Below are 1,140,015 nucleotides of genomic sequence, written 5' to 3' on the forward strand. Positions count from 1 at the left end.
GCAGGGGGTGCAGGTTCGACCCCTGGTCAGGGAGCTAAGTCCCACATGCCTCGAGGCCAGAAAACCAAAACATAAAACAGAAGCAATATTGTAACAAATTCAATAAAGACTTTAAAAATGGTCCACATCAAAAAAAAAAAATCTTTAAATAAACTACTTCCAGTTTTTCCCAGGTTCACAAATAGGCTGCAAGGAAAGTTCTAGTTCATATCTACTTACACACATACAGAAGGAGTTTCTCTGTGGTATTTGCCTACAGGTAGATTTCTGGGTATTGATATCTTCAACTTTGAGAAAGAAACCATCAACAAAATGTAAAGGCAACCTACCAAATGGGAGAAGATATTTGCACATGATATGACCAATAAGGGGTTAATAACCAAAATATATAAACAGCTCATACAACTCAGTATCAGAAAAACAAACAACCCAATTAAAAAATGGGCAGAAGAACTGAATAGATATTTTTCCAAAGAAGATATACAGATGGCCAACAGGCACATGAAAGGATGCTTATCATTGCTAATCATTATAGAAATGCAAATCAAAACCACGAGATATTGCTTCACATCTGTCAGAATGACTACCATCAAAAAAAAAACACAAATAACAAACACTGACAAGGGTGTAGAGAAAAGGGAATCCTAGTACACTGTTGGTGGGAATGTAAACTGGTACAGCCACTGTGGAAAACAGTACAGCGGTTTCTCGAAAAACTAAAACTACCGTATGATCCAGCAATTCCACTCCTGGATGTATATGCGAGGAAAACAAAAACACTAATTCAAAAAGGTAAATGCACCCTAACATTCACAGTAGCATGATTTACAATCGCCAAGATATGGAAGCAACCCAAGTGTCCATCAATGGATGAATGGATAAAGAAGTATTTTACATACATATATATATATAAATGGAATACTATTCAGCCACAAAAAGGAATGGAATTTTGCCATTTGCAACAACATGGATAGACCTGGAGGGTATTATGTTTAGTGAAATAACTCACACGAAGAAAGACAAATACTGTATGTTATCATTTATTTGTGGAATCTAAAACATAAAACAAATAAATGAATATAACAAGAAGAAAAAGACTCATAGATACAGAGGACAAACAAGTGGTTACCAATGGGGAGAGGGCAGCAGGGAGTGGCAAGATAGGGACAGGAGTAGGGGATTAAGAGATACAAACTACTCTGTATAAAATAAGCTACAAGGATATATTGTGCAGCACAGGGAATACAGCCAATATTTTCATAATAACTTTAAATGGAGTATAATCTATAAAAAGTTTTGAATCACTATGTTTTATACCTGAAGCTAATATAATGTTGTAAATCAACTATACATCAATAAAAATTAATTAATTAATTAATTTCTGTGCTCACTATTTTTTTTTTTTTCCAAAGTAGATAATAGTTTAATTATATCATAAACAAGTTGGGTTTCCAAAAATTCTAGGTTAGATACAATCTGCAAATGAATTAATATGATTTGTCACATTAACAAAGTAAAGGAGAAACATATGATCATTTCAATAGATGCAGAAAAATTTAACCTCCATTTATAATTAAAAAAATGCTTTTAGAAAACTAGGAATGGTTTACTGATAAAGGGTTTCTAAAAACCCCTATAGATATCATCAAACTTGATGATGGTGAAATGTTGAAAGCCTTCCCTTGAAATAAAAAACAAGACAAGGGTATCTGCTACCACTGTATCTATCTAGTATTGAACTGGAGAGTATACTAAGATATTCTTACGTGCATGTAACAGAATGCCCTAATGCCCTATAAAATATGGATTAAATAATGAGAAAATTTTTAAATCTAACATAACAGGAACTCTGATAAAAAGCTCCTGGACTTGCCAAGTGGCTCAGTGATGCTGTCAAGGACCCAGGCTCTTTCTCCTTTGTTCCCCTCAGGTTGGCTCTTTGGCTTATCCTTTCATAGTTCACAAGATGGCTGCCACAGCTTCAGGCATCAGAGACAGAACAATATTTGGCCAAAGAAGAACTGCATTGCATTGCCTCCTATTCTCCATTTAACAGGGAGGGAAACCTGTCCTAGGATATCTCTGGCAGGCTTTCTTTACATCCCATCGGATAGGATTGGATCACAGGCCAGTACCTAACTTCAAGGGAAGCCACAAGAAGCATTGGTATTTTTGGCCTCTATAGGGGTGTGAAGGCTCTGTCAGCCAGAAAAAGGCAGAGGAGAATAGGTAGAGAATGTCTTTTGTATAATGAACAATAATGTCTGCCATAGACAGCTGAAGTAACTCACCCAAGGTCACATTTCTAGTAAGTGGTAGAGCTGGGATTTGAACTGAGGCAGCCCAACTCCAGAGAGACAACACTCTGAAAGCTTATACATTCTTAGCCTAGTATATGACTTTTAAAGCAATGTATTTTTTTTTTCCACACACACTGTATTTTATTTTTACAAGAGATAAATAGACTGACACCAAGCATTGTACATGGATGACCACAACAAAAGCAACAATGATTGCAATTACCAAACATGAAACACACTCATACTATGTCATAATATTGACATTCAGTCCAGTAATCCTCCACTGTAACAGCTCCTTTACTTTGCAGTGAAAATTGATTTGTATATTTTTTGCCTCTGAGTCCTTGTGGGATCCCTTGTGGGATTTTTTCTTTTTTTAAATTCAACCAGAAAGTCACAAAAATTATACTCATCCTCATCAGTTCACTCATTTTTTCTTGCATCTAATTTCTGCTCCCTGGGTTTACTGTTCTTCTTATTGAAATACATCTTTTACTAGGTCTCTCACTGTAGGTCTATGGTTAGTACATTCTTTTCCTTTTGTATATCTATTTTCCGTATTTCATATCTAAAAATGTATTTTCATCCAACACTTCATGCTGCCTTTCCTATACAAAGTAAGCAAATAGAAGTGGAGAAGTCTCTCATTATGGAAGTATTTCACCAACTAAACAAAGAAAGAATGATTAATTTGAATATCACCATTTTGCAACTCCTAATGAATTAGTAGATCAGTGGCTCTCAATATTACACAGAGAGAGACAGTCAGCTATTACGTGTCTCCTCCATGCCACCTACAATGAAGTCTGTCACAAAATTGTACCTAAATCTGATCAAGTTCATAATCCCATTCCCAATTTGTAGAAAATACAGGAGACAGAGGAACGGGGAATTCAATTAACAAAATCCAATTGTGGGAAACTGTACAAGCAAATCAAACAACCCAGTTTCTTCCAGAACTAAGTTGTAAAGAAAAAGGTGGGGCAAAGGAAGAATAGAATGTACTTGGAGAACTGGAAGAGACTTAAAAGGTGTACATTTTTTAAACTATAGGGTTTAGAGATGTATCTTGGTTGACAGACTATAAAGAAAGCAAGGAAATGACCATACAAGTCAAGATATGGTTACTTTCGGGCAAAAGGGAAAGGTTTGGGATTGATACAGGGTAAATGAAGGACCTCTGGGGTGGCTGGCGCATGGACCCAATCAGGGTACAGCAGAAAACAAGACAAAGTCCTGGGTCTCAGGGAGATTGCATTCTACAGGCAGACATATACCAATACATGCATAATATTACAATGACAGTGCTAAGTGCTATAAAGAAATATAAAGGATGATTGATCCCAAACCTCTAAACAAGAAACAACTGAGTTTCACTCCTAACATAAAATATATAGAAAATATAATTATTTGATGAAGTCAATAAGTAACACAATTTTTCTCAATATCTTATGGCAAAACCAAAGACTGATACATAGAGAGATACCCACAAAGGCATAAAGAAACACCCACATCCATGGGGCCAGTATTTTATGGAGTTAAATCTTTTACTACTGCTACAAATTCACCACTCTACGCAAATACATTTTCTTTTTTTTAAATTAATTAATTAATTAATTTATTTATTTATTTTTGGCTATGTTGGGTCTTCCTTGCTGCGCGTAGGCTTTCTCTAGTTGCGGCGAGCGGGGGGCTACTCTTCGTTGAGGTGCGCAGGCTTCTCATTGCGGTGGCTTCTCTTGTTGGGAGCACGGGCTCTAGGCACGTGGGCTCAGTAGCTGTGGATCGTGGGCTCTAGAGCGCAGGCTCAGTAGTTGTGGCGCACGGGCTTTGTTGCTCCGTGGCATATGGGATCTTCCCGGACCAGGGCTTGAACCCATGTCCCCTGCATTGGCAGGAGGATTCTTAATCACTGCGCCACCAGGGAAGCCCTACAACCTTATTTTTTTACTTAATATATCATAGATATTCTTGGTATGTGGTAGAATGAAAAATAAGTTACTGAGTAATACATATGTTCATAGTATGAATGTATTTCATTTTAAAATTCTATGTTTATATCTAGATACAAATATAAATCTAGATATAGAGATATATGACTTTATTTGTACAGAAAATGATCTGGCAGGGTACAAATCAAACTTTTAACAGCAGGGAATGGGATGGAAGGGGGATAAGTAGAGGAAACAAATTTTTTACTTTATATATATATATGCATCTATTCTAAAAAGGCATGTACTGTTTCAGAAATTAATAAAAGTATACATAATGAACAGCTTTTCATGTCCATTAAAATATTTGTCACCCTTTTTAATTGTTCTTTCTAAATTTGTCACCCTTTTAAATTATGTCATCTTTTAAATTGTTTAATAATATTCCATTGTACAGCTATACTCTAGCATTTAATCCATTGTCTACTTATGGGGTTTAGGCTTTTTCCTATCTTTTGGTATTAAAACAGTGTTGATAGAATATCCTCCTGTATGTTTTCTGCACTTTCTCATCAGTCCTGGGTATTATCAATTTTAATTTTTTTTTTTCACCCACCAGTCAAAAATGGTATCTCATTGTTTTAACCAGCAGTTTTTGATTTAAAGTGAGAATGAACATGTTTCCCATGGTGGTTGTGTATTTTTCTTATTTTGTGAATTATCCTATTCACTTTGTCCACTTTTCTTGTAATTTTCCTATTTTTCTTAGATAACTGCTTATACATAGTTATTAACCCTGTCTGTGATATACACATGAAATATTTTTCCAGATTTGCTTTTGCCTTTTAGATGTCTGTTTTTACCATTCCTCTCCATTTAAAAAAAAAAAATTATTTATTTATTTGGCTGCACCATGTCTTAGTTGTGGCACGTGGGATCATCATTGAGGCATGCGGGCTCTTTAGTTGTGGTATGTGGGATCTAGTTCCCTGACCAGGGATTGAACCTGGGCCCCCTGCATTGGGAGCGAGGAGTCTTAACCACTGGACCACCAGGGAAGTCCTCCCTTCCACTTTGTTTCACATGTTACTTTTACGTATATATTGTTGTCTGTCTATATGTTGTTTTATTTCTCTGATTTGTCCATTCTTGCACCAGGATACATGGCTTTAATTACTGTAGCTATATACCTGATAAGACAGTCTCCCCACATATTTTTCTTTTTTTGAATGTTACTAGTTATTTTTGCATGCTTATCCTTACTGGTGAAATTTAGAATCATTTTGTCAAATCCAAAACGTTGGGATTGTGTTAAACTTATGGATACATTTGGGAAGAGCTGACACATTTATAATATTGAATATGTCCCAAGTCTTTTATGTTCCTCAGTCAAGTTATGTAGTTTTCTTTAAATATGTCCATCAGGGACTTCCCTTGTGGTCCAGTGGGTAAGACTCCATGCTCCCAATGCAGGGGGCCCAGGTTCGATCCCTGGTCAGGGAACTAGATCCCGCATGCATGCCGCAAACTAAGAGTCCGTATGCCACAACTAAGAAGTCCGCATGCCGCAACTAAGATCCCACGTGCTGCAACTAAGACCCAGAGCAGCCTAAATAAATAAATAAATAAATATTTTAAAATGTCCAACAATATCTTATCAAATTTGTACTTATCTATTTTATGCTTTGTGTTATTAATGCCAATAGGAATTTTTATTTCTGCTTAATAGTATGACTGGCATTTTATAGGCATTCAACAAGCATTTATTGAATGAGTAAGTACATAATAGAGAAAACTACTTTTAAAAGTCATGAAAACTGGGCTTCCCTGGTGGTGCAGTGGTTAAGAATCCACTTGCCAATGCAAAGGATGTGGGTTAGAGCCCTGGTCCGGGAAGTTTCCTTATGCAACAGAGCAATTAAGCCTGTGTGCCACAACTACTGAGCCCATGTGCCACAACTACTGAGCCGGTGCACCTAGAGACCGTGCTCCACAACAGGATAAGCCACCGCAATGAGAAGCCCGTGCACTGCAATGAAGAGTAGCTCACTGCAACTAGAGAAAGCCCGCATGCCGCAACGAAGACCCAACGCAGCCAAAAATAAATAAAATAAATTTATTAAAAAAAAATTAAAAGTTGTGAAAACTTTAATTACAGATGAAAGGAGAAATGTGCTTTAATACCTAAAAGATTTTGGTTTAATTGTACTAGCATAAAAAAATGTAGCCAGCTTGGTTTACTAGGACTCATATCAAAAGGTGAACTGATCATTCAGGACTCAAAGTCAGGGCTAGCCTTATTCATTTATGGTGGACCTTGGAAAATTACATACATTTAGGGGAGAAAGGCTCCATTATTGCTTCACTAATGTCTAGAGCTCTACCTTTAATTTCACTGCTTCACATTAAGGAATTCCTTTCTCTGACAATGCAAACACCTCTGAGAAAGATAGTAGAATACAATGAATTTAGCCATTACAGTCTTTTACACAGTAGTATGAATTAACAATCAATTTATTCTCAACTTGAAGCTAAGAAGAGCTTTTGACAACAGGAGAGAATAAAGAGAGCAAAGAACAAGAAGTACTAGGATACTGGACATATGGGGAAGGTATAGAGGTTAAAAAAAAAAGGTCAGGAGAGGGAAGCTAAAATTTATAAATTTCTTTGGGCAGGAAGTGCATCTTGTTCACCTTCAAGAACAATGCTTAGCACATCACAGCCACTATATAGATATGCGTAAAACAGATGAGTCAGTGAATAAATAGCTCTGCTCACCTCACAATTTTGGCTTTGGGTTGTCCTGACCAAAGCTGTAGTCTCAGGCTATTTTGGGGTGACTCTGCTATTCTGGCTTCCTTTCCTCAGAATTACTCAAGTGGGATAGGATGCCAGAATCTCATTGTTAACAGATGTTAGTTCACTGGTATAACAAACAATTTCTAATTGCCAACACATTTTGCATTAAGGTAAAACAATAATATGTCTGTTTATACAGTTGGAAATGTCTCCCTAAAGAATAAAAAGAGATTATTAACATAAGGTACTTGGTAAGGCCAATGATTAGCTCTCCCTCCCACTCCTCACGGGTCTGATCATTTCACAACTGACCCCACTAGGGAAGTACTGGGAGACTGGAAGATGGGGGATAAACAATGGATCTTTCCCCCTTGTTTAGTTTTTTCCACTATTAGCACTTATGAATTTATTATGTAATGTGGCATAATGATGATTCATCCATGAAGTCACTACTCCCCCAACTCCTATTGGATCTGGGGAAAGGGGGAGAGAAAAGCTGATGGAGTTGGAAAGGATTTGCTGTAGAGTAGAGGGGGGTTGGTAAAGAATGAACAAATGATACCACATAATGGTCAAGTGGAGAAGTTTCTTGACCTTGATAATAGTTTTCTCTTTAGTGAAGAAAAACATAAGTATTGGGTTAAGATATTAAAGTTTCTTTTGAATTCTCACGGATAGATATCAAATATTATGAGATACATAAAGCTTGGACCTCATCTATCTTGGTTTCTGGTGTATATTCAGTGCCTAGCAGATAGTAGGTGCTCAGTAAATAAATGTTGAATGAATGAATATTAAGTACTGATGATTCAGTAGCCTTCTGAAAATGAGTCTAAAACCTTTAGCAAATTAAATCTAAATAGTTAGGTCTAATATTAATGGAAAGTGACTTCAAGGGTGGCGGGGTATATTCTGGAATATTTTCTATACTTGACAAAAACAGCACCGACCATTCTAAGTCATCCTGAAAAATCTACCCATGTCCAATTTTTCTCTGTTAAAAGGCCATAGCATGGGGCTGGCTACACCAAGTTATTGTTCATATAATTTTTAGTAGTAAAATCCAAAGATTTTTGCTTAACTCTCCACTTTCCTCTGTCAGTGGGGATGTAATCTAAGGCAAATGAAAAGAAATCATACTCTATAAACTGATGCAGGTCTTCAGGCTAAGTTGATTCTTTTCTTTATTCTCCTCTGAATTAATACAAATTGGAAAAAGTAATTTGAGGTAACTATAAAAAATTATTTTAAATAGATTACTCTGAAATTGAGCCAATGTTTTTGTTTTAGCTTATCAAGATAACTGCCTATCCTCCACTTAATTTTGCACTCAAGTCTTTTGTGGCTTATTTAAGATATCTGTATCTAACCAAATCATGGCATTAACATTAAAGTTGTGAACTTGATATCAAGCAATCTAAGTATAAAGGTCCTCCTACATGTTAAAGACATATGCTGTAAGTAACCACACTCCCCAAAAATCCAGAAGTGGAAACTCCTCCTTTAATCCATTTCATATGTCACTATGTTATAAACATACCAAATATTCAGGTGATGTAGACTTGGTGTACTGTGCTAAACATAAATTTAGTGACAATTGTACAAAATTATAAGTTACAGCTGTAATGATTAATGTTTCCAAGTTCAAACTGTTTGCCTAAGAATGATCATCAAAAGTCTCAACACTGTGACTTTCAGTAAATTGTGTAAAGCTGATTAAGATGATACACACAACAGGTGATATTTTTTGGAGGCAGTGTACATACATCATAATTTTTTATACTAATACATTCTCACTTTCAGCAGAGAGTTTTTCTTTCGGTGGTCGATAGGTAAGGAGTTCTTAGAAACACAAGTGACAAGAAAATCCAACCTGTACTCCCAAATCTTATTCCAAACCCCTCAATACTAACTAGTTATAAATCTACATCAGCATTGATTTTAGAGAGACCATCCTGGATAATAAGCAAAAGGCTACATGATCAAGTCATCCTCTCCTAAGTGCATGGCAGAGCTCTTAATAAAGCAGAAGTTATTTACGTATTTTAAGGAAGAGGCATGTTCTTGAGTCAATGAGTGTGGTCACGGCATGATTGGTGTCCAAAAGCTGGAGGATCTTGGGCCAAAACCCATCGAAAAATGGTTGAAAGACAGAGCCCAAGGAGAGAGAGGAAGCATTTGGAGACTGTTAAGTGATAAAGAGCTGCATACAAGAGCTTGCTGCGTGTCAGAGGACAGCTTGACCTGACCGGGCACGCGTTGTTAGGTCAGTTCCTTGTTCTCATCTGTGCAGGCCTGGCGAGTCCATTTCCTTTGGCCACTGATTAGTCAAAGGGTCCTAAACGCAATAGGAAATTAGCAACTTGGTTTCACTATTGTGTACCTGGAGAAAGCCTACTTGTTAAATCCTCAAGCACCTGGTGCCTCCACTCTATTAAAATATGCTCTTAGATCCTTCATGGACACAAATCGCTAACACGAAATAGGTGCTCAGTAAAAATTTTTGTTTTCCTTCCTCTTTCCCGTAATTGCTGATGAAAATATGCTCTTATTTCTTCTAGAGTATTTTTATTTTCACAGATAGCAAATACTGGAATCAAAGGGATGAAACAAGAGAGGAATTTTAGGTATCGACTATTATGACACTTCATGTATGTATGAATCTTTCAGATTAGCGAAAACTTCATCAGCACTCGTGAGGGTAGGCACTCTGAGTGCTTTAGATGAAGTATGCCATTTGTCTCAACAACCCTATGAGGTATTATATTAGTCCATTTGGACTTATATAGACTGGGTGACAAACAACAAACATTTATTTCTCACAGTTCTGGAGGCTGGGAAATCCAAGATCAAGGAGCTGCCAGATCTGGTATCTGGTGAGAGCTGGCTTCCTGGTTCATGGACTGCCATGTTCTCTCTGTGTCCTTGCATGATGGAAGGAGCAAGAGAGCTCTCTGGAGCATCTTTTACAAGGGTACTAGTCCCATTCATGAGGACTCCACCCTCATGACCTAATTACCTTCCAAAGACCCCATCTCCAAATACCACCACATTCGGGTTTAGGTTTCAACATAAGGATTTGGGGAGGACACAAACATTCAGGCTACAGCAGGTAGATACTAACATTACCTTCATTTTATAGACTAAGGAAAGTGGGGCTTTTGGAGTTTGAGAACTTTCCTAAGATTTTGCAGCTAGTAACCCAGGGCGTCTGCTTCAGGACCTGTGCCTTAATTAAACCTTTGCCATGTCCTGGGTGGGCCCTCAGTGTGAATAAAAGGGCTACACCAGCTCATTGATCTTAACATATTCATTCTTTCTAGGGACCTTGAGGCTGGTTTTGGACCCTCCATGTATGGCTGGTGTGGTAGGCAGAATAATGACCCCCCCGAAAATGTCCATGCCCTAATATCCAGAACTTGTGACTATGTCCCCTTACATGGCAAAAGGGACTTTGCAGATGTTATTAAGGTTATGGACCTTAAAATAGGAAGATTATCCTAGATTATCTGGGTGGACCCAACATAATCACATGAGACCCTAAAAATGGAAGTGGAAGGAAGATGGGTCAGAGAGATGAGATGGAAGAAAAAGGAAGAGAAATTTGAAGTATGAGAGGGATTCAACTGACTGGTGCTGGCTTTGAAGATGAGGAAGGAAATGGCAACCTCAGTCCTACAACCACAAGAGCCTGAATTTTGCCAAAAACCCAAAATGAGCCAAAATACAGATCTTCCCCTGAGCCTCCAGAAAGGAATGTAGCCTTGCTGACGACATGTTGGTTTTAGCCCAGTGAGACGTGTTCCAGACTTCTGACATAAAGAACTGTAAGACAACAAGGCTGTGTTGTTTTTAAGCCACCAAATTTGTGGTAATTTGTCACAGCAGCCACAAGAAACTGATACAACTGCTCGCTTCCTTTATTCAAGTTAAGTACATTTTCCTGATGCCTAGTCACAAAGGGAAGTGCACAAAATTGTCTGACTCTTTCTCCTCCTTCTCCTACATGGAAAGAAAAGCAAAAAATGCACACCACCCTATAGGTTATGAGGCGAATCTGGATTGTTCTCTGTGGTTGGAACCAGACCCCAGGGTCAGTGGACAATCTCAGTATGGAATCCAAATGCCATGGTTTGTCCAGAACTGGACGAAATGGTCTTGAACATAGAGGAACAACCTACCAGTGACTTATTTTCTATTTGTCTCCTGTGCAGGCACTATGAGAGAAATGGACGGCCATTTTATACCTGGTGAAAATCTCTAGATTTATGTGCAACAGCAATGGCATATGATATTTAATTTCAGAATAAAAATCTTTTGCTAAACAATAGGTTATTCCCAGGTTGATCTATTCTCAATTGTGAGCAGTTATTTTCTAAAATTCAACTTCTTGTTTGATACATGGAAACACAATAAAAGGCTTTGTCCATATTTTCAGTAGAAAATGTTTAAGAATAAGACAAATGAGGCAAACAAAATGTAATTCAAATGTATTCAATGAAGCATGGTAATTTTCACATTTTATTTCTTTTAATACTCTTTCTTCAGTTATATTAATAGCCTCTGCATTTTCCTCCTGTCGTCTGTGCCTCAGGTTTTGTTTACTTCGTCTTTTCCTCTTTTTATTTCGACGACATGTTGCCACTAGCCTCCTCCAGCAGAGGGAGGGGGTGTGTGTCCAACAGGGCTGTGTCCACAGGGTCAGAGGGTCTCCTGACTGAGAAGGCTGGCTACCTCATGGGTGCCAGGCTCCAATAAAAGCCAGGGTCCCCCCTCCATATGTGGGGTGGGGGGAGGGTAACAAAGAGATTATCTGGCAAACTATGCACTACAACTTCTTCCTAATATACGTGAGAGTTAGAACAAAAATATGTTAATGACTTCAAGTGGTTAAGAAATTATCTTAACCTGAAGAAACAGGCTGTGGAGAACAAAAGTGACCTGATCATAGGTCTCGGGCAGAAATTTCTTCTCTAGCTCAGGAAAGGGTAGAGTAATAGCATTTGCATCATCCCAAGTTGGTTTGACTTCCTTCTTAGGAGCTGCCAAAGTCAGCCTGCTTCAGGCCAGCCTGCTCCATGGCCTTCCAGGCAGAGACCTGGTCTGTCTGCTTCCCAGGTCTAACGGCGTCTGGCACCTAGGATATACTCCATAAATATGAGTAGGTGAATGGTTTGAGACCCAAGTCTGAGCTCTTCTCTTCTGCATCTTTTTTCTTAGCTCTGAAAGAGTCTAAGCTTTGTAGTGATGCCTGAATGGGCTAAGGGTCCCACACTCCCCAACTTTACTGTCATTTCCTAAAAGCAAGAACTATGTATTCCTCTATCTCAATTTTAGCATCTAGCTGTGTTTTTTCTTCTTCTTTCTTAAATTGTTTAAGAGGGACTTCCCTGGCAGTCCAGTGGTTAAGACGCCATGCTTCCACCGCAGGGGGTATGGTTTCGATCCCTGGTCGGGGAACTAAAGATCCCACAAGCCAAAAAAAAAGAAAAAAAGAAAATATATATATATATATATATACTTAACTAACACTTATTTTGCAACAGGCACTCTTCCCAAAACTTTACAAATAGCAACTCATTCAATCATCATGATAACCCTATGAAATAGGTTCTATTGTCACCCCTATTTTGCAGATGAGGGAACAGAGGAACAGAGAGCTTATGTAACTTGCCCAAAGTCACACAGCTAAATGGTGGAGCTGGGATTTCATCTGTACAGGCTGGATCCAGAGGCTGTGCTCCACACACACACTACGCCTTACTTTGCTGCCTCATCTTGCCAGTGTTAGAATGACGGAGGAAAGAAAAAAAATTGGAATCTAACTTCACAGAAAACTGGGAAGGGAGCAATATTTATACAAAAGAATTCCAAATGAATAGTATGTTTCCAAATACTTCATGCATAGTGTGTTGACACTATATGAAATGTAGTCATAAAAATCTAGGCTGATTTGAATACCTAACTTGAAAGATGTTGCTCCTTGGCTTAAAAAAGATAAGACTATCAAACTGTGAATCATTTGAAGTTCTCAAAAACATGACACTGACTTCCAGGCAAATGAATAATTACTGTATTCACTTAGTAGGAAATTATACAAACACACAACTGGTTAAAAAGTTCAAAATTCAGTTATCCTCGTAGCCAGTTGTACTAGCTACGGCTGCCGTAACAAAGTACCACAAACTGCCTTAAATAAAAGAAATGTATTGTCTCACAGTTCTGGAAGCCAGATGTCCAAGATCAAGGTGTCAGCAGGGTTGGTTTTATTTGAGGGCTGTGAGGGAAGGCCTCTCTCCTTGGCTTGTAGATGGCTGGCTTCTCCCTATGTGTCGTCAGATCATCTTCCCTCTATGTGTGTCTGTCTCTGCATCCAAATTTCCCCATTTTATAAGGACCCAGTCATATTGGATTAGAGTCTACCCTAATAACCTCATTTTAACTTGATTACCTCTATAAAGACCCTACCTCCAAATAAGGTAGGGGTTTTAACTCCAACTTATCCATTTTGCAGGGGACACAATTTAACCCGTATCAGCAGTATATTGAGGGGTAAGAGTCCTGTCTGAATTCTAGCTCTGACATTTATCAATTTTGAGACCCTGGCATACCTCATTTCCCCCCCTTAAATGAGGATAAAATAGATAGTATCTACGCCATGCTGTTGTGAGGATTAAGTGAATTAGTACATGTAACACATAGAATACTGAGTAGTACAATGCATGTTAGATATTCGTTAATTCATCAAATAGTTACTGAACACCTATTAAGTACCAGGCACTGTTCTAGGTGTTTGAGACACAGACATAAAAAAAATATGCAAAAATACCCACCTTTGTGGATCTCATAATTTAGTGGGGAAAGAAAAAAAAATACAAATAGTAGAACACATAGAATATCAGAGAGTAATAAGTGTTATAGAGCAAAATAAAGCAAGACAGTGGCTAGAGAGCGTTGGGGGTTGCGATTCTGGATCAGAGAGGGCCTCACAAATTTGTCATTTGATCAAGGACCTGACGAATGGGAGGAGACAGTTAAGTGCTTATCTGGAGCTTTTAGATAGAGAAGGGTTTCCCCACTTCAGCACTACTGACAGTTGGGGCTGGATTATTCTTCTTGGCGGGTGGGGGGTGGGGACTGACCTATGCATTGCAGGATGTTTAGCAGCATCCCTACTAGATGCTAGTAGTGGTGAGTAACATCTGCTACCCCAGTTGTCACCACTCGTCTGACAACCAAAGATGTCTCCAGACATTGCCACATGTCCTGTGGGGGACAACATCACTGCTGTTTGAGAGCCACTGAGACAGAAGAAAAGTAAAAGCCCAGGGGCAGGAGTGGGCTCAGCTTGTTTGAGGCACAGCAAGGAAGCAGGCAATAGGAGATGAAATTAGAAGGGAGAAGGATGAACCACACATATCATCTATGACCTTGAGGCCACTCTTTCAGCAGATGGGAAGCTACTGGAGGGTTAAGAGCAAAAAGACAACACAACTTGACTCACATTTTAAAAATATTCCAATTGGCTGCCACACTGAGAATTGCCTGTAGGTACAAAGACAGAAATGGACACCTCAGCGGGGAGGCTATCACAGTAATCCTATTATTGGTTTATTTACTTTTTTTTTTTTTTGATTTAATTTGGTCACTGATTTGCCTGGATGGTCATGGGACTACTGAGGGAATTGAGCTAAGATCTGGGGAAGAAAAGAGGAAGGAGAATTAGCACAAAAGGAAAAGCCTAAGAGTGGGCAAGGTAGCTTTTCACCGAAGTGTAAGGCAGTACTGTAAAGTCAATTTGAAAGAGCAGAGGGGTTGCGTAGGACAAAGAGAGAATGTTGGGGGCAAGTCTGTGCGCAGGGCCAGTGAATGCTATACTAAGGAATGGGAGCTCTGGTCTGTAGGGAACGGAGAGCCTTTCAAGCTTAAGCAACGAGGAAAACTCTGCAGCAGGGTGCAGATCACAGGAGTAAGAAAGAATACTTTCAAAGGGAGTTTCCTGAAATAATACGGGCGAGCGATAACAAGAGCCTAAGTTTAGGTGTAGGAAGAGCCTGAGCACGACATTCTGAAGGAAGCAAAGTGAAGTCCTGCCCAAAGATTTGGAATTACCTTCTGCAGGGTAATTTTGCTTGTAGGCAAGCGCACATTACTGTCTTCGCGGCTGGGGTCTGGAAAAGTTTCCAGGGTATCAGAGATCAAGCAAATGCCAAGCCCACCATGAAATGGTTTAAGCAGTGTAGGGCAGGACTTTTCTGGAAATGGTGTCCCCAGAGGAGGGTGTGTTAAGTTTCTTCAAGGGTCTTTTCAAAAAGACTACTATCTGTAAGTGAGAAGAACTATGCCGAGTACTGACAACGAAGGGAAAAGTAGGTCTGCAACCAAAGAGTTCTTTCAGGATGGTCGAGCATTTCAATTTCTAGACTTAAAACGTCTCAGCAGGTTTAGCAGAGCAGGGTAGGTACATCAAACGAGTCCCGCTACTTTTTAGGTGGGAGCAACAAGGCCGCCTGCCCCCTCCTTTCCACTTCCTTTCGAGTACGATTTCCGAAGGGACCTCACAAGACTCACCACCCTCTTTTTACCCAGTTAACAGAGGCGGGGGGCGGCCGCCCGGCAGGGAGCAGCGGCTGCTCGGGCCGCCGCCCCTGGTGTGGCGCTCGCCGCAGGCCGCGGGCCGCGGACAGCGGGAGGGAGAGGGGGCGGCGCGGCTGGGCGGGGCGAGGAGGGGGGCTGCGGGGCGCGAGCGGAGGGACTCGGGAATCGCCCGCCTCCCGCCCCGCCCGCCGCCACCGCCCCAGTCACCTCGCTCTGCGGCCACCCGGCACCAGGAGCAGCCCCAGGCGGCGGCGCGACGGTCCCCGCCATGTCTGCAGCCATGAGGCAGAGGTTCGACCGGTTCCTTCACCAGAAGAACTGCATGACTGACCTTTTGGCCAAGCTCGAGGCCAAGACCGGCGTGAACCGGAGCTACATGGCCCTCGGTGAGTGTGGGGCTGCGGCCCGCGGGATCCCGCCGCTTGCCCGGCCCGGGAGCAGCTGTCGCATCGCAGCTGGGACCACGGGCTCGGTGACAGACGGGGGTCAGTGGCGTCATCGGGGACAGAACTGGCCGCCTGCACAAGCCAGGGACCAGAGACCTCGCCCGGGGCGGCCCGGTGACGGGGCGCCCGGGAAGTGGGGCCGGGGACCGGCCGGCGCTGACGTGTCTGCCCTGCGGCCCAGTGCCGCATGCCAGTGGCCGAGAGCAGAGCTGGCGCCGACTGGCGGGGCCCCTGCGGGAGGGACCGCGGTCCCCGTGGCGGAGTACCGGGTCGTAGCCAGACCCTCCGCGGAGTTGGGCGCGGGACGGACGGGAGGGGCCATGGGCAGGCGCCGGAATCCCGGCCTCCCCAGACCCTCCGGGAAGGGAGCGGGACTCCTGCAGCTGGTGCGCAGCGTGGCGTAGGGCCCCTTGCGGGAGGGACTGGGGAAGGAAGGGCACAAAGGTGCGGCCTGCCGGGTATCCCCAGACCAAAGGCAAAGCCCCGAGAAGGCGCCGGCCCAGCCTCGGTGCGGTTTCTTTTTCTCCAACGCCTAGAACGGGCCAAGCTTTGCGGTGTTGGCGGGGGCTGCCCGGCTGGAGCGCCTGTGTGCCACCCGACCCACTTCTCTCCTCGTGTCTGCAGGTGTCATCGGGCTGGTGGCTTTGTACCTGGTGTTCGGTTATGGAGCCTCTCTCCTCTGCAACCTGATAGGATTTGGTTACCCAGCCTACGTCTCGTAAGTGGCTCCCCCTGCAACCGTCCCTTCCTCCCCTTCACTCCCCTTCCCCCATCCAGAGCTGTGCTATTTACTGTACCATCCCCATTTCCCTGGGAGAGTGGTCAGAGGACCAAAGAGTAGTAACTGACTGCTTAAGGTTACACATTTTAGAGCCTTACCTTGACACCTGATCTCCTGATGACTAGCCGAAATGTATATTTCATCAGCTTAAACTGGCGGAGTGTGTGCCTTCTAACAGCTGCACAAATGAAAGGCAGAGCAAGTCGACCTTTACAGGTGGGACGATCTCAACGGGTACAGAGAGCCGATTCTTTCTCCCTAATAATTATTTCAGTGTGTATTTCACCTTATATTTATGTACACAGTAAAACCCCATCAATTAGAGCTTCTTTAATTCAGAGTTAATGTTAATTCAGACACTGGGGAGAATTTTGTCTTCTTTATATTAAAAAGGTTGGCCACTTATTACAGGCAAACGGGAAACACTTATCCTAGTATAAAAACAAAAACAAACCTTATAAAATGCATCCCTAATATATCTCCTTGGTTATATAAATGACCCATTTATATAATTAATCTAAATTACAAGTGAATCTTACCAGATTACGATCTGACTTTTCTGCTAGCTGAGGCTGTTTTTACTCTACAGTGTGTTTAATTTGAAAATATTCTACAATTTCATTTTTCCATTCATTCAATAGGAATTATGCTTCCCCACAAATAAATTTTGTTTTATTCTACAGTTCTTCCCAAGAAAGCTGGTGGGTTTTACTTCTATTGAATTGGTCTGTACAACTTTCCTCAACCACAGGGATAAAATAAAAAGGAAGAAAAAATTTCAGCTGGAAGGCTAAGACACCAATAACACATTATTACAACTGTGTCTATCATAGGCCAGGCTAGAATTTAATATATGACTAGAAAGGGGAAATGTGTTTTAGAAAAAGTTCTGACTTGAAAAATTAAATCGAAATTACATAAGTAGTCATTACTGAATTAGTCTGGTACAGACACTTAGTGGCTCCAGAAAATCTAGCTACATATAGGACACTACTTGCTTTTGAATTTGGAGATCCTCTCCAGCATTATCTGCTAAAGTACCATCCACACTGTTTGTGTATACCAAACGATTCTGAAGACACACTAGAACTAGTTTGACTTTCAGATCAATGAAAAAGTTATAAGAATAGCAGTTCTCCATAGAATAATAGATGGTGTAGATAGAAAGTTTGTAGGCAACACTGGTTCAAAATGGCTTGCACATCACTGTGTCTGTGATAATGGACAAAATAACCAGGTAGAACATTCCTTTACTTTTCTTCTGTTTGTGTATTCTACTTGTAAGAGTTCTTTTAGTAAGAAAGATTTTGAAGCATTTTTCAAGTTTGTGCTTTAGATGTTATTGATCACATTTAGTAACTGCCTAGCTGCTTGAATTGTTTTGAACTAGGGAAGACGGTGGATCTTTAAAAATACTGACGAGCATAAAAAACATTTTTTCCACATCAGTGCTATTTGGTGAGTAATCTTGTGAGAAACATAACCTTGTCTGTTGGTGTGATTAGATGATTGATATGGGCTTTAGAAAAGTAAAAATCTGTTTCTGCGTGGGATGTGTAGATCCGTGTATGTGGAAGTGGATGTGACTGAAGGCAGACAGGGCTTGGACATACTTTTCTTTGACCTAGTGCATTAATTCTAGCAGGAGCCACTTTGTTTGTTTGTCTGTTTTTTAATTAATTTTTATTGGAGTATAGTTGCTTTACAATGTTGTGTTAGTTTCTGCTGTGCAGCAAAGTGAATCAGTTATGCGTATACAAATACCCACTCTTCTTAGATTTCCTTCCCATTTAGGTCACCATAGAGCATTGAGTAGAGCTCCCTGTGCTATTCAGTAGGTTCTCATTAGTTATCTGTTTTACACATAGTAGTGTCTGTATGTCAAGCCAGTCTCCCAGTCCATCCCACCCCGCCCTCCCCCCTTGGTAACCATAAGTTTGTTCTCTACATGTGACTCTCTTTCTAGCAGGAGCCATTTTTAAAGTCATATTTTAAAGTAATTTCAAGCAAGTCAATTTCAGTTTTGTGTCATTTGTTTGAACTCATTCTTTCATTCATTTTCTGCATAGTGAATTGAATATTATTGGCTCTCTTTATTTACAAGAAGCTAAGTGTTCGTGTCTATTGCTAGGAATTCTATGAAATGGTAGAGATGGTCATGTACCTGAGTAGTTCAGGTAAGTGGGTTTTATATATTTTAGAGTTTTTTTATTCACCAAGTAGACACACTTTTCTATCTGAGTATTCTGAGGCAAAGTGACATTTGTAGTACACTTTAATAGGAGTTGGAAGAGTATTAAAAATCTAAAAAAGGGGATTTAATGATTTAAATAAACATTCAGGAAATAATTTATGAGTATCTCTAGATTAATATTTATTCATAGGATGCTTCCTTTTGGTACACCCAGCTCTTTTACCTTTAAAATGAATACAAGATCCTATTATCATAAGGGAATTAAGTGAAGGTTGGTCTCTGTGGGTGCTTGGATTTTTCACTAAAACAGTGCTTCTCAGCCTTGGCTGCCCGTTGGAATTATCTGAGGAGCCTTAAAAAGTACTGATGCCTGGGCCCTATCCCCAAAGATTCTGATGTAATTGATCTGGGGCGCAGCCTGGGTTTTGGAATTTTTAAAGGAGTCTCATGTGCAGCCCAAGCTGAGAAGCCCTGCTGTAGAGTAGCAGCATAACCTATGCTTGTTACACTTGAAGAGGGGGTGAAAGGGGCAGAAGAATAGCCTGCTAACCCTGGGAATAGTCCAGAGGCCCACCTGGCTTCTGCTTTGTGAAGGAGGTTCAAGGACACATGGGATTGTGTGCACAGTAAAAGCACACAGACCCCCAGTTAGTAAACATTCAGGCAATCACTGTTATATTAGTCAAATCAAGTCTGTTCATTGCTTAACCGATGTAATTGTATAATTGTCAAAAAGAAAGTCCTTGTATGTGGTACTATTAGTAGCATCACAATCAGTGTTACTTAAGATGTGATCTGTGACCACTTTAATTGTTCTCCTTGTCTCTTGGAATTCTCCCCAGCCAGAGTTATTTTTAAGAATACAGGTTCATCTATTTAGCAAACATCAAATGCCAACCGTGCGCCAGACACTGTGGCAGCACCTCAGATACACCAGGGACTAAGTTGGACATACTCCCCATCTTTGCATGACTAGTCTACGGGGTAAACTGCAATAAATAGAAAAGTAGTGACAGTGTGGTGAGCCCTCCACAGAGCACCCGCAGGGAGCTGTGGTAGAGATTAACAGGAGGGGCCCCCTGTAGGTATTTATCTGAGCTACTATTTGAGTTAAGACTTGAGGGATGAGAAGCTGCCCGCTGAGAGCAGAGTCAGGCAGAGGGAGCAGCGTGTGCCAGGCCCTGGGCAGCCAGGCGCTTGGGCTGTTGGAGGACCTGGTGCGTTGGAAGCTCTGAGAGGGAAGAGGGACGAAGGAGGACCAGAGAGGTGCAGGTGCCATCAGGCACAGCTGGTGGCTGGCACACCAAGTGTGCATTTTATTACAGGTAGCTGTGGGGAGTTGGCATGTTTTCTGATTGCCTTGGATGGGTTCTAAGTAGGAGGTGACATGTTACAATGTACATTTTAAAGTCATTCTGTCTGCTGTGATTCCTGGAAGGAATTGGTGATCCTGCCAAACTATTGCTAATCCCTTCCTTTCTCACCTTTCAGCTTTTGCTCCTGCTGCTTCCTTTCCTTGGGCCACCATAGAGTGGCCCACAGATTGTGCTTAATGGTCAGTGATAGGCTTAGAGGCTGCAGGGTGCAGAAGTAAAATAAGGAAAAGCCCATTTGGCTTCGTAGCTTTTCTCGTGACTCACTACCCGGGGAAATCTGTGGGTGGGGCCCAGGTGCACCTGGCTTCACACCACGCCTTGTCATGTTGGAGCACTAGACAGCTGGAGGCCTGGCTAGCCTTCCGGGTGGGGCAACCAGTGCCTTATCAGGTAGCCCCTTCCTACTGGTTACTCTTATTTTCAGCATATGTAATTTCCCTTTGAGAGCAGGGCCATTAATCCTCTACCTCTAAGTTTCCAGACTTTTTGGCCACCCTTTATAGGCAATTTGAAATATAATTCCAGACTTCTCATTATCAAGAGCTGTTGACAGAATGACTTTAATCTCCCTACTTCCTTCTATTTCTGATAAGAGAAGGCAGACTACTGGATAATAATAGGAACCATTATTATTACAGCAGACTGCCCCTCCCCCCCATTTTTTGCTGAGATATAATTTCCATGCAACCCTTTTAAAGTGTACAATTCAGCGGTTAGTATAAAGTTTTGCAACCATCACTGCTTTCTTTCTTTTTTTTAAATAAATAAATAAATTTTTTTTAAAAAAAGATGATGCAGGAAATATAACAGAAGCAGAAGTAAGATCTCACCCAACAATTTTTATGTAATGTTAAATGTAGCATTACCATTACCATTAAAAAATCTCCAAGGATTTTTAATCTTTTTTGTATAAATAACTTTCACTGCTCTTAAGTTTATGATCCCCTCTCCCGACTATTATTCTCAGGTCAAAAAAACAATGAAAATCATCTAATAAATAAACCCTTAACAGCCACCAAGTGTGTCACTTTTATAAGAAAATTACTGAAATTTTGAGAAAAATAAGGTAAAATAAACTGGAATATAGAAAATTCATGACACAAAAACTAAACTATAATCCCTTGTGTTTAAAAATCTTAAAAAATTTTTTTACCTCTGGTGGAGTTCCAGATCCACCCCATTTTTCTCTCACACATTATTATGAAGAGAAAGTACTCCAAAATAAAAATAATAATGTACTGCATACTAAATACAGTCTTTAAAATATGTTCCACGTAAGAGCTCTTCCAAAGAAAAGCCACAAATTTCCTTTAATATGGAAAGTAAGAGTTCCAGGCAAGTATCTCTTTTGTAACAGTAAGTCTCTTAACAGTTTTAATATCCAGGTTTTATAAAACTATTGGCTACCATTCAATCCGAAATGTCTAATCCACAAAAAACAAAGTATGAATAGGTATCTTGCTAAGTATCAGCATCTAAGGAACTTATTAAAAATACACATGGGGCTTCCCTGGTGGCGCAGTGGTTAAGAATCTGCCTGCCAGTTCAGGGGACACGGGTTCGAGCTCTGGTCCGGGAAGATCCCACATGCCGTGGAGCAACTAAGCCCGTGCGCCACAGCTACTGAAGCCCGCGCGCCTAGAGCCCGTGCTCCGCAACAAGAGAAGCCACCGCAATGAGAAGTCTGCACACTGCAATGAAGAGTAGCCCCCGCTCACCACAACTAGAGGAAGCCTGCGCGCAGCAACAAAGACCAAAAGCAGCCAAAAATAAATTAATTTAAAAAAAATAATAAAATAAAATAAAAATACACATTATTTCAGGCCCTACATATTTATATGTCTCCCTTGTTTGACTTAAACAGGATGAACATTCAAGTCTAAGAAATATCGTTCCTAACATGGACACCAAAAAGAAGATTCCTATAATAAAATGTTCCCTACTTTTACAGGTTTCACACATTCTCCACAATAAATGAACATTCATTCATATTGCCAATGCAATTTTTGTTCTCTATCCATTATCATAAATTATAAAACACATATCCCATCAGTTTGCAAAAAGTATGATGGAATAGTAGAATTAAAGATTCCACAAGTTTTTCTTTTTATATTAAAGCCAACTACCCATCTATTCAGTTTAACTCTTTAACCTCCTTCAAAACCTGTCTAAACTCCTAAACCTAGAACTCTAGTGAGCAAAAGGCTAGAAGCACTTCAGGTGCCAATTAGAAAATACCTGGTCATTTGCTCTTATCATTTATAATATATCAAGAATATGATTTACTAACAATGTACTACATTAAAATGATAAAATTCTATAATAAAGGCATTGTAACTATCAAAAATATCAAAAGAATAGAATTTTTCTTGTATCCCAATATTTAGTACATTTGGCCTGTGTAGGAGATCTGGCTGCATCTTTACATAAGACAGCCATGAGAGTATAATCATCACAGAATGACCAGTGGTTTCTAAATACCCTGACCTCTCCTTGCTCTACCCTCTGAATTTCCCCCCAAAAGAGGGCTCCCTCAGCCTAATGACTGCAACTATCTACCATTCCCGTAGTCAAGTCTCATGGGTCAGATAGAGAGAAAGTGGCAGGGCATGTAATATTGAAGGAATGACCCAAGATGCCTCTTACCCAGTCTCTCCACAATAATTTTATACTCTTATTTTCCATCTTGTACCTTTATACCCAGCCCTCTGGCGACCCTGCCCCAGTCAGTCAACCCACAGGTACAGAAATGAAAGAAAGTTTGAGCTCCCAAGAGAAAAAGTTATTTTGATTTCTGTTGCCACATGATGGAAATCTAGAGGCATTTAACATGAAAATATTGTTATACCTAGCAGACGGGTTCCATATGAATATACTTCAAGTACATCAGTGTTTAAATAAGCTGCTGTTGACTAGTGTGGAAATCTAAGAATTTATAACATTAAAACCTCAAATACATTTCCTTATAGAGAAACAATCAGACTAGTGTACATTTATAATACAGTCAATTTGTAGCTGGGAAATGCCTTTACTAAGATATGTAAATCTTATTCGAGTGCATTTATAATACTCAAAAGTACACTATATTAAAAAAAAATCACAGGACAGTCTTACTAACATCCCCCCCATTGCCTCAAAAATTTTATAATTCAATTTAAAAATATTCAAGAAAAAAACCAATCAGGTCAATTAAAAAAAAAAAAAAAAAGACAAACCTTTACATATAAAAATTAGTACCTGATCCATCTGTTCCTGAACCAGGTCTGATAGACCCATCTGTGAAGGAAATGGATTCAGAATCAGAGTCATTAGCCTCACTTCGGGTGTCGTAATCCTTTCCCTCTTCCTTCCGGTCTCTCTCATTCTGTTCATATTCTTCTTCCTCCTCCTCCTCCTCTCCATCGTCATCCACCTCTTCATCTTCCTCTGCATCTTCTTCTACTGCTTCATCTTCTTCCACATCTTCCACCCCTTCCTCCTCATTCTCAGTGTTGTTGCCTTGCTCGTCAGAAGAACCACTGCTGCCAGTCTCATGGTCAGAGCCATATTCTTCAGAGTTCACTTCCTCCTTAGAAGACTGGCTGCATCTGCTTGCACGTCTGTCCACTTCAAGCCCAATTCTCTCAGAACCATCTGGCGTAAGGGATTTGACCCTCCTTTCAGGATCCCTTTTCCGCAGACATGTTTTTTCAGGTTGACTCTTATAAGGTTCTCTGGAGGCACTGCTTGACAAACGAATTTTCCGATCAGCTTCAAGACGTTTGTTTGTTTCAGATCTTTGATATTCCTCATTTTTATACTCTGTGACTGACTTTCCTTTTGTACTAACCATTCTTTTGTTATTGTTAACTGATGAGCTCAGTGGCTTAGAAATCAATTGTCTTGAATGAACAGAAGGCTTTTGTCGCTTTGTGTCAGTAGATTCCATTTGGTCACTTTTTCTTTTTGAACCCTTTTTCTCATTTTTATCTTGTTCACTCTCTGGATTATAGAGTTCATTATCCTGTTCTGGTACTTCAGTCAAAATATCATCTAGAACATTAAGTTCTCCATCTGCTAGTATTGGAAGTGCTCCTGCAGAGGTGGGGGGCAGCTGTGGCTCACCACGGGGACAAGGACACTGGCAGCAGAAATTCTGGGAGGTACTCCTTGGTGTGGGCCCTCCTGGAGTCTCCATCACCGCTTTCTAATTCCAAAACATGTTCGTCACCCCAAAGGAAACCCTGTACCCATTAGCAGTCATTCTCCATTTCTTCTACGCCCCGGTCCTCAGAAACCACCAGTCTACTTTCTGTCTCTATGGATTTGCCTGTTCTGGACATTTCATACAAATGGAATCATATAATAACGTGGTTCTTCGTTTCTGGGGCGGCCCTGCTTTGAATGGCACAAAAGCGAGTCTTTTTGAGAGACCTCTCGGGGAGTGTGCTTTGCTGCACCATCACATACACAAAGTCGGAGCCCGAGACCGAAGGTAACTGCCTCCCAGTGGTGCCGGAATGTGGAGGCTGCTCCTGCCCCTGCTTCTTTATTCAAGTGGAGTTATGACGGAAGTCTAATGACTTTGTTTTCTATTTTTATCTTTGCCCTGCAGAGAAGGGAAAGGATGAGGGTTGGATTTTGTCCAACTCAGCCATCTTTTTGTTTAAAATTCTATTAAAATGTCTTTTACTTTTCCTCTCATTTATTTCGTACGTTTCTTAAGGATCAGGTGGCCACCTTCCTGGGACTATCGGAGCTGGGCCTTAGAGATCAAACATGTAGTCTGATCGCTTTTCAAAAGATCGAGGGACAGAGAGAGTTAGAAGGTTTTCCAAGGTCACACAGAGGCTAGACTTGTAACTGAGGGCTCCAGACCTACACAGAAATGTGAAAGCACACTTAAGCATATTTTAGTACCAAGCTTGAAAAGATTAAATATGCTTAGAGTCCAGAATTTTAATGTCTGTATTTAATGTTTGGCAACACTTTTCAAATCTGATACCCAATTTAGTGATGTGTCATTTTATCTTCTGTGTGTCCTCACCAGCCCATTTTAACCTTTTGCTATCAGTACAAAGAGTGTTACTGCTTTTAGGTCTTTGCACGGCTGCTGAACACCTGTGCAGCCCTTAATTTAATAAACACTTAAATACCTCTGTTTAAGTGCTTTATAAATATAGCTTATTTAATCTTCATAACAACCCTATGATATAGGTATTATGATTATTCCCATTTTACAGGTGAGGAAACAGAGAAAGAAGTAACTTGATTAAGGTCTCATAACAGTAGACGGTGACACTGATATTTAAACCTAGGGAGCTTGGCCCCAAAGCCCATGTTTTTAACTTTTCGTTATATTGCTTCCCATATGGCTCTTCGAGTGTCCCACAGATACGTGCCATAACCTTATATAGAGATGAAAATTAACTATTGATGTAACTTTTTCTTTTATCAGTTTGACACTGTCAATACAAATACATGATCTTCATGCAGTGTAGTTCTCAAATAAGGTACTACCATCCCAAATCATATATCTGCACACATAGTCATTTGCAGCGTTTTGTGAACATGAGTTAGAATATATTACTAACAAGTTCTTTCTCTTGTTGGCTGTGGTACAGCATTGATTTACAACAGCAGTAATATAGCTCATCATGTGCAGAGACCTGCTCTTTTTTTAAGCAGTGCGTGCCCATCTGAAGATGACACACTGCATTGGATCTCCTGAGGAAATGCAGCCTTGTCTTTAGTTCTTTGTCAGGAGGCAACGGATCTCAAGGGGGAGATGTTTGGGGATGGTCCCCCTATGAGGTCAGATCAGAAAAGGGGATCGTGAGGGAGAATATTTGAAGGAGACAGTCAAAATAACTACAAGAGTTGTAATACAGTCAACCACAAGTAAAAGCTACAGCATCTTAGCAAATGATGCACAGCAGATAACATGAGGGAATATAGGTTAAAAAGGGTTGAAATCTACTTATTTACAGTTTGCAATGGCAGATTGCTGAACAGGTTTACTACCCAGAGGAGAATTTGGGAAAGTCGCCATGGTTCTGACTGATGGTTCTGAACCACTTTCTGTTTCTCAAGAGCAAGTCATCTGAAGCAGAGCTAGGCTTCCGTAATGTTGCTGGAGGATGTGTATTTGTGGTTGTCTTCATGGACTCATTAGTAAGGGGTGTGTTTGTTTTCTTGTGTTTTTTAAAGAACTTGTACTTATTTTTTTTCTTTTTTTACTCGTGAGCACTTGGGAGCAGATATATTTTCTACTAAGCTGCTTATGTTCCTATTACACCAGCTTTTCTCTCTGCAACTGTGTGTTCTTTGTTACTAGCGCTTCAGGGCAGAGCAGCTCACGCCCACACTTTCCTTCTCTGGGTAGCGTGAAGCACATGCACATATTCTGGCCTACTGGGCACTTGGACCAAAAATATAACTGGCATTCTGTAAATGCCTTAAGCAACAGTGTAGTCGTAAACATTTAAACGTTTACCTTTGTCAGCTTTTTACTGGTTGTGTTTTTACTTAGTATTATGGCTAGCATTACTGAACTATTTTAAAAGGAAGGAGTTGTGGAGAAAACTTAAATGTTGATAATTAAAGCCAGCATTTTGGTTACGTTTTTGTTTTTTTCCCTTTGCCTGTGTCATAGAGAAAAGAAAGTTTTGAGGAGCAAATGAGATTTAAACGATTTATTCATGATCTAGTTTCTGGGCTCTAAAGCAGTTGTGGAGGGCGATCTTATTCCTAAGACTCTGTTCTGAAGTGTTCCCTGTGAACTTTAATGAACTTTTTTTGTTCTCTTTATGGAGGCCCTGGAGATAGGGTCTATTTGTCCTTCTGAGCTGCCTCCCTCTTCCCCCGTCCTAGAGCTCTCTTTTTTAGGACTTTGAATGAGAACTCCGTTTTTCAACTTAATATCCTCAGATAGTATTTAAAACAAGTATAAATATTTATGGGCCATTTTAAGATATTTAGTGCCTATCAATAATATTACCAAGTAATTAATTTTTTGAATAAATGATTATAGCAGAAGTTTAAAAACAATTTCAAAAATTGCTAATGAAATTACTTTTGTAGCAGTTGAAATATAAGCAGGGGCTGCAGAAACCTATCCTGATTTCATTCTAGCACTCCGATTCCTGGGAGTGGAAGAATCAGGGAATGGAGCTATCATGCGTCCCTCTCACATGGCTACTATATATATCCTGCAGCTTCTGGTAGTTTGGCCAGGTGATCTAGTAAAGGGATCACTTACACGTCAGAGGTAACTCTGGACTGCTGTCTACATCTTGATGTGGCCCTCTTTTGTCTGGGAAAGGTCAGTTTAGGTTGTTCTTGTGCAGGTTGTGAGGGTGCTTTAGCATAAGTTAAATTTTCTGATGCCAGACCTGACATAGATATTATATATACAGAGCCATCAATTTTATTGACAGAGGGTTGTCCCAGTAGGATTTGCATCTGCTGTTTTTTTGTTTGTTTGTTTACTGAAAAAAGGTTAAAAAGGGTTTACAAAGTTGTGTTAGTGATTGCAATGTGGTGTACAGCAAAGTGATTCAGTTTTACATGTATATTCTTTTTCATATTCTTTTCTATTATGGTTTATTACAAGATATTGAATATAGTTCCCTGTGCTATGCAGTAGGACCTTGTTGTTTGCATCTGCTGTTTTATTGCTTCAGGCGTTCATCTTTTTTAACTGTCTATTGAATAGTCTAAATGCATTCTGTTTTGAGTTATAAAATGTTAGCTAGGAGAGGTCTTAGAGATCAGGCTGCTGGGGCTATAGCCATCTTTAACAGATTTGGAAACCGAGGAGACAAAATGAAGTTTTATGACTCAGGTCACAAGTCTGTTGAGGCAAAGTCAGGCGTAGGTGTAGGGGTGCCTGACTCCCCTGGCCTGCCCACTGCCAACATTCCTCATGCTTTATATTCGACTGTGACTGAAGCTTCCATTTTGCATTAAAAAACAAAATGGTGAGCAGTTGACAAATAAGATCAGTATAATTAAACACCAAAATATTTGACCACTAAATGACTGCTTTTGGTTTTTTTGTAATTTAATCTCCGTTAGAGATGTTTTACAGACTCATCTTAAAATGCATTTGCTTGTGAATTTACCTTATATTATGCATTTCATTAAGTCAGTCATTTTATACTATAGGAGAACACTATATTAAAAATGAAAGGAGCATGGTATATTTTTTCATTGTTCTTGTATAGTCATCTTATAGTTTCTACATATTTAAGAAGCATATTTGCTGCTAGTGATTGTATCTCTTTTGTGGTGGGGAGGAGGATTGGGCATGATATAAACAGTAAATAAGCAAATTGGTTTTATTGTATGTTTAGTTTTTTCCCTTTGTTTGTTTGATCTCTTGCTCTGTTGGTTCTCTCTCTTGCTTTGAAAGCACACCTACTCTGCAGTGAAAAACAAGTGTACTTTTCTGAGTGCCCATAGTTTCTGACCTTCTTTTTTCCATGAAGAAGAAAAATCTTTTCCTTACTGGCATGGAAGTAAAATACTGTTCATGTCTTAAAATGTGTGATTTTTTTTCCTTCTAATTTGACACACTGTATGTGTCAAATAATATTTGCAATGGCAGACTGCTAAACAGAGGTAATAGGAAATAGGAAAATTATTTTGAGCTGTTAGGAATTCCTGCTTCCCATCCTCTAATAAACACAGCCAAAAGCAGTCCTACACATAGTGGGCACTGTGGATGGTCACACTGTGTGTCTGCTGTATCAGAAAGGATTATAAACATTATGGTCCGTATTCTTCATATTCATGCTTCAAAGACTCTACCTTGAACTCTGGAATATTTATTATTAAACATAACTTACCACGTTAGAAATAAAACAAAGCAAATGGACCCAAAGTAGATTCCTTTCTGTTCTTTACCAACAGCACATCTCAAAGCTTTTTATTGTTACAGGTTTTTTTCATGAACTGCTTTTTTGATGTCCTGTCTGGTAATATAATCAACTCATTAAAATTAAAATCCTATTGATGAGTACAACTGGTTTCAGTAGTAAAGCCATGGTCTGAAGACATATAATATTACTTAATTTTATGTCATTTGGCTAGTGTGAACTGTAGTTGCTAAGTTACATATGAACCATGTACAGTACAGGTAGTGTGTACCTAAGTTTCTTTGGTGTGAGTGATCAGAAACATATGTACATGGACCTGATAATTACTAGTTGAATTAACCCTTGGGGAAATAGATTAACTTTTATAGTACTCAATTTTCTCATATGTAAAAGGAAGGGATAAGTTAAACACTAGCACGGGATCAAGATTTTAGTAAGTGCTTAATTAAGTGTGGCTACTTTTGATTAACATACAAAGAGGAAAACTGACAATCATAGTCATGGTTGTCTAACTCCATGTCATTGAACTTTAAATGATTAAGGAAAAACCTCCCAAGTAGTATTTTCTTTCACTTATTTTTTTCACTTACTCTTTTTCTGTTCCTTATCTTACTTTTTCCTGTACTTAGATCAGCAGCTTAAGACTTTGTTATTCTAAGGCGCAATAAAGTACCATAAAGTTTTCTTCTTCCAAGTTATAAATATGTGATATGGCCAGTGGTTTTCTTCTCTTTTGGTACAGTGGTATACATGTTCCTAAGCCCTGGGCATGGTTTAACGAACAATTTTTAAACATTAAACCTATTTTTTACTTGTTTTGTTTCCATTGAGATTTCCAGTTTCCCATAACTCCTTCATTGGACCCCTCCCTAAGCACACCTGTGCTGCTTACTTAAGAATGGAATGATCTTTTGACTGTTTTTGACTTTATGTCCTTGAGCATCACTGTTTTGGCCCCAGAGCTCCAGTACAGTGTCAGTGCATGGTCAATGCTCGGCATATGCTTGCATCCAAATGAGCCTGTCACTGACAGTTGCGGTGGATTACCTAGACAGGGCCTCTCTGGCCATTTCACTTCACCCCCCACCACTAGGAATTGAGTGGAGAAAAGTAGAGCCAGTTAGGTTTTTGGTTTGTACTGATGGTAAACAATCTTACTTATTTTTTCATTTCCTTTTTATCTTAAGAAAAATTTTAACAAAGAAGATTAAGCCAGACAGTCTTATTCCCTGTTAGAAGCTACCTTTAAAGTAGACCATTTGGAATATAGGACATAGGAATAAATAATTGCAAAACTTCTCAATGAGCTTTTAGTATTTGTCATCTATCTTATGCTTCTCCTTCATTGTAGACATACATGTATATAATACTAAATATAATATACACACAGTTTATCCTTCATACTAGTGTAGGAAATAGACATTTTTCAACTTAATGACATGAATGAAGGTTTTGAAATACCCATTAACCAGGAATAACCTTTGAGTCTGAAAAAGTTAATATAGTGTTAAAAATGCTTAATTTATAACTACATCAAAGTAAGAGAATGCAACATCCATCCCAATGATAAACATAACTAAAGTTGTCATTGATGGAAGAAGAAAATCTCAGTAACAAATATCTATGACATATCTCAAAGGCTTAGAAAACATGGCTTTCCTCCACATATCTGCTTTTCCTATTTGCTAGTTTTAATTTCTTAATGATATAACAATAGAATATTTATAATAGTAAATATTCGGTAAAAGTTGGGTAGCATATTATTTGACATATTATTGTTTATATTTGTTAATTGTTTATACCTCTGAAAGCTATTTACATGTTACACATAATAAACATGGACTTTGTCCTAAAAAGACAAGAATTAGAGACAGAAATATAAATAGGTTGTACAATTCATATATAGAAAAGCATTTTTATCTATTTTGCTTACTAATAACATGAATCTGAATTAAGAGGATGTGTGTAAAGGTGAATGTTTCCCTGATGGAGGTGTTGTGTCTGAAATAATTCTAAAAATAGTATGGAGGGTTATCTCTTTCCTGCCCTCCTACGTGAGCATTAACTGTAAACAATGATATATTTATTTAATCAATAGATAAAATAAAACCTCAGTAAGGGAAGCAGAGCTGTTTCTGACAGTTACCTAGGTATCTAACGTAAGTTTGGTTTAGAAAGCTTTTGGTGAGGCCACTCACCTTTTATATCAGGGTTCAGTCAGCTGCTTCCATTAACAGTGGGCTGAGCCACTGAATTATCTAGCATAATAAGAAGTCTGGAGGTTGATATTCCAGGGCTGGGGCAGCAGAGGTTCAGGCTTTTTTTCTGGTGACCTTGGAGTGCTGGGTTTCCTGCCCATGCCCATAGCTCCAAGGTATCACAAGACTGTTGCCTCCGTTAATGATTTTTGAACTAGTTCATCTCTAAAATACCTTCCTTTTGCCTCACAAAATTATTTAAACCCCTGGACTGTCCTTAGTTTACATGATTTCGTTCTAATAAAGTACTCAGGGGATTTGCAGTTTAGTGGTGCCTGTGGGTCAAAGCATATTTAGGTTCTCTGAATGATGACTCTTAATTTGGGAGGGAGAGGATGCTGGTAGCCCAGGACTGTATCTGCTCAAACTTTGGTTTCTTCACACATGTTTAACGCTATCCTTTGGCCATTTTTAGTTCGTGATCTTGCGTTTAGAAAAAGCAGCAAAGAAAGAAATAGATGAGCCAACAAGGTAGAGGCAGCCAGTACCAGTCACTGGCGCTGGGTGGTCTGGACAAGGGCTGGCCAGTGGTTACCTCCCTATCAGTACCAATCCAATACCAGCGTCAAGACTTTTGGCCAGTCCTCCCCTGTAGCATGGGCCTGAAAAATGTTTTCAGCAGCGTCCAAATTTGTTGCCCTTGACCTGCAAATAGGATTTTTGGATTTCAGCTAACCCTTTACTCTCTGTAGCATTTGGGATTTGGAGAGTGAGGTACAATTAAAATTCACGAGTAATTCCCTAATCACCCTTTAGCCTTATTAACAATGCTATTAATCCTTTACCCGTTCTACTTAGCCAGAAGGACTGGAGTGTTCTTATTGCTCTTTTCTTTTTAATCTCTTGCCTCCCTATGATAATAATAAACTATCACCACCATATTATAGTTACTACCTAATAAGGTAATATTTCTGAGTGCTTACCCTGTTTAAGTGCTTAACATGTATCAACTAAGTTAATCTTCACAGCAACACAATGAGGTTTATCATCTCTACCTGACAGATGAGCACACTGAGGCCCACGGTCATGTGTTGGGTTGGCCAAAGGTTCATTCGGTTGATGAATACGTTGTTCAATAAAGTTCTTGGTGAAAATGAAAAATGTGTCTACTTAAAACCAAACGAACTTTTCGGCCAACCAATACCTAGTAAGTGGTAGAACCAGGATACAAAGCTGCAAGCCAAGAATGGTGAAATGATGTAAAGCCAGATGAGCATTGGGAAGAAATGAAGGGAAAAGCCTGGCTCTTTCATAGTTCAGTGTAATTAATAATTTTTTGATAGTTTGCTTTGTTTAAGGAGGAAATCAGAATGAGTCAATCGCGTAAGATGGGCTGTGTGACTTTCTTTTCTCCCTCTGTGTCTTTCTGTGTGTATTGAAGCCCTTTTAATGCCCTAAAACACAATAGATTGTGTCTGATCATTGTTAGAGAGGTTTGTTTGTTAGAAAAAAATCATGAGCTGTTTCTTCAAGAGAGAAATTAAATGAATGTGTCTGATGTTCACTTTAGTGTTTGTTTTTAACAAAGCCCTAAAGAGAGACCTAGTCTCATAGGAGAAAGTAGTTGTATAAAGTCTGGTGCCCTGTGGTTTTTTTTCCTTCCAAACAGAAATATTTTTCCTCACTTTCATTATTAAAAGTAGTACATGCTATATATGTATAACTGATTCACTTTGCTGTACACCTGAAACTAACACAACATTGTAAATCAACTATTCTCCAACAACAAAAAAAATTGTACATGCTAGCAGACTCACGGAGAATAAACTAGTGGCTACCAGTGGGGACAGGGAGGGGGTGTGGGGCAATATAGGGGTAGGGGATTAAGAGGTACAAACTGTTAGGTATAAAATAAGCTACAAGAATATATTGTACAACACAAGGAATATAGCCAATATTTTATAATAACTATAAATGGCATATAACCTTTAAAAATTGTGAATCTCTGTACTGTACACTTGTAACTTATATAATATTGTACACCGGCTGTACCTCAATTAAAAAAAATAGCACATACTCATTGTAAAGATCTTAAAAAAGTAAAATTCTGCAATCCCAATACTCAGGATTAACTGTATACAACTTGAAATATATATTTCTGAATACCATTCTTGGTCTGTAAACACATGCAAATATATATCTTTCTTTTTTCTTTTAAACACAAAATTAGTAATCTCTTTTGACACAGCACTATATCTTGGACATCTTTTCCTGTTAATATCCTTTTCAAAGGCTTCAGAATATTTCATTGTATGGATATACCCAAATTTATTTAAACAGTCCATTCTGCCCTTAAAAAAATGTGTAAACACATGCTTCTATAATCTTTTTTTTTCTATAATCTTTTAGTTTGAGTTGAGATTCATTTTAATGTCACTCTTTCCTCTTTGAACTTCATTTTTTGTGTCTATAAAATGTAGAATTTGAACTAGTTCTTTAAGATATCTTCCAGCTCAACATTCTACAATTTCTAATTCACTCAGCGAATTTTTAGAACTGCTAGCTGCTCCCATAATATTGCCAACCATCTTCCTCACCCTAGACCCATCTCCTGCTCACCCAGGCCTTGCTTCCTTTTGCCACCTGCTTGAGGGAGGTGAAGCTCTGCCTCTAGAACATGGCAGGTGGCTCAGGAGAGAATAAGGAGCCACAGCTCTGGGCTTAGGTGGCCAGGCTTTGGGCCAGTGGTGAGAATGTGGCAGTAACAGTGGGCAGAGAGCAATGTAAGACCGTGGTGCCCGTCTGTTGTGAATGTGTCCTTCCCAAGCCCCTGGGAGTAGTTCTGAGCCCAAGGTCACTGCTGACACCTGCCATTTGAAGACGAGGTGGCACTAGAGAGATAGTGGCCCAGGACTGTGGAGAGAGTGGTGGAATTGCTGTCAGCTGCTGTTGGGACAGTTCCAGAACTCCTCTAGGATTGAGCTTTTCTTCTCTCTTGGCTTCTCATTCATTGCTGGAAAGGGGTAGCCTCCCCTCTGGCTATAGCTGACGGGACCCAAATCAGTCATTTTGATTTTCTGTCCTAGAAATGACATGACGAAGTGGTACTGAAACTGGAACTTGGAGCTGGTGATTCTGAAACTTGGCTGTGTGTTAGGATCGCCTGCACATGTTCCTAAAAGCACATACCTGTGCTGTACGTGGTAGAGAGTTTGAGTCACTAGATCTGAAGAAGGACCTGGGCATGTATAGTTTTTAAAAGTTCCCAAGGTGGATGTGGATCATCATCTAAGTTTGAGAACCAGTGGACCAGCAGCGGTGCCCAGCCTTTTTGGCACCAGGGACTGGTTTCGTGGAAGACAGTTTTTCCACGGACGGGGCGGGGGATGGTTCAGGCGGTAACGCGAACGACAGGGAGTGATGGGGAGCGGCAGATGAAGCTTCAGTCGCGCGCCTGCTGCTCCCCTCCTACTGTGCGGTCCGGTTCCTAACAGGCCACGGACTGGCACCCAGTCCACGGCCTGGGAGGCGGGGCACCAACTCAGAATACCATCCTGTTCACTTTTTTTAAAAAAATTAATTAATTTGTTTATTTATTTTTGGCTACATTGGGTCTTCATTGCTGTGCGTGGGCTTCCTCTAGTTGGAGCGAGCAGGGGCTACTCTTCCTTGCGGTGCATGGGCTTCTCATTGCGGTGGCTTCTATTGTTGCAGAGCACGGGCTCTAGGCACACGGGCTTTAGTAGTTGTGGCTCGTGGGCGCTAGAGTGCAGCCTCAGTAGTTGTGGCGCACGGGCTTAGTTGCTCCGCGGCATGTGGGATCTTCCCGGAGCAGGGCTCGAACCCGTGTCCCCTGCATTGGCAGGAGGATTCTTAACCACTGAGCCACCAGGGAAGTCCCATCCTGTTCACTTCTTATGATCCCCCCACCTCAAGGAAGCAGGATAGAGGGTGGAATGGTCCTTTAGGAATCTGGATGTTGAGACTATGACCTTTTCTCCTGTTTGCTCTGTGCCCAAGTTAACCTTTCTAAGCCTTGATTTTCTCCAATAGAGGACTCTGGTCCCTTCCAAAAGTAAGATTATGAACTCCTTTTGTATTTATATTTATGCAATAAATATTTAATTTATTAGCTGCCCACTTAGCACCAGACACTTTGCTAAGTGCTGTGCAGTCGGGTAGTGAGTGGTTCTCCCAATTAGGAAAACAGCTTGGGATAGAGAAACAGACACAGCCTTTGTTGGAGTTAGTCTTGGGTGTAAACCCAGTCTCTGCTATTGCAGCTGGGTGCCCTGTCCATGTTATTTTTCTTCCCTAAGCCTCAGTTTCTTCCTCTCAAAAATGAGAATAACGTTACCTATTCCATAGGGCTAGTCTCAAGGTTACAATAAATAATTTTTAGGTTCCTACCCTTCCCATTCTTTAGCTTTGCCACTTTGGCTAAAGACCAAAAACTACAAATGAGCTAAGGATAGAGATTGCATCTTAGGATTTCTTGAATCCCCTGTGTTGCCTGAAAAGTTGATACATCCTCATTCTGATACGTGAGTTGAAATACCATTTAGCATAGATACATGACAGTAGAACACATTGTCAAAGAATCACCCACGTGCAGAGGGCCAAATTCGAAGGCTTCTCCACACCAACAAGCAATTCTCAGATGGCAGCAGAGAGTCCACGAGTTCAACTCAGTTCTGACACTTTCTACCCGGAGATAGAATCAAATTCCACAGGTAAAGGGCTCAGTCCAACAAGACTGCCTTCCACTTCAGACACCAGTAACAAGCCCGGGTTGTTAACCTGTGCTTCTGACCAACTGGCTATAAATCAGAGGTCCCGACGTCCCCCTCTTCAGGTTCAATTAGAATGGCTCACAGAACTCAGGAAAACCATTTACTCACTAGATTACCAATTTATTATAAAAGGAAACAAATCAATAGCCAGATGAAGAGATACATAGGCGAGGTCCCAAACAAAGGAACTTTTGTCCTCATGGAGTTTGGGGTCCAGCACAGTGGCACAAGGAAGCATTGTGGTTCCCCAACATGGAAGCTCTCTGAAAAGGGACAAAAAGCTGTCCTTTGGGGTTTTATGGAGGCTTCATTACATAGTCATGACTGACTAAATCATTGGCCATTGGTGATCGATTTAACCTCTAGCCCCCTCCCCTCCCCAGAGGTCAGCGATGGGACTGAAAGTTCCAGCCCTCTAATCACATAGTTGGCTCCAGGGACATCCAGCTCCCCTCCTTATGTGCTTTATAAAAGTCACCTCATTAACATAACAAAAGACACCTTTATCCCTCTCAACACTTCAGAAATTGCGAGGGTTTGGGGAGCTGTGCAGGAACATGGATGAAGACCAGATATATAGGAAAACTATATTTTGGTCTTTCGAATGACCAAATATATATTTTGCTTATAAATCACAATTTTGCATCCACTCATTTGGACAAGAAAGTATATACGTAAATAGCATTCAGGAAATCCCAGTATTAAGCTCTTTTCTTCTCTTACCTCTTTGAGTCTTAGGTTCCTCAACTGTACACTGAGTGGGTTAGATTATCTTTTACGTTCTTTCTTGTTCTGACTAGCTTATGATGTTATGACATGTAGACACATTTTAAAAAATGAACATTGTGCTATTTTAAATTAAAACTAATTAAATGCTTCAATAATAGAAGTTCTATTTAAAAAATCTCTTTACCTTAATGAGACTCTGTGATCTTTTCCTGTCCTTTTTCCTGGGCCTTGCTTTTCTACAAAGTTGTGTTCAATATGTGTGTTCAATTTTGAGTTCTTCCTACTTTTCAGTGTTACTATAGAGTGTTCCAAGTGTATCAGCGTGGAAACTTTTGAATTCATATTGTTGATAAGTTAGGGAGCTTATTCCTTGAAGGACTGAACTTGAACTGTTAGAGTAGTTTTTCTGTTTTTGAATCTGTGGATCTTGACTAACATCTTAAAAATAATGACATAACAGTCTTCCAAGGCAATAGAAATAAAAGCAAAAATAAACAAATGGGACCTAATCAAACTTATAAGCTTTTGCACAGCAGAGGAAACCATCAACAAAATGAAAAGATAGACTACAGAATGGGAGAAAATATTTGCAAATAATACGACCGACAAGGGATTAATTTCCCAAATATACAAACAGCTCATACAACTCAATAACAAAAAAACAAACAACCCAATTAAAAATGGGCAGAACCTTACATAGACATTTCTCCAAAGAAGACATACAGATGGCCACTAGGCACATGAAAAGATACTCAACATCACTAATTATTAGAGAAACACAAATCAAAATTACAATGAGGTACCATCTCATACCAGTCAGGATGGCCATCATTAAAAAGTCCACACTGGGCTTCCCTGGTGGCGCAGTGGTTGAGAATCTGCCTGCCAATGCAGGGGACACGGGTTCGAGCCCTGGTCTGGGAAGATCCCACATGCCGCGGAGCAACTAGGCTCGTGAGCCACAATTACTGAGCCTGTGCGTCTGGAGCCTGTGCTCCGCAACAAGACAGGCCACGATAGTGAGAGGCCCACGCACCGCGATGAAGAGTGGCCCCCACTTGCCGCAACTAGAGAAAAGCCCTCGCACAGAAACGAAGACCCAACACAGCCATAAATCAAAATAAAAAAAAATAAAAAAAAGTCCACAAATAACAAATGCTGGAGAGGGTGTGGAGAAAAGGGAACCCTCCTACACTGTTGGTGGGAGTGTAAATTGGTGCAGTCACTATGGAAAACAGTGTGGAGATTCCTCAAAAAGCTAAAAATAGAGTTGCCATATGATCCAGCCATCCCACTCTTGGGCATATATCCAGATAAAGCTATAATTGGAAAAGATATGCATATCCCAGTGTTCATAGCAGCACTATTCACAATAGCCAAAACATGGAAGCAACCTAAATGTCCATCAACAGATGAATGGATGAAGAAGATGTGGTGTGTGTGTGTGTGTGTGTGTGTATACACACACACACACACACACAATGGAATATTACTCAGCCATAAAAAAGAATGAAATAATGCCATTTGCAGCAACATGGATGGACCTAGAGATTATCATACTAAGTGAAGTCAGACAGAGAAAGACAAATACCATATGATATCACTTATATGTGGAATCTAAAATATGACACAAATGAACTTATCTACGAAACAGAAACAGACACACAGAGAACAGACTTGTGGTTGCCAAGGGGGAGTGGGGGTGGGGAGGGATAAATTAGGAATTTGGGATTAGCAGATACAAACTATTATATATAAAATAGATAAACAACAAGGTCCTACTGTATAGCACAGGGAACTACATTCAGTGTCTTGTAATAAATTATAATGGAAATGAATATTAAAAAGTATGTATACATACACATATATATAACTGAATCACTTTGCTATACACCAGAAACTAACACAACATTGGAACTCAACTATACTTCAATAAAAAAATAATAATGACATAGAATGGAATTGAAAATATCAGTGGTTTCGTAAATGTTTGTTTCAGTTTATATTTGTGTGTGGATGTGTGTTTGCTGGTTAGTCATGGACTGCTTTGGTTCCCAAAACTAAGACCTTAAGTGAAATATAACTATGTATCCCCTCTGCCCAGGATGGATGTGTAAGAAACAAGTTTTTATCGTAGTGATAACTTTAAAAATCCACTTAAATATAAATAGATAAACCATATTCTATACCAAATAAAGCACAGAGGGGAAAAAAACCTTTCGTGTGAAGGGTATACATTTGTTAGTTCTTTGGTTCACATGCTTGCCTACGCTTTTCCTTTGGCCTTCTGTTACATCAGCTAGCTTCTACCTGAGGAAAGCTACAACACAAACACAGACCACATGTGAGAAGCCATTATTTTATAATTAGCTGCCTTCAATTCATTTTATGATTCTGTGTTTATTCTTGATGTTCAAAGCAGCATTCATTTCATCACTCCCTCCTCTCCTTTTCCTCATTAGCAGTCATCTCATTCAGCTATAACTTTTACCCCCTCGTCGTCATCTTAAAACACTCATGCAGGCACACACACCTACACCCACGGCTACTTCCAATTAATTCAGAGGCTTTCTTAGGGGATGACTCAGCATGATTCATCAGCCTGTCTCTTTGGTGAACCCGTGTTACCAAGTAGCCAATGTATTTTTAATAGTTAACCCATCGCATAGGCCAAACAAGATTCAGGTTTCTTCTAGTGTACTGTTGTAGTCCAGCTCAGTTACGATAAGTATCCAGGCATGTATCAGGATAGGATAAAAAATTATGGAATTGAGGTTTAGAATGAAGGGATTCCCAGGACTGGAAGAAATTCCTGGATTCAGAAGTAAAAGAAGGTTATTTTAAATTTAGTTCTATTCATTTACAGAATGAATTTTGTTTAAGCAGTAGTTGATACTGAGAAAGTCATATTATTAACCGATAAGAGGAGGAAAGGCCACAGCCTGAGGATCACATAATGTCAGTCGAAACCAAATGGACACCATGATGTTTGTTTTCACCTCTTTGTAATGAAGTGTGTAGTGAACTTTGGACAGTGCCTAAACTACGTTCCAGAAGGTCTTTTATGGAATGCCTACTCACCATGATGTACTTCAGTTATTAAAAGTGTGTAAGAACTGAGTTACATGAGTGAATTATTGATATATCCCTAGTGGCAGGACCCCACTTGAGAGTGGGGATTACTCTAGTTCCCAGTCATTGGTGGTGTTTCCTGGAGCCTTGGTGGAGACTCAAGCAGAGTGGAGATCCAGGGGATAACTGGTGCTGGTTTCTCTGGTAACCAGAGAACTGGTAACAGGTAGTTATAATGGCTTGTCCTGACATCTCTACATTGCTGCCTGTTTTCATGTTGTACTTTTGCATCTAGTGACATGATGCATACATTTGCCTGAGTTTCTCAGTTGGTGTTGGAGGGCAGCTGTGAAAGTATAATGTTTGAAAATGTCTCATTGAGATCTTACTACATGATACACTTGCTTTTGTATTGCCTTTCAGAATTAAAGCGATAGAGAGTCCAAACAAAGAAGATGATACCCAGTGGCTGACCTACTGGGTAGTGTATGGTGTGTTCAGCATTGCCGAATTCTTCTCTGACCTCTTCCTGTCATGGTTCCCCTTCTACTACATGCTGAAGGTACGTTGGCTTTCCTGAACTGCCGTTTTCTTCCATCTGTGTTTTTGCTTTGCTCCCTACCCCTGAAATAAACTCCATCTCAGGTCCTATATACAAGGAATAGGAACAGATGCTTGAAGGTTGGACATCTGTGGCTCTGCCTCAGATTAATAAACAGGAAGACAGGATTCAACATGTCTAACTTATTCTGTATATTATCTTGGAAACAGCCAAAGCAATTGTGTCTTTACAATGTGTTTGATAATAATAAAAGATGGAAATACTGTGAACTAGCACAAGCATTGCTCTTTGCCAAGATCCTATCTTAATGCTCTGTTGTCTGTGTTTGATGCATCAACATTGTAAATTTTACCAAGTCATCAATTATTCACAGTGGTGTGCTGGAGTCATTATTTCTGGAAAAAAATACTTATTTCTTAATAGGTTTGGAAAAAGCAGACGTGAAACGGGCTCTCTGAGGAAGTCATTTTAATAACTCTGGCAGGTGCAGTTTAATAACTCTGGCAGTGCTGGGATCAGCCCTGCCACGCCTTGTGTTTGCCAGAGAACTCTCCTCGGCTACTACTGTGTGAGGAAAGGGAGTAGGACGTTGAACTCGTCCCTAATGGCACCTGTATCAACTCCAGCCTTGGCCTCCAAGGCAAATGACGATGAAAAGTTTGCATCTTTTGATAGATAGAGTGGTTGGTTCTTTTTCTCTAAATGGGACAGACTGTCTTCAGTTGATTCCTCAGGTGTCTTCCATGGAAGAGGCTTGCTTCCGGTTAGTTGCATAGGATGTAAATAGTTCCTCAGATTCACCGACCCAGACTTCCCAAGCTGCCGAGGGTGGTGAGTCCAGCTCTTATGAATTCTGGGTCCTCTTCTTTTCCCTCATACTCTTACGTATTTGCTTTAGTTAAGAGTTACACATGACATAGTTTAAAGACTCAAATAGCTCTGGAAGAGTTTTGAAGATCTGCACTCCTGCCCCTTATATTGCCCTTCCTTAAAAGCAACCGCTGTCCCTTCATTTATGACAGATTATTTTGTCATTTACCTCTGTTTCTAAGTAATATCCTTGTTTAGTTACCTTTTAATTTTTATGTTTTACACGTTAGCTCTTTTATTTATTTATTTATTTATTTGGCTGCGCCGGGTCTTAGTTGCGGCACATCTGCGGGATCTAGTTCCCTGACAAGGGATAGAACCTGGGCCCCCTGCATTGGGAGCACGGAGTTTTAACCACTGGACCACCAGGGAAGTCCCTACACATTAGCCCTTGATTCCCACCAGAAGATAAGGATTTGGCTTTCTTTCCTCCTTCCTCCCTGCCACACATGCAGGCTTGATAGTAATAAAAGATGTCCCCATCTTCCTCAGGGATAATTTTGGTTAGATAAGGCTTCACTGCTTTTATTATTATGACTTGTTAAGCACTGTTTAGTTGGGCCATATAGTATATATATAATGTACATGCAGTGTTACAGCAGGTTTTTAGTTTCCCCGGAATTAATAATTGTTTCCTTATTTCTATATTTAGGCCTATTTTGAGTGTCCTTGTTATTTTAATTTGTCCTAATGTCTACATTTCTATTTACTTGCTTTTTAAGTTTTCTATCTAAAGAAACGTAGTTACAGGAAATTAGATAGCGGAAGCTCTGTCATCCTTTGGTCTCCTTCCCCGCAGCCACCACCACGTTGATATTACCTTGATTTTTAATTCTTGGTAATTATGGATATATTTTTTCTTTTCCTCTGGCCTTACCTATTTTTCAAACATATTTATTTGTATTTTCCTTCTTTCTGGGAGATTTTCTCAATCCAATCTTCCAATTTTCAGTTTTGTTCCATTCTGCTGTTTATGCCATACATTGTGTTCTTATTTCAGCTGTTGTATTTTTCATACCTAGTAGTTTTGCTTGGCTCTTCCCTATGTTTTCTTGTTCTTCTTTCATGTCGCTGTATTTCTTTTAGTATAGCTGTTTTTAAATTCTTGGTCGTTCACTTCTAAAATTTCTGCTGCTGATAGAATCTGTAGTTGATTGTGTTGTCTCTGTTTTGAACTGGTTGTACTTTTCAAATACCTTGTTATTTTGGCCTGTAAGTTCCTTCTCCTCCAGGAGTATCAGCTATTCCATCGGGTGTTAGAATGGAGGAGGCCACACCCTGATCCATGCTAGTCCATAGCTCAGGGTAGGGGTGTGTGAGTCCTAGGGTGGGGACCCCCAGGCAGCAGAAGAGCCACAGGTGATTACCCTTCCCCCACTAAACAGCTCCTCAGGTGCAGGTGTCACCCTTTGCTCCCCCAGCAGCGCTAGAAGCAGCTGCTCCTAAGTTGGAATTCACAGCTCTAGGGGTTGGAGCAGGAGGGCTTGAGGAGGAACTGCCCTGGCTACTTAGTCCCTAGCTGTTCTCCTCAGTGCCTCACAGGGCAGGACTTCTATGCCAAAACCTCTGTTTTAGAAAAAGTATAGGAGAATGTTTTTTAACTTGGAGGTATAGAAACTAGACAGAAATTTCTATATGACAATGGGCAGTATAAGCAAAGATAAAATCATGACAGACTAGGAGGATGTATTTACAACACTTACACCAGATAAGGAATTAATATCCAGAATATATAAAAACATTTACAAGTAAGAAGAAAAGAAGAAAAATGAACAAAGGTTATAAATAGACGTTTCACAGAAGAGAAAAAAATATGCGTAGTCAGTGATCTGGGAAATGTGAGTTAAAATAGTGAAATACCATATTTTGCTCATTACATTGGCAGGTATTTAAAAGATTGAGAATATCTGGTATTGGTGAATATATTGGGAAATGGATGTGTGGTGGTAATGCTATAAATTGGAATAGCCTTTTTAAAGGAGGTGCTGACAGTTTCTTATCAAAATGAAAAATGATACTCTAGCAATTCTAAGTATCCATCCTAAGGAAATATTTACCACGCATAAGAGAGCTGCATAAGGACATTTATTGCCGCATTTTTGGTTCTAAATAAAAATTATAAAAAAAAAAAACGCTGCAGGGTCCGTCAACTGGTAAATGGTTAAATGAATTAATAGTACATCCATACCAGTTAAATGAAATGAAATGGTCCATTTGTAGAGATATAGAAATTTTGCATAATTCATTAATTATAAAAAATTATAGAATATTACAGTATGAAACCACTTATGGTTAAAAAAAAGAAAAGCTAAATAGTTTAAAAGTTTAAATGAAAACATGGATATTCTCTTAATTTTGAATGCTGTTACCACAGAACGCCTTTAACACAGCTGAAAATTTTTCCTTCAAAACAAATGGGAAAAAAATTGGTCTGTGGGAAGATTTAAGATTCCAGAGATTGCTGGATTTTTCGTGTGTTTTTGTTATCCAAAGATATTTAGCACTTATAAAAATACTTTTATAATCTTTAATTTGAATGTCCATAATTTAAACTTAAAATATTTTTGAACCCCTTAATAAGATCCATCTAACGGCAGTGACATCACATTGCGGTCTCTAACAGAAGGAAACTGGGCTTTTGCCTTGGGCCCCACTGCTCGCCCTGAACAATATCCCGTCCGCAGAACCACTCACACCAGTATCTGACCTCAGACTTCCGAAACACAAGCCCGACTTCAGCCTGCTCCTGATCGCCTCTGCTAATGGAGGCCCCTTGAAGTAGAAAGTATCCAAAATAAAAGATAATCACCAAGTCATTTATATTTGATTTTGAAGTACATTACAAAAATTGCTTTGCAACAAATTTTCCTCCCTAACAGTAAAACAAATGCACATCCATTAGTAGTGAGTGTCCAGCTGTTTGATGTCACGGCGTCCAGAATGAGAGAGTGAATTTACCGCATATGTTCCAAATAGATAATATACTTGAGATGATTAAAAATTGATTATGCTGTCAATAAAAATGCTTTCTTCCTGCATTAGTGGCGTATTCTGAGTGGCTTCAGTGAACTGACTGAGAAAAGGTCTCTGAATTGCAGAGTGTGTAGGAGAATATCCCATTTTAAGGACTAGCATTAGATCTTACCTATGCCATTGCTACAATCACAAGGTGATTGTGTGGGAGGATGAAAAGGAGACCTGCAACTAAGGCCTTGTTTACTGTTTTATCTTTTGCATAATTAGTATTGTTGGCCTTTTCCCCCCATTTTTCTAAAGCAGCCTATAAGATTGCAGGAATATAAGAGGAACCATGATTAGGCATCAAGGGTTAGTCGAGAAGATACTGTTCAATGTATTGAGCTAGAAAAAGTGGATCCTGCCTGTTCAGAGCTTTGCTCTGAGGTCCACCTTTGAACAGGAAGGTTTAAAAATAAATGTATTTATTTAAAAATAAATTTTTTCTCTGATTGTGAAAGTAGTGTATTTCTTTATTCAGCAGATATTTATTTAGAACCTCTATGTGCCAGAATCTGTTCTAGGTCAGGGGGATTTTGGTAAATAAAACAAAATCCCTGCTGTCATACTATTTGCATTTGTGTTGTGTGTGTGTGCATGTGTGTTGGGGCATGTTTTAGATAGGGAAGAAAATAGTATTTGGAAGACTACCACTGTTATCATCTTAGGGTAGTCTTCCTTTTTTTTTTTAATGTGCAGATAAATTGCTTGATGTAAGACAATTGTTATTGTCTTAACCATCTATGTATGGTTGAAACCATATATATCAGGGGTCCCCAACCCCCAGGCCACGGACCAGTACCAGTCCGTGGCCTGTTGGGAACCGGGCCACAGAGCAGGAGGTGAGCGGCGGGCAAGCAGGCGAAGCTTCATCTGCTGCTCCCCATCGCTTGCGTTATCACCTGAACCATACGCCCCACCCCCCCGCGGAAAAATCGTTGTCTTCCACGAAACCGGTCCCTGGTGCCAAAAAGGTTGGGGACCGCTGATATATATGATATATGATTCTATAACTCACTTTTTTTCAATTAACACAATATTATGAGTATTTTCTCGTTCAATATTCTTTGACATAAATGTCTAATCCATTATAGATAATAATTTATTCATTCCCCAGTTAATAGACATTTAGGACATTTATCTTGCTATTTTAACTAATGCTACAATGAATATCTTTGCACCTCATCTTTACTCTCATTTGAATCATCTTCTAGATTTATTTTTAAAACAAGGTTGAATAAACTTTGGCAAGTTGAAGTCCTGATCCAGACCGTCACCTGTATTGTTTCATCCATTGACGGCATAACATTTCTCTTCTTATCTTTGTAGGAGGCAAAAAAGAAAAATCTTCCCCTTCCCATGTTGGTTTTTACCTTGCATTTGTGCATGCCGAGCAGTCTGTTTTAACTTTAGCCCATGACTATTCTCGTGGCTGTGTTGCAGAGGCTTCCCAAGGCTTCTGTTTCTGATCAAGTGATTGCAGCATACCAGGAAGTCAGTGTTGAAATACATTTTTTCTGACATTAACTCTCAGTTTGCACCAGGCTAGTCCCAAACCGTGCATATTAAGTATATCCCTACCTTGGAAATACCTCTTCTAGGGGAAAATTGAGTAGTGACAGCATTAGAGTCATAGACAGAATTATCTGGCCTGTTGTAATTTGTAATTTAAGGATTTAGTGTGTCAGTGCTAATAATGCCGAGAGTTGAGTTGAAATGGCGTGCCCGGACTCTTTGTCTGAACTCTTTGTCTGAGTGGGCTTGTGTTTGCTGTTGGAAGTATCGTCAGCTGGCACTTTGAGGGCAGCTTGATTAAAAGGATGGCCAGATCTGTGTAGCTCAGGGTATTCCTCGGCTGTAGAGTAGTTACATAGATTAAGAAAAGGGAGTTGTAAAAGCTGGTGGCTGAATATCACCTTGAGAGTTGAATAGTAATTAACTTTATTTTTAATACAAGAAAGTTACTTCATATGAGAACTGGAAAATGCTCACGATGTAGGTAAAGAGCAGTAATTATTTTATTGTCTCAAGACGATAGCTAGAGGGTACCAGAAAGAACTAACTGAACAGCCTGGAGAATAGCCTATAAAGTTAATCACATTGCAGAGGTACAGAAATGTAGACTCTTGGCTCTGGTCCTGTCTGGTAGCCATGCTTAATTCATCCAGAAAATCTGAATGAATCAGCTTTTCTGGGTTGCTGAAGGGCTGTTATCTGCATAGGCAGGTAATATTTCAGAGATTTTTCAACAACAGTAAGAACTGTAGGACTTGGTAATACTACTACTATCTTGTATGTTTTTTAATTTGTGACTTTCCTAAAAATCCTGCAGAAGAGAAAATCGACTCTTAGAGAGGTTGTTTGATTTACCTAAAGTCATAGAACAGATACCAACTCTCCTGGTTCTTAACCCAGTGAGTTATTTCTACTTCACCTTGAGGCCTGTGGGCATGTGTGTCTACATCAATAATCCATTCCTGACAATTAGATATTCTACGTAGGAATACGAGCCAGGAGACTATTTCTTACAATTTTAAATAGTAAAAATTAAAATGTATTACATGTCAATTTAAAACTCCATGCCAATTTCCTAAATATTAATATAGCAAGATGCCCCTGTATAAATAACAAATATATTGGATGTTAGATGCTAAAAACTAAATCCAAATAGTTCCTGCTCTCCAAGTAGTTAATATAGTTGGTGGGAAACTATTGCTTTGTTTGCAGTAAGTAGTACATGGCGTATCCCCTTGGACACTGCATTCTCTTCAAAATGTCCACACAGAATTCCGATGTTCTGTCAAGAATGTAACTTTTCCTTTTCCTGTATATCATTTTGTCTAAATTGTTTTATTAAGTTTTAGGTGTGTGTGTATGTATTAGTGTTACCTATATAAGCAACCGATGGAGGGACTTCCCTGGTAGTCGAGCGGTTAAGACTCCGCGCTTCCACTGCAGGGGGTGCGGGTTCCATCCCTGGTTGGGGAACTAAGATCCCACATGCTTTGTGTGTGGCCGGAAAAAAAAAACCAAAAAAACAAATGATGGAAAACATGAATGTTTGGATACTAAAAACCACAGGGAAATGTTAACTAGAGAGATGGTCTCTAGGGTCTGCCTGTTAATAACCTGGCTGTAAGCAGAGGACATTAAAGCTAAAGCCAGTGAAAACTGCAGTCACACTTAGTTCTATGCTTCGGGTTAATGCAAATGTGTAGTTCAGAAAACCAGGTTTCTCTGGCATATCTTCACAAGGATGGCTGGCCAAGCCCAGTGTGTGCTGGAGCAGAGTCACTTGGAAAACTAAAAGTAAATGTGGAGCTACACACACACACTAAAGACTGAGGATATTTCAAGGAATTGGCTTCATTTAAGAGCTTGGACCTGTAACAGAAGGTCTTATTTGCCACTGTGTGTCTGTGCGGGCTCACTGGAGTTTTGGGTGGTTGCACATACAGCTGTAGTGAGACTACGAGATGGCCAGTCTGAATCTTTGCCCTTCCCCTTCCTACTGCCATGCTTTCCCATCCTTTGCTTTCCTAACTCTGAACATCCCATTTTCAGTAAATGAGTTTTGGAGTCTGTCGCCCGTAAGGGGTGGGAGAGGTAAAGAGAGGGCTGGCTTAAAATCATAACTTGGAGATTATGGCAATGAATTGCATTTGGCTGAATTCTCTGATATGGAAAGCAGGCAACTTTTTGGGAATACATGGAGAAAATTTTGTCTGTAGCTGTTAATAGTCACTGATTCTACTTATTATTTTATGTTGTTTTCTAGTATAGTTTGGCTTGAATATTTACATTTTAAAATACATTGTTTTTTTTTTTATAAATTTATTTATTTATTTATTATTTATTTTTGGCTGCGTTGGGTCTTCCTTGTTGCACGCGGGCTTTCTCTAGTTGCGGCGAGCGGGGGCTGCTCTTCCTTGCAGTGCATGGGTTTCTCATCGTGGTGGCTTCTCTTGTTGCGGAGCATGGGCTCCAGGTGCGCGGGCTTCAGTGGTTGTGGCGCACGGGCTTAGTTGGTCCGCGGCATGTGGGATCTTCCCCAACCAGGGCTCAAACCCGTGTCCCCTGCAGGTGGATTCTTAACCACTGTGCCACCAGGGAAGCCCACATTGTTTTTTGTATAAATTGCTTTCACTTTGTTTTTTCTTTATATTCCAGGTAGAAGACTTTTTTTTTTTTGGTAATTGTGTATGTAAGTATGTCATGACTTTGAATTTCATTTCAGGTAGTAAAAGGAGAGGTAAGAACAAAATAATTGTTTAAAAAGGGTGTATGTTGGTCCTGGGATTTGATTTTACCTGGCTTAAAGCTCTAATGAGGTAGCTTGTTACTGTTTCATGGATGTTGGTAGAAGACACAGTATTCTTGGGATAGGGACAGAGCCTTACTATGCTAGATGCTCCAAGTGTTTCTTATTTTCTTACAAAATCTGTATGAGGTAGATTTTTTAAAATTTCTACTAATATATTTTTTTTATAGAGTCAAAACAGACTTAAGCAATTAAGTAACTTGCACAAGGTTTTCCCAGCTAGTAAGAAGATTGGAACCAGTTTTTCTGAGCCCAGTTCTCTTACCTCTATATACTGTAGTATACAATTCTCTTAGTCCCCAGTTTGTCGGGTGGAGAGATCTGTGTATACCTTTAGATCAAGATTTTAAATTTTGTGTATTTTGCTTTGTATTCTTACTGATTTCTAGTTTTTTGATATATTAATTTCTGATGGAAATGTTAAAAATCGATTGTGGATTTTGTCCATTTATCTATATAATTCTGACTTTCAAGTTTATACATTTCAGAGCTATATTTGGAAGTGATATATAATTATAAACTACATAATTATAAAAATTAAAATTATATAATTGTAAATATAAAAAACACAAAGCTATATATATTTACATATTTCAAAGATATATAGGTTCAGGCAAATTGTTCTCCTTGACAAACTGTTTTCCTTCTTTATCACTGTTTACTTATTTTGCCTTATGTTTATGTACTATTAATATTACTATAATATATGAGCTAATTTGAGAGTTGGTATTTGTCAGATACATCTTTTTTCATCTCATTTTCAGTGTTCCCAATTGGTTTTATCTCTGGTGTGTTTCTTATCAGAAGCATATAGCCATAGTTTGTTTTTTTAAAATCCAGTCTGGTATCCCCTGTCTTTTGAAAGCTCGCCCCCCGACCCTAATCTGTTTAGAACCTGCATTTTGTTTTGTATTTTGAGTGTCATAGAAGTTCAAAGTGTAATGGAAATTTCTCAGAGCCAACGTGGTACTGCTGGGGTGAGCTTTGGGAACAGATGTGTGCATTTTAACTCAAGCTCTCTGTCATTAGTAGTAGCCCCTTAGCAGGTTTGCATTTCTAGAGCAAACTTAAAAGACCATCTTAGAAAGGAACGTAGGTTCTTGATTATTTGAATACATTCTTTGGTTTGGAATAAAAGGACTATAGAATTAAATATATATGGCATAAGTAGTCGAAAGGGTTTTTACTTTAAGGAGGAGAAGTAAAAACTACAGATTTGGAATCTCAAGGAATGACTTCTGTTTTTTATAGAGTCACCTATGCTGTGTGGAATACAATATAGTTAGAAGCTTTTAAGCTGAAAGAACACAGTATGCTGTTTATCAAACATTCTAGGGAAATGAGCATATCATTCTGAATGTTCCCTTTTTTGCTGATTCATTATATTATAGAGGAATAAATTGCTTGGACAACTTAAAGTGCTGAGTTATTTATCATTTGAATAAACAGTAAAAGTTTTTTCAAAGTAAACATAGTGTGACAGTTCTTGTGTAAGTTCTTAGGGTAGAACTCTTGTCAATTTTTCATCTCAATAGCAAAGTAGAGCCATAAAGAAAGAGTTAAAAATAATATCTACATTCAAGGTGAAAGATGATGAACAGCTGACTGTAAAGATTCCTTGAAGGCTAAGATCTACCCAAAACTGAGATCCCACTAAGGGAAGAATTCGAGAATGGCCAGGGTATTTTTTTCTATAACAGGATGAATAAAGGTGACAAACTTACTGAGGTAAGCCTGTTGAGAACAAGCCTCATAGATACCTGCGTGGACAGGGTTTACACACGCAGATAAGTACTATTTTTTTAATTGATTAAGAGTTATAATTAATAAAAGTCTCTTGTAACTCTCAACTAAAAAGTGGTCCAAGTTAGGAAGGAAGTTAAGCTGCTGGACTTGGTGTGTTTTGCCTTTCTTTGTCAGTCTCAGCTTTTCCTTACTAGGTCATTATTTGTCATGTTTCTTCCATCTAAGAAAAGCGCACCTGTATCCTGCAGGAAACACTGGAAATGCTGTTGGGGCAAATAGCAGAGGCAGTGCCATCCCCAGAGTAGTGGTGGCAGCGTGTGTCGTCAGATGCCGCTGCCCTCTGTCACCATGCTGCCTCTCCTCTGTGCAGTGCGGCTTCCTGTTGTGGTGCATGGCTCCCAGCCCGGCCAACGGAGCGGACCTGCTCTACGCGCGCATCATCCGTCCTTTCTTCCTGAAGCACGAGTCGCAGGTGGACAACGTGGTGAATGACTTGAAGGACAAAGCCAAAGAGACTGCAGATGCCATCTCTAAAGAAGGTATGGCTCGGGGACAGCTGATTCAGCGTGTGAGAGGATATGGGATATACTGAGCCCACATAACAAGCTTCCTCACTTCGTGTCCTATAACCTTTCCTCAGCCGTGTGCCAGGGCTAGTCTGGGATTTCTTTCCCAAGACTTTGCCTGTTGCCTTTACTTTTCCCAACATTCTTCTACCATGTCACATAAAACACATCATTCGGTCAGCACATTAGGAAAAATGACTTTCCTTTGGTGGGTAGAGATTTCAGAGTCATCTGTTTTTATACACAAGTGCAGTCTCTTTACTTCATTTCAGGTTGAACTGCTTAATATGCTGTTTACACTGCTTTTGTTAGAGGGCCAAGAGAATGCCCTCTCTCTCAGCTCTCCTGATCCTTTCATTCAAATACTTATTTGTTGAGGTGCTTAATATGTGCCAAGCATGTTCATAGCACTGGGCATGAACCAGGGAACCAGACAGACCAATGGACCATAGTGAACTCATGAAGGTTACAATCTTGTTGAGAGAGAGAGAGAAACAATACCATTGAAAAGCAAGTTATATGGCATACTTAGCAGATGATACAGAGAAAAATTAAGCAGATAGAAAGATAGTGCCAGGGGCTGAAGGGAAGGTTACAATTTTAAATAGAGTGATGTAGCAAATCTTCACAAAGAAGGCTCTACTGAGTCAAAGTTGAAAGTGTTAAGGGTAGGAACCATGGGGAAGAAAGCTCCAGATAGAAGAAACAGCATGTGCAAAAGCCGGGAGTGGGCAGAGTAGGATTGGTAGGGGGTGATCTAGAGGGAGAGTTGAAGGAGACAAGGTCAGAGAGGTTGGGGAGTGGAGCTGGAAGAAGCCAGATCATATAATGCCCTCCAGGCTGTTGTAAGGGCTTTGGCTTTTATTCTGCGTGAGATGGGCGTGAGATGGGCGTGAGATGGGCGTGAGATGGGGTGCCACTGGAGAACTGTGAGCAAAGGAGCAACATGATTCATCCTCTGTTGGAACAGGCTTATGTTGGCCACTGTATTAAGAATAGACTGAAGGGGGACAAGAAGGAAATCAGGAGACCAGTTAAAAGGCTATTGCGGTGATCTGGCTGAAGATGGTGGTGGTGGCTTGACTTGTTTGTAGTGGTAGCAGTAGGAGGTGAGAAGTCAGATCCTTGATATGTTTTGGAGTTAGAACCAGTAGGATTTGCTTATGGATCAGGCATGGAGTACAAGAGAGGAGTCAAGGATGAGGCCAAGCTTTTTTAGCCTGAACACATGGAAGGATAGAATTGCCACTGAGCTGGGGAAGACTGGGTGTTAACAGGTGTAGAGGGGAAAATAAGGAATTTAGTTCTGGACACACCTTTGTGTCTCCTGGGTACATGGAGAAGTCGGCACAGCCAGGTGGATATGGACGTTGAGAGTTCAGGAGACAGGGCAGGGCTAGGGATAGAAATTTGGGGGGAGGTTACCCACATATGGACAGTATAATAAGCATGAGACTGGATGAGATCACAAGGGAGTGAGTGTAGTTAGAAAAGAGGAAGTCTGAGGCCTGGGCCCTGTGGCCACCAATATTTAGAGATTGAAGAAATGAGAAGCAACCAAAAAAGCAGACTGATAAGGACTGGCCAGTTGAGCAAGCAAGAAAACTCGAGACTGTGGTATCCTTGGGGCCAAGTGAAGACAGCGTTTCAAAGAGGAGGGAGGGGTCCGTGGCCACACGGTGCAGACGGGTCAAGGAGGATAAGGGCTGAAAACTGAGTCTTGGATTTAGCAGTGAGGAAGGCACTAGTGGTCTTGACAAAACAGAGTTTGTGGGGTGGCGAGAGCAAAATCCTGATCAGAATAGATTTTATGGGAGGAAGGGCATGAGAGAACGTAGATTAGTCTTTTGAGAAGTTTTCCGCAGAGAGTAGAAGAATGGGGCTGTAACTGGAGGAAGGTACTAGGGTCCTGAGGATGTTTATTTCTTTTTCTTAAGGTAGAAGAAACAAAGTAGGTTTGAAAATTAATAGGAATGATCCAGTAGAGAGCAAAAAAATGATAGGAGTGAGAAGGTGAATTGCTGGAGCTCTGTCCTGGAATAGACCAGAGGAGACAGGGTCTAGAGTACAAATAGAGGGATCGGTCGTAGGAGCGGGAACAGTTTAGAATTATAGGAGGGGAATCAGTGTTGATGGGTGAAGATGCTGGTAGCTGAGCGTATGTGATGGTGAGAGCTTACAGAAGTGATTTTCTCATCACTTCAAATTCCTCAGTAAACTAAGAAGAAAGAAGGTCAACTGAGAGAGGGTGGGGAAGGAGGTGATAGAAAGGGGAGATGATATGAAATAGTTACTTAGGACGAGGGTCAGCAAGCTTTTTCCGTAACGGGTCAGATGATAAATACTTCAGCTTTTGCCGGCCGTCAGGTCTCTGTGGCATCTACTCAACCCTGCCATTGTAGCTTCACGCAACACGCAGCCAGAGGTGACACGGTGACCAGTGAGTGTGACTGTAGTGTGCTGGCCGCTCTAAGACAGGGGAGAGTGGATGGACTGGGTCAGGGTCGTGTGATCGCCAGGGGGCATTAGAGGCTCACTGGAGGTTTGTGTTCCTGAACTCATAGTGAGGCCACGTAGTCTGCTTGTGTCTTCTTTTCCAGCCACATTTCCAGCTGCGTGGGTGCAGCCGTGGGATAGATGGAGAGCTGCGTCCGGGTTGACTTGGTTAAGTAGGAGCTCTGAAGGGGGATCTAATGAGTGGTTCATGTTTGATGGCGGAGGAGGGAAGTGAGGAACAGTGAAAGGGGCGATAGAATCGATGGATTATACAACCAGGTGGTGGGGGAAGAAGAACTCGGAGTCAGGAAAATAGAGGGAGCGGGCTGCAAAGATAGGAGGTGATGGTGGAGTGGGACCCTCGGCACTGAGACCAGAGAGGGGCAGCCATTACTGGTTGTGACAGTGAGGACGTGAGGTAGGCTGGAGCAGGTAGGGTGGAATGTCAAGGTTATTGGAGGGGAGGAACCAAGAGGCCAGGATACTGGAAGAATATCGTAATCACTGATAATTAAAGTAAGAGTAGTGCTAGAGAGTGATATTAAGTTTGGAGGTAAAATCTTAAAGAAATGAGGCAGCACAGCCCAAGGGTCAGCGGACTGGAAAAAGAAGGGCAAGTGGGAAAGATAATCTGATGACATGAGATTCTGAACATGGCCCTGAAGAACAAAGGACGCTTTCTGGACCTCCAGACCCAGTAGTACCAGGGTCATGGAAGGAAAAAACAGCCGACACTTGAGAAAGCAGTGTCCTTAGGGGACAGCCAGGTTTCTGTAAAAGCAACAAGGTAAAGGACACATTCAGAGAAATGGATGAGGATAGAGGAGATCTCGCTAATGATGGGACTTAAATTCCAGAGGGCACAGTAAGGGTTTTAAAAAGTGGAGAATGGGCATAGAATTAGAGAATTAAAAAAAAAAAAAAGTTCTACAATAATGAGAAACTGGGAGACAAGAGGTGACCTGGCCCCTGGGGAAGGAAGATCCTCCAGACGGTCCCCCAGCAGCTGTGTGTCCCGGCAGTGGTGTGCTTTCCCCTCCCCCCCATCACAGGCTGTTCTCTCCCGACGCTTGCTCCTGGGCACATGGCTCCAGTCTCCTTCAGAATGTTTTTTTACAGTTTCTTCACATCCTCCCACTTTGGGATCGCCAGTTCCTTTTTAAGAGATTTCTTAACTGTTCCTCCTTGCTCTTAGCCTAACCAGCAACCTCTGGTGATGTCATTTCTGTCTAGTTTGCCCACATTTCTTAGTCTTTGATTCTCTCAGATCTCAGTACTCTGAAATCCGATTTTACTTTGATCCGATTTTACTTTGATACATTCCTAAACAGAGGTGTGAGAATGAAAATAAGTTAAGAGGAATTTAGGTGCTGACACATTTTAGACTTTTCTCCGAGTTTCTGGATTCTCCAAAAAGGACATTTTTGCAAAAGGCTAGTTAAGAGAGAAGCTGCAGTTTCTGTGTAAACTTTGTTCAGCAATTTTAATTGAGTGAAGGGAGAGCAGCTGTCAGGCAGCTGGTGAACAAGGAGGGTCTCCTTGGCTGGCATTCCCCTTGGGGCTCCATCAAGAACAGCTGCAGTTTGTGGAATCTCAGGAGGCCTGGAGGCTTCCAGAACACTCCCCCCTGCCCCATCACACATATCACACTCGTTCTTACAGCACATTCCAAGCCACTTGGTAATTAGGCAGGGTAGGTGGGGCTTAATCTCCCACAGATGTAAGAATATTTTCCTGATGAATGTAGCTTCGTGCCACGAACTTGAAGACTTACAGCAAACTCTTCCCATCATACAAGGAAATGGTGGCACAACGATAGAACATAAACATGCATATAAGTATTCCGTCATTTCTTGATTCGGGGAATGATGATTTTCTCTGATTTTTGTCACTAAGGCATAGACAGCCGACCCTGTTGTCATCAGATTGAGACAGTGAAATTGTACAGGTGAGCGCCCAGACACAAAGGAGAATTTCTTGAATGTACAGGGGACACTATACGCTCAAGAAATCTCTACTTCTTGTGATACTTAAAGGAGGACAGAGGGCAATGGCTTAGGTGACAGTCACTGCAAGGGGGCTAGGCCAGACGACCTTCAGAAACTCTGCTCAAGTACTCAGGATTTGCCCTTGAAGAGGTCTCTTGTCCATTTCCGGGAAACTCTCCTAGCCCTGCCCACAAACCTCAGTATGTTCTCATCTGAGCATGAGTCATCCAAGTTGTTAATCTAGTAGCTACATTAGGCACAGAACCGCATTGCAAGTAGCTCTGATGCAATTTTCTTTCCTCCTAACAGCCAAGAAAGCTGCTGTGAATTTACTGGGTGAGGAAAAGAAGAGCACCTAAATCACTGACTGGATGAAACCTTTCTGCCCTCTCTGTACCTTCCTTTTAGAGCTTGATGTTATATTAGGAACTGTGGTATAATCATTTTAATAATGTTGCCTTGGAAACATTTTTGATATATTAAAAAAAGGAATGTGTAAGTTTTTTTTGCTTACTTTTACTGTCTGTATACACAGGGAGCATTTAAATTTAATGCAATGGGCAGTGTCCAAGTTTTTGGAAAGTACATTTTGCCTCTGGGTAGGAAAAGACAATAACGTCACCATCCTGCAGGAAATATAAACTTAAAATTATATATCCTACAGGCTTTGTACTTCAGTGGGCTCTCTCTGCATGCATTTTCTCTGTACTTTTAGGATACTCTATAATGGTCTACTTCATGTAAAGTACAATTTTGTATTAAATGTTTTTGATGTATTTGTGCATACACACGCATAGGGAAATGTTACTGTCTGTGCATAATGCTCATGGGGAGCTCCTGCCAAAGGCTGAAGGTTCCACTGTGCTGGTGTGATCTGAATAATACTTCAGAAAATTAATACACATGAGTAATGTTTCATATGAACAGTTAAGTGATAAATGAGGCTGAACTGGAGGTTGGCCTGGTGGTTTTCCTAACATTGTAGCAGCTGAATACAAAAACAGCTTTGTAAAGCAGTCAGTTGAGTGATAAATGGGGAAATGTACACACACACATCACAGCTCCCAGATCTGTAGAACTACTAATATTGTCTTGTAGCTCTTTAAAAATTGGCTGATAAGCTATCAATCTGTGTGTTTTTAAGATGCTATAGTGGAAACCATCCCTGGTTTCAACTTCATAGCCAAATAATATGTTGGTTTAGTCTTGTTTCTTTTCCAGTCTTTTTAAAAGCAGTTAAGGAACCTCCGGAGGCTTGCCCACTTCTGATTACATGTACATTCTTGTTTTTATCATTAGCAACTACATGCTAATGATGACACCAGGCTCTAAGAGCAATTCTCGGAGAAGAAAGGAAGTGTGATATAACCCATAATCCAGTTGGCAGTGGTTAAGACAAACGGCCTTCACCTTCTTTCCCTGGCCTTTAAGGTCAAACACCAGACGCTTCCCTAGTTTACAAATCAGAATCATTTGTAGTCCATTTACACGCCTTCACCTTTATGCGTTATTTTGATAAACTGCATATACAACCTCATAGTTTAAGTACAGAACACAAAGTTAAAATTAATGTCACTAGCTTGATTAGCCACATAGCTTATAGGGACCTTGACAACTTGTCTGTACTACAGAATCTGAGCTTTGCACCAACCATACTGCTAGGATGCTTCTGAATTAGACTAAACTGACCAAAACAAGAGCCTAACAAAACTAAAATTAAATATCCAGGCCTGTAAAATATTTCTTAAAGCAAATAAAGGTGATTACATCCCTTTTAGATAACAATTAGGTAAAATCATAATGATGTCTCATGAAATCATTTCTCATGAAATATCAAAGATATCAAAAATAGGGCATAATATCACCCTAATATTATAATAATATGGATAATATCACACCCAATATTATAATAATATTTTTTGGGGGGGGGAAATGTGATGATTAGGCATCTTATTAACCATACCTTAAAAAATAAAAAACTTTTAGAAAGCAAACAGAATTAGTTGTTATTGGAAGAAAATCAAGCCTTAGGTTAAAGATTAAAAAAAGTACTTCTAGGAGTATTTAAATCCCTTTCCCCGTAAATAAACTATGCTTTTCTTGGTGGCAGAAGAATGAAAATTAGCAACTTCTAGCTAATCAGAATATATAATCAGATTGTTAGTATACAAAATATGTAACTTTTAGTATACAAAGTATCAGGCAGGGTGGAGCATACAAGTTACTATTGCTCATAACTACTTACAGGCTAATACCAGTTTTAAAACTACTAAGAAAATTCTGAATGCAATTTTTTTTTTTTAATCCCTATAGCTTTATCCTACAGTACATTCTGTAAGAAATTTTAGTTACTCTTTTTGGCAGTCAACGTGTACATATTAATGACAGGAGAACTTATGAGTTGAGCAATTCTGTCTCAGTTTAGTTTTCCCAAATAAGATACGGCCATGGCTAGAGTATTTGAAAAACTAATCGAGCCTGTGTCTAGCTATAAGACAAGCATTTGTCTATACATGAACGCTATTTCGGGGATATGTAAAGGCAAAGAATTCCTACGACAATTCTTCTCCTACTTAAGAGCTTCTGATTGACAATTACTGCTACTCTGGGGAGTCTTCTACCTACAGCCTGAAGAACATGAGCATAGCCTTTAAATAAGTTACCACCTATCCTGAAGATGTGATATAGTAAATGAAAATGGATGTAAATAAAATTCCGTTATCTCATTGAGCTGTTTTAGTTCATTTTATTTGATGGGGCTTAAAAGAAATCTAGAATAATTTAAGCAAAATCTTAAGTAAATACAGATAAGTGAACCTTAAACACTGCTGTTTATTGACCCCATTCCTCACCTGGCCTGTAATTTTCCCCTGGTGGTCACTACCTGTCAGAGGAAAGACTTTCCCTAAAAACATACCAACCAAAAAAAGAGTTTCTACCAGTAATTAGCATTAGATGTAGAGGAAACCTAAACTACTCTTGACCTTTGAAATAACACAGGTTTGAACTGCACGGGTCCATTTACATACGGATTTTTTTCAATAAATACATACTACAGTACTACACGATCTGCGGTTGATTGAATATCCAGTTGCAAAACTGCAGCTCTGGAGAGCCGTTTGTTTGCAAAGTTATCACTGGATAGTTGACTGTGATAGCTGTCAGCTGTACTGCTTTCTACTGGCGTAATGTATTACACACAGTCACATACAACTACTAGTTGGTGTTATTGCATGTAAGTATATTTTGATGTAGTAAACACATAGGTGCCTCCAAATTACTCTGTACTTTAAGAGACCAAGAAAAGAACTTGGAATTTTATTAAAAATACCTACTTCTGGAGGGTGTACTTTGGTCAGCTTCATCTCCTACATTTGCTTATTACATGTCTGTATGTCTAGAATCATGGTGTTTAGAGTAATAGATACAATTCACATCCTTAGCCATCAAATATTACAGTTCTATATAATACAGCAGGAGAAATATATTTGAGAATGACCTTATTTAGAAGTTTTTATGGCTGCTTACTACAATATTAGCTTATAAAGTATCTTTGTAAACACACACCTCAGAGAATTAAGATCAATAAAGAGGTTATTTGGTCAATCAGTGGTTCTCAAACTTGTGTGCATCAGGATTTCTTGGTGGGGGTTGCGGGAGCGGGAATTGGTAAAACAGATTGCTGGCCTCATCCCCAAAGTTTCTGATTCAGGAAGTCTGTGGTGGGGCTGAAAAATCTGCATTTCCAACAAGATCCGAGGTGATGCTAATGATCCAGGAATCACAATTTGACACAAAACCACTGGGTTAGATTAATGCTCTCTTTACACTTAGTATACAGAGGTTTTCAGGCCTGGGCTGTGCATTACAATCATCTGAGCAGCTTTCAAAAAATACTGGTATCTGCCTCCACTACCAGAAATTCTAACATTAATCTACTATACACCCAGGTGCCAGTATTTTAAAACTCTTCAGGTGATTCAAATACGCAGCCAGGGTTGAGAATGTGAAATAAAATTCGTATTTATGGCAAGACAAGAAAAATTTAAACATAAAAATTCTTCTCTGTCCTTTGGTCTCCCCTCTCCCCCCAGTGTGCATTGTGTACCCACATTATGCATTGACCAAAGCTCCCCCATCAGCAGGAATACCTGCTCAACCATAAATAGCAACATTCTCCTAGCATCAACAAGACAACTCCCTGAAAGATAACAGGCCTTCTTGAGCTTGTAAAGGTTCACATGACCCACCACGATGGCGCTTAGATCTGGATTATGAAAACTGTCAAGTACAAACACATCATTTAACATACAGCCCTCTGTCTCAAAAAAAACCATATATAAACTGTGTCTTGACTTCTAATGGGCAGGACAATTCTCAGAGCTTTCTGAGATGCTCTTCCCGGGTTTGAGGATGCTCAATCCTCAAATTTGGCTTGAATAAAATTTTCCCGTTCTTTCTTAGATTGACTGATTAATTTTTTGCTAACAAGAACTACTGGTAGAGACTACTAGTAAGGTCAAGAATCCCAAGGTCTGGAGAGTTTGTCTTAGCTCATTAGTTCACCTGGTGTGTTAGTTTCCTATTGTTGCTGTAACATATTACCGCAAATTCAGTGGCTTAAAACAACACAGATGTATTAGCTTACAGTTCTGAAGGTCAGACATCCAAGAGGTTGGCAGGGCTGCATTACCTCTGGAGACTGTAGGGGAGAATCCATTTCCTTGCTGCTTTCAGCTTCTACATGCTGCCTGCATTCCTCGGTTTGTGGCTACCTGGTAGTCTGACCTCTGCTTCCCTTTTATAAGCACCTTTGTGATTACATTGGGCCCACCTGGATAATCCAGGATACTCTCTCCAGCTCAAGATCCTTAATCTCATATGCAAAGCCTTTTGCCATGTAAAGTAACATACTCACAGGTGGTTTTGTTTTTTTTGTTTTTGTTTTTTTTTTTTTGCCGGGGTGGCCAGTGGTAGGGAGAGCGGCCCATTCTGCCTACCCCACCTAGTCTCTCTTTGGGTACAGAAATTTCATTATAGTTACCCTCAATATCAAAATGACTGCAAAGAGCATCTTAATGTTGGGAGGAAACTAAAAAAAAAAAAGAGGGTTTAGGGAAGAACTATTCATATCCAAGTAAAGACTGGAGGTTTATTCTCTGGAGATAGTAAGAGGATCTTTGGAGTAGGGGACACAGGCAGAGTTAAGGGAGGGAAGTTGCATTAAAAACAGGATTGAGGGCTTCCCTGGTGGCGCAGTGGTTAAGAATCCGCCTGCCAATGCAGGGGACACGGGTTCGAGCCCTGGTCTGGGAAAATCCCACATGCCGCGGAGCAACTGGGCCCGTGAGCCACAATTACTGAGCCAGCGCGTCTGGAGCCTGTGCTCCGCAACAGGAGAGGCCACAATAGTGAGAGGCCCGTGCACCACGATGAAGAGTGGCCCCCGCTTGCCACAACTAGAGAAAGCCCTCGCACAGAAACGAAGACACAACACAGCCATAAATAAATAAATAATAATAAAAAAAAAAACAGGATTGAGCGACTAAATGCTGAGACCCATTAGCCCCACCCTGTCTTCTCCCACTAGGCTGCCAGATCTTTATCCTCCTGGAAGCTTCTTAGACTTCTCTCTGGGGAAGCACATCAGCCTAAGAGAAAACACCTCTGATCTTGGAAGTTTCCCCCAAAATGTCTCAGCCAGATATCCCTTTAGCAAAACTCACAGTCTGCAAGCCCTTCTTACGTGCTCAGAACTTCCAATCAACTTTTTTGGTCTTTCACTCTTAAAAAAAAATTAAGGAAAGCCACTTAAACATGACAGGGATCTAAATAAAAACAATTTTTAAAAAAAGTGACGTGGAAGTAAAAGGATATAAACCATACCCTCTAAGAAAGAAGAAATTACATCCATGAAATAAGAATAGAATGCTAGAAAAAGGAAACATTTAGATGACAAAAGAGCTTACAGAAGTTGAAAATAACAGGAAAAATGAAAAGTTCAATAGAAGGGTTGGAAGATAAAGCTGAGAAATTCTAGGAAATAGAACATAAAGACAAAGAAATGGAAATAAGAAGAAAAAAAGATAAGAAAATTTTAGGACTTGCCCAGCAGGTCCAATATTCAAATAAGGAATTCCAAGATCAGCTCTCCGGCTATAGGATGCCTGGATGCTCAAAGAGCCTGAGGCCGATGCCACAGGACCCCAGGGAGAAGAGGGGCTCTGTTCTCATCTTTCAATAAAGCTGTTGGTCTAATTTTTTTAAAAAAGCAATTCCAAGATCAGAAAGGGGAGAAAAATCATCAATGAAATTTTCAAGAAAATCTCCCAGAACTGAAGAACACAAGTCTCCATACTGAAAGGGCCCATTAGGTACCCAGTACAATAGACAAAAGGAGACCCACACAAAGCACACTATTGTGATATTTAAGAATACTGAGATCTGAGTTTCAGTAAGAAAAATGTGAGTCACGATAGATCATGAACTAGAATGGCTACAACAGAAGACCATGAAGCAATGCCCTTAGACTTCTGAAATAAAATGATTTCCAATTCTAGTTCTATACCCAGCCAAACAGTGTGAGGGTAGAATGATGACACTTTCAGATATGCAGGGTCTAAGAACATTTACCTCCCTTACATTTTTCCCAGGAAGATCCTGAAGATGGGCTACACAAAACAAAGAAGTAACTCAAGAAAGAATACATAACATGCAGAAATACAGGATATCCAAAAACAGCAAAGTAGTGAAGCGAGTCACACTCTGAATGATGGTGAAGAGAGAGCCCTGAGTGAAGCTGTGCACTGGGTGGAAAGGGTAACTAGTAGAGATTAGAGCCAGGTGAAAGGCTCCAGAAGAGACTTCTTTAAAAAGATGAAATTGATGAACTACTTGGGCTTCCCTGGTGGTGCAGTGGTTAAGAATCCGCCTGCCAATGCAGGGGACACGGGTTCGAGCCCTGGTCTGGGAAGATCCCACATGCCACGGAGCAGCTAAGCCCATGCACCACAACTACTGAGCCTGCGCTCTAGAGCCCATGAGCCACAACTACTGAGCCTGCGTGCCACAACTACTGAGCCGGCACACCTAGAGCCCGTGCTCCGCAACAAGAGAAGCCACTGCAATGAGAAGCCTGCTCACCGCAACAAAGAGTAGCCCTTCCTCGCAGCAACTAGAGAAAGCCCGCACACAGCAATGAAGACCCAACGCAGCCAAAAATAAAAATAAAATAAATTAAAAAAAAACAAAAAAAATAAACTATCTGATGTGAACAAACTATTTGTAAGGACGTTTTGACAACTGATAGTTTATGGCTGAGTTAGTGACAAATATTCAGAAAACTGAGCAAATAAAAGAAAAAAAATTAGCCCCAAAGAGATAAAAAATAACCATAGCATACTCAAGAGTGTTTCTGGAGATCAGCTGGGGATCTTCCTAAATGCATTCCAATTCTGGGCTTGGGCCAGAGATTCTGCATTTTTCACAAGCTCCCAGGGGAGCCCAGTGCTGCTGGATCCCTGACCGTAATTTTGAACAGCAAAGGTACTACATGGTTCAGCTATGAATGGAATACAGGATAATAATGTAAACTTTGAATAGTGATTAAAATTATAAAATACAGTGGTAGGAGGGAAGATGGGAAAGATGCATGCATGTGTTGGGGGTAAAGGAAGGAAAACGAAATCATCCTCTTCTACAGATGGAAGTTAATGCCTAAAATTGAAACTATTAAAACTGGCTGGCTCTTTAAATTATGTACAAGTATAATATTGATAACAATAAAGTCCTTAAAAAAAAGGGCAAAGGATGTGAACATAATTCACTGAAATAAATACAAATGATATTTCAACATATGAATAAATGCTCAATTTTGCTCATTAGAAAAGAGTCTATTTTTCACTTGATTGGGAAAGAAGCAAAGTTAATTATTCACTGATTGCAGCAAGATGAAGAAACAGCAATATGTTACAGCAATAGTTGTGAAACCTTTTCTGACAATCCTATTGCACCATAACTAAAAGAATTTGATTCCTAGTCATCTTTCTGTAAGAAATCTTTTAAGTTGACTGCCCCAGTATCCACTCTCAACTACTCACTTCCTTGGCTGCCTCTACTATCAGGACTGAAAGGCTGTATTTCACTTTGTGCCAGAGTTCTCGACAATGAAACTTAAGTGAAAGTTGGCCAGGAGGGATTTTGAGAAATCTTTGGCTTTCCTTTTAAGGGGGGGCACATGTGGAACTCTGATACAATATCGGGTCTGGTATCAGCCCTTTTACAAGCTTGCAACAACTGTAAGGATGTTAGAAACATGCCATGGATAGTGGAGTAGAAAGGTATGAGGGCATCACTGAGCAACCGAACCAACACCTATAATAACCTTTGGGTTTCATGTTATTTGAAAAAATTTAATTCCTGCTTAAGTCCCTCATTGTTTTCTGTTACACAGCCAAACACATTCCTAAGTGATACACTTCCCCAAAGAGGGCTTCTCTGAATCATGTTTTGCACCCCTGTATTTATTTGTTAAGTCTGATATATAAACTGCTGTACTATTATGTTCACTATAAAACGTATTAACAACAGAAGTCATTAGAGAGAAAAAAACCTAAGTAGCAATTCTAATACTTCTTCCTGCATACCAATGGATCATCTCATACAGCCTGGATGTGTAACCCCTTTTAAAGCTCTGAAAGTCTGGCTTCGTTTATTCTGTAATCACTTGGAATTGTTTGATCTCAAGCAATGAAAACTTAAAGAAATGGGGATTTAAAGAAGGACATAAGGGAGCTCATAAGATTCACAGAAGAGCTATACCAGGCCTCAGGAAGACAGGAATCAGGATAGCTCAAATTTGTAAACAATTCCCATCACCATCTGTACTTGTGTTTCTACTCCAGATTTAAAATTCATGAGAAATAATCCACTGGCCTGGCTTGGATCATATCCTGTGGTCAGGATGCAGTCCTGTAATTAACTGCCCTTCCAGAAGCATATAGAGTCAGGGAAGGCAGTTCCCCAAGAGATGATCAGTAGACAAAAACATATGGCTGGATAAGGAGTCTCTTAAATTTTACACAAAATCACCACTTTTAGAACAGTGCTTTGGAATAAAGTCAGAATCACCAATCCAATTTAGTTTCTTGAAAAACTGTTTACGTCAAGGTGCTAAAGCATAGGTAATTTTAGAACTCCAATTAAAATAATATTCTTAAGTCTACACAATAAGCAAATCTAAAGCTTAAACTCCAGGACTTTCCACATGCCAACAAACTAGTAATTGATTAAACAATTCAATTACAATAATTGAGTAGAAGAATATATCTACAGAGTGAAGTCAGAAAAACAAATATCATATATTAATGCGTATATGTGGAATCTAGAAAAATGGTATAGATGATCTTATATGCAAAGCAGAAAGAGAGACACAGACATAGAGATCAAACGTAGGGATACCACGAGGGAAGGGGGGGGTGGGATGAACTGGGAGATTGGTATTGACATATATACACTACTATGTGTAAAACAGATAACTAATGAGAACCTACTGTATAGCACAGGGAACTCTACTTGGTGCTCTGTGGAGACCTAAATGGGAAGGAAATCCAAAAATGAGGGGATGTATGTATATGTATAGCTGATTCACTTTGCTGTGCAACAGAAACTGACACAGTAGTGTAAAGCAACTATACTCCAAGTAAAAAAAAAAAAAAAGAATATGATCTACAGACTGCCTGTTCATAGACCTCCAAAAGGATTTAACCACTTTTTTCTGGTTTTAGGCTCACACTACGCTTCCACTCCTCGTTTTATCCTCTTTATCTCCTCTACTGGCATTAATTAGTTCGTATGCAAAAGTTACAAAAGTCAGTTTGAAATTTTATTTCATTAACTTAAAAGATGAACAAAATGTGTACTTCAAATCTCATTAAACTCATTTATCTGAAACACGTTTACACAGAGGACAAACAGATATAGGATTTCAAGTAACTTATGGTAGAGTCCACTGTCCATTTAAAAATATGATTCTTTCTTTCACAAAAATTCTGCATTAAAAGGCAAAAAGAAAAAAATTCTTTTATACTGCCTAAGAGCTGGATGCATACTTCTGATGTAAATTTATTTCATTGTCAACTCTGATGCTGAAGCTGGGGGGCACAAATGTTCATAGTTCAGTTAAATGATGCAAACAGAAAGCTTCTGTTTCTCTCAGATACAAATGAGAAACCTCCATTCATGTCTCTTACAGTAGTACCACATCCTTGATTCTCATACCAGGTCACTTCTTCTTCTTTCCTTTCCCTTTTTTACTTCCCTCTCCTTGCTGAAGACTTTGGTCACCACCTCCTGTTTTTTGTGTCCTTGTTTTCAGTTTAGGTATCATTTCTGCAGCATACAACATTACTGACTTACCTAGGAACAAGAAGTTAGGCTTAGTGTATAATCTGAGAAATAAGACATAAAAGGTTGCTAACTTGAAAATCATAAAGTTTAAGAAATCATCACCACATCAAGAAAATAAGAATTTAAAAAGAAAAAATCAAATGACCATGAAGACAATGATTTGCTCAAGTGGGGACCTTTCCTGGAGAAAACGTATTAAGAACAATGCTGAAATATTTAAATGAACAAAATAAAAATTTAGAACACTTTATTTGAAATAAAAATTTTGATCTTGGTCCTAGGAATTGACTTGAAGATCAAAGGAAAATATATCTAAACATAACAAGCTGGAAACAGAGTCAGGATATCATTGTAACTTAAGCTAGGAAGCACAAGCCCTCTCAGTCTTACAACAAAAACCCATGTCATTAAGCTACAAAATATGTTACTCACATGCCCAAATGATCTATGCATACATGCACCCCTGCTCTGGGCACCAACCACCTCCTCCAGCTCCAGTAGCTGCTTTCAACACACCCCGCTGCTCAGCTTTGTTCTTTTTACTTTCTTACTATTTTCTTACTGGAAACAGGAAGCAACATCTTTTCAACTGTAATTTTTACTTCTATGTTATTAACTAGTCAAAGCAAAAGGTTGATGGTTTTTGTTTTTGTTTTTTTGTCTTTTGACTTGTAAGAAGTAGTGTAGGAAGATGCCAAAGAAAAAATACACTGAATATACTACCTGTCATTCCCGAGTCAGACCCTTAAGTTTCTAGAAATATCTACCAATCCTGACAGGTTTTGGTAGATATTAATAACCAAATAATTATGTTAGAATAATAACCAGTTATTTTAATTCAATTAAAAACAATTCAGTTGTCACTTTGGGGTTATTGTGTCAAGAAAAAAATTAACAGCTCCATTTAAAAAACCTAGAACATATTTTTTACAAATAAAAAATTCAGAAAAGTAAAGAATTACATGTAAATAAATACTCATCTTCCCAATACACCGAGTTAATATATTGGAATACTGAAGTATGTTTTGTTTGGTTCTCGTTGTTTTTTAAGAAATAAAACACTAGAGCTAATGCTACAATCTACTCTGACCATCACACCCCTGACCACACTCCTCACCCCCTACTCGCCATTAGGTTAACTAGTACCTTGAGACTTGGTGTTTTCTTCCAGTCCATTTCAAAAGTGTTTATATATATGTCAATAAACAATACTGCATACACATCAATCAATAACAGTAATATTTTGTATTTAAATGTATACCTAAGTGGCACCACACTATGCATACCTCTTGCGTTTTTCACTCAACATGGCTTTTTATTTTTAATTTTTAAAATTATTTATTTATTTATTTTGGCCACCCCGCGCAGCTTGTGCGATCTTAGTTCCCTGACTGGGGATTGAACCCCGGGCCCCTGGCAGTGAGAGCACAGAGTCCTAACCACTGGACCGCCAGGGAATTCCCTCAATATGGCTTTTTATTTTTTTATTTAATAAATTTATTTATTTTATTTTTTGGCAGCGTTGGGTCTTAGTTGTTGCGCGCGGGCTTTCTCTAGTTGCAGTTAGCGGGGGCTACTCTTTGTTGTGGTGTGCAGGCTTCTCATTGCGGTGGCTTCTCTTGTTGTGGAGCACGGGCTCTAGGCACGCAGGCTTCAGTAGTTGTGGCATGTGGGCTCAGTAGTTGTAGCTCACGGGCTCTGGAGCGCAGGCTCAGTAGTTGTGGCGCACGGGCTTAGCTGCTCCACGGCATGTGGGATCTTCCCGGACCAGGGCTCGAACCCATGTCCCCTGCATTGGCAGGCAGGTTCTTAACCACTGCGCCACCAGGGAAGCCCTCAATATGGCTTTTTAAATTTATTGATAGAAATGAATAACAGACCTCAAGGGTCTCTAGGATCTGAAATAGCAGTAATGTATGACCATTTAATAATTTCACATTCTTAACCTGGGAACAATGATGGGACTTCCAGAGGTTTATAAAATGTTCACGCAACAATTTTTTTTTTTGGAGAAATGATTAGTAGGTTTCATCACATTCTCAAAGGTCCTTAACTTAAAAGAAGTTAAAAGCATTGTTTACCTCTCTGCATCAGCAGTAGCCCTTTTTCTAAATTAATCTATAGAATGCAAATTATGTTTTTGACCTGTCAAAAGGTCAGTTTTAGAACATTTTTGGCAGTGTAGAGGAGTAACCTATCCCAAACTTAATTCATTCATTAAAAAAAGCTTACGTGATGGGAACTGTACAAGACAGAGGCTGCCATCTTCCTGTTTGAGCTGGACCCGGACTCTGCCCCTGTACTGAAGATCACGATTCCATTCTCTAGAGTACATTTTATTTTTCTAACATAAAGAAATAAATAAAAACAGGCTTTAAGAAAGTTATTATGTCAATGAGATGAGTATGGAAAATAGTGAACAAAGAACGATATCATACCTCAAGAAATACATTAAGTCCAACTGCTGAGCATACATCTTGAATCTCTGTAGCTGTAGGATTTTCAACAGCCTGAAAAGTTAGAAACAAAAACACTAAATAGCTCAGCTTTAAGTGGATATTGCTACATTGTTGTATAAATCATTTCAAATACTATGATCAAAACACATACCAAAATCCTAGTGTTTTTTTTTGTTTTTTTTTTTACTAGGTACAGTTGTTTCAATTGTAATTTTTAAATTCCTGGGACTCACACTGATTCATACTTGTGTATCCACCTCCCTTCCAAGAGAACATAAACTTCACAGGGTTAATACTGGTTAAACAACTATTACAGATGAAACCATTTCCTCCCTCCCTCCTTTCTTTCTTTCTGTCTGTATTTACTCTTTAGTTTCCATACTCAGCAAATATAAGGTATAACAACAGTATTCAGAATAGACAAAGCTTAGTATGGCTAATGGAGATTCCACTGCTTAATGAGGAGCAGTGTTTGTTCTTATCACCAAGTACCCTTTCTGGCTCCTCCAGAAGCCCTCAGAATTCTGTAGTCATTAATGGTACACTTTGATGGACACATCTGTCTATTAAATAAATATATGCTAGGAACTGTCTTTGCCACAAGGGTCTTTTTTTCAAGAAGTCTACGTAATACAGATGCAACCACTTTAGAAAACTGTTTGGCAGCATCTACGAAAGTTAAATATATGCATTTCTTATGGCCATGCAATTCCACTGCTATAGGTATGTATTGAGGAAAAATACAAAATAGACAATCTCAAGAATGTTCACAGTAGCACTATTTTTAATAGCCCCAAACTAGAAACAACCCAACTACCCATCAATAGTAGGCTGGATTGTGGTATATACACACAATGCAGTACTACAGAGCAGTGGCTTTCAGCAAGGTAATTTTGCCCCCTGACATTCAGCAATGCTAGGAGACATTTTTGATCATCACAACTAGGGTGGGGTAGGGCACTGGCTTCTGGTGGGTAGAAGCCAAGGATGCCGCTAAACCCCCCACAGCACAGCACAGCACAGCCTCTGCAACCATGAATCATCTCGCTCAAAACGCCGGTGGTGCTGCTGTCGGGAAACCCTACAATAGAGCAATGAGATTCAACAAACTACACTCACAAGTGCAGGGTATAAGCACTCGTAAGCTGGAACATCGTAAGCTTCATGTTCATTGAAATCAGACAGACATAAAAGTACATAGTGTGTAATGCCACTGAAACAAAATAAGAAACAAGCAACAGTAATCTATGGTATCGGAAGTCAGGGCAGGGGTCATCCTTTGTAGTGAGTGTATGTGGAGGGAACAGAGACTGGGAAGGGACATAAAGGAATCTTCCTGAGTGCTGGTAACGTGTTCTTTTTAAAATCTGGGTGCTTGGTTACCCATGCGTACTCATTTTATGAAATTTAATCAAAATAAACACAAGATTTACGTATGTTTACGTATGTATGCTATAAATCAACAAAGCTAAAAACAATTCAATCATTCTCCAAATTATCCTGAGAGCTTGCTTCCAGAGGCCTCTGTCAATGTGGCTTGATGTTAGGCATTATTCTGAATCAGTGCTTTGGCGTCTTCTCTTTTACCCTGTAGCAGCAAAGTAGACTTTCCTCTACACATTTAAGCAGTAAAATGAGAGATATTAAATAACACAAAAATAATGTATTGCTTCAGGCCAAGTTCCTTAAATCCATCATCAGATTACAAAATGTAAATTAATCTTAAAAAAAATAGACTATAACATTAATTTTGAAAATGAAAAGCTACAAAGACCCCCTTCACTTGGCACTAGGCACTTTCTAAACTTAAGCCACCAGGCCAACTAAGAACTCTGGTTTTTCTACTGAAACAGCACAAGGGAGAAATCATCTCTTTTAAAACTATAAACACCTACTTTTAAAAAGTATTAATTTTAAAGTAACTTTACCCCTCTCAAAAAGAAGACGATGACGATGATAACGGACATAAAACTGTAAAACTCAACATATCTGAATTTTCTGCAAGTCTTGTTTAAAAACTCAGCTGCATTCTGTATATCATATTGTACAATGCCATAATTTTGGTTTCCTTTATTAAGGGAAAGAGTGTCATAACCTTAAGTTTAAAAAAACAAAAACGTGCAAACCCTACAACGCTCCACCCCCAACTTCTTTCAAACACAGGCTCATGAAGAACCACTTAAAAAATTCTTTCAGTTATGAATCAGTGCCCTCCTGCATCACCATTATTAACGAAAGCACCCCAATTGTTGGCTGCCGTTCTCCTCATGCCCCAAACAATGCAGTAAAGTAAAAGAAGCCGTTGTGGCCCTGACAATACAACCTCCCCAGGCCCTCAAAGACAGAAGTACCAGCCCGCTTACCTTACTTATGGGGATTCGCCGCCCCTCCGCTATGGTCTTCTTGTTATTTAAATAAGCAGGATAGATACAAATGAACCTGCCACAGGAAAAGCCCAGCTGGTATCACTAGAGAAATATTTCCAAAAATTCATTCATTCTTTCTTTCATCATCATCATCATCAGGATTGCCGGTACACCTATACTATTATGTGCTTAACTTTTTTTCTTTAAATTGCCTCCCCTCTACTTAAAAAGCGAACTTTAACTTACTATCTTAGATGGAAAAAAACATCACTTGCTAGAGGGAGGGAGTGAGGGAGGGAGGGAGTGAGGGAGGGAGGAAGGAAGCAGCGCCGTAACTGTTCAGTTAGATACAGGTGCCTGTCAAAAGCTTCTGAGGGCGGGGCCTGCTCTCTCATATACAAACTACGGAGTCAGAGGTATTAAAGGCTTGAAAGAACTCAAACGAGCCTTTCCGAACATACCAACAACTGAAAACAGATTTTTCACACTGTGATTACTTAACGTCATGTCCACGTAGCACCCAAAGTCCTCTGTCTCACGTACAGGTAAACACTGAGCTAGGTAAAGTTGGGATCTAGGGACCTGCGAACAACCCTGGCACAGCCGGCCTCAGGGAGGAACGGACGCCGGAGGACAGGCCCGGAGCCCGGGGCTGGGGCTGAGCTCCCCCGGCGAGCCTTCCTCAGGGCTGGGGAAGGCTGCGCAACACCCGCGGGCTCGCCGCAAGCCCCGTCCTCTCTCCGGACTCACCTGTCCTGGTCGGCCGGGGACCGCGCAGCGGCATAAGCCATCTTCACCCAGCCCCCAAGCCAAACCTGCAGGAAAAAACCCGGCCTGAATTCGGCTCGGAGATTTCCCAGACCACCCCATTTCCGGCGGAAGTCCTGCCCACCGAAGCGCCTATGCGTCCGCCGCTTTTCACCGTCGGTTTGTTCCAGCACCTGTCGCTCGGCGTCAGAATCTCTAGTTTCTGACGTGGCGTCGAAACCTCTCGCGAGAGGGTCCACGAACGCTACTAATTCCTTCGCTTCTCAAGATCTCGCCAAAACCAGCCCTTGGGGTGCTTGCTTTGTCGCTAAAATTGGCTTAAGCGTTTACGCGCTTTCTTGGCCAATTTCACATTGCGTTTGGATGGTGCTAACTTCTCTCGGCCTTAGAGTAGGGCTCCACACCGCGGGTGATCTGTGAGTTCCGAGCAAGTTGTTAGAGTAGGCAAGAAAATACCCTTTATGTTTAATCTTTAACCGCTCCTGGGCCCTGCAGCTTGCTTTCAACTTGGCAAAAATGGAACTAGCAAAATTACTTGGCACTGTATTTCAGTGTGCTGTATAATGTTAGAAATTTGACTATACACTTTTCAAAACCTTTACCCTAAAATTCACTGTATTTTTACATACCTTAGGTTAATTGCAAAGCACTGTTTGAGCATCCCATTCTTTAAACACAACTTTATTCCTATTTTCGTAGCGGCCGTTTATTCAGAAAACCGGACAAGGTAAAATACGTATTTTCTTCTAAAAATGAAAAAACAAAATAAACAAAACAAAAATCTGCCCAAAGGCTTGAGTCTCCGAGAGGCTGGGTAATTTTCGCCATTCAACGCTAATGATGGCTGAGCATAAATACCCAGCTGGTCTGACTGGAAGCCCCTGATTTTTCTCCATCCCCTCAGTTCCTGTCTCTCAATCTTCCTTGTACTAGTGTCTTAGTTTGGTGGATTAGTTTGGTGCTGATGTATATAAATGTCTTACTTCTTTCTAAAGTGCACAAGATTCCTGTAAAAAGCTTCATGCAATGACCAAACCAAACCAGTTTCTACAGAAGTCTGAGAATTTGCCCTAGGATAACTGTCACGGGGGAATTCCAGAGCACAACGTGGTGTTTATGAGTAAGATTTGTCTACATTCCATCTCCAGCCTCTGTTGGATTCATATCTATTGATAAATCTTGGTGTAGGAGGGTAGACTGTAAGTAAAATTACTTTTAGTGAACCTGTTTCATTACAAATCCTTTAAGGCATTTGAACACAAGCAGTACTGCTTTGGTACTCTTACGGGGAAGTGTTATACCAAATACCAAAGTGGAGGACAGGTGTTCTTCCACTTCTAGAGGAATAGAGTGCAACTTCTGGACACCAAGAACTCCTGACAGTATGGTCCCCACTTAGGCACCACCAAGATTCTGGCTGGTGTCTGATGGAGAGCACTTTTGGTAGATCTGGTTGGTTTGAAAAGACATAACATGAGAACATTTACTGAGCTGAAGACTCAAGATTGAAAAGACTCAGTACTAAAAGATAGAGCTGTGAAAACAAACACACACATGGACTTACACTAGTAAAACTGCTTTATTTCAAGGATAAAAACAAAACTCTAAAAACACCAAGGTAGGAAATAAAAGTTATCTATAGGAGAAAAGAACTCAGACTGACTGTTGAACTTCTTAGACACAGTAAACATTAGAAGTTAAGAGTTTTGCAGAAAATGAACTGTGACTGAAGTTGTGACCCAAATTATCCTTTGTGTGAGGGCAAAAGAAAAACAATTTTAAACAAGCAAGGATTTAGAAAGTATATTCCCAACTTAGCTTTTCTGGGAAAAAACAAACAAACAAAACAAAACTATTTAAGGACATACTCCAGCCAAGCCAAATTATATTAACATAAAGATTTGAAGAAAGTGTTTCCTCTATGCTATATAGGAGAAACAGTGGTGAACACTTATATCTAAGTGAATTCAAATAATTATTAATAATGTGATGGTGAAGATAACTGCAATTGTTAAAACAAGATTCTGAAAATTAAAAACAAGTGAATCCGTTACTACTGGAACAGAGATTTTGCAAAGAACTTAGATTTCAACTGAAATAGTGTATGTCTCTGTTTCTAAAATCATTACCTGCTACATCACCAGGGTTTTCATAGGACCTTGACTTCTTACCATTTTTTCTGCCTTCTCTTTCCTTTTGTCTTCCTGTCTCTGTTCCTCAACCCCCCCATTCCTGGGTACCCCAAGAACCCCAAGTTCTTGCCTCTCTTAAGCACACCTATGAGATTTTCTCTAATCCTCCTCCCACTCAAACTCCAGGCTTGGCTTTACAGATCCCAAACCCACCAAGGTCCTCAGCTAAAGAAAAGGACCTTTTGAGAATTTTACCTTAGCAAGAGCCACCCTTTCTGGAAGGAAGTTGTGGTTTTAAATAATAACTCTCCTTTTGTTTTGTATAGATGAAGTCATCTGTCAAAGACAGTGTCACTGGTTCCATGGTTTTTGTCAGTATCCCTTTGTGTTTGTAATTTTGTTTCATACACTTGATGCTCTATTATTTGATGTTTAAAGAAAGTCATAACTGATGTTCACCTTCTTTTCATTATGTTTGATGTCTTTTATCCAGAATTATAGTTTGACATAAATTTACCTTTACTGTTTTCTTTGCATTTGCCTGTGCAAAAGTGGTTGTGCTTTTAGTTTTATACATTCTGGATCATTTTTAAAATTAATTAATTTTTAATTTTTTTGGCTGTGTTGGGTTTTTGCTGCTGCGCGCGGGCTTTCTCTAGGTGTGGCGAGTGTTGGCTACTCTTCGTTGCGGTGCACGGGCTTCTCATTGCGGTGGCTTCTCTTGTTGTGGAGCACGGGCTCTAGGTGTGCAGGCTTCAGTAGTTGCAGCACAGGGCCTCAGTAGTTGTGGCACTCGGGCCCTAGAGTGCGTGGGCTTCAGTAGTTGTGGCACGTGGGCTCAGTAGTCGTGGCTCGTGGGCTCTAGAGCGCAGCCTCAGTAGTTGTGGCGCACAGGCTTAGTTGCTCCACAGCATGTGGGATCTTCCCAGACCAGGGATCGAACCCGTGTCCCCTGCATTGGCAGCTGGATTCTCAACCACTGTGCCACCAGGGAAGTCCCCATTCTGGATCATTTTAAATGTGTCTTTTACTAATGGCGTATAATTGGAGGATATTTTTTTTTACTTGACTCCAACCTGAGAGTGGTTATTTTACCATATGTGCTCAATCCACTCATTATTTGGTATTACTGTGTCATTTTATGCTTCTTTGTGGCTAATTCTCCCTCTCCCATTTTCTCCATTCTTTGATATTTTGTTCAAGTATTCTTAGTTATCTTTGACTAATGCTTTGGATGGAAATTTTTCTTTCTTTTTAACATTGGGTTACCACTAAATTAAAAAATTGAATTTGTATTTTTCCAAGTTAAAAGTAAAATAGTATCTTTTGACACTGCCTACTTAAGATTAGAAATTTAGCATGCTTTTACGTCTTCTCTCCCTCATTTCCCAGTTTGGGTTGGAATAATCTGGAATTTAAGATTATTAAAATTATTAAGCATTTCATCTTTTCAGTTTTGAGTTACATGGACATTCACAATGAGATTCATTATTGGATTGACCACAATTATTTACACGTTCATTCAAGTTTAAAGGTTTTATTGCTCAAACCATTTCCTTAATAGTTTCTCATTTATTTTAATTGCTTGGGCAGCAAGAATACTATGGTAGAGGTATGTCATGGATTCTGGTTTCCCAGTGCTTTAGAAATGCCCCTCATAGATTTCGAGAATTCATGTCTTATGCATCCTGCTTCCTCAATGGAGAAACCAAACAACCGAGCGTTCCCAGACTCTACAGGCATGTGACAGAGCTTCTGCCAATCATGTCCACCCAAGCAAGACTTCAATCCAGAATTAAGCAGTGTGAGGAAGCAAGTGCTGCACAGAATCTTAATTTATGGGGAGGGTGGTGTCAGAGGGTTCCAGAGGTTAGGGGCAACAACTTGTTCTTTTTGAAGCAGTCTCACAGTATGGTTTGGGTATTATTTCCACTGTGGTTTCCAAGTCTGATTTTCTGGCCCTCATACAGCTCCTGTGAGCTACCTAAGATTCCTTAAATGAATGTCTTGTCTTTCAGAGAAGGTCTAATTGTTAATAACTATAATAAAATCCCAAATGATACAAGTATTCCAGATAAATTAAATGCTAGTTTGGCTGGTTTCAGAATTCTTAGGTAATATTTCCATTTGCTTCCAAATGCTGTATATATTGTTCCATTGCTTTATTTTCCTTTTTTGGCATTTGGTATTGCAGAGAAGAAATCTGATGCCAACCTATTTTTTTTTTTTTTTTTTGGTAGGCAGCCTATTCCTCTCTCCCCACAGATGATCTTAGAAAGCTTTCTCTATATTAAAGAAACAAAAAACCTCACGAAGATGTGTCTAAAGAGTCTTCTGTTAGTTTCAAGTTACTTCAGGAACAAAGTGGGTTTAGAAGTTCATAAATGCCCCAAACACAAGGAAAAGTAGAACTAGGCCCCAGAATCGGCAGGGACTGAGGTAACGCCAGGAGCTAGTGACTCTTGTCTGTCTCTCACTTGCTTTCTATGCCTCCCTCCCGTATCTGTTCCTTCTCTCTCTAGTGACCGACTTTCTCTTAGTTTTAGCTTCATGATGCCAATCATAGTGACCTCAGCCTTAACTCTACACGATCTTTCAGTTCCAGCACTCAATCACCAACCAGAAATTTCCTTTGACTCTTATTTAAAATTGGCCCGGTCTTTTTTGACAAGCCTCACAAGTCTTTGGTCACTGGTCAGTTAATGATGAGTCTCCCCTGGGTCGGGCATCTGCCTCTGGTGCAAACAGCCATGGTTGGGGGGAAAGACTGGGTACAGGGTTCAGTGACCAACAGTGAGACTAAGTGTCTGGATTCCAAAAGGTGGTGTAGCTGGGGCAGGTAATGTGTGCAACATTCTCAATAGTTCATTTTTCACTACTGTTGCTTTATATTCAGTGGTCACCTCCACTAGCGTAAAGTTGAGTATTTTTAATTAAAAAAAGGAACAGTCTCATAACTTCAAGAAAATAAGCAAATAGTCACAGATGTAGAGAGTTATCCTGAATATCAGAAGTGTATTTAGCACCAAGAACAACATTATACACACAAAAAAACATACAGGTTGAAAGAAGCATCAATGGTCTAACAAAAACCAGAATATAGTTTTATAGACCAAAGAACAGAGGAGAATGGCAGGAAAATGACCTGGTGTTTATAGGAGTCAAAGTCCATAGGTTTCAACACTACAAAGTAATATTTAAAAGTCGGCATAATATGAAGGAATTAGAAATTAAAAAAAAATAATTTATACACTCTATTTCAACCATCAAGACTTTTGAAAAATTATTTTTGTTTGGTAAGTGTGAACGATCTGATTACTGAAATACTCTTCAGCTCTTGGCAATTTTCTTTTTGCATTTGTGGCACTCTGTTCTTTTGCTATCTTAGATACAAGGAACCCCCTGTGATAACATGAATTCAGATATAGTGCAACTGGCTCCCTTCTCCAGCAAGACTCATCCCTTCAGTTAATTAACCTTGTGGTAACTAGTTTATGGAAAAAAAGTTTTTTGACTGTACTTAGAGTGCAATTTGATTCTTTGGGCTTATCTTTTATTTCATTATTTCCCTCTCATTAACTTTCCTGTTAGTGCAAGGTAACTTGTAAAGCTTATTCTCAAATACCAATTTGCCATAGTTAATTGGTTGTTTGTATACTAACAAAATGGGTGCATTTTTCTTTCATCTGAAGTCAATCTGCCTTCACTTCAAAGTTCTCTTTCCCCTTTTCTTGGTGCGTGTTTGTCTCTTTTCATCTTATTGCAAATCCAAATTAGATATTTGCTGAAATTTTTGCCTTTTTGATAACCGTTCCAAAGGGAACATTAGTCAATCCCTCAGACACAGTCATTGTCTTTAGAATTACCTGCTCATTCATGTCTGGCAAATTTGTCTACTATTGGGAGCTGTGATGGGCTGTATCAGATTGTATGGCTCAATATTCAAATCTTTCCTGCCTAAAGGAGAGGGAAGTTTGGTATACTTTCTTATATGTCGAGTCCAGTGGTTGAGAAGAGCAGCTGGAACTGAAGGCAATCACTCAAGGAGCTTCGCTGTGGTGACACAGGGCAGTGGTTCTCAGAGCGTGGTTCCCAGACCAGCAGCATCAGCATCACCTGAGAACTTGTCAGAACTGCACATTCTTGGGCCTCACTCAGAATCACAAAGTGTAGGCGTGTGTCTTAACATTTTTGGTGATTCAAATGCACTCTAGTTTTTTCTTTTTTTTAACCACAAAGGACATATATTGAGCATGTTTTCATATTACAACATTACAGAATAAATGTATGGATAAATTTAAAAAATACACACATACAGTAAACAAATGTGGCTTGGATTTGCACTAAGATCAAATGCACTCTAGTTTGAAAACCACTCACTGCCTTAGGAGTGCTGTTTGCTGCAGTCCAAAGATAACAGGGCACTGCCCTACTTCTCTTAACAGGTGTTTCAACTCCACGCTGGGCTCAGTATGCCGTTTGTAACAAGCATAAACTGAGAATATTTGGCCTGCTATCACTTACGGCAGCACTCTGTGAAGTTCTAAAAGTAGAATTGAGATTTGCTCCTTTACTAATTCAGAGCCATTATCTCTAACTAGAGGGTCTCATACAGCAACTTTTTCCTCAATGGGCAATGCAGACTGATTGCACCTTCTCCCAGTAGGCGTTGTCTACCGGAATTCCTGAATTTTCTGGCATATGGAAGGCACCCTTTTTTCATTTTCAGCATTGATGTTTTTCTCCTTCCTTGAGAAAGGCGATTTTATTCTAATTGACTTATATCCCATCTCTTTCCATAAAAGTATTTGAAGTGGTTTATAAAAATTGGCACGAGTAACTCAAAAAAATAGAAAATCAGGACTAAAGGAAAAGGAAATATGACCTATATCCATGTGTCCCTGTTGGATAAGGCAGCCTTTGAGAAAAACAGAATAATTTAGTATTATTACTTAAAAACTATTTCATTCAGATAAAATTTGACAAAAATTTAAATGTAGATATACTCCAAAGGTCAGTAAATTGAGGTGTTTGCAAAGTGGTGCAGTAGAAAGAGTATGGGCTTTGGAGTCAAATGCCTTATTTCAAATCACAGCACTTATTTACTGGCATGTTAGTAAATGACTTTTAAAAAAAGTCATTACCTGTAAATGATAAACACAGGTAAGGGTAGATAATTAACTACATGATGTGATTTCAAAGACACCAGGTAGATGTGCTTACTCCTCACCCCCTTTCCCAGCATCCTGCTATATCCAAATACCTTTTCCCTTCCCCCCAACGCAGAGTGCATGAATTTTATTATTAAAAATAAATTTTCATTTATTCAACAAATATGTGAGCATTTATCATCATCTTTACCCTCTGATCATTTAGAACAAATTCTGGGAAGATATATTAAGTTAGCTTTTTAAATACTTCTATCAGTTTATCTTCCTTCCTGAAGGATTCTCTCCCTGCTGTGTGAGGAAGGGGGAGCCTGAACACATACTCCACAAACCTATCAAAAACAAAGTTTCCCTTAACAGACAGGGGTTTCTAAATAGTCTTTTGAATATCTTAATAGTGTTAAATCTACCTTTGAAGTTCAACATGATTTGCATTTTCTGAGCATGGCAAAGTGCTGATTTATACTTGGTGCTAATCACACAGTAACTTTTTTTTTCAGGAAAGGTTAAGTGCCAATGCATGGAATGGTTAAATGCCAACAGTCAGCTTCAATTGTTTTTATTACAGTAAGAGGAATTTTACTCTTAATGCATAGAATTTGAAGAAAAAAATTATATAAGCTTTTAAAAGAGGCCCTTTTGACAATTATTAATACAAATGTGAAATAAGACCCTTCAAACAAATACCGATTTCAGTAACAGTTTATACATACAGCAATAATTTATTCTGAAATGTTCATTTAGTTTCTGTTGAGACACGATTCATGTCTCATTAATAAAAGAGCAGCCATCTCACCTCAAATACCAGAATATACAACAAGTTACAGCATAGCAAAAATTCTACCTACTTTCAGATAAAATCTAGTTCAGGTAAAATAGTTTCATTCAATGTTTTACAGTTACACAGATTTTGTTTTGTTTGTTTTGAGCACAAAATAGTGTAAGTTGTTACACTATAGCTATCTATATGAACATCATGTGACCACAGAATTGTTAATCATTACTTCTGAAATTGGACCATCAGTTTCATTCATGCAGTAAAGCAAAGCAGGCTGGGTAAACTTGTTCGTCAGGAACCATATTACTGTGAATTTCACAGCCACATGATTATGATGTCAGATGGACTCACAAGGACAAAAACAGAATGGTTTTTGCATAAATACCAATTTCTCCCTGATGTAAGTTTAGTCAGTTTATAATCTAGAAATGATTGATAACAGCAATATATCATATCTTCTATCTGTAGTGTTATTTTAAGACGAGCAATAATTAAAGGATGATGGGATGGGATGCTACTTAAATACATGAAAAACATACTGTACAAATATACTTGGCTTTACCATTTTCTTCCTAACTATCAAGAGTGCCTCCCAAAATATGACCAGTGAAGATGAAGTATACTGTCAAATATGGCTTCCAGAACAAAAACCCTCTAACAAGAATCAAACCTATTTACAAAATTTTTCAGTCTTTTAGTTTCATTTGAAACAAAATTTTTTTTGAATTTTATTTTTTATACAGCAGGTTCTTATTAGTTATCTATTTTATACATATTGGTTGAAACAAAATTTCTACATAGCAGTTGTAATTAACACATAACACATTCTTAGTTTCATCATTCCAGCTCTTTTTAAACAGATGTCACAAGGTAAGACCCAGAATGGCGTTTAGGACTTTGAGTTCCACTGGATTCTGTATTGTCAGTTTTTGAATCTCTTTTCTTTGTGTTGTTATTCACTGGTGTTGGGATCTGAGATGGTCGGGCTGAAGTGCTATCTGCGCTGCTTTTCCTTGGGCTTGGGTTGTAATTAAAAGGACTCACTCTGGCAGCAACAGTCCCACTCGGTGAACTGTGCTTGCTTGAGCTGCTAGAACTAAATGGGGTACGTTCAGCTATAGAACTTTCATTAGTCTCTGATGCCGGGACAGGATTACTTTGTCCCGGTTTTGCCTCAGTTCCTTTTTGGTCTGGGGCATCTACCTGAATAAAGGAGTTCATGCGGTTTTCCAAACCCATGGTGCGTACAGGAGCACTACCGTTGCTCACATTTTGTTTTCCCTGATTATCTTTTGAATCTTTAGTGTTTGGGTTTCCCTTTTCTGAAACAGTGTCAATCACTGGGGGAGTATTTCCTGTTGGAGATCTTCCAGATCTAGGGTTGTTAATGGGACAGTCCTCAATTCTCACCCAAACATCCTCTGTTTTAGAAACAGCAGGTGCCATTTGATAAATCAGAGTCTTTGATTCAGCACCATTTGCAGCACCTGAGGAAGTGGTCTGAGAAGTACTACTGGTGGGAGAAATTTCACTTTCTTTTATTTTTCTCCATGTTCCTTTCGTGGATACTTGGTTTTCTTTAGTTTGTTTGGTTCCTGAAATAGAGTTCACATGTTTTTCATCTTCACTTTTTGCTTTTTCACTAGATTCTGATGAAGCGGAAAGAATTGAGGATGAACTTCCGGTTCTCCTCCAAGTGCTTACTCGGGGAAGGGATGATGAGTGTTTGCTGTGCTCACGTTTCCAGGTTCCTGACCTATTGATGGGAAGTCTGGAAGGACTTTCGGAATGAGAGCGTGCTATATCATGGCGCTTTACTGGTCTTCCATCATTATACTCTATGGTGGGACTGAGATTAGGTGGGAGTTTTCGCCAGCCACCAGCCTGAACAGACGAATGTGTAGACAGAGACATATCAGGAAGGGAAGGACTTAAAATTGGAGTCTGTGCCTGGGACCTAGTGGGAGAATCTGGTCTAGAAGATGGAGAAAGAGATTCAAATGAAGCAGATTCCTCCAATTTTCTCCTTAGGGTTGGGCTTGGAGCTTCTTTGATGAAAGTTGACTGGCGTACTAATACAGGTCTCTCTGACCTATCAGATTCACTTCCACTTGATTTAGTTGAAGACATTCTAGAAAGTTCTACCTTTTTATTGGCTCCATTGCTAGTACTCATTTGATTTAGTCCTTTGGAGGCAGATTCACTTCTTGGGATACTACTGACATTCTTGGATAAACCCGTTTGTTTGGTGAGGTTCTGTTGGCTCATCTGTCTGCCAGGAGATGTGTAAGACATTTTCCCAGAACCCGAAGACTTAGTTGAAGCAGTACTAGGGGATGACGTCCTTGGCAGTTGAGATAATTTGTTAGGAGGACTTATTCCATTTCTACCAGGAGAAATTGAGTTTCGCCCTGGAGACTGCATAGGTCTACTTAATGGCTGCTGGGCAGGTCTTGAAGGAGTGGAATCTCTAGATCCTGATCTAGAAGGCCCTTTATTTGACCCAGGTGTCTGGGATGCCTGCCTCGTAACGGGGCTTAATTCTGACTTCACTGATGGCTTGGCTCCTCTGGGGGAAGTGGTAGCTGCCTGACCTTCACTAGGGCTTTTGGAGGCTGGAGTCTTAAGGGGTGGGCCTTTTTTAGAAACCGGACTTGTACTTGAAGAGCTATTCCGAACTCCTGGAATGTGAATCATTGTCCTACCTCGAGAGATTGAAGGCATGTTTGTTTGAAGGGGTTGTTTCATTTGGCTTGAAACTTCCGAATTAGATCGAACTTTTCCAGTAATCAAACTTTTATAAACTTTTTTCCCTCCTTTTATTCCTTTATTTTCAGACTCTAACTTCTTAGTTTCCAATGTACTTTTCTCCCCAGGTTTTAGAATTCGTGGGCCTTTATTACTTGCAAAGGGTTTTTCCTCTTGATCAGGTGTAAGATGAAATGGTGATCCCAAAGAGATTCCTGATTTCAGGGAAAGGATGGAATCTGAATCAGACGAAGCTTGTCTAGATAAACATGCGGCGGCAGCAGCTTGATGTAAACTACTTACTATGGAATTTGCACCTTCCTGAATAGCTTTCCAATCGAAATTTTCTGAATCAGGGGATAAACCATGTTCTGAATCTGGTCTCTGTATATCTTTCAAATCGAGTGTCAAATCTTCTGCTAACATGCCACCCATATTTCTGGGACTATGCTTTTCATTATCAGCCTTGAGTCTTGAAGGCTTTTTCTTTTTTGGCATTGCAGAACTTATACATTCCTGCAACAGGTCATCTTCAGAATCAATACTGAGAGAACTGAGAGAACTGTTTCTTGAGAAACAAACAGGGGTATCTTCAACGTGAAATGATTTAGGAGCATAACCTGACGCCTGAGGTTTACTTGGTTCTCCCTGTGAGTCAGGGGGCGCTGTCTCTTTGATAGGTTCATTTTCCTTGTTGTTGTTGTTTTCTTGATCAATGTCACTAAGAGAACTTAGAGAGGAATTTCGGGAAAAGCAAACCGGAGTATTTTCAATAGCAAAATTCTGTAATTTCTCATCTGTTGCTGCCCCTCTGTCTGGTATATCTTTGGAGGACTGGGGAAAAGTGGATTGCTTCTGCAGCACGGGTTTAGGCTGACCTCGATTTACTGGATGTTTTGGAACAGCTTGTGTCTTATTAGCTGATTGTTGGTTTGAGGTTAGTTCTGTGTGGTTGGTAACTTTAGCTTCTGATTCCTTATTTTCCTTCCCCTTTCTTAATTCAGCCTTTTCCCTGGAAAGGTCGACATCATCATCATCAAAATCTAGAGAACTCAAAGAATCATTTCGTGAAAAACAGTATGGAGTGCCTTCAATAGGTGTGTAATGATGAGGTGAATCAAAAGTAAAGCTTCCTCTGACTCGATCTTCATTATTTGGGACCTTATCATTGAAGTCCTTGGAACTATTTTTCAAGTTCTGTTTCTTTGAATCTTTGTTGTCTGAGAAATTTCTTTCAGCATTTAAATTATTTTTTGAGTCTGTATTTTTTCTTACACGTGTCCTGTATTCAGTATTTTGTGGTATAGGTTTTACTGGTGAAGTAGGTTTCTTTTTCTTACCGTCTAATTGATTTTTGTTAGTTCCAGATGAAGACATAGATGCTTGTTGGACCTGGTCCATTATCTTTTTCACACGGAAAGGCTTGTGACTTTTTCCTTTGGGCATAGCAGAATTAATGCATTCTGCAAGAATATCGCCTTCTTCTGTTTTATTGTCATCCAGTTCAGGTATAGTTACAGATGAGGCTTTCCCTGTTTGAGCCTCATCTGTACTTCTGCCTTCTGTAGGAATGGTGTCTCGTTTTTCAAATTCACATGACTGTGTTCCTGCTCTAACACCTTCTCCAGCAGCTAACTCATTTGGAGGGGATTCTATTGTTAGATCACTTAGAGATGTAGCTGTGGAAAAGTTTATAGGTGTCCCTTCTACACAATACACCCGAGGCATATCATCTCCTGGTGTAAAACTAACATGCTTTTGTGCTTGTAATCTGTTTTGTGATGGCAGAAGTTTGTACACAGGCAGTTGACTTGGTTTCCTTGCCACAGGTGGAGGTAATTTGGAAGAAGTCTGGGCTGGCTTTTTGGCTTTGCGTGAAGATTTTGTTGGCATGGCAGAAATAATACACTCTTCTAGTATTTCAATATCATCATCATCTGAATCATCTAATAGATCTTTTTCAGAATCAGTGGGTTTTTCTGCCTCTTTTTCCTGGTTTTCATTTGATTCTTCAGGCTGCTCATTTTCTGTTTCATTCCCATTGTCATTTTCCTGAACTGGAGGCATTATTCTTAATTCCACATCTTTCTGAATAAATGGCTCATCGAGGCTCAGAGCACTCAGGCTAGATGAACACGAAAATCCATCAGGAGTACTTTCTGTGGCAAAATGTAACAAAGTATCAGCATCTGGAAGAACCTGGACCCTCTGTACTGCAGCATTTACAGCAGCTTGCTTAGGGCCACTTTCTCTCTTCTCAGCACTAGGTGCTTTATTTTTAGGTACTTCTTGCTTAGTCTGAGCTGTTTGAGGAGGAGGGGGAGGAGGGGTTTTACTTCTGCTTGGTGGCATGGTTTGTCCAGGGCTATCTGGAAGGTCACTGGGGCTTATAATGCCACTCACCATTCCACTGCAGGGTTCACTCTGAACGGAGCTGGCAATTGAACGACTCTCAAAACTATCAAGTGAACTGACAGAAGTACATCTGCTAAACATGAGTGGAGTCTCCTGAACGTAGTGCTCTGGTGGACTTTTAGGTGTCTGAGCACCACTCTTTGATGGAGATTTGGCCCCTGAAGAAAATTCAACAGCTTTGTGCCTGGTTGATTCTGAAGATAAACCAGAAGCCTGGAGTCTGCTGGATTTGGTTCTAATGTGCTGTGACACTGTTGGAACTTCACTCACAGAATCTTCAGTTGATCTAGTTCCACTGTTTTCTTTTATTTCTGCTATTTGTAGGGTATTAGCAGAATCTGCTTCTTGTGTTGTCTGATCACACCCTATTTCATCTTCAGCTGATGACAAAGATGATAATGAACTACATCTTGAAAAACATATTGGGGTATCTTCTACACAGTAAGTCTGTATTGTTTCTTGGTTGATAGAGGGAACTTTGCAAGAGGAAGAGGTGGCTTTTTGGGTCTGACCACTTCTGCTCTGTGCTGAACTTGGATGGAGCTGATTCTGCCTCTTGGCATTAGATGAAGGTGTGGATGTATTCTCACTGCTTGAAGATATGTGTTCAGTTTTAGTGCTTTGTCCAGATGAATTCTTTGAGAATGAAAATGCTGGTTTCTGTGAAGAAGGAATGTCTGTGGTATATTTTAAACTATAATCAATAGGCTGATCCACATGATGTTTTTCTTCATTATATTTTATGCTATAATTGGTTGGTCTCTCTTCTTCCTCATGTTGCTCTTCCTCAGAGTAACGTTCACTATAGTTGGTTGGCTTATCATCTTCATAGTCATCTTCCTGACACAAAGACTGATTTACATTTTGATTAATTCCATGATTAGAACCTACTCGATTTGTTTCTGAACCATTGGCTGCTCTTGACCTATATGGGGAAACACATTCTTGCTGTCCAAAATGTGGTTGGAACTTGAGGTGTTTATCATCAGTGCTCTCAGGATATACAGGGTAAGTTGTGCTTTGACTCCTTGATTGTCTTTGCTCATTTTGTTTTATTTCATCTTCTATTATATGTTTGGGTCTTGCCCATCTTTCATTCTGTGAAGGACTTTGCCTTCCGGAGTTCAACTGTTCATCAGAATATTTAAGACTATAATTTATTGGTGTATCTAGTTCTCCATCATTATCATCCATATGATTTGCACTATGTATTTTATGGGCTAGGTCAGCTGGATACTGACCATAGCTGCAAAATTTACTTTCATCATCTTCAGAATAGGATTCAACTGAAGGTTTCATTTGACCTCTTTTACCATAACCATCACTACTGCTGACACTATTTAAACTATCATTTGAAGATCTCTTGTATTCTACTTTGGCATATGGCACTGGACATGTCCTGTTTGAGTTTTCTGACTTGGTGAAGTTGTAAGAGTTTGCATGTGTGTGGGCGGTAGAGCTTCTTCTTAGTGCATTCCTCTCATCTGTCCCACAGTGTAGTTCCGGGGTAGACCCAGAACTTCTGTCTTCCTGGGAGGTATGAATGGCTGATACTTCTTCCATGACTTTGGCAATCTGGGCTGCAGTGGTAGAAATCTGCAAACCTCGCTTCGAAGAGGTTCCTGGATTTTCTGTTGCTGGGTGGTAGTTGACTAGGCTAATACCTCGTTCTCTCTCCAAACTTCTATCTTTCTCAGAACGAGAACTATCTAAACTTCCCCTTGATGAAGAGGAGCTGGGCAACACTGTAGTATTTAAATATGGTGACAGGACAGTCATGTTTCCAGTATTAAAATTGTCTGACCTATTATCATCATGTCGATTGGTGTCAAAAACATAGTCACCATAGAGATTTTGCTTGTGTCTCTGCTTACTACGATGAGATGCCTTGGGACTTAAATTGTCAATATTGTCAAAAGTTTCTGATAAATGCTGAGCATCTAATTCTGCTTCTAGGGCTTTTTGTTTCCTGACATGAAGAGAAGGCAAGCTTGAACCAGGAGACATGATATTGGCATCCTTATACTTTGCAGGTCTATTTGCCATGAGATTCCTTAAAGCTGCAGCACTTCCCATAGCAATCATCTTGTGCTTTGAATGAATGAGGTTCTTGAGCATGCTGACTGCTCCCATGTCCCATAATGCTTCCTGATCTTTAGGATTTCTTGCTGAGAGATTCCACAAGGTTCCGCATGCATTACTGACTATTGTCAAACTGTGAGATTTCAAGTGTTGTAATAAGGTTTGTAAGCAATTATTCTCTCTTAGGATTTGCCTGAAATAAAAATATCACAAAAGTAAGGTAAAAATCTGTTCATAGTAACAACAAATAAAAGGACAGAAAACAAATTTAAATCTAAGGATAACTATTAAAGCTTATTAACAACAGGCTTAATAAAATTACACCAAATTATACTATAAATTTCAAGCATTACCCATCTCCTTTTGTTCTATCTTAGTTCATTTAATGTTTATTGTTTTAAAGTACTCATCTGTCAGACTAAAAGAAGTAAAAGCATTAAGTTTAATCAATTCTGCATTTCCTATTCTGACCCAATAGCTTTAAACATTTTTTCTTGAGCAGATGTATTTACTTTATTTACATAGTGACGGAGTTTCTCAGTTTGAGGAGTACAGATGTATTATGAAATCTTAAGCTGAACAGGGGCTGTGGTAATTTAATCTCTGGATGGGCACCACAATGTCGACAAACTGAGACATCTCAGAAGAGGTAGACAGAAGAAACTGATTGACAATAGATCTTTACAAAGTCAGGGAGCACACTGTAAGCTCCTAGGTCAGCAGAATGACTTTTAGATAATCTTTCTGCCTCTGGTTTGATTATGTAATACTGCCATTCCCCCTTACATGTGTTCTCGGGCAAATTGTGTGTAGTCGTTATTTCTAAAAATAAAGTGAAAGAAAAGTTTTCAAAACATTAACTATAAAAACAAGAGTTAAGAGTCAGCATAATGAATGTTAGGATCTGAAAGAGCTATGGCTTGTTTAAGGCATGGTAAAATGAAGTTTAATGACAGCACAGTTGGCACTGGTGGGCTTTAAAACTGATCGGCAAGGGTGCAGTAAGCTTTACCATGGCGGCTCTCTAGCAGTCCAGTAGACACCTGAGTGCTTACTGAGTCTAAGAGGTCTTCTATGAACAGAAGAAAGGGCTATAAGGCTTGTAGCTGGTGCATCGAAAACTTAAAGAAAAGATGTTTACATTCTTTTCAAAGCCATTTTACTAAAAGTACCTCACAGTCTTTTTGAAAATGAGAGAGGAACAATACAGGATAAAATAAATAAATATGCTGTGAAAGATACCCATATTTTTTGTTGAGATAATACAGAGCTCAAGTTCTGAAAATATTTGCCTTGTATCTGAGGTGCTCTCTTAGGTTTCACAGCTCTAACAGATTGGATGAATGGCGGTTGGCTGAAAAATATTATGATTATTGATGTTATGGCACCACTAGAAAAATGTGAACCATTGTACTCTCCGGATCATAACCACAAGGTTTTTTTTTTTATAAACCTCATATTCGTTTAAGCCATGCTAACATATAGGAAAGGATTTTCTTCTCTGTAATATTTATGACTTTCATTTTTTCTTCTACACATGGGTTATACCTCTCAAGTATCATTTATTTCTAGACATCTTTATGATACTATGAACTTTTATTAGAATAAATATGTTAATGAATAAGTCAGGAATTAATAGTTATATTTTCATCGTCATAAATGTAATTTGGCTTAGAACTTGCATAATTACACAAAACACTGCTTACAGCTGAGTCTTTCTGAGAGTATGAATCTTACAATTTCATTTAAAAGTAATATAAAACCCTGTATTTACCTGTGGTCTTCATTCGTAGCTATCAAGCTGGACACATTCCGTAATATCCCACCTCCACTTTCAATAATAGCTAAAGTATTTGTCTGGCTCCGGTAAGTGAGAGTGCCAACCAAAAATGCAAGCGCACCATCTACGGCACATATATCAGCTTTATTCTCAGTGCAGTGTGCTGACAAATTCCATAAGGCACTCAATACGCTTTTGAGGGTTGATTCCTGTCAAGAAACAGAATATGTGTCATCTAATTAGAGTTGGAATTTCCTTCTTATAACGTCTATGTTTACTTCTACTGAGGAAGCTTTTTTTTTTTTTCCTCTTTAAATCTTCCCTGCTGCCCATCCTTCACTGGTAAAGTATTAGGAACTCCTCATTTAGAAAAACTTTCATAAAATACCAAATCGAACTTAAGGCAGTGATATCCCCATGAAACAAGCAGAACGCAATATTAAAATAATGACCTTTATGAACTTTAGTCTAAGTGTTTAGATGGTGCACACATATCTCACAAGAGCTTATATTAGAATATGAAACAGAACTGATGTGCATTCTGAAAAGATAGCATTTTCAGGACAACAGAAGCTAGAAAAAGCCCTCTACATCCCGATATGGAAAGATATCTAGATGTATCATTAAATGAAAAGAGCAAGCTGCAGAGAAGTATCTGCAATCTTGTTTGTATAAAAACACACACATATATATTTATGTGTGGTTGATTCAAAAGTAACAATGTAACTTATTAAAAAGAAAGCATACTAGGAAAACTCCAATTTCTTAAAATCCCCAAAGAAACAAAGTAATTGAAAAACCAGAACTCCCTGGTATACAGTATCACAGTAAACTAACAAATTATAAATGTCACAGAAAATACTCTGAGTATACAGTTAAGGATATTTGGTCAAAACTTGCCATGATCCTGATGTCAGTCTTTCTTCTTACTACAAACCAATCAGGGAACAAACAAACATTCATTAGAGATCTACTCTGTGCCTATCACAATTAGAGGCACTCCAGAAAACACAGCAACTGATACTTGCTTTGAAGGTGCTAACTGTTTACTCTGGGGAAAAAAGAATGCAAAACCATACTTGAAACCAAGGGCTCTAATGGAAAGATTATTGCCATCTGAATTTAATTAAATAAGTAAAATATTTCATGGAGGAGAGCAGCTCTGCAGAAGAAAAGACCCGTACATTCAGAGAGAAGGCAGGGGAAGTAGAAGGAGGAAAGGCATGGAAGTGGAAATAAGCAAGGGAGGACTAAAGAACAGAAAGAAGACACAGAGGAAGTCAAATTCCATGCTGGGGCATGGTGGGAAGTAAGGTCAGAGAGGTAAAACAAGGCCCTGAATGTCATGGAAAACATTTTGGGCCTAACCCAATAAGGAACTAGCCATTGTATTCTCTTCATCAAGGTATTAAATGAATAAAACGATGTAGGAGCAGGTTTAGATACTACTTATCAGGAAGCAGGGAAGAAGTGCTTTCACCACTGAAGATGTGAAAAGGCTAAGAGCTCAATTTTAATTATATTGTGAATGAGGTAAAGGTGGGACATTCAAAGTATCCTGAGAACAGAAAAAAATGGCAAGAGTTTAGAGGAGTGAGCTAAACTTAAAACTGACCTAGAGGTGAGAGTTGAAGGTAGGAAAATAGAATTTGCTCTCTTCAAGACTACATGTAGAGGGCCAAAGGTCTTGTTTCAAAGAAGCTTTATAGTTAAAGGAGACAAGGAGAAATGATTAGATGTTGGAAGTACACGTGGTAAAAACAAAGGGAAGAGATTCAGTAAGGAATGTGATCAAAAAGTATCAAATATAGGTGTAGGTAGAAAAGAAATACCCTAGTTAATCTATAAGTCTAGATTTTGTTAGAAGCAATATTAGAAAGGACTGAAGAAGGTATGGCCAGTTAAGAAATGAAGCCAGTGACTATGTGTTCAGGGTTTTGGTTCTTATCGGAAAAAGAGAAACACTGCAGAAGTTAGAAGAAGCAACAGAGGATTTTTGTTTTCATTTTCAAAATATTGGGCTTCTTACAGATAGCTGAAACATAAAAAAGCCTACTTCTCTACACCCAGTAGAGAAGATATAGAAGACAAGAGTAAGGGACTAACAGCTTTGAGTAAATAGCCACGCTTAGGGCACAGAGTGCAGGTGAAGGAAAGATTCTGCTGTGTAGAAGAGTAAGAGCCAGCGAATGATGGTAAAATGATGCAGTACGTGGGGAACATGGAAGGTAGTTTTGGTTCTTGTGGTCATTAGTAGTAAATGAAGTTGACAAGGAAGAGATGACAAATTACAAAAGAGAAAAGAACGTTCATAATGACGGTTGCACTGAACGTAGAAAAAGAGGGAAAAAATAAATTCTAATACTGCTAACCAGAGCAAGCCCAAACCAGAATTGGATATTATAAATTACTGATGGGCTACTTTTTCCAAGATTGGGCTTGCATTAAAAATTTATAGATGAATTTAGGGAGAAATGATCTTTAAACTACTACTCTTCCTTTACAAGAACAGGCTATGTCTTTCCATTTACTATGGTCTTCTCTTACGCTTCTCAGTAGGATGTGTCTTTTAATCTAACTTTCTTGGTTTGTAGCAATTAGTTTGTATGTAGATCTTTGAGGTCCTTAAGCGACAATAAAATAGTGAGCTATTCAGCAGCAATACAAGTTCCCATAATACCTACAAATACATTAAATCTTTCTGAAAACACACAAGCTTGATAAGAAAGGAGTCTTAAAGTGTACATGGCGCTAATTTTTTTTGTATAATTTTATTAAGGTATAATTAGAGAATAAACTGCACATATTTCAAGTGTGCAATTTGATCATTTCTGATGTGTGTGTATACCAAGATAACATTTATATCACCCCCTCCATTTTCCTCATGCCGCCCGTAATCCAACCCCAACCCCAGGCAACCGCTATTCTGATTCCTGTCATTGCAGATTACTGAATGTATCAATAGGTCATTCTTTTTTTTTTTTTTTAATAGCCAAACTGTATTCCACAATTTGTTTACCCATTTACCTATTGATGGACATTTGTGTTATTTTTAGTTTTTGGCTATCACAAATAATCTCTCTGTGAATATTTGTAAGTCTTTGTGTGAATTTAAGTTTTTGTTTCTCCTGGGTGGCCAGGTTGTATGGTAGGTAAATGTTTAATTTTAAAACACTGCCAAATGTTCTCTGAAGTTGGATAGGCATACCTCAGAGATATTGCGGATTTGGTTCCAGACCATTGCAATAAAGCCAATATCGCAATAAAGCCAAGTCACATCATTTTTTTTTTTGGTGTGCATATAAAAGTTATGTTTACACTATACTGTAGTGCATATAAAAGTTATGCTTACACTATACTGTAGTCTATTAAGTGTCCAATATCATTACGTATAAAAAAATGTACATACCTTAACTGAAAAATAATGCTGTTGGAAAAATGGCACCGATAGACTTGCTTAATGCAGGGTTGCCACAAACCTTCAATTTATAAAAAATGTAATATCTGCAAAGTGCAATAAAGCGAGGTATGCCTGTACGCCATGTAACATTCCCGCCAGCAGTGCGTGAGAATTCCAGCTGCTTAACATCCTTGACAACAGTTGGCCAATCTTTTAAATTTTAACCAATACAATATCTGTAATGGTATCTCGTTGTAATTTGTATTTTCCAGATGACTAACAATGTTGAGTATCTTTTCAAGTGCTTATTGGCTATTCACGTATCTTCTTTTCTGCAGTGTGAGTACAAGTGTTCTGCTGATTTGGTAGTGTTTTAAAGGTATCTTTATGCAGACCCTAAGTATATTTGAGTATTACCTTTTTTTCCTAGTTTTGAGATATAGTTGACATGTAACACTGTTTAAAGTATAAAGCATAATGATTTGACTTATAAACATCATGAAATAATTACCACAATAAGTTTAGTGAACATCTATCATCTCATACATACACAAAATTAAAGAAATAGAAAAAAAATTTTTTTCATTGTGATGAGAACTCAGGATTTACTCTCAACAATTTTCATATATAATGATCCAGCAGTGTTAATAAGATTTATCACACTGTATATTACATCCCTAGTACTTATTTATCTTATAACTGGAAGTTTGTGCCTTTTGACCACCTTTGAATATTATCTTTATATCCAGTTATTCAGTTGAATACTTATTTCTAACAATTTTTCAGTTGATTTTCTTGGGTTTTTCAGGTATAAAATAATATAATTTAGAAAAAATGCATAAGTAAACAAACAAAATCCGCAGACTCTTCCTTCTCTGAAAAGGAAATTTTGAAGAGAAAAACATGTAGGCTCTGGATCAAGGAGGACTGGTTGGGTGCAAGGAAATTCAGATTAGCTAAAAAGACTTGCTTAGTTCCTCTCAAATTTCAATTTTAAAAAAAATTAGCTTAGTTTCTGAAGTAGATATACTATCTGGAGATTATTTCCTTTTGTAAACAAATTATTATTTGAGGGATTTCTCACCTTTGGGTCTGATTACCTCTTGACAGGGTGACTATCAGAATTTGAGGACTCAGGTAGATTGAGATTTGGGCAGCGAAGAGTTAACACTTAACACCAGTGATTGGCAACTGAGGGTGATTCTGTCCCTTTTCTTTTACAGAGGACATCTGGTAATATGTGGAGATATTTATGATTGTTATGACTGAGGGGAAAGTGTATTGGCATCTACTGTGCAAAGGCCAGGGATGCTGCTAAACATCCTACAAGGCACAGATCAGTCCTCCAAAACAAAGACTTATCTGGTCCAAGATGTCAACAGTGCTGAGTCTGAAAAATCCTGACTTATACTAGGCTACTTTGTACAATCTTTTCCAGCTTAATACTTTAGGAGTTTGGAGCAGTCTAAGTCTAGGGATAGGTAAGATAAGAGGGTCAGAAATTAGTGAGTCTCAGGGGTGGGAGATGGCAGCAAAAAGGTAACCAAAGACGAAAGCCATACTGCAATACTAAATGTTTTCAAAGGTACCTTTTTCACTTCCAAAGCACATTCCATCAATGCTTTCACACTTCCAACTTCACGCAAAGTCTTTTTACTATTTACATCTGCTCTCCAAGACAGATTTCTCAAAACACTTGCAATAACCTGCAAATGAATCAATTTTAGAATAATTTGTTTATAAAATTATTCATACTGTTGCTTTCTTGTTCGCAATGTTAAGAGTAGAAATATATTAATAAATAAATTTCTTCTAAATGCTAATATAGTGCCAAAAGGAATTCCTACAATATAATTATTTTCCTCTATTTTGGTGTTAATGTAGCCACAATTTAAACATGAGATGCTAAACACTGAGCCACAGCTTAAATTAATCTAAATCAGGGTATTAACCCACTAACAGCCAAGAGAAACGTTTGAAATTCTAAGCAGTACCTGCTGTAAGTCCTCACTTTCAGATTTTAGTTGGGCCACAAGTGCTCTCATGCAGCCTTTCATAGAGCATAGTGTAGCCTGTAAAATCAAATATTACAGAGGGTCAATAATAAGGCAACCTGGAGTCATGCTTTATTTTTGACTAGTAAACTTCAAATCCAGTTTCAATCGTCTCATTCAATCCTAACTAATGTTTTACCCATAAAAGGACTAGAATCAGATTACATAAATGAAAGACAAATACCCTCCTAATCCTTTGGTATTTGTTCTTTTCTTGGCAAACTGGAAAAATAAAGTGAATAAATGATAAGAAACAATAAGCAAAGGGTTTTAAAGTCTTTTATTCGGATGGAACCAACACGTGTATAACACTTGCACCAATCATCAAGATTTCCAGATTTTTGCTATCATTCCCAGGAATAGTATTTTAAATGTGATTACATAAATCCACTACTGTGTTCCATCTTTTGCCTTTGTTTAGGCATAAGACAACCAAATGAGTAAGGATACGCAGTGAGATATGAAGTACAGGTTTTTGTTGGTCAGTGTTTAATGAGAGTGACAAAAAGAAAGTCAGTGAAAAGTAGTTTGTATGAAAGTAAAATAACTCATACCAGAGATATCATAAGAAATGGATCTTATAAAACATACCTTGTTAGCTACATCTCCGAAAGTCAAGTTTGTCAAAGCCATTCCTGCATATCGTCTTAAGGTAATACTGTAGTGGTCAGTAGTAAGTCCATACATTTCACAGTCCACTTGCAATAATTCTGCAATGGCCTGTAGTCCCCCTAATTTAAAAAGGGCAAGAGGAAAAAGATAATAATCTAAAACAAAACAAATGGGTACGAAGTTTATAAATTATTAGGAAAAAATCTCAAAGAATGAGAATATATAAATTTTGTCTTTAGAATTACAAGCCACAGAAAATATTATAAAGGACTCTTGTGTAATATACTTATAAAGTACAAGTGACAACTATTCCATTTTCTGCCAGTTTCTCCACCCTCCAGCCCCTTGCCTTACCGAGTGAAATGAACATTATACTCTATTTACTGCACATACACTGTATCTTGTCATGGATGAAGAAGGCTATTTTCTAATACTAGGTCTTCCTGAATGTAAGCAGAAAAAGGTAACTTATTTTTATTATTAGGACTTTACAAACACTCTTCATTGTCACACACTGCGGCCTAATTACTTTAATATATTTTTATCTCCCCAATAATTTTTAGTATCCTTAGGAATACTAAAACTTCTAAATGAAACTGTGCATGAAGCAAAGCTTATTTTTTTTATGAAAAAGAATTACCTATTCAACTTATTACTAAGCTCTATAAAACCATTTTTAATTTTTACTTTTTTAATTCTTACTTTTCTTTGATACTCATGAAGTGTCAAATACGAATACTAGGATTTAGTATTTTCTTTCCCCTTGATTCCCACCAACGGGTATACTTAACAACGCCCACAGTGGTCAGCAGTAGGAAGGCAAGGAGGAAAATGAAGGGAAAGGAAAGGAAAAGACATAAAGGAAGGGGTGGTAAAAAGACAAAACAAAACAAAAAGACAAAAGGTGAAGCAGAATGGTGAGGGAGTGAATAAAAAGAAAAATAAAAATGCATATGGAGGTTATTCAAAATATTATTCATCATCAATATTAATCATCATGGGACTGGAGATATTCTTTTGTCAGAGAAGTGGCTTAGACAGAAAAAGAGAAGATGAATATAAACAGGCAATTCCTGGATACTGTAAGTCTGAACAATCAGGTCATTAATCTGAAAGAGGATCAGTACATTTTTGTAAATGATCTAGAAGTGTCAATATGTAGATGAATCAGCAAATCTGCAAAATAGACCAATCTTGGGTCAAGAATGCCAGGCCAGGGGATTTAACTCTTGGAACATTGGTGTAAATCTTTATAACTAGTACCAATGACAGATGAGTTGAATGTAGGTAAGTAAAAATTAATTTGGTTAAGGAAAATCCAAATCATATTTAGGAAGATTTTCCTCCATCCACCCATGATGATGGGAAGATAAACAGCCAACAAAAAAAACAGCCAATGTCTTTATGGAGCTTACAGATTAGAGCAAAGACAGCCACTGAACAACTAATTTAAGCGTACTGGATTGTGTAGAAGCACAGGGCAAGATAATAGGTGAACTTAACCTAGACTGGGAGGATCAAGAAAATGGCTGAGGAAATAATGTTTAACTTGAGACTTAAAGGATGAATGAATATCTAAAAAGGGTGGGGCAGAAACAATAAGGAAGCATTTCAGGCAGATGAACCAGCATGTGCAAGGACTGCTGGGCCTGAAATATACAGCAACAAGGAGAGGGTCACACGGTGAGGCTACAAAAACGGGTAAAGGCCAGATTATGCAAGACTCTGTGTGCCTCACCAAGGATTTAAGGCAGTGGAAGGAATAATCAGATGTATGTTCTAAACAGATTCCTATGACTGTAGGCTGCAGAATGGATTATGATTGGAAGTGGGGGGACAAGTAAGACAAACTATGGGAGAACAGGAGAGATGACAGAGGCTTGCTTGGGGTGGGGATAAAAAGAGCAGTGATTTGAGATATATTTAAGAACCAGAATTAAAGCATTTACGAGATATAGGGGATAAGAATAGACTCATGGATGTCTTCTAAGATTATGGCTTCAGCAAGTGGGTTGACTGGAAGACCATTTTCTGAGAAAAGGAACCCTGGAAGAGACAGAGATTTAGGGATGGAGGAGACAACAAACTCAGTTTCTGTCAGCTGAGTCAGAAATGTCTGAAAAATCATCTAGGTGAAGATGTCAAATGAGCAGTTTGAAAAATGTGTGTAAATCTCAGGAGAGAGAACTTGGATTAAGCTGTAAATTTGAAAAACACTGTAACTGAAGCCATGGAGTAGAGGATGCTGCCTAGGGAGAGTGGAAGAAAGCCTAGTACAGAGCTTCAAAAAATTCCACTATTTATTACTTTGGTAAAGAAGAAGGAACCACCGGTAAAAGAACTGAGAGTTTTGACCCAGGAAACAGATCTGGGAGTCATTGTTGACCGGAAGACAGTGGCCTTGTGTACTGAGGAGATCACCAAAATGTTGAGGATTATAAAGCAGACGATCAAAGCCAAAACAAAACATACTATGTTTCGTGCCTACATAAAATCCTGCCTGGCACAGCAGTATCTGTGATACTGTTTTAAGAAAGGTGAAATGATCTAAAGAAAATCCCAAGAAGGCACTTGACTACTTTTGTATGGAAAAACCAAAAATCTTAGGACTTGATTGTGAAAACAAAGATTAAAGAAGGATTTGGTCAATGCCAATAAAACCATGAAGAACGTGGCTAATGAAAAAAAGGACATTCAATAAAATTTAGTGTGTCAGATAAAAGAGAGAGCCCTTTATGATTTCAGGCAGGTAAAAAGAAAACTTTCAGTGAATTTTAAGGCAAAGAATCTATACATTAAAACTATAAATGGATTCACAAAAATATGATGTGAATTCATGATCAATACAATAAAAAATAGGTTGCCCTAAGAAATATTAGGATGTTTCAAGGTAATGCAAAGGTCATGAACACATCCTTCCACATTTTCTTGGTGTCTATGTTAGAGAACAGTGGTCCAGATGAACCAAATACTATCTCATATGGTATCTCATAACCTTACAGATAGTAGAGGATCAATGGCTTCAGGTGACATTTAACAAAATCCTTAATTTAAACTTATCAAAAAGAGATAATAGAAAGATGATACTTAATTTTTAAAAAGTATATTACTTTTCTTTTACTTGGTTTAGATAGTCACCATTAGCATGAAATGCCTCATTCTAAAATAAATATTAGGGGCTCAGCATCAATATTCTATATATTGGTGTTTCACAAAATTTCCCGATCATAAGAATCACCTGGGCCACTTATTAGATTTGATTCCTAGGTTCCCTCCTCCGGAGATTCTATTTTACTAAGCTTGCTTACCATGCACGGGCCAGAGAAATACATGGTTTGACAACTGCTTCTGGTGATCATTATGATCTAGTTTGGGAAACACTAATGCAAATTAACTATGAATTCCTCGAAAGTCAGGACCACGTCTTAATCATTTTTATACCTAGTGCCTAGCACAGTTTCTGGGACAGAGCTGGGAATTAATAAATGTATACATTACTGATACTATGGCCTGAAACTTGCAATACTAATAGGTGCAAACTTAAACGGCCCTAATAGTTGTAGAATTTTCTTCTATGTACAAATGACAGTCCTAGCTGACCGGGCTTAGAAATTTCCCTTCATCCACCTGGGACTTCTTTCCTCCTTATTCCTCACTGTCAGATCCCTTGTGCTGTCTTAATCCATCTCCCCACGGTCCACACACCTTGATCCTTCTTTTGCTCCAGTGCAAATTCAGAGGCTAGGAGTGAGAAGAAGGTAATCCCCTGTGGCTATATCCCCAGCAGTCACACCCCCAGAGGCCCCATCCTGCTCCTCACCTGAAAGCCCCTGCCCTAGCTCCTGTGATGAAATGCCCCGGGTAGCCTTCCTACCTGAAGAAGGAAGAGGAACAAATACTGAGTCTAGATTTTACTTGGAAATTCAGATGATTAATGTGTCAGTCCTAGTCTATAGTTCATTGGAACACAGGAACATTTATAAAAAACGTTTGTGGGAGCTTAAAATTGGATTAGTTTTCCCGTTTATTCATTATTTTCCCCATTATTACTAGCGTTAAAAAAAACACCCAAACTTAAAATTTCACCAATGCTGAGACAGTACCGAGGAGGGGAGAACTCATAAGCTCATACTCAGTTTCACAGGAGGCTGGGGGCATGAGGGAAGGAAAGAGAATCAAGTGGGCCGACTGCTAGGGCCTGTGGGAAGAAGAGCATGGCTGGGGGGCAGGTGGAAATCACAAAGTACACAGCCTCCCGAAGTGATGACTCTGAAGGAGACAACACTCATTTTTGGCCGTTCAGGTTCTCTGTGTTTAAGAGTGTCATGACTTTGTCACTTTTAAGATAAGTGATGAATGATAATGATGAGGGGTGGCAGGAATACAAAGTGGGGGCTTGAATGAAATGTAACATAAACGGCACAAAAAGCAAGGGCACAGCTACACTAAGATGGAAACTCAGTGTATGGTTCTTGCTTGTGGCACGACTAGAGCGATCCAGTTCACATGAGATGGCTCAGCATGATGCAACTTATAAATACCACATGTGCAAAATGAACCTAGAAATCAAAGAAAAACCATTACATGAAAAATGGGGGGCACAAATGCAGGTTATATAAGGTTTAGAGTATGTGAGAACACATACCTAAGAGTAATCCTTCCACAATTAATGGAATGTTTCTAACATAAATCAGAGCATAATGCTTTTCCGTATTAATCAGTTTCAGAGATACCACGCTGCTTATCATGAAAATCTAGTAAAGACTGATAACCATGAAGATAAATGAGAATCTTAATAATAATTCCTTCTGATGTCTTCCAGAAGTGACTGAGTTCGAGAATAATTATGTAGCCCCGCGTCTCAAAACAATTCAAATTACCCTCCCCATCAACTGTCACCCAGGGTCTACCTTGACAATAGGGGCAAGAATGGACCATTTAGTATTTTTTCCAACCTTTGGCTAAGATTTTAAAAATCCAAGTTAGGTTACAAGGGTAGCAGTTTCTGCCACTTAGGACATTGTCTCCTCTGGAAACCAGAGTATAGTCATTTGCTACAAGGAGGAAGCAGATGGTAATAAAAGTTAGTGGCCTTATATCCTAATTCAACAATGATGAAAAATCTTTAGTATTCTTCTATGGCATTAAGAAACATTTTGTCTTACCAAGTTCATTCATTGCGTGTCTATGCTCCTCATCAAACGAAAGTTTCATTAGAACACACACAGCAGGACAGATTTGATGTTCAACAGGAGCTGGCACTGAAAGATAAAATTGACATAAACCATAATGCTTTGTTTTCTCAAAAGTAGTGACGATTATTATACTTAAAAAATACTCAGGGCTCACTAATACATCCCTAATGCATAGCAGTTTAGTGAATCAACAAGTATTTGCTGAAGAGATGAATAAATACTACAAACATGGAAAGGAAAACGTAAGGGTTTTTCTTGGTTCCATAAAAATGTCTACCTCTCATCAGCCTTTGACCAAGTCTGCTGGACTAAGTCCCATGCAGGTTTATGCTATAATTCAAATAATAACTTAAAAATTATATTGGCTATATGAAATAATAAAAACATTTTGGTATAAAACTTTTTATTTACAATCTCTATTTAAACTTAAAGGCACATGGCTGAATACAAATGTAGTAGAGAAACCTAGTATAAACCTAGTATAGAAAGCTTACTATACAGATACCAGATAGTAAACAAGAATTTAAAGACAAGGTGTCCAAGAAAATGCACCTGCACATTTAATACTATGCACAAAGTTTCAAAACTGTTACTTGAAATAAAAATCTAAAAAGCAAGTCTATTTTTCGGAAGTAATATTTATTCAATTTAACTTTTCTGAGGATAGGTATTAAGAGCACAAAATGCGAGTCATTATATAATTGTGGACAAAGAAAACAATCCAGAAAGACAATGTTCTTCCAGTAAAGCATCTTATAGTTCTCCTCATCCCTAGGACAAATAGATATAAAGGACATTTCTGCTGTATTCTAGTCTTGAAAACTTTTAAATTTTAAATAAATTCACGTTTATACCAACCTAAAAAAAATTTAAATCTTTATAGATCATGTTCTCATCATCACTCTTTCTTCTACTCCCGCAATCAAGATACTGATACAATAGTCCTTTGTCATGTGTGTGTGCGCATGTGTGTGTTCTTATTAGGTGAAAGGAAGGTCTTACCTTATATACTTACTGCTTTTGGTTCTTGCTACAGGAATGAAGTAAGTTATGTCCCCAAAGGTCCCAGCTCCCATGTTCCCTGCTCCTGAGGGAGAGGGGCTGGTGGCCAAGGGTTTCTCCCTGAGCAAAGAGCTGGGAGGCTGATCACCCCAGCAACTGGGGCCCCATGGCCTGAAGCAGGATGGTGCAGTAGGAAGAGCACTGGGCTGAGAGTCAGGAGATCTGACCTCTGATCCTGGCTCCACCACCCACTAGCTGTGAGGCCATAGGCAAGTCTTTTAGCCTCTCTGAGCCTCAGTTTCTTCATCTGTAAAATGGAGATAATATCTTCCCTTCCTACTTCACAAGGTTGTTGTAAGGATCAAATAACATATATAACACAGCTCTGTATCCACTGAGTAGAGTGATATGCAAATGTAAGAGATTATGGGTTGGTCACTAACAGCTGAAGGAACTTGTGTAAAGTCACTTTCTTGAGCTTAATCTCAAGAGATGGAGGACATAATTGCTCAAGTTCTTTCTAGATCTGCTATGCTATGACTCTGTCTTGATTTTCTGTTCTTTTGTGGTTGCACTGTAGTACACATAACATTTTCCTTTGTTAATTTTTTCTAGAGAAATAGAGAAATTAAGCTTTAAACTATGTTAGCAGCGTAGATGGCTAATACGAATTTCCCACGCCTGTTCATAAAGACACCATCCTAATTTAAAGTTTTCATTTCAAAAACTTTTACATTTGCTTCGTAACATGCACCATACGGAACATACTTGGATTTTTGTCCTGGTCCATGCCTTGTTCATGGGCTTCCTGCCACTCCCAACAGGTTTCACAGTAAGCTCGTATCTGTTCCAAAAGATGAAGGACTCGGATTTCACGCCTGCCTCTCTTGTCATCAGGCTGTGAGTGAATGATGTTGTGGAGTGCTGCACTGGCCCTGGCCCGAGCCTCTTTACTGCCCCGGGAATTTCCCAACAACACAGAGTCTTTGTCATTGCCATGTAAAAGCTGGATGAGGAGAGGAAGACATCCAGACTGTCGCATGGATATACAGCTGTCTTGGGAGCTAGACATAGCTAGCAAAGTTCGCGACATATCATCCTTATCATGAGTACCAAGCATTGACAACAATGAATACACCATTTCCACCTGTGGGCCAAATGAGTTTAGAAACAAAATTATGACTTTAATATCCAAAAGCCAACACCAATGAAGTGATGAATGGGATATTTATTGTAACTCATTAAAAACAAAAACAAAAACCCCTTTCCAGGATGAAGTAATGAGCGTTATTTCAAAATCCATATAATATAATCATCACCAACTTGTTTATGAGTAAATATTAGTAGTGGTAGTATATAGTGTTGAAAAAGAGAAAGTAGGTTGTTGCATAAACCTAAATTGCTGTTTGTCTGGATCAGCTGGTGATAATCCACTGATTATAATGAATGACAATCAACTGATTTCTCTCTCTCTCTCTCTCTCATATCCCCCCCTGCACCACACACACCCACCCCCGCCAACACACACGCAGAGTCAGAAATGTGGTTTATCTAAATTCTTTACACAATTTAAAATTTTAATTTTTAAAATCTACAACCATAATCAATAAAGAGAAAATATTTTTCAGCAATTATTATTTACTAAGTACTAGCTCTCAGCAATTGGTAACCCTCACCAGATTATAATTACAGTAAGTCCCCTACATATGGACGAGTTCCATTCTGAGAGCACGTTCACAAGTCCAATTTGTTCATAAGTCCAACAAAGTTAGCCCAGGGACCCAACTAACACAATCGGCATTTAGTACTATACTGTAATAGGTTTACAATACGTTCGCATCTTTGAAAGTTCGCAACTTGAAGGTTCATATGTAGGGGACTTACCGTATAATATTGTTAAAGTTATGATTTCTCCCTTATACATGTAAAAATATCTTGTTATAAAAAGGAGAATGCTCTGATCATACAGGGATACAAAGCCAGGATTCTTATTCAATTTTTTTTTAAAAGCAGCTGGTAAGCATCAATTACTCCCTGACCATAAATTCTAAGAATTTACTTAGAAGCAGATTAGAAACAGGAAACAGTACCCAGTTATCCTGCACTGTGACCAACCTCATTTTAAAGTGAGAGCTACTGCATAAAAGTAGAGGCTATTACATAACTGTATCATATCTGTAAATTAGTGGTTCTTAACCAGGGGCAATTTTAGCCACCCTGAGACACTTTTGGCAACGTCTTGGAGACATTTTTGGCGGTCACAACTTCGGGAGGAAAAGCTTCGGGCATCTAGTAGGTAAAGACCAGGGATGCTGCTAAACATCCTACAATGTAATGAGGAATTATCCAGCCAATAATGCTGAGGTTGAGAAACTCTACTCTAAATGGGTAAACACACACTACTCTTAGATATGAAAGTTTTATTAGGAAGGCAGTACAGAACTGTGTCTTTCAAATTCTGACTCCACCATTTACAAGTGAGTGGTGTGACACGACCAAGTTATTTGAATTCTCTGAGGCCCAGTTGTCTCAGTTGCAAAATGGAGAAATTTACCTAATAGGGTTTTCTTTGTGAAGATTAAATAAAATAACACATGTACAGCACAGTAACTGGCATTCAAAAATGTAGTAAGGTCTTAATATTATCATACATAAATCACTTCAAAAGGAAATGGTATTCTAGCTGCCAGTTTTCATGCAATAGTACTGTTGAATATTAAACATTTTCTTTATAGTGAAAACTACTTGTTGATGTTGGACAGATCTGGGGTTGAATTCCAATTTAATTACACGACAGCTGTCTGAATCTTTTTTTGGCTTCAGTATTCTCATTTTAAAAAGAGGGGCAAGAATACCTCAAAGGGTTTTCGAGAAGATCAGAGATAATAAACATACAACTCCCAGCAGTTACTGGCATCCTAGCGGTCCCAAGTAGTAACTATTGTGAGTTATTAAAAGGATTAAGTTTCATATTAACAATACCATTGATACTCTAAAATTCATTTAAGTCGACATTAGTTATTTCAGTAACGCTTTTCCTAAGAGCCACTATATTATTAAAGTAAAAAAGACTATGTAGAGTATGCTGTGAAAACAACTAGTGGAATTATTTAGATTTAACTGAAAATATACTGCTTAGTAATATTAGAATTTCATCTTTGTTCATATAATAGTAAAGCCTCTGGCTTTAAAACAATAATAAAATAATTATTTTCTTTTCAAACATACTATTCTCAAGTCCCCCAAAATATTTACTAACATCTAAGAGACCCTAAGAAAACTCACTTATCAGCAGTGGATAGGATAACATTCAATTTCAATAATTTTTCCATCCACTAAGTATTTATTAAACACTCATTATGTGCAGATTCTGTGCTAGATGCTGCAAAGGATAAAAAACCGTCCCTGTGCTCCAACTGCAGTGATTCAAAGGAGGTAGACAGATTGCATGGGGAGGTGAGAGGACCCTGGAAATCAGAAAATGTTTTGTAAAGAAGGAAAGCCCAAGAAGGTTTCTGAAGGCTGGCTAGGACTCTGACAGTCATTTTTCGGTGGGGTGGGAAGTGGAGGTGTGTGCCGCTGCAGGCAAGGCACAGAGGCAGAAGTCACAGGGAGTGCTCAGTGCTTATAATCTATTACCTTGGTTCCCAGATGACTTGTCAGCCTTCGAGGAGCAGAATGTGTGCTGCTAGAACTCAAAACACTGGCTGTTTCGTGATCTATTCGTGCAGTTGAACCCTAGAAATTAAGCAAATTATAGACAGTATAAGTTAGATTATAGATAAACACAGCTAACTTCATGTTAAGGTACTCCAAATGAACTATCTTTAGGGTAAACAGCTAAATATACCATTAAAATTGTGAACATTATAACTGCTCAAAATGAATATTTTTACCTATAAACTTAAGTAGAGTTTAGAGAAACACTGAAGGAAAAAAGATTGTTGCAAAAGACAGTTAAAGTACAATGTGGAAGTAACCGAACACTGCAGAAATTCTAAGAGTAATATTCTTTCACAAATCAAAAGGCATGAAACCACATTGTTAAATATAAGTTGATTGGTAGAAAGCTCCACTGAGTGACAAAATGCTCTAAATTACCACAAAACTAACTGTGAATTTCATACAGACCAAGTTCTCCAGGAGCTCAGAGTAGAAAAAAGACTACTTGAAACCTCTATTGGAGAAAGGCATGAAAAAATAAATAATTGCACTGAGATATCATGAGCACTTAGTAAGGAGAATGCATAAAATACTGAGGGAAAACAGAAACAACTACTTGCTTAAGAACTATTAAAGACTGAATAAGATAAGTTATACTTAAAGGTAGGCCTTGGATTTTGGGAGAATGATGGAAGAGTCTGTGTAGAGGGATAAATATGGAAAGCATGCTAGAAAAGAATATAGGCAGAACACTCTCTGACATAAATTGTAGTAATATTTTTTTGGATCTGTCTCCTAAGGCAAAGGAAATAAAAGCAAAAATAAACAAACGGAACCCAACTAAACTTAAAAGCTTTTGCATGGCAATTGGAAACCACAGACAAAACAAAAGACAACCTACAGAATGGGAGAAAACATTTGCAAATGATGTGACCGACAAGGGATTAATATCCAAAGTATATAAACAGCTCATATGACTCAGTATCAAAAAAACAAACAACCCAATCAAAAAATGACCTGAAGACCTGAATAGACATTTCTCCAAGGAAGACATACAGGCACATGAAAAGATGCCCAACATCACCAGTTATTACAGAAATACAAATCAAAACCAGATATCACTTCACACCTGTCAGAATGGCTATTACTAAAAAAAAAAAGTTTTAAGAGAAAATTACATTTGTAAATGTAACTGCAGAAAAAAACTGTAAATGTGAAATCCATTTAACTGTATATTTAAAATGAGTATGTTAGTCTTTCCTCAATAAAGCTGATTTTAAGAAGCTGCAACTTGAGAGGTCTTTTTTATGTCTCCGCATATAAAAGCATGAAGACCCACTTATTCACACCCACATAGGGAAACCTAGGGTTAGATTAAGAATACTAGAACAGAGTCTCAGAGTGGCTACCCTTTCTAGTCTCTACTCCTTCTGTGGGTCTGGACGCTTTATGTTGGTTAGTCCTCTAGGGATACTTCTCAATCTGGAGCAGCAGGTTAGTACCCCTCGGGTAGGGAGAACAGGCAGCAGAGAAAGACATCCTGCAACTCCTTCCACTGCCACTAGCTACTGGGTGCTTCTATAATGCTATTTCAATTCACATGCAACCAAACAACAAACATTTACTGAGCTCTTGCTACTTTCTCGGTACAGTGCTAGTCACTAGGGATATAAGTGAATAAGATATTCCCATCCTCACCGCACACAGACTCTAGACAGGTTGCTCAACATGTAAATATACAGTAGTAAGCGCTTTGACAGAGGCCACATGCACACACAGGAATGGCATATACTCAGTCTTGGGAGTACAGAGTAAAGTGCTATCGATTTTGAACTACGAGGAAGAGTTTAGCTAATAAAAAGGAGAGTTAGCCACAGGGCAGCCCAGACGAGGCAGAAGCATAAGCAAAGGTCAGAAAGAACGTGTGTGTGTTTGTGTGTGTGTGTGTGTGTGTGTGTGAGTGTGAGTGTGAGTGTGAGAGAGAGAGAGAGAGAGAGAGAGAGAGAGAGAGGGAGAGGGAGAGGGAGAGGGAGAGGGAGAGAGGGAGAGAGGGAGAGAGGGAGAGAGGGAGAGAGGGAGAGAGGGAGAGAGGGAGAGAGGGAGAGAGGGAGAGAGGGAGAGAGGGAGAGAGGGAGAGAGGGAGAGAAAGAAAGAGAGGGGAGAGACAGACAGAAGCTGATTCACTGATTGATTTGGAGATAAAGAGCTTATTCTGATTGCAATAAAGAAGATGGATGAGGGACGAAGACTCAAGGTAAAGAGAATAGTCAGCAGGCTTTTTAAGGAGACTCAGGCAAGGGGCCTCTCTTGCTCTACAGTAGAAGGGGAATGACTCCTTATCCTGAAGCAAACATACTGTCTTTTTTTAAAAAAATTAATTAATTTATTTTTGGCCATGTTGGGTCTTCGTTGCTGTGTGCAAGCTTTCTCTAGTGGTGGCGAGCGGGGGCTACTCTTCGTTGTGGTGCATAGGCTTCTCATTGCAGTGGCGTGTCTTTGTTGTGGCTCGCAGGCTTAGTTCTCCGCGGCATGTGGGATCTTCGCGGACCAGGGCTCAAACCTGTGTCCCCTGCATTGGCAGGTGGATTCATAACCACTGCACCACCAGGGAAGTTCCAAACATACTGTCTTTGAGGATATCTAAATATTTTTACTGTTTCTGGTAGTGAGGATCTAACACAACCCCTAACGGTCCTTGTTTCCTGGTATTCACACGTAATCGCCCTGCCTTTGACTGTGGGCTAGATTTAGTGAATGGCTTCTAGTGAACAGACTGCTGCAGACGTGATGAGAAGTCACTTCCAAGATAAGGTTACGAAGACTGTGGCTTCCATCCTGGGCACCCTCTCTTGTGCTCTCTGAGGGAGGCCAGATACTACGTTGTGAAATGCCCTTTGTAGAGACCCTGGCGGCAAGGACATGGTATCACTGGCCAACAGCCTGAGGACATGAGGCCTGCCAACAGCCATATGAGTGAGCTTAGAAGCACATCTTCCCCGAGTCAAGTCTTGAAATGACTGCGGCCCCAGCTAACACCGTGACTACAGCCTGTGAGAGACCCTCAGCTAAGCTGCACCAGGATTCCTGACCTACAGAAACAACAATAAATGTTTGTTGATTTTGCTAAAATTGTCAAGCAGCAATAGATAATTAACACATTGTTTGAAACAAAAGAGAAATACGAGGTTAAACTATGAAACACGGGAAAACCCATGTCCACACTAAAACATGTTCCGGACATTCATTTCAGTGTAGATACCAAATCATCTTTAAGCTTCAGTCTCCGTACCTTCCTATACAGCTCCTTGATTTTGGGACACTCACTGCTCTGTTCTCCCAAACTCTCTAGCTAGAAATCCAGATGCATTTCTTATAAGGAGATTCCAAGAGAACATTCCCATACCCATACTACCTATAGGCCTAGAATTCGAGCCCTGAGAATCTTTCCTGGGCCTTTTTATTATGGCTAGGCCTGCACCGACATCTTTCAGAGGAACCAGAGAAATGGTAACCTGCAAGAAATGGTACCTTCCTAAGAAGCATTTCCCACCCGACTCATCACTAAATTCTGAAGAAATGAGCGTCATTAACTCTCTCTCAAACTCAAGACCTATTAAATCAGCCATATTTTACATCCACTAAATCAGCCTTGCTCACTGTCCAAAACCTCCAAAACCTAAGTCCAAAAACTGTCAGCCTTAAAACGTGTGTGAGACACTATTTCCTACTATTTTCTTTCCTATCCAAACTTCCTTGTGAAATTTAGGTTCCATGCTCCATAAATACCCATACCTCCTCAACTTTTCACATAATGCTCCTTTCATTCCTGGCCTTACCTGAAACCTAGCTCTTATTGGACACCACCTCCCCCTGCAGCCCTCTCTCCTATATCCCATGTACTTTGGCGTCAGGAGGTAGCATAAGCCTATGTTTTCCTCACTCTTCAACACCACTTTGAAACTATTATTTCTCCACCTTCCGGTAACAGCCCTAAATCTCCTTGTGTTATAATCACTTTTCCCTTTCCCCAGTGCTATCACCTACTAACCACTCAATCACTGTCTTCAATCATTAAACAACTTTGACACAAGGGTCACTGACCTCCTTCTACTTCAATTACTGCCACCATTCTGGGTAACTTATGCCCCATTCAAAACCGTGGTCTCTCAGTTCTCTGGTATCTTCAGTGACATTTTTCTCCTCTACTCCATTTTAGTCACTGACATCTATGGCTGTATCCTAGACCATTTCCATCACCCTAAAATGTACCATCTCTGAATAATGCATTTAGTTACCCTGTGGTAACTCTGAAAACCTATTCTTCTGGCAATCTCCTTTAACCTTCCCCAAGAAAGTGTCTTTAAAATGATTGGAATGTCCAGCGCATCAATGTCTCTACATACTCCACCTTGAATTTTTTCGTGGTCCATCACTTCCGTAATTCTCTTGTCAGTTTTCAATATCTTTGCCCCATGGCTATTCCATCCCACCTGCCTGGAAACATTGCAATTGTAGATGAATCCAACTGTCTGTTTCCTCTACACCCTAATATGGACTGCTGAGCAGTATTTGAGAAATATGAGCATGTGAGAATATCACACAATTCTCCAGGGTGCTGCCCATGGAACATTTATGGTCACCAATACACCTGGGCCCTTAGTCCTCCATCTGTAATCCTTGTGTTTCCCTAGTCAGCTCTCCCTTCTTTGCTCACAGTGGCTATTTTGGATATGTCTCCTTTACCACAAATAATTTTACCTTCTAATTTGCAGAGAAACAGAAGCCATCAGACAAAACTCCCTCAAACTTGCTGCTACCAAACTGACAAAATTACCTGCCTCCACACCCATCTCCATCTTCTCCTGCTATTGCTTCAGAGGCACCCCTTCTGCTACTGAAGGCCCATCCCTTCATGTGTGCTCTAGATCCTTTCCCTCCCCATTTCTCTTTGCTCTTTTGGACCTTCAATCTTTTTCTCTACTGGCTCCTTCCCATTACCATTCAAATATGCTTATCTCTTCTATTTTATAAAAAGAAAAATAATCTCTCAATTTTCTCTCAAATCTCTACTCTGTGTCAGTTAATGGCCCTTTCTCTCTTGGGCAGTTCACACTCAGGCTTTCTGAGTTAGCTAAAATTGCTCTCTTCTACTTTTTAACCTTCCAATTTAAACCTCAACTCACTCCAATATCACATGGTAGAGAAGAAAGCCAATGAAACGGCTCTTGCCAAGATCAGCACTGAAGTTCTTTTTTTGGTGAAACCTAAAGGAAAATTTTCAAGTCCTTACAGTCAATGGTGGATATTGTTAACTATTTCCTCTTTTGGAACAACAATGTTATTCCCTTGCTTTGGAATTTTTTAGCCCAGGTCTTCATCTTCTCTTTCTATAATCACAGGGGATATAAAAATCTCCCATACCTTTAATTATCACATTTTTCACCCTTCCCTTTGATTCCAAACCCACTATCTAATAGCCTACCTGACATTTCTGCTTCATTGTCTCAGACTTAACATCTTGAAACTTAACATTTTTGAAACTAGATTATTTTCCCTCACAAACTTGTTCCTCATCTAGTGTTAGCACTGAAATGTATCACCATCCTTGTAGCTGCCTATGACAAAAACCTGGAAGTCATTCCTGACTTCTCCTTCCTCCTCAGCCCTCGCATCCAACACTAACCCTTATGGATTATAGTTTCTAAATCCTCTCAGATACTCAGATATCTGCTGACTAAATGACTCTCTCACATCTATCAATTCTTCCCTAACCCCCAAGGCCACCATCATCTTTCACCTAGATTACTGTACCTAATTTACCCAATCATTCTTAAGGTGTCAGAATAAATTAATTTGTAACTTCCTCTAGGATGAAAATCACCCCAACACTAGGTTAAGTGCTGTAGCACTACGTACTTGCCCTTTCATACTACTTAACACACTTTGTGGAAAATGCTCATCTGTCTTACTTCTAGATGATAAGTTTCTTGAGGACAAGGTAGCATCTACCTAGCCCACCACCACACCCAAGGGTTGAGAACAGTCTTGGCATAATGCAGATCCTCAGTAAACAGATCCTGAACAGTGATGAGTTTTGTATTCTCTTTCAGGTAAAAGGGGTGGGGGAGAAAGTTAACAGCAGAGTGAAAAATGGGCTAAGGCGCAGAGAGGTGGGGATAAGATGAACTGTCTGGAGGGGGCCCCTCCAAGTAAATACAATTCCTTTTCACTACATATTAGAATCAAGCATCTATCTTCTGATTCCCCTTTATTCACCCTTAAATATCCATTGCCATTACAGGCACTCAAATGTTTGCTGAGGGACCCTAGAAGGACTATGCCTGGCAGTTAAATTAGCACAGCTGGGATACAGTCAATTTCAATTACACTTGTTGGGTTGGAACCCCTCTTCTATCCTCTGCTTGCTCACTTTAAAAAGTGACTCAAAAGGGTTCACCATAAAGGTAGCAACAGTCTCTAACTCCCTATGAAACTTGACATGAGGGGGAAGAAGCAACCACTCCCCTCACCTTGCCTTTTTTTCATACAAACTGTATCTGGAAGTAGTCAAACAGTAGATAAGGAGAAGTTTCTCTTTATAGAAATACTACAGCTAATTTTGTAACCCCTAATGAATTAATGGAGCTAGGCATTAAGTATCAATGGCTGTTAATACCACAAAAAGAGAGAAAACCAGACATTTTGTGCTTCCTGATGGAAGACCACAATGCCATCTATGAAAAAGTCTTGTCCAAAAAAAGGGGGGGGGGGCTTGAAACCAAATCTGATCACATCTCTAGATCTAAATACCAATTTATAGGAAATACAGAAGATAGAGGATCATGTCAAACTTCACCATGGAGATGTTATCAGCAAAATCCAGACTATGGAAAACACTAGAAAACAAATAACTTTGGTTAGTCAACAAACATATAGCAAAAAACTGAGAGACAAAAAGGAAACCTACAGATTAAAAGAGGCTTCAAAGACATATTAACCAATCTCTGTGCACGAACCTTATCTGACCAGAGTCAAATAAACTGAAAAATTATGACATTTATGAAACAATTGCAAATTTGAATACTGACTAGACATCTGATGCTACTAAGGAATTACTGTTAGTTTCTTTGGCAGTGTAATAATGGCACTGTAGTTATGCACTTTAAAAAACTGTTCTTTGTCCTTTTTTCCCAGGATTGCTTTAGCAATTTTGGGTCTTTTGTGGTTCCATATAAATTTTAGTATTATTTGTTCTAGTTCTGTGAAAAATGTCACGGGCATTTTGATAGGAATTGCATTAAATCTTGTAGATTGCTTTGGGACTTTGGACAATACCACAAAGCTACAGTAATCAAAACAGTATGGTGTTTGCACAAAAACAGACATATAGACCAACGGAACAAAATAAAGAGCCCAGAAATAAACCCACACACCTATGGTCGATTAATCTTTGACAAAGGAGGCAAGAATACACAATGGAGAAAAGACAGTCTCTTCAGCAAGTGGTGTTCAGAAAGCTGGACAGCTACATGTAAATCAATGAAGTTAGAACACTCCATCACACCATAAACTCAAATTGGTTTAAAGATCTAAATATAAGACATGACACCATAAAACTCCTAGAAGAAGACATAGGCAAACATTCTCAGACATAAATTATAGCAATATTTTCTTAGATCAGTCTCCCAAGGCAAAAGAAATAAAAGCAAAAATAATCAAATGGGACCTAATCAAACTTAAAAGCTTTCACACAGCAAAGGAAAAACAAAAAACAAAAAACCCATCAACAAAACAAAGACAACCTACAGACTGGGAGAAAATATATGCACAAATGATGCAACTGACAAAGGGTTAATATCCAAAATGTACAAACAGCTCATACAACTTAATATCAAAAAAACAGACAATCCAATCAAAAGATGGACAGAAGACCTAAACAGACATTCCTCCAAAGAAGACATACAGACGACCAACAAGCACATGAAAAGATGCTCAACATCGCTAATTATTAGAGAAATGCAAATCAAAACCACAATGAGGTATCACCTCACACCGGTCAGAATGGCCATCATTAAAAAGTCTGGAAAGAATGTGGAGAAAAGGGAGCCCTCCTACACTGTTAGTGGAAATGTTAATTGGTACGGCCACTGTGAAAAACAGTATGGAGGTTCCTTAAAAAGCTAAAAATAGAACTACCATATGATCCAGCAATCTCACTCCTGGGCATAAATCCAGAAAAGAGGAAAACTCTAATTCAAAAAGATACATGCACCCCAATGTTCACAGCAGCACTATTTACAACAGCCAAGACATGGAAACAACCCAAGTGCCCATCAACAGATGATCAGTTTAAGAAGATACAATGGAATTTTATTCAGCCACAAAAAAGAATGAAATACTGCCACCTGCAGCAACATGGATGGACTTAGAGAATATCATACTAAGTGAGGCAAGTCAGACAGAGAAAGAAAAATATTATATGATACCACTTATATGGGGGAATCTAAAAAATAATACAAATGAATCTATATACAAAACAGAAACAGACTCATAGACGCAGAAAACAAACTTATGGTTATCACAGGGGAAGGAGAAAAGGACAGATTAATGGTATGGGATTAACAGATACAAATAATCTGAGTAAAAAATTACTGAATCACTTTGCTGTACAGTTGAAACTAACATAATAATGTAAATCAGCTATACTTCAATTTTAAAAAAAGTAATCTTAGACACAGAAAACAAACTTATGGTTACCAAAGGGGAAAGGGAAGGAGGGATAAAACAGGAGTATGGGATTAACAGATACACACCTCCATATATATAAATTAGATAAACAACAAGAATTTACTGTATAGCACAGGGAACTATATTCAATATCTTGTAATAACCTATAAGGGAAAAGAATTGGAAAAAAATATATGTATAACTGAATCACTTTGCTGTACACCTGGAACTAACAATATTGTAAATCAACCATACTTCAATTAAAAAAAAGTATTCTTTTTTTTAAAAAATGTATTTGGTTGTGCCGGGTCTTCATTGCAGCACACGGGCTCCTTAGTTGTGGCATGCATGTGGGATCTGGTTCCCTGACCAGGGATTGAACCCAAGCCCCTCGCACTGGGAGCACAGAGTCCTAACCACTGCACCACCAGGGAAGTCCCCCCAAAATGTGTTCGTATCTTTTGGAAATACACAGTGAAGTATTTATGCAAGAAATGATGGCTGGGATCTTTTCCAAAAATAAAATGGGAGGGCAAGTAGATAGGGTACACGTAGATTACTATATTATTCTGTCTGCCTCTGTATATATTTGAAATTTTCCATAATAAAAGGTTTAAAAACACATTACTAGCAGCAGAAAAGGTCCTCCTACCATTTTCTCTCTTTCCCACTCTTTGTTGAAGTTCATTACTACTTACTGGTTATATCACTAGAGATCTGGTTCTAAACATTAAACAGAAAAGCTGAGGATCAATTCATAAATGAATTACACACATAGTTATATACTAAGCAAGCAGGGATCTGATCTGTATAATTAACTTTTAGCTTTCTCTTTTCATTTAACTTCCAGGGGAGATTAATCGCAGGTCAAGAAACCTTATTTCTAGAAGGGATGTTAGTCATTCTTTCCAACCTACAAATATTTATTGTTGTTATCTACTATTTATCAGGGATTGTGGGGATATAAAAATGGATACAACTGGAAAGGATCTTTGCCCTTCTGGAGCTTACAATCTACTGGGGAAAACAGAAATAATCACAGAAATCAACATAAAACTGCAAATGTGGTCTGCAAAGGAGAAGAACAAGCTAGGACAGCCTTTAATAATGGGATGTGAACAGTTCAAGCCTCTTGAGAAAGTCATGCTGAAGCTCAGACACACACAAACGGATGTTAACTGAGTGGAGTGGGATGAGAAGAGCACTAGATGGAACAGGAGCAGACGGTGCGCGGGCTGCAGAGGAGAAAGCCCAGGAAAGGTCAGCGCGGCAGAAGTGCTGAGAGCAAAGTGTGACATAAAGCTAACACGCTGGGAAGGAGCCAGATTATATAGGTCATAATAAAGGGTTATCTTATTCTAAGAACCAAGGGATGCCAACAAAGGATTTTACAAAGAGGGTGATTTACTCATGTAAAGATCATTCCGGCAGAGTGGATGTGGGCAGGAAACCAGGTGAGGTAGAATGAATTTCCACAAAGTGGTAGAGATAAGGGCACCAGGATAGCAGCTTTGGTAGATCATGCTACTGTGATCCTGAGAGAGTCAAAAAGATTATTTTCATTTTTAATTAGTGTCAATGGTTTTTGTCTCTGGAGCAAATAATAAAACAAAGCAAATGAACAAACCCCAAGCGGTTGTCACATGGGTAGATCCTATTAAGACAGGTTAAAGGAATCTTGGCATAACTGAATCACAGTCCCACAGATATATATCACTCATCTACATTAGGATCTGGGAGTAGCTGTAGCATCATTAATGTGATCTTGTAACTTTGCTATGATTTTATGGCATACTGAAGTTTTACATTTTTATATGAAACCTACTGTTCCTTTCTCTTACGGTTTCCTACCCACTTCATGATTATAAAAATTCTACCCTCATTTTCTTCTTATCTTTTAGTATTTTTAATAGTTTTCATTTTTGACATCAAATCTAATCTACTTAGAATTAATTTTGATGTAAGAAGTGTAATAGGGATCCGATTTTTTTTTAATGAATATCCAGCTTATTGGATAGGTGAGGCGTTAAAGTATATAATAATTGGAATACAACCCAAAGCACTAATAGTGGGTCTAATCCTAAGCAAACAATTTTTTTTTTCTATCAAAAAGACAGAACTTTTTTTCTTTCTACATATGTGTAGGAACACATAATGTTCCCAAAGAATTCCCTAAACAATACACAAAGAAATAACCCAAATGTGCTATTTAGATATAATTTCCCTAATTTACCATCTATAGAGTTTTCTCCACTACAGTGCTCACCAGTAATATTAAAATGAATTATCTTTTTGTTTTAACTCAGTAAAATAAATTTAAGTACTCAAGTATGAGACATTTTAAGCTTTAAATTTTAATGAACTAATAGAAGCAGGCTCTTTTAAAATAAATAGTATCATTAAAAGTAACCTACAGACACTAAGGGAATATTTTATATCAACAGTAAGAAAATTTCCTTAAAATTAACTTAGTGAAATTGTATTTAAAAAAATGATTCATTTACAACATAAAATATTCATTGAAAAAATGTGGAGAATACAGAACACTCCAAAGAAAAATACTGTCATAGTAGGATGCATTCCAATAAAACTCTAATAGAAGACTGATGGCAACATAACAAGATAACAGTTCTACATTAAAAAAAACAAAATTGACTTCCGTAATTTTGCTAAAGATGACAATAGTAAACATCATTAGGCTATGTTTCTACTTGGTATGAGCATTAGAATCATCTTTTTCAGTGATAGGATTTAAATTTCTAGATTTATGTAACCTTGAAGTACAACATAAAACAAGAACTATAAGTTCTTACGACCATTTTTTAAAAACATAAAAATGTCTTTGCAAAGAATGCCACAGAGAAAGAGCAAACCTATTCAAATGCAAGCAATAATAACTAGGTCAAATCACATATGACCAAAATGCAGCTTAGTATTTATTTTTCAAAAAAATTCTTCTCACGCTAATCATTTTAGGCTAAAACAGAGACACACAATTTAGAGCTATAAGATATACTTAGAAATTTTGAAAGCATTATTGTTAGATATAATAAAGAAAAATGACATAGCATTTTGGTACTGAATTCTTCTGGAGATATCCATTCAAGACTAAGAAAGTAGATAAGATTTACAGATCTTTCTGAGAATCATCTCACTCTGTATTCCTTTTTAAATATTTAAATAGTTAATTGGAAAAAAAATTAATAAAATAATTTATTTACCTGACCACTACCCGAAGTTGCCATGTTGATTTCTGCCACTCCTTGACTTTCATTCTGTCGCTCAGCTTCATGTGAGCCGGCTTCATGCTTGCTCTGAGATGACCTCTGTTAATATGGAGTTAACATCATTACATACAAAAATGGTGTATGCTTTCTTAGCCCAGAGCTTTCCTTCGTTCTTGCTTTAAAGCTTTGAATGCCTCAATTATACAGGTTTACAAAAGCATGGAACTGCACTTTATACTTCATCAGCTCCAGCAGGGTTGACTGTTGACTATTTCGGTAAAAGGAAAGTGAAGTGTGTCCCTCGAGCATTAGAGCCACACAAGACAAAGGATTTTCTGAGACTCACAGAAACACCATCCTCCACCAGCTGTGCTCACATCACTATCAGGGATATAACCCAACTAGAACAAATAACTGTCTTTTCCGCAAGGTCACATGGCTCTGGCGTTTACTAGAGCTGCAAATGTAACAGTTAAACTATTAACCTAAGCTTAAAAACACCTTCTGTATAACTGTGTTTATACACAGAATATATATATACATCTTCTGCTAATAAAAGTCATATGAAACCAACAGATAAGTTCTTAAGATTCTGTTCTGAAAAAAACCAAAAACCTTTTCTAATGTAGCCACCATCTGCTATGTAAAATGAAAGTGACAGATTATATCCAGTAAAAGCAGTCATTTCAAGAGAGATTATATCCAGTACAAAGCAGTCAGTTTGAAAAAATATCACTGCAGAATCAAAGAAATAAAATAACTTTTCCATTATCTTTTATAGAAACAATCACAAATGTGCCTACCCTAGGAAAATGATAACGCAAAAATAAAAATTACACTTTAAAAAATTTGACATAATAGTGGAAAACTGTATTACAAAATGGCTTCCACTAGAATTTCTTTAAACATAAAGCTTTCCTAGACCATTTAAGATGTAACTTAATAATTTACCAATATTTCCATCAATAAACTAGTATAAGTTATATATAGGCAAAAGAGATGTGGTCCCAATAATTCAGAAACAGAAGAAAAAATATCACCATGGGAAAGTTACACTACGAAATTCAACAAAATCAACAAAAGTGGAGAATACAAAATCAATCTAGAGACAAAATGAATCAAAAACCACTAAATCCACCAAGATTTGACACTAACATAATTGAAGACGTCAATATAAGAGTACTGAGTATCTGCCATGTTGGTTACTTTCACTAGGTGCTGGGGAATACAGCGTTGGCAAAACCAGACACTGCTCAACGCACTCTTCAAGCTTCAGTCTAGTCAGGGATACTATCAAATAATGAGGGAAATGACAATAGAGTTAAAACTTTGACAAGTACTCTGAAGAAGGGTACAGGGCGCTGTAAGGATATACACCAGAGGGACGCCATACGTTGTGGGGACTTGGGGGGAAGAGCTCCCTTAGGAAGCGTTGTCTGAACTGAGATCTAAATACAAACAGGAGTCCTAGGAAATGGGATGGGGATAGAAGGTGAAGGTTTTAGGTAAACAGAAGACCATGTGCAAAGAACCTGGGCTGGGAGGAAACATGGCTTGCTCTAGAACATCAAAGAACTACAGTGTGAAGAGTAGAACAGAAAGATGGTAAAAACAAAAACAAAAACAAAAAACTTACTGATTTTACTGAATTTAGTGTGATTCTCAGATGGCACTCTTGCCCTCACATAACTAATACCAGTAATACTAATGGGAAAAGGTGCATGTATTTTGATTTTTTTAAGTCAAATTTAAAATGGTCTAAGTAGGTAGGAAAGAGAAGCGACCAGTTTGGAGACTATGTATTAAAGTAAGTATTAGATAATGGTACTTTACACCTAGGGAAGCAGTGATGGAGATAAAAGCAGTGGAGACAGAGGTAAATCTGAAGGACTGCGTGATAGATTGGATATGGCGAGTGGAGGAAGAGGTCTGGTGTCAAGAATTACTCCTGTGTTCCTTACCTCACACGACTGAATAATGATGGTACCATTCACAGAGATAGGTAATACTAAAGGAGAATGAGGGTATTTTGGAGGATGTGGGGCTCATAAGGAGGAGTTAGGAGGAGAAGGTCATTAATTATGCTTTGGATATGTTGGATTTAAAGTGCCTTTAAGACAACTAAGTAGAGATGCAGAGTAGGTACACAGATTTAGGAGTCTGGAGCTCAGGGCTAGAAAAATGAATTTGAGGGCCAAAAGCATACAGGTGGTGAGTGAAGCCCTAAGCATAAATAAGATGGTCTCAGGGAGGGAGAGAAAATAAAGAGAAAAGTGAAATATGTCTTAAGGAATGTGTATGAACCAAAAAAGATGCCAAGAGTATAATATTTCAAGCAACAGTGTTCAGTAATGTGGAAAATATGAAGATGAAGACTGAAAATGTCAATTAGCAATATGGAAGTCATCAATGATCCATTTCAGTGAAACTATGAGAGTAGAGACTAGACTGGTGTGTGTGAATGGTGGGGAGGAAATACAGACTTGGAGTCTAGAAACACCTTTGGAGTGAAGATTAGGAAAAGACAATGAGGACGGGAAGGGGACAGATGAAGAACAGTTGCAGGGAGAGGTGGAATTGAGGAAAGTTCATTTTCTGTTTTTAAAGATAAGACTTGAGCATGTTTAAATTCCAATGAAAAGATGCTACAGAAGAGAAAGAAGATAAATATGTGAGAGAAACGAGGTAAGAGTACAAAGTTCCTGAGAAGGCAGGAGCTGAAAATCCAAAGCACAGGAAGGAAGGCAGAATGCTTCCTGGTAGGAAGGAGAGAGAGCTCTGACGATAGCTACTGTTTTCTCTGTGAAGGAGGAGATGAAATTATTAGAAGGACAAAGATTAGTAGACATCAGAAATAGTCGTTTCCAGTAGAGAGAGAATGGGGGATCCAGAGAAACACAGTAGGCCTGCAGGACTGCCAGGCCCAACTGATGATGGATAATGATGAAAATAATGAAGTTAAAAAAAAAATCTAATGTTTGTTATGCACTAATCACTTGGCATCTATTGATTTATTTAATCCTTACATCAACTCTACGAAGCACGTACTATTATTACCCCCATTTTACAGATGAAGAAACTGAGGAGGCACAGATGATAAGTATCTGGCTTTAGGTCACATACCTGGTAAATGGCAGAGCCAGAGCTGGGATCACAACCCAAGCAGTCTGACTCTAGAGCACAAAGTAATATTTAACACTTACTATCTTTATTTTCTTTACTTATTTACTTCCCTTTATTTTTTCATTGATCCTAGGCGACAGGCCTGTCTGTGTTCTTTGATCACTATCTAAAACTACGGCTAACACTGAGAACAGAGAGATTGTTTCTGATTCCTTTGAAAGAATAATCCTATCTAGTTTCCTTATTCCCATAGTTGCTGGACACCTTCCCCAGTTTTCTATCCTAGGACTAAAAAAATTAAAAAAACAAACAAAACAATTTTGTTGAGGTATTTACATATCTCAAAATTGGCCCACTTTAAGTGTACAGCTCAATGATTTTTAATAAACTTACCAAGCATCACAATACTCCAGTTTTAGAACATTTTCATCACTCTAAAAAGATCCCTTGTGCTCTAAAAGAACCCTTTATAGTTAATCCCAATTCCCACCCACAGCCTCAGGTAACTATGAATCTACTTTGTCTTTATGAATTTGTCTTTTCTGTACATTTATTATAAGCAGAATATGTGGACTTATGTGTCTAGCTACTTTTATTTAGTATAATGTTTTTGAGGTTCATCTCTGTTAGAGTATGTGTCATCAATTTGTTCCTTTTTATTGCCAAACAGTATTCCATTGTAAGGGTATACCACATTTTGTTTATTAATTCACCAATTGATACACATTTGCATTTTTCTACTTTTGGGCTATTGTGAATAATACTGCCATGAACATTCAAGTGAAAGTCTCTGTGTGGACATGTTTCCATTTCTCTTAGATAGATACCTAGAAGTGGAATTGCTGTGTCATATAATAATTGTACGTTTAATACTTTAGGTGACTGCCACACTTTTCAAGTGGCCAAACCATTTTAGATTCCCATCAGCAGTGTATGACGGCTTCTATTTATCCATAACTCTGCCAATGCTTACTGTTTTCTTTATGATTACAGCCACCCTAATGAGTGTGAAGTGGTATCTCATTGTGGTTTTAACTTGCATTTCCCTAGTGACTAATGATGTTGAGCATATTTTCATGTGTTTATTAGCCATTCCTATATATTTTTCTGGTGAAATGTGTATTCAAATCTTTTGCTCATTTGTAAGTGGGGTTGTCTCCTTATTAATGGGTTGTAAGAGTACTCTGCATGGGATTTTTTTTTTTTTTAAACATCTTTATTGGAGTATAATTGCTTTACAATGGTGTGTTAGTTTCTGCTTTATAACAAAGTGCATCAGTTATACATACACATATGTTCCCATATCTCTTCCCTCTTGCATCTCCCTCCCTGCCACCCTCCCTATCCCACCCCTCTAGGTGGTCACAAAGCACCGAGCTGATCTCCCTGTGCTATCTGCATGGGATTTTAATAAATATTTCTCACTGGCTATTTTCTAGAGATTTTTAAACCGTGCCATAATTTTCCTCACAGTTCGCACCCGTCTGAGCCCCCTCCGCCCCCAAATGTACCTGTTTGCCAGTAAACAACCTGTCTGAAATGATACATAAGAAAGTGGCAGCACTGGGTGCCTCACAAATCCTTTTGGAACTTTTGAGATTTGAATCATGTGTAATAATTACATCATCTGAATTATGTTCCACATCTAGACCCTAAACCAGAGTTGTCGGCAGGTAGGGCAAAGACAATGTTATAAGATGCTTCATGGTAGAGAAATTATTTAGCAGACATCTTTTCTTTTCTTGTCTACACTGTATGTGACCTAATTTATGAGTATCTGATTCCCAGTTTTCTCTATTTTCAAGCTTCTCTCTCTGATCTATATTAGAAGAATGATAGTAATGGAATAAAGAAACATCAAACAGCAAAATTAGAATTTTCTTTCTTGAATAAGACATAACACCTTCTTTTAGTTTTCATTCACTGAATAAATGTAAACATTTTAGACTATGAATGATATGACCATTATTATAACAAAAAGAAACAAAAATTAGATTAGGTCACAGTGGTAGACAGTCAGCCCCAAATCCAATGATCTAAATAAAATTTCGAACAAATACAAAAAACACAAACAAGCCTCCAACCTGCAATAACCTTATAATTGTGCTGGAAAATGAGAATTGCTATTAACAAATGACAATTTTTTAAGGAATTGTCAGAGGCCAGAAAGTTGGTAAAATTTGGAAATATACAGACAGGGAATATGTTACACTAAGCAAATGATGACACAAAGAAGGCCAGTGCAGTAATACTAATAGCAAACAAAATAAAATTCAAGGTGAAGAGCATTAAATGGAATAAGGAGGGCTATTTCATACACATAAAGGAGTCAATCAAATAGAAAAAATGTGAATACTGATTTAGAAATAGAAAAAAACTCTGCTGATGCAGCCAAATAGCAATAATCAGAATATAAGAAAGATGGGGGGAATAAAAACTAACTATAACCAAATAAGATAGAAAGCAGCAAAAACTCAAAGCATAAAATATCAAAAAAGAAAATACAGGGCTTCTCTGGTGGCACAGTGGTTAAGAATCCGCCTGTCAACACAGGGGACAGGGGTTCGAGTCCTGGTCCGGGAAGATCCCACATGCCGCGGAACTAAGCCAACGTGCCACAAGTACTGAGCCTGCGCTCTAGAGCTTGTGAGCCACAACTACTGAAGCCCGTGCACCTAGACCCTGTGCTCCACAACAAGAGAAGCCACTGCAATGAGAAGCTGATGCACCACAAGGAAGAGTAGCCCCTGCTCGCCGCAACTAGAGAAAGCCCGCGTGCAGCAACAAAGACCCAATGCAGCCAAAAATGAATAAATAAATAAATTTTAAAAAAAACAACACAGTGCTGCTCAATAAAAACAAAAGCTGCCTCTTTAAAAACAATTTAAAAAATAGAGTGTAGTTAAGTTCGATCAAGGAAAAAAAACACAGCTGCACAAGCCTCTTAGATAGCCTCATCCACCAGAGGGCAGACGGCAGAAGCAAGAAGAACTACAATTCTGCAGCCTGTGGAACAAAAACCACATCCACAGAAAGATAGACAAGATGAAAAGGCAGAGGGCTATGTATCAGATGAAGGAACAAGATAAAACACCAGAAAAACAACTAAATGAAGTGGAGATAGTCAATCTTCCAGAAAAAGAATTCAGAATGATGATACTGAAGATGATCCAGGACCTCGGATAAAGAATGGAGGCAAAAATCAAGAAGATGCCAGAAATGCTTAACAAAGACCTAGAAGAATTAAAGAACAAACAAACAGAGATGAACAATACAATAACTGAAATGAAAAATACACTAGAAGGAATCAATAGCAGAATAACTGAGGAAGAAAAACAGATAAGTGACCTGGAAGACAGAATGGTGGAATTCACTGCTGCAGAACAGAATAAAGAAAAAAGAATGAAAAGAAATGAAGACAGCCTAAGAGACCTCTGGGACAACATTAAATGCAACAACATTCGCATTATAGGGGTCCCAGAAGAAGAGAGAGAAAAGGACCTGAAAAAATATTTGAAGAGATTATAGTCGAAAACTTCCCTAACATGGGAAAGGAAATAGCCACCCAAGTTCAGGAAGCGCAGAGAGTCCCATAGAGGATAAACCCAAGGAGAAACACGCCGAGACACATAGTAATCAAATTGGCAAAAATTAAAGACAAAGAAAAATTATTGAAAGCAGCAAGAGAAAAACGACAAATAACATACAAGGGAACTCCCATAAGGTTAACAGCTGATTTCTCAGCAGAAACTCTACAAGCCAGAAGGGAGTGGCATGATATACTTAAAGTGATGAAAGGGAAGAACCTAAAACCAAGATTACTCTATCCAGCAAGGATCTCATTCAGATTCGATGGAGAAATCAAAAGCCTTACAGGCAAGCAAAAGCTAAGAGAATTCAGCACCACCAAACCAGCTCTACAACAAATGCTAAAGGAACTTCTCTAAGTGGGAAACACAAGGGAAGAAAAGGACCTACAAAAACAAGCCCAAAACAATTAAGAAAATGGTCATAGGAACATACATATCAATAATTACCTTAAATGTGAATGAATTAAATGCTCTAACCAAAAGACAGGCTCGCTGAATGGATACAAAAACAAGACCCATATATATGCTGTCTACAAGACACCCACTTCAGACCTAGGACACATACAGATTGAAAGTGAGGGGATGGAAAAAGATACTCCACGCAAATGGAAATCAAAAGAAAGCTGGAGTAGCAATACTCGTATCAGATAAAATAGACTTTAAAATAAAGAATGTTACAAGAGACAAGGAAGGACACTACATAATGATCAAGGGATCAATCCAAGGAGAAGATAAAACAATTATAAATATATACGCACCCAACATAGGAGCACCTCAATACATAAGGCAACTGCTAAAAGCTATAAAAGAGGAAATCGACAGTAACACAATAATAGTGGGGGACTTTTAACACCTCACCTACACCAACGGACAGATCATCCAAACAGAAAATTAATAAGGAAACACGAGCTTTAACTGACACAATAGACCAGACAGATTTAATTGATATTTATAGGACATTCCATCCAAAAACAGCAGATTACACTTTCTTCTCAAGTGCGCACGGAACATTCTCCAGGATAGATCACATCTTGGGTCAAAAATCAAGCCTCAGTAAATTTAAGAAAATTAAAATCATATCAAGCATCTTTTCTGACCAAAACGCTATGAGATTAGAAATCAATTACAGGGAAAAAAACGTTAAAAACACAAACACATGGAGGCTAAACAATACATTACTAAATAACCAAGAGATCACTGAAGAAATCAAAGAGGAAATCAAAAAATACCTAGAGACAAATGACAATAAAAACACGATGATCCAAAACCTATGGGATGCAGCAACAGCAGTTCTAAGAGGGAAGTTTATAGCTATACAAGCCTACCTCAAGAAACAAGAAACATCTCAAATAAACAATCTAACCTTACACCTAAAGGAACTAGAGAAAGAAGAACAAACAAAGCCCAAAGTTAGCAGAAGGAAAGAAATCATAAAGATCAGAGCAGAAATAAATGAAACAGAAACAAAGAAAACAATAGCAAAGATCAATAAAACTAAAAGCTGGTTCTTTGAGAAGATAAACAAAATTGATAAACCATTAGCCAGACTCATCAAGAAAAAGAGGGAGAGGACTCAAATCAATAAAATTAGAAATGAAAAAGGAGAAGTTACAACAGACACCGCAGAAAAAGAAAGCATCCTAAGAGACTACTACAGGCAACTCTATGCCAATAAAATGGACAACCTGGAAGAAATGGACAAATTCTTAGAAAGGTATAACCTTCCAAGAGTGAACCAGGAAGAAGTAGAAAATATGAACAGACCAATCACAAGTAATGAAATTGAAACTGTGACTAAAAATCTTCCAACAAACAAAAGTCCAAGACCAGATGGCTTCACAGGTGAATTCTATCAAACATCTAGAGAAGAGCTAACACCCATCCTTCTCAAACTCTTCCAAAAGATTGCAGAGGAAGGAACACTCCCAAACTCATTCTATGAGGCCACCATCACCCTGATACCCAAACCAGACAAAGATACTACAAAAAAAGAAAATTACAGACCAATATCACTGATGAATATGGATGCAAAAACCCTCAACAAAATACTAGCAAACAGAATCCAACAACACATTAAAAGGATCATACACCATGATCAAGTGGGATTTATCCCAGGGATGCAAGGACTCTTCAATATACGCAAATCAATCAATGTGATACACCATGTTAACAAATTGAAGAATAAAAACCATATGATCATCTCAATAGATGCAGAAAAAGCTTTTGACAAAATTCAACACCCATTTATGATAAAAACTCTCCAGAAAGTGGGCATAGAGGGAACCTACCTCAACATAATAAAGGCCGTATAAGACAAACCCACAGCCAACATCGTTCTCAATGGTGAAAAACTGAAAGCATTTCCTCTAAGAAATGGAACGAGACAAGGATGTCCACTCTCACCACTATTATTCAACATAGTTTTGGAAGTCCTAGCCACGGCAATCAGAGAAGAAAAATAAAAGGAATACAAATTGGAAAAGAAAAATTAAAGCTGTCACTGTTTGCAGATGACATGATACTATACATAGAGAATCTTAAAGATGCTTCCAGAGAACTACTAGAGCTAATCAATGAATTTGGTAAAGCTGCAGGATACAAAATTAATGCACAGAAATCTCTTGAATTCCTATACACTAATGATGAAAAATCTGAAAGAGAAATGAAGGAAACACTCCCATTTACCACTGCAACAAAAAGAATAAAATACCTAGGAATAAACCTACCTAGGGAGACAAAAGACCTGTATGCAGAAAACTATGACACTGATGAAAGAAATTAAAGATGATACCAACAGATGGAGAGATATACCATGTTTTTGGATTAGAAGAATCAATATTGTGAGAATCACTATACTACCCAAAGCAATCTACAGATTCAATGCAATCCCTATCCCTAAATTACCGATGGCATTTTTTACAAAACTAGAACAAAAAAAATCTTAAAATTTTTATGAAGACACAAAAGACCCCGAATAGCCAAAGCAGTCTTGAGGGAAAAAAATGGAGCTGGAGGAATCAGACTCCCTGACTTCAGACTATACTACAAAGCTACAGTAACCAAGACAATATGGTAGTGGCACAAAAATAGAAATACAGATCAATGGAACAAGACAGAAAGCCCAGAGATAAACCCATGCACCTATGGTCAATTAATCTATGACAAAGGAGGCAAGTATATACAATGGAGAAAAGACAGTCTCTTCAATAAGTGGTGCTGGGAAAACTGGACAGCTACATGTAAAAGAATGAAATTAGAACACTTCCTAACACCATACACAAAAATAAACTCAAAATGGATTAGAGACCTAAATGTAAGACCAGACACTCTAAAACTCTTAGAGGAAAACATAGGAAGAACACTCTTTGACATAAATCAGAGCAAGATCTTTTTTGATCCACCTCCCAGAGTAATGGAAATAAAAACAAAAATAAACAAATGGGACCTAATGAAACTTAAAACCTTTTGCACAGCAAAGGAAACCATAAACAAGACGAAAAGACAACCGTCAGAATGGGAGAAAATATTTGCAAACGAATCAATGGACAAAGGATTAATCTCCAAAATATATAAACAGCTCATGCAGCTCAATGTTAAAAAAAACAAACAACCCAATCCAAAAATGGGCAGAAGGCCTAAATAGACATTTCTCCAAAGAAGACATACAGATGGCCAAGAAGTACATGAAAAGCTGCTCAACATCACTAATTATTAGAGAAATTCAAATCAAAACTACAATGAGGTATCACCTCACACCAGTTAGAATGGGCATCATCGGAAAATCTACAAACAACAAATGCTGGAGAGAGTGTGGAGAAAAGGGAACCCTCTTGCACTGTTGGTGGGAATGTAAATTGATACAGCCACTGTGGAGAACAATATGGAGGTTCCTTAAAAAATTAAAAAGAGAATTACCATATGACCCAGCAATCCCACTACTGGGCATATACCCAGAGAAAACCATAATTCAAAAAGACACATGCACCCCAATGTTCACTGCAGCACTATTTACAATAGCCACGTCATGGAAGCAACCTAAATGCCCATCGACAGATGAATGGATAAAGAAGATGTGGTACATATATACAATGGAATATTACTCAGCCATAAAAAGGAACGAAATTGAGTCATTTGTTGAGACGTGGATGGATCTAGAGACTGTCATACAGAGTGAAGTAAGTCAGAAAGAGAAAAACAAATATCGTATATTAACGCATATTGTGGAACCTAGAAAAATGGTACAGATGAACCGGTTTGCAGGGCAGAAGTTGAGACACAGATGTAGAGAACAAATGTATGGACACCAAGGGGGGAAAACTGTGGGGGTGGTGGTGTGATGAATTGGGCGATTGGGATTGACATGTATACACTGATGTGTATAAATTGATGACTAATAAGAACCTGCTGTATAAAAAAAAAACAAACAAAAAACACCAAAACACAGATAAACTACACTGGAAAGCCAAAAGGGGTCATAATAACCAGAATGCCACATACAGCAATGCCAATGACACTGAAAAAGAAGCAGAGATACTGTTTTTTTTGGGTTTTTTTTAAAGTCCTTAAGAGTCAACATTGCAAAAAGGACACTTATTCTTTATATTACAAATATTTGGTTTATATTGACTTAGGACAGCCAGGTTAAACTACTTTGAGCAATATGACTATCACACTGTACTTAAACTGACTATTTAACAAATACATGTTTCTACATATTTCAAATTTAGATGTACTGAATCCAAAGATATTTAAAACGACAAGCATGGATGAAAATAGTCTTAGAAAGGACTCTACACTTTCAAAAACTGTACTTTTAACATTAGAAACAGTTGTCTTCCCTGTGTATAAACGAGCCTGCACTGTTTTGGGCTCGAAACAGAACTGTTCATTATTTGATCAAATTTTCCACGGGTGGAAAATATGTGCTGGCCATGACAGAACATGACAAATTTGTTTTGTATACAAAAGTTTTCTCTCATTATAAAAACTGTACATAGTTAGTATAAAAAAATTACAAAACAACTGGCTAAGCCAGAAAAACAAGGCGGTATTAACAATGGTTATCTGCCTTTTCATATTATTTCTGATACACTATGTTTGTGTATATCTTTTAAAAAATGGGATCAAAGTGTACATACTATTTTGTATATCATAAACATTTAAAAATCTCAATAAATGCTTCATTGTGTTTTTAGGAATTATATTTAGAAAACAGCACTAAGCTGATGTTTCACTCTTTGCAGTCTCTTTTTTCATGATCTGGAATGTGAGTCTGAATCTGGCTGCACATTAGAAACTTTCCACTGATGTGTCTCAAATCTGTCCCCAAATACTGAGCCAATTTTTCCTAGCAACAATTCTGTTGTTTATTGTTCAATGTGGATTTTTATTCAGCTTTTCTTTTGCTCCTGTTGCACAGAGACAGGTCTTTCTGCAGTTGACTAAAGAAGCAAATAACTTCCTGAAAATTTATTTTCTCTGAGGCTCTGACATGCTTCTCCGAAACTTATTCAGCAATAGTTCACTTAAGTCCCATGTAGGTTTTCTTATTATTTACCTATAAACAAGGTGAGAAGTGCCCAAATTCGCTGGCTATAAACAGATAGGTAAGGGGATGCTCTTTTACACCCCCATCCTTCTATATGGTGATCAAAACCAAACTTCAGCTGCAGAGCTGACAAATACGCACAAGTCTCAGTAACATTCAGTTTCTAGCATGTATAAATATACAGTATTTGTGTTCCACTGAGATAGTACCTTCCTCTTACTTCCACTGCTTGGTCTTCTTGTTACTCACTGATAGTATATTAAACATGACTTTTCCTAGGATATACTGCTACCAACGTTTTTGCTTTCTCTAAGCTCCTCTTAAGTTCTTTACTAACCATCATTATCAAGGTATAATTATTAAGCCAATCCAGATTATAGAGGAAGATAAGTATAAATATCTTCTAAATGATAGCCTTGGCTCTTTTAAATGCTTTATTTTTATCATAGTTACACATAGTTGAAATAATCATTAGTTCTAAAGCCTTGTGACAATGAACAGTGGTCTTTCACACTTGCTTGCTCTGTCCCATTTCCTGTTATCTTAAGGCAAACATTTTCATCTCCTTCAGAGGATTTTAATTTTTTTTTTGGAACTCACCTCTCTATCTCTAAATAACCTGCTTGTGTTGCTAGGTTCTGCTTTTCTTAGTTTAATGCCTCATTTATTGATTTCCTATTATGTAAGATGAGGACTGATTTCTCTTTTATCAATATTCCACCCTTAACACACCATACTCATCCTGTTCCTCTATTTGTCCAATTTACATTTTATAGTTAGATAAACTGTTCACTATTTGCATTATTTTGACTATTAAATTATAGTCATGAGTACAGGTGGTATACTATGATTCTTTCCTTTACAACTTCCTGTTGTCCATGGAGTAAGATTATCTTTTTTTTGTTTTGTTTATTTGGTGTTCTGTGTACTTGTGACACCCTCAGTTTCTCTCCTACTGTGTAAATTTCTTTTCCTTTCAATAAATTCAAAAACATTAAGTAGTCTACTGATTTCATCTTCTTAGACTCATCTCTCCCAGAATCTTCTCAACTGTGCCAATAGGGACTCATTACTTTCTCTATCATTAGTCTCAGAATCTCCCTTCATCTTCATTCTGGGGAGTCTTTCATGTCTTTCTCTTGTATTGTATTCTTTATGTCTTGGATCCCAAATCTTCATTTATCTTGCTTTACCTTCTCATTTTAACTATATCCTCTAATAGCTTCCAGAAAACAGTATAGAGAAATACATATTTTTGATACTTTGACTATCTGAAAATGCATTCTACTCTCAAATTTAATAGGCAGTTGACTAGAGATAAATTTACAGGCTCGTGTGGTATAATAAAAAATATATATATCTGGTCTTTGTCCCTTTGTTCTTTGCACAGAGTTTCAAAAACCCTTGGAATTTCCTGAGTTTGCCATGCAGATGAGGTGACCCATGGGGGATCCCTAGATAGCTTCAGGATGGGTGCTGGTCACCTGAAAGGCCAACCACATGACTAGAGGGTTGAACTAGTCAAGACTGACCTCCAGGGATGGGAAGGGTGCTGGAAACTGAGTTCAATCATGTAGCCACTTGTTTAATCAAGCATGCCTACATAATGAAACCCCAATAAAAACTCTGGACACTGAAGCTCAATGCAGCTTCCTGCTTGGTGAACACAAAGATGCCCTGGGAGAGTGATGTGTCCAGATTCCATGAGAGATCATGGAAGCTCTGCATCCTCCACCCTCACCTTCTCTAGGTCCGCTGTTCCTGATCTGCATCCTTTATAATAAAACTGTAATCATAAGTGTAGTACTTTTACTGAGTTCTGAGTCACTGAAGTGAATTATCAAACCTAAGGTTGTTGTAGGATACCCCAAATTTGCAGAAGTATGGGAGGCTTGGCATCTGAAGTGGAAGTAGTCTTGTGAAGGGCTCTGCCCTTAACCTGTAAGGTCTAGGCTCCCTCCAAGTAGTTAGTGTCAGAATTGAACTGTAGTGTAATACAGCCACTTGGGTAGGATTTATAACAAGCTGGGCAGAGTGCAGGTGGTTTGGGACACCTGAAACTTGCCTGGTACCTGAAGTGAGGGCAGTCTTGTGAATGACTTCACCCTTAAATGTAGGGTCTACGCTAAGTCTGGGTAGTGTCAGAACTGATTTGAACTGTAGGACAACTAGGGGTGTCAGAGAACTGGTTTGGGAACATAGCTGAAAATAATCTTTCAGAAGTTTTAAGAAATTGCTACTCTACTTCCCAGCTTCTAGTGTGCTGTTTATATACCTAAAGACATTTGTATTCCTGTTTCTTTGTGTGAAATTTGTTTTCTTCTCCTTCTCTACAAGGTTTTAAGATTTTCTCTTTATTCCCAGTGAGATGAAATTTCATCATGATGTGCCTAGTGTGGGATTTTCATCTGTGGCACTGGATACTGGAGAGACCATTTTACTTGGAAAACTATGCCCTTCAGTTCTCGGGAATTTTAATTTATTTTTATGATTTCCTTCCTCTAGTTTCTCCATTCTCTTTCTGGAACCCCCTTTTTATTCGGATATTGAACCCTCCTAGAATGATTCTCTGACTTTCTTATCTTTTCTATTTTCCATTGCATTATTCTTTTGTTCTACTTTCTGAGAAATTTATCTTTTAACCTTTCTGTTGAGTTTTTCATTTCTACTATTACAATTTTAACTCCCAAGAACTCTTTTTTAAATTCTCTGAATGTTCCTTTTGTATACCATCATTTTCTCACTTTATGGATGCATTATCTTTTATCTTGAGAATATTAATGTTAGTTCTATTTTTCTTAAGTTTTCTTCTTCTTGCATAGTCTTTATTTCCATTAAATCTTTTTTATTAGAAACTTTCTTAAAATGTCTGGTGGTCTTTAGCTGTCTTTAGCCATGTTTAGGAATGGACTGCCTATGAAGCTCTATGCCTAAAGGATGGAGTCTGTCAGCTGTAGCCACCCAGTAGGGTGGTCTAGCTGGGATGTTTTATTGAGGAATCCGCCAGTGTCAGTACCTTTAGGTCTCTCTTCCTGGGTTAGTCACACTTCTTAGAGAAGTTGCTTCTAGAAACTTGCCTGTATTATAAACCTGGATGCCAATGAGGGTTTCAGCATTCAGTAAGGAAATTTTCACTGATTTCAGTTTTTAGTATGATACCTCCCTCCCAACGTCAACTATACTAGGATTACCCTTATCCAAAGACCCTTTGTTTTACCTTTTTCAGAATAAATCTCTCAACTTTTGCTGAGACTGGAAAGTAGCAGTCACTTAGCCATGCAGAGTTGAAGAGAGGTTCTGGAGGCTCCACCGGCTTCTTAAACTTTCAGTCATCCTCTTGCTTTTAACCTCTTTCTTAATCCCCACATCCAGAGGTAGCACATCCAGGTGTAACCAATTCTGGAACCTTGTAGGACTCCACAGTGTAAAATGGGTTGCTACTGCTGACTCAGGGGTCAACTCTCTACCATATGCCAGAAGAGTAATTTGTTTATCTGCTTTCCAGCTCCCCAAATTTTATTGATGTCACCTCCCCTGGTATTTGTGATTTTTCATTTTATCCTTTTACTGTCATTTTAATGGAGTTTGTAGAGTAAGCATAGATATATGTGTATGATCAATTTTTACTATGGATTACATACAAAGAGATAGCTTATTTACAAATCGTTAGTAGCCAAATTAAGTTACTTATCTGATTATATGAAAACAGATAACTGAAGTAAGGTATCTGTATTTATGGCTCTACAAATTTTAACTGCCTTAAAGTTATGAAGAAACCAAAGTAGTAAAGGTTTTTGAAATCTATTTAATTTAATGAAAAAACTTATTAAGTGTCTCAATTCTTTAGAAGAACACCTATTTTGATGATGCCACGTTAATTATACCTATTTCCTCTTCTTAGAATAACTACCTATATATTTATGTCTGCAAACAAAAGAGACAATTTACTAACCTCTGCTTCTGTTGCTTGGGACTGTAAAAGCTGTCGTATACGAAGTATGTCCTTCTCTATTTGTTGAATTCTGGTTATTCTTCGCTAAAATAAAATAAGTAACCAAATTAGATCTATTTTTATTAAAAACATTAGTTTAAATAACCGTACTATGGTTACCATTTAACAGCTTAGGGTTATACCAAATCACTCTTATATAAGAATTAGATATGTATATATATTCATACACTGATGACATATTAGGATCAGTTCAATTTTTTAATAAATCTAACTTTATACAACAGATCTCTAGATCTACTTAGGAAAACTGTAAAAATATAAGTCATATATCAAATTGTATGATGCATATAGTGTGAAATTGGTATTTAAAAGCTAGTCTCAAAAACTACTCCAACAAAGAGAAAATTACATCTGAATTTAATCTTCTATATTAATCCAGATGTCAGTACAGTGTAATGGATTTATACAAAGCATGGTATACCTGTAAAGGGAAAGAGCAGCTGATTTGTTTTAATAAACATCAGGCTTTAAACAGTAAGAATAATCTTCCCCAAAGTTATTCTCATTACAAGTCAGTGGTACTTTTCAGATTTAGCTTTCCCAAATACCTACTGCAGCTAAACATTATTTTTATTCCCAACACTAAGATCACAGTGATGGTAAGAGCTACTGCTCTGCCCATATCCTGAGACCTTCAAGTGAACACAAAGCAGTAACTACAGATCAAACAATGTGGAACTGAAAAAATGTGGGAAAAGTGTTTTCAAGTATATGTTTTAAAAACAAGTACTGCCAGTGTTGTAACATCTTCTGTAATAATTCTATAGTTAACATCCTAATATTGGTATAAAAAAATTGTATTATTAAGAGTAATTGTTTCAATGGGGAAAAAAGTGTTAGAAGCTAGATGGAGTCATTTCCAAACTTTTATGATTATGCACCCATCAATAAAAGATTTCTGAGCATGTATACCTCAATAGATAAATAATAAAAGTACTGTAACAAATAGCTTTAAGTATATATAGTTATAAAACTTACATACAAAACTTACCCTTTGAGCATATCTAATTTTGCTTAAATACAATGTCCTTACGATTTTATTGCCATAGTAAAAATGATTATTGTTGCTATTTTCCAATGTTATGATAAACAAACACAGAAAAGCTCCAAAAAGTTGCGCTCACCAAAAAAGAATCCTTCCTTCCTCCCTCCCTCCCTTCTTTCCTTCCTTTGTAACACTACAACTGTGCTGATCCTATATCATAATTCTGAAAATAGTGAACCTAAGGTAAATAATATTCTTTAATTAAGAAATTTTACCACATCCAATTTTCATCATGAAAACATGCTGAAGAAGAAATACCTGTGCTTTTGGTAGCTTTCTAAAGAGACTGCAAAGATGAGTGATCACCTCTACATCAGATGGTAAATACTTCCTGGCATTACATAAGCACTGAAACTACACACAGTTAGTGGCTTTGTAATATTTTATTGTTCTCCTCTCTATATATAACTAGCTCCCCTTCACCAATAAAGTCCTAAGTCAAAATTTTTAATATTCAGAGGATGAAAAAAGGAAATCATATCTAATACTCCTCTCCACAGAAGTACATTTCTGTATTGCTATTAGGTCACTAAATTCTGAAGTCAAGTCTGTGCCTTGATGATTTCTGACACAACAACCTTTGTGCTTCTGTTACTCAACATGAAAATGGAAGAAGCCAGTAGTATTTCTTTCCATTCTCTATATGACAATCTTGAATATTTACGAAATTATGTTTAACAAAAAATGCTTACTTGTTCAGGCATATAGAGATGGTATGACTTTTGCAAAACTGATTTAAAAAAATCATATAGTAATACAGTTCAATATGAATTCAGGACAACTCTCAACAAATTAGGAATAGAAGGTAAATTCCTTAACTTGATAAATAGTATCAAAAACCTTGAGTAAACAACATACTTAATGGTGAAATTTCAGAAGGATTCCTTTTAGAGCCAAGAGAAGATGAAGAAGACCAATTATCACTGCTTTTTATTCAAAGATGTATTAGAGTTCTTATTTAATACAAAGAGAAAAAAAGGACTGGAAAAGACAAAATTGTCATTACTTGCAAACTAAATAACAGTTTAAATGGAAAATCCAAGAAAATCTTAAACTACTGAGACAATCTACTAAAAGAGTTCAGGAAGACTGCTGGACACATAACAAATCAAACTTAGTAATGTAATTAAAGAAAATCCCATTCACAACGCAACAAAAACTGTAAGATATCTAGGAATAAATGTAAAAAAAAAAGACGTGTAAGAGTTTTATGAAGAATATTACAAAACTTTTTCGAAGGACATAAAATAAGACCTAAATGAACAGAGAGATAAAAAATTAATAACAATACCTAATATTTCCTGAGTCTTTTCTGTTTGCTGGATTCCAAGTGTTTTACATATATTAACTCATTTAATCCTCACATTTTACAGGGAATCATTATTTGTATTTTACCAACGGGAAAACTGAGACAGAGAGTTTACCCAAGATCACAGTGCTGATAAGTGACAGGTAGGGAATTAGAACCCAGGAGGACTGGCTCCAGAGTCACCCTTTCAACCAAGAACCAATCCTTATATTATAAAGATATAAATTCTCCTCAAATTAATTATAAATTCAATGTAATTCTAATCAAAAGCCCATAAGGCTTTTCCTTGAATTAGATGAGTAACAAAACAGAATATAAACACATTTTTACAAACAAAAATAAGAAGGACTCACCCTACTAGGTACCAAGATTAATAAAGCTATAGCAAATAAAACAAATGTGGTTATCAGCGCAGGGACAGAGAAGCTAAAACAGACTAATGGAATAGAGTCTACAAATATCCAGCAAATACAAACTTCTCAGATGCCAGAGACAGCGTTACCAATCCATGGGGAAACAGTGGCACATCCAGTAAGTGATAATGGGAAATTTAGTTAAACAACATAAATATGCACCGATCTGTGTGTATCTGTGTTATGTATATGTATGTGTGTGTATACATAATTAATTATATATTATATAATCATTAATAATATATGTTTATTCAATAATAGAAATTATATTACATATAATATATATTAAATAATTATATATACATTGATATAAAAATCATGTGTGTGTATATATATATAATTAGATTCCTACCTCCAAAACATACAATAGCAAGTTTGAGATGAATTAAAGACCTAATTGTAAAAGTAAAACATTAAAACTATTAGAAAAAAATACAAGGGTATCTTTAAGGATAGGAAAAGATGTATAAATAGATCAAAGAAAGCACAAATATGGCAATACAATTAATTTAGCTTTATAACAAAAACTAATTTTTGTTATCATGAAGCTAAAGTAGGTAACATATTTGGCAGGGAGGGGTTGTGATATACATTATGTGTAACAGATTGGTATCTAGAGGATATTAAAATATCTCTCAAATACATAAGAATAAGACATTTAACATAATAGAAAATGGGCAAAGGATATGGAAAAATGACAAAAAGAAAATCTAACAAATACATGAAAAGATAATCAGCTTCAGTAGTACTCATGGAAGTACAAACTAAATGACAAGATAATGTTTCAAATGCCCATTGTTTGTTAATTATAAAATGTGACTCACAATTGCTGAAAAAATCAGGTAAAAGAAACGGGAATTCTCACATACGACTAGGAGAAATGTAAACTGATAAAATCATTTTGAGTGCAATTTGGCACACACTATTCAAAACACTCATACCTTATGACCGGCAATTAACGCTTTTAGGTATATACCCTAGAGCAGAGGTCAGCAAATTAGGGCTTGCTAGCCATCTGTATTTATGAATTAAGTTTTACTGAAACACAGCCATGCCCATCTGCTTATATATTGTCATCTATGGTTGCCTTCTTGCTACAAAGGCAGATGGCCACAAAGTCTAAAATATTTACCATACAGCCCTTTAAGAAAAAGACTGCTGACTCTTGACCTAGAGAAACTGTTGCGCGTGTTTACAGGATATGAATAAGTATGTTTATCAGAGTTGTTTTTTTTTTATTTTTTAAATTTATTTATTTATTTTATTTATGGCTGTGTTGGGTCTTCGTTTCTGTGCGAGGGCTTTCTCTAGTTGCGGCAAGTGGGGGCCACTCTTCATCGCGGTGCGCGGGCCTCTCATTACTGTGGCCTCTCTTGTTGCGGAGCACAGGCTCCAGACGCGCAGGCTCAGTAATTGTGGCTCACGGGCCTAGTTGCTCCGCGGCATGTGGGATCTTCCCAGACCAGGGCTCAAACCCGTGTCCCCGGCATTAGCAGGCAGATTCTCAACCACTGCGCCACCAGGGAAGCCCCCCAGAGTTGTTTTAACAGTGAAAAATTTACACATAGAGGAGAGCAGAGACCACCATACTAGGTGCAAATATGTGTTGAACAAATAATGGAGAGAATAAATAAATAAGCAAACTGTTAACAGAGATAGATAGAGACTAACTCACACACGCATGGGCAAGAGTGGATTTTGTTTCAACTTTCCCTAAATTGTTCGCCAGTCATTTGTATGTTTTACTGGTCATCTGCATTTTCTTTTCAATAAATTGAATGATTACATCCTCTGCCCATATAAAAAAAGAGTTGTCTTTTTCTTATTGTTTGTAGGAATTCTTATAGTACAGGGATATTAACCTTTTCCCCTTATGTGTACAAATATTTTCCCTTAGTTTATTTTCTGCAGAATGAATGTTTTAAATTTTTATGAAATAAATCCTGTTTCCCACCCCGCCTTTATTGCTTTTGAGTTTCCATTCTTAATTAAGATCTCTCTTGTCCTATATTTTCTTCTATTAATTTTATGTTTATTTTTTACATTTAGATATTTAATCCACCTATAATTGTTCATGTACAAGATGTGAGTTAGGGATCTAATTCAATTTCTCTTCTACCAAACAGGTTCCTAGTTATACCTATGCGTTTATTGAGTTATTTACCATTTCCGCCCAAATTTATAACTTTTATCATTAAAAGATTCCATATTTTCTTATATCTTTTTCTAGTTTCTGTTCTGTTCTATTTGCCTACGTCTATACCTGTGCTATCATACTGTGATTACTACAACACATTTACAGTAAGTTTTAACAAATGGTAAGGTAAATCCTCACTCATAATTTTCTTAAATATTTTTGGAAATTTTTACTTTGCAAACTTTAGAATCATTTTTCCCGGCTCCAAAAAAAATTTAAGGTTATGACTGGAATTGTATTATATATCAACATTTTAAAGGATATTAAAGTCTTCTCACTTAGGCTTCTTTATTTATTTATTGTTTTCAGCAACAGAGACATCAATGGTTTAATGGATGGGGGATCTTACACACCTGAAGCAAGGTCCCGGAGTGACACCCCGCCATGTGCGGCGGACAGCGGGCAGGACATGGCAGCGGGTTTCCCTCCCGGTGGCAGGGGAGATTTGCTAGTTACAGGGAGAATTACCTCAGGCTGGCTCATTAGTTACCAGGGAAGCCAGCAGAAACTAGCAGAGAGGGACATCCCTCACCGCCCCTTTGATGAGAACAATTACTAGCTGGGGCCTGGGGCAAGCGTGCAGGAAGGTCAGTCATGTGAGTGGGGTGTAGGTGAAGCAGGCACTGGTCGAGCTGGGGACGTACAGAGAGCAGACAACAGCCATCTTGGGTGGCCTGACCACACGCTCCACCCCTCCATACCCTGCACGACCCTTACCATTGGGGTCCGCCCCTCTTCCGCGATTCCCTGGGGTCAGGTATGTAGGGGGCACTGCAACCAGATACCCCAAATACAATACAGACAGCAGCACAGGCTCCTCTATTTCTAAGGCCACATTTTGCGTCCTTTAGCAATTTTATATTTTTCTTCATGTGGGTATGGTCTAGGTATTTTAAAGTGTCCTGTTATTGTAAACAGGTCCTCCTACTCCATCTTCCATTTCCAAGTGGTAGCTATTGCTACTAGAGAAAACCTACTAATTTTAGTAATGTACCTTAACTCCAGCTACCTTATTCAATTCTCTCATTAGCTGAAATATTTTTTGACTCTTCTCTACGGCTTTTCTAGGCAAACAACCATATAATTTACAAATGACAATTATTTGGTCTCCTCCCTTCTAGTTGGAAAATAGTGTAGTATTTAAACAACTTATTTTCTTTCTAACTGAATTAGTGGAGCCTCCAAACACAGTTAAATAATAGTGATGACAGCAATCACCCAACCATATTAATGAGTGCAATGGTAATAATCTTATTATTTCTCTATTAAAGTTAATATAAAGTTGGCTTCTGGTTTCTGATACATAATTATTCCTTAAAAAACTTTTACTCTACTCTTATTTTATTTGGAATTTTTATCCATCCTTTCTCCTTGCAAATGAGATCCCACATTTTTTTCTCATGGCTTCAGGTCTTCCTGGGATCCACTTCCCCATGTCCATTAGCTGGCCATTCTAGTCTTACATGTTGAGTCACTCAAGCAGAGAGTTAGGAGGGAAAGATGTACTGTGGACAATTACTAACAAATAGCTAACAGAAGCTAGCTATCAGGTACCAGAAGATCAGCATCTAATTCTTCTTCCCTCATAATTCCAAGGCATAGCAGAACAGTATCAGGGAAATGAAATATGAAGGGAGAATTATGTGAACACTGGTTATGTTGCCCAGCAGCCATGGTAAATTATTCTTTTTTTTTTAACATCTTTATTGGAGTATAATTGCTTTACAATGGTGTGTTAGTTTCTGCTTTATAACAAAGTGAATCAGATATACATATACACATATCCCCATATCTCCTCCCTCTTGCGACTCCCTCCCACCCTCCCTATCCTACCCCTCTAGGTGGTCACAAGCGCCGAGCTGATCTCCCTGTGCTATGCGGCTGCTTCCCACGAGCTATCTATTTTACATTCAGTAGTGTATATATGTCCATGCCACTCTCTCACTTTGTCCCAGATTACCCTTCCCCCTCCCCATATCCTCAAGTCCATTCTCTAGTAGGTCTGTGTCTTTATTCCCGTCTTGCCCCTAGGTTCTTCATAACTTTTTAAAAATTAATTCCATATATGTGTACAGTATTTGTTTTTCTCTTTCTGACTTACTTCACTCTGTATGACAGACTCTAGGTCCATCCACCTCACTACAAATAACTCAATTTCGTTTCTTTTTATAGCTGAGTAATATTCCATTGTATATACGTGCCACATCTTCTTTATCCATTCATCTGTCGATGGACACTTAGAACGCTTCCATGTCCTGGCTACTGCAAATAGAGCTGCAATGAACATTGTGGTACATGACTCTTTTTGAATTATGGTTTTCTCAGGGTATATGCTCAGCAGTGGGATTGCTGGGTCATATGGTAGTTCTATTTTTAGTTTTATAAGGAACCTCCATACTCTTCTCCATAGTGGCTGTATCAATTTACATTCCCACCAACAGTGCAAGAGAGTTCCCTTTTCCCCACACCCTCTCCAGCATTTACTGTTTGTAGATTTTTTGATGATGGCCATTCTGACCGGTGTGAGATGATATCGCACTGTAGTTTTGATTTGCATTTGTCTAATGATGTTGAGCATTCTTTCATGTGTTTGTTGGCAATCTGTATATCTTCTTTGGAAAAATGTCTATTTAGGTCTTCTGCCCATTTTTGGATTGGGTTGTTTGTTTTTTGGATATTGAGCTGCATGAGCTGCTTGTAAATTTTGGAGATTAATCCTTTGTCAGTTGCTTCATTTGCATATATTTTCTCCCACTCTGAGGGTTTTTTCGTCTTGTTTATGGTTTCCTTTGCTGTGCAAAAGCTTTGAAGTTTCATTAGGTCCCATTTGTTTATTTTTGTTTTTATTTCCATTTCTCTAGGAGGTGGGTGGGTCAAAAAGGATCTTGCTGTGATTTATGTCATACAGTGTTCTGCCTATGTTTTCCTCTAAGAGTTTGATAGTGTGTCTGGCCTTACATTTAGGTCTTTAATCCATTTTGAGTTTGTTTTTGTGTATGGTGTTAGGGAGTGTTCTAATTTCATTCTTTTACATGTAGCTGTCCAGTTTTCCTAGCACCACTTATTGAAGAGGCTGTCTTTTCTCCCCTGTATATTCTTGCCTCCTTTATCAAAGATAAGGTGACCATATGTGCGTGGGTTTATCTCTGGGCTTTCTATCCTGTTCCATTGATCTATATTTCTGTTTTTGTGCCAGTACCATACTGTCTTAATTACTGTAGCTTTGTAGTATAGTCTGAAGTCTGGGAGCCTGATTCCTCCAGTTCTGTTTTTCTTTCTGAAGATTGCTTTGGCTATTTGGGGTCTTTTGTGTTTCCATACACATTGTGAAATTTTTTGTTCTAGTTCTGTGAAAAATGCCAGTGGTAGTTTGATAGGGATTGCACTGAATCTGTAGATTGCTTTGGGTAGTATAGTCATTTTCACAATGTTGATTCTTCCAATCCAAGAACATGGTATATCTCTCCATCTATTTGTATCATCTTTAATTTCTTTCATCAGTGTCTTATAATTTCTGCATACAGGTCTTTTGTCTCCTTAGGTAGGTTTATTCCTAGATATTTTATTCTTTTTGTTGCAATGGTAAATGGGAGTGTTTTCTTAATTTCACTTTCAGATTTTTCATCATTAGTGTTTAGGAATGCAAGAGATTTCTGTGCATTAATTTTGTATCCTGCTACTTTACCAAATTCATTGGTTAGCTCTAGTAGTTTTCTGGTAGCATCTTTAGGATTCTCTATGTATAGTATCATGTCATCTGCAAACAGTGACAGCTTTACTTCTTCTTTTCCGATTTGGATTCCTTTTATTTCTTTTTCTTCTCTGATTGCTGTGGCTAAAACTTCCAAAACTATGTTGAATAACAGCGGTGAGAGTGGGCAACCTTGTCTTGTTCCTGATCTTAGTGGAAATGGTTTCCGTTTTTCACCATTGAGGACAATGTTGGCTGTGGGTTTGTCATATATGGCCTTTATTATGTTGAGGTAAGTTCCCTCTATGCCTACTTTCTGGAGGGTTTTTTATCATAAATGGGTGTTGAATTTTGTCGAAAGCTTTCTCTGCATCTATTGAGATGATCATATGGTTTTTCTCCTTCAATTTGTTAATATGGTGTATCACATTGATTGATTTGCATATATTGAAGAATCCTTGCATTCCTGGGATAAACCCCACTTGATCATGGTGTATGATCCTTTTAATGTGCTGTTGGATTCTGTTTGCTAGTATTTTGTTGAGGATTTTTGCATCTATGTTCATCAGTGATATTGGTCTGTAGTTTTCTTTTTTTTGTGACATCTTTGTCTGGTTTTGGTATCAGGGTCATGGTAAATTATTCTTATTTTGAACTAGTGTCAAAGTAAAGACAGACTTTAACATATCTCTAATAATAAAATTTAATCAATGGTAACAGAGCTGTAATTCATTAGATTCTTAATAGATCTCTAGCTAGTGCTGTTTCATAGTTTAATAATAAATAAGTTACCTGTGCTCGTTTTTCCATATCCTGGCAAGTACCCAGTTGTTCTTCCATTGCAACTCTGATTTGCCTTGCTTCATATTCCAATTGCCTTCTGGTCATATCTGTTTGTAAGGAAAACTAAAACCACAAATAAAATGGAAATGTTAATATCTTGTGTGTTTATCAGTAAAAATAAAAAAGCATATAAGTACCAATAAAGAAAATGAATAAGCAAATATGTAAGTTACTGTGCATGAGAAAATTATTTTTTACTCCAAGGAGTCCTAAAACTTGATTATAAGTGCTAGGCTCAGACTGGGTCTCTGATGTGAAATGCAGAGTTGAAACACTTTTATTGCCCCATAGTCACAAACAGCTTTAATTAAACTGTACTCTTTCATTTAAAATATATAATTGGGGACTTTCCTGGTGGCACAGTGGTTAAGAATCTGCCTGCCAATGCAGGGGACACGGGTTTGAGCCCTGGTCCAGGAAGATCCCACATGCTGCGGAGCAACTAAGCCTGTGTGCCACAACTACTGAGCCTGCATGCCACAACTACTGAAGCCTGCGCGCCTAGAGCCCGTGCTCTGCAACAAGAGAAGCCACCACAATGAGAAGGCTGCGCACCAAAGAGTAGCCCCTGCTTGCCAGAACTAGAGAAAGCCTGTGCACAGCAACGAAGACCCAATGCAGCAATCAATCAATCAATCAATTTTATAAATAAATAAATAAATAAATTTTATAAATAAATAAAATAAAATATATAATTGGTCCAGTTAGGGTAAGCCTATCTTCAGTCACCTTATAATCCTTCTGCTCTGAAAAGGTACTACTTGGAATTATTAAAAACCAGAATAGTAATGTGGACAACATAGAATAATCAAGAATCAGGTCCATCATCCTTAAGTTTATACCTGAATTTTAGGTACGGACTGTTGTATACATGTAGACTAAACAGAGAGAACTTTCCCATTTGTAAAAAGAAGAAATTGGAATAAGAAAAAGCTTTTATATAATATAATCATTAATTGTGAGACAACGCAAACTTTTTGGTAAAAATCCAAATGTGAACCCAAGTTGAAACAAACCAAATAAAGTACTTCTTCACAGAGTGGGTGTTAATTCATTCAAAATTTTATTTGCCCTTTAACTAAAATTCCAGGTACTGTGGTAACTGCTAGGCATAAAAAAGGATGAAAAGGACAAGGTAAATAAACTTGCAAAGACATGCTCCAAGAGGTAATAAAGGCTAAAAATATGATTAGACAAAATGATAGGTAACAGAGTTATAATGGGCCATGACGGGAGCAAGGAAGTGCTGTAGATTTTTCATGCTCTATATGCCCAATAAAAAGCTGCATGTGTGGAATTCCCTGGTGGTCCAGAGGTTAGGACTCTGCGCTTTCATTGCTGAGGGCCTGGGTTTGATCCCTGGTCAGGGAACTAAGATCCCACAAAAAAAAAGAAAAAAAGCTGCATGTGCACATGTCTGACTCAGAATAGCATTCTGTAGGCCTAAGGATCCCAAATTGTGTTGTCAGATAAGTTAGAGGAGCTCTCACCCATTTCCCTTGCAATATACAGATGACATAAGCAGAATGTATTCCTATAGGCATACCCACATTACGGGTTGCAACACAGATGAAATAGTCTGCATGTTACTTCTAATTCCCAGTGAGCCAGTTGTAACTACACTTATTTGTCCTCCACTTCCCCAACCCCCCTGCACAAAAAGTTGAACGTGACACAGTATGTTATAATAATGCAGTTTAGATCTGATGTTTTAAGCAATACCTAGTATCTTTTTTTTTTTAAATAAATTTATTTATTTATTTTTAGCTGTGTTGGGTCTTCGTTTCTGTGCGAGGGCTTTCTCTAGTTGCGGCGAGCGGGGGCCACTTCTTTGCGGTGCGCAGGCCTCTCACTATCGCGGCCTCTCTTGTTGCGGAGCACAGGCTCCAGACGCGCAGGCTCAGTAGTTGTGGCTCACGGGCCCAGTTGCTCCGCAGCATGTGGGATCTTCCCAGACCAGGGCTCGAACCCGTGTCCCCTGCATTGGCAGGCAGATTCTCAACCACTGTGCCACCAGGGAAGCCCAATATTTAGTATCTTAATAAGTATTTCCATATGAGAGTGTTCTTAACTTGGCTTCCCAATATAAAAGCAAAGTTTTGTGAAATTAAAAAATATTTATGAAATGGAAGCAATTTACATTCGCTAATGTTGCCAAATGGTCCATAACATCTTACATATCCTCTTAAATAAGCGTGATTGGCTATTTAGTAAATTAATATGGGAATGAATGATTTGACAATTAATCTTTGTTTTAGATATTAACCAATTGATCTTGAATTGTCACATACACGACTGCATGCAGACAGTTGGACTCTAAATTTTGTATAGTCTAATTACCAAAGTGAATGTTACGCAAAACAATGCTTTACTATTTTTAAGAGTAAAAATCCCACCAAACCCTCCTGAGTTCCTAATCCTCATGTGCCAAGAACTCTCCATGAACTGTTCTTTCACTAGTGGTGTCTCCTTAACTCCCGAAAAGACTTTAAGACATCGTCAGGAAGGGAGATTCGTTCCCTCTCAAAATCCTGGATGACTGTTCTAGGAGGCTGAGCACTTAAGCTTCTAGTTCTAGCTCCCATCAGGCAATGCCCAGTCCAGTCAGGAAACTGACTATGTGTTTTGAAAAAGGTTTTCCTTCTTTGCACTTTTGCCTTTTGTTTATTATGCTCTCTCAAAAGTGCTATTAGAAAATGAAAGGGAGTTCCCTGGCGGTCCAGTGGTTAGGGCTCCGCGCTTCCACTGCAGGGGGCCCGGGTTCAATCCCTGGTTGGGGAACTAAGATCCCACGAGCCGTGTGGCAGGACCAAAAAAAAAAGAAAAGAAAATGAAAAATTTAAGCTAAGAGTGGAAGATATATATTAATTAGCCTATTTTTTCTCTTTTAAAAAATTATTTTAAAATTTATGGATAACAGTTAAAGTCTTGTTTAAAATTACTAATGTATTTCAGAAATGTTCTTACATGTGCCACCCCATGAATAAAACAGTTGACATGGAGAGGCTGGGTGGGGAGGAAGAGGCTGACAGAATTAAATTATTTTTCACATAGTTATATTTGCAAAACAAATTTAGTATACCTGCAAAAAGCCCTAAGATCCATACCACCAGATACTGTCATTTGACTAGGACACAAGTTATCTCAAAGATACTTTTATTGCAAAAATTATCTGGCATGAGTCCTGTAATACGGTTCAAAAAACAGACAGATGGTAATAAACATTTCTACAGAGTACATCTGGTAATTGAACACACAGAATAAAAAACCAGTTTCCTAGTAGAACCCTGAGTCCTTTAGTATTCAAACTTAAGAGGTTTTCTTAACAAGGGACTTAAAATAAATATGCTTGAGCGTAATGAAGTTTTATCATCTTTATAAACAAAATTCATTATTACATATTTAGGTTTAAAGTTGGATAAAACATATTACTGTTTACAAATAACTATAAATGCAGTTATATATTTATATATACTTTTAAATATTAAAAATAAGTCATTTTGTCAAGTTACTTACATTTTCAGTTAAAGGAAGACTATCTATTCTTTTAGTGAGATTCTGAAGTTGAGCATAATACCAGTCTTTTTCCTTTTCTTCTTTGTCAAGGTCAGCAAGAAGCAATGATCTGTTTTTCAAAAAAAGTTAAGTTTACACAATGCTAATATAGCACACACAACAGCGGTTCTTATAAGCTGTAACTGTACTGTTCTCTATTTAAAGTATAATGAATAAATGAAAATTTTATTAATTTTGGATTTTTGAAGGTGGGACTTAATACAAGAATAAAAAGTATAATAAAGGAGTAAAGAAAAGCAGTAATTATGCAAAAAACAAACCTAGAGTACAGGGAACTACTGCATTGGACATAGATGTAGCTTTCGGCTTCTCAGCAGTCAAAACACTAAGAAATATATTGTCACTGTGTAATAAGAGGAAGTTATTCTGAGGGAGAGAAATGTTTTCTTAGTTTGGAATTTGAAGATGAATTTGTTATATAATTCCTCACAACCTAATCAATGATGTCCTCAATAACAATCTATATCAAGATACTCCGTATCTGATCATTATAAAGATAAATGCAAAATAAGAGTGTTAATGGGAAAAAATCAGTAGGTACAAGAAGTATATGATCTATCTCCTTTCATGTGGCTCTTTCCCAAAGCGACCATTATCACTCTCTTGTATATATTTCCAGAGATACTCTATAAAAATGCAAGGATATATGTATATAATTACATGTACATTTTTAAACATAAATAGTAGCATATTTTTATGTGTGTTGTCCTATAACTTTTTTTTTCCCACTTAAAAATCTATCTTGGAGATCATTCTGTATCAGAACATAAAAAGGTCCTATGTGTTTTTTGCTAGCTGCAAAGATATTCATGAATCCATACAGGGATAAACTATAACTGGTTCTATGTTGGAGGGCATTTAGGATCTTTCTAATCTTTTGCTATTATAAACAATGCTATTATAAACAATGCTGCACTGAATATCCTTATACATAAGTTCATTTCACAAATGTTCAAGCATGTGCAGAAGATAAATTGTTAGGGTATGTAAATTTTAAAATTACTGCCCTTATTAGGTATTGTACCTATTTATGCTCTTGCCACCTGCACCAATGCAAACGTTTTGTGAAATGTTTAAAAAATTTTTACATACCTAGGATTTTAAGAAATGGTACATCACTATGGTTATAATTTGATTTCTATTAGTATGAGTAAGGTTAAGTATTTTTTCAAGTTTAAAATCCATTTGTATTTCCGTTTCTGTGACTTTTTCTTACTTATTTATAGGACCTCTTCTATATTAAGAATGATAGCACTTTGTCAGTTATAAATATTTTTTCTCAGTTTACACTTGTTTTTTCACTATGTTTTTGCCATGTAGACAATTTTAATTTTCCCGTAGTCAGATCTGAGGATATTTTTTATTATGGCTTCTGGGGTTTGCTCTTACACAGAGTTGTTCCCCACTCTGACACTGTTACTTTAAAATTCTATTTGATTATATTTTCTTGAAGAATATGTATGCATGTGAGTATGTGGAAGGTTCTATTCTTGCTAAAATTCCCTTTCCTTTACTGAGAAGCAATTTAAAAAATAAGAAATAAGCCTTCACTTTTGATGTGGCAACCTCAGTAGTGAGGGAATCCATGGGAAGGAAGCCAGGCCCTGGTTATGATGTAACAACCTGGGGCGGGGGAGGTGTGCTGACCAATGAGAAGCTGTCCCCTCCCTTCCATTTTTGACAACAGAACCAGGAGAAAGCAATGTAGAAATCTTGAATCTCTTTCACAGGCTGGATACTAAAACTGACATAAAAATGAGATCTGATTCTATTTTTCAATGTTCCCTGGTGAGTACCTGTAGGACCTACCAGGACTAAGGTGGGGAAATAAGGGATAGATGGAGATGCTATTTCCTCTGATTACTCTCCAATAAATAGGCTTATTTAAATAAGATCTGGGTGCTAAAAGTGCTTAAATGGATAGGCTAAGGTTAGTGATGGTAGTGGAGTGAGGAAAATGTTAAGGAGAATAGGGACAAGTTGTTACTCTCAAGTTTAAGATCGAACTGTGGCAAAGTGCTCTGGGGAAGCAAAAGTTACTGAGTCTTGAGCCAGCATGATAACAAGTGGTTAACTGAGAGTAGTTGATCTTGTAACTCACACAACAGTGCTTAAGACTCAAAACTGAAACAAGGTCCAGACCCAGAAGCTGGTGGGTCTCTATGGTTTGTTTAGTGTATTAACGGCTTATTTAGTGACTGCCAAGAGTCTTCTTTAGAATGTAAATCTCATGTCTTCTTAGTCCTCTAGCTAATTCAGAATCATCTAGAAGAGCATGGCACATATATTATGCACTTAAATATTTGTTAAATGTATTAATGGCTAATGTGACAATAGCTGCCTATTGAGTGTATCAGACAGAGTGCTAAGTACTTTTTTAAAAATCGAATTTTATCCTCACAACATCTTTTAAGGTAGTTATTCTTATGCTCATTTTACAGACCGGAAAACTGAAGTTCAAAAGGTTATGGACCTGGGTTTGAGTCCTGGCTTGACTACTTTCCAACACTTATCTCAATTATCTTGGGCAATACAGAAGACAAGAAAAAAAGAGACACAGAGATAGTTGATCTATGACTTAAGGGATGTCTAGAAAGAAAGAATAGAAAAACAGAGGGAGAAAAATCATCAAAGAAATAACAGAATTTTCAAAAGCTGAAGAAAATAAATTTCCAGAGCAAAAGGGCACAGCGAGTATACAGCATGATGAATCAGGAAAACACATATACCAAGGCATTCTGAAAGCTTCAAAAGAAGAAAATTGGTTCCCTGAAAAGGAATGTGAATCAGACCGATACCAAATTTCTCATCAGTGACATTGATTATGAAGAAGGAAAATAAGTTTGAGCCTAAACCTATCCAAACTATCAGGTGTGAGAGCAAAATAAAGATTTTGTCACATAAACAAGAACTAAATTTACCTCCAAACACAGTGAAAACCAAGAAGACACAAGATATATCAGAACTACACACACATATACTCTCCCCCCTCTCTCTCTGCTAATAAAATTAGACTTTTATCTACATGAAGCAAAGTAAGTTCCTAGGAAAGTCAGTATGCTCACATTCCTCTTAACAGAGCTCAAAGGGGACAAAGAGATGGAAGACTGTAGACCCTAGTTATTAGCTTCTTATTTTTCAGGATAGTGTTTCCTAGACTCTCAGAAACAGTCGCGGTTCAAGGTATGAAATAGAGACTCATGTAAACTCAGGAGAGTAAAGAAAGCTTAACACTATTTCTGGTCCAGATGATTATCCCTATTTTTAGAGATGGACAAACGTGAAACCAGAGGGAAAGTAGTAAAAGGTCTTTTGCCTCTTAGTGAGATATGCTAGGCATTTTCTATATTAATATTCATTTTTCATAACTCCACAAGGTAGAATCATATCCCTATTTTACAGAAGGGAATGACACAAAAATTTAATGACTTGACCAAGGTCCCAGAGGTAATATGTAACATTTATACATTTGAATATTTCTTGAAAGTCTAATAGAACTTTTAGGAATATAAATAAAATATGGTATTAATCACACATAAAGGAATTTATAATTTTTTAGAAGGTACAAAACACTTGACAAAGTTCCTAATAACGATATATATTCTGATACTCGTAGTGAGATGATTTTAACTTCAAGAAGAAAAGAATTAATACGCTAGCTCTGAGAAACCAGAACTTATTCTATGTCAAGTAATGTTTTTTAGACTCGGAAACTGATAAATTAAAAAATGTTTCATTTGTGGCCACTTGTAATAGGCCTTTAATAATGGAAACAGTCATCTTATACTGGATCTAGTAGTTATTTAATTCATTTCAAAAGATAACCAGAAATTCAATTAAAAATCAGTTACATACTTTAGCCAGATATAACTATTGCGATCATGTGTATTACTCAACGTACAAAGCATGTGAGTATTTAAGTGACAAAGTAGAAGTTGAGAATCCCAAGAAATTGCCTCCTTTACATTTTTTCGATTTAAGGTAAGTACAATCAATAACATATTGTTTTTGAGATAATAAATGTAAAATGCTCTGTAAGTTTTTGTGATCATCCACCATACACGCTTCATAATTCCTATCCTGTATCATTAAAAAATGACAAAATACTAGCAAAAATTGGAGCATAAAAGTTTACTATTTAATGAAGAAAAGTTACCTCTCTTTTTCAAGTTCTTCTAAATAACCGGTATTTTCTCTGCTTCCATTTACAAACCCTCTTCTTGGAAATGAACCCATAGGAACAGGACTGCACTCTCCTGAACGACTAGATACAGATCCTTCTCGGCTTCCGTAAGAACGGAGGGACATTTTTGACCGTAGTTTCACTCCAGGGAAATTACTGCTATCTAAGTTAAGTTCTAAATAAAATACAGACAAGTTTTTATAAAACAATTGCTTTAAGTGGTCTAAAATATTACTAATGCATTTATATTATCTTCTTATTTTTTAACATCTTTATTGGAGTATAATTGCTTTACAATGGTGTGTTAGTTTCTGCTTTATAACAAAGTGAATCAGCTATACATATACACATATCCCCATATCTCCTCCCTCTTGCGACTCCCTCCCATCCTCGCTATCCCACCCCTCTAGTTGGTCACAAAGCACCGAGCTGATCTCCCTGTGCTATGCGGCTGCTTCCCACGAGCTATCAATTTTACATTTGGTAGTGTATATATGTCCATACCACTCTCTCACTTTGTCCCAGATTACCCTTCCCCCTCCCCATATCCTCAAGTCCATTCTCTAGTAGGTCTGTGTCTTTATTCCCGTCTTGCCCCTAAGTTCTTCAGAACTTTTTTTTAAAATTCCATATATGTGTGTTAGCATACAGTATTTGTTTTTCTCTTTCTGACTTACTTCACTCTGTATGACAGACTCTAGGTCCATCCACCTGACTACAAATAACTCAATTTCGTTTCTTTATATGGCTAATATTCCATTGTATATATGTGCCACATCTTCTTTATCCATTCATCTGTCGATGGACACTTAGAATACTTCCATGTCCTGGCTATTGTAAATAGAGCTGCAATGAACATTGTAGTACATGACTCTTTTTGAATTATGGTTTTCTCAGGTTATATGCCCAGCAGTGGGATTGCTGGGTCGTATGGTAGTTCTATTTTTAATTTTATAAGGAACCTCCATACTCTTCTCCATAGTGGCTGTATCAATTTACATTCCCACCAACAGTGCAAGAGGGTTCCCTTTTCTCCACACCCTCTCCACCATTTATTGTTTGTAGATTTTTTGATGATGGCCATTCTTACCGCTGTGAGATGATATCGCATTGTACTTTTGATTTGCATTTGTCTAATGATATTGAGCATTCTTTCAAGTGTTTGTTGGCAATCTGTATATCTTCTTTGGAGAAATGTCTATTTAGGTCTTCTGCCCATTTTTGGATTGGGTTGTTTGTTTTTTGGATATTGAGCTGCATGAGCTGCTTGTAAATTTTGGAGATTAATCCTTTGTCAGTTGCTTCATTTGCAAATATTTTCTCCCACTCTGAGGGTTGTCTTTTCGTCTTGTTTATGGTTTCCTTTGCTGTGCAAAAGCTTTGAAGTTTCATTAGGTCCCATTTGTTTTTATTTCCATTTCTCTAGGAGGTGGGTGGGTCAAAAAGGATCTTGCTGTGATTTATGTCATACAGTGTTCTGCCTATGTTTTCCTCTAAGAGTTTGATAGTGTCTGGCCTTACATTTAGGTCTTTAATCCATTTTGAGTTTATTTTTGTGTATGGTGTTAGGGAGTGTTCTAATTTCATTCTTTTACACATACCTGTCCAGTTTTCCCAGCACCACTTATTGAAGAGTCTGTCTTTTCTCCACTGTATATTCTTGCCTCCTTTATCAAAGATAAGGTGACCATATGTGCGTGGGTTTAACTCTGGGCTTTCTATCCTTTTCCATTGATCTATATTTCTGTTTTTGTGCCAGTACCATACTGTCTTGATTACTGTAGCTTTGTAGTATAGTCTGAAGTCCGGGAACCTGATTCCTCCAACTCCGTTTTTCTTTCTCAAGATTGCTTTGGTTATTCGGGGTCTTTTGTGTTTCCATACACACTGTGAAATTTTTTGTTCTAGTTCTGTGAAAAATGCCAGTGGTAGTTTGATAGGGATTGCACTGAATCTGTGGATTGCTTTGGGTAGTATAGTCATTTTCACAATGTTGATTCTTCCAATCCAAGAACATGGTATATCTCTCCATCTGTTTGTATCATCTTTAATTTCTTTCATCAGTGTCTTATAATTTTCGGCATACAGGTCTTTTGTCTCCTTAGGTAGGTTTGTTCCTAGATATTTTATTCTTTTTGTTGCAATGGTAAATGGGAGTGTTTTCTTAATTTCACGTTCAGATTTTTCAACATTAGTGTATAGGAATGCAAGAGATTTCTGTGCATTAATTTTGTATCCTGCTACTTTACCAAAATTCATTGATTAGCTCTAGTAGTTTTCTGGTAGCATCTTTAGGATTCTCTATGCATAATATCATGTCATCTGCAAACAGTGACAGCTTTACTTCCTCTTTTCTGATCTGGATTCCTTTTATTTCTTTTTCTTCTCTGATTGCTGTGGCTAAAACTTCCAAAACTATGTTGAATAATAGTGGTGAGAGTGGGCAACCTTGTCTTGTTCCTGATCTTAGTGGAAATGGTTTCAGTTTTTCACCACTGAGAACGATGTTGGCTGTGGGTTTGTCATAGATGGCCTTTATTATGTTGAGGAAAGTTCCCTCTATGCCTACTTTCTGGAGAGTTTTTATCCTAAATGGGTGTTGAATTTTGTCGAAAGCTTTCTCTGCATCTATTGAGATGATATGGTTTTTCTCCTTCAATTTGTTAATATGGTGTATCACACTGATTGATTTGCGTATATTGAAGAATCCTTGCATTCCTGAGATAAACCCCACTTGATCATGGCGTGTGATCCTTTTAATATGTTGTTGGATTCTGTTTGCTAGTATTTTGTTGAGGAATTTTGCATCTATGTTCATCAGTGATATTGGCCTGTAGTTTTGTTTCTTTGAGACATCTTTGTCTGGTTTTGGTATCAGGGTGATGGTGGCCTTGTAGATCAAGTTTGGGAGTGTTCCTCCGTCTTCTGTATTTTGGAAGAGTTTGAGAAGGATAGGTGTTAGCTCTTCTCTAAATGTTTGATAGAATTTGCCTGTGAAGCCATCTGGTCCTGGGCTTTTGTTTGTTGGAAGATTTTTAATCACAGTTTCAATTTCAGTGCTTGTGATTGGTCTGTTCATATTTTCTATTTCTTCCTGGTTCAGTCTCGGAAGGTTGTGCATTTCTAAGAATTTGTCCATTTCTTCCAGGTTGTCCATTTTATTGACATATAGTTGCTTGTAGTAATCTCTCATGATCCTTTGTATTTCTGCAGTGTCGGTTGTTACTTCTCCTTTTTCATTTCTAATTCTACTGATTTGAGTCTTCTCCCTTTTTTTCTTGATGAGTCTGGCTAATGGTTTATCAATTTAGTTTATCTTCTCAAAGAACCAGCTTTTAGTTTTATTGATCTTTGCTATTGTTTCCTTCTTTTTCTTTTCATTTATTTCTGATCTGATCTTTATGATTTCTTTCCTTCTGCTAATTTTGGGGGTTTTTTTGTTCTTCTTTCTCTAATTGCTTTAGGTGTAAGGTTAGGTTGATTTGAGATGTTTCTTGTTTCTTAAGGTAGGATTGTATTGCTATAAACTTCCCTCTTAGAACTGCTTTTGCTGCATCTCATAGCTTTGGGGTCATTGTGTTTTCATTGTCATTTGTTTCTAGGTATTTTTTGATTTCCTCTTTGATTTCTTCAGTGATCTCTTGGTTATTAACCAGTGTATTGTTTAACCTCCATGTGTTTGTATTTTTTACAGATTTTTTCCAGTAATTGATATCTAGTCTCATAGCATTGTGGTTGGAAAAGATACTTGATACGATTTCAATTTTCTTAAATTTACCAAGGCTTGATTTGTGACCCAAGATATGATCTATCCTGGAGAATGTTCCATGAGCACTTGAGAAGAAAGTGTGTTCTGTTGTTTTTGGATGGAATGTCTTATAAATATCAATTAAGTCCATCTTGTTTAATGTATCATTTAAAGCTTGTGCTTCCTTATTTATTTTCGTTTTGGATGATCTGTCCATTGGTGAAAGAGGGGTGTTAAAGTCCCCTACTATGATTGTGTTACTGCCGATTTCCTCTTTTATGGCTGTCAGTATCTGCCTTATGTACTGAGGTGCACCTATGTTGGCTGCATAAATATTTACAATTGTTATATCTTCTTCTTGGATTGATCCCTTGATCATTATGTAGTGTCCTTCTTTGTCTCTTGTAATAAATAGTCTTTGTTTTAAAGTCTATTTTGTCTGATATGAGAATTGCCACTCCAGCTTTCTTTTGATTTCCATTTGCATGGAATATCTTTTTCCATCCCCTCCCTTTCAGTCTGTATGTGTCCCTAGGTCTGAAGTGGGTCTCTTGTAGACAGCATATATACGAGTCTTGTTTTTGTATCCATTCAGCCAGTCTATGTCTTTTGGTGGGAGCATTTAATCCATTTACATTTAAGGTAATTATCGATATGTATGTTCCTATTACCATTTTCTTAATTGTTTTGGGTTTGTTATTGTAGGTCTTTTCCTTCTCTTGTGTTTCCTACCTAGAGAAGTTCCTTTAGCATTTGTTGTAAAGCTGGTTTGGTGGTGCTGAATTCTCTTAGCTTTTGCTTGTCTGTAAAGGTTTTAATTTCTCCGTCAACTCTGAATGAGATCCTTGCTGGGTAGAGTAATCTTGGTTGTAGGTTTTTCTCCTTCATCACTTTAAATATGTCCTGCCGCTCCCTTCTGGCTTACAGAGTTTCTGCTGAAAGATCAGCTGTTAACCTTATGGGGATTCCCTTGCGTGTCATTTGTTGTTTTTCCCTTGATGCTTTTAATATTTTTTCTTTGTATTTAATTTTTGATAGTTTAATATGTTTCTTGGCATGTTTCTCCTTGGATTTATCCTGTATGGGACTCTCTGTGCTTCCTGGAGTTGATTAACTATTTCCGTTCCCATATTAGGGAAGTTTTCAACTATAATCTCTTCAAATATTTTCTCAGTCACTTTCTTTTTCTCTTCTTCTTCTGGGACCCCTGTAATTCGAATGTTGGTGCGTTTAATGTTATCCCAGAGGTCTCTGGGACTGTCCTCAATTCTTTTCATTCTTTTTTCTTTATTCTGCTCTGCAGAAGTTGTTTCCACTATTTTATCTTCCAGGTCACTAATCTGTTCTTCTGTCTCAGTTATTCTGCTATTGATCCCTTCTAGAGAATTTTTAATTTCATTTATTGTGTTGTTCATCACTGTTTGTTTGCTCTTTAGTTCTTCTAGGTCCTTGTTAAACGTTTCTTGTATTTTCTCCATTCTATTTCCAAGATTTTGGATCATATTTACTATTGTTATTCTGAAGTCTTTTTCAGGTAGACTGCCTATTTCCTCTCCATTTGTTAGCTCTGGTGGGTTTTTGCCTTGCTTCTTCATCTGCTGTTTCTCTGTCTTCTCATTTTGCTTAACTTACTGTGTTTGGGGTCTCCTTTTCACAGGCTGCAGGTTCGTAGTTCCCGTTGTCTTTGGTGTCTGCCCCCAGTGGCTAAGGTTGTTTCAATGGGTTGTGTAGGCCTCCTGGTGGAGGGGACTAGTGCCTGTGTTCTGGTGGATGAGGCTGGATCTTGTCTTTCTGGTGGGCAGGTCCACGTCTGGTGGTGTGTTTTGGGGTGTCTGTGGCCTTATTATGATTTTAGGCAGCTTCTCTGCTAATGGGTGGGGTTGTGTTCCTGTCTTGCTAGTTGTTTGGCATAGGATGTCCAGCACTGTAGCTTGCTGGTCGTTGAGTGGAGCTGGGTCTCGGTGTTGAGATGGAGATCTCTGGGAGATTTTCACCATTTGATATTATGTGGAGCTGGGAGGTCTCTTGTGGACCAATGTCCTGAACTTAGCTCTCCCACCTCAGAGGCACAGCCCTGACGCTTGGTTGGAGCACCTAGAGCCTGTAACCCACACAGCTGGTCACACAGAAATCCACGGGTCAGTGAGGACAAGTGAAATTTGAGGCTGGTTTCAACTCAAACTTGAACTCCAGAGATAACTTGTCACGTGAACCCAGCCCCCCGCGGAGAAAACTTTACACACAGGGCAGTGAGCCACCCCGCGACTCTCTCCTTGGCACCGCCCAGTGCTTCTATCTTTTAAAAATGAAATCTTTGGTTCATATTTTAGCTCTCCAATTTTAAGCCATTTTATAATATAACTGAAAATACATTATATATATTACATAAAGCCTGTAGGAGTACTAAATTATGGCAGTTATTGAGCAGCAAATTTATATAGGAAACAGAAGAAATCCTTATCACAAATGCTGATGCTCAGAGAAATTCATTGACTCCTGGTTCTATAAGAGAAACAGTCCCACGAAAAATCAGGCCATATGTATATGAAGATAAAGCACTTCTACCCTGGACGGAACAAAGAAGTCACTGACTCCTTCAAATGAAGCAATGGGCCCACTCTGTGGCATACAGCTTATTAAAGGCCTATTTAGTGACTAGCAGAACAGCAATGAGTTTTAGAAAGAGCTGAAAATTATCAAGGAAGGAATCTAAAATAGTTTATTCAAAGCCAAGAAAACCCAATACCAACATTCTAATCAAGAGAAACTGTACTTGGGTATATACACCTTAAGCTGACAACTGGCGCTTAAAAAAATTACTTTAAAACACTTTTTAAAAATCTACCTTTGATGTATGTATATGTATAGCTGATTCACTTTGTTATAAAGCAGAAACTAACACAACATTGTAAAGCAATTATACTCCAATAAAGATGTTAAAAAAAATAAAAATAAATAAATCTACCTTTGAGACGCTCTAATAAATCAATCTGTCCAGACGAAGCCATAGCTTCATCTTCAATACTTCCTTGTAGTTGTTTAAGTACTTCCTGTAAAAAAGAACACAATACATTAACGTGACAAAATTCTAAGTAATTTTTTTTTAATAATATCAATTTTATTTTTTAAATTTTTAAAAAAATTTTTGGCTGCGTTGGGTCTTCGTTGCTGCGTGCGGGCTTCTCATTGTGGTGGCTTCTCTTGTTGCGGAGACGGGCTCTAGGCACGCAGGCTCAGTAGTTGTGACGCGCGGGCTCAGTAGTTATGGCTCATGGGCTCTAGAGCACAGGCTCAGTAGTTGTGGCTCACGGGCTTAGTTGCTCCATGGCATGTGGGATCTTCCTGGACCAGAGATCAAACCCGGGTCCCCTGCATTGGCAGGCAGATTCTTAACTACTGTGCCACCAGGGAAGTCCCCTAAATAACTTTTTGAAGACATGCTTCTAAGTTTCTTGGCATTTAGGTCTACTCGGGGAACAAAGTTATTTCAGATCTCTCTGAAAACATATCTATCTGTAAAGTACTCTACATATATTACCTATTACTAATTATGAATAATAAATTATAGCCCAACAACAGTGATATTTTGTGATAATGGTGATTATGGGTAGTCTCCATGCAATACACTATATATATGGAATAGTTAAGATATATTATCTGTAACTTCTGAAATAATATAGCAAAGTGGATCATTCTCATCTTTCAGACAGATCAACTGAGACTCAAAGACTTGCCCGAGGCACAAAAGCTAGTTATGTGTTTAAAATCCACGTCTCTTAAGCTTATACCAACATGGCCATGAAAAACACCAGATTAACACAGTACGCTGTTTTATTTAACACCCCAATAAACAGCAAGCTTTTATATACTACATTTATGTACATTCTACTAGTACACTGATTTATAATCAGCAGATAGTTAAGTGACTGTATGCTCAGTCTCCTGACTTTTGATCCATTATTTCCTTTCCCATCTAAATCCTTCTCTTGATAAATTTTTGTCAAAGAAGGTTGGGAACTTTCATCTTCTACTAGTTTTTCTATAATTTATATACATTTACATTTTATATATTCTGAGGCATCCCATTCTAGTTCACAGCAAAATCTTTTGTTGGCCAACTAGGTTTCCCAATGCAAAACAGTGTATTTGAACATTTACAATCTTATAGCTATGGGCAGTGTTCCTCTATATGAAAAATGATCCATAAATAGATTGAAAAGGAAATCTGTCAAAAAATGAGTAAATGTAGCAAAGGCAACTCCACTGGTTTACCTTGACAGTGACATTATAAGCATTAAGAAAAGAATCCCTATGTTAATAACAAGAAATAGCCTGTGACCTTAAGATCTGACCTTCAAATAACAGACCATGTTGGAAGTTAAAAGGCTTAGATAAGTAGACTTGGGAACGCGAAGGTGACTGATATTCACGTTCAGAAATTATGTCAGAGTGTATCACAACTGTGGGATAGGAAATAAATTTGCACAGGGATGCCTTTCTCGAATGAATGTAGATTACTCTAAAACATTTGGTATAAACATCAGGACACCATCTCTTCCATAAAGTTTGAGATTACCACTGTAGGCTACCTGCAGTGTTTAGGATCCCAATTCTCCTTCCATCCACTGCTGCTTGTAGTCTTTCAATGATCCTTTAATCTTATCCCCATTTCTTATAATCCCCAGTCTCACAATTCAACAACTGCCTTTCTCAAATAACTTCCAATTATATGTCTAATCCTAACCTCACTTGCAAATTTCAGACTTACTTTCCCAGTATGACTGATAGATGCTTTACATCCAGTGCATCTGGATGATATGCACTGCACATGTAAATGTCCGAACTATCATTTTGTGCCACTAAAACCTGTTCTTCGCCTTGTATTCCTTCAGTTAAATGGCAGTAGCCTTCTTTTGTACCTCCAGGCTCAAATCCTCAGCATCCCCTCCTTCATCTTCCCAATCAGTTATCAAATGCTGTATTCTAGCTCTATTATCTCTCTTACAGCCACCTCTTTTCTATTCTGTCACTATCCTGGTTATTAACCTCAAAACTACTAAAATAAACTCCTAAATGGTCCTACCTTGCACAGAACTATCAGAGTAAGCCTTTTAAAACACAGCTCTGATCAGGTCTCTCTTTATACAAGATTATTCTCCAAAGCCTATCATCAAGAGTTCACAGTGGTATTCTATGGAAGTTAGAATTGCAAGCAATTTTTTTGCTTGTTTGTGGTTTCCTAATTTTAAAACAACAGGTATTACAAAAAAATATTGTTTTTAGAAGAGGTACAAGTACTTAAGAGTTCAAAAACAACAAGAAAAAGAAATCCTTGGCATCTCATAGGACATATACCTAATTTTTCAAAACTAATGGCACATTAACAGTTTTTAAAAAACATGTTAAAAAATAATAAAGAAAAATTAAAATAACACCAACAATAGAAATTAAAAGGCTATGTAAACCTGCATGTCCAACAATAAAGGATTAAATAAATTTATGGCATTAGCCATACAATGGAATATTATAGAACTATGAAAATATTATAAAATATTTAATGACATGAAAAGATGACTATATTAAATTAAAAAGCATGCTTCAAAATATGATCCCATTAAATGCATGCCTGCATAAAATGCGCAGAGAGAAAAATATACACATTATCAAAGGTTACTGCTGGTATTAAAAATATTTTTTAAATGGGTGATTTTGATATCTCTTTTTGTTTGCCCATATTTCCTAATTTTTAAAAATAGTAAATATGCACAACTTGTAATATTTTTTTTTAAGTTTCTCTGCATGTGGTTAGAAGTCTGTTGATACAAGCTCTAACCACAAAAGTAAAAATTATTGAAATTTAAGGTTTAAAAAAAATTTTTTTAAGACTTTCAAAGCAGCCACCTTGGAAGCTACTTATTCCAATACGTTCCATTAAACTTTTTTTGTACATTCTGAGTTATGAACCTCACCAAAAAAAGAAAAAAAATGCACACATTAATTCACAGTCAGATCCAGTTACCTTGCCTCAAGATGACATCATCCAGCATGACTAGATTACTCACTACTTTGTTGTGAATAGTTTATGGCTATTCCATGACAAAAATTAGCCCTAATTTTTTTTCTGTTTTACTGAGATACAACATACATATGAAAAGTACACCAATATTAAGTTTCTGATGTAATCTAAGTATCCATGTAATCACTACCCAGGGAAGACACAGAACATTTCCAGCATCTCAGAAGGTTCCCTTTTGCCCTTACCAATCAATATTCACTCCCCAAAGGTAACCAGTATTCTGATTTCTGTATCTATTAGTTGGCATGCTTGTGAACTGCACATAAATGAAATCATACAGTATAAAGTCTTTTGTGTCTCACGGTTTTTGCTCACCAAAATTTCTAGAGATTTATTCATGCTGTTGCATGTATCAGTTATTTATTTTTTAATGCTATGTAGTTATCCACTGTATGAATGCACCTCAACTGATTTATCCTTTATCCTCACTCTTGATGGACATCTGGGTTGTTGCCAGTTTGGAGGCTATTATGAAGAATGCTACTATGAACATTTTTGCACATATCTTCAGGTGGACACATGCACTCACTTCTCTTGAGTATATATCTGGAAGTTTAAATGCTGAGTCATACGGTTTAACTTTAAAAGAAACTGCTGAATGGTTTTCCAAAGATGATGTGCCATTTTATACTCCTACCAGCAATGTATAAGCATCTTGATGTTCCACATTTGGCATGATCAGTCTTTTAAATTTTAGTGATTTGAGTAGGAATGAAATGATATTTGCATTTCCCTGAGGATAAAGGATGTTGAATCCCTTTACATGTGCTTACTGACCATTTACCTTCCTTTTTTATTTGTCTTTTCAAGTTTTGGGCCAGATTTTAAAAACTGGACTTTTTAAATTATTGGTTTGTAAAAATTCTTTGTATATTCTGAACCAAGTCCTTTATCAGATATACGTACTGCAAATATTTTCTTCCAGTCTATGCCTTGCCTTTTCATTTACTTAATGAAGTCTTTTGAAAAGACTTTAAGTTTTAAATTTGATGACATTCATTTTATACCTTTTTTTCTTTTATGTTTGGAGCTTTATGTGTACTAAGAAATTTTGCCTTCATGAAGGTCAAAGCAATATTATCCTATATTTTCTTCTAGAAACATAATGGAGTCTTTTGATGAACAAAAGCTGTCGGTTTTAATGATGTCCAACTGATAAATTTTTAGTACTTTGGCATTGTATTTAAGAAATCTTTGCCTACTCTAAGGAGATGACGCTATTCCCTAAGTTTTCTTCCAGAAGGAAACTGTTCTGTCTTCACATTTACTTTTTTTGCATATGATTTACTTGAATTACTTTTTTGCATATGATTGGAAGTAGAGCTCTTGGTTCTTTTTTGGTTTTTTTTCCTTCATACAGATATTTAATTGCCTCTGCACCATTTATTGAAAAGACCAGCCTTTCCCCACTGATCTGCAGGGATGCCTGGATCATAAATCAGGTGACCATATATATGTAGGTATTTTTCTCAACTCTATTGCTGTTAGTCTACTAATCTACTCTAATTACCACATTGTCTTAATAACTTTACAACAGCTTTACATTAATTCTCAGCCACTACGTCTTTAAATATTACTTTTGCTCCATTCTCTTCCCCTGCCCCTTCTAAGACTTCAATTATATTTGCCTTTACCTATTTGCCTGTGTCCCTCACAACTCTTACATACTCTGTTTTCCATTTTTCTTCCTCTTCTGTGCTTCAGTTTGGATATTTTTCTATTGACCTTTTTACATGTTCACTAATTCTATCTTCTCACTAGTTCATTAATCCTGTGTTTAACCTGTGGTCAAGCCCATCCAATAAGTTAATGTCAAAAATATTTCAGTTATAGAATATCTATATGATTCTTCTTAATTACAGATTCCAATTCTCTGTCGAGATTTTCTGATTTTTCATCCATTTAATCCATCTTTTCCTTTTTTTTCAAAACATTCAAATTATGTTAAAATCTTTGACTACTAATTACAACACATGGATCATCTTGGGATTTGCTTCTATTTTCTATTTGTTCTTTTGATTATCAGTCATTTTCCTATTTCTTTGTATTTCTTGTAACTTTTAACTGCATGCTAGTCATTATGTATACAAGAACAATAAAGACTTCAGATCAGATTTTGCCTCAAAGAGTTTGCCCTTTCCACCATTGGGGTCTGATTTCCTTCATCCAATAACTGAAAATAGGTTGCAGTTGCAGTTTAAGTGAACTTCATATCTGATTTGGTTTGCCAAGTTCCTTGAATGTCTCTCTCCTCTACACTTAGACTGAGGAGACCTGTTGTATGAGTATTCCTCTAGCAGGACATGGCCTCCTAACATCCTGCCTCCATAGTCCATCCCCAGCATCCTTCCCCACAGCAAGACTCAGCCAATGCCCCATGCATTTGGATAAAATTTGGGAAAACTAGCCATGCATTTGGAGCTCCTCTAAATGTCAATACTTCACATCTGCCCACATGTTTGTCAAGACCTCCAACAGTTTCTTTCCTCCAGTAGAGTCCTGTGCCAGTGATGAATTATCAGTCTGTCCCTAGAAACAGCAAATACCCCTGGGGAAGAAAATTACCAGTGATCTCAGCTCATCTAGAAAGGGCTCTTTCCTCTTAGGAATTTTAGTTAATACAGTCCTTGATGATTTCACAGTTCTCCAATGTCTTTAAAAGTACGATTTTTATTTTTTATCCAGTGTTTTCTAGTTGCTGCAGTAGTACTGACTGATTGCCTGGGGCTGCATGCTGCATACAACCTAAAAGAAGTCCTCAATTTCAGAGAGTTTTTAAGAGAAAATGCAACACAACTGCAAAGCAATTCCAAATAAAATACTTCCAAAAATGTTTTGAGAAACGACAGCTTTTTAAATTAATATGTAAATTTTAAAGGAGAGAATATTCATTTGTATTTATAAATTCTGGAAGTTTGGTTTTAAAAAATTACTTAGTTACATTACATAATCACATTATTTTAAAAAACATTTTAAGATTTTAAAAACATCAGAGACTTAATTAGTAGAGACAAAATATGCTGTGGTCATATTAGTAAATAGGAAATATTTATCAATGAGCAACTGTGTCATTTCAAGGGGGTTTCTGCTTGACCCACTTCTGTTTTTCTCAATATATCATAGTTATTTATTCTTTTCATTACCAGATAAAAGTATACTTGGTAATTAAATCTTCAAAATAAATTATGAAATGTGCCAATTTGAATTTCTACTTCTCATTTTTTCTTATACTCTGAAAATAAAAGATACTTTCCATGTATGGTTTTATAGTTTACAGAGCAAGTTATAAATATTTCATTTTGCTAAAATACAAAAAAGATTAAAATGGTTGATTAATATTTTACCTAAAGATAATTTTTTCTATACCATGCCATATCTCAGTTTAAATGCTTCGCAACTCACCATATTTACCTTGTTGCTATGCTCACCATTTTAAAGTAAATCACGTTGATTTCTAGCCCTGAAGTAAAAAATATAGTACATAATTTCTCTTAAGTTTAGCTGTAATTGCTGCATTTATCTGATCTAAATCCCACAAAATCTGTATTTTATTTTAATTACAGAAATGTCAAGTATATACATAAATGTAGAGAACAATATAACAAACTCCTATGTATCCTCACATCTTACTTCAGTAACTATCAACTCATGGGCTTCTTTCATCTATACCCATACCATTTTCTCCATTCCCCCACAACCCAAATTTATCTGAAAAACAAATCTCAGACACACTGTTTCTTCTGTAAAAAAATTCGATATGTATATTTACACAGGGATTCTTTCTAAACACAACCACAATGCCATCATTATACCTAAAAAATAAGCATTTCCTTAATATTCTCAAATATACAGTCAGTGTTCACATTTCCCTAACTGTTGTACACATATTTCCCTGACACAGACACAAAAAATATTTTTATAGTATCAATGACATGTAATCAATAGCAAAGCAGTGTTCTCTTTTGCCACTAGATGGTACTACTGCATAAACTTCAGAAATCCTGAGATATCTAGTTGGAGGAGACACACCTTCCCTTCCATAGGGTAAATATGTTAATGATCAGGAAACATAATTCAAGATCATATGATGTATTCCAAAGTCTAATAAGTGATTTTTTGAGAAATAACCATTGTTTTGGATTAACTTTACTCCAATGTAGGAAGTGCCAATGTTTCCAAGTGTCTTTTCACAAATCGATATTCTAAGACAAAATAAACAGGTCATGGTTCCTATTCTTTAACACCATAAAGCCTCTTAAAAGGAGAGATACATAAATAATTTCAGTACAAGGGCGTAACTGCTATGATACCATACACCCAATCCTGAAGAAATATGTGGATGGCTTAGCAAGGATGTCTGTAAAAGCACTTACTGAGCAATAATCAATTCACAGTTGAATTCAGACAATATTAGTATTTAATATTAAATAGTAATATTCATGATGTATATTATACCACATGGCTAAGAGGTCACCCTGATATTCCACTGTAGAAATTTAAGGGTCTGACTTGTATTGTTACTCTGAGAGACATTCCATTTCCACATGGAGATGGATCTAAAGATAGGTTAAAATGTTTCCCAAAAATGAATTTTGAATTTGCTCAAGCAGTTTAAAAAAAAAACAACAACAACTTTTAAAAGGGACCTCAGAATTCTGCACTACAAAAGAGACATTGAGATAGGCGTGCCAGGAACAATTCCCTACTAAGTATACTTCTGAAGTAGATGAAAGAGTAGTCCTGCTGGGAATTTTAAGTTTTTTATCTTTAAACTTTTAAAACCACATGCCATGTACAATAATTTTAGATATATTATGTTGATCTGTGTTAAAATACCAGACTATTCTTTTTTAACCTAGTAGATAATTGAGTCAGCTGTTTTTAAGGTCACCCAAAGTCTGTGGTGAGAAAAAATGTTTCTTTATAGTCTACTTAATCTCCAAAAGGACTTGAGGTAGGTATCTTGGAGATCTGTCAATTGCTATTGCCATAGAAATAAGCAATTAGAGTGGAAAAGATTTATAGATACATAGGGAGGGAGGGAGGGAGGGAGGGAGAGAAAGAAAGAAAGAGAAAGAGAGAGAGAAAGAGAGAGAGAAAGAGAAAGAAAGAGAAAGAAAGAAAGAAAGAAAAAAGAAAAAGAAAAGCTCATATGAGTAAAAGGCTGAACTGTTATGATAATGAATACAAAAGTAAAAGAGGAGAGAAAATAGTTCAGTGATATACAGAAGCTTGAAGAATAAGGGAGACCTCAAAATGCATGAAAAAAGAACTAGAAGAGACTAGGAAATGAATAAGGAATAAGAGTAGTGAGCAGACAGGAAGAAAGGGTCGGAAACCCAGATGTTAAAATAGCCAAGGCACAGAAACAACACGTAGCAGGAAGAATTTTTTAAAAGAGAAGGAGGTAACAGTTTTGTTGAATCTCCAATTCTATAAAGTTATTAAATTCAGTGAGAGGAGAATCTGCCTAAGTAGCTGGAAAGTAAAACAGTTAAAGTTTTAACCTTAATTATTTTGAAATTAGAACATATTTTCCCCAGTGCAGACTTAATATTTTATAACTTTTCGTGGAGGTTATCACAGCTTTTCAATGTTATTTGGGAAACCAATTTCAGGGCGTGAAGGTGTCATGGAAATCATCTATGCTAGTGCAATGACTGTATTTTCCAAATAAGGCAACTTAATTCTAGAAGGGTACCCTAGAGTATGTAGTTTAGCTTATGGCAAAACCAGGAACAGGACCAGGTACTGACTTTCAGTTCAGGACTCTTCCCACTAGGGCACCCTGATTTTCCTGATCATCTATCATTGCAGCACTTAAGTGAAGACAAGATCTGAGAGAGTTGGGGATGATGGCAATATTTAGTACTTGAGATATATTCTAAGGTTGTGAGGCTAGTTTCTATGAATTACACAGAACACCCAGCCTCACTATAGTGATGGTTAAGTTGGCCTTTTATTTTTAAGCTTAAAAATAACTAAGAACTAACTAATGAGTCACTGGGGTTTTACAATCATTTTCTTTATACGATTTGCTGAATGAATTCAAAACATTTTGTTTAAAAATATAAATGTTAACTTTTGCAAGGAAGAGTTTACATATTACTGCTTAACTTACAACAACACACTTTTAAGTAAGTGTCTAATCCCAAGTTTACAGAAAGGAGTACTGAATAAAAATGGATAAACTACAATTAAAAGTCACAGTCTTGATACCTTCATATTAGATGCCTCAGTTTCCAGTTTTGTAAGATGATTGGAATTATCTTCTAGCTCTTGTCGAAGATTTGAGTTCTCCATCTTCAGTGCCTCAACTTGCTTTAACAACTGATCATATGAAGCTGCAGCCATCCTTGGCTACCCTTGGACCTATAAGGTTAAAAACGATTTTGAAATTCACTACTAAAAATATAGTGGCTGCTTGTTTACAAAGAAAGGGATAAAGAAACAAAACCCTGGAGACACTTAATAAGAATTGTGTTTATGTAGTAGTTTCCATCTCAAAACAATATTGTGCAAGTAGCAGCATCTTTCTAAGAGGATGAAATACTGGGGTCTTAATTAAAGACAGGACTAAAATAGAAGAGAACTTCAGTAGTGTTTGAAAACATTTGTCTTTTCACAGGTGGATGAGATTTCTATCAGGTTAGAATTTTTCCAAGGTTTTAAAGATATTTTAAATGGCAAGACTTAGGAAATATAATCATTGATAAGAAATTTATTTATATTGGTAATATTAATTTATTTCTGGATTTTGTCCAATAGTCACATAATTTTAAAGCCAGAATGGATTAATGAGATTAGGTATTGCATTCTACCACTTTTCATTTGATAAAAGGCTAGTCTTAAACATTATCCATACGGAAGTATGAAGTTCCAAGAAGGCCTCATTAAAAAGGCAGTCATTAACAAAATGGACACAAGGGAGAAGTTTAGATTGAGACTTCAAATCTTTTGGATAGAAAGATGATAATAATTACTAGTATAAATTCTAATACATTCATCCAAAAGGATGAATATAACAGGCCATGCTATGGCATATGCATCTTGGGACCCACTGTGTTCAGACTGAGGCTGAAAGACACTTAAAGAAAACTGATGATTTTAGGAGTAGAGACTGTCAAAGTGAAGTGAAGAAGAGCCTGGCTATTAATTACATGACTATGAAAGAAGAGGGGAGAAAAGAAAGATATAGAAGATAGCCAGGTAATAAGAGGTCCTTGGCCTGAAGAATTAGAGAATGCTAGGAGTTACGTTCAGACTAACCAAGTTTCAAAGACCCAGATTCTCTTTTTAGTTTAATCCCAAACTCACTTAGGAATAAATCAAATTCTACCTATATTTAAAAGCTAAAAAGTATAACAAAGTTTGTACTCAAGCAATACTTAAAGATCTGGACATTAAAAAAATGTTTCTGTAATAAAAATCCACTACACAAAATAAGGCAGACAAATTATAACACTGGCTAGTCATGACAATATTGGGGGTTCAGCAACTGGAAGGTCCCTAACAAGGGAAATCAAAGGACTCAGGTCTCGTCTGTTCTCGAATGGCTAGAGTCAATGATAAACCTGGTGCAACCCACCGTCTCCTGAGGAGGAAACGGAATCCTGGGAGGAGGTGGGGATCACTCACAAAAGTCTTTACTGCTGAAAAAAATGACTTGTATTTGGAGATCTGGGTCTTAATTTCAGTCTTGGTCCTGTTTTTACCTTTGCCCCTTCATTGTAATTCATTTCACCATTTGTACAATGGACATTTACTACCTGTTCTAATATAATTTACAGGGATATTGTTAGAATTAAGGAACAAAAGGAGGGTCTAAAAATAAAAGTGCTGTGTAAGTTATATTACGAAAATACACTTGAAACATAACTTCCTTAGAAAGACCTACTGTTGATCTATTGTTGTAAGCCCCAGTCCCCCAACCAATGGACAGGAGGTGAAGAACAATTCACCCTCTTGAAAAGGACAGAGATGTCTCAAAAACAAGGGAGAAATTCATAGGTGGGGTCACTTATCTGTTTTACACCATACCACTAATAAGCAGGTCTGGAAAGAGGTAGCACATTAAAAACCATGTGACAGAAGTGGGGATCTGACAGTATTTAATAATGTAAGCCCTAAAATTCTTCATTTCAAATAAAATCCTAACAGGTAATTTTCCACTAAAACAATAAAATAAGAGAAAAGGTAATAACACAGAGAAAGAGCAAAGTACACAGAAGTATGCTAAGACACAGAGGTTATAACCTCACACAATCACAAAAAGAACCAGATAGGCAAAATGAACATGAGACTACTAAAAGTGCTCTTTACTGGAGGGAAAAGAATTCAGCCCTTCAGATGGACAATTAAAACATTTGACCATGGGACTTCCCTGGTGGTCCAGTGGTTAAGACTCCACGCTCCCAATGCAGGGGGTCCGGGTTCGATCCCTGGTCAGGGAAATAGATCCCGCATGCTGCAACTAAGGCCCGGCGCAGCCAATAAATAAATAAATATTAAAAAAAAAAAAATTCGATCACCTTTTTTTCCCCCCTCCAGAATCAAATCATTTAAGTCATTTCTGCTTTAGAAAGCAGGGTGCTTTCATACAATTTTACAGGAAAAATAAGACGTTTCATGGAGTAATACTTTGCCTTAAATCCTTGCAGGATGTTGCAGCCATCCCTAAGTCAAAACTGCTTACTGAAAAATTTAAGAAATCATAAATTTATTTTAGAATGCCTTTTATACAATCACATGAATTTCATACCAAATATATCTTAAATGAAAGTCACTCAGCATCATTAAAAATACCAAAATTTATCACATGAAATGGGGAAAAACTCTGCATCTTTCACACTACTGAGAATATACAAAGATCTAAATTTGTTTTTCAGTAAGGATACCCAGTAAAGAGATCCTCACCCCTTAAGAGTAAGGTAGGGGAGAAGAAAGCAAAAGGACTGTTATTTAGATTTTTATCCAAATGTTGACTGGAAAACAAATTTACAAGCATCCTAAGAAATTAATGCAAGGAGGCAGAAAAGCTTAGGCAGGCAATTAGAATTAAATCTGAAGGATTCAATTAGAATTAAATCTGAAGGATTCTTTATTATAATTTAAGAAGTTTGGGATCACTCTTTAAAAAATTAGTTAAACTGCTTTTATTGTTTTGTTTTAATGAATTAAAAAAAGATGTATTTGCCAGTACTGTTAGATGGTAATGAAAAAAGAGGAAAATACCAATAGAAAGAGAAGAAACCAAAAGAGTCATAAAAGACTACTTTGCTCAATTCTATGTAAATAAATTTGAAAACTAAATGAAATAGATAATTTACTAGAAAATGTAATTTATCAAAACTAACAACAGGGCTTCCCTGGTGGCGCAGTGGTTGAGAGTCTGCCTGCTAATGCAGGGGACATGGGTTCGAGCCCTGGTCTGGGAAGATCCCACATGCCGCAGAGCAGCTGGGCCCGTGAGCCACAAGTACTGAGCCTGCACGTCTGGAGCCTGTGCTCTGCAACAGGAGAGGCCTCGATAGTGAGAGGCCCACGCACCGTGATGAAGAGTGGCCCCCGCTTGCCACAACTAGAGAAAGCCCTCGAACAGAAACGAAGACCCAACACAGCCATAAATAAATAAATAAATAAATAATTTAAAAAAAACTAACAACAAAAAGAGATGGAAAACCTAAAATTTACAACAAAAATCACTATTATAAAATCGACATTATTCAACATATTAATAGGTCTACACAGAAGAAAAATATTATCATGCCAAAGGTGATGAAAAGATGCCTTACAAATTCAATGTCCAGTTTTGTTGAAAATACTGAATATAATAGGACACTTTTTTTTTTACCACAATATATAGCAGCCCAAAGCCAGTACCACAGCATATGGAAACACTGGATATACTATATTGCTAAACTAAGGTAAAGCCCATTTTTACCACTCTTACTCATTATACCAGTCAACACAATTAAAGAATGAAATTAGAAAGGAATACTATTGGCAGATGATATAATTATATACCTAGAATATCCAAAAGAATCAACTAAATATTACCACAACAAGATAGTCTAGTAATTTAGTGTAGTACAAAATATACAGAAATCTTTCCTTTATATGTGCAAAGAGAAACCAGATAGAAGATGAAACGGAAGAAAAGATCTTATTTATAATTAAAAAAAAGCACAAAAAACACAGGCATAAACTGAACAAAGAGTTCAAAACATATTATGAGGAAAACTATAAAACGCTTCTGAAAGACACAAAAGTACATTTCAACAAATGGAAAGACATACCTTGTTTGTGTACGTAAAGATTCAGTATCATAAAGATGTCATTTCTCCCTAAGTTAACATATAAATTTTATATGGTCCCAATATAAATATTATATAAGACTGGCTTTTATTTTGTTTTCTGCAGCTAGAAAACTGAAAAACACAAACAAGCAAAAAAGGGAAAACATGAAAAGAGAAGAATAGGAGTACACCTACCACATATTAAATTACTGTACAAGGCCATTATAAGTAAAATAGTATGAAGTTAACTGTACTGTACCAGTAAGTTAATTTCTTAGTTCTGATCATTATACTATGGATATGTAAGATGTTAACATTAGGAGAAGCTAAGTGAAGGGTATATGGGAACTCTCTGTTATTTTTCCAACTCTTTTGTAAGTCCAAAGTTATTTAAAAATAAAAAGGCTTTAAAAAGCCATAATAGGACTTCCCTGGTGGCGCAGTGGTTAAGAATCCGCCTGCCAATGCAGGGGACATGGGTTCAAGCCCTGGTCCGGGAAGATCCCACATGCCGCGGAGCGACTAAGCCCGTGCACCACAACTACTAAGCACTCTAGAGCCCGAGAGCCACAACTACTGAGCTCGCACGCCACAACTACTGAAGCCCGTGTGCCGCAACTACTGAGTCCACGTGCTGCAGCTACTGAAGCCTGCATGCCTAGAGCCCGTGCTCCACAGCAAGAGAAGCCACCACAATGAGAAACCCGTACACCGTAATGAAGAGTAGCCCTCACTCGCCACAACTAGAGAAAGCCTGTGTGCAGCAACAAAGACCCAATGCAGCCAAAAAATAAATAAAATTTAAAAGAAAAAAAAAAAGCTATGATATTGGCAGATGAATAGATCAACCAAGGGAACACATTTTTTTAAATTCCAGAAGTAAATATATGTAAATTTAGTCATAATAAAGGTAGCATCTCAAACACATGTGAAAAGATTAACTTTAAATAAACGACAATGGAAACAGGACAGCCGTGAGGAAACAGACAAAACTGCACCCTTCCTTATACTACACACTAGGGTAAATTACAAAAGAAACAGGGATTTAAATGTTTAAGAACATTACGTGGCATTTAAATCATGGAAACAGTTCTGTTTTTAACTAAAGATACTTAAATGGAATATACCTGCTTCCAAGGAGGCTATTATGGAGCAAATGAACATTTTAATTTTAACTGATTAGTTAATGGGTAAGGCACATGGAGGGCCTGTCGGAGCTCTGAAGTGATGATGTCTATTACTAGACTAGGAGTGACAGATCGGGTTCTTAGGTTCCTTTAAACAAATGCGAAAGTTTTTACTTGGTATAAAAGCTTAACTACTTTTAAATAAATAGGATACATCCATGCAGTGGAATATTACACTGGCATTAAAAAGAATGAGGTTGACGTAAAAACAAACAAAAAAAAGGGGGAGAAAACAAAAAAAGAGTACAGATCACTATGTCTCATACTGTCCATCTTATTCTAGTAAAAAATAAAAAGATTGTATAAAGATAAAAATGTCATTGAAAGGATATACAAAAGTACAGTCATTGCCTCTGGAAAAAACGGTCTCAGGTCTGCTGAGAAGAAGCTTTCCTTTTCATTGCATATCTTTGTGTAAAGTTTGAAGATCAGAGCAAAAAGTTGGTTTTTTGAAAAGACTGATTATGATTAGAGAGAGAGAAGAGCCCAAACATTTAAAATGAACAAAGTTCAAAGGTGGGGGTAACTGACTCAAGAAGAGAAAGAAAATCTTAAAAGTTCTGCAACAATTGAAAAACTGGAGCAGCAGTTAAATATTTCCCCTTTCCTTCTCCTAACACAAAAAATTCCAGATTCAAATGGTTTTACAGACACGTTCTACCAAACATTTGAGGAACAAAGTATTGCAACCTTTTCTTTGTTTTTTATAAATTTCTTTATTTTATTTATTTATTTTTGGCTGCATTGGGTCTTTGCTGCTGCACGCGGGCTTTCTCTAGTTGCGGCCAGTGGGGGCTATTCTTGGTTGCAGTGCGCGGGCTTCTCATTGCGGTGGCTTCTCTTGTTGCAGGGCACGGGCTCTAGGCACGTGGGCTTCAGTAGTTGTGGCACATGGGCTCAGTAGTTGTGGCTCGCGGGCTCTAGAGCGCAGGCTCAGTAGTTGTGGCACACGGGCTTAGTTGCTCTGCGGCATGTGGGATCTTCCCGGACCAGGGCTTGAACCCGTGTGCTGTGCATTGACAGGCGGATTCTTAACCACTGCACCACCAGGGAAGTCCCTAAGGTACTAATTTTCTTCTCGATACAGCTTTAGCCATGTTTCATAGGTTTTAGTATAAAATGTTTCCGTCTCTATTTCTTGATAATTCATAATTTTAATACTGATTTCCTCTTTGACTCAGGGATACTTCAAAGATTCTTCTCAATTATTAGGTGTATAAGATGACTTGTGAGCCATCTTTTTATTGCCACTGATTTATTGTTTATTAGATTGATTGGAGATTGTTGCCTACAAATGTTACCATTTTGAATTTTTTAAGGTTTGCCTTGTAGTCAAGAACATGACTAATTTTCATAAATAGCTCACTGAAATTTAAAAAAAAGAAAAAGTGTACAAAGTTCTCAATGTTATATACCTATTTATTGACTGTAGCATATTATTTAAATCCTCTGCATATCTGTTAATTTTTGTACTTGATAGGTGAAATTTAGAAACCCTACCATTTATTGCATATTTACAATATGTCATGTAATACAATAAGTACCATATATTAATATATATGTAATTTAATCTTCCCAACTGTGAGGTAGGTATCACTTCCCATTTTAGAGTTAAGGAAGCTGGGACTTCAAAATGGCAAATAATTTTCGTAGAAACACAGATCACGTGGCTAAACCAGGATTCAAACTCGTATTTGTTCCCAATGCTCATGCTCCTAAGACCATGTAATACTACCTCTACATGGCTTTCATGACCTGGTGTACCCGATACCAGTCTATGTTCCAAACTTATTTTCTATTAAGTTCCAGTATAACCCTTCTCCTTAAGTAATTCCCTCTTCACCATTCCATACAAACTATTTTGTACTTCTGCTCATAATTCATCTCCTTTTTTGAATGCCCCATCCTTTTCTCCTTTGCTTTGCTATCCTTTAAGGCCCAATTCTGTTGCCTTACATAAAACCTTCCTGTCTCCTACAGCCAGCCAGTAATGAGTCTTCCTGCTGATTGCACAGTAAATACTATACAACTTGGCTTAACTGCTCTCTAATTATTCCACTTTACTTTGGCAAGTTTTGTTTTCTACCTTTAAGACAAGGTTTGTATCTAATACTTAGCTTTTGTAATTCCCAAAATGCTTTACTCAGTGACAGCCACAAAAAGATGAATACATGCAAGAATAAACAGCCATGGAGAGCAAAGAAGAGAAAAAAGAGGGCACAAATTCAGAGAATGTCCAGGATGACTTTCCCATTAAAAGAGTAAGATGATGGATTTCTCTCTATGCGATTCAAATAGACAAACATTTGAGAACTTATTATTCACAAGACACCGTGCAAATATTATAAGGAGATTTTTGTGGGTTGAATTGTGTTTCCCAAAATGATACATTGAGTCACAGGTAGCTAATCCCTGGTACCTGTGAAAAGTGACCTCATTTGGAAACAGGGTCTTTGCAGCTGTAATCAAGTTAAGATAAAGTCTTACTGGATTAGGGTGGGCCCTAAATCCAGTGACTGGTACACTTAAAACAAGGCCACGTGAGGAAATGAACACAGAGACACAGGAAAAACGCCAAGTGACAACGGAGGCAGAGACTGGAGTGAGGCAGCTGCAAACCAAGGAATGCCGAAGACTGCCAGCAACCACCACAAGCTAGGGAGAAAGGCATGGAACAGATGCTCTCTCAGAGTCTCCAAAAGGAATCAACTTTGCTGACGCTCTGAGTTTGTACTTCCAGCCTCCAGAACTGTGAAAGAATACATTTCTATGATTTTAAGCCACGAGTGTGTGGTACTCTGTCACAGCAGCTCTACAACACAGGGGAAAAGATAGATTGACATGTTCCTTATTCTCAAGTATCTTATTAACTAGCAAATGGGTAGTATTCCAGTAGGAAGGGGAAATAGGATCCATATACAAATAAATCAGACGTTTGTGTCTCATCTTACATTCTCTTGGCTCACTTTAACTCTAGTCATTGCCGCATCAATCAGCTCACTGCAAGATATAAACTGACAGCACAACGGCTGTCAGGTATCCTTTTGCTTTCTGTTCTAGTCTTAGTGACGCCCCAGTGTGGGTCCCCAGCATTCATGCATATACAGCCTATAAAAGAGTGAACACTTGATGGGACAATCCTTGACTAAAGGGGAATGGGAGCTAGTAAATATAATTCTTTTCCTTAGATGGACAATTTTATATGGCTTCTCTAAAAGTCCCAGCTTTCAGGACTTTCCAAATTATCCAAAGTGGTGACCAACTTGAGAACATATACTTATACTGGCTGTCCCTCTTCGCTATTTAACACTTTCTAAGCCACTACTCCTGTTCCTGGATCACTTCCCAAAGCAAGTATTTCACACAAGGCCTTGTCTCAAGATTCTGACTTACAGGGGACCCATGCTAAGATACAAATTACCTACAATTCAGAGGCAAGTGTGGGTCCAAAAGATTGATATAGAGTCTATGGGAGTCACACCTTGCTGAGAAAATTGGAGGTAAGGGCACAAATATGGACCGGAGCTTCACTGTGGCTAGCTATCTTCACAGTGTGAGGAAGATGAGATTTGGATAGAGTACCCACAGAAATGGTACGATAACAAGACTAAAAGGTATAAAGTCACGTTGCTTTAACGTTTCTCAGTTTCTATTATAAACAATGTCAGAAGTAGCTAATATACTGACAGATAATTTATCATTTAATTAATGATAATAAAACCAAGAATCTAAAAATAGCTAGTGGAATATATATTTCAATATTCTTCATTGGATATCTGCTTACTATCTTAGTCACCATTGTATACCATACTATAAACAAATCTGGTAAATGAAAATCTGAATTTACCCAAAAAAGTAACGTTCATTCACAAAAATACAACTTTAAAAAAACCACTTCAGCTTAAAACAAGGAACTGTATGTGTATGTCTGAAAACAAATGAAGACCTGTATGTGTATGCCTAGAGTAGACAGAACAGTGGCCCCACAAAGATGTCCATGTCCTAGTCCTGGAGACCAGTGAATATGTTACCTTACAAGGCTAAAGGGACTTTGCAGATGTGAACAAGTAAAGGATCTTAATATGGGCAAATTTTCCTGGATTATATGGGTGGACTTACTGTAATCACAGGGTTTTATAAGAAGGAGAGGGAAAAGTCAGAGTCAGAGAAGGATATGTGAAAACAGAAAGGGGGTCGGAGTCAGAGTGAGATTTATTGTGCTACTCGCACAAAGATGGAGGAAGAGGCCATGAGCCAGGGAATGCAGTTGGACTCTAGAAGCTGGAAAAAAGCAAGGAAATGGATTCTCCAGACAGCCTCTGAAGGAAGTACAGCACTGCTGCTATTATGATTTTGGTCCAGTGGAAACCATTTCAGAATTCTGATCTCCAGGGTTGCAAGATAATAAATTTGGGTTGTTCTAAACACTAAGTTTGTGATAATTTGTTACAACAGCAATACAAAAAATGCCCTATGACCCAGTGATCCCTCTCCAAAGAATAAATTTCAGTGAAATCTCACTGACTGTGTAGTGATCTTAAAATAGATCCACAATTTCTTTGACCTTATACCTTCAAAAGTGGAGCTTAATTCATCTCCTCTTGTGTGGGCTGGACTTAGTGACTCACTTCTAATACAAAGAATATGGTAGAAGTGATGGGCTATGTCATAAATGGCTTCCTTCTTGCTCTTTCTCTCTGGGATCACTGGGGAAGCCAGCTGCAATGTCATGAAGACTCTCAGGCAGCCCCTTGTAGAGACCCATGGAAAAGAAGCGAGGCCAGGAGAAACAGACTGTGAGTGAGCCATCTAGGAAGTGAATCCTCCAGTCTAGTCAAGCCTTCAGATGACTGTAGCCCTCGCTGACATCTTAACTGTAACTTCATGAGAGATTCTGAACCATATACCCAATTAAGATATTCTTGAATTTCTGCCCCAGAGAAATTCTAAAGTAATAAATATTTGTTGTTTAAGCCACTAAGATTTGGGGTAATTTATTGTACACCGATATGTAACTAAAATAGTCTATAAGAAGTCATATACAAGAATGTACACCATAGCAAAGTTTGTGGTAAAGAGATTTGGAAAAAACCTAGGACCTTCACATCTGATAGACACTAAAGAACATTAGATAGCAGCGTGAGAACCACAAACTAGATGGACATAAAGTAAAATAGGTCTTAAAAACAGTATCGAGTTAAAAATGTTCAAAAGTTATGTAAATTAAAAACATAAATTTGGGTACACAGCCCCAAAGAAGTGAAAGTAGGAACTCAAACAGGTATTTGTGCATCCATGTTCAGAGTAGCATTATTCACAAAAGCCAAAAGGTGGAAGCAACCCAAGTGTCCATTGAAAAATGAATGGATAAACAAAATGTGGTATACATACACTGGAATACTATTCTGCCTCAAAAAAGATGGAAATTCTGACACATGCAACAACATGGATGAAACCTGAAGACATATCTTATATGAGGTTCTTAGGGAAGTCAAATTCATAGAGAAAGAAAACAGAATGGTGGTTGCCAGGAATTGGGGGGAAGGAGAAAATGGAGAGTTAGTGTTTACTAGATAGAGTTTCAGTTGGGGAATGTGAAAAAGATCTGGAGATGGACTGGGATACATTCACAACAATATGAATGTACTTAATGCCACAGAACTATATATACACTTAAAAATGGTTAAGCTGGTAAATTTTATGTAGGTATATTTTACAATTTAAAAAACCCTCAATTATAAAAAAGACAAAATGCTAAATATTTCACAAGAATTAACGCATATTTAAGAACATATGTGAATGAATGCCTATAAGGGGAGTGGGAATAGGGCCTGGGAATAAAGGGGAGAAGGCTTGCCTTTTATGGACGGATGATGTCATGATTTGATTTACAAAAACAATGTTCAAGAACATATCTATTACATAACATGTGAGATGTCACCTATACCAAAACAAGAAACCGTCTAGGTAGCTTTCCTTCTACGAGGTGAACTTACAGAAATCAAGAACCACAGATTATTGACTATTAGAACTAGAACATCTAGAAATAACTTCATCTAACCTCATTTTACATTCATGGCACTTAATACTTCAAAAGTAATTTGCTTTTCAGAATTATCTGCTATTCCAAGCAGATCTTACAAGGCACGGTGTTTCAAAGAGCAAACCACCACATTCTTTCAGTTAGAAGACATTTTAGATGATATAAATCTTTAAAGATCCTAGGAGTAGCCAAAGCAATCAGTGTTTTCAATGCAATAGCAATAATATTTCACATAGTTCTATTGTAAGTTTCTTAGAGGTTAGTTTCCATGTCTTATTTGATTCCTCTGAACCTTTATAGGTCTGGCATTTAGTAGATACTCAAATGTGTAGTGAATATATTTCCTCAAGTCATCTTTTCTATATTATATTGCCCTATCCTATCTTATGTGCTATGTAAAATTCCAGAGTGTAGTACCAAAAAAAAAAGAGGAGGGAGGTCAAAATTAAAGAGAACATTTAATATAAAAGGACTGTTAAATTATGTAAAATTAGTAAAAAGAGAAAAATGGTAAAATAAAAATCCAAAGAGCAATGCATGAAAAGACTGCAATTAATAGCTTTGATTCAGTTCATAGACCTACTTATGACTATTTAACTTTTGAACTCCTTAATAGCTCAATTCCGGCAATATCAATTAACAATGAATAATTTCAAAGACCACTAAAGTCAACAGTACAGTCTTACATTAGGTACTTCATAATATAAGGGGAAAGAAATAAACTTTTCTTACTTCAGTTCTTTATTTCTTATTTAATTCCAAAAAATATATCAATCTAATACTGTTCTGTTTAGTTGAGTTTAGTTGATTAATAAGATGATAGTTTCATAGAGTTAGAACAAAATAGAAGACTTATGTTCTTTACATCCCTATACAATACATGACCTTGGATAAAGTCACAACATATGCAATTAGGAATAATCTAACATTTAAAATGAAAATAATGCTACGTTGAGCTGTTTAAATCATAAAATAATTTATGTAAAAATAAGAATCATAAACTCTCAAAAACTATACCAATTGGAGTTCAAAGAAATGAATGGTATTAGCTATTAAATTTCACTTGAAAAAATTTTTTAAAATTATTGAAAAAAGTATCTTGAAGGATCTTCTGGAAAATTTGGATATACTGCAAAAAACAAAAAAATAAATAAATAAATTTCACTTGAAAATTTAATGCAACACCTTTAATTCTAGGTACAGTTTCCATCAGATTTTAAAAAGAGATCCTAAGAACTATTAACCCTGATACCCATGACTAAATAATTCTTAAAGCAAAAATAGTTTTAAAAATAAAGAATAAAATCGCTTATTTATCAGTGAAAACTTTAGTCTAATTTTATTCAAGTCCAATTCCTTATTATCTTGAAAAAAATTACTGAAACAAAAATTATAGGTTCTTTCAAGACTTTCTATTACATAAACACTACTTAAGAGACATTGATCCTGGGGGGCTTTACAAAGCCACTGCCATCCTGTTCAGAGAGTAGGGAGGTGTGACAAGCTGGCTACCATAAATAGGCATAAAGATAAGGCATTTAAAACTGTACTCAATCTGAAAACTTGTTTTTAGACATTTAATGAAACAAAAATACAGTGCAACGGAAACACTCTATATCAAGTGTATATCTTATCAATATTCACTAAACAGAAATACATCTAAAAGAAAAATCATACTGCTTTAATTTGAAATATTTGCCTATAGACTTTATTCAATGATATCTAAAACTGACCAGAGTAATAAAAAATTACTTAATAAAAAAAGACCTTAAATATTAAGCCTATGAAAAATTTATCACTGTAACTTTTCACAAAGTGATTTACATTATAAAGTGATTTACTCTTGAGTAACCTAATTAATAGCATAAAGCTATACTAACAAAGGAAAAGATCCACTGCTTCATACATAATTTATTAAGATTTCCTATAGGATTTATTTAAAGCAAAGAATTTGAGCATCTCTTTTGTGATATAGAATCAAAGTGTCTGATAAATTCCACTGTCAAAACATTCATAGCCTGATACTCTTCCTACTTTAAAAAACTAAGTTATTCTTTCTATCCAGGTTGTAATTATAAACTATGGCTTTTTGTAAATAGACTTCTGCCGCCAGCATTGCTGCAAGGGTTCTTATTCCTCTGCAGTTATCTTTCCAGCCTGGGAGGGAGAAAAGCACTGCTGCAGTCATCTGCAAAAAGGCACTACCATTGCATCTTAAAACTAACAAAGACACTGGTATCTTTCTGCCACCCTATTCACTGGCAGTTCACTTAGAACTGCAAAAGCAGGCACTTTTGGTAACCCAAATTTCACGGATCAACCAAAACCACCACTGAAGCTCTGCAGTTCCTGCCTCCACCTCTTCCTCCTCTCCCAAGGAGCCCTTTCCACTAGGTTCGTAACAGCCATCAGCAGCAGCTTCGTAACCCCTCTCCTGGCTACCACTGCATGTGTCCTTGTGGCCAGGGAGGAAAAGCAGCCTTTCAGTGGGCTAAAGCTTTTGCTCCTCGCCATGAATATGCTCCATTCTTTGTTGTCCTCTACCCGTTTCCTTAGATACTGTTATTCCACTCGACTCTGTCAACATGCATTATAAAAACAAAACCTCCTTCTAGCTTCAAAAACAGCTCTTTCTCACCAGACTCCCCTTAACACTCCCACCCCTCCCCCCCTTCTTCCTCTTCTGTCAAAAACCCTGGATCAGAAGCACAGGAAATCCATCTCCTGTGCTGCAATGGGGGGTGGGGGGGTGGGGGGGAGACGCCCCTGCCTCCTCGCTTGGCATGTGGCATCAGACCCTGTGCCAAGGAAAGACCATTGGCTTTAGGCAGTGCAAGGGAAAATCGCCTCCTTCTCCCCCGGCAGCTAGCCGGGCCATCGTAGCTCCAGCACCTACCCCATTTCCGAGCTCAGCAGCACCTCCATTCCGTCTCCAGTGACACCCAGGCGGGCTGCGCCAATACAGCCACATGTCGGTCACGTGTGCCCACGCCCAGCCAATCGGAGGGTCCCCGACGGGAAAGGGGAGCGCCCTGGTCCGCATCCAGCGGATTACACAGCTGCTTCACGCTCCGCTTCCCGACCCGCACTCCGCAGCACTCCGCACTCCGCAGCAGGACACAGGGCCCCGCCCCGCCCCGCCCCACCCCACGGCTCCGAGCCCTAGCCCGCACTTAGTGCTCACCGACTCCACCTCCGGGCAACCCACTGGAGCTGATGGAAGCGGACAAGCATAATGCGGGTGGGGTGGGGGAGGCCCACGGGGCAGGAAGATTAGCACAAGATACAAGCGGTGGGTGGGTAATAAATTACATCTCATTCGCTATTTGCTAAGATTTACATGCTTGCAACACAGAGAAACAGAATTTTACTAAATGTATTAAAACGAATAATTTTACATTACGTATCACCGATTTGTTAGGTAAATCACTGGAACTGTGTTTTAATTAAAAATACAGTCTCCAGAAAAGCTATGGTGGCAGTACAGTAGAGTAGTTGAGATCAGAATCATGGAGCCACACAGTCTGGACTGAATCTTTGCTCCCGTCACTTACTAGCTGTGTGACTTTAGTCACTTTCATTTCCCCTGCAAAACGGGAGTAGAAATGTTGAATAGAGAAGTTAATATATAGGAAGCAGTATTTAGAGCAGACCCTGACACAGTAAATGCTGTTAGTCACTACTAATCTGAGACTTAAATATTTTAATGCAAGTTCTGCATTTCACTTAAATTTAACCAAGTGAAGTTTGAATTACTAATTTTTTAAAATAAATTTATTTTATTTTTGGCTGCACTGGGTCTTCGTTGCTGCGCGCGGGCTTTCTCTAGTTGTGGTGAGCGGGGGCTACTCTGTGTTGCAGTGCGTGGGCTTCTCGTTGCAGCGGCCTCCCTTGTTGTGGAGCACAGGCTCGAGGCACGCGGGCTTCAGTAGTTGTGGCATGTGGGCTCAGTAGCTGTGGCTCGCGGGCTCTAGAGTGCAGGCTCAGTAGTTGCGGCGCACGGGCTTAGATGCTCCGCGGCATGTGGGATCTTCCCAGACCAGGGCTCGAACCCGTGTCCCCTGCATTGGCAGGCGGATTCTTAACCACTGCGCCACCAGGGAAGTCCTTGAATTACTAATTTTTATGAGTTAGAAGGACAAAATCCAAATTGCCAAGAATTTAAAGTGGATTTAAATTCTGTTTAAATGGGGATGGGGGGTGGAATCAGTTTTCATGATCTATTTCAAATTTAAAAGGATACTTAACTTTAGGTTTTTTAATGAAATGTATTTACTATAATCTTTTAATTTTTCAAATTAATAGCATGAAAAGCAGCAAGCAAGCTATTAAACAGCACACTTGGAGCAATTTCATTTTATTAAAAATGGTATAAATTAGAAAAGTAATAGACAAATAGCAAAATGCTCGTAGATGTACACACAATCGATGTTCACAGTGGTTATCCATGGAAGGTGGGATCATGGAGTGACTTCTGCTTTTCCTTTCTGCTTTTGGATATTTTTTTCTTTATCTCTGTATTATAATGCCTAATATATAGCAAATACCCCCTAAATATTTGTTGAATGAACAAATGAACAAACATCAATCACATATTACTAGTAATTTACAAGTAGAAAAATTATATATTACATAAAAGTTTAAATATATTTAGAAACATGTTCCCTTGATATTTGAAATAAAGGAAACATAAATCAATTTGGTTCTATCTTAAATATCTCTTTTGTCAAGATGACTTAGTTTTACAAAAGGCTTTCAAGATTCTCTTACTGAAAGTGCATGATTCATTGAACAAGACTTATTTATACAGTCATCAACTATTTGTGACAAATTCTGAATAGATAATTTCTCATAAGGCCTGAAACTTCTGGAAAGGAAAAGTACCCTTCTAAACAAAGAATACATTTTAGAAGCTCCTAAAAATAACTTCTTAGTACCCTAAGAAACAACTCTATTACTCTTGACTCAGACTATGACTCAAGCTATTATTTAGTATACCAGTTTGTAGCCAAAATATTTGTCTAAATTTTTATTACATGTGTTGTAACAGTTAGTGTTTCAAATAACAAAATTTTAAAGAAAGCTATGACCATTATATGTTCACCGATCAATAAAACTCAAATCAATCAAAAAGCAAGCCAATCTAAAAACTTTACATTTTACAATGTGACCAACTGAATTTTTTCAGTAAAATTTTCAAACCAGTTTTCTCAGATTCCACAAAAGTTTGATTTGAATTTTGTATTAAAAATATACTTAGCTATTTTTAAAACTACAATTAAAAACATATACAATCAAAATGTTTTAGACCAAATTTGAAAACAATGGAGGTCACTGAAGCATTAATTTGTGCTACTAGGTTTATATGTATCTCAGAATAAAGCTCCTGCCATCCCTATTTATATAAAAATGTTATCATTCAGGCTACATACACATGTATGCATTAAAAGTATTTTCTGATCAAAATTTACTACAGAAATAAATTGTACATTAAGGCTATTATAAGACTGTACTGACAAACATGCCCCTGATTTCAAGTATCTGTGCTCATTATGATTAGCTTTACTGTTTTTAATAAATATTCCTAAGTAAATGTTATAAATATGAACACATAGTTCACCTTAAAAAAATAAACAACCTCTGAACCTTCTGTAACTTAAAAAAAAATTGATGACTCAATAGAAATAATAGGATTCTTAATGTCTTAAATCCTGCATTCTATTTTAACATGAACATGTTAGGCCTAATTTAAGACTTGTGATTTTAAAAACTGACAAGAATATGGGCAACAATATCAACTAGAATAAAATGAGTTAAAATCAGTGCTCTGAATTCAGTTATCTCAACTCGTGCTTTAATACTTAACTCTTTCTTTACTGGAGACCTCAGATACATTGATAGCAGAACAGAATCGATTTATGCCTACAAAGAGATCAACAAAAGTTTTTTTCTTTAAAAATAATAATTATGCATTGTAAAAGCACATGCTAGTGTAAGTTCTCCAGGTGCTAAGCAACCAAATAAAGCTCAAATTCATTTAAAAATCTTCCAGTCTTCAGATTCATACTGGGTTAGGGTATGACAAAAAATCCTAAGAACAGAATAAAGTGGGTCAGAGACAAAAGACCAATTCTCCCATTGTTTCTATACTTCTCCTGGGACATGGGAAGGAGCTGAAATGTTGCGATGGAAATTGGATTTTTAGTGATGTATAAACTAAGTGAGAGATATATGCATGGTCTTCTACAAGCCAGACATATAGATGTGTTCTGTGTTACCTCAAAAAGCAAAAGTTTCTCAAAAGAAATGTTTCTAGCACCAATAATAGAATCTTAGTGTTTTTCCCTCCAATGTTTCTCCTCTCTAATCAGCAAATATCAAAATAGATTTTTACACCCCCGCTCAAGAACACTTCATGGCTTTCTGTTACTGACAGTGGAAGTGAGATAGTTTGGAGTTTAATTGTAGAGTGCCTACGCTAAAAGGCTTCCTACATGTATTAAGTTTTCCATGGCCGCCATAACAAATTACCACAAATTTAGTGGCTTAAAACAACAAAATTTATTATCTTACAGTTTTATAGTTCAGAAGTTCAAAATGGGTCTCACTGAGCTAAAATCAAGGTGTCTGCAGGGCTCTACTTCTTTCAGGAGGCTCTAAGGGACAATCTGTTTTCTTGCCCTTTCCAGGTTCTAGAGACCAACTATATTCTTGGTTCAAGGCCTCCTTCCTCCATCTTCAAAGCTAGCAGTGGTGGCCTGAGTCCTTCTCAATTTGCAGCACTGTCACTTTGCTTCTATTGTCATTATCTCTTTCTCTGAATCTTGTTCTTCTCTTCCCTCTTTTAAGGACTTAAAAATCATTCTTACATTGGCCCACCTCAACAATCCAACAATCCAGGGTACCTCATTAGCAACTTTATTCCACCTGCAACCTTAATTCCCCTTTGTAACATAATCTAACATATTCATAGGTTCTAGGGATTAGGAACTGGACATCTTTAGGGAGCCATTATTCTGCCTACCACACTAAAGCTTTATCTTCAACTATTCCAGAACTTGCATCCTAATACCAGTCCAATCAAACTAAACACTTAGCCATTTCTTTTTTAAAAAAATAAATTTCTTTATTTATTTGTTTATTTTTTGGCTGCGCTGGGTCTTCGTGCTGTGCTCAGGCTTTCTCTAGTTGCGGCGAGCAGGGGCTACTCTTCGTTGCGATGCACAGGCTTCTCATTGTGGCGGCTTCTCTTGTTGCGGAGCGTGGGCTCTAGGCGCGCGCTCTTCAGTAGTTGTGGCTGGCGGACTCTAGATCGCAGGCTCAGTAGCTGTGGCGCACAGGCTTAGTTGGTACGCGGCACATGGGATTTTCCAGGACCAGGGCTCGAACCCGTGTCCCCTGCACTGGCAGACGGATTCTTAACCACTGCGCCACCAGGGAAGTCCCCACTTAGCCATTTCTAAAACTCACCTTAGACATAGAACTTTCTGCCTTTACTATAATGTGGTACAGTAGAAGGCTCCAGCATATGGAGACTGAAGAATCAGGTTTAAAGTTCTGAATCTTTCACTTTGTGGCTCTGTGACTCTGGATGTTACTTAACTATCCTAAGACTTGGCTACTCTTTCATCTGTAAAATGAGAATAACTGTTTGGCTTATTTTATAGAGCTGTTCATAAGGATCAAATGTGTAACTGTGAACAAACTTTATAAACTATGAAATATGTTTTACAAGTAAAGGATTATTAATTGCTCTATTGGTCCAAATCAAGATTCAGCTTAAACATACATTTCCATGAAGTAATCTACCATCCCACCTAGACTCCTAGACTCCTCACCCTCCTCTTCCCTCCACTGTTCCCTCCTTTTATGGCACAAACACATTGTAGCTCTGTGTGTACATCTCCTTTCCCATTCCTGACTATAAGAATCCGAGGGAAGAGCCACACCTGATTTTATCTTGAACGTCTCATGGTGTATACCAGAATATTTTGTACATAACAGGTGTTCATTAAGTATTAGTATAAGGAATGATTTAAAATTAATCTCCAAAGGGCACCCAATGCAGATGCTCTCAAGGAATGATAGTAGAGCAAATGCTGAATAATGAATATTAGTACAAAGTATAACTTTTTTCAGAGGAAATGGAATGCTTTAAATAAAAACCCTAGGCCCTGTAAGTGAAAAAAATGTGACGCAGCCTTGGGGCTAAGTTTCTGAGCTTAGGTGGCTGCACAGTAGAATCACTTTGGGAGCTTGAGAAGTTTTAAAAACACCATTAAGTCCGAATCTCTGAGGATGAGGTCCAGGCACTGGTGTGTGCTGCCAGGATTGCGAAGCACCATGCACCACTCTAGCTTCTGCTATCAAAGCTCCTACTGCACTATGATAGGGAGACCATTTTGAAATGCCTTTTAATTCAGAGTGCTATACAGATTGAGGTATTTGCTTACAGAGGAAAAAACCTTCCTTTTTCCTGTCAAAATGCTTCCTAGTCATGTATTAGCAATTAACATAAGAAAAACAATAGGGACTAATAAATACACAGAATATGTTCTACTATATTAAGGAATCAAAGAAATAAAAACAAAAGAGTATCATTTTCACCTGTTAAATAGGCAATGATATTTTAAAATAATATTGCGGGTCAGTGAGGATACATTAAAAAAAATAGGCAGTAGCTTTTGAAAATCCTTAAAATGTTTAAAATGCTTATACCGAAATAAGTCCAGTTAAAAGAAATTATCTTATGTACAATCAGGTACATGCACAAAGATTTATATTCAAAGATACTCAGTATTGTTTCCACAAGTGAAATTTTAGAAACAACCTCAATGATTGATAACAACAGCTTGGTTAATTATACTTTTGGCACTCTTAAAGATGATTAATATTATGCCAGATATACGATTACATAAAAAGCATAAAGTACATAAGAATAAATTTACCCAAGGAAGTGAAAGATCTGTACAGTGAAAACTATAAGACAGTGATGAAAGAAATTGAAGAAGACACAAATAAATGGAAAGATATTCCATGCTCACTGATTAGAAAAATTAATATTGTTAAAATGTCCATACTACCCAAAGTGATGTACAGATTCAATGCAATCTCTTTCAAACCTCCAATAGCATTTTTCACAGAAATAGAACAAACAATCCTAAAATGTCTATGGAACCACAAAAGACCCCAAATAGCCAAAGCAATCTTGGAGGAAAAAAAAGAAAAAAAAAAAGAACAAAGCTGGAGGCATCACACTTCATGGTTTCAAACTATATTACAAAACTACAGTAATCAAAACAGTATGATAATTGTATATCAACTATACTTCAATTAAAAAAAAAAAACAAAACAGCATGGTACTAACATAAAAACAGACATGTAGATCAAGGAACAGAATAGCAAGCCCAGAAATCAACCCAAGCAAATATGGTCAATTAATTTATGACAAAGGAGCCACGCATATACAGTGGTGAAAAGACAGTCTCTTCAATAAATGATGTTGGGAAAACTGGACAGCCACATGCAAAAGAATGAACTGGACCCCTATTTTACACCATACACAAAAATCAACTAAAAATGGGTTAAAGACTTACATTTAATACCTGAAACTGTAAAACTCCTAAAAGAAAACATATAGAATAAGCTCCTTGACATCAGTCTTGGCAATAATTTTTTTGGATTTGACACCAAAAAACAAAGGCAATAAAAGCAAAAATGAACAAGTGGGACGATATCAAACTAAAAAGCTTCTACACAGTGAAAGAAACCATCAGCAAAATGAAGAGGCAACCTATCAAAATGGAGAAAACACTTCCAGATCATATATCTAATAAGGGGTTAATATCCAAAAAAAAAAAAAAAAAAAAAAAAAAAATATATATATATATATAAAACAACCTCATACAACTAAATAGCCAAAAAACCAAACTGGATTAAAAAATGGGCAGAGGAACTGAACAAACATCTTCCCAAAGAAGACATCCAAACGGCCAACAAGTACACAAAAAGATGTTCAACATCACCCATCATCATGGAAATGCAAATCAAAACCAAAATGATATCACCTTGCATCTGTTCGAATGGCTGTCATCAAAAGACAAGAAATAACAAATATTGGGGAGGATGTGGTGAAAAGGGAACCCCAGTGCACTCTTAGTGGGGATGTAAATTGGTGCAGCCACTATGGAAACAGCATGGAGGTTCCTCAAGAAATTAAAATTTAACTCCCATATGATCCAGGAACCCCACTTCTGGGTATATATCCAAAGGAAGAGAGATCTGCACTCCCATGTTTATTGCAGCATATTCTTAACAGCCAAGATATGAAAACAAGTGTCCATCAATGGATGAGTGGATAAAAATCTCAAACACACACACACAAACACACACAAATACACACACACACAAAATGAAGTATTACTCAGCCATGAGAAAGAAGGAAACCCTGCCATTTGGGACAACATGGATGGACCATGAAGGCATTATGCTAAGTGAAATAAGCCAGGCAGAAAAGACAAATACTGCATGGAATCACTTATATGAGGAATCTAAATAAAAAGCCAAATTCACAGAAAAAAATAAAATAAAATTGTCAAAGAAGATAATTATATATAACTGCATTAAATAATTCATATAATAATAAGCGAAAATGCAGAATACTGTATATGCGTAATATGGTACCAACTAGCCTTGTGTTTTTTTAATGAATTATATAGGTGCACAGAGAAGATTGAAAGAGATCAACAAAATATCAAGTGTCCTCCCTGGGTGTGGAAATTATAAAAACTGCAATTTTTCTTAATTGTATAAAATTTCCACAACCTAACACACATAATTTCTGTATTTTTTTCCAAAAGTTAAGTGCCTTTTGGACACAATTTGAAATCACCACATGAGAAGAAGAGAGAAATTAACATTTCTTTCTCATCTAATCTGTAGCCAAAGGCAGATCCAGATTTTGTGGGGTTCAGGATCATATATAAATTATGGGGGAGCCTTCCTTAAGGAAAATACAAATTAATTCAGAATTGCTATTGCTGCTGCAAAAGAACCTAGGAAGGGTCCATGAAATTAGGTGCGTTAAACTTCATTAGTTTCATGATAAATCTAAACCAGTAGCAGACATTATTATCAGCAAATATATATAATCAGCAAATTCATCTAACTTGAATTTCTATAGAGATTAAAAAAAGATCACTGTTCACACACATAGGCTCAAAGAAATTTCAAAATTCATTCAGGTCCCCACACAGTGAAGTGGCAGTCTGCCTCCTAAGCCAGTGTTGGTCAAACTGCCTCACCCTCCAGGTCTCATGAGCACTTCATGTTAGATCTTCTAATTAGATTTAAATGCAGTAGGTGTTCCGTATCCTTGGGTTCTTCATTCAACCACTGAGGATTCAACCAGCCATGGATCAAAAATATACAGAAAAGATTCCAGAAAGTTCCAAAAAGCAAAACTTGAATTTGCCAAGCAGGCTCCAACTACTTACATAGCATTTACAATGTATTAGGTATTATAAGTAATCTAGAGATGATTTAAAGTATAGTGGGAGGGATATGTGTAGGTTATATGTAAATACTATACTGTTTTATATAAGGGACTTGAGCATCCCTGGGTTTTGGTATCCTCCAGGGTCCTGGAACCAATCCCTCATGGATACCAAGGGACGACTGTGTGTCATCTCCGAGAGCAGCTTGTAGTTCCTCCTTCAGAGCCTCATGCTTCATAAAAAGTTACTTGTTCAATTTTTATCATCCTGATGATTACTGCAGCACCTAGCTCTGTAGTAGTAGGTGCTCAATAAATCCTTATTGAGTGAATACATTTTTTAATAATCAGAATAAGTGAAAACAAGAAATCTCAAACAGCTTTGAAAATGTCAATCTGGAATCTACAAAAAATCCCCTTGACCCATAAATTTTTATCAATGGGTAACCACAGATTTCTCTGGAAGACATCTAGAACAAAATTTCTTTAAATGCAGGAGACATTTTCACATTGTCATGTTAATTTAGTTAAATAACTAAAGAGAAACAGTTTCGGGTTGTCTTATGGGCATGTGGCAAATACAAGGTAATGACTGATAGTGGGCATATAAGCAAAGGCAAAAGAAATCAGAAAAACTGTGAATGACTCAAAAAACGCTACTCTGTCAGAGTTAATTCCGCTTCACTGCCCTTGTATGATGTTAAATATATTAAACATGTATTAGGCTAAATATGCCCTGGTGTTACAGTAGTGAATATGCTACATTACATGGTAAGAAGGACTTGGCAGATGTAATTAAAGTTATTAATTGGCTGACTTTAAAATAGGGAGATGAAATTCACTACCTGTCACTGGTTCGGCACTTTCTCTGCATGCCATATGGTATCCTGCGCCCCTAAAGGAGGTAACACACTCTGAAAGATGAGCTTATATGGGGAAGATGACCCCCAGAACATTGTGACCCTTGCCCAGAAGTTCAGGAGTGATCAATGGCAGGATTTGTTTGGCTTTGTTTAGCTGAAATTTATCCAATAATGGTACTGAAAACATCTGCTTTTTTTGAGGCAAGTATGAATGTAATAAAATAAGTGCTTTATTGTAGATGAAGAACCATGTGGAGACATGAGAAAAGAAACTTGTAACTTGTAAGGAATAACTCTTACAGCCGCTGTCAAACTCTTGAGATTCAAGTAGGCCAGCTCCAGAGCACTGCAGTCCTGGGCCTTTAGACATGGACTTTCCTTGAGAATGCAGGTCACTTTTGCCTTGTTTTTACATGACTTTTGGGTTAAAATCTGTGCTTGCTCAATAATGTAAATCAGTGCCTAATATTGTGCTAGTCATACGGTACACTCAATAAATGCTTGTTGAACAACAAAAAAAGGGGGCAGGGGGAGATGATCCTGGGTGGGCCCAATGTAATCACGAGCCCTTAAAAGCTACAAGCTGTTCACTGGCTTCCAAATGAAGTTAGAATAAATTTCAAATTCCTTAACTCGGTTTACAAGACTCTGTATAACCTACCTCCTGCTCCCATTCCCACCCTCCTCCCTAACTCTCCCTTTCTTCCCTCTCTCTAATGCCTTTGCACCGCCTTTCTTTCAGCTTCAAGAACTCTGTTCCCAAATCCTCAAATGACTGCTCTATTGTATCATTCAGCTTTGGCATAAATGTCTCATCTTCAAAGAGACCTTCCATGACCATCGAATCAACACTGGTACTGTCCTTAAATTTCTATCACATCATACTGTTTTCTCCTCAAATCATTTAAGATCTAAAAGGTTCTACCTATGTATCTATCTGTTTGTTTAACTTTCTGTCTCCCTCATCGTTTCCCAAACTAGAATACAAATGTCATGAGGACAGGAACCTATAGTCTCATGCACTGCGGTTTCCTTCACACCTAGAACAGTGCCTGGTGCACAGTAAGCATTCAATAACACTGTTGAATGCATGAATGTAGATGATATAAAGACGAATAAGACATCAACTTACAATCTGATAGGGGATCTAAAATGTGCACAAGAAAAGTTTTAATACAAGGCAACATGTATATCAAAGGATGAGAGATTAGATAATTTCTGGCCAGGTAATCAAGAAAGATTTCAGAGAGAAAGCAGCAAAAGAACTAGCCTTCAAAGATGTTTAGGAATTTTTTAGGACAGAGATTTAGATTTTGTCTGTTAGGTTAAAAATTTTAGATATCTTATAGGCAATGAAAAATATAAACATTTCAAATAAGGAAGGATACATGATTACAGCAAGATCTATAAAAATTAACAGAACTAGTTGCTAGTTCCTACTCAAAGAAGAAATAATCAGAAGTCATATGCATACTATTACTAATTTATAGTTAAATTTAATGGTCAAAGGCTTTTTCAATTGGAAAATATAATAGCAGGAAAAAAAACACAAAATTTTACACTCTATGAGAAATTTAATTTTGTTTTATTTGGTCTTATTTTGGCAATTTTGACTACACACTTACTTATTAATTTATGTTGTTAATAAGACAAAAAACTCAAAATCACCTTTGGCAACCATTTTGCCCAATTAACAAATATTCAAACATTTCCATGCAAGTAAAGAAAATTTTTTTTCTAAATTCTTAACATGCCCTAATCTGATCAAGTTCCAGTTTCTGGTCAACCAATGTTTTAAGCTATCCTTCCCTTAGGGAAAAAAAAAAACAAATTCTGATTAATTTTTTAAAAACTAAATGTTTAAAGCAGAATTTTATGCTTGCCCGTGTGTGTGTTTTAAGTATGTCTTGTTTAATGTTTTTAGTTTGATCTTTACTGAAAACCCAAAGCAGCTGTAAGACTGCTCCCAAAGGTACAATTTACAATACAAACTTATAAACCCTATTCATAAAGACAACATTTTAGCATTAAAGACTTCAGTGACTTAAGTCACCAAAACAGCACCAAATGTTTACGGTATCACTGTGAATTCAAGAAAAAGGAGCACACAGAATGAGTTTTTTAAAAATAGTCTTTCTCCCCAAATATAATTAAAACTCCCATCATTTCAACATTTAAAATATCATAAAATACTTAGATTACTTGACAAATCATTTATCAATTTATAACACACAAATTACCCCTTGAAATACATCAGAATTGATAACAAAAAATCCAATTTTTAAATTGATGTTAAAAACAAAATTTGGTGTATATGAAAGAATAAATTTATGTCCTAGTAATGGTGTGTATTTATTAGAACCTTAAACCAAATCCTTGGGTCAAGACTTTTATCCTTACACAATATTCCCAAATTCTTACCTTGAATGAGAAAGCAATGACTTTTTCAATACCCTATATACCAACTGAAGATGGTATTGCCTAATCCTGTAATACCATTTCCTTCCTTTTTGAATAGCTTCTCTCCTTCTTGCTTTATGCTGAATTTTAATATATAAGGCACAGTACAGACTATAAAATTATCTCACTTCTGGATATCTGAAGATAAATGTTTGCTATTATAGGCTTAAAAATCCAAATGTCTTATTAAGTAAAATGAAAAAACAAAATCTACCTAGCATTACTGGACTGTGTCAATCAAATCAGAAACCTCTGGGTGACTTGGACTACCCACAATAGTATCTAATATATAGATTCATTTTAAAGATTAAGAGAATGAGTCACCTCATAAGAGTTCAACATGAACACTTAACATTATGTTCTAAGAGGGAAGAGCGAAAGAAAAATCAAGGCAAACTAATAAATTTAATTCCTTTTTTCAATATAGATTGTTTTTAAAACTAAAACTTCATATTTACTTTGTTAAGTCTTTTAAAGAACTTGCTTTGCCAAGTTCTCTAAGATTGGGTAGAATTAGTTGAATTGTCACATAGCTTTTATAGAAGCAAAAAGTAAGATTTCTTAAGAATTGGACTAAATTTCATTCACATTCAAATACCTTCCTCAACAGACACCAGCAGTCAATAAGTACCTTGATTCTCAAACCAGTCTGTACTTGATACAATATGAAAAAGGCATTTTCTTATTCTGTTCTCAAAGAAGGTCTGCTATTTAATTCAAACTAATAGTTACATCTGCTCAATTAAAACACTTGGAACTTTCATAGAAAAGGTATTTTTGATACTTGTTCTTTTACAATAGAGAACGCAAAGTTCTTAAAAAAAAAGTCTCTGTGAAGTGATAAGACAACTCTGACCAACTCCAAAATCTTAATAAAAAAATCTCAATTCCCAAAGTTTCAGTCTCTGAAGCATACTTCCTATCCCTCTAGTTTATGCTACTATCTCCAAATACAACATTCTTTTACCTCACTGGCTTCTTCAATCCAATGTTCTCATCAATTTTCACTATCACTTTCATCTTTACTTTCTTCCTTAGACCCAACAATAGCCATTCCCTTTCACTCAAACCCTTTATTCTTCTCTCCCTCTATTATATTTACCTGGTAAAACCCCAAATCTGGTTGAACTGAATGAACTATTCTACTTTTGCATGCCTTCATCAGGGCAGCTGTGTGTGTGTGTGTGTGTGTGTGTGTGTGTGTGTGTGTGTGTGTGTGTGTGTGTGTTGGGGAGAGTGGGGGTGGGGGAATGATCAGATAATAGGGGCTGGCTGGTTTCACTTTAAATTCACAACTATAAACATGGAAGAACATTTAACACTGCCTGGCAGGCCTACTGTGTTTCCTATAAAGTCTGCTTTCTCACTACTTGAGTTAACTTCTTTACACCTTTTTTCTCTCCTCAAACCTGTAACATCTATTTTCCTACCTATGCCACTCTCAGTTGAAGATCTACTTCATTCCGTTAAAGAGAAATTCCCTCATATTTCCCTACCATGCCTACACTGCTTCTCTCCTATCAAAATAGAAAAAGCATCCCTGCTCCTATCAAAGACCAATATCTTACTTGGGCAATGGAGTCCAGCTAATCAAGAAAACCTTTGATTAGCCCCTCTCTCTCCTGTATAATCAGTTTCTCCTTCTCTACTGGATCATTATCATGAACACACAAACATGCTCTAACATTACTCATCTTTACAAATTCCTCTCCTGACCTTAGCTCCCCTCCACGCACCCCCTCCACTAGATAAGACCATTTCTTTGTTCTATTCACAGCCAAACCTCTTGATCTAGTGGCCTTCATTTCCTGTCCCTATTTTCTCACCTCTAATTCACTCTTTAACCCACCCTAATCCTAAACAATCTCCTGAAGCTCAAATCAAGGTCACCAATGACCACCATGTGGCCAAATTCCATTGCCCTCATCTTAGTACAATAACCTCTTAGTAACATTAGACCAAGCAGATCACTCTTTTCTACCTGAAGTAGATGTCTTCTCTTGGGCCCTAGTGACATATTCTCTTGGTTTTCCTCCTCCCTCTAATTTCCTTTACTGGTTCTGTCTCTTCACTAGTCTTCTAAAACATGAGTGCCTCAGGGCTTGTACCAGGACTGCTTTCTCTCTTCACTGTTTTCTCACCTACTCCCAAGGCTTTTAACCATCATCTATATGATGTTAAATCTCAAATTTGTATCTCCATCCTAACCCTCTTCTGTGAATATCCAACTATCTATTTGATTATTTCACTTTGATATCTGAGACATTTAAACTAAACAGATACTTGATCCACAAATCTTCCTGTCCTCTCCCTACCAGACTTAAATCTTCAAATTCTTACTCCTCTAAAGATTTCTCTCAAAAACAACACAAAGGGCATTTTTTTTTTTTCTCTTACAGTGGCAGCCTTATTCTTCCATACTATTCCAGCAGCATAAGTATGCCAGCACCTAAAATCTCTGAAGACCATAGTCAGAATTCATTACTTTGTGAATGAAAGATGCCCTATATCCAGTCAGGTTTCTGAATGACACCTGGATCCAATGGCTAGATTAAAGCAGTAACATCAATAGAAGGTAGTGAAGATTTCAGCACTGTGTTAAAGCTCGAGGATGTATCCTACAATTTCTAAGAGGAAGCCAGAATTAGTATCTTCAGATAGTCCCAGATTATGTGAGTTTTGTTCTTATCAGGCATCAAACATAATAAAAAATAAATCATTGTGAAAAGCTTGGCAATCAAACAGGCATTTTCCTGAGCAGTGCATAAATAATAGAAAGGTGTGCAGCATTCTAAAAGCCTTACTTTTTTTTGCATAAATTCACCTTGAGATTACCATAAACACCCAATATAAGATTGCTGATCCAATACTTATTTAAATGGGGGGTGGGGCTATGGTTGGGAAGTACCACAGCCACTTTCCAAGATTATCCCTAATGATCTTTAAATTCTGCTATTCAAGCCTTTGTACAGTGCTCTCCCATGCTGAATAGAGCTGACGTGTGTGACCAGTAAAATACTGCAGAAGTGTGTGACTTCTGAGGCTAGGTCATAATAGACATTGTAGCTTCTACCTTGGTCTCCTGAATTGCTTACTCTGGAGCCAGCCTCTGTGTTATAAGGATACTCAGGTAACCTTACGGAAAGGCCAACATGGGGCCCAAACCACTAACAACTTGCCAGCCAAATGAGTGAGTGAGTGAGTGACCTTAGAAGCAGATCCTCTAGCCCCAGTCAACATTTGTTGCCCATGTAGACAGGGAAAAAGCAAAATACACAGATTCTCTCACCTTACTGTAACCCACAATGGAAATTCCTCACAACCACCTTCTTGGGTAGCTAGCAAATGGGCCTTCCTTGTCAGATTTCTCTGAATTATCTTCAATCATGGGGCTGCTTTTGTTAAGCTCCAAACCAGTAGGATTTCCACACTGAAGTACTGGATAATCAGATTTAAGCAGAAAGCTTTTTATCCTCTTCCAGGATCTGCTTTGTAATTTTTGAAGTGAAAAACTGTTCTGAAGCTTGAATGAGTTATCATTATAATTTAAAATTCTTAAGTATGTCATGTTCCAGAATGCTACTTTTTGATGAAAGCACAAATTAGACTTTACCACAATAATATATATTTGCCCTTCTAAAGAATATCCAACAGCTATGTTTGTGAGATTTGGGTTTCTGTGGACTGTAGTTTGAAAAGCCAAACAAGAAACTTGTAACAGCGATTGCCTCTGTGCAGGGGATGTGTGCAACTAAGGAACAGGGGTAGGAAATTTATTTTCATTTCATTTCATTTTCTCTTGTACTTTTTGAAATGTATACTACACGCATGTAACATCTGCTCAAGGATATAAATTTTAAAGTCTCTTTTCCTGACAAAATTACATTTTTTAATGTTTAAAATAAGAGAAACCTAAAACAACTTCAGTACTTATTCAAAATCATGCTCATGACTTTTTAAAGTGTACCAAGTAAGACATTATCTCAGTATCTTACTAGTGCCTACATTTAGGTTTGAGGCCAAGAAGCACGTTACATGTTACAACTCCGGAAACAACCAAGAAGATATGATAAGAAACAATCTGGCTTTAATAACATAAAAGAGAAATATGGTTTTTAAAATTGCATATGTAGATCCGCCTTAGTAAAGTTATCTGACAGTTGTTCGCTATATCACTTCAGAAAAATATTTGAAAAAAAGCATAGTTAAAACGTTCTTTGGGGCTTCCCTGGTGGCACAGTGATTAAGAATCCGCCTGCCAATGAAGGGGACACGGGTTCGAGGCCTGGGCCGGGAAGATCCCACATGCCACGGAGCAGCAACTACTGAGCCTGTGCTCTAGAGCCTGTGAGCCACAACTACTGAAGCCCACGCGCCTAGAGCCCGTGCTCCGCAACAAGAGAAGCCACCACAATGAGAAGCCTGCGCACCGCAATGAAGAGTAGCCCCTGCTCGCCACAACTAGAGAAAGCACGTGCGCAGCAACGAAGACCCAACGCAGCCTAAACAAACAAACAAACAAACGTAGTATGTCCTCATTTCGTGGACGAAAAAGCTAAATCACAGGAAGGTCAAGTGATTTGTCCTGATCTAGTTAAAGGCCGAGCCAGACTTGAATCCAGGTTTCATTTTCCACTGAAAAAAAGTAAATTACTTCTGATTTAGAAACCTAAATATATTTACTTTTAACAAAGAAATGTCTTCTTGTGCCACTGGTTGGTCCTTAATTTCAATAAAAAATGGACAAATATAATGAGACATAAGTGTCAGATATGAAGAAAACTGTGTAAAATACCCCAAACTTAAATTAAATGATGAATATAGGTAACCTAAGTAATAAAACCAGAAGCCTCCACTACTAGGTTTACAGAGTGCCTTACGCAACTTCATTAAGAACCAATTAAAAAAAAAAAAAAAAGAACCAATTGAAAGCCAAATAAAAGATTTTAATTTGCAACTCAGCAATGGTGAGATAGATTAGAATAGAATTTTTTTTTTTTTTTTTTTTTTTTTTTTTTTTTTTTTTTTTTTTTTTTTTTAAATTTTTATTTATTTATTTATTTATTTATGGCTGTGTTGGGTCTTCGTTTCTGTGCGAGGGCTTTCTCTAGTTGTGGCAAGCTGGGGCCACTCTTCATCGCGGTGCGCGGGCCTCTCACTATCGCGGCCTCTCTTGTTGCGGAGCACAGGCTCCAGACGCGCAGGCTCAGTAATTGTGGCTCACGGGCCTAGTTGCTCCACGGCATGTGGGATCTTCCCAGACCAGGGCTCGAACCCGTGTCCCCTGCATTGGCAGGCAGATTCTCAACCACTGCGCCACCAGGGAAGCCCTAGAATAGAATTTTTAAAAATTACATACAATAATCTACTTTTTTCAGGAATATAGTAAAGCAGTATACCAAACACTGCTCACAGAAGATGAGAAGAACTCTCTTCCCCATTCAGCTATTCTTTTCAATTCCTTACATTTTGGCAAGAAAACTGTCATGGTTCAAGTCCAGTCCTCAAGGTCCTAATAATAATATTTAATTAGCTGATTGTTATCAGAATTGAGATTAAAAACTTTTTGTCAAAGACCTAATTGGACACTAAATGAAGAATCTCATTAGTCCAATATAACTAACAGGAAATCATAGCATGTGGCAACTCATCATAAAATATCATTAAGTTGTGGGGAAAAAATTCTACCAATATGTACTTCCAACAGATAGAATGTAAATTCTTCTATAAAAGTGAAGCAAAGCTGGATTTTAAAGCTGGCATAACACATTATATTGGTACAACAGAACTGATTTTTCTCCCACATGACTTTTGGTGTTTGAGTAAGCATTAAATTTCTGTGAAATTTCAAACTTAGTTTTAACTGAGACCCAACTCAGTAATTCATTAGACTAATGTGATATGAGTGAGCACATAATTGAGCACTAAATGAGAACATAATTAAAATATATTTGTATATTTTGTCCAGTGTGACATTTTTCCAACCAGAGTTTATTTTCTTAACTGATGGCTAATATCATCTTTCAGTGATACTAATATGTAACTTGACGTTTGTTAGAGAAGGCAGAGGAAAAACTCTTGTGTTAGAACTCCAAAGCCATACAAGAAATGCCATTGAAATATTAGAAAAGATATCAGCATCTCTGAAATGAAACTAGAGCAAAGACAGAAGAAATGAAAGAATGACTACAGTGAGAAGAGAAAATGCCCTAGGCCTAATTAAACAGAGGTACTAAAATCAGGCTCTAATGAACATGGATGAATACAACAGGGAAAATGTGTGGCAAGCACTGCAAGATTTCGGAAACGAGTTATTTAACAATGACTAAATATGCTAAATGTGTTATCATAGTAGAACAGTATCATTCATCCATTGTCTTAAGTACTTACTCTAACATAAGAGTTGCTTTACAGGTGATATTATTGAAGTAAAAATCTCCAGAAAATATATGTAAGAGTCCAACTCAGGAACAGCACAGACATTGACAAATGCTGAGACTGAATACCGAGACAGACACACCTGAGTTTAGTCACAGACAGCAAACTTTACAAAATTAAACACTAGACTCACGAATTGAGTTTAGGAAGTATAAAATTAATTGCATTTGCAATAAACATGTGGCTAATCAAGATGCATTAATATCTTATCAGATCTTAATAGTTACAGATAAATCATCATCTTATCTATGTCTGGTATAGCTAATGGAGTCATATGGCTGAAAAGAACCTCAGGAAACTATGATGAGGAAGAGATCTGGGTATCAGTTCAGCGTAACATTAGGCAAATCAAGTCACCCAGATCGGGCCTCTGTTTTCACATATTTAAAAAGGGAAAGGTGTGGGAAAGGGGCGCACATGAGAGAACTGATTCCTAAAATTCTCTGTCACCTCATTTCACCCTTCAGTTTTCTGAAGGGAAGTAAGCAAACCAAAAACAACCACTGTTTAAATCTAACATAGCAGGGAAGGGAAGGAACTATAATTAACAAGAATCTTCAACTTATTTTCTTTTAGCAGAGAGAAAAAAAGAAAGAATCAAGTAAACAAATACAAGAAGTCTAGGTTTCCTTAAAAGAGAACTGCTTTTGTATTTTGTTGATGCACCAATGTAATCACAAAGTGATGGATGGCATTTCATACTAAGAGCTGTGATTAACATCAAATGTGTCTTTAAAATAAAAATATATTGGTATGTTATACTAAATTTTCAACGTCCTTGCAACCACAGAAGAAAGTCAATTTATGTAAAGACTACTATAATTTAGTTTGCCTAGTGTGATTTCCAACTTGTGTGTTTAACCTCCTATTTAATAGATTTAATCTCAGAAATCAAATGCAAATTATACCTATAATATTTTAAATAGATGTGAGTAAAAAGATTCAAAAGTTATATTCTGTCCCTGAGGTATACCAAAAAATATTTTAAAAAATAAAAATAAAACATGACATATATAGAGCTGTTGCATTAATTATTAGAAAGGCACCCCACTTCCAACAGAAATACTAAAGGACAAATTTGTTTGCAGTCCCTCCTCAGTTCAGAGCATTCTCCCTCCCTCTTCACACATCTCCACTTCAAAAATGTTCACTTTGTATTCTCTTTGCTCACACAAAGGACAATTCCTACCCCAAAGCACTACCCACATACTACAAGTATTTCTGACTTCTCCCATCAAATAAAATACTGTCTGCCTCCTTCCTCTGGAGCTTTGCAAAGTAATAAGAACTGAAGATTATTGCAACACACGTTAAAGTATTAAAAGGCAACCATATCTTAATGTTTACCTTTCCCAGGTATCTCATTTGTACCACAAAATGTGCCTTAAAACAAAGGAATGACTAACATAGAAATGTCAAGTTCTCCTTGAACAGTTAGTCAAAGAAATAGTTGGACTTCCACTTGTAAAAGTAGCAAACTACACAATTCGGACCAACTATCCTTCTGAAGTCAACTTAAAAAGTTAGACAAAATATTAAAATAATCTTAAAACCATCAAATAACTACCAACATAGTGAGGAATGAATCACTAGTTCAAATTTACCAGAAGTCAAAACTCAGAAAGGTAAGCTCAGCTTTTTTGTGTGTGTGTGTGTTTATTTTTTTTTTGAATTTCTGAATTTTATTTTACTTATTTTTTATACAGCAGGTTCTTACTATTTATTTTATACATATTAGTGTATATATGTCAATCCCAATCTGCCAATTCATCACACCACCACCTCTCCCCCATCGTCACTTTCCCCACTTGGGTCCATACATTTGTTCTCTACAGGTAAGCTCAGCTTTTGCCTTTTGTGGGTTTGCCAATAAAAAAGTGTTTAAGAGGCTGAGCTTTATAATTTGTTGCCTGCCTTGCAGGACTGGGGGACAAAAGTCAGAGTCTGGGACCCACCGAAGGTAAGGATGATAATAAAAATGCCCTTGTCTTTGGGCTGGGACTCCAAAGGGGTGCACCCTAAGAAGAGTAAGAAAGAACCAGATGGTGGTCCAGAAAAGGTAAACATTTGAAATTGGATTAAGATGGTCTCATATTCTTTGCAATAGCAAATGAAAATCTTCTCTAGAGAAAAATTCACTTCATTTTATACATCAAATTATTTCTACAACAGACAACAGAATCAGACCCACAGAAACTTAACAATATTGGAATCATAAGACACAGACTGAAAAATAACTATGCTTACTACATTCAAGGGTATAAAGGTTGAGCTTAACTATTTTTGAATAGTTGAAACTGAAAACTGAATAGCTTGAAACTGAAAACTATAAAAAGTGACATGGTAGATTGGAAAAAGAAGCAAATAAAAATTCTAGTACTGAAAAAGACACCAATCCACACATTCATGAAGCCCTAGGAATCCAATGCCTAATCACAGCATAATAGAACAACAGAAAACCAAAGACAAAGATAAAAATCTTAAAAGCATCCAAAGGAAAATGTCAGATTTTTTTTTAAGGAAAATGAGACACAAAGAGCTGAGGATTCAACAGCAATGAATGTACTGAAATAAAGTAACCACCAACGTACCATGTACTGAAGTAGCTGCTAAACTAGAATTTTGTACCTAGCAAAAATATCCTTCAAGAATGAGGTAAAATAAAGACATTTCCAGGCAAACAGACTAAAGGAAATTCTAAAGAGTGTGTTTCACAGTCCTCAAGATCAAGGAAAATGGCCCTAAATGGAAGATCATAGGAAACGTAACGACATGGTAGACATATGCATTAACCTGAACTGAATATGGATGGTATAAAACAATAACAACAACAATGAGAAAGAGAATAAATAAGAATGAATTAAAATGCACAACAATACTATATAAGTAGGGCTGCAAGTAAATATAATTAAAGTGTATCATCTGAGAAGAGGATAAAGGCATTGATTAACATTAGACTTTATAAAATGCATATTGTATTTCTTGAATAACTAGTAAAAAAAAAAGAGAAAAAGAGGTCATAATTTCCAAATAATAAGGGGAAAAATGTAAAATGATAGAATAGCCACCTCATCTAGATGGCAAGAAAGTAGAGAAAGAGGAACAATTAACAAATAGGACAGACATAAAGTACATGACAATATGGGAGATTTAAACCCAATCACGTCACAGGAGACACATCTAAAATGTAATACAGAAAGACTGGAAGTAAAAGAATGGAAAAAGATAAACCATGCAAACAATAATAAAAAGAAAGCTGGTATTTTCCTATCAATCCCAGACAAACTAGACCTTAATGCAAAAAGTACTTTCAGAATAAAAGAGAAATACTTCATAATGTTAAGTCACTAAGAAGATATAACCATTACACATTTCTATCCACCTACTAACACTGTCTGAAATATATAAAGCAAAAGTTGAGAGAATACAAGGGGAAAAATCCACAACTTAAATGGGATATTTTAACACACCCTTGTCTGTAACTAATACAAGCAAACAAAGGTCATTAATGATCCTGAAGATTTGAAATACGGGACTAACAAGCATGACCTAATGGAAATATATAGAACACCAAATTCAATAACTGCAGAGAAAAAAAAGATAATATACTGGGCCATAGTGTAGTTCCCAAATTTTAAAGGTCTGAAGTCAGACCTCTGAAACACTGAAAGTGTTCTCTGATTACATTGTTATGTTGTTAGAAATAAGAAACAAATTCAAAAATAATCAGAAAACCTCCATGTGTTCAGAAATTGAGAAATATAATACTTTCAACTTATCCAAAAGTCAAAGTAGACACCAATAAAAATTAGAAAACATTTTAAAGTGAATTATAAAAGTACTACATATTAAAATTTGAGTAATAGAGCTAGCTAAAACAGTGCTTAGAGGGAAATGCTTAGCCTTAAATGCATATATTTAAAAGGAATAAATGCTGAAAAACAGTGATCTACAAGAAGTTATCAAAAGAACAAAAAAGTAAATCCCAAGAAAGTAGAAGGAAGGAAATAAAGAGCAGAAATCAATGCAACAGAGAACAAATATATAATTTAAAAAAAAAGATTAGCAAGATTCAAAATTTGGTTTTTTGAAAGACTACTAAATCTCCGGTGAGACTTATAAAGGAAAAAGAAAACGTACATATAGCCTATAGCAGACGTGAGAAGGTAATTCTTTCCTGCAGTCATTAAAAGGATAATGATATTTATTATAAACAATTTTATGCCAGTAAATTTAAAAGTTTAGATGAAAAAGACAACCTCTTAGGGGGAAAATACCAAAATAATCAAGAAACAGAAAACCTGAATAGGCTTAAAAATGAGAAATCAAATTAGTAATTAAAAACCTTTCTGGGACTTCCCTGGTGGTACAGTGGTTAAGAATCTGCCTGCCAATGCAGGGGAGACAGGTTCGATCTCTGGGCCGGGAAGATCCCACATGCCACGGAGCAACTAAGCCTGTGCACCACAACTAGTGAGCCTGAGCGCCACAACTACTGAGCCCACGTGCCACAACTACTGAAGCCCGCATGCTCTATGGCCCATGTGTCGCAACTACTGAGACTGTGTGCTGCAACTACTGAAGCCCGCGTGCCTAGAGCCCATGCTCCGCAACAAGAGAAGCCACCGCAATGAGAAGCCCACGCACTGCAACGAAGAGTAGCCCCCACTCACCGCAACTAGAGAAAGCCCGTGCACAGCAACGAAGACCCAATGCAGCCAAAAAATAAATTAAAAATTAAAAAAATATATTGGAAAAAAGAAAGCAAAAATGGTGAAATAAACATAAATCATATATTAAATAAAATAAATAAAAACCTTTCCACAAATTAAATTCCCAGCCCAGATGGCTTCTCTGCCAGATCCTCGTAAAAATTTAATGAAAAAATAATTCTAGTCCTACACAAACTTTTCCAGAATAGAAAATGAGGATCAGCTCATTTTAGAAGGCTAGCATAATGTTGACTGTTGATTTCAAATCCTGACAAGGACAATACAGGCCACGTCACTCGTGAACACTGATGCAAAACCATTAGCAAAATATTAACAAACTGAATCCAGAAATATATAAAAAGAATAATACAGTAAAACCGAATTAGGTTTATCTCAGGAATCAGGATAGGTTTAGCATTTTAAATAATATATAATTCAATATATTAACATAGTGAAGGAGAAAATTCATATGGCAATGAAAAGCTTCAACAGCAACAAAAAAAGCATTAAATTCAAACAAACAGAACAAAACACAAAATTCTTAGTAAACTAGGTATAGGAGCGAACTACTTTAACATAGTAAAGGTTTTCACAAAAACAAAACAAAACAGAAAACAAACATTCAGCAAACATACTTGGAGTGAAAGAGTAAAAGCTCTCTCTTTTGAGATCAGGAACCAGAAGGGAGAGTAGCTCTGGGATGATGACAGTGCTCTATTTCTTGACCAGAGTAATGACTTCATGTGTGTTTACAGTAACACGTTAAGTTCTTCATGTTATGTTTTATGTACACTTTGAAATATATGTTAAAGATAAAAAAGAAAGAAATACTTGGAGATGAACAAAAGGTTGACCTAGGCTATCACTCAAGCTCACCAACTCTGTAGGTCCTAATTTTTTCCCCGTAATGATTACCGTACTTTCAAACCAATTAACATTTATTGGGCCTATAAGACATTGTACAATTTGGCAATATGTATCATAAACCTTAAAAATGTTTAATTGAATAAGGCCATGAAGCGTTATCCAGTAACTCCATCTATCCTAAGGAAAAAGACCAAGATAAACAGAAAAAAAATCCATAATATGTTAAGATGTTCATTGCCCATATGATAATAAAATAGAAAACAACTAAATAACCAACTACAGGAAATAGTTAAGAAAAATAATTTTTATAATGGGATTATTATAGTCAATAAAAATAAGATTTACAAAATATTCCAAGAAAAGTATATAACCTAATTTTTTAAAAATTAGAGATATATACACATGTTTATACTATAAAGTGGGGGAAAAGTGCTAGGCACAGACAAAGGAGAAAATGAGAGAGAGAGGGAGGGAGGGTTGGGAAAGAGGGAGGGAGTGGTTGGGAGAGACAAAAACTACACTGGTTTTCTTCATATGATAAGCTTAAGAATGTCATCTGTACTTTTTTTTTATCTGTACTTTTTATTGCATTTCCTGAATTTTCTTTAATGACTACATAAAAATTTAGTAATGGGGTATATAAGAACTGAAAAAGGGGCTTCCCTGGTGGCACAGTGGTTAAGAATCCACCTGCCAATGCATGGGACGCGGGTTTGAGCCCCGGTCCAGGAAGATCCCACATGCCGCAAATGGGCCTGTGCGCCACAACTGCTGAGCCTGTGCTCTAGAGCCTGCGAGCCACAACTACTGAGCCCGCGTGCCACAACTGCTGAGGTCCACGCGCCTAGAGCCCGTGCTCTGCAACAAGAGAAGCCACCACAATGAGAAGCCTGCGCACCGCGACGAAGAGTAGCCCCCGCTCACCGCAACTAGAGAAAACCCACGCGCAGCAATGAAGACACAACACAGCCAAAAAAAAAGAACTGAAGAAAATAATCACAAATCTAAAGTATCCTAAATATTAAAAAAAGTTACTTTAAAATATAACTTTAATATTTCAATTTTTATCTCAGTATGATTTTATTTAGATAAATTATTTTCTAACATTTAAATTGTGTAGTCTATGATATGCTAATTACTTAGAACAGAGATAATTTCTAATTATTTAGTATTTAAAATATTATAACTTTAATTAGATCCCCAAAGATATATCATCTCCAATTTTCTTGCTAATAACATTCCCGTAATTGTAAACCAGTTTGCTTCTTGACAGCTAAAGGAGAAAATGATCTACAAACAAGCTTCAAGTAGTTATTCCTATAAAAACAAAATAACTGTTAGTCTCTGAATATAAGACTGTTAATGGCTCCTCAGTTTCTTGAGCAGCCATTTTTCTACCTCGGTGTTGCCAACCCTGGTATTTTCTGACCAGTTCTGAGAGATGTCGCAAGTAATTTGATATCAATAATAAAGTATAACTGTTTTTAAAGCTTATCATTAGAAATAATAATAAATCGAAGCAAACATAAGGTTATCCCCATATGACTTACTATACTTTGCATCCCAGTATACTTTATTGAGAGAGAAAATACTGTAAAGATAAAGCTTACATGTTGGGAATTCCACATTCACTTATTCAGTGTTTACTAAGCATCTATTAGAGGCCAGGAACTAGGGGCACTGTGCTAACAATTGAAATAGAGTTGAAAATCATTAGATCATAGGGTTAAATATAACTGGCATTTTAGCATTTAAAGCCTTGAACAGACTAACCCAATCCTACTTTTCACTACTTGCCCAACACAAACTGTCTTCTTTAGTTCTCTGACTTTCTTTTAAAACACTGTAGACTTTGCCTGCTGCCATACCTCTGCTCAAGCTGTTCCCCAGCCTAAATGCTTTTTTGTTCATTCACCAGCACCTTAGAATGTTCACCACAAGCCAGGCACTATGCTTGGCATGATAGAAGAAAAAAGCCTCTTCTATCCTTTGTATCCTTTGAAGTCCAGGTCAAGTTCCACCTCTTTCTCAGAGATTTACTCACTAACCTCTCCATACTCGGGATGCTATAACTATTATTGTCCAAAACAATAGCTCCCAATCTTCGATATAAGAACCCATTTTTAGTACCAAAATGTTTCATGAATTCCATTCTCACTCCCCAGGTGATCTCATCTGGTCCCATGGCCCTAAATACCATCTATACACTGATAATTTCCAAATGTTTCCAAATGTTCCAAATGTTTATCTCTAGCATTGAATATATATACCTATTGAATGTCTCCAGTTGGTTTATGTAATAGGTACTTCAAACAAAGCCACATCCACAACAAATCTCCTGATTTAACTTTCCAAACCTGCTTCCCACCAACCCCTAACCCTTGCCCCATAGTCTCTATCTCCATAAGATATACCATCTTTCAACCACTTGCTCATGTCAAAAAATTTGAAGTCATCCTTTATTTCTCTTTCCCTCACACTCCACATCAATTCCATCAATGAATTCTCATTACTTTACTTTCTAAATATATCACAAATCTGACCACTTCTCTGGCCCTCCACCACGACCACCCTGCCCAAGCACCATATTTCCAACCTAGATTATCGTAAGATTTTCCTAACTGGTCTTCCTGCTTCCATTCTTGCCTCATACAATCAATTTTCTACACATAGCCAGAGTAAACCTCTCAAAAAACAAGTCAAACCTGGATATTCCCATGCTTAACACCCTTCAATGGTTTCCATCTCACGCAATAAAATCAAGTCTTCAAATGACCTTCAAAACCCTACTTGATCTAACCTCTGTGTACCTGTCCTACCACCTCTTCTGCCACACTCCCCTTCTCTCTCTACTTCAGCCACACTAGCCTCCGTGTTGTTCTTCCAACATGCCAAAGACACTTACTTCTATCTTAGAAGTCGCTGCTTCTTCTACCTGAACATTTTCCCCCAGATAGTTCCATGGCTTACTCCACTTCATTCAGGTCTCTCAACTCAAAGGGCTTCTCAAAAAGCCTTCCCTCACCAACCTAGCTGAAGTAGTATCCCATTACTTTTTATCCCCTGAAACCTATTTTATTTTACTTCAAAGCCTATTAGCTACCTGATGTGTGTGTGTGTGACTGAGTGTGCACACATGTATAATGTTTACTGTCTCCCTTACTAACATTTAAGCTCAAAGAAAGCATAGGCTCTGTTTTGCTCCCCACTGTTGTCACATTATGTGCAAGCAGCAGGCTCTCAAAAATATTTGTTGAATGAATGAATGATGGTAATTGGTTTTATTTTTGTTGAGAAAATAATGACAAAACACTACTAGAATTCAGTAAGGCTTTCAAATGAATTCATACGCAATCACAAGAGCATTACACACATACTTTGGTGGTAGAAGGAGTACAATGTTCATAATTCAAGGTTCAATAACAACTACTGAAGGAATGGGGCCTTCTTGTATTTCTCTGCCCCTTCCCATATCCTTCCTCCGACATTCATTAATTCTTTCCATAAATGGTTACTGTGTACCACTGAGCCAGAGAGTATTCTGGACGTTAAGAATACAAAGATAAGTAAGACAAGGTAATTCATGAGACATAAAAATAATACCCATAGAGTATGACATGTAATAGAGATATATAAGTTGTAACATAATGGAGGAAGTAATCAACAAATACTTGCAAAATCAAATACAAAAGATATTCTTCACTTTACCTTATATATGAAATGAGGGTATTAAGTCTGAAAATGTTACAGTAATTTGCTACCATGAGATAAGCTAGCTTGAGAATGAAATCAAAACAAGGGGAATGACAGAGCAGAACGAATCACAGAGAAATTGAGCCAAGTCCTTGATGATTTCAGGCTGGATGAAGCCCTAGCTGAAGTTCAACTACAAGATCTAATCATGCCTTTTATTGTTTAAGCAGTTTGGATTTGGTTTTCTGTCACTTGTAATATAAGTATACAGATGAATCTCAGTGAATTCTTTCAAAAACCAAAGCATTTGCTATTTCAGTGTATAGGGTTACTACCGGCATTTTGGAAGGGACAATTCTTGTTTTGTGGGCAAACATCACAGCACACTCAGTGTACCTGGTCTCTACCCGGTAATTGTCAGTAGGACCTCACAATCACTATGACAACCAAAAATATCCCCATATATTTCCAAATACCTCCCACCTCCAAGGGGAACCACAAATCTATTCCCTAATAGTTGTTATATATACATCCATTTCTCACAGTGCATGCGTAAATGTACTTAACAACAACCTTAAAAGAACTGGGATATACCACGCGAATATCCTAATTTTATATAATAATCCAATTTTAATCAGTCATCCATGACTATCTAAATGATTGGCCAAAATCCCATGTATAGCTTATATCAACTCAGTGCTTTAAGTTTGCTAATACTATCTGAAAATTCTCATTTATTTAAGCTTACTTCTCCACACAATACTATCAAGATACGTCACTGACATTGTTGGTTACCTTCCCTGTAGCCATTCACCTAATTTCCTTCTAGACTGAAATGCCAGATATTGGTTTTTCCAGCCCCCTTGCTACTAGGGCATAAGCATGCCAGGATGACATCTGATACAGGGCTTCAGTGAAGGGTTTACTTGTCCCATCAAGAGATGGGAGGGCAAACTTCCTCCTGTCTTTGGTGGCTATGTAAGCATGTGATGCCTGGAGCAGAAAGAGCAACATGCAACCATGAGAGGATAAACCTGAGCACAAAGGTCAGCAGCTGTGGATACAGATTAAAAGCACGTGGATCCTTGATAACATCATTGTGCTGTTAAACTGACTCACCATGGAATCCTTCAACTCTGAACTTCTTTCTATGCGAGATACTGTTTAAATCACTGTTAGTTCAGTATTACGTATCCTGGGGCCCAACTAATTTAAGGTATGTTCAAGCTCTGATATCTGAATGAAAGTGGGAGAAGAACCAAGATGACTACAAGGTTTCAAGACTGGGTGGCTGAGAGAAAGGTGGTTAGAAAAATGAAATCAGGAGGAAAAGGAATATATATACCTTCAAACATGCACGTGTAAACACATTAGGTGAGGGTAGGTAGATGGAAATCAGATTGATTCAGTGTGGTATGAGGTAAGCTTACATTAGTACATCTAAGGTAGAGATACATATAGCAAGGGGTAGAAGGGAAGTAGAGTTACAGCACTGAGAAACACACACACAAAAATGATGACTTACATCATTTAAAAGAGGACATGATCACCAAGAGAACACAGTGAAAAGCAAAGAAACCCCTGAAAACGCTTGCTATCTCCCCATGATCCATTCCACCTCCCTCTCATTTTAGATGGGATTTATCCACAGATTAGGCCAATTAGAATAGTTCCATCCCTCTTGACAAAGCTATTGTGACAGACTTGGCAGCATGATCTTCTCCGTTTGTTCAATCAAAGTAAAGCTTAGGACTTTTGGGAAAAGGCTAGGAGAAGAGAAGCCTTCTCTCTTTGGAAGTCAATGAAGAAGGGTTTAACACGAGCATTGCCGACACCTGTCTTTTCTAGAAGGGAAGCCAGTCTGAGCATGAAGCCCAAACAGGAGGACAAAGTTTAGCGAAAAGCAGAAAAACAGAACCTCTCCCCTGATGACAAAGCTAAGTTTATGAACAAACTACTCTTTAAACCAATTCTACCTATGCACTTGCCAATTACCTGAGCTAATACATTTCTTTTATTTTTAAGTCCAGTTTGCATCCTAACTGATGTAGGAAACAGCTATGTTTAGCAGGGAGAGCAAAATCAAGACAGTTCAGGAAATGCAAAGAAGTTTTCAGAGAAGTAAGAGAATCAGGAAGTACAATGCACAAGAACCAAGAAATCAGATCATTTTATTCCTTTAGAATATATTTCAAAAATGGTCTAAGGAAACCAAGGATGACTGAGGAAAGGCCATTAGATTTGGTAATTAAACTGTCATAGGTGACTTTTAAAAAAGCAATTTCAGTGCTGAAATGGTAAAGGAAGTCAGAGTGTAAAGGAAAGAATAATTTATATTTTTAAGAACTCCATAATGTACCAAACCCTTGGAAAGACATGTAACATGGGTTAAACTCCTTCTATTACAACTCTGTGAGGTAACTGTAACATTCTATTTTATAGATAAAGAATAGAGTCTCAGTAGTAAGTTGCCCACAGACACATAGCCAGTAAATTGGTTTTAGCAGACTTCAAAACCAGATCTATGTGGCTTAAAAATCAATGTTCTTCCTACTATACCAGGCTCCTGGGATTAAAGAATAAAAATACAGTGGCACAACAGGCTCAAGATTCAGACTGGCCTCCTTGAATTGCACAGCACAGAGCACTGTATTTTGACAGCCCTGGAAAAGGTATACATAAACATGTATATAGGCTAGAGACGGAGAGACTGAAAAAGGAGTGATATCGGACAATTATGGAGAAAGAAAGATGGAGAGGGATGATCGTGGACACATCTGGAGAGGGTTGCTCTTGAAAAAAAAGGAAGGACATTTCTTCTCTTGAGATATGAGTAAATAAGGAAATGATACCAAGATAGAAAAGATTATACCTCAGATGGTTGAGATTTTTCTCAGGAAAGGAAGAGTTATTTGCTATAAAAACCTTCAGGAAATAAGACAAAAAGGAACACAATCAACACTAAAGATCCAGCAGATAAGCAGAACACTAATTGGTATGGAAGCAAACCAATATCCTCACATAACTGTCTCTTGTATCCTTCAAGATTTCTGGGATCAAACTGACAAAGCTAGTGATGAGACTTGTTCAGGACAGGGGACTAGAAAGATAAATCTACAGAAAGTAAAGCATTCTAAAGCATCAATGACAGCTTGGTAAAAACTGATGACCATGGGATCCTAGTTACACAGGAAGGCAAATGAGTTGCAGCAGGAGATTAATGGGTTGAATGAACAGAGAGACAAAGAGGGGTGTTTTCCTAAAGAGAGAAAGAGGGGGAGAGAGAGAGAGAGAAAACAGGTTCCATTAAGAGTGGAAGAGGGATTGTTTGTGGCCAGAAAGGTCTCAACACAATGCCCGGGGCAGTGAGCCACTGATTGGGGCTCAGCAGTCCTACATCCTTTCAGCTTAAAGCACAAAACTGAGAGACAACCAGCTCTAAAAACATGCAGTCCTTGGTTGTAGAAAAGTGAAGGCTAGCAACAAACAAATGAATTAATTAGACCATACAGGAATCAAACATTAAACTACCTCCTCTCCTTTTAAAATGAACAATTCTAGCTCCAAAGTCAAAAGTCTACAATAAAGGGTAAGGCAGATGTGTGTCATGAAGAAGAATGAAAAGTTAACAAATCTGTCAGGCCAATTGTAACCCACCTGTTAAAGATTTTTAGTATAGAATTCAAATAGGGCAAGGATAGTTTGTGCTTTAATAACTTTGGAGAGCATGTAGCAAAGCTTCAACAAAATGATATCACTCAATTTAATGTTAATTTTAAAAGGTCCACCCATTTGCAATCTCAATGGACAAGCTGCCATTTATATTTATAACCTCATTTTTACCATTCTGGGGCTCTTGATACATCATCCAACTACAGGAAAAGATGGGAGAATCAGCCATGGCAACTTCCTCCCCACTTCGATCCTGCAGTTTGCACTTATGAACTCTGGCAAGGTACCATGTTATTTAGGACAACTTCTTACATCATTAATTCTGACTACTCTTGCCCCAATATTAAAGGAAGGAGAAATGAGACTGGCATAGGCTAAATTTAACAGAAAATATCAAGTACTATACAGATTGTTAAGTAGTAGCAACAACTGAGAATCCAAGAAATTTGAGAAGTTTTGAGTTTAAAAAGCTTTTCCTCCATTTTAGTCCTTTCTAAATAAAACAAAGGGCTTGGACAGTACGGGATTCTAAGGCTTCAGTGGACAATGAAGCTAACACTGAATAAAAGAATCACTTAAATCACCCTTTCTTGTACTGTTACATTTCTTACATTCATAAAGCCTTCTTTTTAAGAAACGAACACTTCCCAATTCTTTCCCTAGATCTAGAACACTTACGCCCCCCGCCCAAAGTTTACAGACCAGATTTGCGATAGTCAGAAAAAGATTAATTTAGATGATCAATCATTTGCCGTCACCGGCACCATTCCTCAACTCTGCAGGAGTTCCATGGGTCAAGGAGTCAAACTCTCCCAAACCATCCCAGTCTCCTGGGGACTGGATTCCCCCAACAAGGTGAACAAAACCCACTGGCCTCTGGATAACAAGCTTTTTCTTTGTAACTCTGTAAGCCAGGCTATCGGCTAAGCTTCCCAGACAGTTAAAAACTTTTAAAGGAAGCAAGAAGATCGAAACCAGGAAGATGGGGAGGCGACTAAAACAGGAGGACGACCCACCCACCTAACGCGAAGGAGAGACCGCTTGCAGGGCTGACGCTTCACTAGGAGCCAGGAAAGGTGCGGAGGGCGTCAGGCGTCGCAACCCCCACCCACTGGGTGAGAACGGAGGACCTGCAAAGCCAGGGGCCAACTGGAGGCCTGAAAGGGGGCGCGGGGCGGGGAGGGGGTGGGACGTGGACACAAGGGAGCGGCAGAGTCCGGCTGAGCACCACTAGGGTCTAAGCACCGGCGGGGCAAAGCCGACAAAGGTCTGCCAAAGGAGGAGACGCCGAAGCTTGCAGCTTCACTCACCTGCCAGACGTTCGCCCCGCCGACAGAAGAACGGACGCAGCCCCGGCGCTTCCTCTCCTGCCGACACAGCCCCTGTCGCCGCCGGAGCTCCAGGACCCGAGAGGACAGGGTGGTACCGAAGCAGGCAACGCGGCGACCGGACCCGAGGCGAGGGAGGCGTACATAGGGGGCACCGGGGGGCTCGGGAAGGCGACCCTGTGCTTCGCCTTCCTTACCGGTAGCCAACAATGCTTCCCAGGAACGGCATCCTGCCAGCCCCAGCCCGCTGCTCCCGGGCCTTCACCCGCAGCTCCCCCCCCCACCCCCCAGCAGCGGCCGGGTTTCCGGCGGCCACACCCCGCCCCCTCGCTACTTGGCCTCCGCCATCTTGTCGGAAGCGGGAAGAATGCAGTGCGCAGGCGTGCGCCGAGGTTGCCGGCGTCCCCTAGCCTCGCCGAGAGGGAACTATATAATGCGCAGCCGTGTCAGCCGCTGCGCATGGCTGTGGTGTTCCGCTTCGGCGTCGCTGTCTTCTGTCTAGCTCGGGTGCTGCCGGCTTTTCCTGAATTGTACTGCGGCCAAATTAATACACCCTTCTGCGCACCCCACAGTCATTCTGCAAAAACCTATCTCGTGCCTACTATGTGCCAGCTCCCAGGCTAGGCGCTGGTGAGAGATTAGTAGAACTCGGCTCCAGCGCTAAAGATGCTCATAATCTAGTGAAAAAGCGAACATTTTTTCTAGTGAAAGAGTAATTTCCTAATTTCTTGTTTTGTAACTGCACACGACCTCCTCTCTCTTGCCCCTGCAATTTTAATTCAAAACATACCTCTGCTAGGAAGTCCTCCCTCTCACACTGTTTGATCAGTTCTTTTACCTTGCGTTACCTCTTTAGCTTTATTTCATTCAGCATTAATTCAACAAATGTTTGAGTTTCTGTTATATACTAGATATGATTCTAGGTTTATAGCAGTAAGGAATATAAACTCATGGGACTTACATTCTAGGGGAGAAAATAAAAGACTAAAAGAAATAAACAAAATAACGGTCGATAGTGAAAAGGGATGGGAAGATAACAAACCACGAAAAGATGATGGAGAGTGAGAGGTGGTGATTAACGAGCGATCTCTCTCCAGAGATGACACTTGATCTGAGGCCTGACTGACCATAGGGGCCAGAAGTCATGAGACCATCTGGGGCAGAGCCTTCCAGACAGAGGAAACAGCAAAAGCAGAGGCGTGAGGTGGGAATGAGACCAGCACTTAAGGGACAGAAAGAATAGGTGGCATGGACACCTGGGGAGGAAATGAGGTCAGGGGGAGGCAGGGGCCAAATTAGGTAGGGCATTGAGGCCATGGTAAGAGTTGGAGTTTACTCCAAGCGGCCCCTCTGTCTTGGTGACACCGCCCAAACTATTCCTCCTCAGTCACTTCTAGCTCCTGACTGCCTCACTGCACTTGCTGATTCCACTGTCTTGAAGACCCTTGCTCTGGTTCTTTACACATCTAGCTTGTCATCTTTCATGTTTCAGTTTAAATGTCACCTCAGAAAGGCTATCCTTCCTAAACTAAGTCTCCCTCCTGCCCTCTCATTAGTCTCCATCATTGCACCTGATCATTTCTTCCAGGGCACTCAACATATTTTTAAATTATATGTTCATTGTTCTTCACTGGCTCTCCACTAAACTGTGAACTCCACAAGAGAGGGAAGATGTTTCATGTACCAGTGAATACCCCATGCCTAGCTCCATGCCTGGCATGGGTGGTCACTCAATATGTTTGTTGTATTCATGAATGTGGAAGTTTGTCAGCATCTAAATAGTCAATGGCATACTACATTGTTTTGCACTTGTTGGTTTTTAAAATTAAATGCAAGTCATTTCCTGTTTATGTCTCCTCTGCTATATTATAAATAGGAATGAGAGAGAGAGAGAGAGAAAGAGAATGAGATGAAGAAGAGTAGGTGATGGTGGGGTAGTGGGCAGAGATTGTATTGCATATTTTTTTTAATAAATTTATTTTATTTATTTTTGGCTGCGCTGGGTCTTCGTGGCTGCGCGCGGCCTTTCTAGTTGCGGCGAGCGGGGGCTACTCTTTGTTGCGGTGCGCGGGCTTCTCGTTGCAGTGGCTTCTCTTGTTGCGGAACACGGGCTCTAGGTGCATGGGCTTCAGTAGTTGTGGCTCGTGGGCTCAGTAGTTGTGGCTCAAGGGCTCTAGAGCTCAGGCTCAGTAGTTGTGGCGCACGGGCTTAGTTGCTCCGCAGCACGTGGGATCTTCCTGGACCAGGGCTCAAACCCGTGTCCCCTGCACTGGCAGGCGGACTCCTAACCACTGCACCACCAGGGAAGCCCTGTATTGCATATATTGATATTTGCAGGACTAGGAGGACGAAGGCTTCAATTTAATGGAGCACCTATTATATGTGCTGTGTACTCTGCTAGACACTTAATCCTCACTACACCCCTGCTAGGTAGTTATCCTTGTTTTTATACATAGAAAACTTCAGAGAGATTAAGTCACTTGCCCAGGGTTCTACATTAAGAGATAGTGCCGAGCCTAAAGCCCATGTCCTTCCCATCTAGAGAAACTGGATTTCGAGATGGGCTTGTTTGGTGATTTGAGTCTGTGTCATTAGCAGGCTCTCATTAGCGATTTCAGCTACTGCCATTTAAGAATCCCAATCATACTGCTATTCTTGTGCAGGATCTCAACAAAGGGCCTGATTGGAAACTGCTGCCATTCTTTTCTTTCAGACTAGAGCAGAGCTCATTTTACCATTTCCTTTTCATGTCTTTTTAAAATTTGTATTTCTTTTTATTAATAACTTTTATAGGTTTGATCAAGGGAAAAGAGGAGATACAGAAAAATGGGTGCATTCCCTAAATGCTAGCTGCATGCCCTCAGTTAGGCTTGCTACTGTATGACTAACTCTTTCATCTAGGTCCCAAGTAATACTTTAGTCATCAAAGACAGTTCTCTGGCAAAGAGTGACAGGGTTACTGCAACAGTCACTTATCCCATCTACTCATCAGAATTATACACCATCGTTTCCCTCTAAACAGGATAGCTGCCTCAGGATAGCTGTGAGGAACTACTAGAAACGATGGGGCCACTATCTTATACCAAGGGCCATTCAGTTTTTATATGAAGGCCATTCAGTTTTTTACACTGTTAACTCACAATAACACACACTTGTCCACCAAACCCAGTTAGTCCATAAGCAAACCAAGTAGTAGGTGGGAATATATACCGAAAAAGACTCCTCCGCCTTCTACCCCACTGTAGTATGATTCCTCCTTGGAATAAATCCTGGAATCAAGGCAATGTCTTTGGTTTCTATGGTATTCTCTCCTCTTACGGTTAACATCTGTTATGGGTTGAATATTCCCCCACCCCTCAAAAGATATGTTGAATTCCTAACCTCAAGTACTAACCCGTATGAACTTATTTGGGAGTAGGATCATTGCAGATGTAATTAGTTAAGTTAAAATGAGGTCATACTAGAGTAGGGTGGACCCCTAATCCAATAACTAGTGTCCTTATAAGAAGACAGCCATATGAAGAAAGAGACACAGGGAGAAAGCCATGTGATGACAAAGGCAAAGATTGGAGTTATGTGGCTACAAGCCAAGGAACACCAAAGTTTGCTAGCCAACCATGAGAATTTAGGAAGAGGCAAGCAAGGATTTCTCTACAGGTTTCAGAGGAAGCATGGTCCTGTCAGTACCTTGATTTCAGACTTATAGCCTCCAGAACTGTGAGACAATAAATACCCATTATTTTAAGCTACCCAGTTTGTGACACTTTGTTACAGCAGCCCTAGAAATAAACACACCATCATATGTGTGTGTGTGTGTGTGTGTACGCACACACATATATGTATATATATATATATGTATATATGTATGTATATGCTAGGGCCTGAAGTAGAGGAAACAGGTGGGGATGAGCAGTGAGGAGGTCTGGGTTACTGTCTCAATTTGGCAGCAACCAGCTGCAAGACTTTGGGGCCAGTCCCTCCACCCCACGGAGCAAGTCTTCTCATCTGCATGAACAGGAATTATGATAGCTGCTCTGCCTACCTCAGAGCTCTGCAGCGATAGCTAACAAGTATTCCTCCAGAGCTGATATAACCAAGATGACCTGACAGCTACTGAGAAACAATTATGCAAAAAAACAGGGTTCCTGCCCTGGGGAATTTTACAGTCTGGCTGAGGAGAAAGGTACTTTCCTGTGATAATATAACTAGCACAGGTCAAGTGTCAAGTGTGTAGTTTGGATCTGATTCACTGTTGATATGGAAAGAAGAATCATTGTGGACTAGGGTGGAGAGAAGAGAATTCATGAAGAACCTTAGCAGAAAAGGCATTCGTTAGAAGAATATTGGGTGTCTGCAGGATATTCAGGAGCAACACTCAACATTATGCCCAGAACTGGTCCCAAGGAGCCACCCCTGTATCCACGGCTGGATACAGATAACCAAAACTGGGACCACCAACACCACTTGACCTAGACACTGGATGATGTCACTGCTGCCCCTGGAAACAGATACAGTTACTATCGCTGCCACTACTCTCATTAGAACAGAGGGTCACTGTGACTTCACCATGCTAGCTGTCAGTCCCAAGCCTGGGGACAAATGATTGACACAACCCAGGCACATGTTAACACTCTAGCTCAATGCTGTCCAATAGAAATATAATGCGAGCCATATACATAATCCTAAATTTTCTAGTAGCCACATTAAGAAAATTAAAGAAAAAGGTGAAATTAATTTCAACAACATATTTTATTTAAGCCAATATATCCAAAATATTATCATTTCAACCTGTGACGCTACTGCATTTCATGTGCTCCGTGGCTACATGTGGCTAGTGGCTATCATATATGACAGCACAGCTCTAACTGATAGGGAGGCTGGGAGAATGACCGCATGGACTTTGGATTTCCATTGTGAGAGGTGGGCTCTGCTTCATGAGGAAGGCAACTTCCCAGACACCAGAAGAGGGTTCAGATGCAGTCTTGTGAATGGAAGACAAAGTTGAAGGAAAACAAAGACTGGATTGTAGAGAAAGGGAAATGGTAGTGTAAGGACTTTCATTATCAGTCTTATCCTGTAGTGACTGGGAACCACAGAGGGTTTCTGAACTGGGGAAATCCTTTGAAAAGTTTAAGAAAAGTACCATGCAGATACAGGTATAACTTTAAGAATACTAAAAGTGGAATTAGAATCCTGGATTTTAGTTATGCTTCCTATCTGTGCAGCCTTAGGCAGGTTGTCCTAAGGATGGATCTGTCTTCTCATCTTCAAGGATGGGGATGATGATATCTGTCTCTCAGTCTTGTTGTGAGGATTAAATGAAATATTGTATGTGAAAATGCATGGCACCTACCAAGCACTCAATAAATGTTACTCAAATCTGGATGAATCTGAGTATTAGAGATCTAGATAAAGAGCAAAGAGGTTGAACTATTTCCCCAAAGCCAAGAGGAACATTCTAGAGTGAAAAATCAGAAATATGTATTTCAGATACTTCAATTCTGTCTCAGCTTGAACAAGTTAAAAAAATGTACTTGTTTCCTAAGTAGCCCATTTCTTCCTTGAAGCTTTTACTGGTCATTGCTGGCTGAAGGTGTTCTCTCCTTCCACGGTCCCAGGTTCTCCTTTGGGCAGTATGACATGGTGTGTGGGGCTAATGCCTCATCTTCTTCACCAGGTACATACATGAGGGCAGAATCCATGTCTCATTCATCTTTGTATCTATGCCCTACAATGTCTTGAACTGGAAGCATCCAAACAAACAAGATCAGCAAAATTTGATAATTTTAGAATTTGGTTGATGAGAACCATGAATATCCATTATACCATTCTCAGTGCTTTTGGGTATACTTGGAAACTTTCATAATAAAGAGTTAAAAAAAAAAAGACATCCAAGAAACTTCTGCTTCAAGATAGCAGACTAAGTACAAGTGTTTACCTCCCTTCTCTCTGTATCCCATTAAAATGTCAGCAGGGCTTAATTTTCAATGAAACTAATGAAGGTTAGGCTTCAAAGACCCCCATTTGCACAGGCCCTTTCCAAGGTCCTGGAAGGTGCCTTAGCAATATGTTCATGTGTTTGTATGATTTTCTAAAACCTGCAAAAGTCATATATTTCAACCACAATTGGTTAAGGGCATTGTCTCTTCCTACTCTGATTTCCCCTCTATCACAGTTCTCCTTGTGTCAGGTAGTATTAGAGTGGTTGGAGTCATTTTGGGATCCAGTTAAAGGGAAGTTGAGCTTGGGATACAATTTGTTAGAATTGAGTGGGAGAATATTTATATGATTCACAGTCACTTCTGTGAGTAGTATTTTATTGCTAGCCATCCTTGCAGAGGAATAGCTTCCAGGAATACTCCTCCAGCCATTGTCTGACTTTCCCAGTATTGTAACACCAAGGTGCAGGGCCAGAGGTTTTGTTGCAATATGAACACATCCTATGGCACTTGTACCAGAAGTAAGTACAGAGCCAGAAGCTAGTCTGTAGAAAATTCTTCCAAATTTTATAGCTCCTATAAATGAAACCTAATAGAAGCGTCCCCAAATGTGACTACAATCTTAAAAAATTACAAGTTGTCAAGCTAAAAAAAAAAATTATCAGTAATAAAAAATTTTTTGATCAACCATACTTGAAGAAACACTGAATGATCTGTTCAGTTGATACAAATATGATAAAACAAAATCACTGTCATATGCAGAGGCAAGTAAAGAGCATCCAGACAAAAAATGTAGGGAAAAAGTATTATAGAAGTATGTCAGGCAGTAAAATAATAAACATACTATATTGTTTTTTGGATTTTGTGATATTTGTGGATTTTATGTTAGCATTCCATAATGTATAATTTGTTGTGATTTTTTTCTCATTCTAAATTAATATTTACTTCCTTACTTAAATTTGTATTCAAATTTTCTATTTTTTCTCTTGCACAGGGACTCCAAAATTGATCTCTCATAAAACATTGGTCCCTGAAATTATAATTGGGGACTTCAACATCCCCCTCTCAGCAACTGATAGAACTAAGAGTCAGAAAATGAGCAAAGATATAGAAGACCTAAACAACACAATCAACCAACAGGATCTAAATGACATTTATAGACATTCTACCCACAATAGGAGAATGCACATTTTTTTCTTCAAGCACCGATAATAGACCAAATGCTGGGTCAGAAAACAAATGTTAACAATTTAAGAGAATTGAAACTATACAAAGTATGTTCTCTGACCATTATGGAATTGAATTAAAAATCAGTGAGAGAAAGGCAACAGGAAATTTTCCAAATACTTGGAAATTAAACAACACCCTCTAAAATCATACCTTTTGGGGAATTCCCTGGTGGTCCAGTGGTTAGGACTCCATGCTTTCACTGCTGAAGGCCCGGGTTCAATCTCTGGTCAGGGAACTAAGATCCTGCAAGCTGCGCAGTGCAGCCTAAAACAAAAAAATATCATATCTTGTCAAAGAAGAAGTCTCAAAGGAAATTTAAAAGAATACACAGAACTGGGACTTCCCTGGTGGTCCAATGGCTAAGACTCTGCGCTCCCAATGCAGGGGGCCCAGGTTCGATCCCTGGTCAGGGAACTAGATCCCATATGCCACAACTAAGAGTTCGCATGCCTCAACTAAAGATCCCGCATGCCACAACTAAAGATCCCACATGCAGCAACGAAGATCCTGCATGCCACAACTAAGACCCAGTGCAGCCAAATAAATAAATAAATATTCAAAAAAAAAAAGAATACACAGAACTGAATGAAAATAAAAATACAACATTTCAAAATTTCTGGGTTACAGCTAAAGTAGTGCTGAGAAGGTAATTTATGCATTAAATATTACTCAGAAAAATTAGAAAGATTACATTAGGAAAGTCTCATATCAATAACCTTAAGAAGCTAGAAAAAAGAAAGAGCAGAAATCAATGACATTGGAAAACAAAATAAAACAAAACAAACAAATGCAACAAAAAGCTAGTTAATAGACTTCCAGCAAGACTGCCAAAGGGAGAAGACACAAATCATCAATATCAGTAATGAAACAGTTTATCATTACAGTTCCTGCAGCCTTTAAAGGAGTAATAAGGGAATATCACAGACACCAATAATTTATAATTCAACAACTTAGAATAGACCAATTCTACACACCACCAAAACTCAAACAAGATGAAATAGAATAGTCCTATAACCGTTAAAGAAATTGAACTTGCCATTATAATTCCCTGGAAAAAGAAATGGAGAATCCTTTCAAGTATTCTGAGAAAAATTAGCACCAATTTTATACAATCTGTTCAGAGAACAGAAGAGGAAGGAATACTTCTCTATTCACTTTATAAGGCCAGTATTACTATGATACCAAAACTAGATAAACAGATTACAATAAAGAAAACTACAGACCGTCTCCCTTAAACTTAGATGAAAATATCATCAACAAAATATTAGCAAATCAAATCCAACACTGTATTAAAAAATATACATGACCAAGTAGGACTTATTCCAGGTATGCCTGACTGTTCAACATTAAAAAAAATCAATCAATGTAATCTACATATCAATAGGCTAAAGAAGAAAAATCATATGATCATTATCAATTGATTCAGAAAAGCATTTGACAAGGTCCAAATCCAGAACCTATTCATGACAAAACCTGGACCTGCTCCCTGACCAATAAGTGTACATAAAAGGGAAAACATCCATGAATGTTGAGAATGCGAGAGTGTTCCATCAGTTCATGAGAGATTTTTGACAAGTATCTGTAAGACAGAAAGTGACAGAAGAACCAAGGTGGAGGAAAGACTCCAGCCCAGAACATAAGGGGAGGAAGACTCCAGTGGAGGACCACAGCGGAGGTGGTTGCTAGTTCTTCTTGGAGAAGTCTAGCAAAGATACAGTTTAGCCAGTCATAGTTACAAACAGAAATGGGATATGGAGCACTGTCAACACTAGTGCTTCCCAACCATTTTTATGTCATGGCACATGTGGGAAATAATAATATGTGTAAGGGATGGTTTTAAGGAAGTGATTTCAGATCAACAACTTTCATATGACTTTGTCTCTAAAATTGATTTGCCTGAGAAGGTATCCGGAGTCATACTGGTTCTCTTTCTTGACTCCATTTTCACAATAGCTATCCCACCACTTTACCAAAGAGAAGCAAGCATTTCTCAATGATTCATTGCCCTGAATGCCAAGCAAAAGAATAATTTAACATTTATTAATGCCCTATTAATGCCCCCAGTCCATCTCATTAAGACATTGATTTCTAATTTTACTTTTTGTGCTGGTAATTTTTCTTTAATCAATAAGAATAATTTTAAAACATATTACCTTATGCTTACAAAAATAAAAATATAAGAAATTAAATTAAATTTGTTTCTAGCAGAGAAGTATGATAGGATTATTAATATTTTCAGACACTTCCACTTCTGGATAAGATGGAGTAATAAGTACCAGGTACACCCTCAAGCTTTAAACAACCCAAAACTGGACGAAATACGTGAAGCAATGTTTTTGTTTGTGTGTTTGTTTTTGAGGCACTGGACACCTGGCAGTGGAGAACAGTGAGCTCTGAAAGACAGGAAGCAAATATTATACCTTAGATGTTTCTCTTGCCTGTTTGCTCTAAGGAGGCCAGCTGCCATGGTGTGAGCTGCTTTATGGAGAGGCCCATATGACATGGAACAGAGGAGGCCTCTGGCCAAAAGCCAGCAAGATACTGAGGTTCTTAGTCCAACAGTTCACAAGGAATGCAATCCCACAACAATCATGTGAGTGAGCCTGGAAGTGGATCCTCTCCCAGTCAAGCCTTCAGATGATACCACAGCCTTGGCTAACGGCTTCATAGAAAGACCTTGAGCTACAGGGAGCCAAGTAATTCATAAACTATGCTCAACTTCCTGACATATAGAAACTGTGAAATAATAGCTATTGTTTTTAGCTGCTAAGTCTTAGAGTAATTTGTTACACAGCAACAGATTAATACAGGAAGAAGATTAATACATGAGAAGGGATAAATTCCATTTCTAACACTGCTGGAATTGGACAAAGAGCAGGCTTAAAAATCTTCATCACATAACCAATTACACATTTTAACTCTTTGCCTTCTATCTCTTGTACCTGCTTCAACTTTTCATTCATAATAGAATAAACTGCCGTTTTTCTAAGCTCCACCTATTCCTTAAAGCTTTCCAACTAAAGTGACTAAATGTAATAAAGTAAGCAGCCAGAGATACTGTGTTTTTCCATCTAATGATAGAAAAAAAGAAAACACTCCATCTGGGTAGAAATTGATAATTAGCCATATCCAATTCCTGGACATCTGGCTTTTAAATGAAACTGAACATAGTAATGTTTGTTTCCGGGGGCATTCTTTTACCGAAAATGCAACTTATTCTTTTGGTCTTTAAAAGGATAACATCAATGTACTTTTAAATATCAAGTTACCAAAGATTTGTCTCAATTTTTTTACATATTACCATGGTGTTACATGTTTATTGTAGAAAATTTGTAAACCACAGAAAATTGCAAGAAGAAGGAAAAAAAACTCACCATCCAAGATAATTGTTCACATTTTGATGACTATCTTCCCATATTTGACTTTAAAAATAAAAGGAATTTCAGAATAATATTTTTTCCCTGAACAACAAATCCTCATTAGCAACAACAAGAGAATATTTTAATGGACGAAATTTAATGAAGAACACCGAACCATTTACGCCACTGAAATCCACATCCATTTTCTCATACAGTTTAAGATGTGGCTGATGACATTGATATTTTAGCCCTGACAACCAGTCTGAATGGCTCAGGGAAATATCCCACAAGGCTAAAGCAGCCCTGGCAATATATTGAGGGTAGTGGCGCTTGGGGAAGCAACATAGGTTTGCACCCATTCTCCCTTCATACTGCCTCTGCTGCTACAGAATTTGTGGTGGGGCAGGGGCTCATAGCCTTGCACTCGGATCCTTAATGGGCTGGAGCCAGCTCAAAGAAGTGCTAGAAAATGGACTGTTAAATTTCAGGAATTTTGTGAGCTAGTTCTTAAACACAGTCATTATTAAAAATTCAATGATGTAAGCTTTCAATTAAATAAATTACACTCAGAGCAAAGGTCATACTCAAAACTCATCATTTTTAATTATTTTACTACATTTTGCTGTTGCCTGTGTTCCTGACGCTGTTTCCATCTACTGTATCTGGATGGTGGAAATAGTGTATAATGGTGTGCTGGAGGACATCTCTTTGTCCAGTGATTTCATGTTGGTAGTTTGGAATTGTTCAGTGTGAGAGTATTTAAACCATGGAAATAGAAGGATGCTCCAAATTTGGGCTCAATTTATTGTTTTGTTGATTGTATAGTGATGGAGAAAATGTTAATACTGTAGATTAAACTTAAAAATATGTCGTGTCTATAGCTGTTACATTGTGACTAGTACAAAGTTCAAGGAATTATTCCTCCAGTATTCAAAAACTATTATCAAATTCATCCAAGTCACTCAGGTCATTGATGAATGAGTCAAGTTCCAACACATATCTTTGTTGTTTCACTTTCATCTTAATCATTAATGTCAGTGAAAATATCAGCCAGGATTCTTGTCAAAACTACACTTGTTTGTTATTTACAATGGTATGTTGGCTACAGGTACAAAAGTTCAGCAAAAATCAATGAAACATACACTGGGAATCAATTGGCTATATGGAATTCACACTAAAGAATAATGTATATTCTATTATTATTTATAAACTGTGTTCTATATCCTTTATATCAGTAGAATTTAAAATAAATCTGTGTGTGCATTCATGTGTGTGTTTCAGAAAGCTGGTTGTTAATCATTTACTAATACACTTCTATTCAGAGCAAATGCTTCCCTTTGTCCCACTCACCATAGCCTCCAGCAGATCCCTTTCAGCTAGGCACAGACTGATAAATCAGTAGGGAAAAGAAGTGAAAGAAAAGAGCTGTGGGGAAAGCAGAAAAGGGAGGAAGAAATAGAAAAGAAAGAAAGAGAAAGTTCTCCTTGTCTTGTCTTTCAACATCAGTCAGCAGCTGTCTACGAGAAAGGAGACAAACCATTGCACAACCTGTGTGACCTGGAATAACAAACATGTGTGGGATTAGCTGGCAACCCCACTTTCAGAGAGCTAAGAAGCCAGCAGTCTCCGTCAACAGTGACCATGCTGACTCTGGGTCAGAAGTTGTTTTAGGGTTTTTTTGTTTGTTTATTTTTAACATTTAAAAAATTTAGGTATAATTTATACACAGTAAAATTCCTCATAGAGTACAGTTCTATGTGTTTTGACAAATGCATATAGTCATGTAACTACCACTGCAATCAAGATATAGAACATTTCCATCATCCCCCCAAATTCACTTAAGCCTATTTGTGATCAACCCCTCTCCCCATCTCCAGATGCTGACAGCCACCAATGTTTCCTATCCTTCTCGTTTTGCTTTGTTTTCCAGAATGACATTTAGAAGGACTCATATAGTATGTAGCCTTTTGAGTCTAGCTACTTTCACTTAACATAATGTATTAGAGATTCCCTCATATTGTTGCATGCATCAGTAGTTCATTTCTTTTTATTGCAGTATACAGATTGCAGTATACAGTACCACAGTTTGTTACCCATTCACTGGTTGAGGAACACTTGCGTTGTTTTTAGTTTAGAATGATTATGAATAATTCCATGTGTTTATTTACTTACTTAAAGACTTTTTTGGAAGAGCAGATTTAGGTTCACAACAAAATTCAGAGGAAGGTACAGAGATTTTCCACATATCCCCAAGCACCTTGCTACATGAATCACCTTCTGCATTATTAGCATTACTCACCAAAATGGTACATACATTTGTTACCAAGTATGAAACTACCGTGACACATCACAATCACTCAAAGTTCATATTTATCTTAGGTTCACACTTGGTATTGTACATTCTGTGGGTTTGGACAAATGTATAGTGACATATAGCCGTAATTAGAATATCATACAGAGTATTTTCACTGCCCTTAAAATCCTCTCTGCTCTGCCTATACCTTTACTGCTCCTCCCCAAGAAACAGTGATGTTTCTATTATTGCCATAGAGTTGTCTTTTCTAGAATGTCATATGATTGGAATCATACAGTATGAAGCCCTTTCAGATTGGCTTCTTTCACTTAGTGATATGCATTTAAGTTTCCTCCATGTCTTTTAATGACTTGATAGTTTATTTCTTTTTAGTGCTGAATAGTATTCCATTATATGGATGTATTACAGTTTATTTATTCACTCATCTACTAAAGTACATCTTAGCTGCTTCCAAGTTTTGGCAATTATGAATAAAGCTGCTATTAACATCTGTGTGCAGGTTTTTGTGTGGATATGTTTTCAGTTCCATTGAGTAAATACCAGCATGATTAATGGATTGTATACTAAGAGTAAGAAACTTACAAAACTTAGTTTTGTAAGAAACTGCCAAACTGTCTTCCAAAGTGGCTGTACCATTTTGTATTCCCATCAACAATGAATAAGAGTTCCCATTATTCTACATCCTTGCCAGCATTTGGTGTTGTCAATGTTCCAAATTTGGTCTTTCTAATAGGTGTGTAGTGGCACTTGTTTTTTATGATTGAGTTTAGAGAACTCTTTACATATTCTGGATACAAATCTTTTAACCGACATGCATTTTACAAATATTTTCTCCCAGTCTGTAGCTTATATTTTCATTTTGCGGTGTCTTTTGAAGAGGAGAAGTTTAAAATTTTGAAATCCAAATTATCAGTTGTTTTTTAAATAAAACATGTTTTTCGTGTTATATCTAAGAAAACTTGCCTAACTCAAGGTCAAAATGTTTCTCCTATGATTTCTTCTAGAAGTTTTATAGTTTATAGGTTGTACATTTATATCTATGATCTATTTTTGCACATAGCACAAGATAAGGGTAGAGGTTCCTTTTGTTGTTGTTGTTGAACATGGATGTTGTAAATTGCTCACCAGTTCCCAGGGGTTAGTAAATTCCTGAGACAGGAAGCTTGGAGGAAGGCTCAGGCCTATTCTTCTTCTACCTTGAACTGGAGGAAATGGGAAGGCAGGCAGGTGCTAAGAAAGAGAGGCATTATTTCCTTTCACTCTAGTGGCAGGAATAAAAGGCTTTAAGAAAATTATTATTGAAGCAAGAAAAGTCTTCTATTACAGGGCTATCTTCCCTCCTATACTAGTTCACACACACCCCCCAACACACACACACACACACACACACACACACACACACACCATAACCAGGTGTTACTAATCTAGTATTCTGAGGCGGAAGAGAGGTCAATTATCTTTGTAAAAATATTTTATGCTGGGATGTAGAATGGAGGTCACTTTGAAATACAATAGCATCATCTCTTCTTTTGTGTGCAGTTTCATTTCCCAAGTAATAGGGTTTTTTTTCAAACAGAATTTGCTTTGACCTAATCCTTTAAATTGTACATGCAACCAAGTAATATGTGAGTACAAAGGTGAGTACATATTAATTCTAAAATTGATTCTATTTATTAAATGTTTTACTTTTCTCAAATGCTTACTGTAGTGTATTATTTATGTTTCAAACCCCTTTACTCATCCATGCTGTCTCAGTAAAACATGAAGAGCATAGCATTACATTAATCTCTACAGCAATTAATATCATAAACCCCAGATTATGGCTTTGTTACTAAATGTAGCAGATGGGAGACAGAGCTGAGAAAAACAAAGCTCCCTTCAAAACATGGTATTTTAAAAACAGTTATTAAAACTGATAGTGGAGGGAGTACAGGAGTAGTAGCTCAAAGTAACTTGCATAATATTTACCTAAATTCCTTATTTACTTCTAAGAAATGTGCTTAGGGCCAAAATCTTATTTCACAAATTAGCTCATAGGAGTTACATAAGAATGAAGCAGAACATTTTGGCAAAATCTCGCCATAAGGAACTACTTGGATGTATTGTTTCTAGGTGTATTACCCATAAATTGCTATTACAAACTGGCTTTTCAGGTATTAAACACAGAAGATGCTGGACTTGCCTTTAGCAAAAGAACAAAAGGGCCCCTTTGGGTACCAGAATTTAATTAGTTTCTGGCTGAGGTTGGAGAAACATGATGCCCACCATTTGTTCCTGCTGGAGGAGATAGAAAGTTGCAGGGGAGGAGAAGAGGGGGAGAGGGCTCCATTGCTGTACTTAGAACCATCAAATCCTGATGCTAGGAATTTAGGAAAAGCAGCCCTAGAGAGCACGGAGCTCCCCTTTCTCGGTGCTTTCTGAAACAAAGGAAACAAGCCAGATCTCAGATGGACTCTTGTCCTGGACTGAAAAGCTTGCAGAGGGCAGGGCAGCAGTGAGGGCGGTCGCATGGATTGGTTTAGTCTCCACTTCTGCCTCTAGCTCCTTGGCTGAAAGCTTTTAGACTTAGGGGACCAAAGACTTCTGGGTCCTTAAGGTCCCCAGGGAACCATTTGGGCGGGGTCATCCCAAGCAGCATTTGACTAAAATTACCAGAGTGTCAGCTGGATCAAAGTGATTCTGAAAATTGAGGCAAATTGCCTAAATAATTCTGTTCAAACATACAGCTGGCTGATGCAAAAGTAGTCTTTTTGGCTTATCTTAGATAACAATAAAAGTTATTCACATCATTTAGTAAGTATACGTGGGAATTAAAATAATATTTTTAGGAAAATGTATATATTAATGTGGATGAAGTTGTTAGAATACATTTATCTACAGCATTTACTAAGAGCAGATGACAATGTCTAAAAGACAGACTCTGATGGCAAAATTGTAGAGTGAAGTATGAAATCTATACATACCTTAATCTCAGGGGTAAGAGTCATAATGGTGACTTCCTCCATTGGGCTGTTAGAAAGCATGTAATATTCTGGGTAAAAGGGGGCTCTTTGAGGCAATCAGTGGCTCTAATATACCAAGAATACCACAACATCTTTCTTTAATTTTCTATCTTAGTTTACTAGGCTGAAGTCAGTGTTGGTATTAGTTAGTGAAGGTATTATTCTAATCTATATCCAAAGAGTTTACAATTCCTGGGCTCACAGAGCTCATGCTAATGCAAATTCCATCTTGTCATTCCACTATGTACTAGAGTGATGTGAGCTTTGCACTGGGCAAAGCTTCAAAGAGTTGGCAAGAAAATGAAGGGCCTGCCCCAAAGAATGTCCTGCTTCAGCCTCCACCGAGGAAAAATTCTTCAGTGGAGCATACCAACTGCCACAGAAAAGCAGAAGTACAAAATCCCTATCAGTGAGCCTAGAACCCACACTGTCCAACTTGAAAGTACATTGGTATTTGTTGAAGCTCACTATAGAACAGGCTATTGTCAAGTTCTCATGGTAAAAGACAAATAGAATCTCTTTTTCATTAGAAAGAAATGTTCATAATAAATATGATACATTTAAAATTGGATTTTATTGTGAAGATAGACTAGTTTTTTTTTTAAGGTTAGCATTATCTTAATTTAAATATCTACAAAATGAGCTTCTTCCTTTGTACATTCAATGACTCTAGCTTATTTTCCCAAAATACTTCACACAGTCAAACATTCCCACCAAGCTAAGAATAGGAACAAGTTGTTAGTAAGAGGGAGTGATGGGTGAGGACTAGACCTGCCAAGACTGAATGATTATAAATGATCCTAAGTTTAAAAAGGCAGAGATTTCCCCCCACTCCATTGTGTTATAACATCTTGCAACAGTAGCACAAATGCTTCTTTGATTTACAACCAAAATGGCAGTATTCCTTAGGTCTGGTGACTTAAAGAAGGAATTCTCCCCTGACCTCCTCCCGTAGTGGGGTATAGTGGGCCAGATGCAGCTCTCTTGCCCTTTGACTTCTTCAAAAGCAGATAATTGATTTTTAAAAATATCATGCTTTTCTTGTTTCTGATTAAGCAAAATGAAAGTTTATTACAAAGAGAATGTTGATTGGCTATTCCTCATCTCTGGTGAAGATGGAGAGCGAGGAATAGGGTTCAACTTCATTAGAAGGAATTTAGGGTTGACGGAGGAAGAATTTCGTGAATCCAGGAGTTATGAGGCGCAGAGCAGATCCTGATGAATGTGCTTTTCCTGTCCTTGGAGAACTTGCAGGAACAAGAAGACATACATTCACGGGGAGAACTTGCAGGGACAATATGGCATACATTTAGGAGGAAGGAGGGGGTGATAACTGTAGTAATGGAATCAGGAATGCAAAATATTAGTTACGGAATAACAGGCCACTCAGTTGCTAAGGAATCCTAAAAATAGTGATGAGTGACTGGCTGAGAGGGGTGGGGAGGAGTAGATATTTCCGTGGGTTTCATCGGGCAGCCCAGACCTGACAAAGGCAGTGCAGAGCTGCTTCTGCAGCGGCAGCAACAGAGCAGCAGTGAGCATGCGCAGCTACCTGACCGCCGGCTATCTTGCAGAGCTATTCTCCACAGTGGCTGCACTTTCTTCCCGTGCAGGCCGGCGCCAAGCAACACAGACCTCAGACCCACAGTAAGGGCTGGAGGCTCAGGTCCTATAGAACAGGGGTCCAGCGCTCCTCCAAGAACTGTACCCATTTACACATCCCCAGTCCCACTCCCATCTACTTTTCACACTGATCCTCCAGCTTGGAAATATTTTGGATTACAGACTCACACCCATCTTTCCACAGGGTGTAAAGCTGACTATTGGGGAAGTGATGAAAGGAATCTAAGGGTAAGGAGCAGGGTGGGAGATTTTATTTTAGAGGAAAGTAGTTTTTGTTTTCATCCTGGACAGGTGACCTTTTCAGTCTGATGATTTCTAGTCTGATGGTAAAATATTTTAAACAAATATCACTGCATATCAAATAAATGGAGACACTGTCTAGGGAATTTGCCTGCATAGTTGCCACATCCTCTAACTGATAGCCTGTCAATACTGTGCTACTGTTTTTCTCTAAGAGAAGTTCCTTTAGAGATTGTGACTTTCATCTGTTATTTCCTGCTTGGTGGTGTTTAAAAACATTCTGATGTTGCTATAAGGAAGCACTTTGCTCACCAGTTTATTTTTCTTTTGTTGATGGTAAAGCATGGTAGAAATGATATTTGGTCGCTGTGTGGACACTGGGCAGATGGCAGGAAAATGGAGAGAGGTGGGGACACATGGTAGAGGACATCAATTGTGAAACAGAACCCAACTCTCCTCCTCTGAGCAGGTGTTGCTACAGGACACAGCAGGTTGGGTTCATGTTCTCTGAATGCCTTTGATGCCTTTGTCCATTCTTTAAAAAACTGGCCCCCAGAAAGAAAGCTCAGGGCTGTTTCCACAGATTTCTACTTTAACCTTGATAGCAAAAATATTAGTTCGTGGGCTTAGAGGCTCACTTAGTGACTTTCTGTTTGTGGGGTTACACAAAGGACATCCTAACCCACAGGAAAAAAAATCTTTCCCTAAACTTTCACTGAGATTCTGTTTGTTTGTTTTTTTTAAGTCATTATCTCTCTCTGAAAGGCTCTGTTAAATTCAAAAAACAAAAATAAGAAATCCTTGGTAGGAAAGAACTATTATCAGTATTAGACATTATAGCCTTACAGTCTGATGACAAACTAATAGGGTATAGGATACAGAATAGCTTTTTTCATTTTTAAAACAAAATATAATTTAGATTCAGTAAATTTTAGCCCTTTTACTGTCCAGTTCTGTTAGTGTTGACAAATAAACACAGTCACGTAACCAGCACCACAAACAAGGTGATATGGAACACTTCCATCACAGCAAAAAAATTCCTCTATATCCTTTTGTGTCAAACCATTCTCCATTCCTTAGCAACCACTGATCTGTTTTCTGATCTGATAGGTTTGCCTTTTCCAGAATGTCATATAAATGGGCACATATAATATATAGCCTTTTAAATCTGGCTTTATCACTTAACATAATTCGAGATTCATCCATGCTACTTTCTGTTTCAATAATTTGTCCACTTGTATTGCTGAATAGTATCTCACTGTATGGAGGTACCAGATTTTATTTATTCATTGCCCAGTTAAGGGACTGCTGTGGACTGAATTGTGTCCCCCACAAAATTCATATGTTGAATCCCTAACCCACAATATAATTGTATTTGGAGATAGGGCCTTTGGGTTAAATTGATTATAACCTTAATTAAGGTTAAGTGAGGTCAAAAGGGTGGGGCTCTAACCCAATAGGGCTGGTGCCCTTATAAGAAGAAGAAGAGACACAAGAGTTCCCTCTCTGAGCACACACACTGAGGAAAGGCCATGTGAGCACACAGAGAGAAGGTGGCCATCTGCAAGCCAAGAAGAGAGTCCTTACCAGAAACTGAATCAGCTGGCACCTGGATCTTGGACTTTCCATCTTCAAGAACTGCAAGAAAATAATTTCTGTTGTTTAAGCTACCCAGTGTGTGGGATTTTGTTACAGCAGCCTCAGCAGACTAATACAGGGACGTTTGGGTTGTTTTTATTTTTGTAATTATGAATAAAGCCATTATAAACCAGAACTGGTAAGTTTTCAATTTTTTAATTTAATTTTTAGAAATAGCTAAAACACTTTCTTGTGGCTCAAAATTGTAAACAGTAATATTGTAGCAAATCCAATAGATGGGCTTGTTCAGCATATACAACTTATTGTACTGCACAGCACCAACACAGTGTATTATCAAATTTCTTTCTTTCTTTTTTTTTTTGCCAATCTAATAGGTGAAAAATATTGTCAGTGTATTTTAACTGAAATTTTTTTCATATGTTTAGGAGTCATTTATATTTTCTTTTCTGGTGAACCATTTATCTCTTTTGTCCCTTTTTCTATTGGTCTTTGGTTTTTCATTCAGCATCTTATTTGTAACAGCTATACTAAGTTAATTAGCTATGTGTTTATAATATGATTTGCAAATTCTTTTTCCAAGTTTCTTTCTTTTATTTGATTTTAGCATGTACTTTAAAATTATGTTTGATGTTTTTGTGTTATAGTTTAGAAAGGCCTTTACCATTCTGAGGATTTTCTCTCTTTTTATCATTCTTATATTGCTTACTTTTTGGTAAACGTTTAATTCTTTGATCCATTTGGAATTTATCTTGGTATAAGGGAAAGGTAAGGGTCTGTGGGAAGTTGATTCTCCATGGATCTCTCATGTTTCTGTGCATCTTATGACAGCTTTTGTTCTGAACTATCTTTTCAAGGATGTTTGTATAATAATCAGCCTTGGGAGATAGAAATAGTGTTTTCCTCCACGTCGAAGGGCAGATTTGTTTGCTGCCCAGCGTGATAAAGGTAATGTTTCCTTCTGGATCAGATTTGCTAGCAGTCCCCTTATAAGATAGAGAATTTCCTAAGCTCAGAGTTCCTCAACCATGACACAAACCCCCTGTGTATGCAGCTTCTATCTGGACCAAACTCTGCATTACCTAGGGAGCAAGATGAACTAACGCAATCGTGAAGCTCATGCTTCTTGCTGGTGCATGAGTAAGAAAATCTTTTGTCTCTGACCTAGGAGTCTCATGTCTTCTGACAGCACCTATGAAAACCTAGTAGGCGAACTTGTTAGCTTACAAGCAGGGTAAAATCTCAGACTCATCACAGTTCTTGACAGAAACTGCCTCTATTTTTTCCATATGGCTGTTACCCCATCACTATTTTTTTTGCGAGTGGGGAATAGTTCCTTTTTTCCCAACTGATTCTAGATGCCAATTTTGTTGTATGCTAAATTCTTGTATGAGTTCAGGTTCATTTCTGAGCTCAGATTCTATTCAGTCAATCTGTCTATGTGTGTGCTAAAAATTATTGAGACTATATAATGTTTAACATCTGGTGAAATAAATTACCACTTACACTCTTATTTTCCAGAAATTCCCTGTAACTTCCCACATGATTGTTCTGCTTATGAAATTTAGAATCAACTTACCCAGTTTTTTAAAAATTCCTTGTATTTATTAATGACAGTGTCAAACTTATAACTTAATTTAAAGAGGCTTAACATCTTTATGATGTTGAGTCTTCCTATGCAGGAACATGCTTTTCTTTTCTTTTCATTCATTTTTTTCTTCAAACACATGAGCTCTGTTGATTTCTGTATGTGAATTTTATACCCTGCTATTTAAAGAATTTTCTTACTATTTGTTGTAGTTTTTCAGTACTCTTTCTTGGATTTTCAAGTTTTACAATTATAGTAACTAAAATGTAGATAATTTTATTTCTTCTTTTAACATCTCTAAATCCTTTCTTCTTTCTGTTTGGTTTGTCTACTGCCTCAGAAATAACGTTAAATAATTGCAATGGTAGCTGATATTTACCAAACACTTACATGTACCTATCAATTACTTTGTTCCTATCAAGCTGTTAATACCTCATAGCAAGCAGCCTTAAGATTTTAAGTATTATCATTATCCCCATTTACAGAAAGGGAAACTCAGCAGAGAAATATTAAGTAAATTGCCCACAGTCACACAGGTTCTAGGTGGCAAGGTTGGGATTTGAACCTTGGTAGTGGTAGTTGAATACCAAAGTCCACAAGATTTACCATTTACTACAGCACCTCTTAAGAGAAGTGTGAGTAAATAAATATCCTTTGTTTGTTTCTGACTCTGGTGGAAATAATCCTGGTGGTTTCCCATTAAGTATGATGAAGGCTTTCAGGTTAAGACAGATCTACTCAGTCATGTTAGGGATTGAGAGTTTTTATGAAGAATAGATGTACATTTTTTTCAAGAGCTTTTCCAGCATCAGCGTAGGTAATATTAGATGACTTTTCTTACAAGATCTATTAAAATGAATTAAGTTAATAGAGTTCCTAAAATGGACTTACCCTTGCATCTCTGGAATGAAACCCACTTGGACTTGGTGAGTTATTCTTTTGATGTATTGCTGGATTTGTTTGATAATATTTAATTTATAATTTCTGCATTGTTATTAATAAGTGAATAGGCACAGTTTGACAGTAGAACAAATTCTGGTGTAGAGAAAGGAAGAGAAAGTTTTAGTTGGAGACTCCTTAGTGAAGAGGAGGGGCACTTGGGTGATGGCAAGCAGAGGAGTATGACAGCTATGTGTTCTCATCAAAAGAATTGATGAGGAGATTGAGGAATTCCCAAGCAATAAGAAAAGCATTAAATAGGAACTCTACCTACTTTATACAAGTTTCGTAAGAAATGGTTTCAAATCATTCAAAGAAAATGTTCCTATACCTCCTATATTTTTCCTATACCTCTTATTGTATGCTTTCTATTTAAAATATTCTAGGGCCTTCCCTGGTGGTGCAGTGGTTAAGAATCTGCCTGCCAATGCAGGGACACAGGTTCGAGCCCTAGTCTGGCAAGATCCCACATGCCGCAGAGCAACTAACCCGTGTGCCACAACTCCTGAGCCTGCAATCTAGAGCCCATGAGCCACAACTACTGAGCCTGCGTGCCATAACTACTGAAGCCTGTGTGCCTACAGCCTGTGCTCCGCAACAAGAGAAGCCACTGCAATGAGACGCCCACGCACTGCAATGAAGAGTAGCCCCTGCTTGCCACAGCTAGAGAAAGCCTGTGCGCAGCAATGAAGACACAATGCAGCCAAAAAAAAATTAATTAATTAATTAATTAATTATTTTTAAAAAAGGAAAGCACTAAAAAAAAGCACTAAAAAATAAAATAAAATTAAAATAAAATAAAATATTCTAGTGGTCAGAAGGGAAAATCCAGCTAGAATTCTAGTCACACCATTACATTATTAGTTACTAACAAAAGGATAATCATTTGATAACTGAATCATTCCCTAATGATTCATTCCCCTATGATGATGCATAGCTTTCTGCTCTGTTACAAAACTGTAAATGAGAATAACTGAGCGTCCATGGCTAGACCACAAGGGTTCATTTCATCATGGAGAAAAACTGAAGAAATGCCAGAATGAGAAAAGATGAATAAGTTGATAGCTGTCAAAGTAATGCTACTAACTGCCCTTAAGTCCTTTTTATGACTAGTTCTGCCTAAAATAATTCCGTATTGGAAATGCTCAATTCCGTCCTTCCACCAAGGGGAGAATTCAGCTCAGTTCCTCTGAGGGAGTCCTCTGCTGTTTCCTCAGGGTAGTGTTTGTTAGATGAGAGATGATGGGGCCATCTGCATCAGAATCCCCTAGGTGTTTGCTAAAAAGCAGGGTGCCCAGGCCCTACCTGGGGTGAAACTCTGAAATATAAAATTGTTAAAGTCAGATCATTCTGATGCAGACAGTCCTAGGACCTCATTTTCAAAAACTGTTCCTTAAAGATGGTTGATTTCTCCACTCTACCTTTTGTGGAATCAAAGCAAAATGCCATATTTTATTTTATTTTATTTTTAAAATTAATTAATTAATTTATTTTGGCTGCGTTGGGTCTTCGTTGCTGTGAGCGGGCTTTCTCTAGTTGTGGCGAGTTGGGGCTACTCTTTGCTGCGGTGTGCGGGCTTCTCATTGCGGTGGCTTCTCTTGTTGTGGAGCACGGGCTCTAGGTGCATGAGCTTCAGTAGTTGTGGCACATGGGCTCTGTAGTTGTGGCTCGTGGGCTCTAGATTGCAGGCTCAGTAGTTGTGGCGCACGGGCTTAGTTGCTCCACGGAAAATGCCATATTTTAAACTTATCATGACTTAGATCCAAGGCCTGCTTCCCAGAAAGATGCATACAGACGGCCTATGATACATTTATGCAGACAATGCATATACATACTGTGACCATTTCATTATTTTTATGCAGAGAAAACCAGACAAATTGATATTACTGAAACAAATTCATCTAAAGGTAGACAACTGACCTTCCAGGATCCATGGGTTTCTCTCCATAAAACCTTTCAGTCAAATCCTAGATGTCAAGGATGCTAAATGACTGCACATCCTTTCACACCTTTTAGTGGGTTGAACACTGAAGGGAAAATTTCCTGTGGGCGTCGCCATGGGGCATTACAGGAAGACAGCTGTCCCTGGCTTCTGGTCAACAAAATCTGCAATGAAAAATGAATGTTTCAGTATTTCTGAATAATCTGCTTAATAATTTGGAAAGCAGAACCCATCTTCTGACGCTTACTAAGCATTTCTGGCTAGTAATTTGGACACATTTATTGTCTCTGACATTGCCTAATGGAGCTATCTACTACCCTCGTGCATGTTGAAAGTGACTGGATGAAGTGTATGCATTCTGAACTCTACAATAAAGTGTGTGCCCCACAGATGGAAGCAGACCACCTTGGGCAGCCAGCCTAAAAAGTTAAACTAACCAGTTCTCCAGGAGCTATTCAGTGGGGGTATTTGTTATTTTAACCTCCTAAGTAAAATCTCAGATCTTTCAGGGCTGGTCTCTAGGAGTTAAAAAACGTTTTTAATCCCAGACCGTCAAAATATATTCCAGTTTAAAAAAATATTCCATTTTAAACTGAGTGGGAAACAAACACTAGAAATTAGTTAAAAGGAACATTGTGATTGTTTTACCCAGGTTCCAATTCTTGAACCTGGAGAAAGTGGTGATACTAGAAAAATGTGACTTATTAAGACAGTATAGATAGTTTTAAAACTAGAATAAGAATCTCTGATGATACAGAGTGAAGTAAGTCAGAAAGAGAAAAATAAATATTGTATAATATCGCTTATATGTGGAATCTAGAAAAATGAGACAGATGAACTTATTTGCAAAGCAGAAATAGCAACACAGATGTAGAGAACAGATGTGTGGATACCAGCTGGGGAAGGGGGAGGTGGGATGAACTGGGAGATTGGGATTGACATATGTACACTACTATGTATAAAATAGATAACTAGTGAGAACATACTGTATAGCACAGGGAACTCTACTCAATGCTCTGTGGTGACCTAAATGGGAAGGAAACCCAAAAAAGAGGGGATATATGTATATGTGTAGCTAATTCACTTTGCTGTACAGCAGAAATCAACACAACATTGTGAAGCAACTATACTCCAATAAAAATTAATAATAATAAAAAAAGACAACAAATAACAAGTGTTGATCAGGATTATGGAGAAAAGGGAACACTTGTGCACTGTTGTTGAGAATGTAAATTGGTGCAGCCACTATGGAAAACATTATGGAATTTCCTCAAAAAATTAAAAATAGAACTACCATATGACCCATCAAAAAATAAAATAATATAAAATAAAAAATATTTCATATTAAAAAAAAATCTCATGATGATGATGATGATGATGATAAAGAAGAAGAAGAAAAATAACTGATGGAAGTTTTGGTCCATAATATCTTTAGTAAGTCTGATTAGAAATACATGTCCCCTAAATTAAGAAAAATAAAAGGGAGGGCAGGTGGCAGGCAGTCAGAGAAAGGAAGAATCCAAGATCCATGCTTATATTTTGTCCTTAAATTCATCCACAAAATGGCATAAATCTTGTAAAAGAAAGGTAAGCAGTGGGTTTTCATTGGCGCAGTCAAGTATGTACAGGCTCCTTCTAACTATCTGAGGAGAGATAATTCTAGGAGACAGGCTGCTTTTGCTGTAGGGGCATGTTCTCTACTCTGATTATAAACTTTGGCACGGTAAGTCTTCCCAAACCTGTCTTTACCAATTCATACCTCCCAATTCAACACTTAACATTGTCAGCTTAGTTTTTCATTCCAAGAAAGGTGATAAAATCAAATATTACTAAAATGGCTCTTCATATAAAAAACCTATTTGCATTTTATCCAGTTTCATAGAATTTCTGAACAGCTATTGAAAACTGAGTAACTGAAAGTTACAGATGGATTTAAATATTTCAATCATCCACTGTAATAAGTGTAGCAAATAAATGTTCTTGATGCTTTGGGACGCTTTTCTTTCAAGATGAATTCCAAATGTTAAATGCTACATTTTAGAGTTAGGGTTAGAGAATATTCAGACAGCACTGGTAAAGTCAGTCAATATATTTTCTTGAATTGTGACTATTCCCATTCAATCAGTAAAGCAGTTTCCCCAGAACAATCTCTAAATCTCTTGCTTTCATTTTGCTAAGGAAGTATTAGTTTTTGCTACTTTGGGAAGTTAAAAAAAAAAAAAAAGAGTATTTCCATCTTTACCCCTAACCCAAAGATCAGGCCACTGGCTGCTCTTCCCCTTCCCAGATAGAGTTCACTATTGGTATAGCATCCTTAGAATCTGTTAAAGTGATTATATGACAACATGGAAAATGAATAGGGTATAATAATAAGTAAATAAACCAAGGTTCAAAATTGGATTCATGAAATGATTGCAATTTTGTTGATATCATATATACATGCAGACAAGATTCGAAGGAGACAGGGGAAAGTGAAGCCAAATGATTTTTTGGGAAGTGAGATTTGGGATGAATAACTCCATTTTAAAATTTCCATTACTGTTCTCATTATATTGTTTGAAAAAATAACTTCTTTTAAAAAAGAATCTGATTGACTTGTACTCTGAAAACTATAAAATATTGTTGAAAGAAATTAAAGAACACACAAGTAAATGGAAAGCCATCCAGCGTACATGGATTGGAAGGTGTAATACTGTTAAAATGTCAATACTACCAAAAGTGATCTCCAGATACAATGCAATCTCTATCAAAATTCCAACAACATTATTTTCATAAATAGAAAAATTCATCCTAAAATTTCATGTGGGATCTCAAGGGATCCCAAATAGCTAAACAATCTTGAAAAAGAAAAGCAAAGTTGGAGGTCTCACATTTCCTGATTTCAAAACTTTGTAGAAAATCCCAGTAAACAAACAGTGTGGTATTGGCATAAATACAGCCATATAAACCAATGAAATAGAATAGGGAACTCAGAAATAAACTCTCTCATATATGGTCAAATGATTTCAACAAGGATGCCAAGACCATTGAATGGGGAAAGGACAGATTTTTCAGTCAATGGTGTTGGAAAACTAGATATCCATATGCAAAAGAAGGAAGTTGAACCCTTACCTTACACCGTGTACAAAAATGCACATAAAACGGATCAAAGACCTAAACATAAGGGCTAAAACTATAAAACTCTTAGAAGAAAACAGAGGAAAATCTTCATGACATAGAATTTGGCCATGTGAAACTAAAACCACAGGCAACAAAAGAAAAAAAATAGATAAATTGAACTTCATCAAAATTAAAAATGTTTGTGCATCAAAAGACACTATCAACAGAGTGAAAAGGTAACCCTCAGAATGGGAGAAAATATTTGCAAATTGTATATCTGATAAGGGATTGTTATCTAGATTATATAAAGAACTCCTATAACTCAACAACAAAACAACCTGATTAAAAAATGGGAAAAATGGGCTTCCCTGGTGGTGCAGTGGTTAAGAATTCGCCTGCTAATGCAAGGGACACGGGTTCGAGACCTGGTCTGGGAAGATCCCACATGCCACGGAGCAACTAAGCTCGTGCGCCCCAAGTACTGAGCCTGCGCTCTAGAGCCCGCGAGCCTAGAGCCCGTGCTCTGCAACAAGAGAAGCCACCGCAATAAGAAGCCTGTGCACCGCAACGAAGAGTAGCCCCTGCTCACTGCAACTAGAGAAAGCCCGCATGCAGCAACAAAGACCCAACGCAGCCAAAAATAAATAAATAAAATAAATAAATTTTAAAAAAAAATGGGAAAAGGACTTGCTTAGACATTTCTCCAAGAAAATGTACAAATGGCCGCTTAAGCAGATGCAAGAATGCTTAACATCATTAGTCATTAGGGAAGTGCAAATCAAAACCACAATGAGATACCACTCATTAAGATGGTTATTAAGATGGTTATTAAGATCACACTCATTAAGATGGTTATTATTAAAAAAAAAAAAACAGAAAAGAACACGTGCTGTCAGGGACGTGGAGAAATTGGAACCCTTGTGCATTGCTTTTGGGAATGTCAAATGGTAGAGCTGCTGTGGAAAACAGTATGGCAATCCCTCAAAAAATTAAAAATAGTATTACCACATGATCCAGCAATTCCATTTCTGGGTATATATCCAAAAGAAATGAAAGCAGGGACTTGAACATACATTTATACACCTATGTTCATAGCAGCTTTATTCCCAATAGCCAATGGTGGAAGCAACCCAAGTGTTCTCTGATGGATGAATGGATCAACAAAATGTGGTATACACATACAATGGAAAATTATTCAGCCTTAAAAAGGAAAGAAATTCTGACACATGCTACGACATGGATGAACCTTGAAGATATTATGCTAAGTGAAATAAGTCAGTCACAAAAGGACAAATCTTGCATAATCCCTCTTATATGAGGTACCTAGAGTAGTCAAATTTATAGAGACAGAAAATACCTCCCTTTTCTCCTTTCTTCCATTCCCTAGGTTGCTAGGGAGTGGAAGAAAGGAGAAAAGGGAGGTTTTTTTTTTAAATGAGTTTCTATTTTTTATAGAGTTTCAGTTTTGCAAAATAAAAAGAGTTCTGGGGAATTCCCTGGCAGTCCAGTGGTTAGGACCCTGCACTTTCACTGCTGAGGATGTGGGTTCAATCCCTGGTCAGGGAACTAAGATCCCACAAACTGCATGGTATGGCCAAAAAAAATAAAACAGAGTTCTGGAGATGGTTGGTGGGGATTGTTGCACAACAATATGAATGTATTTAATATCACTGAACTGCACACTTAATAATGGTTAAAATAATAAATTTTGTTACATGTATTTTACCACAATAAAAGAATCTGATTAATTGCACACTGTAACTATTTTATCCTAGGCAGTACATCCTGATGTCCTTGTCCCTTTCTTTATATTCCCATTTCCCTTGGCTTTTCTCTTAATGAGATAGTTGCAGATTAATTGCCCTAATCTCAAATCTGTAGCAAGTTCTCTTCTGACTACTTCAGCTGTCAATTTCTGTGCTAATGGATTCAACTTTTGAGTTATAAGTATTTACTGATTGTGTAATATATGTGGGGCCCTGTGCTTGCTAGTGTGGACAATAAAGTAGAATATGGACCCACTGACTTGCAGCAGCAATACCCTGACAAGATGGGGTGCATGGGACACAGAGCACTATCTCCAAAGGAAAATGATACACACATAGGGAGTGCTTCTGACCAAAAGTGCCTTAGGAATTCAGGGAGAGAACTGGGCAAGGTGGAGTTGAAGTAAGCTTTGGAGAATGAGTAGGATTTGATTACATGGAGATGGGAGGCATTGAACTGAGGGGGCAATTGATGAATTAACTATTAACATGTGCACTTTCTCCATGTTGGCACCACTGACACTTTGTACTGTTCTATTTTTGTTGGAGGGAGCTGTCCTCTACATTGTAGGATGCTTAGCAGCATCCCTGGCCTCTAAATACTAGATGACAGTAACTCCCTTCTCCACCTCCGTTGGGACAATCAAAAATGCCTACTATTTAAGAACCACTGATATATGGAGCCTGTCCCTGAGCTAGAAAAGACATCAATTTGATCAGAACAGAAAGTCCACTCATGAGAGTATCTTTCACCTATGTATTCCAAGTGTCAGTTTTGACACTTGACACATCATGGATGGTGTATAAGTCTTTTTTGTTCATTCCTCTTTGAATGGTGCTATAAGAAAGTTGATTTGAAACCTTTAAAAGTTGGATAGAGAAAGCCTAGAAGTAGATGGACCATTTAGGAAGCTTCTGTAATAATTGAGAAAGAGATGTAAAGACCTGAACTAAGGTTGTGATAAGTGAAATAGAAAGGGGATGGATGCAAGAATTCGTGTGAAGGAAGAATGTACAGAACTTGGGGGCAGAGGACAGTACCTCTGGGTAAGCTGGGTAGAAGACAGAAAGGGCCCTGGTCTTACTGAGAAGCAGGGAAATCAAAGTATATATAAGCAGAAGTCTCTAAGTAGATAACTGAGGTTTGAGTGTGAATAGTTATTGGTTATCAAATCATGGAAAGAATTTCTGTAGCAAATAAGTAAGCTGAATATGGAATTATCTTGCAGGTAAAGAAGGCAAGCAAATTTAGACTTTCTTTAATCTTCTCTCAAAAAGAAAAGAGAAATATAAGAAGAAGGACAAGGAGAAAAGTACTACAAAATTTATCTTTCTTTTTTGTTGTTTCTGCTCTGTAATATCAGTCTGAGATGTAAAGATGAATAATCTCTGATTTAGGATTCTGAAATCTGCATTTGAAGCTCAGCACACCCCTTTAAAAGCCCTAAGAGAATAAAAACAGTGCTTTTTAAAATTCTAAACCATTTCCCCATCTTCCCAGAGGAAATGCAGACAAAGCAAGGGCAAAATTTCAGCATGAGGGCCTCCCCCTGGCTCACGGCCTTGGCCGTCACTAAGCTGGTGAGCATCCCATTGTCATTTGAGAAAGCCAGCTGCACAGCTAGATAGAGTGAGCCTGTCTCTGCAACTCCAAGACTGTAATTATGCTAAAATGGGATCTTGCAGCAGTGAATATAAAGAGAAGCCTTGGAATATCTCTCCTACACTAAACAACTTTATGGTTGAAAGGAAGCAATTACTGAGAACAAGATGAGGTTAAGGAAAAATAGCATAACTTTTCTAACTTGGTTATTGAGATTGTGCTGACCTCAAACAGTTTTTGCTTTTCTTTCCCCTGAAGCCATAGTAATTCCAGCTTCTTAGCGTGATTTTTAGATTAAGTGGAAAAAAATTTTTTAATTAACTATCTCCCTCACTCAATTCAAAGCAACTTTCTACATTGGCTTACAAATATCAATAATTCTACCGAAGTCTTTAGGTTTAGTTATCCCTCCCACCAAAACCTGGAGAGACACTAGTATCCAATTAAGTCCTTTGCTATTTACTTGAAGCAGCAGCTCTACCTTCCTAAGTTACCACCGTCCAGCTGGGAGTAGAGTTATCTGGGGATAGAACAGATGTGAAAACAGCAGAACCTGAGGGCTCCTAATTACTTTCTTCTCCTGTGATAGAAGTTGGCAGAAATAGGAAATTGCAGATAGAACAGGATTATGTCTGAGGCTGGAAACTGCAAATGAGTATCACCTACAAAAGTGCATCCATCACCTTCTTATTCTGCCTCAGTTGTCTGTGATTAAAAATGTCCACCTTGAAGGCGTATCAAGATGGCTGACTAGGAGGACGTGGAATTCGCGTTTCTGCACAACTAGGGCACCTACCAGGCACCAGTGGGGGACCACAGACATCTAAGGGGACGGGAGGAGCCCCCAGCGACCGGGTAGGATGTGGGGTGTGGGGGGAGTGAAGGGGGAGGAGAAGTGGAGGCGGGATGGGACTGACGCCCCTGAGGGGTGGCTGGGGGAGGGGAAGGGATCCCACGCCCGAAGGGGGAAATTGGGGGACCACTGGGAGGACAGAGGATCAAAAGGGAGCGCGGCCAGGTTTCCCCTGCCCACTTGGGCCCCCGGGAGCCTGTTCAGATCCTGGGCCTGATCCTCTGCCCACCTAGGCCCCCTCCAGCCACGCAGGTCCTGAGGGAGTGGGAGGGAGGGAAGGGGGAGCAAAAGTAAAGGCTGGACCTCCAGGACTGGCACCCCTGAGGGGTGGCTGGGGGAGGGCAGCAGTTCCTACACCCAGCGGGACCCACCCACGATTAGGGGTCCAGCAGGGACAGGGGAGACCCTGGGGGAGATGGTGGGGGAGGGGTGCAAAGGAATGGAAGGGAATGCTGGCCAGTGCTTTCCCTGTCCACTTAGGCAACAGGAAGCCTGTTGGGCTCCCGTGCCTAATCCTCTGCCCTGGAGCCTTCCTCCTGTCGTGCAGAGCCCAAGCCCCACCCCTACACCCCCACCCAGGGCCCTACCTCTACAATCGGAGACCCCCTCCAATGCACTGGGCCTAAACCCCACCCACACACCCTCACCCAGGGCCCTAACTCCAAACTCCGGAACCCTACACTCCAGAGGCCCTCCTTTCGAAGTGTTGCCACTCCCCTTCCATGCAGGTCCTAAGCACAGGTCCTGCCCCATGCTTGAACAATGCCCTGCCTAGGTCCTGCCCCACCCTAAACCCCACCCCTGCCTAAGTTCCACCCCCGCCTAAACTCCGCCCCCATAGCCAAGGCTTTGCTTTTCTTTTTTTTTCTTTTTTCCTCTTTTAGATTCGGATTCTGTTTTACCTTGTTGATTCACTGTTGTTGATACTCTTATATTTTTATTTTTCCTAATAAATTTTTTATTTTTCTAATTTTATTTTATTCTTTATACTTTGTTATTGTTCTCTCCTTTTGGCTTGTTCCCCCCACTCCCTTTTTTTTGTTGTTGTGGTTTTATTTTACCTTTTTGTAGTTGTTTCAATTATAGTTTTATTTTTCCTAATATATTTTTTATCTTTCAAATTTTATTTTGTTTTTTATTCTTTGATATTGTACTGCCCCTTTCTTTCTTTCTTTCTTAACCCCACCACGAAGCTTGCAGCATCTTGGTTCCCAGGTTGGAGGTCAGGCCCAAGCTCCTGTGGTGGGAGCTCTGAGTCCAAACCACTGGACTAACAGAGAACCTCAGACCGCAGGGAATATTAATCAGAGTGAGGCCTCCCAGAGGTCCTCATCTCAGCACCAAGACCTGGCTCTATCCAACTGCCTGCAAACTCCAGTGCTGGATGTCTCAGGCCAAACAACCAGTAAGACAAAAATACAGCCCCACTCATCAAAAAAAAAAAAAAAAGAAATGACAAAAAGTACGTTACAGAGAAAGGAGCAAGGTAAAGACCTACAAGACCAAATAAATGAAGATGAAATAGGCAACCTACCTGAAAAAGAATTCAGAGTAATGATAATAAAGATGATCCAAAATCTGGGAAACAGAATGGAGAATATACAAGAAACATTTAACAAGGATCTAGAAGAACTAAAGAGCAAACAAACAGTGATGGACAACACAATTACTGAAATTAAAGATACTCTAAAAGGAATCAGTAGCAGAGTAACTGAGGCAGAAGAACGGATAAGTGACCTGGAAGATAAAATGGTGGAAATAACTGCCAGGGAACAGAATAAAGAAAAAAGAATGAAAAGAATTGAGGACAGTCTCAGAGACCTCTGGGACAACATTAAACGTACCAACATTCAAATCATACTGATCCCAGAAGAAGAAGAGAAAAAGAAAGGGTCTGAGAAAATATCTGAAAAGATTATAGTCGAAAGCTTCCCTAACATGGGAAAGGAAATAGTCAATCAAGTCCAGGAAGCACAGAGAGTACCATACAGGGTAAACCCAAAGAGAAACATGCCAAGATGCATATTAATCAAACTATCAAAAATTAAATACAAAGAAAATATATTAAAAGCAGCAAGGGAAAAGCAACAAATAACATACAAGGGAATCCCCATAAGGTTAACAGCTGATCTTTCAGCAGAAAATCTGCAAGCCAGAAGGGAGTGGCAGGACATATTTAAAGTGATGAAAGGGAAGAACCTACAACCAAGATTACTCTACCCAGCAAGGATCTCATTCAGATTCGACAGAGAAATTAAAACCTTTACAGACAAGCAAAAGCTAAGAGAATTCAGCACCACCAAACCAGCTTTACAACAAGGCTAAAGGAACTTCTCTAGGCAGGAAATGCAAGAGAAGGAAAAGACCTACAATAACAAACCCAAAACAATTAAGAAAATGGTAATAGGAACATACATATCGATAATTACCTTAAATGTAAATGGATTAAATGCTCCAACCGGAAGACATAGACTGGCTGAATGGATACAAAAACAAGACCCATATATATGCTGTCTACAAGAGACCCACTTCAGACCTAAGGACACATACAGACTGAAAGTGAGGGGATGGAAAAAGATATTCCATGCAAATGGAAATCAAAAGAAAGCTGGAGTAGCAATTCTCATATCAGACAAAATAGACTTTAAAATAAAGACTATTACAAGAGACAAAGAAGGACACTACATAATGATCAAGGGATCAATCCAAGAAGAAGATATAACGATTGCAAATATTTATGCACCCAACTTAGGAGCACCTCAGTACATAAGGCAAATGTTAACAGCCATAAAAGAGGAAATCGACAGTAACACAATAATAGTAGGGGACTTTACCACCCCATTTTCACCTATGGACAGATCAGCCAAAACGAAAATAAATAAGGAAACACAAGCTTTAAATGACACATTAAACAAGATGGACTTCATTGATATTTATAGGACATTCCATCCAAAAACAACAGAATACACTTTCTTCTCAAGGGCTCATGGAACATTCTCCAGGATAGACCATATCTTGGGTCACAAATCAAGCCTTGGTAAACTTAAGAAAATTGAAATCGTATCAAGTATCTTTTCTGACCACAACGCTATGAGACTAGATATCAATTACAGGAAAAAAACTGTAAAAAATACAAACACATGGAGGCTAAACAATACACTACTAAATAACCAAGAGATCACGGAAGAAATCAAAAAGGAAATCAAAAAATACCTAGAAACAAATGGCAATGAAAAACACGATGACCCAAAACCTATGGGATACAGCAAAAGCAGTTCTAAGAGGGAAGTTTATAGCAATACAATCCTACCTCAAGAAACAAGAAAAATCTCAAATAAACAACCTAACCTTACACCTAAAGCAATTAGGAAAGAAAAACCAAAAGAAACCAAAGTTAGCAGAAGGAAAGAAATCATAAAGATCAGATCAGAAATAAATGAAAAAGAAATGAAGGAAACAATAGTAAAGATCAATAAAACTAAAAGCTGGCTCTTTGAGAAGATAAACAAAATTGATAAACCATTAGCCAGACTCATCAAGAAAAAAAGGGAGAAGACTCATATCAACAGAATTAGAAATGAAAAAGGAGGAGTAACAACTGACCCTGCAGAAATACAAAGGATCATGAGAGATTACGACAAGCAACTCTATGCCAATAAAATGGACAACCTGGAAGAAATGCACAAATTCTTACAAAGCACAACCCTCCGAGACTGAACCAGGAAGAAATAGAAAATATAAACAGACCAATCACAAGCACTGAAATTGAAACTGCGATTAAAAATCTTCCAACAAACAAAAGCCCAGGACCAGATGGCTTCACAGGCGAATTCTATCAAACATCTAGAGAAGAGCTAACACCCATCCTTCTCAAACTCTTCCAAAATACAGCAGAGGTAGGAACACTCCCAAACTTGATCTACAAGGCCACCATCACCCTGATACCAAAACCAGACAAAGATGTCACAAAAAAAGAAAACTACAGGCCAATATCACTGATGAACATAGATGCAAAAATCCTCAACAAAATACTAGCAAACAGAATCCAACAGCACATTAAAAGGATCATACACCATGATCAAGTGGGGTTTATCTCAGGAATGCAAGGATTCTTCATTATATGCAAATCAATAAATGTGATACACCATATTTACAAATTGAAGGAGAAAAACCACATGATAATCTCAATAGATGCAGAAAAAGCTTTCAACAAAATTCAACACCGATTTATGATAAAAACTCTCCAGAAAGTGGTCATAGAGGGAAACTACCTCAACATAATAAAGGCCATATATGACAAACCCACAGCCAACATCGTCCTTAATGGTGAAAAACTGAAACCATTTCCACTAAGATCAGGAACAAGACATGGTTGCCCACTCTCACTACTATTATTCAACATTGTTTTGGAAGTTTTAGCCATAACAATCAGAGAAGAAAAAGAAATAAAAGGAATCCAAATCGGAAAAGAAGAAGTAAAGCTGTCACTGTTTGCAGATGACATGATACTATACATAGAGAATCCTAAAGATGCTACTAGAAAACTACTAGAGCGAATCAGTGAATTTTGTAAAGTAGCAGGATACAAAATTAATGCACAGAAATCTCTTGCCTTCCTATACACTAATGATGAAAAATATGAAAGTGAAATTAAGGAAACACTCCCATTTACCATTGCAACAAAAAGAATAAAATACCTAGGAACAAACCTACCTAAGGAGACAAAAGACCTGTATGCAGAAAACTATAAGACACTGATGAAAGAAATTAAAGATGATACAAACAGATGGAGAGATATACCATGTTCTTGGATTGGAAGAATCAACATTGTGAAGATGACTACACTACCCAAAGCAATCTACAAATTCAGTGCACTCCCTATCAAATTACCACTGGCATTTTTCACAGAAATAGAACAAAAAAATTCACAATTTGTATGGAAACACAAAAGACCCCGAATAGCCAAAGCAATCTTGAGAAAGAAAAACAGAGCTGGAGGAATCAGGTTCCTGGACTTCAGACTATACTACAAAGCTACAGTAATCAAGACAGTATGGTACCGGCACAAAAACAGAAATACAGATCAATGGAAAAGGATAGAAAGCCCAGAGTTAAACCCACGCACATATGGTCACCTTATCTTTGATAAAGGAGGCAAGAATATACAGTGGAGAAAAGACAGCCTCTTCAATAAGTGGTGCTGGGAAAACTGGACAGCTACATGTAAAAGAATGAAATTAGAACACTCCCTAACACCATACACAAAAATAAACTCAAAATGGATTAAAGACCTAAATGTAAGGCCAGACACTATCAAACTCTTAGAGGAAAACATAGGGAGAACAATCTATGACATAAATCACAGCAAGATCCTTTTTGACCCACCCACCTCCTAGAGAAATGGAAATAAAAACAAAAATAAACAAATGGGACCTAATGAAACTTCAAAGCTTTTGCACAGCAAAGGAAACCATAAACAAGACGAAAAGACAACCCTCAGAGTGGGAGAAAATATTTGCAAATGAAGCAACTGACAAAGGATTAATCTCCAAAATTTACAAGCAGCTCATGCAGCTCAATATCAAAAAAACAAAAAACCCAATCCAAAAATGGGCAGAAGATCTAAATGGACATTTCTCCAAAGAAGATACACAGATTGCCAAGAAACACATGAAAGAATGCTCAACATCATTAATCATTAGAGAAATGCAAATCAAAACTACAATGAGATATCATCTCACACTAGTCAGAATGGCCATCATCAAAAAAATCTAGAAACAATAAATGCTGGAGAGGGTGTGGAGAAAAGGGAACACTCTTGCACTGTTGGTGGGAATGTAAATTGATACAGCCACTATGGAGAACAGTACGGAGGTTCCTTAAAAAACTAAAAATAGAACTACCATATGACCCAGCAATCCCACTACTGGGCATATATCCAGAGAAAACCATAATTCGAAAAAAATCATGTTCATTGCAGCTCTATTTACAATAGCCAGGACATGGAAGCAACCTAAGTGTCTATGGACAGATGAATGGATAAAGAAGATGTGGCACATATATACAATGGAATATTACTCAGCCATAAAAAGAAACAAAATTGAGTTATTTGTAGTGAGGTGGATGGACCTAGAGTCTGTCATGCAGAGTGAAGTAAGTCAGAAAGAGAAAAACAAATACCGTATGCTAACACATATATATGGAATCTTAAAAAAAAAACGGTTCTGATGAACCTAGGGGCAGGACAGGAAAAAAGATGCAGATGTAGAGAATGAACTTGAGGACAGGGGGAGTGGGAAGGGTAAGCTGGGATGAAGTGAGACAGTGGCATGGACATATATACACTACCAAATGTAAAACAGATAGCTAGTGAGAAGCAGGTGCATAGCACAGGGAGATCAGCTCAGAGCTTTGTGACCACCTAGAGGGGTGGGATAGGGATGGTGGGAGGGAAACGCAAGAGGGAGGGGATATGGGGATATATGTATACATATAGGTGATATATATATAGCTGTATATTCCATTCTTTTCAGTGGTCTGTATGTTGTGTTTCCACAGAAGCAGAACCTGAGGGAAGGAAATGAGTGGAAGTGGTTTATTTGGGAGGTGATCCCAAGAAGCACTGGTAGGGGGAGAAAAAGTGAGGGAGGGTAGGGGAGGAAGGCAGTAAATGGTGTGGTTCGAGTAGGGCTCTTGTGTGGGCAATAGGAACTCTGGGAGACAGTGTAGAACACATAGCAGAGTCAGCATAATTGAGAACAGAGGAACTGGATATTTACCCCTGGTTGTCAGTCACTGACCGAGCTTTGCTGGAAGGAGGCATTACTTCCCCAGCACTTCTCTCTGCCCCACAAGAGGTCATGTGGGCTCAGCTGGTCAAAAACAAATACAAAAACAAATCAAAACGCTCAGAGAGTTGTAGGTGCTAGCGACTGGAAACCTGAAAAGCAAACATGGCAACTGTGAATGCTGAGTGGGTGTGGGCAGAGCCCCTACAGTGTCGATAGATACCTTTGGTTTTGGATTTTTTCCCCAATTCACCCTGGAACTCGAATCCTTCATGTTTTCCAGAGAGAGTCAACACCATTGACTGCCGCGTTCTCTATTTTTTTCCTTTCTCTCCATATCCATTTCCACGCATCCTCAGTCAGAAGGTGAAAGAGATATACATATGTACTCAATATATTTCTCTTCAGATTGGTGAGAATCCTCAGAATTTTGTTGCCTATCTTCTACAGTTTCTGGGAGTGGAGTGAGGTTACGGGCTGAGCTTTCCTGTGTATCTAGCTTCTATGCTCTGTTCTTGAAGCTGGTGCCCCTCCTAAGCCCTCCATACTGCCCACACAGCCTTCCAACTGCCCAGTTTTAGAAGTTTGTTGTACTTCGGTTTAAAAATATATCCACAAATTCTTTGACATCCTCTCCCTAAAAGGCAGAGGCGCATTCCCCTCCCCTGGAGTGTAGGCTGAATTGTCTTCTAATGAATAGAATATGGTGGAAGTGAAGGTATGTGATTAGGTCATGAAAGGCATCCTTTCTCCTCGCTCCTCTCTCCCTCAACATTCGCTCTGAGGAAAGCCAACTACCCTATCGTAAGCACACTCAGCAGCCCGATGGACAAAGCCACACGATGATTCTGTGAACAGCCAGCAAGGAACTGAAGCCTCTGGACAAGAGCGTATGAGTGAGTTTGGAAGAGGATCCTCCATCCCCAGGCAAGTCTTTTTATGGGAAAACTGGAGCCACAACCACCCAGCTAAGCTGTTTCCAGATTCTTGACTCCCCAACACTGAAAAAAAATGTCGTTTTAAGCCACCGAGTTTGGGAGTGATTTGTTAAGCAGCAAGAGATAAATAATAGAATTGATTAGGATTTTCCATTTCCTAGTTAGGTTCTTTTTGGTAAATTTGGAGCTGGCTTTTTTTTTTTAATTTTTTAAAATTTACTTTATTTATTTATTTTTGGCGGTGTTGGGTCTTCGTTGCTGCGCGCGGGCTTTCTCTAGTTGCGGCGAGCGGGGGCTACTCTTCCTTGTGGTGCATGGGCTTCTCAATGCGGTGGCTTCTCTTGTTGCGGAGCATGGGCTCTAGGCGCACGGGCTTCAGTAGTTGTGGTGCACGGCTTCAGTAGTTGCAGCACATGCGCTCAGTAGTTGTAGCTCGCAGGCTCTAGAGCACAGGGTCAGTAGTTGTGGTGCACGGGCTTAGTTGCTCTGCGGTCCAGGATCTTCCTGGACCAGGGATCGAACCCGTGTTCCCTGCATTGGCAGGCGGATTCTTAACCACTGCGCCACCAGGGAAGCCGGGGGCTGGATTTTAAACTATTTTTTGCTCTCCTTTTTTAAAATATGCAATTTAAATTCACCATGTTAAACACCTTTGAAGTTAACTCTTTTGTCTTAAACGTGGCATAATATGTTAAACTTTGCTTTTTACTCCTTTCTGTTGTACGTAAGTCATAGGGGACCTAGGGAATCTTTTGTCACTTTATTTCTTGGACAACAGTGAAGGCGGAAGCTGTTCAGTATGTCTTTTCCCTTCACATTTTATCTATAAAGAGAACAAGGTAGGAGGTTAATACTTTTAGTTGACAGAGGTACTCTAACAAGTTCTAGACAAGGGAAGGCTTTGATGCCATCTCCAAGAATCTCTTCGCTTTTTTCTACCTGCTTCTAAAACTCCTCTTGGATCCTCTGGAATGTCAGATCCTTCAGTCACCAGCACCGCTACTGTCTTCCCTCTGCTTCAAGCTGATTGGAATTGATTGCTCTTCTGTATCACGAGGTTCATAGTCTCAATCTTCTCTGTTTGAAATCTCTAAGAAGTACTTTTCTCCTATAAAGTTCACAGTGGCACTTCATTCTTAGAAATATTGCATGAAGGACATGGAACAAAGTGCAGAATCAGACAACTAGGGAGATTATGACTTCATGAATTTATGGTAGACTCTCTTCACACAGAAACTAAATAAAACAGATATTCCACTTGAAGCAACTCTTGCAACTCAGTTTTTATAATAACTTAAACCACTTTAAAATAAAAATCTTCTATTTTGAAACGTAAGAATTAGAGAATAGGGTCTCAAGCCAACCTTGATGACTTGAAGAAAAAATCTCCATTAGAAACACAAAATCATACATACTCTATGATACAAATCATGTGAAAAGTATGTGTATATGTGGAAAAAGATTAGGAGAACTAAAGGAATGTAAACAATTATTTCCTTTAGGCTGAGACATTATAGGTAAACTTTTTGAAACTGTGAAATCAAAATCTTTCCGGAAGAAAGAAATATAACTACGTATGCCTGGGTGGATTTCTGTAAACACTACAGAATTTCAAAAAGTAAACTGGGCTGGGTTATGAAGGAGAGAGAAAGAGACCATTCTTTCATTCTGGCTGAAGGGAGGTGTCTGAGCTGAGACTGCACTCGTACTGCTGAAAAACTCCCTCTGCTTCCTTCCCTTTCCAGCTCAACCCCATTTCACTATAGTCTGATTTTCTTCTCTCTTGATAGAAAATCTCCAAATTAGTTGAGAGTTGATTATTTTGTCTGAACAAAAATAATGATAATAACACTTCTAAAAAAATGAAGTCTGATAAGTCCCAATTTAGAAATCAAACCAACCAGGCGGCATCTCAGGGGCTGAGGCTGCTGTCACCTTTGGCTCTTAAGAAATGACAGCCTGCATCCTCCTCCCATGTCTGTGACTCTCTGAGTGTGGAAATGACCTAAGGGAAGCAGCAAATCAGGCTGTGGAGCAGTCTTACAACTGGAAAAAATAAGTAGGCCTGCTTATTAGGTCTGTCTATAAAACTCTGATCTGTTACACCCCATTCGTTAAAAAAGGTAATAAGCACCACAGGTTACATTACAGATGTGCATGTGGTTAACTTTAAAAATGTGACTATCTCCAGAAGGAATTACATTTGGAGAAGGGCCAGTTGCTGGGCAAGGTCAAACTGCTTCCATCCGCCCTGGGAACTGCTGAGCACCGATCTCTTATGCCAGGTTTTAGCATTGGAGTCAGCAAGGTCTTTGTCATCTCTTGGCAAGCAGAGAGGGGGTGGAGGTGTACATCGGACCAGAGGCGATAGATCTCTATCCAGAGGACCCAGCCCTGACCTTGGTGCTTGAGTAGAAGTGACCTTGCCGAAGGCTAGGTTTGTTTTTGTAGTCTTTTTCATTTTTTACCTAATTTTTTTTTATCAGTCTATCTCCCTCCTCTGGAATGTAAGCTCCATAAGGGTAGGGAATGTTTGTTCATTGCCATATCCCCAGCATGAGAGTGCTAGAAAGTGGTTTGGTCAGTGTGTCCAGGCTGGGTAGGGATGACACAGGGGAAGGAGTTGGGGACGGGGGTTGGGTAAAATCTGGGTCAGAGAAATTAGATGTTTTCCAGAGATTGCCAGGGCCACGAGTCAGGAATCATCACCAAGAGAAGCCAAGGACAGAGCTTAGGTAGGTTTAGGGTGAGGCCTGAGGCTCTGCATTCTTAACAAGCTCCCAGATCATGCTGATACTGTTGGTCCAGGGACAACATTTGGAAGAGCAAGATTCTAAATTCAGGTCTGCTATGGACTACAGCAGAAACCTCCGTGAGGAGCCTGGGTACGCTGTGATGAGTGGGAGACAAGAGTGAAGACCTGGGCAGGGTGATGGCCACGGTGGGTCTGTGAGCAGCTCGGGGCATGGGCAGTCGGTGTGCAGCCTCAGCTCTGGCTTTGTTAGCCCCTGGCTTTGGGAGAGGTGAGGTCTTTTATCTTTTTAGAAATAACTTGCTGCTCATTTTCTTACGTCCCATTTCATGCTGTGACTTGACTCCTACTACAAGGGCGGAGTGGTTAAGGGACCTGAGTGTGGGGAGGGACGTGCATAGGAAGTTCTCTGAAGTACCCCATTCTCTTATCCTTCACCTTCATCTTATCCTTTACCTATGCACAGTGCTCAGAGCACTGGGCTGAGATATAGTGAGGTGAGTGGGAGGAGCCCTGAACTTGAGTCAAAAGATTGAACTGAGTCCTGGCTCTGCTGCTTATGGGGTGGCCTTGGACAAGTTGCATAACCACAGTGGCTTGCAATTTCCTCAACCATAAAATGGGTTTAGTAAGACCTGCTCTGAGTATCTCATGAGAGTATTGTGAGGATTGAGTTAATGTGTATGAAACAAGAGTTATTACATCAGTGACGTTGCTCCCTTTGCCCTTGACTTTGGGTATACCTTGATTGTCTTGAAATGAACAAGTCACTCAAGTAAGTGTTTCTACTGCTAGCCTTGACCAGGACATATAACAGGTGACTTGTTTCTGTAAAGGTCATTTACATTTGGAGTGTTTTAAAAGTTTACTTCATCTATTTCTTCCCTCAGGAAAATCTCTGTTCTCTGCATGATAGAATCCTTACTCATCTTTTAAAAATTCTACATAAATACTGTAATCACTTTAAAGTCACTGGTAGGAAAAATAGGTTTCTTCAAGACTCCATCATTTGCTACAAAGGGTAAAAGATGACCTTGTCTGAAATACAGGGTGTAATTATTTCAGATTCTGAAAAAACTGTTCTTTGAACAGTCCATGCCTCTCCTTTGCTTGTTTCTTTTAAAAGAACTGCAAGCTCTAGTGAGAAGGATGCCACAAAAATAGAAATGCCAGTCTCTAAGGATCTCAAGGCACTTGCAAAACGATAAATAATTAATTTTCACAGCATCCCTGATATGATTAATCTTGTTTTAGAGATGAAGCAAGGGAGGCCAAAAGAAGTTAAGGGACCTGTCCAAGGTTATAAGCAGCCAAGCCTGGAATAGAAGCCAGACTGGAACTCAGGGCTTCTAACAAAAAGGTTTAGTTTAGTACATTTACTGAGCATGCACTATATCCTAGGTACCATGGGGACTGTATCATCTAGGAGTTCATGATCTAGTGGGGAACACACACACACACACACACACACACACACACACACACATACTCCCCTAATATAAAGCAAACAGCAATGAATACTATAATTAGATACCAAAAGTATATAAAAGTAGAAGAGGAGAAAAATTAATTATGACTCAGGCAGAGGGGGAATTTGGGAATGTTTTTATAGAGGAGATGAGATTTGACCTGAGGCTTGGAGAATGGGTTGAGCATTGATAGGAGAACATAGGAGGGGAAACAAAAGGACATCCCTCCAGGCTGGCCATTCAGGTTTGAGTCAATAACCAGGGTTTGGAAAGCAAAGGAGACATTCTTACAAAACAGCAAGTAGAACTGGGTTATATGCAGAGTAGGGATCAGATTGCCAAGGATCTTGAATTCTAAATTGAAGAGGATGGATTTTGTTAGCCATGATGAGCCATCAGTGGCTTTGGGGGTAGGGAAGATATAAGGTATCTGTTCTAATAGGAAGGTTACTATGGCACCGATATGTAGGATAAATGAGAAGAAGGAGAAATAGCAGGCAGGAAACCAATAGTAACTTCTTCCAATCATTGAACAAATGTTTGTGGGATATTTTATTATTATTGTGTGCCAGTTGTAATGTTGGGCACTAGGGATACCAATACAAAAAAGACATACCCTCTGCTGCTAAAGTGAAGCAGTGCTTACAGAACAGCCCAAGAAGTGCTGAGAGTGGTAGGAATAGGGTGCTTTGGAAGCATGGACAGGGGCATCTAAATGAGGGAAGACTGGGTGGGGGCAGGGAGATAAATTACGAGGTTGGGATGAACATATACACACTACTCTATACAAAATAGGTAAACAACAAGGGTCTACTGTATAACACAGGGAACTATATCTTGCATATATCTATATCTTGTACAGGGAACTATACCTTGTAATAACCTATAATGGAAAAAAATCTGAAAAAGAATGTGTGTGTGTGTAACTGAATCACTTTGCCATACACTTGGAAATAACACATTGTAAATTAACTATACTTCGATTTTTAAAAACTGCAAAAAAAAAGAATCTCTAAACTCAATAACTAAAAATAATAATATAAATAAATAAATAAATAAATAAATAAATAAATGAATGAATGAGGGAAGACTTCCTGGAGGAAGTTTCCCTCTAGCTAAGTCTAAAAAATAAATGGGGATTGGTAGGTGAATGAGGCATGGAAGCACATTCCAGGTAATGGCACATGAGAGGTACGAATCAGGATGACAGGTTCAGGGAACAAGGGGCTCTGTGTGACTGAATTGAAGTTGTGTGTGATGGTGAGGGAGGAGAAAGCTGGGAGATGAAGCCAGAAGGTCAGCGAGTCTGGAGCATGAGAGGTTGTGTGTGTTGGTTAAGGGAATGAACTTCATCCTGAGAGCCTGTGAAGGACTTCTAAGTAGAGGAGGTACTATATCAGACCATTTAAGTGCTATTGAAATCATTCTGGTGAGAGATTATAGGGCTTGACCTAGGTCAGTGGGCAGGTGGTGAGACTAGAGAGGACTTTATCATTTGGATGGAGAGTTTAGACTAATGTACAGAATGAGATTAAAAATCAAGGTGAGGTATACTTAGTGAGATTAGTCAGACAGAGAAAGGCAAATACATATCACTTACATGTGGAGTCTAAAAAATAATACAAATGAATGTACACTTAGAAACAAACTCACAGACATAGAAAACGAACTTATGGCTACCAAAGGGGAGAGGGAAAGGGACAAATTAGGAGAATGGAATGAAGAGATACAAACTACTATACACAAAATAGATAAGCAACAAGGATTTACTATAAAGCACAGGGAACTATATTCAATATCTTGTAATAACCTGTAATGGAAAATAATCTGAAAAAAAATAACTGAATCACTTTGCTGTAAACCTGAAACTAACACAATATTGTACAATATTGTAAATCAATTATAATTCAGTAAAAAAGGAAACAGAAAAAAAAGTCAAGGTGAGGTAAAAGGCTGAATTATGGATGGATGTCAAGGGCTCTGGGATTTTGAAGAGAATAATGTGAAGCCTGGCATATACTGGTAGGCAGGGCTCCAGGAAGGGGTAGGGCCTGCACTGAGGATGGGGTTCCAAGTAAGGACAACAGGGCAGGTGGAAAGAGGCAAGGTCAACTTCCATAACCATGAGAAGAAAGGGCTGCATCAGTGGAGAGCTTGTTTTATCATATGGATGGTAGTATGGTAGGGCTGGTTTATAAAAGACTTTAGAGGAGCAAGACTAGATGAAATAAGCAAGAAAGAGACATTGAAAACTTTTGAACACAGGAGTGAGCTAATAAAAATGACATAACTTGAGGGAGTTACGGGATGGCCAACTTTTGAAGGTTCTTGGGGTGACTTAGGAGATGGAGAGCGTCTCTTAATATCCTGAAAATCTGGCTGCAAGATGTGGATCCTTTCAACTTCTCTAACTATATGATCATATCTTCTCAGGGGATGGCCATGAAATAAATCTTTTTCTGTCACCACCAATAAAAATCTTAGAGTATTAGCCATCACTGGCTAATCTAAACTGAACAGTTGATAGAAGAGAAGGACTACTTCTGGAAACCTAACCTCCTAAGGTGTAGAGCACTCAACTTCAGTGAAGAAAGACCCTGTGTCTCTCAGTGAATTTTCCTGGGACCACTCTGTGTATCCCTGATGAACTACTGTGTACAGATGTCAACAGAGTGGCAACTTTAAACCTGAGTGATTATAGCAAGGCTCAACAGCTAAACAAAGAAAGCTAAAGGCTACATAAAAGAGCAACAATTTGACATAAATCACAGCAATTATGTTTTTGGATCTGTCTCCTAAAGTAAAGGAAATACAAACAAAAATAAACAAATGGGACCTAATTAAACTTAAAAGCTTTTGCACAGCAAAGGAAACCATCAACAAATGAAAAGACAACCTACTGAACAAGAGAAAATATTTGCAAATGATGTGACCGATAAGGGATTAATATCTAACATATATAAACAGCCCATACAACTCAACATCAAAAAAACAAACAGCCCGATTAAAAAATGGGCAGAACTGAATAGACATTTTGCTAAAGAGGAAATGCAGATGGCCAACAGGCACATGAAAAGATGCTCATCATTGTTAATCATCAGGGAAATGTAAATCAAAACCACAGTGAGATATCACCTCATACCTGTCGGAATAGCCATTATCAAAAAGTCTACAAATAATAACTGTTGACGAGGATGTGGAGAAAAGGGAACCCTCGTACACTGTTGGTGGGAATGTAAATTGGTGCAGCCACTGTGGAAAACATTATGGAGATTCCTCAAAAAACTAAAAATAGAGCTACCATATGATCCAGCAATCCTGCTCTTGGGCATATATCCAGATAAAACTATAACTGGAAAAGATACATGCACCCCAATGTTCATAGCAGCACTATTTGCAATTGCCAAGACATGGAAACAACCTAAGTGTCCATCAACAGAGGACAGGATAAAGAAGATGTGGTATATATATATATACACACACACACATACATACATACATATATACACACAATGGAATACTACTCAGCCATAAAAAAGAATGAAATTTTGCCATTTGCAGCAGTGTGAATGGACTTGGAGGGCATTATGCTAAGTGAAGTAAGTCAGATAAAGGAAGATAAATACTATATGATATCACTTATATGTGAAATCTAAAAAAATACAACAATCTAACGAATGTACCAAAAAAGAAGCAGACTCACAGATATAGAGAACAAACTGGTGGTTATCAGTGGGGGGGGATGGGTAGGGGCAATATAGGGGTGGGAGAGTGGGAGGTGCAAACTGTTGGGTGTAAGATAGGCTCAAGGATGTATTGTACAACATGGGGAATATAGCCAATATCTTGTAATAACTGTAAATGGAAAGTAACCTTTAAAAATTGTATTAAGTAAAAAAATTTTATTTTAAAGGAAGGCAATGAGTAAGAGAAAGACAAAGTCAAGAGGAGAGTTTAGAAATTGACTAAGTGTATAGATCTGTGACCTCGCGACCTAGGAAGCGTAGGCCTATGGTGGTGAGATTCTTAAATCATGGCTAAGACTTGAAGAAAGAATAATATATCTGTTATGGGCTGAATTGTGTCCCCCCAAAATTCATATGTCAGTGTCCTAATCCCCAGCACCTCAGAATTCAACTGTACTTTGAGATAGGGTCTTTAAAGAGGTAATTAAAGTTAAATGAGGTTATTAGGGTGGGCCCTAATCCAATATGACTGATGTCCTTCTAAGAAGAGATTAGGACACAGACACACACAGAGGGAAGATCATATGAAGGCAAGGATGAAGATGGCCAGCTACAAGCCAAGGAGAGGCCTCAGAATGAAACCATCTCTGTTGACACCTTATGCTTATACTTCTAACCTCCAAAGTGGTTTAAATTTTTGCTGTTTTGAGTCATCCAGTCTGCATTTTGTTATGGCAGCCCTAGAAAATTAATACAGTGCTCTAGAAAACTAATACAATAGTTCCCTTGGGGCTATAAGAACTCAAGGTCTTGGACCAGAGCCAGAAGTACAGCAGACTGGAAAGCAAGATAGGAAGAGAGAGGCCAGGGCAGACGGAGGCACACAGATCTAAGGATCTCTGAGTGAGACGTCTCTCAGACAAAGTATTTAGTTTCTGCCTTGAGTCATCTGCTGGTTTTTAGGAGTAGCTTGGTTGCACTTGGGATGCCTGGCCTGAGGGTGCGTGCCTTTTGTGATTTAATGCTGATGAAAGATATCAGAGATGATGATAGTTCTACATCCTCAAATTATCCCGCTTCTGAGCAGCATTCAAAACAGTTGACCACCCCTTCCTTCTTGAAACTCTCTCCTCTCTTGGATTGTGTGATACCACGAGCTTCCTCTATTTCTGCTGGCTACTTTTTAATTTCATTTGCTGCCTTTTTTTTTTTTCTCTACCTAAATTCTAAATGATGGAGGTCCTCAGGGTTCCATCATGGATCCTCCTGTCTTCTCTGCCTACCTGATTTCTCCCGGTGAACTCATCCAGTCCCTTGGTTTAAACACCGTGTATAAACAGATGATCCCAAATCTACATTGCTGGCCGCTCCCTTGAGCTCCTGACTCATGTAAACAAACGCATACTTGATGTTTTCCCCCTGGATGTCACACAGACATCTCAGACTTTGTGAGTACAAAACTAGACTTGATTTTCCTGCTCAATCGTGTTCCTTTGCCCATCCTTCCATTCTCAGTTACACATCATCACCATCCACTCAGTTGCTCAAGCCAAGTCATCCTTGATCCCTTCCTTTCTCTAACGCAATCCATCAGCAAGTACAGACCATTCTACTTTTAAAACATATCCCAACCTGTCCATCTCCTTTTATCACCTCTGCCAACATTACAGTACAAGCCACCATCTTTTGTTGCCTGGACTACTGTTAGAGCCTCCTGCTTTGCACATCTACTAAACCCAGTCTGCACCCAGAACCATGGAGTATAACATTCTCGATTCTGCATAGTCCGCTCCCATCCTGCAATTCCAGCCTCATCTTGCTTTACTCTCCTCCTTGCCCACTCCCTTTAAGACCTTTTTTCAGTTCCTCTAATGTGTGTGTATCCTAGATTGAGTTCCTTTGAAATGACTTAGGGGCAAATTGGTAGTGGGGGGCAGGTCAGTGATCCAAAAGGAGTGAGGGCATGAGAAGAATGAGAAGGAAAAGGAGGGGAAAAAACAAAGAGCACAGTTTTGGAAATTGCTGTTGTGAGCAACATGTCTCTCTTTTGCTGAGACCTCCTGAGAAGTGTACAGAACGTCTCCCAGTGATGTTCACCTAAAGGAGGGGAGGCTGAGACATTTATGGACCAGCTCCTGTGCCCCGCTGGAGGGTTGAGGGTTGCCTGACGGGAGTGGGAGTAGAGGACAGCATTAATATCCTGGCATTTCTAGGCTGTACTTGTGCCATTATCAGAGAAAGAAGAAAGATGCTCAGATGCTTGAGGTGGGTGGCTGTCAGATGGATGTGAGTTTGAGCTGTCAGGGATCATCCACCATAGCTGTGGCTGAAACAGAGGAGGGCTGAGAGGATGTAACATGGGGCACCAGAGGTGTCTCTGACTCCAAACTCTTCTTGCATTGGTGACTTTGTATATGCTGTTCCCTCGGCTGGCCTTCACCTCCTTCCTCCTTTGTGAGTAACTGGATCCCTTCCACAGCCTTAGGTCTCAGCTTAAATATCACTTCTTCAGAGTTGCCTTCCCTGATTTCCCAGTCTAAATTACGTCTCCTTTGGTAGTCTCTCTCATAGCACCTTCAGTGCATGTGCCAGGAGCTGTGATTCTATATTTGTGTATTCAGTGTTGTATCTGTCATTCACACAAGAATGTTCATCTCTGTACACCCAGTGCCTGGCATTATACCTGGCAAATAGGAGGTGCACAACTGACAAATGAATGAAGAAAAATTATAAACCTAAATGTGTATCCCAGAAACCTGTCTCAAGTCTTTCTTCTGGCAGCAAAGGCAGGGAGCCTGGTTCTCCATCAGCCTGCATCGCTGCTGGAAGAGTTCAGGTTTCCCGGGCAACAGTTGGACAATGGTGGGAGGAAATTTAAGGACAGCAGAGAAAAACAGGGAAGGATTCAACAAACATTTGTGGAGCTTCCACTGTGGGTTAAGCCCTGCCTAGGTGAAGGGGATACAGAACTAGTGAAGACACAGTACCTCATAAGGTGGTCATGGGGGCAGTCATAGGAACGTGTAAGTGGCAAAGTGATCGGAAGACAGTAAATACCAAGCAATGTGAGGCCGTATGATGATGAAAGATGCAACTAGATGGTTCTGAAGAGGCTTCCAGCCTTTTAATCAAAGGCATTCATAGTCAAGTGGGGCCAGACCAGGGGGGTGTGAGCATCTGAGGGAGATTCTTGAACTATTTAAACTCAAGGGGTACTGAAAATAGTTTTGCTCACAACTCTCCAGGGCTGCCCAGCACTTTGGAAGATAGTTTCAGATATAGACTGCAGCTGTGCCATTCCCAAGCCGGAGGGGAGAATGTTGGTTCCCTGCCACTTTCTCTGTGGTAAATGAGTAGTCATGTAGGGTTAAAATGGGCCTACTCTCTTTAGTCTAAACTTTCATGATTTAATACATTTCTTTTTTGTGGCAATAGCCAAAAATGAGTGGTAACATTGAATAAAATTTGATGTAATTTATCTCTAAACTTGCAACTCAAAAAGTACATGTTTATATCAAAGATATTCTGTGGTAACATTTGCTTTAACACAATATCTATCTATCCCGTATCTACCAGTACGGGAGCTGAGTGGTAGAAAGACCCTGAGAATTGAACTCCTTCATCACGGTCCCAGGTCTCTCCTAAAACCACTTCTCCTAAAGTACTTCTAAGTGTAGATGCTCCATTCATGCCTATAGTGTTCAGAACTTCTCAGGAATTCAAAGAGACAACATTCTGAAGGCACTGGCAGGTCACGAAGGGTAGTAGAATGCGCCAGGATCTGGGAACTGGGAGACCTGGTTTCTAGTTCAGGCTCTGCCACTACCCAGCTGTGCAGCAGTGAGCACCAACCCCTCTGGTCTGTTTCACCACCTGTGAAGTGTGGCCTGGCTTTTCGGATCTAAATGCACAGGGAAAACACGAGAGGCAGGACACTGTGTTTGGGCCTTAGAGCCAGACTATCTGGATTCAGATCCATGCAAATCAAAGCCACTTACTAGCTGTGTGACTTTGGGCAAATTACTTATCTCTCTGCCTATTTTCTCATCTTTAAAATGAACTAATGGTAGTTTCTGTGTCATAAGATAGTTATGAGGATTAACTGACTTTCTGTACATGAAAAACACCAAGTAAGAACTATCCAAGTTTTCGCTAATATTGCTCATTGTAGGGCTTCCCTGGTGGCACAGTGGTTGAGAATCTGCCTGCCAATGCAGGGGACACGGGTTCGAGCCCTGGTCTGGGAAGATCCCACATGCCGCGGAGCAACTAGGCCCGTGAGCCACAATCACTGAGCCTGCGCGTCTGGAGCCTGTGCTCCGCAGCAAGAGAGGCCGCGATAGTGAGAGGCCCGCGCACTGCGATGAAGAGTGGCCCCCGCTCGCCACAACTAGAGAAAGCCCTTGCACAGAAATGAAGACCCAACACAGCCAAAAATAGATTAAAAAATTGCTCATTGTAGCACTGTTTGTAACAGAAAACGCTGGGCATAACCTAAGTACCCATCACTAAGGGACCAGTTACATAGACTATCAAACAAAGAATGAGGCACAGCTTGCATGTTCTTATTGAAGATCTCCAAGTCACTGGTTAATTGAAAAAAGCAAGGCACAAACCAGGGAAGAGCCTGCTGCCATGTGTGTGAGTTCACCTTTAAAGAACACATATGGATAGAACTGGGCTAGTGTGTACATAGAATTTCTAAAAGGACATAGAGAAACTCTTAACAGTAGTTATATCTCAGGAGGAGACTAGGTGGGGACAGGTTAAGAGGGACTTAACTTTCTATTTATGCCCTTCTACTTGAATTTGTTGCCCTGTGTGTGAGTGTAGTTTTCAAGAAATAAGCTAGTTAAAAACAAAACAAAAAACGATAATGCTTGCTTTGTCTGTCTCAGAAGACCATTTTGAAAAATGTGAGATAATGTATCTAAAAGCATAGTGAAAATTGGAAAATGCTACATCAATGTAATGCATTATTAAAATAAGAGTGTTTGGCCTACAAGATCTAGAAGCCCTAAATGTACATGGTTGCTGAAATAAATCAGTGTGGCTTTAGAGTATTTACCTAACAATGGTAACTTTCACAGTAGTATTAACAATAGTATTGACTAATGATAGTAAGTAGTATTGGGGTATTAGCAGCACCATTAGAGTAGTATTAGTAGCACCCAGGGTTCCAGAACTTCTCTTTCAGAAATCAACTTATTTTTCCATTTAAATAAAGGGTAAGGGTCCCTCCCCAAGACTTTTTTCCTTTGGAGTTCTAACTATTTTGCAGCTTTGGAAAAACAAATCCAATGTTAAATTTTACAGTATTTTAAGTATTTTCTCCTTCCTCCCAAGATGTATAACCATTAAGAAAATGTTCCCACATTAGATACCTTGCATCTTTCATTAGATATCCAACTGGTGAAAGCGATTTATCTAAATTGAAACTTAAAAAAAAATTAAAATCAGTAAGAAATTAAAAGTCAGGTTAATGTCTAAGGTGAGGATTATATGTATAAGTGTTTTGAAACCAGGCCTGGAGAAGAGAAACCAGGTGGGGATGAAAATGATGAGAAATCCTCCCTTCCCTGTCTCTCATTTCCCACAAAGTGGAAATTTTGAGTCAACCTTAAGAAACACAGAGTTCCTGCCTTGTGGCTCGATTGTGAAAAAGGAGGTTGTTTAATTGTGTACATTGATTCCACACAGCATACACAAGAATGATCCTCAAGACTTCTCTGCACTGGGGTTTGTGAGCCCGGACACACAGCTTCAGGTTACCCGCTTTCCAGGCACAGGCCCTTTGGAACAGCTACCAAACGTGAGCTTTCTCTTCCCTGTGCAATTTTGCAAGCAGGCGATCTCAGCTCATTCACCAGCCCCCAGCAGTTCTGGTTTGTGGTTTCTAAGCACCCCCTAGGGTCCCTGACAACTCAGTTTCCATCTCACAGACCTTTGATTAGAAAGCTGCAGTGTGGCTTTGTGTACACCGCTGGTCCCATCCATCCGAACAGTTTCAAGTCTCAGGGGCCGTCCACTGGGAGCCGTGCTGGAGTGCTGCCTCTTTCCCACTCCTTCCCACATCCTGGAGAAAGAGAAGTACATCTAGGGCGACTCCATTTTCCTCCCCACTGCAACCCTCTAAACTGGATTGCAAAGAGCTGCTTTCCCCCAGCAGAGGACTCTGCTGGTCATCCTGATTTCTTCGGTTGCCTGGAGGGCAAAATGCAGAAATGCTCATAGTTCATCCACTCTTTCCTGTTTCTCTCAGAAAAGCCCTCTTCCATGCAGTGGCTGCTGGGTGCAGTGACTCTGGCCCCTAGCTGCTCTGGGCAGCTTCTTACCTCTCCTCCCTGCCAAGGCCCCGACCATTTCTGCCTGCTGAGCTGCATGTCGCAAAAACCTTAATCTCTCCAGATTTGGAGAGAAAGATTCGGATGCTGGAAGTAAAGTTATAAAGCATTCCTTTCCCCCAGTGACACAGGAATTCAATCACACGATCCTGCTGGTGTTTGGGAAAGGTGGCTATAAGAGAGGAGAGCACTTGGGATGACACTGTGTTCCTAGGCACAGACTGCCTCTCTGGAGAGCCAAGGGAATGCCTTCACCACAGTTGCCTAAAGGCAAGAATGGAAACAAAGAAAGCTCTGCCCTGGAAAAACAATTGGCTATTGGGCTCTGATTTTGACAGGGTTCTTCCCCCTTCTACTACAGCCCCCAGGACCACAGCTCCGGCCCCCCAATCCAGAGCAGACATTCCTGCAGTCTGGGTAGCTGGGCAAGGAGACTGCCAATGAGCAATGACAGGCAGCAGGGGACAAAGGTCTAACGTTTAATTCCTTCGTCCACTTTTGGGGGGCAAATTGTGGACAAGTTGCAAAAATATATAACAAGGTCAACATTTAGGCTTTGAGGTCACAGAGATAATAATAAGTGATACTTTATAGTGCTCTCCAGCACCAGACACTGTCTTAAGTTTGTTAATAGTAAGTCATTTCATCATTAAAATAACCCTTGAAAGTGGTTGGTTTTATTACCATCCTCATTTCACAGTTGTAGAAACTAAAACTTGGAAAGGTTAAGCAACTCAAGGAGGATCACCCATTCAGTAAGTTATCCAAGTACAACTGAAACCCTAGTATTCTGTGCCAGTGTCTGTCATTGGAACCACCACGTTCTTCACCTTTCTCGGGGACTGCTGGTTTAGGGCTCTCTAAGGTTCCTGATCTTTGTTCTATGGGATAGACATATGAGTAGTCTGGAGACAAAAGAGGCTACTCCTAGCTTTATGCAGGGCTGTTGACCAAAAGAACCCAATGTGTGGAAGAGTTGATATGAATTTTGATTTTGATCTGAAAATGAAATGAAATGAAATAGAGGAAAAACAGAAAACACTAAGTAGGAAAGGAAGCTGAAAAAGAGAGAAAAATGGGAAGGAAAAGTAGGTTTTATTCATTCATTCAGTTAATAGATGTCTTCTATGTGTTAGGCAATGTGCCAGACACTAGGAACCAATGGTTAGCAAAAAAAAAAAAAAAAAAAAAAAAAAGAAAGAAAAAATTTTTGTCATTGAGGAACTTGTAGTTTAATGGGGGAAAGTGACCTTCATCAAATAACCACATATGTAGATTTCACATGACAACCCCTATTTAGTGCTACGAAGGAAAACATCTTGAGGCTCAAAATGGTATAATGGGGGACCTAGCCTAGTCTATCTCCTGGTTGAAATGTGTAGGGCAGAGGTTTAATACATTGCCCGTTTCAGGGGAAAGGTAGAGTTGATTCTGATATTCTTGAACGAATAAATCTTGCAGACAGGATAGTCATCTTCATTTTTCATTAGAGGAGCTTAGAAAGGGAACCACAATCAGTATGATTTTTTGCCTTTCAACTCTCCCCAATCTGCTCTAATTTTAACTTTATTTCTCCTGGTTCAGTGCCCCTTTCCCTACAGTGTGTCTCCTAAATCACTTCACTTCCTCTTCAGTAACAGGTTCTCATTGGGCAACTGTCTATTGAAGCACTCATTTGTCAATGATGCTCCTGTCACTCCCTGAGCTTTGCAAAAACACATGGGAGCCAGTTGGCTAACCTCAATTTCCCTTCAGCATTTGGTTTACCCCCAGAAGGTTTACCTGAACCCAAGGCTCCAATATTCTCCATTGTTTATTAAATTCATTCTCTCTTTAAATTAACTATAGACTCTTTGTCATTATCTTTTTCAATGCATACAGTAAATCCTATTTCTTCTAGTCTCCCTTCACTCCATATAGGAAAGCTTAGAACACTCGAAATTCTAAGATAATGATGTAAAACAACTAATTATACAGCAATCCATAATATCTTATGTCATAGGTAATAACGAATTTGTATATCCGAGGTAACATTTATTTTCAAACTGCTTTGTTGGAACAAAAAAAATTGATTAGTTTATAGAACTTTAGGCATTAGGAGTTATATTTAGTTGAAAATTGAGAGAATGATTGTTATTTTTACCACTATTATGCTGTAACTGCTCTTTGCCAAGGACATTCTTCATGTAGATGTTGAATGGAGTCCAAAGTGGTGGGTCATTGCCTCCTGACATAGGCTTCTTGTGTTTGGATTTTGGGATTTACAGCCTTCGTGGGAGTCAGCTGGCACCAGGGGAAAAAACACACATACTCAAAACATATTCTCCTTTCCCCCTACACACAACCAGGGCATAAAAATAGACACCAGAAGCTGAGGGTGCATGTTTACTATTTCTTTGCGGGACACACTGGGAACTCAGGCAAGACCCCCTGAGGAAGAAACCTCCTCACAGCAGGGTGCTGAGCCCAGCTCCTCTCCAAACACGAAAGGGCATTAAATACCTTGTTTTCAAAAAGATGTGTTTCCCTTGTTTCTGGAAATGTTTCACAGCTGGAGGTGGCTGTGAGACTCTTTCTAGAATTTCCTGCTGTAGGCACTTGAAAGGCACCCTGGGTGACTGTCCTGACCCTTTTCAACCTGAGCTTTCACTTTGGGTCATTGCCTCATCCTGCCTGTAGCATCTTCCAGGAAGAGTCCTGTAGGGATTTCATTATCGAGAAATGTCAAGTGGAAACCAACGTTCAGATAGAAAGTGATACCTTCCTAAGGGAATAAGTCAAACTAAGTACCACGCATTCTGTCATTCATTCAGGCACTATCAATCAAGCAGCACTATTCACTCTTCTGGGGCTAGGGGCTGCGGCATATACAGTGGGAAGCAAAAGAGCCCTGGGCTCTGTCCTAGTAGAGCACACCATCTACCAGGGAAGATGTGGGAAATGATCAAAATGATCCCACAAATAGATGAATACAACTGTGAGAAGTGTTGAGTGAAAGGCAGGAAGCCAGGAGAGTGGAGGTGGGTCAGGCAGGTCCATGATGAGCTCAGACCTGAAGGACATCATCCTTCCGTGCCTTGCACTTGGCTGGCTCCTGGCTTTGTCTGTGCAGTCTGCTCTGGAACATGGACACCTAGTGGGGTAGGGATTTCACGGGGAGTAACTCATCCACGGAGGCTGGTATAAGTCTTTGTTTAGCACTTGGTGCATGATGCCAGGCCAGCTTCTTGTATCTTATGGAACCAGAGCCTGGGCTCTTAAAACAAGAGAAGTGTTGTTACAAATCTTTCTTGGCAGCATTTAAATGATTTCAACAGAGGATGTGACTAGGAAGTATAAGAGTCATTCCACTTAACAGAAACTTTAACCACATCATCTCATCTGGTTCTCATGCCTGCCCCAAAGGTAGATATTCTTTTTATCATGCCCAGTTTTTAGATGAGGACATAGGCAAGATTGGTGTTTCAGCTACTCATCCCTTCACGTCCCTTACTGTAACACTTAATACACTTTATTGTCATGACTTATTTGATTGTATGCTTCCTTCACAAGACCTTAAGCTATAATCACCCCTATATCCCAAGAACCTAGCAAGTATCGTACATAGAAATAATTGTTTGTTGAAAGAATAAACAAGTGAATGAATGAATTGTTACAAGAAAATCTGTGTCCTGGAGGAAGAAAAAGACATTGAACTAATTTTCCAGTGGGATGTAACCAAACAACAATACTTTGTCCCAGATGGGCTGGAATTCAAGACAACAATAAATGTAAGCGCCAACCCAGTGTTTCTCATGCCCAAACTGAAAATCTGTAAAAGACATGTGAAAACACACAACACTTATCTAAAGCCTCTCCCACAAAATTACTACCTCCACCTCTGACCGTTGTCAGCCCTGCTGCCAAGAGACACAATGAGAACTCCCTGTCCCACTTCAATTTCCTGCTCTGCTTCACGTCAAGATAATCTCTGAGTATGGCTTTTTACATGTCAGAGCTGAAACAGGAAGTCCTGCGGGGCTGTTTTAGAAACGTGACTTCATCAGGACAGAGGTAAGGTCGGAGCAGTAGTAGCTGCCCTGTGCCCTGTGCCCCTCCCCACCTCTCTTCTTCCTCTTTTGATAGAAAGAGGACTCCCTCTACCCTTTGATAGCCAGTTGCTGTGTATAATCCAATGCTCTGCTTGTCAGCACTGTCTTCCCCTTGCTTTTCCACTGGCAGGGGAAAGGCATTTAGGCCAGAAGAATTAGCAAATAGGAAGACTTCAGGGGTCATTTTGTTATACTGATTAGACTGGGGGTTGGGTATCTCCGAGTTTCACACTGAATCAGGTATTCACTGTTCTAGGCTTTTTGCTCCTGGATCCAATTCAGAGTAATGGTAACTTGAGAGTTGGACCCACACTATTTCAGCTTGTGGCTGGCAGTGCAATGCCCACAGCTGTCATACTACCACCTCTGTTATCACTATTCTGGGGTGTTGAGTTTCCCACCCTAACAGCCGTTCAAAGAACTTCACTTGAGTCAATTGTATGAAACCCATTTCATTGTTGCTAAGGCAGAGAGGATTTGGGGGTAGGGCTGGATATGACGGGCTTAATGGTGCATTAAACGGTGTAAGGTTGGTGCTCCAGGCCTCACTCAGACTCCCCAGACATTGTTTTTATTTGAATGGGAGAGTTATCAAGACAAAGCTAACAAAGTAGAGATCCACAAAAAATTTTCTAAGTCCTTAATGATCCTATTTTAAATAATGAATACCTAGGGGGAAAAAAAAATTGGGGTCCACATGGAAGAGGTCTTGAATTTATTTCTTCAAAGAAAAAAATAGCAAAACAAAAATATGAGTATTTTAAATTTACCTTCTCCAGATTATCCACTATAAAAAATTATCTTACACTGGAAGCAATCAATGTACCATAAGAGGATTTAGAAATAAAATTATAGTGACTGAGCTTCTGAATAGACCAGGAATCAGGAAAGCAGTTGCTAATTTCACTTCTGTCCCTTAACTACTTGTATAACTTTAGGCAAGTCACTTCCCTCTTTTAAACCTCATTTTCCTCATTTGCAAAATGGTGGGGCTGGGTTGGATAATTGGTGCTAGTTGCAGCAATAAAATTCTCTGGCTCAGTGAAATATTGTAAATATCTAAAGGAAGCCAGTATAATCTGTAGTTTTCAGTGAAGTGAAGTTGGCTTCTGAGCTCTCACTTAGAAGGAATTTTTAAACCACAGACCAGTAAGTGGCAATTTCAGTGAAACAATCTGCAACTGAATTTAAATGACGTTAAAAAAAATCCGATCCTACTGGAGTATGTCTGAGAATGTTGAAATGCACTGACTATTTCAACATGACTTTTTAGTAGTAGTAATATTAAATGTTAATAATATTATAATAATATTAAAAAGAGAGAGAACTCTAGTAGCATTACTGTACCACAAAGAAACAAAACAATGCAATCCATATTATTAGTCAGTGCGGGATTCCGTTATTTTCCAATGCCATTGCAAAACATGTGTCATCAAGAAAAGAATGTCTGCTGGAAACCCTGCTAGAAGAACTAAGGCAATTGGAATGTTGGAAGCCATGTCTCTAAGGATTCAGAAAGTAAGGCTCTTCTATAATTTTATAGTAAAGAGTATTTCTCAGGTGAGGTCCCTGATGTGCCTCAGAATCACCTTGGCTGTAAAAACGCACATCCTCAGGCTCCACACAGATGTATGGAATTAGAACTCTAAAAGCTGGACATTTTAACAAGCACCCCATATGCAGAAAAAGACTTGAGAAACAAAGGTCTAGAAATGTACTTGGTGGGCGGAGGGGAAACCTTCTTTGCAGAAAATACCACAGTGGCCCTCTCAGAAGGAAGAGAATCATCCAGGTCCCTACAAATGAGAAAAGGTGTTTTGTGTCAACTTATCAAAATCCAATTGGAATAAAACTCATGAGATCCCTTTAGACTAAAAGAGGGCACAGGCTTGGGCACCTGCCTTGAACTTGGTATGGTGAGGGTGGCAGAGTACAGTGTTAAGAGCACTGGCTCGCAAGATGGACAGGCCCGGGCTTGGGTCCTGCTTCTGCTTAACTCCAGGCAAGAGTGCAAGCTGGAATATTAGTACAGGCACTTAGTTTTGTTACAACCATCCCAGCACTGAATGATAGGATCTCAATAATTATTTATTAAATGTTTGTACTAGTTTCCTGTTGCTGCTGTAACAAATTACCACAAACTTAGTGGCTTAAAACAAGAGAATTAATTCTCTTACGGTGCTAGAGGTCAGAAATCTAAAGTGGGTCAGCAGGGCTGCATTCCTTTTGGACACTCCAGGGCAGAATCCGTTTCCCTGTTTTCCCAACCTCTGGAGGCCTCCTGCATTCCTTGGCTCATGGCTCCATCCTCCATCTTTAAAGCCAGCAGCGTGACACCTTCATGTCTCTCTCTTTGGTTATCCCGTCTCCTTCTCCCCCTTTGGCCCTCCTGCCTTTCTCTTACCAAGACTCCTGTGATTACCTTGAACCCACCTGGATGAGTCAGGCTCATCTCCCTATCTCAATATCCATAACTTAATCACATCTACAAAGCTCTTTTGCCGTGTAAGGTAACATATTCACAGGTTCTAGGGATTAGGATGTGGATACCTTTGGGGGAGGGTTGTGGGACATTATTCTGTACACCACAACGTTGCTGAACAAAAGTTTCTTAAGGTCTCTAAACCTTTGGTTTTTCTTCTGTAAAATGGAGTTTCTATAAGGATTAAATGGAGTAATGACTGTAAATGCACAATAAAAGTAAGGTACTTTGTTACACCTTCTAATTATTCTAGAACTAGACTGCTTATAAGTAAGTGATTTAAATATACTAAACTCTTATTTATGTCCTTCTTGCTGATACTTCGTTACTAGGGGTATAAATTTAAGTTCAGAAGACCTCAGGAAACTTTTAAGGAGCTCCTGTATCAGTCAGGGTTTAGTGAAGGAAACAGAAAACTCTAGGTATTTTAAGTAGAAAGAAATTTTATACAGGGCGTTAGATAATTCTAAAACCATTGGAAGGGCTGGAGGAGCAGGGATCAGCGGCAGCCATTGCAATACTGAGTTTAAGAACACACTGCTGGGGCTTCCCTGGTGGCACAGTGGTTAAGAATCTGCCTGCCAATGCAGGTGACACGGGTTCGAGCCCTGGTCCCGGAAGATCCCACATGCCGCGGAGCAACTAAGCCCGTGTGCCACAACTACTGAGCCTGCACTCTAGAGCCCGTGAGCCACAACTACTGAGCCTGCGTGCCCCAACTACTGAAGCCCGCGTGCCTAGAGCCCGTGCTCTGCAACAAGAGAAGACACCGCAATGAGAAGCCCGCGCACCGCAACGAAGAGTAGTCTCTGCTCGCCGCAACTAGAGAAAGCCCGCGCACAGCAATGGAGACCCAGTGCAGCCAAAAATAAACAAATAAAAACAAATTAATTAATTAAAAAAAAAAAAAAAAAGAGAACACACTGCTGTAGTGGGGCTCTAGGGACCAGGAAGCACTGCCATAGTGAACACAGCTTCCTCTCTAGCCCCTTAAAGCTGGAGTCCAGAAATTCGAAGTCTGAGTCCAGCCACCACCTGCTTCTTGACACACTGAGACCTTGTTTGTCAGCAGAAAGTCACAGGAAGATGCTCTCAGCCTCACTCCCAAACTCCAAATCAAATCAAAGTGCATCCAGTCACCAGAGCCCATGAGGCATCTAGAACTCTGGCATCAGGAGAGTCTGGAAAGTGTAGATTTCAGCTTTCCAGCCTCTGCTGTGGGGAAGCACAGAGAATGAGATTGAATGCATGGTGAGCGGCACTCAATCAACCACATCCAAGTCAACCATATCCAAGCCAGTCTCTCCCCAGCACCGCACCTTGTTATTTGCGATTTGAAATATGTCCCTTGGAAGGAAGATCCCCTCCTATGACGTGCTGCACTGTAGGGCTTGAGAAACATTCTAAAACCCTTTCGATTGCAGCATGTAGATCTCAGAAAATATTCTTTTTTTGTATTTAAAATGTCTCCTTTGGGGAAATTTCCAACTTTCTTTTCTCTAAGTATTATAGACTATGCAATATATTTTTTAATTGAATACTTAAAAATATGTAACAATAAAAATTTGAAATAAAGCTAACATGGTGGGCTAGGAACTGTGAATAGCAGTCTTATTTAACAAAGGTCCGAAACACAGTAGGCGCTCAGTGAATATGTTTCCTTGCCTAAAACATGGGTTGGCTAGCCTACGGATCTCCCATGTTGGAACTGAGTTTGTTGAATGAGTTAAAATGCATACGGCTAACTTAAATAGTGAGACTTAGTTCTCAAAGCAGGGTCTGGTGCAGATTAACTATGATCAAATATGCACCTTGTATTAAGTGGGTTCTCATTAAGGATTCTTTCTCTGTCCTTCTGGTCCCCATATAGTTTCTGCCTACCAGAGGCAAAAATTGAGGGAACCCTTGGTTTGGGGCTGTTCGAAGCTCATTCAGCCATATTTCAGCCCCAAAGAACCTCCAACCCTACTATGTCACATGGTTTTGGCCACATTAGCCTCTCTTGGTATAACCTTGAACATGGTGCACAATTCCTAAACCTTCTATCATAGTCTTGAGACGTATCAAAACAAAATAAAACAACAACAAGAGAGCAAACCATACAGGGTCCCTTGCCTTTGTTTTTCAAGGGAAGAAGGATCTTTTTGAACTACAGCACTGGAATTATCTGATGTGAATTGGGAAATGACTACTCTTTGCAGAAACTAAAATTACTTTAGTGGCACCTAAACACACAACTACAAAATATCAATTCAGTAGCCTATGTCAAGCAAAGAAGGTCTATATTTTTGGATTAGGAACATTACATTCTCTTCTGTTACACTAATTTACATAGATGGATGTCACCTTTAATACTATGTAAAGTGTAATTTCTATTTAATCATGTCCAATGCTTCATTTATTTAGATAGGTAAAGATGTCTCCTTAACCTCACACATTGGGAAGATCTTACACTGAACACAAAGCACTGGTTTTTCAGTGTGTGAAATGAAGTGCAAGTTTAGAGCATTGCAGCAAACCGTCAGAGCCCCTGCAGAACACCTTGGGCTGGGTGGTCGGTGCTGTGAGCAGCCTTCATGGCCTCCCCCCACAGTGGTGTGTTTGGAAAGTCCTAGCAAATCTGGCTCTGTGCAAGCAACTGAGGGGCACGTTTTTTCCCGTGAATCGAATGAAACACCCCTCCACAGACCCACCCACGGAGGGCCCCAGGAACAGCTGGGGGGAATTAAATGGCGTTTATTCTTGTATTGGTTATGGCCACAAGCCAGGAATTCTATACCCAAGACGCACGCAGCCTCCAGCACACATGAGCAGTGGAATTGACTGTGACTGGAGCTCCACTCTCACTGTAGACAGGATGTGAATGATTAATTTTTCTATTAAAAAATTCCTGAAGGATATGGAGGGACTGTTTATTTTTTTGCTCTGGGCCTGGTTTTCCTGATACCCGTGTCATTCTCATGGGTCTACATAAGAAAGAGGAGAATTGCACAATTATGCCATAGATTCATATGACTCACACAACTAATCTGGTCAGAAATGTCCACAAGCATCTGGTCTCAGATTCGCTAAGTAATTATCTCATGATTTCATGTGACATTTTGAGCACTGGACTTACAGTCAGAAAGACTCAATATTATAAAAATATTATTTCCCTCAAATTAACCTGTAAGTTCATCTGGCAGATTAAATGTGCTGAAATAGCTGAGACTTTTTTGGGAAAAAAAAAAAAAAAGAAAGACTTATGTGGTGGGGACCAGCCTTATCAGATGAAAAACATGCTATAAAGCTACAGTTACTTAAATGCTGTGGTATTAGGTGAGGAGAGATATTCAGATTAATAGAACAGAATAGACAAGACCTAATGACTATGGGAATTGAGTATATAATAAATATTGTAATTAAAATCAATGAAGGTATAGATTGTACAGGAGGTTGTATTGGGACATTTGGAAAGAAATTAAGTTACAATGTTTCATTTTAAGATATACTACCTCTCTCTCACTCGTGTCAAGTCTGGATGGATTAAAGATTTAAACATTTAAAAATATATGAGAGACTAAAGAAAATATAGGAGAATTTCTGTGTGTGTGTGAGAGAGAGATGTGGAAGTGGAGAAGTCTTTCTAAACGCAGCTCTAAATCCTGGAGTCATAAGAGAAGAAATGGCTTCATTTGACTCCATGAAAGTAGAATAGACAGTTCACAGAAGAAGAAATACAAATTCCTATATACAGGGCTTCCCTGATGGCGCAGTGGTTAAGAATCTGCCTGCCGGGCTTCCCTGGTGGCACAGCGGTTAAGAATCTGCCTGCCAATGCAGGGTACACGGGTTCAAGCCCTGGTCCGGGAAGATCTCACATGCCGCGGAGCAACTAAGCCCGTGAGCCACAACTACTGAGCCCACGTGCCACAACTACTGAAGCCCACGTGCCACAACTACTGAAGCCCACGTGCCTAGAGCCCGTGCTCCGCAACAAGAGAAGCCACCGCAATGAGAAGCCCGCGCACCGCAAGGAAGAGTAGCCCCCGCTCGCAGCAACTAGAGAATGCCCGTGCGCAGCAACAAAGATGCAACGCAGCCAAAAATAAATAAATAAAATTAAAAAAAAAAAAAAAAAGAATCCGCCTGCCAATGCAGGGGAAACGGGTTCGAGCCCTGGTCCGGGAAGATCCCACATGCCGCAGAGCAACTAAGCCCGTGCGCCACAACTACTGAGCCTGCGCTCTAGAGCCCGCGAGCCACAACTACTAAGCCCGTGCACTACAACTACTGAAGCCCGTGCGCCTAGAGCCCGTGCTCTGCAACAAACGAAGGCACCGCAACGAGAAGACTGCGCACTGCAACGAAGAGTAGCCCCCACACCCTGCAACTAGAGAAAGCCCACGCGCAGCAACGGAGACCCAATGCAGCCAAAAAATAAATAAATAAAATAAGTTTATTAAAAAATTTTTAAAAAAATTCCTATATACATATAAAAACATGCTCATTCTCATAATTAAGGAAATGCTAATTAAGCAAAAAAGGAATACTTTTTGCTTATCAGGCAACTTTTAGAAGTTTCAAAATAAGATTGGTGAGAGAGTGAGGAAAGAAGGAGTATTTTCATATTTTGAGAGCATACATGATATAGCCTTTGTGAAGGCAACTTGACACTATCAATCAAACTTTTAAATGCACATAACATTTGCCTGACAATTATACTTTGATATTATGGCAAAAATATGCCAAGATATTTATTGCAGCATAGCTTGTACCAACAACTATAATTGAAACAATCTAAATGAGCAAGGAAAATAACTAAGTTATGATGTATCCATGTGATGTAATGTTATCTAACCATTAAAAAAAGCCATATGTATTGATACATAAAGGTTACAAAATAGATAAATAAATGGGAAAAAAATTCATGATACAGAAAAATCTTTAAAACATGTAATAAATAAAAACATGATCACAGGTGTAAAATTTTCCAAAAATGTTATGTAGCTAATATAAATGTAGGCATATGCATATTATATTTTTTTCTGAAGTGAAAACTGTTAACAGTGATTATCTTTAGGGAGAGGATCCAGGGAAGGCAGTTTTGTGTGTATGTGGATGGCAGGGGTTGGGGGTAGGGGTGAGGAGAAATTGGTAGGAATTCGCCATGGAAACGTTGATTCAAGCTAATTTATGATTTGTCTTGAATCCCAAGTTAAAGATTTGGAACTGGAACTGTAGGCAACAGTAAACAATTACAGATTTTTAATAAATTTTATTTGAACTTTCGAATAAATATATTAACATAGTTCAAAATCAAAAGAAAAATAAATGATTTTTAGTGAAAAATTTTCCTCTTACCCTTGTCTTTCGTCCTCCCAGTTTGCCATCCCTTCAATACAGGTAACCACTGTTATTTTTCTAGTGTTTCCTTCAGAGTTTCTTTATATATTTATAAGCAAATATAACTATGCATATTTTTGATATATTATGATAGCTATTTTTCTTTTCTTTTTCATACAAAAGTTGGAGTATTATACATACTGATCAGCACCTTGCTTTTTTTTTTTTTTTAACTTCAGGTTTGGGAGAACTTTCCATATCATTACCTACAGATATGCATTCATTTTTTTGTGCAGGTGCATAATATTCCATTGTATGGGTCACCAAAGCTTATTTAATTAGTCCACTTTTGTTGGCTGTTTGGATTGTCTCCAGTACTTTTCTACAAAAAAATAGACTTCTTCGTACCCAAAGGGATAATATTTTAAAATTTCAAATTTCAGTACATCCGGGACATCAACCTTTTAGGATAGATACTGGCCATGAATTAACCAGTTGGGCTTCATGTGTATGTTCCAGTTAAATATTAGCCCTGAGAAATCTTTTTGCAGGTAAACAAACAGATCTGTAGAATGTGTAATCTGTAGAATCCATAGATATATTCTCAGAAACAGAATTGTTGGATTAAAGGGTATAGGTGTTTAACAAATACTGTCAAATTGTCTTGCATAGGAGTTATGCCAATTTTTACTCTCGCAGCCTCTTTCTTTTCCTACAACATTGTCAGTAGAGTGTTACCACACTTTTGCTGATCAGATAACTGAAAAATGGCATCTCAGGATAGTTTTTATTTTCATTTTTCTTAATATGAATAAGATGAACAACTTTTCATATGTTTAAGGGACATTTTGGGGTTTTTTTCCTAGTGAACTGGATGTTTACCTCCTTTGCCTATCATTCTATGTTATTCTATATGTTGATGACTTTTTTTCCTTATTGATTTCTAGGAGCTCTGATGCAATAGGGAGATTAGCTCGTTGTCTAAGATATGAGTTACAATCCCCACCCCTCAGTTAATCAGTTATCTTTTGGCTTTACTTCTGGTGTTTTCATTCCATGCTGAATTTTTTTCCCTCCCTTTACAGCTTCTTGATTTTAAGTCATAATTAGAAAGCCTTCTCATACTCCAAGATTATAATAGAGTTCTCCAATGTGTTCATTTAATAGTAGTGAAGTTTTCACATTTAATTCTATGATCTACTTGGAATTTCTCCTGCTGCCAGCTGGGAGGTATGGATCTAACTATGTAGTTTCATTGAAGATTTCTGCAGTTTGTCTTACACGACATCATGGTCATTTCCTGTAATGATGAAAGATTTGCCTGATACAAAGTTTTGTGATGTATTTTCTACCCAATGTCTGACCACTCATAATTGGCATTTGTAGCAGACACTGCTGGCTGCCAGCTGACAGCTATCTCCTCCATTTTCCTTGTTACAGAACCCTAACTTTGCTTGGGTGACTAGCCCTCCATGATGTGACTTAGGGTAAATCTTAGTTAACATAAGCCTGCCATTCCTCTTCTCAGGGACTGGTTTCAATGGTGGCATGTGACCTCTTTCTGGCCAATGAGATGTGGGAAAGGTCTGCTGGAAGGCTTCTAAGAAAGTTTTCTTCTGTCTTAAAATGAGACCAAAAAGGGAAAAAACAATACTTCTTCTTCCATTTTGTAAGGCATTGTCAGATTTACATGGGGCTCTAGGAACTGAGACAGCCACTTTCTATGTGTGAGACGAGCCAGCCAAAGGTGAAGCCGATTGCTATTTTTGGCAGAGCAGGACGATGAAAAGAACCTGAATCCTGGTTGGTGTCACTGAGATACTGAATTCACCACTTTGCAGCCATTCTTCCTTTGGACTTCCTGTTAGATGAAAATAAATTTTCTTCATTGTCAAGTAATGAGCAATGGGTTGTCTGCTAATTGTAGCATCCTAATACAGTGGTCCACAAGTGTCGCACATACCGTGAAATCCAGTCACACAAATACAAAGCACCTCTGACAAGAGTTCTTAAGATTGTCTTCAGGTTGGTTACTCAGCCTCGCATATTAACATATTTAACATGTCTCCTGGGCCAGCTCTGTGCAGCGCTGCCACAGCAGAGTTCTGACCAGAACGTTCAAGTAGGTGTATAAAAATTCACAACATTATTTTAAGTTTAAACATGTGATTTATACTCCAAGCAGAATTTTTTATAATTTCAATTTCCTGTATTTAATGGAGCAAATTATCGGTAATATATTCACAATCTATTTCTGAAAAAAAAAATTGAACACATTAAACCATTTATATAGGGGTGTACCTTATTCCTTTTGCCTCAGGCTCCAACATGGCTTGGCATGGCATTGTTGAATCCTGTTTTTATTTAAAATTGTGCTCTTTTGTTCATTATTTATTTTTGCATTAATTTTGATTTTTTAAAATATTGCATAAAAATAGTATTTTTCTTGATTATTGAGGGGTTTTTTTTGTGCTGCCTTAATTTTTGCACCTGAGGTGAGTATCTCACTGATCTCGTTCTAGTCCCAGGCCCTCTAGCCACCATGTCCCTGGGGCCGCACAACGTGTGCAAGGTTTCTAGATGATGTGACCCGATTCTCTGCTGTCTAACTTTTGGGATTTACAGCCCCCCAATTCTAAAGATGACTCGTTTTCCAGAGACTCTCTGGTATGCCCCTCCTATTTTTCTCCTTGCCTTAGCATCTTCATGTTAGGAAAAATGCCCCCTGCACCCTCTATCCCTCACCCCCAAATCCCCGCTGAATAAGCCCTAACAGCAATTCTGTGTGCGGAACTTTGAATTATGATTTAGAAATGCAAGAGCCAGTTGTTTATTTTGGATCAAGTCAGCAGATTGTCAGACCCAAGGCAATATATGTAAAAAGCTCTTTGTAAGTTAAATTTATTTTATTATAATAGCAAGTGTTTTTATCTTTTCTAACCCATAGGCAAGTGAAGTATTTTCTGCAGTCAGGCTGGGACAGGAGACATTTTCGGATAAATTACCTCTTACTACACTCTGGAGACATCGTTCATGCTGCTGCATCGGAACTTGCAAGGTGAGGCTATTTGGCAGATTCTTAAAGGGGACAGAAAAGGAAATCGAAAGCGTCTTTCCTAATATAGTAGTCATTGAGATAAAAGGTTTAGATGAAGTGATTTTTACATTCAGGCCCCAGATACCTTTTTAAAGATGGGATTCAAATTCACTGGTAAGTACGATGGCAGAAATAAAAAATTGAAATTAGTGGGAAAATGTCAATTTCTCACTTAACAGGATTTAGAAATGTCTGTTTAGCATGAGGCTTAAAATGTGGCCGTTCTACTATACAGCTTTTGTAGATAGGAGACAGCCCACGGCTCAGCTGAGACTTTGTACTCCTGTATCTTCGTCTTCTTGCTGCTGCTGTCAGATTACCAGCTCATTAGTATTTAAATCAGCTCATAAATATTTCCTGGAAATTCACAGTTGCTTAAGCCTCACCACTATTCATTTCCAGTTCTTCTTTAGTCTTATTTCAAGCCTTTGCTTCTTAGGCTGATAACATTGCAGGAGGGTGGATGTCATTACATATTCATCTTCCTGATGTATGGGGATGACAAAGGAATGGCGGAAGACCTCTTAGAGGATAAAGATGAGAAACAGAGAAAGGATGCAGAAGGAAATTTTACTCCATTTCCTTTGTACAAATACAATTATCTAATGATGGACCAAGGAAGTCTGTATAAAATAAGAACAGCCCCAAAGCATATGCCAATGCAATTTGACCTGAATGAACGTTTCTTTCACATACTCTTTAAAAGCTTTGAAACACAGATGAAACATTTCACTGGGGGAAGGCCCTGGATGTTCCCACTGGGGAGATGGTTGCATGTTACAAAACCTCTTCTGTTCAACATAAGAGCTGTATTTCTAATTATAAAATAATGATGACAGAGAAGGGCCAGTTCCATCATGATATTCTGTATATTTCTTAGCATTCTGCCAGAGTACGACCCTAATAACCACATACACTCCCAACAACCAGTTCTTTAAAACGTGTATGAATAAAATTTAACCAGTGACAAATGAGAGGAAAATAAATATATTATATTTCATTGAATTTAAAGTGCCATTGCTTCTAAGCTCCATATTGTATATATCTCAAAGAAAAAAGTGCTACTGATTAAAGTGGGACATACTATTGATTGTAAGTACTTCCTGATTTCAGAGGTGTGAAAAAAAATGGGAACCAGTGGAATATGTTAATTTTAAAAACAGCTTATTCTGAAAGAATAAAGATCATTTGGTAGCTATATTACTTGAAAGAATGTTGATAATAGTGTTAACCTCTTTAGCAGGAACATATACACTAAGAAGCAATGACTTTTCCAAAATCATATACTGGAGAGATGCGAGAAGCACAGAGAAGCAAAACTCTTGGGACAGACCTTGAGAGTTTGCCCAGGACAAGGGCACACTGATGGGGTCTTGTCATTGACAGTCTCATGGCATTCAGTCCTGTGCTCCAAATGTCTCCTAGAGATAAACTCCACAGTAAATAGAGACATCTGCCAGGCCCAGGCAATTAAGATATAATTTGGGGCTACAAAGCACCCAGTCCCATTAAACATAGTCTAGACAACTTAGCTTGTGATTCAAGACCCCACAAAATCTGGTCTGAAACTTTCTTTTTTTAAGTTTCCCCCCCTCTCCAACTTTTCTACATGTAATCCATACTTTCACCAAATTAAATTATTGAATTTTCTTAAACACATAGTGTATTATCTCAGTTCCCTGTCTTTGCTTATACCAGAGTTTCTCCAATGTGGCACTGCTGACACTGTGGGCTGGGTACTTCCTTTTTGTGGAGGGCTGTCCTGTGCACTGCAGGATTAGCAACAGCATCTCTGGCTGCTGTCCACTAAATTCCAATAACACTTCTTCCCAACAACCAAAAATGTCTTTAGACATTGCCAAATGTCTCTGGGGTTAGTAGGATAAAATCACCACTGGTTGAGAACCTCTGCTTATACCATGCTGGTCTAGGGAAAGAAAGAATGCAAACTTTGGTCTCAAATGTTCATGAGCTGGTGGACATTTATATGTGGTAGCCACTCAGCACCCGTTCTCTCTTTCTAACAACACCCTATTTTCTTTTGGGGGAATTTCCTTTCCCCACTGTATGTTGACTTGATGGGACTCTAAGTCTTGGAGATAGTGTCTTGCCCACCCCTCTTCAAGTGGTGGACACGTGGAAGTGAGCTTGGCCAATCCAAAACTTTCTGTTAGGACATGGACCATCTTAAGCAGAGTGATGGCAAAGATGGTAAAAAATGTTGGTGTAAACTGACTCCTAAGTGAGATGGTTGAGAAATCCTTGCTCTCTTTGTATCTGTCCTAACTCCTATTAGGACAGGAGTTTTTTCTGACTCGGGTTTCTAGATTTCCATCCTCTCTATATCCCTCTAATAAATGATATTCTTGGTTAAATATGCCAGAGTTGTATTCTGTTGCTTATCTACAAAGGTGCCCAATTGAGACACTGCTGTTGATTAGCTTTGTGTTTTCAACCAGTCTCTTAACATCTTCAAACCGGTATTTCTCTTCTGCAAATTGAAAGTAAAAGCTTTCAAATTTGCAAAAGATGTCCTCCCCACAATCTCTGCCTCTTTAAATCTAGGTTCTGTGTTAAGTTCTGGAAATGAATGAGATACTGCCTCTGCCCTTGTGGGCTCACTTTCTTCCTCCGACAAAATTAGTGGCAGGACCCAGATAACACAACAGAGCAGAAAAGCCATTCTGAGTAGAAACAGTACCAGCAAGTCAAACAGTATTGGCTGAAACTGGCCTTTATCCTGGCCACACCTGCATATCACTCCCTTTTGTGCTTACTCCTTGCTAAAGGCCTCTGTCCCTCCAGAGGGAAGAGAAGGCTCTGGTCAAGGAGCTATATGCACTCATTATTCTATACCCCCAGCCTGCCTAGGCTGCTGAAGTGTCTGAGATTCTGCAGTACTGCTAGGTTAGCAGCAGGAGCAAATCAAAGAATTCAGGGTCAGCATTTTCTGTTTCTCATCTGACAAACAAGGTCAGGTACTTCTCTGAGCACTCCAGTTCCAATAGCTGGGAAATACAAAGAGACAAAGAGGGGAAGGTTTTCCAGAAAGACTGGTGGTTAGGCACAAGGTGGGTTTAAGTTTTCAGGTTTTGTCGTGGGAGAGGAAAGTTCTCCTCAACCCAGGCTTCACCTTTTCAGAGTGGGGAAAAAGAATCTGGGGTGAGAGCCTCTTTTGTACTCCTTTGCTTCCTGCACTGAAGCAGGGGCAGAACTGAGTTCCCCAGGGAATTAGAACGTCATTTTCCATCAATGTTTATGGCCATTAGTCCCAATTCTTACTATTTATCACTACGGCCAACTCTGAGCCTTGAAACAGATGAAGAAGAAGGTTGCACAAGCCAGTGAAAGAAATAGATGCTCTGGATTTCAGAGCCGAGAGAGCTGAGGTTCCTGCCAGAGGGGAACCTCAACTCAGGGCCTGTGAGTTCTTTTGTCTCTCCCCCAGCAACCCTTGGCCAGATAAGCCCTTTAAATTGAAGGCAGCCTATGTCCCCAAACACCTTTCTGTGTACCTTAATATTTCTAACTCTCCAGGGGTATGTATTTCAGTCTCTTTCCTTGTAACAAATTTCATAACTAATGTTACTCTGGCTAATGAAGCAAGAGGGTAACATTTATTAGAGAGAGCTGGGTGAGTTGAAATCCTAGACCCTGGGACAAAACCATCTCTGCTGGGCTGTCCCTCCTTTGTTAAGTTAGTAAGCACTAAACACTCTGTTGTATGAGGATTGTCTAAAACATGCCTTTTAGAAATGTTTAAAGAAATATGGAACGCTCTTCCTGGGCAGAAGAAAAGTGAGACTTAGGTCCAGACCCCAGGTTTTCTGTGGGACATCTTTACCTGGATGCTCCACGGTACCCTCGAAATCAGCGTGTCTAAAGATGGGCTTATTCATATACACACTACTATATTTAGAATAGATGGCCAACAAGGACCTACTGTATATCATAGGGAACTCTGCTCAATGTACTGTAACAACCTAAATGGGAAAAGAATTTGAAGAAGAATAGATACATGTGTATGTATAACTGAACCACTTTTCTGTATACCTGAAACTAACACAACATTGTTAATCAACTATACTCCAATATAAAATTTAAAAGCTTTAAAAATACAGAAAAAAAGAAAAAAATGAGAAACTAGGAATAAACCAATGCTTATCAAAAAAAAAAAAAAAAAAGGGCTTATATCATTCACTCAGAAACTTCTTTTCACTTTTCTCCTCTCTTGGTGAATGGCACCATCATGCCCATGGTGGCCTATCCAGACACCTGGGAGTCAGCCCCTCCTTCTCCCACACTCCCCACCCACCTCACATTCCATAGGTCAATAAGGCCTGCCCATCTCTCAAAACCATCATCTGCTCCTTATCCCTACTGCCCCTCCCTTATTTCAGGATTCGTCATTTCTCACCTGGTCTCTGACTGACAACAGATTTTTTGGGCTGGTATTTAGTTCTCCATCTGCTTTCCTCCATTCTATCCTTCAAATGGCTGCACCAGTAACCTTTCTAAAATGCAAACTCTCATGGCTTTCACCTGTCTAACGTCTCTGTGCCCCAGTGAGTAATCCAATTCCCTGGCACCAAATATAAATGGACTCCTGCCAACTTTTCAGACTCATATTCTGCCATTCCTTTTGTACCAAGCACTCTGATCATGCCAAACTATTTGAAGTTTCCTAACAGGTCCATGGCCTTTCACACCTTCATCCCTATGTGTGTGCTCTCCATTCATTCATAAATAAACCTCTCTATTTCAACCATATAGTATTCCAGCATGGAGGACATATTTCTTTTGCCAGTACTTTGATATTCTCTTGGGAAACCACCTCCCATACTGTTTTTTCATGTGGCTAATAAGTTCCCCTTCTCCCTTCAGGAGTAGGACTCTGATCCATACTGGGCCAACTAGTATCACAGGAATGGTGTGCCCCTACCTGGGCCAATCAATGCCGTCTCTGAGACTTTTGCTGGTTGCTAAGCTAATGGTATCCTGGGCTTCCTCTTGCCCTTGTTTCTACAACCTGTGAGTCTGGAACATTCCAGGAGCCGCTTCCATTACTTGCAGCAGTCTTCTCCAGAGAGTACTCTGGGACTCAATTTCATCTTACAATCCTATTCTATGTGTTTCCCATATTTTAAGGATACTTTACAATTGCTGGCTCACAGAGAATATTACATTTTGCTTTTCAGGTTGGTTTTAGATTTTTAAAAAGTAAATATTGTCACTTCTCTTATATGGTAACTGGCACATTGCCTTGTAATTACCTGTGTACTTATCTGTCTCTGGACTGGACTCCTTACGGATACACAATAACTAATTACCTGTCTGGCTGGCACTTGGTTGTCACTCATAAATGTTTGTTGAATCACCTACTAAACAAACAGTTGACCTTGTATTCACCTTTCCTGGATGGTTCCAGAGATTCTAGTGCTTTTCAATGTACAGAATTTTTGTATGACCTTGTAATTGATTAAATTTTCATTCATCAAATATTTACTTCTTCCACCAGGATTCCATGAAAACAGTATACTTCTCCTCCCTTGACTTCTGCTTTGGTTACTTCCTTTGGCCAATGGGATGTAAGGGGACGAGATGTGAGCAGAGGCTTGGCAGGTGCTTGCCATCTCATACTTCTGCTTTTCTCCATGAGAAGAGCCTGCCTCAGGTAAGATGCTGGTTCAGTGAGGATGAGAGACAAGTGCAGCAGATCTGGATCCAACCAACAGCTTGGAGCCTAGATAAAAAGTACTCCAGCTTACCCGCGGATGTGTGAGTGAGAAGTATTGATGCTTATTGTTGTCTGCCACTGAGATGTGAGTGGTTTGTGATGCAATATCATTGTGGCAATAGTCTACTGAAACACATCTGCATCAGAACTACCTGAGCACTTCTTAGGAATGAGATTTTTGAGCTCCACCCTAGACCTAATAACTAATCATCTCTAGGGTGTTTTTTATATATCTGTATTTTACCAAGATCTCCAGGAGATTCTCATGCTTACTACTGGGCTACAACAGTTATCACCATGCTATTTTTGTCGACATGGAAAGAGCAGTAGGTTAGCACCCACAGAGCTGCTACATTTACCTACAGAAAAACTGTTCTGAGAAATTTGGGGCTGTAAAGAAGCCAGGAAGCAAAATTCCTCACTGAATCATTTAATTAAAGGGGTGGGAATTCAGAAACTTAAAGGCTTCTTGAGGTGATTTATAAACATAGTATTTCTCAAAAAGCTATCTTTGCACACACGTACCCAGTTAATGTCTCCTGTTTAAATTTGAATAAGTTAAAACTAATTGGCCTACAGAACATTAATAATAACACAATATTAATTAAACATGTACTTAATATTAATTAAACATGTACTTACTAAAAACAGCAGGCATTTCAGAAGACAGTGGAAAAATCAAATATGTCAAAGAGCTTCTAGCTTAGTTAGGCATGTTCCCTCCACGTGCAGAGATGGGCAGTTTTAAGAAAAATAAGTGACACTGTTCTTGCCTTCCAAATGCTTCCACGGGATGACTGCTATCATTTCTTTAGGCACCTAGTCATCTTTCTCCCCATTTGTTCTCTTTGGAACCTTTGATTCCTGTCTCACGGAGAGTACTCTTTTTAGTCGCAAGACAAAACACTCTCTCTCCTCAACCTGAATTAAACCCTGGCACTCTCGGCCCAGGTTTCTTCTTTAGTGTACTTGTATCCTGCCCAGAAATTTCACCACTCAGCCACCGTGCAGGTGAGGAAACTTCTGAATTCAGGTTCTGCATTCAGTGTCCTAGTCCTACCTGGCCAGGAACATGGATCATGAACAAGAAATTTCATAATGGACCTTTCAGGTCATGAGATCCATGGCTTAAGAAAGCATTTTCAGTAGTAGGTAGAATGAGAACATTGAAATCTGCAGGGAATCTCACTCTGTGATTCATATGCAGCTGAAGCAAGTATTGATTTGTGTTATTTGCTCATCTGAAGCTCATCTGCTAACCTCGGGGAATGGGTTACTCAAGTAACCTTTGTTCACTGACAACACAGAGCCCACAATATACTTCTTTCTCTCCTAACAATACAACATCATGTACTTAGCAAATTGCCCTGTGCCTTTCCTCATGTTACTCATCCTAACCAGGGTTTTGCCCTGTGAGACTTAAATTCTAAAAGACAGCTAAGCTCATATCATGATGTCATCCTTATCATCTTACATGGACAATTCCTAATGGCATCAAACTTTGTGAAATGCAAGCATTTCTAGCATAAGAATTGTGCATTTGATACGTTGTTTTCTACCTGGAGTTCCCTAAAAAAATATTTAACAACCATTAAACCGGGGAACAGAAACAGTAAGCTTGTGGGCTGAACATCTCAGTAATTCTAGTCCGTGGATCAATTGGTATTACTTGGCAGCTCTATTTTCATTACCGAGACATCCCATGACTGAGCATTCAAGAACTGCCAACAGCGATCCAAATGGCTTGGCTCAGGGGAACTTGCATTCCCTGCTGGATCTGCTCCTGGATGATGGTCTGGGGTTGGAATCACCACTGCCATTTGTCCTCTGAGGCAGATGCTATTGGTATCCCACCCAGATCCTCTTTTTCTAGGCTGGAGCTCCCACTCCACTCCATTTGCTGCGGGTGTTGGCTGCTCAAAGCAGCTCACAGCTGCCTCTTTCTTTGGGCACCTGCCCTTAGCCAGTGGGAGAGCCCTTACCCACAGAAGCCAGGGAGGTTATGACGCCCCTCCAGGGAGGGTGGTCCGTAACCCGTGACTGACTGACAGGGTGTGGTATACAAGTCCAGCCCCCTTGCCTCAGGCAGAACAAACTGTGGTACAACTCGTGCTCCAGAGTTCTCCGTGAGGTAAGGATGAGGCTAGACTCCTGAGACAACACATTTTCTTAAAAATTTCCTTCCCCAGGCTTCCTTGGTGGCGCAGTGGTTAAGAATCCGCCTGCCAATGCAGGGGACACGGGTTCGAGCCCTGGTCCGGGAAGATCCCACATGCCGCGGAGCAACTAAGCCCGTGCGCCACAACTACTGAGCCTACGCTCTAGAGCCCGCGAGCCACAACTACTGAGCCCACGTGCCACAACTACTGAAGCCCGCGTGCCTAGAGCCTGTGCTCCGCAACGAGAAGCCACCGCAATGAGAAGCCCGTGCACCGCAACGGAAAGTAGCCCCCGCTCACCGCAAGTAGAGAAAGCCCACGCCCAGCAACGAAGACCCAACACAGCCAAAAATAAATAAATAAAATAAATAAATTTATTTAAAAAAAAAAAATTCCTTCCCCAATTCTGCTTCTCTCACTCCCTTACAGGTTTTCCCCGAGATTACTCTCTCACTCTGTCAACAAATTGCTTACACAAGAATCCCAGTCTCAGGTGTTGCTCCCAAAAAGCCTGTCCTAAGACATCTTTCCAAATAGGGTGAGAGAAATCTGTCCTAATGATATATTGCTATTGAGAACAACGTGGCTGAGTACCAAACACCAGTGCGAAACTCTTCAGATGCATTTAAACACCACAGGAAATGCAAGAAGCTGCCAATTGGTCAGATGTAGTTACAACAGACACAGATCTGGATACAATGTACACAGACAGACCTCTTCATTTGAATTTGAATGGAAATATCTTAAAATCCAGCAGAGTTGCAAATAGGAACTCATCATTCATGTAACAGTTACAGTTATTAACCACTGGAAAATTCACCTCTGATAGCAGGTTGGCAAAGAATGCAAGTCACATGTCATGCTCACACATTTAGGTAATAACAGAGCAACAACAGAATTTTCAGAAATGAGTGACTAAATAGTAATAATAATAATAATAATAAAATAATTGATATTGTTCATCGAGGTAAGGTACTAGGTGTTTTATCCAAAGGCCTTGTTACTTCCACTACATAACTCTATCAACACCCAGTGAGCATAGCAAGAACCCCATTCAAGTGTGATTCATCAAAGGCACTTGTCTCTACAACTGCAAAATGGTTGGAAGACGGTGGAAAACTGCTACCGTGGCTGGGGCACCTTCCTCTGAATGAAAGATCAGTCCTTGCCTTTTTGAAACAATTAAGGTAATCACCACTTCCATCTTCTAAAGGCCTTTCTCCTCATCCCAAGCATTTTCAGTCTCTTTCTTTTATGTTTCAATTAATGTACCACCTGTTCACTGGAAGCTGTGCTTTTAGCTGAACTACTAAAAGCAAGAAAGCATTAATCAAACATTAGCACTTTGTTGAAGTCATCTGTAATCTAGAAGTGGCAGACAATGAAATCTTGACACATAACTACCTCTAACCCTCTTTTGAGAACTCATTTGCCTAGGTTATTTACACTCTTTAGCAGGTTCCCTTCTTTCCACGGCTGGGATTCTGAGTTTTTAGGCTGCCTGTGAGATATTGAGGACACGCAGAAATTTATTTACTAATTGGTTACATGTCTCAGAGAAAGGCATATGTGCGCACTCTGTCTTAAGAATGTCAAGGTGTTGGTAATGAACTTTCACAGGCAGGGAGTTGGCAGGGCCTGTGTATCTGGGCACCGACCCATCACAGATGCAGCTTGGAAACTTCTTCTCAAATGGAAGAAATGTCCTTTCTATGAAATGAGAGTCCCTCTGTGTGTGCTGGGGATACTATCTCAAGGGCAATGCACTAGTCTTTTCCCTCTCTCTTCAACATTCTCTCTCCTGGGGTAGTCGGATCAGTGTACATGTTAGTTTCAAGACTACTCACCTTAAAATGCATACATTTCCCTGCCTTGATCCCAAATCACTAACTTATTGATTTCATTCTTCCCCTTCCAGCAAAACTGATAGGAAGAGTTGCCTATACATAGTGTCTCTACTTCTTTACCTTTCACTCACTCTTCCCTCTAGGGCAGGCTTGCACACCCACCTCTCCACTGAAACCGCTCTCATTGAATCATCAATGACCTCCGTGTTGATGACCCTACAAATGATAGATATTTTTCTGTCCTTGTCTCATTTGGCCTCTGGGTAGCATTTCATTGCTGAATAGTCTCTCCTTCTCTCAGAAGTTTCCTGACTTTCATGCAGTGGTGTGCTGGTAAACCGGCTCCAAGGAGGGGGAAAAGCCCTGATGTGTAGCATTTTCCTTTTTCCACAGTGTAAATAAATACTCCCATCATGGCCAATATCAAGCTCTCAGTGGTTTAACAATGGCTCACATACCACCACCTCCATGAATGGAATCCTAACACCACTTATCCCTGGTTTTCTCCTTTAACCTCTTACCTGCTTCTTGCATTTTGTTGGTCCTTCCTCCACAATCAAAATTCTAAACGTTGATTTTCTTCAGGCTTTGGATCTGGGACCTCTTCTCTTTTCCTTTCTTTCTTCATAGAAGATCTCAACTATCCACATGGCTTTCTTTCCTTTAAAAATTTTTTTAAATTGTATTTATTTTAGGCAATAACAATGGAAATTATATTAAAATACTTTAAGAAGTTTCATGTCTGCTCCTGTCCCCATCCACCCCTACCCCTTTACCCTTCAGGTAAACCCTTTTGTATTCTTCCTTGTATGTTCTTCCAGTGTTCCCTTTTGTATGTGCAAATGTATGCATATGTGTGAGTATATGTGTGTGTGTGTGTGTGTGTGTGTGTATTCTTATTTCTCCCCTTTCTTACACAAAAGGCAGTATCAAACACTATTCTGCCTCTTGCTTTTTTCCCTTTACTGTATATGCTAGAGCTTTTTCTAACTCAGTACAGAGATATCTGCATAATTTAATAAATACTATCTATATGCTTACTACTACTAAACTTATATGTTCAGTACAGACCTCTTTTCTCAGTTATAGACTTTCCCGGTGCTTACTTGACCCTTGATATCTCAAATATTTCACACTATGTCCAAAATGAAACACTCGTTTTCACCTCCTGTGGCAGACATTATTTTGTTGGTCCACCCAATCCCCGTGACCAGGTCAGAGCATCCTTTCCCAGCTGCTGTGAGTATTGGTTGCTGATGGCTCACAGCTACCCCCGTCCCTGGCGAATTGACTTCAGCTGAAGTGACCCACCTTGTCCTAGAAGTTATCCTCACAATCAACCACTCACTGATACCAGTGTTAGGGAACTGTTGACCGAAACCGTCCACCTTGGCCAGACGTGATGATAACCACTTGCATGAGTTGTCTCATAACAGGAGGTCCTGATAAAGAACTGGATGCTGCCTCTGAACATTAACCCCTCCCTCCTTTTGGGAGGGGCCGAAAGGAGGGAGGGGCCGCCAGCCCATAATATGTTTTGTAAAACTAACCAGGAAGAATTTGGGAGGGGCCAAAGGGAGGAGCGAGGAGATGATGCGTCCTGCCAACCTCCCAGAAGCCCTCACGCTGGAATCCATCTTGGCTGAGAGATATGCGTGCCACCAGGAAGAACACTGAGACCAAATATAGGCCAAGCAAGATGACTGGCCAGAGACAACCCGGAAACTAACCCCATTACCATAAAACCTGAGACTCTGAGCCACGTGGCAGAGCTGGGTTCCCTTACCCTGCTGCTCTCCAGCCGGGCTCTCCTTTCCAATAATGTGTTCTGTGTGTCTCCTCGAACAATTCATTTCCAAATGTTAGACAGGAGCCCATTCTTGGGCCCTGGAAGGTGTCCTCCTTCCTGCAACACCAGGACAGCTTGTCTTAATAGGGGACAGACAACTCTGCACTCTATAGTTCACTGATTTTTTTTTAAATTTAATTTTATTTTTGGCTGCATTGGGTCTTCGTTGTTGTGCGTGGGCTTTCTCTAGTTACAGTGAGCGGGGGCTACTCTTCATTGTGGTGCGTGGGCTTCTCATTGCAGTGTCTGCACTCTATACTTAGTGTCTCTACTTTTTTACCTCTCGCTTACTCTTCACTCCGGGGCAGGCTTGCACGCCCACCTCTCCACTGAAACCTCTCTTGTTGAATCATCAGTGACCTCCGGGTTGATGGCCCTACAAATGATAGATATTTTTCTGTCCTTGTCTCATTTGGCCTCTGAGTAGCATGTCATTGCTGAGTACTCTCTCCCTCTCTCAGAAGTTTCCTGACTGCCTGCAGCATAAGCCCTTCTTTGTTCCCGTCTTTCCCCTTCCCTATCCTGCTTTCCTCATTCCTTTCATGCTTTTCCGGAAGAGCAATTTTCCTAATACATAAAGATCTCCTACAAATCAATAAATCCAAAAACCCAATGGTAAAATGGACAAAGTATATAACAGATTGATTATAGAAAATGTAATACAAATGGATCTTAAAACTGGAAAATATACTTAACATCATTTACAATAAAATCAACATAAAATTGTATGGTTTTTTTGCTTATCAGATTGACAATGATTAGTAAGTTCAATACATATTGTAATGGCAACTGTATGGGGAAATAGGCGTCCTCAGGTATTCCTGGAGGGAGTGTAAGTTGGTGCAACACTGTGGAGGGCATTTGGCACTGCAGTCAAAACTGACATCACCTACAGTGTGACCCAGCAATGTTACTTCCAGTTGTTCATAGTAGCAAAAGACTGGAAACAATTTCAGTGTCTATAAATTGGGACTGGTGATATGAATTATAATAGTTCCATGTAATAGAATATAGTCAATAAAAAAGAATGAGAGTGTAAGGATATATAATACAGCCAGGAATGAGGACGGTGTAAGACTGCCATACCTATATACTTCTTATGCTCTAAGCTTCCTAGCAGCCATCACCAAAAGGAAAACCTGGTCAGATCTACAGTTCATGGGGTTCATCCATAAAAGATAGTGTAGAGATTTAGAACCTGGGCTTCTGCATTGGAGACGCCTTTTATGGACTCAGTCACTGTGAACAATAACTCTCAATGTCTCAGCTTTCAATGGGGAAAATCATGGCACCTGCCTCAGCAAGTTGTTGTGAGGATTAAGGAAGGTAAGAGATGTAAGGAACGTGAAACTGTGCATGGCATATAGAAAGGCTCAATAAATATTGGCTACTAGAGTAACAAAATAATTAGTCAGTAGAAACATAACTCTAGTTGATACTACCTTCCTTATGAAGGTCCTCCATAAAGATTCTGTAAGAAAAATCACCAAAATATCCATTCATCAGCTAAAACAACAAGCTCCAAAGGAACGTTGATAACAGTGACCCTGAATCAAGGCTGACAGCATCACCCTAAAGTGTAGCTCAGGCAACACATTTTTATCATGACCCAACCTGGACCAGTTCAAACATACAGCTCTGCAGGTTGTGCCTCATCTGTAGCTGGAGTGGGGATACATGGATGGACTTGGGAATGTGAATACCCCAAAACTGTAAACAATACCTTGAGCATATGGAGAGAGACTTCATAGTAGTGCTATCCAATAGAATAGAATAGAATAGAATAATAGAATAGAATAATATTAGAATAATAGAATAGAATAATATTAGAATAATAGAATTTATAATAAAATATTATGAGTATAATGTTAACGACATTCATAATTTTCAAATTTTTAAAAATTTGTAATTTTACAGTAACCACATTTTAAAAAGTAAAAAAGAAATAGGTGGGAAACTAAAATATGACACAAATGAACTTATCTATGAAACAGAAACAGACTCACAGACATAGAGAACAGACTTGTGGTTGCCAAAAGGGAGGGGAGGTAGGAGAGTGACGGATTGGGAGTTTGGGGGTAGCAGATGCCCTATTATATATAGAATGGATAAACAACAAGGTCCTATGTATATAGCACGGGGAACTATATTCAATATTCTGTAATAAACCATAATGGAAAAGAATATTAAAAAGTATATATATGTATATACTTATATATATAACTGTATAACTGAATCACTTTGCTGTACAGCAGAAACTAATACAACACTGTAAATCAACTATACTTCAATAAAATAAATTAAAAAAGAGACAGATGAAATTACTTTTATTTATCCAATACACCCCAATATTATTTCAACATGTAATAAATATAAACTACTACTTAGAGATCAGTTATATTCTTTTCTTCATAGTAAGTCTTCAGAATCTGATGTGTGTTACATATGTGCAGCCCATCACAATCGGGACAAGACATTTCAAGTGCTCAATAGCCACATGTGGCTGCTGCATTGGACAGCTCAGGGCTACAACTTTTATCACATTCATTAAGAACCAATGATCAGGGCTTACCTGGTGGTGCAGTGGTTAAGAATCCGCCTGCCAATGCAGGGGACACAGGTTTGGGCCCTGGTCTGGAAAGATCCCAAGTGCCGCGGAGCAACTAAAGCCCGTGTGCCGCAACTACTGAGCCTGCGAGCCACAACTACTGAAGCCCACGTGCCACAACTACTGAAGCCCACACACCTAGAGCCTGTGCTCCGAAACAAGAGAAGCCACCGCAATGAGAAGCCCGCATACTACAATGAAGAGTAGCCCCTGCCCGCTGCAACTAGAGAAAGCCCGCAGGCAGCAACAAAGCCCCAACGCAGCCAAAAAAAAAAAAAAAGAACCAATGATCAGGATGAATGGACTTCATGAAATTCTATATATTATTGCTTTTTTTATTAACTGAATGCTCATTTTTTAAAACTGAAATCCTATATGAAAATAGAATTATCTGTAATTCCACAGGTAGGTAATTGTGGTTGACATTAAACAATAAATTTTAAACATGAGCTTGGTTAGAATATTCAAACTGTAGAGAAATTGTTAACAGTTCTGTTTACTCTTCCAAAATATTTTCTGTGAATACATAAACACTGATAATTACATAATATATTTTATTTACAAGAAAATGATCATTATACTATTCACCCTGTCCTGTACATTGGTTTTTCAGTTAATAATATATCTTGGAGGATTTTCCATATTAGAATATGACACATCACTTCATGTTTGTTTCACACAGTTGTACGGTATTTGATTATATCAATGTACAAGAATTTATTTAACCAATCTCCTTTGGATGGTCCTTTAAGCTGTTTCCACTTTTTTATCGTTTTTTGTTTGGCTGTTACAGACACTCCTGCAATGATTATGCTTGTTTATATCCTGTTCATGTCCTTATTTAGTTGGTGTACATACTTTTGCAAGGGGTTCTAGAAATACATTTGAAATTTTGATCGATTTGCCAAATTTCTCCCCAGAAAGTCACTCAAGTTTATATCCTTAAGAAATGTAATATCTGTATGCCCTAACCATTTACTGAGTTTTATACATTTTTTTCACTTTGCAAATCTATGTAATAATGATATCTCTGTTTTGTTTCGATTTGCATTTCTGTAATTGAGTGAGGTTCTTTTACGTTTTTGGCCTTTTGCTTTTTTTTTCTGATACCCTATTATATATGTTAAACAGTTTTATACAGCTTGCCTATTGTATTAATTTTCTTCATGAATCCTTTTTCTGTCACGTGAGAAATTTTTTCCTTTAATCTGTCATTTGTTGTTTTACTTTGTTTATGGAAGGTTTTTTTTTTGCCTTATTTAACTTTTCATTGCTATGTGATCAGATTTATCAATCTTTTCCTTTATGCCTTTTCTCTTCAGCAGACATTTAGTTGGACATTTTCCAGATGTGTTTACTATAGAAACATAAAGCAAAGAAGTTCACAGCAGAAATTTGAAAAATGTAGGAAGGGGGACATAAGAGAAAAAGTAAGCATGATATTCCCATTATTAGAAAATAATCCTGTTTTTTTGTATCTAGTTTTTTAACGCATCAATTTTTCTTGATGATGAGTGAACTGGATGCAGACTTTCCAGGTTTACAACGAGGCGTGGTAGAATAATATTTTTAAAGTATTAATGTAATGTAATATTAATTAATGTAAATAGTTTAATACATTTAATTAAAACTTATTAAATAAACTTTAATAAATTTAATTAAAATTAATATATGTTTAAAGATTACTGGGTTTTGCCCCTAGTCTGTCCCCACACTTTGAGCCAGCATTTCTCCTATTTACTCTGACAGATGAAGATCCCATGGGCTGGGAATGAGAGAGAAGAGGGGAAACACTGCTGTGTGTCTCTAAGGGTCAGTCCTGTGCTGGCCCCTCTCTGGGCTAATGGGAATGGGGGGCGGTGCTCAAGGGCTGAGAGTCTGACTTTTCTTCCCGGGGCGGGGGTCCCAGGAAAATGATGAAGGTCTGAGATTGTCTCACACTTTGCCCTAGTGTGCAAGTCAGGAAGAAGAAATCTCAGCATAGCAGGTTAGTCCTGAGTCTCCCGCAGCCCAGAGTGGCCCGGAGTACATCCATGCTTGTCTGAGATGGGTACAGAAGTATCTCAAGGAGGCCTGGCAGACTAACAGATGCTTCGTATTGGGAAGAGGGGGCCCAAGAACAGATGTCAGCACTGTCCTTATATCAAAGGCCAGATGGGAACTCAGTTGCCTCCGTGGATGCCAGCGGGGAGAGAGGCTGACAATTGGTGACTTCGAGGAACAAGGACACAGCAGAGGATGCCAGCATGGACAGATGATAATCAAGGACCAGATGAGCCCCCTCTGTGTCCAGATGTTCTATCAGTTTCCCTCCAACTCCCCAGGGCAAAGGCGGGAGGGAAGGAGTAAAACCCTGAATGGATCAAGTTTACCTGGAATCGATTTGTTTCTAGTTCTGCCATCAAGAATCAATAGAATGGGGTCTCAAGACAGAAAGGAGAGTCAGTTATGGAAATACAGGTTTTCACATTTTTGCATACCTGAATTTTATTGTCAGAAATATAATCACAAAGATTGGGCCGAACTGAGACACCAGAAAAGGCCTTTGATAAAAGCATGACTGGAAACATGTTCCACTCTGGAAAAAAAAAAGCCTCAGTCTTAGAAGGGATTCTAGACCATAGAAAAGTTTACAGAGAGAAGGAGAGGAGTGGGATGATTTCTCTTTGCTGTGTGGATGAGAGTTTTGGTGATGCAACAGTTGACAGAAAAATGTAGTAGAATGGCAATATGTCACGCTATGGACTTTATCTTGATGCTCTCGGAAGCGGGTCTGTAGTTTGCATTCAAGATTCACAGTATTATAATGAATCTACAGGAGGAAAGAGGTATTTGTAAATTCCTAATGTTCTGGTAATTCCCACTTCTGCTCAGAGACCCAGATTACTCAACAGTATAGAGTTTAGAAGGTGGAAGCGGTGGCTGTATTCTTATCCCTAAACAGATGTATTCATTAAAAGCAGAGGTTCTCAACCCTGGCTGCTCATTAGAATCATCCAAGATGCTTTTAAAAACGTTGGTCTTGGGACTCGCTACCTCCAAAATTCTAGTTTAATCAGTCTGAAGTAGTTTGCAATTGTGGGATGCTAGAAAACCAGGGAGGAAGGGAAACTTGACTTTGCTTTGCTGAGCACCAGCAGCCTGGATCTTCCTATGGAAAATACTGCTGGTTGTCCCCTTATATCAGTAAGAGATCTTCCAATTTTTAGTTGATTCATGGTTAGGTTACCTAAGACAAAGGCTGTATTTTGCAATGTCTTTGCATCAAGGTCTGGCCACTTGATGAAGTTATTCTGCCTCCTCTCAGCTTTTCACTTAGAATTTAGGATGTGTTTGGCTATGAGTAGCAAAAAATCCAGCTCGTGGTGGTTTAACAATAGGGTTCATTTTTCTCCCATAACAGTAGGTCTGAAGGTTGGCAGCCCAGGGCTGAAGAAGCAGCTCAAAGATGTCAAGTCCCAGGCTCTTCCTATATTTCCACTCTGCCATTCTTAGCATAGCGGCTTCTCACATCATAGTAGGTAACACAATGGTTGTCACAGCTCCAAGCATCAGTTTCTCTAAGACAGGAAGATGATGGGAGGGACAGTTCCAGCTATTTCTATCCTTTTTGTTATTAAGAGAAGCAACTGCTTTCATAGAATTCCTTAGCAGACTTCCATATATATCTCATTGGCTAGAACTGTGACCCCTGGCCATTCCCAGGAACAAGAGAGGCTGCTAATCAGTATGCAGATTTTCTAGCCTCTACACTAGGAGGGAGAAGGGGGATGGAATGGATGTTGGGTCAGCCAGCCAACAGGATCCGCCCATCGTATTCACCTATGACATCTAATTAGTCAGCATTTCTGCTCACTTCATCTTATGGAATTGCTCTTGAATCTCTACTGTCACTTCCCTAAGTCAAAACCACATTATCTATAGCCTCCACTTTGGCAAAAACCCTCCAAACAGTCTTTATTTGTAATATGCATTTGCTGTAGTATTTGAGAATATTCAATTTTGCTATAAAAGACAAAACAGACAAACTGGATGCATGCAAGTCTTAAGAAGTATGAAGTATTGATAGTAAGTGAACGAAGAGCTTTTGAAATATAGGCAAAACTCATAGGATGTTTAAGAATAGAGAATGATTATGAATGGATAAAGAAGATTTGGTAAATATATACAATGGAATATTACTCAGCTATAAAAAAGAATGAAACAATGCCATTTGCAGCAACATGGATGGACCTAGAGATTATCATACTAGGTGAAATAAGCCAGACAGAGAAAGATGAATACCATATGATATTGCTTTTCTGTGGAATCTTAAAAAAAAATGATACAAATAAACTTATTTATAAAACAGAAATAGATCCACAGACACAGAAAACAAACTTATGGTTACCAAAGGGGAAAGGGGCGGGAGGAGGGATAAATTAGGAGGTTGGGATTAACAAAGTACTATATATAAAATAGATAACCAACAAGGACCTACTCTATAGCACAGGGAACTATACTCAATATTTTGTAATAAGCTATAAGGGAAAGAATCTGAAAAAGAATAGATAGATATACTATCTGGATCACTGTGCTGTACACCTGAAACTAACATGACATTGTAAATCAACTATATTTCAATTTTAAAAAATAGAGAATGATTAAACAAGTAGCATGTGAGACTTAGGTAGAATTCATAAGATGTGTTCAAAATAGGTAGTCAGTTATTAACTTATGGGACATGCAGAGGATACATGGAATAAGTAGAAAATATGATATAACAAACGAGAGATGCTTATAGATAGAAAGGGATGACTGTGCTTTCACTGGGGTGAGAGCGATCTGTCACTCCTAGTCAGTCACCCAGTGGTGATACCCAGTATGATTATGATTCCCTGCTGGCCCCGCGTGTGCTCTGCCTAAGGAGTGCAGGTAAAACTTGTAGCTGTTCAGCAGGCTATTTGGAAAGCTGCAGCTGTGGCCTGCGTACTTGCCCTGTTCCCCTTCAACAGAACAAGTGTGTCTTTGGCCTCGGGTACCTTCCCTCTTGGGCCCCTTGCTCCACCCTCAACTCTGGTCCTCGTAACCATGCCATCAGTGGAAGAGGCTGATGTGAGGGGAGGGGCGGGGGGAGGAGGACTTACGAACACGACCCAACTAGCATGGTCCTTTCACCTGCCTGCCGCCAATCCTGACTCTTAACATACCCCCTTTCTTGCCCCCTTGCTTCTCACCGTGTGTTATGGATTGAGTTAAGGAGCTGTGTGGTTTGAGCATTTTCATTTGTACTGTGAGCTTTTCTGTTGGCTGGGAGAGCTCTCCTCGTTGTGTATTTGGAGGCTACATTGCATCAAAGTCCTTTCCCACATGACACTATTCCTCTGTGTTTGCCACTTCAACACACCCTCCATATACTACCACAGAGTAATCTTCAAAAATTGCAAATCTGATCAGGGTTAACCCCTTTTTACAACCTTTAAGTGTCTCACCACTGCCAACAAAGGTACCGTCAATCTCTCTAGCATGGTGTTAAGGACTGGACTTCCCAAGAAGCAGAATCTGACTTGCAGGTTAGCGTGCAGGAAATGTATTAGGAATTGCTCTTGGGAGCCTTTTATATGCCCGACCACCTAACATCAACAAGTTATAGGGTGTGGTGGCCCCTGGGGCTGTGACCCCGGGTGAGTAGCAGCTATAGACTGAGTCCTTCAGTGCTGGAGGGGGTGTCCGGGCAGCATAACACAGTCCGAGAATGCTTTACAGGACTGGTCACTGCCTATCTTTCCGTCTCATCCCTCGCTTTTTTTTCTTCTTTAAACGCAAAGTCACTAGAACTAGTTGCATTGTACAAACATACCATGCTGCTTCTTCCTCCATGCCTTGTCTTTGCTCCTCCTGCCAACCCAGATCCACAGCTTCTCGGATGATACCTCTTACCCAAACCACGCACGGCATCTGCAGGTTAGGCTGGCCCTGCTCCAATCTCCTCTCTTGGTCTGGAGTTCACCTGCAGCTCTGAACTGGCTGATTGTGAAAAGAAGGGTTCTAAAGCCCTTGAATGAGGCACAAGTGATGAGTGCTGGGGCCGGAGGGATCGAAGGCAAATCACGCGCCACATTCTAAAATATCTCCTCTCGCCGAACATGCCCCTTTCCTCCCACCCTCCTCCGCCACCCCAAATCCTGTAATGAGAAACCTGGATTCATTTTTTAACAGAAAACTGCAAGCTACAGCTCTAAATTGTGCTTTAAAATTTTAATAGTAGGCTAAATTGAAAAACACATAGGGAGCATTTTGAAGATGCCCTGCAGCTGGATTTGTTTTATGCTAGAGCAATTTTGCTGCCTGGCTGCTTCCTGCGAAAGCAAAGAGGATGTGCTGAAATGCTGCCACTGTAAACAAAACTAGATCAGGCAGAAGCCTCTCTCTTGCACTGACAGACCTACCTTGTAAGTTGCTGGCAGCGATGCTATTTGACAGACATGGTGCTAGGAAGCAAGTGGCTTCCAAAATAAGAATTGAAAGGGAGGGATTCCTCAACACAAGCTTGAAAAATGTCAGCACTGGAAGGGACTTCAGAAATCATGTTGTCCAGCTTCCGTAATTAATAAGAGAGGAAAATGAGGCTTAGGAAGGTTAAGGTACTTTATCCTAAGTCACACAGCTTATGAGTGGCAGCCTGAACTAAAACCCAGGTTTCCTGGCTCCCAGTCTAATCGTTATTCTGCTACATTGTATTCATTACTTTTCCTTAGTGTTTTTACTTTTGCCATTGTGCATTTCAGAGGACCATATGTAATTCCCATGATCAAAGTAACTGACTGCCTGTGGAATGGCTATTGGTTGTGTCACTGGGAGGAACAGTTAACAGATTCACTAATTGGACTTCTGTGCTCATTTCTCTCCTCAAGGCTAATTAATTGTTTAATTAAGGCATTTTGCCTTGATCATAAATGCAATCACATTTGATGAATCTTGACTTTGTGCTCTGAGGATCCAACATATGTATGAAGTGTTTTCATTAGAACTTAGGAAAACTAAACAACTATTAGCTTTGAGATATTTAAAGTTTAACCAAGAGCAAATTCATAAATTTTAGAATTATTCTCTATTTTGTATATTAATTTACACATGCATGAAAAACCATAAGGGAGTTGAATTGTTTGTGGAAATCATGATTTACTATTTCCTTATGCTTTTTGGGGGGGGTAAAGCCTCCAACCTGCCATTGAGTTAAAGCAATTTGTTTGGCATTTAATACTTCCTTGTGTTCCTATGACACCTTTTCCTCCCTGCAGCTCAAAGTACTTAATATATATCAACTCAGGAATCCTCACCACAGTACAGCCAGAGAGAGTAGGCAGCAAGTGTAATCCTCTTGATACACAAGGCCTAGAGTCTGTTTGGAAATCCAATGTGCCATTGACTTGTATGCTAAATGCATTACCAGAGTATTTGTGCACTGATTGGAAATTGCTGTCCAATCTATACATGTGGCTAGTTATTTGCTTCTGGGCATCTTTTCAATTGAGAAAAGAAAAAATAAGAACAAGACAGTATATTGCTGAGTTTAAAAACACCAAATTGCAAACTACATGGATTAACATAGGCTTGATTTTCTAAGGATGGTCTCAGCTATCGTTGAAAGAACAGCAGAATGACTGAATATATGGAATAAACCAATAATAACAATAATGATTATAATTTACTGAGTTCCTACTCTGCCTCAGATGCAGAGGTGAGTATTTTACATATGTTCTTCTAATCCCCGAAGCAAGTCTGCAAGACAGGCCTAATTATCCCTATTTTTCAGAGAAGCAAGGTGCAGTTATGAGAATTTAAGGTGTATCATCCAAAGTGGTGGCACCAGTTAAAGGGACTCTAGGCCAGACTCACTATTCAGAAACATTTCTTCTCCTTTTCCCCAGTTTTCTGCCCTGCACCCCTCCCTCTCTTTATTCATTCAACAAACATTTACTGAGCACATACTGTGTGAGGCAGGTGCCAGGCGTTGAGAATACGGTTGTGAACAAAGCAGTCAGAGTTCCTGCCCTCATGGAGCTTGGCTTCTAGGCTGAAGTCTGGATTTCTACAAGCAAATGGTAAGAAACAAACAGAATAGAGTTAGATGTGAGGCAACACCTGGCAAAGAGAACAAAAGACACACATAAAAGATGGAGATTGTCTAACCAAACACTGATCTCAGAGTTGGAAAGTGTTATCCTTTCACTTCTTCTCTTTAGAGATTTTATTTTGGTCATTTTGTATAAACCCAGCACCAAGCACCTTATTGTGGAAAGGAGGAGTAATATAGTTTGTAAAAAAATGGCAAGGCTGTTAGCTGGAATGGCTTCAGCATGGAACCTTGAAGAACACTCAAGGTTTAGGTGAAATATTCCCATCGAATAAGTTGTACCTAGAATGGTGGAGCTAAGGTGATAACCTGCCAAGTCTCTTCAACGTGACCCATGTTTCACCTACCCATTCCACAAGCCCCTTTCTTTGTCAGCTGACATCTCCCTCATCCTCTACCTCATCTCCTAGTGGGTTGAACAGTTTCTTCCCAAAGTTCATGTCTGCCCATCACAACTCTCCACAACCCTCTGTCATTTCTTTCTTGGAGACATTGTCTACTGTGTTCAATCCACATTTCATGACCCTTTAGCTCCCACTCTGCTGCCCCACCCCCAGCTCCATGCCACCTGCGAATAACTGTAGCTTTTGCTATCTGGTGACCTCCAGAGTGGACTACATTGCTTTCTATCCCCACCCCAGGCCATCCATCCAGGGGCCCCAAATGGCCATCTCCAAAACTGGCTTCTAATTGTCTTCTCGTCAGCTCGGAAATACTGCCCATGGAGCTTACTTCCCTCCTCAGAAGTGGTCCAACATGTGAAAAATCATTATGAGTAGGAATGTGTGGATTTACCCAACCCCTCTGCCCCCGTAAGGGCCTTGCCCTGGCATCTGCTGCAGGAGGGCTCAGGGCACCAGTGGGGAAACTCACACCATACCTTGTCTGGCATTACTAGAGCAAGCAAGGCCACATGCAATAGACTCTATTCAACAGAGGAAAAGAGTCACTCACCTTTACGCCTTAATTAATCCTGGCACCAATTCCTAGCCTTCTCCAGAGAAAACATTTCCTCACCAACACAACCTATTAGAATGTGACAGGAAATTTACCATCACTCCATGTACATGGAACCCCCTTTTTTTGTCTAAAGCTTGCATAAGCTTTCAGATGAAGTTTCTTTTTCTTAGGAAAGAACACTGTCATTGTTCTCTGGGCTGTATTGTTTTGCTGTTCCTATTATACATGTATTTGGGCCTGGAGGTTATAAATAAGATTCTGCTCTAGAGAAGAAGGGCAGGAAATAAAATTAGGAATGTCTCTGGATGCCAGGAACAAAATTGTTGTAGCAATAAGTAGATTGAACAGTAATTACTCAATGAAATGATTTGTTTCCAAGGAGAAGGACAGAGGGCAATTTTGAGGTATAGGTTGGCAGAAAATAACCTGTTTGTAGGAAAAAAAAATGCAAGATCCGATTCCTGATTTAATGATCCTCAAAGGGTGGGCCATGACACACAACCATTAGCATGATCTGGGAACTTGTTGCAAATGCACACTCAGGCTTCATCTTGAACCTACTGAATCAGAAACTGGGGGTGAGGACCAGCATTCTGCACTTTATAAACCTTCCTGGTGATTCTGATGCATGCTAACATTTAAGAACCTCCGGGTTTAAAAACCCCTCTTCTGTAGTTAGAATATTTAATTCAGGACACCTGGTGTAGGAAAAAGCTGAGGCAAAGAAATCAAGGGTCAGTTTTGTTCTACTTGGGAAATCCGTCCCCTCAGTTCTCTGAGTCAAGGCTGGGGGAAGCCCAGGAGCAGAGGCCCAGGTGCCCCTGCTGGTTCCTTTAGAATTCAAAGGAGGGCTTCAGAGCTGAGCTGCCAAAGACTTTGTAGCCAGACTAATTAGTCTCTAGGAATTTCCTGTAAGAGTTGAAGGGCTGGGCTGGAAACTTGCAACCAGTTGCCCTGGTGAAGTGGGGGAAAAAAGGACCAACAACGCTGCTGAAGTACCACAAAAGCCCTTCTTCCTCAAGAGGCATTGAAGGCAGGCTTGTTTCTGTGTAGTAGGCTGTGAAAAGCCATTCCTTTGCTCTGATGGGAACTGGACTCAAGGGAGTTTCCCTTCCAGCAAGATGCTGAAGAATAAACCAAATGCTGGCCAAATCTCAAGCCGGGGTCCACAGGCCAGCCAGCCCGCCTGCTTGCCGGCTTTTCTTCTTATATACCACTTTTTCTTTTTCCTATGTTTCTTCCTTCCTTCAGCATGGTCAGAGGCCTTGGCTGTGATAGATCAGGTGACTGTTGGGGGTACCACCGCTGGACACAGAATCTGGACCTTGAGTCCATCGATGTAACCTCTTGGGATGGAATTAGATGTTCTCTAATGTCTCTTCCAGTTTTGATGTTTTTCTGCTGCAAATTTGCCCATGTCAAAAGCTTCATCCCAGTGAGAAATGCAGTTAGAGTTCTAGGGCCTATCATCTGCCTTTCACAAACTCACTAGTCCATCCATTGCCTTCTGTCCAATGACTCACTTTAGCGAGATCAGCTTCTCAGGACTGTCCCAATTTTTAGATCAATGGCTTATGTTTCTGGATTCCCTCCTTCATGCATGCATTTGTGCATTCAACAAAGGCTTACTGAGCATTGACTTCATACTGTGCTCGTATCCTTGTGCTCCAGGAGTATTGGGGGGCAGTGCCATGCGTCTTTTTACCTCTCCATCTTTGCTTTGGTGGTGCCCTGCCCTCTGCCTAGAACCACCTTCTCCTTGTCTAACTGGTGACTGCTTACTTAACCTTCATAGTTAAGTTAAAAACTGCTTACTTAACCTTCATAGTTAAGTTAAAATGATATCTCCTCACTCTAGCTTTCTCTGATCACCCCATGTATGAATTTTTTCCTTTGTGTCTCCGTCCTTCCTTCCTTCTATTCTTCCTTCCTTCCTTCCTTCCCTCCTTCCTTCCCTCCTTCCCTCCCTGCCTCATTCCCTTCCTCCTTCCTATCTATCTATCTATGGCACATCTCTATTTTAAACACCACTATACTTTATTCCACGTATACATTTTTCCTTACCCAGATAGGCTGTGAAACCTTTAAAGGCAAAAATCACATTTTATTCATCATGGTATCCTTATGCCTAGCACATGCTTTGTGTGTAGAAAGTACTGCTGAATTAATGCTGCATTGATTTAAACATTTATGGTTTTTATGCTGTTTTTTAGCATAAAGAAAAGTTGAAAGTCTATTTTTCTAACTTGTCCATAGGTATTTATTTTTAGTTAGAGCAATATTCCTAAAAGTGGACAATAAATATGTGACTGTAGTTGTTTAACTGTCAAAAAGAAACCAGAACTGGATAGTAGGTAAAGTGATAAAAATATTATATTCAAGACTATAGGGGAAATAGAGATCTCAGTATAGAACTGAGTTCAGTTCCCAGTACATCATGGGCAAGTGGGGATTTATAACCAAGGAGCAGGATAGGGATCAGTGGATGGAAAATCACTAAGGGGAACCATTAGGGGTTAGGGGGATTCTGGCTAAACTGACTTAACCTGATCTTTGCTGAAGACAGGCCAGGGTGATCAGACATCATTTGGAGGATAGGGGAAGATGAGGAACCTGATTAGATATGGATGATGGGGAGCTCTTTTAAACTGACCTAGCAGGGTTCTGGCTACAACTAGATCTTATAAGGAGGTATATGGCTGGACCTAGGAGAAGGTTCAGGAGGCTGACTAAAGTTTGGTCAAGCAAAGAACCTTTGTCACAACCTAGAGAAAGAACACCGTAAACTATGAAAAATAATCGAAGAGAGATTGAAGTATCATTCTCAAAAGTAATACCTGTCTTGGGCTTCCCTGGTGGCGCAGTGGTTGAGAGTCTGCCTGCCAATGCAGGGGACACGGGTTCGAGCCCTGGTCTGGGAAGATCCCACATGCCGCGGAGCAACTAGGCCCGTGAGCCACAATTACTGAGCCTGCGCGTCTGGAGCCTGTGCTCCGCAACAAGAGAGGCTGCGATAGTGAGAGGCCCGCGCACTGCGATGAAGAGTGGCCCCTGCTTGCCACAACTAGAGAAAGCCCTCGCACAGAAACGAAGACCCAACACAGCCATAAAATTAAAAAAATAAAATAAAAAAATCAATAGGGGGAGAGGAATTCAGGTGAAAGGGAAAAAAAAAAACCTTTCCAATTTGCTTTGATTCAGGTGAAAGGGAAAAAAAAAAACCTTTAAAAGTAATACTTGTCTTGAGCCAATAAAAATGTACGATAAGTCATTTATAGGATAGACTGCTTTCACACATTTGGTTGGTAGTATGGATGGTAAATTCTGTGGGGACGGGAGCAAAGATAAAAATGTTTTTTGGCCCATGAAGTTTTTCTTATTATTGACAAGGTTGGTGCATGTGCATTTCTAAAATCTGATTAAAAATTTTGTGTTCTCTGGGGCTTCATTAATGGGGTATTTTGGCACAGAAAAGTGAAAACCAGGAAGAGAAATTAATATTATTTATTCTCCATAACTAAGGTTAGAGTCTCAAGCTAATGATTGGGTTGCTAACTAGTCCATAATTTGACTTTTTACATGGTTACAGCACTTTTAAAACCCGTCAGTTGAGGATATAAACCAAGCTAGCTACTGCATTAAGGTATAAGTGTAGAAAAGAGTTATTTACATGCTTCTAAAGCACTGTCAGGCCAGAGAAAGCACGTGAAAAGCCTTACAATGAATTGCAGCCTGTCAGGGCCTTTGAAAGCGTTAAGTACCGTACCGTACAAGTGCCCAGCGGGGATTCTGCTAACACTGTTAATTGTCCTACCAAACAACGGTGGCAATAGCATGCCATTCCCCCACCAAGTTTAACATATCATTTGCATTAACAGTGTAAAGTTGTTATTAAAGACAGGCTAATTTTGCCAGTGCAAATGTTGCATCTTCTCTTTTCCTTCTCTTGCAGTGGTACAGTATTTAAGAATCTGCTGCTCACCCACCTGTTCATGTTTATTCCTGGGAGAACCATGTTCCTGTCATCAGCAAATTTCTTTCTTTGGTTGTAATACTGCCCCAAACTCATCTAGGATGATGGGCTTCAGAAGCACAGAGTTGGGCACCAAGATCCGGGGAAATGTGTGGCCCAGTTTTGCCAGATCTGGAAAGGATCAAGCCCCAGAAAGCCATGAACATTCTTCCTCTTGGCATTGGATTTTCAATGTACCCATTGTTTCACATGCATGTGATCAAGCCCTGGAGCTTTCCTTCTCTGGACCCCCCATCACAAATATCCATGGGGTCAGGAAAACTCCTGTGCTTGCATGTTAGCTTGAGAGCATCCTGATGAGGAAATGGATACTTTGTGCAAAAGATCTCTTCCACCCAGAAGTAGTCAATTCCAATACTGGTTTTATCTACCTGAAGGATGGTTTCATTTCCCATACGTCTCATTTGGGGTGACTAGGAAACACTGTGCAAAGGTCTTGGTTTTATTACAATAAAAATGTTGGTGAAAAGCTAGAATCCAGGACGTAAACTAAACAAAGACAGACCAGAATGTCTCCTGCTCTTGGAATCTAATCTATGCACACCTGTCATTAGCAGGAGGAAAGGGCTAGAAAAGAGAGACAGAGAGAAAGGGAAGAAGAAATGAAGCGAATAAGAATTGGACAAAGTAAAAGAAGAAGAGACATCCCCATGCTGGCCTGGTAGAGCCACACTTAATACATGGGCTTTAACAAATGCTGAAGACCAATAATTAAATGCAACAAGAACCCCGGGTCTGGCGCTTCTTCTAAGCAGGAGGAAAGGGGTAGGCTAAATGAAACTAATCTACATTTATACCTCTGTCACCTGGGTTGTACAGAAGACTCCTAGGCTATTTGGGAGGCACTCTGAAGGATACATGGGGTTTTCAGCCACCAGGATTAAACCAATTAAAGGAGAAGAAATACAAGCTGTTCTTGCACAAGGGGACATGCTGTGGGGTGGAGGAAGGATAGGGACTCTCCTTCAGGAGAGAGAACTGGGCATCGGACAAGAGTGGGGGCCAGACTTGGACAGAGCTATGTGGACTTAAAATTTCAACAGTTTAAGTCCATCAAATCTTTAAAGACCAGGCAATCCCCATGCTATTTAAACCATTCAAGAGTATAGAGGAGAGAAGTAAAGCCTCCAAATTATTTTATAAATATAGAATATTTATGACAAAACTTTTCAAAGCTATCACAACAAAAGGAACTATAGACCATATATGAATACAAGCATCTCAGACAAAATGTTTGTAACCAGAATCCAATAGAACTTTAAAAGAATAGACTTCATTCCAGGAGGGCAAAGGTCGTTCTACACCAGGAAATCTAGTAATATAATTTCCCATGTTTCTCAAACGAGTAAAACCATTTAGTCATCGCCATTGGTGCTTAAAAAAAAAAAAAAAGGATAAAATGTAACATATTTCATTATTTTTTAAACTGTCCTTAATAAAATAGGAATAGATACTTTCTTACTATGTTAAGATATATATAGAAGGCCGGAATCAATGTAAATTGGTGCAGCTGTTATGGAGAACAGTATGGAGGTTCCTTAAAAAACTAAAAACAGAGCTACTATATGATCCAGCAATCCCACTCCTGGGCATATATCTGAAGAAAAGCATAATTAGAAAAGATACATGCACCCCAATGTTCATTGCAGCACTATTTACAACAGTCAAGACATGGAAGCAACCTAAATGTCCCTCAACAGAGGAATGGATATAAAAGATGTGGTACATATATATAATGGAATATTACTTGGCCATAAAAAAGAATGAAATAATGCCACTTGCAGCAACATGGATGGACCCAGAGATTATCAAACTAAGTGAAGTAAGTCAGATAGAAAAAGACAAATATCACATGATACCACTTACATGTGGAAGCTAAAATATGACACAAATGAACTTATTTATGAAACAGAGACAGACTCACAGATAGAAAATAAACTTATGGTTACCAAAGGGGAAAGGGGGTCGGGGAGGGATAAATTAGGAGTTTGGGATTGGCAGATGCAAGCTACTGCATATGATAAACAACAAGTTCCTACTGTATAGCACAGGGAACTATATTCAATATCTTGTAATAAACTATAATGGAAAAGAATATGAAAAGAACATATATATGTATAACTGAATCACTTTGCTGTACACCAGAAACTAACACAACATTGTAAATTAACTATACTTCAATAAAAAAAAAAAAAAAGCCAGCATCATGCTTAAAGGTGAGGTAAAAGAATAATTCCTGTTAAATTCGGGAATGAGACATAGATGCCCATTAACTATTCTTAGTTAACACTGTCCTATATAAGTATTAATTAATGCAAAGACAAGAAAAAGAAATGAAGTTGTAAAACAACAATTACTTGCAGAAGATTTAGTTCTTTATTTAGAAATTCCACAATAATGAGTTGATGTGTCATTAGAGAAAAGTAAGGAAATTCAGTAAAGTGGGTATTACAAATATAATGAGAAAATTAATAGCTTTCTATATATAATAGCTACTTGTTAAAATTTTAATCTTAAGAATCCCATATACAATAACAGTAAACACGAACTATGCAGGAAATGGTCTAACAAGGAATGGATAGGAATGAATAATAGTTTCACACATCTCATACTCTCTGAGAACTGTTTTTATGGTTTTTAAACTTTCAGCCTATAGGAAGGTCTGATTCCCAGTAGAATCTGTGACTAATTATAGTGAAATTGGGCCCCCTGGAGCTAAGCTGCCTTGTCACCACATTTTAGAAGGGAAAGAGCACTGTCCCCAGAGTCCAGACCCCAGAGGCCTGACTTGCTCACTAAGTGACTGTGTGACCTACACAAATAACAACTTTTTTGAACCTCGGAATCCTCAGGGTTTAAGAAAAAGAGTGGGTTGCACATATTGAATCAAATACAATAAACTGGAGTTCATAGATGTGTTTCCTTTGACCTGCTTGAAATTAGTTTTACTTAGTAGTCAAAACTGGGATACTTTGCATAAAAATCTGCATTCTCAGCTTCCTTTGAAAATTGCACGATCTGACATAACAGAGCTGGCCTCTCCCATTGCTACAATTAGCTGTAGCTGCAGAAGCTCTTGCCCCTTCTCTCAGATCCTGGCCCCAATTTTGCAGACACCACCCCCCCCACTGCCCACCATCCCAGGGTGACCACCACGGTGTCACCAGCCTGATTATTTACCTGATCAGCTGACCCTGAAGGCATTTCGTTGCAGCCCTTGGTCATTCTGTAAGACTTCTTTCACTTTTACAGTTTAATGATTCTAACATTTGGTCTAGCTGTCAGTCTAGAAAATATATGCCTTTTCCATATTACTTAAAAGCCTGGGCATTTTGAGCTATTGTGGGTGTAGCAAGCTCAGGCTCCATGCTTTTCTTTCTTTTTCCTTTTGCTTGTAGCAGACCATCCTTGGTTACCATGGTGATTACCATCCCTTAATGATACGCTGCTACCACACGGGGAATGTACTTTTCTTCAAGCGTGGTGGAAAGCAGTGGGGAACAGGAGTAGGTATAAAAGCTTTCTCCCCACCTCTGTCCCTGGGTGCTCCTCAGTCACCACAAAGGACAAGAGCAGGCTGCTGATCAATCCCTCCAGACAAGCTAACACGGGAGCTGCTGTCAAGATGTAAATATCTTCCCTGGGTCCCAGTGCACCTGTGGGAACCCTGAGAAAAGCTATTTTCAACCTCTGAAAAGTGTTCTGAATCAAGTCTCATGGGACTTAATTAAAATAATCAGATTTCACAGCCAAGGCTTTTGACTCTAACCTCCTACATGAAATGAGCATCCCATGTGCAAAGAGGCCCAGCTCACCCGTACTCAGAGCAAGTGATGTCTCTAATTGCATGCTTGACTACTGGTAGGGATCTCTGGGTCCGAGGTTGGCCCTTTCTGACCAAACTGAGGGCAGTGGCCCTGCCTGGACCTTCCAGGCCTCACTTCTGAGGTGTCAGGGGTTCTGACTGTGGCCAGGGAGGTGGGAGAAGAATGCAGGCTCTCTCTAGGCCACAAAACCCTCCAGCATGCAGGGGCTCCCTCCTTGCAATGTCACTTTGAGAGGCAGGTTGGGTCTGCCCAGTGCTGACCTGGCTCACCAGGGCTTTGAAGTCTCTAACTCCTAAGGTCCATTTTAAAACCATGGCTAGAGAATAACAAAAAAGAAGCAGACTCACAGATATAGAGAACAAACCAGTGGTTACCATGGGGGGTGGGGGGGGGAATATAGGGGTGGGAGAGTGGGAGGTACAAACTATTGGGTATAAGATAAGCTCAAGGATGTACACACAATGTTCATTGCAGCTCTATTTACAATAGCTGGGACATGGAAGCAACCTAAGTGTCCATCGACAGATGAATGGGTACAGAAGATGTGGCACATATATACAATAGAATATTACTCAGTCATAAAAAGAAATGAAATTGAGTTATTTGTAGTGAGGTGGATGGACCTACAGACTGTTATATAGAGTGAAGTAAGTCAGAAGGAGAAAAACAAATACCGTACGCTAACACATATATATGGAATGTAAAAAAAAAAAAAAAAAAAAAAAGGCGGGCTCCTTAGTTGCAGCTCGTGGGCTCCTTAGTTGCAGCTCGCAGGCTCCTTAGTTGAGCCTTGCCAGCTCCTTAGTTGCGGCATGCAAACTCTTATTTGCAGCATGCATGTGGGATCTAGTTCCCTGACCAGGGATTGAACCCAGGCCCCCTGCATTGGGAGCGCAGAGTCTTATCCAGAGCCACCAGGGAAGTCCCACAGCCTCTTAGATTCTTAAGTGTACAATACAGTTGCTATCTCTAGGTACAAGGTTGTACAGCTGATCTCTAGAACTTACTCATTTTGCACAGCTGAAATGTTATGCCCGTTGATTAGCAATTTCCCATTTCCCCCTCCCCCTGAGGTTGAATTTTAAGAAATGAGTTAATAGACTAGAGTCACCTCTACAGGACTTACCCTCTCTTTTCTTCTTTCATGCCCCTTCAAATTTCCATACAGTTAAATTTTGATTACAGTAAGTTACTGAATAGATATGTAATAAAGCAAGTAGAATCTAGGTGATAGGTATACAGAGGTATCCACTGTAAAATTATTTCAACTTTTCTACACATTTGAAATTTTCATAATAAATACTGGAAAATAAATGACTGAAGCAGAGTTTACAAATGGGTGGCCCACAGGCCATGTAAGATCCACAGACATGATTTATTTGGCCTTCAAGATTTTCTTTAATTAAAAAAAATTTAATACAATTTTTAAAGGTTACTTTCCATTTACAGTTATTACAAGATATTGGCTATATTCCCTGTGTTGTACAATATATCCTTGAGCCTATCTTACACCCAATAGTTTGTATCTCCCACTCTCCCACCCCTATATTGCCCCCCGACACACACTGCTAACCACTAGTTTGTTCTCTGTATCTGTGAGTCTGCTTCTCTTTTGTTATTTTCACTAGTTTGCTGTATAAGATTTTTAAAATATTGAATCAGTTGCAAACATTTTAAAAGGCAGGAGACGTCAAATAAATATCTGGATTTCCGGGTTTTCTGGAAAAATCAAGAGATTCAACAATATCAGGCCCCACGTTCTTGCATGGAAACACTTGGCTGGCACTGGGGAGTGGCTGTCCCCTCTCAGTGGGACACATCTTCTCCACTTGGACACAAGACCCACTAGATATGCACTCCTCATTTATCTTACTTGAATGGACTGCTTCTCAGTCGATGACGCTGATACAGAGCAACCTCAAAAGGGGGGAAAAAGACACAAAAGGATGGCATATGTGTCTGTGTGCACACATACGGTTGGCAGGAAAATGCAGCCCTGCACCTTCATCCTTGTTTTGTTTGGTCAGGGGGCAAAGCCTCCCCACTTGCCCTTCTGCTCACAGCCTCCCGAGATGCTGCTCGGTGCCAAGCCATGAGGCTAAGTGGGCAGAGTAGCCCATAAACAGCTCTGGGTGTGGCTGTATCGAAAGGAAGGTCTTGGGACTAGCTGAGCAAGGCTGTACTTATTTTCAAATGCCTGCCTTCTGACTAACATGCCTCAGTTAGCGCCCTAAATAGACTGTCTCCTATCAACTTGGTGCCATCATCATTTACCATAAAGCTTCGTCGTTAGATGCCAGGCAAAGAGAGCCAAGCGGAACTCAGTTGTCCTAGAGCCTAAATTTGATCTGTGCATATCACGATGGGAAAATTCTACCTCTTTCATTTTTCTTTCTGACATAAAGGAGGTGTGTGGGTTAAAATACTTTCTCAGAGGCAAATGGATGCTTGTCCCAGGGTTTAGTGTTTCCCAAAACTGATTTTTCCTCTGCTTCTGCCTTTTCCTTGCAGGGATCCACACTCAGAATGATGCTTCACTGGGGTGTGCTCTGCTCCCGGGGTCTGTTCTTGGTTGGGAGGTCCTAGGGTGGGAAACACGTCTTTTAAATTTACTGATAATCAGTCCACTGCGAGCGCTGTCAAAAGCGCGGCACATCCTCTTTGGTGATGATACTAATAGTGAACTCTGCTCCCTTTGCCCTTCTGTCTCCAGTGCTTTCTTTTGAGCTTGGAATCAATTCTGTCTCCTTCCTTGGCTGACTGTCCTTACGTGGTCTGACCCCTGCTCACCTACCAGCCTCATGTTGCCCGGCTCTTCCCTGCACTCCCTGGGAATGTCCACACCCAGGCACACTTTCTAGTTCTTAAATAGAAAGCTTCTTCCTAATTCTCAAACACCCACAGCTAGTCCCCACCCTGGGGCTGCTGCATGTGCTCCGCCCTCTGCCTGGATGCTGTTCCTCCAGCTCTCGGCCTGCTGCCCTCATTCTAGCCTTGGGTCGCAGACCAGCCCCCTCAGAGGCCTTTCCTGACCTCCATCCTTTTCCCCTTAGACTCAATTGCTATTACATTATGCCCTCATTTTTCCATTGTAGTAATTATCTAAAGTTTATTTCATTTACTTATTCATTTCTTGTTGCTGCCTCTTCGACTTCAATGCAAGCGCCACAAAAGCAAGGACCTTGTCTCTCGTTCACCATAGAATCCCCCATTCCTGGAACAAGTGTCTAATCCATGAATGTCCACACCCAGGATGGTGAGGGAACTCTAACAATTGTGAGGCTGCAGGCATTAGGGCAAATGCTTCCAAAAAAATCAAGTCTATACACATTATTGGGTCTGCCTTTAAAAATGGCCTTTGACTGTTGGTAACATCTGGATGCCAATATTAAATTAAACCATGGGAGAGGAAGGCTGAGATTTAATGGTGTAATTGATTTCCTTAATTATTAGGAGTTTATAACATGGCTTTCACTGGTGACACAAAAGGCAAGGTTGCCACCTAGTGTTTAGATGTGTAGATGTATGGCACTAGCCATACCTTAAAAGAAAAAAATGAATGAGTCTATAGAAAGCCACACTTCCACAAACTGCTACAACACAGACCAGAATTTACCAACGGAGCACAATTCTCCACAAAGTGTGTCTTAAGGGGCCCCGAATGGACTTGTTCCAGTCTCATGGGCTTCTGTCAAAAGTTGAGATACTGTCTTTGTTAGCTACTCAAGAAATCCCAAGCAACCAAGAGAGCTGTGAAGCTCAGTTTCAGAAAGAAGCATATTCTCCAGACTGTGTTTTCTTAAATTCCACCTGCCTCCCCTGTCAAGGTGTGCTGCTTATAAAATAAGTGAAATCAGTGTTAAAGAAAACAACAACCCACTATCTCAATTGCTTTTTGTCCTGGTGACATAAGGAAGGATGTGTCCTCAAGGTTCAGGAACTCATTAACCATTTAGACCCCTAAGTGGTTGCAACCAAGCAGAAGACTTACCTGTGCTGAAAAATCTTGGTAGCCTTAGGCTGGGTATTTTCCATTTTCCCACCATGCTGAAGACTGGCAAGACAAAGGGAAACTGTGAAAAGGGGCCAGATGAGGGTGGCACCAGGGGAACCCATTTAATAAAGAGCCTTGGTTATAGGCTCCTAAAATATCACTCCGGGAAACTAGGTTATTAGAAATGATGGAAAATGGGTGGTGAGATGAGCTGGTAGATGGGAATAACCATGGCAACCAAACTATCCGTTTTCTTATTATTTCACTTTCCTTGAGACTAAAAATAGATCAACTGTAGGTCACTGCAAACAAGTCCAGCAATGGTTTATGTCTCCTGCTACAGCTTTTGCTAGCTTATCTGTGGGCATTTGAAGAAATGCTCTCCTAACACTGAAAATGTATCATATACCTTTTGTTCTAACCATACAGGCTGTGCTCTATATATTACCTTAATGCATATAGTGTTCTATTTTTGCTTTAAGATCTTTTTTCTAAGAGCAAATAAAAAATAGTTACGGAATTACAAAGCAAAAATTAGAATGATTTTTGGAAACCACCTACTTAATGCAGGAATCTTTTTTTTTTTTGTCATCCTAAGAGATCTAGGCTCTGTTTAAATCTCTGCAGTGATAACGCCTATCCTTCTGAAACTCTTCCAAAAAACTGCAGAGAAAGGAACACTCCCAGACTCATTTTATGAGGCCACCATCACCCTGATACCCAAACCAGACAAAGATACCACACACACAGAAAAGAAAATTACAGGCCAATATCACTGATGAACATAGATGCAAAAATACTCAACAAAATACAATGATACATTAAAAGGATCATACACCATGATCAAGTGTGATTTATCCCAGGGATGCAAGGATTCCTCAATATCCACAAACCAATCAATGTGATACATCACATTAACAAACTGAAGAATAAAAACCATATGATCATCTCAGTAGATGCAGAAAAAGCTTTTGACAAAATTCAACACCCATTTATGATAAAAACTCTCCAGAAAGTGGACATGGAGGGAAACTACCTCAACATAATAAATGTTGTATATGACAAACCCACAGCTAACATGATTCTCAATGGCGAAAAGCTGAAAGCATTCCCTCTAAGATCAGGAACAAGGCAAGTATGTCCACTCTTGCCACTTTTATTCAATATAGTTTTGGAAGTCCTAGCCACGGCAGTCAGAGAAGACAAGAAATAAAAGGAATCCAAATTGGAAAAGAGGAAGCAAAATTGTCACTGTTTGCAGATAACATGATACTATACATAGAAAATCCTAAAGATGCTACCAGAAAACTACTAGAGCTAATCAATGAATTCAGTAAAGTTGCAGGATACAAAATTAATGCACAGAAATCTCTTGCATTCCTATACACTAACAACAAAAGATCAGAAAGAGAGATTAAGGAAACAATCCCATTTACCACTGCATCAAAAAGAATAGAATACTTAGGAATAAATCTACTTAAGGAGCCAAAAGAGCTGTACTCTGAAAACTATAAGACACTTATGAAAGAAATCAAAGATAACACAAACAGATGGAAAGATATGCTGTGTTCTTGGATTGGAAGAATCAATATTGTCAAAATGACTACACTACCCAAGGCAATCTACAGATTCAGTGCAATCCCTATCAAATTACCAATGGCATTTTTCACAGAACTAGAACAAAAAATTTTTAAATTTGTATGGAAACACAAAAGGCCCCAAATAGCTGAAGCAATCCTGAGAAAGAAAAATGGAGTTGGAGGCATCAGGCTCCCTGACTTCAGGCTATACTACAAAGCTACAGTAATCAAAACAGTATGGTACTGGTGCAAAATCAGAAATATAGATCAATGGAACAGGATAGAAAGCCCAGAGATAAACCATGCACATATGGTCACCTTATTTTTGATAAAAGAGGTAAGAATATACAGTGGAGAAAAGACAGCCTCTTCAATAAGTGGTGCTGGGAAAACTGGACAGCTACATGTAAAAGAATGAAATTAGAATATTCTCTAACACCATACACAAAAATAAACTCAAAATGGATCAAAGACCTAAATGTAAGGCTGGAGACCAGAAAACTCTTGGAGGAAAACATAGGCAGAACCCTCTTTGACATAAATTGCAGCAATATTTTTTTGATCCACCTCCTGGAGTAATAAAAATAAAAATAAACAAACAGGGCCTAATTAAACTTAAAAGCTTTTGCACAGCAAAGGAAACCATAAACGAAATGAAAAGACAACCCACAGAATGGGAGAAAATATTTGCAAATGAACGGACTGACACGGGATTAATCTCCAAAATATACAAACAGCTCATGAAGCTCTATGTCAAAAAACCAAACAACCCAATCAAAAAATGGGCAGAAGCTATAAATAGACATTTCTCTAAAGAAGACATACAGATGGGCAAGAGGCATGTGAAAAGATGCTCAACATCACTAATAATCAGAGAAATGCAAATCAAAACTACAATGAGGTATCATCACCTCACACCGGTCAAAATGGCTACCATCAAAAAGTCTACAAACAATAAATGGCAGAGAGGGTGTGGAGAAAAGGGAACCCTCCTACACTGTTGGTGGGAATGTAAATTGGTACAACCACTATGGAGGACAGTATGGAGGTTCCTTAAATAACTAAAAATAGAACTACCGTATGATCCAGCAATCCCACTCCTGGGCATTTATCCAGACAAAACTATAATTCAAAAAGATACATGCACCCCTATGTTCATAGCAGCACTGTTTACAACAGTCAAGACATGGAAGCAACCTAAATGTCCATTGACAGAGGAATGGATAAAGATGTGCTACATATATACAATGGAATATTACTCAGCCATAAAAAAGAATGAAATAATGCCATATGCAGCAACATGGATGTACCTAGGGATTATCATACTAAGTGAAGTAAGTCAGACAAAGACAAATATCATATGATATCACTCATATGTGGAATCTAATTTTAAAAAATGATACAAATGATCTTATTTACAAAACAGAAACAGACTTACAGATATTGAAAACAAACTTACGGTTACCAAAGGGAAAATGTGGGAGAGAGGGATAAATCAGGAGCTTGGGATTAACACACACACTGTTATATATAAGATAGATAATCGACAAGGACCTACTGTATAGCACAGAGAACTCTACTCAATATTCTTTTATAACCTATATGAGAAAAGAATCTGAAAAAGAATGATTACTTGTATATGTATAACTGAATCACTTTGCTGTACACCTGAAACTAACACAACATGGTAAATCAACCATACTTCAATAAAATTAAAAAAAAAAATCTCTGCTGCGACAAGGAGCTCACTACTCCATAATGTAGCAATTCCATTATTAAACTAATTGTTGGAAAGTTCCTTCTCTATTTCCATTTATGCACCTAATTGATATTTATTTAGCACCTCCCACTGTGCTGGGCACTTCAGATTTAGCGGTGAACAAAGTCAACTCAGTCCCTGAATGTACAGAAGTTAAAATCTGCTTCCCTGCATCTTTGCTGTGAGTATGTGCAACTGGAAACAATGTAGAAAAAGACCAATGTCTTTTTTCTATAGAAGTCCGCTAAAGTTTGCAGGGAATATTTAGATTTTTCCTTCACCAGCACAGCTTGTGGAGTCAGTAAGGATTCCTCAGCTACAAGCAAGCAAACTAATGAACAAAAGCCCTGGCTAAACATGGATCTATTTGAGAGAAGTGGGGTAGCTCAGAAAATTGAAGGGGGAGTGGAAGAATCAGGCCCAGAGAGAACAGAACAGAGGCAGCTTTGGGGATCCAAAGAGCAGGAACCAATGGACAGTATTTTCAAGGTGCTGCTTTTGTTTCAGCAACAATTGTTTTTAGTCTTTTGTCTCTGATTAGGGATTCAAATTTTAAGGAGAATCTGATTGGCTGGCTTGGGGCCCATGCTCACCCCATGCTGGAGGTGGCAGTGGGACTTCTTGATGTTCACAAAGAATGTAGCCAATTAAGCAAAGCATGTTCCTGCAAAGAAAGATTAAGGAACTGCTGCCAGAAGGAAGAGGAATGGATGCTGATGGCGAAACCAACAAATGACCACAATGGTCGCCATCTTAACCACTTGGAGACAGGGATGCAAAGAGAAAACTGAAGCTCCTCCCTTAGAAAGGAACACTTGGCTGCAAGGTCTGATAGATTTATCTCATCTCTCTAGTAATAATCCCTGGGTCTGCTTACCTTCTGTATCTGATCATCAGGATGACCTTGATGACTTCCTTGTTGGTCTTACTTCATCCTGGATTCATTACCCTGGGAGGCATAGGAGGAGCCTACCTGGCAGTGACGATTAAGACTCGGGTTTGCTCTCTGCTCTGCCTTTTGAAACCCGCCTGCTGGGTCCAGCCCAGGCACCAACACTGCCTTGAACTTACTTCCCTTACTTCCAAACAAGCATATTTACACACCAAAATTGTGAGCCTCATCCATTCCTTATTTCACCATTTTACCCACGAGCATGTTGTAGAGCACTTTGTAAATGTAAATGAGCTTAGTTGGTTCCACGTGCTTGTTCTTGGGAATCAGGCAGTTTTGGTAAAAGTCACAAGGAACGTCCGAGATTTTTGCTGGAGATTAATGTGAAGACTAAATATCCGTATACCCATTTTGAAAAGGGAAAAATCTTTAACTTTCTCCACTATTCTAGTTTTTTCTGGAGATGACTACAGTATCCCAAATCACGTCTGCAGGTTCCTTCAGTGCCTTGGAATAGAATTCACTTGGGCCCAGATGTGCTCACTCTTGCATTTATGTGACATACTTTGTTTCTACCCAGTCTAATTTGAATACCAGTCTCCTTGCTGAAAGAGGCCAGAGAGCTATTACCTAGATCTCCCTTCACCTTGCAGAACTGTGCTATTTAAAAGAACGATGGCTTTGCAACCAGAAAGACCTGGGTTTAAGCTTATTTCTGTCTCATACGAGTTTGTGTCTTTAGTTCTGTTTCTCATCTATTCTATGTTTCCATTTTCTCATCTGAAAAATGGATATACCCTCACAGGGTTGTTGGATTGATTTTATCAGTCAGGGGACAGAAATCACACCAGGTATTTTAACAGAGAATTTCATATAAAGATGCATCAACCAAATACTGAAGAAATGAAAAGGGAAAAAAGTAACACTAAGGAAATAGCTGTCTTAGGACGCAGCTACCACCCACCCTAAAACCTGGGAAATAAATGGAAAAGTTTGGGACTGTTAAGGTTAGAAGCTTGAGGATGGGTCCTACAAAGCTGAGACTCAAGCCTCTGAGCAGGTTCACTGCTCAGCTGTACTGTTGCCTCAGGAGCTTGAAGGCAGCATCCTTGGGTGAGGCCCAGACCTCTGAGGAGGGGGCACTGACTAGCTGGTGCTGGGGTCTCTAGGGTATGTCATGGTGCTGGTTCCATGAGTGCTGTTAAAAATGATCATTACGTGGGATACTGAAAAGGAACAAACAAACAAGATTCTGGATAAGCTCAAATACCAAGGATAATTGATTTGTAATTATATAAGTATATGGGTGCTTTTCAATCTAATAAGAGCAGTAAGGTTTATGTGTTGCAAATTTTCAATGTTTCCCAGTTTGTAGTTGGCCTTTCCATTTTTATATAAAAGAGTTTAAAATGTTTTATTTGAGGCTAATTTGTTGGTCATTTAATCAGAAAAAAACTCTATAAATATCCAAATAACATTTCTTAAACTTCTTCGGATTCTTTGAGTCTTCGTGCTGTAGAGTCAGGGCAGGGCTGGCAGGAAGTCAGAAGCCAGTTCCAGCTGTGCTCCCAACACTACCTAACACGCTGTGTGTGACTCTGGGTCTCAGTTTCCTCATCTGTAAAGTGAAATGAGTAGGTGAGATGATTTCAAGGTCTTTTTCATTTTAAAACTATGATATGAAATGACAAATGGTATGATTTCATATGATGTGACTGATAAAAGGATAAGGCAGGGACTGAATTAGCTAAGGACAACCATAACTTTCACATTTAAATTCAAATTTTTTTAAGCCTAACAGATTTTTTAAATGCTCAAGATAAAGCAACCATCAATTCATCTGAAATAAATACGGTATATCTGATCTCAGTAAATCTTGGTTCTATTTCTCCAGAGAATTGGCAAAAGATCTCCAATATTTACTGGTAGCAGAGAAATTCAGTCTGGGAGCTGGCAGCCAGAAGCACATGGCTGGTTACTATAAAATCCATACAGCCTACTCAGATTACGCTGAAGGGCGTTACAGTGGGTTTTGTTTGATTCTCTATCTTGTCATGGCTGGATCAGAATGCCTCTTTTAATAATAAACATAAAGAGTGACTTCCTATACTCAACACAGTGTAACTTGAAATATGAGTAAGAAGATGGAGCTAGAGAAAGGTAAGGAGGAAAAAAAGAAAAAGGTCTTCGATGAAGGGTGTCCTGTTATATAGTTTTATGTGTGTGTTGGGATCTGGTCCAGCACTCCTCCTGGGAGCTCAGACGCTTGGAAATACTTCTGAAAAGAAAAGCAGAGACTGGTGTGGGAAAAATGTGGCTCATTCATTTCTTGTCCTGAGGTACTTGTTCATGTTGGGTATGTGGATCCAGGGAAGCCAGACACACAAAGTAAAGCAAGAGGCACAAGGAATAACTTGACTGAATTCTGGGATTCTGGCTTTGAGTTTACAGTGTGAAGGACAGTGTCTGAATCAGACTCCCTCCCAGAAGACCAGGGTGCTGGCCAAGAGGCCCAAGTGGGGATTGGATTTAGAATTCCAAGGTGGCAGGCAGGGCCCATGCTTCGTGAGCTTGCAACCAGTGCAGATGTGCAAAGCTTTCTGCTCAGAAGGATGCCATGCTTCAAGTTTAATGCTCTGTGATCGCCATCTTGAAATTTTTAATAATTTAATTTTTGAATTTGTGTTTTATAAGTGACGTTGGATGGGACAATGGAGCATGAACCAGGGACTTGGGGCTTCAGCTCATAAGCCATCTTGCTTTTCACCACTTCTTGCTCCCTGCTTCTCAACTGCCAGCACCCCCGGCATCCATTGGTTGGGGCCTGGGCATGAGGCAGGAAGGGCTGGGGCCAGGCATGCCACACACGGGTCGCCTGTTGAGTTGTGGGACTGGGTCACACTCGTCCCTCAAGTGTCCTCAAGCATGAGGGAGTGCAACATCAAGCAGCAAATAAAAAACACCATGACGAGTCAAGAGAGGGACCACAAAAAAAAGGGGAAAACTTTTTCTTCTGCTTTTTAAACAAGAGGCCTCACTTTTTCATTTTTCATTGGGCTCCACAGATTATGTAGCCAGCCCTGGTGAGAGGGTAGATGATGACTGTTCAAGTAGTGAGTGACTGATGTCAGAACACAGCGGGGAGGAAAGGCGAACACCAAATCCATGGGGCAAATGTGGAGGCCGAAGCTGGGCAATGGAGTCAGGAGTTTGAAGCAGGGGAGATAAGAGAAACAGAAGGAAATTGAAATCAAGATGAAAGCATGGCTAGGGTATTCTGAATCCAAATTTAAACAGTGCTTCAATCTTGTTTATGTGTGGGTGAGGGTCCGTCAGACTCAAATGGCCAAAAATGAGGCCAAACAGTTCTAAGCCTATGCTAGTCATTGAGAGGGGAATTAAAGACAGTTATACACTTCTGATTCTAAAGGAGTTTATAGAAGGCTGAAATTTTTTTTTAGCCCTCCTTTGTGATGGAATGAATTATCATCATGAAAATTCAGTTGTCTGTTAAGCATTTAATATGAATGTAATTCTTAAAATGAATGACTACTGTATCTCTTAACATTCTTTTTTTGTGTGTTTTAATCTGTGGGGAAGGAAAAAAAAACCCTGATCGTTTCTCTTGTAAGCCTGTCATCTTTAGTCATATATATGGGGGACATTGATGTGGGCTGTTGCTCCTGATAACGAAGGCTGAAAGCCAGACAGCAAACTCTCCCCATCTGGGACTCCGTGATCTTGCCTCTGAAGTTGTGCAGAGATTGGGAAAGAGGTGCAAACAATGCTCAGCATCTCCACTATTTTTAACAAAACAGAATTTAATTAAACACAATTTTCTCTCTATTCTTTTGAAACCTTTGTAATTTCAGTTGCTACTGCTAACTTCAGGGTAGTGGTAGGACAGTTTTTAACCATATTTTGAAACGGAATTTACTTATCAGGAGGGCGGGGGAAGCAGGGAGGAAGTTTGGAAGGAAGTAACATCTGGCTTGTCTGACACCTTAAATTTTTCTTTTTTTCTTTATTTAACACACACGCATATCGTGCTTATGATGGTGTCAGGCACTGTTCCAAGTGCGTTACAAACACTCATTAATTTAGTACTCATAACAATCAGGGCCGACTTACCCAGTAGGCACAGCGCCTAGGGTCCATGCAAAAAATGTTTTAATTTTAATTTCTTTTAAAGTCCAGGAGAAAAAAATTGAATGTAATAATAATGAATACATAAAAAGGAATCTAGCCTGGATTAAGTTTGTCTTTAGACCAGTGCAGTTGTAAAGTACAATTTTTAATATTATTTTATGGAAGAAGGGACCTGTGAAGGCAAATGTATGCAGGGCCCATGAAAATCATAATACGGTTCTAGTAACAACTTTACTATTATCTTAATTTGATAGACGAGAAAACTGAAGCATGCTTAAGTGACTTGCCAGTGTCGCAGCTGGTGATAACAGCTGAGACTCGGGCCAGGAAGCCTGCTTCCTGTGCTCCCCAGAGCACTGTGCTAAGCTAGGCTGATACGTTCTTCAATGAACTATTTCACTTGACTTTTCCAGATAGCTAAAAAATGAGCTCTCTACCAACCAAAACTTTTTGTTTTAATAATTTTGGGAGAGGGTCTGCCATACATTTGTTATTTACTTCCTGTCTTATTAATTAGATTATCCTGAACATAATCTACTCTTTTTCAGGGATGACACAGTACCCTCATCCAGAGATAACCTTACTGAGTATTTTTTATGTATGTGGCACTCTTCTAAGTTGTTGTTGTTTTTGTTTTTAACAAACGTTAACTCATTGAATCCTCATAACCCTATGAGGCAGATAGATTTTATAGATGAGGAAATCCAAGTTAAGAGAGGTTAACACACACACACACACCGATATACATAAAAATATAAAATAGATAATCAACAAGGACCTACTGTATAGCACAGGGAACTACACTCAGTATTTTGTAATAACCTATAAGGGAAAAGAATCTGAAAAAGAATGGATATATGTATACGTATAAGTGAATCACTTCGCTGTACACCTGAAACTAACACAACATTGTAAATCAACTATACTTCAACAACAACAAAAAAGGAGAGGTTAAGCTACTTGTCCCACTTCAACCAGCCAGTTGGTAACAATGGAACCCAGGCATCCGGGCCCCAGAGCAGACCCTCTCAACCAGGGAAGAGCAGCAGCTTGACCCTGTGCAGAGTAGAGTGAGGTTTTCAGGAGCTTTATTCCCACCCTTAATATCTTCAGACCAAGGTGTTATTTTTAAGTCTGTGTCAACTCTTCAGGATATCTGCCTTCTCTCTTCCTGTCAGGCAGCTGGCTGATAGTTTTAGCTGTGTTTTGTTTCCAGTATTCATATATATCACTTGATAAATATATGGAGTGCCTACTAAGTGCTGTGTTGTATTCATTTGCTGCTTCCAACCTCCCTGAATTGAAGAAACAGAGAGTCCATTTTCTCAGCGTTGTGTGCCAACTAGTCTCTACATGTGCTGCGTGGAGGGAGAGATGCCCCTCTAAACAGCCTTGTGGTCCTTATTGCCTGGTCTTGCAAAGGTAATTTTGGATGCTTTAAGGGCTTTTGTTGGTTAATGTTATTTATTTCTTGGTTTCCAGCTAAGTTTTCAATGGCGAGTGCTGGTAAGTGGTATGGCAGATATTGTTATCTGTAAGGGGGAAATACCTGGCATGAAACCTTAATTGAGCAAGTGACTTGACAGAATTCATTTGCAGGGTAACTGCACTATCTTCATGGTCTTTATTGAATGGTGATAAAAATGATTTTAAGTGAAAAACAAGACTCCATTGGGTTATTCTGAATTATTCTTCCCTTATGGCTCAACCTGAATACAAAGCCTGAAGCTGGGAGGTATTCATCTTTCTAAATGTGTATCTGCCTCCCAATGTCTTTATGTGGAATAAATGCTTTTTATTTGTCTTGAACCCTGCTCAAACCCATACCCAAACATCACATTAGGCATAACCTAAATTTGGCCACCATGACTATTTTAAAGTTTATAATCCAATTGGCCATAACTCTAAGGCTTGAAGACCGCTCCAATTTGATTCTTTTCTATCAACCTCATTTCAATTCTTGGCCTTCACAGCCTTCTCAGGAAAAACTGCTACCATGCCTGAGACCTTATTCTTTGTGACTGGCCCCAGAATGCTATGCTGATTGGGAATCAGTTAGCAAGTCTGCAGAGGCTTGACAGTTTCTGTCAGCCTAACAGCTCAGTCATCATGGCAATACCTAAAACCTTTTGTATGCTCTGGAACACTGACTGATATTTTGGATAGGAGGAAAACAGGCAACAGACGAGTAAATTTCCTGAAACATCTCATCTGTTTTTAAAAGAACAAATTATTCCAAACTACTACCTAAGTCAGAGCTTGCAAACTGGTGATCCACAGATTGGATCTGGGCCATAGACATGTTTTACTTGGTCTGCATCTTAAACTACAAAAAATTTTAAATCAATTGCTTTCATTTAAAAATCAGGAAATTACACCAAAAATTTTCCAGACCTCTAACTTCCTTTGAAAATTGAGTGATGACAGCATTGGACCCATATTCCTGCATAGCAGCAATTAGCTAGAGTTGCTAATTGGGTAGCACCTGGCCACTTTAGACATAGCAGGCACTGCCCCCTTTGCCATAATCTATTTGCAGCCCAGTTTGCTTACTTACATTACCTGCCTGTGCTCTGGAGGCATTTGTTTTTGTGTCCCCCACTATGAGTCAATGAAGGCTATAAGCTCAAAAGTTCAGGACCACAGTACCTCTGCTTAGCTTTCTGCTTAGTTAATATAATCTTAAAAATTAATATTGAAAAGTAATACATGCTCATGAAAAATTAAAACAGTACAGAAGTGGGAATTCCCTGGCGGTCCAGTGGTTAGGACTCTGCGCTCACGCTTTCACTGCCGAGGGCCCAGGTTCAACCCCTGGTTGGGGAACTAAGATCCCACAAGCTGCGTGGCATGGGAGAGGAAAGAAAGAAAGGAAGGAAGGAAGGAAGAAAGGAAGGAAGGAAGGAAGGAAGGAAGAAAGAAAGAAAGAAAGAGAAAGAAAGAAAGAAAGAAAGAAGGAAAGAAGGAAAGAAAGAAAGGAAGAAAGGAAGGAAGGAAGGAAAAAGGAAAGAAGGAGAGAAGAAAAGAAAGGAAGGAAGGAAGAAAGAAAATAAATAAATTAATTAAAATAACAGTACAGAAGTGTACATTGTAAAAAGTGTAAGTCTGGTGACCTCATTGATCAAAAAATTCCCTTTCCTCACTCTCCAGAAATAATATTGGTAACAGTATCTTTTGTATTCATTTAGAAATTTTCCATGAATATGATTTTTAATCCAACTGGGGTTACCTACTTTTTGTAAGACTGTATGTGTATATAAATATTGGGTCCCACACATGTGCAAAGAGTGATGTGGTATATTAAAGTAATTATCTGTATAATTAACAAAAACTCTTGCTGAAATGTCCAAATGTTAGAAAAAAATGTTTGTTTTTTTTTAAAATTTATTTTCTTATTAGTCATCCATTTGATACACATCAGTGTACACATGTCAATCCCAATCTCCCAATTCATCACACCACCACCGCCCCCACCGCTTTCCCCACTTGGTGTCCATATGTTTGTTCTCTACATCTGTGTCTCTATTTCTGCCCTGCAAACTGGTTCATCTGTACCATTTTTCTAGGTTCCACATATATGCGTTAATATACGATATTTGTTTTTCTCTTTCTGACTTACTTCACTCTGTATGACAGTCTCTGTATGTTTAATTTAAAAGGTTTTAATTATCTGGCTAATTGCCTTAATTCGTCATCCTTTCAGCTCCTTTCTTTATGGAAGGAATCCATCCATTCATTAGACATTCACTCATTTCCTATTACGTCCAAGGCACTCTGCTAGGTAAAGTAGGAAATGCAGAGATGAATTGAAAATAAGATCAACAACATTAACATAAGAAATAAAATGATTAATTTTTTCCCCAAAAGGAATGAAATGAAGGTATTGGATTTTGAATTAAACATGCCCTATTTTTAGTGGACCAAGTCTAAGATTTGAGGGATTGCAAAAATCCCAGGAAGAATCCAAACCTGAAAAGATAGATCAAAAGAAGAGGTTCAGCTGAGTGGAGAGGACATGGGTGATGCAGAATTGGCAGGAGGTGGACCAGTCAAGCACTGAGCCATGAAGTGAGGTACAAAGGCGTGCTCAGTGATAAAGTATGACTTGCCAGGGTACAGACCTGCAGGCATTTGGTCTGTGTTCAGGCAGATAAAAACCACACTGAGCATATGACTGCCGTTCCCCTTCTCTCCCAAGTAGATTTCAATGACAATTTTGCTAAAATGAGAGAGCTACAAAAGTAGAAATAACATTAGAGATGTGCTCATGAGAGATTTAAAGAAAAAGAAATTTTGCCTTTGAAGTCTTGTATCACAGTTACCTGGAGACAATTTTTTGTTGTTGTTGAATATTCTCCTTGAATTAGAAAATAGTAAAAGCTGCCAATCTTTAAGCAAATAAAAAACCAAAGCCAAACCAAAAACCCATATAGTTACCTTAAGGTTTTATTCTCCTGTAGTTTTCCAGACAGTTAGGGCCTCTTAGAAATAATAGAAAATAAAATTTGTTATAGATCTGTGGTCGCTTGTGGATGAAGCATTAGGGGGGACCCATAGCATACCCAGAGGTTTGTTTGTTTGTTTTTTGATTGATTGATTGATTGATTTAGCTTTTAATTTATTTATTTAAGTTTTTAAAACATCTTTATTGGAGTGTAATTGCTTTACAATGGTGTGTTAGTTTCTGCTTTATAAGAAAGTGAATCAGCTATACATATACACATATCCCCATATCTCCTCTCTCTTGCGTCTCCCTCCCACCCTCCCTATGCACCCCTCTAGGTAGTCACAAAGCACCGAGCTGATCTCCCTGTGCTATGCGGCTGCTTCCCACTAGCTATCTATTTTACATTTGGTAGTGTATATATGTCAATGCCACTCTCTCACTTTGTCCCAGCTTACCTTTCCCCCTCCCCGTGTCCTCAAGTCCATTCTTTACATCTGCGTCTTTATTCCTGCCCTGCCCCTAGATTCTTCAGAACCTTTTTTTTTTTTTTAGATTCCATGTATGTATGTTAGCATATGGTATTTGTTTTTATCTTTCTGATTTACTTCACTCTGTATGACAGACTCTAGGTCCATTCACCTCACTACAAATAACTCAATTTCGTTTCTTTTTATGGCTGAGTAATATTCCATTGTATATATGTGCCACATCTTCTTTATCCATTCATCTGTCGATGGACACTTAGGTTGCTTCCATGTCCTGGCTACTGTAAATAGAGCTGCAATGAACATTGTATACCCAGAGTTCTTTCTAAAGAAGTATCACTCTTCAAAAATCCTATATTTTGATCTCCAGCAACTTGATGCTTTTATAGGCTCAACATGGATGAGGAGTTTAAGAGTTATGCAATTCTAGTTTTGACATATATAATGACTATATAAGATATTAACATTATATAAAGCTTGGTGAAAGGTGCATGAGACCCTCTGAACTATTTTTGTAATTTCTTGGAAGTCTTGAACTATTTCAAAACATAAAGTTATTTTTAAAATGGTCATACAACCAACTTTCACTTTGCTTTGAATGTTGTATCTTTTGTTTTGAATGCCTCAATTAGAGGTTGTAATTTTAAAACTTCTTACTTAAATGATTTTATGGATAATGCTAATTGAAATATCAATGAAATTGTCTGAATTATTCAGGCAAAAAATCTGTTATTAAAAGAAGAGCATTTTATTCTCTGAGTCACCTAGGCTAGAGGTCTTCAATGACAAACTTCACAGGATAACTGGGCAGCCTCAATTTCTCTTTGCTTTGCTTTAGAACTTTAGGTATGAATGGCTGTCTTCATTATAATTCCGTAAGTCTAAAATTTTTGGTTATTTTTTCTAAATAGTATATGAAGAGAGCTATTCAATGATTTTATTTTTATTTATTTATTTATTTGACTGTGCTGCATGGCATGTGGGATCCTAGTTCCCCAACCAGGGATTGAACCCGTGCCTCCTGCAGTGGAAGCACGGAGTCCCAACCACTGGACCACCAGGGAAGTCCCAAAAGAGAGCTGTTTAAAATATCAGCAGTACCATAAACAACAACTATTTATTGGTATTAGTTTCCCAACAGTTTTTTCTTTCCACAACACGTTACACCAGTCTATAAATGCATTATGTTATATAAAACCAATAAATGTCCGATTTTCTTAATTCTGTACATTAAAAATGCTCTAAATCCACTTAGAAATAACATTATAGCCCATTAAAAAAATTTAACGCTATGGTCTCCAAAATAGGACTCACATGTCCCAGGGGATGTTCAGGTTGATTCATACAGTTGTCTAATTTGAAAAACTTAGATATAATCCAAAGCAGTGGTAGTATCAATATACCTGTGCCAATGGTCTTCAAAATTCTTAGCCAACATTTCTCTACAAGAATCTTCATAATAGATTAAGAAAACTTTTCTTATATTCATATTTCTAGTAGGTAGTGACTATTCTTTGGCGGGGGGCATGTATCAGTAATTTACATATTTCTATAATTTTGTAAAAAAATACAATGGCCTTGTTAGTGAATCTTCGGAGTAACTGTTCATCCTTTTCATTCAAGAAAACATATAATTTCTGGTTAGAAAGGATTTTGATGTTATCCAGCCCAACTGACAGCCTGCTGCTTGAATCTGCTTTCTGAAATCCCCACCAAGAATTCCTCTGCTTTAGAATTTCATGCTATGATCTGCAGAGCCTCAGGCTCTCAGAGGCAGTGCTTCAAGGGCTACTATAGGGAGGAGGTGGGGGGAACTGGGAAAAGTGAATGCTGACTTGGCATAGATCCAGTTCTCCTCATTCACTCATTGAACAAGAGCAGCTGGGATAGCATCTGATTCCCTTAATCAACTTCTGCATCTGATTTAATTCACAGAAAGTGTTCCATTGCTCAAGGAAGGGGCTCTTGAGCTGAGTCCTAAGGATTTGTAAGAGTTAGCCATGCAAAAATATGGTAATTGGATACAACCATTTGAGTGGCAAAATATGTCACCTTAAATAAGCTACAAAGGAGTAATGTTAGAGAAAATGGCAGAGTAAGGACCACCACAAATTCTTTATAAAAGGAATAAGAAAACTGCTAAAAATTTTCAGTCCACTTTTTCAGAACTCTAGATATAAACCCCAAGCCTTGCAGCAATCTGAGGAGTGTTTATTCAGGAAAAAAATGGCTCAATCTCAGTAAAAAACAGTGAGATTTGTGGCATTTTAGCTTCCCCTCTTCCAACCCCCTTCTCTAGCTCCATGCTGCCTTGAAAACAAACAGCTTGCAATCATCTCAAAACTTGGTAACCTGGCAGCCACTGGAAGTTGCTGAATGGAGTTAGACGCCCTTCAAAGCCTCATTTCCAGAGAATTATCATCCTCTGACTTGCCTGGTGGTTCCTGGAAGACCCTACTTGCAAGGCTGTCTGTACTTGACATGACTCAGTGTGGAGTTCATCTAGTGGGAAAAGCATTTTCCACAGGGGTGTTTGGCCAAACAATTAGTGGCAATTGTTTAACTCTCTGGCTGCCAGGAGTGACAAATAAAGTTGGGATCAACAATACGCTAACCAAAAAGCTTTAAAGGAAAATATGGGGAATAAGATGTCCATAGGGACTTTGAAAGCTCTGACATATTCCTAAGAATCTAGAAAGTCAAGTGTATGTATGGGACTATGTATGCCCAGAACTCCATGCATGCTGTGGAAAGACCTGAGGAGGTCCTTAGCTCTCAGTTCTGGATGACCTTGAGGGCCCACACAATAGAAAGTGGAAGCTAAGGCAGAGTCGTTAACTTCCTGAATGAATGTTGAAGGCATGCTCCAACACGTACACAGAGCCCTTTGGCAAAGACTGGGAGATTTACTGGTTCCAGGCATCTAAGGAAATCTCTGCCCAATGATTACCTGACCACTAACTTAACTGAGCAGAGACTTCAGCAACCACACACAACAAAGAATACAGAACTTATTGTTCAGAAAAGTCACTAAAACAAACAAACAACAAGAAACAGCAACAACAACAAATGCTGGGAAGGGGAGAGAATCTGATTTTCAGAGTTGCCACAATTTATTATTTAAATGTCCAGTTTTTAACAAAAAAACTACAAGTGTGCCAAGAAACAAGAAAATATGGCCTTTTAAACAGGAAAGAAAATAGCAAACACACTGTAATAGGAACGGTCCCTGGGGAAGCTCAGAGGTTGAAATCATCAGACATAGACTTTAAATCAGCTATTAACCAATAAACAAGTGAAAAGATGTCAACATCATTAGTCATTAGAGAAATGCAAAGCAAAAATTTCATACCCACTAGGATGGCCATGATAAAAAAGACAGGTAATAATAAATGTTGGAGAGAATGTGGGGAAATAGGACCCCTTCATACATTCCTGATGGTAATGTAAAATGGTACAGCCACTTTGGAAAACAGTTGGAAGGTCCTCAAAATGTTTAACATAGCATTACCGTACAACCCAACAATTCCACTTCTAGGTATATACCCAAGAGAATTAAAAACATATATTAAAGCAAAAAATTTTACATGAATGTTGATAGCATCATTATGCATAGTAGCTAAAAAGCTGAAACAGCTCAAATTTCCATCCACCGATGAATGGATAAACAAAATGTGGTATATGCATATAATGGAATATTATTTAATCATAAAAAGGAATGAAGTACTAATACATGATACAATGTGGATGATCTTTATGATAGCTAATTTTATGCATCAACTTGACTGGATCAGGAGGTGCCTAGATACTTGGCTAAACATTATTTCTACATGTGTCTGTGAGAGTGTCTCCAGGTGAGATTAGCATTTGAACTGGTAGACAGTAAAGCAGATTGCCCTCCCCAGTGTGGGTGGACATCATCCAATCTACTGAGGGCCTGAATAGAACAAGAAGGCAGAGGAAGGAAGACTTTGCTTTTCTGCCTGACTGGATGAGCTGAAACATTGGTCTTCTCTTGCCCTTGGACTGGGAATTGCACCATTGACTCCCCTGGTTCTCAGTTCCTTGGATTCAGACTGAACTACACCATTGGCTTTCCTGGGTCTCCAGCTTGCAGATGGTGATCATGGGACTTCATTTATATGACATGTCCAGAATAGGCAACACCATAGAGACAGAAAGTAGATTAATGGTTGCCAGGGATCATGGAGGGGGTAGTGGGGAGAAGGGAATGGGATGTGATTCTAATGGGCATGGAGTTTCTTTTCGTGGTGATGAAAATGTTCTGGAATTAGACAGTGGTGATGGTTGCCCAACCTTATAAATATACTAACAGCCACTGAATTGTACACTTTAAGAGGGTGAATTTTTATAACTTGTAAATTATATCTCAATAAAAAATAAATTAAATAAACTACATCCTAAATAGACCACACTGAAATTATGTTAATAATATGAGAAATTTTGCTTTTTAAATGTGACCTTATGAAAAGGATGAGCAATGAAGAGAAGAACAGTAAATATTCAATGAGGATCTTTTACATGTCAGGCATTGTAATGGGTGCTGAGGACATAGAGGGAATAGTTTATAGTCCATGCCCGTAAGGGGTCCAGTCCAGAAAGTCTAAAAGGGATGAATTATGATACAAATCAAGAAATGCTGTTAGGACTTCCCTGGTGGCTCAGTGGTTAATAATCCACCTGCCGAATAAAGAGGTAGACATAGAGAATGGACCTGAGGACATGGGGTGGGAGGGCAAAGCTGGGGCGAAGTGAGAGTAGCATCGACATATATACACTACCGAATGTAAAATAGTTGGCTGGTGGGAAGCAGCAGCATAGCACAAGGAGATGGGCTCGGTGCTTTGTGATGACCTAGAGCGGTGGGATAGGGAGGGTGGGAGAGAGGCTCAAGAGGGAGGGGATATGGGGACATGTGTTTGCATATGGCTGAGTCGCTTTGTTGTGCAACAGAAACTAACACAGTATTGTGAAGCAATTATACTCCAATAAAGATCTATTAAAAAGAAAAGAATCTGCCCACCAATGCAGCAGACATGGGTTCTATCCCTGGCCTGGGAAGATCCCACATGCCGAGGAGCAACTAAGCCTGTGCACCACAACTACTGAGCCTGTGCTCTAGAGCCTGCAAGGCACAGCTACTGAGCCCATGCACCACAACTACTGAAGCCCGCATGCCTAGAGCCCGTGCTCCACAACAAGAGAAGCCACCGCAATGAGAAGCCTCCGTACCGCAATGAAGAGTAGCTCCCAGAAGAGTAGCCCCAGCTCACCGCAACTAGAGAAAGCCAGAAAGCCCGAGTGCAGCAACGAAGACCCAAAGCAGCCAAAAAATAAATAAATAAAAAAAAGAAAGAAATGCTGTCAAAGAAGGCACTGTTAAAAGAATGAGAAACAGGGCTTCCCTGGTGGTGCAGTGGTTAAGAATCCGTCTGCCAATGCAGGACATGGGTTCGAGCCCTGGTCCAGGAAGATCCCACATGCCGCCAAGCAACTAAGCCCATGTACCACAACTACTGAGCCTGCGCTCTAGAGCCCTCGAGCCACAGCTACTGAGCCCATGTGCCACAACAACTGAAGCCCACGTGCCTAGAGCCCGTGCTCCACAACAAGAGAAGCCACTGCAATGAGAAGCCTCCGCACCGCAACGAAGAGTAGCCCCCGCTCGCCACAACTAGAGAAAGCCCACGCACAGCAACGAAGACCCAACACAGCCAAAAATAAATAAATTAAATAAATAAATTTATATATATATATAAAAAGAGAATGAGAAACAAACCACATACAGGAAGAAATGCTATAAATTATATATCTGATAAAGAACTTCCTTGCAGAATATATAAAGAAATCTCAAAGCTCAAAAATAAGAAAATGAACAATCCAACTTAAAAATGGGCAAAAAAAAAAATGGGCAAAATATTTGAACACATGCTTCACCAAAGAAGATATATAAATATAACTAAACACATGAAAAGATGCTCAACTTCATTAGCCATCAGAAAAATGCAAATTAAAACCATACTGTGATACTACAGACCTGTTAAAATGACTAAAATTAAAAAGACTGGCTGTGGTGGGCTGAAAAATGCCCCCTGACCAAAGCTATCCACATCTTAATTCATGGAACCTGAGACTGTTACCTTACATGGCCAAAAAGGGGGAAGGGTGTCTTTGGAGATGTGACTGAGTTAACAGTCTAATCCTGAGAAGATTATGGACCCTGAATGGGTGGACCCTGAATGCCATTATGAGTGTTTTTATAAGAGAGAGGCAGAGGGAGATTTCACAGACAGAAGAGGAGGAAGCAATGTGATCACAGAAGCAGAGACCAGGATGATGCAGCCACAGGTCAAGGAATGCAGGCAACCACCAGAAGCTGGAAAAGGAACGAAACAGATTCTCTCTTACAGCCTCTCTTACAAGGGAATGTGGCCCCACTAACACCTTGATTTCAACCCAGCGATACTGATTTTGGACTTTTGGCCTCTAGAGCTGTGAGAGAATAAATTTCTGTTGCTTTAAGTCACCAGATTCACGGTAATTTGTTTCAGCAGCCATAGGGACTAATACACTGATCACACCAAATGGCATAATCACTTTGGAAAACAATGGCAGTTTCTTAAAAATGTTAAATATACACCATATGATCCAGCCATCCCACTTATAGGGAAATGAAAGTATATATCCATAAAAAAGACTAGTACATGAATATTCATAGCATATAGTTCCAAACTGGAAACAACCTCAATGCTTCTCAACAGGTAAATGCATTAACAAATTATGGCATATCCACACAATGGAATACTACTCAGAAATAAAAAGAAACCAACTATTGATATATACTATGATGTGGATGAAACTTAGAATATTTACTCTGAGTGAAAGAGGCCAGACGCCCCCCTCCAAAAAAAAAGGTACACACTTTATAATTCCATTTATATAGAATTCTAGAAAATGCAGACTAATCTATGGTGACAAAAAGCAGATCAGTGGTTGTCAGTGCAGGGAGGTGGGGCTAAGAGGGCATGAGGTGATAAATATGTTTATGATCTTAACTATGGTGACAGTTTCACAGATGTATATGTCAGACAAAATTTATCAAATTCTATAGTTTAAATTTGTGAAATTTATTATACATCAATTACGTATCAATAAAACTGATTAAAAAAAAGTGCACTATAAAAATCATACACAGGGAGCTGTGGTAGCATAGGAAATGAGGGTTTCCTGCAGCTGATGGGCCATAGGTCTGGGACTGAATTCTTTATTCAGCCAAGTAGTCTTGTCATTGTCATTTTGGGAATGAAGGCTGCTTTGAACCAGGGTTAGAGGTTGGGGCACTAATGTTCTAGAAACAGGAGCCTGCTCAGAGCACTGGTCTAACAGCTTCAGACATCCTGAGATACTCCTATTCCACCCAACACCTGGTCGTTGAAGGTGAGCTGCAGGTAGCCCCTGGTATGTGCAGTGTGGTGATCTAGAGAGTGACAACACAGGTAAGCCGATGCCAAGGCTGGAGTGATGTGGGCACAAAACTAGGGCTGGGGCAGATGATTTGCGGGCACAGAACACAGTAGTAGAGAGGGGAGAGAAGGGTCTAATTTAAACCTTATTTTGTGAGTGTAATCTCCTTCACTTCAGAGGCAAGAAAAACATCTACAGGTAATCAGGGCACTTTCTGGCATTTCCTGAATTGCTTCAAATATCCACAAATCACATTGATGTATCCCTAAAGCACCTACTTAAGACAGTAAAGAGGCACTTCCCTAGCGGTCCAGTGGTTAAGAGTTCGCCTTCCAATGCAGGGGGTGCAGGTTTGATCCCTGGTCTGGGAGCTGAGATCCCACATGCCTTGCAGCCAAATAATCAAAACATAAAACAGAAGCAATATTGTAACAAATTCAATAAAGACTTAAAAAAAAAAAAAAGAGCTAATTTCTTTTAAAAAAAAAACAGCAAAGAAACACTTTATGAGATAATTTAGTGGATTAAATGCCAGAGACACATTCTTGAAACATGCATTCCTCTTTGTATATGCTTGACTTCTCTTTGTTATTGAAGAACCATAGATCCTAGTTGAAGTGATTTGCCTAAAGCTCAGATGAGGTATCTAGCAGGCCAGCAATGTTTTGTTTCTTGTGTTATAGAATCTGATACAATTCAACTGTGAAGACACATGCTATTTAGCTTTACAAGGTATTACTTTGATTTGCAAAAACTGATTAGCCTTTTCAGCTCCAGGCTACTGAGCATTTAAATCATTTCTCAACAAACAATGAATTGGTACTTTCTGTAAGACGTATAACAAATGCTACGATTGTATGTGTTAGGATAAATCAAGCAAAATCAAGGAAAATAAACCACATTAAACATAATTTAGCCCTTCATTTAAATGACAAATATCAGTGGTCTCCTTATAGCTACATATTTGTTACCGAGTCAAACGGGTCTGCTAGTCTGTCAAGCAGTAAAGCCAGTCTACTGACACTAAGCTAATGTTCAAAAGGCCCAAACTCCCTGATGGCTTTCACAGAAAGGTTTTTAAAGACAGGGTGAGGAAGGGGGGATGGGGGCGTATGTGATCAGCTCGTGGACATTCTTCTGATTAGTTGATGGTGAGGTAATTGGGAGTCAACATTATCTATCTTCCAACCGGTCTGGGGTCTACCTGCTGGTGGTCAGCATACAGTTAACTTTTCCCACCTGGTGAGGGTTTTAGTATCTGCAAAACAGCTCAAAGGATATGGCTCAGAATATTATCAATAGCCCTTGAGGAGGACCTAAAGGTCTTTTACTTTGTTTAATAGCTAAACTATTATTATTTTTTCTTGCTTGACTATTTTCCTTTCTTTCTGCATTTTCTCATTACTCTGATTAAATTTATTCTTTGGAACTCAGGGAAGGCCTAGGAGGCTAAAGTTTTTATACAGACAAGAGGCAGACAGAGGACATGGGGAGAGGTCTGTCCTGGGAAGGCCACATAGGGTCCTGCTCGGTTACATATTGAAAATTAAGCCTGATAGCTATTGTAAATCTACCAGTCAATTTTGATTTCTCCTGAATGGCCTTATCATTCCATTATTTCATGCGATATTTCTAACTGGGAACAATAAGTCACTTTTTATTATATTAAGGATTCTGTTGGTGATAAATGTGGCCGTTGCCCATGGGGTCAGAAAGATGGATTCAGGTGTTGCCAGGTGTTTGACTAGTTGAATGTGTCTCATTCTGCTTTTTACTTAGGAGAGAGTACATTTTCTTAAGTCAGACAGATTTCTTGTTTCTATCTTTTCCAGTTAGTCATTGACATAGTTGTTGGTGACTTTCAATAAAAATTATCATTGTTTTTATTTTTCGTCTCTGTGTTATGTCTCAGTCAGTAGTTACTTCTAAGTACTTGAATGATATCTTCAAACACAAAGTACAAAATAGGAGATTCAAATTGGTTTTAATCTTGAGACATCCAGAAAAGCATAAGTCAAGAGCACTGTATTGGCATAGGATTGGTGTCAAATGAGTGATTTTGATAATTGCCTGTTATCTTCTTATTTGCATACCTTATACTGCAAAAAAAAAAAGTTTAAAAATAGAATAGAATATTGTATATGTTTTTGGCATGTGTACCTAATTGAATTTTTGGTACTTCCTGAGGCAGTTCTTTACTTTGTTACATTTAGAGATTTTTATCCTCCAACCAACTCATTTAATGAGTGGTCTTAGAAAAGGTCATCAGCACCTTCCTTTCCTTCCTCAAGGCCTCAGAGCCCTACGTTACTGGAGCCACCGGGAGGCAGAAAGCTGGCTGCCTTCTCTGGCAGATGGTCAGCCTGAGCACACCCCACAAGCCTATTCTTTATTGTTTCTTGTTCTTTTTCAAAATCTCCAATCAAAGAAACTGAAATTCAAAACAAAATCAATTGCAATTCTTGATTGAAATAAGATTGGGATGATAAGCCTCCAATCTAGAGCTGCTTTCTAAGCAGAACCTATTTTAGTGTCTGATTAGTCAGATCACTCAGTCACTGCAGGTTTGTACTGGAGTGGAACATCCTATCCTCCTGGGTGTAAAACACTAAAGAAAGAAAAAAAGGTGGAGGAATAGATGAGTCAGTCTTAGGAGACCAAAAATATACCTTGAGAGATGATCAGTATTTCAAAGGATCGTTTTAATTCTTTCTTAGCAAGTTAATAAACAGGCTTTGGTGTTAGGCTCCAGAAGCCCTACTTGTGTTAGCAGGGTTTTCTCAGCTGAGAGCTGTTTTCTTTGGTGGATTTGGGGTTTGTGTCCTCTCGCTGCCACCACAGGTCCTGCTCTCTAATGGTCCCCTGTGGGGCCCAGCCACAGTCATCTGCTTGGCAGCAGGGGCTTTGGCAAGTCCCAGCAAGGATGTCAGAGAGGAGTCGTGAAAACATCTAATTTGGGATGAATTTAATTGTTGTTAAAGTCCATTTTCTGATTGGAAACTCTAGTAGTTCTAGACCTGCTGTCCTCATCTCCAAGCCGTAAGAGTTATGTTAAATACCCTGCATGTGACCCTATCCATCCTCCAAAGGGAGTCTGGGTTCTAGCTGGTGACCTCAAATTACTATCATGAAATTCACCCTTTATCATTCCTTTCTCTAATCAGAGCTTTCATATTTTAGCTCTGTAGCTGCCAAATTCTCAGTTCTGCTTTTAACAACTAAGCTTGACTGATACTTTCATTGAAGGATAGGAAAAAAAATTAACTAGAAACTTGATGACTGAAAGGGGTTAGTATCAGCTGCAACACAAAATCACCTGCCAGTTACAGAAGGCACCTTCGGTTCAAAAAAGCCAAGAGTCACAAAAGCAATCTCTCTGGACCTCAGTTTCCTCATCTGTAAAATGAAGAGGTGGACTACATAATTTTTTAGTTTTCTCTGACTTCTAACATTCTAAGAATCAGTAGATTCGTTTTTAATTAGGATTTTAGGGTCTCCTATTTGCTTAAATCATACACCTTTTTTCTATCTTCATTCTCATTGATTTCTCCTGTATTAGAAAATGGCTCTTTATTAATTTGGTAAATATTTATTAAATGCCTACTCTGGACCAGGCACTCTTGTAGCTACTGAAAGTACAAAGACCCTGCCCTCAAGGAGCTTGTGGTCTAGTTAACAGATGCCCTTGTCCTTTCTTTCCTCATCTCACATGGTAGTAAATTACTACTATTTACCCATCTCTTTCATGATCCCTTCTCGCTCTCCTCTGATGGCTCCCCTTCCTTCTTGCACGTTTAATTAATCCTAAGGATCAGTCATCCCTCTGTCCTTATTTCCCTACACTTTTCCCCGAAGACAGCTCTACTAATGGATATTAAATATATATCTTCAAAAATGCTTATGCCCTTGATTTCTCTGACCTTTTGGCCTTAAGTCATTCTGTCAAACCCACATGCCAGGACAATAATGCAAGGCACAGACACTGTAGTTCTATTTCTTTACCAAGAAGATTCATTACATCTCCCCTGACCTGCTCTAGTCAATTCCACCTCATTCCTAGTTTTTAGTTTTGTCTCCATTTTTGGATCTTCACCCATCTTTCACACTGCTCACTGAACCTAGTTTCTGTATTAGTTTCCTAGGGATGCTGTAACAAATTACCACATACTGTGTGCCTTAAAACAACAGAAATTTATTCTCTCACAGTTCTGGAGGCCAGAAATCCAAAACCAAGTTGTTGACAGCGCCATGCTCCCTCCAAAGACTCTTGGGAAGAATCCTTCTTTGCCTCTTCTAACTTCTGGTGGTTGCTGCCAATTCTTCACACACCTTGGCTTATAGATGCATCACTGGAATCTCTGCCTCCATTTTCACATGGCCTTCTCCCCTGTGTCTCTATCTGTGTCCAAATTTCCCTCTTCTTCCCTTACATTGGATTTAGGACTCACCCTAATCCAGTATAACTTCATCTTAACTTTATTACACTTGCAAAGACCCTATTTGTGTACGTGTGTGTATCTCTCTCCCTCTTTTTCCCCTACTGGATATATCCTACTGGTTCTGTTGCTCTGGTGGAATCCTTACTAATATAGCATGTAATAAACATTGGTTGAATGAATGAATGAAATGCAAAATGAACAAGCAAGCTTTCTATAGTTAGGCAGTGATCTCATTTTTCCAGCTTTAGTATAGTCTGCCTTCCACTAATAGATCAATCTCCTTTAACATCAGTTTTATCAATTTATTCATTTTCCAAGGCATTGACTTCAAACTCATTGCTTGGATTTCCAGGAGCTCATAATGTGAGTGCTCTATCTTATCATGCAGTAAGACCTAGTGATTATAAACATGTTCTATGGCATTAAAAAGACATGAGTTCAATCCAAGCTTCACTGTTTACTAAATATGTGATCTTGGATGCATTATGTTATTTCTCTGAGCTTCATTTTACTCATCTGAAAAATGCAAGTCACCTCAAAGAATTATGAGGAGTAAATAAGACAATATATCTCAAGTTCTTAGCTGAATGCATGAAAGGTACTAAGTACCAAACAAACGTAATAGTCTCTTATTATCATCTCTGTGCTACTCCAGTATGAACTCGCCATTCTAGTCAAGCTGGTCTGCTCACAGCCTAGAGATTCCCAGCCTCATGTCCTCCTAGAAGTGCCTTCTTTTTTCCCCCTCTCATTTCTCCTCTTCTTTCTTACTCTCCTCATTTACTATTTTTGAAAGCTAGATTCAAACCTGTTTCTACCATCTCAATCCTCATTAGCTCAACCTGCTTCTCTGTGGACAACATCTTATTTATATTGAAAATGTTAGTTTCACTTCCAGGGAGAAGGAGTAGATGTGTTTTTCCAACACATCAGAAGACTGGAAATTACAGAGAAAAAGGCAAAACAGCTAAAGACTTGGGGACACAAAGAATAATACAGTGGTGAGTTCCCTGGGTTTTCTTTTTGTCTCATATGCCCGAACTTGGAGCTGAAGCAGCGAGTAACTTAGAAATGCTAAATAGGCAGACTGAAACAAAACAAAACAAAACAAAACCCCAACAAAAGACTATATCCAAAGGACCAAGAAAAGGGAAATCTGGCAAGACAGAAAACTTCTAGATAATAACAGCTCTACTCCAGCCAAACATCACAGAAAACACTACAGCTTCACTCCCACCCATGCCAGCAAAGGCCAAATGGGGAGTCTAGGCTTCCATACTTGAGAGGCTGTAATGAGACACCCAACACTCTGAGTGGGGTGGTGTCAGAGAGGGTCAACTAGGGAGCTTGGGCTTCCATCCATCTCCCTTTCCCTGGAGAGGTCTCAGAGGAGGCCTCAAAGAGAGTCAGGACTTTCACGATTATCCAATGGTAATGAGGTCATTCCTGTTGCAGTGAACATGTGAAAATCAAAATTTTAAATGCAATACCATTTGTAAATGCTCAAAAATAAACCAAACAAACAAAAAACACTTACTTAGGTGTAAATCTAGCAAAACGTGTATAGAGACATACCATGTTCATGGATTAGAAGATTCAACGTAATAAAGATGTCATTTCTCTCCTATTGATATACATGTTTAACACAATTCCTATCAAAATCCCAGCAAGATTTTTTGTAGATCAAGACAAAATTGTTCCAAAATTTACATGGACAGGTGAAGAAACTACAATAGCTAAAAAATTTTTTGAAGAATAAAGTGGGAGGAACCAACTACCTAATTTCTAGAAGTTATATAATGAAAGTAACCAAGACTATATGATATTGGAAGAGAGACAAACACATAGATCAATGGAACAAAATAGAGAATCCAGAAATAGACCTACACAAATATGCCCAACTGTTTCTTGACAAAGGTGCAGAAACAATTCTATGGAGGAAAGATAGCAAAACAAATCATGCTGGAGCAAGTGGACATCCATCGGCCATAAATAAATAAATAAATAAATAAATAAATAAATAAATAAATAAATAAAAGAGAAGAAAAGAAATCTGACAAAAGTCTTATGCCTTATACAAAAAATAACTCAAAATGGATAATGACTTAAATGTAAAATGTAAAATGATAAAACTCTTAGGAAAAAAGCATAGGAGAAAATCTTTGGTATCTAGGGCTTGGCAATATGTTCTTAGACTTGACACCAAAAGTATGATCTATATAAAACAAAAAAATTGATAAATTTGGCTTCATCAGAATTAAAAATTTTACTCTGTAAAAGACCCTGGTAAGAGGATGAGAGAAAAGCTACAGACTGAGAGAAAATATTTGCAAGCCACATATCCAAACAAAGCACTAGTATGTACAATATGAAAAGAACTCTTGAACTCAAAAGTAAAAAAGCAGACAGTTCATTTAGAACATCAGCAAATACATGGAGAGAATTTTCACCAAATAATATAGAAACGGCAAATAAATACATGAAAAGATGTTGACATCATTAGCCATTAGGGAAATACAAATTAAAACTACAATGAGATATCACTACACACCTATTAGAATGACTAAAATAAAAATAATGACAACACCAAATGCTGACAAGGATGCGGAGAAATGGATCACTCATACACCTTTGGTGAGAATGTAAAGTGGTACATTTACTCTGGAAAATGATTTGGCAGTTCCTTAAAAAGCTAAATGTGTAGCTACCATACAACCAAGTAATCCAACTCCTGGGTATCCCAGAGAAATGTAAAGTATGTTCACAAAAAAATAATTTTACATGAACATTTATTAGCAACTTCATACATAATAGCCCCAAACTGGAAACAACCCAAATGTCCTTCAACAGGTGAATAGTTAAACAGTGATAATCCATACCATGGAATATTACTCAGCAATAAAAAGAACAAGCTATTGGTACTCACAACAACCTGGATGAATCTCCAAAGAATTATGCTGAGTGAAAAAAGCCAATCCCAAGTTGCTACACGTTATATGATTCCATTGAAATGACATATTTATAGAAGCGGATTACAGATTAGTGGTTGCCAGGAGTTAAGGAGGGGGTGGTATCAGGAGGAAAATGGATGTGTCTATAAAAGAAAACTTGAGGGATCCTTGTGTTCACAGAAATGATGGAAATGCTCTGTATCTTGACTGTATCAATGTCAATATCCTGGTTGTGATTTTGTACTATGGTTTTGTAAGATATTGGCATTGGGAAGAAACTGAGTAAAGCGTTTTTCTAACAAATGCATGTGAGTCTACAATTATTTCAAAATAAAAGGTTTAATTAAAAGAAGTTATCATATATTATAATCTCTTCCGTATTGTTTACTGTTTGTTCCAGGTAAGATTATCTTGGCTCCGTAGTAGATTTTAAACTACTGAGAGTAAGCACTATCTCACCAATCTGATCTCTGTCATGGTGTTTGGCACAAAATAGGTGTTCAGACAGCTGGGTGAATGAATACTGTTGAATGAATGCTCCGCTGTGCCTAAGATAGGTAGATATAGCATACGGCTTGAGCTCATTTGTCAAGCCAGATGGAGGGAATTGGGGGAACAGATGTACTTTTAGCACTGCCAACATCCATGTTACTACCAAGGATAAGATATAGGAAACAAAGCAACACAGAGCCATCACAATATCCATGCCCAGACAAACCCTCTTCAACACCACCCCACGCCCCATTGAAATGCTGAAGGAAGAGAAAATGAGCTAAATATCTCAGTAATCTTTCTCCTGCTCAGAGAAGCTGAGAAGAAAGTTGTAATAAAAATAATCCAGCAGAAAGTTGATAAAAACCCAATGTTCCAAGGTTCAGCAGAGAGTAACCAAGTAGAAGTTTCTCTGTTATTTCTTGCTGTGCTGTCTATGTGTTTTCCTGGTCTGGGTGCAGCCCCTTAAAGGGGCTAACTGAGCTGGATATAAACCAGAATGTTTTTAGGACATAATTAATAATACACCTTCTTTTGATTCATGTTTCTAAGGCTCAATTTAGGGAAACCAGGTTTTGTTTCTTTTGTTGTTGTTTGTTGTTATTTTTTATCTCTTGTTGCTTAGCTTTTAGTTTTTTATGCGTGTCCATATTAAATGTTAATATCTGTCTCAATACTGATAAGAGTAAAAATACTAATTGGGTCCTAAAAGACGTAATGACTAGTGACAATCAAATCAATAGAAATTCACCTACGTTGTGGCTAGCTGTGTGGATGGCTAAATTAAGATATGATTAGATGGATATTTATAGGTTAGATATTAATTGGTCCTTCATTGAATGTTCCATATTGTAGAGCATTAATGAAGATGAATAAGACATAATTTTTTTTCCTTTGAAGAGCTCACAGACCAGAAGATAGACATATAAAAACAATTACAGCCCTGTAATAAAAGCTATAACAGTGGTGTGTTCATGGTGTTAATGGAAACATAGAGGAGAAACTAACTTAAACTGTATACAGTGGCTAGTTTCTAAGAGTCATAGAATCCTACGGTTTTCAAAAAAATCTGAGTTTGCTCCCCAGCTCCAAAATGGTCTCTTTACTTAACTGTGAGAAATTACAGGACACCATGTGGTTTAAAATTTAGGATCTGGCATTTCTAACATGTGTGCTATGCCTGAACCTGCCTGAGGTCCAACTGTTTCCAGGTACTGCCCGGAGAATCAGTGGATGAAGGTAAGAGCCCAGAATTTGGAGCCAGACTCCTTGAATTGAAATCTCAGCACTGCTACTTATTAATGGCCAAGTCACTTAACCTATCTGGACTTTACTCTTCCCAGCTGTAAAGTGGAAGTAATAATGCTACACTTATCCCTCGCTAATTTCTGAAACCACCCATGAATTTAAATGGTATAGCATTTACCTCATTGCATTCTTATCCTATTACTTTCGAACATTTACATGACCTTTAGCTGTATAATAATAATAATACACTCAGCTGTATGATAATGGTGATCCACAATTTGTTTGATTCTCCATCCACTGTATAAGATAAATTTCAAGTTTCTCAAAATTTTCATGACACTATGCAATTTTCTAAAACATATATACCTACATACACATTTGACCAGAAGCAAATAAACTGGAAGTTTTAGTAATTAGAATTCTGGCAGGAAATGGAGAGCATAATGCATGTGGGTAATTTGAGGAGAGTTTTTTAAAGGGACAGAGATATGAGGAGGGGTAGGGAAACCACAGGGGACACTGTGGCCCCCAGGTGGAGTAATGGCAGGGAGCCATTGCCACTCTTAAACCTGAAGGGCAAGGGGAGGGAGCAGTTATCGGAATTCAGAGAAAGGCCATTCGACAGGAGCTATGACCTTTGATAGGCCCACGGCAACCCAGCAGAAAGCTATCTAGGGGAAAGATACCCTGATTTCCCTCTCCTCTCTCTGTGACCTTCTACCGGATTCTCCCTACCATTGGCCAAACCCAACAGAAAGCCAGACAGCAAGGGGATCATTGAGGCCATGCATACAGTTCAGCTTCCCAGAGCACAGAGCAGGGCTGAGATGAACAGAGCATAGTTCTGGAAGGCAAATGATAGAAGCTAATGTAGAAGACTATTTTATGGTGAAATTCTATTGCAACAACAACAACAGCAAAATGAAACAAAAAACAAACTCAAGACTGGTTGACAACTGGTCCCTAACTGGCCTCTTAGCCAGAATTCAAACCTAGAGAAAGATTTTCAAAAGCTGAGAAACCTCTAGGAAGAGCATCCTCCTAAATGCTCACGTCAGATGTGGCCACAAGAGACAGTAACTAGGGAATGTCTTCTCCAAATGTATAGCCATGGGGCAAAGGAAAATAAACAAAGAGGATTTCCCCAGAGGGCAGAGCCAGGGTCAGAGGAAAGAAACTCCATTGCCTAAGCACAAGGGCCTCATTCTTACTCTTACTGTCCAGCAGGATGTAATATGGGCTGTGTGTTTCCCATCTGTACCTTCCCAAATGGGAGTTTTAAAAATTGTAGTTATCCTGTTTCTTCCTCCATCATCATATACTCGGTGTATTTGGATCAGATATCATTAATTTTAAACTTAAGTTTACCAAGTCACAGGGAACTACAGCCAGAACTATTGAAAAGGACTGGATCTTACATAGAGATACTAGACTTTGACCTGAATGTAGTAACTAGAGTTATATTCCTTGGGAGAAGAAGTAAATGTATTCCACATGAAATGAATACATGAAAATAAGGAAATGTGTGAATTATGTGTAGCCAAGGGGGTAGACTGTGGTGGACACCCTGGATGGACTATCCAAGAGGCTTTCACAAACCCCCTTTTCCTTGCCTTTCTCTACTAGACTGAAAGCTAAAATACACATCTTTCAGACTCCCTTGCAGCTATAGATTACATAATTGTGGGTACTGAAATGTAGACACTTCTTTCTAGAAGTCTCTAAGGCTGGGTTACTGTTCTTTCTCCCTAGACTATAAACATGATGCCTAAAGTTGGAACCGTCATCTTCCGACCATTAGCATGAATTCTGTGTGCTAAAGATGATAGAGCAAAACAATAGATGAAGCCTCGTTTCCTGATTACTATTTAGCAAGAATTTTGATCAATGTAATTAATACAGACTTACCTCACAAAATGACTATTCAGTTGGTGATTTTTTACTATATAGCTCTTTAAAACCCATCCATTTTTGGACAAAGACTCCTTTTGTTGTTTTTGTTGTCTTCATGACTTTTTCACTCCAAATGCACTAAGCAGATATACTATAAGAAGTGATATTTTGACATTACAGCTTCAGGCAAAGACATACTCCAGTAAATCCTGACCATGAAGCTGTTAGTCAGAGAATATCATATAGACCAAATATGAATTGTGCACCATATTGAGAGGGTTAAATTCATTAAAATAGGAGAAGCATTGAGAACAATGACTACTACATAACACAATCAGGGCCAGCTGCATAAGCCAGCTTCATGGGCAAGCAACCTGTGGAGTCACACAGGGCTCAGTGCTTAGAAAGATACCATGCTTGGTTTAATGCTCTGCTGCTGCTGTCTTGATATTCTTAATAATTTTATCTTTGAATTTTTGTATTGTAAGTAAACTCTGATGGAACAATAGAGCACACACAGGAGCAGAGGAGATACTTGCAAACTTGGGTGTCCTCCACTCCTTGCTGCCTCATTTGCATATTGTACCTGTGGTACACCATGAGCACAGAATGCTGGTGGTTGGGAGTTGAGCAAGACTCAAAGCAAGCACAAAGTAAGCATGCTACATCTACAACAGAGTAAATGATGGCATTGACAGCCCCAGGAGACCATGTTCTCTGTTTGAACCAAAATTTTCTTCAAATGCGGAAAGAAGGCAAAGGCATTCTAAGAAATAAGAACAACCAAGGAACTCTATCATATCCTTCTTATTTACCAATATTAGCCAACCTGCACTGAAAATTATGACATAGAAGAAAAGAGAAATATAGGGCAACCCATAGTTCCTTTTCCTTTCAGTCCTCCTTCCCTCAACAGAAGGCTTAGGTAGAGAATGTTAATAGAATATGTAGGTATCAAGAAGCAAAATAAAAACAGTTGAGTTAGTTTTGTGCAGTGTTTCACTGTTCAGGTAAGAACAAAATGCATATACATGTATAAGCTGCAAAATGCAAGTGGTATAATTTCAGTAATCCCATATACAAGTTAAATGTTCTTGTATTTGCATTTAAAACCGGCATCACACAATATAAAAATGAATAGCAAAAATTCATGCTAATAATTTAAAATCTTAATTTTTCTTTACTTAGAATAAGTAGAAATTTATAAACATAGGGTAAGTTGAGAGAGAGCACACAGAAGAAAAGAAAAAGCTTTATATTGTAGTACCTTTAATAGTATTTTGTTTGTTTGTTTGTTTTGAACAAGGAGCGCTACATTTTCCTTTTGTTCTGGACTCTGCAAATTTTGTAGCTGGCCCTAAATGATACACATTTACACACAGAACATAAACTGTAACTATAAGCTAGCTATAGTAAACACTAATTAGACATCCAATTAATAATGCCCCAATAGGGCTTCCCTGGTGGCGCAGTGGTTGAGAATCTGCCTGCCGGTGCAGGGGACACGGGTTTGAGCCCTGGTCTGGGAGGATCCCACATGCCGCGGAGCGACTGGGCCCGTGAGCCACAATTGCTGAGCCTGCGCGTCTGGAGCCTGTGCTCCGCAGCAAGAGAGGCCGCGATGGTGAGGGGCCCGCGCACCGCGATGAAGAGTGGCCCCCACCTGCCGCAACTGGAGAAAGCCCTCGCACAGAAACGAAGACCCAACACAGCCATAAATAAATTAAAAAAAAAAAAAAAGTTATAAAAAAATAATAATGTCCCAATAAATGGCCTTTTAATAGAGGGGGAAGAAAACACAACTTTGCTAAGAGAGCTTATCCTATCTGTAAGTGTTTAGTCTAGCGTAAGATCCAGATCCTGTAATATTTGTGAAAAAACAAGTTCTCTCGCAAATCTAATGTCAGAGAAAAGTGGAGAGACAAGAGCCATAGGTAGGGATTAATACAGGACCCAGGACTTGACTCCCTGAGCTCTTCCATGCAGCTCCTGCCCTCTGCAACAGGGATGATCACTCTCACCGTGAATGTCACCTTGGATGTGGCTGCAGAGAAGGGGCAGATTAATGGTTTTTGCCTTACCTCTATTGTTTTAAATTGTCCTGGGTCAGAGGCCAAAGGGGTACCATAAAACTAGCATAGGCACCCAGGCCTATTGGTAGGCTAAAAAATTTTGAAGTCCAGGTTCTATATCCAAAGTCTATGACTCACATAGATCTAAGGCATTGGTTAATAGTCCATGGGATTGAAGCCTACTATGTTTTTTTAAGGAGTATCATGGTCAGAAAACCCCTAAGCATGGTTCAACCTGCTCGAGCCTCTGGGACTCGCACCAATAGAAAGTGGTCTCAGAAAGACCTACAGCCACCAGAACAGCCCCAATTTCCATTGTTGTTCTGGGTTAGTAGACGAGGGAGGTCTTCAGAAAGGAGAACGAGTGGTCAAGGAAATCTATGAGCCAAGGAGATGCCTCCCAGATCAGAAGCTGGGGCAGCTGGTGGATAGACCAAGGACCACCAGGGCACGGAGTTCCTGCTATTCCTGTCCAGCAGGAGAGAATATATGCTATAGTCCAGGGACTGCTGTGTTCTCTCTTTTCCCAAATGAGAGATGTTATTGAAGTTATTCTCTTCTCTCTCCACTATTTTATATAGCGTTGCTTGACTTGGTTAAACATGAAGAGCTACATTTGAAGGGGGACTGGACAGCACCCAGAGAACCTGGACTTGGAGTTGCTTGAAGCACATAGAAGATACATGATTTAACTTCCGCTCGGGAGTTTGCAGGATCTGACTTGTTAATATCCACTGCCACTGTCACAGAGGCTCACTGAGACTCTACTGATGTCCTGGCCAAAGGGGCCACCTCCTGCCTCCAAAGCTGCCAATGAATGGCTATGCTGCCTTCTTTGGAATGTTTCGTGTTCTGAAGGCACACTGTGGCCTGTGCCTGACTGGGGAGAAGGTGTTTTCCCCTTATCTGGGCATAGAAGCAGCACTGCCTACATCCTCGTGTCTCAGTGTCACACAAAGTCCCTTATATAAACAGCTCCTTCAGCCTCTGCCTGCAGCCACTCTCTCCATTGACTCAACCCCTGCCCACGGGGCTGGCCAAGGAGCATCACCGAAACTCTACCCCATTCCCCCACATCTCCTTCCCTCTGGGACTTGGGCTCCTGCTTCTCTTCCTTTTCAACCAACAAAACAAAGCAGACCCTCTGGCAGGCCTGCCTTACCAAATCAGCAGACAAGTCTGGTCCCGTCTGAATCCCCGGTACGAATCACTGCAGAAAACAGACTGACCTGAATATTCGTATAGTCTATTTAAGAAAGCCTTAGTATCTTGGAGTGATTGAGCAGAAAACCAAAACTACTTGAAACTGACTTGCCATTTGATTTTTAGGGTAATCCACTGGAATTGAGCAGAGACAGTAGAGGAATATTATTTATTAACGAGCGAGGGGTATTGTGCATAACAGCAAAGAGGATTTTCTTAATTTCAGGTGAGAACAATTCATGGCAAGTGGACCCATGTTTTAAAGAGAGGTGCTAGACCATCTCTATAGGACTTGTTAAGAGATGACTCCAAACTGGCTCTGCTGCTTCTTCCAGGTTTAGCGAAGGATTGAGAATGAGGCTTTCTTGGAAGTCTGGTGGGTGCTGAGCTCTGTGGCATGGCCCTCCCCTCCCACTGGGACAGAGATGGTGCTACCCTCTCCCACCTCCAGCCAAGTGAGGGGGCTCCTCCATAAGCCCTTACAAAGCTATGGTCCTGGAATGGCCACTGGTGAGAGCGTTCACAGAAGACTGTGACACATGACTCCCAGCGTTTAGAGCATCTGGGGTCTGACTCCTGCCCGGAAACTTCTAAGGTTCGAGGTTTTCTGGACCTGCCCCTGAAGCAGGGCAAGGGGAGCAGCTGCAGTGAGGCAATGCTGGCTGTCCTTCCCTCGAGGGACAGTAGATTCCCTAGGCCAGAGTGGCCATCGTGGGACATTGCAATGGAAACAGGATTTGGGGAGGTGGGAACAAGTAGTCGTCTGGGGAGTGCACCACCCACATCAATGCACACATAGTGCTGGAGGTATTAGAGGGCAAAGAACCCCCCAAAAGAGAGCCAGCTTTGGTGCATCTGCCACGCAGGAGTCACAAACACCACATTAGAACAGCATCCATTCAGTCATAACTGTTTACCTCCTTACCTGTCTATCTCCTCTCCCTGCCATCTCCTCCAACCCTGGAGGAGCCAAAGGGTGCACATTGAGTAGGAGAGGAAAAGTGGAGGAGCCACGTCGGGGAATTGTGAAAATACGGAGTAGATCAAGCCCCCTTCCCCACTGCTAGTCTGTGGATGGTGGCAGGGAGAAGCTGGAGAGATCAAAGTTTTCATTTTATCCTAAGGGATTTGTTAACACTGTGCCTGAAAGTAAAACCTTTTAATCTCTGAAAGGGACTGCAAATCTATAGGATCTGCTTAAGCTCTCATCCAGGGGCCAAGAAGGGAAACCAGAGGGGAGATATCTGAAGATCAAAGTGGGAGAAAAATGAAGGTGCTTCCTGCCTGCACCCCCTGGAGTCCAACACATTCTACAAACATTTTACATCTGGGATACTGGGGAGAAACTGGAAGAAGTAGTTAACATGTATGGATTTCAAGTAAATGCCCTGCTGGAGATAAGTGGAATTGATGTTTGCAATGTTGTAGTTCACTATTAAATTTACAGCATTAGATCGGGAGGCATTAAATATGGCTCTTTCTCATCGTTTCTATCAATGAGAACCAAAATTATTTCCCACCTCAGTAATTCATTCCTTTGGGAGAAAAATATCTAAGAACTTGCTTTTTATACTTAACATTATATCATAACTATTTTCCATGTTATTTCATATTCTTTTGAGTGCAGTTTTAAATGACTTTATAACTACATCCTATAAGAAGACATTTTGATTACTAACAGTGTTTTTTTTTTAATGAATAGCAAAGCATGTAGATAGGACTTTTCACATATTTTAAAGCTTAATCCCTTTGCTTATATTCCAAGAACCAATGGGACTCAAGTCTCATTATTATTTCATTTTCAATTTTTGACAATTCAAGGTGTAATTGATTCCTATTAATTATGATTGAAAGTAATTTTTGTTCTATGAATTTCATGGCCTTACTGGTTAGAAAAAGCAGTTTAGTCTAAAACTGATCACTTTTTAATTTTCCAAATCAAGCACTCATAAATTAACAATTTATTCTTTGAGCCTTCAACTTCTGATTTTAGCAATAAATTATTTTGTGTTAAATGGCTTGTCTTTATTGTCCAAAAAATACTAGTTTATTTTAATCCTCATTTACATATTATATGTACTACATTAAGAGTAAATTATCTTTAAAAATATTTTGTGATTAAGAATTCTCACTTCGTAGAACAGCCATTTCCTTATTGTTGTCAGTTTGTGAGATTTTATCATAACATGCTTATAGCAAAAGACTCAGAGTTGTTTTAAGAATTCAAAGTAATTTGAATTCATTGGCTAGACAGTTCTGTGGAAATAAAGTAACTCATACTACATATGAGAAAGTTTGAGTGAAGTTATTACTTATTAAAATTCCCTCATATTTAATAATAAAATAATATTAAATACATTGTATGAGCAGAATAAAGCGTGTTCCACATTATTTTGCTTATAAATGTAGTTTCATGAAACAAATAAGGTTTCAATTGTCCAAAAAGAGGAAAGAGAAGAGCAATGATAATAAACTATGCCTGATCTAACACAATGATGTGGAAATTTTAAACAATGCCCATACATATGACTAATATTTAAGGACCTGCATTTGGCATCGTTATTTTTAATGTGTGCAGGATAATATGCATAAAGGTAACATAATTTTAAAGCTTAATTAGAATTTTTGGCCCTATGTCTTTCAGCAAACTAAACTGGACTCTTTCCCCAGTTGCCTTTGGCAATAAACACTACAGTGACTGATCTTCATGACCTCATCCTGGAATTTGGCTTGAGTGACCAGTTTTAATCAACCTGAAAATAATGCCTCTTTGTCTATTGGAAAATGAATGGCGACAGATTGGCTCTTTCTGCTATAACCATAGCTCATCTGACTAGCTTTGTCCATGAAAGCCTTAGAAAAGTATGAAATACAATTTGAGGAGTTAGTTGTGTGTGAAAATCTTAATGAACTCAGTCACCTTGTAATTTAATGGCCAAGAAGCAGCTGTCTGAACAGATTAGCCATTAAATCTCAGATGTGGGGCTGTTTGACCTGAATTTACATATTTTTAAAATCCAGTTTTGCAGGATGTGGTCGGCTCTCTGAGTCAAGTGAGGAGTCTCTGAGCAGTGCCTCACTCCTATCACATAACAAGGCTACAGAGCAGAAGCTGAGCCAGTCACTAGTAGAAAAACAAAAGGTGACACTGCTTTCCTTTGTTTTACGTAGTTTTAGTAAATTAAAATGGTTTTATACAATTAGCATTCCCTCACTGGCCACTTGTGTTCTCTGAAAGGCTGAATTAACATTCAACTACAGCAATGGTGGGTAATAAGAACATCACTTATGTTGGTCTTTACAGTGTATTTATTTCTGAATACAGATATGACTGTTGTTGGGATAAGGAAAACTGAAAATAAAATAATGAAGACATTCAAATAGTGTTGCCAAAGGAAATGCCCAGAAGAACTGGGCAGGTAAAAAGTTGGGTTGTACGAGAGACTACTAATGGACCTCCAGGATTAGCAATAGAATCCTGCTCAGAACATACACTACACTTCTCAGGCTCCCTTGCAACTAGGTGAGGCCATGTGTTATGGACTGAATTGTGTCCTCCCAAATTCATATGTTGAAGCCTACCGCCCTCCACCCTCCCCATCACACCAGCACCATGTGACTGTATGTGGAGATAGGGCCTTTAGGAGGTAATTAAAGGTAAATGAGGTCATAAGTGCGGGCCCCTAATCCAATCGGACTGTGGCATTCTAAGAAGAGGATGAGATCTCTCTCTCTTTCTCTACCATGTGAAGACACAGTGACAAGGCTGCTGTCTGCAAGCCAAGAAGAGAGCTATCACTAGAAACCAAATCAGCCAGCACCTTGATCTGGGACTTCCCAGTCTCCAAAACTGTGAGAAAAAAAATTCTGTTATTTGCAATGCCTTGGTTATGGCAGCTTGAGAAGACTAAGATACCTCGTGATTAAGTTCTGGCCAATGCGGTATGAGCAGAAATGATAAGGGTAACTTCTGGGTTGTGCAATTATGGAGAATGCACACACCCTTCCCTTCTCCTTCTCTCTTTCTCATCAGCAGGAACCTGTTCCTGGTGGTAGTCAGCCATCTAGGACCACTCAGATGAGGACAATACCTTGGCTGAGCAACAACACAGAAGGGACCTGTGTCTCACACACAACAAGTCTGTCATCCTAGCTCTGTAATGCTTATGCTAGAATTACATTACATGAGAGAAAAAACAAAAGCATTTCATTTAAGTCACTGTTACTTTGGGTCTTTGTTTTAAGAGCAGAATCTATTTCTTAATTCACATAGTATATAAGTCAGTTGAAAGGAGGGGTTAAAATCCTAAAAATGCAAGTTTTAGGAAACAATGTGCTTGCAAAAACAAAAGCAAACAAAAAATCTGTCTTAGGATAGATTGAACTAGTTTGCAGTTCTGGCTGTCATTTTTCAGTCTCTTTTCTGAAGCCCAGACTCAAGAATCCTTAGAAAGCTGCCACATCCCACCATTTCCCAGGCTGTTCAAAGCATCCCTCTCACATAGTCTGACAAAGGTGATTCTGCCTGTCAATCCTTTATAAGATTTAGACCTAGGGGTGGGAGCATATAGTTTAGGTCCTTCATTATTGACTGGCTGATTAATTGTGAAGACAGGAAGTTGAAAACCAAGGGCCATGGGTCTATGAGGTGCCAAAAGAAAAGGAGTTTGAGGATGGATTGGAGAGAAAGTACCCCTGGAGGGGATGGGCACAGGACCACCCCTTACTGGTGTGTAGATTGTGTATTGCACAACTGTAAGGGAGCCCATTCATGAAGAAGTCAGAGATTTGCATGTTCTGACAATCTCCCAACAAGTCTTAATGAAGTGCCTTGGAGTCAAGGCTCCCTTTGTCTAATTTGCACACTGTTGCAGTAAAGGCTGCATTAGCTATAGGGTGGGTGTGATATGCTGGCTGAAGCTGAAGACCAAGAGTGGGAGACTTTCTGGGAATATATAGAGAAAAGGTGGCAATTGCCCCCGAAAGGAAAAAGTGACTTCCCCTTTGTAAAAATCAGTCAGGTTTTGCAGTGCCAGGAGGGCCTGAGTTTCAGCATGCACATCCACTATGTAGATCTTGAGACAGCCATGGGGGGGAAAAACCCACAAGAAGACCAATGAAGTGTGGGTGGTAAGGACACTTGATTAGAAAGGTTCCTATCTTTACAGTCATTTCATAGGAAATCCCAGGCACCCCAAATGGTGCTAGGGGATTGGGGTAGGGAGAGATTTCCAGTAACATATTCCAAACATTTAAAAAAACTAATTTTATGTCAACATATTGTAAGAGTAGCTGTTCCATGTTTTAGATATTTCCAAAAGTTGAGGGGAGAGGGAGAGGGAAATGGCAACGCTTTGTGAAATTCACTGCTTATGTTTTAAATATTATACTATACTACGTTCTATTGCAGAGGTTGTTATCTGGCTGCTCAGGTCGAATTTGGCCTTGCAGTCATATTTTGCTGACACAGTATTTTTTAAAAATTGTAATTAGTTGTCAGTTTTTAAACAGAAGAAATTTCTCAATAAAATTGGGATGTGAGGCTTTTTTAAAAACTGGAAAATGTGGCAATACTGAGCTCATGCTCCCTTATGGTAATAATCAATGGAGCTGAATAAAGGCAGCCTCTTTTTTTTTTTAAATTGAAGTATAATTGATTTTCAATGTTGTGTTAGTTTCAGGTGTATGGCAAAGTGATTCAGTTATATATATATTCTTTCATATATATATATGTATATATATATATATATATTCTTTTTCCATTATAGGTAATTACAAGATATTGAATATAGTTCCCTGTGCTATATAATAGGTCCTTGTTGTTTACCTATTTTATATATAGTAGTGTGTATGTTAATCCCAAACTTCTAATTTATCCCCCTCACCCCCTCTACCCCTGTGGTAACCATAAATTTTTTTGTTTTTGTTCTGAGTCTGTTTTAATTTTGTAAATAAGCTCATTTGTATCACTTTTTAGATTCCACATATAAGTGATATCATATGATCTTTGTCTTTCTCTGTCAAGGCAGACTCTTTGCGATGGAGCCTCTACTCTTCAGGCCACCACAATTCCCAGTTCCCCCTAGCCTGCCTCATTTACGTTACCTGCCTGCTTCTATTGGCATTTGACTTGACTACCTCTGCTAGATTTCCAACAGGGACTGTTTTTCCCCATGAGAACCTAGTGTATTGCTGATGGAGTATGTGCTCGATAAAGATTCATTGAATAATGAATGAGTGAATGAATTGATCCTGCTCAGGGTTCACTACAGTCTGACGTCAGTGATCATCCTCAGGCTAGAATAAGTTATGGACCAGTGTTTTGATCTTCCTGCCTGGACCTCTGCTTCCAGCCAGGAGACAGGTGAACCATTGAAGCCGGATGTCATGAATCCATCTCCAGGGAGGCAGCTTTTGCAGTTATTCAGGATGAGTTTGTGGGACTTGGTGCTGCTCTTCATTTTTATTGAAAACTTTATTTTCTGACAGCCTACAGTCCTGTATTTAGGGTCTGACCTAAGTGATTTCTCGACCGAGGTCTCTCTGTTTGTGTGTCTTTGTAAAGCTGCTTTAGATTCTTTGGTCAAAAAAGATAACTTTTGCCTGGTGACCTGATTTTGCTTATCAGCTTATTCAACAATTCTGTGATTTCAGTTATTTCCTCAGGAAACTGTGTTTGATTCCGAATGAAACACTTAAGTGCTTTATCTGCAAGTAACACACAATGTGTCCCAAATGCACGGACTTTAATTTATGAGTCATTTAAGAGAAAGGTCTACTAAAGGAAACTGGGGTGGAGGGTAGAGGGAGGGAAAGAGTAGACAAGAAAGGAGAGGTTGAGGTTGTTTTGTAGATTCAGCAGAAGGAACGGGGTGGGGATCTTGAAGGAATAAATTAATCTCGAATTACACTGGGGTATACAGGCATAAATTCAAGTGCAAAGCTCTTCTAAGATTGAAAGAAAATCATCCAATCCATGCTTTGGGGTGAAATCTCTCTGATTCTGGTTTAATATTTTTCGGCCATTCTACTTCGCCCAGTTGTTGTGGACTCTGCTCCTTTTGGTGGAAACAAGGAAGAAATTCCTCTAGAGTTCTGCAGGCTGGTTGGTGCTTCGTAAGCCAGGAAGGATTTTATAAACTCCTCTCTGAAGGATACAGTATATTAAAGAAATAACATTAAAATTTTAGTTGCCTCATTGCTAGGTCTTTTATATCCCTATGTGCTAGGCATATTATTTCCTGGTAACTAAAAATGGCTCCCTCCATACAATTCATGAAACAAGAAGCATTTCCTCTTCTCACCTTGAGTGTGTATTTCCCAAGTCCTTTTCCAAAGCTTAAAATTTAAGGCAGAGAAAGGCATTCTTCTCATTTTGAAAGCATTTATTAAGAGTCTCTGGTGTACTGTACTTACTACCTGGCCAAACAAGAGGCAGAGAGTGGTGGTTGGAAAGTGATAAAGGGGCGCAAGACAATACAGAAAAATCCTACGATGAAATAGCTCCTGATCAAAAAGCCAGTCTTTGGGGGCAAATAAAACTTACATATTTTATTCTTTCAATTCATTCACTCATTCATTTATCCATTTTTCTCTAAACATTTATTAATTTATACTTAGAAAACTGTAACATGAACAAAATCAAAGACCTAGAACTGACTGGGGAAACAGTGCCTGGTACATAAAAGCATTCAGTAATGGTTAGCTATTATGTTTACTAGAAAATTAAAAAGTTAGTATCACAGAGAGCTTCTACAAGTTAATGAGAAAAGGATAAACACTCACAGAAAATTGAGCAAGGATTATGAAAAGGCAATTTATAGAGGAGGAAATCCTAATCTGTAATAAACATATAAAAATATGTCCAGCCTCATTAGAGGTCAGGGGAAAACATCGATTTAAACAACAATGAGATACTAGTTTCAGACATCAGGCTGGCAAAATTTTAAAAGGCTAGTGAGGATGGGGAGAAATAGTTGCTACAACTGTGGGAAAAGAAATCTGGTAGAATCTATTAGAAATAAAAGTACACATATCCTCCTTGGGCTATGGTTCATTTTGGTTAGAACTTGGTGAGTGGGTGTTTGTGGGGAAAAGTACACAGGGTGAGAACTGGGTATGTGGTGGGGAGCTTGTATCTGCAGGAGGAACCCCTGGCAGAATTTTACCTGGGGAGTGGAACGATGAGATCTAGGAGGTGATGAAGATCAGATGTAGTGCTTCAAAAGGATGCTCTGGCTGCAGTGCAGGAAGAGTGATGGATAGTCACAGGGCTGGAGACAGGGAGATGAGTAAATGGCTGTGAAGAGAAGTCTGATACAAGAAGATGAGGGTCTGGCACTAGGGCAGTGGCTGGAGAGGAGTGGGTACTATCAAAGCAAGCATTCAGGATGCGAAATCGACAGGCCACCTACATGAATACTCAAGGTCGGGGTGGTACAATGCAGGTGCCTCAGGAGGCAGAGGTGAGAACAGACTGAAGAGTCCAGGACACAAGACTACCCTAGACCAAACGGTGAAATAGCTCAAACGTACATTAAGCTCTTCCTCTTACCTTTTGGTCTGAGCCATCATGCCATCCTGGATTACCCAGAACTCTTGACCACAGGGCCTCCCACTGGCAGTGCTGCAGGCTTCAAAAGGCTCTAGGCATTAAGCTGTGAGCCACTGGAGGGCAGGGATTGCAACCCATTCGTTACTGTGTCCCACCCTCTAGCCTGTCTGTCACATTGTAGGTACTCAATAAGTATTTTCTTATTTTGCACTTTCAATTAGTTATTAAGAGGATAATTAACTAAGTCATACCAAAATACGCAAGAGAGCAACTTAACATGTGACCTTCCTAGAGTCGGTTGTTAACCCAAAGGAATGTATTAGTGATGGTGAAATTTCTGGGAGATGGAGAGCTTTTGGAATCTGTGTCTTCCTGTCAAATCACACAACACAGGCTATCACCTAGATAAACTGTATTAACCTGGAATGGCAGGAGAAAGTCCCGATGCCATGGCTGGTTATGAGAATCCAATGAAATAATCTACCAAAAAAAGTTTAGAAGACGGTAAAGTAGATCAGAGATTCAAGTTCTGTCACAATCCAATTCCTGCTCTACGCAAAGTCACATATGGAATGGCAGAATCTGGGCATATTTGAGGGTTTTGATTTAGTTACATCAATCCGTGGTACCCAAACATGAAAGTTTATGTTAAGAGCTCTCTAGCTTGGTCTACAATTTCATATTGTCGCTGCTTTGGGCTTTCCACGATCCAAACTTGCCCTGGGCTGATGAATTACTCATCTGATTCCACTGACTGTTTCTTTATTTACCCCTTAGTGTGTTCCCAGCTCCCCTGGGACCAGCGATGGGTCTCCTCTGGGTCCATACTGGTGTGTGTTAGTCTTTTCCCTGTGAGCAATAGAACCAACTCCTGGAGGGCAGAGGCCTGTTCTCATTAGTGTGTCTTCTACAAGGCACACAGTGGGAGCACAGTGGGAGCTCAGTAAACGTTTGCAGATTTCAATTAGAATAAACCATGGAAAAGGGCAGACTTTCAGCATCCTCTGATTAGGTTGAAGGGGAGCTGTATCTAGAGATAGAGCAGATCTATTGCTGGTCCCCAGAGAGGCCAGGCTCTTGCCTGCAAGGTACTCCACTTTTATATACCTCATTCATGTCACCGACTCACAAACAACTTCCTTGGTGGTCAATAACCACAACGATATCATAATGTAGCCATTTATTGTTTATGGGTCAAGCAATATGCCTAGCATTCTTTGTATATATTAATTGTATTCTCACAACAACCCAGCAAGAGGAATTATTATTCTTGTTTGATCACTGAGTTAATACCAGAAAGGTTAGAAGACTTGCCCAAGGTCACTGGACTAGTAAGTGATGGAGTTTTTTGGTCTCCAGATAAAACCTGTGCTTGAGTCACAGCAAGGAGCTGTTCGTTTGCTTCTTCCCATCCCCATCTCCACTCACATTTATTTATCAGCGTGTCAGGCAGTTTCCTTGATGCTGGAAAGGTAAAGAAGTGTAAGCAAATCATTTATAGTAAAGTGTGCTTAGTGCTCAGATAAAGCAATGTAGAAAGTGCTATGGAAACCAAGGCAGAGATACCGAAATCAGACTGGGGTTGGGAGTAGGGCAGTCTTCTCAGAGGAAGAGATCCATGAATATAGTTCTGAAAACAGTAGGAGTGTTATAGCTGGAGAAGGGAGATAAGACTTGTTTGGGGAACTGCTAAGCATTGGGTTTAAATCCTGATTTATTTCTGCACTAGCTCTGGGATCTTGAAAAAGTTACTTAAACTTTTTGAAGTCTCAATATATTCATCTTAAAATGAGGCAATGATTTGCCTTATGCAGGGCTCCGGTGAAAGCCAATGGGAAAACATAGGTAGAACACCTGGCTTATTGCCTGGTGTGCAGAAGGTGTTTGTAAATGGCAGTGATAGGGGATGGTTTTTATCAACATGATCGAAGGAGGAGGCTTGTGTAGAGCCCCTGGACAGGTGAGACTGGTGAGGGGGCTACTGAGTAACCAGAGGCAGGAATGATGAAGTCTGGACTCAGGCAACAGATGTGGGGAAGGAGAAGAGGGGCAGATTTGAGAGAGATTTCAGAGGTTGTAGGTGAAATAGGAATAATCTGGTGATTGTTTGGCTAGATTATGAATTGAGGGAGAGGGAGGAGACTTCTCCAAGTTAGTGGCTCAAGTGCAAGGGTGGGGACAGCAGAATAGGGAGAAAAGATTTTAGCGCCTCCACTGTTTAGAGCCTACCACCCTTTAGGGTCAGGAGAGTCTTAAACCCAGTCACTTGGCATTTACACAGTGACTATGAGAAGGGGCTCAGCATGACCATAGGGGTTGGGAGGAAGATGGTGCTGCATATTTCTAACCCCTAACCTCATGCCCCAGTTAAAATCTGTGATCTTGAAGAAATGTTAGCATGTTGAGACGGTAATCCCAAAATTACTTGGGATGACATTGTTTCCTTAGTTATAAAGCATCTTTTACTCTCAGGAAGACTCAGAATTAAATACAGAGACAAACTTAGACATCAATAATTTTTGTCTTAAGGGACCTGTGCATATTTCGTACTTTAAGTATTTGTTATATTTAAGGGAACTGAGCCTGTTAGAGTCAACAAGTAACCTTGTTTCTCATATAAATTTATAATTGAATAATTGATTTAAACCTGTGACTTTAAGTTGGAAAATATAAGGATATGTTAGTAAGTCTAAAAACAGGATTAGAAATCTTAAAACATTTAAAAAATATGCTTAATAGCCATGTATGAGTAATTTAGGTTCTTAAAAAGGGTTGGCTTGTTCTTTAGATAGTTGAAATACTTAAGATGGAAATAAAATATATAAACGCTGTTTAAAATGTTTGAGGGTTTTTTTTTATGAACTCAGTTTGCATATTAATTTAATACATTAATCAAACCTTCCTTAAAAGTGACTGTTAAAATTTGTTAGTTGTATGAACAGAATAATAATATTTGTAAGTGAACTAAAAGCTTGAAAAAGACCTAGACTTTCCATATTTAATTTTAATACATAACTTATCCAAAAAATGAAGTTCCTCAATAATCTTTTCTATTTACAAAAGCCTCTCAAGGTACCAAAAAACACCAGTAACAAACTGACATGATGTATGCCTAAATTAAAAAGAATATTATATAGGGTTTCTCAGATAATATATTGTATATAAAAATATTTCTATATATAAATATGTATTAAATATATTACAAATATTATATATAGAGATATAAATAAATATATAAAAATAAATATAAACATATTTATATTTACTATATTACTAATAATGTACACTTCTGTACATAATATAGTCCAAATATATATTTGTGTGCATATGTTTGTGTATTCCTTTTTCCTCTCATAGAAGAAGCAATGGTATGCAAACATTGCACACTAAGGGTTGGATGGTCTTGTCTGAAAGCTGTTTGCCACAGCTCTGATATCCAGTAACCTAAGTAGAGAACAAAGGGGTTTTGCTCCATGAAGCTTAATTGCCTGCTGAATAAATAAATAAATAGATGAAGTGCTGCAGGCGTCAAATGAAGGTAAATATTGACCTGACACCATATGTTTGCTGGGGTGCCAGCTGAAGTGTGCTGGCAGGTTTGATCAGTCAGGGGGCCCGCCAGCCCAGCAAGCAGGGGCCTTGGTCATTCAGAAGCACAGTCTGGGAAGAGACTGAAATATCAACAAGGCTCTCCTGTTGGTACCTTAATCCACCCCCACGCCCAATTCTTTCACCAAAGTCCACTTGTGAAATCTGAAATCCAGAAAAGGAAAAATAGGATGGATATTGATTGCCTAACCTCAAGATGGTCCCATGGGAGGCTTTGTTAAATCGGACTGAGGAGAAGCATACCTTTGTTTTATTTCACCTTTACTTTAAAAAGGAGGAATTACTTGATTGGGTCAGACCCATGAGTGTGTAGGCAACTACAGCACGCCCAAGTGGAACAGACCCCCTCTCCCCACAACACCACTGGCTGGGGGAGTCCTATCACCTCTCTGAGCCCCAGTTTACTCAACCTTACAATGAGGATAATACTGGCCCTGTCTTTGTCACAGGGTTTAGAACCTCAAGTGAGGTTAATTATACAACAGGCCTGGGGAAAAGGGCTGTGGATTTTAAAAAGCTACTTACAATGATTTCTGAGTAACAAGAAGTAATTCTGGAGTATCCCCTCACCCACCTTTGCTTTCTGCCCCCGTTCCCGTTTCCCAAGTCCAGAGTGGCCAAAGGAGGGGCAAGGATAGTCAGGCTGCTGCTGCAGGTGGCCATGGTGACTTCTACAGAGGAAGAAATCCCTTCTTTTCTCTTAATTTTTTCTGAATTAATTAAGAAGTCTGAGTAATAGATTTTCAAAGAAATGGAATTTACAAATTTTAAGGATATACAGAATCAGAGAAGTTAAATATTTTCCTTCAATAATAGACAAAACTTATTTTCAAGGAGTGGCATAGAGCACATAAGTAAGTGGTCCTTAAGAAAAAGAGGTGTGTAGGTTGTTTATTTAGTTCTTTGCTATCCTATACAGTTAGAAACACGGCTGTGGGTTTCACACAGGATTACATTTGGCCACCTGTAACAAAAGGCAAAACAAACCCCAAAAAACAAACAACAGGGGTTTGAACAGGTGGACGTTTCTTTCTTCCTTTCTCATAAAGAAGCCAAGACAGGCTGCCCCAGGCTAGTGTGGTGCTTCCATGTGTGCTGGGTATAGGCTCCTTTCTTGTTCCCTGCCATTGTCTTGACCTGGCTGTTTGAGTTCCAGACATCCATTCAAATGCCAGCCACCAGCAGGGATGACAGATGTTGTATGTCTCCTTTCTTCTTGTTAAAGACTTTTAGGAAGACTTTTAAAAGGCTCTCAGGAAGTGCCATTGAATACTTAACACTTATACCTCACTGGCCAGGTCTGAGCCACATGGATATATCTACTAGCAAGGGAATTTGGGGAAAATGCCCAGTTAAAAACCGGGGTTTAATTTCAGAAGCAGATTATATGCCATATTTTGCTTTGATATATAGGTAAGGGGAAGGTAAACTTTAACCTCAAGATATCATAAACTGCAAAATCAGAAGTATCTTTTGGATAAATACTCGGGAACTACTTCTTCCTCCCTAACTCTAATCCACTCCAGCCATGCATACTACTCGTTTGGAGTAGAGACTAAATTGATTCATTAAAAGCTGGGGATACATATGATGTGCCAGGCAGTACTTTAGGTGTTACAGGTAAGAAGCGGAATAAGGTGCGGCCTCTGCCTTCAAGCAGCTCATAGTCTAATAGGGAAGACAGACCCATAAAAACATTTATCATTATAATACTAGAGTCAAAAATAATCTACTCAACCCCCAAAATTCACATAATGATCTTCTAGCGTCTTATTTGCACTTCTATCTTATACAATAGTGATCTAACTAAAGGAAGATTAATGCTTCCTAAGAACTATCATTCTGTGAGACTGCAAACTCCATGAGGGCAGAAACCATGTGCAGTTTGCTCATTTCTAAGCATGGTACACAGTGGGTTGTCAATGTCATGATTGAGTAGTAAAATGAATGGAAATATGTGAGGAAAAGGGGAGTCTGAGTACCATTTTTTAAGTGTATAATTCATACAACATGGAAACTTGGTACATGAAAATAGATATTTGTCAAAGATATAAGGCAAAGGATGATTATTTTTCTTGAACACATGGCCCTCATTTCCAAATATGATTTGTCAAGCAACCCTGTGTATTTAAATCATGATTTGGGTAGTGGACATTTGTTGGTTACTCCTACCTGCTTTCTATGCTTCAAATGCCTAATTATTCCTTTTCAGTGCCCCTATTTGGGGATCCATGTGATTCCAGAGAAGCAAATGCTGCCTATCACTCGGGAGGTGACTTCTGACCTAGGCTAAGCCTTTCAGTACATTCTCCCTCTAGCCACAGTGATTGTTTCAGGGATGAGCAACACCATCATCATCACCACCACCACCACCACCACCACCATCACCATCATCATCATCATCATCATCATCATCAACATCATCATCACCATCATCATCAAAAATACTTTCATAGGATGTACTAAGTGCCAGGCACTGTTCTAATGACTGCATTAGTCCATTTAACCCTCACAACAACTGCATGAGGTAGGTGCTATTATAACCCCCTCTTTGTGCTGCTCTGAGGCTCAGAGCTTGTAAAGAGTGAGCTGGGTTGGATTCTGAACTCAGGTGGTTTGGCTCTGGAATCTGTGCTCCTAATAACTCCACTGAACTGTGTGTGACTCACGCTGGTCCATCAGAGTGAACCCTGGGCCTCCAACTAAGAAAGTTAGGATGGTTTACACCCTTTTCTCTGTGTGGTGTGGAGAACAGATGTGAGTATTGGAATTACTCCAGCATCTGATTGCTTCAAGAGAAAACAGGCTGAGTTAAAGACCAATACATGGAGGTGGTATAGGTAAAAGGTCACAGGGAATCAGAGTGAGTTCTTGGATGATGCTTGAAATTTGTAGTCAGCAAGGCAATAAACTCTATTTTAAAGATTGGTTTAAGTTGGGTTTTCAAAAGCATCCTCCTATCATTTGATTTACAAAAAAATTACATACATGCATTTTTTCTTGTATACATGTTACATGAAAATACTTGTATCTGTGTCCTTCACTTATATTTACCAATGAGCATGGTATAAATACAGAGACATTGGTAACATTAATCAGTTATTTTAGCAGAAAAGAGTAGTATAAACATGATCCTAATTATCATCATATTTTGTTAGTTTTCAAGATGACATTTTTTCCCACAGGTTAGTATTTCTGAAATTGGGATATCTCTCATAATTGATAGTGTCATCAATTAATTCTTTCTTTCTTGGTGGTAAAAAAATAAGTTACTAATGGAATCAGTGGCATCTTAGAGTCAATGAAATATAGTAATTTGATTATGGTTGGATATATACCCCCTCTTAAATATTGCTTTATCTTACCTACAACCTGGACTAAGCATATTCACTATTCATATACACTATTGGTATATATAGTATATGTATACACAACAAAGCTTAACTTCATACTTTCCTAGAGTTTGCGGTGATGTTATATTGCAAGTAATGGTAAATTATAAATGAAAAAATTAACAAATTAAGACTTAAGGAGAGGGGGATCAAGATGGTGGAGTAGGAACTCCCCTCCCCTCACAAACACATTAAAAAAAATCTACATATGGAACACTGTCATGGAAAACTAACTGGAAACTGGTAGAAGAACTCCTATACAACAAAAGCTACAAGAAAGATCTCAGTGCAACTGGGTAGGATGGGAAAAAAAGGCATCAGGTCAGGACCTGTGTCTCTAGCAGGGATCTATAAAAAGCAGAAGGTCCACATGGGTGGACCCTTGCCCTGGGGACTGAGCAGGATAAGCTATAAACTGGACGTCCCAGTCCGGGGGTCATGCACAGAGACAGCCCCCTTGCCTGCTGGGAAATCTGCTGAGACAGATAGAAGGGCTGGAGAAGCTGAGGCTCTACTGAAGAGGAGTGCATGTGTGCTGGCCTGCTAAAAATCAGGGCAGAGAGAGCCTTGCATTGGCAGCTGCAACCTTGTGATACCTACCTGACACTACATCCCCCCAAACCAGAATACACATTCTTTTCAAGCATGCATGGAATGTTCTCTAGGACAGACCACATACTAGGTCACAAAACAAGCCTCAACAAATTTAAGAGGATAGAAATCATTTTAAGCATCTTTTCTGACCACAAATATATGAAACTAGAAATCAACCACAGAAAGAAAAATGGGAAAAGATGAACACATGGAGACTAAACAACATGCTATTAAAAAAAAAGTAATGGGTCAATGATGAAATCAAAGAAGAAATTAGAAAATACCTCAAGACAAATGGAAATGAAAAAAAACCCCACAAAATTGATGAGATGCAGGAAAAGCAGTTCCAAGAGGGAAGTTCAAAGTGATAAAGGCCTTCCTCAAGAAATAAGAAAAATCTCAAATAAACAACCTAAACCACCACCTAAAATAATTAGAAAAAGAAGAACAAACAAAACCCAAAGGCAGAAGAAGGAAAGATATAATAAAGATCAAAGAAGAAATAAATGAAATAGAGATTTTAAAAAATAGAAAAGATCAATAAAACCAACAGCTATTTTTTAAAAAGATAAACAAAATTGACAAACTTCTAGCCAGGCTTACCAAGAAGACAAGAGAGAGGACCCAAATAAACAAAATGAGAAATGAAAGAGGAGACATAACAACAGATACTACAGAAACACAAAAAAAATCATAAGAGAATACTAAGAACAGTTACATGCCAACAAATTGGACAACCTAGAAGAAATAGACAACTTTCTAGAAACATACAGCTTGCCAAAACTGAATCGAGAAAAAACAGATAATTTGAACAGACTGATCACTAGTAAAATAGAACTTGTAAAAACAAAACAAAAACAAAAACAACCTGTGCAAGCAAAAGTCCAGGACTAGATGGCTTCACTGGGGAATTCTGCCAAACATACAAAGAAGAACTTATACCTATCCTTCTCAAACTATTTCAAAAAACTGAAGAGGAGGGAACACTCCCAAATTCATTCGATGAAGCCACCATCACCCTGATACCAAAACCAGACAAAGACATTACAAAAAAAGAAAATTACAGGCCAATACCTTTATGACTATAGATGCAAAAATCCTCAACAAAGTATTAGCAAACCAAGTCCAACAATGCATGGAAAGCATCATACACCATGATCAAGTTGGATTCATTCCAGGGATGAAAGTATGGTTCAACATATGCAAATCAATCAATGTACACCACATTAACAAAAGTAAAGGTAAAACCACATGATCATCTAAATAGATGAAGAAAAAGCATTTGAAAAAATTCAACACCCCTTCCTGAAAAAAACTCTCCCTAAAGTGGATATAGAGGGAACATATATCAACATAATAAAAGCCGTTTATGACAAATTCACAGCCAACGTAATACTCAAGGGTGAAGAGCTGAAAGCCTTCCCACTAAATTGAGGAACAAAACAAGGATGTCCACTCTCACCACTTCTATTCAACATAGTATTGGAAGTCCTAGCCACAGCAATCAGACAAGAAAAGGAAATAAAAGGTTTACAAATTGGAAGGGAAGAGGTAAAACTGTCACTATTTGCAGATGACATGATACACTATATAGATAACCCTGAGGTCTCCACATGAAAACTATTAGAACTAATAAATAAATTCAGCAAGGTATCAGGATACAAGATTAATATACAGAGGGCTGTTGCATTTCTTTACACTAATAATGAACTATCATAAAGAGAAATTTAAAAAAATAAACCATTTAAAATCATATCGGGAATTCCCTGGCGATCCAGTGGTTAGGACTCCATGCTCTCACTGCTGACAGCCTGGGTACAATCCCTGGTCGGGGAACTAAGACCCCACAAGATGCATGGTGAGGCCAAAAAAAAAAAAATAAATAAAAGTCATGTCAAAAAATATTCGTAGGAATAAACTTAACCAAAGGTGTGAAAGACCTACATGCTGAAAACTACAAAACACTGATAAAGGAAATTGAAGATGATTCAAAGAAATGAAAAGATAACCCATGCTCTTGGGTTGGAAGAATTAATATTGTTAAAATGGCCATACTACCCAAAGCAATCTACAGATTTAATGCAATCAAAATAACCATGACAATTTTCATAGAACTAGAACAAACAATCCTAAAATTTATATGTAACCAAAAAGGGCCCAGAATTGCCAAAGCAATCCTGAAGAAAAAGAACAAAGCTGGAGGCATAAAACTTCCACACTTCCAAACAGCATGATATTAGCACAAAAACAGACATATAGATCAACTGAACAGAATGGAGAGCCCAGAAATAAACCCACACACCTACAGTCAATTAATCTATAACAAAGGAGGCAGGAATATACAATGGGGAAAAGACAGTCTCTTCAACAAGTGGTTTTGGGAAAGCTGTACAGCTACATTTAAATCAATGAAATTAGAACACTCCCTCACACCATATACAAAAATAAACTCAAAATGGTTTAAAGACCTAAACATAATACATGAAACCATAAAAATCCTAGAAGAGAACATTGGCAAAACATTCCTGGACATAAATCATAGCAATATTTTTTTAGATCAGTCTCCCAAGGCAAAAGAAATAAATGCAAAAATAAACAAATGGGACCTAATTAAACTTAAAGCTTTTGCATAACAAAAGAAACCATAAACAAGCGAAAAGACAACCTACAGACTGGGAGAAAATATTTGCAAATGATGTGACTGACACGGGGTTATTATCCAAAATATTAAAAGATCTCATATAACTCAGTATCAAAAAACAAACAACCCAATCAAAAAATGGGCGGAAAACCTAAATAGACATATTTTTCCAAAGATGACATGCAGATGGCCAACAGGTACAGGAAAAGATGCTCAGCATCACTAATTAATAGAGAAATGCAAATCGAAACTTCAGTGAGGTAACACCTCACACTGGTCAGAATGGTTATCATCAAGACGTCTATAAATAATAAATGCTGGAGAGGGTGTGCAGAAAAGGAACCTTTCTACACTGTTGGTGGGAATGTAAATTGGTGCAGCCACAATGGAAAACAGTATGGAGGTTCCTTAAAAACCTAAAAATAGAGCTACCATTTGATCCAGCAATCCCATTCCTGGGTATATATTCAGAAAGGATGAGAACTAATTCAAAAAGATACATGCACCCCAATGTTCATAGCAGCACTATTTACAGTAGTCAAGGCATGGAAACAACCCAAGCGCCCATCACTAGACAATTGGTTTAAGAAGATGTGAAATACACACACACACACACACACACACACACACAATGGAATACTACTCAGCCATAAAAAAATGAAATATTGCCATTTGCAGCAACATGGATGGACCTAGAGAATATTATACTTAGTGAAGTAAATCAGACAGAGAAAGACAAATTCTATATGATATCACTTATATGTGGAATCTAAAAACTAATACAAATGAATCTATATATAAAACAGAAACAGACTCACAGACATAGAAAACAAACTTATGGTTACCAAAGGGGAGAGGGAGGGAGGAAGGGACAAATTAGGAGCATGGGATTAACAAATATAAACTACCATACAGAAATAGATAAGCAACAAGGATTTACTGTATAGCACATGGAATTATATTGAATATCTTGTAATAACCTATAATGGAAAATAATCTCAAAAAATATATAATCAAATCACTTTGCTGTTCACCTGAAACTAACACAATATTGTAAATCAACTATACTTCAATTAAAAAAAAAAAGAATTAAGGGGCAGGGGTCCTGTGGTTAAATCCAACTCTGCCAAGAGTTAAACACTTCATCTCTTTGTGTCTCAATACATTCATCTGTAAAATAATTAAAAGGTAGGATTAGGTTATCATTAAAATTCCTTCCAGATTTCACATGCTATAGGTCCTACGTAATTATATTGCTTGCCGCTGTTTTATAACATTACCAACAACAACAACTCCAATCATAATATCAATAAAGCATCCTCTAAACCCAGATTAAATGACTTTTTAGGGACTTCCTTGGTGGTGCAGTGGTTAAGAATCTGCCTGCCAATGCAGAGGACACGAGTTCGATCCCTGGTCTGAGAAGATCCTACATGCTGCGGAGCAACTAAGCCTGCGTGCCACAACTACTGAGCCTGCGCTCTAGAGACCGTGAGCCACAACTACTGAGCCCGCACGCCACAACTACTGAAGCCCGCGCGCCTAGAGCCCATGCTCCGCAACAAGAGAAGCCACCGCAATGAGAAGCCTGCGCACCGCAACGAAGAGTAGCCAACGCTCGCCGCAACTACAGAAAGCCTGTGTGCAGCAACAAAGACCCAACCCAGCCAAAAAAAAACAAAAAAACAAAAAAAACGCTTATTAGAGATTAATCCTCATTTTGGGGAACTCAACCAAGCTTTCTAAAGGAATAGATTATTGTAACTCTTTTATCAGTATCATCTTGGATATCAGCTCAACTGTAACTTCTAGTAGTATTTGGTATTTATTTAATACACCTTGAGCGTAAACTCTGGTCTGTAAGTTTGCAAAAAGAAAGCCTGAAGTTTTCACCACTGCCCTAATTGCTCATTCATGTTACTTTCTACAGAAAATAAGGGGATATCTCACAACACTTCTGAGATCCAAGCGCCAACCACAAAACCCAGTAACACACAAGGCAATGAGAAGCCTCAAGGGTAAAGTGCACATTTCAATATATGACAAAGGTTGTATGCTTACTCCAACTCTTTATTACCACATCAGTAAAAGCTGCTTTTGGTTGAGAACATAGATAGCTGGCAAAGTAAGAGTTTTTTTGCAAGGGAATCAAGTCCAGTTGAGGGTGCTCAAAAGAAATGTGCAGGTAGCATGCCACAGCTGGAGCTTGTACAAGCGATCTCATTCATTCATTCATTCAACACATATTTATTGAGAGTTTACTGTCAGTCAAGTACTGTGACAGGTGCTTGGGACATAACAGTGAACAAGCCAAACATGGCTCAGATTTGAGGAACTACAGTCTAGTAAGGGGGTGGTAATAATGCAGATTAGATTGGGACCCAACCCAGACCCAGGAGTCAAAGGAGTTTCCTGGAGGAGGGAGGGCAAAGTGGATACCTGAGCAGAGAGTGGACTTACTGAGCTGAAAATGGGGCAGTGGGTGGAGACTTTGATAGAGGAGGATTTTAGGAAGAGGAGGGTTTTAAGCTAGGAAAACGGCTCATACTGTGAAAGGGGATGAGGACTGAGGGGCTGAAAGTCAGTGATTCCCAGGCCATACCCTGAGAGCATGTCTGTGTCAGGTGATGTGGTTGCTAATAGAGATTGTGGAGATTGTGTGATAACTTCCCCCCTTGTTTTTTTTTTTTTTAATTTATTAATTTATTTATTTATGGCTGTGTTGGGTCTTGGTTTCTGTGCGAGGGCTTTCTCTAGTTGCGGCGAGCAGGGGCCACTCTTCATCGCAGTGCGCGGGCCTCTCACTGTCGCGGCCTCTCTTGTTGCGGAGCACAGGCTCCAGATGCGCAGGCTCAGTAGTTGTGGCTCACAGACCCAGTTGCTCCGCGGCATGTGGGATCTTCCCAGACCAGGGCTCGAACCCGTGTCCCCTGCATTGGCAGGCAGATTCTCAACCACCGCGCCACCAGGGAAGCCTTCTCCCCTTGTTTTGATGTGCTCATTTGGCCTCCTTTTGCTCTTTATTTCACATTTTTATTTTGTAAGATTAATGCTTAACATTAAAAAGATTTATCTGGCCACAGGGGTGATATTCATGGAAGAAAATTTACAAAAATAAATAAAATCATAGAAGAGAACACAAAATTCGCTCACAGTTCTACCACAAAGAGATAATCACTGTTATTTTCACATATATAAATCCAATCCTTAATCTATCCGACCCATTTAAAAAGATGAGATCATAAACTCTACTTTGTCTTTTTAAAAGTGACTTTAAAAAACTTATTTCTGTAGTGACTAAGTAACACATGCACAGAATGAGGCTACAAAACGCCAAATGTGTAAAAAGGAATATGGTAAACGTTGTCTCCATTCTAGTCCTGTCCACCAATCTCCCTCCCTGTAGAAAATGACTGTATTCAGTTTTTCTTGACAATTTCCTAATATCAGAATCAGAAGGTTAGACATGAGTACAGAGGTCATCTACTCCAGATGTTTCTTTGCCAGATGTTACACTGGGTTGTTCCTTTGGGAAACCTTTGTCATATATTGTTCCTTTTCCTTACAGAAAGAGCAATGTGTCGTTTCTAGAAGAGAGGGATGGGAAAGCAGCATGCTGGGCATGAAGATCAAGAGGCACCATAAGTCCCAGGTCCCTTATTTCATAAATGATGGGACTTCTCTAAGGTCACATGGCTCGTCTGACAAAATCAAAATAATTGCATGTAACTAAAAGCTAAATTCCTTATCCTTTTCCTCAAATTTGTTTAGGTGGATTAATACCTGTATCACTAAATTGATGTTAATAAAGTTAAATTGATATGCCTTATTCAGGGTGCAAACCAGAATATATGAACCAGGCAAAATAGTCAACACATTAGAGTCCAGGTTAGGACTTAGAAAAGGCATTCATTCTTAAATGAAGGCCAGTTTCACTAACTGGTAATTTGACAATTATTCCATATAAAAATTGATTTTTGTTTTAAACTAATTCATGCTCATTGTAAAAAATCCAAACATTCTTTTAAAAACAAACAAAAATGGATGTTTCCATTTGCACTATTATACAAGCTGCTCTTTTTTTACTTCACTGCTTACCTAAGAGAACTTCCGTGTCAGTGCATATACATTACTCTCATCTTTTCTAACAACTGCTGGGTATTCTATTATATGCATACACGAAAATTAATTTAATAACTCCCTATTGTTAGGCACTTGGATTGTTTAAAAAGTTTTAATATTATAAACATGCTGTAGTAAATATCTTTTTACATACATCTGTGTCTATTATTTGATAAGGATAAATTCCTAGAAATTGAATTTCTGGGTCAGAGTGTATGCATATTTAAATTATTGTATTTATGACATATTGCACTTCAGAAAGCCTGAATCAATCTATAATTCCACCAACAATGTATCAAAATACCCATTTAACTCACACTTGCCAATCTTTGGAATCTCAATCCAACAGGCAAAGATGTTAATCTGTTGTTTAAAAAACTCAAAAAATATCCCCAAGGGAACTAGACTTATTGACTAGCTCCCCTGCTTCCATATTTTGCTAGTATATATTTGAACAGATAAGGGGAGACTAGGGTATTTCAAAGTCAAGTTTCCAAACCTTTTATACCAAATACGAACCATACTGATGCATTCACCAACAAGGATTAAAAACTGTGCAAAAGGGTCTTCCCTGGTGGCGCAGTGGTTAAGAATCCGCCCACCAATGCAGGGGACATGGGTTCGAGCCCTGGTCCGGGACGATCCCACATGCCGCAGAGCAACTAAGCCTGTGCACCACAAGTACTGAGCCTGCGCCTTAGAGCCATAACTACTGAGCCCATGTGCCACAACTACTGAAGCCTGTGCACCTAGACCCTGTGCTCCGAAACAAGAGAAGCCACCACAGTGAGAAGCCTGTGCACCGCAACGAAGAGTAGCCCCGGCTCGCTGCAACTAGAGAAAGCCTGCGCAGAGCAACAAAGACCCAACACAACCAAAAAAAAAAAAATCAAAACTGTGCAAAATTAGAATTTCCCCTAAACCCCAAAGAACATTTATATGGAGATCACAAGGATGAAGAAACAGCTTAGATAACTATCTTAGGAGATGATTTCCCTTGAAATGTGAGTAACACCTTTGAGGCATTTCAACAAATGGGATCTAAAGCTTCACTACTTAGAAGAGAGGATAGCTGGTTAATGACATTTATATGAAGTGAGTCAGAAGGCAGGATGGGCTTAAAAACTGGATGCGCCTGGGCACATACTATATGAGAAAGAAAAATGAGGAGGGTATCCGAATAGACTAGGCCATAATATGATGAAACTCAAATAGGGATATCTCCCTTCCTTAAAAACTACTCTTTGTGATGTAACCTACTTGGCAAGGTCTTCAATACTCTTTTCTTTGACAGGCATTATTTTGATGGATGACGTAGAGTAAGAGGGAGGCTGCTGGTAAAGAATGAACTTTCCCCGTTTAAAATACTATTTGTAGGTATTTAGGAACAACTTTTATTATTTTTTTTGAGAGATAAGCTCTAAAGCAGTGGTTCTAAGTGTAGTTCCCAAGCAGCAGCAGCAGCATTCACCTGGGAACTTGTTAGAAATGCAAATTCTCAGGCCCCATTCCAGACCTACTGAATTCAAAAATCTGGGGATGGGGCCAGAATCTGTGTTTTAACAAGTCTTCCTGGTGATTCTACTGCATAGCCTTCAGGTATTGAAGTAATTAACTTATTTATGTCAATGTTTTAAAAGTGTTTTTTTTTTTCCAATTAGTTAACTTTCTGAAATTTGGAAAATATAAAATTATAAAAAGATGACAGAAGACATAGATTGTTTAAACACATCTTAAAGAGAATATGGTGCTTTAAACAGAATGCTGTGTCTGGCATTTTGAAGTGCATGTTTCAGCAAAGGGTAGGGGCCTGTTTTATGTAAAGTGAAACTGCTTCTTCCAGGATGAGATTCCTGCAGTCCTTCACAGATGGTCTACATATTTCCATAAAATTGTATCTACTCTGAATTTGTTTGTCATTTGACTCATCTACATGGGCTTATTACGACAAAATGTCATCTTGACCAAAGAAAATATTTTCTTAAAAATCTCTGAAGAGAGATCAAAGGTTTTGACACGAGGCTTTAAATAGACTGTATTATGTTATGCACATGTTGAAAAACTATATGATTTTCCTGGGGAGAAAATGTTTGAGTAGTATCTTGTTAATTTGTTTCTCTGGATAGGCAGAGAAAGTTTTCCTCCAAGATCCTGTGGATGGTTATATGTTCAACGTTTTGAGAAACTGTCAAAGTGTTATCCAAAGTGGTGGTACCATCTTACATTCACACCAGCAGTGTATGAGAACACAAATTGTTCCTCACCCTCACCAACACTTGGTATGGTGGTGTAGTAGCCATTCTATTAGGACTGTAGTGGTATCTTACGGTGATTTGAATTTGCACTTCCCTGATGACAAATAATGTTGAGCATCTTTTCATGTGCTTATTTGCCATTTGTCTATCTTCTAGTCCAATGATTCTATTCTTTTTTATTTCAAAAGAAATAAAAGCACATGTCCACACAAAGACAAGGATCCTTGCTATGGACTGAACTGTGTCCCCTCCAAATTTATATGTTGAAGCTCTAACCCTTAAGGTGACTGTATTTGGAGACAGGGCCTATAAGGCGGTAATTAAGGTTAAAAGGATCATAAGGGTGGGGCCCTGACAGAATAGGTTTAGTGTTCTTATGAGAGAAGACACACAGAGCTCATGCTCTCCCTAATAGCTCCCAGCAAAGAGGAGATCATGGGAGCATGCAGTGGGATGGCAGCCACCTATGTCAGGAGACGAGGTTTCAACAGAAAGGAACCACGCTGGCATCCTGATTAGACTTCCAGCATTCAGAACTGTGAGAAAATAAGTGCATGTTGTTTAAGCCACCCAGTCTATGGCTTTTTGTTTTGGCGGCCGGAGCTCACTAGTATAGTCCTCGTAGCAGGATCTGTAATATTTATATTATTTGTAATAGTCAAAAACTTGAAACCACACAAATGAATGGATAAACAAATGGTGGTATACACATGTTCAAAGGAATATTACTGAATAATACAAATGAACAAACGATTGATATACACAACATGGATAAATATCACAATAATTATGCTAAATGAAATAAACCAGACCAAAAGAAAAGAGTTGGCACTATTATTCCATTTATATAAAACTCCAGAAAATGGTGATAACTGATACTGACAGAAAGAAGGTCTGTGGTTGCTGCGGAGGTAAGGTGTGGTGAGGAGTGACAGGGAGCGATTACAAAGGTACCGGAGCAAACTCTAGGGGGTGATGGACAGGTTTACTAGCTTGACTGTGGTGATGGTTTCATGTATGCATAAGTCAAAACTTACAATCTGTATCCTTCAAATATACACAGTTTACTGTGTGCCAGTTATAGTGTTCCTGAACCAAACTTGGGTCCGCTAGCCCATCCAAAGTAAAGCCAATCTCCCGACCGGGTTGTGGTGAATGAAAGTTCAGTGTTTATTGCAAGGCACCCAACATAGGGCCAAGCAAGGAGAATGGGCAGCTCATGTTCACAAAGACCTGAACTCCCCGATGGCTTTCCTGGAAGGGTTTTTAAAGACAAGGTGAGGGAGAGGGTGGATATCCTTCTGAATGGTTGGTGGTGAGGTAACAGGGTGGTGTTTCAGAAGCTAACATCACCAACCTTCTGGTTTGAACTGGTCTGGGGTCTACATGCAGTTAACTTCTTCCACCTGGTGGGAATTTTAGCATCTTCAAAACAACTCAAGGATACGTCTCAGAACATTATCTATAAGCCCTTGAGGAGGAACTAAAGCTCCTTTGTTTTATGGCTAAACTATTATTATTTTGTCTTGCTTCACTGTTTTCCTCTGTTTCTGCATTTTCTCACTTCTCTGATTAAATTTTCCCTTTGGAACTTGGGGAAGGCCTAGGAGACTAAAGCTTTTCTATAATATAAACAAGAGGCGAGGAGACATGAGCGTGGGGTCTGTTCCCAGGAAGGCCCCACAGTGTCCTGCTTGGTTTCCATAGCTCAATAGGCTGTTTAACAACAACAACAAAACACCTGTGGAATTCCTATTTTCTCCAGGAAACTCTAATTTTGTGTTAAGTGGATTTTGTTTTCTCCACCCCAATAAAGACATGGAAAAGAAAATGTGTCATCCAGAAAAGGCTGTCATATGTACAGGACTCCATGGCTTTGTACTTTCCCTTGTGAGGAGCCTAGAACAGAATCCCTGCCCCAGCCCAAACCCCCAGCCTTTCCATTACTATTGGAGGTAAAGCGAAACAAAATCACAAAATCAAAGAGCATAAAACAGGGGGCAGCAAAACTCAAAACTGGCAAGCGAATGATTACACTTGGGCCTTATCTTTTGTTTTTGTAAGCTTAGGTGGCTCTATTGGATATTGTGGTAAAGAATGAAAATCTGTTACGCAGTCTTTCAGTCACATTTGGTAATTTGTGTGAGGAATTATATTACAGAAAAGAAAAGCTTCCCCAAGTAAAGACACTAAAATCTAGAATAATAAGATGTCAGCTCACGGGAAGCAAAACTTTGCCAGTGCAACCCAAAGTTGGACACAGAATTTGGTTAGAATTTCAAAACCTGCTTCAATTTCACAGTAAGTTTGAAAGATAAGGCAGGGTTTGATTCTTAGCTTTAGGTAAAGTTCATACCAAACATAGTGGGTTTATCACGCTTTGGGGGTTGTGCTAATTTATGTTTAGATGGGGCTGAGACAACAGGGAAGGAGGCTTTCTACAGAAGGTCCTTTGTGGCAAACCACTATGGGAGGAAATTCCTTCTAAAGTTGCATTGTGCATTTCCATTCTATCATTCTACTGTGCTGTGGATGCCAGGTGGGTTTTTTTTTTAATTAATTAATTAATTAATTAATTTATTTATGGCTGTGTTGGGTCTTCGTTTCTGTGCGTGGGCTTTCTCTAGTTGCAGCAAGTGGGAGCCACTCTTCATCGCGGTGCGCGGGCCTCTCACTATCGCGGCGTCTCTTGTTGCGGAGCACAGGCTCCAGACGCGCAGGCTCAGTAATTGTGGCTCACGGGCCTAGTTGCTCCGCGGCATGTGGGATCTTCCCAGACCAGGGCTCGAACCCGTATCCCCTGCATTGGCAGGCAGATTCTCAACCACTGCGCCACCAGGGGTGGTTTTTGTTTTTTGTTTAAGTAGTAGCGTCCTAGGCTTTAAGCAAATTTTTCGCACTTGGGCTCCGTAGTTTAAAAGTGGTAGAGTAGAGAACTCAAAACCGTCTGATACCCAGACTCTCGCTCTTTCTAATACTCAATGTAAAGTAGAGAAGATTTCTGGGAGGCCTACCGTCCACCCTGGCTCGCGTCCTCCCCTTGTGCCTCCTATTTCACTTGTATTAACTTGCTTCTGGTTCCCAGCTGGAGTGCACAAACTGCACCTGCTCCGAAGGCCAGCGGGGGCTTTGCCTCACCCGCTGCTCAGCCTCGGTTGCTTGCGCACGGACACGAGTTCCCACCAGGGGTCACTGCAGCCTCAGAGCTATTGTCCCCGCCAATCCTGGACACAGCCGGTCCCGCGGAGGGCGTGGGACTGGGAGCGCGGAAAGCCAGGGTCCGACCCTCGCTGCGCCTGCCTTCCTAGAGCAAGCCTCCAGGTCTCCCCGGGAAACCGATACAGCGAGCCGGGCCAGGGCCCGCGACGGCGAGGCGGACCCGCTCCTGCGTAGCGCAGGTTCCTGTGCGGACTTCTCCGCACCTCGCCATTTGACCACCTCCGCTCCACCCTCCATCCCCGGCCGAGACCCCGCCCAGAAAGGGCGCCCCCTTCCCGGCCACTGGGTCCCCGCTTTGCTCCAGGGCCGTTTGCAGACGCCCGGCCCAGCTGCACCTGGGCTACTCCCGCCCGGGGCGCCATCCCTTGCACCGCCAAGAGAACTTTCCCGGGAGCCGCTGCGGCCTGGCGCGCCCAGGGCAAACCCCACCAGCCCGCCGGCCGCGTTCCCAGCCGGGGCGCCCGCTCCTCCGCCCGCAAGTCCCCCGACTGCCCGCTTCTCTGAATCTCCCGGGGAAGCTGCACTCCGCCGCCCGGGCAGGGGGTTCTCGGAGCGAAAGCTTCAACTTGGCCACACGTAGCCCCGTGATGAACTCGGGGATCCCCAGACGGGAGCTGCGCCCCGCGACGAGCTGACTTCCACTCGCCGGTCGCGGTAAGGAGTCCAAAGCCCTTTCCGACCCTTTTCGGGCTTCTCGGTGCCCGCGGGTTGGGGAGGTGGAGGTGGAGATAGCCGACTGAGTGACGACCCTCGCCCACTGCCCCTGCAGTGGGGCCGGGACGTCGTGGGTACCCCTGACACAAAGGAACAGCTGAGTGCTCCCCAGTCGGCGGACCGGACCGGGGGCTGCGGGGTGGGGTCGGAGCTGGAAGTGCGCGTCCGCTGGGGACCCCGGAGGCGGAGAGGAGGCCGGTGCGTTCTGCAGCGCTCCAGGCGGGCGTGGGTGGAGGCGGCTGCAGAGCTTCTAGGGGCTTCCAAGTAGGGGGACGGCCTAGAGCTCTCGTCTCTCCCTTTTCTTGCCTCTTGTCCCCTTTGACAGGCGATTTTTGTCGTCCCCAGGGCTGCGGTTGGGGCCGCGGCCCCCCCGCCTTCGGAGGAGTCGGAGCCGCAGGATGCGCGGGGACGCGCCGCCGCCCTCTGCGCCCAGTTCCGCCGGCGCTTCCCTGGCCGCTCGCGGGCGCTGACTCTCTCCCGGGCTTCCCCGCCCTCCTTACCTTACGTCCGCGCCGGGCGGCTGGTCCGCGCCGCGCTGGACCCCGCCGGGAACTGGTCCTCTCGCCCTCGCCGCGGTGCGGACAATAACTTAATGCCTCGCGCTTGAGGGGAGGGGGCGGCTCGGCGCCTGGGTCGCAGCTTTCTCCCCTGGCTGAGGCCGGTCACAGCCGACATGGGCTGTTTCTGCGCTGTTCCGGAAGAATTTTACTGCGAAGTTTTGCTTCTGAATGAATCCAAGTTAACCCTCACCACACAGCAGCAGGGCATCAAGGTAGGCGCGGGCCGGGGGCATGTTCGGGGTCGGGGTGCGTAGCCGGGCAGGCTCGAGGGTTCCGCGGCTTTGTCCCAGGGCTGTCACCCGGGCGGGGCGGACGGCGGTGGCGTCTCTGCATGGTGGGAACGAACGGCAGCTGCCCCCCGCGCTCAGGTGGAGGGTGGACGTGTCAGGGTGAGTTAACTTTGAGTCCTTCATAAAGGAAAGTAAGTTTGACGCCTTGTAGGAGGGTCCATGCACCAGCTCTCAGCTGCAATCAACTGTCCTGCAGCTGAGACCCAAACTTCCCTACGTCGTTTTCCTCCAAAAGCGTTTAAGGCCCCCGCAGCTCCCAAAGAGGCGCAGAATTGATTGTACGGGCAGCATACAGTGTTGAAGGCACGATCTCCCTCGGCTTTGTTGAAGACCTTTTTTCTTGATAGGATTATTGGGGAAGTAAAATAATTCACTCGTTGAAACACATTTATTGGGTGGTTGTGATTGTGTCGCCTGTATTTGGGGTTGGGTAATGCTACGTTTGGCCGGAAAATAATTTCCTTTTCCAAAAGCAACCTGGTTTATCCCAGAATTTAAGTAAACATCTCTCCAAACGAGGTAATAACTTTGCGCCTCTTCGTAGGTCATTATAATGCAATTACTGGTATTAACCTAGAGAACCCAAACAAAAAGGCTGTGGGAGCTTGCAGACATTCACTTCCTTAATTTTGGCGAGCTCTTATGTTTACGGTTGACAACCTGACCGACGCGCCTGCGCGCTAGTTTTTCTCTCGCAATAACGTAGCTACCTAGAGATGATCGGAATCCCGAGTGTTTTGTTTCCCTTTCTCCTTCAGTTTTAAATCATTTAGGCATTTTAGATACCTCAGCAGCTGAGTCTGATGAAGGGAAACCGTCCCCCTCCCCCCGCCAAGGAGGCTGTCTGAGAAATCAAGTTCAGGCTGCCAATTGTCTTGTCCTAGTCTTGTCATCTCAGAAGTTAATCCTAATGGCGTAGGCTCTGGGCATTTCCTTGTGTGAATCAGATTTTACATAGCTTTATGCACACTGGAGTAAATGTTCTTGGCCAAAAGCTTCAGCTTTGTTATTATCGTTCTTGGTGTACAGAATTTTAATTTCACAGCTGTCATTTTTTTTTTTTTTTTGCCGGAGAAAGAGGGCAAAAATGATCAATTAAAGCCACAAGATACAGTTAACCCTTTAGGAAATTGTTTTGAATATTGTTTCTCCTGTGATTGTAATAAGCAAAAGTCAATCAGATTCTCATTTAGTGTTTCCTTTCAAGGACAATAAAAGACTCTTTGGGGGGGAGAGTGTTCATTGTATATTTTTAGCTTTTTATGTTCCAACTCTCAATCCCCCCCACCCCTATGAAATCAGGAAAAGAACTTACTTTACAAGATGACGTAACATTCTTTGGAGTACTGTGAGCACAAAATAGACAAAAGTAAAAAAAATCATACATTTTTGATAATACAGAGATTCTCTTTGGCTTCAAAACAATTAGAGAAAGATAACTGATGATCTGATACTAAAAAAAACATAGAAATCTTTCTGAAGTCTAAAGTCATCTGGTGTGTGAGCTTCCTATTTAATCATGAAAGCCCTGCTCCTGTCAGTTGTGGAACATGTACATTATTCTGTCACGAGAGCAGCCAAGACTTGGAATCAAATGGAATAATTTTGTCAAAGAAACATGAATTAAAAATCGTGATCCGTAATTACTTTTTATATCCTGATGGTGCTTATCTTGTTTTACAAATAGGTTGAAAATTGGTGAGGGATTCAAATGCAATAGCAACTTTATAATGCTGTTATTTTGGATATGTGCCATTTAACTGAACAATAATTTAAGCATGCTTTTGTTGGAAGTAATCATTTTGCAACAGGCTTGCCCTCTTTCAGTGTCACAAAAGCATGCCACAATTATTTTGATGGCCATATGTGTAACACAGATGTCTGCTGAAGTTAACCACATTATCTGTAACTACCATGCTACCATAAAATGCATGTGTTAAGCACCTATCTGCTTGTGGTATGTGCTAAATTAAACATATATATATTTACAAATGGTATAACGTATGAACAGCATCTTGCACGTAGATGGTATTCAAACATTGAATGAATATATGTGTATTATTGTTCTGTACATACTTGGCATTTTCTTTAACTCCTACTTTATTATTTTTTTCTTTAACTCCTATTTTAGTTTGTAAATGAAACAGTAAGCGATTACTCCAAACTTAATAGCCAATAACTACTATTACAGTGTTTTTTCCCCCCAGGATAGTACTCTTGATAATTTTGATTATCACTAATTAAAGTCGAAGTTAAGCATGTGACATTTTTCCCTGAAATTAAAATAGAAATATCTTTTTTCAAAAATATTATCTAATATTTATTTTGAGATGACCCCTTTTCACATTTTATCTCAAATGAAGATATCTAATTTTGTGTTAAAATTATTCACAAATTTATCCCTTAATGGAAGGAATTTTACTGATTCCTAAATGGTTACTTAAGAATTTGCTGGCATTACTGTTATAATAATGCATTGTAGGTTAAAGAAGATTAATTGTAGTAAATTTAAGTAGAAAATATATGAGAGAAGCTTGGTAAAACATTTTTTTCTGTGTGCTATTTTGAAAAACACTCTCTGGATTTTTAAGCACCAAATTGCTCATTGAAAAGTTAGTTATAAAGTGATTTTTCTGCAACTCAGATCCAAGTTTTTCATCGACTTTAAAAAAAAAATCAATGTGTTTGTCCCCATGGAAAGCATTTCAGCCTGAAGACAATAGTTACACATCTTATGTGTTAAGATGAGTAGCATTTAAATGGAAAATAATTTTCTGTTTCATTCAAAAATAATTAGAAAAATAAAACCCAGTGTCTGTATTCATACTAATGTGATGTAGCAATTTGCCTTCTTAAATTGCTTTAGAGCTAACCTCACCTTGTCAAGCAGAAAGTCTTTTGCGTGCAGTTTGTAGTTTGAGCCCTATGCAAGATTTAAAAACCCAAGTTTATATAAACTGAATGTTATTGGTTGTGTGTCGAGCCACACAATAGCTTTTAGCTGTTTGTTCTCTGCTGCTATCTCTGTTGTTTATTTTAGTAAGAATTTCTGCTGTGGTTGGTCTCTTGGTTTTTTGAGCAGTGTTTGTTCAGGGAAACTTTTGTTATGTCCTGGGGGAGGTACAGATCCTTCTTTTTGTTCTCTTAGAAAGCAAAACTTGAATGTGGCTCAGACTACTTTTATAAGTTGTCATTTGATTAGCAAAAGATTTTTAGGGAAAAAAATCACAAGGTTTGATGATTTAGTCCTCATAATTGCTGCTGCAAATGTGAACTAGATTAGTATTTTCATTTCAGCAAGATTTTAGTCCTCTGAGTAGTAATGTAATAAACACTGAGGTGCTTATTTTTCCCTCAATGTATTTGACTAAATTAATGAAACCAATATGACAGCAAGATGGAAATTCCATTAACTTTCTTAAAAAACTGCTTTATTGAGACATAGCGTACAATTCACAAAGTTAAATTCATCCATTAACTTTTAAATGAAGTTACTTCCTAATCATCCTAAGGTTCCTGAGGGAATATTATGAGTCAATTTTGATGTTTTGATCAGAAACTTCCTAATAAACTAGAAAAACAGAAGTTGGGGACTTAAATTATATGCGTCTCCCTTACCAAGAATTGTAATTTTCACTCTATTTGGACTGGTAAAGAAAACATCTGAGAAGATTTGGAAAAAGTGAAAAACAGTAGTTTTTCACAAATCATATTAAGTGTATATCTATATCTTTTAATATCAGCTACATAAGATACACATTCAGGGACCTTATAAACATAGGTTGAAGCAAGTAATCATACACCAACATTTCTGTTAATATAAGATTGGCTGTGGGTCTTGACTGGTTAGTAAATTAGATGTGACTGGGATAGAAGTACCCCTCTTCCACACTGCATCTAGGTTTCTAAAATTCAGATATGATATCCATGTTGTGACTGTTTAAGATCAGCTATGGTATAAATGCTCCTTCATATTTTTTTGTTTTTAAAAAATGAAAGTATTTTTTTCAGCTTTATTGATGTATAATTGAAAATGAAACTGTAATATATTTAAAGTGTGCAACGTGATGATATAATATACATATATATTGTGAAAGGATTCCCACCATCCCACCATTGAGTTAATTAACATGTCCATCACCTCACATATTTACCTTTTTTTGTTGTTGAGAACAGTTCAGTTCTATTCTCTTAGCAAATTTCAATTATACAATACAGCCTTATCACCTATAAATACCATGTTATACATTACATCCTCAGACTTAAATGCCCCCTCAATTTTACAAGAAGTTTTTCTTGAAAAAATTTTTAAAAATGTCATTTATCATTTATGGCTTAAAAGTGATTTAAAAACAATATAATGGGGAAAGAGTTGTTTGTTACCTCTAGCAGGTAATGGCTAGCTATCCTTTTATAGGGACTTATACTTTTCTTGGTTGATGGTGAATCACACTTTTTGCAGCACCATTAATATAATTGTCCTTGAATTCTGTAATGTTAAGCTTAAACGAACTTTGAACTAAACTTAAACTAATGCAGAGCTTTTGTTTCTTTTGAGCATGGGTGGTGTCTTAGTCTGTTCAGGCTGCTGTAAGAAAATACCACAGGCTTGGTGGCTTATAAACAAGAGAAATTTATTTCTCATAGTTCTAGTGGCTGGAAGTCTGAGATCAGGGTGCCAGCATGGTTGGGTGAGGGCCCTCTTCCAGGTTGAAAACTTGTATCCTCATGTGGCAAAAGGGCCTAGGGAGCTCTTTTGGCCTTTTTAAAAAATAAGGGCGCTAATCTCAAAGGCCCCACCTCCTAAAAAACATTACCTTGGGAGTTAAGTTTCTGACATATGAATTTCAGGAGGGCACAAATGTTCAGACCGTAGCAGATGGCGGTAGAGTTAAACCTAAGTTGCAGGGTCAGAAGTCCAGACTTGACTGTCCATTAGCTGTATGGACAATGGTTGGTTATTTTTATTACAAAACAAGATGGGGAACTCATCTTTTCTTCAGTGGTTTGTGTCAGGTTGTATCTTAGTCCGGCCAGACAGTTCTTTGTTGTGGGATGCTGTCTGCTCCATGGCAGGATAATTAGCAGTATTTGTAGCCTCTGCCCATGAGATGCCAGTAGCACCCCTTGCCTAGTTCTAACAACCAAAAATATGCCTAGATGTTGCCAAATGTCCCCTGATGGGCAAAATCACCCTCATTTGAGAACCCCTGCTGTGGAGGGTAGCAGTTTCCTTTATTCTTCTTTATTGGTACACATTGGATGCAAACTGACTTTTGGATGCCTTCTTTTTTCTCTTTTGGAGGAGTGAGTCATGTGCCTTATAGGTCAGTGAAAACAATATGAAATTTGTATCTTTAACTTGCTTAATATTCTTAGACTAGGAGCAATATACTGAAGTGATGAAAAGCATGGGCTGTAGCATCAGACCACCTGGATTTACATTTTGGCTCCACTGATTACTTATTAGCTGTGGGGCCTCCAGAAAGATACTTTTCTTCTCTGAATCTCAATTTCCCCATCTGTAAAATGGGAACAAAGTCATACCCACTTCATAAGTTCAAGGTGCCTTGCATGTGGTAAGCCCTCAGAAAATGTTGGTCTAGATTCTTTCTCCTCCGTTCCTCATCCTCTCCTTCTTCTTTTAGTGCTTCATTCCTGTCTGCATATAAAGTCCACCCTTCACTGTCTGATTTGCCACGCTACCTGCTCTAGACCTTCAGCAGTTCTGTGTGCCTACCCAAATGACTTGCTCTATATGGGCATGCACAACTGCTCAGTCTCCCAAACATACCAGACTTGCTTGTGCCTTATGCTTGGGATTCCCACTGAGTGGTACTGTTTTGTGTTTCGCTAAGCACACGCTCATCTGAGCTCATCCTTTAAGACTTGAACCGAGCGTCCCATCTGCTAGAAAGCCTTAGACCCAGCGTGCCCTGGCAAAGTTAAGTGCTTGTCAGTGTCTTGCACGCTTCTTGTTATAGCCCTTACCACACTGCAGGCATTATTTCTGGGCACGTCTGTCTCCCCCAGAAGCCTGAAAGCCCTTGCCCGTGATCCCCAGCAGCTAGAGCTGTACACCACATGTAATAGATGCTTATTCACTGTAATTTGAATAGAAGAATGAATGGAGTGTTACCGTTGGAATAGGCCATAGTGAAAATCTTCTGGATAATGAGTTTCCTTTGCCATTTTATTTTTACTCGAAAAGACCTAGAATAAAGAGAATCTCACTGTGAAAAATCTGTTGCCAAGGTACTCTAATTTTTATATTGATAATGGGTAGAAAATGAGATGGTGCAGTGGACTGAGTGCACGTAGCGCATTGAAGAGCTGACTAGCAGCCATTTTAGAAAACATGAGTTACCAACATCTTTGTAGCGTAGAAGTAACTACTGAATCCTTCCCTCTCTCTCTCTTTTTAAAAAGTATAACTTTCCCCTTATAGCTTGAGAGTCTTTTGGAAGAAGGGCGTATTTCACGAATGGGTTATAGATCCTCACACTTTGCTTTTCTTCCTTGTCTCCTATTCTGTAAACCATTGGAGAATAGTATCAGTTGGTTTCACAGTGTGGGTTTACACAATCGGGGACCATTGGTATAATTTTTAATCTTGCTGTACCACCCATTTTACTCCTGAACCTCATCTGACACTGCTCTAAGGCATAATGGAAAACACAGGGTCAAGAAGTTAAATACTGGGTTTTTATGACAAATGTTAAGTTTTTCATTCCAATGCACAATGGATTTTTCTGCAGGCCTGTTATAAACAGGACACATCAGACATCAGATTTGTCACAACCCTGCAGCTTCTCTGGGGTTGACTGCTTTGACCGAGCTTTGTCTCTGATATTTTAGCCACGCGTACAGCTTATACATAATGCTCCTGGTTAGCCTGCTTTGGGTGTTAAGAGTAACTGATGTTTGCTCCTGCGTAGCAAGATTTGTTTCTAAGTCTCACATGTTAAGTTTAACCAGGCCTCTGTTATCACTTGTTTGGGTCTCGACTAGGTGTGTTAAGGTCAGGAACCAGCCAGTTTAGTTTGTGACTCAAAAAGCCTGTTACCACACTTGGGAGAGTCTGTAGCATTCTCAGAAATGTGGATTGCATTCCTGTGCCCTCTGAACCATGATTTCCTGTTTTGTTTTTTTTTTCTTTTTTTTTTTTTAAAGTGAAACAGTCACTTTTCCTTAGTGCCGCCTATTGTTAATCCATTTCTCTGTAACTAAACACTCTTGCTGAATCCCCAGAGGCTGAGATGGCTCTCTGCAGAGGCTCTCCCAGTAATCGCTGAAGTCATGAGAGGGCCTGGCAGTGGCTTCCAAAGGGGTAAGAAGTTTGTTTTCAAGGATACTGACATGCCAAGTGGAAGTTAAAACAAGGGAGATTGTGGCAGGCAGGGAAACCCGAGAGGTGCTGAGTGCTAGCCCCCATGGTCAGTGACCAAAAGGTCAGATGGCAGAGGAGGAATCAGCCGACTGAGACCAAGGAGGGAACCAAATATGGCAGCAGATTGTCGAGAAATGCCACGTTCTGAGCACGTGAGGAAGCGCAGTTAGTGATGCTGAGCGCTACCAACTCTGTGGGCACAGCGTCCCGGAAGTTGGGTAGAAAGTACCTTGTGTAGAATACAGCTTTCCGTAGGAACAGTGACGTGAATGGGGGTCAAGTTCCTGAGCTAGCCCACGGAGACCTTGAGCTTTTAAACCACTCACGTCCCACTTTGCCCTTCATTCAGAACCGTGTTTGAGAAGCGGTCTTGGAGCCTCTGCTGCCTTAATTATCACTTGTCAAAATTGGTTTTTATCTACCATCCTCACTGCTCCCACTTTGCACCAACCAGCCTCCTAACTGGGGCGCTGTGTGGTCATCTTCAATCTCTCCCCTTCCCCTATCCTGCCCTGTGTTTAAATCCTGGTTTACCATGAAATTATTGGTCTTGTGATGGACCACAGGACTCTTCTTTGAACTAGCCTCCCTTTCCTCATTTGTAAGCTGAGGAGTGTGATAACTGCCTCATGGGATGGCTGTGCAAATCTGAGAAAAGAATTTTAGGCACATAGGATAAAAGGTGCTCAATAAATGATAGCTATCATTATGTGTGATCTATTATTTGCTAATAATTTTTTTCTGAATTCCAGTTTGGGATATCTAATCCCCCACACCTGCCCAAAGTGACACTGGCTCCCTGAGAGACGTGGGTGGTTGTTAGAAGTGGGGGAACAGTGGTGGTTCGATATCCATAGATACCAGTGACTTTTCAGATCTCTGTATTTTTATTCACATTGCCTCAGCTACCACTGGGATGCTGAAACTTCGCATCTGTACCCCTAGTCCAGACTTCCTCACTCTTATCTGACTTGTATTTCTGATTGCCTACTGGAGGTCACACTAGATGTCTAAGCCCTTCTGTTCGCTCCAGACTCTCTCTCCTTGTGCTGCCTAGTTTGGCGAATGAGGCCACACTCCGTCTTCATCAGTTAAGATGCTTTGATTCTTGGTTGCAGAGATTCCATTGCAGATTCTCTTAACGTGAGGAAGTTTGTTTCTTCACATCAGGTTCCCAGCTTCTCTCCATCTCTTCTGGGCTCTGTCATCTTGGGAGACAGGGTCATATGCAGATGCGTAATGGTTCTAGAGACGATATTTGCACATGGCAATATGTGAGTTGGGAATAGAGACAGGCTCTTCTTTAGAAAGGAGAGAAGACTCCTTCTCCCCAAGTTCCCCATCAGACTTTCCCTTGTGTCTTTTAGCAGAACAAGTCTTGTGGCCATTCTTGAGCTATAATGGCAATGGGATCACCTTTAAGGCAACAGATTCTCCCTGGGACTGGGTGGGGATGGAATCCATTTTCCCAAGGCAACTGGCAACTGGGGGAGGGGTTCAATCAGGAGGAAAGGTAGGAGTTGTGGGTGCTATTGGCCCTCTGCCCCTCTGGTCAGGATTCTGGCACCTGGGCTCTCCTTAAATTTCCACAGCCTTCCAGGTGTTGTAATTCCACCTCTTAAACATATTCCAGATTCATCTCTTCTCCCCTCCTCTGATTGCTCCTGCCCTGATCTGGACCACTCTCAGTTCTCAGCTGGACACCTGTAGTAGCCACCAACATGATCCCCTGTGACTGCCTCTAGCGTGGCCTTTCTCACCCTGGCTTGGATACTCCCACGGTTTCTCAACCTCCGTGGCTTAGTTTATATTCCTGAGCATGATGGCCCTTCATGATCGGACCCCCCCCCCCCAATCTGACCTTCCTCCCACTGCTACCATATACCTCTCACGGATTCTAGCCAGACTGAGCTGCTTTCTAGTCTGAATTCTCCACATTCCCTCTCACCCTGGTCTTTTTCTGCCCGGAAAGCCCCACCCCACCTCATCTTGTTTGAGTGAAGTCCCAGCTCTCATCAAGCAGGGTTTTGCTCAATTGCCACCTTCTCTGAAGACTTCTCCTTGGTGAAGCACTGGAGAGGCCCTCTGCTGACCTGAATCAGGCCTGCATTTCATTGCAGGAGTTTCCGTACTTTCCTGCCCACCTTGCCCTGGGAGCAGTATAGTAAGATGAAGAGAGAATGGGTCTAGGTCATAGATAAATCTGGCTTCAGGTCTCCTTTCCATGTGTTAGTGCTGTAAATGTGGCCAAGTCACTTACCCTCAGAGTCAGCTTCCTCATCTGTAAAATTAGGGTCAAGCTCTCCAGCTTATCCTGAGATACTGCACGTGAAACCCTGAGCCCTATGCCTAATGAGAGGGAGCTGTTGTTACTAGAGATGGAAAGCCTTGAGGGAGGGGACTATATCTTTTTTATGGGATCCCCAAGTCAAGCCAAGTTCCTAAGGAATCAATGAACGATTGTTGACTGGGTGAATTAATCTGAATAAGAAAAGTACTTCCAGATCGACATAAGCAATGAATCTGAGAAAGAAAAGACATCTTTCACCTCTTTACTTTCTAGGTTCCCTGGTACAAGTAGTGGACCTCCTTGACTCCTTAATTTCTCATTAAATTTTTAAAAACAGGTTTATTGAGATACAAATCACATACCATAAGATTCACCCATTTAAGGTGTGCAATTCAATGGTTTTTCATATATTTACAGAGTTGTGCAACCACCATCACAATCAATTTTAGAACATTTCATTACTCCACAAAGAAGCCTTATACTTATTAGCAGTCACTCCTCATTTCCTCCCAACCCTCTTACCTGCTCCTGCTAGGCAACCACTAATCTTTCTGCCTCTATAGATTTGCATATTCTGGACATTTCATATAAATGGATTCGTATAATATATGGTCTTTTGTGACTGGCTTCACTTTGCATAATGTTTTCAAGGTTCATTCATAATGTATGTATCAGTATTTCAGCCACTTTTTTGCTGAATAATAGTCCATAGCATGGATATACCATATTTGTCCATTCATCAATTGATGGACTTTGGCTATTATAAATAATTTTGCTATGAAGATTCATGTGTAAGTTTTTATGTGGACATGCGTTTTAATTTCTCTTGCATATGTACCTAGGAGTGGAATTGCTGGGACATAGGTTTAACAGTTTGAGGAACTTGCAAACTGTTTTCCACAGTGGCTGCACCATTTTACATCCCCACTAGCAATGTCTAAGGGCTTCAATTTCCCCACATTCTCACCAACACTTGTTTTAATCTTTTTGATTATAACTACCCTTTTGGATGTGAAGTGGTATCTCATTGTCATTTTGATTTGCATTTTCCTGAAGAATAGTGACGTTGAGCATCTTTTCATGTCCTTATTGGCCATTTGTATATCTTCTTTGGAGAAATATCTGTTCTTTGCCAATTAAAAAAATTGGGTTATTTTTCTTTTTATCAGTGAGTATAAGTGTTTAAAAAAAAATCTATCTGTATATATATATATATATTCTGTATACAAGTTTTTTGTCAGATACTTGCTTTGAAAATGTTTTCTCCTATGTGTTGTTTTTTTTTACTTTCTTGACAGTGTCCTTTCATGTACAAAAGTTTTAAATTTTGATGGAGTCCAATTTATCCTTTTGTTTCCCGTGCTTTTGGAGTCATATCTGAGCAGCCATTGCCTACGCCAAGGTTATGGAGATTTACTTGTATATTTTTAAAGAGTATTATGGCTTTAGCTCTTACATTTAGGTCTATGATCCATTCTTCATTCTTGTGCGTGTGGATATTCAGTGGTCCCAGCTCATTTGTTGAAAAAACGATTTTTTCCCATTGAATTGTCTTGGCACTGTTATCAAAAATCAATTGACAATAAATATGAAAGTTAATTTCTGGACTCCCAATTCTGTTCCATTGATTGACATGCCTATCTATGCATCTTGTTTAGTTTTACTAATTCCTTGGTAGGGTAGGTGTGTGTAATTCAGCAGAGAAAACACTCCCAGTTAAAACAAATTTGACATTTAATATTTTGAGCAAAATTTCCTGTAAACTTCCTGGTGGCAGTTAAGTATTGTATATTTTATTCACTTTTAAATCCCTGAGAGCCTAGAAGAGTGGCGGGCACATGGTGGTGCTCAGTAAATATTTGTCATATTTGAAGAAAGACTGATAGAAGGATTGTTTTAGTCATGCTGCTGTTGCTTTTGTAACTTGAAACCTTGGTTGTTGAATATTTAGATTTCCAAAATCTTTTCTGTATAAGCTTTTGAGTGTTGCTGTTTATGTTGTGTAAAGGATTTGCCATTGGTCCTTCCAGGCTCTTTCTGTAAATCACTTGATGGAGGGCTGGAAAAGAGTATTAGCATATGTTTTATGAATAACTTTCTCTGTTAGTTTTGGTAGGTGAAGATGTAGCATGTTCAAAAAGTTAATGTCATTTAAGTAGGTATGTGGATTTCAACTATTACTTGGCAACACACTGAGAATTTGCTAGAGATTTGTCCTGAGAGTGCAATGTGCAGTGTTCTCCTCTGGGGAAAATAATGTAGGTGGCTAGAAGACCACTTCTGAATGCACACACCCTCCCCAATCCCCATGACTTCCTTTCAACCTTGAACTTCCAGGATTCCTAGTGTGATTGCAGGTTAAAGCCTAGGGAGCAACTGTGGCTTCATGGAATTAAATTCCTTATGACTGAGGGAAATGGTAGCAAATCTTAGTGGTACTGAAAGTGGCCTAATAGAAGCTTTACAGCTTTTGTCTGGATTGTGCATTTTAAAATTGGTAGTATTCAAACACTTGACAAATCCCAGTAGATCTGCAGGCTACAGACAGTTTCCTCTGTGAAGAAAATTTCAAACGTCTAGAATCTAGATAATGCCACAGCTGTGTGTGTCAAACTCTTTCACACAAATTGGTTTCTACTTGTCATTGCTTTTTTTTTTTTGCCAGCCACTCATTCTTTGCCCAGTAGTTCAACTGTCTGGTTCTCTGCACCAAATCTGAGTGTGGTCACACGTCCTTAGTTCATTCAGCCCTGTGATGCTGCTCCAAAATGCAGCAGACACCCGGGGAGAATGTGGAAGAGATGACATGAGTTACAACAGACCGGCTTTCACTTACCGTAGAAAGCTAGACTAGGCATGGGCATTTAGAATCATCTAATGCAGTCCTCCCATTCCACAGCTGTGGGAACAGGGACCCAGGGAGGGGCAGTGATTTGCCAGAGCCCAGCACATGGTCCTAGAACCCTGTCTCTTGGTTTCCTGTCTGGTAATTTCTCAGTGCTCACCCACCCTCAGTTTCTTTGAAGTCTGCAAGGGAGGAAGGGCTGAGAACTGATTATAGGGGAAGAGGTCAGAATTTATTGAAAATCATCTAGGTTTATTGCCAATCCCATCTCTTCCATGCTCCCAACCCTTCCCCGTTTCCTCCCCCCCCCCACCCCCCTTAAATTAAGTCCTTCTAGGCCTACATCTGGCTTGATTGCCTTCTGCAGTCTTGGCATTTGGATTTGTGGAACTCCTTCTGGGTAGATTTTATGAGGGAGAGACTCTTTTGTCCTAAAGAATCTTTTTTTTTCCCCCCTCCCAATTTGGAAAAGAGTTTGCTTATGTGGAATTTCTTTTCAGAATGATACCAACTGCATTGCATTTTAATTTTTTGGCTTTTTTGAAAATGCTTATTTATTTAAAAGGCCTAGAATAATTTATGGTTATGGCCATGGTTTTAGAGCTCGTATCACTCAGAGTTTTTCCTTGGTCTTTATTTGTAAAGTCTTTATCCTGAATTCTTATAGCTCCATTCTGGTATCTCTCCAGGAAAGAGAATTAAAAACTGATTAGTGACCCTTCTTATTGCCTGAGGGAGGGTGCAAGAGAGGAAAGTAGAAAGGTAAAATTGCTCTTTTGCTGAAAGGTTTCAGATGGGCCAGTCATCAGGAGGCTAATAGATCTTTCCCCCGATAATGATTATTTCATGCATCTGCTGCTGTTTACAAGGGCACTTGGAGGATGTGCAAATTTTCCAGAATTCCTCAGAGAGCCAGCTTCTTTTTCTTTCAGACGCTGTTTTTACATAATGATCTGTGGTAGTTATATGAAGATAAATAGGTTTTGAGTGTGAGGGTGTGTGGGGGTCTGGACCAGTGCTGTGTGTCTGTAATTGTAGGTATTGCTTTGTGAACTCACTTTTAGGAGATTTTATTCAGAGCTTGTGTACCCAGTAGCACCCAGGATTTCTGGTAGGGATGATGAAATAGAGGGAACACTCTTGCCTTTTTTTTTTTTTTTTTTCCTTCAAACGTAAGTATGGGTATATTTAATTCTTTCAAGTGCATACAAGACAATAATTACACAGCAACAAATCTTTTGTTCAACAGTGATTTGATTCATAGGTATTTGAGTGAAATTTACATAATTTCACATCCAGACTCTTGCATTTTTGAGTACTCTAAGTAAAAAAGCTCCCCAAATAACCAATTCTTATATTTCCTACTTATCCCTCTCTATAGCCACACTTTAAAAAGTTACAAACTGAACATTATACAGAACATATGAGTCATGTTTAAAAACTTGAGGTTATAAAATCATTGTACTCCAGTACGACTCAAAAGAGTCCCCATGCTAACAAATGCAGTCCTAGGTGGTAAAATAAATTGGAGGAGGGGAAGAAAGAAGAGGCAGACACAAGTTTGCTGTCTTAATATTTTCCTAATCCTGTCAGTTAAAAATGGTGATGTCATGAGAAATGACAGTTTAGGTTTAATATGGGGAATGGAGATTGCCTCACAATTAAAAGAAGTTTAAAAAGTTAAAAGAAATTTAACTTTTAGGTGGAAAGACAAATATTTACTTATAAAACAACAGAATTCAATACAGTTCATAATCAAGTACTGGGTTATATGGTGGAGATTCTAAGAGGTATAGACATTCTTATAAGAAATGATGTTTCTTATATGCCGAGGTGGGGTTAATCAGGAAAAGAGTTTTAGAAAAAGTGAATATAGGTTTGCAGTGCCTTATCTGAAACCCTTGGGGTAGGTGTGTTTGAAGATTCAAAATTTTTCAGATTCCAGCAAGGTAATATGGTATATAGACCATCCATTATGCAACATCCCTGGCCAGGTTTGGGGTGATACCTCATAAAACAAGCACAGTAATATTTGCACAGCTTATCATTTGGATATTCACAATAAGTGGGGTAAATAGAGACTATAAGTTGCCTTCTGCCAGTTTATAATAGATTTTGTCCCTGTATTAGTTATCTATTGCTGTGTGCCATGTTACATCCAAAACTTAGCAGCTTAAAAGAACAAACATTTATGCCAAACAGATTCTGTGGGTCCAGAATCCAGGAGTAGCTTCACTGAATGATTCTGGTTCAGGGTCTCTCTGAGGCTGCACTCAAACTGTGCCTGAGGCATTGGTAATCTGGGGATGGTGGGTCTGCTTCCAAGCCACTCGCGGGCATGTTGGCAGGCCATGGTTCCTCACCACGTGAGCCGCTTCATAGGCTCCTGAGTGTCCTCACAACATGGCAACTGGCTTCCCTCCGAAGCAAGCGATTTTAGAGAGAGAGAAAGCCCAAGATGGAAGCCACAGCCGTATATAATATCCTGTTACTTATGCGGTATTTTGTTGGTCACACCAGCTAACCTTGGAGTGAGAGGGCGCTGTATAAGGGTGTGAATACTGGGAGGCGGGGATCACTGAGAGCCCTCTTGAAGATGGACTGCCATAGTCATCAAGTGAGTTTTGGCGTCAAACGTAAAGCTTTCAGTTTTCATATCTTTTTGGGTTCTGGATTGAGGATTTATATAGACTCTGGCCTCCTCAAAGTGATGACTTGAGAGGATGAACCGTGGCTCTGAAGGTGGTCAAGGACTGCAGGGTAGCGTGAACATAGAGAAGTGAGTTTGGTGGAGGAAGATGAGCGTCTGGGGAGTATGCAGACTCATAGTGTGCTCTGTGCCAGGCACTGTACCTAACGTGGGGGGTAAAAAGGTGAATTAGATACATTTTTAACCATCTGGAGCTAGAATTATGCTTTGAGAAGTCTAGAGTTTTGTTTTGAAAATACTTGTATTGAGGATCTGCAGTGAGAAAGAAAGCCTGCATAGTGAGAGAAGCAGAGAATATAGACTCAGAAAATCTGGATTCCTTTGCCAGTTCCTTCATTTCCTACCTTGCAAAAGTCAAAGTTTTGGAGCCTTAGTTTTTCCATTTGTAAAATTAAACTGATGCTTATGTTATTCCATCAATATCAAAGCATTGTGAGACCCAAAGGAAGATAATGGCTGAAAAACCTCTTGCAAAAGTTTAAAGTGCTTTGGAGTGTTAATAATTATTATCCTGTGGCTCTGTCATTTACTAACTAAGTGACCTTTTGCCTCAGTCTCATCATCAGTGAAATGAGGATAATACTACTATCTACTTCATAGATTGCTATGAGGTTTGAATGAAATAATACATGTAAGGGCTGAGAATAGTGCCTGGCACATGATAACATGAGAAGTAACAAATATTAGCTGTTATTATTATGTCATCATATAGTGCTAAGCCTTATGAGGAATTAAAAGAAAAGTGAAATGATGACTTAGAATGTCCTTAGAAAGTTTTAAACAATGAGGAAAGAAAACGGTTTTCCTTAAAACGCTTTTTATTATTTGTATTTGCATTTGCTGACTAGAAAACTGATTTATTTGGTTGGACAGAGATTATTTTGAAAACAGCTACCAGCTTCCTCCCCCCTTCTTTTCTTTCTCTCCCTCTCTTTCTTTTTTGATGTTGACCTTCACGTACAGCTTTTCAAATTTTTAAAGGTCATAACTGAAAATAAATCCCTTTGCACTTCCGGTAGCATAGTAGTCAGCTTGCCTGTCCAAGCAGAAAGAGCTAAGTTCAATTTAGATAATCCTCATCACTTGATAAAGATGTGTTTCAAAAATGAAGCTTAGATTTGGAAGCCTGGCAGGATTTACTCATTAAAATTCCTTGTTGGAGTAAATTATGAGTCAGAAATGAAGACTTGCAATTCTTTTGTTGAGTTCTGTGATGAAGACATTTAGTTTATTATGATTTAGCCTTTGTAAGAATCTGAATAGCCATTTTTTGAGGATCATGAGAACGTCAACAAATCATTATTTTCTAAAGTCTTTGTCTGGCAAACCCTGAAGAACTTTCCCTTAGAATGCCTTTGTGCCATTACATGCACCCAGGGATAGCAGGCTGTGACAATGTCATGGAAACATCAGTATTGACACAGCCATTATGGTGACTACCAAAGAACAGCTATAAAGGAAACCAGACCCCAGGCTGACAGCAGATCAATCCCCTTAAGTCACGAATTTCCTTTGTGAATGGTGGTGAAAAAACTTGAGCTTCTTGTATGTTTTCAGGTTAAAAATTCTTGAGATTTCCTTCTGCTTGAAAATGCTGAACTGTGTGTGTGTGTGTGTGCGCACGTGCCAGAGGGAGAAAGATAAGTGACCTTGTGTTTAACTACCATTTTAATATTTGGGTAGTTGTGTTTAAGAGTAAATGTATGTAGAGAACAGACTTGTAGTTGCCAAGGGGGAGGGGATGTGGGAGTTTGGGATTAGCAGATGCAGACTATTACATATAGAATGGATAAACAACAAGGTCCTATGTATAGCACAGGGAACTATATTCAATATCCTTTAATAAACCATAAATAAAAGACTATGAAGAAGAATATATATGTGCATGTATAATCACTTTGCTGTACAGCAGAGACTAACACAACATTGTAAGTCAACTATATTTCAATAAAATAAATTTTTAAAAAAGTAAATGTATGACTGCTCTCTAGGAAACCATTTTTCTTGCTTTTAAATGTTGTTTTCAAAAGATGAGCAGTATTTATGTTCTGAAACAACATTTTCTTCAAGTGTGAGCATCGGGGCTACTGAGAACAGGTGTGCATATTCAACAAGATGTACCTTGCTTTACTTAAAAAAACTATTATTTTGAAAAGTTTCATTGTGAATTGATTCTTGTTTTAAAATGCTTCCCATCTGGTATAATTGAAAAGTTGAAAATGACACAGAGATTTTTTTTCCCAAGGGAAGGGTGGTGATTTTGTGTCAACTCGCTTACAGATCACTGGGTCCTCCTTGTGCTTTTCCGTTTGCTTCAGTTAGTGCTGAGTTGAGCAAAGCCAAGTTCCTGACAGAGACTGCTGTGGTTATCAGCACAGGCCTACCTCTGTGTTGGATTTACCAGTGTATGTTTCCACTTTTGTCCTCAAATTGTTAGATAATTTTGTGCTTTCTGCCTGAGGTTGGGATAGCAAAGTGACAACAAAATGTACCATTTCTCCCTACATTTAATAAATTCTGCTGCTCTGAGTGGAACCCATGGCTTATTAGACATGTCAAGTTGCTAGTTTTCTAAGCACGTTCAGCTAAAAATGATGAACAAAGTGGCTTAAACTGGAATATTTTGGGTCTCTCTGCATGTATAATATTTGTCAAAGAGTTTGGCTCTAGTTTATTGGCCAATCTCTTCACGGAAGATTCATTGACACCACTTGGGTCAATTTGGCTGCCATTTCTTGTGTTAGGTTGTGTTAGAGTCCTCTTGCAGGAAAAAAAAGGAGTAAGAGCCAGTAAGAACCCAAATATTTATTATTTTTAAACATTTATTTATTTTATTTTTATTTTTGGCTGTGTTGGGTCTTCGTTGCTGCATGTGGGCTTTCTCTAGTTGCGGCGGGCGGGGGCTACCCTTCGTTGCGGTACACGGGCTTCTCACTGCGGTGGCTTCTCTTGTTGCAGAGCCCGGGCTCTGGGTGTGTGGGCTTCAGTAGTTGTGGCACGAGGGCTCAGTAGTTGTGGCTCATGGGCTTAGCTGCTCTGAGGCATGTGGGATCTTCCTGGACCAGGGACTGAACCCATGTCCCCTACATTGGCAGGTGGATTCTTAACCACCGTGCCACCAGGGAAGTCCCAGAACCCAAATATTTAGAAACATCTGTAATTTTTATACCGATTACTAATAGATTTTCCACTTCCCCATAAATTAAAACTTTTGGGCTGAGAATAAAGCATATACAATCCACATGTATATTTGTTATTACATGAATCTGGTATTTCTGGTTGTGTCAGTGCATGCAGGGATAATGTTTAAAAAAAGATCTTCAAAATTAATGAGACAACCTTGACTGAGAAATAGTTTCCTTACACAGGAACTTTTAGCTCTTAACTGAGTGAAGTGTGAGGAAAGGATTCTGCAGACCCTGGGTAGTGAATACGTTAATTGTATGTTTGACACAAGCATTTGACCATTAGAATAATAGCTGAGCTTCCTTCTAGCTCTGAAAGGCTGATGGGTTGTGTCTAAGGTGGCTGTGATGACAGGTGCAAGTTTTCATATCTGGAGATCGTGTCTGTGGTTTATCTAGTCTGGAGCCACAATCAGCTTTTCATTACTCAGGTTTCACAGATTACTGTGGCTTGTTCAGCTCCCCACATACAGTGGACAGGGCCCAGGAAAAATAATTAGATTTCCTGTTTTGAGCAACCTGAATGATTGATTTGGTAGCAGGGAAAGGAGAGTGAAGCTGCCTCTTCTTTCTCAGACTCATGAGCATTTTGGATTTTTGGTTACTCCATTTTTTGGGGGTGTGGGGGCATTATTATTTTCTTCTTTAAGGCTGCTTCATAGAGTAAGCACATATGCCATGAAAGGCTGCCCATAAGAAAATGTGAGCCAGTCAATTCAATGGATGTTTTAGCAGTACTTACCATGCACGTGGATATTTTATACCACATGAAATGTCTAATACCCAGTGATGTTCAGTAAATGTGACCTTTTCCTTCTTTTTGACACTAGTCAGCCTGTTATGGGTGATACAAAATGAATATAAGTGAAATTTTAAGAGAACAGTTAAATCTACACTAGGGCTGGAAGTATGATATTGACGTGTGGGACATGAAGGGTTTCATGGAGAAGTGTGTCTTGAATTTGACTTCTAAGGATAAGTGGGCTTTAGATACGCAGAAAGTGAAGGGTTGTCCAGTAGAACTCCTGGGACACTGAGGAGGCTGGCTGAACCTGGAAGCAAAGGGGAAAACCAGATGGCATCCAGTTGGTGTTATTCAGTAAGGGAAGGACTTGAAAACCATGAAAAGGAGTTAAGACCCTGCTGAGTGATAAGTCAAAGCAGAGGAGAGTCTTGGTGGTATTTTAGGAAGATAAGTTGGCAGGTAACAACTACAGACTGGATTGGAGCGAGAGGAGCCTGGAATCTGGGAAAGCAGTCAGTGGTGAGGTGATGAGAGCTGGGATTCCACCGTGGAGTGGAGTAAAAAAAAAAAAAGATAGTAAGGATGTTTTGGATAGTCATTCACAGAACAAATATATTTGGAGAACCTTCCAGGTGTCAGGCACTGGGCTGGGCCCTGGATGCAGTGATGAGGCCGACTCACACAGTCTTGACCTGCATGGAGCTTATAGCTTAGCAGGGGAGCAGGTGTGTGAGCGCCGAGGTGTGTGAGTGGCCAGGTGTATGAGCGGCCAGGTGTATGAGCGCCCAGGTGTGTGAGCGCCCAGGTGTGTGAGTGGCCAGGTGTATGAGCGCCCAGGTGTGTGAGCGCCCAGGTGTGGAGAGGAAACATTGGCAGTGACACGAGAGTGTACAACAGGGACTCTGATGGAATGGGAGGGAAGTTTCCTGAGGGAGTCAGACTTGGGTTGAGTAGGAGTGATAGGGAAGCAGAAGTTCTAGGCAGAGCGAACAGCTGGTGCAAAGGCCCTGAAGCAGAAACAGAAAGAACCCAGTGTGTCTGGAGTACAGTCAGGAGGATAAATGAAAGAGCTGGTGATTTGTTACCATCCTAAGTGAGGGAGGGTGTTTAGAGAAGAATATTGATGGAAAATGAGTGGCTTGGAAGGTTTGATTTGGGTAGGGGTGAGAATATCTGGTAGGGGAGGTGGGGAGAGGATGGATTCAGAACTCCATTTCTGCTGATTGACTGCTTCTTGCTTCCCTCCTCTCACCTGTATACTGGTCTCCCTCTAGAACCCCACCTACATGCTAAAGCTCATTTCCTGGGATGACTGATTTGTCTAATTATAATTTTACCTTCAGCAGGTGTCTTACTGAATGTGACCTACCTGAGATCAAAGTCACAGCAGTTTTATTTAGGTGTGCTCGTTAATGGGTGTCCATTTTCTCGAGAAACGTGCCCTCAAAACACTGTGTTTTGTGTTTTTGGATGGCTGCTTTAAGCATGAAAGGCTTTAGGTTTACTTTTAAAGAGAATTCTTAAAAGACAGGGACTTCCCTGGCGGTCCAGTGGTAAAGAATCCGCCTTCCAATGCAGGGGATGGGGGTTCGATCCCTGGTCAGGGAACTAAGATCCCACATGCTGCAGGGCAACTAAGCCCGCGCACCACAACTACTGAGCTCGCACGCCTCAACTAGAGCCCGCGTGCTGCAAACTACAGAGCCCACACACCCTGGAGCCCGAGCACCACAACTAGAGAAGAAAAAACCTGCACGCCACTACTAGAGAGAAGCCCGTGCACCACAGTGAAAGATCCCGCACGCCTCAACGAAGATCCCACCTGCTGCAACTAAGACCTGACGCAGCCAAAAATAAAATAAACAAATAAATAATAAAGACATCTTTAAAAAAGAGAGAATTCTTAAAAGACAGTAAAATAATTAATGTTAAGTACTCTGAGTTCTAAGGCTTAAGAGTCATGAAGATGTTAGGAGTAAAGTCTATTTGTTTCTCATACACGCAGCTGGTCTCTGCCTTGGGGCCTTAGCTCCTGCTGTTCCTTCTGCTGGGAATGCTTTTCCCTAGAATTCTGCCTGGCTTACCCTCATCCCTTCAGGTCTCTGCTCAAGTGTCTCCTTTCTGAGACCTTCCTTGAGCCCTCTGCATACACTTTCCCTAAGCCCCTTCTGCTTTATTTCTCTTCATCATACCTACCACCTTCTAACATAGTGTATAATTTACTTACTGATTTTGTTTGTTGCCTGTCTTCTCCACTAGAATGTATACTTCATGAGGGCAGGAGTTTTTTTAGGATTTGTCCACTGAGATCTGCTCAACATCGACTACAGTGTCTGGCACATAGTGGGCTCACAGTAAATACTTATTGAATGAACACCTCTTTTTTTTTTATGCTTTCATTTTTTACATTTATTTTAAAATTTTTTTATTGAAGTATAGTTGATTTACAATGCTGTGCCAATCTCTGCTGTACAGTAAAGTGACTCAGTTTTACACATATGGACATTCTTTTTAAAATATTCTTTTCCATTATGGTTTATCCCAAGAGATTGGATATATTTCCCTGTGCTCTACAGTAGGACCTGGTTGTTTATCCATTCTAAGTGTAATAGTTTGCATCTACCAACCCCAGCCTCCCAGTCCATCCCTTGGCAGCCACAAGTCTGATCTCCATGTCTGTGAGTTTGTTTCTGTTTTGTAGATAGGTTCATTTGTGTTATATTTTAGATTCCACAGATAAGTGATATCATGTGATATTTGTCTTTCCCTTTCTGACTTAATTCACTTAGTATGATAATCTCTAGCTGCATCCATGTTGCTGCATATGGCATTATTTCATTCTTTTTTATGGCTGAGTAATATTCCATTGTATATACGTACCACATCTTCTTTATCCATTCATCTGTCGATGGACATTTAGGTTGTTTCCATGTTGGCCATTGTGAATAGTGCTGCTATGAACATAGGGGTGCATGTATCTTTTTGAATTATAGTTTTGTATGGGTATATGCCCAGGAGTGGGATTGTTGGATCATACGGTAATGCTATGTTTAGTTTTCTGAGGAACCTCCATACTGTTCTCCCTAGTGGCTGCACCAACTTACATTCCCACCAGAAGTGTAGAAGGGTTCCCTTTTCTCCACACCCTCTCCAGCATTTGTTATTTGTAGACTTTTTAATGATGGCCATTCTGACTGGTGGAACACCTCTTTTTAACGTGGGCTAAACACATTTCTCTGCTGGCTCTAGTCAAGATGTACTGGAAACCACACCCACCCCTCCACCCCTTTTTTTAAGGCTAGGCTCACAATAGCTTCTTCCTTTCAGAAAACACCCTGACAGTAAGGAAAAAAAGTCTCCAGAGGTACTGGATGAGCAACTTTAGAAGCCTATGTTTTAAAGCCCATGTACGTTTTACTCCGAGCCTATGAACTCAAATCAGCAACAGTCACACAAGTTAGTTGTAATTTCTGACTCTATAGCAAAGACAGGCCTCCTGGGAGGACCATATGTGGAAGAAAGAAAACCCAAGTTCTAAAAATGCATTTATTTTGGGGCTGTTTATTATAGAGGCTGATAGACCTTCCCTCCCATTAAACTCCTGAGTTTGGAAATTGGGCAGTCCTAGGAAAAAGTAAGGAAAGGCCATTTTTTTTTTTTTTTAAAAGAGTTCCCCATGTCTCCCCACATTGGGGAAAAAAAGTTAGATTTTTTTCATATTGAATAATCATCCCTGTACAGTGAATGGGTTGGACTAAGTAATCTCTAAAGCTGCCTTCCGTCTTGAAAGCTGTATGATCCTGTTCTAAATATTCCACTCTGGCCAGTTTATTTTATACACCACTGTATGAACATGCTGCATGCATTCCTTAGCTTAGTGGCTTAGTTTATGGTTGTCTCCAGCCTGAGTACTCTAGAAGGGGGATTTCTGGATCCAAGTGCTTGGAGATTTTTGAGGCTCTTGTTTCATAGGGCCAAATATTTTCTAGATAGGCTGCACTTTAGGGTAAGGTTTAATGTTTAGGATATTGAGTTAGCACAGCTGTGGTCAGCCCTGGGTCAGCTGCTTGCCAGCCATGTGCAGAGTTTACCAGATACCTTTCTCTTCATTTCTTTCATACCTTCCTTATAGGATAGTGATGAAGATTAACTGAGAATGCACCCTGGCTGCTATTATTATTATTATTATCATTATTATTTTATTTTGTACTCTTAGAGTTTTCACAAGCATAGAATATTAGCATATAAAATATCCTTGTCAATTTGTTAAGGAAAATGTGAAGTTTTTATATTTTTGATTACTTTTGAGTGTTTTTTCATGTTCATTGGTTATTTACATTTTTTTTATTAAAAAAAAAATTTCTACTTCATTTTGGTCACAATTCCTTTCTCTAAGTTTAAATCCATATTACACCCATCACTCAGTTTACATGCATTTGGTGTTCTTAAGATCACCAAACATAGCAGGAATAATGCACAGGTGGTGTTCAAGAGATACTGTATACATTTTTTAAACATATAAGATAAGTGTATAATATGTGAAGATTGTTTTGGTAAAAATTGTTTTTTGATCAAGTCTATCAATTGCTTATTAAATAAACGAATATATATTTGGTTTTAGAAGAAAATCCCTTGCCAGTGGCCTGGTGAGTGAGCCATTTTGGAATTTAGTCTGTTGACCCATTCAAGCCTTCAGTGGACTGCAGCCGTGGCTGATAATCTGACTACAGCCTCATCAAGAGACCATGAGGCAGAACCACCCAGTTTATTAAAAATGCCAGTACAAATCTATCCCCATACAGGGAAGTAATTTTGGATGAAATATATTTCTCATATTAGAAAATGTTAGTTTTGCTTTTTAAATTATTGTACTTTCTTTTGTTTTTTTCCCCCCACTCTTGTGCTCTGAACCTCCTGCTAAGCCCCAGACATTTGGGTTTTTTCATGTCCAACAGTTCTCTTCTGGGATGAGAAGTTACTTTAGCGTAAGTTCACAGCTCATTAATTTAAGAAGCAACTGCTTCAGAGACCCACAAACCTTTAATTTACTCTTAAGTGTGTGTTTATGTCTGAGAACTCGTAGCAGGGGGCTAAAAGGGGAGAGTAATGAGCCTGGAAACTCCCTGCTCAGCTGGCTCACCAGAGCCCTCACCGGCAGTGTTTCCACAGTCCCTCTCTGTTTTCTGGGGTCCCACCAAGATGCCCTTTGGAAGATTACAGACAGTTTTTCTGCATGGCACTTAACGATAGAGCAACAGAGCAAAGGGAGAGAAGAGCTTGGAGCTAACCCTGCACACAGAAATGGACCAGGTGGATGTATGGCTGGGCCAGGCCTTTGAGAGAGCCTTCTGCTGCCCAAGTGGGCACGGAACAGCCTTATGTCAGGGCAGCCTGTGGACTTGAGGTTTTTTGAATGCAGGTTATCTGTCCCTGCCTTCCAGTTTCCTTTTTCACTCCTTCTCAGGCCAGTGGGGCTGACCCCTGATTGCACAGTAGTCACTTGGGGGAGCCTTGAAAACAACCGGAGAGGTTCTGATTCAAGTGGTCTGGGTGGGATCTGGGCTTGGATAAAGTTAAAAAACCTCCCGCTCGTGATTCAGATGCACTCCAGGACGCGAGAGCCAGGAACCCAAGCCAGGTTGGTCCACTGATCTGTTTCCAGACTTAGCCTTTCTAGGCTCCTCCCCTACCATTTGCCTTCCTTAAATCTGCTCTAGCAACAGCTCTGCCCTGCACTTTCAAACTTCGACCTTCGGCTGCTTGCCCTTTTAAATGATGGGAAGGAAGGAGATTGGTGAAAATTCGCAGGCTGTAATCAGGTAAGGGTAAGTTGTTAGTTTGCTACCCTGTTGGGTTTTGAATTAATTTAATGATCTGTGAATTTCTGCTGAAACAACTAGAATATCTAAGTCTCCTTTGTGGCAAAGCCCCTAGTGAGAAACTCTTGGGTTTGGTATCTTAAAACTTCTCTCTGCTGGTCCTCGTGTGCTGGTAGAAGATTCAGGTGGTTTATTTCCTTTTCCCTTTATTATTGTTGTTATAAATTGGGCACACAACTTTTACATTTCTTTTTAATGCAGTGAAGGTGGAACATTAAGAATGTGTTTCATGAGTTTTGAATCAATCTCTTAGGGTTAATCTGAATTTCTAAGTTTTCTCTTTAATGTGATTGTACAGGAATGCCTCAGCATTCTAATGAAACCTACAATCTGCAGAACTGTTTCATATAAAATCTCATTTATAATGTATATTTGACAATGTAGAAACTTTCCAAATCTACAGTTTGGAGGACTTTGTGATAAATGTTATATTATTTGGCAACTCAAAGGAAATTTTGCAAATTATTTAACACAGTTTCCTTAAAATATAGCCACTTAGTAAGGAACTGTTATTAGCCCATTCTAGGCGAAGTTTGACACTTATGTTCTAGTGGTGGTTCATTACCTTTGAGATACTTAAAGTGATGGGAAGGCTTTGGAGCCCTGATGGAAGCTGGGGTGTCCTGTGGGGATGGTGGTCGAGGTGAGCTCAGGGAGGGCCCCTGTGTTGGACATGGTCAGCCTCAGGTACCCGGACTTCATGCAGCTAGCTTAATCTCTGGTTGCATCTGGATCTGGCCAAAGTCTGCAGCCATGTGAGTCAGCCTAGGGACTTTTTTGAGCAGAGTTTGAGGGTTGAGACCATCGAGGGCCCCCAATTCAGTGAGCTTCATCCTCAGTGGTGCAGGACCCTGAATCAGTCCCTTGGGGCACTTGCTGACAAAGCTGAAGGGCAAGCAGCCTTCAGGCCTTCCTCCCCCGTGTCTGAATGGCTAAGTCTTTGCAAGTCAGTGCTTTTATGCTGTAGTTAGTCCCAGTGGGAAGGTAGTTCTCTTCTCTGGGCTTTAATTTTCTGTATCAGGTGTGAGGCCCATGTCTCTTGGGGTAGATGTGGGCCTTCCAGGTGGACACACACACTTAAGGGATCCAGGTGGCAATTTACTCTTTTTTTCTTTTTTTTCTCTTCCCTTAATCTTTTTAGCTAAAGCGGGGACCCACTGGTAGGCTCTCTTAATGGTAAGGTCAGTGTCAAGTAGGGTGGTGGAAGGGAAAAGGGTCTACCACCAGTGTTTGTTGTCTCTTAACTCACTTGCTTCTGCTTTCTCTGTTTCCACTGAGCCTCTCCATCTATTCAGTCTTCCAGTGTCATGTCTATAGTATCTTCCTTTACTGTCCAATCAAAGTAACGAATCTATAACCTCAATTTTGAGATGTGTCCTGTATTTATGATCCTAAATATGGGATTAAAAAGAAAGTTGATATCAGAGATTTGTTTTATTTTTTATTTTTTAATTTTTATCAATTTATTTATTTATTTTTGGCTGTGTTGGGTCTTTGTTGCTGCACACCGGCTTTCTCTAGTTGCAGTGAGCGGGGGCTGTTCTTCATTGTGGTGCGCATGCTTCTCATTGTGGTGGCTTCTCTTGTTGTGGAGCACGGACTCTAGTCGGGCGGGCTCAGTAGTTGTGGCTCGTGGGCTCTAGAGCACAGGCTCAGTAGCTGTGGCGCACGGGGTTAGTTGCTCCGCGACATGTGGGATCTTCCTGGACCAGGGCTCAAACCTGTGTCTCCTGCATTGGCAGGTGGATTCTTAACCACTGTTCCACCAGGGAGTCCCAGAGATTTGTTTTAAAACTTTATTTCTACAATCTGTCCTGAAGTTAGTGCTCAGTCCAATTTCTTATATCTTTCACAGATCAGAGCCTGACAGTTAAATTCAACAATCATTTATTAGATTAAAACAACCTGGAAAATTCAATTACCCAGAAAACCCATTCCCTGAGCATCCTTTTAAATCAATATTGGGCCATATAGATGAACTGGGAAGTCTCTGTATTCCTTAAAATAATTACTGTGGATGTGTAAGCCTTTTAGAATCTATCAAAATCAAGTGTTGATTTTTAAGCTAATAAAATGTATTACTGAAGGTTTGATGTCCCATTGGAAATAGTTTAGGATCAGACAGGAGTAATTTGCTGTAAGGATATTTTACATAAGGCTTGAGCGATTTCATGGAATGGGTTATGGGGCTGGTGCTTCAGGGGCTGTTTCTTCACTGTATGTTTGCAGGGTTTAACATATGATGCCCATTCGTGGGTGATAGTGCCTTCGTTAGGTCTTAGTGCAAACAGCTGTGCTTCATAAAGACAGGCCTCACAGCTGAGAGGATGCACAGCATTTCTTCATCCCATTATGCCTTTTAAAAATTTAAAGCGCTGGGGCTGAATTCTTTATTAAAGTAGCTAGAAGTAAGTGTGACTGAAAGGACTAATTAAGCCATATTAAAAAAGTTAATTTGGCTAACAGTGAGCTCACAACTTTATTTCTGAGACAGTAAAGCTTAGGGGGAGAAAGGAGTAATGTTCTAGTGACAAAGAAATCAATACATGGTGCTCACATTGTTTTCAGAAATTCTACCAATTTGAACACCTACCACAAGCTTGTGAGACTGAAATCTCCTCTGAGTGATATATAGTATTTGAAGATTTGAGAAATACAAATTTGCATCTTAAAAATTCATTGGTGAGGTTAGGTATTACTCATTTGTTTCCCTCTGTTGAGGTTTGTGTCCTTTGGTCCAATGGAGTCTCTCTTAACATCTTCTGGGTTTGGGGCTGCCTCATCTCTGTCACTTAGACTAATTTTAATTCTTTTAATCTCAGTGAGGAGATAATTTCAGTGAATGAAAAAACAGAGACTGGTCAATGGATTTTATTTTTTAATTGATTGTATTTTGGCTTTAGGTAACAGGTTTATTTTTCTCTGGATGCAGGCAGTTCAGGATTGGTTCAAGGTTAACAGCTCTGGATTGGCTTTTCTGTGTTTCTTGGCTTTTTTCATGGTTGTCTGGGGTGGTTACAAGTTTGTTACCAACTGTGGGATAATGCACTCTCTAATGGTTTTCTGTACCGTACCAATACTCTACAATACCCTTTGTTAGACTTTCCCAAATTATACAACCTGAGTCTACGCTGTGTTTCTTCCAGGGACCCTGACTGAGACAGGTACATCTCTTTTCATAAGAGGGGAGCATTTTCCCCGGATGCAGCACAGCCCCATCAGACTTCCTTTTCTGCAGGTTCCATTGGCTGGGACAGCTCACACTGTCAAGCTGTAGGCTGTCGGGGAGAGTACCTGGCAGAGTTTAGAGGAAGGTAGCTTCTGCTGACAAGGGCTTCTCCAGGTCTTTATAAAAGGTAGAGATGAATCCATATCCCAGGATCATATGTGCTATTTACAGTTTCTTCCTGAAGGTGGGAAGCTTCAGTGGATTGAAGGGTCATGAGGTCATGGAATGATCAAGACTGACCACAGAGGCAGTTTCAGAGATACTACCCTAGCAAATGGATGGGTTTGTTCTTTGTATTATTTTTCCCATATATTGAGTCCTAGGGAAAAATTTATTTACCGCTCATGCTGAAATGTCTTCAAACCCAGGCAAAATCCCATCAGGACTTTTCTTTTGCCTTTTTAAAAGAAATTTAGATAAAGCCACTTCAGTCAGGGTTTTGACAAATTACTCATTCTTCTTTAGTTTGATATCTAGGAAGTATATACCTTCCACTCCCATCTGCTTCCATAAGAAGGAAAAATTCATGTATGTGTGTGGCAGAAATTTGGCTTGGTCGAAGGTTCTCAGCCTCTAAATGGGCATTTTACTGATAGTCCGCTTCACAACAGGATCATATTTTTATTATTACTTTTTAATAGTAAAGTTAGCCTTGGTTTGCCGTGTTAATTGCAACACGTTTACCATTATTTTGCCTTTAAACTCAGGTTAAAGAAGTTGTAATTTTTTTTTGTTGAGGTATAATTGATGCATAACATTATATTAGTTTCAGGTGTACAACATAAGGATTTGATATATGTATATATTGTGAAATTATCTCTACAATATTAGCATCCATCAGGCATAGTTACACTTTATTTTTTCTCATGATGAGAATTTTAAGACCTCTCTTAGCAACTTCCAAATGTACAATAAATATTAGCTATACTCACCACACTGTGCATTATATACCTGTGGCTTACTTATTTTAAAACTGGAAGTTTGTACCTTTTGATCACCTTCACCTGTCTTACCCACGTGCTACCCCTGCCTTTGGCAACCACCAATCTGTTCTCTGTATCTGTGAATTTGTTTATTTGTTTTGTTTTAGATTCCATGTATAAGTGAGATCATGGAGTACTTGTTTTTCTCTTTCTGAATTATTTCACTTAGCATAATGCCCTCGAGGTCCATTCATGTTGTTACACATGACAGGATTTCCTTTTTTAGTGTTGAATTACACACACACCCCACACCTTCTTTGTCCATTCATATATTGACGGACACTTAGGTTATTTCCATGTCTTGGCTATTGCAAATAATGCTGCAGTAAACATGGAGGTGCAGATGTCTTTCGAGATAGTGTTTCCGTTTCCTTCGGATAAATACCCAGAAATAGATTATAAGGTAGTGCTGGATCATAAGGTAGTTCTCTTTTTAATTTTTTTGAGGAACCATCATGCTGTTTTCCATAGTGGATGCACCAGTTACATTCCCACCAACAGTGTGTGAGGGTTCCCTTTTTTCCACATCTTTGCCAATACTTGTTATCTGTTGTCTCCTTGATGATAGCCATTCAAACAGGTGTGGAGCTATATTCATTGTCGTTTCAATTTACTTTTCCCTGGTGATGAGGAATGTTGAGTGCCTTTTCACTTGCCTGTTAGCCATCTGTATGTGATAGAAAAATGTCTATTCAGATCCTCTGCTGATATTTTGATTGGATTGTAATTTTGCTGTTGAGTTGTATGAGTCCTTTATATATTTTGGGTCTTAACCCCTTATCAGATATATTATTTACACATATTTTCTCCTGGTTGGTAGGTTGCCTTTTCATTTTGTTGATGGCGTCCTTTGCTGTGCAGAAGTTTTTAGTTTGATGTGATCTCACTTGTTTGTTTTTGCTTTTGAGTTGTTTGTTTTTGGTGTCAAATCCACAAAAACATTGCATAGAGTGATGTCAAGGAACATATCGCCTATGTTTTCTTCTAGGAGTTTTATGGTTTCAGGCCTTGTATTCAAGTGTTCAATCCATTTTGAATTAGTTTTAGTGTATAGTGTAATATAGTGGTCCAGTTTCATTCTTTTGCATATTGCTGTCCAGTTTCCCCAACATCATTTTTTGAAAAGACTGTCCTTTCCCATTGTATATTTTTGGCCCTTTTGTTGTAAATTGATTGTAAATGTGTGAGCTTATTTCTGGGCTCTGTTCTGTTCCATTGATCTATGTGTCTTTTTTATGCCAGTACCATACTGTTTTGATTAGTATAGCTTTGTAATGGAATTTGAAATCAGGAAGTGTGATGCCTTTGGCTTCTTCTTTCTCAGGATTGCTTTGGCTATTTGGGGTTATTTGTGGTTCCATACATACTTCAGGGTGTTTTTTTTTTTCCCTCTATGTCTGTGAAAAATGCCATTGGAATTTTGATAGGGATTGCATTCAATCTATATAGATGGCTTTGGGTAGTATGGGCATTTTAATAATATTCTTCTGATCCATGAATAGAGGGTATCTTTATATGTGTCTTCTTCAATGTCTTTCATCAAGGTTTTGTAGTTTTCAGTGCACAGATCTTTCACTTCCGTAGTTAAATTTATTCCTAGGTATTGTTTTTGATGCTGTTGTCAATGGGATCATTTTCTTTATTTTTCAGATATTTCATTAACGTATAGAAACAAAATTGATTTTTTGTGTTAATTTTATATTGTGCAACTTTATTATATTCTCTGCAAAGGAAGACAATTTTGCTTCTTCCTTTCTGACTTGGATGCCTTTTATTTATTTATTTTCTTGTCTGATTGTCCTGGTTAAGGACTTCTAACACTGTTGACTAGGAGTGAGTGAGGAGAGTGGGCACACTTGTCTTGGTTTTGGAGGGAAAGCTTTCAACCTTTAACTGTTGAATATCATGTTAGGTGTGGACTTTATATGGATCGCCTTTATTATGTTAAAGTATGTTCCTTCTTTACTCAACTTACCGAGCAACTTTATCATAAAAGGATGTTTGTCAAACGTTTTTCTGTGTCGATTGAGATGATCATATTTTATGATATCATAAAAATGAAAGATTTTTATCTTTCTGTTAATGTGTATCACATTTATTTGTGTGTGTTGAACCATTCTTGCATCCCAGGGATAAATCCCACTTGATCATGGTATATGATCCATTTAGTGCTGTTGAATTCAGTTTGCTAGTATTTTGTTGAGAATTTTTGCACCTATATTCACTAGGGATATTGGTCTATAGTTTTCTTTTTTTGTGTTGTCCTTATTTGGCTTTGTTATCAGAGGAATTCTGGCCCCATAAAATGAGTTTTGAAGTGTTCCCTCCTCTTCAGTATTTTGAAAGAGTTTGAGAAGGACTGACATTAAATCTTCTTTATACGTTAGGTGGAATTCACCGGGGAAACTATCTGGTCCTGGAGGTGGACTTGTCTGGATTGGCATTTGTCAGCTCTTGCTCTGGACTTTTCTTTCCAGCTTCTCCATGGGTCACTTCTAGCTCTTCAGACTGCTTTGTCATGCTTCTGCAAGTCTCTGTCCAGAGCATTTCCCCCTCTGCACTGAGCTACTTCTAATTCAAGTCTGGATTGGTTGTAATTCTTTTAAAAATATTTTTTATTCAGGATAATAGTAATATATTTTATATATATAAGCATATTATATATAAATATACAATATTTTTTAAATTGAGGATAACCTAAAAGAATTAGAACGCAGGTGAGGAAATTTGACAACTTTGTATCAGACACACCTGTTCCTATAAGCTGTTTCTTTTAGCTGCAGATGAGAATCCCCTCTCCTTTCCTCTCATTGAATCCCTGGGCACCAATCAAGTTTCATATGCTCAGAAGAAACCCAAACATTCAAAAGATGTCATAATTATTCTTAAAGAGATATTTCTGCATTATAAAATGGAATATTTAATGCCCAGCGTGAATAACTGCATTTGAATTACTTCACCGGGTCAGAATTTCCCCAAGAATAGCCAAGTACTTGACTCCCACAGACAGGATTCTTTCAAGGGTAGATTTTAGCCTCTATGCTGGGTTGCAGACTTCATCCTCCTTACAGGTATACAGTGTCCTATCATTTGCCAAATAATGACGGTTTACTTCCTACTTTCTGGCAGTTGTAGCCCTTCTCTTCTGACAACTATTGGTTAGAACTTTTGAATGACATGGAGAAATGGTGGTGAGTGATTAAAATGTTTTTGTCTTGGTCTTTCAAATATGATTAAATTGAAGTGAAGAACATCAGGTTAATGAAAGAGCTTTCTCTTCCTAACTTACTAGAGTTTAAAAGTCAAGAATGGATGTTACATTATATCAAATATTTTTTAAAACACCAATCGATTTATTTATTTAAATTTGACTAATGTGAATTATCCTATTATAAATTTCTTAAAATTAAAACAATTTTATTTCTGAAGAAGTCCTACTTTATTGCATGCCATTGAGTATGATTTGCAAATATTTTATTTAGAATGACCACACTGTTTCCCCCACACCTTTTAGGGGGAGGTTGCCCGTTTCCTGACACTCCTTCACTTTGGGAAGAGCCCCTTCTTGGTGTGGACTTGATGAGACATGCTGCCTTTCACATTATGAAAGCATGGAGGCAGCTGGCTGAAGCTTAACCAAAGTGCTGGGACTTTGAATCTGCCAAGACAGAGAGACAGGTTAGAAAGTTTTCATAGCTGTGCCTGGTTGTCTAGAGTCCAGCAGCAGTAGTGATGTGTGTCCTGCCATGGCAGGGTAAAGGCAGCAGTAGAGGTGAAGATGTCCATAGCAGTATCCTGATTTCAAGACTTGATGTTGGTTGTGGCTTCTGCAGCTTGGCCTTTCTTAACTTGTGTTCACTTGGTGAGCTTGGTTCTCCACGTTTCCCATCTATGCTTTCAGAAAACTGCTTCTCTGCTTAGGTTTGCTAGAGTTACTTTCTATAGCTTGCAATCAAGAACCTGACTATCGGACTTCCCTGGCGGTCCAGTGGTTAAGACCCCATGCTCCCAGTGCGGGGGGGCACGGGTCCGATCCCTGATTGGGGAGCTAAGATCCCGGAAGCCTCATGGCGCGACCAAAAAAAAAAAAAAAACAAGAACGTGGCTATATAACAGCATGGTGGATGGACTTGGTGTAAGTCCTGTTCATGGTGGATGGACGGATCTTGATTCAAGTCCTAGTTATTTCATAACCGGCTTTGGGCAAGTCGCTTAACCTCTCTGAACCTCATTTGTAAAACCTTGCAGAGTGGTAGAGTTATTTGCCAAGTGTATCATCCCTCAGAATAGGCATTTGATGAATTATCGGTAATTAACATTATTATTTATAGAATGTTGTGTAACAGGTCAATAATCCCTTCTCCACAAATTCTGAAATCCAAAAAGTTCAGAAAACTTTTAAATAACTCATTTGAGGGACTTCCCTGGTGGCACAGTAGATAAGACTCCATGCTCCCAATGCAGGGGCCCCGGGTTTGATCCCTGGTCAGGGAACTAGATCCCACATGCATGCTGCAACTGAGAGTTCACATGCCACAACTAAGGAACCTGCCTGCTGCAACTAAGACCCGGCGCAACCAAATAAATTAAAAAATAAAAAATAAAAAAAAAATAACTCATTTGGTTGTAAAACCTGACCTGACTTGTATTTAAAGACCTGACTATGATGTGAGGCAATTTAAAGTTTTTTATTTATCACATTATTGTAAATATTCCCTTTTGCTGCAGAAATACTGTAGCTGCCCCAGGCCCTCTGAAAGGTGAGAAATATATTGCATATGCCCCATAGTGTCTTCCCGGGAAGTTTTTGAATCTTGAAACGTATCTGGCCCCATGAGTTTTGGATAAGGGATTTGTGAAGGATTGTTGACTTACATACTGATTCTCAATCAGGGAGAGTGTCAGAATGGTCTGGGGGAGTTTTTTATTTTATTTATTTATTTATTTAAAAATACTTATTTATTTATTTGTCTGCACTGGGTCTTAGTTGCAGCATGCGAACTCTTAGTTGTGGCATGTGGGATCTAGTTCCCTGACCAGGGATAGAACCTGGGCCCGCTGCTTTGGGAGCGCGGAGTCTTAGCCAGTGGACCACCAGGGAGTCCCCTGTGGGAGTTTTTTAAAGCATCAGTGTCCTCTGGGCGAATAAGACAGGTACTTTCCTTTCCCTTTGGCTGAGTTGTGTGTACACGTATCTGTATGTGTAGGGCGATGGTTTCTCTGGCTGTTTTGGTACCGAGGTTCTGCCAGCATCAGAAAATTAATTGGTGACATTTCAGTCTTTCTCACATGCTTCGTAATACATTGTATAATGAGAAACTTACTGTTTCAGTGTATGTTAAACTATCTGAAACTAGAGGGTTTTTTATTTGTTTGTTTTTTTTCTGTTTTTGAGGTTATTCTCTGGGAACTTACTTGAGTATGCCAATTATTAGTGAGGATTTTTTTTTTTTTCGTCAGTTCCCATAAATTCATCCATTGGTCAAAGAATTTTCAGGTGGTAACATTATGGATGAGAAAAAGTAAGTATCTGTGGTCAATTTCTATCTTTATAGTTATTTTAACATTATTTTACAGAACATCATGAGTAAAGTTATAACAACTAAGTAATATTTTGCTAAAATAAAAAACAAGTAGGGAGAGAGGAAGCATTATACTTAAATATAGATAAGTACGTACTCTGGGAGAGTTTTCTTACTGATCCTTAGTTGTTTTCAGTCGCTTCTTAATCTAACTGTGGTTTTTCCTCAGGATTCAGTAGCATAGAGTGATGCTGTTTTCTAATTTGGCATGAGACCCTTTTAACTACTCCTTTATGGTTCCTGCTCCCTGGGACCAGGGCTGAGCTCTCTGCTAGTGAGACTATATAGCCCTTCTCCTTCAGGTAACGATGATTAATCTGCCGGGAAGAGTAGATTCCACTTTGACCCGAAGATCATTAAATAGAGAAATTCTATGGCTTTTAATTTCCTTAAAACAGTCATCTCAAAATCTACTGGGTCGGTGCTCTGAGCAAAAGGCACCTCAAATGGCATCTCCCTGGCCTTGTAGAATTTCAGTAACCAATCATATGTTGGCAAAAGTGATTGGTTCTAGATTTGGGCTGATTCCATTATGCAGTAATCTTGACAACTCTCCTGTGAAATACTGGAGAAGGTATTGTGCCTTTGGGTGAGCCTGAGATCAAGGCTGTCTAGGTTAGTATGGGAAATGCTGCACCATAGCTTTTCAGAATGGCTGAGTTTCATCTCAGAGTAGATGGTCTTTCCATGCAGTTTGCGACTGGCGAGATCTCTTGCTCCCTTTAGATGAGAAAGTAGGCGTGATGAGGCTCATGAACATTACAGTATTCCTCCCTTACTCTCGTTTATGGGCAGACTCCCGGGATGGTGGCAGTGTGTGGTCTTAGACTCGGTTCCTGCTGCCAGCTCTCCTCCTCTTCCTGACATTTCTTCAGCCTGGTTTTTTGTGTTCCTCACCTCTTTGTTTCATCAAAACCAGTCCTTAAAAAAGGCAATTTTAGACTTTCATACTCTTTGGAAAAGTATTTTGATGTTATGCCCTAACTTTATTTATGGAACACAAGTCCTTTTTTTTTTTTTTAAATAATGAAGAAATTTTAGGTGTCCAGAATATGTGGGAAAAATATTTTGGCACTGCCAGTTGTTTTTTAGGTTTATTACATAAAAGGAAGTGCTCAACAAACTTCTGATTATTTTAAGAAGAACTTTCCAAATGTTTGAGGGGAGATATATATGTTCTTTTGCCTCCATTCATGTCCACTGAAAGCTGGGGGGCTGCCTTGGCTTCCCCAGTGTACTGGCCCCTCAGAGAATGAGTATCTGCAGAGATAGTGAGGAAGCGCTTGTTTGGTGCTGGCCTGATGTGCTCTCCACTTGTGTAAAGGTGTTCATGGATGCTCACACCTGCACACACCCAAGCCATAGGAGGACAGGTAAGGATTTACAGGGAGCACATCACAGTGGAATGGTTTCCATATTTAGCCCCTGACACAAAATAAAACAATTTTAAGTCAAAATTAGACTTAAAAAATACCTTTAGAAAGGTTCCCCCATGGAAACTGCCCTACCGGCTGTTAAACATGGCCCGTGTTTCCTCTTGCTTTGGAACTATTACTATATGTTCAATTGCGCATGAGACAAATGAAGAAGGAGGCTTGTGTTTAGAGGCTTTGTGTTGTTAAAAAAAAAAAAAGAATGCACCTGAACCACTAAGATCAGACTCTGTTTCAAAGCACACCTGAGAGAGGCGTCGGGGAACTGAAGCTGCAGGAAGGGGAACGGCCCCTGGAATTTCCTTGTCTTTCAGATTGATCTAGTTCAATGTGCGTAAGTCAAATGCTGAGTACTCTCTGACCCAGTCAACCTGGCATTCTTAGGAGTGGCTAACATTGTGTGAAAACGAATTCCTCCGGTCATGAGAGGAAACAGACACAATTTTTACCAAGATGTGATGCAGAAGATAGCATGGCTTCACAAATGAAGGTTGTGAAGTATCAGAATAAGCAGTGGAATGGATTGTAGATATTCCCTCTCTGGAGTGTTTTAAATTCAGGGTAAGTTTTCACTTTCCCATGTTGAAATAAGTTACTCCCTGTGGATGAGGTACATGGATTCTTATGTCTTGGAAAGTTTTAATGACTATCCTTGTAGGTAAAAAGTGAAGGTAGCAGTTTTTTGTTTTTGGACCCAATAATTGTGGATTCAGAATCCTCCAAATGTGAAAATAGATGAATTCTTGTTGTCCTAAATACACTGTAGAGTAATACCCTTTTTGGTTTCCCCTGAGAATTGGGTTTGTGATAGGAAAGATGAAGCATTAGGAGTAGTGACTTTTTTTCCAGTTCATATGAAAATGTTAGTCTGAAAGACAGGACTGGAAAGGTCATAGTACTGGACAGATGGGCAATTTAGCATCTTTCACTAAAGAGATGGAAGAGAACAAAGCAAGTAGCAGCATAGAAAATGGTCACTAGAGGCTGTGTGTGTCATAGGCTTGATAACTAATATTATGTTGAATGTCACCAAGGAAATATTAGTCTTGGCAAGGCTATGGGGTCCCCTCCTTTACTGAATAAAATTAGTTAGGTTGCTGGGACTCATGAATCATGGATGAAATGTTAGAGCTAAAAATGGCCCATAAATAACAATCTTGAATATACATAAAGGTCACTTCCAGGTACTTGCTGTTCGCTGTATGTTGCAGTTAATGTTCAGTGGGCCAGTAGCCTTTTTTTTTTTTTTTTAAACTTTTTATTATGAGAGAATTCACATGCAGTTGTAGGAAATACTACACAGAGGGCTTGCCTGGTGGCGCAGTGGTTGAGAATCTGCCTGCCAGTGCAGGGGACACAGGTTTGAGCCCTGGTCTGGGAAGATCCCACATGCCGCGGAGCAACTAGGCCCGTGAGCCACAACTACTGAGCCTGTGCGTCTGGAGCTTGTGCTCCACAACAAGTGAGGCCGTGATAGTGAGAGGCCCGCGCACCGCGATGAAGAGTGGCCCCCGCTTGCCGCAACTAGAGAAAGCCCTTGCACAGAAACGAAGACCCAACACAGCCAAAAATAAATAAATAAATAAATAAAAAATAAAAATAAAAGGAATTCCTTTAAAAAAAAAAAAAAGAAAGAAAGAAATACTACACAGAGAGAACCTGTGTCCCTTTATTCAGTTTCCCCTGATGGTAACTTCTTGCAAAACTGTAGTCCAGTATCACAGCCAGTGTATTGACATAGATGCAGTCAAGATCCAGAGCATTCCCATCACCACAAAGCTTCCTCATAGTGCTCTTTTACAGCCACATCCACGTCTCTGCCACTTCTACCTCTCCTTAAACTCGCTACTAATCTCTTCTCTCTTTCTTTAGTCTTATCATTTCAAGAACGTTCTATCAGTGGGGCCATTTGGAAAGGCTTTTTTCATGCAGCATACGTCTCTGGAGATTCATCCAGGTTTTGCGTGTATTCCATGGTTTGGATGCAACCACAGTTTGGTTAACTATCCACCTGCTGAAGGACACTGGGTTGTTTACAATTTTTGGCTTTATGAATAAGGCTGCTACAGATATTCATACATACATTTTATGTATGAAAATAAAAATTTCATTCCCCTGGGTTATATGCTTAAGAGTACAATTACTGGGTCATGTGGCAGGTGCATGTTTAGTTTTTTAAGAAGCTGCCAAACTGTTTTCCACAGCGGCTATACCATTTTACAGTCCCACTAGCAATATGTGAGTGACTCAATTTCTCTGCATCCTCGCCAGCATTTGGTGGTGTCACTATTTTTATTCAGCTGTCCTGTTTGGTATGTAGTGATATCTCATAGTAGTTTTTTGTTTGTTTGTTTGTTTTATTGTTGTTGAACAGAGAATTGCTCATTGTAGTTTTAATTTGCGTTTCCCTAGTAGCTAAATATGTGTAATATCTTTTCATGTGCTACCTGTATATCCTCTTTGGTGAAGTGTCTCCTTCTGTCTTTGCTGACTTTCTAAATGGATTGTTTGTTTTCCTACTGTCGAATTTTTCGAGTGCTTTGTGTATTCTAGGTATTAGTCCTTTCTTTGGATATGTAGTTTGCAAATATTTTCTCTCAGTCTGTAGCTTGTCTTTTTATCCTCTTTACTGGATATTTTGCTAAATAGAAATTATTAATTTTGATGAAATCCATAGCAGTTTCTACTTTCATTCTTACTTTCTGTGTCTAGTCAAAGCCAGCCCCTGGGGTCAGTCCTCTTGTCCCTTCTTCACATCTGAAGCCTTTGGAGACACAGACACTGTCAATCAGTCCCCAGGGGGGTAGCTCCCCTCAGTGGTCCTCATCTTTGACTCATTCAACAGTCTCATTCAGAAAGTCAGATTAGATCCATTAAGACAAAGGCAGCTTGGTCCCTGGTGGCGCAGTGGCTAAGAATCTGCCTGCCAGTGCAAGGGACACAGGTTCGAGCCCTGGTCCGGGAAGATCCCACATGCCACGGAGCAACTAAGCCTGTGAGCCACAATTACTGAGCCTATGCTCTAAAGCCCGTGAGCCACAACTACTGAGCCCACGTGCCACAACTACTGAAGCCTGCGCGCCTAGAGTCCGTGCTCGCAAAAAGAGAAGCCACCACAATGAAAAGCCCATGCACCACAACGAAGAGTAGCCCCCGCTCGCCGCAACTAGAGAGAGCCCACGCGCAGCAATGAAGACCCAACGCAGCCAAAAATAAATAAATAAAATAAATAAATTTATTAAAAAAAAAAGACAAAGGCAACTTACAGTGAACAGGCCCTAGGAGACCACAGGCCAGTGTACAGCTGGAATGGAGTCCCATGGGATCCTTCCCCCAAAGAAGCTTCCCAGCCTGCACCAGCCCACACCTGCACAATTCTGTCCGGGCTAGCGATGAACCTACTTCAAGGACCTGAAGAACATGGTAGCATTTCCCTCAGTTTATCTAGCATCTTCATAATGGCTCCTTGAAGAATTTTTATCGTGGCTACATAAAAATCTTTGTCAGATAATTCTAACATCTCTGCCATCTTGATGTGGAAATCTGTTGTTTTGTCTTTTTTCATTCTGTTGGAGATCTTCTTTGTTCTTGGTGTGATGAGTGATTTTTGAACAAAACCTGGACATTTTTGTATTATGTTATGAGATTTTGGATCTCATTTCAACCTTCTGGTTTTGATCCCACTCGAAAGGGGAAGGGGGGAAGTTCTCACCTAATTACTGTCTGTGTCTCCAAGGGGTTCTTAGGAAGAAGGGGCAAGAGGATTGACCCCAGGGCTTGGCTTTAGTGGTCCACCATCACTCTGGGGCCTTGATATTTCTTTAGTATCCTCTACTCAGTGGTTCTCAACCCTGTCTACCCGTTAAAGTCCCCCGGTGGAGCTGAAAGCAGCAACTATACATGATGGTCTCTTCTTCTACCCTGAGATTTTGATTCAGTTGATCTGGAGTGGAGCTTAGGTAGTGGTATTTTTAAAAAGCTCCCCAGGCAATTGTAATGTGCAGCTGGAGTTGAGAGCTGCCATTCTGCAGACAAAAAGAACCTGAATATTGACCATCACATTATGGATTCTTACATTTTTTAAAAGCCTTGGCCTTAAACTCAAAGTTTTGTTTATATCCATTCTCAGTGGCAGGGATGGGGGGTGGGGGAAGATATGAAAAGTCACAGGATAAACTTGACCCATCTTCCTGGAGTGCCAGTTCTGCCCGATAGAAAAATCATGTTTTAAATTACCTTGCAAAAGTGGGCAAGAAAATCAAAACAGATCTTTTTTAGAGTAGAATGTAAAGTTTGCATGCATTTTGAAAGAAAAAAACCAAACTAGGTAGGACTCTAGAGAAAGCTCACATTAGTGGTAAGCCCCAGCACCCAGGGATGGGCGTTGGCAGGGCTCTCTTACTGGTGGAATTGTTTTGAGATGCACCATGAAGGCCTGGAAGGCAAAATACTGCTGTCTGTGAGTGATGTTTATAACTCCTATTGTTAGGTAACCTAGGTGACTGGACTAATGCGATGCTTTATAGTATGAATCATGTTTATTTAGAAGACTTTACCCCTTTTCATCATCTTTAACTGTCAAAAGTATTCATCCCCCTCAATACTGATATTTCATACACACACACACACACACACATATATATATATATATATTTTTTTTTTTTGGTCTGGAGCTCTGGGTGATAAGAATCCCATGGTTCTGAATTCTAAATTTAGGAAACACTTCTGCTCATTCTTAGAGTTAAAGCAGGGGGCTGTTGGATAATGAGAATATTCTCGGGCTTTTGTTTCCAGCCCCCATCACTGTCAGCGTGGATGAGCTCCTTCTGTATGGCCATAGCTTGTAACACCAGCGTAACAGTCTTGTTGGGGGCCTGTGCTATTCCGTGGGGATGCTTCTGACATTTGAAGAATGCCATTTATTTCTGAACTGAGCACTCATTCCACACTAATAATTCTCTTTGTGGGAAGTTCTCACAGAACATGGGTGCTTCCTCCCTGCAGACTTGCGCTCTGGCAGAATTGACAAGTATGTGCATACGTTGCTCTCTTTACCACATACTCAGTGGAACATGAATGTTTTCTCTTCTTCCCATATTAACCTGATTTTCTGGAAGTGATCCAGAACTTGATGGAAACAAACTCACGTAATTTCAGCGCTATAGAAACCGTATAAACATTCACCTCAACATTTCCCCATTAAAATATAAAAGTTGGATACTCCCTCTTTCCATTGAATCATGGACCTTTCGGTGGTTGACTGCAGTTGTTTCAGTTTATTCCTGAAGAATGAGTAACTAAAATGAGGCTTTGAAGAGGCAGCTCAAGTGGTTAAGAGCCTAGGGACCATGGGCAGACTGGCTAGTTCTAATCCTGCCTCTGTTGCTTGCTAGTTACTTAGCTTTTTAGTTTTTCAGTGTCTCCTTCTATAAAATGGGAATAGAATTTTTCTGAGGATGACATTAGTTAATACATTGAAAGCTCTAAAACAGTTCAAGGTGTGGATGAAAAATGTCGCCTGACATATCAGTAAACAAAGGATGTTGTGACCACCCAGCCAGCAGGTACTGCAGCCATCCCCAGCTGTGTGCACCCTGAGGGGATTCAGGATGGAGAAGAGTAGGATACTGGCCCTAGATAGTTAAGGTGTATATCAAAGGAATGATTTCAATCAGCCCAGCCTCTTGCATCTACCCAAACATAGAAAAGCGCTAAATTCATTAATTTGAGGAGGTGTCTGGTTTTCTTTAATTAACAGTAGTATTTTGATGTTCGACTACCTGGTTTTTGTTGCAAAACTCCTATACCTGGTTCTTCCTTCACCTCTTCGAAGCAGTCCCTCAGAGCTGTCTGAGAGACTGTCTTCTGGGCTTAAGTCCTCAGTTTTGTCGGCCAAATAAAACATAATTCTCAACTTTCAGGTTGTGTAATGTTTTTTTAGTCGACAGTGGCATATGACAGCAAATGCTCAATAAATTAGCTCTTTGTATTGTTTAAATGGACATAAAATATAGGTGGCTACCAGTTTCTGCACATTTGACATATATGTGAAAAAAATTCCAATTCCAAATTGGGCGGCAGGTGAATTTGTACCTGTAGCTTCCTACACTTGGGACGTTCTCCTCGTCTCATGACTAGTGCACACTCAGCTCAGATATCCCCTCATGGAAGGGCCTTCCTTATCATTTTGCTCATTTCCTTCCTAATAATACTGCTGTTGATAGGTACTTATTTACTTGCTGTTATCCATCTCTTCTACTAGAATATAAACTACACGAGGTCCGTGTTGCAGGCTGACTTAAGTCAGTCTGTCCTTCCAGCCTTGTTGGGTTCTTTTGTTCAATATTGGAGACCTCCAAAATCTAGAAATAAGTGGGTGCTCTACAACCCTCTCTCCAGGCTTTGGCTTCCAGCTGGGAAATTACAACAAAAGCAGTTTCTCATCTTAATTCTTCCAGGCTTACAGTCATTTATGAGAAAGCAGTGCCAGCAGGTCCAGAGCCACATACCATCTGGTCACTCTGGATGAGTCCCCACACTGTCCTTGGGCGCTGAGGTTCCTCCGGTACAAGTGCAGTGATGATTTTCTGATGACGAGGCTGGCGAGCTGTGACTCAGGTCAAGCAAGAGAGTCTCCTGAGGGGTGGAGAGAAGCGGGACAAAGGTTCCAGATCTTGAGCTGCACATTACAGGTGTCAGATTTTTGGCCTTGCCAGAGTTTTGATGTCTTGGCCTTGCAGAGATGGTGGAGTCCGTATAATCTTAACCAACCACATATCTCGGACACCACTCATTTCACAAATCAAACTTACTTCTCATTCCTTCACACAGTTTGCTAATTAACAAACCTTTTGTTTTATTTTAAAATAATGATACTTAAAGTGCTAAGCAGGAGTGTGAACTCCTGATAACAGAACTTGAAATGCTAACTAACGACTGCTAGGGTGTCCCTAAGTCATTATGTAAATATACAATACACACAGTGCTCATTGTTTATACCAAAGTTTTCCTAAATTACAGGAATTGTAATAGATGGGGACCTTCTCTGTTTTATTTCTTACAGTATCTCCATCACTTAAAACAGTACTTTGTACATGATAGGTGTTGCGTGAATGAATAAAATTATTGCTGATAGGAAAAAAAAAAATCTATTTTCTAAACAACCAGTTTACAGACTTTTGGAGCATAACTGACTTTTGAGGATTTGTAACTTGAAAAATTAATCTTTTTAAAGAAATCCACGAATATTTTTATTTAATCTAGACCAAGTCGATGATTTGGTTATCAATCAAATATCTAAATTGATTAGGAGGCCATTTTATGAATATGGGAAACACATCCATTACCATCCATATGCTTAAAAATGCTGTGAAAATGACAGAAAAAATACTTCTTGAAGAGAAAAAATCTGGGAATTCCCTGGCGGTCTAGTGGTTAGGACTCGGCACTTTCACTGTGGGGACCTGGGTTCAATCCCTGGTTGGGGAACTAAGATCCTGCAAGCCTCACAGCGTGGCCAAAAAATATATAAATGAATAAAAATTTTAAAAAGGAGAGAGAAAAAAATCTGTAAAATTCAAGAAGGATATAGAATGCCACTGACAGATGAAAACTATGGAGTAATTCCTGAAAGATGGAAAAGTTACCAGTTCTGTAGAGGAGCAAAAGTGGTTAAAAGGAGCCAAGGATTGCTACAGAGTAGAAACAGTTCTGCAGACCTACATCCCAGAGTAGGGAAGCAGCAGAAGCAGGTAAGCAACCCCAGGTGTTCATTGGAGATTAATGCAGAGCTTAGAGGCCAGGGAGCCTTCCCCAAGTTTCAGTACCTTTTGCTCCAGGCTAAGTGGGCCAAGGGGTCTGTGCCCAGGTGTCCTCTTGTCCCATCAGAAAGCTCAGGACTCCCAGAGGATAAGCTGCCCCACCTCCCTGACCGGCATTTCTGCTGCCTCCCAGCAATTTCCAGTGGCACGCCCGGTTATTTCTCAACATTTCTTCAGTTACACAATAGAGATAAAACAACTATCTTAAGAATTTGGAAAATATTAAATAAATGAATGAAAAAACCCAGCATAGCACGTGGTGCTCATTATATTATATAAAGAGCCCCAGGTTTGTAAGCGGTCTGTATTCAGTGCTGTGTAGAAACACTTAAAGTAGTATGAGGACATTGGCCTTTCTCAAGTAGTGGAACACATGTGGGTGAATCAATTTAGCTTTTTTGGAAATCATTTCATGAGCCATGTTTCTTAACATTAAACTAGGATCATGTTGTCATAAATTATCATTTAATATAAGCAAAGCATTTGAAAATAAAGTCACAAGATTTATGGCTGTTTCAAATAAACTCAAATACATTCCTAAGTTTTTCTAATTCATTCATTAAAGAAATATCATATCTAGATCTGATTATGCAGCTGTTCCTTCAAGTCCCTGAACAGAAGAATGACTACAAGAGAAATAATTCTCCTTTGAAAATCTATTGCAATAGAAACAATGAAATGTGCTAGTCTGATTTTTGGTATTGTTTTGTTTGCAGTTATAATGAAGGAAAAGATAGTGTTCTCAGGGCTCACCAAAGCTTTTACCTCCAAGAATTTTTCTTTAAGTCCTCTTTATTTACCAGTAATTTGATCCAAATCTAAATGATATTCAAAATACCCCTCAGATGTTTTTAATCATACTAACTTTTGCTTCAAGTCCAATTACCTTCATTAAGGCTCTTTGATTCAGTAAACATTTCTTGTGCCTCTGTGCTATGCTATGCCCTGAGAATACACCACTAAGTAGGACAGGGTCCCTACCCTCTGGAGGCAGCACACAAACAGGTGATTTTAATTAGTGAGGCCAAAGAGTCTACCTAGAGGAGATGTCACCTGAGACCAGAAGAATGAATATGACTTTTTCAGGGAAGGGAGGGTATGAGGAGAATTCCACAGAAGATCAAATAGCATGAACAGAGACACAGAGCCATGGCATAGCCCTGGGGAACACAGGCAGGTGACAGCAGTCAGTTCTGTATTGCTAGAACATGAAACCAAGTAGAGACTAGGTGGGACATAAAGCTGGGGAGGTAGGTGGGCCTGGAACGGGAGTACCTTTATGCTCTACGTGCAGAGTTAATGGAAGGTTCTCTTAAGGGTTTTGACTGGGCTGCTGATAGACATTTGTGTTTTCAGTAGATCTGGCAGGGCTGTGTCAGGGAAGTGAAATGAAGGAGGTTCAGAATCAGGGAGAGCCAGGTTCAAAATAAGGAGAACCAGGAAGCTCTGTTAGAGACTTTGCAGTGGTCCAGGTGAGACAGTAAGAACCTAAGTTAGTACTGGGAAGTCTGTGTGGAAAGGAAGCGGGGGGGATGGGTTTTAAAAATACTTAGGAGGTAAGACTTGCAAGATTTGGAAAACGAGGAAGAGGTTAGGATGATTCCAGATCCCTGGCTTGTCAGACTAATGGTGGCTAGCCTACCCTTGGGTATTCATGTTGAGTCTGAAACACTGTAGGCATCAAAGCTGCCATCTAAGTATATTTCTGTAGCTGGAGAAAGGACTTAAGGAGCCTTTAGTGAAAGGTGAGAGTTAGAACCGTGGAAGTGGATACAACTGTCTACTCCAAGGAGAGCTTGGAAAGAGTGAGGAGTGGGCAAGGCAGTGGGAGGGATGAAAGAGAATTGTTGGCAGAGGGGTGAGAAGGCAGAGAGAAAGACAGAGTCAGTATCAAAAGAGAACCATTAGGGACAGTAATGTTTAAGGAGTGGGCAGAGAAACCCCGAGAAAGCACAGTAAGCAGGAATGGTTAGAGAACTCCAGAACAACCAGAAATGAAAAAATTGCATTATAGTAGTCACGGGAAGGAGAGGTCAGTGGTATCAAACATGGCAGAGAAGGCCAGCAAGACACAGGCTGAAATGTATTCAGTGGGTTTGGCATCTACAAGAAATTGGTGGCCTTTGGGAGAGCAGATGCAGTAGCATGATGGTGTCTGGCCTTGGCTCAAGAAAAGGAGGGGAACGAAGTAAAGATGCAGGAGGCCAGAGCACCAATAGTCTTTCAAGTGAGAAGGAGGAAAGCAATGGGCAGCAACTGGAGGGACTTACGTACGGGCCAGGGAGATTATTATTGGTTATATTTTAATTTTATTTATTTATTTTAATTTTTTGGCTGCGTCACGCGGCATATGAGATTGAACCCGTGCCCCCTGCATTGGAAGCGCAGAGCCTTAACCCCTGGACTGCCAGAGAAGTCCCTATTGGTTATTATTATTTTTTTAAAGGATTTGAGTGACTAAGGGATATATATGAGCCATAAAGAAAGTGTGAGTCAATGGGGACAAGATGGTGATAGAAGGGAGGGGACAACAGATGGCCAGAGGAGATGAGAGAATGGTGTCAACCATAGTATGGAAGGAATGGTGTCCAAGAAGAGACAATCCATGCTCTTAGATCAATGATGAGGAGGGAATAGAAGTATTTTACAAGTGAAGGCAGAGAGATGAGATAGGTATGAAGACGTTCTGTTAGAAGGCCAATCTGTTCTGAAAGTTTACTCCTCATATCTTTAAAAATGATAATTGAGTAATAAGATTAATGAAAGACTTAAAAGCTACAAAATTATTTATTGTTGGCTGCTTTTAAATTATTTTATATCATAAGCCTTATGAGCTATTTTTTCCTACCAAGTAGTCTCTGTACAAACCCATTTTGATAAATTAAATGCAATTATTGATCATCTCCTTTTATAAAGAACAATATTAAATCATCTGCTTTGTATTCCTGGTAAGGTGAACATAATAGCTCATTGCCACACCGCTGCGGAGATTTGATTGTGGGTGATGGTATTTGGTGTTCTTTGTTTGATGGCACAGGTTGTTCATGGTTTGTTAAAATAGCGACTTGGAACTTTAGGGACAGCACGATCATAATGAAATGTAAACGTCATTCCTGTGGTCCTTCAACCTTTCATATTTTCATTGCATTTCCGAAAAGAGGAATGGGTGTTTTTATTAAATGCAAAGGCATTTGTGCACAGCACATTCAGCGCATGAATTCCTTAGGCACTTACTGTGTTGCCTAGTACAGTGCTGGTCTGCGAGGAAGTCAGAAGAAATCAGGAGGCATCTACTTGTCCTGGAAGGAGCTGCCAGGTAGGAAATGTGGAGTGGAAAGTACCACCGCGAAAGATGGCAAGGGCCCCAAGGCAGGAGGGCAGGGGAAGGATGGGGAGGGCATTGCAGGGCCTTTATTCAGGGAGCTTTATGCAAGTAGTGGGTGATAAGGGAAGTCTGCTGTTTATATAAACATAGAAGGTCTAGTACCTCATTGAAAGTCTCCAGACAACTGGTTTTATAGGCTCTTAAGCAAGACAAATTATTTGGAGAAGTGGAGTGAAATGTAAATGAAGTTTTATTTTGTTCTCAGAGTATCAAGTGTAGATTCAAGGTCCAGCCCTGGAGCTTATGAAGTATTGGGCAGGATGATCCAGTGGTTAGGTTCTTCCTTGTTAGAACAGAGGCGCTGGCCTGGGACCACAGGTGCAGACTCTGTTCTGTATTGACATGGGGTGTGGGGCAGAGCTGAGCAGTCAGTCTGGGTGCTTGTGAGCCTTCCCTGCAGCAGAGTCATGCTGTGGTGGACCCAAGTTCCATCCTGACTAGTAGATGAGATGGGTATATTGCATCTCGCCTTTCAAATAGACCTCCATGGCCTACTAGGAGGTTTGTGTTGGACCTAAGATTATTTCTGTAAATCCCCGTCTTCCAGGAGTTCACAGTACAGTAGTGGTGATATGACAGACGAACAAATATCAAAATGCAAATAGCTATCTGAAGGGTGCCTTCCTTTCTGAACTGCCTGTCTTTTATTGGCCCCTCCAGATCCTTCCCCCATCCTAATCCACTCTGTTCTGTGCTCTGAGATGCTTACCTATGTAGTCAACTGGTTTGCCTTCTGGTCTCCTTGGTTCTGGCCGATGGAAGGCTCTAGCAGGGTGGGAGGACAGGAGAGTGAGGTGGGGAAGTCTGTTCCCCTAAGCTCCTGTCAAGTAGCCCCTTCCCAGTCACTATTCTCCCAGGATTTTAGCATTTCTTTTCTTTCCTTGTTATTTCAGACTCGGTGTGGAGCAGCTTTCCATGGTTGCGTACCCCAGGGTACTGTACCATCTCAGGTTGGTTTCTCTGCCCACATCTCTGTAGATGCTCCTTGATTAATCTCAGTTACTCTGTTGGTAATGCTCTTTCCTGCTGGGACCTGACCACTTTCTTTTCTTTTTCTGAAAATGATTAGAGACAGCTTACAAAGAAGGACAGGCTGCAATGAATAGCTGCGGGAGAGTGGGGCAAAGGTAGGTAGTGGCAGGGGGGCAACAGTCAGTACAGTTCCTGTAGTTGAACGCTAGCTTCAGAGTGATGCCTGGGGCACAGTAGATGCCAGGTGAGTTTTCTCCCAGCTCTTCTGAAATGTTTCCTTGGCTCTTAGTCTTTCTCAGGCTCACTTTCTCTAGGCTTCTTGTGATTTGTCCCCCAGCAACACTCTTCAGCTTAATTTCCTATTGCTTAAGTTCTCTACCTGCAGTCTGGAATTTAAAGCTGTAGTTGGCTTCTTCCCAGAATAGTGCATTTTTCATTGAATAAATGGGGAGATAAAGGACAAAATTTTTGCTTTGTACTTTGTCCTGTCAGAAATCTTTGAGTTGAATATTTTGAAATTTGATGTTTGCAAAACCAAAGCCTTCTAGGCAAAACGTAAGACAAGTCCAAATTGAGGGACATTCCTCAACTCTGTACTTCTTAAAATTGTCAAGGTTATCAAACTTAAGGCAAGTCTGAGAAAGTGTCACAGACCAAAAGCTAAGGAAATGTGATCACTAAATGTAATATGGTGTTCTGGATAGAGTCTCAGACATTAGGGAAGAACTAGTGAAATTCGGATATTGTCTGGAAGTTTGTTCATAGAAATGTACCAGTGTTGGTTCTTTAGTTGTAACAAATGTACCATAATAATGTCAGATGTTAACAGTAGAGGAAATGGGGCGCCAGGTTTATGGGAACTCTACGTCATCTTTGCAACTTTTCTATAAGTCTAAAACTATTTTAAAATAAAAGTTCACTTAAAAAATCAATCTTTCAGAAAGAGAAAAGCAAATGTCGTATAATAATGCATATATATGGAATCTAGAAAAATGGTATAGATGATCTTATTTGCAAAGCAGAAGTAAAGACGCAGACATAGAGAACAAATGTATAGATACCAAGGGGGAAAGGGGTGGGGTGGGAGGAATTGGGAGACTGGGATTGACACATGTACATTATTGATACTATGTATAAAATAGACAACTGATGGGAACATACTGTAGAGCACAGGGAACTCTACCTAATGTACTGTGGTAACCTGAATGGGAGGGAAGTCCAAGAGGGAGGGGATATCTCTATGTGTATGGCTGATTCATTTTGTTGTGCAGTGGAGGCTAACACAACATTGTAAAACAACCATACTCCAATAAAAATTAATTAAAAAAATCAGTCTTTAATATCTAAATAACCTCAGTGGAATTGATATTAATGGTAAACTGAGGTCAGTGTTTTGCTTGACTTTTAAAATTAATGGTCTGCTTGTTTTATAAACTTAATAGTCTAATGATAGACAAGCCTATTTGGTTTAGTATAGTAAATAACCTAAGAATTTAAAAGTTTGCCTTAATGGCCTGGCTTATCAAGAAAGAAGAAAAAAAAAATGTCAACATAATAAAACATTTTTAGAATTGGATTTGCTTATTTTCCTTAATTACTTTTGTTACCCTAAAACTGAGTTTCCTCTTGGTGGGTGTTGAGCCAAAAGACACAAGCAAGCCAAAGATGGGGAGAAGGAAGGATTTATTATTTGCAGCAAGTAAGGAGAACACCAGGAATCTCTCCCAAAGCAGTGTCTCCCCATCAGCAAAACTGGGGAAGTTTTAAGCTAAGGGTACATGCATATTCATGAAGGGGCTTGGGTGGTAGGCAGAGTCCAAGCTTTAGTTGATTGAAGTCATGAGGGTCAGAAAAGGTCTACATCATCATCCCTTAGATTTCTGGTGGGTGAGCCCCCAAGGAGGGGTGATTTAAATTCTGCAGAGCAGCTCAGACAGTGCTTTAGTCTCATCTTTACCACTGATACAGAATTGGGAGTCTTTACAACTGATTTGCTATCTTTGCTATTGTTACTTCTCTTGCCTGATAAGGTTGTTTCTGCATTCTTTTGTTCCCATGAGATCATTATTACTGAGACCTGTTCAAGGACAAGCTTTGTGGCCAGGCTTAAATCACACTGGCTTAGGCCAAAAATGACTTCTCTTATGTCAAGAAAGCCATGCCTGGTTCTCTTTCTCCGGGGACCCCACTACCCTATCTGATTACACTTTTACACATGTATTGGATTTCTATTGGATCTAGTCTGGACAAGAGTTTTTTTTTAATAAAATGTAATTTTAAGTAATTACAGAGTTCAAATATATACTTTGAAATTTGAAACATAGTATGTTGAGATAGAAAGGGAAGATGGTGTATCATAATAAGGCTAACATTTTAAAACATAGTGATACATGACATATTTAACATAAACTCATCAAGGCTTTCAAGGACTTTTTTCCTAGTTATCCTTGAAACTGAAGCAGCAAGTAAGTTGTTTCAAATTTGAAACTCAATCATTGTTATTCCAACCACATTAAGATTAGACAGCATAAGGAAGTGAAAGCTTTTGAAATCAGCTATAGTAGATAATTGGCTGCCTCTGGCTATGTAGAGAGACGGAAGGTTCTCTAAGCAAGCACTAGGCTGAAAATTTGAATATCTCTGGCTTTCGTTATCTTTGTTGGATCCATTAGAGAACCTGGAAAAAAAAAAAAAAAACCTCTGGATTCTCTTCTAAGAATATGTACATATACATAAATCTTTTAAGAACAATTTTATGGGGGTATAACATACAGTAAAGTACACAAATCTTAAGTATATAGCTGGATGAATTTTTACATATAAATACAATTGTATAAACACTGTCCAGATCAAGATGCAGAATATTTTCAGTTCCCAAGGAGGCTCCCTTGTGTACCTTTTCAAACAGTACCTCTCTCCCCCTTTCACTCACCCACCCAGAGGTAAACCACTATTCTGACTTTCAGCACTGTACCTTAATTTAGCCTGTTTTTGACATTGCATAAGTGGAATAATAAAATATGTACTCTTTTGTGTGCTGCTTCTTTCACTTCATTATGCTTTGGGATTCTTTCATGTTATTGCCTGTAGCAGAAGTTCTTTGCTTTTGTCTTTTCAATTTCTGTGTGGTATTCCATTATATGAGTATAATACAATTTATCCATTCTGTTGACAGTATTTAGCTGTTATATATAAAGCTATTCTGAACATTCTTATACATGTCTTTTGGTGGATATGTGCACTCACTCATGTGTATAGCTAAGAAGTAGAATTACTGGGTCACAGAGTATGTGTATGTGCAGCTGATAGTTTTCCAAAGTGGATATACCAATTTATGCTCCAAATTGCAATATATGAGAATTCCAGTTGCTCCACATGCTTGTCAAACCTCGGTATTATCAGTCTGATAAATGTTTGCTATTCTAATGTGTGTTTTTTCCCCCCCATATGATTGCAGGGGGATTTTAAGTTTCCTAATGATTAATCATGTACTCACATCAGGATTTCAGATTAAGAACTTCATAGTTGGGTGATAGTTAACAGTATCTGTCTCTGGGTGTGGTTATTATCTCTTCTAATTTATTCGCAATTTCATGGAATATTCTGTAATCTAGAAACTAAATTGTAAAGTTCACCACCATGGCGAATCCTTCTTATAAAGGATAGAGGAAAAGCAAATGACATGGTGTATATGTATATATATGTGTGTGTGTGTATAAGTTGGACAGAAACAGGACAAATCATTACCTGCTCCTTGATGGAAAGGGTCCAGTGTAATCCATCTTCCACCCAGTGGCTGCCTCATCCTTCAGGGGAAGGGGGACTTCCCTTGGGGAAGTCTTGGGGACTGAGGATTGGTTTCTTCTTTTGGCAAGTTAGGTACTCACTGTTGGCAGCAGCCAGGTTAGCCTTTGTGAGAAGTCCTTGTGTGGAATCCATGCGTAGCCTCTGCTACGGTCACCATGGCCACTTCTAGTCAGTCTGTTGAGGATGTCCTGGGGTGGCTGGTGACAGAGGCTAACTGACAGCCAGAGATTTGTAATTTTGTTTACTTGATTATTGAGAGGCCCCTCTGCGGTGAATGCCCTTCAGTGTACATCCACACGGGAGAAAAACATTTTTCACATACTGTGATCATCCTGAGAGGTCCCTCCATATACCTCTTTCTAGATCTTCTTGTACCCTCTCTCCCAATACTGTTTTTTCCCAAGTTCTTGACCATCCAAGGTAACCATTAGCACTTGCCCATGATTCGGTGCAGATCCATAATTCTGGCCATTTCTCAGTGTTGATCAAGTGGACAAGCGAAAGTAGTGGTCACAGTTGTGTCTGCTAGGATGATTTCTCTTCACAAAGTATTTCAGGGATGCTGTTCATTGGAGGTGTGAGGCTGCAACAGTCCTCTTTTGCTTGGTGCCAGATACCATCCAAACTATCTCTTAACCAGGCCCAAGTTTCCTTCTCAGTCAGCTGATCATAAGGAATTCTCCATGAAGCTCTAGGTGTGGTAATATAATAGGAGTAGGCATTAGAGGTGTCTGAGCCATCTGCTTATGTGATTTCTTGTGCCTTGTAGACCTGCTTTAGCCCAGTCTCTTTTACACCATTCACTTTTGATGGTTGATTGCTTCTGCACAGGCCCAACCTTATAGTCTGGTGGGTCAGATAACATTCAGATCATTATAGGCAGCTCAGGTCACAAGTCACTTGATATCTTTTCATCAGGCTCTGCCAAAGGCTAGTTGCAAGCCAGGAGTCTTTTCTTAAAAAGACAGTTATCTGCAGAAGAGGGCATGGCTTTGTTCAAGAACCTTAGAGGTTTGTGCTGTGATTCTCTGGATTTTATTGGACGCAACTAATTGGACCTGCTGCATCTTAAGACCCGAGTGGCATAGCAGTTGGTACTGCAGACCAGACATGCTGCATAACCACCTCTTGCTCTGGGCCCTACTCACCACTGGTGATCTTTAAGGTTACCTAGTAAAGGTGGTCGAGCATGTTTACTCAATAACACATTCAGAAACTGAAAAATAACCATAGGGTGGGTCCATGGATTTATTGGACCCACTGTGCGATGCAGGAGGCCAAAATATGATTCACCTGACTACAATAAACTTGACTTTGACTCTTAGTGTGGTGTTTTAGGTCCCTAGGATTTAGTGGAGCTCTAACTTTTCAAAAGTGGAAAGGGAAGGATTGCTGTCTGAGGGAATCAAAGCAAGTGGAACGTGGTTTGTTATGCTTTTGTTTCCAGCTCCAAGATCACTCAGTATACCTGTAAGAAGGGCAACCCTAGGAGTCAGTAAGGGCCAGCAGGTGAAGGAGTGGAATTCTTCGTGGGTGGTGGTCTGTTGCAAAAGGTAGTTCCTGCAGAGCTTGTAGTTGTGTTAGGAGAAGGCTTGAAAGAGCGTGTTTGTGTTCACACATTCTTAATGCTCTCAGACCGGCTCCTAATGAGGAACCAGAAGTGACCTTCATCATATTGGAAATTGAGTTTCCGTTGTGAAACTCAATTTGTGCTGTACATAAATACATGTAGCACTCCACAGCCAGTGAAATATCAGTTTGAAGTGTGAAACATGCTTGTAGAAAAGAGGTGGTTGGGTGTTTCTTTTTCTGACGAGGAATAACTAGTTGTAAAGAAATTTCAGACTTACTATTTTTTTATTCAGGTAGTAATCTAAACACAGTGGATTCATTTGAAACGCTTGAGCTCCGGGCATTGCATTGCTTGAATTCAGCCACTTTAGTTGCATAGAAACTGTCTTTGAAATAGCTTTTGACTTCCAGTAACTTATCTTACTAGTTGCTAATAAATGTGAATACTTTTTAGCTTCTTTTCTTTTGCAAGTTGATGAAATAGATTATCTGCTAGTGACAATGAAATTTGAGTATAAATTTGTGTTCATTAAATTAATGTCTCTATGTGAAATTCTAGGGAAAAAGAAAAAGAACCTGTGCCCTAAGGCATTTGTTGGTGGTCAGATTTCCCTTCCTCCCACTTCTCTCCTTCCATTTTAGGGTTTTCCCTTTCTTTTGTTTGTTGTGTTACCTGTTCTTAAATCAAATTAAAAAAGAAAACACAAAGCTTCTTTCTTTAGTCATGAGTAATAGTTTTTCTTACCTGATGGTAATATGCTATGCTTATTAATGGCATTAGTGTTCTCTGAGACTTATAAAAGACATAGTTAAAAATGCAGATAAAACAGGTTTGCTAGTAGCGTCTTGGCACATAGTTTGCAAAGACTTCAGCATCCATAAGCCATGTTTGAACTAGACCAACTATGAATCATGAAGTATTTATTGTTCACTTGTGCAGAGGCTGCTGTTTGTTTTGGAGTCCTAATCAGAAAATGGGATTTTCATCAATCAGAAGCCTTTCCTGGATATTTTTTGTACAGGGTAACTATATGGCAGGGAAAAACAAACAATACAAAAAGCAGTACTTGACTGATAGTTAGCTTACGTTCACTTTTTTAGGGGAATGGGTGGGGTTTTGTCAAACTGAATTAAATGTTTCTTCCATGTCCTTCCTTACCCTGCCTCAAATTTGGCTTTCTCCTGACATGCCTCTCCCCATCCTCCCTTGCCCGATGGTAGTATATCACTTAGCCAGGGAGTGCAGTCTGCTTTTACTTGCCTTATCACTGCCCCTTCCAGGTTGTTTCTCTTCCCTTCGTTTATTGTCCTCTCTTGCTTTCTCCTTATCTTCAACTCAGTCTATTCCTGACATGTGGGTTCCTCCTCAACACAGATTTAGGTGTTCGGCAGCTCACACCCACTGTTTTCCCTGTAGCTGTCAGCTTAGGTGACTCCAACAGCCATCTGGAATCATAATAGCTAACATTGAATGAGTTCTTGTTATGTGCCAGGCACTATTTTTATTTTTTTTAAATTTTATTTATTTTATTTAATTTTTTTGGCCTCACTACACGGCATGTGGGATCTAGTTCCCCGACCAGGGATCGAACCCATGCCCCCTGGGTTGGAAGCATGGAGTCTTAGCCACTGGACCACCAGGGAAGTCCCCAGGCACTATTTTTATTTTTTAAAATTTTATTTATTTTTATTATTTTGGCCTCGCTGTGCAGCATGTGGGATCTAGTTCCCTGATCGGGGATCGAACCCGTGCCCCCTGCATTGGAAGCACCGAGTCTTAGCCACTGGACCACCAGGGAAGTCCCCAGGCACTATTTTTAAAGCACGTTTATATAAAAGTCAATCCTCAGAATAGCCCTCTGAGGTAGGTACTGTCATTATTCCCATTACACAGATGAGGCTATTTGCTTGAAGTCACAGAACTCAACCAGCAGGTGTGGGTTTTGAACTCAGGTAATCTGATTTCAGAGTCCATGTTCTTAACCAGTATATCCTGGGAGCTTTAAAAAGGGCTGATGCTTAAGGCACATGCCTGAAACTAATAAGAATCTCTTAGGAGCAGGACCCAGGTAGCTGTACTTAAGTCTCCCCAGGTGATTCCACCGTGCAGTTAAAGTTGAGAACCATTGCTCTACATCTGCACTACTTAGTATGGTAGTTTCTAGCTGATTGTGTTTATTTAAATTTAAATAAATTAAGGTTGAAATAAGTAAAAACTCAGTCCTTCAGTCTGCTTGGCACATCTCAAGTGCTCCATTGCCCCCTGTGGCTAGTGACGGCTGTATTGGACCAGGTAGATACAGAATATTTCTGTCCTGGCAGCAGTTCTGTTGGACAGCGCTAGCTATACTATGACGCCTTCCATCCCTCACACTGTCTGCTTCCTTGACCCCATGACCTTCACTGTTCCTTATAGCACTGATGTGGCTTAACCCTGGCCTTGTCATCACTTGGAACTTGTCTGCTTTGCAAAACCTTTAACTCATAAATCCCTCTTTAACTGGAGCCTCCTATTCTGTCTTCTCTCTAGCTCATTTACTTAGTCAGCCTCTCCGCCTACTCATTTTCCCCGTCAGCTTCCTCCAGGCTTTCATTCTTTTTTTCCATTCAGTTTTGGACTCCAGGATCAGTAACGTCCTGGACGTTTCCTCTGTGTCTTCTGTTTTCTCTTTCCTTTCCTGCTGTGCCCACAGTGGCCAGCTCTGATGCTGGATGTGGAGGTGTTGACGTTCCTTGCTACCCCTGGCTCCAGTGCTGCTAGAGAAAATCATCTGTCTTCAAACAGATGTTGCCTTAATTTTTCAGTCTCATTTGGAAACTCATATCTGCACAGCAGTCCTTTAAGTCAGCGATCCCCAACCTTTTTGGCACCAGGGACCGGTTTCGTGGAAGACAGTTTTTCCACGGACCAGGGGTGAGGGGGTGGGGGGATGGTTTCGGGATGATTCAAGCACATTACATTTATTGTGCACTTTATTTCTGTTATTATTACATTGTAATATATTATGAAATAATTATGCAACTCACCATAATGCAGAATCAGTGGGAACCCTGAGCTTGTTTTCACTTGCCACTTGCTGATAGGGTTTTGATATGAGTCTGCAAGCAATTGATTTATTATGGTCTCTGTGCAGTCAGACCTCTCTGCTAGTGATAACCTGTATTTGCAGCCGCTCCCCAGCACTAGCATCACCGCCTCAGCTCCACCTCAGATCATCAGGCATTGGATTCTCATGAGGAGCGCACAACCTAGATCCCTTGCATGCACAGTTCACAGTAGGGTTCGAGCTCCTATGAGAATCTAATGCTGTGGCTGATCTGACAGTAGGTGGGGCTCAGGCGATAATGCAAGCCATGGGGAGCGGCTGTAAATACAGATGAAGCTTCGCTTGCTTGCCCACTGCTCACCTCCCACCTCCTGCTGTGTGGCCCTGTTCCTAACAGGCCACGGACCATTACTGGTTCTTGGCCCAGGGGTTGGGGACCCCTGCTTTAAGTCACACTTATACAGCTCTCTCTTTTCCCCCATAGTGGCTGCTGCAGACCTTTTCACCCCTGGCAGCCCGATCTCCCACCTCTGCCAGCCTCAGCAAATGCCCCCACCTCTCACCTGGAGGCAGTGCAGTGTAAACTCCTGTGCTTCCCTCCCCTCCACCTTCACACTCCTCAGGAGCAGCGCCCACTGTTCGTTCCTTCCCTCATCTCAGAAGAGAAGCCCCACTCCTTTCTAAGGCTCACCTCTCTAGCAGGTCACCCAAGCCCCATCTTCCTATACTGGGGCTTTGCCAAGTCTCTCCTATCCTCTCCAAAAAAGTGAAAAAAATGATGCAAATGATCTTATTTACAAAACAGAAACAGACTCACAGACTTAGTAACATTATTGAACGGGGTGAGGCTCTAGGATGATTCCGTACTGGGAATACATAGCTTGCTTGGAGATACCTTGAAACACATTCTTGATTTGCACACGTGTGCTTCTGAACAGACAGATGGAGTCCCTAATAGATGTTTGGGGGCTCACTGTCGAGGTTCACTTTCTCTGTCCACAGAACACCTGACCGCTTCATTAACACCACTGTCACGTCACTCGTCACGTGCTGTCTCACTTTGCAGGTCTGCCTTGATCTCAGCCCCCTGCCCCCCACACACCTGCCTCACACACCTGCCTCCCCACTGTCCCTGCAGAGGGACTCATGGGACTTCCCAGATGTTTTAGGTTTTGTCTGCAGCCAAGAAACATTTAGGACTATTGTGTTTTTACATCACATTTTCTAATAAAATGGCTTTTCATGAAATAGGATATGGGCCCGTTATTATTGATATCTGAAAATGATTATTTAGCAGTTTAGGAGGACTATCTTTGTTCTTAGAGATATAAAGAGAAATAAATAAAACATGAAAGCCATGGCTTTTGGGGTGATTATAAGGCACTAGGAAAAGAATATATGTGTACTATTTGATTCTAATACAGGCACAAGGTGATAAGTGGACAGAGGTGGGGCATTTTATAGAAAGTTTCATAAAGGAGGTGGTTTGAGGAGAACCTTGAAGGACAGGTAAGCATTTCAATGGGCAGAGACTAGGGTGAGGCTGAAGCAATCCAGGTAGAGGGACACCGTGAGTCATGGTGGTAAGAAGTGTGGCACATGCTGGCTTATGTTGGATATTTCAGTTTGATTGATGCAAAGGTGTATTGGGATATTCACACAGAAGGATAATTTGAGTCACAGAATAGGGTGCCAACCTATATAGTGCAGATGTGGTAAGTGGTAGGGAGCCTTTCAGGGCTTTTGTCAGAGGAAAAGTGTGAAGATGGGGTGCTGGGAAGATGCTCTGGCAGCAAGAAGGAAGTTGGAGGGTTTATGGGAGGGTGGCTGGGTGAGGAACCCAGGGAGGTGATGGTACTGGGGCTCCTTTTTTTCTCTGCTGGAGTGTGGGAGGCACAGGCTAGCCCTTGTCTGTGCCCCGCTCAGATCTGACATTGAAACTATGGCCTTTGGCTGCTCAGCTTCTCAGACTTAAACTTTTCTCCAAATTTCTGCTAGTTCAGTCTTTCTGTCGCCACTCTGCTCCACAAGTATTCAATTATATTTTAAATGGATGCTCAAGGGTCAAGCAGTGAAAAGGGGGAAGAAGAGAAGCCACTTATAAAATGGATAATTAAAAGGTGCATGAATGGCTTTCCTGGTGGCGCAGTGGTTAAGAATCCGCCTGCCAATAGAGGGGACACGGGTTCGAGCCCTGGTCCAGGAAGATCCCACATGCCGCGGAGCAACTAAGCCCGTGCGCCACAACTACTGAGCCTGTGCTCTAGAGCCCGTGAGCCACAACTACTGAGCCCGTGTGCTGCAACTACTGAAGCCCACGTGCCTAGAGCCCATGCTCTGCAACAAGAGAAGCCACTGCAATGAGAAGCCCGCACACCGCAACGCAGAGTAGCCCCCGCTCACCGCAACTAGAGAAAACCTGTGTGCAGCAACGAAGACCCAATACAGCCAAAAATTAATTAATTAATTAATTAATTAAAAAAAAAGGTGCATGAAGGTCCAAATGCATGTTTTTTTTAAAAAAATTTATTTATTTATTTATTTATTGAAATATAGCTGATTTACAGTGATTCAGATATACAGCACAGTGATTCAGTTTTATATATATATATATTCTTTTTCAGATTCTTTTCCATTATAGCAAACAGAAACATTTTTGAGAACAAAGAGGTTAGAAATAAAATTATATACTTTTTGAGATATTTATTGTCTAACAAATTGGTTTATTATTATGGTGAACCTAAAAAATAACATATCTGATATAGTGAAGTTTTTTTTTAATGTTTATTTATTTATTTATTTTCTTATTAGTCATCCATTTTATACACATCAGTGTACACATGTCAATCCCAATCTCCCAATTCATCCCACCCCCCCACCCCCACTTTCCCCCCTTGGTGTCCATACGTTTGTTCTCTACATCTGTGTTTCAATTTTGATATGAACAGAGCAAACACATGCTCTTAGCTGAAGCAAGTTAATGGCTCCAAGATGCTTGCAAAGTCATGCCTGTAGGAGATGGAATTGGGGGAGTGGAGAATCTGTAATTAAAGTATTAGTACTTACCTAAATTCTGCACTTTAATAAGCAGATATGAATTATCTACACCACTTGGTGAATTGCCAGTGTTGCTCAGTTTTTAAAAATTCAACTGATTCCTTCTGTATTTTTTTCATCTTTTTACCCAGCATTGCTTTTCCACCATCAGTGCAGATGTCAACACAGTGAAAGAGGCAAATAATGTGGGCCCTCTTAATGGATCGCACTTTGAAAATGCTGGTGTGTGTGTATGTATGTGTATCTAACCATCTTTTGGTTATTCCAGCTCACTTTTGTGGCGAGATGATGCTACTTGTAGCTTTCACTTGCTTTGCTATTTGCTTATTGTTTCCTTACAGAACTATGTGTAGACCTCAGTGGTTCTATCCATACTGTGGCTCAGGGCACTGTTGGTTTACTGGTTTTGTGCCCAACTTTGGTTTGGGGTTAGAGTCAGACATACAGCTGGCTATTCAGGCTGTAACTGTCAAAATGCCAAATGTTGGGCATTCACTCTCAGGTCTTCCGGCTTGGTGTTAAAAAGCTGTAAAGAGCACTGGGGATTTAAGAATTCATCTGGATGTAGCTCTCCTTTTAAAGCTGTGGCCTGAGAAGTCTCAGAGAGGATTTCTGTGCCTAAAACTTGTGTTGTCTGATGGAACAGGGAAATGATGATTTGCAAGTTTTGTTTCACAACATTTATATTTGGTTATGACTATAAAATAACATTATAAAGTGTTGATAGGCTTGTACATGGTATACAGGCCTATAGTATGGTGGGCTGCCATACTGTAGTATGGTGTACGGCTGCCATATTTCTGTTTATAGTATGGTGCAGGGCTATAGTATGGTGGGTGGCTGCCGTGTTTCTGTTTATGAACCTCTATGGCTAACATATTTTTATGAAAACCATAAGGCAGTATCTATTCTCACAGTTTAACTTCTTTCAATTTCTGTTTATTAAGCTCTTGGCATCATACAAGTTCTTTCTCTTTTGGTTTTTTTTGTTAGGTGAAAAGTATCTAATTTATCTAACTTTGAAGATCTTTTCTATCAGATATTTGATGAAAATATAACATATGGTTATATCTGTGTGAATAAATGATTAGGCATTCCAAATTACTGGAGATCTTGGAAAGAGAACGCAAAAATAATTGTGGATTGTTGTGACTAACAGTCTTGTTCCCAGTGTTTCTAGTAACCTAAGATTTCTGTGCAAATGAGTTGATCTCCCTTGTCCTTGTCAGTGAAATCAAAGAACTGTCTATCAACTCAACTCTACAAAATAGCTTCACAGCGACACCTAGATAAGTGATTGAAAAACTGGGGACTATAGCCTGGCCATGTTGACTCATAAAGGTGTGATCGTCACACAGAATATGTTAATGAACTGCGCTCATGTGCCCTCATTTCCCCCTGCAACGACCATAAACCACTTTTACCTCACCCACACCTTCATCCACTTCTCCCCTTCCTATTTTATTTTGAGGCAAATCCCAGTCATCATACCATTTCATGCACAAATGATTCAGTAGGTATGTATTTCTAGCCCAGTGCAGTCCAACAGAATTTTCTGCTATGACAGAAGTTTATTCTGTATCTGTAGCCACTAGCTACATGTAGCTATTGAGCAGTTGGAATGTGGCTAGTGAGACTGAGAAAATAAAACTTTACTTGTGTTTAATTTTAATTAATTGAGAGTTAAACAGCCACATGTGGTTAGTAGCTATGGTACTGGAGACCATGGCTTAAGAAGGTAAGAGCTCTTTTCGTATAACATAATCCTGTTATCTTGCCAAGAATTTAATAGTTATTCCTTAATATTATCAAATATCCAGTCAGTATTAACATTTCCACTTTTTTCATAAGTGTGATAAAGTATGTATTTTTTAATAGTTTGGGTCAGAATACAAAAAGAAACAGTACCTTTCAATTGGTAGGTGTGTGTGTTTTCAAAACTGTAGGTTCTCTTTCTCTGATTTACTAGTTATTTGTTGAAAATATTGGGTGATTTGTCCTTTTTAGATACTGTGTCCTACTCATTTTATAGATGACACGGTCAAGGGTCGGTTGTGTAAGCTGGGCTCAAAGCCAGGTTTGTCTCCAAATTAAGGTTCAAAGTGGGGCTGTCTGGATCCAGAGTTTGAATTCTTAATCACTATGCTGCATACTATATTCCCCCTTAAACACAGGGATGAGAAATTCATCTTGGTTGCCTCTTAGGAACCTCAACATGTTTGAAATTATGAAACCAAATTTTACTGAGTGACTTTCCAAGGCTATTGGGAGAATGAAACCAGTTAATGCTTGAAAGCACTTGAGGACCCTTAATGTAAAAGACTGTTACAGAAAGTGTTTACTTGTCTGTGAAGTCAACTGCCTACTATTCCCGGATTCCTATCTGTGTTTTGTATGTCAGTTGCTTTAAAATGGAATCTGTTCCTACAGGCTGCATTCTGAATATGACATTTTTATTTTAAATCACTTAAACGTTATAGAAATCCTCTAAGAAACCTGTTTAGAAACTCTTCTGTTTGAAGTGCCTTGTGCATTTTCTAGATTGTTTTTCTCTCCTGGGTTAGGAGAGATTTGTTTGTGTCCACAAGATGGAATGCTAAAATGCACTCTTGGGACTGAATGCCTCTGAAGTTTAGCAACTTGATACAAAACCTGAGTGTCTATGTGCGCTGGAATTTTCCTATTTTGTATGCCCATCTGCTAGCTGGAAGCCTACAAGCTAATCCCCGTGAGTCTTAGTGGCTGCCCTTCCCTCAAGACCACCCCTTACTTTCTCAACCCAAGTGGCCGTGGAGCCTGCTGCAGCTCAACATGCCAAAGAGGAGTAGACGCCTCCAGCTCTAATTCCTTTCACGTGTATTGGATTAAACCGGTACCTAACGCAGCACACGGGGACATTGCTTGGCTGATAAACGGGTCTGGAAAATGTGCCCGGTGCAGTTGCTACTCTATAAAACCCCCTGCCAGCCCACCCACTTAGGACTGCTGGGCATCTCAAACCCACCCCACTGGATTGGGCTGATCACAGTTTCTAGAAATACATGGCAGTCAGTGCTTTAGAAAAGTTATCTGGAAGTACCAGTGATAAGATAAGGTATATTTCATATGTCTACAATTCAATGGAAAGAGAGATAGAAGGAGAACGAATAGTGAAAAGGAACGAAGAAATGGAAGGAAAAGAAATTGACAAGCCAGCTGGGACAACGTTTATTGTGTCCAGGAAGCATGGTTGCCTTGCTGCACACTGTATGCGGTATTTCTCTTTGTTGCCCACTATCTTTAAGGAAATGGTCTTTAATGGAAAGGGTTACTTTACTGATTAACCTCTCTTTTTAAAAAGTGAAGTTTTTAACAGTTCTTATTTAAGTGTCTCCCAAGAATATATTTCTCTGACAATTTATAGTTTCCAATTGCAGATAACTTTGCATGGTGTTTTATGAATTATTTTGGTCCGTTCTATAAGATGGAATTGATATTTGGCTTTAAATAAAGATATTTGAAGGAATTTTGACATAATTAATTGCATATTCAATCCTGTTATACTGTCTTCACCTAAGCTGATATACAGAATTTTAGATTACTGTCCAGAAATATTTTTCAGTATTTTTTTTAGATACAGGATTCTGTCTTTAGAGTGCCCTATTTTTCAAGGCATGTAGTTAAGGATGAACAATATAGCTTTTAATATTTAAAATGACTTCCTTTCAGATAGTTGGATGTGAGCCATCAACAAAGATGTTTATAATAGTTTACATGCTTTGTTCATTTGTGAGGTTATGAAAGAGGTATTAGAGAATCCTACTACCATGATATGACATGACATGACAGCTAAAGCGTCAGAGCTACATTTGATGACCTCTGGTATTAAAATCATTGTCTGTATGCACACACAAAATATGTATTTTTGTAAACTTATTTCTTGAAGAATTGGTTGTGAGGGAGGTAAGCAACATTTGTATTAGTTTCAAGTAGGAAGGTTAATGCATTATAATTGAACACAATGAATTATATGTGGGATTTTTGGAATCTGATAAGGATTTATTCAATAAATTCAACTAAAATTTATGAAGTGCCGTATCTGCCAGGCTCAGGGGACAGAGTAATGAACTAAAACAAAGTCCCTATTCCATCTGTCAAGAGGAGACCTATTACAGAATGAAAAAATAAATATACAGTAAGTGTTAAGAAGAAGAATAAAGTTGGGTGAAGGGGCTAAGAGTGATGGGATGTGGGGAGGATTGCTGTTTTAGAGCAGTAGTTGGGGACTTTTGATGAGGTAACATTTGACCAGAAACTTGAATGAAGGGAGCAAACCATCTGGCTATTTGTTAGAAAGAAATATTCTTGCAGAGTGAACAGTAGGTGTGAAGGTCCTTGTGTATGTGTAAATGGATACTTATTTATGAACAGTACTTAAGTTTATATTAGGGCTGAATGAATGCTATGGGCTTGCTGTCTAATTTGGATCTTTATCTAGGGAGTACATACAGGAGTAAGATAAACTGTACATCATTTTAAGTGGATCATTTGTAAGCAAAATACACATCACAAAATAAAATTGGCAGACATGCATATATAGTTGTATGAGAACTAGTAAATGTGAAAGGTAAAAATAAAACCTTAATATGTTGTTATTTAGCATTGAAAAAATTTATTATATTCAGAGCAGGGATCTGTTTTTGTTACTATTTAATCTTTATATGAGAACTGGAAAATCATATTGAAGGAAACAATCTAAGACAGATTCCCTGTTAGGCGTTGGAATGGGTTGAATTGTGTCTCCCCGAAAGATACTGAAGTCGTAACCCCCAGTACCTGTGAATGTGACCTTCATTGGGAATAGGGTCTTTGCAGATGACCTAGTTAAGATGAGGTCATTAGGGTGGGTCCTTATCCAGTATGGCTATGCCTTTATAAAAAGAAGGAAGATGATGTGCGCACACAGGGAGAATGCCATCTACAAGTCAAGGAAAGCCTGAGGCTATGAGAAGCTAAGAGAGAGACATGGAATAGATTTTTCCTGTAACCCTCAGGAGGAACCAAGCCTGATCTAGGACTTCTGGCTTCCAGAACTGTGAGACAATCAGTCTCTGTTCTTTAAGTCACCCAGTTTGTGGTACTTTGTTATGTCAACTCTAGGAAACGAAAACAAACATTAAGAAATATTTCGTTTTCTTCTCAAGCTGTCAAAAATGAGAAGATAAATCTTAAAATGCTTTCTGTATCTTGACACCTTGACAGTTAGGCGTATAGTAGGGCAAATATAAATGCCTGCAAACCCCAACTAGATCAGAGCCTTTGCCCATTCACTGTCTCCCTACATGTGACGGATACTTCATACTTGGTTATTGATTTCTTTATCTAAAATGGGTAATGTGATTTTTGGTAACGTGGCAGCCACATAAAACGTGTAACAGTTGAAGAATCCTCAAGAGAAGTGTAATGCTTTTCCAGGAATTCTGTCTCTCTATTATGTATTTACCATTTTCTGCTTGTTAGTAGTGCTTTGCAAGACTGCTGCTCTACACACGGTGTCCTCCTGGCCACTATTATAGGTTCAGGAGTGAGTACGTACATCCTGAATTGGCTCAATCTGACTGCAGAGGTGGACTTTTCTTTCCAGGGCTGGAGGAGAGTGTTTCTCCCTCTGCCTCTTTCTCCCTTACCCCCTCCCTCGCTGTTGGTTGGCAACAAGAAAGCATGGTGCCCCACATGCCACTGACAATGCCTTATGACCACATGAAGAAAGCAGTCCAAGAACACAACTCATACACCAATGGTGGTAGAGCAGAGAGAGAGAGAATGAACCTGAACTTTATGATTGAGCTACTGGATCGACCAAACCTGAAACACATCTTACTGCTAAACTTATTACATGAGATAAATAAATGCCCTAGTTCTATGTTAAAAAAAAAAAAAAAAAAAAGACTGCTGCTCTGTTATAACACATGAGAAAAATGAACTGAATAAACTTTCTTCTCACTGAGAAACTGAAACAAGCACATGGTTGTGCCTTCAGAAGAGGCCAAATTTTGCCTATCGGAGGGAGGGAAGGGAAGTAGTAAGTTGAAGTTTTCTTAAGAAACAAAACTTGAAGATGCATGGTCCTTTTTTCATACTGGGAAATAAAGGCCTGAGGATGGAGGCTGGGATCATTGCTGGATGTGGTCAGGCAGCTTTAGAATGCTTGTGACTTGGGATCATTGAAATCTGGTTGTACATTTGTATGAGGAGGTGTATAGTTAGGAGCACGGGCTCTGAATGACATGGCTTGTGTTTGAATCCTGGCTTCATGGCTTGTTGGCTGTGTGACCTTGAGCAAGTTGCTTGACTTCTCTGTGTCTCAGTTTTTCCTCCTCTGAAAACTGGGATAACAGTATTTCCAGCCTCAAAGGGTTGTTGTGGAAATAAAATGAGATGATCCCTGTAAAGTGCTCTAGAATAGTGTCTGGTCACATTAAGTGCTCAGTAATTTATGGCCATTATTAGTAGGAGGAGGAATAGAAAATCAAGTTAGAAGGCAAAATGTAATAAGATGGAAAGATAGGGCAGGTGAGGCAGATCTGTGAGGAAGAGGCATAGATGCATTGGCCAGAGGAGCTCTAGGGAGAAGATGGGTCTAGCCAGCCCCTGGTGACTCCCCAGGGAGTGGGAACCTCAATGATGCTGAAGAATGGAGGCCTTAGTTGGTTCTAAATCCTGTTTGGAAGAAGTAGGATTTGTAGCAGTCCTCACTGACTCTCCCAGGTTTCTGGAGCTGGCTTTAGTCTTCATGATAGGATAGAGGGGGATGGGGCACGGGGTACCTCCAGGCTCCACAGGGGCATCCTGACATTAGCAGATCCATGAGAGCGGCGACTGTGACAGCTAGCATGGAGGACACCTTACGATGAAGCAGCATGTGCAAGCCACGCACAGTACAGGATCTTGTCATTTAATTCTCAAAGCCATCCTGTGAGGCAGTTCTTATTACCAGTTGTATTTTTAAAATGGGAAATCTTGTGCTTTGGAAGGTTGCTTTTCTAAAGTTACACGTTAAGGAAGTGGTGGAGCCGGGATTCGAAGAGGTCTGTCTGATTATAGAGCCAGAGCTTCCAGCCAATTTATCCCCCTCCCCAGCATCTGGTTCACCATTGAAGGTCTTTTCTTCCTGAGGCAGGGACCTGATGACCTAGATTTGGTGCCCCAACACTGTTGGTTTCATGGGAGGATTATAACAAGAGGAAGGTGATGGCGAGTCAGTCTCTATCATCTGTTCTTTTCCATATGTATACATACATACATACACAGAATATATATATTCTGTGTGTGTGTATATATATATACACACACACACACATAATTTTTGTTTGATGACTTAAACCTCAATCTTGCAGTTATAAAATCGAGAAGACCAATTTTAAGAATATCATAACTTATGTATCTATGCGTATTTTTCAGCAGACCTTGTACATATAATAATGGTACTCCCATTATTACTTAAAGAAATCAGTCTTACTTTCAATGTATTTCTTGTTTTTTAACTAAGAAATATCGTGTTATTCAGTGTACTCAACTCCTTTACTAAGACTGGTCTTCAGATAATTTTTTGGACTTTTCCCAACTTACAGCCACCCTCAAATGGCCATTTGCAAAAGTTGAGGATATTTAAAGAATGTGCTACATTCTCAACAGGCAATTCTAGAGGAAGCACTAAACTGTTTTGACAGTTTGTCTGCCCTATTGGCAAAACAGCGTAATAATCACAGGAGTTGTTTTGAGGTAGACAGCGTTCATCTTGAGACATTCATCCTGACACACTTGCAAAATTATTCATTGCTTGACCTCTAGAGCACTGGGCTTGTCACTAATGTCTGGATAGATTCTGTGCCCTTCTGTCTGCTCAGACGTCTGCCATTCTTTCCTGTCCCCACCTTCTGTGCTCCCTCACTAAGAGTGGCTCTTTCCTCTGATGTGTTGTGAACAAGCTCAGGTTCTTTCATCTTCCTTGAACTTGCAGCTGCCACCGCCCTGTTTCCCCTCTTCTTTTCATAGACAGACTTCTCAAACTGGTGGCCAGAGAGAGAGGTGAAGATCCAGGTGAGAGAGGAGTCAGGAAAGCCACAGGACGGGTCAAGGTCAAATGCTGCCACAGTGGTTCCCAGAGTGTGATCTCTGGACCTGCCGCATTAGCATCACCTGGGAACTTGTTAAAAGTGCACGTTCTTGGGCCCACCCCAGACCAACTGAAGAGGAAACTCTGGGGTGGGCCAGCCATCTGTTTTAACCAGGGCACCAGTTGATTGTGATGCAGCCTAAATTTTGAGAACCACTGTGCTACAGAAAGGTCAAGTGAAAGGTGGGCCAGAAGTCCCCATTGGCGTTCCTCATTGGACAGTTCTTTGTTTCCCTCATTTGCTCCCTCAGTCCTGTGCAGTCTTGCTTCTGTCCCCAGGGCTTCAGTGAAAGTGCTGGAAGTCGGCAGGACCTCCCTCCTGACTCCTCGTGCTGCGATGAGCACTGATGATGGGAAGAGTCCCGGGTCCCTCGGCAAGAGTTCTGGGTTCTATTCCAGCCTCCTCCTCTTAACCAGCTGGGTGACTTAACCAGTCTGGGTCCTAGTTTCTCATTTGTTAACCCAGAGAGTAAGATTTGCTAATCATTAAAGGATCTCCTCCATCAGGTCTAAGGTTTTCTATTTGCTTATAAACATTTATGCATTTAAAATTTATAAATTGGCTTATATGTATTTACTTGTTACTCTGTTGTTAGCTGTTCAAATTTAAGCATGTTATCTCTGGTTACCAAAACTTTGAATCTCCAGTATATATTTCAATCCCATAATAATGGAGCCAATTTATTAATAGGGGCTGTGCTGTGGGGCATTGACCGACCTTGCCAAGGAGCCTGACACCTTCATTTCACAACCATCAATGGGGAGACAGCCAGCCCTGATGCAGAACTTGTGTTTGTGGTTTGATTAGAACCTCGTCCTCTGACTAAGGAACACAGCCAAGTTTGAAATCCTTCTGTTGCATGATTCCTTCTCTTTTTGCTGGCAACCGCACGCAGTCACCAGGCCTGTTGATTTCCCCTCCGGCCTCTCTTGCATCCCTTTACTCCTTTCCTTTCACACTTCCCCCTCCATCTCCCTGTCTTCCATTTAACAAATGGTTTCTGAGTGCCTGCTGCTTGCTAGGTAATGCAACAGTAGGTCTGGAGGTAAACTGTGAGCACAGAGGGAAAGAGAGGCAGATTGCTTGACACTCGAGAGCACGGCTGGCAAACCTTTTCTGTAAAGGATCAGGTAGGAAATATTTTGGACTTAGTGGGTCATGAGGTCGCAACTATTCGACTCTGCCATAGCAATATGGAAAATAATGGGGTGCCTTTGTTCTAATCAAAGCCTAGGCAGTGGGCCAGGTTTGGCCCATGCATTATAGTCTGCCAGCCTTGTTGTGGAGATTGAGGTAGGCCCTAAAAAATACACAATAAAAAATGTGTGTGTGTCTTTCTGTGTGTATATCAAGTTGTGATAAATGCTACGAAGAAAATAAAGCAGTGTGAAGGGAATGAGGCAGGCTGGGGTATGTGTATAGGGGGTGTTCTTTTTCACATAGGCTGCAAGAGGAAGCCCCTTCATCTGGAGAAAGTGTGGGAACGACTGCAGAGCATGTGGTGGGAGAGGTTTTCTGGTGCTGGGAAGCCAGTGCAGTGCCCCTGGCATGGCCATGTGGTAGGCTCGTTCAGGGAACAGCAGGGAGGCCGGACTGGCTGAGGTGAGCCAGGGCGAGGGTGGGTAGCGGCTCTGGGACAGCTGCCAGGGGAAGGGCTGGTAGGAGTTCACCAACAGACAAGAGAGGAAGGCCTTCCAGAGAGAGGAGGTAGCCTGTGGGAGGGTCTGGGGCGTGAGAGAGGACAGTCTGCTTAGGGGATGGAAGAGATTTGGTTTGGCTGGGGAACAGGTTAGACAGGATATTTGGGAGTGAGAGGCCGGAGACGTTGGTAACTTGGCTTTGAATATCATACCAAGAAGGTTTGACTTTATTTGTGGGCAGGTTTTTTCGGGAGAGGAACACTGTCAGCGTGTGTATTAGAAAAGGGGACAGGGGGGCAAGAGGCGGGGACGTGGGCTGGAGGAAGGATGAGGGCGTGACCTGAGACCGAGGGGATGGAGAAGAGGTGATGTGTTCAGGAGGCACCTTGCACTCGGCCCAGTGGAGTCCTTTTCTGTCTCTTTATGTGCCCCGTGCCTTCCTACAGTGGTGTCTTTGTTCCTGCAGTTTGCTCCTGCAGGAATGCCTGCTCCTGACCTTCACTTGCAAGGAGTGGCCCAAAGGCTTCCTTCTCAGAAAAGCCTGCCCTGATAATGCTAATGAAACAGTCCACTTCCTCCTCCCAATTCTCATAACATCTTCTTCCTGGCAGTTTTAAAATAAATAAATAAATAAATAAATAAATAAATTTATTTATTTTTGGCTGCGTTGGGTCTTCGTTGCTGTGTGTGGGCTTTCTCTAGTTGCAGTGAGTGGGGGCTACTCTTCGTTGTGGTGCATGGGCTTCTCATTGTAGTGGCTTCTCTTGTTGCGGAGCATGGGCTCTAGGCGCACGGGCTCAGTAGTTGTGGCTCGCGGGCTCTAGAGCGCAGGCTCAGTAGTTGTGGCGCACGGGCTTAGTTGCTCCGCTGCATGTGGCATCTTCCCGGACCAGGGATCGAACCCGTGTCCCCTGCATTGGCAGGAGGATTCTTAACCACTGCACCCCCAGGGAAGTCCCCTGGTAGTTTTCTTACAGTACAGGTCAGAGAAGGCTATTTGTTTACATGCTTTCACCACTTCTTAGGTATTTTCACATTCTTGAGGGCAAGGGATACTTTACTGATATTGGGATCTTAGGATATAGTATAGTGGGGAATATGAACTCAGGAGGTTTGCTGTCCCACCACTAACTGTGGCACTGTACGTGAATGGCTTTGCTTCTCTAAGCCTGCAGTTTCTCATTGGTGAAAGGAGGTAGGAGTATTATGAGTCTCACAAGCCTCCTGTGATAACTGAGATACTGCATGGAAGCACTTAAAACAGAGTCTGCTCATTTTAAGTGTTCAGTAAATGTGTCAGTTATTAGTAGCGTTACTGTTACGTTACATTAGTACTTAACACAGTGCCTTGAATAAAGTAAATGCTCAAAAAACATTGGTCGACGGAGGGAATGTGGTCCAGATAGAGTCTGTGCTAGATGGATACAGACCAACCCAAATTGTGGCAAAGCTTACTAAAACGGATCAGTTAGGTCTCTGTTAAGATCAAATTATAGGCTTTAAGAGAAACTTAAATATAGTTAGATATCTTAGAAAGTTATAACAGAGGAAAAGCAATAAATTCTAATTCCTATGTGAGTGAAAAATTTCAGTATACATGCATCATCAGTATTAATGATCAAATGTTCTTGCATCTTACAAAATCTGCACGTGACAGGTTTGAAAGACAAATATTGAGGGATAATAATGTCAACAATGCATACTGCTTCCGGATTGAGAGAGCTAGCTTCTGTGCTTGGACGGGAGACCAGTTAGGAGGCAGCTGCGGTAGTCTAGATGGCTCGGACTGGGTGATGGTGGTGGAGATGGAGAGCCACGAACAGATTTGCGTCAGGAGATCTTGTCCTGATCATCACAGTGTCTGGCTGATATAATGGGGTAAAATGAACCATCTGAGAAATGCCAATTTGTGGGCCTGGGTTAATAGACTTGAATATCTAGAAGCATCCAAACCTATTTGAGTGATTTTATCATATTCCTCATTTCCTTTGGTTGTATAGATCTGTTTTTTTTTAAAAAAAGTTTCAAACAAAAAGTAGTGGTGATATTTTTCTGCCTATAAATCTATATTATGTTTACCTTTTCCTGGTTAAAGACAATAGATTAATTCTTTATAAGACTGAAAAGATTTCTAACTGCTGAGGAAGGAGTGTCCTTCTGTGAGTTTGGTGCTTGGGTGGATTCAGACTCTAGTGGAGGTGCCTTTGGTTTTCTGCCTTTCAGTGATGGAGATCTTCCCCCTGCTCTCAGGTCCACCGTGCAGGGCCTTGGTCGAGTCCAAACAAAGCATCCCGTGTCCAGGCCCCTTGTGCCCAATCAGTGCAAAGCCACCCTGGCTTTTTTTTCTGATGACAGAGTAGTTCTTGTGCCACTTAAACTTAATGGAAATGAAAAATCCCATTCTAGGCCAGAATTTAGTAGTATGTTTCCTAAGGTTGTCACGAATGTTTTTTGCAGTTCTTTTCTCTTTCAGAATTTAATGTTTGGCTTTGCCCAGCGGGGTGTCTGTGAAACACTCACACCCCTCATCTCTTACTTTTCATTTTCTTAGACTCACTGTTAATCATGCTTTGTGGTCCTTGAGATGACCTGAAGTGGGTGCTGAGTAAGCTGTTTATGTATACCTACAGGGGAAACTGATGGTAACATCACGGAGTGTGCACATAGAATAATTCAATGTGATACCCCTCCTGGCTAATCAGGGGCCCTGGCAGGCAGCTAGGTTGCCAGAGAAGCATTTATGCAAAAGCCGAGCTGGTGACATGTGTCCTGGAAAGAGTGAGATCAGAATTGCTGTCAATATGTAGCAGTCAGAGAGAGACTCTCTTAACAGCGTGTAAGTGGAGGAGGGAGTGGGGGAAGCCAAGAGGACCAGAGGAAGTCAAGCAATTTGGGGAAGACACATCTTCCCCTTGTGGCCAAGCTATCCATTTCTGAGAACAGGGAGTGCAAACATAGCATCTTGGATCATCTCTGCTTTGTCTGTCTGTGTGTGTTTGTTTAATATTCATCAACACCCCGTCTCCTGGGGTTTGGTGTCACAACCATTATCCTTCCGTCTGAGGCTGGCTGCAGCTTCCCGTGGAGACCAGCAGTGAGGCTCCTTAATCGGCTGGTGGGGTCAGCAGAGCTGACATGCACATTCCTATCATTTTCCCATCCCCCCTGCTCGATGTCTCCCCCCACCACCATATGTTTCCTAGAGGGGAGGGCCCAGCAGAACCAGGAGGAATTAGGGGTCTTGCCTGGGAAATGAAACCTGCTCAGGGATGTAGCTCCTTAGCAAGAGGCTCATTCCCAAGGTGATATACTTTAAGCTTTTCAGGGATGCCTCCATTTTATTATTATTATTATTATTTATTATTATTATTATTTTGAAGTGTGGTTGATTTGCAGTATTGTGTTAGTTTCAGGCATTAAGCTGATGGAGGGAAAAACAGTCCTGCAGTTAGGGCTCCTGCTCAGCAAAGTGGCTACTAATGATTTCAGTATTCTTAGTATTTGCAGGTGTTGGCAACACTATAGTATTACGAACAAACGTGAGTTATGCTTAAATATCAGTACCCACCATCTCCCTGTTCTTCCTCTACCACATGCTGTGAATGATCTGGGCCTGTGAAGAACCTTTCCCCAAACCTTGAACACTAGTCTCTTGATTGGTATGTTGTGTTGCTTTTAAAACAGTAAAGGAAGAAAGCCTTCCACTATTCGTAAAGAGCCACAAAGTACATAAGCAAAAGTACAAAAATAATCATGTGCTTTTTAAAAATTAGGTCAATTTTTAAAAAGCTATAGTTCTACCATATCTGTGTATGTTTTCAATTCCTAACTTTAACTATACTATTGGTAATCCATGTTATTCTGAGAACTATCAGTGGGGCTTAAAATATAGCTTGGGGTGTCAGTCAAATATAAGACTTATTAGGAAAGAAAGAATGCACAAAGAAAGAGAGAAATGAAAGACAACCGGAAGTGGAAAAAGAGTGCCTGGACTGGGGAGTGGAAGGGTGATTTCAGAGAGGGCCTGGTGTCATTCAGGAGCAGCAGTGCCCACATCTCTTGTAGTGCAGAGTTTTATTACAGATGTTATTTTTATTTATTTATTTATTTATTTATTTATTGAAGTATAGTTGATTTACAATGTTGTGTTAATTTCTGTCATACAGCAAAGTGATTCAGTTATACATATACATACATTCTTTTTTTTAAAAAATTTTATTTATTTATTTATTTTTGGCTGCATTGGGTCTTCGCTGCTGTGCACAGGCTTTCTCTAGTTGTGGAGAGAGGGGGCTACTCTTCGTTGCCGTGCGTGGGCTTCTCATTGCGGTGGCTTCTCTTGTTGCTCTAGAGCGCAGGCTCAGTAGTTGTGGCTCATGGGCTTAGTTGCTCGGCGGCATGTGGGATCTTCCCGCACCAGGGATTGAACCTGTGTCCCCTGCATTAGCAGGCGGATTCTTAACCACTGCGCCACCAGGGAAGCCCATTTTTTTTTATATTCTTTTCCATTATGGTTTATCACAGGATATTGCATATAGTTCCCCATGCTATACAGTAGGACCTTGTTGTTTATCCATTCCATATAAAATAGTTTGCATCTGCTAACGCCAAACTCCCAGTCCATCCCTTCCCCCCTTCCTCCCTTCCCCCCCTTCCCCCCCTTCCCCCCCTTCCCCCCCTTCCCCCTTGGTAACCACAAGTCTGTTCTCTATGTCTGTGAGTCTGGTACAGACTTAAAAAAATAAAAACCCATAAGCAGTTATTTCATGGCAGACCTTGTCACACTGAAATGGTCCTGGGTGGTCCCTAAGCCAGATGATTACTCCAAATAACAGAAGTGGTACCACCCCACCTAAGGCTGTGTGTCAGCAAGAATGGTTCAAGAGTGAAATAAGTTGATGAGATCGTTTGGAATCGAGAGCTAAAACCGAGAAGACTGTTTTACTTTTCACCTTAAGATTTTGGAATTAGAGCTTCAGAGGCAGAACTCTTGTAATGTTGTACCCGCCTCCTTGGGGATAGAAGTGGAGCTCACGAATGTCTTTGCTTTCATTCCTGCTCCCACAGACCAGATCCCTTAGGTTTCTTCAGTTTCTGTTCCCAGTTCACCTGTTTTGAGAGGGAGCTGCTTGGTAGCATCCTGTTCCCTAATAAGAAATACTTGCTGTGATTCTAATGCCTGTCTGCCCATTGGCAGTCGCCTGGATGGCTCAGGGTTGGAGGTGAAGGATCAGTATTTTGAAAAAGCAATCCAGGCCGTTCTCACATGCACCCAGAAGCAGGCACCCCTTGGGTACCATGGACAGCAGATCCTCTGCTGAGTTAGCTGCCCCCCAGCTGCTGCTGCCCACGTTGGTGGGTGATTATTCCTGGGGGCTGAGACCCCTTGCCTGCCAACTCCTGTGGCTGTGCTTGCGAAGATCTGCTGACCCTATACCAGAGTGGAGGCTGACAGCTTTGCTCTGATGAGACTTGTCAGGATGCAGCAGCAGTACCCAGAGGGCCCTGCCCAGGTGGCCCTAGCCTGGTGCCCTCTGCTGCTCTGGCCCTGGATTCCCAGTATTTCTTTGGTTCAGCACCCCAGTGGGAAGCAGGACGTACCAGCCCTCTGAAACCGCAGGGAACCCTCACTTCTCCAGTGCTGGGAGATCCCGAGCACATGTGCCCACTGCCTATTGTAAATAAGGAAACCAGGAAGCAGAGTTAACCTCCAGTTTGGGGCCATTTTTCTGGTGCAGCAGGTCAACACATCTCACTGTTTTATGTGTAAAACCAGCAGATCTGAGTAGTTATAAAGGGGGATGGAGCGGAAGTAATATTCTTCAGCGATGGCTGGGCACCAATTTGGGACCGGATTCTTGGCATGCATTGATCTTCACAGCAAGCCTGTGAGGAAGGTGGAGTTTTTTCCTTGTGGAAGAAGCAGCTGAGCACAGAGGGCTAAGGAAGTTCTCCAAATGTCCATGAGTATTAAGTAGTGGGAATTGGAATTTGGGCTTGGGTTTGTTGACGCAGGGTCAGTGGCTTTCCTGCTATGTTGGTTTAAGGATTTGTAAGAATAGAAAGGTAGCTCCTTAGCGTGTTGAAAGATGACTTCCCTTACTTAAAATAGTCTGTGGACATAAACAAGGTGCACAAGGTCAGAAGCTTGAACCAGCACAGGAGTTTATAGAATGAAGAGTAAAAGCCTCTCACCCTGTGCACACCCCATCCTGCTAACTGCTCTCTCTGAAGGTAATCACTATTCATAATTTCTTCCAAATCTATATAAAATATGCATATGTTGACACTTACTGATACATAGACGCACAAGTATTAGGCCTTTTTATTTCTACCAAGAGAGTATACTCTGCACGTTGGCAGCAGGTGTGAGCATGGACTGCATAGCCAGGTGGCCTGGGGTCAAATCTTGTTCCTTCCTACCACATATAAGGCATAGTTACTCTCTGCACTTTAGTTTCCTCATCTCTAACATAAGTTGTTCTGATCAAATCTGATAATATTAAGAATGTGGAACAATTCCTGGTGCATAGTAAATGCGGGATGAAGGTAAGCTGTTTATTACTTGGCATCGTCCTGTTTTTTTTTTAAAACTTAAAAAATAAGAGATCTACATCTATTCTTTTTTTCACCTAAAAAATAAATGAATTTAGCCAAGTATCAAACTGTGCCCTTATTATCTTACAGTGCCGCAGAGCCTGGTTAGCGCAGAACACGCTGTGATTGTGCACAGGCTAGCATTTTATGAAAGGACTGAGACCGTGACTGTGTATGTGGTGCTTTGTGCCTTTCAACAGCTTCCAGAGAGGTTTTATTTGATCTTCCAAACCAGCCCATGATGTGGGTTGGGCAGGTGTTATTAATGCGTTTTGCTGGTGAGGAAACTGAGTGTGACCATGATTCAGCAGACTTGCCTTAGGTCACACAGCCTTGCCTGGAGCTGTGAAGATGCCCAGTACTCTGCCTCCCTTTGATGTTGCAAATAGTCCCGTGGGCCACCCACTGTGGGAAAGTCCTCTCACTTTCAGCTGAGGAGGGGGTCGGGGTGCTGAAAATATCCCCCGTGGTGGGATAGGTCTGCTCAGATTCGTCTACACTCTCCTTTTCCTGTAGAGTGACACCCATTTTCAGGCCGGTCCCTGGGATTGGAGATGCAGTGTGGGGTCACTGAACAGATAAAATCAGGAAAGCGGTGTGATGCAGTTGTGCAGTGAAAGGAACAATGAACCGGAAGGCAGGAAATGTGGTCTCAGTGTCTTCATTGTTTAAAATGATGCCTTGGTATTAGTTCTCCAGGTTTACAGATGAGGATTTAGGGCTGGAGAGGTTAAGGGGCAGCTTTGGGTCACCCACCTAGTTAAGATCAGAGCCAGGACTAGATAGGGAGGGTCTGTCATAAAAGAATTAGTTATCAGGACTGTCAGAACCCTTTGGCCAACCCAGGGAACCAGCTGTCAGCAGTTGTGTTCCTTTATCAAGAAAAGCTTCAGTATAGTGCTGTCCAAAAAAAATATAATGTGAAATACATCGATAATTTAAAATTTTCTAGTAGGTACATTTAAAAAAGTTAATTTTAATAACGTTTTATTTAATATAACTAATATATCTAACCAATATATCTAAAATATTATTTTGACATATAGTTAATATAAAAATTATTCTGTTTTTATATTGTCTTCAAAATCCAGTGTGTATTTTATACTTACGGCACCTCTCAATTTGGACCAGACACATTTATTCAATAGCCACATGTGGCTGGCGGCTACCCTATTGGATGCATAGCTCTCAAGGGATAGGGGCTGCTTAAATGCACATTGTTCAAGTTGCTTTGAAACAGACCATGCCTCTTGACCCTTGTCAACATTTCCCTGTGCATTTTCATTAAACTCCCTTAGAATGGAGAAATTGGATGAACTATGCTTTAATAAGTGCCACAGAAAAATTTATCTGTAAGACCTGTGATTTAGGAGTTGGTGGTTCACATTCTTTTAATACATTTGTATTTCCTTCTAATGTATTAACTGTTTTACCACCCGCCCCCCCCCCCAAAAAAAATCCAAGGAATTGAGAAGTTTTATTAGGTGCTCTGCTACTTGAGGATTAATGAGTTAAGTATTAAAATTTCAGAAAAAAGTCAATGGTACAATCTAGTTTGAATGATGAAAATTTGATTTTCTTGAAACTTTTTAGGGGAATATTGGTTGCTTACAAAGTGTTTACAAAGTGACCAACATTTTAAATGAGCGGGATATACATTGAGCAGTTAGGAGAATTGGATTCCAGTCTCAACTCTGGTTATTACTCAATTCTGGGGCAAATTCTTAAGTTAGCTCTATTTTATTACTTTATAACAAAATCCAAAATCACTTCATTTTTTAAAAAAAAAACAGTTTAGATACAACCATTAAAATAGTTATCAGCTACACAACCCTTTTCTGCACAAGGACTATCAGATACATAACCTTTTCTGCAGTAAACAACTCTTTATTCACAATATTATTTCTTTGGGAAACTTGAATTCAACTAAGATTATTTTGATTCATAGGATCTTTCTCTCCTAATATTTTACAGCATCTTTTTAAAGGACTATAACTTGACCAAGTATTAGAAATAAAATGAAGAAGAAATAAAATAAACTGATAGTGGAGACTGCACGTAATTAAAAGTGGTAGAACTGCAATGAACATGAAGGGTGGATTGACTGGACAGCCAGACCCCACTTCGAGTCCAATGCTTGCCTGTCCTCCTTTCCTTTCCTATCTTTCTTTCTGTATCCAAGAGTAGTTATTGATTGTTCACTATATTCAAAGTGCTTCTATTTACAGCTGAAGTTTGTAGCTTACAATTTCTATTAAATAGAAAAATGTCTTACTGAGTAGGTACAGATAGTTTTGACATTTTCTATCCTTAAAAGGAGCTTTAGAAGATATTTATTTCTTAGAATCATTAAATTTAAACATGTTTACTCCATAATATGTTGAATTTCTTTTCTTTAAGGAAGCCTTTTCTAATTATTCTAGCCAGAAATACTGTCTGCTCTTCTGAGCCTTAACATCATGTTCAGGAAGGACCATGACCATGAGCCCTTCCTCAGGTGAATATCTCAGCTTCAGCACTTAACTGGTTCCATGGCTTTGGCAAGTCACTCAGCTGACCTTCCTGAGCCTTAGTTTCCCCATATGTAAAATTGAGGCTACTACTGACTTATGCACTTGTTGTGAGGGTTAAATGAGATATTGAAAGTCTCTAGCACAGTGTATGGTAGATGCTCAGTGAATGTTTGTTGAGTGAATAGATGATTGATTCTGTGATCCTGTTAGTGCCCTATTGCCTCTGAAGATTTTTGGTTGACTGTAGAACTTACATGGTGTAGGTGTGTAAGTGGCTTTAGTCATTTGGTTGATTCTTAAAAGTGAAGAGCAGGGACAAGAAAAAGGAAGTAGGGATGAAAACAAAGGAGACAGGGTGAGTTGAGAGCACCAGCCTTTGCACTGTGAACTGCTGTACATCACATACTGTTCAGGAGTGCTGAGGTAAGAACACTAAATGAAATAACAGGGCACTGGAACAAGACCCTGTCTTTAGAGGCATGGTGAGTAGAAAGCTTTCAATGACTAAAGCCAATTTGTAAAACTTTTTTTTTTCTTTTTTTTTTACTTCTGTTCTGATAGTACTCCCCTACCCCCTTTTTTTTTTATATATCTTTTTCAGAAATTTGAGATGAAAAGAAACATAATTATTTTGAATTACCCCTTGGCCAGTAATACCAAGGGGTATTGCCCCTTCTATGTTTTATCGCCTCTTCTATGAAACTGGGAGGGCCCTGTTTGACGAAGGGACTCCAGTGAACAGTTTCTGTGCTGTCTGTGTGTGGATCTGGCTGTTCTCTTGATAACCCCCTGGTGGAATTTCCTTCTGGTTGGGGGTTAGGCACGGCTTTCAGGTGGACTGATGGCACTCACCCTTGCCTAGATTTTGGATGAGTGTAAGTTCACAGAGAAAGAGGCCGACAGTGTGGGTTTCCAGAGGATTCAGTCTACAGCTTTTGTTACATATTCATTGACTGCCAGAGCCGGAAAGGATCTTTATTCAGTTCAGTGATCCCATTTCGCAAATGAAGAAACTGGGACCCTGTGTGGTTAAGCAGCCTGCCTGAGGTTCAGTGAGCCAGGAGCAGAGCTGGATAAAAGCCAGGTCCCTGACTCACCTTCAGCTGCCTCTGAACACTGATCCGTGCTGTTCTCTTGCCAAGGGATGACCTCCCTACCACCTTTTCTTTTCTTTTCTTTTTCTTAGATGGTTTTGAAGTTACAAAATTTGAAATTGCAAAAGTAAAACATACTGTTCTAATTAATTAAAAAAATGTAGAGATGCATAGAGAAAAACTTAATAATTCTTCATCACCCACTTAAAACACAACTCTGCTTTTATAAGTAAAATATCTTATGAATATCACTTCAACTTAGCACATATTTATTCAGCCCTTTTTAAAAAAATATTAATTAATTAATTAATTTATTTTTGACTGTGTTGGGTCTTCGTTTCTGTGCGAGGGCTTTCTCTAGTTGTAGCAAGCGGGGCCACTCTTCATCGCGGTGCGCGGGCCTTTCACCGTCGCGGCCTCTCTTGTTGCGGAGCACAGGCTCCAGACGCGCAGGCTCAGTAGTTGTGGCTCACGGGCCCAGTTGCTCCGCGGCATATGGGATCCTCCCAGACCAGGGCGCGAACCCGCGTCCCCTGCATTGGCAGGCAGACTCTCAACCACTGCGCCACCAGGGAAGCCCAATTCAGCCCTTTTTAATTGTTGCATAATTTCTCATTTTGAATGACTATGGTTTATTCAGTAATTCTTCGTTGGTGGCCATGCAGGTTGGGGGATTTTATGTTGCCACTCTCAGTGCTGCAGTAAACATCCTTGACTATATAGCTGGTGCTTTTCATTTCCATAAAATAGATCCCCCAGAGTCAGATAGCTTATTCTAAGGATACCTGTGATAGCTACTGTCTGGCTGCTTTTCAAAAGGTTGTCACTCCTTCACCACCATGTGCTTTTATTCTTGCCATCTATTTTTAATTTATCATTTATTATACTTTGTTGTTGTTTGCTCTTCTTTTCCTTTCTTTTGCTCCATGGTCACATTTCTTCTCAGTTCTCTACCAAACTCATCATTAACATGGACATTCTTTGCTTGTTCATCCTTTTAGTGGTTCCTTTCCCACTGGACACTTCCAGAGCAGCTACAATTAAAAATTCTATATTAACATACAAAAATTAAATAATAAATATCCCCCCACCTTGGGTTTTACCTAGACAGGTTAGAATTTTTTATTCTCATCTGTTAAGTTTCTTCTTATTGTATGTCTCTTAATAAACATTTAAATTATAAACTATAAATTCCAAGTCATAGTAGCTTCATCCCGTTACATTGTGCCACTTCTCCCCTCTTCTTTGTCTTGCCCATCTTGAGGTCTCTGTCTAGTTAGAGCACATCTTCCAAGATCTCCTCAGGTTGAGTTCATTGGTTAAGTAGCTTCTTACTTTCCCATATTCAAGAAAGGCTTTTTGTCTTCCCTGACAGGTGAAGAACAGCTTGGTTGGGCTTTTTCTCTCAGTAGTCACTCTTTAAGTGTGCTCTAGTTTTCAGTATTGCAGTTGAGAAATCTGATGCTAATCTGATCCTTCTTCCTCTGTTAAGTCCTCTGTTCAACTTGTTTGAGTGACTATATGATTTCCTCTTAATCTTAAGTCTCTGACTGCTGACTCTGAAAAGACTGCAGAATGACCTATAGATAAAGAAAAGCCAAGTTTATTGCTTACTGCAGTGAGGGGGACCATGCCACTGACTGAGTGTTTCAGAGGAGGGAGGACAGAGGTGGGGGATTTATGAGGTTCGTTAGGGTCTGGTTTGAGGCAGGCTGTTCAGTGCAAGGACATAGAATTAGACCAAGTTTTTGATAAAACAGTTTAAGAGCGGTGGGCTAAGTAAGGGGTATTTCCTCTAATAAGGATTAGTTGAGCTGTCTGTTGTTTAAATAAATGGGTTTTGGAAAGTTCCTGAAACAGTAAAATTATTTATAACTTCATCTTCCTGGGTAAGGGTTTCCTGAAATAGTAAAGTCATGTTAATGAACACAGTAAGATGTGTGGTTGCAGATGATTTTCCTTCTCAGTTTAAGTATTTCACAAGCCTAGGCATGTGTCTTTTTTATTCCTCATTAATGCTGCCTGAGCTTTCTGTGAGCCCTCTCAGTCTAGAGAATTATCCCTTCTTTCAGTTCAGGGAGGTTTTCTTTTGTTTTGTCCTCTCCCACTTTCCCTTCCAATTTATTTCTTTTTTGTTTGTTACTGTTTCTCCTCCTCCAGGAAAACCTGTTTTCTGCATGTTCTGTCTTCTGGTTATGTCTTCCATTTCTCTAGTATTTTCACTTACGCTTGTCTGATCTTTCAGAACACTGAATGTTCTCAGTACTGATCATGCCCTTTTCCATTGTGTCTTTTGAAATTTTAATTTGATTTTAAAAGGCCTTTTTTGGTGTGTTCTAATAGTATCTCCTTGAAAATCCCCGTTGCCTTTTCTCCCTTATTTTCTTTGGTCTTTTTATAGACACTGTTCTAGTTGTTCATCTTGGTCTCCCTCACTCAAGTGGCTTGAGACTTCTTACTTGGGCTGTAATTTTTCTTTGTCTTTTAGTCGATGCCTTGTCCTCAGACAGGCTAAGAGGGCTCTTGGGCCATGGTAAATCAAGTACTGGAAGATAAAAGTGTAAGTGTGTGTGTGTGTGTGTGTGTGTGTGTGTGTGTGTGTGTGTGTGATAATGGATGAGTATAAGCCATCAAACTGGGACCCATCAACTGAGGTATTTGGAAGAGATGATTTGGTCCTTGAGTGGTTTAAGTCACCAGTACAGTGACCCTTGATGTCTGCTGGCATCAGTAGGGTGAGACAGCCCCTCCGAGGACCAGTCACAGTGTCTTTCCAAGTAGAACCAACTTAGATTTCTGGCCAGCTCATTTTAGGGAGCTTTAAAATCTGTGGTTAACCCAGGTGGGTCCTTTGGCTCTGACACAGATTTTAAGAAACTCTCCCTAGGAGTTTTGAGAGAATTCTGGCCTCACACCTCTTCTTTAGCTTTCCCAGTACAGTGTGAGGGCGTTTTGGAGCACAGATTCTAGAGCCAGACAGCCTAGGTTTTAATCCTGGCTCTGTCATTTACTGTCTGTGTGCTCTTACTTAACCCATGGGTTCTAATTATCTTATCTGTAAAGTGAGGAAAATAATATCGTCTATTTCCTTGAGTTGCTATGAGGATTAAATGAGTTTCCCCTATATGGAAAGATGTGGCGTTCTTAGAACAGTGCCCAGTGCATGGCCGATAGTAAGTGCCGGCTACAGTATCATCTCCAACTCACAGGGCGGCTGTGAGCATTGAGTTAGTATATGTGAAGTACTAGTATGTGCCAATAAGAATTAGTGTTAGCAGTTTTGTTGTTTTATGTGATTTTGGCTTATATGACTTTGAATTATTATGACATAATAAAATATTACCAAAACTTCACTTTATCTTTTAAATTTGGAATTTCCCCCAAATGAAACAAATTTCATAAAAAATCATATAATCTTAAAGTTGGGAGGCTGAGTGAATTCTAAACAGTGTAAATTCAATTACCCCTCACCCATAGATACAGTTATCATTTTACCACATAGGTTTTATCATTATTTTTTCTCTCTCTTACTGAACCATTTGTGAGTAAGTTGAAAACATGACTTTTTACCCCTGAATGCCTTAGTGCAAATTACCTACAAACAAGGACCCTCTACTGCATAATCGTGGCACAACTGTCAGCATCAGGAAATGAGATACAGTCTGGCTATTTAATCCAAGACCTCGTTCAAATTTTGTCAGTTATCCCAATATTGTCCCCTTTAGAACAAAATAATCCAATCCAGATTATTCATGGTATCTTGCTAACATGTTGTTTAACTCTCCTTCAGTCTGGAATGGTTACTCAGTACTTCCATGACCTTATTATTTTTGAAGAGACTAGGCCAGGTGTTTTGTACAGTATCCCTCAATTTGGGCTTGTCTGATGTTTCCTCAATATTAAATTCAGCTTAAGTATCTTTGGCAGGAAAAACACAGAAGTGGTACTATGTTTGTTGCATCCTTTCAGGTGATACATGGTGTCAGTTTGTCCCACTATTGGTAAAATTAACTTTGTTAGTTTGACTGCCAGGTTTTTTTCACTGTAAAGTTTCTCTTTTATCCTTTGTAATAAATATTTTGTGGGGAGATATTCTGAGACCTTGTAAAATATTCCATTCCTCCTCTGACTTTTCACCCTCTCATTTTAGCATTGCTGATGATTCTTGACTGAATCAGTTATAACTATGATGGTCATTTTCTAATTCTGTCATTCCTTCTGCATTTATAAGTTGGCATTTTATTATAAAAACATTTTCTCTTCTGTTTATTCATTAATATGTTTGTATTTCACATGGACTCAGGGATTCCTCTCAGAGTATTATAATCTGATGTTTTCCCTTATATTGATGTTCAAATTGCCCCAGATTTGACCAGTAAGAGTCCCTTCAAGCTAACACCTCTATTCTTTTGAAAGGACCCTATCATTCTTTGAGCACTCCATTCCTTTCTGGTAATAAAAAAGCATTTTAGGCCTTTTACTTCCCTGTCCCAGCCTTGAATCAGTCTGTTTTCAAAGGAGTAGAGATGATATTTAGAAACCAAAGGCACCAGGTTGGTCCTTGCTATCGGGTGTCACTGCTCCCATGCCATCTCAGGGGGCAGATCTAGAGGAGTGGGGTGCATACACATACACACCTATATTTATCTGAACATACTAAGTCATGTACTCATATTGGTACCTCCATGTCCACAGTTTCATTTTCTCGTTTTTGTAACTCCCTTCTCTACCAGAAGAAACCTGGCTCCTATTTTTCACCGTATACTTACTTATTGCTTAATTCCTCTGTGTGTAACCAGCCTGCCAACTCTGGCTGCTGCCTTCCTCAGCGGCCATCCCTACTCAGACAACTGTCTGGCTCAACGTCCAGCCGCACCAGATAACCACTACGTATCCCTAACAAGTATTGAGGAAGGGACCCTAGTGGCTTTTCAATGGAATGTTTCAGTTATTCAGGAAGGAAGGGAGAGGAGGAGGAACTAATTTCTTCCACCCCTCTAAGTGTTTAAGACATGAAAGTAAAAGTCATCATTCATTTTGGGGTTATGCATTTTAAATCTGATACCACTTTGTGATTGTACTGTGGAGTCACAGCTGCATGTATGGCTCAGTTATAATGGAAATGTAGGTTATATGACAATTGTACAATGTGAATAGAATAAAATAAATGCATGTAAAATAGAATAAAAAGCCGACAAAAAGTACAAAAGCCTAATCTACTTTCTAATACCAGGTAAGAGCTAAGTTACAAAAAAAGAACAGTATAGTAAGTTACAAGAAGAGTTTGGGTGTCCTGTACAAGTCATACTGCCTGTCACATGATGTATTTAAAGCTGATGGAAGAAAGGTGATCTGCTCTATCCAAACATATATAGGTGTACCTTGGAGATATTGTGTGTTGGGTTCCAGACTACCACAATAAAGAGAATATTACAGTAAAGTGAGTCATGTGAATTTTTTGGTTTCCCATTGCATATAAAAGTTATGTTTACACTATACCATAGTCTATTAAATGTCCAATAGCATAAAGTCTAAAAAAAAGGACATACCTTAATTAAAAAATTCTTTATTGCTGAAAAATGCTAACCATCATCTGAACCTTCATCAAGTCGTAATCTTTTTGCAGTATAACATCGAAGATCACTAGGACAAATATAATGATAATGAAAAAGTTTGAAATATTCTGAGAATTACCAAAATGTGACCAGAGGCATGAAGTGAGCAAATGCTGTCGGAAAAATGGGGCCTATAGACTTGCTTGATGCAAGGTTGCCGCAAACCTCCAAATTGTAAAAGACTCAGAATCTGCAAAGCACAATAAAGGGAAGTACATTAAAATGAGGTATGCCTGTAATTTGAAACATTACAGTGAAGATGAATTCAGCAGAGGAAAAAAAAGAATATAACAGGTAAAGAGAGAGATCAGGAAGTGAAATATGGTAGATTGTCTACAAAGATGACCACCAGCAATTCTTCTAGTCACTCCCTGTACCTTCATGTCATTCCTCCTTTCAAGAGATGGAGTCTCTTTTCCTCCCCTTTCCATCTGGGCTGCCCTTGTGACTGACTCTGACAGATAGGGTGTAGCAAGAGTGACGCTCTGCTGGGCCTGGGCCTTGAGAAACTGGGCAGTGTCTCTTCTTGCTCTCTCAGAGCCCCCGGTCAGCATGTAATGAAGTCGGACTGCCTTGCTGGGAGAAAGGCCTTGGAGCAGGAGAGACTGTGAGGTCGGGGAGAGAGGCCCCGCCAGCCTCCAGCCATTCCAGTCACCTGAGGTGAGATGTCACTGTTGAATGAAGCCATCTCGGGTACTTGAGCCTGCGGGAACCTCTTTAGCCAACAGCAGACAGAGCAGACACTAGCTGTCCCTTCTGAGCCCTGCCCACATGGCATAATCATGAGCTAATTGTGGTGGTGGCTTGAAGCCACTAAGTTTGGAGGTGTTGGTTACACAGCAATAGATAGAAACATTAAAGTCTGAGAAAATCAGTGTGAACAAGCTTTTATGGATGAAAACCATAGGTAGTACCTTGAAAAATAAACACATTTTAATTCCTTCACCTAAAGTGAAGGTAACTCATAGTCAAAAACATTCAGATGGGGACTTCCCTGGTGGCGCAGTGGTTAAGAATCCGCCTGCCATTGCAGGGGACACAGGTTCGAGCCCTGGTCCGGGAAGATCCCACATGCCACAGAGCAACTAAGCCCGTGCACCACAACTACTGAGCCCACGAACCACAACTACTGAGCCCGTGTGCCACAATTGCTGAGCCTGTGTGCCACAGCTACTGAAGCCTGTGTGCCTAGAGCCTGTGCTCTGCAAGAAGAGAAGCCACCGTAGTGAGAAACCTGCACACCATAACGAAGAGTAGCCCCTGCTCACCGCAACTAGAGAAAGCCTGCGCGCAGCGAGGAAGACTCAACGCAGCCAAAAATAAATAACTTAATTAAAAAAACAAAAAACCTTCAGATGGTGGTTAACAGTACTTGGTCTGAGAAGCAATTACCATTGGTGCCTGAGGAGTGTCTCCTCCATTGCCCCTGCTTTACCTTATCCTAACGGGCCTGAGCTACAAAAAAAAAAAAAAAAAAAAAAAAGTTGTTTCTGCTTTCCCAGAGAAACTGAAATCTATTATGTCAAAAATATTAAATAAAAGTATAGTGAATTTTTATAGGCTTAACATTAAAGAATTTTTCGAAGGGTTCATTTCCCCTTTGTGAAGGAGTAAGCTGTTTGTGTGGAACGTAATAGTTATCATTCTGTGCAGCTGGTAAAAACCTGCCTTTCTGGTTTGTAATGTCATGTTAATCTACAGAGGTGTTGTTACTCATTTGAAGAATCCTTTGTTCTGGTTGAAAGCCTCACTGATGGTATTTTCAAATAAACTTACCCTGCCTGGGAGTCTTTCTCTGTGATTATAAGCCTCTTGTAGCTCCATTCTTTCCAGAATGTTGCTAGGATGTCAGTAATGAAAGTAATCTATTTCTCTATTTGCTGAGCTTTAAGTGGCATATAATTTACCATCCAGAAATATGTCACAGGCATTTATTTACTTTCATTTGAAAAGTAAATTAATAAATTGTAACATTTAAATGAAGTTTTTCTGAATGGAGTTATAAAAAGTCAGAAGCTTCCTTTATTTCTTTATTTTCTTCTTAACTGCCTCATATCCAGTCTTTTTTGTTTTCCTGATGATGGAAATCCAAATTCTTGTCAGATTTATTGCATAAAGAAAACTGTGTATCTTTATATTTTATGTATAAAAATTGAATATCAGGCCTCTAATTTTTTTGTATCTTACAAATTTCAAATGTAAGATACTTATACCAACATCATAGTCTATTAAGTCTTTTGAAATTATATTAACACTGAAACAAATGTATGTTTTTCAAGTTAAACATAAACTAAGTAGCTTTGAATCAGTGATTATACTGAGGTCAGCAGGATAACTGAATCCATCCATCTTTCTTCACTCTCATAGGTTTGATTGGTCAAGAAAAAAGGAAATCTTCATTGAGAGACAGGAAGAGAAGTTTAATTCACAGGCCACCATGTTTCCAATACTGCGTCTTTCTCTTCCTTGTTTCTTGGCCCTTAGTATTTATTCAGTGAACTTTCGGGAGGTCTTACTGTGTATGGGTTATCGGACTGACATGGAAAGGAAGTGGGGTGTAATGTTCAGCACCTGCTTTCAGAATGTCTAAATATTGGTGGCAAAGTTAAGAGAAGTATCAGATGGCTTTAATAAAGGCAGAATAGTGTGAGTCTCAGAGAAGGACAAAAGTACGACACTTTGTAGGTCCAATGGAGGCCGAGGTCATAATGAGGTTAAGGGGATATGGACAGGCTTTATGGAGAAGGTGGTATTTGCACTTGGTCCTGAAGGATAAGTGGGGTTTTGATGAGGACAGAGAGGAGGGAAGATGTTCCACAAAAAGGGAACAGTACAGACAAGCCAAGATGCGGGGAGACCTCATGAAATTCTTTTTCTGTTATTTGTGTTGGCACTCAACTCATTCTCTCAGAAGTCTCATTAGTGGATGTTCCTTATCTGTCTATGACAATATTTTATTCATTTTTCAGAAAATCCTTGGGCATGTTGCCAAGTGCTTTGGTGGTAGTTATGTCTTATTTTATAGCATCTTGTTGATTTTCTCATTTTGGCAGAGATTTCTTCTAGAAATGGTCAGAAAGACTTGGAATGGTGCTAAATACAATCACATTCTTGAGTTTCCTTTGCCAAACACTGAAAGAAGTAAAGTTAAGAAATAAGTTTATATTAAACTTCAGGTGAAACGAACCATCTCTCTTGGAAGTGAAGCCCGTGTCTCAGCGTTTCAAGGACTGGGGGCACTTGGCCTCCACGCTGGTATATGATGGCCTAGAATAGTTAGGTCTGCCTGTTCAAAGGGCTTGGGAAGAATACAGATTAAAAAGTCTTAAAGTCACTGTTTTGAGGGATAGAAGCGTGAATTGTTGGTGTAAACGTGGTCAGAATGTTGACAGCTCACCATCATAGTACTATCTTCTCTCTCCGCATTTTCCGTACTTAATACCTCATAGCACATGAGCCAAATCTACAAAATAACTATAGCTGTGAGCAAGAAAAAGATAATGATGAGTTCCTACTTGGCATATTTTTTCTTTAAAAATTTTTTTTACTCAAATAAGACGTGCATAGTTACTAGACAAATGTACAAAAAAGCTTCTGAATACCAAGTCCTTCCTTGTCTCACTTTCTAGAAGTTTCTTATCACTCCATAGCCCCCCCCCGGCTTCTCCAGGGTTCTGATAGGGCAGTCACCTGCTTCCTCCATCAAGGTTCTTGGTATTATATTCCAGGTGCATCTGACTCTCCTACGGCAGTCTTTTTTTTTTTTTTTTTAATTTTTTATTATTATTAAAAAACTTAAAAAAAAATTTTGGCTGCATTGGGTCTTCATTGCTGCGCGTGGGCTTTCTCTAGTTGTGGCGGGCGGGGGCTACTCTTCGTTGTGGTGCGTCGGCTTCTCATTGCGGTGGCTTCTTTCGTTGCGGAGCGCGGGTGCGGGCTTCAGTAGCTGCAGCACGCAGGCTCCGTAGTTGTGGCACGCGGGCCACAGGGTGTGTGGGCTTCAGTAGTTGTGGCATGCGGGCTCAGTAGTTGTGGCTCGTGGGCTCTAGAGCGCAGGCTCAGTAGTTGTGGCGCATGGGCTAAGTTGCTCCACAGCATGTGGGATCTTCCCGGACCAGGGATCAAACCCGTGTCCCCTGCATTGGCAGGCAGATTCTTAACCACTGAGCCACCAAGGAAGTCCCTCCTCTGGCATTCTTATTAGTGTGCTTTTTCCATCTTATAGATATTAATCACTTGCTGGCATGTAAGAGGTACTCAATAAATGTTTGAATGAAGTCATGTTTCTTTCATAATATCCTTGATGATATTTTCTTTTCCTTTTCTAGTAATAAATGCTGGACTGGCCTGTTCCTTGCCCAGTGTGTTTCTAGTTTGTTCTTTGGCTCTCATGTCAGTTCTCTATCAATTCTTAATTTCTTTATTCAAGGATGATTTCTTCAGAACCTGAAGACTTTCAACTCAAACTGCAACATATAACCCACAGGCAGTCTCTGTGAAGAACCCATGTGAAGAATGAAATTATCCATAAGTGTAAAAGCAGAAGACATCCCAATGGAATACAACTGAGGGGGAAGGGGACTGAAAGGGGTCAGTTAGTGTAGGATGGGCAGAAATGTGAGCTGGTGGTGTCACCCTCCCCCAGTAGCTAATGTATTGCTGGCATCCAAGCTTTCTGAGTCTTGTCATATTGCAGTATAACAGATGAGAAGTTAAGCAGTTTTCATGTACATGTTTGCTTGAAGAAGTGACAGAAATATAGTATTTCCGAGGTCCACCTGGCTCTGTTCCAGGCATGTGTGCAGACACACCTGTAACATACAGAAAGCTGTAGAGGGAATCATGAAACATCATGTTTTTTTCTTAGGTCAGCTCTGGATTCATTGCATAACAATGCATGCTTTCCTTGTGGTTTCTCTGTAGAGGATAACATATGCTAAAGGCTAATATTTGTAAAGTATTTTCAGCACCAGATTCTATATAAATGCAAAGCTGTCACAGAGGATCAACAGACTTACGTTCTGGTATTTTTCCAATGATAGTTTTGGAGACGGTGATTCTTGCATGACATTTTTGCAATCTCCATAGACTTTCCAAACTTCTAAGCTGGTTTTCCAAGCTTGCCTTTGTGTATTTTCTTCATAAGCAGGGCATTTTATCTTTTTTTATGCTTTTTGAGTAGATGATATGTGTGAAAAGGCTAACATTTCTTATGAAAATAGAGGTATAAAATGTTTTTGTATAAAGACAGCCTTGATTTAGATGTATATTTTTAAAAATCTGCCCCGTTTCAGTGCTGTAATTTCAAGCATAATTCATTCCTCTTTTTTTCGTGAAGCACTTTTTTACCTGCTTGGGATAGAAGGATTAGGTGGAGTTCTGTGGCTCTACCTGTTCCTGTCTGTGCCTGGATAGGAGAACGGACCCAGAGGGGAAATGAGATCAAGGTGGAACACTGGCTGGTATGCCAGCCTTCCAGAACTATTTTGAATAGGAAAGATACAGGTGCATTTTCCAGAACCACCTGAAAAATAGGCTGGTCTCAGTTGGCCAAAAATTGTTTGAGAAAAATTCCTGAGACGAAAAGGCAAATGTAAAACAATTGAAGGTGAAAACCGTAGCCCAGAACATGGGCAGGAGAACCATGGGAGGGCGTAGTGATGGATTAAGGATTGCTTCAAGATTAGTGGCTGTGGATATTAGGATGAGGAGAAGACCCAAGCAACTGTCAGGTGGTATCTGTAGAGCCTGCAGTGGAGAAAATCAGTTGATTTCCAATAGATTAACAATAGCCAGTCAGAAAGTATAATATAACAGTAAAACTATAAAAAAGCTAAGAATAAGCCTGTATTAGTTTTCTATTGCTGCATAACGAATTACCACTAATTAATGGTTTAAACATACTCCTGTTGGTTATCTCACCATTCTGAAGGTCTGAAGTCCAGGACGGCATGAGTGGGTTCTTTTTTCAGGCTCACAAGGCTGAAATCAAGGTGCTGGTCAGCTGGTCTCTTATCTGAAGGCCCTGGGGAAGAATATACTCTCAAAGTCTTCCAGGTTGTTAGCAAAATCCAGTTCTAGTGGTTGCAAGCCTGAGATTCCCATTTCCTTACTGGCTATCAACTGGGGATTACTCTCAGCTCCTTGAGGCTGCTTAACATGGCCCCCTCCATCTTTCAAGTGGCAAGAACCTATGGAGTTGTTCTCATGCTTTAAATATCTCTGACTTCCCTTCTGCCTTCCTCTTTTGCTGTAGAAAGTGCTTTGCTTACAAGGACCCAAGTGATTAGGTCTGACGCACTCCAATAATCTTCCTATTTTAATGTCAAAATTGTGACACATAACACAATAAGAGGGCTGATATTTTAACATACTCACTGGTTCCAGGGATTAGAGCAGGACATTTCTTTTGAGGGGAGGGAGCATTTTGTAACTTTTACCTACCACAAAGCCTAAGTAGAATTTTGTAAGACCTACATGAAAAAAGTATAAAATTTCCTTGATGAATATAAAAGAAAACCATATAGGTTTCACTTTGTAAATATCATATCATTACCTCCCAAGTTGTCCAGTCTGTCAATTCAGTTTAATTCCAGTCGAATTCTTAACAGAATTGTTTATTAAATTGGCAAGCTGGTTCTAAACTTCCTGTAGTAGAGAAAAATGTCTAAGAATTGGCAGAGACAAATTTGAAAGAGAATGATAGATATCAACAAACTATATTAAACTAAAGTTAATAAAATCTTGGAGGATTAGTCCAGGAATAATCCATGGAACAGAATGAGGATTCATTTAGTAGATGATAAAGTTGCTTCAATCAAAAGGGAAATGATGGCCTTTTAGGTAAATGGTGGTGTAGTTGTCTATCCATTTGGAAACAAAATTAGGCCCTTATCCCAAGCACAGAAATAGTTTCCAGATGGAGTGAAGAACTAAATATACTAACTGAAATTGTACAAGTATTAGAAGTATTAAAGAGAATTTGCTTATAAACTTTGGGTTAGAGAATAACTAACCAAAATGCTAGGAAATGTGATTGGTTAGTCAGCACATGATAGAGCACTTACTTCTATCAGTGTTAGGAAAATGCAAATTAAAATAATTACCCCCTCCCCTCTTTGTTGCTCAGTCAGATTGGAAAAATTTTGCTCAATCCAAATGCTGGCAAGGGTATTGAGACATGTACTCTCATTGAATGAATTGTAATGGTCTTTTTGGCAGTGCCCATTGTAATTTTAAGTAGGCCTATCCTTCGACTAAAAATTTCACCAACAGATTTTTACCTTAGTTAAAGACATAGGTACATGAGCACAAAGAGACATTTTCTGGATGTGGCATTGTTATTATAGCAGAAAATGTCTAAGAACCTAAAGATTTATCATGGAAGGGCTTTTTGTTTATAAATTATCTAATGGATTTTGAATAAAGGACCCATTAAGTTTAACCAAGGTAATTTAGAGTAAAATGAAATATCTGTGGGATTTTTAACAAGAACTGTCTTCTCACAGTGTGTGCTTTTATCACCTCTTATCACCCATTTCATTATATATTTAATCAAAAACATTTCCCTTATATTACAATACATTTTCTAAAAACAGTGCAGTGTTCTTATCATACGTGAGTAAGTGTGTAATGGTAATTCTTTGAGGAAAGTGCAACTGAACAAAGCCCTGCTTCATTAACATAATGTGTGACATCTTGGGGATTTCTTTTACTACCCTGTTGTACCTGTCATTGATGGGAAAAAAGAAAGGAAAATCTGTATCTGTACATATACCATCAAAATGGATTCTTTTCAAGATTAATGTGTATATGGAGTAATGTTTGCTGATTAAATGTTTATCTTATGTGTGAATAATATTTAATATATTAGATGATAATCTTCATTTAAAGATGATGTAGTGAGAGGGGGAGAAGAGAGATTAGATTTTTTAGACAGGTATTAGCATTTACCAAACAGATAAGGGAAATATTTTCCTTATGTCTGTGCTTATGTGAAAGAGATAAAGTCAAATATCTTCACAAGGGCTTTTCAGAACGTTAACTTTGGTGGTTTTTATCTTTAGGTTTATTAGTTAAGGATTGAAAATAAAAGCTTTGGTGATAGTGGCCAAGATGGTAGAGTAGGAAGACCCTGAGCTCACCTCTTCCCATTGGCACATCAAATTACAACCATTTACAGAGCAACTACCTCTGGGAACAACCTGAAGAGTTGCAAAAAAGATTTTCCACAAGCAAAGATAAAAACAAGGAACCACAATGAGATGGGTAGGAGAGATTCATTACAGTCAAGTCCTACACCCCTGGGAAGGTGACCCACAAATGGGAGGATAACCACCATTGCAGAAGTTTTCCCTAAAGAGCAAGGGGTCCAGGTCCCACATTGGGTTCCCCAGCCCAAGGGGTTTGCATTGGGAAGACAAGCCCCCAGAATGTCTGGCTTTGAAGGCCAGTGGGGCTTACGTATGGGAGAGCTGGAGGGCTGTAGGAGACAGAGACTCTACTCTTAAAGGGTGAATGCAAAACCTCATATGCTTTGAGTCCCAGCACAGAGCCAGTAATTTGAAAAAAGCCTGGGTCAGACCCACTGGCTGATCTCAGAGAGTCTCCTGGAGAGGCAGGAAGCAACTGGGACTCCCTTTGGTGGCATAGATGCTGCAGCAGCCATTTTTGTTCTACCATGAAGACACAGGTGCTGGCGAGGGACATTTTGGAGTTTTCCCTCTAGCCTGTTAGTGCCAGGTGTTTACTTGCCCACCAGCAGGCCAGCACCAGTTCCAGAACCCTCAGGGCCACAAAGCCACCTATGCTGGGACCCAGCTCTGCCCAACGTTGGGCTGGCAACCACAGCACAAGGCAGGACCTGGCAGCCAACTGAGCTGGAGGCCAGTCTTGCCTATTACTGCACCCACAGTAGTTGGACCCACCACCAGAGAAGGGCAATGTACAGGAGAACCCTAGAGCAAATTGCTCTGGTGGCTAGAGGGGACTATGCTGCTGGGACCCACAGGATGTCTCCTATATAAAGCTACTTATTCAAGACTGGGAAACATAATCGACCTACCTAATAAATAGGAATAAACACAGAGAATTAGGCAAAATGAGGAGACAGGTGAATATATTCCAAATGAAGGAACAAGGCAAAACCTCAGAAAAAGAACTAAATGAAGTGGAGTTAAACAATCTACCTGGTAGAGTTCAAGGTACTGATCACAAAGACGCTCAATGAACTTGAGGGAAAAATGGATGAACACAGTGAGAAGTTTAACCAAGAGTTAGAAAATATAAAGACCCAAGCAGAGCTCTGAAGAATAAAGTAACAAATGAAAAATACATTAGAAGGAATCAACAGTAGATTAGATGATACAGAGGACCGGATCAGCAACCTAGAAGACAAAGTAGTGGAAATCACCCAAACTGAATAGGAAAAAAAAAAAAAAAAAGAAATAAAGAAAGAAAAATGAGGATAGTTTAAGACACCTCTGAGACAACATCAGTTGTACTAGCATTTTGCATTATAGGGGTCCCAGAAAGAGAAGAGAGAGAGAAAGGGGCAGAAAATTTAGTTGAAGAAATAATACCTGAAAACTTCCCTAACCTGAGAAAAGAAACAGACATCCAGGTCCATGAAGCACAGAGTCCAAACAGGAAGAATCCGAAGAGGTCCACACGAAAAAATATTTTAATTAAAATGGCAGAAATTAAAGATGAAGAGAGAATGTTAAAAGCAGCAAGAGAGAAGCAACTAGTCATATTCAAGGGACCTCCTGTAAGACTGTGAGCTGACTTTTCAGCAGAAACTCTGCAGACCAGAAGGGAGTGGCATGATATATTCAAAGTGATGAAAGGAAGAAACCTACAACTGAGATTATTCTACCCAGCAAGGCTATCATTCAGATCTTTTTTTTTTTTTTTTAAATAGGAAAGCATTATAATGTGCTTATTCTTTACTGACACATACAATTTCATTATTTTAACCTATTTTTAGAAACTATTAACTAATTAATCCCTGTACAGTGTTTTAATCAACACATCCCTCTTTCTTCCAAGCTCAGATTCATTTCAGTTAAGAAACTTTAGAGTATTTGTTGTTTTAATGCAGTTAATACCTTTGTTTTTTTTTAATGTTTATTTATTTATTTTCTTACTAGTCATCCATTTGATACACATCAGCGTACACATGTCAATCCCAATCTCCCAATTCATCACACCACCCCCTCCACCCCCCACCGCTTTCCCCCCTTGGTGTCCATACGTTTGTTCTCTACATCTGTGTCTAAATTTCTGCTCTGCAAACCAGTTCATCTGTACAGTTTTCTAGGTTCCACATATATGTGTTAATATTCGATATTTGTTTTTCTCTTTCTGACTTACTTCACTCTGTATGATAGTCTCTAGATGCATCCACATCTCTACAAATGACCCAATTTCGTTCCTTTTCATGGCTGAGTAATATTCCACTGTATATATGTACCACATCTTCTTTATCCATTCGTCTGTCAATGGGCATTTCAGTTGCTTCCATGACCTGGCTATTGTAAATAGTGCTGCAATGAACATTGGGGTGCATGTGTCTTTTTGAATTATGGTTTTCTCTGGGTATATGCCCAGTAGTGGGATTGCTGGATCATATGGTAATTCTATTTTTAGTTCTTTAAGGAACCTCCATACTGTTCTCCATAGTGGCTGTATCAATTTACATTCCCACCAACAGTGCAAGAGGGTTCCCTTTTCTCCACACCCTCTCCAGCATTTGTTGTTTGTAGATTTTCTGATGATGCCCATTCTGACTGGTGTGAGGTGAAACCTCATTGTAGTTTTGATTTGCATTTCTCTAATAATTAGTGATGTTGAGCAGCTTTTCATGTGCTTCTTGGCCATCTGTATGTCTTCTTTGGAGAAATGTCTATTTAGGTCTTCTGCCCATTTTTGGATTGGGTTGTTTGCTTTTTTAATATTGAGCTGCATGAGCTGTTTATATATTTTGGAGATTAATCCTTTGTCTGATGATTCATTTGCAAATATTTTCTCCCATTCTGAGGGTTGTCTTTTCATCTTGTTTATGGTTTCCTTTGCTGTGCAAAAGCTTTGAAGTTTCATTAGGTCCCATGTGTTTATTTTTGTTTTTATTTCCATTACTCTAGGAGGTGGATCAAAAAAGATCTTGCTGTGATTTATGTCAAAGAGTGTTCTTCCTATGTTTTCCTCTAAGAGTTTTATAGTGTCCAGTCTTACATTTAGGTCTCTAATCCATTTTGAGTTTATTTTTGTGTATGGTGTTAAGGAGTGTTCTAATTTCATTCTTTTACATATAGCCGTCCAGTTTTCCCAGCACCACTTTTTGAAGAGACTGTCTTTTCTCCATTGTATATCCTTGCCTCCTTTGTCATACATTAGTTGACCATAGGTGTGTGGGTTTATCTCTGGGCTTTCTATCCTGTTCCATTGATCTATATTTCTGTTTTTGTGCCAGTACCATATTGTCTTGATTACTGTAGCTTTGTAGTATAGTCTGAAGTCAGGGAGTCTGATTCCTCCAGCTCTGTTTTTTTCCCTCAAGACCGCTTTGGCTATTCAGGGTCTTTTGTGTCTCCATACAAATTTTAAGATTTTTTTGTTCTAGTTCTGTAAAAAATGCCATTGGTAATTTGATAGGGATTGCATTGAATCTGTAGATTGCTTTGGGTATTATAGTCATTTTCACAATGTTGATTCTTCCAATCCAAGAACATGGTATATCTCTCCATCTGTTGGTATCATCTTTAATTTCTTTCATCAGTGTCTTATAGTTTTCTGCATACAGCTGTTTCGTCCCCCTAGGTAGGTTTATTCCTAGGTATTTTATTCTTTTTGTTGCAGTGGTAAATGGGAGTGTTTCCTTAATTTCTCTTTCAGATTTTTCATCATTAGTGTATAGGAATGCAAGAGATTTCTGTGCATTAATTTTGTATCCTGCAACTTTACCGAATTCACTGATTAGCTCTAGTAGTTTTCTGGTGGCATCTTTAAGATTCTCTATGGATAGTATCACGTCATCTGCAAACACTGACAGTTTTACTTCTTCTTTTCCAATTTGGATTCCTTTTATTTCTTTTTCTTCCCTGATTGCCATGGCTAGGACTTCCAAAACTATGTTGAATAATAGTGGTGAGAGTGGACATCCTTGTCTCGTTCCTGATCTTAGAGGAAATGCTTTCAGCTTTTCACCATTGAGAATGATGTTTGCTGTGGGTTTGTCATATATGGCCTTTATTATGATGAGGTAGGTTCCCTCTATGCCCACTTTCTGGAGAGTTTTTGTCATAAATGGGTGTTGAATTTTGTCCAAAGCTTTTTGTGCATCTATTGAGGTGATCATATGGTTTTTATTCTTCAGTTTGTTAATATGGTGTGTCACATTGATTGATTTGCATATATTGAAGAATTCTTGCATCCCTGGGATAAATCCCACTTGATCATGGTGTATGATCCTTTTAATGTGTTGTTGGATTCTGTTTGCTAGTATTTTGTTGAGGATTTTTTCATCTGTATTCATCAGTGATAATTGGTCTGTAATTTTCTTTTTTTGTAGTATCTTTGTCTGGTTTTGGTATCAGGGTGATGGTGACCTCACAGAATGAGTTTGGGAGTGTTCCTTCCTCTGCAATGTTTTGGAAGACTTTGAGAAGGATGGGTGTTAGGTCTTCTCTAAATGTTTGATAGAATTCACCTGTGAAGCCATCTGGTCCTGGATTTTTGTTTGTTGGAAGATTTTTAATCACAGTTTCAATTTCATTCCCTGTGATTGGTCTGTTCAAATTTTCTATTTCTTCCTGGTTCAGTCTTGGAAGGTTATACCTTTCTAAGAATTTTTCCATTTCTTCCAGGTTTTCCATTTTATTGGCATAGAGTTGCTTGTAGTAGTCTCTTAGGACGCTTTGTGTTTCTGCGGTTTCTGTTATAACTTCTCCTTTTTCATTTCTAATTTTATTGATTTGAGTCCTCTCCCTCTTTTTCTTGATGAGTCTGGCTAATGGTTTATCCATTTTGTTTATCTTCTCAAAGAACCAGCTTTTAGTTTTATTGATCTTTGCTATTGTTTTCTTTGTTTCTATTTCATTTATTTCTGCTCTGATCTTTATGATTTCTTCTGCTAACTTTGGGTTTTGTTTGTTCTTCTTTCTCTCGTTCCTTTAGGTGTAAGGTTAAATTGTTTATTTGAGATTTTTTTGTTTCTTGAGGTAGGCTTGTATAGCTATAAACTTCCCTCTTAGAACTGCTTTTGCTGCATCCCATAGGTTTTTGATCATCGTGTTTTCATTGTCATTTGTCTCTAGGTATTTTTTGATTTCTTCTTTGATTTCTTCAGTGATCTCTTGGCTATTTAATAACGTATTGTTTAGCCTCCATGTGTTTGTGTTTTTAACGTTTTTTTCCCCTGTAATTCATTTCTAATCTCATAGCGTTGTGGTCAGAAAAGATGCTTAGTATGATTTCAATTTTCTTAAATTTTCTGAGACTTGATGAATGTTCCGTGTGCACTTGAGAAGAAAGTGTAATCTGCTGTTTTTGGATCGAATGTCCTATAAATATCAATCAAATCTATCTGGTCTGTTGTCTCCTCTAAAGCTTGTGTTTCCTTATTAATTTTCTGTTTGGGTAATCTGTCCATTGGTGTAAGTGAGGTGTTAAAGTCCCCCACTATTATTGTGTTACTGACGTTTTCCTCTTTTAGAGTTGTTAGCAATTGCCTTATGTATTGAGGTGCTCCTATGTTGGGTGCATATATATTTATAATTGTTATATCTTCTTGGATTGATCCCTTTATCATTATGTAGTGTCCTTCCTTGTCTCTTGTCACATTCTTTATTTTAAAGTCTATTTTATCTGATATGAGTATTGCTACTCCAGCTTTCTTTTGATTTCCATTTGCATGGAATATCTTTTTCCGTCCCCTCACTTTCAGTCTGTATGTGTCCCTAGGTCTGAAGTGGGTCTCTTGTAGACAGCATATATATGGGTCTTGTTTTTGTATCCATTTAGCGAGCCTATGTGTTTTAGTTGGAACATTTAATCCATTCACGTTTAAGGTAATTATCGATATGTATTTTCCTATTACCATTTTCTTAATTGTTATGGGTTTGTTTTTGTAGGTCCTTTTCTTCTCTTGTGTTTCCCACTTAGAGAAGTTCCTTTAGCATTTGTTGTAGAGCTGGTTTGGTGGTGCTGAATTCTCTTAGCTTTTGCTTGTCTGTAAAGCTTTTGATTTCTCCATCGGATCTGAATGAGGTCCTTGCCAGGTAGAGTAATCTTGGTTATAGGTTCTTCCCTTTCATCACTTTAAGTATATCATGCCACTCCCTTCTAGCTTGTAGAGTTTCTGCTGAGAAATCAGCCGTTAGCCTTATGGGAGTTCCCTTGTATATTATTTGTTGTTTTTCCCTTGCTGCTTTCAATAATTTTTCTTTGTCTTTATTTTTTGCCAATTTAATTACTATGTGTTTCGGCATGTTTCTCCTTGGGTTTATCCTGTATGGGACTCTCTGTGCTTCCTGAATTTGGTTGGCTATTTCCTTTCCCATGTTAGGGAAGTTTTCGACCATAATCTCTTCAAATATTTTCTCGGGTCCTTTCTCTCTCTCTTCTCTCTCTGGGACCCCTATAATGCGAACGTTGTTGTGTTTAATGTTATCCCAGAGGCCTCTTAGGCCGTCTTCATTTCTTTTCATTCTTTTTTCTTTATTCTGTTCCACAGCCCCGTGAATTCCACCATTCTGTCTTCCAGGTCACTTATCTGTTCTTCTGCCTCAGTTATTCTGCTGTTGATTCCTTCTAGTGTAGTTTTCATTTCAGTTATTGTATTGTTCATCTCTGTTTGTTTGTTCTTTAATTCTTCTAGATCTTTGTTAAACATTTCTTGCATCTTCTCAATCTTTGCCTCTATTCTTTTTCTGAGGTCCTGGATCATCTTCACTGTCATTATTCTGAATTCTTTGTCTGGAAGGTGGCCTATCTCCATTTCATTTAGTTGTTTTTCTGGAGTTTTATCTTGTTCCTTCATCTGGTACATAGCCCTCTGCCTTTTCATCTTGTCTCTCTTTCTGTGAATGTGGTTTTTGTTCCACAGGTTGCAGGATTGTAGTTCTTCTTGCTTCTGCTCTCTGCCCTCTGGTGGATGAGGCTATCTACGAGGCTTGTGGAAGTTTCCTGATGGGAGGGACTGGTGGTGGTTAGATTTGGCTGTTGCTCTTGTGGGCAGAGCTCAGTAAAACTTTAATCCGCTTGACTGCTGATGGGTGGGGCTGGGTTTCCTCCCTTTTGGTTGTTTGGCCTGAGGCGACCCAACACTGGAGCCTACCCAGGCTCTTTGATGGGGCTAATGGCAGACTCTGGGAGGGCTCACGCCAAGGAGTACTTCCCAGAACTTCTGCTGCCAGTGTCCTTGTCCTCACGGTGAGCTACAGCCACCCCCCGCCTCTGCAGGAGACCCTCCAACACTAGCAGGTAGGTCTGGTTCAGTCTCCTATGGGGTCACTGCTCCTTCCCCTGGGTCCCGATGTGCACACTACTTTGTGTGTGCCCTCCAAGAGTGGACTCTCTGTTTCCCCCAGTCCTGCCAAAGTCCTGCAGTCAAATCCCACTAGCCTTCAAAGTCTGATTCTCTAGGAATTCTTCCTCCTGTTGCCAGACCCCCAGGTTGGGAAGCCTGACATGTGGCTCAGAACCTTCACTGCAGTGGGTGGACTTCTGTGGTAAGTGTTCTCCAGTTTGTGAGCCACCCACCCAGCAGTTATAGGATTTGATTTTATTGTGATAGAGCCCCTCCTACCATCTCATTGCAGCTTCTCCTTTGTCTTTGCATGTGTGGTATCTTTTTTGGTGAGTTCCAGTGTCTTCCTGTCGATGATTGTTCAGCAGTTAGTTGTGATTTCGGTGTTCTTGAAAGAGGGAGTGAGAGCATGTCCTTCTACTCCGCCATCTTGAACCAATCTCCTAATCCAGATTTTTTTTTTTAAATAAATTTATTTATTATTTATTTTTGTCTGCATTAGGTCTTCCTTGCTGAGTGCAGGCTTTCTCTAGTTGCAGCGAGTGGGGGCTACTCTTTGTTGCGTTGCACGGGCTTCTCATTGCTGTGGCTTCTGTTGTTGCAGAGCACGGGCTCTAGGCGCCTTGGCTTCAGTAGTTGTGGCACATCAGCTCTAGAGTGCAGGCTCAGTAGTTGTGGCGCGTGGGCCTAGTTGCTCTGTGGCATGTGGGATCTTCCCAGACCAATGCTCAAACCCGTGTCCCCTTCATTGGCTGGCAGATTCTTAACCACTGTGCCACCAGGGAAGTCCTTATCATTCAGATTTGAAGGAGAGAGAAAGAGTTTTACAGACAAGGAAAAGCTAAAAGAGTTCGGTACCTCGAAACCGGCTTTGTAAGAAGTGTTAAAGGGGCTACTCTAAGCAGAAAAGAAAAAAGACCACAAATAGAAATAGGAAAATTATGAAAGGAAAAATCTAATTGGTAAAGGCAAACATAAAGTAAAGGTAGTTGACCAACCACTTATAAAACTAGTAGAAAGACTAGAAGATATAGAAAATTATCTATATCCACAAGAAGTAGGTAAGAGATACACAGAACAAAAACATATAAAATATGATGTCAAACACAGTAAACAGTCGGGGGGGGGGGAGAAAAATGTTAGAATGTGTTCAAACTTGAAATCATCACCTTAAAATAATCACATGTATATAGGTTGTTAAATATGAACCTTATGGTAACTGCAAACCAAAAATTTATCATAGGAGAAAGGAAGAAAAAAGAACTACAAAAACAACCAGAAAACTTAACAAAATGGCAATAAGTACATACCTATCAATTACTTTAAATCTAAATGCTCTAGTCAAAAGACAGCTTGGCTGAATGGATAAAGAACAAGACCCATGTATATGCCGCCTACAAGAGACTTACTTGAGACCTAAGACACACAGACTGAAAGTAAGAGGATGGAATAAAGTATTCCATGCAGAGGGAAATGAAAAGACAGCTGGGAGGTAGCAATACTTGTATCAGGCAAAATATACTTTAAAAGAAAGACTGTAACAAGACAAAGAAGGACAGTATATAATGATCTAAGGGATCAATTCAAGAAGAAAGAAAATACAACAATTGTAAATATATATGCACCCAACATAGGCACACCTAAATACATACAGCAAATATTAACAAACATAAAGGGGGAAATTGACAGTAACACATTAATAGTAGGGGACTTTCACATCCCACTTTCAGGGAATTCCCTGTTGCTCCAGTGGTTAGGACTCCACTCTTTCACTGCAGGGGGCATGAGTTCGATCCCTGGTTAGGGAGCTAAGATCTCACATGCCACTGGGCACAGGCAAAACAAAAACCAAAACAACACCCTACTTACATCAATGGACAGATCATCCATACTAAAAATCAATAAGGAAACAGTGGCTTTAGAAAACACATTAGATCAGAGAGACTTAATAGATACAGTTAGAACATTCCATCCAAAAGCAGCAGAATACATTCTTTTCAAATGAACATGGAACATTCTCCAGGATAGATCACATCCTAGGATACAAAACAAGTCTCCATAAATTTAAGAAGATTGAAATCATATCAAACATCTTTTTCAGCCTCACTGGTGTTAGACTAGAAATTAACTACAAGAAGAAAACTGCAAAAAACACAAAGACCTGTAGGCTAACCAGTATGCTGCTAAACAACCAATGAGTCACTCAAAAAAATCAAAGAGAAAATTAAAAAATCTGGAGACAAATGAAAATGGAAGCATAACAATCCAAAATCTACGGGATGCAGCATAAACAGTTCTAAGAAGGAAGTTTATAGCAGTACAAGCCTACCTCAGAAAACAAGAAAAATGTCAAACAATCTATCCTTATACCTAAAAGAACTAGAAAAAGAACAAACAAAGCCCAAAATTAACAGAAGGAAAGAAATCATAAAGACCAGAGTAGAAATAAATGAAATAGAGACTGAACAAACAGTAGAAAAGATCAATGAAACTAAGTGCTGGTTCTTTGAAAAGATAAACAAAATTGACAAACCTTTAGCCAGACTTATCAAGAAAAAAAGAGAGGGCCCAAATAAATAAAATCAGAGATGAAAGAGAATTTACACCTTACACCACAGAGCTACAAAGGATCCTAAGAGATTACTGTGAACAATTATACACCAATAGAATGGACAACTTAGAAGAAATGGATAAGTTCCTAGAAACATGCAGTGTTTCAAGACTGAATCTGGGAGAAATTGAAATATGAACAGACCAATCACCAGTAATGAAATTGAATCAGTAATTTAAAAAAAACTCCCAGTAAATAAAAGTCCAGTACCAGACGGCTTCACAGGTGAATACTACCAAACATTTAAATAAGAGTTAAGGGCTTCCCTGGTGGCACAGTGGTTAAGAATCCACCTGCCAATGCAGGGGACACAGGTTCGAGCCCTGGTCTGGGAAGATCCCACATGCTGTGGAGCAACTAAGCCCCTGCGCCACAACTACTGAGCCTGTTCTCTAGAGACCGCGAGCCACAACTACTAAGCCCTCATGCTACAACTACTGAAGCCCGCATGCCTAGAGCCTGTGATCTGCAACAAGAGAATCCACTGCAAAGAGAAGTCCATGCACAGCAACGAAGAATAGCCCCCGCTCGCCACAGCTAGAGAAAGCGCACGCACAGCAACGAAAACCCAAAGCAGCCAAAAAACAAACAAACAAATAAATAAATAAAGTTAAAAAAAAAAAAGAGTTACATGGGTCCTCAAAGTATTCCAAAAAATTTCAAAGGAAGGAATGCTTGCAAACTCATTGTACAAGGGTAGCATCATCCTGATACAAAACCAGACAAGGACCCCACAAAAAGAATTAGAGGCCAATATCACTGATGAATATAGATGCAAAAATCATCAATAAAATATTAGTAAACCAAATTCAACAATACATTAAAAAGATCATATACGATGATCAAGAGGGATTTATCTCAGGGATGCAAGAATGGTTCAATATCAGCACATCAATTGATGTAACATACCACATTAACAGATTGAAGAATAAAAGTCATATAATTATCTCAATAGATGCAGGAAAAGCTTTTGACAAAATTCAACCTCAATTTATGATTAAAAAAAAAAACTCTTCACAAAGTAGTTATGTAGGAAACATATCTCAACAAAATAAAGGCCATATATGACAAACCTACAGCCAACATCATACTCAATTGTGAAAAGCTAAAAACATTTCCTCTGAGATCAGGAACAAGACAAGGAAGCCCACTCTTGCTGCTTTATTCAACATAGTATTGGCAGTCCTTGCCACAGCAATTAGATAAGACAAAGAAATAAAAGGAATCCAGTTTGGAAAGGAAGAAGTAAAACTGTCACTATCTGCAGATGACATTATACTGTATATAGAAAATCCTAAAGATGTCATCAGAAATCTATTAGAACTAATAAATGAATTCAGTAAAGTTGCAAGATACAAAATTAACATACAGAAATCTGTTGCAGTTCTATACACTAACAATGAACTATTGGAAAGGGAAATTAAGAAAATAGAAAACAGTCTCACAGTTATATCAAAAGAGTAAAATAGGAATAGGTCTAACCACAGAAGTAAGACTTGTACTTGGAAAACTATAAGACTTTGATGAAAGAAATTGAAGATGACACAAATAGATGAAAATATATACTGTGGGACTTCCCTGGTGGCACAGTGGTTAAGAATCCACCTGCCAATGCAGGGGACATGGGTTTGATCCCTGGTCTGGGAAGATCCCACATGCTGCGGAGCAGCTAAGCCCGTGTGCCGCCACTACTGAGCCTGTGCTCTAGAGCCCATGAGCCACAACTACTGAGCCCTCGTGCCACAACTACTGAAGCCTGCGCACATAGAGCCCTTGCTCCGCAACAAAAGAAGCTACTGCAATGAGAAGCCCGTGCACCACAACGAAGAATAGCCCCCACTCGCTGCAACTAGAGAAAGCCTGCATACAGCAATGAAGACCCAATGCAGCCAAAAATAAATAAATAAAATAAATTTATTAAAAAAAGAAAATATATACTGTACTTATGTACTGAAAGAATTAATATGGTTAGAATGACCATACTCCCTGAGGCAATCTATAGATTTATCCCAATCTCTATCAAAATACTAGTGGAATTTTTCATAGAACTAGAACAAATAATTCTAAAATGTGTATCAAAACACAAAAGACCCCAAATAGCCAAAGCAGTCTTGAGAAGGAAGAACAAAGCTGGAGGTATCACATTCCATGGTTTCAAGCTATACTACAGAGCTACAGTAATCAAAACAATATGGTACTGGCACAAAAACAGACATATAGATCAATGGAACAGAACAGAAAGCCTAGAAGTGAACCTACACTTATATGGACAATTAATCTATGACAAAGGAGGCAGGAGAATATACAATGGGGAAAAGACAGCTTCTTCAATAAATAGTGTTTGTAAAACTGTACAGCTACATGTAAAAGAATCAAACTGGACTACTTTCTCACATCATATACAAAAATAAACTCAAAATGGATTAAAGACGTAAATTTAAGACCTGAAACCATAAAACTCTTAGAAGAAAACATAAACAGTGGGCCCTTTGACATCAGTCTTAGCTATATATTTTTTTGGCTCTGTCTCCTCAGGCAGGGGAAACAAAAGCAAAATAAACAAATGGGACGACATCAAACTAAAAAGCTTTTGCACAGAAAAGAAACTGTCAAAAAAGTGAAAAGACAGCTTACTGAATTGGAGAAGATATTTGCAAACAATATATCCAATAAGGGATTAATATCCAAGGTACACAAAAAAGTCATACAACCTAATGGCAAAAAAACAAACATCCCGATTTAAAAATGGGAAGAGGACCTGAATAGACATTTTTCCAAAGAAGGCAAACTGATGGCCAACAGATACATGAAAAGATGTGCTATATCACTAATCATCAGGAAAATGCAAATCAAAACCACAGTGAGAAACCATCTCATACTTGTCAGAATTGCTATCATCAAAAGGCAACAAATAACAAATGTTTGTGAGAACATGGAGAAAAGGGAACCCTCGTACACTTTTGGTGGGAATGTAAATTGATTCAGCCACTATGGACAACAGTATGGGGGTTTCTCGAAAAATTAAATGTAGAACTGCCATATAATCCAGCAATTTCACTTCTGGGTTTACCTGAAGAAATCAAAAACACTAATTTGAAAAGATATATGCACTCCAGTGTTCATTGCATCATTATTTACAATAGCCAAGATGTAGAAGCAATCTAAGTGTTCATTGATAGATGAATGGATAAAGATGCAATGTGTATATACACAGTTGAATACTGCTCAGCCATAAAAAAAAAAAAAGAAGCCTTGCTATTTGTGACAAAATGGATGGATCTAGAGGGTATTATACTAAGAGCAATGAGTCAGACAGGGAAAGACAAATACCTGTGGAATCTAGAAACAGAACAAACTGATAAGACAAAATGAAGGCAGACTTGTAGATACAAAGGACAAATGGATGGTTGCCAGAAGGGAGGGGGCCAAATTGGTGAAGGGATTAAGAGGTACAGACCTCCAGTTATGTAATAAATAATCACTGGGATGTAATATACAGCACAAGGAATATGGTCAATAATATCATAGTAACCGTATGGGAAAAGATGGTTGTTAAACTTACTGTGGTGATCATTTCATAATGTATCCAAATGTCAAATCCTTATGTAGTACACTTGAAACTAACATAATATTGTATGCATACTATATTTCAATTAAAAAAATAAAACATAAAACCTTACTAAGGAAAATAAGAAAAAATTTTAAAAAGCTTTTTTAGAGGCAAAGAATATACAAATCAATTTTCACTGCAAAGTAAAGGAGCTGTTACAGTGGAGGATTACTGGACTGAATGTCAATATTATGACATAGTATGAGTGTGTTTCATGTTTGGTAATTGCAATCATTGTTGCTTTTGTTGTGGTCATCCATGTACAATGCTTGGTGTCAGTCTATTTATCTCTTCTAAAAATAAAATACAGTGTGTGTGAAAAAAAAAAAAAAAAAGCTTTGGCTATTGTTATTTTAATTTTATATATCTTCTGCATTAGTTGTGAGAGTAATGATGTAGGTGAAAATTGCTTTTTAAAGTGAAAGAACTGTGGGATTTTAAACCAAAGTAAGTTTTTTTTGATGAATTTATTAGATGCACTTCATATAAACTGTTATCTTTATTAAAATAATAATTTTGTCTTAAAGATATTTTACAGCCCTGTAAGAAAAGAACCTTATATTAATTTAAAATGTACAACAATTAAAAAATTGTTTTCCAAAGCAATTCATTTAATACTGAAATCCCTTTCTTTGTAATTGAGGCAAAACTTAAAGAGGGAACTATGGGCTAATAAAATTGTTCCCATGTGAACAAAGCTAATAAAAGATGAGAACCGTGACTGTGTCCCACTGAGAAAGACAAGGCACCTTATTAAAACAAAACAAAACAAAACTGTGAATTATTTTTGCAGAAGTCAACAAAAGGTTCTGTTGTCCTTGAGCACGTATTCCGTCACATAAACCTTGTGGAGATAGATTATTTTGGGCTGCGTTACTGTGACAGAAACCATCAGACGGTGAGTACAATGACTTCATATTAAATTTTTCTTGTATAAATTTCACTGTATCTCTGGCTTTTCCTGATCTTTAGGTTTTTGTAACTGAAAATGACTGAAAAATTTAAACATGTTTTCCATTGCTAATTTCTTTGCATTTTTTCCACTTCTGCCAAAAGTTGTAGAGTTGTAGGATTCATAGCTTATGTGTGTGCAGATTTCTTTGTAGGTGGCTTACATAGTTTGTTTTTTTGCAGCCATATTGTAGAGAGTACTTGCCCTTTGTGCTGTTAGGAGGACTGAATTAGCCATTTCATGTGTGTTAGGAGCCAAGTGGCTAGTCTCTTGAAGTGATAGGCATTATTGCTTTTTAAGAAAGTAAATGGTTAAAGAGTATTTAAAGAAATACAGTGTAAAAAGGTGCCGATCTAAGTTTTATAAGTTGGACGAGTAATTATAAAATAAATAGGGGTTTTCATTCATGAGCTTCATGGAATAAGAGTAATAACGGCAACCAAGCTTTTGGTGTAGGATGTCATTTGTTCATGAGGATTTAACTCAAGAATTCCTGACTGGTTGGATGGTAGAGAGGTACTAAGAAACCTACCACGTTGGTTAGTATAGATTCTATTCGGTAAGACTGAAATGCTGTCTCTTGGTGATGAACAGAGGAAAGGCTTTGGAGGTGATGATTTTGAGGTACAAAAGTATATTCATTAATGTGACTTTTGGTTTAAAAGTCTAAGACAGATCTTAACCTCAGATAGACAGTCTTATTTATGCTTATAATGCTTATATGCTTACCTTAAAAATACCGTATTTGACATATCTTTTATTTTTTATACTGTTAACATAGGTTTCCTCCTCTTTCTTCCTCAGTTGTCCCAGCCTCCACTGGGTCATCTGGGTCTGGGGTCTGTTCATTGAGATGCATGATTGTCTAAGTGGGCCTTTTCTGTCCTGTTCCCAAGAACGTTCTATGATGAGAAGAGGCAGACAAGTGGAATGATATTGATGGCGGTAACTTGTGATTTTTCTTGAGCTTGTTCCATAACCTATTTTGTTTCACATGAGCATTTCACAAAGTAGGAATAAAAGATTGGGTGTGTTGGTTAGCTTTCCATAGGAAGGAATTGCTTTCTAAAGGCGAGTGGTCATTAATGCGTAATGCAAAGAAAGGGAGCGGACATACTCAGAAGTTCACTGAATTCTGTCTTGTACAGGCCATAAGTCAATATAGCAGAACTGTAAATCTGTACTGAGAGATTAAATTGAAGGCTATAGAAGATATCTTGCATTACATTCATATTTTTGAAATACCATTTTTCCTAGCAGAGGGAAATTCAGTTTCCTGATTTTATCTAGTATGTCAGACCTTGCCTGGAAAGATCGACTGTCTTACTAAAATTATATAGACCTTATCTGTCCTTTTTTTTTTTTTTTTACATTCCAAAGAAAAAGATGTGAAAAGCTAAAGAATTTTAAACAATGGCTCATATCATTGCAAAAGAATTAGCAGTTGGTATTGGTAGTTTATTTAAAGTTTTCTAGGGCTTATTCAGAACAGAGTTTCTTTTCTGTTACCTTTATTCCTAAGGGTTCGCGTCTGTGATACAAGTTTTAGGAGAAAATAAATTACACAATTAGAAGGAGAAAACTGTTAAGTCATGCTTTTTATGTGGTAAAAACATCAGATGTGTAAATCACATGAAAAACTATTTTTTTGCCTCCTGAATTTATTTCTTTCTAGTAAACTCAGATAAAATAAAGGTGATTTGTAAACGTGACTTAGTCTTTGTACGTTCAAATGTATTCTCTTATTTTCCTTTTAATTGTAGGAAGCTATGAGAATAAGTTCATGAAAATTTACTCTTACTTTAGGTAACCATTTCTTCAAGGCCTGTCATTTCTGCAGGGCTGGGAGAGTGTGTCTGGGTAGGAACACATGATTCCATTCCTGATTTGCTCCTCTTGGGTTCTGAGGTAGAAGTTGGGATCTCCCTCAGGAAGAAGCGCAGGCAGCCTTTTCACTCTAGAAGGGCAGCCTCCCCAACTGTAAGTTTCTGAGGAGATTGTTGGTAAACCTAACTTCGTATTTCCCTGTTCACTCTCTATATCCCATAGTTACTTATGGTAAATAAGAATAACTCTATGTTAGAATAGCACAGGATATGGCGAAAAATCCTTGTCCTAAAAATAGAGGAATGATTTCTGTGACTATGCCTGAATTACTGTCCATTAGATGGGATTTTGTTTATTGCTTTACTCTTTCTGCACCAGAAAGTTTATTTTAATGGGGAATGCCTGTGTAACAATCTTTAGTGTAATTAAGATCTACATAGAGAAGACTTTGAGGCCCTAATGGGCACCACTTAGATCAACTCTTGAAGCAAATAAAAAGAGATAGTGGGAAGAGGAGCTGGGGATAAAATGGAAGAAAGATGACAAGGAAAAAGAGATGGCTACGTCAGTGAAAAGCTCTCCCTCCTCCTCCCTCCATCAGCAGTGGATCATGCCTTGGGGCCATGCCTGAACTTTGGCTGGGGGTGGGAGAATAAACTGGGCAGCCTGCAGCACTGCTAGTCAGCCTGGTGTGGTCGAAGTATAAGCATGCAGATGTAAGTGAGTTAGACTGGCAGTGGCTGCAGAGCTGGCAAGGAAGGGTTAGGGAGGGCTTTATGCCCACCTCAGAGAATTAGTGTGTGTTGCATGAGAAGATGGGCAGCTACCCTAGAGAATTAGGGCGCAACATGCCTGATGAATATGTCCCTGGGACATGTGGACCCCCACATGGCAGGGAGCTTGTTGTCTGTCCTGGAGAATGGGGGTAACCAAGAGGCCTCAGCCTGTATCAGCCATCACCATTGTTGTCATCAATGTATCAGGAACTGTTGAACATTTTCTTGTGTTCATTACATGCTCAGGACAACTGTACAAGTTAAATATTATTATCTTACCATCACAGATGAAGAAACGGAATCTAAAAAGATTAAACAGTTTCTCCAAAGTCACATAACTCACAAGTATTAAGATCAGAATTCAAACCCAGTCTTCATGTCTCCAAGACTTTTCAACCACTATAATATCCTGACTTGAATGTGTGTAAGATAAAGAGGTTTTGCATACTTTGGGCACTAAAGAACTCTCTTTCGGGCTTCCCTGGTGGCACAGTGGTTAAGAATCCGCCTGCCAATGCAGGGGACATGGGTTCGAGCCCTGGTCCGGGAAGATCCCGCATGCCGCGGAGTAACTAAGCCCATGTGCCACAACTACTGAGCCTGCGCTCTAGAGCCCGCGAGCCACAATTACTGAGCCCGCGAGCCACAACTACTGAAGCCCACACGCCTAGAGCCCATGTTGCGCAACAAGAGAAGCCACTGCAGTGAGAAGCCCGCGCACCGCAAAGAAGAGTGGCCCCCGCTCGCCGCAACTAGAGAAAGCCCACGCACAGCAACGAAGACCCAACAGAGATAAAAATAAATAAATAAAATAAATAAATTAAAAAAAGAACTCTCTATGCAATTTACATATTAATGTTTGTTGAGAAGAGTTAAATGGTAATTTCCAATAAGCAAACTTCTCAGATTAACCTGTGGCAAGAGAGCTCATTTAGACCTTTGTGTGTTGCCACATTCATGTGGTCGTTCAGCTGTTATTTAATGAATACCTAATATATGCAGGCCATGTTCTGGAGCTTTCTATGTTTTTCATGTAGTCTGAGGAATTCTGAGGAAAGTGAATTTACTGCCTGGAATATTAAATGAAAAAATACAGATTTTATGTACATTCCATGGAACCAAGTCCTGGGAAATTCATGTAGCAAACGCATTGATTTAGGTGTTATGTATGTGTGAAGAGTAACAGCTGGACAGAAATAAATCTTGTTAAAGCTAACGTCTCTCTAAGGGTACAGCTGACTTGATTTGGAACACTCTGGGCATCATAATTTCTTAACTTCACTTCTCAGGATGGGTCTGTAAAAGAATCTCTGGAAAATAAAAACAGTTCTTTGTGAAGACACAGTTACTGAGACTGAATTAACACAGTGCCGCCTGCATTACCTCAGGCTTTTTTTTTTTTAGAAAGCACCCTCTTAAAGATGAACCATGGGGGAGACTTCCCTGGCGGTCCAGTGGTTAAGACTTTGCCTTCCAATGCAGGGGGTGTGGGTTCGATCCCTGGTTGGGGATCCCACATGCCTCGCGGCTGAAAAACCAAAACATAAAACAGAAGTAATATTGTAACAAATTCAATAAAGACTTTAAAAAAACGGTCCACATCAAAAAAATCTTTTTAAAAAAAAAGATGCACCGTGGGCTTCATGTACTTGCAGTTTCTTTCCTTAAAGACAGCAATAGTGAGAGCACTTAGCCTGGGCCTAGAACCTCCGTTCTGTTCTGCTCTGGCCTGTGTCATCAGGTTCGTTCTTAATCCAGACTGGTTTGTGCGGGGTATGTCTCTTTTATATCTGGGCCGTGGTTCAACTTACAGAAAATTTCCAGCCGTGATGGAAGGTGTCTGTGAGGCCGTCTGTCATAGGGGTTACAAGAACACACCAGCTTTGTCGAATGACCCTGCCACTTACTAGCTGTAAATATTTAAAATTCTCTTAAAGTACTGACCCTTAATCTAGAACAGCAGAACTGCCGGGAGAGTGGGCTGCGTCCAGTGTGTTCTAGGCCTGCCTATCCCCAGTTGAGGGGCCGTTCATTGGGAGCACCTTCCTGTTCTCCTCATGGTGGGTGGCCAGCAGCTCAGCTTGGAGTGTCTTTACTTTGAATGGGTACCAGCTTCCTCTGCTCAGTGTCCTAATCCCCAGCATCTGTGAATATGTCACCTTATATGGCAACAGGGACTTTGCAGATGTGACTAAGTTAAGGATCTTGTGATGGGGAGATTATCCAGGTGTGACCAATATAATTACATGAGTTCTTATACATGAAAGAGGAGGCAGGAGAGTCAGAGGAGATGTGACAGTGGATGCAGAGGTCAAAGTCATGTATTTGCTGGAAGGAGGCCTTGATGCCAGGAAGGCAGGTAGCCTCTAGAAGTTGGAAAGGGCAAGGCAAGGGTTCTCCCCTGGTTCCTCCAGAAGGAGCACAGCTCTGCCTACCCTTAGGTTTTTAAGCCCAGTGTCTTAGTCAGTTTGGGCTGCTTTAACAAATTACCACAGACTGGGTGGTTTAAACAAGCAACATTGATTTCTCACAGTTCTAGAGGCTGAAAGTCTGAAAGCAGGGTGCCAGCGTGGTTGGGTTCTGGTGAGGGTCCTTTTCCAGGTTGTGGACAACTGACTTCTTGTAACTTCACATGGTAAAAGAGTTCTTACAAGAGCACCAATCCCATTCCTGATTGACCTAAGCACCTCCCAAAGGCCCTACCTCCAAATACCATCACATTGGGATTAGGGCTTTAACATGTAAACTCCTGGTGGACACAAACATTCAGTCTGTTATACCTACTGAGACCATTTTGGACTTTTGGCCTTCGGAATTGTAAGATAATAAATTTCTGTTGTTTTAAGCCACCAAGTTTATGGTCATTTGTTGCAGCAGCAGAAAGAAACCAATACAGATGGTTACTGTGGGAAGCATTTTATCTTGCTTGCTCAGTGGAAACTTGAGGGCCTTCTTGTTTGGTTTCACCACATTAGGCAGAAACCTGATCTGCTGTTACTTTCCTGGGTAATAATAGCATATATCCTTCTGCAGATGCTCAGGATTTCTGTGATTAGGGCTGCATGTGTATCTGCAGATGTCTATGAGTAATATTAGTTGCTGCTTCAAGATTATCTAGATTCCTTATTATGAGGGAGGGATGGTAAGATCTGTTAATGATAGGCAGAGAATTGAAATTATGATACAGGCCTATCCCCTTTAATCATTAGGTGAATTTGAAATTACTCTGAAGCTGGAAGGAACATGAGCTGCCTTTGGGTGTTCAGAAGTTATTATAAGTGGAGTGTGTGTGGTAGAACAGACAACTGCCTTTGGAGTCACAAAGTAGGTCTGAGTCCTATGTCTGCTTCTAAGAATGGTCAAGTCACTTCATTTTTCTGAATATTGAGAATAATGCCTTCCCTGACCAGACATTCAGGATTGTTGTAGGACCAAATTAGAGACCACACATATTGTATAAGGTGTTAAACCTTTTGAAGGCCATTCCTGTTGAAACTAGGATGGAGGAAAATATTGCTGGTGATACATATTTTTAAAAGATGGAATGGAGGAAAGAAGGAAACAGTCTGGGGAAAAGAAGAGAGAAAATCAAATAAGCTTTGGACTCTGAAACAGCTTTGGAGATTTTTGAAGATGAGTTTTGTTGATATTGAAAGCAGTAATAAGAATAAATGTGATATCTCAATACTACTTCTGGTTTTAAAATTAGTAGTTATAATCACATCTCGTTTTAATGTCAGCACTTGAGGTGTCTTTACAAATTACTCCTTCAAATGCAGATTCTATCCAGGTAGAGCTTTTCTCAGAATATGGCATTCAACCTGCTGAATCTGCTGTCCTATGATCTCAGAAGTCAAAGAAAGAGGGAGACAGGTAGCATACAGATTCAGTCAGCATGTGAATGTCCTCTTCCCCAGTGAACTCTTCTTTTCTTCACCAAGACAATAAAAGAAATCAGATGGAAGCCCCCTAACTCCTTAACCCTTCTCACACACTTAGTTGCTCCTTACCCATCCTTTCCTCTCCTCTCAGTGGAAGAGCCCCAGTGCCTCTCCCCTGGATTTTATCACCTCTCATTTCTTCTGCATCTTCAGCCCTCTCCCTCTCTATTCCCCTTCTTCTGTCAAGGTTTGGGCATGTTTAAATCTCTCACGTTTAAAACCACCCTTCCCCCACTCCCATGCGATCCTTTGTCTACTGCCGTATTGACTCCCTCTGTGTCACACCTAAACTTCAGAAAGCTTTGCCTAAGTTCATCACCTCCACTTCTCAAATCTAATTCATCCTTTTTTAAAAAAATAAATTTTATTTATTTATTTAGGCTGCTCCGGGTCTTAGTTGCAGCACGCGAACTCTTAGTTGCGTGCGGCATGCATGTGGGATCTAGCTTCCCGACCAGGGATTGAACTTGGGCCCCCTGCATTAGGAGTGCAGAGTCTTACCCTCTGGACCACCAGGGACGTCCCCATCAAATCTCATTCATTCTTAAACTTCTCACAGTTCAGCTTTGATGCCCATCATACACTGAAACGGTCCTCAGGGTCGTCACTAGTTGCCACATCCAAGTGACACTTTCAGCCCTTATCTTCCTTTCTGTTGTTGCATTGACCCTTGTTCTTAAAATCTTCTCCGTTTGCTCTTCTGACAACACGTTCTCCTTTTTTTTCTCTTTTCAAGTTTTCTTCTGGTTATTCCTATTCAATCTTCTTTATGATCACTTTTCCTCTGCCTTTTCCTAAAAATGTTGATATGATTTTGTCCATGGTTTTCTTATGTTCTGACTGAATATACACACACTTAATGCTACTTCTTCTGGCCCTATTTTTTTCTGAAATAACTTCCTTAAAAAAAATAGAAACTAAACTGTGTATATATATTTGTATCCTCCCCACCGCCCCCAAATGCTCTGAGGATTATTGAGCAAAAATGATCCCATCCATTGAGCTCTAGCCGGCAGGCGCTGCCATGAGTAATGGTATTCTTCTTTGCATTACGATTTGTTGTATTTTGCAGTGTGAGTGTGAGGTTTCACTTTCTGTAACTTTAGCTTCTGGCAAATGCCTGTAATGACTGATAAAATGTGTGTAAGTGATCACACAAGTCCTATTGCAAAGAGAGAAATTAAATTTGTCATGTTGGATTATTACAAATTGAAACTTTTATAGCCAAGACATGGAAACAACCTAAGTGTCATCAGTGGATGAATGGGTAACGATGTGAGATATATGTATGTATAAATAAAGTAATGGAATGTTATTTAACCATAAAAAGAAGGAAATCCTGCCATTTTCAACAACACGGATGGATCTTGAGAGCATTAGGATAAGTGAAATAAGTGAGACAGAGATAGGCAAAGACTGTATGATCTCACTTATATGTGGAATCTATAAAAGCCACACTCATGGATGCAGATAACAGATTAGTGGTTGCCAGAGGTGGGAGGTGGGGGATATGGGTGAAGGTGGTCAAAAGGTAAAATCTTCCAGTTATGAGATGAGTTCTGGGAATGTAATGTACAGCATGGTGACTATAGTTAACAATACTCTTTGTGTATTTGAAAGTTTCTGAGAGACTAGATATTGAAAGTTCACATCACAAGGAAAAAAGACTGTGTGAGGTGATGGATGTTAACTAAACTTAATTGTGGTGATCATTTCACAATATATACATATATCAAATCATTATGTTGTATGTCTTGGACTAATACAGTATTTTTTTAAACAAATTTCAATGAAGTATAGTTGATTTACAGTGTTGTATTAATTTCTGCTGTACAGCAAATTAACTCAGTCATAAGTATATATATTCTTTTCCATTCTGGTTTAGCACTGAATATAGTTCCTTGTGCTACACAGTAGGACCTTGTTGTTTATTCATCCTATATATGCTAGTTTGTATCTGCTAATCCCAAACTCCCAATTCTTCCCTCCCCCACCCCACTCCCCCTTGGCAACCACAAGTCTGTTCTCTATGTCTGTGAGTCTGTTTCTGTTTTGTAGATATGTTCATTTGTGTTGTATTTTAGATTCCACATATAAGTGATGTCATCTGGTATTTGTCTTTCTGACTTACTTCACTTAGGATGATAATCTCTAGGTCCATCCATGTTGCTGCAAATGGCAGTTTCATTCTTTTTTATGGCTGAGTAATATTCCATTATATATATATATATATATATATATATATATATATATATATATATACACACACCATATCTTCTTTATCCATTCATCTGTCGATGGACATTTAGGTTGTTTTTATGTCGTGACTATTGTGAGTAGTGCTGCTATGAACATAGGGGTGCATGTATCTTTTTTTTTTTTTTTTAAATTAATTAATTTATTTATTTTTGGCTGTGTTGGGTCTTTGTTTCTGTGCAAGGGCTTTCTCTAGTTGCGGCGAGCGGGGGCCACTCTTCATCACGGTGCGTGGGCCTCTCACTATCGCGGCCTCTCTTGTTGCGGAGCACAAGCTCCAGACGCGCAGCCTCAGTAGTTGTGGCTCACGGGCCTAGTTGCTCCGCGGCATGTGGGATCTTCCCAGACCAGGGCTCGAACCCGTGTCCCCTGCATTGGCAGGCAGATTCTCAACCACTGCACCACCAGGGAAGCCCGCATGTATCTTTTTGAATTATAGTTTTGTCTGGGTATATGCCCAGGAGTGAGACTGCTAGATCATATGGCAACTCTATTTTTAGTTTTTTGAGGAACCTCCATACTATTTTCCATAGTGGCTACGCCAATTTACAATCCCACCAACAGTGTAGAAGGGTTCCCTTTTCTCCACATCCTCTCCAGCATTTGTTATTTGTAGACTTTTTAATGATGGCCATTCTGACTGGTGTGAGGTGGTACCTCATTGTAGTTTTGATTTGCATTTCTCTAATAGTTAGCAATGATGAGCATCTTTTCATGTGCCTATTGGCCATCTGTATATCTTCTTTGGAGAAATGTCTATTTAGACCTTCTGCCCATGTTTCAATTGGGTTGTTTGTTTTTTTGTTATTGAGTTGTATGAGCTGTTTGTGTATTTTGGACATTAAGCTCTTATCTGTCGCATCATTTGCAAATATTTTCTCCCTGTCTGTAGGTTGTCTTTTCATTTTGTTTATGGTTTCCTTTGCTGTAGAGAAGCTTGTAAGTTTGATTAGGTCCCCTTTGTTTATTTTTGCTTTTATTTCTATGGCCTTGGGAGACTGACCTAAGAAAACATTGGTATGATTTATGTCAGAGAATGTTTTGCCTATGTTCTCTTCTAGGAGTTTTATGGTGTCATGTCTTATATTTAAGTCTTTAAGCCATTTTGAGTTTATTTTTGTGTATGGTGTAAGGGTGTGTTCTAACTTCATTGATTTACATGCGGCTCTCCAACTTTCCTAACACCACCTGCTGAAGAGATTGTCTTTTCCACATTGTATATTCTTGCCTCCTTTGTCGAAGATTAACTATCCATAGGTGTCTGGGTTTATTTTTGGGCTCTCTAGTCTGTTCCATTGATCCATGTGTCTGTTTTTGTGCCAGTACTACACTGTTTAGATTACTGTAGCTTTGTAGTATTGTCCATAATCTGGGAGAGTTATGCCTACTGCTTTGTTCTTTGTCCTAAGGATTGCTTTGGCAATTCTGGGTCTTTTATGATTCCATATAAAATTTAGGATTATTTTTTCTAGTTCTGTGAAAAATGTCTCAGGTAATTTGATAGGGATTGCATTATATCTGTAGATTGCTTTGGGTAGGGTGGCCATTTTAACAATATTAATTCTTCCAATTCAGGAGCATGGAATATCTTTCTGTTTCTTTGAATCACCTTCACTTTCCTTTATTAATGTTTTGTAGTTCTCAGCATGTAAGTCTTTCACCTCCTTGGTGACGTTTATTACTAAGTATTTTATTTTGTTGTTGCAGTTTTAAAAAGGATTGTTTGTTTGCATTCCCTTTCTCATATTTCATTGCTAGTGTAAAGAAATGCAACCGATTTCTGTATGTTAATCTTGTATCTTGCTACTTTGCTTCTAGTAGTTTTTGTGTGGAGTCTTTAGGGTTTTCTATATTTAGTATCATGTCATCTGCATATAATGACAATTTTACCTCTTCCTTACCAATTTGAATACCTTTTATTTCTTTTTCTTGTCTGATTGCTGTAGCTAGAACTTCCAATATTATGTTGAAGAGAAGTGGTGAGAGTGGACATCCTTGTCTTGTTCCAGATTTTAGCAGGAAGGCTTTCAGCTTTTCACTGTTGAGTATTATATTGGCTGTAGGTTTGTCATAAATAGCTTTTATTATGTTGAGATATGTTTCCTCTATACCCACTTTGGTAAGAGTTTTTATCATGAATGTATGTTGAATTTTATCGAATGCTTTTTCTTTTCCTTTCTTTTTTTTTTTTTTTTGGTTGTGTCGTGTGGCATGTGGGATCTTAGTTCCTCAACCAGGGATTGAACCTGTGCCCCCTGCATTGGAAGCGCAGAGTCTTAACCACTGGACCACCAGAGAAGTCCCTACATTTTCTGCATCTGTTGATATGATCATGTGGTTTCTGTCTTTTCTTTTATTGATGTGGTATGTAACATTGATTTGCATATGTTGAACCATCCTTGTGACCCTGGGATGAATCCAACTTGGTTGTGGTGTTATATGTCAATTATATCTCAATAAAACTGGGGGGAAGAGCCTTTACTATCTAAGCATCTTCAGGTATCTGGTGAAGGAATAGGGCAAAGATCAAGAAGCAGAAAGGTTTTCTTCAGTAGCCCTTTGACCATCATAAACAGTGCAGCAGCCTGGGAGTACTGACGACAAAACATCAAGGGTACCTGGAAAAAAACCCACAAAAAAACATGGCTGGAGGCTCTTCATGAGTCCAGAGGCCTGGAAGGGAATGCCAGAAGCATCTTCATAGGGACCCCCAGCAGTGAAGCTTCTCATTTTCCTGCTGTTGATTATGTCACTCTTCCTGCATAATCTCATCTGCTCCATGGTTTAGATTACTATCTAAAGGCTCAGTTGACCCTCAAATTTGTATCACCAACCCAGACATCTCAAGGCATTATACTGTGTACAGACTCTCTGGATTCATACAACTCTATACTTGGGAGAGGTGTGTGGCATTGGGTGAGTCTTCTCATTTGTCCAGGCCTCAGTGTCCCCATTTATGAAGTGGGGATAATAATAGTACCAGCTTCAAAGGGTGGTAGTGAGGGGTAAAGGAGTCTATAAACACCCAGACTACTGCTTTAAATGGTGTGGTCAGTGCAGTATAAGTGTTTGCTCTTATTCTGTACTTGGATATTCCTAAGGTCCCTCCAACACAACATATTCAAAACTGAAGTCATCATCTCTCCCTCCAGATGTGCTCTTTTTTTTTTTTTAATGTTCTTAAGAGTAGTGATTTTCCAGAATTAAAGAAAAAAACTAGGTACCTGTGTATAATTTTAGGTTGAGAATAAAAATTTTATCCTAAGTTTAAATAGATGCAAATTTTTGGTTTATCATGAGTACCAACATTGTAAAATCTGTCACATTACTCTTAAATGTATACTCTTAAATGCATCTCTATATCATAGCAATTTTGGTACTCATCGTCAATGTTTAAAAAGTAGACGTGAACAAGTTCTACATTAAAAGTTAGAATTGTCTTTGTTCCTTTTATCTTCTTCATATTCTACTTTCTTCATAGAATTTTCTCATTATATTTTTATTAACAAAATATATTTATCCATAACAATATTTTTTATAGAAATTGAAAGTTTAAAAGTTTATTTCATGAGACCTTAAGGCTTTATCATTGAGCCATAAGAATAGTTATTATTACCAAGGTTTTCAATTAAAACAGCAAAATATTATGCATTTTAATAACTCTTAAACATAAAAAGTGAACATTTATTGGAAGTGCATCTCAATGAAGTAATGGGCTGCTGCTTCTCAGTTAGTTCATGTACCCCTGAATGACTATAATATATTCCTGGAGTGAGATAGGGCTCAGTATCAATTTTATTCCTATTTCTTGTCTTTATAAGGATGAGCACTGAGTAACCTTATCTACTAAAGGAGTTAGATTGAAAAGGAAGAAGTTTTGATAAAGGAAGATCACTTAATTCCTTGAACTCTCCTGAGTTATATGCCAAAAAAATCACATAGTGGTCTGTCATCTAAAATTATTTTCAGTAATCTGTCAGGTATCTCCAAGGCACTGTAGTCATCACCAACCCCTCTCAATCTGCTCTGAGAGCAGAGATTTCTCAGACCACTCACTGGGTTCTCCTTCAGTTTAGTTTGAAAGCAATGAAATCAAAACCTCTTGAGTGGCGAACAATTTGTTAATCATTATAGTAATTCAATTTCAGAATTTCTGGGAGATGTATTTACCAAGCATTTGATAAATGCTTTACCAAGATTTATCAAAACAGTATTTATTATGCGTTTTCTCTTTTACTTAGAAGCATCTGATGTAATCTACTTTGGTTTTAAAGGATTAGGAAAATTAAAAATGGTTAATTTTAATGAACATTTGCCAGTACATGATTTTTGGTAAAATGCTTTTATCTATACTTATGTACTTTATATTTTTATCAGAATTGTGGAGCTGCAGATTTAATTAATCCAGTTTATGGAAAATGTCCAACATATTACTTTGGCAAAGCCAGTTACTGTCAAACCACTGAGCTAAATCAGTGTACATTCTGTCATTTGTCAATTTAAATAAAAATGTTAACATGTATTCTGTGACGAGTACTTCACTTTGGAATTTGATTTCTGAGATGGGTAGACAGATAAGGCACAGTGTTTTGTCACTTGGATGAGATAGGCTCACTAGGGCTTTGATTTTTTTTATTCTGTGGGACTCTTCCTCATGAGCTAGGCATATTTTTATATATTTTTATAGTAGCTGGACAATGGAAGTTGCAAGATCATTAAACTCCCTTTGCTGCCTTGTTCTATAATATACCTGAATTCCGAACAACCCAGCCAAGGACCAAAATACCATGTTTCTTTCATCTTGCCTAGTCCTCACCAGAAAGGCGTGTAAGGTAGGGAAAGACGGAAAGCCCTGTTTTTCTGGTTTAGGGTGTTTTATTTAAGGCAACTTTGCTGACACTGGTATTTAAAAATGTTTCTATCTTTCTGCTCGGGAATTTTTACATCCTGGGGCAGTGCACCCTAGAGTTTGAAAGGGTGAGAGGTGCCTTCCTGCTGTAAATGGGAAAAGAGGGTTGTGAAAGGGGAGGGCAGAGGGGAGAGCTGGCAGGGCCTCTCATCAGGTCTGTGCTCACGTAGCTCAGGTCTCGAAAGAGTATGTGTGTTAAGAGGGTAAATCCTGAGAGTTCTCACCACAAGGAGAACCATTTGTTTCTTTTCTTTTCATTGTGTGTATATGAGAAGATGGATGTTAGCGGAACCTGTTGTGGTGATCATTTCACAATATAGGTAAATTATACCATTGTGCTGAATGCCTTAAACTTACATAGTGATGCCAATTATTTCTCAATAAAAGTGGGAAGAAAAATGTATATGGAAGTTGAGAATCTGGGAATTAAGTCCCTTAAAACTATCTGTTGTCTTTGTACCCTTTAGGAAGTCCTCATGGTTGGATCCCTGAGGTGCCTGCCCCTCTGTCTGAATACCTTAGTGAATGCCACCAGTCACGCTAGGGTGTCATCCTTAACTACCGTCTCTCCTTCTCCTCAGACCTAACCCGTCACCAGGTCCTGTCAGTTCTACTCCTTCATAACTAGCATGACTTGTGTAATTCATCATGCAACCCAGGGTACTTTTGAGAGTGAAAAGGGTCACTGTTCGTAACTAAGCTAGGACAGCAGTTGTCAGCAGGACTTACCGTTACCTCGTAACCTCCCAGCCCTGAATCCTGGTTGAGGTGCCAGCACGGGAGCCTGGATTTCTGCAAAAGCTTTCCGACTGGTCTTCCTGTCTTTGCTCTTGCTCCCTCGCATGTTTTGCCCCCTGCAGTTGCGGTTTTCTTTCAGAAAGACTACTTTAAGGATGTCTCCTCTGTGGCTTCAGATTCTTTAATGGGTCCCAAAGGGAAAATTCAGGAATTCCTTAACAAGGATTACAAGGTCCTTCAAGAAATGTGGCCCTTGGTTGCTCTAGAGCTTTTCTTGCATGCTAATTCTTCAGCCCCCCACCAATCATCCTCCACCCAAACCCACACTCCAGGTACATGAAAGCTACACTCAACTACCTGCAGCTCATTACCTGAACTGTAGTGTCTCCGTGATGTACCTGCTGCTTCCCCGGCCGGAATACCCTCCTCGTCTTCCGTGCCTCATATTTACCTGTTGGTCCTGCTCTTCCTTGCCACCTGATTGAGCAGTCTCTGATATTAGTCTCCTCCTGAAGCTTTCTCTCACCCCCGCAAGTGCCCTAGGCTAACCCCTGCCGTCACACACTGCAAGTCCTACACTTGCTCTGATTGTTTGTTGTGTGTATTTTTCTCTTAAATAATATCCTCCACTTGACTGGAAACTCCTTGAGGGGAGGGATTATGTCCTGTTTCTCACTGTGTTACCACCTCTGCCACTGCCAGCTAAGTGATCTCTCACCTAGACAAATGGCTGGTCAGAGAGAGGTCAGGCCTTGACAAGAATGCTTCTGCCTTGCCTTTTTGTGTCTGCTTGCTGCCTCCTTTCCCTGCTGTTCTTTGAATTTATTGCTTTGGTTCTCGTAAGAAAGACCTCTACTGCTGTTTATTTTAACCAGACTTCGGAGATATATGTATCTATATATGTATGTGTGTATTTATTTTTTTTAAAGCTTTACTGAGATGTTAGGAAGTTACGTTGGAAGTATCTGGAATTGCAAGAAATTGCAGATAACATGCTATCCTTAGTGTGCTGGCAGCTACTGGGTGCTGTTGAGAGTATTCCTGTCTAGTAAGAGGCAGCGTAGTGTGTGGTAGAAGGAGGTGTATGAGGATTTGAGTTCAGGTAATGACACCGGCGGCTGTATGGTTGTGGGTCCCATGGTTTTTAAAAATTTGTTCATAATAAACTATTCTTAATAAGACAGGTTTATCTCTTTCTCTATAGTTGTTGAACAGTTTCTATTAAGAAAGGAAGTGATGGTGCTTTTCTGGAGCCGGTTTCCGTTCAGAGTGGGTCTGATCTCTTCTGAGCCCAGTCATGTGCTGCCTAGTGAGAATTCAGGAGCTGGCCTGCTGGAAAGAACCCCAGGAAGCGCTGAGAGAGGAACCTGTCCACCTGCCAGCCGCTCCTGCTTTCCTCCCTGCTCTAGCCCTTAGGGAGAAGCAGAGCTTGCTCTGATTGTTTGTTGTGTGTGTCGATTTTGCCATGGTTTCAAAAATGCTTTTGAAGGACTTAGATGTGTCTAGAGTTGGCTCCATGGTGTATCTTGAACCTAACCCTCTTGTAGTTCTTTTTTTTCTCTTCCTTTTCCTTCAGATGGTTGATCATAATAGGCACAAATGTGTCTTCCATGGGTCATGTATAATAAAATATTTTATCCTGCGGCTTTCGTAAATTTATCTTCCAGCTTTAGCAAGTTGAGACACTGAATTCTATCTTTTTTCATTAATGGCACCAGTGTCTTTTTTTTTTTTTTTTTAAACCAAAAATAGATTAAAAGGAGAAACACTTGGACATGATAAAGGTACAAAATACTTTAAAACAAAACTATCTGGAATGGTACAAACTTCACTGTATATATACATATCCACATATATTTGCATATGTAACAAAGTATGCCGGTATGCTAAGTGTTCTTCTTGTCCATAAAACAGGTTTTCTGTGGCCAGTTTCTGTGACCCACACCTGCTTAGCTGTATAAGTGCATGAGAAGAATATTGCTGATTTCCTTACCATGAAGATTTTATTAGATTATCCTTCTACCTGGTTAACTCAGAATGAGCTATACAGGATGGAATTTCAGACAGTTGATTGGCTAATGGAAAAGCAGCGGTTTTAGAGTTAATGATTCTAGACATTTTCCTGATTATCATAGGAAACTAGATTTTTGTTTTTTTTTTTAATCTAGTGTTTTGATACAAACCTCTGATAAGTTGACCTTGATTTAACCTTATGCTGAATCTTAAGCGGATTTTCTTCATGAATATGAAAAGAGATTTGATTGGGATGTGCCAGAAGCGTACTGATAAAATGCATTATTTTCTATATTATTTTGTCTTGAATTTCATAAAATGTCACATATATTGCATGTGCTAAAAGCTAAGATGACTTGTTTGTCCATTTTTGTGTGACCTGTTCCAGTGGGAGAGATGCTCCAGGAATTGCTCAAAGTTGGACAGGTACTTTTCAGGGCGACAGAGGCAAGACTTACCCACTTTCTCTTTTGGACTGTGAATTTCCAAAGTAGCTTTTTCAGTTAACGAAAGTAGGCCCTTTAAAAGCTGACGATATATAGGAGCTTAATTTTTTCTTGCCTGACGCTCACCACTTTTTTGGGGTTGCAGGATATTTTATAGACAATATTCACTTAGGAAACTTCTTGTTTACAGTGTGATATCCTTACTCTCATCAGCGCCCCTGACCTGGGACTGTGAAGAGATAAGAGCATTTGCTATTTCTCATCTCCGCTGAGTCATGGAGCAAATACTTACTGGGTGACCACTGTGTCTCAGCAACTGGGGTGCAGTGGTCGGCAAGAGACAAGGTCCCTGGCCTTAAGGAGTTTATATTCTAGGGAGAGACAGATCGTAAATATGTTTTCAAATATCATGTAGTGATGAGTGCTTTGAAAATAATATAAGATGTGCCAGAGTGACTGGGAGGCTTCTTCTGTTGAGTGGTCAGAAACAGCCTCTCTGAGATGACATTTAAACTGAGACTTGAATGGCAAGAAGGGAGGGGCATGGCAGGCAGAAGGAACAGCTGTTCAGTGGCCTAAGGCAGGGACAAATATGAAGTCTTCTAGAACTGAAAAAAAGACCACTGGTGCTAATAGTAGTGAGAAGGAGGGTGACAAAGTGACTGGTAGGCAGGGTCTGTATTACAGAGTGCCCAGCAGCCTATGGTAGGCTGGGTATATGGGAATCTGTTGAAAGTTGAAGCTAAGAAGTGATGGGACCTGATTGAGGAGCTGGATTTTGGGAGTGGGGAGTCAGGTGAAGCTTGAACAGGTGAAGCTTCATATGCCCAGTGGACATCCAGGTGGAGATGTTAGGCGAGTAGTTTGGCTCCTGAGAGGTTAGAGTCCCATTTGGGAGTCCCTAGGTTTTTAGAGTCATGAGACTTTAAGGTTTTTAAAGGTCATTTAGGGAGAAATAGACTATAAATGCAGAGAAGAGGGGCAGGGCTGCCATGTACATCTTTGCTAACCGTGTAATTTGGGCCTCTGGAGTTAGGCACAACTGTGTATAGTGGTGCTGAATAGGAACTCCAGGTCCTATTTACTGCATAACCCCTTGGGTTGGCTTGGCTTCTCTGTGACAAATTACATGGTTACTTAAAGCCATGTTTACATTCAGTTACTAGAACAGAGTTTAAAAACAAACTCTAGTTTAACCACCTATGTATTATTTCAGTTACTACAGTTTCAGAGCATGGCAGATTTAAGATTTTATTTCAAGATGAAAATGATTCCATAGTGTAAGCCGTGATGCCTCACTTATTTAGATGTTAGAAATGTGTAGGTAGCAACTTCAGTTATCAAAAATGTAGACAAAACTTCTTGAAGAAGAACTAAAGTCTCTTGAGCAGCACAAAATTGATATCTTAAAGTTCACTCACAGGATTCAGGACTTTTCTCATAGAATCTGTCATCCTTAAGACCTGTTTGTTTTTATTTTTAAGAAGAAATCCAGGGACTTCCCTGGTGGTGCTGTGGTTAAGACTCCGCACTCCCAATGCAGGGGACCCGGGTTTGATCCCTGGTCAGGGAACTAGATCCCACATGCATGCCGCAACTGAGACCTGGTGCAACCAAATAAATAAAAAAGAAGAAGAAGAAGAAGAAGAAGAAATCCAAACTCATTTGTGATTAGATACACTGGCCCCTGAGAGATTAGGACAGCCTGTTAGATACAATTGTAGAGCAGCCTCACTGGAGATAGTCGTGGCTTGGCAGGAAGGCATGTCCAAGGGATGATCTATGGGCTTCTAGGAGATAGAATAGTTGGTCTCTATAATCCAACGTGGTTCTATTAACAACCAAAAAACCAACTCATGTCTGACCTCTTTATTTGTGATAAAACTAGTATATTTAGAATTCAGAAAGATATACAGAAAAGTTGATATATTTGTGGATTAAATGAAAAAATGATGGTTAAGTTGAAAGATAGTTTAGTTGGTTAAGCCTTAAGCAGAGAGAACTGATTTTTGAATTATATCAACTTAGAAGGAAGTCTCTAGGTATGTTCCAGGGCTTACAACATTGATATCAGTACCTGGGATGAAGCTATGGAGGGCTAGGGCATGCTCACCAGGTTCACAGATGATTTAAGCACAGGAGGAAAAGCAAGCATGTTGTATGCAAGAGTGAGGAATCAAAGAGATCTTGATGAATTGGCACATGTTCCTGGTAATCATGGCTGTATAACAAGCCACTTCAAAATTTAGTGACTTAAGACAACTCCGGGAATTCCCTGGCAGTCCAGTGGTTAGGATCCTGTGCTTTCACTGCCAAGGGTGCGGGTTCAATCCCTGGTTGGGGAACTAAGAATCCCACAAGTCATGTAGTGCAGCCAAAAAAGAAAAAAAATGCAACTCTACTCATAAACCTGTGGTGAGGACAGGGCTTGGCAGGGACAGCTCAGCTCTGCATCACTTAGTCTCAGCTGGAGAGGCTCGAAGGCTGGAGGCTGAAGTTATCTGAAATCTCAGCCATGTGTCTGGTGGTTGGCGTTGGCACTGGCTTGGGCTTGGCTGGTGGTAGAACACCTACATCTGGACTTTACATGTTGTTGCTTGCCTTCCTCACAGGGTAGAGTTTGGGTTCCCAGGGCAGGCATCCAGAGGAAGATAGGGAGGGAGGGAGGGGCAAAAGCAGTATCACCTTTTATGACTAAGCTCAGAAGTCAGAGAGTATTACTTTTGCTGTATTCTACTGATTTGAAGTAAAGAGAAGGCCAGCCTGCATTTAAAGGGAAGAGAGATTAGATTATCCCGTTTGATGGGAGGAGTGTCAACTAAATTTGCACACATGTTTTAAAACATGAGAGTCTATCTTCCAGACAAAAATTATTTCTCTTCCTCCTACATATAAAATGCACCTATCCCTCCCAAGGCTTTCGCAAATCTCATTTATTATGACATTGGACTCAGACTTAAGGTCCAAGGGCTCACCAAGTCAGACTCTTTGGGTATTGTTCTTCAAGTTCAATCTCTTGATCTGAAGACCTGTGAATTAAGAGGGTAAGAAGTATATATCCACATACCCCCACCACCATTCAGCATATAGTGATGGGACATACATGGGATAGGATAATTGGTATAATGAGTTGCATTTAGAATGAGGGAAAACAGGAGGCACATAGTAATCACTAGTCCATAACAGTTCTGAAATCTAGCTAGGCACATGTAGCCATTTCTTTGATTAGAGCTTGGTCTTACTTCTTGTGACAGTTGGCTCTGCCCTCTGGGCTTTTGGTTCTGTTCTCTGAATTTTCCTTTCCTTTCTATAAAAAGTAATGTATGTTTGCAGCTGAGTAGTATTTTCAGTCTGCTTTTTGCCTGATGAAGATTGGGGTCCAAAGACCTCTTTTCAGTGTGTAGGATCTCTGTCCTTTCAACTCTAGCTGATATAATTCCTTTTAAAAAAAAAAAAAATTATTTATTTGTTTATTATTTTTGGCTGCGTCAGGTCTTAGTTGCGGCACTCAGGATCTTCCGTTGCGGCACACAGGTTTCTCTCTAGTTGTGGCATGCGGGCTCAGTAGTTGTGGCGTGTGGGCTCTGTAATTGTGGCATGCGGGCTCAGTAGTTGCAGTGTGCGGGCTTAGTTGCCCCACAGCATGTGGGATCTTAGTTCCCCGACCAGAGATCGAACCCGCATCTCTGCATTGGAAGGCGGATTCTTAACCACTGGACCACCAGGGAAGTCCCCTGATAGAATTTCTTTAAAGAACTTTGTGGATTTCATATGAATCAATTTATAATCAGCTTTATTAGACAAGGGCAACACTGACAAATCACTTTGAAATAAGCTCTTCTATACCTTAGATTCCTTGTAAAACTTTTGGGAAACAATGCCCTTAAGATTCTTAGAGGACCTTTTCTTAGTTTATGAGGCATCATATTAGATCTTTTGAAGACTTAATAAAGTTTTACAGTTACATTCATAATTTCCTGAGAGCACTCTGGATTCAGTCTTTGCCCAGGAGCCATTTCTTAATTATAGCATCATTTGCCTTCTGATAAGTCTAGGGGTGAGAGAATTTTATTTCAAACCTAGTAAGTCCTCTTTCTTCCTGCCTCCAACAGCTTTCTCTTCTCTTTCCTTTAGGCCCCCTTGAAGGCCCTGCGCCTTCCACTAACAGTCTCCTTAAGGTCCTACCTGCTGCCTCATTCTCAAAACACACAGTGGAGAGTGAAGGGGAGTAGGGCCAGATCATATAGGGCCTTATAGACCATCGTGAAGACTTTGGATTTTAGTTGAGTAAGAAGGGAAACCACTGGAGGATGTTGAGAAGGAGAATAAGCTGATCTGATCTACATTTTAAAGCATTCCTTTAAATGCAGAGAAGAAGGGATACCATTAATGGAGTTGTTTAAGAAATCCAGGTGAATGGTGATGACTGCTTGGACCTGGGAGTGGTAAGAATTTGACAGATCCTATTTATATTTTTAACATAAGCCAACAGGATTTGCAGATTGATAGAAGAGATAGACGATAAAGAGGCATTGACTGGAGCCAATGGAAGAGTTTTGTACCATTTACTGAGATGGGGAAGACTGCAGGAGAACAGGTTTTTCTGGGAGGGAGTAGAATCATCATTTCCTCTTTGAACATGGAAACTTTAAGATTCTAATAGGCATCTTAGTGGAGATGTCAAGTAGGCAGTTGGCTTCAGGGGACAATTCTGGTCTGGCCATGCATTTGGGAGTTGTCATGTATAGATGTCATTTAAAGCCAGGAGCCTGGTTGTAAGATGTGAGCCCAGGGCAACCCAGCCTTTCCTGGTTAGGAGACAGTGAACAATCAGCGAAGGAGATTGTGAAGATGTGGCCAAAAAGGTAGGAGGAAAGGACAGAGGGAGTGGTGTCCTAGAGACCACATGACAAAGGTATTTCAAGACAGTGGGTGAAGACTCTGCACCTGTCATTAGATTTAACAACTATTGGAGGTCATTGTAGTAGGAACTAGAGTGGGTTCTAAAGTGGACTGAAGAGGGGGTGAGAGGCCTTAGGCCTTGGATAAGAAATTATGATCAAATTTGGGAAAAATAAATGATGAAGACTAGAGAACAGTTCACATAGCAGATGTATTCCACTTGAGTGAAGGCATAGTGAGAGAGTGGAGATGGTATATATTTTGGATACAGGCATATTTGAGTTTGAATCTCTGCTTCCCAGTTGGCTCGTTGTGGAACTTTGGGCCATCATTCTATGTCCATCTATAAAATGGGGATAAAAGTACTTTTCTTAAAAGGTTGTCAAAAGGATGATGTGAAAAAATAATATGCAAAACATCTAGTACAATGCCTGGCACAAAGTAGGTGTGCTAGACATGTAAAATACCATTGTTTTCATTTTTCTTTTTTTCAAACTACAAATTAGAGTTTTCCATGACCCTAATTTTCTTCTCTGGGTATTATTGGTGTGCTAGAGCAAATAATGATGTTAACCCATAACTGAGACTGTCTAGTCCACCCCACTACACTTTTAGTCTTCCTTTTGGCTTGGTTGTATACTTGCAGTGGTATTAGGATTAGAGGAAAGGGTACTGACCCATTGTCAGGAGACTTGAATGATTCCCTAACTCATTTGCAGTATGACCTTGAACACATCACTAGGCCTTTCAGAGACTTAAATACCCCATCTGTAAATAGGGACTCATAATCTAAGCTCTGTACTCTGTTTTTTTAAAGTCTTCTCTAACCTGAAACTACTCCCCAAATTACCACCGTACATGAAATTCCCAACACTCCCCATATGGCATTTTATAATTTAGAAAATGATTTCACATTCATCGACTCATAACAAGCCGTATCAACTGATTTATCTGCCCAGTACTGTGATGTGAAGAAAAATCAAACTTCTGTTCTACTTGAACCTTTTCAGTTGAACCAATTAAACGAGATAACAAATCCAGAAATGTGCTTAGAATAGTTCCAGACATATAGTGAGGCCAATAAAGGCAAGCTACAGTTGTTAAATCTCAAATTCTAAGATTTTTGATTAATGGGGCCATGTCTTTTTTCTCGCCATGTCTTTGCATCTGTGCACATTCCAAAGTAGATAGGACATTGCTGCGTATAGAAGGGATGCATCCAATAAATCAATACTGACCAAATGAAAAAAAAAAAAAAAAGAGGGGGTGAGAGGAAGTAGACTATAGAATTTTTTCCCCAGAGATTTGATTTAAAGTACAGAAGTAAAATGGGCAGATATAGGGATCAAAGAGTTGTGTATGTGTGTTTTAATATGGGAGAAATAAAAGCATGTATTCAGCCAGGAATGATTCTATGGAAAGGGATGGTGCAGGGAAGAGAGCAGAAAATTTGCTGGAACCGAGTTCCTGAATAGATGGGACGGGATGGGCTTAAGTGGAGCGTGGCCATTCATCCACAGTAATAAGGCAGAGAGAAGACAGGACACCAGCACAGATGCAGGCAGGTTGGTAGATGCTGTGAGAATGCATACATGTTCTCTCCTCGTGGCTTCAGTGTTCTAAGTGAAATAAGCAAGATCATCAGCTGAGAGCGAGAAAGGGGGAGGAGAAAGCATGAAGGAGTTATCCAGGCAGGTGAAAGAATAAAATATGGTAGGACTCTGGGTGGTACCAAGGGTTCCCTTGGGTTACTGATAATGACTTTAAAGTGAGCCCATCTCTGATTGTACAATTTGAGTCTCCAGTCATGGTCAGCCTCTCAGGTTCTGGCGTGGAGAAGGCAGAGAGTTGGCGGGTGTTTTTTTTCAGTGGATATCATGGAGGGAAGATCGTTCAAGGGAACTGATGACAACTGCGAGTGAACGAAGATAATGGATCGTGAGCAAAGTGAGGACATGGGTTGGGGCAGGGAGGAGAGACGGTGAAAAGGTAGTAGGATCTCTGACTTGTGTATCCTGGTGGAATCAGAATATTAGCAGGGATGAGCTGGGAAAGGAGGAGTTGGTAGTGAGTTGAATGTACAAATCTTGAAATTGAGATTATGCATTCCTATTAGGACAATATTCTTGAGAAGCGCTTGGTTTGAATGTAAGATGGAAGGGGCTTCAGTTCCTTGGACCTGCTGTTCTGTATTTTGGGGCAAGTTGTTTAATCAGTCGTTCAGTTTCCTCATTTGTCAAGTGGTAATTATAGTAGTTCCTAATTCATCGAGTTATTAAGAGGACTAAATGAGTGAATGAATGTAAAGTCTTCAACAGTGCCTGGCACATGGTAAGCATTTAATAAGCTTTAGCTGTTACTGTTGTTACTTTTCTAGGTCTTAGGTGGTGCCAGGGTCCATGTGAAAGGACTGAGGAATAGTCCCTGGGGCCAGTGACACTTCTTGAGGAGCCAGATGGTCCAACAGTAATTAATTAGAATCTACTTTTGTTGAAAAAATGGGGCCCAGTTACGACCCCCCACACACACACACTTCCCTCAGTGATGGCCTAATGGCAAGCCCTGGTTTCTGTCCCTGCTGTGAGTTAGCTCTGTTACGGTGGTTTTACCTGAGGTCCTAAGGCTTCTGTGATTGATACCGAGGAGCAAATTAAAACCACGTCCTGTGAATGTTGCTTAGAGGGCCTGAGATGTGTCTATACAGGGGCATTGGAAAATGGGTGTGGACAAAGCACAAATAGCTATCACCACAGTCCTGGATTTCTGGGAACCTATGTGCAAATTATGTCAAGTCCTAGAACTCCCCAGGAATGAGCCGTAGTAATCCTTTTTTGAGATCTTTTTGGCTCCATTGTCACTTACAGATTGTCAACTTTTCATAGTCCCTTAGAGCAAGAAGTTATTTTGTTATATTGATGAAGACTGTGTGCTTTTAAAGTCTTTTTTCTTTTTTGATCTACAGGAAACATTATTAAATATCATTGTGGTATTCTTAAATTCTCCAAAGGTGAGTCAGAATTATACTCAGTGTTAAATAAGATGCAGCAAAGCTCTTTTTATTTGATGCTGTCCATGCTTTATGTAAGATGTTTTAGGGCTTATTCTACTATTAGAGCTCTAGGAGACTCCAAAAGAACAGTTGACAAATGGAAGGTTGGACCCTGAATTTAATACATATCTTTTGAAGATTAGGATATTGGTTTACTGGACAGCGTTAGAGTTTTAAAATCTAATTTTGAGACTGTTACGTAGGAAATTGATGAAATCGAGACATGATCAGCCAAGGTGGATAAAAGACGCTCAGGGCATTTAGCCAGGACTGTCAGAGAGTAAGAAGGAACTTGTGCCCATCTGTCATTTCTCTTCAGGTTGCATAAATGCCATTATTAAGATTGACAGGACTGAAGAGGTAAGGCCACCTAACTACTAGACTCCTGCACCCTGGCAAAGAGTCATTGCCAAGGAGGGCTTGTCATCTTGACTCCTTAGTGATTGGGTATTGAGGTTACAGTTTGTTAACGTTCTCCTGTGTTAGGAAGCCAACTGTAGAAATCAGGATGAGAGAGCAGGGTCTGTTTTGGTTAATTGTCACCTTATCTTCCTGCAAAATAGGATCTAATTCAGCTTGTGAGGATATACAGAACTATAGGATATAACTTTGAAATAGGAGAGAGAGAGGAGATGGGGTCAGGAAGGGGGCAAGATGGAAAGATTTTCCTAGAGACTGAACAGCTTGAATGTTGGGAGATGATGAGAGAGAGGGGGCTGTCTCTCCTCGTGACTGTCTAGGTAGCAAGCGCAGTTCAGGAAAGCTGTTCTGTAGCCCAGCACCACAGTGACCACTGCTCAGCTCTCTGCTTCGCTCTTTCCCCCAACCCAGGACAGATGGGAAGACTGAATGGGACATTGCTTCTGGAAGTCCGTCAGGTCTTCTTTTTCTGGAAGTCCTTCAGGAACATTGATTTCTTAGCTGCATAGTTACTAGCTATCGGGTAGCGCTGATTTCAGGAAGTCCTCAGCTATAAAGGACTTGGAGTATTCTGTTCTGTGTTGTCACTTAAAAATGGATCCATTAGCTTTAAGAGCAGTGGAGCTGTTAGACATCATTCTTATAAAAACTTAGGGCTGTGTTCTCCATTTCTATTTTGGGAAAGTTTTTTTATTTGCAAGCATGCTGTTCAAAGGTTTTCTCTTCAATGATGCCTTCCTGTACTTACCCTGAAGAGTTCATTTTCTTTGTACATCATCTTTTTATCTCATATGTATTCATCTTATACACATGATCATCTCACCACATTATATTTCAACTCTGTGTCTATGTGTCTGGTGAACTGTGGGTGCCCCACGGTTAGGGAAAAGTTTCAGTCATTTGTGTTTTGCTACATTCCCAAGACAAGATCTGACATGACATATAAAGAATATATGTAGTGGGTATTCCACAAATGTTAAGTGAATGAATGGTGTCACAGTTTTAGAGCCTACATCCATTCTGGATATAGGTGAATATTCTGAATGTAGACCCTAAAACTGAAACTGGGATACTGTGTTCATTGGCAAATTCTGTGCCCTTTTTTCTCACTGGTGATGGAGCAGCTGCCTGATGTGTTTCATGGTGATCACACATGTGCTATGTTTGATTGCTTGTTGATAATGTGTGGTGACAGGTGCCATCATGGGATGGCTGCTTTGGTTCCAAGGTCATTTCTTTCCTTTGGTTGAGCGTAAGTGGGTTTTACATTTTAAGATGCTAGCTTATGGAACCTGGTGGCTCGTGTTTTATTATGTACGTTCTGGGGCATTTATCACTGTCTGACCTCTGTAACCCCTGGTTTCCATTTAGATCAAATGCAATGCGTGCGCGGCGAGCGCTGGATTGATATTTGGCGTATCTAATGTGCAGTGAGCAGCCTTTGGCTGAGTCTTGACTCTTCCTTTTTTGCTGCAAAATTGTAATTTCTAACTCGTCTCAGAAACTTCATTATACTTTTTCACCTCACAAATCTGATTGCTCTCAAGGAAAGATTTATTTTCAAAGTGTACAGACTATCATTAGGTGAAAATTTTTAAGAGATTAACCAGTCTTTCCCGTTACATTTAGTTTAAAATTTCCTTCTTGTTTTCTTTACCTGGCTTTTTAATGACTGAAAATCATTCTGGAGGGGAAAACAAACAGACAACGATTTGGTTTGAGGAAAATGTTTGTAAAGTTTGTTTTGGGGGGGAGGATGATGTGAAAAGGAGACTCTCTTGCAATTTCTGTCTTTTACTAGTTTCGAGATGAGATTAGACAGAGGAGGAAGACCAGAGAGGCCTCTTCCCTCCCCTCCTTTCTTGCCCCAAGCACTTAGTGCAGTGTAAGGCCTAAAATTAAGGCCTAGTATTATGTGTGCCTTGACATCTGGAGAAAACTGGGAAGGCCTCTCATGGCCCAACTCCAAGTCTCCTCCCAAAAGTGCTCTTGTGGGTAGGGTCTCCTCCCCAAATAACCCTCCAGGACCCCAGCCAGCTGACATCTTGATTTTGGCCTTGTGAAACCTAAAGCAAAGAAACCAACTCATCTGCAGACCTTGGAGTTAATAAATGGGTGGTGTTGTAAGCCTCTACATTTGTGATAACTTGTTATGGCAGCAATAGAAACCTGATGCAAGTGTTTATGGTTGAGTGTGTTTTCCTTGGTTTTATCTTACTTGAAAAATCCAGGGATAGTCAAACCCTTTTGTTTAACATGAATTGCAAGAAACAGTCCACCCACCTAATGTTTCCATTTTGTGGGAAGCAGCCATAGCTTTATATACCTAGAGGAAGGGGTCTGCTCTGTGTCCAACACACAGCTGAGCATTTGAATTGATTTTACTTGATTTGGATGGATCAGTGTTTCCCTGGGAGCCATTTATTTTAACACCAAAGCCACGTCTTTAGCCATTGTGGGCTTCAAAAGCAGTTCACTGATTATGGCCTCTTCTTCAAATATATCTTTTTTTACTTCAAAAGTGAGTGTTTCTAGACCTTCAAAAATTGAGACATGATAAGGAGCGGAATAATGAACATTGTGTCATAAGTTGCTACCCATTTATATTGGTTACCTTTTGAAAAAGTTGGAAAATCTGAAACTGCTCTAGGAGTGGCAAATAGTGAAGATTATGTGTACATGAATAGAGTTAAGTATTGTAATAAAATCTTAAAATAAAATGATTATGACATTCATTTAGGGTGAATGATTTTTATATGTAATTAAGAATAAAAGGTAAGGGGATTATATAAAATATTATAATTACTATTTATAATTACTGCTACTGTTATATAGCAGAGCAAGCATTTCCGCCCTTAGTGGAGGGGCAGGGAAAGGGAAGCTGGGCAGGAAGGTTCTCTTAGACTCCTTTTGTGGCGTGTGATTCTTGACCCAGTGTGGTCAGGAGAGTGTGAATGATTTCACCAGGACAAACACGAGAGTGCGAGGAATGAAGTGGCTCAAGGTGGACCAGCTCCTACCTCCCTGCTGTGAGAATTGCTCCTTCTTCATCCAGGAACATGAGAAGATGGAAACTGGTTAGCTCGGCCCTTGGAATCTCCAGCATTTGGCAAGAACATCAGGGTGAAGGTTCCACCTTGCCCACCACCCCCGACTTTCCAGGCAGTGGAATCCCTTCGACTGTGTGCTTCTATGGGAGCCCTGGGTGCCCCCTTTGTACTTGGTCTGCTTCTCCCCTCCTCTTCCTCCACATGAAGATGAGGCAGAAGGCTTGTTTCTTTTTCTTTCAGTGATTTTATTTCACAAAGGTGAGATTTAAAGGAAGGCCTCTCCACAGAGCTCCAAATTCTCCCGTCACTGTCTAAAATTCTATTCGTCAAAAATTAATTTGAATTAATAAGCAAGTACCTTAGACGGGCTAATAGCACTTATTAAGAATGACCATCACACCTTAATAATAATCATCACTAGCATATGTTGCATGCTTAGTGTGAGCCAGGGGCTATTCTGAAGACTTTGCATGACTTAATTGATTTAATCCGCCTAGCAAGCCTATGAAGAAGGTTCAGAGAGAGAGGTCCAGTAACTGGTTCCAAGTTACATGGTGATGATGAGGGGAGAGCCAGGACAGAATCCAGACCGGTCTGCTCTGGGACTCGAATCCTCAGCCACTGTGCTGAGCCACCTCTCCTGGATACTTAATGAGGATTTGATTTGATTTGGTTGCTTTCTTCCTTACATCTATCAGCAATACCTGTAAGGGATGGGACTGGACATGAAAAGAGTAAAGACATTTTAGGGGTAGACATGTCTGTAGGGGAATTGTTATAGGGACTCTGGAAAGAGATTGGGGGGCATTCTCTGCAGCCGTTGTTTTCCCACCAGAGGTGGTAAGAAGCTCACTCACTAGCATCTTGATGTTACTGATCTTATAACCAGTACGAGAATTCAACTAAGAACCCAGCATGGGTTCTCTCCTGTTTCTCTTCTCTGCTTCTCTCCAAACACTGACATTTTTCTTTTCTTTTAATGTTCTAGCAGCAGAAAACTCTTATGTAAGTTTATGTGTATATATCATAAATGAAATGTTTTACTTATTATTTAAATGTTATTTAAAAAAATAACACTTTCCAAATACTCTTGAAGCGAAGGCCAATGAAAAGCAACTAATTTCTGTAATTACCCTTTTCTTCCTCACACAGTATTGGCTGGATCCTGCGAAAACCCTAGCTGAACACAAAGAACTGATCAACAGTAGGTATTTGACTTTAACTTTGTTAAAATTTGAAAACAATATAATGCCCATGATTAGATGGGTGCAGAAATAGGCTTTAATACTACGTAGGTGAATATTAGCACTTGAGTGCCAGAATATGGAGATGGGTGTTTGTACATTGCCAGGTCTCTGCAAACTCTGATTAGATTTGTGTAGATAAAGACTCTGAGTGGATCTGAGTATTGAATTTGGCTTTTGTGTGCACCTGGCCTGGACTTTTGTCTGTGACTTTTCCATTGTCTTTAAAATTTCACCTTCAGACAGAAAAGGCAGAGAGGCACTGGTTTGGAAAAGAGGTGGACATTCGACCTTTTAAAGTGCTTGGGTTTCTTGGGTTAAGGACTGGTTTTGCCCTTCACATTATTCAGTTGGCTGAGTTGGTAATTAAGGAGTGCCCTCGTAACCTGAAAGATTGTTATGGCTTCAGAAAGGACCCACCTGTTTTGGTTTTAATTTTATCAATATGAATCTTACTAGGTGACTCAGAGTCTAATTAAGGTTATATTCATTAATGTTAATTTCCATAACCCAAGTTTTTATTTATAAATGTGCATGTGCACACACACTTGCAGCCCTTAAGTACGCAGAAGAGTAGTTATTTTTAAATCGTCTTTATTAAAATTATGGTAAAATATCAGTATATAACATAAGGTGGACCACTTGGACCACTTGGGGGTGTACAATTCAGCAACGTTAAGTACATTCACATTGTTATGCAACCTTTACCACTGTCCATCTCCAAAATGTTTTCCATCTTCCCAAACTGAAACTGTATCATTAAACCATTTTGCTTTAATGTACAGATTATTGCTAATAAGATCTAGTGGATTCTTCTGGCCTTTCTTACCCCCATTCTGAGTCTGTACTTTCCATGTGTATTGGCTCACTCCCTGTGGTAAAATGGGTCACATGGTGCTTTACGGACCCCAAGGGCAGGAACCGAGCTGTGCCTCAGAAAGGAATTGGGAACTAAGAACTGCAGCACGAACGGTCAGGAACTCAGTGAGTACTGTTTCTCTGAACATCAGCATCATTTTTGTTTCTGTCTGTGGCCTGGCTCTCTTTGCCCCTCCATCTCTGTGGTGGAAGCCTCCTCAGTTTCCAAGTTACAGCTCTAGCCACAGGCAGAAGTGCACTGGCTGTCTCTGAATTGCAATTCCAAATTCTAGGGCGTGTGTCAGACCAGCCCAGTTTGAGTCAGTAGCTCACTTCAGTCCTGTCAGCTATGTCTAGGGTTTTTGCAAGGTCAGTGCAAACATAGCTGCTAGGGGGCCAGCATTCTGGATGGGAGTGGGCAACAGGTTTCAAAGATGGGGCTGGAGGCCTATGAGATGAGAAAGGACCCTCAAAATATATACCTTAGACATCATCAAGTTCTGCCTACTCCGCCTACACAGGAGTAAATCCTAATCAGAAACAGCTTATGACCTGCCATGGATGAGAAGCTGCTTGACAGCAGAGGGATGACTGAAGTCCTGACCTTCTGACTTCTAATACCACGTGCTTCTTGAGTGAGCAAACTGCCCACTAAAGGCTGAGGGGAAGCAGGAAGTTCATGTGATTAGATGTGAATGCAGATAACTTCCAAGAGGTATCCTCGTGTGAATGGTAGGCACTCCAGTTTAACAAGTCTCATCCCTTGGGATCTAGAAATCTGCACTTTCCCAAAAGATTCAGGTATAATAATAAATACAGTAAATATCTGTCTTGTCCATTTGAACCACTTACTTTAAAAATAGCAGTTCAACTAGAAAAATGGTATAGATGAACCGGTTTGCAGGGCAGAAATAGAGACACAGATGTAGAGAACAAACGTATGGACACCAAGGGGGGAAAGTGGCGGAGGGGGTCGTGGTGGTGGTGTGATGAATTGGGAGATTGGGATTGACATGTATACACTAATATGTATAAAATGGATGACTAATAAGAACCTGCTGTATAAAAAATAAATAAATAAATAAAATAAAAATACCAGTTCAAAAATTTCAGGAATTGTTATTTTAAAACAAACGCAAAGGTTTTTTATAAGAAAAAAGTTGAGATTTCTACCCAAATGATGAAGAAAAATACAAATTATTTTATTTAAGGTGTATTATTCAAGTGTTCCTAAGAGCATTTGAAGTATCTATTTCATTACATGGCATGAAATATTATGTTTAATATCTATAATCTGTAATGCAATTACTTTCTCATCCTAAATAAATGCCATCCTGTTAAAAATTTGATGTACAGGAAGAATAAAACACTGATATTACAATTGAGAAGTTATGTAAGTGAATAGTGCATAATTTTTTATCTCATAAGATAGTTTGATAATTAATGAGGGAGAATGGCTCTCACATCTCCAGCAGATAAGTCAGAAGGAATATCTGTAAAAATGACAGAATATTTGCTAGTCGCCAGGATTCTCATAGGTGCATTATGATTTAGTTATCCTGAGCTAATGGGAGACTATTATCATTAAAGGCCTTGAAATTAGTCTTCACAAAAGGTAGATTAGAGGATTCCCAGTTTCTGGCTTCTGTCTATTTTGCTAGAGTAAAACAATATTAACTTACTTTACATAAGGATTTCTTAAAGGTAGGCTCTGTGGAAAGACGTAGATCAAGATGATAATCTAGGAATTTACTTCACCAGCACCTGATATTTATAGTCAGTCTTAGGCTAGGAGGCCAAAAAATACTTGGGTAGACATATCCTTGCTCCAAAATCTCCATTTCTTTAGCCTTTGATTGATCTATAAAACAGTGATGTGTAAATGAAGTATTTGCTTGCTCTAAAGGTGTTATAATTTTTTCCCTGAGAGCCTGTATGGAATAGTGGCCAGCAGGCACTGAACTCTAAGTACTAGCAAACGTGGTTCTCATCATTGGGATCTTGGGCGAGTTGCTTTACCTCCTTGGAGCTTTTCCTGCCTTGCATATGTTACCAGATGCTTGTTGGGAATCAGATGTTTAGGAAACATTTTTGCACGTTATCAAATACAGTCGAATAGTAATTTATATATTTGGACACCAGACACTTAGTATGTAAGTGGGAAAGGGAGGGCTGATTTGGGCCAAAAGTCCTAAAAGAAAATGAGTCCAAACAATGTTTTTAATTATATATATTTCAAATTTCTGCTTAACTGCTCATCACTAAATACATTTCAACTATCTAGGCTTGGTCAATAGGGTGTAATCTGTCATGTTCCAGAGAATAAAAGCAGCTCTGGAGTCTGGACAAGGCCCTCCTCCCTTTGTGCACCATCTCAGCAGCATCTGTGCTCCTCCTGCCCCCAGATGCCAACCCTCGTGTCCTGCAGGTGCAGGTGGACCCATCTGCTCAGTAACCCAGAGCTTGATTGGCACAGATCAGCAGTGGGTGGACTTCCTGGCTCTTCTAAATATTTAATAGTCAGTGCCTCCTTGACATCTGTGTTCAGGGGTAGAGGTCTGTTTGTCAGAAATAGAAACACAGGGATTAAGGAAACATAGAACTCAGACATATGGAATCCACTCTAACGATAAATTGTAACAAAGTTTCTTTTAAAATTTAGTTTCTAAAAAAGCTCCAACCTAAGGAGTGCCTTACACAGGAAGGCGTAGCTTAGGGGAGCAGGGCGAGGCCCTAGTGTTGCTTGCCTTCTGTGTGCCGGGAACAGGGGTTTCATACACATAGCTTGTGTGTCATAATAATAATAAATAATAACATAGTTCATATATTATAAATTCATTATGGCTTTGTTATCTGTTGTTCTATGTAACTTCCTCTCCCCAGCTTCTAAATTTGTGACTTTATTTACTTAGTTAAAAATGAAAATAAACTGTATGTCTGTTATACAGTATCAGAGACTTGGGATAACAGTGTGTGGGTGGAAGTATTTTTACACAGGTGCCTGTTTCATATCTTTTTTATTTGTGTGGGAGAGCTTTTGTTGGAGAAAAAAATTAGAAACTATGACCACCGATTGGTGCACCAGGTAACAGATCCATTTTAAAACAGATTTAATATAAGATCTAGTTACCACATTGCTCAGAAGTATGCAGTTTTGGAAACAGTGCAGGTTATATTTGTACCTTCTGAAATAGAAATATTTCTAGTGAAAATATAATGTGGTTGGCAAACGAAGGGGCTTGTGTCCTCTTGCACAGTATGAGTGTTTAATTATATTTTATATTTTCCCAGGTACAATTCCAGATTTTGTTTCATGTGTGTTTGGTATTTGTGCATGTAGTTCTTCTGTGTGTGGTAAATGACTGAGATGAGAAATGTGTTCTTAAATATGTAAGAACATATTTTTAGATTCAGAAAAGTTTAAGAATGAAACAAATATTGCTCCTAATCCTACCACATAGCCTCACTGATAATTTTGTTTTTAAATGGTAAGAGATATACATGGTAAGAAGTTTCTGACTTATCAGTTTTGCTAAAAGTAGAATTTAAATGTCCTCACCGAAAGGAAAAGTTAGTATGTGAGGGGATGGATGTGTTAATTAACTTGCTGGGGAGAAATGCTTTCACAATGTATACTTTTAAATATCTTATAATTTGTCAATTATACCTCAATAAAGCTGGGCAAAAAAAGTTTACAGCCCCTCTTCCCAAAGTTTGCCACTCTTGGTAATTTCTTATGCATTCTTCTGTTGGGGTGTGGGCCCATATTTTAACAGATAACTTTCTTTTACACACAAAAGGAGTCATATTTCTGCAGTCAGAAATAGAGCTTGGTGATCTTTTCCCATCAGTACATGAAGTTCCCCTCTGCCCATTTAAACGGTTGAATGGTACCCTGTGTATGTCCTGTGGTTGACTTAAATGGCCCACCTGCTGCTGAGCATTTAAATTGTTTCCACCATTTTGCAGATTTTGGGGGTTACTTTTTGCAATAGTTAGTGGTAGGAGGATGGTTTTTTAAAAGTATTCATTTTGTTTATCAGTAATCTTTCTTCATTATGAAAAAATACATATGTTGTAGAAAAAGTGAAAAATGGAAAAATTAGAAATAAGTAAAACTTGTGCTTATCTCACGAACCAGAGATGAGAAGAACTGGCAATATTCTGATGTATTTGGTCCTGTCTTTTTTCTTGTGTTTATGAGCACATAGACCCATACTACATAGATAACGACTTAGTTGAAGCCTTACTATTGCCCAATTCTGAACTCTTGTTTTTTCATTTTGCGTTTTCTGTCTTTAGAAATTCTTGGTGAGTGTAATTTTTTAAACAACTTTGTTGAGGCACCTTTGACATAAAAAATTTGTATATATTTAAGGTGTACAACTTGATGTTTTGACAGATGTATACATTGTGAAAAGAGCACCGCATCAAGCTAAATAATTTATCTATCACCTCGGCATAGTTACCGGGGTGGGCGTGGGGTGAGAAGATTTAAATTAAGATCGATCCTCTTAGTCAATTTCAAGTATGTAATACAGTAGTATTATACAATAGTTAACTATTGTCCCCAAACTCTACTTTAAATCCCCAGAACTCATTCATCTTGCATAACTGACACTTTTTACTGTTTGACCCACAGCTTCCCATGTCTCCCTCCTCCTGGCCCTGGGCAGCCACCATTCTACTCTCTGCACTTAGGCATGCGACTGTTTTAGATTCCACATATAAGTGAGATCAGGCAGTATTTGTTTTTTTGTGTCTGGCTTGTTGCACGTAGCTTAATGTTCTCCAGGTTCATCCATGTTGTCGCAAATGGGAGGATTTCCTTCTTTTCATGGCTGAATAATATTACATTGTGTATGTATATCCCATTTCTTTGTGCGCATTCATCTACTGATAGGTTGTTTCCATGTCTTGGCTTTTGTAAATAATGTTGCAGTGAAAATGGGGGTGCATACATCTGTTGGAGATCCTGATTTTATTTCCTTTGGATAAATACCCAGTAGTGGGATTGTTGGCTCATATGGTAGCTCTGTTTTTAACTTTCTGAGGAACTTCCATACTGTTTTCCCTAATGGTTTGATTAATTTCCATCCCACCAACAGTGCACAAGGCTTCCCCTTTCTCCACATCCTCACCAACACTTTTGTCTTTTTGACAATAGCCCTTCTTGCAGGTGTGAGGTTGGCATCTCACTGTGGTTTTGATTTGCATTTTTCTGATGATTAGGCATGTTGAATATCTTTTCATGTATCTTTTGGCCATTTGAATGTTTTCTTTGGAAAAATGTTTATTTAGGTTCCATTATTTTAATTGGGTTATTTGTTTTTTGCTATTGAGTTGTGTAAGTTCCTCATATATTTTGGATATTAACCCCTTATCCAGTATATGGTTTGCAAATCTTTTTGGTGAGTGTAATTTTTAGTAGTTGTGTAATATTACACTACTACTTTGACTTATTTATAATGTGAAATTTAATTTCTATTTCTTATTTTTAGCTGGACCTCCGTATACTTTGTATTTTGGTATTAAATTCTATGCCGAAGATCCATGTAAGCTTAAAGAAGAAATAACCAGGTATAGTACTGACTTTGCTTTTGATCAGTACATGTATGACATATACAAAAGGCTTTATATAAAACAAATTGGGGTCAAATATTTGGATGGGTGTCTGCAGGCTTTTGTAATGGGACTCCTGTGAGAGTTAAATTTAAACCAGCATTGCGTGAGGCAGTTCAGTGTCTGACGATAGATGTGTTTGAACAATGGCATGGACCTGGGTGACATGATAATAGATTCTGCATCTGCTGTGATGGGATATTTCTGTATTGTTACTGTGAAGGATGCATTCAGTCTTTGTAGTCCTGTAAACGTAGCCATCTGAACTGCGTAAATGGAGGATATATATTTTTTAAAATTTATTTTATAGAAGTTTTGTTAGTTTCTGCTGTACAGCAAAGTGATTCAGTTATACATATACATATACATATATACATATATATTCTTTTTCATATTCTTATCCCGTGGTTTGTTACAGGATATTGAATATAGTTCCCTGTGCTATACAGTAGGACCTTGTTGTTTATCCATTCTATATATAATAGTTTGCATCTGCTAATTCCAAATTCCCAATCCCTCCCTCCCCCACCCCACCTCCCCCTTGGCAACCACAAGTCTGTTCTCTATGTCTGTGAGTCTGTTTCTGTTTCATGGATAAGTTCATTCATGTGGGGACAATATTTTGATGCTGAGTTTGCATACGTAATTATAAACTTGAAGAGCCACTCACTTCTCTTTAATTGTTGTAGTTTAAATATCAGCTGTCCAGGGATTTCATTAATCTCTATGGAAAATGAAAAGATAATTGCTTTTAGTATTAAGGGAGAGAAAAAACCCAGTGTTTTTTAATGCATTACTTTACCTTTGTCATCAAATATCTTATTTCAGTTAAGACTGAATTTCTGATTGGTATTGATTATATTGTTAAAGCAGCCCACGCCAGCATTTGAAAATGGCTTATAAAGAGCAGACAATAGAATTATGTTTTCACTTATTCCACTAGTGACCTGCCTGCATGTGGTAGCAAAAACAGAAGCGTTTTCCCTAACTTAACTCTAAGTGGTCAGTTTTCCTAGTGAACCCGTCATTGGCTTGAGTAAAGCCTAATGCATTGCTCAGAAAATTGGAAATCATCTCCTTGATAACTAAGACAGTCTATGGTCTTGTTTCTATTCTATCCTTTCATCTTTTTCCTTAGACTTTCTTTTGTCTTGATTCTGCACTGCACACAGAAGAGTGAGAAGAGGGTCAGCTAATCAGACCTTTTCTCTTCCGCTCTGAAGTGCTGTAATTAGGCCTCATTTGTAGAACTGTGCTGACATCTGCTTTGCAGCGAGCACTTGCAAAGGCAGGGCTGCCTCTCCAGGGTTTCTCCGAGCACACCTCTATGGGAGAAGGGACGCTGTGTTGGGGAGAGGTTGAGGCGAGGGGTCATGTTTACATTAGAATTTCATGAAGAGTCTTTGCATTCAAGAGGGATTTCTGAGTTGAGGGCTTATGGGGAAACTGAGTTCAAGTGGTATAGGTGCACATTTATATCTGTAACTCATTAGGGAATTACAGGGCACAACATTTTATGAAAATACAAGGAAAGTTCTTCATTTTGATTTTATCAGTAACCTCTCTGTGCTCAATTTCCTCACCTGTAATATTGGAGATGTACCTGTCTCGTAAGGTTTTTGTAAGCATTAAATGGAATAATGTTTGTAAAGCTCTTATAAGTTGGTTGTTTCGGCTCATAGTTAAGTGCTTGATAAATGCTAGCACTTATTATTTCGTTCTCTCTTTGCTCTGGTGGTTCAGTGAGTTACGTCTTTTTTTTTTTTTTTTTTTTTTTGGCTGCACTGGTTCTTCGTTGCTGCGCGCGGGCTTTCTCTAGTTGCGGCAAGCGGGGGCTACTCTTCGTCGCGGTGCACGGGCTTCTCATTGTGGTGGCTTCTCTTGTTGCGGAACGTGGGCTCTAGGTACGTGGGCTTCAGTAGTTGCAGCACTCCGGCTCAGTAGTTGTGACACGCGGGCCCTAGAGTGCAGGCTCAGTAGTTGTGGCACATGGGCTTTGCTGCTCCGCGGCATGTGGGATCTTCCCGGACCAGAGATCGAACCCGTGTCCCCTGCACTGGCAGGCAGATTCTTAACCACTGTGCCACCAGGGGAGTCCCCCAGTGAGTTACATCTTAAATGAGAGTTAGATTCCAAAAGATACTTGATTTAGTATTAAGAAGGGGGGAAAAGGGCAGTGTTTTATAATGCATTACTTCACATCTGTTTACCAAATACTGATGATGAAGAGAAATTTCCCTTTAGAATCTACTAACAGCTCATTAGCAGAATATATGGATTTGTGTGTAATCTACAACCCCACAATATATTGAATACAACCTTGTTTTCCTCAAGTTTTAGACCATTTCATGTAAAGAACCAGATGATATTGTTGGCTTACAGTTAGTGGCCATGATCTATAATAATTTGTTTTTATTGTACAAAACATAGAGTCAAATTTAAGTAAGTTAAACGAGCATTTAATGTGATATTATTGTATACTGACTCTTAGTATATCCTAGAGATAAAATCATTGATTTGCATGAATATGCTAACTTAAATGGTTAGGCGTAATGGACTTTAAAAAGGGAAGGGAGTCAATTACATGAGATAATTTTGGCAAAAGCAAAAACTGAAACCAAAAGACAGAATCCCCCAAAATAAGCTACTAAAGGAAAAGCATACTTAGGCCAGCATTTTCAAGTCGAACATTTATCTTGCTTCAGTTCATTGGAAAATTGTTCCAACCTACTCCGTACGGGCTCTTAGGTTGTTTGTAATTTTTTTCCTTCACTTTCTCTCTTCTATTTCTTTTTTCTTTTTTATGAAATTTAATTTAAAAAATTGAAGTATAGTTGATTTACAGTGTTTCAGGTGTAGAGCAAAGTGATTCATTATACATACACATATATATTCTTTTTCGGATTCTTTTCTGTCATAGGTTATTACAAGATATTGAATATAGTTCCCTGTGTTATACAGTAGGTTCTTATTCCATCTATTTTATACATAGTTTGTAATTTTTTGATATGAAAAATAAAGCTACAGTAAACATGCTTTTTTCCCCTGAATTTTATTTTATTATTTTATTTATTTTTTCTTTATTGGAGTATAATTGCTTTACAATGTTATGTTGGTTTCTGCTGTACAACAAAGTGAATCAGCTATAAGTATACATATATCCCCATATCCTCTTCCTCCCATCCTCCCTATCCCACCCCTCTAGGTCATCACAAATAAACATGCTTTTTTTTAAAAAAAATAATTATTTTTACTGTGGTGATTCCATCTAAGAACAGTTAAATGACAAAATATAGTACAGAGTCAAACACAGCTCCCTTTTTTTTTTTTTTTTTTTTTGGCCGCGCGCATGTGGGATTTTAGTTCCCCAGCCAGGGATCAAACCTGCGCCCCCTGCATTGGAAGCACAGAGTCTTAACCACTGGATCACCACCAGGGAAGCCCCTAAACATGCTTTTACTTATTCTTCCATGTACAGTTTTTTTTGAAAGTCACACAATTTCCTACATACGGTTAAAGACCTCTTTCACCATCTAACCCATTTGTTTTACTCCTGCCCTTGTGGATGACTACCCAGCTTGTTTCCTTTTTAAAATTATATGTGATGCTGCATTGAATCTTCTCATGTAGATAAGTTATCATGCTAGATGATGTATTCCAGAAGGACGTTGTATCTAGGGGGAAAATTTTTTAGATGAATGGGATGCATTAAAAAATAAGGCTCCAGACTATGAAAAATATAAGTTAATAGAATTGCTTCAACTTGGAGTACCTGCTATGTGCTCTAAAATGTTTTCTGAATAGATGAAGTTGGGGGACTCTGAGGTCATATATCCTTCCCTCCATTTTTGTAAAAAGTTCCTGAGATGTTAGCCAGCTTCTTTCTTCTTAAACATTTTAAAGAGAGGAAACCTTACTGCTTCACAAAGCAGTGGAAGTTCAATAAGAAATAAAAGATCTCTGGAACTTCTGTCATCAGCACTAGGTTTTCTTTCTAGTTTTATGTGAAATAAATCTAACCTCTTTTCTCTTTACCAGTTTTTTAAATAATTTGTGTCCTCATGACATCTGTTAAACTTATTTTCAATTCTGATTCAAAATATTATGACAGCCTTCCATGTATTATGTGTCATTCATAGCTATCTTCTGCAGATTCGATAAGCATAATGCACATATTCGTTAAGAAGGCAGACTTTCGAGGCAGACAGGCTGGGTTTTGCAGCCTTGCTCTGCCACTCACTGGTTGTGTTATCTTGAGAAGATTACATAACCTTTTAAAGTCTCAGTTTTCTCATCTGTAAAATGGCATTATAGTGTTTCTTCAAAAAGATGATGGGGGACTTCCCAGGTGGTGCAGTGGTTAAGAATCTGCCTGCCAATGCAGGGGACACGGGTTCGATCTCTGGTCCGGGAAGATCCCACATGCTGCGGAGCAACTAAGCCCGTGTGCCACAACTACTGAGCCTGCGCTCTAGAGCCCGTGAGCCACAACTACTGAAGTCCGCGCACCTAGAGCCCGTGCTCCGCAACAAGAGAATCCACCGCAATGAGAAGCCCGCGCACCGCAACGAAGAGTAGCCCCCGCTCGCTGCAACTAGGGAAAGCCCGCGCGCAGCAACGAAGACCCAACGCAGCCAAAAATAAATAAATAAATAAATAAAAGATGATGGGAGGAATATATAAGATAATACGTGCAAAGTACTTACCATAATGCAAAAATGAAGTGTTCAGTAGATGGTGGGGGTAGCTAAAATAGAAATAATGATTATCTTATATTTTCAAATTACTGACTAAAAAATGAGGGAGGAAAAGACCAACTTGGAGCCCTGACGATAGGTCTTCCAGGTTAAAGTCAATCCATTAATCAGAATATCCTACTACTGCCCTCTAGCCTGCATTTCTTGAATTTGTGCATAAAGACAGAATTCACTCACTCACTCACCCTCCGTTCAATAACTCTGTGGAACATTGTTGTCCAGTGCACTGAGGACAAGGAGATTCTATAGTGACCAAAAGAGAGCTATGCTTTCAGTCCTCCAGAGAAGGCGGAGAGTGAGTGAGTCTGCGTGCGTGAGTCTGCCTGTTGCTTTGCCGACAACCCTATGTGTGATGACACTGAAATTTTAACTCTTTCTAAAAAGAGAATAATGTTAGTTCCAAATGACTTGTTCATGATGAATACATTTTAGCTTCTGAAAACAGGTGTTTGTTTTTTAATATTTTATTGTACTTTGTTGGGGATTGACATTAAGCTCGTCAATTATTTATTATTATTATACTGGGTAATCCATATCCTTCTCTTTGTTAAGGTTAGTGTGTTTTAGCTTCTTTATGAGCTGAGTGACCTTCAGTCACACATTCTCTTCTGGTGTCCCTGTCTCCTTCTCTAAGTGAAGTTAATGGGTCTCAACACATCAGAGTTGAGCTGTGGGTCACATTTCAGTATGGATGCAAAAGACATTGTGACCTTTAAAGGACTATATAAATACAAGGTGATACTGCTACTTTTTGCTCCTGTATGTTTATCATCAGTTTTAAACTGCAAAAATGTTATTCCCAATCTGTGTCATTTTCTCTTGAGAGTCAGTGGGTGCTTTCTCTCCTGCTTTTCTTTTTCTTAAGTCATACATGCTATTTACCCCACAGTGTTCAGTACTATGTTATTATTTAAACCTTTCCTTCTGTCCTGCACATTAAGTTTCATCCAGAATGATTAGGCTCCTGTCACAGGCTGCATCCTTCTCTGTTGGATGCAGAAAACCGTCCTGCCTTTCCTGTAGACAGGTGCTCTCCTCTCAGATGTCTCAGTGTCACATTTTGCTGGCACCAGAAATCAAACTTCTACTTGTCCTCATATCTTTCAGTTTCCTCACCAGGGTCTCAAGTCATTGGAAGGTGCACTTCAGCCTTCGTTGCTGTGAGCCTTCCTGGCTGTCTTGGGCCCCAGAAATCTCAGGAGGACCTCCTGTTTGGGCTCTGGAAAGAAGAGCATCTCTTCTTTAAGCAAATCTCCTTTGCCTGTTCTTCTCATCTCTGACACTTGCTAAATTGTCTATGGTCCTTAGCAGCTTGTACATCCTGGGTGTCAATTCAGCTCTATTCTATGAACATCACGTAAACGCAAAATGGTGAGGCCAGTATTTCAGGCCCTTCTCTTGTGTTGTACTGGTTGTACTGTTGTGATGAGTGAGGATGGGGTGCAAGATGGAGGGCTTCTCCCCCAGGGCTCATAATCTAGTTTGGGCCACAGTGCATGTACACCAGTTTGGTAATTTACATACAAAGATAACCAGTAATTGCTTTATGCGGCCTCTGCTTTGTACCAGAGTGTGTTCTGGAAAGCTTCCTTATTAAGAGGATCATGTTAAATCAACATTTTTTTTTCCCCCAATGTGGGTACAATGTAACTAGGGTTACAATATAATTTATTGTTCAAACCCTAACACTTGGGAGAATGATGAAGAGAGTTATTAATAATGGGGAATGTGTAACAGACTTAAGCTAGAACTGTCCTAGGCAAACTGGGATTTATTGGGTTAAAACCAGAGATAAACAAGGACTCACACATGCAGTCATAGCCTTAATCAGAATGATGTAGAAGGAAAGACTCAGGAACTCTTAATCTGTAATTTAAATAAAAAATTGTAGTCTAGGTCCCATAAATGGACAAAATACGTTATATGTAGTTAAAAACAAGCCCTGAGATAAGATAAAATGTTCAGCATATAAAGATATGATTTTACCGTATGATAGATTTGTCTTATACACAATTAATATGATGCTTGCTGTGATAAAAATTAATAAAATTATTAGTTAAAAATAGTTTACTTGTCTTCTTTGATTTTAGTGGATTATTTTTTTTAATGGAATGACTTAAAGATCTCTAGTATCTTTAAAAGGCAGGCTACCCAGGGAAGTTTGAACAGATGTCCTTTTTTTTCTTCATGAATTTCTCAGAGACAACAAAGAATGTTCGTTTTTTTCCATTTTCATCTATCTGTCTATCTGTTCATTCATATATCTATCATCAAGTCAACAGCTATTTACTGAGCAGTTACTGTGTGCTAAACCCTAGGTACTGGGAATACAGTCACCAGTGGGGTCTGGTTCCTTTTTTTTGTACCGGCTTGTCTTTCTCTGTTTCAGCTCTGTCTTTGTAAAAGCAAGGAGAAATCATCTCCTTGGTTCTCTTTACCTTTCTCTCTGAAGCAAAGTCTTATGGGATTAGGTCCCTCAGTTTCTTTATTTGGCAAAAGATTTTACTATTCAGTCAAATGTTATAAAAGTCTTAATGGAGCAAGACAAATATGCCTCTGTGACCCATTTACTCAAAAAAATACACTTTAGGAAAAGAGATTACAAGTTAACAATAGAGGAAGGGAGTGAAGCTAAACACAAGTTTCCAGCGAGCAGTAGTAATTCTGGGGAAATGTCTCTATATTTTTGCATTTCAGTTCTGCTAATGTCACTTTACTCTGCTTTTCTCCTCTTCAGGAGGAACCCAGATGATTATAACAAAGTGGATTTGATATCTAAGATGAGCATTCAGGGAACGGAAAGTAGTTACTAGGGCTGGGAAAGTAAACGCAACTTAGGGAGTGGGGTTAGCCATTGGTAATGGCAAGAGATTTGGCTCAAGAAGTAAGCAAGTCTTGTAAGCTATCTTAGGGATCTTGAACTTTGTCCTGAAGGCAAAGGGAAGTGTCTTAAGTTTTGTTTGTTTTTAAATCAAGGGAGTGACATTATCCTAGTTACCTCTTGGAAGGGTCATTTGCAAGGGAGATAAGTATGACTAGTGGCAAGGGTAGTGAAGGTTTTAGAAACCCAGTGGTTAGTGACCTGGACTAGGAGAAGGAGGAAAGTGTATAGACTCCAAAAAACAGGTTTAGTGATTGAACGTGGGTGCCTGGGGTTACACATTGTCCTGGGTTTCCCTTGCTTATGTGTCTGGGGAACCGTGGTGACATTTACTAAACGAGTAGTGGAGAAACACAGGGTGTTAGGCAGATTTTCACTTAAGCCTGTGGGTACGAAGTTGATTATCAGTCTTCTAGAAATAATCAGAGTAGCATCTAAAATTCACTAAGAACTTTGGTTGTGAGCCTTGGGTGAAGAAAAACTTACCACGGCTGATTTTTATAATTAATTTCCTATGCTTTTTTCCTGCCATTCCCAATGACGGCAAGCGTCACCTTGCAAAGAAAGAGAAATCACAGAAGACAGCCTGATGTGTGTGTGTGTGTGTGTGTGTGTGAGAGAGAGAGAGAGAGAGAGAGAGAATAAGTGATGGTGGCTGAGGATGGCATGGATGGTTCATTGTATTGGTTCATAAACCTCTGGCCTCTTTCACCCACTGGCAGAAAGGCTGAATGGGAGGGGTAGGGGGAAAGCTAGCTAAGGTTGCATAACATCCTGACTAAGAGAGTGCTAGGGTCACATTGCCTGGGTTCCAGTTCTAGCTATGCTACTTAACTAGTTGCGAGATCGTGGACAAATTTTTTCACCTCTTTGTGTCTGTTAGCTTCTTCATCTGCAAAATGGAGATAATAATAGTACTAACCTCATTTTAAAGTCTTAAATAAGTTATTGTCTGTAAAATACTTGGAATGAGTTACTATATTTACAATGTTTAGAACAGTGGGTAGCACTATTATTTATTTATTTATTTATTCATTCATTCATTCATTCATTCATTCATGCATTTATTTATTTATGGCCGCTGTGTTGGGTCTCCGTTGCTGCGCGCGGGCTTTCTCTAGTAGTGGTGACTGGAGGCTATTCTTTGTTGTGGTGCACGGGCTTCTCATCGCGGTGGCTTCTCTTGTTGCGGAGCACGCGCTCTAGGTGCGCAGGCTTCAGTAGTTGTAGCACGCAGGCTTCAGTAGTTGTGGCACGCAGGCTCAGTAGTTGTGGCTCACGGGCTCAGTAGTTGTGGCTCACGGGCTCAGTAGTTGTGGCGCACAGGCTTATTTGCTCCACGGCATGTGGGATCCTCCCGGACCAGGGCTCGAACCCATGTCCCCTGCATTGGCAGGCAGATTCTTAACCACTGCGCCACCAGGGAAACCTGGTAGCACTATTATTATACAAGGTTTTCTTTTAGCAGATGGAATGAGCAAAGCCGCAGATAATGGGCAACATCTTAATAAGTGGGAGGATTGATGGAATTACATTATAATGGCCTTTCTGTCCTGTATCCATGATTTTAGACCCTGATAACACATAGCATATTGGCTGGGTCCTTTTAATTTGTTCATCCCAGTGAGAACATGTTGTAGTGTTAGTGGCAGTGGCAGTGATGAGAATGGTGAGACTAGCTTGTATGAAACCTCCACGTCAACCTGATGAGGTGTAGATACTTCACGATCTCACTTTTACCCTTGAAGAGCCTGGCTGTTATGTGAAGCAGCTGCCCAAGGCCAAGAGCTCGTGAGTCCTGGAGCTGGGAAGCAGTCCAGCTGGTTTAACTTGAGAGCCTGCACTCTTTAGCCACTACCCTGATTGCCTCTGCAGTGTGTGTAAATAGTCCCTGTTCACGCAATGGCCCCCTCACAAAAGAGCAGAAAGTGGCTTTATTTTCATTAAAGGTGATGTGTTTCAGGGTCTGAAACTACAGGTCAGGGTAGTGGAAGATATCATTAATCTCTCTTTTCCATTTCTCTTTTAGATATCAGTTTTTCTTGCAGGTGAAGCAAGATGTCCTTCAGGGCCGGCTGCCCTGCCCCGTCAACACTGCTGCTCAGCTGGGAGCGTATGCCATCCAGTGTAGGTTCCACTTAAGCAAATTTGCTTCAGAGCTCTTGAGAAGAATGTTTGAATTTTTCTTTTTAAGGAAGTTTATAAAGTTCTTGTTAGCAAATGACATTTTGCTAAAAAGAAATTGAATTTAGTCAGAATTCAAGTTTTAATCAGTGTGCCTTCAGAAGGGGTAAAAGTGAAGCCGGTTACATATCCCTCGTAGTAAGTTGCATGGAGTTTTAGTCACAGGAATGGCACTGATTCTTGATTCAGTGGAAGGTCTGAAAATTTGTTCTAGTCTACATTCCACCGGAGTTAATTGATCCCTCTGAGCCGCTCTGCCTCAGAGATCCCACTGCTTCCAAGCGGCTGTTGTGATGACCCCATGTGGGCAGGTGCCATCGCCAGTTTAGAGCATGGCCCACAGTCCACAACCATTGTCCATCAGCTCTTGCCATCAATATGGCGACCATGGGGGCAGCTCCAGGTTGCACTGTTGTTTTGGAGGCTGAAGCTGAGGCTGTTTCCACTTATATTTACTGAGCCTCTTCTAAGAATCAAGCAGGCTATGGGGGGGATAAGACAGCATGTTCCTTGCCTGTGTGATGCTTGCAGACCAGAAATAGTTTAGAAAAAATATTCTAGGAAAAATGTTGCGTAAATGCACTGGGGAACTGGTTGGGTTTGGAAGGTGGATTAATGTAGGGAGAATTTTTATAAGCGTAACATAGTGAGCTCTCTGGTTTCATTTAGTTTCTTTGTGTAAACTGTAATGGGGTTATGTGCAGCATTGTATTATATTTCCATGACCATTATGTGGGGCAAATACGTTTTGAACCACATGATTTATCTCTTTGTGTCATTGCCTGAGAGAGGATATGGTTGTTTTTCACCTCAAGCATTTCCATTATATGTACTTTAAATTCTGTTTACAACATTTTACTTCATATAAACTGGTAAGAATAACTTAAATGAAAATGATAATCATAGTCTTGCCGAAAGCAAAAATTTTATCTTTTTAAGGTAAGATTTTGTTTATACTATCCATATATTCTCATCAGAGTTGTTTTAAACTGAAATTAGTTATTATCTTATATAAATTTATTAATAAAGCGTTTGAAGAAAATGTTTAAGCATGAGAAGAATACTTTTATTCCTGTATTTTTAGGAATATTTTCCTAAAATGGAAAAAAATTACAGTTTCTTTCTTTTTTAGCGGAACTTGGAGATTATGATCCGTATAAGCATACTGCGGGGTATGTGTCTGAGTACCGGTTTGTTCCTGATCAGAAGGAAGAACTTGAAGAAGCTATAGAAAGGATTCATAAAACTCTAATGTAAGAATCACATTTTATTAACAATAATCAACACGTTGTACATTAGAGCCCCAGAACTTCATCTTGAAACTAGAAGTTTATATTCTTTGACCAACATCTCTCCATTTCCCTCACCGCCCTGCCCCATCCCTACCCGCCCCCCCCAACCCCCAGGCCCTGGTTCTGTCTCTGTTTTTGTGAGGTTGGCTTTTTTAGATTCCACATACAGGTGGTATTATACAAGAATTTGTCTTTATCTGTCTTACTTCACTTAGCATTATGCCCTCAAGGTCTATCCATACACTTGAAAGTTGCTAAGAGAGTAGATCTCAAATGTTATCACAACAAAAAAGAAATGGTCATTATGTAACGAGATGGAGGTGTTAGCTATGCTCTAGTGGTGATCATTTTGCAGTATATAAATGTATCAAATCAACATGTTGTACACCTTTAACTTATATAATGTTATATGTCAATTATATCTCAATAAAGCTGGAAGAAAAAGAATCCCACTTTACGTCGCATCGCCCATCAACCATCATTTTATGCTATTGACAGGCTTAAGAAAAGTTTCTTTACAAATTCTTCATCTGTGCCTTGAACATTTATTCTTTTTAAAGTTTTTTTTTTTTTTTTTTTTTACTGCTTATAACACTAAAATGCACATAGGAAACCCAAACAGTTTAAAAAGTATAAAGGAAAAAAAAAGTGTAAAAGAGAGAGTAAATCCCAGTACCTAAAGTCAACATATTTTTAGTTAATGGCCTTCAGACCTCTCTCTATGCATGATTTCCCATAGAGAAAATTTATTTTATATAGATTTATGTATGTATGATTTTACAATGAAATCATTCTGTACATACTGTATTTTGCAATCTTCTATTTCTTTCAGTCACCAGTACCTTGTGAAATTTATTTTTTTTAAACTATAAATATATGTTATTACCACAAAAGCCTTAATGTATTCTGGATTTGCTCTGTCTAAGTATGTAAGTTCTTCGCAGTTACAAGCAAAGCCCTATTCAGTCTCTAGTGATGAATCTGGAGATCATGATGCCAGTGTGGAGCCTCAAGGGGTGTTATGTTAACACCACATGCACTTCTGAGAAATAAACACACTCCACTAGTAGGATTTTCAATTAATGGCCTGCAACATTGAAGTTATAATTTAATTATAGTTATTTTGGTTAAATCCTCTATACTGATTAACTTTGCTTTATTGCCTCTTATGTAACATTCCCCTTTGAATTTGCTTGGTTTCTTTCAGATGTATTATAGTTAAGGTGAAAAAAATGTAGAATTAATCTGGTCAACAAAAAATGTTTGCCTAAAGGATCTGTTTCAGTGAGTAGCACCAGAAGTCAGTCGCTGAATTGCAATCAGAGAAACCAGGCTCTCCACCTTGTATTAACATGCCTCAGAATGCTCTCCAGCCTGGTTCTAGAGTCCTTCGTTTTAAGGTTTCACTGAAGTGGGTGCTAAGAGAGTACCTGTTATAACATTATGAAGGGCACCGTGTTTGGCCCGTTCTGAGAATACTGATTCTGCTAGGAGTTTCCAAGTACACTTATGTTTTGAAATTATCAGGGAGCTTTGATAAAGGGCCTTATCTGTTTTATGGCATGGCGTTGACAGCGTGACTGCTATTTCTAAGAGACTAAAGCTTGATCAAGGTTTGGTAGCTTTCTTGTGTCTAATTTGTGGTAAACATTCTTCTTTATAGATTTCAAAAGTATTATATTGCTGGGCTTTCCAGAGTACCATGGCTGAAACATGGGATTGCATCGAAGCAGGATTTCTTAATTTTTAAAAATTTGTGACTCCTTTTGTTAACCATTAAAAATCTCTCTCTCGGGCTTCCCTGGTGGCGCAGTGGTTGAGAATCTGCCTGCTAATGCAGGAGACGAGGGTTCGAGCCCTGGTCTGGGAAGATCCCACATGCCGCGGAGCGGCTGGGCCCAGTGAGCCACAAGTACTGAGCCTGCGTGTCTGGAGCCTGTGCTCCGCAACAAGAGAGGCCGCGATAGTGAGAGGCCCGCGCACCGCGATGAAGAGTGGCCCCCGCTTGCCACAACTAGAGAAAGCCCTCGCACAGAAACGAAGACCCAACACAGCCATAAATAAATAAATTAATTAATTAAAAAAAAAATCTCTCTCTCTCTCTCATACACACACACACACACACACACACACACACACACACACACGGGCATGCGCGCCCACACACACAGAGTTCCAGTCATCCATGGGGATTCCTGGCAGATGCTTACCCTCTTTAGGAATGAATGCTGTTTTCTGTATATTGTCACCAGTGAAGATTTTGGGAAGATTTTTATACTTTGTATTAAGAAAGTGACAAGTACTTTTACAATTTCTAAAGAACTACATATGTGCTCAGGAGATGCTGACGAGCCCCGGTTGGGTGGTGAGGGCCCATTCTCTTCTTCCCTCCAACACTGCTCTCCTTCGTTTGCCTCCCGGTGGAGAGCTGCCGGTACACAGAGACGTTTTACTGTCTGTAAAGGGTATGCTTTTTAATTTGAGTGCTTATATGCTCAGTAATCTCTTTGGGGGTTTCTGAAACTGAGACTTTTTAATATATGTGGGGCTACTGGGATCAGCTATAATGAGCAAAACTAGATTTGGTAAATGAAATTAACTTACAAGTATCACCTCAGAGTATTAAAATTTTGTCACCACGAAGGCAAGAGTCTTCTTGAAATACAAAGGCTTATGTTTGCATTAGCACAAAGGATTATTTACTTTTCCAGTGAATGTAGTGAAAATGGCTTCTATTCCCTGTGAGCGCAGTAGCTATCAGTAAAGTAAGGCTCTTTGTTTTTATGCTGGGCGTAGGGGTCAGGCTCCTTCTGAAGCAGAGCTGAATTACTTGAGGACTGCTAAATCCCTGGAGATGTACGGTGTTGACCTCCATCCTGTCTATGTGAGTAACATTTAATTAACACAAAGTATTTTAAGCTGATGACATTTTCTTAAAAAGTCACTGGAACTCCCAAAGGAAAGCAGCAGTCCTGTTGTTTAACGAGCAGATGATACTTCTTCATCTGTGTTTTTGAACACAAAGAATCTCTTGCGTGGATTAAAGCCTAATGAGTTTTGCATAAAAGTCTGTGATTATATTTCCGTGTGTAGGAAACAATTAACAGGGCTTGAAAACACAACATGGATAACAGCTCCAGAGGGCTTAGCTAAACATCAAAACAGTTTTAAATTGGTCTATAATTGATTATATTGGACAGAAAACAGGAGGATTTTCCAAAAAATAGATTTTATGGCTGAAAAACAGTCATAAAATCACCTGCCTGCTAAAGTAGACTTTAGGCAACAGTATATGTGTAACTGTTGGTGGTTCTATGTTGGATATGCAGGTTCTGTCAATATTAGGGTTACTGCCTACTGTAGTTATTGCCACTGCATAAATAGGAGAATTTTTGCAGTTTTTCTTCAGTGGCTGATGAAAACTTGCGGAATATGATCAGTGGGCACTTACACTGAATCTGTACTGAGTGTCCAGGATCCAGGTCTTCAACTTTGAGCCACTTCTCTAAGGTTACCAATTGGTTATTCTACACCAGTGAGATTGGAATGTCATTGTCTTTGATTTTATGAGAGTTCAGTTACCAATAGACAAATTTGATTATTTGAGAAAATGGACCAGGTGTCTTATTCTTTACACGAAGTGAATTGCTAAAGATTATACGTAGATTGAATGTTTGTCATTTGGATTATGGAACTCAGTTGGGTTGTTTTGGAACTCAATTTTTAAGAAACCCTGATAAGACTTACTGTAATGCAAACAGCTCATTGACGTATTCATTTTGTAATATGTCTTTTGCTCATCAGAGTTTCCTGAAACAAATCATCTCATATTATTTGTAAAGAATTAGAAGCATCCCTGGTTATACTGTTAATATGGCAATAAAAGTTACATATTTGGGAGAAGTAGTAGTTCCCTGATAAATTACAGTCTAATCTCATTAAACCATTAAATGGTCCATACTACTGTCCTTTAAAAATACTTCTAAAACTTTGTGGAGTAATTTTTTTTTTTTTCTTCTAGCCACATTAATCTTGTTAGGTTTTCAGTTTTTTAAAAAATATATTTTATAGGAAATGTATAAAGAGAGAGTCTTCTGCAAAATGCCTCTGCATTTGTATAATGTTTATTCTAATTCAAAAATATTTTTTTTGTGGGAGGTGGAAATTTATGGCAAATGAACCGAATTCGTTAGAATCTTCCATACATTCCTTTAAAATCGAATTTTTAGAACTGAAAGTGGGCAACAGCTGATATTTTTTGAAAATATATTATCTTATGTTCCTTGGGAATTTGACTTTGCAGGCTGTTATTTGACCTTAGGGTAGAAAAAAGATGGATACAAACACAATTCTCTGTGTGTTCTTGGTATCCACTCTGTTTGTTACCTTTTCATTTCAGAATCCCATTTTCTTAATTGGGATTTGTTATTGCCCAGAAATGAAGGGTTTCCAGTCTTTACCTACCAGAAGAGATCGTATTTTAAAATTTTTGAGCAGTCTTAAAGTCACAAATGGAAATAGGAAGCAGCATGCTGGAGACCTCAGAAAATCCGTGTGTCTGTCTGCAGGTGGCTGCCTGAGGTTTCTGGGGAGGGTGGTGGTGAACCAGGACTCATGATTGTCCCGATCAGAGAGTAAGATCAAGACGAGTCCTTGGAAGGGGCCCTTGAGAGCAGCCAGTGGTTGTCAGTTCTTGGTTGCACAGGAGAATCACCTGGAGCATTTATGTGTTTTTGATACCTGGGCCCCTTCATTACAGATTCTCATTTAACCGGTTTTGATGGTACCCAGGCATCAGCATTTTAAGCTGCGTGAGGGATTCCAGTTAATGTGCAGCCAGGGTTGAGCACCACTGTAGAAGCAAAACGGGGTGAATCAGTCAGTGGCTGGATCGGTAGGTAGTCCAGGTTCTCTTAATGAACTGAGGTGACCAGTTAGAAAGCACTAAGAAAAATTATCTTAAAAACTTTGAAAAAAATGAGCAGCACATTAGCTACCATGATAGCTTAGCTAGCTTTCTAAGCTGATGTCTTTCAAAAACCAGATCTAGTATTTATGCAACAGATTATGTGTGTATGGCTAGTTACAGTTTGAGAAAGAGTTTTTACATGAACAAATTTATGGTTATAAACATATGTTTGTTTTTGTAGGGAGAAAACAAATCTGAGTATTTCTTAGGATTAACTCCGGTTGGTGTTGTTGTCTACAAGAATAAAAAACAAGTGGGGAAGTATTTCTGGTAAGTTTAACTTGAGGGCAGAGTTGGTATTGAAGTTGTACACTGTATGTATTTGGCTTATGGGACTTGTATGTCATTGAAAGCGTTGGGGAAAGGCAAACAGGTACATTTCCAGTAGTTGACAAGTAAATGAGTGAAATTGGGTATAAGTTTTCTTCCAATGCATATCAGTGTATCTTTTCTCTGTAAATTTCAGGTATTTTGATTCTGGACTCTCTTGTCCATGGAAGCTGTGTGTAGTAGGATTTCCTACCCATTCCAGGGTAGGCTGTGGGCCCAGGACTCCTCTGAGTTCTAACTCTAAATGGGGAAGGCTCTGAGAGAGATAGGGGAGCCCATAGCACTCACTGTGTCTGGGAAGGCAACACCACCAGGGCCTGGGGACTCCAAGCTTGTCTGCATTTACTGGAGAAGCCCAGGAGAGTGAGAATGGAGTTTTGTTCAAGAAGGTGTCCAGAATAAAGGATGTACAGAGAACTTGCTACAATTACAGTAGCAGTCTATAAACCAGTCTTTTTCTACTGAATACTTCCCACTATCTTTTGCTTTTCAGGCCTCGGATTACAAAGGTTCACTTCAAGGAGACACAGTTTGAACTCAGAGTACTGGGAAAAGATGTAAGTTTGTGTTTAGCGCTTAGCTTCCCTGAGACGGGAAGTCTTGTCTACTCATTGATAACTTAGAAGACATGGTGAAGTAAAACCGCCATGTTTTCTTCAGCTGCAGCCACATGGAAGGAGGTTGATTGACTCATGTGAACAACTTGTCAAGGAAGGGAAGGGGAAATGAGTAGAAATGAATGAGTTGGTAATGGAGAAATGTCACTTCAGTTTTAGCAAAGGAAAAAAAATAACCTTTCTAGGGCACAGGAGAGAATAGGATGTGATTATCATTATTAGTGTAATTCGATCTTCAGTATGGTCTATGAAGGTAAGATTCATGTAATCAGAAGGGTGCAGCCTGCATGCAGGATTGTCCCGAAGTCAATTGAACAACAACCTGTGGGGAGTCACACTTCTGTTCTTTCCCTAGTTGAGTGTGGTAGATAAACCAGATGGGAAATTCTGGATGCTTTCAAGGGAGAGTGTAAGCCAAGGGTGCAGAAATGCTGACGGTCACTCTCTAGGTTGGCAGTGACCTCCAGGACTGTTTGGGTAGCGGGTACAGTGTTTGTCAGTGCCTCAGGGTGCTCTCGTGCATTGACAGGTAGCTTTTAGGAAACTGGGCAAAAGAAGACAGGATGTGAAAGCTTCCTTTTAATCTCCCTGTGAAAATAATGCTCCCTTGAAGTGCTATTCCTATAATTCATGTTTATGGGATACGTGGGTGAAAATATGACGTAGGAGAATTCATCCTTCTGTCTCTTTGATGCTAACTTTATGCTGAAAAAAAACAAGTGAATAGTGTTGAATTGACTTTCTAATAAGATACTTGTAAAAAGAAGTAAACAAAATCTGCTGATGCAGCCACAAGCTGGGATACAGGAAGCAAAGTGGCTGCACCCACAGTTGGAACCTGGTATCTGGCTTAGTGCCCCACATGTAGCAGGTGCTCAGTAAATACTTGTGGCCTGATCAGTGAACTGATGTACTGGGATGGTGGGCTGCCAAATCAGAAAACCTGATACTACTATTGGTTCTTCTTCTAGAAAAAATACAGTGATCCCTCCCAGAACTGTGTGATATGCTGCCAATTATTGATGAAACTAAAATTGGATTTTTGACATGAGTTTTAACTTGTAAGGAGGGGAAATTCCTGGTTTTTAAAGGAACGAATAGTCTAAAAAGCTTATAGTAGTTCTCAACAGTCTAGTCTGAAGCAAGTCCAGTTTTCTTCAACCTTAAAAGATGTGCTGATAAAAGATTGAATTAAAATTATCCAAAAGTATTATAGAATAGCTCATTAGATAGTAGTGTTACACAGTTTTCTTCCTATCCTGCTGCTGGTTTCACGTGACTTGATAATGCAAGGAGTAAGGTCTGTTTAATACTTAGAAATAACATTTCAAGTTTTTAATAAGAATGTGATAATGGGAATTCCCTGGCAGTCTAGTGGTTAGGACTCTGCTCTCTCACTGCTGAGGTCCTGGGTTCAATCCCTGATCAGGGAACTAAGATTAAGATCCCACAAGCTGCACAGCCAAAAAAAAAAAAAGAAAATGATAAGGCTTTTCATGAAAATAAAATAAACAAAGGGATTACATCAATTTAAAAAGTTTTGGCACAGCAAGGGAAACTATCAACAAAACAAAAAGGTATTCAGGAATTCTGAATAAGTCTAAAATTATTTTTAGACCAAAATTAGTTTAAGTCTAAAAATATTTAAGTCTAAAATTATTTTAGACTTAAATTATTTTTAAGTCTAAAATTATTTTTAACTTAAAATTAAATCAATCAGTAGCCAAATTCCAACTCCTGTACTCCAAAAGAAAATAATAATAATAATGTCATAATTGCCACTGTAAAACTTGTACATATTACATTAGATTCTCCTCTCAAAGAATTCATTATTTGTTGGTGGGGGGTGGTAAAAATGGATAAAGGGGGTCAAAAGGTACAAACTTTCAGTGATAAAATAAATTGTATATATTTGAAAGTTGCTAAGAGAGTAGATCTTAAAAAGTTCTCATCACAAGAAAGAAAACTTTTCTGTAACTATGTAAGGTGACAGAGGTTGACTTATTGTGGTGACCATTTTGCATTGTATACAAATATCAAATAATTATGTTGTATACCTGAAACTAATATAAGATTATATGTCAGTTATATCTCAATAAAAATATAAAAAAGAAAAAGAAAAAGACTTTTCATGGAAGCATTACTATTATTCAAAGTCATTTTTCCATTTAGACCTAAGTTATTTTTGTGAATGAGGCCCTTTGGTGAACTCCTTGTACATTATTATTACAGTGCCTTAAAATGTCTTCTACTACCTTGGGATAAATATTTGGTAAAGTTGCAGCTAACTCGAACTTTCAGCTTCTTACATTTCTTCATTATTAAGCGAAAACAACAACAAAATTGATGTCAGCATGTGATTTTTTAAAAAAATGGCAGTCTCCACAGGGTGGCCTGGTTTCCTACACACACAGCTCAGTCCCTTTGCTGTAGCATCTCTGAGAAGGCACGGATGTTTGTTTGTGTGCAGCCTTGAGGCACTGCGTGCTCCTGGGTCGTTAAGCTTAGTGGCAGTGGTCTCTAGTAAGGTGCCAAAGCAGGTCACATATAACTCAGGCTTGAATCAAAGGAATTTTAAAATTTATTTTATTAAATAGCACATTAATTTAACCAAACCACTCCATTTTCTGAGAATTCCGGCTTTGCAGACACTTTCTTCTTTCTCCACCAGGGTATCTTTGTGAGGTGGTGATTTACATAATGGTAGAATTAAGTTGATTATTATGGAGGCCTAACTGTAATCATAGATTAAATAAAAAAGTCCCCTGAAACCCATTACCTGGAACAATAATCACAGTCAGCTTGAAAAAGGATTGAAATCCTTATTCTACTGGTTTTCCAGTCGTCTGGTCCAGTCAGAGAGACTTAACTCTGTATGTTAGGAGCTGTTAGGGCCAAATTCAGAGATTCAGTTCCCAAAAGAACAGCAGTGTCCTACAGATAAAAGATTTTCCTGGTGTCACACTATGCCACTAACACTGTCCAATTCCACTTTTTAATATTTACCATGTCCAACAAAACACATTGACATATCTTGTTAGATAGTAATAATGTCTAACATCTGTTTATATATTGCTTTGCATCCACAAATAACAATCTCATCTTTTTTCTTTTCAGTATCCCCACCAATATTTTCTTTTTTTCTTTCTTTTATAAATTTATTTATTTATTTATATTTTTGGCTGCGTTGGGTCTTCGTTGCTGCATGCGGGCTTTCTCTAGTGGCGGTGAGCGGGGGCTACTGTTCGTTGCGGTGTGCAGGCTTCTCATTGCGGTGGCTTCTCTTGTTGTGGAGCACGGGCTCTAAGCACGCGAGCTTCAGTAGTTGTGGCACGTGAGCTCAGTAGTTGTGGCACATGGGCTTAGTTGCTCCGCGGCATGTGGGATCTTCCCAGACCAGGGCTCGAACCCGTGTCCGCTGCATTGGCAGGCGGATTCTTAACCACTGCACCACCAGGGAAGTCCCAGGAGCCCCATTTTTAACATGATGAGTCTGCGGTGTCTGTTAGACTTCTGAGTGGGGACATTTAATAAGTGGGCTCTGTGAGTCTGGAGTTCAGGACCAAAGTCTTTGCAGAATATTCAAATTTGAGAATCATTGACATATCCCTGGATTCAAAGCTATGACACTGTATGAGGTCACTAGGAGAATGAGTATAGATGAGAAGAGAAGAGGAAGAACCAGAAAAGGAGGCTGAGAAGGAACAATCAGGGAGGTAGAAGGAATCCTAAATTGTCCTCACCTTTGCCAAGTGAAATTCATGTATTAAGTAAGGTTCAAATGATGCTGACATGTCAAATTAGATAAGGACTGAGAATCAACCTTAGGAATGTAGGAGGTCATTGATAAGACCAGTTTCAGTGGATTGAAGAGTGAGTTTTAGCAACTCCACTCTTAGCTCTTTGTACCCTAGAGAATCACAAGGGACATGGATATTCCTTGCAACACTTACGTGAAAGTAAAAAAGAAATAAATAAAATAACAGAGACGTTCATTCATAGGAGAATGGACACCTAAATTCATGCATGTTAAGAAAAACAAAAGAGGTAATAGGAGGAGTGGAATTGGAGATGGTGAGTGTGAACAGCTCTTCTGAGGAGTTTTGACACAAAGAGGAACAAATAGGGAGATACCTGGCGGGGGAAGTGGGGCAAGAGGAGGTGTGTGTTGTTTTGTTTTGTTTTGTAAGTTGGAAGAAATAATAGCACATTTATACCCTGATGAGAATTATCCAATACATGGTGAAAACTTGATGTAGGAGAGAGAAATGCTGGAATGATATTTGCTGAGTAGAGGATAGGAGATGCCAGCTATTGTATAAATGGAGGCATATACATGGTTTTAGAGAGCAGCCAGGGCAGTTCATCTCTGGTTTGCAGGCAGGAAGAAGGAGTGTGGGAAAGTAGATTGGGGAAGGTGGTTGTTCTCTTATGACCATTCTGCTTTTTATTTTGAGGGAACTAGGTAGCACGGTCTGCAGTTGAGACTGAGGTTGGGGAGGATGTGTTGGGGTCTGAAAGAAGAGAAAGCTATTAAATAGTAATTTGGGAGAGAAAATGGACATGGGACGTGTGGTTTGATGATGTCCTATGATAGTTTCGTGGTGTGAAGTGTCATAATTTAAAGTGAGCCCACTCATGGTGTGCTTTTCTCCAGCCACATTCAGTGGCACTGGGGCAGGCACGGAGCAAGTGGGGAGTTGGTTTTGTTAAGAAAGCAATACAAAGAAAGAGAAGGACAAGGGAACCCAGTGGGGCAGGGGAGTGATTATAGTGATTTGCCATGGAGTTGAAACTGGATAAGGAGGTGACTGAGGACAGTGAAAGAGTGGTCGAGTCTGTGGGTGGAGGTCCTGGTTTAGTTGAAAGATTGTTGGGGGTAGAGTATTGGAGGGAGTTAGCTGGAGAGGGAGGTGGTGATCAGAAAGTTGGGTGCTAGGCATTGAGATTAGGGAGGAGCTTCAGTTATTGTAAAGGGAAAGTCCTAGGGCAGTGGTTCTCCTGGGGGCAATGGCCTCTCATCCCCTGCTCCCCAGCCCTGGGGATGTTTGGCAACATCTAGAGATACTGTTGGTTGTCACAGCGCTGGGTTGGGCAGGGATGGTGCTGGCTTCTAGAGGGTAGAGTTTGGCTGTGCCGCTAAACTTTTCCCAGAGTGCTGGGTGTTGGTACAGGAAGGCCCTCCTCCCCCAACAAGTGTCAGTAGTGCTGAAGCGGAGAAACCCTCCTCTGGAGTTAGGAGCATGGGGGTGAAGGGTGGAGAGAGGGGGCAAGACAACCTTGTTGGAGAAGAGAAGTTCAGGGAACTGAGATGTCCGGGAGTGGGAGGGATCTTTTTTTTATATATTAAAATTTCCAGTAGTTAATGCAAGAGTAGTATTGGAGAGAGTGACAGAGACTGTAGTAGCATCAGCCTGTGAGGGAGATGACTTAAGGGCGACAGCCACCATAGAGATCACAGGTGATATATATTATCTGATGAGATTCAAACCTGGGAGTTCTATGGGGAGGGAGAGAGAATGGTCTGAAAGTGGCAATGGGGAGCAAGGAGGATCCTCCCCCACTTGCAGGCCCAGTGATATGAGAAGAGTGGGGGCAGAAGGCACAGCACCACATCAGCACCGCGGTGCACACTGTCCTCAGGGGAGAGCCTGGGTTGACTGGCTCAAGAGGGTGAAGGCAGCACCCTCTCTGTTTAAGAGAACAGATTGGAGCTGGGGGATTTTGCTGTTGGTAGGCTATGAATTCCAGAGGGCACCAAGGAAGTGTTTCAGGATGTGGGTAGCAGTGGAGGAGGGGGACAGACAAGGGGATATGCTGAGCATTATTTGGGGGTGACTGACATAAACAGATATAGGGGACATAGTGAGACGGGGTCCAGTGGGTTCAAGGCAGATGAAGGCAAAGAGGCTATGAAATTCGAAAGGGAGTGAGAGTTGGTTTTCCACGTCTGCTGTCCACCCTAGTGATGAGGGTAGAAGGCCTGAGGGAAGTGAGATGGTCCCAGTGCACTAGTGCAGTCCTCCCTTTCTTGGGAGAGGACTTCCCTGATCTGTGTGCGTGTGCTGGGTCTTGACGCTGACTGATGGACGGGAGGACTGCTGGGGGGACTGGGTGATGCATCAAGCCTAGGGCCTCACCCACTGTGATCAGATTTACCTTTCAGAAAGAGTACTCTGGCTGCAGGGTGAACGTGGAGGTGAGAACAGAGACAGACAAGTTAGGAGACTGCAGACTGATCAAGGGGAGATGACGAGGGGGTAGTCACTACAAGGAAGGAGGCAAGTGGACAGATTTGAGGGGCATTTAGGAGGTAAAATTGCTTCTGATGGGTAGCAGATTGATTTTTTTTGTGCACAATAGGGAGGAATTCAGGATCATACCTGAATTTCTTGGTTTCATTAACAGGGAAAGAATGCAGTCCCCAGAGTAGGCCCGGAAGTTGGCATGTACTAAGCACATTTGTTGAATAAGTGGAAAAAAATAATGCTGTGATTACATTTACGTGAGATGCATCATGGAACTAACCTCAGCCAAACCTACCCAGCGTGACAAGATGTAGAACCAAAAGGTTTCTGGCAGCTCTGGCCACGAGTAATTAGATCCACTTGGCCGAACTCTCAGCCTGCATTGAGAAGAGGAAGTAATGGTGGCCAGGAGTTGTCACTGTTTGTCAACAAGCCCAAGAGGTTTTGCTTACGTAAGCTAGGGGTTCCTTTCACGTTTTTAATAGAACTACAGGTTTAAAAAAATTTTTTTTTATTGGAAAATAATTCCAAATTTACCAAAAGTTGCAAAGATTAAAATATTACAAACAACAAGTTTCCCTCATTTTACTCACATTCACTTGTTAACATTTTACTCCATTTCCTTTTTTACTTACCTCTCTACACACACACACACTTCCTTCTGAACAATTTAACAGTAAGTTTCACGTGTCATGTGTCTCTAAATACTTCAGTGTGTGTTTCCTAAGAATAGAGATGTTCTCTAATGTGACCATAGACCACAGTACAGTTATCAACTTAATTTATGTTGGTAGAATACTTCTTTTTTTTTTTAATTTTTGAATTTTATTTAATTTATTTTTTTATACAGCAGGTTCTCATTAGTTATCCATTTAATACATATTAGTGTATATATGTCAATCCCAATCTCCCAATTCATCACACCACCACCCCTCCCCCACCACTTTCCCCCCTTAGTGTCCATACGTTTGTTCTCTACATCTGTGTCTCTATTTCTGCCCTGCAGACCGGTTCATCTGTACCATTTTTCTAGGTTTCACGCATATGTGCTAATATACGATATTTGTTTTTCTCTTTCTGACTTACTTCACTCTGTATGACAGTCTCTAGATCCACCCACGTCTCTACAAATGACCCAATTTCGTTCCTTTTTATGGCTGAGTAATATTCCATTGTATATATGTACCACAACTTCTTTATCCATTCGTCTGTTGATGGGCATTTAGGTTGCTTCCATGACCTGGCTATTGTACATAGTGCTGCAATGAACATTGGGGTGCGTGTGTCATTTTGAATTATGGTTTTCTCTGGGTATATGCCCAGTAGTGGGATTGCTGGATCATATGGTAATTCTATTTTTAGTTCTTTAAGGAACCTCCATACTGTTCTCCATAGTGGCTGTATCAATTGACATTCCCACCAACAGTGCAAGAGGGTTCCCTTTTCTCCACACCCTCTCCAGCATTTGTTGTTTGTAGATTTTCTGATGATGCCCGTTCCAACTGGTGTGAGGTGATACCTCATTGTAGTTTTGATTTGCATTTCTCTAATAATTAGTGATGTTGAGCAGCTTTTCATGTGCTTCTTGGCCATCTGTATGTCTTCTTTGGAGAAATGTCTATTTAGGTCTTCTGCCCATTTTTGGATTGGATTGTTTGTTTTTTTAATATTGAGCTGCATGAGCTGTTTGTATATTTTGGAGATTAATCCTTTGTCCATTGATTTGTTTCCAAATATTTTCTCCCATTCTGAGGGTTGTCTTTTTGTCTTGTTTATGGTTTCCTTTGCTGTGCAAAAGCTTTTAAGTTTCATTAGGTCCCATTTGTTTATTTTTGTTTTTATTTCCATTACTCTAGGAGGTGGATCAAAAAAGATCTTGCTGTGATTTATGTCAAAGAGTGTTCTTCCTATGTTTTCCTCTAAGAGTTTTATAGTGTCCAGTCTTACATTTAGGTCTCTAATCCATTTTGAGTTTATTTTTGTGTATGGTGTTAAGGAGTGTTCTAATTTCATTCTTTTACATGTAGCTGTCCAGTTTTTCCGGCACCACTTATTGAAGAGACTGTCTTTTCTCCATTGTATATCCTTGCCTCCTTTGTCATAGATTTGTTGACCATAGGTGTGTGGGTTTATCTCTGGGCTTTCTATCCTGTTCCATTGATCTATGTTTCTGTTTTTGTGCCAGTACCATATTGTCTTGATTACTGTAGCTTTGTAGTATAGTCTGAAGTCAGGGAGTCTGATTCCTCCAGCTGTGTTTTTTTCCCTCAAGACTGCTTTGGCTATTCGGAGCCTTTTGTGTCTCCATACAAATTTTAAGATTTTTTGTTCTAGTTCTGTAAAAAATGCCATTGGTAATTTGATAGGGATTGCATTGAATCTGTAGATTGCTTTGGGTATTATAGTCATTTTCACAATATTGATTCTTCCAATCCAAGAACATGGTATATCTCTCCATCTGTTGGTATCATCTTTAATTTCTTTCATCAGTGTCTTATAGTTTTCTGCATACAGGTCTTTTGTCTCCCTGGGTGGGTTTATTCCTAGGTATTTTCTTCTTTTTGTTGCAATGGTAAATGAGAGTGTTTCCTTCATTTCTCTTTCAGATTTTTCATCATTAGTGTATAGGAGTGCAAGAGATTTCTGTGCATTAATTTTGTATCCTGCAACTTTACCAAATTTATTGATTAGCTCTAGTAGTTTTCTGGTGGCATCTTTAGGATACTCTATGTATAGTATCATGTCATCTGCAAACAGTGACAGTTTTACTTCTTCTTTTCCAATTTGTATTCCTTTTATTTCTTTTTCTTCTCTGATTGCCGTGGCTAGGACTTCCAAAACTATGTTGAATAATAGTGGCGAGAGTGGATATCCTTGTCTCATTCCTGATCTTAGAGGAAATGCTTTCAGTTTTTCACCATTGAGAATGATGTTTGCTGTGGGTTTGTCGTATATGGCCTTTATTATGTTGAGGTAGGTTCCCTCTATGCCCACTTTCTGGAGAGTTTTATCATAAATAGGTGTTGAATTTTGTCCAAAGCTTTTTCTGCATCTCTTGAGGTGATCATATGGTTTTTATTCTTCAATTTGTTAAGATGGTGTATCACATTGATTTGCGTATCTTGAAGAATCCTTCCATCCCTGGGATAAATCCCACTTGATCATGGTGTATGATCCTTTTAATGTGTTGTTGGATTCTGTTTGCTAGTATTTTGTTGAGGATTTTTGCATCTATATTCATCAGTGATATTTGTCTCTAATTTTCTTTTTTTGTAGTATCTTTGTCTGGTTTTGGTATCAGGGTGATGGTGGCCTCATAGAATGAGTTTGGGAGTATTCCTTCCTCTGCAGTTATTTGGAAGAGTTTGAGAAGGATGGGTGCTCTTCTCTAAACGTTTGATAGAATTCACCTGTGAAGCCATGTGGTCCTGGACTTTTGTATGTTGGACGATTTTTAATCACAGTTTCAATTTCATTACTTGTGATTGGTCTGTTCATATTTTCTGTTTCTTCCTGGTTCAGTCTTGGAAGGTTATACCTTTCTAAAAATTTTTCCATTTCTTCCAGGTTGTCCATTTTATTGGCATAGAGTTGCTTGTAGTAGTCTCTTAGGATGCTACGTATTTCTGCGGTGTCTGTTGTAACTTCTCCTTTTTCATTTCTAATTTTATTGATTTGAGTCCTCTCCCTCTTTTTCTTGATGAGTCTGGCTAATGGTTTATCAATTTTGTTCATCTTCTCAAAGAACCAGCTTTTAGTTTTATTGATCTTTGCTATTGTTTTCTTTGTTTCTATTTCATTTATTTTTGCTCTGATCTTTATGATTTCTTTCCTTCTGCTAACTTTGGGTTTTGTTTGTTCTTCTTTCTCTAGTTCCTTTAGGTGTAAGGTTAGATTGTTTATTTGAGATTTTTCTTGTTTCTTGAGGTAGGCTTGTATAGCTATAAACTTCCCTCTTAGAACTGCTTTTGCTGCATCGCATAGGTTTTGGGTCATCGTGTTTTCATTGTCATTTGTCTCTAGGTATTTATTGATTTCCTCTTTGATTTCTTCAGTGATCTCTTGGTTATTTAGTAACGTATTCTTTAGCCTCCATGTGGTTGTGTTTTTTACTTTTTTTCCCTGTAATTCATTTCTAATCTCCTAGTGTTGTGGTCTGAAAAGATGCTTGATATCATTTCAATTTTCTTAAATTTACTGAGGCTTGATTTGTGAACCAAGATGTGATGTATCCTGGAGCATGTTCCATGCACACTTGAGAAGAAAGTGTAATCCGCTGTTTTTGCATGGAATGACCTGTAAATATCAATTAAATCTATCTGGTCTTTTGTGTCATTTAAAGCTTCTGTTTCCTTATTTATTTTCATTTTGGATGATCTGTCCATTGGTGTAAGTGAGGTATTAAATTCCCCCACTATTATTGTGTTACTGTCGATTTCCTCTTTTATAGCTGTTAGCAGTTGGCTTATGTATGGAGGTGCTCCTATGTTGGGTGCATATATATTTATAACTGTTATATCTTCTTCTTGGATTGGTCCCTTGATCATTATGTAGTGTCCTTCCTTGTCTCTTGTCATATTCGTTATTTTAAAGTCTATTTTATCTGATACGAGTATTGCTACTCCAGCTTTCTTTTGATTTTCATTGGCATGGGATATGTTTTTCCATCCCCTCACTTTCAGTCTGTGTATGTCCCTGGGTCTGAATTGGGTTTCTTGTAGACAGCATATATATGGGTCTTGCTTTTGTCTCCATTCAGCAAGTTTGTGTCTTTTGGCTGGAGCATTTAATCCATTTACGTTTAAGGTAATTATCGATATGTATGTTTCTATGACCATTTTCTTAATTGTTTTGGGTTTGTTTTTGTAGGTCCTTTTCTTCTCTTGTGTTTCCCAGTTAGAGAAGTTGCTTTAGCATTTGTTGTAGCGCTGGCTTGGTGGTGCTGAATTCTCTTAGCTTTTGCTTGTCTGTAAAACTTTTGATTTCTCCATTGAATCTGAATGAGATCCTTGCCGGGTAGAGTAATCTTGGTTGTAGGTTCTTCCCTTTCATCCCTTTAAGTATATCATGCCACTGCCTTCTGGCTTGTAGAGTTTCTGCTGAGAAATCAGCTGTTAACCTTACGGGAGTTCCATTGTATGTTATTTGTCATTTTTCCCTTGCTGCTTTCAATACTTTTTCTTTGTCTTTAATTTGTCTAAATTTGATTACTATGTGTCTCGGCATGTTTCTCCTTGGGTTTATCCTGTATGGGACTCTCTGTGCTTCCTGGACTTGGTTGGCTATTTCCTTTCCCATGTTAGGGAAGTTTTCTACTATAATGTCTTCAAATATTTTCTCGGGTCCTTTCTCTCTCTCTTCTCCTTCTGGGACCCCTATAATGCGAATGTTGTTGTGTTTAATGTTATCCCAGAGGCCTCTTAGGCTGTCTTCATTTCTTTTCATTCTTTTTTCTTTATTCTGTTCCGCTGCAGTGGATTCTACCATGCTGTCTTCCAGGTCACTTATCCCTTCTTCTGCCTCAGTTATTCTGCTATTGATTCCTTGTAGTGTAGTGTTCATTTCATTTATTGTATTGTTCATCTCTGTTTGTTTGTTCTTTAATTCTTCTAGGTCTTTGTTAAACATTTCTTGCATCTTCTCGATCTTTGCCTCCATTCTTTTTCCGAGGTCCTGGATCATCTTCACTATCATTATTCTGAATTCTTTTTCTGGAAGGTTCCCTATCTCCACTTCATTTAGTTGTTTTTTTGGAGTTTTATGTTGTTCCTTCATCTGCTACATAGCCCTCTGCCTTTTCATCTTGTCTGTCTTTCTGTGAATGTGGTTTTTCTTCCATAGGCTGTGGGATTGTAGTTCTTCTTGCTTCTGCTTTCTGCCCTCTCGGTAGAATACTTGTATCATCTACTTTCTATATCCCAATTTTGTTGGCTGACCTAATAAATTTCTTTATAGTATTTTCCTGCTCCAATGTAGAATCAACTTATCTTCCTTTAATCTGGAACATTTTAGTAGCATTTTTGTTTTTTATGACATTGAGATTTTTGAAGACTACAATTCTACCCCACTTTTTGAAAATACAGTTGACCCTAGAACAAGGAGTTTGAGCTGCATGGGTCCACCTGTAGGTGGATTTTTTTCACTGGATAGGAAGTACAGGTACTTCTTGATCTGTGATTAGTTGAACATGCTGAGGCAGAGCCTTGGATCCAGAGGGCCGACTGTAAAGTTATACCAGATTCTTGACCGTGTGGGGATTGGCGCTCCTAAGCCTCTGTTGCTCAAGGGTCAACTGTGGCAAGCTGCTCAGTTCATATTTGTCTGTTTCCCTGTGATTGAATGAGGTTCTGCATTCTCCGCTGGAAAGCAGCACAGGTGAAGTTGTGTCTCTCCCAGGGTGTCACATCTGGAGGCGCATGGTAACCGCTGCCAGCCTCCCATCGGTTATGTTAAATGTGATCACCCAGTCGTGGTTGTCCCAATTTTCCACTTGATAATTACTAGGTTTTTATTGTTCTCCTTTGCAAGTAATAAGCGATCTGTGGAGAGATAATGTAATTCATTGCAAATGCCCTGCTCTTCAATATTTACCTTAGGTCTAGCATCCGTTGAGGACTCTTGCCTGATTCGATTTTTTCACTATGATGCTTGCAAAATGCTGATATTCTGGCTGTCCTGCTGCCTCCACATGTATCAGTCAGCCCTTGGCACTCCGCTGTAGGTGAGAGCCTCACCTTCTCCCCTTTTTATTTGTTATCGGCATGGACTGACTCCTATTTTTTCACTGGTTTGTAATACACTACTGTACCTAACTATTCTGGTATTGAAGTTGTCCTAGATTTGGCCAGTGGGAGCCCTTTGGGACTCCTGTGCCCTTTTGACCTGCCCTTACCATTGTTTTGGTCACTTTCTTCCTTTTTTGGTATAGCTTGGTATTTCAGGTGCATCTTGTACCTACCCTGCATCCAGTCTGTTATCAGCCATTTCTCCAAAGAGCCCTGGTTCCTTTTAGTGGGGAAGGGTCAAGATCTGGGTGTTAGGTGTGGTCATTGCTACGGGGGTGACTTTGCTTCTCGGCCTTTCTAGTGGACAAAGCTAGGGAATACAAGCATGAATATACACATGTGTACAAATATAAATACATATGTTCACACACACGTGTGCATATGAACATGCTTCTGCACATTTTAGAAATCATACGTTCATGCCATACCTCCAGTTTCCATCCATCCCCACGGGGCTTGCTCTTCCTTCCCTCATTTCATTTTTTAAAAAAATTATTGTTGTATTTAATTGAACATTTCCACTTTTTTTAAATGATTGCTTTTATTTATTATTTATTTATTTATTTTTGGCTGTGCTGGGTCTTTGTTGATGTGCTCAGGCTTTCTCTAGTTGTGGCGAGCGGGGGCTACTCTTCGTTGCGGTGCGTGGGCTTCTCATTGCAGTGGCTTCTCTTGTTGCAGAGCAGGGGCTCTAGGAGCGTGGGCTTCAGTAGTTGCAGCACATGGGCGCAGTAGTTGTGGCTCGTGGGCTCTAGAACGCAGGCTCAGTAGTTGTGGTGCACGGGCTTAGCTGCTCCGCAGTATGTGGGATCTTCCCGGACCAGGGCTCAAACCCGTGTCCCCTGCATTGGCAGGCAGATTCTTAACCACTGCGCCACCAGGGAAGTCCCCCTCTCATTTCATTTTTGTACAGGCTTCCTTTGGCCTGGGAGAACCATGGCTCCCAATAACAGTAACACATTTACTTGTGTGCTCAGTCCTAAACTGCATCTCAAATATTTTCAGAATTGCTTTGGTCAAACCACTGAAATTGACAATTTTTTTGTGTGATTCTTTCACTCATGTATATCACCTTGCCAAGACAGTATAGAGTCTAATACCATGTTCAAAATTTACTTGGGTTGGCCCTTCCTTCCCTCCTTCCCTATTCCTGCGGCTTTGGGGTTCATTTGAGATCTAGTTAGGTTTACCTGTTTCAGTTTGCTTTCAGTTATAGGCCCCCCCTTCATATCCTCTTTTCTTTGATTTTAATTTTTGAAGATGTAGAAGATTAGCATGCTTCCAAAAGGCAAAAACTCTGCAAGAAGGCACACTCAGAAGTATTGCTAACTCCCATATTCCTTCAGTTCCGTTCCCTTACCCTTTTTGTAGGTAACCAACTTCAGTGTTTTATGGTTTATCCTCCTCCTTGTATTTCTATTTATAAAGATAAGCATGTTAAAATTTTTTTCTTTCTTACATAAAATATAGCATACTCTATGTGGTCTTTGCACTTTTTCTTTCATTTAGTGGTATGTCCTAGAAATCTCTCTATATCAGTTCATTGGGAGCTTTCTTGTTCTCTTGTACATCTGCATAGTACTCCATTGAGTGTCTGTAAAGTAGTTTATTCAACCAATCTCTTATGCTGGGACGATCAGGTAGTTCTTGATAGTTTGCAATACAAATTTTCCTTCAGTCAATAACTTGGGGCATATGTATTTTTATATTGTTGGAGGGCTGCCTTCGGGGTAAATTCCTAGGAGTAGGAATGCTGGAAGGGTGAGTGTATGTGTAGATATGTTAGATATTGCCTTATTCCCCCATCCCAACCTTCACCCGCAGTTTCTGTGCCATTGTACATTTCACCTACAGTGTTTGAGTGTACCTGGAACTATAGGTGTTATATTTTCCCCTAAGTGTTCACAAGTGTGACTCTGTTAGTAACATTTGGATCCTGGTTCCATATGACAGTGTGGTTTGGAGTCTTTCAGATTCAGTGATGGATTACTAGACTAGTGGTCAGATAGCATGGTGTAAGTCCAGATCTCCCACTTCTCTAACTTTGGACAATTTCCTGAACGACATTTAGCCTACATTTCCTTATCTAAGAAGTGAGGATGATAAAATCTGTCTTACAAGGTTGTTGTGAGGTTGAATGAACCCAGTCCAAAGTTGGACTTGTAACAGGCACCTGGTACACGTCTCTGAGTCAGAAGTGTCTTGCCCTCATGCACTTAGAGCTCTTGAAGTTTTGCACAGGAAAGGGCTCAGGCAGCACCTTGTTCTTGACCGGTCTTGGCTGGTGAATAGCTCTTGCCAAGGCACCAAGGGGAGCTCAGGTCTTCCAGGCCCATGGAGTTTCCTTTGCTTCATTTGCTAGTATGTTTCTCCATAATTAAGTGAGCCATTTGTTTGGAAGGAATGTCTAAATTCTGGTATAAAATTTTTCTACATTAAGAGTATCAATAGATCTTACCAGATATGCCTTCATTTTAACAAGCTTAAGTAACATTTGTTATTAAAATTTTTTAAACATTTGTAAGACTGGCAATAAAGATTAGTTACCATTAAAAAATGAAATCTGCAAATATAGGAGAGAAATGCTGACATTTTAGGAAATCCTACAGTTTCTTTAAAGAAAAGATGAGGAAAAGATAGAGTAAAAACAACAATAACAAAAGTAAGCCATCTGGAATCCTGGGTTTGCATCTGTGCATTTTTTCAAGTAGGAAGCAGAATAAGCTCAATGAAATAGTTTTCAGAGTTTACTGAAACGTGATATAAATATTCTCTAATGTTTTGGCTCCTATTTTCTCCTTTTGAATTCTTGGGAGGAAAGGGAAAAAGGGGGGATGCAGCACAATCTAACACATCCTTTCCAATTCTGTAATTTATGTTTCTGTGAACTAGAAAGATTTATAAACAATTATTCATCAAGCAATTAATTTATTCATCTGTAAAAGAGGTAAAAAGGTTTTTCATCTTTAGTGTATAGTTTGAAATATAACCCACATAGCTGACAAAAGAGTTCTGGAATATTTTTGCTGTTTTTGTTCTTTTATTGTAGAATACAACATATAGGTAGGAATGGAAATTAATGTTATTCTTCCAGTGCTCTGTTGAAATGCACAGTGATTTTTAATTCAAACCATATTATGTGCATTTCAAAAAGAATTTAAAAAATAACTGGTGTGTGTGTAGCGATGTTTATATTTTCTAAACCAGAGTAGTTGAAATAAAGTTTTTGCTCATATAGATCAGGGAAACACCAGCTACCTTACCAGCTCTTGGAGAGTCACAGTACATATTAGCTCAATAAAAGGTCTGAGTGTTTAACCCAGTGTTTCCCAAACTTTTTTGACCATAGAACTCTTTTTATGCCAATATCATAAGACATTAATGTTGTAAGAAACACTTTTTAGGGAGCACTCTGTAAAGAAAAAACTTGAAAGAACAAGATAATATTTTACTCAAGTGTTTTAAAATTCCCTTCTAACTTCCCTTTCCAAATAATAACAAGATTGATAATTTTTTGGTTGCAGGGGTTACTCTGAATTCTTTATCTGGCTTTGCACTCGGGATGAGAAAGCAGTGGAAAATATGGGGAAAGTGATTAAAACAAACATCGTGCCCACTGTCTCACATACACAACGTAGTTAAATTTTTACAACTGCAATCATTCAGGCTTACCATTTATAAAGACAGAATTTCTCTAATACTTAAAATTTTGTGATATTTCTTTGGTATTTCTTTTTAGTTCAAGAATAAGTTTTTTTTCTGTTCCACCATTTGCCTTTCTTTGCTTTATCAGTAATTAAGTTCTTTCAATCATTTGCTATTAGCCCCCTGATTTTTATTTCATCTAGTGTCTAAAGTAAGCTAACAATTGCCAAGTACATATAAATCTTAAAAAGATTGAATATTTGAAAAAAGATCCCATAGAACTGTAGGCTTGTAATCTTTGCACTTCTTTTTAGCCTCTCCTCCGCCTTTATGGATCATTGATAAGAAAACTCTCTGTTGTAGGCCTTTCCAACATTTATGTAATGATTGCATCTTACTATTGTTAGAAGTACTAATCTCTTTACTCTTAAGTATTTGACCTTTGCAGTGTACCTTAGGTTACTTCTATTGACCGTGGAGGTGGGATGAATATATAATGACAGGATTGAGAAAATGTTCGTCCTCGTTAATTCTAGGGAAGCTGGGGAAGGCAGATTGTCCAGTTGTGGCTGCTTCCCAAGACGGAAGCAGAGGGACCAGCTAGAGTAGGGACTGTGTGTGGCAAGCCCATTGGGCGTGGGAGAGGCAGTGAAGCTGGAGCCCAGGGAGAGTTAGCTGCTGTGCATCTTGCAGTGTGAGCCCCTCCATGGCCCTGTCAGTCAACTCAAGACGCTTCAGAGAAGCCGGGCTAAAGTAGATTGATTTCTTCAAGGTTGCAAAGAGAAACATAGCTAGCAAAGATGGGAAAAGAGTGAGAAGAACAGAGGGAGTTAGGTTGGGAATTCGACCATATAATCTAGGTCCTGAATTCTTACAAATGATGGAATTGGGACTTTGAGCCCAGTTTACCTAGAGATCCACAGTGTGATGAAGCCCCACGTGATATCTGAGTTAGAGGTGACTTAAACTTGATCTCCTTATAAAAGAAAAAGAAATAGATTCAGACCATAGCTTTGCTTCTGGCATAAAATGACCAAAACTATGAAGGTGTTTGAGGAATTTTGCCAAAAGCAAGCATTGGATGCTTGGATAAAGTATTTTAACGATAGGTTGGAATGAACTTCTGAAGTTAAGCAGCTACTTGTCTTTGTGTGAACGAATGGAAAGGTGCTAATTGTCCATGTTCCTTTAGAAGAGGTTTAGTAGGTAGCAGTTTCAAAAAGAAAGACATTTGAATGCCGCATCAGTTACATTCATGCCAGCAGTTATTGTATGTGGCAAAAACACACAGAATTTATTCCGAATACCTGGCTCTTTTTTTAATTTATGTTAACTTGCCTTTTAGTATTTGGATCATTCTGCTAACAATGGGACAAAAACCAGGCAGCTGGTGTTCAAGCCCTGTATGATTGGGGGAATGAGTTTATACTTGTCATTTGCACAGGGCAGAAGTAATTAGGGAGCCTGTGGGAGGCTCTTTTTTTCCTTTAATATATTTGTACCCACAGAAACTTGAGAAAACCCAATTCTGGTTGGATCTTAAATACCTTTTATCCTTTCATTAGGTGATGGTAGTTTTAAAAAATATATTCAAAGTTAGATTTCCTGTGACCAGGTCTCTATTTGAAAAGCAAAAGAATACAGATGTTTATGTGACGAATAAAGTGAAAACCAGTCCTAGAAAAGTTTAAGGAGATTTTCTTTGTTTTCAAGTTTGAACATTTTTTTGTTTCTCCTCCACTTTTGGAAATCTGGATGATATATGTAATTAAATCACTTCGTGAAAATTCGATTTAGTATGTCAATTCCACCTTATTTGTGGATGCTCTTGCTAAAACGTGAAGGTATCTGTGTCACAGAATAGTCATTAGTAGCCACCATTTCTTGTCAGTGACAATGCCCAGTACGTTAGTCCTAACACACTTTGTGTTTCAGTTGTTGACAGGGAGATGGGTGCATATACTGAGGAAGGTGGTAGATTGGGGAGTGGAAGAGCAGCCTGTCCTGTACTGGCTTCTTCTTCTTTTTTTTTTTTTTTTTTTTTTTTTGGTAAGGCTTGCTGGCTCTTACTGGATCTTAGTTCCCCTACCAGGGACCGAACCCATGTCCCCTGCAGTGGAAGCCTGGAGTCTTAACCACTGGATCACCAGGGAAGTCCCATGTACTGGCTTTATCTTATCCTGATACACAACCAGAAGCAAAATTATCTTAAAATTAATGACCTGTGTTTTATATATTCGGATAATCCAGTGACTTTAAAACACCGGCATGTTATATGACAAACTCTTAATAGTGGTTGCCTCTGAGGAGGGGAATTGGGGACAGTAGTAGGAGGGAGATTGAGTTAGAATTGTGTTATCCACTTTGGTAACTTCTGGTGTTTGTACCATGTGTATATATTTAAAAAGGAAAAGTAAAAGAAGAAAAATTCCCCTCTAAGCGTTCCCATCTCCTGACAGGAGGCTTGGTTTCTCACCCTGCCTCCAAGGATGTTCTGTGATTTCCTCTGTGCCCCCTCCTTCTCACCTCCCCCCTAGTTTCTCTTGCTTTTGAGGAAAACACTCTCTGAATTGATCACCTTTTCTTCATCACCTCTAATTTTGTAATCCTTACCCCTTTCACGAAAGCCACTGAAGATTTCTCCCCGTAAAATGCAGTGACCTCTTTTCAAGCCCTGCGACCTTTCTGGGTCACTTGAGACTTGCCCTCTCCTCCAGCCTCTCTGACACCATTGCCTTGAGGTCCCTTTTGACCTCTCTCACTTCAGCTTCACAAGCATCTTCACTGTGATTCCACCGTTAGCTACTCTGTGCTCTCTCCCTGAGCAATCTGTTTTAGATTCTCAGGTGAAATTATCTGTGCCAGCAGATACGACCTCTCTCCTCAGCTCTACCCTTGCATGTTTACTGGCCCATTAGGCGTGTTGAGTTCCTAGATCCATGGGCATCTCAGAATCAAAATAACCTGAACTTAATGTCCATTCCCCCTCCATCCAATTCCCCAATTTTTTTCCACTTGCTGTATTTTACTACTTAGCAGCACCCAACTTAAGAACCTGGGACTTGCCCTAAGTTCCTTCCTCCATCTCACAAGGTTTTGGAATTACAGAGCCTTGCTGTAACATGCATATATTGGCTCAGTTTCCATCACACCCTTTCATTTTGCAAATAAACTCCTAAATTGGATAGCCTCATTCTAGATGGACTTGAGAGAAATTTCATGCATATAAATGTTCTGTCCTTGTTAAAAGTGTGTGTATAGGGAGAGGAATCATTTCAGTTATTCTTCTGCATTGACAACTTTGTGTTTATGTATCCGTGGAAACCTTATTCCAGGGGCACTTCTGCATTTGTGACTTGAGTTTGGTTTTTATTTGAGACTAAATTAGCAATTATATAACTTCACAGAGCTTGTGGTTTATTATTATTTTAGTATGGATACTTTATTTTGCTTGGTTTCCTATTCAGTCACTTAAAAAAAAATAGTATCTTTTCCTGCACAGTTAAAATTACCTCTAATATTGCCTTTGTTTCTTATGTATTAAAATAGATAAGTAGCTGTGAGATTAAAATGATAGTTAAAATTAATTGTATAACTAATGTATGGAACTTCACATCTGTCATGTCATTTAATTTATTTCCCCCAATAACTTGATGCAGAATGGAGAAACTCAGTCCTGAGACATTATTTAACTTTCACAGATTACACTGCTGTGGTGGTCACACCTCCCAGCGACCCCTCTTGAGATTCTTTAGTTTAAGTGTGGCCTGTACATCCCTGAAAAAAATACAGTTAAAAACTGGGTTTATGGGTGTCTTCTTTTTTTGGGGAGTTGATTTTCACACGGTCAGTATTTTTCCTGTTTTGGTGCCCATTGATGACAGAAGAGTTTGCAGTGCTTCAGTGCCATCACTCTGATTATCCGTGGTCATGGGGTGATGTAGAAGAAGGTAATAAAGGTGATGGCACTAAGATTTACATGGAACTTATATTTTGTATTTTTATCAAGAGATAATTATTTTTTTAATATGTTAACAATAATTTCTCTGCTTACTTGAATTTTTGGTACCTAGAAGGGTGGCTGTCATCTGAAGAATGTTGTGGTCTGTAATTTATATTCTCTCTCTTTTTCTCTCTCAGTGCAATGAAACCTCATTCTTTTTTGAAGCTCGAAGTAAAACTGCTTGCAAGCATCTTTGGAAGTGTAGTGTAGAACATCATACATTTTTTAGGTATGTTAATGTGAAACCTTTGTTCATTGTCCTAATAAATGAAAATTGCATTTGTTTTTGTTTTAAAAAAATTTTTTTTGATGTGCATTTGTTTTTATAATAAGAATTCTATCCTGTCTACAAGAAGAAATTTACAAGTGTTTCTCTTTTATTAACATTTTTACATGCACACATATATAGATATTTTCTTTGCTCATGCTACAAGAAGGGGTCAAGGACAATTGCTTTTGACATTTATGTAATAAAAGTGCAGCTTTGGTATTGGTGGAAATTAAGTGTTCTACTGTGGACGTACTAAATTTGAAATGACTGTTAGCTTGGAGGTACGGAATGGGTGGCTGGGTATACAAGGCATGCAGGATAGACCAAGGTTGGTCATGTAAATTTCGTAGGTATTAAGGCAAAGGGAATTGGATGAGGTCACCTGTAGAAAAAGCGAAGAGAGAGGAGCAGAAAGCCAGGGACTGAGCTGTGGGACCCTCCCAGCATTTAGAGGCCAGGAAGAGCCAGCTGGGAAGTATGAGAAGGAGTAAGCAGTAGGGTGTGGGAAAATGGAATATGAGGAAGAAAAATGTCTTAGTGAATAAGGAGCTAGCAGCTGCATTGCATGCTCCTGGGAGGTCACGTAAGATGAGGGTAGAGAATTGACCATTGGGTTGTGGGGATCCTGTTTGTGTCACATTGTGTCACATGGTGTAAAGATAAAACTCAGTTTTATCAGATAATACTTGAAACTCTATTTTTGGTTTTTAAATTTAAAACTGGATTAACTCTTCCCCTTATTCTTGTTTGATTTACATGGAACAGTTTCCCCAAATAGCATGATGCTAGAGAAGGAGCCTTATAAAATGACCCATGTCTGTTGTGGAGTTTGTATTAAGAGAGGGATATAGCCCAAAAGGTCTGAGGCATTGCCTCTCGTCTAGTGGGGCTGGGCCTAGGAACTGCACGTGGAGGTGTGTGTTGAAGGTACCCTGGAATGGAAAGTACAAAGAAGAGTGAGCCACCCCATCGGATACGATCAACTGCCCTGAGAACCTTGGCTTGGGTAAATCAACGTAGTGACAAAAGTTCCCAAGATAATTTAGTAGAGAAATTAAATTGATTCACAATAAAAGCTTCCTTGTGCGGGCAGTGATGTATCTGATAGTCTTCAGGAAGTATGAGTGTTTTGACATGATACAGATATAAAATACTAGAATGTCAAGTATTAGCTTAAAAATAATCGATTCTTATTCCTGCCGATATGTAGAATGAATAAAGTATTTTAACTGTGTTAAGCAGTGTTGCACTATTACATATTTCTACACAGCTTTTGCTCAAGTGTTGCATAAGTATATTTGTGAGTCTCTATCTAATTTTCTTTTAAAAATTCATTAGAATGCCAGAAAATGAATCAAATTCATTGTCAAGAAAACTCAGCAAGTTTGGATCCCTGAGTTATAAGCACCGGTATAGGTAAATGGCATTTTTTTTCCTCTGGGGTGTGTGTGGGGTGTGTATGAATAAATATTTAATTCAACTGTCCACATACATGCATGCACATTAAAGTTTGTGATCTAATTTTGTCCTTATTTTTCCACATGCCAATGAATTTGATAAGCAATAACAGTCTATTAAACTGTCTTGACAAAAATGATTTTCTAGGTTTAATTATTTAAATTCTACATTAGCTAGATTAAGCTTAGGGTTTTTACAATGTAGTAGAGCTTATTATCTTCAGAAATTCATTTTGATCCAATTATCAATTATCTCTAATTATGTTGTGATTATGAAACAAAGTAGATATTCTGAATAGTAGTTTTTTGGTATTCTTGGGACATTCAGTTGATCCCCTATTGTAACACAGTGTATACTTTATATCAGCGGTCCCCAACCTTTTTGGCACCAAGGACCGGTTTCGTGGCAGACGGTTTTTCCATGGATGAGGAGTGGATGCGTGGGGGAATGGTTTTGGGATGATTCAAGCACATTACATTTATTGTGCACTTTATTTCTGTTATTATTACATTGTAATATATAATGAAATAATTATACAGCTCACCATAATGCTGACAGGAGGTGGAGCTCAGGCGGTAATGCAAGCAATGGAGAGTGGCTGTAAATACAGATGAAGCTTTTCTCTCTCACCCACCGCTCACCTCCTGCTGTGTGGCCTGGTTCCTAACAGGCCACAGGGGTTGGGGACCCCTGCTTTATATTATGGATCAACTCAAATGTTTTCTGTAGCATAACGCCTACATATAGTAATGCTAGCAAGTATATCTTAACTTCACAGAGCAGTTACTAAGTGCCATGTATTGTGCTAAATGTATTCCATTTATTGCTTCATTTAATCATTGCAGTCTTATTAATGTTATCCTCATTAATATGTGATTCCTCATATTAAGGCTCAGAGACGACAAGTCACTTCTCAGGGAAACCCAGCTAGGAAGCAGTAAAGTGGGGTCCAATCCCTGGCAGTCGAACTCCAGAGCCCTTTCCTTTAACCATTAGTCAGCCTGTTAGCATGTTACAGGAAAAGCCTGATTGTCAAGCAGGCAGGCAGGTGCCTGTGTCTTTTTGAAAATGGGAGCCTTCTGTGTTTTGAAAAAGAATTTGTTTTGTTTCAATTCGTTCTGTTAAGTGGAGAGCCTGTGATATGGAAAGCAGGGTGTTAGGTACCCAGAGGTACAAAGAATTAGATCTCACCATCTCTGCCTTCAGAGAGCTACAGTATTATTCAGGCAGTGAGGCGGTCCCAGGCCCTGTAAAACCCAAGCAGGGTGCAGAAATGGCCCTCGGGAGGTGGGACACTGTTCTTTCAGTTCCACTGGAGACATCACCAAATGAAATGCTTACTTAGGAGACTTAAAAAAAATCCAGGTCAAGTGTTTGCAAGATAATGATATGCCAGATTTTAATTCCTCTCTTTGATGAACCACTTTTTTTGTCTTGCTTGAAGCCAGAGATAATCAATAAAGGAGTGATTAATATTAAATGTTCAGTGCATTAATCTTTACATATTATTCACTTGGATATTTGCTCATTAGCTGACTTAAAATAACACTTAAGTATTATTGTGTTACAGATGTTCTTGATATTTGTAGGAAAGTATTCATTGAAATCTAAAAATTTAAACTTCAGGTTATCAAGGTTCTTCTCTAGATAGTGATATAATTACAGGAATTTAAGGAAAGAGTATTTACTTTTATATTGAGAAAAACAGCTCATAGTCAGTATTTGGGCTGTTCTTCCAGTTGGGGCATAACACATTTCAAGGGTTATAGAGTGAATGTGTAAATCTGTCTCTTTGTCACTGAAATGAAGCTGGTGAAAAAGCATCTGTCTTAATATCCTTACTGTTAAAAAATGTAATTATACTGTTTAATGTATGCTGTAGTTGGTTTCTACAAATTTACCCATACCTGATTTCTCAAATTTATTGAAATGCAAATGCTGTGGTTACTGGGAATTATTATTAGAAAGTTATTGGATTTTGCATATCGAATATCATTTCTTCCACAAAAGTAATTAAAGGTAACCTTTGCAAATTGGAAGCTCTGCTAAATCTGTTCAGTTTTGTGGCTGGTGTTAACTGCTTGGTAAGTCTTAATGAAATCCACATCTCAGTGTCTGTATGTAGGAAGAACTAACATTACACCATCTCTGAAAGAAAGGTGTTTCATCCCACTGCCCAGACCCAGGCTTACGCAGAGATGGGTCTCTGACTGCTGGGTGGTCGCCAGCACATGGACTGTTAATTGGCAAAAGAGTAATAACAACCAAACTTTAATAAACATCATATGCCTGTTCCTTTATTTTGAGGCGTTCTGGAGATATCCTGGAATGAAGGAAGAGCTCTGGAAACATAGGTAGCTCCTTCCTTTACCCTGTAGGCTTTTAGAGCATGGGGGATAACGAACGGCATAACCAGTGGCTGCGGTGTGTGAGTGTGGGTGTCTGTGTGTATAATTGTATATGTGTTTATAGTGGGATGTATGTGATAGAGAAAGACAGAGTTCTAGTCTTTACTTTCTGTCTTGCATCTTAGGGCTTGCAGAATACCAAGGAGAATCCAACAGAAAAACTAGTCATTACTTAAGAGGGGCAAATTAGATAATTTTAGTGAAATATGACAGGCAATCCTTTCAAAATTTGAAATTAAATTTTGGGGAAAAGGCTGAGCTTAAATCTGACAGTTGCTTTATTATCAGTTACCAATAATCTGAAGTAGAGATTGATTAAATCTTTGGTTATATATTTCGTTACACACTGCTCTCTCTTTCTCTGAGACCCTTAAAAGCTAATCTTGCCTCTACCTTTTGTTAAGTTTGTAGGGGACTCCTGGTTTTGATGAATGAATGAGTTATGTAGAATTTATACTCTAGAAATGACACTTAGACCTAAGAACCACCCCTCAGGAACCCTGATGACCTTCTTGTAGAACTTAAATCACATGAGCTTTCCACATTTCTTGAAGTATGGAAGAGAGACCAAGTTCTCCTGAGAACCTCCTTTGTGTCAGGTACTTTCACCTGTGTTACTTTATTAAATCCATTCAGTGACCCATCAAAGGAGGTATCATATGCTCATTTGTATAGACAAGAAATATGAGCCCCCCAAAAGTAAGGTAACTGAACTAAAGACCTTTAACCAGTTAAGTGGAAAAGTTGGGATTTGAACCCAGGTGTCTTTCCTCTTGTTCTCTTCCCTCTACCCCACTGATGGCCGATTGTATCCTCACTTTGAAGCTGAAGGGCTGCTGGCAGTGCCTCTCATCATAGGATGGGAGTATGTGTGCCACAGTGTGAGGGGCAGGGAAGTGGGCGATCCTGAGGACAATGCTCTGTCCTGTCACTATGGAGAGCCACCGGGTGTGTAGGAGCTCTTACACCGACACTGAAAATCTCTACAGTTGTCAAGCGCTTTTTGCTACAAGAAAATACTAAGAATACCGTACAGGAGTATTTCTGCTAGGAAATAGTCTGAACAAGTATAAATAAGGAAAATGAGGCTCTAGGAGAGTTAAAAAATAATCTGCTGAAGACCACACACTTATAGCAGAGCTGCGTTTTAAACTGGGCTTGTAGCTTTAAACCAGATGGCTCTGCACTCTGTCCCTTTTCCCAGGCTGCCAGGCTGTGCCACACTGGCCAGCTGGAGGGCAGAAAGCTTGTTGCAGTCCCAGGTCCCGTACAGCCTGTGCCAGATCAGTTTATGTTTCTGGACTTTAGTTTTATGAATCTTGTGATATGATTTTCCCATTTCTCCTTTACTCCTGAGAGAGAAACCATGAGGAAAAATTGAATAATAAAGTAAAATCTCATTATAAAATGCCTCAGCGGTCCACATATTATTGGGTTATGTTTTTAGGGCAAATATTTTTTCCTCTATGCAGTGAAGTACATACTACCCAAGTCTTAGAGTAAGTTTGTTGTAAGTAGATGTTATCTTCATACTCCAAATCATTTCTAATAATGGAATTTGTTCTCTATATAGAATTTTTAAAAGATTTTCAGGGGAGAGATGTTGCTATTTGTGTTACCTTATGTACTACCTTTAAAACAAATAGTTAAAACTGTAGAAATATTTTCAAATTGATTATTTTTAAAAAATTATTTACTTGTATTTAGTAAATAATGATATAATATTTTTATGTGCCTGGCATTGTTCTAGAAAATGTATAAATATTAATACTTAACATTAATAATAAACCTATGAAGTGGTCATTGGTATTATTCTTACTTTAGTAATGAAGAAATGGAGATACAGAGAGTTTGAGTAATGTTTCTCAAGGTCAGAGAGCTAGGATATGACATCGCTGGGATTTGAACCCAGTCTCCAGAACTTGTCTATTAACAATACATTAATATGTAAAAGAAAACAGCAAAATGAAAGCTGGTAAATGATAATTTTCTTATCAAATAACATTATTAGATTTTCATATATTTTCATTATATATAAGGAAAAAAAAAAGTAGTTAAATTTCAAGTGAAAGAAAACCTCTCACAGTTTGCCCCCTACTCCCTCCCCTCCCCCTGGTTTCCATGAAGTCTTGAATATGAAGTACATACACTCATGGATGGAACCTGTCATTTTAATTCCTCATATCAAGTCATGTCCTCACTTAGCCTGATGAGAAACTGCTTTTTATGAGTGTTTTGGGCCTCTCTTTATTTCTAGTAAAGGTGGATGAGGTAGTAAGGAGGGGAGGCTTTCACAGAAGAATGTAGGAGGTGAATTTGGCTTTATAAGTCTTATTTAATCTCTTTTAGGGAGAGAGCCACCAATATATATTCTGTAAATGTAGGATGAATGGGATTTGTGGCCAATAAAAGACTTTTTTCCTTCCCATTAGGTGGCTCTTACTGTGGTGAATCAAAGTATTGATAGATACTTAGAAATGCATTTTCTCTGTACCTAAATGATACTTTCTGTCATGAAAACCAGAGTTGTTCATTGGCTCAAATTCAGCTGTGGAATAAACTTTTCATAGGATGAATGTTGACTGAAATACAGCAAATTAAATTACATAGTTCCTTGAGTAGATTAGTTTGTCCCCAGGGAAAGCTCTCCCTGTTGCATCCTCACATACTCTTAAGGAAGCGGTACTGTGCATGGGGTTTTAGGCTGCTTTAAATCTTCCTGGGCACTTCCTGACTCCCGTGAAGTGGGCGTAATCAATGGTTGATTGTGTCACAGGGTTCAGAGTGAAATCACACTAAGTGGTCCAATTGGGGAGGCTCTATGACTTGCCTTATAAGTACAGCACGGGGACGTGTTGATTCACGTAGAATCATTGCCTTCTGTAGTTTAGCCCAACACAATTTCTTTACTATTTAGTTGTAGAGCTGGAAGACCATCAGCATCCTCTATTTCTAGCCTGTCGTTCTACTTAAATCAAAACCTAACTCCTCCTTTAATAAATCCTTTCTTTCCTGGTTCTCCCTCTGAAAGATCTTCCTTGTGTCGGCTGAGGGAAAAAAGCGCAACGTGAGAGCTGTGAGTTCAGTTTTATCTGGGGCTTACTGAGGACTAGAGGCTGAGAGAGAGCCTCTCAGATAGCTCTGAGGAACTGCTCCTAAGGGAATGCGTGCAGTCCAGCGCACACCTCTGTAGAAGGTTGCTGCTCGTCACGAGGAGCAGATGTCTCTGTTAATGCTTTTAGCGCTTTTCTAAGTATGAGAAGATGCAAGAAACTGGGTTCATAAAAGTTTCTCCTGAAGACACCTAACCATCTGAAGGCCTGTTCGGCCACTTTTTCCCAGTCGCATTCCTGATCTCTGTCCTGACCTCCTTTCAGAGTGTGTTGAAGGTCAGCGACTTTAGTGGCTAGTGACTTCATTCTTGTAGAACCAGATGGCGAGTGACATTCTTCAGTTGGCGCTTCTGTCTCACCAAAATCTTTCCTATTAGAGTTTATTACTTCCTTGGTTAACATTGCAGTGAGAATCAGTTGAAGACCCTATATACTTATAACCTGTGTGAATCTGTGTTTTTTCTTCTCTCCATACATTGCAGATATTCTCCATGAGCTGTGGTGTAATTTTGTGACTGTGTGGTTTTACCTGTGTTACTCAAAATGTTGTTTTTTCAAGTGGCAGGACAGCGTTACAAATGAGTCGAGATCTTTCTATTCAACTTCCCCGGCCAGATCAAAACGTGGCAAGAAGTCGAAGCAAGACTTACCCTAAGAGAATAGCACCAACACAGCCAGCGGGTAAGTCACAGAGCCCCCCCAACTCCTCATTGTAACCTTGTGTTTCCTTTTAGGCTCCTGGTGTAACATACACTTAAGTGGTGACTGTAGCCCTGGAGGTTTTTAATTGTTAACACTAGAATTTTTAATTTGACCCAGAAAATGTCCACGCCATCAGAAATTATTAATAAGCAGGCAGGTAAGCAAGTTGAATCACCATAGCCTGCTTAATGACTATACTTAATAACTCTTTTTTGAAGGGATTAAATAAAATCTCAACTGCGTAATTTCTTAGTTTGGTGTAGCTGAGATTGGAATCGAAACAAAGTCTTTGGCAAAAGTCTTAAAAAAAAATACCGTTGACATAACAGTCTGTAAAGAATTTAGTTTTTTGTTATCGTTGGTCTTTCTTTTATTGTGAACTATAATAAAGTGCATAAAGTATACATACTATATACCTGTGCACATACACATAAGTGTATGTGTGTTTATATACATATATAAATATATACACGGGCGTGCACATGCACACACGCACAATTTAACATAGCCTGCAGCCCCTGAAGTCCCTGCTGTTTGCTTGGTCACATCCTCACCTTCTCCTCTCCCCCCAACCAGTGAAAACCTCTATCTGACTGTGTGATAATTATTTCTTTACTTTTCACTATAATTTTACTACTTATGTAGCCTTCTCTGAACAAAGTAGTTTGTTTTGCCTATTTTTAAAACATTATATAATTGAATCAAGGGGTGTGTTCCTTTGTGTCTTGCTTCTATCAGTGTTATATGTAATATATACTAAAGTGCATTCATTTTTCTTGCAGTGAGTTTTCTATTGTATGACAGCTTCTTATCCATTCTACTCTTTTTTTTTAATTTAAATTTATTTATTTTTATTTATTTATTATTTTTGGCTGTGTTGGGTCTTCGTTTCTGTGCGAGGGCTTTCTCTAGTTGCGGCGAGCAGGGGCCACTCTTCATTGCAGTGCGCGGGCCTCTCTTGTTGCGGAGCACAGGCTCCAGACGCGCAGGCTCAGTAGTTGTGGCTCACGGGCTTAGTTGCTCCGCGGCATGTGGGATCTTCCCAGACCAGGGCTCGAACCGATGTCCCCTGCATTGGCAGGCAGATTCTCAACCACTGTGCCACCAGGGAAGCCCCATTCTACTCTTGATGGACATTTGGGTTATTCAGATTTTTTGTTTTTAATGCACACCACTTCTTTAATAAACCACCTCATCAGTCAGTTTCAATCCATGTTCAGTGTTCAGAGCTCACGGAATTTTACTCTAAAGTGATCTTACCGACTTTGGTTTGTGGCTTGCTTACAGATCAGCCTTGTCTAACACGCTCCACGGGCTTTTCACATATATTATTTCACTTGAGCCTCACAGTAATCCTGTGAGGTAGGGCAAGGCAGACACTACGTTCCCATTTTACAGATGAGGAAGACATGGTCCCAGTAGCTAGAAAGGGGTGGGGCTGGGACGAGAGGCCAGATCTCCTGGCTCTTTCTGCCATATTGTATGAAGAGAATGGAATTTTTAATAACAATAATTAACATCTGGGGGGTGGTGGTGGGATGAATTGGGAGATTGGCATTGACATATATATACTAATATGTATAAAATAGATAACTAATTAAAAAAATAACATCTGAACATCGCATGACAGTTGGCAAAGCATTATGACAGCTGTTGTTTCATTTAACCCTCATGACAAGCCTATGAGGAACGTGTTTTGAGTTTGCTCCACCGCTGCTGGCTGTGAGAATGTCACCTGACTTACAGTTTCTAAAGTGAAATTAAATCTGATTGTAGGTCCCCTCCTCTCACTGGGCTGAGAGGAAATTAAATTCTTTCTGATGGTTCTACAGTGGCAAAAATAAGACATGATTTAATTTTGCAATGGGTTACCTGCCACATAAGTAATATCATTATCCCCATTTAGCTGATGAGGAAACTAAGATTATAAAGGTAATTTGGCCAAGATTACATAATAAGCAGGTGGCTTAGGACAGAAATTCTAGCTTTAATATTTAATATCTTAATATTTTGTGATTATCTTTGAATATGATCAGTCTTAAATCCCATTTGGATCAAGTGCAATGTGGTATAGTTGATAAGCAAACTTTCAGATCCTTTGCTATTTCTTAAACACCAGGCCTCATGAAATTATTCTGAGACCAACCAAGAATTTCAAAAGCATTCCTCGCGTCAAATCGACATTTCATTCCACTTGAGATGCTGGAATCACACGTGCTTTTTACACAGACCTGCTCAGGTTGTTCCTTTTCCTCTCCTCCTGTGCTCTTAGAAAAATATCTGCCTCTGTAACATTGTGTCTGTCTGTCTGTCTGTCTGTCTCTCCTTGGAAGCTGAAATTCCAGAAGCTGATTTATTTAGGGACAAGGGGTTTTGTTTTTGTTTCTCTCCTGGTTTATGTAGATCCAGCCAAATGCAGTTTTCACAGAGTAGCCTGGAACTGTACTGAGCCCTCGCATCCGTCTCTCCTCCCCACTAGTGTATTAAAACACTCTCCCTCTAGGGTGGAGGCTGAGGAGGTGGGAGGTGGCTAAGGCACAGCCCGGAGTGCTTGAGGACAGCCTCTCAGCATCAGGCTGAGAATCTTTTAAAAAATGCAGCACATGTTATGCTTTTACTATTATAAACATACATCCTTGCTTTAGGAAATTGAGGAACCTCAGAACTCCCCCTCCCCTGCAAAAAGAATATCTTTCATATTCAGTTCCATTCTCTTAGTGCTAACACTATTTTATATAGCCTTCTGGTCGTTTGCATATCTTTTCTGCAAAAATGATATAGCAGTGTTTTTATTTACCTTTTTATTTAATAATATATCATGAATATGTTCTAACAAATTTTAAGTGTTCTTATATAGCACCATTTGAATGTCCAAATAATTTTCTGCTGCATAGATGCATTGATGTGACATAATGTATTCAACCAGTGGTTAGTTTTTGGATATTTAAGCTGTTTCAAAATTTGAAAAATATAAATGTAACTAAAGTGAATATTTTTGTAGTGATATCTCTAAGTATTCATGCTGATTTATTGTGTGTATTTTAAACAATGGTATATTTTTATAATTTTTACTCAAAAAAGAGGATCATACAGTGCTGTGTTTAAAAACTGAGACTGGCTGTGTGTACATTTCACTTTGATTTTGAATTACTTTTCAAGCCTGTGTTCCACAAAACAGTGATGTGTTCTGGGGACCCAGAGATGACCCTGCCCTTGACAGCATGATTGTCCTGGGTGGGGAAGGACCATTTAGCAATGCCTATGATGCAGAGTTATTTCAGTTGCTGTCATGCACATATGAAGAATGCTCTGGGGGCAGGGATAATGTTCTATGTTTATTTGAATGTTACATATTCTTTTTTTAATTTAATTTTATTTATTTATTTATTTTTGGTTGTGCTGGGTCTCAGTTGCGGCAGGAGGGCTCCTTAGTTGCAGCTCACGGGCTCATTAGTTGTGGCATGCAAACTCTTAGTTGCAGCATGCATGTGGGATCTAGTTCCCCGACCAGGGGTCAAACCCGTGCCCCCTGCATTGGGAGGTGGATTCTTAACCATTGTGCCACCAGGGAAGTCCCTGAATGTTACATATTCTTTTTCCTCTAATTCAAATGTACTCTCTGCTTTGAGCCTCAGTTGAACCCAGCTGGTAGAGAGACCCAGTCTCTAAGGTCATGGTGGGGTTCAGACTTGGAGTGGAACAATTGAAGAGGGCACTCTTGTCTTCACCTACATCAGTCACTCTGTGCTCCTTATCCCACCCAGCAGGTCCCATGAAGCAGGGCAATTCTTTGTGAATCTGGGCCACTGTGAGTATGAGAGGGGAGGGGTTATTGGTAAGCCCGGGAGCCTCCTGTGCTTAGGGTCAAGCCTGCACCTTTAAGGCTCTGCTGTGGCGGGTGGTGGAGGGGAGGATGCTGTGAGGGAGTGACCTGTAGGTCCCTAGGTTGCTGTAGCCCTCAAGCCTCCATCTCCTTCCCCACCAAGCCTTTTCTGCCACTGCAGGCAGCTCCTCCAGCCCTGTCACTTCTGATTCCCACACTCTCAGCTCCAGAGCAGCCTCCTTGCTCCAAAGCTCCCTGGTCCTGAGATTCGTTCATGGGTAGCTGGGCAGGAAAGGAACAATAGCTCAAAACAGTAGTTTTTTTTTTCTAATTATTTTTTATTGACCAAAGAGAAGCAAAAATATTACCTTACTAAATATTCCTGCCACAATTACTTAAATTTTTATTTGAAAATTTTGACAATTAAAATGGTAGAAAGCTTATTTTAAAACATAGAAAAAGTTTATTAGATTGTACTACATTTGGCAAAAATGGAGTTGTGGTTTAAAAAGAAGATAGATTTAAAAAAAAAAAAACTCTAATGAGGCCAGCTATGAATTTTCATAAATTGAATTCTGGTAGGCTCTCTAAAATAAAACTTTAGAACTACAGTTCCAAGAGTCATTGGCATAAATTCTCACCTCTCATTTAACATTTATAGATACTAAAAAACAAGTTGTGATAGAAAGGAGACTTTAGCTTTTTGTTAGTTTATATCATTAATTTATACTACATGACTTGTAACTTTAGAAGACGTTATTTTATTTCTTCTGAAGTTAAAGTAATTCAGTCAAACTTGATGACTACTGCCCTTAACCTGCATCTCAGTTCTCCGCAGATTTAAAAAGCCTGTGTTTTCATTTCTCCGTCAGGAATAATAAATGCCCTGGTAGCTCAAAAGCCATTGTGTTTAGAATCCACCAAGATTAGACCTTGGCACCTCTATGAGGAAGTGCATTCCAGAGTCAGGAGCCCTGCACCCAGCCTGCCTTCTGCCCCACCCAGAGGAGTTCAGCGCCAGGGCAGGCAGCCAGAGCATTCCTGCAAATCTGCTTGGCAGAGGAGCTTGCGGGTAAAGCAGGAGGCGAGATGGCAGGAAGGAAAAGTGCATGTTTTGTACAGCCCTTTCTCTGACAAGCTCTTGGCAGCTCACGTAGGTGGGTTCCTGTCAGAAAAGAGTTTTTGCTGTAAGAAGACAGCAGTAAAGACAATGTAAAGACAGGAAAGACAGAACGTTTAGCTATAATCCATAATTAGCTGTAAGAAAAGTAATGGGTGAAACCATTTACAGTGGATAAACAATGCTGTGATTGTCTGATGCAGCATTTTGAGTTCTTAAGCATATCGTACTGATGAACCGAGAAATAAATAGTTGCAGTGTAGTCTTCAGACAACTGAAAAGCCGGTTCGGGTGACATTGTGGCATTCCCACTCTGCATCTGTGGAAGACGCTGCAGACACAATGCCCGAGGGATCCTGAAAATGAACTTGTCAGTGAGGATGGTTTGTGCCTGGTCTGGAAGCAGAGAGCTACCGCTCAGGCCAAGCCAGTGTTTCTGTGCAAGAGAGAGGACCCAGTGTTGTCAATCTTCCACTGTCTTAAGGGAAGCACGAAATTTAGATATTTATAGAAACTTTCCAGAATTTTAAGTTTTGGCAATTGATTTCATTTTGAAGAAAGTCTCTGTGTGCTAAATCAAACATTCCTAAGGGCCCAGTATGGCTTGAGGGCTGCCTCTTGAGAACCTCTGATTGACAGAGCTGGTATGAATGGCCGATCCACCTGTCCTGGGGTCTCTATGGGTTTCTGCAGCATCCCCTGTGGAGGTCACTGAATCAGGTTCTACACTCCCTGACTCCCAGCAGGAACACTTTGTTGTTGGTAGTTCGGTTGGCCAACTCTAGGGGATGATGGTGCCACACAGGTCTGAACCCCCTAGCAAATGATTCACATGTGGGTAGCTGACTGACATTTACTGGTGACCTGAGCTGGGTGTAGCCCAAAGCAGGAGAGACGGAGAAATGCTTTGACATAGCGAAGTACAGTTTCATCAATTTGATGTAGTGTAAAGCTCTGGGCTGCTGAGACATAGTAGTGTCAAGAGAGTAATAATCACTTATTGAGCGCTTGCTCTGGTTGGCACGTTGTGTCAGACATGAGGTCAGCAGAAACCCAGCTTGGCTTGTGGCGATCAAAAATAGATTAAACAAATTTTTTTTTTTTTAACGCAGACAAAAGGCAAGCTATGTGATTAGAGACTGGCATATCAGACTGAGCTACATCTGATAAATCTGGGTTCAGCCTCAGTCATCCCTGTACTAACTGTGCAATGTGATGAAGTCACTTAACCAGGCTGAGCCTCAGTTTCTTTGTGGGTCCAGTGGGGGTATTACCTCCTGCCTCACGGGTTGTTGTCATGCGGGTTGGTGTCTGCATTGGGCACAGCGTCGTGTCAAGAATGTGAAGGGGCTTGGTACACTTTAGTTTCTTTCTCCTAAACCAAAAGGAGTCTTTCTATACATAGTGTGGACCAGCCTGTGAGTCCACCTGACAGTCTTTGAATTACATTTACCATATAGCATCAACTTCACATACAAAGGATAATATAATTATATGAGGGAGGTGTGGCCTTTTGAGATTGATGGGTGGAGAGAGTCATTCAAGTGCAGTGAATGGGCTTTGGAAAGACATCAGTTACCCCTGATTTATTCTAGAAGATTGGGTATAAACAAGTATGAGGGAAGTGGGCCAAAGGGCCCCCTGTGTGTAGGTTTCTTCTTTCCTGCCTGCCTGAAGATCTCTGGGTACACAAGGGCAGCTGTTGTCAGGCAGTATTGGGAGCCCAGAGTTGGGGATCGTCCTACTTACCCTGTTCCTACTTCTCAGAGTAATCGTTTTTCTCGCCTTATTTTTACCCCCACTCCATGCTCACCACTCTCCAGGCGCTCCAGCACCACTGGGACAGTCTATGGCTATGAATTGGGAATAACAAACGCCTTACAGTGAATCCATAACAATGATGAGATTGTATGCTGGTTTTAAAGTTCACATAGTTAATCATTTCATCTTCTGTGTAAGGTGGTTTTCCCTATTTGAGGTAATCAGGTACTAGGCCTATCCAAGTCCACTTTTCATGTCAGGCAGGCAATGGAAACAGAAGACAAAGGGCTGAGCTGAAAGGGCTCGGGGAGGGAAGCAGAGTTGTTGAATGAAGAGTAAACAGAAGCTGGGGCTGTGGATCTGTGATTTCATAAGTCAAGTCCCAACCTCAATAAGCTGTTAGATCAGCAACCTCACTCCTGCAATATGAGCAGGCCTGTTGCTGTGTTTGTCATCACAGAGACTGGAAACTACCTAAATGTCCATTAGTAGGGAACTGGCCTAATAAAGTAATAGATCTGTACCCCTAGGAAATACCATGTGTCTCTTAGAAGAAATCTGAGGGCAGGATTTGACGTTGTGTTGGTCCGATTCTATAGTCCCACCACGTCTGCCTTGAAAGGTCAGATCCCCTGAGGAGCTCCACAAGGAAGAGGAATGTTAATGACCAACAGTCATTGAGCCTCACTGCATGCCCGGTGCTGTACTAGGCACATGCAGATAGTATCTCCCTCATTTCTTTTAGAAGGGTGCTGTGACTCTCAGTGTAACAGGTGAGAAGACAGAGGCAAGGACTTGCCCAGGGCCCCAGAGCTGGAATATGATCCCAGGTCACTTAGAGTCTGCAATGTGGAGAGGAGGAACAAAAAAGAATGTGATAAATTTGTGCCGATATGGAATGATCTCCAAGAGACAGTATAAGCAAGAAAAAAAAAAAAAGCCAAGGGTGGGGGCCAGCAGCATGTAATACGCTCCCATTACATAAAAATACAATTAAAAAAATCAGAAATCAGGAGTGGGAGAGAGATTTATTTTTACTCTGTATTCTTTAATAGCATTTGTGTTTTTACCATGTTGTACTTTAAAAAAAGCCCTTCAGATACTTGTCATGAATGCCTTAAGTTCACAAGATGATTTCAAATGTCCGTTCAAGTTTCCAGATGAGGACACTGATATTATGCTAGGAAGCGTGCATCAAATTTATGGAAAAAGTAATAGAACGATACGAGACAGATCATACAAATTCAAATGTTAGGATTTCTACTGTGCTGTTACAGATACAGCTCAAGTCTTCAAGGCAAAGGGCATAAGACATTTTCATATCTGTACATTTAAACGTAGGCCTTAAAGTGTAGGAGATTGCACTGTAGATCCTCAAGTCAGAGCATGCTTTGTTTCAAAGGAGGAAGACTCATGTAGGACCCACAGTCCTTGGATTAGATGAAGTAGAGGACAATCACTTTGTGTTGTAGGCAAGGAAACTGAAGCCCAGAGAGGTGAAATGATTTGCAAGTGTAGCAAGTTCTGGAACCTGGAAGGTATCTGGATGAGAATCACTAGGCACTGTGAGGAATGTCTGGAAAAAGACAGTGACGTAATAACTCTCACACCTGTTGGGCCCTTGATGGGTATTGTGAAGTGTTTGCATGTGTGTCTTCCCTAGGTCAGCTGAAGACAGGAAGGGAAGAGATGAGTGAAAATTGTCATACAAGGGAATTGGAACAAGGCATTCTGACCAAGAGTTGTTATGTGGGTAGTTTTGGAGAGGATTTCTAGAAAATTTAGGAGAGTGTTAACTTTGTTTTCGAAAGAGTGTGATTATGACTGTCCTCCTTCAAACCTGATAAGTCAGAATTAGGTAATCAACTGAGGTGTGGTCCAGATCTGTGACCTCACTTTCTCTTCACCCTAAGAACTCCTGCGACTGATTATGTAAGCCTTTGCGTTGAGAAGGCATGTGGTACAGTGGCAGGAAAAAAAAAAACAAAACATGTACCTGATTTGAGTAGACTTGAATTCCTGGTCTAACTTGGCTGTGACTTGTAACACATCATTCAACATGCTGAGCTTTCATCTCATTGTCCATAAAGTGAAGCAATTCTTTTGGTAAACCTGTGGGAAGGTGGGTGGTATCCTCATCTTACACATGAGGAAACAGTAGCTCAGAAACATTGAATACTTATTCAGAATTACACAGATAGTAAGAGCAGCAGCAGGGTTTGAAGCCAGGTCTTTGGAATATTAAGGCACATCCTTGGAAAGTACATGGAAAACAAAAAAAGTGAAAGGTGATTTGAAAATAAGTATACATCCTCTGGTTTTCCCACTATTGTGTGATTCCTTTACTTCACTAGATCTGCTTGTTTCAGCAGATATTCTTGAAGATAATGCATTTATAGAGGAGCAGCAAGTCAGTCTGATTTTCTATCAAGTCATTTTTTTAAGAAAATATTTAAGTTCTTTGGGGCATTTTACCCATGAAAGAGGGGAAATGGCAGTAACCGTGTTAATTGCAAGGAGCATTAGGTTAGGTCACAGAGTCGGGTGTATGGTTTGTTCAAGGCTGTCTTCCTTTGTTGACACCCTTTTCTACTCTGCCTTGAAGCTGATGTTTATTTTCATTCTGTAAAAAATGTCTTAATATATGGCAAGCTGGTTAGATTTTCTCTAAAAAGTTAATGATTCCACTCTTTCTGGGAGTGTTTAGCATTCCATGCATAGCTATCAAAATTAAAAAAGCAAGCAAGGCTAAAGGCGTATTGTATATTCCAGTTAAATACCATAGCTTTAGTGAGTTACCATAAATGACACTTTTTATCCCCTTTACCTTCTCATTCAACAAGAATTTATTGAGTGCTTCTTTGGCATAAGACCTGTAATGTTGTAATTAATAATAAATAATCATTTGATGAAATTAGAACACTTCCTAACACCATACACAAAAATAAACTCCAAATGGATTAAAGACCTAAATGTAAGGCCAGATACTCTAAAACTCTTAGAGGAAAACATAGGCAGAACACTCTATGACATAAATCACAGCAAGATCCTTTTTGACCCACCCACCTCCTAGAGAAATGGAAATAAAAACACAAATAAACAAGTGGGACCTAATGAAACCTAAAAGCTTTTGCACAGCAAAGGAAACCATAAACAAGACCAAAAGACAACCCTCAGAATGGGAGAAAATATCTGCAAATGAAGCAACTGACAAAGGATTAATCTCCAAAATATACAAGCAGCTCATGCAGCTCAATATCAAAAAAACAAAACAACCCAATCCAAAAATGGGCAGAAGACCTAAGTAGACATCTCTCCAAGGAAGATATACAGATTGCCAACAAACACATGAAAGGATGCTCAACATCACTAATCATTAGAGAAATGCAAATCAAAACTGCAATGAGGTATCACCTCACACCAGTCAGAATGACCATCATCAAAAAATCTACAAACAATAAATGCTGGAGAGGGTGTGGAGAAAAGGGAACCCTCTTGCAGTGTTGGTGGGAATGTAAATTGATACAGCCACTATGGAGAACAGTATGGAGGTTCCTTAAACTAAAAATAGAACTACCATATGACCCAGCAATCCCACTACTGGGCATATACCCTGAGAAAACCATAATTCAGAAAGTCATGTACCACAGTGTTCATTGCAGCACTGTTTACAATAGCCAGGACGTGGAAACAACCTAAGTGTCCCTCAACAGATGAATGGATAAAGAAGATGTGGCACATATATACAATGGAATATTACTCAGCCATAAAAAGAAACGAAATTGAGTTATTTGTAGTAAGGTGGATGGACCTAGAGTCAGTCATACAGAGTTAAGTAAGTCAGAAAGAGAAAAACAAATACCGTATGCTAACCCATATATATGGAATCTAAAAAAAAAAGTGGGTTCTGAAGAACCTAGGGGCAGGACAGGAATAAAGACACAGACATAGAGAATGGACATGAGGACATGGGGAGGGGGAAGGGTAAGCTGGGACGAAGTGAGAGAGTGGCATGGACATATATACACTACCAAATGTAAAATAGATAGCTCATGGGAAGCAGCCACATAGCACAGGGAGATCAGCTTGGTGCTTTGTGACCACCTAGAGGGGTGGGATAGGGAGGGTGGGAGGGAGACGCAAGAGGGAGGGGATATGAGGATATATGTATATGTATAGCTGATTCACTTTGTTATACAGCAGTAACTAACACAACAATGTAAAGCAATTATACTCCAATAAGGACATTAAAAAAATAATAATAAATAATCATTTGGCCTTCATCCCCATTTCTGGCACAGAGCTCCTAAAACACTTGGAATTTCCTAAGTGGTAAGAACCCTAAAGGTGAAAGGAGCATCTTTTGTTATTCATAACAAGCCCCTTTTAACCACACCTGAGTTTATGGTAATGAGATGACTTCTGGAAAGCCCCAAACAAGGAGGGGGCGCTTGTTGCCAGGGAAACTAAACTTGAATAGAGGGTTGGAAACTTCAGTCCCACTCCTTGATTTCTGGGGAGGGGAGAAGCACTGGAGGTTGAATCAATCACCAATGGCCAGTAATTTCATCAATCATGCCTATGTAATTGATTTCATCAATCATGCCTACGGTTTTTTTTTGTAATAAAAACCTAGAAAGGATGGGGTTCTGAGGGGTTGGTGAACACGTAGATCTAGATATGGAAAGAGTGGTGTGCTTACAGCATGGAACTTCTATGCCCCTTTCCATGTACCTTGCTCTGTGTATCTCTTCGTCTGGCTGTTTCTGAGTTACATCCTTTTATATATAATAAACCAGCAATCTAGTAAGTAACTGATTGTCTGAGTTTTGTTAGCTGATTTAACAAATGAATTGAATCTTAGGAAGGGGTCTTGGGAACCTCTGATCTATAGCCTGTTGGTCAGAAGCACAGGTGGCAACCTGGACTTGTAACAGGTATCTAAAGTGAGGGCTGTCTTGTGGGGCTGAGCCTTTAACCTGTGGGATCTGACACTACCAGGTAGATAGTGTCAGGACAGAGCTGAATTGCAGGATACCCAGTCAGTGTCTGCTGAGAATTGAAGAATTACTTGATGGTGCTGGAAAAAACACCCAGTGCAGACCCTATTCCATGGAGCATGGGAAATGAATAAAACTTGGCCCCTGATCTAGAGAAACTTCATCATATAAAAAGAATACAGCAGTTATTTAGCACTTGCTAAATGCCAAGCACTGTCTAAATGCTTTCTAGAAATTACCTAATGTAATCCTCATATCCACCATATAAGGAATTGGTGATATCTCCATTCTATAGATGAGAAAACTGAGACCCAAAGAGGTTTAATAACTTGTCCAAGATCACACAGTGGGTAAATTGGCAGAGCTGAGAAACATATTTGGGTTTGTATGACTTGTATGCTTAACCACTTTGTCAGACTGAAGAGGTAGGAACTGAAATACGGGCACATGTGTTAGGTGTCGTGGATTGGAGCACGGAAAGAGTTGTAAGTGTCCAGGAGGATAGTTTGCTTATGGCTAAATGTGTAATCCTTGATGCTGTTGTGAAGGAAGCGGATTTTGAAGGACGGGTGGATTAGGACAGAAGATTTCGAACTGAGTGTGCAGCCCCTGGTGGGGAGGAGATACAAGAGGGCTTCCAAAGGGTTATGTGGGCCCAGGCAGTTTTGATAGAATCAGTTTCCAGATTCTCTTTCCTCAAAGCAGTCTGCCTGTGATGGTAGGCTTGCCCCTTCCCAGTGGACATTTTCCCATTTTCCAAAAGAAAGGCAGACGTTTTTCCCATTCAGAATCTGTTATACTGCTTTGTCTTTAACTTAAACCTCCCGGGTTGGTGTTGGGAAAGTAAAATGACCTGAATTGTCAAGTGACACATCCTTGCATGTCATTTTCTCATTTTGACTTTCAGCAAAATTGGTGGAGGACCCAACTGATTTGCCACCTGATAGAAAATTCGAAATAATTTTAGTTAATATATCACTACTTGTAGAGTTATAGGTCTACATGTAACTCTTAGAAGTTCTTTGGGACACTGGTGATATCTTTATAGCAGAATACTTAACAGAATAATATATATCTCTACTTAATGTGAACAGGGTTTCTCAGCATTGAAAATCTATCCAAATAAAAATAAGAGCAGAATTGTCGGACTTCCCCAGTGGCGCAGTGGTTAAGAATCCGCCTGCCAATGCAGGGGACACGGGTTTGAGCCCTGGCCCGGGAAGATCCCACATGCCTCGGAGCAACTAAGCCTGTGCACCACGACTACTGAAGGCCGTGTCCCTAGAACCCGTGCTCCCATCCGCAACAAGAAGCCACCTCAATGAGAAGCCCAAGCACCGCAATGAAGAGTAGCCCCCCCCCCCCCGCTCGTCTCAACTAGAGAAAGCCCTTGCGCAGCAATGAAGACCCAATGCAGCCAAAAGTAAATAAACTAAAAAAAAAAAAAAAAAAAAAGAATTGTTGCTAAACTGTTTCATTTTAGCATAAAATAATATTCTTGAGTGGGTAGATCCATATAATCATTGGGAAAACAAAACTACCCTGTTTATCTCACTAAGAATTACTTTTCAATAAAAACTTACTTTTTATATTTAATAATTATTTATCAGCATTCATATGGTATGCTAATAATATGCTGTTAATAATTGTTATGATAACTTGGTTCAGAAAAAATTTTTACCATGTAGAGCTTTATGGTCATGGGAAATAAAACTTTTACTGTATTTCTATTTTTTTTGTCACAGAAGTAAGATAGAGTGATGAATAAAAACTTTCAAGTATAAAACATATTACTTTGGGATACATTTTTGCAGAGGAGATGGAATTGAATTGCAACTACAAGAGAAGCATGCTATGAAATTTCCAAATGCTAAACTCATTTCATGTATTTTTAAAATGAATGACTGGGTATCAAATTTCTATGGTATTTTATTACACTGGTTATATTCAAGAAAGTCATGAAACAGTTACATTTAATTAATTAATTGATTTTTTTCAGTTTTAATATTTTTATTGAACTATAGTTGATTTACAATGTGTTAATTTCTGCTATACAGCAAGGTGATTCAGTTATACATATATATATATAAATATATATTATTTTTTATATTCTTTTCCATTATGGTTTTTTATAGGATATTATATGTAGTTCTCTGTGCTGCACAGTAGGACCTTGCTGTTTATCCCTCCTATATATAAAGCTTACACCTGCTAACCAACCTCCCACTCCATCCCTCCCCCAGCTCCTTCCCCCTTGGCAACCACCAGACTGTTCTCTATGAACATAGAGATTGGAAACAGTTACATTTTAAAATGTCAATATTTACTGTATGCTGCAAATGGCATCCTTTGGTACTATTTAAACTTTTGATGCAAAATGTTAGATATCATCTTACAAACATGCACTGAGGTACATCATTTTCCAAATTCTTTTAGTGAGTACTTGTGTAAAAAGCTTAAAGAACACTGAGTTAAGGCCTCCTAGATATGAACTCAAATATGGAAGCAGAAAAACCCCAAAATTTTCTCAATTTTGCCTGAGTCAAATAAGCCTTTTTAAAGTGATCTTTACACACAATTATACATATTTTGCATTTGTATATACTTTATATACTACTATAATTACATCAAATAAAACCTCTAGAGCAGTGGCCTAGCGCACTCCTCTGGAACAGAAGCAACTTTAGGTCAGCTGTGGAACTGTCCACCTGCCCTAGACCAAGTGAGCATAAATGGGGGGCTTGAGAAAAGATGGCTGGAGAAGGTTTGTGGTATGTTGCTCTAAACTGTGTCGCTGATGGGGGTTGTGGGTGGTAGGCTGGGGGCAGTGCAAGAGAGTACCAGGATAGGATGTGAGCGTTTATTCCGTTTTCTTCCCTCAAACTGTGTCCTCCTATCACAGGAAGAAAAAACTTGATATCTAAGAGATTTGCCACACTTCTTGCTTCCAGCCAACCATTCACAGAGAGGTGTTGGCATTGGGCCTAGGAGGGCTGAAAGGAAAGACGGGCTCCCCTCTGCTGTTAGTGCATCTGGCAGCCCCTCAAGCATACGCAGGTGTAGATCACAAGTTCTTCAGTTGGTACAGCCCTTTCGTTCTACCCTGAGGGCCTGAGGGAGTAAACAGATGCTGAGAAGGGCCTTTCTTGGTTTTGAACCTGGCCTTCTGACCTGCAAGGAAGTGTGTTTGTGACCACCTCTCAGTGTGTGTGCCTCTGTAGCTCGGGCAGAGGATGAAGTGCCTTCATCTCATGCTCCCAAGTTGACCGTTTTGGTCATGAGGAAAGCAGAGGGATCCAGGAGAGTGCTGCGTCAGGGAAGAAGAAATTGGAAGCAGACCAACCAGGGAAGGGATCTTTCGTGCATAGACATACTTTCCTAGCATCTTTCTCATCCTCACCACTCTTTATAATCTACCCTACAGCTTTCTAGCAGAATGCCTTGTTTGATCTTGCAGTTGACATGTAGCAAAATCAGTGTCTTAAAAGTCTGTATGTTTATGGTAAAGAAGGAACTGTGTTTAAATATCACCCTTGGGACTTTCGAATACAGAAACAGAGAAGCAGGGGTCTGGCTGCCTCTTTGCGATGAATGGGCTGATGTCAGGCATTTGAACTTTAAAAAATTAGCCACTGGACACTGAAACACTTTTATTTTCCAAATCGTGTGTTTTGAAATTTAATTGTGTTTTACGTAATTTAATGAGTGTCAGTTCTGCCAAATATAAAACCTTTCATGATGATAGGAAAAAAATATGAATATATGTGAGGTTTCCTTGGTCATTTTACTGTTTGACTGTAATTCATGGTGTTAGAAAAATATGTTTTATTTTTGCTAAGTTGCTCTACCATCTGCCATTTTTTTTTCATAGTAACCCAGTCTAAAGTTGGTGAAACCAAGGCAAAGTGATTTTATACTATCAGTATGAAAACTAGAGCTAAATTTCCAGTTATTAGCTCATTCTTAATTCATGAATATCACATTTCTTCTGATAAGTCATTCTGGGTCAGATAATATGAAATCAGATTGTCTTTACTGAAACCTAATAATCTGTTGTGTTGGGAATAGTTAAAATCTGTCCTGATTATTTGTCTCAAGCATCAGATACAGTTTTTTAAAAATATAGATCAGAAAAGAAAATGCAAATAAGTGAGATGAAATTTAACCTAAAAGTTTACAAATGTATCATATTTGAGAGTTTTAAAAATGAAATCATGTATATATTACAATGCAGCTTAACTTATTGGCTATTTGTTCTTCTCCCCATTTAACAGAAAAAGGCATTCTCTATTTTTTCTTTTAATGTCACACGTTCGTCCTCCATGCCCACTCTGTAAATTCAAAGCAATGGCAACATTTAAATAACATCAGTCATTTAACTAAGGTTGACAGGTGTAAAACTGAGCTATGAACTTTGTGAGACTCATAATACTATTTAAATGCAAAGTGTTTTTGTAACTGAACATCCATGTGGATTCAACACCACATCTTGAAATCTTGATATCACCGGTTGACTTTTAAGAATTGCCCCCAGACCAAGTAGCTAAACAGATCCTGGGAAAGTTGATTCTGTTTCAGACAGCCACTCTTCTTGAACCAAAGGCGAGGGTCACTTATGATGAGGGCGCTCAATTGTGAACAGACCCAAACCACACAATAGCCTGGTCGTGGTCTGGTGCACACAGGCTGGAATCATTTGCATATAGGGTGTTAAAAAATTAACAGACAAGACCATGGATCTATGGACACTGGCACTGCACTGCTGCCTAACTGGTAGGGAATTGTGTGGGCCCGTATTAAGCTGTAGTGTCTAACAGTCCAGAGACAAAAATGATCACAGGTCATGAGCTAGATTGGCTCCTTAATAAACTATAGCAGTCTCCTGATAAACTTATTCTTCCACATGTGACCAGTCTCATGAATAAAGCCCTTTGTCTCTTCCCCCACCCGGGCCGTGCCGTGCAGCATGCGGGATCTTAGTTCCCCCACCAGGGATGTTCCCTTGCCCCCTGCAGTGAAAGCGCGGAGTCTTAACCAGTGGACCGCCAGGGAAGTCCCAAGTCCTTTGTCTTTTTAGTGTGAACAATATGGAAAGTGAACTGGATGCTTCTAATTCTAACTGGTCTTGCTAGTGTTGATATTTTATGTAAAATAAAATACAGATTAACCTAGGAGCCTTAGTAACCATATGTCAATAACTGACCTTTGTTGTAGGTGATCTGCGACTTTCATTTAAGAAAGTAGAAAAGAATTGCATGCTATGGTGGAAGGCTGCTTTTAAAGCTCTAAGAAGTAGCCCAGGCTTGTAGGATGTGGTGCATGTCATCTCTCGTCCCGAATTTCCCGTACGGCCACATCCAGATTTTTTTTTTTTTTGTCTTGGTTTTGACACATTTTAAACATAATATCATTATCCTGAATTTTCCCTTCTAGTGGAAAAAAGAGTAGAAACAGAAATACATCCTCTGTAATAACAGACCTTCACTGAGTACTTACCATGTATACGACACTGTACTGGCAATCACCGGAGCACAGTGATATGTCCTTCATTTTATTAAGATTTTGAGGGCTTATTCACTTTTATTAATAATTTTAAATTTCAATAATTGTATTATGTATATTATAAATATCTTATGAAATATGTACATGATAATTTGTGTTTCTAGATATTTTAGATGGAAAACAACTGTTTGGCCTTATCTGAAAGGAAGAGTTACACCAAATGGAGTGATTGTGTAGTGTAGGAAAATTTCCCTTAATGTTGTATATCTTGACGTGGGTAGTAGTTAAATAGCTGTTCACTTTATAATAAATTTGTTAAACTGTTCATATATGTATGTTATATTCTTTTCTGGTGGTCCATTATAATTTACAATGAAAAAGGAGTGGTGAAAAACGATTTCTACAGCCTCAAAATTTCTCCTGGAGCAATGCCTGAAATTCCATTGTTATCAGTTAATTATTTTAGTTAATATTTGGCTTCTCCTTTTTCTCTTTAAAATGGAAGTATGGGACTTCCCTGGTGGCGCAGTGGTTAATGATCCGCCTGCCAATGCGGGAGACGCGGGTTTGATCCCTGGTCCGGGAAGATCCCACATGCCGCGGAGCAGCTAAGCCCATGTGCCACAACTACTGAGCCTGCGCTCTAGAGCCTGCGAGCCACAACTACTGAGCCCATGCGCCGCAACTACTGAAGCCTGTGCGCCTAGAGCCCGTGCTCTGCAACAATAGAGAAGCCACCACAATGAGAAGCCCGCGCACCACAATGAGAAGCCCACGCACCACAAAGAAGGGTGGCCCCCGCTTGCCGCACTGGAGACTAGCCCGCGCGCAGCAACGAAGACCCAACATAGCAGGAAAAAAAATTTAAAAAGTACAGTTATTACTTTAAAGTGCGCATTTAGTAGCATAAAGCTAATAAGTATTGCCTAATTAGGGCTTTTTAAGAGCCCTACGTTCATGAATAGAAAAGAGTAATTTATAGTTAGGATATGAATATTATATGAATGGATACTTCAGAAGTGCTCCCATTGAGTTAAGGCTTGTAAGTAGCTTTTCTCCTTATAGTCTGTTTTCCTAGTAAGGCTTTTACACCATAGGCTTGTCCAGTTCACTTAGCTATAGAGGAGGAAAATACATATAAACATTTTTTGGTTAGTAGTACGCTGTTTTGAATATAAAAGAACCATAAATTAAATTGTATTACCCTGTCTAGTTATGATGTGTATATGAGAGTTATATGACTAACATATATACCATTTTATGTTAGTAAAATAGTCTTGTCAGTCAAACAGTTTATTTTGAAGAAGCCTGGCTATGGTGTTTGTGAGTGTCTGAGAGAGAGCTTGTGTGTGATTTTTTTTCCTGAAATTCTTTGGGAAAACCATAGATCTAGTGTTTGATGTCAAGAATTATGACATTTTAGGTCATTATTATCATAGATGAAGATATAACTTGGGTTTATCTGCATCTAAATATCTGTGTTGAGAAAAATGTCTCCACATTTCTAATTGTCATTAAATGAAAAAATACTAACAAATAAAAAATGTCACTGTTTGAAAAAAAAAAGAGTTATGATTTAGATATTGTGAATAACCCAATGTTGGTTTCTTTAAGAAAAAACATATGCATATATAGTTTGAAATTTTTCTATTTTAAGATAGTGCTCAGTTTTTGATCTACCCGTTTATTAAGTTTTTGGAAGCTTCGGAAGGAAACCAGGTGAAAGCGATCAGGCAGCCTCACTTTCCCCAAGGTTGTTAGACTAAGACTGCTCAACAATATTATGGTTACCAGGCGGGAGAGGGAGGGACGGGTAAATTGGGAGCTTGGGATTGACATAGACACACTACTATATATAAAATAGATAACTAATAAGGACCTACTGTATAGCACAGGGAACTCTACTCAGTACTCTGTAATGAAAGAGTGGATATATGTATATGTATAACTGATTCACTTTGCTGTATAGCAGAAAGTAACACAATATTGTAAATCAACTACACTCCAATAAAAAATAAACAAGCAAAAAAACAGAAAAGGCTGCTCAGTCTAAAGAGATGAGACTTGGAGCAAACCCAGGCCTATCCACAAGCTAGTTGTGCAGGGATTCAGTTAACAGTAATGCTCGCCTTCACTCAGTGCTTCTTCCACTGCTCTTATTGCCACTGGGCATTTGGGCTTTGGTCTCTCTGCTGTGCCCCCCCGCCCCCTGCTGTAGCCCCCAGCCTGGGAAATAGCCTTGGGTACATGAAGGTCCCTTGCAGTATAAATTAGTAATACCTGCTGAAAACAATACCACATTTTAAAAACATGTATTCAAAACCATTAAAAATATTGATGTTGGGGTAATTCTCTCTGGGGCACAAATGAATTAATCCCTCCTGCCACTGTCCCAGGGCCATACCACATGGAATTCCACTTTTGAGAAGCAGCTCCATCTCCAATCTGCACCTGCAATTTTGGGAATCTGCCTAGGTGATTTTTATTAAGGGTTATGGCAAAATAGACAGTGACTGGCCACTCTGATGTCTGATAGCACATGGGGTTGTTCACGGGAGTTGGTTGTGTTCCACTTATTATACCTGGTGAAATTTCCCGTAGATCCCAATGTTATTGTTTTCTAATGCCTGGATTCTGAATGTTGCTCCCACATGAGCATACCTTTAATGCCACATATCTTCAGGTTCGCCTTTTCATTTCAGGGTTCCAAAATAGGAACAAAATTCAGATATTGAATCCATGTCAAATTCCTTGTAATAATAGTTTTTGGAGCTCTTATTTGAAACCACTGTTTTCTTTCTGTGTTCAAGGTGTATGCCTTAATGTTTATCATTCCTGATGAGTGGCCAAACCTGCCTCCAAGTGTTCTGGAGGGAATGGCCAACTTTGGGGTGCTCACTTGTTTCTCTTGTTGTCTTTCAGTGTTGGTTGCCCTTGAGAGAGAATTCTTCTCTTAGTTGGCTATTAAATATTCTGGACATTCTTTTTTTTTTTTTTTTTTTAATATTTATTTATTTATTTATTTTGGCTGCGCCAGGTCTTAGTTGCAGCATGCGAACTCTTAGTTGTGGTATGCATGCGGGATCTAGTTCCCTGACCAGGGATCGAACCCGGGCCCCCTGCATTGGGAGCATGGAGTCCTACCCACAGGACCACCAGGGAAGTCCCCTCATTGGACATTCTTTTTACTTCTAAAGAGTCTGTTTCTCCCAGGGGACCCTTAATTTAGACTGATTTTTGAGGATGAGGTGCAGGTGGTCATGGAAGGCTGTGTATTGTGGTGGCTTAGAGCTAAGACTCAGGAGCCGGACTGCTGGGTTTTAAAGCTGCTCCCCTCCCCCCCATTCATGAGCTGTGGGACCTTGGCAAAGTCCTGTTTTTCTTATCTTTAAAAATGGGGATAATATTAGTATCTACCTTAGAGGATTATTTTGAGGATTATATGAGTAAATAGACTCGGAAGTACTTGGGACAGCACCCAACACATGGTTAAGTGCTCAGTAAATATTAGCTCTTATTAGTATTACAAACTCACCTCACGACTCGAAAACCGTTGGGGGTGATTACTTTTTGGATTGAAGGACCTGATCCGTGGACATACAAGATGCCTTTTTGAGGAAGACACACCTGCTTGCCACATGGTTAATTTAACAAGGGCTTTGGACATTCCCTCCCTGGTTTCCCCCGTACCTCCCAGAGTGAGGGGCACACCGCTAGAGAAAAGAAGACTCCTCATCAGTGCTGCACATCTCACCCCTGCAGGCTTATCTGCCTCCCTCCCAAGAATGGGATCCAGACTTCCTGGATGGGCCCATCTGCTGCACTTTATTTGGATCATGATTTCCAACATTGTGTCTGCTGGGGGCTCCCTCTGCTGGTTCATCTAGCGTGTATGCAAATCTGCGGAATAACAGCTTTTAAAAAAGTCAGTTTTAGACTTTACGGGATGTTTACATTAAAAAACACATTTGAAAACTTTTTTTTATGTGAGTGATACAATTCACGTCTGTATTACTCTGGTTTTGCCATTTGCATTATGAGTTGGAATATTTTCAGGTTCGAAATATTTTGGGTAGGTTTGATTGAGAATGAGGGTTGTCATGGCATGCCAAGAAACAGTAACTTTTTCACAATGTAGTTATCAAGGACCGATTGGAATGGCTTACATTCCAATATAATAGTACTAAATATCTTAGATTCTTATTTTAACAGTTGATGTGGGGACTTTTTTAACTCTTAAAGTCTCAAAAGGTACCATTTTAAAGTGGTGCCATAACCTAGACCCCTTTGGACATTGTTATGTTGAGGGCTTAGTACATTTCAGAAAATAGTAACTCAGATTTATTGGACAATTCATTATGTATTTGGAATTAAATTTTATCAATACAATGTGCCATGACATCCCTAAAGTTACATTTTAAAATATTTTTTTGCTTCTTTGTGTTTTTCTGACCACTATCTCCTTTCTTGTCTTCTCCACTATCTCTTTCTTTTCCCTCTTTGCTACTAGGATCAGACAGCATAAATCGGGTAACTGCAAACATGGAAAATGGAGAAAATGAAGGAACAACTAAAATTATTGCACCTTCACCAATAAAAAGGTCAGTTAACTGAAATGACACACCACTATATGCTGTCACAGAAATGCTTTTTTTCTGTTGGCAAGGTTAAGAATCTTTTCACTCTGATAATTAACTAGTACTTTTGATGAAAAAACTGTGGGCCAAAGAATACTTTAAAATGCCAGTGAAATATAAAACATCAGGATATGTCCCTCTCATTTGAAGGAAATGCTCCTGCTGTCATAGCATGATGAAGTCAGAGATAGTGTGTGGTCTGCCTTCTCTGAGCAAAGTGAAAATTCCATGGGATTTTTTAAATGGCATGATATAATGGACTAACTCAGAGGGACCTGGAAAGTAAAGTAGATCATATTCACGTTCAATGTACTGCGTTCATTACAGCGGTGCATTGAACTGTGGCCCTAGAAAGAAGGTTTATAGCATTTAGAGGCGCAGGGTTTCAGAAGGCAGTGATTGCATATGTATAAAGAGTCGTCATGGTCCTCTGCACCAATTTTCCCAGCAGCCTCCCCCAGCGGAAAGACCTTCTCTTAATATATTACGTGGACTGTTTCCCTGAAAGATCAGCCTTGTTCTCTGTTAAGGCGCTGTTTCAGCATCACTTTTTCCTATCTCAAATTATGTTCATGGAACAGGATGTTACACATACAATGAGTAGCTTTCATCAGCTCACTTCCTAAATAGAGATTGCTCCACATGCATCATGGAGAAGTCCAAGCAGTCAGAAATACATGACCTTGAGAGACTTCTTAGATCATCTACTCCATCTTTCATTAGTAAATACTGGTGTTTTCATTCAACTGGGTTGTTGTTACTTGGAGGGATATAGTTTATGATTTCTCAGCAAAATAATTCTAAGTTATGAAATGTCTCAGAGTTGCAGTATGTCCCCAGGGTTTTGCCATCATTTTGTTTTGTTTAGTTATAGGACGCTCCCCGTACAGGTTTTCTTTTTGGAATGACAAGTTCTTTGCTTTTGCCTACACTTTCGTTTACTGTGCTTCCCTTAGTCAGCCTCACGGCTGTGGCTAGTGAGTCATCTTAATCTGTATGTACAGGATATGCTTATGGTAAGTCCAACATAAGAACAGTAATCTTGCATGAAATTCAGATCCCAAGGCTTTTTAGAATGTACAGAAGGAGTTCAGTCCCCTCTGTAACTGCATTCTTGCCGATAGGACTGATACCTGAAGGGCCGCCAAATTTTCCCACTCAAGCTCCACATGAGAAATAGCTCAGGCAGTGAATGCAATTAATTTGCCCCCCAGGTTTTCATTATTCTTTCGCTGCTCTCTCAATTTCCCTTTCATCTCCCTACTGCATTTCTCAATCTCCCTTTTCTCTTTTCTTTCTGATTTATTAAACACACTCAAACTCTCTACTGTTGTATTAAATCTACCATATTTATTACTTTTCCTCATTTCAAAAGTAAGGTTTTACTTCAGAAATTTGATCTTCCAAATATTTTTTAACCTTTATAAGAATAATATATTGCTCATATATAGGTAAAACATACCTACTATCTACTAATGCTCTGTTACGTGCCTTTATCAAATAATTTTTTAGGCTTATGTTGTATTAATTCCTTTATGAATATAGTATGCTAGAGTACAAGTTTATTTTCATTTTTTGAAATGACCTTGTTATTTTCTTTCTCCTCTTTCTTGACTGTTACAAAGAACTCTGCTATGACCATATTCCAGGACTATTAAATAGAGGATTCCTCAAAAAGCCAGGGTTAAAAGTGGATTAAGAGTTAAGTAGATCTATCTTTTTCTGAAGTGGAGTCTCCCGGGGAAGTGAGAGGTGACACACCTCCCCTCCTCCCCTGGTGACGGAAGAGTTCTGATGAATCCTTTCCTTGTGTCTCCCATGTGTTTCTAAAACAATTTGTTGGGATTGAATAACAACTCAGTTATATTTACATTCTTAGGGCAGAAAGATAATACTAGGTCAGGAAATAGCATTTGAAAGTCATTCTGATTTGGAAGGATGAAGCCAAGATATGGCAGAAGCTGGGGGCAGAGAAAGTCAGTTCGGGTGGCCTGAACCTGCCCAGAGCTGACCAGCCTGCATAGATTCAGACCCAAGGCCAAAGCCAGCGGTCTCTGACCACTGCTGAAAAGAGGGAGCCAGCTTCATGAGCCCAGATACCCAACTTTCCTTTCTCATCAGCCTTCTTTTCTTGGCTTGCTGGTGCCCTTTTTTCCTATCCTGCAGGTGGACTCTTTAGAAATGTTCTTAACAATTGATGACTTGGCATTTGGTTGACATAAAGAAGTAAAACTAGAAAGAAAGAAGGGGAAAAGAGACCCCCAAAGTACTGCTGGAAACAAGTGTTTTTTTAAATGAAGGTAGCCACTTTATATTCTTTCTGGAATGAGTCACAGGTATAAATAAAAACACATTTTAAAACATTTGTTAAATAATTTTACTGAAGAAATAAGTATGTGAGTTAATTTCCTTTTATTTTCTAGCTAATTTACTTTCTACACTCTTTTTATTTTTTAATTAAAGCTTTAAGAAAGCAAAGAATGAAAACAGCCCTGTTACCCAAAGAAGCAAATCTCATGCGCCGTGGGAAGAAAATGGCCCCCAGAGGTAAAGAGAATCATTGTTTTTATAAAGGAGAACAGTATAAAAGGGGTTAGCAATTGCAGCTTGTTAAATAATGGAATCCAACTGCTTTGTGGCTGGTGATGACTAATGGTGGACAAGTCAGTCAGATTCCTAAATCTGTGTGACCGAGAACTTCTGAAGTAGAAGTCAACAGGATGTGTCCTAACGTGAAACTTTCTCCTGGAAAGACAGAAAGGAAAATTTGTATATACTAAGAAACTGCCTGAAAGGGCATTAGGATGGCTTGGTGGTCATTAGAATATGCGAAATGACATATTAATGGTAATTTTCCCAATTTCATAGTTCTTGTAAAAACTTGAGTTGAAAACTATAGCTCATGAATAGTGCTTCTAGTAGACCTTTATTCCTAGAAATATAGAAATATTTAGTTTCTTTTGTTCACAACTACCATACCAGGAACAGACCTGCATCATAACTTACTGGCCATATAGTTACGGTGGTTCCAGGTCTGACCACGCAGTGGTTCAGATTCTAGCTCTGCCTCTTTTCTAGCTACTTTACTTGGCTGCTTAATTAAACATTCTGTATTTCTGTTTTTTCTTTTCTGTTAAATGGGCCTAATAATTGTACTTCGGTGATTAGGGTTGATCTGGAGAAAAGCTGAGATAACGAATACAAAGCCCTCAGCTCAGGCAGCACCTGGCATGTGGTAGGTTCATCATAAGTGCGGATTGTTGTTATTGCCACCATTTGTGTGTGTTGATTTCTTACTGTTGAAGGCCAGTGAGACAAACCCGTTCCTACAAAATGAAGATTTTTATGATTTGTTTACTTCTCCTTTCTTTCAAGAAGTCTTGTCAGCAAAGAGAACCATGTGCCCATGATCCAGTATTCCCCTGCAAGTAACAAATGTGCAGTCATGAACGCTTCCCTAGATCCAGGATAGGGTGTTGCTTCTCCAGGCCCTCTGCGGACGTCCTTGACCTTTCCTCTTCCACTCCAGCGGACTCTACAACTCCCCGAACGACCGCACGAAATCCCCCAAGTTCCCCTACGCGCGCCGCCGAAACCCCTCGTGTGGGAGCGACCATGACTCTGTACAGCCCACCAGGAGGAGGTAAGCTGAACGACCCTTGGTTTTAAATTCCCAACAGAAGCTCTGGATCCCAGCTGCATTTTAATCACAGGTTACTCTCATAGTATCATGATTGCTTGTCTCCCCATGGTAACAGAGAGCTTATGTTTTCGGGTTTTTTTTTTTTTTTAAACATCCTTATTAGAGTATAATTGCTTCACAATAAGGATATATGTTTATGTTTTGTTTTTAATTGAGATAAAATAAGCTAGGGGTCCTGAAGCATTTCTCTTAAACAGCCAGAGTTTCAGAGAATAATTTCATAAAATATTGATGGGAACTCGCTTTCTGTATTGTAGTTAAGACTAAATTTACAAAAATGTATATAATGTATTTTGAGAATAGATATTATATAGTATATATAATATGTGGTGTATATAATATATATTGTATTAATGGTACATATTAATATATAAAAGATTTAAATGTTTTGATCTGAGAAGATAGGATTATGTTTAGAGAGAAATCTCTTAGTTGAGACTGAGTGCTTTGCTCTCAGGACTGATATTGTTGCTTAAACTTGAGTAAAACCCCTTTCAAAGAACAGAGAAAATGAATCCTGTTACACTTTACCCAGCAGGTCACGTTGTTTGTGTGATTATATTTGCGTGTGTGTACTTAACTAAAAAAAATTCATATCTAGCAGTTTTGGACTGTCTCTGCAAAGCAGCCTGGGCAATATGACAGGTCCAAGAGAGGAAGACCTAGAAGTCACTTACCAGAGAAACTCATTTCATTTCTACCTGATGGGGACTGTGCTTTACTTTGGGTTCCTACATAAATGGTATTTTATAAGTGACTTATAATTATGAGAAGTTCAGGTCATGTTTTCAGATAACTGTCAAGGTTCTTTTTGTATACACTGTAGATTTAGAAAGCAGAAGCCCTTCTCTTTTCTCTGCCCTTGTTCGTACTCACTTGCTGATCCATCCCTGTTTGATGTCTTCTACTTCTGCTAGTTTCCCAGAGTCTTCATCCCCAGCTTTCTCAAACCAGGTCCAACTTCACTGAAATCCTTTGGTGATTAAAAAGGGAAAGGTCATCACCTTCACCCAGTAGGACCGAGAAGGGGGAGCTAGATCGTGAGCAACACGATTAGATAGAATAATGGAAAAATAGCTGGCATTTACCATGTTCCAAGTACTGAGCAGATTACTTGCTATGTGTTATCTCATTTGATCCTTATGATACCCCTATGGAAATTGGCATATGTATCATTCAGTCACTAGGCCTTTCCAACAGGGAGGGATTAATGCAGGGATTGGTACACAAATGTGAGCAGGACTGAAGGAGCAAAAGGCAGAGAGCGGTGCACGTCTGCGACCTGGACACTGTGCGGCCAGGAGTAAGAGGAGAGATGGGGGTGTCACCCAGAGAGTCAGGGCTGCTTCCGCCTTTCAGCTGGCCCTCGGGTGCCTGTACTTGCTGCTGGCACTGCCGGGGGCTCCGTCACTATAGGAGTGACTCTTGCTGCCACTGCTGGAGGTACCACCGCCATAGCTAACACTGTGGAACCCCCAGTTGTAAGGAGTGCAACAGTGGGTGCCACAGGTGCTGCCAGAAGCAAAATCACTTGCCCTTTCCTCCTGCCTTCAAATCTCTCCTGAGTGCCTAAGTGGCAAAGGAATCCAGGAAGATGTGATATTAAGGCCTCCAGTCTTGGCAATACAGGGGAGATTAACGGTGGGTCCAGATGGGACTGAGAACCGATGGAAAATCCCTGGCCCAGCATTATTATCTCACTTTTACAGATGAGAAAACAGGCTTGGGGAGAAAATGGTAGCTGTTCCTTGTGGGTAACTGTTCCAGTCTAGAAGTGGATCCAGGTCTGTACATCTGAAAAAGGCAGGGATAATGAGTCATCACTTAAGGCAGGGGAATAGATTTTCTGCCCTCCTTCCCTACCAACAATTGGTTCATCTTGGGCAACACTTAAAACCAAGGCAACATCACTGGGAAACACTTTAAAGTGTAGTTGTGTGTATATATGTGTTGAGGGGATGTGGGTAGTGGGAATTGCTAAATATATTAAGAATTTGGCACTGTTTGATTGTTAAATAGATAGGTTTTTATAGTTTTTCATCCTAAATTATTAGCGTACTTTTTCAGCATTCCCTAAATAAAATAATTACACACATTGAGCGGATGGTCATTTTTATTTTAATATGCTTGAAAATGAATTATCAAGTTTTTACATTATTTATCAAAATTTACATTTTTTCCCCCGAACTAATTGCTTGAAATAGTCGGGAGCACACATATTCCCAAATCCAGACTTAATGACTTTTATACTGAGATACGTTTTCTGCTGGCTTCCTGTGAAATACAGAGAAGTAATTGTGGTGCGTGGACACAGGATCCTTTCATTGGCACCATCCAGAGGAAAGGCTTTTGATTTTATAGAGAGTCTTTTTGTCTGAGCATCAGAGCCTCTGTCTGGTTCTGTGTGGTACTTGAAAGGTCTCTTATTGGGCATGTGTGTTTTGAGGAGACTAGACATTGCTGCATGTTGGTATAAAGAGCTAGAGCTCATTCTTTGTTTCTTTCCACTCTAAATGCCCTATAATTGCCCTGTCCTTCTCAGTCTTGTTTTATCTTCACACATATTTACCTTGCCCTTGGGCACAAATCCCTGCATAGCTGGATAAACTCTGACATTTAAAACTGAGATTTGTCATCAGCATGGAGGAATCTCAAGGGCTTAAATTTAATAATAGAAAATTCTATTTTGCAGTGCATGGCCAGGATAACATGTTTTGCAAAACATATCAAAATTTCCTATTTTGCCAGTTGTTTGTCATTAAATGGATAAATCTATCAAATTCTGGCTGAGTCTAGAACACTGATCCTTAACCTTTTTGGGTGATAAAACTCTCTGAGAATCTGATGAAATGTTGGATTCATTCCGGAGGAGGAAAAAGTACTTAATTAAATACACGTACAAATTTTCATAGAATTTTTCAAGATTCATGGAGACCCTGAAGCCTGCTTGTTTAAGCAGTCCTGTTCTAGAAGAAGAAAGCTAGCATACTTCCTGGCCAGTACAAGTTATTTTCACCCCTATCCACTTTCACACTCAGAAATGTTAATTAGTCCCTACTTTATGCCAGGCACTGTGTTAAACAGCACTAGAGAAAGTCCCTGCCCTTTGGGAGCTTATAATTTGGGGAAGAAATACACGAATCACACAAATGCCTATGCAGTTACAACTTTTCTATGTCCTTGAGTGGGGAGTTAATAGGGTGCTTAGAGGGATTTATAAGAACTTGTTATTGTAACCTAACATGTCTCCAGAAAAGTACACATATCACAGGTATAACAGCTTGATAAATTTTAACAAACCAAACACTTGTGTAGCCAGCACCAATAGGGGAAGTTTTGCTGAGTCCTTGAGTCAAGGAGGTTGGGGAAGTGTTCCCTGAGGTTGGATTCTTGAGCTGGGTGCTGAGACCAGAGCAGGCAAGGAGAGGAAAGATCATTCCAGGAACGGGAGCAACATATTCAGGGGCCTTGGGATGGAACAGAGTGGGGAGCATTCGTGAAAAGGCTGAAAGGCCAGTGTTGCTCAAGCACTGAGTGAACAGAAATGTGTTGGAAATGAGCCCAGAGAGAAAGATGAGGCCAGATCTCAAAGGACACCTGGACTTTGTTGAGGATTTTGGTCATTAGACCAGTGGTTCTTCTAAGGGGGTGATACCCCCTTAGAACTTGCAACTTAGAAGTTGCAATTGTATTGGGTAAAGATGATCCTTACTGTCCTGTGGAGAAAAGGTGGAAGAAGGTAGTAGGGGAAATAGACCAGGCAGCATATGAGCCCTGGCAAGAGAGAATGGGAGCTTGTGCCAAGGTGGTGATGTGGAGATACAAGGAAGTGAATGGTTTTGAGACCCTGTAGGAGGTAAAAGCAATGGGACTAGAAGGACCAAAATGAGGGGTGAAGGAGTGACAGATGTCAAGAATGAGTCCAGGCTTGTGCAGTTTCATGGATTGAGGTGTGATGCACTGAAATAAGAACCACCTGGACATTACAGGCTCAAAAAGGATAGCTCTGAATTTGGTTGTTGATAAGTTGAATTTGTGGTACCTTTGAGAAGTCCACGTGCGGGATTTACATGGATTTTTAGATATAAGTCAGGAGCTAGATTAGCCATCTGGACTGAAATATAGATTTCTCGTAGGTGTTAGTTGAAATATGAAATAGAGCTGAGGCTGTCTAGATAGACAGTATGGATAGAATGCAAAGACAAAGCCAGTGACAGAGCTGTGATAAACTTTAGCATTTATTTGCTTTCGTTGAAGAGGATTAATTTGTAAAAGAGTTAGAGAAATTGTGTCCATGTGAAAAATCAAGAGAGTGAAAAATCTGGTTACTAAATAGCTTCCGTCTCTCTTCATTCCCAGACTGCTAGAAGCCAGGCTTATATCTCCTAGGCATGAGATTAGAAAATCTCACTGTTAAGATATGGACAGATACTAGGGAAAAGGCCTACAGATAGCAGCTTTCAAAGGATCCTCCAATGAAATGGTTGAGACTACCCACTTTACTTAGCTCCACATTGCAGTGAGGCCATCAGTTAACATGCACTGCACCATCCAGAGGGTTCCAGTCTTTTTAGTGCCTAATGCTTAAATACGAAGAGAGCCATAATCACTTGGCACTTGAGGATAGCATCTCTTTGGAAAGACAGAGACTGAACCAACAATTAGGAGTGCATGTGTGGGAACTCACAGGAAAGAGACAATATAAGAAACACAGAAAAATTTCTAAAAAAGTTTATTATCTTTAGAAAAGTGAAAACTGTGGTATTGAAAGGAAAGACTGCATAAGAGTTTTCAGATTTTAAATTCGTGGGGTAGAATTTTACATACTTAATAGAAGGTTTGGAAGATAAAGTTAAGGAAATCTTTCCCAAAGTAGAACCAAAACAAAACAAAACAAATCCATGGAAATAAGGATTAAAAATGATCAAACCTGGATATCAATCATTTGACTAATAAAATTTCTAAGGGAAAAAAGACAAAAATTGCAGGAGAGGAAACTATTAAAGAAATAGTAAATACAAGAAAAAAAAAAAAAAAAGAAATAGTACAAGAAAATATCCCAGAACGGAATGATTTAACTCTATAGAGAGAGAGAACCCACTGAGTATTTGTCATACTAGATTGAAAAATTAGATCCATACCAGGATCATTAAATTTCAAAACATTATAGATTAAGAAAGAATTTTTAAAACTTGGTGTCGGGGAGAAAAATGGGAGAGAAAAGAAAGTCCATGCACAAATGGTGACAAATCAGAATCGTGGCATTGGGCTGCTTAACAGCAAACGCAGGGAAAGAAGGTAATGAGGCATTGCCTTCAAAATACTGAAGGAAGATTATTTTCAATTTAGGATTCTCTGCCCAGATAAACCATAATTATATGTGTAGAATAAAGACATTGTCAGAAATTTCAGCTCTCAAAACAAAAAAAAATAATGTACCTGCCACGCAGTTTTCTCTGTCAACAACTGGAAGTTCCACCAAAACCAAGACGAGAGGCCATGAGACCTGGAAATATGGGAACCATCAAACAGAAGCAAAAGGAATTCCCTGGTTCATGGTGAAGAGAGTTAACCAAAGTGACATTTGTGCAGCAGTACTAGACAGCAGGCTGTTCAGATATGAGCAGGAGGGCAGAGGGCTCCAGGAGGAATGTAAATAGAACTTGCAGATTATCTGAGTATTCGTGCATCTCAGGAGGAGCTTTGCAGTTTTCTCAGAGTTGGGATGAAGAGTCAGTGAGAAGCACAAGGAAGACTAAGCAGCTGATAGGTACGTAGAAAACTAGGCAGTTATCATCACTAAGAAAAACTTAAACCCATATAAGAACGGAATTGTGTTCCTGAAACACTGTTTAGATCATCTGTGAACAATACTTATATAATTGTGTTTACATATCAATGTTATGTTATTTGATATAATTATGTTAGGAAAATGGGAGAATGAAAGTCATGAATGTGGCGTTAAAGAGCCATGTCTGCCCTGACTGGAGTGCAAAGGCACGTATAACAAAGGGTAAGGAAATGGAGACCAAAGGGCATAGATACCTCTCTCAAGAAGTGTGGCTTTGAAGGAGAGAGGAGAGACTGGGCAGGAAATCATGGGTGATGTGGAGTCAAAGTAGGTGTGTGTATGTTTAAATAGGAGAGACTTGAGAATGTTGAAAAGCTGGTAAAAGAATTTGCTATGAGGACAAGTTGAATATATGTGAGCGATAGGAGGGTAGTTAATGACAGTCACTGAGTAGATAAGAGGTGATGGGACCCACACAGCACAGGTGAAGGGACTGACCTTAATTATAAGGACAGTTCCGTAAATAAGAGAGGGAGATGTTGGTCAGTTTTATTTTTGGTAACAGGAAGAGGAAAGAGTTCCCATCTGATGGCTGGCTACTTTTCGCTTTGGAAGGAGAACACAAAGTCATCTGCTGAAGCAGTAGTACTGTGGGTCAGAGGGTTGCGAGGTGATAAGAGTTTGAAACTGCTTTACAGAAACTGAGAGTACTTAGATCAGAGAAAGGTGGTAGGATTGCTGGGTCATGTTGTAGATCTACTTGAGGTTATGCAAATGGATTTGTAGTGTAGCTAATATGCCCTTTTATATAACTTCATCCAGCACTGCTCAGCCAGCTTTTGCCGGCTGGCTCAGAGAACCTGGAGAGTTGGATTCACCTATACTTGGGGTTTTGGCAAAAAGACTGAACAAAAAACAGAGTTGGAGGAAGTTTCGAATACTGGAATACATGTTATTGAGATGATGGAAATCTGAGCTGAGTCAGGGAGGGAACGAAAAAAGGTGAGGAGCTGATGGAAAGTTGCAAGGTCTATAGACAGATGGTACTACTGAGGTCAAAGAAAGATAGAACGGAAGTCACTGAATAAGCAATAATAGTAATACTAATAATAGCCAGCATTTATTGAGTGCTTACAGTGGGCCGGGTCCTACTCTGTGCATTTTAAATATATTAATTCATTTTATCCTCATAACAACCCTGTGTGGGAAGTACTATTAAAACTGAGGCTCAATAGGGAAGTAATTTGTTTAAATCACACAACTTAACAATGGATGGGATGGGATTCACATTCAGGACTACAGAGCCCGCATATTTAACTGGAGTGCCCCATCGAAGCTGTTTGAAGGTAAATAGGAAGTGGTATTCAGGAAGGAGAGGAGATTTCAGTCAGAGAGCAGTGTTTGCGGGTGGTTACAGATGATAAAGTCCAAAGTGTGACCATGATGGGGTTGCTGAGTTGTAGTGAAGAGGTCATTAGAGAAGATGACAAAGGACGTGGAGCCCAGGGTGTTGGAAAGGGCATTTGGGTGAGAGCTGATGTCAGATTATGGCAGAACTTGGCTTGGTTGATTGTGTTACTGAATTGGGTTTGTTTGCCCAACTTTGCAGCAAGCCAAATGCTGAGATGCCAAGGTTTGCTTCAGAGAAACGGTTTATTCACGAGACAGCCAAGCAAGGTGAAGGGAGAACAAATCTCAAATCTGCCTCCCTGAAGATAGGGCTTAGGGCTATTCATGGGATAAAGAAGCAGGGTGGTCTGAGGCGTGGGGAGAGGTGACTAGAGGTAAGAAGAGGGAGGTAATTGGTGGTCTGTGCAAATGTAGTCGAGCTTCATGGCTCTTCATAGGACACATGTTCAAAAAATGGTGGAGTTAACATGTTCTGAGGGTGGAGGTTTTGGCCCTCTGACATCAAAAGGTCATCCATCGGACACTCACGCAGGCCCAGTTGAATGGTGAGTGGTTTCAGCTGGTCTGAACTGGGCAAGAACTAATTCCAAGTTCCTGAAAAGCAACTTAAGCAACCATTACCATTGTGACCCATATGTCAGAGGTGTTATGTATAAGGAAGCTGTGGGCATCTAGTTTAAAATCAATTGAAAGCACGCGAGGTGGGACTTCCCTGGTGGCACAGTGGCTAAGGATCCGCCTGCCAATGCAGGGGACACGGGTTCGATCCCTGGTCCGGGAAGATCCCACATGCCACGGAGCAGCTAAGCCCATGCGCAACAACTACTGAGCCTGCGCTCTAGAGCCCATGAGCCACAACTACTGAGCCCATGTGCCACAACTACTGAAACCCGCGCGCCTAGAGCCCATGCTCCACAACAAGAGAAGCCACTGCACTGCAACGAAGAGTAGCCCCCGCTTGCTGCAACTAGAGAAAGTCCGCACGCAGCAACGAAGATCCAAAACAGCTCACTCCCCCAACCCCCAAAAAAAAAAAAAAAAAAAGCATGCGAGGCAGATTAGGTTTGGTGGGCCTAATTAGGTTAGCACTCGGTTTCAACTGCAGACCTAGGAACTACAGATGAACCCCTTCATTGGATGAATGGAACTTACCAGACATGTTGTGCATAGTTATTTATGATCTGTTTGTAGCCCCTGCTAGATTGCTGGCTTCTTGAGGCCAGTTGGTATTATGTTTCTGGGACCAATTGTAGGGCTGAGCATATATGTGTGACTGACGTGTTTGGTGAATGGATGACTATGTAAGGGATGTACGTTAACTGAAGTGAAACTCATTTTGGTATGCTTTCCTTAGCCAACTGATAATTTTCTATTCTCCTTAATGTCTTCGTTTGTTTGTTTTCCATAGGAAAGCCCATAACAGTGGTGAGGACTCAGATCTAAAGCAGAGGAGGAGGTAAAGAAAACAAATTGGAAGGAGGGTCAAGGGAGAGGGAGGGGGCTTGTTAGATTAGCACAGCCCAGACCTGAGGCAGGAGTGGGGAAAATGTTTTGTTTTATTAGTGGCTGCTTTAAGAGTATTGTAATTTTTTTTTAACTTTGAAATATCAATTTTGGCTTCAACTGGTTCTCAGTCTTCCTTTCTTAACATCCTTAGGAGTTTCTCTTTTTTTCTTTTTTCTGCTCCTTTTGTCTTAAAGGAGCTATCTCAGTTATCTCTTTTTTCTTTCTTTCTTTTTTTTTTTTTTTTTGCTGTACCGTGCGGTGGCATGCAGATCTTAGTTCCCTGACTAGGGATCAAACCCGTGCCCCCTGCAGTGGAAGCGTGGAGTCTCGACCACTGGACTGCCAGGGAATTCCCTCGGTTATCTCTTGCTACATTAAAACCACCCAAAGCTTGGTAGTTGAACATAACAACAACCATATATATCTTGTGTGATTCTGTTGATTGAACAGTTTGTTAGCTAGTCTAGCTAGTCCCTGGAAGAATGGCTGGCAGCCTGGGACCTCTGTCTGTCTGTGGTCTCTGCACCTGGCTAACTTAGGTGGCTGGAAGGAAGCAGAAGCTACCAGCCCTGTTAAGAGACTGTCCTAGAACTGGCAGAGTACCCCTTACACCTTCTTCTGTTGGTAAAAATCAGTCACAGGACCAGCACAAATTCAAGGGGAGGGGAAATAAACTCTCCCTTTCTCCATGAAGGTAGGGGTTTTGACAGGACTTTGTGTCCATATTTAGTCCACCCCAGGGGCTTTTAGCTTTTCCACGTCAGAGTTCTGTTGGAAGTATTTGTTTCTGTGGTCCCTTCAGGGAGCATGGTGACATTTGCTTTAATCTGCTCTCATTTCTGTAGACATTCAGATGCCTGGCTGAACTGAGAAACTCTGACTGGGAGAGGGCTATGACAGCTATTTATGTTTGGATTAGTAATTTTACTGCAAAATTAATTCTAAAGAACCAACATGAACCTTTCTGAAATTTTTCATCTGTCATAAATGTGGGTTTTTGTTTTTTTTCCTTTTGCTCTTATTTTGTTTTCAGGTCGCGCTCACGCTGTAACACAAGCAGTGGTAGTGAATCAGAAAATTCTAATAGAGAACACCGGAAAAAGAGAAACAGGTAATATTGGAAGGTCGTGGTTAACGGGAACTCTGAAATCAGAGGCTACCACTGGTCGTAGAAGCTGTGTGTCCTATGAATTTCTATGCCTGATTTTTCTTATCTGTGTTTAAGAAGGAATCTGGCATGATTTTAAAGCACTGTTTTAGGAAACCTCAGCTCTTTGGACTGAGTTTCTTATCTTTATAATAAGATGATTAAACAATTTGACAGTGAGGTTCCTTCTTGTTAATAAAAAAAATGATGACCTATATTTAGGTACAACATGTGGTGAATTTGTTTAAGGGTGGTAAGAAATTCTACCATTTGTAGAGCGATTTCTCCCTGAAGTGTCTTTTAACATGACATCACTATCCTTTGCCCAGCCAAAAAACGAGACACTCATAGTTGCATAGTTTTGGCCTTATGTATGTGTACATGCAAATACGTGTTTATACTCGTGCCAGGCACACACAGTTAGATGGGTAAATGCAATTAGTTCATATCTTTAAGACTTATTCTTAAGAGCTTGTTAATGGCATGATTTGACATGTAATCAGTGTCAGTGATGGCTTAATGCACTAATCAGTTCTTCCTAGTTCCCAAATACTTATTTGAAAACAAGAAATCATGTAATGAAAGAGCACCAGGTTGGCGAGGTGAGGGATTTGGTTACCGGTCATGCCAGTTTCCAACCCAGTGGTTCTCAAATGGGGACAGTTTTGTCTTTCCCTGTGTTCCCTGAGGACATTTGGCAATGTTTTGGGATACTTTTGGACGTCACAATTGTGGAGGGGGATTGCTGCTGGCTAGGGAGGCTGCTAAACATCCTCCAATGCACAGGACAGCCCTCTACAACAAAGAATCTGGCCCCAAGAGTGTCCGTAGGGCCACTGTTGGGAAACCGGTTCTCACCTGACGGGGAGTCTGGCTTGGTTGCTTTATTTTTCTGGGCCGTCTTTTTCTCCTCTGTAAAATGAGGAAGTTGGATAAGATAATCTCCAAGGTCCTTCTTTCGTGCTCAGAGCTCTTGTGCTGGTCATGCATTGAATTGGCCTCCCTCTCTAACTACAAAGCCTGTATAATAACAGCCCAGATAGCATTGTAAGAGTGGGCCATTTTCTTAGGAAGCTTTCCATGTGGAGCCTTCTTAGGGGCTGGCATCACACTAGATAGAGGTGAGATCTCAGTGTGTAAGGACACCTTTCTCAAGGAAATGATTTCAGTTTCTTTATCTATAAAAAGCCAAGTGTGGAGGGTAGCTCTCCTTCAGGTACCCTCTTCCTGCTCTAAAATTCAGTATTTCTGCACAGACAACACAAAACAAAGCAAAACAAACAAACAAAACAGCCTCCCTCCCCCATTTGTACTTTCTGATCAAGCCAGTATCTTAATAAATATATTTCTGTTTTGCTTGGTGTATTCTAAGTTGAGCTCATAGGTGCTCTATTCTCAACTTCTCAGAAGGTAACCTATTTAAAAACAGTGTCTTTTCAGGCCAAAAGTGCTCACGGTGACATTTGCTATTAAAATGAAACACTATTTAAAGGTTGCCAACAAGTTCCTAAATAGCTCATTACTGATCTAGGGGCACTGGCTTCAATTTTCCTTCTAGGTGTTTTCTCCCTCTACCCCAATTTCTCCTCCCACCCCAATTTCATGAACAATTTTTTAGACTGGCTTTCTTTGCACTGTATCTTAGAATGATGGTGGTTCTGAATGTTTAAATGCAAATGTAGTTTGTAAGGCTATTAATGAGAAATTGCTTTCAAAACACACTGACACAAAGGTTTTCAAAATCATTTCTTTTACCTGCAGAGATATTGCCCTAGGGTTATATAAGCTGCCTGTGTCTGTAGAAGATGAGGTCTGGACTCTAGCTCTCAGGGGCATAGCAAACAGTGGGCAGAGGAAGAAACATGTCTTGCAGTTCCAATATCCACTCCTGAAAATCCTGGTGTAGGTACAGCGTGCAGAGAAAGATGGTGTAACACATTACACTGCCCCTGGGCGCCACGGACCCATTACGCAATGCTGCCGCTAACCCCTCCGTCCCATTATTAGCCTTTAAAATTTTGCCGGAACCCAGTCATTCCACGTCGGGATACATGGGTCTGAGTATTTATACTGCGGCCCTGTTGATGGTCCCATTACAGACACAGTATGTCTTGTGTCTGTAATGAAGGGTTGTCAAATGATGTCTGACTTTCTACTTTGGGGGAGAGAATGAATCTCTTCAACCTCAGTTGTCCTTCCTTATTTTGGTCGGAAGCGTGACCCAGCCAAGCTCTCACCAGCGTCTTTTGTGCTTTTATTAAAGGACTCTGGTAACCCTAGAATGGGGCAAAGTGGATCTTGAAAGTGCTGATGTTCTGCTTCCTGCCAGCAAGGTCTCTAAATTCAGCCCTGGATGCTTCCTCGCTTTGGAAACCAGAGCCTGCACCCGACACACCCCACACACCCCGCTTTCCTGTCTCCCCAGGGGAACTGTAGCCTGAGGCAGAGGGACAAAGACTGCACATTTACTTTTCAATCACTGTTTTGAAGCCCATGATGTGTCCAGTGGAACTCTGGACAGAGTTCCAGAGAGACTTTCTGGAGACTGTGTGTGGTCTTTGGGATGTTCTTCCCTATGCTACTCTTTCTTGCTGTTTTTTTGTTTTTGTTTTTGTTTGTTTGTTTAACATAAGGAAGGTCTCTCCTATTAGGTTTGAGACAATTCTGTGTAAATACTGTTTTTTCACAGTGTCTACCCGTTGGATTTTAAGCTGTCTTGCTGTTCCCATGGATGACAATTTCAATATCTCAGATTTTGTGTTCGGAGAAACACAAGTTAACAAGACAATGTTCACAGATCAACTTTATCCAAAGCAGTAGTTGTGGCTTTTAACAACCATGAAAAAAAAAATCATAATCCACATCGACTCTGGAAGGCTAGTATCAGAAACAAGTATTGTTGTTTAGATTCAGTTTTAGAAAAATATAACTGTAGGTAAGCACCCCCTCTGTCAGTTTTGGGTCTAGAGCTAATGAGGCCAGATGGGTGAGGGCTGTGCAGTAACTGCAGGGTTTCATTCCACAGAAGTTTCCGACAACACCAGAGGCTTCGAGCCTCCTTTGTTTGGGGAATTGTTTATGTCTTTCTTAATCCCCTTTCACTTCAGTTGTTGTTTCCTTACTGTTTTCATAATCTGCGTGGGTACCTACAGTTCTCTAGATTTTAAGATTTGAGAAAATAGATTTTTCCTCCCTTTGTATAATACCTGGAAGTTGGAGCACAGTTTCTTGTGATAACATCTCAGATGACAGAAAGTCCTTATTTTCCCCTCAGTGTCTCTACTTACACCCTCATCTTCATTTCTCTTCTCTTGCCTCCCTTTTTACTATATCACATTATTTTTCCTCACCCAGTTCCCTTTTTTTTCTTTTCTTAGCTTCTTTCTCACTCTTTCTTTCCTGTCTTCTCTGACTTCTGTCTCTGTTTAGGAGCCAGTGATGTGTCAAAAAACCCCCAAGGGTGTGGGTCAGGGTTTTGGTTCTGCCATGTCCTGCTGTTAGACCTTGGGCAGCTCATTTAACAAATTTAAACTTAGCTTTCTCATCCCTAAAATGGAGTGCATACTACCTGATCTGCTTTCTTGAATGAGTTACTGCAAAGACCAAATGAAATCTGAGAGATGATAGCACTTTGGCGGAGGGAGCCGGACAGTTTAATATCTAATTTTGGAGTCAGTGCCTCTTTCTTTGGCTGTCCCCACCTCTCCTACACCCTCTTTCCAGCCTTTTCCACTTTTCTTTTAACCTTGTCTTCCATTTCCCCATCTTCCCTAACTTTACACATTTGTATTTTCAGACCAGGCATTGTTACCCTCTGATTGATGGGTAGGTTTTAGGGGTCTCATAACCCCAAGAAATTGTATGTAACATTCTTTGTGTTTCTAAGTATACAATTTTCTGGCGATAGTCTGTAGATTTAATCAGATTCTTAAGGGGGTGTCTGACCTCCAAAAAGTTATGAAGTGGTCATTATGATCTAAATAGTGAGAGATAGATTGATATTGGGAAATGGAATTGGTAGGATTCAATTCACTGGTAGGATTGAAAACTAAAAGGCTGCAAATTTCTTTTCAGATTACTTACTTTGTTATACCGATTTGTGAAAAAATCGGTTGAATTAAATTCATCAAATTGGAAACCTACCAAGTACAAAACAGCATGAAGTTAATGTGAATATTAGATTGCATTATGTTTTACTAGTTAGAATTTTGAATCTTGCACCTAAGATCAGAAGGGTCAGTCAGCTCGTCTTTATGGGTTTGAGCCCCTGGGCCATGCTCAGGACTTGCCCACAGTGTATGTTGAAGGAGGACCTAAGAGGTAGACCTATCAGAGTGAAGGCTTTCATAAACCAGCTTTCCCTGAAAATACCTTGAGCTTAATAAAATATCCTTCACGTTCAAAGAAACCGGTCTGCAAGATATCCTTTGTGCTGTTGATGAAAATCAGCACTCCTTTGGGCATTCACTGGGGAGGATCTGTGGATTACTCAGTCATTAGCTTTGATGTGTTGCTAGGCTTTTAGGATTTGAAGTGGGAGATTTGGAGGAGGTGGGCAGTGAGGCAGAGAACTAGTCTGGTGTTTTTTGCATAAGCATAAAAGTGGAAGTAACTCTGGAGCCTGGTGAGGATTAAAAGGGTAAGAGAAATGAGAGAAGCTGGGGGTAAAAGCTGGACTAGAATAAATTGGCAACAGGGGACCATTTGGACCTTTCCCAAATTTCATTCTGGGATGTTTGCATCATAATCACATGAGTTATGTACATGAGGTGATGTGTGTGCACACGTGTGTGCGCGTGTGGGTGAAATAGAGCTCAGAACAAAGAACGGGGGACGGTGCGTTATGAATTTTGAAGATGCTTTGAAGATCTCTGTGCCTAGGAGCTGGTTCCTTTACCCTCTGAGTTTTAATTTTCACACATGCAAAGTGGGATAATACCTGCCCCGCCTACCTCACGGGGTTTATAAAGATCTGAGATCATGGATGCGCTTTGAAAAGCACAAAGGGCCCTGCATGGGCAGGTCCTCTTCGATTGGTGAGAATGTTCAGCGCTGCTCAGTGTTACCTGAAGTCCTGTTGGATCTGCAAAGTGGGGCCCAGCTCCCTTTAACCATAAAGAAGTCAGTATTTCTAACAGGAATTTGTTCTGCCACAAACGTTGTTAGAGTTTCCTCCTGCTTTTTAGACGTCTTTTAGAATCTGTATCTGAATAATGGATTAAGATGGTTTGAAGTATTTTAAATGTGTTCCACAGGTCTTTTATATTATTTTTCTGAAAAAAGAAAGAAACCATCCTCTGTGGCACTGCAGCTAACAGGGACAATACATTTGAGCCGGGGAGATCTAGATCGCGGCTTTGGCAGGGTTTTGTTGTTGTTAGAGTGATAACACAAAGCAAAGCATTCCTATACCTCTGCCCTAGGGAAAAAATGTGGTTTTGATGATGGCAAACTTAAACCAAGGGACGTTTCTTCCACATGGCCTGAAAACAGGTAACTGTTTCCCTGCAAGCATTCCCTCCTGCCTGGTCCCTGTCCCTGATTGAAGTGTCGGGGCTGGCTGCAAACGAGGTAAAAATTGCGGGTAGGGAGAGGGCAGTTCGTGCAGAGCCAATGGAAATGATGTTCACCATGGTACAGATGGCACAGGGTTCTGATTTCCACTTTAATAAGTTGTATTAAGATTTAGACATTTGATGTGGATTATTTAGGGATTCCAGAGCATAATCCAAGTTGACAGAGATGACTGTGGAAGTGCGGAGCTGCAGCAAATGAGGAATGCTGTCAGATGACTAAAAGCAGAGCAGGTTGAACGATCCTGAAAACAGAAGGAGAGTTTGGGGAGGGAGATGGCACCAAACGCAGCCCGTTTTAGCAGGGAGAGCATAAGGAGTAAGTGGAAGAGATAGAAGCACCTTTAAGAGCAAATGAGAATAATTTATTGATGGTGGGGGAAGGTGGGAAAAGCAAACGAATTTTTTGCTTGCTGGTCTTCAGGGAGTATGTCGACAGATGCCTGGAACCAACATAAATTTCCCAAGGGAAGAAAAACTACTGAAAAAAAAAGAAGACTGGTTTATAGCATGTGATCCAAAAATGAGAGCAGTGGTTGAGAAACACGAGTCCACAGTTCCCAGCTGGGAACTGCAGATTTAATATTAGCGATGGAGTGGTTGTATGAAGCAATTGTCTGGGAAGTTGTGCTATTGCTGAAGAGTGGAGAGTTTTTTTTTTTTACCGTGTCTGACTGGCTTATAAATAAAGCACAAATAGAGAACCATAATTTTAAAGCTGGAAAGGATCTTTACAATAATTCAGTAGATGAAGAAACAGACCTACCAAAGAAGGGTAAGCGTTTTGCCCAGGGTCTCTGAGTCAGATAATGACAGAGCTGGAACGAGGCTGAACTCAGGAGCGATGGGTATTGCTCTTATCGCCTGGAAGCGTCATTATACACTTGCTCTGTAAGATTTCTCAAGTTCAGTATTACACATGGTCTTTATCTCAGTGAATGAGAAATGAATTAAGAACTGGTATAAAGGAAGGTCCTATTAGGAACAAAACTGCCCGGGTAAAGGTAGAGGATGAAGTAAAACCCGCGGGGATTTGTATAGGAATTCATTTGGTACTGTGAAGAATTTTGCAGAAGAGGCAGAACTATAATTGGGAAGATAGGAAAGAAGAGACTAGGAACAGTCATTATCTTCATTATTGTTGTCAAACGATTATATGACGTTTCGTCTTCCAAACCTTTTGCAAACTTTAATTAAGTGTCAAATGCAGTTAAAATCTAAATTGCACGGATAGCCTGAAAAAGTAGGGTGTTGAAGTTTGGTGAGACATGGAGGAAATGTATCAGAATTCTCTTATTCTGAAACATTATTGGAGAATGCTCTATTCTAGAGCGACGCTGTCCCTCGTACCTTGATTAAAAAGCAAAAACCTTCTTACGGTAAGGCTTCTTAGCCCAGTTGCTAACTCTCCTTGGTTGTACATGAGGAAATAGACAAAATGTGATGCATGTAGAGTTATTGCCTTAATGGATACAGGAAAGAAACAGCATTTTTTGAGGTTCAACTTTAAATATGACATTTGAAAATGAATACATTCCCAGTGAAAATTTCAACGGACTCCTTTCCCCCCTTAAGACTTTCATGACTATCTGTCATATAAGACATTTTGACTTTCTAAAAGGTACTATATTGATATAATGCTTACAGTGTTTTTATTCTTCATAATGTAAATACCCACATTAAAATTAAAATGTAGCAGGAAAGGAGCAAAAACCAACACTTTGTGTGTGCTACACCTAAAGAGAAATGAGACTTATAAGGTAGAATCATGATAGGATATGTCTTTTACGTTTAAAGATTTCTTTAGTTACTCATGCATAAACAAAATAGTTAACTCCTGCCTCATAAGGACTCAGTGTTACAATATTCTTGCCTGTAGGGCTAGGGTTTTTCCTTTCCATGTAGCATCTGTATTTTCTGGAGCAGTTCAGTGATGGAAGAAATGACACTTTCATTCTTGTAATGAGGTACCATTAACCAGAGGCCTTTTGTAAGGGTGTAATTTCAAACTTCACTACAGACTAAGGCAGCCACACCACCCGTTACTCAGGAGAATGTGCTTCTGTTGTGACTCTCCAATGAGCCTTACATTTTTAATGTACCTTGTTAGAATATTTATGAAAGGGTATCCCCAGTAGAGGGCAACTGTCTTTGGAACATGTGGGTCCCAAGGATATTAACTGACACGGTTTCACTGCCCTCACTTTCGACTTTTTGATTAGGAAAATAAAAGTTAAAGGTACATGCCATCGTCTGAAATTCTCTCTGATTTAGTTCTTATTATTAGTAACGTACAAGAAATATATGTGTTCTTGTCTCAGGAGTTTTAATTTTTGTTATCAGAGTAAAGCCTCAATATGAAAGTAGCCAGCTAAATTCCACAATAGAAGAATGAGCATATACTGCTGTGCTTCCTTTGAACTGTCTAAGGAATGTTTCTCTAGGAGAAGTATGTTTGCCTCAGTCAGGTTTCACCCTTGCTGGTAGGCTTGACCTCTCAAAAATATTTAAGGATGCTGATTTACTGATTTAAAAAAAAAATAGTGAAATTTTGTCCTGTCTACAAACTGTGCAGCGATTTAGCTCAGAATGGAAGCTGTAGTCTAAAAGATTCCAGGCTTAGGAGTTGCCAGGACCTGGTGTTATGTCTACCCCGGGCAATGCAAAGTGTGGGTTCCTGTGGGAGGGAAGACAGCTCCTTGCCAGCCTGACGCCTTCCCACTGTCTCTTCCTAACTTTGGATCCCTCAGTCCTGGGAGAGTCCAGGACAGTTCCCCCCGAGCAGGTCTGGTGGGTCACTCCCTGACTGTCACATGATACATGGAATGGCTCGGAGGTGTAGGTTCTGGCTATGAAAATACATATACATACACGTGTGTGTGTATGCGCACATGGAATTTTCAAATGAGAGTGTTTGCTTCAAAGAGTGATTAATAATTATGACCTCGTCGTATACCTTCTCATATTTTTCTTCAGATGTTTCTAATATTCAGATTCATATGTTCAGTTTTCATTTCCTCTGCACATGTCATTAGAAGAGGGAACTATGTTCTTGAATTTCTGAAAAATACCATGACTGTATCCTGTTAATATTCAAATAATAGCCTATTAGGAATGAAAGCTTTAGTGAGGAAATGTATACAGTTCAAAGACTTGCAGTGTGTTACAGATAATTTTTTACTTAACATAATTCCTCTTTAATCTAGAGAGATTTAAATAGCTTCTTCCTCATAAGCTACTTTTTTTTTTTAAACTGGAATTTGCTTTCCATTGTCTCTGTTTAAGTATAAGTGAGATGAATATATGTCACTCGTCTACTGGTTTGCATTATAAGCAAATCCAGATATCCACCCCACAGTCTGTACTAAGTGCTGTAACAGGGCAGCGGAAAGGCATCTGTTCAGTGAGAGAAATGACTCCAGACTTGTCTATTCTTTTCATTTCTGTTTCGAAGCAGTTATGCTCATGCAGTCACAGTACTGGGATGATAACCGTGCAATTCCATGCTGCTCTCCCACGCCCCGGGAGCAGCAGTCCGAAAGAAACACCCTGGAGCAGCTTCCTCAAGAACGTACATCAATTCAGAGTTAAAGATTCAAATAACAGGTGTTTGATTTTTGCAAGAAATACTCATGGCTTCACAGCATCATTGCAGTGCATTCCAGACATTATTTACACATTAATTAAGCACTTGCTTTAATTAAGTACTTGGTTCCCTCTCTCCCCTGGAACACCTCACCCTCGTTTTTAGAAAGACTTGATGCATCAAAAGTCCGAAACTTCTGCAGGCTGAGTGTGGTCCATGGATGGGTTTTGCCATGTCCATACAGTATTTCACATTCATAATTGGTTGCCATTACTTAAAAAATAGAAGAGTTCATTTTTTTAAAAATCCAGATTTGTGGATTATCTTTTAAAAACTGAGAGGATTAAGTAACAGTGTCCCGTGCTCTTACATGGCAAGTGCCTGTGCCCCCCAGTACCCCCTCCCACCAGTTTCCCTTTCCCTCATTTTACATTCCCTGCAGGGCCCCTGGCCACGCTGAGTGCTGAGTGCTCAGCCCTCATTCCCTCTTAAACATGCGAGCCGCATAACCAGAATGCTCTGTGCCTGCTCAGTTGCTCAGGCATTATGCCACCATATTTAAATTTTTTTATTTGTAGCTTCGTGTCTTAAAAAAATGGAAATTGTATCTGGCACTTATTGTGCATGAAAACTTGGACAATTTGTGAATTTTTACGAGCATTTCAAAGGAAAACTATTCATTGCTATTTTACTTAGTATATTTATATAAAATGATTTTCTTTCATGATTTAAGATTATGTAGCACACACCACTGTTTCTTTAGTTGAAACCTAAATATGTTTTATTTTTTAATTTATTTATTTATTTTTGGCTGCGTTGGGTCTTTGTTGCTGCGCGCGGGCTTTCTCTAGTTGCTGCGAGCGGGGGCTACTCTTCATTGCGGTGCGCGGGCTTCTCATTGCGATGGCTTCTCTTGTTGCGGAGCACGGGCTCTAGGCGCGCGGGCTTCAGTAGTTGCCGCACGTGCGCTCAGTAGTTGTGGCTCGCGGGCTGCAGAGCGCAGGCTCAGTAGCTGTGGCGCACGGGCTTAGTTGCTCCGCGGCATGTGGGATCTTCCCGGACCATGGCTCGAACCCGTGTCCCCTGCATTGGCAGGCGGATTCTTAACCACTGCGCCACCAGGGAAGCCCCTAAATATGTTTTAAATGAGTTTTGGTTTTGACACATGTCTTTTTACTAGAAAATTTTAAGCCGGGGATGAAGTCTGAAAATAACCAATATATGTTTACATATTTACATATAAATATTATATACTTATCTACTTATGGATATATTAATACGGTTAATACATTCCTAGCTTTGAGTGATTATGGTAATATTGCAAAATAACTTTTAAAAACATGTTTAGGATGAACTGATAAAGCACCACATATGTGGATGTTAATTTTAGATGAATGGTCTTTCTTTCAGAATACGGCAGGAGAATGATATGGTTGATTCGGCGCCTCAGTGGGAGGCTGTACTAAGGAGACAAAAGGAAAAAAACCAGGCGGACCTCAACAACAGACGATCCAGACACAGATCTCGCTCGTATGTGCTCTCTCTTTATGCCTTGATTCAAAAACTCCGAGCTTTTGGTAGCATGCAGAGTCTAGGGCACATTGGGCTGTCTCTTTGAGGTCTTCTAAAGTGATTTAGTTCAACCATGATTATCCCACTGTTTATTTGTCATATATACCTTCTTATATTTGTTATGCTCATCGACTATATCTGAAGCAGTGGAAGTTGGAGCACAGCCAAAGCAAAATGTCATAAAAAACAAGGCTATCAAAATCATGTTTCGTTTTGTTTTTAAACAAAAGTATATATTCAACTGAATAAGTAGGAATAGTCTCCTTTGTTCTGGAGCCTGGCTGTTGGTGAAATACCTGCTGCTTATCTCAATTTGAGTCTGCAGAATCCTCTGAAGTCTTGTTCCAGATTAAACCAGATGTGAATAACTTCCCATCAAATCACCATTTGTGAGCAGTAGTCAGTGAGTGATTCATTACACCCCAGTGTTGAGATTGGCCTGCTCTTTCTGTTGCTAGGTAATGCCATGTGTGAGCATAACTACCCCATGATGAGGAGGTTGCCAGTTCCCCAAATTAATTTTCTTTTGCACTGGTAAAGTTTATACTTAAGCAAAAATGTTTGCATCATCCAGATTTAGACTCTCCGCACCCACCTCTTGTCCCAAAGCATACCTTTTTTTGTTGTTGTTGTGCAAGAAGTAGATTTACTAATACAAGATGCACAAGTGGTCAGGCAAGGGGGCTCTGCCCTGAGAGCTAAGTGGGAAAGCAGCTTTGGTTAGGGAGATTCACACTCCATAGTCAGAGTGTGGGCCACCTTAGAAGGTGAGAGGCCCTGGGAGATACACCTTCCATAGACAGAATGTGGTCCAACTCAAAAGGTGAGAGCAGCCCCAAAGCATACCTTTTTAAAGTGAGCTGGACCTAACTACCTATCCTTTTATGATCCTGGGTGGTTAGATGTCTGGTGTTGCCTACTTGTGGAAGGAGGGATGGTGTCTCAGCAGGGCGGTGGGAGGATGCCTGGGAGTGGATGGGAGGCAGACTCTAGAGGTAGGTGGGGAGCTCTGAGGGAGCCGGGCAGAAGGGTGCCAGCTTAGTTTAACAGAGGCCAGGAGCGGGCTCCAGAGGGAACACCCCATAACCCTAGGGGACTCTGCTCAGTCTTAGAGGCTTGCTTTCGAATGAGAAGTTAACCCATAATGTGTGTGTGTTTTTATCAGTGGTGCATCATAACGAATGATGTCTGTTTCTTCTCTAATAGAAAATTTGCAGGTAGTCACTAAGCACTGTACACCCTATAGATTTATTCTTTACTCCATTTGTTTTTGTTCTGGAACCTAACTAAAATGTTCAATTTAAAGCAGAAGTTAATAAAAGTTTCCTTTGTCTTGCATACCACCTCTCCCTAATTCCAGTAAAAAAAGAGAGGTTTAGAACAGGAAGAATCAAGCCCTAATTGTGGACAGTTTAACCAAAAGGCACAGAACCCCAAGATAGGATCCCAGCATGGTCATGGGCATATCTTTTGCAACTATGCTTTTACCCTTCCATGTGGAATCTTTTTCTATGAGGGACTTATTATACACAAGTTTTGGTAACTTGGTATTAAATCTTAAAAACAGCATTCAGTTTTTCTAATTATTTCTAAAGCACTCTAAATTCAACTAAATGCCAATAATAAATTTCATTTATTAAATAAAGGGAAAAGTAAAATGAAATTAGGAAAAATCCTATATATAAACTTTGAAGAAGCCAAAATACATTTCTGGGGACAATAGTAAATAGTGAATAATCATTTATAGATAAAATTGATAAAGAGAATAATCCAAAGTTGTTGAGTATTACAGTTACTATAATTCAGTTACATTACGGGGCAAATATTGTAGATGGGACTATGGATTTAATCATTTTTAATTGAGTGATCTGAGATTCATTTAACACCCTAAGGAATAAACTTTTTTACAATTGAGGTAATTTGAGGTGAAATTTACATCTAGTGAAATTGCTCTCACCTTGTGGGTAGAAGTCTATACATTTTGACAAGTGTATACATAGTGTATCCATCATGCCAGTCAAGATACAGAATTTTAAAAGTTCCCTCATACTCCTTCTGTTCAGTCCCCATCCCCCATAGGCAGCCACTGTTCTGATTTCTATCACCATAGATTAGTTTTTTTCTCTTACTGAATGTCACATAAATGTAATTATACAATATATGCTCTCTTAAAATGTGGCGTAGTCCATTGTATGATTATACCACAATTTGTTTATCCATTCTCCTCTTGATGGATGTTTGGATTGTTTGCAGTTTTTGCTGTTTTGTGAAAAAGCTCAAGATACTCCACACAAGTGTACCTGTGGAGTATGTTATCTTTTGCCTTGGGGTAAATACATGAGTGGAATTGCTCAGTTAGAGGATATGTCTAACCACATTTAATTTTATAAGAAGCTACTAAAATGATTTCCAGAGAGGCTGTATCATTTTATACTCCCACTAGTAATGTATGAGATTCAGTTCTGCTCTATTCTTGCCAATATTTGGTTTTGTCTGCCTTGTTAATTTTAGCTCGTCTAGTTGGCTTGAAGTAGTACCCTGCTGATGACTGACAAAGTTAACCACATTTTCCTGTGCTTATTGGTTATCCATATATGTTCATTTGAAAAGTGTTCAAGTTTTGCCCATTTTTAATTGTTGTTTTCTATTATCTATTTGTAGGGCTTTTTATATGTTCTGGATATAAGTTCTTTTTCAGATAGGTGTATTGTGAATATACGTATCTGAAAAAGAATTCTCGGCTGTGGTTTGCTTTTTCATGTTCTTAACATTGTTTTTTGGTGAGCAGACATTAAATTTTGATGAAGACCAGCATACCTTTTTTTTTTTCATTTATAGTTAAGGCTTTTTTTGCATCTTAAGGAATATTTGCCTACCCCAAGGTCACAAAGATATTCTCATATCTTCTTGTAGCAACTATATAGACTTTGCTTTTATATTTAGATCTGTGATCCATTTAGAGTTAATTGTTCATTGTATGAGGTAGAGGTAGATACTGAGAAGTGTTTTTTTTCCAGGTGTTTTTCCAGTACCATTTGTTGAAAAGACTGTCTTCATTGAAATGCCTTGGGGCCTTTGTTGAAAATCAATGGACTGCTTAGATGTGGGCCAATTTTGTTTCATTGATCTGTTGTTTGTCTAGTCTTAAGCCACCATGTTGTCTCAGTTACTGTAGCTTTACAGTAAGATTTGAATCATGCAGTGTAAATTGTCCAACTTTGTCCTTCTTTTTGTCAAGGTTGTTTTAGCTATTTTAGATCCTTTGCAGTTCTATGTAAATTTTTGAATCAGCTTGTTAGTTTTTGCACACAAAAAAGAAAAAAACCTGTAGACTTTAGATTAGGATTATGTTGAGTATCTATTGATCAATTTTGAGAAAATTAGTGTCCTACTCATCCATGTATTTAAGTCTTTAACTTCTTTCAGCAATGTTTCCAGGTTTCCAGTTGCATTTATTTTGTTAAATTTAATCCTAAATATTTAATATTTTCAATGGTATTGAACTACATTTTGTAAAATATTATTTTCAAATTGTTTGTAGGTATATAGAAACACAAATTATTTTTTTAATATGGATATTTTATCTTGCCATCCTGTAACCTTGTTAAATTGACTTATTAGCTTTGGAAGCCTTTAAAACATTTTTTTTAGGATTTTCTACCTTTGCAGTCATTTTGTCTGTGAACAGAGACAGCTTTCCTTTATTACTAATCTTTTGCCTTTTACTTCTATTTCTTTCCTAAATGTACCGGCTAGATTTTCCAGAATAGTGTGGAATTACAATGTTGAGTTGAAGTGTTAAGAAAGCAGACATCCTTGGCTTGTTCTCTTTCTTGGGGAGAAAGCATTCAATATGTCACATTAAATATGATGCTAGCTGTAAGATTGAAGAAGACCCCTTCTATTCCTAGTTTAAGAGTTTTTTTTTTTTTTATCATGAATGAGTTTTGAAGTTTGTTATTAGCTTTTTCTGCATCTGAGATGATTGTATATGGGTTTTCTTTATTCTGTCAGTGGAGGAATTACATTGATTCAGTTTTGAATGATACATCCTTGCATTCCTGGGATAAGACCTTAGTGATTCTGATCTATTATCCTTTCCGTATATTGCTGGATTCTATTTGATATTATTTTGTTAATATTTTCTTTTCCTATGTTCATGAGAAATTCTGGTTTATAATTTTCTTGTAGTATCTTTGTCAGGTTTGTTTTTTTTTAAACATGGTTATGCCGGTCATTTAAAATAGTTTAGGAAGTTTTCCTTTTTTTCTCTATTTTCTGAGAGTTAATGTAAAATTAGCAGTACTCCTTCCATAAATACTTGATATAATTTACCTGGGAAACCAACCCTGCCACAGATTTGCTTTGTGAAAAGTTTTAAATTACAAACTGAGGAATTCCCTGGTGGTCCAGTGGTTAGGACTCTGGGCTTCCACTGCAGGGGGCACGGGTTCAATCCCTGGTTGGGGAACTGAGATCCCGCATGCCACTGTGCGGTGTGGCCAAAAATAAAATAAAAAATAAACTAGTATCTCTTAAAAATAAATGAATAAATAAATTACAAACTGAAATTCTTTAGCAGATACTGGGCTGTTCAGATTGTGTCTACTTGTTATGTGTAGGTTTAGGTAGTAGGTGTTTTTAAAAGAGTTTGTTCATTTTATCTAAGCTGTCAAATCTTTTAATAAAAAATTTGTTTGTAATAATTCTTTAGTATCCTTTGAACATCTGTTGTGATATTACCTTCTTCATTCCTGATGTTGATAAGTTGTGTCTTCTTGTATTTTTCTCCTTAATTGTGTTTTCTAGTCTTTCAGAGAACTAACTTTGGGTTTAGTTGATTTTCTTTATCTGTTATCTATTTCATTGATTTCTACCCTTTATTACTTCCTTCTATCTATTTTGTCTTTTATTTGCTTTTTTTTTTCATCTTCTTAAGGTGACACTGATTTTAAACATTTCTTCTTTTTTAATATAAGTATAAAGTTCTAAATTTCCCCTAAGTCTTGCTTTAACTATATTTCGTATATTTTGATGTGTTGTTTTCATTATCATGCAGTTCAAAATTTTTAATTTCACCCGTGATTTCTTTGACCTTGGTTTTTTTTTAGTAGTGTGTTATTTAATTTCCAAGTATTTGGAGATTTTTCTACATATCTCATTACTATTAATTTCTAATTTACTTATGTTTTGGTTAAAAAAATCTGTAAGATTTCAGTCATTTCAAATTTGTTGAGATCTGTCTTAAGAGCTAGCATATAGTCTTTAACGATGAACGAGCTGGTGGACTTGAAAAGAATCATTCTCAGTTGTTGGGTGTAGTTTACAAATGTCAAGTAGATCTAGTTTGCTGATAGTGTTGTTCAGATGGTCTATGTCTTTACTGATTTCTTTGTTTACCTTTCAATCAGTCATTGAGAGAGATATGTTAAAATTTCCAATAATGATTATGGATTTGTCTGTTTTACCCTTTAGTTCTGTCAGTTTTTGCTTCAAGTTATTTTGAAGCTCTGGTATTAGGTACACCCATATTTGTGAATTTTTTGGAGGGGGGTCTTCCTGATAAATTGACCTTTTTATCATTATGAAATGTCCTCTTTATTCTGGTGATACTCTTTTCTCTATGTCCATTATAACCACACACTCGTGTGTGTGTGTGTGTGTATATGTGTGTGTGTGTGTGTGTTTATATAACCATTACACCGTTTTCATGCTCACTTTTTGCATGGTATATGTTTTAATACTTTACTTTAGACCTAAGTATATCTTTATGTTTAAAGCTCATCTCTTGATCTCTTGTAGACAGCAGTATTTGGTCTTTTTTTTTTTTTTTTTAATCTAGTCTGACCATCTCTAACTTTTAAATTGAATGTTTAGGATACTTATGGGTCATGTAATTTTTAATATTTTGGGGTTTAAGTCTGCCATCTTACTCTTTCTTCCTGTTTACTGAATCTATTTTTTGTTAGTTTGTTCCTCCTTTCCTATTGTATTTTGTGTTAACTGAATATTTTTTGGTATTCTATTTTACTTTTTATATTGACATCTTAACCTATACTACTTTTTATTATTTTTTTATTTAGTGGTTTCTTTATGACTTACAGTATGGTTCCTAATTTATCACAGTCTGTTTAGGGTTAATATCATAAAATTTTATTAAAACTTAGAAATCTTAGAAAAATATAGTTCCAATTATCCCCTCTTTGTTCTTTGTGCTATTGTCCTATATTTGATTTTTGCATGTAGTAGCCCCACATTTCAATGTTACCATCTTTGCTTCAACAGTACATTGTTTTTAAAAGAAATCAGAAAAAGAGGAACAAAATTTTATAGTTAATGTGGTAGGCAGAAAATGTCTCCTAGATATGTCGATGTCTTGATCTCCATAACTTGTGAATATTTTGTTAGATGGCAAAGGGGAATTAAGGTTGCAGATGGAATTAAGATTGTTAATCAGTTGACCTTCTGCCAAGGAGATTATCCTGAATTATCCAAGTGGACCCAAGTAACCGCAAGGGTTCTTAAAAGTGGAACAAGGGACAGAAGAGGAAGTCAGAGTAATTCAATTTGAGAACAGCTTAACCTGCTGTTGCTGGATTTGAAGATGGAGGAAGGGGTCATCAACCAAGAATGTGGGCAGCCTCTGAAAGCTGGAAGAGGCAAGGAAATGGATGTTCTCCTAAAGCCCCCTGGAAGGAATGCAGCCCTGTCAACGTCTTGATTTTAGTCCAGGGAGACCAGTGTCAGATCTGACCTACAGAAGTGTAAGATAATACATTTGTATTGTTTTAAGCCACTAAATTTATGGTAATTTGTTACAGTGGCAATAGAAAATGAATACAGTTGCCCAGTTTACTGTTACCTGGGTGTTCTGTTCCTTTCTCTAGATCCAATGTTCCATTTTCCTTCCTTTAGCATTTTTTGTAATACAGGTCTGTAGTTGATAAATTGTCTCTTTTACTTTATATGAACATGTTTTTATTCTACTCTTATTTGTAACAGATACTTTCACTATCTATCAAGTTTGGGGTTGATGGTTTTTCCTTTCACACTTTAAAGAGATTGTCTGTTGTCTTCTGATCTCTGTCATTTGTGGTAAGTTAGCCTTCATTCTGTAAACACTGTATGGAATTTGTCTTTTTTTCACTAGCTACTTTTATGACTTTTTTTCTTTATCTTTAGCTTTTTAGCTCTTTGATTATGGTGTGGCTAAGTGTGGTTTTCTTTATACAGTTGAACCTTGAACAACACAGGGGTTAGGGGCACCAGCTCTCCCGTGCCCTCGAAAATTCATGTATAACTTATAGTCGGCCCTTGGTATACGTAGTTCCCCTTTATCCACAATTCCACATCCACGGATTCAACCACCTTTGGACTGTATAGGTACTGTAGTATTTACTATTGAAAAAAATCCATGTATAAGTGGACCCGAGCAGTTCAAACCCGTGTTCAAGTGTCAACTGTATCTATCATCTTCTTCTGTAATTTGGTATTTTTCACCAAATTGGGGAAATTTTTGGCCATTATTTTTCAAATTCTTTTTTCTGACTCATTCTCTTTTTCCTTTTGGGCATCCAGTTGTATATATGTTAGACCATGTGATATTGTCCCACAAGCAACTGAGGTTCTGTTCATGTTTCAAATTTTTCTCCCTTTTTTCAATCATGGTAATTTCTATTAACCTGTTTTCAACTTCATCAACCCTTCCTCCTACCCTCATAGTCCAGTCTGCTATTAAACTCATTCAGTGAACTTTGTACTTCCCTGTTTCAGAATTTCAGTTTTGTTATTTTTATACTTTCCATTTCTCTGCTGAGATTTCCCATCTATTCATTGATTACGTTCCTATTTTCCTTTAAGTTGCTGTATATATTTATACAAGATGTTTTAGGGGAATTCCCTGGCAGTCCAGTGATTAGGACTCTGAGCTCTCACTGCCAAGGGCCTGGGTTCGATCCCTGGTCAAGGAACTAAAATCCCACAAGTTCGATCCCTGGTCAAGGAACTAAAATCCCCCCGAAAAAAAAAAGATGTTTTAAAGCCCTTGGTAAATTCCCATATCTGGGTCTTTCAAAATCTATTTCTATTGACTACTTACATTTTTTTTTTCTTTCCTAGATTATGACTATATTTTTCTGCCTCTCTGCATGTATAGTAGTTTTTTATTGCATGCTGGAAATTTTAGAGGATATGTTGTAGGAGGTCTAGATTATGTTGTCTCTGGATTATGTTGTCTTCCTTTAAAGAGTATCAAATTTTGTTCTGGAAGGCAACTGAATTACTGTTGGATCCTCTTGATCTTATTTTTTATGCTTTGATAGGGTGGGACTTTTTAGATTTTGTCCTTAGCCTAGGGTATGTTCTTTACTTTAGGCTTGGTCCTTATTCTTAAGGCCTGGCCTTTCTGGAGTCTTAGTTGAATGCACAGAGTGCTCAGCATGGCTTCTCCACTGTGACGGCAACAGAGCCTTGTCTGCTACCACTTCACACAGCTCTCAGCCTTGCAGTGGCAGTTTTCTGTTAGGCCTCAGAGTCCCACCCAGCTTATGTATAGATTAAATGTAGTGAATGTTCTCAGCCAACGTCTTAAGGAAAACCCCATGCAGACTTCTGGAGTCCCACTTTTTTCTTTTATCCTGTACTGTAAATTTCAGCCTCAAATTTTGATTTCTACCTCCTCAGCCCTGTGAATCTGTTGCTTCTTGAGTTTCACCTCCCTGTACCACATTGGGAAAGTGCCCCCAGGCAGAAAACTTGAGCAAATTGGTGGGGGGCGGAGGGGGGCGGTTAACCTTGTGTTTTCCTTCTCTCAAAGATCACAGGCTTATGGTATCTGTTTCCCAGTGTCTGACAAACAGTTGCTTTGTATATTTTGTTTTATTTTATAGTTTTTGAGGATGGGAAGGGAGGGTTTGTCTGATACCAGTTACCCCATTGGACCAGAAGTGGAAGTTCAAGAATATTCTTTTGAGGTAGAGTAATATCTTTGAATTGGGTATTGCTTCTATCGGATCAACTGAAATCAGAAAAGAGCCATATGGTACTTTGAATTTAAAATCTTACTTAAACTTTCTTTTAAATCTTACCTTCATGATAAAAATATCAGATCAGACAGAGGGTTATTTCAGAACAATGCAGTTGTATGAGAGAACCCCATTAAGAGTTTGATGTGTACCTTTCTGGAATTTAGTTTTAAAGCAAACCATAAAAAGACTTAGTAAATGTTTGTGGGATGACGTTGTAACTGAACTTGATTGTTTAACTATATAGCTGATATGGCCAAAGTACAGTTAACAAAAGAATCTGTTTGAAGAGTAGTTCATTCAGAAGTTGCTCTGGCTGCTGAGTAAAAAGCAGATTGAGAAAGAAAAGGAAGCAGGAAGAGCAATTTAAAAATATTTTGGTGGTCCAGGTGTGAGGTGGTTTTAGCTCAGAAAAGATAGTGGTGGTGGAATTGAAGAGAAGTGGATGAATACACATTTTGGAAGGAGAGCCAACAGGTTCATAGTGTGAGAGATATCGTGGATGAATTTTGAGTTGATGGATTAAGTGGGTAGACGTGCCTTTTTACCCACTCCATCCATGAGATGGAGTGAGGTGGTCTGGGGATGTGTGGGAAGTGACAAGATTTCTGTTTCATTAGGTTTGAAAAACGAAGTGGGTGATCAAATGGAAATGTCAGGTAGGCAACTGGATAAAAGTGTTCAAATTCTACAAGATGATGGATTACTTTATTTAGGACAAACTGGGCTCTGCCTTTTATTTGAGCTATGACATTAAAAACCTGAGGTTTATTGACAATTAAGAAAATATCTGCTTGGTGCTATCGTCAGACCAGAACTCTGTCTGCCTTCAGCGTCTCCGAGTGTTAGCTTATTACCTAATCTCCACAAACTTCTAGTGTCATGTCTACAACACAGATGATACCATCCTCATGAGATTTTGCTGAACATTACTAAGTCAGATCACATGCGTCAAGTGACAGCGTAAATACTCAATTGCAGTTACTGTAATTAGTAAGTTCTCCAGGTCTCAGTTTATCTGTATAAACAAGGTACTTGATTTTTTTTCCCTTGAAATGAGGAAGAGCTGAGAAGTGAAGAGAGTCGGGTGGGGCCCAACTCACATTAAAATTAGAATTTGAGAATTTAGGAATCACTACAGCTTTTTTTTTTTTTTTAAGTTGAAACATGGTTAGAGCACCATCTGAAGAAAGTAATTAAAATTGTTCTTCAGATGTATTTATGAGTATATGTAGCATTTCAGATATATAGTAAACCACATATCTCTCAGTTATTTCCATATTCTTGAATTCCTACTACAGTGTCTGTAAGTTGCCCATGTAGAGGTATCCACTGAGGATGAATGTTATGATACATCATTCATACATGATTCACTCATTGTTTTTTAAATCTCCAATGATAAACTAGAAACTTGTGTTTATTATTATATGCCAGAGACATACAGTAGTATAAAATACAAAATCTTCTCTCCTAAAACACATTAAACTGAAATATGATTGGATATCATCTAGAAAAATGTGAGAAGTACGGTTTTATCCAGTTTATTTTTCAGCTGCATTGCCATGACATTCACGTTTGCTTATCATTAGGAAACTTAGATGAAACTTCTTTTCTACGTGGATGAGTTTTTACTCACTGGGATATTTGGAGGAGGCATCAAAGCTGAAACAATTAAGTTCTCATAGGTTAAACCTGTGTGTGCGTGAAGGCTCAGGCTCCCCCTGGTGGCAATAATGTCTTACTACTTCTATTGAAAAATGCTACCGTGGAAGATGAGGTTGTCAGGGTAGAATGATGTACCCAGTTAAACACAAAACAGAAGTCTGGTGCCTTAGATAAAGATTTAGCGTGAAGTCCCTGGAATTGACTCCTGAGCGATCTTCAGCAGCTAGGTTTCTGGGCTCTGTGGCTTTCTAATCTTTCTTTAATTCTGAGAGGGGGAGAGGGAAGGAGGGGAAGATTAAGACATCTCCTAATCCTATCTATTCTGACCACTCAGGAATATGATGAGGAATTCCTGAGATATATGTTAAGTGCTTTGAATTCTTTAAATAAAGATGTTTTGTAAACTTAGTTTTCTTAGTAACACATTTTCAGCTCTAAATTTCCTTCTATGGCAGTGGTCAGTATAAGATCACAAAAATAATAAGTCAAATGCTGTCATACTTATTATTTTATTTTCAGTATAATATAGTACACAAAACATAGTATATTATCTACTATACTATAATATATAGCATATATGCTATACTATATAATATATGGCATATGTAATATATAAACTATAATATATGCCTTATATTATAGTATATTTTCTAGGTAATATAATTAGAGTATTTGGAGGATGCAGAAGAAGACTATAAGGAAGAAGAAAAATTATTTCTAAATGATGTCTCATCGAAGAAATTTCTCTGAAAGGTGAATATTAATTTGAGTTATTGGTATAAGGTGTGTATGAGGGATACTTTTGAAAGATATTGGACTAATACTGGACTGCATGTATATTTTATATATACATTGTACTTATGGACAACTCATGGTTCTATTTCCTTAGGAAATTATTTGGAGAGTTCAAGTAAAACACCTACATAATTAAGCCTTTTAATTAAGAAAAATGGCTGTTAAAATTCCACAGCTTTCTGAATCCGCAAAATGATGTTGAGCTGCACCTAACGAAATCATCCTAAATTATTGATGAAATTTGTGCAGATGTCAGCATAAAAATGATATAGTTCTCATTAGCATGTAGCCTGTGTTTACATTTATTAAATCACAGGTTGTCTAGCAGTTGGAGATTAGCATTTTTTTTTTTTTTTTTAGCCTTGGGACTTTTCCTTGTCTTAACGCTGTTTGAAACTGCTGGCATTTCAGAACTCAGTTTGGTTAAATATATGACTATTACGGTACTGTAGAATTTAAACATATAGACTAAATTCCTGAATTTTTTAAGACCAATATTTATGGCTAGAAGGACTGATGTTCTTTTAAGGTAACATTTCTGCTAATTTTTCTGAGATGGGAATGAAAGGCATTTCTTGTGGAATTGCAGCATTAATAACTTTTTTTAAAAAATTGATGTATAGTTGATTTACAATGTTGTGTTAGTTTCAGGTGTACAGCAAAGTGATTCAGTTGTACATATGCTTTTTCAGATTCTTTTCCCTTATAGGTTATTACAAGATGTTGAATATAGTTTCCTGTGCTTGTTGTTTATCTTTTTTACATATAGTAGGATGTATATGTTAATCTCAAACTCTTAATTTATCCCTCCCCCCCGTAGTAGCTTTTTAAAACATGAAAATACCTTTTTTTTTTTCTGTTCTGATAATTAACATAAGAAATTCTCTTGGCTAAAAGAAAAAAATCAGACAAGATAGGAAAGTATAAATAAGAAAATAAAAAATTACTTGCAATTCCAACACTCAGAAATATCTGTTGTTATCAATTTTTTGTATGTTGCTCATATTCATCATCTTTCACCACCACTAGGCCTGGTGTGGTGGCCTTGGGGGGCGTGTCCTCCTTGCCCCTCATTGCTTTTTCTCATTCTCCTCCCCTCCTCCCTCAAAGCACTTAGCTTTGAGTCTCATGCCATCAGATTATTCCTTCGTTCTTTTAAGATTTAGTTCCTGCCTCAGTGTCATTCTCTCCAACACTATTCAATAGCCACATAATGGATCTTTACAATAACTTGGCCTCTTTGTTCCTTCACAAAACCTTAGCTGTTTTACTTCCTCATCATACCTTTGACCAGTGGTTTCTAATCTGGGGCAGTTTTTCCCCCCAGGGAACATTTGGCAATGTCCAGAGTCATTTTTGGTTGTCCCACAGGGAAGGTGTTACTGCGTCTAGGGGTCAAGGCTGTGGGTGCTACTAATCATCCTACAGTGCACAGGACAGCCCCTGGCAACTAAGAATTATCTGACCCAAAATGTCAGTAGTGCTGAGGTTGAGACACCCTGCTCTAACTTGAAGATAGCCTCACTACTGCACCTTCCTGAAATAAGAATGATTCCCAGCAGAGTAGCTTCCTAACCTAGATATTATATAATACTATGGATTATTGGGTGACTTCCTGTGAGAATCAGATGCTGGTGTATAATTACAATGGAACCATCTCTCTCTGGGAACAGAATAATAGCTTAGTGCTTTTAATATTAGCACCTTCTCTGGCAGTATCATTGAATGCGTTAGCATATTGTCTAGTGAATCAGACCAGCCAAATGTAGGAAAGGCAGATCCCATATAGGAAATCCTTCCAAAGAAGCATTTAAGTTTTTTTAAGCATACAATTTTATTCTTTATAACAAACTCTACCTTTAACAATACCATATTTCATATGTCTGAGACCAAGGCTTCATCTCCTCCCCTTTATCTTCTTTTTAAAAAAATTTTTTTAAATTAACTAATTTATATTGGCTGTGTTGGGTTTTCGTTGCTGCGCACGGCTTTCTCTAGTTGTGGCGAGCGGGGGCTACTCTTTGTTGCGGTGTGCAGGCTTCTCACTGCAGTGGCTTCTCTTGTTGCGGAGCACGGGCTCTCGGTGCGCAGGCTTCAGTAGTTGTGACACTCGGGCTCAGTGGTTGTGGCTCGCAGGCTCTAGAGCGCAGGCTCAGTAGTTGTGGCGCACGGGCTTAGTTGCTCTGCGGCATGTGGGATCTTCCCAGACCAAACCTGTGTTCCTCACATTGGCAGGCAGATTCTTAACCACTGCGCCACCAGGGAAGTCCTCCTTCCCCTTATCTTCTGTGTTTGACTTCTTTTGAGTTGATTAAAAGGTCTTTACAGACAGATTTTTTTTTCTCCACAAAGGAAAAAACCACTTAGTCAATTCAATTGCTAGAAAGTAGTTTATTGTATTCTGTGGGCTCAGAAAGCCCTACCAGAATGCCTCAGCGATGCATTTCTTATTAACTGAGAAAAACGAAAGCAATGATAATATCATATGCTGAAAGTAATATTGAGCCCAGAAATGCTGATACAGACTATGAATGTAAAATTCATATTTGTTTAGCTCCAGACATTTTAATTGTTAGGGTTTGGGTCGTTTCTTTGGGCCTTTATTAGACCTTGGTTCTCTTGAAAGGACTGATGAAAGCTTATTTTCTCACTAGGAAAAAAAAATCATTCCATGGCAACAATTGCTGTGATCATAGATTTCCAGTTCTCATTGCTATTATGGGGAGTGTGAACACCTGAATGCTGGCTTTGGATTTCTCATTCTAGGAAATTAAAAGTAGTGGTACAGTTTCTGTTCAAGTAGTTCTTGGAGCAGAAGAGATTTGTGGGCTCTGTATATAGGATGGAGAAGGGCACGTGGGGGGTGGCAGCACAGACCACAGATAGGTTCCAGCTTTGTGGGCCCACGCCGTGGCCCAGAAATGCAACGTCAGATGCAACAAGAAAGGACAGTGGGTCAGTGGCGCACAGTCTGCCAATCTGGCTGTCCCACCATTTTCTTTGCCCTTGCGGTGCTGCTTCCACTAGGTAATCACAGATCACGTTGGGACTCGTTCATATTAATAGAATCAGGAAGAATTCTTTTGCCTTTTCTTAGAAGTAATTAGCAGGACCAGAAACAGAAGCCTCAAATCATTCTTCATTGTAAAACCACCACTGGAGGGTGTGTAGATTTGCCCCTGTAGTTCTAAGCTCTTTCATTAAATGAAGCCCTGGTTCTAGCTGATTTTTATGTGATTTTTTTTTTTTTTTTTTTTAGTGGGCTAGCAGATAAATTGTCTGGTATCTTTGTACTAACCATCCCACATTAGCCTTCCCTGTCCAGTCTTTCCTTGTCTGGTGTCAGCTGGCAAATAAGAACTTCACAGTCTGGAAACTGTTAATGTTGTAGCTCTTCTAAAGTTAGAGATTAGATTGTTAGATGAAGCATGTTTGCAGAGATGAGTGTTGTTTTTTCTATTTATAGGAGAAGTCCCGATATTCAAGCAAAAGAAGAGTTATGGAAGCATATTCAGTGAGTACTGTTTTTAAAACCCATGTGGTTTGAAGGCATTTACAAGGAAGACCACTGACACCAAGAGGCAGCCTCGGGCTGAAGCCTGTCAGGTGGCCTCCACGGCCGTCATTCTGTGGAGCCTGGCACTCAGTGGTGGTGCCTTACCACACCAGCAGACCTCTGCTGGCAGCCCTGACATCTCCTCTCCTGAGGCCAGTTAGCCTCGCCTGTAAATGAGCCTCAGACAGGCCAATATCGTATAAATAAATATCAAGGAAAAGAAATTTTAAGAAAGAAAGACACCTGCTACAGGGGAGAGAAGCAGATCTTTTGTAGGGAAATGGGGGTGGCTGGAGAGTCATCTACATTCCAGTTATAGAAAAACTGGAAGAAGGTAGAGCTACAGAAAAGGTTTTCCTCCCATTTTTTCCTGAAACACATCCTAGTTTTAAAATCTTCGTTCCTGGCTTATATCTCTATTAGTTTTATTAACACCGTGTTTTGCAACAAGATTAGAAAGGGGGAAACTCACCTGCCAATTGTGGAAGGTGTTAGTATTTATATCAGTATCAAAACTTTAATTCTCATGCTCATTCCCTTCTAGAAAGGAACTTGTGGATCCATCTGGACTGTCAGAAGAACAATTAAAAGAGATTCCATACACTAAAATAGAGTATGTCTTTGAAAATCTTTTAAAAAAAGTTTTATTAACATTTGTAAATGAGTAATCCATTCTTACTCTTCAGTGGTGTTCCATTCAGTGCTTTGTCTTTACATTTTAACTAAAATTAAAAATAACTATAGAGGAAGAAGTAGAAAAGGAGGTATTAAAGCTAATTATTCATTCTGTACTGCAATCACTCTCTTATTAACTGCCTGTTTGTAGGTGGTCCACTTATGCTGGGATTTTTTACACTAAATAAGTACAACAGTACTATAGGATCCTGGTTGGCTGAATCCATGGAGGGATTCAGTCATGGAGGGCAGACTGTAAAGTTATATGGGGATTTTCGACTTCGATCAGGGTTGGTATCCCTAACCCAGTATTGATCAAGGGTCAACTGTACTATAAAGTTTTATTTTCATGTATGATGGAGGCAGTTTTCTTTTGTTAACTTGTGAGATTTAAGCCACTTAGGCTTTCCAAGCTTAGAGGAATCAAGTTCTTTTTAAAACTCTCAAAGTTATTATTCCTTTGCAGTTTCAATATTAAGGAAAATCTCCAAATTATCCTGTTCTGACTTCTGCTGTGTTTGTCTCCACGGTTTTTGGTGTCTTGTTTAGGACTCAAGGTGACCCAGTCCGCATCCGGCATTCTCATTCACCTCGAAGTTACCGCCAGTATCGCAGGTCCCAGTGTTCAGATGGAGAGCGATCTGTTCTCTCAGAAGTGAAGTAAGTAGGCAAGTGTGAGTACATCATCACCCTCATGGCTCCAGAACAGCACAGTACAATAGAACTTTCTGCAGTGATGGAAGTATTCTATATCTGTGGCTATGGGGTATTTGAAATGTGGCTCGTGTGACCTAGAAACTAAAAATCTAATATTATTAATTTTAATTAATTTAAACTTAAGCAGCCATGTGTGGCTAGTGGCTGCCGTACTGGATAGCACAGACCTAGACTATACTTAGGCTGAATTATGGCCCTTCCAAGCTATGCACTGAAGCTTTTAGAAGAAAGAGAAAATGCATGAGCTATTCTATTTTGAATAATAAATGCATCCATATTTGAGAGAAGTTGGCATAAGTTTCTTTTTGAACTGATGGCATTTTGTCTTCTTTTACTACAGCAAATGTTATATATTACAGTAGTTTCTTTGTGTTATTTAGTTTCTCTTTTGAGGAAAGTGGCCATATCTCAGCTTGACATGATAGGTACTATATGTTAAATGAATGTATTAATGAAATAATTATGCATCCATTTGTAAAAGTACTATAGTCATGGAAATTCATATACTTGGTATTGCTGGGTAGGAATGTCAGCCATTAAACTCTGAATTAAGGCTTAAAACTTTGATAAACATTAACAAATTGGGAGATAGGCTAGCCCATTGGAGAGAGATATAGGCTGGGTTTTTTTTGTTTGTTTTGTTTTGCTTGTAAAATGTAGGCCATTGCTGTCTATAGCTCCATAGGTTTATAAAAAAAGAATAAATGGCCAATAAGTGTTTCTCTAGAAACAAATCAAAAATCCATTTATACAACATATCACAGTAAGAAAAGCACATGGGAACCATACCTATGTTATATTCTTGGTTCTTCTAGTTATTTGCTGTGATTTTGGGCAAGTTACTTAACCCGTTGAACTTAATTCAAAAACATTTATTAAATGCCTATCCGTGTAAAGCACTGTGGTAGGCACTGTTAAGGAATACAAAGATATGTAAAACATGCTTACTTTGCTATAGCCCTTTTCCAACTCAGATTGTGATTCTAGGTACTGTCTCAGTCATTAATTCTAAAACTGACTCTCTGCAGCTCAAAAACGGATCTTGTACCTCCACTTCCTGTGACCCGATCTTCAGATGCTCAGGGTTCTGGTGGCTCCACAGTTCATCAAGTAGGTAATAATCAAGTTTTAAGAAGGTGTTGTACTGATGACAAGTTTCTGTGTTTAAAAAACACATGTACAAAACATGGAAGGAGAAGGAAGGAAGGGTGTGTGATCAAGACAAGGCACAACCTGGGAAGAGTTATATTAGGGGTGAGAGCTAGAGGTAGTGTAAGGTCTAAAATGATCTGAGGCTTGGGGCAAAGCCAATGATAACAAAGATTGTAAGATTGTTTGGAGCCAGAATAAAGAAACAATGGGCTTCACTAATTTTAAAAAGTATGTCTAGATTATTTTTTGAGCCAGAGAAACAGGGATAAAGTGGTAGACTCAGAGGGGGCCCATGTTCAATTGTTAACTGATGGCAGACGGAGAATTACTCAAGTCCTGTTTTATTTCTGTCTTCTTCATCAAAGAGAATTACTTTTCTTCTGGAAATGTTTAAAAAATGTGGTCAAAACGGAATTCAAGGACATGGCAAAGCATCTAGCTGCCTTAACAGAATCAGTGTAACACTCAGCTGAATTAGATAGCTGTTATCAGGGGAGCACTGTAGCAGACATATTTCAGCAAGGTGTTTGACATCATCTCTCATTGTATTTTTTTTTAATGCGATAGAAAAACATGGAGGCTGTGTAAGGTTGTTGGATGGCTTTATATCTGTTTAAATCATTACTCTAGAAACAAACTTGATGTTTATAATGGATCAGTATCAGCCTGTTGTTTGCAGTGGATTGTTTGAATTGTGGATCCCTTTGAAAGGCAATTATAACTACTGTCTCTTTCCCATAAAAATGCATGTAAGCACATATTTAATGCACATAAGCATATAATTCAGGAAGTTCATGGACAACCTAAGAACCCTGACTCCAGCGTATCCGTCATGTACTGCCCTGTGCTTGACTCATTTTTGTCAGTGACTTGAGCAAGGACAGAAAAAGCCTGTGCTAATTTAGGTTAGGTTCCCTAGGAAGAGATTCTGCAATGGAGGTTTGCATGGAGGAGGTATATTGGAAAGTGCTCTTAGGATCAACACTTGTTTGGAGAGTAATAGATAGGCAAGAGTTGAACTGAGTGGTATAGTCCCAATAAAGGCATCAGATGATCCCATGGGGAGCTCTGGAGCCAAGATGGCCCTTCTGATTCATCCCACTTGGAGACAAGGGGGCTGGGCCTTAAACACTCACCATGTAGCAAGTGACTGGGTAAAGGGTGCCCCTGGAAGGGGGCATGACCTTGAACAAGGTGGCTCTCTTCAGCACAGGGCTGTTCCTGGGGAGGGGCTCAGTTTTGGTTTTTTTTAATATTTATTTTATTTATTTATTTTTGGCTGCATTGGGTCTCTGTTGCTGTGCGGGAGCTTTCTCTAGTTGCGGTAAGCAGGGGCTACTCTTCGTTGTGGTGCGCAGGCTTCTCATTGCGGTGGTTTCTCTTGTGGAGCATGGGCTCTAGGCACGCGGGCTTCAGTAGTTGTGGCTCATGGGCTCAGTAGCTGTGGCACGCAGGCTCAGTAGTTATGGCTCGTGGGCTCTAGAGTGCAGGCTCAGAGGTTGTGGCGCATGGGCTTAGTTGCTCCGTGGCATGTGGCATCTTCCCGGACCAGGGCTCGAACCCGTGTCCCCTGCATTGGCAGGCGGATTCTTAACCACTGCACCACCAGGGAAGTCCCAGGGGCTCAGTTTTGAGCTGTATGGCAGCCAACACTCCGAGCTGCTGGGGAATGAATGCTTCAGTCTGGAATGGAGATCTGAGTGGTTAACCACAACATCCACTAAAATCTGTGTAATTTTTGATTAGATAAATCTGGGAGAGCTAATAGTTTATCCAAACAGACAATTTGTTTCAAGTCAATAGCACTTTAAAAAAATTACATTCATGATTAGTTGAGGCTTCACATTCAGACAGGACCTGCATTGGTGTCTCCTTGTCTCCACACACCACTTGTGTGACTCTGAACACTGTTTAACTTCTAAGACTAAATTTCTTTGCAATGTAGATAATAACCTACCTCTTAAAGTTGCTGGGAAGATTAATAAGCACTGTTACTTTTCAAAGCTCTTTTTTTTTTTGTCTTAAATTTAAGTTGGCTTCAATACAAGTGGGAATTTCATGTATTTTTGCTTTTCCAACTACTCTAAGACTGTCTAATCACCATCATTTAGGAATCTCAGAAAACTTAAATTGTACACATGAAATGTTGAAAGAATAGCCGTCACTGTGCTGCATACAAGAACAACTCACATGCATCTTTTAATCAATGGCACTGATTCTAAGCTTGTCTCTGGGACACCTTTGATTTTGAATTCAATAGCTATCTAATGAGCACATCTAAGGAGTGACAAGGCACTCACTGGGACAGTCAGCAAACTACAGCCCAAGGGCTAAATTTAATCTGCAGCCTGTTTCTGTACAGTCCAGGAGCTAATAATTGTTTTTATGTTTTTAAAGGGTTGCTTGTGGGGAGGGAAAAAGAATGTGCAATAGAGACAGGAGGTAGTCTATAATCTGGCCCTTTACAGAAAATGTTTGCTGACTCCTGGCCTTGACACATAATACATAAAAGTAAACAGGTAAAACAATTAAAAAAAAAAAAACAACTAGGTAAGCATTATGAAGAAACAAAGGTCTGTGTTAGAAAACGAACATGACCTCACTTTAGAAAGATAGGGCGAAGGCCATTCAGAAAGTGACCTGTAAAGCTGAAACTCAAAGGTAGAGAAGGAGCCAACCATGTGAGTATTCGTGAAAGGCTGATGGAAGCAGAAGAAATAGCGTGGGAAAAAATGCTGAGGCTGGAAAGGGCCAGGGTGTTTGAGGTCTGAGCAGAGTAAAGGGGAAGGAGGGTGGATAATGCAGGGCCTTAGATGCCATGGGAAAAAGAGTTTGTTTGGATTTTATTCTAAGTGCCAAAAGCAAACAACTGATCTGGTTGCCATGTGGAGAAAGGATGCAAATGATATGGGGAAGTGGGAAAGCTGCATTTCCTAAGTTCCACAATGATGCCAGAGTTCTGCTAGTGGCCTGGCCTGCCTATACCTCACCTTACTTTTTCATGCAGAAGGCTGGTAAAAGTGGGGTGGATTAGGGACTTTGATTCATTTTCCTTATTCCTTTAAGGTGTGCAGGCAGAAGAGATAGGTTCAACCCTCAACAAACTTAAAAGTTAGTGATTCTTCTGATATATTAGCTCTCTATTCCCCTGTCCTGACTCACTCATGCTCTGGTGTCCTCCTCCCTCTCCCGTTACCTAGAAACCTGTCCCAAACAGATAATGTCTGACGATCCAAAATTAGCTTGATTTGTACTCCTCATGCTTAGCAGAATTGTTGTTCCATTGGTGCCTCTTTGAATATGAGTAAATCAAATCAAGCCAGTCGTAGGAACAGATGAAAGACAGCCTCTTAGAGGATAGCTTATTTTTAGCCCCAATGAATCTCAAAATAATAGAATTCTGGCGTGTAGCTCATTATGTATGGGCAGGTACTTGTGCATTAGGAAATACGCTTGTTAGCCAGATCTACTGACAGGTTGGGCCATCTCTAAAAGGAGCTAAGAGCAGGTCTGTTCAGCAGAAGAGGGAGCTGTGGAGGCACTTTAGTGTCATCCTCAGGGCCTCCACCTGTGGCTGTGGGAGGACATGACCCACTTCCAGAAGCCCTGGGTGTGGTGCTCAGGCTCTGGTAGCTCCGCTCCCATTTCTCCAGGATGGGGCCACCGCAGCTCACGGGGAGCTCTAGCCCCAAGTGATGCGGGTCCCCAGGGCATTGTGTTGTATGGGTTTCTTTCAGTGACTACTGAAAATATAATCAGGGAAGAGTAAAAATTACCCCCAGCCCCCCATGCTCTTCATCTCTCTGCCCCTCCTTGGAAAAGTGGGAGGCCTGAGAGCCTGGGTTAGCAGCAACTACCATGGAAATGACACTTCACTGGGGGAATGGGTTGAGATTTATGCCTGATTTTCATGAGTAAGATTTGTTATGCATGTAACTGTCAGAGTAACTTTTCTAAGATTTAAACACAATCTTCATGTTGTTTATCATAATTAACTATTTAAATAAAGGGAATATTTGAACAGCTTTTGACATTACATACCTTTCCTAAATATAACTTGATGTCTTAAATCTTAGTATTTGTGTTACTAAAATTGATTTGGCTGTAGTTTCTTCTCTGAATCTTACTTTCTGTATTTTTCAAATGCATTCTTTTCTAGAGAAGAAACGGGTCTAAAGATAGCCTGATTGAAGAAAAATCTCAGACATCTACAAGCAATCTGGCTGGAAAACACACAGCAAAAACAATAAAAACTACCCAAGCTTCACGCCTCAAGATACAGACTTAATCCTAGTGAAGGGCTAGGGATGGGGGGGTGGGAAGGGTGTGTGTGCCACCTTTACTTTGAAACTGTGAATTATAATTATTCAAGTATCTTGGACCTGCAGAAGTGTTTCTTCAGAAGAAAATAATGGAGTCTGTTGCATCTTTTAAAGGTTTAACTACAGTATATTTGTGCCTAAGGGCCTTTTAATTTGGTAACTGGAAAGACAGTATTTTAAAACTTATTCACTTGATGCCATGTTTTCCTTCCTGGAAACTCCCAAGTTATCTTGTGTCTGCCACAACCAACACCAGATGCTTCGGTTCAAAGTTCTGGAATCCTGGACTGCAGCCGGCTAGCTGTGCAGTAGTACACCAAGTGGGATGAAAAGGTTCTTCCCAGCTCTGGGTGGATCTCTGCCTGCGCACAAATGCATGGCTGAAGCTTCACTTTCACACTGCAGATATTTTTATTCACATAAATGTTCTTTGTAATACTGTACTTTGTGGCATTAAGTTCCACCGATTATTTGCAAATGTTAAAAAAAAAAGTTTGTTAAGTGCTGCTTTTAATTTCTCGTGTCCTTGTCTTGTGCTTTCAGGAAAAAAAAGGCTATGTGTGGGTTTCAGTTGACCTCAGCTTATAAATTCATGACCCTCAACCTGAAATGGTCCCTCCAGTCTGCCTGGCTAATTCTCCCCAAATACTATTTCAGACGTTTCCTCTCTGCAGATGACTGCAGTCTACAGGAAAAATAGAAATACTCATGCAGGACATCTTTCATCTTCCCCTTACCCAAAAGACAAGCCTCGCCATGGCTGCCATCAACCCTAGTCCTTGCCTTTCTCCTGTCCCCTCTACCTGTCCTCTCGAGCCCATCTCCTTCAGCCTTCTCATCCCTGCTCTCTCCAGTATTAATATATTCAACCGCTTCCTCTCAGCTAGACTACCATCTAAAAAAAGTAAGCCAACCAAATTTCACAACCACAAATTCTTCTCCAGCTACCACTTTTTTTCTCCCATTCCAAGTTTCTTAAAAGGATTATCTGTAGCCAGTGTCCTCAACTACCTCAAACCATCTCTAATATGGATTCTCCCCCACTGTTCCACTAAAGTGGACCTCAAAAATCACCTTCATGTCACCAAATCCAAGTTAACTTTTAGGCTACCTTACAATATTTTGTTTCTTTAATGCATTTCCCATTGTTTCTACCATTCTATCCTTTGCAGCTCACGCTGTTCCACCTCTCCAGTTTATTAAGAGTATCTCAAATCTAAGCCCTCTTCCGCTACCCCAGTGGATCTCATTTATTCCCACGGTTTATTTCTATAGCTTAGACTAAAAACCAGTGTAGTACCAAGGGGTCACTTAGATTTCTAAGGCAATTCAAATAGAGCTAGTTGAAAATGCTGCTCCCCAGCTGGATCTGCAAATGTACAAGACTACACACCTAGCAGTCATTATGGACACATCCTTTATTACTAACTCCTGTCTGCTATAGTTTTAACTATCTCTCTTCCTTAACTTTACCACCACCCTGGTCCAAGGTGGTCATCTCTCGCATAGACAGTGGTAGTAGCCTCCAACTGGCCCATCAGCACCCCTTTTCTTGCAAATGTGCATTTCCATCATGGATTTCCCCTTGCTTTATACAGAGCCTTAAGTGGTCTGGCCTCTTACCTGTTCAGCCTCATTTTGTAACACCCAGAGCTCTCATAATGGCCACCTTCAAGCCTCATTAAGCACTCAACTCTTACCTAAATGAGGACACAACAGTCAGAAATCTGGACTTATGGTCATACCCATTTTTTTAGCTCAAGGCCTCTGTACATGGCACGGGGTCAGCTTTGCCTTGCATAAATGCTTACCTACCCTTAGTCCTAACTGCTTTCTCAGGTTTCCCTGACTCGGTCAAATCCTATCATACATGGAACTTGTCTCACGAAGTTTTAAAATTGTGATGACATTTCCTCCATTCAAAGGTAAGCTTCCAAAGGGAGGAACTGTGTTTGTGCACCACTGTGTTCCCAGCTCCTAGTTCAGTGCTTTCAATAAATATTTTGAATGCCCGAATACACTATTTGTTCTTTCCTGCAAAGTGAAGGCAGATTTACTTTTAGCTTAAAAAAAAAAAATGCAGTAACATAGAGCACACCTGTGACCTAGAAACCAACTAGTCTAGTTCACTTCATCATGCAAGAGGCACTAGAAGAAAGCACGTGTTTCTCCTTGGAGCCTAGCATAAGCCTATATTTCATGAGGCTGTCAGTGATCAATATCACTGAATGTTAATCTTAACAGCTGAGATTTAACATAATTTTGAAGTTGCTGGGAGAGGGAGGTACCCTATGATCCTTCAGTAAAAGAATGCTATTTTCTGGCAGTTAATCACTTAGCACACAAACCTCCAAGAAGCACATTAAATTATTTTATTTATAGCCCCACTGTTTTAGATGTACATTTATGGACTATCCAAAAGCAGTATTTTTTTTAAGCAATCCTGGAAATTTTAAATACTCTAAGCAACACCCGAAGATCAAGTTGTCAAGTTCCTCACCGAGGACATCCTAAAAGGAAAAATAAGGCACTCAATTTGACAAGCAAACATTTACATGCACCACATCTTAAAAACTTTCAGTACATGCTTCTTCGCTGGATTAAGTTATGCACTTCTGGACTTTAAATGTCAACATAAAACATGCCTGAGATCTGGCAAGTGGTTTTTTTTACAATTCACATAAAATCATGTAAAGATTTCATGACAAGCTGGGAAGAAGCTATCCCATTTGCAGTTAACAATTTGTTTACAGATGCAGCAGTACTAATATTAGTGAACCCTTAATAACTAATTTAAACTAATACCCACCAGAGAAGGCCCCCCAACCTAGAAAGATAAAATTCACATCACAAATAACTGCTGTATGACAACTTCTAATTCAAAACTATCACCCTACCTTAGGTCATCTTTGTGCTCCCAGATAGTAAGTAGTCAGCTAGCAGCAGTCAGTCTATGCTTCAAGCGTCCATCTTTCACCTGAACGAAAATTAAAACCTGTTAAGAGAAACATACACTTAACGTTGGCAGGATCAAAACCACATGTGTACATAATATAGCAGTATAACTGTTACTTGTGCAGCTCCTACACCAAAGATGTCAAATACTAGGGCAGGAAAAGGCTGCACAAGTGTTTGGTTTTCGCCTTTTTTGACACCTCATCCACTAGTTTCCAAAAGTGAACGGGCAACACAAAGGCGGCAAGAAAACCGCGTAAGGAATGCTGTGTGGCACAAAGCTGCGGACCCCAAAACAGCTGGCTGAGATGAACTGTTGCGTTGATGAGATGGGAGAGGAACTAAGCCCAGCTCTACAGTTTCCTTTACGACTCAACATCCGACTAGGTAACGAACACCGAATTAAAGTCTTTCAAATGGCTGAAACCGTAAAATGTCCAGGCAACTGGTCTTTTCTGCAGGAACACGAAAACTCGCCTGCAGAGCTGGTGATGGTCATTCGATTTCCGCCAAGTTCTGCACCAGGACACAGTTATCAAGATCTAAATCTGAAATGGCACTTCTGCGTTGACCTGATTTCCCACCGTGACATGGTAGGCATACGTGCCGTTATACAGTGAGGCCTTTCCCTGTCACACGCAAGAAAGCCCCGCTTCTATTAAAAATTCCCTGACATACAGTCGATGACCAATCGACCCCAAAGCCCTCACCCCCCTCGCCGCATCTCCTGGCGTGGGAACACAGACCCGGGGCCGCTTCTGGGCTTTCTGAGGTCTCACCGACAACGTGGCGGAGGCCAGACCAGGCCGCTGCCCTCCACGCGTTCAGGGACCGGGAGCCTCGGACCCGGCCCGGCCGCGGGGCCAGCCTCACTAGACTCAGGGCGGCCGCGCGCTCCTGCCCTGCGCCCCAGCCGTCGGAAGCCAGGCGGCCACAGGCCCCGGACCGTCCGAACCCCCGCCGCCATACAGGCCGAAAGAGAGGTGAGGTTAGAAAGAGCGCGCAGTCTTCCCACAATGCTTTTCTACGACTGGAAGGACCCACTGCTCGAGGGGCGCGGGGAGGACGGACTGTACCATCGGCCACCGCGCCCCGGCGAGACGCCGCCGTGCGGCCGGAGGACGAAGTGCCCATTGATGGGCCGAGGGGCGGGGCTGCCCGGGGAAAAGAGTTCTGAGGAGCGCGAGTTCGCTGAGCGCCGGGGCCGTCGGGCGGGAAGATTTTTCCGCTCAGGAGGAGGGTTTATCCGGTGTGGATACCCAACCGCCCCTCCACCCGGTGTCAAGAGCACACGGTCAGCGCTGAGCTGCGGGTGTAGCCCAAAGGACATGAGACCTCGTGTTCTGGGAGAGGACAGACAGAGCTCACCGTCTCCAGCTGAGGAAGAGTAAGGTCATTAATTCCAGAAATATTTATTGAGTACTTACTGTGCTTCACGCTGTTCTAAATGCCTGGGAATCCGCTGTGAATGAGGCAGAGTTCCTGCCTTACGTTCTAGTTGGGTGAGAAAGACACTAGACAGATAACGTGGACACTGTTAAGTCCAGATAGTGTAAGTGCCAAGGAAACAAAGGAGGGGAAAATGTGATAGAGCCGTGCTGTCCGGTAGGAATCTAGTGTGAGCCACGAATGTCATTTTAAAATTTTAGAAATGCCACATTAAAAAGGAACAAGTTAAATTAAGAGAAACTCAACATGTGCTAAGTATAACCATTTCAACATGTGGTCACTATAAAATTATTAGTGATATACCTTGCATTCTTTTATTTCTACTAGGTCTTCAAAATCCAGTGTGTATTTTATACTTCCAGTACATTTCAGTTCGGACTAGTCACCTTTCAGGTGCTCAGAAGCTAGACCTTGGCCAGCGTGGCTGGAGCCGCGTGTGGAGTGCAAGGTGGCGTCAGAGGCAGCGGAAGAGACAGGCAGGACCGAATCATGTAGGGCTTTGTACCTGTGGTAAGGAGTTGGGATTTTATGCTGGAAGTTTAGAATTGATTATTACCACCGAAAGAAAACAGAGGTAGTTAATTACTTTCTTGCTGATACCCATAACTCCTTGAAGGGATAAAGACTGCGGTGAATCGGACTGTGTGGTAGCACCTGGGTCTCCTTGCACCTGTGAGTCCTATAGAGACTCACCCAGAGACCACATCCCAGCACCTTTCTTTGTTTCTTTGAAGCTTATTGCAGAAAGAAAGAGAGGGAGGGAGGAGAAGAAAGGGAGGGAGGAAGGAAGGAAGGAAGGGAAAGAAAAAGAAAGAGGGAGGGAGGAAAAAGAGAGAGAGGGAGGAAGGAAAGAAGGAAAAAGAGAGAAAGAGGAAAGAAAGAAAGGAAAGGAAGGAAGGAAGAAGAAAAGAAAAAGAAAATTCAAGCCCATAGCCCAGTGGTCATCACACAAGGACTGGCCTGAATGATAACATCACTGTTGGGACAATAGGGACAGTAACCTTACAGAAGTAAATGTGTGTGATAATGAGGGAAATAACTCTAAGTCCTTCATTAGGAATTCTCTATAACATCTGGGGAGAGAAAGGTTGGGGAAGAAGAATGACACCTCGAAGAGTGTTATTTGAATACACTGAAGGGTACCGTTTGAGGATTATAACAAATTTCAATCTTGCCTTCTTGCTAGGGAAAGTCAGGGAGAGGAAATTTCCTTGGGCTTGAGCAGCCAGCAGACCTAGGTTTCGATCCAGCTCTTTGACGCTTGTGCTTTTGGGTATATGACCACCTCTCTAAGCCCAGCGTTCCTATTTTACACGATAATACCTTTACCTGTGTACTACATAGGTTAGTTTAAAGAATTAAGGAAAGTTTGTTGAATTATCTCACACGGTATTGTACACAGTGACACCCAATTAATGACTCTCATGAGCTAGACTCTCCTTGTTGACTGTCACCCCAGGTATGGAAGCTTCTTGGGTTGAGTTCTTAAGGAAGGGGAAACTATGCTGCTGTTTTTCTTTTAATGGCTTGACATTTTGTTCCCACCCCAGTCTTTCCTATCTGCCCCTTGTAACTCGTCCCTAAACTCTGGATGGTTCAAGAACAGATAGAGGGGAGGCATTTGTTTCAATTATTGGATAATGTTGGTGTTAGGAAATTAATTCTAAATTCTTCATCTTCCTGTCTGCTTCGACCTCACGTAGCCTGGGAAGGAAAATTCAGTAATTCAGCCAACACAAGCAGAAAGGACGTGAGAAAAGGGGGATATTTTCTACCCTGTTGCAGCAGAGGCATTACGGAAAGATGTACAAACGACATACAGTGTTAGTGCAAGCGTGGAACAGACCCAGTTTCCTTGTTCTGTATGGTAGGCAGACTAATGGTCCCTCAAAGGTGTCCACACCCTAATCCCCAGAACCTGAATGTGTTCCGTTGCATCCCCAGAATGTGAATGTGTTCCATTGCATAGTAAAAAAGGGGCTTTGCAGATATGATTAACGTGAGGGACCATGAGATGAGGAGATAAAAAACGAAGAGGAAAAGTGGGGAGTCAGAGATGTGGCAGAAGAGAAGGCAGGAAAGGGACTCAACCTTCCATTGTTAGCTGTGAAGATGAAGGGGGAAGATCCTTGAAGCCAAAGAATACAGACAGCCTCTAGAAGCTGGGAATGGCCCTCAGTTGACAGCCAGCAAGGAAACAGGAACTTCATTTCTGCAGCTGCATGGACCTGAATTCTGCCAACCACCTGAATGTACGTGGAAGCAGATTCTCCCCTGGAGTCTCCAGAAAAGGTCTCCAGCCCTACTGATGCCTTGATTTTAGCCCAGTGAGACTTGTGACAGAATTCCAACCTACAGAGCTGTGATAATAAATTTGTGTTGTTTTAAGCTGCTAAATTTGTGTTAATTTGTTATGGCAGCAAGAGAAAACTAATGCACCCTGTAAGGGGTGGAGAGTGAGAAGTGGGCTGTTTTTCTTACCCCACTCCTTGTGCCATTCCAGTTTTCTCATCAGGAGCATTAGTAAGATTTTGCATATAAGCGGTGCACATTTCATTTTAAAGTGCTTAATCCATATGGGGTTGACATTTTGTTTATGTTGGGTGTAAGGGATCTGACTTAATATACAATAGATATTAAATAATTTGAATACTTGTTATAATTTAGAAGCATTTGTAGATTTTCTTTGGATTTTCCCTTTAAACAATCATATCGTCTGTGGAAGCTTTCTTCCTTTCTACTTATACTGTGTGTGCATGCACACGTGTGTGTGTGTGAATGCTGAGACTAGGACATCTAGGGCAATGTTGAATAGAGTGATAATAGACATCCTTGTCTTGTTCACGGCTTTGAAGGAATGCTCTTGAAGTTGCAGCATGTATGTATGACGTATGCCATTTTAATGCATTTCTTGTTTATTGGGTTAGGGAAGTGCCCTATTTTTAGTTTGCTAGTAGTTTTTTTTTTTTAAATCATGAGTGAATGTTGGATTTTATTAAATGTTTTTTTCCTGCCTCTATTGAGATGAACATAGGGTTTTTTCTTGTAATGTGTTAATGAAGTGAATTGCATTAATACATTTTCTAATGTTGAACCAATCTTACATTTCTGGAAGAAACCAAACTTGTCATTTCAAAAAATATTCTGTTTAGAATTACTGCATTTATGTTTACGGACAAGAGGGGACTGTGGTTATCTTTCTCATACTGTCTTTGATAGTTTTGATGTTAGAATTATACAGATATCTACTTAATATTAGTAATTTGTTTCTGAAAATCAGATGTTCTATGCAAAAATATTAATTGGGAGCCTATTGCCCTCCATTTTAAATGGTAAAATTATAATGAGTTACTTGTTAACCCAAACCAACTTCCTAAAATGTAACTAAAATATAGTAAACAAACCTCAATTAAATAACAAACTATAACATTAGGCTGTAAATGTCTATAACTTTGCTTCCTGATCACCAAACAATATAGTTGTTAACAAATAGTTGCTTTGTCAGCAGTAACATATTCTCTTTCATTGTTACTGCTTTTCTGCTTAGTTTGCTACTTTTTCATTAATCTTTAACATTTCCTCAGCTTTTTTGGTTCTCATAATACAAAACTAGGGGAAAAAAGGGTAATATGAAATATGAAAGGTACTATGGAAATGTGGCAGAGAATGATTCACACTGAGGATGATACTTTAGTGCTTCTTTTATCACTACTGGCATCTATGTGAATATCCCCTTCATTGATATTCAGTGTGTTTTTTGATTTCCTGACACATGATGCTGAGAACATATTGTCAGTTGTGTTTGTAATGTAACTCAGGGCATTTCCCACACCTTTGTTGTTGTTGTTGTTTTTGTTGTTGTTATTGGTAAAAATGTATTGAGTTTTGGGTCCTAAATATATTATTTCCTATATACATAGTTGAAATGTTGTTTTGAATGATATATATGTTATATGATGTTGGAGTATTAAATACAAGAGTTAATTTATTGGGAAAACATTAATCAGGGAAATGTTCTGTGGAGTATGCCTATACTAGCTTTATAAAATTAGTTGGAGAACTTTTTCCTCTTCTCTGAAAAATTTAATGTCAGAATTAAAAAATCAACCTTGCTTTTAGAACTATCTGGATCTAGTATTTTCTTTGTAGGAAGATTTTAAACTACTGAATTAATTCCTTTAATGGTTTTAGAAGCATTCAGGTTTTTTCTTCAGTCAGTTTTGGTAAGTTATCCTTCCGAGGAATGTATCCATTGTGCCCTGTTTTGAAATTTGTTGGTCCAGGAAGCAGATAGAGTTCCAAACAAGATCAGCCTAAAGAGGATCACACCAAGAAACATTTTAATTAAAATGGCAAAAAAGTAAAGTTAAAGAGAGGATATTAAAAGTAGCAATGGAAAAGCAACAAGTTTCCTACAAGGAAACTCACCTAAGGCTACTAGCTGACTTTTCAGCAGAAACTCTGCAGGCTAGAAGGGAGTTGCACCATATATTTAAAATGATGAAAGGGAAAAGCCTACAACTAAGAGTACTCTACACAGCAGAGCTTACATTCAGATTTGATAGGGACATGCAAAGTTTTATGGACAAGCAAAAGCTAAAAGAGTTCAGCACCACCAAACCAGCTTTATAAGAAATGATGAAGGGACTTCTCTAAGGGAAAAACAAAAGGCCACAACTAGAAATGTGAAAATTACAATAGGAAAAAGCTCACTGGTAAAGGCAAATATACAGTAAACATAGTTAATCAACTCTGTACAAAGCAGTAGGAAGGTTAAAGTACAAGTAGTAAAATCATCTATATCTACAATGGTTAGTTAAGGGATATACAGAACAAAAAGTTATAAGATATGATGTCAAAAACATTAATTGTAAGGGGAAGGGAGCAAAAAATGCAGTCAGCCCCTTGATATGTGTTAGATTAGAAGCCTACCCCTCAGGTCATAGCTATCAAAGTATGAAAATAGGCCTCTTTTCTGGAAAGACTGGGCAGGTTTCAATCTGCTGGTTCTGTGCTGGGCCTGGGGGGTTAGCCATTGTGAGTCTGTGGGAGCCCTTTATGAACTATCTTTTAGATCCCTATGGCCTTGTAGGTCTTATGGATGCAAGCCCCACTGGTCTTTAGGGCACCTGTCTCTCAGGTGGAGGTCTTAAAAGTTGGGGCACCAGATTGGGGGGTGTCTAAATCCCTCACTCCTTAGGAAGAAGCTGGGAGTAGTGAGTTCCCTCCCAGTTGGGTGTTGCTGCACCAGGGGTGGGGTTTATGGCGAGATTGTTTCTCAGCTTCTCCTGCTTAGCTTGATGCGGGTTTTTTCTCATTTGCCCAATGAGTAAGAGTCAGGTAGTTTCTGGATTTCCTTCAGAGGGAATTGTTTCGTATGTAGCTGTTGATTCTGTGTGTCTGTGGCAGTATGAGCTTAGGAGCCTCTTACATTGCTATCTTGAGCCGGATCCTATACTGAGTTTCTAATGTCAATTATTAGAAATTATTTTTCTAGCATTTCTCTTTGGTTCTTTTTCAAAGATGTAGGTTGCTTGTGATATCTTTTGTTCCTTTCTTATGTACCCCCTTTTATTTCTCAAAAAGTGTATTTGAGACTTATATTTAAATATAAACACACTCATTTAGATATTCTCAAGGTCAAAAATTGGCATTGTCTTAACTGTTTCCACTCACTGTCACATGTTGTTTTCTTATAGGTTTATGTTTTGTTTTTAAACTGTAAGCATATGTTCCTTGGAAACTAAGTTGTGGTAATCATTTGGGTGTGTTCCTCTAGAAAAGATTTATGTCTGGTGTTGCTGGGCATTTGGGGCACTTGCTACCCTGGGAGCACTGTCAGACCATCTCATCCATTCCACATAGAATAGGCTGTGCTCTCTCCTGCATGAGGGAGGGCTGGTGTTAGTCACTTTCAAGGGAAACGTTTCCCCCGTTTTGTCCTTCTTAATAATAAGTGGGTTAATTACCTCCACTATTTCTCTCTGTAGGGTGATTCACCCCCCCCCCCACCATACCTAATTCACTTACTGAGGGTGTTACCTTTCAGGGGTCACAACTTTATACACGGGTCATTAGTTCTACTTTCCACTTGTTCAGGCCTCATGTCCTAACTCCCAACTGGCCCTATGAAGCCTAAGCCGCAAGCCACCAGCGATAGGTACGTAGATGTCCCAGGCAAATGCCAGCTCCAGAACTTACTTTGGGTTCATGCTATCTCTTATGTGTGGCCTCTGAGGACTTCCCTTATTTTTCAACCAACTCAGCCATGCATTTAGAAAGTTATTTTTAAATATTTTATCCAGCATTTTAATTATTCTGAATTAGGGGATTTCTCTGCATGCCTCCTGCCACATGGCAGGCACAAAACCCAGTTTGAGTTTCTTCATCAGTTTGTTCCTTGAAAAGCGGTCCAGCTTAAGAGCGTTGGAAGGCTTATCACTAAGCCTGCTTTTTCTACTAACAACCTATCTATAAAGGTAATAATTCTTACCCAAATAATTTATAATTTAGAGCAATTCTCACAGAGTCTCTTTATTAAAGTAACTTGGTTAAATTGTTTGGGAACTTCACAAAATTATTCTGAAGTTCATTTGGAATAAGAAACTGATGAGAATAGCCAGAAAAATTTAGAAAAAGTAGAGTAATGGTGGAGGACTAACTCCTTACTTAACACTAAATGTTAAACAAATATTCTAAACTTAACTATTAAAACATTCTCAACTTTATAAGGTAATTAACTCAGCGTGGTATTGGCAAAGGTACTCACTGTCAATGGAATGGAAGATATAACTGATAACAGTTCCTGCTGTATGTTACATCTTAATGTGTCTTAAAGCAAGCATCACAAATCAGCAGAGAAGGAAGGGCTTTGACCCACACCTGTCACTGGCAAGAGGGATTTGTCATTTTGGAAAAAGTAAGAGTATTACTTGATATAAATCAAAATAAAGCCTGTGTAGTTTAAGGAATTAAATGGAACAAAAAATCAAATAATAGAAAGGTTAAGTGAAAACATTTGTTTGATTGTAGAAAGGACTTCCTAAACTTAACAATCAGCGACTGTTTCTGGAAGAAACTGGTTACAAGGAATGGTGATGTAGTAGAAAGACTTTCCTTGTTTTGGCCATGAGAAAGTATTACCTTTCAAATTAATAAATTATCTTTATTTAAAAAAATAAATAAATGGAAGGAGTAAAACACTAATTGATAATCTTGATTTGGCAAAATTTAAAACTTCTTTATCTTCAGTAATTAAAGGGAAATTCCATGTATCTACAGGCCAAAGTCTTATAATAGATATAATTTAACAAATATAATGCTTAATAATAAAATATTCATGTTAATCTTTTGAATGCTGAGAACACCGTGGGACCTAAACCAAAAAGAGAAATTTCACAAAAGAGAAACATGAGTTCTGAAATATATCAAGAAGTATTAATACCTTAAGGGATTCTATGAAAACTATTTTTGTAACACTATACTCATTTGCATAAATACAAGCCCCTAAATTTCCAGTTTGGTTTTCTGATATTCATATATATATTTTTTTAAAATAAATTTATTTATTTATTTATTTAGGGCTGCGTTGGGTCTTTGTTGTTGCCCGCGGGTTTTCTCTGGTTGCATCGAGTGGGGTTTACTCTTTGTTGCGGTGCGCGGGCTTCTCATTGCGGTGGCTTCTTTTGTTGCGGAGCACAGGCTCTAGGCGCGTGGGCTTAAGTAGTTGCAGCACGTGGGCTCAGTAGTTGTGGCTCCTGGGCTCTAGAGCGCAGGCTCAGTAGTTGTGGAGCACGGGCTTAGTTGCTCTGCGGCATGTGGGATCTTCCAGGACCAGGGCTCGAACCCTTGTCCCCTGCACTGGCAGGCGGATTCTTAACCACTGTGCCACCAAGGAAGTCCTATTTATTTACTTATTTATTTTTTACTAAAAGCTCGGCAGGCCTATGTTTAAAGAGGCTTTGTCTCTTTCTTTCATTTTGTTCTTCTTTTGTGGTGTGATTGGGCTTAAATTTTTTTCTTGCAGACTTATTATTATTAATTTACTAATCATTATGCTTATTGTATTCATATATAAATGATGTGTTTGAATAAGATGGGGTTCGTCTTAACTTAGTTACCAGAGACTTTATGTGCAATCTCTTCTGCACCACCATTTTAGAGATCTTACAGAAGTACTGACTTGTCAATGACAGTGATACTGCAAAGAGACTGCTAAGTGAATGCTAATTCAGGAAATTCCTTACACGTCTGATATTAGTACAAGCAGGAAACCACCAGGTGGCAGTACAAGCCAAGCACAAAACCTGCACTATAATTTATAGATGCATATTCTCAGTTACACTTTAATTGGAATGAAATTAGCAATCGAATATCCACATTTGAGTAGAATCACCCACTTCCCTAGGTGTTTTTTAAACCTGGTTTTATACTAGTTTTTCAGAGGTGATGCTTTGATTTTTTTTTTTTTTTTTTTTTTAAACATCTGGTCAAGTTGCATGGGAAAGACCTGTATGCTACTTTGAGTAATCCAAAAGAACATCTTATGTGTTCCAGTCCAGACAAAAATGAAACATCCTTTAGCGGTAAGATTCCTGTGCTGCAGAACTATATGTCCTAAGCTGATCAGGAAAATAAAGCTGGTGCTTTTAGTCAGGAGCCAGCCTGCCAGGAAATATACATAGCAATTGGAGTTGAATTATTAATAGATACTTCTTTTGTGGGTTAGACAGCTCAATCTGTCTCAGTTTTTTTTAAAGTCAGGTATGACTTGATTGCAGCACTTAGTCACTTTCTGGAAATAAATAGTTGCTAGATAAAAATAAGATTTTTTTATTTTTATAACTAAATATATGTGGCATGTGTTTCATATCCATACATTTCCAGGAGTATTCTTAGGAACATCTGTTTCCATATTAGTAACTTTTCTATTTGGTGGTGCTAGAGTCTTTCTTTGGGGGAGCAGACAGCATTGGAAGATCTTCTGTGAGACTGGTGCTCCTGTGAGGCACAGCATAGCTCCAACAGCACAAACCCCCAAACCTGGGTTTCTAATGAGTGGCTTTAGTTGTATTTTTTTTTTTGAATTTTATTTTATTTATTTATTATTATTATTATTTTTAACATCTTTATTGGAGTATAATTGCTTTACAATGGAGTGTTATATTTATTAATTTTTATACAGCAGGTTCTTATTAGTTATCTATGTTATACATATTAGTGTATACGTGTCAGTCCCAATCTCCCAATTCATCCCCCCACCCCACCCCGCTTTCCCCCCTTGGGGTCCATATGTTTCTCCTCTACATCTGTGTCTCTCTTTCTGCCTTGCAAACTGGTTCATCTGTACCATTTTTATAGATTCCACATATATGTGTTAATATACGATTTTTGTTTTTCTCTTTCTGACTTACTTCACTCTGTATGACAGTCTCTAGGTACATCCACATCTCTACAAATGACCCAATTTCGTTCCTTTTTATGGCTGAGTAATATTCCATTGTATATATGTACCACATCTTCTTTATCCATTGATCTCTCAGTGGGCATTTAGGTTGCTTCCATGACCTGGCTATTGTAAATAGTGCTGCAATGAACATTGGGGTGCATGTGTATTTCTTTTTTTAAAAAATAAATTTATTTATTTATTTATTTCTGGCTGCGTTGGGTCTTTGTTGCTGGGAGCGGCCTTTTCTCTAGTTGTGATCAGCAGACGCTACTCATTGTTGTGGTGCATGGGCTTCTCATTGCAGTGGCTTCTCTTGTTGCAGAGCATGGGTTCTAGGCACGCAGCCTCCAGTAGTTGTGGCATGTGGGATCAGTAGTTGTGGCACACAGGCTTAGTTGCTCCGCGACATGTGGGATCTTCCAGGACCAGGGCTCGAACCCGTGTCCCCTGCATTGGCAGGCGGATTCTTAACCATTGCGCCACCAGGGAAGTCCTGCATGTATCTTTTTGAATTATGGTTTTCTCTGGGTATATGCCCAGTAGTGGGATTGCAGGGTCATATGGTAATTTTATCTTTAGTTTTTTAAGGAGCCTCCATACTGTTCTCCATAGTGGCTTTATCAATTTACATTCCCAACAACAGTGCAAGACGGTTTCCTTTTCTCCACACCCTCTCCAGCATTTGTTGTTTGTAGACATTCTGATGATGCCCATTCTAACTGGTGTGAGGTGATACCTCATGGTAGTTTTGATTTGCATTTCTCTGATAATTAGTGATGTTGAGGAGCTTTTCATGTGCCTCTTGGCCATCTGTATGTTTTCTTTGGAGAAATGTCTATTTAGGTCTTCTGCCCATTTTTGGATTGTGTTGTTTGTTTTTTTACTATAGAGCTGCATGAGCTGTTTATATATTTTGGAGATTAGTCCTTTGTCCGTTGATTCGTTTGCAAATATTTTCTGCCATTCTGAGGGTTGTCTTTTAGTCTTGTCTATGGTTTCCTATACTGTGCAAAAGCTTTTAAGTTTCATTAGGTCCCATTTGTTTATTTTTGTTTTTATTTCCATTACTCTAGGAGATGGATCAAAAAAGATCTTGCTGTGATTTATGTCAAAGAGTGTTCTGCCTATGTTTTCCTCTAAGAGTTTTATAGTGTCCGGCCTTACATTTAGGTCTCTAATCCATTTTGAGTTTATTTTTGTGTATGGTGTTAGGGAGTGTTCTAATTTCATTCTTTTACATGTAGCTGTGCAGTTTTTTCAGCACCACTTATTAAAGAGGCTGTCTTTTCTCCATTGTATATTCTTGCCTCCTTTATCAAAAATAGGGTGACCATATGTGTGTGGGTTTATCTCTGGGTTTTCTATCCTGTTCCATTGATCTATATTTGTGCCAGGACCATATTGTCTTGATTACTGTAGCTTTGTAGTATAGTCCGAAGTCAGGGAGTCTGATTCTTCCAGCTCCGGTTTTTTCCCCTAAAGATTGCTTTGGCTATTTGGGGTCTTTTGTGTCTCCATACAAATTTTAAGATTTTTTGTTCTAGTTCTGTAAAAAATGCCATTGGTAGTTTGATAGGGATTGCATTGAATCTGTATATTGCTTTGGGTAGTATAGTCATTTTCACAATATTGATTCTTCCAATCCAAGAACATGGTATATCTCTCCATCTGTTTGTGTCATCTTTGATTTCTCTCATCAGTGTCTTATAGTTTTCTGAGTATAGGTCTTTTACCTCCTTAGGTAGGTTTATTCCTAGGTATTTTATTCTTTTTGTTGCAATGATGAGTGGGATTGTTTCCTTAATTCCTCTTTCTAATCTTTCATTGTTAGTGTGTAGGAATGCAAGAGATTTCTGTGCATTAATTTTGTATCCTGCAACTTTACCAAATCATTAATCAGCTCTAGTATTTTTCTGGTGGCATCTTTAGGATTATCTATATATAGTATCATGTCATCTACAGACAGTGACAGTTTTACTTCTTCTTTTCCAATTTAGATTCCTTTTATTTCTTTTTCTTCTCTGATTGCCATGGGTAGTACTTCCAAAACTATGTTGAATAATAGTGGCGAGAGTGGACATCCTTGTCTCATTCCTGATCTTAGAGGAAATGCTTTCAGTTTTTCACCATTGAGAATCATGTTTGCTGTGGGTTTGTCATATATGGCCTTTATTATGTTGAGGTAGGCTCCCTCTATGACCACACTCTGGAGAGTTTTTATCATAAATAAGTGTTGAATTTTGTCAAAAGCTTTTTCTGCATCTATTGAGATGATCATATGGTTTTTATTCTTCAATTCATTAATATGGTGTATCACATTGATTGATTTGCATATATTGAAGAATCCTTGCATCCTTGGGATAAATCCTCCTTGATCATGGTGTATGATCTTTTTAATGTGCTGTTGGATTCTGTTTGCTAGTATATTGTTGAGGATTTTTGCATCTATGTTCATCAGTGATATTGGTCTGTAATTTTCTTTTTTTGTCATCTTTGTCTGGTTTTGGTATCAGGGTGTTTGTGGCCTCATAGAATGAGTTTGGGAGTGTTCCTTCCTCTGCAGTTATTTGGAAGAGTTTGAGAAGGATGGGTGTTAGCTCTTCTGTAAACGTTTGATAGAATTCACTTGTGAAGCCATCTGGTCCTGGACGTTTGTTTGCTGGAAGACTTTTAATCACAGTTTCAATTTCATTACCTGTGATTGGTCTCTCCATATTTTCTATTTCTTCGTGGTTCAGTCTTGGAAGGTTATACCTTTTTAAGAATTTCTCCATTTCTTCCAGGTTGTCCATTTTATGGGCATAGAGTTGCTTGTAGTAGTCTCTTATGATGCTTTGTATTTCTGTGGTGTCTGTTGTAACTTCTCCTTTTTCACTTCTAATATTATTGATTTGAATGCTCTCCCTCTTTTTCTTGATGAGTCTGGCTAATGATTTATCAATTTTGTTTATCTTCTCAAGGAACCAGCTTTTAGTTTTATTGATCTTTGCCATCGTTTTCTTTGTTTCTATTTCATTTATTTCTGCTCTGATCTTTATGGTTTCTTTCCTTCTACTAACTTTGGGTTTTGTTTGTTCTTCTTTCTCTAGTTCCTTTAGGTGTAAGTTTATATTGTTTATTTGAGATTTTTCTTGTTTCTTGAGGTAGGATTGTATTGCTATAAGCTTCCCTCTTAGCACTGCTTTTGGGGTATCCCATAGGTTTTGGATCGTCGTGTTTTTGTTGTCATTTGTCTCTAGGTATTTTTTGATTTCTTCAGTGATCTCTTGGCTGTTTAGTAACGTATTGTTTAGCCTCCATGTGTTTGTGTTTTTTACACTTTTTTCCCTGTAATTGATATCTAATCTCATAGTGTTGTGGTCTGAAAAGATGCTTGATATGATTTCAGTTTTCTTAAATTTAGCGAGGCTTGATTTGTCACCTAAGATGTGATCTATCTTGGAGAATGTTCCATGTGCATTTGAGAAGGAAGTGTAATCTGCTGTTTTTGGATGGAATGTCCTATAAATATCAATTAAATCTATCTGGTCTATTGTGTTATTTAAAGCTTGTGTTTCCTTAATAATTTTCGGTCTGGATGAACTGTCCATTGGTGTAAGTCCCCCACTATTATTGTGTTACTGTTGATTTCCTCTTTTAGAGCTGTTAGTGTTTGCCTTATGTATTGAGGTGCTCCTATGTTGGGTGCATATATATTTATAATTGTTATAGCTTCCTCTTGGATTGATCCCTTGATCATTATGTAGTGTCCTTCCTTGTCTCTTGTAACATTCTTTATTTTAAAGTCTATTTTATCTGATATGAGTATTGCTACTCCAGCTTTCTTTTGATTTCCATTTGACTGTAATACCTTTTTCCATCCCCTCACCTTCAGTCTGTATGTGTCCCTGGGTCTGAAGTGGGTCTCTTGTAGACAGCATATATATGGGTCTTGTTTTTGTATCCATTCAACGAGCCTGTGTCTTTTGGTTGGAGCATTTTAATCCATTCACGTTTAAGGTAATTATCAATATGTATGTTCCTATTACCATTTTCTTAATTGTTATGGGTTTATTTTTGTAGGTCCTTTTCTTCTCTTGTGTTTCCCACTTAGAGAAGTTCCTTTAGCATTTGTTGTAGAGCTGGTTTGGTGGTGCTGAATTCTCTTAGCTTTTGCTTGTCTGTAAAGCTTTTCATTTCTCCATCAAATCTTAATGAGATCCTTGCCAGGTAGAGTAATCTTGGTTATAGGTTCTTCCCTTTCATCACTTTAAGTACGTCATACCACTCCCTTCTGGCTTGTAGAGTTTCTGCTGAGATATCAGCTGTTAACCTTATGGGAGTTCCCTTGTACGTTATTTGTCGTTTTTCCCTTGTTGCTTTTAATAATTTTTTTGTCTTTAATTTTTGTAAATTTGATTACTACGTGTCTTGGTGTGTTTCTCCTTGGGTTTAGCCTGCCTGCGGCTCTCTGTGCTTCCTGGGCTTGGGTGGCTATTTCCTTTCCCATGTTAGGGAAGTTTTCAACTATAATCTCTTCAAATATTTTCTCGGGTCCTTTCCCTCTCTTCTCCTTCTGGAACCCCTATAATGCAAATGTTGGTGCATTTAATGTTGTCCCAGAGGTCTCTTAGGCTGTCTTCATTTCTTTTCATTCTTTTTTCTTTCTTCTCTTCCACGGCAGTGAATTCCACCATTCTGTCTTCCAGGTCACTTATCCATTCTTCTGCCTCAGTTATTCTGCTATTGATTCCTTCTAGTGTATTTTTCATTTCAGTTATTGTATTGTTCATCTGTTTGTTTGTTCTTTAGTTTTTCTAGGTGTTTGTTCTTTAATTCTTCTAGGTCTTTGTTAAACATTTCTTGCATCTTCTCGATGTTTGCGTCCATTCTTTTTCCGAGGTCCTGGATCATCTTCCCTATCATTATTCTGAATTCTTTTTCTGGAAAGTTGCCTATCTCCACTTCATTTAGTTGTTTTTCTGGGTTTTATTTTGTTCCTTTATCTGGTACATAGTTCTCTGCCTTTTCCTTTTGTTTATCTTTCTGTGAATGTGGTGTTTGTTCCACAGGCTGCAGGATTGTAGTTCTTCTTGATTCTGCTGTCTGCCCTCTGGTAGATGAGGCTATCTAAGAGGCTCGTGCAGGCTTCCTGATGGGAGGGAGTGGTGGTGGGTAGAGCTGGGTGTTGTTCTGTTGGGCAGAGCTCAGTAATACTTTAATCCGCTTGTCTGCTGATGGGTGGGGCTGAGCTCCCTCCCTGTTGGTTGTTTGGCCTGTGACCCAACACTGGAGCCTACAGGCTCTTTGGTGGGGTTAATGGTGCACTCCGGGAGGGGTCACACCAAGAAGTACTTCCCAGAACTTCTGCTGCCAGTGTCCTTGTCCCTGAGGTGAGCCACAGCTGCCCCCTGCCTCTGCAGGAGACCCTCCAACACTAGCAGGTATGTCTGGCTCAGTCTCTTATGGTGTCACTGCACCTTTCCCCTGGGTCCTGATGCACACACTACTTTGTGTGTGCCCTCCAAGAGTGGAGTCTTTGTTACCCTCAGTCCTGTCGAAGTCCTGCAATCAGATCCCACCATCCTTCAAAGTCTGATTCTCTGGGAATTCTTCCTCCCGTTGCCGGAACCCCCAGATTGGGAAGCCTGATGTGGGGCTCAGAGCCTTCACTCCAGTGGGTGGACTTCTGTGGTATAATTGTTCTCCGGTTTGTGAGTCACCCACCCAGCGGTTATGGGATTTGATTTTACTGTGATGGCGCCCCTCCTATCATCTCATTGTGGCTTCTCCTTTGTCTTTGGATGTAAGGTATCTTTTTGGTGAGTTCCAGTGTCTTCCTGTTGATGATTGTTCAGCATTTAGTTGTGATTCCAGTGCTCTCGCAAGAGGGAGTGAGTGCACATCCTTGTACTCCACCATCTTCTCAGGAAATTTTTAGAAGACGTCCACTTTACAACATAGAATAGTAGCTATGTTTCTCGCCTCCTCCCCACCGCCATGCCATGGGGAGAGGGCAGGTGGGTGGACTGGCGACACTGTGCGCTGGCGGCTCATGGCTCCCTTGCCCCGAGCTCGGCTGGCTGCCCTGCCCCACTCTGCTCTGCCCTGCCGCCGTCGCCACCACTGCCGCAGTTGCTTTAGCTGTATTAATGTTAATATTTGTTTTAGTCACTGAAAGAGAATTCCAAGTTGCTCCATTAGAGATCTGAAGTCTCTCAGCTGAATAAATTAAATCCCTGAGTACTGAGGCAACTTGAAATTGACCACACAGAACCTCTGTCAGGAATCTGTGAGACAACATGGCGAGCCCAAGAAGGGCTGAAAGATGGGAGAAGTTTGAGGATTCTTATCCTTCAAACTTTTAAAAAGGGGAAGAAGTAATTTCAATAAACTCTGGTCTATAACGACGAACGTGGTCTCAATTCTGTAATGTACTAACAAATAAGTGATTGGTGAGTCCTTAAAAGCGGCATCACTTATTCATGAGAAGCCAGAATGGGTTTAACACCCATCACAGCAAGATTTCTTTTTTTATAAATGCTTTTTTAAAAAAATATTTATTTATTTATTTATTTATTTTGGTTGCACCCGGTCTTAGGTGCGGCACATGGGATCTTCATTGCAGCATGTTTAGTTGTGGCATGAGGGATCTTTAATTGTGGCAGGTGGGCTCTTAGTTGTGGCATGCAGGCTTAGTTGCGGCATGCGGGCTTAGTTGCGGCATGTGGGCTCTTAGTTGCGGCATGTGGACTTTTTAGTTGCGCCATGCGAACTCTTAGTTGAGGCATGCATGTGCGATCTAGTTTCCCGACCAAGGATCAAACCCAGGCCTCCTGCATTGGGAGCATGGAGTCTTACCCGTTGGACCATAAGAGAAGGTCCCCCAAATTTCTTTTTTAACAAGGCATCCAGACCTCCAGAGCTGGGAAGGGTGGAGAACCTAGAAATCTGAATTTGAACAAGACATGACAAAGTCTCTTATCATACACCTCTGGCTGAAATGAAACGTGTCATTGTGTATATTGATAATTAATTGAATAGGTACCGAGGGTGTTGTTTGATAGGTTGATGTCAAATGGAGGGATGGTTCTAGGGATATCTTTGACCTTTTCCTTTAATCCTTTTTATTGGTGATCTGGATAAAGGTGTTGAAGACACTCTTAACAGTTTGGGATGATATGAAGTTAAAGAAGATAAATTAAATGGTCAAACAGGTTCCTAAAATCTTAGGCTTGTTGAACTTGATGAGTGTTAAAAGAATGATTTTAAAGAACATATATGTAAAGACCACTACTTGTGTCCTAAAATCAACAGCATGTGTACAGGATAAGTCATATCTTAGCTGTAGCACACCTGGGAAAGACTTAAGGGAATGTTGTTGGCAGTGAATATAGTATAAATCAGCATGTACCATGGCAGTCAGCAGCGTAAATGTTAACTTAGGTTTTATTAATCAAAAAGTGTGCCATGCTGAAGGAGAGAGATGTTTCCTCTTCTCTTGCCTGGACCATCCTGTCTTCATTTCTAGGCGCTATACCTCAGGCGGGCCATAGACAGGCTAGGGACTATACAGGAAAAAGACAAGCAAGATAACAATAGAAGCTGTGTTATAAAGGAAGTGGCTGAAGGAACTGGGTATTAGAAAGTACATTATAGAAGATAGAGTGACACTGGCTTCACATGTTTGGAAGTCTGTCCTGTGAGAGGGGGATTAGACTTGTTCTGTATGATCTCAAGGGATCGAATTAAGATCAAGGGGTGGAAACCTTAAAGAGGCAATTTTGACTTTCATATGATGACTGATGGTTGGAAGCAGTCCCAGATGGGCACAAACTGTTGAAGAGATGGTGAGTTTCTCATCATTAGGGTGTTCAAGCATGGACAGGTAAGAGCTTAGAAATATCTTAGCAACTGATACATAATTGAATGAGTTTAAAAATCCCTTCCAATTCTGAGAGTTTATGGTTATTTTCTTAATGCATTATTAAGCTAACAGAACTCCTTAAGAATAGGCATCTTTAAAGATTTCTCAGTATTAATTTATCCGAATAATCCTAATATATGTTGTTTTTTCTTTTCAATGTCTTTAGTCAGCACAGGCAGTATCAGGATTTTAAATGTGACCTTTATTCTTGTTGCCTCAGAGATATGGTCAAAGCCCCAAGACCAAGATAAACACCCTAGTTACCAAGTACTTCCAAATCCTGAAGAGATTACCTAAGCAGGTTGTGTTATATGACTGGGCAACCATTTCTGCCTGTATTAGCCCATTGCTCACCACTGGGTTGGAGCCTAAGAATTGGCGATGAAGATTGTTAGATAGAGTCATTGGCATGCTGCAAGATCTCCGTCCGTCCCCCCTGGGGGGAACTGCTGGGAGAACTTGATAGATATGGAAGTTTGGGAGACTCAAGGACAGTGACGCTCACTAAGAGAGACTGTGGCTGGAGCTACCCATGCCTGCAGTGGCTCAGAAGAGAGAGAGAGCTTTGGTGGGAACAGTCTCCACCACCAGGAAGGGGGTGACAAAGGTGCATGTTTCCCCTAGACCACAAGTGAGGTTATTTTAAAAGGTTGCCTGGAGAGGTGGACTGCCAGCAAGAGGGCCTGATGGAGGAGACTAAAAGGAGGTCAGTGAGAAGAGATTAACTGACAAGAGCCGGACTATCTAGGTTCAAATCCTGGCTCTGCTGCTTATTTGCTGTGTGGTCGTGGGCAGAGGTGGAGCAAGAAAGGTAGAAGAACCTAACCCCATGCTCCTGCCCGAATCTTAGGAAGATGGAGCCAATTTAAATTAGAGAAGATTTTTGAATTTGGACAGTAAATAAAAGGGGCTTTTAAAATACCCAAGTAAGAATTTTCTTGCAACTTAAAGGGATAAAGAGAACTATGGGACCTTCCCAAGTTTCCAATCAAAGGTAGAAAATGAGCCCAGAAAGCAGGTTTGAAGAGGCAGTGGAAAAAAGGATAAAGCTGCTTTCTGTGTACAGCCTATGCAGACCAGCTCAATAAATAGATGAACTGGTTACAGCAGTGAGTGGAAACGCCAGAGCCATGGATAGGTTCTAGGTGTGGTTTTGTCACCAAATAGCCGTGTCAATAGCAAGTCACCCTACTTCTTTGGGTCCTAAATTTCTTCACCTGTAGAAGATCTCCTGGTTCCTTTTAGCTTTGTAATTCTGTTTCCATTTTACTTCACAACCAAGATTTGGTATCTATCTATCATCTATCTATCTATCTAATTTAGTATTTATAAATATTTACTTATACAGGATTTTTCCAGAAAATATTTAATTAACTGAACTTTTATGTTTTCTTCCTATTGGCATGTTGATTGTGTTTTGTGCCTAAATGTAGTGTTAAGATTATCTTCTGTGTTTCTCATTTCTCCAGTAGTTTTCCTCTCTGCTAAACTTAATATAGATAAGCTTTAGTAGGATACGGCATTGTGAACACATGCATTTTAAGCATCTTACCCGTATTAACTCTGCTGATTCAGTCTACATGTGTTTTTTACATTTTATAGATGAAAAGGCACAGGCAAACTAAATTCAAGGAGGTAAAAGGAATGGTCAATTAAATACAATTAAATGTTAAAGAATTTCTCAGACCTCTTGGAATTCATGAGATAGTTCTACATTTTCTTACTCATGTGTGCAGCAAAAAATAGGCTTAGTTTGTCCTTGAATTTTAAGTCTCTTCGTAACACAACTGCTGTCTAAGGTAATATAATTATCTGTAAATTCCTGTCAGAGTCTCTGACATGGCCCGGAAAGGGTTGGCACAAGCAAATCATTTCTTTAACTAGTTTAGCTATTTAAAATTATACAGTAAGGTGTACGTTTCAGTTCAAACGAAAATGAGACACTGATTAGAGCATCATAAAGTAGGCAGAATGAGTAGGCAACATACATCTTAATCTGCTCACTTCTTTGCTGGAATTCTTAATTTCTGGATTGATCTCTTGAACAGTAGCAAGTTTGTTATAAGTTATACTAGTTTGTATAACTAGTTTGTAAACTAATATATATATTAGTTTTAAATTTTATAAGACATTCAGTCTTTGTAATGATACTGAATAAAGTATTTCCAAAGTTTAACACTATACCTGGATTACATATTTATACATACAGCATCTGTGTTACACATTGAACAAGAACAGCAGTAGCAACAATTGCCCCATCCATGGCCCCAAAGCCTGTAACTTGAGATGTCTTTTCTGTTTTCAGCCTATTTATTTATTTATTTTTACCATCTTTATTGGAGTATAATTGCTTTACAATGGTGTGTTAGTTTCTGCTTTATAACAAAGCGAATCAGCTATACATATACATATATCCCCATATCTCCTCCCTCTTGCATATCCCTCCCACCCTCCCTAGCCCACCACTCTAGGTGGTCACAAAGCACCGAGCTGATCTCCCTGTGCTATGTGGCTGCTTCCCACTAGCTATCTATTTTACATTTAGTAGTGTATATAAGTCCATGCCACTCTCTTACTTCGTCCCAGCTTACCCTTCCTCCTCCCCGTGTCCTCAAGTCCATTCTCTATGTCTGCATCTTTATTCCTGTCCTGCCCATAGGTTCTTCAGAACTTTTTTTTTTTTTTTAAGATTCCATATATATGTGTTAGTGTACAGTATTTATTTTTCTCTTTCTGACTTATTTCACTCTGTATGACAGTCTCTAGGTCCATCCACCTCACTACAGATAACTCAGTTTCGTTTCTGTTTATGGCTGAGTAATATTCCATTGTATATATGCGCTACATCTTCTTTATCCATTCATCCGATGCTGGACACTTAGGTTGCTTCCATGTCCTGGCTATTTTAAATAGTGCTGCAGTGAACATTGTGGTACATGACTCTTTTTGAATTATGGTTTTCTCAGGGTGTATGCCCGGTAGTGAGATTGCTGGGTCGTATGGTAGTTCTACTTTTAGTTTTTTAAGGAACCTCCATACTGTTCTCCATAGTGGCTCTATCAATTTACATTCCCACCAACAGTGCAAGAGGGTTCGCTTTTCTTCACACCCTCTGCAGCATTTATTGTTCGTAGATTTTTTTGATGATGGCCATTCTGACTGGTGTGAGGTGATACCTCACTGTAGTTTTGATTTGCATTTCTCTAATGATTAGTGATGTTGAGCATCCTTTCATGAGTTTGTTGGCAATCTGTATATTTTCTTTGGAGAAATGTCTATTTAGGTCTTCTGCCCATTTTTGGATTGGGTTGTTTTTTTGATATTGAGCTGCATGAGCTGCTTGTATATTTTGGAGATTAATCCTTTGTCAGTTGCTTCATTTGCAAATACTTTCTCCCATTCTGAGGGTTGTCTTTTCATCTTGTTTATGGTTTCCTTTGCTGTGCAAAAGCTTTGAAGTTTCATTAGGTCCCATTTGCTTGTTTTTCTTTTTATTTTCCTTTCTCTAGGAGGTGGGTCAAAAAGGATCTTGCTGTGATTTATGTCATAGAGTGTCCTGCCTCTGTTTTCCTCTAAGAGTTTTATAGTGTCTGGCCTTACATTTAGGTCTTTAATCCATTTTGACTTTATCTTTGTGTATGGTGTTAGGAAGTGTTCTAATTTCATTCTTTTACATATAGCTGTCCAGTTTTCCTAGCACCACTTATTGAAGAGGCTGTCTTTTCTCCATTGTATATTCTTGCCTCCTTTATCAAAAATAAGGTGATCATATGTGCGTGGGTTTATCTTTGGGCTTTCTATCCTGTTCCACTGATCTATATTTCTCTTTTTGTGCCAGTACCATACTGTCTTGATTACTGTAGCTTTGTAATTTAGTCTGAAGTCTGGGAGCCTGATTCCTCCAGCTCTGTTTTTCTCTCTCAAGATTGCTTTGGCTATTCGGGGTCTTTCGTGTTTCCATACAAATTGTGAAATTTTTTGTTCTAGTTCTGTGAAAAATGCCACTGGTAGTTTGATAGGGATTGCATTGAATCTGTATATTGCTTTGGGTAGTATAGTCATTTTCACAGTGTTGGTTCTTCCAATCCAAGAACATGGTATATCTGTCCATCTGTTTGTATCATCTTTAATTTCTTTCATCAGTGTCTTATAGTTTTCTGCATACAGGTCTTTTGTCTGCTTGGGTAGGTTTATTACTAGGCATTTTATTCTTTTTGTTGCAATGGTAAATGAGAGTGTTTCCTAAATGTCTCTTTCAGAGGTTTCATCATTAGTGTATGTTTCAGATGTTTCATCATTAGTGTATAGGAATGCAAGAGATTTCTTTTTTTTTTAATGTTTATTTTTTATTTATTTATTTTTCTTATTAGTCATCCATTTTATGCACATCAGTGTATACATGTCAATCCCAATCTCCCAATTCATCACACCACAACCCCCACCCCCCGCCGCTTTCCCCCCTTGGTGTCCATATGTTTTTTCTCTGCTTCTGTGTCTCAATTTTTGCCCTGCAAACTGGTTCATCTGTACCATTTTCTAGGTTCCACATATATGCATTAATATATGATATATGTTTTTCTCTTTCTGACTTACTTTACTCTGTATGACAGTCTCTAGATGCATCCACATCTTTACAAATGACCCAATTTCTTCCTTTTTAGGGCTAATACTCCATTGTATATATGTACCACATCTTCTTTATCCATTCGTCTGTCAACAGGCATTTAGGTTGCTTCCATGACCTGGCTATTGTAAATAGTGCTGCAAAGAATATTGGGGTGCATGTTTCTTTTTGAATTATGGTTTTCTCTGGGTATATGCCCAGAGGTGGGATTGCTGGGTCATATGGTAATTCTATTTTTGGTTCTTTTGGGAACCTCCATACTGTTCTCCATAGGGGCTGTATCAATTTACATTCCCACCAACAGTGCAAGAGGGTTCCCTTTTCTTCACACCCTCTCCAGCATTTGTTGTTTGTAGATTTTCTGATGATACCCATTCTAACTGGTGTGACGTGATACCTCATTGTAGTTTTGACTTGCATTCATCTAATAATTAGTGATGTTGAGCAGCTTTTCATGTGCTTCTTGGCCATCTGTATGTCTTCTTTGGAGAAATGTATATTTAAATCTTCTGCCCATTTTTGGATTGTGTTGTTTGTTTTTTTAATATTGAGCTGCATGAGCTGTTTATATATTTTGGAGATTAATCCTTTGTCCGATGATTCATTTGCACATATTTTCTCCCATTCTGAGGGTTGTCTTTTCGTCTTGTTTATGGTTTCCTTTGCTGTGCAAAAGCTTTTAAGTTCATTAGGTCCCATTTGTTTTTTTTTGTTTTTATTTCCATTACTCTAGGAGGTGGATCAAAAAAGATCTTGCTGTTATTTATGTCAAAGAGTGTTCTTCCTATGTTTTCCTCTAAGAGTTTTATAGTGTCCGGTCTTACATTTAGGTCTCTAATCCATTTTGAGTTTATTTTTGTGTATGGTGTTAGGGAGTGTTCTAATTTCATTCTTTTACATGTAGCTGTCCAGTTTTCCCAGCACCACTTATTGAAGAGACTGTCTTTTCTCCATAGTATATCCTAGCCTCCTTTGTCATAGATTAGTTGACCATAGGTGCGTGGGTTTATCCCTGGACTTTCTATCCTGTTCCATTGATCTATATTTCTGTTTTTGTGCCAGGAACATATTGTCTTGATTACTGTAGCTTTGTAGTATAGTCTGAAGTCAGGGAGTCTGATTCCTCCAGCTCTGTTTTTGTCCCTCAAGACTGCTTTGGCTATTCGGGGTCTTTTGTGTCCCCATACAAATTGTAATACTTTTTGTTCTAGTTCTGTAAAAAAATGCCATTGGTAATTTGATAGGGATTGCATTGAATCTGCAGATTGCTTTGGGTAGTATAGTCATTTTCACAATACTGATTCTTCCAATTCAAGAACATGGTATAGCTCTCCATCTGTTGGTATCATCTTTAATTTCTTTCATCAGTGTCTTATGATTTTCTGCATACAGGTCTTTTGTCTTCCAAGGTAGGTTTATTCCTAGGTATTTTCTTCTTTTTGTTGCAATGGTAAATGGGAGTGTTTCCTTAATTTCTCTTTCAGATTTTTCATCAGTAGTGTATAGGAATGCAAGAGATTTCTGTGCATTAATTTTGTATCCTGCAACTTTACCAAATTCATTGATTAGCTCTAGTAGTTTTCTGGTGGCATCTTTAGGATTATCTATGTATGGTATCATGTCATCTGCAGACAGTGACAGTTTTACTTCTTCTTTTCCAATTTAGATTCCTTTTATTTCTTTTTCTTCTCTGATTGCCATGGGTAGTACTTCCAAAACTATGTTGAATAATAGTGGTGAGAGTGGACACCCTTGTCTTGTTCCTGATCTTACAGGAAATGCTTTCAGTTTTTCACCATTGAGAATGATGTTTGCTGTGAGTTTGTCTTATATGGCCTTTATTATGTTGAGCTAGATTCCCTCTATGCCCACTTTCTGGAGAGTTTTTATCATAAATGGGTGTTGAATTTTGTCTTAAAGCTTTTTCTGCATCTCTTGAGATGATCATATGGTTTTTATTCTTCAATTCGTTAATATGGTGTATCACATTGATTGATTTGCATATACTGAAGAATCCTTGCATCTCTGGGATAAATCCCACTTGATCATGGTGTATGATCCTTTTAATGTGTTGTTGAATTCTGTTTGCTAGTATTTTGTTGAGGATTTTTTCATCTATATTCCTTAGTGATATTGGTGTGTAATTTTCTTTTTTTGTAGTATCTTTGTCTGGTTTTGGTATCAGGGTGATGGTGGCCTCATAGAATGAGTTCGGGAGTTTTCCTTCCTCTGCAATTTTTTGGAAGAGTTTGAGAAGGATGGGTGTTAGCTCTTTTCTAAATGTTTGATAGAATTCACCTGTGAAGCCATCTGGTCCTGGACTTTTGTTTGTTGGAAGATTTTTAATCACAGTTTCAATTTCATTACTTGTGATTGATCTGTTCATATTTTCTATTTCTTCCTGGTTCAGTCTTGGAAGGTTATACCTTTCTAAGAATTTGTCCATTTCTTCCAGGTTGTCCATTTTATTGGCATAGAGTTGCTTGTGGTAGTCTCTTAGGATGCCTTGTATTTCTGCAGTGTCTGTTGTAACTTCTCTTTTTCATTTCTAAATTTATTGATTTGAGTCCTCTCCCTCTTTTTCTTGATGAGTCTGGCTAATGGTTAATCAGTTTTGTTTATCTTCTCAAAGAGCCAGCTTTTAGTTTTATTGATTTTTGCCATCGTTTTCTTTGTTTCTATTTCATTTATTTCTGCTATGATCATTATGATTTCTTTCCTTCTGCTAACTTTGGGTTTTGTTTGTTCTTCTTTCTCTAGTTCCTTTAGGTGTAAGGTTTGATTGTTTATTTGAGAGTTTTCTTGTTTCTTGAGATAGACTTCTATAGCTATAAACTTTCCTCTTAGAACTGCTTTTGCTGCATCCCATAGGTTTTGATTTGTCGTGTTTTCATTGTCATTTGTCTCTAGGTATTTTTTGATTTCCTCTTTGATTTCTTCAGTGATCTCTTGGTTATTTAGTAACATATTGTTTAGCCTCCATGTGTTTGTATATTTTACGTTTTTTCCCTGTAATTGATTTCTAATCTCATAACGCTGGGGTCAAAAAAGATGCTTGATATGATTTCAATTTTCTTAAATTTACAGAGGCTTGATTTGTGACCCAAGATGTGATCTATCCTGGAGAATGTTCCGTGCGCAGTTGAGAAGAAAGTGTAATCTGCTGTTTTCGGATGGAATGTCTTATAAATATCAATTAAATCTATCTGGTCTATTGTGTCAGTTAAAGCTCGTGTTTCCTTATTAATTTTCTGTTTGAGTCGTCTGTCCTTTGGTGTGAGTGAGGTATTAAAGTCCCCCATTATTTTTGTGTTACTGTCGATTTCCTCTTTTGGAGCTGTTAGCAGTTGGCTTATGTATGGAGGCGCTCCTGTGTTGGGTGCATATGTATTTATAATTGTTATATCTTCTTCTTGGATTGATCCCTTGATTATTACATAGTGTCCTTCCTTGTCTCTTGTAACATTCTTTATTTTAAAACCTATTTTTCTGATATGAGTATTGCTACTCCAGCTTTCTTTTGATTTCCATTTGCCTGGAATATCTTTTTCCATCCCCTCACTTTCAGTCTGTATGTGTCCCCAGGTTTGAAGTGGGTCTCTTGTAGACCGCATATATATGGGTCTTGTTTTTGTATTCATTCAGCAAGCCTGTGTCTTTTGGTTGGAGCATTTAATCCATTCACGTTTAAGGTAATTATCGCTATCTATGTTCCTATTACCATTTTCTTAATTGTTTTGGGTTTGTTTTTTAGATCCTTTTTTTCTCTTGTTTTTCCCACTTAGGGAAGTTCCTTTACCATTTGTTGTAGAACTGATTTGGTGGTGCTGAATTCTCTTAGCTTTTGCTTGTCTGCAAAGCTTTTGATTTCTCCATTGAATCTGAATGAGATCCTTGCTGGGTAGAGTAATCTTGGTTGTAGGTTCTTCCCTTTCATCACTTTAAATATGTCATGCCACTCCCTTCTGGCTTGTAGAGTTTCTGCTGAGAAATCAGCTGTTAACCTTATGGGAGTTCCCTTGTACATTATTTGTCGTTTTTCCCTTGTTCCTTTCAATAATTTTTCTTGTCTTTAATTTTTGCCAATTTGATTACTATGTGTCTCAGCATGTTTCTCCTTGGGTTTATCCTGTATGGGACTCTCTGTGCTTCCTGGACTTTGGTGGCTCTTTCCTTTCCCATGTTAGGGAAGTTTTCGACCATAATGTCTTCAAATATTTTCTCAGGTCCTTTCTCTCTCTCTTCTCCTTCTGGGACCCCTATAATGCGAATGTTGTTGTGTTTAATGTTGTCCCAGAGGTCTCTTAGGCTGTCTTCATTTCTTTTCATTCTTTTTTCTGTTCTACAGCAGTGAATTCCACCATTCTGTCTTCCAGGTCACTTATCCATTCTTCTGCCTCAGTTATTCTGCTATTGATTCCTTCCAGTGTGTTTTTCATTTTAGTTATTGTATTGTTCATCCCTGTTTGTTTGTTCTTTTATTCTTCTAGGTCTTTGTTAAACATTTCTTGCATCTTCTCGATCTTTGCCTCCATTCTTTTTCTGGGGTTCTGGATCATCTTTATATGATTATTCTGAATTCTTTTTCTGGAAGATTTAATATCTCCATTTCATTTAGTTGTTTTTCTGGGGTTTTATCTTGTTCCTTCATCTGGTACATAGCCCTCTGCCTTTTCATGTTGTCTATCTTTCTGTGAATGTGGTTTTTGTTCCACAGGCTGCAGGATCATAGTTTTTCTTGCTTCTGCTGTCTGCCCTCTGGTGAATGAGGCTATCTAAGAATCTTGTGCAGGCTTCCTGATGGGAGGGACTGGTGGTGGGTAGAGCTGGCCGTTGCTCCGGTGGGCAGAGCTCAGTAATACTTTAATCGACTTGTCTGCTGATGCGTGGGGCTGGGTTCCCTCCCTGTAGGTTGTTTGGCCTGTGGCGACCCAACACTGGAGCCTACCCGGGCTCTTTGGTGGGTCTAATGGCGGACTTTGGGATGGCTCACGCCAAGGAATACTTCCCAGAACTTCTGCTGCCTGTGTCCTTGTTCCTTGGTGAGCCACAGCTGCCCCCGCCTCTGCAGGAGACCCTCCAACACTAGCAGGTAAGTCTGGTTCAGTCTCCTATGAGGTCACTGCTCCTTCCCCTGGGTCCCGATGAGCACACTACTTTGTGTATGCCTTCCAAGAGTGGAGTCTGTATTTCCCCCAGTCCTGCCCAAGTCCTGCAATCAAATCCCGCTAGCCTTCAAAGTCTGAGTCTCTAGGAATTCCTCCTCTCATTGGCAAACCCCCAGGTTGGGAAGCCTGACATGTGGCTCAGAACCTTCACTCCAGTGGGTGGACTTCTGTGGTATAAGTGTTCTCCAGTTTGTGAGTCACCCACCCAGGAGTTACAGGATTTGATTTTATTGTGATAGCGCCCCTCCTACCGTCTCACTGTGGCTTCTCCTTTGTCTTTACATGTGAGGTGTCTTTTTTGGTGAGTTCCAGTGTCTTCCTGTTGATGATTGTTCAGCAGTTACTTGTGATTCCGGTGTTCTCTAAAGAGGGAGTTAGAGCACATCCTTCTACTCCGCTATCTTGAACCAATCTCTGCAAGGGTATTCTGTGCATTAATTTTGTACCCTGCTACTTAACCAAATTCATTGATTAGTTTTCTGGTAGCATCTTTAGGATTTTCTATGTATAGTATCATGTCATCTGCAAACAGATGACAGTTTTACTTCTTCTTTTCCGATATGGATTCCTTTTATTTCTTTTTCTTCTCTGATTGCAGCAGGTAAAACTTCCAAAATTATGTTGAATTATAGTGGTGAGAGTGGACAACCGTGTCTTTTTCCTAATCTTACAGGAAATGGATTCAGTTTTTCACCATTGAGAATGATGTTGGCTGTGGGTTTGTCATATATGGCCTTTATTATGTTGAGGTAAGTTCCCTCTATGCCAACTTTATGGAGGGTTTTTATCATAAATGGGTGTTGAATTTTGTCGAAAGCTTTTTCTGCATCGATTGAGATGATCATATGGTTTTTCTCCTTCAATTTTTAATATGGTGTATCACATTGATTGATTTGAGTATATTGAAGAATCCTTGCCTTCCTAGGATAAACCACACTTGATCATGGTGTATGATCCTTTTAATGTGTTGTTGGATCCTGTTTGCTAGTGTTTTGTTATGGAGTTTTGCATCTATGTTCATCAGTGATATTGGCCTGTAGTTTTCTTTCTTTGTGACATCTTTGTCTGCTTTTGGTATCAGGGTGATGGTGGCCTCGTAGAATGAGTTTGGGAGTGTTCCTCCCTCTGCTATATTTTGGAAGAGTTTGAGAAGGATGGGTGTTAGCTCTTCTCTAAATGTTTGATAGAATTCACCTTTGGAGCCATCTGGTCCTGGGCTTTTGTTTGTTGGAAGATTTTTAATCACAGTTTCAATTTCAGTGCTTGTGATTGGTCTGTTTATATTTTCTATTTCTTCCTGGTTTAGTCTCAGAAGGTTGTCCTTTACTAAGAATTTTTCCATTTCTTCCATGTTGTCTGTTTTATTGGCATAGAGTTGCTTGTAGTAATCTCTCATGATCCTTTGTATTTCTGCATTGTCATTTGTTACTTCTCCTTTTTCATTTCTAATTCTATTGATTTGAGTCTTCTCCCTTTTTTTCTTGATGAGTCTGGCTAATGGTTTGTCAATTTTGTTTATCTTCTCAAAGAACCAGCTTTTAGTTTTACTAATCTTTGCTATCGTTTCCTTACTTTCTTTTTCATTTATTTCTGATCTGATCTTTATGATTTCTTTCCTTCTGCTAACTTTGGTGTTATTTTGCTGCATCCCATAGGATTTGGATCATGGTGTTTTCATTGTCATTTGTCTCTAGGTATTTTTTGATTTCCTCTTTGATTTCTTTAGTGATCTCTTGGTTATTTAGTACCGTATTGTTTAGCCTCCATGTGTTTCCGTTTTTTACCTTTTTTGCCCTGTAATTGATTTCTAATCTCATAGCACTGTGGTCAGAAAAGATGGTTGATATGATTTCAATTTTCTTAAATTTACTGAGGCTTGATTTGTGACCCAAGATGTGATCTATCCTGGAGAATGTTCCATGCGCACTTGAGAAGAAAGTGTAATCTGCTGTTTTTGGAGGGAATGTCCTATAAATATCAGTTAACTGTATCTGGTCTGTTGTGTCATTTAAAGCTTGTGTTTCTTTATTAATTTTCTGTTTTGATGATCTGTCCATTGGTGTAAGTGAGGTGTTAAGGTCCCCCACTATTACTGTGTTACTGTGGATTTCCTCTTTTATAGCTGTTAGCAGTTGCCGTATATATTGAGGTGCTCCTATGTTGGGTGCATATATATTTACAATTGTTGTATCTTCTTCTTGGATTGATCCCTTGATCATTATTTAGTGTCCTTCTTTGTCTCTTGTAATAATTTTTGTTTTAAAATCTATTTTGTCTGATATGAGAATGGCTACTCCAGCTTTCTTTTGATTTCCATTTGCATGGAATATCTTTTTTCATCCCATCACTTTCAGTCTGTATGTGTCCCTAGGTCTGAAGTGGGTCTCTTGTAGGCAGCATATATATGGCTCTTGTTTTTGTATCCATTCATCCAGTCTCTGTCTTTTGGTTGGAGCATTTAATCCATTTACATTTAAGATAATTATTGATATGTATGTTCCTATTACCATTTTCTTAATTGTTTTTGGGTTTGTTATTGTAGGTCTTTTCCTTCTCTTGTGTTTCCTGCCTAGAGAAGTTCCTTCAGCATTTGTTGTAAAGGTGGTTTGGTGGTGCTGAATTCTTTTAGCTTTTGCTTGTTTGTAAAGGTTTTAATTTCTCCATTGAATCTGAATGAGATCCTTGCCAGGTAGAGTAATCTTGGTTGTAGGTTTTTCCTTTTCATCTGTTTAAATATGTCTTGCCACTCCCTTCTGGCTTGCAGAGTTTCTGCTGAAAAATCACCTTATGGGGGTTCCCTTGTATGTTACTTGTTGTATTTTCCTTGCTGCTTTTAATATTTTTTCTTTGTGTTTAATTTTTGATGGTTTGATTAATATGCATCTTGGCGTGTTTCTCCTTGGATTTATCCTGTATGGGACTCTCTGTGCTTCCTGGACTTGATTGACTATTTCCTTTCCCGTATTAAGGAAGTTTTCAACTATAGTCTCTTCAAATATTTTCTCAGTCCCTTTCTTTTTCTCCTCTTCTTCTGGGACCCCTATAATTCGAATGTTGGTGCGTTTAATGTTGTCCCAGAGGTCTCTGAGACTGTCCTCAATTCTTTTCATTCTTTTTTCTTTATTCTGCTCTGTGGTAGTTATTTCCACTATTTTATCTTCTAGGTCACTTATCCCTTCTTCTGCCTCAGTTATTCTGCTATTGATTCCTTCTGGAGAATTTTTAATTTTATTTATTGCATTGTTCGTCATTGTTTGTTTGCGCTTTAGTTCTTCTAGGTCCTTGTTAAACATTTCTTGTATTTTCTCCATTCTATTTCCAATATTTTGGATCATCTTTACTGTTATTACTCTGAATTCCTTTTCAGGTAGACTGCCTATTTCCTCTTCATTTGTTTGTTCTGGTGGGTTTTTACCTTGTTCCTTCATCTTACGTGTGTTTCTCTGTCTTCTCATTTTGCTTAACTTACTTTGTTTGTGGTCTCCTTTTCGCAGGCTGCAGGTTTGTAGTTCCTGTTATTTTTGGTGTTTCCCCCAGTGGGTTGGTTCAGTGGGTTGTGTAGGCTTCCTGGTGGAGGGGACTAGTGCCTGTGTTCTGGTGGATGAGGCTGGATCTTGTCTTTCTGGTGGGCAGGACCACCTCTGGTGGTGTGTTTTGGGGTGTCTGTGACCTTCTTATGATTTTAGGCAGCCTCTCTGCTAATGGGTGGGTTTGTGTTCCTATCTTGCTAGTTGTTTGGCATAGGGTGTCCAGCACTGTAGCTTGCTGGTTGTTGAGTGGAGCTGGGTCTTAGCATTGAGATGGAGATCTCTGGGAGAGCTTTTGCCATTTGATATTATATGGAGCCAGGAGGTCTCTGGTGGACCAGTGTCCTGAACTTGGCTCTCCCACCTCAGAGGCACAGATCTGACATCTGGTCGGACCACCAAGACCCTGTCAGCCGCATGGCTCAGAGGAGAAGGGAGAAAAAAGGAAAGAAAGGAAGGAAAGGAGGGAGGGCAGGAGGGAGTGAGAAAATAAAAAGAAATAAAGTTATTAAAATAAAAAAAATTTTTAAATATCCAAAATTTTAAAAAAGTAATTAAAAAAAGAAAAAAGAAAGGAGGAAGAGAGCAAGCAAAGCAAGAAACAAATCCACCAGTGATAACAAGCACTAAAAACTATACTAAAAAAACCCCCAGAAAACAGACAGACAGAACCCTAGGACAAATGGTAAAAACAAAGCTATACAGACAAAATCACACAAAGAAGCATACACATACACACTCACAAAAAAGGGAAAAAGGGGGGAAAAAATCTAAATATATATATAAAAAAAGAGCAACCAAATCAATAAACAAGTCTACCAGTGATAATAAGCTCTAAATACTAAACTAAGATAAACATAAAACCAGAAACCAGTCAGTTGCATATAGCAAACCCCAAGTGTACAGTTGCTTCCAAATTCCACCACCTCAATTTTGGGATGATTCGTTGTCTATTCAGGTATTCCACAGATGCAGGGTACATCAGGTTGATTGTGGAGATTTAATCTGCTGCTCCTAAGGCTGCTGGGAGAAATTTCCCTTTCTCTTCTTTGTTTGCACAGCTCCGTGGGTTCAGCTTTGGTTTGGACACACCTCTCCGTGTAGGTCGCCCGAGGGTGTCTGTTCTTCACTCAGACAGGACTGGGTTAAAGGAGCAGCTGATTAGGGGGCTCTGGCTCACCCAGGCCGTGGGAGGGAGGGGTACGGAATGCGGGGCGAGCCTGCGGCCGGCAGAGGCCAGCGTGACGTTGCACCAGCCTGAGGCGCCCCGTGTGTTCTCCTGGGCAAGTTGTCCCTGGATCACAGGACCCTGGCAGTGGCGGGCTGCACAGGCTCCCAGGAGGGGAGGTGTGGATAGTGACCTGTGCTTGCACACAGGCTTCTTGTTGGCTGCAGCAGCACCCTTAGCGTCTCATGCCCGTCTCTGGGGTCCGCGCTGATAGCCGCGGCTTGCAGCCGTCTCTGGAGCTCGTTTAGGTGGTGCTCTGAATCCCCTCTCCTCGTGCACCCTGAAACAGTGGTCTCTTGCCTCTTCGGCAGCTCCAGACTTTTTCCCGGACTCCCTCCTGGCTAGCTGTGGCGCACTAGCCCCCTTCAGGCTGTGTTCACGCAGCCAACCCCAGTCCTCTCCCTGAGATCTGACCTCCGAAGCTGGAGCCTCAGCTCCCAGGCCCCACCCATCCCGGTGGGTTAGCAGACAAGCCTCTCGGGCTGGTGAGTGGTGGTCGGCACCAATCCTCTTTTGCGGGAATCTCTCTGCTTTGCCCTCTGCACCCCTGTTGCTGCGCTCTCCTCTGTGGCTCCGAAGCTTCCCCCCCAGCAACCCCCGTCTCCACCAGTGAAGGTGCTTCCTAGTGTGTGGAAACTTTTCCTCCTTCACAGCTCCCTCCCCCAGTTGCAGGTCCCATCCCTATTCTTTTGTCTCTGTTTTTTCTTTTTTTTTTGCCCTACCCAGGTACGTGGGGAGTTTCTTGCCTTTTGGGAAGTCTGAGGTCTTCTGCCAGCGTTCAGTAGGTGTTCTGTAGGAGTTGTTCCACATGTAGATGTATTTCTGATGTATTTGTGGTGAGAAAGGTGATCTCCACGTGTTACTCGTCCGCCATCTTGAAGGTCTCCCTTCACCCAATTTAGATTTAAGTGATCGCTAAGTTTTCTTCTGTCTCTGCAATCCTATGATTCAGTTCACAAGAAACGTCATCTTTAAAGGCTGGGTATAAATTCAGCCATGGTATCTTAAGCCTCTAAAATCTCAGTATCCAGAACACCAAAAACCTTGTTAGAATGCAATGAGAATATTTGTATGTTGGTGACAGAATGGAAAGTTAAGTACAATAAAGTGCTTTTCCTTAAAAGTACATATATGTTTGTTTAATTTCCTTTATGTTCCCAGAATTGCTCCATATCGTGGTGGTTAAGAGGATTATAAAGAGTGGTTATAGAGAAAGAAGTAAGCAAAAAGCCCAAAATTCTGTTTCTGAGGGCAGATTATCTTCTTTCTGCCTTACTGGACTATGGACTACAGGTCCAAAGATGTAGTCCAGTAAAAATGAAGGACAATTGCATATGTAATAAATTGGAGAGTAGCAATAACATATTATTCCAGGCTTCTGGCACTATTATTTTTGCAACTCAGCACATTTCCTATCCTTTTCTACTCCTTTAGTGCAGACTGCTTCCTCTCTTCACACAGGGATCAGCACAAGAACTAATAGGGGACTTCCCTGGTGGTGCAGAGGTTAAGAATCCACCTGCCAATTCAGGGGACACAGGTTCGATCCCTGGTCTGGGAAAATCCCACACGCCATGGAGCAACTATGCCCGTGTGCCACAACTACTGAGCCTGCACTCTAGAGCCTGTGAGCCACAACTGCTGAGCCCATGTGCTTCAACTACTGAAGCCTGCGCACCCTAGGGCCTGCGTGCTGCAACTACTGAATCCGTGTGCTGCAACTGCTGAAGCCTGCACGCCTAGAGCCCATGCTCTGCAAGAAGAGAAGCCACCACAATGAGAAGCCTGTGCACTGCAACGAAGACTCGCCCCTGCTCGCCGCAACTAGAGAAAGCCCACACACAGCAACGAAGACCCAGCAGAGTCAAAAAAAAAAAAAAGAACTCATAGGGTCCGAGAGCTCCGTTCACCTGGCTATTGTGGTTGGTTCAGATATGACACATGACCCAAGCAAGGCCAGTGAGAGCCCTTGTCTAGGACTTTCCTATAGTTAGTCAGTAGGGAAAACTGCTTTTGCTTCTGTGTTCCTGGAACTGGAAGGATATCTGTGTCTACAGCAGGATAGCGCAGGCTCGCTCACATGGATGTTGTAGGTTTCCAAGAGACTGAGTGGCGCATGAAGTTCTCTCAAGGCCCAGACTAGGCACTGGTACTTCACTACTTCTGCTGCATCCTATTTGCCAAAGTACAAGCCCAGCCCTGACTCAGAGAATGAGGAAATAGTGTCTAGTTTTAATGGGAGGAGTTGGAAGCCAAAGGGAATGAGTATAGGCAGGCATGGAAAAATGGGAGCATAACTAATTTACTAAAAAAATTATTATGTACATGTACTTCAAAAGTTAAGAAATTTCCTCAAGGTCACATGGCTAATAAGCGTTAGAGACAGGATTTGAGCCTTAATCTTCTGACTGAAAATCTCACTCTTTCAGCATTTCTCTCTAGTCTTGTTGATTGATCTATGTAGTCCAGATGTCACAACTTAATTAGTTTCTAAAGTCCTGTTCTTAGATCACTTTTGAATGACTTGTAAGTTATTATGATGAGTTCTTTATTATAGTAAAGGTATTAACTGTCCATGAATTGGTTTTTCTTGAGCCATACTTATAAGCATTTTTATTCATATTCATATCCGCAACAAAAGGAAGTTCATATTTTTATCTTACATCACAGCTATGATTTGAAATACCAGATGTTATTTTAGGAGAATAGATAAAATAACTTGTAGTATGTAGTAAATTCTTAAATGATACTTAGATGTAGTGAGGAAACAATGAGTTCAGGCAAGTGGGAAGGTGGAAGATGCTGAGAGCTATAAAAAGAGAAGAAGCCTGTCAACAAACAGAAGAAAGAGACAGTGGACCTCAATCCTGTGGGATGCTGAGGAGAGTAGTGGTGGTAGTGGCTATCATTTAAGCTGAGGAATCTTATAGCCTAGGGTGAAAGGCTCCATGCATATTCCAGGGAAAGCTCTCTCCAAGGATCCTCAAAAGGATAGGTTATGGGGAGCAGAGACAGGCACACAGAGCCTGGTATTGCACTCTAAGACTCAGATGCCCCATATTGTGCCTCTACCAAAATAATTTAGCTCAAACCCTCTGTGAATGCCTAGCTTAAAAGTCTGGGTGTTATAATTCTTCCTCTAGAACAGTCCTAAGGGTGTTGGGGGAAAGGGATGGCCACATAGGCAACTTTATCTCATGAAATTCAGTGATTAAAATGCACGATTGCTGTGAAGAAAGGAAGATTAGGAAGGTATAGAAACAAACAGATTGTGGAAAATGAAAGGAGACAACTGTCAGAAACTTTCTTTCTGCAATTGAAGTAAGGGCTTCTCTCAGAAGGTAGCACTAGTGATTAGAACTGAACACTTCTGAACATTTCAGAGATCATCTGGTTTGAGGTAGGATGACTGTAACTCAAACCTGGGATATAGGCATGAGAAAGGGAGTGTTCAAATGGTTCAAATGAGACAGGAGTAGGTGAAGGAGGACAAGTAAGAGGACATCTCTGGATTGGTGAGAAAAGCAGATGGTTTTATGCCTTAGAAACTGGCTAGTAGGGGAAAAGGTCATATATATAGTTTTTAAACATCATAGTAGCCTATATTTTCACCTTCTTTTCATTACATTGGTAAACATGCCAATTTAATACAAGAATAGGTTCTGATTTTAGAATCTGGTGGTCAGGAAATGATGGGGTATCAAAAGAACTGTAGCGTGTTCTCCTCGGAGGGTACAAGACAGGGATTACACTCTCTCTGATGAGCTTTCTAAGTGATTTATTTTAAGGAGGTTTGTGCATTCTGTGTTTAGAAGCACAGAGAACCTTGGAATGGAGAATCAGTTTTCCCTCTTGTCTGTTAGTCTGCATTCTGGCACTGGATGACTCTGCCTAAGTCAGAGAAATTTGGCCTGCAGTCAAGGCTGGATCCCAGGGCTGTGGGACCTGATGTTCCTGTACCCCAGGTCTGAGATTTTGTCTGTATCAGATTGTCATCTGATTGCAGACTCTTTCCCCTACACTAAAAGGTGCAGGGTTCTAACTACGAGAGTGAGAATTCTGTATAAGCCTGAAATCACTTTTCAACATGAACCATTTGAGATAATAGATCACATTTTACGATATTAAGGAAAATAACCCAAGGAAATTAAAAGAAAACAGATCCATGGCCATTAGATAGGACTGTCTCAGAAAGAAGACCAAAAAACAAAATAACACGTTCAAGTAGGGCAACTTCATATAATCATTTTAAGCTTTTAAATCACAAGTCTGAGCTGTAGGAATGTCTTTGTTGATAAATACAGAGGAAGGATCAGCCATTGGAACCATTTATCTTGCATTTGTTCAAAGCACTGAATAAATTACAGCAAAATTTTTAGAGTTTGGAATTTTACTGTGATGTGACAAGTACTCAAAATCAAAGAGTTGTTGAATTTGCAAATAATGTATATATTTTTACAGTGATTGACCCTTCTTCTAAATCTGTAATTTAAAAGGGGAGGGGGGCTTCCCTGGTGGTGCAGTAGTTAAGAATCCACCTGCAAATGCAGGGGACACGGGTTCAAGCCCTGGTCCGGGAAGATCCCACATGCCGCGGAGCAACTAAGCCCATGCGCCCCAACTACTGAGCCTGCGCTCTAGAGCCCACGAGCCACAACTACTGAGCCCACACACCACAACTACTGAAGCCCATGTGCCTAGAGCCCGTACTCTGCAACAAAAGAAGCCACCGCAATGAGAAGCCCACGCACTGCAACGAAGAGTAGCCCCCGCTCGCCGCAACTAGAGAAAGCCCGCGTGCAGCAACGAAGACCCAATGCAGCCAAAAATAATAAATAAAATTTTAAAAATAAAAATAAAAAAAATAAAAGGGGAGGAAAAGTAATCAAACAAAGCAATTTCACATTCTTCACTTCCAAGTTCTGGTTGAAGGTATTTGAAAGATCAGGATGGTTTTCCATCTCTGGTGATTTAGACATGCTTTCAAAAACCAAATGTAATACAAGAGTATTGTTATTAATATACGTGTTATTCTTCATAAATTTATAGATAACAACTGCCACCAATTTCGCTGACTACATAGGGATATCTGTCTGTGGATGCTTCTTTTTATGGTTTCAGTCTCTGAATATTTATGTCATAAGCCAACTTTGCTAAACTATTTTATTAAGTGCACTTCTTATTTTGGAATAATTTTATGTGTATAGAAAATTTACAAAGAGTGTGTAGCAAGTTCTCATATACACTTCACCCATCTTCCCCTAATGTTTAACATCTGTAAGTGGGTGGAATCTTGGCCTGCAAAATATATGTCCACATCCCAACACCCGGAATCTGTGAATGTGACCTTATTTGGAGAAAGAGTCTTTGCTGATGTAATTAAATTAGGATTTTAAGATGAGATTGTTCTAGATTATCTGAGTGGGCCTTAAATCCAATGACAGAGATCCTTATAAAAGACACAAAGAGGAGAAACATATAGAGAGAATAGGACAGGGCTTGTTTTTTCACCAATATTCCTTTTTGGACCTAGGATCCAATCCAGAGTACCACACTGCATTACTTGTCATGTCTCTCTGGTCTCCTCTGGTCTGTGACAGTTTCATAGTCTTTCTTTGTTTTTCATGATCTTGATAGTCTTAAGCAGCGCTGGTCAGATATTTTGTAGAATATCCCCTACTATGGGTTTGTCTGCTATTTTTTTCATGATTAGACTGGGTTATGAGTTCTGGGCAAGAATACCACAGGGTTGTAGTGCCCCTTTCATTACATCATAAGGGATATATATATCCACATGACTTACCCCTGCTGATGTTCATCTTGATCACTTAGGTGTGGTAGAGTTTTCCAGGTTTCTCCATTGTGAAGTCACTATTTTCCCTTTCCATACTCTATTCTTTGGAAATAAGTCTTTAAGTCCAGCCCACACTCAAGTAGGTGGGCAATTAAGCTATACCTCCTTGGAGTGTGGGGAGGATGGTAGGTATTAGAATTTTTCTGTAAGAAATATGCCTTCCTTCCTCCCTTTCTTCAATCATTTATTTATATCAGTATCAATATATGTATATTTATTTTATAATCCAATTCTACATTATGATCTAATACAACAACATTATTTATTTTTTTGCCCAAATTATTCTAGCTTTTCTGGGTCTTATTTTTATTACATTGTATGGTATTAATTTAAGCTTTCTTTTTGTTCCTTGGTCCATTAGCTATCTGTTGCCACATAACAAATTACCCCTAAGCTTAGTTGCTTAAAACGACAAACATTATTATCTTAGGGTTTCTATGGGTCAGCAATCTGGGTGTGACTTAACTGAGTGCCTCTGGTCCCTCACAAGTCTGCAATCAAGGTGTGAGTTGGATCTGTAATCTTCTGAAGCCTCGACTGGGGAGGATCTGCTTCCCCATGCTGACACACATGTTGTTGGTAGCCCTCAGGTCCTTGCTAACTGTTGCATGTAGCCATAAGCTCCTTGCCATATAAGCAAGAACCAGTCATAGACAGCTCACAACATGGCAGCTGGCTTCCCTCAAAGCAAGAGAGTGAGAGAGGGTGCCCAAGATGGAAACTGTAGTCTTTTTGTAACCTCATCTTGCAAGTGACAGTCTGTCACTTTTGCCCACATTCAAGGGGAGGGGATAATAGAATGGCATGAGTATGAGGAGGTGGAATCCCTGAGGGCCATTTTAGAGGCTGCCCACCGCACCCAGTGTTGCACTCTTGTAGTCACTCACTTTACTTCACTAGAACGGACAGAAGGAGAAGAGAAGGGGGAAGCTTTGAAAAGCAAAACCCCAGTGGATTAAATGTTTTGCTTGCAATAATTTTCAACATCGTGTCACATACTACATGGTATCTACCTCTTATTATTGGTCATTTGCGCATTTATTTATTCATTCATTTAGGAATATATGACATGTAACTTCAAATCCAGTGTGACATTTCTGACCCCAGGATGTGATCTGTCTGAAGTCTTTGGAAAACCTTTTGTTCTTAATTAGACAGCACCTGTGTGCTTACAGGTCATTTAAGCCCAAACACTGCAGTCCCGTTTCCACCAGGTGTCATGTGAGCAGAAGTGGAACAGTTATTAATTGTAATTGAAGCTAAATGTAATTACTTTTATAACCTTGAGTTGTTCACAATGAATTCATAAACATTTCATAATGAAACTAGGGAATTACGAAGAATTACTGACAATAACACCAGTAATTCTTCCATTTGAACTCAATTCAACTTTAGATCCATAACCTTTAAATAAAATCATTTATTTCTGTCTTCTAGTTAAAAAAATAATTCATGCTCCCTGCAGAACACTCAAAAATGAAGAAAAGCCCAAAGGAAAACAACAAAACCACTCCAAATTTTATACCATAGTGTTAACATTTTGATGCATAGAATTTCCACATTATTTTATACATATTTATGTATACATATACTTAACACCATTGGTATCAAATTTGTAGAATATTTAGAAATGTATTCTGAATATTTTCCTAACTAAATCATTATTTTAGCAAGGATCCACTTGGCACACCATTATTGTCATTGAAGTTCCTATGCATGTGAGTTTCTGCTCTGTGGACACCTCTGCACTCATCCAGTAAACATACATTAACTGCTTACTATTGGCCAGGCAGTGTGTTGATGGCACATGATAGAGAACCTAGCGCAGTGGAGACCACCTGCCAGGGATTTGGAAAACTCAATATTTCTTCCAGTTCTGCTACTAATTGTCTCATGTCATTGGACAGATAAAAACCAATAGCTAACATATATTGAACATTCACTATAAGCTAGCTACTGTTCAAAACCATTCATTTACACTCTTCACTTATTAAGTTTAATCACAGTACCTCAACAATGTAGATACTATTATAACCATACTCATTTTGTAGAGGAAAAGATTGAGGCCAGAGAGGTTAAGGAATGTGCCCAAAGGCACATAGCTAGTAGGTAGTGAAGCCAGGATTTAACCCTGGTAGCTGATTCCAGAGGTTATGTTCTTAATCACTACTGTATACTTTTGAAGTGACTATGAGCCCTCTGGGCTTTAGTTTCCTCATTGGCAAAATATATGAGTTGTCCTAAAAGTAGATGGTCCCCTATGTCCTCTGCTTGTTTGCATGTATAATAGCATTTTATCATATGCATAATTAACTTACTCAACTTCAAAATTTCCTCAAATGAAGAGAGCAGGAGATTGGTTCAAGTTGGCGGAGTGGAAGGACCTGCTCTCACTCCCTCTTGCGAGAGCACCGGAATCACAACTAACTGCTGAACAATCATTGACAGGAAGACACTGGAACTCACCAAAAAAGATACCCCACATCCAAAGACAAAGGAGAAGCCACAATGAGATGGTAGGAGGAGCGTGATCACAATAAAATCAAATCCTATAACTGCTGGGTGGTGACTCACAAACTGGAGAACACTTATACCACAGAAGTCCACCCACTGGAGTGAAGGTTCTGAGCTCCACGTCAGGCTTCCCAACTGGGGGTCTGGCAACAGTAGGAGGAATTCCTAGAGACTCAGACTTTGAAGGCTAGTGGGATTTGATTGAAGGACTTCGACAGGACTGGGGGAAACGGAGACTCCACTCTTGGAGGGCACACACAAAGTAGTGTGTGCATCGGGCCCAGGGGAAGGAGCAGTGACCCCATAGGAGACTGAACCAGACCTACCTGCTAGTGTTGGAGGGTCTCCTGCAGAAGCGGGGTGTGGCTGTGGCTCACCATGAGGACAAGGACACTGGCAGCAGAAGTTCTGGGAAGCACTCCTTGGCGTGAGCCCTCCTGGAGTCCACCATTAGCCCCACCAAAGGGACTGTAGGCACAAGTGCTGGGTCACTTCAAGCCAAACAACCAAGAGGGAGGGAACCCAGCCCCACCCATCAGCAGACAAGTGGATTAAAGTTTTACTGAACTCTGCCACCAAAGCAACAGCCAGCTCTACTCACCACCAGTCCCTCCCATCAGGAAACTTGCACAAGCCTCTTAGATAGCCTCATCTACCAGAGAGCAGACAGCAGAAGCAAGAAGAACTACGATCCTGCAGCCTGTGGAACAAAAACCACATTCACAGAAAGATAGACAAGATGAAAAGGCAGAGGGCTATGTACCAGATGAGGGAACAAGATAAAACCCAGAAAAACAACTAAATGAAGTGGAAATAGGCAACCTTCCAGAAAAAGAATTCAGAATACTGATAGTGAAGATGATCCATGACCTTGGAAAAAGAATGGAGGCAAAGATCGAGAAGATGCAAGAAATGTTTAACAAAGACCTAGTAGAATTAAAGAACAAACACCTAGAAATATTAAAGAACAAACAAACAGATGAATAATACAATAACTGAAATGAAAAATACACTAGAAGGAATCAATAGCAGAATGACTGAGGCAGAAGAACGGATAAGTGACCTGGAAGACAGAATGGTGGAATTCACTGTTGCGGAACAGAATAAACAGAAAAGAATGAAAAGAAATGAAGACAGCTTAAGAGACCTCTGGGATAACATTATACGCAACAGCATTTGCATTATAGGGGTCCCAGAAGGAGAAGAGAGAGAGAAAGAACCCGAGAAAATATTTGAAAAGATTATAGTTGAAAACTTCCCTAACATGGGAAAGGAAATAGCCACCCAAGTCCAGGAAGCGCAGAGAGTCCCAGGCAGGATAAACCCAAGGAGAAACACACTGAGACATGTAGTAATCAAATTGACAAAAATTAAAGACAAAAAAAATTATTAAAAACAACAAGGGAAAAATGACAAATAATGTACAAGGGAACTCCCACAAGGTTAACAGCTGATTTCTCAGCAGAAACTCTACAAGCCAGAAGGGAGTGGCATGACATATTTAAAGTGAGGAAAGGGAAGAACCTACAGCCAAGATTACTCTACCCAGCAAGGATCTTATTGAGATTTGATGGAGAAATCAAAAGCTTTACAGACAAGCAAAAGCTAAGAGAATTCAGCACCACCAAACCAGCTCTACAACAAATGCTAAAGTAACTTCTCTAAGTGGGAAAGCAAGAGAAGAAAAGGACCTACAAAAACAAACGCATTACAATAAAGAAAATGGTAATAGGAAATACATATTGGTAATTACCTTAAATGTGAATGGATTAAATGCTCCAACCAAAAGACACAGGCTCGTTGAATAGATACAAAAACAAGACCCATATATATGCTGCCTACAAGAGACCCACTTCAGACCTAGGGACACATACAGACTGAAAGTGAGGGGATGGAAAAAGATATTCCATGCAAATGGAAATCAAAAGAAAGCTGGAGTAGCAATTCTCATATCAAACAAAATAGACTTTAAAATAAAGACTATCACAAGAGACAAAGAAGGACACTACATAATGATCAAGGGATCAATCCAAGAAGGAGATATAACAATTATAAATATATATGCACCCAACATAGGAGCACCTCCATACATAAGGCAACTGCTAACAGCTCTAAAAGAGGAAATCAGCAGTAACAAATTAATAGTGGGGGACTTTAACACCTCACTTACACCAATAGACAGATCATCCAGACAGAAAATTATTAAGGAAACACAAGCTTTAAATGACACAATAGACCAGATAGATTTAATTGATTTTTATAGGACATTATATCCAAAAACAGCAGATTACAGTGTCTTCTCAAATGCTCATGGAACATTCTCCAGGATAGATCACATCTTGGGTCACAAATCAAGCCTCAGTAAATTTCAGAAAATTAAAATCATATCAAACATCTTTTCTGACCACAACATTATTAGATTAGAAATCAATTACAGGGGAAAACATGTAAAAAACACAAACACATGGATGCTAAACAATACGTTACTAAATAGCCAAGAGATCACTGAAGAAATAAAAAAATACCTAGAGACAAATGACAACAAAAACACGACGATCCAAAACCTATGGGATACAGCAAAAGCAGTTCTAAGCGGGAAGTTTATAGCAATACAATCCTACCTCAAGAAACAAGAAAAATCTCAAATAAACAATATAAACTTACACCTAAAGGAACTAGAGAAAGAAGAGCAAACAAAATCCAAAGTTAGTAGAAGGAAAGAAACCATAAAGATCAGAGCAGAAATAAATGAAATAGAAACAAAGAAAACGATGGCAAAGATCAATAAAACTAAAAGCTGGCTCTTTGAGAAGATAAACAAAACTGATTAACCATTAGCCAGACTCATCAAGAAAAAGACGGAGAGGACTGAAATCAATAAAATTAGAAACTAAAAAGGAGAAGTTACAACAGACACCACAGAAATACAAATACAGTCTCCTAAGAGACTGCTACAAGCAACACTATGACAATAAAATGGACAACCTGGAAGAAATGGAGAAATTCGTAGAAAGGTATAACCTTCCAAGACTGAACCAGGAAGAAATAGAAAATATGAACAGACCAATCACAAGTAATGATATTGAAACTGTGATTAAAAATCTTCCAGCAAACAAAAGTCCAGGACCAGATGGCTTCACATATGAATTCTATCAAACATTTAGAGAAGAGCTAACACCCATCCTTCTCAAACTCTTCCAAAAAATTGCAGAGGAAGGAACACTCCCAAACTCATTCTTTGAGGCCACCATCACCCTGATACCAAAACCAGACAAAGATACTACAAAAAAATAAAATTACAGACCAATATCACTGATGAATATAGATGCAAAAATCCTCAACAAAATACTAGCAGACAGAATCCAACAGCACATTAAAAAGATCATACACCATGATCAAGTGGGATATATCCCAGGGATGCAAGGATTCTTCAATATATGCAAATCAATGTGATACACCATATTAACAAATTGAAGAATAAAAACCATATGATCATCTCAATAGACGCAGAAAAAGCTTTTGACAAAATTCAACACCCATTTATGATATAAACTCTCCAGAATGTGGTCATAGAGGGAACCTACCTCAACATAACAAAGGCCATATACGCAAACCCACAGCAAACATCATTCTCAATGGTGAAAAACTGAAAGCATTTCCTGTAAGATCAGGAACAAGACAAAGATGTCCACTCTCACCACTATAATTCAACATAGTTTTGGAAGTCCTACCCACGGCAATCAGAGAAGAAAAAGAAATAAAAGGAATCCAAATTGTAAAAGAAGAAGTAAAACTGTCACTGTTTGCAGATGACATGATACTATACATAGAGAATCCTAAAGATGCCACCAGAAAACTACTAGAGCTAATCAATGAATTTGGTAAAGTTGCAGGATACAAAATTAATGTACAGAAATCTCTTGCATTACTATACACTAATGATGTAAAATCTGAAAGAGAAATTAAGGAAACACTCCCATTTACCATTGCAACAAAAAGATTAAAATACCTAGGAATAAACCTACCTAGAGAGACAAAAGACCTGTATGCAGAAAACTATAAGACACTGATGAAAGAAATTAAAGATGATACCAACAGATGGAGAGGTATACCATGTTCTTGGATTGGAAGAATCAATATTGTGAAAATGACTATACTACCCAAAGCAATCTACAGATTCAATGCAATCCCTATCAAATTACCAATGGCATTTTTTACAGAACTAGAACAAAAAATCTTAAAATTTTTATGGAGCCACAAAAGACCCCGAATAACCAAAGCAGTCTTGAGGGAAAAAAATGGAGCTGGAGGAATCAGGCTCTCTGACTTCAGACTATACTACAAAGCTACAGTAATCAAGACATTATGGTCCTGGCAAAAACAGAAATATAGATCAATGGAACAGGATAGAAAGCCCAGAGATAAACCCATGCACCTATGTTCAACTAATCTATGACAAAGGAGGCAAGGATATACAATGGAGAAAACACAGTCTCTTCAATAAGTGATGCTGGGAAAACTGGACAGGTACATGTAAAAGAATGAAATTAGAACACTCCCTAACACCATACACAAAAATAAACTCAAAATGGATTAGAGACCTAAATGTAAGACCGGACAGTATAAAACTCTTAGAGGAGAACATAGGAAGAACACTCTTTGCCATAAATCACAGCAAGATCTTTTTTGATCCACCTCCTAGAGTAATGGAAATAAAAACAAAAAGAAATGGGACCTAATGAAACTTAAAAGCTTTTGCAAAGCAAAGGAAAGTACAAACAAGATGAAGTGACAACCCTTAGAATGGGAAAAAATATTTGAAAATGAATCAACAGACAAGAGATTAATCTCCAAAATATATAAACAGCTCATGCAGCTCAATATTAAAAAAACTAACAACCCAATCAAAAAATGGTCAGAAGACCTAAATATACATTTCTCCAAAGAAGACATACAGATGGCCAAGAAGCACATGAAAAGCTGTTCAACATCACTAATTATTAGAGAAATGCAAATTAAAACTACAATGAGGTATCACCTCACACCAGTTAGAACAGGCATCATCAGAAAATCTACAAACAACAAATGCTGGAGAGGGTGTGGAGAAAAGGGAACCCTCTTTCACTGTTGTTGGGAATGTAAATTGATACAGCCACTATTGAGAACAGTATGGAGGTTCCTTAAAGAACTAAAAACAGAATTACCATATGACCCAGCAATCCCACTACTGGGCATATACCCTGAGAAAACCATAATTCTAAAAGAGTCATGTACCACAATGTTCATTGCAGCTCTATTTACAATAGCCAGGTCATGGAAGCAACCTAAATGCCCATTGACAGACAAATGGATAAAGAAGATGTGTTACATATATACAATAAAATATTACTCAGCCATAAAAAGGAACGAATCTGGGTCATTTGTAGAGACGTGGATGGATCTAGAGACTGTCATATAGGGTGTAGTAAGTCAGAAAGAGAAAAACAAATATCGTATATTAACGCATATATGTGGAACCAGAAAAATGGTACAGATGAACCGGTTTGCAGGGCAGAAATTGAGACACAGATGTAGACAACAAATGTATGGACACCAAGGGGGGAAATTGGTGTGGGGGTGTGTGTGATGAATTGGGAGATTGGGATTGACATGTATACACTGATGTGTATAAAATGGATGACTAATAAGAACCTGCTGTTTAAAAAAATAAATAAAATAAAATTCCAAACAAAGAAAAAGAGAGCAAGAGAGAAAGAGAGAGTAGGGGATTGAGAGAGAGAGTTTAAATAATGCAGGGGATTTAAATAGTCAGTAGTCAGTGCAGATTGGTCAAAACCTATGGAAATAATGTATAAATGATTTCATTTAAAAATTATTCTTATCATTGACAATGGAAAGAAATGTATTATTTAGGTGACAAGGTAAGTTAGTGGTGATAGGTTCACCTACACTCTTGAAGAAAGAGTTGAAGAATTAATTGGTGAAACATTTACAAGGGATTAATTAGGGAGCCGATAAAATCATCTTACAGAGCTGTAAAAAAAAAATGCATTCTATATTTTTTAAGCAATGTAAGATTTTAAGGATACATAACACTTTATGTGAATTTTTTCCACTTAACTGACTTTAAAATCAAACCTACAAGTAAGATGTGAATCTATTTTAATAGATACCTCTTCAAATTAAAATTTATTGGAAAGATACAAGTTTATATCACAGAATTTGAAAGTAGAGGTTCATTCTGGCCTTACAAGGGACTGTACTATGACCAAAAAACCATTAGGATCCAAGTAGCAGTTTTCTGGATCTTTTTCTTTATTTCTCTGCTTCTGTATGGGGACTTGCCTAATTCTTTTCTCTTTTCACCCAAGCTTTCTTTGCTTCTCCATGCATGGGTGGAAAATGGGCATGCTACGTAATTTTTGAGACCAAGCACTCAGTGGAGAATGACTAGTGTTTCTGAGACTTAATTCCAAATATTCTGGAGGATGTGCAGTCTTAGATAGGTTTGTGGGGCGCAAGCGAGTATGGCTCTATGTCCCACTTTCCAGGAGAAACCACGGGGAAGGAATCAGATCCAGAATGGGAACTGCTACGTGGTGTGTTTCAGCAGCCAGCCACCGATGGCCTCACAGAGGTTCCTGGATCCCTCAAGCAGGGCTCAGAAGCAGAGGGGAGAGTCACTGAACTCGCCAGGGCCCTGTGGACAGAAGTGAGGGAGGTCTTAATGGTGGTGAGAGAGTACCAGACAAGACATCAGATGACTTAGTAGGTGACCAACAGCATGGCACTGTGGAATCCTTGGAGACTTAGATGCAACCCAGGAAAGTGAAAGTGTGAAAGGAAGAATGCTAAACCAACAGATTAAATTTTAACCCCTCCAGTGAAATGGAGCTTGAAATAAAAGCTAGACTGAATCACAGAGAAGTAATATTATGTTAGTAGCACACCTGCTTTGAGGGTTGAGACTTGTATCTAATACCCATGGAGACCTGTCTGGAATTTCTGTGATTCCTCATGCAGCATATTTCTGAACTAGAGATTGCAGACACACTCCAGAATTAGGGTCAAGTCACTTTGGGGGCAATACCCATGATCCCATGCAGAGATAAGGTTAGTACTCAAAAGACACCAGGGATCCAAAAACTGTGGACTGCAGTGAGATCTAGGTGGCAAGAGTTCTGCAAAAATGCTTTAAAGTTTTTGGGCAACCTGAGGGTGGTGGGCAGAAGGAAGAGAGGACAAATGTAACCTTAATAAAATTAATGGATGGATTTGAGTTCCATAAGTGTCAGGAAAGTAATTATAAGGTTAGCTGCATGGGATGTTCTTCTCAAGGCATCTTTCTCAGACTTTGGATGTAAAGAGTGGACACTGAGGAGAAAGGAGTGATTCTAGGCAACACCAGCTCAGACCCTGCCAGATGGCATAGATGGCATACTTAGCCCAGCAGCTCTTTTGGGATGCCCTTACCTAGGCTGTTTGTAAGGTAGCTTCCAAGGCAGAAGGATTCTGTTGCTCTGCCGAATGGGTGTCCCCTTCCTGTGTTACGGATTAATGCAATGGCCAGGGCCACAGTCAGACACTGTTTTGGGGAAGGAGACAGGACTCTTAAGCCTCTAGAGGGCACTGCTCTGCATTGGAGGACCTTTCTAAGACTGGTGAAGCACAAGCACGCCACTGTTTTGTTTTGTTTGCAGGAAAAAAGGACCATTTTAATGGCGACTTTGCCTTAATGGAAACCCTCAGCCACTAACACTGGAGCTAAGGCCTGCTTGGTGAGGGTAGGATGAAAGGGTCTCAGAAAAGTTAGAGGACCAAACAATAGAGCCACTTTGTACCTAAGAAAGCGTCTGGGCTCAGGAAACCCTTATATCTCTTTTTTTCTCCAGACCTCTGAAGCCCAGAGATACTGTAACAGAGATGTCGGGGATGAAGTAATGGTGGAAATTCAGGTTGGAGAGCCTGCTCACACACCTGCTGCCTTATTTAAGTCAATAACAGTTTTTCACTTCTTGGGTAAAGTGGGCTCCTTAAGTCAGTGGAAATGATGGGAAGCAGGTGGCGAAGGGATTATTGATGGGAGATGGGAGAATTTCCTGGGTGACCTCAGATAAGGAGAATTATAAGGGCAAAAATCACCCAGGGTCTATTCTTATATAAATCACCTTTGGGAGCCCAGAGAAAATATCACTCCTGCGGTCAGGGGCTGCCTTGTACACAGCAGTTCTCATCCTTCTGAGATTTGGACCCAGGTCTAAACTGTGGTGTGTGTGTATCTGAAGGGGGCATTTGGTGAGGGTGAGGAGTGATGCCTGCATGTAGAGTAAATTTTCTTTGCAAGGATGTAAATATTTAATTCAGGAGGAGAATATGGTGGAATAATATCTTTGAAATTTATTATTTTATTTCTTTTGGCACATCTTTCCTCTCTCCATTGGAGCAGATGGTCAGCTGTGAGCTCATCACCTCAGGAAGGGAAGTGACAGTGTAGAAGGAGCCTCTCTAGAGTTGTGTTCCAAAACCCTAAATCCTTAGGAAACTAAGAGTATTTTGGGTATGGACAAAATATTTAGAAGCTGTAGGGGGAAGAAAACAGGCTTCCCCCAAGATTAGAGAAAGACCCCCTGGGCTGGAGGGTGAGAAGGGGAACAAGCTGGGCCTCAGAGAGGGGCTCCATGCCCTGGTGCCTGAGTGCAGTTCTGGAGGAATGGCTGCATGGAATGCCTGGCAAGTGGGACCAAAACAGCCTCTCATATGTTCCTATGTACCAGGGGCCTTGAAGCAGCAGACAGTTTCCCATAGGGGATTTCCAGACAGTACCTTGTTCCACTTGTCCTGTGGTCATCCATCCATGTGGGTCTCCACATTCTCTCCATTCTTTACATTGAGTAGTTTTCACAGCCCCTTGGAGTGAGGTAGCTCTCTCTGATTTTTCCTCTCTGCCAGGCTAGAGGAGGTAGCTTGTGTACCATGCTAAGACACGGCCGTCTGTGTGAGGCAGTCGGTGACCCACCTTCCTCGATGTACCTCAGTCTCTGTTTGAGGCCCTGATACCTCTCTGAGGTCCCACTTTGATAACCAGGTGCTGGGACCTTCAGGTTCGTGGGTTCTTACTCATCACGTTTCCTCTGCAGAAACCACAGTGAGGCTCAGAGGAGCATAAGAGCTTGCTAAAAGGGAAAAAATGTTTTATAGGAACACAAAGGTATACATGTTTTCACACTTATATTGGGAATTCTCTGTGAGTCATCTCCCCCACTCCCACTGCACTCACGAGAGCAAATTATGGTCAGAGGTCTCCAGGTCACTCCCTCTGAGGCAAACTTGAATTGTTTTCACAGTAACAGCTCTTTGGGCAGTCCAAGGGAGTTTTTAGAGGCGAAGAATTCAGGTTCTGCGATACAGACAAGTTTCTCCTACAGTGTATCAAGAAATGCCGTATCAAGCTCCTGCTACAGACTTTCAAACCACATCAGTCTCTCCATCTTGTGAACTTAGTATGACCATGGTCTGCACTAGCCTGTCACACAAAGGAGGGTCACATATTATTTTGGTTTGGTCATGAAATCAACACTTAAAGCAAAAATTTACAGTGACCACGACCCTAAAACTTTCTTAAATCTTCAGTTGAGCTTCATGTGAAGTAGGTGCCTCGTATTTAGGGACAGTGTTGTATTTTAAAAGTTTCTTTAAATTCTGGAATCACATTCAGTGTGGTGAGATGCTCACACTATGAGAAGTAAATTAAGGGAAGAGCACTTTACATTTCTCAGGTTAATCTCAGTTTGGGGTGTGAATGAAATGTGAGGCAAAGACATACACATTATTTATTACATCTCTTGGTAGAGAAAGTACAGAACAGTGTTAGACATGGTTGAAGGTACAAAGAAACATCCAGGAGCTTGATCTCAAGGGATACACTGTTCCACTCCTGAGATAATTAAATAGTAATATAAGAAGTAAATGACAGTGTAAAGGTCTCCCAATGGTCTTGCACATCTCTTGGTTTTGGATCATTCACTGTGGCTTCATTCTTGGGCTTCATGTATTGGAAATATGTCTACCAATACTCCAGGTCATGTCCTCTCAGGCTGTGCCCAGTAGAACAGAGTTTGTCTTTGTCAGCAGTTCCAGCACATCTCCTTGCATCTCACTGGACCTTATCGGTTCACATGCTCATTCTAAATTCATCTTCACCACAAAGTGGAATGGATGGTAAGAGGAAGGGGTGTAGAATATAATTCTTTGATTGATTATGCTTTAATTTTAGGCTTTAATTCTGGAGACAGGGGTGGAGTTAACTCCATTATAAGAAGACAGAATGAGGAAGAAGTTGGTTTCCCAGAGGAAAATTGGGGTAATGCAATCTGGAAAAAGGTGAATGGATACGGGGGTAGAGAAATGACACTCTTAAAAAGGTTTAAAATATTGGAAATTTCTGGGCAGAAGAATGATACTCCATTGTAAAGCCTTAGACAATAGGTAAAAGGGAAGTCGGATGGGAAGGAGAAGTCAAAGAAGCAAAGGGCTACACTGAACGGGATTAAGTTCAAGAGATAAGGGGGGATGGCACCTTGGGTCATGCCTGGGAATGACATGGATAAAGCATAGAATTCAGAGGTAGGCAATGAGGAATGAACTAATTTCTGGGTCCCCATTTGAATTTTGGTGCAAAGTTGTTTTGTATTCCTCTGTCAGTCCTAAGCCATTTCCCTTCTGGAGTGTTTGCAGAGGGCCTGAGACTTGTAAGGGTGTCTCACCAGAAGAGCTGGAATCTAGGTGGAGGGTTTTACTTAAGAATGATAAAAAAAAAAATTCCAACAATTATTAGTAGTTTATAGTGCTTTTACCTTGCTCTTTTACTCTCGCTCTCTTTTTTTTCCTGATTAGGGAAACTATTTGAAAACCATGTAGAACAAGTGCAAGATTAGGTTCTCAAAAGATCATTGGAGCTTTCTCCTACATTTTTTGCAACACAAAAATGGGGTTAATTGAAAAATGACAGAATTGAAGACATGTTTCACTTGCTTTGAGCAAGTCCAGCTTTAATATAGAGTATTTGTATCATTCATTCTGAAAACAATTATGAGCTAATTAATATATTAGAGAATTGCTGTTTAAAGCCATTAAACTATCCAATTGAGTTCCTACAGAACTCCTCAAAAAATTTATAAGATGAAAATAGGAACATTTAACATTCTATATGTTATCAGGTGAAACTGTTAATTTTGTGGCAAGGTCTATATTATTATTGCATTTAGAAATACATGTTATTATTATGTTGGAATTGTCCACAACTTGGACTGAGGACTTTTATAAACAAAAATAAGAATGGAAGCTTCTTTTCTGTGAGAGTCTTGGTTAGTCTTACGTTTGTTTTGGAGATCTAATAGCTGCCATATGTTAGACTTATTAAATGAATGATGTAATTTAGGCTGCCTGTTGTCCTGCCAACTGCTCCATGCTGCCTCCTCATTTTTAGCTTGTGTTACTCCAATATGTCCATATATCACCCAGCAGTAGCTTCTTATACAGTCATGTTAGTCCTTGTGCCCTTAACCCCATCCATCACCTACATAGGTTCTAGCTCCTTCCTTCCAGAATTGAAACTAATGAAAAATAACGGTAAACCTTGGCAAAGAGTGTGCTTTAAGGATGATAATCAACCCAATATTCTGCCTCTTGAATAGAAAACCAAGGAGAGGGTTGATGCTTGAGACAAAAAACACAATGTATGATGAAGAGAATTCAACCTTCTTCACAATATGAAAGACAGAAAAATGCTTTATCTTTTGTGAAACATTAGATGGTATATTTCTCCACCCTAGTGAGTGAGATGATATAATGAAGATGGTGAGAACAAAAATAAAGTCACTTATATTGTATGCCCTTTTCTTGTACCACTTCTGATGGCTCCTATCCAGGAAGATAAAAAGTTCAATCTGAGTATCTCAAATATTTATGTAGCTATAAACCACATATTTTCCATTTTTATAAATGGGGAAACAGAGGGCCAAAATTGATTAATGAGTTACTTCAAGTTGCCATACATGTATCAGTGTTTTTTAGAAGAAAATTTATATGTATTAAAAAATTATATTGGGAAAAATCCATTATCTATTATTCTATCAATTTAACTGAAATCTATTTCTTACCAGCCTGGGTTGCACTGTGCTACAAATATCTTAGGACTGTTTCTATTGCCATTTTCCAGTGAGTAAATCGGTTAGTGAGACTTTTTTAAGCATTAGAAAGGAATCCTAGAATTTGCCACGGAGCAGCTTCAAAGATTTATGTCTTTGTATAATGTCTTATGTATTCAAATGTTAGGACTACTTATTTTAACTCAGTATCTTAATATATTTTCAATATGGCAGATTTCTTTTTGCTACTTTGCATCTTCATGTATTTCAATGTTCTTCTATTTTTTTCTTTAAACCTAGGAACAGATAGATAATTTTCTTTAATTTACACCTTTTGAATGGTCCAGCAGGACCTAAAATTAATCCTTTCTTTTACTGGGAATGCTTAACAGTTGTACTCTTATGTAACCTGTTGGCTCCCACTTGTCATCTTAATGAACTTCCCCGTTTCCTACTGTTTTACAATCTGTCCTTTTGGCATCTTAAAACTTCCTGCACCCTTCTTCCTATGCTAAGTGTATTAGTTTGCTAGGGCTGCCATAACAAAGTACCACAGACTAAGTGGCTCAAGCAACAGAAATTAATTGTCTTACAGTGCTGGAGACTACAAGTCCAAGATCAAGGTGTCAGCAACATTGGTTCCTTCTGGTGATCATGAGGAAAGGATCTGTTCTAGGCCTTTCTCCTTGGCTTGTGTATGGTTATCTTCTCCCTGTGTCTTTACATCATCTTCCCTCTGTACGTGTCAGTATCCACGCTTCCTCCTCTTATAAGGACACTAATCATATTGAATGAGGGCCTACCCTAATGATCTCATTTTAACTTAATTACCTCTGTAAAGACCCTATCTCCAAATATGGTAACATTCTGAGGTTAGGACTTCAACTTACGAATTTTGAGGGGCCACAATTCAGCCTCTAACAGTAGGAAAGAAGAGCACAGAAATATTTAATGTCACATGGCATTTCTGGGGTATTGAGATTCTTTGGATCTCAAAAATACAGATCTTAATTATCAGGCAAGAAATATATGAATATGCTGCATAGTGGTATTAGTCTTCTAGCAGTCAAAATGCTAACCTGGTAGGATTTACCTCCCCCTCCCCCATATATGTCAAGAAAACAATGCAAGTTGAGTTAGCAAATGTGTGGAGATTAGAGATCCTAAAACAGAAATGGGGAAGGAGATCCTCCAGAGCCTTGCATACCAAATGGTAATGAAATTTAGATATTCTTTTTAATAATGTAGGGGTATTTTCATTCAGATTATAACACATTCATGTAAACCAACTCTCACCCATCCCAACATTTCACATTCATATATTATATTGAATATATGCTATTTCATGGGAGTCAACAATGTAATTTCTCTATTGTTTTCAAGTCTTTAAATGTAGAAAGAGATCCCGAAATAATTATAAATGGCCAAACAGATCAGAACCTATTTCTTGCAATTGTTATAAAATATCGAACTATGTGAAGAATCACATATTACTAGAAGGCAGATGAGCTGAGAAACTCTGTCAATAGCTTTGACTTTTAATGACATGATTTCCTCCTCTGAATCAGAAGTTGTGATTGTACTAGAGATCTGAACTTTCTTTCATCATGATCTAGTGAAATGACTTAGGGGAAGGCTGGTGGGTGCTTAAATTCTAGAGATGGAAGTTAGCTTGGGGGTTGATCCTGGGGATTTTTACCAAATCAAATCTATATCTGTCTGCTCTGATTGCTGGGCTTCCAGGTTAATTCTGGGGACAGCCCAGGGAGTGAGGCCCTGAATAGGGGAAGTGAAGGGTGGAAGGGGGATGTCCCAGCCTCATCCTTCATGAAAATTGGCCGGGTCTCTTAAACGGTCGCTCTGGATTAAGAATGCCAGATCAGTGGATGAGCTGAACCTACTTCTATAGTGGTCATATTCAGAGAAGGAGACAGGGAAGGAAATAGGGACTCCAAATAGCTCCACTTAGCTGCTTCTGTGAAAGGTTCTCAAAAAGGCTGGCATGTCATATATTCAAATTTAAAATGTTCCCTAAAAAGCATACATTTCTGCATATTGCCCATTTTGCTTCAGTTAGTTCTGTATAAGGATTATATTACACTGGAGTGTTTTTAGCAGGGTCTTAGAATTTCCTATATTAATCTGCTTGGTGTTCTTCAGAAGTCACATTTTTGGAGTTACGTTTAAAATAGGGTGAGTTTACCTTAGAAATAGTGGGGATTACTGTCAAGTGTTTTCTAAGCAGAATTTTCTTGAGCTATTATAAAGGATAGTACTCACTAATATGCTTAAGTTGAGAAATTGCTGTTTCACTAATGGATAAAAATTGGATGGCTTATCTCTTTTCTCAGAAACTATTAGTGATTTCCTGTGGGAGGAAAGAAGTGGGAGAAAACCCTTCCTACACTCTTCCCCAGTTTCCTGTTTTATTTTCTGTGTCCTAAAGAGAGATGCATCCTGTTCTCCTTTCCCAGTTTATCACTTCCTCTCTTATACTCAATCCCCACACACCCACAGGGACTGATTCTCACTTCTACTGTTTTTGTTGTGCATTTCATTTATTTCTATAATCCTTCCAAATGACTCAAAAAAGTGAATGTATATGTATTCTTAGAGGTGTCATCTCACTTGTGTTTTTAAAGTATAACACCAAATGGAATTTTAATCAACCTTCCTGGGTCAGTTAAATAAAAAGTTTTGGTATAAACCAAGAGTTATAGTTACTGGTATTTATGGAGTTTTCAATAATGGGGAAAAGATTATGGTTGTAAATGATAATTCTTCACCTTGCAGGTTAGGGAGTAGAATGATCTAAAGGCTCTCTCCTGTCAGTTTTATCCATGACATGAAGAGATCAATTCAATGTGTATATTCTTCAGATTCTCGAGAGTCTTCACTGAAGGGAGGGCCTGAGCTCATTGTGCGTGTGTACTATCAGTCCTTGGTAACGTGGTGGATATCCTGGACTCTTGTATTGACATTTTGGAGATTTGGGGGCCTTTTTTCTTTTCTTTTTAAAAGCAAGTTAAGCATATGCTAGAGTCAGTGGCTATGTTAGACTATATAGTTTTAGAGGAGAATCAGTAGGATTTGGAAAGGTCTTTTAATGAAAGCCTTAGGGAAGTATCTGCTTATTTTCTGGAGCAGAGATTAAATGAATTAGCCAGAAGGTGATTGGAAAAATAGGCATTTATTCCTCTCTATGCTTATATGAGGGCAGAGGGCTGAAAGGAAAATATTTACAGGCATGTTGGTTGATCTGGGAATGAATTGGAAAGCATTGCTAAGGATAGACGGTTTTTGATAAATGGTAACCATCCTCAAGATGATAAAAACACGAGGAAGATAGGAGACAATACATCTTTCCTTTTTATAGGACCCATCAGTATTGCTGTATAGTTCAACAAATTAAGCCTTTCAAAGAGAGGGTTCCAAAGAGATATGCAAATACATTTCCAAAAAGAAAGGGACAATCTGTTTAAAAGCAAGAGCTTTTAATGTCTTTGCTGGTTAGCAGGTCAGAGATGTATCCCAAAGTCAACTAAATTATTAGTTAGTGTTGCTGTCTGTGTAAAATGGCTTTACCTGGTTAAGAACCTTTCCTCAGAGACATGAGGAAAAGGGCATAAATAATGACTCAGAGAGGCTTTTGAAAAGTAGGCAAAGCTAGTGTAATCCATCAGAAATTTATTAACAATTTATTGGACTCAAGGTATATCTACTATTTCTTCTCTTCAAATGAGCTAAGGACCCACGATGTTGCTTGGTCTGTGAGAAGAATTTATTGAAACTCTAACATGTCAAACTATTCTCAACATTCAAATAAAAAGATGTTTTAGGCAATTGAAAGGTGCAGAGAAAAATGAGACTGGAGATCACATAGCCAGAGCCCAGGAGACCACCACCACTAACTGAGTGAGTGCAGGTTAGCGCAGGGCAGCCTGAGATTCACGGAGGGAGCTTTGGAGTCAAAAGGGAGATGCTATTCCTGATCCAAGGGCCCAGAGAAGGATTAAGATCCCAGGCTTGGAAACGTAAGACTCTAACTATGATGCAAGTTCTGTAAATGATGGACTGAAACCTGGGCAGTCTGAATATTTGAAGGATAGACGTGGGGAGCCCCACAGAATAAGAACAAACTGCAGAGAAATTACACTGACTTTTGGCAAAAATGGGTGACCATGAAGCTGAAACCTAACAATGAAATAAAGAAGCCAACGTATTGGATTTAATGTCCATGCAGTCCATATCTGTGTCCAATGGGACTGTGAATCAAGAGGTGGGTCCAGCATCCAGTCTTATCATAACTGGGATGCAGCTATATCCCGTGCTTAGCTAAGAAGGAAGCCCAGGAAGGGGGCATGGAAACTGCAGCCCTCATTCCCATCATGCTTCTCTGGAATATGAGGGCATGGCCACTTTGTTAGCATTCTTGAAACTGGCATTTTGTCAGGATTATATCTGTTAAGCCTTGTCAGTTTTTACCTGCAGAGAAAAATGGTTGCAAAGAAAAAAAATGTCATTTGCTTGTTTCAGAGACAGGCAGTATGGGAGATCTTGGGTGGGAGAGGGGGGTCTGTACTGGCTTTCAGGGAGAATCAGGGGACAGAGGTGTCCATGGCAGTGATTCTCGATGTGGGGATGAGGTATTTTGTCCCAGAAGAACATCTGGCGTTATATGGAGACATTTTTGATTGTTAGGACTGTAGGAGAGCATGCTACTGACACCTAGCAGGGAAAGGCCAGGGATACTACTAAACATCCTACAGTGCACAGGAATCCCCACCCCCACCAAAAATTATTGGATTCAACATGACAGTAGCGCAGAAGTCAAGAAACCCTGATCTAGAGGCAAGTAGATGATTTAGTTGAAAACAGGGAGAGGAGTGATTCTTACCACCAGGCCTGGTGCAGAAAAGGAGTGGACTGAGACCCTGTGGGTGGGAAACTGCTAGAAAGCAAATAGTGTCGCCAGGTGGGTGGGGGGTAGGATGGAATGGAGTGGGGAGTATTTGGAGGAACATCCTTCATTCCTTAACAAAAGTTTCTGGAGGAGAAGCCAATATCTGTTACTTTAGAGAGGGAGTTAATTTTCTCCCGGTTCCTTTTCTGGAGGGATCTGTGGTGAGAACACTTCTTGCCTATTTATGCTCACTTTTTACGTCTTCAGGAAAAGCCTATGCTTCTTCCTATTCCACTGAGTCTATGCATTGAAAGTTCACCAATGCCCTCCACTTTGCTCTTCCAGCATCACTTAATAGTTTTTATTCTGCTTAACTCTCTCTTTCTGCTGACACTGTTGTCCACACATTTTTTTTCCTTGAAATTCTTTCCTTTCTTTTGTTATCTACACCCTTCTGGCTCTCTTTTCCATCCCTAAATCCTTCTCTTGCCCCTTTTCTAGTTCAGTGCCTACTCCTGGTCTTCATAGCTATGTCCTCTGTCCTACTTTCTTTAATATATTTTGCTAGTGATGTTGCCTCTTCACACTCCTCCATCAACTCACTGTGGATAATTCTTTTATCTTAAATAACCAGTCCAGTATTCTCTCTTAAGTTACAGACCCTTAGTGCCAACCTAGTGGACAATCTACTTCATTTCCAGGCCATGTTTGAGTACAAAGCTGATCATACTCTTTTTTATCAGATAGGAGGTTGCATGATTCTTTTAATAAGCCCACAGAGCAAAACTCCTCTGATGTGTACCTGATTTGCTTCTTTGGTGCCTGGCTTTCTCTGTAGCTCCTGAATCAGCTTTGCTTCAAGACTTTGGATTTTTGCTCCAGTGGGAAGATTCATTTTTCCCCAGTAAGTGAGCACCCATACTCACTATGTTACTTATCTACCAAGGTTCTAGTCTAGTGACCCTGTACCTGCCTCATTTTACCCATACAAATATATTATAGATGACATTTCAACTTTAATAAGCTTAGATTTCGCAGTCTCCCACTAATGTGTCAATTCACAATTCTTTTCCCTTCCACTTAAATCTTGCTATCCTATCTCTCCTCTGCAATACTGGTATTTAGGCAAGAGTCTGTACTTCCTTGGGTCAAAGAGTGGAACCTGTAGAAATTTCTGGCTCTGAGATAGAAGCCAGTGGGCAAAAATTGGGGCGGGGGGGGGGCGGGTAGGGAAGGCTTTTGGAACTTTTAAAATCACATGATGCTGGCAGCTGCCACACATAAGCTTGGCCCTGGCACCCTTAATGCCTCTTCTGTTTAAGTCTTCCTGCTTCATATGGCAATTACTACCCTACAGAGCTGAAACAGTCAGGTCTTGAGAGCTCTTCGGTAAGAGTGGAGGAAAAGGATGTGGGATGGGGAGAAATAGAAGGGAATTAAACCAACTTCCAGGGTTTCCTTGTTCTAGCTATCAGGCAAATAATTTAATAAGCCTGATGTGCTTTACATTAAATACAGTTTTGAAAATTTGCGTAAATGAATTTCTGCAAATAAAGTGCTATTTCAAACATACTATTTAAAATTTGCTCTGGTAAATTCCACTGGGTTACAAAGAGTGCATAAAAAATAATTTAGCTTTCATTTCATAGAAGCTATACTTATTTATTATCAGGTTTGTTTGCATTTATTCCACATTTGATTACATAATCACATGTCCACGAAAATAATTTCTGTTCTGCCACTGGTCAATAGCTATATTAAAACTGCTTGCCTGAAGCTGGCTCAAAGAGAAGTAAAAAATCTGATCTTACTTCTGCTTGCTTTTCTCAGTATTGAAAGACAGGATGAGAAATTTACGCTAAAAGTGTATTCTGTAGACCAATTCAGGAATACTACATCAAATCCTTAACAGATTTTCACTTCTCTTTGTGCTGTTACATTTTATTCTTTGATGCCATCCAGCTTTGTCTTTGCTTCTCAGGAAAAAAAAAAAATTATTAGAGGTTTTTCCTTTCTTTCCTTTCCTTTTCTTGTCTTGTAAAGTAAGGGAAATTACTGAAGGTAATGAGAAATATGTGGTATTGTATTTAGGCTACACTAGGTAGGCATTTACCTCAATGCTTGATTAATTCACAAAGGAGGATATGAGCAAGGTCAGAAATTCTCTTAGTTCAGAAAGACGTATAATTTCTGTTTTTCCTAGCATTTTAACTGTATTTCCTGAAACATTACTTGTGGGAGAGAAATCAAGCTAGACTTATTAGTCATCAACAGCATTGGGTATTCCTTACTGTTGGCAGAAAAGTTCAGGAAAGATATCTGAAACACCCATAGTAATTCGGTTTAATTGAATTTTTTACTTTTTAGAACTTCAGGTTAGATCCTATTGTTTCTGTGAGTTGATACTTGGCAGAAAAAACCCCACCACATTTCATCCAACAATGCAAAAATTAGAGGGTTTTTGGTTTGATTTGTTTGTTTTCTATTTCTGTGGCACACCACTGTTAGGGGTAACATTTTATCCATCTCGAAAAGTGCTATTTATAAGGCAGATGAAATTCTATTACTGCCAGTTTATAGAAGCATGAATTTCATAACGGCAAAAGCAAAGCTGAATGCAGCCAGCAGGTAGCCCTGTTTTCTGATTGTTTCATCTTGTAGAAAATGTCACCAAAGTATAATTTTGCTATTTTGCTTAGAAATTATATGGTGTGCCTAGGTAAAGTCCACAGAGTATAACATAAAGGCTTGGAACAAATCACTAGGGTCTGAGGAACAAGTGAAAAGGAAATTCCATGTTGCAATCTGAATCATCAGGATTCATTTATTCCTTTATTTTTATTAATATGATACTAGCAAATCTTTTATTAATATGACACTAGCAAATCTTTAGTTGCAAAATAGAGATATAAGTTATTTTCATGTGGGATTTTCTTTTTTTATTGTAAAAAATTCAACCCTCAGTTTATGAACTGTCCTCCTTAGGTCCACATGAAAACATCCATGGGTAATTATTTGCCAGGTTCTGACAGATTTCCAAATTTCTCTCCCACATAGTCCATTCTCCTTATGGAACCCCAAATAATCTTTAAAAAATTTAAATCAGGTCATATCATTCTGCTTAAAAAACCTTCAGTGGATTTTAGTCCCATTCAGCTTCAAGTAAGATCCATACTCCATACCATACCATGACCTACACCAGCTTTCTTATTTATTTTGGTCTTGGGACCCCTTCACACTCTTAAATATTATTGAGGATCCTCAAAAGGCCTTGTTTACGTGCGTTATAGCTATTTAGATTTATTATATTAGAAATTAAAACAGAAAATTTTCAAATTGAAAAATATTAATTCATTTAAAAACAGCAATAATACATAGTACATATCACATTTTAATGAAAATAACTATTTTTCAAAACCAAAAATTACTGAAAAGAATGGCATCGCTTTATATTTTTGCAAATTTCTTTAATGTTCGGCTTAACAGCAGATAGCTGGATTCTCATATCTACTTTTTCATTTAATTTATTACAGTAGCACATATCCTTTTGCTCAGGTCGTCTTCACTTTGGTCTGCACAGAGAGATCTTCTTTTTCCACCCACCTATACAGTCACCCTGTATCCCATTACTTTGTTTTACTTTCCCCATAGCATTTAAAATTGTACAAAATTATATTATCTAAGTCTGTGTTTATTATCCATGTCTACCCGCTCATTTGTAAGCTGCACTTAGGCAAGGACCTTGTTTGTGTTGTAAATCATAGTGTAATAGTTTTCTATTGTTGCTTAACAAATTATCCCCACATTTAGCAGCTTAAAACAGCAAACATTTATTATCTTACAGTTTTTGTGGGTCTGGATTTATGTGTGTGTGGTATAGCTGGGTACCTCTGGCTCAAGCTCTCTTTTGAGGTTGGGTCGAAGGATTTGCTCTCAAGCTCATTCCTGTGGTTGTTGGCAGGCCTAGATGATCTACTTCTAAGCTAATTCATGTGGGCCAGGGCTGCCTCTGTCCCTGGCAAGCTGGCTTTCCCTAGGGTGACTGGTGAGAGAGAGAGAGAGAGAATTTGAATGAACCTAAGACAGAAGCTACAGTATTTTCATATTCTAATTTTGGAAGTGACATCCAATCACTTCTGCCATTTTTAGTCATTAAAAGGAAGTCACTGGATCTAGTGACTCGGGGAGGGGATTACACAAGATGAATAACGGGGAGTAGGGATTACTGGGGGTGAGAGGCTGCCTGCCATCAACTGTATCCTCAGGGTCTAGCATTATGTCTGGCACATAGTAGGTGCTCAGTAAATACTTGTTGAATGAGCATAGTGCCTATAGAGTACTTAGTTATATGCTTGTTGTCAGAGACTTTAGCCTTGTTTTCTGAGCAGAAGGGGGATTATTTGCCTTAGAAGGCTTTTAAAATCCATGCTATTATTCATGGCTCCTCTAGTATGTTGTATTATTTAGGTAGTTGATACAGGCCTACATAGAAGGGAAAATATTAATTTCTTCTATGGAATAAGAAGACTTGCTGGTGTCTTCTGGGGCTTAAAGTGAGAAATTGTGTGAATATATTAGTCCGGGGGCTGTGATGTATTCCTGCAGGGGAAATAGAACTTCCTGCCCAATAATGTATGTTTGCCCATTCTTCTTCTTACTTAAAATTTTATCATCTAGCGAGATTGTGCTCTTGTGGGGCCATTGCTCTCTCTTGGTGTCTTCATTTGCCTTCTCTAGGTTAAGGAAAACATTGAGTTGTCTGGTTGGCCATATTTGTTCTAAGATGCAGGAATTCCAAATTCATTAATGTTATCCATGAACAATTGTAATCATTTTCTAAATAAATGTAATATGCTTAATTAATTTATTTACTAAATAGAACTGCCTTAGAGTATCTCCATGTATCTCTACACTATAGTACTATTTTATTTCGGTCTTTTGAAGGAAATTATAACTAGTCTTCACTTTCAGTCACAGTATAATAACTTTGTTTTTACACCTGTTTCCAGGGCTGTGTGCATAGGTTACATATTGGTATGAATCAGTCTTTAAAATTGTTTTTGTGACACTTAGCTGAGACTACGACAACAGTGATAATTTCAACTGAGAGTGAGAATGGAGGAAGAGATACTCTCCCCGCAAAGATTCTGTGGGAAAATACATGTAAAACAAATGCTAACATATATACTCAGTGTTCATATTGGTAGCTCTCTTTCCTTAGGTGAAGTTTGGCCAAACGCCCCATTTTCAGGTTGTAGCGTTCTCTTTTTGTGGACACATCCAGATTTTAATTCAGTCTCTATTTGCAACCCAATAAGAGCTGTCCTTAAAACAAAGAAGATGATCAGATTTGGCTGTCATTCTATTAGCTACTTACAATCTCCATGTATCAAAAATATGCCTGGGGAGTTATAAGCATGACAAAAATCCAGAAAATATCAGATTGTTCAGTACATGTGGTCAACTCCACAGTTAAAGTTGTCATCGAACATCAAGATTTCTCATAAATTATGGAAGTGTTTTGAACAAAGCCCCTGATTGCTATGAAAAGAGAGGAAGTCCTAGATAATGAGAGTTATTAATATATGGCTAAGTTACTGAGGGCATTTGTAGAGTCTTCAGACTGTCTCAAATACTGTTTCAGCTCAATTAATCTATGATTCCCATGAAACAATATTTTCCAGAAGTATTATGGGCAATTGGTTAGTCTTTATGCTGTTTTTCAAAAACTTAAAATCATTCATAATTTCTAATTATGAATTATTTTGAATATACAAAAATTATAATAGACATATATTTACTCACCACACACTGACATTTAAGAGATGTTCATATTTTGCCATATTTTTTTTTTGTGGACTCTCTTTTTAACTAGGTTTTACTTTTATAGCTAAAACTCCAGGTTTATCTCGTCTCCCTCCATTTCACTATATTGAAGTCATTCCATTTCCATTCATGTTTTTATTCTTTATTATACATGTGTATATCCATAAAGAATGCATGGTTTTGCTTTTGTGTTTATTAAAAAATTTTATATGAATGGTTTCATATTATATATGTTGGACTTGCCTTTATGCTCTTCTGCCATCTCCATGATAGCATGCCCTGGGTAACCTGTTGGGCCCAAGACAAGGAAAGGCACAGACCTGGAATCTAGAATGGACTTAGAATCATCTAACAGCTTTGTGTCAAGCCTGGCCATGCCAGGCCTTTAGCTGAAGCCCGACTGACCTGCAGACAAGTGAGCAAGCAATAAGTGCCTTTGTTGTATATCACTGAGATTTTGTGGTTGTTTGCTATGCAGCAAAAACTGACTGACATATATTTTTATTATATATTGTATTAGGTATAACAGCATGCAATGTATTTATCTGTATTGTTCCATATGGTTAAGTAATTCATCCATTTTTATTCATTTTTTATGAGAGAGACTTAAATTTCTTACTGGATGTATTTTTCATAATGTCTCTGGAAACTATTGTCTTTATTTCATGGTATTTTATTTCTGTAAACCAAAAATATTTGTTCCGAAAAGAAGGTGTTTAATGCTAGGTACGTTGTGATTCCTTCCACCAGTGGACCCAGACAAAATGAAATACAGGACAGTTATGGGTTAGGAACTGAGGATTGGCTTATATAATTTCTTAATTATATACTTAAAGATCTCAAGTATTGTTAATTCATGACATAGTTTATTTGGTATAAGAACTGGAATAGCAAAGAGAAATTTAAAACTGTATTGTAAAATTACTAGTATGGTTAGAAAAGCCATTCACTCTAACGTGTGGTTGGTGTACCTTTGCAGAGAAAAAAGCATCTAGAAGAATTTCACTGATAAAAATATGTTTTGTACCACAGATGACAGTGTTTTTGAAATGTAGGAAAGCATTTCAAATATTGAGTTTCCTTCTCAGCATGGGTAACTGATGCTGTCTAGGAGGCTTACAGGATCGAAATTATGTTTGTTATAATCATGCAGTTATTTTACATTTGAAACAAGAGATACATAAAACCTGCCACTCAGACCAAGACATGTGAAAGCCATTAGTGGTAATGAAAAATAGACTAAAATGAGATTAGCCCCTTTTGCATTTCCATACTACAGTTCATGGGAATAATAGAAACTAAGTCCAGTGAGTCACAAGTCTTCTAGGAGGCCTGCTTTAGGAAGTCTCTCTGAAGGGATCATTCAGGCCTGTAAATTCTTACCAGTAAATCATAACTTCTCAGAAACCTTTAGGTTGGAGAAGGGATGAAGCCGATCCTGGTCATTTTTACTTTTTTGCTCTAGTTGAGGGAGAGAATGAGAATTGGCTAGATGACTGTCATTGTTTCAGCTTTTAGACTCTTGAACTAAAAATAATAGCTAACACTTATTGACTACTTACTCTGGCCCAGAAACTGTGCTTTTTTTTTTTTTAAACGTAAACCTTCATCCTCAAAAGAGCAAGGTAGGGATTGATAGGGCCCTTTTGCAGATAGTGAAACTGAGGCACACAGAGGTAAAATGACTGACCCAAGGTCCGTGGCTGGTAAGTGAAGGATGCTAGATTGAACTCACCTCTATCTGGCTCTCTGTGCTCTTAACTTTACACCCATGCCCCCTCTTAGTGGACAACATGAACCTAGTGGCTGTTATATGTGGACAATTATGTAATATTGTAAAATGTACAGAGGAAAGCAATTCTATTTTTAGGCCTTTTTCCTTATTTGAGAGAAGTTATACGATGCCACTGTCTACACCTTTGAATTGTAATGAATGTATCTCTCCCTTACAACTAGCAGTGTAGAAATATGCAGATATATCTTGTCTGAGATGAAAAAGCTTTGAGTTTGGTTAAATGACTGTTTATAACTTTGAGAAGGAGACTCAGAAATAGGTTTGCTAAAGGGGATTCCTTGACTTATGTTGACTGTAGCAGAACTGTTTGTTGCCTGGCCCCAAACTTTTTCCACCATCTCCTCCCATTTTGTTCACATTTCACGTAGAGAAAATGATCTGAGCCACGGGACATGTGCTCGGGGCTCCTGGGAAAGATTTCTTCCCCAGTGAGAGAAAGCTACCCTTCCCCATGCTTTTTGTCTTTGAAAGTGATGTGGAAATGTGATATTTGGAGCCTCTGTATTCATTTTGAGACCATGAAGAACAAGAGAAGTGTAGAGTTGCAGCTTGAAGTCATCTGATTATCAACACTGAGCAAGAGTTGGAAGTGTAAGCCTCTGACTGAGTTGGCTCTTGAAGGTAGTCATTTATTTTACCATCATTGTTGTTGGTAAAAACTATACTTTACCTCACTGTTCTGTTTACTAGATGTTCATGAAAAAGTTCTAGCTTGTAGTAATTCAAATATCAAATTTTGTGATCTATATAATATTCACATATAAGTTTACTGTAAACTTTTGCACAATAAGCCAACTAAATACTTTGTTGGTGATGAGGTCACCAGATTCTTAGTGGTCTTTCCAGTTACTGTACAATTTTAAGTCATAATTAGTAATGACAAATGATTTTAATGTGAATTTTTCCCACAGAGCCAGGAGCCTGATTTTCTCTTAAAATCTAGACCTTTAGTTGAATTTTACATTCGGTTATGTTCAGCATTGCAACTACACTTTCAAATAGTCTTGATACTGCAGGAGCAAACTCCAAGATTCTGTCTTGAAAAACCTCTCAGGCCTGTGTGGGACCCTCTGCCTTTTTAGGAACCACCCGTTTGTCTTTGCTTGGTGAAGTCCAGGCAACAGTCAATACTTATTAAGCAGAGTTAAGCAGAAATAAACCTAAAGTCAATTTATGGAAGGTGTGGTTGTATTAACGGAATGGTGCACACATGAGAGAGAGAGAGGGAAACAAGAACGAGAGTCACTGTATCTTAGATCACATTCATTAAAGGAAGAGTCCAAGACACAGATTTAGGTATATATGAGTTGATGAGGAAGTGCTTTTCAGGACAGATCTGTAAGGGAGTAAAGGAAGCAGAATAAGGAAGGCAGAGAAGTTGAGCAATGATAAAGTCCTGGGTAAAGTCTAGCCTTAACCTGATTCAGAGGGCTCTGAGGCATAAATGGTCCAACCTGGAGCTGTCCTGCTTTGAGGCAAGAGGACCAGACTCTGTACCCCATATCGACCAATCAGTGGCCATCCCCTGGGGTGGACATAGTGGGGTGATTATGGTGATATAATTTCCAAGGCATCTCCCGCTGAGGCAATGCTCTGGAGAAGGTCACAGGTATAAGCTGTTAGCAATAGCAATTTGAAGAGCTGGGAAATGGGCATATTAACCTGTAAAAGGGATTTAAGAGAGGCACCCACATCATCTACTACAGTTTACTTTTGGGTAGGAACCTGAAGTTTAAGGAAAGAGTTAAATTTAATTCAAAACAAGTTTATTGAATGCCTACTATGTGCAAAGCAATATACTAAGGCAAAGGGGGTTACAATGTGAATGATCTGTTGCCTTCAAGAAGTGCAGTGTATAAGAAATAATTAAACATACAAGCATTATATCTATTCCTGAGATTTGTCTCCAGTATCAGGCTTCGTAAGTTATAAATTCCTATAAAGATAGTTACCTTCTATACTGTAGTATTCTTATAAAGATAGTCAAGTGAATTTGAAAATGTCTACTCTAAAATTAGATATAAATTCTCTCTGAGATTATTTTTTAAAATTATAGCCTACTGTTAATACAAAGAATTGAGTTGACTCTTCAAAAGTTTAGACTATTTCCATGCATGTGAGAAGAACAAAATTACATACTTTTAGAAATGGAGGTCTGGCATTTTTATAGTTCATTTCTTTTTGGTTTTGTTCCACTGAGTGAGAAGAAATGATTGGCTTTTATGTGTTACTCAGAGAAATCTGTTATACTTTATACTCTTTATTGTGCACACAAGACATGTTTCTGCTGTGGCCACTGCATCAAATATCTTGATGGTTCTATAGATGACCTTTCTTAAATTGAAAAAATTGATTAGTGGTTTTCTGGAAGCATTCTGTCTGGTCGTCTAAACTTGAGCTGAAAAGGTACGGTGTATATACATGGAATTTTTCTACCAATGTTGTTATTGTAGAAAATTTAGTATTTATTCTATAACATGAGGCGGTAAGAAACTATTGTATCCCTTTCATTTTTCCAGGTCAGATTTTCTCCAAGTTCCCATCCTGATGGACTGCCAAGAAATTAAATCTTAATCATTACTAAGGCTCTTTCCCTGCCACCTTGATCACCCAAAGGTTTTAAGAGTTCTTTACAGTTCAGAACATTATATTCCTCAGTCTTTAGTCTTTTTTTATTTATTTATTTTTTTATATTGGTAGAGTTGGTTTACAATGTTGTGTTAGTTTCAGGTGTAGAGCAAAGCGATTCAGTTATACATACACATATATCCATTCTTTTTCAGATTCTTTTCCCATATAGGTTATTACAGAATATTAAGTAGAGTTCCCTGTGCCATACAGTAGGTCCTTGTTGATTATCTATTTTATGTATAGTAGTGTGTATATGTTAATCCCAAACTCCTAATTTATCCCTCCCCCCAACGTTTCCCCTTTGGTAACCGTAAGCTTGCTTTTGAAGACTGTGTGTCTGTTTCTGTTTTGTAAATAAGTTCATTTGTATCATTTTTTTTTTTTTTAGATTCCACATATAAGTGACATCATATTTGTCGGGTTTACTTCACTTAGTATGATAATCTCTAGGTCCATCCATGTTGCTGCAAATGGTATTATTTCATTCTTTTTTATGGCCCTCAGTCTTTAGTCTTGACTGTTCATATCCTAAGTTACATTATAGCATTGTCATTTCTGTGCCAAGACTAGGCATAAGATCTTTCCCTAAGGTTCCCATGGACATGATTCTTAGTATTCTATGCCCATCACTCTTCCACAGGTTACCTTTAAGAGCCATCAGAAAGCTACTCACCTTTTGGAAAGAGGGTGTGTGGATACATCTGTGTGGAGATGAGCTGTGGTCCCCCACCTCTTTAAGAGAAGCTCTCCTACTTCCTCCTCCCCCTACCTCAAAGCCCTCAACTTTCTCTTCTTTTTCTTTGGAACCCCAGTAATTCCTTCTATGAGTTTAAGTTTTTGAATATAAAATCCAGGAGAAGGTATTATATTCTGGGTACTCAAAAGCTTCTGTTTTATATTTGGGCATGAAAACATTTGAGGCAAGGCAAGGGGACACATAAACTTAGAAAATCTTGGGATGGAGAGGGGAAAATACCTATGGATGGGAGAATAAAAAACACATAGTGATATTTTGATAAATTATTCAGCCTTTTATTAATATTATTATTTGTTTTTATTTAAGACCTTATTATTTTTTAGAGCAATTTTAGGTTTAAAATAAAATTGAGAGAAAGGTAAAAAGATTTCCCACATAGCCCTTTACCCCACACATGGATGGCTCCCACCACTATCAATATCATTCACTAGAATGGTACATTTTTTACCAAGTATAAACCTACATTGACCCACCATAATCACCCTAAGTCTATAGTTTACCTTAGGGTTTACTCTTGGTGTTGTACATTCTATGGGTCTGGACAAGTGTATGACATATATTCATAATTATCATATAGAGTATTTTCATTGCCCTAAAATATCCTCTGTGCTCTGCCTATTCACCCCTCAACACCAACAACCACTGATCTTTTTACTGTCTCCATAGTTTTCTTTTTCAAGACTGTCATAGAGTTGGAATCATACTGTATATTGCCTTCTCATATTAGCTTTATTCACTTTGTAATATGTATTTAACTTTACTCTGTGTCTTTTCATGGCTGGATAGCATTTTTCCTTTTAATGCTGAATAATATTCCATTGTCTGAATGTACTGCAGTTTATTTATCCTTTCACCTACTAAAGGACATTTTGGTTGCTTCCAAGTTTTAGTAATTATGAATAAAGCTGCTATAAACATCCATATGCAGGTTTTTGTGTGGACGTAAGTTTTCAGTTCCTTTGGTTAGATATTAGGGAGCACAATTGCTGGATCAAGTGGTAAGAGAATGTTTAGTTTTGTAAGAAACAGCCAAACTGTCTTCTAAAGTGGCTGTACTGTTTTGCATTCCTATCAGCAATGAACAAGAGTTCTCGTTGCTCTGTATTCTCACCAGCATCACGTGTTGTCAGTGTTCCGGAGTTTGGCCATTCTAATAGGTATGTAGTTGAATCTCATTGTCGTTTTAATTTGCATTTCCCTGATGACATATGATGTAGAGCATATTTTCATATGCTTATTTGCCATCTGTATATCTTCTTTGGTGAGGTGTCTGTTAAGGTCTTTGGCCGTTTTTTAATAGAGTTGTTTGTTTTCTTATTCTCATATTTTTCTTCTTCTTGAAAGAATAAAAAACAAAAGACATATTGATGTTCAGTATTTAATTGTTGGTATTTGTTCTTTCAAAATATATTAGGAATCAAAGATAACCTTGTTCTAGTCAACATGTCCTAACCAGAAGAAAGTTCCTATTTATGTAACTTATTTTCCAAAGAACGTTAGAGAAGTTGAGCCAATAAATCAATTGAAGGTAGAAATAAGGACATAAGAGGAAACTTTTACTTGATGATGTGTAACTTTGTGGAAATAGGACCATTCAGAAGCAGACCTATAATGCATGCTGCGAGGGGATCGTGGTGGAAATGGGGATGGGAATTGGTAGGACCAAAAGAGGTTCAACTCTGACACAGGCCTGGACTACTATGTTTGGCCCTCTCTCCATCCTATTTAGGTAATTCCTCTGGCTTTCCATCGACATGTGTCTGCAGAAAGGGACATAACATGGGAAACCCAAGGGAGAATTTACCTTTGAAAGGAATTTAAGGACATTATGAGACAACCACTTAAAAAAAAATCAGATGCCTTCTAAAATTTCTGTGAAGTCTGTAGGAGATGACTATTATGTAAATAACCACAAATGGATAAGGTGTGCAGAATTAAATTTGTTCTTTAGTTCTAGGTGTTTTTGACATACCATGTTACTGCTTCATTGCCAAGTTGGAGAAATAGAGAAATCTGAATCTTAATAATTTTCTCTTCATTCCTAATGTCAATTTTTGCAGAAAGGCATAAAAACTTTTGGGTAAAAATTGAGATCTAATCACAGCATAGAGACTGTTTACATATATCTACAAGAAAAATATTACCACACAGCTAGATAATGAGAACTCCTTATCAAGTAATTTCTAATTTTCCCTGTGAGTAAGTGCCTTGAAGAATGTACCTTATTAAAAGAATGAATTCTGGTTACTCATTTTGTGTTCAGTGCCTATCAGGCCTTCCTAGTGGATGTGATTTCAGTTTTTCTTACCAGATAGAACAGCTGCTCTGCTCATCACAAAGCAGTGTGTTTATATTCCAAGATTTGTGATTTGATAACTTTACTAACCTAGTACCATTCTGTTGTTACTAACTAGTTGCTTTACATGGTTATTGTATTTTATAGTGTAAAACTGGAATTGGGACTTTAAAAAGTCTGTAATTCAGTGGTTTCCTTAAAATTCCCTGTGGTGCCTTTAAAAATATTCAAATGTTTATATTCAAATGTTGAATCAGAGTCTCTAGGAACCCACTAATCTTGTCCCTCACTGTTCTTTCAGAAATGATACAACCTCAATCATCTTATAAACCACATAGTAAATTGATAAGTGTGGGGATACTGTAGCTTTCTCATTCAATCAGACTTTAAATATATAAGCAGAGAATTGTAAAATGAGAAAATGGCCTCAAAATAAAGACAGTTTAGTTTTAAAGGTTTTCTACTTCATAATCTCTTTGTGTTTGAAACAGAAGATCTTAAAGTATTATGAGGCTCTATGAAATCTTTCATCACTAATTGGAATAAAAAATGCTGTTGTCCTCAATTGCAGTCTCTTAATCTGCCATCAATCACTATGGGATAAAATATGGACCTACCCTTATGTTTACGGTGTTTAGCGGATGTTTTTGTAATGTTTAGTATTTTTTCATCATTTATATTGACATTTCTATCAAGAGTTTTTTTTTTTCTTTTTAACTTTCTTCGAATAAGAATTTGGTAAAATAAAGTGCAGAATGAAGATAAAGATATTGATGGTGTCTATTTTTAGAGAAGAAGGGCTTCTTTCCCAGCAAAATAATCTTAAACTTTAAAAATTAAAGATTTTATAATAGGGACAAATTGTTAACCATAACATTGATTTTGTTTTCCCTTTAAGCGAGTAATCAAGTCAGAGAAGAGTTACGTTGTTTAGTTTTGCCTATTTGAAATCTATACATGTAATCATTCTATGTACTTCTGTACCTTCCTTTCACTGTTCAGTGATAGGTTTTTGAGATTCTTCTTTATTTATACTCTTAGTATATAGCTCACTCATTTCCACTGCCATGGACATGGCAGAGTGTAAATATTCAAGTTTATTTATCTATTCTACTGTTAATGGATATTAGGATCATTGTCAAAATAATGTGTTGTTACAAACACTATTGCCGTGAATATTTTAAAAAATATTTATTGATACATAAATACCACAAAGTTCACTCATTTAGAGTGAACATACAGTTCAATAGTTTTTATAATATTTATAAAATTTTGAAAGTCTTACCAAAATCTAATTTTAGAACATTTCATCATGCCAAAAAGAAACCCTGTACCTATTAATAGTCACTCCCTACCCCCACCTCACCTCTTCCTTTAGTCCCTGGAAACCACTAGTCTACTTTCTATTTCTATAGATTTGCCTATTCTGGACATTTCATGTAAACAGACTCATATAACATGCGGCCTTTTGTGTCTGGCTTCCTTCATTTAACACATCGTTTTCAACATTCATCCTTATTGTATCAGTACTTCATCCTATTTTATTGCCAAATAGTAGTCCAGTGTATGGATAGATCGCATTTTGTTTGTCTTTACATCAGTTGATGGACATTTGGGTTTCCACTATTTGTGAACAAGTTTTTGTGGAGACATAATTTTTTATAAGTTTCATATGTAGATACCTAGCTGTGAAATTGCTGGGTTATATAGTAACTCTATGTATCATATTTTGAGGTACCGCCAAACTGTTTCGAGACTGTCAGTATCATTTTACATTCCCATTAGCAATGTATGAGAGTTCCAGTTTCTCCACCTCCTTGCCAACACTTATTACTGTATGTCTTTTTGATAACGGTCATCTTAATGGTGTGAACTGGTATCTCATTGTGTTATTGATTTGCATTTCCCTGATGACTAATGATGTTGAGCGTCTTTCCATGTGCTTATTTCATTCATATATCTTCTTTGGAGAAAGAAGGTATATTCAAACCCTTTTCCCATTTTAAAATTTGACATTCAATTTTTATTGTTGAGTTGCAAGAATTCTTTACATATATATATGTGCTGGAAACAAACCCCTTATCAGGTATATAATTTGAAAATGTTTTCTCCCATTCTGTGGGTTGTCATTTCACTTTCTTTTTTAAAAATATTTATTTATTTATTTGGCTGTGTCGGGTCTTAGTTGCAGCACACGGGATCTTTGTTGCGGCATGCAGGATCTTTCGTTGTGGCACGAGGGCTCTAGAGCACGCGGGCTCAGTAGTTGTGGCACGCGGGCTCCAGAGTGTGCGGGCTCAGTAATAGCAGCTTGTGGGCTCTCTAGTTGTGGCGTGCGGGCTCTAGAGCACATGGGCTCAGTAGTTGTGGCGCATGGGCTTAGTTGCCCCGCAGCATGTGGGATCTTAATTCCCCAACCAGGGATCAAACCTGTGTCCCCTGCATCAGAAGCCGGATTCTTAACCACTGGACCACCAGGGAAGTCCCTTATTTCACTTTCTTGATGGTGTCCTTTGAAGCATAAACATTTTAAATTTTAATACAGTCCAACTTCTCTTTTTCTTTCATTGCTTGCACTTTTAGTGTCACATATAAGAAACCAAAGATTTCTTTAAATCACAGTCCACAAAACTACTTCAAAGTCCCAAAGACTTATGCCTAGGTTTTCTTCTAAAAACTTTATAGCTTTAACTTTCACGTTTAGTCTTTGATCAATTTTTGAGTTAATTTTTGTATATGGTGTGAGCTAGGGTCCAATTTCATCTTTTGCATGTAGATATTTGGTTGTCCCAGCGTCATTTATTGAAAAACCCCATTGAATTGTCTTGGTACCTTTGTTGAAACCAATTGAACGTAAACGTAAGGGTTTATTTCTAGACTCTAAATTCTATTCCATTGACCTATATGTCTATTCTTGCGCCAGTACCACACATTTTAATGTCTGTAGCTTTGAAATCAGGATGTATGCCCTTTATCTTTTACGTTTAATACGATAACCCTTATTTGATCTCAAAAGTTTTACATTTTAGTAGTATAAAATTATAAAATATAATAAATAAAGAAAAAATGAATAATACTCATAATACCACCAACCAGAATTAGTACTTTAGGACATTCTTTTGGTCTCTTTTTAAGCAGCATTGTAAATTTAATTTTCAGTTGATCCACATGCAGTGTGATAAGCAGTGAGCATATTTTTCTTCCGAGACAATCTTCATGAAGTTCTTGTATAATATTTAAACTTTTATATTTTAATAACTTAGATATAATTGAAACACGTAAATGTCAATTAATGACAAAGAAAGTTTTCTATTTGCACCTTATTTTTATGGTCTTCAATGCTGTTTGTAAGGGGAGACAGTTTACTTTCTTATATAATGCAGAGTTTTTACTGAGCTCAAGTAAGATTACTTTGAATTATATGGTTATTTTTACTTTTATATAACTTCTATACCATTACACAATTTCTGTTATAATCATAATCAAAGCTGTCAGTTTGCCACTTAAAAGGGCTTTATGAAGATTGTCAAAACCAGTGGTTACTCAGTTAAACAACAAAGATAATCAGAAAAATTATGAAACATAAGCATATTCAAATAGAATCCACTGGATTCTAAATATTTACAAATATCAACATTCTACTATATTTCCCCAAAGAGAAGTCTTTTCCAGGAAAAGTGAAGATTCAACCTTTTTTTTAACGTGTGATTGATTCCTAACTCTAGGCTATGAAGTTTTAATGCTTATGTGAGACCTCTGCCTCCCCAGGCCTTTGAGAAAGTCCCTTTGAAATAATTCCTTTGGGGGGGATGGGTGATCCTCCACCAGGAGTTGGGGCAACAAGGGCACAATAGCCCTGATGATGTGAAATCAACTGTACTGACAGATTGGCGAAGCGTGGGAAAAGTATACTCATAAAATATACTCTGAATTAATATAGTAGAGATCCAAATTCCTCATACATAGAGAAAAAATGACTCAAAATAAAATTATCTCTAATTGATAGAATGCTAAAACCAAGAGTCATTCTTTCTTTTTCAGCACATATCGGATTTATCACTGAGTCTTGTGGACTGTACCTTCAAATATATGATAAATCTGTCTACTTTTCTCCATCTTAGAGCTCTACCCTAAGCCTAGCTATGTAATCTCAACACTACATGTCTTCTGACATCTGCTCTTGCATACTTAATCCATTCTCCATACAGTGTACAGATGTTTTAGAAACGTAAATTGGGTCATGTTACCTCCCCATTAAAAACCCTCCGATGTTTTCTTGCTGCACTTTCATAAAAATCCTCAAATCATTAAGGAAGTGGCAGACATGTTCAGTGAAGAAATATGTGTACTAAGAGAAACACTCAGATAGATTTATCTTCATTCCTAAAAGTATGTGAATAATATAACTTGAAATATAGTAATGGTTTAATGATGATCCAGAAAAGTCTTCTAATCCAATTAACAAATAAAATTTCTTATTATTACTTCTTTGTAGTGTGGCATGTCTGGCAGTCTGCATAAAGGAAAGTGGAAGTATAGAGGGAATAAAATTGAGAAAGCTTAGTAATAAATTGCCATCATGCACATGTAATATTCTGCTATATTTCTAATAACCTCTAAGCCATAATTTTCTAATGGAGTGAAATAACTGTCAGAGGCAAAATCAGTACTTTCAAAGTACACACTAATGTTCTGTGAAATTAGAAATTGACCTTTTTTGCTTTCTTTTTTCGTTTTAAAGAATAAGTACGAGTGGGTTTAGATATTTGGAGTGTATACAGCACTTGAAATACAAATCTCTTGATGATCTCTGCTGAAAAATAATGTGTACTGCTATATATCTTCTTCCTTATTGATAATAGATTATAAATAAAACTTGTTTCTATAAAATATGGTTAATAATCAATTAAGACAATTTTTGTTTTAATGTTTGGCAGCATATGTTGCTCAAATTACAACTTGAATAGAAATGAAATATTTTAAAATTAAACACTAAGCAATTAAAAAGTGAACACTATTTTCTCCCACAATGCTTATGCTTAAAATTCATACTAAGTTGGAGTGAATATTCATATGAGATCTACTGTATGATAAAAATTTTTTTTTCCACAGGGAACAAATTGTTGACTATAAATCAAGCTGCTATACTAGCTCTATGAAGTAGCTATGAAAACATTTTAGGTTTTAAGTTTTTTTTTCTTTTTTCTCTGGTTTTATTGACAAATAATTGACATATGTCATTATATAAGTTGAAGGCATATAGAGTGATGATTTGTTTTACATATATTGTGAAATGATTTTGTATAAGTTCTTGTTGAGATTGTTTAGTTGCTCTTACTGCGTTCAAGCCATTTGGCAAGTTGTTGTTCTGGCTGGGGTTGTTTGAAAGGAAAGGTGGATGTTCCACATAAAATAGTACAGAAGTTTCTAATTCCATGGAATCTATCTGCAGATTGTTGGATTGGCACATATTCAAGATATTTGTTACTTTTCAGTTTCTATCACTATAGTCTCTTTCATATTTGCTGCTATGGAGGTGGTATAGTATAGTATATAATTAAGGCATTGGCTCTGAAGCCTACAGGGGCTCAAATCCTAGCTCCACCAGTTGCTAGTAATGTGACCTTGGACAAACTATTAGTTTTCTGGGACACAATTTTTTTCATTGGTAAGATGGAGATTTTAAAAAAAGTTCTCATGGGTTTCATGAGAAGATAAAGTGGGATGTTGCATGCAAACCACTTAGAGCTATTTCCAGTAGGTAATAAAGCACAGCTCTCAGAAGGTTTTTGACTACACCTTCTCATCTTTCTCTACTCCTAGGTGATCTTAGCTTTGGGAGAATGGAAGGAAATACATTCTCCCCCAGATTAAGGAGATGGGGCCTGAGATCTGCTTGACTCTTAGGACAATAGGCGTGTACAATCTCATGAAGTGAGGAGAAGTTAAGGGAAAAATGGAAGAGATGTATTGCAGTGCCAGGAATATTCAACCCAGAGAAGGAATACACGGACCAGTGAGGAGCAGCCTTTAGGGAAGCATCATCAATGTGAGCCTGAAAATTCCCCTACTCTCGTTCTTATCTGGTTCACCTTCTGCCTTGATTTACGATGCTCTACACTTTCATTCTACAGTTGACCCTTGAAGAATGTGGGGGTTAGGGGCATGGAGCCCCCAACCCCAGTCAGAGATCCATGTATAACTTTACAGTCATTCTTCTGTATCTGCAGTTCCACGTCTGCAGATTCAACTGCTGGACCATGTAGTACTGTAGTATTTACTATTGAAAAAAATCTGTGTATGAGTGGACCTGTGCAGTTCAGACCCATTTTGCTCAGGGTCAACTGTACTTTGCTGTTGTTGTTGCTTATTTTTGTTTTTTTCTTACTAGTGAAAGTTTACATGTTAGCTGATAATTTGGGGTTTTACAGTTGTGGAATTGTAGGTTCCCTTAATCAGAATTCTTTTTTTTTTTTTTTTTTTTTAAAACATCTTTATTGAAGTATAATTGCTTTACAATGGTGTGTTAGCTTCTGCTTTATAACAAAGTGAATCAGTTATACATATACATATGTTCCCATATCTCTTCCCTCTTGTATCTCCCTCCCTCCCACCCTCCCTATCCCACCCCTCTAGGTGGTCACAAAGCACCGAGCTGATCTCCCTGTGCTATGCGGTTGCTTCCCACTAGCTATCTATTTTACATTTGGTAGTGTATATATGTCCATGACACTCTCTCACCCTGTCACATCTCACCCCTCCCCCTCCCCATATCCTCAAGTCCATTCTCTAGTAGGTCTGTGTCTTTATTCCCATCTTGCCACTAGGTTCTTCATGACCTTTTTTTTTCCCTTAGATTCCATATATATGTGTTAGCATACTGTATTTATTTTTCTCTTTCTGACTTACTTCACTCTGTATGACAGACTCTAACTCCATCCACCTCATTACAAACACCTCCATTTCGTTTCTTTTTATGGCTGAGTAATATTCCATTGTATATATGTGCCACATCTTCTTTATCCATTCATCCGATGATGGACACCTAGGTTGCTTCCATGTCCTGGCTATCGTAAACAGAGCTGCAATGAATATTTTGGTACATGACTCTTTCTGAATTATGGTTTTCTCAGGGTATATGCCCAGTAGTGGGATTGCTGGGTCGTATGGTAGTTCTATTTGTAGTTTTTTAAGGAACCTCCATACTGTTCTCCATAGTGGCTGTATCAATTTACATTCCCACCAACAGTGCAAGAGTGTTCCCTTTTCTCCACACCCTCTCCAGCATTTATTGTTTCTAGATTTTTTGATGATGGCCATTCTGACCGGTGTGAGATGATACCTCATTGTAGTTTTGATTTGCATTTCTCTAATGATTAATGATGTTGAGCATTCTTTCATGTGTCTGTTGGCAATCTGTATATCTTCTTTGGAGAAATGTCTATTTAGGTCTTCTGCCCATTTTTGGATTGGGTTGTTTGTTTTTTTGTTATTGAGCTGCATGAGCTGCTTGTAAATCTTGGAGATTAATCCTTTGTCAGTTGCTTCATTTGCAAATATTTTCTCCCATTCTGAGGGTTGTCTTTTGGTCTTGTTTATGGTTTCCTTTGCTGTGCAAAAGCTTTTAAGTTTCATTAGGTCCCATTTGTTTATTTGTGTTTTTATTTCCATTTCTCTAGGAGCTGGGTCAAAAAGGATCTTGCTGTGATTTATGTCATAGAGTGTTCTGCCTATGTTTTCCTCTAAGAGTTTGATAGTGTCTGGCCTTACACTTAGGTCTTTAATTCATTTTGAGTTTATTTTTGTGTATGGTGTCAGGCAGTGTTCTAATTTCATACTTTTACATGTAGCTGTCCAATTTTCCCAGCACCACTTATTGAAGAGGCTGTCTTTTCTCCACTGTATATGCTTGCCTCCTTTATCAAAGATAAGGTGACCATATGTGCGTGGGCTTATCTCTGGGCTTTCTATCCTGTTCCATTGATCTATATTTCTGTTTTTGTGCCAGTACCAAACTGTCTTAATTACTGTAGCTTTGTAATATAGTCTGAAGTCAGGGAGCCTGATTCCTCCAGCTCCATTTTTCGTTCTCAAAGATTGCTTTGGCTATTCGGGGTCTTTTGTGTTTCCATACAAATTGTGAAATTTTTTGTTCTAGTTCTGTGAAAAATGCCAGTGGTAGTTTGATAGGGATTGCATTGAATCTGTAGATTGCTTTGGGTAGCAGAGTCATTTTCACAATGTTGATTCTTCCAATCCAAGAACATGGTATATCTCTCCATCTATTTGTATCATCTTTAATTTCTTTCATCAGTGTCCTATAATTTTCTGCATACAGGTCTTTTGTCTCCCTAGGTAGGTTTATTCCTAGATATTTTATTCTTTTTGTTGCAATGGTAAACGGGAGTGTTTTCTTAATTTCACTTTCAGATTTTTCATCATTAGTATACAGGAATGCAAGAGATTTCTGTGCATTAATTTTGTATCCTGCTACTTTACCAAATTCATTGATTAGCTCTAGTAGTTTTCTGGTAGCATCTTTTGGATTCTCTATGTATAGTATCATGTCATCTGCAAACAGTGACAGCTTTACTTCTTCTTTTCCGATTTGGATTCCTTTTATTTCTTTTTCGTCTCTGATTGCTGTGGCTAACACTTCCAAAACTATGTTGAATAATAGTGGTGAGAGTGGGCAACCTTGTCTTGTTCCTGATCTTAGTGGAAATGGTTTCAGTTTTTCACCATTGAGGACAATGTTGGCTGTGGGTTTGTCATATACGGCCTTTATTATGTTGAGGAAAGTTCCCTCTATGCCTACTTTCTGCAGGACTTTTATCATAAATGGGTGTTGAATTTTGTCGAAAGCTTTCTCTGCATCTATTGAGATGATCATATGGTTTTTCTCCTTCAATTTGTTAATATGATGTATCACGTTGATTGATTTGCGTATATTGAAGAATCCTTGCATTCCTGGAATAAACCCCACTTGATCATGGTGTATAATCCTTTTAATGTACTGTTGGATTCTGTTTGCTAGTATTTTGTTGATTTTTTTTTAATTAATTTATTTATTTCTTTATTTTTGGCTGTGTTGGGTCTTCGTTTCTGTGTGCGGGGGCCACTCTTCATCGCGGTGCGCTGGGCTCTCACTGTCGCGGCCTCTCCCGTTGCGGAGCACAGGCTCCAGACGTGCAGGCTCAGTAGTTGTGGCTCCCGGGCTTAGTTGCTCCACGGCATGTGGGATCTTCCCAGACCAGGGCTCGAACTGTGTCCCCTGCATTGGCAGGCAGATTCTTAACCACTGCGCCACCAGGGAAGCCCCAGAATTCTTATGTGAATGGTCATAATTGGAATCAGATCTTCTTTGGGAAATAGCATCTTCTACACTGGTGCTTCTGTGTTATTGTCTTTTCCTTTACACTGAAGGCAATGACCATCAATCCAGAGAAAGATGCTCTGGGTAGATAGCATGAGATGATTACTTAGCATGGAACTTAAGGAGAAGCGTGTCACTGTAGATTATTTGGATATTTAACCACCTTATAAAAATGCCATATAGTTTAAAAATTTACAAATATTTCCAGGCGCCTCAGCTAGGCCACAGCAGGAGGGAGATAGTGAGATTCAGACCAGTGAACAAGATCAACTCAACAGTGCTCACAAAGTACTTTATTAAAAGCATAAAGTACATGTCCCATTGTATTATCAGTATTTTCACATCTTCTTCCTTAAGATTTAGGGCTCCTTGTAGGAAGTTATATAATCTTATTTGAGTTTGGATTTCTAATGCTCAGTACATGTGTACTGAATGAAGGAATGAATGAATGAGCAGACTTAGGTCAGTTTGCCTGTGATGTAGTAAGTCACACGTGAGTAGAGTCTTACCTAGTGGTTTACACTGTTCTCTTAGAAAGCTCTGGTGCTACTTCTAACTTCCCTGAAACAACATTAGATCTATATTGAGGAATGATGTCATTATTTAATGCACATCTATCCAACTGATTGCTCTCTAGATAAGAATCAGGGCTTTTCATGAATTGCTACTTTAAAGTCAATTTTTATTTTGATTAAAGTGAAATACACACAGTTTTAAAACTAAATAATTCTAAATACCTGTGGTAATGTAAATTACTTTTAAAACATAATTTACTCCCATCAACCCCAAGTGATTCTCTCCTTACTGGGAATCACACTAGAGAAGGTTTTTAATTCACAACTCAGTGGTGTCAGACTTGGCCATGTAACTTGCTTTGGACAATAATGTGAATGGAAGTGATAAGTGCTGCGTCTCAACAGAGACTTTAAGAGCCATAATGTGGTTCTGCCATCATTCTTTTCCTTCTGCTACGCAATTCGCGTGCCCCACCTAGAGTCCGCTCTTGAGCCTTGATCTTGTAATGAAGATGTGGAGAAGAGACACCCATGGTAAACACGAAAGGGAAGTAATTCCATTCCCGTTGTTGTCAACCACTGAGATTTTAGGGTCGTTTGTTATCACAGAATAACTTAGCTAGGCTGTTTGATACAGTGGCTTTTAATTAAAGTGACTATATGATATATTGTCAAACCTGGACATTTTTGAGAGTTAAAGGAGGTTTTATGACCAACTTGTATAAGCTGGTACTGTCTCAACAAACAGAGGCTGAACAGTCATCCTACTTGCATAGGAAACAGAGTGATGCATGGGATAATTCTGGACCTTCTTTGACACTCTGCCCTTTGACACTACTGCCCTTTGCTGCAGTCACTTTGTTGGAGCTTACAGTGCACAAATTTCTCTTTTTTGACTGACTCCCTTTTTTGCTGAAGCATATCCTTCAAAAGGGTGCCTGGGACATTCAGTAAAAAAAAAACTTTGTGTCTAAACTGACTCTATTTTATTTTCACACTTTATTTATATTTTGGCTTGGATAGAACTTTAAGTAGAAAAAATATTTTCCCTTAGATTTTGAAGCATTGCTCCACTCCACTTTCTTCTGGCATTCAGTATTGCTGTTATGAAATTTGATACCATTCTCATTTTCATTCTTTTATATTGACAGGCTTTCTCTCTCTGGCAGCTTTTAGCATCTTCTCATTATCTCTGGCATTCTGAAATTTTGAAATGATGCATATTCTTTCATTGCTCTAGTCACTCAGTAGACTTTTTCAAACTGTAGACTTTCATCTTATAGTTCTGGAAAAATGTCTTGTGTTACTTCTTTGAGCTATTTCTCTCCATTGTCCCTGGTCTCTCATTTTCATACTCCTTTCATTCATTGGCCATCCTGGATCAATTCGAGAGGGATTTTTGTGGTTTGTTTTTTTTTTTAACCATTGTTTTCATATTTTCTGACTCTACTTTTTTGTTCTAGTTTCTTGGTAATATGTTCTTTTTTAACTTTCAACCATTTGATTTCTTTTTTTTGTTTGTTAAGATTCAAATCTAGTCTAGGAGACATTGAACTTTTTTTTAATAAATTTTATTTATTTATTTATTTATGGCTGCATTGGGTCTTCGCTGCTGTGTGTGGGCTTTCTCTAGTCGCAGTGAGCGGGGGCTACTCTTCGTAGCAGTGCGTGGGCTTCTCATTCTAGTGGCTTCTTTTGTTGAGGAGCATGAGCTCTAGGGTGCGTGGGCTTCAGTAGTTGTGGCACACAGGCTCAGTAGTTGTGGCTTGCGGGCTCTAGAGCACAGGCTCGGTAGTCGTTGCACATGGGCTTAGCTGCTCCGCAGCATGTGGGATCTTCCCGGACTGGGGATCGAACCTGTGTCCCCTGCATTGGCAGGCGGATTCTTAAACACTGCACCACCAGGGAAGCCCTGATTTCTTTATTTTGGATGTTTTGTGATGGCTAATTCCCAAGAGCTCTTTCTCATCCTCTGATCATTGTGTAGCTTACCCATATTGTTTTATGAATGCAGTATCTTTTATCTCACTGAAGATGTTATTTATAACTTATTTGAATTTTTCTCTGCTTTTGCTTTGTTTCTGTCTCTTCTATTTTCCTTTGAGCTCTTTATCTTTTTCTTTCACGTTGGAGGCAGGTTGAGCAGGAAAGGGTTAACTGAGCAGGCCTGGATTAAAGCCAGCACATTTCACAGAAAGGCCTGTCTTCAGAACTGGCCCTTGGCTGGCTCCTATAAGATAAATTCTGAGCCCCTGGAATATTCTACTTGATAAGATTGATTTTGTATGCTTGAGGCCTTGGGCCACACTGTACCAGTGTGATCCAATAGTTTGTGCTAACACTGTGATTTATGGTGAATGCCTGGTTTTGTACTGGGGGAGGGAGGCTAAAGTCTCAGTAGCTGAGGTCAATCATACAAGTTCTGCTTGACTACATGACTGACTCCCAATAAAAAACTTGGATACTCAGGCTCCGGCGAGCTTCCCTGATTGGCACAACTTTACATGTGTCACATATCATTGCTGGGAGAATTATGTGTATCCCTATATGACTCCACTGGGAGGGAAGCCCTGGAAACTTGTGCCTGGCTTTTCTTGGACTTCACCCCACATACCTTTTCCCTTTACTGATTTTAATCTGTATCCTTTTATAGTAATAAAATATAACCATGAGTATAACAGCTTTTCTAGTCATGTAAGTCCTTCTAGTGATCATTGAGCCTGAGGGTGGTCTTGGAAAACCCTAACACAAAAGTTATTCTTAATTAACTCTTCATATTTTAAAGTAAGTGACTAAAATGCACAAAGAGTTCTCAGAACATAAAGATAGGGTTTGTTCATTTGATTATAGGGCAGTGATTCTCAAAGTGTTGTTCAAGGACCCCTGAGATCTCAGAGAAACTTGCAGGGAGTTCATGAGGTCAAAATTATTTTCATGTTAATACCAGATATTATTTGCTTTTTCACTGTGTTAACATTTGCACTGATGGTACAAAGCACTGGTGGATGAAAGTGCTGAAGGCTTTTGCCATGAACAAAGGACATGGCACCAAACCATACCAGTATTATTCACCACTACAAGCTATTGGAAAACATGCTGGATTCACTTAAGGTAGACCTTGGTGAAATAGTAAAATTTATGAATTGAGTACACATTTTTTTTAACATTTTGTGTTAGAAAATGGCAAGTCTGCCTAGGGCACTTCTGCTACATACTGTATACAGTGGCTGTCTCAAGGAAAAGCACTAGTGCAATTGAGTTGAGAGTTGAAGTTATTTTTTTTCATGGAAACCATTTTTATTTGCAAAAATGAGTGATGGACAAACTATGATCATTCACAGTTGGATATCTAGCAGACATTTTCTTAAAAATGAATACAGTGAGCATGTCACTTTAAGGAAAACAATTCACAATATTTTTTGCCAGTGATAAAATTCAAGCTTTCAAGAAATATCAGAAGTTTGGAACATTTGAATTGGTCACTGGGAACTTGACAGCTTACCAATACTTACAGAATTTTCTGATGAAATCAGTGGTAATATTAACAAATGTGATTTTTTTGGATATTGTATAGTGAAATGTGTCAACATTTGGAAGATCTCTGTAACTCAGTGAGCAATGATTTTTCCAAATGATAAATGCACGATGTTACAGACTCAAAAGATATGTTCAAAGTACAAGATCGACCAATGGACTTTAATGTAACAGAGTACAAAAAGTTCACTGATATGGTTTCAGATTCTGCCTGAAGGTAACCTTTAAGAAACTACTGATTTTCAAGTTGTGGTGGAGTTTCAATCTGCACTTATCCAAAAAGGGTGTTCAAATACTCTTCCATTTTCCAACTATATATTAGTGTGAGGCTGCATTTTCTTCATATACTTCAACAAAACAACATGTTGCAACAGATTAAATGCAGGAACAGATATGAGGACCCAGATGTATTTTATTATGACAGACATTAAAGAGGTTGCCAAAACACCACTCTTCCACTAAATATTTTTTGTTTTGAATAATTATTTTCCATAAAAATATGTTATTTATGTTGTGTAGTAGGTTTGTTATTGTTATTTTGAAATGAATTAACAAGTATTTTTCTTAATTCCCAATTTAATTTCTAAAATGGTAAAATTTGTTAGCTATAATTTGCATAAACACGAGCTCTTTTGAGACATCAGTAATTTTTATGAATATAAGGAGGTGCAGGGACCAAAAATTTGAGACATGCTACTGTAGGTCTTAAAAGGAGGACGTTGTCTTTTCATTGGAATGCCCCAAATGTTATTACTTGTAGATGCATATTTCTGAAATTGTTTATTTTCTTCCGGAGAGGAATCCCTCATTTCTTTGACCTTTGGCTATATGGTGGCATTTTGGGAGTGGGTCAGAGGAAGGGGGCTGCATATCCCTTAGTTCACTACACTTTGAATTCATCCCCTAGTTTTCATCCTATGCCACACTCCTCTCCTCCATCCTATTTGATGGCCATAACTGCAAGGCCTTTCTGACTTTATTTCTCCACAGCATAATCTCTGCTCTCCTGTCAGGTTGGGAGAAAGACACTGGATAGATGCAGTGGCTCACTTTTTGTTAGTATTCTTTTTTCCATACTGTTTTCCACAGTGACTGCACCAATTTACATTCCCACCAACAGTGTGCAAGTGTTCCCTTTTCCCTGCATCCTCACCAACATTTGTTATTTGTGGTTATTTGTGTTCTTTTTGATGATCGCCATTCTGACAGGTGTGAGGTGATGTCTCACTGTGGTTTTGGTTTGCATTTCTCTGATGATTAGCGATGTTGAGCTGCTTCATCTACTTTAATCATCTAAAAAGTTGTCTTTTCTTAGATGCTGTTGATTCTTCTCCTGATATCTTTTTAGGCATGTGGTAGGGTGAATAATGGCCCCCTCGAAAGAGATCCATGTCCTAGTCTCTGGAAACTGTGAGTGTTCCCTTATGTGGCAGAGACTTTGCAGGTGTGGTTAAGTTAAAGATCTTGAAATGGGAGACTATCCTGGATATCCACGTGAGCCCTAAATGCAAACACAAGTATCCGTATAAGAGAGAGGCAGAGGGAGATTTGTTACAGACAGGAGAAGGGGATGTGATCATGGAGGCAGAGGTTAGGATGGTGCAGCCGTAAGCCAAGGAATGCTGGCAGCCACCAGAAGCTGGAGGAGGCAGGAACAGCTTTTCCTCTAGAGCCTCCAGAGGCCCTGCAAACACCTTGATTTCTATCCAGTGATATTGATATCAGATCTCTAGCCTCTAGAATTGTAAGGGAATCAATTTCTTTTAAGTCACCGAGTTTGTGGTAATTTGTTATAGCAGCTTCAGGAAACTAATATAAGGCATAGTTGTTGTTTTTTCTCCTTCCATGTCATTTTAATGGGGTTCTGCAAGTTAGGCTAGGTAAATGCATGTGGTCTTCAGATGTAACCGAAGCTTTGCAATGGGTTTCTAACTGCCATAAAGATGAGGCAAGCAGGGGAGAATGGAAATTTTGCCAGAATAGATAATTTTCTGATACTTTGGAATGACTCAGCTGTCTCCAGGGATAGGGTGGGGGTGGGCCTTAGATTTCAGTCACTTTTTTTGGATTCTGAGGAAAGGAAGCATGTCCAAATGGCTGTAACTTATCTGGGATTTTAAGAAATAGCCAACAACATGCATGAATTCTTGATCCAGCCCTAGAACTTGGAAGAGTTTGGAATATCATCAGGTTGGAGTAGGGGGATGAGTTACATTTCACATTTTCTATTGCCCTGGTGTGGGAACTTTTACAACTATCCATTTGAGACATATGATTTCTTTCTATATGACTGCCTTGTGAGCCTTTATGCAGTTTAAATAAAGGAAGAGGGATTGCTGCTTCCCCACCTTTCCCCATATTTGATGTTAATGATGCTTCCCGCTTATGTTGTCTGCATAAGAGCCAAAGATCACGGAAAGCGGAAAGGGAATAGGGGTCAGGGACAGTGAGAGCTGTAACAGCACAGTGCAAGTATCCCGAGACCAGTGGAGGGACTGAATGACGGAACTGGGCCCTGGAAGGGGTGTCTTCTTTTCACAGTCAACAAATATTTAGGTAGCACTCACGAAGTATAAAGATCTTAGTACCACAGCCTCTTTGGGAGGAAATGGTAACCTTCACCCTATCCTTGCTCTTATCTTACACGAGTAATCACGATACATAAGAAACTGTAATGCATTAGTATACTATGTACCTGAAGGAATATTTTCCAAATTACTTGAGTTCCTGGAAATAATGAGAATTAAAGCAAAAAGTTTAACATCTAGAATTTACAACATTAAAACCTATAAAAAGACTGTTATTCAAATTGTCTTGATACATTATTAAAGAAATAAATCTCAGAATTTATAACAAAGTTGGGACTCAGATATTTTCTACAAATTAGATTTTTCTTTTCTTTACATGATTAGAGTTGCTTGGGAATTTTTAGTGATAGATATAGGTCTTTAAGAATAATGATGAATAAGTGATGACAAATAAAACCTAAATTGGCAGGGTAAGCCAAATATACAGAATTATATTAGACAGAAGCCAGAAAATGACCATTTTAGGCAGCATGCCCAGTGGGCTGTAATTAGGTCTAATGCCGTTGTTTCTGTTACTTCATATGCTGCTGGTGGTCAATGAAAGTTTAAAACAATCAGAAACATATTCTGCAGTAATAAATTTTATTTTTGCTACACAGAGACCTAAATACACATATTACTGCCTACTAATTCAAAAAACTGCTTCCCCCAAACAAATGACTCCCCTTAACTAATACGTCCCAGTTTCTTGACGACATTGAAAGAACTACCTAATATCAAGAACTGCATTTTTTGAAAACTTACTGAATATTGGATAAGCTGATTAGTGTTCCTGATAAAAGTAGGGAAGAAAGATTGGAAACTACAGGGTGGGGGGGGATGATAGATGAATAATGTGTGGAGTCATGAGGGCATATGTTAACAGACAACTAGAGTACTAAATCCTTGACTTAGAGAATCCACAGTTTCTTTCTTCTACTGCCTGCCTGTTCCAGAAAGATCTTACATTTCCAGATGTGTGTGTGTGTGTGTGTGTGTGTGTGTGTATGACTATATGACAGTTGGGGGGGAAGGAGAGAGAGAAAGAGATGGGAATGAGAACAAGAGAAAGCAAAATGATACAATTTTAAAGGAAAAGAGAAGTAAGCAAGACAAAGGCATGGATATTAAAATGGAGCAAGAAATAACATTAATAATAATAATAATTTAAAAAGTCAACCACAAAGATCTACAAAGGCCCTTATGTTTATGTCTGATATTTTAGAAGCCATTCAGAAAAGAAGCATATGGAGTCAGTTGTACATACGATACGAACATATCTGTGGCTCCAGAGGTACAGAAATATCCCTGAGGCTGGGGACAGCCAGCTGTTTCCTGAATGAAGACTTAGTGGAGATGGCATCTTGTAATGTAAAGAATGGTATTCTCAACAGAGTTCTGTGGGGCACTGATAATTTCTCAGGGTTGTTGATTATCAGTGGCTTCACATCCAACAACAGTTCAGCAAAATCACTCCTACCAAAGGCTGTTACACTACAAACCATGTATACAGCTGGATGGATGAACCAGAATTTGCTTCTGAGGCAAATGTGCTTTGGAAAGAAACAGATAGAGACAGCTGAGCCTGGCCGTCTGTACTCCTTCAGTGCTTGAGAGTCATGAAGTGACTAAATGTATTTACTTATATGGAGAAAGAATGACTGTCTGCATAAGAGCAAGAAAAATGGAAAGTGCTCATTATATACATTTAAGCAGCCTAGAGCTTCCTCTTCATTAGTTTTATAACTCCAAGTGTGGACATAGAGTAGATTCTTTTTCCTCTGGCTGAGTGGGTAGTTCTACAACCACAGGCTCATAGAGTATGGATAAAATATAAATAATGTTTTTGTTTTATTTATTTATTTATTTATTTATTTACGGCTGTGTTGGGTCTTCGTTTCTGTGTGAGGGCTTTCTCTAGTTGTGGCAAGCGGGGGCCACTCTTCATCACGGTGCGCGGGCCTCTCAGTATCGCGGCCTCTTCTTATTGTGGAGCACAGGCTCCAGACGCACAGGCTCAGCAATTGTGGCTCACGGGCCCAGTCGCTCCGCGGCATGTGGGATCCTCTCAGACCAGGGCTCGAACCCGTGTCCCCTGCATTGGCAGGCAGATTCTCAACCACTGCGCCACCAGGGAAGCCCTATAAATAATGTTTTAATGATCCATCTTTACCTCCCAAGACAAGACTCAGTGGGGCTGATCAAGAGCTACCCATATTGCACAACTCCAGAGGTCATCATTTAAATGGGGGTTATGTGAATGTCCGTGGATGCCTGGAATTGTGCTACTTAAAAGCTCTAGGAGGACCTTTTGTCAAAGGAAGAGCAGATATAAGGGCTAACATTTTTCCCCATTTCAGTCAGGGTAGAGTGAACATGATGTTAGGTGAGGAATGATTGTGCCTGCCCAAGTAAACTGAGGCCTTTTTTGTTAAGAGAAGAGTCAGTACTTCCATGAGTAGGTAGTAGAGATGCAGTATCAGCACAGACCAGGGGCAAGCCCAGTTGCTACAGGCTTTTTTGGAGTGATGACTACTGGACCCTCCTGTAAATAAAATTTTCAAAGTTAAAAGTATAACTCATACAAATATAAACAACCTGTCAACAATATCACTTAGCTTATCAAATAATGAAGGAACCAGTAAGATTAAAGGCTGATTACAGTAGCACTGGACATGTACAGAAACTGGACATTTATAGGAAATTCAATAAGAGAATCTTAGAATGAGATTTGTAAGTTAGATTGGAAACTGGTTAATGGCCTGAAAGGCAATACACTGTAACATATGGGGTTATTTTTTCTACCAGGAAGAAATCATTTGGATAAAATTTGTTAATATTCCTTTTACAGAATCAGTTGGGTGCAGTCTTGATCTTTATCAGGAGTTGCTGGGTATCCTAATCACAGTAGAGCTGATTTAGGGTTGGGATGCTGTTGGATTTTAATATTTGTTTTTATAAATTTTATCCTAAATGCATACATAAAGTATTGTGGGTAAGAGAGGTTTCTTAAGCACATCAACCCCTTTTGCCCCAGAACTCACCTCTAGGGTGATGTGATAAAAGTCAGGACAAGGGGGTTCCCTGGTGGCGCAGTGGTTAAGAATCCGCCTGCCAGTGCAGAGGACACGGGTTTGATCCCTGGTCCGGGAAGATCCCACAGGCCGCGCAGCAGCTAAGACCCGTGCGCCACAACTACTGAGCCTGCGCTCTAGAGCCTGTGAGCCACAACTACTGAGTACGCGTGCTGCAGTTACTGAAGCCCGCGCACCTAGAGCCCGTGCTCGCAACAAGAGAAGCCACCGCAATTAGAAGCCCACACACCACAACGAAGATTAGCCCCTGCTCGCTGCAACTAGAGAAAGCCCGCATGCAGCAATGAAGACCCAACATGGCCAAAAAATAAATAAAATAAAATAAAAAGTGATGTTAAAAAGAAAAAAAGTCAGGACAAATGTCCTACTTGAGCTGCTGAACACTCCATAGGTGAGAGACAAGGAAAATGATTTTTCTCTGCTTAAAATGGGAAGGAGACAGCTGTACCCCTCCCCTCCTGAAAATGTCTCCCTGGAAACGTAATGGGCCTGAATCTTTACTTCAGCCCTTTGGTTTATAAATAAAATCTCTCCAGGAGCCAGAATGCCATGTGGCCTTTGCCACCAAGAGATGTCTCCAAGTTTTGGAGCTCATGCCTCTTTGAAATGTAAATACCTAGGGAGGTAACACTCCAGGCTGAGCAGTAACCATTTAGGGTCTTTTTGGATCAGAGCAGTTAACTCCATCATTAGGGAGACAAACGGTTGCAGATCTAATCCTTATGGTATGTGAAAAAATGTTTCTAGGAGAAATGGAAGCGAACTTTTTCTTCCTAAGACTTTTCTGTCTTTATATTGTATGCATTCCTGTATCTCAGGAAGCTAGGGCTTTTGCAGGAGCAAATACTTGAGGCCAGTGGTTCTCAAAGTGTGGTCCCTGGACCAGCAGCGTCAGCCTCACTGGGAAATTTTTAGAAATGCAAATTTTCAGGCATTACATTACACCAGACTTATTGAATTAGAAGCTCTGGGTCCAACAATCTGTTTAATGAGCCCTCCAGGTGATTCTGATGCAGGCCACAGTTTGAGAACTGCCACCGTGCACCATGTGCTCAGGAGCTAGTCCCAGTCTTCCTCTTTATTTCCTACAGCTGTCTCTTTGCTCCCTACCATGCATTAGTAATTCTTTACCAACTTACAAAGTCTATCTGCTGCCATGATAAGGTCTACTCATTATAGTGAGTTCGGTAGTAACCCAAAGAGCAAATTTACATGTAGGAAGCATTTTGGTGTAATGAGGTTTTTTTTTTTTTGTAATGAGGTTTTGAGATCCCTGTTTTTGAAAGGGTTTAAAAACTAGATAAGCAACCACCTGTTTTGGATGATTTAAATATGGATGCCTGAGCAGCAGGGGGCTGGCCAAAATGACTAAACTTTTTCAGTTTCCTCAAGGCAAACGATATTTGGGACACCAAATAATAAAACAGTTTCCTGATTGAAGAGTAATTGAGCAGGATTATCCCTTCTGGATTCAACATGTGGAAAGCAGACATTCAACATACATTATATTGCATATTGCATCACTAGTACATTTAGGAAATAATAATGACTACTTATACATGCTTCATAGATGTTTTTATGCTTTTAATTGGTTGGAATTCTGGTGTCATCTGTCTCTCTTGATACCAGAATTGTTTAAGGTGTTCTGTGGTGTCTGCCACTTGCCTTCTGCTGTCTTCACAAGGGTGACATCAGAATTCCCTTTATCTGTAAACAGTGTATTCTCTTACACAAAAGTGGGTTCAGTCTTACAAGTGAGAACTCCAGGGGCCTAAGAGAAACTACCCATTTGTTTAGAAATCTGTCCTTCTGGAAAATTAGTAAATGATATCTGATCATATAAAATTCAGTTTCTAAAATCCCCACATGATCTCTTGAAATTCCCTTCCAGCTTTATGAGTCTAAGCAAACAGAACATGTGGGATCCATTACAAACATTTCCAAAATTCTTGTTATAGTTCCATGAACATAAATCTGATTTGCTTGGCTTTCATGGGAAAGATCATAAGAATTAATCCACAACAGAGAAGAAATGCATCTTAAGGAAAATATAATTACCAGCATGTGTGTTTCTGTGCTGCACCATTAATGTTGACCCAAAAACACATGTGAAATAAGAAAAATAACAAAGGAAAAGAGACCTAACTTTAGATAGCACTATATTCCCTAAAATTAAAGAGGGAATAATCCAGGTTAATATAAATACTAACATATGACTATAAATGCTTCAGAAACAGAGAATGTTTCCTGTTTCTTGTAATACATGAGTATCACCCACTTTCATAAAGCAGAATTGTTTTTATGGACTGCTCAATCACTCCTTGCAGTACTATACTCTTTGTTGCTTCTGAAATTGGTTTGGAAGGGAGCAGTCGTTACTTTAAAAATTGCCAGTGTTTATCCAGGTTTCTGTGGCCATTTTGTTGAGGTTTTCAAAAGATGTTCCAAATAAGAATATCCAAATATGTGCAAAGTACACAAATCTTTTTTTTCCTTTTCTCCTTGGAGGCTTGTTCTTGGAAGGGCTATTAAAGAAAGTTTCCTTTAGGGGGAACTTCTCTATATGAGGACTCAGTTGTCATTTCTCCTATCCACTTTCCAATTCTGGTATCCATGGTCTTTTGATTTTGAGACTGTGCAACACGCCAAGTTGTGGAGAATTACTTTATCTGTTTAGTTTAAGGGGGCTTTTTAGTTTGGCTTGATAGGCCCACAATACCAGAGAAGAATAAATGCTACGATATTCTCTACCAACTGTCTTAGTAGGGAGAGGTGGTCTGGCCATATCTCCTTTAAAATGGAGAAAGTCAGAAAGATTTTTGTGTGACATGACCTTGCTGGGTTAGGTATGCTTGCTGTGGCATGGCGCTTTACCTAAATGCAAACCTGTTGGCGTCCTTTGGATCATGCACCTGTAACTGCTGTGGTGTAGCGTTCTCCCCACTCACTTCAGCCTGGCCCAAATATGCTCCCAGGGCTCTGATGTTCTTTCTTGAAGGTCTTCCTCTTTACCTGAACCTGGAATCCTTCCTTGTTTAATGATGCTACTGCATACTTCTTTTGTGTGTGTGCGTGTGTTTTTCCTCTTTCCATGATTCTGGCTGAGGATTCAGACGCAGTCCTTTGAGAACTCCTTTGCTTTCTGTACCTAAAGACAACACAGAATCTTTTTATTTTAATGGTTTAACAACTAATCATGACAAGGGGGAAAGAAAGGAGATAATAACATGAAACTCCAAGAAGTTAGAAGTATTTAAGAAATCTGACAAAGTTTCTTGGCTCCTATAGGTCCTTTTGTAATTCTCCGTTTTTCATTGTCCACCTTGAAAACCAATTCTAGGACAGCAAGAGTCATAGAATTTATCTATGTCTTATATACTAAGAACCCAGAAAACAAATCCTGACACAACAAAGGAACAAAAGATGTTGGTTACAGAATACATTTTTACTAAAAACAAGCTCGGCCAAAGGGTGGAGGGCTTAGAGATTTTGGTTATAAAATTGATTTCTAGAAATTAACTTAAGTCTCTTTGTCATAGAATTTCTTAATTAAAACAGAGCCTAGAGAATACAAAACAAAATCCATTTCTTACTGAAACCGAGCAGAATGTAACCTCACTTTGTAGCTAAAAATAAAAAAGGGCCGAGGTGATGACTGAGGGTGTCTTTGTAGATTTCAGTACCATCATATCTAAGATTTACATATACCACATTCTATACTGCCCCAAGGAAACCAGGATTATCATCTTCCTGTCTGCCCCATTGTCCTTCTGACTCGTGTAATTTGTGTACTTGTGTACTATGATTATCTATGCTTCCTCTCCAGCTAGTACAGTTTCAGTGACTCCTGGAAGTATATTTCTCTGTGACTGCCTGGCACTGAGCGGTATGTCCCGAACCTAATATTGTGCTCTTCCTTGGGAAGAAAACTAATAATGCTAACTATAACGTTAACTCTAGCACAGTAAGCCATCTACATTTTATGGTTCTGAGTTTTTATTCTTGGCAGTAGAAATATGCTTGGTAGTTAATTTTACATCAGGCTGCAACCCAAGAGTTTGTGTCTGACAGCTTTAAATAGAGAAAATGAGTATTTTTAAAACAGCCCAGCAACTATTGGTATGAATCAAGTAATTTTGGGATACAAATGGATAGTGAGTAAAATCTACTCTATTCTGTAATTTTGTTGCAACTACCTGCTTCTGACATGAAAAGAAAAGTGGGCACTAAATCTAGAACACATTTTCTTTGGCTCTGAGGGTGCCAATGGGACCTTTTCCTCACTGAAAGATACACTGCACTAAGCTTTTCTTTGGCTTCCTAAAGCACCCAACTGCCCAAGGTAGTGAAGCAGGACGAGGCACCAAAGACCTGAGTTTGACTTCCTGACCTGGGCATAAAAATAAAACCTACCCCGTAAGGTGTTTTTGGAATTAAATGAGAAACGTGTGTAAAACTCAGCACAGAGCTGGTGCAGCCTACTCAGCAAATGTCCTAGCCATCCTTATTATCAGCTTCATCCTTGGGGAGTTTACATAAAATTGCTGAGTCTCAGTTTCCTTACCTGTGAGATTTAGAATGTATGAATCCGTACTGAATCATTAGGTTGTAAGGACTAAGGGCCCAAACTGAGTGTCGGCACAGTCAGTCCTCACCATCTGTTAATTTTATTTCCTCAGGAGTCCCAGAGAGTGTAGCTCTTCTGTGCTAGATCCAGAAATGTTACCATGCAACCAATTCATTGGTAGGATACCAGCAGGAGCAACTTTATTTCATTATTTATTTTCACCTTGCCCTCGATCAGCCCTTTCTGTCTGATCTCCCTTCTCCACCCCAGGAAATTATCTAGGACAGATCTCATCGTTTTCTGGTCATATTCAGGCATTGGAGACAGTCTCATTTTCAGACATTAGAAAGTTCAGTCTTGTCTAAATGCAACGTCCATCTCTCACTCAATTAAAAACTTTCCCCTTTCACAGCTTGCTCCTGTGAAACCTATAGTAGGCCAGGGGTGCACAGTTTGACCAATGATTACACCTCCTGGGCTTTCCACATCTTTATCCCTGTCCTTGAGGTTGTTTCTGCTTCTTCCGGCATGAGGGTGGGGAGGAGGACAGAGGGGGAATGGGACATGCGAGTCTAAACTGACCGGGTTGGTGTTGGTGTTCCTCACAGCAGCTGCTCAGTGCTCTTTCTCTCACAGGCCACCCTGGTGAGTTCTTAGGAAGCTTCACCGAAGGGAATCTTCCATCTGCGCTTCCTTGGTGCAGGTGATGTTCTTCATGCTGACGCTTTTAGGTTCACCCTCAGGTCCAGCCCCTGGTGGTCCACTGCCACCTCCTTCTGGTAGAACTGGTCCCCTGCAGGCAGTGTTCTTGCCTGCCATTGGTGGATGTGTGCCTGCGCCCATCAGGGGCTCTTCTCACTCTCAGTGAGGGCCAGCTGACGTCTTCAGGTGAGAGGGGTAAACCGAGCTCTGTGACCCCCTGGTTCCGGGGAAGATGATCAGGTTCTCCCAAGATCTCCTTCCCGCATGCTCTGCTGTAGGCTTATGCTGGAGCCCTTGGAGCCTCCTGACCTGACAGCAATGCCATGTCCCTGTTGTTCTCACCTTCCCTCATAAATCAGTGGAAGGAAGGTGGTGGTGGGTGGGTGACAGGTGGGTACAGAGCCAGGGTGATGGTGAGTTCAGTGTAAACGGCCTGACAGCTCAGTTTAGGTGTATCAACTCTTAACACTCTGAGTTATAATTCTGATTTATGTTGTTCTTTTAAGTTACATAGTTTTCTTAACAGCTTCATTTGATCTGGGAGGTCATGATTAGATCTGTTTTGTGCTTATGTCTTTCTAGTATGTTTTCAGTGTCCAGAGGGGTAGTATATGTTTTCTCTCTTTTTTCCTCCTATAACTTTGTATTGGATTTGACGTGGGTCCTTTTCTGTTGCTCATATTTATGTGAAACTAGTTTTCCTAAATTTTTAGAAGTTATGGCTCTATTGCTCAAGGTAGTTTTCTTAATTTTTAGTGCTTCCACTTCAGTTTTTATATTTTTTGAAGCATTAGAGCATATGTTCACTTACTTTTTGAGATTTCCTGGCTCTCTTTCCCTTTCCCTATTTACCTGGGCCCTGTCTTTCCTTTTTCTATATTGTCCAAATTTTTCCTGAATTTTTATTTCATTCTAAGAAGTTTCTCCCCATTGTGGGGTGCTCTCTCGAAAGGAAATTCTGGCTGTTTGGTCTTGACAGTTCATGTGACCCACACTGCTTCAGTCTTTTTCAGACTTTACTGTGGGTCCCTTGCAATCATCTACTATTGAGTTGGGCAAAATGCTTTCCAGTTTTGGCTGCTGTTTTCACATTGGCTGGTCTTGTTTCTCAGTGAATACCTGTGCACTATTTTGCTCTTTCATTTTTCAGATCCACCAGACACCCCATTTCTTCTCTCTGTCTTCTTCCACACAGACACTGACACCATGTACATCTTGTGGATGCTGTTAATTTATTGTTACCTGCTGTGTTTAGGGATATGTGGGTCTTTTTTGTCGACTGGTTTTGTTGCAAAAGTTGTTTTGTTCTCCTATCTAGTTGATTGCTCTTTTTATGTGCAGATTCTTTACAGAAGTATTTTATTATACTGTATAAACATGAAGTGATAGCCCTAGTAAAATAACAAATTGGATTCTGTTATAAACAATATATTATGTTATACTTCTGTTTTTAAAATCAAGTGTTGTGATTCAATGGAAAGAATAATGATAAATTCTCTCTCCCCCATTTCAATAGCCAGTAAGAGCCAATGCCTAAGCGTTTCTTTTATTAAGTCTGATCTATTGTAGAATTCTGTAAGATGTCAAGGGTAGTGCAGCAACCTAGAGCTAGGAATAGTGGAGCTGTTACTACCCCTAGGCTGGAAGCTGCAAGGGGGGATGTTAATGGAAGCCAGAAGGATGAGAGTAGGGCATACTTCCTTGAGAGAACCAATGACTTTCTTTTGAGGGACACAGCCAGGTTGAGGTGATTTTCCAAGGAGAGAATTAAGGGCGTAATACCCTGACCATATTCTCTTCTCTCTTTATTTTCTGCTTGAGCATCCGTGTTGGCTGAACACAAAATGCATGAGAGCCTGTGGGGTAAGAGCAGGGTGAAAGGAGAGATAAGGTACCTGTATTAAGCAAATATAAAATATCCAGTAAGCTAGCTAATTGTCTCATTAGAACAGAACTGTCTCAGGCTAAACATGTATCCCCATGTTATGTGGTACATCTGTGGCTTATAAACATGTCATTGTTGATTTAACAATATCTCCTTCCCATTACTAAAACAGAGAGAAAGCACTCTTCTTACCTATATACATGCTGTTAACCACATGAGGATGAATTTATATTTTTAGCTCCATCTTCTCTCTCCTTTGAATATTATTCATTAAAAAAAGTAAACCAAAGTATTTGGAAATAAAAGGCAAATTGAAAAAAACCAATTATTAGTTTATGTAATAAAGTGTGTAGCCAACTATGTCATGAACTTTATTCTAGATTTGAAATGATAATACTTCGCCCCCAACTCATCTTTGTGGGTCATAATGATGACATCAAAAAGATCTTTCATTTTTTACCATGATAATTGATTAAGTATATGCATTTTTCAAGACAAGTTGGGTTATGCAGCTGTAACAGATCCCTCAAATCTCAATGGCTTAAAACCAAGAATACACCCAGTGAGGTCCGGCAGTAGACCTCTACTCTTCACAGTCATCTGTGGTCCCAAGATGAAGAATGTACTACCATTTCACGACAGTTTCATTTCATAAAGTGTTTATCTGGTCAGCACAGCAGGTAGAGAACTCTGGAGGGTCTCATGCCAGTAATTGAATATTGCTGCCCTGAAGAGGCATGCAGCACTTCCAGTCATAACATTGACCAGAATTAGTTATTAGACCCTGCCAAATCACAAGTGTGCCTGGAGGTGCAGTATTATGTGTCCAGGAGGAAGACCTGGATATTAGTGAGCAGTGATAATGTCTATCAAAGTATGAGGTTCCTTTTTGTCCTAAATTGAATGAGATCAAGACGTCTTATGAATTACCATCTTTTCTCTTTTGTACATTCTCTATGGATACTCAGCCATGATCTGCCTCTAATCTTAACCGTTGAACACCTGGTACCAAAATTTCTTTCTTTCCCAGGTCAGCCATGGTGGAGTTTTACTCACAGAGTGTCGTAATTTTGGATCTGTCTTAAGATGATCACATACTTCAACTTGAAGGCTAAACTAGAAACAGACTACAAAAGACAAGGACTACTTTACTCTAAACGCATAAGTGAGGTTTGAATTAAAATGACTGTGAAGTACAGCTATCTAGCAACTATGAGAGATGTCACCCAGAAGATGAGAACGATATAGAGAAGCAAGCTGTTGCTTTTCTTCACGGAGGACACAGAGGACCATCCAAGGTCTGTATTCAATACACACACCCCTAAACTGTCTCCAAATTATAGAAAATGGTGTTGATGTTGACTTCAGTTTCTTTGAGTCATCTCTATGCTTTTCAGTGGGAAGAAAATTCAATCCTCAGAGAACTTTGACTCTCTGTCTTTGAAATAATTTGTGTATTGATTGGGAGAATTGGTTACTAAACTATTTTTTCCAAGTTCCTTTCATCATTTTTATCATTGCCTAGGCTATGAAAATATAAATATGTAGAGGCATAAAAATTAATATGTATAAATCCATTTACTATTTTGTTTATTATATAGAAGTCAATACTAAATTGGATTTTTTGGGTACTTGATTGAATCAATGCTAGGAAAGATTCAAAAATTTTAAGTCAAAAGGTCAAAATCCTCCTCTTCACTGAGCTGGGATACCAATTCCTAGGAGACCTTTTGCTGATAAGACATTTCCAAAGTGTTAATTAAGGAGCAGGCCTGTCCAAGTAACTTCTTTGATTTTTAGTTTTATTGGAAACATCTCAAAGTATCTTGATGTAAACAACTTTCTGTTCCTTCCCCAACAGAATTCTTAGATTGCTGACTTGGCAAAGTACAATCATTTTCATTCCTTTCAGATCATTATTTATATAACTCATTGCTAGCTTTACAGCATTTCTTGTCTAATGGTTTGTAAAATCAACAATCTGAGCACTTTGGGGAAATAGATTGTGTCAGTGTTGGGTGTTAAGGGGTAAAGCTTTGATGGAGACCATTCCATTCTCCTCTATTTTTATAGTGCATGAACAGAGGGGATGGGATGGTCACAACTGAGATGGAAATCAGAAATTTTATCTATGGGAGCTCTAGATATACACTTGGCAGGAAAAACTTAGCAATGAAATCAATGTAGAGGAAATGCTGTCTTTCTAAGCTTGCTTGCAATTTCATTTTACTTTTGAAATATTTGATTTCAAAAATAATATTTTCTTGTTATTAAAAAAGTAAGTGCTACACAAATATTTAATAGTAAGGTGAAATTTCCTCATCCTCCAGAAGTAACTGTCACTAACAGTTTGTGTATATTCTTTATATTCTTCCAGAGTTTATTTTTTATTTTTTATAGGACTCTCTCCCTCCTCCTCCTCCTCTCCCCCCTCCTCTGGCTTCCTCCCCTTTTCCTTCTCTTCTTCCTCTTCCCTTCATTCTACTGTCCTTATTCCTCTTCCCCATATCTCCCCATTCTCATTCCCCCACTCCTCTTCTTTCTGTACTCTAAATTAGTACATGTGGCATTGCTAGATCAAAGATTCTGAACTTTTAGAGTTTTAGTAGATTGTCAGTAAATATTTTGCCAATTGATATGTTATTGATTGCTCTGCCAAATAAAGTTGTATTAAGCTACACCTGTCTAGACACTCATTAATACTGACTAGTATCTGTCGTTGGTCTTTATTAATCTTTGTTAATTCTGTTTTAATTTAAATTTCTTTGTTAGGTTTAGCTTCTTTTTATAAGTTTATTGGCCCACAGAATTTCTTCTGTGAGTTTCCTGTTCATATGTATTTTTTTCCTGTTGGGTTATTTGCCTTTTTAAATACAGACTTTTATATAATGTTAATATATCATATATTAATATTTAACATATGATACATAAATATATTATATATATTAATATATATTAGGGCTGTTAGACTTTTGTCTTTTCTGTGTATTGTCTATACTTTTCTCTGATCGACTCTGTCTTCTTCATTTTGTTATGATATATTTTGCCTTGCAGAAGTCTCAGATTTTCATGTGAACGTATGTGTTCATTATTTATTTTATTGCTTCTAGATTTCATGTCATGCTTGGAAATAACCTGCTGCATTCTAAGTTTATGACACATATTTGCCATTGTTTCCTTTAGTTTATTTGTGAATTTACTTTTTTGCCTTATATGTAAGTTTTTATTCTTCTGGAATTTATTTTGTAACAAGATATAAGTCATGGATTCAATTTAATTATTTTCCAAATTGCTATCCTTTTCCAAATGACAGGTTCATTGTACAACCTGCTTCTTTCAATAGTCCATTTTTCTCTCCACTGATTTGAAATACCATCCTTATCAAATACTATGTTTCTATATACTTGAGTCTTTTCTTTTATTAATTCTGTCTATTTCTGTGCTGATCCTGGGATGTTTTCAGTATGGTGGCTTTAATATATTTGATATTTAAGAGACCTTCCACTTTCCTTTACTCAAATTTTGGACCCAACTTTAAAAGTACAGTGAAGATATTGATTTTTATAACACTAATTTATAGATTAATTTGATAAAAAATGATGCCTTTAAACTCTTGAGTCTTTCTACCCCAAAATAAAATAAAACTCATTTTTCAAGTCTTTTATGGCCCTTATTGGAATTTTATACTCTTTTCTTATAGGGAATATGTATTTCTGGTCAGTTTTCCCAGGATGTTTTGTAGTTTTCGTTTCTATTATAAATATTTTTTCACTACGTTTTATAAGAATATATAAAGTTTTTGATTTTTGTATATTAATTTTGAATCCAGCTCTGTGCTGAATACTTTGTTTCCTGCTAGTACTGTTAAAGTTGCTTCCCTTAGGTTTTCCACAGAGACAGTCATACAGTCTGTAAATAGTAATGACGTTGCCTTTCTTTTCTGTATTTCTAAATCTTAGTCCAGTGCTCTGTTCCCTGACTTTTTCCAGTGCAAAGTGAAGCTGTCATGGTGATGTTAGGCATCTTTTCATCCTACTGCTTACTTTAACATTTATGCTTCTGGTGTCTTAAATTAAGCATAATGCTGGCTTTTGGGTTGTATATGCTACCATGTTAATTAAATAACTATAAATGTTTATTGAAATTTTAAAAAATCAAGAATCAATGATTGATTTCAAACCAATTTTTATAAATAATTAAATTTTATCAAATGCATTTTTGCTATCTATTTAGATGAGTATATGGTGAACATTATTAATAGAATTCTTAATTTTAATCCATCCCTGCCTTTCTGGAATGGCTATCACTAGATAAGTGAAATTAACCTATATTTTCTTTTTTAAAGATACGTTTGTATGATTACGGTAGCAGTGATATCTATTTTATAAATGATCTAGGAAGCATTTCTCTTTTTTCTTTTTACTGCACTCCAGATCATCTTTCAGTTGGCTCCATTAAGAATTCATGTATATTTCTTTTTCAAGAAGAGCTTTTAGTGTTTTTATTCCTGAGGTATTATAACATCAGACACTACAGCCTGGATGGATATATAGTGTTTAGATCCCATTCCTTTCCCTTCAACCCTCTGTAGATGTAGTTCCTCTGTCTTTTTTGGCCTTCCGTGTTGCTGAAGTGAAGTCTGAGATTATTTTATTTTATTTAACACTTGTAGAGGATCTGATTCTTTTCCTCAAGTACTTATAAGAGTCTTCCTTTGTTTTGGAAATTTAATAATATCATTAGTAAATACAATTCTTTGTTTTTTCATGGAGCACAGTTAGCCCTTTTAACGTTAACATATAGGTGTTATTTTAGGAAAGAAATATTGGTGAATAATTTTTACATTCTATTCTCTGCTTTATGTATTGACTACCTTAGAAGTTTATTATCTTCACTTCTCTGTTATTTTCCTGAGCTTCCCTCCATATTACAACTGTATTTTCACCAGTATTAGTTCATTGTCTTGCTGCTTTCAATTTATTTTTTACTTCTGTAATGGTGTTTTCTCCTTAGCTTTTCTGGCTCCCTTTTATAGCTTCTTCACTTGAAATAGCCTCTCTCCTTTGTTCTTTTGCACCTCTTCTTTTTGATCCAATTACCTATTTAAGATGTTTTGCCTAAAATTTTCTTCTGTTTTCTGGAGTATCTCCCATTTCAAAAATCTTTTCTTCATCTGTTATTTGTTGGGTATGTTCCTTTATTTCCTTAAAAAAAAAAAACCTATCAACCATATTAGATTTTTTTCTACTGCATTTTGTTGACTTTTGACTGATGTAGCAGTGAGAGTTAAGCTGCAGATAAACGAAGGTATTTTCGTTATTTTAAACACAAGGAATTTATGGCTGGAAAGTTTGTATTATGGCATCTGGAAAGACATGAGGAGCAGGTTTTAGACTGGGTCACCAAGAATGATTCCCAGACTAGCCCTCGAGAACTGGTGTACTGTGGGAGCTGCTTCGTCTGTGAAAGTCAGGAAGCTGCTGTGGTAACAGGTGACATATGTAAGACTGGCAATTGGGTAGATGTGGTAGTAGGAGTTTGTGAATGTTGTCCTCCAATTGCTTCAGTTTTCATAGTGAAGTTGGAAGCAAAATCATAATCAAGAGTGAGGATGCAGGAGGAGATGATGGAAGTTTGAGGAGAAATGAGAAAAAGTAAAATGAATTTCTAGAAGAGTAGAAAATGAACAGGCTACAGAAGTGTAGTATGATAGCAAGAGAGCATTAGGGGATTGTTTGAGGTTTGTGATCATGAATTCAAAGTGATACCAATCAAGGTAGTTGTGTGGTTTTTTAAAGCCACATCCAGCTTCAGAGGTGCATACATGTAGTGGTTGAAAGGTTAGATTTAACCAGGGTTAGAAATTTTCCAAGTATTTATAATGATGGAGGAGAAGGACAAGAGAGTTAAGGATTATGAGAGTAAAGCTGGTTAAAGAAGGGAGAGAAATAGGGAGAAGGTGAGGTACAGTGGAAGTTGGTAAGACCAATGATCTGGAGTCCTAGTGGGGCCAAACGATTGTTGCAGTTTGCATGCTAGATAGAGTGAGAAGAATAAAAGGAGGTGGTTATCCAATAGTAGAATATGTGAAATAATGCTTATGGAGAGGCTGAAGTTATAATGACAAAATCTGTGGGAGCAGATGGCTAAAATAATGTGGAGAACAGTATCACTAGAGGAGAGGGGTTCAGGGAACTGAGAAGCTAGGGACTTGAAAAGATTATCTACATGTATGTTGAAATTTCCAAAAATTAAGAAAGGAGTAGTCTGGAGAGGAGGACAATGAGCCAGAAGTGAAAGTCTTTGAGACACAAGAGTGAATAACCTGGTGGAAGATCTGTAGATAAAGCAATATTGAGGGGTAGGAGATACTATAATCTGATGCCATGAAATATACAGCTGGAGGTTTTTAGGTAGTGGAACTGAGAAAGGAATGAGCAACAGAGAGGATATCCATCTCATTCCTGTGCTCAGGGACATAAGGGCTATGAGAGAAAATCAGCCTTCACTTGAGAGGGCTGTGCAGGAAGCAGTATGTTCAGGGCAATGCCAGGTTTCCTTTAGAGTAAGAAGATAAAGAGAATCAGAGAAGGGGCTGGTGATGCTTGGGACCATGCCAGTAATGGAGTTCAAAAGTCTAGTAATAGGATTACAGGAGGGTTGGGAGAAGAGAATAGATGAGGAGCTAGTAGAACCTTGTGGGGATTACAAGGTAGGAGATAAGGGTGGACCTAGACACCTGGGTCTAAAGATTAACATATACAAGGCTAAAGGCTATAGTGAGATTCATTCTCATTGATTCAAGGCAGAAAGTGGTAGCAAAGCTGAGTGTTTTGGGCAGGAACAATTGGGTGTTTGAAGCTCCCTCTTGATCCCTATTGACAGAGGCAACAGGAAATGAGGAAGTGGGTCTTTGACCCAGTGTATGGACTCCAACTTGGCATTGTATCATAGGGTTAGAAAGCCTAAGGGATGCATCTCCCTGAACTAGACACAGTCTGGGATTTGCTATTTATTGATGGGAGAGGCTCTGCCTTGAACCTTAGTGGAATTGGAATTCTGCGGGAACTTGTTACTTAATGTGCAAAGACACCCCCCCCCACCTTTATCACTGGTAATCTAGGTAGAAGGCCTAGAGGAGGATAGGTCTCAGTCTCTGTGAACAGGCCTCCTTGATGCCTGATGATTGGGGTTAGGGTCATAAATGAAGACTCTTGATCTGCTGTTTGTTAGAGAGTGAGTGGGATCTCCATTATGCTTATGTAGGCATTGTTTAAATTGTCCCATTAAAACTTAAATGGAAAGTAAGATTTTATGTGTGTGTGTCAGGGGTGGGGGGCAGTGATGTGTGAGCTAGGATAGCAGCCAGCTTGTAGCCTTAGTTCAAGTATGTTGTTTCTAAACATTTTCCAGAAATGATACATCATCTGCCTTTAGACATGTCTCACTCTGGGTGTGTGTGTGGGTGTGAAGTTGGGGTAATATATGGGAAAGAGGTACTGCCTTCTAATTTTGTTTGTTTTAAAGATCATAATGATGGATTGCCCCAGTTAGGTTCACACAAAATAAAGATGACACAGGGCCCAGTACCATCTTCAACCTTGTCTCATTGTTTGTCCTTGGATGTGCAGATATGACTCTAGTGGATGCTTTTTTTCTTCTTCAAGGTTCAACCTGCCATTGGTATTTTCCATTTTTACTTAAGGGATGTTATCTTTTTAAGAAAAACAAAAATTGATCAAGATTATGGAGATGGATTTCATTTTGAAGTATTTAAAGTATCTGAGTCCTTCTCAAATACTTTTCTTGCTTTCTTTAAGTTTTCTTTCTGATCACAAGGCCTATTGCTTTACAGTGCAGTAATATTTAAAAAAAATAAAAAGGTTTCCATGGCTCTAATTTAGTCAAAGGACACATGCAATGAATTTACTTTGGAGACCTGCCTCTGGAATTTTTCATGACTACTCTTTCCCTCAGGGCAGAACTCATGATTCCTTGATGTGTTTTTCTATTCTAGTCATTATTTAAGTTTCTCAGACTTACTACAACCTGTAATCTCCACTCCCTGGATTTATTTAAGCTTCTAATCAAGTACGTACTGTATGGTTGATGTTTATTGAATGAATAGCAGTTTCTGTTCCACTTCATCTTGTGGCTAAAAAAAAAAAAAAAAAAAAAAAAAAAAATAACTACATCTTGTGGCTATTTAGGGGGGTGTTTTGGTCTTTTCACAGTCATTTTTAACTCTCAGCTATCCCAGGCAAGTAGAATACTGTGTCTCTTTGCCTGCCTTTATTACATCTATCCTAAAGTATTTTTTTCTAATTATCGTAAAGATTAAATTCCTTTTTTGGTTTGTGTTTCTTAATAAGCATTGTTTCTTCTTTTTCTTCTTTATTATTTTGCAATTTTTCCTATTCCAGTGAACTTTTGTGAATAGCAGGGAGTGTCCAATGAGAGGAAAATTACCTTCATTAGATGTTCCATCATAGTTTGTAAACAATGTTTATCTCATAAACTAACATTTTATTAGGAAAAATAAAAACTTACACCCTATGAAAAGTTAAAACTGAATTATATTTCTTTAAGAGACTCAATGTTTTTATAAATATCTTCTTAATAGTCACTGTACAGTATTTTCAGTTTTCCACCTGGACCAATGGAGGGACACAGATTAAAAGAAAAACATCGTAAGGTTTTCTGAATGTGCCAGATGCTTTCCCTATAAACTTCTTCAATATTTCATAAGGAAAATTTCTCAAAAATATGTGACATTGCTTTATAAGCTCTGCCTGGGGCCTGAAAACATGAAAATTAAGAATAGAAATGTCTGAAATGGGAGAATATATTGAAGAGATTTACTTGAATTATATCCCTTTAGCCATGCCACCAGTGATCTTGCTTTGATGAAGTACTTAAGCACAAACACATTTCATTTAATGTGAAATCTAATCGTGCTAATTTGCCAAAAGAAAATGTCCAATTAGTGATTAATTTGCTTTCATCAAAATGTTTATTGGAACCTGATTATATCAGGATATATGAAGCAAATATAGTTTCTATATTTCTTAACATCTCGGTAGTATATCCTTGCATATCTTACCAGTTATACTAATAGATAAAAGATAGGTTACTTAGTGTAAATTTTCATTTTACACAGTTGACAATTTTAAATACTAAATCTATAACTGAATAAGGAAATATATAAAGAAAAAGCTAATTTATTATTGATGGTTAACTTTCTAAGTATTAAATCATAGTATATATGATTAAAAAATCATATATTGTGGGAGAATTCTGGGTCAGCTGATTCCAATGTATGTGTTGTATTAATCAGCTATTACCACAATAATACTGCATAAATACTCCAAAACTTCATGACTTAAACAACAACATGAAATTATTCTCATGCTCAAAGGTGTATATTTGACTGCAGAGTGATCTAGCCCAGAACAGTTGGGCAATTCTTCTTAAGGCTGCTACTTGGAGTTATATCAGTTTTGTGTCCCTTTCACTGTCCTTGGACCAGTTTCTGCTCAGAGCACTTTTTTGTGGCAAAGAGCAGAAACTCTCTACACCCATCATCCTCTAAGGTTCCTCTGGCCAAAGTCAGTCACGTGGCCAAGCCCAGAATCCACAGGGCAGGGGAATATACCAAACCCATGGAGGAGTGAGGAAGGGTAGGAGTTAGTGTTTATTGAAGAGTAATCCAAACTCTCTTGTAATTTTTATTCTTTATGATAAATTATATGTAAGATGGAAAGGATCCCTATTTGTGAAATCATGTGCAGACACACTATACAGTATCCCTTCTTTTTCATGGCATCCAATAAGGTTAAGAGTAAATTTAACTATAAATTTGCCAATCCTTATTTTAGGACCCAAGATGAACTTTTTAGCAGCTGTTTGTTTTAGCAGGTATTTGCTTCATTTTTGGTTGTTTATTTACAGATAGAGGTATATTTGGTGGCTCAGTAGAGTCTGTTTCTTTTTGTGTGTTTTTTTTCTCTTATTTTTTCTCTAAGAATGAACATATCTCTTGTGGGAGAGAAGAAATGGAAAAATGGCTGCTCCACTAAACTGCTGTTCTAGAGCAGAGGCCACATCTGTCTCTATTCGCTGCTATGTTTCTGCACTCAGCCCAGTACTTTGCTCTTAGTAGGCTCTCAATAAATAGTAAACTGATTACCAACTTGCAAAAGGGTCCTCTTGTGTCCCACCTCTATTTCTGCTTCATTTTGTGTTAATACATACACTCCCTGAGAATACAAATTGATGTTTTCTTTATTGTGGTAAAATACACATAGCATACAGTTTACCATTTTAACCATTTTAAAGTGTACAATTCAGGGGTATTAAGTACATTTCATAAGGCAAACTTCACAAAAATGATATCGCTTTATGAGCCCTGCAATACCATCGCCACTATCGAGTTCCAGTACTTTTTCATCACCTCAGATGGAAATGCTGTCTACATCAAGCAGTTTACTCCCCAACCCTCTTCCTCAAAGCCTGTGGTAAGAACTAATCTGTCTTCTCTCTCTATGGATGTGCCTATTTTGGACATTTCATACAAATGGACTCATACAATATGTGGCTTTTTGTGTCTAGCTTCTTTCGCATAACGTTATGTTTTCAAGGTTTATCTATGGTATGTAGCATGTGTCAGTACTTCGTTCCTTTTTGTGGCTGAATAATATTCCGTTGTATGGATATACCATATTTTATTTATCTATTCATCAGTTAAGGAATTCAGGCAAGTAATATTTCATATACATGCTAATTGATTCTAGATATCAGATGAAGTCTAATAGGTTAACAATCTCAGAGGTTTTACTTACTTCTCTCTGTAGAATATATCAGTGGAGAGGAATTCTTTTTCAGAACTTGGTTGGAAAGGGAAGAGGAGAAAACTGGAAGACTTTCTAGAACAGTGGTATGACCACAGTGTAGAGTGAATTCCCACTGCCCAATTAAACTGTGGTACTGTGTTGTTGGTTTTTTTTAACTTCAATCTAGATTACTATGATCAGATATCATAGTCATTTGACAGCAATTTGGTAGGAAACCAGGAATCAGCAGCTGGTTATTTTAATTGTGACTTTAATCTTGCATCTTTTCCTTATTTGCTGTGATACATGCTTTAATTTTCTCTTTTATAAAATAATAACAATACCCAAACAGTACTTTCCTACTTCTTCCCATGCTTTCTGTGACAATATTATTTGTGCTTTCCAGCCTCCTCCTGCTCTCCAAAAATGTTTTAAACCCCAGGTCATGTGAGATTCTGATTTAAGATTTAAAAATACTTCCCTCCTTGAATGTTTATTACCCAATTGGAATCTGAAAGGGACTGCATGACTATTTCATTATCCATAGAGTCCAAGAGGAGTGCAATGGAATTAATTTAAAAGCTTGGGAAAATAAGGTATATGAATAAAATTAAAGGAATTGGCATTATGTAACCTGGAGAAATGAAGGCTGAAATCTTTAATACATGAAGAACTATTATATAGAGGATATAGAGGAGGATGAATGATTTTTCTCTGTCTTCCATGAGAACAGAATAAGAGGAAATGGATTTAAGCTATAGCACGCAGGATTTAGATTAGAAATAAAAAGCTTCCTAACTCTAGGGAATGTAAGGCATTTTATCAGTGTCCTTGTTAAATCCCAAAAGGGATTTAAGGAAAAGAAATAGGAAGAATTACTTTTATTAACATTGTTTATTAAGAGATGTTCCTAAATACCCTTCCTTGTGAATGTTTAGAGGAGGATAGAGACCTACCTATTTTGGGTGGTCTCGGCTCCTGAAGAAAAGAGAGGGCACCGTACTGTCATGTTTCTCCTCTGTAGAAGTGTGGAGCACAATGCTTTGCAGGCAAGACCTGCTTAATAAAATGTAGTGAAATGAATAGGCCCCTCTTCTTAAAGACAAGAAAACCTAGGTAGTGTAATAACTATATGCTCTAAGATCTAGCAGCTGGCTGCTTCTAGGATCAAATTCACACAATTATTTAAGACAAAATGTAGATTTGAGCCAGAAAATAGATTTCTACCTGTTTTATACCTAGAACACTGGATGAACAATCCAGAACTAGACTCAGGCGCACTCTCTCCCTGCTATACCCTGGATGCCTGGACTGTTTCTGGATCAACAATTTAGTAATAAGCTATGAACTGGTTAGGCGAGTCAATGACCTGGTTCTAGTGAGCAATATACATACAATACTGAGCAGTTTCTTTCAAAAATGATTAAAAATAATGTATTCAATAATTATTCTTTGAGTTCCTATAGCATATGAGGCATTACGCTAAGTCCTAGGCAGTGCATAAAATGGAAAAGATGTCTGTGAAATAATGTGGAGATAAGCTGTCCCTTATTTTTAAAGGCATCTGGCAATATTAAGGCTAAACGTCAAGAGAAGGTAGATAGGAAAAAACCAATGGAAACAGCTTTGTGTTTTCTCAGAAGGTATTGGGGTGTAGGCTTATAAACTCCACATCTGTTCCCTCCCTGGCATCAGCCTCTTCCCTTTGTCACCCACCCCTTTGTCAGTCCGTGCAGGCGGACTGACCTGCTCTTCCACCCCTGCACTGTACACCGCTTCCTGCATGTGCTTGCCATATCACCAGCTCGTGCACAGGCTTACAGCCAACATTTTCATTCTCTTCACTCTTCAGCCAGCAGGAATTCAAGGGTCCTGAATGGAGAGTAATTTGATGGCATTTGAAGGCCTGCTGTGGTGGTGGGAGTGAGCAAGGCCCTGTGGGGCAGAGGTCCACAGACTAGAGCCTTGGGCCTAAATTTGAGGTACCAAGTCTAGAAATTTATTTTAACTTCTATGACGGGAATAAAGTGATGAGAATTAAAATCTACCATGGAGTGAAGAAAACTGTCAAGCAACACCGACAGCAGGCACTGAGAAATAAAAAAAGAGAAAAAAATTGTTTAAAATGCTGGTTACGATAAATATATAAACCAATCTTCAATGATGCATAATCACCAGTAACATACAATCACAATAACAATGATTCATCATTAAATATGCCAGATTAATTTTGCATATATTTCATTTCATTTCAATTTAAACTATTCATGTGACTCAGTTTTCAAAATTTCTTGGTTTTGTAGCATGGTTGTCTGTTCAGAGCATATAAAACAATAGAGAAGACAATACCCACCCATGGAGTACCCACCCATATAATTATTCACACTGTTTGGTTGATGTTTCATAAATAATGCTGGTTAAAAAAAATTTTTTTTCTGTTGAAATGGAAGGAGTATTTCAACGATATTCGAAAAGACAACAATTGGCATATTGTTCTGATTGCCTTAGCTGCCTTCCTTGAAGGAAACATGCTTGTTTTCAGGGCTGGCTAATCTTGGAATAATAATACATTGTTCTCAATGTTAAGTTGAGAGAAATTTAATCAGACTGCTTTCATTTTGGCAATTTCAGGATTTCTAGCTTCCATTTCCTGCCTCCCCAGCAAAAACTGAACAGAGAATATTGGATTTTCTGCTTGTCAGATACTTCGCTCAAGCATTACTTTTTTTTTTTTTTAAATAAGATTTAATCAAAAGTAGTCTCTCCCTTGGCCATCCTCATCCTTGTCAGGCACTGTTTTTAACCCTGATAAAAGCAGTATTAAGTCTGTATTTTGATTTTAAGGTTGAAAAATTAATGTAGGCAACTAAAGGAATCAAAACAAAACTTGGGGATTAACTTTTACAATTAAGGCAAGAAGAAAAGCAATTAGTGGCTTGGCTATCAGATAGGCCTTCACCGACCCATTTAATGCAATTTCTTTAACCCACTAGTATCTTTTATCTGGATTGAGCAGTGATTCTTTGTCGGTCATCAATTAAATTTTTTTCCCTTCCCCTTGAAGGAGTTATTCCAGATTCCTGGCAGCCTTGCTGAACTGCAGTGGAGCCAAGGACTTTTATGTATGCAAATTCTTAATTGTAAACATTGTGACAAGCATCGGCAAACTGGGATTTGGCAGAGTTGGTGTGATGTCATCGAAAAGAATTTCCTTTGTTTTATTTAAAAGTGGTTTCCAAGTTTTTCCCCAGTTAGTCTGGCTTTTATCTCAAGCTCCAAGAAAGCCTTTTACCAGATGTCAGAACCAAGACATAGTCTTTGACTTCTAAGGACTTTATCCAGGCTGACCTGGATTACTCCCCTTCATGGATTGAATGCAAACTTCTTAAATAACACTCCATTTCTCCAGGCTAATGTTCTCTCTTTTCCTTCCGTTTATCTTACCCTGTCTATCCTCATCCTTTGTCTCAGGCAGAACTTTCGCGTCTCAATTCCCTTAGCATGAAAGTGACTCTCAAACACTGTCATCTCCTTAAAATATTTTCAGAACGAGGTTTTGATTCCCACCCTGATTTCATCCTGTATAAGCAGTCAAGTTACAGGTTGATGATCTGATATAAGTTAGTGGCAAAATCCTAAAACAGAATATTAAACAAGTGGTTTGTTAGCACTTAGGGAAAAAGTCAGTGATAAATTGTGAGGGTCTGAATGAATTTTCTAAGAACAAATGGCAAACCAATCTCTCCCTTAGATAGGTTCCCTGCATTGGGAGGTCAGAGAAACTGTATAGAGCATTTTGATTCCAGCAAGATATTTGAAGTAGTTACTCAAGGTGGCTTCATGGACAAGATGTAGAAAACAGCTGGGTAAAATGGTCAGGTCTGGCAGAACAGCTGTGGCTACTTAGTGAAATTATATAATTTAGGAGGTGATTTTTAGAGGTGTGCCACAAGACTCTAGTTGGCCCAACTTCAATAAGTGTTTTGATTTATGGTTTGGATGAGTCATGGAAGGCCCTTTTCTATTTCCTGTTTGATTGTCTATTTGATCTTCAAAACACCATCTCAGAAGTCTTCTGTCATCCTTCAGTTTGATTTAGAGATCTCCACTCTGTACTGCTATAGTAGTTTTTCATAGAATTTACCACATTGTTCTGTAATTCCTCATTTTTCCTGCCTGTTTCCTTTTGTAGGCTGTGAAATTCTTGAGGTCAAAGACCAATCTTATTTAACTTTATATCCCAGAGCATCTGGTACTCAGTAAAAAAATTTTTGAATAGGTGAATGAATGAGTGATTTAGTGCCAAGTTTAGCATTACTTTCATGTAATACAAAAATGCAATATAGTTAATAATAGAATTAAGATTCAAAAAGAGTTGAGTGGCTAAAAAAAATGGCTTCAATTAAAATGATGAAGTTCAATACCTCGACTCCATTGATTTTACCGACCACCTTTGATTGTCTCTTACCCCCTTGCTGTTTTCTATTTCCTCCTCACCAAGCCTAATTTCATGGTTGATCATTATAATCACTCCCTTGCCCATCTCTTGCCTTGTCCTTTACAAAACCACTACCCTGGGTAAATCCAACTCTCTACATGGATCCATGGATAAACAGGACTGAAGAAAAGCCCACCACCCTGCAGACTTGCCTCACTCTTTTTTTTTTTTAAATAAATTTATTTATTTTATTATTTTTGGCTGCGTTGGGTCTTTGTTGCCGCACGCGGGCTTTCTCTAGTTGCGAAGAGCGGGGGCTACTCTTTGTTGCTGTGGGCGTACTTCTCATTGCAGTGGTTTCTCTTGTTGCAGAGCACGGGCTCTAGGCGTGCGGGCTTTAGTAGTTGTGGCACGAGGGCTCAGTAGAAGTGGCTCACAGGCTCTAGAGCACAGGCTCAGTAGTTGTGGCGCACAGGTTTAGTTGCTCTGCGGCATGTGGGATCTTCCCGGACCAGGGATTGAACCCATGTCCCCTGCATTGGCAGGCGGATCCTTAACCACTGTGCCACCAGGGAAGTCCCACTTGCCTCACTCTTAATTCATGACCACTAACCTGAAGTGAGCCCTTAATGCTGCCACTGATCATTTTGTATGTCCCTAATCTCTTCCCTCTCCAAGTCTGTCACATGACTGTTTAGACTTTTTCTCTCTCTCCTCAAACACTATCACGCTCCCCATTCTCACTCTCAGTTGATGACCTTCCTTCTTTTTCACTGAAAAAAATGTAAGCAATCTCATGAAAATTTCCACATCACCCATCATCTCCTCTGCACCCACATACTTTGCCTTCCTTTATGTTACTAGAGAGATAAACTGTTACAACCAGACATAAAACCATCATCATATACGCTGGATTCCACCCCTTTCATTTACTCAAGAAAATAATTCCAGGAATTCTGGGATTTCTTACAATGTCTTTTCTTTTTTCACTTTCTACTATGTCACATTCACAAGAATATAAACATACTATTATTTCTTCTACCTTAAAAAGTCTTCTTTAGATCTTCTGCCCTAGTTCCTTGCAGCAAAACTCCTCAGAGGAGTCTATTTGACAATGTCTCTAATTCTCTTTTCCCATTCTCTATTAAAGCCACTCTAATCAGCATTTTGCCCCCATAATTCTTTTAAAACTGCTCTTCATCCTCATCTTAGTTGATTTGTTAGCACCCTTTGGTGCTTTGATTACCTCTTTCCTTCTGGTTGATATATTCTTTCTTTGACTTCCAAGATACCATTCTAGTTTGTTTTTACCACTACTTTATTGTCTACTCATTTTCAGTCTGTTTGCTTGTACTTCTCTTCTCTGCAGCCTCTTCTTCTTTATGAGCCCTAGAAGTAGGGCTCACTCCTTGATTTTCTTCTCTTTCTGCATTTATTGCCCGATGATCATCTGGTTTCATGGTTTCTGTATACTGATGACTTCCAAATTTGCATGTCCAGTTTAGATCTCCTTCCCAAATGCCTGATTCTTACAATTGTCTAGGAATGAGTTCCCCCTGCCAAATCTGCTCCATCTATAGCATTCCCCATCTCATTTAATGGCATTCTATCCTTAAAGTTTTTTGGGCTAAAAACCTTGATTTTGTCTCCCTTTCTCTCACACTCCATATCCAGTATATTGAGAAAGCATGTTGACACTACTTTCAAAATAAATCCAAAATCTCATCGCATCTCATCACCTCTACTGTTACCACCCTAGACCCAGACACTATTATCTCTAGCCTGGATTATTGCAGGAAACTCCTCCTGGTCTCTCTGCTTCTACTTTTGGTGCCTTCAGTCTGTGCTCAATATAGCAGCCTCTGCTGAAAATCCTGCTACATCTCACTTAGAGGAAAAGTCAGAACCTTGCAGTGGCTGCAGGAGCCTGCATGCTTTGCCCTTCCTCCCATAACTTTTACTTCATCTTCTGCTAGACTCCTCCTTACTCTGCTCCAGTCACAGTGGCCCACTTGCTGTTGCTCAGACACACCAGTCGCAGTGCCACCTTAGGGTCTGAGTTGGCTCTTCCCTTTGCCTGCAGCACTCTTCCCCCAGATACCTGCGTGCCTTTCTGTAACCTCCTGCTTAAATGTCACCTTCTCGGTAAGTCTGCTCTGGCACACTATTAAATACTAATGATTGCACCCCATCTCCCAGCACCTCTGATCCTGCTCTATTTTTTTTCTTTTTATCTAGCACTTGTTTATTTTTCAGTATACTATGTTATTTACTTATTTATCAGATTTATTGTCTTACTCCCCCTGTAGAATTTAAAAACACTTCACAATTACATGATGGAAGAGTTGTGACTTACCATTTGCTTATGAGAAAAAACAAGAGTTTTAGATGTAAATACAAGACACTGTTATCTTCTCATTGCTAAAAAAGTTAAGCATCAGGTTGTGTTAATAGTAAGTAAAGGGAAGTAATCATTTTTCTATTTGTTTTACAAATATTTATTAAGTACCTCTTATATATTAGTAACTGTCATAGGTTCTGGAGCTACAACAGTGAACAAAACAAATAAAAATCCTTGACCTCATGGAGTTATATTCTGGTATATTTTATTGTGCACTGCTGTATCTAGTGTAATACACTGTATTCTGTATGGGCTATGCCTGACCAATCATACTGCATTTCCTTTGGTCATTACTCTTTGAATCACACTGGTTAAGAGCATGGGCTTTGGAATCAGAGAGACGAGGATTTGAATCTTGGCTCACTTTGACCTTGGAAAAATTACTTAACTTCTCTGAGCCCCGCTTTCCCCATCAATAAAGTGTGGGTACTGATAACCTAGAGTAAAAGATCATTTACTTAGACTGTCAGGACCTGACCCATTCCAGATTAATATTTCTTACTTTAGGTATCTTAACTCCAAAAGAGCGCAATGGTTTACAAAAGGCATTTTAGTCTGACAGTTTTGGTATATAATATGAGATGTCAAGTATGATAAGAAATAAACAAATTTAATATGCATAGATGTCTTACAGAATCTTTTTTATGACTTGAATGCCATGCAAATTACTTAAAGAATTCATTGTGTATCTGTGGATGTTTTGAATGAAAATATTTGTTTACCTGTGAAAGGAAAATATGTATCACATAAAATATAAATATTTAATGATATAAATGTTGTTATATATAATTAATATATTTTGCCCACCAAATTTTTACTGCAAAATCAGACTTTATAAGCCATACTCATTTCCTTAAAAACATGGCTAAAAAAAGTCTGGTAATTATTTTAAGCACAAAATTTATTTTAAAAACATGAAATTTGTTCCTAATCTGCAGAAAGAGGTTTTGTAAGATCACTAACCGTCAGGATTTGCTTTTTCTATAGCAGCCAAAAGAGAGGATGATAGGTCTTTGGAAAAGATCAGGCAGGGGCCTTTGCTTGCTTGTGCCTTCCTTCATTTTCAAGGTTCTCTCCCATCCTATGCATTTGGAGTAACTTCTGTTTACCAATGAATACATTTTGTTCCATGGGATTTATGAAATTTTCACAACATCAAAGACCCTCATCAGAATCATTTTCTAACCATCCTTTATAATCCTCAATGCCTTGTCCATTTTGTCATCACCTTTCTGTCATTTGCAGCCTTGGAGGTCACACCATCTCTTAGCACAGAATATTGTAGCAAAATGCTCCTCTGTTATTACATAGTGTAACTAAAGATGGACGATCATGAAAAACCTTTTTTTAAGAATAAATTAGTTATTTGAATGCTTACAGTATTTAAACTTTCAGATAAATTATCTTAAGTACAATTGGTATGAGGAGTTCAAGAAATAGTAATGTATATACAGTGGAGAAAAGACAGCCTCTTCAATAAGTGGTGCTGGGAAAACTGGACAGGTACATGTAAAAGTATGAAATTAGAATACTCCCTGACACCATACACAAAAATAAACTCAAAATGAATTAAAGACCTAAGTGTAAGGCCAGACACTATCAAACTCTTAGAGGAAAACATAGGCAGAACACTCTATGACATAAATCACAGCAAGATCCTTTTTGACCCAGCTCCTAGAGAAATGGAAATAAAAACACAAATAAACAAATGGGACCTAATGAAACTTAAAAGCTTTTGCACAGCAAAGGAAACCATAAACAAGACCAAAAGACAACCCTCAGAATGGGAGAAAATATTTGCAAATGAAGCAACTGACAAAGGATTAATCTCCAAGATTTACAAGCAGCTCATGCAGCTCAATAACAAAAAAACAACCCAATCCAAAAATGGGCAGAAGACCTAAATAGACATTTCTCCAAAGAAGATATACAGATTGCCAACAGACACATGAAAGAATGCTCAACATCATTAATCATTAGAGAAATGCAAATCAAAACTACAATGAGGTATCATCTCACACCGGTCAGAATGGCCATCATCAAAAAATCTAGAAACAATAAATGCTGGAGAGGGTGTGGAGAAAAGGGAACCCTCTTGCACTGTTGGTGGGAATGTAAATTGATACAGCCACTATGGAGAACAGTATGGAGGTTCCTTAAAAAACTAAAAATAGAACTACCATACGACCCAGCAATCCCACTACTGGGCATATACCCTGAGAAAACCATAATTCAAAAAGAGTCATGCACCAAAATGTTCATTGCAGCTCTATTTACAATAGCCAGGACATGGAGGCAACCTAAGTGTCCAGCATCGGATGAATGGATAAAGAAGATGTGGCACATATATACAATGGAATATTACTCAGCCATAAAAAGAAATGAAATGGAGGTATTTGTAGTGAGGTGGATGGAGTTAGAGTCTGTCATACAGAGTGAAGTAAGTCAGAAAGAGAAAAGCAAATACAGTATGCTAACACATATATATGGAATCTAAGGAAAAAAAAAAAAAAGGTCATGAAGAACCTAGTGGCAAGACGGGAATAAAGACACAGACCTACTAGAGAATGGACTTGAGGATATGGGGAGGGGGAGGGGTAAGATGTGACAGGGTGAGAGAGTGGCATGGACATATATACACTACCAAATGTAAAATAGATAGCTAGTGGGAAGCAGCCGCATAGCAGAGGGAGATCAGCTCGGTGCTTTGTGACCACCTAGAGGGGTGGGATAGGGAGGGTGGGAGGGAGGGAGATGCAAGAGGGAAGAGATATGGGAACATATGTATATGTATAACTGATTCACTTTGTTATAAAGCAGAAACTAACACAACATTGTAAAGCAATTATGCTCCAATAAAGATGTTTAAAAAAAAAAAAAAAACCCACCACAGGGGGAAAAAAAAAAAAAGTAATGTATATAAAGAATTTCTCACAATGTATGGCACAAGGTAATTGCTTCATAAATGACTTTAATTATTATTATTATACAAACAGATTAGTGTATATTTAGAGGAAAATTCCCAGGACTCTAAAGGGATCAGTATAATGTGAGGATCTTTTTAAAAAGTAATTGCCTTAACTATATACATACAGTTGTAGATTCATATTTCCTTTAGAGTTCTCTTCATACATTATCCATAATAGCTGATGAGTTTCTAGTTGACAAGAACCATGCCAGTTTAACTTGTTTTTTTTAAATTTCTAACCAAGCACTAAGAATTTTGTAGGCACATTCTGTTTGCATTAGATAAAGCTAATTTAATATTTTTCTTTCCACTGAAGGAGATTGGGAGCTTCCAACGATTCTTGGAAATCATCAAATTAGGATTAATGATTATCTATATAGAGAATCTATACTGCATGCATTAATGTTAGACAAGGTCAGGGATCTACATTATTCATTCATTTATTCAGCCTGTCATTTTCAAATCATTCAATAAACATTTATTGAGCATTTTGCACTCCTTATTAAGTATACTAGATGTTGGAAAATTAAAAATAACTTTTAGGCTCTATTATTAATATGATAGATATTTGTGCTCGAAGACTATTTATATGTGAGACATCTGTGGGGGAGTTTAGCTTATACGATCTAAGGAAGGAGACTAGATTATACCATAAAGTTTTATCTTGAATATACTTACATACAAATTCAGGATTGTATTAGGGTTTTTTAGTTCAAGTAATAGGAAACCTAATCCAAATTGGCTTAAGCTAGAGAGGGAACTTATTGGCCCATATACATGAAAAGTCCAGGGTATTTCTTGTTTGAGTACTGCTAGATCCAGTGTATTGATGTAATCAGAACCAAATCACCCTTTTAATCTTGGTTTCACATCCCTCTGGAAGTTGGCTTCCCTCTCAGGTAGGCTTTCTCTTTGAACTGTCCCGTAGCAGCTCAGACTTACATCTTTCATGCTGCAGAAAGGAAAGAATTCTCACCCTGTGCCCATGGCCAAAGGCCTGGAACTTTCTGATGTGGACATATTCTCTTTGCTTAACTGATTACTGTGTTTGGGAGTAGGTGGATGATGTTGTGATTGTCCCTCAAGGATCAAGTGTCCACCTCTAGGCTTGAGGATGGGAGGATGGAGTTGGTTCCATGTGAACCACTTAGTCTGAGAGTTGGTAAGAAGTACCACCCAGGCCCATTACTCAAGGAAGAGGGATGCATGATGAGGAGTCACACAAGGATCCACAGCAAAGATCCTTTGACAGGTGTGGGACTGTTCCAACTGATGGGGTTGGTAAGAGAGAGGAGAAAGAGCTTCAGATTAACATTAATCTTATGTATTTTGCCATTTACATTGGTGATCAGACACCCTGTCTAGAAAAACTATCACTGTGCTTTCGATTTCTTTAATTGTAGCATGAAAGATCCCTTTCCAGAACCTCCAGGTAGACATGGAGGTTTTGATGTGCACACCTATATGAAAAGTGTGCATCTAAAGATGCTTGTTCTTTGTGTGGCTAGATGTGTGACTATCCATGAATGTGCATTTCAGACAAGGAATTTTCCAATTTTTATAGTATCCGTGCTCCAAATATCCCTCTTGAAACTGCTGAGGACATAGTCCTTCTACTTTATTTAAAAACAAAAATCACAACAAGAGCAATAGCAACACAACAAAATGCTCCATTTACCTTTAAAGGTATACTGTGAATATGCATGTTTGGTTGTTTTGGGAGGGGAAGAAATGTACACTTGAATTCAGTGTTATTTGAGAATCTTATGGATGCATTGCAGGCACCTTCACACGCCAGACACTGTGAATTTACAAACTCATAGGATTATCATAAAGCCCAGCAAGGCAGGTCTGATCTCTATCTTTCACATATCTCAAATGTCTAATCTAGTCAGTCTTGACTATGTTTGTATTTATGAGAGAAGCAGTAAAATACTGATTGGAATTGGTGTATTTGGCTGGGTCTTACCGATTGGTGGATACCATCAAGATGGTCAGCAGGATTTTCCCTCGGGATGTGAGATTCTGTTGATTTTTATTCTGGAACAATTCTTCTCAGAAAGAGGATCTTCCAGCTTCCTGCCTGGAGGGTATAATGATGGCTTTTAGCATACTAAATGTGGGCAGGCAGAGGGGCTTGGGAGTTTCACTGTTTATTATGCTGATAAAATGTAATCCTCCAGTTTTCAGCAAGGCACCACATCTCACCCTGCTCTGTGCTTGGTGTCCCAATCTAGGGCCCTCTGGTTCAGTTTTTGTTGGAGGTGGAAGAGGTATGTTGCCTGGTTATGGAGGTGGGGACCTGAACTTCTCACTGCTCCTCGTAGAGATTCTCCAACTGGCTTCCTTAACAACTGCTACCTCCATTTCCTAAGACTTTCCAGGATTCTAGGATAGAAATGGCTTGCTTCTCATTTGTATCATGCTGTTGTAGACTTAATCTTCCTGCTGCCTGCTAAGCCATTTACCATTTCTCCATCCGCTCTCGGCTTTCATATACTATTTGGTTCAGGGTTATAGAGAGCCTCAGTCGTACTGAAGTCAAAGTTTTGTTTCTGTTTTTTGTTACCTATGCTTTTTGAGAGTGATTTTTAAAAGAAGAGGGCAAAAATATTTTTACTATTTTGAAGCCAGATGTCATCTAATTTATAATTCTCTTGACCTCAGTGTCCTTATCTATAAAATGAGCTAGATGGCTTCTAAAGATGTAAATGCCATCATCATTATTGTTTTCATATTAATATAAGTGTACGTGTATTATTTTAAATTTCTAGTTCATTGATTTAGGATAAATTTTTCCTGTTGAGGAGCCCTGAAAAACTAAAACATCCTATATGTTAATTAATTTTACTTCAGGCATATAAGTACAAATACAGTTGTATCCACTATATTATAGGGTGTCCCACATAAAAGCAATTAGTTAATTGAAGCATATTCTTTAAATGGGGCATCAACCAAGCAGATCAAACCACAAAAAAAAAAGGAATGTGATTGTTTACTAACTGCTCTAACATAAGATCCTTAGAGCTTTGAAGAAAGTGACTTTACCAAATGCTAAACTTAATTTTAGGTGATGCAACTACTTAGTTTTAAAATAGTTCAAAAATACTAACTTTATATGAAACTCTAACACATTTTTTTAGGTGAGCCATTTATTCTATAATGATTCAGTTGCTAACTCATGAGTTAAAGAATCAATTATTTTTAAAACAATTTTTTAAAGTTCTGTGCTCTTCCATTGTTAAATTGTGACATGTAATAATAGGTCCATTTTGGGAATTTACTCTTAATAAGACAGTTACAAAAATAATACAATATAAAATTTCAACCTATATTTGGGATTTGAGTATAACACATAAGCCTCTGACGCATAAGCCCAAAGGAACACATTTCTTATTTACATGTTTCTATTATCCTTTCCTTCTCCTCTCTTCCCTCCATTTCTCCCTTTCTCTCCTGAATATCCTTAGTTCTATTTTGTCACTAAGAAAAAGTTTCTACATATCTGGCCAAAGGCCAAAAGTGAATACCAAGCAAACTCAGTCACCTCTTTGAGGATTAGTGATGGGATTTTTACCCAGCATGCCGTAGGTTTGCAGTGTTTCTTTTGCCAAGATAAATCTCTGGGCAATCCAGTACTTGTTTGGAAGAAGACTTGAGAAAAGTTTAATCATTTGTGGAGTTGATTTTTTGACAGGTCAGCAGAAAACTGCTTTTTTTTTTTTTTAATCCAGATTAATGTGTTTAAGTAAGACTCAGGAAATAAAGAGTACTGGCTTTGGCAACAGGTTTGGGCAGCAGGCAGATGCAGAGAGTTCTTGGAGAGGCATCAATAAGCATATGCATCTCTGGGGAAAAAAAATCCCACGGACCTATAAAGAAGCCAGTTTTTCAGTTATACGAACATCAAGTATTAATTGTTTCTAGACACGGTTGGATAGAGAAGGAAAAATTGGGGCCTGGCCTAGTTTTATCATGTGACCATAATCTCCAACAGCGACAACAATATCAATAAAACCGTGGGTTCCCAGAAAACCCTTCTAGAACCTTTAGTGAAGACCTTGGAGTAGAAGAGTAACTGGAAACCGAATTACCATGCAATAAGGATGGAGGAATAAAAATGGAAGTGCAGGTACTTACCAACAGCTAAATGGAGAGGAAGGAAATGGAAACTTTTAAAATGCTTTGAATGGACATGTGCTCCTGCATGCAGTCATCTAAAAGAGAGGCCAGCTAAATTTGATCATCTTTTAAAGTTCCAATGACTTGTATTTCCCAGGAGTGACCAGGCCCTGAGAATATGACTCATGCTTACCAAACTACTTGCATGACTGAGGTAGACACAGAATGATGATTTATTTATTAACAAAGGAAAATATAACTATTGTGTGGCCTGGGCGTATATGTGAGAGCATGATCAACACAGTCCTTCTCTGTAGACAAACCTTCTTGAGAAGCTTTATCATGGTTAGAAACCATGGGAACAATACAATGATTTCAGGAATAAAAGTTATATTATCAGTCTGTTCTTTTCCTAAAGTTAAACAACTTGGGAATCACAGTGTCATGGTAATCCCAGACCCAGAAGAAGGGGGCTTTAAATAAACTCAGTGCACAGTGGTACCATTCCAGGGATACGTGATGTCTCCATCTCTTGAGAGGAATGGTTTTGCCAGATGGACCAGGGCAGTCAGAGTCTGATGGCATGTGCTTCCAAGATCCGCTCAGCGATAGAGTGGCTTTGCAGTTGGACCGAAATAAGTATAAGCAATCTCCTTTTCAGTTTACTTGGATTCTCAGAACTGCTCAAACCTCATCCTTAAATCTACTTCTGTTTGATAATGGAGTGCTTCTGGGAACAGCCTTACTTGATGGATTATGTTCACCCACTGTTACTCTCCAGTACCCATCCATCTTTCTTCAGCCAACCAAACTGGAGAATTAAATGGTAGTAGAATAGAAGCCACCACCCATTCATTTCAAATCTTCACTGGTGTTACCACATTGGCTAGTCCTCAGAATTGCAGTATGGCTTTTGGTTGAATATTGTGGTAGGGATACATGTTCCGGAGTATTTCATTTGTGACTTAGTCCTTTATTCTCTACTCTGTGAATCAGGAAGCTATCATGGGGGGCTCTATGATTAAGGATATCCATTCTTCAGCTCCTGAGTTTGTATTTGTTTGTAATTCAGGGTCCTCCTAAACCCACTTTGAGGCTGTCAACATTCCATTTTAATCTGAATCCATATACCCTCTCTCTGACCAGTAGTCTAGAGTGATATTCTGGGTCCTCAGGAATTAGTGTTAGCTCAGAGCCAGAGTGCAGTAGCATTGATACAAAAGTTTGTTTCACATTCCCAGTTAATGCTGTAGATTTCCGTGTAGATGGATAATAGGAATAGATAACACTTACTGAGCACTTATTATGCATCAGGCACTGTTCTGATTCTTGTTTCTAAATGTTCTAGATGCTGGTATCTCTTTCACCAAATATCCAAAAATCTTTGGCATAAAGAATATTTTTGTGGGCCCACCCAGGGGTACATAGAGGAGATGGGCAAGTCACATGTTAAATCTACCAAGTGTTCCTATCTTGTGAAAGGAGAATTCCCTTCAAATAAGAAATGGGGGGACTTCCCTGGCAGTCCAGTGGTTAGGACTCTGCACTTCCAATGCAGGGGGCGCAGGTTCGATCCCTGGTTGGGGAGCTAGGATCCCGCATACTGTGCGGCACAGCCATTAAAAGTAAATAAATAAATAAATAAATGCCTCTCAACTCAAACAAAAGTACGACTAGAAAATTAAAAAAAAGAAAGAAAGAAATGGGTCTGCAGGCTGAATGGCCAAAAGCAAAACAAAATATAGAGACCTGGTAAATGTCTGCTACACACATAACAGGTCCACCTCATTCCTTTAACTGCTGCATAGTATTCTATTGATTTGATATTTCATAGTTTATTCACTACTCCTCCATTAACACAGTTTCCTTATTTATTGCTACTTCAAACAATACTTTATAAATATTTTTATATGTCTCTGAGCACATATGTGAAGATTTTTCTATGATTTGTATTAAAAGAAAGGTTTCATTATCAAGTGTGTTCATATTTTGCCTCTGTGTTGGAGAGGCTGAGTCCCCATATCCTATCCTTTGTTTTTTTCAGACATACACAGTGTTTACTGGTACTTTTGTTTTGAGCTCTGTAACAAAACGGTGTTTGGAAACAATATTTAGGATAAACAGTTCATTTGGATAAAAGGTTTTGCTTTGTTTTTGAGAAGAGAAGATTCAAAGTAACCATAGTTATGAACTATGGCAAGCAGAGACAGAGGGCTGTTCAGGAAAAACAATGAATGGAAAATGAAACTCCTCCAAATAAATGAATAAAAAAACCACACAAGCAAAAAACAGCAACAAAATACAAATGCTTTAACCAACAATCTTGCCCTAATAATGAGAATCAATCTCATATAGATATCAGAAAACTGAAAAAAGCTAAGACAAATCATGTCCCCTAGAATCTGAGTAGGGAAAATTAAATAGGTTCCCAACTTTTAAAATACAGATTTTAAAAACTTTAGCTTTCTAAGCCAAATATATATAGCATATGGTTTTATATGTCCAATGCCCTCATCTCTTTTTCCCTCTGAGCTTACAGGAAAACACTGTGTTTATTTCTGACATTTGGGAAAGCTGTTTCAGCCCCAGTGTTGATTGATAGCAGTACATACAAGGATTAATAAAAGAGATGTGTTCAGTGAGTCACCAGCACAAGAGCTAAAACAGGTCACATCCCAAGGTAAACCACACAGGTCCCAGCATCACCCCATAGAGCTTTAGAGCTGTGATTGAGATTCAGAAAGGAGGAATATGTGTTTGCCAAGAAACATCAATGCTTTTGACTTCTTTAAACCTAGACTGCTTGGTGGCATTTCCAGACAGCTGATGAGGTCTGGAGGGGAGAGTGTAAAGCTAAAGTCAAAAACTCTACTGAAGTGAATTTGCTGTAGTTTTTTATTTTAAATGCATGGATGTTTCATGGTGAAAAATTTGAAATGGAAGACGTTAGTTAGCATGAAGTGATATGCTAGTCCTCACTCATATCTTGGCAGGTCTGCCTGATTTTTCAGTAAGGGTCAAAATGCCAGGAAATTTCGTGTTACTCACATTCCTACTCATATGCTATTAATGATATTCTAAAAAAAAAAAAAAAAAAAACTGAAAAAAGAAGCCAAACACCTCAATCAACAATTTGATCCTAATAATGAAAATCAACTGCTATATAGAAACCAGAAAACTGGAAAAAAGATAGTATAGACCATATTATTGATTTGATATCCCAATCATAATAATACCACAAATACTTTATCATATTCTCCAGTAAAGGAGCTTCATACGTAATTAACTTTGATCTCATCCTAAATAATCCTAGATTATCTGTTCACTTTGCAATTATTAATGTTTCTCTAATTTGTTGATGAATCTATACCTTTGTATACTATTATTGTTAATATGAATTAATAAGGCCCACATGCAAGAACCAGTGTGTCTCCTTGAAGTTGCCACTGCTTCTTTTCTTGTCAAGAATATGTAGAATTTTTTCTTTCATCGAGTGTGGGCTCTTGCTTGACATTTAATTCAGTTGTGTGGGCTCTGGTAAACTTATTTATTTAGAATTCAGTGGTAAGTCTCCCCGCCACCGCCCCCCTGCCCTCATCCATTCACTGCTGCTCTCTTTACAGAAAAACCTAGCAAAAATAGATAGCATGTGTTATGGGCTGAATTGTGTCCTCTCAAAAATACATATGTTGGCATCCTAACTGTCAGTACCTCAGAATGGGACCGTATTTAAAGATAGAGTCTTACAGAGGTAATTAAGTTAAACTAAGGCCATTAGGGTGGGCCCTGATCCAATATGACTGGTGCCCTTATAAGAGGAGGAAATTTGGACACAGGTACAGAGGAAAGGCAGCTCTAGAAAGCTAATACAGCACAGGTGCTTTATTCCCCAGACTTTCCTGCCTGAAACGCCTCACACATTTTTAGATTTATCTGTCCAATACATTTCTATACACAAATAAAAGATCGTAATATAATTATTTCTTTTTCCAAACTCAACATAACATGACACACAGTCTTCACTGGAAATATTTTCAACTTAGGCCATCAAAATGAAGTTGTCTTTGCATATGGTTTATGTATCATTTTAACTTTATTTATTTGTTTATTTTTGGCTGCATTGGGTCTTTGTTGCTGCACGCGGGCTTTCTCTAGTTATGGTGAGCAGGGGCTCCTCTTCGTTGCGGTGCGCGGACTTCTCATTGCGTTGGCTTCTCTTGTTGCGGAGCACGGGCTCTAGGTGCCTGGGCTTCAGTAGTTGTGGCACTTGGGCTCAGGAGTTGTGGTTCGTGGGCTCTAGAGCACAGCCTCAGTAGTTGCGGCGCATGGACTTAGCTGCTTCGTGGCATGTGGGATCTTCCCGGACCAGAGCTCGAACCCGTGTCCCCTGCATTGGCAGACGGATTCTTAACCACTGTGCTACCAGGGAAGTCCCTTATGTATCATTTTAATACTGTCAGATCCCTGGCTTTCTGGGACCCAAGGCAGGTTTTTCTTCCATTGCATATATACTGTAGGATCTTCTGCTAGCATGAGCATTTGCTTTCTTCAGATTCTTTCTTTTCTACCTTAGTGGTGGCTTGCTATTAATTTATAATTTTGGGGGTAGCCTAGTGTGACATGGCTGATTTGAGAATGTCTCTCAGTTCACAGGGAAAAGATAATCACAACCTCTGGCACTACCATTACAGCTCTATTTCCATCTCCTGGTGTTTAGAAATGCTTTAAACTTACCTTCATGGCCTTTTGGCCCGTTGGTTAATTTTATGGTTTGCTGCTCTGGGCAGTCTGGACAACTTACCATTTAATATCAAAGCTCTTTGCTTTTCTCCATTTATATTTTTGTCCATGTAGAATGTCATCTCCCATCAACTCAAGACCAAATTGAATGCATGAATATGTGACAGACAAGTTCTTGTTACAGGTCACTTTTTGCGCCCTATTTACCATCTAGATGTGAATTGGAAATAGGTTAAGGAGATTCTAAAGCCCTTAGTTTTGAGTTTACATCATAACTGGATGGTGTGTGTATATATATATATATATATATATATATATACACACACACACACACACACTTATGATTAATGTTGTGGTGAACACATAGAATTGGTGTGTGACTTATGAGTGATTCCTGATTCTTCACTATGGGCAGATGGGAGATAGTACGTACCTGAGTGATATTTACAAATATCAAATTATGTGATTTCAAAATTCAGTCTCTAAGGGAAGCATGTATGCAGATTAATAGGAGGTTGTAACCCTCTGCCAGTGGTTCTGTGTTTTGGCAAGAAACAGTTTCCTTGTGCAACTAGTAACTTCAGATGGTTGATAACCATTCAAGAGATTGAGAATTATTAATGTAGGTTTTCACAATATCTTGCAGGCATCATTCTTATTATAACCTTATATGACACAATAGGCCATGATGATGGGTTCACTTTACGTTTCTCTGGGACTAAATATTTTGAAAATGATAGAAACTATTATATGTAGTCGAATGGTATGCTTTATCAACTCTAGCAATGCTCCTCTTTACCAGAGAAGATACTTGTCAGATAGAACTTCTTTCGTTGAAAAAGAAAATAAAAAAAAGAATGGTCAAATATAAAATATAATTCCTCTATTTATGCTTTCAGGAAGAAACAGATGTCATTAGCCTTTGAGTTTTGTGGCTTTTTTACTCACTGGATTCTTATGTATTTTAGGAAAGGTGTGGTTTAATGTTTGTGTTTGTGCCTGGGGTCAAATGTATCAGTGGTTTAATATGGGAGAAATCTAAGAGAAGCTATTGTAGGAGATTAGACTGACAACATATCTAAATTTCCTCTTGTCCTGAATCTCTTATGTGGCTGAATGTGTATATATATATAAAATATATGTATATATTTCAGAGCAATGTTGGAAAAGGAGGAAGAATGTCATCAGCAGGCAGAAAATTTTGAGAATTTTTGTGAATTAGAGAGGATGCAATCCTGAGATCCTCCAAGTTGAGAGTGACCTAATATAGAGGAGAGGGAGGTGAAGGAATAGCCCTCTGAGTAATTAAACAGGAGCTAAATCTGAGCAGCAGAACGGTCAGTCCTTTCACTTCCCCCACTAAACTAAATGAGAAGCACAAGTGAAATTCAGTGTCAGGGTAAGCCTGAAAAGTATTATCAAAATAAAGCCTTTCGGGGTCTGAGTGAGAAGGAGAGCAGATCATGTGGTGACATGAGACGCACACGGGCACAGAGGGAAAAAAGGGAACAGACTGCTCTGCCAGGAGTTTCAAGCTCTGAAGTGCTTCTCTGCCAATGTACACATCTTCCTAAGTTGGCAAGGTGTAGAGCAGATGGGTACCCAGCCTGCCTGCCTGCCCATGCCCAGGGAGCCTGAAGGGGTGTTGTCTGCTTGACCCACCCTAACAATTTATGTAAAAACTAAAAGCAGTCTTTTCGATCAAAGTTGAGGCCTGCTGGAACATTGGAACTGTATCACTGCAGAAGTAACCCATGCCAGCTATTAATGGACAACCACCTATCACCAGGTAGTTGATGAAAAACAATAGAAGGAACAAGATGAAGTAACAGAACCACAGATCTAAGGTTATAAAAGAAATAATTCAAGAAATGGATGAAAACTTAATAAGAAACACATAAAAAATATCTTCAGAGAAAGTCAAGTGACTATTATCCATTAAAAGAAAAGCAAAGAAGGAGGAAGATGAGGAGGGGAGAGAGAGGGGGAGGAAAAGACTCTTATGAAGATGAGTAATTAGAAAACACAAATTGGTTCTAGAAATGAAAAATCTCATTGGCAAAGTAGGGAAAAAAAATCAAATGCAAGGGCTGAAAAACAGGATGAACATTGCTGAAGGCTGAATTAGTGTTCTGGACAATAAAATATTCTAAAATTTGGAGAAAAAAGAGAAAGGGATAGGAAAAAATGAGTTAAAAATTAAAACACAAGCATTTTAATCCTTGATGTTAACCACCCATAGAATAGGAGTTTCAGTAAAAGAGAACATAGGAAATGGAAGTGATGAAAAGGAGCTAGAGGAATTTCCCTTGAGCCGAAGGTTTTGGGTCTTCAGATTGATAGAATGCCCTTAAATAGCTACATCCTAATGAGGTTTCTGGTTTCCAAAGTCTAAAGCTTCCAGAGAGAAAACCAATCAATCAATCACACAAACAGATGGCCAAGAAAGGAGTAAGAGTCAAATTGTAATCAGACTTCTAGTTAGCAGCGCTGGATGCTGGGGAAGTAGTTTAAGGAGGCTTTTTCTGTCTGTGAGCAGATGGAGAACTCCTCTCCCCTTTTTTATGCCCACTTAGAATAATTTTAGTTTAGCCCTCCGTTTCCCAAAACTTCCTGATCATCCAGTCACCTGGGAAACTTTTGAAAAATTCAGATGCATAAGTATACCAAGAAATATGGGTGAAAGAGATCCAGGGAATGGTCTGTGAATCTGTATTCTAAAAAGCTCCTCAGTTGGGAAATAATTGGCTGAGCCCCTAGACACTGATGACTCAACTCCATTAGCTGTTTGGTCCATGTGACTCTACTCCATGGACCTGAGCTCCAATCTAGGGCTAATTCCTCCTTATTCTAGACCACAGTGCTGACTGACTCAGTGTGCTCTGTCTGAGGCCATATATGTCTCATGTGGCCAGAACCCAGGCCACAATAATAATATTCATGACTTCTGCTTTATTTTAGACTAAATGTGTACTAGATGACAAACTAACAAAAAATGTGAAATATTTTTGTAAATGCAACTCTATTGGAAACTGTTATCTTTCATTTCTGACCCACCAATCATTGTTTGAAGGCTGAAGTTTCACGAATAGGATGAAGAACTTGGCAAGAATTTTCCAGTTAAATTGCAGCTGTTCAGTTCACATGGATTTAACTAGGTCTAATTAAATTAAAAATTAAAGATTTGTCAGGTAACACTACAGAATTGTCATATTCATAGAGAAACCCCTAGAGTTGCCTTTTAATTCTATCAAATTTGTCATTAAGAGAGAATGTCTTACACTGGCCATATCATCGGAAGTCACATTAAGTAAAGAAGTAGCTTCTAGAATGTGGTACATGACATGAGCACTGAGAAGTAGGGTCAGGTACACACAGGAATCAACATTCCATAATCTTGTCAGATCAATACAGTTTTGGCAGATCTTATTCACACTGTGGATGATTGAATCCACCACTCTACTTGCATGTTTAAAGATAGAGAATGTAGATTCTATGCAGAGGGCGACTAAGAAAAGGTTTGCCATTCCTACAGTTGAATGCTGCAGCATTAGGTGGTATAAAACTAAGTAATTTTTTTTTTTTAACTCAAAGAGTTATTGTGAGGATTAGGAAAGAAAATGTGTGTGGGTGAAAGTGCACTGTAAGTTCCAAACACAAATCAGATGGGAGCTATTTATATTAGCATTATTTTTATTGTTATTGAAGCATTGGTGGACTTTTGAAGGCTCTCTCCTTTCTTTCCTGTTTTAATTTATTTTCTTATTACACTCTAATACATGACATAGATCCATCAAAAATTTTCACCGCATTTCCCTGCCACGGCTCCTTTTCCATCCTTTGACTTCCCTCCAGTGAGCTTCTTCTTCCCTTCCTCCAGTCTCCTTTTAAAGCTCCTTCTTCTGACTTTCTTCAATATTAAAGGAGAAGGAGAAAAGTACAAAAGTTGAAACATTTCTATAAATCAATTTTATTAGTAACTGTTATCCGTTATGGCTGAACTGAGCCTATCATTAGTTTATGAGTGTCCTGCCTAGCTAGCAGTACTTCCCCTTGAAGGCATAGCTAGCCATTCATTTCTTTGATACACCTACTGGTTAAAGAGTTTTTATTTTCATTTCTAATCAGAAAAGAGGGCTAAAATAAAATTTGGCTCCAAAGAAATCTCTGTGTTCACCTAGGCCTATGTTGGAATTTCCAAAAGATTATACTCCTCTTAGGTCCAATAAGTTAGAGGGAAATTTTGATTACCATGCCTGGAACTTGTGGTCAGTGAGATTAAAAACTGATTAAAGGTCTATCGAAAGATGCAATTGAGATAATGGCTATAATTTTAGGACTTAATAAAAATCATGACCTCAATGTTTCTGAATTTCTTTCAAAAAGTAAAGAATATTTGCTTTACCTCAGGAAATAAAAACAAATAAAAGTTTAGTTTATATGAGAACCTCAGAGACAGTCCCAGTGATCAGCTCCTAATGATTGTGTGTTCAGAGGAGAGGAGACCAAGCAATCCTACTTTAACCTTTTAACCTTTAACCTTTTATGGTATTTATTTTATACACGTTAAAGGGTTAGTATGACATTGTTCCATTTTCCTTTTCTTTCTTCCTTTCTTTATTTTTTTAAATACATATTTATTTATTTATTTTTGGCTGCATTGGGTCTTTGTTGCTGCACGTGGGCTTTCTTTAGTTGTGTCCAGTGGGGGCTGCTCTTCGTTGCGGTGCGCCGGCTTCTCATTGCAGTGGCTTCTCTTGCTGCGGAGCACAGGCTCTAGGCGCGCGGGCTTCCGTAGTTGTGGCACACAGGCTCAGTAGTTGTGGCTCACGGGCCCTAGAGTGCAGGCTCAGTAGTTGTGGCGCACGGGCTTAGTTGCTCCGCGGCATGTGGGATCTTCCCAGACCAGGGCTCAAACCCATGTCCCCTGCATTGGCAGTCAGGTTCTTAACCACTGTGCCACCAGGGAAGCCCTCCTTTTCTTTAAATTGAAGATACATTGAGTGCTATCAGTACACTATAGGAATAGAATACTAATTTTATTAGAGAAAAAAAAAAGTGGCATTTACTTGGTCTTGATTTAGAGAATAATTTATGTAAATTGTTTTTAAAGGGCAGGAGATGTCAAGCTTTCCTGATAAATTTCAAACTAGATCAACACATTCATTGGCTCATCACCAAGGGATAAATTTTGCATTGCATCCTGTATATATTTGTTCTAAGGTTTCTGATTATATTTGTATTTTTGTTAAGAGAAAGCTATTAAAAAATAGTCTGGTCACATCTCCCAGGTAATGAGTGGTCATCTTGACCTCACTCTTGGCAGTTTTGTCATTTGAGCCCTTGTATTTGAAAAATGTCTGGAGCTGGCAACATCATTGATGTGCAACTCACTTTCTGCATTTCCATAAACTTATCAGAAGTGGATTTGATGTCCACAGACATATGTTAGAAGGAGTTTTTAAGCTATAGTACCGTAGTAGCTTCATGATAGAAGCAAAATGATGGTGAAAGCTAAAGTAAGAGTAATAGCATAAATCAGGGGGTGGAGGAGGGAAGGGAATTGGGAGACATTCACAAAAGGAAGCCAGACTGATCCCTGAGTCTTTAAGGATACCCAAATGGGGACTAGAAATCAGTCGAATAGGGGTGGGTGTGACTGTAAAAGGGCAACACAACGCTTGTAGTGATGGAATTTTTCAGTATCTTGACTGTGGTGGTGGATATAGGAACCTCCAGAAGTGATGATACTGTGTAGAACTAAACACACACACACACACACACATACAGGTTCAAGTAAAACTGGGGAAATCTGAATAAGGTGAAAGGATTGGATCAATGTAAATATCCTGGTTTGATACTCTATAGTTTTGTAAGGTGTTACCACTGGGGGAAATGAAGCAAAGTGTACAGGAGCTTTTTCTGTATTATGTCTTATAACATTGCATGTGAATCTACAGTGATCTCAGTGACATTAAAACAAAAACAATCTAATTATGTGGTACTGAAAATTGGTTTACATGGCCATATACTTGAGGGCAAATACAGTGACATATATTTTTGCACTCGTAACCTCTAATGTGGTGACAGACGTATGATAAGTGCCCAGTAAATTATTGCTAAATTAATTAATTTGGGGGACAAAGGAGAGTGAGGAGTCAAAGATGGTTGACATTTCTATTCTGGAGTACTGAGAAGATGGTGATACCTATAATTAAAAAGACATAAAGAGTACAAGGTACAGATTTGAGTTGAAGTCTCGCTCTCTTTCTCTCTCGCTTTCTCACGCTTTTCTTGATGCATTGAATTTGAAATTTTAGTGGGATATCCAAGTAGAAATATCTAGAAGACATCTTCAAATATTTTTATTCTTTTTAGTGTTCTTGTTAAACAACAAATGTTCTAGGTGTGACTCTATGCTTCAGGGTTATATGTACTCATTACGTTTCTTGAAAAGGACTTAATTAAGCTTTCATAGTTCATTTTCTAGTCTGTAATACTGCATAGTCAACCTGACAGTCCAAATTAAAATATAGTTGATTATCACATTCTGAATAGTCTCATTTTATAGCCATAATCTGTTTATTGGCAATAATTTTGATACAGAGTTTAAATTCTTAATCATTTGTCAGGGGGATTATCAGATGTTTTCACTTAAATCTAAGGGGTTAGGTATTGCTTTTAATTAAATCAGTTAAAAAATGGACATAAGAATATTTGCCATGAAATCATAATATTAGTCAATGGGCAAATATGTCACTTCTAACATCACTTGTAGGAAACTGTTGATTGTAAAACTAAGGTACAGGTTTTAGTATCACAGTCTAGAAAGGAACTTCAGTAATCATTTAGTTCTATGATCATAACAATCATAACAATCTTGAATAGCAGTCAATATTATTCTTGACAATCTCTAGGCATTTATATATTATATATGTTCCTTCAGCCAGTTCTTGAGTTTTATCATCTAGTTGGTCAAAGGAGTTCTTTCTTATGTTGAAATGAAATGCCTTCTACTGGCAGAGACTATGTTGTAATTCATCTTTGTGCTTCTGCAATCTCCTATTGTGTTAGGCAACAAGGCAGTGGCCTGTATTGTGTGTTTTTATTGATTGAAACCATGCCTAAATAAATGCTGTAATTTTATCCCATTTTTCTTATGTCTAGGCCTTTAAGGGAAAGAAAAGCATAAAACCACTCCTGATCATAAAGATAATAATCAAGGAAGCCCTTAGTCTTCTCCAAGTTAAAGCTGGAATTAATTTAACTTTTTCTCATAGAACCTAATTTCCTTTCCTAATTAATCATCCTTACCATTGTCCTCTGGATCTGCTTTAGCCTTCGCATGTCCTTTAAAAATTTGTCACCCATTGGACACTCCATTCCAATAAGGACCTCATTAATTTAAAATATATCAGCTTGATTACTTCATGGATTATGTACATTATTCATTTGTTACACGGTTTTTGTCAGGCCACACAACCCTGTGACTGTTTCTGCCACATTGTAGGCTCTCAATAAATATTTGTTAAATGACTGAATTTGCTTAAGATTTGGTAATGTTAATAGACCTGTCGCTTAGAGAAAAGAGTACCAAGCTGTGGTCCTGTCTGGTCCAATAACCTATAGATGTTAGTGAAAACAGCTCTTTCTGCTTTTACACAAAGGGCAGAGGAAACTTCCAATTGATTGACAAGGCTGTCAGAATGACCCCCCTCTGACAGCAAGTGCATTTCTACCAGGCCAGGCTTACCTACCTAATCCTGTCTTCATGACACCGTCTTAGCAAGAGGCTCCTTTGGTTGGATTCCTGGTCAGCCTATTAAATCAAGCCTGTGGAATATCAGGCACATCTGAATTCTAACAGTGAATGTGGGGCTTACTCTGACACCTTTGTGCCATATTATAATATCATATTAACTTTTTTTTTTAACAAAGGTATTATTTAGGTTTTTAGATTTTTAAATTTCCTGAAAAGCAGGAATTGTGTTCCACTAACCTTGGGCCTTGCGCATGACATGCACACAGTTGGCACTCAAGTATTTGTTGAACTAAAGGCTGTTGAATGGCATTTTCAGTTTATGATAGTTTAATGAATGTGACATATTTAACTTTACTAGTAATAGCAAACAAATATTTGCCTATTGATTTAAGCTGATATTTTAATGCTATTGATATAGCAACTTTGGCAAGTTATTATTTTAGCATTCCTGGGTTCTATTTAACTTACAGTCTGTCATTACACCAAGTAGATGTTCAGTATTTTCCCAGTGTTTTCTACACTGGGAGTTGGTTGATCCATAGGGAGATCATGGGCTGTTCTCAGGAAGTCACAGAGACTGTAGCCCAGTGCTCCAAGTAGCTATTTGGAGAAGAGGCAGTGAACTATGGGTGACCCGGCATTCTTTACCTACTGCCTCCCCTTGGGCGCTTCCTCCTTTCAGATTTGATGTGATACTGAGGGTGAGACCAGAGCTACTGCAGAAACTCTGTACAGTGAAAATGGAATTTATTTTTCTGTGGACAGTTGATATGAGTCATGGAAAACCCAGGGGAGTTTACAGGATGAAAAAGTTTAAGAAGTCCTGAGGTGACCTCAGGCTGATGCTAATTGAATTCCCTTGACAAAAGATCTTAAATGATGTAGAGCAGTTACTGTTTTTAAATGAGTGCAGGGAAAACAATTTTCCCAGGGTGTTTCATTGGAGACCAAAAGGTCACTCAGGTTCTGTGGTTACCAGTTATGTGCAAATCAGTCTTTGGATTAAGTGAGGACTCAATCCAAGGGATCTGGAATTAGAAGACCTGGATTTGTCCTGGTAACTGTCTTTGTCTTATTAGTTGAAAACAATGTGATTTCATTTTAGCGTCAAGGCTTAAAATGTCAAGTAAAACATACAAATTTCTATTATCTTTAACAGAAGGAGTTCAGGATAGTTCTAAACATCTAGTCTATTAAAACAATTGGCAGCAGACTTGATTTATGTTTGTTGTATGTGTTTCTCTGTATTTTACACATCTCACAGAACAACCTCACCCAGGCTCATGATTTCCACCATCCTCATAGATAGGGTTTTCTCCAGACTTACTCATTTTATGCCTATTTCCTGGGGAAATTATTAGTAGCCTCCTGCCTATCATTCTCAAAACTCTTATAAAGAATGGTTTTTTGAATTCTAGACTGATGGGTCTTTTTCTAGACACCTGAATGTTGAAATAACATAGACATTTTACCCTCAATGTGCCTAATACTGAACCAATTATATCCTCAGCACTCTTTTCTTTCCTGTATTCCTTGCTTCTTGTGACATTCCCTATCCCCTGTGATCTCCATCTGCGTGTTCCTCCTTCACTGATGTTCATGGCCCTCTACTCTTCTCAGAGTTGTTGCCCAGAAACTTTCTGAGTATGTCTCCCCATTTATTGAGGATTCTGGGTGGATCCTTCCTCATCTTCTCTTCCCCATTAGTCCACCATCTATCTGAATTACTTCAATGTCCATGTATATGACTGTGGCAAACACCATTGGTTGCCTACCCCAAACCATCTGTTGTTCCATCTTCTTCCAAGACAAATGAACTCTGCTTTTGTTCATGTGGAAGTATGCTTAGCTCCAGGAAATGAATCATGATTTGTCTAACTAGTGGTTCTCATTCCTGGTTACCTATTGGGATCTTCTTGGGAATTACAGAAAAATGCCACTGCTAGGAACAGTCTCAGAGTTTTTGACATAATTGGTCTGAGATGGGCACAGATGTTGGTGTTTTCTAACTTGCTGTTTACTCTGCAGGTAATTCTAATATGCAACCAGACATGACAGCCATGGCTCCAAGCCCATCATGGCAATCTCAGTTTCCTTTGTGATTGGTCCAAGGCTATGCACACAACCAAATATGGGAATTTCTACTGACGTTTTCTGGGAAAGCTTTGCTTTCATGATAAAAAAAGAATTTAATAAATTCAAAGTCTCCTTTGCCCTTTACTTTCCTTCTTTTATGGATGCTGTCCTGTGAGGATGCTTGTAGCTGTTTAGCCATCTGAAAACTCTGAACTGGTAAGTCAACCTGCTGAGGATAACAGAGCGGAAAAGTATAAAGAACCTGGGTCTCTGATGTCATTGTTGAATCTATGAACCAACTAGAACCTGGCTGACTCTAGACTTTAGGTTAGGAAAGCAATAAATGTTCTTATGTTAAGGCTGTTGTCTTTCATGTCTTATGTATTTTGCTGAAAGCATACTTGTGATAGAGTGCCCCATCTAACCTCCCAGACCAAGGGTCAAAAAACTTTTTCTGTAAAGGCCCAGATGGTAAATACTTTAAGCTTTGTGGGCCATATAGTGTCTTTTGCAACTACTCAATGCTGCTCTTCTAGCACAAAAGCAACCACAGACAATACATGAACAAATGAATGTGGCTGTGTTCCAATGAAGTGTACTTATACAAACAAGCAGAAAACCAGATTTGACCTGTGAGCTATAGTTTGGGGATCCCTGTCCTAAATCATCATTAAGAAATGGCAGGGTATCAGATTCTAAAGGGCTAACTACATCTTTGATATTTCTTGGACAAGATAAGATTAGTTCCCTTTTCTGGGGCAGTATAGGAAATAACTGCAGAATTTGGAACTGAGAACAAGGGAGGCAAACAGAATTGAATTACCTGGACTCAAAAAGTAAGAGAGAGCACCATTTGGAGGCAAGAACCTTAGACAGGGTTACCATGGAAGTTTTAGATGGGCATTAGTAATTCCAGAGATTTTGTGTCATGGGTGTAAAGAGGAGGAGATATTACCTCCATCAACAAAAGGCTTATGGGATTTCTCAAAGCCTCAAAGTCTATTTTGGCTCAGAATCTCAACGTTTGTTATTTGGAGAAAGAAAAATTTACTGGGGTATATAAATGATGGTGGGAATGATGCCGAAAATTGTCCACTGTGAACCAGTACCAAATCAAATCTCAGAGACAGAGTTTTGGGTGAAGTAGAAAAGAATAGCTTTATTGTTTTGCCAGGCAAAGGGGACACAGCGGACTCTTGCCCCTCAAAAACTTGTGTCCCAACCTGGGAGGATTTGGTGAGGAGTTTTATAACAGTGGTTCAAGGGCAGGGTTGCTGATAAGGATCAGTGTGTGTGCAGGGCCTACACTCCCTTAATCTGGTCTCAGGTGGTCTCTTGTTGAGCTTCTCTGGAATGAAGAATGCTAACATCTTCCATTTGTTGACGTTTTAGTTCGATAAAGAGCTCAAAGATATTGTTATGTGTATCACTTAAGGCAGAACCAGGACCCTGCCCTAAGGCTGCACTGTTATTTCTTGGCTGCTCCTCCCTTGTCTGCATTCCCTCTGTTCCCTGATTAGCAACTGTTTGAAAGGCTTCCATGCCCAGGAGCCCCACTGGGTCCTGCTCAGTTTCAGGAGGACAAAATGTCTAGGTGGGATTCTGATTTATCAGGCTGGGCTTCTGTGGGTTCCCTAATGAATAAACAGATTTTTCTTCCTGTAGCAGATTAAAATAACGAGACAGTGTTTGCCATGAGATCTGTTCTTTCTTTGAAAGAGGCACCAGCTAACTTTAACTCACCAATTCACAATTGTTAGTTGTGAACAAATTATTTCATCCCTCTATGCCTCTATTTCCTTATCTGTAAAATGGGGATTAATGTAGAGCATACTCAGAGGACTGTTGCAAGGCTTAAGTGAGGTCACATGGTGAAGCTCTTAGCACAGTGCCTAGCAAGTGTTTAATACATGTTAGCTATGATTAGTATTACTAATCAGTTAGCATTACTCATCTTAAGACTTTTATATCTGCTACTGCATATCTCCCCCTGGATTGCCCCATAGGTACCTCTAACTCCTGGTTCCTCCTGTCTCTCTCCTTCCCACCAAATGCCCTTCATTTGTGCTAATTAGGAAAATGCCTTGGGTGTAGCAGAAAGAAATGTGGTGCAGTGTGTGAAACTGTGTGTTTGGGCTTGGATAGACTTAATTCACAAAATATGCTATGTGTTGTCTGGTTATCCAAGGAACCCAATAAAAACTGATCTCATCCTATTGATTAAATTTTCTGACACTCTTATCATTTCCTTTTGCAATTTTATGGTCCAGAATGATTCTGTTGCCAGTATCTTCTGATAGAAGGAATTACTTTTCCAGTCAGTTGCAATCATGCTGTTTATCAAAAGAAACTTTGGACAATCAGAATGGACTTCAGAGCTGTGTCCTGAGCCATCTGGCCAACACTGAGCAAGAAACTTTGTCCTTAGAGACTGAAGTACTAACAGAATTGGAATGAATGAAGTTGGAATTATTCAGCTTTGTATGTGAAGAATAACTTACTGTTTATGCATATGAAGGGACATTTTTAAAGAAAGGAAGCAATTATAGGCTGTTTGGTGCCTGCCTCACTGACCTCTTCATTTTAACCTTGCTTTTTTTACTTGGGGGATGTTTTTACTCTGTGTTTATTAATCTGTGTCTATGAATGCCAACACTTTATGTAATGCATTCATTTATTCAATATTTACTGAATGCCAATGGTCCTGGCACTGTTTCAGGTGCTGGAATAGAATGGGGCTCCTGCTCCAGTGGAGGCTGAGCCCTGGCCTTGAGGTATGTTGAGGAGGAAGAAATTTTCTTTCTAAGGATTAAACTGTCATGAGACAGATTAGCAGGAGAAAATCAAACAGAAAATTAATAACATGTATACATGGGAGAGACCCAGGAACAGGGAGTAACTCACCAAAATGGCCGAAACCCTTACCTTAAATACAGCTAAAGACAAAAGAGGATGTTGGGGGTAGTGGTCTGGGACTTCAAAGGGGAGGAAGGTAATTCACATGGAAATGAAAAGCAAATGTTTGGTAAAGTAAATGTTTGCTGGGCCATGTAGATACATGAGATACAGAGATGAATTGTAACAAACAGACTTTGCTAGGTTCCTCCCTATCACACCTAGTTCAAACTATAGTTATCTATGGTGATAGCTCCCTTCCTGGAACAGTCCTCTGTCTACATTCTTTTGGGCAGTTAGGGGGAAGATAAAAAGAAAGACTTCCTGAGTCTTCAGTTTCTTAAAAATGATCAACCTAAATAAATCCTCACGACAAAGAGATACATTTTGGGGTGGCAAATTTTGCTCCCCTACAGGTATATGGTAGAACAGACTTGGGTTGAAGGCACTGGGGTGCAGCAAAGAGTAATGTGCCAGGAAACAAATGTCAGAGTTATTCCGAAAGGAACACTGGATGTAGAATCTACATTTCTTTTCTTTTTTTTTTTGCTTTTCGAAGTAAGTCAATGTATTTTTATTGAGCACTTCCTAGCACAAAGAGCTAACTACGGTGAAACGTATTATGTGATTTATTATGAGAGACTATGACTAGTACTCTTATAAGCACATAAATGCATTTCTATGGAAATGCAGGGAAAGGGAAGAGTTAAATCCTATCGAGGATCCGTGAGAATGTATTCTGGGACATATTCTACTTTCCAGCTCTGGAAATATAAACGTGCCAGTCATAGATGTGGAAATTGTTTGAATAAGACTAGAATCTGCATTTCTTAAAGTGTCAAGGATGCCATAAAACAAATACCAGTTTTTCTATCATGCTTCTAACTACACTTTTCACTATAATATTGAAATATTCAGAGCTCCTATTTAAGTCAGAAGCTGTTATACAATTTTTTCTGAATGAAGGCAGTAATGATTCCTTATAATACAGTTTATTATATGAAATTAGTAAAATCTTAGGCCTCAAAACATAATATGTACCATAAAATCATGATATAACATAGTTAATCTATACTTTGGGGTTAGCTCAGTTCCACTCAATTATCATTAAAAAGAGGTTTCAACTAGAAGAAAAAGCAGCTTAATTTGTAAAACAGTTCTATATGCTGCCTAACTTAAAGACAGAAAAGCAAGAGGATGGAATGTGCATTTGATTAAACACTGGCATAGAATACAAAGCAGCGGTGAGTCCTTAAGATAAATGCATTTCATTCTAATAATTGCAGGTGAAATTAATTATTTTAGGGAAGAATAACAGGAATGAATCAAATCTATTTCAGGTTAGCATTTTGAGGTGAGTTTTTTTAGCATTTTTAATTCCAAGTTAAGGAACACAAAATGTGGCGGTTTTAGTTTTCAGTGTGAACGTCTATGTTTATGGATATTGTTTCTATATGTAACATGTATATATTTTTAGTATATAACCATTTTATTTTTCAAACACTTTTCTTAGAACTACATCCCTTCCTAAACTACCCTGCTTCCCTTACATTAATCCTTAGGCTTCCAGATCTACTGGTCATATACCCTAGCCAGTCAGTGTCTTTCTCAGGGATTTTAGAAATGGGAACAAAGCCTATTCTTCCTCTCTCTGAATAGCTGAGGCTGTAAGATGTGTACTGGGGCAGTGTTGGCATCCATGTTTCTTACCATATAGTTTGGTGTGCAGAGTGGAAGAGAAGATGAAACCTGAGCCCAGAGGAACAGGAAGACAGACAGGAGTCCTTGGTTCCAGTTGTTCCCAGGTTCTGTGCCAGATATCTGTTCTTGAATTGTGTAAGACACTCTGCTATCCTGATTTCCTCTTTTTGATTCAACTAGTTCAAGTTGAGTTTCTATCATATGCAACCAACCAGTTCCCAAGTATTGCAATCATCCTCACTACTGCCCTATATAAGCCCTTCAATTAATTCAGGTGCTTCACTCAACTTCCTAAACTTTGTGTTCCTTCCTCCACACCTCTGGATTGGGCCTGTCACCAGTCTCTCCCCTTATGGAGGTCCAGTCCTTACTAGCAACCAGCTCAAGTTCCACTTGCCTTCCGTATCTTTTCCTAATTACCAGGGCATCCTTTCTACCCTCAGCACTCACGTAGCCTTTGTTCTCAGTAAATGCTCACTGATACTTTCCTTTTCCTCAAACTGGATTGTAAACTCCTTGAGAGCTGAGACAATATATCCTACCTTTGTGTCTCTCCAGTGCCTTAAACATTATAGTTGCTTGGTTTTGATAAAGATGATGTTGCCAACTATTATTTTATAGGTATACGATAATCTTGAAAATGCAATTTAAGTGGAAAATGAATTTAAATATAGTGAACTCATGTTAGCTGAGTAATTATTTTAATATTAGATTAAATTAAATAGCAGTAGTTCTTATAGTGATGAGCTTTATATAAAGATGCTGTTGTATGATGTATGCACACACTGTTTGGCAAGGAGGATGTGTTTTGGGAAATAGGACTGCTAGCAATGTCATATAAGGTTGTTGCAGAACAGCTGTCAACACTATGAATTCCTGGCACTTTATGTTGACAGTACATCTGCCATTCTCTTCAAATGACGTGAAGTCAAGACTGCTGCTGGGCCGGTTTTCTTTGAGGTGTTTTTCCAACAATGGCAGGTCAATTATCCCAAACTGCAGAGATGTTTATTATGCCATTCTAATGTCACTGAATTTCCACCAATCCCCGAATTGTCTACCTAGCTTCACCCTATGTTTCCACGTCTATTTCTTTGAGGGTAACATCAGTTGCCCTACAACTTGTATAAATACAGCATAAAACGTGATATTTTCCTTGCTTTCTTTGGGAAAGTCCAACTCTATCACTTTCAAACATTTTGTGAGCCAATAAGAGTAAAAATCTTGGCCAGAGCCAAAATAATTGGTAGAAATAAAGACTGGGGAAAGAGGAAGCCATACAGAACATACTAGCTATAGGAAAGCAAGGCAACAGACTCAGGTAAGTGTTTTTTCAGTATGTGTTTCAGTTCTTGTTGGCCTACAGCCTATAAATGTAGGTAGTACTCAGAGCATGAGGAAAATGTTCAGTGATAGAGAACTGAAATAGAGCGTGTACATATATATGTATATGTGATTTGGGGAAGTATTTCAGAAACAATTTGCTTTATAACAAATTAGGGGCGGATAAATAGCATTAAGCCGGTAACTTGGATAGAAAAAGGAGAAATTAAATGTAAATATACACTAAATAATTTACAAATATGCCTTTTTTACTAAATACAAATGAAGGATTCAAGACTCAGGACTTTGATTTAGGCTTGTGAAAAGAAATGAAAGATGCTCAATATCATGAATCATCAGAGAAATGCAAATCAAAACCACAATGAGAAATTACCTCACACCTGTCAGAATGGCTATTATCAAAAAGACCACTGATAAAAATGTTGGCAAGGATGTGGAGAAAAGGCAACCCTGGTACACTGTTGGTGGGAATGTAAATTGGTGCAGCCACTATGGAAAACAGTATGGAGGTTCCTCAAAAACCTAAAAATAGAACGACCATAAGCTCGAGCAGTTCTACTCCTGGGTATATATCCAGAGAAAACAAAAACACTAATTTGAAAAGATACATGCACCCCAGTGTTCATAGCAGCATTATTTACAATTGCCAAGGTATGGAAGCAACCTAAGTGTCCATCAACAGATGAAGTGCTAAATAAGATGTGGTGTATATATATCTATACACACATACACACACAGGAATATTACTCAGCCAAAAAATAAAAAAATGAGATTCTGCAATTTACCACAACATAGATGGACCTGGTGGGTATCATGGTTAGTGAAATAAGTCAGACAGAGAAAGACAAATACTGTATGCTATCACTTCTATGTGGAATCTAAAAAATAAAACGAATGAATATAACAAAACAGGAAGAGACTCACAGATAAAGAGAACAAACTAGTGGTTACCAGTGGGGAGAGGGACAGTGGGGAGGGACAAGACAGGGGTAGGGAATTAAGAGGTACAAACTTCCATGTATAAAATGAATAAGCTACAAGAATATATTGTACAGCACAGGGAATATAGCCACTATTTTATAATAACTTTAAACGGAGTATAATGTTTAAAAATTTTAAATCACTGTGTTGTACACCCGGGCAGTGGGTGGCAGTGTATGCACCAAGCGTTGCCCTGTATGCAGTCTTGGTCCTGGGACAGTCTAGGGTGACGTGAGACCTGGAGGGAGCCACTGGGGCCAGGACCCAGTCTAGATTGGCGGTGGTGACAGCCAGTAGTGCAGCCTTGGGAAGGCTGTAGTACTGAGATGGGGCTATGACCCTGGCTTGGCTGTTGTCTTGGGAGCTCGTCCCTAGGGCTTTAGCACAACTATTAATTCTCTGGACTGAGTGCTGGTATAGGAACTGCCAGCAGTTAAGTAAATTTTGCTAATAAATATCTGCAAAATAAAAGTGTACACATGGACCTTGCAATAAAGCATATTAGGGAATTATTATTTTTTTTTTCAAAGAGTTTAGAATCCCTGGGTTTGAAAGCTGCTGCAACATTGTAAAGCACATAGTGATGCCGAAAGCTCAGCTTCTCTGTACACTGGTGCAGAATCGAATTTCGAAGACAAGAGTTTTGGGTGAAGTAGAAAAGGATAGCTTTATTACTTTGCCAGGCAAATGGGCGATACAGTGGGCTCCTGCCCTGAAAAACTATGTGTCCCACCCTTGGAGAGGATAGTGAGAAGTTTTATAGTAATGGTTCAAAGAGGGCATGATCAGCTTGTGGACATTCTTCTGATGGGTTGGTAGTGAGGTAAGTAGGAGTCAGCATCATCAACCTTCAGGTTCCAACTGGTCCGGGGTCTACACGTTTGTGGGCAGCATACCATCGTTAATAGTTAACTTCTCCCACCTGGAGGGGGTTTCAGTATCTGCAAAACAGCGCAAAGATATTGTTGTATGTATCCTTTGATAGGGAACCAGGACCTTGCCCCAAGGCTGCACTATTGTTTCTCTTGACTGTTTGTTTCTCCCTGGTCTCGAATCCCCTCCGTTCCCTAATTAACAACTGCCTGAATCTGCCTGTGGGAACTCAGGGAAGGTTATGGAGGCTGAATGAAGGCTATTTTCTGTAATCAAAGAAATGGGGAACACAGAAAGGCTTTGTGCCCAGGAGCCCCACAGGACCCTGCTCAGTATCAATAGCCACAGGCTTAGAAATACAAATTAAATGTAAAGATTTTAAAGAAAAGAACACTGTTTTCGTATGAAGCGTCAGATGAACCAATTACTAATGAAGATGACAATTCTAAAATTGATTTTTCCTTTTAATTGAAAATATGATAGGATGTATAAGCAAGTGTTCTGAATTATTTGCAAATTCATGATGCCACTTTTGGTTTCTTGTACAACCTCCATTTCAGGAACTCTTAGAGGAAATACTTAAATGTCATTGTACTAATTTACATTTATAATTAAATTCAGATGCATGAAACTGATTTGTATGAGGAATTAAATTTTTTTAAAAATTTTTGGCAAGAATCATTGGTTCTAGATATACTAAACTTTATATTTCAAAATAGTTTATCAGAAATTTATCCCAATTTTGACACAGTCTATGCAATACTCTTAATAGCTCTAGTAACAGTTATGTAAGCTGAAAGAGCCTTCTCACAATTAAATACTGTAAAAAATTACTTGCTATCTTTTATTTGCCAGGAACAATTTATGTGACTTTGGTTTATATCAATTGAAAATGAAGTATTCTGATGACCTGGTAAATGAATTTGCAGAAAAATGATCCAACAAATCTTGTGATCAATCAAGAGATTACATTAATAAAATATTACTTATTATATTATAAAATTATGTACCAAAGTATTATTTTTTGTATAATTTGTAAGTTATTGTTTACTCATATATTACTACCACCCCTATTACATTTTATAAATAATAAAATATTTTTAAAGGAAACAGCTTTATATTTTAACTGCATTTTCTCCCTTCTTTTTGAACAAATTACCCTACATTTTTATTTTGCACAAATTCTGGAGCTGGACCTGCTTCCCAGAGTGGTGACCCCTCCATTAGCACACTCAATCTCTCCTGCCTTTAGGACAATCCTTGCCTTGAACAAAAAGGGTTGAAGAAGCTGTAGCTTAACTCCCTAAGAGTCAGTATTAGGTCACCTTGTTTGCTAGTCTTTCTTTGACGACAGCTTCTACTTTCTTTTTAGCATTATTTCCTCTATACCTCAGAACTGGTACCTGCATTTCTGCTCCTCTGTGTAGCCTCACTCCTAACCACTTTCCTACCCCTGCTCCTCCAGGACAAAGGAAAGAAAACTGAGACATGGTCAAACATTGCTGAAGTTGCTATATCAAATGTGGCAGTTTGGAGAGACTCAACTTTGAACTAGACCCGTCTAGTTGAGTGGAGCAGGTTCCGAAAGAGCAGACTATTTTGCTATAGAAATCTCAGAATTACATGGCTTTGTCCCCAAATATATGATTCCTAGTTGTTTCTCATACCGATTTTCCCATTCTTCATCATAGTAGACTTTTAAGCTGGGCATATGGCTGCCCAGAATAAAGATTACATTTTCCAGCCTCCTTTGCAGCTAAAGGGTATCTCTGGTACCCCGCCTGATCAATGGGATGTATGCTAAGACTGTAGCAGCACCAGATAAATTTAGTAGCACTAGATAGCTGGTGCATACTTTTTGCCCCATCCTCCAGGATTCTGCTTGAAAAGTGAATGTGACATCTGGAAATCTAACTTAGCAGGAGGACAAAAGGATGATAAGCAGAAAGCTAGACTCTGTTCTGCCATCAGCCCAGAAGAGAAAGTTTTTGTGATTTAGGAAAAAAATCCATTCTATAAGCCCTTTATTGCCAGATGTAGGAAAACTGTCATAATAAATTCACAAATCTGTTTTGATTATTATATGAAAGGCGTGCTAGAGTTGTGCAGTGCACATTCTGCACAGCAAAACACAACAGTCTGATCTAGAAGGAGCCTGGATCCCTGAGGACCACATGGAACAAAGTTACAGTATCTGTCCTAATTAACCTACAGGTGGACTTTTATGTGTGAGAGAAACTTTCTTGTTTAAGCTACTGTTATTTTGGGTCTCTGTTGTTTGAAGCTGAATCTAATCCTGGTATGATGACTTATGTTGCTTGTCACTTTTTCATGTCCTCTAGCACAGTTGCTTCTCAAATCTTAGTGTTGATATAAATTGCCCAGAAATCCTGTTAGAGTGCAGGTTCTGATTCAGTAGGTGTGGAGTGGGGTATTTCTAACAAGCTCCGCACAGATCACCATTTGAATAGCAGATATTTATGAAACTACATTAATTGCTGTCTCTTCTTGGATGAGGGAGATATCTTTTAACCAATCATTGTTACAAAAATGTAGGTCATCAACAAATTTTCTCAGGTCTGATGAGAAAAAGACCACATAGTACATCTCTTCATTCCAATTTAGAACCCTTTAGAGATTGTTTCTCAGTGTGTAATCTGTTGACCTCCTGTGTAAAAAAATTTTTAAAAAAAACAAACCCTTCTAGGGGAATTGGGGTTTGTTAAAAATGGTGTACCCCTCTCAAGGCAGCTATTAAATGAGAACAGCTGAGGATCGGATCTTGAAATCCATATTTTTTAACCAGCTGTCCAGGTAATTAAGAAGCACTCTAAATGTGAGAACCACCACCTCAAGAGAAAGGAAAGGCAGGCAAATGAAGCTATAAGAGATCTGGCCAGCAAGATTTCTAGACATATCTACTGCCTCAAAAAATGCATAGTGAAGTGGTGGGAATGGAAAATAAATGCAGACTAGAGGCCAGGAAGTCCCTAGGAGCCAGAGAGAATGAGCATGTCCGTGGATTGTTGATACAAAACCGGCACAGGTAAATCCCGAAGGAATGTTGGCCAAATGCCTGTCACTGATGTTGAGAACTAAAACACTCAGACCGAAACCATCATTTTGACATTGATGTAAGAAGAGGAGACCCATGTATGTGGGCAGATAGGTTTATTTTATTTGATGTCTTGGGAACACAAAATAAATTCAAACAAAAAAATAAATTTAGAACCACACATTTTAGTTCCAAGGAACAGATTTATTCTACAATTTGTTGTTAGGCTCTTACTTATTACAGTTGAAAAATTACTCCTGAAAAATGCCTAACAAATCTACATTGTACACAGTTTAGAAAAGAGAGTTTGCTGATCAGGTTTAGGAAGAGAAAACATTTTAAAGTTTTTATAAAGCATACAATGGAAAGAGAATTTTCTCTATAATTCTGTTAAATTTTATTCCAAATGAGTGTGGAAGTGCAATTCATCTCTAGTAAAATTTGTTGAGAGACAGCCAGAGTTCTGCTTCATACTTTTTGAGGATGGAGCAACTTTCCTTCACTAATCCCCACCCTGCCCAATCCACCACCATCACAGCTTTACCCAGTGACCCCCAGCTTTGTGGGCTACTCCAAGTCGTAGAATCTCAGAGTTCAAAATACCTACCTCATTCACTCCAGTCACTTCTCCAGGACTTGAATCCAACCTACAGCATGTATAAAATGTCCAGTCTGGTAATAGAGGCTTTATTCCCTCCCATGGATGTTTGCACTGTTAGGAAGAAGAATCCAAATTTATCTCCTCATATATTTTACCCATTGTATGTCAGACTTCTGAGGGCTGCTTCTACATGACACCTCTTTAAATATTTAAAGAGAGCAATCAATCCACCTTCTTTCTTCAGGCTAAATATCACCAGTTCCTTTGCATTTAGGTTGTAGAGGACAGAGGAACATTTATCTCCTTTATTATAGCTACTGTATGTCTATTAATACAACCCAAGGTCATATTAGTTTCTTTTTGGAGAGAGAGTCACATGTTGACTTATATTAAGTTTGCAATTGAGTAAAATATTTATGCCTTTTCCACAAATGGTTCTGCAATATCACTGTCTTCCTGTCTTGTACTTTTGTAGTTTGGTTTTTGAACTGGTTGAATTTCATCTTCTTTTGTTCCATCCAGCATCCCGGCTTCCTGGCTTTTTGTCTCCTGTTTCTGCCATTTACTTTATTTGCTTTCCCTCTCAGCATCATGATCTGTAAATCTGATGAACATGAGTTCCATATTTTTAAACATGTCATTGGACAAACAGCATTCTGTGATCCACCACTGGAAATCTCTTTTTAGGCTGGTAATTATCCATTAATTAGTCCTTGATGGTCACTTTTCTAGTTACAGATTCTCCTAAATATCCTAGTATCTGGTTCACATTTCTCTAACTTGACTACAAAGGTCTTAGGGAGACTTTGTTAAATTCCTTTATACTATCTGGATGCATTTTCTATTGATGACATTTCCCCAACTCAGTCCTTTAACTCCATTAAAATCTTTTTTCTAAATAACAATAAATTTGAAAAAAATTGACCTATTTTACATCAAAATATTTACTTATCCACTCGGGTGGGGGAGTAGGTTGATGGTGGTGTGCAGATTGTGAAGGGCTTGAAAATCATGCTAAGTGGTTATGACTTTGTTTTGGACACAGCAGGGGACTCCTGCAGTTGAGCAAAGAAGCAACATAATTACATCTAAATATGGTGTGTGAGACTGGTGGCTGCCCAGATGCTGAGAGAAGCTGGCACCCAGGGGTCTGAGTAACCAAGGATATGAAGTAATGGGGCTGCCTGTGTAGTGTGCATAAAACATCAAGGAGGGAATGCTGAAGACAAGGCTGTCAGTTTTTGATTAGGGCACATTTTACTAACTGAAGTGATGGTCTTGAAACATTGCTGAAGGTCCTTCAAAATCAAGTGGAGGCAGGTCTTTGTCCTTATATTGAGCCAAAATCTCACTCCTGGCAACTGCCTCCTATTTGTTCTGCTTCTGTCCTTGTGAGCAACTTTGAAAGTTTATCTATTCCCCTTTCTGTGTAACAACTTCTTAAATATTTTTAAATAGTGCCCATGTTTCTTTTATTCAGACTGAACGTTTTCAATTTCTGTACTATAAATATTGACTTAGCATTATCAGAAATAAGGGAGTAATTATCTTCTGCAGTAGAGTTTAGTGGGAAAATGTAAACTCAATTTTTGTATTTTATTTTAATCTTATTTTTTGAGTAAGTAGGTTTCAGTATATTAAAAAATTTCTCCCTGCAGTACCTTTTTTAAAATTTAAAAAACCCCCAATTTTTTAAAAAATGTGAATGATATCTCCCTAATTTTCCTTGCCTCCAAACCAAGATTTTCATGAAAGAAAATCTCCATTAATTAGATGAGTGGAAAATGGAAAAATTATGATTATGTTACTAAACCAAACTTGTGTCTACCTGGCCCACATTGCAGCAAAACCAACCTACTGACACCAGGTTGTGGTGAAGGAAATTACAGTGTTTATTGCAGGCACCAAGCAAGGAGTACAGGCAGCTCACACTCAAAAGACCCAAACTCCTCTATGGTTTCCAGGGAGGATTTTTAAAGGCAACATTTGGGGTGAGGGTTGCAGGAGGCATGACTTTCTTCTGATTGGTTGGTGGTAAAGTAACAGGGTGGTGTTTCAGGAATATTAATCATCATCCTTCTAGTTCCAACCAGTCTAGGCTCTATGTGTTTGTGCTCAGCGTGTAGTCACCATCCTCTACCTGGATGTGGGTCTTGGTTCTTGCAGAATGACTCAAAGATATGCATCAAATTGTTATGTATATCCCTTGAGGAGGAACTAGGACTCTGTTTTATCACTGAACTATTGTCATTACTTTTCTTGCTTAACTGCTTTTCCTTTGTTTCTGCATTCCCTCACTTACCTAATTAGTAATTACTTAAGTCTGCTCTTTGGAACTCAGGGGAGGCCTAGGAGACTAAAGCCTTTTTCTGCAAACAACAAACAGGGGACACAGAGGGGCTTTTGTACTCTGGAGGGCCGCACAGGATCCTACTTGGTTTCAGTTCCCCCTTTCCTTTGACACTCCCCAGTCCTGAGAGGAACAGGGGGCAGGACAAGAAGGAGAATAAAGTTTTGGATAGAGAAGTTAATCATAAACTTGTCAGGGGAACTTGGTTTTAGGGGGACTCAGTTCCAATTAGCTGACATTGTTTTTGCCTGAAAATGTTTTTTTGTTTCAACCTTTAATGTTGAAAACAGTTTCCTGACATAGAATATTAGAAGGAACATACTTAAATTCTTTTCAATACATGAATTTTGTAGTAGATTCTGCTATTGTCTCGCTTATCACAATGGAAACAACTGAAAGGCAGTCGGGTTTTTCAGAATTATTCTTTACCAAAGCAGCAAGAGACAACCAGGAGGCAGGTTGAATAAGGTAAAGGAGGTAAAAGGAGAAAGATGTCTTGATGTCTTGGCTGGAGCAAAGGAGCTATGGGGATTTAAGGTGAGATTACAAAAGTGAAGAATTAGCCATTAATGGATGATGAGTCGGGTGTCAGGATGAGGACTTTAGCTTTGACATCATAGGAAAACAGAAGCCATTGCCATTCTTTAGGTGAGAGGGGTGAATTACAACGTCAGAAAAAATATTAGTCGGACAACTGTGAGCTTATGAACTAAAATGGGCCAGGAGATCATTTGGGAGCTTGCAGTAAACTAGAAGCGAGATGTTAAAGCATGCATTTTGATTGTGGTGAAGGTAATAACAAGGAAAGAAAATTGTAGAGAAAGAATTTATTGGACAAAGGAGAGAGAAGTCCTTCTGTATATGTTAATGATGCATGGTGGGCTGATGCCTTGGAATTATTCTGCATCTCCATCCACTAGATCTGGGATTCTCAACCTGGTCCTATTGACATTTTGTGCTGAATAATTCTTTACTGGGGGAAAGGGGAGCATTCTGTGCATTGTAGAATGTTTAGAAGCAGCATTGGCCCCTACCCACTAGTTGACAATAGTACCTCTCCCTTATGGCTACAACATAGCCAAAACTTCTCCATACATTGCCAAATGTCCCCTGGGGGGCTAGATTGCCCTCGTTGAGAACCACTGTCCTAGTCCATTCAGCACATCCTGCCATGCCCGACTCCTGGAGAAGCTGTGCTGATAGTAAACATTTTTTTCTGCTCATTGAACTACTATCTCTGACTTGTGACTGTCAGACAGAAAAAAAATAGGTTGGAAAAGTGGAGACAGAGGACAGCAAACTTTATTTATTTATTTTTTTAATATTTATTTATTGATTTGTCTGAGCCAGGTCTTAGTTGTAGCATGTGGGATCTTTCAGTTGAGGCATGCAGGCTCTTAGTTGTGGCATGCGGGATCTAGTTCCCTTACCAGGGATCAAACCCTGGCCCCCTGCATTGGGAGCACCGAGTCTTAACTGTTGGACCATCACGGAAGTCCCAGGAGGAGAGCAAACTTTAAAAAGTTTTATTATTTAAAAAAAATAGTCAATCCCTTCTTTTAGCCCATGTTTTCTGCTTAATTAATCTCCTTTCCTTCTCTCATTTCTTGAATTTTGCCTTTATTCTGCTTTGATGTTTTTCCAATCTTATCAAGTCTATATATTTTACTTTGTTACTACAAATCATTTTTAGAATCAGGAGAGTTATTAATAAACAATACCATAAAATCTTATTAGCACTGTATCACCTCTTCTGTTAGCAGTTTATCTCAACTCCACATTTTTTTAAAAATCACAGTTTCAAATTCAATACCAATCATTTCAAGTATTTACAACCTAATTTTAAAAACTAAATGTAGATTAAAAGCAAAATTGACTACAAAGAAGTGGTGAGTTGAAGTCATTATCTTTTATACTTTTTATTTTAATCAATAGGGTCATTTGCCAGAGAATTATACATTTCTAGTCTTTTGCCATCTTTATTAATCTTTTGCTAATGGTTGGTTTCTTAAAAACAAATTCTTGCTGCAGTGATATTAGCATTAATTTCATGCTCTTCCCCACCCAACTTTTAATGATGCTCATTTCTTTGTGATATGCTTTTCCTAAGAAATCTGGATCCTTAATATTTCTTGCCCTTTGAGTGACAGAGGTCTTCTAGATTGTAACCTGCACATTTCTAGGTGTGGCCACTGACCATGGTCCATGAGTCTTTCAGGAAGACCTTTCAGAGCCTGGTTGAGGCCTGTTAGTTTGGGGGCTCCAGCCTGTGCTCACATTTCCTTAACTGCCCATCCTCCTCATTTACAAAACCCTGACTTTTTTTCAAGAATACCTGGTCCTGCTTAGGGATGTATCAATCAGTTGGAATGTTTTGGCCTTATTTGGATCTCAACTCAAACAAACTCTAAATACACACACAGACACACACACACAGACATACACACAGATACATATTTATGAGATAATTGGAAATGTTTGAATACTAACAGGATATTTGTTGACTTAGGAAACTTTTTTTAAAGATGTGATAATTGTATTGGGGCTTTGTTTTTTAAAAGAGTTTTTATCTTTTAAAGACATATACTGATGTAGTTACAGATGAAGTAACATGACAGCTGGATTTATTTCAGAATAATCTGGGGAGAGAATGGGGAGATGGATGGGATATAGATGAAAGGAGATGGGGCATGAGTTAATTGTGAAGCTGGGAGCTGGTTTCATGGGATGGTGTTTATTATTCTATTCATTATGCTCTTCTGTAGGTTTAAAGTTTCATTTTCTACCATAAACAAATATATCATTATGTTTAATGATAGCAAAATTTAAGGGAAAAAAGATCAAGCATACAACCTCATTCCCATGGCTAGGTGCTCAGGGACAGGGCCTGTCACCAGCCTCTTAGTGTGTATTGAACACCTTGATTGGCTTAGATGAGTTTTATTTCCCTATCCAGTGATTGATTTAGGTGGGGCAAGTGATGTAATTCTTACCTATGAGGTGAGAGAAAGTTTGCTGGGGGCTTCAGGGAAAGGTTATGTTACACTTAAGAGAGAAACATTGGAGAAGATGGCCTCTTTTTCCTCTGGATGTGATCATGATTGGATATGGTGTCTGAAGCTATTGTAGCTATCTTGTGATTATGAAAGACCTAGCCTGAGAACAAAGTGAGAGAGATATTAAGGATCAGAGCAGGAGATGGAATTGCCTGGGTCCTTGATGACATTGTTGAGCCACTGAAACAGATAACACTGGATTTTACCTATGCCTTGATTTCTTATTATGCAAAATAGTAAATGTTCTTATTGCTTAAGCCATTTTAAGTTAGAGTTACATATTTTTTCCTGCTGAAAGTGTTCTAAGTAGACTATGTGCACACTCTACAGCATAGAAATTGTACTCTGTACAGATATATACCCTAAAGATTAATAAAATATGACATGCTCACGTAATGGAATATTAAACAGCAACAAAATGAACAAATTATAGCTTTACACATCAACTTAGTTGAATCTTACAAATATACATTGAATGAAAGACGTCAGAAATAAAAATTTACGTATAATGATGTGATCCCACTAAATAAACAAAACTAAAAATGTATTTTAGGGATACAGTACCTAAGTAGTAAGAGTATAAAGTAAAGCAAGTGAACAGTTGTCACTAAAGTGAGGGACTAGTTTCCTTTGCAGGGAAGGAAGAGGGTGCAATTAGGAGGGGCATGTGAGGGTTTCCAAGGGACTGGCAGTGTTTTAGTTCTTTACATGGGTGGTGCTTTCACAAGTTCTTGCTTTATTATTGTTGTTTTTTAAAATGTACATTTGTTTAATTTGCTTTCCTATATGCATTGATGATACTTTGAAAGAATTTTTTAAAAAGCCTTTACCAATGGAGATAGAGTAGTAGAAAATGAACAAGATTGCCACTCACCTTATTTGAGCATGTCACTACCAAGGGCTCAGTTTCTGTTTCTATAAAACGAGGGAGTTGAACCAGTAGAGTCACTTCTTACTGTAATTTTCTATTTTTCCATCATGTATCACTTCATTCTACGTTTTCTTCTTTGTCAAGCTTACTAGCTTTTGGTCTTGAGTTCAGACTATATGAAACTTGTGAATTTGAGTAGGGTGCCATAGAAACATCTGTAATAAAATTCAGCTGTGAAAACAGCATGGCCTGTTAGAAAGCCCTAAAATACATTTATGGACAGGGCCACAGGGAAGAAGTTCAGTCTTGTTTAATTGACTGCCTTCAGTTCTCAAATTGCTCTCTCTGTTTCCTCTTATTCTGAACTGGGTTTTGATGATCCATTTTAAACATCTCTTGTTCTGTGTTTTCTTGGTAGAATGATATTTTGGTACAAGGCTTATAGCTTCTGCTTCAGAGAGTTTCTCTGAGATGCTGTCACTCTCTGACACGTTCACTGAGTATTTAGGGAAACATCTATTAAAGAAGAAAAGAAAAAGTACTTGACAATGTCTTCTGTGATACTGATTTTTCAGCAGAGTAGATTATCAGGGTTGAGGATTGGAAAACGTGAGGAATGTTCTGAGTACATCAGTTTTATTATGTGGATTACTTTTCATTGCCTCATCCACCATATCAGTGATTTCTTTTTATTTATTTGTTTATTTATTTTTAATTGGAGTATAGTTGCTTTACAATATTGTGTTAGTTTATACTGTACAGCAAAGTGAATCAGCTATACATATACATATATCCCCTCTTTTTTGAATTTCCTTCTCATTTAGGTCACCACAGAGCACTGAGTAGAGTTCCCTGTGCTATACAGTAGGTTCTTATTATCTATTTTATACATAGTATCAATAGTGTATATATGTCAGACCCAGTCTCCCAATTCATCCCACCCCCCTTCCCCCTTGATATCCATACATTTGTTCATCTGTGTCTCTATTTCTGCTTTGTAAATAAGATTATCTATACCAATTTTTTCAGATTCCACATATATGTGTTAATATACGATATTTGTTTTTCTCGTTCTGACTTACTTCACTCTGTATGACAGTCTCTAGGTCCATCCATGTCTCTACAAATGACTCAATTTCATTCCTTTTTATGGCTGAGTAATATTCCATTGTATATATGTACCACATCTTCTTTATCCACTCCTCTGTTGATGGACATTTAGGTTGCTTCCATGTCCTGGCTATTGTAAATAGTGCTGCAATGAACATTGGGGTGCATGTGCCTTTTTGAATTATGGTTTTCTCTGGGTATATGCCCAGTAGTTGGATGGCTGGGTCATATGGTAGTTCTATTTTTAGTTTTTAAGGAACCTCCATACTGTTCTCCATAGTGGCTGTTATCAATTTACATTCCCACCAACAGTGCATGAGGGTTCCCTTCTCTCCACACCCTCTCCATCATTTACTGTTTGTAGATTTTTTGATGATGGCCATTTTGACTGGTGTGAGGTGACACCTCATTGTAGTTTTGATTTGCATTTCTCTAATAATTAGTGATGGTGAGCATCTTTTCATGTGTTTGTTGGCCATCTGTATGTCTTCTTTGGAGAAATGTCTATTTAGGTCTTCCGCCCATTTTTTGATTGGGTTGTTTATTTTTTTTTATATTGAGCTGCATGAGCTGTTTGTATGTTTTGGAGATTAATCCTTTGTCAGTTGCTCAATTTGCAAATATTTTCTCCCATTCTGAGGGTTGTCTTTTCATCTTGTTTATGGTTTCCTTTGCTGTGCAAAAGATTTTAAGTTTAATTAGGTCCCATTTGTTTATTGCTGTTTTTATCCTCATTACTCTAGGAGGTGGGTTAAAAAAGATCTTGCTGCGATTTATGTCAAAGAGTGTTCTGCCTATGTTTTCCTCTAAGAGTTTTATAGTGTCTGGCCTTACATTTAGGTCTTTAATCCATTTTGAATTTATTTTTGTGTATGGTGTTAGGCAGATTCAATGCAATCCCTATCAAATTACCAATGGCATTTTTCACAGAACTAGAACAAAAAATTTTACAATTTGTATGGAAACACAAAAGACCTCGAATAGCAAATGCAATCTTGAGAAACAAAAATGGAGCTGGAGGAATCAAGCTTCTTGACTTCAGACTCTACTACAAAGCTACAGTAATCAAGACAGTATGGTACTGGCACAAAAACAGAAATATAGATCAATGGAACAGGATAGAAAGCCCAGAGATAAACCCACACACCTCTGATCACCTAATCTATGACAAAGGAGGCCAGAATATACAATGGAGCAAAGATAGCCTCTTCAGTAAGTGGTGCTGGGAAAACTGGACAGCTACATGTAAAAGAATGAAATTAGTGATTTCTTTTTTAGTGATACAAGTTTAGGGTGGTCTCCTCTTAGCTAATGATAAAGAATGAAGGGGTTTTCTCAGGCAAAAATAAGGTGTAAGAAAAGAAATGCAGTTGGTTAAAAACAAAGTTTGGTCATTGTTGGTAATGGTATTAGCATGAAAAGTATGGTATTAGCATGGTATTAGCACTGGACTACTGAGGCAACCTGAGCTTTGTGTTTATGGAGGCTGCTATACCTTCCCTGAGATTTGACTCTGCCCTTGACTGGAGCCCTAAGTTATAGAAAGCAGGACCTTCATTTCTAAAGGACCATCTCAATTTCTCTACCCTTCTTCCTTAGAGTTTTTGCTAATTGCTCACTGATATTCTCTCTAACACTCCTGTTAAGTTTCTACATGTTTTCAAAATCCATGTAGAACAAAAAGACATGAACCTGTTCACTAAGTCCTCATCACTCCACATTGTCACTTCACACGTTTACGTTATTGCTTAGTCCCTAAAAGCATTCAAATTTGGAATCTCTAGTTTATAGATTCAGGAGACTTTAGGGAATTAGCAGTATTTGACACTTCCTAAAGTGTAGGATTTACAAACAGCAGAAATTATACACAAGAACTATAGGACTACTTGAAAATCATAAATGTAGAGTAAATAAAAGGATGTATTTTTCATGCTAGAAATATGATAGACTCAACTCTAAAATACCACATAAAACTCTTTAAAGTTAGTTTAAATGAACAGAAAATATTATAGATGAAATTAGAATATTTTTAGCATGTTTTTACCATTTGTGTCCCATCAAATGTTATTTCATTCTACTGTCAGATTAAGAAAGCTGTGGTAAATTCCATCTCAGAATCCAACCTCTTTCCATTCCTGTTTGTCACAAGCACTCCAGTGAGCTACTTCGAGTGGGCTCTAGACCTTTACTGTTTTTTGATCCTCAACTTTCTTGCCTATTTAGGTCACTAGCACTGTACTCACATGCTATCATATTCAAATAAAGATGAAGCTTTTGACCCATCCACTGGATTGTTTTTCACATCGATGATGGATTTGTAATAATCCATCCACCTCCATTGCCATGCCCTTGTGAACAGTGGCACACATTTTTAAAGATCTTACTGTGGAATTAAATCAAGCTAACTGACCTTTATGCCTCAGTCCCCTCAACATCCATTCACTGAATGTGTTAAAGAATGAGTGAGTGATTAGTTCAGTAGTTACAGCGTGAAAGGTTCAGTCTGTGACTTTGATCTTCTCGGAACTGCTGTGGTATGGAGTAGAATAGTGATACCCAGACTTTGGGATGTCAGAGATCAGTGAGATTTCAGAAAAAAAAAAGTTGGGGATACACACGGGTTTGCCAACTTTTACTTTTGCTAGATGCAAACATTAAAAAACAGCCACCATTAATATTTGGTCACCATAATTTATAATAGAAAGAGCTTTTCTGTACTAAAAAAAAGTTGTAAGGACAATCTCAGAATTTAAAATATTAAATTATCAGATTGGTTTTATGGAAAACTTGACTCTTTTGTTTCTTCATTTGGTTCAGTGAAGAGCATGTCTTGGGCTGGCAGCTTTCCATGTATAGCATTTTGGTATTTATTCCAAATATTTTATTGTTTTTACACTTCATGAAAAAAAAAACCTGGTTATAAAACATGAAGTTGATTGAAGAACCCCCTCGTGAGTCACAACATGCAGTTTGAAAAATACTGCTCTATGATGTATATGCAGAAGTGGAGTTATTGAGTTGTAAGGTATATGAATTTCAATTTGTGTAGAAACGATGCTAAATTGCTCTTCAGTATGTTTAAACTAGTTTATTTTTTCACTGATTTCATATGAGAATACAGTTTTCTCCACTTCTTTGTTAACTCTTGATATTTGAGTTCTTAAAAGTTCTTATCAGTGCTATAGGTTAAAAAAATTGGTACATTATTTTAATTTGATTTTGTGAGTTTTTACAAAAATATATGTTCTGGATACTCAGTTTCTTTGATATCTAATCCAATACCCTCCAACACTGTTTGCATTTTAATCATGTTTAGATATCTGTGTTTACTTAAAATTTTAAATTTAGTTAATATACATACAGAAAAGTGCACACATATGTACAGCCTGATGTCTTTTCAAAAAGTGGAATCATCAACCAGATCGGAAGAAAAAACTTCACCAGCACTCAGAGGCCCCCCCCCATAAACCTCTCCAATTATTACCTACCCATCCCTTCCTCAAAGGTAACCACTATTCTGATTTCAATCACCATAGACTAGTTTTCCCTGCTCATAAAATTTACATGAATGAACATATGGAGTAAGTTAGGTATATTTTGATGTTTAACCATTGTATATTTTATTTAGTCGAATATGTTTATCTTTCCTTTATGACTTTTTTTGTAACTTGCTTAAGAAAACCTTCCCATCTGAAACTCATGTTGTCTTTTAAATAGGTTTGCAGTTTTAACTTCCACATTTAGTTCCCTAACCCATCTGATATTTTCCTTGTATGAAGTAGGAAACAAACAATTCTGCACACAAATTTTAATACATAATGAAAAATATCTCCTTATTCTTGCTTTCAGGAGGATGCTTCTAAAGTTTGTCATCACATGAGATACTTGCTGTTAGTTTTTGAAAGTTCCCTTATAGAAGTTCTCTTCTATCACTACTTTGCTGGATTTTTTTCATTGTTTGAATCATGAATGAGTATTGTTGATTTTTTATCAAGTATTTAAAAAAATCTATTGAGGTGATCTTTTAAAATTTTGATGTCACCAAATGTATATGTTTTGTTCTTTATACTTTTCTTGTGACTTTTAAGATCTCTATTTTCCCTAATGTATTTAACTTGATAAGTTTTCTAATGATGAACTATACGGCCAAGACTACTTGATCATATTGTATTTTGTTACATAAAGCTATATATATATTTAGATATGAAGTTAGACTGCCTTAGCTAATATTTTATTTAAAATTTTTCATTCATGTCATACGTGGAGATTTCTTTACAATTTTATTTTCTTGTACTCTGTCTTGGTTTGGCATAAATTTACTAACGTCATAAAATGGATTAGATCATTTTTTTTGCATTATCTGGAAGAATTTATATAAGATAGGGATTATCTGTGCTTTAAGCTTGATAAAGGTATATTGTTCTGGCTTTGTGAGAAGGAGTAAACTGCTCGTTCAATTTCTTTAATATGTATTGATCCACTGAGATTTTAAAAATCCCTTATGGTTCAATATTGGTAGTTCAACATTTCCTAGAAAATTTCCCATTTTAACAAATTTTGAAATCTGTTGACATTAAATTGGTAAAATACCTATATTATTTTGTCAAATCACAATTATATATGATGTTACCCCTTTCGTTTCTCATATATACAATTTGTGTGTAAACCTGCCTGCCACACCCCTTGCCCCCAGTGTTCTTTGGAAGCAATCTCTTTTTGTCCTATCTGGGAAATTGAAGATTTCTCTTTAACTTTGATATTCAGCAATATCACTACACTGTATGTCAGTGTACTTAATTGGCATTTTAAAAATGAAGACTCACATCTTTCTTTTTTTTTTTTTTTGGTGTTTTTATTGAAGTATAGTTAATTTGCAATCCTGTGTTAGTTTCAAGTATACAACAAAGTGATTCAGTTATATATACATACATATATACATTGGGTTGGCCAAAAAGTTCGTTCAGGTTTTTCCATAAGGTGTTATGGAAAAACCTGAACGAACTTTTTGGTGAACCCAATATATATTCTTTTTCAGGTTCTTTTACATTATAGGTTATTACAAGATATTGAATATAGTTCCCTGTGCTATACAGTAGGTCCTTGTTGGTTATCTATTTTATATATAGTAGTATGTATATGTTAATCCCAAACTCCTAATTTATCTCCCCCTCCCCACTATCCCCTTTGGTAACCATAAGTTTGTTTTCTATGTCTGCGATTCTATTTCCGTTTTTTAAATAAATTCATTTGTATCATTTTTTTAAGATTCCACATGTAAGTTATATCATATGATATTTGTCTTTCTCTGTTTGACTTACTTCACTTAATATGATAATCTCTATGTCCATCCATGTTGCTGCAAATGGCATTATTACATTGATTTTTATGGCTGAGTAATAGTCCATTATGTACATATACCACATCTTCTTTACCCATTCATCTGTTGATGGATATTTATGTTGTTTCCATGTTTTGGTTATTGTAAATAGTGCTGCTGTGTACATTTGGGTGCATGTATCTTTTGAAATTAAAGTTTTCTCTGTATATATGCCCAAGAATGGGATTGCAGGATCATATGGTAACTCTATTTTTAGTTTTTTAAGGAAACTCCGTACTGTTCTCCATAGTGACTGCACCAATTTACATTGCTACCAATAGTGTAGGAGGGTTTCTTTTTCTCCACACCCTCTCCAGTATTTATTATTTGTAGACTTTTTAATGATGGCCATTCTGACTGGTGTGAGGTGATACCTCATTGTAGTTTTGACTTGCATTTCTCTAATAATCAGTGATGTTGCACACCTTTTCATGTGCGTGTTGGCCATCTGTATGTCTTCTTTGGAGAAATGTCTATATAGGTGTTTCGCCCACTTTTTGATTGGATTGTTTGTTTTTTTGATATTAAGCTGTATGAGCTGTTTGCATATTTTGGAACTTAATCACTTTCAGTAGCATTGTTTGCAAATATTTTCTCCCAGTCTGAAGGTTGCCTTTTTGTTTTGTTTATGGTTTCCTTTGCTGTGCAAAAGCTTTAAATTTAATTAAGTCCCATTTGTTTATTTTTGATTTTATTTCCATTACTCTAGGAGACAGATCCAAAAATATATTGCTGCAATTTATGTAAAAGAGTGTTCTGCTGATGTTTTCCTCTAGAAGTTTTATAGTATCCAGTTTTACATTTAGGTCTTTAATCCATTTTGAGTTTATTTGTGTATATGGTGTTAGAGAATGTTCTAATTTCATTCTTTTATATGTAGCTGTCCAGTTTTCCCAGCACCGCTTATTGAAGAGACTGCCTTTTCTCTATTGTATATTCTTGCCTCCTTTGTCATAGATTAATTGACCATAAGTGTGTGGGTTTATTTCTGGGCTTTCTATACTGTTCCATTGATCTATATTTTTGTTTTTGTGCCAGTACCATACTGTTTTGATGACTGTAGCTTTGTAGTATAGTCTGAAGTCACGGAGTCTGATTCCTCCAGCTCCATTCTTCTTTCTCAGGATTGTTTTGGCTATTCAAGGTCTTTGGTATTTCCATACAAATTGTAAAATTTTTTGTTCTAGTTCTGTGAAAAATGCCATTGGTAATTTGATAGGGATTGCATTGAATCTGTAGATTGCCTTGGGTAATATGGTCATTTTAACAATGTTGATTCTTCCAATCCAAGAACACTATATCTTTCCATCTGTGTCGTCTTCAATTTCTTTCATCAGTGTCTTACAGTTTTCATAGTACAGGTCTTTTATCTCCTTAGGTAAGTTTATTCCTAGGTATTTTATTCTTTTTGATACTATGGTAGATGAGATTGTTTCCTTAATTTCTCTTTCTGATAGTTCATTGTTAGTGTAGAAATGCAACAGATTTCTGTATATTAATTTTGTATCCAGCAACTTTACTGAATTCATTGATGAGCTCTAGTAATTTTCTGATAGCATCTTTAGGATTTTCTATGTATAACATCATGTCATCTACAAACAGTGGCAGTTTTACTTCTTTTCCAATTTGGATGCCTTTTATTTCTTTTTCTCCTCTGATTGCTGTGGCTAGAACTTCCAAAACTATGTTGAATAAAAGTGGCAAGAGTGGGCATCCTTGTCTTGTTCCTGATCTTAGAGGAAGTGCTTTAGCTTTTTATAGTTGAGTGTGGTGTTAACTGTGGGTTTGTCATGTATGGCCTTTATTATGTTGAAGTAGGTTTCCTCTATGCCCACTTTCTGAAGAGTTTTTATCATAAATCGTTGTTGAATTTTATCAAAAGCTTTTTCTGCCTCTATTGAGATGATCATATGGTTTTTAATTTTTTTTAAGTTTTATTTATTATTTATTTTATTTAGTTTTGGCTGCATTGGGTCTTAGTTGCGGCACATGGTATCTTTCTTGAGGCATGTGGGGTCTTTTGTTGAGGCGCGTGGGCTTCTTTCTAGTTGTGGTTTGCGGGTTTTTCTCTTCTCTAGTTGCAGCATGCAGGCTCCAGGGTGCATGGGCTCTGTAGTTGTGGTGCACGGTTTCCATAGCACATGGGCTCTGTAGTTTGTGGCACACAGCCTCTCTAGTTGAGGTGCGCAGGCTCAGTAGTTGTGGCGCGTGGGCTTATTTGCACCGAAACGTGGAATCTTAGTTCCCTGACCAGGGATCAAACCTGTGTCCCCTACATTGTAAGGCAGATTCTTTACCACTGGACTACCAGGGAAGTCCCGGTTTTTTATTCTTCAATTTGTTGATGTGGTGTATCACATTGATTGATTTGCACATATTGAAAACTCCTTGCACCCCTGGGATAAATCCCACTTGATCACAGTGTATGAGCCTTTTAATGTATTATTGGAGTCAGTTTGCTAGTATTTTGTTGAGGATTTTTGCATCTGTGTTCATCAGTAATATTGGCCTGTAATTTTCTTTTTTTGTGGTATCTTTGTCTGGTTTTGTTATTAGGGTGATGGTGGCCTCAAAGAATAAGTTTTGGTGTATTCCTTCCTCTGCAATTTTTTGGAATAGTTTCAGAAGGATAGGATCCTATCAGATTACTGCTTTTGCCCTTGGTCACAGTGTGCATGAGATTTTGTGTGTGCCCTTTAAGAGTGAAGTCTCTATTTCCCCCAGTCATGTGGAGCTCCTGCAGTCAAGCCCCGCTGGCCTTCAAAGCCACATGTTCTGCGGTCTTCTCTTTCCAGTGCTGGACCCCCAGGATGGGGGCCTAATGTGGGGCTCAGAACTCTCACTCCTGTGGGAAAAACTCTGTAATATAATTATTCTCCAGCTTGTGGGTTGCCCACCTGGGGGGGTATGGGATTTAATTATACCGCGAGTCCGCCCCTCCTACAGTCTCATTTTGGTTCCGTCTTTATGTCTTTAGTTGTAGAGGATCTTCTCTGGTAGATTTCAGTCTTGTTCAATGATGGCTCTTGTGCAGATTGTTGTGATTTTGATGTGCTTGTGAGAGGAGGTGATCTTAGGGTCCTTCTACTCTGCCATCTTGGCCGTTCTCCCGAGCTTAGAGGTGGTTTTGTAGGACAGGAAGAAAGAGGACTAGAACTTCCAGTTCCGACAGCCCCTTATTCTAGGTACCTTTGCAGAGCTTTTTGAGTTGGGCCCAAACAAGGGTCCTCCTGCCTGGTGTCCTTCATGCCAGTAGAATGAGAACAAGTTCAGTTCAGAAGCAAAGGAGAGTTTTATTCTTTGATCAAAGAATGGAGAGGAATGAGCTTGAGCTCTAGAGCACAAGCTCTCCACATCTTTCTTCACTTCTGAAAATTTTCAACTATTATCTTTTTGAATGTTGCTGCTTCCCAAATTTGCTCTCTTTCTGGAATGCTTCTTAGATGTGTTTTGGATCTTCTCATACTCTCTTTCATGTCTCTTAATTAAAAAGAAAAATTTTCTTTCAACTCAATTAATTTTTCTCTTTCATGCTGGAAAATGTCCTTAGGTTTCTCTTCAAATATATTAATTCTCTTTTTAATTGCTTTAATATAATATTTAATTCTTCTATTGAGCTTTTTAATATCAATTTACTATTTTATAATTTTCTGGTTTTGTTTCACAAAAAACAATTTCTTCATATCTTTGAAGACTTTAAAAGTACTCATTTTAAAATCTATTTCTCATTGTCATATTATTTCTTTGCTGTGAGTTATATGTGTTGTCTGTTTTCTGGATGCAGATATTCTCATGTGTTGTCTCATGTGTTGTCATGTGTTGTCATCCTTGTCTGTGAGTTCATTTTCCTGGAACATCATCCTTTCTCTGAGCTCCCTCATGTATACCCTGGATTGTGGACATTTCCCCTTGCAGCTTTACCTAGGGGCTGTCACTGTCTCTGGGCAAGTTCTTACATTTGTGTTTTGGCTCTGGGTTTTTTGGATTAAAATAGTGTAACTAGGCAATCATATGACACAGATCCAAGATTCTGGAATTCCATGGGAAATTATTTCCAACCATGGCTTGAGTGGATGGTTTGCTTACCAGGTCCTGTTCTCTCACAGGAGGCCCAACTTTGGTTTTTCACCACAGGGGTGAGATGTGTAACTCTAACTCTCATCCTCATGTTCATGTTGAAATACAGACCCCATGGTTCTGTTTACTCCCAGGATCTGCCTCCTATACCATGAGCTGCCAGAACTCAGCCTAAAATCACTCATTTCTGGCACCTGGGTATTTCTCATTATTCCTTTCATCCAGGTTATGTACATAAAAATAAGTATAATTTATATATCTTATTTAGTAGTTTAGTTATTGGAGTGGAAGTGAGGACTTAAGTCCTTAAGTGTACTTAATATGTCATCTTGACTTGAAAATCTCTGAAGTGTTTCCCTCATACAGACACAGAAAGAAATTACTTATGGGTCTCTACGTAAGGACAAGTTGTGTTTCTTACCACAAATCTTGTAACTGAATGGTTTCTTCTCTGTATTAGTCATAGGTAGTTTATAGCCCAGTTAGTCACTCACTTCTAGCACCTGTAGATACAGAGTCCTGGATGGCCTGCATGTATGTGAAATTTTTCCTTTTTTAATGACTTTCTCAACTATTAATTTTATATTTCTGCATTATATAAATTTTTATAAAATTTCTAAATTGTTTTTGTAGAATGAGGTGGCATATAAATAAAATATTCAATATTATTATTATTTTATTAACTTATATCTGTTAATCATAACAGATTATGACCTTAAGAAGTATAAGAATGGTATTCCTCTTTGGATATGTACAGACTGTGATCGTTCTTTGATTGTAGCTGGTGCTTAAAAAGTGCTGGTTGAGGGAAGGAATGAAGCACTGGGAGTGTGACTCTTACCACAACCCTTTACATATGCTTCCCTATTCCATCTACACGTCAGGCAGGCAGAGGGTAAGTGTGATTGTAGAGGAGAATATCAATGCGTGCGGAGATACATTTTCCTTACTAGAGCAAACAAAAAATCCAGACTCACTATCAATTTCATTTAGCCTTCTTCCTCATGTATCTTCACTGGGAACCTGATTTGTTCCTTGTCACTTAATACAAAACATTTTTCAGAAAATTATTATGTTCTCAAGCACTATTGTGGGCCTTGAGTACACAAGTATGAACAAGACATAGTCCTTGTCTCAAGGACCTTCCGGTTTAGTGGTGGAAGAACACTTGCTGGCAGATAGTTTAAGCTCCATTGGGAAGCTGTGCTGGCAGAGTGGCCCACTCAGAAGCCTGAAAGCACACAGATGGATGGGGCTGGGGGAGAAGGATAATCATACTCAAGTCAGTGTATAGGAAAGGGTCAAACTGGGGCAAACAAGAGAGTTCAAGAGGGTCAAGTCTTCGTGTTAGAAACTGACAAGTAGCAGGTCCATGAATAGAGTTCAGAGTTCCAAAGGCAAGAGTTGAAAAGCTGACTATAAAGTCAATAAATAAATTGTTATTTTGACAAATTGTAAAAGGCAAAAAAGTAGGGTGTTAGAGGTCAGTTAGATGCCACAGGACATGCAAGGTAGAGATGAGAGTGAATTCTTTGGAACAGTAATGCAGGCACTGCTGTCTTTTGTCTGGACCTGTCTCCCTGTCTGTTACATACTGTTATGGACTGAATTGTGTCCCTGCAAAATTCATATGTTGAAGCTGTAACCCCCCAATGTGACTGTATTTGGAGATGGGGCCTTTAAGGAGGTAATTAAGGTTGAAGCCATCAAGGTGGGGCTCTAATTCAATAGGACTGATATCCTTTACAAGAAGAGGAAGAGACACAGGGATGTGTGCACACAGAGGATAGGCCATGTGAGGACACAGTGAGAAGGCAGTCATCTGAAAGGCAAAGAGAAAGGCAAGACACCAATCCTGTTGACACCTTGATCTTGGACTTCCAGACTCCAGAATTGTGAGAAAATAAATTTCTGTTGTTTAAGTCACTCAGTATGTGATGTTTTGTTATGGCAGTCTTAGCAGACTAATACATATACTCTCTCTTTTTCTTCTTAAAATAATCGATCTGCTTCTGACAATAGGTTAGTCCTTATATAATCTGCAACATTTTGCACTTAGTCAGTCTTTTGTATTGGTTACCAATAGTCATCAAAATGTATTTTTCAAAAAGTTATTTAACATCCTGTTCTTGCCCTCTCTTTGCTCCTAGCAGAAGGTGGGTACAGCATGGTCTGAGGGCAAGGCCCCAGAAAATGTGGGGACCCAGCTTCTAGCTCTGTGCAAACACTGGAGGCATTTAACTGCTTAGACCTCCCTGTCCTCATTGTAACATGAAGGGAACCTGTCACTTTCCACTTCACGTATTTATTCTTACTTTGCATTTCTGACCCAAACTAGTAATATGTTTCCCTGTAACTTTCATTTATTAGTTCCAGCTCTTCCTCTGGCTCTGGGCATAGAATATGAAATCCATCTTCTACCCGACATTTCTTCCAATATCTGAAGATGATCACATGATATACCAAATGTGCCATCATAGAGCCCATGTTTTTCCATCTTGGCCAGAATGTCATGAGAGAGTTAATCATGTGCCTGGCTAAAAATTAGATATCCATTCACTTTAACTAAATTCACATTAGTGAGATGTGCGGGGCCCTAGAGAATAATGTCACTATTCCTTAGCTGTCATATACCTCACTCTCTGACCCTAACCCATCTTACACTTGCTGGTACTTCCACAGGTACCTGTGCTCGTATTTCAAGGACATGAAGCTAGGAATTCCCACCCCCTAGGAGTGGTTATTTTAAAAGTATTTCTCCTAAACATGCCATGTCTTTCCACATCAGTGTGCCTTTACATATGTTGGCCCTTCTACCTGGACTATCCTTCTCCCTTTCACCATTATTTTTCACAACCCAGCTCAAATCTTCTGAAAATATACCTCGATTCCCCCAGGAAGAGTATATTTCTCCATGCTCCCAGATCTAGACACTTGGTTCATGTCCTCCTCCTTTCCACTCTGTAATGTGACTTAAGTGTCTGTGAAATTTTTGAGGGCAGGGACCATGTCTTTTTGAATTTTTGTTTTCCTAGTACTTAAGCTCATTTATTGAGCTGGCCCTCCATAAATGTTGGTTAGACACATGATGCCCAGAGAATGAAAGCAAGCTCAGATAAAGCTTAAAAGCCAGACATTTTAGAAGACAGCTAGTCTGATAGAAAAAAAGACAGTAGTGGAGGAGGTTGCCAGTAATGCAGGAGAAAATCTTTGGGAACAAAACTAATGGCCTCAGATGGTCCTGTACCCATGCACAGTGTTCAAGCGGAAATTCATTGAATCATTCCCAAGGTGTATCATGGCCATGGCCATGTCCATGTCTGCTGCGGAGTGGCCTCCCTGCACACCGCACCAGCTTCCTCATTGCCCCTCTGGGAAGTATGTGCTTGACAGGGCTTTGAGCTATGCTGCCCTGAATCACTCACCCCCATGGTGGGAAGTTCCTGCCTCCTGTCCTTAAGTATCAGCACACATGCCTGTATTATGATAGCCCAACTTGTACCTCACCATGGCTGGAGTTATGCTAATCATTACTTATCGTATCTATTATTAATTGCTCTCTTCTTCAGCTTCTCTTCATGCTGGTTTTCTCTTGTTTCATCATGACTTCCTCTCTTCCTTCCCTCACCCAGTTTTCCCTCTTCTCTTTTATCTGCCTTTTCCCTCTTTAAATTCACCTAGATCAACAGCCTTTACTGCAAAATTGAAGCATAACTTGACATTTCATTGTTCTGAGTACGTGCCAGTAACTGCCACATATAAACTTCTTCCTTTACTTCTTGCCCTTCCCCTGCTACCCTCTTGCCTCATTTACCTACCCAGGTTATAGAAATATCCATGAGGAGGAGAATTTCCCTTATCACAGCCAACTAAATAAATGAAATAATAATAACCTAGACTCTTGTAAATCAACACCTGTGTTCCAGAACAAAATTACAGGCCCTGGGAAGATAAAAAGCTGATTTCCTTCCATCAAAGAGCTTAATCAAAACTGGATAATCCAGAGTTACCTAGACAGGGAACCTCACCTTCGGGTAGCCAGAGGCACAGCTGAATCCTTCCTTCTCTCAACATATTCTCACTGCTGCCTAGCTGGTTGGCCTCATGTGTAGGTGGTAGAAATTGCCCTTCAGAGATACAGTGTGGAGACCATGTGTCCCATACTGAAACAGTAGGACTTCTCTCCTCTCTTCTCCCTATTCAACAAAAACCTCTGGGGGACTTCCCTGGCAGTCCAGTGGTTGAGACTTCGCCTTCCAGTGCAGGGGGTGCGGGTTCGATCCCTGGTCGGGGAGCTAAGATCCCACATGCCTGGCAGCCAAAAAACCAGAACATAAAACATAAGTAATATTGTAACAAATTCAATAAAGACTTTAAAAATGGTCCACATCAAAAACAAACAAAAACAAAACAAAACAAAAACTCTGGGACTATGTTTCATCGTGCAATTTATCTGTGAACAGAAGGAGTTAGAAGGAGTATTCAGCAGGTATCAAATTATGAGCTATAGAAGAACTTGGTACACATGATCCAGACACACAGATCCTTAGAGATAGTGTGCCTGGGGTCAAGGTGTCGGGAAAGAGAATGGGATGTAGTGTTTGCGACGAGGAGCTCTAGGTGGAAACAAATAGGGAGATGTCCACTGGCACTTTTGTGCCTCAGCCTGACCTTGGGATGGAGTTATACCATTGCTCTACCATTTCAGTTATTACCTTGAAACATACCTCACAAATATAGACATGAACCATTATAATAAATCCAGGATATTTGAAATGAAACTGCAAAATAAATGGACGCAATTTGAAAGTTTTTGAGATTTCAAGTGTTGGTGAGGTTGAGGAACAATGAGAATGGGGATGTTTTTATATTATTGAAGAGAATATCAATTGGTACCTTACTTTGGGAGGCCTTTGGCAACATTTGGTAAAATTGAATACTTACGTAGTCTTCAAACAGGTGACTGCTAAGTTTATACCCTAAAGTAGGGGTTGGCAAACTTTTTCTGTAAAAAAGTCAGATAATAAATATTTTCAGCTTTACAGGCCATACATTCTCTGTCACAGCTACTCAGTTCTGCCACTGTATTGTGAAAGCAACCATAGACAATATATAAACAGATGAGTATGGCTGTGTTCCAATAAAACTTTATTTACAAAAACAGATGACAGGCCAGATTTGGCCCAAAGGCATAGTTTGCTGACTTCTGCCCTAAAGAAACATTTAATCATATACACAAAGATAAGTAAATAAGAATGTTCATAATAGCATTGTTGGCAATAGAACAAATTAGAAATAAACTAAATGTTCATCACTAGAAGGATAGATAAATGAATTGTATGTATGTGCAATGAAATACTATATCAGAATAAATAAGTAAACAGGAGCACTCTATATCATCATGGATAAATTTCACAATGTTTAAGCAAGAAGGATGCAGACAGTATGATACAGTTTATTTAAAGTTTTACAAAATAATTACACATATTATTTTAAGATATGTATATATGTAGTAAGAGTATAAAGACATTTATGGGAAAGACAAACACCAAATTTAGAATGGTGATAACCTAAGGCAAGAGTAAGGATAGTGCTGTCAGGGAAGGGCACATAGGGGCCTTAAATTGCGCTTTTAATGTTTTAGTTCTTAAGCTCATGGGGGAGACACAAATGGGTAAATGAGTGCTCATTATACTATATCCTAGACTTTTTGTTTGTCTCAAATATTTTATAATTTTTTAAAAATGTCTAGGGTTTTAAATTTTGAATGCCTTTGTGTTGGATTGCAGGTTTTGACCCATTGTTGACAGACAGCTGCAATTACCTTTAATCTTAATGTCTTATTCAGTGGTGTGACCTACATGCTCCATCCATGGAGCCTGTGTGACAGCACTTTTAACGTGAGAACATTTGTGTTGGGCAGTGAAAATGCTTTCAATAGCCTTGGTCTTCCAGGAACACTCTTATTTGTGATTAGAATAGGTTGCTATGGAAAATTGCTGGTTGAGGGGAGAAAGGGTTTTCATGATTTTGTTTTGTTTTGTTTTTTCATTTATTTGTCTTTATGTACTTTACTATTACTTCAGTTTTCTTGCCCAGATTCTATGGTTTATTTGTTGTTATCTGCAGTTTCTCTTTGAACATTCTAGTAAGAGATTCACCAACAATCTTTGTACTTTATTTCACATTTTAGATGGGCATGTTTTGGTCACCAAAACTCAAGTTAGGTGACTTTCTTGTTCTCCAGAGAGAATGAGAAACATTGGAAATGTCTTCTACATAGGGAATTGATTAAGTTCAGATTTTTCCCACACTGGAAAGATGCTGATTTGGATTCACAGTCATAATATGAGTCAGCTGCAGCTGGGAACATGTTGTCCACTTACAGTGAGCTGTTCCATGCTTGGGAAAGGTGACAGACTGACAGGGCAGGAGAGAGAAGTGCTGGATTAGTGTTTAGGAATTTTTTCCATGAAGACATGCCTTGGACTTGGACTACCACTTTTGCATGGCCCTTAGGCACAGCTGTCTGGGAAGGACTCTTGTTTTTGTCTCTGGGCATATATGACAAATGGTCTTTGAACTTGATAGAACTGAGTTAGCCAGAACAGATTCTAGCCTAGTGATTGTTGACATAGAAGCAAGTACCACCAGGGCATCTCTCTCTCATATCCTGTAAGGGCAGGGCTGAGTTACAACGAAGACTGGAAGTATATAGTTTGTATGGTTGTTGTTGTAAAATAGTGAGAATTCATTTTATTGTGTTTTGGCCAACATTTATCCAGCACACTGCCTTCTACTTTCTCCACAGCTGTTCACTGCCATACATTTCTGATCCAAAATACAAAGTTGTCCAAAAAAATGTGGAACACACTGACCTGATCTTTCCACCAGGGAAATAACACTACAGGAAAGATGATATTATTAGAATAAGGCTTTTGTGGGAAACTAAATATTTCTGGATTTATAGGGATGATTAGTCCCCTACCTCTCTCAACAGCAGTTTATTATTTAAAATTTGGAACCAACAAATGTGTTTTTCAACAAATGTAACTTTGATATCTAAAACATTTAATATGGCTCATGAAAATTGAGGTGGCAGCAAATGTTGAATTAGAAATTATGAGAAATGTGAGTGAGGGTTGCAGGTATGGAATACAGCATGTGAACTTAAACTGATAATAAATGAAGTAGCAAAGTCTAGGAACCTCTCAGCAACTCATAAAAAGACATTTATAGGACATCAAAAAGAAATACGTTTACTTCAAACATTACACGAATACTAAAATTTTCACGATAACTAAAGTATGTTATCAAGATATTCCTTGCCAAGATGCCTTACTTTAAGGTATGTATAAAAATAATTTAAAATTACCACATCAATGCACTCTTCCAACGAGTGGTCACCTCTTAGAAGGAGGAAAAGTACAGTGTATTGGTTAAGAGCCTAATGTTTGGAGCTAAGGTCCAACCTGTATATATAACCCCTGAGTGGTTTCTCTCTGAGATTTAGTTTTTGCATCTGTAAAGAACAGATTAAAGTAATTGCCTTATAGATTTGCTGTGAGGATTTAACAAGATAATATAAAGCAGTTAGCATAATCCCCAATCAGTACTCAATAAGTCATATCTATCATATTACATTATATAATTGATATGTAAATGATAAAACTAAAAACTATTTTTCAAAGTTGATAGATATCCCTCTATAATGTACCCACGATATTACCTATATTACCCATGATTTATCATGTCACATTTCTTATTAATATTATAAAGGTAGACAATTTATTTCAGTTCTTAATTGAAAGAGCACAGAATCTGAATTAATGAGATCTGAATTAAAGAGGTTTTTCTCTAGCAAGTTTGGTATTTAGGATCTCCAAAGACAATGTTTTAATTAATTTTAAGCAAGAATTTTAAAGTAGCTACTGTGTACAGACAACTGTAAAATATTGTGGAGGAGGGAATACAAAAACAGGAACTTCCATAGTTATTACTTCCACATTATTTCTTTGAATTTATACCTTTTGAAATGTCAAAGTTATTCTTGTTGAGAACATTTAAACTGTAAACTGTGCTTCTGAATCTTACAAATAATCACTGCCCTAGGAGAGTTAAAGTTCACTATACTGTAGGAAAGAAAAATTTGGATTAATAGTAAGGAGATTGGAATTTTCTTATTTTTCTTAGTTAGAAGAAATTTTATATGTTTCTTGGTTGGTTGGTTTTGGTTTTGATCTCTCAATCGGTTGACTGTAAAACTCTAGAAGATGTATGTCTGGAAGAGAAGCAGAGGTAGTTTTGGAGGATGTTGTGGCTGCTCTTGGCATGGGGTCAATGGGGATTTATTTTTTAGCTGGGGAAGAGAGTAAAGAGGAAATGTGGTGTCCTCTAAACAGATGTCAGCCCCTTAACAAAATGGGTCCTGATAGAAGCAGTACTGAGGCACCTCCATATGCCTTCTTTACAAGTGACTTTGTTGGAAAGAATGAGAGTAGGAAGGGAGGAAATGACTGATTCTACGTGACAGCTGAGAAGTTTTCAGGGGACGATGGCCTGAGAAACAAAGCATTATGTGTAAAATGAAAAACTATGACTTTCATGGTGATCTTATTCACATCAAATAAGACAACATGAAAGTGCTTTAAAATCAAAAGCTCCGTATATGTATATGAAGAACTTCAGTGTAAAGCCCATACTAACCTCTATAAACTTTTGCCATTTGTGATGTTGGCAGTACTCTGTCAAGGTTCATCTGAGGATCTTGTTTTTTGGGAGCAGCTGGTGGCATAAATTCTATGCCCATTTTGTTGTGAAAGAAAGTGAAGTACAAAGAAAATTGAATTAGCTTGACAAAATCTCACCAGTGGATGATTAGCAGAATTGGCAATTTCAGATTAGTAGATTACTCTGCTCACTAGCTCTTTCAAGTTTAGTTCTTCTTACATAAATGTGTGTTATGCCATATCAAAATCTCTTTGGAGTGTCTCCTCTCCCCCAGTCTCATCCATTTGGTTTAGTGGGGCTCACACTACCTAGCTTCAGGGATGAGGATGTGTCCCAGATCTGCTTAATGAGTGTACCACTTGTCTTTGGTCACAGTGATTGGTTCAGAATTGGGCATAAGATCCAAAGTGAGCCAATCAGAGTTAATGATAGAAATTTGGTGATGCTGTCTAAATGAGCTGGCTATAAACTGGTTTAGATCTTTTCCATCTTTTTACAGAGACCCTGCATAGAATAAAGAAGATACTAAGGAAAACAGGGCTGTGAAATAGAGAAAGACAGACACAGTGTCCTAATGATAGCATGTAAAAGCCTGGATCCAACTATCCTGAAGCCAGATTCAACTCTTGCATTCCTAGTTATATGTGCCAACAATTTTATTTCTGTGGTTAATTTATTTTGAGATTGGGTGTCTGTCATTTCCAACAAAAATACCCTTCTTTTAAATTTTTTTTCATTTTCCTCTCTTCCATTTCTTCTTTCTCCTTTCCTTTTTCATTTTCCTTCCCTTTCCTTTTTATCCTTTCTTTCTTCTCTTCCTTTTCCCCTTAGTTTAAAGGTCTTTAGTAAGAAACTAAAGCAAATACAATCAGATCATACAGGGACTTGAAAATTAGGATAACAGTGTTGGACTTTATCATTTATACCCTGAAGTTTTTTAATTTTGGAAATAGCGTGATAGGATTTGTACATTAAGATGATTACTCTGGTAGAAGTGCATAGTAGACATTGAAGAATGAAGAGAGTACATTCATGAAGAGAAATTAGGGTGTTTTTCAAACTTACAAGGAAGAGTTCTGGCCTTTGATCATCAGTCTATTAGAATAGAGATGTAGCGATAGATACAGCATTAGTAGAAATTGTTAACTAATGAAATAAGAGGGATAAAGGAGAGTTGAAGATGATTCTGAGGTTTTGAGTATATATGACTGGGATTTTGATGGAACAAAGGTTTATTATAAATCAAGAAATGGGGGAGTGAGCCAGTTGAAGGCTGCAGGAGATTGTATGTTGAGTTTTATTCTTGCTGAATTTGAGTAGAAAGTCGTCCTAATCAAACTATCTTTTTTTTTAAGATTTATTTATTATTTATTTATTTTATTTTTGGCTGCGTCGGGTCTTAGTTGCAGCACGGGGGATCTTCGTTGAGGCAGGCGGGATCTTTCGTTGTGGTGTGCGGGCTTTTCTCTAGTTGTGGCATGTGGGTTTTCTCTCTCTAGTTGTGGCGTGCAGGCTCCAGGGTGCTGTGAGCTCTGTAGTTGTGGTGCACAGGTTCCAGAGCACATGGGCTCTATAGTTGGCAGCACATGGGCTCTAGTTGAGGCATGCAAGCTCAGTAGTTGTGGCGCGTGGGCCTAGTTGCCCCGCGGCATGTGGGATCCTAGTTCCCCAACCAGAGATCAAACACGCATCCCCTGCATTGTAAGGCGGATTCTTTACCACTGGACCACCAGGGAAGTCCCTCAAAGTATCATTGACATCTTGGGCCAGAGTTGAGTCAAGGAAAGCAATCAAGATATGGACAGATGTCCAAGACTTTGGCTGTGGGAACAAATACAACTAGAAGGAAAAAGGAGGAGAAATGAGAAAATAGGAGAGAGGCATCAAAGTTGAAAAAGTAGGAAGAAACCTAAAAGTTCTATTGATAAACCAGGGAAGATGCAAATTTTAAGACAGAAAAATTGGTGGTCTCAAATATTTCAGAAATGAAAAAGACTGCTATCTAGCCATTTCTCATCCAACCTATTAAGAAGATTTGGAAATCTTCATAAATTAAATTTTACTAATACCTCATCAAAATAAATTCCAAGTAGAATAGAATGAAACATAAACAAATAGAGAAACTGGAAGACAAAATTGAATATTCATCAGATCTCCTGATAGAGAAAACATTTGTAAATTTAGAAGTGGTAGAAAAAAATTCATGGAAGGAAAGGTCATTAGATTTGATCATTTAAAAATAATAAATTTCTGAATGCAAAAAAAAAAAGTTACTAGCTAAGAAAATATCTGTAGTAAAATATGACAGAGTTATTCAGTTTTATAAAATGCTAATGAAAAAAATCCCAGGAAAAGAATACACTTAATTATATAACTAATGATAGTATTAAAAAGACAGAAAATTAAGTATGGCCTATTTACTTGTTTCTTCTACTGTATCCTCCAGTTAGATTCTAAGTTCTATGAGGACAGAGCCCATTTCCATGCTGTTTACTTTTTCAACTCAGCATTTAACACGTTCCATCCTGGGATGGGATGGGGATGATGATGCTTTTTCTTCAGGCAGGAATGCAAGATAGGAGAGGGTTTGGTGTGAAGATGAACTCAGATTGCCTGTGCTGGCTTTGTGGTACTGTGGGACATCCAAGTTGAAATGTTCAGTGCACATATATAAGGGTCTGGAGCTCTGGGGAGCAGTTCAAGCTGGAGGTACAGCTTTGAGAATGTTCAGCATATAGTTGGTGACTGAAGATATGTGATCTTCACCACCCAAAGGAAAGTGTACAGAGAAGGGACTGGGAAAGAATGCCAAGGGAACCCAGTGTTTAAGAGAAAGGAAGAAGAAGCAAGGAAAATTAGGACAGTATGTTCCCACATGGGTTCAGGGAGGACACTGATTTAGGACAGTGGGGTATATACTTCACAAAAGGATGCATAACAGGAACATAGTGAAAGCTCAAAAAATGTTAGCTATTATTATTATTATTATTGAAGAGTAATAGCAGGGTGCTTTATTAATGTGTTATTGAATTCACCAGGGGACAGAGTGGAGATGCAAAAGGAGAGCCAATTGTCAAAGCTGTGTAGAAAGCTGAAGGTGGGGAAAAAGGAAAAAGGAGGACATGAGAGAGCAGTGATGAGATGGGAGTGAGATCAAAAGAGAGAAGGAGGAGGAGAAGATAATATTTTAGCCCCATTACTGAGTGCTGCCTAGTGCCAGGTGTTGTTCGTAGTGCTTTAACTGACTCAGTCTCACCACAGCCCTACAAAGCACTACATTTGTCCGCATTTTACCGTTGAGGAAACTGAGAAACAAAGAGTTCCGGTAACTTGCCTAGCATTTCCTTTTACTAAAGGGTGAATGCAAGATTTGACCCCAGGCATTCTGATTCCTGAGTCCATGAGCTTGACCTCTTCTCTGTACAGCCTCTTAATTATATGAGTACTCATAGTAAAATATTTCTCTCTCTCTCTTTTTTTTGAACCAAATCTGGAGTGCAAAAATCTATTTCCAAGGCTTCTTTAGTACCATAATCTAAAGCTATTTTTTTTTAAATTAGTGTTTTAGAAGTCTTTAAATAGGAATATCAACTTATATATCGTTTCATATTTCTTTGCAATTATTTTGTAACCCATCTCTGATTTTTGATCTTGGTGCACACTTGCTGTTGTTATTTAATAGCACAAACTGCTTTGCAATGAATAAAAGACACGTGCAGTGTTGCAGATATAGTGTAATAGAGCCGAGACACCAGGAAAAGCAACAGAGCCTATTTTAGAGACTGTTTTTAACCTGCACCAGGGATCTGAGCAATGACTCTATCACATGTGACCATGATTCTCATTAATCAGATGGGAATGCAAATCTCATGAGACTTTTTTTTTTTTTAATTTATTTTATTTATTTATTTATTTTTGGCTGTGTTGGGTCTTCGTTTCTGTGCGAGGGCTTTCTCTATTTGCGGCGAGCGGGGGCCACTCTTCATCGCGGTGCGCGGGCCTCTCACCGTCGCGGCCTCTCTCGTTGCGGAGCACAGGCTCCAGACGCGCAGGCTCAGTAGTTGTGGCTCACGGGCCCCGTTGCTCCGCCGCATGTGGGATCGTCCCAGACCAGGGCTCGAACCCGTGTCTCCTGCATTGGCAGGCAGATTCCCAACCACTGCGCCACCAGGGACGCCCTCATGAGACTTTTTAAAGTGAGAAAATTCAGAATGCCCACAATTGAAGCAGATATGAATCATTTTGATTTTAGTGTTATTTAGTGTCATTCTCAATAAAAATGTTAAATGATATTAAACATTTTATGGTAAGCATCAGGTTAAAATTTTATTAACAAATAGCTATTAAATACTGGTAGTTTTTCCTAAAATAATTACCATAAGAAAATAGAGAAAAATGTCTTTTGTGAGGCTAAATTAATATAGTTATTTTTGTAAGGATAAGACAAGATAGTGCCTTATGGAATTGATCCCTGAGACAGGTACTCTTATCACAGAAGCAAAGAAAAAAAAAAAAAAAAAAAAAGAAAATTAGTTTTGCTCTTCTACAAAATGTTGGATTGACTGTACCAAGAATCAAATCCAGAGTCCCCACATGGTGTTAAAATGTAAATTAAATATTTTGTATTGATATAAAAGTTAAATATGTTCAAAAAAGAAAACATAACTAATTAGGGTAGAAACCTTGTAGAGAATAACACAATTTAGAGATTTACTTTCTGTTTTTTTGATTCTGTCAGGTCAGCCTCTTAAATCAGCTTTAAGACATGTATGCCATGCTCTGGGCCAGAAGCACTAAGGCTTTTAGCTATCAGTTAAGCCCATTCTAACATCCTGTCTTAAAATGCTAATACCAGCCTTGCATTTGTTAATTGTAGAAGTGTTTGGCTGAATTGTGTTCACTGTGGGCTCCCCCCTCTCCTCCCCCCGCCCCCCCCCCCCACATTCCTATGTTGACATTCTAAACCCTAGTATCTCAGAATGTGACTGTACTTGGAGATAGGGTCTTTAAAGAGGTAATTAAGGTAAAATGAGTTTATTAGGGTAGTTCCTAATCCAATAGATTTGTGTCTTAAAAGAAGAGGTTAGGACACAGACACACACACAGGGAAGACCATGTGAAGACTCAGGGAGAAAGACAGTCATCGCCAAGCCAAGGAGAGAGGCCTCAGAAGAAACCAATCCTGCCAACACCTTGATCTTGGACTTCTAGCTTCCAGAACTGTGAGACAACACATTTTTAGTTGTTTAAGCCACACAGTCTGTGGTACTTTGTTATAGCCACACTAGAAGACTAATGCAAAAGGGTATGATGTTGAGCTTTCACTCCAGGTATTAACTCCAGATTATAACAAGATAAGTAAACTACCAGAAAATATGACTGTAATTCCCAGATGATTTTCATTGATTTCCTCCTTCACAGTTTGCAATTGTTTTAGGAAGGAAAAGTTTGATGTCCATTTATTCATTGTAACCCAGAGGTTGCTGGGATCCCATAGTCATTCTCTGGTTTTCCCCAGCAGCATCCTTGAATCAGGAATCAGAGTGTGTTTCATACCCAAAAAAGAAACCTATTTCTTAAAATATCAATGCACATTATGGATTTTACTGAAGATTTCATGGAAAACGGGGGAGAAGTTTTACAGCACACACCACTCAGCAAATTCTCATTAATCATTTTGTTTTCTCCACTCGTGATCCCTCCCCTCCCCCATCCCAAGTAGCTTCTAATTCCTCTCCATGAGCTCTTTTTTATGCAGAGCTACTTAATTTTATGTTATCCTAGCCCTTTCACTCTTTGAAGCCAACTGACATTCCAGGTTATCAAAACATTTATGCTACATAATGCATGTCTCTTTAGAGAGGGATTTTTTTTTTCTATTAAGGAAATTAAAAAAATTTTCTCCATATCATATATGTTTCTGAGAAACAAATATTTGCTGTTCATAGCAAATCTCTTACTATGGGTGAGATAAAATGAAGATAAAATACATTATTTGTTTATGGCACCTATGACTCTTTAGGCATACAGCCCATCTGAGTTAGACTGAATAACGGACCCCCAACTGTGTCCATGTCGAATCCTTGCATGCTGTGAATGTTGCTTTCTATGGCAAAAGGGGCTTGGCAGATGTGATTAAGTTCAGGATCTTGAGACGGAAGGTTACCCTGGATAAGGGTCCTTATAACAGGGACTCAGGAAGAGTCAGGGTCACAGGAGAAGGCTATGTGATGATAGAAACAGAGAAGGGAATGATGTGCTCTGAAGCAGGAGGAAGGGAATGCAAGCGAAAGATTCCAGGTGACACAAGAAGCTGAAGAAAGCACGGAAATGGAGCCTCCTTTCAGTGCATTCAGAAAGAACAGCCCTACAGCCTCCTTGACTTTAGCCCAGTGAAACTGTTTTTGACTTCTGACCTCCAGAACTCTAAGAGAATACTTTTGTGTAGTTTTTAGCCACTAAAATTGTGTTAATCTGTCACAGCAGTAACAGTAAATTAGTACACCATTCCATCACCTTCCGCTGGTCTATGAGATTCATGCCTTCACTCCTCTGCATCTCACCGGCCCTAGGTTCACCAGGCAGGATCCTTCTGCATCAGTCAAAACATAGTGGCACCTGGGCTTGTGGAAAGGAGGAGCAGCTGTTTTTGCCACATGCACAGAAGAATGGGCAGAAATCTCTAACCAGATGTGTAGCAAAGGATTTACCTTGCCAAAGAGAGGTTTGGTTTTTGCCCCTGACTCCTGGGAAGTAAATTTTAGCCCTTGGAATGTCCTTCCTGATCAAAGTGTCTCTGTTCACCTGGGGGCCTTGAGTGATGGCAGATAATCTGTGGTGACAATGTGATTTATGTTGGGATCCCTGGGTCACACAATATGGTTGTCTACCATAGCTACATGACTGAGCCCCAATGAAAACTCTGGTCGCCAAGGCTAGGGTGAGCTTCTCTGGTTGGCAATACTCTGTACTCAGTGTATTGTCATACATCTTTGCTGGGAGAAATAAGCGCTGTTTGCATGACTCCACTGGGAGAAGACCACTGGAAGCTCATACCTGGAACACTTTTGAGGCCCTATGTGCCTCTTCCCTTTGCTGCTTTTTAATCTAGTGAATTACTCAACCTGAGGGTGTTCTTGGGGAAATTGAAACTTGTAGGTGATGCCAGAGTTGGGCTTGAGGGCCCCCAACCTTGCATTAGGTGTCAGAAGTGAGGGTGGTCTTGGGTGATCCCAATCTTTGCAGTGGGTCACCTGTGTCTCTCTATCTCAGGGCCAGGGCCCATCCCTGTAACTCTGACTCCCCTCCTTCCCCACTGGGATGGAGTAGGTGGTGGTGAGTGATAGAGAAAACCATGCCTGCTTTTGCCCTCTCCTCTAAGGCTTCTATAAGTTGTAAGAGAAAGGAGATATGTGAATACTGAGTTATTTTCCTCTGGGCCTGGAGCATAGGGAGATAGACAAATAGACACTCTGATCCCCTTGTCAGTATAGCCTCATGCCAGCTACAGCTTGTGGTATTAGAGAGGCAAGGGCAACTATCTGGTGGGTGATAGGGTAGAGGGGTGACATTTAAATCAGTAGGTGGAAAAGGGAGGGAATAGTACTTCAATAATGATTTTTATCTTTTATCCCTGTCCTTAAACTAAATTTTGTTTTTGCTATCTCAGAGTCCTTTTTCATATAAGGTGGATTAGACATCTTTATAACAACAGGCTGGATACCTTAATTCAGTTTTTCAATGTATGTAACAAGTAAATTTACCTTGGAAGAGTAGTTTTGTTTTGACAACCTAGTGCACTATGCTTGGAGAGTGGCTAACAATGAGAATTCTTCTTGGAAAGAATTAATTCAGATTTGGATATACAGTTGATTCTCATTATTTGTTGCAGTTATGTTCTATAAAGTTACCACAAACACTGAATTAATGACTACTGGACCATTGCCCCTGGGGGAAGTATAGGGTTAAGCTCCTGCAAACCTCTGGTCACAGCATTTTTGTCAACTGATCAATACATAACCTTGTTTTACGTGTGTTTCTGTTTGAAGACACCTTATTTAATGTATTGTTGATTCAGTAACTTTGAACTCATAGCCAACAACACTATAACTCGTGCCTGAAGGAAGCTTGTCTAACATGTATTTTCTCCCTAAGGTAGCCTTCTTGCACTCAGGAACACTAGACGGCAGTTCAGCACTACAGTTGGGAAACATTTTAAAGAGCGACATCACCAACAAAAAGCACAAAAATGCAAAAAACATGTACTAACTAGATTGTGAAAAGGAAGCTTGTTTATAGTATGAGAGCTGAAATAAGAAGGCAGAATATTGCCTTGTTTGACCTCAGCTGGGAACTTGCACGTGGGGCAACTCAAAATGTTTGTACTCCATGCATGCCCACTAATGACTGAAAAAGTGCTGTGAATAAGGTTTGGGGGTTACAAATAAATTTGAGCAAGTAGGCAAATTCACAAGTATGGAATCCACAAATAATGAGGATCCACTCTATCATCTGGGGAAAATGCTGATTGCTCTAAAATATCTTTAAAAGGAAACTGGTACTCTGCTTATGATGTTCATGTCTCTGGAAGACATGAAAGCTCTTTATATTTTTCTGACCCACCATTCCAAAGGGGACATTGCCAGAATCTCTGCCCTTCTAGCCTACCTAATGCATTAGATGTTTACCGTGAGAAGTCATCAGTCTTGATAAGGAATTTGGTTGGTTTGCTAGGCTGGAGGATGTTGCATGCTGGAGGATGTGAGGATCCTTGGACTCTTCGCCAAGAAAGAAAGTATTTGTGAGGAGAGTGGGAGAAAAGGAAGGAAGACCAAGAGCAATAGAGGTAGTTTCCAGGTACTATAGACCAAAAAAAAAAAAAAAATCCATCTGAGATTCTATCCCAAATACATTTTGAATAAGACAGTAAGATTAGGGTCTCTATAGAGATGGACTGATCCAGCCTGCTCTTTCAGTGTAACCCTGGCAGCAGGGTTATATTCTTTTTTTTCCCAGTAAAGAAACTACGTCTTCATATTGTGTATAGAGACTTCATAATCTGTCTTAATTGCTTTGCCAGAAGATTCTGAGAGTATTGTTAGAGTTCATGGATGACCTCTGAACTGATGACTGTGGTAGACTGAGCCTCCAATCAGGAACAATGATAAGGGTAGCTAGTATTCCCAGAAGGCTTTTTAAGACCTAAATTCTGTTTCAAGTGCTTTATACATATGAAGGCATATTAAACCTTACAATAGGCGTTTGAGGTCAGAAATCATATCATCCCCAGTTTGTAGATGAGAAAAATGAGGCAGGCATAGGTTAGGTAACTTGCTCTAGAAATCATACAAATTATAAGTATCAGATTTAAGACTCAAAGAAGGTCATGTGCTTACAGAGCCCATACACTTAGCCATTGCATCATTCTATTCTTTCTCAAGGAGGAAGTGAACTTTAAAAAATTTTAAGTTCAAATTTCACTTGTCTGGATGTTAAAATTAGTTTAAAAAATTGAACTAAAAGGTACATAATGTATTATAAAATACAATAAAAATAGGATACAGTTATTGATGATAACTTCACACAGTGTAGATTCGGGTGTTTTTGGTTTGTAAAATGTCTTTCCAGTAGTATTCAGTAGTCTGGTGACCCATCTGATAACCCTCTTATAGAGCAATAGACCTGGGAGAGGAGTGTAAGGATCAGTTTGTGAAGGGCTTTGTATCACAGACAAGGAATATGGGTGAGGAAGTAGAGACTACCAGAAAAAATCCTACAAAAAGTACTCTTTCTTTTCTAGGCAGCCCTGTCATGCCCCTCCTACCCACCCACCTCACCATGGTTTGGGGCCGCATCCTGAATGTATGCGTTCCTCAAGGACAGTAGCTCCCACAGGCCAAGAAGCATCTGGCCGTGTGGGTGATGTATTCTCCAGCCTCTCCAAAGTTGTGTAGGTAAGTCTGGCTGAAGTTACTGTCTCCCTCATCTGGGGGTTGTTCCCCCAGGAAGTTCTCCATCCTTGCTCGGCCACCTGTGTTGGCAACACTTCTCACCTAGGATAAACCTCTGTTGGGCCTCACATAACAGATACTGAGCCTACTGCTTAAGGCATTAGGCAATGTGGGCTGGGTCCCAACATGGAACTACAGCCACAGCTTCCTCCTCCTGAGAGTCAGTGAGGAGTCTCTGAGGTGCTTATGTCTGGCTCCAGGGGGAAAACAGGCTAAGGAAGCCTAGGTCTTTTTAGGTTCTGTGTGGCTCCACTCCATGGACCCTCTCTGGTTTCTGAGACCATCTAAGTTCTCCCTAGCTTCTAGATTAGTAGCTGTGGTTTCTGTTTAGGAATGCAGTTTGCCATGTGGTGTGATGTCCATCTTTCCCTCAAGCAAGGCAAAAACAAGTGGTGGAGGTGTCCTTAAGCTCTTAGAAATTCTGGGACTGAGCAGTGCCCTTCATGGGTTGGCTGACCAATTGGATATGGGAAGTTAGGAAAGCTATAGATGAGGAATCTCTCATATCAGAGAAAAAATGGAACTTAGAGTATTAGGGGTTATGGGGGTGGGTGAGAAAGAATGTAGTCATTCCATCCTTGACCCAGATGGTAATACCCTCTCTCAATAAAGGATTATAGGCAATGGGTTAACCAGTTAATGGGTTAGCTAATAGAAGAAACCAGGAAAATGTCCAAACAGATTTACCAGCCATTAGGACCACAGTATAGTTGTAGCATCAGAATCACGTCCTTTTGAAAATTGACGACTCAAAGATTGCTCTGTAATTACTCTGTTTCTTTTCTTTGGGGGTCTTTTTCCTAAATGACAGTATATCTCATTTGTACTGAGGAAACTAAGGAAAAGCATTCATGTCCTCCCTTGAACCAGAGTTAAAAAGAAATGGTCTCCCTTCCTGGGTGGTAGGCATGGTGGCAGCTACAGGAATCAAAGATGGAGAGCCATGGGGATGGAGGGGGAAAGTGGGGTTTCTCATATACCTGCTTGCATATATTCATTTCCATAGATCCCATCTCTGCTGAGTCTTAAAGGGTTGATGATTTGATTTTAAATGGCACAGAAATTCAAAGTTATAATTAGGAGAAGTTAGAGGTATTCTGGGCATGTCAGATTTGGCCTAGCCCCAGGACAGAACCATTTACCTTATGGGACCTTGTCTGGTTAGAGCAAGTCCTAATTGACTGCTGTGAGTGATATTCCTACTCACTCAGGAGTGTGGGGCTTTGTTCACTTGGCTTTGGGGCTTAACAGGATAGAATCCAGGGACTGACACTGCCAGTCAACAGGGCTTGGCTTCCCTGGCAATACTGGCTGCCTTGTTAGTGAATGATTTGACCTTTTCGCAGGCATTGGCATGCGAATTTGGGGTTTTATACACCAGAAATGGATATTTTAGCAATCTCTGTAAGAAGTTCTTTTCCTTTGCCAAACATTTGAGAGGAAAAATTCTCCTGAAATATTAAAATAAGAAATTTTAAAGGAGGGAGCAAAAATTTTATTGTTTAATGGAAAAGAAGAAAATCTGAAAGTTTGGATTTTGGGAGAAAAATGCTAATCTTTTTGAGTAAATGTGCATGAGTCCTATTTTGCGCATTGCACATTGCTAATTCTTGTGCCATTTCTGACTTGAAATCCAAGTCTAAACTTAGACACTTTGAATTACTCAGATAATGGAGGTGACTGTATCTCCGTAGGATGGCTATCATATTTTGAGTATAGAGTTGAATTATTTTGATCATTCATGTTAATACATTCATTCAGTGTATTGTCATGAGCACGTTCTCATCCACACTCATGTTTCTCTGTGTCCTAAAGAATATTTATGTCCCAAGAAATTATCATAGGTATTTTTGTTGGGAGAAAGGAGCATCAGAGGACTATCCATAGTCACCCTAAATTTGAGAAATTCTGAGTTAAACAAAAGTTAAGCAGATTTCTTTACAGAAAGAATTCTCCAGAGTCTTCAATATGCTCTGTGTATGTTTTAAATCTCTACCTCCCCCCCCCTTTTTGGTAGAGTATCTGTTAATATTATTCAGGGTACTTTTCCTGTAAGAAATTTTGGGACGCACTACTCAGTTCCAAGGATTCAAGATGCAATTGGTTTAATCATAACCAGAGGATTTTGGCCTCTCACCAGATGGTTGTTGAAAGTAAAGCCCTAGAACAACTTTCATCTCCTTTTTTGGAAGGCCTTATGAGAGTGACTTCTTTTTGTCTCAGAGAGCATTATATGCTCTTTTAAAGAAAGAGGAAAATGAACCAGAGGACCCCTGGAAGGCCCTCTAATTCTCTGGCTTTAGGATACAGTCTTTTAGAACATTTTATCAATTAATGTACCTTTGTCTGAAAGTGACCTCAGTTCCTCACCACGTGGGCCTCTCCTTAGGCTGCTTGGGTGTCCTCATGACCCGACAGCTAGCTTCACCTACTATGAGTGATCTGAGAGAGAGTGAAGAGGAAGCCTTGGCACCTTCCAAGACCTAGTCTCTGAAGTTAGTCACTTCTGCCTTATTCTATTTGTTAGAAGTGACTCACTAAGTCTAACTCATACTCGGGGGAGATTTAGATTTCATCTCTTTTAAGGAAGAGGATCAGAGAATTGTGGCATATTTTAAAGCCACTACAGAAGGTTGAAATAATAAGGACATGAGAAGGGGCAAGATAGGTCAGTGCCTGAATTAATTTAGTTCAGCATCTTTGTGACGTTGTCAAGGATCTGAATTCTTTCCACCTTCTGTTCTGTCATGCTTGGTGCCTTGGCTTTGTGCTCCAGTTAGCTCCCCACATAGTTGCCAAATGACTGTACAAGTACTGACTACCATGCCCCATCACAATATCCAGCAGGAAAAATGGTTTGTGTCTTCCTTGTGACATGTAAGAAAACCTTTCTTGGAAGCTCTCAATGGTTTCCTGTCTTGACTCCCTGACCAGAACTGTCTCACACCCTCTAAACTAATGACAAACAAGAGGAGTGGGATTGCCATGAGTGACTTACGTAAATCAGGATGTGTTCCCGAGCTAGGGATCAGGACACTTGTCCTGAGGCGGACACTGAAGCAAATTAGAGTTCCCTTTGCAAGGAAGAGAGGGAAACGGCTACTGGGTTGGCAAAAACAGGTAGCTAGCTTTGGATCCTTGACCTCCTTCCATGATGGTCTTCCAATCACCATGCCATGTGAACAGGGCAACATCACCTCCTTTGTAGAATATAAAGGCTTACACTTTCGACAGAAGATCAAGTCCAGGCAGCCCCTCAGTAGCTCTTGATATAATACTCATTCTAGTTAAAAGGTGTAAAAAATTCAGAAAATACAATTTCAAACTACATGTTTAATAATATTCAGCGTTGGTGGAAGAGAGGGGTTAGAGATTAAATTAAAGTCACCACTTACGAGGGAATCATTATATCATTGGGGGTGGGGTATAGGGGACTGTTTCTTCTCATTTGGTGTTAGTAACCGATAGAGTAAATTTGTCATTTGTCCTTATGAGACAGGCTGGGACCTGGGACCCTTTGCTGCAGTGCTGCAATGCTTGCACCTGGACACACCTCTCCTCAAGCAACAAAATACAAAGAAACTGTATGTGACTAAAAATAACTAGGTGCATGTGCAGTTGGGGCAAATTCTGGACAAAAGATACAAAGAGACCAAAATAACCCAACTGCCACTTTTGAAGAGCCCAGAGCAAAAGCAGGGTGTCTGGAGCAAAAGCAGGGTACTGAGCATGCCCCCGGCATACACCACCACCAGAGGGGTGGGCAAAACACCTAAGCCACCCCTCCAGCCCCACCCCTGGACACACCCCTACCCTCACCCCATGTAAGGAACAAGCTCGCCCCCGCTAGGGAGCGAGCAAGCAAGGGAACCTGTTGTTTGTTCTCCCCGCTGCTGCAGCAGGGGACCCAAAAAAGCCTTGCCTGAATTTCTTGTCTGGCCTCTGATCAATTTCTATTGATTAAGGAGGCTAAGAACCCTGGCTGGTAATACTTATGGGAGTCTAACATCTAAAAGGAAGTTTTGAGCTGTGTATTAAATGGTCTAGTATTGCATTGGTTGTCTTATATTTTGTTTCACACCCTCCCTCCCCTCCAGTGCTCTTGCTCAATCAGAGCATAAGACAGGCCATTGAGGGCCATAGGCCTTGATGCTCTTGCCTCTCTATGCTCCTGAGACCTGCAGAGCTATTCAGGGTGACTTGAGCATTGCTCACTCAAAGTGCATCTCCACAGCGGTTTGTCATGTCTCATCTGTGCTCTGTTTTAGTCATTTCATGGAGCTTTTACAATTGCTGGACGATTGCCTGAAGACAAATTTAGGGGAACAGAAGAAACGTTTAAAAGATAATTCGAATAATTAGATCCCTGCTCTTGGAGGTCAGGACTCAGAAGGAATGAAGCCCAGAATGGGATGGAGAGCAGGGACTGTGAAAAGGTCTGGAGCTATATATGTATACTGTATGCCAGAAATCACAACATTTTCAACTCTTTAAATTTACGATAAAAATTCTAGATATTAACTTAAAAATCTGTGGGATGTAGATAGTTTGCAGAATTCTTTCAGGGGCTATTTGGGCAAAAGTATTTGAAGAGTACTGCCCTAGAATGTCATATTATCTTAGGGTGGGGAAAACAGGAGTAGTCCATCACAAAATTGCCAAGTGAGGAAGTGTCTGGCATTCATGCCTTCTCCTCTCTCCACTCTGCCTTTCCCCTGAAGTTGTCCTCACCGAGATTTCTGGCAGCCAGGCTTCCCCAGTCCAAGGCCCAGTTGATTACAGTTGAGGAAACTGGAGCACCCAGAGAGAAAGTAACTTGCTCATGGTCACACAGCAAGTAATTGGACAAGCCAAAGTTTGACCCCAAGGAATCTGACTCTAGAATCTCAGCTGTAAGTCACCATGCAAAGGCACATGGCCCAAGTTCAAACAGTCAGACACAATCACTGCAGACTGTTATTCAAGAGCTGGTGCCTCAGGGAACCAGTGATGGGAGATTCTATCTGGGACTGGGGAGGGCCACTGTGGCCACCACATAGACTGTCCCAGGGCAACATGGCAGTGATGGCCAGCAGTTGGGGTTGATGGCTGGCTAGGGGTGCTGGCGTATACAGTGCATCTTGGAGTGCCAGTAGGGACAGCTGTGGACCACTGCTGGGGTATGACTATGATTGTAGCTCGTGCCATGCAACTTTCTACATGGTTCTTTCTCTTTCCTGGTGGTCCTGGGAAAACTACCATCTATCTATCTATCATCTATCTATCTATCTATCTACCTACCTATCTACCTACCTACCTACCTATCGGACCCTGCTGGTGAGCTTTAAAAGATGAAGATGGGTGCTTTTTTATGCTTGTGTCTTTCTTGGCTCTCAGCAAAAAGACCTGCATGGAGCAGGTGCTCAAAACATATTTCTTACACAAATAATGAGCTGATGCACAGCAAGGTGTTAGTGGGTGATAATGACTTATAGGGGCAATGCTTCTAGTAATATTAGCATTTAGATGCAGGCCCTTAATGTCCCAAGGCACTAGTTGCAACCCATTAATGGGCCCTGAAATCGATTTAGTTGCTTGCTGCTAGCATTTTTAAAAATGAAGTAGACTCAATTATAACAAAACAATGGAAAGCAGAGTGCATCAGAGGTAGGAAGGTTAAGTACTATTTCACAAAATGTTTGTTTTGATTGTGTTTACATGTTTTGTTTATATGTGCATATGTGGGCATATATTGGGTTGTGGTATTACTATGGGCCAAAAATAGATGTGACTATTGGTCAGTGTGTCACATCTTCTGGAAGAAGAGAAGAGGGAAGGATTTGGAGACAGGGTTCTGAATTTTCTCAATAATTACCTACATCATAAAACATAAGACAGGCCCAAGGAACATGTGAGTATTCACTCATACTCTTTGAGGTGGAAAGAGAAGGCCACAATTCACATTAACCCTCTCACTCACTTCCCCTTCACACAAATACTTTTTTAAATAAGACATATTTTTTCTCATTCATCTATTCTAGAATACAAGGTAGCTCTACCTATGTGAAAGGCTAATAAAACTAATAAATTGTTCTAATGTTCTGTTCTCATGAACATTTTCCATATTATATAATCGCTAGTGTATTTTCACATATAAAGTATTTACAGTAATATGCCAATGTATCTGTACTTTATAAACCTTTTTTCTACTCCCCTTCAGCTTAATTCACTTGTGCACTTTACAACTTACAGGTTGTGTGTGTGTGTGTGTGTGTGTGTGTGTGTGTGTGTGTGTGTGTGTATGCACCTCTGATGAAAGGGTATGCGAGGGTGACCAGTCTTCTACCTCTGACCTTTGTCCTTGGGCATGGCTGCCGGAAGTTTGGGAAGGCTGTCTACAGTGAGGGGACTGGGGAAGGTGCTGCGAGAAGCACACACACACACACACACACACACACACACGATACAAATGTGGGAGTGGCATGGAGGTGCAATGGGGAGAGAAGCACTAGGACCCAAATGCTCTTGAGCTCCAGTTCCCAAGACGGTGCTGTGCCTTGTATGTGTGTCTGTGATCGCCTCTTGCCGTGTTACCCAAGCCACTCCAGCCATTTTTTATTTGGGCTGGTGTCTTAGGTCAGGTTCCCTGGAGGCTGACTCTGAGGTGAGGATTTATGTGCAAGTAATTGACTAAGGAAGTACTCCCAAGAGAAGCTGGAAAAAAGTGGAGAAAGCACTATAAGAGAAGAGGAGAGTAAGTTGTGATTTCAGGCAGTCTATGGAAGGTAGCTTCAGCCTCAGTGCTCTCTTGACCTGAGGCCATAAAGCTGGTCTTTCATTGCCCCACACTATCAGTCATTGGCTCAGGGCTCAAAGGGATGCAAACTCCCAGGCATGTCCAGCTCCCTGAGAGTACAGCTCAGTAGCTGGAGGGAGTCCTTGAAAGAACAATGGCCACAGAAAGCAATAGACAACAAAGCCAGCACAAAAGGGGCATAGAAATGGCCAAAAGGATCTGAGGGCATCAGGCTGGAGTAATAGCATTTGCTAGCTCTGGTTTGAGTGGTTATCTGTGTCTACAATTAAAAGGACTTTTATTCGTGCGTGGACATAGTTCGAGAGAATAATCAAAAAGAAGAGCAAGATTTTTACAAAAATGGAAAGACCACTCCGTGAGAGCAACTTTGGGGCACATTCCTAAATTCATATCAGAGAAAGTTGCGTGTTTAAACTTCTTAAGCTTCTCTAACCACCTAAGATGGAAATGTTCTGCCTTAAGGATGTTTTCTGTAAGCAGAGAGAAAGAGAGGCCAAGTACTCCCTTTTGCAATAAATGCTTCAGCTAAAGACATACCAGCCCTTACGCTTAGATGGCTCTTTATACTGATCCTTGGACCTGAAGTGGGAATATGGCCCTTAGCCTAGAGCCTACTTTTGCACCAGACTGTCATTTCCATTTAAATTATTTTCTATCAATGGACTCAAATCTAAAAGTACTATTGACCACAAAATAACCTTACTTTTTGATGCCTATAGATGGTTACATTTCCTTTATCTCCTAATTCAAACTGGGCATGCTTTTAGTTTTTTAAAGTAAATCTGTGGCTTGATTTGAATTTATGATGCCCTCATCCATCATTAGGTACCTTTAAGTGGTGATGTTATTTCAATGTGAAACTCTTCTACTTCTCTTATCCTGCCCTACCCTTTTGTCTTTTGTAGTAATAGCACCATCCCTATAATCAGAGCCAGAGATGAGAAAAAGAATAGAACTGGGAAATTACCCCTTCTCCCTTGTGAAGTAGAAAATCTTGTTTTCAGCACCCATCCCTTCTCTCCCACCCTGTTCTCTATTAGTTCCTTCTTTTGGCTTCTGGTTCTATGTCTCTTCTGGTCATTAAGTGTCCTTATCTTACTCCTCGGTCGTGTAGGGCATTGAATTACAGACTTATCCCCCTGTTAATCTGGGAAGATGCCTATTTGAATCTTCTTAAACTTCCTTTTCTTGCATCAAAGTTAACCCATCCTGAGTTCTATTTATACAAGGTTGTTCTTTCTGCTAGGAGATAGCTTGATGGTCTTGTCAGCTAGTTTGTGGTAATGGATTAAAGACAACATGCTAATTCTTCATCTCCTGAAAACACCTGCAAGTTTTAAGAGGAATATTTTTATAAGACTCCCTCAGTAATGAGGCAGTGTGGTATAGGAGAAAGTGAAGTCCTGCTTTTGGAATTAAACGGACATTGGATCAAATCCATCTCTCCTTCTTATTTCCTAAGAGATCATCCACAGTTACTTAACCGACCTGCCTAACCTACCTTTTCACACCCATAAAAAGGGGATACTAACACTTACCTTCCATGTTTTGGGGGCTATTTAATTAAAAATTATACAGAGTACCCAGGTTCGTGTCTGATATATAGTAGGTGTCTTACAAATTGTAGCTAATATATTAACAATATTGTAAACCAAATAAGTAACTCCAAGTAATGCTGGTAATCTTAATAAACAAATATTTCTTAGATACTCTGTATAGTAAGAAAGAAATACAAATGGTACCTCTTAAATTAGATTCTCCTTCACCTATGCACTGTACTAGCTCTTCTCTAGTCTATTCATCTACCAGCCAACTATCCATTCATTTATTTATTTACTTATTTATGTACTTACTAGGTGCAAAATGCTAGAATGGGTACTCTGAAGGATACAAGATATGTGGTACGTAGTCCCATCTTGACTTATAATTGAGTGTGGTTTAAAAAAAAAAAAGTCTTTAGGTATTTTGGATATTGGAAAGACAAGAAAGAGAATATCTCAATCCCCTCTGAAGTTTGTCCATGAATATTCTGAGTCAAAGTAGAGACACATAACTATAACCTTCTGGAAGGTTGAGAGAGAGATCATTTTCAGAGATATAGAAAGAATATATTTTGAGTCAAGCTCTAGTCATAAGCAGGGTCAATATATGGACACAATAATATGCATCAGACTAGTAGTCAAGGTCATCAGGAGAACAGGGGGAAGAGCAAGGCTCTGAGTGGGTGAAGGGAGGAGGTTCACCAAGCAAATCCATGTCCACTTGAAATGTGACCGGGGAGACCCGAGCCATTTTGCCACGGCAGGTTCAGTCACTTATGGGAGCCACACCAGACTGGATGAAGGAGTCAGAGAGAAGAGCACGATGAACAAAGAGCAGGAGGAAAAGCCTGGAGAGTGTTGCCATAGCAACTTGTACCAATTCATAAGCTTGGAAGAAAATTAAAGTGGCCAACAAAGTGTAAAGACTGCTCTAGTTTAAATATTGGATATTCTAGCATAGAATTTATAATATCAGAGAAGCCTGGTGTACTAGATTTACATCTTTACAAAGTAGATGGTGCAGTGCTTATCACCCCAACTCCAGAGGCAGAAAGAAAGGAGATTACGTTTTGTCCTTGCCACTTATCAGCTGTGTACCTTTGGACAAATTATTTAGGCTCCCACAACTTAGTTATGCCACGTATAAAATGGGGTAAAGACTAGAATTTGCCCATGGGATGGTTTTGGACACTGAATGAAAGCCTGTGTATATGTCTTAGCACGGTGCTTGGCACATAGTAGGTAGGCAATGAGTACAGGTTCTTTTGGGTTTGGATTCTACATGTATGTCTAGAGGTCTCCTCAAGCTTATGTAACCTCACCTGTCATATAGTTGTGCCTATTTTTATGTCTATAGCTGGTCATAAAAATAACTTTTAGACCCTATAAAGCCAAAAAGAAGTCAAGTGGAGCCTGAAGAATAGTAGCACACTTATGAGCCATTTTAATCTCTTGGGCATCTCATTTTCTCTCTTATTTGCTAATTATTTATGGGATCTGTGCTTTTGGAAAGAAGTCCAAACCTATCTCCATCTCCCTCAGGCTCCTGGAGGGTCAGTCCAGGATCCAGAAGGCTTTCTGCCACATAGTAGATGCTCAGTCAGGGTTTGTCTGGATGGATGGCATTGTAAATGTGGATAATAGCCATGCAGATATTTGGTATTCGTTGGGTTGAACTAGCAAACAGGTAATGTTTCTGGGGAAATGCATAACTAAAAAACACAAAATAAGGAAAGTAAATGGGTCCTTATTCATCAGTTTACTCAGAAGAGCTTGCTGAGCAGTTCGTGCGTGGCAGACACTGTCTGTACACTGGAGACCCTCAGAACAGTGGGTGCGGGGTGGTCTAGAGCAAGCGGCCAGCGGAATAGACACTGATGGTGATAAATCAGCATCCTGGGGTGCTCTTCTCTGCCAGGCGATGCCTATCTGAAGCATCCAGGACCAAAAAGGGGCTGGGGTGGTAGGAGACCATTTGGGGGCATGCACAACGGTAGCTGTATATGGACTAGTGAGAAATAATAATTTAATATTTTGAAATCTGTGTTTTAGAAAGCTGGTCACACTAATGTATTCTGGCAGTGAACAAGATAGACAAGGTCCCTTCCTCATGGGGCTTTCTTTTTTGGGAGTGACTCCAATGGCATCAGAGGGCTTATCTCCTGGGAAAGCTTTGCATTTCTTACAGTCACAGAGGCCAAGTTCCTCATCTCCCCAGCCTGGGGCCTTGATGGTGCCAAACGGCATCGTGCCTACACCCACACTTGGCAAGCATTCTTATCCTTAGCACCTTTCATTTTTTTAAATTTTATCTTTGATACAATTTAAAATTTACTGTAAGTTTCTTTTCATTGGAAAAGCCAATTATGATAAGTATGTGGGTCCTTCTGAGTTGTTCAGTTCTTCAGGTCTTTTTGGTTGTAAGGACACTCTGCTAACCAATCCGCCATAATACAGCAGCCAATTAATTCCCACACCTTGACCCTTTGTGATGTTCCCCATGAGAACTCTCATTATGGAAAAAAAGATGATTTAGCTTACCCTTTTAGAGAAGTGGCAAGTTTTTTATTTAATCTATATTTATAAAAGTTTTAAATGCTTCCATGTCAGAGACTAAAATGAATGTTATCTTTTGTTGGTATCCAGAGTGAAAATTCAGGGAGGTATACGGGCAATCAGAAGTGCAAATGGTCTATCCAGGGTATATCAGGATAAATTTGGCTAGCTGAAGATAATTGAATTTAAGGAAATGAAAAATGTAACATCACTGTAGTCTACAACAAATTCAGTAATTTATATTCTCTTGTAAATGTGCATTATATGATACAGTAAATTATATTGTGCCTTCCTGAGACTTACTAATCAAGTCAGTCTTATACATAGATAGAAAGAAAGAAGTCACAAATAAAGCTGTGGCCCAGACATTTAATCATAAACGCCTACTTAATCCACAAAACATGGATTTTATGGTTAGAATTGCAAGAATGATAACGCAGTGATGGCAGAGCTATCTGTATCCAATTGTTCCTCACATGTTCATCACAAAACTGTCAGATGAATTGTTACTGCTAGATCTGTTATCTGGCGTTGACAGGAAAGGCTGAGAGAACACAGCTTGGTATTGAGGCTCTGGGTGGATTTTGTGTTAGAAAATGAAAACTTTGACATATAGATGGGATACATTTGATGTGCAAGCCATTACAGAAAGATAATTGGGGATTCACACGAAAGTACTTTCCTGCTGTAACCTCAGTTCAAGTATCTGTTCTCATTTTGTGGTTTTAGATCATGAAGACTTAGAAGCCACTTGTGCTAGAAGTAGGTTTGCTTCACATGGGGAGAGCAAATTTACACGCCAATCCATTTCCCATGATATCTTGAGCTGCTAAACACAGTTATAGAGAAGCAGATCTTATTTCATTTCGTAAATGCATCAAATAGCTCTCTTTAATACACACTAAATCCTTTAAACAATCATCAATATAAAAAATGAAATTGTTTCAAACACTAATAACAAGACCAAGCCCAGATGTGCAAACTAGCATTTTATTTGTTGTTCTGCATTGACTGGGAAGAAAGCCAGCTCTGTGTGCATCTTTTTGCACCATCTTATTTTCTCACAGGAATTTGTCCTTCTCCGTGTGTGTATGTGAGGGGGTAGGGGTTCATGTGACTATGTAAGTATTTTGTTTAATCTACACTAGTGAGAAAGGCAGGGCAAACAAACGTTATACAGACAAGAACTGACACTTACAAGCTCAGTTTTTAAGAGCAGTTTTAAGAAATAAGACATTTCTCTGTTCTTTGTTTTTAAATTATAGGCTCATCATCATATTTTATATTCTCTCAAATTTGAGGTTAGTTAGTAGATGTATTAGCCTAAGTATTTGTCCTAAGCAGTATAAGTATTTCCTTATTTGTAGAAGCAGGTGTACTAAATGATTTTCCTGTCCCCTCTCTCCTTTCTTCCTCTCTATCCATCCCTCTCCTTCCCGTCCTTTCTTCTTTCTTTTTAAACCAACAGGTATTTATTTATTAGGTACTCATTATGTAAGATTCAGTAGTCTATACTTTATGGATATAAAACACTAGGATCAGATGAAAATGTAATAACTAATATTTACTTAAATGTTTATTCGGTTATTGCAGTTATGGAGAATAAAACATGTCTCTGTTAAATCACAGGGCTCATTACCTACAGACAGAGAAGGCTAAATTGCATATTAATTTTCTTAGGCTTCTTTGTACTTCTGTGGCATTGCTCACATTCCTAAATAGGCACTTTTCACTTTGCAATGCAGTTGAGCCTTTTAGTTAAATTATGCTACTGCTTTGCCTAAAACTCTCCAGTGACTATTTCATTTCAGTAAAAGCTAAAGTTTTCAGAATGGCCTACAAGGCCCTACACATTCTGCCATGTTGCCTCTCTGAGTTCATTTTTACCACTTTCCTCCAAAGTTATGGAATGTGGCCACTTTCCTCCAAGGTTATGGAATGTGGCCAAAGTTGTACTTTGAGTAAAATTCATAGACTTGAATCCCTTTACTATTAACAAGAATAAATTTAAAATGTTAACAAGCATTCAAAAGACAGAAAAGGAATCAAGCAATCATATTTTACTGATATTTGATTAGTGGGAATGTTGGTAATTTGTATTTTCTTTCATTGTTCTTTTATGTCACTTTCCACAATATCATATATTAGTTGTAAGATCAGTAAAGAAAACATTTTGTCAGTGCAGAATGAGACATTTAGGTTAGGAAAATGGGAGACTTTATTAATAATGCAGAGCAAAGGTAGAGTAAACTCACTAAGCATGGAAAAGGAGAAAATATAATTCAATTTTTATAGTCTGTACCACTGTTTTAGTCATAATAAGATTGAAGTAATCAGGGAAAAGTTAAGATGCCAGCAAGGCAGTCTCAGGAAGATGTTAACAGCTAGGATAAAGACAAGCCAAGAAAGCAGACAGAAAGATAGCATGTTGAACACGGAAGGCAGACACACAAATTTTATCAAGCATAGAAAATTAGATTACAGAGAAGGAACATAGAAAATATGCCTGGGTTGAGGACCAGCTCATATCATCTTCAGGAAGAAGTCAAGAGTTCACTTTTGGTGTCATATATTGTGAGTTACACTGTCATAAATGCACTGGCAGAACACTTTCTACTCTCTCAGTACTGAATTAGAGTTGTCTTATACTAGTGTTCCAATACTTTTCCTAACATTTACCAACTGTAGGACAAAGGGCAAATTATTTAATCTAACTGAACAACAGTTTCCTTATTTTAAAATTGGTGTACAAATATCTACCTTTTCTATGTCATAAAATTGTGGTAAAAATAAAATCTTAGCATAGGAAGTGCTTTGAAAACCACAATGTGTTATTTAAATATAAGATTTAATTTATTATTAACAGTAGTATATACTGACACCTGTTAAAACCAGGTTTGAATCTAATGGAGTAACACATGTCCTCCAAGACCAATGAGAATTTAATAATAGTAAATGAAATGATGACAAAATGCATTGAACATTTTAAAAACAGGCGGTATTTAATTGTGGGGTCCTGGGCTGTCTGGGACTAAGAGTAAGGAATCATATTGTTACCCACACAACTATGAGTTTCTTTCCATGCTCCTGTCCCCATCCCAGTCCCTAACAGATTTGCATTCAATTTTGCATTATCAGGAAATCCTTGAAAAGTGCACAGGAGTATTTGCTCAAGACTTTTCAGTAAAAAACAAAGTACAAAGGTCGGTCTGTTAATTGAAATTAAATGAGGCTAATCTTTGTAAAATGTAGGGAAGAAATTGAAGGTTATGGGAGACAGGCCATGAAATATGCAAGTCAATCTTTAGAAAATGAGCAGATACACTGATTTAAATGGTTGGTGGCCTCTCCTGTGTTGATTACCTATGTAAGCGTATACTTCTGGGTATCAGTTGTTTCTATATTGTATATGCTGGTGATTATCAAATTTATTCAGACCTCTAGACTCAAGTTCCCAGCTGGTGCTGGTACCTGTTGGACAATTTCATTTAGATGTTTCATTGGCATCTGAAACTTTAGCATACCTAAAAAAATTTTTTTGATTTTCCTTCTGAAATCTGATCTTTCCATAGTCTTCCCCATCTTTATAAATGAGCACCATTCACTCAATTGTTAAGCCCAAACTTAGTTATAATCCGTGATTCCTCAGTTGCCCTCCACCTGTAGAATGTATTGTAGTCACTTTGATTTGTCTCCAATGCTGTGACTGTAGTTCAGGTCACCAGCATCTTGCACATAGATTTCTTCAGCCTCCTACCAGTGTCCCTGCCTCCTCCTATGCTGCCCTGCCGTGAAATCTGTTCTCTGCTTAGCAGCTAAAATGGTCTTTTTGAAAACATAAAATAAATCATGTCACTTTTTGTCTTAATAGACTGATAGGAGTCACTAGTGTAGCTTTCTATCACAATTATTATAAAATTCGAACTCCTTACCGTGCACTATAGCAGGGCTGATCCAGGATGCACCAGTACAGTTTATGGGTTATTTACAGACAGTGCCTGGTCTGAGTGGCTAGTGCTCTTGCCACATGAGTTGTTCAATATTTTGCCTCTTGCTCCTGCTCTAAGGCCCTACATGAGCTAGTAGTTCTCAACTGGAGAGTCTCAAATGTTCCAAGGTACAGTTGGCGATACCTGGAGACATTTTTGGTTGTCACAATTGGGGAGTGCTACTGGCATCTACTGGGGAGAGGCCAGAAACACTGCTAATATCCTGTAGGATGCAGAACAGCTCCCTGTAACACAGAATTATCTGGTCCCAGATGGCAATAATGCCCAAGTTGCGACACTGTGAGATAACCATCTTCTTCCTGCCTGCCTCATCCGTAGCACTCTCTTCCTCACTTGTTATCTCCACTGCCTTCTTGCTCTACCTGGCAAATTACTACTACCCCAGGGTTTCTCTATCACATCATCTATTTAATTTTTTTTTCATAGCACTGAAACCATCTGATATTACCTTTTTTAGTTATTTTTGTTTCATCTCTGGCACTCCCACCTAGAATGTAAACTGCATGAGAAAAGAAATATTTCTCTCTCCCAGCATGGAGAACAGTGCCTTAATATTTTCTGAATGTTTATCTGTCCTCTCTCCATCCTCCCTATTCCCTACACCCAGCCTCACTTGTTTTTCACTACCACCAATTCCTGAGCTCTACTCTGCGCCCAATCTGTAAAGGGTTTGGTGAGGTTTAAGGACAAGATAAGCATGTCTGTTTCACACATCACTGGGTAATAAAAACAGCTGAAAGTGTATTGATTTGTTTTTAGTCCCCATCAGATTGTCTCTGAATTAAAATGACAGTTTCTTTAACATCCCCAGGATCAGCAGCATAAAGCAGCCTCAAAAGGCATGAGAGCCAAAGCCATGCCCCAGAACCTTCTATTCAGATGGTGTTCTAAGAGCTATTAACACAGATTGTTTTGCCTAGGCATCCTCTGCTTAACTTGAGTTATGACTTCCCTGGTGATTAAACGTCTTAACAATGTTGTTGCAGAGGATCCGATTTCAATTTACTGTGATAGATAAATATATAAATATTATGATGACTCTTCACTTCATGTGAATGGCCTCCCCATCCTGGCCTTGAGATTACCCCACTCTGGTCATAATCTGAAGGCCCACACCCATAGGGTTGTCTGCTGTTGTGCATCAACAATCATGTTTTCATTGCCTGAAAATAAAAATCATTCAATAAAGAGCTGGGCCAAGGCCTGAGTTGCTTTGAATCAGTAGGTTAATTTGTCTTGGGAATTAGAAAATCATGTTTCAACACACAAGTGCCTGTGCTTTTGGAAAGTTGCTGGTTTTCCACTTGGTTTGACTTTAAAAGATCAAATTTCAAGGAAAAGCACAACTGAATTCCCAAATCTCACCAAATTTACTTTTGTTCTAGCATAACCTCATACTGGAAAAAAAAAAAAAGTAGAAAAAGAAAATCCCTCAAGGTTATGCTGACAGAAAACCTAATTAGAATCAATTCATTCTAAGTCTTAATCACAGAACTGTCCATTAAAAAAGCAAATTTTCCCTTGAAACAATAAAATTGCTTATCATAAACATAGCTATTTAAATGGATTCTCTTCAGTACACCATACCTGAATTAAGATTAACCAAGAGTTTTTATTTGGAAAATTTATCATTATTATATTATTATTTGCTAAAGCTAAAGTAATTCCTAGGTTAAAGTCATTGCATTTTTTAGACCTCTCTGTAAAAATTCTGCTCCCGTCCATTTATGCCTCATGACAGGTATAAGATTGTAAAATGAATTTTGAATGCTCAGGTCCCCCCAAAATTAAATGGGAAATCCCAGCAACTTAGATTCCTTACATCCCTTAAGATGGATGTATTTGCATACATCATTTTATTTGGCTTTAATTTTCTATTTTTATGTTCTAAACTTAGTGTACGGTTCTCTTGTTGTAAATAGTCTTTGCTTTGCGTTGGAAATATGGAATAAAGTTTTTCTAGAAACCTTTCAAAACGATACTTGAATGTCAAGTATAGTTTAGAGATAGAGAAGAAAGAAAAGGAGTTTTAAGGATTTACCCATTTAGTCTTTGCTCAATGAAACAACTGTTTCCTTTCTTAAAAGCCCTTAATTATTTTCTTTACTCAATTTACAGTGTATATAGAATCTGAGTATTGCTTAAGTTAATGTTTTTGTGTTATTTCCCTATTTAGTTCTGAACGTTTGTATGATAATTGCAATTAAAGCAAAAAGCCATCCTGATGACTGGACAGAAATTATTTGCAGCTGCTAGGGTTTTTACCCTTTGTTTTGTTTTCTTGGGATTTGGATGGTATCTTCATCTAGACAGGAAGATCTGGCTGCAACTATCATACAACAAAGCAAATCCTCTGACTGACCTGGACTTCCTGTGTAGTATCATGAGACCTGCTGCTGGTACTTCAGTGGCAAACATGGGGAATCAATAAAGCTGTTTTTCCACTGGAGTTCTAAGTTTTCTCCAATTTAATGATTGCTTCAGTTAATCAGTATTTCCTTTCACATAGTAGAAGGTTCATGTTGCTGGTGGGCTTGACTTTTGTTAATAAAAGGTCCTCTAACCTTCAGATCCTAAGAAACCCAAGTTTTTATAGGGTTTATGGAAGCCCAAACCAAGGTCTTGAAAGGCTGCCCTGTGGCAACTGCTCTCCAGAGCCTCTTCTTGTGTTTTCGGAGTAGTTTTCTTAAAACATACAAAGAAAGTCAAGTTTTTAAATAAATAAGATTGTAGGCACTCTGCATGTTAAAATCTTAACCTACATTTCCTTCAGGTATTCTCTCCCTATTGGTGTGGGGTTTTTTTTGTTTTTTGTTTTTTTTGCAAAAAAGGGAGCAAATTGAATTTTTTTCAATGTATCGCAACCCTTCTTTTTCTTAATTTTCATTTTTTAATCTAAATGATGTATGCACCTTGGTGAAAAAATGAAATTATTTAGACTTGCTTATATTGAAAAGTTAGAGTGCATTTTCAAGTAATTTCTTATATATATAAATAAATGTGTGAGATCATCTTGATGTTATAGTACATAGATTGATTCCCTCCCATTTTGAGATGTGGCTTCTTCCCTGTTTCATCCAATCCATTCCACTCAATGTATTTTTCCTATAGGGTCCCAGGCACGATATGCAGAGCACATTGTTACTAGTAATTTAAGCAAGTACCTTCTATTATTATATATTTTTTCCTTCTCCTCTAATCTTTACTCTCATTTCTTTCCATCTGCCTCTCCCCCATAGGTACCTGCAGTAATATATTTACATGTCCTTAAAATATGTATGTAATTTTTAATAATATGCACTGTTGTGTTTTAGAGTCTTTAATTTACACAAATGACATTGTGCTTTCTCGTTGTTTTTACTTTTCTGATAAATTCTCACTTATTCTGTTTCTAATTTCTCTACTTATTACTGCCCAGTGTTTCATAGAATGCATTCACTCCTCTCTAATCATCCTTTCCCTAAGTCTCTTCCTGCTCCCCACTACCTTAATGGCCATTGTGTTCATGTGCAAAGACCATCTATGTACACATTCTCTGCAGACCTAAGTGAGAATTTCTCTGACATATATCCCAGGAGTGTGATTACAGTATCATAGGCCATACACATCGTTCCATTTTCTGGCTTTTGTATATTTGTTGAAATCCACCAATTCACTAAAAATCACCACCCCACTCTTGATCTCTTGCTGCTATATGTTTATTCATTGTGCGCTCCTAAAATTTTATTTCAATGGAGTATTGAGAAAGACTGGAGGCAAATGTGTGTGCTCAGTCCAACATTTGAACTGCAGCTCAACCATCTCCTTTTCAATGCATTATAGTTAGCTTGGGGTGTGGTACAAAGATGAGGAGTAGGAGAGAGTGATTAAAAGACATTCCTATTGATGGTAAGCTGTGTGCAATTGGCCGTAAGCTTTTCGTTGAGACCCATTACCTAGGAAGTGGGACACAGACTAAAATGAAAGCTTGCATCTAACTAAAGGTAGGTGCTGGCAATGATCATTGTTTCATAATTTAGAGGCAACAGCTTGACTTTCAATCCAAAAGCATGATAGCATTTCTGAAACCAAAGGCCTGTTGCCTGACCTGACCCCCAGCCCCAGCCTACAGTCCTTAATCCCATTCTGAGGTTACTGTTTTTCTTCAGTGCTACAACAAACTGTGCTACGTAAGGCTTGTAAAGTACAACCATTTTAGTAGTTCGTTTGCCAGGACTTTCCCTTCTATTTCAAATGGTTTTATGATTGCTCTAACAAGGTACCTCTGCGAATACTGCTATGAAGTAATCAGAATTGTGTTTTCTGGGCCCATCAGCTGAGTGGCTATGAGAGGGCCGAATCCAATTTGTACTTGGACAGAGTTGGAGCAGGACTTTATAAAAAAGGTGAATGTGTATCAGGTCTGCCTACATCTCAAGAGCCACACCCATGGCAATGTCAGCACTTTTTAAAGTTAGAGTTTTCTGGGTAAAATCTGTCAGGGATGCCTTTGGTTGGATTTGAACAGCCTCAGTGAAAAATAGTCAAGCAAACCGCAGATGACAAGGCATTCAGCTATATTTCAAGGCACTTAACCTCCTTTTTTCCGTTCTCCATACCAATTAAATTGTCCAAAGTACAGATTCCTGTTCTACAGTGTTCAGAGCAGTTGTTCCACCACAGTCCTACTCTGTCTTGCCCAAATTGGACCTCAGCAGCTCGTAATTGCATCTCACTGAGATTAGTGGAAATGACAGCTTGTAGAGGCATTGTGATCTTGGGGATTGAGCACTTGATTTGGAGTCACGATTCTGCCTACTGTTACCTGCAGTTTTCTTATCTGTACACTTTAGATAAGGGTAATACAAGTCTCCCTGCTATGTTAAAAGTTCCTATGAAGACCAATAAAATAATATACCTGAGAGTTTAAAAGGTTTGCATTTCTGGTGTTATGGTCTGACTTGTGTCTCTGATGTTTCCTTCCCTCAACTTCATATATTGAAGTTCGAAATCCCAGGACTTCAAATGTGACTATAATTGGAAGTAAGGTTTTTAAAGAGTTGATTAAGTTAAAATGAGACCTTTAGAGTGGGCCCTAATCCAATATGACTGGTGTCCTTATAAGGAGAGGAAATTTGGACACATAAAGACAGATACCAGAAATGGCAACCTGAGCAGACTAACACAAGTACCTTCTAGTGCATTGGAGTATCAGTCAGGCATATCAGATTCTAAACTTCTTACTGTTTTCTACTTGTTTGCTCCTTTTAAAAAGGTCTGTTTACTTGGGGTTTTAAAAAGATGATGCAAAGATTAGTAAAAAACTGAAACTACTCTATGAAACAAACTTCTTATTTAGCATATTAATATTTAACTTTAGCAGGCATAGCAGCAAATGATAAATGTTATACAGATAATCTTGGGCCTAACAGTCAGTTCCTCACTGTGGTATTGGTAAAGGCTTTTACCAGGGGAGATTTTAGCCCAGCCTCTGGCATAGTTCTAGCCTGAGTCTTCTTGTTCAGTTGTCCCATTCCAAAAGTCCCACCTGAATTACCCACAATTTAAACTATCCTCTTTGCTTCCAGTATCAATGAGGTTATTCTCGCTGGTGATCACCTAAGGGATTTCCCACTGCACTTATCTCTCCCTAGCTGGGGCCCCATATTCCAATGTGGCTCTGTTAGTGTCCCTGGCCACACTGAATTAGCCAGGGGAAACTTGGTCATTGACTCAACTTGGTTATTGAGCTGCTCCCCTGAGAGCTCAGTCAGATCTCTTTGAGTCTACAACTATGCGATCTAAAACTCAGGAATTACAGCGACCATGCCTTCCATGTGTAGCCAGAGTGATGAATGGAGCAAAGCTGAGCGGAGGGGGGATTGCCAACAGTGTTCACGGCCTTAGTTCAAATTGTCCTGCATCTCCAGCTGCATTCTTAAGCCTGAGTTTTGTAAAATACTCTGGTATTATTATAATATTTTCCTTTTCACTTAACTAGTTCAAGTTAGTTTCTGTCATATGTTTACAAAAACAACCTAATTAATACAGCATCCAGCATACTTGCCTTCAGTGGCTCAAAGTTTATTTTTCGAGGTGCAGGCTTTCTATGCTAATTACACAGACTTGTATTTCAAACATCATTTCAATTTCTCTCTAAAATTTTTTACTGTGCAGAAAAAGAAACTGTGATACACACAGCTTTGCCAAGAAGTTTCACCTTGACTGACCCTGAGTGCGGCAGTGGGGAAGGTTTTATAGGCCTTTTTGGCTTTAGACAGGAAAAGGATGACCTGGATGTGGTCTGTGCTGAGGCTCCATTTCTTGACATGAATGTCACCTCTAAAGATACCCACTCCTGCTGCTCTGTCCTGATGTGGAGTTATCTGTTTCATGGAGCTTTGTAAACTCAAGATCATTCATACCACAAAAATTGGTCCAAAATTCTCTCTGTTCCAGGCTCTATGGTAGAAGTAGAGGTAAAATCTGAAAAAGACAGGTTTTGCCCCCAAGGAGTTCTCAGTGCGACAGGGGGGCAGACAGGTAAACAAACAACTACAGTGCTATCTGAAAGGCATCGTCATGGGGCAAAGAGTTAAAGGAGGAAAGGATTCATTTGCTTAGCATGGTGTATTTGAGGAAGGCCTCATGGAGTAGGCAATATGGGAGATTTGCCTCAAAATATGGCCCTTCACCTCAATGCAAATGGCTTAGCACAGCCATGGCATGGCTGAGTATTGTGGGAGAGCAAGTGAGAGAGGGACAACAGGAGAAGAGACTAGAGAGTAGGTAAGACAGAATCCTGTGGACCTTTGTACCCTGCAGTGGGGGTTGGAGTTTCCTCAGCAGATCTATACTGCTCTAAGTTTAAGTGTATATAAAAATCTCCTGAAGCATTTATCAAAATTCAGACTCCTGGGCCTCATCCCCAGAAATTCTGACTCAGTAGGGTCTGGGTGACAGCCACAAAACTTTACTTTTAAAAAGATCCTTAGATGGACTTCCCTGATGGCACAGTGGTTAAGAATCCACCTGCCAATGCAGGGGACATGGGTTCGAGCCCTGGTCTGGAAAGATCCCACATGCCACAGAGCAACTAAGCCCGTGCACCACAACTACTGAGCCTGTGTTCTAGAGCCCGTGAGCCACAACCACTGAGCCTGTGTGCCACAACTACTGAAGCCCTTGTGCCTAGAGCCCATGCTCCTCAACAAGAGAAGCCACCGCAGTGAGAAGCCCGCGCACGGCAACGAAGAGTAGCCCCCGTTAACCGCAACTAGAGAAAGCCCACGTGCAGTAATGAAGAGCCAACACAGCCAAAAATAAATAAATAAATAATTTTTTTTAAAATTTAAAAAAATAAAATAAAAAGATCCTTAGAATGACAAATATGTTGGTGGTTCATGAGAAATAATTTGAGAGACCCTGGTATAGAGGATGGGAAATCATGAGAGGGTTTTATCAGTGGGAGTAGTATGATTAGCTTGTGTTTTAGGATCATTGGAGAAAGAGTGGATAAAGGATGTGAAAGAAGCAACAGGGCATCTGTGGGGGAGGCTGTTGCAGGGGCCCAGAGAGAGCTGACAAGGGTGTAGCAGAAGCAAGAGATAAGAGAGGAAAGACTGAGAGACATGTAGGAAATAGAATTGACAGATAAAAATGATAGATTAGCCTTCGGGAATTAACAAGCGGGTATCTGGCTTAGGGTAGATGGGCTAGATGGTTATGTCAGTAACCAGAATCAGTAGCATAGGAATAAAAGCAGATTCTGAGAAAAAATTGTGATTTCAGTAGTGGAATATTGAGCTATACAAAATATGCCACTATTTTATTATTAAGGAATGAGAGCCAACTAAGTAGAATAGTTAAGAACAAAGACTGCCTGGGTTGACATCCTGATTCTACTGAGGTATATTTTAAATAAAAGAATGATGTTGGATAGTGTCTCCTCATGTTGGTGGATTGTGTTTTCTTTTGTTTTGCTTTAGAAAGTGGAGGGATTTGGGACTCACAGCCCAAGAACACCAATTCCCCTCCTGGGACTGTGCGTGGGAATTTTACGTCATTGGAGACCAAGGGACTGCCCTTCTGAAGTGCTTTGGGATTCATGGTCAAGGGGAAGAGAGTTGATAAACTGGTACCCAGGCTTCACTCTTAGTTCTGAGCCCCATCATCACTGATGGCCAATGAAATTCGGGTGTGGTTTCCACACTTGCAAGAGAAAAACAGAAATTTCCTCAACCAATTAGAAATTAACCTCTATAGATTGGGGAGAATGAGGATTAGGGAAGAGGCCTTTCTGGTTTCACTTTATATATTTCTGTATTGTTCAAATTATTTTTACATTAATCTCGTTTCATGCATTCCTTTAATACTTGTAATATTTTAAGATGTTGTGTGTGCGTTTTAGTTTGCTGCCAACCTCAAGTAACTCTTATCATAAGTCAAATTGAACGTATTTAACTGAATGTATAGGAGTAATATAATATTGGCTGACCAAAAATGAAAAAAAAAAAAAAAGAAATTAACCTCTACCAGTCAGAAGTATAATAAGAGTTAAATTGAATGTTCCAGAAGTGATGGGTTAACTTGATTTTTTCTGAATGTGGTTTCTGCATTATAATGTTTTATCTATAATATAAGGAGATGTACTGAGAGAAAAAAAACAAAAAACCCTTGGAATAAACTTCTAAGAAATTAGAGCCGGCAGAGCTTGGTGTCCAAGAGCCATTATGTAAACTGTTGGTATATTCTGAGTGGTGGAGACTACAATAAGCCTCCCATGTTATCTAAATTTTACTCTTTTCTGTTACATTTCTGAAAAGTGATCCTCTCAGCAAAAATGCAATGAGGGCAATTTTTTCTTTTGTTTTGTTTTTTAATGACAGCTCCAGATCTAGTGGAAAGCATTTTCTGTCTCTTTTTCTATTCATCTCATAAGGCCTATTATTAAAAGATGTTTTTAGGAATAGTACTATTTTAAAATTGAATAGTTAAGGGGAAGTTTAGGAAGAGAAAATTCTAAGAACTTTTAGCAAAGAAAGTCACAAAATGAGGAAAATATTATCCCTTGGCAAAATTTTGAGGTAGGTGCACCTTGTCTTTGGTTCTTCCGATTTTACTGTTCTGGAAAGCTTACTCCCATTTTTACTCATTCTCCATAAATCTCCTTGTAAAAATCTATTCTTTGGAAAGGTTCTGATGAAATATTCTCTTGTTCAAGAGGTGAGTGGCTGGTAAAGTTTGTTTCCCTTTACCTGTATTTGCATTTTAACAGAGTTTGGAGTCCAAAGAACAACTCTTTAGTAATGTGATTTCAGACATTCTAGTCAACCCAAGGATAGAAGGACATTATGGTTTTAGAGCTCATGTTCCAAAGCCATCTGAATCATCCTATTTAAATCATTTTATTAGTGGAGAGTGTAGAAGACAGTAGGGTCTTTCAGGCACTCTGCTCTGTGGCAAATGACCAGAAGCAAGGCTACACTGAGATAGGCCTAAAATGGGTCATAAGGTACTAGGTAGCCTACTTCACAAGTAACTCAGAGTGGAGGGAGAAGTGTCTCTCCCACTCAGCCCACAGTTCCATGCAATCCTCAGAAGACGTCCTGCAAAAGTTTATGCTACCTGCCTCTCTGATTTGTAGTAAAAAATACTAGGCCCCCTACATTAGCAGCTCCAAACAAACTAATCTAAATAAAGCCTGTTAAACCACAAAACTTTCTCCTTAGACAGGGCCAACCTTGCTTGAACTCCACAAATCATGAAAGAACTATAATGGAAAAACCCTGCTTCTTAGGATCAAAGCATTGGATAAAGGAACATTCACCTAAGAATCAAAACCCGTAGATCTCAATCAGTGAAGGATTTTACATGTTCTTATCTTGGACTTGTGAAATGATTCTTTTTCACTTTCTTCCACATTTGGCTCTCAATCTTACCATAGAGCACACATGTAGTGTTAATACAGGTGACTTGCTTTAGCATTTTGACTAATAAGGAGAACAGTACAAGGAGAGCTTTAAAACATGGCATATATTTTCACCTGTATCTGCAAATGAACATGTCCTATCTTAGGACTTTATGACACCTCAGATGCCCCATGGGGACTGGGCTCTGGTACATGTGGATTATTTTCTTTTTACATCTAACTCTCCTCATCACTATCTAGGCCCCCAATTCCTGAAGAGATGAGATTATACCACCACTCAGAACAAAAATCACCAGCCCAAACAATGTGGTCCTGTCTTAACACTGTGTCTTTGTCTCCACCTGAAACACTTTGACTGTCTGGGTTTGTGGAGAGAAAGTTGAGCATGGATGGGGTGGGAGTGGGGAGAAGATGTCTAGATCAGGGGAAGATGTGAGGAGATTTCATGGAGTTACTAGGACTCCACCTGCCCTCTCTCTCTCATTCCTTGTGGTAGGCAATGTAATGGTCCCCTCAAAGATGTTCACATCCTAATCCCTGTAATCTGTGAATATGTTACCTTATATCAGGAAAAGGACTTTGCAGGTGTGATTAAGGTTAAGGACCTTGAGATGGGGAGATTATCTTGGATTATCTGGACGGGTCCAATCTAATCACACAAATCTTTAAAAATGGAAGAAGAAGTCAGAAGAATGGGTTGGGAGATGAGACGTGAGAAGGACTTGATCAGCCATTGCTGGCTTTGAAGATGGAGGAAGGAGGCCACAAACCAAGAAATGCAGGTGGCCTCCAGAAGCTGTGACCAGCCCTCAGTAAACAGCCAGCAAGAAATTGGGGACCTTGATTCTATAATTGAAAAGAACTGAATTCTTCCAAGTTGAATGAGCAGAAAACAGATTATCCCCTAGTGAGAGCCTACTAGACCTCAGACCTACATAACTGTAGGATAATAAATTTGTGTCTGTTTTAGCCTCTAAATTTGTGGTAATTTGTTACAGTACTGATAGAAAATTAATGCATTCCTTGTTCCCTCTGTTCCTTTTATGATCACTCCCATTTGCTCTCCTCGGTTATTTTTCTGGCCTGTCAAACATCATTTAAGATTAAAAATAATAAGGACAACTTTTAATGAGTGCTTAAAATGTGTCAGGCCTTATGATAAATATGTTACCTGAATTATGATATCTAATTTTGAGGTAGGTACTTTGTTTTCCCCAGTTTACAGGTGACTAAACCAAGATTTGGAAAGGCTAATAGCCCAATGTCAGATTGCAATTACATAAGTGATATGACCTAGGTATCAACTGGGAATGCCTTATGCCTCTGATCCAAGTAAAAATGGCTGGAATGCTGACAGTTTCTCAGTCTGTGAAAATCTAAAGCCCTTCCCAGAGATTTGGTCAAGTATGACTCTTACATTCTTTTCGATAGCTAAAGTAAAACATAAGAAATTTGAGAATTGTGAGGTTTAACTACTTACTCTCGAAACTTGCCATCAGGATATAAATTAAAGCAAGTCTCACCTCAAATTCTGCCACAAATACAAACGTTTATTAAACAAATATTCATTAGGATGCAGAGCCAACACAGTTCATAAATTAGCAAGTGTCAATATTTTATCCTTTAGATACTCTAACCCCACGTTGTACAAAAGATTCACTCAGGCAGATGTAACTACATTCCAGGGACAAGATTCTGTTACCCTTAGAGGTGGCACAAGCAACTATCAATACACCTAAACTAATGATAGATCACATGATTTCCACGAGATCAAGCGCGGATGCTGTGATGTTAATTTTATCTGTCAACTTGACTGGGCCACGAGGGGCCCAGCTATTTGGTCAAACCTTATTCTGGGTGTTTCTATGAGGCTGTTTTTGGATGAGATTAACATTTAAATTAACGTTTAAGTTGGTAGATTGAGTAAAGAAGATTCCCCACTATAATGTGTAGTCATTGTCAGTCATCCAATCATCTGAAAGCCTGAATAGGTTGACTCTCCCCTGAGTAAGAGAAAATTTTTCCAGCCTGACCACCTTTAAAGCTGAAATCAATTTTTTTTCTGCCTCTGGACTAGAATGTAAACATTGGTTTTTCCTGTGTCTCAAGCCAGCTGGCCTTTGGACTGGAACTATACATCGGTTCTCTTGGGCCTCCAACTTGCTGACTCACCTTGCAGATTCTGGGACTCGCCACCTCCACAATCATATGAGCCTATTCCTCTTAATAAATTCCTTTATACACACACACACACACACACATACACACGACCTGTTAGTTTTGTTTTTTTTGGAGAACTCTGATGATTATGAATGCCATCCCTAAGGGTGCAGGGTATGATCCTCTCCAAAATCTTGTATCGTGTTGTGTTAGTTTCAAACTGATAAATGACCACAAACTAGATGTCTTAAATCAACAAAACTTTATTCTGTCATAGTTCTGGAGACTAGAAGTCGAGAATCAAGATGTCACCAGGACCATGGTCTCTGTGAGGCTCTGGGTAGAATCCTTCCTTGCCTCTTCCTAGCTTCTGGTTTTCAGTCCTTGGCATTCCTTGGCCTGCAGCTGTGTAATTCCAATCTCTGCCCCCATCTCCACATGGCAGTCTTCCTGTGTATATCTCTCTCCTTATTCGACATAAGGACACCAGTCATTCTGAAAATGACCCACCTTACCAGCATGACTTTATCTTAGCTAATTAAATTTGCAGCAGCCCTATTTCCAAATAAGGCCACATTCTGAGGTACTGGGGTTTAGGAAATCAACATGTCTTTTTGCTTTTACCGACAGTACTTGTTTATGAAATATTTCAACCAACCCACATATAATGAAGACCTTTAATTTCACCAAACAAAATCCATTTTTGATGTGCTAATTATCCGTGTCAGGCTAAAAACCCTCAGATGTTGGGGGAGATACGGAGAGCTGTAGGAACAAGCTGGCTGACCACTCCTTCATGGTGCATTAAGGTCAGTAGTCTGCCTCTAGAGTTTTAAACTATTGGATTGGCCAAAAAGTTCATTCGGATTTTTCTGTAAGATGAAAGAAAAACCCGAACGAACTTTTTAGCCAAGCCAATAATTGGCTTATACACAATATTGCAGAGTCTATGCTGAAGAAGTTTAAATCATAGACATTCTAATGTGTTCTGTCTTTTTTGCCCTGTATCAACTTGGCTGCACATACATATTTCTCTATTAAGAAATTCACTCCCAGAAAACACGTCTTGCATTTGGTCAACTTTAGGCTGGTTCTTCCTATTTTTACTTACTCTATCAGGAAAGAAACAAGTTCTTCTCCTTGTCTCCTGCTTCTGTTGTTCTTGAGCATACTCTTAGGGTCTCACTCTTTCTTCCTTAACATTTCTCAAAGCGTATCCCTTCCAAACAAATCTGTTGTTCCTCTTAAGAAGAATCCTCATGACTCCATTTGTTCGTCCTTTCCATATGAGCATTTTAACCCAGGTCTCTCTGACTTTAAAACCTGAGCTTTTAGCCATGACATTGTACTGAATCACGTGTATTACACTATTTAACACCAAGAACAGTATGACTATAAAACAAGTACAGGACAGCATGCAACTGCTCATAAAACTTGGGACATTTAGTTAAAACTTGATTAACACTGATTAATTTAAGACCAATTATACTACTGGGTTTTAGAGGAGAAATGAAATGTAAACAAAATAATTTTGGAAAAGTCCTTGATTTCATATTTAAATGGTAGAAATATATATGTTTGAAATAACTTCAGTATAGTTTCAAGCTGCATGTTAACAAATGGAATTTAAGGAAATTCTAATTACTGTGCTTTGAGCAAATGGGTAATTTTGGGTAAACCTCTGTGCTTCACAATTGCTTCCTCTGATGTTGGTAAATTGTCTCTCCTCCTTAACTAGTATGAGTATGGAAATTCTATAACTATACCTCCTTATCTGTAATTGTATCTATGTGAGAGAGATACATATGCAAATAGACTTAATTTTGCAAACTATTTGCTATTGCTCAAATTATTCCCACCTCATGGCTCCTACGTATTTCTTATTAGATTGTAAGTGAATTGTATGTACCTATGATGAGACCCAATGTGCAGTGACTGTTTGCCACATAAGCAGAAATTTTTGTGTACCTTTCAAAATAGTCTGGTTTAGTCATTGGTCTGCCACTCAAAAACTGTACTTTTCACTCAAGTTGCTAGATCTATAGGGATAGCAACTATCATTCATTTTGAGTATGGAAAATTCAAGATTGTGATAAAAAGTTGGATGATGCTTCAGGTTTGCCTGCCATTTAGATGGCTTTGTGCTTGAAGTATGATTAAAAGAATACGCCTGTTTAATCTCTCTGCAGAGGCTGTTGTACAATAGGAGAAGCAAATTCAAGCGCCATCAGGGGCCAAGCAGCTAACACATGATGGAAATGGACTAGATGCGGGCTCTAGTAAACTCGGTTGTGCATGATTCTTTCAAAACCAGCAATTGTCTCTCACCTCGGCTATAAGGGCCCAGAGGTGCCACTTAACCTAGTATTTTTTTGAGTGAAGCTAGAAATGTATACGTTTTGTGTAAAATTTACAGATATTATATTATTGGTTCAGTTTCTTTGGAAAATAAAATCTATCTGTGATTTTGGTCCATTTGTTGTGAAAAGCCACCAGGTTGCAACTGGTATTCTACACTGATAATTAAGATAAAAAACAAAACTTCCCTGTTGGTGCTCTATCCATCCTCTTTGCTTGGCAAAGAAATCTGTCAACAATTTAATTTAGAATTTCTTAAATGTATTTCAACAAAAATCTGTTTCTTTGTTGAGGAGGGTTATATGAGGACATGATATCCATAATTTTTTTTAGCTGTTTGGTATTATGCATTTAGAGATACCCTGGAAACAGAGATCTGCTGCATGATCTCTGACTCCATGTTTCTATGAAGTTGTCCTTTCCACAACAAAATAAGACAAAGACTCAGTTCTCTATGTTAAACTCTCTCTGAGTTAGTGGTACCAGTACCTTTTAAAATAGTGCCATTTTTTTTCCTCAGTGGAAAGAATAAGTGCACCTTTGTAACTTTTTTTTCCTATACTTTAGAAGACCAATGCCAGGGACTTGGGTTAGGGGCAATAGAGAGTGACTACTTAACAGGTACGGGGTTTCTTTTCTGAGTGATAAAAATGTTCTGGAATTAGATAGAAGTGATTGTTGCACAACACTGTAAACATACTGGAAGTCCCTGAATTTTACACTTTAAAGTGGTTTAAGTAGAGAATTTTGTTATGTGAATTTTGCCTCAATTTAAAGAAAAAAGCCGTTGCCGTAGGGCCAAGATGCATCTTTATCATTAGAGGGGCATAAAGTATCAGATAATGGTACCATATTTTCTTCTGTTTTGTTTTCTGAATAGATGGCTCCATTTCTCAAGCTCTCCTTATGTAATTCTTAACCTCTCTAATAGTCAACCTAAATTTTTCTTGTGAATATTTAAGTATTTCTTATCTCTGTTTATAGATGCTGTGGACTGAATTGTGACCCCCTCTTCCCCCCAAATTCATATGTTGAAGCCTTAACCCATAATGTGACTGTATTTGAAGATAGGACTTTTAGGAGGTATTTAAGGTTAAATGAGGTCATAAGGGTGGGGTCCTAATCCAATAGAATTGGTGGACTTATAAGAAGAGAAAGATTCTCTCTCTCTCTTTCTCTCTGTCTCTCCATGCATGCACTGAGAAAAGGCCATGTGAGCATATAGCAAGAAGATAGCCATTTGCCAGCCAGGAAGAGAGTTCTCACCAGAACTTGACCATGTTGGTATAATGATCTCAGACTTCCAGTCTCCAGACTGGGAGGAGATAAATTTTTGTTCTTTAAGCCACCCAGTATATGGTATTTTGTTATGGCAACCAGAGCTAAGATAGTAGTTTAATGAGAATTAACCACCATTCTCTTTCTAACAACTCCTATCTGAGTGTCCATAGAGAAACATGCAAGGGAGCTACATTTCAAGGCAATGGAGTTCATCCAAAGTTTGCAGGGAGTGACTACTATCCCCTGGTGATTTTTGGCATTAGCTTTTATGCATTGTTGAGCAGAATTTATGGTTTAGGCTACACCACATATGTTCACATTCTTTTTTAAATGACAGTTGTGACCAGAGTTGCACTTGATATGACCTGGGAGTAAATTTGGGAAATGATGGATGATCTAAGTGGACTTTCAAAATTATTTTCAGTGCTTTGTATCCACAAACTGTCTGTGGAATTTCTATGCAATTAAGTCAGCTTCATCAATATCAGTTGGGATCATTGGAGGAAGATAGGAACTCTGACGATGAAATAGCCACTGTCTTGCAAGGCCAGTATTAGGCTAAGCCATAACTATTTACTGCTTCCAAGTCTCCTCCTTATCCTTTCAGGCTGCCCTGTATTGGTTGTAGTGGCAACATGGCACCATGAGGCCTGTGCCACTGGCTGCTGCTTGCAACACTGGGCGAGACTGATCCCCTCCTTAGGATGTGGTCCAGCTCCCAGTGCTACATGATATCATTCACATACCAGGGTCAAGTCTAATGTTGCTCTTCTCCTGGTGACTTCAGCAGTCAAAGAGCTACAACCCTACTGTGGATTTTCAATGTTAGAGGAGCAGAGATTACAGCAAGGACATATCTACTTGGCCAGTTTTCCATATGTGTGTGCCCAACTAGAAGAAGATTGCCAAGCGTTTAGCATGGCTACATTCTTCTGCAGTGTAAGTTGGGGCATAGTGGTACATGTAAAAAAAACTTTTTTACGAATTTGGATGTTGCTAAGGACTTTTATTGTTCACATTGCATCTACTTCTCTGAATCTTATAGCTGCTTCTCCTATCCTGGAGTGTGAAGGAGGGAACACTTTAGCATGAGAGAACTCCAGTGATCCTTCACACCCCTGGGAGAGGAATATGCTCTCTATCCCTTCAGAATGAAGCAGGTACCCACACAACCTGTATTTCAAAACTGTTTACCTTGAATATATAGTAATAATTGACTTTTAATGCTTTGCATAAAATGTCACTTTACCAGCTTCCCTTTCAAATAGTCAAGATAAATGAGTGAAATTGTTAATTACTTGCCCAGACTAGCCCTTTAAAAGTGTAAGATTTATATACACTGTAATATATGCTGAAAGAGCTTCTATTTAGTAATACTATATGATTAAATAAAATGGATAACCTTCTTTTTAAATTTTATTTTTTAATTTAAATTTTGATAGTTACTATCTTCCCATGGTTCTAATACCAAAAATATGAAAGAACGTACACTGAACATTCTTATTCTCATCACTTCCTTCTCCCAGTAGCTCGTTTCGGCTCTCTCAGGCAACCATATGGACTTATTTCTTTGCATCCTTCTAGAAAAGTGTTTCTCAACCTTTTTTTCACCACCACTCTCCTAAGGAGCCTTTGAAGACATTTTTTCCTGATTATTGGTTCCACCTTTAATTTGAATACACAGGTATATTGTATATCTTTTTTTGCACTATATGTATAACCATGCTTTATATATTAAAACATTGCTTCCTCCCACACATGAACCAATTTTTACCCCTTCAGGGGTGATATCACCCCAACGAGAATGCTTATTCCAGAAGTGTTTTGTGCAAATACAAGTAAATACAAATGCATTTTATTTCCCTCCTTTTACACAGATGGTAACATATTATACACATACTAACCTTTGCTTTTTTTATTCAAAATATCTCATGGTAATATTTTTATAATGTTGTATTAAAAGTATCCCCATTGCTTTTTAATGGATGCATAGTATTTAATTTTATAAATTTAAATTAATTTACTTAAGATAATTTAAATTAATTTATTTCATCCCAATGATGAATGTTTAGGTTATTTCCAATCTTTTCTGCTTATAAAACGTGTTACCATGATTAGGATTATACATGTCAAATATTGAGGTCTGTGGTATATTAAAGATGTCATGATTTCTCTGACACTCCTCCTTCAAGAAGTGTGGTCTGTGTCTCATACCCTTGAATCTTGGTGAACAACATGACTGCTTGATGAATAGATTATAGCAGGGATGATGTTGTACCATTTTCTGGGCTCAGACCGTAAAAGACTTCCTGTATCTTGGAACACTTGCTGATGGAATTAGTTGCCATGGTGTGAGGAAGCCCAAACAGTCCCCATGGAGTGGTTCACATGGGAAAGAACTGAGGATTCCTGGTGATAATTCTGAGTTTCCAGCTGAAACCTAGCACCAGCTTGCTGGTCATGCATATGAACCATCTTGGATAGGAATAACTGATAATGGAATAAGGTCTTTATCTTCTTCAACTGCTCATCACCATTTGACATTAATTATAGTCACTTCTTGAAATACTCACTTCCCCTTGATTCAGTGGCACTGTAGTCTCATGGTTTCTCTCTCATTTCTCTGGCTACAATTTTTCAGACTCTTTGTCTTACCGTATTCCTCTCAAACTTGAGATGTTAAGAGTTCCATAATGCTTTGTCCTAGACCACACCACCATCCTCCTCCTCCTCCTCTTCTTCTTTTTTTAAAAATTTTATTTATTTTTATATAGCAGATTCTTATTAGTTATCTATTTTGTACATATTAGTGTATATATGTCCATCCCAATCTCCCACTTCATCCCACCACCACCACTGCCCCCCCATCCTCGTCTTCTTCCTCTCCCTCTCCTTCTCCTTCTCCTTCTCCTTCTTCTTCTGCTTCTTCCTCTTCCTCTTCTTCCCACTTCCCCTTCTTCTTCCCCTTCCCCTTCTTCCTTCTCTTTCCTTTTCCCTTCCCCTTCCTCCTAATATTCTCTGCAAGCAAACTCATCTGTGCACAAGTCTTCAACCATTTGGAAAGAGACAATTTCAGCACAGACCTCTTTTCTGACTTCCAAGACTGTGTATTCAGCATCCATTAATCCACCTCAGTCTCTCTACTTGGGTGTTTTATGGGTATCTCTCATACAGCACATGCAAAACTGAACTCAAATCTCTCTTTTTTTTCCAATGTAATCTACCTCAGTGAGTGGCACTGCCAGCAAAGGGAGACCAGGAAATCGTCCCCTCTCTCATTCACTCTCCACATTTAATCTATCACCCAATCAGTTTGATTTTAACTCTTACACTTTCTTACATTTTTCACTTTTATCTATCTCTACTACTATCATTCTGCACCTCGCCACAACCACTTTCACCTGGACATTACCACAGCCTTCTAACTGGTCCCCTAGGGTCCATTCCTTCCTCCTTGAATCTATTTTCACCCAGAAGCCAATGTAATCTTCTACAATTGCAAATAAAATCATATTATCCCCTGACTAAAGCTTTGAATGGCTCTTAGAATCAATATTAAGATATTTAATATGTCTTCTAATGCCCTAAATAATCCAGCCTCCTGATTACCTTAGAAAACCTACTCTGGTGTCACCTTTCTCTTTGTCAGATGAAATGAGCTACACTGGTTGTCTCTTGATTTTTAAACATAACATGCTCTTACCTGACTCTCTTCCTTGTTATGTATGTCACAATTATAAACAAATAATTGTGCAATGAATAGTTTTATGTCTATCATCTTTAACAGATTATAAGCCCTGTTTGTCAGATTCCCTGCTCTGTTCCCAGAATGTAGCACAGGACCTGGTACAAGGAATTAGGTACTAAAAGTTGATGCATCAATGAATAATGTTTACCTTCTCCTGGCCTATGATTGGTAACAGATTTATAAATGTGTGAAAAGATATAGCATGGTCCAGGTAGCCAATTTTTCTAGAACATTGACAGCTGTTTAAAAGTCCATTCTTAAAATTGCGACAGTCATATATCTCCATTCTCCCAATAATCCTGCCTTGAGTAAGGGAACTCCACGTCCTGGTGTTGTGCCTCAGAAGGACTGAACCTTCCCTGGGAGCCTCACTGTACTCTCCTTCATGCCTCAGAGAGAGTTACAGCTTCCTTTCTTGCATAATGAACTAGGTGCTAATAATAAGGTGCTCACACTTAGCTGGCTTCCCTGCTATCTGACCTATGTCCTTGGAAATATTTCAGTGACAGTCTGTTTTCCGTACCAATATGCCCTATTATCTATCAACCTACCAACTACTGGAAAAATTTACATGCCTCATGAATGGATAATTTGACTGTCCTCAGGGGGTTTTAATTCTTGTCCAAAATATAGACATTTCACCAAACTTATAGTTTCCAAGTGAATTCATTGTAAATGGAGGCTTTATACAAAGAATTGTACTTGGTTCATTATTTTCTGATATAGTATGACAATGCATTTCTATTGATAAAAATATATATGCTTTCAAAATTATACTCATAACTTATTAAAAATAAGCAGTTTCCCTAACTGTTTAGGGGAATATAAAAAATATAGTCATTATGCTGAAAAAGTAAATAAGAAAATCATCATGTGTAAATGTACTATTTGCACCATTTCATTTATTTCATTTTTTTACTTGGTATTTGAATGGCATAATGTCCTCACCCCGCTTGTGTATCTGTAGCCATCAGCATCACTACCAAACCTTTCAAACCCAAACATCCCAGGCATTAGCCCAGGGACAAAGACTTCTGCAGCCACTACTTGGCCCAGGCAGAAATTAGAGAGGGGACACCGCACATCTGGCTGTTCCAAAAGCAGAGCCCAAGCCCACCACCATAGCAGTTGCTACAGGAACACTTCCTGTTCCCTGTCCCTGAAGCTTCTAAGCTCAAGGTGCCTTTGACCCTTTCCATTCTCAGAGCTGTTCTCTTTGAAATGCATTCTAGGCCGTGGTTTTCTCCATTATTTCTTTCTCGTCTGTTTTCTTTCAGGGATTCCTCCTCATGTTTTGTTTTTCTTTGTTTTCAGAATTTTAAAATTCTTTTTTGTCACTTTTAAGGATTTAGGGCAGGAATAGACACAGCCTTGTGTTCTCAGAGCACCACCTTGATCCAAACTCCAGAGCATTTGTTGTTGTTTTATGGGCAGTGAACCACAAAATTTTGTGTAAGCCATGTTACAAATGTTTCCCAAGTGTTCCTGAGAGATTTTATTCTTTAATTCTTTACATTGATATAATGTTTCTGAATACATTAAGCATTTTCATATGAACTATCCTATTCTTTCCTAACACAATTACTTTTCACTTTGCTCTTTTTAAATGATATCTATTGTATGTTGGGTGTTGAATAAGAAATACAGTTAAGATATGGAATACGAACCTTGTTGGATTTTGCTCTGGAAAATAGGCAGAAAATTTTTTTTCCTGTGTATGTAGATTGGAAACTGAGTTTAGGACAGAATGAAGGAGGGAGAGATTGGAATCTGGAAGGTCAGGTAGGAGATTTCCACAGTAATCTAAGTACTAAACTGATGAGACCCAGGATTAAAGTGCAAATAGAATGGACAAGAAGGTATAAATGGAAGAAATATTTCAAGGAAACACATGATAGGTCTCTGCAAAATGTTGTATGTGATTGATGGGAAGAGGCAATCAAAGGGGATACCAAGGTTTTCAATGTAGTCTAAAGAAGACAGTGGTGTCATTTGTGGAGACAGAGAACTCAAAGGGAGCGTGTCCTATGCCCTGAGTGCACACACAGTCACACTGGTGCCTTGATCTCATTCCTATAAGCCTTGAATTCAGTGTAAGCTGATTTCATCTTGGACCCCATCCAAGAAAGTTTATTCCTGGAAGTCCTAGAAGGATTTCATTACAACATCACTTTTCACTTAACAACATGATTATGCAACTTGCATGTAATAGGAAAGTCATAAGTAAGGCTCCAGAGTATTTGCCTGCGCTGTAAATTAGCCCAAAGACCTGAAGTCTGAAAGAAATTTTGGTGAGCCTATAAAGCCTAATTGATGCAAAGTAAGAATGCTAATAAAAATGTACCACATGACCTGTGCATTGATCCTGAATTAGTTTAGGTTTACGTTCACTGCCCAAGGAACATTACCAGTCACTGTTAGTAGTAGCATGACCTGATTAAAAAAGACTGGGCAGATAAAGTTGCCTGTGGGATGGTAGATATTTTTGGACTTCTCAGCGAGATTCCTGGAACCATTCTGTTTTCAGCCTGGCCGCGTGTGACCTCCTCTTGCGGCCCTTGGAGAAATCAATACAGCCAGGTATGGTAGGGGTAGGAGAGCAGTGAGCCAGCAGGGCCAAGGCTGTGCCGGGCTCCAGATCCCCAGCAGATCTGTGAGCACATTAGCATTGCCCTTTTTTTTTTTTTTTTTTTTTTTTTTTTTAGAGCATTGCCCTTTTAAGACCAAGCTTCACCTTCAAGGCCTCTAAGGTGCTTTGGTGGCCTAATTTACACCAAACAGCAAGAGGAAATGCTCTGGGGCACAGCTGCCTAGCACACTCTCTTCACTTACTCAAATATTGCCTTTTTTCCTTGACAAAAATTTTCATTCTGAAAGCAATTTCTTCTTTCTAAACTTGTTATCTTTTGCCTTTCAGTGGATGGATCTTTTGCTGCAACATTTCAATTGTGCCTCGGGTTTTCTTTGGCTAGCTAGAACTAGTGTCTGTCTACCTAATACCGTGGAGTCCCTTTTTGAGTGTCTAGCAGCCAAAGACAAAAATCTTTGCTCAGAATGACTCCTTCATAGATAAAGGCTCTCTCCAGCCTGAGAGAGATAAGGGAACATGCTGTCTAAGCTGTAATTCAAAGTGTTGGGAATGACCTCTTTAACCCCCTTTTCAGCCCCCAAAATTCACATTCTCTTATCAGAGGCACATGGGCAGCAGGATCTACCCCCAGGGCTGTGAAGTAGGAGGTAGAAAAACTTTTCCTGCTTTTTGTCATTTGTTTTTCAAGACCAGTCCTTTGGCCGGTCACCCATATGTGGCCTTTCACATTGCTTTGGCTTTCTTGGGAAATGGGAATGAATACGGCAGTTTTTGTGAGAATCGCTGTAGCATAAAAAGGTTCCATGCACTCTTGTTGGTGTTCAAAGTTCTGGAAATATACATCTTAAGTGTAAATGTAAGGTTATGTGGGGCATATTGCAGTAATGGTGGGAAAAGCTTGTTTATGAGTGGCCAGACTGAGTTCTAGTCTTTTAAATGTATCTGTATTTGGTGTCGGCTAAGTTAAGTCTCTTTGAGATTCATTTTCCTCATATGTAAAATGAGTGATTCAGACCTTATGACTTCCAAAGCCCCTATGGCTCCTGCATTCTTATGAACGTTTGCTAAAACTTAGTATCTAGAATCGCCTCACGACAGTTACCCTGCTCCCCCCCAGAAAAAAGCTGGACACAGCTGCTTCCGGGACATACAAGACAAGACAAGGTGATCTGGACTTGGTGGGCAAAATCTGGGATGTGGAAAATCTAGACCACGTAGGTAGAGGAAAATAAAAAGAAATAAAATAGAAAGGAACCTTACTCTGGGCATGGTGGGGAGGTGCAGAAGCAAGAACTGTGGACCTCAAGTCAGTGGTTCTCAAACTTCAGCCTGCATCAGAATCACCCGGAGGGTTGTTAATACCCAGATTGCTGGCCTCACCTCCAGCATTTCTGATTCAGTAGGTCTGCTGTAATACCTGAAATTTTGATTTCTAACATGTTCCCAGTGATGCTGATGCTGCTATTTCCAGGGACCTCCTTTGAGAGCCATTGCTGTAAGTAATTTTCTCACTTTTAGGTGCCATAATCTGTAGGAGAGTGTTTTAGCTCTAAAGTAGATTCAAATAGCAGAGGATTGAATGGGTTATTTTTTCATGTCCTTTACAGTCGATTCCAGGCTTGGTATTGGAAGGGACTGCCACTTGGGACAGTGGCTACTGCCACTTGGGACAGTGGCTACTGTCACTTCCTATTGCATTTATGTACTATAGGAAGGTGGGCAGCTACTCATTTCCTCTCTGCCACCATTCAGAGGACAATAAAAAATAGCACATGCATTCATTTATTTTTCCATTCAACAAATATTTTATTGAGTTCTTACTATGTTCCATTCACTTTGCTAGAAGCTGGGGATCTAGTGATGAAAAAGACAGGCAAAAATCTGTCTATTCATGGAGTTTGTATTCCAGAGTGTAGTAAGGAGAACTCAATGCAAGCAATTCCCTTTGTCCCAAGGAAGACATTTTAGTCATCAGATATTTTTAAGGTATACCTACTCTACACCCAGCACCCTAATACACAGCTCACGCTAGGTAAGAACAACAAAGAATCCACACACTCAAGAGGCTTAAGGTTTAGTGGGTTGTTAACACCAAAACACATGAAGCTACCAGTTTGGTTCAGGGAGGACTTATTCAGGATGCTCCATTTTTCATTAAATGCTAAGTTGTGTGATACTAATTTTAAGGTCAGTAGTTAGGAGGGGAGGCGCATCATGTAGGCTGAAGAACCATCAATTTGGCTTTTAGGTTCTGCTCCCTCGTCTGTGATGAGTACCACCGGCTTAAGGTGAAGCCAGTACCACAGAGCGCCACGCAGCTCTGCACTTCATGGCTCCAGTGTCCGGCCTAGTTCCTGCCCAGATGAACTTCTGGATGTTGTGACCTCTAGGTCCAACAACGTGGGGGTAACAAGCACTCACTTGTGTTTTCTAAAGACTCCCACAATTACTCTTGGCTCTCCCAACCCTACTTTCCAGGGAAATGTGCAGGGTAACGTCCATTTGGAAATCCAGCACATGCGCTTTGAATTCCGCAGAAATTTCCTATTACAGCTGTATTTTGTCGTCGTGTAGCAATATTTAACTAGCATCTTTCTATAAAAAGAAACAAATTTGAGGTAAAATTTACAAAGAGACTAAATTAAAACATACAGATACAAAAGTGACTTAAAATTAAGGAATACCAAAGTTGGCATCAAACTTACAAAAGCAATCTAGCACACAGTAGATCAAAACTGTATGTTGAAAGTATGAATTGATCAACCTATCAATACACCATACTGTCTCTTTTTTGTCAGAGGGAAGCTGAAAAGAAGACAAAGGCTTGAGTTTAAATGTTCTTTCAGTGACTCTGGAACAAATCATTAAATCCATTTCATTTTGGTATCATAAAATGGGTAAATTTGAATGCCTTGACAATCAACATGGTAATTATTTGGGATAAGCCCTGTCAGGTGGTCAGGTAGTTGAGCTAAGGGTGGACTGTTTTCTTTCTAGTGTGGAGAGCTGTTAAGAAATTGGCTCTGGAATTCAGACTGAGGTTGGTGAAAGTCCCAGCTTCTGTTCTTAATCACCCACCATACTGCTTCAAACACAGTCCTTTATACAGAAGACCAAAGTCCAAGGCAACTGTCAGAAAGAATTCATGCCTTAGGAGCCTCAATATAAGGATCTGAGTTTGCTTGTTTAATTGGCTTATTACATATGGAAAGGACAATTGGGCTACAAAACAGGACACTTGGGGCCTATGGTGGCTCTGACACTCCTGTGTGAACTTAACTCTCTGGGCATCAGTACCCTTTTTTGTAAAGATTTGGGGGAAAAGAAAAAGAAAAACTATGTTCATATTTTATATTTTATATTTAATGACGCAGCTAGATTCAGTGGCCCTTTGGGGGCAGTTCCTTCCTCCTAAGTGGAAACATCCCAGATCCTCCACCTGGCTTCCCCCTTCCTCCATGGCAGGTGGACTAACATACGAGTAGCAAGAGAGGGAGGGACAGGCCAGAGCGGGACCTCTGCAGCTGGCGCTCAGCAAATTAACCAAGACTGGCTCATCCACAGTCTGTTCCTGTTCACGTCCTCACCAGTAACACAGAGGAAAGTGGACAGAACAGGAGTTTTGTCTTTTTACAAACATTCTCACAGCTGCAGATCATTTTCTTTCACCTTTCTTTTCCCCCCTCCAAGCTGTCTTCGGTGTTCATTTTAACCTGATTTCACCTGCATGAAAGAGGAGGAGAGGCCCCGGGCGATTTGTCCTGTTCTGCAACCCCTAGGGATGGACTTGCATGTGGGGTCAGGGTGGCCTGTGTCCTAGGTGGTTTGCTTCTTAAATATTAATGAAATCAGCTTCCTCCAAGAATGTCCTCAAATCCCCTGAAGGTTCTTAGATGGTGCAGTTTGCATTTAGCTATTTACATTAGCAAAGACTGTTGTACAAACAGGCACTGGCAGCCTGTCAGTCAGGGCTCTGCTGGCTTCACTTCAGAGAAGGACTCAGAAGTGTGAGTTAAATGAGCCCAGCAGGCATTTAACCTCTGGGTCTGGAAAAATCGTGACTCACGGAGTGATTCTCCAGAAGTGGGATGGCAGACCAACTTGGTTAAGAAGCTTAAAGCTCCTCAAAACAAAACCTAGTAAAAATGATGATTAAAGCTAATGTGGAGCAGTTACTCTGTGCCAGCAACTGTCTAGTAAACCGCGGAGAAACCTGTCATACATTTTACTCCTATTTTAATACGTAGAAACTGAGGCACAGAGAAAATATCTTGACCTATGTCCCAGAACTCTGAGTGGTGGCATGAGGGTAAATGCATGCAATCTGTCTCCGATCCTGTGCTTTTTTTAACCATTATTCCACAGGACTCTGTGAAAATGTACTTCCTACAGGTGTGTCATTTGGCATAGACAGTTTCTGGAACAATTTAGTAATACCTATGAAAATAAGCACTGATTAACTAATTCAGCAGTTCCACTTATTATTGTCTACCTTAGAGATATGCACTCACTCATTCACCATGAGGCATTGGTTGTACCACTGTTTGTATAAGCGACCTAAATATCCATTAGTAAAGGTATGGATGAATAAACCACAGTTCTTACACTGTGGAATAACATAGAGCTGTTATAGAATGAAGCACATTATGGAGAGATGTTTAAGACCTATTATGGAGTGATAAAGCAAGTTGCACAAAGAAGCAAATAGTATGATACCACTTAATGTAAAAAAACAAACACAGTACTGCCTATATTTTCTCAGCATCTATATGGGTGTGAAAATATCTGGAAGGATACCAGCAGAATAATAACAGTGGTTACTTCTGGGAAGGGGTGGAAGGAAAGGTAATGGAGATGTTAATCAGAGGGGTCTGGCCTTATGTGTAAAGTGTTCTCTTTTTTGCATGTTTTCGTATTCATATTCATTTTCACATCTTCATGTTTTACTTATACAATTAAAAATAGAAATTGACAGATGGATAAACATAAATAAATAGATTAATTAAAAGTATTTTTAATGTAGTATTTCAGCCCTGGGAACCCCACCCCCACCCCCTGCCGGTAGGAATTTAGAATCACAGGATGGTGGGGCTGGAAAGGACCCTAGAGATTTTTTAATCTCACCTGCTCATTTCACCAATGAAGAAAGTGAAGCTCTGGGAGATTATGTAACTTGACTGTGGTCCCCCAGAGAGTCCTCATCATGGTGAGCCTGGGTTACAAGCCTTCTGGCCCATAGGGAGGGCTCACACCCTTCACTCAGCTCAACTACCAGCGCTCCATCGGCAGGTGACCCTGCAAGGCTGCCTGACAGAGCCACCCGGAGCCTGGTCCCGTCCGTGCTCAGTGAACTTCGTGTACGTGCTCTAATAACCCTGAGCACCCCAAGAGCTGCTGAGCCCCCCAGATGAAACAGCCTCTGGCCAGATTGTTCACAGACTTTGTGACAATCCTCCCACATGCATATTCATCATGAAGGAGAGTGTTTCCATCTTTGAAACTACATTTTTTTGTTTGTTTTGGGTGGCTGTGTGGCTTGGATTTTCGTTGTTAATTCTTCTCTGAGAATAAAGAGAAGGAAAAATCCTACATTGCTTTCAGCTTATGCAGCCTCCCCAGAGGTGTGAGATATAAACACAGTCTGTTTCCTGTATGGCTTTCCCAAGGGCACTGAAAATGTGATGATATTTAATTGGCTGTTCCATGTCTTCAGTGCCTTGGTACAACAGCCGATACGATCATGAAATGGGAAAGAGCATCTGTGGCTGCGTCATGGGGAAGGAGAGCAGCTCGGGAGAAAAGAGCAGCTTCCACAGGCAGTTCAGGTCTCAGAGGGATGATCCGAGAGGAGACATCTATGAGATTATATTCCCCTTTTAAACAAAGCAATATTTAAGAAGTCTGAGTTGGGAGGGACCACTCTTTGTTGCTTGCTTGTACACTCTTATTCCCCTAAGATGCAACCCAGGCCTAGGTATGTTGGTGTGCTTTTAAGGAAAAAAACCTCGGTTGTTGTTTGCAAAGAAAGGGATAGTAATAATAGTAACTAATTTACTAAGTGCTTGTTTCTGTTAAGTACTTGTTTCCTTTTTTGTTTTGTTTTCTTAATAAACTTTACTTTTTAGGGCAGATTTAGATTTACAAAAGTTTCAGTGGAAAGTACAGAGATTTCCCACATGCCCCTGTTATTAACATTTTTCATTCATGCAGTACATTTGTTACAATTGATGAGTCAAATTGATACTTTATTATTAACTGAAGTCCACAGTTTATATTAGGGCTAGCTCTTTGTGTTGTATATTCTTTGGGTCTTGACAACTGTATAATGACATGTAGCCACTGCTACAGATTCAAAAGAATAGTTTCACCACTCTAAAAATCCCCTGTGCTTCACCTATTCATCCCTGGCTCTCTACCACCAATCCCTGCCACCACTGATCTATTTTCTATAGCTATAGTTTTACCTTTTCCAGAATATCATATCATTAGAATCACACAGTCGACCTTTATTTTTAAAATTAGGGGTTTTTTTTTTTTAGGTAAATTCACCCTTTTTAGGTGTATAGTTCTATAAATTTTAACAAATGTGTGCAGTAGTACCACCACAGTCAAGATATAGACTGCTTTCATCACCCCAAGCAGCTCCTTCATGGCCCTTGCTATTAATTTTTTCATATGTATTTTAAATCCTCTCTACAGACCTCTGAGGTAGGTGTTCTTCCCATGGCCACTTTATAATGAGGGATCTAGGCACAGAGAAGTTTCCTGATTTGCTCAGGGGCACACAGTTACTAAAGAGGTAGGGCCAGTATGTGAACCTCAGTGATCTGACTCCACAGGCCATGTTTTTACTGTCTGGTTGCAATGTCTTAATGTCCTGCTTGTATACTCCAAAAACAATGGAACTGTATTGTATCATAGAGCATAGTACTCTAAAGAAGAATCTCCTAATTTACTAGTAAAGTAAATAAGCACCCCCCCACCACCACAAATGGAAATGGCTTTCTCAAAGTCCCAAAGTGAGTGGTAGGATGGAACCAGAACCCAGGACTCCTCACTTTAAATAAAACCTCGAGGGCATGCTTTGCTCCTAATAGGCACTTTGTAAGTATCTCTTCAATTGAATTGAAACATACTCACATTCTCAGGGGACAGGATGACAAGTCAGGGTGACTGTAAGTCTGAGAAGCACTAAGATACTGCACAACTCTAGGCTTTGAGGTCATGTCAGTGTTCTCATCCGCGCCCCCGTCAGAATGTTGTGAAGAAAGCCTGACACGCAGGAGCATCTGTAGGGCAGTAGCACAACATTATGGTAACATGCCCTTTGGGACTTTGGCTTGACAGCAAGAGATACAAAAAAGTAGATTACACATATGAAGGTGGAAAAATGACACTGCACAGCCTCACTCCACCCCTGCCCCCCACTTTCCACCAACCACTGGGAAAAAAGTTTGACTGTTGACAGCCCATCCCCGAAGGTGATCTAGAACTGCCTCCCGACTGAAGCTCTTTAGGAGATTAACTGGCGTCTCCATAGAAGTGGCCCTTAGGAAATGATTCATGTTGCGCAGGACATTAAGTCTTTATTGTGAATATTCAGTGTGGGGAGGAAGGCTAAAAAGATGGTTCCAATCTCCAATGATATTTATGTAAGCAGCTAAAGATGGCTTGTTGTATTACCCGTTAGTATGGCTGTAACTTTTGTTTACCTTGATTTAAACTTTTCCTAAACCAGAGCTGAAGTAATCAAAGAGGCTTCCTTATTAAGTGATAAATATTGGAGTTGAAGTTATTTTTTTTTTAAACAGCAAAGCTGACTTTTTTCTTTTGTTTTAATTAATTTATTATTTTTTTATTTTTTATTTTATTTTTGGCTGCATTGGGTCTTCGTTGCTGCGCGGGCTTTTCTCTAATTGCGGCGAGCGGGGGCTACTCTTCCTTGCGGTGCGTGGGCTTCTCATTGCAGTGGCTTCTCTTGTTGCAGAGCATGGGCTCTAGGTGCACGGGCTTCAGTAGTTGTGGCACACGGGCTCAGTAGTTGTGGCTCACGGGCTTAGTTGCTCCATGGCATGTGGGATCTTCCCGGACCAGGGCTCAAACCTGTGTCCCCTGAATTGGCAGGTGGATTCTTACCCACTGTGCTTACAAGAAAGCCCCTGAAGTTATTTTTTTAAGCAACAGTATTTGTCAGTCGGCTACTAATAGGGAGGGTATATCAAACTGGAAATGGGAAGGAGTGTAATTAACAAATTCTCCTGCTCTCAAGTAGCTTATAGACTATGTGAGAAAATGGCCAGCAAACAACTAGGCAGCAACCAGGTTCTCAGTGTTAGGACAATAGCTGTTTAGAGAAGAACATTCTGTTGACACTAGAGTATCTACAGAGGCTTCATGGAGCTTGACACATCATAAGGGATGAACAGGATTTAAGTAAGTGGCTGAAACAGCGTCTGGTACCTAGAATGCTCTCAATAAATATTTGTTCAATAAAAAAAAAAGAAGGAAAATACGTATCTTACATGTGGAACAGTATGGGCAGAGGCACAGAGATGGAACTGAGTGCAGTCATCCTGACCAGGGCAGAAAAAAGTGGAACTGAGATGGGTTGGGTAGAGTAGCAGTAGACTGTAGTTGCCCAACAGGGGGATGACATTTACTGACACCTTCCCTGCACTGCAAACTACAGTAAGGATGACTTATCCCACTTGAATCTCCAGATATGAATTCTTACTATCTTTATTCATACATGTAACTATTTAAGCTTTGAGCAGTAAAGGAATTTGCTCAAGATCACACACCCGGTGATCAACAGGTTAATAGTTCATACCCTGTTCTGTCAAACTCTAAAGCCCTGGTTCTTCCCACTGTGTCACACTCTTTCTTAGGAGATGGGTTTGGAAGTAATGTGATAAAGCCTTATCACTTCTATTCTTAGTTCTTAAGGAGGGGAAAGGAAAGGTAGTGATTTAGGAAATTGTTCACTGGGTCCATACTCAAGACAGAGTATTAAAGAATGAGAAAGGACATTGGGGGCCCAGCCAAAAAGTCTGAGTTGAATAGTGACAGCAGTGATGGGAAGGACAAATATTAAAGTTATTTGAGACAAACCAAAGTAACCAAGCTTAGTGACAGGTTAGACATAAGGGATGAAGGATGAGGGGAGCAGTTCAAGTTAATCATAAGATTTGGGGGCTGACAGAGTAGAAGAAAATGATACTGCCTTGGAACAAAAAGACAGTTCTGGAAAATAGAATCTTGTGGGTGAGGGGAAGAAGATGACCAGCTCAATTTGGGACATGTTGATTTGGGAATGATAGCTGGAGACATAAATGGAAATATGCTACAGGCATCTAAAAATATGAGTCTAGACAAAGATCAGGCTTAAATATAAAATTGGAAGCCTTCTGCCTTGAATAAAAACTCTATCAACAGAGGAGTGTAGAACAGAGCCTTGAATCATACCCACAATGAGACAGAAAGACAAAGAGAATCCAGGAAAGCTACTACACAGGGAGTAGTTGGAGAAGTGGAAGGAGAACAGAGTTGATAGCTAGCTAGACAGATAGACAGGTAGAGAATTTGTCATAAAGAAGAGACAATAGACAGTGTATGGGGAAAATGACTAGCTCCCAACACTGTCAAATGACATAAAGACTGTGTTAGAGTATTGGCTGAGATTCTGTAAATGAAAAATCAAAATGGCAGCATTAAGTGCTGGCAGGGCTGGTATGTTGATTCCACAGTCATCAGAGTCCAGGGATCTTTGTAATTTGTTGCTCTGCCTCCTTAACACTGGATGCAGTGGATTGAATGTTTGTATCCCTCAAATTCATATGTTGAAATCCCAGCCCGCGATATGATGGTATTATGGGGTGGGGACTTTGGGAGGTGAACTAGGAAGTTATGGGTTAATGCTCTTATAAAAGAGACCCCAGATAGCTCTCGTCCTTCTTCCACCATGTGAGGATAGCACAAGAAGGTGGCAGTCTGCAACCTGGAACAGGGCGCTTACCAGAACCCGACCATTATGGCATCCTTATTCCAGCCGCCAGAGCTGTGAGAAATAAATTTCTGTTGTTTGTAAGCTACCTAGTCTATGGTACTTTGTTATAGCAGCCTGAACTGACTAAGACACTGGGCTTTCCTCTCATGGTTTAAGTTAGTTCCTCCAGTTCTTGCCATCACGTTTGTATTCAAGCCTGCAGAAAGGAGGAAAAGAGGAATGGGAAAGGCCTACCTTGGTACTTGCAGACCTCAGTTTAGATTCCATGGCTGTACTTGGTTACAAGGGAACCTGGGAAATGTAAATCTTTGGGCAGCCACGTGCCCAACTGAATTTCAACTTATTACTGTGTAATAAGGGAAGCATGGATATTGGGGGCCCACTAGCCCTCGCCATCATGAATAGAAAGGATAATTCAGAAAAGACCCTTGAATTTGACAAGCAGTTGGCTACTGCCAAAGCCTGTTTAACTTTTCTTCCTGCCTCCAGTCTTGCTGTCTTCCAACCCATTGTCCATGCGACAGTTAGAAGTAATTTTTCCAAAGTGTCACTCCTCTGCTTGAACACTTCATTGACTCCTCAGCACTTTTAGGATAAAGTCTAAAACCATAAGTATAGCTAGGCTCTTGTGATTAGAACCTTACCCACCTTTGAAGACTCACCTCTCTCTACTCCCCTCCCTCACACAGCCCATTAAACCCTACATTCCTCCCTCACTCAGTTTCTCACATTGACTGGAACGCAGGGTTAATTTCCTCTCCCTCCCATGTGTTGAATCTCCTCTTCCCCCTTCTTAGTATACTTTCCCCACTTTTCTTGGATTCTTCCTGTCTTCTTTTAGCTTAGATACTATGCCCACCGGGACACTTTCATAGGCCTTCCAGGATAGAGTTCTGTGCCATATCTACATGTTCCGGAAGTACCCGGAGTGTCACGTGTACCACTTATCCAACTCTGCCTTGTAATGCTTGGCTTCTCCGTGTCACCCACTAAACTCAGCTCCTTTGAAGAAAAAGGAAGCCCATTATGCAACTCTGTGTGCCCGGAGGTTAGCACAGGGCCTGTTACAGAGTAGGAGACCCAAAAGTATTGGTTTCATGAAAGAAAGGCATAACTCTAATGAGAGAAAAACTTAAAAGCTATTATTTATCGAAGCAGGTGAAAACACTTTGGATTTCCTGCCCATTTACTGTTGTTTCTTAGGCTCAGGCCCCTCTGCTACATAATGAGGAACTTGTTAATATGCTGACAAATGGCAAAGAAAATGAATTACGTTGACAAGAAACATTAGAGTGTGGCATTTATCTTACAACCTGAAACATTGTTGGATGTCATGATTCCATGTCTTAGAGCTAGTCAGATTGTTTTTGGCAATTCCCCATTTCAAGGGAGGGAAAATTGCCTATTGTAAAGGAAGCATCCACAACCCACTGTTTAGCAGAGCTGTAAGAGCTTATTTGCTTATTACCATGGCAACCACCAGCCCAACACTGCACATTAGTGTACTTGTCTAGACAGTACCAAATTCATCAGCACTTCCTCTTTTGTATGCTTGATTTTAAATAGGCAGGTGTAGATCCAAGGTGCTACTGGGAAAGAAAAGGTTTTTCTTTCCATGTGGGCAAATGAGAGTGTTGAAGGCATCCTGTGAGCATCTAAATGGCTAGCATTGAAATCTGCACTAATTTGAAAGCTCTAGTTAGTCTGTGTTTTTCTTTTTTAATAAAACCTTACTAGAAATAAAGAACTAGAAATACACCCATATGGTCTGCCAACTGTGTCTAAAAATAATTTATGTGAAAGAAAGCGTACTAACTTTTAAATTTATAACAAACCAAGAATCAAAAATGTCTTTTAATTACACTTTTCTTCTTGTCATCGGTATTTGGACACAAAGACACCCAAAGCCATAAACCAGACATCTATTGACTTAGAGTATTTGTGGTGTTCCCTTCAAGAGAGGAATCTGAGCAGGACCCAACCCTGCAGACCCAATCTCTTGAGCCGTGCTCAATCACAGGGTCGGGCATTCCTCAGACAGAGCCCTCCCTAAGACTTGCTTGGTCTTAAATCTCTGGCAATGCTGAAAAATCCACCAGCAAGTGTCCTCTGGGAATATTTTGGAATGGAGGACCTAGAAAGAACACATGTATATTTACCCTCAGAGTTGATGCAACCAGTGGTTTTGACTAGTTTATGGGTATGAATAGAAACTTTGAATTCTATTTTTATATAGTTAACTATGTGACTGGTAACTCTGTATGCAATTTATTCTAATCTGATAGAAAATAACTGGGGGTAGGCAGGGACATTTGGCCCAGGCCTCACGTTCACAAAGGGCAGCAAATTTAGAAATTTGACCTTGTCTCCAAACAAGCATATACAAAGAGTCAGAGATGTGCTTACAGGATTGGAACCAGACAGCATTCATCATATATCTAAACTTGGGTCCCTTGCTGGATCATACTGCTTTGCAGAACACTATGAGATAGTACAGTTTATAAATTTCATCATTATTGCATGGAGAGCATAATTATATCACATTAATTTGCATGTGTCCAAAGCATTGGTTTGTTAAATGTAAATATTTGACATGGAAAACAAAACACGTTTCTCATGTCTTCCTTTTTGAAAATATATCCACAGCCTCATGAAACTGAAGAGGCCACAGCTCTCTCACGGCTGAGAAGTCTCTGAGATCAGGCATCACCTTGATTAGTGTTTGGTCCCCTAAGTCTTTGTGCTTGACTTTATGACATTTGTTGGATGCTTAATAAAACATTAGTTTAATTCATGTATGAATGAATGAACCATGAATATGAATAAACACATTTTGGTTTCTAATCAAGGTGTCTTAAATTATATACAAATAGCATTAAATATGCCTTAGGCAACGTTAGCTAATAAAAAGAAATGTCATATTCAGAGGAAAAAACCCAGGTGATTTTGGTATCATCTCATTGAACTGTACAGCCAGAAAGTCACAGAGAAGAACACTAAAATATCACTGACTGAACAAAAAACAGTGGGAATGGTAAAGTTGAATTAGTGGAAAGTGAACTGCAAAATATTTTATAAAAGAAATAAAGTTTTATTCTTCTCAAGTTAATGTAACTCAGAATAGACTGTGGTCTAACAGAGGTCAAGCTATCTGCTTAACCAAAGCATAATAACAGCAAGACGCCCTTTGTGCTATTTCCTGCGGCCGCTGTAACAAATTTCCACAAATTTAGTGGCTTAGAACAACACAGATTTATTCTTTTATAGTTCTGGAGGTCAGAAGTCCAAAGTCCATTCCACAGGCTAAAGTCAAGGGCTGGTTTCTTCTGGAGGCTCTAAGGGAGAGCCTGTCTCCTTGCCTTTTCTAGTTTCTGGAGGCTGCCTGCCTTCCTTGACTCATATCACTCCAATCTCCTGCCTTCATCGTCACATTTCCAGCTTCTTCCCGTCACCTTCTTGCCTCCCTCTTATAAGGACTCTTGTGACTACATTTAAGGCCACATGGATAATCCAGAATAACCTCCCTTTTCCAAGATTCTTAACTTAATCATATCTGCAAGCCCCTTTTCCCATGTAAGGCAACATTAGCAGGTGCCAGGGATTAGGATGTCAGTATCTTTGGGGCTATTATGCAACTTACCATACCTTTGTATCCCATGAATGGTTGTATCAGGCACCTTATTTTGTTTGGGTTTTATTTTCCTCATCTGTACAATGAGGAGGTTGTATTAAAGTAGCTCCCAACCTTTTCAATATTTTGAAATATTCCCCTTCTCACTGCCCTCCCCCAATACACCGCCCCCCACACACACACCCACACACCCACATATGCACCCCAGAGTCTAGTTAAGAGCACAGGTTCTGTAGCCAGTCTGTCTGGCATAGTACCTGCTCTCCACTTACTAGGTATGTGACCACAGTTACCTTACCTCTCTGCACCTCAGCTTTCCCACCTGTAGAATGGGGATAATAATAGTACCTCCTTCTTAGAGTTGTGTGTGGCTTAAATCAGTTAAAACACATAGTTTGGTTTTGTTGTTCAGTAACTGCTGGCTCTTAATATTAATTAATATTCTTAATCCACAGAGTCATTCATAATTGCATTTAACATATGTAAATTCAAGTAGCTCAGCAAAAAGAGTGGCCACAACATAAATAATGAGAATAATTACTCTTGTTGTTCTACTCAATTCACAAATGCCCGAGAGGGAGGGTGAAAGGGAAGATGTGAGTCACTGCCCATCTCAGCTCCCCCGGTCCTTGTGCTTCCCTAGTGTAAGCATCTTGCAGCCTTCAGAGTGATTCTAGAGTTTTAGTATCTGGTGTTTGAACAACATTTTCCTCCTAATGCAAGCTAATTCACAGCTCAAGAAGAAATCTCACTCACCCAAGGAAGAGAACGTGGCTCCACCAAGGGTGAAGATGGGGCTATGCTGTACCACTTGGGAGATACTTAGGCTTCTTCAGCAGAGCTTCTTCCCAAGGGGTTTTCAAGGGTGACTTTGCCTGTACCCAGCTGACTCTTAAGCTCATCCCTACGTGACCTCCTCCTGCATAAGATGTGACTCTGGTGCATCTACAGGCTCCTGGACTCCTTACAGTAATTCTCAGCTGGGAAAGGCTGTGTTGTCTCCACTAGCCAAACTTCTAGGGCCTCAATTTCAATCATGAATTTGGAGCATGGACATATTTTCCCCTAGAAAAAGGAAAATACAGGCATACCTTGTTTTCTTGTGCTTCACTTTACTGCTCTTCGAAGATACCGCATTTTTTACGAATTGAAAGTTTGTGGCGACCCTGCATCGAGCAAGTCTATCGAAGTCATTTTTCCAACAGCATTTGCTCACTTCATGTCTCAGTGTCACATCTTGATAATTCTTGCAATATTTCAAACTTCTTATTAGTATTATATTTGTCATGGTGATCTGTGATCACGGCTCTTTGATGTTACTACTACGTCTCACTGAAGACTCAGATGATGGTTAGCATTTTTAGCAATAAAGTATTTTTCAATTAAGGTCTATACTTTTTTTAGACATAATGCTATTACATACTTAATAAACTACAGTATAGTGTAAACATAATTTTTATATGCACTGGGAAACCCAAAAAATTTGTGTGACTCACTTTATTGTGATATTTGCTTTATTGTGGTGGTCTGGAACCTAACTTGCAATATCTCCAAGGTATGCCTGTATTAGACATTTCAGTAACAGAAGTGCATCATAAGTTCAGTTAAGTAGAAATTAGCATTAATTTCATCGTTACCTATTACAGGAATCATGTGAAAATGAAATGAGATGATATATAGAAGTCAAGAAATGACCAGTGCTCAACAGTGGTGTTCAAGAGCAGCAATATGATCCCACCAGAGTTTTCCATCCAGAGGCCCCTGGGTGTTTCAGGGCTAAAACACAGAGTGCTAACCAGAGAGGCTTGTCACTGAACACATCTTTGACACTGGCCTTCCAATCAAAAAGCATGAAACATTAGCAATTATAAAAAGTTGAAATGTGAACCCCAACCCAATATTTTCTTGCCCCTACTCTGCTTATTGCCCAGAGCAGGAGTTTCTAACCTATTGGATCACCGAGTGCTCTGAAACTCTAAGACCTTACACTAAGAAAAAAATGCATACCCACACTCACATAAACAAACCTCTACATAAAATTCAGCAGTGTACCCAAAGTAGAGACCCCAGGTTTAAGAACCTTCCACCAGAATTCAAGGCGTTTTCTCATCAAGTCCTATCTATCTTTCTAGTCTCATCTCTAGATGTTCTCTCTTCCATCAAAACCATATCACAGTGTGCCAGACCACCTTTTGTGCTTAGCTTCATATCCCACTGGTGTACCTTTTATTCCAGCTATTGCTGCAGAGACCAGCTTCCTGCATGTATAACTAAACCTCTTATCTCTTGCTTTCTGTCCTGGGACTTTTCTGGAAGGAAGGCAAGGATGTGATTGATAACTTTCTTGACATTAGCACGTGTACAAACCTGAAAGTACACAGTAGTTAACAATCCCTGGGGCGCCCATGACTGATGGAGGACAGGAGTCGATTAATTAGCACTCTCATTTTCCAGACCTCAGGTGGACAGTTATGAGGTGTATTTTACACAGTCCCTTGGAGGGTCCCAACAAGACTGCACAAAGTAAGGTCCCACTTGATAATGCCCTCATGTGTCAGCTTTCTCCCTGTCCTTGCTTCATTCTTCCCAGACTCTTACACTTACTCCCTGGGATCATGTACCAAAATAAGTGACATGCATGTGAGCCCTTGTCTCAGACTCTGCTTTTCAGGAGAAACTCAAACTCAAGCACACAGAAATTACACTAAACAATTTCTGGCTCCACTTTTTATTCTGCTATACCTTAAGCCTAAAATACCCTCTCCTTTTCTATTTGGTAAATCTCCTTATCCTCAAACCTTTGCTCAAATATCATCTACATCAGAGGTCATACACTAGATTTGGCCTGGTTTGGTCCACAGTTTTTCCTGTAAACATCTCTTCTATCTATACTTGTTTACATCTTTGAGACTTGGCTTATGTTCTGTGGAACTAAGTAGAAGCATTTTGTCCTATTCATCATTGTATTTCCATATAGTGGCAATTTGTAAGCTTTGGATAAAATGTCATTGACCATTGAATGGATGAGGCAGCTTTACAAAGTGTAAAGAATAATTGACTTAAATTAGTCTTCTGTATGCCCCTAATAGATTGTGTGATCTTGGGAATGTCATGTAAACATTCAGTCTCAGCCTCAGTTGGGAATGCATTTGGCTGTAGGTAACAGAAAACTTACCTGCATTAGTCTCTTTATCAAATAAGGATTTATAGTCTCACATAATAAAATCCAGAAATAAGCTGGCAAACCAGATTTTTTTTTTTCTCTTCCTTCCTGGTCATATAATGGCTATGGCAGTTCCAGTCCTCACATTCACATACAAAGCAGGAAGGAGAGTGGAGGACAGAGACAACTGTATTAGGTCTTTTAAGCAAAAACCAACACACATACAACCAAACAAAAATGTTCCAGAAACCCTAGCAGATTTCTCCTTTATGAGTCATGAGCCTGAACTGTAGCACATACCCCTAGCAGCAGGACTGGGAAAAACAAATACCTAGACTGAAGCAGAACAATTTCTCTCTCAGACACAATCAGGATTTTGTTAGCAATGAAGATGGGATGGTGGGATGAATGGATGTCAGGTAGACACCCAATTGTGTCTGCCACATTCCCAGTCTGCAAAATGAAGTTAATAACACCTAACCTACCAACTCTGCAGAGTCCTATAAAGTTCAAGTAGGATCACATATGTGAAAGAGCTTTGCAGAATGCCATGCAAGCTATTAAGTAGTTTATTGTACACACAAATAGGAAAATATTATTCCATCCCACACTGAGCTAAGTACATGGTAGTTACACAGTATTTATTTAGATTTTATGTTGAAAAATACATTTACCTTCTACTTCTGACAGAGGACCTTTATAAAATAATGTTATACACTGGGCTGGTATGGTTTTTCTTCTTTTGGAATGTATAGGCTATCACCATAGCAATAATGGTAACCATAACAACAAGACCATCAGCACTTCATTACAATTTAATGGCAGGAAGGAAGGAAAAATATCTTGTCATTTTAGTTGTATGGGAGAATTTTGGTGAGAACATACTGTAACTTGGCCAGGACATCTGTACTCTTAAGAAAACAACATGGAGAGCCAAAATATTGGTTTTATAGCTTATTTGAAAAAGTCATTATTCTGAGGTATAGTGTCCTTGGGTGTCATGTGGAGACATGGGCCAAGTGGGGAAAAACTCACATTTTGAATCATCTGCATCACTTCCTATGACTCTGGTCATTGCCCTTCATGCTCTGGAAGTAGAATGCCTTCTGGTCTCTCAGCTAGTGAGAGCTAACTGCATCACAGCCTTAGATTCCCTCTCATTTAATTTTTTAAGACCAATTTATCACGCAGTAAAGCTCTGTTAAATATTAGACTAAAACTTTGTTAACTATTATTCATTATGCTAGAGATAACGTGGTTTATGTCCATGGGGATGACGGCTGGATTTATTACCTTCATTTCACTAAAGGTTATGACTTTATGTAGATTTAGTCAATAGAGTATAATCCATCATCATCATGATATCTCATCCCTTAATACTTCAAACGGCATCTCTAAAAAATATTGTTTTCCTCCATTGACAAATTTACATTTTCCCACCTATCAAAACTGACAATAGCTCCTTAATTATTTAAGAAGTCCATGTTCAAAAATTTCTAATTGTCTCTAACATATCCTTTAGAGCTCATTTATAATATATAAACACAGATTATATATAGATATCATATATATGTGTGTGTATATATATGTGAAAACCATACATACATATATGAAACATACATGTATGTATATGAAAACCAAGGGATTGGTTTATGGGATTGTGGGAGCTGGCAAGTCTGAAATGTGAAAGGCAGGCTGGCAGGCTTCTCCCTCAAGGAAACCTCAGTTTTGCTTTTACGGCCTTTCTGCTGATTAAGTGAGGCCCACCCACATTACCCCAAGGATAATCTCTTTTCCTTAAAGTGATGTGATAGTAGATATTAACCACATCTATAAAATACATCCACAATGACACCTAGATTAGTGTTGGGTTGAAAACTAGGTACAGTAGCCTAGCCAAGTTGGCACATAGAACTAAATGTCACAGTGTTGTTTAGCTTATTCTTCCAACCCTGTGGTGTCCTGTATGGCAGCCACCAGTTTCTGAGCACTTGAAATGTAGTTAGTTTGAACTGAGATGTTCTGTAGTGTACAGTCCACACCAAATTTAGAAGACATAATACAAATAAAAAGAGTATAAATAATCTCATTAATAATTTTTTATTATTGCAGATTATCATTAATTATTTTTATTATTGTTTACATGAAATGATAGTATTTTAGGTATGCTGGGTTAAAAAATGTATTAACTACTACAATTAATTTTATCGTTTCATTTTACTTTTTAAAGTGGGTTACTAGAAAATTTTAAATTATATATATGGCAACATTTTATTTTTGTGGGGTAGTGCCGCTTTAGCCTCCTATATTTTCGGTAACCTAGAAATTAGACTCTAAAGATTTGATTAGATTAAACTTAAACTTTCCCAGTAAGATTACATTGTCATGGTACTTCATATAGGAGTAGAAAGTATTATCTTGTATACTATTAGTGATTTAGAGTTTGGCCACAGGATTAAGGGGATGACCCTTTGAATCTTCCATGGTAAAATTATGGTTTTCTCCTTGTCACCAGAAAGTAATCCTCATGGTGTTAGTTTGCTGCCATAAGAACATGCCGTTTCTAATCACCAATTCACCAATGATTTCAATAGCCATTGATAATTCTTGCTTAAATCAATAATTTTATATTAGATTTCAAAATAGCTAATGTCCAATTTTGTCACTCCTTACACGTAATTAGTTATCATTAATCTGTAAAGTAGCGGTTTCCTGTTTAAGTGAGACCATTTGGTTGCTATGAATACTTATTGGAAAGATGGGATAAATTCTTATCTCTTACCTTTAATTGCCAGTTTTCAAAGTAAAGAATTGATTTAATGGATGCCATAAATGATGATAAATTACTTTTTTCTTGGTTTCTCTTTTTTGAATATTATAAACTTGTGGATTTTCTTCATATACGGAATATCTTTCAGTCAACTTCAATCACTATTTTCTTTGATGCTTGAATCTTTACATTTAAACTATGGAAGGGCCTTCAGTATGGTTCCAGTGCCCTTTGACACAACCTCATCAATCCTGGAAAGCTTTCTTGCTTTCTGGGAAAGCAATATTATATCCCAGATTCACCTTGTGCCTTCCTGCTCAGATCTTGAATCAGTCATTTCTATGAAAAGCCTTGTTTTAGAAAGTGTGTTTAGAAACTGCAATCTTGTGCTTAGAGTCATAACTTTTCTTTATTTACTTGTAATAATATCTGAATTTTACAGTCATAAACTTAAGGGTAAAAAGAGTGGAATTTTATTTCCCTATAAGCAAACTCAATTTCCACTGATGTCAGTAAACTAAATCTTTCCAGTCCAAATAAATTTAGTCCCTTCTGGATTTTTCCCAGGCTTCATTGAATTAAAATTCAATCAAATTTAGATCTCTCTCCTTCTTCGCAATCCTTCCCTTTTCCCCAAAGTTGGTATAGACTTGGGATCTAGGGGCGTAAGAGTGTTTTATGTTGTCCTAGCACCTAAAAGGAGGTGTCTTATTCATGTGTAGGATGCCAGATTGTGCAAATAAAAACACAGGATGCCCTTTTTCATCAGTATCCCCGACTAAAATATACATGCTCTCTCTGCTCCTTGGTCACCAGGTCTTTGCAGACCACTTTCTGTGTTCCTTGTCCCAGCTGCTAGGAATTTCTAGGTCTAGCCATCCATTCACAACCACTGCCACCTGCATCTGGGATGGAAGAAAATTTAGGATGCTCTCTTTCCCTCCTCTGGGGCTCTGAAAGGTTCAAGGGACTGTCTTTCTATTTCTCACCACATATTTCTACTTTAATGCTGGCTTCTCTTGAAGTGTTTTGTGTCCTACCCAAGGCAATAAATATTCATTAATTTTGGTGTAGGGGGCCAAAAGAAAGACTAGTGTTATTGTTTCCAATTTTATTTTGCTGCACATCACTTAGGCGAGATTTGCTATTCCCTGCCTTAGCGCCTACCATTTTTCACCTCCAGAATTTTGCTCACGTGTTCTTTTTGCATAGATTGACCTTTCCCACCCCCTCCCAGTTTCTGTATATTCAGATCCACCCATTCTTCAGGGCCCACACAAACCTAAAAAATAGTCCTTTCTCCTTCTATTCTAATTATACTTCATTTCTGCCTTTCTTGTCGGACTTATTATTTTATTCATTATTCATTCTATAAACATATATTAAGAAGTTTCTTCCTGCTAAGGTTTGTGCTTTTTAAATCTGAACTAGATTGTAGATTCTTTGGAAGGAGAATCAGTGTCTAGTACACCATTGTATTTCTGTACTCAGCAAATATTTCTGAAGGAAGGAAGGCAGGAATGGCTGAATGAATAAGCATGTGAATTGCTGACCACCCGGACTGCAGGAACCTTTTCTTTTCTCTAGCTCCTAGGGCCAAGATGCCTAAATTCTTAGCTTTCCACACTTCTCTTTCAAACTTACTTTTGTCTGCATCTATTTTCTCTTTGTCTTTTTAAGAGGAAGAAGAGATCCATTTTCAATCTCAGACTAGCCTTTCTGCTCATCACCTGTCTAGAAACCATCTTCTAATTTCCCTGGCATCTCGATTCAGCAGTGATCTCCCTTTCTCTATCTTTACCCTTTCTATTGGCTCCTTCTAGTCAACGTATAAACAGGCTCAAGTGTTTCAAATCTTTTAAAACCCTCTTCCTCTCTTGCCCCCAAATGTTCTTACCTGCCTCTCTATCTTCATCTCCTGTTACTTGCAACCCTAAAGCTATGTTCCAGCCATACTGAAATATCTGACCCTCTATCTTCGTTCACTTGTCTTTTTTGCTTTTCACATGCTCTTTTGCTTGAATATCCTCTCATGCTTTGCCTCATTCTTTGCCTCCAAGTCTCACTCAAGCATTCTCTCCTCTGAGGAGTCCTCTACAACTCTCAGAGAAGAGCTGGTCATTGCTCCCTTCTACAATTTCACCTATTTCAGATGTGTTATAATTATCTGTTGATATCTGCCTCCCCAAAGTGATTGTGGGATCCTTGTGGGCAGTTACACGGTCTTATTAATAACATGTGTATTCCCAGTGGCTGGCTGTAGTAGGTCCTAAAGGCTATAATTGATACACCGACTAATGAATAAACCAATGAGACTGACCATCTCATTGCCTATAGCTGCTGCACTGTGCTCAGGAAAAATCCCATGATAGTTTAAGCCAATGTGTGTTCCTCCTGTACGAGCTCTGGCAAGGGCACCCTGACCTTGGCAAGGTTGTGTCATGTATTGAATAGGAAATCAACTAAATTTCTTGTTTGTGTAATATGCTGGCCAAAGGAAAGATGGTTGTGTGGGGTGAGGGCAGCAAATGAAAAGACCTTCTGTGCAAGGAACGTTCCTCTCCTACATTACATTTCACAGGAGGTGCCTCCTTGAAATGTAAACCCTAATTCAAGGAGGATTACAACAAATCTTGCTCACAAGAGCTAGGACAAGTAGTTAGTTGTGGAAATCTTTATTCCAGTGTCTGAACTTTCCACTAAAGCAAATAGGAAAAAGAAAAAAAAATAACCTCATAATTACCATCTTGGCTAAAAGTTCTTTACTACCATTCATTGCAAATAAGAACTAGAAAAAAAAAAACGCTTAAAAATCATCCAACAAAACCCATTCATTTTGCTTACCCTAATTCACATTTTAAAGATGAATAGTCTAAAGTCCAGAGTAGTGGGAGGAGACCTGTCTAGGGTCTCACAGCCAGTAATTGGCAAAACTGGTATTTGATCTCAGGTTTCCTGATATTCCACCCAACACTTTTTCAACTTCATTACGCTAATTAAGTGCATAAATAGAAAAAGTACATGAAGAGAAAAAGGGATGACCAAGCAGCTGGAATGTATTATGGTACAATAAGATAGTTTAACAACTTACATATGATTCCAAACACTATTGCATTTGTCATTTCCTCACATTGATCTATGACCTGGTGTTGATTTTTCCTGATACTTAAAATATTTTAGTTTGAAAATAACTGTTTCACATTTTGGTTCTTCAACTACAAAATGCATGGTTCTATTTTTGGAAAGATCATGAAATCAGTGACAGGATTAATAGGAGCCACAGTATTTGATAATGAAACTGCCAAATTGCCATTGGATAGCTGTTAAGAGCTTGGAAGGGTCTGAAGTTTTACCATACTTGTACTCTTTCAAGTCAGCTTCATGGATGCTGATGGAAGACACAAATCTCCTGGGTTAGAATCAAAGGACTTTATCACTCCTGGCAATAGCAGTAGCCAGAGTATCAGCATTTGTGCTGGTTTCCTAAACCCCAATTCCCGCGGGACAACACAAAGAAGGCTGGGTGACACTGGCACTCACAGTGGGTTGGTGTGATAGGAGAAGAACCTGGAGGCTAGGGAATTTGAATCTTCTATAATAGGCAGTAAGGCTGACTGCCTTTTACTTTAGAGGGAGACACCATCTCTATCTCCCAAGGCTGTCTGCTGTACAAACAGAGAAATATCCTTGAAAAGATAATCTGAAAGAGAGATTTGTCAGTACCTCTGCTCACAAAACGTGTAAACAAAATGGACCCACAGAATATTGTCTCCCACTAATACCTACCTACTCATTTCTATACTGCCTTGGCTTCTGATGAATTTTCCCATGAGTATGCCACTCCATCAGCCACTCTGCTTAATCTGACTGAGAGAGGCTGGCACTGAATCTGTGAAGTAGTTTTACACAGCATTTAATTAAGGGTACTCTTATCAAAACTTCAAGCAACAGGATGAGGCCATCTGCAGTGCTTACTTTAATTGTGCACCCAGGGTCCCACGTAGCTAAACAAATCCCATAAGCGATCAGTGTCTACTATAGAAAGTCAGGTGGTTTCTCCTTAAATTGCTTGGCCTGAGGCATTAATCCAGGTGCAGCAAGATGTATTAGTGACTGGACAGATTCCATCTTGGCCTGCAAGGAGGAAGGAAGTCTAGGATGATTCTGTCATCCAGACTAACTCTGGCCTGTGGACTGAGACTGACTTAAATGCCTTCCAGTGCCAAAGTGAGTCATCAGTCAGTTCAACTAAAGTCAGGGGAAAAATGTGTATTGTCTTTTGTAATTGAAGGATTCCTATTGTAGGGAAAACTTTCTTGAGGGTGCCCATAGATAACAAGTCAGTTCTCCCTCTGAGAATTTTCCCTGAGGAACTAAAAGTAGCCTTATTTTGGAGAGATCATTGCAATTGTCTGAGGGCTACATGATCTAGAGGTGTTTCTTTAAGCACTTTCAGGTCTTGTATGACCATCTCTAAGGTGCAAAGCACTGTGTTTTAAGGAGGGAGGCAAGTTAGTTCCTGGTTTCCACAAAGAAATACAGTCCTGGGGAGGTAGCTGTTGTTTACAGTCCTTGGGGCCCACCAAGTTGGGCCAACTTCAGCCAGGGGCACAAGCTGACAGTTCTTCATAGCCAGTGTGTCCTCAGGGCCAGCCCAGGTTCCAAGTTTACTTACAGTAATGTAATCCTTGCTTTTTGAGGAACTGCCTGAGGGCAACTTGACCTATTTGTCCATGGCGCCATCTTGGTGGCATTCATCCAACCCACTGAATGACTGAGTATTAGCTATGGGAATAGGAATAAAGAGATCCAGAGGTGCTGGCAGGTATTTTGCATGGAAAGTGCAGAAGCTGGGGCCTTTTCCCGCTATTTCTGAGATTGCTCAGTAAGGTTAAAGGAAATGGTAACTAAGTCAAGTCCAGAACCGTCTGGTGGGGAATGGCAGAGCCAGCAGTCAGGTAAATTTAAAGTACTTGCAACAATCAGGGAAAACTGCACTAGGGCATTTTCCTTCCTGAGGAAGGCTCCGGGGTGGTTCTGAAAGACAAAGGTAACTATTATCCCTCCTTCTCCTGTACCTATCGAGGTCTAATGTGTTCCTTCCTCTGGGGCCAGAGTTCTACTGCCGTAAAATTGGCAAGTCCCATTCCAGTCCCATCTGTAGCTTTACCTTGTTTAAAATCATCTCCTCCTTACCCTTAGACCTTTCACCTAGAAGGTTTCAGTGCGAGAGGATAAAGAGTTGTAAGACTTACAGAGACTGTTTATGTCCACCACTTTGACCTCTGTGGGTCACTTGGCAAGCAGTGTACCCAACCAAGTAGCCATTATCCTTAGGCCATCCTAGGACCATGTCAAACCCACAAGAGAACCAGATGGTAGCACCAGAATTAAGTTTGGATCCTCTAGGTTCCCATTAATCTGGCTGCCACCAGGAAGTTGTACCAACCAGGTTGGTCTGAGGTTGCCATTAGGGGAAAGAAAGAAGTATCTTGTCCAGGAAAGGTCAGGATGGAACCTCAAGTTTTCAAAACAGATGTACGTAATTCCTGATTATTACCCAGGAAGTGTCTGAGAGAAGATGATTCCTTTCTGGGGACAGCCACATTTAGTGAACAAACCCCCTTGCTAAAATATTGTAGACCAGGAGGTGAGACAGGTAGAGTCAGAAATCTCTGGGGGTTGTTTTTTGAGAAGGTCCACACTCCACAATGCAGAGTGTCTATGGATGGTAAAGAGAGTGAAAAGTCCACTGAATACCTTGACAACCAGCCCACTATTGAGTGGTTTTTGCAATAAAAGTCACGCATTTTCAAACTCTAAAAAACAGAAAACATGACACAAGTTAGTTTCAAGGGCGCAATGGTGTGACCATAGTTGACTGATGGAACTGGAACAATAACACAGGATTCTGTGAAAGTTTCAGTAGAGGAAGGAACCACCAATAGCCCCAAGTAGGAATAAAAAATCCAATTTAGTCAGTCTTACAGGAGCAGACGGAATCCACGTGCATACAATGTGGTCTGTCTCCTTCACCTTGAGACAGACAGGTCAGCCTTTGGCAGGAGTCACAAATCTGGCATGCAGCAGTAACCTTGGCATTAGAAAAAGTGTTCTTTGCTTTTTGCCCATTCCATGTTGGTGGCTATGTTTCCATATCTGGTAGAACATGGATCTAGACAAGAATAGTAGCAATGTGGGTGGTGCAGGCTCATCAGCAGCTTGATTATAGTTGGTCTCATAGGAGAACAAGCCCTTACTGTGGGTTTCTACAGGAGTGACCCAGATGGTTGAATCAGCAGCTGTAATTTATTTTTACTGTTCACAGCCCCAAAGAGGGGCTGACCAAATTGCTAGGCCGTTGGTAACAACCCAAGAGTCAACAAAACTGAAACAAGGTTCATCAAAGTGAGTATTGGACAAAGAACAGCCTTGAGTCCTGACCATTGAGAATAGCAACCATCATGTCCACTTTTGGTTCTGCATTGATGGCATTGAGATTGAAGTACCACAGCAGCACTTGGATGCCATTTGGTTTTAGCTGAGCTGAGCCATGGGTGAACCAGTCATTTAGGGGAACTTCTGTGCATTGATGATCTCATTGAGCTAGTGGCTTTGCTTTAGGCAGTGTGGTGGGGAATAAAGTTTCCCCCAGGAGGATAACTGCCATTTCTTCATGTCAAGCCAAGATTCTGCTTGTGCTAGGCTAGCTGTGTTCTTGAACATTCCATTTTCATTTGACAAGTGAGGCTTGATGTGCCCTTCACATCTTGTTAGTTGTTGAGTCTGAGTTGATCCACCCCAAAATGGAATTTTCAGTCTAAAGAGTTACAAGTTTTTCATGGGTCGGGTGTTCAGTGTCAACAAGAGCCCAGTAGCAAACTAATAGATGCTTTTCAGAAGAGATGTACCCAGTAGCCTTGTCAGGGAAGTGATGAGTCCAGGACCATAGGAGTGCCCCTGGTGGAGGCTTCCAGATGAAGGCATCTTTCGCCAGAAGCTTCAATGGGCAAAATCATCAGTCATAGAAACTTGTAGCTCAAAGGGGCCATTAAGGTTGTTGAACCCTACTTGGGATGGGCTAGAGAGATGGTTGGAAAGCAATTTATATGTTTCACTAACACTTCTCTACATGCAGCTTTTCCTAATCAGAATTCCTTCTGGCACTTATGGAACAAGAAAGTACAAGCATATAACATTAGTTCTTTTAATAGTGTCAGTTGTAGAAGCAGCAAAAACAGTACATTGAATTGGCCCAAAGGGCCCCACCCATAAAGTCACATTAGCTTCCCTGTCCCGCTTCAGGCCCTGCCAGTACTTATTAGTAGAATTCTGAGGTCCCCACTCCTCATGGAAGTAGTAGGATGGTGAGTTGGGCACCTGTATACAACAGTCATAAAAGTTTGAGTCTTTTTTCTCCCTGAAATTCCCCAACATACTCTTATGGGTGTATCTAGCCATTGGAGACCAAAAGACCTTGGCCACACTCCTAATCACACTTTCTTTTAAAGTCATTTAGCCTGGAGAGAAGGGAGGCATCAAGGGGCATGGAGGGAGAAAATGGCTCTGTGCCAGTAAACACATCTTTGCATTCACTTTCTGGTTAGAGTGTTGTGGTGGTGGATCATGATTCAATCAAATGAACTTCCAATATTTTGGGCTCACCTAATCCTCAATGTCAAAAGATGAGATCCTCATGGCTGATACCATCATTTCAGTTTGAGGTACCTTCTGACTCAGCAGTGACAGTCACACTGCTTTCGAGCTTAGGCTGTGAGATTTGTACCCTTTGCCTGATTGGGCTTGATTCTTTGTCACTTTTTTTCTTTTTTTAAAGGAATCTTCTTTAATTTGGGGCATTTCCTGATCCTTTGTCATAATAACATCTCTGAAATTTTCACCTGGTTTTAACATGTGATCTAGGGGAGTTTTCCAGGGAGGCAGGGCTGATCATAAGACTTAACTAGATTACTTTGGGTAAGTTTCTCATCCTCTAGTGAATCACCTTCATCAGCATTGTAAACCCAATACAGGGCAGTAAGCAGTCATATCGTAGTCAATAACTCATCTATAGTTTCCCCCAGGAGTTTGTCTATGGCATAGTTTGTGGGTGAGGTAGCTGAGTTTAAAGGACCAGGAATGGGTTGGACAAATTCAGTAGCTATTCAAAGTCCAGATCCTCTGTCCTCTAACACAGAGGAATAGCAGGATGAATGGGGTGCTAGCCCTCAGCACAGGAGCTGAGTTCAGATAAGGTCTGGACTCACAGGGTCAGATACCAGGTATTTACTAGGTATTTGCTTTCTGAGCTCATCCATTGTTAGGTAAGAAATTTAGTGGGGGACTGAGCTTACAAGAGAAAGAGTGGATATAAAGGGGCAGAATCTGGAATCAAAGGTTGAAAACCCAATGGGAACTTGATATATTTGGGTACAGATTGGGAAGAAGCCAGAAGTATCAGCAACATTGTCTTTATGGGCCAGTGGGTGTCAAGCTATCTTGGAGGAACAGGTTCAAGATAATCATCTCTCACTGGTGTTGTGAAATAAAGTCTTAGCTAGTTTCCCTGACTCCAGACTCTTCCCCTGCCAATACCTCTTCCATGTGGCTGCCAGAGTTCCATTTATGAAGCCCAAATCTTATTATGTTAGTTCACTGCTTGAAAACCCCTCTTTGGGGCTCCCACTGCAAAATAATAAAGTCTAAACTCTTTTGTAGGTCATGTATCATCCTACACAAGCTTGACAGTCTGCTTTGCAACCTCATCTCTTGAGTCTCCCTAACATGTACCCAATGTTCTAGCCACATAGAATTATATGTTCTCCCCCAAATACACTGTGCTCTTTCATGCCAGTTTGCCTTAATTGTCTTGCCTGGAATGACCTTGCCTTTCTCTGACTGGAAAACTACTAGATTCAGCTCAGTCTCCCCCTCTAAATGGCAGGCTATGCTCCCAGGGTATCATATGTACATCGATTATGATGCCATGTTAGTGCAGTGGTTATGTCTGTGTTGCCACCAAACTGTGACCTTTTTGAGTGAACTTGTCTTATTGATTATGGTAGCCCCACTACCTACTATAGTCCTTGGCATATAGTAAACATTTATTCAATATTTGTGGAATACATTTATATCTTTATGATGTACGAAATTATTTCCTTGAAGATTGCTCAAGAAGTGTCTCATTTTATCATGTTAAAAAATCAGATGAGGACCCAAGGGTCTGGATTATTATAAATAATCCACCAAGTATAATATTAATGCCTTTATATTAGATATCCATTTTTCATTTACAAAGCAATCAGCAGTAACTGCTGTAATTAAGCACTCTAATCTTTAAGGTTATTAAATGTGAAATTAAGCTAAACTCATCCAAGGGACAGCAAGTGAACATTGTTTTAGAGAATGAATGTTTGTGTATGGTTTTTTTTTTTAAAGCGACACAGGTTATACACATACTAAATAGATTTTTTCTGTGATGCTCTTACTTGGTCCCAAAGGCAGTACCTCCGACCCTCCACACAACCTTCCTCTTCATCCCTTGCCTAAAAGACAAATATCCAAAAGAAATAGAGATTTTGTGTCAAATTATCCATAAATACAAAAGATATTTATGGAAGCAGTTATTTGAAAGGTTGTCTGAAGGAACATTTGGAAAACATACTTCTTGTGCACTTTGTAGTGTATTGAATCTCCAGAGGATACACGGCATTTATTCATCCTGAAGAACATTTGACTCGACCATTTTCTGGAAAAGCCCAGTAAATGGAAGATCTTGTTACTCTGGAGGAATAACCTAGTTTCTCAGTATCTTAGGCATTAGGTGGCCATTTTGTGAAAAAAGTTCTTTGATTCTGACAGTGACCCTTGTCTTCATGCTAAATATTGTTGAAGTGAAATTAAGAAAAAGTTCAGCCTCCCTTAACAATCCTTCTGATGTAACACATTGATCTTCAAGGTTCCCTGACACTAAACTACAACTATATATAGGAAGCAAACCAATAGTGTACATCCCCTACATTGATAAATATTGTGCAATAGTGCCCATTTTTCCACTAGGAAAAAGTTATATATTTAGAACAATGATGGTCCTTCAGTATGTAAGAAGGACATCACCAATCAATCACAACGTTTTCCCACTGGGCATGGGAAAGCCTGCTACTAATAAGCAATTAGAATTGCCTTTCAAGAAAGTATCCATTTTCTACTTTTACTCTGGTCCACAAGAATACATCTTCAAATAAGAAAATAAATCCTGGTTACAAAGAAGGAAATCTAACAGATACTAATTGAGTGTTGTAACAGATTTTTTACATGAAGTCATTCAGTTCCCATTTCAACCTTCTTCCAACTTGTCTTCTTCCACTAAAGAGGCTGAAAAGGTAAAAATCATACTTGCATACCCCCTTGCAATTAGACTGCAGACCTGTGACCTAGGTGCCACCAGTCAGATGGTCCTGAAGGAGACTTGAATACTAAAATGAGAAACTCAAGGCTGTGGTCTTAGAGAGAGAATAGATCTTCTGACATGCACAGTGGAGCTGGAAGCTGGTTCTTTTGGAATAGCTCTGGTAGAAGTTGTGGTGTTCATATTTTAGCATGCTCAGTGCTAAATTTTGGGCTGCAGCCACAGTGGTTTATTAGAAGAGTCTATGGTATGAATTAGACATTTTTCCTGCCTTCATTGTACCTGGCTAGGTAGTATCCAAGTCTGGTTCTCAAGACCTCCTGGAGATTTGTAAGCTACCAAAAATCCCTTCTGTTTCAACAAACTAGAGTGGCCTCTGTTGTTTGTAACCAAGAATTCTGCTTGTCTTTGGTGTACTAATCACATATTCCCTGTGCTTTCGTATATTCTAGAAGGGGAGATAGATATTAAACATAAATAGAATGAAAAACATGTAACTGCAGTTGAGGAGTTAAAACTGGTGAGGATATAATCCTGTTAGGATTTTCCTGTTATGGAAAAAGCATAGGGAGATATGGAAAATATTGGGGTTGAAGTTTGCAGCTGTAGCCCTGCTCTAATCTCCCAACCCAAATACCCATCAATCCACTTGCAACTAAGGACTAGAGGAAGAAACAAACGAGCATCTTGCTTCAGTATGAGCTTTGCTAGCTGGGTCTCTTCTGAAAATATAGAGAACCTCTGGGCTTTTTTTTTTTTTCCATTAAATGTCAAATGATCTAACATTGCTATTCATAAGTATGTATCATAACAGGATATTAAAGCAGTTTAATGCAAAGGGAAATGAGAGTCTGCATGGTAACTATCTAATATAGATATCTCTTAACTCTGATACAACATCATTGCCCTCAACTCTGACTAGATAGGAAACAGTTAATGAGGAAACTTATATTCCTTCTCTGGTTATGAATTAGCTCAAGTACAACATAGATGTAAAAATAAATAAATGTAATGCATTTATTGAACTGTTCATAATGCTTTATATAGAGATCTATATCTTAATCCCTTTCTACTTCATGGAATTAATTTATTTTAACTAATGTATACCCTACGCGCCTACACACTCAAGGCTATATAACTGAACATTGTGTGCTAAAACTTACCTGGAGATGATTATCAATAGTAGATACAAAAATTTTATATGGAATTCTATACACTTTTGAAATATGAGATCCAACTTTGATGAACTTCCTGGCCACACTCAAATTTGGAATACAATAGACTTCACATAAAAATCCTGTTAAACTCCTAACAGGATTATATCCTCACCGGTTTTAACATAAATCTGCCCACTCATCTATCTATTTCTAAAGATAGAAAGCACAGTGTACTTGAAAGAATATAGGCTTAAAAATTAAATAGAACTGTGTTTGCATTCCAGTGCTGCCATTTACTAGGTCTGTGGCCATGATCATATTACTTAATTTCTCTGAACATCATTGTATAATGGAAGGAGTAATACCTACTTTACAAGGCTTAGATCTTAATAAATATTATTTCCTTTCCCTTTTTTCCTAATTGCCACTCCCACCTCTGGCTCCTCAGAATTTCGGGAAAATAAGTGTTCATTTCATTAATCTGTTAACTAATTTTAAAGGCAATTGTTTATCTATATGCATGTGTTTATTTATATTTATAGATATATGCCACCCTAAAAATAAACTCATAAAATACTTAAAAATGCATTTGTAACTAGGAAACATCTATTAACAAACTAATTGATTAGGCTCTCATTTGTCATCTGACTTCATAAAATAATGATTTTATTAGATTAAGTAAGAACCTGAGATTTTTTACTCAGAGAACATACTGAATTAATCCAGACTCCTCCTAGGAAATGTAAAACGATAAGAATTAAGTGATTTTTTGAAACCTGAAAACTTTATCTGTGACTGACAGATTAGACTATAATCTTATAAAGAAAGCTCAGCTCAAATAAATATGTATTTTTCATTAATAATGGAATTATAAACAGTCCTAGTTAATGAATAACTCTCTATCTGATTATGAATCAAATAATGTAACACATTTGGAAGTATATGGTATATGTAATGCTTTTACTGAACTATTTGTAGCATTCTGTTTTAGCAATTAGACATTCTCTTTCCTTAGGGAAAAAAGTATATTAAAGAAAAACAAAAGATAAATATATATGAGGGTTTTAATTGAAGTCAGAATTTAGGTTAATTACAATGATCAGGGAACAGAGCTGGATTGGGTAGTAGGCAGAAAGACAGATATATATGGTTTTCAGTTTTATAATTTTTACTTCATTCTTTTTTTGCAGATTCCAGTTCTCTGTTGATGTTCTTCATCTGGTCATCTATATTTCGTGCACACTAATGGCAAGTATCTTAAAATCCTTATAACTACAATATGTGTTTTTTTTTCTGTTGATTTTGACTGTTTGATCTTGTTGCCTGGTATGCTTGGCATGTTTTTAAATTATCATTATTATTTCATGGCGGACAGTGTCTGTGTAGAGTAAATTTCAGGCTGTGAATGATTTTATGTTCCCACCAACAGTGTTTATATTTTGACAGGCAGGCAGAGTAAAGGCAGGTCACCTTCATCCAATCTGATAGGAAACAGATATGGAGCTGAGTTTTGGTCTTTGTAAGGACTGGTCTATTTCCTTTCAGCCTTACTTGTAGCATGTAGCCTTTCAGGGGTCCCAACTGATAGTCTGGGGGTATTTACCAAGGTGTTTCCTCTTTTGCAGGCCCTAACCTCTAGTTTTTGTCTCCCCAAAGCTCTACTGAGCTTCTCAGTCTCAAGTCTTCTCTTCGTCTCTGCCACTTGCCTCTAGCTTCCCAGTCTCTCAGATCTACTGTAAATTTACAAATACCTTCAGGGAAAAGTAACACCAAATGTCAGGCTCATTATTCCATACTTCCCCTGTCTCTCCAGGGTCTTGGATTCCTAATCTTCACTGCTTTGGTAGCTCTCTGATGCCTTCAAAGAGCTAATTACCATTTTTTCCCCAGATTTTCTGATTGTTTACTTTGGGAGAATTGGTCTGAAACAAGCTAGTCTACCCTAACTGGAATTTGCCTATGCTTCCATAGGTGTACATTGATATACAGGCAACTCTTGCTAATACAGAATTTGATCAACCAATTTGCAAATTAATTGTGGTTTAAAAATAACAAAAAGTGCATTAAAAATATATATACAGAAAATATTTCAAGTGTTTTCATAGTAGAAGAGTTTGTTGGTGCTATTTAGAAAGCAACACAACCTACATAATATTACAGCAACATGGGATCATTCTGCACCCTCAAAAAAAAACCCAATATAAACATTTTTTTCTTCTGTAAACAGCCTTTTCTGAGTCCGAAGCCATAGCCAGGCAAACAGCAAAGGCAAGAGGGGGTTGAAGAAGGACCTTCCAGTACCAGAGTTGGGACTATGATGCTGAACAAATTAGATGAGGAGAGAAAGGAAGAAAAAGGGATACAAAACTAGTTAACATCTTTTGCCCTACTTGCTTCCTGTTTCAATATGTTAAAAACACACACACACACACACAAAACAGCCAGGCTCAGCTAAGAAATACCAGTAGCAGACATTTTAATAGAGTAACTGTTGGTATGTGGTTTTCTCAAGAAATTTCTTTGATGTTTTTTGTTCCTAAATACTTGTACTTTGATTTGTTTCACATATTTGTATTCAGATTTATAAGTATAAATGTGTCCCTAAATATGATTACATTGATAACTTTAACTAAGGTTATATTAAATCTATTTTAGACCACATTTGTAAGTTTTTTTGTATACACATACATGACTTAAGCAACTCATTTAACACCAAAGAAAGGAGTTGATTTTTTTTTTTTTTTTTAAAGAAGGGGCATGACAAAATGGAACTAAAAATGTATGTATCAGGAGCTCTGTTTCATATTTCACACTCTTGAATGAGTCATTAGATCTCATAATTCCTCAGAATTCCAATCAGGAATATAAAAATAATATAACAGAGAAAGCACATGAGTCTAATAGGAATGCCTCTTTGCACAACCCCAGGAGGTACTGATCATGGGCTGTGTGCATAATGACTTCTGAAGTCCTTGCAGGGCAGAAGCCCTGTATCTAAGGCCAACATCCAGTCTGTTGATTCTCAGTCCTAATTATGTGTCTGAATTATCTAGTGAGCTTTGCAAAAATTTGACTCCAGACCTACTGAATTAGAATCTGAAAGGTTGGCACCCAAAGATCTGTCTGTGTTTTTGAAAGTAATCCAGTTGTTTTTGCAGCACAGCCAAGTTTGGAAACTTCCAGGTCAAATTCATTCCCACCTCTGTTTCTGTCTTTCTTTTCTTTTTTTTTAAATTAATTAATTAATTAATTATTTAAAATTTATTTATTTTTGGCTGTGCTGGGTCTTTTTTGCTGCATGCGGGCTTTCTCTAGTTGCGGTGAGCGGGGGCTACTCTTTGTTGCAGTGTGCGGGCTCTAGGCGCGTGAGCTTCGGTAATTGTGGCATGTGGGCTCAGTAGTTGTGGCACAGGGGCTTAGTTGCTCTGCGGCATGTGGGATCTTCCCAGACTAGGACTCGATCCTGTGTCCCCTGCATTGGCAGGCAGATTCTCAACCACTGTGCCACCGGGGAAGTACCTCCACCTCTGTTTCTAAGATGCTGTTACAGATTTAGACTTTTCTTGTTCTCAGCCATCATCTTCAATTGATGGTTTTCCTTTTCTTTTCTCAATAATCCACTTTAATCCTTGACAACTTTTATACAAAAATTCTTCATATCTTATCTAATAACATTCATCTGTAATTGAAGTTTTTTTTTAGTCTTTAAATAAAACAATGAAGGAAGACAGATCACACTTATATAATTTCTTATTAAATATAAAATATTTTAAGTAAGTGGAAAATTACTAAAAATAATATGTATCTATGATCAGCCATATGTATACCAGTTTTCTCTCTATTAAAAAAAAAAAGCAAATTCATTTGTAACCTTCCCTCACCCCTTTCCATTCCCTCTTTTACCAGAGGTTTATCATTATTCTGAAATTGGTGTTTATTATTCTCATACATAGTTTGGTAATTGCGCTATATATGTATTAGGTTGGCCAAAAAGTTCGTTCGGGTTTTTCTGTAAGATGTTAACAGAAAAACCCCAATGAATTTTTTGGCCAACCCAGTATATACAGCCGATCCTCATTATTTGTGGATTCTGTATTTGTAAATTTGCCTGCTTGCTAAAACTCATTTGTAACCCCCAAACCTATACTCATGAAGTTTTTGCAGACATGTACAGAGTAGTGAAAAATTTGAGTCACTGGATGTGCACCTTCTCAGCTGAGATTGACCAAAGCAATGCTCTGCCTCCTTGTTTTCGTTCTCATCCTATAAACAGGTGGTCTTTTTCTGGTCTATTTAGTGCCAGTGTTTTGCACTTTTGTGTTTTTTGTTGATGATTTTGCTGTTTAAAATGTCCCCTAATTGTAGTACTGAAGTGCTGTCTGGTATTCCTAAGGGCAAGAAGCCTGCAGGGCACCTCATGGAGAAAATACACGTGTTAGATAAGCTTTGTTCAGGCGTGAGTTACAGTGCTGCTGGCCCTGAGTTCAGTGTTAATGAGTCAACAATCTATATATTAAATAAGGTGTCTACAAGCAGATATATACATAAAACAAAGTTATATAGCGATCGGTTGACAACAATGTTGTGACCAGGGTCACAGGAACCTAACTTTGTGTTTCCCCCAGGAGTAGTGGTTCAGTCTTTACTAATTCACTGGTCATGATGGCTATATAGGGCATAACTACCACAAATAATGAGAATCAACTGTATTTGTAAATAATAAATGGTATTGTTTTATGCATTTTAAGTTTAAATGGTATCATACTCTACCTCTCCTTTTTCACTCAACATTTTGTTGTTGAGATTTATACATGAATATTTAATTCTTTTATTTTACCCTCTAAATTCCACTGTACAAAAAGACCAAACTTTATTTATTCTTACCACTGCAATTAGATTATTTTAGTTTTTTTTGCCAACAATGCAACAACAAATGACTTTACACATGTCTTTTTGTGCATCTGCATGAGAGTGTCACTTGGGTATGTTCCTAGAAGGCCTCATATCTTCAGTCAGTTTTATTTTAAATACTTGAGAGAAATCGTTAACTCAACCCTAATATGTCTTCTTCATAGTCAAGTGAGATATACTAATTCCCTACAGTGGTTTGTAAAATGAATGCTTTCCAGCAAACCATAGCCTTGAACTCAGCCAGCCAACTTACAAATGAATGTCGCTGACCATACAACAAAACAGAAAGCTAAAAACTTCTTTATATTGATTATGGGAACATTAAAAATAATATTAACAGAATGATTATTCTTAGTACATAATCAAGGACTTTATTTACTCAAATCTCTGAATGCCTTGCCACTACTATTCTTCTGAAGAATGTATTTTTTTAACTTGATTTTTAAAAAAGAAGTCTCTTTGAAATTCTGTTGAAATTTTTTAAAAATTGCGTCTTATAGTTAATAAAGTTGAAATTGTTGACACTTTCATTTGACTCTTCACAGCAAGTTACAATATTAGATTGAATCGTATGGAATTAATTTGTAATATCATGTCACTCCAGTTTTTCTGAAGAATATTTTTTTAAATGTATGGTCTTTTTAGTTACATTTTTTTTTTCCTACTAATTGCCTGCAATTTTCTTCAGAGTTGCATCTTGCAATTAATAAATTTGAAATAGCTGATAACTTCAATTGAGTAATTATTCTGGGTATGCCATAATGATTAATTGAAACTTGTGGAATTTCTGATATCCAACTGTCTTTGACCTATAAAAAATGGCTCTTTCATATGATTTTACCTAATATTTTTATTGAGAAAATATTCTCTTGCAGATATTGAACTTGTATGCTCAGAGTAAACTTCTAAGTATAGACTATTTTTTTGTATTCTAATAATTTTTAAAAGAAAGGTTGAAAATACATAATCTAGAAAGAAATTAGGAAGAAAACTGCAAATTAAATTCAAACTCATAATGGTACAGATGAATCAGTTTGCGGGACAGAAATTGAGACACAGATGTGGAGAACAAACGTATGGACACCAAGGGGGGAAAGTGGCGGGTGTGGGATGGTGCTGTGATGAATTGGGAGATTGGGATTGACATGTATACACTAATATGTATAAAATAGATAACTAATAAGAACCTGCTGTATAAAAAAATAAAATAAAATTCAAAAAAAATAAAAATAAAAGATAAAGTATAAAAGATCATAAAGTTAACATCTATGAAACTTTCTATTAATAACAATATGTTTAATGTATTTTTACATTTTCTATAGTGAAACACTTTCTGTAAAATGTTTTCAGTTACATATAAATAAGAAAAAAAAAATTCAAACTCATAACAGAAGTTCTTTAATTGACAAAATCTACAAAAATCCTATAGCACACATCATAATTAATGGTAAAAATTTAAGCTTTCCTGATGGGATCAGGAATGAGGAAAGGAAGTCTACCATCACCATTTCTATTCAATGATGTGCTGAGGTCCTAGCCAGTACAATGAGGCACTAAAATTAATAAAATATGTAAGAGCTGGGAGGGAAGAAGTAAAATTGTCATAATTTGTTGACAACATAATTTTTTTGTCAAAAAATCAAAATAATCTGCAGATAAAATATTAGAATTAAGTGAAGTTATTCAGATGGCTGGATTCTAGATCAGTATGCAAAAAAAATTGTATTTCTATATACTAGAAATGAACAATTAGAAATAAAAATTTTTAATGATATTATTACAATATTATGAAAAGGCATCTGATATCTAGAACCAAATAAGTTGGTTCATGATATTTTCAAATTCCTGTTGTGATTTTCTCTTCAACTCATGCTATTTAGAAATACATTGTATAATTTTCAAATATGTGGGGATTTTCTAGTTTTCTTTAAATTGATTTCTGGCTTAATTCCACTGTGATCAGAAAAATCATACTCCTTATGATTTTAATCCTTTTTCCCCAAGATCTGTTGTGATTTGATTTATGATCCAGTCTAAGGATAAAGTTGATAAACATTCTATGTGCACTCGAGAAAACTGTGTATTATTTATGGAATTATTACAACCAATCAAGTTTGTTAATCATATTATGTGAGTCTTCTTTGTTTTCACTGATATATTTGTCCACTTGTTCTATCAGTTTTGTATAAAACTTCCATACATTATTGTGTATTTATCTATTTCTTTTACTTCTGATCATATTTTATTTTTTTATACTTCATGACTAGGTTTTTAGTTATATAAACATCTATAAATGTAATATGTTCATACTGAATTGACCTTTTTAAAGAATAAATTTGTCCCTTTTATTTCTAGTAACACTTCCCACCCAAAAGTCTACATTTTTGGTTATTAGTATAGCTACTTCACCCTTCTTTTAGTGTTTTCATGATATATCCTTTTCTATCCTTTTATGCTTTCAAGTTTTCTGGTTGTTATGGTTAATATTTTAATTTATCTGAGAATCATAGAACTTTAATTGGAAATATTTAGACCATTTACATCTAGTGAAATTGTCATCTATTTATTATCTTATTATTTTTTGGTAATATCAGTTTTTTCTTTTTTTTACTTTCTTTTGGATTAATCAATTATTTTTAACACTCTATTTTCCTTCTCTTAGCTTACTGAGTGTATATTTTTTGTTATTCCTTTAGTGTATCCTAGATTTTATTAGTGTACCCTTGATTTATTAGAGTCCAACATTAAGTTAGTAACTTTAACACCTGTCAGACAGTGAGAGAACCTAACAATACTTTAAATTTATTTACCATCCTTTTACTTTTTTTACTGTTATTGCTCTTTATTTTCAGTTGATATATATTTTAAACCTCATAAGACATTACTATCATTGATTTAAACATCTATATTCATTTAGATTTACCTTCTTACTCTTTCTGGAGCCCTTTATTCTCTCATGCTCATTATTGTGCCTCCATCCAGGATCATTTTCCTGTTGCTTGTTGAAATCTTTTTGAAGAAATTTCTTTCTTTGCGGGCCTGTTGACAGTGAATTCCCTTAGTTTACATTTATTTGAAAAGTTTCTACTTTTCATTCCAAAATTCTTTTGGAAAGAAATGTTTTTAAAAAGATAAAAATAATATTTCAGGGGAATATTTTTACTGATTTTAGGATTATTTTCTCTTTCAGCTTTTTTGCAATATAATTGACATATAGCACTGTGTAGGTTTAAGGTGTACAGCATGACTTGACTTACATATATTGTGAAATGATTACCAATTGAGTTTAGTTAACGTCTTTCTCCTCGTATAGATACCAAAAAAAAGAAAAAGAAAAAGAAAAAATGCTTTTTTCCTTGTCACGAGAACTATTAGGATTTACTCTTTAGCAACTTTCACATATACCACACAGTAGTGTTAACTATAGTCATTATGTTGTACATTATATACCCAGTACTTATTTATCTTATACCTAGACGTTTGTACCTTTTGACCACCTTTATCCAACTTGCCCACCCCCGCCCCCGATCCCCTGTCTCTGGTAACCACAAATTTAATCTCTTTTTCTGTGACTTTGGTTGTTGTTGTTGTTTGGGGTTTTGGTTTTTTAAAATTCCACATATAAGTAAGATCACGCAATATTTGTCTTTTTCTGTCTGACTTATTTCACTTAATGTAATGTCATTAAGGTTCATCCATGTTGTCTCAAATGGCAGGATTTCCTTCTTTTTTATGCCTGAATAGTATTACATTGTATGTATCCACACCACATTTTTTTTTATCCAGTCATCTGTTGGTAGGCACTTAGGTTGTTTCTATGTCTGGCTATTATAAATAGTGCTGTTTGTCTTACTATTGCCCCTCTGAAGGCCATGTGTCTTTTTTCCCCTCTAACTGCTTTTAAGATTATTTTCTTTGTCTCTGATTTTAAGCAGTTTCACTCTGATGTGACTAGATGTGGTTTGCTTGTATCTTATCTTGTTTAGGCTTTATGAATCTTCTTAGATCTGTGACTTGATGTGTATTTTCTGTTCCTTTTACTCTATGTGCTTCAGTTTGGATCTTATTTACTGATCCATCTTCTATGTTACTAATCATTTCTTCTGTTCTGTCTTACCTTCTCCCACACCCAGCTTTTGAATTCTTTATTTCATTGATTGCATTTTTCAGTTTTAGAATTTCCATTTGATATTTCATAGATACTTTCTCTGTTGAAAAATTTATCTTTTTATCCATTTTCTTCAACTTATTTATAATAGTTTAAATAAATCTTTGTACAATAATCATTGTATGCCTGGTATTTCTCCTTGAGTGACAACCAAAGTCTTTGTTAAAATTATATAGGCTGTAGATAGTTTTATTTTTCTTCAGAGATGATTTACTTTTCTCCTGGAAAGAAGTTGAAGGATAATCATCTCAATCCAATCAAATACGGAGTTGACTCAAGGCTGAGTTTCAGACTTGTCAATTTCCAGTTTTTTCTTAGTATTATGGCATAACCCTACTGGGTTCTAAACTGTCAACTGAAAGCCTTGGTGTTTAATCAGCCATATCCTCCTTGGTAGATCTTGGACTGAAATTCTTATCTCTTTAGCCTATAAGACTGTGAAAATCTGTGGTATAGCAGGTGTCTACTAGGTTTCTTTCTAATTTTGTCCCTATATCATTTAGGATTTGGCAGACGCCTTGAGGGCAAAACTGAGTTGATTATTGGATTTACTTCTTTAAGTTTCCTTGATAGGTCCAAATCCTTCCTGTATCCTCAGTTCCTTTAGTGTTTTGCACTCCTTTATTTTTTTCTTTCAGTAGTTCACCCCATTCTTTTCATTCCTTCCAATATTTTCCATACTCACTGTACTGACTTTAAACCTCCCTATCATTCCTTTCAAACCCAATAATCACCAGTTCCTACCAACTACTTACCAGCATCCCAATGCCCCTCGGCCAATCCATTTTCTCCCATTAACCCCTAGACTAATCTGCCCTTCCAATCCTTTACACATACAGTCTTTCCAAGTCTGGCTGTTTCTTTAAATCCCATTCTCTCCCAGCAGAAGATGAGGGAGTTGTTTGTCATCAATACCCCTAAAAGTCCTGCAAAGCAGCCAGCACTGTGCCTGGTACATAGTAGTTGCTCAATAAATATCTGTTTATTGGGCAAGTCAGTAAATGGCAGAAATCAATCAAAAAGTGAGTCATTAGAGGCAGTGGAGAGGTAAAATAGTTATTTTTCTGTCTTTCCCTTTTTTATTTTCACTTTATTGTATCCCATAATACATTCTGGTATGAGAATGAAAAAGAAATGTTGTTTAAACACTTGCCTGTTCCTTGTGTCTTGATTAAACATTTGAAAATTTGTATAAATAAATAGATAAGTCAGAAACTTAACTCCCTTTGAATAATTTTTCTTTTTTTTTACTGATCACATCTGCAGGTGCTCAGTGTCTCAAGTTAACATTTCAAATAGTCTAAGGACATTATATTTGCATAACTGAAACTCATGCTTTTTGATTTGCACGTGACTACCAGCCTTCAGCAGAATCCTAATCAGACAAATACCTCTGCAACAAAGAAAAACTGGCTGGAGGTTTTAAGACCCTCTTTTCTCCAACACTTGCACAGTTTAGTCCTATAGCTGTTAATTAAAATTATTTAAGAATATGCACACAAAAGAATAGCAATAGCAGATTCCATATCTGTGGAATCTGAAAAATATCAGATACTAAAAGAACTAAGAAACAGCATTTATTGTGCTTATGTATATTAGTCCTTTGTTTCCTGAGAGGATGATGAGATAAGCCAGCCAGGAAATTATTAATGTGATCACTCAAAACAAAATTCTGCAGCACTTTGTTTCAAAGTGACTGCACTCGCTCCCGCTCTCTCTTTCTCTTTCTTTCTTTCTTTCACTTTTGCTCTGTGGTAACCATAACAACCATTTCCTTTCAGAGAGGTCAGTTGCTAAAAAGAGTATATCATGTAATATGATCATCTATAAAGTATACTTTGGACAATGTTCATTTTTTACAAAAATTGTTTTTAAGGCTCTGAAAATGTTCTAAATTTGGAGGTTAAAATAAAGGAAGAAAAATCTATAGGTGTATCTAGAAAATCAAATAGAGATGACAAATTTGAACATAAATGGTCATTTCTATTTTTTTTAACCATTATCACTAACCATCGCAATTTATCCTCAAACAAAGCTATGAGGATTTCTAATTTGGAAAAAATATTTTAAGTGTTATTAAGTTTGTTTACTGAAAGTGGAACAACAAAAGAGAGACTTCTTTGTTCCTCTAACCATATATGCCATTATCCCTTAAGGTCATTTGAGAGAAGTCTGTAGATGCACTTGCCATCAGGGGGCCAGCCGTGCCACTTACCACCTAAATAACCTCTATGGGCCTCAGAATCTTCATTTGTAAAATGGAAGTGATTAGGCCTGTTTCATATGTTGTCTCTCAAAGTCAAATAAAATACTGCATGTGAACACAAAAGGTAAAGTACCTATAAAATGAAATACAGCATAGTAATTAAAAGGTAGCATTTTGGGTTAGGCTGGCCTAGGTTAAAATTTGACTCAAGAATGTACTAACTATTGACTACTACCAAGTTACTTAATTGCTCAGATCTTTAGTGTTACAAAAGATGAGAATAAGTTATACCCAGCTCTAAGAAATTGTGACACACACAAAAAAGTTCTAGGTAAGGTATATTATTACTAATATTATACAAATGTGATACTTATGCAACATATGGTATACATAGTAACTAATGATGACAGTGAAGTGACCGTTATTACTATACTAGAACTACCACTTATCTATATAGAAATGGCAACTTTCAGTTATACAATATGGGAATAAGGCCCTGGAGAATGTTGAGGATCCCAAGTGATTGGCATAGGTATGACTTATTAAAGGAGAGAGATAAAGATAAAAGATTTGTCTTATAAAATTTTGAAAAGCTGTTACTTTTAAATCCTTGGCTTAAATTGCTCAATAATATGTTGATTATAATATAGAATTAGATTTTGTTTTGTGTTAAAAGTAATACCAAAGCAGTTTCTCTTCATTCTCCCTTTTTAGCCATATTAAATGAAGAAATTAATGCATACTTACCATTTTAAAATATTTTTATTTTCAAAGATAATATTTCATGACTTTTGCTTAGGTCAAAGTAAGTATTAAAAATATCTAAGCTACAATATATTACTCTCTTAAGAATTAGAGTGGGACTTTGCAAAAAAAAGTTCAGGGACCAAATTGGGATGAAACAAGTGGAACCCAATTTCATCTAATTGAAAAACATTAGTCTCTAATTTTTTTAAAGTTATATTTACCTTTTGTAAACTGATCATTGTTTCTTCAGGACCAGGTATCAGTGAGGATAAGACTGAAAAAGAATCAGATCACTGACTCTTATTCTAGTTATTCATCATTGTATAGAAAACAAAACCCTTTATGATAATCCCAATAATCTGGAACTAATGAAAACTGCAGCCAGGTCTGAACTTCAGTTTAGCACTTGTATCTCTGAAAAAGGCTTCTCTAATGTCAAGAGAAGAATAAATATCCCAGGAGAAGGTTTGTCCTCCTCCAGAAAGCTCTTAAAACTCATTTGTTTTAAGTCGTTCCTTCTGGAGTTGATGACATTGTACTTTGATAATCCCCAGCCTCTGAGACTGGATGGAAGGCCAGAGACAGGTTAGGTTATAAGTAACTTGCAGGTGGTGTATTGAACAGAATTTGAGGAATTGCACACCTAATAGTTTCTATTGATATTTTGAGTGTGTGTCTATGAAGGGGATTGCAAAGCCCTTGTTGAAAGAGGTGGGCCCTGAGTTCAGGGACTTGAAAAGAACAACCTATTCTGGACTTCTCTGCTATAGGAGCAGCAGTGACTGGTGACCAAACACATAAAAATGTTTCCCAAGCTGAGGCTGAAGACAATTCATGTGTAGTGGCACCTATATTCGTAATTGTTTTATCTTCTAGTGGTACTCAAAATTCCAGTAATATAAGAGGCTATTTCAGAATTAATCTGAGACCAGGTCTTGCAGCATAGTAGGCAAAAGGGCAGGGGAACACAGAGATTAAGGCTGATGGCAAGAGAGTGATTGATGAGGTACTTTGGATGCAGACTGGATAGAGAGAGAAATAATGATTAGAGGAATCTGAAGTTCAGGAGAAAACGGAAACAAAGATTAAGGGGCACAGGTCCAGTGTTCATTCCACATTATTGTACTAATTTTCTCAACAACATGTGGTTTTCTCCTCTACTATTGTTTCCTGTAAGTCTGCTTGGTTTTTCTTTTCCCAGTGAACACCAGGAATCAATTCCCTCAATTAATTTACAGAGTATTGACCAGATAAGCCAAGTAATTTTCAGTAAGTATGCAGTACTTGTAATGCACTTGAAAAAATTACTTCAGCCAACATTCAATATTACCTGTCAATGTTGAAACATAATTATAGTGCTCACATAATTCAGTAACAATTTTGTACAAAAAAAATATAAAAGACCCAATATGTATGAAACTTGTTAAGAGGGAAACCATTTTTAGCAAAGCAAGGTGCTCATTCATTCTTTGCAGTGATGGAACGGCTTATAAAATTTCAGCACCAGAAACTACATGACACAGAGGCTATACTGTGGTCTACATGTTGAAAGTTATTTCTATTTTATGAATTCCTTCAAGTGAAATTGAATTTCACTGTTTTATAAAGTCAAAATGAATCTGTGTGAAGTTTTTCAGAGTGACAGTAACAGAGATTCACACAGGATATCTTAAATCAAAAGGTATGACTATTGTAACTGTGTTTGGAAATAAGGAAGATTCAGATGCTGGCCACATGTCAGGCATTATGGGAATGAAAGGAGTTGTACAGTTTGATTTTGTGGAGAATGGCTTATGGGTCAGGAACTGAAGGGTGACCCACAGGCCAGCACAGCACTTGTGACCTGGTTATGTCATTGCGCCACACCACCAGAGGATTATTAATTCCTGATTTGCTACTGCTTCCAACTACCTCACATTCTATTCTGTATATTTTTGTTCTTCTTCTTACTCACAGCTTCTGTTGCCTCATGGGCTCTGCACATCTGTCTTATTGCCTGATTTTCCCCTGTGTATCTACTATTTCCTCTCTTTCTCTTTCTCTTTCTCTTTCTCTCTCTCTCTCTCTCTCTCTCTCTCTCTCTCTGCCTTCTCTCCCCTGTCTGGGTCTACCTATATCTCTGTCTGGATATTTATCTGGCTCACTAATATCTCATTCAGATTTCCCTAAGAGGTTGGTTTGATTGGTTCCTAGATCACTATTGTCCATATTAGTCAGAACTTGCATCCCTGGCTGCTTCATAGATAGATTCTAGCTCATCTAGAGGTTGGTTGTTATTTTATCAAGAACCCCGAATAAGAACACACACACACACACACATGCGCACACACACACCCACACAAACCAGGCCCAGTCAGCAGGGTGACAGAATTTACATATATTAACATAGTGACTTTATGAAAAAGACTCTTTGGAAGGAGGGGGAGGCTGCGATAAAAACTCTATAGAAGGGAACTATGGATGTGGCAGCTGTTTTTCGTGTTGGACTAAAGTAAGCACAGAATCAGAAATGAATGTCAGTTTGTCCAGAGTCATATAGATCTAGACTATGGTGATTGGTCTAACTCAAGTGGAAGATACAATTAGAAGTAGAGGGACTTAAGGTGAGACTAGTAGGGAGAGACTGTATTAAAAAGAAAAAAAACATAGAAGTTGAGCCTTCATTATGTAGTAAATTAAGTGGCATTCAAAAGTTTTGAGCCAGACTTCCCTGGTGGCACAGTGGTTAAGAATCCATCTGCCAGTGCAGGGGACACAGGTTCGAGCCCTGGTCGGGGAGGATCCCACTTGCCGCGGAGCAACTAAGCCCGTGCGCCACAACTACTGAGCCTGTGCTCTAGAGCCCGCGAGCCACAACTACTGAGACTGTGTGCCACAACTACTGAAGCCCGTGTGCCTAGAGCCCGTGCTCCGCAACAAGAGAAGCCACCGCAATGAGAAGCCCGCGCACCGCAACGAAGAATAGCCCCCGCTCGCCGCGACTAGAGAAAGCCCGCACTCAGCAAGGAAGACCCAACGCAGCCAAAAATAAATAAATAAATTTATTAAAAAAAAAAAAAAGTTTTGAGCAGTAAGCTGAGGAAGGCAGAGTTTAAGAAAGGCCAACCTGGCAGTGATACAAAGGATGGAGAGAAGAGTGAGAACCTGAAGAAAAGGAGGTCATTTGTAATTATAATTATTATAATGTAATACTTCTTACTCAACAAATATTTCTTAAGTGCTCACAACATTCCAGCAATGCCACATGCTGAAAATAGAAAGGTTTAAAAGGTGGCGTGGTCCTGCCATCATAGGGCTCACATTCTGACAGAAGACCCAGAAAAGCAAAATAGCAATTACGATCTGAACAGTAAAGGCTATCATAGGAACACTGTAGAGTTCGAGGGTAGCACGTAGGAGGGGTACCAAGCCCTGACCGGAAGTTCAGGGAAGGCTTCCTGAAAGGGAATATTATCGAAATTGAGACCTGTGCGCTAGATAGAAATTATCCAAGCAGAGGATGATATTGGGGGGAAAGGGGTGGGGCATTCAGTTCTAGGCCAAAGAATAATTGCTAAACAAAAAATAACAGTACTAAGTAGTTCTGCCTGGTTACCTGGTATAATTGAGAAGAAAGTTTTTGGTTTTGTTTTAAACACCAAATGTTCGGCACCGCACCGAAAGCTGGAGATATAACCCTGAACAAGATAGGCATGCCTCCCTCCCTGGTAGAGAATTACAACACAGTGGGGAGTGCAGAGGAGCAATTATCATAAGTGTGGGAAGCATTCTCAATGGGAGAAGCACCTGAGATGGACACCCATTGGAGGAGAAGCTAACACAGTCTTGGGCATCACAAAAGTAAAACTTTGGTGGCACTCTTATAAATAACTAAAGGTTAACCAGGTGAAGAAACAAGAGAAAATCCTGGCTCCAGACAGAAGGAAAACCATGTGTATGTGTCTAGAGGCGAGAGAGAGTACAGAACTGTTGAGAGGTTATAAAGCAGGAGAAAAAGTCATCTCTAACCTTCCCCAAAGGGGGAAAACTGCATTTACGTTTTATTTAGTTGAATAATTGTGAGTAAAGAGCTTTGTTTTTTTATCTAGATGAGCCTTTTCCTCTTTTAAGCACCATCTTGGTGGGTTAACTTCACTCATGGAACTGCTGAGTCATTTTCTATGGAAATTTATGTGAACTTATAAAATGTGCATAGTAAGGCATGTTATAAAAGTTTCTAAATTATCCTTGAAATCTTTTTTTTTTTTTAGTTTTTAAAGTTTCTTTAGGGCTTCTAAACATATAAATAACTCTCATTCGATTATCTCAATCTACCTAATAAAATTAATTTTCACCTTCTACTACTGTTTTTTTAAAAATCGTCTTTAAAACTTGCTACCTTTAAAGCAACAATTTCTTTGTTAAAAAAATCAGCGAAAAGAGTTTTAAAATAAAGTATATTTTTATAAAGTTTAAACTCATAATATGATAAAGTTGGTTGAATTATTTTCATCAATATGCATTTACATAATCTTTGGTAACTTCCGGGCATATTCCTTCATGTTTATTAGTTATTTTTAAGAGTCATCTGAAAGAAAGGTTAGAATTGTTATTCTCCAAAGATTGAATAACCTGATGGGCTGTAATAAAGTTAGAGATTTTTTTTCCATCTTATATGAGAGTTTGCACTAAACTTGGGCCTGGTATAAAGAATCTCTGACTTTCCAGTTGTTTAACACTGAGTCAACAACTATGAGATGTAAGATTTTATTTAGTGGTTATTTTTAAGCTGAAGTCTACAGTCAGATACATGAAGTTATTTATTTATTTATTTATTTATTTAAGATAAGTGAGATTTAATTACCTTACATGGAGCCTTGTAAAGACATCAAAATTTGCCAGCCCACATTTTTTAAAAGATAGACTTTCCAAGTCACAAATTCCCCAGCACAGCCTGTTCCTTCTCCTCCAGCCAAAAGCCACATCAAGTCTGGCTGTCCTTGGAGGTCCAGGCAGGACCAAGGCAGGTCTCAGGGCTCTACTTCAGGAAGCGTGATCTCTGGGGTCTTAACTCCAACACCAGAAACCTCCTACTAAAGCACACCTTCCTACCCCATTCATACATATGAATTCAGATCAGACTTGTGAGACAATCCACAGTTTGGTCCATTTCTGGGGATAGGGTCAGAGGGAGCCATTCGAACTCATAGTAGAGAAAAACCAGTTCCTGTAAATAAATAAATAAGGCAAACTTTTGGATTGGCACCAGAATCCAAATAGTCAGGGCTAGGAGGCCTGAATTAGATGCTTAGTATCCTTCCCATGTTGGATCAAAAATTCAAGGCTAAGCTGCTCTCCAAGGCTGGAGGTTGTTAAGAATTAAGCTGAGTAATTTATCCCCCACCAATAACACTTGGTGGGAAATTATTTTTCTCTTCTTTATTCTTCTCTATACCCTTGTCAACATGCTGATTTACTACAACAGACTATGAATACACAATTGTAGATCTGTTATCCATGGAAGAGCATTGGAGGCCTATTCCTTCTCTGCAGTGGACCTGTGATTCTTCTTGATGAAGGGTGGTACACATTTTTAAAACCACATGAATCTCCCTCTCTCTCCCTGTATGGAGAAACTCTGGGATAGCAGGAAATAAAACTATGTTGTTGTTGAGCTTCCCTTGTGGCGCAGTGGTTAAGAATCCGCCTGCCCATTCAGGAGACTTGGGTTCGAGCCCTGGTCCGGGATGATCCCACATGCCAGGGAGCAACTAAGCCCGTGCGCCACAACTACTGAGCTTGCGCTCTAAAGCCCGCAAGCCACAACTACTGAGCCTGTGTGCCACAACTACTGAAGCCCACGCGCCTAGAGCCTGTGCTCCCAACAAGAGAAGCCACCACAATGAGAACCTTGCGCACCACAATGAAGAGTAGCCCCCGCTCGCCACAACCAGAGAAAAAGCCCGCGTGCAGCAATGAAGACCCAACGCAGACAAAAATAAAAATAAAATAAAATAAATTAAAAAAACAAAAAACGAAAAACTATGTTGTCGTCAAGGCTGTATCATCAGAGGCAGCAGTACCCATCCACAGGGAGAGTTGGCTATATGTGCTCTTTGACCCAGGGCTAGATACACATAGCTATTCCTGTCCCTAATATATAGGCATATGTATGTTCTCCACACCACAGCTTTTTATTTTGAAATTTCAAACCTACAGAAGAGAGGCAATAATAATACAATAACACTCATATAGTCTTCTCCTAGATTCACCAATTGTAAACATTTTGTCACATTTGCTTAATCTCTCTTTCTTTTTGCTCTCTCTGTAATAAACACACAAACATTTATTTATTCATTCAACCATTAATTCATTTATTTGCTAAAGCATTTGAGAGCTAATTATGGGCCTTGCCATACTTTACCTCCAAATACTTAAATGTATATCTGTTAAAAAATAAAATAAAACAAGACTGTCCTACATAAATGCAATTATCACATGAAACTTAATATTTATATAGTACTATTATCTGATACACAGTTCATATTCTAATTTCATCAACTGTCCCAATAAGGAACTGTACAGTTGTTGGTTTTTTTTTCTTTTTAAAGTCTGGGATCCAATTAAGAGCAAGTATTGGGGCTTCCCTGGTGGCACAGTGGTTAAGAATCCGCCTGCCATTGCAGTGGACACGGGTTCGAGCCCTGGTCCGGGAAGATCCCAACATGCCGCGGAGCAACTAAGCCCGTGCGCCACAGCTACTGAGCCTGCGCTCTAGAGCCTGTGAGCCACAACTACTGAGCCCACGCACCACAACTACTGAAGCCCGCACACCTAGAGCCCATGCTCTGCAACAAGAGAAGCCACCGCAATGAGAAGCCCACGCTCCGCTACAAAGAGTAGCCCCCTCTCACCGCAACTAGAGAAAGCCTGCGTGCAGCAACAAAGACCCAACACAGCCAAAAATAAATAAATAATTTTAAAAATAAATAAATTTTTTAAAAAAGAAAAGATTAAAAAAAAATCTTAGAAAAAAAAGAGCAAGTATTGCATTTCATTGTAATGTCTCTTTAGTCTCCTTTTTATCTAGAACAATACCCCAGTCTTAAATATTTTGTATTTATGTGACATTGACATTTTTTGAAGAGTCCAAGCTAGTCGTTTTGTAATTATTCTTTAATTTCAATTTGTCTGATTGTTTCCTCATGATTATTTTCAAGGCACACATTTCTTGTCAGGAATACTACATAAGGGATACTGTGTCCTTCTCAATGTACCGGTCAGGGAGCTCACATTTAAAAAGTTACTTGATTCTTTTTTATTCTCTTCTGTGTGGTTATGTTATTTATTTGATATAACTAGGTTCATTTATTTCTGCTTGCATTGGATTCTGGATCCCCCTATCCTTTATTATTTAACTTTATTATTTAATATATAAAACATTAACATGGCTCAAAATTCAAAAATATATAAGGTGGTGTAATCAGTGAAATCCTATCCCATCCTCTACAGCTTCTACTCTGTTTCTTATTATGCACAACAGATTTTGTATATGTAACAGATTTCTTCCTATACCTATAGATTTATATACATAATATATGTCTTCCTATACATAATAGATTTCATTATTTTATTATTGTTTAATGTAGTTCAAATTGTTAATTGTATCTTTTACTGCATCTGGATTTTGAGTCATAGTTAGACATTTTTCCTTACACTTTTTGTCTTGAAGGAATTTACTCATGTTTTCTTCCAGTCTTTTTATAGTTTCATTTTATTTTAACATTTAGATCACTGATCTATTTTCAGTTTATTCTTGTATATGTGAGTTATCTTTTTCCAACTGACTGTCCAGGTGTTCCAAATCATTTATTAAAAAGTCTATTCCCCCAATGTTTTAAGATACTACCTTCAACATATACTAAATTTCCACATGCTATCTCTTTCTAGATTTTCTATTCTGTTCTATGGTTCTAACTAAGCATTCATGTGCCAGTACCATATTGTTTTAATTCTATAGATTTCTGTTTAAATGTCTAATGGAGTAGTCCCTCTTTCATTTTTCTTATTTTTCTCATATAATCTCATCTCTATTCTTCTTCATTAAGCCTTTCCTGACCACTCCAGAAAAGGTTTCATAGCAAGTTTGGAATCAACTTGTTAGTTCCAGAGGCGAAAAAAGAGATGACTAGTTTCACTGGGGTTGCATTACATTTATAGATTAATCTATGGAGAAGTCATATTTTTATGGTCTTTATTTGTCTTATTCAAGAATAAAGAATATCTTTTATTTGATCAGTATACTTTTATGTCACTGAGGAGGACTTTCACATAACTTGTTAAGGTTATTCTTGTATATATTATCTTTTGTGTCTATGCATAATTTTTTAAATCTTCCCTCTTCCAAATGTTAACACTGATATCTGTGAGGGACATAACATAAAATGACATCAAAAAAATTCTATCAGGAAATATAACTGATAATACATTCAGGGGATTTTTATATGATAGGGCTATTAATAATGCTGAATATTCTTGCTTTGTGACAATAATAAATATTAATATGCATTTAAAATGCGACCTTGTCTTTCCCACTTGCATCGACATAAATGCTCTGAGCAATAAAAGATAAACTTAACATCTCCTGCAAAGGGAGAACCCCAAACATTGGAATATTATCAAAATGAGCAGGTAATTAAAAGGAAACAGATGAAAGCATCAGGAAAGAAAATCATGGTAAAGATGTGTACAGCATTTAGACACATCAATTAGCTGTCTAGTGAATGTGTATTTTAGACGAAATACTCATTTGGTTCCTTGTGACTGTATGTCATACTGGATTTCTTGAAACCTCTCTGAAATAGTCTTCTCCACCTTTGGTAATCACCTCTGTCAGTTTTTGCCAAGATCTTCTCTATTTAAGGCTTTTCCTTTGGAGGGTTCACCTACCTTTATAACTTCATTTCCTATCCAGATTAAATAAAATCCCTATTATTAGACTTTACTGAAGTAATAATTTCTTCTTCAGACCTCTGACTGTATGGCTGGTAACAAAGGCACTTAATAATTTCCATGGACTTGCTCCACAGTTGTATTAAACTCATCTTACCTAAAACCAAATTTACGTCTGAAATCTTAATTTTTTTCTTTGACACATCATTCTCCCAGTTTTTTATTCCACTGGTTCGTAGTCATTTACAGTCAATCGGTCACCAAATTCTGTGACTCTTCCATCACATTATTTCTTGCTTCTGTTATTTCAACTTCATTCTTATGGTCATTGCCACAGTCTGGTCCAGCATCGATCAAAGGTCCATCTAAGGATCCCACAGTCCCTTGCAGCCCACTAAATATTCTGCAGGATGTTTTGTATTTTCAGAGAAAAAAAAAAGCTATGAAATTATTTTTTCATATACACTTTGTGTGTTTTAAATATAAAATTAATTCTAATTAAAAATACATTATGTTTTAAAATAATTTCTGTCCTCTAACATGTGCTGAAGACATGTCAGTTTGCTTTGGCTAATGTTCAGGTAGTTGGGTGCACCTTAGCTGATATTTTTCATACTATTAGTTTGTTATTTTTTACATTTGTTAAATATTATTTTTAAAAGTACTATGCTGATCTAGGCCCTTGCCATCTCTTACCTGGAGCTCTGTGGTATCATACTTACTGTCTTTCCTGCTTCCCATATTTCATTTCAACACTCTCTCCTACATAAGGTACCAAGTCCGTTTCTTAGAAACATTCTGTTCTCCCTAATGTTTTCAATACTAGATCTCATCCTGAAAGTCTTTAACAATTTGGAGATCACCTGCTTAATGATTCACCTATTTTTTTTGCCCAAGACAAACCATCTTCCTACTGTCCTTTCCAACACTGTATTTGACACACTATTAATGTTTTTATTCATTGGATTCTTTGCCTTAATATTTACGATCCCGCTTAAACTTATGCTCAACCAAATCTTATTTTTCCTTTAAGGCTCTATTCAATTCTTCTAAAGCCTTTCCTGACCACTCTAGGCAGCAGTGTCTTCTAACAACCTATATTAGTGGTTCTTAATCAGAGTTACTCATCAGAATCCTCTATTTTACATTAAAAAATTTTAAAGTATAGATGCTTGTGTCCTCTGTCTCTAGATTGTGATTCCATAGGTCTGAGATATATAATCTGGGAAACTTGTTCTATAAAGTTCCACCAGTGATCAGAGCTGGCTCCATAATTTGCAGGATCCCCCGCAAAACAAAAATGCTGGGTCCCTTGTTCAAAAAGCAGGGGGGAAATGCCATTAAAAGTACTAAAATATAAAGCTTTTTCTTTTTTTTCTGTGATCTCTCTCTCTCTCTCTCAAGTTGCCATGTTAGTTTTTACCTGCTATTTAAGTTTGTTACTTAAAAAGTATAAAATTTTAAGTCGTTAGAGTGAATTTTATTGTTTATCTTTATATTGTACAATGCCAGTTTTAAATGCAAATGTAAGGGTATCTAGTTCAATTCATACTCCATAGCTTATACATGCATATATATTTTTTCTTATCAGAACAGTGGAAAACTTCACAAACTAACTCAACAGTTCTTTCAGTTCTTGATATACACACATTCTATCAACACTCTCTACCTTCCACTTACTGAGGAGCAAAGAAAGACTGAAAGGAAAAGGACTTAGGAAAAGTTTTAACTTTCTCTTTCCTTTTATGTCATCATTTTATGCATGTTTGGTGAACACAGGGAAGTAACACAAGTAAGAAAGGGAATTATATGATTCCATGCTCACCATTACCTACTTTCTGCAAATTTTGGAAGGGAAGTGGACTATTGGCTAGGTCTTGAGAACATTTTATTTACAAATAATTTCCCAAGAAAATAACACTTTTCCTGGTTCGGGGTTTATTGAACCAGAAGTAAGTGACTATAACCTCTGGACAAACCTAAATCAGAAATAACTGGTATTAGGCCCAAATATTTTATTCCTTAGTGGAGATATGGACCTAAAAATCTCAGATTTTCATGCAAACATTTGCATATTCAATACAAGAGCAGATTAGAAGCATATGGGAAACCTAGGCACTAGAAACAGCAAGACTACAGCCGAGGGAGAAAACAAAAGAGAAAGGTTTTAAAGTAATTGTATTATGGAGTCAATTATCTTAGGGCAAAAGATCTTCAACATCTGTCAGTCCCATGTGGGATTTAACATTTGATAATGCCAAACCTCCCAGGAAATGTTAAAATAGCTATAGTACTCTCTATTGACCAAGGTGTGGAATTTTAAAATCCATTTCCGAAGATTTTTGTATTTCATTTTTAGAAAATTTGGGCCTTAAATAATTTAATTTCTCATTTCTCTATGGTCTTATGTAAATAGGAGTTCAATCCTATTTGTTATGATTAAATTTTACCTGTCTTTCAAGATCCAGTTGTACCAAAAGAAATAATCTTTTCAAATAACCATTTATTATATTCTTCAGGTCAAAATATCTAAGTTAGGTCATTAAATTTAAGGGGAAAGCTGTATCATTATTTAATTAGTTCCCAGTAATCTGTGCTTAATGTAAAGTTCCAAATAATAACAATGTGTAAAAGTGACAAAATGAATGATTTCTCTGTTTCTGGCAGACTTGATATCTTTTCCTATCAGTCTTCTCTTTCTGAACTTTATACACATTGCTTAGTTCTCCTTTTGCCTAGACTACTTCCCTTCTTCCATAAATGTGTTCTATTGAATTGTCTAAAATCTACTTCTTGCTATTACACTCTTTTTTCTAAGAAAACCAATTTTTCTAAAGAGGATAAAAGTCCCATCCTCATCAGGGCATTTGCAGTTGGAAGGCTATTCTGACTCATTCAGGCTGCTACCAGCTCTAGCACTTCAATTATCTTATTTAGTGGACTCATTTCATTTGAACATAAAGATGGCACAATTTTGGACTCATTTGACATCTGAGACACTGCAATCCAGCAGCCCTGCTTCTGGCCTTGCCAGTTTAGCTGCAGAGACTCTAAGAACTCTAGCAAGATTATCAGCTTTATATTTAGTATCAGAAAGTGCATATTTAAGTGACGGACTTCATAAATTCAAGGGAAGACAGCCCATCCAGAAGATGGTACTTGCAAAGTCTGGACTCTTGCTCAAGTCGTCTTTTCTTCTCTAAATTCTAGTATATATATAGACTTGATCCTGAAAGTGTTAGCACCTTTCACAGGATAACAATTGGGCCAGTATTCCTCCACCTAATTTTAAGCTATAAGTAAAAAAATTCAATTGCAAGAAAATAAAATGTCACAGTATAAATACAAGCTATGAGCTTTCTTTTAACCACTTTTTAAAAATTGAAGTGTAGTTAATTTACAATGTTGTGTTAGCTTCAGGTTATGAGCTTTTCAATATTTTTTCTCTGGTACCTGAATGGTGCCTGACTCATAATAGGTGCTCAAAAAATAAATATTCGTAGAATGGGTGAATTTTTGAATCTCAATTTTCTTCTCTAAGCTGTCCCATAGTCCATGTGTATTTACCACTAGTGAGTTTTTTACTTTCATTTCTTTATTTATTTATTTTTGCAGATACTGCAATTGTGTTTTCTTATCTCTTTGGTAAACACTGTCATTCCCAAGACTCCACTGTTTCTCTTAGCAGTATGGATCCCACTGATTCTTCAGTTTTCAAAATTATTATCCAGTTTTACAGCAGGAACAGCAACCCCCTAAATACAACTTAGTTCTTATTTATCAGTTTGGTAGTTGTTTTAAAGGTTTCATACAAGGTAAAGTTGTCTCTGAAATGTGATTTTTTAAAATTGTTGTACAGGCGATAAACGATGTTGTGTTAATTTCTGCTGTACAGCACAGTGATTCAGTTATATATATATATATACACATATATATATTCTTTTTTATATTCTTTTCCATTATGGTTTATCACAAGATATTGAGTATAGTTCCCTGTGCTATACAGTAGGACCTTGTTTTTATCCATTCTCTATATAGTAGTTTGCATCTGCTAATCCCAAACTCCCAATCCATCCCTCTCCCATCCCCATGTCCCCTCAGCAACCACAAGTCTGTCCTCTATGTCTGTGGGTCTGTTTCTGTTTCGTAGATAGGTTCATTTGTGTCATATTTTAGAGTCCACATATAAGTGATATCATATGGTATTTTTCTTTCTCTTTCTGACTTACTTCACTTATTATGATAATTTCTAGGTCCATCTATGTTGCTGCAAATGGCATTATTTCATTCTTTTTTATGGCTAAGCAGTATTCCATTATATATATATATATGTATAATACCATATCTTCTTTATCCATTCATCTGTTGATGGACATTTAGGTTGTTTCCATGTTTTGGCTATTGTGAATAGTGATGCTATGAACATAGGGGTGCATGTATCTTTGTGAATTATAGTTTTGCCTGGATATATGCCCAGGAGTGGGATTGTTAGATCATAGGGCAACTCTATTTTTAGTTTTTTGAGTATCCTGCATACTGTTCTCCATAGTGGCTGTATCAATTTACATTCCCACCAACAGTGTAGGAGGGTTCCCTTTTCTCCACACCCTCTTCAGCATTTATTGTTTGTAGACTTTTTGATGATGGCCATTCTGACCGGTGTGAAGTGGTACCTCATTGTAGTTTTGATTTCTGCAATGTGATTTTAAGCTTCTTGAGAGCAGGGGGAAATGCCACAAGCCCCTTTGTTTTACTTATAGGTCATATCTAAGTATTAGTCAATGAATAAGTGATCATTATATTCTGAATGTTTGATTAAGTGAGTCATCTATTATTAGTTATTCATTAATTCCCCAAATACTTACTGGGCCAGACTGTGACACCACAGTAGGTTTGAGTAGACATTTCTTTCAAAATATTTTCCTTTGCCATGACTGTCCTTGTAATCACTGCCTCACAATACGATGAAAATTAAGAATTATGGAAAGAAGCAGAAGCCCTGAGTCTTGTCTTGGCTCTGCTTTCTCTACTCAGTGACTTTGGGATGCCAATTAATATAGTGGTTGTAGTAGACAGAATAAGTGTCCCTCAAAGATGTCCACATCTAATTCCCAGAACTTGTGAATATATTACCTTACATGGCAAAGGCACTCTGCACATCTGATTACATTCAAGATTTTAAGTTAGGGAGAGTAACCTGGGTTTTCCAGGTGGGCCCAATGTAATCACAAGGGTCATTAAAGACAATGGAAGAAGAAGATAGAAGAATTGGAGAAGGAGGTGTGGGAACAGAAGCTAGAGGTGAGAGAAAAAGAGAAAGAGGGAGGGAGGAGGAGAGAGAAAGAGAAAGGGAGAAAGGGATTTGAAGATGCTACTCTGTGGCTTTGGAGATGGAGGAAGGGGCCCTGAGCCAACAGACACAGTTGACTTCTAGAAGCTGGAAAAGGCAAGGAGACAGATTCTCCCTTAGAGCCTCCAGAAGGAGTGCAGGCCTGCTGATTTCTTGATTTTAGCTCAGCAAAAGTCATTTTGGACTTCTGACTTCCATAACTGTAAGATAATACATTTGTACGGTTTTAAGTTTGTGATAATTTATAACAGCAGCAATAGGAAACTACTGTGGTTGTTAACTCAGGCTTTACTGTTCAAAAACACAGCATTGCCTCAGTTATTCTATCTCCAATTGAGAATAATGAAAGCACATTCCTCTTAGATGATTGCTTAGCTATGCTTGACTTTTAATAAATACTTATTTGCACCAAGTATTCTTTTTTTTGATAAATACATTTTAATATTTTTTCATATACTTACAATATCCTTCACAGGGAAAAAAGAAATAGGAAATTCTTTTGAAAGGGAAAGATAATGGACATGTAAACACCAAGTATTCTGTTTCTAATTGATTTTAAAATATCAATTGTAGCCGTCATTTATGTATTTTTGAGCTATTTAATTAGCTGTTCCTGGAAGAATTAGCTAAATTTTACCAAAGCAACCTACTCTCAGAGTACTTAGTATAGCTTAACGCATGAATCATTTCTTAAACAAAAATATATGTTACTGGATTTCAGGGTTAAATATATATAAATTCTTTGACTTGAATATTAATAATAATAGTAACAGAAACTTTACCTCCTATTCAGTTTAGAAAATTTATTTATTTATTTATTTTTAAATCATAGACTGTAAAAGACAGGTGAAGACAAATCAAAAGAATGATTCAAGCAACTGTGGAAAAACTTTGATGTCAAGGGAAATAGTTCAGAATAATTCAGATTGATTGTCTACACAGCTTGAATTTGCCAAATGAAAGCCAAGTTTCCCCCACATTCTGCTGTGCAGGGCTTCTTTGTGAAGCAGCGTCAGCAAAATCACCTTGATGTTTCCTACAGGAATCAGCAGTCTTGAATAGAATATAGCCGTGAGGTAGTCAGTCCACTCCCTGGCTGCTGACATATTCATTTCATTTATTCTTGTGTATTCATTTAATAATGATCCATCTGTGCTTCCACATCTAGTCATACAAAGTGGAAAGATTAAAAGAGAGCAAAATAGAGACACAATATGGTGGAATATAAATATCTCCTTATATGTCTTTATAATGCTACTTGAATCAAAGATACTTATACCAGTTAACTATTTTAAGACAAGGCAATTTTTTACATCAAATTTCTATACTGAATTCCGAACAGAACACATTAAATTAATTTATTTTCTGTTTATTAAAGATGGATGTTATAGATATCACTTCGATTTAAGAAATTTTTTACAATGGATACTCACTCATCAACTTTCCCTAATATTATTGGGTGTATAGCATTATGCAAGAGAGTGAGGCAAATTGCTAAAACCTAACACTTCTCAAAATGAGAAAAAGGTAATTCAGTTGGGAAATGCCCATATTTCCTTTGAATTCATAGCACCCACTTGACTGAGTGGCTTGTGGAGAGCTCTGTTATTTGACGTGCCTGGTTATAGTTTTTAAGCAGTACCACACATCCCCTTTCCCTTGCGAAGGCCCATTTGTATCCTTTGTACAGCGATGTTCAACAGCAAAGAGCTAGAAAAACTAGAAATCACAAAGGACCACCAAATAATAAGAAACATTATCACAAAGGAATTTTCGAATCCTAATGTGGCTTTAACATGTGCCAGTTTAGCCAAGTGTCAACCGTATTACAAATGACATACATGAAACTAAGTTATTATCTAAGTTAGTAAACTTAATAACCTAGTTATAAACTAAGTTATAACTAGTTGTTATCACTAGCAGAAATGAATTTTATTTGTTCATTTCATTCAAACAATTTCTTCCTATTTTCTCCCCTCCCTTCTTATTTCTTTTCTCTCTTCTTTCTCTTATATTCAGGTGCTGAAAAGTTACCAAAATATTTTTTTTCTACTGGTTCTGTGGCATCTAACCACTCTCCTTTTCAAACTTTGTAGATATTATTTATATACGCAAAGTATCTTGAAGAGGAGAAAACTGTGCTTTACCCTTTTCTCACAAGGGCCCTATTAGAGTAGAATCTGAGCTGTTATCTAGTTTGCTAAAACCACATCATCTGTGGGAAATTAGGCTATTTTTTTTTTATTGTACACCAAAGTTTAATCTGCACAATCTTTACAGTATTTTTCTTTTAATTTTAAGATGTTGGTAACAACATATATATTAAAACTTTTCCAAAAATATCATAAAGTTGGATTAGTTGGTTACTTAATAATGGTCTCTCATTCTATATAGGATATCTAGAGCAGTGTATAGAACTCTAAACAACACAATTAAAATTGGAAACTCAAAAATTTAACTAGGAGAATGAGACTGTCAGGGTGGTAGGTAAGTATGCATTCATGCAGGCCATAAGAGCTTATATAATTGTAAAACCTGGGCCATAAAATGGGCTCTAAGCTACAATTAAATGTGAATCTCTTATTCGTCAATCCATTAAAAAATAATATATTTGCTCAGAGAAGCAAGTAGTTTCTTCACACCTGGGTCTAAAGCAAATTATTTTGTGTTAATAATAAAAATAATTCTCTCTTTCTCTCTTTCTCTCTCTCTCTCTCTCTCACACACACACACACACACACACACACACTAACTCTTGGGCATTGGAACTAATATGTATGTAGCTTCAGAATGTTTTTCTACTAAGGTCACTGAGGAATACCATTGTCAGATGAGGGGTGGTTATAGGACCTTGAGCAGGGAATACTACCAGTTGGGACTTGGAAAGAAGCACAGTGAGAGAATATCCAGCAGGGTTGAGAATATATGACAGAGACATGTTCTGAGCCAGCAGGTCTAGTGGCTGCTACTGATTCCATGTGGTCCACTCCAATATACAAAATTCGAATCATTTTTTTCCCTGTAAGGAGATTAACATTACCAAATCTCCAAAGATCCTAGTTCCCCAAAAGTGCTATCTTCAGATACAACCGCATTAGTTATGTGTTGTACATCAGTTGCATTTACTTCATACCAAAATTTAGGAAGGGCATTGGATACCTGACATGTATCCAGAGGCAAGTGACAAGAATGGAGGAGGTTTCTCAAATTATCATATCTGAGGAACATGTGACAGCCTTGGTGATATTTGGAGAAGAAAAAGAAACACTTAGTGAGTTCATGCTAACTATCTCTAAATATTTAAGACAGTCATGTTGAAGACTTTTTCTGTATAATTTAGGAGGCCAGGAAGGAAGCAGAACTAGAACCACGAAATGGAAGTAAGCACCAAGGACAGATATTTTAACAAATGTAAGAAAGGACCCTCTAGTAATTAGAGTTGTTTGAAAATTAAATGAGCTGCTTTGAGAACTGCATAAGCACCCTGTCATTGGAAGCAAACAATCAGAAGGTGAAGGAACATTGATGAAAGATAGAGGCTCTTTCAGAGAAAATTGGACAAGGTGGCCTTTAAGGCCCTTTCCAGCTCCTCAGCACTTTGATGGAAAAGTAGAGATCTCTTTTCATTTTTTTTCTAGCTCTTGCTCTTGCCCTCATCCTCCCTCTGCATCTCCTTCCCTCTACTTCTCCATCTCCTTCTTGTAGTTTACACATGAGAACCAAGGGGACTCGGGAAGACATATGAGTGCTTTAGACCTCACTCCTGCCCCAGTGTTGCCTCCCTCACCCCCTCCATTCCCACTCATTGCTATTGATAATCCATGTTTTCCCCAGTCTAATAAAATGTGGGGGGGGCAAGCACAGCTTCAAGTCCTCTTTCTTTTCCCTTCCACCAGCTCACCACCTCAAGCCACTTCTTATGTATAAATTCTGGAGTCATCATGGCATGCACCTATTTTTACCAACAGTAGCTTCCAAAACTTGGAGTAATGATTAGTCACTTTAAGATAGAAATGAGTCACGTCTGAGTACAACATCTCTATGTTTAACAAAGTCATGCTTCTTGTTAATGAAGAAAATCATGATGGATATTTTGTGGTCCAAAGAATCTGTATCAAAGGAAGAAATGAAACAGGAATCTCAGTGATGGATTATTGCTAGGAACACTTCCTCTTATTTCTCTCCAGGAAGATAGGATACAGATTCTGGCCTGCAGTTCATATACATATCTGATGTTCTCTCTGGGCAAGATACTCAATGACTCTATAACTCCAAGCTTGAGGATGGCACCAAGGGAGCCCTGAGAATATAAGCCTTCCCTTGGCTGGAACAGTTTCTCCCTTTTCCAGGCACACCCAGGCTGACTTTGTGGAAAGTAATTTTGTTCCCAGATAGTATCATTGTATTTTCTCTATAAAAATAAGTGGGGGAGGCAGAGTCAAGATGGCGGTGTGGGAAGATGCAGAGTTAGCGTCTCCCCACAACCAGGGTGCCTGCCGGCCACTGGTGGGGGACTCTGACGCCCAAGGAGACAGGAGGAACCCCAGAGTGAACCAGTAGGACATAGGGGGACTGAGGGGGGAGGAGAAGTGGAGGCCAGACAGGATCGGCACCCCTGAGGCCGGGGAGATCAGGAGAGGCAGGTGGGAGGGACTCTCCTGGAAGAGCGGGAGAGGAGTGAAGGGCGATCACCTGGCCCACTTGGTCCGGGGAGCCTGCTGAGCTCCCAAGCCGGCTCCCCACCTCCAAAGCCGCATCAAGGCCACCTGGGTCCTTGGGGGCATAGGAGGGAGGCCAAGGGGAGACCAGGAGAGGCAGGCGGGAGGGGCCCTGCCGGAGGAGCAGGAGAGGAGTGGAGGGCATTTGCCCCGCCCACTCAGGCTAGGGGAGCCTGTTGAGCTCCCAGGCCAGTCCCCTGCTCTCCAAGGCACACCCACCCCCTCCCGCCGCATTGGTCCTGGGGGCATAAGGGGGAGGCTGGGGAGATCAGGAGAGGCAGGTGGCAGGGGCCCTCCCAGACCAGAGGAGCAGGAGAGGAGAGGAGGGCGTTTGCCCGGCCCACTCAAGCCCAGGAAACCTGCTGGGCTCCCAGGTGAGGTCCCCTGCCCTTTGAGACCAGGGGTGGGGGGGCAAGCCTGAGCCCCTTCTGGTCCTTGAGCCTAAGCCCCATCCCCCACAGCCCCCAGGGCCTTTTCCAGCCCTGTGGGTCCTGAGCATTGGCCCCACCCACCGCCCAAGCCTCACCCATGCTTAGGCCCCACCCTCCACAGCCAAGGCTTTCCCCCACCCCCTGCCCTTTTTTATTTCTTTTCCCTCCTCCTCTTTTTTACTATTGTGGTACTGATGTGCCTTCCAGTTGTTGATTCATCTATATTTTTATTTTTACATTCTTTCTAACGTATCTGTTAGTTTCCTAGTCTAATTTTATTTTTTACTTTATCATTGTTCTCTTTTTTTTTTTTTTGCCACCTCATGTGGCTTGCGGGATCTTGGTTCATGAGCCTGGGGTCAGGCAGAAGCTCCTGCGGTGGGAGCTCCAAGTCCAAACCACTGGACAAACAGAGAACCTCAGAACCCAGGGAATATTCATCGGAGTGAGGTCTCACAGAGGTCCTCATCTCAGCACCAAGACCCAGCTCTACCCAATAGCCTACAAACTCCAGTGTTGGAAGCCTCAGGCCAAACAACCAGTAAAACAGGAACACAATCCCACTCATAAAAAAGAAAATGAGACGGCAAAAAAATATGTCACAGATGAAGGAGCAAGGTAAAAACCTACAAGACCAAATAAATGAAGAGGAAATAGGCAATCTACCTGAAAAAGAATTGAGAGTAATGGTAGTAAAGATGATACAGAATCTCAGAAATAGAATGGAAGCATGGATTGAGAAAATACAAGAAATGTTTAACAAAGATCTAGAAGAACTAAAGAACAAACAAACAGAGGTGAACAACACAATAACTGAAATTAAAAGGGGCTTCCCTGGTGGCGCAGTGGTTGGGAATCTGCCTGCCAATGCGGGGGACACGGGTTCGAGCCCTGGTCTGGGAGGATCCCACGTGCTGCGGAGCAACTGGGCCCGTGAGCCACAATTGCTGAGCCTGCGCGTCTGGAGCCTGTGCTCCGCAACGAGAGAGGCCGCGATGAGGGGCCCGCGCACCGCGATGAAGGGTGGCCCCCACTTGCCGCAACTGGAGAGAGCCCTCGCACAGAAACGAGGACCCAACACAGTCATAAATAAATAAATTAATCACATAAATAAACCCCCCCAAAAAAAAATACACTAGAAGGACTCAATAACAGAATAACTGAGGCAGAAGAATGAATAAGTGAGCTGGAAGACAAAATGGTGGAAATAACTGCCAAGGAGCAGAATAAAGAAAAAAGAAAGAAACGAATTGAAGACAATCTCAGAGACCTCTGGGAAAACACTAAATGCACCAACATTTGAATTATAGGGGTCCCAGAAGAAGAAGAGAAAAAGAAAGGGTCTGAGAAAATATTTGAAGAGATTATAGTGGAAAACCCTAACATGGGAAAGGAAATAGTCAATCAAATCCAGGAAGCACAGAGAGTAACATACAGGATAAACCCAAAAAGAAACATGCCGAGACACATGTTAATCAAACTATCAAACATCAAATACAACGAAAAAATATTAAAAGCAGCAAGGGAAAAGCAAAAAATAACATACAAAGGAATCCACATAAGGTTATCAGCTGATTTTTCAGTGGAAACTGCAGACCAGAATGGAGTGGCAGGATATACTTTAAGTGATGAAAGAGAAAAACCTACAACCAAGATTACTCTACCCAGCAAGGATCTCATTCAGATTCGACAGAGAAGTCAAAAGCATTTCAGACAAGCAAAAGCTAAGAGAATTCAGCACCACCAAACCAGCTCTACAACAAATGCTAAAGGAACGTCTCTAAGTGGGAAACACAAGAGAAGAAAAAGACCCACAAAAACAAACCCAAAACAATTAAGACAATGGTAATAGGAACATACATATAGATAATAACCTTGAATGTAAATGGACTAAGTTCCCCAACCAAAAGACACAGATTGGCTGAATGGATCCAAAAACAAGACCCATCTATATGCTGTCTACAAGAGACCCACTTCAGACCTAGGGACACATACAGACTGAAAGTGAAGGGATGGAAAAAGATATTCCATGCAAATGGAAATCAAAAGGAAGCTGGAGTAGCAATACTCGTATCAGATAAAATAGACTTTAAAATAAAGACTGTTACAAGAGATAAGGAGGGACACTACATAATGATCAAAGGATCAATCCAAGAAGATATAACAATTATAAATGTTTATGCACCCAACATAGGAGCACCTCAATACATAAGGCAAATGCTAGCAACCACAAAATGAGACATTGACAGTAACACAATAGCAGTAGGGGACTTTAACACCCCACTTACACCAATGGACAGATCATCCAAACAGAAAATAAATAAGGAAACACAAGCTTTAAATGACACAATAGACCAGATAGATCTAACTGATATTTATAGAACATTCCACCCAAAAGTGGCAGAATACACTTTCTTCTCAAGTGCCCACAGAACATTCTCCAGGATAGATCACATCTTGGGTCACAAATCAAGCCTGGGAAAATTTAAGAAAATTGAAATCATATCCAGCATCTTTTCTGACCACAACACTATGAGATTGGAAATCAATTACAGGAAAAAAACTGTAAAAAACACATATACGTGGAGGCTAAACAGTGTGCTACTAAATAACCAAGAGATCACTGAAGAAATCAAAGAAGAAATAAAAAATTACACAGAAACAAATGACAATGAAAACACTGTGACCCAAAACCTATGGGATGCAGCAAAAGCAGTTCTAAGAGGGAAGTTTGTAGCAATTCAATCTCACCTCAGGAAACAAGAAAAATCTCAAATAAACAATCTAACCCTACACTTAAAACAACTAGAGAAAGAAGAAAAAAGAAAACCCAAAGTCAGCAGAAGGAAAGAAATCATAAAGATCACAGCAGAAATAAGTGAAATAGAAATGAAGAAAACAATAGCAAAAATCAATAAAACTAAAAGCTGGTTCTTTGAGAAGATAAACAAAATTGATAAACCCTTAGCCAGACTCATCAAGAAAAAAAGGGAGAAGATGCAAATCAATAAAATTCAAAATGAAAAAGGAGAAATCCCAACTGACACTGCAGAAATACAAAGGATTATGAGAGACTGCTACAAACAACTATATGCCAATAAAATGGACAACCACGAAGAAATGGACAAATTCTTGGAAAGGTACAATTTTCCAAGACTGAACCAGGAAGAATTAGAAAATATAAACAGACCTATCACAAGTAGTGAAATTGAAACTGTAATTTAAAATCTTCCAACAAACAAAAGTCCAGGACCAGATGGCTTCACAGGCGAATTCTGTCAAACATTTAGAGAAGACCTAACACCGATCCTTCTCAAACTCTTCCAAAAAATTCCAGAGGGAGAAACACACCCAAACTCATTCTACGAAGCCACTATCACCCTGATACCAAAACCAGACAAAGATATCACAAAAAAAAGAAAATTACAGACCAATATCACTGATGAACATAGATGCAAAAATCCTGAACAAAATACTTGCAAACAGAATCCCACAGCACATTAAAAGGATCATACACCATGATCAACTGGGATTTATCCCAGGGATGCAAGGATTCTTCAGTATGCACAAATCAATCAGTGTGATACACCACATTAACAAATTAAGGAATAAAAACCCTATGATCATCTCAATAGATGCAGAAAAAGCTTTTGACAAAATTCAACACACATGTATGATAAAAACTCTCCAGAAAATTGGCATAGAGGAAAACTACCTCAACATAATAAAGGCCATATATGACAAATCCACAGTAAGCATCATGCTCAATGGTGAAAAACTGAAAGCATTTCCCCGAAGGTCAGGAACAAGACAAGGATGTCCACTCTCACCACTCTTATTTAACATAGTTTTGGAAGTCCTAGCCACAGCACTAAGAGAAGAAAAAGAAATAAAAGGAATACAAATTGGAAAAGAAGAAGTAAAACTGTCACTGTTTGCCAATGACATGATACTATCCATAGAAAATCCTAAAGATGCCACCAGAAAACTACTAGAACTAATCAATGAATTTGGTAAGGTTACAGGATACAAAATTAATGCACAGAAATCTCTGGCATTCCTATACACCAACAACGAAAAATCATAAAGAGAAATTAAGGAAACATTCCCATTTACCATTGCAACAAAAAGGATAAAATACCTAGGAATAAACCTGCCTAAGGAGGTGAAAGACTTGTACTCAGAAAACTATAAAACACTGATGAAAGAAATCAAAGATGACATAAACAGATGGAGAAATATACCATGTTCTTGGATTGGAAGAATCAAGATTGTGAAAATGACTATACTACCCAAAGCAATCTACAGATTCAGTGCAATCCCTATCAAACTACCAATGGCATTTTTCACAGAATTAGAACAAAAAACCTTACAATTCATATGGAAACACAAAAGACCCTGAAGAGCCAAAGCAACCTTGAGAAAGAAAAACAGAGTTGGAGGAATCAGGCTCCCCGACTTCAAACTATACCACAAAGCTACAGTAATCAAGACAGTATGGTACTGGCACAAAAACAGAAATATAGATCAATGGTACAGGATAGAATGCCCAGAGATAAACCCACACACATATGGGCACCTGATTTACGACAAAGGAGGCAAGAACATACAATGGAGAAAAGACAGCCTCTTCAATAAGTGGTGCTGGGAAAACTGGAGAGCTACATGTAAAAGAATGAAATTAGAACACTCCCTAACACCATACACAAAAATAAACTCCAAATGGATTAAAGACTTAAATGTAAGACCAGACACTATTAAACGTTTAGAGGGAAGCATAGGAAAAACACTCTTTGACATAAACCACAGCAAGATATTTTTTGACCCACCTCCTAGAGTAACAGAAATAAAAACAAAAATAAACAAATGGGACTTAATTAAACTTAAAAGCTTTTGCACAACAAAGGAAACCATAAACAAGACAAAAAGACAACCCTCAGAATGGGAGAAAATATTTGCAAATGAAACAACAGACAAAGGATTAATCTCCAAAATATACAAACAGCTCATGGAGCTCAATATCAAAAAAAAGAAACAATCCAGTTAAAAAATGGGTGGAAGACCTAAATAGTCATTTCACCAAGGAAGACATACAGATGGCCAAGAGGCACATGAAAAGATGCTCAACATCACTGATTATTAGAGAAATGCAAATCAAAATTACAATGAGGTATCACCAAACGCCGGTCAGGATGGGCATTATCAAAAAAGCTATAAACAATAAATGCTGGAAAGGGTGTGGTGAAAAGGGAACCCTCCTACACTGTTGATGGGAATGTAAATTGATACAACCACTATGGAAAACAGTATGGAGGTTCCTTAAACTAAAAATAGAACTACCATATGACCCAGCAATCCCACTACTGGGCATATACCCTGAGAAAACCATAATTCAAAAAGAGTCATGCACCACAATGTTCATTGCAGCACTATTTACAATACCCAGGACATGGAAGCAACCTAAATGTTCATCGACAGATGAATGGATAAAGAAGATGTGGCACGTATATACAATGGAATATTACTCAGCCATAAAAAGAAATGAAATTGAGTTATTTGTGGTGAGGTGGATGGACCTACAGTCTGTCATACAGAATGAAGTAAATCAGAAAGAGAAAAACAAATACCGTTTGCTAACGCATATATATGGAATCTAAAAAAAAAAAAAAAATGGTACTGATGAACCTAGTTGCAGGGCAGGAATAAAAAGGTAGACATAGAGAATGGACTTGATGACATGGGGTGGGAGGGTGAAGCTGGGGCAAAGTGAGAGTAGCCTCGACATATATACACTACCGAATGTAAAATAGTTGGCTGGTGGGAAGCAGCCGCATAGCACAGGGAGATTGGCTCGGTGCTTTGTGACCACCTAGAGGGGTGGGATAGGGAGGATGGGAGGGAGGCTCAAGAGGGAGGGGATATGGGGACATGTGTATGCACGTGGCTGATTCGCTTTGTTGTGCAACGAAACTAACATGGTATTGTGAAGCAATTATACTCCAATAAAGATCTATTTTAAAAAAATAAGTGGAATGAGTGATGATTAGGAACCTTGAAAAGTGTAACTTTTTGTTTAATTGCCATCGTTGAGTATCCATTGCCCTAACAGTTCTCAAACCAAGCCCTGTAGTTTTCACAGATGATTCGCAACTAAATAAGGTTTGGAACTACTTCACATTCTATTTTTCTTGGAGAGTCAAAATGCACATTAATATATTAAAAACCCTGAGAAGTCCTGCAGGAAGGAAAATTGTTTTAATATGTTTAAACTAACATTTCCTCAACTTATTTGGCCATGCAAAACCCTTTTTTCAAAGACCATTAGTGGTACAGGACACCATTCCTCTGCTGGATATAGATGAGAAATGCTACGTTATAACAAACCAAAGCTGGTACAGCATACATATAGCCCAGTACCCGACCTTAAATAGCACCCAACAGACATCTTAACTAAATCTTTTATTCTGCATCTACCTGGCTGACAAAGTTAAGGATAACAATGACCAATTGAGTTGAATATTTGGGCCAAATAATCTCCTTTCCCCAACATATAGAATATATGAGGTAATATTGGGAAGATTTTTTTACCTTTTAAGAAAATTAAAATTTCAAATTATAAAGCAGTAAGACAAGAATTTACATAGGACACCTAAGTTAGTGCATCTTCCTTGCTCCATCTCTCATGGGGGCAGTCAGCACAGAGATTTAAAGTGGAGATATTGTGACCAATTATATAGTTTGTAAGTCTATTGGAAGTGTCATCTATAGTTTGGGGGTTGTCTCCTGCTGATATTGTAGAACAATTAGGCCTTTCTACCACAAGTTCATGCAAAGCCTGAGAAAAAGTATCTATTTAAAAAAATACCATGTGGTTCTTTGTTTTCCTACACCCACTTACTTGAATTTTCCACTTACTGTGTATATTGTGGGAAATTTCTGGTTTTTCTCTGCTTTACTCATCAAAGTGTTATTTTTAGAGATAATTTAGAACTCTCAGATGCCCAGAAAATCTATTTTCAGCTCTATTTTACAGAAGAGTCAGAAGTTTCATATAGTTAAGTGTAAATGAAATTAAGCACTCAAAATGTAAGAGAGTCTAATTTGAAACACAGATTCTCCAAGTTATGAATATGTTCCAAGGTTGGCAGAATATATGATCACATCTCTAAGGATTGCCATTTATACTCCAACACAGGCAGAGGTGAATTAATGCCTTTTTAGCCTGATAGCTAATAAATTGCTTTAGGTGAGGACATTTTGAATGAGTTCAATTTTATGGTGAGCTTACTAGTCACACTGATAAGCTGACAGTTCCGTAGACTACAGAACTTTCCGTCCTCTCCTTATGGAAATCCAGGGACATAGGCCTGGAAATAGGAATGCAGAATTTAGTAATATGGACTGGCATGTTAGAGTAAATATTTGGAGCACTCAGTAGTTGCAGATACCACTTATTAAGCAATTACCTAGTGTTAGGTGCTGTGCTAAGCATAATATTAATAACAACAGCTAATATTCAAAGCATGCTTATTCTGTACTGGGCACTATGATGAACACTTTACGTGCATTTTCTCTATTGATCCTTACAATTATAAACACGGACGAGCCTCATTTAAGATGAAGAAACTGAGACAAAAACCAGAAATTTTCCAGTCACATGGTTAGTCTAGATGGATTAATAGCTGAGTCCAGAGGGATTAATTCCTTATTGTGTCAAGCTACTTGTTTTCTCCTTGGCTATCCTTGGGATCTTCCTTTTTATTCCTGAAAGGTGAACCAATGCCTCTCCTGTCTCAGTCTGTTTTGGCTGCTATAACAAAATACCATGGACTTATAAACAACAGGAATTTATTTCTCATAGTCCTGGAGGCTGGAAGTGTGAGGTCAGGAAGCCAGCATGATTGGGTGAGGGCCCTCTTCTGGGAAGCAGACTTCTTATTGTCATATAGTGGAAGGGGCCAGGGATCTCTCTGGAGCCTCATTCATAAGGCACTAATCCCATTCATGACGGCTCCACCTTCATGATTTTCAGCACCTCCCAAAGGTCCCAACTCCTAATATCATCACCTTTAGGGGCTAGGATTTCAACATATGAATTTTGTGGGCACTCAGACATTCAGACCATAGCACGTCTCATCCTTCCTTGCACTGGTAGCCTTAGTCTTTCAGGCTACAGAACTCTTGAAGTTCAAAGAATAGTACTTGAGTTCTAACAAGTGCCATGAAAACAGATATGACCCAATTCTTTAAGCTTCAGAGAGAATTAGTCCAAATTTCATTACAAAGTTCTTTAATTTTTTTCTGAGGATCCTGGGAGTGAGGCTGTTTTATTTATCTATTGCAGCATAACAAATTTTCCCGAAATTAGTGGCTTAAAACAATAATAATTATTGATTATTTCCCAGACTTTCTTTGAGTCAGTTAGGACACAGTGGAGATGGCCTGACTCTGCTGCACAATGTCTGGACTCTATGCTGGAAAATGGGAAGACTGAGAACAGGAATCATCAGGCTTGTATGCCCACAGTTTTAAGAGTTGATGCTTGCTGGTTGCCTAGCTGAGGCTGTTGGTCAGAATATACCCACACATGGCCTTTCCATGGTGCACGAGCTTCCTTCCAAAATGGTGGTGTGGTTCTAAGGGAGACCCCCTGTGAGAAAGCAAGAGCCAGATGGAAGCCATATTGCCTTTTTGGACCTAGCCTCAGAAGTCATGCGGCATTCCTTCCCCCATGTTCTAGTGGGTGAGGCATTTATAAGGATCTACCAGGTTCAAGGAGAAGGAACACAGACTCCATTTCTTGATGGATATGTATTAACATCACATTGTAAAAAGAGCATGAGGGATGAGGTATATGTTGGTGTGGACTTCTTTGCAAAGTAACTCGCAACAGGAAGCAAGAATGAGAAATGTAAAAATTTTCCAAGTCACTGATGACCCTTAGCTCCTGCTTTTACTGAGTTAGTTCCACTAATAAATTGTCTGTTTTTTATGTCCTCTCTCTATTCTCTACCACATACAATAAGACTTGAAATCAAGCCTGCTTCCATAATTTACACACACAAAGAAATACACTCCCTACCAAATAAACACTCACAAGCAAAAACACTCATTAAAGTCTTTTCTGTGTAGCAGACTTGACTGAGGCTTGCAGCAATGGATGGTATTTACATTGCAGCCAAACAACTTAAAATAGAATATTGGAAAACCCTAATATGAAAAGCCCTCTGGATCCTTTCCTATGTTCCAGGGCTCTCCTCCCTGGTTTCCTCTGTTTTCTTCTCTACCCCTTCTCTCTCAGGAGTAATAACTTTAAATGCCTTCCATTTTCTTATAAAAATTAATTTACATTAGCTCCACTGAATCTGCATACCCTATACTCAGCACATAGACTCTCTCTTGTGTACAAAGACCCACTAGTGTATTCTGCTAAACCACACAGGCCATCTAAATCTAAGCCTCACCCTTGCTCCCTCCTCCACCTCTTTCTGCAAAAGGAAAAGCGAAGAGATTTAGTCCTTCATTTGTATGAATTATTCCCTGTTTCCACCCCTAGCTTCTCCATGGAAAAGGCAGAAGTTGCTACATTCATTTGTGGTTTTAAATAACATTTTCCCCCTCTGCATTGCACTAGCGTGCATTGAATTGCAGCCAGCACTATCCACTTAAGTTTTCCATCTCTAATTTCCAAAACATTCAGGGAAAGTTTCAGCCTCAGACTTTATGAATATGCTTCAGAACAGATCTTCTGAGGCAAAAATCACCATTCAATCAAGAGAAAGCCTCCAAGTCCCCATTTATAATGAAACCAAATAGGTAAACTCCACTTTTGTCCTCTCTCCTATAGCACAATTCTGGGTTGGTTTGGGTTCCCTTTCCAAAGTCTATCCTTTGATCTTAGGAACTTTTAGAATTAGATTGACTCAGGAGACGAAATATCTAAATACGATGGAGATGCTCTCTGACTAGTTCCTAAATAGCCAGATTCTGGAAGAACATTGCTTCCCATATGGCAACTATAATACAAATTCCAACTATTTTCTCCATAGTCATGTCCTCACTACTCCCATAACCCTCTTCTTAGCAAATCCACCCAAACCCTCTCCTCTCCATTCCCACAGCCCTGCTGAGAGGGAGTGCACCACATGATTCCACACACTTGCCTACAGAGAAATGGATTATGGTGGACGACTGGCTCAAACTCATCCAATCACATGGTTTTCCTAGGACAATGGGATAGGACTAAAGGATAGTAGCTAACATAGTCTGAGCAAAGCAGAGCAAACCTCTCAGCAACAACGGAGCACAAAGCAGATGCTGACAAATTTGACATGGATGCAAACCATTTGGCTTCCAGAACTGGAGAAAGAAATCTAGTTCCCCAAAGCCATCTAGTTCCTGCTTCCACCCCCTTGAGGGGTCTGACTCTTCCTCTCGCCCCTGGGTTGGCTGAGATATCCCCAAAATGAAACAATAAGCTGACCTTTATTGCTTCAATCACTTTGTAACCAAGCGAACAGATTATTCTACATGGAATATGAGAAAGAAAATGGAGAGATATTTTTATTTTCATTAATTTACTTACCTACTGTCTTCTGGGCATATATATTGTAAGTAGTGAAGAATTACAAATCAAGGAGTTTCAATAAAGTATGGTTGGTGTTCCTCTCTGGTACTCTAGGACTATTAAAAGGATAGAACATACTTTAATACTGAATGAAATGTCATTGTGAATTTATCCTAGGTAATCAAAGAAATTTCTCAAGAAATGGTATGCTACTGAAGTATCTCTAAAGATATTTTGCATGAATTAACCCTTAGACAGTGAACTTTATTTAAGGAAGCTCCATAGCAGGGCTTTGCAAGATGCTAAAGAATATGCTACTCGACAGTTTTCTCAACAAATCTCTATCAGCTCCTTAGGGTGAGCATCACAGCAAAAACAAACAAGCAAACAAATAAAAACAAACTTGTAAAGCATTTCTGAGAAATGTGTGCCCATTTCAAGAAATGGAGTCAAATGCATTAGTAAATTAAGGAATGTAATGGATTTGGGGAAAGCCTAAGTCACATTTGGAGTTGGACTCTGTATGAAGCTGCATGTATAATTCTTTGTGTAAGGAATTCCTACCTCTGACTGACAATGGGCCATGTAACGCGCAAACAGGACATGGTTCAGAGAAAAGGAAGTAGGCTCTACACTCACTAACTGTTAAGCAAGCTATTTAAGCTCATTGAGCCTGTTTCCTCATTTGTAACATGAGGATAACAGCATTATTTACTTCAGGGGGATATTGTGAGGGTTTAACAATACAGTGCACGTAAACCACTTGGTACATGCGTTGATGTGCTCAATAAATCTCATAATACTTGTATAGTAGTTGTTATCTTCATTATTACAACTCTATCTGGAAATTCTGGTGCAATTTTCCTGGTATACGGAGAGCCTGATGTGCTGGCTGGAGACTGGCAAGCAACTTGCCTCTCCTCACCCAGACCACTCAGTTTCTGATGTGTGTTTGTATGTGTGTGTGTATGTGCTTGCACACATGCTAAATTGATCTGTGCTAAATCCTGTAGTTTCTGCCATCAGGCTTCAGTTTCTTTGGCTTTCTTTAGCTTGCTTTATTCATGGGCAAAACAGAAAAACTGTTTTGATATTTTGCTGTCTAACCTTTAAAATTACCCACAAAACAATCATATTCCTGGACCTCCCTTAGGCTATTTGTCTCAGTTATCAGCCTCTCACGTGAGCCCTCACACAGGTAATCAGATGACAATTAGACTAGATGGGAAAAAGTGACCCAACCAGCTAGCAGAATATTTTTGGAGCCTTGCCATACTTTAACTATGTCCCTGACAGTTTTGGAACTTTGACAGTCTTAAATCATGCACCTTGCCCTCAATATGTTTACTTTTTCTTTTTTAGATTACAGTCAGCAGTTTTGGACTTAAAAACCGAGGTTAAAACATTTTTTGTTGCTAAATACCACTAGCATACATGTTTTGGTTAATGTGCAACTATAGTGAAGCATCATTTCATTTATTCCTGAGTGTCCTGCCTCTCTTACACTCCCACTTTCCCATTTAAAGAAAAATGTGTGTGTGTTTACATCATATAGTACACAATTCGAATTGTATAATAGGTCATACAATTAAAAGTAAGCTACACAGTTCCCCCTCAGAGGCAATCACTGTTAGTTTCTTGTGATAAATATATACTTAAGCACACAAAATGTAGCATACATAGATATTCTCAGCTAAATTTCCTGGAGAGAATTAATCTCTCAAACCCTAAGGCATCAGTTGTATGTGATAAATTAACTTTTCTCCTTGGCATCAGGATGGGTGTTATGTACCATTCTTGGGAGAATTGAAGAAATAATTACAAATAATTTTCTGTGTGCTGTGGTTCAGATGAGGAACTCTAGTTGAGAAATGCTTTCACTTAACAATCTAGCTTGCAGATTATATACATGGATACATGTAGAGCTGCTGCCTTCCTCCTACACATCCTCCTACTCATCCTCATCCATTTCCATGTTCTTCCTCTTTTACTTTTTTTTACTGAGGTATAACATAAATTGGAATGTGTGTAAAGTGTGTCAATCTTAAGTATATAGCATGAAGAGTTTTGTATTTGTGTACACCCATGTAAACACCTTTCAGATCATGATATAGAGCATTTTCATCACTTTAAAATGTTCCTCATGCCCCCAGAATCAACCTCTAGTCTCATGTCAGTCACTACAATTAGTTCTGCCTGTTTTGAAACTTCACATAAATGAAACCGTATTTGTATTTTCCTTCTTTCCTTCAACACATCAGAGAGATTTTCCATGTTGTTGTGTATATCAGCTATTATTTTTATTGCCCAGTATTATTCCATTTTATGAATAGATTCGCCTGTTGATGGACATCTGGATTGTTTCCAGTTTGGGGACATTTTGAATAAACCTGCTAGGGACAGACTTACACATGTCTTTTGGTGGCTACAGGCACTCATTTCTCTTGGGGATATACCTGGGAGAAGACTGGGTCATAAGGTAGCCCTATGTTTAGCTTTAGTAAACATTACCAAACAGTTTTCCAAAGTGGTTGTTCCAACTTTGTTCATTCTTTTTAACAGACGAATAGTGTTATATGATTTTTCCATGATGTCTTTAAACTAGCCCACTCTTAATAGATATATAAGTTGTTTCCAAACATTTGCTATTACAAAATGTGTTTCAAATATTGTACTTTTACATAAATCATCTTTACAAATACAAGTTTATCTATAGGAAAAAGTGTAAGAGGTGAATTTGCTGGATTCAAGGATTTGCGCATTTTTAATTTTAGTAAATATGAACAAATTGTCTCCAAAGTGTTTCAGCTAGTGGATATACCTACTGGCAGTATTGGACACTGTCTCACCTCATACTCCAGACACAGTATATCATAAAATGTTTTGAACTTCTCTGTCACACAGGTATAAATTATATTTATTTGTGGTTTTAATTTGAATGTCTCTTATGATAAGTGATATTGAGTATCTTTTATAAGTTTAAAAAGCATTAGTATTTCCTCGTCTGCGACTTCTTTTAAAATATACTTGACCAATTATTCTTTGGGGTTGTTGGTCTTTTATTGATATAGGGGAGCTCTCTTTACATTAAAGAAATTGGTCCTTTCTCTGTGATATGAGTTGCAAATATTCTCCCCCAGCTTGTTGCTTGTCTACTACCTCTGTTAATAATTGAAAGAGTAACTTGTAATATCCTTTACATCAGGTTTCTAAAGCATATTTTACAAAGCCGTAGTCTGCCCTTTCTTCCGCCACCCACAAGATGGGTCTTGATATTATTAGTGAGTAAAAAATTTATTCTCATGTATGCTCTAAATGCATTCTCTGGATTATTAGAAATAATCTTGCCCTAATGCACACTCCAGAGAATTGAAAGTAAAACTGCTTATAAAAAAGCAATTGGCAGACACACAGAACATGAGTATGGCTGCTAGCTTAACAATTTTCTCAAGAAAGCAAAAGACAAGTTGCATTCTTAGTAAGATTCTGTGTTAGGGTTATTTGTTCAGCTTTGAAAAGTGTTTATATGTGGTAATCAGATGCCTCATGCTTCCCTAGGGCAGTCCACAAGTCAGAGAGAGATTGGCAGGCACGGCACACTATTCCCAAATCCTTGGTCAACTTGGAGTATCTCATAAAATGCCCTCAAAATGAGGCGTATTCTAAATAGCGATATCACTGAGATGCTTAAAACAATTAGTCTCATTCTTCAGGATGATTTCTCCTCACGCACTGACTCTTCCATTAAAATCATAGTGTTATAACCTAACATTCAGTCACTTTCTTCTCCATTAGATTCTTTGCGGCCAAGTACCACTTATTATTTGTATCAGCTTCCTATTGCCTCCATAACAAGCTGCCACACATTTAGCAATTAAAACAACACCCATTTTAAAAAATCTCATAGTTCTGAAGGTTAAAAGCCCAGGTCACCATAGCTTGGCTGAATCCTCTGCTTAGTGTTGTAAGACAGAAATCAGGGGGTCAGCAGGGCTGTGTTTTTTTCCGGAGGCTCTGGAGGTGAATCAGTTTCCAAGCTCATTCAGGTGGCTGGCAGAATTCAGTTCCTTGAGACTGTAGAGCTGAGGCTCCTGTTTCCTTGCTGGCTATCAGCCAGGAGCTCCTCTCAGCTCCTTAAGGCCACCTGCCTTCCTGTTTTATTGCCCCCACACACCGCTCGGTTTTCAAACCCTCACCACAGCATTGGCTCATTCTCACATTTGGAATCTCTCTGAATTCCCCCTTCTGTGACATCTTGCTGCAGCTAAAAGAGGTTCTCTGCTTTTAAAGGCCTATGTGACTAGGTGGACACAACTGGATAATCTAAAATCATCTTCCCTTTTAAGGTCTGTAACTTTAATTATGTCTGCAAAGTCCCTTTTGCCACGTAAGATCACATATTCAGAGATTTTGGGGGTAGGACACAGGCATCTTTGGGAGGCCATTAAGATGCCTACCGTACCTATTTTTTTTTTTCTTCCTCTCTCCCTCCTTCCCTCTTTATTTCTCTCTTTCCTCCTCTTTCTTCTTTTTTCACAGCATCTAGCACAATGCTGAGTTTGTAATGTAAGGAGAATGAACATTGATGAGTTGAATGATCTTTCTAGAGTTCTTCATCTTGAGGCTTTAGTCTAAATTCTCAGAATGTATATTTAATCCAGAATTTGTCGGGTGGTTTATGAACCGCCAGAAGATCAGAGTAGAAAAAACACAAGGGGCTTCTCATCACCTTTCTCCTGCAACCTCGGATGAAGGGGCTGTCTGGTCCAAGAGTGTGGCTTTGTGTTTCTTAGTCTGAGGAAACACTTGGGGTTGTCCTAAGCACCTCAGGGCTGCTGTGCCATGCAGGGCTCTGGGGACAGAACAGGTAAAACTCTGTGATGACACAAGCCAAATTTGGACTCGCCGGGGTTTTTAGAAAAACAGAGAAGAATATTAGGCACTCGATAGAAGGCAATCTGTTTTGGAACAAAGAAATACTGTGGTAGAGGAAGAACTTTAGATCACTGTAACCTTATCTTTGGTTCTGGGCTCTTCTTGGCAGAAAGCAGAGACATCTTTGCCTGAGAATTTTGATCACAATCTACCCAGAGGCAACTGAGAAAGACAAATTCTCACCGTTCCCCAGCAAATTTCACTAAAGATAAATCCTTATGGTTAAATATTCTCAGTGGAATAAACATCTCCAAATTTCTTGAGCAAAGAGATTTTGACTAATACTTTAGCTCTGACTGCTTGGTTTGAGTGAAATAAAAGCACTATATCATTATTGGTTTTTTGCAATGGTCAAGGACTAATTAGTTACCTTCAAATACTATTTATTATATTTGTTTTAGAGAGTTAGATATTTACTAGAGTTTTTATGTATGTTTACAACTCAGTCTCCCCTTAGGCTGCACCTTCCTTGAGCAAAGGATTCATCTTTAATCCAAGGACATAGTACAGTGTTGGGCATATAATAGTTCCCTAATTTTTAAAAAATAAAGGCTCAGAGAATCAAATGAAAGTTACTTGCACTGTAACTTGCACAGTTGGATCTGTTGGATCCCTCAACCAGAGACATATGGATGATGTATAAACATAATTAATAGTTGAAAGAAAATGTGTTTATGTGCAGTAAAATTCTGGAATTATCAATACTATGTTGACTTTAGTTGAATACAGATAAACATGGAACCTAAAATAGATCATCTGAATATCATTACTCTGCTACTGAAGAGAAACTAAGCAGCAGTAACCATTAGTAACAAGATAACATTACCTAATCCAAAACTGCCATGCTATGAAACTCAACATCATTTGTATTATACCTCCATGATTAATAATATGTAATAAGAAAGATTCATGAAAAGGAACATTTCAGGAAAATAACATGTTTCAAGTTGAGTCAAAAGTTATTCCAGTTACGTTCTTCATGGGAAACAAAGCAACCCCCTACTCAGAGGGTATGATTGTAGTTCCCATAAAGAACCAGAGGCATCCGTGTCAGTGTTTAGTGAGAAGCTGGATGAGACGACTTGGTTTTGCAGCTCTCAGGCCTTACACCTGTTCCTTTATGTGGGACCAGACTAAGTATGCTCACCAAGTGCATAAAGAAGTTCTCCCAAACCAAATGATGATTTGCTTATGGCAGCTGAACTTCCAGACTTTCAGAAACTAGAATATTTCTTAGGTAGAAATGAGATTGCCCTTTAAAATAAAGCTTTGCATATTAATGATGGACATCTCAGAATCATTTCTAAAATTTAGTGAAACAAGCACTGACAAAAATGACAAAGGAAGAGTATTTCAAAACTACTGAAAAATTTTAAAAAAAAAACCTTCCATCCTGTCATTTCTGATTGCTTATCAGGAATGCAGAAGTGAGGAAGTGAGCAAATAAAGTGTGACTGAGATAATAATTTTACAAATCATCACAGTTTGAGGGCAACTAAAGAATTTCATTTAAACAGAAGACCGCACTTATAGATTTTCATACAATAATTCCATTCTAAGCTTTAAAGTCAAAGGATTTTAGAGTGTTAGAACTGGAAGGGATTTGGGGAAATTTCCAGTCCTGTTCCCTTGTCTTATAGATCATGGAATTCCAGTAAGTCAATTTCCTCTAAAACTTTTTCTAATTACAGTTTTTTATAGTGGCATTTATAACAACCTATAAACTAAGCTATTTTAACAGCTGATATATATTTTTAAATCATTCTGTAATCACGATTCTTTTGCTTCAGTTTTTTTAGCTAAAACTGTGGTCATGAAGAATGTTCTTAGGGATTTTGATATAATTTTTGGTTTATATTAGAAGGATAGGGAAATACTAAATTTTGATGGCACACTAAAATCCTGCCTCTAAATTTTCTATTGGATGTGTAATATATATGGAATATATACATGTTCAATTGTTTTATATATATAAATATGTACGTACTACATATACACATAAAAGAATATGAAGCATCTGGTCAGACAGTCCTGCTTTCAAATGCTATCTCTGTCATTTAGTAACTGTGTGTGATCTCAGGCAATTATTTACTCAGTAATCCCAGATCTGTTAAAATGAGTTTTAAAATGCCTAACTCAAAGAATTTTGTGAAGTTTAAGGGGGATTATGCAGGTGAATGTGCCTAACACAATACCTCTCAAAACATATCAGCTCAGGGCTTCCTTGGTGGCGCAGTGGTTAAGAATCTGCCTGCCAATGCAGGGGACACGGCTTTGAACCCTGGTCCGGGAAGATCCCACATGCAGCGGAGCAACTAAGCCCGCACGCCACAACTACTGAGCCTGCGCTCTAGAGCCCGTGAGCCACAGCTACTGAGCCCACGTGCTGCAACTACTGAAGCCCACGCTCCTAGAGCCTGTGCTCTGCAACAAGAGAAGCCACCGCAATGAGAAGCCCGTGCACCGCAACCAAGAGTAGCCCCCGCTCGCCGCAACTAGAGAAAGCCCGCAGATAGCAACCAAGACCCAACGCAGCCAAAAATAAAATAAATAAATAAAATTTAAAAAATGTTTTTAAAACCCATATCAGCTCAATAGCTTCTTCTTTCATTCCTTCCTTCCACCAGCACTCATCTGTCTTTACCTACTATTTAAACACATTCTGAATCATTTCATTATTTCTAAATGAAGTATTAGTACTATTCTCCTAATAGCTGTAGGAAAAAATTTTTTTAACTTTAACATGGATGAGAAAAATAAATGTAAACACGTTTGTTCTTTAGGTGAAAACAGAATTTTCTATATTGAACGTTTCTTTCCTGGGAGAAAAAAAGGTTCCACGCATGAGCTTTGGAAAATACTTTGAAAGTACTCATTCAAATCACAATGTAGCGCTTTTTTCTCTTGCTTACCCAGGGAGAGGGAATAATTGGGAATAATTTGTTATTTTTCCTTCCTGAAGTCTAGTCAAGTTAGCATCAACTTCATTTCAGCTTTGGCACTAAATCAAACTTGAGCGATGTGGTTAAGGATTAAGAAAAATAATTTTAACACCTCAAATGAATTCTAAAGCTAAGAGCTGCCTTTACAGCCTAAAGAGAGAAACTATAGTTTGCTTTTATAATCCTCCACAAGTTCTGTGCATATTTGAAGTTGAATATTGATAATTTATTAAACATTTAGTAAAACTTCATTATCTTGAACCATTTGACCACTTAAAACTCTATTTTTGAAGAAAAACTTGTTCTTTTATACTTATACATTAAGCAGATATTTTATCTACTTAGTGCCAGGTTTTATGTCAGACATCAGGGATCCAAAAATCAAAAGTAATCCCAAAGTCTGGTGATAAGACAAGCAGACACAATGAAGTCTTACAATACAACACAACACATCCTAAACTAGAAGAATGCTACCTTTCTGATCTCATCCTTGGTACTCTTTTCTCTTCCTCATTACACTCTAGTCACATTATCTCAATCACACTTTTCCTATCCTTGAACACACCCACTGATTCATGCCTCAGTACCTTTGTACTTGCTTTCCCCCCGCCTCTGATAGGGATGCTTATCCCCCATATCTTTCAATTGCTGGCTCCATCTCATTATTCAGGTCTTAGCTCAAGTGTCAACTCAAAGAGGCCATCCCTGAATACCCCTTCCCTCATCTTGCCCCGGGTCAATCTTTGCCACATCATTTAAAAAAATTCTTTATCTAAAAATGCCTTGCTTACTAATTTTTTACTTGTATCTTGAATATGTGATTGTAATTGTAGAATTAAGTTCCATTAAGATAGTGCCTGGATCTATCGTGTTCATGGCTCTATCTCCAGTGCCTAGCCCTTTGCCTTGCACACAGTAAGCAGATGCTCAATAAATATTTGTTGAATTGAATGAATGGTGCCATGAGGAGTAACTGGGGCCATCAGGAAAACTTCACACAGAGGATAATGCTGAACTTGAGGCTTGAAGGACCATATTTGTGATATGGGATTAACACCCAAACTGGGGACTGTTTAGAAGGATTTAAGGAAGGTTTCCACCATATGTGAATGAGTATGTGGAAGTGTGACCATTTGCATAAACAGAGAACAGAAGATGGTCCCATACTTCCAAGGGAGATGATAACTTCAGTTTTGGATAAGCTGAGTTTATGATGCCTGTGAGTCATTCAGGTAGGGATGTGTCATGGACACTTAGACAAAGGGGAAAAGGTCTGTCTTGGAGACAGAGATTTCCACTGCTTTTTCACCTTGTAAAGCCACTCAGGAGAGTTGCCAGTGAACTACTCCTAAGCATAGATCCTTCAGGGACTGCTTTAATAATTTTTTTTTTGGTAATTTGCAGCACATTTTGTGAAAATTACTGAAAATGTGCTGAAGCCAGACTGAAACATAAAGCTAGACTTTGAAACATAAAGCTAAACTTTAAAAGCTTAAATTTTGTTTATCTCATTAATTTATCTCATAAAATCTTCCTTCATATATGTCCCCAAAATACACCTCTGTCTAATCTCAGTTTAGCCTAGCTCAAGTTGAAGCATTGACTGCATGGATTCCATTTATATATCACCAATTTAGGCTTTGTTCATGTGTGTCCTTAAATCCCTGGGGTGGAGGAGAAGTTAAAGTAAATTGCAACTTATGAAAATTGGACAAAAAGAACTCAGGACATTTTAAACTGCAAAACTATAAAAGGTAAATTCGTTGACAGAAGGAACAAAGAAGGTTCTGAACTTAGCAACCAATGAAAAATTACCGTTCATATGATTTATGACAGAAATTTTCTCTTGTCCAGCTCTTCCAGGGAAAAAGCTCTCACCAACCCCTTTCCTGGGCCTTCAGCCCTTCTCTCCCACCAGAACCGGAAGGACATCCGACTCCCTGGAGGAGAAATCAATGGGCTGCTAATTTGAACTTGAAGTTGTGAGGAGGAAGCAACAGAACTCCAGGAGGATGAAAAGAGGAGGAATGCGGGAGGCAAAGGGCTAAGAATGCCTAGTAGACAATGGAAGGGAGGGAGACTCAAGGAGAGAGGCTTTCAGATGTCCATCCCAGGTGGACTCAGTGTGTAGGAGGCAACTGAAGATGCATAATGGAGAACCACCTTGCACCACCCTCTGCACTTGTGATCTTGATTGTCTAAACCTAAGAATTTTCTCTCTACTGAGGAGCAGTGTTTAACCCTTTCAACTTTTCAGGGCATAGTTAAGGGATTACAGCTGGATTCTTTAAGGCTCTGGTCTTTTGGTGCAAAATGAGGCAAACCCATGCAAATGAAGACCTGGCAGTTTTTCTTGGACTCTTCTGATTTCAGCTTCTTAATGTGCACATTCTCAGAATTCTCAGGAAAGTCTCATGGGACTTTCCAATCACAGAGTCAAATTCTCACTGTTTTATTATGATGCCTTTGAGAATCAACAAAAATAAAACTTTACCCTGTCTTAAAAAATGCTTAGGACACCTTTTTCAACTCTAGAAAGATGTTTAATTTAGGGCCAATGCCAAAAACACGCAACTCCAAAACTAAGATGAACCTGAGGTTATGAAATCTGTGCCCTTTTAAAAGGAACCGTAAGGATAGGTATGTAAATGAATGTATGTGTGTGGTGCGTGGGGCGGGGAAGAGAACCTTAGTTTTTCAGTTCTGTTTTCTGACAATACGTCATTACCAGTATTTGGTGGAGTAACTGGCACATGGTGTCATTCAAAACCATTTGTGAAATAAATTAATCACTTTAAAGAATCTCAAGTTTACAAATTGTTCTGCCTGCAGAACAATCTCTTTTCTGTAAATTGCCAGAATTTATGGGGTAGAAGACGGAAGATGAGTCGGTGAAAAGGTCAAAGAAGCCAGAGAGTAAAGGCTAAGAAGTTAAGGGGAGTCAAGGAGTGAAGGACTAACCAGTGTCCATTGGATCTGGGAATTTCTAGGCCTCAGGGCACAGCAGTGTGGGTGCAACAGCATGATGATTAAGAGACAGGATTCTGGAGTCAGACTTCCTGAGTTCAAGTCCCAGCTCCACTCTTTACATTGTATTAAGTAATTGGGTGGCTTTCTTTTCACCTCAGTTTTCCGTCTGTGAAATGAGGCTACAGATGTAACAGAATTGATACAAGGACTCTATAAGCTAACTTTCAGCCCAGGAGGAATTCTTGTTTCTTTTCTTTCTTTTTTTTTTTTTTTTAATAAATTTATTTATTTACTTTTGGCTGGGTTGGGTCTCCATTGCTGCACGCGGGCTTTCTCTAGTGTGGCAAGTGGGGGGCTACTCTTCATTGTGGTGCGCGGGCTTCTCATTGCGGTGGCTTCTCTTGTTGCGGAGCATGGGCTCTAGACGCGTGGACTTCAGTAGTTGTGGCACATGGGCTCAGTAGTTGTGGCTCGCGGGCTCTAGAGTGCAGGCTCAGTAGTTGTGGCGCACGGGCTTAGTTGCTCCGCGGCATGTGGGATCTTCCCGGACCAGGGATTGAACCCGTGTTCCCTGCATTGGCAGGCAGATTCTTAACCACTGCGCCACCAAGGAAGTCCCGGAATGCTTGTTTCAAATGCTATTTTCTGGGGACTTGAGGGCTTTTGGTGAAAAGTAATGCAGTCTAGTCATGGTTTAGATAGTCCAATCAGTGTTACTAGCTAGAGTTGTGATCCTAAGTGACTTCTTTCAATTTTTTTGCCTTTTTCCTCATTTGTTAAATAGGAATAATAAAATCTGTTTCTTGAAGCTTATGAGATATATACTGGAAGATTTTTACAAGATAAAAAGAAAGTACAACAAAAATATGTGAAAGTATTATTATTTTTAAATTCAAACACTTTCATCATTCTTTGCATGTGTATTCCCATGAATTCCAGGGAACTACAACATCTGATGTCTGAAGTGTCTGGCAAGGGTTTACCTTCTTGAGTATCTCCACAAGGAGAGGAAGTAAATCACTCCAATTTTTTAAAAGAAGAACTTCATACTAAAGGCAAAGAGCCTTCTGGCTTCCAATCAGCTGTTTCTCCCTTTGGTCAGCCTCCTCCTTCCATCTCCATTCTCCACCAAGTGGTCAGATGAGAAGGGTGATGATGTGAGGAAAGTGCCTAATGAGGGTTCCCCAAACTATAACCCTGGGTATCTCAGGTTCCATTGAATCCTGAAGTCTGAGGATGACAAATCCCACTGTAAGGGGACAGAACTTGGCTCAGCTGTCAAGGTGCTTGAGTTAATTTCAAAAATAGATTTAGTATGTATAGAATTTTGTTTTAACCATGGCACAGTATCAAGGGATATTTAAATCTGGAGACTTTTTTTGTTACTCCATGTCTTGAATAAGGTGAGCACTACCTTCATATAATAAAATGGTGTACGTTCTGTCAGCTTCTTAGAGCATGTTTCTGCATTTTCCCAGTGTTATGGAGAATATCCATTGATTACTTTAATCAGTTTTTAAAAATTCACAATTTCCCCTTCTTCTTTGTTAAGACCAATTAGCTAACACACACACACACACACACACAAACATACATGGGCACACACACACTGGGACTTTTAAATTCCTTATACTTGTTTTGGAACAGCATTTACCACTCGTATTATTTTTAAAGTTTTGCACCACCATTCAGATAAGTTTTAAGGCAAGCAGAAGGCTAATTTTAAAATATGTTTCATATGGGTCTGTTTTGCATAGTAGGATAATCTGAATAAATATTCCTTTGAGACATTCCTTCCATTTATCTCTTTGTTTCTACAACAGCCAGCTTGTTCTTCACCTACAGGAGGGCTAACTTGACTTTTCCAGGGACTTTCAATTATTTCTAGATGCTGGGCAAAATACAAGACTGAGATCACCATGATTTTCAAAAGTTCCTCATCTCTTACATTTGTCCTTTATCTTTCAAATGCTATGTTCATCATTATGTTTGATAGAGTGACGTAAGTTGGAAGTTATCCTATATTCACTTTTATGTTCAGATTTCACAGTTTGCTAAATATAAACCTATTTTTCCTCCTTTCATTGCCAATGTCCCCAACATCAATGGCTCAGTTCTTGATGTTTTGTGTTACTTCCTGAGACGTACTGAATTCTCAGATATGAAGACACTTTTCTGAACATATTCTCAGTGTGGGTTTCTCAGTGGTGGAGTGGAGAATCCTCATCTGTGCTGCCTTCAGCAGCTGTGTAAATACAGCTGGAAACTTGCAAGTGGACAGCGTTGATTGTAAATTGGTCTCCTTATGTGTTTTGGAATGCTGTTCTGAGAACCATGAACCCTGAATTTCAGATGAGTTTCCATTGCTACAACTTTCATATACATATTTAATATTACTTTCTGGGTTTGGACAAAGCCTTGCCCTTAGTGGACATGTTACTTCTTTAGGCTTAGGCTCCTTCTTGGACTTTCTATTTTACAATATCCTAAAACTCATAACAAACAGAAATATTACAAATCCTTTAGTCTTCTGGATGTTTGGGGTAAGGCAGGTATATTAGTCTACTAGGGTTGCCATAACAAAATACCACAGACTGGGTGGCTTAAACAACAGAAATTTATTTTCTCACAAATCTGGAGATCGGGGTGTCAGCAGAGTTGGTTTCTTTCAGGCTTATCTCCTTGGCTGGTAGATGTCCATCTTCTCCCAGCATTTTCACACGGTCTTTCCTTTGTGTGTGCCTGTGTCTTAATCTCCTTCTTATAAGGACACCAGTCACATTGGATTAGAGCCTACCCTCATGAGTCATCTTACCGTAATCATCTCTTTAAAGACCCTATCTCCAAATATAGTCACATTCTGAAATACTGGGGGTCAGGACTTCAATGTATGAATTTTGGAGGGGACACAATTCAGCCTATCGTAGGAAGGAAGCAGGAGGAAAAGGGAGGTAGTGATAAGAAAATTACTCAAAGCTTGCTGTTGGAGTATTGAATGTATGAGTTCTACACTCAACAGGTACAGAACTGAACTTATCATCACCTCCTTCTCCTCCCAAATCCACTCTTCTTCTTGTGTTTTCTGTTTCAGGAGGGACCATCGTCATCTAAGCAGTCACAGAGCCAGAAACCTGGAATCATCTTGGACTCTCTTCTCCAGCTAATCCCCGTTACTCTATTAAAACCCTAATGAGTCCTGCAATTCTACCTTGGAATGTATCTTGACTCCTTTCCTCATCTCATTTCCCATGGTCTCTACCTTAATTTGGGCTATTTATAATTACTCACCTGGATTACTGTAATAATCCCCTAATTCATCTCATTTCCTCGATTCTGCCCTTTCTCCCTACTAAAATTCATCCTCCAAACTGCTCTAAGAGTAGTCTTTCTAGGAAAAAAAAATCTGGTCATGTCACTTTCAGATTGAATTTCTTTAATGGTTCTATATTGCTTTAAGCATAGAATTCAAATTTCTTAGCTCTAACATGCAATATAATTCTTTCCCTTCAGTCTGATGGTCACATGTTCATTTCTGGATGAGCATTATTAGATCCAGGCAATCCAATACACTGATTGGCTAAAATAATTAGGATCTACTCCTTAGGGTCATCTTCCCTGGAATCATGGGCTGGATGGGGGAAAGATGGGGCCCAGAACAAAATCAGGGTTTCACTAAGAATGTGGAGGAGGAAAGAGACAGTGGGTGTCAGGCAGGTAACCAGTCATGTCTTCAGTCTGTTCCTTCATGGAATTCGCAGCCTAGTGGTGAAGACAGAAAAATAAAGGCAAAGTTACAGGGCAGTGTGATAAGGACAATTGTGGAGTTTTGCACAGGGTGCACAGCAAGCATGAAGGCTCCTTTGTAAATTAGACCAGGGCTTCAAAGAAAGTTTCCTAAAGGAGGTGATACACAACCCAAATTTGTGAAAAATGAGCAAGAGTTAACACAATGAAGAAGAGGAAAGAGGCATTGTGGCAGCAGGAACAGCAAGTGAAAAGGCCCAAGAGTCATGCAAGAGTCACTGGGGAGCCACACATCGTTTGGGTTGACCAGAGAGGAACTATATATGTCATGTAAGTTTTATTCTATAAAGTTTCCGATAATACTTCTATTGTATTCTATAAAGCTACTGTGTATGTACTGCTAACTAAAGGCCAAACATGGTACGCAATTCCACTTAATACAGCACTCTGGGGTTAGAATGTAAACCCCAACTGAAAGATGAAGAAACTCAGACTAAAAGGCTAAAGAACTTATCCAGGGTCATATAGACCTGGCTCTAACCACTTTTATACACAGCCTTTCACTTAGAATTCAACCTCATGAAACTTGTTACCTCAAGCAATGACATAGGCTGAAAACAAATAGAATTGCAGGAATATACATTTGGATATATTTGAGAAGCAGATATCTAAGAGAGATTGAAGGAAAACCCTGTTTCTAAAGTACATCTTCTCTTTTTGACCAAGTCCTCTGATGGACTATTCTTTGGCATACATGTCAGGGATAGAACACAACGGTCAGTTTCTGACACAGGGTTCTTCTGTCACCTGGCTGTCACCAGTCAGCGATCAAATTTCTTAGCTCATGATCTGCCCCTGTCTCTGCTGGAATGTCTCTTTCCCCCTTCTTCAATTTGCTGCCTTTTGTTCATTCTTCACAGATTCAGTTTAAGCATCACCTCCTTTAGGAAACTTTCTTTGAACCCCTGGTCTGGTTTATAAAGGAGGCTTTGTGTTCACAGTGTACCCTGTGTAGAACTCTACAACTGTCCTTATCACAATGCACTGTAACTTTGGCTTTGATTGTTTCCCTACCCCCTCACTCCAGTCTGTAAAGTCCAAGATAAGGACAGTGCATTCTTCTTTTTCCTCTTCCCTAAGAAAACCTCAGTTTTGTTCAGGTCTCTGTCCCTCCTGCATGTGGTCCACATAGCTCAAGAGAGGCTACCTCTTTCCTCTCACGAATGGATCTGATTGTTTAAGCCAGTGATTCTCAACCAGAGGTAAGTTTTCCCCTCCAAGGAACATTTGACAATGTGTGGACACATATTTGGTTGGCACAGCCAGGGCTTGCTACAGGCATCCACTTGGTAGAGGCCAGAGATGCTGCTAAACACCCTACAATGAACTGGACAGCCCCCTATCCCCTCCCCACTGGGCCCCTTGGCCCCATCAAAGAGTCATCTGGCCCCAAACATCAAACTACTACTGAGGTTGAGGCACTCTGGTTTAAGTCAGAGTTTGTGTGACTTTGTTTCCTGACCGTTAATGGTCTAGGGATGAATATGAACCGTACGGATGCAAGGGACTGATATACCATGAATGGGAAAAAGATGGGATGATAAAGCTAGAAAGCTGGATTGTGGTTACGTTGTGGCAAATTTTAAGTGGAAGACTAAGTATGGTCTTTGTACTGTAATGGAGCAGGGAGTAAGTACCGTGGTTAAAAAGTATTTCAGGAGAGTGGGTCTACCATGTCACCTGCAGGATAGATGGGAGTGGGACGGAGCGTGACAGCCAGGAGCACCTGAGACAGCTAGTGCTACATTTCCTGAGTGAGGTGACATGGTGGGTGGCCCTATTTAGGTCCCTAGTGGTTAGTGTAGTCTCCTACACCCAGAGGGACTCAAGAATGTTTCTTGAATAGTTGGTTTGCAACTGTTTTCTGGAACACAGTAAACAGATTATGATTCTGACCCAGTGTTCTTATTACTTAAAAAATCTGTGTCACCTAGATGTCTGTGATTACACGTGAAGAAAAAATAACGTTCAATAAATTCCAAATTTCCCTGTGTTTTGAAAGGACATCCTCTTAGGTAAATTTTGCATAAACACTAAAGGCAGTTTGTGTGTGTGTGTGTGTGTGTGTGTAGAAATGTTTTCTTGTAGAAGTAACTTTTGAACATACTTTCTTGGGATAGATTTTTGGTTCATGTGGCAGTGCCCTGTTGGGTTTCGAGTCTGACTCTGAGGTGAATGCCCAAGATCTCAATGTTGGGGTACCCTTTACCAGCTTCCTGGGACTTCAGACCTGCAGAGGCAGCCCCCAGGCTTCTGCCCTATCCCACTGCCCCGTTTACTCCGCAGACCTGCGTTCCATCACTTTCCTGGCTGGTGAACACTGGCCCTGAAGGCATTAGGGAAGTTCACTGAGACTTGTTTTTTCCCTTTGTTCCTAGTAATGGTTCCAAGGTAAGTTTTTTTGGCAGGAAAACGACTGTGATGTTTTAGATTAATTCAGGGAAGCTCCTAGTGGACCCCTTAAACATCGCACCCACTGGCAGCCTAATCAGTACTTGCTGCTTTGGTAGTGTGCAAGGACACCTATAGTCCTGGCAATAAGCTTACAGAGAATTTATTCTTTATAATTGAGTGTAAAACATTGCTTTTTAAGGTGTGCTTTTCTGTATTCAAAAAAACTTAAGACTAAAAAATAAGACATTCTATAAATATATGTTTAATAACTTAGTTTTCTAAGTCCACCCCCCCTTTCCTTTTGATTGTTATAATGGAAAACATTGCTTTCAGTGATTAGAAGTAAAATGTTGATGGCAAATTTAAAAGACATTATGATCCTTTATATCTTTTTTCTCTTGGCAAAGCAATTTAATTAGGAAATAATCTTGTCCTCTAACATCTGACAATTACCATAAAATTATATCCCGTTTGGTTGGCAACGAAACCAGTTTGTTCGAATTTGTAGCAAAATTTTGAGCTTTTACATTACTGTGAAAAGACAGTCAGATTTTAAATAAGAAAGATGAGGTTTAAAAAAAAAATCAGAAATGCAAAGAACCGCTTCTAAAACGCAATCTCCAATTTTCAGAAGTATGATTTCAGTGGGGCTGAGAGTGGGGAACCTACTAAATCCTTCAGGGAAGGAGAAGGGAGCACCTGGGGAGGGTGCTGATCACATCAGAGCTCAGCTCTCGTTGCCTGTGCACGCGTGTGACTGTGTGCACGCACGCGTGTGTGTGTGTGTGTGCCTGCGTGTGTGCGCGCGCGCAGCCACAGGGCCGCTGGGGTGCTCGGGCCGCGGGCTTCCTCGCGGCCGGGAGCGGGGCGCGCGTCCCCGGCTGGGCAGACCCGGGTCGTGCGCAAACGCATGCAACGCCGGCTCTTTGTGTGTCTGTGTGGCTCCGCGCCGCCGCGGGCACCATTTTCTGCTCCGCTCGGGACAGGCACATAAAAGGGAAGGCGGCTGCCGCCCGTCGCCGTCCTCTTTCCCTCAGATGCCCTCTGCTGCAGGTTTATTATTACAGTACGGGCCGCGCCGCCTCTCCCCGCGGCCTTGGCCAGCCGCCGGGCTATGCAGCGCCCTGGCCGCCTTCACGCTTGGCTCGCCCCCAAACCGCCTCCTCCGCCTCCTTATTTGTCTGAAAAGCAACCGCACGTCCAGGCGGAGAAGTCCGCCGGGGCGACAGAGGCCGGGCCGGCGTGAGTGCGCGCCGCGCTGCGGGGGGCGGGGCCGGGGTGGCGCGCCTGTCTGCGGGCCCCTTTGTCCCCCAGGCCCGGGCCAGCGCAGTGGGGGCAGCGGGGTGCCCGGGGTGCCGAGGGCCGGGGCGCGCGCTCGTTGGCCGCTCGCCGACCGGGCCCCGAGTCGCCGATTCCTGCCGAGTAAGCAGTCTGGCTCCGCCGCGGCAGCACAGTGGCAGCAAGGCTGGGGCGCTGGCGCCGCACCAGCCCATCAGAATTAGCTCATTGTTCACTAGCACACTAGCAGCAGAGAGAGGGAGAGAGAGAGAAAGAAACTGACTCTTAGAGAAAGAGAGACACACTCTTGGAGAGAGAGAGAGCGCGAGGCAGGGAGACCTTCCCCTCCTTTTTCCAAGGCTGCACTTCTTGGAAGTGAAGCTGGTTTGGGTTTTGTTTCCCTTCCCCCTCCTCCCTCCTCTTCCTCCACCCCTTTTCCCTCCCCCTGCCCCGTCTCCCCATCCCCCAGCTGTCTTTCTAGCATGATACCCTTTTTCATCCACATTTGTGTTTCAGGTGTAGAGAGGAGAGAGTGAACAGGGAGCGGGGCTTTTGTCTGTAAGTATATGCCATTCCCATCCCCGGCCGGGAGCGCTGCTTTCTCTTTTGTGTCGATTTCTTGCCGTTGCTCTTAGCTGGACCCTTCAACCCTGCAGAGTTCATGCTTCTTCCCTCTTAATTTTAAAGAGCTGAAGCGTGTACTTGGAGAAATTCTGGCATTTTGGGTCCTACTGCATTAAGGCTGGAATTTAACTTGGGCTTTTTTTTAAAAAATGCACAAGTTAAGAGGGAGAATTCTTTTGCGAAGGGGTGGGGTTTTTTGCTTGTTGGTGTGGTTAATTTTTGTTCTTCTTGCTCATAAAGCATTGTTAAGAACTGTTTTGTTTCTTTTCATTAGATGCACTTTGGTGCACGCAAGCCTCCCCCCCCCGCCCCCCCCCCCCCCGCGCCTTTTATAAAATGAATTTGTGTCCCTCCATCCTTAGACTTTATTACTCTTTCAAAGCTGCTGTCGCCTCCAGGGGTCTTTCCAGGCATTCGATCTTGCAACACTTTTTTTTCCTGCATTTTCTTATAAAGCAGTTGAACTTCAAGGGAGGGAGGGCTTAAAAATAACTGACTGCTTTTTGCTTGATGATGATAATACTCTGATTTGCATTTATATGTATCTGTAATACCATTATAGGAAAACTCGAAGAGCTTGAGGTACCCTGTTAGAGAACTTTTAGTTTCTCCATTCATCTTAATTTTTGTCTTAACTCATGTTAACAAAAGAACTGTGTTCTGATGACACAAAGGTTGAGAGGAAAATCACTGCAGCATGTACATTAATGTTTATTTGGTTTAGGGAGAAGGGCATAATGGTGTATATTCCTGACTTTTCCCCCTCAGTGTAGTTTTTTTTTTTTTTAAACACGGAAGGTTATGTAATGCAGTGCCATTTCCAAAAATATCCACTCTGAGGCATTACACTACGCGGTGGAAGGCTGATTCCTATTCTGCTGTCTTGATTGCAAATATACTGCCAGTAGTATGTCTGGAACAAAGAGCAGCCAGAAAACAATCTATTTTTATCACTTGGTTCTACTTTTAAGTTTGAACTCCTGCAATTTAAAGATGAACCCAACACTAAGAATAGCCCAGGACTCTGGGAAGCTAGGTACCAGGGATTCCTTTGTCCCCTATTTAAGCCTACAGACGGATTGAAAAGCTCTTTCAGAAGCCCCAGTGGTTACAATAATTTGCATGTAACTTAGCTTAACCACAGAAAATGGTTATTTGTCTGTAGCCTCTAAACAGGCTTTCTCATTTGCTGACCTGTGGTGTGGCAATTTGTCTACTGTATTTAAACATATTTTGCAGGTTGGTTGGTCTCCTTGGACTGAAGAGAGGGAGGGTGCAAGGCCAAGACTGTTAAGGATTCTCAAAATGGTAAGCATTGGTCATCAGAGGAGATTCTCAGTTGCTTCTTATCAGTCTTTATTCCATATAAATATCAACCACCCACCTTCATCCTGCCTGAACCCTCCATTGTTCCCACCCCATCTGACCTTTCAAAGGTTCTGTCTCTAGCCTGGGGAGCTTTGCAGTACAGCAATTTATATGAATTGGATGTGGTGAGTTAGGGATTAGGTCTTTTGATTTTCAGTCATTTTGAATAGAAAACTGAAATTCCTCTTTCAGAAGTGACGATTTATTTAACTCCAACAACAGAAACCATTATGTTCTTTAAGAAGAGTGATATGTTGTGACATGCGTGGAAGAGGTGGCAGCAGTGGGGCTCAAACAAAGCAATGAGTCTTCTATTAGAGATAGCCAGAACTTATCCCCCAAAGTAGGAGTCTGTGTCCAGCTAATCCAACAGCTATAGAGTCTGCTGTCTTTAAAAGCATTATATACATAGAGCATGGACTTTTATATTAATACACTGTCTATTGTATCTCAAACATAATTAGTGTTTTGTTGTTGTTGTTGAGTTATAACTTCATTTATGAGAGATATCTGCTCAGTTTTAGAAGATAAGCATGTTATCCTCTAAATGAAAGTGTAACTATTTCTGACAAGCATTATGATCCACAGAGGAGGCAGTTAAGTGTTTGATGAGTGATTAAAGAAAGAGATGAAATACACATTAAAAACAGTTGAATAAGTGTATTAATTGTCTTTGAAAAATTTCCTCTATGGAAATAAAGTTGAACTGAAAAAAAGAACAGAAATGTCATGAAACTTTTCACTTAAGTACAGCATGTCCTACTGCAGATGTTTATGCTCTTTGAAACACCTCTTTGCCACTTAGAGTGTGTGATTTCCAAATTTAGTTTTCATTTTTTCCTTTAAACGAGGGAGGAATTTAATGAATCAAAATTGAATCCGATGTACTTGATGTTTTCTTTGAGAACAATCCAAGTATAAGCTTCCAACGAGAAAAATGAATCAGAAGCAGTTAAATGAATTCTGTTAATAAGTAAGCTCTTATTTTTTGTGTATGCCTCACCTGTCATTTCAACAGGTGGGTGTCAAAGCACCTAATCAAATAGATCTTGTTTGGACATAGATTGATAATGACCAAATTAAGGAACTTAAGGTAGAAGGCAAAAGGGATGAAAAGAAAATTAAACTAATCAGTAGGTTTTGTGCAAATGGTTCCTAACTCCATATTAAATTCCTAACTAGCCATTGTCACAGAGTTCTAGGATGGTAATAAAATAAGCTGCTGCAAAGTATTTTTGTTTATTTAATTATCTTTTACCGTGACTGGCCACATCATCTTGTCTTGTAGCTCTTTATCCCAGAACCTTACCCTTTGTGTCACCATAGGTAGACCATGAAGATTCATGTGTGTTGTGATATGTCAGGTGACCAGTTTGGTTGAACATCAATTTGACCACTGACGCTGCCAAAACTAGCCCTATAGATCAGGCTCAAAGAGTAAATATCATGTTTCCATAGTAGTGAGCGGAGTGAGCTTTGTGGAAGGCAAGCATGTGTGCCAAAGCCGAGAATGAAAGTTGGAACGATTTGCATGCCGAAGAGCAAATTCGAATTATTACTACATGTTGTCAGTTTCTTACAGTTGTCATTTACGTATGGTGGCAGAATGAGAAATCACAATTTGTTGCTCTTGGAAGGATTTTGAGTCATGGAAAAATTCTCACAACTTTTTGGTGATCCTTTCATCAAGATGTCAGTCCCTTTTGGCACAAGCCCATTGCCTGAAATGAAACCACGAACAGTTATTGTCGGTGGGTGATTCCAAGTAACTTTCTAGCAATTCTCTTATTCCAGGAGGTCTGAGGTCTTCAAAGTCTTTTCACATTCTAATGTAAAAAAAAAAAGTTTCAGTTGTGTTTTTTTTTAAACTGATATTAGAGTCCTTTTGTCCTTTTTGGAAAAATGAAGTTATTTTCTTTCCTTGATTGAAACGGATTACTTTGCTGATCTCTGTAACTGGCTTTTTAAAGACTTAGCCCGTATACAGTAGAAACTAGTGCTAGGGAAGCAATAGAGTTAACACCTGGCCACCTCTAGAAAATATACAAACATGCCTTTTCTGCTAAATGTGTATTTTCATTTGCATAATTTAAAACATTAAAGAGGATCTAATTTCAGTGTATTTGACCTGCTTAGTAAAGGGCTTATTCCAAATACAAATTTATAATCAGCTCATTCCAGAGTAAGAAATTAACTAGTAGACTCCAGAATTCAAAACAGAGTGATTCAGTATTTAGACATTTGACATACCCTAAAGTGATGTTTCACAACGATAATTTGAAGGCACTAAAGAATACTAGTGTGCCTTTTGCATTATCAAAAACATACAACTGCTTTGTTAACACTACAAGGCATTAATCACATTGTATTCTGTGTAGGGGACCCTTTAGGCACAACTCCAGGGGACACCATTTACATAGACTACAGTTCATCTGGGGTTGTGTGTTTTAGGAGGACTGTTAAAAGTTTTAATTTTGAGTGTGGTTTGCCTTATCTTAGTTTTCTAGAATTTTTTTTTAATAACTCATCCCTCAGCTTTTTCAGTTTTCTAGTAAACATACCTTTTTCTAGTCCCCCCCCACCCCCTTCTTTGCAATTAACAAGATATTGTGAGTCTGCAGAAATCTTCAGCATTTCTTTAATTTATATTTGGCTTTTTGTTAAATTTAATTTCTAAGATTATATTTTATATGGGTTCTTGGTTTTTACTTAGCTGTTTTATTTTGAAGGTACTTGCTTCAGGTACATCACTGAGAAGAAAATACTTCAGAAAGAGCAGATGGGTCTTATTGAATAGTTTGAAAAACTAAATTATTTAATTCAATGTCAAGAGTAAGTCCTTATTTTCAACATGACTACTCTCTGTGCTGTATACTTGCCTCCAAGTATGGATTTGCCATGGATTCACAGTGGCATAAGCATGGGCTCATTATGTTTTAACAGAGACCTAGGAATTGGAACAATTTTAGATTCTCTCTAAGACCGATGCTGAGCTTTTCAAAAAGATGAGTTGACTCCATTGTACCGTTCATAGAGCTCTGCTTTCTGTACAGTCTGTGAAGTGGCATTCATGGGCTTACAAGGAGACTCTTTCAATAATCTCTCCATTAACATAAGGTTTCCTTGTTTAAAGAAAAAGACAAAGATTGTGGAGGGATGAGGTCCTGTTGGTAGCTGTGCCATTGGGTTTTGGAATGTAAATTTACAAGTTGCTTAGTGATTCTTGATTGTGGAGATGCTGAAAAGTACCTAGGAGGGTAATTTTAGATGGTACTATCTTCTCTTTCACCAGGCCTTCTAGCACACTGTGAGGGGAGAATTGGGAATTGTTTGGGGAATGAGGACAGTAGGGATGGTCTATCTGGGTTTAGCCCCAGTCCTGCTTCCTCTTGAACTAAATAGATATTTCAGGCAGGAGAAGATATTTAAGCAGAAATCCTGGAATAAACAGTTATTTAAAGCACCATTCTATTTTCTTTTGTTTGTTTCTTCTATTTTAACCTGATGCAATTCTTAAAAACTGGCATGTAAATCAGATCTTCATAAATACACTGAAGGAATTCACTTTATTTTAAACCCTAAGATGAATACTTTAAAATCAGAAAATACACTTCTAAAATATGAATACTTTACTAAGCCAAATGAGTAACCTCCAGATTATGAGTCTTATACATCGTGTTCACTTATATTGGACCGACTGGGAGCCTTGGAGTGAAGTACTGTGGCCTCCTTGCTCTTGCACATATTTTTTTAAATGCTGTTTCTGGCTGGAAAGTCTTTTAAGGCCTTATTCTCACAACCAAAGTGAAATGGAGGGTTGAGATAATTATCTGAATAATTATGCGTAAAACAAAAAAAAAAGTTGATTTTTGTCTGATTCATCTTGGCTATTCAAAATGTTGCTGGAGTGAGGTAGGAGTGGGAGGGATTTGCCTGAATTATCTGAATAATTCCTTTGTTATACAGGAAAAGACTAGCACTAAGGAAATCTTACCAGCAAATCCAATTTGAATATACCAGAAAATATATTGCATGTACATGGACTGTGTCATCTTAGTTGATCAAGATATATTTTAAAAATTCTAATTTTAAACCACTCCTTTCTTTGTCCTGGAAAACAGGTTAACCATAAATCTCAGCCCACAGCTGTAGAAATTATGGTTACTAAAAATATTACTTATTGGTTCTAAATTTATCTGAAATGGGTATTTCTGGACATATTTTGCACCTAAGGACAGCTTCAAGAATCTCTCATCTCAGTGGTTTAAAAAACAGCAGTGATCCTGAAACTGATCTGTTAGCGCATGACAGTATTAGCAGCTCTAATGGTTTGGGACTTAAGCATTAGCATGGCTCTCAACTAAATTCTAAATATCAATTCAGTTATTAGTAGCAATGACATGGTATTAACCTAGTGTAACACTAGATTATACTCTCCTGCATTATTTGTTAGTTGGATCACATACATTTCTTTCACTGACCAGCTAAATTATAGGCTCCCAGAGGGTTTATAAACTTCATATACAGTGCTTAATAAAGTATTAAATATATGTTAGAAGCTCAGTAAATATTTGGTCTATACATGCTAATATCTATTAAGTTGGACTTTCAAAAAATTCATCCTTAATGACTTAATCTTGTTCAGTTTTGGTAGACTAGAAGTAATTTGTATCCTTCTATTCTTCTGAAGAGCTAGGAAGTTGAAGTGAGTGTAATTTTAGTTTCCACAGCAAATTATTTCCCTTTTTTTTTTAATGTACCTCAATGGCATATTGATTTTTTTTAAATAAATTTATTTTATTTTATTTTTTTGGCCACGTTGGGTCTTCGTTGCTGCAGGTGGGCTTTCTCTAGTTGCAGTGAGCGGGAGCTACTCTTCATTGCAGTGCGCAGGCTTCTCACTGCAGTGGCTTCTCTTGTTGCGGAGCATGGGCTCTAGGCACGTGGGCTTCAGTAGTTGTGGCATGCAGGCTCAGTAGTTGTGGCTCGTGGGCTCTAGAACGCAGGCTCAGTAGTTGTGGCGCATGGGCTTAGTTGCTCCGCGGCATGTGGGATCTTCCCAGACTGGGGCTTGAACCCGTGTCCCCTGCATTAGCAGGCGGATTCTTAACCACTGCACCACCAGGGAAGTCATCCATTATTTATTAACAGGAGAAAAAAATTGTGATTAAGCCATAAAGCCACTTGCCAAAAAAGAATGGCTTGCAATTGCTCACCTTTACCAGCGTTTAGAGCCACACTCTGAACAACCTGGTACGATGCTAGCTAGCTCTCTAGGTTTGATCCAGCTGTGGTACTCAAAACTCACAGCAGCTTTTCCTGCAGTCCTAAAAATCCCCTCTGGGATCCAGGAGGACCTTTGCTCCCAGTATTGGAACTTTAAAGCCCTTACTTATTTCCAGTATGATCTCATTCTGTGATATTATGAAAATGGTCCCAAGAAAACAAAGATGCCATGTCTGAAAGTACTGAAGAAAATGAGAAGAGTTAGCAGTGGGGTTATGCATATATTCCTATGTCAGCTGAACAAGTTTTTTTTTTTTTTTGAGCATTTTCTTTGTGCTTAGTTCTTTGCATTATGGAAAGTGCACAGTTGGCCAGTGCCCTCAGTGGATTTATATTTTACTTGTGGCAAGAAGACTAATATGCATGACAATCTTAAACATTGTCTTGCAGTATAATCTAGTGCTAAATTGTAAGATGCAGAAGAGTGGTATTATTGAGGACTGGGGATTATAGGCGAAAACTTTTTTTTAAGGAGGTAGAAATTCAGCTAGACCCAGAGATGACAAACGTATGGCATGTGTGCCACCACTGACTCCTGCTATATACCTGTGGCAGACATTGCTAATCGGTGTCTTGACGCTCATTATTATTATTCATCCTGAATATGATTTCCAAATCCTCACAATCTTGTTCTGTTAACAACTGATTGGAGTCGGCACAAAATTTGAAACCTAGAAGCTCCTTGAGAGCAGGTACTATGCCTCCTTACGATTTTTAGGGCTTAGCATCAATCCTTAATAAATATTGAGTGAATGAAGAATTAAGAATATTCCGGTAGATTTAGTTGAGAGAAAAGCATATTTCTCATAAAAGAAAAGTATGCTTACAGGAGTGAGCATAATGCATTTTTACTACAGTAGGGAATGTCCTCCTCCCTGTTTAGGGCCTCTGTGCTCTCAAAGACAGACCTCACACACTCGACCTAGAAGTTGAGGACTTGACGTGCTGAGCCAGAGGAAGCCACTGAGCGGGCATCTTGGAGATGGCCCGAGGCTCTCACTCAGGTTCCAGCCTGTCTCAGGTTCTTTGCGTTTTGATTGTGCCCAACAGAAAAGAGCACACACACTCACATACACCTTCTGATTGATTGTAAGCCTAATTTACTGCTGCCTCTCACTCTCTTTGGGTCAGGGTGGAGTGGTGGAAGAGAAAGAAGGTCCCTAGCTGGAAGGAATTGGGAAGGGAGCACACGCTTAACCTCTTTCTTGGGAGAAGGTGGCAGCACTTCCACTGGTAAATGCCAGCGGGTTCGTCAGTGTCCACTTGGCCAGAGAGGGTGTTGCTGCCGTGCCAGCTGCATGAAAGGAGGCCCCATGCGTCCCTTCTGTGAGGCTGACTGGGTGTAGCCATGTGCTAATCAGTTGCAGCCACACGCACCGAGCTGGTTCTCTCTCTCTACTTCTTCCTGATTAGCCAGACGTACGTATTCAAAGTTCAAGCCAACACTTACATCACCATAATAAAATTGTTTACAATTTGAGGCCTACAGGCTGTTACTAATTTAGTCAGTAGTCTAGTGACCATCATAAGGGAATCTTGTCACATGATACACAAAAGTTGGGGAAAGCCAAGACCAAGAAGGATTTTTCTGGAATCTCTTCTGGAAACAGCACAGACTCAGAAGGCATCAGCTGCAAGGTTTTCGATATGAAATGATTTTACTGGCTCCTTTGGCCCCTTCAGATGAGGTTGGACTCATCCCCTAAGTCTCTCAGTAAGTGACATAGGTAAGCACTATTCCTTGAATTCCTTAAGCCTACTCCCACATCATACTTTCAAGTATTTTTTTTCAACTTCGGTGTTTAAACCTTCATAAGTTTAATTTCTGTGGCTGGGCAGCCATGCCAGGAACTCTGTGAACTCATCTTTTATTTCTAGCTACTATAGCATATATTTTCTTAGAGGGACCAGGCCACTTGTTATTCTGAACATGCCCCAGGAGGCCCTCCCTCTGTGCCTTTGCTTACTCAGTCCTAGAAAGAATGCCCCTCCTGACAAAATAAAGCTCTTCTTCCAGACTGAATTTAAATGACAACTCCTCCATGAAACTCACCCCAGGACATCCAGCAGGAATGATCTCATGCTCCTCTGTACACTCATCACACAACAGTCTACTTGTAGCTGGCTTCTTTCTGCATGCTTTTCTACCCTCCAAGATTGTAAACTTGAAACACGAACACTGACCACTAGTAAGTGAACATCAGGCCTCCTTTTATGATAGCAGTTGAGGCTGTGATGCCTCATTTTTTTCCTTTTCCTCTACCAGGATGGTGAGTTCAGATGTGGGAAAGTTTCGTCATTGAGAGGGAACTCTAGAACAGCTAGTGAAGTTGATTGGCATTCTTTTCCTACAAAGTAGAAGGAACCCCTAACCTTCATGGACCTTAGAATAGATTGCACCTCCATGAACCAGTCTGACAACTGCTCCAGTACCTGTGTAGGAACTGGCACATTCTTAGTAAACAATAAATGTCTGTGGAATAAATGAATGAGTCAGAGCTCAGGGATACATGGAGATCTGTTATTTCTGGGCAGAACCGGGTGGTTCACCTTGAGATTTACAACTAGTAATAGCCCAACACTTTGCAGGGTCGCGACAGTGCAGACTGTAGAATGTATGACCCAGGAAATGAGATCACCATGGACAGGTGATGAATTTGCTGCTGAAAACCCCTCTCACTGAATAAAGAAGGCTCAGTGTTTGTTAGGGAGGTAAAAGGGGAGAGTTAAGTGAAGTCTAAGCACAATACAAAACCAGCTCTGTAGTTCTGTGCTCCCTTCTTCTACACTTCTTTAGACAGAAGAGGCCCTGAGAGTGTCCAGAAGGTTGGTTCAGTGTGGTCTGCTGGAAGAGGACTCTCATCTTTAGGGTAGAGTCACACATCCAACCAGAACACTGGCTGTGGGGTGCCGTTGTGCTCTAGGTTATCAGTGGCGTTTTGCCAGTGGGCCCAGTTTGCCTCTCAGCAGTCTTGACTAAGGCATTCATGACGGTAGAGCATCATCCGCTCTGGTTTCACAAGGTAATGAAATCTTCATAAATGAAATGATTGCCTCTTATTACCTTAGAATGGTTTCCAGTCTAAGCTTTGTGCCTGAAAAGTGTTAGGATTATCTAGCTGGAAGTATTTTTAAACCCTTGATTTTACGCTATGCTTGTTTATCCTCACTCATAGACTAAAATACAAACATAATTCGTGTTTGAAAAGGAGAAGGAGAAGATATTTAAGAGAATGTGCTCGATGAAAGGAAGGTCTCTTTGCCCCTTTTAAGCTGAGATTGGGAACCAGAGCCCTTGATTGGAAAGAAAGGGAGAATGGCTGCATAGTTGTTGCCAGTGAAAATATGAGCCAGAGGCTCATACCAACAGGCAATTAAAACAAGAGGGAGATTCATAACGTGCACAGAAGTTTTGGTGTGGTTGCTCGGTTCTAGCTCTTCTCCCTTCTCCACTCCAGCCCTTACTCAGATCACCATCACACACCAGTGTCCTTTGATTACTGGGGCAGGTAACAGCCTTCCTGTCTGAATTGTGTTTGATACAATTCCAGCAGGGAAAAATACTGCAGTCCAGTGGCTGAACAGGGAGAAATCTACAAAAGTTGTGTTTAAAATGGGTCCAGGCATTTTGAGGTCACTTTTATTGGATAAAGTCAGTGTCGGATATAGAACCCATTCTTGGACAGGAAAGAGTAGAAATTAGGAGAAGATACTGCGTGTTTGGCAGCCAGCATTCAGAACTGTCAAGGAAAAACTAGCGTCTGTAGTTAGATGAAAAAAACTTATTGACTAAGATACTTTTAAACATGACCCAAGTAAGGGATTGTTATCAAGAACTTTACTAAGAAGGACTGTTTCATGTCCTTCATTGTCATCATAGTGAAAGTTACCAAAAGGCTTATTGAGACCATGAGGGGAGAGTCTGTCCTTGTGCACCTTTGCCAGGCAGTTGCTGAACCTGCGTTCACTGTTGTGCCATGTGGGTTTGGCAGCACATGGTTGAACATTTAGCCTAGTGCCTGCTGCGTTGTAGGGACTCAGTTAACACTGGCTGAGAGAATGAATACTGGGCAGGGAACGGACCCACTGTTTGAAAGATGCGATCTCATGTACTTTCTGTGGTTGCATGGCTAAGAGAATTAGAATTTGAAAAGATGAATTCATTAACTAGCCCTCTCCTTTCCTGAATAGATGTCCAGGATTTGGTGGCTTAGCTCTAAAAAACTTTTTTGAAAAAAAAAAAAAAAAAAGGGTTTTCTTTGCTACTTTGGCACTTCCAGCCCAAGCTAATGGGACATTTTCTTTGATAATATGTTCATTCTCTAGAACTGAAAGCTACCTACTAAATATTAAATGCTTCACAGAAAGTAAGTACTTGTTATTTTCTATTTGTTACCTTCTTGATTTATTGATTGGATAATCAATTAATATATCTACTCAACCAATTCAGTTAATAGAGCATCAAAAATTCTGCCCACATCTTCTTGGAGCCCGTCTCATCTTTGTAATTTTGATCCTTAGTCACCTGGATTTGACTGTTTCCAAAGCCTAGATGCTCTGGACCGCAACTAAGGCTCCATTTCATGGTGCCCTGTGGAGACTTAGGTCTAATTATACATCACGGAATGCCTCTGGCCTTTGGATATTTTGTTCACTTCTTGATAATAGAATCTTAAATTGTTCTGATCTTGTTATCAAGGTCTGGGAGTCAAGTCTCCATATCTTTTCATTTCATCTTCATTAAGCCTATGCTTTTTTTTTTTTCATGAGGACTCCTTTTGAAACTTTAATTTTCTTTTACAGGATTAACTGTCTACACTGTCACAATCAATTCAATCAGAAGTTCAATTAAATTTGTTTTTTTGGCATCATGTAAACAATTCATCTGATAGTTAATGTGAATTTTTACCAAATTGATCAGTATTCTTACGTTGTTCAGACAAACCCAGAGGGGCACTATGTCTTTGACTGATTGAATACAGTACTCTACCTGTAGTCTGAGTATCAGATACTACTTTCCTTGTTATTTTCTATTTGTTACCTTCATGATAGTAATAACTAATAATTGGCTTGTTCCCTGATCTCTATTTTTCCATTTTTCTGTCTTTAGTACTGACTGCATTTCTACTACATTAATTAAAAGTTTCCAAGTGGAATAGGGTTAAATTTTTTTTTCCTTCTGAATTACCATTCTTAGTAGTTTCCGCACTGCCTCTCTGGTCTAATAAGTGTTTATTTTCTTCCTCTTCAACTAGGATTACTTTATATGTAGTGTATGGTTTGTATATCTGCATATCATTGGTAAAGATAAGAGTTTAATTCTCCTTTGACTAAACAGTTTGTTCTGAAATTGAAATTTTGAAAAGCAAAGTTAACAGTGAACATGATTTCAAAGGCATCTGATGAAAGAAAAATATTCTGAATCAGACTGTCCGTTACTAGGCCATCAGAGAAGAAGTCGTTTGAGAGTTCATTTAGGGGTCATATGAAAACAATTTGGTTTCTCAGCAAATGCCCTTTGTAATTAGCTGCAGTGTTTGCTAGATATTTGTATTGTGCTGAACATTTCCTTCCAGGGAAAATTGAAAAAAGACAAAACTGTGTTGATGAGTGTTGCTTGGGTTTAATTAGATCCGCAGTCCTCATGTAGCCAAGCGAGAGTTGCTGCTCTAAGAGTAGTCTTTCCCCAACTACTGTAGTGACACGTGGACGAGCACACCCTCTGTGCCCTCAGACAGTGCTGATTTTTTTAGGTAAGTTACTTTTGAGGGCAGCTATTTATCAGAAACACAGCTTGCAGAGCAACAAACATTTCTGAGAAAACTACTCTTGATAGTAGGTGTCAGAAATCTATCTAAATTTCATCACAAGGGCACTAAATGGAGATGCTCAGCACCCAGTTGGGGGTTGAAAACAGGCCCCAGCTCTCAGGGGCCTCATGATGCCACTGCAGGTGGCTCTGGGGAAATAGCAGAGAAGATTGATATTGAGAGACCGTGTTCTCTGAGAAGAAAGGCTGGGTTTGCATCCTGTCTTCTCCATTTCTTGGGTATGTGATCTTGGGCAGGCTCCCTGACTGCTCCCCATCAGCATTCTCAACTGTCAAACTGTGAGGATGATGATAATAACAGCTACCCCAGATCCACTTAGCCCTTGTGTGCTGGACCCTGTTGCCATGGCTTTACAGGTACTGATGCACTTCGTCCTTGCAGCAGCACCCTGAGGATTAAATGAGTGTGCCTGGAAAACATGCCTAACATTAAAAAAAGAAATTATAATGAACTCTAGTATGCATTGCCATGGAAAACTGTGGGTCTCCAAATGTACATACTCTGCCCGTGTGGGTTCCAACAACTCTCATGCATCGCTCACAGTTCTCTTCCTTTGGAGTAGTATAGTCTTGCTGATTGGTTTGCAGTCGAAGAAGGACTGAGGGGGAAAAGCCCAAAAGATGTCAATGTCAATGTATTCTGTTGTCGCAGAATGCAGTCAGGACTTGGAATGAAGTTCTGAGTTTCCAAAGCTGTCTTTTTCGCATTAATTGGAATATGTGATCCCTTTCCCAGGGAATTTAGCCTCCTAATTTGGCATTCCTTTTGCAGTTATCTTCACAACTCTTGAGGTATTTGTTGGGTGACTCCCAGTACCGAAACACCTTGTCGATTTGGGTTGGTGGCCGCCCCCATAGGTCTTCTCTGCTTCCCATGGTACTGCCTGACTGAGCCTTTGTCAGGGAGAAGACTTCTACTGAATCAGACCAAGCTGTACTCAGTGGGGCTGAAAATCCAGGTGGTGTACAGGGGCACATCCATCCTAACCTTATTCTATTCCTCTTGTACTTTTAGTTTTTTGCCAGTTTTCATAGAGGACAGGTTACTGGAAGCCTCTTAGTGCCCTGTTTGTGACCTAAACACTTATAGCATGCAGATATGGATCTGGCTATATTTTCCCCCTTTTTAAAGCCAATCTTCTTATAAGATAATCAACTAGCCTCTGATTTAAACCAATTTTAATTACACCCTCTCCACAACAGAAACCATTTTCCCTCCAAATTTGGTGATCTGTTATGATGCTGTTTGCTGTTGAAGAGTTATCAGTCTTTGAATGACCAAGACGGTGCAAGACAAGCACTGAACTGTGAAATGACTTTTGCTAAATGCTGAGCGGTTTGCAGCTGCCAGCAGAAGAGGGTGCATTGATGGAAAGCGAGAATAACTTCTTTCGGAATGAGCACTTTGGGAGAAAATACACACTTCCTGGAAAAGTCAGTCTTGCTCATGTCATCAATAGGAATGCTTTGAAATGTCCACAAGCTCGTCAAAAGCAACTGGCTATCTCATCATGCATCCAGATCAAGAAGAACCCCAAATCCTTATGTCCAGATAAATAAATACCTATTTCACTAGCCTTTGATTGAGGGCTTTAGCGAAAGAAGTCTGAGTTTTGAGGACTTATTCTTCCATGTTGTTGGTGAAAAGTTTTATAAGATTTTAGTGGATAGTGCAGTAACTTCAGGACAAGAGGAAAGAAAAATCAGTATTCTTGGTGAGTAGAAATCAGACTTCTTATAGTTATTTGAAACCCAGCATACCTAAAATTACTCAAACCAGCTAATAAAAGCAAGTCTAGATGTTTCCTATTAACCTTGGAATGTGCTTGGAAAAAGTCCTGCTAATTCCAGATGTCTAGTATTGGAAAGCATATCAACAGCATGACTCTCATTTGTGGCAGAGAATACAGTTCAAAAATTCATAAGTGCAGTTTGGTGCACTGGGGCCCAATATGGTTTTCTTTCTTTCCTTCCTTCCTTCCTTTGTTTTTCTGTTTTTCAGTCTTTTGCTCTCTCTCTTTCTTTCTTCCTCTCTTCCCCCCCTTCATTCCCTTTCATCCTTCCTTCTTTCTTCTTTTCTTTCACCTTAAAAGTAGGAGAAACATTGCAAGATGTGGTGTTTCTGATTTCTTGGTTACAAATGAAAACCAATTTATATAAGGGAATAAGGTGGTCCAGACTTAGAGCTCAGAAGTGTTAAGTAAATATTTATTCTGGTTCCACTCCAGGGAGGTAAAAGATTTTATTAACATATTTGTTGAGGTCATGGGGCAAGGAGAAGCTTATGCTGTGCTTAAATGCCTGAGGGGCCTTTTCTTTTCTTGCTAATTAACAAAGGCCAGTATTTTTTTTCCCCGCTGAAAAGAGCAAATGTCTTGTTTTGTGGCCTGCACTTTCTTATTGTTCACTCACGAACTGCTTAATCTCAAACTAGAGTTTTTAAAAGCTGCTTTATTTTTTCCCTTCGTTAAGAAAATCTCTTCTTAGATATCCCTTATGAGATTTGTTTCCAAGCTTTCTTCTTGTACTTTTTCTCCTGGTTTACTTTGGGCTGTTATCAGCTTTTTGTACTTTGTTTTGTCTTCATCACTGAAAAGAAAAATCGCCCATTAAAAGTCTAGATTTGAAGTGTTGAACTTAATTCCCTGAGTCCAGTGCACAGTTTGGCTCAGATTACTGTACCAGGCTGACCTCCAGCCCAGGGGAGGGTGCCTTGGCAGAAATCTGAGAATTCCTCGATCAGTAACTCCCTTTTTTGGATTTATGGAGCCTTTAGGTGGATGGCTTTGTGTTAAGCATGTTCCTGTTGGAAAGGAATGAGGCTGGGATGAGAGGAGTTTGCACAATACAAACGTTTGCAACTGACCTCGGGTTCAGCACACTGAGTTCGCCAGCTACTGCTTCACCCCTGCCTTGAACCACACGCCATCCAAACCCCCCAAACTCACATAACGCATGGTTTCAAAGAGTGGTGACAAAGCAGAGTTGGGTGATGTTGTTAACCTTTTGTGGCTTGCTCTTGACTTGATTCCTTGCTTCTCTAAGTCTTTGTTCTTATTCTTAGAAATCAAATTTTAAAAGACTCAGCAGCCAAACAAGCAGAATATTATATTGTGGAACAGAGTGACTGTGAAAGCTCTTTGTGCTGACGATTAATTTCACATGTAAACACTTTCATTTTGTTGCCAGTGAGGAGACTTCCTTTTCCTTTCTCTGCCTAGTTGAAATCTAGAAATGAAATTCCACAGCTGTCAGGCTCCCACATATTCATCAGCGGCCTCTCAAGATGGCTTCACAACCAGCAGAGGGAAGCTAGAGGATTCCACTATTAAACTCTACACAGCTTGTTTCAAACACCCCAACTCACAAAGTAAAGAGATATGAATCCTTTGCCTGCCTGACCTGTAATCACGGGCAGTAACATAATCTGCTGCATAATAGTAATAAAATGTGGACATTTTCTGTGCCCATAGTAAACATATGCACCCAAAGCAAAGTTAATGCCCGTGGGCTTAACCAGTTTGTGAGCTATGAACCACGGTTGTCTCTCCCACCCTTATTTCTACAGATTAAGAACTTACCAGGCCATGGAAAAACCGGGAGTGTCAGCAGGTGTTGTAATACAGCAGTGCCCTAAAAGGCCATGCCTTCCTTTCTAGCAGGAGGGCATTTGTGGTTGAGTGCAACAGTCAGGTGTTTGTAAGGCTTTCTCTGTGATTACCCATTGTTACCACAGCCAGCTCCTCTGTGTGTGTGTGTGTGTGTGTGTGTGTGTGTATTTAAGTTAGGTCGCTGCATGTTTCACTTAGTTCTTGAACCAGAATGTTGGCCAACTTGGGGACCAACTAACACTTTTATTTTACTTTCCAGAATCTGCAGAGGTGACGTACACTATCTGAATGACCCAGTGTTCTGCATATTTATCTTTTGGTCTTCTAATTGCAGGTCATTTCCCCCACTGTGTACTCCATCTCCAAGCAGCATTCACAGGGTTAGGCAGATCTCTAAGAGTAGGTCTCTAGAGAGGCAGCTCAGTGCATCATCTTTTGGCACCATCTAATCTTTGATGTAATGCTGTTCAGAGAAAATGACCTTGTAACTCATTTATGGTTTCAGTTTACATTCTGCCCTCTCACATGACCAGTAACACCTGGGAGAAGACTGGCTTTTGAGAGAGATTCTTTTTTTTTTTTTTTTTTTTTTGCAAGGGCTTTCTCTAGTTGTGGCAAGTGGGGGCCACTCTTCATCACGGTGCGCGGGCCTCTCACTATCGCGGCCTCTCTTGTTGCGGAGCACAGGCTCCAGACGCGCAGGCTCAGTAGTTGTGGCTCACGGGCCTAGTTGCTCCGCGGCATGTGGGATCTTCCCAGACCAGGGCTCGAACCCGCGTCCCCTACATTGGCAGGCAGACTCTCAACCACTGTGCCACCAGGGAAGCCCGAGAGAGATTCTTAATAGCACCACTTCAAAGGGTATTTGCAGAAATGAAGATCATGTATGTGCACATAAATTCTCCTTGTATTACAGTACTGGGTTTCACAACCTCCCAGACAATTAGGCAGAATAGAACATGGATCCACACGCACACACATGTGCACACACACACACACACACACATTGGCAGAGAGATGATAAAATATACTCCTTTGCTGCTCAAAGAATTAATTATGCAGGTTGGACATCTGCTGCTCTAGTTCCCTCTCCTAATTGCTGGGGGTGGGCACCTATCCTTGGTAAATCATAAAAAGGCCATTGTTTAAGCACATAGAATCCCACCAAGGGTAGAAAATAATATTATAATTATGGTCATTAACAAGCAAGCCATGCAACATCTTCATAGCAGGTTTCTGAGAAGTTACGTTAACCAGTGAAGTAAGCAGCATATATGTCTGTGGTATATTTAGGCTCCGAATAAAGCCATGACCCTGCTTTGAAGATTTTTCTCATATAACAGTCTCCCCAAAGAAATATTGATAAAGACAGTAAATGAGCAGAGGGAAATATGAATTTAGAAACAGGTAATAAATAGATATAGTTCAAAATTTACATGCAGTATGGTAGAAGTGATAGGAAGCATGTCAATTAGATTGATGCTGTATGTGGACTATACTGTTGGAAAATAAATAGCAAGTTTTGCCATGAAAAGCTTGAGAGGTTAGAAAAAAGAATTTGAATGATAATCTAGTTGGCATTTTGAGGGGCCGGGGTACCTTGCCTGAGTGGTCTCTGATTCCTCCACATTTTATTTTTCTAATTTGAACAAATTCTAATTTGGCAATAATCATTGCAAGCTAATTGTCTTATAGACTTTAAAAAATGAAGTTAGTTTTCACTATGCATTGCCCTGAGAATAAAACAAGCCTGGAAAGAAAGAAGGAAATAAAGATTACAAAAAGCAAAAACTATGAGCATTTTCTTCTAAACTTGTGTGCAGTGATAGACAGTTGAAACTTAAATGCCCAACCATCAAATACATTTAAGGGAATCAGGAAGAAATAGTACCTTTTCTCCATAAAACTATATTAGTGGGTTAAAATATATTCAGTATACTTGAAAGCAAAAAAATTGGTTTTAACTAAGAATTGCTCATGGATATCTAAATACATATCTATCATGATTAGTGTATTTAAACCAACATGATTCTTCATGTTCTGTTGTTTCTAAACAGTCATCAATGAGATAAATGTAGCATTATAGAAGAAGACGCATTGACTAACATATTCAATGAGCATAAACCCTCAACCTTCCCCCGAATTCAAGCAAAACCTTTGCATGTTCTCCAATTTAAAACATTAAAATACTTCATCCCCTCTGTATTTTCACAAATACTGATGTTTTCTTAATTGCTGAGGCTATAGCTTGCTTCTCTGATTCCTGACATCCGGAGGAGCAGTATTCGAGAGGGTTTGAGGATTTTACTTGAGCAAAAACAAACAATTGTTTATTTTATATACGGAAGACAGTTTTAAAAGAACACACTTCTCTTGTGACGACTAAGACAAACTTTGGTTTACTTGTTGAATAAAACAACAGTTGTGAGGGATTCCCATGTGCTTACATTTCTGAGGTGCTCACACCACCACCACCAAGAGAGAACTTGGTGAAGTTTAAGAGAGGAAAAGTTAGTTGAACCGGTCTTCATGAAAAACACAAATTGAATCCAGAAACCTGATGCAAGGGATACAATTTAAGCCATGTGTCCACTTTCGGAGCATCAGTTGACTAATACCAAGAAGAATGAACAGCTTTGGGGTCCAGCAAGAACAGATGCTCTCCGGAAAGATAGATCAACTTACCCTCTTTTCTGACCCACATAGTATCAGCACTCAGAAGCCTCTATCACAGGGTCATTGTCAGCTTCTAATATTCTGAACTAGGTAAGAAGCAGCCTGTGGGGTTGCATCTGTGTTGTTACTATTGTGGCCACTGAGAGCTGTAGCGAGATCTGGCCGAGGAGGCGCATCCCCCCACAGAGTTCATTACATCCTTACCCCTCAGCCTTCTGTCTTCCTTGGCTTGCATCTGGCAGCCATCACATACCCTCCCAGATCCCTTGCTGCCACCCTTATTTCCTCTGTTGACAGCACTAGTGGATGTCTTGCTAAATGTTGGTTTTGTTTGTTTTTTTAAATCTGTTGATGGATATTCCAAGAGCTATTACAGTTGACATAACCTATACATTTTTTTAAATTGCACTTAAAACACACTGTGTTAGTTTCCTAGGGCTGTCAGAACAGAGTACCACAGACTAGGTGGCTTAAACAACAGAAATTTATTTTCTCACAATTCTGGAGTCTCGAGATCTGAGGTCAAGGTGTCAGCAGGCTTGGTTTCTTCTGAGGCCTCTCACCTTGGCTTGTAGATGGCTGTCTTCTCCCCGTGTCTTCACATGGTCTTCCCTCTGTGTAGACGTGTCCTGATTTCCTCCTCTTATAGGTACACCAGTCATAATGGATTAGGCCCCACCCATATGACCGCATTTTAACTTAATTACCTCTTTATTACCCTATCTCCAAATACAGTTACATTCTGAAGTATTGGGGGTTAGGACTTCACCGTATGGATTTTGGGGGGAACACAGTTCAGCCCATAGCACATGCTTTAAAATGATCTTTTAGAGGATCTATCGCCCCTGCTGTTTGCCTCCCCTGCCCCTTGATTTGAGCTCTTAAGAGTCAGGAACTCTATTTCTCTTCTTGTGATATCCAGAGTCTAACTGTGTGCAGCACACTTCGGGTATTTCACAAACTCATGGTGAATGCCCGCATGGACAAAGGTATTCTGAGTTATTTGAGAGTAAGGATAATGATTGTCATTGATGTTTTTCCTCTTAAGTCCTTCATGTTAGAGGCTTCAAAACACCACAGGTATAGGAATGAACAAAGCTGTAATGTAGGTAGCATATATTTCTAATAATCTGCCACCTTTTCCCAAAACCAAAAAATAAAAGTTTAACTATTCCCCTTTAGATTTTGTGTCCAGGGATATACTGAGTTCTTAGAGACCAGCCAGACAGGTGTTAAGAATGTAATTGAGATTCTTATATGTCCCTGCCATTTTTGGCTTAAAATTCTGACTCAGAAGGAGACTAGATGAATTTACCACAAGGCCAAAGTGACATTTATTTTTCCTAACATATACACTGATTACTTTATGATTCACACACTAAAAAAAAATGCCTAATTAGAATGCCCTTGGTCAATCTGTAGCTAAATTAATATGTTTCAAAAGAACAAATTTGAAGTAGGAAAGGAAGTTTCCTTAGTCATGGATTTGGTGGCAGATACTCATTGGCATACAGTCACTGGCTGTTTTTCTTTGAAAAAGGAAAGTTCTTGGAAAAAAACTTGTAATAAGTATTGTAACAGTAAGTATAATAATTTCTGAGGGGTAAGCTATTTTTCCCTAAAGATCAGACTTGGGTGGCTTCAGTATTCATGTTTTGGACCTAGAAGTTAAATGCTAATGTAGTGTCATTTTGTTAAAGTAGAATACCATAAAAAAGCATAAGAAAACAGATACAACATTTACTTGATTTTGCTTTTCATTGCATCCATGTGCCTACTATGTTTCTACATGTATTTCTATCAATGTTTTTGGTTTACAATAGAATATTATTTCTTGCTAATACATGTCATGTTTTTAATAATACTTAAAGCATGCCTTGAAAAGCAGTAATATAGAGATGTCATCGTCTTTTATCTATTTATATTAAGTGAATTTACAGTAGATCCCAATTTGAGATCGCCTATAATTTCCCAAAGTGGGATTCTGTGTGCTGTGACTTTCTTTTAAGCCTTAAACAAAGCTTGTGCATCTAAGATTGCAGTTTTGTTTTTTTCACCCATTCCTGGTTCAGGGAAATGTCAGTGGTGGCTGTTTGTCCCAAACAAGGCAGATGGTGGCGTTCTCCTAGAAGGAGCTGAGCAGAGGAGGGAAAGCTGAGCAAGAGGAAGGAGTTTGGGGTTGGGGGAACCAAACAAGAGGAGTTTGGGGTTGGGGGAACCAAATGGCCCAGAAAGTAGACCCAGTCCAAAGTCAGAAAACAGGCCCAGTTCTTGCAGCATGAGCTCTCAAATATTTAAGGCCTAAATGTGTGTGGTGGCTGTGGACTGGTGTAATTTTGAAAGAGAGGTGGTAGGCAATTTGCATTCTGGGATAATTCGAGGGCATCAGGATGGCAGAAAGAACCCAGCTTTAGAACCTGGGAGCCCGGCTTGAGTTTGAGTCCTATCCTACACTGTGTGACTTTGGGCAAGTCATGTGACCTTTCTGAGTTTCAGTTTCCTCTTCTCTGTAATGATAAGACCTATTTACAACCTACCTTCAGGATAAACTAGGTAATGCATGCAAAATTGGTTCGTACAGTGGGATGTGCCATAAATGTCCCTGGGGTTGAGCAAAGATAGTTTCTGTTAGACTCTCCCACAAAACCAGCACAGCCATCACATTTTGTGCCTCAGACCCCCTGACCAAAGTGACTGATTGGGACATTGAAAACATTGCAGTCAGCCCGATGATTAGGCTACCACATCTAGTGCTTTCAGAAATAAACAAAAAAAGACATATAAGTCTGTTAACCAATTAATGAGGTGTAATTCTTAATATTATTTATTAAATGTGAAGCTTATTTACAGCATCTAGAGAATCAGATCTGGAGGGAATCTTACCTAATTTTCTCCCCTCCCTTCAAGCAGGGCTGTATCAAATGTAAATTAGCCCTGACAGATGGTTGTTGGATTCGGTTTCTAAATTTCTTAAAGAAGATTTCACAGTTTTCCTCTCTAAATTCTTTTAGTAATTTAACAATTCTTATGCCAAGTTCTTCCTTACAGCTGACCTAAATCTGTAGTTGTAATTTAAGTCCTTATCCCCCTACTCCTGCCTTTACCAGAGATGGAGAACAGCTGGTCAGCAACCTTCTTAGGATGGTCATAACCCTTTTTAATATTGAAAGAAGAGTTGCTCAGTGGGACTCACTCTCTCCACCTCGTCCCACCCCTGCCCCACCCCCATATGCAACAGGTAGTGTTCTCTGAATCATTCATGGCGATGCCACCAGTCCCCTGCCCTGCCCCTCTCTGAGACACTTGGCTACTTTCAGGCAGCTGGGCAGAGTGTGTCAGCGGACGTGTGGATCTGGGGAGGATGCAGGCTGCTTCTTCCTTTCCTCCATATGCTTTGTGCATAATTGAGCCTTCTAATAAATGAATCAGGATTTAACAGTGTTTGGTGGGTACATGACAAATTTATCTCATAAACATGGAGTTTTGCAAGGATACTTATCACAGGTAGCTTTGAATATTAGGCCTCCCCAGTGCCTTAGTTTGCTCAGGCAGTAAGCCATGAAGCTACCACTTTGCATGCTAAAAGATAGCACTGATTGATATCTCTGCTCTGTTGGACTTGGTCTTGGAAGACATTGAGCTAAAACTCTCCTGAGTGCAGTGTACATTCGGAAGCACACTGACAGTCTGAAAGAGCGGTCGGGCTTCCCCAACACTCTAAGTTGCAATTGGCAAATAAATGACGATTGAGGAGAATTGAGCTCATTAAGCTGTTCCCAAGTGGTTTCAGAGTGGATGCAGTTTTTAATCTGAATGTGTGTGCTTTTATGTCTCTCTAGGTTTATTACCCAGAGCTTTCTGTCTGGATCAGTCAAGAACCATTTCCAAACAAGGAAATGGAGGGAAGGCTTCCTAAGGTAAGATCTCAAGCTGACATTTTGTTAAGGTTTTTTGTTTTTTGGTTTTTTTCCATTTAGAAACAATTTTTTTTTCAAAACCCAATTATTTCTAATTTTAATACTCATTATTGTCTACTATAATAATCCATTAACCTGATACTTTTATGACCTTGGAAATAACATATACTACAAAAAGAAAAAGAATATCCTAAAGTCCTATGACTCTTACAGTTCATACTATCTTTCTTTCTTGACAAGTCCAAAGTCCAAAGCAAATTTTCATTTAAGAATCATGGAACCAATTTGTCAAATGTACCTTTTACAGGTTTTTAATTTGTTTGTTCCATTCCTGGGTGGATAAACTTAAATATGAAGATATCTAACTAAAAGATATCTTAAAAGTATAAGATGGTGACAGTTTTGTCTGGTAATAATACCTGACTATCTGATAAGATTACCCATGAAACAAAAGAGAAAGAATATAAAAAAGCTGTTATATTTTTTCTTCTAACTTTTAACCTAAAAATATTTTCTATAAACATGCTTTCATTGTTCAGACATCTTAAGGCATGACAATTCTCTGCCTTAAGAAAATTTGTAAAATGTAGATTTTAGATTTTAGCAGCATTTCAAAACAGCAACAACAACAACAAAAACATTTACCAGTTTTTACTGTAGATACCTTTGGACTTTGCCTGTTAGGGTAAATATCAATTTGACCTTAAGCAAGGAGGACTGTACTTTTTACCACTGACCTATTGATTTTGCAATTAAAAAAAAAAATAGAGTCCATTGAAAATAAAATTTCCATTTTAAAATTTCTTAAGTGTAATTGACCAATGGAGAGGACTCCCCAGCTACTACTGTCATTTCAACTTTGGGAAACTATCTTACTTACTCTTAATGGTTTCAGCAATTTCCTATCTTTTATTAACAGGCAGACATTAGTTAAAGAGATTATGTCTACTGGCAGTTTGCACTGAAAGAAAACAATTCTAAATCACTTTTAATCTTTCAGAGAATTTCTGAAGGTCAAGGTCGAAATCATTGGCAGCGAAGTAGGTGAACCAAATGATTTGGGCCCTGCCTGACCTAGAGTTGTTCTGATCTTGTAGAGTTGGAGTGGAGGTGTGCTAAAATACTGGAGCTTTACTTAAAACACACCCACACCCCACCTCCTCAGCACGACCACACCACCGGGGGCGCCGTATAGTCTAGACATTCTTTACTGGGCCACCTCAAGGCACAATTCCCCTGAGTATCTGAGGGGAAGATGTGATTATGGAAGAGAAGGGAGAGAGTATAGTCTTTTCGTTAGTTCCTGCCCCATTGAGGCCTCCAGAGGTCCTCTCTTTGATACTGGTGGCATCAACTAGAGGGGCAAGACTGGGCAAGTTCCTCAGTGAGGTCAACAGTGCCTCCCTCTCCTCTTGGAAGGCCAGTCTGTGTCCTAGGCCTTGCCTGCATTGAGGTATGCTCCAAGGGGGCTGGCATAGTGGATCCTGGAATTCAGGTCTTCGGTTATTTTGAGTTCTTTCCTCTCTAAATATATGAATAGTATTTTAAGCATAATATATTTGTCCTTTTTCTAGCTGTTGCCTTCTGGAAAAGCACGTCTTTGCATAATCATATGAAAAACAATCTTGGCGTACTTGGCCCAAAGCACATTATTGAGTAACTGGGGGATTCATGTACTAACAGTCATCAGCAGAGAGGGCCATCCAACCTAAGGTACATCAGCGAAGGGACGTCTAGGAGCACATCCCCTCCTCCCGCCTTCTGGATTACTCAAGTTCCTCAGTCCTGTAGGGACCATTATATGGTGGATGATAGAGGAAGATATGACACTGTGTGTATGAATTCTTGCAAGGCCTTACTTGTGGGGAGTGAGACATCTTTGTGTCTCCTCTTCAAAATACATCCTCCCCTTGCTGCAGAAGCTTGAAATTCCTTTAATGGGGGGCAGAAGTATCTTTTTTTTTGTTAATGAAGGACAGGAGATAGGGACTGAAATCTAGTAAATTCCAGCCTCCAAAGGGAGGATGCACAGAACTTTATCTCCCCAGGAGCTCCCCAGGGTGCCTCATAGCAGAACTCCCTGCATGGTTTACCACCACTGCCTTGTTATCCTCCAGTTATTTAGGTGGCTCCCATACAGCAAGTTAATTAAGGGCAGGCTGGAGGGACTGCTTTTGTCTCTGTTGACTTAAAATCTAATAGAGTGCTCAATCCATATAGTAGGCACGCAAAACATGAATAATGAAGGGAAGACACGCGTGAACATGTTGGGGCCTTGAAAGAGAAAAAAATAATAAACATGATAAATTCAAATCTGAAATAATCTCCTTCACATTTTTTTTCCTGAAAGGACTTCTTTCCCAATTACCCAGATCCCACCCAGCTCTTTATTTCATTTTGTTGTATATTTTTTTATGGAGATAAGAGATTAGTAAAACTGAGACTTATATAAGGACCAACTGATGTTCTATATATTCACTTCACAGTAAGTCTGAAGGAGGCAGTGTTAAGGCCAGCCATGCAAAGAGTATAGCTGTTGAGTGAAATGTGTTATGACCTTTTGATTTCCCTTTCTAGGCCTGTGACAGTTAACAGCCATTGAATTCTTCATTTGTCCAAAACTTAAGCTTGTCATATCCTGAACCATGATGCTAACTGGTTGATAGGGGAGGAGAAACAGACATTAAAGACATCAGGATTACAGTGGATTTCTTTTTTTAAGTAGTGGGATTGCATGCCAAAATTTCAAGACTGAAATTATTTTCACAAGTGAAGGGAACTGCCCAATACAATGCTTTTGGATATTTATCTAGATCCTTAAGTGTGTGTAGATGATGAATTATATTTTAATTTAATTTTCTGGTTTGGTCCTGTTGGTATTTAATGATACCAAAACAACCTCTAAATCACAAACTAAGACTGGAGCATTAAAGTACGTACTGAGTGGATTTCATATACATTCTAAAAATGTTACCTGCTCTCAAAGTCTGAGATTTTTAAAAAATATTTAGGTATAACAGATGTTTAATATGGGAACCCTATACAGTAAATAAGACTTCTTAAAGTTGAATTATCTGTTGCATTTAGTTCACTCTGGCGGCTGCTGAAAACATTTATTTGGTTTCAAGTTGCTTGGAAGTCCCTGACTTTTGAATTTAAAAAATTCGAATAAAGTAATTTGCAGATCACAAAGCAAGATTATCACTTTAACCCAAGTACTTATATCCAGTCAAATTGGCTTATTATAACTATCCTGTTAGAACATGTGACCTGAACAAAAAGGAAAAGAAAAAAAAACAGATCTTTTAAAACCATAGTGGATAATTTTTTTTAAGACAACTCCAGTAATTAAGTGTTAGGCTAAAAGAGACTCTTGTCAAATGTTCACTGTATTCATTTCTGAATGAGGCATAAAATCTAGTTGTGATAAGACCTTTATTTTGCATCATCGTTTGGGCAAATGGGCTTCATTGTCCTGTCCTCTTGCTGTTTGGTTGTGATGGGGAGCTTCTCCCCTTGGGTACTCAAAGGATCATCAGTCACAGTGCGTTTGGATTCTCCTAGTCAGAAACACGAAACCCTCACTCATCAGGATCGTGAGGAGAGACTGGAAAAGCCCCAGTCAGTCCAATCTAGCTGAATCTCACTCTCTTCTGGCCTTGGTTTCCCACTAGTCTCCTCTTTTCTGCAGCCGCTGCCTTCCCACCCCCAGCCCACATGATTTCCCTCCCAAACACTCCCCTGCCTTTGGTACCCACTTCTGGTTCTTACTGTAAGGCCCATAGGGACTGTCCCAGTTGCTTCTAGAATAAACTGTACATAAATTACATTTGTGCAGTTGTGGTATGCTTTAAATATTTTTATTACGTATTAGAAAATAAGTATCCCTTCCCACCGCGGCCACTGAACTCTTTTTAAAAAAAGTGTTAGCACTCCTAGGAACACCTCTCACCCAGTCTTCTGTCGGGGGTCCTATCGGATCCTGGAAACTGTCTTCAGGAACCTGACTCTGGGCAATGCTGTCTCCTCCGTGGCTGGGCCCAGCCATCAGGGACGCGCTTGATGCCACTGCAGCCATGGCGGCTAGTGTTTAATTACTTCATGCCCCGACAGACCTAATATTTACATTCAGGTGAACTGTGTTTAATACGTAAACTCTGCAAAACACCAGGAGTTCAGGGATAAAAGGCGGGAGAGAGAAGCAAAAGTTTTCAAATGGTTTTAGGAGCGTGACTCAGTGTGTCTCTTTTCTGTGTGTGTCTGTCTGTGTGCTCTTCAGGGAAGACTTCCTGTCCCAAAGGAAGTGAGCCGCAAGAAGGATGGCCAGACCGAGGCTGCCTCCCTGCATCCACTTGGCAGCAATGAGCTCCACTCCCCGGGAATCAGTTACCTCCTCTCTTTTTAATCACCTCCATTTGTATTACACATGGTGTATGGGTATTGATGAGGTCATGGTATCATATATGGGATTTTTTTCTGTGTAAATCATCAAGTATAAGAAGAAACTATGGGACTCTGAGCCTTGCTTTAGAGAATTTACAGTGGACAAATAGGTATCATCAAACCAGTTTTTAATCATTCTGACTCAAGTGAAAACGCTCAGAATTTCACACTGTGAATCCACGTTTACAACCCTTACAGGTGGGCCTTCAGGCCTGGTTTGCTACGACGATGTCTTCCACAACTCAAACCCCCTCTGCTCTCACACAACCGGTCCACTTCTGCCTTTTCACTCACACAGCTCCCGACTGCTTCTTGCAGAGGCTGAGAGTCCCCATTTTTTTTTTTTTTTTTCATTTAGATGTAACAAGCCTAGTAGTTTATGTTCATCAATTGTCTGTATATCTCTATATTTTATCCATGTACTCTTTCGATGTATAGAAGTAGTTTGAAACTCATTGTTTCCTTGTGGTAAGTGACCGAGATGCTGCCACAGGACCTGAGACACTGATGAATGGTGCTATTTTGGACTTTCAACATGCTCCTTGGCAAGGTAGCTCTGATGGAGTTATTTTTTATTTTCATGTTCTAAGAAGGTGTTGGTACTCTGTTTCCCCGAATGTTGTTCTCTAGACTGGATTGACTTGTTCTCCTTGTGTCTTCAGTGTGGCTTTCTTCTTCAGCGTTGTAGGTTGAGTGAGCGCCACCACAGAGCGGGAGAGACCCACGTCTCATGGGCTGGCACTCCTGGACACGCAGTCACTGTAGCGGGAGCAATCACAAAACTGTAATTTCCTCACCAAATCTTTTCCTTTCCATAGCCTCGCCTGCCTCACTTAGAGAACGAAAAGCAATAATTTGACAGGCGTTTTTAGGTGTCTCTTTTGGTTCTTTTCGTTTGAAAGAATATTTGGGGAAAAAAGGGCAAACTTTTTTTTTTTTTTTTTTAACAAATGCCCTCTGAAAAAACTCTAAAAAACTGACATCTCAGTAGGAACATGAAAATTATACCTTTCCCAAAAATTAGGTTGGAAAAAAATGTTTTTACAAATTTTTTTTTAAAGGCAGAGCACTCTTTTTTGGCAGTTCTGATAAGCAAGGTGTAGATTTTACATTTTTGTCCTTGCTCCCAATGAAATGGATAAACAAAAATACAATCAGACAATACCATCCACTCATGGAATGTTGTTGTGTTAGCCAGTCTGAAAGCCCACCTTAATTTTTATATAACTGTCTTTTAGCTCTTCCTTTGACAGGGCAGGCTTTGTTCTGAACTGTCCCGCTTCTGACTGTTACACATCAACCGACGCATGCACTGCACTTCTTCGTTCTCTTCTCGCTCCCCCATTGGCCTGAGTTTCCTGTGCATTTCCCCCCTCCCTCCTTTGTTAGAATAGGTATATCCGCTGTGTAAATAGAGCAAGAAAACAGTATTCTGCATCTGTGGCATTTCTGTAGAGTTGCAGTTGTGTACTGCTGAATATGCAGGCTTTTGTAACAATGTGATCTTTACTGATGCACTCACAACAAGTACCCAATGTATTTTAGCTATTTTAGTAGTATTCAATAAATATGCAAGCTGTATGGTAACTGGCTTGGCTCGTCATTGGAAAGGCCTACTTTTGAATGCTTTCACTTGTTCATGTTAATTCATGTGCTCTCAGAGCCCCAAAAGTAGACCCAAGGACAAATATCAAAAGAGATAGAATCAGCTCTGCCTTTCATGCATTTTGCCTTCTGAGGGTTTTATGAGATTAGGGGCTAGGCAGTGGCTCATTAGGATGGTATTTGCAGAGCTGCCTCTGGGTACAAAGGAGAATTAAACCGAGACCCTTTTATTTCTATATTTTTCTCTTTCAGGGCACTCCCACGCACCTCAAAACATTCTTTCTTACCCCTTCCCATAAAGATCTACTCTGTGGTATTCTTTACCCATCTCAAAAGATACCTGACCTTGCTGCTTCATGGAATATTTACACACACACACAAAAGTGCACAAATGTATAAGACAAAAGGCTTTATCCACTTGTAAGTGGATAAAAATTTGAGATAGGCTTTTAAATCATGAATTCATATATAGCCAGCTACCTGGAATCTAGCAAATGATAAGCTAACATCACAGCTGGGAGGAGTTACGTCTTGCCTTCTTGCCCTGGTTAAACTGGAACAGGAAAGGTGATGAGGCCAGGCCAGGAGGACGGTAGGCTGGGTTGCTTTATGCCCCTCTGTGTTAATCTATTGCCACCTAGCAAATTACAACCACACTTGACATCTTGGAACGACAAAATTTGCTTGTCTCACAGATTCCATTGGTCAGGAATTCAGGAGCAGTTGAGCTGGTGTTTATGGCACAGGATCTGTCCTGGGTTTGCAGTCAAGAGGTGAGCAGGCTGCAGTCATCTGAAGGCTTAACCAGGGCTGGAGAATCTGCTCCCAGTATGGCTTGCTCACATGGCTCTTGGCAGGAGAACTCAGTTCCCCCATGCATGGGCTTCTCCACAGGGCCACTTAAGTGTCCTTATGACCTCTGGCTGCCCCCGCAGTGAGTAATTCAAGAGAGAGCTGGGAGCAAGCCATAATGCCTGTGACCTATTCTCAGAATCACTATCATCCATCATATTCTATTCATTAGAAGCAAGGCACTAAGTATAGCTCACATTCACAGGGAGGGAATTAAGCTCTACCTCCTGAAGGGAGGAGTATCAAAGAATTTGTGGACACATTGGAAAACCAGCACACCATCTGAAGTTAAAGCCTCAGGGTAATTGTAGGCCAGGGGCTGGAAGTGAGAACAACGGCTGAGAGCAGACCTATAGCTATTTATTTGATTGAAGAAGTTTTTACAGTCCTTGGAGCTCCAGAGACTGAAGGCAAATGAGGAGAGCATCCAGGAACTATAATACTATTTACTAATCCAAGTGCTATTAGCCCTGAAAGGAATATTTAGAAAATGTTAATGGAAGCTGTAAAAACAGGGAAGCTGAAATAAATGATGTTTAAAAGTCCATCCAACTAAATGGCTTGGGTTTGATGATGACAACTCCCTCAGTCCCCATGAAGCTTGAAATACTAGATAATTGACCATGCACTTCACTCTAAACTTGCAGGACCCACGTGTGAATCAGCTATGACTTGTTCAGGGTTAATAAACTGCTGAAGCGGAGCTGGAGCTAAGAAACTGGAGCAGTAGCTGGAGTCAGAGCGGGAGACCCAAACCTTAGTTAAAGACTGCTTTGTTCTCTCTCTAGAGGTAAAAATATCACCCAGGTGCCTTTGGGCGGACAGAGATTGGTAACTAACAACCGCGGACCGGATATGACCTGTAGACTTGTTCTGTTTGGCCTGCAGTGTGTTTTATAAAAATGTTGATTTAATTGCCAACATTTACAAATTGGAAGATTTCACATAAAAATTCAGGTTTTTGGCTTCCCTTGAAAAATGGGAGCTGAGTAGCAGCCTCCATCTCTGGTGAGACCTGGCCCCTCCATTATCCGGTCTCACACCGCTAATCTCAGACCCCGTCTGCTTTGTTCGTTTACATCACCTGCCTCCCTCTGTTGGCCTGTGAGTTCGCAACATGAAACTTCTAGTTTCAGAAGATGGTGATGTGCTTATTTGCACCAACAAAGAGCCAGGGGATCTTCTACTTTCTGTTTGATAGCTGGAGCATGTGCATGTCTGTGAACACCAGACTGGAAACAGAGGCTCCTCATTACTGGTCCCCAAACAGGGGCTGCTGCAGTTCCCTCTGCACCTCTGGGCCCTCTTTTCAACTTTTCAGTTACTCTCCTCCAGTGACTGAGATCCCCAGGCTAAAACATCTTGGACTGGGTTAGGTTAGGCTACATACGGGTCTGATAAATGCATGGTTTTCAAGCCAGGGTATGTGTAACTCAGAGTATGTGAAGTCTTTCCAGGGAGTACATACATGCTCATGGATAGTTTTAAGGAACTCATTTCTAGATCCTCTATGCAAACTAGACGCGTTCCTAAGATTGTTCTGCTGAGAATGAGTCTGTATCCACAATAGTCCTCTCTCCACATTATATAAAAAAAGATACAGGTCTCATACATCCCAACTCTTAATACAACAAATTGCCCATTATTAATATGACACAAAAACCCCAGATGTGGCAAACAAAGAGAAAGGTTCCTGTAATGATTAATCATAAATCCATAGTGCTTTGGGCTTTCCCTTCTTATACACACAAACTGATAGATTAGAAAACACAGAAGTGAGGTGTTTGGACTCATTTGGATTTTCAGAATTCAGATAATACTGGTAAAGTGGAGTGATGGAAATAATGACAATTTTTATTTAATGCTTTTTCCTCTTTCTCCTCCTGACTCTTGTCAAAGAATGCCTTGCACTTGAGGGAGAGTCCTGAGTGAAGCAAAGAGAAAATCAGTAGGAGACATCAGCTACCCAAAATGGCTTGTTCATGTAATTGTAAGCAATTTTTTTCCACTATTCTCCATACTTATCCCTAGGATATTTCTTACCTGGGAGGAAAGTAACTTAGAACAGCTAAAGCAGTATAGGTTTGCAATGCTGATTATTTTCAATGTAATTAGGATGCCTTTTGAAAATACTCAATTTTTACACGATAAAATGGATAAAACTCAAGAATAAAAAATTTTCATATGGATTCTTTCAGACGTGATGTGCATTAGTTAATAAAATTATCAAAAACCTGTGGTATCAAAACATAGCATGAAATATTTGTTCCAATTATAGTCAATTCTCATCATATTCTGTCTTATAAAACGTTTAATATCTTTTTCATAACAACAAAAAATATTACGTGCTGCTAGACTGATTAGCAGCCTAGAACCTTTCTATTATTTGTGGTGTTTCTGATTTTTACACTAGTTCTTATTTAGTGTAAAAATTTAGTTCTTATTTAGCTGCTGACTGACTTCTCCAAAGTCAGTCAGCAGCATTCAGTAACCTCACACAATTTTACTAGAGATACATCATGCCTTTCATCATTCTTCTTACTTGATTAAGAAAGTGTATGGATCATTTTGTTTTTATAACTTATTTAAACATGCAATAATTAATTATATTAGCTCTATATCATTTTCATTCTGATTGGTTTTAATGATCAGTTTCACAAGATATGCTTTTAATTCTCATTGATTTTTATAATAATCCTCAAAATAGCTATTTGAATTGAAAAATGAAGTCAAAGTTTTTTTTTCTGACAGAAAGTGAATCTGATTTGACTAATTGGGTTAACAGTGAAGACTGGCTCTGCCAATGAGGTTTGTGATGGACATGTTCCATAAATGGGCTGAATCTGCAACTCCAAGGTAACAGTAATATGGTTAAGGGAGAAATAAGATCGAAATATTTTATCCAAAAGCATTATTTTGGCAAAAGTATAATGAAATTAGTAATATATCTGGTTTTCCTTTCATTTCTGAAGACATGGGATTTAAAAAGGTGGGTCTAGGTGAAAGCGTTACAGCATAATTAACAATCATTTGGTAAATCGTAGCAAAGATCTTTCTTCCCAGAAATTGAGAAAGTGAATTAGATTCTAATGACGAGAAGAAATCTCTTTGCAAGTCAGGGTGCTTTCCAATTCGTTGCTTATAAGAAAAATGCAGAAGGACCTAATCAAGTTGTCAGGTGACAGAAGATTAGAAATATTTTTTGATAATAGATCATTATATGAATTTTGGCATATAACATGGAAGGAGATCAAAGAGTTGAATTACACTGCTATAATAAAACACTTTCAATTTCTACAGTTCATAGCTTAAAAACAAACAAACAAAAGAAATAGAATTGATGACAACCCCTGTCTCATTTTAGCAATAAGTAATATTCATTCACGGATACTAGAACTAACTGAAAAAATTCGTCGTCTCATTGAGGTGCATTTTCATTATAATTTCAATTTTTGTGTTTAATAATTAATATAATATATGCATGTAGTTTTAATTAGTAGTGAATTGCTAATAATGCTAATTCATCCATGCAGATTTTTTTAATGCTTACAGTTTTATGGTCACAGAAGATAAAAGTTTTAAAATTTAGATCCATTTTTTTATTGCAGATAAATGTGATAGGGTGATCCATATTTATTAACATAAGATTCTTAGAGGGAACTGGAATAAAAATTTAAGTTCATGAAAAAAAAAGTCAAATTTCTGCAAGTTAAAGAATTGTTTATTTTTAAAAATAAAATTATGGATTATCAATTGCACGGTGTTTGGATTTTATTGTATACATTTATGAAAGAAATTCAACTTTTATGTCAAAACAGAAACATTTACAATATACTCCAAATTATAACCTTTGAAAGTATTTAAATTTATGATGAAAAACTTTACTATTAACTTAAAAATTGCATGACGGAAATACTCTATTAAGATTCTCTTTTTTTAGAACAAAAATGTTTTAAGATCTCTGAGCTAGATAACCACTTATCCAGTGGGCTTTGAGGAACTCACTCTTGGCCAGAAATACTTCTCACCCAGCCCCAGTGCCTGAATTCCCCCATTATTCTTCTGAATGAAGAAGCCTTGAAGTTTGCTGGCCGTGAACTTAGTGCACTGCAGGGAACCAGACTCCCAGGGAACACAGCAGGAATGAATTTTGATGGGGAAGGGAAAGAAAGATCCAGACTACCTGTCAGTAGATGGTCCACCGAGGCCCTACTGCACAGGGGAACGGCAGGAGGAAGATCTCAGAGATCAGTCTTCCTGGGCTGCGAATTCAGTAAGTCGGTAATTCTTCTCAGAGCCTTTACTTCATTTCCTTACAAGTTCAAATCTCTTTAGTGCTAATCCTTTTCTTCCAAATTCTTTTAGACACTTCGTTATAGCTCTATCTAGCATATCCAAAAGGCGGGGATGGTGGTCAGTGGTCACAGGAGGAGGGGGCCCAGGTCAGTGAGAGGTGGGGTTATACAGCCGGCTCCCAATCCTTGAGTCCTTGGGACCCCAGCACTGCTGGAGAAAAGCCCATAGAGCGGCAGGCAGCTTGGGCATCAGGACAGAAAAAGGGGGTCGTCTTCTTTTATTGTGTGTGTGTCCATTAGGCTTACCTCTGAGCATAACTACATAGAAATAATGTGAAATTGATCTATTCCCTCTCACAATACACAGTGCCATTAACACATAGCTTAGCTATTTCACTGAGAGACCCATGCAGCTAACGTGAAAGCCTCATGGAATAGAGAATCTTAAGAATGCATTAATTTGCTGATCCTTCAAGTCGGGCAGCTTTAATTATTAGTTGGAACCTTTCTGAGCCTAACGCTTGTATTACTTTCCACCCACCCTTTGGTCCTAGCTGAGTTCTCAGAGCTACAGAGATTAAGTGGGCTCTTTCTTCCACACAACAGCCTTTTTCTCCTCCAGGCAGAACTGCCTCGGTTCCTTTAGCCAGTTCCCCTGTGATCTGTTTTCTGGAGCTTTCAACCCCCTATTGCCCTTTTACAAGAACCCTTGTTTGTGGCTGACCCAGCTCTTTTTTAAAAATGATCGCCGAGGTCTGGGAAGGATCAAGGGCGGAGGCTTACACCAGGGACACATCATATGGCTCGCTGGCCATCAGGGTGTCCTGTGATGTAGCTCAGCTGAGGGAGCAGGGGTCCCGTTACTGTCCCTACAGCTGCTGTAGAGCCCCTTGCCCTCTGCTCCCTGACACGTGGGGCAGCCCCAGTCCCGAGCCAAGTCTCCATACACTCCTCACCATAGTGCCGCTCCCAGGGCCCCTGAGAAGGAGGAAGACAGGCACGTCTTTTCTCAGAGGCCCTAGACCTCCTCCTGTTCCCTCCTCTCCCTGGGCTGTTTGTACCAAAGGTTCTGGAGAACTGGGAGAGGGGAGCAAGCAAGCGTAGCCACTCAGGCCTCTTCAGAGGCTGCTTCCATGGCTCGCTCCTTCAAATCCCAAAGCTAGCTGCTGAAAAGCAAATGTTCCCTGCAGAGCTGAGGGGCACGGCTTTCTTGGAGAGAGGGGTGACCGGGATGCTCTAATTGGTCGCTAACAGCTAGGATCCGCTTTGTCAGATGTGATAATGAAGGAGCATTTGATGTGAGTTCTTGTGGAGGAGGACTAGCTCAGAGGGACATTTAAAAAGTGTGGCAGCAGCTCCTGGGAAGAGTGTGAAAAATAGCCGCTTGCTCGTTGTCTGTGTAGGACACTTGAGGAGCTGCCGCTTATATCACTTCACATATGGCCCCTCTGCAGTGATACGAGGTCAGAATCATTAGCTCGGCTGAGGGATAATGAGTTGCCCAGAGTGGAATAGCTTGTCTAAGATGGCAGAGCCTTTTCCTTAATCTTTACATTTCCTATACACTCTTACATGGCTTTTGGGGATATAACACGGTGTTAAACGTAGACTTAGCGTGTTGTTCATCAATTCCATGCCTAGGTGTACAGCCAAAGAACCGAAAATATGTGTACACAAAACAAATGTATATGGCAGCATTATTCATATTAGCCAAAAAGAAGAAATGACTTAAATGTCCATCAACTGATAAACAGCTAAACAAATGTGACATAGCCACACAATGTAATACTGTGCAGCAATAAAAAAAGCAATGAAACACTGATACATCTACAACGTGGATGAACCTTGAAAGCCTTATGCCTAGTGAAAGAAGCCAGTCACATAAAGTTACATATTGCATGATCTTATTTATATTAAATGTCCAAAATAGGCAAATCCATAGAAATAGAAAGTAGATTAGAAGTTGCCAGGGGCTGAGGAAGGAGAGAATGGAGAGTGACTGCTAATGAATATGGGTGATTACCACGTTCTGGAATTACATAAAATGTCATGGTTACACAATCTTTTGAATATACTTAAAACTACTGAATTGTACATCTTAAAAGGATGAGTTTTATGATATATTAATTATGTCTCAATTTTTAAAAATTCAACAGTAAAAAACCAATCCAATCAGAAAATGGCAAAAGACATGAAAAGACATTTCAACCTAGAGAATATACAGATGTGGCAAGTAAGATTTGAAGATTGTTCAACATCATTAGCCATTAGAGAAATGCAAATGAAAACCACAATGAGATACTACTACGCACCTATCAGAATAACTAAAATAAAAATAGCGCCAACACCAAGGGCTGCTGTGGATGAGGAAAAACTGCATTGCTCATACATTGCTGGAAGGTAAAAAGTTCAGCCCCTTTGGAAAACAGTTTGGTAGTTTCTTAAAAAATTCAACATGCAACTAACGTATGACCCAGCTATTGTACATCTGGCCATTTATCCCTGAGAAATGAAAAGTTCTGTTCATGTAAAAGCCTAGGCCTGAATGTTTATGGCAGCTTGATTCATAATACCCTCAAACTGGAAACAACCCAGATGTCTTTCAATGGGCTGGTTAAACAAACTGTGTACACCCATATCATGGACTACTACTCAGCAATAAAAAGAAATGAATTATTGATACATGCAACAACCTGGATGATTCTCCAGAGAATTAGGCTGAGTGAGAAAAAGCCAATCCCAAATGCTTACATACTGTATGATTCCATTTATATAACTTTTTTTAAATGACAAAAGTGTACAAGTAACAGATTAGGGGCTAAAGAGAGGGTGTGGGCAGGATCAAGTGATTAAAAGCACAACATGGAACTTCCCTGGTGGCGCAGTGGTTAAGAATCTGCCTGCCTATGTAGGAGACATGGGTTCGAGCCCTGGTCCAGGAAGATCCCACATGCCGCGGAGCAACTAAGCCCGTGCGCCACAACTACCGTAGCCCGGGTGCCTAGAGCCCATGCTCCACAACAAGAGAAGCCACCACAATGAGAAGCCCACACACCACAACGAAGAGTAGCCCCCGCTCGCCGCAACTAGAGAAAGCCCACGTGTGGCAACAAAGACCCAACATAGCCATAAATAAATAAATTTATTAAAAGAAAAAAAAGCACAACCTGAAGGATCCTTGTAGTGATGGAAACGTTCTGCATCTTAACAGTCTCAGTGTCAGCACTCTGATTGTGATACTGTGGTACAGTTTTGCAAGATGTTATGACTGGGAAAACTGCGTAAAGAGTACATGAGATCCCTCTGCATTAGTTCTTACAACTGCATGTGAGATTACAATGATCTCAAAATAGAAAGTTTAATTTTAAAAATAGAGGAAGATAAAAACATTGAATGGCTGCAAAATATTCAATTATAGCAAACTTTCTTATCTATTACCTTATCTCTGATGAATCTCTTTGCCACCAAAGCTATATATGTATCTGTCATGTTTCCTTATTATATTTTGCCAAACTGCTTTCCCAAAAGCTTGTACCAACTTACACTCTTATCAACAGGGTAGGCACAGATACCTGTCCTACAACATCCTCACCAGACTTGCAGTACTCACCTGGTTTCCAATCTGCTAATTTTGTAAGAGTAAAATAGTACCTCACTGCCCCTATTTGGCTTTCTTTTTTTTTTTTTTTCATATTAGTGAGGATGAACATTTTAAAATGTTTATAAATCACTTATATCATTTTATGATTAGTCTATTCATCAAGGACCAAGGGATTCCTCTGACTCTTCATGCATGAAGCAATGGGCACAGGAAAACATTATGAGCTGGTTAAAAATTGATTGTCATTTATTAAAAGATACAGTAAAAGTAACAGGTTTGGGTGTTAAGGAAATCCTGAGGTGAAATATAACCAAGAAATGGGGAGATGAGCAGACATAACCAGGGCAAGGTCAGAGTTGGGGTCTAGACATGATTTAAGCCTAGGAGAAGTCAGGAGGTGATTTCTGTATAGATAGAGGTATTACAGCAAGAACTTCACAGGTAAAGAGTTGCTTGTAGCCTTTCCCAGTGGAGAAAAGGAGCACAGAGGTGGGAAAATATACAAAAATTGTGCAAGAATCAAATGGCATAGAAATACAAATGGCAGAAAGCTAGAGAGGTAGCCCAGGGTACAATTTTAATCCCAGAAACAAGGTCCTAGTCTATTCTTTAAAACAAATATGGGGTGAGGGTTGCTTGAAGATATGTGTGACTGTGCATGTAAAGTGGGGAATGGGAAATGTCAGATTGGTGATCGTGGACTCACCTGAAAGAAACGTGAAAGCAGAAAATCATTTACACTGCTTATAACAGGAATAAAGAGGGAGCAGAGAGCTTGTGACTGTTTTTCAGGAAAAGGACACAGAGTTAGAAATGAAGAAAAAAGTGATCTCTCTAGACCAACCTTCTCAATCTGTAAAAGTACAAGACTAGAGGACCCTCCTGTGACCACACATGGATAATCACATCTAAATTACACCTGCCAGGAAAGAAAAGGGGCCAATATTGTAGTATCTGTGTGCTGGAGAGAAGTAAAGAGACCTCTCTACATCTAATCTTCTACCCTCAGCAGGAATCTCCTCTGAAACCTTAGATAAACTTCTGGTAAGACCAAAGACAGTTTCATCTTGGATACTGACCTTGATAGGTATTTATTTCAGCAAAAGATACCTTCATCTATTTTTGTAATGCTCTAATTGCCAGAAAATTACTTCTTTGAGTGGACTCACTATTTTCCTATTTCTCACTCTCACCCATAAACTGTAGTTCTCTCTGTGGAATCACACAAAACAATGACAATAATAGTTTATATTTACTGAGTGCTGGCTATTTGACACTATGTACATTATATGCATTATTTCCTTTAGTTCCCACAACCACCTTAAAAATAGGTAATTTTTATTATACCTGCCTTACAGATGAAGAAATGGAAGGCAAAAGAGATTATGTAAAATTCCCAAGTTGATGTATGAGAACAGCCAATATTTGAATTCAGGCTTTTTTTCTAAAGTATTTTTTTAGGTTCTGCTAAGCTGCCTTACAGGTCTAAGCCTGTGCCCTCGTGAGAGCCCTGTGAAGTTTTGGAAGCCAGCTCCTCCATAAGAGGTACAGATTTCTGCCATCAAAATATTGCTATATCTGCTTCTAGAAACAACTCCATGACAAGTATGGTCAGATGACATAAAAGGACAGAGAACTGGCACTTCAGACTGTATGAACTGTTTTGTGCCTATTTATTAATAGATGTTTGCTTAATAAATGTCTGATAGATGTGTGGCAGAATTTGGCGACCTACTTTCATTATAACTTGGTAGTGACTTTGTGGGGAGGTAACTAATCTCACCCATTTCTATTATCTACTAAAACATCTGCCATTATTCACAAAAACAAACTAAAAAGAACCTCAGTGAATGATCAAACTGGCTCAGGACAGTTAGCAACAATTGGTCTTAAAGACAGGTTTCCAGGAGTGAGCATGGTATGTCAAGGGATCTGATCAGTGTAGAGTGGAGGGAGGTGATGGGCTCCCTCTCTCTGGACACTGACCTCTCTGCTCAGTCCAAGATCGTGGCGGCTCTTGGCAGGTTCAACATCACAAGACCTCCACTGGAGCTTTAAGGACTCAAACTCCAGCCTTCGTCATTTTCACACTTGCTGCTGGCCCATCCCAACTTTGGACAAGCTAATGTGAGGTTTTGATTCACTCAAGGATAGCTTGTCTATGTAGAAAAGACTATTCAGGTGTTGATTTTGTTCTCAAAAATTGATACTCACTTTGTTAAAGTCACTGCTTTTTAATAACCTCATTCTTCCTTAGGCTCTAAATGCAATGTATAAATCCTATTATTCTAGTTATGCCTAGCAATTTTAGCAATCACTCTAATGGCCTTTGAACAACATTTGATCACATTTAAAACTAGTTCATTAAACACTTTCACATATTTTACATTGCATTAATAATTTTAATATATTTTATTTCCATTTAGAGTAATTTGTTTGCCTGATTGGCAAACTTTCCCAAGTACTAAATAATTCATATAAATCTAATAAATGAAGTTTATAAATATTGTGAACCCTGAGTTATCTTAAGTGATACTATTGTATCATATAGTTAGTAAGAATTCCACTGCAAACCAGAAGTCTGAATCAGTTACTTAAATATTTTACATTGAAGTTACAAAGCTGTCATTCAAATGCAATTCCCAAACATTACAAGTATGCAAAATGTTGAATTTTAAGTTTCCTTGATGCAAAAATGTTAATATTATTGGGTTTTAATTTTCTAAGATATTTCTCTACTCAATTTTCAATTCTGAGATTGAAAGATGCTTACCTTTCAAGGAGGGCAAGTACCATCGTTGTTAACTGATGACTAGCGTTTTTGGCCTGGACCTTGATGAGATGCAGTACACTTTTTTAATACTTGATTCCATAACTTTAAGAAGGGTATGCCATGTGATCTACATTTTTGGATTCAAGACATACACATTATCTAGTTTTTCCTGAAGTCTACTCACAGAAATCTGTAACTCCCCATTCGTGTGCCAAAGTGACCACATGATTGATTCTTTGTCTCGCAAGATCTATACATAATCATCTTCCTGCCCAGGCCGAAAGACCTTTGACCATGGCCAGATCCCTGCATTCTTTTTCATTGACTTTCTAATATTACAAATTATAAAATGAATATTAGATGTCTCCCCTGTGACTTGAAGTCATAGGTGATGTGAAAATTTTACTGACAGGCTTTTTTTTTTTTTTTTACCTAATCTTTGGTTTTTATCTGGTCAGACTTAGGCTGAGATCGTTTCAGATGCTAACTCTGCCGTCTTGTCCAATTTCATGTCATCCTTGAATGTGATAAACTTCTTCTAGTTGTCTGAGACCCTGATGAGGGTGTTGACTGGAGCGGAGCACTGCATGGCATGTTGGGGTGTCTCTCTTCAGCTTGTCTTTGATCTGTAAGTCAGCTTCCTTCAGAGGTGTCATGCCTGCCTGCTCATGGGAGTCATCTGGGGAGATTACCAAAACCTGACTTCTGGAATTCACTCCAGAGCCTAAAGAGCTATGGCACAGTCGACTCTCTTGGACCATTTAACAAGCTCCCTAGGCTACTCTTAAGCAACTGTTTCGGCAGTAGTCCAAGGATTAGCTTTCATCACTGCTGCCTCTTTTTCCCTGACTTGATTACAAGGACAGAACTTAGGCTTTGTCAAGTGACTTGCTTAAGTCTAGACTCACTCGGTTTAAAGCACCCCCATCTACCTGTAGAGTAATCATAGCCATAAAGGAAACCATAGCCTGGCATGACTTTTCCTTGTGACACAGATTGGCTCTAAAAGATTAACTCCAACCTCATCGTGTGCTCGGGAAAAATCCCGAGAATGATGTTAAATTTAATAGTCTTCAGCATCTACTTTATTCTCCCTTTTAAAAAGTTAAGTCGTTTCCCCCCTCTGTACCATGCTCCCTCCCCGCCGCCCACCAAATCCTCCAGCTCTGTCCTTGGTGTCCATTGTTAGTTTCTCAATATTCATCTGTGATGAATCACTGACATTATTGTCATCTTTCTTTTACCCATGAGTGTAAATTTTCCAGGTCTGAAGAAACAAAATAGCTATATATTTTAAAAAATAAAACCATACCAAAAAGAATTCCAGCATGAAGACATAAAAAATAGGCTCTAGAACAATGACTCTAGTTGTCTTGATTACTTAAAAATACTTGTCTGTTTTTTATCTGAATTGCACTTCGGCAAAATGATCTTTCTGCACTTATGATTGAAAATAACTTTGTTGCTTTTACTGTTCTCTTTGTGTTCTTATTTTCTGGTATTCCCAAAAGCCTGGCCCTTTCCCCGCAACTGCTACCCACCCCTCTGCCCCATCCTGCCACTGTCTACTCTCACTATCTATTTTTTTCTAGTTATTCTAAACATTCATAATAGAAATGCATTTTATCTTATGGAAAAATATATGTCACTAGAACATGACCTCTTGTGTGAATATCCTTTCCAAATCCCCACTTTGTATGGGCATCTGTGACTGACCAGTCCGAGATGTGCAACTCTAAATCTCCCTGGCCAACCACCTATCTTGAAAATCTCTTATTCCAACTGGGAAAAATATTTGCTAACATGCCTATGATAACCTCCTCATGGAGGGCTTTTTCTTGGTCCCTTTCCTAGTACGCCCTTGGCGATGGTGGAACATCCTCCTGGCTCAGGGCTCCATTCTCCCCTCCCTCCCCTTTCTTCCCAACCTCCTTAACTTCATGCCAACTTCTGCTTTATCCAAAAGCTCAGATTTCTTTATTTCCTCTCACAAAAGACTTTAATGGCCCAATCAGTAAGAGACTTGACTCTACTTTAAACATGAGCCCAAATCTTCAACATCAAAAAAACTGGCTTTACTTCCCCAATGTAAGGCAATTTTAATCCTCAGAAACACAATTACTTGATGCACTGCCCAGGATGAACAGGGCATACTTGTGTTCCATCCTGGGGAAGGTCACTTTGTATCTTGGAATGCACCAAGAGATTAAGAATGGGTTGAGATTTTATCCCCAAAACGTGTTCATTCATATCCTGAATTATATGTCATCAGTTCACCTTTATAGGTGAGTATCCAGATAGGTGGTAAGAGGGTGAGTGGGCAGGAGGAGGGAAGGTCCTGGGTCAGGGGAAGGAGAGTATGTGGATAGGAAGTGGGAGGCTGGAGAGTAGGAGGTGGGAGTGTGGGTGGTACTCTGCAAGCTTGGGCTTGCCTAGAGCTGGGAAGATATTTGCAGCACTCCAAACCTCTTAGAATTCTCTTGTCCATTATATCTTATAACCCAACCACTTGAATTCCTTTCTTCTTTCTTTTCTTCCATGTGCTTTCAATCTTTGCTTAGTACACTGATTCCTCATAAGAATTCTATGATTCCAGAGAAAAGGAGGTGATTCTAAGTAGAAATAAACAGCACCAAGTTTTTGTAAATTCATAATTCTTATTATGACACTAAGCAAGGCATTTTTCAAGGTTTTGAAATTCTAGCCTCATCATAGCAGAAGACATTTTATGCAGAGAAGATTGCCAATAATGGAAATGAGACTCAGAAAAAATAATTGCTGTGTTTTTGAATACTATTGAGTTAAGCTGAAATTTTGAATAAACAGATAACTGGATTTATTATTCTGTAATAGAGGAATAATGGTACTAGACAGAGTATAAAGGTATAATCTTGTGGTTCTCATTCCAGGGATAACAGTGGCAGTACTGTTGACTAACGTAAATGGAATTATGTTCATTTAAAAAGTATCTACAGAAAAACTGTCAATTAGAAAATCATCATTGAGCACTCACTGAAGGCATCTCCTTTGTCTCCTGGAGATTTCATTTTTAGCAACTTCAAGGAAGAAAGTAAGGTTGGTGTTCACCATCCACCACCCATCCACACATGCAAGGCACCCGATTTCAAAACACCTGGAACCACCCATAAGGCCTGGTTTTAAGTTCAGGGAGATTTTTTTTTTTTTTAATTCTAGAATTTTTGCATATATTTGCATGTTGACTTTTAAACATATGGAATCATATATACAAAAATAAGTTTGATAGCGTCCTGCTATTTTGGTGGCCAAACTCAATTCAAAGAATTGTCACATGTAAAGGATTCTAAATTGATTAGATTCTGGAGTATAGGAGGAAAAAAATACATACAGTGACACAGAAATGTAAGGAAAGAAGAGATGACATTTAAAAGTCTTCCTAAATTCACAAATGGAGCTATATAAAAAGAAATTTATACCATGAACAGTCTAATTAAATCCACTTAAAAAATATTCCTTTGTTAATATTGCCTGGAATCCTGTATCCAATTCAATAACAAAGGGGTGCTTTTTTCTCACTCCTCACCCTGGGAATTCTGGGAGATTTCCTTAAGCTTACTGTCAAGCTGCAGAAGCACCGGAAGAGTCAGATGTGGAGAGCCGTGGAGTCATGACATCCTAATGTCATTGAGAGACATTTTTATGTGAGTGCTGTCACTTTGTGGAAAAGAAAGTAAATGCAAAGCAGTTAATTTCAAAAAGGTTAACAAGGGGGTAGGACCTCCTTGTTAGCTTTCAGTTTCCTGTGAAAGAAGAATGTCTTCTGTTTTAGTCTCTTACCAAATGCCCATTATTGACCTCCCTTGTTTCCAGAATTCACATAACATCTGTTGCTATATTTTCAGAATAGGTTTCTTTCCCTTCTTCCAATTATGAAAGCAAAACATGACTGTAAAATCAAGTTCAAATGTTCAAAGAGGGTGAAAATGTTCCAAAATCACATAGGCAAGTGATAACCTCTTTATTTTCCAGATCCTTTTGTTTGCATATATAACTTATTACACATATGTTATGATTTGCTTTCAAAAGCCAAATTGTTTTAGACGTACTGCATGCAACTTGCTTTTTTTTTTTCACTTAACAACATATTGTGAACGTTTTCCATGCCAGTTTATGCATCTCTGTCTTGTTTTGAATGTCTGCTTAGTATTCTGTTGTTTTACTATATCACAATTTAATTAACTAGTACCATATTGATAGACTTTTAAGTTGTTTCCCATTATTCATTACTATAGATATTTCTGCAATGATCATACTTATGTAAATTATCTTTGTGCCTGTATGTGGACATTGCAGTGGGGAAGGGAGGTTAGACTGTTCCAAGAAATGAAGTTGTCATGAGAAATATATATGATGGAATATTACTCAGCCATAAAAAAGAATGAAATCTTGCCATTTGTGACAACATGGATGGGCCTAGAGGGAATTATGCTAAGTGAAGTAAGTCAGAGAAAGACAAATACTGTATGATTTCACTCATATGTGGAATATAAAGAACAAAACAAACCAACAAACAGAACAGAACAGAAACAGGTTCACAGATACAGAGAACAAACTAGTGATTGCTAGATGGGAGTGGGGGTATGCATTGGGCATAACAGGTGAAGGGGATTAAGAGGTACAAACTTCCAGTTAAAATATATGTCATGGGGATGTAGTGTGCAGCACAGGGACTATAGTCAGTAATGTTGGAATAACTGTATGGTGACAGATGTCTACTAAGCTTATCATGGTGATCAACTCATAATGTACATAAATGTTGAATCACTGTGATTTTACTATGCGAAACTAATGTAATATATATCAACTGTACTTCAACACAAAAAGAAAAAGAAAAAATAATCTTTGTGACATGTGAAAATAATATGAAATTCAAATACCAGTGTCCAAAAATAAACTTTTATTGGAATTCAAAAAAAAAAAAGCATTTATCCTGCTATAAGGATACAGACAGTCTCTGATGAACTCTGAATTACAGATACTCAAACACAATGTTATGAGGTTAGAGAAATGAAAAAGATAGATTCTCCATTAGGGGAATCTCCAGAACCTGTGAATGTGTTACTTTACACGGTAAAAAGGACTTTGCTAATGTGATTAAGGATCTTGAGATGGGGTTTCTTGGAGTATTCAGGTGGACCTAATAAAATCACAGAATTCTTATAAGAGGAGGGACAGAGAGGAGGCAGAGTGATGGCAGAAGCAGAGAGAGATTTAAATATGCGACCCTGCTGGCTTTGAAGACGAAAGAGGGGCCACAAGCCAAGGAGTGTGGATAGCCTCTAGAAGATGGGCAAGCCAAGGAAACCTCCTCTAGAACCTGTAAAAGGAACATAGACCTGCCAATAGTTTGATGGTAGCCCAGTGAAAGCCATTGCAGACTTCTGACTTCCAGGATTATAAAGGTATAAATCTGTGTTGTTTTAAGCCATTAAGTTTGTGGTAATTTGTTACAACGGCATTAGAATACAGAGGAGTAGAGACAGTTTAATGGAAGGTAATATTTCGGCTGAACTTTGATGCATAGGTAGGATTCTAATAGGCAGAAATGAGAAATGGAATTCCCAGCAAGAGAACAGCATGGGCAAAGGCACAGAGGTGAGAAAGTACAAGGTGTATCCGATAGATATTAAAAAGCACGGGAGCCATTAGGGAAGGAGAGCCTGGGAGACACACAGAAAACAATACCTGAACTCACATGCTCCGTGTGCAGGAAGTACTTGGATGACCTCGGAGAAGAGGTGGAGGGGATCCCTCTCGAGCAACGCCTAGGAAAAAGAATTTGTGTCTGGCGGCTCGGCTAGCATTAGGTGAAGGGTGTGGGAGGGGCGCTCTGGCGGAGGGGAATGGGATAGCAAGAGGCAAGAATCCAGCACTGACAAGAACGGGCAGGGTAAGGAGCTGCTGGGGAGAAAGGAAGCGGGGAGGTTCGGGGCGGGCTAAGGGATGCCTCTAATACCGAGCTGAGGATTGTGACCTTCTGTAGGGAAACACTGAAAGAATTTGAGGAGACCAGTAATATAAGTTGCTTTTTGTATGCCTTTATTCCCTGCAGAATGAGTGTGCAAAGCCACATCATGCCCTTTAGCTGCTCCAGGGGCTGGCTGGTAAGGGAAATAGACAATTCTTGAGGCAGGGAGACAAGAGTAGCTTCGGGCTTTTTGGCTGCACAACTCACGTTCTCAGACCTCTTATTTTGTCTGGCATGCAGAGAGCTGACTTGTATGGGTTGGAGGCTAGGGTGGCACTGTGGGATGGGTGGGATGGTGCAGAAGCCCTTGCGAGCCACATGGTATAACAGCATGAACCCTGAGCTAGAAATCAGGGGACCTGAGTTACGGGCTTAGCTTTACAGCAATGAGCTAGCTACATGAACTTGGGCAAACGACCATATGTCTCAGGGACTCAGTTTCCTCACCCTTGAGATAAAGGTCTGAGCTGGGCTGTTTGGCAGCAGTAGGGGATACAGTGCAGCTATGCTGATGACCCCTGAAGCATTTCCACTTTGACTGTCCAGAAACCCTGGGTTTCTGGGCTGATGAAGGTGCTTTTAAGATGCAGCATTGGACAACCCAAGTCTTTCCTCAGCCACTTGTCACTCAATGACCATGTCTTGGGCTCTTTATTTGCAAATAGCAGGTCACTGAGCAAATCTCCCTTCCTATTTGGCCAATAGCACAAGCCAGGAGTTCAGAGCCAGCCCTGACTGATCCCACTGCCAAGTTGCCAGATGGAAGGGAGAGGGCACTGTTGGGTGGATGGTCTTCTCACAGGTGCGGATCCTTGTTGAAGACTGAGGGAAGGAGAGCAGAATAGGAGACCACAGAAGGAGGGGGACACAGCAAAGTATGCTTTGATGATCCATGTAAAAGTACAGCAAAGTCATATGCAAATAGCATAAAATAAACAACCAGCCAAATTTCTAACGTATCGTAAGAAAAAGAAAAATTGCTTCAAGAAAATTGCAGAGGGTTCCCCCTGGAAATTTGCATTTATGACCAGCATGACTCTCCAGATTTCAAGGGAGTTGACCATACAAGTCATCCATTGGGCAAAAATTCTTGAATTAGCCACAGGCTAAGTGCTCTTCTAGCTGTAGCCGTAACTAACACTGGAAATCAAGATTTCAAGGGGAACCCAGGGTCACCGTTTTCAGAATTCAGTTTGTGTATTTTCTTGGAAACTTTGGACACCAGGCCTCTTCCTGAGACTAGATATGGGGCAAAGGATTCGGTAATACAGAATTAATTCAAGTTCAGACACTGTTAGGGGAGTGACCTGATACAGGAAAATCCTTCTGACAGTGAAATATACAGGAAACACTGCCTTTCTGCCCTGGAAAATGTTGATGGTTTTGTTGCATTGGAGTTTTCCTGGCATATTTAACTGAACAATTTCTTGTGGTCTCGTCTAGCTTTATGATTTGGTGAATCAAATTCGTCTCCTTAGATGTCATCTTCAATCAAGGAAACTGAAGGAGAACCTCGGGCAATGCCAGGTAAGTTACAGCGTAAGAACAAGAACAAGAGCAAAGTGATATCACTCAATAGAAATAAGTTCATTTTTAATACATGGTTGTTATTGTATCAGTGAATTGAAGAAATAAGCCTGTGCCAACCAAATTTATTACTACGAAGCCATTAATTGTTAATTGCTAAAAGACAGATTGCTTCTGACCTGAAAATCCGGAACTTGCTTTCTGCCGCCATTAAGAATAACTGCATGGGCATCCTTGATGCTTATGTCAAGAATATTTGTTCTAGAAAACAAAATTCAGAGAACCCTGAGGGACTTTGAAGTAGACGGTGAAGCAAATAGCATGTCAACATCCTGGACACCTTGTGTAATTTTCTCGGCCACCATTAACTCGAAGAATGAAGCACAGGAAACCTGCCAGAGAAACGTTCAGCAACGTTGGAGTGCTTTGCCTTGAGTGTGTTTGAATGAAGTGCTGGATGCCCCAGAGGCAGTGGGGAAGTCGAGTGCTGAAAGCAGATCTGTGTGCAGCAAACCTGTCACGTCTCAGCCACGCTCTTCCTGCTGGGCCGAGAGACGGGAGGCTTCCTTCGTTTCCTGATTTTTACCCTGCAGTCCTTCCCACCACACCGTTCCACTCACCCCTAATGGAGACCTCTTTATTAAAATCTTTGAGAAAGCATCGAGGAGACAGCCTAGGGTTTTCAGAAAGACGATCAGTTAAAAACAATGCCATGTTTTGCAGACAAAAGAGAGGATCAGAATGAAGAGAAGAAAGGCTGTCACCCTGACGTTGATGGCCACCTGCCTCTCCTTCTTTTATTTTTCTAGACTTTAGGGCCTAGTTGTTATTGCCTTTTGACATCTGTATTAACCCCTGAATTGTGTCCCTCCCAAATTCATATGTTGAAGCCCTAGCCCCCAGGACCTCAGAACATGACGGTATTTGGAGACGAGGTCTTTAAAGTGGTGATTGTGAGGTTGTTAGGGTGTCCTTGTAAGTGAGGGAGAGACACCAGGGATGTGTGCGCCCGAGAAAGGGCCTCGTGAGGACACAGCAGGGAAGTGTCCGTCTGCAAGCCAAGGAGAGAGGCCTCAGAAGAAACCAGTCCTGCTGACACTTTGATTTCAGACTTCTAGCCTCCAGACTGTTAGAAAATGCATTTTAAGTCATGCAGTCTGTAGTATATTGTTATGGTGGCCCTAGCAACTGAGGACAACCCCAACGTCGGCAAACTCTCCAGCTTTTTGGGTAATTTTTCCTTTTAATTCAAACAATGACAGTAGAAAAACAAACACAATGATAGTCTGGAATCCTATCCCATGCCATATGGAAATCTGGTCTTCTCACATTCTTCTCTACCCTCCCACCACCCCTAGTTAACTTTTGAAAATTTGCTTAGGGATGATTTTATGTTCCATTAAACGACTTGTTCTCCCCTGCACCCCTCAGCTGGCTTTCTTGCTCTGACTGATATTCCTTGTTTACTAGTCATTCATCTTTTGCCATCTCATAACTTGCTTCCTCCTTAAGTACTGACATTGGACCCTCCCATATGGACATGGATAATTCCTCCAAGTACCAGAGAGTCTACAGCAATGTTTAACATAGGCTTATTGAAGTATTAGGTGTAAGAGGAGGGAATAATAACGCAGAAAGAGAAAATTTAAAACTGGCTTCTAGATAGGATGTCTCCTGGAATCTCCTCCTAGGGGCTTCCGCAGGCTGCCTTGGTCCTGAGCTCCCTATACCCTGCCACGAAGGGATCCCCTGACCTCTGTGCATGGGACTGAGCTTGTTCTCCTCTAGCCAGCATTGAGGGCTCCAACCTCAGCTCAGTCCCAAGAAAAGGGAACAGTCCCCCTTTATGAAGGTGGGATCAAGGCATGACTTAGTTTCTCCCTGGATCTATGGTTGATGAGGAAAATCCCACCTTCCAGAGGACATCCCCACACCCACTGCCAGGGGGTGGGTGTGCAGCAAGGCAATCCCATGATTCTGTGCTCAAGTCTGGCACACAGTTGTGTAACTAAAGGGAGTAGTTACACAGGAGACAGTTTATGAGAGTCATTAATTAAAAAGTAATTTTTAAAAAAACCACAAGATGTCTGTGATGTGTAAGAGATTCCATTTCTGGATTTAGTAGAGAGCAAAAGAATCATGCCTCAGATTATTGCTTTCCCAAAGGGTTTCTTCATTGGTGGCTGATAGTTGTGAACAAATAAGAAAAAATCTTTCCCCATGAAAGAAGAACATTTAGGGATAAGGAGAGACATCACTCAAAAGTATATGCTTTTCTCATATTCTCCTTTCCCAACTGTAATCTTGTAACACCTCTACCATAATGATGACAACCATGAAATAGACTTCCTGAGCTAGACTGGTAATTGCACTTCACTGTAAAAATAACAATAGCAGCAACAATGAGAGTAATAATAATACAGACACCAGCTATTTGTGTCTTAAAATGTGAGAGGCATTGCCTTATTGCTTTACAAACATTATCTTTATTGGTCTTCATCACAACTTACTCTGAAGTAGGCAATATTACCCCTGTTTTCTAGATGAAGAAACTGGGTTTAGAAAGTAAAACAAGTTACCCATTAATCTCAGCTCTCAGAAAGATTTTTTTTAACCTTTACTCTCTTTACTTAGTTCTTCCTAAGCTGATTCCAGGGTTACCCTTTTGTCTAAGAGAACATGATGTTGATGATATCTTACTTAATTGGATACTGGCATTCCACTTAGCCAGGATCATACTCGACAGTTTGTTTTTTCTGGGAAAACCTAATATCCTGAATTGACTTTGGAAACATAAAATTGTTTTAAGGTCAGCTTCTTTTAGGTTAGTAATTTAATTCATTTGGACCAAGATTCAGTGAGAGGCTAGAAAGGCCACTGTGGCCACTGAGCCATGAGGGGACCAAGTTGAACAAGAGGCTATCCCCGCTTCAAGGATTTTACATTAGCATTGTCAACTAAAGCCTCCTCTTTAGGGACAAGTTCTCTATACGTGCGCTGTTTGCACATGCTCTCTGTAAAATGCTTCAAGTAGCATGCTTTGAGGTGCTAAGCTTATCCTTGGTACTCTGAGAGTAGGAATTGAATTCCACCACATGATCCATTTGAAATGTCATCTGGAAACAATTAAGGACCAACAGCTCTTCCAGATGGCTCATAAGTGATACTCTTGGCACTTGGTGGCCAAATATTTGCGGAGGAGAGGAAAACCCACTCTTTTCTAACCACAAATGAAAATACAGTAAGTGCTAAAGCCTGACTCCTCCTTAAACAGTCTTTCGGGGAAGGGCCAAGGTGACAGGCTGTCATGTAGTCAGGTAATTAGAAAGCACATACCTTGTGGCAGTCACTGGTCTAAGTAATACCCAACTTACTGGCAAAAACTGAGGAAAGGAATTAGCGGATTGGGCAATGATAAACCACGGGCAGCCAAATGTTGAAGCTACTAAAATTTCTTGGGTTGGAAAATGATGTCAAGAAATGTAGCATTGCACAATAGCTCTTTTTTTCAAAAGAGAAAAAAATACTCATATACCATTCAGAAAAACTAATAATCATTCGTGAATACTTGTGGTGGGCACTATCTCTCTGGTGGGAACAATGCTATTATTTATGTGTATTAGTTTTTTAGTGCTCCTAGTCTTATGAGGCCTGCTTTCTGGGTGAGGGAACAAAGACAGTAGCGTGCTAGGGTGGCTTCATTCCAGTTTGGAATCCAGTGGGTTCATCCCAGTCAGTGCTGGTTTATGACTCTCATAGTCCTTAGATGCTTTGGCCTTTGTGGGCCCCTTCTCTGTTTAAAAGTTAAAATTAAATTTTACAACTGCATTGGTGTAAAGACAAATGTAATCCAGACTAGATTCATTGTTATATATTCATGTTCAGTATATTCTTTTTCCCTTCTGATTTTAAAAGAAAGTAAAATGAAGACATTTTTGTAGGCTCCTAAAAGTATGGTGGGCTCTAGGTACTGTGCCTAATGGATTGATCAGCCCTGTGCTCAACTGAAAATACTCTTTATCTGACTCTCTTGCAGCTAAGGGCAGCCTTGTGACATCAGCTCAGAGTTTCTTAGAAATTTTGGAAGGGGTGATGCTTCCCTCTTCTTTGTTCTTGCTGCCTAGAATTAAGGACACGAAACCCTTAATAGACACAGCAGCCATCTTGTAACCAGGAGGTGATAATGTCTTCTTATTAAGGACAAGAGAGGAACCTTGCCTCTAATGGTATTTTGAGTTGCAGCATTAGTTAAAAGTCTTGTTAGATAAGGGGGGAGGAAAAGATAAATCCTACATATTTAAGCTAGTGGGGATTTGGTTTTTTGATATGAGCAGCTAACTTCTCTCCTAGTTCATGTAATGCTGCAGGGCCTCGGTACTGTTCTTTGGTACAATGTCAGGACTTTACACAAATCTGTTCCAAACATCAGGAAGCAGCCTGAGGACCTGGAAACGTGTATAGGAGCCACTGACACAGTGAGTGACTTAAGACTTTATAGTTCTCTGAGAATAAATACAGAGTGAAGTTTTGCCCTTTCCAGGTGTGACTACAAAGCCAATGGACCCTAAGAAACTATGCTCATTCAACAAACCCACAGGAGTCTTCACTTCATCATGAGACACAGGAGCTTGAGATCCAGGCTTCAGCTGCCTACACTCAGCTGATTTCTCTACGTTTGCAGTTGTGGAGAGGTCTGAAAGGGAAGAGTATGATGGGAGAGAGAATGGACTCCATCTTTTCAGAGACATTTGGCTGCTGTATAGGACCCCTTGGTGATGGGGTAAAAGGCTCCATGTCCTGTGCAGAAGAGGGACAGAGTTCCCCTGCGGGAGAAGGTCAGTGCACAGACTTGGGGTGGGCTCTGTTCCTGTTCTTTTGAAAACCCAGGAGCAGGCAGGACAGTTCCTGGATCCCAGGGCTGAGCTGGATTCCTTAGCAAGCCTGCAGTAGCAAGTGAAAAATCAACTGTGTGAAATATTGATAAAAGCTGTATCAGAAAAGTTTCTTGATGGAATTCATAGGGCAAACGAGTCAGACTGTTGAACATGTGAAGAGCAGTAGTCCCTGTAAGTCTATTATGAGAAAGTCAGACAATTTATTTTAGGTAAATGGCTTTTTGGCAGACCCTACTCTACCGGGGGCTGGTGACTTGGGTAATATCGTTTACAAATTCATTTTTATTTCTATTTTTGTCATTTATTTATTCAACAAACATTTATTCACCGCTAGTGTGTGTCAAACACTGTTAGGGAAACAGACTCCGTTTCTGCCTTCAGGGGGGTGAATGAGCTGGTAGGGCAGATTAGATGAAAGCAAAGACAAAAGAAGCCAACAAACTGACAATAGCTGTAAGGAAAATATAATGGAGGATGGAAAGTAGCTTGAGTTTTTAGAGCAGTGGTTCCTAAGCTTGTTGGCATTATTAGAGTCACCTGAGGATCTTTTAAAACTCCCAGAGGCCAGGCTGTACCTCAGACCAGCCATAATCTCTGGGATGAGACATAGGCACCAGTATATTTTGAAGGTCTCTATGTGATTCTAATGTGCAGACAAGTTTGGCCACCACTGATATAAAGGAGGGGGGTGGCCCTCTTCTTCTAAAAAAATTAGGGGTATTCGGAGCTGAGACCCACAATCATGCTGCTAAAAGTGGGAGCTTGTTAGAAAAGCAGAACCTTGGGATCCACCCCAGATGTACTGAATCAGGCTCTGCATTTAACAAGATCCTCAGGTTATGGTAGATGCAGCAAAGTCCAAGAAGCAGTGCAAAGCAGTAGTTCTCAATTTGTAGGCCGCAGATCAGCCTCACCGGCAACATGTTAGAAATGCAAATTCTCATCCCCACTCCTGACCTACTGAATCAGAAACTCTGGGGGTTGGGCCCTGCCAGCTGTGCTGTAACAAACTCACCAGGTGATTCTGACGCACACTGGTGTTTGAGAAACACTGGCTCAAAATAAGAGTATGGGGAGACCTTCAAGATGGCAGAGGAGTAAGACGTGGAGATCATCTTCCTCCCCACAAATACATCAAAAGTACATCTACATGTAGAACAACTCCTACAGAACACCTACTGAATGCCTGCAGAAGACCTCAGACCTCCCAAAAGGCAAGAAACTCCCCACGTACCTGGGTAGGGCAAAAGAAAAAAGAGACAAAAGAATAGGGATGGAACCTGAACCTCTGGGAGGGAGCTGTGAAGGAGGAAAAGTTTCCACACACTAGGAAGCCCCTTCACTGGTGGAGACGGGGGGTGGCGGAGGGGGGAAACTTTGGAGCCATGGAGGAGAGCGCAGCAACAGGGGTGCGGAGGGCAAAGCGGAGAGATTCCCGCACAGAGGATCGGTGCCGACCAGCACTCACCAGCCCGAGAGGCTTGTCTGCTCACCTGCCGGGGCGGGCGGGGGCTGGGAGCTGAGGCTCAGGCTTCGGAGGTCGGATCCCAGGGAGAGGACTGGGGTTGGCAGCGTGATCACAGTCTGAGGGGGGCTAGTGCGCCACAGCTAGCTGGGAGGGAGGCCGGGAAAGAGTCTGGACCTGCCGAAGAGGCAAGAGACGATTGTTTTGGGGTGTGCGAGGAGAGGGGATTTAGAGCACCGCCTAAACGAGCTTCAGAGATGGGCGTGAGCCGTGGCTATCATCGCGGACACTAGAGACCGTCATGAAACGCTAACGCTGCTGCTGCAGCCACAGAGAATCCTGTGTGCAAGCACAGGTCACTATCCACACCTCCCCTCCCGGGAGCCTGTGCAGCCCGCCACTCCCAGGGTCCCGTGATCCAGGGACAACTTCCCCAGGAGAACACACAGCATGCCTGAGGCTGTTGCAATGTCATGTTGACCTCTGCCGCCGCAGGCTTGCTCCACATTCTGTACCCCTCCCTCCCCCTGGCCTGAGTGAGCCAGAGCCCCCTGATCAGCTACTCCTTAAGCCCCCTCCTGTCTGGGCAAAGAACAGACACCAGAGGGCGACCTACATGCAGAGGCAGGGCCAAATCCAAAGCTGAACCCCAGGAGCTGTGCGAACAAAGAAGAGAAAGGGAAATCTCTCCGTGCAGCCTCAGGAGCAGCGGATTAAATCTCCACAATCAACTTGATGCACCCTGTATCTGTGGAATACCTGAGGAGACAGTGAATCATCCCAAAATTGAGGCTGTGGACTATGGGAACAAATGTAGACTTGGGGTTTGCTGTATGCGCCTGACTAGATTCTGATTTTTATGTTTATCTTAGTTTTTACTGCTTGTTATCATTGGTGGATTTGCTTGTTGGTTTCGTTGCTCTCTTTTTTAAAATTACTTTAAAATTTTTTTATTTTAGTAATATATTTTTTAATTTTTAATTTTAATAACTTTATTTTATTTTACTTTTTTTTTCCCTTTCTTTCTTTTTCTCCCTTTTTTTCTGAGCCATGTGGCTGACAGGGTCTTGGTGCTCCAGCTGGGTGTCAGGCCTGAGCCTTTGAGGTGGGAGAGCCGAGTTCAGGACATTGGACCACCAGAGACCTCCTGGCCCCACGTAATATCAATCAGCAAGCGCTCTCCCAGAGATCTCCAGCTCAATGCTAAGACCCAGCTCCACCCAATGGCCAGCAAGCTCCAGTGCAGGACATCCCATGCCAAACAACTGGCAAGACAGGAACACAACCCCACCCAATAGCGGAGATGCTGCCTAAAATCATAGTAAGTTCACAGACACCCCAAAACACACCACTGGATGTGGTCCTGCCTACCAGAAAGACAAGATCCAGGCTCATCCGCCAGAACACAGGCATGAGTCCCCATTACCAGGAAGCCTACACCACCCAATGAACCAACCTTACCCACTGGGGGCAGACACCAAAAACAACAGGAACTAGGAACCTGCAGCCTACAAAAAGTAGACCCCAAACACAGTAAGTTAAGCAAAATGAGAAGACAGAGAAATATGCAGCAGATGAAGGAGCAAGGTAAAAACCTACCAGACCAAACAAATGAAGAGGAAATAGGCAGTCTACCTGAATAAGAAATCAGAGTAATGATAGTAAACATGATGCAAAATCTTGGAAATAGAATGGAAAAAATACAAGAAATGTTTAACAAGGACCTAGAAGAACTAAAGAGCAAACAAACAATGATGAACAACACAATAAATGAAATTAAAAATTCTCTAGAAGGAATCAATAGCAGAATAACTGAGGCAGAAGAATGGATAAGTGACCTGGACGATAAAATAGTGGAAATAACTACCGCAGAGCAGAATAAAGAAAAAAGAATGAAAAGAATTGAGGACAGTCTCAGAGACCTCTGGGATAACATTAAACGCACCAACATTTGAATTATAGGGGTCCCAGAAGAAGAAGAGAAAAAGAAAGGGACTGAGAAAATATTTTAAGGATTATAGTTGAAAACTTCCCAAATATGGGAAAGGAAATAGTCAATCAAGTCCAGGAAGCACAGAGAGTCCCATACAGAATAAATCCAAGGAGAAACATGCAAAGACACATATTAATCAAACTATCAACAATTAAATACAAAGAAAAATTAAAAGCAGCAAGGGAAAAAAAAATAACATACAAGGGAATCCCCATAAGGTTAACAGATGATCTTTCAGCAGAAACTCTGCAAGCCGGAAGGCAGTGACAGGACATATTTAAAGTGATGAAAGGGAAAAACCTACAACCAAGATTACTCTACCCAGCAAGGATCTCATTCAGATTCGACGGAGAAATTAAAACCTTCACAGACAAGCAAAAACTAAGAGAATTCAGCACCACCAAACCAGCTTTACAACAAATGCTAAAGGAACTTCTCTAGGCAGGAAACACAAGAGAAAGAAAAGACCTACAAAAACAAACCCAAAACAATTAAGAAAATGGTAATAGGAACATACATATCGATAATTATCTTAAATGTAAATGGATTAAATGTTCCCACTAAAAGACATAGACTGGCTGAATGGATACAAAAACAAGACCTGTATATATGCTGTCTACAAGAGACCCACTTCAGACCTAGGGACACATACAGACCGAAAGTGAGGGGATGGAAAAAGATATTCCATGCAAATGAAAATCAAAAGAAAGCTGGAGTAGCAATATTCATATCAGACAAAATAGACTTTAAAATAAAGACTGTTACAAGAGACAAAGAAGGACACTAAATAATGATTAAGGGATCAATCCATAAGAAGATATAACAATTGTAAATATTTATGCACCCAACATAGGAGCACCTCAATACATAAGGCAAATGCTAACAGCCATAAAAGGGGAAATCGACAGTCACACAATCATAGTAGGGGACTTTAACACTCCACTTTCACAAAAGACTGATCATCCAAAATGAAAATAAATAAGGAAACACAAGCTTTAAATGACACATTAAACAAGATGGACTTAATTGATATTTATAGGACATTCCATCCAAAAACAACAGAATACACTTTCTTCTCAAGTGCTCATGGAACGTTCTCCAGGATAGATCATATCTTGGGTCACAAATCAAGCCTTGGTAAATATAAGATAATTGAAATCATATCAAGTATCTTTTCCAACCACAATGCTATGAGACTAGATATCAATTTCAGGAAAAACACTGTAAAAAATACAAACACATGGAAGCTAAATAATATGCTACTAAATAACCAAGAGCTCACTGAAGAAATCAAAGAGGAAATCAAAAAATACCTAGAACCAAATGACAATGAAAACATGACGGCCCAAAACCTATGGGATGCAGCAAAAGCAGTTCTAAGAGGGAAGTTTATAGCAATGCAATCCTACCTCAAGAAACAAGAAAAATCGCAAATAAACAACCTAACCTTACACCTAAAGCAATTAGAGAAAGAAGAACAAAAAAACCCCAAAGTTAGCAGAAGGAAAGAAATCATAAAGGTCAGATCAGAAATAAATGAAAAGGAAATGAAGTAAATGATAGCAAAGATCAATAAAACTAAAAGCTGGTTCTTTGAGAAGATAAACAAAATTGATAAACCATTAGCGAGACTCATCAAGAAAAAAAAGGAAAAGACTCAGCAGAATTAGAAATGAAAAAGAAGTAACAACTGACACTGCAGAAATACAAAGGATCATGAGAGATTACTACAAACAGCTATATTCCAATAAAATGGACAACCTGGAAGAAATGGACAAATTCTTAGAAAAGCACAACCTTCCGAGACTGAACCAGGAAGAAATAGAAAATATCAACAGACCAATCACAAGCACTGAAATTGAAACTATGATTAGAAATCTTCCAACAAACAAAAGCCCAGGACCAGACAGATTCACAGGCAAATTCTAGCAAACATTTAGAGAAGAGCTAACACCTATCGTTCTCAAATGCTTCCAAAATATAACAGAGTGAAGAACACTCCCAAACTCATTCTACGAGGCCACCATCACCCTGATACCAAAACCAGACAAAGGTGTCACAAAAAGAGAAAACTACAGGCCAATATCACTGATGAACATAGATGCAAAAATCCTCAACAGAATACTAGCAAACAGAATCCAACAGCACATTAAAAAGATCATACACCATGATCAAGGAGGATTTATCCCAGGGATGCAAGGATTCTTCAATATATGCAAATCAATCAATGTGATACACCATATTAATGAATTGAAGAATAAAAACCATATGATCATCTCAATAGATGCAGAAAAAGCTTTTGACAAAATTCAACACTTATTTATGATAAAAACTCTCCAGAGTGTGGTCATAGAGGGAGCCTACCTCAACATAATAAAGGCCATATATGACAAACCCACAGCAAACATGATTCTCAATGGTGAAAAACTGAAAGCATATCCACTAAGATCAGGAAGAAGACAAGGTTGCCCACTCTCACCACTATTATTCAACATAGTTTTGGATGTTTTAGCCACAGAAATCAGAGAAGAAAGGAAATAAAAAGAATCCAAATCAGAAAAGAAGAAGTAAAACTGTCACTGTTTGCAGATGACATGATACTATACATAGAGAATCCTAAAGATGCTACCAGAAAACTACTAGAGCTAATTAATGAATTTGGTAAAGTAGCAGGATACAAAATTAATGCACAGAAATCTCTTGCATTCCTATACGCTAATGATGAAAAACATGAAAGAGAAATTAAGGAAACACTCCCATTTACCATTGCAACAAAAAGAATAAAATACCTAGGAATAAACCTACCTAAGGAGACAAAAGACCTGTATGCAGAAAATTATAAGACACTGATGAAAGAAATTAAAGATGATACCAACAGATGGAGAGATATACCATGTTCTTGGATTGGAAGAATCAATATTGTGAAAATGACTATACTACCTAAAGCAATCTACAGATTCAATGCAATCCCTATCAAACTACTACTGGCATTTTTTTTACCACTAGAACAAAAAATTTCACAATTTGTATGGAAACACAAAAGACCCCAAATAGCCAAGGCAATCTTGAGAAAGAAAAACGGAGCTGGAGGAATCAGGCTCCCTGACTTCAGACTATACTACAAAGCTACAGTAATCAAGATAGTATGGTACGGCACAAAAACAGAAATATAGATCAATGGAACAGGATAGAAAGCCCAGAGATAAACCCACACACATATGGTCAACTTATTTTTGATTAAGGAGGCAAGAATATACAATGGAGAAAAGACAGCCTCTTCAATAAGTGGTGCTGGGAAAAATGGACAGCTACATGTAAAAGAATGAAATTAGAACACTTCCGAACACCATACACAAAAATAAACTCAAAATGGATTAAAGAACTAAATGTAAGGCCAGACAGTATAAAACTCTTAGAGGAAAACATAGGCAGAACACTCTATGACATAAATCACAGCAAGATCCTTTTTGACCTACCTCCTAGAGAAATGGAAATAAAACCAAAAATAAACAAATGGGACCTAATGAAACTTAAAAGCTTTTGCACAGCAAAGGAAACCATAAACAAGACGAAAAGACAACCCTCAGAATGGGAGAAAATATTTGCGAATGAAGCAACTGACAAGGGATTAATCTCCAAAATATACAAGCAGCTCATGCAGCTCAATATCAGAAAAACAAAAAACCCAATCCAAAAATGGGCAGAAGATCTAAATAGACATTTCTCCAAAGAAGATGTACAGATTGCCAACAAACACATGAAAGGATGCAACATCACTAATCATTAGAGAAATGCAACTCAAAACTACAATGAGGTATCACCTCACACCGGTCAGAATGGCCATCATCAAAAATCTACAAACAATAAATGCTGGAGAGGGTGTGGAGAAAAGGAAACCCTCTTGCACTGTTGGTGGGAATGTAAATTGATACAGCCACTATGGCGAACAGTATGGAGGTTCCTTAAAAGACTAAAAATAGAACTACCATATGACCCAGCAATCCCACTACTGGGCATATACCCTGAGAAAACCATAATTCAAAAAGAGTCATGTACCACAGTGTTCATTCCAGCACTATTTACAATAGCCAGGGCATGGAAGCAGCCTAAGTGCCCACTGACAGATGAATGGAAAAAGAAGATGTGGCACATATATACAATGGAATATTACTCAGCCATAAAAAAATGAAATTGAGTTATTTGTAGTGAGGTGGATGGACCTAGACTCTGTCATACAGAGTGAAGTAAGTCAGAAAGAGAAAAGCAAATACCGTATGCTAACACATATATATGGAATCTTTAAAAAAAAGTGGTTCTGAAGAACCTAGGGCCAGGACAGGAATAAAGATGCAGACATAGAGAATGGACTTGAGAACAAGGGGAGAGGCAAGGGTAAGCTGGGAAGCAGTGAGAGAGTGGCATTGACACATATACATTACCAAATGTAAAGTAGATAGCTAGTGGGAAACAGCCGCATAGCACAGCGAGATCAACTAGGTGCTTTGTGACCACCTAGAGGGGTGGGATAGGGAAGGTGGGAGGGAGACGCAAGAGGGAGGGGATAAGGGTATATATGTATACGTATAGCTGATTCACTTTGTTATACAGCAGCAACTAACACAACAATGTAAAGCAGTTATACTCCAATAAAGATGTTAAAAAAAAGTATGAGTATGTTTTCTACAGATGAGGAGGAGTGGATGTCAAGGGCACGAACACATGAAATTCAGGCAGGCTGTTAGGGAATGAGGAATGACAAGAAGTGGGAGGAGAGATTAGAGGGGTACCCCAGGAAGAGTACTGAAGGCCTTCAATCCTGTTCTAAAATATCCCGCGAAGGTGATATGTATATTAAAACAATTCTGCCAGATCAAAAATTTTTGATCCTTCTCTATATGATTGACTTCAGAGAAAGTAAAAAAAACAGATTCACCCTTTTTCATTCGGAGTTTGTAACCCCAAGTGGGCCATGCATCTACATTATCCAGCTTGGTCCTCCTTTTTATTCTCTGGATATCTGACTATTTTCAGACATTTGATTCATTTCTGAAGAATAAAGATTTATTGCAATTAGAAATACTCAGAGAAACGTACTGAGGACTCTAGACAATCTGAAAAAAATATTTTCAGCATTATAGAATTTATAGTCTTTCTAGGTAACTGTTAGGAAGAGGATAGCATTCATCTGTATGTAAAGGCTCTGGTTTGTGTAATCAAAAGTCAGCTTAAATAGATGAAATTGTTCCTTAGTCAAGATAAATTGTATTCTACCACTTCTTGATGAAAGGATGCATTACAGTTCTATATGATTAATTGTTCTGAAATGAATTATTTCAAAATGGCTTTGGTCTATGTATATTACACAAATATAATGTGAATATGCATGTGTGTGTATGTGTAAACAATTCAGAAACCTGAAAATATTAGCTTTATATATACATGCACATACATACATGTATACATATGTATGTGTATGTATGTATTTATTATAAGGATTTGGCTCATGTGATTATGGAGGCTGACAAGTCCCCAGATCTGCAGTCAGCAAGCTGGAGCCCCAGGAGAGCTGATGGTGTGGTTCCAGTGCAAAGGCCAACAGGCTTGAGACCCAAAAGAGTCACTGTTTCACTTCGAGTCCAAAGGCAGGAAAACATGGATTTTTCAGCTTGAAGACCATCAGGCAGGAGAAATTCTCTCTTATTTGGGGGAGTGTCAGCCTATTTTTCTACTCAGGCCTTCACCTGATTGGATGAGGCCCACCCACTAGGGAGGGCAATTTGCTTCACTCAGTCTATTGATTTAAATATTAAACACATCCATAATCACCCTCACAGAAACACTCCGAATAATGTTTGACCAAGCATGAACCTTGTTACCTATTCAGGTTGACACATGAAGTTAACCATCATATCCACTTAGAAAAATGTGACCTAGATGGAAGTCAGACCACCTCTACAGGACCTGAGCTTTTCCTGAATTACTTACTTTTTGCTCCCAACAAATTTGCTTTCCAGGTTGTTCACCTGAGCCAGTCCTGCTTGCTCCGTTAACAGTCTGAAGGGCTTGAAGCCAACCTGAAGACTCTTCTTGGTGAATCATCACCCTCTGTTGTCATCTGGGGTTCCAGGATCTGGCACCATCATAAAGGTACCCAGAAAAATAGGGCATTCACCGCTATCTGGCAGTGCCTTCTCCGTGCTCCCCTCCATGGCTAGCCTGCTGCTTTGAGAAACGTGGTCCTGTAGAGTGTAGAGGAAAGATGAGTGAGGCTGGAATCAGGAGACTTAAACCCCAGTTCTGCTCCAATTCTTTGTTTCCTTAGACAAATAACTTTTTAGTCTCTTTTTCTCTATCTGTAAAATGGGAATACCCACAGCCCTCATAAAATTTTGTGAATCTTAAATTAGCACAAATCATCAAAAACTATACAAATGGCACTTCCTGTTATTAATTTTTAGTAGCTAGAACTAAAAGCATTTGAAAGAGTCATCGACTTATCACTATTTTTACATTGTAATGACTATTTGGACTGTAAACTCCTGGAGGGCAGAAACCAGACCACACAGTTGTATAGTAGCTAGGCAGGCATCATCCACACATATATGCTTAGTACAAATGTAGCTGATGACAAAAGAGTAGTTTTCTAATCTTTTTCAATTGGCTTAAAATTTCCTTATTTATGGCACACTAAATATATCTTCCAGAAATAGGACTGCCAGATAAAATTCAGGATGCCCAGTTAAATTTGAATTTCAGATAAATAATGAATACTTTTTTAGTACAAGTATGCCCCATGCAAATCATTTGCTTTTTATCTGAAATTCAAATTTAACTAGGCATTCTGTATTTTTATTTGTTGAATCTGGCAACCTATCCAGAAAGGGAGTTGGCAAAATTTATGTTAAAATTGAACATTAACATTTTCTTAGGTGATGAATTATATGATATGAAATAATATTATATTTAAGAGTTTTTAATGGTTCATACATCTGTTTGGCATTTAAAAATGATTTACTTAAAAAGCTAATGGACCTAAGTATATGTTGTAGCCTTATTAGTTTTATTCATACAATGAGGACAATAATATTTAATGCACAGGGCTGTTTTGAAGTTTACCGGGGATTACATGTGAGAAAGTTCTTTGTAAACAGACCCAGAAACAGAGTCTCAGAGGAGCGTGAACTTTGTTGTCTTTGACTGAGTTTCACTGTTGCCATTTATTGCTGTGTGAGCTTGGAAAAGCTACTTAACCTCTCTATGCCTTGTTTTCTCATCCATAATATGCGGGTAATAATAAAAGTGACCAATAAGATTTTTATGAGAAGGAAAAAAGAAAATGCATATGTAGTGCTTAGGGCATAATAAAGCACTTCATATAAACGTTAGATTGTATTAAAAATCTAGAAACTGTCCCTTTCTAGAAAGTCGCTAATACGCGGTAATGGGAAGTTATGGACCTGACTCCAAGTATAAGCTCCTGCTGTGTCTGAGGGTTCCTTAAAGCAGGGCACGTGTTGCTCTTGCACCATCAGGTGCCCAGGCCGTGCTGTTGACGGGAAGCGCTAATAATACACTGGCGCTCGTGCTTGGGGTTCTCACTGCCAGTCCTCTTCATGAATACTAAGGATGGTGACTCTCTTCCTACTCTGCACGTGTCATTACAGGCTTTCATGAAAATGCAGCAAGCCCCCAAAGGTTTACATCAGTTCAGATCATTGTTGTTTTAACTTCGTAAAGAGCGTTAATATCATCATCAAGAAAAATACGGCAAATTTTACAATTGCTGCTTTAACCTTAGAAATCAGCCTGGTGGGGCAGTAACAGTGGCGGTGCAGCCATGCTCCTTCTTATCAGAGAGTCTTGGGTGTGCTGCTTCTGCAGAAAGAAGCTGAAAGAAATCATTAAGCATGAGAAGTCCACCTGTTAGGTCAGGATCTCAGACCACTAGGCGGAGCTTAGTGAGGCACTGGGGACTGTAATGGGCTTGTCTGTCTCGGAAGGGGGTTGAAAGGTCAGGTTCAACCTATAAGGTGAAAGGCTATACGTCTTTTTTTTTTTTTTTTAAATCAGTACCACTTTGCTTTTACTGTGTTGGAAAGTTCTAGGTTCCTCACGGCTGATGAATATTTACATTAAACTCATGGCCAATGAATATATGCTCTCGAATGTTCCCGCTGGAATTGTTCAGCTTTTCCTGGGGCTTCATGAAGACAAGGAATGATTGGGTCACAGTTCACCTATTTTTCTCCCAAGGTTCAAGTTTATTTGGTTAATTAGATGATCAACAGCCGTTTGTTCCATTAATTATGTTCTCTCTTGTTGACCCTGTTATCTTAAATCCCACATTTTAAAAAGTAAATATTACTACTTGGGCATAGAGGCATGCTTTATTGGATGAATTGCCAAGTTTTTTAAATGGGACTTTTTAAAAAAAAAAAAGATGAAATTGATAAAGTTAAGACAAAAAGGGGAGTTGGACTCTCTAACTCCTTTTTTATGGCTAGCTCTGCCTGATGGCATCCTGCCTTCTCAAACCCCCTCATCCCCGCCCACTCACATTTCTCTGAGCGGCTGTGCCAGGATTTCATACAGGAAAGGCTTTATGCCACACGGCCCTTTCAGACGTCACATCTAAATCATCTTCATTAACCTTGAAAACTTGGATCCCTAGCGGGGTTCCTGGCACCCCAAACAGCGGAAGCCCTGTATGTGAGCTTGAGGCATGAGGCCCCAGAGGCAATGGCATCCTCTGGTTGAAATGCATTTTCAACAACTTGTGTGCCACTGAGCTGCTGCTTCTGTCCTCCTTTTGGTGAAAGGAAACTTCAAAAGATTTGGTTATATGAGATTCACAATGCATGTTGAACAGAGGAAATCATGCATCCTTTAGACATTTCCCTGTGTTTAAGGAGACGTGTGGTGGTCATGGTTTCTAATGTAAATATCAGAACCCTTGACTGTATATGTTGACGTAAAGGGACAGAATATCTAAAATCAGAATTATAGGTGGTAAGCACGCCTCTCAGGAGTCACTAGACCAATGATCTTTCTTGGCTTCAGGATCGGCTAGGAAGTCAGTCCTCTCATCTCTTCCCAGTTCTCTCCTGATTTTTCTAGTCTCTCTTCAACGCTTTACGTTTAGAGAGATTCTTTTTTTTTTTTCTTTTCCCCAGGAATTATTTATCTATAACCCAGGCCACAGGGAGAAACATCAAGATATCAGCATCCTTCATGCTGCTGGGAACCTTACTAGTTGAAGAACTCATATGGCTCCCAAACATAAATGTGGCTAATTTGAGCAGATTCTATATTCCATGAGAAGCACCCTCTAATCCTAGACTCAACTCTCTGCTCCTCATTCAATGCTAACTCTACTTTTACCCTAAAAGTATTCCTTCTTCAGAATAATAGTAGTAATAATAATACTGATAATGATAACAATTGATATTTAGCCAGAGCTTCCTAAGTTCTGGGGGACTTACTAACTCATTTAAATGTCCACATAGCTTCCTTTAAAGTCTTCCTGGGAGTTTTGAGAGCTTCTCTCTAAGGATAATATTTTTTAAAATTTAGGATAAAACCGTATTTTATTATTAGAAACAATACTTAGAATTTTGGGAGAAAAAAATCAGAAAATACGAATAACCAAGACAAAAGGAGGTGTTGAAAGCACCCTCCATCTCTTGCTCCACAGTGTTCACCAGCAAAGTCCCCAGGGAAGCAGTGCTCCTCCAGGGCAGAGGTCAGGAGGAGACACCGTTCCGGGCAGTGGGTCCACAGGTCCCCATGGGCTCTGAGCTTCCCAGGCTTTGTGCACTGAAACCTGAAATCCTAGCCTTTGAGCTTAATCCTCCCTCCCCTGCACTCATCCTGCCCCCTACCCCCAGAAACCTGGAAAAGTTAGGGAGAGGGCAGGGTGCCAGATGTTTGCACAGGAGGAGTTCAGGTATAGGAGGCTAAAATGTATTTACAATGGGCAGCTGGGGAGCTTGTCCTGAAGCTGCATTTGCACACAGGCATACTACGTTTACTCAGAATATTTAAGAAATGGACATAACTGATGTTGGATGCTGACAGAGACTGGTGGGGCAAAAATCCTCCTATGATAACCCTTGACATTGGCTTGTGATTGACCCCACTAGGGAAAGAAACTTGATAGCACTTATGCCCAGTGAGCCAAGAGAGAAAGGGCAGCTGGGGCAGAGAAAGGGGCCCAAGACAAAGGCTGTAATGTCATCTGCTTGCCTGGGGTTGGTTCCCCCAGGACCCAAGCAGTGCAAACTCAGCTTGCTTTCTTTGTCATTATTGAATTAGAAGGAAGTCAAGGAAGCCTGTATGATTGTAAGTCAGGGAAATGCGAGTGGCTATGAAAATCTTGCAACATCAAACTTTCCCATTGGAACTGAGCCAACCCAGGGCAGATGTGTCAAACGTCTACTTTGGCTGCTTTGCTTGCTCACTCCAGGAAGTGGCGGGGGCGGGGGGGAAGCAGGAAGGGGGTGCAGAAAGATGCAAATATCGTCAGTAATGTTGCATTCAGTCCTAGGGTGGGAGACCTACAGGTAAATGGAGCCCCACTTATTGCAGAGAACTGTCTGGAAAACAAGAGCAAAGACAGAAAACCAAACAGTTCTCTGCACAGGAATGAGGGAGGAAGGGGGCGAACTTGGTGGAACGTCAGGGCTGCCTAGAGGCAGAACAAATAACCACAGGCTGGAAAAGTACAGTGGAGGGGAAATGTGGGCCAGGCAGATTCTTCACAGGGCTCAGCGCAATTTTCCTTGGCATCCTATCAGTTCTGTTGCTGTTGCCTCTTGGAATTGGACCATCTCGTGCTCTAAGTAAGCACATTCTCCATATTTTCACAAACGGGGAGTGGGGAGAGCCTTCTGAGGTCCACAGGAGGCCCAGAAACCATACAAGAAAAGGTCGACAGATTGGAATAATTAAGCCAAATTCTGCTTGGCAAAATCAGCTCACATGAACAAATTTAAAAGTCAGATGAAGACTGTGGGAAAATATTTGCAACACGTAGAAAAGACAGAGCTAATATCTATCATAGCTAAAAAACTCCTCCAAAACAGTATAAAAAGACAAAAGGGGAAAAAATGGGCAAATGATAAGAGGCATTTTAGAGAAGAAATTACAAATAGACAATAACATTTGAAAAATGCCCAAACTCACCAACAGTTACAGTAATTGAAATTACAACAATAGTTCTTTTTTGGGGGGGTAAAGTTGGCAAAAATTGAGTAAGATTTCGATGGCATATATGATAAGACAAAGCCCTTTACAATTTTGTTAATGGATGTGACCTTTTTGAAAGACAATTTAGTAGATTTTATCAAATTTAAAATAAACAAATTTTCCAACCAAGCAGTCCCACATACAAGATTCTGTCTCAGAAAAGCTTTGACTCTAGAGGGAAAGGTGTGTGTGTGTGTGTGTGTACACATTGTAACAGCAAAAAACTGGAGACAAACTAAATACCATCAATAGGGAAATGGACAAATAAATCATATAGAACATTCACGCCAAGGAATATTCCAGGACCACTGAAAAGATGAGATGGATCTGAATGTACTGACATACTAATATGTTAAGTGAAAAAAAGACTCAGAAATATATTACATATATATTATATATATAAAACACATGTGTAATATATATGTGCATATATAGACATATATAATGTAATTCTATTTTATGAAAATGAAAGCAAATATATTATCTGTGTTTGTATGTACAGTGAAAAAAAGTATGTACATAGAAGACATACACACACACACATACACACTCCAAACTAATAAAAGTGGTTGAATGTCAGGGGATGAGGCAATTAAGTAACAGAAAATTGGTTTTTATTTGTTATATTTCTGTGTTGCTTGAATTTGTTGCTACAGTCTCTGTTACTCTCATAGTGAAAAAGCACAATGAAGCGATGTAAACAGAGACACACATGCATTCCTATTACTCTCCTGTTGTAAGCAGCATGCTAGTTGTAGCATAAGAGTGTGGTGTACAGACAGGTTGCCAACAAACACATGAAAGGATGTTCAACATCACTAATCATTAGAGAAATGCAAATCAAAACTACAATGAGTTATCACCTCACACCGGTCAGAATGGCCGTCATCCAAAAATCTACAAACAGTAAATGCTGGAGAGGGTGTGGAGAAAAGGGAACCCTCTTACACTGTTGGTGGGAATGTAAATTGATACAGCCACTATGGAGAACAGTATGGAGGTTCCTTAAAAGACTAAAAATAGAACTACCATATGACCCAGCAATCCCACTACTGGGCATATACCCTGAGAAAACCATAATTCAAAAAGAGTCATGTACCACAGTGTTCATTGCAGCACTATTTACAATAGCCAGGACTTGGAAGCAACCTAAGTGTCCATTAACAGATGAATGGATAAAGAAAATGTGGCACATATACACAATGGAATATTACTCAGCCATAAAAAGAAATGAAATTGAGTTATTTGTGGTGAGGTGGATGGACCTACAATCTGTCATACAGAGTGAAGTAAGTCAGAAAGAGAAAAACAAATACCGTATGCTAACACGTATATATGGAATCTAAAAAAAAAATGGTTCTGAAGAACCTAGGGGCAGGACAGGAATAAAGACACAAACGTAGAGAATGGACTTGAGGACACGGGGAGGGGGAAGGGTAAGCTGGGACGAAGTGAGAGAGTGGCATTGACATCTATACACTACCAAATGTAAAATAGATAGCTAGTGGGAAGCAGCTGCATAGCACAGGGAGATCAGCTGGTGCTTTGTGACCACCTAGAGGGGTGGGATAGGGAGGGTGGGAGGGAGACGCAAGAGGGAGGAGATATGGGGATATATGTATATGTATAGCTGATTCACTTTGTTATAAAGCAGCAACTAACACAACAATGTAAAGCAATTATACTCCAATAAAGATGTTAAAAACAAAAAAAGAGTGTACAGAACAAAACGCTTTCCTGCTCCTTCAAGTTTGCTGACTGGCAGTAACAGGTAATTGTGGAGACAGTTCTAAACTGAGGACGAAAGAAACTGGATGCCCTCCCCGCTGGGATGTTAAGACGAGACACTTTAGCAGAACCTCTGAAGCAGTATTCTCCACACTCCCATCTCGGTGTCTCTAAAACAACAACAAAAAAGTCACCTTCTTTAGAATTCCCACCTCATTAGTGTCCTTGTGAGGATTCAACGCAGTAATATGTAGAGCATTTGAAAGGCGGCTGGCACACAGTAGGTGATAAGTAGATTTTATTATTACTGAAGTGGTCAGTATCCCTTTCTATCTCACCTCCCAGTGTGGAAGGAGGGGGATTTCAACTGCTTTCCCAAAGCTGAAGTCTTCTGAGTCTTCCCTAGTGAAATGTGGGCAGATGAGCTAAAGGGGAGCCTGGCATCTCCTTCCTCCTCGATGGTTGCAGGTGGTGTTCCTGGAGTGTGGGAAGGGGTTTTAGGGAGAGTCAGAGAAGGGGAGGGAATGGCGAAAGGCAAGGCTCATTCCCCTGGTTTCTCATGAAATCGATCCAAGGTGACTCAAGAGATTTTTTGCTTTTCTAAACCCGGACCAGCTGCAGAAGAAGAGGACACAGTAACCCACTGGTCATTCCGTGGAACTTCCAATTGAAGTAACAAGTACAAGGTGAGAGGGAGAAAATGGCCCTGAGAAGCAGGATCCCCAACACAGTGAGGACCAGCGGGGCCCCTGATTATCCGCGATGGAGCTGGCCAGTGGCTCTGATGCGTGTAGAGTGTGGCAAGTGTTGACCTGAGCTTCTGGTTGCCCTCCAGCTAGGAGTCATTATTCTAATAAGCCAGCCGATACCCTTTCCTTCCCAGCTTCTCACCAAAAGGTTGAAACTAGGTGGTGGAGAATAGGGAAAGAATCTTGAAATAAGAATATTTGGGGGTTGAAATTATAAAGTAGAATTTTTATAACTGAATTGGACTAAAAAATATCACTGTACTAGACTAAGTTTAAACTGGAATGAGAAAAAGTTAAGGACTCTGTTCCAGGCTTATTTTGCAGCACGTGTCTATTCATGGGAGGAGGAGGGCTTGCAGAAAAAAAGGGTCAGGGGTTTGGGGCCAAGAAAGGTACATGTAGTTCCTGAAATAAGGAGGCGTTATGCTCGCACGCTTTCCCCTTCTTCCATCTGCCATTCTCTATTCCTTCTTTTTGCTCCTAAAGAGACATTTCCCTCCCTCTTTCATGGACTCATATAGATTGAAGGGGTCCCAGAGAAAGGAATCAGCTCACCTTTAAGGTAAAAAGAATCAGGAGGTCTTTCTGTTATTGTTGTTGGTTTGTTCGTTTAAGGCAATATACTAGAAAGAGCGCTGAAAATGGAATTCAGGAGATCTAAGGGATCTGGGATAAATATCTTAACCTCTCTTGGGCTCAGTTTCCTCATCTGTAAAGTCTGGCATTTGGTACAATTAGATGGACTCTAAGATTTCCTCTAGTCCTTATGTTATTTCAGCTTTACTTCATAGAACTGAAAGGGACCCAGGCTGGCATCTAGTCAAAACCCTTACCCTATGTAAGAATATTCAATGGGAAAACTCAAGAGATGTATTGAGTTTCATGAATTGAGTGTTTCTGTCTTAGAATAAATTGGTACTTTCCTTGAAATATAAATTATCTAGATTCAAACAGTGGTTTCCTCCAGCCATGTTACCCATTCCTTTTGTGTGTGACCATAGCATTTATTCATCAAGGACACTGAGCTGGAGCCCCAGGCTGAGTTTCCCAAAAGTTCCCTAAAGAGGAATATAATGGCTATGGACCATTGACACCCTTTAGCAGAGACCAGGGATGCTCGAGGATAAACACTATTAGGGTTAGGTTATGCTAGTGGCAGCGATGGACACACCCCTAAATCTCAGGGGCTTAACAAACACAAAAGTTTATTTCTGGCTCATGTGAAGTATGTGGGTCAGCAGGGCTGTCTGTTATCCAATGGCTCAAGGGTCCAGGCTCTCTCCATCTTGTGCTGCCAGCATCTCAATATGTGACTCCAAGTTCATCCTTCAGGGGAGGAGATGGATGGAGAACGCACACTGACAGTTCAGAACCTAGGGTCAGAAGTACCATATCCCTTCTGCTCTCATTCTTAACTGCCAGAACTCAGTCATAAGTCCCCAACCCAAGTGAAAGCCCCCCGGAAAGTGTCAGAGAGCATGTGGATAGTCAGTGAGAACTAGCTGTCTCTGGATAAAGTGATGACTCAATCAGGACATAAAATCACCAACTGAGAAGCTGTTCACTGCCTCGCGTGTTTGGAATGGGTGACCAAAAGCCTTGGTTTTTAATCTGTGGCTTCTTGAAACTATTTATTTTTCTTCTCAAAAAAAAGATTTTATTTTGGGAAAACTGCAGCACCTTGCTAGGAAGGAGGTCTTCTCAACTCTACCTCATCCTCCCTAGAGGTGGGGCTGCCTTCAAGTGGCGGCATCACACTGTTGATTCACAACATCTTTAAGACAACTAAAATCCTCATGCCATTGTTCCCAGGAACTGCTGCCAAGCCAGGCCTTCACATTTTCTAACTGTGCTCTTCACTCTACTTTAAACCTAAATGCAGGACTTTCCATTTATTCTGTTCAGTGTCATCCTTTTATGTTCAGACACTTGCTTCAGCCTTCTGAATTTTTCATTCTATCATTTATTGTAGTAGCTATTTCTTCAGAATTTGCATCCTACACCAATTTGATGAGTATGTCTTCTGTGTCTACATCCAAGTTCTCGAAAAAAATAGGCCAAGGGCAGAGCCTCCAGTGGAACCCCAGAGACCTCCCTGAGGGGCATCGCAATTCATTAATAAGCACAGTGGGTCCATTTGTTCCACTAGCTTCAGATTCTCCTTACCATACCATCAAGCAGTTCACATTTCTCTGAGTTCTCAAGGACTTCTTGAGATTTCACGACCCTCCTGGGTGACACTGAATTCCTCGACTCACTCCTACTCCTCAGTAGTCTACTGGTTGATGGCACCGTCCAGCCCACATGCCAGAATCCTGGGAACAATCCCGATCCTCCCCCTCCTTCACCTCCCTCAGGAGTGAACTGGTGTAAAGCAGGAAGGTGCTGCCACTCCTGGACTGGCTGTGCCTGGGCAGTGGCCTCTAAGCATCTCCCCAGGTCTCTGGTCTTTTCTCCTCCCGTCCTTCCTCTTCATCCTCACTGGAGTTCTTTCAAAACTGCAGGTCATATTCTATGACACCCCTGAATAAAACCACCCAAATTCTCCAGTGTAAGGACAATATTAAAAAGATTTAACAAGTAGTTGAGCATGGACAGCGACCAAAGAGAAGGCCAGCAGGGCTACTCCAGATCGAAAGCAGGGCACCTTCCACCCTCAGATCCCTAATGTCTCCCAGCCGCTCTGTCCCACACCCTCCACCCCCAGGCAGGGGTTTCAGCAGACCCCACATTTGCATCTCAACACTCTAGTTCTCCTTCCTCCATCCTTTCAAAGCTCCTTCTCCTTCTCAGAAAAGGCCTTGTCTCCTCTGAGGCTGTAAAGCTGTTTTTGCGTCATCATGCATTTTGTCCCACTCCCTGGCTTTTGGTAGAAACTGGCTAGTTTTTCAGGCTTGACTCTATTGAGTCAGAGCCAAGGTTTTAGCATTCAAAAATAAATAAATAAATACAACAAGAGCTACCCCCCCATCTCCTCCCTCCCTCAAACTCCAGGCTCTTAGAAGTGAAAGCTTTCAAGGCTTTCTTTTTATATTCTCAGCCAGAAATTGGATGCTGTTCTGACTGGATCCTTTTGTGTCTTTTCTTTGGGGGCAGTCAGCCTTCGTCTTTTGGTGTGGTTAAATGGTGAAAGAGTCACAAGGTAAAAAAAGATTTTCTGAGAAAGAAAAAGACTTCTCATAGTATTTCAAAATATTATCGCAATTCTTTGTTGATATGGCCACCAACTCTACTAAATTCAGCTCCATGTGGGCAGGGACCAATGTTTGATTGACCTCTGCTTTCCCAGTGTCTGAGACATATTAGACGCTCATTAAATGCCTATTGACTGAGTGGTTAAACCAGTGAACAAAGGGTAGACCATATCTATGGCATTTTGCTAATCTGCCAGTATATTAATTTTATAAAAAAGGAAATGGAACGATTTGACTTAGTTCCTGTTTTTGCTTGGCTCAAACTACAGGAATAGGAAAATGTATTGCGTCCTTTGAACAGGATTTCAGAAACCACAGGGATTTCAGGACCACATCTGTGGCAATCAATTTTTGTAGGGAAAAAAAAAAAAAGGATGTGTGCATAAGGAAAGAGAAAATTTAATAACATAGTATTTGCAGATAATAGCTAATTCCTGTGTACTGGGGATGCATAATTTTTCAAAGAGAAAAAAATACATTTTATTGTCTTCTCACCTTTATGGCTGTTTTCTCCTATTATTATTTAATTAATGTAACTTTATAAAAGCAAATCAGTGATGTTGTCTGGATCCCTCTTTTCAAAGCCTGCCCAGCTTACTGGACTCCCTAGCCCAGAACCGGGCCTTAATAATGGGTATATTAACATAACAAAAAGTAAAATTATATTTCTAAGGTGCTAAGTATTAGACCTTCTTAATTGTTTGTTTCTAGAGGGCCTATTTTTCTCCTTTATGTGATTCCCTCCTTCTTTTTATGTGACATTTAAAAATAAATTACCATTGACCTTGCATAGTCATTAACAGATTACAGTGGCTTAGTGCCACTGATGGGTGTCCACAGCTGGTGCCACATCTGTGGAATGCATGTGAAAGCCATCATTGCTGTGCTCGTAGAAAGCCATATAACAAAGAGGAGGTGAGTCGGTGAGTTCTGGATCCAGAGAGCCTGCTTTGAATTACTGCTCTCCAACTTGCTTGGAGAGAATTACTTCTTACTCAGAATATGACTGGAATATTTTATAATAATGATGAAGATAACACCAAATCTGTTGATTACACTGGTGACTCACTACATCCCTTTGATCTCACCGAAAGAAGAGCTGGATGAGAAAGTGGGTGTGAGACTAGCCCGTGGCACGAGCTGTCCGGATGGCCAGGGCTGCCCCAGCCAACCTGGCCTGCTGGGGCAGTGGCCTCCTCCTTCCCTCCACTCTGTGCGCTTTTCTCAAAAAGCTGCAGCCTTTGCAGCCAGAAGCCCTTCCTGAACCCCCTGAGTGGTTATGCTTCCCCATCGGATGGGCCTACAGGCTCTTAGGGTCCATCCCTGGGTCAGGAGGCCTTTTGTTTCCCCGTCTCCAAGTGCTGGCTCATCACACAACCAGGCAAGTTATGAAAAGTACAAGAGGAGATTTTCTTAATGCATTGCATGGCTACTATATTAGCTGTGTGTGCATGTGTGTGAACAACTAAATATAGTGGGTTTTCTTTATCTCCTGGTTCCATTTTTATACCCGGTTCTTGAAAAGACATTTTACTCATTCTTAGTTCAGAAAAAATTAGGCCCACTTCGCAGTTCAGCTGTTTTCAGTTATGTTACTCCACCCACTCTCTGTTTTTCTGGGCACTCGTTTACCCACTAAAGGATTTATAAGGCAGCCCTGTGCTCTCTCCCAGCCACGGTGGTCACCCTGCCTCCATGCACCTAATATGTACCCCCGGGAGCTTACTGGTTCTGCCTCAGAGACTGTGCCAGGTAGAATATCAGCCCCTCTTCTTCCCCCACCCCCCGCCACTCCCAGACATTTGTTGGTACATGAATATCAGCCCACGGATGCTATGTTGCAAGAATCATTCTGTTTCTTCATATCTTTAAATCAGTTTAAATCTGCCCTGGGCCCTCCTCCCTCAAGGCTGGAGGGAAACGTAATTTCAGTCATTATTGGGACTCCCCACTTTTAAGGCCTGTGCAAAGGAACTTATGTATTGCCCAAGCAACAGGTTGGTCCCTCTGGTCACAGGCTATGGTGCTTGCTGGCTACTGCTGAGATGCATGTGGTTTAAGTCCAACTGGGGCCATCAGCCCCAGCAGCCATCTTCAGATTCCAGATTTCATCCTGGAATCTTAGGGATAGAGCCCCGTCTACCTAGGGCCATCTTTCCTAGATGCCCTTTACAGTTGTTCTTGGGGTCTCTTCCCCTCCTCAGGCTTCTGTCAAGGAGCAGTGTGTGATCCCCACCATTAGAGAGACTCTCTGACCTTCATCCTTCACCATCTTGGGAAATTTCTCTCCCCCTTGAGAGTTGCCATCTTTTCTCTCTTTCCTCTCTGGGACACCTGGCATAATTTCTTCAGAGGGTTTAAGCTTTCACAAAAGGCAGGAAAGACCTTTGATTTCAAGTTTTGTGTTGTGCAAAATCCCTGATGCAAGCAAAGTGTTAGGATGCTTGAAGTGAGAAGATGGAAAAATACTGCAAGTCAATTATTTGCTCAAATACTATCCTGTTTGCTCTTTTTTAAATGAATAAACTCTAGTTAGAAGAACCACCTAGGCAAGACCTGGAAGTGAGGAGAAAGGCAGGGGTGACACACAGACATCTGTAGGGGGTCCTGGGGAACAGGGATGGCTGTAATGGACCCTGGGACGGGGATGGTAGTTGCTATAGCATGCGAATTCTCACAGTTCCCCTGAAGTGAATGCCCCCATGAGGCATCTGGACTCTACTTCTATGGTGCTCCACTAGCATTTCTTCCTTTGTACCTTTCTTGTCATGTCTCTTCTTTTATTCATTGCATTTTTCTTCTTTTTCTTTCCTCGACATAATTTCAGGTGGTGCTCACAGCTATAATATGACTACCATACAGTTTGATATTCTTTGTTAAGGTATCCAGATACCACGAAGGCCTGGTTTCTGAGCGGTTAGTCACTGAGCCAACTTTATAAGGAAAACAGCCCATAATCCAGTCATTGCATTGTAATATTCAGATGACCAGATTGGATCAAATGTGATTTGAAGGTTGAGCAATCACCCAAGTGTTTGAGCCATTTTAATGCATAACTGTCTCGTTAATTATGGAGTCAACAGCGGCATTAGCTGTTCGCTACAACCTGGGCTTCTCATGCTGTTTGCCTGATTGCCACCTTCTTGCTTTCTTTCAACTTGTAGCAAAAGGGAATTTCTGGGCCATTGTTTTCCGTTTCACTTACTTTCCATATTTATGCCAGTTAAATATTTATAAATGTTTAAGCTTGTAAAAGCTGTTTATTGTATTTCTATTATCCACCTTTGTTGTAGAATATCTGTTTTTTTTATATGCTCATTACAGAAAAAGTTTTTGAGCTAAACAAATGTACCATAAGCTTATACAATTTTGCAGCACATCATTTCCTGTGTCCTTTTTCTATCACAAATTGCTTTTCAATTCTTTTCTCTACATTTTTTTATTCTATGGAACAGAGGTCAGCACACTACTTCCCATGGGCCAAAACTAGGCCATGGATTTAGTTTTGTAAATAATGTTTTTTTGGAAGACAACCATGCCTGTTATTTTAAGTGTTGTCTATGGCTGCTTTCACATTACAGTGCCAGAGTTGGGTAGTTATGATGAAGACTGTATGACATGAAAAGCCTAAACTATTACTACCTATATTTTTACAGAAAATGTCTACTGACCCTAGCTGTGAAACAATAACCAAAAATCATTTTCATCGCAGAATCTTAAGAGTTTCAGAGCTGGAAAAGATATGAGCCCAAGAACTTCCTTTTACAGAAGATAAAACAGGTCCATGCAAGAGTAAAGCATTACTGAATGCTCATTATATGCCAAGCACTGTGCCTTAGCAAATACTATCTCACTTAGTGCCTACAACCAATACTATTATTTCTGGTTTTTATAGGTGAGTAAATCAGGACACGAGAGCTTAAATAACTCTCCTGTGGTCACAGAGCTATAATAATAAGTGGAGATGGATTGGACTCAAGAAATAAGACTTTAGAGTCTAAGAAGAAAGCCATTGCACAATTCAGCCAAGTGAAGGAATTTTCTGGAAGTCCCACAGAAAGTAAATGTCAGAACTAAAGCTAGTGCCTGGTTTCCTGTTCTCCCATGCCATCTATTAAAAGTAAAGCTGTTTATTGACCTCTGTGTTCTGTGACCAAGGGAAGAAGAGGTCTTCTTCACATGTCTTTTCTGAGTCTTGACTGAAAATATACTACCCGTTGGCTGGGGGTAAGACATCTGTTCTAGCAAGACTGGCATCAGTTTTTTCCTGGGTGAGTCACACAGCTATGGCTACGTTCCCTGGGAACTTGCTTGGGCCTTGACTTAACCTGTTAAAGTTCTTTGTAAAGTGGAATGGACCACCCATTAGAGGCCCCTCTGTTCCCATGAGGAAATAGGACTCTTCCTCCTCAAGTCAACCTGTTATGGCTTAGCCTTCCCTGTGTTCAAATAGTAGAACAGGAACTGCTATTTGCAGTCATAAAATTCATAACTAACATTTCCAATAGGAACAACCTGGGGCAATAGGCTGTAAGAATTATTGATTCTGCATTAAATTAAGCTTTTGTTGATTATACTAATACTTGCAGCTTCATGATCACTGGGGTTCCACGTGGTCAGGACCCCCAGGGCCTCAACACCCATGGCCTGGCCCCACTGCCTTAGGAACATATACTTCTCACTTTTTAGTCAGTCTTACCTTCATGTTTTAATGCCTTAGTCTTTGTAAGTTTGTTCTCTCTTCAGGTTTCTGATATTGTTCTTCCTAATTGTTTTCTCCTGAAATGAAGGCCTTCCCAGTGCTAAGCCCAGGCTTCTCCACTTCTAGACAAAGTGGCCCAGCTGGGCAGATTGCTGTCTCCCTAGAAGTATGGTCATTATCTTCAGCTGGGTGCTTGATGTGGAACAGCCTGGCAATCTTCTCTCTTTCCCTGGTCAATTCACATTCCCATTTCTCCCTCAAAATTCCCCCCAAACTTCTGACTCTCTCACTTACCTCATCAAATTGGAACTCTCCAAATCTCTACACTGATCTGCTCTCACATCCCTTTCCTGCTTCGCACCTTGCATTTGAAAAGGAGGCCCTGGGACTTCCCTGGTGGCGCCAGGGTTAGAATCTGCCTGCCAACAATGCAGGAGACACAGGTTCGATCCCTGGTCCGGGAAGATCCCACATGCTGTGGAGCAACTAAACGTGTGTGCCACAACTACTGAGCCTGAGCTCTAGAGCCCATGAGCCACAACTACTGAGCCCACGTGCCACAACTACTGAGCCTGTGCTCTGCAACAAGAGAAGTCTCCGCAATGAGAAACCCGCACACCGCAACGAAGAGTAGCCCCTGCTCACCACAACTAGAGAAAGCCCGCGTGCAGCAACGAAGACCCAGTGCAGCCAAAAATAAATTAAAAATTGTCTTTAAAAAAAAAAAGAAAAAAGAAAAGGAGGCCCTCCTCCTATGAAAGGTCAGATGTTCCGTAGGTTTTACCCATCACATCATGTCTCAACATCTCAGGGAACTTGCACTGACCATTTCCCTATCTTCAGGTCACCTGCGCAAGCATGCCAATTTGTAAGGGGTGAAAAAACATCCCTGGAAAAAGTTACTGTAGAAATATAGTATCAGTTAATCCAGGTTTCCATGTGTAACCATAAAGTATAAAGTGGTTCCCCTCCTACTGAATAGAAATTGAAACCAAACAAAATAAAGCAAACAATAAACAAGCAAATTCTCCTCCAGCTGTGAGCTACCACACATGAGTTCTTGTGATCTTTCATGTTGCAGGATGCAACCTCGGTGTTGCCACCGACACAGAAATCAGTTGGCTGACTATTGTTTGGAGTCAGCTGAACTCCTTATACCCCATACAGTGGAAAAGCATAAATGTGTATTTGACTTCCATGAAATCAATGATAGATGAGCCATTAAAGAGAGAGCAAGAAGAAAAGTGAGAGCTGAGAAAATAACAATTTAAATATTATGAGCCATTCTGCCTGCCAGTCTCTTCACTGCTCATATGACCTACAATCGTGTTGTCAGGGAAGAGGAAAACGAATCCCTGGAGTGTGTACTGCGCCCATCTTCATGATCTCATTCCTCATCACACAGACGCTGAACTCATCATTATTGTCAGCATCAATCATCATGGTGAGTCAACATTATTACCATCAGAGCCAGGCAAGGATATCCAGGATGCATGGTGAGTATTCAGTAGCATTGTTTCCCCTGCTTTGTTAAATGTGTCTTTCTCCTTATCTTGCTATCCCATAATTTAATATACTGTAGAGTTATATTTTTCATGTGTACACTGTGTTATATCCTCTGTGTGTTTTACACATGTATATATACATGCTGCCTTAGAGGAGCATATGTACCAAACCACATATATTCTACTGTATGTTCAATTTAAAGGATTCTCAAGGATTACTTTGAGAAAACATGATTATCATTTTGCTCTTTGACTTTACAACTTAACCCCCTACATATGCTGTGGCCAACTACAATCTAGAGAGTCATGCTGTTTTCCAGGAGAGAGTGACTTATTACCTAATAATTGTACCTAAAGAAGTTATCTAATTTAAAAAGATCACAATAGAAGGCAAGAATTAGAGAATAACTGGGAAACTTTTGCCAACATGAAATCCAGGAGAAAGAACTTTAAAACATATTTTGAACAAAACCTGTGGCTAACATGTTTATTTCCATCCTTTGAGAGTTAGAGTGACCTAATAACCTAACCCTAACCCTAATCCTACCCCTAACCCTAATACTCTATCAAATCTAAAAGCCAAGAAAAGAATAGACATAATAAATTATATAAAATGTTCAATCCTATATGGAAGAAGATGTCATAAACAAAGTCAGTAAACAAATAAAAGATCAGGAAACATATCTGCAATATATAATCCAATAAAAATTTAACATATGTAATTGTATTAGTTATCTAATTCTGCAAAATAAATAACCCCCAAACTTAGCAGCTTAAAACAATACACATTTATTACTCACAGTTTCTGTGGGTCAGGAATCCAGGCACAAATTAACTAGGTCCTCTGCTTTAGGGTCCCTCACAAGATTGCAGTCTAGATGTCAGCCAGGCTGCAGTGTCATCTGAAGGCTCGAATGGGAAAAAATCTGCTGCCAAGCTTATGTGAATGTTTGCAGGATTCATTTCCTTGAGAACTGTTGGAATAAGGGCCTCAGCTTCTTATGGGCTGTTGACTGGAGGCCACCTCAGTTCCATGCCAGGTGGCCCTCTCAGAGCAAGCACATGAGAAGAGCCACAGAGAGAACACTAGCAAACTGGAAGTCATGGTCTTTGTGACCTAATCACAGAAGTGGTATCCCATCACTTTGCTGTATACTAATCTCTAGAAGCAAATCACTAGATCCAGCCCACACTCAGAGAGGGGGATTACACAAGAGCATGAATACTAGGATGTGAAATCACTGGGAGACTTTTTGGAAGGCTGCCTACCACAGTGATGTACAGATTGCTTGTACATATTGGTTAGAAAAAGATAACACAATATAAATGTGAGCAAAGGATAGGAATAGGCAATTCACATAAGAGAAATCCAAATGATCTTTCTACATGTGAAGAGATTCTCATTCTCTACAGTAGTCGTGGAAATGCAAATTAAAATGGCAGTGACAGAATCACATTAACTCTCAGATAAGACTCAAATTAATTATGAACATGAGGAAACAGCACTCATACATCTATTGCTAATGGAAATATGAATTCTACAACCTTTTTTGAAAGCAATTTGTTAATATCAATGAAAATTTAAAAAATATCTTCCCTTTGACTTAGAAATCTAATCCATCAAGTTAAAATCAAGAATTCACACACACATACACACACACACACACACACACACAAACCACACACATGCCTTCTTACTGTAGTATTGTCTTGGTACAAACAAACTGGAAACAAAATGGATAGCCATCAACAAAGAACTAGTAAAATAAACTGTGGCATGTGTATATGTATTGAATAATATTATGCAGCCATTAAAAAGGATGAATTAGAGGAAGAGAATACATGCCAAAAAAAAAAAAAAAAGGGGAAGACAGAGGGGAAAAAAGAAAGGAACAAAAGGCAAATAAAGATGGAACGAAAGAGTATAACTATGAGAGCAAGCATGTATTTATATAAAGTTGTATTTATTTGTGGCTATGTGAACAAAGAAAATAGACGGAATAACTTTTAATGGGTTAATTCTGTATTCAGTGGAGGAATTTCAATCATATGTTTATGAGTCTACTTTGAACATTAATCAATAACATAAAGTACACATAGGATGACATAAGCATAAGGAAAGATATGGGAAAATATGCAGCAACTTTTTAACATTGATCACCTGGGCTGAGTTTGTTAGAGAAAATGGTGGAAGAAGAGGATAAGGAGGAACCTATGCAATAAACAAAACAAAAACCAAACTATTATTTATACCTAACAGTGAATATGATTTAAAAAGCAGGTATAATCTTATCTCATTTATATACTAAGATAAATATATATGTATATTTGTACACATAGAAGTGCAAGAGTCACCAGAATGTTCATAGTGGTTGTCTCAAGATTGAGAGTCCAACTAAGTTTTATTTTCTTTCTTATAATTTTATATATTGACTTAATTTTTAAAAATAGCCTGTATTTATATAATTGGAATGAAATGAAATTTATTTATAGATATATATACTTGCACACATATGGATACACGCACATATGTTATGTATAAATATAAGTTATGACTGTGAATGAGCCCGAATTGGCAGACAAGATTTCTGTCGGCAGGAGAGGAGAAAGAGGGCATTTTATGTCAAAGACGCAGTACAAAGAGAGATGCCGACTCAGAAAAGCAAAAAATCATACGAAGGGAACACAAAAGATTTGATTGGCTCATAAGGAATGGGTAAGAAAGTAGTAAGATTCTACGTGTAAGCTGGAACCAAATTGCGAAGGACTTTAAAGACAGTTCAGACCTTATCTAGTAAGCCGTGGGGAGCAGCATTTGAGTTTAAGGTGACATGATAAAAATCTGTTGGAAGATGAATCTGGTCCTGGTGTTCTGGACAGAATGGTGAAGAGGGCCCGGAGACAGGGAGAGCGTTACTGAGGTTAATTATATAGACTGGGCTTGAGGCAGTCAGGGCCGGAAGTGGGTTGTGTCGGGGGAAGAAAAGGACACGTTGAGCACTGCAAAAAATGGCTTAATGATGGGGTTCCTGGCAAGGAGATTTTGAGGAACAAAGCATCTACAAGCACCAATTACACCAACACACTGCCCTTGTCCTTCTGCTTGTGTAACAGAAGATATGCAGGCATTTCTGAAATAAGTAAGAATAGCACATTGTGTATACATAGACCTTACCATTTATTAAGGACTTATACATTTACTGTCTAGCTCTTATCTTCACAACAATCAAGCAAGAGGTGGAAAGAAGATGTGATGTCCCCCTTTCTCAGATGAAGAAGAGAAAGCTTCAATATAAGCCATGTAAGCTATGTAAGCTTGCCCAGCCTTACATAGCTTAATATCAACCTAAAGACTTGACCAAAATTTTCTCTTTGAGTTGGTCTTCAGCCTTAGCCTTTGGAAGGCCTTCATATAGCGTTTCTGGCAGTATTCCTGATCAACAATAATTTGAACCACGAGGGTACAATAAAATCTAATCTGTGTAACGACAGTTAAACAAACAGGCCACGCTAGTTGAGTTTACTATTAATAACTGAATATTCACTTTCAAATATAAGGAAGCATCCCAGACACAAAGAGAAAACCTACTTATGTGCTTTACATGTTGAAATTCTTGCAGTTTGTAAAATTCTGCCATAGCTCATTATGACTGTGAAAATCGTTAATTTTATGTAGAATAATTTGAAGTTGATTTCTAAAAATACTTAGAAAGCATTTTCTTAAAGCAGTGCACAAAGCTTCAGTTTGTGGCATTGTTTCAATAAAATTATATCTTCTGGTATATGATAAGAGAAGATAAGTCTTTACCTTAGTATATTACTACTAAATAGAAAAAAAAGAATTAAATCCTAGGTGGCAACATCACTATTAGCAGTCTCTGAGACTAGCAGAACTGTCCAAAAATATATATATATATATATATTGCTCCTCAATTAACCTAAATGGAAAGTGACTACTTGGAATTGCAGATTTACAGTGTAATGACCATAGAAGCAATCCAGTAGCTGACATTACCGAGAAATTGTTGTTCCTCTAACATAATGTCCAGTTTAAAAAAATTTGTCAACTAAAAACTTTAATAACAAAATTATCATAATAATTAAATTGTTGTTGGACTAGAAACATCCATTCTGTGATGAACTGAAGTTTAGAGTAGCCTTAGCTTTATTGAAATTTGACATGAACACTTGTCCACAGAATACTTTGTGTCCCACTGAACTACCTACCAGCTAGTAACTGTGAGAACCAGGTTCAAACCCAGTCACTGGCTTCCAGCCTTGTGCTCTTCCCTGCTAGAACACTTGCTCCCAACAGCCAAGAAAGGGGTGAACACAGAGAAGCCCTTAGCTTTCCAAATTATTTGGACAGTACTGTTTCTCTTATTATCACTGTCTCCTCAAAGCCTTAGCATTAGTAGTGAGATCATGGCCAGTTCAAGCCACTCAGAAATATAATTTGTATCACCTCCTGGAACCTTCAGTAGCTTTCATGCCCTGAGCAAAAAATGCCTAAGTGTTATGTCAGTATTAACTGACTTGGGTCTGGAAGAGAAGTCGATTCTGACTTAGATTCTTGCACAACAATCAATAGTATTATCCAGAATAAACTCTGATTGACCTAAATTAATTTCTTGGAAAGTGTTCTAGGTATTTTCCAAAAAAGACTAGAGAAGTATGGGACGTTAGCCAGCTTGGCATTGTTTATCCAAGAAACCTGCCAAAAAACCTGCCAAAAGTCTGGTCCCATTTGCCAGTGTCAATATTCTAGTGTGCAAACATATTCTTGTGCAAGGGACATTATGTAAGCTAGAAAATCTTAGTCATTCATTGTCCAAGGATGGATGCTACAGAAGGAAGCCCAAGTAGTTCCAGAATCAATGTACTCCATGGTCTCTGGTGAAGCTATGCTTTATTGACTTTTCAACAAGGGAGGGAAGCCCTTGGAGAGCTTGTTTGAAACATTGTTGAGGACAGTGGTGTGGGGAACTGCTGGTGGAACTAGGTGGGGACCCACTGTCTTCTTCATATCTTTGTCCAAAGCACTAGAACTAAATATGTGATCAAAGACCTTTTGCTTTCAGCCAGGGTGGACTTTATTCCAGTTATTCTCTGTCTATATTACAGCAGCAATGACTAGAATGAAAGTCAATCTGAAAATGTCAGTCCTAGCCCAGCATTATTAAGCAGGAGAATATCTTCATCTCTAAGACCTTATAATTTGAATTGAGTCACAAATAGCAATATGGATGTAAGGATAATACCATACTATCAAGTCATGTCAAGACATATCATGATGTCAAACATGATCTACCAAGATGTCACTGTGAAATGTTTAGGATGATAACGTCTCAGTACTGTCAGTTACTAAGCAGTAGAATTGAATCTTCCACTTTAATGGCTATTTGGGCAAGTCACTGACTGGGGCTCAGCTGCCTTACCATCAAGTCAAGGGGTTGGGGTGAGGCTGGTCACAAATCCTAAAGTTTTGTGTGGATCATTGAATAAGAGTTTGTCTAGCTTACTTTGTTGAAAAAGGCCCCTTCCTATCCACTGCCCTTCCTTCAGGCATTGGAGTAAATATAATCCATCTCTCTCTTTATGGCTCACATTCAAAACTTAGAGACCAGAGAAGAGAAATGAGAAAAGATGGGAAAATATCTTCCCAAGGCCATAGCCTCATTTCCTTCTGGTTTGGCTCCTTGTCTTTGAGCTCCAAGGAATGTGGGCAAATGTTTGTGCTTGTGATTGATTTAATAGGAATAAAAAAAGATGAGGCAGTTCAGGTTGCTCTTGTCAATCCAGAGATCAGTTTCCAACTCCACTTTTCTACATTCTCTAATGTAATGGGCCTGCCCAAGAGAGAAGAGAACAAAGAAACTTGTATGGGAGATCATGATCTGTGCCAAGCCAAGACCACCCAGTGGACTAATGGAAGGACAGAGGCCAGGCAGGGCTACAGGATAAGTATTGAAAAGGATATCTACTGAGACATGAGAAATGCTACTCTCAATGTCTCATTTCTCCAAATACTCCATCTCTTATATAACCAGAAACTCTCTTTCCCTTCATTTGTTCTACTTCTGCAGCTTCTTCTGAAACGGATCACTTGTTCCTTTGCAATTTTGTATCTTGTTATGGGTCATTTTTCTAACACTAGAGATGCTAAAAGCTGCAAATTCTGCCAGAGAGTGACTCATAAATCTCATTTGCATTAAAAATTTAAAAACTCATGGAGTTTGAGCCAAACACAAAACTACTCTTCTCGGGATGTTTGAAATCCTTTGAAAATGAAAACAAAGACTTTAAGTAGATAGCATAGTGAATAAAGAAATTAGTCATAGTAATAGCTGTCACTTATTGAGGACCTACTATGCACTTAAAGTCACCAATGACCAAGTTTCATTAGAACAGCATCTGTTAAAAGATAAAAAGATGGTCTTCAAAGCAAAAGTCTGGGTCTTTTCAAAGTGGCTTCTGTAAGTTACCTAGGGAGCTGAGGAGTATATTTGTGTGTGTGTGAGTCTTCACCCTGGCACTAGAGATGGAATCATAGGGGTTTTGAGTCCTTCAAAAAGTGTTGATGGTGACCAGTTGATAATGAGCCATGGTGAACGTTGCCAGATAGTGGTGTGGAGGGGCTGAGAGGGAGAAGAGTGGCCCAGTTCTGCCACCATGACCTTGTGGGTTTTCATGGCCCTTAACTTCACAGTGGGGGCTGGACTTGAGAGTCCAGAATCAGCTAAGTCAGAGTTGGTGGACAATTGGGTAATCACAGGCTTGAGCTCCAAGGAGGGATGGCAAGGTACCTTTTTAGGTGCTTCCAGCAACCAACCACATTTGCCATTTTGCCTCCCCTTCACTTCTAGAATAATTTTAAATAATAATATTTAGCATATACTCAGTGCTTGTTTTGTTCCAGGCTCCATTTAAAGTAATTTACATGTACAGTAAGTCCCCTACATATGAACGAGTTCCGTTCTGAGAGCGCGTTCGTAAGTCCAATTTGTTCGTAAGTCCAACAAAGTTAGCCTAGGTGCCCAATTAACACAATCGGCTATATAGTACTGTACTGTAATACGTTTATAATACTTTTCACATAAATAATACATAAAAAACAAACAAACACAAAACCTAAAACAAACTTAAAATCTTACAGTACAGTACCTTGAAAAGTACAGTAGTGCAGTACCACAGCTGGCATACAGGGGCTGGCATTGAGTGAACAGGCAAGAAGAGTTACTGACTGGAGGAGGGAGAGGAGGTGGGAGATGGTAGAGCCAAAGGATCGCCAGCAATAGGAGATGGAGGGCAAGCTGCAATTTCACTCATGCCTGTCGTTGATGGAGTGAAAGTTTGCAACTCAAAGGTTCGTATGTAGGGGACTTACTGTATTAGCTCACCCAAATAACAACTTACGAGATAGCTAATATTATCATTCTATATTCACAGATATGAAAACTGATGTTCAGAGAGGTTTAGTAACTTGCCCAAGGTTAAACAATTAGTAGGTGGTGAATCTACAATGTCTAACTTCTGGTTACGCTATGATTACACCCCCCTCTAAGAATAATTCCTTTCTTGCTCTACCACCCTGCATTCTGCCCTTTTCCCTATGTGCCTACACTATTTCTTGTGCAATTTCACACTCTCTTGCAAATTAACAAGTAATTGTACAATTTTTAAAGATTCTATCCCACTCGGAAAGGTCAGACAGATTACTTGGATATATTGTGCTCCGAGTAGAGATGCCCCCTTCCCCCAGGGTGGGAGCACATAAAGTGTAAACTCTTTCCTGTAATCAGGCCAATCCACAATGTTTGTGAGAGTAAAAAAACCCGGGTTATCCAACAATCCGGCAGAGAGTTCAACTGTAATAGATACAGTGAAACAAGATAGGTTACAATTATGACAAGAGGCTCTGCAAGATCCCAGACTATCTCCTCAGTTACCAGTCTTGCTACTTATCAGGGTACTACTAATGCGCATGTATTAATATAGTTCTGGTTCCAGTGACATGGTAGATCGAGCTAACTAATATTTAATGTTCTAATGCAATTATATAGAAATGCTGAACAAAGTAGAGTACAGAAATTTTATATTACAGCAGAGCTCAGAAAAGGAAAATTTCCATGTGCCAGAAATGAAGAGTGAACCCAAAGTCAGAGCTGTGAGCAACTGATTGGCTGCTTTTCTATGAGCCTTGATGCAGGGACCCAGACTCTCTGTGTCTTATGGCTCCACCATCTTCGTTATGTAATTTCCAAGGTCACTGTGCTTATTTTCATCAAGCTGATGGAGGATAAAAGAGCACAGAGGATGGCCTGTTGGAAAGTCTTATAGGCCAGGCCTAGAAATAGCCTATACTACTTCCACTAACCTTCTGTTGAACTTATATCACAGTGGCTGGGAATGCAGGCTAGCTGTGTACCAAGAGGAGGAGGAACGGTGTTTGGAGATTATAAGTCTGTGTCATGTAAGCTAAATAGCCTTACCTTCTAAATAGTCTGAATAAATGGGACTTGGAAAAAAAGATACAAACTCTTTAAGTCTCAGTGGCTTACATTTTCAGGAAGAACAGGTTGAGGAACTTTTAAATAAATTAATTAAAAGTTAAAAGTCTTTGTCTGTGGGTACATTCTCTTTTTACCTTATGGCCATGGCTGTAGATGGATTCCATGTCTTTACACTTCACTTTCAACAGGTGAAAGTATGATATCCAATTTTACAGCAAAGGAGGATGCTTTACTTTTCCATTAATGGGTTCTTATATGCCTAATAAAGTTATTTCTCAATTCAGGGAAACATGTTTTCCTTTCACTACTCAAAATTGGCATGTATTTGTTGCCTTCTGTAGCAAGCTATGAAGGCATACAAATCAGGAGGTTGAAATATCTGCACATGTTTTTAGAGATAACTGAGTTCAAGTGCCAAGGCCAAATCCACTGAATTATAGATGTATTCAGTCAGATGAAAACATTAGTTTTTATATTTCTGAGCATTTGCTTTATAGTCATCTCACGTAAGAGTTTAGTTTTACACAAAGTTTGAAGGTTGGCTTGATTTTTCTTAGTTTGCCCTAAAATATATAGCACATTGGCCAGAGAGGTAAGGAGCAAGAAAGAAGAGAGTATGCATTTAGTTTTCTTCCCCATATCTGGAAGCTTTTGCAAGCTTCTCTTTATCCATGTGATGTGGAAGTCCTTAAGACAGCCTGCCAGCCCCCTCAGGCTCAAGTAGGGATATTCACTGCTCACTGCGCTCCAGAATCACTGTTTTCTTCCCTTCCTCCCTCCCTCCTTCCTTCCTTCCTTCCTTCCTCTTTTTTAAATTGACATATAATTGACATAAAAGATTGTATTAGTTTCAGGTGTACAACATAATGATTTGATATATGTATATATCGCAAAATGATCACTACAGTAAGTTTAGTTAACATCCATTACCACACGTAGTTACAAGTTGTTTTTCTTGTGAGGAGAAGTTTTAAGATCTACTCTCTTAGCAACTTTCAAACATACAGTACAGTATTGTTAACTCTAGTCACCATGCTGTACCTTACACCCCCAGGAGTTACTTATCTCATAACTGGATGCTTGTGCCCTTTGACCACCTTCACCTATTTCACCCACCCCACCCCACTGCCTCTGACAACCACCAATCTGTTCCCTGAGTCTATGAGTTTGTTGTCTGAAGATTTTTTAGATTCCACACATACATGATTACATACAGTATTTATCTTTCTGCCCGACTTATTTCACTTAGCATAAAGCCCTAAAGGTCCATCCGTGTTGTCACAAATGGCAGGATTTCCTTCTTCTTTATGGCTGAAAAATATTCCATATGTATATATCTATCTATATCTATATCTATCTATCTATCTATCTATCTATCTATCTATCTATCTATCTATCTATCTGTCTGTCTGTCTGTCTATCTATCTATCTATCTATCTATCTATATCACATTTTCCTCCTTATTACCATGTTTCCTCCTCTTCCTTGGGCCTCCTGCCTGCTTTTCCCTCTGCCAGGAGCACCATCTTTGCTAATTAACACCTGTTCATCCTTCAGATATCAATTTAAACTTCATTACACAAACACACAGCCCCAGGAAGCCTTTCCTGAACCATAGGTTGGGTCAGTGCCCTTATAATATACTCTGTAAAACTGGGTACGTCCCTGTAGCAATTTAGCACACTTGCAGTTAATTACTTTGTCATGGTTTCCCCTGTGAGAATATAAGTCCCGTGATGGGAGGGGTCATCTCTCTTGTTCACCATTGTATCCCTGGTTGCTAGCTTAGTGTCTGGTTAAGATGGGCATCCATAGATGTTAACTGAACAAATGAATATTACGATTATCCACAAAAAGTTTGGAAAGCCTTGCCTGTGTCCGTTTTATGGAACTCTATGGCTTTTTATGAGGAGAGGGCTAGAATACACCTTCACAGACCTTCACAGTTGAGACCGTCTCCGCTCAGTGGTCTCTCTCTACTGCAGCTCACTGGTGGCTCCCATCTACTTGTCAGTGTTCCAAACACAGCTTGGTGGAATCTGCAAGAGGATGGGCAGGTATTGTCTTTGGCCAGCCACAGGTAGGTGATTTAAAAGCTGTGGCATATCAAGCCTCTTTAATTGTGCCTAGACATGTTATTAGAGTAGGACAAAGCCTAGGAAACCAGAAACTGTATTGGAAAGGCTTGAGATCCAGAGGTAGATTTGGGGGTGGGGGGCGGGCAGTCAGCCTCCTACAATAGTGTTAATAATATACGTGGTCTGAATCTCAATACTGTTCTCTTTGTACATGGGGAGTAAAGCCATTGGGTCGGGCTTCAGGGTGGCTCAGGTCTGAGGACAAGCACTGACCCCTCATTCTCTGCACTTGGCTTCCACTCAACCATCTGAGAGGACTTTGGGATCTCAGGCAAGGGAACTTCTCTGATTCTTTCATGATTCCATTTCTGTCTTTGCCAGAGGGCTTATGGAGGATTTTTCTCAAGACCACGGCTGCAAAGGGGTTGTCTCAGGTCAGTGAGAAAGACGGATCCACTCCCTGGAGTGAGACTAAATAAAAACTGTAAAGTCAATAAGGTTACATTTTTCACAGGGATCCCTGAGAAGACTCAGGCCATCCAGGGCCACTGGACTACCGTCAGCAACACGTAGTGTGGACCTGACCCGGGATTCCCTTACAGCTGGAGTGGAGAACAAAAGACCACAAGAGAAGTATCCGTTCTGAGATCCACAAGTGAGTGTCTGTGATTCTGCCCTTTGTTTACATTTAAATTTTCATCATTTGGCTTTTATGGACTGACAGATGTGACTCTGATCCTTGCTTTAACTTTTCCTGTGGCAACAGGTGAATAAATTGCATGTCTTTTCTGTTAAACCTTGAGAGGGGTTCGAAACTAACCTTTTGAGGAGAGAAGGAACTAGCAGACCCTCAGCTAGTGTGAATCCTCCACTTGGCATCTGGGCTGGAACCTTCTCTCAACCAGACCCTCAGTACTGTAACTCCACAGGCCTTTCCTCCTGAGTTGTACCTTCATCTGTTGCTTTTGCCCTGTGCCTCTTCAGCATTCATATCACAGTATTCTGCAAAATTGCTTTTCACAGATGCGTTATTCTTAATACAAGCTTTCTCTTAAGCTATCTAGGAAATAGGTTTTTTCTATGAAGTGAGCAGCAGTTCTAAAGCCACCTATTTCGTTGTGTTAAGTGGATGGGTCTCGCTGCACCTAGAATTACCTTGCCCTTGCATATACCCTTGTCTTTTGTTTGTAGTGGAATCTGAAAGGGGTTGTATGTGCATAATGCCCACAATATAATGGCATGTAACTTATAGAGTGTCAGCAGATGGGTGGTCTGGGAACAATAATAGGTCTGACATCTTGACTTAATTCTCATATATCCTTCTTTTCCTATGATCAGTTTTTGCAAGTCCTGCATTATCAATACATGAATTTGATAATATAACCTGTATATATTACATGCATTACCCATAGAAATAGAAAACTTAGAGAATACAAACATAGGTTCCTCAAAAGTCAGGCATTATTTCACAGAATCTTTTCAATTTCTCTCTAACATTTCCCTCTAGAATGAATTTACTGCAATATTCTGCACAGAAACTGCTAGCCACTTCCCATTACCTATATTCTGCTTCTTGACCATAAGTTGGGTATATTGCTGCCCAGCTAAAGGCACATTTCTCAGCCTTTCCTGCAGCCAACTTTGGCTAGGCCATTAAGTTTCAGCCAGTGAGTCGTAAATGTAATTTTTAAAAAATAGATATCACATACATGTTTATTCATTCATTTATGCTTTCAGTGTATAGTTAATTTTTAAAAATTAATTAATTTATTTTTGGTTGCATTGGGTCTTCGTTGCTGCACGTGGGCTTTCTCTAGTTGCAGTGAGCGGGGGCTACTCTTCGTTACGGTGCACGGACTTCTCATTGCGGTGGCTTCTCTTGTTGTGGAGCACGGGCTCTAGGTGCGTGGGCTTCAGTAGTTGTGGCATGCGGGCTCAGTGGTTGTGGCGCACGGGCCCAGCTGCCCCGTGGCATGTGGGATCTTCCCAGACCAGGGCTTGTCCCCTGCACTGGCAGGAGGATTCCCAACCACTGCGTCACCAGGGAAGTCCCGTAGATGTAATTGTTAAGTGGGGTTTTGGGGTAGAATTCCCTTAAAAGAGAGTCTCTTCCATTTGCTGTCTGGTACATAGATGTAATTAGAAGACTTGTGGGGGCTTTCATGAACAAGGACCACATCATAGGGATGATGATATAGAGGCCTGGAAGGATCCTGGGTTCCTGATGACTCTGTAGAGCCACCTCATCAGCTCTAGACCTTTGTATTCCTTTTGTGTGTGAGAGAAATAAGACACATCTATTTTGTTTAAGCCACTGTCATTTTGAGATTTTCTGTTATATATTGCTGATCCTAATCCTAACTCACAGAAACATCTCCCATCCACTTAATACCATTGATTCAGGGATCCCTAAATGAGTATAGTAAGTATTTTCAATCTATGACTTTAAGGATAAAATGGCAAAAGTGAGTATGATGACTCCAATTTCAGGGGCTAAAGTAATTGCTAAGATTCAGGAAAAAATAGACCTCAGAACCTTATTTTCTTTCTTGCCCTTTCTGTCAAGTGTAGGATTATTAAAGTCATTACCCAAGAGAAATGTCCACTGCTATGTAGAATCTGTAGCTTCACATCCCTCATTTCATTCCCATCCTTACACCGTCCTACTTCTCTTCTTAGTACATATGAAATTAAATGGTTTGCTACTCAGTCAAGATTAGAGAACTTTTGCCAACAAAGTGTGGTTCCTGGGCTTGAAAGAAAGAAATTAATTAGCATTTGTGTGTATGATTACTGGGTTCTAGAAAGGAGTAATTGTTCAAATAATAAATCAGTTCATGAAACAAAATGCCAAAAGTGTTGTTTATTATAAGAATGACATCAGAACCCTCCATTGTTTTCCAACCAGACACAACAAATCTTAAACTTTGTTCTTAGTGGTGGTTGTTTGAATTATGGATACTAAGGTCACCAGGATGCCAGAAAGGAAAAGACAGAGCAGAGGCTATATCACGTTTTCAGAAAGGTGAATAAAGAAAGAGGCATATCTTCAATTAAGTATGATCTGTTTCTTTAATATGTCCAACTCAGTTCTCCTTTTCTATTTACATAGAGTTGAAATTAGAAACATTCCGTAGATCAGTGAATCTATTTTAACTAAAAAATATAAGGAGAAGATACTATATAAGGAATGTCTGACTCCCTCTTGGTAATATTGACAGGCATTGAAATATGTTAATTCTCTTGAGTCCATTTGTCCCCAAATTGTGTTTCTCTCATTGCAAGCATATGCGGTGCCATATTATTGGCAAAGATTATCTTGTTAGAGTCAAAAACCTATAAAGAACTAAATATGTAGGGAAGGAGCTTGGAATATCCTTTTTCTAGAGTGAACTGTGTCTGAATTATAATAGTTGATAGTTTCATGATCATTCACTTCTAACCCAATTCCCAATACCTCTGAAAGAATTGGCAGAACACATGTCACCATTATATCTCAGGCCACTTAATTGATCATTATAAAATTATACACAGTCAACTCTCCTTTCTCATTATGGAGAGAAAGGGGGCAAAGATAATTCCCAATTAGAATGAAAACCAAAGTATAGTCAACTATTGATTAAGTGTGATGACTTAACTGTGGTTAAGAAGAACCTTTATGCCCAAGCTTTGGTCTTTTCAGTCCAGCCAATGTCAACAGTCATCATTACTCAGCCAGTGCCCAATCATGAGCCCTAATCAGACACCTACTCCTCACCTCAACCAGGGTGCACAAGTTATTCCAAAGCAACATAATGTAACAACAGCAATGATCATCCTAGGTAACACAGTGTTCTACTCAGTAGCACTCAACAGGATTCTTTCAAGCCAGGTATTCACTCATTTATTCTTTACAATAACTCTCTGAGATTCTGTTTTAAAGATAACTTCACTGAGGCAAGAGATTAAATAACTTGCTCAAGGTCACTCAGCTACTAATGATACATCACAGGTAGTCTGACTTCAGATCCTGTGGTCCTAACCACTCTAGTGAAGCAAATAAAACAAGGAAAACATGTTGGAGAACATTCTAGTAAAACCTGATCTTATCCTGCATAGAGCCTGTCTCTTCTCAATGTGCAAAGGTGTTAGTATCTGATTAACAATTGCCCTCAGGTGATAATTCTTAAAGGGACTATTAACAAACCTCTTTGGCCATGTGTTCTACTTAGGAACTTTGCTTAGTGAAAGCAAGTGTGAGTCATGCATTTAGAATTATGTCATCCTCAGATGAGTATCTCTCTCCCAGTCTCCCCTCCGCCCCAAGTTCAGCCTTTGAAGGAACTTTAGTATTTATCATTCTCTGGAAATGCTCCCATCCTCTCCAAGTGTCACTGCGTGGACATTTCAAATGCATTTATCTGCTCTTTAAATGCATACACTATGTGCTAATAACTCAAGGAAATATTCTATCACCTTTCGCAAAGAAAAAAAAGTCTTTGACTCTGGTGTTTTCAATCTCCTGTTCTTTCTTAGTGTAATAGTTTATAAATTATTAAAATTCAACTTTTTTCCTAGGAAGGCTAAATTAACAAAAAAATGGTTCATTTGTTTTTATATAGGAATAGTAATTAGGTAAGCTTAGTAAATCACGAGCGTAATGAACCCGAACTTGGAAACCAGCCTGACTTGAGTGTCATGCGGTAAACTCAGCCTCTGAAAACCCTGTCTATGAAGATGCAAAATGCTTTATAAATATTGAGTCTGATTCTATCCTTTGTTTCATAGATTGTTAGACTCAGGGGGCTTCTATGACATAGAATCTATGTTAATCTTTTCATTTACAAATGGGGATAGTGAAACCCAGGAAGTATGAGTGACTTGTCTAAGGTTACACAGTTATTGGCAAAGCCAGGATTCAGCCTATATCTCCTAGCTTTCTGCCAGTGATCTTGCCATTTCATTGTCTCTCTCGGTTAATTTAGAGTCATAGAAAAGGCCTCTTCTGAAATCGTCAAGGAGTGTTTAGGGTGAGATGAATGTTAGGAAAGTGTCACATGCTCTGGCTCAGGAATCTCAAGCCCAATTTTCAGGAGCGAAGACAGGCATTTACTATCATTCTCTCAAGAGCAGCTGTAGGCTCTACTACTTTACCTTTTCTAGAATTCCCAGGAGAAGGGGTGGGGGTGGGTGGGAATACAGAGCATGTTACTATGCATCATGGTGCTACTGCAGAGACACATTGATTAAAGATAGTACCTTTTCTCTGCAGGTCTCAGTTATTCTACTTTTTGGTTTGCTGCTTTTGTTCTAGCTCAACTGTAGTTCTTCTCAAAGCACCCTAGCCTCTGACCCTTAGAATTCCCCCAAGTCCCTGGGCCCATCTTCCTTCTTACCCTTGCATATTGTGACCCCTAGGCCCTACCTCCATCCCTTGCCTTGTGAGCCTTTCTTCCCAAATTCTGCTTTCAATTTTTAAAAATATTTATTTATTTTTAATTAATTAATTAATTATGATTTTTTTTTGGCTGTGTCAGGTCTTAGTTGCTGCACGCGGGATCTTCACTGAGGCACGTGGGATCTTTTGTTGCAACGCGCGAGCGCTTTGTTGTGGCACGCGGGGTTCTCTCTAGTTGTGGTGTGTGGGTTTTCTCTCTCTAGTTGTGGTGTGCGGGCTCCAGGGCGCGTGGGCTCTGTAGTTGTGGCACATGGGCTCTCTGGTTGAGGTCCATGAGCTCAGTAGTTGTGGTGCGCGGGCTTAGTTGCCCCGTGGCATGTGGGATCTTAGTTTCCCGACCAGGGATCGAATCCACGTCCCCTGCATTGGAAGGCAGATTCTTTACCACTGGACCACCAGGGAAGTCCCTGCTTTCAATTTTTACAGCTACTCTATTTCTTAGCATCATCCCTTCCAAACCAATAACTGGCTTCCTGAGGAAGCCCTAAGAAGCCCCTCTCCTTGTAGCCCCTGACATCCTCCAGCTGACTTCTCTAGACCCTCACCGGATTCGTGCTGTGGATGAACCCCCAACCTCTCCAACAATAGAAAATTAGGAATTCATCCATTTCCCTGGAAGTCTTGCTTAAATTACCTTAGGTTCCTTCTCCTCCATTTCTCTTTCTTTGGTATAGTAGGCGGAACACTGGGTTTGGAATAAAAATAACTGGGTTATGGTTCCAATGCAGTAATCTCACAGTCTTTAGTTCTGGGCGGGGGTGGGGGGCATTTACTCTTTTTGAGACTCAGTTTCCTCATCTATGAATGAGAGTGGATGACAACAGCCCTAGCTACTTCAGTGGATGATTATGATGTCAAGTGAAATGACAGATTTCTTTGTTCATAAATCAACAGATGTTGGCACCTATTTAGTGTCAGGATGTAGCTGTAGTTGGGGGTAACCAACTGTAACCAAACAGGCAGACTCATTGCCATCTCAGATATGGAAACTGTTTGTAAACTGGGAATCAGCATACCATTATTATTCTGTACAAATTCCACCTCCTGGAATTTCCTTGCCCCTTCAGGCTTATTGATTAAAACCCCAGGTTCCAAGGAAGGCTTGACACTCATGACATACCTTAGAGCCCCAGGACATGCTTGGCCAGAGGAATGAAGATTCAAGCACACGGGAGAGAACTTATACAGAGGATACCAACCCTACATCTACTGTGAGAAGCCAGAGAGAGACTTCTCAAAAGTGCTTGCAAATGGTAATGGGGTGGGGTGGGCTGAGGTGGTGATGGAAGCTGCCATCTGGCTTTGTATCTCAACCAGCCCAGTCTTGGCTTCATGCACTGTTATTTGGATCCCACCTTGCTGCATGTTTCAGCTAGCACAGACTCGGGGGTAGAGGGAAGCAGCATCAGCCATCCTAACTACCTCAATCTGTTTCCCAGACATTACCTTTTGGTTTATCTTAGAATACCTCAGAGAGTCTCTTTCTCTCCATTCCTGATGGTCCCTGAAAGATTTTTATTTGGAAGTATGAGCATAAGAGCAGGACTCTCACCTTCCACACCCCAATCAGTAAACAAGAGAGAGAAACAACTTAGCAGCTGTCTGTCTATGACGTGCATTCCCCTGGATTTTCTAATCAATGCTAATTTCCTTGCTGCCAACACAGTCTCTGTACATTTAGACACTATATGTTGAAGATCACTTCCAAAATATAATATTAAAGGTTTTCACTGATTTTCCTGAGCCCCGTTTACAGCGAACCAATCTGTCTCAGCAAATTTTGGGACTCATAGCAAAAATTCAGACTTTGAGAAATATCTTTGCAGGGAACTAGTTATATATAAGTTAAGGACCTGTTAAACTGACTGAGTAATCTTTCCTCATTCTCCAGCTTTGTCTAGTGCCAGGAAATTCTGAAATAAACACTTAGCTTGAAGCTGATTTTGAAGAGGAAGCATCGCTGCAATTCAGGGTTTTGCCGTGAGGAAGTCTATATCATTCCTTCTTATAAATAAATCCAATACTTATATAATCAACTGAGATCATTCTTGGAGCCGATACAGATAGTAGTGACAACAGCTGATGAAACAAATTTTTTTAAAAAGTGGGGGTGAAAAGGTGAGAGATGTATCAAAGCATCCTCATGTTATAGGCTGGCAGTGAAGAATCTGGTAACACAAAAGGTCAGAAGTATAGGCACATTCCATGCTCCAAGAAAACTAGAATCTTTCTGAGCCAAAAAAAAAAAAAAAAAGGAAAAGTTACTGCAGTGGCTTTGCATTGTCTACCTCATTTCCCAGCAGAATGTACCACCTGTGCTAAGAGCTAAAGTCTTCTTGTTGTTGACAGGTTGCCAGGAAACCTAAGGTTGTGTGGTGAGGGCCCACCAGGCATGGAATAGGTTCCAGTGAAACCTGAACTATTCTTTCCAAGGTGCTGCTGGCCTTTAAGCCAGCATATCTCAAGTGAAGAGCCTTAGGAAAAACAGGTGTAAGGCATGTAAACAACAAAGTCTTATGTTGTATCCAAACTCACGGGGTCTGTGTCAAGCTGTGGCAGTGTCACAGGGCTGGGACAAGATATCAACGTCCATGCTCTGACATGTCTTTTTGTAGCAGGAAAGATTTTCCAAATTTTTCATATTCAGAGTCAGTAAGATATTTCAGAGAAAGGCAATGAACTCCCACATTGTTTTATTGACCTTACTTAAGCATTCATACCAGTGTGTCTGGCAGCTTTGGAAACTATTGTGTAAGTGGGGTTACCCAGAAGTGATTGCCAACATTCTGAGAATATTTCATGATCAAGGATTTGGCAAATTCAGTGTGAATGGTATTACCCCTAACCCTTTCTTTTATAAACCAGATTTCAGCTCTGAAACAGACCTTGGATAATTATCCCTTTTGAAAATGCAGCCCTGCTTGGCAACCCAAGCAATGCACGTCAATGCGAGGACCCATTTCCAACCCTCCAATCAGCTCTCCTGTTCCCACAGGCTGCCATCTCTCACTGATACCTTTGAGAAGAGTAAATCTGGGCTGATGACGCAACATTCTTTGCACACAAAGGAAAAGCTGCACAATCAACAACCTGTATGGGCTCAGGAAAGCATCACAGGTTGAAAATTAGGCTGAAGAGTGTGTATCAAGTATCAAGCCCTTTTGGGAAAACCCCAGACCTGGCCGAAATCCCTTGGCAAGAGCACAGGGCAGAGAGCTTGAGGCTTGGGCCGCCTGAGCGGCTGACTGATATTTGATTCTTTAAATAGACAAAAGAATTCAAATTGAATCAGCAGACACGTCTCTAGACAGATAGACGGAGAGAGCAAGCTATGTGTCTAAGAGTGCAGGATGGGTCAGGGCAGGTTTTAGGCGGGATACCTTAAAGCCTGCAGCTGAAATGGTCAGAGATGAAATCACTGGCCATCACTGTGGAAGGTGTTTGGGCTTCAGAGGAGAATGTAGGGCAGACTGTGGAAAGTCGGCTTTGTTGCAAACCAGCTGGCCACCTTGGCAAGTTACTCAACCTTTGAACCACCTTGGATAACAATGAGAGCACCCTCATAGGGTTATGATGGAGACTAAATGAAAATCGGCTGTTAGTTAGAGAGTCTCAGACATAGGAAATGCTCAAGAATGGGGAGCTAGAACAATCAGGGGCTTAAGTTAATGAACAAACTCGTAAGGTGTCTCTTTAAAGCCGGATAAATAAATTCAGGACTTATAGACAGATAATTGATTTATGCAGCACACTGAAGATAGGCTTTTTAATAGATGGTGAATGTGGGGCAATTGAGGATCCAAATGAGAAAAAAAAATGTTGGCTGTGTACCTCATTTCATACCCAAAAATCTGTTCAGCATTGATTATAATCCTAAACGTAAAAGGCAAAATTATAAAGCTTTTAGAAGAATCTAAGATAATATCTTCCTGAGCTAAGGGGAGGGAGTGTGGTGGTGAGAAGCAAGGACATTGAGGGAACTTCTGGGTCTTGGCAAAGTTCAGGTTCTTGACCTGGGAGATGGGTCTGTGGTTGTGCACTTTGTAATTATTCTTTAAGCTGCACGTAGATGCTTCATGCACTCTTTTCTTTGTATGATCTCTCTTTTCTTTCACATTCTCTATGGTTTCCATGCTTCCTATATGTCCTTTTAGCACATACCATGGTCAGGCCATTTAGAGGACAAACACCATTTTTAGTGGAAAAAAAAAGAAATCAAATATAATAAATATTTAAACACAGTAAAATACAAATATTTTATGTATATGGTTGCACAGATAGGCAGGCTATAAATGCACAGGGACTTTTTTTTTTTTTTTTTTTTGTAATTTACTATTTTATTTATAGCATTGTCATAAGTGTATTTTCATCTTTTATTTTTTTTGACACAGTTCACAGTTCCATATCAGTCAGGCACACAACAAGATGTTAGCACTCTCTTCTTCTTCTTCTTTTTTTTAAAATTTCATCGGCTCCTTGTGCACACATTCTGCCCAAGCCCTTTATCATGCTACAGTCCCCAGGCCTTTCCTGCTTGCACTGACTATTTCTCCTAAGTCACTACCTTTTTCCTGCTTCAAGTCTTTGTAGCCAAGTTACATCTTCCTGTTGGTGGATAAATTTCTAACTACTCTGCTTCATGATACAGTTTCTCAAATGCTTCCTCTTCTTTCTTCAAATCTGCCCCTCTTTCTAGATCACCAGACCAAAATATTGATTTAGGGACTACATTCCCATCTTGTGGACTTATCTAACCCTCATGTGCCTATCCGTTTTAAAGCAGCAGATCTAAAATCCATATTTACCTATTTACCAGAGCCCCTTTGGGGCCTACATTAAGAAAGATTGAAATAGAATTCACAGAAAAATTGGCAAAAGAGTAGTTCTTTGTATTACCAATGTTAAGCACAAAGCATATGCTTTATAAACACTTACAATAAAAATTTAGGAAACTCAGCATCAGATGAAGTATTTAAAGTATCAATATGTTACTGTTCAAATAGAGACAATACCAACTGGAATCTAGGAGCACTAAATTGATCTGCCTGATACCTTTATTGGTAATGAGTGTTTTGTATGAATGCTCTTATTTTAAATAGCTTAGTTTTTAATAGAAATGCTTAAGTTACTGGATAAACACTGTATTACCTTTGTTAGCTGCCCCCCTGCCTGGGAGAAACCTACTCAGTTACTTGGTCCCACTACACCATACTGACCACTGTCCAGTTTGTAGCAAAACTATCTAGAAGGAAATCATCCGTTTCTCAGTGCCTAGAAGGAAGTAAAGAGACAGCAGATGACATGCTGCTTCTTGTGATTTCCCCTCCACATAATGTCCAGAGCACACCTTTCCTGACATTATTCCTCTCGCATCAGTGTCTGATCTTTTCTGTAATCCTGCTCCTAACCTCAATAACCTGAATCCTGGCTCCTCTGGAATTGATTTTTCAACCTACTCTAGTCCTGTATCCTTCTCCAGGGGGTGTAGGTTCTGGATTCATCCTGAAGACGTGGGAAAGTGCTGCCTCCAAGGTGCCCTGCTTCCCCTACCCTGGGACAGAAAGCAAACCAGGGGGATGAGAGGAGAGACACAACTCAGACAGTGCTCCATGAAGTCAGAACTATAATACTCATACTTCAGGCAATATGATGATGCTTGCAGATTTTTCTAATGCCTACAGTTTAGCCGCTATGTGTCCTCCTAGAAAAAAGTAGCAGGACAAGATGGCACTCCAGAGAGGACAGTAGATCACAGAGTCATTTATTCATTCACTTGTTTATTCAGCATCTACATTGTTCCCAGATTAGACAAAAATCAATCAATAAATAAAAGGAGTATAAATTGTGGTCTAATAACAGCATGAGAGAGAACAACAATAACTACTATATGAGGGGTTTTTTTTGTTTGTCTTTTTGCCTTTGTTTTTGTTTTTAGGAGAGGAAAGAATTCTAAAGGGACCAGAATGGTCCAAAAATGCCTTGTGGAGAGGTGATGCCCAAACTGGGACTTAAAACTAAGGATTATTAAGGAAGGTAGGGAGGAGAGGACATTTCGGAGAGAGGAAAAAGCAGAAACAAAACTAGGATGCAGGGATATGGCTTGATTATTTGGGAACAGTAAAGGGACCAGGAGAGTTAATGATTGTAGAAGGAAGCAACGGGAAATAAAGTTGGGCTTGAGGGTGGTCTTCCAGGTAAAAACACATGGGACTTTTTCTGTGGGTAGCATGGAATCTTGGAAAGTTTTATCTGACAGTACAGGGCAACAAGACTCAAGAAGAGAGACAGAGAGAAAAGCTAGGATGCCAGGCAAAGACCAGGTGAAAGGAGGTGCCGAGGAACAGAGGGAACCTTGGGAGAACTGGATCATCCATTGCCTATCCATTCCATTGTAGACTGGGAAACTGGGAATGAAAACAAAATATAAATGGATATGAAGCTGGGGCCGTGAGACAGGAGGAGCAGGGCCTGTGGTGTGAGGCTCATTGAAGGACTGTGTACAGATGAAAGATTCCGATCATACTTAGTGCAAGAGGGCAGCCTGCTCTCCTTTTGACCACTGGTGGCTCTGCAGAGTCCCTGCTTTCCTCAAATGCAAGTTCTAAGGTAACTGCCTTATTCTGAGGTAAATCATATGTACTATCATTCATGAAAATCCTTGCCCTAACTGATTGTCTTTTGCTAGATTCATGCCATCTTTTCAAGATGAATGATATCAGGAAGCTATCAAGATTAGTAAGAAATTTTAAAATAGTATTTATTTCATTTATCCCATCTTTATCCCATCTTTTTATTTCAATTTTATAATGTTTTATCATGTGCAAAATATATTAGAACATTTGTGTGCATGGGTGTGTGAAATTTATAAATAAATACATATACATATATTGGAAATGCTCACCCATATATATATATATTTTTAGCTCATAAGGGTGTGTGATCAAAAAGTGTGGAGACAGCTAATGTGAAATAACCCTTGAGGTCAGTTCACATCAGCTTGAGCTATAACCACTATCTAAAATACAGCGTATATGGGAAGGTGACTCCTGTCATTAACAAGAACAGAGCCAGGAGGGATTCTCCTCTCCTGCGCGCCAGATGAGGAGTCTAGAGGTTGAAGTGGAGCCCTCACCACCAGCAACACCAGGGCCAAAGAAAATTTTTGTCCATGGAGGCACCAGCCTGGACTCAAATATCAATTCATGAAAATCTCTGGTGAAGGAAACTTTAGTTTCTATTTGATACAAATCATTTTTTAAAACATGTTTTTCACTTTTCTTATGAAGTTTTTATGGGACACACATTTTGCATTTTTTATTATAAAAATTTTCATGTATATATGCATATATATAAAAGAGAGTTTACTTTAATGGATTGCTTCTTATCTGTTACCTAGATTCAACAAATATCAACATATTGCTATACTTCATCCGGTCCTTCTTTTTCCCTTCTTTACTTTTTTTAATTGCTTGCATTTTAAAGCAAATCCCTGCCATCATATTACCTTGCCCAAATATTTTTCAGATAGGAATAAAAATATATATATATTCTTTTTTTTTTTTTCTTTTAAACATCTTTATTGAAGTACAATTGCTCTACAATGGTGTGCTAGCTTCTGCTTTACAACAAAGTGAATCAGCTACACATATACATATGTTGCCATATCTCTTCCCTCTTGCATCTCCCCCCCTCCCACCCTCCCTATCCCACCCCTCTAGGTGGTCACAAAGCACCGAGCTGATCTCCCTGTGCTATGCGGCTGCTTCCCACCAGCTATCCATTCTACATTTGGTAGTGTATATATGTCCATGACACTCTCTCACCCTGTCACATCTCACCCCTCCTCCTCCCCATATCCTCAAGTCCATTCTCTAGTAGGTCTGTGTCTTTATTCCCATCTTGCCACTAGGTTCTTCATGACCTCTTTTATTTTATTTTTTTTCCCTTAGATTCCATATATATGTGTTAGCATACTGTATTTGTTTTTCTCTTTCTGACTTACTTCACTCTGTATGACAGACTCTAACTCCATCCACCTCATTACAAACACCTCCATTTCATTTCTTTTTATGGCTGAGTAATATTCCATTGTATATATGTGCCACATCTTCTTTATCCATTCATCCGATGATGGACACCTAGGTTGCTTCCATGTCCTGGCTATTGTAAACAGAGCTGCAATGAATATTTTGGTACATGACTCTTTCTGAATTATGGTTTTCTCAGGGTATATGCCCAGTAGTGGGATTGCTGGGTCATATGGTAGTTCTATTTTTAGTTTTTTAAGGAACCTCCATACTGTTCTCCATAGTGGCTGTATCAATTTACATTCCCACCAACAGTGCAAGAGTGTTCCCTTTTCTCCACACCCTCTCCAGCATTTATTGTTTCTAGATTTTTGGATGATGGCCATTCTGACCGGTGTGAGATGATACCTCATTGTAGTTTTGATTTGCATTTCTCTAATGATTAATGATGTTGAGCATTCTTTCATGTGTCTGTTGGCAATCTGTATCTCTTCTTTGGAGAAATGTCTATTTAGGTCTTCTGCCCATTTTTGGATTGGGTTGTTTGTTTTTTTGTTATTGAGCTGCATGAGCTGCTTGTAAATCTTGGAGATTAATCCTTTGTCCGTTGCTTCATTTGCAAATATTTTCTCCCATTCTGAGGGTTGTCTTTTGGTCTTGTTTATGGTTTCCTTTGCTGTGCAAAAGCTTTTAAGTTTCATTAGGTCCCATTTGTTTATTTGTGTTTTTATTTCCATTTCTCTAGGACCTGGGTCAAAAAGGATCTTGCTGTGACTTATGTCATACAGTGTTCTGCCTATGTTTTCCTCTAAGAGTTTGATAGTGTCTGGCCTTACACTTAGGTCTTTAATCCATTTTGAGTTTATTTTTGTGTATGGTGTTAGGGAGTGTTCTAATTTCATACTTTTACATGTACCTGTCCAATTTTCCCAGCACCACTTATTGAAGAGGCTGTCTTTTCTCCACTGTATATGCTTGCCTCCTTTATCAAAGATAAGGTGACCATATGTGCGTGGGCTTATCTCTGGGCTTTCTATCCTGTTCCATTGATCTATATTTCTGTTTTTGTGCCAGTACCAAACTGTCTTGATTACTGTAGCTTTGTAATATAGTCTGAAGTCAGGGAGCCTGATTCCTCCAGCTCCATTTTTTGTTCTCAAGATTGCTTTGGCTATTCAGGGTCTTTTGTGTTTCCATACAAATTGTGAAATTTTTTGTTCTAGTTCTGTGAAAAATGCCAGTGGTAGTTTGATAGGGATTGCATTGAATCTGTAGATTGCTTTGGGTAGCAGAGTCATTTTCACAATGTTTATTCTTCCAATCCAAGAACATGGTATATCTCTCCATCTATTTGTATCATCTTTAATTTCTTTCATCAGTGTCCTATAATTTTCTGCATACAGGTCTTTTGTCTCCTTAGGTAGGTTTATTCCTAGGTATTTTATTCTTTTTGTTGCAATGGTAAACGGGAGTGTTTTCTTAATTTCACTTTCAGATTTTTCATCATTAGTATACAGGAATGCAAGAGATTTCTGTGCATTAATTTTGTATCCTGCTACTTTACCAAATTCATTGATTAGCTCTAGTAGTTTTCTGGTAGCATCTTTTGGATTCTCTATGTATAGTATCATGTCATCTGCAAACAGTGACAGCTTTACTTCTTCTTTTCCGATTTGGATTCCTTTTATTTCTTTTTCGTCTCTGATTGCTGTGGCTAACACTTCCAAAACTATGTTGAATAATAGTGGTGAGAGTGGGCAACCTTGTCTTGTTCCTGATCTTAGTGGAAATGGTTTCAGTTTTTCCCCATTGAGGACAATGTTGGCTGTGGGTTTGTCATATACGGCCTTTATTATGTTGAGGAAAGTTCCCTCTATGCCTACTTTCTGCAGGACTTTTATCATAAATGGGTGTTGAATTTTGTCGAAAGCTTTCTCTGCATCTATTGAGATGATCATATGGTTTTTCTCCTTCAATTTGTTAATATGATGTATCACGTTGATTGATTTGCGTATATTGAAGAATCCTTGCATTCCTGGAATAAACCCCACTTGATCATGGTGTATGATCCTTTTAATGTGCTGTTGGATTCTGTTTGCTAGTATTTTGTTGAGGATTTTTGCATCTATGTTCATCAGTGATATTGGCCTGTAGTTTTCTTTCTTTGTGACATCTTTGCCTGGTTTTGGTATCAGGGTGATGGTGGCCTCGTAGAATGAGTTGGGGAGTGTTCCTCCCTCTGCAATATTTTGGAAGAGTTTGAGAAGGATAGGTGTTAGCTCTTCTCTAAATGTTTGATAGAATTCGCCTGTGAAGCCATCTGGTCCTGGGCTTTTGTGTGTTGGAAGATTTTTAATCACAGTTTCAATTTCAGTGCTTGTGATTGGTCTGTTCATATTTTCTATTTCTTCCTGGTTCAGTCTCGGCAGGTTGTGCATTTCTAAGAATCTGTCCATTTCTTCCAGGTTGTCCATTTTATTAGCATAGAGTTGCTTGTAGTAATCTCTTATGATCGTTTGTATTTCTGCAGTGTCAGTGGTTACTTCTCCTTTTTCATTTCTAATTCTATTAATTTGAGTCTTCTCCTTTTTTCTCTTGATGAGTCTGGCTAATGGTTTATCAATTTTGTTTATCTTCTCAAAGAACCAGCTTTTAGTTTCATTGATTTTTGCTATTGTTTCCTTCATTTCTTTTTCATTTATTTCTGATCTGATCTTTATGATTTCTTTCCTTCTGCTAGCTTTGGGGTTTTTTTGTTCTTCTTTCTCTAATTGCTTTAGGTGCAAGGTTAGGTTGTTTATTCGAGATGTTTCCTGTTTCTTGATGTAGGCTTGTATTGCTATAAACTTCCCTCTTAGAACTGCTTTTGCTGCATCCCATAGGTTTTGGATCGTCGTGTCTCCATTGTCATTTGTTTCTAGGTATTTTTTGATTTCCCCTTTGATTTCTTCAGTGATCACTTCGTTATTAAGTAGTGTATTGTGTAGCCTCCATGTGTTTGTATTTTTTACAGATCTTTTCCTGTAATTGATATCTAGTCTCATAGCGTTGTGGTCGGAAAAGATACTTGATACGATTTCAATTTTTTTTAATTTACCAAGGCTTGATTTGTGACCCAAGATATGATCTATCCTGGAGAATGTTCCATGAGCACTTGAGAAAAATGTGTATTCTGTTGTTTTTGGGTGGAATGTCCTATAAATATCAATTAAGTCCATCTTGTTTAATGTATCATTTAAAGCTTGTGTTTCCTTATTTATTTTCATTTTGGATGATCTGTCCATTGGTGAAAGTGGGGTGTTAAAGTCCCCTACTATGATTGTGTTACTGTCGATTTCCTCTTTTATGGCTGTTAGTATTTGCCTTATGTATTGAGGTGCTCCTATGTTGGGTGCATAAATATTTACAATTGTTATACCTTCCTCTTGGATCGATCCCTTGATCATTATATAGTGTCCGTCTTTGTCTCTTGTAATTGTCTTTATTTTAAAGTCTATTTTGTCTGATATGAGAATTGCTACTCCAGCTTTCTTTTGATTTCCATTTGCATGGAATATCTTTTTCCATCCCCTCACTTTCAGTCTGTATGTGTCTCTAGGTCTGAAGTGGGTCTCTTGTAGACAGCATATATATGGGTCTTGTTTTTGTATCCATTCAGCCAGTCTGTGTCTTTTGGTGGGAGCATTTAATCCATTTACATTTAAGGTAATTATCGATATGTATGTTCCTATTCCCATTTTCTTAAATGTTTTGGGTTTGTTATTGTAGGTGTTTTCCTTCTCTTGTGTTTCTTGCCTAGAGAAGTTCCTTTAGCATTTGTTGTAAAGCTGGTTTGGTGGTGCTGAACTCTCTCAGCTTTTGCTTGTCTGTAAAGGTTTTAATTTCTCCATCAAATCTGAATGAGATCCTTGCTGGGTAGAGTAATCTTGGTTGTAGGTTTTTCTCCTTCATCACTTTAAGTATATCCTGCCACTCCCTTCTGGCTTGCAGCGTTTCTGCTGAAAGATCAGCTGTTAACCTTATGGGGATGCCCTTGTGTGTTATCTGTTGTTTTTCCCTTGCTGCTTTTAATATGTTTTCTTTATATTTAATTTTTGATAGTTTGATTAATATGTGTCTTGGTGTGTTTCTCCTTGGATTTATCCTGTATGGGACTCTCTGTGCTTCCAGGACTTGATTAACTATTTCCTTTCCCATATTAGGGAAGTTTTCAACTATAATCTCTTCAAATATTTTCTCAGTCCCTTTCTTTTTCTCTTCTTCTTCTGGGACCCCTATAATTCGAATGTTGGTGCGTTTAATGTTGTCCCAGAGGTCTCTGAGACTGTCCTCAGTTCTTTTCATTCTTTTTTCTTTATTCTGGTCCGCAGTAGTTATTTCCACCATTTTATCTTCCAGGTCACTTATCCGTTCTTCTGCCTCAGTTATTCTGCTATTGATCCCATCTAGAGTATTTTTAATTTCATTTATTGTGCTTGTCATCGTTTCTTGATTCCTCTTTAGTTCTTCTATGTCCTTGTTAAATGTTTCTTGCATTTTGTCTATTCTATTTCCAAGACTTTGGATCATCCTTACTATCATTATTCTGAATTCTTTTTCAGGTAGACTACCTATTTCCTCTTCAGTTGTTAGGTCTGGTGTGTTTTGACCCTGCTCCTTCATCTGCTGTGTGTTTTTCTGTCTTCTCATTTTGCTTATCTTACTGTGTTTGGGGTCTCCTTTTCACAGGCTGCAGGTTCGTAGTTCCCGTTGTTTTTGGTATCTGTCCCCAGTGGCTAAGGTTGGTTCAGTGGGTTGTGTAGGTTTCCTGGTGGAGGGAACTAGTGCCTGTGTTCTGGTGGATGAGGCTGGATGTTGTCTTTCTGGTGGGTTCGTCCACGTCTGGTGGTGTGTTTTGGGGTGTCTGTGGCCTTATTATGATTTTAGGCAGCCTCTCTGTTAATGGATGGGGCTGTGTTCCTGTCTTTCTAGTTGTTTGGCATAGGGTGTCCAGCACTGTAGCTTGCTGGTCGTTGAGTGAAGCTGGGTCTTGATGTTGAGATGGAGATCTGTGAGAGATTTTCGCCGTTTGGTATTACGTGGAGCTGGGAGGTCTCTTGTGGACCAGTGTCCTGAAGTTGGCTCTCCCACCTCAGAGGCACAGCCCTGATGCCTGGCTGGAGCACCAAGAGCCTTTCATCCACACGGCTCAGAATAAAAGGGAGAAAAAATAGAAAGAAAGAAAAAAAGAGGATAAAATAAAATAAAATAAAGCAATTATAATAAAAAATAAGAAAAAAAATTATTAAGAGTAAATTTATTAAGAAAAAAAATTTTTTTAATTTTTAAAAATAGATTTATTAATTTTTTATACTAAAAATAAGAAAAAAATTATTTAGAAAAAATTTATTAAGAAAAAAAAATTTTTTAATTTTTTAAAATAAAAAATATGAAAAAACTTATTAAAAATTTTTTTAAAAATAGAAAATAAGGAAAAAATTATTAAGAAAACATTTATTAGGGAAAAAAAAATTTTTTAAGCCAAAAAAAAAAAAAAAAAAAAAGGACGGACCTAACCCTAGGACTAACGGTGAGAGCAAAGCTATACAGACAAAATCTCACCCAGAAGCATACACATCTACACTCACAAAAAAAAGGAAAAGGGGAAAAGTTAATATATCCTGCTCCCAAAGTCCATCTCCTAAATTTGGGATGATTCGTTGTCTATTCAGGTATTCAACAGATGCAGGCACATCAACTTGTTTGTGGAGCTTTAATCCGCTGCTTCTGAGGCTGCTGGGAGAGATTTCCCTTTCTCTTCTTTGTTCGTACAGCTCCCGGGGTTCAGCTTTGGACCTGGACCCGCCTCTGCATGTAGGTCCCCTGAGGGCGTCTGTTCCCCGCCCAGACAGAACGGGGTTAAAGGAGCAGCTGATTCGGGGGCTCTGGCTCAGTCAGGCCGGGGGGAGGGAGCGGTACGGAGGAGGCGGGGCGAGCCTGCGGCGGCAGAAGCCGGCGTGACGTTGCAGCAGCCTGAGGCGCGCCGTGCGCTCTCCCGGGGAAGTTGTCCCCGGATTACGGGAGCCTGGCCGTGGCGGGCTGCACAGGCTCCCGGGAGGGGCGGTGTGGAGAATGACCTGTGCTCGCCCACAGGCTGTTTGGTGGCGGCAGCAGCAGCCTTAGCGTCTCATGCCCGTCTCTGGGGTCCGCACTGATAGCCGCGGCTCGCGCCCGTCTCTGGAGTTCGTTTAAGCGGCGCTCTGAATCCCCTCTCCTTGCACGCCGCGAAACAAAGAGGCAAGAAAAAGTCTCCTGCCTCTTCGGCAGCTGCAGACCTTTTCTCGTGCACCCTCCCGGCTAGTTGTGGTGCGCTAGACCCTTCAGGCTGTGTTCACGCAGCCAACCCCAGTCCTCTCCCTGGGATCCGACCGAAGCCCGCGCCTCAGCTCCCAGCCCCCGCCCGCCCCGGCGGGTGAGCAGACAAGCCTCTCGGGCTGGTGAGTGCTGCTCGGCGCCGAGCCTCTGTGCGGGAATCTCTCCGTTTTTCCCTCTGCGTCCCTGTTGCTGTGGGATCCGCGCTGATAGCCGCGGCTCGCGCCCGTCTCTGGAGCTCGTTTAGGCGGCGCTCTGAATCCCCTCTCCTTGCGCGCCGCGAAACAAAGAGGCAAGAAAAATTCTCTTGCCTCTTTGGCAGCTGCAGTCTTTTTCCCGGACTCCCTCCCGGCTAGCACCGAAGCCCGAGCCCCAGCTCCCAGGCCCCGCCCGCCCCGGCGGCTGAGCAGACAAGCCTCTCGGGCTGGTGAGTGCTGGTCGGCACCGCTCCTCTGTGCGGGAATCTCCGCTTTGCCCTCCGCACCAATGTGGCTGCGCTCTCCTCCGTGGCTCCGAAGCTTCCCCCCTCTGCTACCCGCAGTCTCTGCCCACGAAGGGGCTTCCTAGTGTGTGGAAACCTTTCCTCCTTCACAGCTCCCTCCCACTGGTGCAGGTCCCGTCCCTATTCTTTTGTCTCTGTTATTTCTTTTTTCTTTTGCCCTACCCAAGTACGTGGGGATTTTCTTGCCTTTTGGGAGGTCTGACGTCTTCTGCCAGCGTTCAGTGGGTGTTCTGTAGGAGCAGTTCCACGTGTAGATGTATTTCTCATGTATCTGTGGGGAGGAAGGTGATCTCCGCGTCTTACTCTTCCGCCATCTTGCCCCTCCCTCTATATATATTCTTATATAACCAGGACAGCTTTGTCACCCAGACAAAATTATCAATAATTCATTGATATCATCTGTCTGTCTGTCCATTTTCATATTTCTCTGATTGCCTAAAAAATGTTTTACAGTCAGGTTTGGTATTGGGGTGTAAATAGGGTCCACATATTGATGATAATGTATTTTACTCTTCATCTCCATTCTTTTAAATTGAGGTATAATTTATATATAATGAAAAGCACAAATCTTGAGTGTACAGTTCAATTTTTGACAAATGCATATACTTGTGTGACTCATACCCTGATCAAGATATAGAACATTTCCATCACTCAAAAGAGTTTTCTTAAGTCCCCTCCCAGTCAGTTCCTACCTCCTACCCCAGAGGCAGTCACCATTCATAAGTTGGCTTTGACTTTTCTAGAACTTCATATGAATGTTACTATAGAGTATATACCCCTTTTGTGTCTGGCTTTTTTTGCTCAGCTTAATGTTTTTGGGATTCACCCATATTTTTGCTTCTGTTAGTTATATATTGCTTCTTATTGCTAAATTATTATATTATTCCATTGTATGGGATACCATGGTTTGCTTATCCATTTACCTATTGATTAGGTTGTTTCTAGTTTGAGACTATTATAAATAAAGGTGCTGCAAACATTCTCTTTTAAGTCCTTTTATGGATGTAAGTTTTCATTTTTCTAGGGTAAATACCTGGGATTGAAATTGCTAGTCCATAATATGGTAAAATGTATATAAACATACATTATATAAAACTACTAAGGAGTTTTTCAAAGTGTCTGTACCTTTTACACTCTCATCAGCAATGCATGAGAGTTTTGGTTGAATCACAACCTTGCCAATATTTTGCATTTTCAGTGTTTTAAAATTTTAACCATTCTAGTAGGTGTAAGAGGTTATCGCTGACTCTTTTAATCATCAGTTCACATTCTAGCCATTATTTTTTCATTTGTTTGTTTTGTTTCTTAAAGAAATTAATTGAGGAGATCTGAAAAATGTCCCAATGTTCTGGATTTGGCTGATTGCTTTTTCATGGTGTAGTTTAACTTGTTCCTCTATTCCCTTCATTTCCTGTAAACATTTCTGGTGCATTTTATTATTTTGTGTTTATGTTTTTATCTGGTATAATGTTACTTTTGCTTGAAAGACTTATTTGTACTTACTTGTATTTCTTACAGGGAATATGTATTGGCGATGAATTATTTCAGCTTTTGCATGAATGAAAAGCTTTAATTTTGCCTTTGCCTTTGCAAGATATTGTAGTGGAATAGAGAACTCTAGATAGGATGTTTTTCTTTCACTACTTTAAAGGTGTTGCTCCATTGCCTTCTAATTTGAGGACAAGAAATCAAATAAGATTTCAAGCAAGAAATCTGCTATCATCCTTACCGTTGTTCCTCAGCATGTATGTAGCACACCGTTTTTCCTCTAACCGTGTTTCTATATCACTGGTGTTAAGAAATTTGATTGTGATTTGCCATGGTGTAGTTTTCTTGGTTTTTCTTGTGCTTGAGTTTATTGAGCCTCTCAGATCTGTGGGTTATAGTTTTCATCAAATTTATAAACTCTTAGCCATTATTACTTCAAATATATATTTTTTTCTGTCCCCTTCCCCATTTTCTCCTTCAGACTCCAATTATACTTATCTTTGGCTAGTTCAGGTTGTCCCTCAGCTCACCAATGCTCTGTTCACTTTTTTGTAAGTCCTTTTATCTCTGTTTCATTTCAGATAGTTTATATTTCTGTCTTTAAGTTCATTAGTCTTTTCTTCTGCAATGTTAAACGTAATCAATTCCATCTAGTATATTCTTCACCTCAGACATTATAGTTTTCATCTCTAGAATCTTTATTTCTATATACACTGTGTCTCTCTTAGCATGTTCAACCTTTCCTCTAGCTTGTTGACCATGTGGAATAGTGTTATAGTAACTCTGTTAATGTCATTGACTACTAATTCTATCATCTCCGTCATTTCTGAGTTAGTTTCAATGGACTTATTTTTTCACTCATTATGGGTTGTATTTTCCTGCCTCTCAAGATGCCTGGTAACATTAGATTGGATGCCAGACATTGTTAATTTTGCCTTAGTTTCCTGAAAATATTCATAAGCTTTGTTCTGGGACACAATTACGTTACTGGAAACACTTTGATTATTTAGGTCTTGGTTTTAAGCTTTTTCAGTGGGACCCAAGCAACATTTATTCAAAGGCTAATTATGCCTCACTACTCAGACAAGACCTTTATTAGTGATATATCCAATGCCCCATGAATTATGAGGTTTTCCATTCTGATTGATGGGAATCAACACTATTTCCAGGCCTGTGTGAGTTCCAGACATTGTTCCCTTGAATCCTTTTAGTGATTCTTTCCTTGGGCTCAGGTAGTTTTCCTACATAGATGCTTTGATCCATACTTAACTGAATACTCAAGGGGGACCCTCTCATGATCTTCCAATTTCTCTCTCTGATTATGTCTCCCTTCTTTTGTACCCTACCTCATGAACTCCAGCATGGAGTCATTGGCTATTTCAAACACCCAACTCCATCTCCATAACTCAGACCTCTAATCTCTGAACTGCAGCCTGGAGACTTTCTTCAGGCAGTAATTTGGGCAATTGTAGAGCTCATTTCGTTTGATTTTTTCCCAATGTCTTGAGAGCCATTTTTCACATATTTTGTCCATTTGTTAAATTGTTCAAAGCAGGAGGATAAATCCATGCCTGTTACACCATCTTGATCAGAAACATAAACCTCTGTTTATGTTTGTTTAATTTGTTTTAAGTCAGCTTTATGGGAGGAGCTTCTGAGACACAGAGAAGGCAAAAAACAGACCCCAAACCACACAGGCCAGTTGAAGAGGAAAACTGTAATACAGGACTCTTACCCAGAAAAGTAGCCTCATACACTTTCTCCAACACAATGTGGACTTGGAAAGAGCTTCACACATTTCACTCTAGCAAGGGCTGGGAGATAAGGATGTGACGGTTAGACTGAGTCCTAGGGAACAGAAAAGAAAGATTAAAGCAATGGCATAGACCTCAGCCTTGGGTTACGCAATTTGTATTGTCTACTCTGTCCTTCCTACTTCCAAAGCCTCTGGAAGCTTACCTTGACTTCTTTACCTTCTAGGGAGAACAGCACCTACCTAAGTCCATCTCAGTGTGATCTTTCTGTAAAATCAGTGTTCACGCCGCAGCACATATATATATATAGGCATATATAAACATATATAACATATATGAACATATATAAAGGCACCTGCAAAGGTGTGGTTCTCAGAGCAGGTTGTTGAATGACTTGCAAAGTGCACCCAGAGGCATATAGCAGTTGCTGTTGTAACATATGATCCAATTCAGCCAATCCATGGCAAATATTTTTATTTCTAAGTCTTTGGAAACTAATATGGGCAGTGGCATGACTTGACAGCACACTGAACATAAAAAGGTTAATATCTATCCCCTGCCTTCACAAGGTTGAGTACAGTTAATACCACCAAAATCTAGAGATTCAGCCAGGATTGTTTCTGGTATAGAGAGGAGATGGAGACAAAAACATAGGGTGAGAGAGCCCTCGACAGAAGATTGTTAAGAAGCATGGTCTTTTTCTCACTGGTAGATATTTGTAGGATTTGTAAACTCCAAGTTAGTATGCAGATGTACTCATTATTGGTACTATCATCATTAAGTGGACCACAGACAAGTGTTATCCTCTAGGAGACATGTGTTGGGACATGAGGGTTATCCTGAATGACCAGGCTGGGAGCCCTGGGGCTCAGCTAGGCTGACATGGGCGGACCATGTGAGAATATCCTGCCAGAATATCAGTTAGCTCCCATGGAAACACAGAGAGTCTATCTTCACTTTGAGAAATCCTTCTTGGAATGTTTGTAATTACAAAATTTTGTGCTATGAGAAAACCAAGTCTACCTTCAAAGTACCCTTCAGCTTACTAAGGAACAATCGGTTGTGCTTCGCTGTCTGCAGTGGTAGCTTAGAAAGCTGAAAGAACAATAGACAATCCTGGCAAAAAGCAGTTAGAGAAACTGACTCTGCTGGAGCTTAGCCACGATGCTGATTCTGAGAGGATCAAATAAAGCTACGGAGCTAAGGGCTTCCTTGGGGACCTTTCTTTTGCCCAGATCCTCAGCTAGGTCATGTCTGAAAGTGAGAGACAAATGATCATAAAAGTTCGAATTCTTCAATATCACTGTTTATACAGAAAAGGAGAGACAGCTATGCCAATGGACTCTTTTTTCTCTCTAGAATTGCCAAACTAATCTTCCTAAAACATCTTTTGGATCAAGTCACTCTCCAGTTCAAGATTTTACAGTGACTTGTCTCCTTACCACATGAAGGCTAGGTCATTCTAAGTCTCACTTTCAAAGTCGTGAAGAAGAGGTCTCGGCCCAACCTCTGCCTGTCTTATTGTTCACTCTCCCCAGACAGATAGAACACATCAAGTTGTGTTAAAAACCTACTACATGCAAAGCACTAGTTGACATTTACATACATGTTTTTACTTAATTTCCCTCATTTTAAGGGTGTATACATTCAGATGAAGGTTCAGAGAGCTTGAGTGACTTGCCTAAATTCACAGACCCAGGAAGAAAAAGCCAGGATTATAAAAGCCAAGTTTGCTTAATTCCAAAACTCAGGCTCCTTTAATTGTATCTAACAGCCTCTGCACCATACTTCTTTCTTTTAATATATAAGTAATGAATGAATACATCTCATTATAAAACAGTCAAGAAATATATTACTATGTAGGAAAACATGCAAGAGCCCTCACTCACCCACGTGGAACTCTCAAATGCCTCCCACATGTAAACATTGCTAACAATTTGGTATTCATCTTTCTAGCTTTGTTTTAGCATTTATAAATATGTATGCACAGGTACACATGGGATTTTTTTTTAACTTAAATGAAAAAGAAAAGTTCTCAAACTTACTTCTTTTACCTAATATCCTTTCACAGTGATATAGTCCTAAGGCAGATATAACTCTATCCCAATATTTATAACACTTACATAGCATTTCATAGGTTGGATGTGTAACCTTTATTTAGTCACTGAGGGGCATTGGGGATTTCCAGATAAGCACCTTGGCAAACATGTGTGAATCTTTTAGGATAGATAATCACAGGTAAAATGCTGGCTAAAGGTATATACATGTTTTGCTATTGCTGGCTGCATAGGCCAGTACTAGTTTATCTGTAGTCTGGTATCACCTCATGGATTATTATAGAAGTTGATTATCTTCTTAACTTTATTCATCATTTGCATGTTTTGCTCTGTGACTTGCTTGTTGATAAGTTTGGCTCACTTGAGAAGGGGGCCAGTTCCTTGTCATTTTCTTATTGATTAGTAAATCCTCCCTTCATATTATGAACATTATTCTTTGTTATATGGGCCCTAAATGTCTTCTCTCAAGTTGTCTCCTGTTTCTTGACATACCTTATAATGTCCTTTGTCAAGTCAATTTAAATTTGTAATTGTGAATTTGTAATGAGTTTAATTTAAATTTAAAGAAGTTTAAATTTGTATGTGGTCAAGTTTATTAATCTTTTTTCTTTATAGCATCTGGGTTTTGTGTCTTGCTTAGAAAAAAATTCTCCTCCTTTCATCCTAACCACTACCTTTGGTCAGGATAATGATATAGAAATTATTCATTTTCCCCCCAATATATATATATTTCATTTACAATTTATGTTTGTGTATGATATTTGAGGGCACTGAATTATTTGTTTCCAAAAACTGAAGGTTCCAGAGCCTCTGTTTCTAGGAACAGTAGGCCACATAATTTTGACCAGACTTTCTACTGAGAGTAACTAAAAAGCTAGAGAAAAAGGTTACAGTCTTAAAGGCACCAAACAACTAACTAATGGGTGGAGGAGACTATGACTTCCAAACCAATGAAGGAGGGGAAATGGAGCGATAAAACAACATAAGTTATTATTCATTTTACATATTCTTGGAATTAATTTATTAATATATTATTTAGGACTTTCCCGTCTTTGTTCAAAGGTGAGATTTGCTTCCCACTTCCCTTCTCCATGCAGTCTTTTGTGCCTTGGGTATGAGGGTTATACTAGCCTCGGCTCAAGTTAGGAAACCTTCCTTTTTTTCTATCTTTGCAAGAGTTTATAAAACAGAAATTATGTGTTCTTGAAAAGTTTGGCAGCTATAATCTATGGAAGAGCAGAAATTATTGGCTTTTATGGTATAGATCTTTGGGAATCTTTTCTAGTTTTCCACAGGTTTGTGCATTTGTTTCTATTCTTCTTTAGCCAGTTTGGGTAATGCGTTCCCATAAAATTTTCATTTCATAAGGATTTTTCATATAGCATTGTCTCATAATTTAAAAATTTTATACCTAATTATAATTATATCTTATTTCTCATTTCTGCTTTATTATTCTAGGATCCAAGGTGTCAGTGGAACATCTTATGCCAAATTGATTCTTATTTCTTTGAGGTAACTCTAGCTCTAACCCTAAGAAAATTGTAAAATTCTCCTCTGTGAGTTTTAAGATTTTCTATCATTAGTGTCTTACATTTCATCAAAATGTATAGAAACAAGACACTTTCCCCATTTATCCTGCTCAGCACTCACCCTGCTCACCATTTAATGTAAAGCTCCTTTCTTCCCCCTTAGATTTTCCCCAGATCCCATCTCCATCTTGTTTTTTATATTCACTTTTGGGATGGAAATGGAAGCTTTTAATGTACCCTTCGTATCACGTAAATTTTCTGTCATACTTCCCAAATCCTTGCCATTTTGAAGTGTTTTCTGGGAGTATTTTTACTTACTCTCTTTTACCAATGTACATTCATCTTTTGCTTTTTATGATCACATTTTAAAAATGTTCCATGCTTTTATAGAGTAATAAACTCTTGTTTGCTGAATGCAATACCTTCTCTTAAGCTTCTATAGATGTTAATTATGCTAACTTTAAGGTATTTGTCTGTTTGTTCTGACAATTTTTTTCTTTAGGTTATTTTATTCTCTATGAATCTTTATTTTTTTGTACTTAGTTTTCTTCCAGTGTTTTGTGATTATTAGTAGCACCCTCATCTTTCCATCTGAGACCCTTATTCATGTCTCTATGGAAGCTGTTTCTGTTCCTCTAGCCTGTTTCTGATTAGTAGGGGATGCCATGGTTTCATTTTTGGTTCTAGGTCTGGATTCCTTTCCCTTCTGAGGGCTAAATAAGTATCTAGTCCAGTGGTTAGCAAACTTATTCTATAAAAGGGCAGATAATAAATATTTCAGCTTTGTTCAGGGCCACATGGACTCTGTCTCCAAGATTCAGTTCTGTGGCTGTAGCACAAAAATAACTATAGACACTGTGTAAACTAGTGAGCATGACTGCATTCCAAAAAACATTATTTACAAAAATTGATGTCCAGCTGACAAGTTTGTCTGCCCCTGACTTAGACCGTGACTTCAAAGATGGCAGTGATGGGCCTTCTGTTATCCAGTCCTGAGTGTGATAGGTGCTGACCTGTGGTGTCAGGGAAGTTTAGCTAGAGAAGCCCTAGCATGGTTGGGCATTGTTTGGGGCTGTGTAACTCTATAATTTGATTCTATTTTTCCTTCTCTATCCTGGGAGGTGGTTAAAAATATTCCTTCAGAAATTTCTTTTCTGCTTAAAATAGACAGTGAATTCTGTTGTTTGAAACTTAAAGTCTGATTTATACACTGTCCTCCTTACATTATAGTAACTCCTCTAAATTTCTGTTCAGTAAAGGTGCTTATTTTCTTATACGAGTATAAGTTAATTCTATCTTTAAAATTGTTTTCTGTTGTCTTATGCATTGTACTCATTCTGTCACCTTGCTTCATTATCGCTCAGTTAGTTTGGGTGGAATTTTAAACAGTGAGTGTTTATTCTCTTCAGCTTTTGCCTGAGGATCTTGCGACTTTGACTCTTGTAGCGTGTATTCCTCAGCCTCCTCCTAATGTGTAATGCTCAGCTCATTCATATATCTAAGACATGGCAGGTGTTATTCCCTTACCTTGAAAGTCCCACCTGTGTACAAAACTGAGTGTCACCACCTCCATGAAGCCAACTCAGATTTCATCAGTATATCTGTGCTCTGAGTTCTCAACATGGCTAATATTGCATGAGTTGGTTCTGGATTAACCTACTGTTTAAGGTAGTTAATATAATAACAAGATCTAACATTTATCGAGCCCTTACTATGGCCTTGACATTATTCAGAACACTTCAAAGTATTAATTCATTTAACCCTCATTACTCTCTGAGGCAGACACCGCTATTATCATCCAGTTTTACAGGTAGAGCATAGATTAAGAGAATTGTCCACGGTCTTAGAGCTAGTAAGGAGCACAGTCAGGATTCAAATCCAGAGAGTCTGGCTCCAGAGCCTTGGTTTTATTCTTTATACTATGTTACCTGCTGTGGCTTAGTTTTTTTCCCCTGTTGAATTGCAAATCTTCTCACTGTCCTCTAGGAGCCTAGTTAGCATGATGGACCAAAATGGATATAACTTGGTTCTTGCGGATTAATTATATCACCGTGTGATGGCCATGTAGCCACTGTGATATAATATCAGTCAAAGTTACTCTAATCCACCTGGTTCCTCCAAGTCTAAGCAAGAAAAATTGTCACTATCCACCTGAGAAGTTCCTAAGACATCTGAAGCCTTATATGGCTGTGGCTGTCAGGGAACAGCCCTGGGTCTGAAGGTATCCAGCAGTTATCAGAGGTGGCCCTAGGTCCCAGGTGAAAGACACAGCTCCCCTTTGACAACTCCCTGTTCTAACCAGTTAGTGGTCTTTGGTAGAGACCATGAGCATAAGATCACAATACTCATTGGGTGATCCTGTTTCTGCTTATTTTCAAAAGACTATGAGTGACTTGAAACTAGAAAATAGCGTATTCATTCCCTTTCAACTTGCCACTTTCCAGAGCAAAAATAACACACAGTAAGTATTTAATAAATGCTGATAGAAATTGAAAAGAATCCCACTTTATTTCAGTGATCACAGAAAGATGATAATGGTTTGAAGAACTAGCTAAAAGTCATGTGTGGCACGGTGACAGCTGCAAACCGGAAGGTTTTGATTCCTGGGATTGATGGATGTTACAAGCATCATCTCTAAGTAAACAAATGCAGACAGAGGGATTTCTGTCAAGAAACACGATTGCTCCCATTTACAATGTGTAAGGTTGCTTGACACCTTGTGAATCATAAATATTAGAGACAAAGGACCAGATCATCCCTTGCCTCATTTGGGAAATATTACATTTTTTGCTGCCACTTATTACCGGACTGCATTTGTTGTCAGGTTGAGGTGTGTGTATGTGGGGAGAAGGGGAGGTGAGGTGATTAGGGAAAGGAGTATTACAGGGAAGGGTGGAAGGGTAGAGATTTCCTACAGATTTTTGTCTTCTCTCTTTCTAAACAGTCTTTTAAATTTCCAAATTTGCCTCTAATTTGTAAACATTTCACTTTTAAGCCACCACGATGCTTCCCCTTTAATTTCTTTCTATCTTAGAGGATAAATCTTGCATTTTCTTGGTATATATTTATTCCTATTTCTTGTCTTTACTGTCTCCATTGACTCCTCATTGCTTTCCCTGAGGTTTTAGAAGGAAAAAGATATGGTGATAGAGGCAGAGGTCCAATAGCATAGAGTCAACAGAGACATCTCTGCTCTTGAGGATGGAAGAAAGCTCATGATACTCAGCCATCAAAACCAAGTGTATACCTCAGGAAGACAGAAATAGATCCACAGACACAGAAAACAAACTTATGGTTACCAAAAGGGAAAGAGGAGGAGGGGTAAATTAGGAGTTTGGGATTAACATATACACACTACTATATATAAAATAGATAATCAACAAGGACCTACTGTATAGCACAGGGAACTCTACTCAATATGTTGTAATAACCTATAAGGGAAAAGAATCCGAAAAAGAATATATATATTCATATATATACATATATTCATATATATGTATATATATGAATCACTTTGCTGTACACCTGAAGCTAACATAACATTGTAAATTAACTATACTTCAATTAAAAAAAAAAGAATTGTGTTACATTTGAAGACACCCCCTCCTCCTCCAAAAAAAAGGAGATTGATTCTTCCAGGCTGCAAAACCGGAAGTCTCAAAGGCATGCCTCTGAGCATAGGCTTCTAATAAACACAATTTTGGAATTATTTCCCACACCAGTGAAAAAAAATCCACCTCTTTGTCCGGTCTAAGAGAAGGCCTTGAGAAGAAACATGCTACCTCATAAAGGGCCAGATGTGTACCCACATCAAGGAGCCCAGCCTCCCTGTAATCCATAGGGATGAAATGTTTGCATTGTTTTCAAGATGGAAAATTGCTGTTAATCTTGACCTCTGAGGGAAAGGAGAAACAGGAAGCCACTGGGAACACAACATAACATGCTGAACTTTGAAATTACAACAGGAAAATTCGCTGCCTGACTTGCCCTCTGAGAGCAGCTTTCATTGTCCCTTGTAGAAAATAAAAGGAATCTCTGAAAGAGACGCTAAGTCATATATGTTTGCTCACAATGTTTACTGTAACTTGAGAGTCTGACTTCAGAGACGTTCGCTCAAGTAAGAGGGTCTGGTTTAAAAAGGAAGTTTCAAATACCACTTCTTGCTTTTCCTTCTCTTCCATGTACCTTTTGTTCTTTTATTCCAAGATCGATAGTAATGTCTACTAACATCTCATAAATGGTTCCATAACTATGAGAAGCTATATTAATTCATGTCATGCCTGCCAGTTCAAAGGACTTCTCAAACCTTTTCCATTAGCACAGTGTGGTGGAAAGGAAACTGGGAGTCTAAGACCTGGGATCCATTTTAGCTTTACTAGGGATCGATTATGAACAAGTCAAGTGATCCTTCTGTTCTACAACTTTATTTTTTTTAAAAAAAAGAGGGGGTGGACTTCACCAGAAAATATAAAGTCCCCTTCAAATGATCTGACCCCAAAGTTCAAGCTTGTTGTTGCTTAAATTACATAAACTTCACTGGAATATAAACCGTGAGCACAGGGTCTTAGTCTGTTTTGTTCACTCCAGTATCCCCAGAACCTAGAACAGTGCCTGACTTTTAATAACTTTGTTAAATGAGGGATGGATGAACAGATAACTAGGAGGCATTACTTCATAAAGAGTTGTGATACGAGCAGAATTATTATGTTGCACAATGGGAGCAAGGAGGATTCAGCTTCCTTCATCTCAAAGGGAAGAGCCCAACGGGAGCTGAGAATTTAAGGCAAGGTTCAGTCCAGAGAAAGAGGCCCTTCTCCCAGCCTCTGAAAAATATGTGCTGGTTCTATGGAACCAAAATGGAGAAATGAGTAAGAGGAGCATGATGAGCGAGAAAGAAAGCCTCCGTTCCAGGGGCCAGACGAGCACCAGATTTAAGTGTTGGTATGTAGAGTGATGGGTATAAATATGGAAAACCGCAAACAGAGGAGAGCGATGAATGCAACTTACACAAGTACGACAGAAAAAGACCTGAGGGTCAAAGTGACTGTAGATATAACTAAGAAAGCAATATATGCTGTCACTAGGAAAGCAGTCTTTTGTAATTGCTGGCATTGGTGAGATCCTTTTTAGATCCTTCATTTTTAAATGAAGAAAGGGTCTATAATGGAATAGGAGAAATAAAATATCTAGAGGAAAGAAAATAAGCCAAAGAATTCATTATTGCTTTATTTGGAGGAAACTTTCAAGTATAGAAATATAAGGAAAAAGGTTTTATAAAATTCATTGTAGAGAAAAACTTCCTGGTCATGAAGATAACTTAAGAAATGCACAGTCAAGGAGCAGGGTGAAATCTCTTGCATTGTGCATATAGTATTTTCAAAAAGTATAAATTCATGTGGAAACAGTCTGGCAGTTCCTCAGACAATTAAATATAGACTCTCTGCATGATCCAGCAATTCCGTTCCTAGGTATGTATCCAAGAGAAATGAATACACACGTCCACAAAAACTTATACATGTATGTTCATAGCAGCATTATTCATAATGGCCAAAAAGTAGAAATAATAGAAACAACACAAATATCTATCAACTGATGAATGGATAAGCAAAAGGTGGCATATCCATACAATAGAATTTTATTCATCGGTAAAAAGAAAGTACTGATTTATGCTGCAACATGAATCAACCTTGAAAACATTATGCAAAGTGAAAGAATCCAGCCATAAAAGGGCACATATTGTATGACTGCACCTACATAAAATGTACGGAATAAGCAAATTAATGAAAACAGAAAGTAGGTTAGTGTTTGGGGGGTGGGGAAGCGGGGAATGGAGAGCGGCTGCTAATGGGACAAGACTTCTTTTTGGAGTGATGAAAGATACTTTAAAAATAGATCATGGTGATGGTTGCACAACTCAGTGAATATACTAAAACCCACTGACTTCTACACTTTAAATAGGTAAGTTTTGTGGTATGTAAATTTCATCTCAATAAAACTGTTAAATTTTTTCAAAGTGTAGACATTCATCTGGACTGAAAGGGTCTACGTGTAGCCAGGCTGAGGCCAAGGATGTACCATATGGCCTCTTACCAGCTCTAGATACTATTACCCTCTGACTTTGACCCACAAAGATACCAGACTTAGATGTGATCCAAAGGATAAGTAAATTGGATTTTTCAAAAGGGTCACAAAGATCTCTTCATATAGATCATAAGGGAAGATGCTTTACTCTGAATGCCTGCACTTAGATGCTACTGGAAACCAGTTAAGACTCAACTTTTACTGTCCGGAAGTGAAAAGTCCTATATGTAGAGTCCAAGCCACATACTCTCTTTCCTAAATGACTGGCCTTTGTTCCAAACTACTCTTCCTCCTCCCACTCTTGCAATCCTCTACAAAGAGAAGACAATGTGATCTTTTAAAATGTAAATCAGAATGTAGAGTCTTCCTATTTTACTGAACTTGAAATCCAAATACTTACCCTGTCCTGCAAGTCTCACATGAACTGATCCCTGCTTCCCTCCCCACTCTCACTTTTACCCACAAGCTCCAGCCACACTGGCCATTTTCTGGTTTCCTGGGGGAGCAAAACTTGTTTCCAGCTTAGGGCCTTTGCCTCAGCTCTGCCCTCTCCCAGGAACGCTCTTCCTTCTGGCTCTGTGTGGCTGGAGGCCTCCTTCTTTGTCCTCTAACCTCAGCTTCTCCTTAGCATGTCAATTCCATAAGAGGATACTGCTTTATCCTTGGGGCTTATCGTATATTAGACACTCAATAGTATGTGTGGGAAGAATGAATTACCGATTTCTTCATTTTGAGGAGCTATGATATTTACCTCCTGGAACAAGCCTAGGAGGGTCCCCATTTTATAAATGAGAAGGTAGAGACATGGCCTGTAAGAGACTGCCTAGCAAGTAGAGGTGGATTTTGTTGTGTGTGAGGATAATTTATCGGGAGAGTAATTTAATGATTCTCCCTGTATTTCCCGTCTCCCACTCTGTCAAGCAGGTTGTCAGGCTTTTCATTTCCTTATGTCAGAGATTGCTGCTGGGTTGTTTGAAGGCAGCTGCTCTTCCTGTGTTTGGATATCCTTCCTGTATTTCTTCCCGTTGAAGAGCTGATGCTGGTGTGCTGGCGGGGTGAGGGAGGAGGAGAATGGCTTTGAAAAGAACTGGTCTGAGAGGGAAAATTCCAGCAGACCGAGGATGAGACCTGGGGCCGTGCAGAAGCGTGCCCAGCTCATTGCAATGGCGGGAGAAATCAAGACCTCAAAGGGGCATGGTGCCAAGTATGAGTCAGAAGGCCAGGGCTTTCCTGCCCCAGCACTGTTCCACTTCCCTGGGCAGGTTACAGGGGCAGAAAGTTGGATATTAAGAGCTTACTAGGTTTAGACCATGACGATGTCAGTGGGCCCATCATGTATGGAGATAAGAAAGCCTTATTCCGTAAACTATGCTATGTCATCTCCCCTTGAGGTTGCAAAAATCAAGCAAAAATGAAAATCATCCATTTCTCTGAACAAAAGATCACACATATGGGTAAATATTTGACCAAAGTGACAAGTCCATTAGGAATCTATTCAAACTACCCAGGGCAAAGCAAACACCTGCTCCAGGCCTGAAGGAAAGAAAGACAGCAGAAGGAGTGAGGCGTCCTGAGGCATCCTGCAGGGAAAATCAGAGCCAGTGCCTTTTACAGAGCGCATCGAGGGAGGACAGACGGGCGTGTATTTTTAAATAAGAGGGTAATTTGGTCCTCTTAGCTGTTGGCTCAGAGGTGCCCAGCTAAAGATAAATCATTGCCACTTTCAAAAGTTTACCTGAAAGGAATTGGCTGAGCCAGTCAGTGACCTGTTGAGGGTTCAGTTGCCCTGGGTGCCATCTTTTTAGTGAGGTTCACTGGGCAGTTGATGAGATTCTGATTCCATGGTCTGTCCTCCCAAGGCGTGTGAGGACCTGCTCTAGGGAGCCGGCTCTTTCCCCTCAGTCACCACGGCCTCCATACCAGGGGCCATGTGCTCCCCACCCAGGAATGCAGAGAGGTTCCACTCACACCGCCAGCCCTCTGGAGAAGGCAACAAACCTCCTTCACTGAGTGGTGGGAAAACAGGTCTCTGCCAATATTTAAGTGGTGAAACTGCTTAAGTGGACTCCCAACTAGGGTGACATGAGAGCAGTAAGTATTTAAGCAAGATTTATGAGGTAGCGCATTCCTGGGCAGTCAAGGTTGCTGCAGCCATCCAGTTATCAGTGGGCTTAAAGCTGCAGATTGTCTCAATCACTCGTGAAACTGCAATGTCTATAAAATGGTATTTTCTTCAGAAATCCCTAATAAGTCCCAAACTTTCTTATCAACATGAAAAAACATACACTCTTGGGACTTCCCTGGTAGTCCAGTGGTTAAGACTCCATGCTTCTACGGCGGGGGGCCCGGGTTCGAGCCCTGGTCGGGGAACTAAGATCCCGCACACCGTGTGGCGCTGCCAAAAAAACCGCTACACTCTTGCTCTTGCTTTGCTGGGTTGGCTGTCTCTGCCTTCCACTCCACTCAGCACTTCACTAGAAGGACCCGCATTTGCCCTCTGCCAGCACGCCAAGCTCCAAGCATGCTGCCTTTCAAGCAGGACACCTCATCTAATTATTTTCTAAGCTAAGCTGGATACCCAGCCCGCCTGAGTACTAGACGGTGGCCCAAAAGAGTGCATGAGACTCCTGCCCATCTTACAGTCTTGGTCTCTGCCCTTCCCCCTGAGAGAAGCCTCCAAGTGGATGTTTTGTAGACACATCAAATGCAGTCTAACCAAACACTGAGCCCATATTCTCCTCCAAAGTGGTCCTCTATACCAGCATCTTTCTGTTCGTGGCACTCACATTCCCATTTCCCTAAAAATTATCACATCACCAGACTCTTTTTTTACCTTCATTTCCAATATTCATTCTACCATATCTAAGATGTTCCCATTGCAGACTTCTTTCATGCTGTCTCTCCTTTCCCACGTTCCCTGATCCAAAAATCTGGGCTTCTAGCTCAGTCTCCTGGATGGTTCTGTAGCCTGCATTCTGTATCCACCTCATTCTTCCAAAGCCCACCCCCAAGTGACCCTTCCTCATCTATTTTCCGTTGTTAATTCATTCACTCAACAAAGATTAAGTTCTTACTATGTGCTGGGTACTGTTCTAGGCACTGAGTGTACACTGCAGAAAATATGCACAGTCACTAGTATTTTGGAGCTTACATTTCTAGTGGAATAAACAAATATATAGTAAATCAGATGGGGGTGAATGCTGCGGGGCGGAAAGGAAAGCCTTTAGTAAGAGGCATAGGGAATGCTGGGGATGGTGTGTTGTTGTATATTGGGTGGTGAAGGAGGGTGCTTCTGGGAAAGTGATATTTTAGCAGAGACCTGAAAAAAAGAATGAATAGGTGAGTGCACGAGTCATTTGAACATCTGGGAAAAGAGCAGTCCGTGGAGTGAGAGCTGTAAGTACCTCAGAGGCAGGCTCGGTGTGTTCAAGAAGCAGTTAAGGAGACCAGTGTGGCTGGAGCAGAGCTTGACATGAGGGAATAGTGGGCTATGAGGGCAGAGAAGGGGGCAGGGGGCAAGGCCAGCCAGTATAAGCACTTGTATGCTGTTGTAAGGACTTTAGCTTTTATTCTAAGTAAGATGCAGAGCCACTTGGGTGTTCTGAGCAGGGATCTCATTAGAATTTTAAAAGGAATACTCTGGGGACTTCCCTGGTGGCACAGTGGTTAAGAATCCGCCCGCTAATGCAGGGGACACGGGTTTGATCCCTGGTCTGGGAGGATCCTATATGCCTCGGAGCAACTAAGCCCGTGTGCCACAACTACTGAGCCTGCGCTCTAGAGCCTGAGAGCCACAACTACTGAGCCCACGTGCCACAACTACTGAAGCCCGGGTGCCTAGAGCCTGTGCTCCACAACAAAGAGTAGCCCCTGCTTGCTGCAACTAGAGAAAGACTACATGAAGCAACGAAGACCCAACGCAGACAAAAATAAATAAATAAATTTATTAAAAAAAATAAAGAAGGAATACTCTGGCTACTTTATTGAGAATCAAGGGGAGATGGTGAAATGAGGGAGCCCAGCTAGGAAGCCATTACAGTCGTACTGGTTGAACCAAGGCTTAATGGCAGGGGTGCCAAGAAATAGTTGAATTCTGGAAATATCTTAAAGGTAGAGTGGCTAGGATTTGCTGATGGGTTGAATGTGGGGTGTGAGAGGAGACTCCAAGGTCCTCTACCCAAACCATTGAAAGTCTGGAATATCCATTTATTAAGATGTGGAAGACTGGGGAAAGAGAAAGTTGGTGTTGGGGAATGAGTGTGAAAATCAGGAGTTTGGTTTTGGACACGCGAAGTTTGGAATGCTTTTTAGATACCTGCATGACAGTGTCAAATAGGCACTTGGATGTGTGAATGTGGAGGTCAGAGAGATTAGGTCTGGATACGTACACTTGACAGGTATCAGCATATGGATGGCATTGATGAAACCAGATGAGATCACCAAGGGAGTGAGTGTTGGGAGCTCATGTAGGGTGTGCAGTGGCTCTGGGGATTTCTCACTGACTATAGAGAACAAAAGCACTTTGCACCCTAGGCTTCTCTCCAAGGCTGTCTGGAATCCAGCCTGACCTGGCTGTTCAAAAACCCGGTCTTGCCTTTTGTGAATCCTCTACACAGTCATTACTTTCATCTTCTCTTCCCTGAGTCCCTGGCATACCTTGCACATTTTTTATTCTAAGCCTTAAATGCTACCCATCTTAAGAGGTCCAATTCAAATCCCACCTTCATTTATTCATTTACTCCCGAAATATTCTTTGAAAATCGACAGTGTTAGGTGCCAAAGATACAGCAGTAACAAAACAATCACTTTCCAGAAAGCCTTTCCTGACCTCTTGTCTCATTGCCCTTTCCCTTATTTTCTATAGCAAACAAACCCATAAATATTAATTGGCAGTATGGTACAGGCTCCATGGAAGGCGCTGGGACAAAACTGGAAACAAGAGATGGTCACAGTCTATTGCAAAAGCAGGTAATTAATACGAAATTACAAAAAAGTATGTTCCTTGCTATCACAGGAGAATGCACTGTGTTAGGCAGAATAATGCGTCTCCCAACCTCTGGCGGCAAGATGTCCACACCCTAATGCCCACAACCTGTGAATGTGTTAGTTTGCATGGCAAAAGAGGAGTTAAGGTTGCGGGTGAAATTAAGTTTGCTAATCAGCTGACTTTAAGATGGGGACATTATCCGGGCTATCCAGGTGGGCCCAGTGTAATCACAAGGGTGCTTAAAGGTGGACGAGGTAGCAGAAGGGAAGAGTCAGAGAAAGATATGTGACGATGGACGTTATGTTGTTGGCTTTTTTTTTTTTTCACAAGTTTAAAATTTACTTTTTTTTTTAATTGAAGTATAATTGACATATAGCATGATATTAGTTTCAGGTGCACAACACGATTCAATATTTGTGTACATTGCAAAATGCTGACCATAATAAGTCTAGTTAACATTTGTCAGCATACATAGTTACAGTTTTTTTTTCTTTTTTATGATGAGGACTTTTAAGACTTACTCTTAGCAACTTTCAAATATGCAATACAGTATTTTTAACTATAGTTACTATGCTTTTGACCCCCCTGTTCACTTGTTTTGTCCATCTCCCCCTGCGACCTGACAACCACCAATCTGTTCTCTGTATCTATGAGCTTAAGTTTTGTTGTTGTTTGGTTGGTTTTGTTTTTAGATTCCACATATAAGTGAGAACATATGGTAGTTGTCTTTCTCTTTCTGACTTACATCACTTAGTATGATAATCTCTAGGTCCATCCATGTTGCTGCAAATGACATTATTTCATTCTTTTTTTTTAAACATCTTTATTGGAATATAATTGCTTTACAATGGTGTGTTAGTTTCTGCTTTATAACAAAGTGAATCAGCTATACATATACATATATCCCCATATCTCCTCCCTCTTGCGTCTCCCTCCCACCCTCCCTATCCCACCCCTCTAGGTGGTCACAAAGCACCAAGCTGATCTCCCTGTGCTATGCGGCTGCTTTGCACTAGCTATCTATTTTACATTTGGTAGTGTATATATGTCCATGTCACTCTATCACTTCGTCCCATCTTATCCTTCCCTCTCCCCATGTCCTCAAGTCCATTCTCTACATCTGTGTCTATATTCCTGTCCTGCCCCTAGGTTCTTCAGAACCATTTTCTTTTCCTAGATTCCATATATATGTGTTAGCATACGGTATTTGTTTTTCTCTTTCTGACTTACTTCACTCTGTATGACAGAGTCTAGGTCCATCCACCTCACTCCAAATAACTCAATTTCGTTTCTTTTTATGGCTGAGTAATATTCCATTGTGTATATGTGCCACATCTTCTTTATCCATTCATCTGTTGATGGACACTTGGGTTGCTTCCAAGTCCTGGCTATTGTAAATAGAGCTGCAATGAACATTGTGGTACATGACTCTTTTTGAATTATGGTTTTCTCAGGGTATATGCCCAGTAGTGGGATTGCTGGGTCATATGGTGCTGCTGGCTTTGAAGGTGGAGGAAGGAAGGCACAAACCACAGAATGTGGGTGACTTCCAGAAGCTTGAAAAGGCCAGGGAATGGATCCTCCCTTAGAGCCTCCAGAAAGGAATGCAGCCCTGCTGGCGCCTTGATTTTAGCCTGATGAGACCTGGGTTGAACTTCTGAACTGCAGAACTCTAAGGTAATAATACATGTGTCTTGTTTTAAGACCCTACGTCTGCAATAATCTGTTATGGTAGCAATAGAAAACAGCACTTGGTGGTGATGTAGTTCTTTCACAGCTTTGTGTGATCTCCCCCAATATAAATTGCCAGTTTCCAAAGATCAGCAACCGTATAAATATCTTTAAAAATTCCCTCTTTTAATGCTCATATTAATCAGGGTTCTTTTGGTTGGAGGTAAGAGGAAACTTAGCAAAAATTTTCTTAAGGTGCAAAACTGGCTCCATCAATGACAAGTTCTGGAGTAGGTCTAGTTTCAGGCACAGCAGAAGAGGTGATGAAATGAGTTTGACATTGCCAGAAACCCACCTCTCCTCTGTGCTTTCCTCTGTGCTCACTTTCTTCTGATTGGCTGTTCTTCAGTGGGGGCAGCTCCAGGCTTACTTTCCACGGGCTTAGCAACCCCCAAAGAAAGAAGGAAGCTTTTCCTCAGCTCTAGGAGTTGAAACTCATTAGATTTACTTGTGTCATCTGCCTGACCCTGCTCTAATCATGGTGGCCAAGGAAGGACCATGGTCTCACCACCGGGCCAGGGTCAAGTGCCCAGCCCTGGAGACCAGGAGCAGGGCCAACGCCCTCTCTCCCCAGTGTGTGGAGAGAACAGGGGAGGGTCCACCGTGACCTCCCTTTCCCTGTAATGCCAGAGCAAGGAATAAGTGGCCGAAGCAGGCTACAGAGAAGTGTATGGACTTTGAAGTCAAATAGATTTAGTTTCAAATTCCATCCTTGTCTTTTCCTAACTGGGTGTCGATCAGCAGTCTTACAACCTTTCTGAGCCTCAGTTTCATCATAAGCGGTTACGTAATAGTGTCTGACTTACTGAGCAGTTCTTAAGCCAGATTATCTGCATAAAATTGCCTAGCACTGTGCTTGGCATGGACAAGGTACTCAGGAAGAGTAGTTCCTTTCCCTCTTCCCATTTAGCGAAGGAGAGAGTCCTGTAGCCCGGCAGCTTCCTACCAGACACCTCTTCCTGGCTCACATTCCTCTCATCTCCAGAAAGCCTTACTCTTCTCTCCCTGCTGCCAACTTGAATCTACCAGCTCTGCAGGGGAGTTCTTGGCCATCTCAGAATCCTTCATGCTTCTCTAGCTGAAAGGGAATGCTCTTCAGTTACTTATTTAGAAGCAATGACCCCCCGTGCTCCTGCAAGAGGGATCCCTTGCACGAGAGCGCTGCTAGGACCTTAAATCTACAGCGGAAGGAAAATACAGGTGCTAGCATGCACAAAGAACTGCTTTCACTTCCCTCACAAGTGCCATGGAGAGAGGGGGCTGCCACTTATACTTCAAGGTGGAGCAAGCAAAAACAGAATTTGTTGGATGTTCAGCAAATCAATAGTGAAGCTGGGAGTAGATATTTAGAACTAAACGGAGCCAAACTTGGGTGGTTCTCAAAATTATCAACTTAAGAAAAAAAATCTATCTGGCACTGTCCCCAGAGCTATCCCGTTCACTATCTCACACCTTACCTCAAGCTATCCCTACCCACGTCAAGCGCTAAAACAGGATTGGCAGAGCCTTGCACAGAATTCCAACCAGTGCTAATTCATTTCCATGAGGACTCAGTACAGAAAGACTAGGAAGGGGTAAAGAGAGTATCTCTAAATCCTTAAGACCTGTCATTAGTTCCTTACTTCCTCAGTTGTTTTAGGTCTGGCCTTATTTTAGAGACTGGCTTAGACACCCTCAACTCCAGACCTCAACCATTTCTGGTAGGTAAGTATTGTTAGAGCTTCTGAGCTTGGATGAAGAGGGTTTTCCTCATCACCCACATGCAGCCAGAAGATAGAAAAACTTCTAAAAATTCCATTCCACTAGAAACCAAGTGGAAAATCACATTGCAGCCCAGTTTCCAAGCCAATAAAGATGAACAATCCAATAGTGGGTAGGGTAGGGCAAGAGAGGGGGGAGTGTGGGAGAGAATGAATAGAGGGAAAGAGAAAAGAAAACCCTAAAGCTATCTTCAAATGTCAGGGGACAAAATGAAATTAAGTTGCCCAGATGCACAGAATGAAAACATTTAGTCATTCCCCCAAATCTTCAAGCATGAATAATAGGCTCTGTATTAGCCTACCCAAACTAGGCAAAAATCCCATTAGCAGGTCTACTTTTTAAGAAAACAACAAAATCTCTGCAAATATGGTTAACTCACCCTAAATCTGCTGCCAGAGGAAAATGTCAAGGAATGAAATGAGATTAATAGGAAGATGAGGGTCACAAATAAGAGAGGGTGGTAGAGTTAATGGCATCTTTGGGATCTGAGAGGACACTATGAAAATGGCTGGCTTTGGTTTCACAGAGACAAAATAATCAGCTTGCTTACTGCACCAGTTTTCATATTCTGCATTTTCTTCCTGAGGCAGCAGGAGGATTTGCAGTCTTATTTTGCATACTCAGCTTCACAGAAGGAAAGCAATATGGTGTACCATTGTGGGGGAAATGACAGAAGTCTGAACATTTAAAGCAAAAATTGAATCAAAGTACTGCCATGTTAGCCTTCCATCAGAACCTGAGTTAGATTTATGTTCACACTGGTTGATTGTTGGGCAGGGAGGGTCACAACCTTACTTCTTTCTGAGCCAAGGAAGGTTTTATGGCCGTTCTTAACATTATTGGCCCCATCTCCTTCAGGGACATTCTTTTCTCTGAGCTTTGCAAATACCACACTCTTTTCCCCTCTACTTCCTTGAAAGTCTTCTTAATCTACTATGGAGGTGACTCTTCTCTTCTTGATGTTCCCTGGGGTTTGATCTGGGCCTCTCCCCTTTACTGTTCTCTCTCTCCTCAGGCATTCTGATCTGCTCCCACAACCTCAGTTACCATCCTTCTGTTAAGGGCTGTCTTCCCTTTTGAGCTCCAGAGCTATGTAATAGCTGCTTCATTGGACATCTCCACTCTGGTTCCTCAATGCAGTGTATCCTTCAAATTCTTTAACCTTCCTTCCAGGATTGCTGTGTTCTTGGCCCTCCTGCCCCAGTGAATAGTTCAACTATACTAGTAGAAAACTGGGCAACATCCTTAACACCTTTCTCTTACCCATTCCCCACATCCACTCAATCCTCAGGTCTATTCTACCTTCTAAATATTTCTTGAATCAATCCACCTTGTCATAACCATCTTGCCACAGCCTTCAACCAAACCAACATCGGGAAGGAGTGTAGAGGTTAAGAAAACGGTCCCTGAGCCCAGGTTTAAATTCCAACTCTATCTTATATTACTCTTGAGCAAGTTATTTAATTGGTTTATCTTTCAGTTTTCTCATCTATAAATTGGTATGATAACACAACAGCCTCATAGAGCTGTTGCAAAAGTTAATGACAATACTGTATGGCTGAGTCACTTCGCTGTCCACCTAAAACTATCACAACATTGTTAATCAACTATACGCCAATATAAAATAAAACGTTAAAAAAATTAATGACAATACATGTGGAGTGCTGAGAAGTGGGCCCAGCATATAGTTAGCTCAAGATAGTGTTAGCTGTGGCTATATATTATTACTATTATGATTACTGTAATCATTATTGCCCATCTCTCACCTAACTTCATCTCCTTATATTCACTAATACTTCTCTCCAATCCTTTCTGCACATAACATCAAGAGTTACGGTTTCTAAAGGCAAATCCTATTGTGATACCACCTTGATTATTCAATTTCCCTCAGGATAAAGTCCAAATTCCTTCACATAACTTAAGAGGCTCTTCATTACCTGGATTTTCCCTGCACCTCTCTTGCATCAAGTCCTTTCTGACATCTCTGGTCTTTTATTATTATTTTTATGTATGCACGTATGTATTTATTTATTTATTTTTGGCTGTATTGGGTCTTTGTTGCTGCACCCGGGCTTTCTCTAGTTGTGGGAGTGGGGGCTACTCTTCGTTGTAGTGCATGGGCTTCTCATTGCGGTGGCTTCTCTTGTGGAGCACGGGCTCCAGGTGCACGGGCTTCAGTAGTTGTGGTGCGTGGGCTCAGTAGTTGTGGCTCGTGGGCTCTAGAGCGCAGGCTCAGTAGTTGCTTAGCTGCTCCGCGGCATGTGGGATCTTCCCGGACCAGGGCTCAAACCTGTGTTCCCTGCATTGGCAGATAGATTCTTAACCACTGCACCACCAGGGGAGTCCCCTCTGGTCTTTTTCACATGACAAACATGCTTCCCTCTCTTCACACGGATAACTTCTGCTCTCATATACATTCTCCATTGATTGTCCCTGGCCTGTATTGGGGAAATAAAATCAGAAACAAAATCTCCCAATCCAGAAAACCTCCCCACAAAAGTAGTAGGGAAAGGAAGCAAGTTTATTATTGAATAAACATAAAACCAGAATGTGATGTATATGTCACAGGCAATCCACTAAAAGATGGTGAAGACAAAGAAATCTCTCACCCTTTTTTGTAACCAAGTAGATACAGCCTATTACATACATGTTTTCAAGATTGATAATAACTAGTCCACAAGTAAGAGGACTTGATAACATCATTTGTTACACATAGTTCATTCCTAGTTTACCTGGTAATTGGGGTGACCATCTGTGTTAGCTAATTGGCTTTATCCAGAAGAAAAACAAACTTCTCATACTTTTATGATGGGAGGCAGTTTTGCAACTTGGAGCAAGGTACCCACCCATGGTAGGCTCCTATTCTCCCTTAGAAACTGGGAGGTAGGCGTGCTATCTCTCTTGATGTTTATGTTTTGAAAAGATAGCTCCCAGGTCTTTGAGAAAGACATTCTCTAAAGCTGGCAGAAGGCCTACTTAGTTTTCAAAAGGATTTATATACATTTCAAAGAGAGGAGAAAGTACTTTACAATCACAAGTTTTCTATAGCAAATGCTCTGAGTAAAAAAAGAAAAAAAAAAGAGAGAGAGGGGGGAATCTTTTCCTTTCTTTCCAACAGGGAGAATGGAGCCTCTTAATTTGTATTTATTCTTAAACTTGCACCAGAAGAGGTTACGAGCCGCCATGTCTGCCCACAGCACCCTTTTCTTCCTCTGTATTACACTTGAAGCACCATTCAGTATTTCCTTCATTTACTCTTTAATGAGTGCCTACCTGGTGCTGGATACCGGCTACACTATGGTAAACAAACTGACATGGTCTTATCTGAATGAAACTTCCAGTTACTGAGGGAGCTAGACAAATAATTAAACAACTATATGTTTATTTATCTATTTTTTCCTTTCAAGCACGATTTCATTAGATCACTTAAATATCCTTTCTTTTTAAAAAATTTATAAAATTTGTAAAGGTTACTTTCCATTTACAGTCATTACAAAATACTGGTTCTGTTCCCTGTGTTGTACCATACATCCTTGAGCCTATCTTACACCCAATAGCTTGTGCTTCCCACTCCCCCAACCCTGTATCGCCCCTCCTCACCTCTCCCGACTAGTAACCACTAGTTTTTTCTCTGTATCTGGGAGTCTGCTTCTTTTTTTTGTATTCACTAGTTTGTTGTGTTTTTAAGATTCCACATGTTAAGTGATATAATTTAAAATGTGATGAGTATAAAACAAACATGTTGCTTTTGAATAGAAACATTTTGTTCAAGAATTAATTAATGATTGAATAAACACATTTCTAGAGATCCATAATTTAAGGAAGAGAGATTGCTTGGGCAAATAAAAAGAAAAAATTAGGATTGGAATTTGTCTCTAAACCCCATAGAGAGTGACAGCCTCTCATGTAGGCAGGATGGGTTGAGAGTGAGGAAATTGCTTCATGCTGTTATTGTCTGCCCCTCTCTTTAGAGGATAAAAGGATGGTATAAACAAACTTCTTATGAAGCTGATATATTATCAATGTTGATGCAAGTTCAGACAGTCAAGTTGTGTGGCTCTAAAATTAGTGTTCTATTTCTCAGGACACCAGTTAGGACAAATATTCAATTTTCTAGATTTTGGCTGACTGGTAACCTCAACCAGGATCATATATTTCATCCCAGGACTTGTAAGAAAGGGTTGGATAGCAGAGATTTATATAAGAGAAAGAAAAGGCAACCTCGTAGCCAGTTCCAGTGGGCCTACTTCCAAGAGTGCTGCCCATGTCGGCAGCATCTGTGCCTGATTTTCACTCCTATTCTATATCCCAGCCAGAGATATGCCCTACTGCTCTCCAAGATAAATCCAGCTATTCCATTCTATGCCCTAACCTCATATATATTTTTTACATGTTAACTCTGATCCAGCCAAGGAAGCTCCCTTGTTGGAAGACATAAGGGTAGCTTAAACAACAACTTTGAAGCTGATGTTGGTTGTATGAATGAACATATTTAAAGATAAATGCCAGAGATATAATGCTCCGAAACTATAGTAGTGACCTCTAATTTTGATGTCATGGGCTTGAGAGAGAAGTGTTCAAAAAGAGGCAATGATTTAGAGTGCATCAGACTGACCTATAGAGATTGGAGTTTCTAATTCATTAGGTCTGTGTTGGAGCCTGAGAATATGCATTTCTAACAGTTTCCCAAGTGATGCTGATCCTACTGGCCTAGGGGGTAAAACTTTGAAAATCACTGTTTGTTGCTGATGGTTGCTAATCATCTGCACATTAGAATCATCTGGCATGCTTTAAAAAAAATACCAATGCTGGAGTACTACATTAGACCAATAATGCCAGAATCCCTGGGAATAGGGCCAGACATCTGTATCTTGTAAAGTGCCACAGTGAAACCAGGGTTGAGAACAACTGTCTTACATAAAGCCCTGGGAAAGAAAGCAGAGGAATGAGGGGAAGGTAGAAAGGGTAGTGTGCGAACATAAGTGAATATATTCTCTATACATGTTGGAAGGTATAGAGAGGAATCAGAACATGGTAGATTATGATTATATATGATGTAAGCCTCTCCTATGCAAGCTGGACCAGAGAAGGGGAGTGACTTGTCCAAGATTTCACAGCAGATTAATAGCTGATTTAGACCCTGAGTTCTTATGATTTCTAGTCCAGTGATTTTTTTCCTTCTGCCACTGAACTTGGACTTTACCTCTGACAGCCTCAAAACACTTATGAGAAATTCAACCTTGGGGACAGACACGAGAATACCATGTGATAAATCCCATGCTATGGGAACAGGAACACCAAGATGGGTCATTTAGCTCAGTCTAGGAAGGTAAAGTGATGAGTGGGCACTAACCAGTGGAGAAAGAAGGGCAGTTCAGAGAGAGAAAGAGAAAAGTGCAAGCCAGGGTGTGGAGGTTGGTTTGTGAGGGATCTGCAAACTTTTCAGAAGAGCTGTGGCATAAAGAGAGAGGCAGGTAGAGCTCAGATCTTGAAGGACGCACATCCTATAAGTAATGGGGAGGACACTGATGGATTTTAAATAGCAGGGTGTAGAATAACAGGATAAGATTTGCATTTTAGATAGGTCACTTTGTCAGTGATAAAGAAGTTTTATTTGAGGAGAGCTAGTCTGTAGGCAGGGAAACATTCAGGGCACTGTTGAAATAGTTCAGGGGAGATACATGTTTTTAAAATTTTCTTGAAGTACAGTTGATTTACAGTGTTGTGTTAATTTCTGCTGTGCAGCAAAGTGATTCAGTTATACATATATATATATATACACTCTTTTTCACATTCTTTTCCATTATGGTTTATCACAGGATATTGAATATAGTTCCCTGTGCTCTACAGTAGGACCTTGTTGTTTATCCATTTTATATATACTAGTTTGTATCTGCTAATCCCAAACTCCCAATCCTTTCCTCCCCCAACCCCTCCCTCTTGGCAACCACAAGTCTATTCTCTATGTCTGTGAGTCTCTTTCTGTTTCATAGATATGTTCATTTGAGTTGTATTTTAGATCTCACATATAAGTGATATCATATGGTATTTGTCTTCCTTTTTTCTGACTTTCTTCTCTTGGTATGAAAATCTCTAGGTCCATCCATGTTGCTGCAAATGGCGTTATTTCATTCTTTTTTATGGCTGAGTAATATTCCATAGTGTGTGTGTGTGTGTGTGTACCACATCTTCTTATCCATTCATCTGTCGATGGACACTTAGTTTGTGCCCATGTCTTGGCTATTTAGTGCTGCTATAAACATAGGGGTGCATGTATCTTTTTGAATTATAGTTTTGTCTGGATATATGTCCAGGAGTGGGATTGCTGGATCATATGTCAACTCTGTTTTTAGTTTTTTGGGGAACTTCCATACTCTTTTCCATACTGGCTGCACTAATTTACATTCCCTCCAACAGTGTAGGAGGGTTCCCTTTTCTCCATACCCCCTCCAGCATTTATTTGTAGACATTTTAATGATGGCCATTCTGACCCATGTGAGGTGACAGTTTTGATTTACATTTCTCTAATATGTAGCAATAATGAGCATCTTTTCATGTGTCTATTGGCCATCTGTATGCCTTCTTTGGAGAAATGTCTATTTAGGCCCATTTTTCAATTGGCTTGTTTGGTTTTTTGTTATTGAGTTGTATAAGCTGTTTGTATATTTTGGAAATTAGGCTCTTGTCGGTCACATCATTTGCAAATATTTTCTCCCATTCTGTGGGTTGTCTTTTCATTTTGTTTATGGTTTCCTTTGCTGTGCAAAAGCTTATAAGTTTGATTAGGTCCCATTTGTTTATTTTTGCTTCTATTTCTAGTGCCTTGGGAGTCATACCAAGAAAACATCGGTATGATTTCTATCAGCGAATGTTTTACCTATGTTCTCTTCTAGTTTTATGGTGTCATGTCTTTTGTTTAAGTCTTAAGGACATTTTGAGTTTATTTTTGTGTATGGTATGAGGGTCTGTTCTAACTTCATTGATTTGCATGTTGCTGTCCAACTTTCCCAGCACCAATTGCTGAAGAGACTGTCAGGGGAGATATATTAAGGGTATATCTTAGAGCAGAAATATAGAGTAGGGGAGAGAGCAATGAATTGAGAGACTTTTAGAACTGAATAACCCAAGGTTTGGTGATTGATTTGAGATGGTATATGAAAGATGAGGGTGGATCAAGCATGATGCTGAGCTTCCAGGGCTGGGCAATATGGAGCAACTGCAATAGGAACATTAGAGGAGAAACATATGTGGAGATGAAAAATGCCATTTGGAGAACGTTGAATATTGAGGAGTCTGTAGGTTATCCAAGTGGAGATGTCTAGTACATGTTGAGTGAAAGAAAGTTATTCACAATTCCCATTCAAAGAGAGAGTTAGAATCACAGGAGTAGCTGATAAAAACCAGCAGGGCATGATTGACTATTTCCTTTCCCATATTAGGGAAGCTTTCAACTTTCTGGAAAGTTTTTATCATAAATGGGTGTTGAATTTTGTCGAAAGCTTTTTCTGCATCTATTGAGATTATCATATGGTTTTTCTCCTTCAATTTGTTAATATGGTTTATCACACAAATAACATACAGGGGAACTCCCATAAGGTTAACAGCTGATTTCTCAGCAGAAACTCTGCAAGCCAGAAGGGAGTGGCAGGACATATTTAAAGTGATGAAAGGTAAAAACGTACAACCAAGATTACTCTACCCAACAAGGATCTCATTCATATTCAACGGAGAAATTAAAACCTTTACAGACAAGCAAAAGCTAAGAGAATTCAGCACCCCCAAACCAGCTTTACAACAAATGCTAAAGAAACTTCTCTAGGCAAGAAACACAAGAGGAGGAAAAGACCTACAATAACAAACCCAAAACAATTAAGAAAATGGTAATAGGAACATACATATCAATAATTACCTTAAATGTAAACCGATTAAATGCTCCAACCAAAAGACATAGACTGGCTGAATGGATACAAAAACAAGACCTGTATATATGCTGTCTGCAAGAGACCCACTTTAGACCTAGGGACACATACAGAATGAAAGAGAGGGGATGGAAAAAGATATTCCATGCAAATGGAAATCAAAAGAAAGCTGGAGTAGCAATGCTCATATCAGACAAAATAGACTTTAAAATAAAGACTATTAGAAGAGACAAAGAAGGACACTACATAATGATCAAGGGATCAATCCAAGAAGAAGATATAACCATTGTAAATATTTATGCACCCAACATAGGAGCACCTCAATACATAAGGCAAATGCTAACAGTCATAAAAGGGGAAATCGACAGTAACAAAATAATAGTAGGGGACTTTAACACCCCACTTTCACCAATGGAGAGATCATCCAAAATGAAAATAAATAAGGAAACACAAGCTTTAAATGATACATTAAACAAGATAGACTTAATTGATATTTATAGGACATTCCATCCAAAAACATCAGATTACACTTTCTTCTCAAGTGCACATGGAACATTCTCCAGGATAGATCACATCTTGGGTCACAAATCAAGCCTCAGTAAATTTAAGAAAATTGAACTTGTATCAAGTATCTTTTCCAACCACAATGCTATGAGACTAGATATCAATTACAGGAAAAAAACTGTAAAAAATACAAACACATGGATGCTAAATAATATGCTACTAAATAACCAAGAGATCACTGAAGAAATCAAAGAGGAAATCAAAAAATACCAAGAAGTAAATGACAATGAAAACACGATGGTCCAAAACCTGTGGAATGCAGCAAAAGCTGTTCTAAGAGGGAAGTTTATAGCAATACAATTCTACCTCAAGAAACAAGAAAAATCTCAAATAAACAACCTAACCTTACACCAAAAGCAATTAGAGAAAGAAGAACCAAAAAAAAAAAAAAAAAAAAAACCCTCAAAGTTAGCAGAAAGAAAGAAATTATAAAGATCAGATCACAAATAAATGAAAAAGAAATGAAGGAAATGATAGCAAATATCAATAAAATTAAAAGCTGGTTCTTTGAGAAGATAAACAAAATTGATAAACCGTTAGCCAGACTCATCAAGAAAAAAAGGGAGAAGACTCAAATCAACAGAATTAGAAATGAAAAAGGAGAAGTAACAACTGACACTGCAGAATGAGAGATTACTACAAGCAACTATATGCCAATAAAATGGACAACCTGGAAGAAATGGACAAATTATTAGAAAAGCACAACCTTCTGTGACTGAACCAAGAAGAAATAGAAAATGTGAACAGACCAATCACAAGCACTGAAATTGAAACTGTGATTAAAAATCTTCCAACAAACAAAAGCCCAGGACCAGATGGCTTCACAGGCAAATTTTATCAAACATTTAGACAAGAGCTAACACCTTCCTTCTCAAACTCTTCCAAAAAATAGCAGAAGGAGGGACACTCCCAAACTCATTCTATGAGGCCACCATCACACTGATACCAAAACCAGACAAAGATGTTACAAAAAAAGAAAACTACAGGCCAATATCACTGGTGAACATAAATGCAAAATCCTCAACAAAATACTAGGAAACAGAATCCAACAGCATATTAAAAGGATCATACACCATGATCAAGTGGGGTTTGTCCCAGGAATGCAAGGATTCTTCAGTATACGCAAATCAATCAATGTGATACACCATATTAACAAATTGAAGGATAAAAACCATATGATCATCTCAATAGATGCAGAAAAAGCTTTGGACAAAATTCAACACCCATTTATGATAAAAAACTCTCCAGAAAGTAGGCATAGAGGGAACTTACCTCAACATAATACAGGACATATATGACAACCCACAGCCAACATCGTTCTCAATGGTGAAAAACTGAACCCATTTCCACTAAGATCAGGAACAAGACAAGGTTGCCCACTCTCACCACTATTATTCAACATAGTTTTGGAAGTTTTAGCCACAGCAATCAGAGAAGAAAAAGAAATAAAAGGAATCCAAATCAGAAAAGAAGAAGTAAAACTGTCACTGTTTGCAGATGACATGATACTATACATAGAGAATTCTAAAGACTCTAACAGAAAACTACTAGAGCTAATCAATGAATTTGGTAAAGTAGCAGGATACAAAATTAATGCACAGAAATCTCTTGCCTTCCTATACACTAATGATGAAAAATCTGAAAGAGAAATTAAGGAAACACTCTCATTTACCATTGCAACAAAAAGAATAAAATACCTAGGAATAAACCTACCTAAGGAGACAAAAGACCTGTATGCAGAAAACTATAAGACACTGATGAAAGAAATTAAAGATGATACAAACAGATGGAGAGATATACCATGTTCGTGGATTAGAAGAATCAACATTGTGAAAATGACTATACTACCTAAAGCAATCTACAGATTCAGTGCAATCCCTATCAAATTACCAATGGCAGTTTGCACAGAACTAGAACAAAAAGTTTCACAATTTGTATGGAAACACAAGAGACCCCGAAGAGCCAAAGCAATCTGGAGAAAGAAAAACAGAGCTGGATGAATGAGGCTCCCTGACTTCAGACTCTACTACAAAGCAACAGTAATCAAGACAGTATGGTACTGGCACAAAAACAGAAATATAGATCAATGGAGCAGGATGGAAAGCCCAGAATTAAGCCCATGCAAATATGGTCACCTTATCTTTGACAAAGGAGGCAAAAACATACAATGGAGAAAAGACAGCCTCTTCAATAAGTGGTGCTGGGACAACTGGACAGCTGCATGGAAAAGAATGAAATTAGAACACTCCCTAACACCATACACAAAAATAAACTCAAAATGGATTAAAGACCTAAATGTAAGACTGGACACTATAAAACTCTTAGAGGAAAACATAGGCAGAACACTCTTTGACATAAATCACAGCAAGATCCTTTATGACCCATCTCCTAGAGAAATGGAAATAAAAACAAAAATAAACACATGGGACCTAATGAAACTTCAAAGCTTTTGCACAGCAAAGGAAACCGTAAACAAGACGAAAAGACAACCCTCAAAATGGGAGAAAATATTTCCAAATGAAGCAACTGAAAAAGGATTAATCTCCAAAATATACAAGCAGCTCATGCAGCTCAATATCAAAAAAACAAACAACGCAGTCCAAAAACGGGCAGACCTAAATAGACATTTCTCCAAAGAAGATATACAGATTGCCAACAAACACATGAAAGGATGCTCAACATCACTAATCATTAGAGAAATGCAAATCAAAACTACAATGAGGTATCACTTCACACCAGTCAGAATGGCCAGCATCAAAAATATCTACAAACAATAAATGCCGCAGAGGGTGTGGAGAAAAGGGAACCCTGTTGCACTTTTGGTGGGAATGTAAATTGATACAGCCACTATGGAGAACAGTATGGAGGTTCCTTAAAAAACTAAAAATAGAACTACCATATGACCCAGCAATCCCACTACTGGGTATATACCCTGAGAAAACCATAATTCAAAAAGAGTCATGTACCACAATGTTCATTGCAGCACTATTTACAATAGCCAGGACATGGAAGCAACCTAAGTGTCCATCAACAGATGAATGGATAAAGAAGGTGTGGCACATATACACATGGAATATTACTCAGCCATAAAAAGAAATGAAATTGAGTTATTTGTAGTGAGGTGGATGGACCTAGACTCTGTCATACAGGGTGAAGTAAGTCAGAAAGAGGAAAACAAATACCATATGCTAACACATATATATGGAATCTAAAAAAAAATGGTTCTGAAGAACCTAGGGGCAGGACAGGAATAAAGACGCAGATGTAGAGAATGGACTTGAGGACACAAGGAGAGGGAAGGGTAAGCTGGGACGAAGTGAGAGAGTGGCATGGACATATATACACTACCAAATGTAAAATAGCTAGCTAGTGGGAAGCAGCCGCATAGCACAGGGAGATCAGCTCAGTGCTTTGTGACCACCTAGAGGGGTGGTATATGGAGGGTGAGAGGGAGGCTCAAGAGGGAGGGGATATGAGGATATATGTATACGTATAGCTGATTCACTTGGTTATACAGCAGCAACAAACACAACAATGTAAAGCAATTGTACTCCAATAAAGATGTTAAAAAAAATAAATTTTAATTAAAAAACAATAACAAAAAACCAGCAGGGCAATACAATCATGGAAACTTGGGGTGGTGCCAGAATTTCAGGGGAAGGCAGAGCAAGAGGGGTCATTGAAAGAGAATCAGTGTGTAGTGAAACAAAAGTACTTATGTGTGAGTCATCACCCCTGTTAATCACTTTTCCTCTACTTCTCACCCATGCTTGAAGAAGAAATGTGTATTTGGCCCCTCATTTCTTGCTTCTTCCCCTTTCCAAATTAGTAAGGAAAGCAGAGGCAGAAAGGGCAAATAAATGTATATAATAAAGAGATGGATGGAAGAAGAGTGTGGGAGAATAAAGAAGAAGAGTCTCATCTCTGGAGCTCAGGAAGAGAATTTTGGAGATTTTGGGTTGAGAGGCTCCAAACCAGCTGTGAGGTTTAAGAAAACTTGTGTTATAGGAATCTTTGAAAAATGTGGCTGAATTAGATTCCCTTTAATATTCTTAGAGGGATCTAAGGCTTAATGGTTTTTAGTTGTTGCTCTGGACATTTTTGGGAAAGTCTCTGTGTAGGGACTGAGCAATATGACACAACAGATTTACTAGGGTTATAAGAAGGAATCATCAGGGATGTAGGTGGCACCCAAAAGGAAAAATGCCACAGAAACCAACAAGATGATGGAGCAGCCCTCAGCACTGAGTGCTGCTGAGAGATCAAATAACCAGGTCAGCTTTTGCCAGTGCAGATTTGGAAGAGTTGGGAGTCAGAAGTCCATGGGCAATGAATGAATGATAGGTAAAGAAGTGGGACAGTGAGTTTGATATACTCGAACGAAAAGCTTGACTGATAAAGGACAGAATTAGGAGTAGCTAATGGGAGATAAGAAGACCATTTGAAGTGAGACATCAGTTTATGCACGTACAAAGTGATTGATCTGAGCAAATGTTTCAGTTCAAACACTTTGATTCTCTCTTGCTCTTTAGCCAAAGGCCAACTCCTCTTGCCTGATGACAACTGTACATCACCCTCATGGAATAATGCTAAAGAAAGAGTAAATAAGAAGGAATTTGGTTCTTATCCAAGAATATTTGAGAGAGAAGTTCCCATGCTTTTCTGTGTGCTTACTATAGCCATTTTGTTGTTTGTTTTCCTTTTTCAGTTTAGAGGTTCACTTAGAAAAAATTATTACAGAAAAATTTTAAAAATGAAATCATCTGACTTCCATTCTCTTTTAATTAAAAAGTTGAATAATATATATATATATTTCAATAGTAAAAACGGTGTCTCTCCACAGGTTAGCCTTTGTGCACACTGGAAATGAAATGTCTCCTGCTTCCTCTGAGTGAAGCAATAGCTTCTTTAAAGAGGAAGATGTATTTAGGAGGAGAAAAGTTAAACCCATGGCCATCCTTATATTCTTACTTGCAGATTCAAAACTCTCTTCTTTGGTGACTTCTAGTCAAGATCAGCTTGCCTTGAAAGCAGGCTTGTCAATAGTGTGCTAAGAAAGTGGTAAAAATATCTTTTCAACTATTGTAATAGAGTTGATATTCTGCTATTAGACCTCCATTCCTTAGGGTTTGGGATTGTCCTTTCTCAAAATGTCAGACCAGTGCCACACAAAATGTGATCTGTAGAAAAGCAGCAGAGGCAACACTAGGAGTGTGTTAGAAATGCTAATTTCCCCACCTCACTCTAGTCCCACTGAATCAGAATTGCTGGGCGGCGGTGGTATGTAGGGCCCAAGAATCTGTATTTAACAAGCCCTCCATGTGATTCTTGCATCTGCTGAAGTGTGGGAAGCACTCTTGCAGGCTCCTAGGAAGGAACCCTGTCTCCTCCATCTAAAGCATGTTTGGTATCTTCCTTTGCTCCTTGAGATCCATTCCCCTGCATTCTCACACTGCTGGGTCCTAAGAAGCAGATCTGTATTGGTAATATCAGCAGTATCCTGGGAGGATTGATTGATAGAAGGCACCAGAAGGAGACGGATGTGAGAAGAGTGTGGTCTGAGATGTTTATTTCTTCCCAATGCCCTTCCTGCAAGGTCATCAAGGGCTGATGGCTTCCTTTAACTGAAGGTCACAGCTTCTTATCAGTTGGCTCTCTCCACACAGCTCTCCCTGCCTCAGTTCCCCTCCTTTCACCTCTTTGTAGTGGTGGTGATGAAGTCCTTACTACTGTCCTAGTAGCCCCAGGAAATGGCACTATCCCTGGTCCTTTCCCTGTGTTTAACTCCACCTGACAGATAATTTGTAAATAGTCACTTTATAATACTTCCTTTAAATCACCCAACTTAAGCGTGCCTTCCTTTTCCTTTCAGGACTCTGACTGACAAAATCCATACATTCCCAATGCCTAGAATGATGATTAACAAATCTTTATAGTAGGAACAAATGAAGGACAATATAGATGGTCCTATCTTATGATGGATCAACTTATGATTTTGCAACACTTAACAACAGTGCGAAAGTGATACACATTCAGTAGAAACTGTACTTTGAATTTTGATCTTTTCATGGGCTAACAATAAGTGGGACGATACCTTCTCGTGATGCTGGGCAGTGGCAGCTCCCAGTCAACCATGAGATCATGAGGGGCAAGAACTGATACACTTAGAACCATTCTGTACCCATATTCTGGTTTTCACTTTCAGTACAGTATTCAATAAATTAAATGAGATATTCAACACTTTGTTACAAGATATGTTTTGTGTTAGATGATTTTGCCCAACTGCAGGCTAATATAAGTGTTCTGAGCACATTTAAGGTAGGCTAGGCTAAGCTATGATGTTCGGTAGGTTAGGTGTATTAAATGTATTTTCGATTTATCGTATTTTCAACTTATGATGAGTTTATTGGGATGTAACCCCATTGTAAGCTGAGGAAGATCTGTATATATGGAAAGGCATAACCCTCTCCAAGAGCAACAGTTATTAGTAGCTTAGTGACTATACTTTTTAAAAAATGCCAGTAGGCCAATTTTGTAATGGGATATGGAAACATGGGATATGGATTTTAGAGACATGAGGTCCAGAGCATTGGCTTTGGGAAGTACTGGCCCGAATACTACCCTAATGCATTAAATGGGAGGTGATTGATCCCAGGGGCCATCAAAATTCACTGTCCTCAAAAATTTCAACAGTAAAATAGGTTAACACAGTCACAAGGAAGGGAAAAACTTGGTAGGCAATTCAAAAATAGTGACTAAGTCTTCAGGAATTAGCAAGTATGGCTGGTGGGAGAAGAGGACCTTACAGCGGTATATTAAATCCTGGCTCTTACGGGTGGTCCTAGGATATTCAACTGGCTCATGCTTAAGATGGGGCAATATTAAAGACAAAGCTCTAGTGCTTGGAATGGTGCCATGCTGTATTATTATTCAGTAGGCATTGTGAAGAGTGGCTATTTTCTTTTATCAAAGAAGAGATCTACCAATATCAATGTCCCCTATCTTAATAGAATCTGCTCATCTTTCTTGTTAACTGATCTGTGGTACATTCCTTAGCCTTTGCCAGCATTGAAAAGCACAGTCAATATGAATCAAAAGGACTTGGAAGATTTGGCATTTGGGGACGTGGTGTACAACCCCACTCTGTACTCCATCACCTTATTTTATTTCCCCCAGCTCAAGCTTCCAGGGCCATCTATAAGCACTGATCACTATGTAAACAAACACAAAGAGATGGGCAATGGACATTGTTTAGAGTTATGATATCCTTACTGTGTATTTTATGTATTTTAAAAATTCTTTCCTAAGAGTAACTGAATTTACCAACCAGCTTATCAAAACAGGCAATCCTTGGAAGGTTTTTTTTTTTTAAAAGTTTCCATCTGCAGCATAATGTTGTATATCCAGACCTGCTTCTTTTATCACTTCTTTCACCCAAAGTTCCCTCAACACATCTTGAATCAACTCTTCAAATTTCTATTCTGGCTCACCACATGTCAAATCTTGCTAAGCAAATGAAGAAACAACACTCAACATATCTCTTCCTGTCAACGGCAACATCTGCGTTCGAGTCATTAAAGACTAGATACTGAATTTTATCCCACTGTTTACTCTCATATCAAACTTGGTAAGGAATGTATACAAGCACTTTCCCTTATAATTATGGACTGAGGTATGCAGGGCTCAGAATCAGCGCTCTTTGGTTTAGCATCTTGTGCCTTGATTACTAATTAAAGTAACTCATCTCCAACTAATTCCATCACATGATGCGTGTCCTGCCTGACAGGATGCAAATTTAACTACTCTGCTAGACACAGGATACCTTCTATGGCAGACAGGGAAACTGTAGTCACCAGCATGAAATGTCATCTGCTTAAGTCATTTTAACTCCAAAATAGTAGTTTCTGTATCTACTTAGTTACAGAATACTTAGTATTACCTAAGTTTTTGTACTTTAGTTCCTGCAAAGATTGTTTCTACTTGAGGGCACTGAATGCCAGTAGATCCTAAAAAAGTTACTAAAGCCAAAATAGTCATTGTGCCCAAGAAGTGACACTTAGTCCAGGAAGACATGAAAATGTTTGGGTAACTGGTAATTTTCCATATTTTAAGACCCATCTGAATAAATAGTGAATGAGGGAACCACCCTCTCCACCTAAAAAGCTTGACAGAACAGTTGTTTTATACACATTTGAAACTAAGCTATTGGGTTTTAAAAATTCAGTAAAGAAAGAAATATGGACAGTAGTGGATTGTATGTGCAGGTTTCAACTCCCCCTGCCCACTTACACCAAGTGTCCAGCACATCAAATTATTCATCTCATATCAACAATCTCCTGTTGGAAATCCAACAGTCACTTCAAACTCAGCAAGTCAAAAACTGATCTGATCACTTTCCCTCTTATAGTATGCTCCTTCTTTTGACTTTGTTATCTCAGTGAACGGTAACCTACTTACCCAGATGCCCAAAGCTAAACTCTGGGAGACATCCCCACCTTAACCAATCACCATGCCCTCTTTTTTCTTATATGATATTTGATAGTATATGATATTTCTCAATTCCTTCCTTCTTTATTCACAACATCCAGTGTCTTTATTTTGTTCCTCAAAATTTCTTACTTGAATAAGTGACATATCCTTCTAATTGGTCTTTCTGACTCCAGACTATTGCGTTTCAATTAATTCTCCAATTGTAGGTCAAACCGGCTTTCTGAAAAATACAAATATGATCCTTGGGCTTAACTATCTTTCAGTACCTCCTCATATCTTTAAATGTTTTTTTAAAATCCAAACCCCTTATCATGGCACACAATCTGCTTTATAATCTGACCCCACCCTTGTGCCTTCACCTGATTTCCTGCCACTCTTCAACTCTCACTTGATACTCAAACTGTAACAAACTACTTGTAGTTTCCTGAACAAGGCCTGTAGTTTCTCTCTAGCCTTTACACCCTAGCTTGGATCTCAAGTGGGACATCTGTGACCACAACCCCCCAGAACACATTAGGCAACATCTGGAGACATTGTTGATCGTCAGGCCTGAGAGGGGTGCTACCAACATGTACAGCACAGTCTCCCACCACAAAGAATAACCCAGCCCCAATTGTCAATAGTTCCAGGATTAAGAAACCCTACCCTGTTCCTTTTCCTTCCCTTGTGTGGCAGAGATTACTCATTATTCGCAGTATCATTCTTCATTTTTCTTTGAATCATCAAACCTCCCAAGTTTAGCTGGGCTACATTCCCCAGCTTCCATTGCAGCCGAGTGTAGTGTGCAGTAAAGGGTTATTATTGTGGGCCTGAGATTTCTATCCTTAGGAAGCCCTGCTTGCAAGGCTGACCTTTGGCTGGCATCTGGGAACTTGAATTTCAGGAGGGTTCCCACCAGTCCCTGATAGGAGTGGGTCACTATGCCTAAACTGTATAAAAGTATATAGTTTATGGTGACCTCTTGCTTTTCTTCTAGGGATCTGGAATTTTGGTACATTCTCAAGTAGAAAGTGACATGACCAGCTCCAATAAAAACCCCTGGTACCGAGTCTCTAATGAGCTTTCCTGGCACAGAGCACTTCATACATGTTAACCACAGTTTGTTTATGGAGGAATTAAGTACATCCTATGTGACTCGACTGGGAAAGTACTTTCGGAAGCTTGCAGCTGGTTTCCTCTGTACTTCATCCAATGGGCCTTTTCCTTTGGCTGATTTTTCTTTGTATCCTTTTCTTACAGTAAATCTTGGCCATGAATTTAACTGTAGGCTGAGTCTTGTGAGTACTTGTGTATCACTGAAACTGGAAGAAGTCTGGGAATTCCTTACAAAACATGTAACTAAATTCTGGCCAGGGAGAAGTGAACAGAAGTCAACTTCTGGGTCACATCCTTAAAACAAATTGTTTCACTCTTCTTTCTCTTTTCCTTCTTCCTATATACTGGCTTGTAGATTGGTACTAGGCAGCCAGCTTCAATCAGGTGGGCAAGGACCATACCCTGGAGTAGAGGTTGGCAGACTTTTCCTATAACCAGGCCATATGGTCTCTGTTGAAACTATGCATGTCAGCCACTGTAGCACTGAAACCGCCATAGACAATATGTACACGAATGTGTATAGCTGTGTTCCAATAAACCTTTATTTACAAACACCGGAGGGGGGCCAGATTAGGCCTGCGGGTCATGGTTTGCCAATCCCTGCCCTAGAGAACAGAGACAGAAGGTGTCGAAAGACAATTCTCCATGGGTTTAACTCCTATGATGTGATCATCCCCACTTGCTATCCATACAAATATCCTAGGAGAGTCCTCTCCTAAGTGTTTCTGTCTAGTCCCATATATGTATCTATCAAAACAGTTACTCATCTGAATTGTCATCTCTCTACTCTGTTATTCTGTAAGCTCTTGAGAGCAAGGACCATTCATCTCCATACCTTTAGTGCCCATCACAGGGCTCAAGATGTGTCGGGACTCAAAACAAATTTATTGATGTGGTTAATCAAGTACACTTTGCTTCTTATACTTTTTTTTTTTAATTTTTGAATTTTATTTTATTTTTTAATACAGCAGGTTCTTATTAGTTAACCATTTAATACATATTAGTGTGTATATGTCAATCCCAATCTCCCAATTCATCACACTACCACCACCAACCCCCGCCGCTTTCCCCCCTTGGTGTCCATACGTTTATTCTCTACATCTGTGCCTCTATTTCTGCCCTGCAAACTGGTTCATCTGTACCATTTTTCTAGGTTCCACATACATGAGTTAATATACGATATTTGTTTTTCTCTTTCTGACTTACTTCACTCTGTATGACAGTCTCTAGATCCATCCATGTCTATACAAATGACCCAATTTCGTTCCTTTTTATGGCTGAGTAATATTCCATTGTATATATGTACCACATCTTCTTTATCCATTCATCTGGCATTGGGCAATTAGGTTGCTTCCATGACCTGGCTATTGTAAATAGTGCTGCAATGAACATTGTGGTACATGACTCTTTTTGAATTATGATTTTCTCAGGGTATATGCCCAGTAGTGGGATTGCTGGGTCATATGGTAGTTCTATTTTTAGTTTTTTAAGGAACCTCCACACTGTTCTCCATAGTGGCTGTATCCATTTACATTCCCACCAACAGTGCAAGAGGGTTCCCTTTTCTCCACACCCTCTGCAGCATTTATTGTTGGTAGATTTTTTTGATGACGGCCATTCAGACTGGTGTGAGGTGATACCTCATTGTAGTTTTGATTTGCATTTCTCTAATGATTAGTGATGTTGAGCATCCTTTCATGTGTTTGTTGGCAATCTGTATATCTTCTTTGGAGAAATGTTTATTTAGGTCTTTTGTGCATTTTTGGATTGGGTTGTTTGTTTTTATGATATTGAGCTGCATGAGCTGGCTTGTATATTCTGGAGATTAGTCCTTTGTCAGTTGCTTCATTTGCAAATATTTTCTCCCATTCTGAGGGTTGTCTTTTCGTCTTGTTTATGGTTTCCTTTGCTGTGCAAAAGCTTTGAAGTTTCATTAGGTCCCATGTGTTTATTTTTGTTTTTATTTCCATTTCTCTAGGAGATGGGTCATAAAGGATCTTGCTGTGATTTATGTCAAAGAGTGTTCTTCCTATGTTTTCCTCTAAGAGTTTTATAGTGTACGGTCTTACATTTAGGTCTCTAATCCATTTTGAGTTTATTTTTGTGTATGGTGTTAGGGAGTGTTCTAATTTCATTCTTTTACATGTAGCTGTCCAGTTTTCCCAGCACCACTTATTGAAGAGGCTGTCTTTTCTCCATTGTATATTTTTGCCTCCTTTGTCATAGATTAGTTGACCATAGGTGTGTGGGTTTATCTCTGGGCTTTCCATCCTGCTCCATTGATCTATATTTCTGATTTTGTGCCAGTATCATATTGTCTTGATTACTGTGGCTTTGTAGTATAGTCTGAAGTCAGGGAGTCTGATTCCTCCAGTTCCCTTTTTTTCCCTCAAGACTGCTTTGGCTATTTGGGGTCTTTTGTGTCTCCATACAAATTTTAAGATTTTTTGTTTTAGTTCTGTAAAAAATACCGTTGGTAATTTGATAGGGATTGCATTGAATCTGTAGATTGCTTTGGATAGTATAGTCATTTTCACAATATTGATTCTTCCAATCCAAGAACATGGTATATCTCTCCATCTGTTTGTATCATCTTTAACTTCTTTCACCAGTGTCTTATAGTTTTCTGCATACAGGTCTTTTGTCTCCCTAGGTAGGTTTATTCCTAGGTATTTTATTCTTTTTGTTGCAATGGTAGATGGGAGTGTTTCCATAATTTCTCTTTCAGATTTTTCATCATTAGTGTATAGGAAGGCAAGAGATTTCTGTGCATTAATTTTGTACCCTGCAACTTTACCAAATTCATTGATTAGCTCTAGTAGTTTTCTGGTGGCATCTTTAGGATTCTCTATGTATAGTATCATGTCATCTGCAAACAGTGACAGTTTTACTTCTTCTTTTCCAATTTGTATTCCTTTTATTTCTTTTTCTTCTCTGATTGCCGTGGCTAGGACTTCCAAAACTTTGTTGAATAATAGTGGCGAGAGTGGACGTCCTTGTCTTGTTCCTGATTTTAGAGGAAATGCTTTCTGTTTTTCACCATTGAGAATGATGTTTGCTGTGGGTTTGTCATATATGGCCTTTATTATGTTGAGGTAGGTTCCCTCTTTGCCCACTTTCTGGAGAGTTTTTATCATAAATGGGTGTTGAATTTTGTCCAAAGCTTTTTCTGCATCTATTGAGATGATCATATGGTTTTTTCTTCTTCAGTTTCTTAATATGGTGTATCACATTGATTGATTTGCATATATTGAGGAATCCTTGCATCCCTGGGATAAATCCCAGTTGATCATGGTGTATGATCCTTTTAATGTGTTGTTGGATTCTGTTTGCTAGTATTTTGTTGAGGGTTTTTGCATCTATATTCATCAGTGATATTGGTCTGTAATTTTCTTTTTTTTAGTATCTTTGTCTGGTTTTGGTATCAGGGTGATGGTGGCCTCATAGAGTGAGTTTGGGAGTGTTCCTTCCTGTGCAATTTTTTGAAGAGTTTGAGAAGGATGGGTGTTAGCTCTTCTCTAAATATTTGATAGAATTCACCTGTGAAGCCATCTGGTCCTGGAATTTTGTTTGTTGGAAGATTTTTTTTTTTTTTTTTTTTTTTTTTTTGTTGGAAGATTTTTAATCACACTTTCAATCTCATTACTTGTGATTGGTCTGTTTACATTTTCTACTTCTTCCTGGTTCAGTCTTGGAAGGTTATACCTTTCTAAGAATTTGTCCATTTCTTCCAGGTTGTCCATTTTATTGGCATTGAGTTACTTGTAGTAGTCTCTTAGGATGTTTTGTGTTTCTGTGGTGTCTGTTGTAACTTCTCCTTTTTCATTTCTAATTTTATTGATTTGAGTCCTCTCCCTTTTTTTCTTGATGAGTCTGGCTAATGGTTTATCCATTTTGTTTTTCTTCTCAGAGAACCAGCTTTTAGTTTTATTGATCTTTGCTATCATTTCCTTCATGTCTTTTTCATTTATTTCTGATCTGATCTTATGATTTGTTTCCTTCTGCTAACTTTGGGGTTTTTTTTGGTTCTTCTTTCTCTAATTGCTTTAAGTGTCAGGTTAGGTTGTTTACTTCAGATTTGTCTTGTTTCTTGAGGTAGGATTGTATTGCTATAAACTTCCCTCTTAGAACTGCTTGGCTGCATCCCATAGGTTTTGGATCATCATGGTTTCATTGTCATTTGTCTCTAAGTATTTTTTGATTTCCTCTTTGACTTCTTCAGTGATCTCTTGGTTATTTAGTAATGTATTCTTTAACCTCCATGTGTTTGTGTTTTTTATGTTTTTTCCCTGTAACTAATTTCTAATCTCATAGCATTGTGGTCAGAAAAGATGCTTGATATGATTTCAATTTTCTTAAGTTTACTGAGGCTTGATTTGTGACCCAAGATGTGATCTATCCTGGAGAATATTCCACGTGCACTTGAGTAGAAAGTGTAATCTGCTGTTTTTCGATGGAATGTCCTATAAATATCAATTAACTCTATCTGGTCTATTGTGTCATTTAAAGCTTGTGTTTTCTTATTAATTTTCTGTTTGGATGACCTGTCCATTCGTTTAAGTGAGGTGTTAATGTCCCCCACTATTATTGTGTTACTGTTGATTTCCTCTTTTATAGCTGTTACCTTATGTTTTGAGGTGCTCCTATGTTGGGTGCATATATATTTATAATTGTTATATCTTTTTCTTGGATTGCTCCCTTGATCATGGTGAAGTGTCCTTCCTTGTCTCTTGTAACATTCTTTATTTTAAAGCCTATTTTATCTGATATGAGTATTGCTACTCCAGCTTTCTTTTGATTTCCATTGACATGGGATATCTTTTTCCATCCCCTCACTTTCAGTCTGTATGTGTCCCTAGGTCTGAAGTGGGTCTCTTGTAGACAGCATATATATGGGTCTTGTTTTTGTATCCATTCAGTGAGCCTGTGTCTTTTGGCTGGAGCATTTAATCCATTCACGTTTAAGGTAATTATCGAAATGTATGTTCTTATTACAATTTTCTTAGTTGTTATGAGTTTGTTTTTGTAGGTCCTTTTCTTCTCTTGTGTTTCCCACTTAGAGAAAGTTCCTTTAGCTTTTGTTGTAGAGCTGGTTTGGTGGTGCTGAATTCTCTTAGCTTTTGCTTGTCTGTAAAGCTTTTGATTTCTCTGTCGAATCTGAATGAGGTCTTTGCTGGGTAGAGTAATCTTGGTTGTAGGCTCTTCCCTTTCATCACTTTAAATATATCATGCCACTCCATTCTGGCTTGTAGAGTTTCTGCTGAGAAATCAGCTGTTAACCTTATGGGAGTTCCCTTGTATGTTATTTGTTGTTTTTCCCTTGTTGCTTTCAATAATTTTTCTTTGTCTTTAATTTTTGTCAATTTGATTACTATGTGTCTCGGCGTGTTTCTCCTTGGGTTTATCCTGTATGGGACTCTCTGCGCTTCCTGGTCTTGGGTGGCTATTTCCTTTCCCATGTTAGGAAAGTTTTCGACTACAATCTCTTCAAATATTTTCTTGGGTCCTTTCTCTCTCTCTTCTCCTTCTGGGACCCCTAAAATGCGAATGTTGTTGCATTTAATGTTGTCCCAGAGGTCTCTTAGGCTGTATTCATTTCTTTTCATTCTTTTTTCTTCATTCTGTTCTGCAGCAGTGAATTCCACCATTCTGTCTTCCAGGTCACTTATCCGTTCTTCTGCCTCAGTTATTCTGCTATTGATTCCTTCCAGTGTATTTTTCATTTCAGTTATTGTATTGTTCATCTCTGTTTTTTTGTTCTTTAATTCTTCTAGGTGTTTGTTCTTGAATTCTTCTAGGTCATTGTTAAACATTTCCTGCATTTTCTAGATCTTTGCCTCCATTCTTTTTCCGAGGTCCTGGATCATTTTCACTATCATTATTCTGAATTATTTTTCTGGAAGGTTGCCTATCTCCACTTCATTTAGTTGTTTTTCTGGGGTTTAATCTTGTTCCTTCATCTGATACATAGCCCTCTGCCTTTTCATCTTGTCTATCTTTCTGTGAATTTGGTTTTTGTTCCACAGACTGCAGGATTGTAGTTCTTCTTGCTTCTGCTGTCTTCCCTCTGGTGGATGAGGCTATCTAAGAGGCGTGTGCAAGTTTCCTGATGGGAGGGACTGGTGGTGGATAGAGCTGGGTGTTACTCTGGTGGGCAGAGCTCAGTAAAACTTTAATCTGCTTGTCTGCTGATGGGTGGGGTGGGGTTCCCTCCCTCTTGGTTATTTGGCCTGAGGTAACCCAACACTGGAGTCTACCCGGCTCTTTGGTGGAGCTAATGGGGGAATCTGGGAGGGCTCACACCAAGGAGTACTTCCCAGAGCTTCTGCTGCCAGTGTCCTTGTCCTCACTGTGAGCAACAGCCACCCCCTGCCTCTGCAGGAGACCCTCCAATACTAGCAGATAGGTCTGGTTCAGTCTCCTATGGGGTCACTGCTCCTTCCCCTGGGTCCTGATGCGCACACTACTTTGTGTGTGCCCTCCAAGAGTGGAGTCTCTGTTTCCCCCAGTCCTGTCGAAGTCCTGCAATCAAATCCCACTAGCCTTCAAAGTCTGATTCTCTAGGAATTCCTCTTCCCATTGCCAGATCCCCAGGTTGGGAAGCCTGATGTGGAGCTCAGAACCTTCCCTCCAGTGGGTGGGCTTCTGTAGTATAAGTGTTCTCCAGTTTGTGAGTCACCCACCCAGTTATGATTATCCCATAATCCCATTTATCGGATTTGATTTAATTGTGATTGCACCCCTCCTACCATCTCATTGTGGCTCCTCCTTTGTTTTTGGGTGTGGGGTATCTTATTTGGTGAGTTCCAGTGTCTTCTTGTCGATGATTGTTCAGCAGTTAGTTGTGATTCTGGTGCTCTCGCAAGAGGGAGTGAGCGCATGTCCTTCTACTCCGCCATCTTGAACCAATCTCTGCTTCTTATACTCTTTACGACTTATTCCCCGGGGTCCTTGGCAGTCAAATCAAGAAGACAGTATTACTCATCCAGTCAGAACTCTACCCTATAGCATTCTCCCAAAGCCTTCTAATCTCTAAGCTACATCTCAGAAGGACATTCAGGGGTGCACATGTCTCACTTTAGGGGTGCACTTGTTCTAGACCTTACATAGCATTTAATGCAATAGAACAGGATATACACTGATAGAATGTTTATATCTCACTCCCAGAATCAGGTCCAGCATTTTAAAATTTTACCCAGTGAACTTCATGTTCATTGATCACAGGATAATGCTTCTTCTTCTGTGAAAATAAGGGTACCAGAAATGTCCCAATAATTCAGCTGCTGTCACTTTTAGGAGTATTTGCTAACACAGCCAAGGGACAAATTATACCCAATGGGACTTGTCTTGCTTATGAGAGACAAAACTGCTCACTTGTCAGCCAGAATTTCTGGCTCTTGTACATCCTCCAAATCCTGCTCCACTGTGCACACTCTCTACAAATGAGTTCCAAACACCTTCCTATAAACCCTCCTCTATTTTTGGAAACAGCCCCACTGGGCATGTTGAAGCTATAGCATCCTTATTAACATAATTCCTCTTTCTTTTCCCTGTGGCCGTGACTGGATGTTAGTCCTCTAACATCCAAACTTGTATGAGATAAAGATTTGATTGCAACTGGGAGCCATCTGGCACAGGTCAGAACATGTTTTATGGGTAGGCTGTCCAAGTGCAAAGGTTTGGGTGTATTCTCTGCAGGCTATCAACTTCCCTGTGACTAACTGGGCCATCACTTGCAGTTCTGATTAAGCACATCACTACCCATATGAAGCATTCTCTGGTTCCAAATGTTCACATTGTTCCCATCATGGCTATCTTTCCTGGTACCTGTCTTCAACAGTGGAGTGGCATCAACCCCTTGACAGTTCCCTGAGGGAGTCAACAGAACCATCCTGTTTCTGGCCTCAGTGTCTCCTGAGGCTGCTGGTATACCTCCTTTGGATGTCAGTTATTGGCTGTTAATTGTTTCTTAGTTTGAAATAGAATAATTAATAGAAGGACATTGAGACTTTCTGAAACCCAAGATGGATATGAATTACATATTCATAAATATTTGTAAATATTGACAAATTGGAACTTATATGACTTGACCATTCATAAGGCAAGAGAAGCAAATGTTATATGAAAGTGGTATGTCAAGGACTGGGCGAAGCCTGGGGTGGAAATGGATCTGATCCCAAATAGAAAATATTCAGCACAATAACATAAAATTGTTGGCCGAAAGAAAATGATGATATTGACGGAGCATATCGTGTTTTGGCCAAAGTTTATGAGAACTGAGAGTGTCATCCTTAAACCCAAAGGGCAGATGTAAGTAAGTACCTAGGGATTATCTGAATCTGTATCAAATAGAAATCAAATTCCTTATCTTGCATCATATAAAAAGGTAATATAAGATAATGAGACAAAATGATAAATCAACCCAATCTGGTCTGTTGTCCTATGCTTTACTTAGTTCACTATTTCTATCTATCTGGATAAATTCAGATAATTTTTCTTGCATTAAAGCCGTTAGTATCCATCCACCATTCAATTTCTACCCATCCTACAAAGCCTACTATAAATCGATTTCTACTCAGAAGCATCCACTGCTCTCCCTTTAGGCTCCATATTTACAGTACTTGTCTGCCACTCACATGAATACCTTCATGACACACAGCCTTGTGTTACTCAGTGTTTCTTTTTATGAATTATTTTTATTATCTCACCTCTTGAGATCGGAAGCCTTCACCAAAGCAGTTAGCTTAGCACAGCTATGTGGCAGCTACTCACACTTGTTGATGGGTGGGTTTTTAAACATTGTAGAAGTGAAGAAAAACCAAAATAACAAACACCGTGACACAACGGACATGAACGATTTGAAAGCCAATTTGTATAGGAGCTGGGGCCTCCCAAGGAGTTTCGGGGCTTCTTTCTCAAGAAGTTCCCAGATGCCAGGCCTGAGGCAGAGTTCCCAGGGCAGGAACTCCCGGGCTGCTCCCTTCCCCGAATTCTGAAGTCCAGTATAAAGTCCTAGTCAAAGGCCCCAAACTCGCTGTCCAGAAAGAAAACTCAGGTTTGTACTGTTTGACAGGTCACCTTGGAGGACAGACCCCGGACTTCAGCAGTTGTCTGCAGTGACCCAAGCATGGGTAGGACATTCTGCAGGAGCTCTTGGATCCCAGCACGAGGCCATGTAGGGTGAGTCATGTGGGGCCTGAGAAAAACCAGATGCTTGGGAAAGAAGTAACAGGAGATACTGGAAATACTGTATGGTCTAGACTGAATGCTTCAGTGGTCTCAAGATAAATAAAGTAGGCCAAGGGTGAAATGTGTGAGCTCAGTCAGCTTTACCCAGGAGACTTCCAGCTCCTATCTTCAGGAAACAGCTAAGGCTCGCTTATGTGACCACAGGCAAACTTGGCATGCACTTTCCTTGCTTTCTTTCAGCCTGATTTGTGTACTTGAATTTATAGGATGGCACATTCCCATTACAAGCATTTCTCCAGATTCTAGGGCCTGATCTTGGGGCATATGGAAAGGCAGTCTCTACAGGCGTGTCATTCCTGCAGGAGGTGTTAACTGAGGTACCTTCCCCTGCCGAGGAAGGATGGGTGTTCTGGGGCTCTGCTCCGGCTATTTGCTCTCCTCAGATGTTACCTGCAGGTAGATCAGTGCTGATGATTGGCATGTTCACCAGAGACAGATTTGCAAAGGCTGAGGGAGGACTGGCTGGTCCCAGGAGGGGCCTGAGCCTAATGGTGCCTTAGCCAGATGGCATCAGAGAACGTTGTCATTCACACGGACATGAGAGATGGTCAGTGCAAATCTTTCGTTCAACAGGCTAGGGAAACAGTGGTCCAAAACTAGTGCTTGCAGAATTGTCTCTCAACATTGTTTTCTTCACATCAGGTTCGGAGGTTCCATCCAGGCTCCGCTACTGTCATAACACGGGTCCTGTCCAGCTGGGCTCACCCATCTGTGCCTACAATACGCGAGAGCATTGTCTCAGCTTTCCCAGGGTGAGTTCCTGAGTTGGCTTTGTTTCCAATCATCCTGTTTCTGACCCTCACTTTGATGCTTTGGCTCATGTCCCACTCAGCTCCTCTAGCCTGATGAACTTTTTGATTTATTATTCTTTTGACTTGACTTAACTGGACTTTTAATCAGCTTTCTTCCTCCTGATAGTCCTATGCAAGCCCCTATTGGCACCCTTCCAGGCCCCCTCCCACCCTTGCAGACTTTTCTCCAGGATAGCCTGACTGGGGATGAACTAACTGCACCCTCCCTCCTGCATCTGACTTTGCCTGAGAAGGCTGTAGGAAGCAGCTCTGCAGAAACAGATGTGTAATCAAGTTACATGAGAAAGCCAGAGTCGTTATACTTAACAGACCCAAATTCTCCATCAACGGATAGACTATCATAATATTTAGTCTATTGACTAATCAAATTAATGTTGAAACCACCAAGCCCTTAGAGGACCACAGGTGGCAGGTGTCAAAGAACTGACCTTGATGGGCAAGTAAACTTTCAAGTCTTTGAAGAAAATCCAGGCTTGAGATCCCAGGCTTACAAATGGAATTCACAACTAGGCTTGTGATTACAGTGGCAGTATATAGTGGTAATAAAAAAATGAAGAAATACAAGTCTTCTGAAGAAAATTGAAATTGTATCCACATGAACATAATTTAAGTAAATACTCTGAGCACTAATGCAATGCCTTTCAGATTGTCAGCTTTCCAGGCAGACATATTCAAATACCCGAGTCTGCATTCCCAAGATAAATTCAGTTTTTCACGCCTCTCAGACCTAATATGTGAAGTTAAGGACTGTAAGTGAGCAGTAATGTATTTCTTCATTTTGTTTTACTATTTATTTAGCCCAGCATTGCCTCTGTGATGTTTCAGTCTGCACAATGGAGAATAAAGCATCTTATAATTTCTTCCTTTGGACTTGTGGTTCCACTGTGCCTTCTACCCAAAAAATTTCCCCTCTCATCTGTTTTTCTAAATCCAACCATCCTTGAAGGACAGTGAAAGTCCTGCCTCTTCCTTGAAGCCTTCTATGATGTTACCAGCCAAGCATGTTTTGTTTTGTCTTATCTTTTGAGCTTTTGTACTGCTCATTTTCCTTCCCATTCTTCTAGCATTGCTTGATTATATGAACCAAATATTAAAGCTCATGAAAATTTCCCCGGGGATACAGATCAACATACGACCTCATCTAGCATGCTTTCTATCAAAATACAATTCCTTAGTTAGGAATTTGGATTTTTATTTTAATGATATCTTAGTTCTAGGATTAAGCGTGGCTTCCTTTTAAAATGGGTTGCAAACTGGCAGCTTGTGGACCATATTCAACACGAGAAGTGGGGTTTTTTTTGCCCTACACAGTGTTGGGTGGCCCAATGTTTTAATCAAGTGAAATTATTATATGCTCAATATTTTAAAATTTGGAACTTTCCTCAAAAATATATATTTCTAACTTTGCTTCAGCTCTCTGAAGATTTGGCAGCACTGGGCCCTCCTGATTACCTGTAGGAGTGACGCTCACTCCGGATAGAGTCAGCACTCCGATTGCTCCAGTCCTTATGTCACTCGTGTTTCTACAGCACGGAAACTGAGGGCCCTTTGCCTTCCATCATCTTCCAAGCATCTCACTTCATCCATTTGCCTTATCTGTCTTCTCTCCATAAGCATCTGAGTTTGCAAGGTCCCTTTTCACTAAATTGTTTTTACCTACAGTTTAACCTAACTCTTTTTGCTTTCTTCAGATTTTAGTAGCAATTTTAAACTTCCTCTTGTCTTCACTTTAGGTGTCAGCATTCTCTTACCTAGCTCACTGGCTGCTGAGAGTCTTCAGAACTTCAAAGCAACTTAATTTCAAAAGCTCTTAAGGACATACCTTGACATAATCTGTCTTCTTAACTCTTAATTATTGAAACACTTCTCATTCACTCTCTGCTCCCTAACTCTTTTTTGAAGAGAAACTGACTTCTGATCAGTATTGCCTGCTCCATTCTGTTTGGTGAAAGTTAGAAAGAGCAAGATGGTAGCATCATCCCCCCTGCCCATGTCCCTAGACAGTGGAGAGCAGCCTATTTTGCAGTACAAGTGAGAGAAGTCTTCCACCAGCTTGAGGGTCATGCTGGCATCCACATTATTGTAAGTCACCTCCAGTAAGCAAGAACTGATACCTGCAAGGACCACACAATTGTGATGATCTTCCCTGTGAATGAGACCCAGGGAACCAACCTGGCACTTATGGAAACTAAGCCTGGAGAAGGGCTGTGCAGTTCAGCCTGTTCTCTTCCTGATCCAGTCTGTAAATATGCAGTCAAATCTCGTGACACTCTGAGCTAATGGCGTTCAGCTACTGGAAAGTCTTTGGAGGGCAATCAGGTGCTAATAAAAATATGCTAATGGCAGCTTGTGATCTAGCAGCAGGACCCCAGGATTTGGGGTTGGCATGGCAACTGCCAGCAGATAGTTCACGCAGAACAGGAACAACGGAAAGAATTAGAATGAGCTGCTTAAATGCAAGTGTTAATGAAAAATGTGAAACACAATTGAGGATCAGAGAGAATGTTTGGTGCCCTCAGCGGCAAAAACAAAACACACAAACACACAAAACAGAAAACCTGAAAGCAAAATGAAGCCCTTCCTTTCTGCTATGGCCATAGAAGGCAAGCCAGTCACTGGGAAGAATTTAGTATTTAGCCTGATGGTTTTATAGAGGACCTACGACCCTGTAGAAATCTGTGTCTCATATGTGGATGAGAGAAGTGTCATATGTGTATGTGTCTCCCTGCCAAGGCTGAAAGAAGAGGTCTGACAGGGAACAGCTTTTAGCAATCTACTGTATCAAAGGCAGTACAGATGGCAGTTTTTGCTTTTAGTTTAACTGAATGTCAAAGAAAAAAAAGGGGGCTCCCTCACAAGAGCATATCCAATATGTAGAAAGAGCTTGAAACTGGGGCTTGTACCCACGTGCATATCAATCACTGTGAAAACCTAAGACATGTTTCAATGTGTGTGCACATGTGGGCATTCCTGTATTTTACACGTGCCCTGCACGCTTTCCCCGCTTTGCCTGAAGCTGGAAGTTTCATAGTAAGTCAGCCTCTGCCACTGTGGGCTTGAGACCACAAAGAACAAGATTCTTTCCTGTTTTTCCACTGCGAAGAGTCAGTGCCGTTGGAAATGATTTCCCATGGCGGGGACAGACGAGAAGCAGGCTAAGTTCACTGTGTTAGTTAGCCTTGCTAGCCTATGTGGCTGAGGGGAATGACACAGAATAAAATCATTTGGAAGGGAGCTGTCTGAGACAGGCAGGGATGGGAATGACTCCAGGAAGACAGAAGTAATTTATCTGCAGCCATCACAGATACTCTCACGTGCCGAAGATGGAAATGAAGCCAGCTATGCAGAAAATGAGGCATGCATATCTCTGGGGGCGCAGAGGAAAAAGGAAACAGAGAGGTAGATGGACCATGAATTGAGTTTGGGAATATAGGGGATCCTGGGAAAATCTGTAAAAGCTCAAAGCACAACCATAGGCAGAAGAGTAGGAATTCAACTCCTAAGATTCGTGTTTCCCTAGCCTCACCTGAAACTTCTACTTTGGGAAAAGGTTGTGTCATTTGACAAATACACTTTTCCAATGACTTAGGCATAGCTTCCTTTTCTTAGTCACTTCCTTCCTTCTCTTTGATACAATAGGCCCTTAAAGAAAGACCAGGGGAGAAAAGCTGGTGGAAATGCGTGAGACTTGAAACAATTGCTATTGTCCTAGACATGGTCAATCTAGCAGTGACTGACAGGTGTTCTGCTGCTGAAAGGATGGTCCTAGGTATGGCTTCATGTAAGTAATATCTGGGGAAATCTAGATTTCGTGGGGACAGCCTGAAGTTTATATAATTGGGGAAGCCCCATTTAAGAAGAAAAAACAGAATTACAATACAAAATTGCTAAGACCCTCCTAGAGCCTTGGAAAGGGTCTGGGCAAGCGAGGAGCATGCCAGATAATATTCACTACCTGCCGTATATTATTATGTCAACACCTGCGGGGGCAGGGGAGTGCCTTTCCATTGAGGGGCCCTTAGGCAAGAAAAAATAGGGTCCATTTGTTCTTTTTAATTTAAGCAGTCAGCCAAGACGTAGCCTGGGCTTAAAACACCTACCCTGTTGTCTGCTTATTAGACTAAATGCTGCGTCCTGTACTGTTAATAGCACTTCCTGAGGAAATGGGCTGAAATTCCAAGATAATATCACTAAGAAACCAAGCGACGTTAAGGTGACGGGCATATTTCTAGAGACACCTACATGACTATAGTATGTCACCTCAAATAAGGCACAATCTCCTGGTCTTGTAGCAGACCTGATGGTGATGTGTATGGTATAAAACTGAAAGAAGCCAAAAGGTTCACTTTGAATCCTTCTAGATGCCAAAGGCAGGCAGCTCATTGCTTAGAGGATAAGTACAAATTTAACTGGAGCTATTGTAAATAGTATGAGACTCCTAAAGAGTGATGTGACATAAGAAAATAGAGCCCTGAGGTGATAATAGGAGTCTTTTGTATTGGACTCACAGGAACACCTGTGCTTCAGCGCCACAGGAATTTAAGGAAGCCAGGGAATTTCTGTCTTCATCAGGGGATGTCTTCCTGCTGGTCTCCTCTGAGGGGCCTAGTTTCTTCTGAGAAACTAGGCATCGGGCACAAAGGATGTGAATGGATGAATGAGGACTTTCTTCTGCAAGGGCGCCCTCTTGTGGGAAACTCATAAATTATCTTGCAAGGGAAGGGGCCGTCCACCTACCCTGTCATCTTACACAAGGCACAGTTGTGAAGATTCCCAAAGTTTCCTATAAAGCCTCAAAGACCAAGTCTCATCCAGCACTGATCTCTCCTCTCTCTTCTCACTGTGGCTGAACTGGTGTATTTCTCAATTCTATGAGATCCTTCTAAACCGGTAACCCAGTTCCCTGTCAGGCAAAGTGAGTGTCCTGAACACAAACTGCTTGCACCCTCCTCGTTCATTTTCCTGAATTCTCCTAAATGCACAAAACCCTGAATTAATCTGTCCCTTACTTGCCTCTTCCCTGGCCTTCACCCTTCATTCCCGCAAAGTCTTTCAACTCGCTTTTGCCTCCAGGCTCTCTCACAGGCTATTTTCCTTATCTGAAACACACTTCCTCTTAACCTTCTCCAAATCTTAGTGATCCTTCAGGTCTCAGCCTAAAAATCTGGGGAGACCTGTTCTCCTCCTCCAAGCCTGGAGTTGGGGCATGTCCTACAAGCACCCACAGTGGTCTTTGCTTCCCAGACATAGCTCTTACTGGGTTCTGTTTTCATTACCTTTTTATTTATCAGCATCTCCCACTAGACCAGGCTCCCCAAAGGCAAAAATTCTGTTTCTACCTATTTTGTTCCTGGTGGTGACACCAGTGCCCAGCCTGTTGTCTGTCACTTAATAGGTGTTAAATAGGTGTTGGGTGATGAATAAATGAATGACACACAACAAGACACCATTCTCTAACACTGTACACACTCCTTAAACACTAATGCACACACATTCAATACAATTCCTGGGCAGTATTTGATCACCACCAGTTTAGTAAACAACTACCCAGCACCTACTATGTGTCAAACACAGAAATTGACACAGTGTAAAAGGAATCAATAGAGAAATTAAAGAGAAGTAGAATATAGCTGGGGCTACAGCGCCACAGGAGGAAAGGAGATCACACAGGAGAGGAATGATCCGCTGAAACTTCACCTGCTGAGAAGGCAAAATTCTCAAAGGCTTTACCATTTAGGTGGTCATTGTTAGAAACATTATCACGAGCAATTTCAGTTGAGTGGTGAAAATGACTGGCTTGTTACTTTTAATCACATTTGGAGGCTGCTATGAAGAATAAGGAAGGAGTAGGCACTTTTGTGTCTATTGCAAGAAAGATCCCTGAGCAGGTTTTAGTTTTGATTAATTCTTGGCCTTCACATGGCTCCAGTAAAAGGCTCTGATTTGACCAGCCCTCTAGTCAGGACCACTGTGGAGCTTCACATCCCCCAAATCTCCCTGCCTTCTTTGAATATTTAGCCTCCTTGTCTTCTCATAGGGCTCAAGGAACAATCTAAGATTGTGAGAGTAGGGTAATTGCTGTGACTCACTAAAGAAGGCCTCCCAGCACCAAAGTGTTACCATGAGCTCTAAAACCTGCAAATCTTATGATAATTATTCCTGAAGCTCCTTGGCAGCCCTTAAATATAATTATCATGTAATCTGCAAAGCATGTAATGTTTTCAAAACAAGCATGAATGGAAAAGAAAGCTAATGAGCCTCTCCCTGTTTTATTAGCACAGCCCTACTCTGAGGTCAAAGGGACCAAGGCGTAGGTAGCCACAGGTCATGTCCGAAAGCGCCTCCCTCTGGTGGGAGGTCTGTCACTTTGTAATCTATTGCGACAGCCTTCCGAACAGTGACTCTGTGCCATCGTGCTTTGTTTCCTCTCTCTGACACTGCGGGTGGCTCTAGCAGTTCCTATGTGAAATATTCAAGTGAGTCCTAAGGATTTTAAGATGAACTCAGAACAAATTACCTTTGTCAGGCCTGGTGGATGGAGGCTTTTCAGTTTGCTTAGATTGCCATGTGGAAAGGGGGGAATTGGGATAAATAGGCCCAGAAAGCCTGTCAGTTCTACTCTTGGTCCACGAGGATTGGGGATTTCCTCCTGGAGAAGAGTATGGTGATTACCTATCTCCTCTGGAGCCATCAATGCCCTGGTGTGAAATGGAGCAACTATGTTTAAGAAACAAAGCGCAACACAGTTTTACAGCTCAGGGCAGGAGACCAAGAAAGGTGAATCGTGTGGCTACTTGGGGAGATATTAAGTGAAAGGTAATTTTGAAAACTGCAGCCCATGTCCAGCAGAAGAGAGCTTATTTAGCTGCAGCAGTGACAAGGGGCTTGCCTGTGTAGGATGGCAGTTGGAATCACTGGATGCTGAGGTCCTACAGGGTAGAGGCTGTGCCTCCGTCCTCTTGGTGTTCCAGGACACAGGTTCTGACACACAGAGGGACCTCAGTAGTGACTGAATCACTATGATCCACACAAAAATGGAGACTCTTTCCAGAGCTCTTGGACTGTAGTAAATTGAGACAGTGGACTGGAGAGAGAAAAGAGAATGGAGTTTGCTAGTGTGGAGGCTACAACCTCTGTCTCCATGTGTTATCAGGTGTACTCCTGCTCTCGCCCAACCCCCCACGTTCCCTGCCCCAACTCTGGGGAAACTCTCCTCCAGCCAGGGCAGGAAGATCTTTCTTTTCAAACATCTATCCCTTGGCCAGCTGGTCAACCCTCAAGGACAGAGCAGTCAGATTCAATATAGGACAGTGCTTGGTCTCACAGCAGAGAGGAAATGTCAAAAATGGATTTTTAAACATAAAATTTTGTTATTTGATTTATTTCATAAACCTATTTTAAAAAAATAAGTAAATATAGAAAAGGCCTGGAATCACTGTAGCCTTTGATAATATTTTGAGCATATTTCTTTCTTATCTCTTTTTCTAAGCAGTATTTTGTTTTTTCTGTAATTGTGGCATATGGCACAAAGCATTTGTATCTTACTTTAACTTAAGCCATAATTTTTTCCCTGTGATGTTATTATATACTCTCCATAAATATTTTTCATGGCCCTATGATGATAGGGGAATAGTTTATGTACCCATTGCTCTATGGTGGCAACATGATATTATTTCCACTTTTTCACTGTTCACTAATAGTGCCATAAAGAATGTCCTTAGGCATATAACATTTTCTTTCTTTAAAATTATTTTCTTAGGAAAATCTTTTATGACCTAGGGTTAAGCAAAGAGTTCTTAAGAATGACACCAAAATAGGATCTGTAAAGAAAACAATTAATAATTTGAACCTCAGCAATTTAAAAACTTTTGCTCTGCTTAGGATATCACCAAGAGAATAGAGACAAGTTATAGATGGGGAGAAAATATTTGCAAATCACCTTTCTGACAAAGGCCATGTATTCAGAATGTATTTTTAAAAGATCAAAACTCAACGATAAGATAGCAAACAACCCAATTAAAAAATGAGCAAAGGACTTGAACAGAATCTTTACCAAAGAGGATATAAGGATAGTGAACATAAACACACAAAAAATGCTCAACATCATTAGCTGTTAGATAAATGTAAATACAAAACCACAATTAGATATCACTACACCCCTATCAGAATGGCTAAAAGAAAAAATGCCGACAATACCAAGTGCTGACAAGGAACTGGAACTCTCATACATTGCTGGTAGGAATGCAAAATAGTACAGCCACTCCGGAAAACAGTTTTGTGGTTTTGTATGAAGTTAAACAGACTCTAACCACTGACCCCACAACCCCACCCCTGGTTATTTACCATAGAGAAATGAAAACTTATGTTCTCACAAAAGCCTGCACACAGATATTCGTAATATTGATAGATTTGTTTGTAATAGCTAATAGCTGGAAATATCCCATGCCCTTCAATGAGTGAAGGCATAAACAAACTGTGGTATATCCATACAATGGAACACGACTAAGTAGTTAAAAGGAACAAACTATTGATGTACTAAACAACTTGGAAAAATTTTGAAAGCATTATGCTGATTAAGAGAAGTTGGTCTCTAAAAGTTACATATTGTGTGATTTTACTTATTTGACATTCTCAAAAAGACAAAGATAGAAACCAGATTAGCGGTTGTCAGGGGCTAGGGGATGAGGGTGTGACTATAAAGGGAGTTTTCTGGGTGATGGGACAGTACAGTTTCCTGATTGTGGTGGTACAAGGATCTATCCATGTGTTAAATCTCATAGAATTCTACTCCAAAACAAAAAAAGTCAAATTTACTGCATGATCATTTGGGGAAATTAAATTAAGTTTTAAAATAGAGTTATTTTTTAGGGAAAATCACCAGAAGTTGAATAAATGGGATAAACAGTCAGTCACAGGATGAAAGAGCTATGAGGAGCTTCATTAACTATTCAGCTCCAACTGTGGAAACTAAGATGAGAAGAGACTTTCCCAAGGTCAGTGGCAAGCCTGGGACAAGAAGGAAAAGCTACACCCACCTGCTTTGGTGCTGTTTTCTTAACTGCTCAAGTCTCTTCAAATGAAAGATGTGCTGTCCCGTTATGGAATAATTTTCTTCTCACAAATCCAGTCCAGAGAGGGTATGGTGGGGATAGGGAGCAGAGGGGAATTGCATCACTGCACTTTGGAAAATCAGCCCCATTCTGCAGAAAATCTTGTTTTAATCAGTTTGTGACCATATGTTCTCCTGACCAGTAAGCAAATGGGTGTAACTACAGGATTTCAGGTCCCAGCGCTGCGTCAGAAGGAAAAGAAGTTCAGAAAGCTGGTCCTTGGTTGGCTGGTGAAAGCTCCCAGATACAGAGGGAAAATCTGTTACAACTAACAAACTGTAACACAAGAGTAAGACCTGAAAACTGCAGAGAACTATATAATCATTCATCAAAATGATGATAACAGGAACAATTCAGGGGCTTCCCTGGTGGTGCAGTGGTTAAGAATCTGGGGTACATGGGTTCGAGCCCTGGTCCGGGAAGATCCCACATGCCGTGGAGTAACTAAGCCCGTGAGCCACAACTAGTGAGCCCGTGTGCCACAACTACTGAAGCCCGTGCGCCTAGAGCCCATGCTCTGCAACAAGAGAAACCACTGCAATGAGTAGCCTGCGCACCGCAACGAAGAGAGACCCCCCTCACTGCAACTAGAGAAAGCCCGTGTACAACACAGCCAAAAATAAATAAATAAAATAAAATAAATAAATTTTAAAAAACCAGGAACAATTCAGTCTTTCCTATCAGTGAGTTATTTATTGGTTACATGAAAATCTATGCATTTAAATATGGATATTCTTAAGGGAAATATTTTTTTACTCATTGATATTCTATTTCATGATTGTTAAATGTTCCATTCAAAACTGAAGGGAATGATTCATACATTTTCCTATCTGTTTTTTTAGGATGATATATAATATGATGGAAAGTTTTAATTCAACTATCATGTATATTCACAAATGTTTGTCTCATCTTCCCTTATTTTCTCTAGCTTTTCTTACAGGCTAAAAGTCACTGAAAACCTCAGGGTAATAAGACAGCATAGATCTGCTAATAAATAAAACAATCACAATTCCAACTAAATCAGTTGAGAAATAAATTTGTAAATGTGTTCTTGTATGTTGTAATAATGGATCATATGCATGATAAAAATCCTATGCATGAAATCTTATTAAGAACAATATTAGTCGGGGAGGGGCAAGATGGCGGAAGAGTAAGACGCGGAGATCACCTTCCTCCCCACAGATACATGAGAAATACATCTACACGTGGAACTGCTCCTACAGAACACCCACTGAACGCTGGCAGAAGACGTCAGACCTCCCAAAAGGCAAGAAAATCCCCACGTACTTGGGTAGGGCAAAAGAAAAAAGAAATAACAGAGACAAAAGAATAGGGACGGGACCTGCACCAGTGGGAGGGAGCTGTGAAGGAGGAAAGGTTTCCACACACTAGGAAGCCCCTTCGTGGGCAGAGACTGCGGGTAGCAGAGGGGGGAAGCTTCGGAGCCACGGAGGAGAGCGCAGCCACATTGGTGCGGAGGGCAAAGCGGAGAGACTCCCGCACAGAGGAGCGGTGCCGACCAGCACTCACCAGCCCGAGAGGCTTGTCTGCTCAGCCGCCGGGGCGGGCGGGGCCTGGGAGCTGGGGCTCGGGCTTCGGTGCTAGCCGGGAGGGAGTCCGGGAAAAAGACTGCAGCTGCCGAAGAGGCAAGAGAATTTTTCTTGCCTCTTTGTTTCGCGGCGCGCAAGGAGAGGGGATTCAGAGCGCCGCCTAAACGAGCTCCAGAGACGGGCGCGAGCCGCGGCTATCAGCGCGGATCCCACAGCAACAGGGACGCAGAGGGAAAAACGGAGAGATTCCCGCACAGAGGCTCGGCGCCGAGCAGCACTCACCAGCCCGAGAGGCTTGTCTGCTCACCCGCCGGGGCGGGCGGGGGCTGGGAGCTGAGGCGCGGGCTTCGGTCGGATCCCAGGGAGAGGACTGGGGTTGGCTGCGTGAACACAGCCTGAAGGGTCTAGCGCACCACAACTAGCCGGGAGGGTGCACGAGAAAAAGTCTGCAGCTGCCGAAGAGGCAGGAGACTTTTTCTTGCCTCTTTGTTTCGCGGCGTGCAAGGAGAGGGGATTCAGAGCGCCACTTAAACGAACTCCAGAGACGGGCGCGAGCCGCGGCTATCAGCGCGGACCCCAGAGACGGGCATGAGACGCTAAGGCTGCTGCTGCCGCCACCAAACAGCCTGTGGGCGAGCACAGGTCATTCTCCACACCGCCCCTCCCGGGAGCCTGTGCAGCCCGCCACGGCCAGGCTCCCGTAATCCGGGGACAACTTCCCCGGGAGAGCGCACGGCGCGCCTCAGGCTGCTGCAACGTCACGCTGGCTTCTGCCGCCGCAGGCTCGCCCCGCCTCCTCCGTACCGCTCCCTCCCCCCGGCCTGACTGAGCCAGAGCCCCCGAATCAGCTGCTCCTTTAACCCCGTTCTGTCTGGGCGGGGAACAGACGCCCTCAGGGGACCTACATGCAGAGGCGGGTCCAGGTCCAAAGCTGAACCCCGGGAGCTGTACGAACAAAGAAGAGAAAGGGAAATCTCTCCCAGCAGCCTCAGAAGCAGCGGATTAAAGCTCCACAAACAACTTGATGTGCCTGCATCTGTTGAATACCTGAATAGACAACGAATCATCCCAAATTTAGGAGATGGACTTTGGGAGCAGGATATATTAACTTTTCCCCTTTTCCTTTTTTTTGTGAGTGTAGATGTGTATGCTTCTGGGTGAGATTTTGTCTGTATAGCTTTGCTCTCACCGTTAGTCCTAGGGTTAGGTCCGTCCTTTTTTTTTTTTTTTTTTTTGGCTTAAAAAATTTTTTTTTCCCTAATAAATGTTTTCTTAATAATTTTTTCCTTATTTTCTATTTTTAAAAAAATTTTTAATAAGTTTTTTCATATTTTTTATTTTAAAAAATTAAAAAATTTTTTTTTCTTAATAAATTTTTTCTAAATAATTTTTTTCTTATTTTTAGTATAAAAAATTAATAAATCTATTTTTAAAAATTAAAAAAATTTTTTTTTCTTAATAAATTTACTCTTAATAATTTTTTTTCTTATTTTTTATTATAATTGCTTTATTTTATTTTATTTTATCCTCTTTTTTTCTTTCTTTCCATTTTTTCTCCCTTTTATTCTGAGCCGTGTGGATGAAAGGCTCTTGGTGCTCCAGCCAGGCATCAGGGCTGTGCCTCTGAGGTGGGAGAGCCAACTTCAGGACACTGGTCCACAAGAGACCTCCCAGCTCCACGTAATACCAAACGGCGAAAATCTCTCACAGATCTCCATCTCAACATCAAGACCCAGCTTCACTCAACGACCAGCAAGCTACAGTGCTGGACACCCTATGCCAAACAACTAGCAAGAGAGGAACACAGCCCCATCCATTAACAGAGAGGCTGCCTAAAATCATAATAAGGCCACAGACACCCCAAAACACACCACCAGACGTGGACGAACCCACCAGAAAGACAACATCCAGCCTCATCCACCAGAACACAGGCACTAGTTCCCTCCACCAGGAAACCTACACAACCCACGGAACCAACCTTAGCCACTGGGGACAGATACCAAAAACAACGGGAACTACGAACCTGCAGCCTGTGAAAAGGAGACCCCAAACACAGTAAGATAAGCAAAATGAGAAGACAGAAAAACACACAGCAGATGAAGGAGCAGGGTCAAAACACACCAGACCTAACAACTGAAGAGGAAATAGGTAGTCTACCTGAAAAAGAATTCAGAATAATGATAGTAAGGATGATCCAAAGTCTTGGAAATAGAATAGACAAAATGCAAGAAACATTTAACAAGGACGTAGAAGAACTAAAGAGGAACCAAGAAACGATGACAAGCACAATAAATGAAATTAAAAATACTCTAGATGGGATCAATAGCAGAATAACTGAGGCAGAAGAACGGATAAGTGACCTGGAAGATAAAATGGTGGAAATAACTACTGCGGACCAGAATAAAGAAAAAAGAATGAAAAGAACTGAGGACAGTCTCAGAGACCTCTGGGACAACATTAAACGCACCAACATTCGAATTATAGGGGTCCCAGAAGAAGAAGAGAAAAAGAAAGGGACTGAGAAAATATTTGAAGAGATTATAGTTGAAAACTTCCCTAATATGGGAAAGGAAATAGTTAATCAAGTCCTGGAAGCACAGAGAGTCCCATACAGGATAAATCCAAGGAGAAACACACCAAGACACATATTAATCAAACTATCAAAAATTAAATATAAAGAAAACATATTAAAAGCAGCAAGGGAGAAACAACAGATAACACACAAGGGCATCCCCATAAGGTTAACAGCTGATCTTTCAGCAGAAACGCTGCAAGCCAGAAGGGAGTGGCAGGATATACTTAAAGTGATGAAGGAGAAAAACCTACAACCAAGATTACTCTACCCAGCAAGGATCTCATTCAGATTTGATGGAGAAATTAAAACCTTTACAGACAAGCAAAAGCTGAGAGAGTTCAGCACCACCAAACCAGCTTTACAACAAATGCTAAAGGAACTTCTCTAGGCAAGAAACACAAGAGAAGGAAAACACCTACAATAACAAACCCAAAACATTTAAGAAAATGGGAATAGGAACATACATATCGATAATTACCTTAAATGTAAATGGATTAAATGCTCCCACCAAAAGACACAGACTGGCTGAATGGATACAAAAACAAGACCCATATATATGCTGTCTACAAGAGACCCACTTCAGACCTAGAGACACATACAGACTGAAAGTGAGGGGATGGAAAAAGATATTCCATGCAAATGGAAATCAAAAGAAAGCTGGAGTAGCAATTCTCATATCAGACAAAATAGACTTTAAAATAAAGACAATTACAAGAGACAAAGACGGACACTATATAATGATCAAGGGATCGATCCAAGAGGAAGGTATAACAATTGTAAATATTTATGCACCCAACATAGGAGCACCTCAATACATAAGGCAAATACTAACAGCCATAAAAGGGGAAATCGACAGTAACACAATCATAGTAGGGGACTTTAACACCCCACTTTCACCAATGGACAGATCATCCAAAATGAAAATCAATAAGGAAACACAAGCTTTAAATGATACATTAAACAAGATGGACTTAATTGATATTTATAGGACATTCCACCCAAAAACAACAGAATACACATTTTTCTCAAGTGCTCATGGAACATTCTCCAGGATAGATCATATCTTGGGTCACAAATCAAGCCTTGGTAAATTTAAAAAAATTGAAATCGTATCAAGTATCTTTTCCGACCACAACGCTATGAGACTAGATATCAATTACAGGAAAAGATCTGTAAAAAATACAAACACATGGAGGCTACACAATACACTACTTAATAACGAAGTGATCACTGAAGAAATCAAAGGGGAAATCAAAAAATACCTAGAAACAAATGACAATGGAGACACGACGATCCAAAACCTATGGGATGCAGCAAAAGCAGTTCTAAGAGGGAAGTTTATAGCAATACAAGCCTACATCAAGAAACAGGAAACATCTCGAATAAACAACCTAACCTTGCACCTAAAGCAATTAGAGAAAGAAGAACAAAAAAACCCCAAAGCTAGCAGAAGGAAAGAAATCATAAAGATCAGATCAGAAATAAATGAAAAAGAAATGAAGGAAACAATAGCAAAAATCAATGAAACTAAAAGCTGGTTCTTTGAGAAGATAAACAAAATTGATAAACCATTAGCCAGACTCATCAAGAGAAAAAAGGAGAAGACTCAAATCAATAGAATTAGAAATGAAAAAGGAGAAGTAACCACTGACACTGCAGAAATACAAACGATCATGAGAGATTACTACAAGCAACTCTATGCCAATAAAATGGACAACCTGGAAGAAATGGACACATTCTTAGAAATGCACAACCTGCCGAGACTGAACCAGGAAGAAATAGAAAATATGAACAGACCAATCACAAGCACTGAAATTGAAACTGTGATTAAAAATCTTCCAACACACAAAAGCCCAGGACCAGATGGCTTCACAGGTGAATTCTATCAAACATTTAGAGAAGAGCTAACACCTATCCTTCTCAAACTCTTCCAAAATATTGCAGAGGGAGGAACACTCCCCAACTCATTCTACGAGGCCACCATCACCCTGATACCAAAACCAGACAAAGATGTCACAAAGAAAGAAAACTACAGGCCAATATCACTGATGAACATAGATGCAAAAATCCTCAACAAAATACTAGCAAACAGAATCCAACAGCACATTAAAAGGATTATACACCATGATCAAGTGGGGTTTATTCCAGGAATGCAAGGATTCTTCAATATATGCAAATCAATCAACGTGATACATCACATTAACAAATTGAAGGAGAAAAACCATATGATCATCTCAATAGATGCAGAGAAAGCTTTCGACAAAATTCAACACCCATTTATGATAAAAGTCCTGCAGAAAGTAGGCATAGAGGGAACTTTCCTCAACATAATAAAGGCCGTATATGACAAACCCACAGCCAACATTGTCCTCAATGGTGAAAAACTGAAACCATTTCCACTAAGATCAGGAACAAGACAAGGTTGCCCACTCTCACCACTATTATTCAACATAGTTTTGGAAGTGTTAGCCACAGCAATCAGAGAAGAAAAAGAAATAAAAGGAATCCAAATCGGAAAAGAAGAAGTAAAGCTGTCACTGTTTGCAGATGACATGATACTATACATAGAGAATCCAAAAGATGCTACCAGAAAACTACTAGAGCTAATCAATGAATTTGGTAAAGTAGCAGGATACAAAATTAATGCACAGAAATCTCTTGCATTCCTGTATACTAATGATGAAAAATCTGAAAGTGAAATTAAGAAAACACTCCCGTTTACCATTGCAACAAAAAGAATAAAATATCTAGGAATAAACCTACCTAAGGAGACAAAAGACCTGTATGCAGAAAATTATAGGACACTGATGAAAGAAATTAAAGATGATACAAATAGATGGAGAGATATACCATGTTCTTGGATTGGAAGAATCAACATTGTGAAAATGACTCTACTACCCAAAGCAATCTACAGATTCAATGCAATCCCTATCAAACTACCACTGGCATTTTTCACAGAACTAGAACAAAAAATTTCACAATTTGTATGGAAACACAAAAGACCCTGAATAGCCAAAGCAATCTTGAGAACGAAAAATGGAGGTGGAGGAATCAGGCTCCCTGACTTCAGACTCTATTACAAAGCTACAGTAATCAAGACAGTTTGGTACTGGCACAAAAACAGAAATATAGATCAATGGAACAGGATAGAAAGCCCAGAGATAAGCCCACGCACATATGGTCACCTTATCTTTGATAAAGGAGGCAAGCATATACAGTGGAGAAAAGACAGCCTCTTCAATAAGTGGTGCTGGGAAAACTGGACAGCTACATGTAAAAGTATGAAATTAGAACACTCCCTAACACCATACACAAAAATAAACTCAAAATGGATTAAAGACCTAAGTGTAAGGCCAGACACTATCAAACTCTTAGAGGAAAACATAGGCAGAACACTCTATGACATAAATCACAGCAAGATCCTTTTTGACCCAGCTCCTAGAGAAATGGAAATAAAAACACAAATAAACAAATGGGACCTAATGAAACTTAAAAGCTTTTGCACAGCAAAGGAAACCATAAACAAGACCAAAAGACAACCCTCAGAATGGGAGAAAATATTTGCAAATGAAGCAACGGACAAAGGATTAATCTCCAAGATTTACAAGCAGCTCATACAGCTCAATAACAAAAAAACAAACAACCCAATCCAAAAATGGGCAGAAGACCTAAATAGACATTTCTCCAAAGAAGAGATACAGATTGCCAACAGACACATGAAAGAATGCTCAACATCATTAATCATTAGAGAAATGCAAATCAAAACTACAATGAGGTATCATCTCACACCGGTCAGAATGGCCATCATCCAAAAATCTAGAAACAATAAATGCTGGAGAGGGTGTGGAGAAAAGGGAACACTCTTGCACTGTTGGTGGGAATGTAAATTGATACAGCCACTATGGAGAACAGTATGGAGGTTCCTTAAAAAACTAAAAATAGAACTACCATATGACCCAGCAATCCCACTACTGGGCATATACCCTGAGAAAACCATAATTCAGAAAGAGTCATGTACCAAAATATTCATTGCAGCTCTGTTTACAATAGCCAGGACATGGAAGCAACCTAGGTGTCCATCATCGGATGAATGGATAAAGAAGATGTGGCACATATATACAATGGAATATTACTCAGCCATAAAAAGAAATGAAATGGAGGTGTTTGTAATGAGGTGGATGGAGTTAGAGTCTGTCATACAGAGTGAAGTAAGTCAGAAAGAGAAAAACAAATACAGTATGCTAACACATATATATGGAATCTAAGGGAAAAAAAAAAAAAGAGGTCATGAAGAACCTAGTGGCAAGATGGGAATAAAGACACAGACCTACTAGAGAATGGACTTGAGGATATGGGGAGGGGGAGGGGTGAGATGTGACAGGGTGAGAGAGTGTCATGGACATATATACACTACCAAATGTAAAATAGATAACTAGTGGGAAGCAGCCGCATAGCACAGGGAGATCAGCTCGGTGCTTTGTGACCACCTAGAGGGGTGGGATAGGGAGGGTGGGAGGGAGGGAGATGCAAGAGGGAAGAGATATGGCAACATATGTATATGTGTAACTGATTCACTTTGTTGTAAAGCAGAAGCTAGCACACCATTGTAAAGCAATTATACTTCAATAAAGATGTTTAAAAAAAAAAAAAAAAAAAAAAAAAAGAACAATATTATATATCTGTTGGTTTGTAAACTGGCCCCCATGCAAGGAGGACAAGGAGAAACTGAAGAAAGAGGCAGACCACTCCAGATTGGCAGGTGGCAGTTTTCATAAGCAAGACAACTTACATAGGAGTCTTGTCTTGGGTGGCTGCAAGACCAGTAGATCTCTGAACCTGATAGCCAGAATATGAGCTTATATGGGGGCTTTAACTCGGTTCAGTCACATAACCATCCACATGGTCTCAACAACACGTTACTCTCTCAAGGCTGCATCCCTGAAAATGGCTCCAGCTGTGGGAATGGTGGGCGGAATGTATATTCCAAGGAGGGGAAGAGTGTGGGGAGCCTCCAATTGCCTGGGTTCAGCTTACAGGTCACCAGGCAGTCACGTCCACTTGATGACCTCCTCCCATAATATCTAGTTTGAATGTGTGTCGAGAAATCTGTTCTAAGATATTAACAAGCTGAAAAGTCCTTAATAAGCTTGCCATATGTCGGAATGTTGAAAACGCATTTTTTTCCAAATTTATTTGATTTTATTCAAATAAAAGTTGAAATTGTAGATTTTTTCAGCTGTAAGGTGCTTTAAAGATTCCTTATTACCACCCTTACAGATGAGGAGATTGAGGCAGGAAGAATCCCACAGCTAGTTTGTGCAGAGCTGACGTCTGCTGTGAGTCCTGTCTCCTTCCTCTTCCCTCTGCTCTTGAGCAGTTCTCCTTCCCTGGCCCCTAAAAGTGTAGAGTTTTTCCTTACTTGTTTGGGTGAACTTCCGATTGGTCAGATAGCCTTCTGGTAACATGGCCTGAATACAAACAGAAGATATGCTTGCTAAAGTTTCAGAGCACTGTGTCCTGAGGAGCAAGTAAAATGATCACAGGTTTATCCATTTTACTCTTTATTTTACATAGAGCTAGAGAAAATCTAGAAGGGAAAAGGATAGAAATTGTTTTGTTTGCTTGCTACACTCTGGATATCCCTATTTTACCTCAATATTTGGTTTGGGGAAGTAACAGGAAAATGTGATAATGATTAAATTGCAAAATCAACTGAGGGAAGTATTTTAGGAGAGGCAATTAGATTTGTTGTAGGGAAAGAGGTTTTCCGATGAAGCTGGGGGTTTGGTGTTGGACAAAATCAATTACAATTGAGTTACACCTATCTCCAACTTGACTGCACCTTGGCTTGTGAGTGGGGTCTACTTGTATGAATGCCAGCTGGTAACGGGCAATTAATGTTCAATGAATGAATGATTTTCTTGCCCCATAAAATGTCGACAGAAAGTTTTAAAAGTATTAAGATGATATCTCAGTTCAATATAAAGAAGAATTTTCTTAATTTTGTTTAAAAATGGAAGAGAAAAACTTAAAAAAAAAAAAAGAATGAGATACCTTGTAGAATATTTACTCTTTTATTCTCTGTGCAAGCAGAGGCCAGAAAACCACTGATAAGGAATTTAGTGGATGGTGTGAATATACAAAATCTAGGATTCCTTCCAACTCTAAGATTCAAAGATTCTGTGGTAAAAATGTTGCCTCATGTTCAAAATTATTCAAAATGCTATTCTCCTGTTCACATCTTTATTTTTTCCTTCAATCTCTTAAATCAAAAGATTTGGTAAAAATGTTGATGAAAATTGAGGTAGTTATGCTATATGAATATAATATCTATCTTATATCTATCATCTATTTCCAAGCTAGGATAAACATTCATATATATATCACATATATTCATGTAATTCTACATATGAGATGATTTTAAAAATTCTAAGATCTCAGTTACATAATTGATTTATTTAGGTATCAATTAATTTCTTATATCTGTCATGAATGTCAAGTGCCAAAGAGTGATATCTGGTCATTAAGATCAGCAAAATGCCCTAAGTGGCTATTTCTATTCCATTTACTACCAAAAGGGATTGGTTATTTGGTGATTCTGTCTACAACTTGGCAATGATTCTATACACCATTTAAACTTATGTAAGTATGCATCTATAAGCCTCAAGTGGGAGTTCATATTTGAACATTTTTTTTCACATTAACCTTTCTCTCAAGGAAATGGTAATGATAATATGATAAATATTTGTATAGGAATTTATAGTTTGTAGAACAATTCTACACATTTATTTAATATAGTGAATTTTACACCTTGTTATAGCCTCAATGCAATTCTACTGTGACTACCATTTTATAGATTAAAAACACTAGGATTCAGTGCAGTTGGGTGTCTTGCCCAAAGTTACCCAAATAGTAAGTGATTGAGTTGAGACTGAAAACCCAGTATCCCAATTCCTGATTCCACATTCCTTCCCCTTTACACTAATATTGATAAATGTTCTCAGCAGTTTCTTCAGAGGTAATTGAGTTAATAATGGGGTTCTTTGATTTCTATCTGAATGCTCTTCAGTGTAAAATGTAGGAATGTGATAAATCTAAGTACTGGAGAAATAGGCCCTACAGAAACAGACTGTTTGATTTATAAAATTTTTTCAAAGTCCCTTTACAAAACTGTAATAACGACATATGACTTTTTAATAAACGTAATTTGGAAGCATTTAAATGTTGGCGAGATCTGCTACTATATAATGAAATGACCAATCAAACTGTGGTATAATCCCAAATAGGAATATATCATGACTGTATCTATATGACTCCAAAATAACTGCTTTTTTAAAGAAAATTGATATTGCAGAGTCTAATTTTTAAATTAATCTTTCCATTCGTTGGTCATATTTTTGACATAACAGAGGCAAAGCTTCTATCTAAAAAATATAAATACTCAAATGAAAATTGAAGAATTCAGTCCAATATATCTGGTTTTTCTTACACGCAGTCATTTTTATATTTGACTTCAGGGTCTGCTCTTAGATCTTAAGCTTCTTGAGCACAAACTGTATCTAGATTATACTTTTCTCCAAGACACCATTAGGCATAGGGGAGTGGTCTAATAAATGTGTACTGAGTTGAATAAAACATCAAACAGATGGCCTTCCACAGTATTCTACTCTATCATCTGTGGTAATTTTCCACAGCTGTTTAAGTTTCTCACCAAAATGAGAACCATTCCTTTCAACATGGACAGCCACACCTTCTTTCTTAAAATCATTTCATCCCATGGCTTGAGAACATTTCTCTCCTGGTTTCCAGCTCTCCTTCTTGCTTTGCCTTTCTCTTTAATGTTGGCACTTCCCAGGATCCTCTTTTCTACTTCCTTCTGATCCCTTTACCCGTTATCCCTGGGTATCTTCATATATTAATAATCCCCAAATCTATATCAGCAGCTCATAACTTTCAGTTGAGGTCTAGATCTATATATCTAGCCTCCCACTGGGTAGCTTCACATCTTCACTTGAATATTGCACAAACACATCAAACTAAACTTATTCTCTTTCTCCACAGCTGGCTCCTCTTATTATGTCCATAATCCACTTGTCTTCCAAGCCAGAAACCCTAGAGTCCTTGCTTCCCTCTGCCCCTCACTTCCCACCTTCTATGAGCCCCCTTGCCATGCACATAACATATTCATAGGTTCTAGGGATTAGGATGTAGATATCTTGAGGGGCATCATTCTGCTTACCACATGGTCCATCAGATTGTCCTCTACTAAAATGAAATGGCTGCACCTTTCTCCCTCTGCCTCAATCAGTTATTGGATGGAGAGCCACATCCCATTGGATCTAAATCCCAGGAAGGTTGTGACCTTGGTGAGGTCTCTGCGGCAGAGTTGGTTCCTGATGGGCTGACAGCTGAATGTTGTCTACTGACAGCGCTCTTAGAAGCTGGGACAATAAGCTCCTTTCTTGAAGGAAGAACTGCGTGGTGCATCTCCATGTTCATTACAGTTCACTCTTTGAGCCATCTGGATCCACTTCTTCATAGCTATTTGGGGAACAGCTCTTTTTGGATTCTGGTGGGTCTATTAATCTGGGGGAGTCTTAGAGGAAGTGATGGGAAAAAGTACAATTCCGACCACTGCTGCAGGTCTTGGGGTCCCAAGTAATACTCATTTTCCCCCTCCCCCACTAACAAGTCTAGATTCCCCTTACCCTCAGAGAGCTGGCCTCAGTGGCTTACCTCATGGCACAACCCAGATCCTCATCTCTGTGGCACTTGTTCATTTAATTATAACTGAATAAGGGAGTATGAAAGTCGTGCCCAAATTAATAACTGAACAAGGGAGTATGAAAGTGATGCCCAAATGAATCACTCAACATATTCCTCTTTGCCCCTATTGTATAACTGTAGCCCTGCCTCTTCTTAATGACTGGCGTCAATGACTTCAGCAAAGATGTTGACTTTTCTTCTTGCCTGCTGATATCTGTATCCCTTGGTGGAAGAGTTCTTCCATTGAAGACCAAGATTTCTAACCCTGCAAAGGCAAGAGCTTTGTGGACAGGAGGCACACATTTCCCAAAGGGGTCATGGGGAGTCAAGGTAAGTGTGGTCACTTCTGCTTCCACCCCTTGGCTTCTAGACCCATGTAGTCTTCCTAATGGGGATGCAGCACTATATGAAGCCTTTGATTCAAGGTATATCCTGTGTCCTGGAGGGGGTTCCACCGTCCTCATAAAGTATCACCCTGAAGCTGGTGTTTTAGCTGTACTTCCAGGAAGCTGTTCTACTTCTCTTTCCAGAAACTTCTTAGTGGTGCAGTATGTGATATGACCAGTGGATCCCATGATCATAAGCCCCCTCCTGTGGTTCAAGTAATGTGAGTTAAGTGATTTGACATAGTGTTATGTGGGATCTCATGCCCATAGAGCAAACACTCTGTAAGCCCTTGGATAGTAATGCTGGCTGAAGCCCTGCAGGTAGGAAAGGCAAACCCATACCAAGAATATGTGTCTAGTGTAAGTATGAATCACAGGCCTTTTCAAACTAATAGTGGCCCAATGTAGTCAACTTGAGCAACAGGTGAACTGATGGTCAGTTCATCTCCTCAAGGAATGGTGCCATATTGGAACTCTAGTATTAGTCTCTCTTAATGCCAGGGTAGACATCTGGCAGCAGTAGCAGCAACATCAGCCTTTGTTAAGTGGGGGCCTATATTGCTGGGCCCAGGCATACCCTCCATTTCTGTCTCCATGGCTGCTTCATTCATATGCCCATTGTGCTGGCTCTGGGGTGGCTGATGACAGGGCCTGGCTGGTGTCATCTGGCTGAGTTATTTTGTCTACTTTGTTGCTTAGTGCCTCTTCTGTGGTTGATCCTCTTTGGTGGACTATAAAATGTGATAGAAAGGTTTTCACATCTTTTGCCCACTCCCATGTGTCCTTTCATATGTCTCTATCTAGTCCTTCTTGTCTCCCTGTTTTTCCAATTTTCCTGCTTTCATGCTCCTGACCAGCTGGCTAGACCATTTGCCACTACCTATGAGTTGTATATATTCTAACTTGGGCCATTTCTCTCTATACAAAGTAGATGACCACTTGAAGCTCTGCCCATTGGGAAGATTTTTTTCCTTGCTACAGTTTTGGTTCTCAGGGAAGATACCTGGAGGTAGAATATGGTGTGCAAGATATCTATTAAGGACTGTCCTTGAAAGGACTGTGGGAAAAAGAGAAAGGAAGCAAGATTAGGTAAAGGGAGAAGTATAGCTTGGTATGGGCCTAATGGCAATCTGATAGGAAGCTTTGAAGTTAAAGTGATCTTTTAGAGTTGTCCTATGTTGGTCTGTTATGACTGGGCCTTCATATCTCCACCTCAATCAGTCACTGGGTCTCGGCTGCTCTGACAAAGTCATGACTCTGGTGGAGGAGTTTCTTTGAGGCTGAGTCAACCCCTGAACAGTTTGACAGCTGCAGGCTGCCACTGATGACACTCCCAGCAGCTGGACAACAAGTCTTCTCTTGAAGGGGGATTGGGTGGCACATCTCTGTGTCCACACAGAATCAGATAGTCTGAGTTCAAGTCCTGTCTATGCTGATTACTTCCTGGGTGATCTTGGACAAATTACTTAACTGTTTTGCCTTTCGGTTTCCTCATCTGTAAAATGGGGGTCGTAGTGTTATTTATTTCCTAGGGATATTGTGAAATTCCAGGACATAATTCATGTAAAGCACATTATACGGATCACTAGGAAGAGCCCAGTGAAACTTAACTATTATTATTTTTTATTAGAAAACTGGATCAGGCTATGCATCATAGTATTACCAGGACCTTTATTGTTGGATAGCTATCATCAGACCTTCTCCTTTAAAATGTTTTCTATTTTTTTTTTGTCTGGGTTTAGATATAGGAAGTTAGCTATACAGTATTTAGATTCAAATCTCTGGAGAAGCAGTCTGGTATTTTCTTTGCACACACAGCACCTCTTGTATGTAAGAAGCTTGCATTTCTTCTTGCGGCTAAAGGGTATGGCAAACACAACATGGAATCTTGGAGCAGGCTGAGTGTGTGGATGGCTGTGCATCATCATCACTCTCTTCTGACCTCAGATGATGACTGGCTCTC

At 39.3% G+C, this 1,140,015-nt stretch overlaps 5 protein-coding genes, 2 long non-coding RNA genes and 1 other non-coding gene across 11 annotated transcripts; 4 read left to right on the plus strand and 4 right to left on the minus strand.

The window, feature by feature from the left end:
* The first annotated feature begins 15,791 nt into the window (after nt 1–15,791).
* Nucleotides 15,792–56,141, plus strand: REEP5 (receptor accessory protein 5). The gene is made up of 5 exons (XM_061189515.1): nt 15,792–16,014; nt 16,699–16,792; nt 40,502–40,640; nt 50,963–51,131; nt 55,952–56,141. The coding sequence occupies exons 1-5, from the start codon at nt 15,897–15,899 to the stop codon at nt 55,999–56,001; spliced, it is 570 nt and encodes a 189-aa protein (XP_061045498.1). The 5' UTR covers nt 15,792–15,896; the 3' UTR covers nt 56,002–56,141.
* A 9,423-nt stretch (nt 56,142–65,564) lies between these two features.
* On the minus strand, nt 65,565–71,759 carry SRP19 (signal recognition particle 19). Its single transcript, XM_061188051.1, has 5 exons — nt 71,625–71,759; nt 70,872–70,947; nt 68,488–68,559; nt 68,282–68,393; nt 65,565–66,058 (listed from the first exon to the last, which is right to left on the minus strand). The coding sequence occupies exons 1-5, from the start codon at nt 71,663–71,665 to the stop codon at nt 65,925–65,927; spliced, it is 435 nt and encodes a 144-aa protein (XP_061044034.1). The 5' UTR covers nt 71,666–71,759; the 3' UTR covers nt 65,565–65,924.
* An 8,436-nt stretch (nt 71,760–80,195) lies between these two features.
* On the minus strand, nt 80,196–213,308 carry APC (APC regulator of WNT signaling pathway). The gene is given in 17 exon segments (XM_061189516.1): nt 80,196–87,158; nt 88,740–88,954; nt 93,735–93,851; nt 94,140–94,217; nt 94,791–94,930; nt 98,632–98,685; nt 99,977–100,072; nt 101,777–102,155; nt 104,648–104,746; nt 116,620–116,724; nt 132,839–132,922; nt 142,346–142,459; nt 145,913–146,021; nt 150,129–150,330; nt 156,869–156,953; nt 213,017–213,081; nt 213,084–213,308. Coding segments are annotated over 17 exon segments (8,625 nt in total). The 5' UTR covers nt 213,181–213,308; the 3' UTR covers nt 80,196–80,572.
* A 166,445-nt stretch (nt 213,309–379,753) lies between these two features.
* On the plus strand, nt 379,754–639,786 carry EPB41L4A (erythrocyte membrane protein band 4.1 like 4A). Of its 3 annotated transcripts, none has more exons than XM_061189518.1 (24): nt 379,755–380,364; nt 380,770–381,196; nt 489,364–489,468; nt 519,002–519,053; nt 525,453–525,531; nt 535,241–535,338; nt 536,528–536,648; nt 539,484–539,571; nt 541,838–541,926; nt 542,480–542,543; nt 563,422–563,513; nt 564,894–564,971; nt 571,094–571,215; nt 592,953–593,043; nt 595,543–595,626; nt 596,609–596,722; nt 605,392–605,439; nt 606,523–606,600; nt 617,206–617,325; nt 632,317–632,364; nt 632,951–633,019; nt 633,631–633,741; nt 634,827–634,912; nt 639,110–639,225. In XM_061189518.1, exons 2-24 carry the CDS (start codon nt 381,098–381,100, stop codon nt 639,124–639,126), a joined length of 1,953 nt encoding a protein of 650 aa, XP_061045501.1. In that variant the 5' UTR covers nt 379,755–380,364; nt 380,770–381,097; the 3' UTR covers nt 639,127–639,225. The 3 variants fall into 3 exon arrangements, with proteins under 3 accessions (XP_061045502.1, XP_061045501.1, XP_061045500.1); XM_061189517.1 differs by having other exon boundaries at nt 379,756–380,364; nt 634,827–634,908; nt 639,110–639,786; XM_061189519.1 differs by lacking the exons at nt 605,392–605,439; nt 606,523–606,600 and having other exon boundaries at nt 379,754–380,364; nt 634,827–634,908; nt 639,110–639,786.
* Nucleotides 639,787–641,630: 1,844 nt separating this feature from the next.
* On the minus strand, nt 641,631–643,239 carry LOC133090901 (uncharacterized). Its single transcript, XR_009700827.1, has 3 exons — nt 643,007–643,239; nt 642,170–642,267; nt 641,631–641,782 (listed from the first exon to the last, which is right to left on the minus strand). It is a non-coding gene; the product is annotated as an uncharacterized LOC133090901 (long non-coding RNA).
* Nucleotides 642,336–642,470, minus strand: LOC133091612 (small nucleolar RNA SNORA13). Its single transcript, XR_009700946.1, has one exon. It is a non-coding gene; the product is annotated as a small nucleolar RNA SNORA13 (small nucleolar RNA).
* Nucleotides 643,240–643,464: 225 nt separating the features above from the next.
* Nucleotides 643,465–896,243, plus strand: LOC133089866 (uncharacterized). Its single transcript, XR_009700755.1, has 3 exons — nt 643,465–643,614; nt 741,571–741,838; nt 896,186–896,243. It is a non-coding gene; the product is annotated as an uncharacterized LOC133089866 (long non-coding RNA).
* A 59,031-nt stretch (nt 896,244–955,274) lies between these two features.
* Nucleotides 955,275–984,683, plus strand: NREP (neuronal regeneration related protein). Of its 2 annotated transcripts, none has more exons than XM_061188054.1 (5): nt 955,275–955,311; nt 955,864–955,905; nt 957,211–957,279; nt 978,582–978,659; nt 982,939–984,683. In XM_061188054.1, the coding sequence occupies exons 3-5, from the start codon at nt 957,277–957,279 to the stop codon at nt 983,062–983,064; spliced, it is 207 nt and encodes a 68-aa protein (XP_061044037.1). In that variant the 5' UTR covers nt 955,275–955,311; nt 955,864–955,905; nt 957,211–957,276; the 3' UTR covers nt 983,065–984,683. The 2 variants fall into 2 exon arrangements, with proteins under 2 accessions (XP_061044037.1, XP_061044036.1); XM_061188053.1 differs by lacking the exon at nt 955,275–955,311 and adding an exon at nt 955,381–955,491.
* Nucleotides 984,684–1,140,015: the final 155,332 nt, after the last annotated feature.

The sequence above is a fragment of the Eubalaena glacialis genome, chromosome 4 (assembly GCF_028564815.1).
Source record: "Eubalaena glacialis isolate mEubGla1 chromosome 4, mEubGla1.1.hap2.+ XY, whole genome shotgun sequence".
NCBI classification, from domain to species: domain Eukaryota; kingdom Metazoa; phylum Chordata; class Mammalia; order Artiodactyla; family Balaenidae; genus Eubalaena; species Eubalaena glacialis.

Excerpts from the sequence above, each read along its gene's own strand:
- REEP5 (XM_061189515.1), top strand. The coding sequence starts at position 15,897 with ATGTCTGCAGCCATGAGGCAGAGGTTCGACCGGTTCCTTCACCAGAAG. Across the intron at positions 16,015-16,698 it reads CCGGAGCTACATGGCCCTCG|GTGTCATCGGGCTGGTGGCT; the intron begins GTGAGTGTGGGG and ends TCGTGTCTGCAG. Across the intron at positions 40,641-50,962 it reads CCTTCTACTACATGCTGAAG|TGCGGCTTCCTGTTGTGGTG; the intron begins GTACGTTGGCTT and ends TCCTCTGTGCAG.
- SRP19 (XM_061188051.1), bottom strand. The coding sequence starts at position 71,665 with ATGGCTTATGCCGCTGCGCGGTCCCCGGCCGACCAGGACAG. Across the intron at positions 70,948-71,624 it reads TCCCCGGCCGACCAGGACAG|GTTCATTTGTATCTATCCTG; the intron begins GTGAGTCCGGAG and ends TTCCTGTGGCAG. Across the intron at positions 66,059-68,281 it reads TCTTGTACAGTTCCCATCAC|GTAAGTCAGTAATGTTGTAT; the intron begins GTAAGCTTTTTT and ends TCTTGTTCCTAG.
- EPB41L4A (XM_061189517.1), top strand. The coding sequence starts at position 381,098 with ATGGGCTGTTTCTGCGCTGTTCCGGAAGAATTTTACTGCGAAGTTTTG. Across the intron at positions 595,627-596,608 it reads GAAGAAAATGGCCCCCAGAG|CGGACTCTACAACTCCCCGA; the intron begins GTAAAGAGAATC and ends CTTCCACTCCAG. Across the intron at positions 617,326-632,316 it reads TCCAGACACAGATCTCGCTC|GAGAAGTCCCGATATTCAAG; the intron begins GTATGTGCTCTC and ends TTCTATTTATAG.
- NREP (XM_061188054.1), top strand. Across the intron at positions 978,660-982,938 it reads TGGAGGGAAGGCTTCCTAAG|GGAAGACTTCCTGTCCCAAA; the intron begins GTAAGATCTCAA and ends TGTGCTCTTCAG.